The sequence below is a fragment of the Salmo salar genome, chromosome 25 (genome assembly GCF_965601325.2).
Source record: "Salmo salar chromosome 25, fSalSal1, whole genome shotgun sequence".
NCBI lineage: Eukaryota > Metazoa > Chordata > Actinopteri > Salmoniformes > Salmonidae > Salmo > Salmo salar.
The window spans coordinates 12,015,001-13,055,000 of NC_138315.1; the positions used below are offsets into that span (position 1 = coordinate 12,015,001).

Here is a 1,040,000-nt window from a genome sequence, read left to right on the forward strand (position 1 = left end):
GTGTGTGTGCTGCGCCTTGTGTGTGGCCTTCAAATGACAGCCTTGGATCACCTGCTGCCCTGGAAAAGGATGCTCGATGTCATTGATTTGTGAACTCATGTTGCAACCCAACACAGGTTCACACCGGATGTTTGTATGATCTCTGTTTCATCCCCGGGCAACAAACAAGGCCTCTATTACAGTACCATTAAGTCCAAAACGGCACTCTATTCCCTATGTAGTGCACTACTTTTAACCAGGGCCCAGGTTTGTTTAGTTCAGTCTTTGAGCTGTTCTTGTCTATTGATGTTCTGTGTGTGTCATGTTTTGAGTGGACCCCAGGAAGAGCAGCTGCTGCTTCAGAAACAGATCCAGGGAATCTAAATAAAATACGAAAAATACTAAATACTAAAAGTAGTACACTATACAGGGAATAGGATGCCATTTGATATTGATACGTAGCCCTGCTGTAGAAGTCTGCCCCTTGACCTTGACAGCTTTGTAGACTGGTTGGCGTTTTTCTCAATGAGATCCTGAAACGCTCCCAACACCGCCGCTGTCTTTCAGTTCTTGGTGTGGCTTGAAACTCCTCTATGATGGCCCTAACAATCCCTCCTTTTCAAGGATGGGAAATATAGAAAAAATGTGAATGCCTCTGATGTCTGATGTGGTGGGAGGGTGTGTGTGTTTGTGCGTGTGTGTGTGCGTGTTTATACGTGTGTGTGCTGTATTTCTCTGTTGTGTTGCTGTGTGTCTTATCAGGCTATGGCCAGCTGCGGCAGTAGACAGCTCCCCCGAGGAAGGACCTGTGATCTGGCCTGCCTGCCTGCCTGCCTGTCTGCCTGTCTGCCTGCTGCCTCCCTCCCACCTGCCTCTGGCCACAGTGCTGTGCTAAGCCCCTGCTGAAGGGCCTGATGGACAAGGCCTAGATAAGGCAGGATACCTGATCCCTCTGTTTGCGTTTGATGTGCTCCACAACAACAGCCATACAGATTCTTCTTGTAGAGAGAATGGGCTGGGGGTATAGGCTAGTGGGAAAGTGAGAGGCTTCATCTTTCTGGGAATGAGTGACAAATTATTTCAATGTTGTATGCCAATTAAAGTTGATTTATTATTGCTTACTACTTCTCCTATACAATAGCATTGTAACTGTCTTGGATTCAGTGATTTCATTGATCTAATAATGGATTCACAGACGTATTTAATAATCTGTGAATAGTTTCACTCTCGTGCTTTATGAGCACTGCTCTTGCCATATAAATGATTGCATCTAAACTTTAACTAAAGAACAATTAAGTTCATGTATTTAGCATAGAAAGAGCTTTTCCAGTAGTAGTAGTAGTAGTAGTAGTAGTAGTAGTAGTAGTAGTAGTAGTAGTAGTAGTAGTAGTAGTAGGTATAGGCAGGTGCTTTCATTGGTTGTGTGACTAGACTCCTGGCAATGGCAGATGGGTTGAAAGGAGGATTTCTGTCATGATGAGCAATATTGCCCTGATAGAGGCCTTGGGGTCTACCATTTTACCTTGTGGACTAATTAAATGCTAGCTTGAAGTGGTGAAGACTGTTGCTGACAGAACAGATCAACAAGCTGCCGTACCTGTGACTGAAGGACATGGCTGCCCTCTGGTGTTCGTTTTCATTTTTCAGAAACAACCAGGATGGTAAATTGAGACATCAGTTCCTCTACTTTCCATGTCTTTAAATGACTACCACAAGAACGCAAAAAAAGAGATTACATTGGATCTGTATCACCCGACAAGCAAAGGTTTGCCCATAATTTGTTTTCTCAGAATGACATGACCCTCTCTTTCTAAATTATTCAATGCATACAAGACTTAAGCTAATATTTTGTTATATCCTCATAAAAACTGCAAATATGAACAGACACTTTTATTATTACATGGATACAGGTGGTACACTGCACTAGCATTTAATAACCACAAGGTGGAAGAATTCAACCAGTGTGAGAGTGGAACACAAGTCTGTCATTGCTTCAGCACAGCAAGCACTCAGCCATTAAGCTTATCTAGACGCTTACATAATATAAACAGCTATTCCAGTACACTTGAGTTAGAACTAATCAAACTTCGAAAAATTTATTACTTTGTAGTTACAATAGAACTACAAAATCAATGTTAATTCTATTTTGTCTATGCAACTTCAGTGTTTTTGGAATACATGCTATTGGTGATCATGAATTGCATTGTGGTTCAAGTTGCTTTTTATTAGAGAGGAACTGAGTTCTTCCAACCGATAAAATCATTCCCTCCACCCAACTCCAATTGTCCTTAGTGAACAGATGTGATATGAAGCTCTCTCTCACCCACTCCCTCTCTACCTCTCTCTCCCTCTCTATATCCCTCATTCTCCCCTCTCTTTTGCTCCTTCACTCTCTCTATCTCACACAGCAGTCATCTCTCTCCAGATGACTGACAGATGACCACAAAGCATTACACGTACAGCCCAGTACATCACCGGGGCTGAGCTCCCTGCCATCCAGTGGTCACCAGATGACTGACAGTGTGAGGCAGCACCTGCCTGAACCCCACTGAGCCTGGATCATACTTTCACAGCAGTCACTTTGCATATTCATCACAAGTGTCAAATCTGCCCCATCTGCAACAACACTGTGACTTTCCTCCCTCTGCTCACATCAAATGAAGTGAATGTTTTATTTGTCACTAACAGTGAAATGCTTACTTATGGGCCCTTCATAATAATGCAGAGAGGAATATATATTTTATTTAACTAGGCAAGTCAGTTAAGAACAAATTCTTATTTTCAATGACAGCCTAGGAACAGTGGGTTAACTGCCTTGTTCATGGGCAGAACGACAGATTTGTACCTTGTCAGCTCGGGGATTTGATCTTGCAACCTTTCGGTTATTAGTCCAATGCTCTAACCACTAGGCTACACTGCTGCCCCAGAATAATAACGTGAGGAATAAATACACAATTAGTATCGATAACTTGGCTATATACACAGGGTACCAGTACCGTGTCGATGTGCAGGGCTACGAGGTTATTGAAGTAGATATGTACGTATAGGTGTGGGTAAAGTGAGTAGGCAACAGGATAGATAATAAACAGTAGCAGCAGCGTATTTGATTAGTCAAAAGAGTTAGTGCAAAAAGGGTCAATGCAGATAGTCTGGGTAGCTATTTGGTTAACTATTTACTTTACTGCTTGCCATGCGGTAGCAGAGAGAACAGTCTATGACTTTGGTGGCTGGAGTCTTTGATAATTTTAGGGCCTTCCTCTGACACCGCCTAGTATACAGGTCCTGGGTGGCAGGGAGCTCAGCCCCAGTGATGTACTGGGCTGTACGCGTTATCCTCTGTAATGCTTTGTGGTCATCGTACCCCTGCACATCGATACTAAGTGGTGATGCAGCCAGTAAAGATGTTCTCAATGGTGCAGCTGTAGAACCTTTTGAGGATCTGAGGACCCATGCCAAATCTTTTCAGCCTCCTGAGGGGGATGAGGCATTGTCATGGCTTCTTCGCGACTTTGATAGAGTGTGTGTGGACCATGTTAATTCCTTAGTGATGTGGACAACGAGGAACTCTCGACCCGCTCCACTACAGCCCTGTCAATGTGAAAGGGGGCGTTCCCTATAGTCCATGATCAGCTCCTTTGTCTTGCTGGCATTGACGGAGCGATTGATTGTCCTGGCACCACACCGCCAGGTCACAGACCTCCCTATAGGCCAGGGGTGGGCAATTCCAGTCCTCGAGGGCCTGTTCGGTGTCACAGTTTTGCCCCAGCCCCAGCTAACACACCTGACTCCAATAATCACCTAATCATGATCTTCAGTTTAGAATGGAATTTGATTAATCAGCTGTGTTTGCTAGGCCATGTAGTTGTGGGTGAACAGGGAATACAGGAGGGGACTAAGCATGCACCCCCAGGTTGAGGGTTAGTGTGGCAGTGTGGTGGATGTGTTGTTGCCTACCCTCACCATCTGAGGAAGTCAGGAAGTCCAGGATCCAGCTGCAGAGGGAGGTGTTCAGTCCCAGGGTCCTGAGCTTAGAGATGAGCTTCGAGGGCACTATGTTGTTGAACGCTGAGATGTAGTCAGTGAACAGCAGTGGACCTGGATTAGCATTTTCTTGGTTGCTTATGGTCCTATACAGTTCGTTGAGTGCAGTCTTAGTGCCAGCATCAGTTTGTGGTGGTAAATAGACATCTACAAAAAACATAGATGAAAACTCTTCGTAAATAGTGTTTTCTGCAGCTTGTCATGATGTACAGTATTCTAACTCAGGCGAGCAAAAACTCAAGACTTCCTTAACATTAGAGATTGCGCACCAGCTGTTGTTAACAAAGAGACACACCCCTCCCCCTTCATCTTACCCGAGCCTGCCGACCGGTCTTGACGACGCATGGAAAAGCCAGCAAGAAGTATATTATCCATGTCCTTGTTCAGCCACGACTCTGTGAAACATCTAATATTACAGTTGTTCAGGTCCTGTTGATAGGATAGTCTCAAACGGAGCTCATCCAGTTTGTTCTCTAGTGACCTTACGTTTGCAAACAGAACGGAAGGCAGAGGAGGTTTATTTGCGTGCCAAAGTAGTGCAGTCAGGAAGCCGGCTCGTCTGCCTTTTTTGCGCCATCACTTCCTCTTTCAAGTCCCGGGGATTAGGGCCTGGTCCAGAGTAAACAGAATGTCCAGAGCTGCTGACTCGTTGAAAATCAAAGTTTGTGATAGCTCTTCTCCAGAAGATGTTTTCGGTCATAGGAAATTATGTACAAAAAAGTTACAATCAGGACATAGCCGTGCTGTAGCACCCCTTGAAATTTCATAAAAAAAGATATATATACAGTTGAAGTCAGAAAATTACATACACTTAGGTTGGAGTCATTAAAACTTGTTTTTCAACGACTCCACAAATTTCTTGTTAAAAAACTATCGTTTTGGCAAGTCGGTTAGGACATCTACTTTGTGCCTGACACAAGTCATATTTCCAACAATTCTTTACAGACAAATGATTTCACTTAAAATTCACTGTATCACCATTCCAGTGGGTCAGAAGTTTACATACACTAAGTTGACTGTGCCTTTAAACAGCTTGGAAAATTCCAGAAAATGATGTCAGGGCTTTTCTGATAGGCTAATTGACATCATTTGAGTCAATTGGAGGTGTACCTGTGGATGTATTTCAAGGCCTACCTTCAAACTCAGTGCCTCTTTGCTTGACATCATGGGAAAATCAACCAAAACCTCAGAAAGAAATTGTAGACCTCCACAATTCTGGTTCATCCTTGGGAGCAATTTCCAATTGCCTGAAGGTACCACGTTCATCTGCACAAACAATAGTACGCAATCACAAACACCATGGGACCACGCAGCCGTCATACCGCTCAGGAAGGAGACGCGTTCTGTCTCCTAGAGATGAACGTACTTTGGTGCGAAAAGTGCAAATCAATCCCAGAACAACAGCAAAGGACCTTGTGAAGATGCTGGAGGAAACAGGTACAAAAGTATCTATATCCACTGTAAAACGAGTCCTATACCGACATAACCTCAGCAAGGAAGAAGCCACTGCTCCAAAACCGCCATAAAAAAACTGACTACAGTTTGCAACTGCACATGGGGACAAAGATCCTACTTTTTGGAGAAATGTCCTCTGGTCTGATGAAAGAAAAATAGAACTGTTTGGCCATAATGACCATCATTATGTTTGGAGGAAAAAGGGGGAGGCTTGCAAGCCGAAGAACACCATCCCAACCGTGAAGCACGGGGGTGGCAGCATCATGTTGTGGGGGTGCTTTGCTGCAGGAGGGACAGGTGCACTTCACAAAATAGATGGCTTCATGAGGGAGGAAAATTCTGTGGATATATTGAAGCAACATATCAAGATATCAGTCGGGAAGTTAAAGCTTGGTCGCAAATGGACAATGACCCCAAGCATACTTCCAAAGTTGTGGTAAAATGGCTTCAGGACAACAAAGTCAAGGTATTGGAGTGGCCATCACAAATCCCTGACCTCAATCCTATAGAAAACTTGTAGGCAGAACTGAAAAAGTGTGTACGAGCAAGGAGGCCTACAAATCTGACTCAGTTACACCAGCTCTGTCAGGAGGAATGGACCAAAATTCACCCAACTTATTGTGGGAAGCTTGTGGAAGGCTACCCAAAACATTTGACCCAAGTTAAACAATTTAGTGGCAATGCTACCAAATACTAATTGAGTGTATGTAAGCTTCTGAACCACTGGGAATGTGATGAAAGAAATAAAAGCTGAAATAAATCATTCTCTCTACTATTATTCTGACATTTCACATTCTTAAAATAAAGTGGGGATCCTAACTAACCTAAGACAAGGAATTTTTACGAGGATTAAATCTCAGGGATTTTGAAAAACAGAATTTAAATGTATTTGGCTAAGGTGTATGTACTTCCGACTTCAACTGTATATATATATATATATAATTTTTTTTGAATGAACAAATAGACATTTCTCACAAAAGTAGTGCACTAGGCTTTTACAAGTTCTGAATTAGCGGACCCATAAAAACATTCTCAATTCCCCCCCCCCAAACACATAGCAGGAGCCCGTAAAACAGATGCTATCCACTGCAGTGCAATCTCTGAGAAAAGTATTCAAAAAACAAATCATCAGCTGGTAGTATGGTCAACTGTTTCAAATCAAATCAAATTCTATTAGTCACATGTGCCAAATACAACAGGTGTAGGTAGACCTTACAGTGAAATGCTTACTTACAAGCCCCTAACTAACAATGCAGTTTAAAAAATACAAATAAGAATAAGAAATAAAAAGGAAAAAGTAATTAAAGAGCAGCAGTAAAATAACAATAGCGAGACCAGATGCATGGGGTACTGGTACAGGGTCAATGTGCAGGGGCACTGGTTAGTCGAGGTAATTGAGGTAATATGTACATGTAGGTAGATTTATTAAAGTGACTATGCATAGATAATAACAGAGAGTAGCAGCGGCGTAAAAGAGGGGGTGGGGGGGCAATGCAAATAGTCTGGGTAGCCATTTGATTAAATGTTCAGCAGTCTTATGGCTTGGGAGTAGAAGCTGTTTAGAAGCCTCATGGAACTAGACTTGGCGCTCCGGTACCGCTTGCCGTGCGGTAGCAGAGAGAACAGTCTATGACTAGGGTGGCTGGAGTCTTTGACAATTTTTAGGGCCTTCCTCTGACACCGCCTAGTATAGAGGTCCTGGATGGCAGGAAGCTTGGCCCCAGTGATGTACTGGGCCGTACGCACTACCCTCTGTAGTGCCTTGCAGTCGGAGGCCAAGCAGTTGTCATACCAGAAAGTGATGCAACCAGTCAGGATGCCCTCAATGGTGCAGCTGTAGAACCTTTTGAGGATCTGAGGACCCATGCCAAATCTTTTCAGTCTCCTGAGGTGGAATTGGTCTTCACGACTGTCTTGGTGTGCTTGGACCATGTTAGTTTGTTGGTGATGTGGACACCAAGGAACTTGAAGCTCTCAACCTGCTCCACTGCAGCCCCGTCGATGAGAATGGGGACGTGCTCAGTCCTCTTTTTCCTGTAGTCCACAATCATCTCCTTTGTCTTGATCACGTTGAGGGAGAGGTTGTTGTCCTGGCACCACACGACCAGGTCTCTGACCTCCTCCCTATAGGCTGTCTCATCATTGTCGGTGATCAAGCCTACAACTTACTGATAGTGTTGGAGTCGTCCCTGACTGAGCACGCACCCCTGAGGGGCCCCTGTGTTGAGGATCAGCATGGCAGATGTGGAATAAATGTATTTAACCATTTCTAATTAGCATAACAAAAGAGCTGATCAATGATTGATTCGATTTGATCATTCGTCATCATCAAGGTTCATTGAAGTCTTGTTAGGTAAGAACACTTCCCACTTCCATTCTGTGTGTCTTCATCACTTCACTATTGACACAGTTTGGCTACTGGCTAGCATGTATGATCACATTGATCAGAGCTTCTCTCAGTTCCCCTCAAAGAGGGCCATGAGCCAAGTCACTGAACAAAGAAGAAGACTGGCCAGACTGTTGGAACGAACAGGGTGTGTCCCAAATGGCAGCCGATTCCCTTTATACTGCACTACTTTTGACAAAGGCCCATGGGGCTCTGGTCAACAGTAGTGCACTAAATAGGGAATAGGGCACCGTTTGGAACGAAGCCATTGTCTCAAATTTCCCCATGCCATGAACAACCATATTTGTCAGACAGATCCTTCTTGTAGGAGGTTATGTAAACATGCCTAGAACCAGTTCACAGTTTACAAACCAGTGTCAGTTCCTGCGAGCTAATAAAATTGTCCTCGCAACTACCTTGCCTATGAAGTAGACTTACAAGTTGTGAGACCAGGATGAAGGTAGATGATGCTATGAACGTCATCAGACATTGGGGTGTATGTTCGCAGCCAGTTTCCATTGTAAAGCTCTCGGAAAAGAACATTAAGCTCTGGTTAAGTAACCCAGTGTATTTTTGCCAAGTCTGGTCAGCCTTGTACAGTGTACAGTGTTCTAGCTAATAGGATCTACTATATGGGTTCCTAGAGGATGCCCAGTATGCTTGGACAAAGAGATTAGTAAATTAGACTATAGGGCAAGGAAACACAACAGACAATGTCAATGCAATTTGGTGCTATAATGTATAAATACAGTATTGTGTATAACATTTTGAATAAAAAATGAAGCAGTTCAGTTTACACCTTCAACATTCAAGTCACAGTTCTGTCATCTGTAAATTAAATGAAAATACTGTAAGTCAATTCACCAGCTTCTAAAGCACACAGCACTACTCATTCACAAAGGTTTGCTGCTTGTCTTCTTCCTTGAAAAACTAGTTCCAACTTGTGGTACTACAGTATTTAAAAAGTAGTTAGTTCCATGGTTTGTAATCCTATAACAGCTTTTGCAGGACACAAAGAACATATCTAATTAACAAATAACATAAAATCTAATTTCATGGCGACCCATCTTTATATATTTCTGTTGCCAAGACATTTGAGCTCCTGGTTGTAGATGTGTCCATAAACCAGAATACACACGTATTTGTTGCTGGGATTTACCCCCCCCCCCCCCCCCCCATGCTGCCATGTCAAATGGTATTGATGCTATATCTGAGTGTCTAACACCTTTTCTGTCCTCTGAGTTTTTCTGTCCTCTGAGGGGATTTGAATCTAGACTGGCTATCCCCAAGCCTCCCCCATTTCTCCTTCACCCAAATCCAGATAGCTGATGTTCTGAAAGAGCTGCAAAATCTGGACCCCTACAAATCAGCTGGGCTAGACAATCTGGACCCTCTCTTTCTAAAATTAACCGCCGCAATTGTTGCAACCCCTATTACTAGCCTGTTCAACCTCTCTTTCGTATCGTCTGAGATCCCTAAAGATTGGAAAGCTGCCGCGGTCATCCCCCTCTTCAAAGGGGGAGACACTCTAGACCCAAACTGTTACAGACCTATATCTATCCTACCCTGTCTTTCTAAAGTCTTCAAAAGCCAAGTTAACAAACAGATCACTGACCATTTCGAATCCCACTGTACCTTCTCCGCTATGCAATCTGGTTTCCGAGCTGGTCATGGGTGCGTCTCAGCCACGCTCAAGGTCCTAAACGATATCATAACCGCCATCGATAAAAGACAGTACTGTGCAGCCGTCTTCATCGACCTGGCCAAGGCTTTCGACTCTGTCAGTCACCACATTCTTATCGGCAGACTGAACAGCCTTGGTTTCTCAAATGACTGCCTCGCCTGGTTCACCAACTACTTCTCAGATAAACAACAATTTAGTACTTGTGATGTGCTAGATGCCTTGCTTAAGATTGATGTTACAAAAATCCACTGGGGTTGATATGCTTGATCCATTTCTGCTGCAGCTCTCTGCTCCCCTGATTGCTGAATCATTAACCCATATTTTCAACCTGACGATTATATCTGGTACTATCCCCAAGGTTTGGAAGGTGGCCCATGTACTCCTCCTTCACAAAGGTGGTGAGCCTTGTGACCTAAATAACTATCGCCCTATTTCTGAACTTTCTTGCCAACTAAAATATTAGAATTCTTGATTAATTCTCAGCTAAGATCTTTCTTATTTATCTAATGTATTGTAAATGTACATTGGTCTGGTGTTAGACCAGGTCATAGTGCTATCTCTGTTGCATCCCTAGTAATAAATGATGTGGTTATGTCACGTCCTGACCAGTAAAAGGGGTTATTTGTTATTGTAGTTTGGTCAGGGCGTGGCAGGGGGTGTTTGCTTTGTGTGTTTCGGGGTTTTTGGTGTATGTTCTATGTTTTCTATTTCTATGTGGGTTTTCTAGTTTTTCTATTTCTATGTTAGTTTTGGGAACGACCTCCAATTAGAAGCAGCTGGTTGTCGTTGCTTCTAATTGGAGGCCATATTTAAGTGGGTTTATTTTCTCTTGTGTTTGTGGGTAGTTGTTTTTATTTATTTATTATTATGTTGTTTTTTTTTTTTTTTTTTTTTTTTTTTTTTTTGTATAGTCCTTATGGAACTGCTAGGTGACGGTGATTTAGTTGAAGTGTTCACGTATATAAATAAAAGAAGATGAGCACACTGCGCTGGGTCCACTTTCTACGACGCACCTGACAGGTTAATTGTATGAATAAATGTAACATTGTGCTGCCCTCTTCATTGACCTGTCAAAGGCCTTCAATACTGTTGATCACTCACTGCTAATTCAGGCTTTCCTCAATTGGCCTATACCAACCTGCATGTTTATTTTTTTATGTTTATTTGACCTTTATTTAACTAGGCAAGTCAGTTAAGAACAAATTCTTATTTTCAATGCTGGCCTAGGAACAGTGGGTTAACTGCCTTGTTCATTTACCAAGTTAAAAAATTACTTGACAGAGAACTCAATGTGTATCTACTGATGGTATTAAATCAGGTTTTTTTGGACATAACAAAATGTGTTCAACAGGGTTCGATTCTGGGTTCTGTACTTTTTACAGTTTATATTAACAAAAATAATCTGCCGATGATACTGTTGAATATGTTATTTCCCCCACGGTTGACAAGGCTCTATCTGGACTACAGTCTGTCTTCATTGTTTTACCGAAAAACTTTATTGACCTGAAAGTAGTATAGAATGCAGGTATAACTAAGTATATGTTATCTAGAGCGCATACAAATACATCTTAATGATTTATGCATATGTACTTTGGATGGTTCCCATATTGATTTTGTCCCCACTTACAAATATCTGGGCATCTAGATAGACAAGTTGTCTTTTAAAAAAACATATTGATTAGTTAGATAAGAAGCTGAGAAACAAATGGGCTTCTTCTATAGAAGCAGGTCATGCCTCTTGCTAAATAGTAGAAATCAGATTGTTAGGTCCACGGTTCTATCAGTCCTAGACTATGGCGACAACATGAACGCAGCTGCCACTTCAGTAAAGCCGTTAGATGCAGTTTATCATAGCGGACTGATCTTTATCACGGGCGACAGGTTTAGTACTCATCAGTGCATTATCTACCAGAAAGTTGGTTGGCCTTCTTTGATTTCACGTAGGTTGATACACTACTATGTTTTCATTTATAAATCCCTTTTACAAAAACTCCCACTGTGCCAAACATCATTACTAACCTTTAGACATATGAGTTACCAATCCCGGTCTCATAGATGGCTAACTTTTGAAATTCCTTCCGTCTCTACTCAGTATGTAAAACAGCTATATATATGTTTTTACGTATTTATGTAACAATTTTCTAAATATTCTTACATTTGATGTTTTGGTGCCTCTAGGGGAATTCAGAAAGCTGATTGAGGATCTTATTACGAATTAATGTGTTGGTTTTGAATTACATTTATTTTATTTTTTTATGCTTAGTACCATGTTTTTCTTTCTGCTTACATTCTGCATTTGTATTTTGACGTGTGTATTTCTGTAATTTCTGTCATTCAGTGTTCATCTGTAAAAGAGACCTTGGTCTCAGTATGACTTCTTGGTCAAATAATGGTTAATAAAAACATATCATAAGGTCATGGATTTGGCTTAGTTGTATAGTTTTGATCAGTTATATTGCAACATGACTGCTTGTCAAGGTTTGTATGAATAAGGCAATAATAATTTCCAGCAATTATGATGCATTATTGTTCAACCCTTTTAGATTACAACTTTATTGTTAGAGGTTTTTTTTATTAAGTTATCATTAAGTATTTTCTTTCAAAAGCCCTAATTTCCTCTAAAGATATACCTTTCAATTGCCTTTCTTATTCTCAAATGATTCATATTGCCTTGTGCAATGTTGGCCTAGAGGTTTCAAGTCTTATTATTTGATTCAAATCCTTATCACTCAAAGACAGATGATTGATTTTATGGTGTTTAATACGATTAACTCATCTACTGATTAGCTTAAATAGATAAGGTAATCTATCATTGGAAGCTTGTTGTAAAAAATGATATCCAATGAAATGCAATGTAACGTGGTCACTGATTATCTCATTGGTCTAACCAGCTGACCTTCTTCCTATGTATTCGGGGCAAGGCTCTAAAGTGCGACCTATTTGCTTCTACTCCAACCAGGTCAAAAGATCTGACACACATTACCACCACAACAATTGTATATACCTGTAGTGGATCGCCTGGACAGCATTTTTCATTCATTAACCATGTCAGGGGAAGTTCTAAAACTACTCCCGCCGTAGTTGACCATTTGTTTACACTTTGTTCAATCATGTTACCTCATTTTCTAGCTTGCTAACAACCTGGTTACTTTACCGACACATCTAAACATTTGGGGTCACAAAAGAAAGGGGGAAAGAGGGATAGCTTCTTCAGGAGATCAATGATCATAGCGATAAATGAATGACAGATCTCTTGCATGTCGTCATCACAGGCCTGATGTTTAGAGAAACATTTTTGATTTTACACAATGTAGAAACCTAATATTACACAAATGACTTTGTAAAATAACAGGTATTCGTATTAGCATTTTAGCTTTTATAATAAATGTTTGTATTTACAGTGTTAGGCTACATGTCAGTTTCTACATGTGCTTCAAAAGTAGCTAGAATTCATATAGACCCAATATAGTATCTCAATCAATAACGAAATAAGACATGTATTTTCTGTCGCTTCTAAATTTCATGTGACGTTCCTAACTTTTTTTTTTTCTTTAATTGGGAGCACCAGTGCAGCCAATTAAAAACGTTAATTTAGAGCCCTGATTGGGGGTTGGCTAATCTTCAGACTTGAACAACTAATCCTCGTTTAAGGAATTATCCCTGCTGAGTTTGACTCTCTCAGAACATTCCCTGAGTGTGAAGGTCTGTCTGTATACAGCTGACTGCTCGTGGGGTAGTGCGCTGCAGAGGGAGTGTCGTGTGAGAGGCGACCATTGCCTCCTGGAATTTCACTCATCAATATCCACTCAATTCCGATGAGAATCTATTTCCATCTGTCAACGCAATGGACCCGCATAGTCAATGGATTTCAATTTGTTGCTCTGACTTGACCGCCGTCGTCTAGAACGACTTCTCCGTAAGCAAGGAACGCCGTCCGCAAACGAGGAACGCCGTCTCTCCAGGCCGTAGCCTACGCCGCAAGAATGGGGACGGTGCTTTCCATATCTCCAGCATCTAAGAAGGAGGCTATTCTGGATGACAGAAAAGAGGGTGACCACGTAATCAAAACGGGGAGCGTAAAGAACAATTCCATGTTTGTCCCAGTTCTCACATTGAAGAAACTGTTTACCACATCGACCAAGAAAAATAGTTGTAAGAAAGTCAACCCGAACGCCGCACTGGTGAACAACAGCCACGTAGACCAGCAAAATAATGAAAATAACAAGAAATCCCAGCAATCGAGTACGGATGGTAAGAAAGCACCACTAGCTGTACCAGTGCCGGCGGTTCCTACCCAAAGTCTTGAACCTAACCAGCCCCAGGTCCCCTCTGAGAATGAGACGCTTTTGCCTGTCCAAACGCAACCTAGTAAAGTAGACCTCTCGCCGAGGCGTGTGATTATCCAGGCATCGACCGGGGAGCTGTTGCGCTGTCTTGGCGAATTTATGTGCAGGAGATGCTGTAAAGTCAAACTCACCTACAATGAGGTCATCCTATGGTTCCGAAATGTCGACCGAACCCTTCTCCTCCAAGGCTGGCAGGACCAGGGATTCATTACACCTGCTAACTTAGTCTTCGTCTACCTGCTCTGTAAGGAATCGATACCCGATGATATCGACAGCGCATCTGAACTCCACGGTATCTTCCTGCTCTGTCTCTATCTATCCTACTCGTACATGGGTTGCGAGATATCATACCCTCTGAAACCATTCATGATTATGGAAAATGAGGATAATTTCTGGGATTGTTCTATGAGCATTATCAATAACACGAGTGCCAAAATGTTGCAGTTAAATGCAGACCCGCACTTTTTCACGGAGGTGTTTCAAGAGCTAAAAGATGAAGGCGAGTCGAGGGACAAAGACTTGGACCGTTAAATCAAAGGAGAGCTCCGATGTATGTTTCACAAAACCGCTGAAATAGTGGTTTGAATGTAATATTCAACAGTTTAAGGCCTATGCCTACGAGATTGGATTCTCCTAATCTAAAGTGAATATACATTTCTAAGACATTCGTGTTGACTTGTACCAGTGAGTGTTAAAACTAATTGTATTGCGTAACCACGGATCAGTACATGCATGTTGTATTCTAAATGTAGGCCAGTCTTCTTTTGTACACTTCTGCGAATACTGTAGGATAGTCACAGGGACTCCGTGGATCAATGGAATGTCTGCAAATGCATAAACGTGTGGGTAATCTGGACTACTTTTATAATTGCCTTGATGTTCACTTATGGAGTTCTGTTGGGGGCAAAAAAAATAGCAGTATTTTATGCGTCGAGAGGTGGAGCTATCCAAGGTACTGGCGTAGCCTTTACGCATCGTAAACCTATGCTAGCACTTAGGACATAGAAGGGAATGCACAAAGAAAGAGATTCTTTAGCATAATTTGTGCCAATTATCACAATATTAAACACTGTGGTTTACATCATATTTATTTTTTTAACTATTATAGATTGTTTCCATTTGAGAAAAATATATATTTTAATTTAAAAAATAATTGTTGCCATTTTGTTGATGTACTTGTTGAAGTGACAAAAAAAATCTGTTCTAATGGTTTATTAATGTAATTTACCCTATTTGTGAACTTGTAATGGTGCAATAGTTACTGGTCAAAGCTGGTGGTTGTTTTCAGCATTGTAGGTGCATCTCTCCAATCTACTGTTTCTCTGTGGCTCAGTGCTCTGCATTGAAACATTGGAGCCTGAAAGAAGCCCCTGGCAATGTCATGTAACTGTGTTTATTTAAACTAGTGCAGCATTCGCTAACAGTAAAGCATTTTACCTTATTTAGTGTCATGGTAATATGCTAGTGCTTGAAGGAACTGGACCGTTACCCCTACTAATTGCTTCGGAAGATGGGACTTTTCTCCGACATCTGATGAGCCGCCATGTTCACAGTTAGCTGATCTGTTACTGTGGCTCATTTGCATATGTTTTATCATACATGGGTTTCACTTGCACAATTGGGATTATGTGCTCAGTCAGGAACCACTCTGGTATAGCACTCATTTCTGGAGAGCTGTTCTCAAACATAATATAACGTAAACAATGCAATGATACACTAGTGAGCTGTCAATACTTGTCTGTGTTATTGCTGTGGAATTAAAGAACTTGAAGTAGATTTTGCTGTCTGTCAGTTTGTGTGTATATCTGAGAGAGAGCTGGCCCTAGTGCTGAAAGGAAAACTCTTGCTGAGGCAGTGATGACCTGAAAGGCCTCTCATCCACATTCATGTCCTAAGCCTTTAGCTGTGGGCTATTTGCATCCTTGTTATCCACTTTGTACTGTATTAAGCAACCTGTAACACATGCCTACATATGCTTAACATAAATGTAACATATAGGCTACTACAGTATCATAACATTAGGGTTTTGGTGAAATAGTCTTAAACTATTCAAAGGATTTTACACATTTCAAGAGGGTGAAACACTGATACGGACATTTTGGGCTATTCGACACCCAGTTAACATACTTGGTCTTTAAAGATTCCTATTTAATTTTGGAAATCAATTTGGGTCAGGAAAAGATGAGTTTTCACTTAATATTTTATTTCAATTTAGCTTTTGGAAAATATTTCCTGACCCACTTTTCTCTGAAATTTCGGAGTGAATCTTCATGAGACTGTGTGGCTCACATGAAACAGGAAGCAGTAGAGTTCTACTTGGAGTTTATAATCCAGGGCTGCATCCCAAATGCCAACCATTTCCCTATATAGTTGACCTACAGATATAGGGCCTTAATTTGACCTATACTGTCACAGAAAAATGATCCTTCAGCAACAGGATTTGAACATTTAGTCCGTAATGTTGCTTGATCGTGGTTAGGCAACTGTCTGGCCAAAAGTAGGCTACATGAAAAGTGCAACACTGTTAATATAACTGTGTGTTAGTGTGGGTTTTCATTTAATTTATGTGAGCCTATACCTTTGACCAAGGCCTTGATCAAAAGTAGTGCACTATATAGGGAATATGGTGCCATTTGAGATGCAGGCCAGGTCTGATGGCTGGCTGGTTCATTCCTCTCCTCCTTGTCTCTATGGTAACCAGTGGATTACTGAATGACTATTGGCCACATCATCACATCAAGCAAGCGTGGGCTGAACAGCAACAATGCAGACAGAGCCATACTGTAGAATCAATAAGGACACTCATTCACAGTGTCTGAATATGACATACATTTACATTTTAGTCATTTAGCAGACGCTCTTATCCAGAGCGACTTACAGTAGTGAGTGCATACATTTCATTTCATGCATTTTTTTTTTTTGTACTGGCCCCCCGTGGGAATCAAACCCACAACCCTGGCGTTGAACACACCATGCTGGCGTTGCAAACACCATGCTCTACCAACTGAGCCACAGGGAAGGCCTACATGACCCATATACTGTACCCACTGGGCACAGACATCAATTCATCATCTATTCTACATTGGTTCGACGTAATTTTATTGAAATGATGTGGAAACAACGTTGGTTCAACAAGTGTGTGCCCAGCCGGTAGCCTTACATGTGGGCGGATATAGGCCACATGAAGCACATTAAGTTTCTCAAAGCTTCTTTATCTATCATACTGACATACAGTGCATTTGGAAAGTATTCAGACCCCTTTACTTTTTACACATTTTGATAAGTTACAGACTTATTCTAAAATGGATTAAATCTTTTTTTTTAACTAATCAATCTACTCACAATACCCCATAATGACAAAGCAAAAACAGTTTTTTTTAAAATGTTTGCAAATGTACTACAAATAAAAAACAGAAATACCTCATCGACATCAGACCCGTTGCTATGAGACTCGAAATTGAGCTCAGGTGCATCCTGTTTCCATTGATCATCCTTGAGATGTTTGTACAACTTGATTGGAGTCCACCTGTGGTAAATTCAATTGATTGGACATGATTTGGAAAGGCACACCCCTGTCTATATAAGGTCCCACAACTGACAGTGCATGTCAGAACAAAAACCAAGCCATGAGGTCGAATGAATTGTCCGCAGAGCTCCGAGACAGGATTGTGTCGAGGCACAGATCTGGGGAAGGGTACCAAAAACTTTCTGCAGCATTGAAGGTTCCCAAGAACCCAGTGGCCTCCATCATTCTTAAATGGAAGAAGTTTGGAACCATAAAGACTCTTCCTAGAGCTGACCGGCCGGCCAAACTGAGCAATCGGGGGAGAAGTGCCTTGGTTGGGGAGGAGAGCAAGAACCTGATGGTCACTCTGACTGACACAGTTCCAGAGTTCCTCTGAGAAGATGGGAGAATCTTCCAGAAGGACAACCATCTCTGTAGCACTCCACCAATCAGGCCTTTATGGTAGAGTGGCCAGACGGAAGCCATTCTTCAGTAAAAGGCAAATGACAGCCCGTTTGGAGTGTGCCAAAAGGCACCTAAAGGACTCTCAGACCATGAGAAACAAGATTCTCTGGTCTGATGAAACCAAGATTGAACTCTTTGGCCTGAATGCCAAGCATCCCTTCTGGAGGAAACCTGGCGCCATCCCTACGGGGAAACATGGTGGTGGCAGCATCATGCTGTGGGGATGTTTTTCAGCGACAGGGACTGGAAGACTAGTCAGGGTCGAGGGAAAGATGAATGGAGCAAAGTACAGAGCAATCCTTGATGAAAACCTGCTTCAAAGCGCTCAGGACCTCAGACTGGGGCGAAGGTTCAACTTCCAACAGAACAACAACCCTTAGCACACATCCAAGACAACACAGGATTGGCTTCGGGACAAGTCTCTGAATGTCCTTGAGTGGCCCAGTCAGAACCCGGACTTGAACCCGATCAAACATCTCTGGAGAGACCTGAAAATAGCTGTGCAGACACACTCCCCATCGAACCTGACAGAGCTTGAGAGGATCTGCAGAGAAGAATGGGATGAACTCCCCAAATACAGCTGTGCCAAAACTTGTAGTGTCATACCCAAGAAGACTCGAGGCTGTAATCGCTGCCAAAGGTGCTTCAGGAAAGAACTGAGTAAAGGGTCTGATTACTTATGTAAATGTGATATTGCAATTTTTATTTTTAATACATTTGCAAAAATGTCTAAAAACCTGTTATGTTGTATTGTGCGTAGATTGTTGAGGGGGAAAAATACTATTTCATCAATTTTAGAAGAAGGCTGTAACGTAACAAAATGTGGAAGAAGTCAAAGGGTCTGAATATTTTCCAAATGCATTGTATGTTATCTGTAAAGGATACCTAACACATGATGCAGAATGTCATTGTAGTGGTGCTGAAGGATTTCTTGGTGGTTCCGCCATCAACCAACTCCTCTCGGTGTTCATATCAACATTGATTTCTGAGAGAAATGGCCTGAGAGAGAATTTCAAGTCCACATGATCTACACTTCCATAAATTCCCTTTGACCTGACAATTAAAGTGTTTGATCCTGTGCTATGTGTTACGTGTGGATCATCTGGACCAACTACTGAGAAGGTCAACGGAACCTTTCCTTTGTTTCTGCAACTACATCCCCTTAACAAGCAACGTTTGAAATATGTTCTACTCTCTTGTGGCTTTGAGCCAGTGACTGTCATCAAGGAGTGACATTTCTATATACTAATAGTGTTCTTCAGTCCCTCTAGTTATGTCTATATTACCAACATTATTTCCATCGGCAACTAGCTGTTAATACTGTAGCGATCCTCGTTATATGATCCATGTTGCAATTCCCACCAAGTGGGTTAACTCTATTGGTGTGATGCGTATGGTGTTTGCCTTTCATGCCAGCAACCTCACCTTCCTGTCCGCCGTTTGCTACAATACTGTCGTTTGATCAACACTGTAATTAGACAAAGTAAGCTGCTCTCTAGATCTCTATTACGTACACTGACACGGCATCAGACAGTGGTGAATAACAATGTTGTGCTGACCATAATTAGTACAATTACACGCCTTTTAATATTCCTTCGAGCGTGGGATTATTTCCGACCAGCCATTTACACCTTGAAACATTTCCATTTTGTGTTCAAGGGTAAAAATAATCTGTACTTGAGCATGATGTCTATAAGTAGTCGAATCATTTATGTCATGTTTAGAAGGGTTTATGACCGTTGATACGATGGGAATATATGTTGTGTTTATTGACATCTTAAAACGGAAGTTGATTTGCTAGAGGTGATTGTGGTTAGAGGTATGACCTAAATGCAAAGTTCAACCTTGTGGAAACTAAAGTGGAACAGCGAACATGAAGGATTATGTGCTATTTATTTTCTTCTCAACTTACTTTAACTACACTCCTAATCTGTCAAACAAGATTCTACCTGCATGTAGCTGCAGTCGACAAGCTACGGTGTAGGACACCACTCAGCTGCAGCTATATGCAGGGATCTTAATCCATTTTAGCCCAGCTTACAGGGAACGGGTTGAGGTAGGAGATCACACTGTGGGTGGCAGAACATGTAATTGTGTATGGTGGTTTATACGACACAGGTTCATGTTGTTTCCTTATGAGAAAGATGGCAGACATTATTTTTTTTTTGGGGGGGGGGGGGGGTTTCTCAAACTCCCTCTGCTGAAAATGCATGATTACAAACACTTTCAGAAATGAAACAATGCATAAACAAGAATAGTGATCATTAAATAAAATAGCACACGTTTAACTTTGCTCGGGTAATTGCGTCCCACCTAGAGTATCTAGTCGTTTACGTTAATAGACGACTGGCAGAGCAGAGGACACACGGGGAAGAGGCATCTTTCTTGATGAGAAAAAAATCACACGTAGGCCTTTGGCAGCCCTATCTTTTCAAAATGCTTATGTCATCCAAAAGAGATTTAGCAACCGTTTACCGTATATTACATTTAAGCATCAAAGTACAGTATATCAGTAGTTTGATTTCATCTACACTTTGACTTGCAAAATCTCAAAGGAATGAAGAACTGGGTTAACAGTCAAATAATCATCTTGTCTCTCCCTCTTCTCCTCTGAGGCAGTTATATATAGATAGCCGGTAGGTGTGCTGTGTGACTGAACTCAATAATACCTCACCCTGGCTGGGAGTTAGTTAGTCACTGACTGGATCACTTCAACACAACAGGCACAGCACAATGACTCAAGCCTCGGGATAACACCTCCTCGCAGACAGAGTACTGAGGTACTTAGAGTAATAAAATGTTGAAGAGCATCTGAAAAATTTGAACGGGTTTACCATGAAATCAATGGCACGAATGAGCAGGCAGTGGATAGACATTCTGCCCATTTCTAAACTTTTCAGTTTCTAAAGTTTTTGGGAGACTTTTAAGTTGAGCCTGGTGGATCCATTAGTGAAATCGCAAGGGACAAAAATGAAGAATTCATGTTAAAATGTCATTTCTGGCCAACAGCAAATAGACAGAGACAATGTCCCATAAATAGATTGTGCAGGGAGGGATAAAGGAAATGCAGGCATATGAAGATTATTCCTAATATTCTCAGTTAGTGTGTTGATCCTGTTGTGTACCTGTTCTTGTTTGCTGTACTTTCTCATTCGCACCATGTAAACCCTGATCAGGGAAAACAATTCCGCACCCACCTGTGTGTTATGTAAGCAGAGGGATGCTGGATTCTAGCACAGATAATGTGGAGATCAACTCCAACGTAGACTGTCTATCTTAAGAACACAATACTGTTGCAACTCACCTAGGTGAATTTCCAATACAAATGTCTAAGCCCCAAAGGTCTAGCCAGGTCAATGTACTAAATGTACAGTACCAGTCACAGGAGGTTGGTGGCACCTTAATTGGGGAGGACGGGCTCGTGGTAATGGCTGAAGCGGAAAAAGTGGAATGGTATCAAATACATCAAACACGTTTGATGCCATTCCATTTACTCCGTTCCAGCCATTATGAGCCATCAGCAGCCTCCACTGGTACCAATACAAATTATTCAAATGGCGCCGGAAAAGAAAGCAGACGATTGTGTTTTTTTGTTTGTTTATTTGTGTTGTTTGTAATGTATTTTTTGACTTATTTTGTACATAATGTTGCCACTACCGTCTCTTATGACCGAAAATAACTTCTGGACATCAGGACTGCGATTACTCACCACGGACTGGCAGAATCCTTTTTTTCCTTTAACGAGTCTGGCGAGCCCGACGCGAACGATATACTGCTTTCTCGGGAACAGGCCCGGATCCCTGTGATTTGCATGAAGAGGAGGCGGAGAAAAAGGGGCCAGAGGGCGGCGGGCTGCCCTCTGAGAATTCGTAGGCGATTGAATAAACCCCCACTTCCTTCCATTCTGCTAGCAAATGTGCAGTCTTTGGAGAATAAAATAGATGACCTACGCACAAGATTAAACTACCAACGGGACATTAAAAACTGTAATATCTTATGCTTCACGGAGTTGTGGCTGAACGACGACACTATCAACACACAGCTGCCTGGTTATAAGCTGTACCGGCCGGATAGAACAGCAACGTCTGGTAAGACAAGGGGCGGCGGACTATGTATTTTTGTAAATAACAGCTGGTGCACAATATCTAAGGAAGGATATCTAAGAGTATCTCATGATAAGCTGTAGACGACACTATTTTTTGTAGCTGTTTACACACCACCACAGTCAGAGGCTGGCACTAAGACAGCATTGAATAAGCTGTATAAGGTCATAAGCAAACAAGAAAACGCACACCCAGAGGCGGCGCTCCTAGTAGCCAGGGACTTTAATGCAGGGAAACTTAAAGTCGTTTTACCAAATTTCTACCAGCATGTTAAATGTGCAACCAGAGGGAAAACAACTCTAGACCACCTTTACTCCACACACAGAGACACATACAAAGCTCTCCCTCTCCCTCCATCTGGCAAATCTGACCATAATTCTATCCCCCTGATTCCTGCTTACAAACAAAAATTCAAGCAGGAAGCACCAGTGACTAGATCAATAAAAAAGTGGTCAGATGAAGCACATGCTAAGTTACAGGACTTTTTTCCTAGCACAGACTGGAATATGTTCTGGGATTCCTCCGATGGCATTGAGGAGTACACCACATCAGTCATTGGCTACATCAATAAGTGCATCGATGACGTCGTCGCCACAGTGACCGTACGTACATACCCCAACCAGAAGCTATGGATTACAAGCAACATCCGCACTGAGCTAAAGGCTAGAGCTGCCGCTTTCAAGGTGCAGGACTCTAACCAGGAAGCTTATAAGAAATCCCGCTATGCCCTCCGACGAACCATCAAACAGGCAAAGCGTCAATACAGGACGAAGATTGAATCGTACTACACCGGCTCTGACGCTCGCCGGATGTGACAGGGCTTGCAAACCATTACAGACTATAAAGGGAAGCACAGCCGAGAGCTGCCCAGTGACACGAGCCAACCAGACGAGCTAAACTACTTCTATGCTCACTTCGAGGCAAATAACACTGAAACAGGCATGAGAGCACCAGCAGTTCCAGAAGACTGTGTGATCACACTCTCCGCAGCCGACGTGAGTAAGACCTTTAAACAGGTCAACATTCACAAGGCCACAGGGCCAGATGAATTACCAGGACATGTCCTGCGAGTATGCGCTGACCAACTGGCAAGTGTCTTCATTGACATTTTCAACCTCTCCCTGTCCGAGTCTGTAATACCAACAGGTTTTAAGCAGACCATCATAGTGCCTGTGCCCATGAACACTAAGGTAACCTGCCTAAATGACTACCGACCTGTAGCACTCACGTCTGTAGCCATGAAGTGCTTTGAAAGGCTGGTCATGGCTCACATCAACACCATTATCCCAGAGACCCTAGACCCACTCCAATTTGCATATCATCCCAATAGATCCACAGATGATGCAATCTCTATTGCACTCCTCATTGCCCTTTCCCACCTGAACACCTATGTGAGAATGCTATTCATTGACTACAGCTCAGCGTTCAACACCATAGTGCCCTCAAAGCTCATCAATAAGCTAAGGACCCTGGGACTAAACACCTGCCTCTGCAACTGGATCTTAGACTTACTGACGGCCGCCCCCAGGTGGTAAGTGTAGGTAACAACACATCCACCACGCTGATCCTCAACACAGGGGCCCCTCAGGGGTGCGTGCTCAGTCCCCTTCTGTACTCCCTGTTCACTCATGACTGCACAGCCAGGCATGACTCCAACACCATCATTACGTTTGCCAATAACACAACAGTGGTAGGCCTGATCACCAACAATGACGAGACAGCCTATAGGGAGGAGGTCAGAGACCTGGCCGTGTGGTGCCAGGACAAAAACCTCTCCCTCAACGTGATCAAGACAAAGGAGATGATTGTGGACTACAGGAAAAAGAGGACCGAGCACACCCCCATTCTCATCGACGGGGCTGCAGTGGAGCAGGTTGAGAGCTTCAAGTTCCTTGGTGTCCACATCACCAACAAACTAACATGGTCTAAGCACATCAAGACAGTCATGAAGAGGGCACGACAAAACCTATTCCCCCTCAGGAGACTTTTGGCATGGGTCCTCAGATCCTCAAAAGGTTCTATAGCTGCACCATCGATAGCATCCTGACGGGTTGCATCACTGCCTAGTACGGCAACTGCTTGGCCTCCGACCGCAAGGCACTACAGAGGGTAGTGCGAACACCCCAGTACATCACTGGGGCCAAGCTTCCTGCCATCCAGGACCTCTATACCAGGCAGTGTCTGAGGAAGGCCCTAAAAATTGTCAAAGACACCAGCCACCCTAGTCATAAACTGTTCTCTCTTCTACCGCATGGTAAGCGGTACCGGAGCACCAAGTCTAGGTCCAAGAGGCTTCTAAACAGCTTCTACTCCAAAGCCATAAGACTCCTGAACACCTAATCAAATGTCTACCCAGACTATTTGCATTGCCCCCCTCTTTTACGCTGCTGCTACTATCTGTTATTATCTATGCATAGTCACTTTAATAACTCAACCTACATGTACATATTACCTCAACTAATCGGTGCCCCCGCACATTGACTCTGTACCGGTAACCCCTGTATATTGTCTCGCTATTGTTATTTTACTGCTGCTCTTTAATTACTTGTTGCTTTTATTTCTTATTCTTATCTGTATTTTCTTTAAACTGCATTGTTGGTTAGGGGCTCGTAAGTAAGCATTTCACTGTAAGGTCTACCTACACCTGTTGTATTCGGCGCATGTGACTAATACAATTTGATTTGGCTTGAAACGTATGATACAATACGATGGTACGCAGAATCAATGGGCTGCTGCACATAACAGTGGTCTCTTTATGTATGCGGTAGTGGAAACAGGGCTCTAAAGTGCAACCAATTTAGTCGCATTTGCAATTAAATATTTTTTATAATTTGGGAGCACTGAGCAACTATGATTGTTTTGTTGTTGCAGATAATAATAATTGGAATGAAAAGGCTACTCCATACCGTTGTTTCTGAGTGCCCTAGAGTGCAAATTTGTTAACGTCATGGTGGCACCATTACTACATCAAAAACGGCTTTCTTGTTTACCAACTAGGTCAAAAGATTTTCATTTTACCTTCATAAACCATGTCGTGGGCCGTTCTAAAACTACTCGTGCGTTGTTAACCATTTGTTGAAATTTTGTTCAGTCATGTTACCTAATTGGCTAGCTAGCTAACAACCTGGTACCTTTACCAGTAGGCTATATCCAAACATTTGAGATCACAGAAAGAAAGGAAAAGGGATACCTTCTTCAGGAGATCAATGATCATAGCGATAATGAATGAAGACACATCTCTTGCATGTTATAGTGACAAACCTGAAGTTTTTAAAGAGACAGTGTACAATTTCCAATGTAACGCATCTCAATAGGAAAATGGTGCTTTTACACAACGAAGAAACCTAATATTCTGCAAATGACTTTCAATGGCAGGTGTTCCTATCAACATTTTAGCTTTTATAATAAACTAATGTATTCAGTGTTACCTATTAGTTTCTTGTGCACAACATGTGCTTCAAAAGTAGCTCAAATTCATGTAGGCCCATAGGCAGTATCTCAATCAATTTAAAAAAAACATGTTTTCTGGTGCTCCTAAATTTCATGTGGTAATCCTAACTTTTTTAAGTTGGGGGCACCAGTTTTACCAATGAAACATTTTCATTTAGAGCCCTTAGTGTACATATTTTGGTAGTTTTAAAGAGTTTATATCAGCAACCGTCTTGCTTGCGATCCATTCTTCTTTTCATCCTTTGAAAGTGCATTTCATAATACGTCTTGATAGGGAAACTTGTTTTAAGTAGGCTGCCTATAGTGTGAGAACAGGAAGAGAGAGAAACTGAGATCATGTCTTTGCCTCTTGTTGGCCTGGCAATGTGCGGACAGAGGGAGGCGAGGCAGGGGATTTGAAATGCGTCTGGTGTCTCGAGCGCTGCCTGCCTGCCTGCCTGCCTGTCTGCCATCAATAGATGACGGGGTCCCTGGTGGCTTTATTGATATGCAGGTCACACACACACTGCTGTGTTCTTATCAGCCTCCTCACAATATGCAACCATGGAGGAGGCATTCTCTACCTATGACATCAAATTAGCTCCACAGACAGAGAGTGGTGAACGGTTGTTCCTCTGGCTCTCAAACCACTTGCCTGACAACACTGCATGTCTGAATGTAGGTTAAGGTTTAGGTTACATAAGAGCTTACCACAAGTAATCCTTTACCAGATAGATACAGGCAATCTGACATGGATGGGTGCATGTATACCATCAATTTAGATTTTTTTAAATTCACTGCTGTGTTTGTAGAATATTCATCTAGGCTAACTGGGATTAGGAATACAGCATTTTCTGTTGTTTGAATATTGTTTTTTCTTTTGTAGGATTTTTTTTTTTTTACATAAATAATTGTATTTCATTTCTGCCTACTGAGTAGACTTTCTGTGTGTTCTAAATTGCATTCTATTCCCTACATAGTGCACCACGTTCGACTTTTGTGTGTCCCAAATGGCATCCAATTCCTCATATAGTGCACTACGTGGGCCAGGTCAAAAGTAGTGGACTATGTTGGAAATAGGGTACCATTTGGAAAGGAGGCAATCCCCCTGGTTAATGAGGCTGTTGTTTTTTAGACTGGAGTGGGCTGGGGGTCTGTATAGTAAGCCTATGTCCCAATGTAGTGCACTACTTTTGACCAGGACCCATAGAGCTCTGGTCAATAATAGTGCCATACATAGGTATTAGGGTGCCTTTTGGGACACAACCTAAGTATGAGATGTCATCCACAGCAATGAAGCTGAAAACAAATTTAAACTTGGACAAAACGTTTCTCCATCAAAACAGAATAGCACATGGAACAGCGGCTCATCTTTTTTAAATGTAGATGAACCAATTGCCCATCATATCCTTATAGGACACATCACTGCACTCTATACTCCTCTGTAAACTTCTCATCTTTGTATACCGGTTGCAAGACCCACTGGTTGATGCTTATTTATAAAACCCTCTTGGGCCTCACTCCCCCCCTATCTGAGATATCTACTGCAGCTCTCATCCTCCACATACAGCACATATTCTACCAGTCACATTCTGTTAAAGGTCCCCAAAGCACACACATCCCTGGGTCGCTCGTCTTTTCATTTCGCTGCAGCTAGCGACTGGAACGAGCTGCAACAAACACTCAAACTGGACAGTTTAATCTCAATCTCTTCATTCAAAGACTCAATCACGGACACTCTTACTGACAGTTGTGGCTGCTTTGCATGATGTATTGTTGTTTCTACCTTCTTGCCCTTTGTGCTGTTGTCTGTGCCCAATAATGTTTGTACCATGTTTTGTGCTGCTACCATGTTGTGCTGCTGCCATGTTGTGTTGCTCCCATGCTGTGTTGTCATGTTGTGTTGGTACCATGTTGTGTTGTCATGTGTTGCTGCCATGCTGTGTTGTTGTCTTAGGTAGCCTAGTGGTTAGAGCGAAAGGTTGCTGGATCGAATCTGTCGTTCTGCCCCTGAACAAGGCAGTTAACCCACTGTTCCCCAGTTGGCCGTCATTGTAAATAAGAATTTGTTCTTAACTGACTTGCCTAGTTAAATAAAGGTTAAATAAAATAAAAAATGAATCATGCAAACAGTACACCTGTTATATGCAGAGACGTAGCGCCCCCGTGTGGCTGGAAACAATGTAGGCCTTATCTACAATATGTTATCAGATCATCAACCCACACTGAAAGAGAAAAATGTATTGCGCAAAATGATCTGCAAATTCTGAGGATGGTGATGGTTTTATACAACATGGTTGTATGTTTTCATACTTTATGTGATAATTCGGCAAAATTAAATGTAGGCCTATATAAAATAACATCACGCAATTTCATGCATGATATCAACTGGCATTTTTAGCCTACAATTTCAAAGAAATAACTTCGAAAAGGTTTAAAATTATAATTAAATAATCTATTGCTTTTTTTAATGCATAAAATGTCAAAATAAAACGTATAAAAGGAAAAAACAAACGTGGTTGTTGTCAAAACTAAAGGAGATACCTGCACTGTATCGTAGACTGCCTGTGTATGTCTAAAGTAGACTTAAAGGCCCAGTGCAGTCAAAAACGTGATTTTCATGTGTTTTATACATACACACATTAACTGGCTTTCCTAGTTAAATAAAGGTTAAAATAAAAATACATTCCTATTGGTCTATTAACTAATTTAGCGAATATATAGGTTTATATATATATATATATATATATATATATATATATATATATATATATATATATATATATATATATATATATATATTCTACACTATGAGGTTGGAATGTTACTGTTAAATTGTGAAAATTAGGATAATGCCCTTTTAGTGTAAGAGCTGTTTGAAAAGACCACCTGAAATTTCAGCCTGTTTGGTGGGATAGAGTTTTGGCCTACGTTGTGACATCACCAGACGCTATTTGAGTTAATCGACCAATAGGAATGTACTTATTTTTATTTTAACCTTTATTTAACTAGGCAAGCCAGTTAAGAACAAATTCTTATTTACAATAACGGCCAAACCCGGGCGACGCTGGGCCAATTGTGCGCCGCCCTATGGGACTCCCAATCCCAGCCGGTTGTGATACAGCCTGGAATCAAACCAGGGTCTGCAATGAAAGAGAGTTCAAAACCTCTCTGCCAATAAAATAAAATTTTCTGTTTTCCCCTCCCCACTCAGACCACTTCCAGACAGTGCTAACAAAATTCTTGCTTGAGAAATTGCTCATTGCTATTTTTTTCTTTTTGACCATTTTAATTGATAACAAAGACAGTAAGGTACTTAATAGTTACCCAGAAATTATTTGATATTGAGATAAACACGTCTGCATTGGAACTTTAAAATAACGAAGGCTATTTAAAGTGGGAGTCATCAGGGAATATATTGGCGACGACATGTCTTTATCTCCATAATGTTTTTAGATCGGCACTAATAATCCTACTTTAAAATTAGTGCACTGCAAGCCGATCTGAGATCAATTCAGTATTTATATGTTTCATTTATAGCCACATGATGGCGCTAAAAGCCCAGGCAATTTCAGAGGTGTAGGCACCAGTGTCCTGTCGAATCAAAGACAACAAAAAATTGTCAAGAAAAGGGTTCTTAATCTGGATTTAGTCTAAAATACATAGCCTATCTGAAAACGCATGTTATTACATTTGAAACATTCCACAAAATGTTTAATGAATTGCGCCTTGGCATATTCAGTTAGGATAAGACAATGTCTTTGGTTCACAAGATAACATTTCGAAAGGAAAAATCATAATTAGGCCTAATCCAAAAAGGCACGCCTTAAACTACATCAGTCATCGAGAATTATGATTAGGCCTCATTGGTGGATTAATAGTAGTTAATTGTAGTGGTTATTGATGTTATTCAGGTTGTTGATGTTGTTGACACAGTTGATGTGCGAAGCGGACACAGCACCAAATGGTCCCGGGGGTTGGAGGTTGTGACTGTGGTAGAGAGTGGCTGGCGAACCCGGCCAATAGGAGAATCCGGACGGACCAACGCCTGGACCAACAAGGCTTAGCTTGGAAATCCCTGAAAAGGGAATAGGGGCAAAATTACTCTGGAATTTATAAAGAGCTTGCTCTGTTGTTGAGGGTTGACACACCTGGGCCAAGCCGTGAAAGTCGAACTTGTAAGCATATCGCTTCCCATGGACCTTTGTCATGATGTTTTTGTCATAGTAGTAGCGCAATGCGCGGCTGAGTTTGTCATAATTCATGTTGGGCTTGCTTTTGCGCTCGCCCCATCGCCGGGCCACCTCATCTGGGTCAATTAGCTTGAATTCTCCGTTCGTCCCTTCCCAGGTAATGCAGGACATGTTGGCGCTGTCTGACAGGAGTTCGAGGAGAAACTGCCATAGTTGAATCTGTCCACTACCTATTCAAAATAACACATTATACAGATTTGGGAAGGGGGGAAAAAGGGGGAAAGAAACATTTATTTGATAGGCAATCTGGAAAACAAATGTCACTTGGTTTCCAAAAGAAATGGCCAATTACGCATAGAATAAACATGTTGATACACTATCCGTTGGACAACAATGTCGTCAATGTCTATGTCTTGCAAAAACCAAATCACGAAAGAAAAGTATTTGTCTAAAACCCATGCCTCTCGGACAAACAACACAATCATGAAGAAAAAAAAGGGCTCATTGGGGTTCTTTCAGCTGAGTAATGATCTCTAATCAAATCAATAATAGTGCTCCTATGGACTCTAAAATATTCAAAGTAATATATAATAATATATAAATGTAATACAAATGTTCTAAACGCGTACAGGGGGTTGGAATGCATATAATAAATCAACATTTCAAAATGTTCTTACCTTTTTGCGCTCCTGTATTTATGGGACTCCAGGGTCCACTTTTGCTTTCTTTCAACAGATTTTCTGTTGGATCTGCAAAATAAATAGAACGGTCATTAACACAAATAAATGTGTTAGTAAAAAAAAAGATTAGTATAAAATCTAATCTAAAATAAATATTAATTGCAAAGGTATATGTTTAAAACACAATTCACATTTGGATTATTCTATACGCTATAACTTTATTCCTTGTGGAAATACTTCCGTTCAGATTGAACATATTATAAAATCATTTAAAAGCTATGATTCTATCTTATAATCGAGTCTCTCTAACTAATGCTCTGTTTTCTCATATTTGTGGTTTCTTCGTCCAAGCTTCACAACCGAAGCCAGGAAACGCGTTCAGGAAAGAGGATATCCGATTTCCGACAAAAGAGGAGACGGGTTTCAGATTGAAAAGGCAGAGCAAACGCTAGCTGGAAGCAGCATCACTACCCGAGGACAAAATACTATTTTCCCTCATCTGAATATAAAGCTATGATATTGATAATTTCACGTACAAAAGCACTAACCTGAGAGATACATGTTAAACATAAGGTTTCCTCCGCAGTTCTGTTTCATTGTAGCTGTTGTTCAAGAAAGGGTTGGATTTCATTCGGGCAAAGATTTGTATTAAACTTTATCTTATAACTGTGATCTGGAATAAATGTGAGACAGATTGAAGTTTCCAGGCAACTGTCACAAACCCCATCTCTGAGACAATATTCAGACAGCAATTTCCTCTGGTGCATTGCTTTAATTAAAATAGCAATTTACCTCTGTCATCCCTCCCCGGTCTACACAATAAAAAGAAGCAGAGAAATTCGCTCTTATCAATCCACCATCAGGGTTTAATAAAGTTTCCGCGTTAAGATCAGAGTTTCTATGGAGAATTTAAGTGTATGACATGGAAGCCAGTTCAGATCCTCTCTCTTTTCCGCCTCTTTACCTCTTCGCAAACACAAAGGCCTATTTCATGTTGGAAAAAAATAATATTTACCTTAAAAACATGCCTCAATGCACCTGGGAAAACAAGAACATTTTATCCACGACCTTCTGTTTATAGGTATAAGGCTGTATACAATCGTCTTGTAATGAGGTTGTGGATTTAAAACCATGTCTTATAGGCTATGATGTTTATTGATGTAAAGCCATGACAGAACAATTCACTATTAATTAAAAGCAATCCTTCCAAGTCATTGTCCTCACAAATCCCCATCCACAAAAAAAATCATGAATAATAGCATAATAATAACAACAATAGGCCTAATAATAATAACAATAATAATAATGATAAACAATAATAATACAAAGACTGCCTGCCTCTATTGTAAGCCTAAGGAATATGAAGAAGATACATTGTGGGTAGATCAAATCAAATCAAATTGTATTTGTCACATGCACCGAATACAACAGGTGTAGACCTTTGTAGCCCTTAACTACCAATGCAGTTCAAGAAATAGAGTTAAGAAAATATTTACAGAATAAACTCAAGTAAAAAAAGAAAATAACAAAAATGAACATAAGTAGCACAAGGAAATGACATAACATTAACGAGGCTATATACAGGGGCTACGGGTACAGAGTCAATGTGCGGGTATACATGTGCAGGGGTACATAACATTATTGAGATTAGCTGTGAAAATATTCAGTGAGTAAGTGCATTAAAAAGGCAATGACAGTCAAACAGTATTTAAGGCAAAAAAAACGTTATTAGTTGGCATATACCATGGACATGCGAAATGTACAGCAAATTGTATATTTTGCATATGCCTGCATTCTAAAAGGTTTTCCACTGCTTACACTAACTCAATAGTAGGCCTTTTGGGATTTCTAATCACAACACATGGCAATAATTAAACAGACATAATAAACATTACATTTTCGATCACAATACACATTATGGGTCGAGTCCAAACTTGATAATGCCTATCTTACGCGTGCATAATTGCATTTTGCGTAAATCCTTATGCATTAATTCAAATGAAATATTTTGACGAAAATTCCTTTACAGTTACCCGCGCGGAGGTCAAGTTATGATTCGTTTCCCGGTAGGGCGATAACAGGAGCAAACGATATGAGACCTGAGCGCATGTGACTGCTAAGCAAGGCTAGGCCTATATGACTCTTGGAGTCGGCTATCACTCCACATCCCCACCACGCCACTCCCTCTCCACCAGTTATGCCGCTGCCGCTGTGTTCTGAAGAGTGGTCTCTGGCGTCCCAGACTTGCTTTAGCTGCCTGAGTCTTTAAACAGGTCGCAGGCAACTTAAAACAAGCCTCGAATGCTAGGTCATTTCTGAAAGATTTGAATGAAATATTATTGGTCCATTCAGGCGTCTATAGGCTACTAGAAGTTCTGGTTTAAGTTTTGGTGTCCTCTATCGTTTTTGCAGTTTCACCTTAACATTTGCCCATTATTAAAACAAAGGATATAAAACAGTTCAGGTCGAATCATAATTTGACACCTGCGTGGGTAAATCGGAATAACGTCAACGGTTGTAACGGGAGTTACGCGCGCAAATCTCAAATTAGGATTTCAACCTTCAATAACACTCAATATTAGGCGTGCTGACTTTAACATAATCCCATAGAAATACATTTAGAAGTCTATATAGCTGATCACAAAATGAGCACATCCTATTTTTGCAAATATTAGACCAATGGGGAGTATCCAAGTGTCTTACCTCCTGCATTTCAAATACTTCCCACCTGGTTCACAGGCACAGAGAGTGTTAGGCTTCCTAAAATATGTTTTTACCTTCTCTTATTGTTGGACTGACCTTTTATTCAGGATTTGAAACACAAACCAACAGTGGCCTACCCTATTCTCCTCACCACCCGAAACGCCTGGCCAGCTCCTTTTCGCTGTGCAGCCGTTTTAATCAGTCTGAACAGAAATGTGTATTTGAGAAAGGTGTGTGTATAGTTGAACATTTATTAAAAGATCCTGGACTGGGTGTGGGACTCTGTGAGACGACTTGGCAAACAGAGGATTCAAAGCAACGGATTCAAAGCAGGATGTAACAAGTGTTGCTTGAAAAGTGATCATGTTCAAGAAAACATGTATATATTATCCAACCACAACGTGGCAGACTTATTAGCAGCATCATGCAATGGCAGTCTCAACGATACATAATAGGCCTATACCTATTTCTATAGTTTATTTGTTGGTAAATGAGTTTGTCATGGCCATAGTAACTAGTAACACTGGCAGGTCAGCACCTTGGACAGCTCACATGGTCTGGCAGCACGTTGTCTCGCCTTGGGCCAGGTTCAGAGAGTAGCAAGTCATTTCAGAGTAGGCTTTAGACTACAGACATAAGCTCTGCCTTCCAGGGCCGTACATTTACAGTTGAGAGTTAGAATAGTAGAATACACAAAGTGCAATTTCGAAACTTGGTTTTTGCATTAGCAGTTTCTCTCTTGATATGCCTCACTGACAGTCACTCAATTAGCATATGCCAGTTAAAACATTTTTGGATTGGTAAATTAGTCTAGTTAGTCTAGCCACCTATCTAAACTTGCATGCCAAATTACTGACCAGGCATGCAGGGCCCTTACCTCCAGGGAGCCCCCTACTTATTTTGTTAGTCACTCTCACTCAGATTTCATATTAACATGGCATGGCGAAATGTGTAGAATGTCAGGAAATTGGCTTTAAAACTGCAAAAAATGTCTCCATCCCATGTCAAAATGTGTAGAATTGCAGGAAATAAGCTGCAAAACTGCAACAAGAAAAAAGTTCTGTAAAGCAAATGTATTTTTTAACCTTTCGTTAATAAAATACCTTTTCTGCTAACAGATCCCTCTGTACATATTAAATTCCAGTTTTTAATCCCGGTGCTGAGCTAATGTGGGTTAATGTGTAGTGGCTAATTGTATAGCCAATAGGCTATGTGTTTGTAGATCAACTGAGGTGAATGAACCTATAGCAACCAATATGATAATGGCTGTAGTAACATTTTCTTGTTTTTGCTCTTTTCCGGACCTCACTAAAACATGGCAATGGCCCTGCTGCCTTCGTTCATTGATATGTTTGTGGTTGAGTGCTACATACGTTGTTATTTCAAGGCATAAATACATATTGACAGCTTTAGGATAGATACGCATTGTCTTACGTCAGATAGCGCAACGATTCCACCAGCACTGATTGAGGGTTCACACTAGATGGGCCACCAGCGAAGACAAAATTGGCTATATCATAAAAATGTATGAAAAAAACATGTCACTTTTTGGTCTTAATTGAAGATTAGGGTTAGGCATAAGGTTAGTGTGGTTAAGTTTAGGGTTAAGTTAGGTTTCAAATCAGATTTTAAGAAGAGAAATAGCTGGCCCAGATATTTGAGTGGTGAGACTAAGCAACTGAATGTAGATGAAAGTCGAGAAGAGAAGTTGGGGAGATGTAAGTCAGACACTAATGTGGTTTTCCAACAGCAAGGCTCAGCTCAACATGACAGTGTTGCCAGTGTTGCAAAAGTTGCATGTTCGAGCGGATCACTTTTGTCAAGTCATCGTTGGTCACCGCCTTCCAAAGGGTTGCATTATGGGGATAAAAATTGTCAGACTTGCACCTACATGACAACGGCATGGGATTCAAACTGTAGAACCCAGTTCCTACATTGGAATATAAAAATTGATTTTATCAAACAATGCTGCATTTTAAATCTGGGACCCTCAGGATGACAAATCAGAGCAAAATTTATGAATGTAAGTATATTATTTACCTTCAGAGGTGAATGTATCATACCAGTTGCCGTGATAAAAGTATTTTCCTGTTGTGCACTCTCCTCAAACAATAGAATTATATTTTTTCACTGTAATAGGTACTGTAAATTGGAAACTGCAGTTAGATTAACAAGAATTTAAGCTTTCTGCCCATATAAGACATGTCTATGTCCTGGAAAGTTGGCCATTACTTACAATGTCATTCTAGTCACATTAGCGCACGTTAGCAACAACCGTGCCGATTTAGGGACACCGATCCCGTAGAGGTTTAAAACGTATTTTCTTCTCACCCATCTACACACAATGCCCCAAAATACGAAGTGAAAACATGTTTTTAGAAATGTTTGCAAATGTATTGAAAATTAAATACAGTAATATCGCATTTACATAAGTATTCACACACCTGCGTCAATACTTTATAAAAACACATTTGGCAGCGATTACAGCTGTAAGTCTTTCTGGGTAAGTCTCTAAGAGCTTTCCACAACTGGATTGTGCAACATTTGCCCATTATTCAAAAATTGTTGTTGATCATTGCTAGACAACCGTTTTCAGATCTTGCCATAGATTTTGAAGTAGATTTAAGTCAAAACTGTAACTCGGCCGCCACTCAGGAACATACACTGTCTTCTTGGTAAGCAACTCCAGTGTAGATTTGGCCTTGTGTTTTAGGTTATTGTCCTGCTGAAAGCTGAATTCATCTCCCAGTCTCTGCTGGAAAGCAGACTGAGCCAGGTTTTCCTCTAGGATTTTGCTTGTGCTTAGCTCCATTCCAGTTTTTTTTATTCTGAAAGAATCCGTAGTCTTTAACGATTACAAGCATACCCATAACATGATGCAGCCATGCTTGTGCTTAGCTCCATTCCAGTTTTTTTTATTCTGAAAGAATCCGTAGTCTTTAACGATTACAAGCATACCCATAACATGATGCAGCCACCACTATGCTTGAAAATATAGAGAGTGGTACTCAGTAATGTGTTGTATTGGATTTGCCCCAAACATAAGACTTTGTATTCTGGACAAAAAGTTCACTGCTTTGCCACATTATTTTGCAGTATTACTTCAGTGCCTTGTTGCAAACAGGATGCATGTTTAGGAATAGTTTTATTCTGTACAGGCTTCCTTCTTTTCACTCTGTCAATTAGATTAGCATTGTGGAGTAACTACAATGTTGTTGATCCATCCTCAATTTTCTCCTATCACAGCCATTAAACTCTGTAACTGTTTTAAAGTTACTATTAGCCTCATGGTGAAATCCCTGAGGGGTTTCCTTCATCTCCGGCAACTGAGTTAGGAAGGATGCCTGTGTCTTTGTAGTGACTGGGTGTATTGATACACAATCCAAAGTGTAATTAATAATGTCTGCTTTTTCTTTGCGAGGCATTGGAAAATCTCCCTGGTATTTTTGGTTGAATCTGTGTTTGAAATTCAGGGAATCTGAGGGACCTTACAAATAATTGTATGTGTGAGGTACAGAGATGAGGTAGTCATTAAACAATAATGTTACACACTATTACTGCACACAGAGTGAGTCCATGCAACTTATTATGTGACTTGTTATGCAAATTTCCACTCCTGAACTTATTTAAGATTTCCATAACAACGGGGTTGAATACTTATTGACTGAAGACACTTCAACTTTTCATTTGAAAATTATTTGTAAACATTTCTAAAAACATAATTCCCACTTTGACATTATGGGGTATTGTGTGTAGGTTAGTGAGTGATTTGGGCTTGGAGACATGCTTATCAACATTATAAACATTTAAAAAAACGTTTATAAACAACGGCAACACTACCATGTTGCACGACCCTCGCGCTTCGTCTCTTCTTCTCTGACCGGACTGAAACAGGAACCAACTGTGCTACAGCGGATACAAATGAAAGGGAGCCTATTAGAGACCTCTCTAATCAATTCATTGTACACTATAGGAGGTTGGTGGCACCTTAATTCGGGAGGACGGGCACGTGTTAATGAGCTGGAGCTGAATAAGTGGTAAATTATTAACAACATTAAACACATGTTTTCCATGTGTTTGATGCCATTCCATTCGCTCAGTTCCAGCCATTATTATGAGCCGTCCTCCCCTCAGCAGCCTCCACTGTCACATGTTATGTTTTCAGTTTGTATGTGTGTGATACAGGGGCATTGAAATATATATTTTTTAAAGAAACAATAGTAGCCATGTTAGCACTGCCATGTTAATCTGAGTCTTGCTCTTGAAAAATCACCACTGTCTGACTTTTGGCTGTCGCAGATGCCCCTCCCCCGAGTTCACTCAAGGACTCTCTCTTACAGTCAGCTTCTTTCGTCCGTCTGCGTTTGGTAGTGCAGCATTTACGTTGATATGAGCTTCGCCGAGCAGCGCAGAGCTGTCGTGAAGGAAGTTGACAAGGACGTGAGTTTGTGTTTATACAGGACCTCCCGCCCGTACCTACCGTCAACCAATCATGTCAATGAGGAGCTACAGGAGCCCACGGCATTGTTACACAATTTAAGAGCATTAAACATTTTTTAAAAAGTCAAACATTAATTGGCTGTTAGCCTTACTGCTCGAACACATCCAGTGGTCGTCGCACCCAATGGTCGTGTTACTCTGGTCAGACGTTGCTGCCGTATGCCAGATCTTACAAGGCCTGGATAGGTATTTTACCTATCAGCTGAGCACACCGTATGTTATAGCAATCTGGTTCCTGACTTCACGGTCGATGACGTGGCGCGCAACCATTGGTTGATGGATGCAACATCTGAGCAGGGGAACACGACCAACGTTAGATACATAGATGGGGAGATAGAGTACAGGGATATAGTAGAGAAAGTGAAGGGAATTCGGAGAATGAAACCGCTGTCTCCAGGGGCATACTCGTGGCCTTTGTTGTTGATTTCATTTCGTAAAATTGGATCGCTCTTTTGATTGATGCCACAGTAAAAGGTAGTGGATCTATCGAATCCCCCAGTGAAGTCAATTTAGCTCCCAAACCCTCTTATGTTAGGCTTCATGGTAGGCAACTACACAACACAACATGGTGGAAACAATAGTGATCTTGTGCTCATGTTTATTGGAAATATGATAACACCCTGACAGGAACAATATACATCATATCCTAACAGACAGGTGGTATTTACCCTGGGTTATGTATTGATGAAATGGTCATATCATAAAATGCCTTTGTGGTTTACTTCTGTTGGAGTATAGAAATAGCCACTTTGGCGATGGGTTGTTAAGAATCTACCACAGGCTGTTGAACAGATAGCTCTGTGTCCTGATCGAGAAAAGGCAGTACAACAAAAAGGAATTGGAATTGCCACAAGCACTGTTTCCGTAGTTTGAATAAAGCCTTTATTGCCTATTTTAATACATGGCATGGTCGGTACATGGTAGCCGCTGGAGGATAGGGTCAAGTGGACTTAGTGCTGGATTCTGCGGATAGACTGGACCTGGTTGGTGTGAGCCTGAGTGCTGTACTCGTTGTAGTGTCTGTACTCTCCCTGGTGTCTGTCTCTCTCCAGGATGTACTGGTAACCACGGTAACCGGGGAACTGATAGGCCACCCACCTGTAAAGAGAAGGGCATGTGTTAGTCAGTTGATCATTGTTCTCTCTATGACCAAAATACTGATGCGGCTGCTTTGTAGATAATATGTGCCACGATGCAGTCCTGTGCTGTTATAAAATCTACAAAACCAATCGTCTTGGAAAGTAATGGGTGACTGAGGAACTTCATGTTATTATGTGGAGAAATGATGTCCTTGTCAATGTGTTACGAATCAATAGCCTGGGGCCCCACATTTTGGTTTTTGCCCTACCACTACACAGCTGATTCAAATAATCAAAGCTTGGAACGAGATTGGGAAACCCTGCCCTAAAGTGTTTATGAAGGCATATCGGATGCTGAGATAATGGGATACTGGTAATCCCTGTAAATAGCCATGTTATTTTTCCTCCTTATTGTTATTCATTATTCACTGTGTATTTATTCCTCATGTCACTATTTCTATTTTTAATTGACATTTTATCTTCAACTCTGCATTGTTGGAAAAGGACCTGTAAGTAAGTGTTTCACTGTTAGTCTACACCTGTTGTTTTACGACACATGTGACAAACACAACTTGATTTGATTTGAGACTCACGCTCCGGAGTTGACTTTAATTGAGGGAACCTCCTTGCTACACCAGCCCATAGCCTGTAGAGAGGGGTAGTCATCACACATCTCGAACTTGCGTCCCTGGAAGTCTTCACACTCGTACAGAGTCACTTTACTGTCACTGTGGTTCTGTTGACAGAGATGAGAGCCTTGAATCGTTTCATATATGGTTTCATTAATTGGGGGGGGGGGGGGTCAAAAACAGACAGATTTGAGAGTTGTGGTATGATGGTGTGATGATACGATATAAATACTAGAATCATGTGTGGATCTAGTAGCCTTCAATACAACATTAGTATTCCTGTGCTTCATTCCTAAATGTGCTTCAGATTGTAGGCTTTTTTTCCCTCTTGAAATGACATATTTCTGTGGGAGGAACTTACAGCGCACTTGATAGGTCTAAAGGAAAGCATGTGCTCGGTTCTGTAACTACTGTTTCCGCTCCAAGCCTCGTAACGGGGGTAGTCTCCCTTCTCAAGGATAAACTGCTGGCCCTGGAACTCAGGGTACTCATAACCCAACCAGCTAAAACACAGGCAGGGAGAGAGAAAAAGAGAGAGGGAACGAGAACGAGAGAAAACAGAGCATCAGGTTAGTTAACAAAAGTGCAACGCCCCATGGCAGCGAGATCTTTGTTGATTAGAGGACAAAGGGCCAAAGCAAACACCACATGCTGCGCATATGGACCATTATCAGATCATCAGTCAGCTGCTGCAACAGAACACTAGGCAGGCAGCTGGGACTCAATGGAGATTACATCTGTAGCTTGACTTTGACTGACTGTCAGAAACAAAACAACAAGCTACATTTCAGGCTAATAACTCACACCAATCGGTGATCTCTCCTAGTGTTCAGCTATAACATTTGGTCCATAACAATGTAAAAAAAGCATGCGGAAATTAAATTGCAAAGAAATTTGCCAAAATCATCGAATCGAAAATAACAGTCATTATAAGATTCCATATTTTACAGTCAGACCGTCAAGTGTTAAGGGACATGATAATGATAATGAAATGTTGCATTGTCATACATTGTAGTATCACAACAAATGGAATTACACAGCTTTGATTTGAGGGCCGGTTCACAACAGTGCGGTACAAATGCGATGTATAATATAATATTCAAGTATACATTAGCTTCTGAGAGGAACTAGGTCTAGAAATGAATGTTATATGGAATACATGTCTCACTTCTCACTCACACACAACTAGAATCAATTACCTGAAAAACCTAAAAAACATTTGTTGACCGAACAAGCTCCATGGGTCTAATGTAGTACTACTACTACTCTGTCGTAGTAATGTAGTACTACTACTACTCTGTCGTAGTAATGAAGTACTACTCTGCTAATAATGTGGTACAGATCCTCGGCTGTAGCCTAGTAGGGTAGAAATCCACTTACGGTCCGTTCTCGACCTTGATGGAGCGGATCTTGTGGAATCCCCTATCCATGATGTTCTGACACTCCAGCAGGAACTCACAACGCTTGCCCTGGAAGTTCTCCTCCTCCCAGACAGTGATCTTGAACTGGCCCATCTGCTCCATCTGCTGAGTGTTCATGGTTGCTATTTCCACCGTGGGGTTGCTCTCTACCAAACGGGGACAAGGAAGACCAGAGGTGAGGAAACTAGGCTAAAATGGAGTGCTTCACTGGGTGCTCTGGTTTCTCTACATGAAAGTGAACATTGATTCTGGAGCAAAGACCAAGAGCGTACTACCATTTTGTTTTTCTCAAAGGAGTTGAGCTCTCAGTTTGCACTGGGGAAATATCCGATACAAATATGAGATATATATCTCCCATATTGGATGTCATCAATCCCCTTTCTTGGTACACCAATGCACAGAAATCAGATGTTCACGTTCTACCTAGGTAGTGTGAATACTTACAGAGAGTACTGAGGTGGGACAGATCCAGAGTAACAATATCGAGTCCTAGGCCCCCACTTCTGTTTTTATACTACCAAGCCCCTCATTTAATGCCGCTTTCGTACAAGCCTTGCATACTCAGCAGCGGCAAACTGAATGCGCGCATTAGTCCACACCATTGTGGAGGCTCCCGAGGCCCATTGTGAGAGGCTTAGATCCACTGACTCATCAAAATGGCACCCAGGGACTGTGCCTGCCTGACGGCCGGCCACAATAGCAACACACTGACACGACAGTTTAATTGGAAATTGGGGACTATGGCAGCATTCTGGGAGATTACCCCAGAGGTAGGTACAAGGGCACCAATGCTTCCCTCAGTCCACAAGTATGGCTGACTCTACCTCTACCCCTGCCTCTGCACAGCACCCACCCAACAAGGCATCACTGTCGTCTTTCATAGGATTCAACATGGGAAGACAGACAGATTTGCTTATCATTTATTCATATTCTTTAATGTTGGATCGTGTTTGTACTTCATGAGGTTGAAAAGAAAGCTTTTGAAGTGTATAACCTTTGTAATACCTGTTGTTTTTCCCATGCTAAATCTATTCTGATATGAACTGAAAGAGATCACGAGAAAACATTCTGACATGTTTCTAGCAGCACTCGTTTCTCAGCCATTTACAGTGTTGTTTTTAATGTTCAGTGCTTGTCAGTTACTGAATTGTGAATGGGTCCGAATTGTTCCTGTGCCTCTGTGAGGCTAATGAATGCAAAGTGGAATGTGGATGAATGTGTATCATTTTTTTTTAAAAAGGCACTTTGATGTTGCAACTTTACTTTATGTTCTGGATTGTCAGTATAATAACACAAATGGAACCTAGTGATGGAAGTCAATTGGAATAGTACTTGTCTGTAGTGACATCTTGTGGCATAACAGTTCATTACAGTGACTGGTGATAATACCCGTTTTTGTTTGAATGAAGATACATTCGACGTGAAGCAACATATCACAGAAACATATGGTTCCGGTCAGGTTAGGTTATACTAGATATGCTTTTACATTAGCGATGTGGTGCCTGCTTTAGTCTTTGTTTGTGTCCCAAAAGACACCAATTCCTTATGTTTGACCAGAGCCCATATGGTGCACTACTTTTGACCAGCGCCCTGGACAAAGGTCGTGCACTATGTAGGGAACAGGGTGACATTTGGGATGCATCCCGATATTGTATTTGCTGCTGGAAATCTACAAATGATCAGACTTCAGACTTGGATGGTTCCTCTGCAATGTGTTATTATTGTATTTACACCCTTTTTTGCTGTCTCTGTGTGTGGCCATACGTGTGCCTATATGCTTCATTGCTTGTGTGTACAGCGGTCCCTTTGAGTGGGCTGGTTCCATTGTTCTGTCTTACCTGTGTGGCCTTGTTTGGCTTGGGGCAGGTGGACAATGAGACACGGTGACAGAGCTCTAGTCGCCCAGCTGCTGGTCTTTGATCCCCCATTGGATAGATTAGATTTGTCACCTCGTCAGCTGACGCCTCATTTCACTGGGAAATGTAGCTCTCCCTATTTGCATCTGACAACATAGGCCCATAGTAGCCTACAGCTTCATAGCTCAACACTCTACTTTGAATCTTTATCTTCTCTGCAGTGGTAGTACAGTAGGCTCGTTGATTCTTCTGAACTGGTTACATGGGTCTCTGAAAGAGGGATATTGCTCATTAAGTATGGAAATATCGTTTGTAGCATTTGTACATTTATACATGGTCAGTATGTTGTGAAATATGAACTGATCAGATGCATTTGACATTTTAGTCATTTAGCAGATGCTCTTATCCAGAGTGAATTACAGTTAGTGGATTCATTTTTTCTAAGAAATAACTTATTTGTGTCTGATAAAAACAGACACAACACAAAGAAATGTCGGTAACACTTTCCATGATACATACCCAGATAATGCCTACAAGTGCATTAGTAATGCCTTCTAATACACTTTCATACACTTATAGTGACTCACTATAAGATATCATCATTGCTCATAAGTAGTTCTAACATCCTTATAGTACATTGCTGTAATGCATTATAAGCCCAGAGACCACACCTCAACAGGTTGAGTATTTTATTTAGCAATGTTAGCAATGTTTGCACTTCTGAGTAGCCTAACCTGCAAACAGCTGGCTGGGGTGCAGGCTGGAAGAACCAGTCAGCCAGGCAGCAACTAGAGCAAACAACATTGTTTGAATATCCGTTTTTTTTTTTTCTCCCTCCCCGCATTTTCTCGTATCCGTTCATTGTATCTTACACTGTTTGGGAATAAACCATAGAGTGATAAGAGATGAACCAGGATAGAGACAACTTCATTTACATCAATACCCCTCCATGGGACAACATGCGTATGTGTGATAACTGTGTGGATTAAGTGAGGCAGACTGTTTCTCAGGATCCAGTTTCTCCATGGTAACAGAGCCAGCCAGCCCAGTCAGGGAGGTTGCATAAGCATTGATGTATCGTCAGGAAGTGATGCTGTTATTGCTCTGGAAGACAGACATGTTGTTTTATCATCACGCTCTGTTTTTATTCCCAAATTCATAGCTTCAAGTAGCCCTTCAAATGCTTTTTGTATTTATTTGATTTGTATTTATACAGGGAGGCAACATTGACACAGATCTCTTCAAGCAAACAACATACAAAAATGCAATGCATGTAGTGTTTAAGAGAAGTCTGCTAGTTACATATTTGAACCAAGTACACATCCATACATATCCTGAGATCACATGGTAAGTCAGGCTTATTTAACTTGGAGATGTCTGCTTTACATACACTACATGATACTCGTCGAACATCTCATTCCAAAATCATGGGCATTGACATGCAGTTGGTCCCCCCTTTGCTGCTATAACAGCCTTCACTTTTCTGGAAAGGCTTTCCACTAGATTTTGGAACATTGCTGCGGGGACTTGCTTCAATTCAGCCACAAGCGCATTAGTGAGGTCGGGCACTGATGTTGGGCAATTAGGCCTGGCTCGCAGTCGGCGTTCCAATTCATCCCAAAGGTGTTCGATGGGGTGGAGGTCAGGGCTCTGTGCAGGCCAGTCATGTTCTGCCACACCGATCTCGACAAACCATTTCTGTATGGACCTCGCTTTGTGCACGTGGTTATTGTCATGCTGTAACAGGAAAGGGCCTTCCCCAAACTGTTGCCACAAATTTGGAAGCACGGAATCGTCTAGAATGTCATTGTATGCTGTACAGTTACGATTTCTCTTCACTGTAACTAATGTGCCTAGCCCCAACCATGAAAAACAGCCCCAGACCTTTATTCCTCCTCCACCAAACTTTATAGTTGGCACTTTGCATTGGGGCAGGTAGCTTTCTCCTGGCATCCGCCAAACCCAGATTCGTCCATCGGACTGCCAGATGGTGAAGCGTGATTCATCACTCCAGAGAACGCGTTTCCACTGCTCCAGAATACAATGGCGGCTAACTTTACACCAGTTCAGCCGACGCTTGTCATTGCGCATGGTGATCTTAGGCTTGTGTGCGGCTGCTCGGCCATGGAAACCCATTTCATGAACCACCCGACGAACAGTTCTTGTGCTGACGTTGTTTCCAGAGGCAGTTTGGAACTCAGTAGTGAGTGTTGCAACCGAAGACAGACGGTTTTTACGAGCTTCAGCATTCGGCGGTCCCATTCTGTGAGCTTGTGTGGCCTACCACTTCGTGCCTGAGCCGTTGTTGCTCCTAGACGTTTCCACTTCGCAATAAGCTCTAGCAGGGCAGAAATTTGAAGAACTGACTTGTTGGAAAGGTGCAGTGGTGATTTTAGCATGTAAATCTTGGTGGGACAAAAAAAAAGCAATGTGGGATGTTTTCCAGCAAAGCCACTACACAACACAACACTAAACAATACATTAACTGCACTATAACAGTGACAAATGGTGCCCACAAACTGTTAGGGCCTACATAAAGCTGTCCCAACAGTAGAGTCCCATCAGCAGTCCCAACACCTTACCACTGCTACACCTGGCTATCAGCGGAGCCTTGTCTGGCAGCAAAACAGTTCATTCAGCCTCTTTTACTGCCTTTTAAAAAAACATAGCTGATATGGCTGACTTGCTTAAACAAACGTAGTTTCTACTGACAATTGAGATGTACAAATTATGGCATAGAGTACGACAAGCGTATAAGAAGCAACCCGTTGTTTCGATTAAGACATTAGTAGGATGGACGTAGTCAATATAACTATTTGTTCAGCACTTTTGAAATGTACATCGACAGAATTCAGAACATGGGCCATTCTTACAGTGTTCTCCCTGTACACCAAGTCAGAACCGTAGGATAAATAAAGGGGGCATATAAGCAGACAATGAAAGCTCTTACAATATTCGATGACTACATTCCTGAAAAACAGGTTATAGGCTACATGTGCACCATCAAGTCAGAACAGTAGGTGAACTTAAGAGGTGAAAATAGACCAGATTATTAAGGTGAGGCACATGGGCTACTAACAGTTTACTACACAACATACACTTAGTATCACTTTCTTAGCTACAGTATACATATCTCCCTGGCATATTAAGGAATTTATGCAGCAGCATACAAGACATTTTTGGATTCTGTGCTCACTTGAACAGGAAGGTGGCGTCCTTCGTGGGCAAATTTTGTCATCAAACTTTGTCATCAAAGTCTGTCATTCTTTGTATTTATGGTGCTTTCAAGACAACTGGGAACTAAAAAAAAATATGTTGAATCATGATGACATCAGTGTTCTTCAGGTCGTAGCTCTAGAAAGAGGCCAGAGTTCCCGATTTGCAATTCCGAGTTGGATGAAAATTCAAAATGTATTTTCCCACTTGTAGCTCGTTTTTCCCGAGTTCCCAGTTGTCTTGAACTCACTAAAGTCAGATTTTTCAGTTCAGAGTTAACAGTTGTTTTGAACGCGGTAAAAATCATGCTTCATTGACAGTATTGCCAATGTTGTATGTTTTTAGTTTTACACTAGGAAAAGAGACCCTTAATCTCAGACTTTGGATCACACAGCCACAGCCACACCACTGAATAGCAGGCTAATGATTGCTTTGTAACGCTTGCAGTTAGCCACTGATTCCTTCCAAACCACTCATTGTTGAATTTGCGATTTCCAACTTGTGTAATGTTTATGTCCGATGGCCAATGAGCACCGATACGTTTTATCTATAATTTCTCTTCATTATTTCTCTTCATATACCAAGGATTAAAAATGATTTTGCCAGTAGATTGTCGACTTGATTCATGATGATGACTGCTATCTAAGATTTTGAAAGTATGATGTTGACATGATCAGTCCAATCAAAGCTACTGTAGATATAACGTGATTTGACGTCATTTTATCTGTGGCCAATGACCTTAAGCCTCCTTGGATGAGCACTTCTAATGTAACTCTTTGGCAGCACCCAAGAGGCTAGAATTTTCGAGGTCTACCCTTAGACTTGGCGGTAGTGTCCCCATGAATGACAGAACACTGAGCCAATCACGGCACAACGCTCTATATTTTCTGCTGGCTTGCCCCATCACCACAGAAAGCACTGAGCTAGTCTGAAACACCTGCATTTTGAAGCTGCCTTACTCAAGAAAACAAAAAAGAGATCATGCTTGTATGAGGCTTTATTAACTAAATGATATATGTTTTTTTTTACATTGTTTACAAACTGATATGTGACACGTATTAATGCCAAAATAACATGCAAAACAGGCAAGCCCAAAATATATATTTTTTATTTAAAAACAATTGTTGCAAAAAATGTGGGCCACCTGCCCTGAATGACTGGTCGCCACTGCAATATTGGCATCCTATGACGGTGCCACATTGAAAGTTACTGAGCTCTTCAGGAAGGCAATTCTACTGCAAACATTTGTCTATGGAGATTGCATGGCGGTGTGCTCGATTTTGAACACCTGTCAGCAACAGGTGTGGCTGAAATAGCCGAATCAACTAATTTGAAGGGGTGTCCACATACTTTTGTATCTATAGTGTGCCTGATCAGACACTGATTTCACCATGTGCAAATATTCAGTAGTAGCACCTTTCTTCAGAATCTTGCCTTGAGAAGACACAACTCATTAGTTGATAAGCGACACATACAACACACTTTTGTCTAACGTGAATCGGCAATTTCTCTTTTTGCTTTTTTTTGTTGTTAAACTAAACTCAGTTCCAGTAATGGCTATAAGGTTGTAAATGGACAGGTCTTGTTTTCTGCATCAATGTGAGTTGGTACCATTTGAATAGTCAGTGAGTAAGCAGACAAAGACCACCACCAAATGTTCTGCTCCCTGTGTGTGTTTTTTCCCCTCTCTGCTGCTATAGGAACTAATCCTCCTAAGGACCTGACAGCGCATGCAGGTGGCATCTGCTCTGTGAATGGCTCTACGTCGGAGTGGACCACAACAGGCAGGCAGGTTTTACCCGAGGACAGCGGAAGGGTGCGTCCGTAATGGCAACCTATTCCCTATACAGGGTACCCATAGGGCTCTGGTCAAAAGTAGTACACTATATAGGGAATAGGATGCCATTTCAGATGCGTCCAGAGAGGTGCTGCAGTCCTGGGTTCTCTCCCTCCCTCCCTCCCTCTCACCATACCCCACCCCCATCTCTGTGCTCACTGCTCAGGTAAAGCCAGGCAGTTACAGGAGAAACAACTCCCAGGCATATACATATTCCATTAGCAACCCCTTTAACTGTCAGTTGAAACAGCACACAGCCCACGGGGCAACTCTTGTCTTCCACAGAGGCAGTAGGTAGCAGTTGAGCAGGCATCACAAATGCAATCATGCTTTTCTACAGACACACACAAATGTCCAAGTGTTATGATAGCCACAGGTTGAAAGAATAATACTGGGGGGGGGGGAAACTGATCTTATTTGATCATATACATAATTCTCTCAAAAGTATATAATAGGTTAAGAGAAGGTTGGTTTTATAGCTGAAAAGTCAGGCTTAATTGAAACTCACTTTTTAGAACAATAGCCTATGTTGCATCTGTGAGAGAACCAGCCCAAACGTTTGTACGTTGCTGAGACAGGGCAAATAATAATTAGTCACGTTTATCCATAAAACAGAACAGATATTAAATGATAAACTACTGCATTACAAAAGTCTGAAAGACTTGCTTGAGACTAAGAAAAACTAAATGTTTGACATATTTTACATAGCCAATAACTGCTCTGTAGAGTAAATTGAGCAGGTGTTATTTTGAAGGTTTAGGGTGTAACTGCAGCATGAACTGTCTCTGGCAGGTGACCAGAATACAGGCGGTGAGATCCCCTTAATCCGACTTTAAACAAATATTTACCGGCACTTAGTCAAATAGAGATACATGAGAGCAGAAATAATGACATGGGAAAGCTTTTACCATGCTGTTTATTGTTTCACGCAACGAAAACTGGATATGCAAATGCATACCTGCAGTTACGCTCAAAATAGAATGGGACTATACAGATACCTGAGGTACTGGTGTCAATAATCTGGGTGGTGGGGGATTGGGTAATACAGTTGATACTGTCTGAGGAGGAAACTGGAAGTGTCTGATTTCAATGATAGGCCTGTAGTGTATGATGCCTCTGTGCTAAACTGAAATGCAACATGTTTTACAGTGCATGAGCAATGGAGAACACTGCTTAAATGTTTTTTACAGCCATGTGGTGTTTTGATGATGAGCTGTAGTTTATTGGCTACATTCTCCATTTACTGGAATAAAGTCCACACCTCCATGAATGTCATAGTTAATGTAACAGAGTAGCCTAGCCTATACAGAGGTGCAGATCCCAGGCAGATGAGGATCCAAACAGCAGATGGTCCATATCAGATGCTCTTTGGCTGGTTAATGATTAACATAACTGGTACTTTATCATCATTAAACCATGTCGATAAAGAAAAACCAAATGGCATTTAATAAAAGGCAGTACTAGGTAGCCTAATAAAAGTATAACAACTAGTCATAAAAGCCACGGAAATGCGCGCATACTAAGTTATATTAAGTGAGCAAAAAATAATATATCTACTTTTTCAAAAATAGTAACGAAAACTTTATCCATACATACAGCAATAAAAATTATCCCACTTGGCTAAAAAATTGGGGTCGATAATTTGTATCCGTTGTCTTCGGGGGGAAATGAACCCAAATGTTCAAACCACATACGATATTCAATATAGCCTAACGAATGCAAAACACGAAAGGTTGTATGACTATAATTTTAGTGTACAAAAAAGTCAGTATTTGTCACAGGACAAGAGAGCACCATCAACGACAACGACATCTGTCACAATATGAACTTGCTCTTGCTGCTTTGTAGAAAATCTGTACCTGCTTAACGCGAGCCGAACGAACAAAACTTCATCTTCAGGTATTGTGCGTATGGCTCAACGTGAGGCAAATACAGAAAATCAATCCAAATATGATGATCCAGTCTTGGAAAAAAGTACTTGGACTACACTACATCAGGTTTGTAGTCTCCATATGTTGCTCCATCCCCACACCTGGAAAGAAAGTTGCAAAAGTTTATATTGTCTGTAAAATGGTCATTTACATGTATTCCTACATACAAATTTGTCCTAGATAAAACTTACCATTGCCTATCTATTGTCGAAAAAAGTTCGAGTGAATTTTAAAAACCTACTATATCGGTAACACCTGCAAATTGTGCTCATCTTGTAGGCAACACTGAATGGAGTGTGGCCCGCTGCAGGTAGCCTATATATACTCGGGACATCGTAGGCCATCCTTCCATTTATCTTCACTCTCTCCCTCTTTTTTTTCAGATTGGTTTTAAAGAGGATTCTCCAGCGGACACCTGTCGCACGGCGCGTTGCTCAGTTCCAATATTGACACAATAGACTGGGGAGTGCAGATTAGTTAAACTCCTCTCTATTATGCCAACCCTTCCCTCTCTATGCAAACCAACAGTGCGTTGCGCTCCCTCCAATTGACGAAATGGAAGGATTCGCTGACCTTTGTGCTCGCGCAGAACCTACAGAGCATGGGCCATTGAAAGGTGGCTTCATTCACCTGTGTTGAAGGTAGGAGAAAACCCACCTGCCACCTTTGTTCCCATGCCTAGCTACTCCCATGTCATTTACACACATTTTCATATCATGTGACTTGCAAATGAGTTCCTTTAATGCACAACGTCAGACCTTACCTTCCAAAAAGACGGGTGTGTTATGTAGGCCATGCCCGATGTCACAAATAGTAGAAAGAAAGTAATCCCATAGCTGAAACAAGCCATGCACATTCACTGTTTATTAATGATTAGGGTACAGCGTACACCCGGCACATCACCCAGAACCACTAGAGGTTTATGGACTAACGTGGTTCATCACATATTGGCATCAAATAACTACTGTTGTGAACACGTGAATGTTGTAATGTCGATGAACAAATACACAATGCCAAGGATTGTTTTGTAAACTGAATCTTTCCACAGTTATCCATCACAAAGACAGTAGCCCCAGCATCCACTGTGTTCTATAGAAACCACCCTTGATGCAAAGGAACAGAATCCTAGGCTAGGGATGTTTAAAGTGACTTCAAAAGAACACTGATAATTACAGCAAATGTATCTACTGAATTCATTTCACAATTCCATATTATTGGTTAACACAAATAATCAAATTTGAATGTTTCAAAATTATCATATACAAATAACACTATGGAGGGAAAAAAAAAATCCTGAAATCTTTCCCTGTTGCCAAAAATGAGCATTGTCGCAGTTCAGTTGATTTAGCAAGCAAGGGTTATAACAAGCAGCTATAAGAACAGGCCCCAGCAGCTGTTTGGAGGGAATAATCATGGTTTCACATTAGCGATGTGGTGCCTGCTCTAGTCTGTCTGTAGCCCAAATACCACCTATACCCTATAGTGTACTACTTTTGACCAAAGCCCATAGGGTTCTAGTCAAAAGTAGTGCACTATACAGGGAATAGGGTGCCATTTGGGACGTATCCCTATTGTTCGACTTTTCATTGTCTTGATGCGGTGAGTCTCTTGACGTAGGCGTTCCAGCCTGCCTCTCTGTACTCGGCAGCAGCCTTCACCCTATCAGAGGCCCCCAGGATACCACGGCCAACAATGATGATGTCAGAGTCTTTTTTACAGATCACATCATCAGGACTGGAGTACTGCTGGCCCAGACCGTCTCCTGAATAAGAAAGGAGGGAGATGATCAATTAACAGTGTGGTGCTGAAGAAAACGCCACCCTACAGTTTGTTGCTGCAGAGGTTAAAAAAACAAACATCTGGAATCAAGGGTTGCATTCAAAATCGCACCCTATTACCTACGTAGGGCCCTAGTCAAAAGAAGTGCCCTATGTAGGTAATAGGGTGCCAATACAGTCACAAATGAACAAGGCAGTTAACCCACTGTTCCTAGGCCGTCATTGTAAATAATAATTTGTTCTTAACTGACTTGCCTAGTTAAATAAAGGTCAAATAAAAGAAACTACAACAACCAAGATGACAAGTGATCCAGCCTACATTTCTTGGGCAATAGCACCATCTAGTGGCAAGGGGAAGATTACTTAAGGGAAGAACAAAAATTGCCTGCGAATGTTGTTGGTAAAACGTGATAAAGAACACTGGACAGGATGAATGATGTGGTTAACAGGTAGAGAATGTAGTACCTTCTGACTGCATCTGCACCCCTGGAGTCATATGTAGGAATTCAGGCTTGCTGCTGATCTTGGAGCCAGAGATGAACCCAAACACAAAGTCAGAGTGCTCCTCAGCCATTTTCACCTATAGGAATGACAGACACAATCATATTAAATCCTCAAGGATGAAAGCTTAAGGATTACATTAAGGTAATCAACTAGTACCTCAGTTAAGCTGCCTGATGATGGAAAAAGTCATCCATTGTGGAATGGTAAAATGACGCTACGCATGCAAACATCAGTAAAACATACTGAAATGTACCAGGCCTTCACTGTCGCCCTGCGAGGTGACAGTATGTCCTGAATTGTAATCATTGCAGAGGGCGTGGGAGGTAAGAGAGAGGGACAGAACATTCTGTTCTCATGGCATTCTCACTGAAGGACAGCTGGCTGGATCGCTTTGCTTACCACAGCCTGCGTGTAGTCCCCTGTTGCTAGGGAACCCTGGGAGCTCATCTGAGCTATGAGGAGACAGCCGCGGTTCAGTGGGAGGCCCACCACACTGAGCCCCTCTACCACCCCAGGGCCTGGCACCGCATGGGCATTCACCATATGAGACCACGAGGCGATCTGGTAGAGCCCACCTGAGAAATACAGAGGAAAACACACAACAGTCAGGAGACTTAGAAATCATAGCAACAAGGCATTCATTAGGATGGAATAGGATTCAAAAGCATGCTTCAAAAGGTTTAGGGGACAAATATTGCCCTTATTTGCAGGGGTTGGACAATGCATCCATTTTAACAATGGGTGCATTAGTTTTGCATCGCTCGGTGGCCCGGTTGGGCGGAGTTTGCACATTCTAGACCATTCTATTGGTCCTAAAGTGAAATCTCCACCCAACTGGGGCACACGGCGATGCAAAATCAGTGCGCCCACTAATCACCTTCATACTGGTGCTTGACCGTGTTCCCGATGTCAGCAAACTTGCGGTCCTCAAAGATGAGGAAGTTGTGTTTGTGGGCCAGGTCCTTGAGGGACTGGATGAAGGCTGGGCTGAAGTCCTGCAGGATGTCCACATGAGTCTTCAGCACGCACATCTGAGGCCCCAGAGAGTCAGCCAGCTGCAGCAGATCCTCACAGCCTGTCACGTCCGCCGACACACACAGGTTGGTCTTCTTCTCCTCCATCAACCTGAAGAGCTGGGCAGCCAGAGGGTGTGTTGTTTGGAGCTGGGCCCTGTCGCCATAGGTCAACTCCGCCAGCTTGCTGGGCTTCTTAGCCACAGGAGAGCCGTTCTTCTCCTCCTCCCCTGAGGGCTTGTAGGTGTTGTTCTCCTGGATGAACCTGCGCACGCTTTGGGCGGTGGAATAATCGATGCGCTCAGCCTGGAGCAGGACGTTGAGGAGTTTGGAGATGGAGATGACAGAGTGGAGCGCGATGCCCTTCTTGGCCAGCATGGCCCTACCTCCCTGCTCCCTGTCCATCAGCACGATGGCATCGGTGACCTTTAAACCCTCTGCCTGAAGCACCAGGGCCGTTTCCATGACGCTGCTGCCGCTGGTCACTACATCCTCAATGATCAGACAAGTGTCTCCAGGGTGAATGGTCCCCTCTATAATCTTCTTAGTTCCTAGAATCAAGAGATGATTGATGTCTGAGATGAGTGATCTGAAATCTAATATAGCTAGCTAGAACGTGTTAGACTAGAGCATTTTAACTGTTGACTGAACTGATGGGATGCAGCAAAAACACTGTCATAATGAGAATAGACAGGTCTGAAATCTCACCATAGTCTTTGGCTTCTTTTCTTCGAATCAGCATAGGCAGCTCGTGTTTGGAGCAGATGATTGTAGCCAGGGGCAGAGCAGTGTATGGTACACCACACAGTGAGTTGTATTTCAAGTCCTCATCTTTGGCGCGTTGGTAAAGATAAACTGACACCTAAAAGGCAAAACAAACGCCAACAAATTCCAATATACATTAATTAAAATACATATTTTACAACTAGTTGGTCTTGGTTCGATTACCTCCGAACAGATTACATACTGTCGATGTTGTTTCCAATACAGTGCCACTCATAGGAAACACGTGTTTACCAACCTGGTTCATAAGAGTTGGGTAGGAAACAATAACTCTGAGATCAAAATAAATCGGCGATGTTATTCCACTCTTCAGCGTGAACGTTCCGAATTTCACGGCCTGAACATCATGTAACTTTAAGATTAAACTTTCAAGGCAATCCTTTTCCATTTTCAATACGTTTTTACTAATATGAATAGACAGCAGTTTCGTCCAACGCTCTCGTCTCGTCGCAAACATAAATTAGTTCCGCTTACGAAATACCGCGCGGAACTATGGGACATGTCGTTTTTACATGATTGCGTTGCTCCGGCCATATTATAAATTGTTGATCATCACAAGCAAACCACACCGGCCACGTTGCGTATCCTGTTAGCTATTGCGAAAGCAATACACCATACTGAACGTGAATAAAAAAGAACAGCTCAAGGATAGAACTACATACATTTAAAAACGGTACACATTGCCTACATATCAATTTCACCCACACCGCTGGCGTGCTAAAAATTGGACTTCGTTCTATTTGAGATGCTCCACATGCTGAAAGTCCCTTCCTTATTGAATATCAGGAAGATACAAACCCACGTGGATGCTTGAAAGACAAACAAGGAGAGATTCATTAAAAATAACTAACTAAAAACAAACTAGGTTTCTCATTTTATCTGTGGATTAATAGTTAGAGAAGAGAAACACGATTTTGTATGACTCGGGGTAAAAATTCTACAAAGAACCAGCTAAAAAGAGGACCATATGCATATAAGGTAAAATAACAACCCAATGTTCATCTCCCAGAACAAACTAGCTTGCAACAGCTAGCTATCTAAATGTCCATGAACGTTTACTGTGTGTTTCGACCTGCCCTAAAATGTATATAATTGATTCACAGTTGATTTGGTATTTTAACTTGTGTGTTATGATCACGTCTGTTGGGGATAGACAAAATCACCACGATGTCGTATGCGGACACAAGTAGATGTTAGGGGTTCACAGCGAAGCTGTGAAACATTATTATTCTTATATTATAGTTTTTTTTTTCGTATAATTGTTTTGACATGGTCAAAAATCTCAAGCATCGATTGGTAACTTTTTTTCTACTTTGCCACGCCGAAACTAGATCCCATGAATAACTTGGTCAAAAAGAATGTCACCGATGGGCTTATCGGTGGCACTGTTATAAGAAGTCTCACTTAAACCATAATATCCACCCCCCTATTTGACCTAGAGACTTTGAGTAGGTGTCTCTCCTCATGCTGAAAAAATATGCCCCAGAGACCCATAACGTCTGTCAGGATAACTTTTCCTCCGTCTTGGACATTTTGGAAAACCTTTGAAAAACATATTCTCATGAACCATAAGTTCAAATAACACCCCCATATTCATTATTTATGCCCGTGGTACATCTCTTAACATAGTTTCAGAAAATCTAAGGGATTGGTTAAGAGATGGCTGAGCTATTGATAAATCAGGAAATCAGACTTTACATGTATATTTAAATCCTTTGTAAATCCACTTCACAATGGCCTATGAACTTTAAACTTTTTAGGGTAATCAAAGACATTACCACGATGAGCCATGTTACGTTTGGCATTGATATCTTAAAAAATCTTCTTCTAATGGACTATAAGTCAGAGTCACTCCACATTTGGTCTTTGGGCTCATCACAATAGTCCCTAAAGAGTTTCAGAAATGATGCTGATGCATTCAAAGATGGCCATGCAAAAAATACTTCAAAAATCTTAACCATAGGACTAAATGACACCAACTTTGGAATGTAGGCCCATGGTACATGTCTTAACTTAGTTTGAGAAAATCAGATTTTACATGCCCATTTAAACCACTGTAAATCCACTCCACCGTGGCTTACCAACTTTGAAACTTGTCATCGCTATCATGGATGAACCACACTGAATTTGGTATATATCACAAAAACAAGGAAACTATTAACAACTAATTATTTGCACATTACACTAACATGCTGACCAAACCGGCTCCTAATAACCAATGAGTAGACTTCAGGATCGTGGACTTCAGGAAACAGCAGAGGGAGCACCCCCCTATCCACATCGAGGGAACAGCAACGGAGAAGGTGGAAAGTTTTAAGCTCCTCGGCATACACATCACTGACAAGCTGAAATGGTCCACCCACACAGACAGTGTGGTGAAGAAGTCTCAACAGCGCCAAAAAGCAAATATATCCTGAGCTTTCTTATATTTCCTAGATATAAACTCAAAAAAAGAGAAATGTCCCTTTTTCAGGACCCTGTCTTTCAAAGATAATTTGTAAAAATCCAAATAACTTCACAGATCTTCATTGTAAAGGGTTTAAACACTGTTTCCCATGCTTGTACAGTGAATCAAAAACAATTAATGAACATGCACTTGTGGAACGGTCGTTAAGACACTAACAACTTACAGACGGTAGGCAATTGAGGACACAGTTATGAAAATGTAGGACACTAAAGAGGACTTTCGACTGACTCTGAAAATCACCAAAAGAAAGATGCCCAGGGTCCCTGCTCATCTGCGTGAACATGACTTAGGCATGCTGCAAGGAGGCATGAGGACTGCAGATGTGGCCAGGGCAATACATTTCAATGTCCGTACTGTGAGACAACTAAGACAGCGCTACAGGGAGACAGAACAGACAGCTGATCGTCCTCGCAATGGCAGACCACGTGTAACAACACCTGCACAGGATTGGTACATCCGAACATCACACCTGCAGGACAGGTACAGGATGATAACTACAACTGCCCGAGTTACACCAGGAACGCACAATCCTTCCATCAGTGCTCAGACTATCTACAATAGGCTGAGAGAGGCTGGACTGTTTGCTTGTAGGCCTGTTGTAAGGCAGGTCCTCACCAGACATCACCGGAAACAACGTCGCCTATGGGCACAAACCCACCGTCGCTGGACCAGACAGGACTGGCAAAAAGTGCTCTTCACTGATGAGTCACGGTTTTGTCTCACCAGGGGTGATGGTCAGATTTGCGTTCATCGTCGAAAGAATGAGCGTTACACCGAGGCCTGTACTCTGGAGCGGGATCGATTTGGAGGTGGAGGGTCCGTCATGGTCTGGGGCGGTGTGTCACAGCATCATCGGACTGAGCTTTTTGTCATTGCAGGCAATCTCAATGCTGTGCGTTACAGAGAAGACATCCTCCTCCCTCATGTGGTACCCTTCCTGCAGGCTCATCCTGACATGACCCTTCAGCATGACAATGCCACCAGCCATACTGCTCATTCTGTGTGTGATTTCCTGCAAGACATGAATGTCAGTGTTCTGCCATTGCCAGCGTAGAGCCCGGATTTCAATCCCATTGAGCACGTCTGGGTCCTGTTGGATCGAAGGGTGAGGGCTAGGGCCATTCCCCCCAGAAATGTCCGGGAACTTGCAGGTGCCTTGGTGGAAGAGTGGGGTAACATCTCACAGCAAGAACTGGCAAATCTGGTGCAGTCCATGAGGAGGAGATGCACTGCAGTACTTAATGCAGCTGGTGGCCACACCAGATACTGACTGTTACTTTTGATTTTATGTCTCAGTTGTTGAATCTTGTTAAGTTCATACAAATATTTACACATGTTAAGTTTGCTGAAAATAAACGCAGTTGACAGTGAGAGGACGTTTCTTTTTTTGCTGAGTTTAGGACAGACACTTCAAAACCTAACGTTTGTGTTTTTCTTATAGCTAATTTCTGTGTTCTATTTATGTGCTGTTCTATTAACCAATTTCTGTGTTCATGCAAGTGACTGACTGAACAAATCCTCACTTATCAATAGCTGCAATTTGGCAGTACGCCCAGACCCACGAAAGATATCTCGGTTTCAAGGTCTCAGCTTAGAGAGAAGAAGCCCCGTGAGGTATTGGTCTGTCACGATTAATTCATTATGCTAAATCATGCAAATATAACTTGTCTGTGTATAGCTGTATATAAGACAACTGCTGGGTCTGCCCAGGGAGAGCTCCTGATTGACATGTGTACTGTGGTGCATTGAGTTGGTTGGAACCTCTCCAGCATGCTGACAAATAAACAATGATTCATTTTAAATTGACTTTGAGTGTCCCTGTGTAAGAATGCTTACACAGGGACCTGAGCTGCACCAGAGGTACAATTGCCTAGGAGACTCAGTAGTGAGACCACTCTCTTATGGTCTAAATGATCCACCTTGTAGACTGGAGACACTGAGATGGGTAGTATTAGTTTGTTCACACTTTGAAATGATTTGTACTGTACCTCAGTACCAGTCTGCAATCATGATAAACTCTCTGCAGGCCGTCAGATAACAGAGGAAGGCTGTGCTTCTCTGGCCTCAGTTCTGAGGTCAAGTCCCTCACAACTGAGAGAGCTGGAGTAACAGTGACCTGAAGGATTCTGGAGTGAGACTGCATACTGACAAGCTGGGGAATCTGGAGACACTGAGGTCAGTTGAATGAATTTGTGGGCGCACATTTTGTCAAAACAATCACCAATCAGTGTGGAATCCCCACTGTAAACCGTAGGCAGTGAGGCCAGTGAAGTTACTTTGTGTACACACTTATTGACATTGTGTTGGTTGTTGGCAAACATTATTTGTGATTATACTGTAGTTATAAAAACAGATAAGTTATATTCAAATGTTTGTTTGTCATCTTTATTATTTACATAGACTGAATCGATGCAGATTAACAAAGACATGCTGTGCAATGCATGTCTCAGTTCAAACTCTTCACACCTGAGAGAGCTGGACCTGAGTGACAATGATGTTTAGGATTCAGGTGTGAAGCTGCTCTCTGTTGGACTGGGGAACACACCATGTAAACTGGAGACACTGAGGTCAGTGTTATTGTATTTGTTTAACAACATCACTCTCTGAAAAACAGATAAATATGTAGCTGCCAATCTCTCGTTCCACCACAGGGTAGTAGCATGTTGTTAAAATCTTGATACTCTCTTTACAGGTTGTTAGGCTGTTTGATTAAAGTGGAAAGCTTCAGCTCTGAGGTCAAACCCCTCACACCTGAGAGAGCTGGATATTAGCAACAATTATCCTGGAGTCTCAGGAGTAAGACTGCTCTCTACTGGACTATAGGATCAAACGCTTGAAACTGGAGAAACTCAAATATGTAATAATGTGGCAATAATGTCATTTAATGGCTTTTTTTTTTTACAAGGAAGTTTTGTTAATGTCTTTTTAGCAACTAGAAAAATACATTTTGCTTTGGATTTTGTGCCTCACATTTTGCACAACGATTATGTCACGCAGTTTGTCGCTCTGATGTTCTGCTTTCCTACATTGTGGACCACGGTGGAGAGGTCTGGTTGAAATCAGGGCTGAAGAATTGTGAGTATTGACTGATGTCACACATGCTGTTAGGAATTGAAAACTGGTCGCACGCACGCATGCACGCACGCACACACAGACACACAACCTATGATTAATGTAAATATTTTGAGTGTAGTTCATTAAAGTTCACATACATTGCACTGGAGTAATTTAATCAATAAAGTGAATCAGAACACTAAAACAGTTGGAAAGCAGGGATCTTGTAATTGCTTTTCATTGTTGTATTATATCGCTGAAAATGTATTTGTCAAATAGTAATGTTTCTGTAAAGGTATTGTTTTTTATGATGAAACAGTAATTTTATTGTAAACCCATGGTTTGGACTAGATATTATTGTATCCAAAGTTACAGGTATAAGATCTTAATTTGATCACCTTCCTTTCACTGAGAACTTTCCTGCTCTGCAGGAAATAAAGATAAGCTTTGTGATTTACATGCATTCACTGAAAATCCGCACTCGATTATGTTAACAGTATTCCACTTTTCATGTAGCCTCATTTTGACCAGCTAATAGCCTAACCAACGATCAAGCAACATTATGGACTAAACGTAAAAATCCTGTTGCTGCAGGTTATTTTGCTACAGCAATACAGGTCAAATTTAAGATTCTACATCTATAATAAGTAACTAGAATGATACAGAGAAACGTATTATCTAGAAGGTGCACACACTACGTCTGTTCTCTCAAGGTCTCACTCAGCAGCATAGCCAAGGGAATCTCATTTACTGTACAATTTAAAAACTCTAAAATGCTGTTTGGAGAACAGAAAAAACTAAAGGAAATGCCCAAAGACATTAATTATCACTGCAATATCAAATCAAATTTTATTTGTCACATGCGCTGAATACAACAGGTAGTACAGTGAAATGCTTACTTACAAGCCCTTAACCAACAATGCAGTTTTAAGAAAAATAAGAGTTAAGTAAAAAATAGTTAAGTAAAAAATAAATAAAAAAATTGCAAAAAATTAAAGAGCAGCAGTAAAATAACAGTAGCGAGGCTATATACAGAGGGTACCGGTACAGAGTCAATGTGCGGGGGCACAGCTTAGTCGAGGTAATTGAGGTAATATGTAGATGTAGGTAGAGTTAAAGTGACTATGCATAGATAATAAACAGAGAGTAGCAGCAGCGTCACAGAGAGGGAGTGGGGGAATGGAAATAAGTCGCTGCGGGGGGTGCAGAGCTGTTGGCCGGGGTAGGGGTAGCCAGGTGGAAAGCATGGCCAGCCGTAGAAAAACGCTTATTGAAATTCTCGATTATCGTGGATTTATCGACAGTCACAGTGTTTCCTAGCCTCATTGCAGTGGGCAGCTGGGAGGAGGTGCTCTTATTCTCCATGGATTTACAGTGTCCCAGAACTTTTTTGAATTTGTGCAATAGGATGTACATTTCTGTTTGAAAAAGCTAGCCTTTGCTTTCCTAACTGACTGTGTAGATTGGAACCTAACTTCCCTGAAAAGTTGCATATCGCGGGGGCTATTCGATGCTAATGCAGTATGCCACATTATGTTTTTGTGCTGGTCAAGGGCAGTCAGGTCTGGAGTGAACCAAGGGCTATATCTTTTCTTAGTTCTACATTTTTTGAATGGGGCATGCTTATTTAAGATGCTGAGGAAAGCACTTTTAAAGAATAACCAGGCATCCTCTACTGACAGGATGAGGTCAATATCCTTCCAGGATACTCAGGCCAGGTCGATTAGAAAGGCCTGCTCGCTGAAGTGTTTTAGGGAGCGTTTGACAGTGATGAGGGGTGGTCGTTTGACCGCGGACCCATTACGGACGCAGGCAATGAGTCAGTGATCGCTGAGATCCTGGTTGAAGACAGCAGAGGTGTATTTAGAGGGCAGGTTGGTCAGGATGATATCTATGAGGGCGCCCGTTTTTACAGATTTGGGGTTGTACCTGGTAGGTTCCTTGATAATTTGTGTGAGATTGAGGGTATCTAGCTTAGATTGTAGGACGGCTGGGGTGTTAAGCATATCCCAGTTTAGGTCACCTAACAGTACGGACTCTGAAGATAAATCGGGGACAAACAATTCGCATATGGAGTCCAGGGCACAACTGGGGGCTGAGGGGGGTCTATAGCAAGCGGCAACAGTGAGAGATTTATTTCTGGAAAGGTGGATTTTTAAAAGTAGAAGCTCAAACTGTTTGGGCACAGACCTGGATAGCATGACAGAACTCTGCAGGCTATCTCTGCAGTCGATTGCGACCCGCCCACTTTGGCAGTTCCATCTTGACTGAAAATGTTGTAGTTGGGGATGGAAATTTCAGAATTTTTGGTGGCCTTCCTAAGCCAAGATTCAGACACGGCTAGAACATTAGGGTTGGCGGAGTGCGCTAAAGCAGTGAATAAAACAAACTTAGGGAGGAGGCATCTGATGTTAACATACATGAAACCAAGGCTTTTATGGTTACAGAAGTCAACAAATGAGAGCGCCTGGGGAATAGGTGTGGTACTGGGGTCTACAGGGCCTGGGTTAACCTCTACATCACCATAGGAACAGAGGAGGAGTAGAATAAGGGTACGGCTAAAGGCTATAAGAACTGGTCGTCTAATGCGTTGGGAATAGAGAATAAAAGGAGCAGATTTCTGGGCATGGTAGAATAGATTCAGGGCATAATGTACAGACAAGGGTATGGTAGGATGTGAGTACAGTGGAGGTAAACCTAGGCGTTGGATGACGATGAGAGAGGTTTTGTCTCTGGTGGGACCAGATAAGCCAGGTGAGGTCTTCGCATGTGTGGGGGGTACGACAAAAGAGCCATCTAAGGCAAGGTGAGCGGGACTGAGGGCTCTACAGTGACATAAAACAAAAAGGACTAGCCGAGACAGCAGTAGGCAAGGCGGGTATGCACAAAAACAAGAAAGAGCGAGAGCTCAACATTACATTTAAACTACTCAATCAGTGTGAGGAGTGAAGTCTGATGGGCATTGACTAGAGCAGTGAAGTCAGGTATAGTTTCTGACGTCGCTATGCGCAGGATTGTTGAGAGGTGAGAGTCAGTAAGAGATGATTTGTGTCTTGACTTGTTATATTACATCACTGAAAATGTCTGTTCACATACATAGGTTGACCCAAACAGTACAAACATCTTCTGAGCATGACTCCTAATCTTCGGAAAGTTTTGTTCATCGGGAGATGCATATAACCTCGTCAGTGACATTGTTTTGAATAGTTCTCCAATCACTGCATCAGACTGAAGAAATACATCCACAGGTACACCTTCAATTGACTCAGTTGAAGACTCCCACTGACCTGCAACTTGGATATATCAGACTGAAGATGTATTTCAAGGCCTACCTTCAAACTCAGTGCCTCTTTGCTTGACATCATGGGAAAATCAAAAGAAATCAGCCAAGACCTCAGAAAAAATTGTAGACCTCCACAAGTCTGGTTCATCCTTGGGAGCAATTTCCAAACACCTGAAGGTACCGCGTTCATCTGTACAAACAATAGTACGCAAGTATAAACACCATGGGACCACGCAGCCGTCATACCGCTCAGGAAGGAGACACGTTCTGTCTCCTAGAGATGAACGTACTTTGGTGCGAAAAGTGCAAATCAATCCCAGAACAACAGCAAAGGACCTTGTCAAGATGCTGGAGGAAACAGGTACAAAGTATCTATATCCACAGTAAAACGAGTCCTATATTGACATTTTGGGGTGGGAGGTAGCCTAGTGGTTAGAGCATTGGACTAGTAACCGAAAGGTTGCAAGATCAAATCCCTGAGCTGACAAGGTAAAAATCTGTCGTTCTGCCCCTGAACAAGGCAGTTAACCCACTGTTCCTAGGCTGTCATTGAAAATAAGAATTTGTTCTTAACTGAGTTGCCTAGTTAAATAAAGGTAAAATGAAAAAATATATATAATTTATTTTTTCTAAATTACCTGAAAGGCCGCTCAGCAAGGAAGAAGCCAGACTACAGTTTGCAACTGCACATGGGGACAAAGATCATACTTTTTGGAGAAATGTCCTCTGGTCTGATGAAACAAAAATAGAACTGTTTGGCAATAATGACCAACGTTATGTTTAGAGGAAAAAAGAGGAGGCTTGCAAGCCGATGAACACCATCCCAACCGTGAAGCACGGGGTGGCAGCATCATGTTGTGGGGTTGCTTTGCTGCAGGAGGGACTGGTGCACTTCACAAAATAGATGGCATCATGAGGATGGAAAATTATATGGATATATTGAAGCAACATATCAAGACATCAGTCAGGAAGTTGAAGCTTGGTCGCAAATGGGTCTTCCAAATGGACAATGACCCCAAGCATACTTCCAAAGTTGTGAGAAAATGGCTTCAGGACAACAAAGTCAAGGTATTGGAGTGGCCATCACAAAGCCCTGACCTCAATCCTATAGTAAATGTGTGGGCAGACCTGAAAAAGCATGTGCGAGCTGATGTAACTGAGGCCTACAAACCTGACTGAGTTACACCAGCTCTGTCAGGAGGAATGGGCCAAAATTCACCCAACTTATTGTGGGAAGCTTGTGGAAGGCTACCCTGAAACGTTTGACCCAAGTTAAACAATTTAAAGGCAATGCTACCAAATACTAATTGAGTGTATGTAAACTTCTGACCCACTGGGAATGTGATGAAAGAAATTAAAGCTGAAATAAATCACTCTCTCTACTATCATTCTGACATTTCACATTCTTAAAATAAAGTGTTGATCGTAACTGACCCAAGACAGGGAATCTTTACTTGGGTTAAATGTCAGGATTTGTGAAAAACTGAGTTTAAATATATTTGGCTAAGGTGTATGTAAACTTCCGATTTCAACTGTACTTGATCTTGTATCCTTTTCAAAAGGCCAATGTTTTTTCCTGTTAAGTTTGGCCACCCATCAGTGGTCACACTGGATAACTTTTCAAAACTCAGTCCCAGCTTTGCCACACACTTATTTACCTCCTCCAATAAATCTTTCCCTGTGGTTGTTCGCTTCATTGACTGCACTGAAGCAAGCTCCTCTGTAATTTCAAAGTCTGGGGTTATGCCTCGTAAGAATTTGAACATCTGCGCCGTGTCAAGTGCATCACTGCTCTCATCCAGGGCCGAGGAGAAATAGGTGAAATCCTTTAGCTTGTCTTTCAAATGTTGTTCCATATTCTCTGCGATGTCCTCAACATGCCGTGCCACTGTTTTCTTGACAGGGAAACATTTTCAAACAGCTCTTTCTTGTCGGGGCAAAGATTTGCTGCAGTCAATTAAACGTTCTTTAATGAATTCACCCTCAGTGAATGGCTGGCTATGTTAAGCAATTTTGTGGGACAGTACATACGTAGCTAGCTCTCACAATTCCATCGTTTGCTGAATGCAGTTTGTGAAAAGTCCTTGCTGCTTTTGCAACTGAGAAAGCAACTCTTTCGATGCACTTGCCCTCTGCTCAGAAGACATATTTCTATATTTCTCTGCATGCTTCATCTGGAAGTGTCGGTACAAGTTGTAGTCTTTCAAGACAGCGATGCTCTCTTTGCCCACAAAGCACATAGCTTTCCCTGATACCTCCATAAATAAATATTTTGTTACGGTGTAGTACGATTCGATCTTAGTCCTGTATTGACGCTTTGCCTGTTTGATGGTTCATCGGAGGGCATAGCAGAATTTCTTATAAGCGTCCGGGTTAGAGTCCCGCTCCTTGAAAGCGGCAGCTCTACCCTTTAGCTAAATGCGGATGTTGCCTGTAATCCATGGCGTACAGTCACTGTGAGGACGACGTCATTGATTCACTTATTGATGAAGCCAGTGACGGATGTGGTGTACTCAATGCTATTGGAAGAATCCCGGAACATATTCCAGTCTGTGCTAGCAAAACAGTCCTGTAGCTTAGCATCTGCGTCATCTGACCACTTCTTTATTGACCGAGTCACTAGTGCTTCCTGCTTTAGTATTGCTTGTAAGCAGGAATCAGGAGGATATAATTATGGTCAGATTTGCCAGATGGAGGGAGAGGGAGAGCTTTGTATGTGTCTCTGTGTGTGGAGTAAAGGTGGTCTAGAGTTTTTCCCCTCTGGTTGCACATTTAACATGCTGGTAGAAATGAGGTAAAATGGATTAAAGTTTCCCTGCATTAAAGTCCCCTGCCACAAGGAGCGCCGCCTCTGGATGAGCGTTTTCCTGTTTTCTTATGGCCTTATACAGGTCATTGAATGCAGTCTTAGTGCCAGCATTGGTTTGTGGTGGTAGATAGACAGCTATGAAAAATATAGTAAATAGTGTGGTCTACAGCTTATTATGAGATACTTTACCTCAGGTGAGCAAAACCTCGAGACTTCCTTAATATTATATTTTGTGCGTCAGTTGTTGTTTACAAATATACACAGACCGCCACCCCTTGTCTTACCGGAGGTGGCTGTTCTATCTTGCCGATGCAGCGAAAACCCCGCTAGCTGTATGTTATTCATGTCGTCGTTCAGCCACGACTCTGTGAAACATAAGATATTACAGTTTTTAATGTCCCGTTGGCAGGATATTTGTGATCGTAGCTCGTCTATTTTGTTATCCAATGATTGTATGTTGGCTAATAGGACTGATGGTAGAGGCAGATTACCCACTCGCCGTCAGATCCTTCCAAGGCGCCCCGACCTACCTCCTCGTTATCTTCGTCTCTTCTTCATGCGAATGGCGGGGATTTGGGCCTTGTCGGATGTCTGAAGTAAATCAGACATCGACTCTTTAAAGAAAAAATCTACATCCTGTACAAGGCGAGTAATCGCTGTCCTGATATCCAGAAGCTCTTTTCGGTCATACGAGACGGTGGAAGAAACTTTATGTACAAAATAAGTTACAAATAAGGCAAAAAAACACAGAATAGCACAATTGGTTTGGAGACCGTAAAACGGCAGCCATCTCCTCCTGCGCCATTCTGATAATATTAGGTATATATTTGTTTTAAAGGTCTGTGGAATGGCGTGTTCAATGTACTACTCAACCTCATCATACATAGGCTACATTGACTAATTTAGCCTACTAATGGAACAGCGCATAAATTGCAATGAAATAGAAGCATAATACACCCGTCAAAGGCCGACTTCAAATACCGACATCAGTGCGAATGTAACCGGAGTACAAAACAGCTGACTGTGAATGTAAATGATGCCAGATAAATCCTACACGTGAACTGAAATAAAAGGCATATGTCAAAGGATTTACTTAGGCCTTCAATCGACAAGGATGCATAAAGACCAACAACCTCGACCAAATAATTAAGAAAATCATGACACACAAAAGGAAAATCTACACATTAAGGTCACGCCGTGATTCATCACTGCTGAATGGACAGCGTCCCGGTAAATCTTGGTGACCGGGTTCCTGCCATTCAACCCTACTCTGCTTTCTAACACATAAGAGTCTAATCCCTTCAAGGTAGGGGTTTTCTACTAAGCTATATGGAATTGTTTCACCAATGATCATTTTGCTATTTGATTTGGAATTATAAGACCCCTTGAAGTATCTTGCTGCTATTAGCCTTTACAAACGCATTGAATAACCTATTCACTACATGGAACAACTGATTGTCCTCCCAAGAAATCTAAAGGAAGTATGTTCTGAAATGTCTGTCCTATATCTGAGAGTTATAAGAAAGATCAGGAAATATTAGTATATATATATATGTCTTAAATAAACGATGGACTGTCATTTCTCTTTACTTATTTGAGCTGTTCTTGCCATAATATGGACTTGGTTTACCAAATAGGGCTATCTTCTGAATACCACCCCTACCTTGTCACAACACAACTGATTGGCTCAAACGCATTAAGAAGGAAAGAAATTCCACAAATTAACTTTTAACAAGGTACACCTGTTAATTGAAATGCATTCCAGGTGACTACCTCATGAAGCTGGTTGAGATAATGCCAAAAGTGTGCAAAGCTGTCATCAAGGCAAACGCTGGCTACTTTGAAGAATCTCAAATATAAAATATATGTTGATTTGTTTAACACTTTTTTGGTTACTACATAATTCCATGTGTTATATCATAGTTTTGATGTCTTCACTATTATTCTGCAATGTCGAAAATATAAAACCCTTGAATGAGTAGGTGTGTCCAAACTTTTGACTGGTACTGTATATATTTTTCTACATGTATTTAACCCCTTCTTTTTGGCACTAAACAGTCTCCATCTCTACATACGTCCATTCATTTTTGTTCAATTGGTACCGGGGACCTTCAGAAGAGTCTTGTGAGGCATGTTGGCGTCCTAGAGAAAAACAACCGTCATGTACGTGTTCGTGAGAGTCTCAACTTTCCACAGCGGTCATACTGTATAGTGTATTAGTGTGCAGCCCAAATTGTTCAGACAGAAGTTGGCTGATCGTCTGTGCCGACTTCAGACCTGTCTCAAAAGGAGAACCCCATCGTGTTCGTGAGAGTCTCATCTTTCCATAGAGGGGTCATACTAGTTTGTAGGCCAAACCTACAGATGATTTTGTGAAAAGTCCGATTTTTGGCATGTCTCATGGTCTGACAAACACCGCTTTAGCTCTGTCACCTTTCACCGAAGATGCGGAAGGAAGTGTGACATCGGCGGATGCCGTGGATTGAGACGTATCCAATGCAAAAACCAGATATCTAATTTAAATTATATCTAGCTTAATTACATTTCCGCAGGGGCACAGAAATCGACTCTAAGGGGCTAAAAGTTACAAAAGGCACACAGACTGGCAGCTTCTCTCCGCGCAACGTTCCACATGGTCCTAAAGCCAGCCAATACGGTAAACAGCCTCTTTATTTGAATTGTGATTGGAATGACTTTAGTCAACATTTTTGTTGTTGTTGCCTTCCTGCTGGGGGGATGTGTGGGGATAATTGGCCAGCTACAGATGGCATCTATCGGTCCGTTAATATAGGACTAGTAAAGGCCCAGTGTGTTACTTCGGTGACATTTTTATTTTTTCTTATTTTATTTTTCTTCTGCAGCACCCTCAGAACCCCTACTTCCCGCGGTTATGCTCAGCAGAAATAAACATCTAATTGGCATGACATGTGGTGGCGAATTCAGGCTACACGGCAAGAATCATGCCAGGGGTTATTGTCAAGTGTGTAGGGAAATTAAATGTATGGAGTTAGGGTCCTCAATTTCCATTTCAGTAAGGTCAGATTTTCTCCATCTACCTTTTATGATATTTTTTAATGTTCGTCAAAAAAGTGCCGTGCTGATATTGAAGCAATCGCATCTTGCATAAAATGACTCCTACAGATTTAAAATACCCTGTGCAAATTCCATTGGCAGGAGAAAGAAAAGGCACAAGTTTTCTAGAAACAAGCACTTTTTATTATTAAACATTCAGTAACAAACAAACAGCCCATATGGTGTAAGAAAGGACATGCCTGGTATAATTTGTACACACAGACTTATAGCACAGGAAATGATGTCAACATTTTTTTGAAGAAAGCATAGGCTACTGTATTGAACTATAAGCATTTTACCACCCAGTGTTAGGTAGAAATAGTATTACTGTATCTTGCCAACATGAAGCGGAACTGATACACCAATTTGCCCAGTAGTAGGTTTGAAGCGTTGTACAATGGAGCATATTATCAGCCTTGTGTTTGGTTCGATATGTACATATGGTTGTTTATGAGTTGCCGTTTCAATGCCATTAAGATCAGAATAATACTTTAAGTGCTTGATGAAAAAGACCGTTCTTCAAAATTCATAAACATGCTTCCCAAATAGCACCCGATTGCCTATAGTGTACTACGTTTGACCAGTGCTATGGTCCCTGGTCAAAAGTAGTGCACTACGTAGGAAATAGAGTGCCATTTAGGATGCCCCCTTAGAGCCTGTTGATGTACACAGCATGTGTGACTGCACGTCACAGAAAAGCCACTTATCAATGATAAGTATGATGCTCTGCGGCCGCTGTAACAAAAAGTTAGAAACAAATATCGTTTCATAATAAGAATAAATAAATAAATAAAGACTTCAAATCAAATCAAGTTACCAGTTCTAATACTTAAATAACAAACAATACTTAAAAAAACAATAACTAAAAGCTGGGGTTTCGAATCCTACACTGTTGGGACTAGGCTATCCTACATTAAGTGCTCAATCAGTGTTCTAGACCCGTCAGTGCTCATCGCACAAGCAAACAATCATATTGAGTAAATGGCGGACAATAAGCACTAGAAATGAATTACTCCCTCATCAAAATGTGAAGACTTCAGATTTATTGTAAACGATTTGGGTCTGAGAACAGAAATATACAACACTTATGTGCACTGCCGATTTGGATCGAAATTTGCAGCAGGTCCTTCCATAAGTAGTTTTAACATTCAATTACAACTGAACTTGAGTCTTATGAATGGTCTCTTAAAGAAACATAAGTGAACCAACAAAACACATTTGAAATGATCATGGAGGTGACAGATGTGTACTGACACAAAAATTCAGTATAATGTGATGTGACAAGTCAATCGTGTTAGATTATTTCATTCATACCTCAAATCTCACAATTGGAAAAATAGGCATTATACTCTATCTACACATTATGCACACTTGATGCATACTCTAAGGCAGGGGTTCCCAAACTTTTTTCACTCTGGGCCCCCCTTCCAGCAATGGGGAACATCCCGCGACATCTATTTCTATGTGCACAAGCACTGTTCATGACAGACTGTTCACACCCCTCTTATTGGTGGAGAGCATTTTGCAGGTTTAAAGCGTATTTCCTGCAATTCTACACATTTTGTCATGGGGTGCAAAGAACATTTTGCCATTTTAAAGTTCATTTTTTTGCAATTCTATACATGTTGCCATGACTAATGTGTATTCATTTGATATTTGAGTGACAAAACAATTGGGCTAAAAAACCTAAATATAAAAACATTAGCTGACATGGGCTAGTTGATCTGGACATTTCTGACAGCTTTGCACACTCTTGGTATTCTCTCAACCAGCTTCATGAGTTAGTCACCTGGAATGCATTTCAAATAACAGGTGTGCCTTGTTAAAAGTTAATTTGTGGAATTTCTTCCTTCTTAATGCGTTTGAGCCAATCAGTTGTGTTGTGACAAGGTAGGGGTGGTATACAGAAGATGGCCCTATTTGGTAAAAGACAATGTCCATATTATGGCAAGAACATCTCAAATGAGCAAAGAGAAATAACAGCCCATCATTACTTTAAGACATGAAGGTCAGTCAATCTGGAAAGTTTCAAGAACTTGGAAAGTGTTCTCAAGTGCAGTTGCAAAAACCATCAACGGCTTTGATGAAACTGGCTCTCATGAGGACCGCCACAGGAAAGGAAGACCCAGAGTTACCTCTGCTGCAGAGGATAAGTTCATTAGAGTTAACTACACCTCAGATTGCAGCCCAAATAAATGCTTCACAGAGTTCAAGTAACAGACACATTTCAACATCAATTGTTCAGAAGAGACTGCGTGAATTAGGCCTTCATTGTCAAATTGCTGCAAAGAAACCACTACTAAAGGACACCAATATGAAGAAGAGACTTGCTTGGGCCAAGAAACACAAGCAATGGACATTAGACCGGTAGAAATCTGTCCTTTGGTCTGATGAGTCCAAATTTGAGATTTTTGGTTCCAACTGCTGTGTCTTTGGAAGATGCGGAGTAGGTGAACGAATGATCTCCGCACGTGTGGTTCCCACCATGAAGCATAGAGGAGGAGGTGTGATGGTGTGGGGGTGCTTTGCTGGTGACACTGTATGTTTTATTTAGAATTCAAGGCACACTTAACCAGCATGGCTACTACAGCATTCTGCAGCGATACACCATCCCATCTGGTTTGAGCTTAGTCCCACTATCATTTGTTTTTCAACAGGACAATGACCCAAAACACACCTCCAGGCTGTGTAGGGGCTATTTGACCAAGAAGGAGAGTGATGGAGTGCTGCATCAGATGACCTGGCCTCCACAATCCCCCGACCTCAACCCAATTGAGACGGTTTGGGATGAGTTGGACAGCAGAGTGAAGGTAAAGCAGCCAACAACTCCTCAGCATATGTGGGAACTCCTTCAAGACTGTTGGAAAAGCATTCCTCATGAAGCTGGTTGAGAGAATGCCAAGAGTGTGCAAAGCTGTCATCAAGGCAAAGGGTGGCTACTTTGAAGAATCTAAAATATATTTTGATTTGTTAAACACTTTTTTGGTTACTACATGATTTCATAGTTTTGATGTCTTCACTAATATTCTACAATGTAGAAAATAGTAAAAATAAAGAACTTTTTTAACTGGTACTGCTCTGCGCCCCCCTGCCGACCCCACAGTTTGGGAACCACTGCTCCAAGGGACCAATGCTGAATGTTTCTTCACATACAATAGCACTTACTCAAGTGTTAACCACGTTCTACAATAAATTACATTCAACAGTTATACTACCTCTCATAGATCTTTCTCTGATAGTTATAATTTCCAAGGATGATATTTAGAAATGTTGACACTTACAATAGATGGACACAACAAGAGTAATATGGCTTCTATGGCTTCATACTACAGCTCTGAAACATCTCAATGAATCAAATGTCAATGTCTTGTCCACTGGCATTTTGAACACAGACATGATATCCACATAACATGTTTGTTGACAAGTTATTATCCCCTATCCAGAGTTCCATTTTCATGGGGAACCATGTATCAATGGCAGAGTCCTGTAGTACTGCTAACAGTGTGTTTTCATTCCACCTGTGTGTTGTATTCATAGGGTGTTTATAGGGTGTGTCCCATGCTACTGGTCACCAGTCCCTTGATGTTGGTGACGGGGCGCACATCGTGCAACTGCCGTCGTCTGTCGATGAAGGAGGCCAGGCGACCAGTGTCCAGTGGGTTCTTGGAATAGTCTCCACTGTGGGCGCCCACCCAGGGATGCTGGAGACAGGTGGTGGCACTGGGCCTCCTCCTGGGGTCCTGCTGCAGGGTAGAGCTTATGAAGTCCCGGGCCGCCTGACTCACTCCCTGGAAGTAGTCCTCGGGGAAGCAGAAGTCCAGCTTGCAGATGTTGACGCACGTTTCCTCTAGGCTCTCGTCCAGGAAGGGCGAGACGCCGCTCAGCATGACGTAGGCCAGGACACCAGCGCTCCACACGTCCGTGCTCAGCGACACCGGAGTGCCCTGGATCAGCTCCGGAGCAGCAAACTCTGGGTTCCCCAGGAGCAGGTGGACATAACGGTGGCCAGACACCTGGACCGCATCTCCAAAGTCTATGAGCTTAATGCAGGGAACAGGCACGTGGAGATCCACCAGGAGGTTCTCAGGCTAAGGACACAGAAGAGAAGAACACATTTGAAAATGGATTTGACCAAGATCAGGGACATTTCGCTGAAGGTTTGTCAGATGTTTTCGGACCTTAAAAGTGAACTAATTTCCATTCATTTGGGGTGGAGGCATACAAATCAAATTGTATTTGTCACATACACATATTTAGCAGATGTTATTGCGGGTGTAGGGAAACGCTTTTGAGATATCTTCATAATATTGAGTTGCACCCCCTTTTGCTTTCAGAACAGACTCAATTTGTTGGGGCATGGACTACAAGGTGTCGAAAGCCTTCCACAGGGATACTGGCCCATGTTGGGCTCCCGAGTGGCGCAGCGGTCTAAGGCACTGCATCTCAGTGCTAGAGGTGTCACTACAGACCCTGGGTCGATTCCAGGCTGTATCACAACCGTCCGTGATTTGGAGTCCCATAGGGCGGCTTACAATTGGCCCAGTGTCATCCGGGTTAGGGCTTGGCCGGGGTAGGCTGTCATTGTAGATAAAAAAAAAATTCTTAACTGACTTGCCTAGTTAAATAAAGGTTAAATAAAATTACTCCAAGGCTTCCCACAGTTGTGCCAAGTTGACTGGATTTCCTTTGGGTGGTGGACCATTCTTGATACACATGGGAAACTGTTGAGCGTGAAAAACCCAGCAGCGTAGCAGTTATTGACACACTCAAACCGGTGCACCTGTCACTTACTACCATACCCCCTTCAATATTTTGTCTTGCCCATTCACCCTCTGAATGGCACACATACACAATCCATGTCTCAAGGCTTAGAAATCCTTATTTAACCTGTCATACTCCCCTTGATCTACACTGATTGAAGTGGATTTAACAGGTGACATCAATAAAGAATCAAAGCTTTCACCTAGAATCACCTGATCAGTCTGTGTCATGGGAAGAGCAGGTGTTCTTAATGTTTTGTACACTCAGTGTATAGTTAGATCTACTCAACCGGTTTCGTGGGACATGGTTTCATCTTGACGTGATACCACTTTTGAGGTCTGAAAACATCCCTCAAACTTTGAAAGTGTAATGTCACTTTAATAACATTGTATTTGCACCATATGTCCTTAGCAGTGGTGCGGATATGTACTTTGTGCTTACCTTTAGGTCTAGATGTACCACTCTGCAGGTGTGGAGGTGCTGCAATGCCTCTAAGGTGTCCTTCACAAAGAAGGCCACCTTCTCCTCCATCAGCTCATCATGGGCCACCAGGTAGTCCAGCAGCCTCCCGCCCTCCAGCCTGGAAACAACACGAGACAACCATTCATTCAGAACACACTCTAAGACGCTATGTGTCCGTCCCAAATGGCACCCTATTCCCTATATAATGCACTACTTTGAACATGGCCCATAGGTCTCTGGTCAAAAGTAGTGCACTATGGGAATAAGGTGCCATTTGGGAAGCAGACAAAGACTGTTCACTAACAAAGCCAAGTGAAGGCTATAATCCCTAGCCTGGGTCCAACTCTATGATTGTCATGCCATAAGCAACACAGAGAGGAGTTGTCAAAAAGCAAAAACAATCAAATAATACATCACAGTTTCTCAGTTAATCTTTTCTCGATTCCTCACATCCTCTGTCCTCGCCTCTTTCTCAATCGTATTGTAGGATAAGGTCAATAGTCCCTCCACCCAGACCTTGTTCTCCAGTGCATTTTGAGAAGGAGGCGAGGAGAGAGGATACGAGGAATCGAGGAAAGATGAATTGAGAATCAGCCCAAGTCCACAGCAGAAAGGTCCTTACAGCTCAAAGACCAGCATGAGGGAGGTGGGGGACTCATAGGTGTCAGTCAGAGTCACCAGCTGAGGATGCTGGACGTGGCATAAGATGTCTGCCTCGTGGGCTACCTGCTCCTTCTTCTGCATCTTCTTTGTGACGTACTTCACAGCCACCTCTTTCTTACTGGCCTTGTTCAGACACTTTCTCACTACAGAGAATCGGCCCCTGGAGAAAGGAGAGGAGTAGTTGTAACACATAAAACATGTAATTGTTGTACCTATAAAACGTCTGCAGTTAGCCTTGTTGAGAATTTGTATGACATGTGTGAAAAATCCCAATACAATACTTTGATTTTAAACAGTTATGGTTAGCTACTTTAAAAGTGTAGGGGTGTGCAATTTACCGTCCGATCTCACAAATTTCTGTGAAAGACGATTCAAAGTTGGCTTTCCACTGAATGCCCGTTCCATCATATGTGGAAGCTTAGAATAGAAAGAAAACAAATTGAATATTTTATTATTCAATATTTACATCGTAGCTACATGCATACAGTAACATTTCCTCGAGGACCTCCCAAAATAAAAGTAAATAGTAAAAAAAAGTGAAATGCCAATCGTAAGAATCCGCTTCCAAAATGGCACCCTATTTCCTTCATGGTGCCCTGCTTTTGACCATTGGCCTCTGATCAAAAGCTGTGCACTATATAGGGAATAGGGTGCCATTTGGTATGCATTCTAGGAGCAGGCACCTAGGCCCTGATCAAAAGTAGTGCACTATATAAGGAATAGGGTGCCATTTGGGATGCAATCCAGTCTAGGTATAGCGTTACTCCCTGCTTGTAGTGTGAAGATGGAGGGTTTGACTCACTCCCGCTGGGCAGGGTCACCATGTTTGAGGGCTCGCTTGGCGGACTGATACCCCAGGGGTTACTGGCACTGACCCGGAACTGGTAGTGCCCCCCAGGAATGAGATCTTCAATTTTCACACACACATCTACTGTGGAGACCACCGACTGCTGCCACACCAGGGAGTCTGCAGAGAAGAGGATGAGAGGTTAGGTCATAGTTGAAAGATCACAGGTGACTGTCTGTAGCTTATGATTTGGAAAGCGGAAGAGTTGTGTAAGGTGAAGTTGCTCCTAGATGTTGATCTTGGTTCAGTTTAGCATTTTCCTCACTAATGGTTAAAGATACACTATGCAGAAATGGTGGTTAAAAAAATTCTAGTTCACCTAATTTCAAGGAAATATAGTGTAGAGAATCATTGTACTATCTAAACTGCTGTGAAATATCTGTTCCATATTGTATGTTCAGCTGTTTGAAGCTGGTGTACACATCCCAAAGTAAAAGACGCAACAACTAAACATGAGAACAGGAAGCATAGAAAGTGCACATAGAGCAGATCTACCACTTCTTAGACTTGCTTTCGATGAGAATGGCAGATGTATAACACACATTTCTATGCGAATTTGGTCAGATCGCCCCAAAAGTAACATATTGCAGCTTTAAGGTTAAGATTTGGGGAGGCTGATCCTAGATCTGTACCTAGGGGAAACTTCACCCCAGAGCCAGAAGAGAGATGGGTCTACTGCACCTTCCTGCCTGTACTCCACTGTGTAGCTAGACACAGCACAGTTAGCCGAGCTGGCTGGGGGGAGCCAGTGGACGATCACTGCATTGCTACTGGCCTCCTGGGCCACTGGCCTCGCAGGTGCTGCTGGAATACCTGAAAACAGACATGAGCCCAACATCAGTCTCAATGGCCATGGAGGGCTAGCCTTGTGAAAGGAGCCTGATCTCATGATAGCGCACATTCTGAAGTGAAACGCGAGCGCAGTGGTCATTCTGCTTGACCAAGCCGATGAAGAGCCCCTCGAAAGTCCACCCTCCATCCATGATTCATATCCCCTGTTCGCACCTTGTACTTTGATGGAGGCGGAGGAGGAGGCGGTGCCATGGTCGTTGATGGCCACACAGGTGTAGATGCCAGTGTCCTGGGGCATCAGGTTACAGATCTTCAGCAGAATGTCGCCCGTATCCCTGGAGACAAGGACAGAGAACAAGCGAGTAGGTGTAATTGGTTTGCCCGAGAATAGAACATGACCTTTCTCTCCAGAAACTGAATATGCCACGTTGGTATCTGCTTTTGCTGATCGCACCTTTAACTGAGCTCCAGCTAAAGTTCATGTTGTTCCTCCAGCAACATGTGTTTAGTCTACCTAGGGATGCGTCACAAATGGCAGCCCATTTCTTACACACTGTATGGTGCACTACTTTTGACCAGAGCCCTAGAGTGCACTACTGGTCAAAAGTAGTGGACTCTATAGGGAATGGAACCATTTGGGATGCAGACAATGGATTTACCATGGGATTAGGCCACAGACATTACCTTTAAGCAATTATGTCAGAATGTTTTAGTCATCCAATAGGAAGATAACTGTCCTGCCAGAGACATTTCTTTAATCTCACTTCCTGCTCTTACTAGGTTTGAGGAATTTGGGTATGCACTTCCACTTCTTAGTCAGGATCAGAGGTTGGATGCCGCCGGGGGGGGGAAGACGTCAGAGGATGGAATAAATGAAACCGTTCCATTTCTCCTATTCCAGCCTATCAGTCTGTCCTCTGACGTCTTCCTCCGTGGACCCCCACCGGCGGCATCCAACATCTGATTTTCTCGTGATCATCAAGACCACATTTTAACTAGAAACCATAGTTCCTTTACCTAATGTTTATAGTGAACCTGCTGTTGTTGACAAGCGGGCTCTGATCGGGTCCTTTCAGAGTGATGTTGGGTTTGGGACGTCCACACACTTTGCAGCATAGGACCACCGTCTCCCCGAATGCACATGTCACATCCGCTAGTGAGATCAGGAACTCTGGAGCAACTAAATACATTACCACACAGCAGTGTCAGCTAACCACACCACATGATTCTAAACTGCAAGTGTATACGCTACGTCCTAAACGGCACCCGATACAGTGCACTACATTTGACACGGGCCCATAGGTCTCTGGTCAAAGGTAGTGCACTATTAGGGAGTAGGGTGCCATATGAGACGCAACCACGACATATCAGTAATTAAATGATTATTGATTTCACTCTTAAGCATTTAAATGTAATCGTTTATGTTCTGATGGTCCATCTTACCTTCTTGTATAAAATTGGGATTCATTATCTGCAAAGATAAGGCATGGCTGTTAGGCAATATGAATGAACTATAATGTTGAAATATGAATTATGAACTGTTTTGCTAATTCAAAATTGAAACGTAACAGCTAATACATACATACATACCTCAGAGTTCTGTGTCACTATTTGTGTACTACCATTTACAAACGAGTTGCAATACAGGAGTACTAGGGCATCGTACCCCACATATTTGTGACATTTAGGCATACCGTGCCTTTAAAGATCTTCTGAACCCATTTGAACAAAATGCATAACAAGGCACAATCACCAGGGGATCCAAAAAAAAGAGGTCAGGAGTAGTAACATGCTTAAGGGGGTTTGTGTGAGAGGCTTTGTCACATTCACAAACCTAACCATCCCTGGGAGAGATGTATTTCAGCGTAGGAACACTAGGTTGCAGTAATGGCCCATGGAAACCACACGGCTTCCATGGACTCTTCCCCAGAAGAGAAAAAGTGGCACATAGAGCAGCTAGCTAAACTAGCGAAGGAATATAGGAATGAATGTATTGTTTTGCAATCAAAAAGTGTGGACCTCTTTACAACAAGCCTGTTGAGGTCAAGTCTGTCAAAGCAAACAGGAGGGTGCTTTTCAATGACAACGATCAGGAATTGGAACTGAGGAACTACAGCAATTTAATTAATAATAATACATGGCATTTAGGAGACACTTTCATCCAAAGTGACTTACAGTAGTGCGTGCATACATTTTCATATGGGTGGCCCCTGCAGGAATCGAACCCACTATCCTAGCGTTGCAAGCGCCATGCTCTACCAAACGGGCCACACAGGACCGAGCAAGCTTTGAAAGGGGGCAAGCTTGTTAAGTTTATTATGATCCCCATTAGCTGTTGCACATGCAGCAGCTACTCTTCCTGGGGTCAACAGGCTATACATGAGTTACAATGACGCATGTGAGCCCAATACATATTTTCAAACAAAAATACGTATTTTTAACATATTTTTTTAATGTCTTTTCAACATCTTTTGCTCGTGTGTTCCAGGTGCTTACCTGATGTATTAATACTGTGCACCAATCAGTGGCAAATGCATTTACAAACTCCACCCATGGCCTCTCTGAGGCCGGAACGAGAAAATCCTATCAAACAAGAAGCAGGAACAAAAATATTCCTGTTGGTTCTTGCTGAGGATGAAACCATACTCAAAATGGCAACTGGTCCACCCATTGCAGACCCATTGAGTTGAATGGGGGAAGCCTGTTCTAGTGATTCTATTTCTATGGAGAGAAAGAAAAAGCTAGCTAATGGAACATGTGGAACCTGGCGTTTCGTAGAAAGCTCCTGACCACAGTGAAAACCCCTATGATGCTGTGTGTAGTTTCCTCTTGCTAGACGTAGCTACAGAAACTCAACTGGGCAGCATGCATGCATGACAGATCGGTGTGTATTTCTACCTCCATGCTAGTTTTGGGGAGTTCATCATCACAATCTGACTCCTCTGAGCTGTTTGACTCCTGAAGTGTGGGATAAGAGAAAGCAAAATTAGAGCTGTTACAAAAGGCCTGGTGGTCCCCAAGCTAGAGGCACGGTCAGGATTCTGTTGAGGCTAATGTGTATGGGTTGTTGATATAGGATTTGTGCTTACTAGTAAGTGTGGTGCTAAAGACAGAGAATCTGTCTTGTGCTGAATTTCAAATACTCCAAGCACAGTAGATCTGAAAGGATTGGATAGATACACCTACAGTGTAAAGAAATCATTGTTTTATCTAGGAGTGCCTTTGGGGATAAAGGCTGAAGGGCCAATCCAGCATATTGTATGTGGGAGGGCTTCGATGTAAGAAGAAAAAAAAAAAGAGGGAATCTGTAAAGAGTTGCTTGGGAACCACTGAGCCTGAGGTAAAAATGCATAAACATGGACATATTGCATGAGCTGGGAAATGAACCAATTAAGCAAAAATAAATCATAGAAATTATAGCGCTGACACCTGAAACAATGCAATCGAACACAAAATGATTGATGACACACATTTCGTTCTAAGTTTCTATTTCATGTAGTAGGGAGTGTGTAACGGCAGTGGCATAAATAGTCAAACAGTGGCGAGGACAAAACTTGCAGGCAAACTTAAAGTGAAATGTATCCAATGGACATAGTTGACAAATTAAAAACAATCTACTCTAACATGCTTCAAATGAAAGATGGCTCAGCAGACTCAGCATCATATGGACTCGATGAGGGTTATTTTAAAATGCACTGCTAGTATATATTGATACAGAAATATAATGTAGTGTAAGATCCAGTTTCAGTATGTTTTCACTGAAACACAACACCTTATGGTTTGTGTAGTTAATACCTGCATGCTAAACCCATGAATGAGGGCTTGTTTTCGTTTAGGCCATAGCTCAATGGGCTCCAGGTCATATGTTATCAAAATGGTGGTTTCACAGTGTTATGTCAATAAAGTCATACATTTTTACGAAAACTAAAGTTATCTTAAAGGTGGACTCAGCGATATGATGTAGATGCAGAAAGTAAACAGCATAGTGGGTTAATTTCTGCAATAACTAAGGGCGTTGAAGTGAGAGGCTAAGCTTCTCCGCCATTTTGGTCTGGTGGCTCGCACCCTGTAAGAGTGTGAAGCGAACCCGTGCACGAGCAGATACTGTGTGTGACTGTGTGAGAGCGAAGTCGTGCATCTCGCTCATCTCAATATCTGCGATACTGCTCGTGGCAACGGAACTTTGCTGAGTCTACCTTTATCCAAAAGCAAACTTGACACAGACAAAGAAGTCACTTGACTCATTAGTGTCATGCATAAGGGGGCGTCAAACCAAATTGAGAGCAGACAGTGTAGTTAGAGATGGATTATCATAGTGTTTCAGTGTTGGAGATTATTAACGTCACGAGTCACAACACACAGGTGAGAGAGTGGCAGCCGAGGACACAGAACACCATCTCCGTAGACAGCCCGCTTACTCACTTTGACAGTGACCTTGGTGCTGAGAATCTCCTTGGGCTTACGGAGTCCATTCTCAACCTTTGCATCACCCTTGCCACTGCTATCCTTCTCCGCTCGCTTTCTCGAGCGCAGGGTATTCCATGAAAGAGATTTCCTGTTGTGCCAAGAAATGTACCAGTCAAATCCAGGCTTACACACACTGAGGGCAGAGGTGCAGGGAGGATTGAGTGGGGCTAGCCAACATTATTGAAATCAAATCAAAGACTGAGAGAAAAAAGAAGGCGAGAGAAAGAAAGACAAATTTGGAACAGAATTTTCAAATAGAAAAACTAAAGTTAATCTTTATGTCATGGTATATTAGAAATTCAGACCCACAAAGCGGCGAAGAAAGCTCCTCCATTACGCTACCATACCTTGATTCTCTTACACCATAGTGGACAGACAATTTGTGTCAAAGCAGCCTAGTTTGTTGGGCATAAGATGTCTTGCCAACCACTTGTCATGAGATTTTCAATGACGCTGCTTTGTACACAACAAACTTTTGTCGAGGACCGGCGTGGTTAGTAGAAAATTAAAACAAGCAGTCTACTACATCAGACAACGTCAACGAAACGGGTACAAAGAAACAAACAAATCATATAAAAAGTGCATACACCAGTGTGCTTTTGAAATACTCTGAAACCTCATCACTCGTGTGTGAGAAAATAGATCCCAGAAGTGGTGTTTGTGAATGTATTTATAAAACACCAGGACATTTCCATGAGAAGAATGATCACTTTAATAAAGCCCACGATTTAGAAATGGTCCGTCATTGGGAGGAAATGGATGGTAAAGCCACAATGAAACTTTTTATTTTATTTTTACAAATTGAAATCAACATGATAAAAGAACAGGTTGAACTGATTTCACTATCCTTTTATGCTCAATGTGAGATAAGAATGGAATCTAGGTCTAACGCTGTAAGAGCAATGGTCAGTGGAGAAACATGCAGTTTGATTGCAGAGTAGTGATGCGCAGTTGACTCATAACCCACAGTCCCCGTGGTTAGGGCTTTTTGGGGACGGGCAGAACAAAAATTCACATCGATCCACAGATGCAAAAAGGACAATGTCGGAGTTTAATTCAATAAGAGAAAAGCTGCTAAATGGAGAGTTGAAAATAAAGAGAAGGGAGGGCCAGAAAGGTAATGTTTGGGAGAGATTTGGCGACGTGGTAAAAGTGGATGATAGCAGTTCCGACTTATGTGTGACGATTGTGAGGCGCTATACAAATTCGACAGTCACAAGACGGGGAGTTCAAATAGGCCTCTGGCACGTCAAGGACACTGGACACTGACTGTAGGTCTATAACCTCTCGCATAATATTAACTCCTGCAGAATTAAGAATTTCTTGCAGTAAAATGATATACCAAATGTAGGCAAAATTTTGATTCAGGAACAGGAGTAGAGAAATATGACTTATTTCTTTCAGAATTTTGAGAGAATGTGAATGTGCAGTGAGATACAGTCTGTAGAGATGCTATCTTTAGTATTTCAAACACATGAAATATGCATCCAAACCAAACTGAAATCTTATCAGAAACATGTTGGGTCGTTTTCATAGCTTTCTATTTCCTTACAACCGTTCATACTGATGTCATTTGGAAATTTTGCACAGAAAATCTTTCAATTTTGTTTTTGCTATTGCGTTTTCTCCCCGGTCCCTAATGTCTTTGCTCCGTGAAATAAGCAGACGACAGAAAAGTTTACCGACGTCAACAAGATTGAAGCATTCATTTTAGCGATTTATTACATTCTGGTGAGAAAGGGTTTACTTAGTCTTCTAGGGCAACATAAAATGACAGAAGAGAAGCTGCATGTATTTAATTATAGACAAGTTGACTAACAAATAGCCTACAAAAATTTCAGAAATTATAAGCAGAAACATATCTTAATCAGCATAGCCGCAGGAAGTAGGGGTGCTGAAAAATCTCAATAAAAAAAACAATATTAATAATAAAAAATAAATTGCAAATTTCTATTTTTCACAAAAGTAGTACACTGGGCCTGTACTAGTTCTATATTAGCGGGCTATGGTCAGTTGCGGGCCTCAGATTTTCACTTAATCACATATAGTTGGGCAGTTGCGGATGGGTTATTAGCAATTGCGGGCGGGTGCGGGTAAACAAACAGCTGACCCGCGCAGCACTAGTGCAGTGTCATAGTATTTTACCAATATTAACAATGTAACTGATCTTCTAACGCAAAACAAGTTCAACTTATGTTGCCTTGCAAACTCATGTCAAAATTGTATTTTACATATTTAAAATACATTTAAAATTATTAGTTAGACTACAAGTACAATGATGAACATTGTGACTATAATTATATTGCACAACCTGACTTCATTAATATGGATTCTCTTAAATAGTGCAAAATACTTTATACAGGAATGTACTGGAGAGAGCGCATCAGTAAACAAACCAAATGAACTTTTTACAGTAAACTGCCAACATATCTGATAATATTAAACAAATAAAATATGAAGAAAAAAAATTAACACAAAAATAACAAAACAAAAACCACAATCTGTACAAATTGCCATAGACAATAACAAACTTTCTCCACTTGGAGAAATAGGCCCCAGTCCATCAAAAGGCCTTTCTTTTTTTCAAAACATGTAAAGAAAAAAAAAACGGTGTTAGAAACAGAAATAAAAGTCCAGACCAGTCAGTTCCACATGGATGTAAGATTTTCTCGGTGCGTCTCCTCTACATGAAGCCATGATTCTCTAAAGTCCTTTTACTCTTTTCAGAGAATTACTCATTAAGCCTTTACATATATTAACAAAAAATAAGGAGAAAAAAAATGACCCCAGTTGTCGTCCAACATTTCCGAGTTAGTTCCCATAATGGGGGATTGGAGCAGATTCAACTTTCACCTCATCCAATAAGAGCAGCTCTGTGGGGGTGGGGGCGAGGCTGAGGGACACTTACTTGATGCTTGCGTCAGCAGTACTGTCTTTGAGCGTTTTAGTGAGGGGGCCCAGGATGTGGCCTGGGACCCAGCCCTCGGCCGCAGGGGACTGGCTGTTGGCGGGCCGGTACACTAGGTACATGTTCTGCTGGTTGGTGGCCATGATCTGCACCATCTCGCCTTGGATCACACAGATCTCATTCTCCTTCAGTGCACTGTAGTCCTGGGTCACCATCATGGTGGAGGACATGCCGTTACATCCAATGCCGTCATGCTGCTATGGAGGGGTGGGGATGGGGTGGGAGATGAAGGAAGATTGTATTATGACAGGGGAAATCAACATGGATATGCACATTCAAATAACATGAGTCATTACATACATTAACTCAATTCCTTAACTTCAGTACTTCTTGTCTGCAAGTTCAAAGTCAACAAAGTTTCAACATCTCCTGTTGAAATGTGAAACTAGGGCAGACAACAGACCGGACTCACCTTAGTGGAGTCATAGCGTTCGCTGTGTTTCATGGGGTCAAAGCAGGAGCTGCCGTTGGAGGTAGATAGTTTGAGAGGAGTTGGGGTCCTTCCCGGTCCTGCCAGGGGGGGCTTCTCTGCCCCCACAGAGGAGGAGGAGAGGGGCCTGCTGTTGGAACTGGGAGGCCGACTGCCCGACGGGTTTCTGGTGAGGGATTGGGAACAACCCTTCTCCTTGTGGTACTCAATGGGAGACTGCAGGGCTGTGGTGATAGTCCCAATGTTACACACAATCAATAAATGAAAAGCCACATGTGCGTATTCTGTGTTTGACGAATGAGGACCATGATAGAGGTGAAAATAGTGAAAATAGTGTGAAAATAGTGAAAAGTGTGAAAATAGGTGAAAATAGTGTGAAAATAGGTGAAAATAGTATTACTCTAGTGTTGAGGCTGTAGTTATGACTAAATGGGTTTTGATCCAACTACTGACAATAACGCTGGGGTTGCAAAATTCAGGGAACTTTCTCACATTTCCCAGGTTTTCCAGGAATCTTAATTGGAAGACTTTCTGAATCATGAGCGAGTAAGCATGGAATCCGGAATCCTCCTACTAGGATTTCTGGAAAAACTTCTGGGGATCTTGGGAAATTTACCGGAATCTTGCAACCCTAGATTAAGCTAATGAAGTTAGAGGCGTATGTCAGACAGGAAGTTCTCTCACCAGACAGGAAGTTGCTCTGGGCATCCAGGACCTGGCTGACATGTTGGACCCACACCTGCTTGATGTCCAGGTTGGCCGCCTGCAGGGTGAAGCGCTCGGCCGAGCCTCGACACGACAGCACAAACTTACACGGGTCGTTGTCCACATGCTCCTCCAAGCCCAGGTAGCTCACCTGTCACAATGAAACACAAGAACGCTAACTCAACACTGCTCAATTAATCAACAACGCTGTGTGTGTGGTCTTTTCTATGGACTCTGTATTTTATAATGTTCTCCAACCCTGCTTTCAAACCAAAATGTCTCTGGGGACAATTTAGTTTGGTTGATTGATTGAATGCAACAGCAGGAAATTGCCTAAAAGTTTCTGGTCTATGATGTCCCAATAGCATTCACTGTTGTTTTGACATGACTTGCCTTGATGCTCTTCTTGAACTGGTAGCCCGGGGTGGACGAGCCCTTGCGGAGGAGCTCGCTGAAGATGACGATCTGCTCAAAGAGGAAGACCCTGCGCTCCTTGCTGCGCGACAAAACGCCCGTGTCCTGTTCCGTTACAAAGAACGTCTCCTGCTGCAGCAGTTTACCCTGGCTGGTCAGCTTACCCTGGGGGGGGGGGGGGGGGAGCGCGCGCGCACACACACACAGGATCAGTTACGACTCAACATCTATCAACGCTGGAGAATAAAGCAGAGTCAGCCATGCCCCAGTCTGTCTGTCAACACAACAGCATTACCCAGTCTAACAGCCCCTTCTCTTCTCACCAGGTCATAAAGCTAACAGCAGACCCTTGTACTGGATCTAAGACCAGGGTTGCGTCTCAAATGGAACCCTAATGCATATTTAGTGCAATACTTTTGACTAGGGCCTAATAGGTCTCTGGTCAAAAGTAGTGCACTATATAGGGAATACGATGCCATCCAGGCCATTGGCAAACACAGTGCTTTGATCTCGCCACTGTTACAGCAGGCTAGGCAAATCCTTGCTTAATTTAGAGGTCAGAGATTTCATGTAGTCTGAGTGTCATCAAAGTGATTTTTACTACGCCTGTGGAAGAACAAACAGACTAAGTCATGACCTGCTGGAGTTAAATAGTCCAGTAACACGGCTTCATGAGTCATTCAACATTTTTCACAAACTGAGCATGGGTTGAAACAATCCTAAAAATCATAGCTGATCCTGGTACTAAAATCCTGTACATGTATGCCATAACAAATGTAATTATACCACACTCTTGATCTGCGGCGCTATTTGTTTCCTATTTCCTGCGCATGCTTTTGTTCGACTCCCTGGAAAACAGTGGTGGTTGTTACTGAGTGGAATATCCTGGCTAAATGAAATGACATGAAATGTACAGCACCTCATAGCCTTGGAGTCTGCCAAGATTCATCATGTCATTGCACAGCTTGGGGACCTGGGACATTAAACCAACTGCTTTCTGTAAAACACATTGAGAATGGTGTGAGCATTGACATTGATACAGAAGTGATGATGGATACATAAAACATCAAATAGGGTTACAAAATTCCAGGGACTTCCTGGTTGAAAGATTCCCGGAATCAGGAGGATTGCCTGGTTTTTCCCTCTGGTAAACGAGGTATTTTGGGAAAGTTACTGGAATTTTGGCAACCTATAGACAACAACACATACAGTATAGTTGTAATCGCAAATTGCTTCTGTTACCTCCATCTCTTGGCAATCTAGTCCTGCTTTGGAACTATACTTTAAGAAGTCCTGAAGAAAGAAAAAGAAGGTTGTGTGTAATCAATAGGGCATTGAGAAAAACCTCCATTAGTTTCAGGTAATTATATCGAAGGGCATGTCTTTCAGGGATTACTTGTATGCCAGGAATTTAGCGTCGTAGTCTTACCTTTAGAAGCAGCTGATACTTGGTAATTCTCTGAATTGGCTTTATGAGAAAGTCACTTATGCCAAGTCTTGAGCTGACCTCTTGCTGTACGCCCTAAAGTAGAATTATATGCAATTAGCATTAGGCATATTTATAAACGCAAAGAAAATATTACACAAAGCTGTTCTCAGACTACTCAAGAATTCTCAAAAGTGTTGTACGGCTCACCTCGAAGAATGTGTCGTACTCGGCGACAATGAATTCAGACTTGGGCTTGTTCTGGCAGTAAACCACATACATGTGTAGTCGCCTCTCCTGTATAAAAGAAAAATAATACTAGCATCTTTCCTCATTTATTTTTCAGGTCAAACGGTTGAAAATGCAAAAATTATCTTTCCTCTCATTTATTTTTCAGGTCAAACGGTTGAAAATGTGAAAATGATCTTTCCTCTGATTTCTCTTCCACTTCTTCTTAATAATCATTTTTGACCTACATAAGTCACCTATGGTTGTTAAATGTGTCTAACTTGAAGTTCTACCAGGGCCATTATCATGTACAATCAAACATATTGAACAACATCCGAACGGCAAAGGGGACCCCACTCACGTACATGTTTAATGAAAAGCTCGGGAAGGTGCTCGTTGTCTTCAAGACATTTCTCCAGCTCACCGACAAAAAAACTGTGGGAGGAAACATTCTCTCAGTCACTCTGTAGGGCAACGAGGAAAGCCAAAATAGTGCTAAACCACATGAGGAGTGACCTGGTTTGGTCTTCTAGACTAAATGATAAAACAATCCAGTTATGGGAGGCTGGTCAACGTGTGAAATTCTCCCCAATATTACAAATATACATAGTGTATGTCCCAAATGGCACCCTATTCCCTATATAGTGCACTACTGTTGACCAGGGCCCATCGGGATATGGTTAAAAGTAGTGCACTACATGGGGAACCATTTGGGACTCAAACAAGTCAGGAGACAAGACTTACTCTTTGTGCCAGTCGTAGATCTGGTGAATATTCCCAAAAACTATTTTGTCTTTCCCTTTCATATCGTCAGGGACTCCCTTATCCTCGATCGTCTTCATGAACCCCTTAAAGAGAAAAAAAAACAGACCGAATTAAGGTCATGGACTCGATAAGACAGGAAACATGAGTCAGATATTGATCAGCATTGTAAGACTAGCACGCAGTGGAAAAAGAGAATAGGATGACTAAATATGGTTGAACTCATGGACTGCATCCCAAATGGCACCATATTTTCTATTTAGTACACAATATAGGGAATAGGGTGTCATTTGGTACTCAACCCTGGATGTGAGAAAACCCCTATGCACTTATCTCAATATGTAATCTAAAACCCAACCCAATAATCAAATTATGTTTTCTGAGGAATTGTGAATGTAAATCCAGTCACAAATCGGGGAGCCTCTCTGTGACATTGACAGAAATACCAAATGACACAAGGCAAATAGAACGACAACAAGGACATTGCCCCGCTGCTAGTCCAACACTTGGGATGCGTCCATAAAAGCACACTATCCCCTACATACAGCAGTGCACTGGTCAAACGTAGTGCACTAAATAGGGAATGGGGTGCCATTTGGGACAAAGACTGAGAGATTTCTGAATTGTCAAACTAGAGCAGTGACTGGTCACATTTTCCACTGCTACTAGGACATGCCTCTCTCTCATGCTCCTTCCCCACTATTGAGGCTGAATAGCCCCCCCCCCCAGGACGAGATTCTTGTCAACTCACCTCCACTACAATCCCCAAGTCCTTGACATAGTCCTTCTCGGTCTGCACCAGCTCATTGAGGACAAACCTGAGGAAAAGGACATGTGTGCTTAGTGATCCGAATACACACAGGAGGCAGCATTTCTCAGCAGGATGAACCAACGTCAAGGGAAGAATATAATAGCTTTATTGTTCCTATGAGGGAACTTGTTTTCTGAGTGGTTAAAAAATAAACCAATATAAACAGAGTAGGTTAAACACTAGACCTGCTAGGTGTCCTTCTGAGTGTTACACATGTAACCAAACAGAGGACAGGAAGGCGACATCAGATCCATTAGTGTGTGGCTAAGCTACATGTCTCTTACATGCGTCCGCGCAGAGCTTTGGCCTTCTGATCCATTTCAGGGTTCCTGGGCAGGGCTGGGCTGGTCTGTTCCGGAGGGGTCAAAGTGGTGAAGCTGGGGTAGGCACCTGGCTCCAGATTCTAACAAAGGAGAGAGACAGGATATGAAGCCAAGGGGTCAGAAGTCATAGTCATACAACCCACTGCTGTGACACAGGGAAAGGGAGCTGATGGAGAAGAGATCACCCTCTGCTTAACCAATGAGCTGCCATAGCCAAATAAACACTCCGTTCGACTGTATTGTACTCTTTCGGAAATGACTCCACATGTACAAAGCTGAAAGAGAGTTGTAAACAGAAGGGGAGTTAATCAAAACATTGCCAAATGAAGAGCATTCATAAAGGAAGCTACTGTGCAGCAGACGCTTGGAACCTTATCACATCATCTGCCACCTGACGTCACACTACTTATCTGATCTGTATGTGGCAAGACTGCCCGTGTCCCAAATGGCACCCTATTCCCTGTCCAGTGCGCTACGAGCCTTATCAAAAGTAGGGCGCTAAATAGGGAATAGGGTGCCGTTTGGGACTCAAACGGTGTTCTATCATCCACATTCAGAAAGGAAGATATTTGCAAACTGTCCTGCATGATAACATGAACATGCAGCACCCAGTCAACGTGACATGGTTAGTGAGGTTTGAAAAGCGGAAGTTAGAACGTGTGGATGACGTCAAGCGGACGAGAGCGTTAGTGCGTAGATTGTCACCGACTTAGTGTGCAAAGTGAGTGTGCAGAAATGGCAATTGCTCAATGCCGTTTTGTATTTCTTCACCTTCCGAACTTACCAGCTTAGTTTGGACCAACTTTTCTATTGCACTGACCAGCTCTGCAGCGCTGGGGACATCGGCAGAGCCCTGACGCGCAGCAAGCAATGCGGAGGACTGCAAGGCACAGTTTAGGAAGAAGGGAAGGAGAGAGGGAGGTAGGGCGTGTTAGCAGCAGGGAGGATGAGGAAGAGGAGGAGAGCGGCAATAGAGACAGAGAGACAAAGGTAGTTATTAGATAAGCGCTTAGTCTGGACCCAGCTACAAAAGACAAGCTTTAGAGGAGCTACGTGAGGTGCTATTGGAATTATACACAAGCTACATCAGTTAATAGTAGGCCTGGCACATTTTAGTGTCAAAGTGTACATCCCAAATGACACCCTACATTGTAGGGCAATACTTTTGACCAGGACCCATAGGGTGCCATTTGGGACAAAGAAGTGGGGTGGGCTCTTGTATATAGAGCCAAGTGAGAGAGTGAAAGTGCAACAGTGTGTTAGTTAGTCAGTCACACACAGGGAAGCAGCTCTTCCAGCTGTAAACCAAGCCAGCACACATAATGCTTCCCATTCAGCAGACACGGATTCAGCTGCAGACACATCTGGTAGTTAGTGGCATGGTGTTGCATAGTACACATAGGCAGCAGAGGAAGGGAAGTGGAGGGGGCTGCAGGTGGACACATCTTATGAGCCTGTGCTGAGTGACATAGCAGATGTTTGAGATCAATAAGGTCGTTAACCTGAAGGGAAGACGTCCACTAACCGAAGGGAAGACGTCCATTAACCGAAGGGAAGGCTAAGTGAAGGCTGTGTCCCAAATAGCACACTATCACCCTACAGTGCCCTTTGGACCCAGGTCAAAAGTATTCCACTATGTAGTGAATAGGGTGCCATTTTGGACGCATCCAAGAAGTAGCTCCAACAGAGTGAGCTAGTAGACTTAAAGGGGCTGAAGAGGTAATACAGTGTCATAGTGTGGGGGTGCCATGCCATACCTTCTCCTCCTGGGATGAGGGGTCCTTGATGATCTCCATGGGGGGCGGCAGGGGAGTGTGAGAGTCGTCCTCGGGCTCCTCCTCTCCTCCGCTCTGCATTCCAGAGGAGGACTTGGACAGGGTGCGCTCCTTCCTGCCCCTCTGTAGGGAGAGAAGGGTAGAGATGGTAAAGTCCGGGTGGAGCAGGAGGGGTTAATGTGGGTCATTGTCCCGGAGTTCACGGGGGTGTCCTGCTCCATCACAGTGCCTCTCTTTGTCTCAACATCACACTGGGTGCCACACAGGCACCAGCCAGAAAGTCACCGCAGGCCTGGGCTTGCGTCCCAAATGGCACCCTATTCCCTGTGTAGGGCACAACTTTTGACCAGACTTAGTGCACTATATAGGGAATAGGGTGCCGTTCTAATCACAGTCCCACTGATGTGGGACCAAATCATGTGGAATACTTCTGTGACTATTCCTTTAGCATTTTTATCATGGGGCTGTGCTAGGAATGAGAACAAGGAATCTACTTTTCTGTTACTGTGAAATTATACTGTAGCGGCATAACCATTTTTTCTTTACCCCTTTTTCTCTCCAATTTTGTGGTATCCAATTGGTAGTTACAGTCTTGTTCCATCGCTGCAACTCCCGTATGGACTCGGGAGAGGTGAAGGTCGAGAGCCATGCATCCTCCGAAACAAGACCCTGCCAAGCCGCACTGCTTCTTGACAAACTGCTCGCTTAACCCGGAAGCCAGCCACACCAAGGGGTGGGCGGAAACACCGTACAGCTGGCGACCATGTCAGCGTGCATGCGCCCTGCCCGCCACAGGAGTCGTTAGAGCACGATGGGACAAGGACATTCCGGCCGTCCAAACCCTCTCCTAACCCGGACGACGCTGGGCCAATTGTCCGCTGCCTCATGGGTCTACCAGTCGCGGCCGGTTGGCAACACAGCCCAGGATCGAACCCGGGTCGGTAGTGACGTCTCAAACACTGCGATGCAGTGCCTTAGAACGCTGCGCCACTCGGGAGGCACGGCATATCCTTTTGGTTGGCATCTAAAACATTTACATGCAGCAGTTGCTAAAGTACAGCACAATATTGCTCTGCTATCCATCAACCAAATGAGAAGTAAGAAATAGACTACCTGCACTAAAAGAAATTCTCTCTACTTTTCCTCATGCACAGAGATGCTTGTAATTACTCAAATTTGCTTGAAATTAGTTGATACTGAAAATGATTCAGAAGGATGCCAATAGTTCATGACTTGTGATGAAACCAGAATTGCACCCTGCAGAATGATCCCTTTGTTATTGGGGCTTTGTCCCAATAATAGTAAACTCAGCAAAAAATGAAACGTCTCTTTTTCAGGAACCTATCTTTCAAAGACTATTCGTAAAAATCCAAATAGATCTTCATTGTAAAGGGTTTAAACACTGTTTCCCATGCTTGTTCAATGAACCATAAACAATTAATGAACATGCACCTGTGGAACGTTCGTTAAGACACTAACAGCTTACAGACGGTAGGCTGTAAGGTCACAGTTATGAAAACTTAGGACACTAAAGAGGCCTTTCTACTGACTCTGAAAAACACCAAAAGAAAGAGTCCCAGGGTCCCTGCTCATCTGCGTGAACGTGCCTTAGGCATGCTGCAAGGAGGCATCAGGACTGCAGATGTGGCCAGGGCAATAAATTGCAATGTCTGTACTGTGAGACGCCTAAGACAGTGCTACAGGGAGACAGGATGGACAGCTGATCGTCCTCGCAGTGGCAGACCATGTGTAGCAACACCTGCACAGGATCGGTACATCCGAACATCACACCTGCGTGACAGGTACAGGATGTCAACAACAACTGCCCAAGTTACACCAGGAACGTACAATCCCTCCATCAGTGCTCAGACTGTCCACAATAGGCTGAGAGAGGCTGGACTGAGGGCTTGTAGGCCTGTTGTAATGCAGGTCCTCACCAGACATCACCGGCAACAACGGTGATGGGCACAAATCCACCATCGCTGGACCAGACAGGACCGGCAAAAAGTGCTGTTCACTGACGAGTCACGGTTTTATCATCGAAGGAATGAGCGTTACATTGAGGCCTGTACTCTGGAGCGGGATCGATTTGGAGGTGGAGGGTCCGTCATGGTCTGGGGCGGTGTGTCACAGCATCATCGGACTGAGTTTGTTGTCATTGCAGGCAATCCCATCGCTGTGCGTTACAGGGAAGACATCCTCCTCCCTCATGTGGTACCCTTCCTGCAGGCTCATCCTGACATGACAATGCCACCAGCCATACTGCTCGTTCTGTGCGTGATTTCCTGCCAGACAGGAATGTCAGTGTTCTGCCATGGCCAGCGAAGAGCTCGGATCTCAATCCCATTGAGCCAGTCTGGGACCTGTTGGATCGGAGGGTGAGGGCTAGGGCCGTTCCCCCCAGAAATGTCTGCGAACTTGCAGGTGCCTTGGTGGAAGAGTGGGGTAATATCTCACAGCAAGAACCGGCAAATCTGGTGCAGTCCATGAGGAGGAGATGCACTGCAGTACTTAATTCAGCTGGTGGCCACACCAGATACTGACTGTTACTTTTGATTTTGACCCCCCCTTTGTTCAGGGACACATTATTCCATTTCTGTTAGTCACATGTTCAGTTTATGTCTCAGTTGTTGAATCTTGTTATGTTCATATAAATATTTACACATGTTAAGTTAGCTGAAAATAAACGTAGTTGACAGTATGAGGACGTTTCTTTTTTTGCTGAGGGCCCATAGGGGTCTGGTCAAAAGTAGTGCAGTATATAGGGAATAGGATGTAGATATGTCATAAGATAACAGCTTATACTTTAGCCTTGGGAAATTGCTCCTCTATCGATGGGAGGATTTTCTTTTTTGGGGGGAATGCTGCAGATACGCAATCACTGTAGTTATCAACCTTGCTTGCACGTGAAGTAAGGTTCAAGAGAGGTTCAAAAAAACTGATCTGAAGGGGAATCATCACAATGGTTTGGAAAGATCTCTTCCAAACCATTGCCTGAACTGTACTTCTAAATATGATCCATTCACTTAAAACCCTTTGTTAAACGAAAAGAGCCTGAAAGAACCACAACTCCCCCAGATGCAGTGTATTCCCACAACATGTGACCTTTAAAGGGGCAATTTGTGATTCAAAGAACTGTGATGGACATTTAGAAACCAATTACTGTATGTTACAGAGACATGGTGGAGAGGAGAGCGAAAGGGAGAGAGAGAGAGAGATGCGGCAGAGACAAGGAGACGCTAATGACCTCGTCTACACTCTCCCCCTGCGAGAGAAGGCGAGCGATAGAGAGACAGCGAGAGATGCGATAGAGAGGAGAGAGACGCGGTGGAGAGGAGTCAGGACGCTCATTACCTCGTCTACGCTCCCGTCGTGCAGGGAGCTCTCAGGCGGCCCCAGGTCGATGCTCTTGCGGCCGTCCCTCTTCTTGTGCTTGCTGGGGAACTTCTTGACGCTGCTGCCGTGGCTGAGGCGACGCACGGGGCTGGTCAGCCACTTCTTGAGGGTGTTGCCCGGGCGCTTCGGTCCCGGAGAGCTGGACTGGATGGAGCTCAGGGAGGCCTGAGACTGCAGGTTGGCCACCGACTCGGTCTTTGCTCCTTCGGGCCCGCTGACCGAGTAGTTCTCTGGAAAGAGAGGAGAAAAACAGCATTTTAGACTTCAGAATTCACCCTGGCCGACATTCTGCCAGACACACACCTTTAGAGTACCTAAGTACGCAGCATGAGCTTCAGTTCAGACATTTCCCCTTGGCCCTGGGTGCGTCCCAAATGGCACCCTATTCCCTATCTAGCGCATTACTTTTAGCCAGGGCCTATAGGAAATTGGGTGCCATTTTGGAGGCAGACCCTTCGGTCTCGTGTCAGCATACTGTACCAACTAGAATGATGTCCCTTGTCAACTGAGGTATACTAACAAAACGCTATTCTTTTTTTTTAACCCATTACTTCCCAAAAACATTGGGTGAACAAACACAGTCGTGCGTTTGTCAACATTGCTGAATGGCATACTGCATGAACGCGGTCAACCCAGTTATCAACATTGGCCAGTGTAATACTACAACTACTACTGACTTTATTGTCCCCGTGGGGAAATCTTGTTGCAGTGTCACGTACACATTTAAAAAGTGGCGTTTAAATACTATGTAGGAACGCAAGTCATTTGTATACCGACATTGCTCAATGTAGGATAGTACTGTACAGGAATACAAGTCACAGAGTGTGTTTTCTCAGCTCCAAAAGGATCATTTATGAGGTGCCTAAGATTCACAACAGTCTCCCTTTTATTTCTACAAATAGGACCTGTTGGTAAAGTGTATATTGCAGTGCGTTAGCTAATAGTTACACCATTTGCACTGTTAATCATTGATGTTTATTTTAAGCCAATAAAAAGACTGAACGGTTGTTTTTCATAATGGCTAATAATGAGGACTAGTTTCCACTATTATTACTACTAACCGGTTAACCACCTTGTGTCTTGTTGAGGATGTATGTATGTGTTGCTGGATTCAGACTAGATGTGGTCCAGAGTGTGAGGACGTTTGGGTTCTGCACTCTGTTACGGTCCATGTATCCTTACATAGAAACAAAATTCCTCTGTGGAAGGATACATGGACTGAAACAGAGCAATGTCCTCACGCTCTGGACCAGAGCTAGCTAGATCCAGACTAGGGCCAGAGTGATTAGAGCAAAAGCTCCTGAATCATTTCCTTGGCTCATCCTGGTCCACCACTATACGCAGGCCTAACGAAGCCAAAAGCACCTCCCAAGGTTGTTCGGTCTTAACCTTGGCGCGTCTCCTCTTCGTTCTCACAATGCGCCAGCCGCAGTTTCAAACGCAATAGAGTTCAATGAATTTCGCTGGCTCTGTATTTGAGCGCACGTCAACAAACAGTGACTAACTCCGGGTGTTCAGTAGCGTCTAACGTCCCAAAACATGTTGCAACGAAAAACAAAAAAAGGTATGTGTCTAATTCGGCTAGCACCACACCATTTCAAAACATTTCCTTACCACTGGAAACAACTGAAGTATCGTTAGTATTAGTAAATATTAAAAGCAGCTGCCCCGTCCATTGGGATCAAAAATAGCTCGATACTAAAGGAAACATTTGGCCAAGCCATTGAGATGAAAGGGGGGGGGGGGATATGTTTGTGCTGTGGGGGAGGGCCTCTGTTGACCAGGCCAGCCAGGTCAAACAACTCACAAGTCTGCAGTAAAAAGCTGACAGTGTCCATGTTGTTATCAGCAGGCTAGGGAGATATTTGCTGCTACGGTCAGCCCTATTGTGGCAAACAAAAGAGGGAGGATAACGCAAATATCCCGCTTCTCTCCTAAACATGGTCTCTCTCTCACTTTGCTATTTCTCTCTCACTCTTTCCCTCTCACTGGACTGACCTAGACTTCATTTCCCATCTATTTGAGGCAATGTGGGAAAGTATGACAGTGCTATCCATAATAACAGTGGACTACATGTTCGGGCCCTGTACTAGAAGAATCTCAGTCCTGCTTATCGTGCAACTTAGTTTGCATAGAATGTATCCGAAAATTGTATTATAGGTGTTGAGTGAAGCTGTGAAATGAAGCATGAAATCCTAAATCCTGAAATATGTTAATAGAAAATGTGGAATGTATGGATTATGGAGCAACTGGAAAGCAGTTATTGGGGCAGACAGTGGCATCTGTCTAATACTAATAGGTTTAATCCAAAGGGTTAACAGTTCATGAGTTCCAACAGCCTCTATTGATGTCATGCTCCATTCATTCCAAAGCGGTCTTCATTGTTTGGAACCCAAATGGCACCCTATTCCCTATATAGTGCACTATTTTTGACCAGAGCCCTAGTGTAGTGCACTATAAAGAGAACAGGTTGCCATTTGGGATGCACACATTGAGAGTAAAGTGTAGCGTGTGGGGCTGCTGACTAGCTGCCTTTTGTGCTAGATGACTCATTACAGGGAAGTGGCCTTGAGGAGAATCATGTGGACCAAGCCTGTAGTTAGATATTGTGAAGTAGAACAACTCGGCAACCCAGAGCCATATCAGAGCCCCAGCCACAATCTCTCCCTGAGGAAACAGTCAATAACAGGGCAGCGAGAAAGCGAGAGGGGGGGGGGGTAGTCCTCTGTAGCTCAGTTGGTAGAAATACCCTGATGAAGACAGCTTTGTCTGTGGAAACGTTGGTTATTGGGTTATTAAATGATTGAATCTGAGCTCCTAGAGTGTGCGGCTTTTCTTTTTCAAGTGTTTTACTCCGTTAGTCAGCACCTCGCCTAAACAGGTGTGCGTTTCTTTCGCCTCCAGAAACTGAAGAGGAATAGTGAAGAAAAAAAAAAAAAAAGGAATGGTGACAAAAACCCCCCCAAAAACGCGAGAAATAAATGGCACAGATGACTGCCTGCTGAAAAGGACTTTGGGGAGCAGCGCGTCACACTTAGACTTGATGACAACAGCAGGCATGCGCTGGAAAAAGTCTCTCTCTCATTAGGCCCTGCACTGTGTACACATGGCATATGTCCCAAATGGCACCCTATATATTGCACTACTTTTGATCAGGGCCCACAGGGATGCCCAAAATTAGTGCACTACATAGGAACCATTTGGGCCGCAGCCATGGTCCTCTTAAGCGCCTTCATTTCCCATCTCGCCAGATTAATGGCTGCACTGACAGAGGGATCATATTCTCATTCCTCACCCTGCTGTCTCACTGTTACCTAGTTCTGATGCAGAATCTGCATGTTCTATCACACGCCTTCTATTTACATTGGAAACAACCACTAGGAATACTCCCTCCATACCACAAAGAGGGATTAAAACCGAGGGAAATATTTCGCAAGAAGATATTGGAGTTGGACAGTCATCAGGCTTGTATCATGACTCCTTAACATGAAATGAAATACATTTCTAAATGTTGGTGACCCATATAAATGTGGTTTCATGACTTTTTGGACATTGTTATGCTCGGATACCACTGCACCAGTTAAACTGTCTGTCTAAAATGTTTGCGTCGGTTATTATCGCAAGGCGTGAACAGAGTATAATATTTCCCTGTCACCAACAGTGATTAAGTTGTGTGATACAGAGCCACAGTCTCACACAATGGAAACCTGTGGAATGACCTCGAGTCAATTTCCCAGTCTCAGCTACAGAACGCCCAAAAGACGAAAAGCGGAGATTTCCCCAACAATTCATTGAAAGATTTTCTTCACCTCCGTGCGGTATCCCAATGACTTGAACCGATTTCTAACTGAGCCAGGGTTCACAACAGCGTGTGGAATATAGGTATTAGAGTAGGCCGACGGCTGGAGCATGTGAGCGGTAAAATCCTCAGAGATGTTTTCTGTTGAGGATCAATGGTGGCCTAGCTTGGCAGGCAGCTAGACAAGCAGACCGGTCTGCACCTCGGTCAGTATAGGGAGAGGCGTGGAGGAAGAGGGAGAAAGAAGAGGTGGTGTTCATATACTTTCTTGTATAGACCTTATCTAATAATAGTTTTCTAATGACTACCTGTCCTGATGTGTGGTGTCTAAAACGCAGCAAAACAGGTTCTTAGTACAGACCTGTAAGCCTACATTTAAAGACACGTACAGTGTGGAAAGTCCCATAGGTGGAAGTATTAATTAAAAGTCATTAATTAAACCGAAGACTAGGAGGAGTGTCTGTTCAGAAACGAGTTGAATTAGCCTGAATCGTCGACACCTTTACACAGGGCACCATACCGTACAGCTATCGAAGCAAAACGGGTTCACAGAACGTTCCCGCAATCTGCATGTGTTACTCCATATAAACCACATCCTATCTTCTGTAAACTTCCTGAAACCAAGACATGGTTGCATCCAATCTGTGACAGAGATGTCCTGTCAGCAACGGCCCTGTGTAGGGTGCCGTCTTTCGGATGGGACGTTAAACGGGGGTGTCCTGACTCTAAGGTCATTAAAGATCCCATTGCACTTATCGTAAGAGTAGGGGTGTTAACCCCGATGTCCTGGCTAAATTACAAATCTGGCCCTCATACCATCACGGCCATCTAATCATCCCCAGCTTACAATTGGCTCATTCATCCCCCCTCCTCTCCCGTGAAACTATTCCCCAGGTCGTTGCTGTAAATGAGAATGTGTTCTCAGTCAACTTACCTGGTAAAATAAGGGTAAAATAAAATAAACGGAACAAGTCAGTAGAAACTGTTTTATCAGGTGTCTCTCAGTGAGGTGTTGGCCCTGTCTATTCATGACAGTTCTTCACTGTGGTGAATCTTATGATGTCATCAGACTTCCGGTAAATAAAAAGGTAGTCCTTGTCTGCGTGCAACCGAACAAAGGTATCGTGCTTTTCTTGTCTGGGTACAGACAGTGTTATGTGTACTATCTTATACCTGTCTGTCAATAGAAATACCAAAAACACTGGCATAGTACCTGTAACACGAGCCCCATTATGGAAAAGCAGGACAGGTCTGTTTGGTTGCACACAAGCATGGAATTTACCTTCCTCTTTACTGGAAGCTCACTGTGTCATTTTTATAATCTGGAATGATCATATTCCACGCATAGTGCATTCGGAAAGTATTTAGACCCCTTGACATTTTCCACATTTTGTTACGTTTCAGCCTTATTCTAAAATGGATTTAAAATTTAAAAAATCCTTCATCACACAATAACAAAGTGTAAAAAAGTGACATTTATTTTTGCAAATTTATAGAAAATAGAAAACAGAAATACCATATTTACATAAGTATTCAGACCCTTTGCTAGTAGACTCGAAATTGAGCTCAGGTGCATGCTGTTTCCATTGATTATCCTTGAGATGTTTCTACAACTTCATTGAAGTCCACCTATGGTAAAATAAATTGATTGGACACGATTTGGAAAGGTACACACCTGTCTATATAAGGTCCCACAAGCCATGAGGTCGAAGGAATTGTCCGTTGAGCTCCGAGACAGGATGGTGTCGAGGCACAGATCTGGGGAAGGGTACCAAAACATTTATGCAGCATTGAAGGTCCCCATGAACACAGTGGCCTCCATCATTCTTAAATGGAAGAAGTTTGGAACCACCAAGAGTCTTCTTAGAGCTGACCGCCTGGCCAAACTGAGCAATCGGGGGAGAAAGGCCTTGGTCAAGGACGTGACCGAGAACCTGATGGTAAATATGACAGAGCTCCAGAGTTCCTCTGTGGAGATGGGAGAACCTTCCAGAAGGACAACCATATTTGCAGCACTCCAATCAGGCCTTTATGGTAGAGTGGCCAGGCGGAAGCCACTCCTCAGTAAAAGGCACGACAGCCTACTTGGAGTTTGCCAAAAGGTAACCAAATGATTCTCAGACCACGAGAAACAAGATTCTCTGGTCTGATGAAACCAAGATTGAACTCTTTGGCCTGAATGCTAAGTGTCACTTCTGGAGAAAACCTGACACCATCCCAACAGTGAAGCATGGTGGCAGCATCATGCTGTGGGGATGTTTTTCAGCATCAGGGACTGGTAGAGTAGTCAGGATGGAGGGAAAGATGAACGTAGCAAAGTACAGAGAGATCCTTGATGAAAACCTGCTCCAGAGCACTCGGGACCTCAGACTGGGGCGAAGGTTCACCTTCCAACAGGACAACGACCCTAAGCACACAGCCAAGACAATGCAGGAGTGGCTTTGGGACAAGTCTCTGAATGTCCTTGAGTGGCCCAACCAAAGCCTGGACTTGAACCCGATCAAACATCTCTAGAGACACCTGAAAATAGCTGTGCAGCGACGCTCCCCATCTAACCTGAAAGAGCTTGAGTGGATCTGCAGAGAAGAATGAGAGAAACCCCCAAATACAGGTGTGCCAAGTTTGTAGCGTCATACCCAAGAAGAATCGAGGCTGTAATCGCTGCCAAAGGTGCTTCAACAAAGTACTGAGTAAAGGGTCTGAATACTTGTGCAAACATTTCTAAAAACCTGTTTTTGCTTTGTCATTATGGGGTATTGTGTGTAGATTGATAAGGGAAAACAACTATTTCATCCATTTTAGAATAAGGCTGTAATGTAACAAAATGTGGAAAAAGTCAAGAGGTCTGAATACTTTGCACTGTATCTGAAGAGTTTTCAATTCTCTCAGTGTGGTTTACATAATCTGCAAGCCGCCTTCCATTTGCTGAACGAGCAAAATGTGAACCCCTAAAGGATTTAAAAACAACAACAAGAGCACCAATAACCCAGACATTGGATACAGAGATGAAAACATCATCTTAGTTAACTCGCAGGGCCACAATTAAAAGGAGAGAGGCATCCCATCCACACTGACAACCCTCCCCAACGTTCCCCCCTAAGAGTCATCTTCAAAGAAACTTGCAGTAATGCTTCAGATGAAAGGGGATTTGTGGCTAATTTGGTCTTCAAAAGACTCCAGCGGCGTTACAATCTACCCTCAACAAGAATCTAGGTTAGAAGGGAGAAAAATCGGACTCCTATATTATGACGCATTGTTGACAGACATACCGTAACAGAAATGTTGAAAATGAAATGAAATCCATGACATTTGTAACACTTAATAACAAACATGTTATATAATTCACAGTTATGAATTCAATGTTTATGAATGGGAGCCGACTGTGCAGAGGCAGTGACTGCCATAATGCAGTCTAGCTCACATCCCCTGACAGCATCTCCAAATCACTATTTTTCATCCTCTGATCCAGAAAGATCCTACTTTTGACACAGCTTCATCCCCATCCCTCTGACTCTCCTCATCCTCTTCTACGAAGACAGCACAATGACACAATAGCATACAATGGCAGTTAATGCCAGTGCAGCATCTCTTTCTCTTACTGTTCACAGCCCGAGATACACTACATGACCAGAAGTATGTGGACACCTTCTCGTCGAACATCTCATTCCAAAATTATGGGCATTAATATGCAGTTGGTTCTCCCTTTGCTACTATAACAGCCTCCACTCTTCTGGGAAGGCTTTCCACTAGATGTTGGAACATTGCTGCGGGGAGTTGCTTTCATTTAGCCACAAGAGAATTAGTGAGGTCGGGCACTGATGTTGGGCGATTAGGCCTGGCTCACAGTCGGCGTTCCAATTCATCCCAAAGGTGATCGAAAGGGTTGAGGTCAGGGCTCTGTGCAGGCCAGTCAAGTTCATCCACACCGATCTTGACAAACCATTTCTGCATGGACGTCGCTTTGTGCACGTGGGCATTGGCATACTGAAGCAGGAAAGGGCATTCCCCAAACTGTTGCCACAAATATGGAAGTACAGAATCATCTAGAACGTCATTGTGTGTTGTAGCGTTAAGATTTCCCTTCAAATGGAACTAAGGGGCCTTGCCTGAACCATGAAAAACAGCCCCAGACCATTTTTCCTTTTCCACCAAACATTACAGTTGGCACTATGCATTGGGGCAGGTAGCGTTCTCCTGGCATCTACCAAAGCCAGATGGTGAAGTGTGATTCATCACTCCAGAGAACGAGTTCCCACTGCTCCAGAGTCCAATGGCGGTGAGCTTTACACGTCTCCAGACGACACTTGGCATTGCGCATGGTGATCTTATGCTTGTGTGTGGCTGCTCGGCCATGGAAACCCATTTCATGAAGCTCCTGAGGAACAGTTAATGTGCTGACGTTGCTTCCAGAGGCCATTTGGAACTCTATAGTGAGTGTTGCAACCGAGGACAGACAATTCTTACACGCTACATTACCTCAGCACTAGGCGGTCCTGTTCTGTTAGCTTGTGTGGCATTCGCGGCTCAGCCGTTGTTGCTCCTAGACATTTCCACACAATAAATGGCAGCTCTAGCAGGGCAGAAATCTGACGAACTGACTTGCAAAATGCATCATACGGGGATGATTTCCGTATTTTGAAAGTTACATATCTTGAAAACTTGATTGAACTTGATTGAAACATTTTGAGACTATGTCAACAATAGACTTATGAAACAAATACCAAAAGTTAGTTTTTGGTTGGAGTTTTCCTTTAAATCTCGAAAACATCAGCAAACAAGTAAACACTGACAAGGCAATGCCATGCAATATTCATCAAAAATGGGTTCTTTAATAGTGTCGGCCAGCTACAGTTTGTGAAGTCCGATACAAGCATTGTCTCACAAATGTTTGTAGCAAATATACCTCAAAAAGCTATGTAACATCCCTGACTGGTGTACAGATAAAAGCATTGCTTAACAATAACTTTTAGTGAGAAGCTCGGGTGTGAGAAAGCTTACACGCATCCGAACGTGTTCTCCACTCCTAACTCTGGACTTCTGGCGGGAGCCCAAAAACACACAATCCGCCGTCTCAGTCAGCAGTAAGGTACGCACCTGTCACTTTGTAACAGCAGCAGCAACACTTAGCTAGAATCCAACCACAACAGGAACGACAATGTCTCCCACTTTTCATCCTGGGCGGCTAGAAGAAGCTCATGGCTCCGGAAGACAATTAAGAGGGAGAAGAAGAAGAAAAAAAAGATAGATACAAAATGCACCCTGACTGCAGCTCAGACAACCAGCCACTAGCTGCTCCAAGTTCAGCCTGCTCCACTCCACTGAGGGGAGGGACGGACAGGGGAGGAAGAGGAGGAGGAGGGGATGGGGAGGGGCACCCTACACTCACTACCTCTGATTCAGAGAGCAGCGTGGGTTACAGAGAATCGACTCATGTTACAAGTCGATTTGACAAAGGCAGCACTAAGTAGTACTAGCCCTATTTACGGTAGTGGCAAACCAAAATACAAAACTCTGATTGTTTATGTACTCAAGCTTTAGCCGTCGGCACAGACTGTATCAGCCTACCAGTAGTTCCACAAGGCTGCATGGGTGGGAATGGCTGTGAAATGTCATGTGCGGGCACATTCCTTACAAGCTGATATGAGCAGTAAAGTTACTGATTAGTCTACTGAGGAAAGCCAGCCAGGTTTCAGTAGGTTCATTGCCATGTTACATCCTTTCCCACTATATCTGTCTCCAAGTTACACTTCTCAACCAGCAAAGTTCTGTGAGAAGGACCATGTGTGCATCATACTTTATAGTGTGCATCATACTTTATAGTGTGTATAAGGACAGGTTGTGTTGAATTCAGCCAAAGTGCACCTTGGAGCTGTACTGAGAACTAGGACACTGCAGGTAAGGAGCTGTGTGATCGTTATGGAGCGTATCTGGGCTATGTGGCTGTCTGGCTGGTGTCTCTGTTGGGGATACAGAGAGACGTGGCAGTGCTTCAGGGCAGGAACGGACTAATCCCCACACAACCAGAGGGAGGACAGGCAGGCCAAGGGTGTTTCAAGAGGACTAGACAGAACAGGGACTAGAGAGCTTCACAATGCACACCTCTGTCTAGATTGACGAGGGTAAGAACAAGAGACAGGACAAAGGCTTTTGAGACAAAGGAGAATCTGTTCTGACAGACTAGAGTATCTTTAGAGTTGTCCTCAATAGATCTTCTCCGTCTATGACAGGAAACGCTGAACATTCCATCAGGTTTATCTACGCTTCGGGTATTTAGAGGTTGAGGATGTGATCGGCCAGGTGATCGTAAAATTGTAGCTCCCCTTTTCAATTGATTTGATATGGTTTAAACCATCACATTTTGTAAGTAAGTCTTTCTTAATTGAACCTCTATTTATGACGTGTAATATTCAGATGTAATCATACCTTGACATTACTGGCATATGATACATTGGATGTTTTAATGCCATGTCCTCATTCATTTCCTCCTATGATGCCTTACTGTCAATAATATGGTGAAACTGGAGTATAAACACAATTTCCATATTGTATAACTGGCACCATAATACAGCTCTTAGTTTTGCATGCTGCCATAGAAAAACAAGCCCAGCTCTTATCTGAGGAAAGTCAGCAGTATGCAGTGGATAGGCAAATGAGGTGGTCCCTGGATAAAGGAGAGTTACTGTGTGTCTAATTGAACAGATCACGGAGACCAACCAACCATACAGTACATACACAGAGACATGACACCTCGCGTTTGGGTGGCCTTCATTTAGCTAGCCTTACCATTAACTCCAACCAACTCCAAATCTACAAAATTCAGGATTAAATATGTTATTTTGCCATTAATAATATGAAGAGTATGCAGGGTATATCGAGTTACAGGTAAACTGCCAAAATAAAGGAAACACGAGTAAACGAGGGATACAAAGTATACTGAAAGCAGGTGCTTCTACACAGGTATGGTTCCTGAGTTAATAAAGCAATTAACATTTCATCATACTTAGGATCATGTATAAAAATGCACAGTTAACCGTTACCCTCTGCAACTCCTCCAAGTCAAGGTAAGCCTTCGGTTTTATAAATGTATTGCCACAGGGGCCCGCCGGTGTAACGACTAAACTGCTTTCTGTACACCGTACTGCATGATTGTACACATGGATTGGATTGTCCGATTACTAACACGTTAGTTCTAGTTTGTTGACTAACGTTTACATGGTGACCACGATGTAGGCTGTGTAGCGGTTAGCGGTTATGGTATGAAGGTTTGGCTTGGGGAGGTTTTTGCCCCTGGTCACAGGCAGCTGTTGTGCTGTGCACAGAAGTCAACAAGAGAAGGGAAAAGGTGAGAGGAGGAGGGCGTGTAGTTGCGAGAAGGAATTATACAACGAGCAAAGTGGTGATGCTGTATGTGGCTGTTATCAAAGTGAACTGTGCGGGTATATTCATTCCGCCGATTCTGTCGCAAAACGTTTATTAAACAGAAGAAAACAGAACAAAACTGAGGGACCTACCTGAATTTTTCCAATAGAAAAACTTGTTTTAGCTGAAAAATGGAAAGTTTTGCAGCTGTTTGGACTAATGATTACATCCCAGATCAGCTAGAGTTTGCATTATACACCCACCCATCCACCCTCCTTGCGTTTTTGCCTTAAGTAACCTTCAGTCTTCTGTAACCATACCAAATGTAACATATCATACTAATTTGAGTGTCCTGGATTTAAGTTTGCTATGTTACGTCTGGTCTATGAGACCAGGCTGAGCTAAATGCAGGCAAGAGTGTGCAAGGCGGTATTGAATGTGTCACCGTCTGTCACCTTGATTACTCCAATTTGTCTCTTGACCTGTGCACCTACGTTTAAAACTTTTTTTTTGTAGGCTAGGTTGTAGCAACCTCATGACAAATTTGAGAATCATATTAGTAGCCTAAATCGATGTTACATTGAGCTGGGTGAATGGAGTATGAATGACAGTCATTCAATATGCTGGATAGAAATAAGGCCATACACATAAAAAAGAAAAATGTCAGTATGTCACAGTCACATGGGCAACTGGTGCTTATCCAACAAGACAACAGGCCAAAGCATATTGTATTGTACATCTGAGAATGTTTCAGACGAAATTAAAGAGAACATGTATGACTGTGGGGAACAAAAATGTACTGTATCTACACCTGTGACCAAAAACAAGCTACATATGGAGCTACATACAACAATTCCATGTGAATCTGATAACTAGAATGTGTAGACTTTCCCAGATACAGTTTATGTCGTCCTGTCGTCAGTAATAATGTCTCAGACAACAACTGATCTGACATGATGTTCTTTAAGTACCAACGGATACTTTCAACTGGTTGGATTACCAAAATATTGTTCCGTTCCCAACCTTTTGATGTTACCATAATCTTTCTATGTTATCAAAGGGCTTTCCAAGAGTCCATACTGTAGAGTAGAGAGAGAAAAGGGGGAAAGGTAATTATGGGGGTCGTAAACCTCACCCAACAGGGCAACGTCATGACAGGGCCTACTGGCTTATTATGTCCGAGTTTATGGACTGCTTATCCTTTAACATCATGCTGTGTGTGACTGCTGTCTTTCCATCAGCCCTATCCAGTGGTGTAGTGGAGCCTGGAGAAGTGGGTAGACTCTAATTTTGAAAAAACTTATGACGGAAAGACACCCTGTGTGAAAAATGTTTTTTGATGTGTTTTCCTTTAGATTTGTCTGATTTTCACTCTCAAAATCACACCTTTTTTTTTGTCCACGACAATGCTTAAGTCACGTCAATCTGATTGGGTGGGCCTGTCAGGGCCTGGCTTGCCAGTTAATGGGCCTCTGTCCACCCAGGCCCATCCATGTCTACGCCCCTGATGGAAAAAGAGCATGATGACAATTGTGCGTCACAAATAGCCTACTAACCATCACTTCGGACTAAACATTTTCAATACCTGGTTTCCATACTCATTGTTGTCTTAGTTAGCGTTTACTGGTAGATATAAGTTCAAACGTCTTTCCTACCCTACCGGCTACCGATGTCATTCTTCTGTGAGCTGATCCATGTCAAAACCAGTTGAAGGCTGCACACTCTGCTGAAACCAGCCATTCAGTATGTTTGCGGCGAGGACGTAAATAGGCAACTTTGTACTGTACATGATTTCAATATTGTATTACATATTTGATAAGTCGTATACCTCCACTACACTACTTTGATACGCATCAGTAGGGATTAAGAAGGGAGTATATACAAAAAGGACCTGCTTGATGCAATTGGGGCCTTTAAGGATGGGACAACTCCAGGGCTGGATGGCATACCAGTGGAAGTATACCAAACTTTTTTTTATATACTCAAAGGACCATTATTAGCATGTTTTAACCACTCCTATATAAATGGTAGATTATCAGACACGCAACAAGAAGGTCTGATATCATTATTACTGAAACAGGGCCCAAATGGTATATATAAAGATCCAGTCCATTTAAAAAATTGGAGACCTCTTATACTTCAGTGTTGTGATGCAAAAACTTTAGCTAAATGCTTGGCGCGTAGAATTAAAAAAGTATTGTCAGATATTATTCATCCTAATCACAGGTTTTTTACATGGACGATACATTGGATATAATATAAGCCAAGTACTGGAAACAATAGAGTACTATGAAATAAAGAGAACATGTATGACTGTGGGGAAAAACAAAGTACTGTATCTACGAGGCCACAAGAATGAGAAGTTCCTTAAAAAGTTAATTCCGAATGGAGCAAGCGCCAGAATGTTACATAGATTATATTAAATAACTATTGAGGTCTATTGTTTCAGATTTCACAAAGGCAAGGCTTTTGCAGACATACCCATCAGACCTCTGGCAAAAAGTAGTGCACTATGTCGGGAATAAGGTGCCATTTGGGACGCAACCCTGAAATACTGTGGCTGGACACCATGTAGAAAAAGCTCAGCCGCCTCCCATTCATTTTGAAACAAAGAGTCTGTTTAAAAACTGTGGCGGTGGGAGGAAGTGGGATTTACATGTCACTGTAACTAGGGAAAATGTTTTATCAATGAGTTATATTACTTAATTTCTAGCGTGTCAAAGTTTCAGTATGTAATAAACTGGGGACGGTGGGGGCTGATCCAGAGATAGTGAAATGGTTCAATGCAAGGGAGCAGTGGAAATACTAGCACGTTGCCATTACATTGACAGTACATGCTGTTAATGTTAAGTGTGGTCTAACGCAAGAAAAGGGCTGTAATTGAACATAGAAATGTGTACTGTTTGAAAAATCAGATACACACAGGTTAGTCATTTTGAAAAACCTAACAGTTCTCTGCTAACTTTATCATCTCAAGCATTGGGGTATTGCTGTGCTCCTCAACCAACAAAAACGAATATAAACCCTATTCCAAATAAAGGGTGCCTTTTCATAATCGTCCTGCTTTCTTCCTGTATTTCTAAGGAGGCACAGGAAGCGAGGGTGTCCAACAGTGTCTCAGAATAGGAACATTCTAGAAGGGATGTTTTCGTTCCTAATAGACAAAACAAAGGAAATCAGGGCAAGGAGACAAAGGAAGCTCCTATGGACAATAACAAGAGGTCAATCACAATAGCCAGTCATTTCACAACATGGATTCCTAGAAAACACACATGCTCTGTTTACAAATGTCAACAAAAGCAGACTATCGGCATTTGTGCAACTAACTAAATTATAAGAGATCATGGCGGTCATGATAGTGGGCTGTAGTGGGCTGTAGAGGGTAGTGGGCTGAAGAGGGTGGGTTGTTCTGGAGGAGGTGTGGCAAGTAGCGTGGGGGAAAATGAACATTAAGCTCCCACGTCCCTATTGTGGGATGGGTTATTTGTAACGTCTGTCAATGGTATTACATGCCAACCATCAAAAAAGGAGACAATAACCCCCCAAATAAATAAATAAAGTTCCCTTGGTGTATACACTACCAGTCAAAATATTTTGAATACATTCTCATTCAAGGATATTTCTTTATTTTTACTATTTTCTACATTGTAGAATAATAGTGAAGACATCAAAACTATGAAATAACACATATGTAATCATGTAGTAACCAAAAAAGTGTGAAACAAATCAAAATATAGTTTATATTTGAGATTCTTCAAATAGCCACCCTTTGCATTGATTACAGCTTTGCACACACTTGGCATTCTCTGAACCAGCTTCATGAGGTAGTCATCTGGAATGCATTTCAATTAACAGGTGTGCCTTTTTTAAAAGTTAATTTGTGCAATTTCTTTCCTTCATAATGCGTTTGAGCCAATCGGTTGTGTTGTAACAAGGTAGGGGGGTATACAGAAGATAGCCCTATTTGGCAAAAGACCAAGTCCATATTATGGCAAGAACAGCTCAAATAAGCAAAAAGAAACTACAGTCCATCGTTACTTTAAGACATCAAGGTCAGTCAATACGGAAAATGGTAAGAACTTTGAAAGTTTCTTCAAGTGCAGTCGCAAAAACCATCAAGCGCTATGATGAAACTGACTCTCATGAGGACCGCCACAGGAAAGGAAGACCCAGAGTTACCTCTGCTGCAGAGGATGAGTTCATTAGAGTTACCAGCCTCAGAAATTGCAGCCCAAATAAATGCTTCACAGAGTTCAAGTAACAGACACATCTCAACTTCAACTGTTCAGTGGAGACTGCATGAATCAGGCCTTCATGGTCAAATTGCTGCAAAGAATCCACTTCTAAAGGACACCAGTAAGAAGAGGAAACTTGCTTGGGCCAAGAAACATGAGCAATGGACATTAGACCGGTGGAAATGTATCCTATGGTCTGGAGTCCAAATTGGAGATTTTTGGTTCCAACCACTGTGTCAGTCACAACGTCAACAGTGAAGAGGCGACTCGGGATGCTGGCCTTCTCGGCAGAGTTCCTCTGTCTAGTGTCTGTGTTATTTTGCCCATCTTAATCTTTTATTTTTATTGGCCAGTCTGAGATATGGATTTTTCTTTGCAACTCTGCCTAGAAGGCCAGCATCCTGAAGTTACCTCTTCACTGTTGACGTTGAGACTGGTGTTTTGCGGGTACTATTTAATGAAGCTGCCAGTTGTGGACTTGTGAGGCATCTGTTTCTCAAAATAGACACTAATGTACTTGTCCTCTTGCTCAGTTGTGCACCGGGGCCTCCCACTCCTCTTTTTATTCTGGTTAGAGACAGTTTGCGCTGTTCTGTGAAGGGAGTAGTACACATCATTGTACAAGATCTTCAGTTTCTTGGCAATTTCTCACATGGAATAGCCTTCATTTCTCAGAACAAGAATAGACTGACGGGTTTCAGAAGAAAGTACTTTGTTTCTGCCCATTTTGAGCCTGTAATCGAACCCACAAATGCTGATGCTCCAGATACTCAACTAGTCTAAAGGCGGCAGGTAGCTGGTAGCCTAGCAAGTAGCCTAGTGGTTATAGCGTTGGACTAGTAACCGAAATGTTGCAAGATCGAATCCCCGAGCTGACAAGGTAAAAATCTGTCGTTCTGCCCCTGAACAAGGCAGTTAACCCACTGTTCCTACGCCGTCATTGAAAATAAGAATTTGTTCTTAACTGACTTGCCTAGTTAAATAAAGTTAAAATAAAAATGCCAGTTTTATTGCTTCTTTAATCAGCACAACAGTTTTCAGCTGTGCTAACATAATTGTAAAAGGTTTTTCTAATCATCAATTAGCCTTTTAAAATGATAAACTTGGATTAGCTAACACAATGTGCCACTGGAACACAGGAGTGATGGTTGCTGATACTGGGCCTCTGTACGCCTATGTAGACATGTAAAAATCTGCCATTTCCAGCTACAATAGTATTTTACAACATTAACAATGTCTACACTGTATTTTCTATCAATTTTATGTTATTTTAATGGACAAAAAAAATGGCTTTTCTTTCAAAAACAAGGACATTTTTAAGTGACCAAGATTTGGAACGGTAATGTCTATATATAATTCTAAAAATAATTTGAATACATCAAAAAATATAGAATAAAAAGAGTTCTGTCCCGCAAACGTGTTTGTGGGTGGTGTAAAATAAAATAGTTGCTATGGATGATGCTCATTGTTGGGTTAATGGGTTAATGTGACATAGTGACCCCCAATGTAAACTCTGTAGACTTCTGTATGCTTTTCTATTCAACTCTAAAGTTGAATTAGAACAATGGAAACCTTTATATTTGAGTCATTTCAGCAATTCATTCTACAGTTAATTCAATTCAGTAAAAAGTTTAATGAGAGGAGTATCTGTCAACACCACCACCTTTCAACAATAAATTCAAATGCACAAAGGGAAACATCTTAAAAGTAAATGATTTACTCTCCTGTACCTTTTAAATGGTTCAGGATGTGTTCCATCTAGATTACAATTCCCTATACAAAACATTTTACAAATGGCAGAGAGAGCCTCATTAAAGTCCTAACTGAAGAGCTTTTACATTTGTCAAAGAGAACAGGGAGGCAGTACATCACGGAGTGTCAGCGGCATGAGCTGAAAACCCTCTCTGAAGTGGTCTAAGTGGAGACGGATGTTGTACTGAGGTAAAATGTCAAGTGCTCGTCAGAGGCAAAATGTTCCCCAAGCTGTCAAATATCCAACCAACCTGGCTCTAATCCTAGCGACAACCAACACCTCCCTCTGCAGGTAGCACCAGGAGATGTTGAATTGTCTAAACAAATGCTACCAAGTACTTAAAATCATGCAGTGCCCGTAGCAGGTGAAATAATGATGAAATTTTTGCTGCAAGTACAGTACCATTCAAAGGTTTGGACACACATACTCTTTCAAGGGTTTTTATTTATTTCTACTATTTTCTACATTGTAGAATAATAGTTAAGACAAACAACTATTGAACAACATATGGAATCATGTAGTAACCAAAGAAGTGTTAAATCAAAATCTATTTTATAATTTTAGATTCTTCAAAGTAGCCCCCCTTCGCCTTGATGACAGCTTTGCACACTCTTGGCATTCTCTCAACCAGCTTCATGAGGAATGCTTTTCCAACAGTCTTGAAGGAGTTCCCACATATGCTGAGCACTTGTTAACTGCTTTTCCTTCTCTCTGCGGTCCATCTCATCCCAAAACAACTTGATTGGGTTGAGGTCGGGTGATTGTGGAGGCCAGGTCATCTGATGCAGCACTCCATCACTCTCCTTCTTGGACAAATAGCCCTTACACAGCCTGGAGGTGTGTTGGGTCATTGTTCTGTTGAAAAACAAATCATAGTGGGACTAAGCGCAAACCAGATGGGATGGCATATCGCTGCAGAATGCTGTGGTAGCCATGCTGGTTAAGTGTGCCTTGAATTCTAAATAAATAAATAAATAACTCCCAGACAGTGTCACCAGCAAAGCACCCCCACACCATCACACCACTTCCTCCATGCTTCACGGTGGGAAACACACGTGGAGATCATCCATTCACCTACTCTGCGTCTCACAAAGACAAACGGTTGGAACCAAAAATCTCAAATTTGGACTCCTCAGACCAAAGGACAGATTTCCACCGGTCTAATGTCCATTGCTCGTGTTTCTTGGCCCAAGCAAGTCTCTTCTTCTTATTGGTGTCCTTTAGTAGTGGTTTCTTAGCAGCAATTCACTATGAAGGCCTGATTCACGCAGTCTCCTCTGAACAGTTGAAGTTAAGATGTGTCTGTTACTAAGGTGCAGTTAACTCTAATGAACTTATCCTCTCTAGATGAGGTAACTCTGGGTCTTCCTTTCCTGTGGCGGTCCTCATGAGTGACAGTTTCAGCTTAGTGCTTGATGGTTTTGCGACTATTCTTGACATTTTCCAGATTAAGACATGAAGGTCAGTCAAAGTAATGATGGACTGTCATTTCTCTTTGCATATTTGAGCTGTTCTTGCCATAATATGGACTTCGTATTTTACCAAATAGGGCTATCTTGTGTATACCATGCCTACCTTGTTACAACACAACTGATTGGCTCAAACGCATTAAGAAGGAAGAAATTCCACAAATTAACTTTTAACAAGGCACACCTGTTAATTGAAATCCATTCCAGGTGACTACCTCATGAAGCTGGTTGAGAGAACACCAAAAGTGTGCAAAGCTGTCATCACGGCCAAGGGTGGCTACTTTGAAGATTCTCAAATATAAAATATATTTTGATTTGTTTAACACTTTTTTTTGGTTACTACATGATTCCATATGTATTATTTCCTAGTTTTGATGTCTTCACTATTACTCTACAATGTAAAAAATAGTAAAAATAAAAGACAAATCCTGGCCATGTCCAAAATCTGTCTTGCCTACTACTTACTTAAACTGCATAGTGTGTACTATCGTACTACATACTATTGAGAACGTACTCTTAGGTATAAATGAGCGCAATAAGCAAGAAATATCAGCATACTAAGCTCCTCTATACTGAGAACGCATCATCTAATGCACAGTAGATGATGCGTTGATTCCCGCCATTGGTTCATTCTGGTACAGCGCGTCACCTTATCAAATTATCAGCTGTTGTCAAACACACGTGAGTCTGGAAAGATGATTCTCTTCCTCAATAGTGTGCAGCGGATTCAACTAGATAAAAAGCCAATATGAGTATGACATCCTGGCATTTAAAGCATACTACATTTTCAGAAGTTCACACACTATAAAACATTCTATTTTCGCAAAACCAAAAAGCCTAACATTTCGAACAGAAGTACGGGTATTCAGACACGGCCATTGTAATTACGGGAACAGTGCAGGGTCCTTATTGTTTTTGTTGACAAATTAACCCATTATCCAAAGAGCACCTTCAATCTATAAAGATCTACTGATATATCCTTGCAGCACTTTCCTTCCTTTTTTCTCCCCCAACAGTAAATGGTTGATGTCCTTACCTTTCCCTGTGGGGAAGAAGCACTCCATCTCCACGCTGCTGCGGGAGTGAGAGATACAGAGGGCCGAGCTGGGCACCAGGCCCTCCTGAGGGGGGCTACGGTCGGTGGTCCGCACCAGACACCAGCCGGGGCGGTCACTGGGCCTCTCCAGTAGCTCTACCGTCTGACCCGTCTGGAGGCTGAGCTCGCTGGAACAACCTGCCGTGAAGTCCTGCAGCACCACTGTCAACTCACAGCCTCCAGAGAGCTGTGAGACAGGAAGAGACCGAGAGAGAGAGAACAGTGAGTTAGTCTTAAAACAAGGCAGGTGTTGGCACAAAAAAAAAACATTTAAATCGAGTCTCATTATCACAGCAGAGAAAAGGAAGGTAAGTGCACAGCTCAGGTTCTAGGTTAAGCCATGTGGGGTTGTGAGATGTATTCAGATATTCGTTTAGTGGAGTGACATGCACATATCCATAAAAACACTTATCCCAGTTGCAGGATTACGGAGGATTATGTAGAACAATGAAAAAAAAAAAAATGTTCAGACATCAGACCAGGGGACAAACTATCAGGGGATAAATGGATTAAAGACCACGACAGTGTCCCAAAATGACACCCTATTCCCTTTTAAGTGCACAGGGCTCTGGTCAAAATTAGTGCACTAAATAGGGAATAGGGTGCCATTTGGGCTGCCCACCCATGCCTTCCATGGAACAGAACATGGTCAGTGTAAGAGTGTGCCCTGTCATGAAATGCCATTGGATACAAGTGAAACAAGTGTGTACTTCATATAGTTTATGACTGACTGACAGGGTCAGACTCCACTGCTTTTATCATTCATAGGCACCGGGGTCAGAGTTTGAATCACACCACAGTATATTACACAAGCACCAACTGCAATTAATACACCTCTATATAAATCAGTAGCACATTTAAAACATCGCTTCAGATCAAAGACTGGTGTGTAGCCAGTTGTTAAATTGGTTAAAACTCAACAGTTACTCTATACAACATGCATCAAATATCTGTTCAACACAGTTGACCTAATCTCAGCAACGCAGAACCAAAATGTAATTTAAACGGCCTGTTCGCGCGAGATTACAGGTGACCTTATAATTAACTCATTATCAGTATCAGAGATCAGTTTAGTTTCTGGAGAAAGAAGAGTCATGTCATAATATTTACACCCACTAAATGATTACACTGAAAGATTTTATTATTTGACCATGGTGGTGAAGTGAGGTAATAAACGAACCATAGTCCTATAGATCATGGTCGTCTGGTGATTATATGCCTGCGTCCCAAATGGCACCCTATTCCCTACATAGGCCTAGTTCACTACTTTTGATCAGGCCCCATAGGGCTTTGGTCAAAAGTAGTGCACTATATAGGGAATAGGGTGCCATTTGGGACGTAATCCTACGCCTTATAACTCTACCCGAGGAAACGGTCGTAGCCTACACCAGTTTGATAAACGAGAGTCATAAATGACTGCAGTCTCCCAGTTATGAGGATATCACTAGTCTCCTACGATTCTGAATGTTCTCTGGCTGAGGAAAATACTCTCTGGTTTCACAATTATCATCTAGCTAGCAATCCAGTTGAAGTCAGTAAATCTCCCACCTTGGGAAATGAAAAATAGTATCATTCCTCAGGCTGTCACTCCGAGTCCACTCAAAACTTCCTCATATGCTCCGAGGTTCTACTCTGGTCAACCTGACATGGACTGGGTCCCAAATGGCACCCCATTCCCTATTTAGGGTGCCATTTGGGACGCACCTGATTGTAGGCGAGTCCTTACATTCCGCACGCTGCACAGCCAGATGGGAGTGTGACAGGGTTCGAAAGAGAGCAGGTACGAGCACACACTCTGTTACAACTTGAGTAGCAGTCTAAGAGGAAGTGTAGTCAAACCTATGTGTATTTGCGGCTATAAGAACTCCTGAATTAGGGTTGCAAAATTCCCAGTCCATTTCCCAACATTCCCAAGTTTTCCAGAAATCCTGGTTGGAAGATTCCCGGAATCATTAAGGAATTAGCTGGAAATCTGCTTATCAGCAGGAAATCAACCAAGAGTTCTGTTTACGTTACCGGACGTTTGCAACCCTAGCCTGAAATAACCCAGCAAGTAGTCAATACTGCCACAGAGAGAACAAACAAAGTCCAATGTAGTACAGATCAAGGACACAAACCTGAGTTACCTCTCGGTTGTCTACTATGGGGGTTCGAAACAGAGGGGATTCTAAATCACACCACTTCTTTGACTCCTTCAATAACAAAACATATTTGACCAGCAACCAAACCCAGTTGGAGGGAAGTGTTTCAGGTCATCTTGAATGGAGATCAACTCCAATCTCTTACTAGGAACAGGAACACTCCACAAATCATCCACTCCCCCAGAGAGCTGTTTATAATAAGAGCACTCCCTCTCCATAGCCACGTCCCAAATGGTGCCCTATTTCCTATACAGCGCACTGTATAGAGCCCTATGGGCCCAGGTCAAAAGCAGGGAACAGGGTGCCATTTGGGACGCAGCCTTCTCTATGATCCCGTTCAAGGTTTTAAAACAGGCTGACTGAAGCAGCTACAATCTAGCTTCAACAGAACAAAGTGAGGCTCATGTTCTGAGCAAGAACACACCCCGGTGTGAGGGAGGATCCTCACACAGGTCAGACCCATCCTAATGGAAACCATGATCCAGCCTCTCCCAGTCGTCTAGACCACCCATAGCTTTCTGTCAGCATCATCTGGCGGTTCCTCACTCCCTACATTGTTTTCCCCCTATTCTAAAGTTTGACCACTGATCCTCAGCGGTGCTTCATTAAAGAGCGCACTATGATAGGAGGCACTGTAAGACGAGTTTGACTACATGGGCATGGTAAACACAGATTGTTTCAGGGGCAGAACTCTTTGGAATAAATCTTGTGGGCAATTCTCTTAAAATACCCACACAGGGTCAGTTTCCCTAACCGATTTTTTTATTTTTTTATAAGAAAACGGGCTGACAGAGTTCAATGATAAATACACTACCGTTCAAAAGTTTGGGGTCACTTGGAAATGTCCTTGTTTTTGAAAGAAAAGCAATTTTTTTTGTCCATTAAAATAACATCAAATTGATCAGAAATACGGTGTAGACATTGTTAATGTTGTAAATGACTATTGTAGCTGAAAAAGGCAGATTTTTTAATGGAATATCTACATAGGTGTACAGAGGCCAATTATCATCATCCATCACTCCTGTGTTCCAATGGCACGTTGTGTTAGCTAATCCAAGTTTATCATTTTAAAAGGCTAATTGATCATTAGAAAACCCTTTTGCAATTATGTTAGCACAGCTGAAAACTGTTGTGCTGATTAAAGAAACAATATAATTGGCATTCTTTAGACTAGTTTATTATCTGGAGCATCGGCATTTGTGGGTTCGATTACAGGCTCAAAATGGCCAGAAACAAAGACCTTTCTTCTGAAACTAATCAGTCTATTCTTGTTCTGAGAAATGAAGGCTATTCCATGCAAGAAATTGCCAAGAAATTGAAGATCTCGTTCAATGCTGTGTACTACACCCTTCACAGAACAGTGCAAACTGTCTCTAACCAGAATAGAAAGAGTGGGAGGCCCCGGTGCACAACTGAGCAAGAGGACAAGTACATCAGTGTCTAATTTGAGAAACAGATGCCTCACAAGTCCTCAACTGGCAGCTTCATTAAATAGTACCCGCAAAACACCAGTCTCAACGTCAACAGTGAAGAGGCGACTCCGGGATGCTGGCCTTCCTATCACATCGGGTGCTGTAGGTGTCATGGAGGGCAGGTTGTTTGCCCCCAGTGATGCGTTGTGCAGACCGTACCACCCTCTAGAGAGCCTTGTGGTTGAGGGTGGTGCAGTTGCCGTACCAGGCTGTGATACAGCCCGACAGGATGCTCTCAATTGTGCATCTGTAAATGTTTGTCAGGGTTTTGGGTGACGAGACAAATTTCTTCAGCCTCCTGAGGTTGAAGAGGCGTGTGGGTGGACCATTTCAGTTTGTCTTTGATGTGTACGCCGAGGAACTTAAAACTTTCCACCTTCTCCACTGCTGTCCCGTAGATGTGGATGGGGGGGGTTCTCCCTCTGCTGTTTCATGAAGTCCACAATCATCTCCTTTGTTTTGTTGATGTTGAGTGAGAGGTTGTTTTCCTGACACCACACTCCTAGTGACCTCACCTCCTCCCTGTAGGTTGTCTCGTCATTGTTGGTAATCAAGCCTACTACTGTGTGTCGTCTGCAAACTTGATGATTGAGTTGGAGGCGTGCGTGGTTACGCAGTCATGGGTGAACAGGGAGTACAGGGAGTACAGGAGGGGGCTGAGCACACACCCTTGTGGGTCCCCAGTGTTGAGGATCAGCGAGGTGGACAGGTTGTTTCCTTCCTTCACCACCTGGGGGGGCGGCCCGTCAGAAAGTCCAGGACTCAATTGCACAGGGCGGGGTTGAGACCCAGGGCCTCCAGCTTGATGATGAGCTTGGAGGGTACTATGGTGTTGAATGCTGAGCTGTAGTCAATGAACAGCATTCTTACATAGGTATTCCTTTTGTCCAGGTGGGATAGGGCAGTGTGCAGTGTGATAGCGATTGCGTCGTCTGTGGACCTGTTGGGGCAGTATGCAAACTGAAGTGGGTCTAGGGTGGCCGGTAAGGTGGAGGTGATATGGCAGTAATACAGATTTTTTTTACTTATGCAGGAAAATAAAGGTAATGCATGCGATATCAGAAATTGTGAAATGTGATTATTTTCAACCTACAATATTGTCATATTGTATCAGATTCCCTGCCCCCAATCCTAACTTTAACCATTAGTGGGGAAAATACAAAACTGACCCAAGATTAGTGTCAACAGGCAGGGAACACAACATGTGAATAGTGCCCAGAAGATTCCCCCATCATGTATTACAGAGACAGAGCAGAGCAGAGCAGGGCTGACCCAGTCCTCAACATGGGAACTTTAACTTTCCCTCTGCACATAGTTGGGACCTGTGGTTGGTGCCATAGAACAATGCCATTGTTGATAAAAGAGCTTTCTAGAAGGATCTGTATTCCAACCTCCTTCCAAAATCAAAACAACCCCCATGTGTTCCAAAGCCAACAGAACATCTGTGAACTCACAAAGTGCTGTGTCTTACAGTGAAACTGTACTCCAAGGAGTTCATTGTACAAAAACAAACAGCCCACAGAAGAATCCCTCGTTAGTATAGTGATAAATACTTGTTACTACATCCAATTACTGTTTTGTGGTGGGCTCCTGGAAACAACCTTGTACGATCAGTTCGTTTTATACTGACTAGCAGAACAGATGATCGCCACATGATTAACTCTGTCCAATTAGTGGAATAACAGCTGGCAGTAACTTAATTATCATGAAATATGATTGGTACTGGAAGGTTAAGGGAGAGCAAAAGTAGTGCACTATTATAGGGAATTAGGGTGCCATTTGGGATGGGCCTAAGGAGTATGGTTGAAGCATTATATTCAAACACCACTTCAGGGTGACAAACAAATGAAAAGGCCCATGCAGTAAAATGTATCCCAAACAGGACACACTGTACCATGGCAAAGAAAACCAACTTTCGTTTGAGACATTATCCGATTTGGAAAACCCCAAAACATTAGGACCGGAGTCAAATCATAAATACAGGACTCTTCCCATGTTTACGCCACATCAAGTAATGACCGTAGTTGCAACCTGCTTAAATAACACAGTGAGGAGAACATTTAGCTCCTGCGTGTTGTAATGCAGAACGAGAGAGAGAGAGAGAGAGAGAGAGAGAGAGAGAACACAGTCAGGGCTTAAATAGCAGTTAGTTTCCAGTGTGGCTGTCGGAGCTGTGCCGTCTAAGGGGAACAGGAAATGGTAGCGTCTGAGTTTCCAGAGCTGTGGGGGAACCTGTCCAAGCAGACTGTTTCATCATCACAGGGCTTTTATATAGAAAATAGCTGCTATTTCAGTCACTTCGAGGGGTTTGGGTAAAGACAGAGGAGAAACAGAGGCAAATAACCCACCAAATGATTACCAACAACGCTTGTGACATGCCTTTTTCCAGCTGTTGATTAGTTGAATGAATCATCAACACTTTCCAAGTCAAGCTGTGGTAATCAACTACTGTGCCTGTGAAATCCGGCAATCTTGTTCATCAAAAGGTCATTGCACGCCAAGCAACAGCTCTACAATCTGGTAAGATTCAGTGCAAGCATTCCCAATGAATAATCAGAACAATAGTCAACATCTCCAACAGCTGGATAATGAAAGTACTAAAAGTAAACTAAATCAGGGTCCTCTGAATGCAATGCCTGTTCCAAATACCAGCCTATTTGCTATGGGCCCTGGTCAAAAGTAGTGCACTAACTAAACTCAGCAAAAAAAAAGAAATGTGTAGATATTTGTATGAACATAACAAGGTTCAACAACTGAGACATAAACTGAACAAGTTCCACAGACATGTGACTAACAGAAATTGAATAACGTGTCCCTGAACAAAGGGGGGGGGGGGGGGTCAAAATCAAAAGTAACAGTCAGTATCTGGTGTGGCCACCAGCTGCATTGAGTACTGCAGTGCATCTCCTCCTCATGGACTGCACCAGATTTGCCAGTTCTTGCTGTGAGATATTACCCCACTCTTCCACCAAGGCACCTGCAAGTTCCCAGACATTTTTGGGGGGAATGGCCCTAGCCCTCACCCGCCGATCCAACAGGTCCCATACGTGGTCAATGGGATTGAAATCCGTGCTCTTCGCTGGCCATGGCAGAACACTGACATTCCTGTCTTAAAGGAAATCACGCCTAGAACGAGCAGTATGGCTGTTGGCATTGTCATGCTGGAGGGTCATGTAAGGATGAGCCTGCAGGAAGGGTACCACATGAGGGAGGAGAATGTCCCCTGTAACGCACAGCGTTGGGATTGCCTGCAATGACAACAAGCTCAGTCCGATGATGCTGTGACACACCGCCGCAGACCATGACGGACTCTCCACCTCCAAATCGATCCCGCTCCAGAGTACAGGCCTCGGTGTAACGCTCATTCCTTCGACGATAAATGCAAATCTGACCATCACCCCTGGTGAGACAAAACCGGGACTCGTCAGTGAAGAGCACTTTTTGCCAGTCCTGTCTAGTCCAGCGATGGTGGGTTTGTGCCCATAGGCAACGTTGTTGCCGGTGATGTCTGGTGAGGATCTGCCTTACAACAGGCCTACAAGCCCTCAGTCCAGCCTCTCTCAGCCTATTGCGGACAGTCTAAGCACTGATGGAGGGATTGTGCGTTCCTGGTGTAACTCGGGCAGTTGTTGCCATCCTGTACCTGTCACGCAGGTGTGATGTTCGGATGTACCGATCATGCGTAGGTGTTGTTACACGTGGTCTGCCACTGCGAGGACGATCAGCTGTTTGTCCTGTCTCCCTGTAGCGCTGTCTTAGGCGTCTCACAGTACAGACATTGCAATTTATTTCCCTGGCCACACCTACAGTCCTCTTGTTTTTCAGAGTCAGTAGAAAGGCCTCTTTAGTGTCCTAAGTGTTCATAACTGTGACCTTAATTGCTTACCGTCTGTAAGCTGTTAGTGTCTTAACGACCGTTCCACAGGTGCATGTTCATTAATTGTTTATGGTTCATTGAACAAGAATGGGAAATAGTGTTTAAACTTTTTACAATTAAGATCTGTGAAGTTATTTGGATTTTTACGAATTATATCTGAACGACAGGGTCCTGAAAAAAGGGACGTTTGTTTTTTGCTGAGTTTAGATAATAGGGTGGGTTTTGGGGCACAGTATATGTATAACCCTGCTTTTTAGAGCCCGAGTAGACAGCTTTGACCCCCACACAAAAAATAAAGAGCATGTTTTAAAGGTCTCTTTACACCAGATAGCTGCAAAAGATTAAACATGGGGCCCTGGATTAAAGTAGTGCACTATATTTGGAATAGCATGCCATTTGGGACATAGATTTAGCGGCTATACGGTAGAATGGAGCTGGCATGACATGTTGGGTCTAAGCTGCAGCAGATGTGACCGGAGCCGTCCATCTCATCTCGGCTGCGTCCCAAATGGCCCATAGTGCGGTACTTTTGACCAGAGTATGTAGAGAATAGAGTACCACTTGGGACACAAGCCTTCATTTCATCTCCCCTCGACACCATCTGCAGGGTATTAGGTCACCTCTCCGTTGCTAAGAGATCTCCAGGTCAACCAGAGATGCAGCCATCCGAAAGGGTACAGGGTACACACGTTAAACAATGCTCAGGGTCATATTCATTAGTGCACACCGTCACAAAGCGTTTTGCAATGGAACCCAAAAAACACGTTTTTAGTACTGGGCAAGTCCCTCCCTGTTTCTGTCCGTTTTCTTCCATTTTACATTTTTAGTATGATTCATAAGAAAGTCTGGGAGTCCATTGAAGAACAAACGTAACACATAGGCCTGTAAGTTATATATAATTGACAGACTGACTATATTCAAACTTAACTGAATTGGAACTAGGCCTATACGACAATTACAGTAGACAGGGTATCCATGAGGGTGGAAAATATCAATGCCATACTATTTTGTACTCCTGTAGTACTCAGGATGTTTCGGAGACTAGTGTTGACCTCATTTTGAATGTCAGCCGAGCGCTGCCTAAAAAAACAATTTCAGCCATAAAGACACGTGCCTGTTGCATAGTCATGTCAACACAGCCTCACTCACTGTCCTACAGTCAGGCAATATTAAATGACTTACAGACCTGGGTTCAAATTTAAATCTTGATCGTTTGCTTTAGCCTGCCTAGAGTGCCAGGTGTGCAGGCTTTAACACCAGGGGCAGTCAACTCAATTCAGTCGCGGGACGATTTTTATTTCGAGCTGATGGTCGGGAGGCCGAAACATAATTAAAAGAAGGTGTACGAAGCAAATTGACCACAAATAAGCCCAAAAATAGATTGTATTAGAAAATAACACATTTCAAACCTTGATTACATTATAGACAGATTTCCTTTATTAAAAGAAGTCTTGGTGATTTACAGTATTTTCTTTTGTTTTTAGCAAAAACTACAATCCTCTCTGGTTTACATTGCTGGGACTTTTCTAAAATCGGTTCCACTGCAAAAGGCCAGCTTAACCAAGCACAGATGCAGTATTTGAATTGATTTCAAATAGTATTTCAACCAAAGCCTGCGTATACACTCAGTTAAACTAGATGCATAGCGTAGACAAGACATAAGCCACTATAGGGTTGATCTTTTGCAACCATGTCTTGAGCCAGAGCCATAAAGATCCTATAATTCAACACTATTTGATCAGTTTCTAGAACGAAAATCTTCCTGACCAAGATGGATGGGTTTTTTTTTTGTCACGTTGCTAGGATGCCAAGATCCACTCTAGAGAGATGCAACTGGATCTTCAGAACGTCACTAAGTCAGTCAGTACCATCTCATCGAGGCAGTTAACTCAATAGCCTGCTTCCTGTATCGACTGGCCCAGCCAGCCCTCACAGTTTAACCAGCAATCTGCTCCACTACTGGGACGTGGGGGAAGGAACTCCCTTTCAACACAGCAATGTGCTTCTGCTCCTTTAGCCATCTGACGCTAGCCACATGAACACATCTCGTGTGACTACAATACGACTCCCATGAATGATACGGCCTATGTGGTGACATACGGTATATATATATATATATATATATTTCTCTACTTTGGTGAATATGTGGAGGCTATATATACTGCCATGTACAGTTTGGACTCCCACATGTGTGACTCAGACATTAGAATTACAATCTTAAAGTTGAAGATCAAGCAAAACATAAAATCAATAGATTTGGCAAAAACAGCACAGTAGACATCTGGCAGGACACATCTTAAAATGACAAATGACCCGTAGCCTATCCAAAACGCTCTCCAAATGTCAAAGGAGGTCTTTAAAATGTTCCGAGCTACTTTGGGAGAAAAGCTAGGGTCTGGTTACTTACGTGACTGCTCTCCTTGAAAAAGTTTAAAGCTCATCCACTTTGGCATGGTGTCTCTTTGCTCTGCTCTCTCGGTCTGTGCTGCAGAGTTAAGCTCAGTTCAAGCTCTTGACTTTGATTGGCTGAGCCAGACAGGGAGACAGACAGTGTGTCGTCTCTACTACTCATAGAAAGCCTGTGGTAGAGGTCTTCACGGGTCCCAACCCGGGTAGGAAATTCTGTTGTTGACCATCGACAGAAAGGCTTCTGTTTGATTGTCATTGGGTCTCGGGTCTATCAACTGTATATAACAGAGGCCCGATGACAATCAAACAGGACCCAACCCGGACCAGAGGGTCAACGTTTGGGTCGGGTCCTACTTGGACCCATGAAGACCTCGAACACAGGCTTACTATGAGTAGTAGAGACGACGGGGTCATAATAACACACTACTGCATGTGTGCACCCAACCAAGGATCAGCATAGCCTATAACATATTTATTTCATGCTAATAAAGGTGAATTTATTGTCTTATAGAAGGCCTAGCCAACATATAAAGACCCATTTGTTAAGCAGAAGAGCAACTTGGGGGGGGGGGGGGGGGGGGTTAGCATGTGTGTGTTGTGGATAGAGAAAGTGTGTGTGTGTCTGAGAGACAGAGGGAGGGTGTGGCATATATTCCTGCAGCACAGCTAAGCCTTAATTGTACCCCAGTTGTCCTTCCTTGAGCGGAAACACACACACACAGAAAGAGAGAGAGAGCCAGAGAGAGAGAGAGAGAGAGACAGAGATAACCCTCATCTCGCATCCGAGGAGCACGAGGCCAGTCTCATGACTCGCAGAGACAGCGGTGGCGATTGGAGAACAGCTTCATTATATGGTGAGCCGGGGATAAAGGAGGAGATAATAGATTTGATTTAGTCAACGTACAGTAATGAAGAGAGGCACAACCTTGGTTTAGGGAATGAGTCGACGACACGTCCATGTGATGTGCAGCGTGAGGGACAGAGGGCAAACACACCCGTGTGAACTCTGTCGTAAAAACACAGCAAAGTAGACGCACACCACTGGAAATGGTTTCCTAGCTGCTTTCTTTGTAATTGTTAGCCATATATACACTGCACATGAGTTGGAGACAGACGGCAGCAAGACAAGCCCAGGAAACAGCCTAGGGGAGTGCATCCCAAATGGCACCCTCTTCACTACACAGTGCACTACTTTTGACCAGGGCCCACAGGAAATAGGGTGTCATTTGAGATGCAAGCCAAGCCATTCCATCTCCATGCAGGGAGAAAAGAAATCCTGCCACAGTGACAGTCACAGCAGGGTGGTTGGGTGGGAGCAGAGATGTCTTGTGTCTGTCTGCGTCTGCGCGGAGTGGCAAACTGTCAGCTTGGACCAGACGACGACACTGGAAGGGCTTAGAAAGACCACAAAAACACCAGGAAAAGAGTCATTTCCAAGACAAAAACAGTCTGTGGAAAAATTGACATGGCTCGCCCCGAGAAAAAATATCAAGAGAGAAAAAAAAACTCCAGACAGTCAGTTGGTGCCACTTAGCGGCTCAAATTAGACCGGGTTTGGTGTTATGAACTTATTTTTCGGAAATTCTCTATCCAGCCTTCCCTTGGCTATTCATAACAGCATGCAACATTGGAATATAGCTTAAGGAAATTGCAATGAACTATAAGGGAGCTCCAGCACTGAGGAATTTATTTATGTTTAAAGCCTTCCAAAGAGCAACAAGACAACCCTCCCACCTTGAGAAGGAATGAAATAATATTGTTATGTAGTTGCGACATCCTCCACCGAGAGAGAAAGAAACACACACACACACACACACACACACTCGGCTGTTCCATCAACTTCCCTCAAATCACACCTATTCATCACAAGCTCAACGAGGATTTGTGTGTCACTCTGTTAGGGCAGCCCTTTCTAGAGCCCAGTCTATCTTTCTGCTGTGTGTGGCAGAGTGACATTTAGCGCAGGGGCAAAGCGTGGGCGTACTGTGTGAAAAGGTCACAGGGCGTCACAACGGACTGGCCAGGCCACGCTCTCTCCGCATGCGTCCCAAATGGCACCCTATTCCCTATTTAGTCCATAGGGCTCTGGTTAAAAGTAGTGCACTATATAGGGAATAGGGTACCATTTGGGAGTTTGGGGATGCAGCTTCTCTCTCTCTCTCTCTCTCTCTCTTTCGGACACTACTCTCCACCCTCCAGAGCAGAGGGGAAAACGGGACCCCAGGCCAAGACACCCAAGCCCGGCTGCTCTCCAAGAAAACAGACGGCTGGAGGACCCAGCTGCAGTGGCGGTGAGCCCAGAGAGAGAGGGAGCGGGTCATAGGGAGGGAAATCTTCCAAAAGTTAAGACAACAACCAGCTTCACAACAATGGTTGAGTTCCTACCCAACTACAATGCAGACACATGCCAGATCTTACAACCCCTGGATAGGTATTTAACATATCAGCTAAAAACATAATAGATAAAGCAATCTGACGGCCGGCTGCACAGTCGATGACGTGGCACGCAACCACTGACTGATTGACGCAATGCAATGTAGATGTGCAGGAACTCAGCCATAATGTCCATCAGTCATGCTAACTACTGCCGGTAGCTAAATTTAACAACTAATTATCGTGGATGCTGTCACTACTGGCCTACATAGACAACTCAAGGTAAGAGGAATTTTACCCAAACATGTAAATTAGATGAACCCTCCCTTTAACTCTCACACACCATTTTTTTTCTCAAGAGCAAATTAGGAATCAAATGTATCCTTACATTGATTTCATATAGTCCTTCGTATGTTGCATGAGGGCACATGCCTGCACAAAGCCTGAACAGACGTTTCATAGATTCACATGATTGTTGTTCCATCTAACCTACTGGGGAGCCTCAGCTCTAATGGCAGGTCACAGCCCCTGCTTGGAACATAAGAGAGGCCAGGGAAACCCCGATTGTCAATCAGTTGTCCATGGTGACCCACAGGGGGGGCGGAGCTAGGAAGGAGCCAATCAATGTCAGATATTAAAGTCGTTAATATTTCACACTTATTTGCTTGATATTGTGTATGGTAAATATTTAATATGTAGGACTTATTGCTGTAGGCCTACAGGGAATAAAGAAGATGTTTAGGGCTCATGTTCATAAAGAATCTCAGGATAGGATTGCTGGTCAGTTTGGCCTTTTAGATCATAATGAATAATATGGATATGGGGGACCTGATCCCAAATCAGTACTTATACTTTGAGATATTCCAGCAGATGTCCTCCTACCTTATCACTGTCCACAGTGTTCTGAGAAGTCCTAGAAGCGATGGAGATGGTGTCTGGCTGGCTGCTGCCGTCACCCTGGCTGTCTGCATCCTCACCAGCATCCCTGGATCCACACACACACACACACACACACACACACACACACACACACACACACACACACACACACACACACACACACACACCAGTTAGAGGTGAAGTGTCTTATCTCTGTCTGTCTTGATGTTTCCTAATGAGGATGTACAGTATCTTATCTTCAGCCATCCAGACCAAATGAAATAGAATGAGTCACACTGATCTACGAAATATATGAACAGAGATTAGATTAAAACAAATGTGGGAACTTTATAAATAAGCCTACTGACAGTGTTGCTTACGCGGGTGCCTGCCATGGCCGAGTGATAGGGAGTAGGGCGAAGTTGCCCTTGGAGACTGATCAGTACACCATTTTCCTCACTAATGGTTAAGGTTAGGATGGGGAGAGAGGAAGCTGATCCCAGATCTGTACCTAGGGGAAACGTCAACCTGGAGCGAGTGCTGGGCCTACTCACCTCTTGCTGTTGTTGCGTGGCTTGGCCGGGGTTTTGGGCATGTGGATGGGCTCCTTCAGCGCCCCCTTGAGGTGGATGATCCTCTCCTGGATCACCTCCCGGATGTTCTTGATCCACTCCTGCTTTGCTTCAATACTGGACGCCTGGGGAGGAGAGTGAGACACATCACATTGATTGATCTTGTTTTATCCTCTGGCCTCTGGCAAGAGAAGGTGTTGGCGTACAAAGGAGAAAAACTGCAACGTAACCATGAAGGCGTTGCTCTGTAAATGATGCTTTCTGCAAGGCATGGCCCTTCCAGCCCCAGTCTTTAGGAAGGCTATATGTCACTTTTTTATGGCCCCTCAACTAGTGTGGGTATGGTATTGTGATAAATGACCTAAAACTATCTTTCACCCTGTACTGAACCATCTTGAAGATCAGTAGAAGGCAGCTTTAAGGGACCTGCGCCCGTATTCACAGTGTCTCAGAGTAGGAGTGCTGATTAAGGATCAGGTCCCACCTGTCCGTATATGATCATATTAATTATGATCAAAAAGGGATAACTGATCCTGGATCAGCACTCCTACTCTGTAATGCTTTCGAGATCAGCAAGAAGCATAGACCTACCTTGAGGACAGTCTTGTTGTCAGATGACGGGGTCCTTCCAGCCCACAGAGCAAACTTACAGGGGTCCCCTTCAATGTGCTCCGTCACGCCCAGCTCTGATGTCTGGATAATGGAGAAGAACAAAATGTCAAGTCTTGAACCTGCTTTTTATGACTTGGAACCTTCCAAATCATCATGTGTTCAGTATACCATTGAATATCATAAAAACGATATACTATAACTTTATGTCATAAAAACTAATAGCAATGTTCCCTTTCTGAAAAGGAATTTAAGAGGTACATTAAGATACAGTCATAGTAAATCCCATCCAACTTTCTTCTATGTCCCTGTCACAGTAGGTTGGTGGCACCTTAATTGGGGAGGACGGGCTCGTGGTAATGGCTGGAGCGGATTTCCATGTGTTTGATGCCATTCCATTCGCTCTGTTCCTGCCATTATTATGAGCCGTCCTCCCCTCAGCAGCCTCCACTGGTCCCTTGGTCCTGGCTGGGGGTGTGTCCCAAATGGCCACCCTGTTCCCTATATAGTGCACTAATACAGACCAGGGCCCACAGGGCTCTCACCATAAAGGCAATAGGGTGCCATTTGGTGCACAGCCTGGACACATCTCTTCAGCAGGTCCAATGACTGTAGGTCCTGTCTCTGCCTGGCCGGCTCATCCTCTATCCACTGGCATTCTCTGCCTCTGACCGTATTACGGGGGCTTACTAGTGCTCTTCCATGCCGTCCCTAGGAGGGGTGCGTCACATCGTGCCAGGCTTTTTCCCCCGCCATACTCGACATGAGTGGGTTGAGTCACTGAGATGATCTTCCTGTCCGGTTTTGCGCCCCCTCGGCCTCGTGCGGTGGAGGAGATCTCCGTGGGCTATACTCAGCTTTGTCTCAGGGTAGTAAGTTGGTGGTCTGTTGATATCCCTCCAGCGAGGTGGCGGATGTGCTTTGGAAAAGTGGGTGGGGTTATATCCTGCCTGGTAAGCCCTGTCTGGGGTTATCGTTGGACAGGACCCTCTCTCTCTCTCCCTCCCTCTATCTATAGCACCTGCTGTCTCAACCTCTGAATGGTTGGCTATGAAAAGCCAACTGACATTTACTCCCGAGGTGCTGACCCGTCGCACCCTCTACAACCAATGTGATTATTATCGTCTCTCTAGGTTTCTAGGTTTTTAGGCTGGGTTTCTGTAACGAGCACTTTGTGACATCTGCTGATGCAAAAAGGGCTTTATAAACACATTGGATTTGATTTGGAACAGTTGTTATTGGACATGCACATTTGCATATTCATAATTCATGCCCAGTGACAGGAAGCTTTCATTTCCGGACCACTCCACCTGCTCTGTTCATGTATTCAACACCTGGCTCTTTGTATTCTCGCTCCCCAGCTTCCTCTAAAGCACTCTGAATATACTGTAGCCTATTATACAAGTGGGCAATTAACACCCACCCACACGCACACACACACACACACACACACCACAGTTCAGTCCTGCTTACACATAATGTACATTTTAGTCATTTAGCAGACACTCAACTGAGAGAGACTTTTTTTTTCAAATAAGAAGGCTAGAATATCGACATAAAATGAGCATTGCACGAATCGCAGCACTACAATAGCACAAGTACTCCTGCACCCATCCAACGCACGCACGCACGCACGTGCACACACACACAATGGGGGCTTTACACATCTCAGCCAGCAAGCCAAGGCTGGATGCAGATCAAAGGGAATTGGATGGCTAAGCTCTCGGCCCACAGTGTGGGGAAAACATCTCCACTGGCTAAAAGCACCTGCCCTTCCGATCCAACTCCCCAGGAGTCTCCGGGACACATGCAAGGCATCACAACGTTCCAGTATTATTAGGATCACAGCTTGGCCAGCTGGATGATACATTATCTATATGAAAACATCAGTGCTATCTTGAGTGGAATTCCCTTGAAAAGCTGGAAGTCCAAACGACTAGGTGACCAGTCTCATTCCACAGATGTGTCAAGTCAAGTGCAGATGCATTCCTTTGAAATTGACCTCAGACTTAAACTTTAACTGTAGAGAAGGTAGGGAGGAGGGGAGGGGAGAGGCGAAGAGAGAACAGAAGAGAAGATGAAAAAAAGAGGCTAGAAAACGAGCCCAGTCCTAAGTCCTACCAGCAGTTTGTTCTTGAAGGCGTATTTGGTGCGTCCAGCCGAGTCCTTGATCTCCTTGCTGAACACCAGGGAGATCTCGAACAGGAAGAGATGACGGTCCCGGCCCTTCCGGATCAGAGACTTGGGATCCCACACCTGGAACGTGTCCTGGATGAAAAGCTCTCCCTGCACGTCCAGATTCTCATCGAAACCTGCCGGAGATCACATGGCTCTTTAAACACAGCAATGCAGTACAGACAGTAGAGTTGGGGTCAGTTTGAATTGAATTCATTTGAATTATTATGATTTAATTTTCATTCAATTAATTGCTTCTCCTTTTCAATTGATTGAGAAATCATTGAAAATAGATGCCATTTCATTTTGCGATTATTGAATTAATAATGTCAGTTTACTTCCTGAATTGTCGGACTTCAATTCCAATTACCCCCAACTTTGACAGAGACAACAACCTTACAGCTTTATACTTGTCTACTAGATAGTGTTATTCCATGCTGTGCAGGTCTTACTGCATATTTCCCCACTGTCCCTTAAAGGGATAAGGTTAGTTAGTTTACTTCCACATGAAGTGATGGAACACCCTAGCTAAGGAATTTAGAGAGACGTTTTAAATAGAACGCAGCACACAGGCCTCCTTCCTGCTGTACCTTCCAGCATGGCGACGTGCATGGCGTCGTTGGCCCTCTTGGGGACACTAAGCATCACCTCCAGGCCATCCTTAATCTCCCCCTTCCCCTCCTCACAGCAGGTCAGCAGCTCCTGAAACATGGCATTTGGACAATTTTCATCCGTTCCAGTGCGTTGATTGGGCCGCTAAGTTTACAGTTCCTGGCATGCATGTTAAACACAGAACAACAATTTTCCCAGCTGGTCATTTTTTTTATTATAACATAAGAGGGCTAATGACATAAGAGTCATTTTGAGAAGACATGTCTGGAAATTGTTTCAATGCTATTTCTTATACCAGACACTGTAAAGGGGCTCTCTATATGCAAGACACTGTCTGCGTCCTAAATGGCACCCTATTCCGTAAGTGCACTATATAGGATAGGGCATAGGGTGCCATTTGGGATGCAAGCCTAAGATACTGCGTGATGAGATTCAGACACATCACTAAGTGCACTATGAACATATAACACAGAGCTAAGGGCCAACACACAGGCAGGGGAATCGGACGTCCCTTGGCAAGTCCTTAATGAGATTGATAAGGAAACCCACGTGTACATACTGATGAGATAGAGAGGAAGCGACAGGGGCAGGAAGGAGGGAGGGACAGGTGGAGGGAGGGGAGAGAGGGAGTGAGATAGTGAGAGAGAAGGAAGAGAGAGAGCGAGAGCGAGAGAGAGAGAGAGAGAGAGAGAGAGAGAGAGAGAGGGGTAGAAGGGGAAGAATGCTTTGATGTTCCATATTTCCTGGGGGAAGTGGCCTGGATGATAAGAGGCCCAGTTTCTACCTTGTCCGAATCACAAATGGCACCCTATAACCTATATACAGTCATGACCGAAATTATTGGCACCCCTGAAGATGAACAAAAAAAGACTGTATAAAATAAATAATACAAAATTCTGAACTATATTGTATCCTAAAAAAAAGAATACTTATATTAACACAAATGCTCAGAGAAAAATATTTTGTTAAACAACTCATATTTTTTCTCTGAAAAAGATACGGGTCAAAATGATTGACACCCCTGTTTTCAATACTCTAGCACCCTCCCCTGCTAGGGTAATGGCACTGAGCCTTTTTGTAAAATGTTTTATGAGATTGGAGAACACGTTGGGAGGGATCTTAGACCATTCCTCCATACAGAACCTTTCCAGATCCTTGATATCCTTCGTCTGCGCTTATGAACTACCCTCTTCAATTCAAACCACAGGTTTTAAATGGTGTTCATGTCCAGAGACTTGCAAAATGTTGATTTTGTGGTCAATTAACCATTTCTTTGTGGATTTTGATGCCTGCTTCAAGTTACTGTCTTGCTGGAAAATCCACTTGCGGCCAAGTTTCAGCCTCCCGGCAGAGGCAGCCAGGTTTTTGGCTAAAATGTCCCTGGTACTGGGTAAAGTTCATGATGCCGTTGACCTTAACAAGCGCCCCAGGACAAGTGGAAGCAAAATAGACCCATAATATTGTAACGCCCTGGCCATAGAGAGGGGTTTTTAGTTCTCTATTTTGGTTAGGCCAGGGTGTTACATGGGTGGGCGTTCTATGTTTATTTTTCTATGTTGGTTTCTTTCTTTGGTTGGCCGTGTGTGGCTCTCAATCAGGAACAGCTGTAGTTCGTTGTTGCTGATTGGGAGTCATACATAGGCAGCCTGTTTTTCCTTTGGGGTTTGTGGGTGCTTGCTTTCTGTTTCGTTGTGAGTACCTGACAGAACTGTCAGCTGTCGTTTTTTGGTTTATTTGTATAGTGTTCTATTTTCGGGTTATTAAAATCTTGAATATGAATACACATCCTCCGCTGCACCTTGGTCTCATTGCGATGACAGTCGTTACAAATATCAATGATCTACCACCATATTTTACAGTAGGTATGGGGTTATTTGCGTCCTTCTTTCAACGCAAAATCCACCACTGGTGTGCGTGGCCAAAAAGCTTTATTTTCATTTGGGGCGCAGACCTTCTCTCCCATCATGTTCCCTACCTTGAGGAGAAGCTGGTACTTAGTGATCCTCTGCACTGGCTTGATAAGGTACGAGGAGATGGAGTTGGCCAATCCGTGTCGCTGCTGGATTTCCTGCGCACAGAATTTTACGACATCATGATGACTGAAACATATTGACGTTGACATTGATTTACTTTAATGTGTTCATAGCGTGTGTTCGTCCCAAGTGGCACACTATTCCCTATGACTATATAGTGCACTACTTTCGACTGGAACCCTATGGCCACCGTTCATAAGTAGTGCACTGTAAAGTAAAGAGGGTGCCATTTGGAATGGAAGCCATAAGACTGCGCACTGCAATGCAAAGAGACAAATGGCAGTAAGTAAGCTGAAAAAATATGACTCCTGTTTACCGTTGGAATAAATGGCTCATTGGCACCACCTACAGGTAGAAGAGGACAGACAACTCATTCACTTACGTCGAAGAAGCTTCCAGCGTGCTCCAAGATGAGTTGGCTGGAATCCGGTTTGTTTTTACAGTAATTGACGTACATGTGGAATTTATCAGCCTGAAAAACAGTATGGGAAAATCCTGTCAAATTCAAATGACTAAGCATGTATGTTCTTACATGCATATGGGTCTTTCTATAAACTCGAGTACCTGTGAGCATTTCTTGTAGTGGACAAATGTTTGAAGCTATTACAAGGTCATTAATAATAATTTGCCTTTTTTTATGTGAATACATTAAGACATAAAGGGGGAACATAGACACATTCAATATAATTCATTAGTTGAATCAAAACCTGTTTAAATCCTTTCTCATGCTTGGAGTCTTCACGGATTAGCCAGAAATCGTGTGATATAAAACACTACCTTTCTTTCCTTACATTTATGATACTGTTGTTTGTCTGTAACGTTGTAACATCTCCCTATGTTATGGTGTGATAACACATATCCAAAATATTGTATGTGACTGCAAAATCGAATGCTTCCAACAGAAAGTGTAACTTTACCATCATTAATAAAACTGTATGGGGTTCTTCAATAATTAATGCATATAGTTTTTTGAGGCGCAATTCATGTCCAGCTGGACTGTAAGACGTTTCTGTAATTTCAACAGCAAAACACTGTAGAATGCACAGTAAAATACCGTAAATGTGTTTTACTGCATTAATGCTGTAGATTGCACTGCATTATGGGTAAAATGCAAAAAAACACTGTTTAAAAAAAAGTATTATTATTTAACCTTTATTTAACTAGGCAAGTCAGTTAAGAACAAATTCTTATTTACAATGGCAGCCTACCCCGGCCAAACCCTAACCCGGACGACGCTGGGCCAATTGTGCGCCGCCTTATGGGACTCCCAATCACGGCTGGTTGTGATACAGCCTAGAATCGAACCAGGGCCTGTGGTGACGCCTCTAACACTGAGATACAGTGTCCTCCTCAACCCTGTGTGATCGGTTCTCTCAGCTCTCAGCTGTGCGACATATGTCATTGTTTTTTCAGGCCAGGAGTGTCCATATACCTGCTCCCCGCTAACCATTTGTTTAATTTAAACAACATTGTTCCATATATTGTTACAGTATTAGTAAACCTGTTCACTTTACCAGTAGTATGCAAACATTTGGTGGCACAGAAAGTGTGGTCAAATAATCTGCGGAATTGTGTAGGCTATAGCAATGTTTTATTAGTTACCTCAGGTTTGAAGTAGGTGTATCTAGTTGTCTCATTTGTATTTGTGCAGTGACTCAATTGATTTCATAAACTATATTGGATATATGCAATAAGTTTGAATCAACCCAAGATTATGAAACCTGAAGATTGGACAAGGTGCATGACAAGGTGGCCCAGAGGAAGCTAGCTGTTCTCAATCCCTACATTGCCCCATTCTTCCAAGAGCTCACTTCTAGTGAGCTAAGTACACACACCCACATACACACAACACCAGTGTAATATGCCCCTTGCCACCCGTCTTTTTATCCCCAGAGTAATAGCCCTGGTGCTGTCTCTCTCATTCTATTCTTTATTTTTCTATGCTTGACCTAATTAGGGGTGAGAAGAGCTAACAAATCAGAACTGAAAAGGATTGTCATGGAGCCCCTTGAGGACACCTGATGCTGAGCTGACTTCTACTTCCTAGATGCTCTCCTGCCCAACCTTCGGTAGTGTGTTTCACTGCCTCGGAACCCCCTTTCACCAAATAGAGTTGCCCCTGATCATAGATCTAGGATTGTACCCAATCCATATTTTAACTCCATCTCCCTCTCTCGCTTTGTCTCTCTCTCCACCACAACCCAAACACACAGGCACTCAAAATACTTTTTAGATTAGTATTGTAATAATGCTCTTATTTGGTTGGATGTGTTAACTGTTGTTACTTCTGTTGACAATTCTGTTGTTAACTTGTTGTTACCAATTTGAATAAATGTATTTTATGTAAAAATGTATTGTTATTGTTACATTTAGATTTCAGGGAAAATGTCACTGTAAATTCACAGCATTATCCTGGCACCAGATTTTCCAGTTTAACACAAATTTTGCTTATGTTTTTCACAGTACAATTTTCCTTACTGCAAAACATTACAGCATCCCTGTAAATTTGGTCTAAGACACTGCATCTCAGTGCAAGAGGCGTCACTGCAGTTCCTGGTTCGAATCCAGGCGGTATCACAACCGGCCGTGATTGGGAGTCCCATAGGGTGGTGCACAATTGGCCCACCGTCGTTCGGGTTTGGCCGGGGTAGGCCGTCATTGTAAATAAGAATTTGATCTTAACTGACTTGCATAGTTAAATAAAGGTTAAATAAAAAAATGTAAAAAATTACAGCAGGGATGCTGTAATATGTTTTATTACAGTAAGGAAAATAGTACTGTGAAAAAGCAAAATCTCTGCTGTAAAGCAAAATTACACTATTAAACTGGCAACTCTGGTGCTAGTATAATGCTGTAAATTTACAGGGGAAAGTTTTACAGTGTGTTTAGTTACAAGGGGACATTATCGCGCAATATCAGCTGATTCAGGAAAGGATTTTCTGAATGACAGTCAAGTGATAAAGTGCTAGCGTGATACCGCACATGATTGAACAAAAGCCAAAGTGCGTGAAATAATGTTGATCTCGAGGCTTGACAGAACATATTTGTGTCCATGTTGCTACGGCATTCAAGATAATTAGCCTATGTCGTGGACAACATTAAGTCAAGATTCCCTTAAAATTACGGTCTGTGTACGTTAAAACGGTGCAATTGGGAACGTGAAAACGGTTCGTTTTTTTCCATTTTTGAATAGAAATGTGGAATGCCAGTCATTTGTCAAGTGCACAGCCAACACTTCCTGTTCTTTCAAAGTAGGAGTTCATCCTTTTAACTCCATTCTATGAATCTATTAATTCATTGATTAATAGCTGTCCATATGCGCCACAGTGCCAACATAAGGTGAGATTTCTTTCTGCATAAGATGTAGTGTTTATTGACTTATTAATGAACTGCTGTTGCTGTAAATTGTTAGCTGACTGAAACATTCTGGCTACTAAGCTAACCATTGGTAATCTTATTCAATGACGCCATAAAGCCAAAACAACAGTATCTATGGTGTCCAGCTTACACCTGTGCAAATCTGTGTGTCCAACAAGCAGGTTAGCATTTTTCATGAATCTTGTTCTGGAGGCAGCTCTGCAGAGTGGAAACTAGCTGACACAGCCACAAAGTCATAACATCTGATTTTAAACCGAACTTTAACCCTAACCTTAACCACTACCAACCTTAATGCCTAACCCTAAACTTAAATTAAGAGCAAAAAGCACGATTATTTTCATGAATTTTTACAATATAGCCAATTTTGACTTTGCAGCTTATCTAAGGGTAAATTGCTCAGTTCTGCCTCCAGGACAAGACTCATGACAATAAACGTCAACCTCTGTCCAGCAATGGAATGAAACATCCAATCAACGCCTCAAGTGTCGTGCTGAAGGTCCACCACAAACGCAAAGGGTTGTGGGTCCTGTCCAGAAACAACCCCTAGCTAGCCCCTACCCCTAGACACTAGTGGAGATCTGAGAGGATTGGACAGGTGTAAGCAATAGCCCCAACATTACATCAAGCCTATCAGAGGGTAAGATGGAGCTCTCACCTTGTCACCACCTGGCTCAAATAGCCGACCAATCAGCCTGCTACCAACACTTAGTAAACATTTGAAAAAAATGGTATTTGACCAGATACAATGCTCTTTTACTGTAAACAAATTGACAACAGATTTTCAGCATGCTTATAAGGAAAGACATTCAACAAGCACGGCACGTATACAAATGACTGATGATTGGCTGAGAGAAATTGCTAATAAAAATATTGTGGGAGCTGTTTTGTTAGACTTCAGTGCGGCTTTTGACATTATCGATCATAGTCTGCTGATGGAAAAACGTATGTGTTATGGATTTACACCACCTGCTATATTGTGGATAAAGAGTTACCTGTGTAAGAGAACACAGAGGGTCTTCTTTAATGGAAGCCTCTCAAACATAATCCAGGTAGAACCAGGAATTCTCCAGGGCAGCTGTCTAGGCCCCTAACTTTTTTCAATCTTTATGAATGACATACCACTGGCCTTGAGTAAAGCCAGTGTGTCTATGTATGCGGATGACTCAACACTATGCACGTCAGCTACTACATCGGAGTGAAATCACTGCAACACTTAACAAAGAGCTGCAGTTCGTTTCAGAATGGGTGGCAAGGAATACGTTAGTCCTAAATATTTCAAAAACCAAAAACATTGCATTTGGGACAAATTATTCACTAAAACCTAAACCTCAACTAAATCTCAAGTTGAGGTGACTAAACTGCTTGGAGTAACGCTGGATTGTAAACTGTCATGGTCAAAACATATTGATATAACAGTAGGTAAAGTGGGGAGAAGTCTGTCCATAATAAAGCGCAGCTCTTGCCTTTTTAACAACACTATCAACAAGGCAGGTCCTACAGGCTCTAGTTTTGTCGCACCTGGACTACTGTTCAGTCGTGTGGTCAGGTGCCACACAGAGGGACCTCTGAAAATTACAATTGGCTCAGAACAGGGCAGCACGGCTGACCCTTAAATGTACACGGAGAGCTAACATTAATAATATGCATGTACATACACTCATGGCTCAAAGTGACCTCATCGCTACTTGTTTTTGTCAGAAGTGTTGACATGCTGAATGCACCGAGGTGTCTGTTTAAACTACTAGCACACAGCTCATAGAGCCATGGCTACAGTACATGGAACTCTTTTCCACATTAGGTAACTGGAGCAAGCAGTAGAATCAGATTTATAAAACAAATAAAAATACACCTTATGGAACAGCACGGACTGTGAAGAGAGACACACAGACACAGACACACATACACATGATAAGACACTCACTCTACACACACGTACACATGGATGTTGTATTGTAAATATGTGCTAGTGGAGAAGTGGCCTGAGGGAACACACTAAACGTGTTGGGTAAAGTGTTATGAAATGTAATGTCATGTAATATTTGAAATTGTATATAACCGCCTTAATGTTGCTGGACCCTAGGAAGAGTAGCCTAGGATCCTTAAATACAAATTCCACCCATCAATCCCTCTCATATCCCCACAAATTTCTAGACTCTGGAGGACAGCGGTTGTTTCTGAACAGGCCATGGGTATTATGGTAGGCAGTCGCACTCACACATTATATTATATATTTTAGTCATTTACTAGAGTGACTTACAGAAGCAATTAGGGCTAAGTGCCTTGCTCAAGGGCACAGACAGATTTTCACGTAGTCGGCTCAGGGAAATCGAACCGACAACCTTTCATTACGTTACAGCCGTTTTCTAAAATGGATGACATATTTTTTCCCCCTCATCAATCTACACACAATACCCCATAATGACAAAGCGAATACAGAAATACCTGATTTACATACATTTTAAGACCCTTTGCCACAGTATGAGACTCGAAATTGAACTCAGGTGCATCCTGTTTCCATTGATCATCCTTGAGATGTTTCTAAATCTTGATTGGAGTCCACCTGTGATAAATTCAATTGATTGGACATGATTTGGAAAGGCCCACACATATAATGTCCCACAGTTGACAGTGCATGTCAGAGCAAAAACCAAGCCATGAGGTCGAAGGAATTGTCCGTAGAGCTGCATGACAAGATTGTGTCAAGGCACAGATCTGGGGAAGGGTACCAAAACATTTCCGCAGCATTGAAGGTCCCCAAGAACACAGTGGCTCCATGATTCTTAAAAGGAAGTAGTTTGGAACTACCAAGACTCTTCCTAGAGCTGGCTGCCCAGCAAACTGATCAATCAGGGAATATGGACCTTGGCCAGGGAGGTGACCAAGAACCCTATGGTCACTCTGACAGAGCTCCAGAGTTCCTCTGAGGAGATTTACATTTACATTTACGTCATTTAGCAGACGCTCTTATCCAGAGCGACTTACAAATTGGTGCATTCACCTTAAGATATCCAGTGGAACAACCACTTTACAATAGTACATCTATATCTTTTAGATGGGAGAACCGTCCAGAAGGCCAACCATCTCTGCCACACTCCACCAATCAGGCCTTTATGCTAAAGTGGCCAGACAGAAGCCACTCCTCAGTAAAAGGTACATGACAGCCCGCTTGGAGTTTGCCAAAAGGCACCTAAAGGACTCTCAGACCATGAGAAACAAGATTCTCTGGCCTGATGAAACAAAGATTGAACTCTTTGGCCTGAATGCCAAGTGTCACGTCTGGAGGAAACCTGACACCATCCCTACAGTAAAGCATGGTGGTGGCAGCATCATGCTGTGGGGAAGTTTTTCAGCGGTAGGGACTTGGAGACTAATCAGGATCAAGGGAAAGATGAACGGAGCTAAGAGATCCTTGGAGAAAACCTGCTCCAGAGTGCTCAGGACCTCAGAGTGGGGCGAAGGTTCACCTTCCAACAGGACAATGACCCTAAGCACACAGCCAAGACAACGCAGGAGTGGCTTTTGGACAAGTCTCTGAATGTCCTTGAGTGGCTCAGCCAGAGCCCGGACTTGAACCCGATCGAAAATCTCTGGAGAGACCTGAAAATAGCTGTGCAGTGACTCTCCTCATCCAACTTGACAGAGCTTGAGAGAATCTGCGGAGAAGAATGGGAGAAACGCCCAAAATAGAGGTGTGCCAAGCTTGTAGCGTCATACCCAAGAAGACTCAAGGCTTTAATTTATTCCAAAGGTGCTTCAACAAAGTACTGAGTAAAGGGTCTGAATACTTATGTAAATGTTAACATTACTTATTTCATGATATCCACTTGGTAGCTACAGTCTTGTCCCATCGCTGCAACTCCCGTACGGACTCGGGAGAAGCAATGGTCAAGAGCCATGCGTCCTCCGAAACACCACCCAGCCAAGCCGCACTGCTTTTTGACCCAGAAGCCAGCCGCACCAATGTGTTGGAGGAAACACCATACAACTGGCGACCGAAGTCAGCATGCATGCGTCCGGCCCGCCACAAGGAGTTGCTAGAGCGCGATGGGACAAGGACATCCCGGCAGCCCAAACCCTCTCCTAACCTGGACGACGCTGGGCCAATTGTGCACTGCCTCATGGGTCTCCCAGTCACAGCCGGCTGAGACACAGCCTGCGATCAAACCCGGGTCTGTAGTGACACCTCAAGTACTGCGATGCAGTGCCTTAGACCACTGCGCCACTCGGGAGGAATGTAAATGTTTTCTGTTTTTGCTTTGTCATTATGGGATATTGTGTGTAGATAAGGGAACAAAAACAATTGAATCCATTTTAGAATAAGGCTGTAACGTGGAAAAAGTCAAGGTGTCTGAATACTTTCCGAATGCACTGTATATAACATTCTATTGGTTGCACTAATTTTGTATAATCATTTAGTTTTGAATCCGGCGTCATTTTGTGTATCAGTTCATAAACCATCTTCCATGGAATGGGTACATTGAAAATGACTTCTTTACTTATTTTAGGTTTAAGGAAGTGTGTAGGTCGCATTCTTTATTGTAGCGCTATGCAAGTTATTTATTTAGATCCGCCTGCTTGAGACAAATTCAGCAATTGCTCTGCTGTGACCGTGCCGTGAAGCAGTCGATCTGGATAAATGTTTTTCTAAGGACCACCCTTTTGATGTAACGTTGCAGTGAAGTGGACGCAGCCGACCACCAGAGGGAGGCAAATACACGTTTATTCGACAGAGCACGTTTACATGGCCCTAGGAAGGTCTGGATGGCTTTCTTCTGACTTATTTAACGGTGGGAAATCAATAAAAGAATACATGTAAACATATATACGATTTCACGGACTGTCAGCTTAAGAGGTTATTAAGGATACTATAGTTATCACGTTTCACATTGGATTTATTAACTACAAAAAAAAGTGAGATGTGTTTTTATTTGAATTCTGGTGGCGCTCTGCACGCACAAGCTTGTTAGCTAGCTGGTCCAACGTTAAGCCAAATCTCTGAGGTTCAAAGACATTCAAAGTTCCTTTATAGAACCTGCTCCTCAGTAGGTATAATTCTGTAGACCCAATTCAGATAATGCATGTCATAACAATAAGATACACAGCGCTTCAAGCCAAGCCTCTTCCTTCACCCTCTTTCACTGTCTCCCCACCTTAAAAATGTCAGTAGCATTTCGCGCCCTACACTGGTCTATCCAATGCATGTAAATAGCTTGGCCGCTCCATAGCAAGCTACTTTATCCGAAGTTATTTCATGTCGAGCTAAAATATTTATTTTAGAGGTTTAAAAAAGAACGATATAAACTGTTACTTTTTTTTGGTTCGAACCGGTTCAGAACTTTATTTTGCTGGTCGGAACAGTGGAACTGAAACAAAAAAAATTATGGTTCTGTTCAGAACCAAACTATTGTAAAATAATTTCTGTTCCAATCCCTGGTGTCTATGTTTCATGTGACATTTTGAATGAAATGTAGATGTTTTGTTCTTTCTAAGGGGTGTTATGGTCTCATTGTGCCTATTTAGACTTTTATTCCTGTAACTACACATGTGAAGCCATGTCAAACCATTTTGACATTTTCACCCTGATGTCACACATTTGCTCCTTTATTAATAGAAAGACTCATTTACTTATTCCATATATATATCTACAATATGCAATGCTCACTGCCAATGCATCTTTGCAAGAGATTGTCATGCTACTGCATGCCTGCCTATGGTTTATGGGACAAAAGGCCATTATAAAATACTGTACATTTGTTTGATTGATTACCAATGTTGTATAAACTAATTGCAAGAAGGTAAACAGCATTCACATGTAATTATCAATCAGGAAGACACAAGTCAGAAGTACCCTGTGGGCATTGTAAGTAAAAGACTAACACCATGGTCGTATTCACTAGGCACCAAATGGAACAAAACGGACTGAAACAGGGAGGGACTACCTGGGCGTGACCAATAAAAAAAATACTAATTTTCGGCTTTCCGTTGCAAAACATTTCAATTGTGTGCTCTAATGAACATGCCCCACTGACTGTAAACAGGATGAGTCTTACCCATGTGACAAAACAATGGCCCACATCTTCAGGTAGCTGCTCATAGTTCACTAGCTCTTTGAGGAAAATGCTGCAATTAAACAGCAAAGAGACGGTTAACAATAAGAATACTCACTGGTTATCGTAGAACAAGTATTTCCTCAACCAAAAATCACATGAAATAGAACTGATTTGAATTGGTCTCATGCAATAACGTGCACCTGAAACACAACAAGAAAATCTAATGATATAACAAGTTGGAATCTCTTTCAAATTAAGGCTGTGTCACAGATTACACCCTGTGCCCTATATAGTGCACTAACAGAGCCCTGCCTTGGTCAAAGGTAGTGCACTTTATAGGGCATAAGGTGCCATTTGGGACGCATCTCAATTTGAAAGAGATCCCTACCTGTTATGGAAATCATAAATCTCCTGGATGTTGCCAAAGATGATGTGCTCCTTGTTGACGATGCCAGGAGGAATCTCCTCTACCCCACTTGTCATCTCCCACAGGTACGTCTAGACAGGAGGGCGACACAGGAAACATCACATGCTAAAATGTCCTACAACCAATCCTTACAAAAAAAAATGTACTTCTCTTTCTTGGACTCACACCCGCACTTGCTTTTTCTTCCTGGCACTGATTCTTCTGATAGCAGATTCTACATGCAATAACTGTTATATGTGTTTGTTTTCTCCTATTATTAAACTTAGTTGAATGCACTGACTGTAAATTGCTCTGGATTTTTTACTTCATTTGTTACCTTTATTTAACTAGGCAAGTCAGTTAAGAACAAATTCTTATTTACAATGACGGCCTACACCGGCCAAACACGGACGACGCTGGGCCAATTGTGCGCCGCCCTATGGGACTCCCAATCATGGCCGGTTGAGATACAGCCTGGATTCAAACCAGGGTGTCTGTAGTGACGCCTCTAGCACTGAGATGCAGTGCCTTAGACCGCTGCGCCACTCGGGAGCCCTAAATGTTAATGGATAACTAAAATGTTAATTGTAATTGAAGTACAATGACTGTAGAGTGGTGAAAAACAAAAAAACTAAGAAGCTGACTTATTATATCATGAAAACACCCAAGAACCCCCTCTATGAGTACATACCAAGGCCAAAAGATCCCTGAAATGAAGAAAGTTTCATTGCCAAGTGAAAATGGAAGGGGAAAGCTTACCTCCAAACATTCATGCAAGTCCCTGACATAGGCCTTCTCAGTCTGAAGGAGTTCAGCCATTATGAACCTGGATAAATACACACATACAATATATCAGCAACCAGCAATGGCATCGTCTGCATTCCAAACAGCTCCCTGTTCCCGACATAGTGCACTACTTTTGATCAGCGCCCATAGGGTGCCATTTGGGACGAACCCGTAGTCTCTTCCCACAGCCCCATTCTAAGACCACCAATGACAATATCTAGCCATATCACATGAACTGCACCATGGATTGTGTTTTGTTGTTTTGTAAATATTTTGAAGTTTTATATAATGCATATAAGAGAGGGATACAGAAGAGAAAGTGAGCGGAGGACCGAACAACTGCCTCCAAGGCCATATCTGGTCTGGCGGCAGCAGAAGACAGCACTACCACTAGACCCCAGCACGTCATGGAATGTTAAACATCGGCCTATACACCTTATCAAAAGCCATAGTACTACTATAGACTTCACGACTGCGCAACACTCGCTTCCTCCAGCGATTTCTCCCTATTCCTCTGTACTGTCTGTCGTGTGTACTCACTCTTTCTTCCTGGCTGACTTCCTTTTCTCCTCGTTGACCTCGTGGTTGGGGTCGCGAAGCTTCACCTCTCCAGGATCAGTCAGGCTGGCTGGGATGATGTCCAGCTCCAAGTCCTTATTATCCTATCAGATACAGAGGGAGAGCTCAGCACACGCCCCAAATGGCACCCTATTCCCTATGTAGTGCACTACTTTGTACCAGAGCCCTATGGGGCCTGGTCAAAAGTTGTGCAGTGCATAGGGAATAGGGTGCCATTTGGGACGCAGCCCTTTCAACACGGTCCACGATGACACAGCACTTACACATGAAATAGACTTTCCCGAACAGACTGTGTTTCAATTAGAGGAGGAATTGATGCCTGTGTGTCGAGATGAGGACTTCAAACTGTGTCAGGTCTTGCCCCTGGTTTTCTTTGCTCCAAGGTGGTAGAGATACTAGCTACTGTAATAAGCTCTGTGGACGTCTTCCCTTTGTAAGACAGTCCCACTCACGTGTATTTGCAGGACCATGCTACAGAGGAGGTGACCACTAAGGGAGCTATGACAACAGCAGCAGGTGAAGGACTATACATTCAAGGGAGCGCAAATGAGGAATATCATATGTTTGGCAAAATTGGTTTCATTCCATACGTCCTTCGAAAACACAGTCATTAGCAGTAGAAAGACTAAGCCTAATTAGTGACCAGGGATTGGGGTTGTGTTGATGAATGAGCGTTCACAGCAGGTGGGGTTAGCCCTTAGTCCCATAGGATCCCTCCAGGGGACCTTACCTCAGAGCTGATGCCCAGTGATTTCTCCAGGCTAGAACGGTACTTCCCCATCCGGAGGGAGAAGTCTCGGTAGCGCTTGTCCACCGTGGTGACCCACTTCTTCAGCTCAGTGACGTGCACATGGCCCTTTTCCACAAAGCTGTCGGCCAGCTGAATGAGGAGCTTCACCTTCTCCTTGGTTTGCTGTAGGAAGCACATGGAGAGATGACGCGTATAAGTGCGAGTGTGTGTGTATGTGAGTTTGCATAATATCGCGTGCGCGTATTATTATACGTGCGTGTATGTTTGTGTAAGCATGATCGTGTGTGAGTGTTTCAATCATCTGTAGCCATCACACTCCCCGTCAGTGTCTAGGCTGACGCTTGAGAGAGTGCATGCATGCCTCGGGAGAGATCTCTAACACTTGCTTGCAGCCTGAACCACTGGGCTGAAGACAGGCAGACACAAGGCAGGCTGCAGTGGAAATGTTTGGCTAATATCATATGCAGGTATAGGGTCAGCAGTAAGTGAGGGAGTCTCAGCAGACTCCGAACAGTAGCTCTAGGGCAGCGTACCAGATGGCACCCTACTCCAAAAGTAGTGCACTACATAGGGAGTAAGGTGCCATTTGGGACGTAGCCTAGGTCTGCTTCCCAGCTCCAGGTCCACACCTTGGCGGAGACTCTGAATTCCTCGTACTCCTTCAGCAGTTCCTGACTCCTCTCGCCGCTCTCTCCAGGGGAGGTGTGAGTGGAGAGGTAATACTCTCCTGTTTCCTGGATCCAGTCTAAGGCCTGCGGAGACAGACGGGACAGGGGGGAGTGAAGAGAAGTGAAGAGCTCCCTCTTTCCATATTCCTCTCTCCCTCTCTGAATGCCCTCTATCTTTCATCGGTGGCTGTGCTGGCCATCGAAAACAAACAAAACCCCCACGTATCCCTGGCTGGGTCTAGTCCAGGGCCAGATGCTATGTACATGCAGTATAAACACAGAACTCGGAGTGCTTGGGCTGCGTTCAGGAGAGCTCACCTGTTTTTTGTTGTCGTTTTTTATTTATATTTTTAGGGGGTAGATGAGCTTTAATATTGCAGATAGATTGTAGCTTCCATCAATGTAATTGTCTGCATTACTTCCAATCCCCCATATATATTTTAGCAAATATACATATACATAAACTCAGCAAAAAAAGAAATGTCCCTTTTTCAGGACCCTGTCTTTCAAAGATAATTCGTAGAAATCCAAATAACTTCACAGATCTTCATTGTAAAGGGTTTAAACAGTGTTTCCCATTCTTGTTCAATGAACCATAAACAATTAATGAACATGCACATGTGGAACAGTCGTTAAGACACTAACAGCTTACAGACGGTAGGCAATTAAGGTCACAGTTATGAAAACTTAGGACACTAAAGAGGCATTTCTACTGACTCTGAAAAACACCAAAAGAAAGATGCCCGGGGTCCCGTGCCTTAGGCATGCTGCAAGGAGGCATGAGGACTGCAGATGTGGCCAGGGCAATACATTTCAATGTCCGTACTGTGAGACGCCTTGGATCGGAGAGTGAGGGCTAGGGCCATTCCCCCCAGAAATGTCCGGGAACTTGCAGGTGTCTTGGTGGAAGAGTGAGGTAACATCTCACAGCAAGAACTGGCAAATCTGGTGCAGTCCATGAGGAGGGGATGCACTGCAGTACTTAAGGCAGCTGGTGGCCACACCAGATACTGACTGTTACTTTTGATTTTGACCCCCCCTTTGTTCAGGGATACATTATTCCATTGTCTCAGTTGTTGAATCTTGTTATGTTCATACAAATATTTACACATGTTAAGTTTGCTAAAAATAAAAACAGTTGACAGTGAGAGGACATTTCTTTTTTTGCTGAGTTTACATACACATACATATGCATACATACACATACATATATAAACATATATACATATATATACATATCTTTTTAAAATATATTTTCCTTTATTACTTTCTAACCCTACCACCCCTCCCCTAATTGAAGCTTTGGCTTCTACTTCCAGCTTACTGTATACATTTTATGCACAGTCTATTTTAGTTCTATTTTGTTTGTTTTTACTCCTGTGCTTCCTCTACCCTCAACCTCTCCCATCTATTTCTGATGTCCATCCGGTTGGCCATATCTTTCAAACTGTGCTCTTTCACAAAAGATCTGAACCTATATACATTTTACGGACACAGTATGTTTTATATTCATTTCTTGTTGTTATTAGTCCCAACCTTCAGCTCCATTCAACCCCTCCCATCTATCTCTTAGAACCATCCATATTGGATTTCTATTTGCCATATATTTTTCAACTGTGCTGTGATGTTTCACAAAAGTACTGAACCTTTCTATTCTCATTGTTGTAAATTTGTAAATTGAAAATAAACATTTTTGCTAAAAGTATATTGATCGATAGACTATGACTTTTCAGATCACCCAGTAGTGCTTTCTGCGGAGTTAGCTCCAGGTAAATATTGCAATTCTCACGCCATTCCTGGACCTGTGACCAAAAACGAGCTACATATGGACAGTACCAAAACAAATGATCTAATTACTCTAAAATCTAATGATCTAAAATCTGCAGAGCTGGGAAGGATGTATCCCCCATATAAATAACATTCTATTGGTTGCGAGAATTTTGTATAATAATTTAAATTGAAAAAATCTCATTTTTGAATCCGTCGTTGTTTTGCGTATCAGTTCATAAACCATGTGCCATGGAATCGGTACGTCACAAATCTCTTCCCAACTATTTTGCAATCTATATGGCATGGCTGTCAATGTTTTGGACCTTAAAAGAAACTGGTATACTTTTATATTTATCACAATTTTGTTTAACCAATTACGGTCTTTAACACAGGGCCGACAGACAAGTTCCTTACTTTTCCCCCTTCCACTTTCCTCTTCCATTTTTTGCGGTAATGCTGCAATTAGTTGGTTGTAATTTTGGGTAGAGCCGACATTTCCATATGTTTTTGTTAGCTGCATGTGTGACAACTCCATCCGTCCTATTTATGATATAATTAGTATATTTGAGTTTAACCACAATATTTGTTGTATTATTTGTTCTGTCTTTTCTGGTGGATTAAATTGAAATTGCAACCAAATTTCTGGCTTGTTTTAAAAATAGCGATATTTGGGAGATTATTTCCTTTTCAACTAACTGAAAGTGAGAGGTTGTAATCTGAATTAAGTGAAAAAGGCCCTTCTTGAACATAGGGTGAGACATTCTTACTAATTTGCTAGAGAACAAGTTCAGATTTAAGTATAACTTTTGTATGACTGAAGCCTTGTGAGAGGTCTAATGCTTTAATATTTGATCATTTCTGCCCTTTTGAATTCATATTCATTATATAAATAGGCTTGTTTCATTTTGTACTTCTTTTTTTCTCATAATTTCAAAAACTGTTCGCTAGGTGTAGACAAGACCTTAAGCAAAAAGGTCAACTGGGATATGACTAAAGAGTTAATCAGGGTGATTTTTCTACAAATAGACAGGTATTTACCTTTCCATGGTAGCAAGAGTGAGAAATTATTTCTTTCAGGATATGTATACCGAGTATATCCACATCACTATCAGACCATTTTATTGGTTAACTACATGGTAATATAAAAGGTGTATTTTTTTTGTGATCCAATACGTACTTATCATAATTTGGTTGTAATCCAGAGAGGTTATAAAACATATCTAGATCCTCTATGAGGCTGTGGAGTGATCCAAATTGTGGATTTAAAAGAAAACATGAATCATCAGCGTACTATGACACCTTTGTTTTTAAGCCCTGGATTTGTAATCCCTTGATATTATTGTTGGATCTGATTTTCATAGTTAACATTTCCATGGCCATAATAAGTAGATATGCCGATAGTGGACAACCTTGTTTTACTCCTCTTGACAGTTTAAAACTTTCTGAGAAGTAGCCATTATTTACTATTTTACACAGAGGGTTACCATACATAACTTTAACCCATTTTATAAGAGATTGTCCAAAATGTAAATGTTCCAGGCATTTATATATAAACTCCAGTCGTACTTTATCAAAAGTCTTTTCAAAGTCAGCTAAGAATAACAGGCCCATTTTCCCACCCGCAGCACGCGCTCTAGCAGGTATATTTCACTGGTCACCCCCAAAGCCAATTCCTCCATTTGGCCGCCTCTCCTTCCAGTTCTCTGCTGCCAATGGCTGGAATGAACTGCAAAAATCACTGAAGCTGGAGACTCTTATCTCCCTCACTATCTTCAAGCACCAGCTGTCAGAGCAGCTCACAGATCATTGCACCTGTACATAGCTCATCTGTAAATAGCCCATCCAATCTACCTCATCCCCATACATATTTATTTATTTATTTTGCTCCTTTGCACCCCAGTATCTCTACTTGCACATTCATCTTCTGCACATCTATCACTCCAGTGTTTAATTGCTATATCGTAATTACCTCGCCACTATGGCCTATTTTATTGCCTTACCTCCCTTATCTTACCTCATTTGCACACACTGTATATATACTTTTTTCTACTGTATTATTGACTGTATGTTTGTTTATTCCATGTGTAACTCTGTGTTGTTGTATGTGTTGGACTGCTTTGCTTTATCTTGGACAGGTTGCAGTTGTAAATGAGAACTTGTTCTCAACTAGCCTACCTGGTTGAATAAAGGTGAAAAAATAAATACATAAATAAATAGTGTTCTATTGTTTCCAGTACTTGACTTATATTATCTCCAATGTATCGTCTGATTAGAATTAATAATGTCCGACAAAACCTTTTTAATTCTATGCGTTATAAATCAGACCTTCTTGTTGAGTGTCTGATAATCTACAATTTACATAGGAGTGGTCAAAACATGCTAATAACGGTCTTCTGAGTATATCAAAAAAAGTTTGGTATACCTCCACTGGTATGCCATCCAGCCCTAGAGATTTCCCGGACTTAAAGGCTTTAATTGCATGAAGAAGTTCCTCCTCTGTAATTTCGCCTTCACATGAGTCTTTCTGTACGGCTGTTAATTTTACATTATTAATAGAAAAAATCCATACAATTAGCTTCGGTTAGAGGAGATGGAGGAGACTGAAACGAAAACATATGCTTAAAGTACCTCTTTCAAAATATCATTTGGTGAATCATGGGTGACTGTCATTTCTAACAAGTTTCAGTAAATTCTTTTTGGTAGCATTTCTATGTTGAAGATGAAAAAATAATTTGGTGCATTTTCCCCCATATTCCATCCAGTTTGCTTTATTTTTATAATATATTACACTTGATCTTTATTGAATAAGTTCCTCCATTTTGTTTTGTTGTTTCTCTAACTTATTCTGAGCCCTTATGGTACAGTTTTTATTGCTATCTATCTGTTCTGTTAGACCTTCTATTTCCTTTGTTTGTATGGACTCTTTTGACCTAAATTGCTTTTGTTTTAGAGATGAGTACTGAATTGCATGGCCTCTAAAGTCACATTTAAAAGTGTCCCCATGCAATAAGGGGATTTGCTGTACCTACAGTATGTTATGTCGGAAAAATTCGGTTATAAATGCTGTCCTACTTAAAAACAAGTTATCATCCAATAGGCTTTGATTACATTTCCAATATCCTCGCCCACATGGTAAGAGTAATGTATATGCCAATTATCTGATGGTCCGACTGCATTCTATCCCCTATCAACACTTTTTTAACTTTTGGTGACGTAAGAAATGACATAAGAAAGAAGTCAAGGCGACTAGCTTGATTGAGCCTCCGCCATGTATATCTCACTAGGTCAGGATATTTAAGCCTTCATATATCCATTAGTTCCAATATATCAATGACATTCATGATTTCCTTAGGGTGATAGTTTGTAGTGTGATTTCCTTTACGGTCCATTGAGGTATTTAAAACAGTATTAAAATCTCCCACCATAATAATAGAGTCTTGAATGGTTGATCATTTATTATATATACTTTCAAAGAAGAGTGGATCATCATTATTTGGTCCGTAAAGGTTAATGGCCCATATCTATTTATAGTCCAATAACATATTTAAAATCATCCATCTACCTTACGGATCTGTTTGGACAATTTGCACATTCTGATCAAAATTACTGTTGATTAATATCACTTGAGTTTCTTTCCCCATGGGACAAGTATATTTCACCACCCCAGTCCTTTTCTCACACAACTTCATCTAAAATTGTTGAATGAATTTCCTGTTAACAATAGATATTATATTCCTTCTCTTTGAGCCAGGTAAATATTGTTCTTCTTTTCTTATTATCTTCTAAGCCATTACAATGATAACTGGCTATACTTATATTTCACCATTTACCATAACGAGATACACGTTTCAAATCTATTTATCATAATACAGGTTTGTAAATTTACCATTAAAAAGTACCATAGTGATTGAGTGTCCATCTAGCTCACCTGTTTGGCACTGCGTTCGAACACCACGTACTGCTGGCACTGGTCCAGGCGCCGTTTCTTCATGGTCCAAAAGTGCAGAACCCGGTTCTCCCTCTGGAGCAGCTCATTGAGGATGGCTAGAGAGGAGAGGGAGACCAGGGAGCACAGAAAGAAGTTAGCATATCGTCAACACAGTGGTTTCAAACAAAACCCTCACTAGTCCATATAGAACATAAGAAACTTTAGAAGTAAGTTCAACTGAACGTAAAAAGAAATATGTACATTTCCTAAAGAAAAAGAGCATTAAAAGAGTTAGTAACAGTAAGGTATAAGGTCTGGTGCTCAGTAGTCAATATAAGTGCGTCCCAAATGGCACCCTATTATTCCCTATATAGTTCACTACTTTTGACCAGTGCTGGTCAAAAGTAGGCGTGCAGTGAGTCTGGGGAAACGCACTCCACAAATGAAATATAATTATTATTAGCTACTATATAGGGAATAGGGTGCCATTTAGGGTGCCATTTGGGACACAACCCATGATCGTGCAATAGGGCTGTTGTGACTGACCTTTAACCTGCTGCTCGGGTCCTCTGGCGTGGCCTGAAGCACCAGGTATACCCACATTGTTCCTGTGGATATACTTCAGGAATACCTCAGCATTTCTCCTGGCCAAAGTGCATGCCTGGGGCACAAGAAGGGACATTGTCGAAACAGGATCATTGCAATGGACGACATATCCACAACTACCATCCACAATACATTGAAACTGAGGTTAAGATATTGCATGTGTGACACCATAGATACATTACTGTCAACATGGTTATTCGTTTTTAGTTGACAACAAGTAAACTGGCATTCACAACATGTCTTGCAAGAGGTGGACATGTATTTCAGTTCTGTAATGGGAAAATCAATACGAAACCTAACAGCTACGTGTTGCAGAATACAGATGTGTTCTACTGAAGAGAATCAGACAGACAGAACAGCCCGAGTTCATGGTCTGTGAATATGCAGCAAATTAATGATCAACAGAACATGGGTTGCGTCCCACCCTAATGTATTAGCTTGCTAATATTGCTCTAGCTATTTATTCTGTAATGTTAGCCAGTTTCAAGTATACTTTTTATTACTGTCGTCCTTACATAGTTAGTGATACCACTGAATTTTCCCTGGAGTTTTTCCATTTTGATTCTAGCTAGCTAGCTGGGTCATTATGCCGTTATGCATTTACCGCGTTTGTGGAAAAGGAACAAAGAGGGGTGGCGACGGTTCTTGATCTTGAGTCATGACCCAGCAAGTGTGGCTACTAGCTAGTTAGCTAGCTAGCTAGCTACATTCATCTGTTTGCTAAGTTTGTAGCTAAATGGGATTGCTAGCTAGCTACGTATTTATCTGTACTGTATACTAGCTAACTGTCTGTGTTGGTTTATTATTTTAATTGCAGACGAACATGATGTACCGCCGCAGACAAAGGAGGCACAGTGAATAGGGGACCATTTGAGACACAACCATGTTGCTCTGCTGTACCTTGAGGAAGGCTTCCTTCTGCTCCAGGTGTTTACTGATGAGGGGGATGACATGGTCAGTCTCGGCCATGGCTCCCAGCTTGTCATGGCCACCACACCAGTCCTCATCCCTCCTGTACTCCTGCTCCAGACTCTCCAGCACACTGCACACCTGAGGAGGGCACAGGGGTCTCAGTTAGTCTTCATGCTAGGTTGGACACAATTTCGTGGTGCCATCACAGAACCGGACATTCTACCAATATGCTGCATTTTCTATAGGGACAGGATGACAAGACGGAGGCCCTCCAGGCCACCACCACCATTTGTCTCAATGTATGGGAAATGCTTGAGGTGGTTCTTGAGTGATTCCGCCACAACTAAAAACAATTCAGGGAGCGCTATGTGGGGTTGGTGTGGACACACACCTGCTCTGAGGTCTTGTAGAAGGCCACAGAAGCGTTGACCAGCTTGAGACGATCCTCCATCTTGAGCATGAGCTGTTGCCAGTGCATGGCCACCTTCTCGGCGCAGGCCCGTATGCCGTCCGGGTCAAAATGGCCCGCCTGGAGCATGACCTCAGCCTTCTGCTGCACCTGCAGGGCACTCTGGTGGGTCTTCTGGAGGGAATTGGCATGGAACAGTGACTGAGGGGGGACACAGAGAGAGAAAGAGAGAGAGAGGGGTTGTTTAGGTTCAGGGTAAGTGACATGACAATGTTACATGATCATGTGTTCATTTTAACAGTGTAAATATGTTTTTTACAAACTGAACATGTGCCAAGACTTTATATATACTTTTGCTGAAATGGGTTTTCTACAATGTTGTTTTTGGGGCTGAACCATAGGTTGAGAAAATCATGGTAATGTTAACCCTTTTTTTTCCTAAAGACTTGATATATGCCATTGACTGTAGTCCAGTCTAGTCTGGCGCTTGCAAGGCATTTTGGGAGCCCGGGTATCCTTTGGACGTCATTGCCTATGTGATTAAAACCTTCCAATAAATGATGATTTAAAGTTGATTTTTGGTTTTATTAAAAAAAAGATGCAAAAATATGAGAGGCTTAAAGATAAGTGACATTTCATTAGCTACTTGTCTGGAGCTGTCGAAAGATACTGTCACACTAAAAATAAACGCAATTATCTTTCCACATGGCCACTCCAATACTACGTCCCAAATTGCACCCTATTCCCTATGAAGTGCACTACTTTTGACCACGATCCTGGTCAATAGTAGTGCACGATATAGGGAATAGGGTGCCATTTGTGATGTAACTTCGACTGCACTTCTCTCCTCATTTTCCCTCATCGCATATATACTGTGTACAAAATATTAGGAACACCTTCCTAATATTGAGTTGCACCTCCTTTTGCCCCCAGAACAGCCTCAATTCGTTGACGTATGGACTCTACAAGGTGTCGAAAGCGTTCCACAGGGATGCTGGCCCATGTTGACTCCAATGCTTTCCACAGTTGTGTCAAGTTGGCTGGATGTCCTTTGGGTGGTGGACCATTCTTGATACACATGGAAAACTGTTGAGCGTGAAAAAACCAGCAGTGTTGCAGTTCTTGATACACTCATACCGGTGCGCCTGGCACCTACTACCATACTCCATTCAAAGGCCCTTAAATCTTTTGTCTTGCCCATTCACCCTCTGAATGGCACACATACACAATCCATGACTCAATTGTCTCAAGGCTTAAAAATCATTCTTTAACCTGTTTCCTCCCCTTCATCTACACTGATTGAAGTGGATTTAGCAGGTGACATCAATAAGGAATCATAGCCTTCACCTGGTCAGTCAATGTCATGGAAAGAGCAGGTGTTCCTAATGTTTTGTACACTCAGTGTATGTTGTCCTCTAGAAAGAGAACATTCAGTTGTAACAGTGTCAAATGGCAGTTTTTTTGTTTTTCTTGGCTAGGCTGCACTACATCACAAAGGAAAAAATAAATCAGAATTTAACAGAAATGCATTTTAACAAGTTCATTCTTAGAGGCAAACTACCACATTGTTTTTCCTGCCAGAACAAGGCCTGATTTACAACTATAAATCCACCAGAGAAAGCTAATACAGGAGAAAAGGAAATAAAGCCGTCAAGAGTAATTCAACATTTCTGCACTTACACAAGAATGAGTGCAGTATTTAACTTTAAGTTACTACTTAATCAAAAACATTACAATTTATGTATTATCATACACAAAAAACAGGAATTGTTTCCAAAGGGAATACGAGCAATTGAGTTTGTCCTTTGAATGAAAAATCCATTGAAAATATCGGCAGAATAGGAATGAGAATAAAATGTACCGTTACATAACAAATGTGGAATTTAATTTCTACACGAGTCCCATTACCTAACTCTAGAAGCCTTCCTAAACTATAACGTAAAGCAGTGCCGCATCCCAAATGGCTCTCTATTCCCTTTATAGTGCACTACTTTTGACCTAGGGCTCATAGGGCTCTGGTCAAAAGTAGCGGACTTTATAGGGAATAGGGTGCCATTTGGCGTGCATCCCAGGTTTCTGCTCCACAGCTAATGGAGGGCCAGGGAAATGCTGACTCCCCATGAAAGCATAGGACCAAGAGCCATAAACCTTTCATAAAGCATCAATCTCATAGGAGTATATATCACATAACAGTCACTGGTTCATCTAGAACGCTCTGTCAATGTAGTTACTTTTACAACATCCGTTTTGCATCTAATATGATATAATCAGGTAAACGGAGTCTTAACTCCCTAAAAGGGTCATCTATGATTGCTACATGAATTTGTTTTACTTTTAGAATTATTGATACAATCAGGTCCAAAATCATTTCCTTGATAAAGATGAGCAAAAAAGACGGTATAATAATATATTATGTATATTAATACAAATACTGGCTATATTTTATGCTCACAAATGTAGAAAATTCTATTATTTTACAGTAATACAATTTCTCAGAGAAAGAGATTTTGTTTAATAAGTCATATATTTTTCCTCTCAAAGAGATATGTGTGAAAATGATTGGCTTCCCTGTTTTCAATACCTTTCAATACCTCACCTCGCGAGGATATCGCCACTGAGCCTTTTTGTAAAATGTTTTATGAGATTGGAGAACACGTTGGGAGGGATCTTAGACCATTCCTCCATACAGAACCTTTCCAGGTCCTTGATATCCTTCGTCTGCGCATATGAACTACCCTCTTCAATTCAAACCACAGGTTTAAAATGGTGTTCATGTCCAGAGACTGAGATGGCCATTGCAAAATGTACATTTTGTGGTCAATTATCCATTTCTTTGTGAATGTTGGGGTTATTGTCTTGCTGGAAAATCCACTTGCGGCCAAGATTCAGCCTCCCGGCAGAGGCAACCAAGTTGTTGGCTAAAATGTCCCTGGAACTGGGTAAAGTTCATGATGCCGTTGACCTTAACAAGGGCCCCAGGACCAGTGGAAGCCAAATAGCCCCATAACATCAAAAATCCATCACCATATTTTACAGTAGGTATGAGGTTATCGTCTGCTTATGCATTCTCATTTAGGCTCCAAATCCACCACTGGTTTGCTTGGCCAAAAAGCAACATTTTCATGTCATCTGACCAAAGCACCAGGCGTTTACATTTTGTTGGATGACGTGGAAATGGAGATCTTTGGCCACGCACACCAGTGGTGGGTTTGGCGTCAAAATAAGGACGCATAAGCAGAAAAGAACCCCATATCTACTGTAAAATCTGGTGGTGGATGATCAAGGATGTATGGCAGGAATGGTCTAAGATCCCTTCTCAACGTGTTCTTCAATCTCATAAAACATTTGAGGAAAAGGCTCGAAAGGTAAGGTATTGAAAGGGATGGAAAAAAGGAATGCCAATCATTTTGAGAGAAAAAAAAGTAGCAAGTATGACTTGTTAAACAGAAGTTCTTTCTCTGAGCAATTGTATTCGTATAAAATAATATCATTGAATATAATTTACCTTTTTTTTTGCATACAATACAGCTCAGTCTTTGTATTATTTATTTGATGATTTATTTCATGCTAAAGGTGCAGGTCATTGATTCTTGAAGAATATGTAACTTATAAAGACCTCATCGTGAGTTTGGTTCAACTATCGTGCCCCATCAGTACCCAAAATATAAGCTTGTTTTACCTCATCCCTTAGCTGTTTACCAAAAAAAGTGGCGGGGTGTCGCTGTGTTGTCGTTTGAATCCCAGATTGCCCCTTTCTCTCTATAGGTCCCAATAGAAACCTGATGTATGGGGAGAGATAGGCCACTGTGTTGGCTTTCTAGGGTAAATACATTTGTTTCCCCCAAAGAGAGGAAGGGATGGCGATTACATTAAGAAAACTCCCTCTACACCCTGCACAGTGATTTAATTAAAGTTAGCTAATAGGTTCTTAAAGGGCTTATTTTCATTCCCCCAAATCAATTCCAGAGCTGTGCTGGACAGGATTCAGCACACATGCACATGTTCACATGCATGCACGCACCCACACAAACACATACACACAAGTATACACACGCACACACACACACACAGTCTTGGGTGGTGGTTCTTGGGCTGGAACAGGCCTCCGGAACCAGGCTTCACTACTCGGAGTCAGAGCCACAGCAGAGCCAGACTGTGTGCCAGGTCACCAACGTGCTGTGTGTGTGTGTGTCTGTGCTGAAACAGGACTTTACCAAGCAGCCCCATCCTGTGTGTGAGCGCTGCCGTCATGCTCAGAGCAGCAGCTATTTAAAGAGCTGAAGGAAAACAACCAGTGTACTGCTTTCCCCAGATAGTGTGTGTGTGTGTGTACGCCTGAGCGTGTGTAACGTTGACAGACAATGTTTGCGCGGGTGCGTGCATCTGCGTGTGTCTTAACGGTATATGGAGTTCACACCAAATATGTCTTTGCGTTTAGCTGTGTCGTGTGCAGAGTTTACACTTCGTGCATGCTTGTGTGTGTGTGTGTGTGTGTGTATAGTTTAATGACAGCGCACGTTGCAGTGATTAGCCTGGTCAGTCAGCCTGGTTTTGAGGAGGGGGGGGCGGTTACCTCGATGGCCAGCTGGAACTGTTCATGCTCCCTCTGGAGTTGCTCTGCCTCTGACAGCGAGCTGGCATTCACCATGCTGGCATTCAGCATGGACTCCCCGTTCCGGATCCAGCCCAGGACCTGCAGGGGGGGACACACAGAGAGGAGAGGAGTTTAGAGTTTACATTGGTACAGTACAGTTCGATCTAGGCCAGAGGAGGCTGTTAAGGAGGATGTCTCATAATAATGGCTAAAATAGAACAGTACCAAACCTATGGAAACCATGTGTTTGATACCATTCCATTCATTCCGTTCCAGCCATAACTACGGGCCTGTTCTTCCGATTTAAAGTGCCACCAGCCACCACTGGTCTGGGCAACCATGAGCTCACGGGAAGCTATGGTCAATGTGGCTAGAAGAACTGGTTGGTGTAACGTAACATAATACAGTACTCAATAATGTCACTTTTGTTATGACAAGGAACATGCTCAGTCATGGTTCGCCTCAAACAGCAGTTGAAAACGTCAGAGGGACAGACTGAGTCAGACCTAGAAATACATAAAGTCAGACTTATGTAATGCATATCTAATGCGATCCCAAAATAAAGCATGAGCTCAAACTAGAGCCACACAGAGCTTTGGTATAGTTAGTTGAGCTTCATGAAAGCACAGCTTGGTGGCATAGTTCAACATAAACAAGGGGATAAACTAGGATTAGCAGTAGCATAATCTTCACGGGCATATTAACGATTAGATATTACATATGTTCGCTTCTGTTCATTTAGGAATCCCACGAGGGATTAGAAACATATGGATCATTTTTTTTCTCTCTAGCTCCCTAAAACTCAGAGACCGGCTGTGCAGAGGATATGGCTCATCGCTACCACTCTCTTTCTTTCTACCTCTCGCTCCCTCTTCGTTCTCTCTCGCTCACCTCTTTCTTTCTCTCTTCTTTCTTTCTTTCTTTCTTTCTTCCTTTCTTCCTTTCTCCCTCTCGCCCCCTTCCTTCCTTTCCTTTCCTTTCCCTCCACTCCCTCCCCCCCCTCCCGCTACACCCTCTCTCTCTCACTCTCTCTGTCTCTCCCTCTCTCAGCCCTTCCCTTTGCTACACCTTTTCCCCCTCCCCTCCCTTCTTCCCTCCCTCCATTACCTGGACTGGGCAGCGTCCCAGAAGCCTCCTTTATAGCTACTCTCCAACAATCAGCCCTATTACCATTAGAGTGCATCATGCAAAGTGGAGCCTCTTCACTCCCAGGTCCCCGGTGAGAGCAGTTTGGCCCTCAATTACAACAGTCCAAATGAGATTAGTGCAGAAGGAAGCTGGCGCGAGATGAGGAAAGAAACTGCGGACGGTGTGAGGGAAGCCAGCAACCATCTGTGGTAGGGTTATACGTCTGCGTGGCTATAGATTTTTCACCACTAGCGCTACTTTAAATGGTGATGGGATTTGCAGTACGTCATAACATGAGTAATTCATCTAGTAAGCCGGAATGACTCATAGGAGCAGGAGCCTGTCTCCTGTTGCGTAAGGCAGCTTGACGTACAAGTACACCCCATGAACAGGACACTAGTCTATGACAGAGCCTTACTCCCAATCTATCTCCTTAACACCGAGTGTCAAGTGGAGATTGGGTCCCATTCCTACAGTCTTCGCTATGATTCGGCCAGGTGATCGAACTCCCAACCTTCCAATCTCATGGCGGACACTCTAACCACAAGGCCACCGAGTCGGTTCACTGATTTAACAGTGCACACTGTTTCATTTATTTCTCCTTTATAAAGTATATGAGGTACATTTTCACCAGGGAAGTACGATTGAGATCGACATCTCTTTTCCTAGGAGCCCTGAGACTTGAAAAACGGTCAATAACAGCAAGAGCGGTAACTACTGACCATCGACATGTGGCGTACATTATGTGTGTCACTAGCACTGCGACAAATATCATCCATTATTTACAGAAACTGCAGCATTTATCCAATACATATCCACTTGCATTGATATTGAGGCTTAATCATTCATTGTTATATTTCATTTGACATTAAGAGGCGATTTGCTACGTGGACGGTCCGTCAGACTTCAGTCAGAGAGCGATCCAGCAGATTTTATTCCTCTGTATTTCCACAGTTTGTATATTTCTTGTACAGTGAGGAAGGCACACAGCTTAATGTGCTCTCTGTCAAACTGTCATTCACATTGAAATTTCCCCAGAGAGCTTGCTCTCTCAGGGTGCGTCCCAAACGGCACTCTACTCCCTACATAGTCCATAGGGCTCTAGTCAAAAGTAGTGCACTATATAGGGAATAGGGTACCGTTTGAGAGGCACGCTCAGATTGACACAGACAATACATTACTAGCCTGTCTGAGAAATGATTCAATAATCGAGTTGAGTGTTTTTCAATGGCACTGGCATACATTGACTTCACATTTGACTCTAGGCCATACAGGCAGATCAGTAGGCAAAAACGTTTGAGAGGAGTGAACAGCTGTCTTCACCAAGAAGCTAATACAAGCCGGTCATTGATCAAATATTGAACCTCTGCTGGCAGCCATGCACTCACACTGACTGTTTGACGTAGGGTGTATTCTGCTGGGTGGACGTGTGTGTATATTTGCACATGCGGGTTTGCATGTGTGTGTGTGTGTGTTTGCGCGAGTGTGTGCGTGTTAGAGACAGCCCTGGACTCTCACCAGCCCAGTTCTCCCTCGTTACCCCTTCTAAAATATAAGCATGGGTGTACACCCACCTGTTTGACCTCAGACTGCAGGTGGCGGAGCTGCAGACACTCCTGCAGTCTCTTCTGGGTCTGGTCAGCGCTGACGTCCAGCTCATGCTGCTTCTCATGGAGGAACTCCAGCAGCTCCTGGACCTGAGTGGCCAGATCCACCTCTTTCTCCCCAGTCAACTCAATGCCTAGAACACCACACAGGACCACGGTCATTACGGCATGACATCATACAGCCACAAGTAGTTACCAACCATAAATGAAGCTATGCCTTTGTCTTGTGTTCAGACAAACTGGTTGAAACAGTGTCATTCCCGTGTTATTGATAATGAAATGTGAGGGTGTTGAATTAACGTGGAAAACTGATTGGATTTGCAATCTTTTCGTCTTTTTTTCACTGATCTTTAAATCCAATGAGATGGTTAGCATTATTGTTGAGAGCCCTACTGGCCCAGGTCAAAAGTTGTACACTATATAGGGAACGGGGTGCCATTTGGAAAGCTCCCATACAGTTGAGGGTTTCGCCGTGCAATAGGAGACCTCATAAGGTGATATAAACTGTACCACTAGGTGGAGCTAGTGCACTAGTCCTTCTCCAATGAACGCCAGCTAATTTCTATCCGCCTTGTTCTTTCTCAATGAATTAAATCACCCGACCTGAAAAGACAACACCTCACTTCAATGTCTAATTAAATAATTCCTGTGACTACCCAAAACCACAGGGTTATCAAGTGTATCTGATGAGAAAAGAAAACAGTGTTGTGCGTTCCAAATGGCACACTAGGCGCCCTGGTCAAAAGTAGTGCACTTCAAAAGGAATAGGGCGCCATTTAGGACACAAACATAGTGAGGAGGAGTACCACTCCAAAAAACATCAATACAAATGTCTATACTGTACAGGTTAAGATGTGACCCTACACTTGGTCACATTTTAACTCCATCTTCCAGGGAGAAATATTGTCGAGAGTCCAGCCCACACCTTTGAAGGGCTTAAGTCTCCATTGGTCAGGACAGAGGGGGATGTCACAGACCACACAGTCCATGAAGGGCACACGAGGGTGGCCCAGATTGAGTGCTTTTCCCAGAGTGCCATTTGGGATGCAGCCCAGGCCTAGTATTAAACCCCATGCAGTGCAGTGAAGCAGGTAAGAGGATTGTGCTGAGGGGGAAGGTAAGCCTTGCTTTTCAAACCTAATTCCTGACTCCTCTCCCTCTCTCCAGATGGTGAACTCCACAGATGTTCAGATAAGACTTCTACTACCCCTCTGAACTTCTACCACCCTCCCTCCATCCCTCACTACTATCAGATCCTTCCACATGAGCCCAAGTCAGGTGGTACGGTGGGTGGACCGCTGCTCTCTCTGAGTTGGCAGGGCAGCAAACCTACCCATTTACTCTCCTGTCCCTCTCTTTTAACCCATTCTACACCTAGCCCTGTTACATACTGTACCTGTAGACTCTCATGGCAGAACTACACACCATGTGAGTTACACAATCTTTATATCACGGAGCATAGAAACATCCAGTGACAAGAGTGTCATTAGGGAGCAAAAGAGATACAGTTCAGTGTTTCCCCCTATCACTGCGCAATATGAGTGGCTGTCAGTGTTTACCTGAGGCCTGGACCTCCATGATGTACTGGTGCAGGTCCTGTCCCTGCTGCATCACCTCGAAGGTCATGTTGTTCATGGCCAGCTTGCGCTCCGTGTGGCGCTGCAGCCGCTGCTCGGCCAGGGTCAGGTCCTCCGAGTTGAAGTCGTTCACCTGGCGCAGCAGGTCCTCGTTCCACGCATCCAGCTCCGCCGTCACCTGCAGGGAGAGCAGAGGGCAAAGGTCAGAGGTTAACAATGTTGTTAGTGTTACACCTGGATGGCACACCTGGGGCCGCATGTATCAAGCATCTCAGAGTACGAGTGCTGATCCGGGATCAGGGCCCCTCTGTCCATGTAGTCTTATTCATTGTGATCTAAAAGGCAAAACTGATCCTAGATCAGCATCCCTACTCTGAGATGCTTGATACACTGAGAGTCTTGTCATTAAGTCATTATGTGCAGCTCAGATGATATTGTGAAACAATAACATAACCAAATCTCTTCCCTTAGGCATACTGTACATCTATAAGAACAGTATATAGCTCTCCCCATATTATAGTTCATAATGACACCGTTGCATATAATACAAACCCAATGGTAATTCACAGCACGTCTCAGGTCTAGGAGATAGTAGGAGAGCAGCACTGCATGCAGTTATCTATCAAAGTCAACTGACATTAGGTCTCTCCAAGCCATACACTACGATCATTAGATTACTGTGTGGCCAGCAGATGGGCACAGTACACAGTAGCTTCCCCCCCCCCCCCCCCCCCCCCCCCCCCCCCACTCCCATCGACCGGCCACCTGAGCCCCCTCTCCCCCCTCCCCCAGCCGCCGTCGTCCCGCTCACACCTCGATGGTGTACTGCTCAAAGATGCGTAGCTGCAGGAAGATGTCCAGCTTGATCTTCCTCTCGTGGAACAGCTCCTCCATCTGGCCCTGGGCCTCGTCCAGGTGCTGCAGGACACTCTCGATGTGGGCGATGGAGCTGTTGTGGGGCATCTTGTTGGTGGACATTGCAGCGTCCCTGGAGCCCAGAGAGAGAGAGAGAGAGAGAGAGAGAGAGAGAGAGAGAGAGAGAGAGAGAGAGAGAGAGAGAGAGAGAGAGAGAGAGAGAGAGAGAGAGAAACCTGAGCTGTGAGACAGGGAGTAATAAGACCAAGGCTCAAATGGCAACCTATTAACGTTATCCCTTTATTGCGCACTCTTTGACCAGGGCCGCTAGGACTCTAGTAGTGCCCCGTAGAGAATAGCAAAATAGACACAACGGGGGTGTTCTTGTCATGGTGTTAGTGTTCAATAAGAGAGGATGTAAAATATGTAATAAACGAGGCAGCTCTATGGAATAGCCTAATTAAATTAATGATAAGGCCTAAAAAGAGAACAAATAATTTGAATAAAATTTAAAACAACTTGTTTTAAATAGGCTATGTCACACTTACGGGCACCATCATTTCTCCCAGTGGGCGTATAATATTAAAACAACGCTGGCATGGAGGGTTTTACGCACATCCAAACTTTTCACAGTAGCTGGACAAAGATCCAATATGGATAGAAAGGGAGAATGTCCACACAGCGTTTTACTGCTCCCAAATAGACCTGTTTTATGAACATAATTGCAACCATTTTACAGATCAGATCACATTCACACATCTCCAGAAGTTTTACTGCAAGCGTGCGTACAGACATTGTCACCATAAAACCAGGAAAGGGGAATCATTCTAATACGTTTGGTTGTAATAAAATTAACAACGACAACAACAACAACAAAAATAAATACATGTTTAAATGTAACGATATAATAAAATTGCCAGGATTAAAAAAAAGACACATTTCTGTTGAACCAGCCTTCGTTATAGTTGGGGAGGGCTCGGGGTTTGAACATATGAAAACAATCAATTTTTACAGGATGACAGATACAGTAACTTCTAAATATGAGGTTCACCGGTATACACCGAGTTATCCATCTCTGGTTTCATGATGGGCATGGACACGTAGCCTACATCATGGAGGGGGTTTTACGCCTGTCCAGAACAGTACCTGCACGGCTAAAATAATGTAGGCCTGCCTACTATACATAGATATATAATGGAATGTCAGCTCACTGTCTTACTCCTCTTAAACTTGATCTTTTAATAAAGCTTTGGTGATTAAGATGTATTTCCACACGGTCTCAAGAGCCAAACCCTTTATCCACAGTCTTGACTACTTTGCGATTGCATCGGGCAGACAAAAAAACTGCCTTAATTGAGAGGGGAGGATATGCTTGGTTTTTAATTAAATAAAACTAAATGGGAAAAAACAATTGTTTTTTAATGTTTGTAAATACAAAGTATACAGGCACCAAAAGCACATTGGGCTACTCTTGTACCATGCGCATATGGACAGTGATCGGCACGGCTGGATAGGCTGCATTTCCGTTGTCAAAATGCATGCCATAACCAACTGCGTTACAGCTAAAACCATCTTTTGGTAGGTCTTAAATATCCCGACCAGCGCTGTCTGAAATTAGCACTTTGGATCAGGTTTTTAAGGATACACCTCAAATATTTCCACCCCGACCATCTGAGCGCAAACGAGCTGATATAAGACAGGTAATGTCACACTTGTCGTCGTAGAGAGAATGGGACCAAGGCGCAGCGGGTTTCGTGCTCAACATATTTATTTATAAAATAATGCGAACACCACGGAAGAAAACAATAAACAAACTAGCGACATGAAACAGTGAAAGCAGGCTCAACAAAAAGCAGTGCTCTCAAACAACTACCCACAAAAAACAAAGACAAACACACCCTACTATATAGGACTCCCAATCAAAGGCAACTCAACACACCTGCCTTCAATTGAGAGTCCAACCCCAATCAACTTAGACATAGAAACACAGACATAGACCAGTGACAAACCCCATAATACATACATCAACTACCCTCTGCCACGTCCTGACCAAACTACAATAACCAAAAATACTCTATACTGGTCAGGACGTGACAGGTAACCTGGTTGTTAGGGCTGGTAAATGCCTGTGCGCCAGTTTTTACATGAAGAAATTGCAAACTTAACACCAGCCGAAAAAATGTGCCCTATATCTGACATGGTACAGGTGTCTTATTGTTTTATACTTTTGTTTTAAATTACATTTGTTTAAGACTACCAAGAAACAGTCTGTGTGACCCTGATTTAGCCCACTGCAGTAAAAGGTTAACACACCTGCCCCTGGAGTGGATTAGCAATACAACACCTATCACAATGTAGTATTAGACTTGTCGTGCGTCCCAAATGGCACCCTATAGGATGGGACACAGCCTTATAGTGCAGCAGTCTATATATGGTCTCGGACACTTGACACTCTCTCCCACAAAAGGGTCCGTGGCCCATAAAACAAGTGAGTGCGTTTTGTTGACTGCAGTGAGTACACCTAAAAGGGTTCTACTGTCCCTATAGGAGAACCATTTGAAGAACCTATTTTGGCTCCAGGTAGAACCCCTTTGAGTTCCATTTAGAACCTTTTCCCCAGAGGGTTCTACATGGCCCGAAAATAGTTCTACCTGGAACCAAAAAGGGTTCCCTATGGGGACAGCCAAATTACCCGTTTGGAACCCTTTTTTCTAAGAGTGTACAGTACAAATCGTCTTAGAGTAGGAGTGCTGATCTAGGATCAAGTCCCCCCGTCCGTGTAATTTAATTCATAATGATCTAATAGACAAAACTGATCCTAGATCAGCCCGTAGTTCTCCCCACTGTCCCCTGGTGGAGGCCTCTGTAGCACACTCCGGGGTGAAGTTTCCCCTAGGTTCAGATCTAGGATCAGCTTCCCCCATTCCTAACCTTATCCATTAGTGGGGGAAATGTAAAACTGACCCCAGAACACCATATAGGGGCAACTTCACCCTAAATGTAGCACATAAAACACTGACCTGAGCTGCTGGATGAGGTCCTCTCCCTCCTTGATGACGTTGAGCGTAGCCTCCAGGGTGGCCGTCTGCTGCTGCTGGAACTGCTTGATGAGCTCCTGGACTGACTCCACCGAGTCTGAACACACCTCCTCCAACAGCTCCTTCTGGAGATCCTCCATCCACGTCCACAGCTGGAGGGGAGAGAGAGAGAGAGAGAGAGAGAGAGAGAGAGACGTTACAACAGAAAACAACATAACTCACACCTTGAGGGTCAGACTGTAATGGACACAATGGGTGAAACTTTAAGCAGCAATAGCAGCAACAGCAATGCATTGACTTAGTAAAATAGACAATAACCTTTCGGTTTTGCTTCATATGTATAATACATACGCAGGACAAGTACTCAGCATATACTGTATCTCACTTTAGACTCATTTGTTTGACAGCGGGGGAAGAAAGAAATCCACTTTCATTTCCATCTCCACAATTAGAGAACTGCTCACAAAACGCACCGAAAACAGACGCCCATTTCTCAAACTACACCGCTTTCTTTTATTTTTCACAAAAAAAAAAAAAAAGATTTAACGGCACTTTAATATTTCAATGAGGGAACAGGAGCTTGAATATACAATTACACACAACACCTGAAGCATAATCCGAGTAAATTGGCAGGAGACGTTTGGTTGTGTTGAGGGGGAAACGAATCGCAAAGTTCAGCACCCGCTTCATCATCATTTCAGTGTCAGCACACGCTAGCTTGGCAAGACTGTGTCCCAAACGGCACCCTATTGCCTATTCCTTATATAAAGTCAACTACTTTTTACCAGGGCCCATATAGGGAATAGGTCGTCATTTGAGACGCAGACTTCCTCACCGTTCGTAGTTGGTTCAAGCTTTACTGAGATGCACCGTTGAGGTTTTTCCTATTTACATAAAAATGAACTTGCTGGACATAGATTTGGCCTGCTAGGCCTGCTGGCCCTCAAAGCATATTCATAGGACATTACGGTAAAAGTAACGCTGCTATGCCCTTCTCACTCTCTCAGGGTGCAGTGTGTGTGTGTGTGCGCGGGCGGGCGGGCTGGCGAGCCTGTGAAATGAGTTACTCTCATAACAGTTTATCTGGTATGAAGACTTTCATTATTTTATCCGTGACAATAACGGCACTTTACCCCGAATGCACCAAGCCATAAAACGATGCATGGATTTACTGCTCGCTAAGTGTTCCTCCACAGACAATAATTGGAAGATGGAAATGAGTCAAGATGGTGAGCACCACAACGAGAGCACTACAAGTGGACGCTCAGGTGTTGTTTGCAACACTCCAATGAGGTCGACAGAACAAGCGTAGCCTAATCATTGAACAAGATAAGTACAACGGCAAGATCTCGCATGACACAACTCATAACAGACACGTTGAATTCCAGGAACCACATTATTAAAGAATGGCGCACAAAAAAAAACAAAAAAAACACACCTCAGGATACTAACGTCATCATCTCCCTCCCAAATGGCACCCTATTCCCTTTATAGTGCACTAATTCTGACCGGGGCCCAATCCACATTCCTATAGGGCTCTGGTCAAAGGTAGCACGCTATGTAGGGAATAGAGTGCCATTTGGGACACACCCGCTGTCATCATTTCCACTCGAACCTGTACACTGGCTCACTTCACTCATGATTGTGACTACACACACATACGGAGGGAATTCTCTGTGTTTTTTGAAGAGTAAAAAAAATAAAAAATGAATAAAGCAGAGAGTGGCGTTGCCATCTTAGTGGTTCCCATGGTAACAGCTCCCCATGACTGATCTGAGCTCAGAATTAAACATGCTTCTCTGTGTGACTCCTGCTTTAGCTGAAGGATCCTGGCTGTTGTTGCGCTGCACTGGGCATGACCGGCACGACACAGCTACCACACATTTACAGATTTCACCATGAACCTGAAATAGGATTAGACATGGGATTAGGGTGAAATAGGTTGTGCAATACTATTTGTAATCCCAGGTTTGTAATACTGTAATAGAATATACTGTACAAACACACACGTCACACTTACACACAGATTTCACCATGAACCTGAATTAAGACATGGGATTAGGGTGAAATAGATTGTGCATAATAGCTGTAATCCTGGGTTTGTAATCCTATATTAAATTACTATGGCGCCTACATTTACACTATATTTGACCAAAATTATTAAATTATGAATTATTCAATTACTATAGTTCATACATTTACACTCTATTTGATCAAAACTAAAACGCCTGCATTGGAATGAATTTGGGGGGCGCTTAATGTAAACGCGCCAGTCAGAAGACACTTAGAGCATTCTCTGAGAGCATATCAATATTCTATGTTTCATGTGGAGTCCATAGTTAAGTATCCTCCTAATTCATTTAGCTTCCATCCTAAATAGCACATATTCCCTATATAGTGCACTGAAATCATTTTGACCGGGGCCCATGGGGAATAGGTTGCCATTTGGGACACGGACAGAGAGTGCCAACATCAAGCAGCCTAAACGAACACATGAATGAGCCGTTTGGACCCCTATGGGCTCTGGTCAAAAGTAGGGTGCCATTTGGGAAAAGCCTTGTCCCAACCATATCTCGTAATATTGCCCTGAGTGAACATGTGGCACACAGACAGAGGCTTTCCAACAGTCCCTCTGTGTGACTGCTAAATCATGGCTCCGATTGCTTCCCTCGTCTGTTTGAGGGCGCAGTCTGACCGAGCACTCGTGGGAGAGTCCCAAATGGCACCCTATCCCTACGAAGTGCACTTCTTTTGACCAGAGCCCATGGTACGGAAACTGGTCAAAAGTAGTGCGCTATAAAGGGAAATAGGGTACCATTTGGGACGCGGGCCATGTCTCCGTGTAGACCACTGTCCAGAATGCAAATGGGTCTCTTTCAGCTCACACAGCACAGCAGCCCAAAACCTTATTTCTTTTAGCTAATTGCTGCTTTCTGTTAGAAAGTATATTAAATGTCAATCGATATAAAGATAAAACCATAAGCGCGAGCAGAAGGCGGAGGCAGCCGAGGAGAAAGCAGATGAGGGAAATGAAAAAGATTCATACATTACGGTGGAGTGATTGCCCCTTCGTAAATCAAAAATGCTCAGCGGAGCGCATCGTTTTCTTTTACTTGAGCTGAGAAAATACAAACAACAAAACTTCCCCTTGGCAGTGAACACCACATCAAGCGAGTAACAGTAAGTTGAAAGTTGTCAGTAATTGTCCGTTGAGCCGGTGTTGATAGGGATTTGGTGGCATTAGTGATGCATCTGATGCAGTGAGTGTGCCCTCAGTAAACTGGCTATTTTGTGTCATTAGGCTTTTAAAAAGCAATGCCATCTCCGTAGACTACTACTACTGACCAGCCCTATGAACTGAGCGTCCCAAATGACACCCTATTCGCTATGTAGTGTACTACTTTTGACCAGGGCACATAGTCACCCATTGGGCTCAGGTCAAAGGTAGTGCACTTCGTAGGAAAAAGGGGGATGGAATGCTATTGGGATGCTATTGGTCTCTAAATGAATAATGGATGTGGCATTGGCTTTCAGGATAACAATCGGACCCTAGGAGTCTTATCTCAGGCCAGTCTTAGCACAGGTTTGTTCGCGTCTTCGGGCCAAGCTCTCAGAGCCCCTTAAAAGCACAAACTGTAAAGTACTAAAGAAAGACTGAGTTTCGGTTCTAACAGAGTCCAACAACATTTCCTGGTCTGGTCTACGTCTCAAATGGCACCCTATTCCCTACATAGTGCACTACTTTTGACCAGGGCCTATACCCTTATAGGGTCACCCCTAAGCCTGGTCAAAAGTACACTCTTAGAAAATATATGGTGCTATCCTAGGACCTAAAGGGGTTCTTCGGCTGTTCACATAGGAGAAGCCTTTGAAGAACCCTTTTTGGTTCAAGGTAGAATCTATTTGTGTTCCACGTTGAACCCTTTCCACAGAGGGTTCTACACGGAACTCAAAAGGGCTCTACCTGGAACCAAAAATGGTTCTACCTGGAACCAAAAAGGGTTCTCCTAACGGGGACAGTCGAAGAACCTTTTTGGAACCCTTTTTGTAAGAGTGTAGTGCATTATATAGGGGATAGGGTGCCATCTAAGATACAGCCCGTCATCCATAAGCAATCTACCACACTGCATCATGTAGACAGCAGCAAGCCAGTCAGAAGGTAAGCTGCTCCTACACTCAGAACACAGTGAATAACATTAATCGGCTTTGGAAAAGACTGCAGAGTGGGCTGTTGGAAATAGTACAAGGTGGAGACTTAAAAATGGTAGCAAACAGTTTAATATCAGCCGTAAATACTGTATACGCCCCATAAAATGTGCGATTTTCAAATCATTGCCATTTTCCTTTTCTCAGTCTGAGATTCCGCTAAGATACTTCACACAATCACTCTCCCTAGTCACTCTCTGCTCTGCGCTGTGAGGAACAGCTGTGACTCCTAAAACCCACACTCCCACTGCTTCTCATAGATCACTGGGACAAGCTCACGATTGATGTGTGTGTATGTGTGTGTAGGTGTGCGTGTAGGTGTGTGTGTGTGTGTGTGTAGCTCATGAATGATGGCTCCATTAGGAGAGCTGAGCCAAACAAATTTCCTCCACCCTGCTCCAGAGTTCCACAGGTGAATCGTGGTACTCCGCAGTGCAGGATAATGACTCAGAAGACCTCAACAAGCAGTGGTCACCCAGCCCAGCTTACACAGGCCTTTTACGTCTTCCCACTGTCCCGGTGCTCAAGGATGTGCCGCATTAAGGGGATAGACAATGGTACCGTATTACTTTATAGAGCACTACTTTTGACCAGGGCCCATAGGGTTTATAGTGCACTAATTCTGACCAGGGCCAGTAGGGTTCGGGTCGAAAGTAGTACACTACACGCTGAAGAGCTGCTAGGGGAAGAGGGGAGAACAGCAAGCTGTCTAGGGTCATCTACCACATCCACCCCTTGTTCAGTAATAGAGAGAGAGAAAGAGAGAGAGAGAGAGAGAGAGAGAGAGAGAGAGAGAGAGAGAGAGAGAGAGAGAGAGAGAATTAGACCCAACCAAATCATGAGAAAACAAAAAGATAATTACTTGACATATTGGAAAGAATTAACAAAAAAGCTGAGCAAACTAGAATGCTATTTGGCCCTAAACAGAGAGTACACAGTGGAAGAATACCTGAGCACTGTGACTGACCCAAACTTAAGGAAAGCTTTGACTATGTACAGACTCAGTGAGCATAGCCTTGCTATTGAGAAAGGCCACCGTAGGCAGACCTGGCTCTCAAGAGAAGACAGGCTACGTGCACACTGCCCACAAAATGAGGTGGAAACTGAGCTGCACTTCCTAACCTCCTGCCAAATGTATGACCATATTAGAGACAAATATTTCCCTCAGATTACACAGATCCACAAAGAATTCGAAAACAAACCAGATTTTGATAAACTCCCATATCTACTGGGTGAAATACCACAGTGTGCCATCACAGCAGCAAGATTTGTGACCAGTTGCCACAAGAAAAGGGCAACCAGTGAAGAACAAACACCATTGTAAATACAACCCATACTTGTGTTTATTTATGTTCCCTTTTGTACTTTAACCATTTGCACATCGTTACAGCACTGTATATATACATAATATGACATTTGTAATGTCTTTATACTTTTGGAACTTCTGTGAGTGTAATGTTTACTGTTCATTTCCATTCTTTATTTCACTTTTGTATATTATCTACTTCACTTGCTTTGGCAATGTTAACATATATTTCCCATGCCAATAAAGCCCCTTGAATTGAATTGAGAGAGAGAGAGAGAACTGTTAACTTGTGAACATCACAAAATCAGGTTAAAAGTAAAAAAAATAACAGTTGGACACTATGATTTTAAAGAGTTTAAGATTAGACGGTGGTAGGTCTGTGAAGTAGCCCTCACACAGACAGAATGTCCATCCCTATTAGCAACCTTTTGACCAAGGATGTGGGCTATTGTAGTGCACTATATAGGGAATAGGGTGCCCAGGCTGGTCTCTTACATCTGGCATGGATCAGGCTGCGCTAACTAGAGAGAAGACTCCCTGCATACTTTAGTAATCTGGGTGCGATCCTCTGTGAATGGCTGGTATGAATGCCCTGTCTGTCTGCAGTGATCAGCGACACTCGCAGACGGGCATCTTGAGGCCGCATAAACCAAGCCGCCCCAAGTCTCAACCCTGCGCCAAGTTACTGCTGTCAAGGACAGGGAGCGTGAACCATCATGCAGGTCAGGGCTGTTACATCTTCAGTGTGGGTGCGGAAGGAAACCGACACAGCCACTGCATCCTACCACATCCACTCCCAAACATAAAAAAAATGGGTCACTGAACCCCAGAACGTTCCAGACATAGAACGTGATCATGCAGGTCAGGGTTCAAAGGTCTTACCTCCTTGGTGTGGGTGTGGAAGGAGACAGACATGTCCAGCAGCAGTTTCCTCTGCTCCACCCGCCGGACAAAGTCTTGGATCCTGACCTCCAGGTGTCGCGCTGCTTTGTAGATCTCCTCCGGGTCACATTCCCCAGTCTGGGCCAGCTGCTCGGCCGCCTCCAGGAGCTTGTCTGCGTTGGTGTAGGTGTTCTGGTACCCAGAGGAGACAAAGGGCAGCTCAGTTAGATGACCGCAACACAAGTAGGTAGAGAACTGGGTCTGCAAGGTGTACTCTACCGAATCTTACCGCTGCAACTCTGGTGTCTCTAAGTTCATTGAAATTGTGTCTGTCTGCACTCTCTCTCTGCATGCTTTGACTGACTACTGCATTCCTGTCTCTCTCTCCTTCATCACCATAGACAGGCAAGACCTCTCTCTCCGATGGATGCCTGCACTACTAAATTGCCCCAAAACTGTGCAGAGTGGCAGGGTAAATCCCTGGCTATCCCTACGTAGTAATCCCACAGCTTGGCAAGTGTTGTCTCTGGATCAACACGACAGTGGGGACTAAGTCAGTAGAGCACCGGCCATCAGGGCAGGATGGATTAATGCCTGGCTAGCATGTAGCGTGTAACAAGTAGCAGCGTGGTGATCTGACTAGGATGGATATCCCAAAGGCTCGGGAACTGGTCACCTCCCGTAAGGTTGTGGCACATTCACTGGGTGCATATGGCTCTGGTCAAAGGTAGTGCACTAGACAGGCAGTAGGTTGCCATGTGGGATCCATTCTGGGCCATTTAGGAATAAAGATGCCATATGGGGATACTTTTAGCGATTCAACACGCTAAGGTCGGACCCTTACCTAGTGACACGCATCCTGGAGAAGATTTAACACTGTGGGCCTCATCATAATCACAGTCATGTAATTCAAATCCTATCTGTCTCCTTACCTTCTGTGTCTGTCTGGCACTGAAGTCCAAACAAGGCTCATTTACATTACGTATGGTGGGGGTTCCAATCTTCCATTATCCAAAGTGTGGTGCCCTGGTGATGTGGGCGGGGAAAGCCACTGTTTGGAGTGTCAGCCACGCCCCACAACCAGCATTGTAGGCTGCAGAAAGCTAGACTGCAGGGCTCGGCCCACACCTGAGGCCACTCGGCCTCATTAGGCTGCAACGCAGTCTGGAGAAATTCAAAGGCCTGCTTTAGTTCAGCACAGGGGAGCTCCTGGCTGGACGCTGGAGGCTGAGCTCTATAGACATTTGTTTGAAGCCCTGGTCATTGTGGTCTCTACAGGAAGAAGTGAACGGACTACAAGTGAAGCTGGTAGCAGCCCCGCTAGTTTTCTTTAAAGTTAAGGCTAACTCTAGGTTCAGTTAAAACCGCTACAAGATCGGTGTCCCCACCTCGGGACTGTTGAGCTAACGTAGGTTAATGCGATTAGCATGAGGTTGTAAGTAACATGAAAATTTCCCAGGACATAGACATATCTGATATTGGCAGAAATCTTAAATTCTTGTTAATCTAACTGCACTGTCCAATTTACAGTAGCTATTACAGTGAAATAATACTATGCTATTGTTTGAGGAGAGTGCACAGTTATGAACTTGAAAAGTCATTAATAAACCAATTTGGCACATTTGGGCAGTCTTGGTACAACATTTTGAACAGAAATGCAATGGTTCATTGGATCAGCCTAAACTTTGCACGTACACTGCTACCATCTAGTGGCCAAAATCAAAATTGCGCCTGGGCTGGAATAATACATTATGGCCTTTCTCTTGCATTTCAAAGATGATGGTACAAAAAAAACGTTTGGTTTTTTCTTTGTATTATCTTTTACCAGATCGAATGTGTTATATTCTCCTACATTCATTTCACATTTCCACAAACTTCAAAGTGTTTCTTTTCAAACGGTATCAAGAATATGCATATCCTTGCTTCAGGTCCTGAGCTACAGGCAGTTAGATTTGGGTATGTCATTTTAGGGGTGGAAATTGAAAAAAAGGGCCTGATCCTTAAGAGGTTTTAAGGAGAGTGGGAGAGTGTTTTGTTTTCCGTTAATGTTTGAGAACCAGCTTTGTGAACATTTTATTTTGACTAAATATGCCAGCCTAGCCTGGTTTAGGCTGTGCCCCAGAAGCGTTGGACTTCTGTCATTGTTCCTCCTCGATGCCTTCCTACCAACCACCTGCCAGCCACGCCTACCGAGTCGTTACGACACTTAATACTTTCTTCGTTAATCAAATAATTCTGAAGTGGTAATAATTTGTTTTACCCCTTCAAAATATCTTAATCCATCTTTTTTTCTCAAATAAATTGGACAAGGTTTAAAACAGACTGCTGACATTTAACATTTGAAATCCATGCTTTGATTGACTGTAAAACGAAGATTAAAAATAGGTTTCTCTGTCTTACTTAGGGCATGCTGTGGAGGTGGATTTATTTGCCTGTACTGTCAGGTTGATGTGAGTATTGTAGATCAGAATACCACTTCCTCGCTCCTAGGATACCTATAACAGTTGTACACACACTGATCCCTTCCCTGTGTCACATTGGCAGTAGCTCTGGCCCAAATCACATTTATTCATAGTGAAGAGAGAGGACCGGCTTATTATAGGGGGGTACAATGGAGGGTCAACTCAAAGCACATGGATACAGTAAGCAGGATTACAGAGGGCTCTTATGTACTTATCTAGTGATGTATAGTAAAGGCTGTATTAAAACCCACACATCTACATTTTCAAAATTACACGCAAAATCCAGAACAGCTATGAATTATATCACAATTAAAAACCTTCTCCATTTCAATTCCCTATCACTCAACCACTCCTCCCACACTGTTAGACATAGCCTGCGTCCCAAATGGCGCCGTATTCCTAGGGCACTATGTAGGGGGATAGGGTGGCATGTGGGACAAGAACCCAGAGTGGGGTGTTGGGTGTATTCCACGCAGCAGCAGTAGGCCCAGCCCAGGCAGCACATAGCTTTCATCGGTTCAGGAAAACTCCTCCCTTGTCCTCCGTATTATCTTATCCCTCCAGAGAGGTGCAATCAATAACGCCATTCAGGCTTTCCCTTCGCAGATATGGCTGGGCTGAGGTGGAGTCGTCTCTCTTCTTCCCTAGTCTTTTTTAACACTCTGCCAGATTCCCCCTGTATCGCTTTTATTCAATCTGTTCCACGCGCAGGACTTTTCTGGGCTTGATAACCAGATGCCAGAAACAAAAGCTTTGTGCCTCTTTCTCGCTCTTCCCATTAAGAAGTGCTCAGCCTAAACAAATCCCCCATTGCATGTTTTGTAGGCAGAATAGATCTGAGGCCAGTCATTAGAGCTACACTGTTTGTGCCATTCGGGCTATTTGCGGGGGAGGAGGTCCATCTACAATGGCAGATTGAATCCGAGCACAACCTCTCTGAATAATTAACTGATGTCATTTCAACGTGGTGTCATTAGGAGTTTTTTTAACATCCTTTTCTTTTGATGATTTATTCACTCTAAACTGCTGGATGAGTTATTATGATGAGGATCAATGAAAGGCTTTGAGTTCGTGCATTTGTTTGCGTGTGAACTTACGTGGGCGTATGCGTCTAGCCATGTCTGATCCCCCACCAATAAAAAATGTTGGTTTGACTTTGGTTTCAATCTCCTTTGATGAGGTGTCTTGGGGAGATGATGGTGCCATATGTACATATCTTAAGGAGCTCAAATTTCAAATATTCCAATATGAAGTGCTTTATTTGATTCATTAAGCCATTTGATCCATCCTTCAGGAGTAGGGGTGAATTAAACATCCTCATCTCGTACACTTTTCCCCCAGAGAGAAGTGCACGGTTTGAAAATAGGGTAAATAATGTTCAGGCCTTTCAGACTGTCCTAAACGCCACCCTATTCTCTAGCGCACCACTTTTGACCAAAGCCCTATGGGCCCTGGTGAAAACGTAGTGCGCTATATAGGGAATAGCATGCCATTTTGGGACATGCCGGCAGACTTCTGCTTGCCCTGAAGACAGACACATTGTCCGTCTCGAAAGAGCGGTCGCCCAAATCAAGCCAGTCCATCATCAGGAGGGGCTAAAACATTGTTGTAAATCCAGGATTACACATCCATTTAGCATTAAAACCACATCCCCTTAACGCTGGTGTTATCACTAGTCACGGCTCATGCCGCTACCATTACACTCAGGAGGTTAGCAAAGTGGAAGAAATGTGACTGGAAATGATTGTATTTACTGGACATCCCTACCTTTACATGTCCCATGTTGCTGGGTAGCTGGATGATATGAGATACTCCTCTGCGTCCCAAATGGCACCCTATTCCCAACATAGTGCGCTACTTTTGACCAGAGCCCTATGGTCCCTAGTCAAAAGTACTGCACTAGGGAATAGGTTGCCAGGTGGGACGCAGACACTATCTACTTGTGTACTACTTGTGACCTATAGTCATATAGCCTATTAAAGCAGAACATCTTACTTTGTGCAGTTTGTCTGTGTGATGAAATTAGAAAGTGTATTTCCACAGTGGACTGGTTCCAGCTTGTTCTTGCTTGGTCTAAGTCTTCTGGCCTCTTTTCTCATATGGACTGCAGCTACAATGGGCTGCAAAAACCAAACCTGCATGCCAAGCCCATAAAAAACATACTAAAGCTAAAATGACTAGGTTTGGATTCCATTTCTGTGAGTCTCTTAAACGCCTGAATGTATTTCTCATTGCATACTCATTTTCTGTCACTTGTCAATCAAAACTAACCACGAAAAATCGTAACATTCCGATATTTTGAGTTTAAAGCTAGAATCCTTCATTGAAACAATAAAAAAGTGTTTCTCTAAAAGCTAAGGGATGGGGCTGGAGAAATGAAAACACTCTCAAATTCATAGACAGAGCTATGGATGCAAAGAATGACCATCCATGATATCAAATGTACAGTTTTAACCATGTTTTTAGGCTATACCGTGATTGTTTACATTTAGGTTGTTTACAAACATTGGTGTAAAACAAAAGTATATTTTGGGTTCTGACGGGACAAGGCAGTTAAACTAAGAGCACGAGACATGTATAAGTTATATTCTTCAATAATCAATGGGTATACAGTATATGATTCCTTTAGAAGTCCAAAAATGGATTTAGCAACAAAGGATTCTAGCTTTAATTGACATCCTCACTGAATAATAGCCGAACTTGCTTCAAAACAATACAAATCTGCCATCTGTGAATTGCATTTGAACACTAGAACAACATTAATAGGAAGCTGTAAAAGGACAATAGAACCATAAGTAATTTGGTTGTAACAATGTGTCAGTGTTCAGTTCATTGACCATGTCTTCTCTTGGAACAGTGTTCAGTGGTCTGCCCTTTCACTGACACCTCAACACTTTGACATTAGACAGAATAGCATAACAGCCTACAGAGTTCCAATCTAGTACAATGCTGCAGTTCAAATGTAGTATAATGCTGCAGAAAATGCAGCCTTTGTCGATATTGTAGCATGGATGAGGCAATTCAACTTCAAAATGCCATCCACAATGCCTGAGGAAGTTTCCCCTGAACTCTGATCTGGGGTCAGTTAAACATTTTCCCCACTAATGGTTAAGGTTAGGTTTGGAGGTGGGGAAGCTGATCCTTGATCAGATACTCCACCTCAGCAATGTGGGGAGGAGATTCACATGATTCAGGGCATGACCAATGACACACTATTAGCAAGGCCGCAAACATATTCTCATTGGCACAAGTAGTTGAACTCTCACCTGTGCCACCTCCTCAAAATCGTCGTGGCGTTTCTGCAGTGCCCTGGCGCGGTGGAGGGACTTGCCCACGCCCGTGTGTTTGCTAAGGAAGGCCTCTCCATGGTTCTCTATCCAGTCCATCACCTGCACAAGTGACACAGAGAAAGACACTCATGTTAACCAGTGTTCTGTTCAGCCTCTGTTACTGCCCTCCCCCCTGCAGCCTAAGGAGCCAGACAAATGCACGTTCACCAGTTTTCAGCCTATGTTACTGCCCCCCCCCTGCATCCTAAGGAGCCAGACAAATGCACGTTCACCAGTTTTCAGCCCCTGTTACTGCCCTCCCCCCTGCATCCTAAGGAGCCAGACAAATGCACGTTCACCAGTGTTCACCCCATATTACTGCCCCCCCCCCCCTGCATCCTAAGGAGCCAGACAAATGCACGTTCACCAGTGTTCACCCCATATTAATGCCCTCCCCCTGCATCCTAAGGAGCCAGACAAATGCACGTTCACCAGTTTTCAGCCCTGGCCCAGGAATCTGTCACCACTGTCACTTTGTCACCCTATATCAGGACAGCAGTCCATCTTCAAGGAGAAAGAAGAGGAGGTTTTGTGAATTCCTTGCAGGAAAGACGAGGTAGTGAGCCTCGGAAATATTGTCTAGCTTCCTTCTCTCTTTTTGCTAGGCTTTCACTTAGACTGTGAATACATGATTTAATCTCGACAGCATTCAAAGAGAAAGTAGCCAAATGTGCAGTGTGAAAGGTAGCCAAAAAGTGCAGTGAACTTTGCATAACTCCACTCTAGAGTCCCATTGCGTGACTATACATTGTTGGCGGAATAGCCAGTACGGCAGAATTGACAGTACTAAATGTTAATGAATAGACGAGAGGTCATAAGATGAGATCATCTGTGTGGATTTGTGAACAGCGTCTGGCTGAAACAGAGCAGGACAGCACCCTGTGGCAGTGATTTTCACCATTCCCTGGCAAACATCAGTTCAAACACTATTTGAAATATTTTCAAATACTTTCTCTGTGCTTGCCTGGCGAGATGGAACCAATAGAATACTCCCAAAACTGTAAACCCCACCAATCTGGCACTCTAGGCAGGCTCGTATTCAAATAGTATTTGAACCCTGGTCCATCTTTTGTTCTCTTCCTAATAACTCTCTCTACGGTCACTTCAAGGAATGGAAAACCAAAGCTTGCCTGTCCTGCCTCACTTCAATTATCTTGTTGTCCTCAAGTGTAGCCTCCCTGTCCTGATCGTGTTTGCTTGCCTTGCATGTTAGTGTGTGTAGTGAGTGTGAGTGTGTGTCGTCTGCTGTGCGTGTGTGTGTGTGTGTGTGTGTGTGTGTGTGTGTGTGTGTGTGTGTGTGTGTGTGTGTGTGTGTGTGTGTGTGTGTATATAGTAGGAGATGGGAGGGGTCCTTGGCTTGCGTGTGTGTACAGGAATGTTTAATAAACATGTCAGTGGGTGAGCAGACAACTCTTGTTTCGCCCTGACTGATTAGAGTTGCTGCATCCACAGGAACAAGCAGGAGTCTAAAACTACCTGGCTGGCTGGCTCGCACAAACACGGGAAGGGCTGAGAATAGAAGAGATATTTGCTGGGGATGATATTAGCTGACTGAGGATGCCATGCCTCGGACAGGAGTGCCACTTCTGGATTCTATGTCTGCATCCCAAATGACACCCTTTTCCCTAGACATAGTGCACTACTTAAGACGAGGGCCCACAGGGCTCTAGTCAAAAGTAGTGCACTATGTAGGAAATAGGGTGCCATTTTAGATGCAAGCTATCAGTCTAGTGATGTCTCAGCAGTTAATCGACACCAAAATGTTATTCTAGCCATGATGTTCAGGAAGTGGGCTGGAAATATTGGATTCCATTTAATGTGGGTTCAGCTCCAAAATGAGGGCTCTGATAAAAGTAGTGCGCTACAGTATATATGGAATAGGGTGTCATTTAGCACACAGCCTGTGTTTGTGATGCTGCAGTAACCTCCAGATTACTGACAACTCAGAGATGTTTCCTGGAAAAGTAGAGTACATGATACGTCAGAATAGGGGCGCATTAAAACAAGGACGGCCTGGACAAAACCATCAAAGAAAACAGAGGAAGCATGAAAAACGGCAAGCAAAACTGGAGGCCCATGGGAAAGAGGAGCACTTGTGTGAACATTGTGGTGCTTAATGTAATCTTGGTCTAAATCTGTTAAATATTACGGGCATTTACATATGATCCAAGCCCCTAAGGAGGCATTTGAAAAATGTACGGAGGAGGATGCCAAAAGTGCTTTTATTTTCACAGTTTTATTATTTTGACAGTGTATAAGTGAAAGCAGTCCTGGTCACACTATTTGGATAGCCCGGATAGTCCATCTGCTAATAAGTAACTGCTTGCTAAGGTTAAGGTCAGGTTTAGAATAAGGGTTAGGGTTAAGGCACACCGGGCACCAGGGTAAAGTGAATAAAGGGCAGTTGAAATAGGCAAGGGGGGCAAATATTTTGGGGTGGGGTTTTGCATTGGAATTATATTGAATTCTGCTTATATCACACTATACCACAATGAACCTAACGTTCGAATGCAGAGAATCTGAGACCATTGAGTGCTTTTGAAGTGACAGGTTGTGTCATGTCCTGACTAGTATAAGGGGTTATTTGTTATTGTAGTTTGGTCAGGGCGTGGCAGGGGGTGTTTGTTTAGTGTATTTCGGGGTTTTGGTTTATGTTTTCTATTTCTATGTGGTTTTTCTAGTTTTCTATTTCTATGTTGTGTTTTTTTTCAATGACCTCCAATTAGAGGAAGCTGGTTGTCGTTTTCTCTAATTGGAGGCCATATTTAAGTGTGTTTGTTTTCACTTGTGTTTGTGGGTGGTTGTTTCCGGTTTAGTCTGTGCACCTTACTGGGCTGTTATCGTCGTTATTTTGTTTAAGTATGTTTACCTTCAATAAATCGAAGATGAGCAATATACCCGCTGCATATTGGTCCGATGATTTCTCCTCTTCAGACGACGAAGATTATGACAGGTTGGCGCAAAATCTGTAGCCCAACTCCTCTGTGCTTCTATCAGCATAAAATAGGGTCCTTCTAGCAATCGTTAGGACAAAGACTCAGCATGAGGCAGGCAGGTAGCGGTGCAAATTAGTGCTGGATTTATCTACACAGCGCTGGCGTTTCAAAGATGACGGTGATATTTACAAATCTATATATTTACAAAAGGTCTGACTTCAAAATGTCAGCATTCAAAAGAAAAAGCCTCTCATCAGGAAAAACCTGTCTTAACCAATAAAGCACAGGTGGGGTCATTCAGGCTCAGATACAGCCTCCCCTTGAGTTACCCAAAAGTAAACTAACTAGAACATACCCAAACAGGCATTTAAATTCATTTGACCACACTTCTTCTTGGCGCGTAGGCCAGGTATATCTATGCGCGCTAAAGAGCGCAACATTAAACATAGTGGAGAAACCGGACAAATACTCTCCGAACAACTACAACGAAGAAATGTACAGCAAACTGGTAAATGCAATTCAACAAACCAAAAGTTATTTACTGCAAGTGTTGTGCAGTTCGTGAGCTGTCCAAAACAACGTTTCCACTTGGAGAATGGTAAATATAAACGCAACATGTAAAGTGTTGGTTTCATGAGCTGAAATAAAAGATCCCAGAAATGTTCCACATACACAAAAAGCTTATTGCGCTCAAATTTTGTGCACAAATTTGTTTACATCCATGTTAATAAGCATTTCTCCTTTGCCAAGATAATCCATCCACCTGACAGGTGTGGCATATCAAGAAGCTGATTAAACAGCATGATCTTTACACAGGTGCACCTTGTGCTGGGGACAAAAAAGGCAGTTTTGTCATACAACACAATGCCACAGTCTCAAGTCTTGAGGGAGCATGCAATTGGCGTGCTGACTGTAGGAATGACCACCGCTGATGAAACTGGTGGTTTGCACAACCGTAGAATCTCTGCAAAAACTGTCAGAAACTGTCTCAGGGAAGCTCATCTGCTTGCTTGTCGTCCTCACCAGGGCCTTGACCTGACTGCAGTTCAGCGTCGTAACCGACTTCAGTGGGCAAATGATCACCTTTGGACCACAAACACAATTGCATTTTATTGATGGCAATTTGATTGAGCAGAGTTACCGTGGCGAGATCCTGAGGCCCATTGTCGTGCTATTCATCTGCCGCCATCACCCCATGTTTCAGCATGATAAAGCACAGCCCCATGTTGCAAGGATCTGTACACAATTCCTGTAGTCTGAAAATCTCCCAGTTCTTTCTTGGCCTGCATACTCACCAGACATGTCACCAATTGAGCATGTTTGGGATGCTCTGGATCGCCGTGTACGGCAACGTGTTTCAGTTCCCGCCAATATCCAGCAAATTCACACAGCCATTGAAGAGGAGTGGGACAACATTCCACAGGCCAAAATCAACAACCTGATCAACTCTATGCAAAGGAGAGGCAAATGGTGTTCACACCAGATACTGACTAGTTTTCTGATCCACGCCCCTACCTGCCCATACAGTAGAGCAGACACTCCTGCAGAGCACACCCCATAGGAACAGCAGATGAGCAGGATGGAGACAGCTCAGTCTCCAACACGGAGTCCTCACCTGTCCCAAACTGGTTCACTTGACTCCACGCTTAGAAATCAAAATATTACAGGTGGAGGCGTATCACATTCACTTAGCCTACCAGAGAGATGAGCCAAAGGAGTCATACTGCACCTGTCCGCTGAGTGGCTTTCCATAGCCTCCCTACACACACCGCAATACGCTTTGTCCATTGTGCTGACGCAGCGCAGAAGGGATACAGATTTTTTTTTGCCACCAACCTGTCGCTCAATCATTTGAACTTTTTTGATATTTTTAGTCAGAAGCTTACATACACTTAGGTTGGAGTAATTAAAACTCTTTTTTCAACCACTCAACAAATTTCTTGTTAACAAACTATAGTTTTGGCAAGTCAGCCAGGACATCTACTTCGTGCATGACACAAGTCATTTTTCCAACAATTGTTTACAGACAGATTATTTCACTTATAATTCACTGTATCACAATTCCAGTGGGTCAGAAGTTTACATACACTAAGTTGGACTGTGCCTTTAAACAGCTTGGAAAATTGTCATGGCTTTAGAAGCTTCTGATAGGCTAATTGACATCATTTGAGTCAATTGGAGGTGTACCTGTGGATGTATTTCAAAGCCTACCTTCAAACTCAGTGCCTCTTTGCTTGACATCATGGGAAAATCAAAAGAAATCTGTCAAGACATCAGAAAAAACATTGTAGACCTCCACAAGTCTGGTTCATCCTTGGGAGCAATTTCCAAACGCCTGAAGGTACCACGTTCATCTGTACAAACAATAGTACGCAAGTATAAACACCATGGGACCACACAGCAGTCATACCGCTCAGGAACGAGCTGCGTTCTGTCTCCTAGAGATTAACGTATTTTGGTGCGAAAAGTGCAAATCAATCCCAGAACAACAGCAAAGGACCTTGTGAAGATGCTGGAGGAAACAGGTATAAAATTATCTACAGCCACAGTAAGACGAGTCCTGTATCGACATAACCTGAAAGGCCGCTCAGCAAGGAAGAAGCCACTGCTCCAAAACCGCCATAAAAATCCAGACTACGGTTTACAACTGCACATGGGAACAAAGATTGTACTTTTTGGAGAAATGCCCTCTGGTCTGATGGCCATAATGACCAACGTTATGTTTGGAGGAAAAAGGGGGAGGCTTGCAAGCCGAAGAACACCATCCCAACCGTGAAGCACGGGGTTGGCAGCATCATGTTGTGGGGGTGCTTTCCTGCAGGAGGGACTGGTGCACTTCACAAAATAGATGGGATCATGAGGATGGGAAATGATGTTGATATTTTGAAGCAACATCTCAAGACATCAGTCAGGAAGTTAAAGCTTGGCCACAAATGAATCTTCCAAATGGACAATGACCCCAAGCATACTTCCAAAGTTGTGGAAAAAGGACAACAAAGTCAAGGTTTTGGAGTGGCCATCACAAAGCCCTGACCTCAATCCTATAGACAATTTGTGGGCGGAACTGAAAAAGCGTGTGTGAGCAAGGGGCCTACAAACCTGACTCAGTTACACCAGCTCTGTCAGGAGGAATGGGCCAAAATTCACCCAACTTATTGTGGGAAGCTTGTGGAAGGCTACCCGAAAAGTTTGACCCAAGTTAAACAATTTAAAGGCAATGCTACCAAATACTTATTGAGTGTATGTAAACTGCTGACCCACTGGGAATGGGAAATAAAAGCTGAAATAAATCATTCTCTCTACTATTATTCTGACATTTCACATTCTTAAAATAAAGTGGTGATCCTAACTGACCTAAGACAGGGAATTTTTACTCTGATTAAATGTCAGGAATTGTGAAAAACTGAGTTTAAATGTATTTGGCTAAGGTGTAAGTAAACTTCCAACTTCAACTGTAGGAACATAAAACTTAAACTGAGGGGGCTAAAGTTTGAACTAAGCCCCCTTTAGCCCCCTCGTGGAGCCGGGTACAGGTTAAGGTTAGGGCTAGGGTTAATTTTAGGGTTAGTAGATAGTTAGTTGAAATGTTACTAATAGTCAATAGATAGTCTGTAGATGGACTATCCAAATAAAATGTTACCACAGTCCTCGGTTTCTGGCTTTATGATGGCCAATGAAAAGAAAAAATGTAGTGTGTCCAAAAGGCACACTACTATATATATTGCCTATATAGTGCACTACTTTTGACCAGATAATGTATGGGCCCTTGGAAGCAGTAAAATACCATGTGAATAGCACAGTGGGTTGGAGCATTGCTGACATTCACAAATCCACAAAGAAATATGCTTCATACATGAAGCACAGTTCTGCTGATGCCTAAGGTAACAGTTTATTTTATTTTAGTGCTATCCCTTGCAGTCGTTATCCATTGCATTGTATGCTTTACCTTAAGATAAATGAGAGGAATGTCATTAGATTAACCCAAATGTGGAGGGAGGAGAGTATAGAGACAGCCCCAGGTTTCTCCAACTCCTCTTAAGTCTGGCTACGGATATATAGTAGATGACCTTGGATAGCGCTGAACTTCCTCCACATATCCTCCAACACTGCTTCCTCCTGACAAGCCCCTTGCAGTTTGGAAGCCCTTGCATCCTGAATGGCAGCCTATTCCCTTTAAAGTACACTACTTTTGACCTGTGCTCTATACCCAGCTAGCACATTTGGTTCCTTGGAATTTGTGGAAAAGTAAATGTTTGGTTTCCCATTGGTTCTGGGAACGAAGCCATACGTTTCCTGACCGTTAAAACAGAACGGAAGTTAACATTTTGCCTGTTCTGGGAACTGTAAGACTTCAGTGAGGTTCTGAGAACGTTTTACTATGGTTCCCTGAAAGTTTTCCTGAAAGGTTTTATGAACGTTCTGAGAACGGAAATTATAGGTTATTTGAAGGTAATTAAATAACGTTCTGAGAGCATGTACCAGCAGGACTTATAATAATAACACTGATAGCTTAGGTTAACTGTGAACTCCAAGCACAGATAGAACACATGGAAATGTATTTGCTTAGGCATTAACACATTCCCTTTTCAATGTGACGCATCAGTGAGATTCAAACCTAGAATCTTCTGTTCTCCATCCATGGAATTAGTCCACTGTGCCACCAGGATGGAGCTAGCATGTTGTGTTTTTTCATGCATACAAAGCTTTTCATTTTAGTCTATTCAAACAGACCCAATTTCAAAAGAAAACAAGCACTCATTAAGATCAGGTGTGGCCAATTAGTGGGTGAGGGCAACACTCCTGAACACACTTCACAAGATAGAGGATAGAGAGCGTTTTGTTGATGCTGAGAACGGAATGGAAATGTGTTTAAATAACTTAGAAAATTCTCTGAATGTTCCTTAAGTATTTTATTTTGATGTAAAATGTACTTAACGTTTTGAGGACGGAATGTACGTTGTTAAATAACATTCTTAAAATATGACTAAAGTTATCTTGTGGAATTTGATGAAAAGTTTTATTAACGTTGTCGGAAAACAATTTGAGAACATGATATTAAATTATACCAAGAGAAAATCTGTAGGAAACGTTATGCTGATGTACTGAAATTCCCATAGAAAAACATTGTTTCTTCAAGTTATTGGAATAATTTTTAAATATCCAAGGATATGGCGCTGCAGTGGATAGCAGCCGTTTTACGGGCTCCTTATCAACTCTGCTATTTAGTGTTCTTTTTTTACAGTGATCTTAATTTTTTTTTAAGTCTTCGCCATAATTTTATTTGACCGAAAACAGCTTCTGGAAAGCTTCTATGTTTCACGTCTAAGGACATGGATGATATATACAGTTGAAGTCGGAACACCTCAGCCAAATACATTTAAACTCAGTTTTTTACAATTCCTGACATTTAGTAAAAATAAAAGACAGTAAAAATTCCCTGTCTTAGGTCAGTTAGGATCACCACTTTCTTTTAAGAATGTGAAATGTCAGAATAACTGAGAGAGAATGATTTATTTCAGCTTGTATTTCTTTCATCACACTCCCAGTAGGTCAGAAGTTTACATACACTCAATTATTATTTGGTAGCATTGCCTTTAAATTGTTTAACTTGGGTCAAATATTTCGGGTAGCCTTCCACAAGCTTCCCACAATAAGTTGGGGGAATTTTGGCTCATTCCTCCTGACAGAGCTGGTGTAACTGAGTCAGGTTTGTAGGCCTTTTTGCTCGCACATAATTTTTCAGTTCTGCCCACACATTTTCTATAGGATTGAGGTCAGGGCTTTGTGATGGCCACTCCAATACCTTGACTTTGTTGTCCTTAAGCCATTTTTCCACTAATTTGGAAGTATGCTTGGGGTCATTGTCCATTTGGAAGATCCAATTGTGACAAAGCTTTAACTTCCTGACTGATGTCTTGAGATGTTGCTTCAAAATATCAGCATAATTTAACATCCTCATGATGGCATCTATTTTGTGAAGTGCACCAGTCCCTCCTGCAGCAAAGCACCCCCACAACATGATGCTGCCACCCCCGTGCTTCACAGTTGGGATGGTGTTCTTCGGCTTGCAAGCCTCCCCCTTTTTCCTCCAAACGTAACGTTGGTCATTATGGCCAAATAGTTATATTTTTCTTTCATCAGACCAGAGGGCATTTCTCAAAAAAGTACTCTTTGTCCCCATGTGCAGTTGCAAACCGTAGTCTGGCTTTTTTATGGCGGTTTTGGAGCAGTGGCTTCTTCCTTGCTGAGCGGCCTTTCAGGTTATGTCGATACAGGACTCGTTTTACTGTGGATATAGATACTTTTGTACCCGTTTCCTCCAGCATCTTCACAAGGTCCTTTGCTGTTGTATTGGGATTGATTTGCACTTTTCGCACCAAAATACGTTAATCTCTAGGAGACAGAACGCGTCTCCTTCCTGAGCGGTATGACGGCAGTGTGGTCCCATGGTGTTTATACTTGCGTTCTATTGTTTGTACAGATGAACATGGTACCTTCAGGCATTTGGAAATTCCTCCCAAGGATGAACCAGACTTGTGGAGGTCTACAAATGTATTTCTGAGGTCTTGGCAGATTTCTTTAGATTTTCCCATGATGTCAAGCAAAGAGGCACTGAGTTTGAAGGTAGGCCTTGAAATACATTCACAGGTACACCTCCAATTGACTAAAATTATGTCAATTAGCCTATCAGAAGCTTCTAAAGCCATGACATAATTTTCTGGAATTTTCCAAGCTTTTTAAAGGCACAGTCAACTTAGTGTATGTAAACTTCTGACCCACTGGAATTGTGATACAGTGAATTATAAGTGAAATAATCTGTCTGTATGTCATAAATGTTGAAGCCGTGTTGAATGGACCAAACTGCAGGCGGAATGTGGATACCCATCTTTTAATATAATTAAGTAAAGTATACACAGAAAACAATGAACACGAAACTCACGACAGGCTAACATGCTTACTACAAACAAAAAAAGACTAGCAGTGCTAGCACAACCACCCACAAACCCAAGTGACAAACATACTCCTAAATATATGACTCCCAATCAGGAACAACGATCCCCAGCTGTTCCTGATCAGGAGTCACAAGACCAACACAGAAACAGACATACTAGACAACACATACAGACTTCTTCTGCCACGTCCTGACCAAAATACTACACCACTACTCCCTCTGCTGGTCAGGACGTGACACTGTAAACAATTGTTGGAAAAATTACTTGTGTCATGCATAAAGTAGACATCCTAACCGAGTTGCCAAAACTATAGTTTGTTAACAAGAAATTTGTGGATTGGTTGAAAAACGAGTTTTAATGACTCCAACCTAACTGTATGTAAACTTCCGTCTTCAACTGTATCTCGCTGACTTTTCCATGTATCATCAAGACCGGTTGGCAGCTGTCATGACGTTGGCCTCTTTTGGTACAGGGAGGACAGTTGACTCCCCCCCAATCCACCCTGTGTGTAAAGGGTTGTAAAAACTCTAAAATTCCAGGAGAGTCTCTGGCCACATGGCCCATAGAGAGACACAGGAAATTCTTCCAACTCATAGAATTGGAGAGCCAAGCGACATTTTGTGTGTGCTGGAGAAGGTATGGAAGATTGGTGAAGAATCCAGCTACGAACTGATCCGCTTGGTACAATTTTGTGATACTCAGAAGAGACAATATAGCCATATTACCATAAAACTGTTTATATAATAGCATCAGCTTGAGACTTGCAACATAATGGTTGTATAGAATGTATTAATAAGGATAAAGCTTTTGTAAGACATTGAGATGCTATGTACTGATGTAATGTGATAGAATTGTATTTCTGTAACCAAATCTAACTCAGTCATAGGCACGCCCCAGGGACACATACAGGACCAGGCGTCATTTGACAAGCCTGTTCGATGGGCACTATAAAACACCCCCTGATTTACATTTCTTCAAACCAGGCCTACACTCTATGGCCAGAGGTTTGACCATCCAAGTACTCTACTGAAAGTGAACTATACCACGTGGTTAACTTTTAGACTATCGAGACCGACAGAATAAGAACAAGTCTTTGATATTAATTATTAGTCTGCAGCTAAGTAAATTATATCATTGAACGCGAAGACCAACGAAACAACCATTCGATGACGACATTAATGAATGTCGCTCTGAAAGATCCATTCTAACCGAGAGAGAGAGAGAGAACGCGGACAAAACTCCCCAACAGAACAGAACTCTCGAACAAGGATCACGACGACACATGAGCGTAAATATGTATTGATTGCAATTGTTCCCGAATGAGTGAGCCTTCAATTGTCAATTGTTAATATTAATGAACTCTGTGTAACTTCTCAGCTGACCGTTTATGACCCATTGTCTAACAGACCAGCCATGCTTGTTAGCCATTAGGGCACATTACTATACCAATCTTTTGTGACGATAATTACTGTTTGTATGTTTTTCTGTTAATTACTTAGTGTAGTAAATAAATGATTTTAAGACAATTGATGTATGGATGATTTTAGTAAAGACTGGGTTCGTGCAGATACAACAATTTACGACGTTTGGAATGAGACTGGACTAGAGGTAAAAATACACCATTTAAACCAGAAGATAATCGGCCTATATAATAATATAGGAAAGTTATGTTAGGAAAATTATAACTTTGTAATCTGAATATTCTCCTTGGTGCCCCGATCTCCTAGTTAATTACAATTAAACGATTAATCAGTTTAATCGCGTGATAATAATTACAGGGAGTTAATTGATAAACATGTCTTCCGTTTAATGGTACCCAAAGACACGACACAGCCTTGGGTAAGATGAGGGGGGAGTGGTGTGTCTCTTTGTTAACAACAGCTGGTGCACGATCTCTAATGTTAAGGAAGTCTCACATTTTTGCTCACCTGAGTTAGAATACCTCATGATAAGCTGCAGACCATAATATTTATCAAGAGAGTTTTCATCTATATTTTTAGGAGCTGAAAAATATTAACACATCAATCACCGGCTTCATTAATAAATGCATCAATGACGTCGTCCCCACAGTGACCAGATTTACATATCCCAATCAGAATTACAGGCAACGTCCACCGCTTTCAAGGAGCAGGACATTAACAAAGACACTTAAAAGAAATCCTGCTACAACCTCTGACGAGCTAAGATCGAATTCTACAATACCGGATGGACCCTCAGATCTTCAAAAAGTTCTACAGCTGCACCATTGAGAGCATCATGACTGGCTGCATCACCACTCGGTATGGCAACTGCTTGGAATCTGACTGCAAGGCGCTACAGAGGGTAGTACGTACCGCCCAGTACATCAATGGGGCCGAGCTCCCTGCCATCCAGGACCTCTATACCAGGCGGTGTCAGAGGAAGGCCCTAAAGATTGTCAAAGCCACCCAAGACATAGACTGTTCTCTCTGCTACCACATGGCAAGTGGTACCGATGCACCAAGTCTGGAACCAACAGTATCCTGAACAGATTCTACCCCCAAGCCATAAGACCGCTAAATAGTTAACCAAAAAGCTACCCAGACTATCTGCATTGACCCTTTTTGAACTAACTCTTTTGACTAATCACACACGCTGCTGCTACTGTCTTGTTGCCTAATAACTTTACCCCTACCTATACATCATGTACATATCGACCTCAATTACCTTGTACTGGTACCCCGTGTATATAGCCAAGTTATCGTTGCTCATTGTATTTATTTCTTGTGTAATTATATGTTTCTACTTTTTTTCTATTTTTCTCTCTGCATAGCTGGGAAGGGCCCATAGGTAAGCATTTCACTGTTAGTCTACACCTGTTGTTTAGGAAGCATATAACAAATACAATAGTGAAGTAGTGAAATTCCCACAGAAGAACGTTGTTTCTTAACGTCCTCTGAACTGTTTGAGAACATTCCCAATGTCAAACCAGTTGGAAAACGTTCCTAGAACATTACCAAAATTGAAATGAAATGTAACCATGTTCCAACTTTAGAAAAGTGTTTTTGTTAAAGTTCCTTAAATGTGCTGAACATTTTCCAAAGTCAAGCAACTTTCCTGCACCATTCCCAGAAAGTTGTGGGAAGGCTGTATGCAAAATCACCATAGGACAACCACGCTCTCACCAAGCTCTAAGAAACATATGGTTCTCAGAACATTATGTGCTAGCTGGGTAGACTCTGGCCAAAGCAGTGCACTACATAGGGAATAGGTGTCATTTGGGAAGCATCCAATGAGTCAGGGGCTTGAAATGCAGCCCATCAACACCGTCTGCTGCTTGGCTGTGTGGCGCGGTGCGGTGCGGTGCGGTGCAGTGGTCACTCATGTGCATTGCTGATAACCCCAGTCCTGATCTGCCATGGTGGAGGCTTCAATCGAGCCCGGCCCAGTCAGTAAGCCCCGAACAAAGGATTTGCTTATCTACAAAATAGACCAGCCACTCAACATCACAGGAAAAAAGAAGAGAGAGAAAGAGAGAGAGAGAGAGAGAGAGAGAGAGAGAGAGAGAGAGAGAGAGAGAGAGAGAGAGAGAGAGAGAGAGAGAGAGAGAAGAAAGAAAGAAAGACTGGGGGGAGGGGGCAGAGAGACAAAGCGTCATCTTGCTAAACCGTAGACAGGCTAATCCAAATAGGAGAAAAATAACCCTTGCCAACTTGTATGGGAAAGATATCTCTGGAGCACAGTAACAGAGATTATGGGAGTCTGCAGGCCCTGATACAGTCGGTCATTTGAATCAGAGGCAGAACCATCGCAGACAGGTGGGGAATCAAGGGATCACAGCTAATTTTCATTGAGTCTCATTGAGTCATTCACAATCATTGATGCTGTAGTTATTCTTTCCCATAAATAAAACAGCTGTGGATACTTCTACTAGGTGCTACAGAGACTAAGGACTTCATCTACACATCAGGCTACGCATCAGGCTGAGATGAGAAAGAAAGAAAGAAAGAAAGAAAGAGCGAGCGAGCGAGAGAGCGAGAGAGCGAGAGAAAGAGACATGCATACTATAGCTGTTGATAGCATTCTGTGCTGTCAGACAAATAATGATGTTCATTAAACCAGCCAAAATGAATATCAATGAACAACACCTTAAGTAAACGTATATAAACTTGCGGCTCTGTGTGTCTACAGTATGTAAATTAACTAACTAAATGCATGCTACAGTCTCCATGCATGCATCCCAAATGGCACCCTATTCTCTGGTGCACTACTTTTGACCATAGCCCTATGGGCGCTGGTCAAAAGTAGTGCACTAAATAGAGAATAGGGTTCCGTTTGGGAAGCAAACACAGTGGAGGACGGTTGTCCCTGAGGTATAGTATAAGCAGGCCTCGTCTGTTCCTAACAATATGTCATTAGTGAGCTGTAAACAAAGTCACCCCCTATCACTGAGCTCCACTCTGACTGTGGGCAGAGGGCCAGGGGCCAGACAAACACAGTGGACTCACTGGACTATACACTACAGTGTTTCTCTTTCAGCCAGTCCAGCGTGGCTTTCACTGTGATGTATTCTATCTAGTACAATGCTGTATTACACAGGCTGTGTCCCAAATGGCACCCCTATTCCCTATGTAGTGCCTGGCCCATAGGGCTCTGGTCAAAAGTAGTGCACTACAGTACATATCTGTTGATAAACCTCTAGTGGTGTGGGGGCTGTGTTTTGGCAAAGTGGGGGTTATATCCTGCCTGGTTGGCCCTGTCCGGGGGTATTGTCAGATGGGGCCACAGTGTCCCCCGACCCACCCCTGTCTCAGTCTCCAGTATCTATGCTGCAATAGTCGATTAGGGTCAGTCTGTCTTATCTGGTGTCCTGTGTGAATTTATGTATGCTTCCTCTAATTCTCCCTCTCCCTCTCTCCCTCCCCTCCCGGAGGACCTGAGCCCTAGGATCATGCCTCAGGACTACCTGGCCTGATGACTCCTGGCTGTCCCCAGTCCACCTGGTCGTGCTGCTGCTCCAGTTTCAACTGTTCTGCCTACGGCTATGGAACCCTGACCTGTTCACTGGACGTGCTACCTGCTGTTTTCGACTCTCTCTCTCTATCGCACCTGCTGTCTCAGCCTCTGAATGCTTGGCTATGAAAAGCCAACTGACACTTACTCCTGAGGTACTGACCTGTTGCACCCTCTACAACTACTGTGATTATGATTTGACCCTGCTGGTCATCTGTGAACATTTGAACATCTTGAAGAACAATCTGGCCTTAATGGCCATGTACTCTTATAATCTCCAGCCGGCACAGCCAGAAGAGGACTGGCCACCCCTCAGAGCTTGGTTCCTCTCTAGGTTTCTTCCTAAATTCTTGCCTTTCTAGGGAGTTTTTCCTAGCCACTATGCTTCTACATCTGCATTGCTTGCTGTTTGGGATTTTAGGCTGGGTTTCTGTTTAGCACTTTGTGAAATCTGCTGATGTAAAAAGGGCTTTGTAAATACATTTGATTTACATTTGATTGATAGGGAATAGGGTGCATGGTGTCTGGAAATCCACAACCTCCCCGTCCCAAGATAGCAATTGTTGGGAGTTCCATTATAAGGGATGTCGTGGTTGATGGCGCAGACTGCTTCCCCGGTGGCAGAGTGCGTGACATCACTTGGGAGCTTTCGGTCATTCTAGACCAAAACCCAGCGCTGCACACTGCGGCAATGGGCTTAGTTAAGAAGAGACTTCGAATACCTGAGAGACAGAATATTGGCTAGGGGCAAGCTGATTTTAATTTCTGGCTCTATCCCAACACATGGTTGTGGAATTGATCGCTTCTCCCGGCTACTTGCACTGGACTCTTGACTGAAATCAGGAATATGCTCTGAAAAAGCATTTGATTTTATTGACAATTTCGAAATGCTTTGGGAGCGACCGCAGTTTCTAAAAACGGACGGCCTGCACACGAACAGGAGAGCAACTTAGATGCTGAGTGCTAACATTGATAAGAGATGGGTTATCAGTCCGTGCCCGAAATAGGTAACCCTCATTTGAGTCCTGTATTAATCCACATCCTCTTCGAGGCATAGACCAAATGGCACAGTTCTAAGCAATCTTATCTATACCATTTCAAGCCAACCCCATGGCTATTTCATATAGAGGGTTAGCTACTGATCACAGCATGTTTGTGTTAAAGACTCCGTCTGATCTGAAATCCTGTAGCTGTGGCCTTGGACTGATTCATGTAAATGCCAGAAGTTTGATTTTGAAAATGGATCATATTGTAATTCTTTCTTCTCAAACTAACTCGGACATTTTGATTATTACTGAGACTTGGTTAAAAAAAAAGTCTGTGCCAGACTTTGATGTGTCTTTGAATGAATGGGATATAATGTTTATAGATCTGACAGAGCTGGCAGAGGTGGGGGTGTCGCAATATTCATAAACAATAATTTGAATGTTGCTGTGTGTATTACCACATCTGTCCTAAACCAACTCGCCTCAACATTTAAAACACCCTTAGAAACCTACTCTCTTAGATATTATTCTAACAAATGCCCCTCCAAAGTTTACAGTCGCCTCATAACAGATGTTAAATGATCTTAATCTCGCTCATGTATTATTACAGAGAAATTATATGAATTTTAATGAGCATTTCTTTTTCAACTGGGGCTGAGTAACTGGTGGGTTGCATCAACTATCACTGACTCAGATCAGGCCCTTCATTGTTTTATTTCCCTGTATAGCTGTCACAACATCGACGGAAGGTGGCGCCCCTCCTCGCGCGGGCGGCGCTTGGCGGTCGTCATCGCCGGCCTACTAGCTGCCACCGATCCTCTTTTATTTTCTGTTGGTTAGGTCTAGTTTAGTTGGCACCTGTTTCGTATTAGTTCATTAGTGAGGGAGGGTATTTAGTCGTTCTGTGTAGGTTGTGCTGTGTGCGTGATTATTTGTTGTCAGGTGTCTTGTTCAGAGGTTCAGGTGTTTTTCCCTATGCCTGTGGGTTTTGGTGCAGCGTGTTTTGGGCTGCGTCCCTAAGCTGCGTGCGGGCTGTTTGTTTTGGGCATTTGTTTTGCCTTGCCCTGCCTTCCCTGTTTTCTGGGCTACGTGTGGATATTATTAAAATTACGTGTGTACACGGACTTGTGTCTCCTGCGCCTGACTTCGACCCTCCTGCTTCCTTGTGCACACTGACAATAGCTCTGTTGCAGATGAACATGCGCTGTACAAAAGGCTAAGGATAAATGGCAAATCTAATCCATGGTTCACGCATGAATTGATTGAGAAATTACAGGAAAGAAATGTAGCTTGGGCTAAGGCTAGACTGACTGATTCTACGACTGATTGGTAGTCCTTCAGACATTTGAGAAATATATGTCTATCTCTGGTTAGAAAAGCAAAATCAACATATTTAGTGAATTGTATATCGGAGAACGGTGGTAATCCAGCTAATTTCTGGAAATTAGTCCAATATTTTAAACAAAACCCCAACACCCTCATTGCCCCAGCAGGCTTTGACAACCTCTGGTCCCATACTAGACAAAATGAAAATTTGTAGTGCTTTTAATAATCATTTTGCTTCAGCTGGCCACCTGTTCGAAAGGAAAGTCTCTTAAATCTCATCTCATTCCACTAGAGGGAGTCCTTTCGTCACCTCAGAATGATGCTCTAACAGACTCACATACTTTACTCTCATTTCAACCATTTGAGGTCTACGATGTATTTAAGTGCCTTGCAAAATGGCATGGGCTGATTCACTTGACCCCTTCTTACTACATCTCTCTGTCCCACTCAAAACCCCATATTTTTTTACTTGACAATTCCTATGGGTGTTATCCCTGAGATTTGGAAAGCGGCACATGTCCTCTCCCTACATAAAGGCGGAGATCCTTCTGACTTAGATAATTACCGGCCAATCTCCAAGTTATCTTGCCTAGCCAAGGCATTAGAATCCCTGACCAACTCCCAGCTAAGAACTATTTTAACTGTTCACTCTATTCTAAATATTCACCAGTCTGGTTTTAGATCTGGACATAGCATTATTTCAGCTACTATGCTTGTTTAAGATGATGTGTTCAAATGCCTAGATCATAAAACACATTGTGCTGCCCGATTTAAAGACGGTTCCAAGGCATTCAACACCGTTGACCATTCCCTACTTATTTAAAAACGGTCTGGACAAGGAGTCTTGCAAATGGCTTGAAGAGGTATCTGATAGACAGGTCACAATGGGTGCCTTCTGATGGTGTCAAGTTTCCTAGAAATTACAAAAGGTGTACCGCTGGGGTTTGTATTGGGACCTGTTCTCTTTAATATCTATATAAATAATATTGGTCTTTGTATTAAATCCTGTTATATTCACAAGTATGCAGATGATGCGGTAACGTATGACATTGCACCGATGGTTGACCAAGCTATGTTAGAGCTGCAATCTGAACTTGTACTTAATGTGGGCAAAACAAAATATATGTGGTCCTCTAATTCATGGAAAAAATGTCTCAGATGGGCTACATATTCACTCATTGGATGGCTTCCTCATCGAGCGAGTTCCTGCCTATAAATATCTGGGCGTTTTGATTAATAAGGATCTAATGTTTAAAAAACATACTGATGAGCTAGTTAAAAAGCAAAAATGTAAAGTGGGCTTATCTTTTAGAAATAGATCTGGTCTCTCCATGAACAGCAGGAAGCAGATTGTGCAGTTCACTTTCCTGCCAGTTCTCGACTATGGTGACACCATTTACCAGAATACAGCAGCCACTACTCTTAAACCACTGGATGCCATTTACCATAGAGCCCTTCGCTTTATCACAGCTAACAGTTTTAATACTCATCACTGCATCCTGTATCAGAAAGTCAGCTGGACCTCACTAAAGTCCCATAGATCACTTCATTACTCCCTTCTGGTTTACAAAGCTCTGTGGAATATAAAAATATGAGATACCAAACCCATTCGCAGGGTTGGTTAACTCTTGAGGTCCCGCTTGTCTCCACAAAGTTTTTACGCATCATAGTTATTTTTGTATATATATTTTTTATTTAACCTTTATTTAACTAGGCAAGTCAGTTAAGAACAAATTCTTATTTACAATGACGGCCTACCCCGTCCAAACCCTAACCCGGACAATGCTGGGCCAATTGTGCGCTGCCCTATGGGACTCCCAATCACTGCCAGTTGTGATACAGCCTGGAATTGAACCAGAGTCTGTAGTGACGCCTCTAGCACTGAGATGCAGTGCATTAGACCGCTGCACCACTTGGAAGCAATTATGTTATGGAAACCTTACAAAACAAATTCCACCTGGATTAAGGGTTTAATACCCTCAGAGGAGAGAGAGAGAGGTTGGTTTACGGAACAAATCAGAACATGAAAATATATCAGAAACACAACACCATTGAAGCAGATCAGATTGAAATTAAACTTGTCCAACAGGCTAGTTTGTTTCTTCCCAATTTCAATCTTCTCTCATCGCTGCAGCTCCCCAAAACATAACCTGCCAAACACGGAAGCAAGCAGCACCAATGTGTCTGAGGAAACAACGTTCAACTGACGACTGAGATCAGCCTGCAGACACCCGGCCCACCACAAGGAGTCGCTACAGCGTGATGAGCCAAGTTGCGATGCAGTGCCTTAGACCACTGCCCCACTCGGGGGGCCCCTTGTTCTTTGTTTTATACAGAATAATGACAACGCATCCGATTACACCGATTTCACTGTACTTCACTTGTGAAGTAAATTCACATCATACTTCAATTTTTACTTTCCATTATAGGATACAGACATTTTTCAACGGTATGGATTTGTAGAGCTGATCAGAAAAAATGGTTGACTTGACAAGGCTCCTTTTTCTATCATAAGTGTTAAACTGCTAATCCACACTCACAGTGCCCATATCAGGTGAGGAGATTCAGAAAGCATCCCAATAGGCACCCTATTCCCTACATAGTGCACTACTTTTAAACAGAGCCATATGGGGCCTAATCAAAAGTTGTGCACTATATGTATCGATAGTCTCAACGTCAACAGTGAAGAGGCAACTCCGAGATGCTGGCCTTCTAGGCAAAAGTTTTCAGCTGTGCTAACATAATTGCAAAAGGGTTTTCTAATGATCAATTAGCCTTTTAAAATGATCAACTTGGATGAGCTAACACAACGTGCCATTGGAACACAGGAGTGATGGTTGCTGATAATGGGCCTCTGTACGGCTATGTAGATATTCCATAAAAATCTGGCGTTTCCAGTTACAATATTAATTTACAACATTAACAATGTCTGCACTGTATTTCTGATCAATTTGATGTTATTTTAATGGACAAAAAATTTGCTTTTCTTTCAAAAACAAGGACATTTCTAAGTGACCCCAAACTTTTGAACGGTAATGTATATCTGTAAAATGATGCCGATTCATGATTTCAACTGGCTGAGAAAAAATGTCTGTCTCGTCCTGAGACGTTTATTCTCAACAGAACAGCGGAGATCGAATTTCAATGTTGCAAATGTCGAGCGACAGCAACATTTGTACAAACACCCATTGTTGCAAACCAAATGTTAGGCTAGAAGCAAGGGGAAATACTGTCTAGATGCTTTTTACAGTGGAGCTCAAATTAATGAATTGGCTGGCTGGGCTGATGGGACACTGGATGCGCAAGGATTTCTCAGATAGAACAGAAAACAAGATGCCTATTTTTGCATCATAGGCTTACCCGTGCTAAACAGGTTTTTTACACTGAACAAAATGCACGTAACATGTAAAGTGTTCATGAGCTGAAATAAAAGAGCACAAAAAGCATATTTTTCTGAAATGTGGTGCACAAATTTGTTTCCATCCCTGTTAGTGAGCACTTCTCCTTTGCCAAGATAATCCATCCACCTGACAGGTGTGGCATATCAAGAACTTGATTAAACAGCATGATCACTACCAGTGGGGTGTATTCATGGATGCAAAGGGAAGAAAGGCATTCCCCAAAAATGTACATTTAATTTTTTCCCAAAAACAATTTATCTTTCGTCTCTCTGTGTTTGATCATTTTCCTTCAGTTCGCAAGAGGCTGAATCTATCTCACAGGAGAAAGCATCCGAGGCAGTGAAACAGTGCCCCTCTTGTCTCTCTATGTGTAGGCCATCTATCTGATGCTGTCTGGTCCAAACGAGTATGACATTGTTGCCACCCGTAGTATTGAAGGCAAGAGAAGCCAGCGAGCATCATGCCTCCCTTGACAAAAAAGGTATAAAAATTTGACAATCAATGTTGAGCTAAACTAAGTGAGCTCAACTGTGAATGGTCCTGGCGCACCAACAAAAAAAAAAGTGGCAAGGGAAGCCAGGATTTTCGCGTCACTCCTATCAAATCCCATTGAGAGGATACGTCATTGACAGAAAAACTTGAATTGTTACATCTCGTTGTGTTGTTGTCCTCCGGTGGCTAGCTAAAATTGGCCCATTCCTAAATTAGCCATGGATGGAGATAGGGATTTGGGATTGTGATTTTACTTAATTCTCTACACTGGCCAATGTTTATAACGGATATTCTAATCCAACCATTTATTCAAACATTGTTGTGTCCCTGGCCTGAGACGATGGAAGTTCAATATGTAGCTCGATGTAGAAGGCTAATGTTAACTAGCTAACGTTGTCCATGAATGGAAGTTAGGCTAGTGAGCAAGCATTTTAGCCAGGTAGCCTAGGACAACAAAAATAAAAGTGTGCACTGTACGACAGAGTGATAGACCGTTTTGTCAACATGAAAGAGAGGATGATGGCCTTGGCGTTTCTCTACAAGTAGGGTGAGTCAACATGTTTTTCTACATGCATGAACGTGCACACACGCACACACACAAACGCACATAGAAATCAGAACCATGGACAGCCACATCATATTTAGCTTATTTTGATTGGACTAAATTGTTTTTGGTATCTTTTAGTTGTCACTGTATTAGACGAAGCATAGGTGATTAGATGATGTTGAAACGTTGGAGTTTAAATGGTGCTCGAGGTATTCCCTCCGCAAATCAACGGCTCAGACACGAGACGTATGTGGCAGGGTCTACAGACAATCACGGACTGCAAAAAGAAAACCAGCCACGTCACGGACACCGACGTCTCGCTTCCAGACAAACTAAACACCTTCTTTGCCAGCTTTGTGGATAACACAGTGCCACCGACAAGGCCCGCTACCAAGTACTGTGGGCTCTCCTTCTCCGTGGCCGACGTGAGTGAGGCATTTAAATGTGTTAACCCTCACAAGGCTGCCGGCCCAGACGTCCTCAGAGCATGCGCAGACCAGCTGGCTGGTGGGTTTACGGACATATTCAAACTCTCCCTATCCCAGTCTGCTGTCCCCACATGCTTCAAGATGGCCACCATTGTTCCTGTACCCAAGAAGGCAAACGTAACTGAACTGAATGATTATGGCCCCGTAGCACTTACTTCTGTCATCATGAAGTGCTTTGAGAGACTAGTCAAGGATCATATAACCTCCACCTTACCTGTCACCTTAGACCCACTGAATTCAGTACTGTAGTAGCCTCCAAGCTCATCACTAAGCTTGAGGTCCTGGGTCTCAACCCCGCCATGTGCGATTGGGTCCTGGACTTCCTGATGGGCCGCCCCCAGGTGGTGAAGGTAGGAAACAACATCTCCACTTTGCTGATCCTCAACACTGGGGCCCCACCATTATGCATGTACTCCCTGTTCACCCATGACTGCGTGGTCATACACGCCTCCAACTCGATCATCAAGTTTGCAGATGACACAACAGTAGTAGGCTTGATCACCAACAACGACGAGACAACAACAACGCCTATAGGAAGGAGGTGAGGGCACTCGGAGTGTGGTGTCAGGAAAACAACCTCTCACTGAACGTCAACAAAACAAAGGAGAGGATAATGGACTTCAGGAAACAGCAGAGGGAGAATCCCCCTATCCACATCGACGGGACAGCAGTGGAGAAGGTAGAAAGTTTTAAGTTCCTCAGTGTACACATCACGGACAAACTGAAATGGTCCCCCCACACAGACAGTGTGGTGAAGAAGGTGCAACAGCGCCTTTGGCTTCCCCAGTAATTTTACCCATGCAACACTACTGATTATTAAACAGGTGCACCTTGCTGGGGACAATAGAAGGCCACCCTAAAAAAAAAAGCTTTGAGGGAGTGTGCAATTGGCATGCTTACTGCAGGAATGTCCACCAGAACTGTTGCCAGAGAATTGAATGTTCATTTCTCTACCATAAGCCGCTTCCAATGTCGTTTTAGATAATTTGGCAGTACGTCCAACCGGCCTCACAACAGCAGACCACACGAGTATGGTGTTGTCTGGGTGATCGATTTGCTGACGTCAACATTTTCAACAGAGTGCCCCATGGTGACGGTGTTGTTATGGTTTGGGCAGGCATAAGCTACAGACAATCAACACAATTACATTTTATCCATGGCAATTTGAATGTAGAGAGATACTGTGAGATCCTGAGTCCCATTGTTGTGCTATACATCCGCTGCCATCACCCCATGTTTCAGCATGATAATGCACGGTCCCATGTCGCAAGGATCTTTACACAATTGCTGGAAGCTTAAAATTTCCCAGTTCTTCCTTGGCCTACATACTCACCAGGCATGTCACCCATTGAGCATGTTTGGGATGCTCTGGATCGACGAATATGACAGCATGTTCCAGTTCCCGCCAATTTCCAGCAACTTCATTACAGCCATTGAAGAAGAGTGGGACAACATTCCACAGGCCACAATCAACGGCCTCAACTCTATACAAAGGCGATGTGACACGCTGTATGACGCAAATGGTGGTCACACCAGACGTTGACTGGTTTTCTGATCCACATCCCTACCAACAGATGCATATCTGTATTCCCAGTCATGTGAAATCCATAGATTAGGACCTAAATAATTTATTTTAATTGACTGATTTCCTTACATGAACTGTAACTCAGTAAAATCTTTGAAATTGTTGCATGTTGCGTTTATATTTTCGTTTAGTATAGTATGGCTTTGAATGCGTCTCAACCAATCACAAGGCTTGTTTTGACTAACCCGTTGTAGAATGTCACTTAAAAGGTATCAGGAAAGACTACCCAGCCCATGCCCATGAAGGGGCTCTTCCTACCTGATCAGCTGCTTCAATGAATGGGGAGATCCATCGCATTTACGTCTTCTGTGTTTAAGCTGCATCTCAAATGCCACCCTATTCCCTAAGTAGTGCACTATATAGGGGATAGGGTGCCATTTGGGATGCAGCCCTACAGTAATGTTTGCCTCGGTGAGGGAGCAGTGGGCTCGTTATCAGAGTGAGAAAGAGGTAGGGAGAGGAGGAGATATGAGAGGAGGGGTGAGAGGGAGAGAAGAGGTATTCACCCAAAGGGAGCCATATTGAGAAAGGAGGAAGGTGTGAGAGACGTTGAGTGACTTGACCGAGCAAGCTGATTCGCTCGCTCGCTCACTCACTCACTCACTCACTCACTCACTCACACATACCCTATTGAACACACACACACACACACACTAGCGTGTTATATTACACAGCATTGCTTTTTTAGGCCATTGAATCCATGGTAAAATGTTCCAAGATTATGCCTAGTAATTATTCATGAAGTTTGTGAGGTAAGTAAGGCTTGAGTCAACAGTGCTCCAGTGTCCCTGGTGGATTGGTTCTGCATGGTTTGGCTTTTGGCTGATCAGAGGTCAGATCTTGATTTGTCTCAGAGACTTGGCTCAGTGCTGCTGTTGGAATTATTAGTGTAATGTATAGGGAATAGGGTGGAATTTGGGACACACCCCCAGTCTGTGCAGCTTTCTCTCTCTCTCCGTTCAACAAAATGGCTAATGCAAGGTAAACTCACTGTACTTCTGGGCACTTTTCCAAGCAAAAAATATTAGAGGAAAAGTACAGACAACTGTTGACAAATGTCCTCTTTCTTCATGCTGCTCGTTTGAGATATGGATTCCTTTTACAAACCAGGAGTTGGCACAGAGCCAAATGAACAGTGGAGATGTAAAGATTTTGCTGCAGTAAAATGCAGTATCAGGGCAATGAACTGTGTTTTCTAAAACGGGATAAACAAAAAGAAAAACTAAAAGACATTGAGATTGACACCATGGCCTACTAACCCTCGTACTGTTACCAAACTAGTGTGTCAGAAGGAATTGACACAGGCTGAATCCTTTATCTCCATAACTCCCACGACACCTGGCAAGAGACTGAAGAGGTGGTGCCCAAACAGATGCCTGAAGATACAGCCTTTCCATTTACACTGTGTCCTAATCCCTACGGTGCACTACGTTCATGCGTGTGTGTGCCTGCGCATGCCGGCAATTACCTGTTGGACGTCCTGTTGGAACACACAGAGCTGTAGCCTCTGATGCAGGCGGACTTTGCGGTGCTGCCAGATGCTCTCCAGGCGTCTCTGGTGGTGCAGGACCTCGTGGACCACGTCCAGGATACAGTGGACCGCCTTGGAGTAGTTGGCTGTGGCCGTCAGAGACTCCGAGTTCCCTGGGCTCAGTGGTCTCTGGAGGACATCCAGTAGGGCCTTGCCATCCTGACTGACCTGGTGACAGAGAGGGACATGACATTAGGAGAGTTACATAACTGAAACAGAAATCTTAGTTGGAGGCTTCACGGATTTCTTGTATATTCCATATTCCTTGAATCCAGGAATCCTCCAACTGGGATTTATGGAAAACCTGGGAATTTAGGGAAAGTTACCGCCCTTTAGCAACTTTATATCTGCATTAAATAACAAAGATTTGAGTGAAAAGATTCATATTGAAGCCGGTCATGTCAGTCAAATCTTTGGTTGATTATATGGAAAGAAAAAGCGAAGGAAAATAAGGATTTTTGAATGTCAGTTCTTTGCTAATCATCTCTCTTCTGATCAAATCCCTTCCTGGCCTGTTCTAGCTGTCCATGTATGATACTAAATCAAGCTGGTCAGAGCTGTAATTTAATTTCCAATGCAAATGACTAAATTATATGCAATTTGGGTGCATGGGGATGGGTATTGTTGTCTTCATCTGTGGCACAATATGGAACAGAAAAGCCAACCCTTTCTTTTTTTGGTTCAAACCAGAGACGCTTTTAGCAACCTTTTCAGATATGACACTAAAATAAAACAAGCAAGCACAAAAGTCAGTGTGGTGCAGAGGCATCTAGTGAAATGCTACACAAACCTATCATCACATGGGATCTTCTGTGGGAAGTCAATTTGACTTGGATGGACAGTGGTCCACGTATTACAGGCCATGTGTCACACAAGGTGCAAATCAGCTGGATTTAATGTGGTGGGAAAAGGTCCTATTTGATGCAAAACTGTAGGTACAATACATAAACATAGTCGAAGGTAAAAATGGTCCTGATAGAGTTACAGTATGTGTCTGGTCAGGTTTAATTTAAGGGCAATATTTCAAAGCAATGTACAGCGTACATCCACGTTTAGATTGTTTACGATCATGTTTAGATAACTTATGATGGTCTTTGAAAAACCAAAACCTCATGCCATCCTTGAAAAGATATAAAAGGGTCATTACCACTGTGGGAATTCTCCTTGAAAGCTATGTGGTGGGGTTTTAAACTAACAAAGAATGCCACTATAAACCAGATCTTCAGTTAGTGTACGACTGCTATTCCACTCGTAACGTAACATACAGTTGAAGTCGGAAGTTTACATACACTTAGGTTGGAGTCATTAAAAGTTGTTTTTCAACCACTCCACAAATCTCTTGTTAACAAACTATAGCTTTGACAAGTCGGTTAGGACATCTACTTTGTGCATGACACAAGTAATTGCTCCAACAATTGTTTACAGACAGATTATTTCACTTATAATTCACTGTATCACAATTCCAGTGGGTCAGAAGTTTACATACACTAAGTTGACTGTGCCTTTAAATAGCTTGGAAAATTCCAGAAAAGTATGTCATGGCTTTCGAAGCTTCTGATAGGCTAATTGACATAATTTGAGTCAATTGGAGGTGTACCTGTGGATGTATTTCAAGGCCTACCTTCAAACGCAGTGCCTCTTTGCTTGACATCATGGGAAAATCAAAAGAAATCAGCCAAGACCTCAGAAAAAAAATTGTAGACCTCCACAAGTCTGATTCATTCTTGGGAGCAATTTCCAAATGCCTGAAGCTACCACAATACAACAATAGTACGCAAGTATAAACACCATGGGACTACGCAGAACGTACTTTGGTGCGAAAAGTGCAAATCAGTCCCAGAACAACAGCAAAGGACCTTGTGAAGATGCTGGAGGAAACAGGTACAAAAGTATCTATAGCCACAGTAAAACGAGTCCTATATCGACATAACCTGAAAGGCTGCTCAACAAAGAAGAAGACACTGCTCCAAAACCAGCATAAAAAAGCCAGACTACGGTTTGCAACTCCACATGGGGACAAAGATCGTACTTTTTGATGAAACAAAAATAGAACTCTTTGGCCATAATGACCATCGTTATGTTTGGAGGAAAAAGAGGGAGACTTGCAAGCCGAAGAACAACATCCCAACCGTGCTTTGCTGCAGGAGAGACTGGTGCACTTCACAAAATAGATGGCATCATGTGGAGGGAAATTAGGTGGATATATTGAAGCAACATCTCAAGACATCAGTCAGGAAGTTAAAGCTTGGTCGCAAATGGGTCTTCCAAATGGACAATGACCCCAAGCATACTTCCAAAGTTCTGGCAAAATGGCTTAAGGACAACAAAGTCAAGGTATTGGAGTGGCCATCACAAAGCCCTGACCTCAATCCCATTTGTGGGCAGAACTGAAAAAGCTGGTGCGAGCAAGGAGGCTTACAAACCTGACTCAGTTACACCAGCTCTGTCAAGAGGAATGAGCCAAAATTCACCCAATTTATTGTGGGAAGCTTGTGGAAGGCTACCCGAAACGTTTGACCCAAGGTAAACAATTTAAAGGCAATGCTACCAAATACTAATTGAGTGTCCCCCCCCACACACACACACACACACACACACACACACTTCTGACCCACTGGGAATGTGATGAAAGAAATAAAAGCTGAAATAAATCATTCTCTCTACTATTATTCTGACATTTCACATTCTTATAATAAAGTGGTGATCCTAACTGACCTAAGACAGGGAATCTTTACTCGGATTAAATGTCAGGAATTGTGGAAAAACTGAGTTTAAATGTATTTGGCTAAGGTGTATGTAAACTTCCGACTTCAACTGTGTCATATTAAATGGGGGGACACCAAAAACATCCCTAATCATACAAATGGCCTTGAGACCAGGTTGCACTATACACCAGTGTTTAGTTAGTGCTGTAGCTGAGTCAGTGTTGTGAGGGTGTCTCACCTCGGTGTAGGCCTGCGTCACCTGTTCATAGAGGGTCTGGTGGTGGTGGATGGCCAGCTCCAGGTCCTGCATCTCCGAGGGCAGCCCCCCTTCACTGCATATCTTGCACCAGGCCTCCACCCCAGCCAGGAACTGCATGGATACAGGCCAAGAGACATATTCACACAACAGAACAGAGACAAATAGACCAATCAACAGAGCAATGTGAGTCATTTCGTAGACAGAGACGGGAAGAGAGAAGGCAGGGAGGAAGGCAGGCCGGGAGGGAGGCAGGCAGGCAGGGAGGGAGGGAGGCAGGGAGGAAGGAAGGTATGGAGGCAGACACGGCATCTTTACAAGAGGCTAAGGTAACCCTGGATGATTGGCTAAGTGCTTTCTGACAGGCAGCAGTATCCCCCCCCCCCCCCCTGTGCACACCTGAAGCCCCAAACACTCAGCATCATAGTAGCTGCTGCCAAGGCAACGCAGGTCTATCTTAACTACCTCTACACAGCAACAGGCAGCAGCCGACATTCCTATCTCTCTCAGATAGCCTGTGGTCTGACTTCAGGGGCGGTGATATCTTGAAATTTCATGCAAATCTCCCTTTCACATCAATACGTGCTTTACACAAAGGTCTGCGTTACGTGCTCAGACTTCAAGTTAGGATTCAGAAATTAATCAGACCCCGTGACTTTTACCACATTTTGTGGTGTTATAGCCTGAATTTAAAATGTATTAAATGTAGATTTGTCTGACAATAGCCTACACAGAATACCACATCATGTCAAAGTGGAATTATATGTTTCCAAAACGTTTTGAAATTAATAAAAATAACAAGCTGTAATGTCTTGAGTCAATAAGTATTTTCCCCTTTGTTATGGCAATCCTAAATAAATTCAGGAGTAAACATTTGCTTAACAAGTCAAATAATACGTTTCATGGACTCACTCTGTGTGCAATAATAGTGTTTAACATGATTTTTTAATGACTACCTCATCTCTCTACCACACACATACAATTATCTGTAAGGTCCCTCAGTTGAGCAGTGAATTTCAAACACAGATTCAACCACAAAGACAAGGGAGGTTTTTCCAATGCCACGCAAAGAAGGGCATCTATTGGTAGATGGGTTAAAAAAAAGCAGACAATGAATATCCCTTTGAGCATGGTGAAGTTATTAATTACACTTTGGGTGGTGTATCAATACACCCAGTCACTACAAAGATACAGGCGTCCTTCCTAACTTAGTTGCCGGAGAGGAAGGAAACCTCAGGGATTTCACCGTGAGGCTAATGGTCACTTTAAAACAGTTAAAGAGTTTAATGGCTGTCATAGGAGAAAACTTAGGATGGATCAACAACTGTGTTACTCCACAATACTAACCTAAGTGACAGAGTGAAAAGAAGGAAGCCTGTACAGAATAAAAATATTTCAAAAGATGCATCCTGTTTGCAACAAGGCACTGAAGTAATACTGTAAAAAAAAAAAATGTTGGTCCTGAATACAAAGTGTTATGTTTGGAGAAAATACACTACAACACATTACTGACTACCACTCTCCATGTTTTCAAGCATAGTGGTGGATGCATCATGTTATGGGTATGCTTGTATTCGTTAAGGACTGGGTAGTTTTTCTGGATAACAAAATTATGGAATGGAGCTAAGCACAGGCAAAATGCTAGAGGAAAACGTGTTTCAGTCTGCATTCCACCACACTGGGAGATTAATTCAGCGTTCAGCAGGACAATAACCTGAAACACAAGGCCAAATCTACACTGGAGTTGCTTACCAGGTAGACAGTGAATTTACCTGAGTGGCCCGAGTTACAGTTTGGACTTAAATCTGCTTGAAAATCTATGGCAAGACTCGAAAATGGTTGTCTACCAATGATCAACAACCAATTTGACAGAGCTTGAAGAATTTTGAAAATAATAATGGGCAAATATTGTACATTCCAGGTGGGCGAAGCTCTCAGAGACTTACCCAGAAAGAGTCACAGCTGTAATCGCTGCCAAAGGTGATTCTAACATATATTTCTGTATTTCATTTTCCATACATTTGCAAAAATGTTTAAAAACATGTTTTCACTTTTTCATTATGGTGTATTGTGTGTAGATGGGTGAGAGAAAAACATCTATTTCATAAAAATGTTTTATTCAGGCTGTAACACAACATAATGTGCAATACTTTCTGAAGGCACTGTAACTGAGTGACAACAGTAAGGGGTTTCAGCCTACTGTCACCGTACCTGTTCCGACTTCTGGTGGAAGACGGCCGACATGGCCAGGATGGTGCTGCGTTCGTCCAGGGCGGCGGCGAAGCTCTTCCACTCCTGGTCCAGCTGGGCCGAGATCTGTTTGATCTGCTGCGAGGCGTAGTGGCCCGCCTCCGACAGCCGCGTCGCCACCGACATGATCCGGTTGATGTTCACATAGGCGTTCTGCACAGAGGGAGGGACACACGTGAAGAAGATATTATATATTATGGGAAAAGATTCAATTTGGGATAAACAGTATTTGATTTAATTCCGGATATATTGACATTTATTAACGTAGAAATGACTGAATGAAAGTAGACAAACTGTGTAGGGCTTGGTCTCTGTGGCGTGTCTAGCTATACCTAGTGGTGTCGTATCACTTGATAGCCAAACACGCAATGATACACCTTAACATGACAGACATGACACGCGAGCCAGCCCGCCGCGAAGTGATGGTGTAGAGCTTAGCGACAACAAGCGTGACAGAATTCTGCAGCTTTCAGGGAATCTCTCTCTCTCTGGCAGGCCACCCCTGATGCCTTTGACACACACACACACACACACACACACACACACACACACACACACACACACACACACACCACACGCTCTTTACTGCCATCTGGCTCTGTAGTTCCCAAAACCCATCCCCCTTCCTTCCCCACTATGGGAGTCTCATCATCTCTGGCCGCTTTAGGCCCATCCATTTATCAGCTTCACACGATGCACCCACCGTGGGCTTTATTTACCGCTAACCTGATTAGAACTGCTAATGAAGCCATCAAAACGAACAGCTCGTAGGTTTCAAGCAGGGCTTAATGAACTACGCTCAGACATGGTGGCTGCACGCTGAGCACGCTGAGCCAAGACTCACGCTAAAACATAATAACAGTATGAGTTGGGAGTCTGTATGAGCAGAGAGCAGAGAGAGGGATAACAAGAAGGAGCGATAGAGAAAGAGAGAGAGTGGGGGGGAGTGGAGAGAGAGCGGGGAGAGAGAGAGAGAGAGCGGAGAGAAGAGAGAGAGAGAGAGAGAGAGAGAGAGAGAGAGAGCGAGGTTCTTCAGTGAGAGCAGAAATGCCTCTGTGTGTGAGTGGTTTTTGGCCAGTGTGGTTCTGTTCTGTGCCTGTGTCTGTTTACCCCCTCTGATGACTGCTGTGTGCAGCCCTGCCCAGCCCAGCCCAGCAGCAGGTCGATGGAGACACAGCAGGCTGTGAGGACTGGAGAGGAGGGAGCACACACAGCCACACACAAAGACACACATGCTGCTGTGAAGGGCCTCCTGTGTGCCTGTATGTGTGTCTGCACATCGGTGCCAAACACGAATAACTCAACAGGCCTGCTCCCGAATACACACAGAGCTGGGGATTTGGGGACAGATGATTCTCTCCAATGATTACTGGAGGAGATGGCAGAGGATCTCACCATACGGCCCAGCGTTATTATGCCATTGAAATGTGCATGTGTGCGCATGCCGTGTGAGACTCTTGGTTTGTGTCTCGGTATATAAATAGCTTGATTTCTCATCCAAATAGTATCAGGCATGTCTCCAGAGCAAAACTACAGTAGAGGTCATTGCCTACTGTAAGGTGTATCCCAATAGGCACCCTATTCCCTATTTAGGCCCATAGGGCTCAAATCAAATCAACCAAATCAAATCAAACCGTTATTCGTCACACGCTTCGTAAACAACAGGTGTGGACTAACAGTGAGATGCTTACTTACGGGACCTTCCCACAATGCAGAGAGGAAGAAGATGGGGAAATAATCGAAAAGTAAAACACACAACGATAACTACAGACACGGGTTACCGGTAGAGTCGATGTGCAGGTTTACGAGGTAACTGAGGTAGATTTGTACATATGTAACTAGCAGTAAAGGGACCGATCAAAAGTAGCGCACTATATAGGGAATAGGGTGTCATTTGGGACTTAACCCTAACAGTTATTTTAATGGCAGTGTTACTGGTGAGGCTAACCAGAGGAAATAAAATCAACACTGAGGAAGTACCCTGCTGTTACAGCAGAGCGATAATAATCAGAGTATGTGTGTTTATATTTAAAACTCAATTCTGCTCTCCACCGCCAGTGGCCTGTACTATATCAATGATAGCTGTCAAATGGGGGAGTACGTTTTTCTTTTAACAACCCTCATATAAATACTAATCCAGTAATTGAAAGGCCTTTTGACCCCATCCTAGAACATGCCTTTCAATAATTCAACTCTTACTCATACAAAGTGAAATCACTGAGGCATGACTCAAGGACCATTGACATCATCCATATTATTAGATCCCCTGTCCCCATGCACCACAGAAAGCAACCATATAGTCCTCACAAACCACAGACAGTCCTCACACACCATATAGTCATATATTATGTAGGTCACACACACCACAATCACACACCATAGACAGTCCTCATATACCACATAGTACCCACAAACCACTTCATCCCCAAGCACCATATAGTCCTCACACACCACAGACAGTCCTCACACACCACAGACAGTCCTCACACACCACACACAACAAACAGTCCTCACACACCACAGACAGTCCTCACACACCACAAACAGTCCTCACACACCACTGACAGTTCTCACACCACTGACAGTCCTCACACACCACTGACAGTCCTCACATACCACTGACCGTCCTCACATATCACTGACAGTCCTCACATACCATTGACCGTCCTCACATACCACTGACAGTCCTCACATATCACTGACAGTCCTCACATATCACTGACAGTCCTCACATATCACTGACAATCCTCACATACCACTGACCGTCCTCACATATCATTGACAGTCCTCACATACCATAGAATTCATGGCAAAGTGATTGTGCTGCGTCTGGAGGTCCACGGCGTGCTGGTAGCTGACGCCGATCTCTGTGTGGCTCTGCAGGAACACTTCCTTATTGTGACTGATCCAGTCAAACATCTATGGTGGGAACACAGATCAAATGCATGAGATTGGTTACGTTACTGGTTGGGTTACTAGTCCTGTGTGGCCCAGTTGGTCCTGTGTGGCCCAGCATGGAGCTTGCAACACCAGCATTGCGGTTTCAATTCCTGCTGGGGGCCACCCATACAAAAATGAAAGCACACATATAAATGGCACATACTTATATATATATATATATATATATTAGACATTCCCATTGATAGTTTAGGACAGCAGATACATTATTTTTTATTTTTTTGTGGACTGGATTAAGAGGAAAGATATAGAAAATAGCAGAGGGCTGTACTTGAACCCATGCTTCAGCAGTATATATGTGTTCCAGAGGCAGCGGTCTAGACCACTAGACCACCCTAAGCCACAGCCGAGAAACATTCTATTCATTACATGATACTATAGTCCTCTCCTTCGCATTAATAATACACTATTGATCAGATTGAATCAAATGCAGTCATCTCTCTTTAAAATCCTGGACAGCATGCTTGACTATATAATACAATATAAAATGACGGTGGCGTGACAAGCGTGATTATTGGGTGACACAGGAACAACTCTCTAGGCCAGCAGCTTTACATCTCCGCTCTGAAGAGCCTGCGACATTAGAACAAACCTATTTAATCCGGTTTGATCGAGCTGTTAATTAAACATTGACGCTGGTGTGACCTCTCGCCGCTGCCTTCCGATGGAAGTCCTTATAAAGGGAATTAGTTGTCCGATGTGTTCGTACTGATGTAACAGATTACAGCGGTGGCGTTTCCATTTTCTCTGTTTCAGAAGCTGTTTGATAAATAATGCTATATTCATTATTATCGTATGAAACAACAATGAAATTGCAGTTAAATGTATTCTATTTATTCAATGAGAAATATTTTTTACAAATAGAATGGGAAAAGCTGAAAAATGCCTTGGAAATAGTGCTCCTCCATATCTTTTGGTTTGATGCATATTTCTTTCCCTCAAACTAGGGTTTGATGAAATCGATTTTATCGTCAAAAGACTTGAAAGACCATATGATTGACAACTAACTTGTAAATTCTCCTACTTGTCATGCTTATTAAATCACATCTTGACAGCTTAATCTAATATCTTACAAATCAAATGAAGAGAAGCTGGCTAAAGAATTAATTAGCTCAATGACCGTTTTCTTTGGGGGGGAGGGGGGGTACAAATTCTGACTCAGAGCAGTAAGTTGATAATGCTGATGAATGACTCCCTATCATATTCACTTGAAGATGATGAATAGAGGAGAGCTAGTTGGGAAAAAAGAGCGATGACGGGCATTTATCATTTACAAATCATTATCCTTAAATGACCAACATCATAAAGCAAAAAATGTACTCTGGAAAAATGCCACATTCCTTGAAAGAAACCAATTGATGGTACGACAGATATTATTTTCTCTACAGAGCATAACCTACAACTCTCCTCACTAAAATCCATTTGAGCCTTTTTGTGAGAAAAAAAAAATCAATGTTTTGGATGGTCACCGGTGCACGGTAGCAGGGGAAGACGACGACGTGGAGCCGACGGCGGCCAGTAATTGTTCCTTTTGTCTGCGTTTAAAATGGCTATTGCCTATATAGAGTGCATACAAAGGTAGTGTACAAAAGAATTATAGGGCGCCATTCGGGACGCAGCCACAGAGATCACGAGGTCATTACGGAGGAGGAGGAACAATAAACACCTGCGTCCATCCTCCCCTCCTTCCCTCCCTCCCTTCCCTCCCTCCCTCCCCTCAGTGAAATGAGGCCTTCTGTCTGTTACTGTTCCCTTTGGTCCTAATCCACACAGATATGAACTGTCTTTACAGGGGTTACACACGGACACGTTCATTTCACCAGCAGTGTACAAAAAAAAAAGAATAGCCTTATTATGTTCGAGCTTCAAAGGTGTCGCGTAAAACAATGTGTTTCGCCTTTTGAATCTCTGCTCCGAATACTAACGTTACCGGCATGCAACCACGAATTCTACTACGACTGTCCAAGTGCTTGGTCGGACCAGAATCAAAATAGCCCAATGGGAATCTGAGTTTACAAAATGACCAGTACGTGAATTGCTGAATCTATCATGGTTCTGATTAGACTGCGTTGTATAACACGTTGTTAGTAAATCACCAATTGGAGAGGACACATGGAGGGACATACACTGTTCGTGTGCCATGCCTTGATTGGCATTGTCCCCAGGGAAATTAATCATTATCTGGGCCTGTACTAATCAGAGGCCCCATGGGTCTCCACGATCATTAGGGAAGGGACTGACTGCACTTATCCAAATTAAGGCATCTTCGTCATTGTAGGGTTTATTGGAGGGAGTGTTGGCTTGAGGGATTGGAGAGAATATTGCAGTTATATGGGAATAATAATAATTTTTCTTCCTCTCTGTAAACACTAGCTGTGTGGCAGTTCTACTTTAGTTTATTTGTCCGGTTGCCTTGACGAAGCAGGAAATGACTTGGGAATGTAAAATATTGTTTAGAATCATATGATATCATCATCGTCATCAAAATACTATCACTTTTTCTTAGAGGCCCACCTGTGTCTCCCACCTTGCCAGAGTTGTATAGGTCTTAACATGAGGTCATGTGCTGACCGTACATTAAAGTTGATGTTGTGACATTCCTAATGAGTTTTGGGGTATTTGGGGTATATGAGGTTTTCCTTTAAAAGCCTGGAAGCTTTTCAGAGACCAAAAAATAATGACATGTAATTATTACATGTACCTTTGGGTTATTGACATTGTCAAGGGAGATGAGTGCGTAGATGAGAATAACGTATTTTGTCATCTCTAATACCCACTTAGAAAAATCTCATGACTTGGAAAAGTGGGCAAAATACATGTTTATTCCCCCAAATACCATCCCAGGGAATGATGTACTGAGCCATTCTGCTTTCATAATATATTATAAAAGCACATATACTTATAAAAGCATATTATATCCCATTTAATATGTGTTTCAAATAAATACAAACAAATGGAAGAGTTTTCTATGTATTTAGGCCCTCCATATAAACAGAGAAATGCTACGTCTAAAATGGCACCCTATTCCCGACATAGTGCACTACTTTTGATGTCAAAAATAGTACACTATATAGGGGACCGGGTGCCATTTGGGGCGCAGCCTAGGCCTCACATCACATCGAGCCCAAAGTTTGTTATTGGTTCCCGTACTGAGGACATTCACGATGCGCCTCAAGGATAAATATTTGAAGACAAGACTCCGGGATATTTATATGCCAAAACCTCTCAATCAGTTTGCAACCCTTTTAATATAAATTCTTTGTCAGCGTTTGCCTGCCTTACTATACACAAGGCACATGTGTGGCAATAAGTTTGGTCTTACTAAAACGCCCTGCAAGGTCAAATCAACAAAGTGTCTTTAACGTGATGCGGGTTTATTATTTTTATTCTGTTTTGCAGACGTGACTACTATCATGTTGTCTGATCTGTTTCTTTTATTGTTTTTAACAATGCCAAATTTCCATTTATGAACAATGAAGATATTCTATTCAATTCTCACACACACACACACACACACACACACACACACACACACACACACACACACACACACACACACACACACACACACACACGATAACATGTACACACGTTGGGTATCGTAGATACGTGATAGTGGTGGAGTAGGGGCCTGAGGACACACAGTGTGTTGTGAAATCTGTGAATGTATTGTAATGTTTTTAAAATGGTATAACTGCCTTAATTTCGCTGGACCCCAGGAAGAGTATTGGCTGCCTTGGCATAATAAATACACATATATACAGATCAACTCAGCTTAACAGTTGTTATTGTGATTGTTGTTTCTGGCCCCTCTGGGCTTTGGTTACTCACCTTCTCTGCATCCTGCTCAAAGAGGCGAAGCTGGAAACACTGGTCCAGTTTGAGCTTGCGGACGTGCCATATCTGGTGCAGGTGCTGTCTGGTCGAGTGCAGCTTGTCCAGCAGGCTGGCGATCTTAGGCACCACGCTCTGGAAGTCAGCGCTGCCCGAGATGCAGTTCCTCCCAGAGAACCCGTCACTGGACCGGATACACTGAAGCAGCCTCTGGCCCTCCCTGTCCAGCTCCTCCACGGGAGCCTTCATCACCTTCTTCTTGAGCTGCGTGTGCTCGTCGATGAGGCACCGGGAGCCCTCCACGTCCACCGGGAACTCCTTCTTGGCCAGCAGCTCCTGGAGGTCCTCCAGGCGGGAGAGGAGGTGAACGGCAGAGCCCATGAACTCCTCCAGGGCCACGCGCAGATCCATCCACTCCTCGTGGTTGTACTCCAGAGAGCCCTCAAAGTCGTCTGTCAGCTGGGACGGGTCCACCAACTTAGTCAGCCCCTCCACTGACACCATGCTAGTCTGTCAACAGCACACAATCAAGAGGCTCTCGTTATGTTACCCCAAACCGGATACAAGCTTCATTGGACGCGTCCAAAATAGTACTCTATTCCTTATATAGCGAACAAGGCCCAGGCTCTATGTAGGGAATAGGGTGACAATTGGAACAAAGCCGTTCTGTTTCTTATTAGCACTACATGTTCACTGTGGAGGTAAGGAATGAGAGAGGGGAGGGCCGAGGGGTGTAAACATAACCTCACACTACCTAGCATACTACTAATGGCTGACCTCTGTCACAGCACTACAGGCAGAGAAAATGGGGAAATCGTGGGGAGGAAATAATCATTTCTCACCAGTCCCTCTGAAAACACAGCTCTGTGCTTCCTGTCCGGCTTTAGAGAGGTTAAAATTAGCAACTGTTGTTGAGTATCGCTGATAGTCCTGGGATTGATTAGACTTTAAAATAATGTGCTATTCAACTCTGGCTGAAATGCAACCTCAAAACGGCTCGTCTATGGGAAATAATCAAAACAGGCATGCTGACTAGAGAAAACGTCTGTACTGATGAAACATAAAATAGTCCAGGGCAGTAGGTAGACATTCCAACCAAAACAAGGTTATGTTTGCGCCCATGCCGAGCGATGCTGAGCGAGAGGCTTACCTCAAATGTGAACTTGGCACTGCCAAAGTTGGTCTTCTGCTTCTGCCAGAAGTTGTCGGGTTTGATGATCAGCGCCACGCAGATCTCGGCGGGGAAGGCTTCCTGCAGGGTCTTCAGTAGAGGCTTGATCAGGTCCCACTTGGAGCCGCGCATATCAATGATGACCGTGAAGCCTCGCTTGCACACATCCTCACTGGGAGATAGAGGAGACGAAAGGACCATTCCAGAGAGAGGAGAGAGGGATAGTGAGAGAGAAACGGAGAGAGGAGGGGCGAGAAAGAGAGAATGGGGGGGGGGTGAGTGAAAAAGAGACAGGAAAAGAGCGAGAGAAAGAGAGAGAAAAAAAGAGAGAGAGATAACCAACCCCTAGTACCCAGCATTCCCTGTATATCACATCCACTCCCACGGAGCTTGGGTCGAGCTGGGGCGGGCGACGTCACGCCATCCAACACCACCATCCAACACTCCCTACTTAATATCCCTCTGTCAATTTATACTCCCCTGGACTTTCAGCCAGGCACGGTGCTACAGCCATTACACCACTTGAACTGTTTAACTGCTGTAACTAAATGACAAGCGCTGTTCAATTGGACTTGTTTTCAGCTAACGCACTGCTTCTACCTTCAGTGTGGTACGATCCCTCCCGCGATTCTACTTTCTGACAAGCCTGTCATCGACATTAAGCTCTGTCGTTTTAGATTATCATACAAACAATAGCATATCACACACAAACCTATTCTCTCTTCCTGGGCATGTCCTCTTTAGATGTAATGCTTATTTGTTGAGTCTTGTTTCAATTTCAACCCCGCAAAATGGAGGGCCCCACTTTTCTAACAGGTTATGAGGCTGTAATGCTATTAACGCTCTATTCTTAGGCCTGATGCTCCGAAAGCACTCCAACGCGATTGGAAGAAGATAAAAATAACCTCTAATTGCTTTGGCCCGCCACATGCCCTCCTCCTCCAGCCTCCCCTACTTCTGCAATTAATATGATCCTCCGCATCGCTTTGTGCTGGAAGACTGGGGACACACAGGAGACAATGTCTGCATCCCAATTGGCTCCCTATTCCCTATGTAGTGCACTACTTTTGACCAGGGCCCATAGGACTCTGGTGAAAAGTAGTGCACTACATAGGGAATAGGGTGCCAATTGAGACGCAAACAATGCATTTGTACCAACAGCAGTCTATTAGGCCCCCTTGTTTCCTGCCATTTTCTCTTCTCAATGGGCCAAGGACAACAGGAAAACAGCCTTGACACAGTCATACACATCCTACTAGTAGAAAAGAGAAGTGATACTGGTTAGATTCATTTCTCCTTTGTATTGAGTAGATGAGGTGCTATGTGAAAACACTACTTTAATTTCCAGGTACTGTAGGCTGAAATGTCAATGGATATGTAGCCCATGACCTTTGGCTTTGCCACACTGATTGTCAATGAACAGCAGCATTTATCGACTTGTATGGGTCCTAAATGGAACCCTATTCCCTTTATAGAGCACAATGGGCCCTGGTCAAACGTAGTGGACTATATAGGAAATAGGGTCCCATTTGGGACATAGAGACGTGGACTTGCTCGTTCACTTTCAATTGAGGGAACATGTTGAAGTGCTTATGACATCGTTGTCTCAGTCTGTGGTTTCCCTCACCCATGCAAGCTCAGCTAATTCCAATGAGCTCAAAACAAACGGAGACTGTTGCTGAAATACCACAGTAGCTATCACTGCAAACACATATCCAATAATTATAAATAGAGAGAATTAACATTTCCTGGACGCAGAGAGGGAATTCCAATAAATGGCTGGGGTAGAGGTTGGGGAGTGGGGGATAGGTTGGGTGGATGGGGGTACTGGTGGGATGGATCAATAGCATTGACAGAAAAGGGAAAGGAAGCAACAGCCACTGGGATACTGTGAGCTGGAGCTACAGTATCAAATCACATTTTATTTGTCAGATGCGTCAAATACAACGGGTGTAGACCTTACTGTGAAATGCTTACTTACAAGCCCTTCATTTTATTTTATTTAACTAGGCAAGTCAGTTAAGAACAAATTATTATTTACAATGACGGACTACTTGTAACAGGCTGACTACACCGCCCGCGCGTTGCAAAATACATTTAGAAATCTATATTATTCAAATATTGCACCCACAGTGCTCGCGCGCGCGAACGAGCATCTGCATTGCCAAGCGCTAAAATAGAAGTCAGTTCTATTTGTGACGCAGATCGCGCTGCAAATCCTGCCTCTCCCATCTCCTCATTGGTTTATAGAAGCAGGTACCCACGTGCCATCTCCTCATTGGTTATACCCACGTGGGTGACTGAAAGATGAATGAGGTCAGTGGCGGTAATGGACCTAATTTATGAAAGTTGCCAATCGCAATATAAAGTCCAGAGAAAAAATAGCCTAGAAGGAGGAGAGATGACTAGAAACGATTCGGTTGACCGTTTTATGTGTGGATTAATTGTTGGAGTAGAGGACCTTGTGCATTTCAGCTAAAATAACAACTCAATGTTTATATCCCAGGACAAATTAGTTAGCAACAGCAAGCTAGCTAAAGGACAAATTAGCTAGCAAGTGCAAGTTAGCTAGCTACATTGCCATAAATGTTTAATGCTTTTCGACCTGTCCCCATATTAATGTAATTGGTTCAGAGTTTGTTTTGATATTTTAACCTGCGTGTCGTGATCGCGTTTGGTGTGGGGGGACAAAATACATTTATGCACGATGGCGCACGCGCGCAGCCGGTTTGGGTCCCGTGTGAGTGCTACGGGAGGTAGTCATTTAGGCAGGTTACCTTCGCTTTCTTGGTCACAGGGACTATGGTGGTCTGCTTGAAATATGGAGGTATTAACACAGTTCTTAATATAATTCCTGACGGTCACAGTCACAACTCATTATGAAACCATTTTCAGCGTCTTTAAAGAAAGCACACACCGACAAAGGTTGCCACCGAAACATCTGCGTGAATTTATTCAGCCACTCCAGTGAAAAGAGAGACCGAGAAAGACGTAAAGCTACTCGAGAGAGAGAAACAGAAAACCACAAAAGAGTTTTCTCGCTTTGAGTCTGGAGAGAGGCTCTCATTGCTCAACGGTTGACAGCACGGCTCTAGAAGTACGTCATGTGGCCACGCCCCGCTTCCTTCTCTCTGCTCTGTAATTACCTTATCCTTTTCCATTCTCGACATGTGTTGGTAATGGTGGTGGGTCAGTTGGAGGGGAGTTAGGGGGACTCTCCCTGGCTGGGCTGGGCTGGCTGTTTAAACTCTCATTAAGCAGGTCACACAGAGAGGCTTTGAAGCTGACTTCATAGGGCCACTGCCAGGCCTGATCAATGGCTGAACGCACTCAGTGCAGCCCCGTCACTCCGCCTGGCTGACAGCACCCGAAACACACACACACACACACACACACACACACACACACACACACACACACACACACACACACACACACACACACACACACACACACACACACACGTGCGCGCACACACCATACACACTTGCGCACACACGTATGCATACACACGCACAGGCACACACACCAGGCACACACACGCACAAACATTTTCAGCTGCAGTTAACAGCATGGCCACAAGGATCGGCCGGAGGATATATATGTGTTTAGATTACACAGGGAAAAACACACACACACACACGATGCCACGAACTGAGTGTGAACATTTTCAGCATATTTGTAACCATGGCCCGGGCTCTGATAGATATAAGACCAAGCTAGTGAAACAAATTGGTGCATTCGTAAAGTATTCCGACGCCTTGACTTTTCCACATTTTGTTACGTTACAGCCTTATTCTAAAGTGTATTAAATAGATGTTTTTCCTCATCAGTCTACACACAATAATTAATGACAAAGCGAAAACAGGTTTTTAGACATTTTTGCAATATGTTATGAGACTTGAAATTGAGCTCAGGTGCATCCTGTTTCCATTGATCAGCCTTGAGATGTATCTACAACTTGATTGGAGTCCACCTGTGGTAAATTCAATTGATTGGACATGATTTGGAAAGGCACACACCTGTCTATATAAGGTCCCATATTTGATAGTGCATGTCAGAGCAAAAACCAAGCCATGAGGTTGAAGGATTTGTCCGTAGAGCGCCGAGACAGGATTGTGTTGAGGCACAGATCTGGGGAAGGGTACCAAAACATCTCTGCAGCACTCCACCAAGCAGGCCTTTATTGTAGAGTGGCCAGACGGAAGCTGCTCCTCAGTAAAAGGCATATGACAGCCTGCTTGGAGTTTGCCAAAAGGCACCTAAACAAGATTCTCTGGTCTGATGAAACCAAGACTGAACTCTTTGGCCTGAATGCCAAGCATCACGTCTGGAGGAAACCTGGCACCATCCCTACGGTGAAGCATGGTGGTGGCAGCATCGTGCTGTGGGGATGTTTTCCAGTGGCAGGGACTGAAAGACTAGTCAGGATCAAGGGAAAGATGAACGGCGCAAAGTGCAAAGAGATCCTTGATAAAAACCTGCTCCAGAGCGCTCAGGACCTCAGACTGGGGCGAAGGTTCACCTTCCAACAGGACAACGACCATAAGCACATAACAGGAAAGGGTCTTCCCCAAACTGTTGCCACAAAGTTGGACGCACAGAATCGTATAGGATGTCATTGTATGCTGTAGCATTAAAATGTCCCTTCACTGGAACTAAGGGGCCTAGCCCAAACCATGAAAAACAGCCCCAGACCATTATTCCTCCTCCACCAAACTTTACAGTTGGCCCTATGCATTGGGGGTAGGTAGCGTTCTCCTGGCATCCGCCAAACCCAGATTTGTCCGTCGGACTGCCAGATGGTAAAGCGTGATTCATCACTCCAGAGAACACGTTCCCACTGCTCCAGAGTCCAATGCGGCGAACTTTACACCACTCCAGCCGACGCATGGTGATCTAAGACGGGGCCCCGCCGGACCCTTTCATGAAGTTCCCAATGAATAGTTCTTGTGCTGACGTTGCTTCCAGAATCAATTTGGAACTCGGTAGTGAGTGTTGCAACCGAGGACAGATGATTTCTACGCACTACGTGCTTCAGCACTCGGCGGTCCCGTTCTATGAGCTTGTGTGGCCTAGAACTTAGCGGCTGAGCCGTTGTTGCTCCTAGACGTTTCCACTTCACAACATCACAACAGCACTTACATTTGACCGGGGCAGCTCTAGCAGGGCAGAAATCTGACAAACTGACTTATTGGAAAGGTGGCATGACGGTGCCACTTTGAAAGTCACTGAGCTCTTCAGTAAGGCCATTCTACTACCAGTGTTTGTCTATGGAGATTGCATGGCTGTGTGCTCGATTTTCTACACCTGTCAGCAACGGGTGTGGCTGAAATAGTCAAATACACTATACTACATACTTTGTATATATAGTGTATGAAAATTGTATCTATAATTCCCATTCATCTTTCTGTGGGAGCATTTTCAAATTTTTCCTATGAGAATTAGAAATGTCTACAATATTCTTAGATTTTGTGTGTCGTGCCAAGTGTTCCTTTTGTGATTGTAAATTCTGTGTCGAGAAAATTTTTAAAATGCTCCCACAGAAAGATGTATGGAAATTATAGATACAAATTACATACATCCTTCTGTGGGAGCATTTTCACATTTGTCCTATTAGAATTACAATCACAAAAGGAACACTTGGCTCGACACACATCTAAGAATATTCATTCAAATAATGTCTACATTTCATGATATATAGTGCATTTGGAAGGTATTTAGAACCCTTGACTTTTTCCACATTTTGTTACATTACAGCCGTATTCTAAAATAGATTTTTTTTAGTTCCCCTCATCAATCTACACACAATACCCCATAATGACAAAGCAAAAACAGTTTTTTAGACATTTTTGCAAACACCTTATTTGCATAAATATTCAGACTCTTTGCTATGAGATTCAAAATTGAGCTCAGGTGCATCCTGTTTCCATTGATCATCCTTGAGATGTTCTACAACTTGATTGGAGTCCACCTGTGGTAAATTAAATTGATTGGTCATGATTCGGAAAGGCACACACTTGTCTATATAAGGTCCCACAGTTGACAGTGCATGTCAGAGCAAAAACCAAGCCATGAGGTCGAAGGAATTGTCCGTAGAGCTTTGAGACAGGATTGTGTCGAGGCACAGATCTGGGGAAGGGTATAAAAAAAGTCTGCATCACTGAAGGTCCCCAAGAACACAGTGGCCTCCATCATTCTTAAATGGAAGAAGTTTGGAACCACCAAGACTCTTCCTAGAGCTGGCTCGCCTGGCAAACTGAGCAATTGGGGGAGAAGGGCCTTGGTCAGAGAGGTGACCAAGAACCTGATGGTCACTCTGACAGAGCTCCAGAGTCTCTCTGTGGAGATGGGTGAACCGTCCAGAAGGACAACCATCTCTGCAGCCCTCCACCAATCAGGCCTTTATGGTAAAGTGGCCAGACGGAAGCCACTCCTCAGTAGAAAAGGCACACGAGTTTGCCAAAAGGCACCTAAAGGACTCTCAGACCATGAGAAACAAGATTCTCTGGTCTGATGAAACCAAGATTGAACTCTTTGGCCTGAATGCCAAGCGCCACATCTGGAGGAAACATGGCACCATCCCTACGGTGATGCACGCTGGTGGCAGCATCATGATGTGGGGATGTTTTTCAGCAGCAGGGACTGAAAGACTAGTCAGGATCAAGGGAAAGATGAACGGCGCAAAGTGCAAAGAGATCCTTGATAAAAACCTGCTCCAGAGCGCTCAGGACCTCAGACTGGGGCGAAGGTTCACCTTCCAACAGGACAACGACCATAAGCACATAGCCAAAGAAATGCAGGAGTGGCTTCGGGACAAGTCTCTGAATGTCCTTGAGTGGCCCAGCCAGAGCCTGGACTTGAACCCGATCGAACATCTCTGGAGACCTGAAAATAGCTGTGCAGCGACAATCCCCATCCAACCTGACAGAGCTTGAGAGGACATGAAGAGAAGAATGGGAGAAACTACCGAAATACAGATGTGCCGAGTTTGTAGGGTCGTACCCAAGAAAAATCGAGGCTGTAATCGCTGCCAAAGGTGCCTCAACAAAGTACTGAGTAAAGGGTCTGAATACTTATGTAAATGAGAAATTTCAATTTTTATTTTATTTTTATTTATACATTTGCAAAAATGTCTAAACCTGTTTTTGCTTTGTCATTATGGGGTATTTTCTGTAGATTGATGAGAAGAATGACAATTGTTTATCCATTTTAGAATAAGGCTGTAACATAACAAAATGTGGAAAAGGTCAAAGGGGTCTGAATACTTTCCGGAACGCACCGTACACCACGACATGGATGATCTCCTTATGACAACAAAACAGAATGGACCGTGTTGAAGTACGCTCTAATGTGTATGCCGTGTGTCAACATACATGGCGACGGCATGTTTCTCCTGCTAGCCCCATACATTATGTCATGTTTACATTAGTATGATTAAGAAATGAGTCCAGGGACCGTATGTGTCAAGCATCTCAGAGTAGGAGTGCTGACCTAGGATCAGGTCCCATCTGTCCATGTAATCTTGCAGGTTGACGTGTATTGTCATAAGTCTTGTCCTGGAGGCAAAACTATGTGATTCCCCTTTAGATATGCCAGCCGCAAAGTCAAAATGGGCTATATTGTAAGAATGTGCTTTTTTTGGTCTTAATTTAAAGTTAGGGTTAGCAGTGTGGTTAGGTTAGGGTTAAGGTTAGGGATAGGGATAGGTTTAAAATCAGATTTTATGACTTTGTGGCTGTGCCAGCTAGTGACCAGTCTGCAGAGTTGACACCAGGACAAGATTGAAAAATGCTACGCTGCTTTAATCTTATTCAATGTGATCTAAAAAGCAAAAAAAAAAACGGATCATAAATCAGATACCTCTCCACTGTTCTTACCTGGGCACAGTGGAGAGGTACGTCACCAGCTGCCGCAGCTCCTCGTGTTTTATTCTGTCGTGGTTGCTTCTGGCAGGGAAGGTCAGTATGGGGCCACCTCTCTTATCGCGTCCTCCTGTAGGAACACAGACAGTAGAAATCTCCTGATTTTTGAGAGCCCTACGTCAGAAATAGATAGAGCTTTAAGTGCACGTCAGTGTTCTGCTCCAAATGGCACCCTATTCCCTATATAGTGCACTACTTTGACCAGGGCCCATAGGGTACTGAAGCTTCATGCTGTGATTCTCAGTATTCTCTCAAAGTGCCCGTGTACATCAATTACAGTAAGACATGGTATACAACATAATGAGAGTAGAAAGGGTCTATCTTCATGTCTCTTATTTTACTAGGTCTTTATCCCAAATGGCACCCTAATTCTTGTACTACTTTTGACCAGAGCCCATGGTCAAAAGAGGTGCACTATAATAGGGAATATGGTGTCATTTGGGACGCATCCCATGTGTAGAGAGCTGCATGACCAGATTGAGGGTGAAGTACATTTGTTCATCCCTGGTGCTCATGGGACTTTGTGAATAGCAACAGCAAGGGAGACAGGGAGGCAAGGCAGCAACAATGCCCCAGAGGATGGGCCTTTAGGGCCTTATCCAGGTGGGATTTTGTTGGTGACAGATCTTTGTTGACATTTTTTGGGAGAACCAACCCCCTCGGATGGCGGAGCTCCCCCGTGCCTCCCCCTCCCCCCTCTGACAAACGTCCACCAGTCTTTCATCCTCAAGGTCCACCCCCTTGGCGTGTGCGTGTGCGTGTGTGTGTGTGTGTGTGTATCTGTATCTGTATCTGTATCACACACTGAGCCTCGTCACAGAGATAAGGCCAACATTACTCTACTGCTGCTGGGGGAACCTCTATGTATTTTCGGGAGAAAAAAATGTAGTGTTACTTGCATAACCCCGGTTATATGAGAATATGAGTGAGATGTCTCACTTATGGGATATGGCCAACTCCCGTATCGCAGACATGCTCTCCGAAGCCAGGGTAGTCCCAACAGCATCACCCCTCAGAGGCTCTGAGGAAGGTGCAGTGACATCCAGTCGGTAAGACCTCATTAATGTATGAGGGGTGGCCCAACATGCCTCATTGAAAATCTCTTGCAAAGAGATGGCTTTGAACAGTGCCCAAGAGTTAGCCATACCTCTGGTGGAATGAGCCCTCAGACCCTACGGGGGCTGGAAATCCTTGCTATTATAAGCCAATATACTGTAATAGCCTATCCAATGGGAGAGCCGTTGACGAAAGAGGAGCCCACACTTGCAGGGGGGCACCCAAGGCAAGAAGAGTTATTTCGCCATGCTTTCGTTCTATCCAAGTAGATGTGCAAAGCATGCACTGGACATAAACGGTGGAGACGCTCTTCTGTTGTATAAGTGAAGGGCGACGGGTGGAAAGCCATGAACTCTTGTAATTGCTGCTGACCTTAGGCATAAAGGCGGGGTTGGGTAACAATGTTACCTTCGGTAACCCCAGGGCAAACTGTAGACACGAATGGTGGACTGGCGGTGCGTGCAGCTCACTCACTCGCTTTGCGGATGTAAGAGCAATCAGTAAAGGAGAGATATTTAATCTCCTCGCTTTCCCGCAGAAGTGAAACTGCCTCCAGAACAATAGACAGGTCCCAAGATGGGACTAAAGGCTTGTCATAAGACAAGATAACAGAGGGTGTTTCCTTACTGTGTTATTGTCGAAGCCCATATGACAGGCCGACATAGCTTCTAAATAGACCTTAACAGTGGAGAACGACCTTCCCTCTGTCCAAAATGTCCTGTAATATGCATAAAATCTGGCTTACAGAGCATTGGTGAGAAAATATCTGTTTTTGGTCACACCACTTCTCAAAAACGCACCACTTGTTTCCATACAGTGAGCGTGTGGAAGGGGCTCTTGCACTCTGGGTAGTCTCAATGACTCTGAGTGACAAGCCTGTGGCATTCAGATTCATCCTCTCACGGGCCAGGCCCAGAGGCCCATGGTTTCTGGGTGAGGGTGGAAAATCTCTGTTTGCTTGGGTCAAAAGATCCCTGCGTAACGGTAGTTGGCAGAGCTCGTCGTAAAGCAGGAGAATGATCTCCGCTAACCAGAGCCTCCGTGGCCATCGAGGGGCTACCAAAAATGAGGGATAAGCCTTGGGAGAAGTTGCTTTCCCGGGACGGGAAGTGTTTTTCTTTCTTTTTTCTACATTGTAGAATAATAGTGAAGACCTCAAAACTATGAAATAACACATATGGAATCATGTAGTAACCAAAAAAGTGTTAAACAAATCTAAATATATTTTAGATTTTAGATTCTTCAAAGTAGCCACCCTTTGTTTTGATGGCAGTTTTGCACACTCTTGGCATTCTCTCAACCAGCTTCACCTGGAATGCTTTTGCAACAGTCTTGAAGGAGTTCCCACATATGCTGAGCACTTGTTGGCTGCTTTTCCTTCACTCTGCGGTCCAACTCATCCCAAACCATCTCAATTGGGTTGAGGTTGGGTGATTGTGGAGGCCAGGTCATCTGATGCTGCACTCCGTCACTCTCCTTCTTGGTCAAATAGGTCATCATCAAGGGAAAGGGTGGCTACTTTGAAGAATCTCAAATATAAAACATATTTTGATTTGTTTATCACTTTTTTGGTTACTACATGATTATTTATTTCATGTTATTTCATAGTTTTGATGACTTCACTATTATTCTACAATGTAGAAAATTGTAAAAATAAAGATAAACCCTTGAATGAGTAGGTGTGTCCAAACTTTTGACTGGTACTGTATTTTATTTTACCAGGCAAGTCAGTTAAGAACAAATTCTTATTTTCAATGACGGCCTACCAGGGAACAGTGGGTTAACTGCCTTGTTCAGGGACAGAACGACATATTTTTACCTTGTCAGCTCAGGGATTCGATCTTGCAACCTTTCGGTTACTAGTCCAACACTCTAAGCACTAGGCTACCTGCCGCCCCAATATCTGTATCTATTGTCTACAGCTCAAAGAATGCCTTGAGTTAACAATGGCCTTAAGTTTATTAGACTAAATGAGATTCTTTCTATATACATGGCGTTGAACTTGTTTTTAGAACAGAGTCCTAGTCAGCTCCCGTTCCCCATCAGCTTTCTTTACCAGCATTTGACCAGTTTACCCTGTTCATTCAGAGATGAGTCAAAAATGATGAAACAAAAGGCAAAAAAAACATGTTTTAGTCACACTGGCTGGCTGCAATGAACTAAGAGGGATTCTGGCCAGCAGCATTGTATTAATGAGCATTAAGGTCATGGAAATGTTTATCTCCACTGTCCAAACCTGGGTTTAAACACTATTTTAAATCATTTCAAATGTTGCTGTGCTTGATTGAGGTTGCATGCCACAATAGAGCCAATAGAACACTTATAGAATTGCAAACCCCGCCCATCTGGCCCTGCAGCCACGCTAAAGCAAACACTAAAAGTATTTGAAAGATGTTGAATAGTATTTGAACCCAGGTCTGCCTCGGTACTATTGAACTCTAACGAGAATGTTCTGTACAGTAGAAATGACCAGGGTGACATCATCATCTAAGCTACAGTAAGGTCTAGGGGAGGGGAATGTGATAATGTGTCCTTGTGCTGACATCCAGTATGTCCCAAATGGTACCCTATTCCCGATACAGTGCACTACTTTGGACCAGAGCCCATAGGGGTCCCCAGCCTTACATCAACAGTACTGGAAACCAAACCTAACATTCCATGTAGAGGTTGTGATTCAATGTAAGGTATTCTGCTACAACAGCATATCATGGGGTGGCAGGTAGCCTAGTGGTTAGTGTTGGGCCAGTGACAGAAAGGTTGCTAGATCGAATCCCAGAGCTGGCAAGGTGTTCCGCCCTTGAGCAAGGCAGTTAACCCCCAACAACCCCCTGCACCACTTTGATTCAGAGGGGTTGGGTTAAAGGTGGAAAGAAACATTTTGTTTGATTGCATTCAGTTGTGTGCAACTGACTAGGTATCCCCTTTCCCTTCCATAGAATGAGTGATCTCCCCTTTCAGTCTCTGAACAGCCACTATGATACGTAAGGAATTGGCGAAGTTATGACCTGTCCGAACTAATGGCCAATCACATGTCCTGATGTACCCTGTGCTGTTGCTTCATATTAATTCATTGGATCAAATAGACAAAAGGATTCCCTAGTAACTAAACAGAAGCAAAACGACCAAAACGGAGAGGGACCTACCTGAACTTGTTCAATAAGAAAGAAACTCTCTTCCTCGCAAGTGAAAGTTGTTGTTGTGCTGATGGTTAAAGGTCTACATGCTTGTCACGTGCTACTAAATCATACTTGTCATGGGAATTTCCTCAGCATTGGTCTGCCATGAACAGTGCCGGCCAGAAAATAAAACATCTTCGTGATTTCCCATTGTGGATTCGTCAAACTGAAGCATCACTGTTGCAACCCAAACAGTACCCAGTAGTGCACTATTTTGGAACAGGGCCGACAGGGCTAGGGAATAGGGGACACGGGCACACACTCACCTGACACAAAGGCCACTTTCTCTTTCAGCACAGGCAGGACATCAGATGCCTTAATCCCATCGTTTCTGAAGGACCCTGGAGAGGAGGAAGAGAGTCAGATCAGGACAAGACTCAGCTAATCAGGACAAGATTCAGCTAATCAGCTTTCATCTCTGTAATCTCACTAAGTGATGTACATTCCTGAAATAAAAGGAACACATAACTATAGTCTGATGATGATAGATAACACAAAGACAAGCTCGCACTTCTTCTCAATGTTTTTCCCAGACCCTGAGAACTTTTTCTTCACAAAGTTCTCACAACGTTTTCTAAGCCAATGACATGTCGTTGGAACAGGGATAAATGCCGATTTAAAAAAAAGTGAAGGAACAGAATTGTATGTTACAGTACTCTATGCTATATTTATAGGCCTAGCTGCTTCTTTTCCATCATCTGTAGTCACATACCTGTAATATCGTCGTTAAAGTCCTGCATGGTATATGAGCATCGAAAATAGGATCATTTGCATTCAGGAGAATGTTTCCCGAATCACAGAGCACCATTTAAGACTATTACAAAGCTATTACCGTTGGTGTCTACTGCTCTTTCCCTCTCATTGACTTCACACTGCATACAGACTTCGTATTCACAGCAGTGCCTGGCCACTTTCCTCTCTCGATCACACAAAAACACAGGGGGAGAGGCGAGGCAAGGACATTGATCACAACGCAACAGCAGCACAACGAGCTGGATGAGCGTTCTCCACACTACACCACAGCGTGATATGGAAAACAACTGAACCCCCCAGTGTGTTCGAGTTGATGTCTACCAACATCTTATTCAAGTGCGTAAGGCTAGTCTTTTGGACGTCAACATTCTAATAAATACTTTTCATATACGCTATGGCAAAATATATATATATAATTTGGTTATGTTTATGAATGTCTTAGGTAACAGAATACGAAATACAATTTATTTCAAAGAACACAATAGTATTTTCAATAGTTTATGTAACCGTAGGCTACAGCATGTGTACAAATGAAAAACCACCAAAACACCACAATTCAAGTGTTAAAATCCATTAACCCTTAACCCATATGTTTGAAATCACTAAAATACTACTTCACATAATTTTTCCTCCATGATCCTTCATCTCGAAAGGCAACTAAAGTGTACATTTGTCCTCGTGTTTCTTGTTACATCGTTTTGTTCACATGCTACATTAGGTTGTTTTTCAAGGTTAATTTGAGTTTGATGAAACTGTCTGCTGCTAGGAAGACATCGCAGTCTGAGATTTTTTTCATCACAGACAAGCCAGTGCCAAAGTTACCACGGTAACGGTCTGTCCCTTAAAGGGCCGACAGGAAGTTTGTCTGAACTAATGATTGTGCTTGATTGAGCATGGATCACTCCCAGACACTTTTATTCACTAACTTTTAGTCATTGTTCTCCTAGATGTATTTGTGTGCTTCTACATTTCTACTTAGTAGCACATCATGTACTCATTGTAAAAAATGTTAGCGTAGAGCCCTGAACTATAATAATAAATAAGTCGTATCACTCAGCGTTTTGTGGTAGGGAAGGAACTTTGTTGATTCTTGAAGTTCAGTTGTAAAACTATTTATTTGTTTTTACTATTGGATCTAAATACTTTAGTTTAACATACATTGGTTAAAAGATGCAGGTCACAAAAATGAAATGAAATTAAGCAATATAACCAATATACTGTACCCCATTACTACTTACTAGGAACACATTTCTTGTTTTTTAAACATTAGAATGCATGCTTATCTGTTTTTTTTTGTGTGATTTTTGTTAGAATTATAAAAAATACAAATAATTGGCTGGTAAAAAAGATTTTTTTTATCTACCTGCCACAGTGGCTAGTGGACCAAAAAGTACATTTCCCACCCTGGTCATGACTACTCATCTCATATGTATATACTCATCGCATATGTATACACTCATCTCATATGTAAATACGGTATTCTATTCTACTGTATTTTAGTCAATGCCTCTTCGACATTGCTCAATCTAATATTTATATATTTCTTAATTCTGTTATTTTACTTTGCGATTTGTGTGTGTTCTTGTTAGATACTACTGCACTGTTGGAGCTAGGAACACAAGTACACTGCTCAAAAAAATAAAGGGAACACTTAAACAACACAATGTAACTCCAGGTCAATCACACTTCTGTGAAATCAAACTGTCCACTTAGGAAGCAACACTGATTGACAATAAATTTCACATGCTGTTGTGCAAATGGAATAGACAACAGGTGGAAATTATAGGCAATTAGCAAGACACCCCCAATAAAGGAGTGGTTCTGCAGGTGGGGACCACAGACCACTTCTCAGTTCCTATGCTTCCTGGCTGATGTTTTGGTCACTTTTGAATGCTGGCGGTGCTTTCACTCTAGTGGTGGCATGAGATGGAGTCTACAACCCACACAAGTGGCTCAGGTAGTGCAGCTCATCCAGGATGGCACATCAATGCGAGCTGTGGCAAGAAGGTTTGCTGTGTCTGTCAGCGTAGTGTCCAGAGCATGGAGGCGCTACCAGGAGACAGGCCAGTACATCAGGAGACGTGGAGGAGGCCGTAGGAGGGCAACAACCCAGCAGCAGGACCGCTACCTCCGCCTTTGTGCAAGGAGGAGCAGGAGAAGCACTGCCAGAGCCCTGCAAAATGACCTCCAGCAGGCCACAAATATGCATGTGTCTGCTCAAACGGTCAGAAACAGACTCCATGAGGGTAGTATGAGGGCCCGACGTCCACAGGTGGGGGTTGTGCTTACAGCCCAACACCGTGCCGGACGTTTGGCATTTGCCAGAGAACACCAAGATTGGCAAATTCGCCACTGGCGCCCTGTGCTCTTCACAGATGAAAGCAGGTTCACACTGAGCACGTGACAGACGTGACAGAGTCTGGAGACGCCGTGGAGAACGTTCTGCTGCCTGCAACATCCTCCAGCATGACCGGTTTGGCGGTGGGTCAGTCATGGTGTGGGGTGGCATTTCTTTGGGGGGCCGCACAGCCCTCCATGTGCTCGCCAGAGGTAGCCTGACTGCCATTAGGTACCGAGATGAGATCCTCAGACCCCTTGTGAGACCATATGCTGGTGCGGTTGACCCTGGGTTCCTCCTAATGCAAGACAATGCTAGACCTCATGTGGCTGGAGTGTGTCAGCAGTTCCTGTAAGAGGAAGGCATTGATGCTATGGACTGGCCCGCCCGTTCCCCAGACCTGAATCCAATTGAGCACATGTGGGACATCATGTCTCGCTCCATCCACCAATGCCACGTTGCGCCACAGACTGTCCAGGAGTTGGCGGATGCTTTAGTCCAGGTCTGGGAGGAGATCCCTCAGGAGACCATCCCCCTCCTCATCAGGAGCATGCCCAGGCGTTATAGGGAGGTCATACAGGCACGTGGAGGCCACACACACTACTGAGCCTCATTTTTACTTGTTTTAAGGACATTACATCAAAGTTGGATCAGCCTGTAGTGTGGTTTTCCACTTTAATTTTGAGTGTGACTCCAAATCCAGACCTCCATGGGTTGATAAATTGGATTTCCATTGATTATTTTTGTATGATTTTGTTGTCAGCACATTCAACTATGTAAAGAAAAAAGTATTTCATAAGATTATTTCTTTCATTCAGATCTAGGATGTGTTGTTTAAGTGTTCCCTTTATTTTTTTGAGCACTATATTTCACTACACCCACAATAACATCTGCTAAATATGTGTATGTGACCAATAACATTTGATTTGATTTGATGTCAAGACGTTATTGTGAATCTTCTGTGTTGCATGTGCCTTGATTTAGTGACATGACAACTGTGTTGGAGTTTTGGGCAACCCTTTCCCCACTTTTGTTCCATGCTGGATGAAGACCTAGCTAGCCAGTTAGTAGCGAACACTAGACACAGATGAAAGCGTGTCTATTTAGATGAATAGGGGAAACCTCAAAGTATATTTTCTGACATGCTGCAGTCAAATTCTGGTACCAGTAGACTAGCTACCTAGCTATGTAAACCACACCCAATGTGTGAACACGCATTCTGCCATGTTGGTTACAAAGTGATACTTATTTAAATGAAGGTAAGAGAATCAGGCGTTACTATTGGCGTATAAAAATGATAGATTTTGTCAGAAAATCCCTCCTGAATCCAAGTGTTTGACATGGGGGAGGGGACCAGTAACTTAATCAACAAACTTTATCAATGTAGAAGCAACAGCAATTTTTCATACTTTGATCTGAAGAACAGAAATGGCATATTTTAAGTTGAAATAGATTACTACTGGGCTTTGAGTGTTGTGCATGGAATCACAGTAATTCTGTCCAGAAGTTAGATTTTAAAATAGAGCTCAAGGGGTCATTTTTAAGAGTTGAATAAATGATTTACAAACCTGCAGAAGCGGCTCTTTCTGATACAATATTGACATCAAAACGTCTTACATGCTTGTGACTCTGAAGGACGCTTTCCCTGCCTCTGTGTCAATTCCAAGCTGTGCTGTTCATCAGATTCTTCGCATACAAGTTATCAACTGATAATATTGTCACCCATCAGACTATTATCAATTTCATCTAGTCTTTAGTCTATTTATTATACATGTGAAATTAGTTTAGATATAGTTTAGGTGTAGTTTCAATGGGCCATCCTCAGCTGCCCAGGCTGACTGCCAGTGAACGACTGGCGGTGAATGAGTGGAGGGGGGATGACCTCTTAAAACTGCTTATAACCCAAATTCTGTTTGTGATATTAAGATTCTAACAATGACAGTGTGTTACATAGACTTTTCAGTCTATGTAACACTTTTTCATTTTTCAGTCGACGTGACACTCTCGGCTCTCCTAAAAACAACAACAAAGCGGTCAGCCCATCACTTTTTGGGGGTAAACAGCTGAGGGATATGGTGGCTGGAGAAATGTAACCAATCTCAAATTCATAGACAGAGCTATGGGTTCAAGGACCGACTATCTGTGAGATCACAATCGACCAAAAATGGATGAAGGCCAGCAAATGATCACTAGGCAAAACAGCCAGGAAAAAGCTCACTACATTCCAACTCAATATCTGCACAATCTAACCAAAATATGTGGCGGTTTGCCTAGTATAGAGCAGCCAATCAGAGCATGGCATGTGCAACATCAATGACCAAGAAACCCACCCAGCAGTGAGTCATACCAAATCGTTTCCTATTGATTCATATTGGATAAGGTGACGTGTCCCCCACATTGTTTGAGCATTGATCTCTCTCTCTCTCTCTCTCTCTCTCTCTCTCTCTCTCTCTCTCTCTCTCTCTCTCTCTCTCTCTCTCTCTCTCTCTCTCTCCCTCTCCCTGCAGGACTCTCAGTTTGTTCAGCTGGTCGACCGTCTGGTGTGTTATGAAACCCTCTCCGCTAGAGTCCCGCATGTCCAAAAGTGGCAGGATTCAGAAAACAAAGCGCACATGTCCACCATCGCCTGCTGTGGCTATGAGACACAGCCTCTTCACAGAACATGATTTACTGACCACACATTCCAAAGAACATTCCAGAGTATCCAGAGTAGACCACGCGGAGTGCTATCTCAGCAGTACAGAGATGGAAGCTGAGAAGGAGACAGGATGAATCTGTTTGCCTCCGCTCCCACGGAGTTGACCTGACGTCTTACTGCCTGTTCCTGACATGGGCTGTCAGATGGCTGAGGGCTGGAGCACCAGGCAGGATGGACAGTTTCCCGTTTGTTTCAACTTGACAAAGGCTGATTCCTCTCAGCTTAGTGGAGGACCCTGTCTTGTCCTCCCCCTGTCTATAGCCCAACCCGGTTGAGTGAAGCAGTCTGGCAGGCAGAGGAGGCAGGCAGCCCTCCAATCCCACAGAGCCTTGTAAATACTTCTCTGTCCTGGGATCCAGAGAGAGAAGGAGAGGAGGGACGGAGGACCCAGCTCTGGCTATCAGATTCTCCCTGTTGTCCTCACCTTCTAACCCGGATAACCATAAAAACACCAGAGGCATTCTTCATCCTAACCTGTGGTGCACCGTGAAGACAGAGGAAGTGCACTCCACAGGTACAACCTGTCCATGACACACTACATCTTCACCAGAGTGAGTATGGAATGGGTCCCAAATGGTACCCTATTGCCAACACCTTTGCAGTGCACTATGTAGGGAATAGGGTGCCATTGGAACAAATCATGAAAAACATTTCTGCAAATACTTCAAAGTGATGTAAAACACATTGTCAAATAAAGCAGTTTAATTATTATTGCTTTCGGCTCTAAAGTCTTAGAAAGAAGTGTGCAGTGACATTACTCGATAACGACGCCTCTAATGGCAAGACGCCACCATCACTACTTCTGGAAAGCGGGACCAAAACATGTGGTAGCGGTCATCGGAGTGTCACAAACATCAGCCGTCTGCGTTTGAAGTTTGGAGTAAATCATTAGGAGAGCTATCTGTTACCTCACTAATCCTGGGCCTGAAAGCTGGGGAGCAGAGGGACCAACAGGACATCAGGACAAGTTCATGACAGAGAGAGGGGGATGGGAGAGAGAGAGAGAGTGGTGGGGGGTGGGGGGGTGTAAAGTTTGAGGGAGGAGGGAATGTGCCCATCCTCTCCGTATGAGACATAGTTACTGTCTGTTACCATGTGTCCACTCGAGAGGCCCCCTTTCTCTCCAATCTGTTTCTGATTCATTTTGAAGGCATTCTTTATGCTTACGACCTTCACCATGAATGATTGCATTAAAACCTAAAACCTTTCCTCCACAACTACGCATGTTCAGTTTACTGTGGGGAGTAAGTGCCTTCCTCAGAGACGGACAGCAATGATGACTCGCTCACTTGAATATATGATGTCAAAGCACCTCCGCAGAGTGGATGAGTTTAGCCACTTTCTCAATTCCCTTTGTGAGTAATTAGGCTACATTTACCTTAAGCACACACCAATATAACTGCAGGAGGAGAGGCAATGAGAGCTTTAAAACAGCAGCATACCTCCTTTAATGGCTCATCGGTCACGCAGGCCAAGGGCGCGTCCCAAATGGCACCCTGTTCCATGTTAAAGTGCAACACTTGTCACCAGGGTCCATTAGTGCTCTGATCAAAAGTAGTGGACTATGTAGGGCTGTGGGGCCCTGTTCAAAAGAAGTGCACTATGTAGGGAATAGGGTGCCATTTGGGTTGTACACTACAACTCTACCAAGCTGAGACAGTGGAGGAGCTCAGGGGCTGAGATAAGAGCTCCATTTTGTTTGTGCATAGATGGCCTGTAACACTCATTACGAAACACAATAACATATTATTGTTTTCATACAGACAACATTGATCTATAGCTGATGCCATAGAAACACATAATGGGTGTATTCATTAGTGCACACTGTAGCAAAATGTTTTGCAACAAAAACGAGAGTTTCTTATTTGACAAATTCAGGTAGGTCCCTCCCTGTTTCGGCCTGTTTCATTCCGTTTGGTTACTTGTGAATACACCCAGGTCCAGACTATCAAGGTTACAAATGTCCTCTTCTTTGAGGCTAATATAATTTGGCACATTAATCAGTTTGAGCCAATCGTCACTAACATTTGTCTTTTTAATCATTGTCAAATTGGCTTCATTTGAATTTCCTCAAAGTTTTAATTTTCACTTTCTGTCATTGATTATAAAGGCAAAGCACATGCTTTTAATCGGAACATTTTTACTGAGGCCAGTACAAAGGAGGCAGATAGCAAAAATGTTGCAAAAGCAAGAAGAATTCCATTTGGATCCATCTAGGCAAAACCTGTACATGTACACTGACTACTAAACTAACCTAGAGAATCAGGCATTCCATATGTCTAGCTATTGAGGGGGCCAGGTGTTAAGAGGTACAGTGTTGAAAAACGAAGCTGATTAAAATCCACCCATGAATTACAATAACAAATCAACAGATTGACATGCACTGGCAACTCCAATAATGGTTGTTCCACACCGTTCACTTTACTGCGAAAACTCCACAATCTACAAATTATGTTTTAATTGACTACGGCAGTGAACTACTACACCAAACACAGTGTTAGCCTGACAACTGAAACAACGGACGGGGGGGGGGGGGGGGCACACAGACCGTGTATCTGTCCCAAATGGCACCCTATCCCCTATGGGCCCTGGTTAAAGGTAGTGCACTATATAGGGAACAGGGTGCCGTTTGGAACACAGCCCCTCAGTCCGTATGTCTCTGAGCAGAGCCAGACAGGCTCATTGTTTCCTTGTCGTCTAGCTGCACTGCTGCTTTGTTTCATCTGCCCTCCTCCAGAAACACCCTCTCATTGGCTGAGACGATGGTTTCCCATGGCAACGCATCGACAAAGAAAACCAGGTCAAGCCCCGCCTCCTCCCTCTGAGATAAAGCATTGAGTTAGAGACTCAGCCTCCTCACAATCACATACCACTGTGAGGATTTCATATTGTCGCTGATAAATGTTATATGGACTTGCCCAAAAAAAAGGGGGGATTAAGGTGGTCTCGGATCAGACACAGGCCCACGGCACGACCCAGTCGCTGACGTGAACCCCTGATTGGGTAATGAACAGAGCGCTGCCAGACCAAATTGGTTTGCATTCGGTCCTGGAGGCAGCAGTGTCTAATCCTTTACCCAGAACACACTGGGTTGAAGACAGTAAAAATCTCCTAAATACATCCTCATTGATTCCCACTAAATCACAATTTTTCAATTGCGGTGTTTTCAAATGCTACATTAGGAGACAGGGCAGGCACCCTGATTTCTCAAATGTGCCTGATGCTCGGAAAAAAAACCTTATCGTGTGTACAGTATATGTTGAGTGAATGATAGCTAATGTTTCTGAATATTCCATTCTGCCGTTTGCAGTATATCATTCAGAGGTAAATCTTTCAGACATTGCATGTCATACGGGCTGAGAGACAAGGTTCGCTCAAGAATGAATACCATAAAAACCGGACCGAGTGACCATATGACCAAACCAGATATTATTGTCCCAAGGGCGGCTTTAGAACAAGATCCCTATTAAAGTCAAGAATAGTATAGTACAATATGGTAAGTAAGAAATCATTGTCATTTGGACATGCTCTGGCAGCAGCATGTGTGCTTTCTCAAAGCAAAATATTCAGGTCTTGAACTTACAACCAAATGAGAGCCCCACAGTAGGATCAAGGGCAAATCTATTCTTGCGTCTCAAATATTTTACATTCCTAAAACAATGATGAACGTTCTTTGTTTTTACCAGAGGGATAATCAAATATATGACAAGACGGTCAAATGAAACGTTGAGACATCCTTAGGCCTCTACAGCGTGTTAACGATCACCATCATAACATGGTGGAATACTGCGTATGGGGTCAAATCAAATCAAATTTTATTTGTCACATGCGCCGAATACAACAGGTGTAGACCTTACCGTGAAATGCTAACTTACAAGCCCTTGAGCAACAATGCAGTTCAAGAAATATTTATTAAATAAACTAAAGTAAAAAAATCAAAAAGTAACACAAGAAAATGACATAACAATAACGAGGCTATATACAGGGGGTACCCTGTAGTCAATGTGCGGGGGTACAGGTTAGTCTAGGTAATTTGTAAAGTGACTATGTATAGATAATAAACAACTAGTAGCAGCAGTGTAAAAACAAAAGGGGGGGGGGGGGGTCTTTGACAATTTTTTGGGCCTTCCTCTGACACTGCCTAGTATATAGGTCCGGGATGGCAGGAAGCTTGGCCACAGTGATGTACTGGGCCAAAAGCAGTACCCTCTGTAGCGCCTTACGGTCAGATGCTGAACAGTTTCCATTAGAGGTCGACCGATTATGATTTTTCAACGCCGATACCGATACTGATTATTGGAGGGCCAAAAAAGCCGATACCGATTAATCGGCCGATTTTTACATATATTTTTTTTATTTTTATATATATATATATATATATATATATATGACAATTACAACAACACTGAATTAACACTTTTATTTTAACTTAATATAATACATAAATAAAATCAATTTAGTCTCATAAATAATGAAACATGTTCAGTTTGGTTTAAATAATGCAAAAACACAGTGTTGGAGAAGAAAGTAAAAGTGCAATATGTGCCATGTAAAAAAAGCTAATGTTTAAGTTCCTTGCTCAGAACATGAGAACATATGAAAGCTGGTGGTTCCTTTTAACATGAGTCTTCAATATTCCCAGTTAAGAAGTTTTAGGTTGTAGTTATTATAGGAATTATAGGACTATTTCTCTCTATACCATTTGTATTTCATATACCTTTGACTATTGGATGTTCTTATAGGCACTATAGTATTGCCTGCCTAATCTCGGGAGTTGATAGGCTTGAAGTCATAAACAGCGCTGTGCTTCAAGCGAAGAGCTGCTGGCAAACGCAGGAAAGTGCTATTTGAATGAATGCTTACGAGCCTGCTGCTGCCTGCCACCGCTCAGTCAGACTGCTCTATCAAATATCAAATCATAGACTTAATTATAATATAATAAACACACAGAAATACGAGCCTTAGGTCATTAATAGGGTCAAATCCGGAAACTATCATTTCAAAAACAAAACATTTATTCTTTCAGTGAAATATGGAACTGTTCTGTATTTTATCGAACGGCTGGCAACCCTAAGTCTAAATATTGCTGTAACATTGCACAACCTTCAATGCTATGTCATAATTATGTAAAATTCTGGCAAATTAATTACGGTCTTTGTTAGGAATAAATGGTCTTCACACAGTTCGCAACGAGCCAGGCGGCCCAAACTGCTGCATATACCCTGACTGCTTGCATGGAACGCAAGAGAAGTGACACAATTTCCCTAGTTAAAAGAAAGTCATGTTAGCAGGCAATATTAACTAAATATGCAGGTTTAAAAACATATACTTGTGTATTGATTTTAAGAAAGGCATTGATGTTTATGGTTAGGTACATCAGTGCAACGATGGTGCTTTTTTCGCGAATGCGCTTTTGTTAAATCATCACCCGTTTGGCGAAGTTGAAGTAGGCTATGATTCGATGATAAATGAACAGGCATCACATTGATTATATGCAACGCAGGACAAGCTAGTTAAACTAGTAATATTATCAACCATGTGTAGTTAACTAGTGATTATGTTAAGACTGATTGTTTTTTATAAGATAAGTTTAATGCTAGCTAGCAATTTACTTTGGCTCCTTGCTGCACTCGCGTAACAGCTGGTCAGCCTGCCACGCAGTCTCCTCGTGGACTGCAATGTAATCGGTCGTAATCGGCGTCAAAAAATGCCGATTACCGATTGTCATTAAATCGGTCGACCTCTAGTTTCCATACCAGGCGGTGATGCAACTGGTCAGGATGCTCTCCATGGTGCAGCTGTAGAACTTTTTGAGGATCTGGGGACCCATGGTACATGCCAGCTCGACAGTTCAGCTCTGTTGCTATTACTGTAAAACAGTATACCTGTGTCTCAAATGGCACCCTATTCCCTATATAGTGCACTACTTTTTCAAAATGTTCCACTAACAAGGACACAAGTGTGCTGGAGCACATGCATCCAGCAGAAAGTCTCTAAGGATTTGATCAGGGATGCTATTTATGCTGTATCTGTAGCAAGCCAGCCAGCCTGGAACGGAAGCCAATGTCACAGCTGCCAATCCTTCATTGGCTGTCTTGCCCCAGGACGCCTAGACCAGGGCCCAGCCTGCCAGACCTTCTCACCCCGCCACCCAGAAGAATACCAAGCTATGCCGCTGCTAACCCCTAACCACCAGCCTCAGAGCCCCAGGAGGCAAAACACTGACACGCTGCCAAGCCAATCCAGACTGAGGAAAAACTGAGAAAAAAACACTGGACAACGCCACTAACTATCACTTAATTACAACATCCTAATGTGCTTTTAACACCCAGAATAACGCACATGCTGACAAGATCAATGCCTTTGAGGTTTTGCTGATTTCTGCAATACTGCAAGTACTAAATACCAGCCAACATTTACCATTAAGTCCTAATCAAGATACAACCTGGCATTAGAGAGAGAAAAATATTGTATGCACCACTTGGTTGGGTGTTTTGCAGACTATTGATTGCTTGCTCCTCAGTGGTACAAATGTTGTCTATTAGAAAATGTTCTCTGGGAGAATGAATATGCAGTGTATTATCCTCACGCTGCCATTAATGAATTGTGACAAACCCCATTTGCCTTACAAAACAATGTAACAATGACAGTGAAATGCTACAATCCCTTTTATCAAGCAGCGTTTCTTTTCCTGGAAAGAGCAAGGACTCAAGAAAGAAGCAGAGAGGAGGGGGAGGGAGACTGGGAAAGAGGGAGGGGAAGGGGAGGGAGACTGGGAAAGAAGGAGGGGGAGGCGAAGGAGGCGAGGGCTCGCTCTCTGGCATAGGCTGAGCGACGGCGAGGGATAAGCATCTGGTATGAAAACACATTCTGGCTCAGACGAGAAATACATGCAAATGACGGGTCATAACAAATTAAAGGCATGATTACATCTCATAGAACTCAGGCGAAAAAAAGTCCCTGGGGCAGAGAGAGAGAGAGAGCGGGAGCGATAGAGCTGTGTTGGCCCTGGCTGCCCTTTCCCCAGCTCTCTCCCTCCTTCCCTCCAAATCACATAAACTGCTCTCCCCCTTCTCTCTGTCTTTCTCTCTGCCTCTCTCCACTGTGACAGATGGTCGCCATGCCAGAGACCTTGACACACATCTCTGAGGAAGTCAACGATCCATCAACAGGTCTTCGCCCCTCATTTATGCAGAGAAGAGGAGGGGAAATTGACAGGAGAGAAATAAACAGAGAGGAGAGGAGGAGTGCAGCAGGGGATGGAGCTGGATGGGAGAGAGGACAGGAAAAAGAGGAAAGAGGGATGAGGAAATGATCAATGTCCCACCAGGAGGCCCAGTATTACCCTAGGCTACTGAATCTCAGCAACAGTGTTGGAGGGGAATCGGATAAATCGGATCAACACAATAGAGAACAGGAGAGGAGAGGGCCAGCCTCACTAGTGTTGCAAACATCCCCAAAGAGCTCCAACACAACAAAAACATGGCGGGGGGCCATAGACGGAGGGCCTTCCTGCCTCTCCTGTGGTTCCTGAAGATATGGGGACATGCTAAAACCCTATGGGTCTCCTCTTCTGGGTCGTCTTCATTATGGCACACTGTAGTAAAAATGTTTTGCAACGAAAGATGAAAAATAGTGTTTCTTAGTTCAGGTATTACCCTCCCCTGTTTCAATCATTTTTTTTTTTCTTTGTTTGGTGCCTAATAAAGTCAACATTGCTCTGAACCAGCACAATCAATGGTGGATGCTAGGCACGTGTGCACTGGCCCGGGTTCTGAAGCTGGAGTAAGCCCCCCCTCCTCGATATGGATTACTACTTGAATGGCACCCTATTTCCTATGTAGTGCACTACTTTTGACCAGGGCCTGTAGGGAATAGGGTGCACTACGTAGGTAATAGGGTGCCATTTGGGACGTAGAGGAGCACATTGTCTCCCACAGTAAGGAACAAGCGAAAATCTCAGAGTGGGTGCTTATCAACGATCGATTATGCAAGAATGAGACTCGAAATGCAACCTGGTCTTTGGGAAAATCGGGCTGGTAATTCCTGAAGACAAACTAGCAGTCAATGACAGAGGTGCTGAGGAGTATCAGGAGATCACGTTCATCTCGGGAGCACACGATCAGAGGGAATAGTCCCCCTTCACCTGCAGCTTGAAAAGTTCCCCTTAGTTCCCCTTAATGAAGACATTCTTTCCTAAAAGTCTTAATGATGAAATGCCTATATATGTTATGTTGTAAATGTGAACATGAATTATGCCCCTATTTCAGATTACTCTGACGTTTTTCTTGCGCTGTACCCAATGATTTGTCCTCATTGTGGTTTTACAGACGTGTTTAATACGTTTTATGTACACACTTTATTTTAATATTTCTGAAATGCATATCGTTATATTTGGTAGCACTTATTTGTTTTCCCTCGACTCCAACCCCATTCGATGCGTGGAACGAATGCGAGTGGAGCTAGGTCTACTTAAGGGTGCTAATTAAAAAGACTCACAAAAGCTCTGACGAAGGCCATGAGGCCGATACATAAAGCTTATTAAAGAGCAGTGATACTATCAAGAGCAGTGTGTGGGTTTCTTCTTTTTTCAACTTTTTCACCCCTTAGTGAGACGTAAAATAGGCAACGTCTGATAAACAGAGTACCATATGGGGCTCTGTTCAACAGCAGTGCATTATAAAGGGAAATAGGGGGTGACATTTTGGACACAGAGAGTGTTACGCTTCCCTGCCTGAGCTCTATTGTCCTGAGAACGCTGATGCTCCGCGGAGAACCAAGCACCTGCGTTTTAACAATCGCTGTTCGGCATGGCTAGTAGCTATTTATATCATACAGTGTATCTATTTGTAAGAACCGACGCTGGAGTAGAGAAGCAGGTACAGAGAGTCAACATTTAATTTTGCACAGACATGGAACAGGACAAGAACAGCGTCAGAACCGGGTAACAAAACGACATACGACAATTAATGCTGAAGCCGGGAACAAACTCGGGAACAGACAGATATAGGGGAGGTAATGAAAGCAGGTGATTGAGTCCAGGTGAGTCAAATGAATCGCTGATGAGCGTGACGAGGGAAACAGGTGTGCGTAATGATATGTGTCAGGAGTGCGTAATGCAGGGCAGCCTGGCGCCCTCGAGCTCCAGGGAGGGAGAGCGGGAGCAGGCGTGACAGTATTAACCGTTTGTAGAAAGAAAGATGTGTACAGGCATCATAAAAGTAAATTAGGCAAAGCACACAAAGGAACTGTAATGAACGTCAATGACACTGAGCAAAAATATTAACACAACATGTAAAGTGTTGGTCCCATGTTTCACGAGCTGAAATAAAAGATCCCATACCCACCAAATTTCTCTCAAATTTTGTGCACAAATTTGTTTTCATCCCTGTTAGTGAGCATTTCTCTTTTGCCAAGATAATCTATCCACCTGACAAGTGGGGCATATCAAGAAGCTAATTAAACAGCATGATCATTACACAGGTTGTGCTGGAGACAATAAAAGCCCACTCTAAAATGTGCAGTTTTGTCACACAACTCAATGCCACTGATGTCTCAAATTTTGAGGGAGCATGAAATTGGCATGCTGACTGCAGCTGTTGCCGTTGAATGTTCATTTCTCTACCATAAGCCAATGTAGTTTCAGAGAATTTGGCAGTACGTCCAACTGGCCTCACATCCGCAGACCACGTGTAATTCCTGAGGCCCATTGTGAGGCCCATTTTTTTTTACTTATCTGTGACCAACAGATTTTTAATATATTTTTTAGCTTTATTTAACTAGGTAAGACAGTTAAGAACAAATTCGTATTTCCAATGACGGCCTACCAAAAGGCAAAAGGCCTCCTGTGGGGACTGTGGCTAGGATTAAACATAAAAATGTTGGACAAAACACACATCACGACAAGAGAGACACCACAACACCGTATGAAGAGATCTAAAACAACAACACAACATGGCAGCAACACATGACTACACAGCATGGTAGCAACACAACATGACTACAACACGGTAGCGACCCAACATGGCAGCAGCACAACATGGTAGCATCACAAACATGGTACAAATAATGTTGGGGACAGACAACAGTACAAAGGGCAAGAAGGTAGAGACAACAATACATCACGTGAAGCAGCCACACGTGTCAGTAAGTGTCCATGATTGAGTCTTTGAATGAAGAGATTGAGATAAAACTGTCCAGTTTGAGTGTTTGTTGCAGCTCGTTCCAGTCGCTAGCTGCAGCGAACTGAAAAGAGGAGTGGCCCAGGGATGTGTGTGCTTTGGGAACTTTTAACAGAATGTGACTGGCAGAACGGGTGTTGTATGTGGAGGATGAGGGCTGCAGTAGGTATCCCAGATAGGGGGGAGTGACGCCTAAGAGGGCTTTATAAATAAGCATCAACCAGTGGGTCTTGTGTTGGGTATACATAGATTAGCATTATACAGTGGAGCATAGAATGCAGTGATGTGTCCTATAAGGAGCAATGGTGGCAAATCTGATGGCTGAATGGTAAAGAACATCTAGCCGCTCGAGAGCACCCTTACCTGCCGATCTATAAATTACGTCTCTGTAATCTAGCATGGGTAAGATGGTCATCTGAATCAGGGTTAGTTTGGCAGCTGGGAGCGATTACAATAGAGGAAACCAAGTCTAGATTTAACCTTGGATATTTGCTGAGAGAAGGACAGTGTACTGTCTAGCCATACTCCTAAGTACTTGTATGAGGTGACTACCTCAAGCTCTAAACCCTCAGAGGTAGTAATCACACCGGTGGGGAGAGGAGCATTCTTCTTACCGATCCACAAGACCTTTGTTTTGGGGGTGTTCAGAACAAGGTTAAGGGCAGAGAAAGCTTGTTGGACACTAAGAAAGCTTTGTTGTAGAGCGTTTAACACAAAATCTGGGGAGGGGCCAGCTGAGTACAAGACTGCTGTATCATCTGCATATAGATGGATGAGAGAGCTTCCTACTGCCTGAGCTATGTTGTTGATGTAAATTGAGAAGAGCGCGGGGCCTAGGATCGAGACTTGGGGTACCCCCTTGGTGAGACAGCAGATGTTTTGTCTTTATACACTGCACTCTTTGAGAGAGGTAGATAGCAAACCAGGCCAAAGACCCCTCAGAGACACCAATACTCCTTAGCCGGCCTACAAGAATGGAATGGTCTACCGTATCAAAAGCTTTGGCCTAGTCAATAAAAATAGCAGCACAACATCGTTACTGTTATTTTATTGTGCTTTTATTTTTTTCATTTTTATTTATTGTTAACTTCAGTTTATTTAATAAATACTTTCTTAACACTTATTTTTTCTTAAAACTGTATTGCTGGTTAAGGGCTTGTAAGTATGCATTTCACTGTAAGGTCTACACTTGCATGTGACAAATACAATTTGATTTGAATTGATTTGACATAATTTAGGACCTTTAAGTTTGCAGTGACACATCCATAACCTGAGCGGAAGCCAGATTGCATACCAGAGAGAATAATTTCGACATCAAGAAAGCCAGTCAGTTGATTATTAACAAGTTTTTACAACACTTCTGATAAACAGGACAAACCAGAAATTGGCCTATAACAGTTAGGATCAGCTTGATCTCCCCCTTTAAATAAAGGATGGACAGTGGCTGCCTTCCAAGCAATGGGAACTTTCCCAGAGAGGAGAGACAGGTTAAAAAGGTCAGAGATAGGCTCGGCCATGATAGGGGCTGCAACCTTAAAGAAGAAAGAATCTAAACCATCTGACCCAGATGTTTTTTTGGGGGGGTCAAGTTTAAGGAGCTCCTTAAGCACCTCGGACTCAGTGACTGCCTGCAGGGAGAAACTTTGTAGCGGGGCAGGGGAAAAAGAGGGAGGAGCATCGGGGCTAGTCGCATTAGAAGGGCTGAGAGAATAGGAAATGTTGGACGGACAAGGAGGCATGGCTGAGTCAAATAGGAATCCTGACTTAATGAAGTGGTAATTAAAGAGCTCAGCCATGCAACAACCACATCATCAACATTAAGGGACATGGGCAGTTGTGAGGAGGAGGGTTTATTCTCCAGGTCTTTCACCATTTCCCAACACATCTTGGGGTGAGATCCACAGAAAGAGAACTGCTCCTTAAAGTAACTAACTTTGGCCTTCCGGATAGCCTGCGTGCACATTTTTCTCATTTGCTTGAATGAGAGCCAGTCAGCCTGAGCATGTGTGTGCCGAGCCTTTCGCTAAATGTTATTCTTGAGGTGGAGTAACCAGATCACGGTCGCACCAGGAGCTGAACCTGTTTTTTAATTCCAATTTTCTTTATAGGGGCATGTTTGTTAACAATACCACTGAAAATATAAAGAAAGAAGGTCCAAGCGTCTTCGACAGAGGGGATCAAGCTGATTCTATACCAATTTACAGAGGCCAGACCATGAAGGAAGTCTTGCTAATATATTTTTTTTAGCAAGCATGTATGACAAATCAGGACAGGTCGTTTAACTGAGCAGCCATGACAAACACAGGCTGTAAAACCGTGATGCATATCTGTATACCCATTCATGTGAAATCCATAGAATTTATTTCAATTGACTGATTACCTTATAAGAACTGTAACTCAGTAAAATCTCTGAAATTGTTGCATGTTGTTGCATGCAAACTAAGAATCAGTGCTCTGAGAAATAGTTGGATTTGCTATAATGTCCTATACTGTTAACCATCTACCAAAACGCTTTGTTCACACATTTCCAGTGTTCCAAATGGCAACCTTGTCCCCAAATAGCAAGGCGGTCTCGTGTGGCTCAGTTGGTAGAGCATGGTGTTTGCAACGCCAGGGTTGTGGGTTCGATTCCCACGGGGGACCAGTACGGAGAAAAAAATGTATGAAATGCATGCATTCACTACTGTAAGTTGCTCTGGATAAGAGCATCTGGTAAATGTAGTGCACTACTTTTTACCAGAGACCTATGGGCTCAGGTCAGAAGTTCTGCACTAAATAGGGACTAGGTTGCCATTGAGGACGAATACTTTGTTGTGGTGAGTCAGGAGGATACCTTGTCGGTAGCCATCATTTCAAAAGCCTTTCCTTCAACCATCCTTCAAAACAAATGCATTATGAGAAGAGGACTACAGAATATATTTCACCTGAGTAAGCAGCTCCCGCAAATCACAGTCAGCCCCAGATAAAAGCGATGCCTAAAAAAAGTCCCTTGCCCTCTTTAATCTAGGAAGCTAGACAACGGAGGCTGTCACCCATCTCTAATGAAACAACAGAAAGACTATAAAAGCCAATGTCAGACAAACAGACAGAGGGAACTGAAATGACGCTCTTGCTTCTGACAGACTATAAACAAGTCACCGGTGGACCAAACACAGCAGACAACCGACACACACACACAGTACAAAGACACACACAAACACACACACACACATAGATAGGCACACACACATACACACATAGATAGGTACACATACGCACACAGGAGACAAAGGCAGGAAATTAAAGTCCTTAATCTGCTAAACTCATCTCCATAATTACCAGTCTTGGTTGCTTCTCCAGTGCTGAAACAGCTTGCCAGCATGCCACTTTGATGTGTCCAAAAAACAGATGTTCAGTTGTGAGTCGTCTCATTACGATCCTACCCTACCACAACCACCACCACAGTCAAACTCACCAACAGGCAATTACCAATAGCCAATCATTGACTGACTCTATCTCTTTCCATCAGACTCGCTCACACACACATACACACACACACACGCACACTAACGTCAATACACACACACACACAAAGGGGCTGGTGGATGTGTGTGTGTGAGTGAGTGTGACAGGAGGGCTACACATGATCCAATTAAATCAGGATTTGGCTGATTCCCATAAAAGCCTCCCTCTCCCTCTCTGTCCCTGGGAGACTAGCATCACATACCGTGTTGTACTGTAGCGAATGGGCAGGAGGTGATCAAATCTGCCTCCCAAATGGCACCCTGTTCCCTATACAGTGCCCTATTTCTGACCAGGGCCCATACAAAAGCAGTGCGCCATAAAGGGAATGAGATCAACAGGTTTAGGACATGACTGACTGGAACCTACTGAGTCGGGACGCGGGGAATGGAGTCCATGTGTCACCAAAGCCATTGGTGTTTTATACGAGCGGAGGAGAAAGCGATTGAGAGGAGATAAAATGATCATCTGAGAACCAGAGCGAGTCTCCGTTAATGACAATATGAGGTCATGCAGCTGGGCCGCGAATCAAAATGGAGAAGCACTTTAGGCCATTAGCCCTGTGTTAATGGCGTGTCTGCATGTCTGTGTGTGTCTGTGTGTGTGTGTGTGTGTGGGGGGGGGGGGGGCACGGTTTGGTAATGACTCCTGTGGACGCAGTAATGCACCTCTGAGCACCACAGGGAAAGCCCTGAAATTGGAAAATGACCGATGACATTCTCAGAAATGGAACATTGCCCACCCAGCGTTAGCACACACGAAGACAAGCTAGCAGCATGGGTGGATACACACATTACCATGTGCTCCCTCTCATCCACACACACGCATGCATGAACGAATAAACAGACACACACACACACACACACACACACGAACGCGCACACATGCTGGCACGCACAAACGCTCACACACACACTCTCACACAGAGCCATTGTCCGCCGTATTCATGCCAAGCACGCACATCTCCTTCAGTGCAGAAACCAAGGGTAATTGTAAAATAATGTGAAAGCACTCAAAAATAACACATGGTTTCAGGCGATGGTTTGTTGTTTTGTTGATGTTTTGTTTTGTGTTACTCTGACTTGTCAAAAATTAGCAAAAGTTGTGCACCGGTCTTTAGATGTTTACAGAAGCCACCGCCAGCCTGTGATTATAAATTAAAGGAGAAAGGAACGAATGAAAATCAATGTGCCACATTAAAAACGGAAAAATCCAAGTGTTCCTTTTATGGGGGTTCAATGTTTCTAAGCTTTCGAGTCCAACTTGCAGAGAGAGGGATGGATGGCTACTGCCACATGGTTTCCATATCTCATCATCAGTATGCTGTCTGTCTTCATCACAGCACCTCCAGAGCCCTTGTAAGCCTTATTGTTCACTTCCCTTTCTTAATTTGAACCTCTATTTAACTAGGCAAGTCAGTTAAGAACCAATTCTTATTTACAATGACGGCCTAGGAAGAGTGGGTTAACTGCCTTGTTCAGGGGCAGAGCGACAGATTTTTACCTTGTCAGCTCGGGGATACGATCTAGCAACCTTTTGGTTAACCGGCGCAACGCTCTAACCACTAGTCTACCTGCCACCCCTGTGTTTCCTCAACAGATGGAGCACGCAGATTTTCTGCAGACCTGTAACTGAGTCAACAAAGCTTCTTCATGTCTTTGAAGCTGATGTTTTTGGGAATATGATAATGTACTAAGCCATTGTAGGTGTTTTTAAGTAGTGTGTCCTTAAAAAAAAACATGATTTAGCCATCATTTATGGCAAAAATATACGTTTTGCTCCTTTAACCTGACTCTGGTACCAAACCTCCCTCTGGTACTATTTCCCAATGTGTTCAGACTAGTATAGTATAGCAAAGAGAGCTCATTGCCTGTCCACGATATTCTATTGATCTATTATACAGTACTGGATGTCCTGTGGGGAGCATGGCATGGTAGCACCACCACCCTATTAATATACAAGGGTTGTTCAATGTTTTCCTGTTTCCCTGGGGGGGGGGGGCTACCACAGCGTCCCAAATGGCACCCTGTCCCTGGTCAAAAGTAGTGCACTACATAGTGAATAAGGGGACTTTTAGGAGGCAGGCCTACATTCCTGGAATCCTAGAAAAGAGAAAGGCAAGCCCTTCCACAATGTATCATATATTCTCCAACCCTCCAACTTTCCTAATTAATTTCCTTTAAATCTGATCGATGAGAGGAAACACGAGTCAAATTGTACCAGGGCATTTCCATGTAAAAAGCCCCATGAGCACTAACATTTGAAGTTCATAAGAGAACATCCATTTTTTTTGTTAAATGCAACCTAAGAGTCTATATATATATATATTTTAATTTAAATTAAGGTATTTTTTTTCAATAATTTTCCATCCTAAAAATGAAGAAGGCTTGGATTTCTGGTCAAACAGGGGGCTTAGAAAACTTATTGCAGAAAAAGTATTACAAAGCTATTAGAAAAACATCAAAACACAATCATGTTGAAGTAAAGACCCCTGCCAACTAACATCAACACTTATTTAGTTTGCAGAAATGATTTGCCTTCTGTAAGTTTAAGAAATATTGCCTAGTGTCTTGTCATTCTGTTACCAAAAACTCACATATCTTCAACATATTTTCACATCTCTCCCTCATGAGGGAGGATAATGAAAGATAACGAAGTAACAAGTAAAGTTAGACCTACCAATTAGTTAGTGTTTTTACTGATAGAAATGTGGTTTATGACTTATTAAGTGATTAAAACTCGTCATTATGTTACCAAATCGGTAACAGAATGACCAAAACATCGCTAACAGATCGACTGGAAAGAAATTGGCTACAATGACAATTCCTATGTCACAAACCACAGTTGGGTTACCTGCTACTATCCTTCCAATTGTTTACTGTTATGTTCAGCTCAATGTTTTCTTCCCCTTCTTCCTCTTCTTCCTCTTTTTCTTTCTCTTGCTGGTGGCCAAAGCAACTTGAAATCTGAACCAATCATATAGATGTCTGTTCCACAAGTTTGTACAGTAGGGTACACTAGAGTTAGAGTGGAGTACAGTATAATGTACTGTATTGTACTGAACTCTACTCTACAGTACTCTAATCTTCTCTACGGTGCTGTGCTGAACTGTACTGTGCTGTGCGCTGTTATGCTGTACAGACGCCTATGATTGGTACAGATCCAAATTTGGGGCGGAGCTCATTAGAATATTAGCCAGTGTGTCGAATAATACCCAAACATGCAAAGGAGTATATTACATTTTGGTATAGCCATTTAGGATTCATCACCATGAAGAGAATGAATGTTTTATGCATTTCTGTATAGTACAGATCAGGGACTCATGACGTCGTTCTGTTACCATCATTCTGTTACCGGGTGTTAATCCACTTCACTTACTGTAGTTCAATAACCGAAAGAGATCTTTTTCAAACTCAAGGTGTCATATCATAGCTGACACACCCTTATTTCTACATCCATCTTTGGATCTTAATTCAGAGCACAGATTTAACAGAGTTTTTGGGAAACTGAGGTTACCGTTATTCTGTTACCAAACTTTATACCTGCGCTGTTCTTCAGTGTGCTTTTGTGAAACGTTATTGCGTGGTTTGTTTAATTTTCAAATCAGCGGGTTTTGTTTGGCGTACTTTTAAAGTGAAAAGAAAAAAGAATCAGTCTCAGCGAGACTCAGCATCATTCTCTTACTTTGGAATTGCCCACCAACATCGCCAGGGCTTCACTACTACTACACCCACCCTGTGACCCTGTGACCCTGTGTCACGCTGTTCAGTAAAGACAGAATATGGATTCCAGAGAGGTGGGTGAGTGGCTTGGGTATCAACTGAAATCTGTACTACTGTACGTAATGAGACAATGACAGCCAACTATCAGAGCCACTTTGTGTTACACTATCCAGCCTTGTCAAAAACAGGAAATAGGGACTTGGGCTCTCATTTAGGCGTGTTAATGGGAGCTGGAAGTGAGAGGCATATAGCATGTAATTACATCTATGTAAATGAGCTGGAGAGTGAGTGGGGAGCGTAACGGGGCCATGATCCGTGTGTCTGTGTGTCTGTTGGGTAATATAATGTTCACTGAGTATATCAAACATCAGGAACACCTTCCTAATATTGAGTTGCACCCCCCCTTTGCCTGCAGAACAGCCTCAATTCATTGGGGCATGGACTCTACAAGGTGTAGAAAGCGTTCCACAGGGATGCAGGCCTATGTTGACTCCGTTCAAAGGACCTTACATTTTTTGTCTTGCCCATTCACCCTCTGAATGGCACACATACACAATCCATGTCTCAATTGTCTCAAGGCTTAAAAATCCTTCTTTAACCTGTCTCCTCCTCTTCATCTACACTGATTGAAGTGGATTTAACAAGTGACATCAATAAGGGATCATAGCTTTCACCTGGATTCACCTGGTCAGTCTGTGTCATGGAAAGAACAGGTGTTCTCAATGTTTTGTACAGTCAGTGTATGACGCTCATGGACTACTGTAATACTGAACATCTGATCCTGGAGAGCCGGCTGCATCCTGACCCTAGGGGCCCTGGTCAAAAGTAGTGCACCACATAGGGTGCTATTTTGGTACCCTATGTAGAAAGAAGGAAGAGCTGGAGCAGGCGACGGCGTGCCTGGGCCACTATAAAAAGGCTGGTCCTGGGTGCTGCAGGCACACACACACACACACACACACACACACACACACACACACACACACACACACACACACACACACACACACACACACACACACACACACACACACACCTCTCTAACTCATCCTCTGTCAGCTCCTATCAGTAGGTAGAGCAGCTAGGTAGGACAGACAGACAGACAGACACAGTACAGCGCACACACCCATCGTCACACTCCACTCACTGGCCTTTCAACCAGCCCAGACCATGTCACTGTCTGTGGCCATCAGCCCAACACAGAGAGGGACTGACAGCCAGAGTAAGTGAGTCAGAGCTAGACAGCCCCGGGCTACAACACACACACACACACACACACACACACACACACACACACACACACACACACACACACACACACACACACACACACACACACACACACACACACACACACACACAAACACACACACACACACACACACGCACACACCACACACAGACTTTCTTACAATAAAACACAAACACATATCCAGTTACTTTACACGCATATAAATACACACATTTCCCCAAAAGAAAGCCTAGTCACTTTCACACACACGTCAGGCCAGAGCAGATGTGAACACAATCTGTTCGACCCTATTAGAGTCAACAATTATACACAGAACAGGTTAAAAGTGATGACATCTATCCCACATTTAAATAGCTAGTCGCGCAACAAGCCAGAGCAAAACACAATGCTACACACACACACACACACACACACACACACACACACACACACACACACACACACACACACACACACACACACACACACACACACACACACACACACACACACACACACACACACACACACACGATCCCCCCCTGAGGATCTATTCAACCTTCCCAAATGTTCAAATAAGTCAGCTCAATTACAATTCAGCAGAATAACGAAGAAGCCAAAGAAATGGGACCACCTGGCAGTGAGCTCGGCACACAAGATCCCCGTCAACACAGGAGCCTCTTTGGAGGAGGCACTGTGGCGTTCGCAGCGGTGCGCTTCTGTTGCCGTGGCAACGAGCGTACAGCAGAAAAAAGATTTGAATGTGTACACACAGGAACACTCATGCACGCACACACGCACATGCATGCCATGCCTGCACGCACACGCACACACACACACACACACACACAAACATAGTCACACTTATGCATGTCCACACAAACGACAGCATCCACACACACACCAAAACACAAGACACCTTGTGGTAACAGAGTTGTGAGTGAGACATGTTCCAATCATCTCTATGTGTGATACTTCTGCCACAGTGACTGAAAATCAATACATATATTTGGCTTAGGGTGAAATGTTATGACAGAGTTAAGGTTGGCTGGGTGTAATGTCACTGTGCTGTGTGTAAGATGTGAAGCAAGCCATCCATGTGACTGGAATCCCGATAACTGGCTGAGCTGGGATGGTGGCTGGTGGCTGGTGGGCTGGTCAATACAGGGCTGTCACACAGGGCTTATAGAGTCACACCACAGTGATCCACAGCACCCCAGGGGACCAGCTTTGCTCTTCACTCAATGATTCTGTTTAGCTTCCCAAACGGCACCCTATTCCCTACACTGTATAGAAAAAAAGGGTTCCAAAAGCGTTCTTCGGCTGTCCCCATTGGAGAATCCTTTTTGGTTCCAGGTCGAACCCTTTATGGTTCCAGGTAGAACCCTTTCGGATTCCATGTAGAACCCTCTGTAGAAAGGGTTCTACACGGAAGCCAAAATAGTTCTACCTGGAAGCAAAAAAGGGTTCTCCTATGGAGACAGCCGAAAGAACCCTTTTAGGTTCTAGATAGCCCCTTTTTTTCCCCACCCTAAGAGAGTAGTGCACTATATAGGGAATAGAGTGCCATTTGGGACGCCATGCTCTGAAAAGACAATCTTTCCTGGCTGTCAATGTGCCAGCGCATGAGGTGTGGTACATCGGAGTGACTGTCGCGGTCGCGCTGCCGCCTCACGTTGGTTCAAAACGCAGCCATCGCAACCGGTTGTCAGGTCCGTATATCACCTGCTGAAAAGAGCAAAAACGATTTCACAGGCAATGTAAATGGGAAAATGGCCCATTTAAACTGCTGTTGTTGCACATGAGCAAACGGGCCTTGTGAAAATGGCATCGAGAGCAATGAGTGCGTTTACGACTGCACCCCCCCATTCCAATCACAGAGGCGAGGCGGTGGAGTGTAGTGTACGGAAGGCATGGAGGGGATAATGGATTGCAGTTGAGGGATGCGGACGTCGAGTGCTTGTGATGTGCTGATGGAGGGATGCACGGGAGTGCTGACAACAGCCTCTTATCCTCCATCAGGCTTTCACACCTCCCCTTCTTCCACTCAGCCAGTCTGCCTCTTTGCCCTCCACGCAACATTCTAAGGCTTGCATCCCAAATGGCACCCTTATTCCCTATATAGTGCACTCACAACTTTTGACCAGAGCCCAACCAACGATCGCTGGGCTCGAGTCAAAAGTAGCGCATTTTATAGGAGTTAGGGTGTCATTTGGGAAGCAATCTTCTTAAATCAATTCACCCCAGCTTGGCTCTGCCGCATTACCTTGCCTATCAATCAGACAGCCTCTGTGCAAGTAATGGACCATACACACCTGCCAATCACCTTGCCCATCTCACATCCCCAACTCCGCGAGGGGTCGCCATGACAACAGAGAAAGCCTCCTCTCAACATGGCTGAAGCTTTTTCGAGGAAGAGAGCTTTCAGCCTCCTAATGATGTCAAAGGTTTGATCCACACACTGACGATAGCCTAACAGGCAAAACGTGTTTCGTGCTCTTGTTGCCTCTAAATGAATATATAATATATATAATATATCACAAAATAACTTTGAATTTTTTTTTTTTTTTTGTGGACCCTCTATAAATGAAAGAACCTCTCATGTTTCAGATTCCCTACAGGCCCCATGTGGTCTTGCGTCAGCATTTCGCTCTCTCTCTCTCTCTCTCTCTCTCTCTCTCTCTCTCTCTCTCTCTCTCTCAATGAGTGATGCCAATTACTTAACTGTATCACACTAATAAAGATCAAAGCCCATCATCTGCACACTACTCTGAGATCAAGCCTGGGACAGGGCCCAGGCTCTGGCAAGTGTCAACCTGCTTTTACGTAATGCTCAAACTGACGCCATCTGGTGCAGGAAGGCTGCTGCCAGCTAGTAGGGCTCTGCACTGAGAGAGATCGCTCTGGGTCTGATTGGGCAATGGTCCTGCTAAGAAGAACTACCGAGGAGAGCTATGCTGAGCTCAGACAAGAGGACCCATGCCAGCACTGTACTGCTGACACCAGTAACACTGAGAGACTCTGGTTGTGTGCCCAAACAGTACCCCCATTCACTGGTCAAAAGCAGTGCACTAGATAGGGAATAGGGTGCTGTTTGGCAGGCATTCTCGGTTTACTACACTCTGATGCAACACGTCGACAAAGTGAGAGGGCAAACGGCGATAAGAGTAAAAAACAAATGAGACCATATCTTGTTTTCGTGCCAGAGCTTGTTTCCTCCTACTTTATCCCAATATCATAAGCACTTCATCAGCACAGTGACAGTGGTGCAGCTAGGCTACTTCATGGCAGTATCAGTACTTCATGGTGATGGAGAGGAAAAGGGTGTTTGATGCCAGGTAAGATACACAGACAGAACATGACATCACAATCAGCATAAGAGAAGGGAAAGAGGGGAGAGAAGGGAACGAGGGGAGAGAAGGGAAAGAGGGGAGAGAAGGGAATGAGGGGAGAGAAGGGAACGAGGGGAGAGAAGGGAACGAGGGGAGAGAAGGGAACGAGGGGAGAGAAGGGAACGAGGGGAGAGAAGGGAACGAGGGGAGAGAAGGGAACGAGGGGAGAGAAGCCCGTCCATGTTGTTGACGGGCTGCTTTGTCTCTTGCACACACACACACACGCACACACACACACACACACACACACACACACACACACACACACACACACACACACACACACACACACACACACACACACACACACACACACACACACACTCTCTCTCTCTCTCCTTTGAACCTGAAACCACATGCTATCCCAATTACAGATGTTCGCTGGAGAAAAGCACCAAAGCACCTTTTCTACTGTTGCCCTGTGATTGTAGAGATAGCTCGCTAGCTAGAGGTGATCACTCCACCATGTGAGCAGCAGCAAGGCCCCCTAGGAGGACAGACATGGGAGGTAAATTAGTTAGCAAGACGAGGTACACAGGTGCTGCTCCTGTTTACACGGAAGGAAATGTCCAGAGGTTATTAGCTGACAACAGTCCGAGAAAACCGGGAGCTTCTCTATGTTAGTGACTCCACTTAGGGCTCTGGCCCTATGGGCTCTGGTCAAAGGTAGTGCACTATTTAGGTAATAGGGTGCCATTTGGTGGCAGAGCCGCGCATTACGTTGTCCTCGGGAATAACTAAAGCACTAGATGTTTCTCCTAGCTGAATCACTGAAGATGTCTTTTCCACATATTTAGGTGGCGGCAGCGGTGTTGCAGATCTGAAGGTGAGGGAAATCGAGGTTGACGTTTCTCTCGGGTTTATTTGTCGTTTGTTGCTTTGTGTCCATGTAAGAGTCGACCACTCTGTCACTCTGTCCTTCCTCGCTGTACTCTCTCTTTTGTCTCCTAGCATGTGTTCTAAATGGCACTCTATTCCCTATTTAGTGCCCATAGGGCTCCTGTCCAAAGTAGTGCACGACATAGGGAATAGGGTGCCATTTGGTCGCGGACCTTTTCCCCTAATTACAGACCAGTGTACCAGAGACCCTGGACATCCCCCGGCAGGCAGAAACACAGAGTCTGTGGGCACTAAGCAGCAATACAAGAAATCTACTTCAGGAGTTTGGCAACAATTGAGGAAACAGTCATGAATCACAGTCGCATGTGGTGACATGAAGCAGGATATTCTAATTACAGCGCTGAGAGAAATTAGAGGGAAAAGCCTCTTCTATTCTAATTGAATTTGGAGTAAAGCTTTTTAGGCGACATGCCAATTACCAGTCGGAGGTAGAATCATCAGTACCCGTTTCTCGAACAAAACTGTTTACTAGAGAAGTGGGAAAGAAAGACAGTTGTGTTTGCCCCCCATACAGGCCTAGTTTATAGTTAATACTGACTAGGGCTGCAAATAGGATTAGGTGGTATCCAGATTTTCATACCGTCATACCGTTTCTGTACCATACCAGGGTTTATGGTATTACCGGAAGTGCACACAAGAAGCGCTACATCAAAACGCACAAAACTATTTACACAACATGGATCTTGATCCAGGAGGGGATTGATTGTCTGTGCTGTAACCAAGCAGCATGACCTTGCAATCTAGCCACTTAGCTAGCAAGTTGGTGTAGCCCTGAGCTGGAGATCATCTATTTGGCACATCTTAGATCGCTAACTTATAGTTATCATACCGTAGTATGTCTAAATAACCCAGTATTCGGTATATATATACGGTATACCGCCCAAGCCTAGTAGCAAAATTAGGGAAATAAGCAAGATAACCGGGAATACTTGCAACCCTATTGTATAACTGCCATTGTGTTGTCGTGAACTTATCTGAAGCACCAGGAAGATGCAAAGCAGGAGGAGTGGCCAGAGAAGGAGAGCGAGCGCTGGGCTCCTCTCTAACGCTCACGTCTCAAAACAGCAATCACTAGCAGATGCTTGCTCCAGTGGCTGATGAGGTCCTAGTCGACCATTGCGTCACTCACAAAGCAATTACAGTGTAACCTTAAAAAAGGCTCTGTAATCTATAGCGGGCAGCACTACTTTTTAACAGAGACCTATGGGCCCTTGTCAAAAGTAGCACCCTAAATAGGGAATATTTAGGGTGAATCTGCCTGCATTTGGGATGCAGGCAGAGTCCACATTCTCAAAAAGTATCATAAGTAAAAAAGTACCACCCAGATCTAGAATGTATCTGCAGGGTGTGATGTCGTCAAGTGCTGATGTTCCCTGTGTGTGACAGGTTTAGATTGATTTAGAAGCCACTACTGAAGAAAACACGACATAGACATAGCACACACACACACACACAGCTAGCCAGCTACGCCTAAACAATTGTTTGGTTATGACGTTAAATGAATAGCTTCTCTACCTACAGCATAGGTCAGCTACTGAATATGCAAAACAGGACAACTGGTTTTGTTGTTGTGAAAATATGGTGTGTGCATACCGATGAGATGAACCCGTCAGTCATCCATCTCCTCACGGTAAAAGAAAAAGTCACATTAGCAACACTATTTGTCACAACGAACGGTGGCTCTGACAATTTCCTGATCTGTAAAAGAGAGACAGAGACTACATCCCAAATGGCACCCTATTCCCTTCATAGGGCACTACTTTTGACCAGGGCCCATAGGGAATAGGGTGCCAACTGGTATGCAGACCAAGTCGGTGTGAAGGACGGAGATTAAAGCATGAGCACCAACATGTGAAGTTCATGGGAGCACGTCAAATTGGGCGTCAAATGAAAGCTTAGAGTCTATATTTCTGGGAAATGAAGGCATAGACCCATTTGAAAAATGTTACATCTTTCAAGTTAGGCATAAGTAAAGGCTTTGATTTCTGCATAAACAGATGGAAAAGGGGTCTTACAAAACATCTACCAGAAAAAGTCTTAAAAGGTATCAGAAATACATCAAAACAAAATTATGTTTAAATAAAGACCCGTCAACTAATATCAATACCTATATTTAGTTCTGTAGAAATGGTTGACCTTCTGTAAGGTTAAGAAACATTGCCTTGTGCCTTGCAATTCCGTTACCAAAAACCCACAAAGGCTTCTAGTTTCTGAACACCTGTAAATGCCATTTCCTGCAATCTAAAGCAAAAATGTTCCTCATAAACTCAGCAAAAAAAGAAATGTCCTCTCACTGTCAACTGCGTTTATTTTCAGCAAACATAACATGTGTAAATATTTGTATGAACATAACAAGATTCAACAACTGAGACATAAACTGAACAAGTTCCACAGACGTGTGACTAACAGAAATGTAATAATGTGTCCCTGAACAAAGGGGGGGGGGGGGTAAAAATCAAAAGTAACAGTCTGTATCTGGTGTGGCCACCAGCTGCATTAAGTACTGCAGGGCATCTCCTCCTCATGGACTGCACCAGATTTGCCAGGTCTTGCTGTGAGATTTTACCCCACTCTTCCACCGAGGCACCTGCAAGTTCCCAGACATTTCTGGGGGGAATGGCCCTAGCCCTCACTCTCTGATCCAACAGGTCCCAGACGTGCTCAATGGGATTGAGATCCGGGCTCTTCGCTGGCCATGGCAGAACACTGACATTCCTGTCTTAAAGGAAATCACGCAGAGAACGAGCAGTATGGCTGGTGGCATTGTCATGCTGGAGGGTCATGTCAGGATGAGCCTGCAGGAATGGTACCACATGAGGGAGGAGGACGTCTTCCCTGTAATGCACAGCGTTGAGATTGCCTGCAATGACAACAAGCTCAGTCTGATGATGTTGTGACACACCGCCCCAGACCATAATGGACCCTCCACCTCCAAATTGATCCGGCTCCAGAGTACAGGCCTCGGTGTAACGCTCATTCCTTCGACGATAAACGCAAATCCGACCATCACCCCTGGTGAGACAAAACCGCGACTCGTCAGTGAAGAGCACTTTTTGACAGTCCTGTCTGGTCCAGCGACGGTGAGTTTGTGCCCATAGGCGATGTTGTTGCCGGTGATGTCTGGTGAGGACCTGCCTTAACAACAGGCCTACAAGCCCTCAGTCCAGCCTCTCTCAGCCTATTGCGGACAGTCTGAGCACTGATGGAGGGATTGTGCATTCCTGATGTAACTCGGGCAGTTGTTGTTGCCATCCTATACCTGTCGCGCAGGTGTGATGTTCGGATGTACCGATCCTGTGCAGGTGTTGTTACACGTGGTCTGCCACAGCGAGGACAATCAGCTGTCCGTCCTGTCTCCCTGTAGCGCTGTCTTAGGCGTCTCACAGTATGGACATTGACATTTATTGTCCTGGCCACATCTGCAGTCCTTATGCCTCCTTGCAGCATGACTAAGGCAAGTTCACGCAGATGAGCAAGGACCCTGGGCATCTTTCTTTTGGTGTTTTTCAGAGTCAGTAGAAAGACCTCTTTAGTGTCCCAAGTTTTCATAACTGTGACCTTAATTGCCTACCGTTTGTAAGCTGTTAGTGTCTTAACGACCGTTCCACAGGTGCATGTTCATTAATTGTTTATGGTTCATTGAATAAGCATGGGAAACAGTATTTAAACCCTTTACAATGAAGATCTGTGAAGTTATTTGGATTATTACAAATTATCTTTGAAAGACAGGGTCCTGAAAAAGGGACGTTTCTTTTTTTGCTGAGTTTAAAGTTTACAGAAGTAACAAGTAATGATAGACCTTCCAATTAGTTTTAGTGATTTTACTGATATAAATTTTGTTTCGGAATTATTAAGTGATTAAAATGTGTGATTCCATTGCCAAATTGGTCATGGATTTACCAAAAAAATCTGTGACAGAATTACTGCAATTGATTTGGCTGCAATGGGAAATCATAATAGTCACAAACCACAGGTGGGTCACCTGCTACTGTCCTGCCTTCTCCTGACATATTGTTATGTTCAGCTCATAACTGTTTTCTTTCTCTTTCTGTTGTCTGGTGGTCAAACCAGAGTGTAAAAACAGTCTGAGAATTGATAACTCTTCCCTCTTTATATCCCTCTCTCTCTCACTCTCTGTCACCTCTCGCAGCTCTTAACGACACCAACCCAAGAGCCCCCTCTCTTTCCATTTACTCTAACCATGCCTACTCACCCACTGAGCACCGACTGACACCAGACGTTGAAAAGTAGTTGAAATTTGGTCAGTTCACCAGTCAGTCCACCATGGCTTTGATGTTAACATCCACAGATGGACCGGACAGGACCAAACCTGAACCTATCATACAGGTATGTTTCACAAGTTTGGATAGCACAATACAGTACAGTACTGAGTAGAGCACAGTAGAGTACAATACAATACAGTACAGCACTGAGTAGAGCACAGTAGAGTACAATACAATACAGTACAGTACTGAGTAGGACACAGTAGAGTACAATACAATACAGTACAGCACAATACTGTAGAGTGAGTAGAGCACAGTAGAGTACAGTCTAATATAATACAGTAGTACAATACAACACATGACAGTAGAGAAACTGTACTGAACTATAGTCTATACTACTGTACTGTACTCTACTGCACTGAACTCTACTCTACCCTACTCTGCTGTATTGCACTGCACTCCACTGCAGGGTTTCGCAAACTTGGTTCTAGGACCCCCCCCCCCGGTAGGACACCAGTTGCTCACCCTTTGCTTATATAGTGCAATACTTTTCAAAAGATAATGTTCTCTGTGGGTCATTTGACAAGAAACTGAACACAACACACACAAACATAGATTACTAATAAATATTCTGTATCTGTTAATTTCTCCTAGAACTTAACATTTTGCTGAGGTTACAGTAGGATTGGCAGGACATGTTCTGTAACGGTCAAAAGTAGTGAACTAAATAGGGAACAGGGTGCCATTTGGGATGCTGCCTCTTGTTTTTGTTTCTGGCAGGAACACAAACCTGTTTCCTATCGTGAGGAGCGCTGTCGTTTGGGGAGTAAAGAGGTCAGCTATAGCTCTGTGCCATTACTAAGGTGTGTGTGAGTTGTCAGTGTGTGTGTGTGTGTGTGTGTGTGTGTGTGTGTGTGTGTGTGTGTGTGTGTGTGTGTGTGTGTGTGTGTGTGAGAGAGAGAGATGGCTGTGTGCCAGGCTAGGTTCTCAGATAGCTTATCCCACTGGCACACAGGATCCCAGCTGCTTGGCAAACAGAACCCCAGCTGCTTGCTATGTATAGTCACAATATAACTAGGATCCAGAATATTTTTGCACCTTTAACTGACTAAGAGAGTGTCCAGGGGGTCATTTGTGACTTGTTCCAGGAAACTAGGCGAATGCCGCACGTCACTACTTCACAGGAGAGGCATTAGAACATAAAAATGAATTATCGAAATGTGTTTGTATGCCATCTTGTTAATCCAAATAAAATGAAACAATTACGAGCCTAGTTGGTTTAGCCACGGAAAAAGGCAGAAACCTTCCCGCTAGCCATGATTGGCTGAGATAATGGATGGGCTGGACATGGTGAGAGATGAGTTCGGATCGGTCTGTTATGGAGCACGCTTCTGTCTATAACATCAGCTGCTCAGTATGTGTAGATAATCTTTTCTAACAGTGCTTTTTTGAAAGAATAAGAACTGCAAAAGTGCTGCTCCTGCTCTTCACTTTCTGGATGACGATCGTGCCATGCTGACTCTCTCTGACTCAGAAAATGAATCAAATGATGAGGAAATTCCTGAGTTAGGTAAAAACATGTTAACTGAACCGGACATTGTAGAGTCTTCTGATGACAGTGATGGGGAAGAAACGGCGATCAACAGTGTTGTTATCATGGAAGAAGTTGAACGCCTTTTGAAATCATGGAATGCCCGGTGGAAGCAGAGTGTGATAGCTAAGGAGATTCTGGCGTTTTGATTGCAAATATGCAGAGGGAGTTGAAAAGAGAACACAGAAGGCTGTTGTATAAAACACCTGTCTCTGGATTACATCTTCAAACTAAGGGCAACCATGGCATCCGTGACAAAGAGGGAGAAGCATTAATCCACATATACGGGAAGAGTCTAGTTAGCTACATTTTCAGATATTATACATTTCTAATTTTGTCAGAAAGTAATTTTCATTGCAAGTTAAAGCGTACTGTTAGCTAGCTAGCTAATATTAGCTGGCTGGCTCTCTAGCTAACATTACGTGGATGATCTGTGTAGTAATATTATTAGTATCTCAGAAAGCCATTCGCATTGCTGGTTATAGCCTAATGTTAGCTAGCTAGCTAACACTGAACCTAGTTGGTTAGCTTTAGCTACGTGCAGATTCATGCATGGTGGTTAGCTATGACAATCAGTATGGGTTGGGATTATAGCCTCGTTCAAAACACCTGGGAACTCGGAAATCTCTGACTTCCGACTTCAGTGCTTTCAAGACAACTGGGAACTCGGAAAAACAAGCTCGGACTGAATTTTCTTTTTTTAAATGGTCATCCAACTCGGAATTCTAACTCGGGAACTCGGGCCTCCTTCACTGACGTCATAATTTGACCTCGTATTTTTCCAAGTTCCCAGTTGCCTTGAAAGCACCATTAGGTTAATTGTTTAGCTAGCTAGCTACATGTGTAAACAAAAGACTCCAATTTGCCAGATGATTACGTGAACCATCAAGTTAGCCAGGTGTGTCTGTGGGTGATTACAATCATCTATTGTATTTCATGAACACGTGTACATGTCTAGACAATAGTGACCCATCCACTTAGCTAGATGTGGCTGGTGGGTGGTTATAGCATTTCTTTCACATGATCGATCAATTTAGAGTGTGTCTGGGTAAGAATCATCTACTAATTATGAATTATTTACACAATATTTATCTGGACACTTTCTATTTTTGATATTGCTACTGTGCAAATATGTAAGTAACCATTTCACTGTACCGTTTACACATTCTGTATCCTGTGCATGGGACAAATAAACGTTGATATAGTGTGTGTTTACCAGAGACCGTAATGTGAAGGACAACATGACCTGCACCAAAGGAAGATTAGGATTTAGACCAAGGACCAGATAAAGTGTTTTTTCTGCTACTACTTTCACCACTTTTACTCTTGAAATCTTTGATTGTTTAATATTAATACACTACCTTACTCACTCTGTTTAGCACATGGCCTCACATGTGAATTCTTAAAGAGGAGATGGGTGCGGCTAAGGCTTAGGAGGATGTGAACAATGCTGAATGGGTGTAGACAAAGAAGATCTCTCCAGTAGGTTTACCAAAACATTCAAGGGCCATTTTATCAAAAGTCGGGTCACAAGTTTGTCAACTTTCCAAGCAGAATTACTATCCCGTTGTTCCTTAACCGAATCAAGCCAGTCGGTGACATTTGAGGATCTCCCACTCAATTTGACACTGGACAAGTAGTCATACTCGTATTTTCTTTCACTTTCAATGACATGAATAAATGTAAGGGAAATAAATAAAAACAGTCAGGAGCGACAAATGCAGTTGTTAATATGTCTATGATTACTTTTTCTTATTAACATTTGTATGGCTTTTATTTCACTCAATGGTAATGTTGCTGCTCCCCTATGGTCATTCCATCCCACCCCCCTCAATAGTCTTTACTCTGCCTCCACCCCATTGGACATTTCATTATTCATCACTGCCACAGTTGTTATTATGTACAGTGCATTTGGAAAGTATTCAGACCCCTTGACTTTTTCCACATTTTATTACGTTACAGCCTTATTCAAAAATGTATTGCATTGTTTTTTCCCACCTCAGCAATCTACACACAATACCCCATAATGACAAAGAAAAAACTGTTTTTTAGAAATTCTTGCAAAATAAAAAATGAAATATGACCTTTACATAAGTATTCAGACCCTTTACTCAGTACTTTGTTGAAGCACCTCTGGCAGCGATTACAGCATTGAGTCTTCTTGGGTATGACGCTACAAGTTTGGCACACCTGTATTTGGGGAGTTTCTCCCATTCTTCTTTGCAGATCCATTCCCGCTGAGTCAGGTTGGATGGAGAGCGTTGCTGCACAGCTATTTTCTGGTCTCTCCAGAGATGTTCGATCGGATTCAAGTCCGGGCTCTGGCTGGGCGACTCAAGGACATTCAGAGACTTGTACCGAAGCCACTCCTGCGTTGTCTTCGCTGTGTGCTAAGGGTCGTTGTCTTGTTGGAAAATGAACTTTCACCCCAGTCTGAGGTCCTGAGTGCTCTGGAGCAGGTTTTCATCAAGGATCTCTCTGTACTTTGCTCCGTTCATCTTTCCCTCGATGCTGACTAGTCTCCCAATTCCTGCTGCTGAGAAACATCCTCACAGCATGATGCTGCCACCAACATGCTTCACCGTAGGGATGGTGCCAGGTTTCCTCCAGACACAACGCTTGGCATTCAGGCCAAAGAGTTCAATATTGGTTTCATCAGACCAGAGAATCTTGTTTCTCATGGTCTGAGAGTCTTTAGGTGCCTTTTGGCAAACTCCAAGTGGGCTGTCATGTGCCTTTTACTGACGAATGGCTTCAATCTGGCCAGTCTACCATAAAGGCCTGATTGGTGGAGTGCTACAGAGATGGTTGTCCTTCTGGAAGGTTCCCCCATCTCTACAGAGGAACTCTAGAGCTCTGTCAGAGTGACCATCAGGTTCTTGGTCACCTCCCTGACCAAGGCCCTTCTCCCCCGATTTCTCAGTTTGGCCGGGCAGCCAGCTCTAGGATGAATCTTGGTGGCTCCAAACTTCTTAGAATTTGTGTGGTACCCTTCCCGAGATCTGTGCATCGAGATCTCTGTGCTTTGACCTCATAGCTTGGTTTTTGCTCTGACGTGCACTGTCAACTGTGGGACCTTATATAGACAGGTCTGTGCCTTTCCAAATCATGTCCAATAAATTTAATTTACCACAGGTGGACTCGAATCAAGCTGAAGAAACATCTCAAGGATGATCAATGGAAACAGGATGCACATGAACTCAATTTCGATTCTCATAGCAAAGGCTGAATACTTATGTAAATAAGGTCTGTTTTTTACTTTAAATAAATTTGCTAAAATTTCAACAAACCTGTTTTCACTTTGTCATTATGGGGTAATTGTGTGTAGATTGCTGAGGAACATTTTTTCTTTAATCAATTTTAGAATAAGGCTGTAACATAACAAAATGTGGAAAAAGTCAAAGGGTCTGAATACTTTCCGAAGGTACTGTACATAGTGCTATTTCTATTTCTATTGTTTTTTTATGACTATTTTCATTATTTATTTGACTTAGTCCTGCAATCACACCTACAACCCTGCACACGTGACTATTAAACAATCTGATTCTGAAATGTTATTTTATTTCACCTTTATTTAACCAGGTAGGCAAGTTGAGAACAAGTTCTCATTTACAATTGCGACCTGGCCAAGATAAAGCAAAGCAGTTCGACAACATACAACAACAGAGTTACACATGGAGTAAAACAAATATACAGTCAATAATACAGTAGAAAAATAAGTCTATGTACGATGTGAGCAAATGAGGTGAGATAAGGGAGGTAAAGGCAAAAAAGTCCATGGTGGCAAAGTAAATACATTTTACATTTACATTTAAGTCATTTAGCAGACGCTCTTATCCAGAGCGACTTACAAATTGGTGCATTCACCTTATAATATCCAGTGGAACAACCACTTTACAATAGTGCATCTAAATCTTTTAAGGGGGGGGTTAGAAGGATTACTTTATCCTATCCCAGGTATTTCTTGAAGAGGTGGGGTTTCAGGTGTCTCCGGAAGGTGGTGATTGACTCCGCTGTCCTGGCGTCGTGAGGGAGCTTGTTCCACCATTGGGGTGCCAGAGCAGCGAACAGTTTTGACTGGGCTGAGCGGGAACTGTGCTTCCTCAGAGGTAGGGAGGCGAGCAGGCCAGAGGTGGATGAACGGAGTGCCCTTGTTTGGGTGTAGGGCCTGATCAGAGCCTGAAGGTACGGAGGTGCCGTTCCCCTCACAGCTCCGTAGGCAAGCACCATGGTCTTGTAGCGGATGCGAGCTTCGACTGGAAGCCAATTACAATATAGCAAGTAAAACACTGGAATGGTAGATTTGTAGTAGAAGAAAGTGCAAAGTAGAAATAGAGATAATGGGGTGCAAAGGAGCAAAATAAAATAAATAAAATAAATAAATACAGTAGGGGAAGAGGTAGTTGTTTGGGTTAAATTATAGATGGGCTATGTACAGGTGCAGTGATCTGTGAGCTGCTCTGACAGCTGGTGCTTAAAGCTAGTGAGGGAGATATGAGTCTCCAGTTTCAGAGATTTTTGTAGTTTGTTCCAGTCATTGGCAGCAGAGAACTGGAAAGAGAGACGGCCAAAGGAGGAATTGGCTTTGGGGGTGACCAGAGAGATATACCTGCTGGAGCGCGTGCTACAGGTGGGTGCTGCTATGGTGACCAGTGAGCGGAGATAAGGGGGGACTTTACCTAGCAGGGTCTTGTAGATGACCTGGAGCCAGTGGGTTTGGCGACGATTATGAAGCGAAGGCCAGCCAACGAGAGCGTACAGGTCGCAGTGGTGGGTAGTATATGGGGCTTTGGTGACAAAACGGATGGCACTGTGATAGACTGCATCCAATTTGTTGAGTAGGGTATTGGAGGCTATTTTGTAAATGACATCGCTGAAGTCGAGGATGGGTAGGATGGTCAGTTTTACTAGGGTATATTTGGCAGCATGATTGAAGGATGCTTTGTTGCGAAATAGGAAGCCAATTCTTGATTTAACTTTGGATTGGAGATGTTTGATGTGAGTCTAGAAGGAGAGTTTACAGTCTAACCAGACACCTAGGTATTTGTAGTTGTCCACATATTCTAAGTCAGAACCGTCCAGAGTAGTGATGCAGGGCAGGCGGGCAGGTGCGGGCAGCGATCGGTTGAAGAGCATGCCTTTAGTTTTACTTGTATTTAGGAGCAGTTGGAGGCCACGGAAGGAGAGTTGTATGGCATTGAAGCTCGTCTGGAGGGTTGTTAACACAGTGTCCAAAGAAGGGCCAGAAGTATACAGAAATAACACCTCTTAACAAGCAAGTCAACAGCGAGATTCACCATGAAACACAGCTTTAGAAATTAATTTTAGGATTCTTTTCCTTTCTTTTCTAACAGTATTTTCAGTATGAAGTGGAGTATTAGCTACATAGGCAATATCATCAATGGATGGCAAATACAGATCAAGTTCTTTATCGGTGGTGTGACTCACGTTGACCCATTCAGTCAGAGGCTACTTATAGTTAGTTAGGAAGCAATGCTTTCGACCAGGAGAGGGAGAGGTTCGTTCCACCATTTAGATACCTTTTGAGTACTGTAACTTGGTGACTTTTTTTTATTTATTATTTCACCTTATTTTAACATTCTGTCATAAAGAACACATGTTCAAAAAAATGTTTTCCCCCCAAAAAAATACTAATCGGAAGTGACAAATAAAGTAACAGGTTTGACTGTGATGACTTACACGTAAATACAGTGCACTTCGGAAAGTATTTGGGCACCAGTGCGAAACGGATGCGGCATACTTTACATTTTTCCAAACTTTGCGACGTCTTTAGTGAAGACAGATTTCTTCCATAGACCAGGAAGTTTTAATTTATTTTGTAATTATATATTTTTTAGGGGGTAGATCAACTTTAATATTCCATCAATGTAATTGTCTGCATCATTTCCAATCCCCATATATTTTTTCGTAATGCCAAGAGTGTGCAAAGCTGTCATCAAGGCAAAGGGTGGCTACTTTGAAGAACCTCAAATATAAAATATATTTTGATTTGTTTAATTCTTTTTTGCTTACTACATGATTCCATATGTGTTATTTCATAGTTTTGATGTCTTCAATATTATTCTACAATGTAGAAAATAGTAAAAATAAAGAAAAACCCATGAATGAGTAGGTGTGTCCAAACTTTTGACTGGTACTGTATGTTTGTAAATGTACCATTAAAAAGAAACATAATGATTGAGTGTCCATATAGCTATAAAAAGAGCACACAGGGCCTCCTGTGTGGCGCAGCGGTCTAAGGCACTGCATCGCAGTGCTTGAGGTGTTACTACAGACCTGGGTTCAATCCCAGCCTGTGTCACAACCGGCCATGACTGGAGTCCCATAGGGCGGCGCCAAATTGGCCCAGCGTCGTCAGGGCTAGAGGAGGGTTTGGCCGGGGGGGGCTTTACTTGGCTCATTGCGCTCTAGCGACTCCCAGTGCCAGGCACCTGCAGGCTGACTTCAGTCGTCAGTTGGGCGGTGTGTCCTCTGACACATTGGTGCACCTGACTTCCGGGTTAAGCGGGTGGGTGTTAAGAAGCACCGTTTGGCGGGTCATGTTTCAGAGGATGCATGATTCAACCTTCGCCTCTGCCGAGCCCGTTGGGGAGTTGCAATGATGAGATTGGATCGCAATTGGATATCACAAAATTGGGGAGAAAAAGAGGGTGAAATAAATACAAATAAAGAATCCACAGTGCCACCCACAGAACAGAAGCAGATTAACTGCCAAAAACCTCAATTGTATACAGCTTTTTTATATAAAAAATCTTAATCTTTATTTATTTCCACAATTAACGAATAATATGTGCAATAATGTTGGCAGTTCATACGAAGGATTGTTATCTATAACCAGGATTGGCATTACGAAAAAATTAAATTTTTGGCAAGCAATCATTATTTTGGCAAACAATTATTGTCCCTAACACCTAATAGACCAGGAAGTTACCAAACCACAGAACAAGATTAAAATGTGGTTTTCGGTGATGGCTTTATGGGATAGCTAGCAACTTGTAAACAATTACTCATTCCTATAAGTGAGTACTATTTTAATAATAATGTTAAATAATATAAATTGGCTGTTAAGCCAATTCTATTTTATGACTGTTGCCTCCCATTTTAGTTTATTGTAATGGTAATTATGTTTTTTTAATGATAATTATTAGGTGGAGATTGCTAGCTACAGTATCTTCAACCTAGCCTAGCTTTTAACTAGCTAGCTAGCTGCTCTGTAAACTTGCTTGACTTGCTAGAAAGTTAGAGGAACAAGTTGAGGAAAAAATAACTAAACGATACATGTATTATTATCAACTGAAACAATATGTTTCTCCTGTCTTGAATGAAAAGGTCATATTAAACTCCCAAAATAAATGCAATCTCTGACGAGAGCCTCTCCTCCATCTTGTCTTGCGTTGGGAAACCCTATGCTCTCTGTCCAATAGCGGAACGGGATTGCGTGAAGATGACGTATGGTGTGTGAATCCCAGGAAGAGTAGCTGCTGCTTTTGCAACAGCTAATGGGGATCCTAATAAAATACCTAATAAAATACCAAATGGTGTAATGAAATACATCACGATGTGAATGGGACATAAGTTTTGCTTCTATTGTTCCTGAGCGTGCCAATGTCCTCCACAGCATGCATTAGGAAAAGATCATGTCAGCCTCCCTGATATTACAGCCATATTTCTTCATTGGTGGGGCAGGGTGGGAGCAGAAGACAAGAGAGGTGCTAGAGCTGCATGGGAATGGAGACTAACAGTCAGAGGTTTGCGTCCCAAATGGCACCCTATTCCACATGTTGTGCACTACTTTTGTTCAAAAGTAGTCAAAGGCAGTGCACAACATAGGGAATAGCATGTCATTTGGTACGCAGCCTAACAACAGAACAGAGCCGCCTCAGCGCCTGCCAAGACAGGAAATTGATCACAGGCAGAAAAACGAGAGTTTCAGATAACAACAAGGTTACTTCCTGGTCTTACAGCTTTTTTTTTTTTTTTCAATTATAAAACGGGTCTCTATGCACATTACTGAGCGACATTCCATAAGCCCATGCAGCTGAGTCATCACACAGCCATGTTTCAAAGTTCACTAGGGCCATATGGTCACTCTGTGAGTGATTCACCAAAATGACGTTGCCACGAGCAGCAGGGCAGATATTGAGATGAGAGAGATGCATGACTTTGCTCTCACACAGTCACACACAGGAAATTGACCCACCATGCTGTTCACTTTCTGCATCTACGTCATATCGCTGAGTCCACCTTTAAAGCTGCTCAATTGTCATTACTCTCTCACCTTGGACAACAATGAATGAAGAAATACAGCATCAACAGAAAAGTACTGAGTTGGTTATTTTCTTGATTTGTAACTGGGGAGGAAATACAGTCATACAACCCTGTAATGCCACAAATCAAAATATCAAGTTTTTTTTCTGATTCGTTTATTCTGATCCGATGGACAATAAGATATGAGGTATTCTTACACATAACTAAGTATAATATGTTTTGAACAGTACACTGGCAAGAGCACAATAGTACTTTTCATAAGAACAAAACTGGAAAGAATAGAAGTCCCAAATATTATATGAATGAGGAAACAAACTGGAAAAGCACAAGGTTTCTGTCTTACTGCGATAACAGTGATAGTATAGTCTCTCAGAGACAGAAAACACTGTCAGGAAGGACAGGATGTGTACTGCACAGGTTTCCTAACATAAAAACAGACTTCACAAAATGAATAGGTAACAGTTCTGCATGCTAATCTGGAGCTCCAACTGAGCAAACCAGACGCATGGAGACAGGTTGAACTTAATCCCAGGGCAGATAGAGCTCTGTTTAAAATAGTCCACTATATAGTGAATAGGGTGCCATTTGGACGCATTTCCTGCTAGCCCAGTGCACTAGAGATTTGAGCCTCCTCTGCAGGACCGACTCAGATAAAACCTCCCAATGAGCAGAGAGAGCAGAGCAGAGAGCAGTGTAATGTGATTTTGTGATGAGCTGGTCACTTCCTGGTGCAGCAGGGGTAAGCAGATCCTGATTCACCCCAGTTCAGGCAGTTCAGCAGGGCTGTGTACCAAACGGCATCCTATTCTCTATATAGAGCACAACTTTTGATCAGGGCCCATAGGGAGACCCATACGGCTCTGGTCAAAGTAGGGAATAGAGTGCCATTTGGGACACATGCCCAGTTCATCTGTGGTGCCTCTGCACTCTACCTTATCCTGACATCTCAAGGCAACCAAGGGCACAATCTAGTAATGCCAGCAGCAGCCCAAATGGCACCCTATTCTGTAGTGTGCACTACTTTTGAACAGAGCTCTATGAGCCCTGCTCAAAAGTAGTGCACTATAATGGGAATAGGGTGCCATTTGGAATGCAGACAGTGTCAGGAAGAGAGGTGGTACTGGACACGCCGGAGGTATTATCAGAACAAGGCGCCAGCCACGCCGGCCATGCCAGCCTCACAAGCATGTACCAAGGGCAAGCCAGAGGAGGCATAATAACGAGATTGATAACCAGAGAGCATTGGGGGGACTCTGGCTGACACACTTTAGTTACGGTCCCCCTACCTGAGACACCTACAAACGCGCACGCACACACACACACAGGTTGAGCTGAAGCTCCATGGGTAATGAATAAATTGACCCTATCTCTGAGTTGACACTTTTGACATTCCACTCAGGGACTATAAATTTGCTGCCAGACAGACCGTTTCTCATTTCGTTCAGAGCGGCATTGTTTGTTTTTCCTTTACACTTCATTTTCAACGAATGGCACACCAAAGAGCGCTCAGTATGAAGACAGGTTGCGTCCCAAATGGCACCCTATTCTTTATATACTACACTACTTTTGACAAGGGCCTATTAGGAATAAGTAGTGCACTATATTGGGATATGTCCCAAATGGCACCCCGATCGCTATAGCGCACTACGTTTGACCAGTGGTGTAATGTCTTAAGTAAAAATACTTGAAAGTACTACTTTAGTCATTTTTGAGGGTATCTGTACTTTACTTAATTATTTATATTTTATACTTGTACTTTTACTTCACTACATTCCTAAAGAAAATGATGTACTTCTTACTCCATCCATTTTCCCTGACACCCAAAAGTACTTTGCTTAATCAGGATAGGAAAGTGGTCTAATTCACACACTTATCAAGAGAACATTCCTGGTCATCCCATACTGACTCTTATCTGGCGGACTCACTAAAAACATGCTTCATTTGTAAATGATGTCTGAGTGTTGGAGTGTGCCCCTGGCTATCCGTAAATGTAAAAAAAGAAAAAGAAAATGGTGCTGTCTGATTTGCTTAATATAAGGATTATTATATATATATTTTTTACTTTTGACACTTAAATATACTTTAGCAATTACATTTACTTTTGATACTTAAGTATATTTACTCAAGTAGGATTTTACTGGGTGACTTTCACTTTTACTTCAGTCATTTTCTATTAAGGTGTCTTTACTTTAACTCAAGTTTGACAATTGGGTACTTTTTCCACCACTGCGTTTGACCAGGGCCCGTAGAGTTAAGAGTATCACGGTGCTAGTTTGTTTGTGTATGTTCCTGTCGTCCAGAAGTCTCCGGCGTGAGTGAGTGTGCGTCGACTCTCAAGCTCTCTCAGGTTAGTGAGTCATGCAGCCCAACTTAGTGTGAAGGGAAATCTGAGAGCGCTTAACACCCCTGCTTGACCAAATCTCCCTTGATAGTCGGCTGGCTTAGACGGAGAGGAGGACACGCACACACACACACACACACGCTTCTTTTGTGTGTGAGTTTACAGCCTCTGTTCCACAAGGGAAAAGCAGCTCTACATAGAACTATAGACATTCCTCCCAGAATCTACACAGTGTCACACCCAAAATTCACCCATAGGCACTTAGTTTCTCACGAAGGATGTTCTCTGACTGAAACATAGTTCAAAGTCATACCGAAGAGTACTTGGTGAAATGTCATTTCTTAAAAGGTAAAATGAACCATTCTCTGAGCACATGAGCGCTCCCTCGTGATTTAGCATTCCGGACAGGAAAATCAATACTTCCTTTAAGCTGTTCCTTTTGAAAGACTCAAATGTGTGTGTGTGTGTGTATTCAGTGTGGTGTGTGTGTATGTGTGGTTCCAGAGAGAAAGGCATTCCTCTTGGCCAAGCCAACAGCAGTGTTAGAGGTCATGTCTAACCCTGCTTAAACCATTAACACTGCTGTCCCTGATCTGTCAGCCAGTCCCCCCCCCCCCCCCCCCCCCCCCCCCACACACACACACACACACACACACACACACACACACACACACACACACACACACACACACACACACACACACACACACACGCGCGCGCGCACGCACACACAGCAGTGGACCTCCAACAGGATGTTTATACCTCAGGAACAAAATTCACACACGCAAGACGCTCACACATGCTCACAGACACACCCAATCAGTCACACAATCAGTCACGCAATCAGTCACACGCCCACACTGACTGGGGAGTGATGTGGCTCTCTCTCTCCATAACTTGCACTCTAATCAAAGGCTGATTGGAGATTGAAGGGGCAGGCCACTGAGGCTCAGCAACGCATAGTGAATTCTGTCCTCGTCGTGATGAGGACAAGTCTTTCATCCTGCGCCGGAGACAGAGAGACGGCCTGCGTCCCAAATTGCACCTGTTCCCTATTTGGTGCACTACTTTTGACCAGAGCCCTATGTTGCTTGGTCAAAAACAGTACACTACATATGGAATAGGCTGCCATGTGAGATGCATCCCAACGGTCGGAGGAGAGGACTGCATTAATTACATGACACTTAGCACCAGTCAGTCAGTCAGGCTAGGCTGGCCCGCTCCTAACTGGACACAAGGACTAACGGATGAACGAGAGGCTCATATATGCTCCTTGCATGCTCACGGCACTGTGAGAAACATTCATTTACATGGCGCGTAGGCCCTAATGAATACTCTGAGGATGGGAGACACTTAACCAGCACTAATTGTCTAGCCGTATGGAAGTATTAATGGAAAGCTGAGCAGTGCCGAGGCAAAAACAGGTTTAAAAAAATATATATATATTAAAAAAATATATAATAATTAAATATCACATTTACCTACACTAACGTTCAAAAGTTTGGGGTCACTTAGAAATGTCCCTGTTTTCGAAAGAACAGCTATTTTTTGTCCATTAAAATAACATCAAATTGATCAGAAATACAGTGTAGACATTGTTAATGTTGTAAATGACTATTGTAGCTGAAAACTGATGATTCTTTATGGAATATCTACATAGGTGTACAGAGGCCCATTATCAGCAACCATCACTCCTGTGTTCCAATGGCACGTTGTGTTAGCTAATCCAAGTTGATCATTTTAAAAGGCTAGTTGATCATTAGAAAACCCTTTTGCAATTATGTTAGCACAGCTGAAAACTGTTGTTCTGATTAAAGAAGCAATAAAACTGGCCTTCTTTAGACTAGTTGAATATCTGGAGCATCAGCATTTGTGGCTTCGATTACAGGCTCAAAATGGCCAGAAACAAAGACCTTTCTTCTGAAACTAATCAGTCTATTCTTGTTCTGAGAAATTAAGGCTATTCCATGCGAGAAATTGCCAAGAAACTGAAGGTCTTGTACAATGCTGTGTACTACTCCCTTCACAGAACAGCACAAACTGTCTCTAATCAGAATAAAAAGAGGCTTGGGAGGCCCCGGTGCACAACTGAGCAATAGGACAAGTACATTGAAGTGTCTAGTTTGAGAAACAGATGCCTCACAAGTCCTCAACTGCCAGCTTCATTAAATAGTACCCGCAAAACACCAGTCTCAACGTCAACATTGAAGAGGCGACTCTGGGATGCTGGCCTTCTAGCGTCTATCTCAAACTAGACACTAATGTACTTGTCCTCTTGCTCAGTTGTGCACCGGGGCCTCCCACTCCTCTTTCTATTCTGGTTAGAGACAGTTTGCGCTGTTCTGCCACCACCATGCTGACTTTTACTGAGGAGTGGCTTCCGTCTGGCAAATCTACCATAAAGGCCTGATTGGTGGAGTGCTGCAGAGATAGTTGTCGTTCTGGAAGGTTTTCCCATCATTTCAATTTGTCGTTATGGGGTATTGTGTGTAGATTGCAGATTATTTATTTTTTATTTAATCCATTTTAGAATAAGGCTGTAACGTAACGAAATGTGGAAAAAGTGAAGGGGTCTGAATACTTTCCGAAGGCACTGTATAGGGATAGGATGCCATTTGGGATTCAGCCTTAGCTGATGAGTCACTCCATGAAATCAATAGGAAGCATGGGAAATGAACGAGACAGAGCTCCCCAACCACACACTTCCAGAGAGCAGATTCAGGAAATATCCTTTGATTAGTGGTAACCCACCCTGCTGAAGGCAAGCTCAAGGTTTCTGGCCCGAGCCCTTGGCCCTCTAGGCCCATCGCTCTCCATTCCCACTGACTGACCATCACTCTAAAGTATTCCTACTGGCACAGTATACACGGTCTATATCCCAAAATGGCACCCTATTCCCTACATAGTGCACTACTTTTGACCAGAGCCCTATGGACCCTGGACAAAAGTAGACCACTACATAGGGAATAGGATGCCATTTGGGTAGACAGAGTAGACAATGGTGGAATTGTTCCACAGATAGGCTGCTGTTCCTTGCGTCTTTATCATACGGAACAATGGCAAGTACAGGTAACTGCCAAAATAAAGAAAACACCTTAATAGGGCAGCTTCAAAGCACCTTGGCATGGATTCTACTAGTGTCTGGAAATCTACTGGAGGGATGTGACACCATTTGGTGCGTTGTAGATGGTGGGGGAAAACGCTGTCTCGGACGCCACTCCAGAACTCCCATCAGTGTTCAATTGGGTTGAGATCTGGTGACTGAGACGGCCGTTGCATATACTTTACATCGTTTTCACTGCTCATCAAACCATTTAGTGACAACTCGTGCCCTGTGGATGGGGGCATTGTTATCCTATGGGGGCATAGCCATGGTAACCAAAATAATGACCTGCCTAGCATTTTTATACATGACCCTAAGCATGATGGGATGTTACTTGCTTAATTAACTCAGGAAACACACCTGTGTGGATGCACCTGCTTTCAATATACTATGCATCCCTTATTTACTCAAGTGTTTCCATTATTTTGGCAGCTACCTGTAGGTCAGAGGAGAGTGTTTGCTATGCCAAGGAACAATGGCATGTTTGGGGTTAGGGCACCGTACCACCACACAGTGACGGTTCAACGCCATACTCACTCACCTAGATGTGGGAAAAGGAAGTCAGCGGGTGTCAGTTCAGAGTACAACCGCTGTACAAGACGAACACAGGCAGACAGAGAGACAGACAGACAGACAGACAGACAGACAGACAGACAGACAGACAGACAGACAGACAGACAGACAGACAGACAGACAGACAGACAGACAGACAGACAGACAGACAGACAGACAGACAGACAGACAGACATAACCACTCATCCTTTCCATCCCTTGTCCTTGACATTTCAGACACTACATAAAACTGTGCAACAGCGTGATGGTTCTGGATGCAAATACACTACAATTAGTAGCGGGACAATCTCCTGAGTCAATGGCTGCATCCCAAATGGCACCCTATTCCCTATACAGTGCATTACCTTTGACCAAAACCATAGGCCTTGGTCAAAAGTAGAGCACTATATAGGGAATAGGGTGCCATTTGGGACACAGGCAAGGCGCTAATGTTCCTAATGTAATGTGATGCCTTCATTACAGGAGCAGTAATTACCCATTGTTCAAATCCATTCATAATCCTCCACTCTCGGCATTTAATTTCTTCAGCTCTTTATTCAAATGTGATTTATTGAGTTTAATTTCAGAAAATTGAAGGTGATTACAGATGTGATCTCCGCAGCGTCTATAACGCTCTACTTTCGCACATTTACAAAGTCACTCAGGAGAGAATGACACTTCACGATTGGTGTTAAGTTGTTGCTGCTGTATTCTGCAGGGTAGCAGATTAGAACAATCCTAGGCTTTGACAGACGGCAGAATCAACATTGTTTGGCGTCTGCATCGTAATAGCTGTTTGAAAAAGAAAAGAGGCCTGTTTTGAATTGAAGAGTATACAGCCAATCACTGACAGGGGATTGCCAAGGAAATCTTTCATTTGCATACGACAGCATCTTTCTGGCCTTAATGACCAACATGGATAAGGATAAATCGATACGGTGGAGAACGCGGCATCATATTTTACACACACAAAGGACTAATAGAAAGCAGAACCCTATTAAACCCTCTGCCTTACATCAATAAAAGTTCCAGGCCAGAGCAATCCATCATGAGATTATAGGTGATCTCCAACAGCCGCCGCAGTTCTGCTGAGGGCAATATCTGCCATCAATGTCTTCCTCCTGACCTCATGAACTCACTGAGATTTATCACACTAAGAACGTGTAAGAGCAGCAAACCTCCAAAGCGTTCTCTGATACTCACCATAACCTGTTCTGTGATGTGCTTATGAATTGGTGCATATGCATGCTACCATATACCGATGTCTGGCACTTTATAGGGAATAGGGTGCCATTTTGGATGCAGACAATGTAATGAGATAATAACCAATACACTGTCTCACTAGCTAAATGAAAAAGTGTAAACAACAATAATAATAATAATCATTTGTACTGGAGCAGTCGATTGTGCAGCATTGTTAATCACACTATACTTAATCATAGTATGCAACTACGGCCTATTTATTGCCTTACCTCCCTAATCTTACTTCATTTGCACACGCTGTATATAGACTTTTCTATTGTGTTATTGACTGTACTTGTTTATTCCATGTGTAACTCTATGTTGTTGTTTGTGTCACACTGCTTTACTTTATCTTGGCCAGGTCGCAATTGTAAGTGAGAACTTGTTCTCAACTGGCCTACCTGGTTAATGTGAATTTATCGTAGGCCTAATGTGTGTGTGTGTATTGTAGTAGGTGTATCTCTGCTGGTGAGTAAGTGAGCTGGATTGAGAGTGTGTGTTTGAGAGTGTGTGAGATGGTGCCAGTGTGCGCTGATGTGCTGGATATGCACTTGACCTGTCTGCAATGACGTGTGACCCATGAAATGGTTTAGCTCAGACAGCTCCCGCTGTGTGTCTGTGTGTTTGTGTGTGTCACACCACTTCATTGGATGTGTACCAGCGCACTAACAATAGCCTAGGTCCTAGACTCAATGTCTAGTAGTTCTCTCTCTGAAACACAGTTTGATCATGACTGATTGTCATACAAATAAATATCATTATAAATTGTAAGGAAGTGCTGTAAAATAACAGCCTGTCTACAGCAGGAGAAAAAGCCTATTTTGAGGAAATTTGGTAGTAATAAACCAAGCAATGTAAAAGATTAATAAATATGAACGCGGGCACAAGACACAAGTTCACCAAAGACACACATGCACGCACACAGCCTATGGTATCCAGCAGCGTAAAGCTGGGTGAAAGCACCTGAGGTCAATGTTGTGTCAGTCTGGGCTGCAACAAATTTCTTACCCCTCTACTCTGATCTGTCACAACGGAGAACGTAGGGCAGCGTCCTAAACAGAGTAGTGAGCCGAGTTGAGCGGTTGGAAATACCGCTCATCTCTCACCGATCCGGCGCTCCACGTACTTCCTAACCTCTCCGCTAAAAAAACGCACCACACTCACAGGGAAAAAAACTTCCGCTCCAAATTCGCTCCTTTCATTAAAATCACCATTTAACCAAAACACATCTATTTTTGTGACTACTTGGACCGACCAATTTGTTTTTGAAGTATTGAAACCAAACCCTATGGATTTGAATGAAAAGTATTTGAATAAACATGAAAAGGTGAATGTAAGAAGCATACATCATTTCAAATAGGCTACATGTCATATTACAGTGCATTCGGAAAGTATTCAGACCACTTTACTTTTTGCACATTTTGTTATGTTACAGCCTTATTCTAAAATGGATGAAGTTGTTTTATTCCTCATCAATCTACACACAATATCCCATAATGACAAAGAAAAAACAGTTTTATTTTTATTTTTAAAACTGAAATTTAATTTACATAAGTATTCAGACCCTTTACTCAGTACTTTGTTGAAGAACCTTTGGCATCGATTACAGCCTCAAGTATTCTTGGGTATGACGCTACAAGCTTAGCACACCTGTATTTGGGGAGTTTCTCCCATTCTTCTCTGCAGATCCTCTCAAGCTCTGTCAGGTTAGATGGGGAGCGTTGCTGCACAGCTATTTTCAGGTCTCTCCAGAGATGTTCGATCGGGTTCAGGTCCGGCCTCTAGCTGGGCCACTCAAGGACATTCAGAGACTTGACCCGAAGCCACTCCTGCATTGTCTTAGCTGTGTGCTAAGGGTCGTTGTCCTGTTGGAAGGTGAACCTTCGCCCCAGTCTGAGGTCCTGAGTGGTCTGGAGCAGGTTTTCATCAAGGATCTCTCTGTACTTTGCTCTGTTCATCTTTCTCTCGATCCTGACAAGTCTCCCAGTCCCTGCCACTGAAAAACATCCCCACATCATGATGCTGCCACCACCATGCTTCACCATAGAGATGGTGCCATGTTTCCTCCTGACGTGATGCTTGGCATTCAGGCCAAAGAGTTCAATCTTGGTTTGATCAGACCAGAGCTTTGCCTCGTAAAAGTGACAACGGATCTGTATCCAGTACATACTACTCACACAATTTAGTGTAGCACAACAAATTCTGATATTTCTTTGTTTCACAACACTGTCAGTGGTATAGCTCCACTCAACAAAACAAAATGTAATCATAGAATCAGATACGTAGACTGTGCATTGTACCAATCCATACAGGTTGTTCTGTATCAGTCACATTAGGCAAGGCACCATCATACATCCCACAGAAAGCCAGCAAAGAGCAGAAACCTGGGCTGAGCTCTTGCTAAGACACATAGCAAGCCTTAGAGCTAAGTGCTCACTGACTTGATTATTGGAAGGACCCCACAGTAAGAAAGATAAAGAGAGGGGAGGGAGGGAGGGAGATCGGTAGAAAACCCAGACACTGACAGATGACTGGTAAACAATAAATCGGAGGGCCTACTGTCTGGACCTCTGGCAGTCTCTATGGGGGTACCACAGGGTTCAATTCTTGGGCCAACTCTTTTCTCTGTATACATAAATGATGTCGCTCTTGCTGCTGGTGAATCTCTGATCCACCTCTACGCAGACGACACCATTCTGTACACTTCTGGCCCTTCTTTGGACACTGTGTTAACAACCCTCCAGACGAGCTTCAATGCCATTCAACTCTCCTTCCGTGGTCTCCAACTGCTCCTAAACACAAGTAAAACTAAATGCATGCTCTTCAACCGATCGCTGCCTGCACCTGCCCGCCTGTCCAGCATCACTTCTCTGGACGGTTCTAACTTAGAATTTGTGGACAACTACAAATACCTAGGTGTCTGGTTAGACTGTAAACTCTCCTTCCAGACTCACATCAATCATCTCCAATCCAAAGTGAAATCTCGAATTGGCTTCCTATTTCGCAACAAAGCATCCTTCACTCATGCTGCCAAACATACCCTCGTAAAACTGACCATCCTACCAATCCTCGACTTCGGCGATGTCATTTACAAAATAGCTTCCAATACCCTACTCAACAAGCTGGATGCAGTCTATCACAGTGCCAGCCGTTTTGTCACCAAAGCCCCATATACTACCCACCACTGCGACCTGTACGCTCTCGTTGGCTGGCCTTCGCTTCATAATCGTCGCCAAACACATTGGCTCCAGGTCATCTACAAGACCCTGCTAGGTAAAGTCCCCCCTTATCTCCGCTCACTGGTCACCATAGCAGCACCCACCTGTAGCACGCGCTCCAGCAGGTATATCTCTCTGGTCACCCCTAAAGCCAACTCCTCCTTTGGTCGTCTCTCCTTCCAGTTCTCTGCTGCCAATGACTGGAACGAACTACAAAAATCTCTGAAACTGGAAACACTTATCTCCCTCACTAGCTTTAAGCACCAGCTGTCAGAGCAGCTCACAGATCACTGCACCTGTACATAGCCCATCTATAATTTAGCCCAAACTACTACCTCTTCCCTACTGTATTTATTTATTTTATTTATTTTGCTCCTTTGCACTATATTATTTATATTTTATCTCTGAACTTTCTTCAAACTACAAATCTACCATTCCAGTGTTTTTCTTGCTATACTTTATTTATTTTATTTTTTTGCCTTTACCTCCCTTATCTCACATCATTTGCTCACATTGTATATAGTCTTATTTTTGTCTACTGTATCATTGATTGTATGTTGTTTTACTCCATGTGTAACTCTGTGTTTTTGTATGTTGTCGAACTGCTTTGCTTTATCTTGGCCAGGTCGCAATTGTAAATGAGAACTTGTTCTCAACTTGCCTACCTGGTTAAATAAAGGTGAAATAATTAATTAAAAAAATAGACAGAGGGAGTGCTGTGGGGAGGAGAGGAGGAGACATGGCCAGGATCATTATGCCAGCCATTCAACAGGAGGACATGGGATGCGTCCCAAATGGCACCCTATTCCCTATGTAGTGCATTACTTTTGACCAGACCCCCATGGGCATCCCTACGGGTCCTGGTCAAAAGTAGTGCACTATAAAGGGAATAGGGCGCCATTTGGGATGCATCCGTGATCAATGGGACAACAATAGGAAGGTGCGGAGCAGAGAGAGAGAGGACCCCAGAGTCCCTCCCTTCCTCTGGGACACAGCCAGCCCAGACCACCAGCACCAGCTCTCTGTCTGTGTCTCCCTGATAAGACAACAGCTATTGACACTGCACACCCTGCTGATGGATTGAATTATTTCTCGCCGCGGCTGCCTAAATTAGTCTAATGTGTCTCTGGCTGGTTGGTGAGCCGAACACACAGCGGACGGACACAACAAGGCCGATGGGGACATTGTTTAGCGCAGAGAGTGGAGACAGACAGGGCTATATATTGCAGTAATAAGACATGAGAGTACACTCATGGGCCCTGTTCAAAAGTTGTTGTCACGGTTGTCGTAAGAACGGGACCAAGGCACAGCGTGTGTAGAGTTCCACATCTTTATTCCAAAGTGAAACTTAGCAAAACAAAATATATCAATAAACGAACAATGAAACGTGACTACGTGGTGCACATGCACAAACACAAAACAATATCCCACAAAGCAGGTGGGAAAAGGGAACCCTTAAGTATGATCCCCAATTAGAGGCAACAAACATCAGCTGCCTCTAATTGGGAACCATACCAAGAGCACCAACATAGAAATATATAACCTAGAACACTCCCTAGTCACACCCTGACCTACTACACCATAGAGAACCAAGGGCTCTCTATGGTCAGGGCATGACAGTAGTGTATTAAATAGGGCATAGGGTGCCATTTGGGACGCAGACCAGGCCATGCTTTCTCTTTACAGTACTTCCAACTAAAAAAATATTTTAAATCCTCATTACAGTTCTTTCATTACTGAGAGAACTAATTTTACCCACAGCAGTATGCACAATAATCCCAATATCACATTTTTCATACCACAGAAAGGGTGTTTTGTCTTTGAGGAGTGCAGAGGTCATCTGTGTTCCTCAAAAACAATGTGCCCCGGGCCGTAGACTTTATCAACTAACTGTGGAGAAAGCTTTTACAAAGGGCTTCTTTTCCACTGACCTTAACTAACAAAATGGCTGTACAGCATAAGCAGACATACGTATATCCAGACATTGAGACTGTCCAGGACTGTCTAGCGCAAGCCCTTAGCTTGAGCCTGGCCAGTACAGACCTAGGCCCTGTGTATCATGCGTCTCAGAGTAGGAGTGCTGATTTAGGATCTGTGTTGCCTTTTAGATTACAATGAATAAGTTTGACATAGACAGGGGGACCTGATCCTAGATCAGCACTCCTACTATAGAGGGGACCAGAGAGTTATGGAAGTGAGCTATAGGCTAGAGCGGCAGCCCTATGACGCACTAGCGAGCTGTCCTTTACTGGGATAGGCGTGCTACTAGCAAGCTACCGGTTGGAAGTCTGGGTTAGTGATGGCACCGCGGACAGGCAGTAATCGGCAGTAATAGCGGCAGAGGGACTGGGTGTGCTGAAGGATGGTTCCGAGACATGTATTTCCTTAACCCCCAGCAGTCAGTGACTCTAAAGCTTTCAGCACCACCACCTCCCCAGTGAGTCTCCGCATGAGGAGCAGGCTGCCTGCCACACACAGACAGCTGCAGACTACAGCTGTCTGTGTGTGGCTGCTCCGCTTTCAGCACCTGTGTTGGAACCTGGCCCTCTCCTTCTCCCAGTCACCGCACGCACGCATGCATGCAGGCAGGCAGGCAGGCAGGCAGGCAAGCAGGCAGGCAGGCAGGCAGGCACACACACACACACACACACACACACACACACACACACACACAGAGTATACTAAACATTAGGAACAGCTTCCTAATATTGAGTTGCAACCCCCCCCCCCCCCCCTCAATTTGTCGGGGCATGGACTCTTCAAGGTGTCACAAGCGTTCCACAGGGATGCTGGACCATGTTGACTCCGATGCTTCCCACAGTTGTGTCAAGTTGGCTGGATGTCCTTAGGGGGGTGGACCATTCTTGATACACACAGGAAACTGTCTGAGCATGAAAAACCCAGCAGTGTTGCGGTTCTTGACACAAACCGGTGCTCCTGGCACCTACTACCATACCCTGTTCAAAAGGCACTTCAATATTTTGTCTTGCCCGTTCACCCTCTGAATGGCACACATACACAATCCATGTCTCAATTGTCTCAAGGCTTAAAAATCCTTCTTTAACCTGTAACCCTTCATCTACCCTTCATCTACACTGATTGAAGTGGATTTAACAAGTGACATCAATAAGGGATCATAGCTTTCACCTGGTCAGTCTATGTCATGGAAAGAGAAAGTGTTCTTAATGTTTTGTCTACTCCGTGTACACACACACACACACAAACACACACACACACACACACACACGCACACGCTAACACACACACACGTTTGACTTGAGAGGTATTTATTAGCGTTTAAGTAAGATGTAGGCTGATGACAGGCTGTATTTCTTTCCACACAGCTATACCATATTTTTCCAAGGTTAGCCATCCCAGCAAACATTTGGGATTATTGAAATGTTTTTTCACTGCTAATATTGGTGCATACTGAATCCATCATGCCTGCGCATTCCTCTAACAGTGTGTAATGGTTCACCTCATTCCCAGAAGCAGAATGACTGAGACAACCAAAAGACACACAAAACTCAGCAGGCACATCACCGTTTCCCTTTGTGAGGAAATTAACGTGGCACCCACCGTGGTCCCGCTATCATTCCAGGCCACGTGGCTGTCAAGCTGCACAAATGAACAGCCTGCCGTTTTGACAGAGGACACACCCACGTCATTACGGAGCGCTAATCAATCACGGATGAAAAGTAGCGGATTACTGGAACGTCCCAAAAGAGATATAGGGTAGCTTCTCTTTAGGAAGTCTTCTTGCAGGCGGCGTATAGGCCTGACTCTACAGAATACATCAGGAGTTTATCCACCTACGTACATAAACCCCATGCTGAAGAAGCAAGACGTGCGGAATTTTTTAACGGACCCCTGTTTAACAAACTGCCGTCGTTCAGTTTCTCCTGTCTGTCAAGACCACTCATGGAGAGCAACCCGTTCACTTCGCCTGCAATGTCAAGAGATGCCAGCAGTTCTACTGGGAATGCCAGGGGGAGATATGTGTAGGAGGTAAGAGAGTGAGAGTAAAGCTGCCCTGTTTCTAACTCATTTCACAGTCAAGAGCCTGCTGCCTGAAGAAAACCTGCATTCAATTCATTACTCTACACACCACAGTGCTTTACAGGGGAAACATTTCTGTTATCTTTGATTCGCTATCAATCTCGGTCGATTGTATTCTATGGGGCAGAAATGCATTATTTCTTCCCTAAAGGAAAGCAATATGATTAGGCCTAAGTGTAATTTAGTGCTCTCAATATCTCATCTGTGTTTGTAGTGTAATGAACGATGTTGTTTGTACTGCATCTGCTGCAACCCCAGAGGCAGAAAGTCTTCTCCACACACAGGAAACACGAAATGATTTTCAATGTGATTCAGCCAGCCAGGATTCTGAAGTATTCCATGTCGAGGAACGAGAGGCCTCAATTGCGGTTGGAACAAGAGCCAAGTTGAACAAGCCCCGATAGAAACGCCATAACTGTCTGTCTATCGTCTCAGCTATTCAGATTTGTCAACATTCGGTAGAGAGGAAGACCATGAAAACGACGCATTGGTTAGTGAAATATGAACCAAATTGAAGGAGATGACTTCTTTGTTTTGTTTGACGCACATTAATCTCTCTGCTGAATAGCAGAAAGAAAAGACTGGGGGGGAAAACCCGTTTATTAGAACTGATACAAATACTGCCTGCAAACCTCTGAAAGTTCACCTGTGTTCAAAACGACATCTCTGAGCGGATGTAATCTCTGAGGTGAAATGCTTTACGGTGTTCCCTGGCTCAGAACTTGAGTGAAAGCAAACATCAGCGACAGGATTTGATTTCAGCCTCGGTCGGCTCGCTCCCCCTACACCAAGACTTGCTTTATGAGTCATAAAGTCCAACAGCAGACAGGAATCAGAGCATACTTCCTGTGGAGTGAGCTACTCAGCCCGGGTGTAAATCAGGAGGACATTTCACACTCCTAGGTGCCCTGAGCCTTCCTAAAAGGAGGGAGTCTAGGAAGAAGGCTGTTGTGATCCAGGCAGGCGATTGGGTTTCTGTCTCTCTGGAGACAGACTGACCTAACCCTCTAACCTCTGTTCTGTGTGTGGGAAGACTGGCAGGTGAAGATCACGCCCCCTCACCCTGGTAATACTGGGAACAGCACAATGGTACTGGCTCACTGCTCAAACTGAGACAACTCCTATAGATTATTGGACTGAAGAGAGCTCCTCAAAAGAGATTGATGTTGTGCTTCCACATAATAATGAAGTGTGATAGACAATCCTATCCCCACTTAAGTGATCCGACACAACTGCAAAAGGCGTTTTTTCAGAGCCCAGTCATCAGCTCTGTTCAAAGTGTTGGAGTTCCTCTGCAATCGAGAGGAGCAGTAGGCCACAGTGGGGAAATAAAGAACATAAGAGATAAATAGAGAGAGTGCAAGAGAGTAGATTGAATGATGTAAGATCTGAGCACAGAAAAATAATACTGCAGAGTAAGGTTCATTCCTCAGAGAGGCTCCTCAGAGAGAACAAGCCAGAGAGATCTGAAAACAACACTGCAATCATTTAAGCTCCAGCCCCAGCTATTAAAACAATGTCTGTTTAATTTCCTTTATCCAATTATGCATGGTTGTGCAGTGAGGGAAGAGTGAAGAGTCCATCAGATAAGATGTCCAGTGAGGAATGCTGTGAGCGGCTGAATTTGGAAGAGAAATGATGCCAAATCCTTCTCCTCAATATAGTATTATTGTGAATCCATAATGGGCCTAACACTGAACCCTGATGTGCCCTCCGGATCAAGCTGTGGAACACTAGAGAGCATCATAAAAGTGTAATAAACCATTGCTCTGCTACGTGAGCAATCAGAAGACTTGACAGTGTGTTTGCCGACCAGTCTTTGTTTCCTAATTTTGAATAACGCTTCCTGTTTTGCATGAAGTTCTTGGAAATTATAATAGGAGGATACCGTGTAGAAAGCATCATCTGAGCAACACGGTTATCTTCAACGGCACATTAGACAACCTCAGGGGGAGGGAGGGAGGGAGGGTATGAAATATGATTGAATACATCAACTCTGAGTTCAGCATTGATCTCAGGAGTGTAATACATTCCTTCTTTACGGTTGTCCCCCTCAGAGTCACACAGTCCTATTTCTGTAGCATTCTCATCAAGTGATCGTCTTGAATTGCTCTCAGTCGTCACGTTTGGCTGTATATATGGCAAGGGGAAATGACAGGTGAGACCTAAGGTTCAAATACCGGATCTCAGCAACAGCTGCCACGGTAACACCCTGACCCTGATCATATCTGGTTGAGGGACATTTGTCGGCATTCTGGGAAATTCATGCGGGTGAATGTTTTTCTTCATAAATGTAGATGAATATTTCTCTTCATAAAACAACATATTTCACAGTGTGACAGATTGAGGGTCAGGGGGGCCTTTGTCTCCCTTGCAGAGCTCTTTTCCACACAAATGTTTACTACTCAAGGCTGGAAAAAGGCAGCCTACAGGAATAAGTGTTTCTGAAGGACAGAATGCAAGGACACGGGTATTTGATTCAATGTAAAACCATTTGTGACTCGTTTCAGGAAATTAGGCGTATGTCGCGTGTCACTACTTCACAGGAGAGCCATTTGCACGTAAACTTTTTATTTTATCAAAATGTGTTTTTGTGCAGAAATGCATTCTGGAACATGTGAACTTTTATGTGCCTTAATTACAAACTTGTATGCCATCTGTAAATATGAATAAAATTGTTAAATTACGAGCCTAGTTGGTTTAGTTGGTTTTGTTTAGTGTTCTGAGTATAAATAAAATGTAATCATGAGCACTTACCACGCTGCACCTTGGTCCATTCCTTACGAGGAACGTTACAGTTAAGAACAAATTCTTGTTCACAAGGACAGCCTACTCCTTCCACCCCATCGGGGAATTGAACCCCGGTCTCCCACGTGCCCGCACGACACAGGGAATCTTTAGCTAAATAGCCCAGTACTGTAGCCTACTCCCGACCGTCACGTTGTACAGCTCCATATTTTCCATTCCATCCTAACGGAAAACCAGAGGGTTTTTCATTTTTTCTTGGAATAGAAACACCATAATATTAAGCAACATTTCTTAAAATCAGTCCCATATACTATGTTCTTACAAAAAAAGTTTTAAATTCTCTAGTACAGCCACTATTGAAGGCTATCAAATGCTTCTCAAAGATTTCCTCTGGTGGTCAAACTAGCACTAACTAGCATTAATGGTACATGTGGTTGGCACTAAAATAACGTGCCATATAATTCTGCGGTACCAAGCAAGCTGTGCTGCAGTACGCTGCAATTTTTAAAGGAAGAACCACAGTATGTATCAAGTTTACATCTAAATGTGGTATAAAATATATGATTAAATATGAGAATAATTTTGTGAAGATAGCAATGTGATTTTAGCCTTCTAAATGAGATAATTGTTTTTCATAGAAACTTGTGCCCAGTCAGTAGCAAATTGAGCTCAGAGTTCATGTCATCATGACGGAACACCCCTTTGGCCCGAGTGCTTAAAAGGACTCACCAAGAATTAACATAGAGAGCACGCAGACGGACCATGCCAACCGGACGTCATGAATGGTTAAAACTACAAGATTCAAAAGACGTCAGGCCGTGGTCCACACGTTGAAATGGTTATAGACTTTGTACTGAGACCAGATAGAGTGGAGCGGTGGCTACACGGCTGAAAATGGTTTAAACTCTACAGACCAGCCGATGTACAGCACAAGGTGAACATTACGAAATGGTTGGAAACTTTGAAACTCTCAAAATGAGTGAAGAAGATCACCTAGGAGACCAGAAACATTCATAGTCTGCAGCTGTGCATGTAAAAAGTGGTCCTAGAACTTTGACTAAAAGACACAAGGGTGGGAAGGAAGAATCCCTCCCAGACAACCATTGGTACGTCTGAAGTATCTATCCTAACGAACACTCCAAGACCAGAGAAGCTCTACAACTAAGAAGGACATTGTAACCTCTGGTGGACAACCAAAGCCTTACATCGAGCCACTACCCATAGACGGATCGATTGGTTTCAACATGGAGACGACAGAGAAAGACATCTACGCATAAATATATATTGCATCTCTAATTCGAATGAGTGGTGGTTAGGGTGCTAAGTATTCTGGTTACTGTGAGCGTAGTTTCCAGATTTTTACACGATAAGTTGATTTTTTTTGTCTCTTCCTCTCCCTCTCTTTAGACGGATGAGGTAATAATTAATAATTGACTGTTATTGATGTAAGAGATATCTGTATATCTTTAGAGTTTAAGTTGGAAGATAGTAAATCGTTAAACAACTTTTCCCGTGGTGCCCCAAATTCCTAATGAGTTACTTGTTACATGATTAATTTAACCGAGTAACAATTAAACATAGTTGATCAAATAAATCAAATCAAATTTTATTGGTCACATACACATGGTTAGCAGATGTTAATGCGAGTGTAGCGAAATGCGTGTGCTTCTAGTTCCGACAATGCAGAAATATCTAACAAGTAATCTAACAATTTCACAACAACTACCTTATACACACACACACGTAAAGGAATGAATAAGAATATGTACATATAAATATATGGATGAGCGATGGCCGAACGGCATAGGCAAGATGCAGTAGATGGTATAGAGTACAGTGTATACATATGAGATGAGTAATGTAGGGTATGTAAAAATTATATAAAGTGGCATTGTTTAAAGTGACTAGTGAAACATTTATTGCATCCAATTTTTAATTATTAAAGTGGCTAGAGATTTGAGTCAGTATGTTGGCAGCAGCCACGCAATGTTAGTGATGGCTGTTTAACAGTCTGATGGCCTTGAGATAGAAGCTGTTTTTCAGTCTCTTGGTCCCAGCTTTGATGCACCTGTATTGCCCTCGCCTTCTGGATGATAGCGGGGTGAACAGGCAGTGGCTCGGGTGGTTGTTGTCCTTGATGATCTTTTTGGCCTTCCTGTGACATCGGGTGGTGTAGGTGTCTTGGAGGGCAGGTAGTTTGCCCCCGGTGATGCGTTGTGCAATAACAGTCATCAGATTAATGATAGTCACGTTACGACATCTGAGTGTGCCAGAGCTACAGAATAACTGACGAATTTACGAACACTCAACACCCACTGAATATGGCCAGTGTCAGTAAACATTGGCCAAAATATATATTTTTTTACAAGCAGCAAAGTTACAGTCAACAACGCTCTGGATAACATAAAAACAGCCTAACCAGCTCTGCTAGGGAGAGTAAAATGGTCTCATTTGTGTCTGGAAGTAGTTAGCAAGCTAGCCAACATTAGCCAGTTAGTTTGGGTGCTTGACTGCTGTTGTTAGGTCAGAACGCTTGAATCAACCCTACTCCTCAGTCGGAGCGCTCTGAATTTACAAACGGACAATCTGACAACGTTCAGAGTTTACGAACGCCCAGAGCGCACTCTGGCACTCCAGATTGAATTTACGACACACCCGAAGTATAAACCAGCCTTTAGTCTTGAAATCTTTGGTTGTTTAGTACATGGCCTCACATGTGAATCCTTAAAGAGATGGGTGGGGCTAAGGCTGTTAAGAGGGTGTGAACGATGCTGAACGGGTTTAGACAAATAAGAGGTCTCCAGTCAGTTTACCAAAACATTCAATGGCCACTTTCTCAAAAATGAGGTTACAAGTTTATCAACTTTCAAAGCAGAATTACTTTCCCATTAATCCTCATCTGTAGTCTATGATACACCATTTTCTAGCTCAAAGTCTCTACTTTTATCCAATGTAAAAAAAACACAATTTCAAATTTTGCTACATAAGACCGAATCTAGCCGGTCGGTCACATTTGTGTTTTAGGTATCGTGTGAAAATGACGGATAACATTTCTAATACAACATTTAATTCAATAAAGTAAAGTGTATGTAGTGTTCTAGGTCTCAGCAAAAAGTTCACTCAGCTGCAAATATATTAAATAGTTTCCTTACTTTGCACTGTTTACTCAAACCGTAACTACATACTCCCATTGAGTATAGACCCTACTCATAGACCCTAAGCCAAATACCTCCAAAATACCTCTGTACATCTCGACTGGTTCCTCACATCACCCGAGCTACACTAGATGCAGATTCAAACCTATTGTTTGTTGCTAGAAACTCCAACCCCCTCGTCTGTGTTTGTTCATCTGTAGTGGATCCATTTTAAAACTCAATTTCAGCTAGTCTCAACACAGGTATCAGTGAGCATCGGATTAAGGAACCGATTTAAATCAAAGAGTGGAGAGCCCTTGCATGGCCGCTCCACTGCACAGGCCTGCTGGTCTGGCATGTGTGTCTGCTGCTGCACCAGTCAGTCTGGTCTGGTCTGGTCTACAGGGATTAATGGAGGCTGGGCTGGCTGACTCTCTGATGACTTCTCCAATATCAGCCTGCCCGCAATGTAGACAATGCTGAGCTATAAACGGAAGCTGTAAACATAGGGTGCTTTCAATGCATGCATCTGTAAAACATACTGCAAGTGGCTTGTATCATATGAGTTGATTGATGTTATGCGCAAAGTCTGTGTGTGGCACAGTTACATATCTTAACTGCAGCAATCAATCTGATTCGCTGTGCGGGAGTGATACAGCATGGTGTAGTCTCAACAACAAGGCAGTCATATCATGCGCATAGTTGACGTTCTACATCTTAAAAGTAACATTGGGCATGTGTTTTTAACTGTCCAGTTGGACAGGCAAACAGACAGACAGCTGGTGTGAAGGCTACACCACCACCATATAAAACTGGACAGAAGCGTGGGTCCCCTGCAGCCCACGCTATGACGTCATCACTCCTCTCAGCTGCTCAGTGAAGACAATGCATTGTGCTCCAGAGACAGGGAGAATTCCAGTCCAGTCAAGGTTTTCAGGCTGCGGCAGATCCTGCTAGCAGCTAGCGCCATGAAACATCTGGACTACAAGAGAAGCGTGGGGAGAAGGCAGATGTCACGGCGGAGTATTAATGTGCTCCAGGAACAGTACGGCAGACAAGGAAACATTAAGCTGAACTTTTATTAGACATTGGTTTGTCTACCTTGACACATCAGATATGGAAGCCAGGTTTGATATTTATGGCCTTCTGATGGGGAGGGTGGCAGCATCATCTGTTAGCTCTAGGGATTGGAATCGACTAGGGATCAGAGTAAGCCGTTTATACTTAGGGAGAGGTTTTTCATAAAAAGTCAAATATAGGGCAATGGGACACTGGCAAAGTATCGGTCTAGAGAGGTTAAAAAGGAGGGCAAGTGGTCCAACTGTCCATGTCACATGTTTTAGCAGGAAGAATGGATCTCAGCTTCATTTAGTTGTAGTAGTAGTCAAATTTGTGCTCACCCGAACAATGTTTTTCTTTATAAATTACAGGGAGAACACTGTTCAATGTTATGGCCAATTAGAAATGACTGCAGTGGAAAGCAAAGACGGATACACAACCAACGGAGCACAAAACCGATCTTCATTAAACCGTACTCTAATTTCCATACCCTACCTCGATTTTCAGAGGGTGAGGTTAGAATATCTAATATACTGTAGCTCAATTTACAACAAATATAATGTAGCTCCATTTTCAATAAATACAAAAAACATCCACCCAGCCCACGGTGCAAGCTAGGCTCCTTAAATGCAATCCGCGCATGTCAATTTTCCCTGGGATGAGATAGGGGTGTGGGGAGCATGTCAATTTGGTTTGGAGGAAGAAGGCTGATGAACCTTCACACAAACTTTCACATTCTTCCTTTCAATGACACTGACACATTAAGATGGCCGTGCAGGAGGGTGATTCTAACTGTTCAGTGTTTCCAGATTTCTACGAATTATGACCTATAATTACTTACAATATGAGTGAAATAGTTTCCCTTCCAATATATATAAAAAAAAAATGTATTATGTTAAAAAGCAGCTTTTCTGTGCTGGAATGGTATGGGCGTACCCAACAACAGAATGGTGTGGGCGTATATACCAGTCATTAAAAATATTAATGCGAGTAGACCGCTGATTGGCCAGCTCATCCTCCTCAGGAGTATGACATCATACTCTATGAGGAAATAGCAAAATAGTCTGTTTGAAATACAAGTTTGTGGTGGGGTTTTTGAAGTGTTTTTTTCTCAGGCGTATGCTTTGGCCACAAATATGAGTATAGGATGAGTCAACGACCTTATTTGGGTATCATTTAACACAATATGAACTTTTAAAAGTTAGATTTTCAATGGACATTTACTTTAAGTGGAGGTAACTGGCACATCCCTCTAAAAATACTTGTCTTGTAATGCATATATGCCAGAGCCAGACAACAAAAGAGAGCAGGTGTGAGGAGCCAGGCAGGTCTGAGGTACTGTAATGAGCCATCACGCAAGTGAGAGCACTATAAACCCTGAGGGTAATGTAAGGCAGCCTTAGGCTCTTCTCTGCCTCTCTAGGCAGAAAATGCTGCATTGCTGCATTTTAATCAGCAGCCTGTACAGTAGCAGGAAGTTTGTTACCATTTCAAATCATCTTTCCTCCATTGGACTACTTTACTTTAGTTTATTTAGTAAATATTTTCTTAACTCTTTCTTGAACTGCGTTGTTGGTCAAGGGCTTGTAAGTAAGCATTTCATGGTAAGGTCTACACCTGTTGTGATCGGAGTATGTGACAAATACAATTTGATTTGATCTCTCACTGTCTGCCCGAGGTTGTTCCTGCCAGGCATCACGCTGCGAAGGCTGATGCTAAACTGTCTCGGGCTTCTCCTGCAGAGGGAACGAAATTCATCACCAGAGCTATTTTCAAGAATTACAGTGAATTACATATCCAGTCCGTAGGCTTGCATTAATTAGCACACAAAGAGCCAGCCCTGTGCTTTTGGAGAAACACGTACGGTAGGTCACACCCAATCTCCACACACATCACATCCACAGAGTTTACGTTGCTAGGCAGCACATGCATTACACAATCGAGGGGAATTTCTTAGTAGCCATCATTATGCTCCAAGCATCAATCATCTGTCTTTCAGCAGTCATTCTCCTCTTTACAATTGAAAGGCGAAGGCGAGCGTTTTGTATGCCATTTCTACTTCACACCATGTTCCCTCTCTTTATCAGCCTTGGGTTTCAGAGGTAATAACACAGGACAGTTGGGAGGAAGCCATGCACATATCCTCCCCCTGCACTTTGCACCACCAAGACCCAACATTTCCCAGAAACAATGGAAGAAAGAAAAACTAAAATCATACAATTTCCATTTCATAATTATGGGTAGGCCTATATTTAGAGATGTAATCAAAATGCAACACAAACAATTAAGAGCAGGAGAAGGAGAGGTATTGTGTGGGGTAGTGATTAAACTCTCTCTCACTCTCTCTGGTGCTGCAGTTAAGAGTTGTAAAAATACTATTTCTGGTTGCATTCGCTCAGAGTTCACTTACCGTACATTTCTGGATAATTTACTTAAAGTGATAAAATTAATCCATTGTTTCCACTGCAATAACAATGAGCTTTTCCTTCTATTAAATACAAACAGAACACAGCTGAAGTTCATAAATCAAATCAACTCACAGCTATTTACAAAGAAAGGCCGCGTTGGGTCTGATTAGGCCGAGTTTTCCTCAACTGCAGAATGCAAAATAGGGCAAGGTTGAAAAGAAGTGGAAAATGTGTTGATTGTGAGGAGAATCTGAAAAAGAAGAAAACCAAAGATAAGACATTCCCTCTCCTTTTATACTAACTATTTTTCATATGCTACTATTGCTCAGTAAACACCACACCAGCCTTTCAATAGCTGTGACAATACTTTGCTCTTGCTCAATGGCTCTCGCTTATTTCAAATGCAGTCACGTAACAACAACAAAAAACAATACTTGACTAATTTCACCAACAGAGGAAACCAATTCCAATAGCCCCAGCCCTGTTCCGTTCCCTGTACCTCTGTGCTCCTGCACAGCTCCTGATGGCTTCAGTGGCATGCTGTGGTGTTACACCACACACAGAGAGAGAGAGAGAGTGCCTTCTGGAGGCTGAGTCAGAAGCAGAACAGAGCAGTGACTCGACAGCACCAGCTGGGGCCTGGCCAGAGCTAAGGAACACAACACGGGACAATGGAATCACAGCCTGGAGGGAACTTCCATAGAGCAGCCACAAACACTTTGCCTTGGGTCGTGCTTATGCTGCCTTAACATCTAGTGTGTAGTGTAGGGCATTTCCATGTAAAAGGACCCATGAGCACCAACATGTGAAGGTTATAGGAGCACATCAAATTTGTTGTCAAATGAAAGTCTATATTTTTGGGAAATGAAGGCATAGGTACGTTTAACCACTATTTTCCATCTCAAAAAAATGAAATAAGCGAAGGCTCTGATTTCAGGTCACAGATGGAAAGAGGTTCTTAAAAAACATCTACTAGAAAAAGTATTTAAAGGTATTAGTAATACATCAAAACACAATAATATTGAAGGCCACTGCCAACTAATATCAAGATTGATATTTAGTTTTGCAGAAATTCTTTGCCTTCTATATGTTTAAGAAATATTGCCTAGTGCCTTGTCATTCTGTTACCAAAAACCAACATATTTTTAAGATATTTTGAAATTTCGCTCCCTCATGAGGGAGAATTATGAAAGTTCACAGAAGTAACAAGAAAAGGTAGACCTATCAATTAGAACGTGTTTTTACGGATATCAAATTTATTTATGAATTATTAAGTCATTAAAATGCGTCACTATGTTACCAAATCAATAACAGAATGACTGCAATTGAATTGACCACAATGGGAGATCACAGTAGAGTAAAATACAGTGAAGAACAGTTAGAGTAGAGTTCAGTACAGTAGAGCACTTTTCTTTTCTTTACTGTACTGTACTCATCTATAATGTACTGTAATGTATTGTGCTCTGCTGCGCTGTACTGTTGTAATGGCTGTCTTCGTCGTCAGATGAAACAGAGAAGTCATCGTCAGAAAAGGTGGACCAATACGCAGCGGAGGATGTGTTCATCATTAGTGTTTTAATAGAACAACGTGAACACTATACAAAAAACAAGAAAACTGACAGCCAACAGTCCTGTCAGGTGCAAACACTAACAGAAACAATTACCCACAAAACACAAAGGAAAAACATGCTCCTTATGTGTGACTCCCAATCAACAACAACGAACTACAGCTGTGCCTGATTGGGAGCCACACACGGCCCAAAACAAAGAAATACAAAAAACCTAGAAAAAGAACATAGAACGCCCACCCAATGTAACACCCTGGCCTAACCAAAATAAAGAACAAAAAACCCCTCTCTATGGCCAGGGCGTTACAACTGTGATGTCCAAACTTGTGAAACATAGATGTCTATGATTGGTTCAGATGTGTTATTGTTTGAGGGTGGAGCTCATTAGAATCATAGCCAGTGTATAGAATAATAACCAAACATGTAAAGGAAGATAACATTTTTCTACGTTTGAATACAGTGGCTTGCGAAAGTATTCACCCCCTTGGCATTTTTCCTATTTTGTTGCCTTACAACGTGGAATAAAAAAAAAATCATTTGATTTACACAACATGCCTACCACTTTGAAGATGCAAAATATTTGATATTGTGAAACAAACAAGAAATAAGACAAAAAAACGGAAAACTTGAGCGTGCATAACTATTCCCCCCCCCCCCCCCCAAAGTCAATACTTTGTAGAGCCACCTTTTGCAGCAATTACAGCTGCAAGTCTCTTGGGGTATGTCTCTATAAGCTTGGCACATCTAGCCACTGGGATTGTTGCCCATTCTTCAAGGCAAAACTGCTCCAGCTCCTTCAAGTTGGATGGGTTCCGCTGGTGTACAGCAATCTTTAAGTCACACCACAGTTTCTCAATTGGATTGAGGTCTGGGCTTTGACTAGGCCATTCAAAGACATGTAAATGTTTCCCCTTAAACCGCTTGAGTGTTGCTTTAGCAGTATGCTTAGGTTCATTGTCCTGCTGGAAGGTGAATCTCCGTTCCAGTCTCAGATCTCTGGAAGACTGAAACAATTTTCCCTCAAGAATTTCCCTGTATTTAGTGGCATCCATCATTCCTTCAATTCTGACCAGTTTCCCAGTCCCTGCCGATGAAAAACATCCCCACAGCATGATGCTGCCACCACCATGCTTCACTGTGGGGATAGTGTTCTCGGGGTGATGAGAGATGTTGAGTTAGCGCAAGACATAGTGTTTTCAGAGTACCTTCTTCAATATGTTTGGGGAGTCTCCCATATGCCTTTTGCTTATTTTTTTCTTTAAGCAATGGTTTTTTTCTGGCCACTCTCCCGTAAAGCCCAGCTCTGTGGAGTGTACGGCTTAAAGTGGTCCTATGGACAGATACTAAATCTCCACTGTGGAGCTTTGCTGCTCCTTCAGGGTTATATTTGGTCTCTTTGTTGCCTCTCTGATTAATGCCCTCCTTGCCTGGTCCATGAGTTTTAGTGGGCGGCCTTCTCTTGGCAGGTTTGTTGTGGTGCCATATTCTTTCAATTTTTTTATAATGGATTTAATGGCGCTTCGTGGGATGTTCAAAGTTTCTGATATTTTTTTAACCCAACCCTGATCTGTACTTCTCCACAACTTTGTCCCTGACCTGTTTGGAGAGCTCCTTGGTCTTCAATGTGCCGCTTGCTTGGTGGTGCCCCTTGCTTAATGGTGTTGTAGACTCTGGGGCCTTTCAGAGCAGATATATATATATATATATATATATATATCCATCATATACACATACATATACACATATATATATATATATATACACACACACATACATATATACACATATACACATATATATACACATATATATACATATATATATATACACATACATATATATATATATATATATATATATATATATATATATATATATATACACACATCACATATATATATATATACACACATACATATATATATATACACACATATATATATATACCTTAAATGAAGTCCACCAGTGTGCAATCTAACTAATTATGTGAGTTCTGAAGGTAATTGGTTGCACCAGATCCTATTTAGGGGCTTCATAGCAAACGGTGTGAATGCATACGCATGTACCACTTTTCAGGTTTTTATTTTTTAGAATCTTTTGAAAAACTCATTTTTTTCATTTCACTTCACCAATTTGGACTATTTTGTGTATGCCCATTACATGAAATCCAAATAAAAATCCATTTAAATTACAGGTTGTAATGCAAAATAGGAAAAACGCCAAGGGGGATGAATACTTTTGCAAGGCACTGTACCTATTCAGTATACATTACCATGAAGAGAATGGTATTCATAATGATTCATTTCTGTGTAGTACAGACATGATGTCATTCTGTTACTGTCATTCTGTTACCGGGTGATGATTCACTTCACTTACTCTACTTCATTAACCAAAATAGATTTTTTCAAACTCAAAAGTAGTCATATCATAGCTGACACGCCATTCTTCCTGCAGACATCTTTGAATCTTAATTCAGAGTATATACTTTACAGATATTAACAGAATTTTGGGAAAAGATGGTAACATAAAAAACTGAGGGATATTTTACTGTCATTCTGTTACCAAACTTTACATCTGCATGGTTCATCAAGTAAATGTGTTTTAGTAAAATGATTGTTGGTAAAAGTAGACGCATGCATATACACTGTGTGTACAAAACATTAGGAACACCTCGCTAATATTTAGTTGCACCCTGTTTTGTCCTCAGAACAGCCTCCATTCATCGAGGCATCTACAAGGTGTCAAAAGCATTCCACAAAGATACAATCCCATGTTGACTCCAATGCTTCCCACAGTTGTGTCAAGTTGACTGGATGTCCTTTTGGTGGTGGACCAACAACGCTGCAGTTCTTGACACACTCAAACTGGTGTGCCTGACACCTACTACCATACCCCATTCAAAGGCACTTACATCTTTGGTCTTGCCCATTCACCCTCTGAATGGCACACACACACAATCCATGTCTCAATTATCTCAAGGCTTAAAAATCCTTCTTTAACCTGTTTCCTCCCCTTCATCTACACCAGTGGTTCCCAAACTTTTTATAGTCCTGTACCCCTTCAAACATTCATCCTCCAGCTGCGTACCCCCTCTAGCACCAGGGTCAGCGCACTCTCAAATGTTGTTTTTTGCCATCATTGTAAGCCTGCCACACACACACTATACGATACATTTATTAAACATAAGAATGAGTGTGAGTTTTTGTCACAACACGGCTCGTGGGAAGTGACAAAGGGCACAAATAACAATACAATAATAATCAATAATTTTGCTCTTTATTTAACCATCTTACATATAAAACCTTATTTGTTCATCGAAACTTGTGAATAACTCACCACAGGTTAATGAGAAGGGTGTGCTTGAAAGGATGCACATAACTCTGCAATGTTGAGTTGTATTGGAGAGTCTCGGTCTTAAATCATTTTCCACACACAGTCTGTGCCTGAATTGAGTTTTCATGCTAGTGATGGCTGAGAATCCACTCTCACATAGGTATGTGGTTGCAAAGTGCTTTAGTGTCTTAACAATGCAATTTGCCAAGGCAGGATACTCTGAGCGCAGCCCAATCCAGAAATCTGGCAGTAGCTTCTGATTAAATTCAATTTTCACAGAACCGCTTGATGCAATTTCAATGAGGCTCTCTTGTTCAGATATCAGTAAGTGGACTGGAGGCAGGTCATGAAAGAGATAACAAATCCAGTTGTTTGTGTCATCCGTTTTGGGAAAGTACCTGCATTATTGCGCACCCAACTCACTCAGGTGCTTCGCTATATCATATTTGACATTGTCCATATCCTTGTGTTCATTTGCTCACAAAAAAATCATACAATGATGGAAAGAAAGGTGTTGTTGTCCTTGTTAATGCAGACAGAGAAGAGCTCCAACTTCTTAATCATAGCCTCAATTTTGTCCCGCACATCACCCAGATAGGCCAGTCATGTGAGAAACTCGTCATCATGCAAGCGGTCAGAAAAGTGAAAATTATGGTCAGTAAAGAAAACTTTAAGCTTGTCTCTCAATTCAAAAAAACATGTCAATACTTTGTCCCTTGATAACCAGCGCACTTCTGTATGTTGTAAAAGCGTTAAAAGGTCGCTGCCCATATCGATTGCATAGTGCAGAAAATACACGAGAGTTCAGGGGCCTTGCTTTAACAAAGTTAACCATTTTCACTGTAGTGTCCAAAACGTCTTTCAAACTGTCAGGCATTCCCTTGGCAGGAAGAGCCTCTCAAGTGGCATCGGGAGCTACTCCTTTACCACTACACTATGTCTCCCTGCCATAGTATCTGTACTGATGGCGCAAAAGCCAACACATCTTGACCACCAAAGTCTATTTGATGTTACAAAGCTGTCCATGACTTTAAAAATATCCTCTCCTGTTGTCCTGGTTTCCAGTGGTTTGCAGAAGTGGATGTCTTCCTTAGTTGACCCCCCATAAACATAACGGACATATACCAGGAGTTGTGCCAGGCCCGCCACGTCTGTTGACTCATCCAGATGTAACGCATAGAATTCACTGGCTTGTACGCGAAGCAGTAATTGTTTCAAAACATCTCCTGCCATGTCACTGATGTGTTGTGAAACAGTGTTGTTTTATGAAGACATTGTCTGTATCGTTTTTTGGGCCTTTTCCCCCAGCATTGTCTCAGCCATGTCCGCGGCAGCAGGAAGAATTAAGTCCTCCACAATAATACTGTATGGGGCTTGCCTGTCCTAGCCACTCGGTAGCTCACCATATTAGACGACTTTGAAGCCATGTGGCTTTTATACATGTCTTACTACTCAAAAGTTGTCTTAATTCTCACTCAAAAAACTCCCATGGCTTCAAATTGGCATGTTTTGTTTCTAAATGTCTGCGCAAGAGTGAAGGTTTCATCGAGTTGTGAGATAGTGCTTTTGCACTTATAAACACACTGTGGCCGAGGAAAGGCACTACTCCCAATATAAGTGAACCCCAAAACAATGTAGTTCTCATCATATTTTCGTTTTTTTGATGGTCCAACGTCCCTGTCTGTTGTTCGGTGCTTTCCCGGGACATACGGACCGTTAGTGGAATTCCCGCGAGAGACTAACGGTTAATGTGATGGGATGTTCATTATTTCACTAGGCTACCTGTATTTGACATTGTGTTGTTATTTCGCTGAACACTGAACACTGTTTGAAAATGTGAAGAAATATTATACATTTAAAAAAATGTGAATCCGATGTTTATTTGGCGTACCCCCTACGGCATTGAGCGTACCCCAGTTTGGGAATACCTGATATACACTGATTGAAGTGGAATTAACAAGTGACATCCATAAGAGATCATATTTACCTGGTCAGTCTATGTCATAGAAAGTGTAGGTGTATGGTTAGTTAAACAATGCGATCAATGATTTTTGTTTGGCATACATTTTCAGGTGAAAAGGTGAGTCTCAGCGTTACTCTGTTACCGTGGAATTGCCCTGTAGTATTCGTGTTGCTACTTTCACACCTTGTCAAGCAACATTCATATTTATACCCTCCATGGTATCGCGGTCCAGGCAAAGTAGTGATCCACTGAGCAGACATCTGCTGAGGATGAAGAGGAAACTGATCTCCTCACAATAAGAAGGTAGAGACTAAGTGAAATAGTCTGATAGGCCCTCTTCCCTCCCCTTGTGCTTAACCCACTCTGGTAATGACAGATAAACATGTGAGTGTTCTGCTTGTCACAAAGACCAAGCAGAGTCTGAGGTGTTTATCTGTTTGAGAAAACACAGAGTTGTCTTGTTTTTCTTTGCCTTTCAAAACTGCTTTCTCCACAGTGTAGACTTTGGTTGGTCTGCGCAGAGAAAGGAAACATTTATCCTTCTTTTATTTGACCAAAATTACTGGGCACCAGGGGCCTCATTCATCAACAGTGTGTACATTTCTTTGAAAAATTCTGGTGTACATGGAGATTTTAGGATTTGGGAATTATGAAACTGTCGCACGCAACATATACACCTGTTTTCATTGATAAATCAGAGCCCTATTACATTTGTGCGTTCGTGAACGAGCACTACAACCCCGCCTGGAAAACCTTCACCTTTTATGGTAACTAAGACACTCTCTGACATGGACCTGGGCCATGTCAGTTAGCAGAATAGCACATTTGTATCACATTTCTGTAGAGGATTGGGTAGAATGTTTTAATCTTTTGCAGTGACTTTTTCAAACTAAACATGCATGCCGCTTAGAACAAGTGCCAACCACTGGCTGCGCATTCTGCTAGATTAAATTGTTCAATAGACGATCAAAAGTAAATGCTGCCTACAGCCCATACATCTATGCAAAAGACTGAATTGTTGTTCAATATTTTGTTAATCAATACATGATTGTGTTTATATCTCCTGCTTTGGTATAGACTCTGAGATGAAATAGGCTGTCGCGCTCCTATCGCACAAGAATACTTTAGCCTACCTATACTGTCATAGACTACTGGTCTATTTACTTTTGAGAATGGTTGGCTATTGAATGAGCGATTTAATAAATAGTAGCCGAATATTCGTTGTGGGGGTGGGAATAAACCCGTCATGTCAGAAAAGGTGAGACATGTCCTGCAATATGATTATGATTTAGGCCTATATAATAAAAGTTAAATAAATATATTAGGGAACATGCTGCTATGTCATCTCCTTACTAACGGCAAATGCATCTGTTTTAACATTAGGCCTACGTTGTAACGTTTTCATTAGCCTACCATTATTATAAATTCTGTGCATCAAACACCTACATTTCGCCCAAAACAACAATATTTGCTTGCAATAAAGTGGATCGGACAGTATGAGTTGGTCTGAGATTTGCATGGAGATACACACACTTTTCCCGTCAAGTTGAAAATGGATAAATACCAACCTTTGCGGGAAAACTGGCGTATGCATGCTTTGGCTCATATTTTGTGCGTAGACAACATTTCTAAATGCGGCCCCAGGGGAATGGGGATATTGAACTCAATCTGACTTGATTGGAGCTGCTGACATCTTCCTGAGTCCCGTCGTGTGCTCAGTGGGGCTCAGTTGTGCTGCCAGCAGTAATTCCCACTATGAGCTGGCTAATCCCACACATGAGCCGGGAATTAAATGGCATTTGATTCTAATATGTTCAGCTCAGAACCAAGTCATAGAATAAAAAAGGGAAAATACATACTACATCGCCAGATAGAATAGACAGAAATACCACTGTAGAAATGTAAGAGGGCAATCGGGAGAAACGGTGCATCAAAAGACGTCGGCCAGCCGCTAAGACAATCAATTGCTGTTTTACTATCAGGAGGAGTAAAACCACGACGGGCAAGCTAGCTAGACGAGAGGCACATGTTTCCCATAGGCAATGCTGTGCCCAATATTTGTCTTACCTTTATTTTAATTCCAGTCAAATGTAGCCTATCAGTTTTCTCAGACAGAACAGCTGGTTGGCCTTGTGAGTGGAGGGCTGAAGTGTATAGGGAGGAATGGAGTGGGCCTTCGGACCAGATGACTAGAGAGGACATGTGCTTACATGAACTAGACACCAGCTGCTGCTGGACCCCTAAGAGAGACATGACAACCAGGTACACACTGACGCCAAATAGCCTACCAACTGCCAACAGTTTGTCCGATGAACAGCTCACGTGATGAATGTTCCTGATAAACTAGGTTTTCTGTCTACTTTATGAGTGAAAAAAAGGCAACTGAGTCATTCAAAAGAGAAGTCCTGTAAATAGTTAATCCAGCTTCCATAATAATACTTCCCTGTCCTCCCATCTGTCCTATAGCTTTGTAGAATAGCATGATTAGCATCCCATGTGCTGCTATCACTATCAATATTTCAAACCAAGGTCCTTGATCATAGCAGCAGTCCTGCTATGAGAGTTCAAAGCTGAGTTAATTTGGTTGATTTCTGCCCTCGACTGAAAAGCCATTGGTCAAGCTTTCCTCTTTGTTCTATTAATAAAAATCTACACAGGCCCCCATTTGCAGGATCTGTTTAGTCAATCATGGTTTGACACAGTCAGTCCTTCTCTTTACAGCGAGCCTGTATCCACAATGACAGCGCAAGAATGTCAAAATAAAACCCCAGGAGTAAATTAGCTTTAATTGCTAGTGACATCTGTTTTTAAATACAATTTGGGACGGAAGTAGACTACACTCTGACGCAGCAATGCACGTGTTTGTAAGCGAGGCCACTTGCAGAGCTTCTTAAAAGAACTCCAGTTGAGAAATTCATTATTCCCCCGCCCAATTGAAAAAGAATAGGACAATTTAAATTGAGCACACTTAGTTGGCAACATGGTGAGAAATCCGCCGATTCCCTGCCAGAAGACATAGCTACTGCACTGCATAGCTGGCAAAACTCCATTTGTGGGAGAAGCAAATAGAATTGCTCTGTCTATCATCTCCATAAGGAGGCATGGGGGAAATTTAAAGGAGAGTTTTATGTCAGAGGCAATGCAGCCTTTTTTCCAAGCATCTAGGTCTAGGATACACACAAACCGCTGCATGCGATGCCCACCGGACTTCATCTTCTATGAATAAAAGCAGCCAGGCAGAGAAAGCCATCCAAGTCAAATGAATACATTTCACATTTCTGACACTTTGAATCTGAATCTTTCCCTCACAAAAAAAGCCTACATGTGGAGTTTAACTCCCTGCCATATTTTGAAAGCTGCCTTTTCCAGCACCATCATCACAATTTCACAAGGAGCAGATCCCTGTTTGCTTCCTGACCAAATGGCATAAACTATATAACTACCACTTTAACACACTACAGTAGCACAAAGTTCTGTGCACTGGTGTATAAAATGGAATGATTCATATTGTGATCGATTGTGCTTTAGTTCTGATAGGATTGCAGGCGTATTCAGTTCAACTAGAGTCTGTGTAGCCAGGTGGGACACTTCATCTGCAGAACAGTGATGGTGAATGAGGCTTCAAAGTGAGATAAGTAGTTAGCCAACACTTGTTAAACATCCATTTCTTTTTCCATCACGTTAATAGATTATCTGGTGGCTGTGAGCTGTACATTGGCGCGCCGTCAACCCAGGTGGCATGAAATAGTGCCGACAAGTGCCAATGACTAACAGAAGCCCAAGTGTGCGTTTAATTCAAACAGCCTGAGGCCAGAACTCAAACAGAAAGTGTTGCTTGAATGACAATGTGACTGTGGCACGCTATTGATTACATTCGGTGTAATAGCTTTGCAGCCAAACATGTCCTTTAGATGCTCCATTTTGTTGGTATTTGTGATTAGTCATGTTGTATCCGTCGTCTAAGTGCAAAACACTTCTTTATTTCACAAATAACTTAGTTTGATTCCTGTGTGTGCATCCACACTGAAATGAGTATATGGGGCGTCTTCGCTTTGATCCTTTGAAAAGGGTCCAATGATCAGGCTTGGAGTGGAATGGGGTTGGCTCTTACTCCTCTCTCTCTCTCCTTCACTGAGACTTTTATCACACGGTTAGTTTATCCTGGCATTGCAGCTGCACAGCTCTGCTGCCAATGCTCCCAGTGCGTTCATTAACATATGCTGGGCGAACTCGACCATTAAGGCACTCCAAGTCTGGTATTAAACACAGCAATCAGGCCCGGCCACTTCGCGTTCGGCAGCATGTGCTCACCACCTTTTTAACTTCTTTACAGATCCTGGATGACACGCCATTCACACATCTGACTCGGGATGATTGAGTCAATTCCCAGTTCCCTCTCACAAAGGGAGATGGGTGGAATGAGGGTCCCATCGTGGCCTCACTGGAGTTCTCACAGACGGTGTCCCAAATGGCACCCTATTCCCTTTGTAGTGCACTGCTTTTGACCAGGGCCCTGTCGTGCACTAAGCAGTGCACTAAATAGGAAATAGGGTGTCATTTGGGACGTAGGCACGGTCTAAGAGCAGGCATCCATGATTGGGCGAGCACCAGCTCTGTACCGTTGATCTGTAAGACGTATTTTCCTACTTGGGTAAAGTCTAAAGGCTTTTTCACTAGATGTGGTGATCTGGCCTCTCCCTGGGCGAATGGCGTTTCCAGATGTTTCAAGTAAGCTCTAATATATGGGTATTATGGGTCCAGTGCAATGAACTCAGCAGTGTACCTTGTGGGGGACCCATAATAATACTTGAGTGTGTGTAACCCTACCTTCCAGCAGACGTAAAACCTGTGATATTGCTAAAACTCACCTCCAATACAACCCTGGGTTTTTATTGTGCACTGTGAGAGGGGCATGTACAGTACATAACTCTACTTGCTAATAGAACTTGAAGTCTTATGGTTGTTATCCCCTGCAAGCCAGTCCATATACATTTTGTGTGTCTTTTTAAATGCATGTGAGTTACTTAGAGATCCTTTCATCGACAATCACAGACCAATCTGGGCCCATCGTGGCGCAGCGGTCTAAGGCACTGCAGCTCAGTGCAAGAGGCGTCACTACAGTGCCTGGTTCGAATCCAGGCTGCATCACGGCCGTGATTGGGAGTCCCATAGGGCAGCACACAATTGGCCCAGCGTCGTCCGAGTTTGGCCGGGGTAGGCCGTCAATTGTAAATAAGAATGTGTTCTTAATTGGCTTGCCTAGTTAAATAAAGGTTAAACAAATATATATATATATATATACTGCTCAAAAAAATAAAGGGAACACTTAAACAACACATCCTAGATCTGAATGAAAAAAATAATCTTATTAAATTCTTTTTTCTTTACATAGTTGAATGTGCTGACAACTAAATCACACAAAAAGAATCAATGGAAATCCAATTTATCAACCCATGGAGGTCTGGATTTGGAGTCACACTCAAAATTAAAGTGGAAAACCACACTACAGGCTGATCCAACTTTGATGTAATGTCCTTAAAACAAGTCAAAATGAGGCTCAGTAGTGTGTGTGGCCTCCACGTGCCTGTATGACCTCTCTACAACACCTGGGCATGCTCCTGATGAGGTGGCGGACGGTCTCCTGAGGGATCTCCTCCCAGACCTGGACTAAAGCATCCGCCAACTCCTGGACAGTCTGTGGTGCAACGTGGCGTTGGTGGATGGAGCGAGACATGATGTCCCAGATGTGCTCAATTGGATTCAGGTCTGGGGAACGGGTGGGCCAGTCTATAGCATCAATGCCTTCCTCTTGCAGGAACTGCTGACACACTCCAGCCACATGAGGTTTAGCATTGTCTTGCATTAGGAGGAACCCAGGGCCAACCGCACCAGCAAATGGTCTCACAAGGGGTCTGAGGATCTCATCTCGGTACCTAATGGCAGTCAGGCTACCTCTGGCGAGCACATGGAGGGCTGTGCGGCCCCCCAAAGAAATGCCACCCCACACCATGACTGACCCACCGCCAAACCGGTCATGCTGGAGGATGTTGCAGGCAGCAGAACGTTCTCCACGGCGTCTCCAGACTCTGTCACGTCTGTCACGTGCTCAGTGTGAACCTGCTTTCATCTGTGAAGAGCACAGGGCGCCAGTGGCGAATTTGCCATTCTTGGTGTTCTCTGGCAAATGCCAAATGTCCTGCACGGTGTTGGGCTGTAAGCACAACCCCCATCTGTGGACGTCGGGCCCTCATACCACCCTCATGGAGTCTGTTTCTGACCGTTTGAGCAGACACATGCACATTTGTGGCCTGCTGGAGGTCATTTTGCAGGGCTCTGGCAGAGCTCCTCCTGCTCCTCCTTGCACAAAGGCGGAGGTAGCAGTCCTGCTGCTGGGTTGTTGCCCTCCTACGGCCTCCTCCACGTCTCCTGATGTACTGGCCTGTCTCCTGGTAGCGCCTCCATGCTCTGGACACTACGCTGACAGACACAGGAAACCTTCTTGCCACAGCTCGCATTGATGTGCCATCCTGGATGAGCTGCACTACCTGAGCCACTTGTGTGGGTTGTAGACTCCGTCTCATGCTACCACTAGAGTGAAAGCACCGCCAGCATTCAAAAGTGACCAAAACATCAGCCAGGAAGCATAGGAACTGAGAAGTGGTCTGTGGTCCCCACCTGCAGAACATCTCCTTTATTGGGGGTGTCTTGCTAATTGCCTATAATTTCCACCTGTTGTCTATTCCATTTGCACAACAGCATGTGAAATGTATTGTCAATCAGTGTTGCTTCCTAAGTGGACAGTTTGATTTCACAGAAGTGTGATTGACTTGGAGTTACATTGTGTTGTTTAAGTGTTCCCTTTATTTTTTTGAGCAGTGTATATATATATATATATATATATATATTTAAAAATCAACACTGAATCAGAACAAAACCAAAGGAGGTATTCAGCCATGCAACCCCAAAGAAAACAACGATAGCAGACATGGATTATTGCTGAGTCTTTGTCTGTTTCCACTCAAAGATAGGTTGATATGTTTAATGTGGTGTTGAGTAGAGCCAGGAGAATTCAGTCCACACTACAGAACCTCAGAGGAACACGCATATCAAAAGTATGTGGACACCCCTTCAAATTCGTGGATTTGGCTATTTCAGCCACACTTGTTGATGACAGGTGAGCACACAGCCATGCAATCTCCATAGACAAACATTGACAGTAGAATGGCCTTACTAAAGAGCTCAGTGACTTTCAACGTGGCACCGTCATAAGATACCACCTTTCCAAAAAGTCAGTTCGCCAAATTTCTGCCCTGCTAGAGCTGCCCCGGTCAACTCACTACCGAGTTCCAAAATGCCTCTGGAAGCAATGTCAGCACAAGAACTGTTCCTCAGGAGCTCCATGGCCGAGCAGCCGCACACAAGCGTAAGATCACCATGCGTAATGCCAAGCGTCGGATGGAGTTGTGTAAAGCTGGACTCTGGAGCAGTGGGAACGTGTTCTCTGGAGTGATGAATCACGCTTTACCATCTGGCAGTCTGACGGACGAATCTGGGTTTGGTGGATGCCAAGAGAACGCTACCTGCCCCAAAGTATAGTGGCAACTGTAAAGCTTGGTGGAGGAGGAATAATGGTCTGGGGCTGGCTGTTTTTCATGGTTCAGGCTAGGCCCCTTAGTTCCAGTGAAGAGAAATCTTAAGGCTGCAGCATTCTAGATGATTCTGTGCTTCCAACTTTGTGGCAACAGTTTGGGGAAGGCTCTTTCCTGTTTCAGCATGACAATGCGCCCGTGTATAAAGCGAGGTCCATACAGAAATGGTTTGTTGAGATCGGTGTGAAAGAACTTGACTGTTCAGCAGAAACCTAACCTCAACCCCATCGAACACCTTTGGCATGAATTGGAACACTGACTGTGAGCCAGGCCTAATCGCCCAACATCAGTACCCGCCATCACTAATGCTCTTGTGGCTGAATGGGAAGCAAGTCCCCGCAGAAATGTTCCAACATTAGTGGTAAGCCTTCCCAGAAGAGTGGAGGCTGTTATAGCAGCAAAGGGGGGACCAACTCCATATTAATGCCCATGATTTTGTAATGAAATGTTCGACGAGCAAGTGTCCACAAACTTTTGATAATTTAGTGTACATACTGGAGAGGTGCATGTCGCAAACTGCACATCTACAACTGGCTTATTTTACATTAAACACACAGCGAAGGTCACTGTGAAAGGTCAGCCCATTAATAATGATGGCAGTCAGCTGGGCTTTCATTGTAATCATGTTTCAGACCAGGCCGTGCCAGCTAGCCCCGAGGAGTCATCAACATGGCCCTGCTCAGGCCAAAATACACGGCAGCGGACCAGCTCAATGGGCCGAGATCAAAAGTAGTGCACTATGAAGGAAATAAGGTGCCATTTGGGAAGCAACTTGGGTCTGGATCGGTCTGGGTCTTGGCCTGTACACTGCAGTCAGGAGCCCAGTGAGAACGGTGTTCCGTTCCAAATGGAACCCTACTCCCTACATAGTGCACTAGTTTTGACCAGAGCCCGTGGGCAAAAGTAGTGCACTATGTAATAAATAGGGTGCAATTTGGGATGCAACCCTGGAAACGATGGAAAAGGTACACAGAACAAATGTGGCTTGCAGTGCGACGAGACCGATGGACATTAATATTTGAAATGCCATAATCTTTAGGGGAAACCAGTCTAAAAGTAGTTCTGCATCAGAAAACCCAAAGTGTCGAGGGAGTTTGTGTGGCTGACGTGAGGAGAGAATAAAGTATTTTGTTTGCTTTAGCCTTGCTGGTTTGTTATGTTTTGAGGAAGACTGTATTAAATTCATCAGTGGGCTTCCACTCCTAGTCACACACCTAATCGCAAGCATATGGTTACTCATTTTAGGCCTATACTCTGAATAAAAAGAAACTCTCCACACTCAACTGGGTTCCCACATGTCAGAGACACCTTCACTCTTTTGGTGATCAGAAGTTTACATTGACTCACTCTTATACCTGTGCGGTAACGCTGTCATTACAACAGTAACAGCAGAGTACTTCAGTATAGATACTGTTACTGCTGTTAACATGCTGTTACTACAGCTTTGTTCTACTTGGGTGTGTATAGTAGTGGTGTGCAACACCGCGCACAGCTGTGCCTGTTACAGTTATCAGAGAGCGTACAAAGACGTAGAAGTGAGTGCTTTACTGGCATTTTACAGACATCACTTCCTGTAATATTTGTGTGGGGCGTCTCCAACACCCTGTTCACATCCATTTCTTGTCAATCGTCCCTGCTCCAGTTACAGTGATATAATGAATTGGAAAAGTGTTAAGCAAAGCGGCTTTCCTTCGACAGTGTGATTCTGGCTCTCTGGCTGTCTCCTCCCCTTATTTGGCTTACCCAGGGCTTTTTCTGTGCGTGTTGACACCAGACCAATCTTGTGGGAAGTGTGCTGAAAACACTCTGCACTTTCTAACAGGCTATTTATGAACAGGTCTTCACTGCTGGCATCCTACAGCCTTTTAGTTTGTTCCACAGACCTACACTGTGGGACACGTTCATGTGCAGCAGCCCTAAGAGCCATTTCTGTGATGGAGATGAATCATCGGAGAGGAACCTCAGTCATTGTCCGAAACAGACGCCTTCAAGAACCCCCTACCTTCTCCCAAAGGCATCTTTTCAAGATAAAGCAACGCAGCTGATGCTGCAGGGCCATCTTTAGTATACAGCGTAATAGGGTGCCATTTGGGACACAGTGGAGGAATACAGTGAGTTGACTGGAGTGAGCAGAGCAGGATATGATGAAAAATGTATGAGTGCTCTCCAGCTCCATCCCATGTGACCTTGTGGCTGACAGGGTGAGTCAGGGCTGAGTGCTCAGAGAGGAGGGAGGTCAGGGGGCTAAGGCAAACACACACATACTGTACGCATGTGCACAAATACACTCGCACGCAAGCGCACACACCGACACTGCATCCATGACCAGGACAGGGAAGGAGGATCAGGGGTCCGTTTCTGATGGAGGAGAGCAATAACAACAGCAGAATGTTTGAGCTTTCCCTTGAAATGACTAACTCGCTCATTTCTATTTTCATTTTCTCATTATATCATGGCTATTAGCCACCCGAGAATCCTGCAGCCAGATACAGACACTGGCATGAGAGGGGGTCTCGAAAGCAATGTTTTCATTACGAGGCAAAACAACAGACATTGAGACTCAGACCACCGCTGAGTCTCCTCACCACTCCTCTGGATCCCCTGTTCTTGGTGGCTAGACAGACAGAGGGATGGTGAACGGGGTTTCCCTATGGGCCTGTGTAAGAGCCACTCCTACCCGAGAGGAAGTCAAGAGCACATCATCCAATTGTATCCTCTGGTTGGCATGCTTTCCTTCCCGATGGACTCCTGGTGTGGAGTGGTGTTTGAGAGTATAATCTCTCCACCCACGCATGCACGCATGCGCAACCGGAGATGCCTCAGCCGGCTCGTCAGGCTCCCGCCGGCTCGTCAGGCTCCCATAAGTGTAAAATTGGGTTGAGATCTGGTGACTGAGATGGCCATGGCATATGGTTTAGATTGTTTTCTAACTAATCAAACCATTCAGATGGGGGCATTGTTATCCTATGGGGCATAGCCGTGGTAGCCAAAATAATGCCCTGCCACGCATTTTTATACATGACCCTAAGCATGATGGGATGTTAATTGCTTAATTAACTCAAGAACCACACCTGTGTGTAAACACCTGCTTTTAATATACTAGTGTCCCTCATTTACTCAAGTGTTTCCATTACTTTGGCAGTTACCTGTATGCTTTCCACCTTCAATCTCAGAGGCCTTGCTACATTTCCTCTCTAGAGTTTACAAAAAGCTTGAGACTTCATGGACAAGAGAGAGAAATAATGATATAGGCCTAACCACTTGAGTGGATATAAAATACATTAAACTGGGCAGCATAGGGGCTGAGCAAGGGCTGAGCAGTTGGTCTAACTGGTTGCTAAGCCTATGTCCCAAATGGCACCCAATTTCCTATTTAGTGTACTACTTTTGACTAGAGCCATGGTCAAAAGTAGTGCATTATATAGGGAATAGGGTGCCATGTGAGATGCAGCCTGTAAATCATAAGTCAGAGTGGAGTCCCAAGCACCCATGCCATTATCAGTGCAGACACTGAGACCTTAATGAATAAAGTACCCAAAATGTTGTAAAATTCCATTACCATACATATCTAGATTAGAAAGTAGGCCTACATTCATTCAACAGTCATTTAATACAAATGTAGAGTTATCGCAGCACCAATTACATTGACATTTGTTCAGAATAAGTCAGTCATGTAAATTCCCAGCAGAAATGGATAATAGTCTCTGTGAGATGTAACCCTTTACTGTCATCATCACACTGTATTGCTTTAGGCATACTGAAATGACATGACTGAAATGACTGCTGAAATGACTGCTTTAAATTGTGCAGCAGCACACGTATTAAATATAACGAGGAAATATTATGGTTGAAAATGGCAATGAAACCCTCTAAAAACCCAACAAAAGCCACTACTGATTGTCACGTCCTGACCAGTATAAGGGTTATTTGTTATTGTAGTTTGGTCAGGACGTGGCAGAGGGTATTTGTTTTATGTGGTTCGGGGTGGTGGTTTATTTAGTAGGGCGTTTGATGTATTATTTCCAGCACGGCCAGCTGTCCCCAGTCCACCTGGCCGTGCTGCTGCTCCAGTTTCAACTGTTCTGCCTGCGGCTATGGAACCCTGACCTGTTCACCGGACGTGCTTGTTGCACCCTCGACAACTACTATGATTATTATTATTTGACCATGCTGGTCATTTATGAACATTTTAACATTTTAACATCTTGACCATGTTCTGTTATAATATCCACCCTGCACAGCCAGAAGAGGACTGGCCACCCCTCATAGCCTGGTTCCTCTCTAGGTTTCTTCCTAGGTTTTTGGCCTTTCTAGGGAGTTTTTCCAAGGGAGTTTTTCCTAGCCACCGTGCTTCTTTCACATGCTTTGCTTGCTGTTTGGGGTTTTAGGCTGGGTTTCTGTACAGCACTTTGAGATATCAGCTGATGTACGAAGGGCTATATAAAAATAAATTTGTTTGATTGATTGATTTGATTTGATTTCCGGGTTTTCGGGTAATGTTCTATGTTTGTATTTTTATGTGGTCTCTGGTCTTTTGTATTTCTGTGTCTGGTTTATTGGGGTTGGACTCTCAATTGGAGGCAGGGGTTTTCTCGTTGCCTCTGATTGGGAGTCCTATATATGGGTATGTGTTTGGTTTAGTGTTTGTGGGAGATTGTTACTTGTTTTGCACGTGTGAGCATGACAAGACTGTATTTTTGGCGTTCATCATTTTTGTATACGTGTTTGTTTGGTTTTCCTTCTTTCGCCTATTAAAAGAAGATGAGTATACAACCCGCTGCGCCTTGGTCCTCCTTTCCAAACGACAACCGTTACACTGATAAACAATCAGGTAGAAGAAAACCTAAACTCCTGTTAGGTATTTAGACTCTTTATCAGAATAAACACAGATGGTAATATCCACGTGAAAACACCTAAGTGCACCAACATGTGTAGTTCATGGGAGCGTGTCAAATTGGGTATCAAATGAAAGCTAAGAGTCTATATTGTTTAGCGTATATACACTGAATGTACAAAACATTAAGAACACCTTGACACAAACCGGTGCACCTGTTACCTACCATACCCTGTTCAAAGGCACTTCAATATTTTATCTTGCCCATTCACCCTCTGAATGGCACACATACACAATCCATGTCTTAATAGTCTCAAGGCTTAAAAATCCTTATTCAACCTGTCTCCTCCCCTTCATCTACTAGGTGACCTAAACTGGGACATGCTTAACACCCCGGCATCCTGCAATCTAAGCTTGATGCCCTCAATCTCACACAAATTATCAATGAACCTAGCAGGTACAACCCCAAATCCGTAAACACGTGCACCCTCATAGATATCATCCTAACTAACTCGCCCTCCAAATACACTTCTGCTGTTTTCAATCAAGATCTCAGCGATCACTGCCTCATTTGCCTGCATCCGTAATGGGTCTGCGACCAAATGACCACCCCTCATCACTGTCAAAAACTCCCTAAAACACTTCTGCGAGCAGGCCTTTCTAATCGACCTGGCCGGGGTATCCTGGAATGACATTGACCTCATCCCGTCAGTAGCTGATGCCTGGCTATTCTTTAAAAGTGCCTTCCTCACCATCTTAAATAAGCATGCCCCACTCAAATGTAGAACTAGGAATAGATATAGTCCTTGGTTCACTCCAGACCTGTCTGCCCTTGACCAACACAAACACATCCTGTGGCGTTCTGCATTAGCATCGAATAGCCCCCGTGATATGCAACTTTTCAGGGAAGTTAGGAACAAATATACACAGGCAGTTAGAAAAGCTAAGGCTTGCTTTTCAAACAGAAATTTGCATCCTAACTCAAAAAAGTTCTGGGACACTGTAAAGTCCATGGAGAATAAGAGCACCTCCTCCCAGCTGCCCACTGCTCTGAGGCTAGGAAATACTGTTACCACCGATAAATTCACTATAATTGAGAATTTCAATAAGCATTTCTCTACGGCTGGCCATGCTTTCCACCTGGCTACCCCTACCCCCGTCAACTGCCCGGCACCCTCCACAGCAACCCGCCAAAGCCCCCACCATTTCTCCTTGACCCAAATCCAGATAGCTGATGTTCTGAAAGAGCTGCAAAATCTGGACCCATACAAATCAGCCGGGCTAGACAATCTGGATTTTCTCTTTCTAAAATTTCCTGCCAAAATTGTTGCAACCCCTATTACTAGCCTGTTCAACCTCTCTTTCGTATCGTCTGAGATTCCCAACGATTGGAAAGCTGCCACGGTCATCCCCCTCTTCAAAGGGGGTGACACTCTAGACCCAAACTGCTACAGACCTATATCTATCCTACCCTGTCTTTCTAAGGTCTTCAAAATCCAAGTTAACAAACAGATTACCGACCATTTCGAATCCCACCGTACCTTCTCCACTATGCAATCTTTCAGAGCTCGTCATGGGTGCACCTCAGCCACGCTCAATGTCCTAAACGACATCATAACCGCCATCGATAAGAGACATTACTGTGCAGCCGTATTCATCGACCTGGCCAAGGCTTTTGACTCTGTCAATCACCACATTCTTATCGGCAGACTCGACAGCCTTGGTTTCTCAAATGATTGCCTCGCCTGGTTCACCAACTACTTCTCTGATAGAGTTCAGTGTGTCAAATCGGAGGGCCTGTTGTCCAGACCTCTGGCAGTCTCTATGGGTGTGCCACAGGGTTCAATTCTCGGGACGACTCTCTTCTCTGTGTACATCAATGATATTGCTCTTGCTGCAGGTGATTCTCTGATCCACCTCTACGCAGACGACACCGTTCTGTATACTTCTGGCCCCTCTTTGGACACTGTGTTAACTAACCTCCAGACGAGCTTCAATGCCATACAACTCTCCTTCCGTGGCCTCCAACTGCTCTCAAATGCAGGTAAAACTAAATGCATGCTATTCAATCGATCACTGCCCGCGCCTGCCCGCCCGTCCAGCATCACTAATCTGGACGGCTCTGACTTAGAATACGTGGACAACTACAAATACCTGGGTGTCTGGTTAGAATGTAAACTCTCCTTCCAGACTCAAATTAAGCATCTCCAATCCAAAATTAAATCTAGAATCGGCTTCCTATATCGCAACAAAGCATCCTTCACTCATGCTGCCAAACACACCCTCGTAAAACTGACCATCCTACCGATCTTCGACTTCGGTGATGTCATCTATAAAATAGCCTCCAACACTCTACTCAACAAACTGGATGCAGTCTATCACAGTGCCATCCGTTTTGTCACAAAAGCCCCATACACTACCCACCATTGCGACCTGTACGCTCTCGTTGGTTGGCCCTCGCTTCATACTCGTCGCCAAACCCACTGGCTACAGGTTATCTACAAGTCTCTGCTAGGTAAAGCCCCGCCTTATCTCAGCTCACTGGTCACCATAGCAGCACCCACTCGTAGCATGCGCTCCAGCAGGTATATCTCACTGGTCACCCCCAAAGCCAATTCCTTCTTTGGCCGCCTTTCCTTCCAGTTCTCTGCTGCCAATGACTGGAACGAACTGCAAACATCTCTGAAGCTGGAGACTCATATCTCCCTCACTAGCTTTAAGCACCAGCTGTCAGAGCAGCTCACAGATCACTGCACATAGCCCATCTGTAAACAGCCCATCTATCTTCCTACCTCATCCCCATACTGTATTTATTTATTTATCTTGCTCCTTTGCACCCCAGTATCCCTACTTGTACATTCATCTTCTGCACATCTACCATTCCAGTGTTTAATTGCTATATTGTAATTACTTCACCACCATGGCCTATTTATTGCCTTAACTTACCTCATTTGCACTCACTGTATATAGACTTTTTGTTTTATTTTGTTCTTCTGTATTATTGACTGTATGTTTTGTTTATTCCATGTGTAACTCTGTGTTGTTGTATGTGTCGAATTGCTACGCTTTATCTTGGCCAGGTCGCAGTTGCAAATGAGAACTTGTTCTCTGTCACGTCCTGACCAGTGAAAGGGGTCATTTGTCATTGTAGTATGGTCAGGGCGTGGCAGGGGGTGTTGTTTTGTGTGTTTTGGGGTTGGTTTGTTTCATGGGGATTTGTTCTAGTTTTCATTTTCTATGTTCATTTTCTATGTGTGGCTGAGTATGGTTTCCAATCAGAGGCAGGTGTCTTTTGTTGTCTCTGATTGGAAGCCATACTTAGGCAGCCTGTTTTGTCCTGTGGGTGGTTGTTTTCCGTATAGTCTATGTTACCTTACGGAACTGTCGTGTGTCGTTTTGTTATTTTTTTGTTTAAGTGTTCATGTTACTCTAATAAAAGAAGATGAGCACTCAACACGATGCGCTTTGGTCTAATCCTTCCGACAGTTGTGACATTCTCAACTAGCCTACCTGGTTAAATAAAGGTGAAATAAAAAATAAAAAAATAAATAAAAATAAAATCTACACTGATTGAATTGAATTTAATAAGTAATATCAATACGGGATCATAGTTTTCACCTATATTCACCTGGTCAGCGCATTTCATGGAAAGAGCAGGTGTTCTTAATGTTTTGTGCACTCAGTGCAGGGTTTCTGTTAGCCGGTAATAGCCGGCCTTTGGCTGATAAAAAACATTGGGAAATAATGCTTTTTAGCCTATTCATTGATGGAAATACCAGTCGATGTAAATACATTCGACTGGTCATGCTTATCGGTCTATAGGTTAATTTGCATAATTTAGAGGAATTAAATTGCCGTGTGTGTACAGTATATTGGTTATGTATCTTATCACACGCGTACAGTATATTGGTTATGTATCTTATTTATCACACGCGTACAGTATATTGGTTATGTATCTTATTTATCACACGCGTACAGTATATTGGTTATGTATCTTATTTATCACACGCGTACAGTATATTGGTTATGTATCTTATTTATCACACGCGTACAGTATATTGGTTATGTATCTTATTTATCACACGCGTACAGTATATTGGTTATGTATCTTATTTATCACACACGTACAGATACAGAGCCTTTCGAGCGTAAAATCTGTCAGACAGCGCGAGAGCTGCTGCCACAGCATCTCAAACAGCAAACATAGGCAGCGGAAGGCAGGTTTCATCAGCGCGTCACACACCACTTTACAATGAGCTGGAGGCAGTATGCATTTTGAAAACATATATTTCAACCTAAAAGTTTTAATACATATGAGACATGTCGTCTTACCTTACTTCAAAGTAGCCTAGCCAAAATCAGACCATATCCGTGGAGGCAATTATTTTATATCAACTTTCTTTCATTCTCCGGTAGCCACCATCCTAGTCATATTAGCAACTCGTGATAGTTGTTGCATATTAGATCTTCCCTCTTTCAAAATTTCTAACGGATATTTTCATCTCTGTCACATGGAACCGCTCGCATGATGCCCTTTTGACGTCAGTGTTTTCCTGCTAATTGCATTATGGAATGAACATTCGCGCCAGGGGAGGAGCTATAGGAAGTCGGGCTTATTGTAATGGCTGGAATGGGATAAATGGAACGTATCAAACACATCAAATGTATGTAAACGTCCTTTGATTCCATTCGTTATAATTAGCCCATCCTCCTATAGCTCCGTCCCACCAGCCTCCACTGATTCCCACGTAGCCTACTGCCTTGTGCGCATTACTGCGCTTATAATGTGAAGAAATAATAGTAAATCAACATTTTAAGCTAAACATTCTGATCTGTTGCATCAGACTTTTTTTAAATTAAAAATAATCTGTGTTTCCTAGGCCTACTGGTTGTATGAATTTGGGATCTATCATCCCAAACTGTCCCAGAGTCAGTTTGGAATAGGCTATTTCTTTCTCGACAAGCTGACCAATAGAATAGGTAGACTTTTCTACTACGGGGGATAGTAGATTGACAGACTAGTGATTTGACTGTTCGTTACTCGTCTTGTTGGCTGAGGAAAAGTAAATGTGGACAGTTACTCTAACATCTTCAAAGTGCTCATCGGAATTCGGTAAGGACCGTACATGGCTGCATCCTCAACTTACATGTTCAGTTAATATGAATTACCATACTCGAAATGTGATTTCTGTCATTCTGAGCACCGTGGGTGGACGCTGTAATCAGGTTATGCACCCAATGCATATGGGTAAATTTCTCAAATGTCCAGTAAATTAAAATGCTGCAGGTGAAATGTCCAGCAGCACATTTTCCTAATGGAAACCCTGACCAAGTGTACAAATTTTTCAACCATTTTCCATCTGAATAATGTGGAATATGCAAAGGATTTGATTTCTGGTCAAACAGCTGAAAAAGAGGTCTTCGAAAACATCTACCAGAAAAAGTATTACAAAGAAATACATCAAAACACAATCATGTTGAAGTAAAGACCCCTGCCAACTAACATCAACGTTTATATTTCCTTTTGGATCCATTTTTTTTGCGTTTTGTAAGTTTAAGAAACATTGCCTTGTGCCTTGAAATTCCGTTACCAACATTTTTTGTCGCTCACTGGCTGGAGTCACCGAGCCATGAGGAGAGAGGATAATGAAAAGTTCACCAAAGTAACAAGTAAAGGTAGACCTATCAATTAGTTCTACTGTTTTTACTGATATAAATGTTGTTTATGAATTATTAAGTGATTAAAACTTTAAATTCCGTTACCAAATCGGTAATGGAATTTCTGCAATGGCTAGAATGGGAAATCATAGTAGTCACAAACCACAGTTGGGTTCACAAGTTTGGACAGTACAGTACAGAAAAGTAAAGTAGTTCAGTACAGTAGAGTTTAGTACAGTACAGAAAAGCAAAGTAGTTCAGTACAGTACAGTAGAGTTCAGTACAGTAAAGAAAAGTAAAGTAGTTCAGTACAGTAGAGTTCAGTACAGTAAAGAAAAGTAAAGTAGTTCAGTACAGTAGAGTAGAGTTCAGTACAGTAAAGAAAAGTAAAGTAGTTCAGTACAGTACAGTACACAGTAGAGCACACTAGAGTTGAGTACACTATAATGTACTATACTGAACTGCACGGTACTATTCTCTACTGTAGTCTACTGAGCTATACTGCGCTGTACTTTGATGTCCAATATTGTGAAACATAGACATCTATGATTGTTTCAGATTCCGGTCCAACCAAATTTGGTCTTGTTTGGGGACAGATCTCATTAAAAAATATAGCCATTGTGTTGAATAATACCCAAATATGGAGGAGGATATTGCATATTTATAACTTTGTGGACCTATTTAGGATACATCACCATGAAGACAATGACATTCATATCCAAAATTATGCATCTGTGTACTACAGATCAGGGACCCATGATGAAATTCTGTTACCGCAATTACGTTATCGTGTGTAAATCCACTTCACTTACTGTAGTTCAATAACCAAAATAGATTTTTTCAAAGTCAATGTGTCATGTCATAGCTAACACCCCATTCAGAAATTGTTCAATCTTAATTCAGACCACGTATTAAACAGTTTCTAGAAACGTGGACACAAAAAAACTGAAGATTTTACTGAAATTCTGTTACCAAACTTTACATTCGCACAGTTCTTCCAGTACATGTTTTTTTTGCCAAATTGCCTGTGTAAATTGTTAAAAGTAGTCCTTGTGTATATAGTTGTACAGTTTGTTAAACTTTGAAATCAATGGTTTTTGTTTGCCATAAATTTTAAGTGAAAAATCTGAGTCGCAGCACAATTCTGTTACCGTGGAATTGCCCAGATGCTGTCCTTAGGGAGCTGCTTCGACTACTTTGTCAATTTCTCTAAAAGCCTTGATATCCAGCAGCAGCAGTGATGGATCAGCTAATAAGATCTCCCTCCATTACCCTCTCAGACTAACCAACCAGCCCGCCCCCAACAAAACACTGACAGCATATGGTTCGTCATGAGCGGTGAGGAGCCTGCTGCTTTTAGAAGTGGGGGACATCCCTCTTTCTCCCTCTTCTTTACTCCCTCTCTCCCTCCTCCACGTCAGATCATGACTCAATAATCCTCACAAAATTATCTCACTCTCTCTATTACCCCAGTGGTTTACGTTGATAAATTAGCCATTTTCCTCCCTGGCGGCGCGGTGCATTGCAGTGTAGACTGAGCCTGGTGTGCCTGGCAGGCTGAGGGGAGAAGGGAAAGGGAGAGAGGGGACGGGGAGAGAGGGGAAGGCCCTCAGCTCAGCACACACCCATTGTTCCGGCTTGACAGCGGGGGCATGGGAGCCCATTGTTCTTCCCCCCTGGCTGCTACCCACGCAGCATGGAGCACAGCACAGCTAAGCAGTCATTAACTACCAGGTCCAGGCTGGGCCAGGCCTGGTACGACTACCAGGAGGAAGGGGCGGCCAGGTGATGCTGTACCCAGGCCAAAGCTTGTCCCGATGGGGTGGAACCTGCCTGCCTGTCTGCCTGCCTGGCTCACAGACTGCAGGGACACCATGACTCCATTCAGTCAGCATTGTTTCATTCTCTTTCACAGATTCTCTTTCATGTGCCAAGATCAAAACACCCAGACCTGCATTGTGTTTGGTCAGAGCAGATGTGCAGGGGGTAGGTAAAGTGGCATAGGGACATGGCTATACTGTCTAAATGTTCAATGCATGGCCTGGCAAAATAGACACTGCACTGAGGTAGCCTACACACATTGGCTGATGGCAATGATAATCAGTTATTTAATCTATGACTTTTAATTATGCTTATTATAGCCTTGGTCTATTACTAAAGGGGATATGAAGTGAAAAAAAATAACAAAACAAAGCGAGGAATATTCACAGGTGTGTGAATTAATGTCAATATTTTTCCTGTCGCTGGGGAGCCAATTACATTGTAATGTTTTATGTACTCGTGTGCACCGCCACACATTAATCACATGCATGAATGCATGGGGAGCCTCATCTGCAGTGGCCTGATATTAACTAGGTGGCGCTATCGACAGTTAACCTTAGCTTTTAAATTAAATTAAATGACTAGCCCCTCATCAAACTATGACTGTGAGCTAAGATATTAAGTATCATGACCATCCAGCCCAGGCAGACTTTGTCATTTTGTGCATCTCAAATTGCACCCTATTTCCTATATAGGTACTCTTAAAGTAAAGCACAATATAGGGAATAGAGTGCCATTTGGGATGCAGACATAGTCTCCCGAGAGGGAGCAGGTCCTATATCACACAATGAAGTGGAAAATTAAGGTCCTGGGGGCACGAAGGTCAACCAGCTGCCCTAGCAGATTTGAGCAAGCTGTGTGACCACACACTCCACCCCACTCTCATCTCTAGCACCAACACACTGGCCAGGGATTTGAATAATGAATGGAGCTAGCCCTCTACAACGCCCCATAGCCACTTACGAACTGTGTAACTCCAAAAATATTTTTGGGATCAAATCAAATGTTATTTGTCACATGCGCCGAATACAACAGGTGTAGTCCTTACAGTGAAATGCTTACTTTACTTAACCAACAATGCAGTTTTAAGAAAATGCAAAAAAAATAGTAAGAGATAAAATGGGTTTTATGATCCTGTTTTTATCCAAAATGTAGGCCTAGTCGTGTTATCAATTAATTTGGTTAGTAAGCCTACTTTTTGCCTACGTCTTGCTACGTCTTGCTCAAAGACAAATTAAACAACTTCTTTGCTTGCTTTGAGGTCAATACAGTGCCACTGACACGGCCTGCTACCAAAGCCTGTGGGCTCTCCTTCTCCGTGGCCAACGTGAGTAAAATATTTAAACGTGTTAACCCTCGCAAGGCTGCCAGCCCAGACGGCATCCCCGGCCGCGTCCTCAGAGCATGTGCAGACCAGCTGGCTGGTGTGTTTACGGACATATTCAATCAATCCCTATCCCAGTCTGCTGTCCCCACATGCTTCAAGATGGCCACCATTGTTCCTGTTCCCAAGATAGCTAGGGTAACTGAACTAAATGACTATCGCCTCGTTGCACTCACTTCTGTCATCATAAAGTGCTTTGAGACACTAGTCAAAGATCAAATCCCCTCCACCCTACCTGATACCCTAGACCCACTCCAATTTGCTTACCGCCCCAATAGGTCCACTGACGATGCAATCGCCATCACGCTGCCCTATCCCATCCGGACAAGAGGAATACCTATGTAAGAATGCTGTTCATTGACTACAGCGCAGCATTTAACACCATAATACCCTCCAAACTCGTCATTAAGGTCAAGACCCTGGGTCTCAACCCCGCCCTGTGCAACTGGGTCCTGGACTTTCTGACGGGCCGCCGCCAGGTGGTGAAGGCTGATCCTCAACACTGGGGCTCCACAAGGGTGCGTTCTCAGCCCTCTCCTGTACTCCCTGTTCACCCATGACTGCGTGGCCATACACGCCTCCAACTCAATCATCAAGTTTGCAGACGACACCAGAGTGGTAGGCTTTATTACCAACAACGACGAGACGGCCTACAGGGAGGAGGTGAGGGCCCTCGGAGTGTGGTGTCAGGAAAAGAACCTCTCACTCAATGTCAACAAAACAAAGGAGATGATCGTGGACTTCAGGAAACAGCAGAGGGGACAGATACACATCGACGGGACAGCAGTGGAGAAGGTGGAAAGTTTTAAGTTCCTCTGCGTACACATCACGGACAAACTGAAATGGTCCACCCACACAGACAGCGTGGTGAAGAAGGCGCAACAGCACCTCTTCAACCTCAGAAGGCTGAAGAAATGTTGCTTGTCACCTAAAACACTCACAAACTTTTACAGATGCACAATCGAGAGCATCCTGTCGGGCTGTATCACCGCCTGGTACGGCAACTGCACCGCCCTCAGCCGCAAGGCTCTCCAGAGGGTAGTGCGATCTGCACAACGCATCACCGGGGACAAACTACCTGCCCTCCAGGACAACAACCACCCGAGCCACTGCTTGTTCACCCCGCTATCATCCAGAAGGCGAGGTCAGTACAGGTGCATCAAAGCTGGGACCGAGAGACTGAAAAACAGTTTCTATCTCAAGGCCATCAGACTGTTAAACAGCGATCACTAACATAGAGAGGCTGCTGCCAACATACTGACTCAAATCTCTGGCCACTTCAATAAATGGACTTAATAAAGGTATCACTAGTCACTTTAAATAACGCCACTTTAATAATGGTTACATATCCTACATTACTCATCTCATATGTATATACTGTACTCTATGCCATCTACTGCATCTTGCCTATGCTGCACGGCCATCACTCATCCATATATTTATATGTACATATTCTTATTAATCCCTTTTACATTTGTGTGTATAAGGTAGTTGTTGTGAAATTGTTAGATTACTTGTTAGATATTACTGCATGGTGGGAACTAGAAGCACAAGCATTTCCCTACACTCGCATTAACATCTGCTAACCATGTGTATGTGACCAATACGATTTGATTTGATTTGATACTTCATATTCACAATGATGGTCCAATCAACTAAATGAGTTCCTTCCGACACAGCTGCTCTGTTGTTTTTTCTCAGTTTGACTTACTTCCTGCAGACTGAAATGCTTAGAGCAATTCAGATATTGATCCACGAGCTTGCCTCTGTCAATCTCCAGCAATTATTACCTGGACTAATGATGGCCCTTGCTCTGCTCGGTCGCAACTTGTTAAAAAGCCAGGGGCAGCAGGCGAAATTACCCAGCGAAGTGATTGCCATGGCTACCAATTACATATCGAAAAGGCAGACGGAGGGAGAAATACATTTCCACCAGGCTCTCTGATGACTTTGTGAACCTTGCAGGCGAAAGACATATGTCCCGTATGCGAGAAAAGGCTTCTACTCAGAAGCCACTTTACAAAGAGGGGAGAATTAAAGTTTGCATTCGAGGTTAATCTACCTCTAAGTTCTGAATGAGCAGGCATGGAGACTCCTGTGTGGCTCAGGACATAAACCCACCGTAGCCCTCTTTCAGCCGGGCCGTTGTGAATGGATTACAACGCATTCAGCCACATAGTGTCTTTCTCTGGTGGTAAACACCCACTCATGGTTGGTGCTGTGGTTGAGTGGGACCTTTATGGTCTCTACCCCCTGCCTGCCTGCCCCCAGGGTAGGTCCTGTCATGGTGGATCAATAGAACTATCAATGACAGACCTAGGGAGAAACAGGAGCAGGTGTCCTCGCATGGTCTCCACCGTACCGCCACAGAAAAGTTATATTCCTCGCCAGTGGCTTTTACTGATCTCGCCATCTGTGAGTCATTTCAATTCCAGTTCGGCGTAGAGGAAGAGAAAGCCAGTACTGTTGTGGTTCCGTTCACCTTGACACCAAAAGGCACAACGTCTTAGGGGCCGGGGCTCCACTTTTCCACCAGCTTGTGTTTTGTCCCACTTCCTGGTTCTCATCTGCTCCCCACCCCACTAAGGCGGCTTCCTGATTAGACTACAAAGAAGATGCTTTGCATTGAAAACAGTAAGAGCCTCTCCCGTATTACCTTCCATTAAAGCAAGAGGAAGGAAGGAGTTCCTACTCTCATTCCAAAACGGACATACAAAAAAGGAGGGAACACAGTCAGACAGACAGCCACAACTAAAAGAATAGGGTACCCTGAGGGCTCCGGTCAAAATTAGTATGGTGCACTATATAGGGAATAGAGTGCCATTTGGGACACAGACCTAGTATTTGCCAGGCTCTAATAACCACTTATCCCACTGATTAAGCTGTAAATAAATAAATAAATATATATATATATATATATATATATATATATATATATATATATATATATATATATATATATATATATATATATATATATATATATATATATTCATGTGAGATGAAAACTAGTGGGTGTGTGGCGGCCGAGCTGGGTGTGATTCCCATGCACTAGACTATAGTGAGATGGAGAGGTAGGGTGTGTCCCCCTTCTCCAGTAGAGCATACAGAATGTGTTTGACACACACACACACACAGGCACAGCAGACTACGCAGGAATACAGTGTCAGATCCTAAACTCACATGGTGCTGGGAAGAGACTAAACATGACAAGTGTCAGAGTGTCAGGTTTTGTTCCTTGAGAAACTGCCTTTCCCCTCTGATGGAGTCCCCCAGTAACAGACAGCCACTCATTTCAGCAGTCCTGTGTTGGTTGATAGATGGCATAAGATCATCCCAAGCTGTCAACTACTTCTGGTGACAAGTGTTAACAACACCCACACAGTATATTTTTGAGTGTGTGTGTGCCCGTGTGTGAGGTGAGTCGTTAGTTCAAGGTGGTGCAATAACGAATGTAGAAGGTAAATACATGTCCAACAAAAGCAACAGTGTGTCCCTTATACACACATATGATATACGTTATAACAACAACATATCACACAATTCTACAGACATCCTCAATTCAATGCTTACACAGTGTCAATGAATAGCACATTTCTTATATTTTAGTGCTCATTGGATTTGAGAACTGGTACCTAAGCCGAGGGACTCACGTCCTCCAACATAGACCATTTGGGGCTACGGCAAGAGATGGTTTGCCATAGGTTCAAGACAATAGCTTACCCCATCCCAGCATTGCATGTATCAAAACGTTTCACTTCACTGAAATAAAGGGTTTCAAATATTGTACTTTCATCCTACCGGTTTTGAAAAACGCATCCGTATCCGAATCATTCGGTCCCTCCTCTGCTGCTTCAGCTGAATTCATGTTTTCTCCTTGAGGATGTCAAGAGACAATGTAGCCCGAAATATATCCAGTGATTACTTTAACCAAATCAGTGCAGCGCGAGCTGGCTTCTTCATGTTCTCGAGTTCTTTGTCACAGGCGCTCGCTGTTCGGCCGTGGGTTTCCGTCCTTGTGCTTGGGCTGTATTTTGCGCTCTATTGTTTCAAATTCAACCTCCTCCTTTCGCAGCCCCGGCGCCACAAAGGGAACCCAAGGCGCGTGTGACAAAATGAAGATACCGTACGATTTCAAATGGGTTGTTCTGCTGGCAAAATCGCGGATTTACACTAAACGCCGCACGTCTTGAGTATAATATAGCCCAGAGCATCCCCGAAAATTAGCTGTAGCCTATAAAGTCAAGGCATCGGCATATGGTTGCATTAAGAACGGTTTCTTGGCAGTTCGTTCTAGTGATGTCACCAAAGCTGCATAATGAAATTGGTCTGGCTATGAAAAAAGCATCAACATGATTTTACATCTATAACCTAAGTCGTTTACAGAAAGAAAAAAAAGTCAGAATAGTACGAAGTCCGTATCTAACCCCCAAATCCCTTGCCTTCTTATTTATTGTAAAAAATCCGCTAATCGCGCAGATAGGAGCTGTATCAGCACAGGCTGGGACAGCAGGGTGTATTCCCAACAATAGCTCAGAAAGCAGACCCCTCCGCCCCTATACCCTCGCCCCCCTAAAACACACTCCTTTCCCTTTTCACTAGATTGCTGAGGTGAATAAACTGCTGTGGAGAAAGTTGACAAGAAGCCGCAATCTATTACTTATTTTGGGATTAGACGTAACCCCTTTATTCAAACCAATAGCCTATGTGTTTTCTCCCAACATAGATAGCAAAATATAAAAAACACCCTGCCAAATAGAAAGACAGGCCTTTCGCTACACCCGCAAAAGCATCTGCTAAATATGTGTGTGTGACAAATACAATTTGATTTGATTAGATCATCACAATGCAGATAGGCTACTGCTCTGCAATGTGTGCTTGAAGCCTACACGATTCAATGTGTTAACTCCATGTCTATATGTAGGGCGATAAACAACTAATGTTAGTCCATTGGCCTACCAGCAACCTCTCTCGCCCCACGATTTGACAAAGCACGTCCCGTTATTCAAAGGCACTCTCCCGTTGTCCCCTTGATGCCCCCTATCGTAACATCTCATCATAGGCCTAATTAAGAGTCAATTATATATGGAAACACTTAGGAACTTTTCCAAATCTCATTCTATTCAACTAGCCCGTTTCTTGAGAGCAGTTACGGATCCATTTTAATTAAACATTTGTGTAGCCTTCCCTAAACATGAAAGATAATGTTCGCGGTTATTTCATTAGGCTTATTAAAATCACAAAGACATCGAATTCAATGCGGCACTGTGGTCACGCTGTTGTCTGGCTGGTAGATAGACAGCTAAATACTCCCCTCTAGTGATAGCCTAGTTTTTCAGTAGACCACCAACAAATGTAAGACGATAGTAGCGCAACGCTCCACTTCACAACGACTTAACGCTAATGAAGGTATTCATTAGCAAAAACGCAGAGGAGTAAAATGTGTTTTCTTTCTTGAGATAGAGTTAAAGGAGATCAGTAAATTGATCATTCTTCTTATGTTGGAATACCTGTGCTTGCTGTCAGAAAAAATATATATATTGGATGGCCATCATAAGTAGGTCTAAACGAAAAAGGTTGAAATATTAGTCGTGGAGCTTTCTTTTTCCATCAAGGCAGTCTTGAAGAGCGAAAGGAGCAATTTCTTTGATTTAAACAAGACTTTATTTACTTGGCACTTCGATAGAAATATTTCAAACAGCGTGACAAATAAACGCCACAGCGTTTCTGCTAGTAGACCTTTGAGTGGCACGTTAACCAATCTAATAATATGTAACATAATAATTCAATTAAATAACAGAATACAGAGATGATATAGAGGTGCGAACATAAAGTAAATAATAATAATAATAATAATAATAACAACAATAATAAGCAGTAACCAGTAACTGAAAGGTCCTCAAACCCATTAGGTGAAAAATCTGTTGATGGGCCCTTGAATAAGGCACTTAAACCTAATTGCTCCTGTAAGTTGCTCTGGATAAGAGTGTCTGCTAAATTAATAAAAAGTTTAAACTGAAAAAGTTATATAGCTAATAGACTATTATTAATAGGAGATTTAAAAAAAAACGTTGACACAATTATTTCGCTCTCACAGCCATGCAATCTCCATAGACAAACATTCACAGTAGAATGTCCTTACTGAAGAGCTCAGTGACTTTCAAGGTGGTACTGTCATAGGATGCCACCTTTCCAACAAGTCAGTTCGTCAAAATTCTGCCCTGCTAGAGCTGCCCCGGTCAACTATAAGTGCTGTCATTGTGAAGTGGAAATGTCTAGGAGCAACAACGGCTCAGCCGTGAAGTGGTAGGCCACACAAGCTCACAGAACGGGACTGCTGAGTGCTGAAGCGCATTTGTGCGTTAAAATTGTCTGTCCTCAGTTGCAACACTCACTCGCTACCGAGTTCCAAACTGCCTCTGGAAGCAACGTCAACAGAATTACTGTTCGTCAGAAGCTTAATGAAATGGGTTTCCAGCAGCCACACACAAGCCTAAGAACACCATGCGCAATGCCAAGCGTCGGCTGGAGTGGAGTAAAGCTCGCCGCCATTGGACTCTGGAGCAGTGGAAACGCATTCTCTGGAGTGATGAATCATGCTTCACCAACTGGCAGTCCGTGGGACAAATCTGGGTTTGGCGAATGCCAGGAAAACGCTACCTGTCCCAATGCATAGTGCCAACTGTAGTTTGGTGGAGGAGGAATAATGGTCTGGAGCTGTTTTTCAAGGTTTGGGCTAGGCCCCTTAGTTCCAGTGAAGAGAAATCTTAACACTACAGCATACAATTACATTCTAGACGATTCTGTGCTTCCAACTTTGTGGCAACAGTTTGGGGAAGGCCCTTTCCTGTTTCAGCATGACAATGCCCCCGTGCACAAAGTGAGGTCCATTCAGAAATTGTTTGTCGAGATCGGGGTGGAAGAAATTGATTGGCCTGCACAGAGCCCTGACCTCAACCCCATCAAACACTTTTGGGATGAATTGGAACGCTGACTGCGAGCCAGACCTAAATCGCCCAAAATCAGTGCCCAACCTCACTAATGCTCTTGTTGCTGAATGGAAGCAAGTCCCCGCAGCAATGTTCCAACATCTATTGGAAAGCCTTTCCAGAAGAGTGGAGGCTGTTATAGCAGCAAAGGGGGGACCAACTCCATATTAATGCCCATGATTTTGTAACGAGCAGGTGTCCACATACTTTTGGTCAGGTAGTGTACCTCCCAGTTATCTGCCAAGGGGAGCATTAGGAAGCTGGAGATTGGGTATGAATGGAAAAGCTTGAATATGCCAGAGGACATCTTGAGCCACATCCTTTCAATAGGAAAGTTTGGTGAATAAATTGAATGGAATAAATTCCGTTATCTTGGAAAGGTAAATATTAATGCATTGAAAATGCTAATTTTATGTCATTTCATTGTAGATAATTTCTGTACATAGACTATATACTGTATCTCTCATATGACCAATAAAGTATGTGTACCTTGAGGAAGAGGTCTTCTGACTCCAATGGGACTTCCTGGTTTATTTACCCTCTTATTCCATGTCTTGACAGACCCTTAAAGATGCCCTGAGTTACGCCTGCTACGTACTGAACTGCGATCCCAACTGTAAGGCTCCAGATACATGTGTCCTTTGAAACCTTCCGTTTCTCTACACCTGCCTGCAGTTGGGAATGGGAACATCTCACAACTGCAGATTGGCCGAGTTCTCGGATATATATAAAAATAATAAAAAGAGAACGCGTGAGTGAAAGGCATTTATGACACCTCCATAGATAGGGTTTGAAGATGTATTCAAAGCAGTGTGTCAATGTCAAGTCACATCACAGCTCAGAGTGAAATCGTTTTCTTGAATCGTTTTGCATTCATTACAAATTCCTTATTTTCTCTGTATCCTGTTTTGTTCCTCACAGGAACAATGGTGGGGTGAAAGTGTCAGACTTCATCAACAATCGCAAATTGCATCTGGATCCAACTACATGATTCATCCCTACTAATCAGATCCGTTGTAGTGGAAATAAAGGTTTTTCTATTTTAACTTAGACTCTAGACTAGTAATCCTCTTTTCTGCTTTACATTGACTGTTCAAAAATGTGATCTTAGATATCACAAAGAACATACGTATTACATTCCAAAGAAGCCTTCAATGTGATGAGATAACAGCAATATTTTCAAATGGTGCAGTCTTGTAGGCCTAGAGCCAGTGTGTGTGTGTGCGTGTGCATATGTGTGTATGTACGTGTGTGTGTAGGTGTGTAGTTCTCCCCATAAGACCACCCCTAACACTGGGAATGTGTCATCCCACAGATGGACCCGCTGGGGCACCAGGTGCCAGGAAGTGACAGCCTTCCTCAACCAACCAGGTCGGGCCCTGCCTCCAAAATACACACTTCTCTCTGGCTATTTTAAGCTTGCTCAGTTCTGAATGTGTGTGTGTGTGTGTGTGTGTGTGCTGTCTAATGCATGCACACATTGTTTTCACTACATTGGCTTTTTATGATGATCTGAGTTCAGAAAAATCCTGTCTGATTTGCTTTGATATTATGTTTGCCCTGTAGCTATATCTCCAATCACAATTAACTTGTGGTAATTGAAATCTTGTCAGCAACAAAATGCTTAGTGGAGTTCAAAATGGTCATTTCTGAGACAGATTCCTTTGTTGGTTGTGTTCGTGATTGGAATATTCTATCTACTGAGCCTAGGATACATACAGGTAGATTAGATGATATTGCAAATCATCCTCTGATTACTTGGTTTGTTCCAGCTCCTGCCGTTTCCATGGTCACCTGAGCACGGAATGTTCTGCAGTCTAAGTTGATCTGTGAGCCAGGCGGCCTGGGGCCATCAGACTATGGCCTGTTAACAGGTCACAGAGCACTGGTCCTCTGCCAGGATCCTCATGGTTTACCCACAAACACAGACCCACAGACAGAGACAAATGCACAGCATATGGTTAAAGCATCCAACAGCCACAACCAGGAGGAAGTCCTAATATGGACACCATAAGCCTAAATCAGGTATAAAGCAGGAAGTAGCCTAAAGCGGGAAGTAGTCATTCACTTGGGAGAATGACCATGATTATGTGGACATTACCCTCATGATTTAAATTGTTTGACCAAACTTTTCAAGAGAAGAGCAGCTGTGCTGCACATCAAAAACATCAGAGAGCCATGAAAATCAAGAGACAGTAAAATACCTTAATAAATACCTTGAGTGCTTAATATGCACTGAGCTTCTTCATTGCAAGCTCTATACAGTATATTACTGAACCCTGGTCATGGGGAAATGTGGCTAAGGCAGGCACCGCATGCACCCTAAAAGTTATTATCCTTTATAAAATAGATGTTGCATATCTGTAATACACAGGGAAAATAATCTGTAGGAAAAATGAATATTTCGAAAGAGATTGGCAAACTGACCACAGGATATTATGGGAGAGCTGTTGCATGTATTGGGTGGAGAACTTTTCATATGAGACAGCTGGGGATAATTCAGTAGTACACTTTCTAACTTTAGCCAGTAGATGGTGCTATGCACCAGAAGGCCTGGGGTATATTGTAATACTGTATGGATTAACAATTGTTATGGATTTTGTAACATTGTGGACAGTGAGGCTGTTTCAAAACTTAAACAAATTGGACTTTGGCAATGGCAATAACTCCCCAAAAATATCCAAACACATATAAGTCTCAATAACTTACGCATTTCGGTTTACAAACCAAAAACCTCACCTCAAACGACGGAATGTCTTGCCACATGGCAGTACCACTCTCCAATTGGAAAAGTGCGTTGCCAAAACCAGGCCATAAAACATTCCTAGAAACCACACAGCGGGTTGACTGCTTTAATCAGTGGAGTGGGTTGGCCAATTACAGAGATACAGCCACAAACTGACAGGAAGAAAATAATTACTGCATTAACTACGGGAGATATGCAGATCAGAGGCGCCTGAGGTCATCTCCCTCTCATACTGAATTCTCTAAATGTCAAGGTCAACAGGTTATACAGTAGCTATCTCTGGTCCAGGGTGTTAGAGCGGCTGCTAACTTTGAGCCCCTAACAGCCGTACTAACGCCCTGGACCAGAGCTATACAGGTGCCTACATGTCATGGTAAAGTCAAGTGCATTCCATAAAATGTTCATTTATAGTATTTTATCCTAATGACATTTTCCATCCTTCCATCCAAATGGTGTAGTCGGTCTTAATAAGCCAGTGGAATACACTCGGAAGTTGGAGAAGTGTGGAGTGTGAAAAACACCAGAGCACTCCAATAAAGCATACCAATGTTTTTCACTACATGACTGAAGATACACAACTAATGTGTATGGGGGGGAATTATTTTTTGCTAACGCTCAGTGTTGAAAACCATTTTAAACGGCCTTCCCTAGAGCAGGGTTGATACTGTATGTGGAGGGAAGACCGGAGGGGGGGGGGGGGGGGGGGGGCTTCCAATACCTCTGTGTTTCAGACAGTCTAGGACTGTTTTGTCTGGAGTTTCGTTTGAGGCAGCACTCCCAGAGAATGTTTACTTTTACCTTTCCGGTGGGCTAGCTACTCTTGATCTGATTCCCATGATTCCCAAGTAGCCTACTGTAAGACCTGCCTCTTTCTGGAATGGGTAGGGGTGGGTGTCAACATTTTTTACATGTAATATGAGACTGCCTAATAGAAGCTGAACACCTTTAATATAACAGTGTATAATCATTGTTTTGTTAAGTGTGTTACAGCTAACCTATTAAGACGTTTATCATTTTGTAATACCTGAAACACAATAAGTACTCAGGAGAACTGCTTAGCCTGCCCAGAGAGGTACAAATCCTATTGCTCCTTTGCTTAACCAACACTGTTAATTAAAGGATAGGAAAGGACACTGAGTTATAGATAATACACTGATCTGCTGATGGACTGATAAACTGATGTGCAGGAGTACGACATAGTACAATATCCACTAGAGAGCAATGATGTAACACTGATGCAGACCTCTCAGTGCACAATTGGAAAATGAGTTATGATCTGTTCAAAACGTTAGATGAGGTTAGGTAAGTATGCCGTTTGACTTAGAGAGCTTCCAGTGTGTGTTATTTGATCAAGTTGGTGACAGAATACCATACTAAATATCTCAAGTCTTTCTTTGCATAAACCTAAGAAACATATCTCATCATTATCATAATCGAATCACACGTTCCATTGACACTTTCTCTCAAGCGCTCGGTAGTTTGTTTCTAGCATATGGACTGTTTTTTTCCAACATCCAGTCCGCTAACTTCTTTTTGCTTTCTGTGTTTCCTATATAGCACTGCCATCACTGACAGTTGTCATGTTGTGGAATCAGCTGCAAGTCAAGAAATGCATTTTAGCGGGTGCTGTAACAGCCGGGAGACGTGGCAGGAATCCATTCAGCCTCTAATTTAAAACCCATACTGACTAAATTACCATTCCACATGTTACAACATTCCTAAAGAAAATAATGTACTTTTTACTCCATACATTTTCCTTGACACCCAAAAGTACTAGTTACATTTTGAATGCTTAGCAGGACAGGAAAATTGTCTAATTCACACACTTATCAAGAGAACATCCCGGGTCATTCCATATTGCCTAGGATCTGGCGGACTCACTAAACCCATTTTTATTTGATTTAACCTTTATTTAACTAGGCAAGTCAGTTAAGGACAAATTCTTATTTACAATGACGGCCTACAGAAAGGCAAAAGGCCTCCTGGGGGATGGGGAATGGGATTTTAAAGAAAATATATATATAAGACAAAACACACATCATGACAAGGGAGACAACACTACACTACATAAAGAGAGACCTAAGACATACTTCGTTTGTAATTGATGTCTTGAATGTTGGAGTGTGCCCCTGGCTATCAGTAAATACAAAAATTATATAATCCAAAGTATATTTAAAAGCAAATACTTTTAGACTTTTACTCAAGTAGTATTTTACTGGGTGACTTTCACTTTTACTTGAATCATTTTCTATTAATGTATCTTTACTTTTACTCAAGTGTGACAATTGGGTACTTTTTCCCCAATCGCACAAAAATACTTTACACTTTAAATTGGTCTTTCAAAATCGGGAGATAAAGCTAGTGGCTCTTGGTGATAGTAGTCAACTATGGTGTGTGAACTTCTTGTGGATTGAGTACAGTGAGACATGCAGAGAAACAACAGTAGCCTGTCCTTTTTATTTTGAGTAATCACATCCTGTCCGGGAAATGATCCAAGTAAGCCTGATAAAATGGGCAATCAAGGTTATCAATACCTATCTATAAAGGATTAAAAGATGGATACATTTCAGAATAAAAGCTTTCTGATTGCAGGCTATGTGAACTAAGCACTGAATAGCGTATTCAAGTTATCTACTTGAATTTACCAGCTGAAAATATTGTACTAATCCTCAAATACATGTAAGAAGTTGATTGCCATTGGTTCAAAACACCCTTGAACTGAGAGCAATATACATCATGTAGTTCATACATAATTTACAGTTTACAAATGCTGTGACCCAGACCAGACAGTACATTTTGGGGAGAGATTTGCACATTTCCAGACCTTCCCCTTTCCCATCTCACACGACCAATGAAACGTCTCGCAACGTATGTTAGAACTGACGCCAAAAAGTTTGGTACTGTCAAACGAAAACCGCAAGATCTGAATAAAGTAGTCTCGACGGTAAGTCCGACGGGGTGAGTGACTTACCTGTCTTTGAAAGCGCGATTCATTTTCTCGCTGAATTCTTTTAGGAAAAGGTTCTCTCTTCAGAGTGAAACGTTTGAGCAAAGGAGCAGCGCTTCATATTGGGGGGGGACACTACTTTGTAGCACTCTGCAACGTGCTGCTAAAGGTAAATCCAACTGAAATATTGAAAATGTTTGTCACAGCCTAGGCTACCTGTATTGCATAGGCTCACGTTTATAATAAAGGAACTAATTATCACAACTTTTATTATAGCCTAGTTAAGTTTATTTCTTTAGGTTTCTCTTATTATTGCATGCGTTTCCATTTTTCAGCGCTTTTTAAACTTTTTTTATTTATTTTTATTTAAATGAATGAAATTACTATTTACATTATTCTACTGAATTATTAGTAGCCTAATACTTTACAACAATATTTTCAAACGAATGTTTTTTTGAGAGATTTTCATTTATTGCCTTTGAGTTCTAAATTGCACGTAAACACTGCAGTAGATAAATAGATAATCATGTAGCGTATTTTAATTCAACGTGGTCGCAGGGCAATTCGTATTGTTCTGTATATACATATGTGATGCTTCATTCAGGATGATATATTACGTTACATTACATTATGAATGGAATCGCTGTTGTACAATATCATGCAAGTTATAGGATGTACAATAGCATACATCTTGGAAGATGTATTGTAATGACCGCGATAGATTATAAACACATTTACATTTTATTCATTTAGCAGATGCTCTTATCCAGAGCGGCTTACAGGCGGAATTAGTGTTAAGTCCTTTACTCAAGGACACATTGACAGTCGGTTCGGGGATTCGAACCAGAGACCTTTCGGTTACTGGGCCAACGCTCTTTACTGCTATTCTCACACGGATCACATGGCCTGTCCGTGTGAACCCCTTATCCTTCTGGGCACTAGGACCCATGGGGGTACTTGGCCTATCCACAGGGGGTACTTGAGAAGACTCATGAGACCATAGGACTACTGGTAAAATGCTTATGAAGGGGTACTTCCTGGGTACTCCGGGCAGTCAAAATTCAGTTGGTGGTACAGTAAATGAAATAGATTAGGAACCACTGGTTTAGGAAAGCGTCGACGCTGGACAAGCCCCGTACAAACCTCCTGTAGTATGAAGCCAGGCCCAGGAAGCTCTGTCTGAGGGCTCAGTCAAGTCAGCCCACTGCATCTCCAACACCGCCTTGTCTGCAGCCTCCTGGCGTGCCAGTGGGATACGGCGGGGGTGCACCTTGATGGCCAGAGCATTGCCTGTGTCGATCTCATGCTGCACCAGATGAGTCTGACACCTCCTCACTCAGAGAAAAGCTTAGTTTGAACTCGAACAGCAACTGGAGCTGGAGGAATGTGACACACAGCCGTAGGGGCGGGGGTATAGCTGATGTGCAGGTGACCGGAGGGGCTGGGGGAAAGTCACACACTGATGTGGGGGGGCAGCCATGGGTCTCCTTGACTGCCTGAGTAAGGGGGCCGTTGGGCTGCATGAATGTGACATTTATATTTTATTTGACCTTTATTTAACCAGGCAAGTCAGTTAAGAGCAAAATCTTATTTTCAATGACGGCCTAGGAACAGTGGGTTAACTGCGTTGTTCAGGGGCAGAACGACAGATTTTTACCTTGTCAGCTCGGGGATTCGATCTTGCAACCTTTCAGTTACTACAAAGCTCTAACCACTAGGCTACCTGCCGCCTGTGTTGGTGACTGCAGGCACTCCCTGGAAGCTCAGTGTGCACCTGTCTAGATCTAGCTTCCTTCCCTTCCATCCCACACAGGATGATGCACCGTCCTGACCCCTAATGTCAAGGTAATTATCCCCTTCCTTTTCATGGGTGCCAGCTCACCTGTGACTGTGCAGAGCTGCACAGTTGTGGCCTCAAACTGAGCCCAACATGTTACAATTTCCAGCCTCCCCATGGTTACTGTGGATCCAGTGTCCACCAGGGCAGAGCAGAGCACCCCCTCCACAGTGACTGGGATGTGACAAAAGTCCCCAACACAGGTCCGGCCCACCATCCGCTTGCAGTTGTCTGCTTCTGGGAGAAGTGGAGCCTCGCTCCCCCGTCTGTGCTGTTGGGCTCCCCCTGGCGATGGTGGGGGTTGGGAAAGAGAGACAGGGGTCCGCCCCGTCTATGTGGACCCCGAGCCGTTTCTCTGGGCTCTGGGGAACATTGGGCAATTCCTGCGCAAATGGCCTGGCTGGCCACTCCCCTAGCAGACCATGGGGCCAGGGCGTGTGTTGTGTGCTGTCTGTTGCGATACAGCACAAATGAGTTCAGTCACTCATGCAGGCTTTTCCAGCTCTGGGCTACTCTGCACCACAGCCCACAAAGTGGGTGTATCTCCAAACACCCCCACTGAAGACCCAGCCCACACAATCTCCCTCTCCAAAGCCATCTCCAAGGCTTTCTGTAATGACTCTGGATGAGCCAGCTGGGTCTGTGTGTGCAGCTCCGTAGGAGAGAGCGCCTGTATGAACTGGCCGTGTGCCAGCTTGCTCGCAAGTGAGGCTCTCAAAGTCATTAGCTACCTCCCGTAGAGGCTCCCCTGGCTGCCTGCATCTATTACTCAGTGTGGTGCGCAGCAGCCCTCAGTGTTCTGACTAAAGCCCTGTAATCACGTCTCTCCTCCGGGCGTAGCAACAACGAACAGGACAGAGCATGGTTTGTGCAAGCAGGCTTTGTGGCCCCCGATGCCCTCACGACCACCTCAGCCAGATCCTTCGATGTCCATGTGGGTTCGTAGTGTCAACCCTGCAGCACACACACACTTACATACATCAACTGGTTGATGGAATGCTGAATGTTTTTTTTTTTTGTTCTCTTGCTTTGTTTGTTCTTTTCCATATTATGTCTATCTCTGATAAGCTACCCAGAAAAGGGCTGAAAATAGCCCATATTAATATTTGTAGCCTTAGAAATAAGGTTAATGAAATCATGAACTTGCTAACATCAGATAGCATTTAATATATTAGCCATTTCTGAGATTCACTTATATAATTCCTTTGATGTTACAGCAGTAGCAATACAAGGATATAACATCTACAGATGAGACAGGAATGCCCATGGGGGAGGTGTTGCTGTATATATTCAGTGCTATATCCCTGTAATGTTAAGAGATGATCTCATGGCAAGTGTTATTGAGGGGTGTTGTGGTTACAGGTTCACCTGGCTCATCTAAAGGAAATCAGTCAATTGAAATCAATACATTAGGCCATAATATATGGATTTCACATGACTAGGCAGGGGCCCAGCCAATCAGAATGAGTTTTACCCTACAAAAGGGCTTTATTACAGACAGAAATATTCCTCACCACTCCCCCGCCCCCTCTTCAGACAATCCCGCAGGTGAAGAAGCCGGATGTGGAGGTCCTAGGTTGGTGTGGTTATATTTGGCCTGCGGTTGTCAGGCTGGTTGGATGAACTGCCAAATTCTCTAAAACAACGTTGGAGGCAGCTTATCGTAGAGAAGTTAACACTTAATTATGTGGCAAACAATTCTGTTGGACATTCCTGCAGTCAGCATGCCAATTGCACACTGCCTCAGAACTTGAGACATCTGTGGCAGTGTGTTGTGTGACAAAACTGCACATTTTAATGGCCTTTTATTGTCCCCAGCACAAGGTGTACCTGTGTAATGATCATGCTGTTTAATCAGCTTCTTGATATTCTATGCCTGTCAGGTGGATGGATTATCTTGACAAAGGAGAAATGCTCACTAACAGGGTTGTAAACAAATTTGTACACAAAATTTGAGAGAAATAAGTTGTGTATGAAACATTTCTGGCATCTTTTATTTCGGCTCATGAAACATGGGACTAACAATTTCCATGTTTATTTTTGTTTAGTATAGATAATGTTTGTGAAATGCTTGATAGTGTGTGTTTGATGAAAACAGAGAGGTCTATTTTCTAGCAACTAGCTGTCCTCTCAAGAGGAAGCTTGTAACTGTGACTAATGCTTGTAATATGACCCAGGTTATCACTCAATCAACTAGAGGGCATACCAATAGTGTTGGATCTGTGACAACCACTTGTATTGATCATATCGTCACTAATGCTGCAGAGCTTTGCTCCAAAGCAATATCAGTTCCCATTGGCTGTAGTGACCATAACATTATGGCAATAACAAGGAAAGCCAAAGTGCCAAACCTGAAGTAATTTATAAGAAATATTTTTTTTTACCTTTTATTTAACTAGGCAAATCAGTTAAGAAGAAATTCTTATTTACAATGACGGCCAAACCTGGACGAATCTGGGCCAATTGTGCGCCGACCTATGCGACTCCCAATCATGGCCGGATGCGATACAGCCTGGATTCGAACCAGGGACTGTAATGACACCTCTTGGTGTCATGACATGGTGTAATGACACCTCTAAGGCACTGAGATGCAGTGCCTTAGACCGCTGTGCCACTTGGGAGCCCGAAAACAAAATGTTTTCTCAGGACTCTTTTGTGGAAGATGTGAAAAATGTATGTTGGTCTGATGTGTATGAGGCAGTGAATCCAGATGCAGCACTGGTAGTACTTGTAAAATGATTCATGCCATTTTTGACAAGCATGTTAAGACATGGTACATATTGCACTTTTACTTTCTTCTCCAACACTGTTTTTGCATTATTTAAACCAAATTGAGCATGTTTCATTATTTATTTGAGACTAACTAGATTTTATTTGTATTATATTAAGTTAAAATGTGTTCATTGTTCATTCACTATTGTTGTAATTGTCATTATTACATACATGCATGCATACATACATGCATACATACTAGAGGTTGACCGATCAATGGGAATGGCCGATTTAATTAGGGCCGATTTTTGAAGTTTTCATAACAATCGGTAATCAGTATTTTTGGCCACCGATTTGCCTATTTGTATTTTTTATTTTTATATATATATATATATATATATATATATATATTTTTTTTTTTAACTAGGCAAGTCAGTTAAGAACAGATTTTTACCTTGTCAGCTTGGGGATTCAATTTTGCAACCTTAGGGTTAACTAGTCCAACGCTCTAACCACCTGATTTACATTGCACTCCACGAGGAGCCTGCCTGTTACGCGAATGCAGTAAGAAGCCAAGGTAAGTTGCTAGCTAGCATTAAACTTATCTTATAAAAAACAATCATAATCACTAGTTAACTACACATGGTTGATATTACTAGTTTATCTAGCCTGTCTTGCGTTGCATATAATCGATGCGGTGCGCATTCGCGAAAAAGGACTGTCGTTGCTCCAACTTGTACCTAAACATAAACGTCTTTCTTAAAATCAATATACAAGTATAGATTTTTAAACCTGCACATTTAGTTAATATTGCCTGCTAACATGAATTTCTTTTAACTAGGGAAAATGTGTCACCTCTGCAACAGAGTCAGGGTATATGCAGCAGTTTGGGCCGCCTGGCTCGTTGTGAACTGTGTGAATACTATTTCTTCCTTACAAAGACAGCCAACTTCGCCAAACGGGGGATGATTTAACAAAAGCGCATTTGCGAAAAAAGCACAATCGTTGCACGACTGTACCTAACCATAAACATCAATGCCTTTCTTAAAATCAATACACAGAAGTATATATTTTTAAACCTGCATATTTAGCTAAAAGAAATCCAGGTTAGCAGGCAATATTAACCAGGTGAAATTGTCACTTCTCTTCCGTTCATTGTACGCGGAGTCAGGGTATATGCAACAGTTTGGGCCGCCTGGCTCGTTGCAAACTAATTTGCCAGAATTTTACGTAATTATGACATAACATTGAAGGTTGTGCAATGTAACAGGAATATTTAGACTTATGGATGCCACCCGTTAGATAAAATACGGAAAGGTTCCGTATTTCACTGAAAGAATAAATGTGATAGTTTCCGGATTCTACCATATTAATGACCTAAGGCTCGTGCTTCTGTGTGTTATGTTATAATTAAGTCTATGATTTGATAGAGTAGTCTGTCATGACGTTGGCCTCTTTGAGTACAGGGAGGACAGTTGACACCCTCCCCCTTGCACCATCCCCCAGCCTACCTCCCCCCACCCAGGCCCTGTGTGAAAGGGTTGTAAAACTCTAAGAGGAGAATCTCTTGCCACATGTCCCATAGAGAGACACATGAAATTCTTCCAACTCACAGAATTGGGGAACCGAATGACATTTAGGTTCTGGAGAAGGTATGAAAGATTGGTGAAGAATCCAGCTACGAACTGGTCCGCTTGGTACAATTTTGTGATACTCAGAAGAGACAATATAGCCATATTACCATAAAACTGTTTATATAATAGCCTCAGCGATGAGACTTGCATCCACATGGTTGTATAAAATGTATTAATAAGGATAAAGCTATTTGTAATACATTGAGATGCTATGTACTGATGTTAATGTGATAGAATTGTATTTCTGTACCAAGCTTAACTCAGTCATCGGCACGCCCCCAGGGACACAGACAGGACCAGGCGTCATGTGACATGTTCACTATAAAAATATACCCTGATCTACTTTCTTCAGACCCGGCCTCCACTCCATTGCGAGTTGCCCAATAGATTTGACCATCCAAGTACTCTACTGAAAGTGAACTATACCACGTGGTTAACTTTTAGACTATTGATACCGACAGACTAAGAACAAGTCTTTGATAATTAATTAATAGTCTGCAGCTAGAAATGATATCATTGAACGCGAAGACCAACGAAACATCTATTCTATGACGACATTAATGAATGTCGCTTTGAAAGATCCATTCTAACCGAGAGAGAGCGAGAACTCTCCAACAGAACGACGCTCCAACAAGGATCCCGACGACACACTGAGCGTAAATATATATTGATTGCAATTGTTCTCGAGTGAGTGAGCGTTCATGTGCAAAAGGATTAGCATATCAATTGTTAATATTAATGAACTCTGTAGGTGTGCATCCTCAGCTGACTTTTTATGACCCATTGTTCTACAAGACACCAGCCAGGCCTGTTTAGACCACTAGGGCACATTACTCTACCAATTCTTTGTGACGATAATTACTGTTGGTATACTTTCTGTGAATTACTTAGTTTAGTAAATAAATGATTTTAAGACAATTGATGTATGGATGACTCTTAGTAAAGACTGGGTTCGTGCAGATACAACAATTTACGATGTTTGGAATGAGACTGGACGCGAGGTAAAATACACCATTTAAACCAGAAGATAATCGGCCTATACTATAATAGAATATAATATATAATGTTATAATATAGGAAAGTTATATTAGGAAAATTATAACTTTGTAATCTGAATATTTTTCTTGGTGCCCCGATCTCCTAGTTAATTACAATTAAACGATGAATCAGTTTGATCGCGTGATAATAATTACAGGGAGTTAATTGATAAACATGTCTTCAGTTTAATGGTACACCAAAGACACGACAAGTCTGACTGAGCGATGGTAGGCACCAGCATGCTCATAAGCATTCATTCAAACAGCACTTTCGTGCGTTAAGCCAGCAGCCCTTCGCAATGCATTGCGCTGTTTATGACTTCAAGCCTGTCAACTCCCAAGATTAGGCTGGTGTAACCGATGTGAAATCGCTAGCTAGTTAGCGGGTGCGCGCTAATAGCATTTCAAACGTCACTCGCTCTGAGACTCGGGAGTGGTTGTTCCCCTTGCTCTGCATGGGTAACGCTGCTTCGAGGGTGGCTGTTTTCGATGTGTTCCTGGTTTGAGCCCAGGTAGGAGCGAGGAGAGGGACGGAAGCTATACTGTTACACTGGCAATACTAAAGTGCCTATAAGAACATCCAATAGTCAAAGGTATATGAAATACAAATAGTATAGAGAAATAGTCCTATAATAACTACAACCTAAAACTTCTTACCTGGGAATATTGAAGACTCATGTTAAAAGGAACCACCAGCTTTCATATGTTCTCATGTTCTGAGCAAGGAACTTAAACGTTAGCTTTTTTCACATGGCACTTTTACTTTCTTCTCCAACACTTTGTTTTTGCATTATTTAAACCAAATTGAACATGTTTCATTATTTGAGGCTAAATTGATTTTATTGATGTATTAAGTTAAAATAAGTGTTAATTCAGTATTGTTGTAATTGTCATTATTACAAATAAATAAAATTTTAAAAAATCGGCAGATTAATCAGTATTGGCTTTTTTGGTCCTCCAATAATTGGTATCGGCGTTGGAAAATCATAATCGGTCGACCTCTCATTCATACATACATACATACATACATACATACATACATACATACATACATACAGTTGAAGTTTACATACACCTTAGCCAAATACATTTAAACTCAGTTTTTCACAATTCCTGACATTTAATCCAAGTAAAGATTCCCTGTCATGGTCAGTAAGGATCACCACTTTATTTTAAGAATGTGAAATGTCAGAATGATAGTAGAGAGAATGATTTATTTCAGCTTTTATTTCTTTCATCGCATTCTCAGTGGGTCAGAAGTTTACGTATGCTCAATTAGTATTTGGTAGCATTGCCGTTAAATTGTTTAACTTGGGCCAGACGTTTCGGGTTGACTTCCACAAGGTCCTATAAATAGGAATGTGTTTGTCATGGGATTTTGTGGGAGATTGTTTCTTGTTTTGCTGTATGCCTGACGAGACTGTCTAGTTTGTTTTGTTGTTTGTTTTTCCTTCACAAATAAAAAGATGAGTATACATTTTCCTGCTGCGTTTTGGTCTACACCCTACGACACCCGTGACACTCCAATACCTTGACTTTGTTGTCCGTAAGCCATTTTGCCACAATTTTGGATGTATGCATGGGGTCATTGTCCATTTGGAAGACTTATTTGTGACCAAGCTTTAACTTCCTGACTGATGTCTTGAGATGTTGCTTCAATATATCCACATAATTTTCCATCCTCATGATGCCATCTATTTTGTGAAGTGCACCAGTCCCTCCTGCAGCAAAGCACCCCCACAACATGATGCTGCCACCTCCATACTTCACGGTTGGGATGGTGTTCTTCGGTTTGCAAGCCTCCCCCTTTTTCCTCCAAACATAACGATGGTCATTTTGTCCAAACAGTTCTATTTTGTTTCATCAGACCAGAGGACATTTCTCCAAAAAGTACGATCTTTGTCCCCATGTGCAGTTGCAAACCGTAGTCTGGCTTTTTTATGGCGGTTTTGGAGCAGTGGCTTCTTCCTTGCGGAGCTGCCTTTCAGGTAATGTCGATATAGGACTCGTTTTACTGTGGCTATAGATGCGTTTGTACCTGTTTCCTCCAGCATCTTCACAAGGTCCTTTGCTGTTATTCTGGGATTGATTTGCACTTTTCAAACCGAAGTACGTTCATCTCTAGGAGACAGAACGCGTCTCCTTCCTGAGCAGTATGACGGCTAAAGGAGTGTGTGCATTCACAGGTGTGAAAGGAGATGTGAAAGGAAGCTATAGCAATAGTAAAGCAGCCTTTGCTGGCTCTAACAGCAGCCCAATCAGTTTGCTGCCTGTTAAACTGATAGAGATAATTGTGTTTGACCAAATACAACTTTTTCTCTGAAAAATAGCATTAACTACTGACTTTCAGCATGCATATACAGAAGGGCACTCAACTTATACTGCGCTGACTCAGGTGACAGATGATTGGTTAAAATGAATGGATAGTAAGATGATAGTTGGATCTGTATTGTGAGGATTTCAGTGCAGCCTTTTATGTTATTGATCATACATTGTTATTGAAGACACTCAGTTGATTATGGCTGTACATCACCTGCCATCAAATGGTTGGAGAGTTATTTATCCTATAGAACCCATAGTGTTCTTTAATGGAAGCTTCTCTAACATCATATGTACAGTGCGTTGTCCCTCAGGGCAGTTGCCTTGGGCTGTTACTCTTCTCTATTTTTACAAATAATTTGCCACTGGTCTTACACAAAGCTAGAATGACTATGTAGGCAGATCCTTAGACACTCTACATGTCAACACCCAAAGCCAGTGAGCTCACTGAAATTCTAAATAAGGAGTTAGTCAGTATCGGGATGGGTGATTTAATTAATAATAAACAGGTCTTAAATAAAACTAAAAGCATTGCATTTGGTTCAAAACATTCTCTTGACCTAAACCTCAACTGGAGTTGTGTATAAAGGGTGTGACCATTTTGAAGTTGAAGTCCTAGGTATAACATTGGATGGTCAATTATCATGGTCAAGTCATATTGACAAAGATGTTGTGAAAATGGGGAGGGGTATGTCTGTTTATAAAAACATGTTATGTGTTTTTGACACACAAATCAACTGTACTAGTTGTTCAGTCTCTGGTCCTGTCTGGTAATATGGTCAAGTGCAGCAAAGAAAGACCTAGCAAAGCTGCAGCTGGCTCAAAGCAAAGCAGCACGCCTTTCCCTTTACTGCACATACAGAACTAACATCAACTACATGAATGCCCGTCTTTCCTGATTGAGGGTTGACAAGAGATGAACTGCTTCTCTTCTAGTTTTTATGAGAAGTGTTACTGTACTGATAATGTCAGATTGTTTGCATAGTCAAATAACATTCAGCTCAGACACCCATACATAACCCATAAGACATGCCACCAGGGGTCTCTTCGCAGTCCCCAAGTCCAAAACAAATTCACGTTAACACAGTATTATACAGAGCCATGATCTCATGTAATTCCCTTTCATCTCCAATTACTCAAGCAAACAGCAAAATTACCTTTTAAAAAAAATGTTTTTTATGGAATGGAGCACACTAACACACACCATTTTTTAAATTGTTTTTATATATATATATATATATTAGTTGTATTGTTTGTATATTGTTGTATTTAAAATGTGTCGTGGTCTATCAGTGTTTTGTTACTTTTGTCGTGTTTTCTGCGGACCCCAGGAAGAATAGTTGCTACGTTGACAAAAGTTAATGGCGATCCGAATAAACCAAACCAAATCATGCACATGCACCTCCATCACCGTATTCCTCCGCTGACTCTTCCTTCACTCTTGGACTACCATAAAGCATTTTCAGTCTCTCTACTAGGCTAATCCTCGTATCTAGCCACCGTGCTAATCTGCTTTTTGCTTACTTCCTCCAGACTGCCTTGTAGAAGAAATGTCATGCGGAGCATAGACGCAAGACATTGAACTTCACTGTGTTCGCCTCATTAGTTGGCACTATATACAGTGAGGGGGGAAAAAGTATTTGATCCCCTGCTGATTTTGTACGTTTTCCAACTGACAAAGAAATGATCAGTCTATAATTTTAATGGTAGGTTTATTTGAACAGTGAGAGACAGAATAACAACAACAAAAATCCAGAAAAACGCATGTCAAAAATGTTATAAATTGATTTGCATTTTAATGAGGAAAATAAGTATTTGACCCCTCTCAATCAGAAAGATTTTTGGCTCCCAGGTGTCTTTTTATACAAGTAACGAGCTGAGATTAGGAGCACACTCTTAAAGGGAGTGCTCCTAATCTCAGCTTGTTACCTGTATAAAAGACACCTGTCCACAGAAGCAATCAATCAATCAGATTCCAAACTCTCCACCATGGCCAAGACCAAAGAGCTCTCCAAGGATGTCAGGGACAAGATTGTAGACCTACACAAGATGGAATGGGCTACAAGACCATCGCCAAGCAGCTTGGTGAGAAGGTCACAACAGTTGGTGTGATTATTTGCAAATGGAAGAAACACAAAAGAACTGTCAATCTCCCTCGGCCTGGGGCTCCATGCAAGATCTCACCTCGTGGAGTTGCAATGATCATGAGAACGGTGAGGAATCAGTCCAGAACTACATGGGAGGATCTTGTCAATGATCTCAAGGCAGCTGGGACCATGGTCACCAAGAAAACAATTGGTAACACACTACGCCGTGAAGGACTGAAATCCTGCAGTGCCCGCAAGGTCCCCCTGCTCAAGAAAGCACATATACATGCCCGTCTGAAGTTTGCCAATGAACAGCTGAATGATTCAGAGGACAACTGGGTAAAAGTGTTGTGGTCAGATGAGACCAAAATGGAGCTCTTTGGCATCAACTCAACTCGCCGTGTTTGGAGGAGGAGGAATGCTGCCTATGACCCCAAGAACACCATCCCCACCGTCAAACATGGAGGTGGAAACATTATGCTTTGGGGGTGTTTTTCTGCTAAGGGGACAGGACAACTTCACCGCATCAAAGGGACGATGGACTGGGCCATGTACTGTCAAATCTTGGGTGAGAACCTCCTTCCCTCAGCCAGGGCATTGAAAATGGGTCGTGGATGGGTATTCCAGCATGACAATGACCCAAAACACACGGCCAAGGCAACAAAGGAGTGGCTCAAGAAGAAGCACATTAAGGTCCTGGAGTGGCCTAGCCAGTCTCCAGACCTTAATCCCATAGAAAATCTGTGGAGGGAGCTGAAGGTTCGAGTTGCCAAACGTCAGCCTCGAAACCTTAATGACTTGGAGAAGATCTGCAAAGAGGAGTGGGACAAAATCCCTCCTGAGATGTGTGCAAACCTGGTGGCCAACTACAAGAAACGTCTGACCTCTGATTGCCAACAAGGGTTTTGCCACCAAGTACTAAGTCATGTTTTGCAGAGGGGTCAAATACTTATTTCTCTCCATTAAAATGCAAATCAATTTATAACATTTTTGACATGTTTTTCTGGATTTTTTTGTTGTTATTCTGTCTCTCACTGTTCAAATAAACCTAGCATTAAAATTATAGACTGATCATTTCTTTGTAAGTGGGCAAACGTACAAAATCAGCAGGGGATCAAATACTTTTTTTCCCTCACTGTAGGGCAACGTTTTTTTCTGTGATCGAATGAACATGATCTCAACCCCTTTTGTCAATTGAACAAACCAAAATAAATATAACTTTGCAAGACTGAGTCTGTGATTTTGTTGTAGGCAGAGCCAGAGTGCAACGGAGTAGAATTATATTGGCAGGGTAGCCCATGAGCAGTCTTTCAATCACCCGCAAGTGAAATGCGCTTTTTAGATCTGTTCAGATCAGAGCGCAGAGCCGAACATGTCCACATGTGTTGATATTCTTTGCTATTTAGCGAGTTATTAGCCCAGTTATAGATAAGTATAGGTCAGCAATGGGGAGTTACTGCTTCCTACAAAAGCACAAAACGTGTAGGCTACATTTCAAGGTATATTTGAAAAGCCAATCAGGTAAAAAGCTTACAGTATGTCATAATTAAAGGGGCGTTCTGTTTTGAGAGGCGTGAATATACAGATAAGCCTATAGGCAGAGGGGTAGCATAGATTGTCTAATTCTCTGTATGACATTAATAATAAATTGTATTTTGTAAAGTGTTTCTTGTCTCATACAATACAATGACATTTACAGTCAACTATTTGGCCCATGGTGTTGCAGACCAAGTAAAAAAAATATATAAATGTATGTCAAGCCCTTCATAATGTGAAAACGTTTTTAAAAGTTTCATGCGGTGTAGGCCTGCATTGAACACCACATATAGGCTACTGTAGGCTATATCATAGAAATCAAAAGCTATTTCCTTCTGAAAATGTTATGGGATTTGCTCCAATGGTTTTGTTGGTAGGCCTACATTATGCTCAAATAGCCGCTTGGCTACTGTCTAAAACTATAAGGGTACAGCCTCAGTGTTCACTGTAAACGCGTGCCGGAAGTTGCACAAAAAATGTGTTCACGAGCTTGATCCATAATCAGTTGGACATGAGCAGTGCCGTAGGTAATGGAATGCAGGTGATTGAACTGGAAGTCCAGTTAATAACACTAATAGTAATCCTCTCTCATCAGCTGTGCTCTGGCAGTCGGCTACTTTGATGGCACCCAGAATCTAAAGACAACCTTGAATAGGAGGAGAAGTCTTAAGTCAGCACTTTTCCCTGTCCAGATGTTGACTACAAGGGGACAAAGGAGCTGGCTAGTGTTGCAGCAGCAGCTCATGTAATGTAGCTAGAGAAGGACGCGTTTGGACTGTTCAACTGATGTTCTATGGTGGAATATGTCATAACTAGGGTTGCAAATTCCGGTATGTTCGCAGCTTTTTCAGAAATACCAGTTGGAACATTCCGGAAATCAGGATGGAATGAGCAAGAAATCCGGTATCGTACAATTTTTGAAAGTTACTGGAATTTTGCAAACCTAGTAATGACTTAATTATTATAGTTTGATATGACAAATGTCTCAACTACAGTCACATTTGACAAATGGAACTGTTATGGGGCATTGGTTAGGCCTATAGCTATACAAAACTGACAACAGCACCCCAGCATCATTGTGTGGTTAAGTGATTTACATTTAAGTCATTTCGCAGACACTCTTATCTAGAATCGAACCCACAACCCTGGTGTTGCAAGCGCCATGCTCTATCAACTGAGCCCCGCAATGCTTAGCCAACTGAGCTGGTATCTGTGTGTCCCCCAAATGGCACCCTATACCCTATATAGTGCCCTTTTGACCAGTGCCCTATGGGTCCTGGTCAAAGGTAGTGCACTACATAGGGAATAGGGTGCCATTTGGGATGTACAGTGTGTTGAGGGTTACAGGGTTGTTACTAGCCTTGTCACAGTCCTGTCAGTGACTGAGCTTCCTGCTGCTATTGCCAAAGAGTAGCATTGTCTCTGTACACCATGGACCCGTTATCTATCACGTATGTCTTCCCAGCTGTCATGTGTGTCACGTTCACCAAAAGCCCCAACAAGTGTGATTCTACTGTTGATAAGATTAGACAGTGTACACACATCATTCAGTTTCGCCCAATCATTCTCCTTTCATTGTGTCCTTTGTACACTTAACAAAAATATAAACGCAACATGTGAAGTCTTGGTTCTATGTTTCATGAGCTGAAATAAGTTTCCAGAAATGTTCCATATGCACAAAAGGTTATTTCTCTCAAATGTTGTGCGTCCCTGTTACTGAGCATTTCTCATTTGCCAAAATAATCCATCCACCTGACAGGTGTGGCATATCAAGAAGCTGATTAAACAGCATGATCATTACACAGGTGCACCTTGTGCTGGTGACAAAAGGCCACTCCAATGTGCAGTTTTGTCACACAACGCAATGCCACAGATGTCTCAAGTTGAGAGGGAGCGTGCAATTGGCATGCTGACTGCAGGAATGTTTTTGTTCAGTATATTTGACTGCAGGCCCCTGTTTATCATCCTGGTGAGTCATGGGCTGTGTCAATTGTTCACTTATGGTAGTTGCTGAGTACAGTGTGTGTATAGCAGAAATGTCCCAATCCCGACACACACTTACGTGTTGCTTCTGATATTGTTACATTTCCTCTATGGGTCTGACCTTGAGTTCCCCCATGTTCAGTTGAGCAGTTGAATGTTCAATGTGATAAGCACTTCACCGCGTAGGCTGACATAAACTCTGTGCAGCACATAAAGTGATCCCCAGCCAATCTTGTCTATTCAAATAATAGCTCTTTAACTGCTAGTTGGTTTCGTTAACATCTCGCAATAATTTGATTTACTGGTTATTTGACTGAGGTACAGTAACTGTTAGACGGCTACTTGTTGATAGTGGCCAAATACAGTAACTTGAACTGTGGGATTCCAGATGTTTTATCAGTCGACAGGTTTTGTTTGAAATGGAACCCTATTTACTTATAAACTGAGTGTACAAAACATTAGGAACACCTGTTCTTTCCATGACACAGACTGACCAGGTGAATCCAGGTGAAAGCTATGATCCCTTCTTGATGTCACTTGTTAAATCCACTTAAATCCGTGTGAGAGGATGAGACAGGTTAAATAATGATTTTTAAGCCTTGAGACAATTGAGACATGGATTGTGTATGTGTGCCATTCAGAGGGTGGATAGGCAAGACAAAATATTTAAGTGCCTTTGAACAGGGTATGGTAGTAGGTGCCAGGCGCACCGGTTTGTGTCTAAGGGCTTTTTGAGGTTGGTTCGGTTTAGATTATTGAAAAATTATCATGGTTTTCGATTTTGGTTTCAATATTTTTAACATTAATGCTGTAACGACACAGAATAAAACAATTAATAAATGTACTATGATGGTCCATTACTGCTTATCACTTATTAACCATTTATTTACATCACTTTACTTTAATAAAATAACTCTGTTGTGTATATTACATTTGTCTTATTTGATGACTTTATTATTTCATTCCAAGTTATCTCATCTCTATAAAGCTGCTGCCTATGCTGTCTTACAAAATCACTATTTCGGTAGTTCTTGAAAGTAAAAAGGCATATGTTTATGACTGCTAAATACCAACTATCGATCACTGAGATCATGTATTTTCAGGTAGAGATACCTCATGAAGGAACTGCTCTTTATCCCTCTTGATCGCGCGTCTTCTCCCTATCCGTGTCTGCCTCACACAGACCGGACAAGTAGGCGTGCAATGGATTATGGTCATTGTAGTTAATTATCATGTTTTCTGCGCTAAACTATTAGGATATTGGCCTGTTGGAAGCTACAACTCCCTTACTACAGTGGGGGGAAAAAGTATTGATCCCCTGCTGATTTTGTACGTTTGCCCACTTCCAAAGGAATGATCAGTCTATAATTTTAATAGTAGGTTCATTTGAACAGTGAGAGACAGAATAACAACAAAAAAATCCAGAAAAACCCATGTCAAAAATGTTATAAAATGATTTGCATTTTAATGAGGGAAATAAGTATTTGACCCCTCTGCAAAACATGACTTAGTACTTGGTGGCAAAACCCTTGTTGGCAATCAGAGGTCAGACGTTTCTTGTAGTTGGCCACCAGGTTTGCACACATCTCAGGAGGGATTTTGTCCCACTCCTCTTTGCAGATCTTCTCCAAGTCATTAAGGTTTCGAGGCTGACGTTTGGCAACTCGAACCTTCAGCTCCCTCCACAGATTTTCTATGGGATTAAGGTCTGGAGACTGGCTAGGCCACTCCAGGACCTTAATGTGCTTCTTCTTGAGCCACTCCTTTGTTGCCTTGGCCGTGTGTTTTGGGTCATTGTCATACTGGAATACCCATCCACGACCCATTTTCAGTGCCCTGGCTGAGGGCCATGTACTGTCACCCAAGATTTGACAGTACATGGCCCCGTCAAATGATGTGAAGTTGTCCTGTCCCCTTAGCAGAAAAACACCCCCAAAGCATAATGTTTCCACCTCCATGTTTGACGGTGGAGATGGTGTTCTTGGGGTCATAGGCAGCATTCCTCCTCCTCCAAACACGGCGAGTTGAGTTGATGTCAAAGAGCTCCATTTTGGTCTCATCTGACCACAACACTTTCACCAGTTGTCCTTTGAGTCATTCAGATGTTCATTGGCAAACTTCAGACGGGTATGTATATGTATTCTTGAGCAGGGGGACCTTGCGGGCGCTGCAGGATTTCAGTCCTTCACGGCGTAGTGTGTTACCAATTGTTTTCTTGGTGACAATGGTCCCAGCTGCCTTGAGATCAGTGACAAGATCCTCCCGTGTAGTTCTGGGCTGATTCCTCACCGTTCTCATGATCATTGCAACTCCATGAGGTGAGATCTTGCATGGAGCCCCAGGCCGAGGGAGATTGACAGTTCTTTTGTGTTTCTTCCATTTGCAAATAATCACACCAACTGTTGTCACCTTCTCACCAAGCTGCTTGGCGATGGTCTTGTAGCCCATTCCAGCCTTGTGTAGGTCTACAATCGTGTCCCTGACATCCTTGGAGAGCTCTTTGGTCTTGGCCATGGTGGAGAGTTTGGAATCTGATTGATTGCTTCTGTGGACAGGTGTCTTTTATACAGGTAACAAGCTGAGATTAGGAGCACTCCCTTTAAGAGTGTGCTCCTAATCTCAGCTCGTTACCTGTATAAAAGACACCTGGGAGACAGAAATCTTTCTGATTGAGAGGGGCTCAAATACTTATTTCCCTCATTAAAATGCAAATCAATTCATAACATTTTTGACATGCGTTTTTCTGGATTTTTTGGTTGTTTTTCTGTCTCTCACTGTTCAAATAAACCTTCCATTAAAATTATAGACTGATCATTTCTTTGTCAGTGGGCAAACGTACAAAATCAGCAGGGGATCAAATACTTTTTTCCCCCCACTGTATATCACACAGTTCAGGCTTGATCTTATTTATCTCTAGAGAAACTGTTTATTCACCTTACAGAAGAAGAAAAAAATGCACAAAATGAAATTCAAATAACTGAACCGATGTCGATCTATTAGTTGTTTAAAAACTGAAAAATAACCCACATTTCAATTCATCACTGAGCACTACACCCTAATGGCCTCCGGTGAAGGTGAATGATCCCATGGCCATGTTAAACGTCTGAGGTGTTTGCTTATTGCTAACACCAGTGAAAAAGAGAGTCCCAAACTGTCAGAGAAAGAATACATCTCTCTCAGCCAGGTGTTCCAGATATGCATCTCAGTGACTTAACCCTTAGATGTTAGGATCATTTGGTATTGGAATACTGTGGATAGAACCAATATTCCTGTGGGTTAGCACTAGCAGCGACACCTTTTTTTAGTGGTGTTTCTTCTGTCAGTTGTTATCGCAAGTATCTTCATTTGCCTTGCTAAACTATATTCCATGTTTATTTGTATTGATATTGGCTTTGAAAGGGTATGAACCTCACATCGACCATGTCGAATGTGAGTTATGATTCATGTTTGTTTCAGGGCCATGCAAAACATTATTGGTCAAATAGACTGTGAAGCTCTGAATATACATTCTGCAATGTGTCAACTGATAAAGCCCCAACATCACTATCTTGTTGTTCTAAGAAAGGATTAATGAAACACAGGCCTGGCTGTGGCTTTGCTGATAGTAACCCATTGTTGTTATTTTTTAATATTTGGGAAGCAACATGGCATCCTGGTGATGGATTACATAGTGTATGTCCCAAATGCCCCCATATTCCATATATAGTGCACTACTTTTGACCAGAGCCAATAGGGTGCTGGTCAAAAGTAGTGCACTATGTAGGGAATAGGGTGCCATTTGGGATGTAGCCAGAATAATAATGCATTCAGGAAAACAACAGTTCGATAGTTACACACTTGGCACACACTGGTTGAATCAATGTTGTTTCCATGTCATTTCAATGATATTACGTTGAACCAACAATGGAATAGACATTGAATAGTCTGTGCCCAACCTTTTTGTCAAAATGTGTGTGTATAGAATGTTTTGTTGGTTTATACAGCAAATGGACTTTCACGCTTGTGGTTATTTACAGGCCTTGCACATCCTGTCAATTAAGTGTTTTCTCAGACCGAGACCATTTTATGTTAACCACTGTGGCTGCTGGGAAGTCAACACAAGCAACACCACTGTTTTCATTTTTAAGTCCTCACCAAGCACATGTTTAGATTCCACCTGAGGTTATGCTCTCCAATTTTATAATCAGTTTTTCCCCATTTTCCTTTTGATTTGGAACTGAACAGAAGATAATGAATAAAACACACTAACTTTTAATCAAGACCATGTGTTCTTCCCTGATATACTTGTTTAATATGATGTTGTGTTAGTTGAACAAAGACAGGCTATAAAGTAACATAGTATGGACCCTAAATAACCACAATGGAAATAGAGGACCACACTGGAAATCAGCCTTCTTTTGGCTTCATTGTGTTTTAAATTCAATCAATAAACCAATCAATCTCTTAGTCCATGTAAAGATGTGTTTGTCCTAACAGCTCTACTGTACCTTAATATGTTCCTACCTTTTATACACTCATTTTCTCCATGAAAAAAGGAGTTGGGACGCACACAAACCCAGCCCAGGGCAGCCAACTAGCAAGCATCAGGCTTCCTGAACTCTAAACAGAAGCAGGCCTTGATCCACCACTGCCCCTCCTACTGCGACGGCAGCCCAACACGGGAATACAGTGAGTCGGCGGCTTCTCTCGGATGAATGTTTCCCTTCTCTCTTTCTGTTGCGCATGCTTTCTTAATTGTTGAGTGTTTTAACTTTTTTTTTTATAGTGTTGACATGAAAGTGAGAATGCAACACGGTGTATGGTGACGTCATGGTGACGTCATGGTGACGTCATCGCGACGTCAGCTAATGTGCAGGGCAAATATCATGCAGGATCATCATATGGGTCACTGCTGAGCAAAGGATCGATTCGAATTCTTACGTTGCCGACATGGTATCGCAACATGATCTGATCAACTGTGAGACTTGACTTTAAAGACTTGAATTACTTCCAGATACAGGTGAATAGGTTATAATGCCTTAGGAAATGTTGTCGGTAGACTGCATTCACTTTGGGGCCCGCCATGCTTCTTTTGTTAGTCACATTACATATTAAATGATCTAACAGTTGTGCTCTGAGCTCAAGTTAAATCCTTCGTCTTCGTCCTGAATGGGTGTGAGGCTTTTGTTTCGGGGAAGAGGATGACAATCTCATAGCCGAACTGTTCTGAATGTGTCATACTATTACTGGTCTCTTTGAGGTAATAACCCAATGGCTCCCTATTGTCTACAGTGCACTATTTTTGACCGGGACCCCAACCAATATCACACTGCAGAGCCTCTCAATGACCCTGAACTGACACCTGTCTCACAACACCGAAAGAGCAAGAGGGCTTGACGACACGCCACATCAGTTAAACAGCTGTTTTGACATTATTAATCCCATGTGATGTTGGGTGGCATTGTGTAGAGGTGGGATATGAATTGTATTAAAATAAAGGCTAAACTCAAATTTGTTGTTTTTTACAGATTACAGCCACTGCCGTTAAACCCCAGTGGCTTTTTTTTCCCCATTTTCACAATGGAACATTTAGTCATGAATTCTCATCCTTTTCCTACCCTGTGCCGCTCACGTTCATTCTCAGGGGGCTCCAGCTGCGGCTGCAGCTTCATATGGCTTGCAGTCTGAGGGCCCTGTGTTTATACCAGAATCAGACATCAAACCTCTCAAAACAGCCACGATTAAATCACTTCTACTCGTCCCTCCTTGGTGGTCCCAAATCCTCTATTGAGACAGTGCTGATTATAACACATCCCACAGATGGGATACACAATGACCAGGGCATATTTCCGACTGACCGTATGTTTGTATGTACAGTATGTGGGGTTTATGCTTATTTAGCTATTCTAATGTATTAGATGAGATGAGATTCACAGGGATAAGTGTTGGCCAGCTAGAGCGAGAGAGCGCACATACTGTGATCCAGTGAACTTTGAGTAGTCAAATATTGTGGTTGGAGCATTTTTGTTACTTATTTTGCTTTGTCACTTATTTGACTGTTGATATATGGTGGAGGCTGAAAAGGTGTCTGAGAATACCACTTCTGTGAACGCTTCAAGTCTGTGCTGCAAAATAAACATGGGAGGTATTTCCCCCCCAAAACGTCAGGAAAGGGAAGTTGCAGTTTATTTTCGAATATTTCCTTAACTACTTCTACAGCTAAGTTACGGCTTGCCAAAGCTAAGCAAGGGCGTCTAAGAATAACAAGCTCAAAACTGCTAAAGTAATGACTGTGAATCAATGGATGACCATTTTTTTTATCTATCGTTATTCTGGTTGATACGGATTTGGCAAGAAACGAGATGGTTGATGGATTGGATTCAACAGATGGCATATAGAGACAGGAATCACTTCAAATAGAATTAGTATGTGAATTCAAACAGCCTGTAGCTGTGCCCCAAATGGAACATTATTCCCTATACAGTCTTCTATGGGCCCTGGTCAACTGCACTACATAGGGAATAGGTTGCCATATGGGACGCGTCCTATAAAAATGAAGTGCATTATCAAAACAATTTACAAAAAGTCATTATATCCTGTACAGAAATATGGGGGATGTGCAGCTTGTGACAACGCGGATCTCCAAGACCAGCCTGACACAAGGCCAAGGTTCCCCAAGTCAGGATCCTCCAGCCTTCACTCTCCCACCCCGCAATGCCCGGGTCAGTCCGGGAGGGACAGCGCGGCTGGATGGAAAGGTATGGATCTCTCTCTCTCTCCACTTCCCCCTCTCAAAATCCCTTTCTTTCCTCCTGACGCTGTACTGGTTATATCTGTTTCTTTTCAACCCGCCCCAGCATGTGTGAGTTCTGCATGTTGCATCATTTTCATTGTGTTAGGAGTGGAGGTGCTGAAGCGGACTTGTTGCTCTTGGGTCAAGGCCTGATGTTGAGCCCCACCTCCTGTTAGCAGACAGAGGCTGTGCCAAGACTCCTTATTGTGCTGTTCACTGAGCACTCCTTGGCATCCCTCTCTGGGCATCACCTGGGTTTAGGGGTTGATTTGGGTTTGGGCATCAGTCTCCGGTTATCAGCTGACTCATTGTGGCCATGGAAGAGCAAGCAGGCTTTGTACAAATAAAAAGAGTGTCTGAGAATGCTTTTCCCAACATGTAATTGAGGTTGACAGACGGTACTGTCAGGTCATTACATTTACCTGACATTTAAGTAATTTAGTAGACACTCTTGATTTATCCCAATGGTCCTTTTGGAGAAGACTGCTTGAATTTCCCATTTTCCAAATTGGGAAAGTGTTTTTAAAGTTTCCAAAACGATAAGTCGTAGGCTATACTTTTAAAAAGGCACTTAGAAGAATTGGGAGGAAGTTCCCTAGGTAGATTAAAGGTCTATCATGGGTGAAATGCTAGTCAAGAAGAGTAATATAATGTATGCCATTTAGCAGACCCAAAGTTACTTACAGTCGTGAGTGCCTACATTTCTGTATGGTTGGCCCCAGTGAGAATCGAACCCATACTCTACCTGCTCAGCCACACACGACCACATAATGCATTTATAAAGAGTACTTTATTAATTTCATGTCTATACCTCGAGAGTGTGGGTTTGTTGTCTGTATTTGTCGCCTCTGCTCTTCAGATGCCCCAGTCTCAGTTCTTGTAATGTCTCCCCACTGCTTTCCATGTTAAAGGGATAGTTCACCCAAATTACAAAAATACATGTTGGTTTCCTTACTGTGTAATCAGGCTTTGGTTTTGTTTATCTGGCCACTGTCTTCAGATGCTAACGTTTTATAACATTTTGCATTTTGGGTGGACTATTGCTTTAACGACATGAAGGCAGTGTTATGGCAATGCATTGAGTGGGATCTCTCTTTTAGATTGAAAAGGATATTTGATTAACAAGACTGTATTGTTACAGAAAGCAGGCTCCTGTCACATTGTGTTCACCTCCACTCTACCCATCCACCTGGTTTTCATTTGGCTTCTCTGGCTCTGATTTTGGGTCTGATGTGAAGCATTGAAGTAGTTTCTAGGACCCATGTTATGAATTTGATTTGCATCCGGTGAATGAAATGAAACAGTGAAGTCTTAAAGAAGGAGCGATGTGATAATTCAGATGGAACTGTTATCAGGCACTTGCAAAGGAATATTGTCAATAACTATGTCTATCGACCAATCGTCATCCAAGATCCAAACTAGGGCTGTCCCTAATAAAGAAATATGTAATCGTAGTCGATCGAGAGTCGTCTGTTCTTTCGACCAATCGTTGGGTCAACATTTTTAAACATGCAGTTTTACATATGTTTGAATAAAATCAACTATATGTTGGCTACTGATCTTGTCTGATGCTTTAAGCACTGAAATAAAAAATGAAGCACACAAATTACTAAAGAGTGAGCCAGAGATCAATATAGTCTAACAAGAAGAAAAAAACCTGTTCTGACCCCCCTCGCACTGCCTGCTGCTGCTGGCCTATGTAGATTCTGCTATTAAGCTCCTGAAGTTGCCTGTAATAGGCTACACCAGCGGTCTGCAACCTTTTCCATTTGGAGTGCCAATTTGTCGTACCATTGCTACTGATCTGCGTGCCAGTTATGATTTTCATATGCACATTTTCATGGAACAGTTTAATATAATTTCTAATAAAGTCTTCATATCTCAGAATCAATGTCAAATGATTAATCAAAATGATATCTAAATGTAAAAGTAACTTCTAATAAAAACATAGCAGCCGGCAGGTAAGAAAATATCCTGATTAAAAATAAATATCCCTTAAATCACATTGGCTAGACATGGCCTGTCTGTCAAGAACTTGAAACATTGTATTAATTATTAACTTGATAGCAACATTGTGTAAAATATTCTGGGCCCTCAGTTTCCTGCGCCAGTGACCTCCTGACAGATCGACACAGCTGTAGGCTATTTGCGCAAGGGATAAGAAGTAATCAGGTAGGCCTGTTTAATGACGTTTCCACCAGATCAGAGCATTACATTGATTTTCCCCTTTCATGCTCTGGTTGTTGAAAGGCAGAGCGCTGGAAAGATTTTTCAAATGGGCTACATTGAGGAACTATTCTCATTCTCAAGTGATGTAAAAACATTTCTTTACTTGCTGTATGAGGTGAAGAAAAAATAACTTTGAGAAGCTCCACAGTGATGGTGACTTAAAACAATCAGAAATAGTATCAGATCCCCAAATGGGTACATTTATCAAATCAAATTGTATTTGTCACATGCACCGAATACAACAGGTGTAGACCTTACAGTGAAATACTTACTTACAAGCCCTTAACCAACAATGCAGTTCTAAGAAAATACCTAAAAAAAGTAAGATGAAAGTAACAAATAATTAAAGAGCAGCAGTAAAATAACAATAGCGAGGCTTTATACAGGGGGTACCGGTGTCAAGGTAATTGAGGTACTATGTACATGTAGGTTGAGTTATTAAAGTGACTATGCATAGTTAATAACAGAGTAGCAGCAGTGTAGAAGAGGGGGGGGGACAATGCAAATAGTCTGGGTAGCCATTTTGAAGAAATTGTTCAGGAGTCTTATGGCTTGGGGTTAGAAGCTGTTTAGAAGACTCTTAGACCGAGAGTTGGTGCTCCGGTACTGCTTGCCGTGCGGGAGGCAGAGAGAACAGTCTATGACTAGGGTGGCTGGAGTTGACAATTTTTAGGAACTTCCTCTGACACCGCCTGGTATAGAGGTCCTGGATGGCAGAAAGCTTGGCCCCAGTGATGTACTGGGCCATGTTAGTTTGTTGGTGATGTGGATGCCAAGGAACTTGAAGCTCTCAACCTGCTCCACTGCAGCCCCGTCAATGAGAATGGGGGCATGCTCGGTCCTCCTTTTCCTGTAGTCCACAATCCGCTCCTTATGTCTTGATCACGTTGAGGTCTCTAACCACCTCCCTATAGGCTGTCTCATCATTGTCGGTGATCAGGCTGTTGCGTCATCGGCAAACTTAATGATGGTGTTGGAGTTGTGCCTGGCCGTGCAGTCATGAGTAAACAGGGAGAACAGGAGGGGACTGAGCACGCACCCCTGAGGGGCCCCCATGTTGAGGATCAGCGTGGCAGATGTGTTGTTACCTACTCTTACCACCTGGGGGCGGGCTGTCAGGAAGTCCAGGATCCAGTTGCAGAGGGAGGTGTTTTGTCCCAGGGTCCTTAGCTTAGTGATTATAGCTTTGAGGGCACTATGGTTTTGAATGCTGAGCTGTAGTCAATGAATAGCATTCTCACAGGTGTTCCTTTTGTCCAGGTGTGAAAGGGCAGTGTGGAGTGCAATAGAGATTGCATCAACTGTGGATCTGTTGGGGCGGTATGCAAATTGGAGTGGGTCTAGGGTTTCTAGGATAATGGTGTTGATGACCAGCCTTTCAAAGCACTTAATGGCTACAGACGTGAGTGCTACGGGTCGGTAGTCATTTAGGCCGATTACCTTAGTGTAATGCGCAGGCCTGGTAGCCTAGGCCTATTTCTATGGGTAAACAAGTGCGTGTCCTTACTCATGAGCGCTCCAAACAAGACGATGGAATAAATTGACAACTCGTAAATGAAATTAAATAAACCAAAACGTTTTTCTCACAAGTGTAGCCTAGGTTGTGCGCTCTGCATGAAGCTGGTTGAGAGAATTCCAAGAGTGTGCAAAGCTGTCTTCAAGGCAAAGGGTGGCTACTTTAAAGAATCTCAAATATAAAATATATTTAGATTTGTTTAACACTTTTTGTTTTTTGTCACTACATTACTTCCATGTTTGTTATTTCATAGTTTTGATGTCTTCACTATTATTCTACAATGTAGAAAATAGTTAAAATAAAGAAAATGAATAGGTGTGTCCAAACTTTTGACTGGTACTGTACATAATATGTATCTCATACTCTCAGGCTACTGTATATTTGCCACTACTCGACAAAAAAAAATCTTGGTCGACCAACATCCTGTCCACTGAATGGGGTCAGCCCTAATCCAAACTATTCGTTTTTTTTTTTTAAAGGTTGTACCTAAACCAACCAGTGCTCTTGGCTAAGATGAAATGGGAATGTAAAAATCTCCCCTATCTTTGTCCGGGTTCTCTAATTGACCATCTTGGCATATGTGTAGCCGTCAATGAGCTTCCACATTCCGTAGATTTTGCCTCTCAAATGTCTCATGGTGCTCTGATTACTCTCGCTGCCCGCAAAACCTTGTGGTCTGCTCCTAAAACACAGCGGGTAAGGCGGAGGAAATTGAAATGATAAATGCTGCTGCAGAACCTGCCACTGCTGTCTGGAGCCAGGGCTGGAGCCAGAGAAGCTGCAGGAGTATGAAGCTGAACGCCTGGGACTGCTGAGTGAGTTGGAGAGGAGAACTGGACTGGCTTTGTGTCCAGCCACTGTACCTCAGACGCTCTTGTCAGAATCCATTTAGCTGTGGTCACAGATGCTTAACACCACAGAGCACCACAGGTCTACTGAGTCCAGGTTAACAGTGGCCAAAATAGCTGCTTGCCCTGAGTTAGCCTGGCTTCGACAACAACACTAGGAACAGGCTGATGGCCATAGCAGTGATGTCATGGTTAGATTATTTGATGAAAAAAAACATTGCTAAACCCACTGCAGGTTCCTTATTGCTAGATAAATATACTACCTTGTTTAGCTTTACATACAGACTGGTTACATGCATAGTTGATAACATGTGTGGCCCACCACTGCTACCTGTAGTGCTCCACATGTCTAAATCACTCACACAGGGAACTTACCCGCTCCTCTCTGCGTCACCCTAATCTACGGGTTTATTTTCATTTGTCTAGAAATGTATTTAAGATCTTAACAGATTCCAGTTGTATTGGATGAAATGTGAATAGGGGAAAAATCATAAGGATCCTATTTATGGTTGTAAAATTCTGGTAACTTCCCCCAAATTCCCAGGTTTTCCAGAAATCCTGGTTGGAGGGTTCCAGATTTCCTGCTTATTTCTTTAGGATTCCTGGAATCTTCCAACTGGGATTTCTGGAAAACCTGGGAATTTGGGGAAAGTTACCCTAGATCCAAGTAAGTCTCACCCTCATAATTCCCATGCTAAAGGATACATTGTTCTGACTGCCATCATGACAGACTCTTCCTTAATGTAAGGAAGCAAGTCATTGAATTCCTCTGAAAACTTTGAGATGGCCTGAAAATAGCTGCACTGAGCAAGTCTGGTCATTGACAGCAATGCCTTTTCTTTCCCCTGAGTTTTTTTATATCGCTCATATCGGACGCCAATGATTTTTATTTTTGGACTGTCTGTTTTGCCATTTATTAATGTTTTATTCAATGTGTTTCTATGGGCTATAGCAGTAAAGCAAATGGATAAATTATATATTTTATGACCACAATTCCATATGTTTGCTGAGTATATATTGCGATGTAAGGGCTTAGGCCGACGGGGTTCAGTCTGGAGCTGTTTCCTGAGACCATAGAACCAGATCCTAATATGTAATTCTATGGGTTCATTTTGGGTATAGTCACCCATTGTGATATTGAAACTACTTTAAGTACAGCTAACTTGAATATCGTTAATAAAGCTTTACTGTAAAACATAATGGAAATACTTTCCCCAGGCAGACTGGTCATCTGGGTCACTTCTGTTAGGGCACGTTAACAGTATGGATAAAACGGTGTTATTTAAAGTTCCTAAACACAGACACCCGTGTCTGTTCCTCACTTGCATTCCTGTGCTGCACATTGGACCAACAATACCTATCTAATTCTCTAGCTCTTTCTGTAACGTTTTACGGGTTTTGCCGTTTTTAACCTTCATACAGTAATATGTGTCTGATTCCAACACAATTTTGCATTTCCATTACCGCTAAATGTGAGACATTACTGTTGATATCAAACTAACAATAAATCCAACATCTAGCTAATGTATTTTTGAAGGATGTGTATTTATGTTTTGAAGACAGTCTAGCCTCTCCTCCTTACACATCACTTCGTAATCCTTTGTGAGTGATTGGTTGGTTGTGATGAGGGTGACATGCTTGTTAGGAGAGGAGGAGAGCCAGCAGTACAGTGTCTGATTAAGTGCAGCCTGACTGTCCAGTGCTGAGCTGACCTGGGTTCAAATACTATTTGAAATCATTTCATACATTTGATCTGTGCTTGATTGAGATTGCATGGCTTAATGGACAAATAAAATAGTCCCAAAACTGTAAACTCTGCCCATCTGCAACTCCAGGCAGGCTAGAGCAAATGTTCAAAGTATCTGAAAGAATTCAAATAGTATTTGAATCCAGGTCAGGTGCTGAGACAGTAGATCTATGGAATGCGTCTTCATAGGGATTAAAATATCTTAGTCTTGTGACTTGCTTCCTGAGGAATAGTTTTTTTCAGAGCTGCTGGAACAGAACCCAGTCGGCTCCAGTTCTGCTTGGATGAGCTGAAACAATGCAGAATGTATCTCCTCCAACTATTACATTTGGGGAGTTTTACAGTAGTACCTGAAAATGTGACGGTGCTAAAACATTTTTGTGTGCTGTGAGAGAATCCTGGTGAAGGAATTTTAGAATATTTTTTTAAAGTTTGGTGTGGGTACTGTATGTTCAACACCAACACTAAGACGATAGGTTCTTTAGTATCGATGTGATGAAACGCCTCCGACATCTGCCAGCCAAATGCTACAGGCGCGCACACACACAGACACACACACTTGAGGTGGCCTCCCACCACCTATGATTTACAGACCTTCAAAACAAGGGTATCAAGTACACAGATGTTTCCCGGCTCCCAGGAGGAGGTAATGTGTCAGGGAGTTTGTTACTTGGTTCTGTTGCTGTCCCAGGCAGCATCCATCACTACTGAAGGCAAGATTCATCACCTCTCCTTACGTCTTCATCCCAAATGGCACCCCATTCCCTATATAGTGCACTACTGTTGATCAGGGCCCATAGGCAGTATAGTGTCGGGTGCCATTCTTATGCTCGTCCAGATTGGAGCCTTTTCAAATGTTCTGTAGGGGAAACCTTGATTTCTCTTTAGTCAGATCTGTGCATGTTCTACTCCAAGTCGGTGTTTCAGCCCGATGCGGATGACCATATAGTATCTGTCCTGCTTATGGAGCTTCTGGAAGGAGTTAGGGTTGCACCGATTATTTGTCTCCGGTCTTGGCCCAGGGGAGCGACTGGCTCTGCTAGGTTTCATTGCAGAGGGATGTTTGTGCTCTCTCCTCTCTGTTGATGTTCAATGGACAAGGAAAAACCAGAAGCTCTACCAGATCAAGAGTTGGAGAACATTGATGTGTAAATCAGTGTCCTGTCTGGCTCAGTTGGTAGAGCATGGAGCTTGCAACGCCAGGGTTATGGGTTCCATTCCTGCGGGGGGACCATTGCGAAAATATACGCATTCAGTACTGTAAGTTACTCTGGAAAAGAGCATCTTCTAAATGACTCAAATGTAAATCTATGTCAATGGCTGGTGCTTCAGGATTATTGATGTGGCATAATTGCATCCTCTCCTAAAAAGTATACAGGAAATACATTCATAATATGTTTTTCCTTTGACAGAATAGCAAGTGAACCAGCCTAGTGTCACCATTTGAGGTCATCTGGTCCTGCTGCCTGTCATTTACAGTACATGGCCTTTCCCTTCCCTGGCAGGCGTGGTTTTTGTCATGCTCCAGAGCCATGTTTTCAATAAGAGGGGATGCTCCTGTGAAGACAAGGAATGTCCACCAGCATGGAGGCAGGCGTCTGACATGCCGCTCTCTCTCCCCAGCCTCCTAGTCATTTATAGGCCTGCCAAGGGAAGAAGAATGCAATATTACATAATTACGAGCCAGTAGGAAAATATAGGGGGAACAGCATGCGAGGGAGGCTCCATGTTAACTCTGTGAAAGGTATGCTGCCAGAAACCTGATGGTGGTTGAAAGTGCTCGCCTATTGAAAGCAGATGTGGACGACTGCTAGGCTATTCCTACACGGCTCCACCCTTTTTTCACCGCTCAGCTCAGTGTTGGAGAAGCGGCCATCTTTATTCTTCTGCTGGTTACATTCAAATGTTACATTGGTTAATGGTGTTCATTGTCCACATTGGCTACATTTTGAAGGCCTTCTTCCTCGTCTCATCCGTCCACTGGCCGTTGTTAGGAACGGTAGTTAAACACTGGTGATTGTCTCTTGCATGTGTAATTCATAGCAGCTTTTTGGCAGCGTGGCTTGACAGTGTCAGGGAAGCCAGGAAAAATAAAAGGTTGATGTGATGGAGACATCAGGTTGTTTTCAATGTTGAAACACTCAGTTAAATACTTCATTATTTTCCTTCCCATGGAACGTTAGCTCAGGACTAAACATTAACTCCGTGTCCTTAAGTGATGTGGGATTCATCACCATCATGTAGACAGTGGCTATTCACAGCACTGGGAGAGTCAACTTATTGATCACTCAACGTCATCAAATGACCGGACAATGCTCGGTTGTGGCGTTATCAGTTTTTCTGTCTGGGAATAGTGTGGCAATTTTGGGACGCAAACATACTGTATTCTGACCCCATCCAGTGGTAGAAATCACAGCTTTGTGTGATGTATGCTACAATGCAGGTGGGAATACATGAATAGGTTCTGATGAATGTCTGTTGAGCAATAGCCAGCGGACAATTCTTCTCCTAGAGTCTCCGTCAGAGGCCAACGCCAGCAGTAATCCGCTACAGGTGTCTTCCAGAATACGAAGTTGAAAAGTCATTCCGAGTACAAGACATTTAGAGAATTACTGGGACAAATAAACCATAGGCCTATTTCTTGGGTAATGAAAAAGACAAGGGCTGCGTCCCAAATAGCACCCTATTCTCCATATACGGCACACTACATTTTGACCAAAGCTCTGGTCTGAAGTAGTGCACTAAATGGGGAATAGGGTGCTATTTGGGACGTTGTGGATTTGGAGCCGCGGCTGGTTTGAAGACACGAGGGATCAAAATGTCCTTTCTGGTTTCTTCACATGGAAACGGTGGTAGTGGAAATCGCTGCTTACATGATTACACGAACAAACTTTGTAGCCTCCCTTTAATCAGTTTCTCTCTTCATTACGAGGGGATTTCACTGTCAAGGCTGCTTTTATCCCGTAAGTATTAGCCTTGTTATAGCAAGTAGTACCCTTGTTGTGGTGATACATTGGGTTCCAGTAGCATGACTCAACAAGAACTAGAGAGAATATTCCTTGCTTTGTTCCCTTTTTACTTGTCTTCTTGTACTCTTGGGTATTTTGGTAGTCTTTAGAAGCTAGGTTCGTATGTTCTGGGTGGATCAACAGTCAGGGCCCCTCTGCTACCAGTGCATTGGACCATAGTCTTGTCGCAACCTTTTGTTTTCAACTCGTTTTCTCTTGGTACTTGTCTGTTTTCTGGCATGTAGAAACTTGACTTGGTGTGTAAACAACCCAGTATTTTTCTTATACTCAGCATGTGAACTTGTTCGTTCAGGATGTTTGAGGCCCAGAGCTTGACCACAAGAGGCTTTAGGAACGAGAAGTCTGCTCGAAATGTCTGTGGCACTGAGCCTCAAGCAGCTGAGTTTTCAAGGAAATGCCAGTGTCTGTTTGATTTAATAACGACTTTAATACTACTATTTTTGGGCAAGCCTTTGGAGAACTGGGTACAACAGAGGTGATGTTTGATTGAAACTGAGAGAGGCTAGTTTGACAAGCTGGAATGTGAGTGGTCGATTAAAGAGCGAGGCTGGACCTGTGTGCTTTTTAGCTTGCCTCAGAATTTTGGGTGGCATACGGAGTCATTCTATTCTCTACTAGCAGTCGAGCCATATTCATTTGTATGTTCAATCTGAAATGTGTTGCAGTGGTTAACAATTTCCATTTTCCTTAGTTTTTCTCTTAATTCAAAACAAGTTGTCTTTGCGAGGGGTTTGCATTGCAGAGTTTGGGTTTACCATGGTTCTCCTCCGAAATACAATGTTTAAAGTCCCGGGGTTCAAGGCGAGGATTGTTGGCATGAAACAGAGTGTGCCCATCCCCTGTCCTTATTAGCTGTGGCCTCTGCCTGCAGATTTGTGACGCTTCAAAGATTTCGGAGAAAACAAGCTGTAGTGAGATTAGGGAAGTCAACTAGAACTGTGATGAGTCAGAGAAAGGTGGGAAGCTCCTTTCAGATATACGGGGAAAGTTAGAGGTGTTTAACAGGTCTTCTGTACCTGTTCGTTTTTGCTAGTTAACTTCCTGTGCTGTTTCAGCACCAGTGTTGTACTCCACTCTTGACAAGTGGCATGATGAGTGATGGCTACTGACCTGGGCCATGTCGGAAAAAGAGCATTGAGAGAATTGAAATGTCAGAAAGGACTAAAAGTGCATAACGCAAGAAGGAAAAGGAATGAAGTTGAGGAAATTAGGTTTAGTTGGAAACCAGAACACAGGGATAATAAAACAATGCATTTTTTGTATTCTAGGAAGTAGGAAACGTTAAGGGTAATCAGTAGCTTTCCATTTCACTTGCTAGTTACTGATATCAATGTTTATCATTTGTGTTTTTGTAAATATCATAGTTTGCCGTGTCCATTTGTTTTTACATCTAATTATTGATTTGCATCCGCTTTAATTAGGCTATGGGCCACATTGTCAGTTTCACACACCCAGAGATCCTGTGCTCTGACTCCAATTGTATTGAGAAGATTATGTTAATGAAAAGGGTGGAAGTGAACACATTATGCTTTTGTGCCCACATAGAGATTGTCATGGAGCTGCTGTCAGTCCGTGCCCTAAGATTTTGACCTGCTCATTAAAAACCAGTCATTGCTTATGGAAACCGTTGATTGATTATGATAAATGTTATGTTCATGGGAATGTGATACATACACTGTGTACCAAACATTAGGAACACCTTCCTAATATTGATTTGCACCCCTCCATTTTGCCCTCAGAACAGCCTCAGTTTGTCGTGGCATGGACTCTACAAGGTGTCAAGTGTTCCACAGGGATGCTGGCCCATGTTGACTCCAGTGCTTCCCACAGTTGTCAAGTTGGCTGGATGTCCATTGGGTGGTGGGCCATTCCTGATACACACAGGAGACTGTTGAGCGTGGAAAAACCCAGCAGCTTTGCAGTTCTTGACACACTCAAACTGGTGCGCCTGGCACCTACTACCATACCCTGTTCAAAGGCACTTAAATCTTTTGTCTTGCTCATTCACACTCTGAATGGCACACATACACAATCCTTGTCTCAATTGTCTCAAACCTTCTAAATCCTTCTTTAACCTGTCTCCTCCCCTTCATCTACACTGATTTGAAGTGGATTTAACAAGTGACATCAATAAGGGTTCACAGCTTTCACCTGGTCAGTCTGTCGTGGAAAGTGCGTATTGTATATACTGTACATTTCTATGGTTTATTTCCCATCCTCGCTGTAAATAAACGCCTCTTGCTGGACATTGCAGCGCTACCAACTTTTTTTGCTTCCTCACTGAGAAATCCACCGTGTCACTTCACAGGGATATTATCGCTGATTTAACCATATCAACTGTTTTGTTTCAACCAGGACCATTAACCACTGATGCTCTATTATGTTAAAAACCCACTGAGGTACATCCATCTATCCCCAGGTGAGAGGATACCCTGAGCCCCAGGTCACGTGGTCCAGGAATGGGAAAGCAGTCATAGCTGGAGAGCGGTTCGTCATGGAACAGAGTAGCCGTGGAACCTTCAACCTGGTGGTACATTGTGTCCAGGAGGAGGATGCAGGGCGCTACACATGTGAGGCTGTCAACGATGCTGGGAGCCGCCAGGTCACAGTGGAGATCACTATAGAAGGTAAAGCCGCAGCTGTCCAATAAAACTGTGTACCAAATGGCACTCATTCCCTATATAGTGCATTACTTTTGACCAGAGCCTGCAATAGGCCTCTGTCCAAACGTTTTGTGCTATATAGGGAACAGGGTGCTATTTGGAAGGCAACCTAACACTCTCAATCAGCCAATCAGAAATAATCTAATGGTCTGTTGACAATTGGGCTCCCGAGTGGCACAGCGGTCTAAGGCACTGCATCTCAGTGCTAGAGGCATCACTACAGACCCTGGATCGATTCCAGGCTGTATCATAACCGACCGTGATTGGGAGTCCCATAGGGCGGCGCACAATTGGCCCAGCGTCATTAGGGTTTGGCCAGGGTAGGCCGTCATTGTAAATAAGAATTTGTTCTTGATTGACTTGCCTATTTAAATAAAGGTTAAATAAAAATAAATAATAATTGGGCAGGGTCCACCGCCTTTGTATCTGCTTTGAAATGTAGCATAGACAGTAGACTGTCAAATGTGGACGGCCTCAATACCTCATGTGACATTAAACCAAGACTGCGCCAAGTATTTTTAATGGCACCGCATTTATTTTACTATATAAAATATAAGACGTCCTGTCATACGTAGGCTTTTGTGCCGTTCCCAAGTGATGTTTTCAGCTCTATGTAATAGTAAGAATAAGGTTGAATCTTTTCTAATTCCCTGTTCCGAAGGAACTCATTAGAGTAACCGATGGCAAAGCCAGCAGAGGTTTTGTCCCAAATGTCCCCCTATTCCCTATACTGTATAGTGCACTACTTTTGACCAGAGCCCTATAAGCCCTGGTCAAAAGTAGTGCACTAAATAAGGAATCTGGTGCCATTTGGGATGCTGCCATTATAATATCCACATGGAAGGCTTCGGGAACTTTTTCTTCCTGTTAGCATAAGTGTTATTGGCACACTTTGATTTTCAAATTCCTTTGTGTATACCATGCCAGCTGTGCCTTTTTGCATTTCCAATGTTTACACTGTGGATACTTAGGTTACATTGTGCATGAAAGAGGCGGGCTGGCACCTACTACTTTCCATGGAAAAGTATGTAAACATTCAGACGTCCTCCACGTTCGTTAAGCTTTACAAGTTCATAAACAGCTATTTAGGCACCTCTGGCTCACTGAACACTAACAGAGACATATGGAGCATGACCTCTGTAACAAGGGGCATTGCACTGAGATCTGAAGCATTCTTCAACGGTGCACATTCATTTACACTCGTGCTGCTGGACTTGCACCAGCAATCTATTTTTCTGTCTCCCCAATGGCACCCTATTCCTTTATATAGTGCACTACTTAGGGAATGGGATGCCATTTGGGATGCCCCTGATGTTTCTTATTCATTATCTGAGGCGTGTTTTCCATCTCTCATAGGGAAGAAATCCAGCCTCCCCTCCTCCATTAGAACAGGGTAAGGTATATGTGTCTGTGTCCCAAATGGCACCAAATTCCCTATGTAGTGCACTATTTTTGACCAGAGCCCTATGCACACTTGTCAAACGTAATGCACTATATAGTGAATAGGGGATTGGGGAGTATCCTTTCTTTGCAAATGGTGGTATCATAGTGGTGTTTAAATCAACCTTACTGTCCTGTGTCATCGTTCTGGATGTTTTTTATTTTCAGAATATTGTTCATCAAAATGCTATCTTGGTATTATAAATATGGCTGCGAATCCAACTTTTTCGGGATCTTTAGTCCGCTGCACTAAAAAGATCCGTAGCTTCCTGAAGCTTTTGCACGCGCGGATCGCTTTCTGCGCATGTGTATATTCTTTGCGCAGAGAACCGGCTGCTCAGACGAATGGTAATGGTGCTTGTTTAATAAAGTTTTTTTTTATTATGAGCATGGCATTATTTCTATACAGCATATTGGATGACTCATTCATATTCCATTCACCCAGCTCAATGTTACATCGATAGGTTTAGGCTACTACATGATACTCAAATTTTCCCTATAGCTATCGAGGTTGCTACAACCTAGCCTACAAATTAAAGTTAAACACACACACATTAAACATACACTACAGGTCAAAAGTTATAGAACACCTACTCAAGGGTTTTTCTTTATTTTTACTATTTTCTACATTGTAGAATAATAGTGAAGACATCAAAAATATGAAATAACACATATGGATTCATGTAGTAACCAAAAAAGTGTTAAACAAATGAAAAAATATGTTATTCTTCAAATAGCCACCCTGCTGCCTTCTGAGAATTCGTAGGCAATCGAATAAACTGCCACTTCCTTCCATTCTGCTAGCAAATGTGCAGTCTTTGGAGAATAAAATAGATGACCTACGCACAAGATTAAACTATCAACGGGACATTAAAAACTGTAATATCTTATGCTTCACGGAGTTGTGGCTGAACGACGACACTATCAACATACAGCTGACTGGTTATACGCTGTACCGGCAGGATAGAACAGCGGTGTCTGGTAAGACAAGGGGCGGCCGGCTGTATTTTTGTAAATAACAGCTGGTGCACGATATCTAAGGAAGTCTCGAGCTATTGCTCACCTGAGGTAGAGTATCTCATGATAAGCTGTAGACCACACTATCTACCTAGGGAGGTTTATCTGTATTTTTTGTAGCTGTTTACATACCAACACAGTCAGAGGCTGGCACTAAGACCGCATTGAATGAGCTGTATTCCGCCATAAAAAAACGCTCACCTATAGGGAAGAGGTCAGAGACATGGCCGTGTGGTGCAAGGACAACAACCTCTCCCTCAACGTGATCAAGACAAAGGAGATGATTGTGGACTACAGGAAAAAGATGACCAAGCACGCGCCCATTCTCATTGATGGGGCTGCAGTGGAGTAGATTGAGCGCTTCAAGTTCCTTGGCGTCCACATCACCAACAAACTAACATGGTCCAAGCACACCAAGACAGTCGTGAAGAGGGCACGACAAAACCTATTCCTCAGGAGACTGAAAAGATTTGGCATGGGTCCTCAGATCCTCAAAAGGTTCTACAGCTGCACCATCGAGAGCATCCTGACTGGTTGCATCACTGCCTGGTATGGCAACTGCTCGGCCTCCGACCGCAAGGCACTACAGAGGGTAGTGCAAACAGCCCAGTACATTACTGGGGCCAAGCTCCCTGCCATCCAGGACCTCTATACCAGGCAGTGTCAGAAGAAGGCCCTAAAAATTGTCAGACTCCAGCCACCCTAGTCATAGACTGTTCTCTCTGCTACCGCACGGCAAGCGGTACCGGAGCACCAAGTCTAGGTCCAAGAGGCTTCTAAACAGCTTCTAACCCCAAGCCGTAAGACTCCTGAACACATAATCAAATGGCTACCCGGCAAATGGCTACCCCCCCCCCTTCCCCTCTCTTACACCACTGCTACTCTCTGTTATCAATGCATAGTCACTTTAATAACTCTACCTACATGTACATATTACCTCAACTAACCGTTTCCCCCGCACATGATCCTGTACCGGTACCCCCCTGTATATAGTCTCGCTATTGTTATTTTACTGCTGTTCTTCAATTACTTTTATTTCTTATTCTTATCCATATTTTTTTTAACTACATTGTTGGTTAGTGGCTCTTAAGTAAGCATTTCACTGTAAGGTCTACACCTGTTGTATTCGGCGCATGTGACTAATAACATTTGTAAAAGTGTGAGTCTGCGTGTGTGAATGCATGTATGTTTGTGTTGGTGCGTATGTAGTGTTTGAATGTGAGGGATTTGTGTGGGAGTGATGTGTAGTGAGTGTGTATATATCAAGTCTAGTGTGTGTGCGTAGCGTCAAGTGCAAGATAGTCAGTCCAGATAGTTTGGGTACTATTAATTGATTATTTTGCAGTCTGGCTATTTAGCTTCTACCCCCAAGGCATAACACTGCTGTCTCGGAGCCTGTTGGTCCAAGAGCCGATGCTCCGGTAGTGTTTTCTGGACGGTAGTGTAACCGATGTGAAATGGCTAGTTAGTTAGCGGTGGTGCGCGATAATAGCATTTCAATCAGTGACGTCACTCACTCTGAGACTTGAAGTAGGGTTTCCCCTTGCGTTGCAAGGGCCGCGGCTTTTGTGGCGCGATGGGTAACGATGCTTCGTGGGTGTCAGTTGTTGATGTGTGCAAGGGTCCCTGGTTCGAGCCCAGGTTGGGGCGAAGAGAGGGATGGAACCTACACTGTTACAGTAGCAGAGTGAACAACATATGGCTTGGGTGGTTGGAGTCTTTGTCAATTTTTCAGTCATTCCTCTGTCACTGCCTGATATAGAGGTACTGGATGACAGGGAGCTCAGCCCCAGTGATGTACTGGGCTGTCGGCACCACCCTTTGTAGTTATTTGTGGTGAAGGGCGGTGCAATTGCTATACGAAGTGGTGATGCAGCCTGTCAAGATGGTGCAGCTTTTTGAGGATCTGAGGGCCCATGACAAATATTTTCTGCCATGCCCTCTTCACAACTGTGCGGGTGTGTGTGGACCATGTTAAGTCGTTAGTGATGTAGACGCCAAGGATGATGGTGTCGGGGTCATGCGAGGCCACACAGTCGTGGGTGAACAGGGAGTACAGAAGGGAACTAAGCACACTTCCCAGAGGGGCCCCCGTGTTGAGGGTCAGCGTCCCGGAGTTGTTGTTTCCTACCCTTACTACCTGGGGCCGACCCGTCAAAGTCCAGGATCCAGTTGCAGAGAGAGTTGTTCGGTCCCAGGGTCCCTAGCTTGGAGGGGACTATGGTGTTGAATGCTGAGCTGTAGTCTATGAACAGCATTCTCACATAGTTATTTACCCTCTTGTCCAGGTGGGAGTGGGCAGTATGAAGTGCAATTGTGATTGTGTCATTTGTGGACCTGTTGAGGCTGTATGCAAATTTGAGTGGGTCTAGGGTGTCTGGGATGATGGTGTTGATGTGTGTCATGACCAGCCTTTCAAAGCACTTCATAATTACAAATGTGAGTAATACAGGGTGGTAGTCATTTAGGCAGGTTACTTTGGAGCTCTTAAGAAACATTAAGCAACCGACTCGGCGGAATGAATACACTCCTGATCACACACACCGTTCACTTTTATAGCAGCCACATACAGCAACATCACTTTGCTCATTGTATAATTCCTTCTCGCATCTACTCGCTTTCCTTCTCTCACTTTTCCCATTGCTTTTGGACAACACAACAGCTGTGTCAGTCTTTGACCAGGCAGCCAAACCTTCATAGCATAACCGCTAATGGCTGCACATCCTACATTGTCACCATAACGTTATGATCAACAAACTAGAACTAATGTGTTAGTAAAACCACGGATCCGATCCGTGGTATTACAATCACGCAGTACAGTGTACAGCAAGCAGTTTAGCAGTTACACCAGCGGGTCCCAGTGGCAATACATTTGTGAAACCAAAAGCTTATATTTTCGTTAGTTTACCTTGACTTGGAAGAGTTGCAGTGTTGGATAACCTTAGCCAGCTCGCAAACATAAATAGCATTCATCTCTGCTTGAGTCAGGTTGTTGGGTAAGCTAAATTAGCTGCATTAGCTAAGTAAGTGAAAAGTAAACTAAGAAGAAGGGAAAAAAATATAATGAAATATAGCTAGCTCACTCTCGCTCTCTGCTGCTCTTCCTTAGTAGTTGGACAGTTTTGAACAAAACAATTGTCGTTCTCTCTTTGAGTCAACTACTCACCACACTTTATGCACTGCAGTGCTAGCTAGCTGTAGCTTATGCTTTGATTGGATGTCAATTCAAACTGCAAGAGGCTGGATGACATCCTCCGGGAAGTCGTCATAATTACTGTGCAAGTCTATGGAAGGGGGTGAGAACCATGAGCCTCCTAGGTTTTGTATTGAAGGCAATGTACCCAGAGGAGGACAAATAGCTGTCCTCTGGCTACACCATGGTGCTACCCTAGAAGATGCTGTTGAGGCTACTGTAGACCTTTATTGCAAAACGGTGTGTTTAAATCAATTATTTGGAGACGTAAATATATTTAGTATAGTTTTATCTAAAAGGATAACTTTTTTTAATGTTTCACAATTTTTTGGTTGTTGAAATTCACTGAATTGGATGGTCCTCTTCCTTCTTTGAAGAGCCTCCACTGGTATGCAAGATCACATAATGATCACAGTATTCTACATAACATAACCGAATAGCATAGTATAATGTTACTGTAAGACAGAAACACCAACACATTTTTCTCTCATGTGGCCAGAACAGCGTGTGCCACTATGCAAAATACGCAGGTATGCTAGTTTAACACCATCTGCTCTAAAATTCATTCAATCCATCATTCAAAACAACACTGTAGGCTACTTCGAAACTCAAGTAGATCTAAATGCATATCCCCATGAAACTGATTGAGATCAAAGGGTGCTATGCTGCCTAGCCTTTTTGAGACCCTAAGCGAGGTTTGGTTGGGGGGCCCCACATCTCGCGGAAGTTTTAAAGTTAATTTCCTGCAATTCACCACATCTTGCCATGGAGCATAAATAAAATGTTGCAGTTTTCAAGGCCCAGTACCGTCAAAAACGCGATTTACCTGTGTTTTATATATACATTGAACAAAAATAAAACGCAACATGCAATAATTTCAAAGATTTGAGTGAGTTACAGTTCAAATAAGGAAATCAGTCAATTGAAATAAATTCATTAGGCCCTAATCTATGGATTTCACATGACTGGGAATACAGATAGACATCTGTTGGTCACAGATACCTTTAAAAAAAAAAAAGTAGGGGCATGGATCAGAAAACCAGTCAGTATCTGGTGTGACCACCATTTGCCTCATGCAGCCTGACACATCTCCTTCGCATAGAATTGATCAGGCTGTTGATTGTGGCTAAGATTATTATTATTATATTATTATTATTATATTATTGATTTATCAAATAAAATTTTGTCACATGCGCCGAATACAACAGGTGTAGACCTTACAGTGAAATGCTTTCTTACAAGCCCTTAACCAACGATGCAGTTTTAAGAAAAATAAGTGTTAAGTAAAAAATAGACAAGTAAAAGATGGACAAGTAAAAAATAACAAATATTTAAAGAACAGCTCTAAAATAACAGTAGCGAGGCTAATTACAGGGGGTACCAGTGCAGGGGCACAGGTTCAGGTTAGTCATTACTGCACGGTAATGACTGCGCAGAACTAGAAGCACAAGCATTTTGCTACACTTCGCATTAACATCTGCTAACCATTTGTATGTGACCAATAAAATTTGATTTGGTAATTGAGGTAATATCTACATGTATGTAGAGTTAGTGATTTTGCATAGATAAGACAGAGTAGCAGCAGTGTAAAAGAGGGTGGTGTGTTTGGACCATTCTAGTTTGTTGGCGATGTGGACACCAAGGAACTTGAAGCTCTCAACCTGCTCCAATGCAGCCCCGTCGATGAGAATGGGGGCTTGCTCGGTCCTCATTTTCCTGTAGTCCACAATCATCTCCTTTGTCTTGATCACGTTGCGGGAGAGGTTATCATGGCACCAAACGGCCAGGTCTCTGACCACCTCCCTATAGTCTGTCTCATCGTTGTTGTTGATCAGGCCTACCACTGTTGTGTCATCGGCAAACGTAATGGTGGTGTTAGAGTCGTGCCTGGCCATGAGTGAACAGGGAGCACGCACCCCTGAGGGGCCCCTGTGTTGCGGATTAGCATGGCGGATGTGTTATTGGCAGCCCGTCAGTAAGTCTAAGATCCAGTTGCAGAGGAAGGTGTTTAGTCCCAGGGTCCTTAGCTTAGTGATGAGCTTTGAGGGCACTATGGTGTTGAACGCTGAGCTGTAGTCAACGAATAGCATTCTCACATAGGTGTTCCTTTTGTCCAGGTGGGAAAGGGTAGTGTGGAGGGCAATAGAGATGGCATCATCTGTGGATCTGTTGGTGCGGTATGCAAATTGGAGTGGAGTGGGTCTAGGGTTTCTGGGATAATGGTGTTGACGTGAGCTATGACCAGCCTTACAGACGTGAGTGCTACGGGTCGGTAGTCATTTAGGCAGGTTACCTTAGTGTTCTTGGGCACAGGGACTATGGTGGTCTGCTTGAAACATGTTGGTATTACAGACTCAGACAGGGAGAGGTTGAAAATGTCAGTGAAGCCAGTTGGTCAGCGCATACTTACATGTCTTGGTAATTCATCTAGCCATGTGTCCTTGTGAATGATGACCTCTTTAAAGGTCTTATTCACATCGGATGTGAAGTGCGTGATCACACAGTCGTCCGGAACCGTTCATGCTCTCATGCATGTTTCAGTTTTATTTGCCTCGAAGCGAGCATATAAGTAATTGAGCTCGTCTGGTAGGCTCGTGTCACCGAGCAGTTCTCGGCTGTGCTTCCCTTTGTAGTCTGTAGTAGTTTGCAGGCACTGCCAGAGGAGCCGGTGTAGTACGATTCGATTTTAGTCCTGTTTTGACGCTTTACCTGTTTGATGGTTCATCGAAGGGCATAGCGGGATTTCTTGTAAGCTTCTGGGTTAGTGTCCTGCTCCTTGAACGCGGCAGCTCTACCCTTTAGCTCAGTGCGAATGTTGCCTGTAATCCATGGCTTCTGGTCAAGGTATTTACGTACAGTCACTGTGGGCACGACATCCTTGATGCACTTATTCATAAAGCCAGTGACTGATGTGGTGTACTCCTCAATGCCATCGGAAAGAATCCCAGAACATGTTCCAGTCTGTGCTAGCAAAACAGTCCTGTAGCTTAGCATCTTCTTCATCTGACAGTGTTTTATAGATTGAGTCACTGGTGCTTCCTGCTTTAATTTTTGCTTGTAAGCAGGAATCAGGAAGATAGAATTATGGTCAGATTTGCCAAATGGAGGGCGAGGGAGAGCTTTGTATGCGTCTCTGTGTGTGGAGTAAAGGTGGTCCAGAGTTTTTTATTATTTATTTTTTATTTTAATTTTTTTTCCCCTCTGGTTGCACATTTAACAAGCTGATAGAAATTTGGTAAAACGGATTTAAGTTTCCCTGCATTGAAGTCCCCGGCCACTAGACCATCAGACTGTTAAACAGCCATCACTAACACAGAGAGGCTGCTGCCTACATACAGACTTGAAATCATTGGCCACATTGATTAATGGATCACTAGTCACTTTAAATAATGCCACTTTAATAATGTTTGCATATCTTGCATTACTCATCTCCTATCTATATACTGTATTTTATACCATCTATTGCATCTTGCCTATGCTGCCTGTCATTGCTCATCCATATATTCTTAGTCTTTACTTATATTTGTGGGCATTAGGTAGTTGTTGTGGAATTGTTAGATTACATATTGCAGCACTGTCGGAACTAGAAGCACAAGCATTTCGCTACACTCGCAATAACATCTGCTAACCATGGGTACTGTATGACCAATAAAATTTGATTTGATAATTATTCTGTCTCTTCCCAGCAAAATCTGCATAGCTGGGATGGCTGTATCCCCCGACAGCAGTCCATTTCTTGGTCCTTACATTATTTAATTTATCACAGTTTTCTTTAGACAATTTTGGTCTTTAATGCAGGACCAACAGACACGTTCCTTACTTTTCCCCCTTCCACTTGCCTCTTCCATTTTTGCGGTAATGCTGAAATTACATAGTTATCATTTTGAGTAGAGCTGAAATGTCCATATATTTTCATTTGCTGCATGTGTGACAACTCCACCAGTCCTATTTAGGATATCATTTACAAAGATTATAACCAAAGATAGATATGTGTGTATGTGTATGTGTGTATATATTTTTTTTATCAATTAGTATATTTGAGTTTAACAATAATATTTGTTGTTATATTTGTTCTATCTTTTCTGGTGGATTAAACTGAAATTGCAACCAACTTTCTATGGCTTGTTTTTAAAATAGCGATATTTTAGAGATGATTTCATTTTCAAATAACCTAAAGTGAGAGATTGTAAAGCCCATTCCTGAACATGGGGTGACACATTCTTGCTAGAGAACCAGTTCGGGTTTTAAGTATAGCTTTTGTATGACTGAAGCCTTTAGTGAGAAGTGCAATGCTTTAATATTTAATCATTTCTGCTCTCCGAATTCATGTTCATTATTGAAATGGACCTGTTTTAATGTTGTCTGGCTTGCTGTTCCAAAGAAAATGTTTTGCTCATATAATTAAAAAAATAAGTTAAACAGGCATATGACTAAAGAGTTAATCAGGGTGATCTTTCCATAAATAGATAGGTATTTTCCTTTCCACTGTAGCAAAATCTATTTTTGCTAACTTTCTATTAAAATGTATTGTAGTGAGATCATTTCTTTGAATACCGAGTATGTCCACTTCACCGTCGGACCATTTTATTGGTAAACTACACGCTAATGTAAAAGTAAAATTTTTGGGTGATCCAATACATATTATAAACTGGGTGGTTTGAGCCCTGAATGCTGATTGGCTGACAGCTGTGGTATATCTAACCTTATACCACGGGTATGACAAAACATTTATTTGTACTGCTCTAATTACGTTGGTAACCAGTTTATAATAGCAATAAGCAACCTCGGGGGTTTTGTGGTATATGGCCAATATACCACACCCCCTCGTACCTTATTGCTTAAATGTAGTACACATCATAATTTGGTTGTAATGCGGTTAGAAAAAGTATCTAGATCATCTATGAGGCTGTGGAGGGATCCAAGTTGTGGATTTAAAGTAAGGGGGGGGGGGGTGTGTGTAACTCAATATTAGGAAGGTGTTCCTTAAGGTTTGATAGACTCTGTACATGCGCAGAAGCTCCGGATCTTTTGAGTGCTGCAGACAAAACATCCCATAAAAGTCTGATCCGCAGCCGCTGCCTGTAAATATAGTCTGTCAGTCACTCATATTACTATATTAAGTCATTATTCAAATGGAATTTGTTTGTTCAAGTGGTGTGATTTAGCAGACACATATTTGGATGTTGAGGTAGTGAGTGGTTGTGTTTTCTCTGACTCCAGCGGGCGGTTTGGAGTGTCAACCATGGAGAGCATGCCCAGTATCTGGGGGGAGAGCCCCCCTAAGTTTGTGACGAGGCCTTCACGCATTTTCGTCCGAATGGGACAGAGTGGCAAGTTCTCTGCCAAAATCACAGGACGCCCACAGCCCCTGGTAACCTGGCTTAAGGTGAGATGGAACAGAGGGAAGGTTTAGTAATCTCAGTAACATTCCCAAAATTCCGAGGTTTTCCAGAATTTTCCAAATTCCAGTTTGAATATTTTTTTGAATTAGGAGGGAATAAGCATGACATTTGGGAAAGTTAACATCTAGATTTTGTAACTGTGGTTAGAACAGAGATGGTGTATTGTCTTTCAAATATGTAGGATGGTGAGTCTTAATCTCTGACATCTCTCTCCCACTTTGTCACTTTTTTTCTCTTTGATGGGTGTCAGGGAGATGAAGAGCTTCATACTTCTTCCCACTTCAACATGTTTGAGAAGTCGGGAATCCACTTCCTGGAGATCCGAGACGTGTGTGTGGACGATGCAGGAATGTACACCTGCTCTGTGGCCAACAGTGCTGGGAAGGCCACAGCTACAGCAGAGCTGAATGTTCAGGGTAAGATACTGCAGCCATCAACACACAGGCGGTGTCCCAAATAGCACTTTTCCCCTTTGTAGTGCACTTCTTTTGACTAGGGTCCACTATATAGGGAATAGGGTGCCATTTGGGACACACCCATGAGTGCTATAACATCACCGTAAATCATCAGTATTGCCAGTTCTGAATATCAAGTTATATTTGGGACTTTTTTTGTTGTATTTGAGAGGAAAATCGGTGTGCATCCTTTCCTTTTTAGGTTCAGGCAGTGAGGCTGGCATGTGAGTATGTATCTCATACAATTCCCTGCATTGTAATATTAGTAACTGTGATTACATGAGCAGTTATTTTCATGAGATGTATACATTTCTACAAAATAATTCCACAAGAATTTCTCTACAGTTAAATATTCAATCCTTTGACAATGTGTTACCTCTACAGCCTTGGTCCCTCTGCTCCGGTGGCCCCTGTCCCAAAGACAACTGACTCACCCGAAGTCAAGCACACAAGTAACGGCCTGCTCGCTGACCGACGTTCACCTACCAAGACAGGAGACAGGACTGAGACCAGAGAGAGACTCACCACACTCACCAGGGAGACCAAAGGCAGCACAGAGCCGACCAAAGCAACATGGAAGGCCACCATGGCGTCTCCCAAGACCACCATCGTGACGTCTCCCAAGCCCCCTGCAGACCTGCCGGATGAGGCCCCTAGAAAGCCTGGGGTGGCAACCCCAAAGGCTGCCAGCTCCACCACTTTGCAACACCATCTAAGAGGCCAGGGGGCTGCTAGGACCAGCCCAGACCCACACAACAGAGCCCCTGAGAGGGATACAAGGGATAGGGTGAAGACCCCCCCAGTGGGAGTCCAGAGCCCCCCACAGCCATCTCCAGAGCCCACTAGAGAGACTAGAAGGCAGGCCAGAGAGAGCAGGTCAGCGAGGGCAGCAGTGACTGCTGGAGCTCCACCAAAATTTGACTCTGTACCTCAGAGCCAGGACACTAAAGAGGGGACCAAAGTCGCATTCAAATGCCAAGGTGATTCAAAACATCTTATGGTGTATTATATTGAACAAAAATATAAACGCAACATGTAAAGTGTTGCTCCCATGTTTCATGACCTGAAATAAAAGGTCCCAGAAATGTTCCTTATGCACAAACATCTTATTCCTCTAAAATGTTGTGCAGAAATATGTTTACATCCCTGTTAGTGAGTATTTAACCTTTGCCAAGATAATCCATCCACCTGACAGGTGTGGCATATCAAAAAGGTGATTATACAGCATGATCATTACACAGGTGCACCTTGTGCTTGGGACAATAAAAGGCCACGCTAAAATGTGGAGTTTTGTCACTACACAATGCCACAGATGTCTCAAGTTTAGAGGGAGTGTGCAATTGGCATGCTGACTGTAGGAATGTCCACCAGAGCTGTTGCCAGAGAATTGAATGTTAATTTCTCTACCATGAGCCACCTCCAACTTTGTTTTAGAGAATTTGTCAGTACTGTACGTCCAACCGGCCTCACAACCATAGACCAAGTGTTACCACGCCAGCCCAGGACCTCCACATCCAGCTTCTTCACTTGCGGGATGGTCTGAGACCAGCCACCCGGACAGCTGATGAAACTGAGGGTTTGCACAACCGAAGAACTGTCAGAAACCGTCCCAGTGAAGCTCATCTGCATGCTCGTCGTCCTCATCAGGGTCTTGACCTTCAATGGTCACTGTCACGCTGGAAAACTGTGCTCTTCACGGTTTCAACTGTACTGGGCAGATGGTTTTCTGATGTCAACGTTGTGAACAGAATACCCTATGGTGGTGGTGGGGTTATGGTATGGGCAGGCATAAGCCACGGACAACGAAAACAATTGCATTTTATTGATGGCAATTTGAATGCACAGAGATACCGTGATGAGATCCTGAGGCCCGTTGTCATGCCATTCATCCGCCACCTCATGTTTCAGCATGATAATGCACGGCCCATTGTTGCAAGGACCTATACATAATTCCTGTAGGCTGAAAATGTCCCAGTTCTTCCATTGCCTGCATACTCACCAGACATGTCACCCGTTGAGCATGTTTGGGATGCTCTGGATCGACGTGTACGACAGCGTGTTCCAGTTCCGCCAATATCCAGCAACTTCACACAGCCATTGAACAGGAGTGGGACAACATTCCAAAGCCACAATCAACAGCCTGATCAACGCTATGTGAAGGAGATGTGTCGCGCTGCATGAGGCAAATGGTGGTCACACCAGATACTGACTGGTTTTCTGATCCACGCCACTACCTTTTTTGAAGGTATCTGTGACCAACAGATGCATATCTGTATTCCCAGTCATGTGAAATCCATAGATTAGGAATTAATTGATTTCAATTGACTGATTTCCTTATATGAGCCGTAACTCTGTAAAATACTGTATTTGTCATGTTTAGACAATTCACTAATACCAGTTCACTAACAGTTCTTAGCTACTTTATTATTGCATATTTAACCCATTAGATTGACTGTTAATGTGCTCTTCCAGTCTCAGGTTCTCCCGTGCCTGGCCTGAGCTGGGTTAAAGATGGCTTCCCTTTGAGACCCAGAGCAGGGCTGACCTTCCAGCAGGATGGCAACACTCACATCCTCACTGTGGACAACGTCCAGAAAAGGGACAGTGGGACGTACGGATGCACCATGACTACTAGTGCTGGGAAGGTGTCCTCGACTTGGAACCTCACGGTCAAGAGTAAGTACTTAGCGTGGGTCCTAAATGGCACCTGATTTTTATTTTGTATTTGTTTTTAAATGTGCACCCCTTTGAGTCCCCAGGACCCGTAGGGCTCTGGTCAAAAGTGTTGGGACTTTTTACTGTACACATTGTGGCAGGAAATAAAAGGCAACGGGAGAGCAGCGTTGTTGGTTTTAATAGTGTGAACTAAGGCCCTTGTCGTGCAGAATATTTATCGCGTCATCCTTTTCATCTGACAGGTCTATGGTTGAAGGTACAATAGTTTAGACTTAATAGTCTCCGCAGTCTCCAGCTCTGCCTTTGTGTAAATAAGCGTCTAATTCATTTCCCCCTGGCTGTCTTAATCAAAACACGATAATGATGAAGGCAGGCTAACTGAGGTAAGCACATCGACCATTTTAGTTCATTCCTCAGCGGCAATGCCGATTTTGGGCTGAGTTCAACTAAAACGAGACACTGTTGCTATTGGACCTGTCCTTATAAGCTGTCTGCTGTCTTTAACCAAATAAAAGTTGGTTGTTTATTGAATGATAGTCAAAGTGAAACTGTTTTGATATCTAGTTGGTGTTTTTGTTTGGACTAAACGTACTGGCACCAGTCTACAGTGATTCAATTTAGGGAGAGTCCAGAATTTATCACTTTTATTTTCCATAATACATAGCAGTGTCATAAGCTATGCATATTCAGTTTATTTTGCTTGAGATGAGCAGTCTTTTTGTTGGGAGTGTGTGTCCTCTAGACATGACTGCAACAATTCTTGTCTACCTATGCCCTCTACTGGAGAGAAGGAAAGATTGCATCTGGTCATACACCCAGTTTGCTATTACCGCGGTCGGTTGTCCCAAGTCAGGGTAGGTATTGTTTGCGGCAGGTACTTTAGGCCAAACACTGGGGTAAAGTCTTATGGTGGAAATGGGCCGTTAGACTGACCAGTACCACGCATTTTCAAATGTAAGGCTCCAATGTAATACATTTATGATGTATTCTTAATACTCTGTCTGTGTACTCCCTCCCCTGCAGACCCACGGCTGGAGGGAAAGCCCCCTGCGTTCAGCACTGTCCTGAAGGGATGTTCAGTGAGTGAGGGCCAGGACTTCCTTCTGCAGTGTTCAGTGCAGGGGGAGCCTCTACCTAACATCTTCTGGCTCCTAAACGGTGAGAGAGCCCATCATTAAAACAATTTTACGTTTGACTTAGGAAATAGGTGCCTTGCTCAAGGGCACAACAGACAGATTTTTTTCACCTAAACGGCTCAGGGATTCAAACCAGCAATCTTTCGGTTACTGGCCCAACGCTCTTAACCACTAGGCTACCTGCCAACCTGCATCTCCCCCTGCAGTAACTAAGGATGCAAAATTCCAGTAACTTTCCCATAATTTCCAACTGGAATTTCTGGGAAACCTGGGAATTTGGCGAAAATGACTGCAAATGTGCAACCCTAGCAGTAGCAGTCACCATTGTCTGGTAGTTACCGTATTACCATTACACCCACTAGAGGGGGGTGATAATCCTGTTTTTCAATGCTTTGCACCTCATTGGACGGACAGACGAAAGTCCCTTCCACTCCTATGAAAAGGGGAGGATGAAGGGAGAAGTGTTAGGAATAACAAAAAGCCCCTGTACTCAGAACCCTCTTGAAAAGATCAGCTAGGTGGGGGAATGTAATTTATTACATGCGTTCCCGAATGGCACCCTATTCCCTATATAGTGCACTACGGGCCCTGGTCAAAAGTAGTGCACTATAAAGGTAATAGGGTGCCCTTTGGGACACCGCCGTAGTAAGTCTGCTACTGCTTTCCCTCTCAGCATGAGGCCGGCCCATCACAGGACCACCATTTCACAGATCTGGCTGCTCTGCTGCTGAAGGCTCATGTCTCTGTAATATGTCAGATCCCACACAGAGAATGTTTATTTTTTCAACTGCTCCACATATAGAATGTCGGGGGAACCCCCTTGAATGGGCAATTTTGAAGGTCATAACTCCAAAATGGATTAATACTATACGGGAGCCTTGGGACGTCCATGTCTCACTGAAGTTAACGTTTGAATTGGTTAAGGTGAAGGTTAGGGTAAGAGTAGGGTTTAGCCTAGGGAGTATGGACATCCTAAGGGAACCCAATATCACATACAACCAAAATGAAAGCTTGGCATGACAATTGATCTAGCAGAATTCCAACTGAACACAGTATTTTTGTTATTATTGTAGCTAGGTTATTTTATCCTTCCATACTTAATGAAGATGGATCATAGTTTGTATTTGTCTATCTATCACCTGAGCCTAACTTGGCTCACAACATAGGGGCACAGTTCTTAACTCTAACTTTCATATCTAATCAAATGTTCGGCTCCTGAACTTGTTTGTAAACTGAGGGTGGTGTGTCTTGGCCAATGTAATTGTTTGTGTTTTGTTTTACTTCGGTTGCCAAATGTGTTTGAGTTGAATTATCCTCGTTAGAAAACATAGCTAAAAAGTTTTAAAGGTCCAATGCAGCCGTTTTTATCTCAATATCAAATCATTTCTGGGTAACAATTAAGTACCTTACTGTGATTGTTTTTAATAAAAATTGTTAAAAAAAATAGCTTCTTAGCAAAGAGCAATTTCTCAAGCAAGAAATTAGCTAGGACTGTCTGGGAGTGGTCTGAGTGGGGAGGGGAAAATTAAAAACTAGCTGTTATTGGCAGAGAGGTTTGGAACTCTCTTTCTTATTGGTTTATTAACTAATTTACCATGTAGTGACGTCACCAGGCAGGCCAAAGCTCCATCTCAGCAAAACAAGATTATATTTCAGGCGGTCTTTTCAAACAGCTCTTACAGTACACTAGAAAGGCATTATCATTATTTTCACAATTCCACAGTATTATTTCAACCTCATAGTGCTGAAATATAAAACATAGGAAAATCACATTTTGTCTGCACTGGGCCTTTAAGAAGCATCTTTAAAATAGAGATTTAATCTTTAAACTCAAATAGAATTGACCTGTTGCTGATTTTAGAGAAGGATCTAACATAGTTTCTGTCCCAAATGACACCCTATTCCCTTCATAGTATACTACTTTTTGACCAGACCCCTATGGGCCCTGGTCAAAAGTAGTGCACTATATAGAGAGTAGGGTGTCACTTGGGACATAACCATAGTTTCCACAAGGCCACTTCTCTTAGTGCTCCAGGTCTGAGCTGTACGGGAACTGTTGATGTTATACTCTGGTCTCTTGAAGACGGATGGACAGTTAATGGCATCACACTTATCTCAGGGAAGAGAAATAGTCCCCGCTCCCAGCAGGGATCCCAGCACCGACTGATTCACAGCCCTCTGTTCTTTCCGCTGGAAAATACACCCACAGCCATTAAACAAATATGAGGCCTAGGAACCATATAAAGGAAAAACATGCATCGCTGCCTCCTGAAACCTCTTCTGAAATATTACACACAGCCAGACTTGGCAAGTGTTTGTGCTCCAAAAGCAGACATCTGAGACTCTCTCTTTCCAAGACTCTGACCTGTGCAGGCCGATTATGAAATGCCTACCACAAGGACAAAAAAAGGCTCCCCTGGATTTCAAAGTGAATGCCTTTCTTGGGATTGGGTGGTCCAGCACCGGGAGCGAGAGCCATTTATAATAGCGGAGGTGAATAAATATGGCGTATTGTACATTCCTCTCCGTTACTCTCTTTTTGTGTCGTCATTAGCACAGTATACATGATCTCAGTTTGTGCCGATTTATTTACTGGTGCATTGAACCATGTTGTGCGCTGTAGTTACAAAACTCTGTGTATCGTGCTAAAACAATGACGTCATAGCTGTATTCCGACATCTTTATACACCTTCGCCATTATTGGTGCCAGAGCATCACAACTCATATATTATTTTACCCCTTTTTCTCCACAATTTTGTGGTATCCAATTGGTAGTTACAGTCCTGTCCCATCGCTGCAACTCCCGTACGGACTCGGGAGAGGCGACGGTCGAGAGCCGTGCGTCCTCCGAAACACAACCCAGCCAAGCCGCACTGCTTCTTGACACAACGCCCGTTTAACCCGGAAGCTAGCCGCACCAATGTGTCAAAGGAAACGCCATACACCTTGCGACCGTGTCAGCGTGCACTGCGCCCAGTCCGCCACAGGAGTCACTAGTGCGCGATGGGACAGGAACATCCCTGCCGGCCAAACCCTCCCCTAACCCGGACGACGCTGGGCCAATTGTGCGCCTCCCAATGGGTCTCCCAGTCGCGGCCGGCTGCGACAGAGGCTGGATCCGAAGCAGGTTCTCTAGTGGCACAGCTAGAACTGCGATGCAGTGCCTTAGACCACTGTGCCACTCACTAGCGGTTCTGGGGGGGAGGGCCAGGGGGGGCCAGTGCCCCTGTGACAACAATTTTGGACCCCCTTGTGGCCCCCCTAAATGTGGAGTATGAAATAATTTTTACATAGCAAAAATTTGTTATCGTTCTTTTTTTTACATCCGTTATTAGACAGTGGCAACGATGATGATTATGAACATGGTCTTTTGCCTGCTAATGCCTGCAATGCAGTGAAGAAAACGATATGACAACAATAACGTCTAATGTAACTGGCCCCTCTAACAGTACAACTGGCCCCAGATTGGCCCTCCCAGTTGAAATGGTCTAGAACCGCCACTGGCACCATTTACATTTACATTTAAGTCATTTAGCAGACGCTCTTATCCAGAGCGACTTACAAATTGGTGCATTCACCTTATGATATCCAGTGGAACAACCACTTTACAATAGTGCATCTAAATCTTTTAAGGGGGGGGGGGGGTTAGAAGGATTACTTTATCCTATCCTAGGTATTCCTTAAAAAGGTGGGGTTTCAGGTGTCTCCGGAAGGTGGTGATTGACTCCGCTGTCCTGGCGTCGTGAGGGAGCTTGTTCCACCATTGGGGTGCCAGAGCAGCGAACAGTTTTGACTGGGCTGAGCGGGAACTGTGCTTCCTCAGAGGTAGGGGGGCCAGCAGGCCAGAGGTGGATGAACGCAGTGCCCTTGTTTGGGTGTAGGGCCTGATCAGAGCCTGAAGGTATGGAGGTGCCGTTCCCTTCACAGCTCCGTAGGCAATCACCATGGTCTTGTAGCGGATGCGAGCTTCAACTGGAAGCCAGTGGAGAGAGCGGAGGAGCGGGGTGACGTGAGAGAACTTGGGAAGGTTGAACACCAGACGGGCTGCGGCGTTCTGGATGAGTTGTAGGGGTTTAATGGCACAGGCAGGGAGCCCAGCCAACAGCGAGTTGCAGTAATCCAGACGGGAGATGACAAGTGCCTGGATTAGGACCTGCGCCGCTTCCTGTGTGAGGCAGGGTCGTACTCTGCGAATGTTGTAGAGCATGAACCTACAGGATCGGGTCACCGCCTTGATGTTAGTGGAGAACGACAGGGTGTTGTCCAGGATCACGCCAAGGTTCTTAGCACTCTGGGAGGAGGATACAAGGGAGTTGTCAACCGTGATGGCGAGATCATGGAACGGGCAGTCCTTCCCCGGGAGGAAGAGCAGCTCCGTCTTGCCGAGGTTCAGCTTGAGGTGGTGATCCGTCATCCACACTGATATGTCTGACAGACATGCAGAGATGCGATTCGCCGCCTGGTTATCAGAAGGGGGAAAGGAGAAGATTAATTGTGTGTCGTCTGCATAGCAATGATAGGAGAGACCATGTGAGGATATGACAGAGCCAAGTGACATGGTGTATAGCCAGAATAGGTTGAGGTGCCTAGAACAGAGCCCTGTTGGACACCACTTGTGAGAGCGCATGGTGCGGAGACAGATTCTCGCCACGCCACCTGGTAGAAGCGACCTGTCAGGTAGGACGCAATCCAAGCGTGGGCCGCGCCGGAGATGCCCAACTCGGAGAGGGTGGAGAGGAGGATCTGATGGTTCACAGTATCAAAGGCAGCAGATAGGTCTAGAAGGATGAGAGCAGAGGAGAGAGAGTTAGCTTTAGCAGTGCGGAGAGCCTCCGTGACACAGAGAAGAGCAGTCTCAGTTGAATGCCCAGTCTTGAAACCTGACTGATTAGGATCAAGAAGGTCATTCTGAGAGAGATAGCAGGAGAGCTGGCCAAGGACGGCACGTTCAAGAGTTTTGGAGAGAAAGAAAGAAGGGATACTGGTCTGTAGTTGTTGACATCGGAGGGATCGAGTGTAGGTTTTTTCAGAAGGGGTGCAACTCTCGCTCTCTTGAAGACGGAAGGGACGTAGCCAGCGGTCAAGGATGAGTTGATGAGCGAGGTGAGGTAGGGGAGAAGGTCTCCGGAAATGGTCTTTTTTCATGGTACCACTTGGGAGGCCCATCCAGGCTCAATTTAACACAGCGCTAGCTAGCTGCCTGTCTGTGTAAACTCAGGCCTGCAGGGAAAGATCAACACACATCCGATAAAGAAATATGTTGTGCCATTGATACAATCAATTACAAGGTTTTTTACATTTAGTGTAGTCTGTTTCTGCCTCTACACATTTATTTGTTTTATGAGCGATTCCACAGCAAACATTTTATTTGTTTAATATGAATGAATATTAGACTCTTGCTTAATTTCTAACAATCTTTCTTCAATCATCTCTCTCCATGTAATACTGCGCTCCTTTACTTTTACACTCTTAGTGTGAGAAACTCTCTTTTTTGCTGTGAGTTGATTGTGTTTAGGTGTTCCTCCTCGAGTGTGACGCATGTTCCTTCTCCCCCTCCAGACAAGCCAGTGCCGCATGCCCACTCTGCCTTTGAGAATGGCCTGACCCAACTCGCAGTCCAGGGTGCACTGCCAGAGGACGAAGGCCAGTACGCGTGTGTCGCTGAGAACAGCCATGGGAGAGCAGTGTGCACTTCCAGAGTCATCGTCAAAGGTGGGCTTGGGAGCCTCTACAGTGGCCGTATGTATCAAGCTTCTCAGTGGGTTCAGCTCCCCCCCTGTCCATATACTGTTCATTATGATCCAAAAGTTATAACTGATCATAGATCATGACCCTTACTCTGAGACACTAGGTACATACAATACACTGAGAGTACAAAACATAGGAACACCCTCCTAATATTGAGTTGCACCCCTGTTACCCTCAGAGCAGCCTCAATTCATCGGGGCATGGACTCTACAAGTTGTCGAAAGCGTTCAACAGGGATGCTGGCCTATGTTGACTCCCACAGTTGTCAAGTTGACTGGATGTCCTTTGGTTAGTGGACCATTCTTGATACACACGGGAAACAGTTGAGTGCGAAAAGCAGCGTTGCAGTTCTTGACACACTCAAAAACGACCATACCCCATTCAAAGACACTTAAATTGTTTGCCTTGCACATTCACCCTCTGAATGGCACACATACACAATCATGTCTCAAGGCTTCAAAATCCTTCTTTAACCTGTCTCCTCCCCTTCATCTACACTGATTTTGAAGTGGATTTAACAAGTGACATCAAGAAGGGATCATAGCTTTCACCTGGATTCACCTGGTCACTCTTTATGTCATGGAAAGGGCAGGTGTTCCTAATGTTTTGTACACTCAGTGTACACCACAATGGCTTTGGAAATATTTTTTTTTAGGGCATGGAAAAAGGCTTCTTTACTAAAATGATAGTCATGTAGGGGAATGCCAAATAAATATTTCAAGTTATTAAAATACATTTTAAATTTTTGAACATCTGAACAGCATGTCAAGCTGACAAATTATTTAAACATGCTATATATAGAAACATATACTGTATATGTTTAAATATGAATCTATACAGTACCAGTCACACCTACTCATTCAAGGGTTTCTCTTTATTTTTACTGTTTTCTACATTGTAGAATAATAGTGAAGACATCAAAACTATGACATAACACATATGGAATCATGTAGTAACCAACAAAGTGTTGGTTACTAAAATATATTTGAGATTCTTCAAAGTAGCCGCTCTTTGCCTTGATGACAGCCTTGATGACAGCTTTGCACACTCTTGGCATTCTCTCAACCAGCTTCATGAGGTAGTCACCTGGAATGCATTTCAATTAACCGGTGTGCCTTGTTAAAAGTTCAATTGTGGCATTTCTTTCCTTTTTAGTGCATTTGAGCCAATCAGTAGGGGTGGTATACAGAAGATAGCAATATTTGGTAAAATTCCAAGTCCATATTATGGCAAGAACAGCTAAAATAAGCAAAGAGAAACAAGTCCATCATTACTTTAATGCATGAAGGTCAGTCAATACGGAAAATGTCAGGAACTTTGAAAGCTTATTCAAGTGCAGTCGCAGATACCATCAAGCGCTATGATGAAACTGGCTCTCATGAGGACCGCCACAGGAAAGAAAGACCCAGAGTTACCTCTGCTGCAGAGGATATGTTCATTAGAGTTACTAGCCTCAGAAATCAGCAATTAACTGCACCTCAGATTGCGGCCCAAATAAATGCTTCAGTTCAAGTAACAAACGCATCTCAACATCAACTGTTTAGAGGAGACTGCGTGAATCAGGCCTTCATGGTTGAATTGCTGAAAAGAAACCACTACTAAAGGACACCAATAAGAAGAATAGACTTGCTTGGGCCAAGAAACACGAGTAATGGACATTAGACCGGGAGAAATCTGTCCTTTGGACTGACGAGTCCAAATTTGAGATTTTTTTCGTTCCAACCGCCCTGTCTTTGTCAGATGCAGAGTAGGTGAACGGATGATCTCCGCATGTGTAGTTCCCACCGTGTAGCATGGGGAGGAGGGGATGGTGTGCTTTGCTGGTGACAATGTCGGTGTTTTATTTAGAATTCAAGGCACACTTAACCAGCGTGGCTACCACAGCATTCTACAGCTATTCACCATCCCATCTGGTTTGAGCTTAGTGGGACTATAATTTGTTTTTCAGCAGGACAATGACCCAAAACACACCTCCAGGATGTGTAAGGGCTATTTGACCGAGAAGGAGAGTGATGGAGTGTTGCATCAGATGACCTGGCCTCCACAATCCCCCGACCTCAACCCAATTGAGATGGTTTGGGATGAGTTGGACCGCAGAGTGAAGGAAAAGCAGCCAACAACTCCTCAGCATATGTGGGAACTCCTTCAAGACTGTTTGAAAAGCATTCCAGGTGACGCTGGATGAGAGAATGCCAAGAGTGTGCAAAGCTGTCAAGGCAAAGAATCTCAAATATAATATATATTTTGATTTATTTAACACCTTTTTTGGTTACTACATAATTACATATGTGTTATTTCATATTTTGGATGTTTTCACTATTATTCTACAATGTAGAAAATGGTAATAATAAATAAAAACCCTTGAATGAGTAGGCGTGTCCAAAGTTTTGACTGGTACTGTACATAAAATATATCTCATACTATCAGGCTATTTTAGGTCTTAGCAATCTTTTGGCTTTATTGAGAATGTGCTCAGTCCATGAGATAGGAAATATGCTTCTCTTCTCAGAAGAATGAGCATTTGACTGTTTACTAAAGCCCTGAAATGTCTATATTGAGAGTTCTTTGAGCCCTTTGATAAGCAGCACTGCTGCTCTAAGAGAATAGCTATTTTTGGGCTCTGATGTTGCATTTAAGGAAACATCTGCTCTCTCTGTTCCAGCATGCATCTTGTCTACATCCTAAACGGCACCACATTCCCTGTATAGTGCACTACTTTTTACCATGGCCCTGGTCAAAAGTAGTGCACTGTATAGGGAATAGGGTGCCATTTGGGACATAAAACCTTGTCTTTCAGCGCACACAGGGCTTCATGGCAGAGGTTCAGCTTTTTAAAATGTGAAATACCATCATTTTCCCACACATGCACTGTGAGTGCAGCATGAGAGACAGAGAGGGACATGCAGCTTGTTTGACTTGCTAGCACACCAACCATCTTGGTCATACATGAAGAACTAATGGCACTCATTCGTTTTTAGTAGCAAAGCGTGCTAGAGCAGAGAGGGAGTATAACTTTAAGGACATCCACAATCAATCTTTTTGGAATCTGTTTGGAAGCACTTTCTATTATGTCCTTTCATGCATTATAATCCCTTATGTTTAACAGTATGACACTGACTGTAAGATTCCATAGTGATCTCGATCTACAGGTTAACCTTCACTCCAATCTGATTAAGAGTCTCTTTCTAAGCCCTGATTTAAAGATCCAACGCTTCATGCAGATGTGCAAGCCAAGTGGCCATTGATTTGCTTGGCAAGTTGGCATCACACTGAACCTGTGAGAACAAGTAGATGAGTGGATTGGTGCCAGTTTATATGATGCCAGCCTGAGGTAGGGTGAGTCTGCTATGTTCAACACAGCTAATATCTTGTAGAAGAACAGCCATGGCAGTGTTAGCTGTAAGTTAAGATCATCATACTGTACATGTACCTACAGTATATGACAGCGGAGGCTGCTGAGGGGAGGACGGCTCATAATAATGGCCGGAATGGAGTGAATGGAATGGTATGAAACAGATGGTTTTCTTGTGTTAGTTACCATTCCATACACTCCATCCCAGACATTATTATGAGCCGTCCTCCCCTCAGCAGCCGCCACTGATATATGAATACTGTAAGGTGTGATGGTTTCTTTTTACTATTGAAATGCAAAATGTTTATTGACTATTGTTGAGTATTGCATGCCTTAGGATTGGTAGAGGGGCTAGAGGATGTCCCACGCAGTTAGGCTCCCTGCATTATTATTAACTTTTGTTTAAATTCGGGCCCTTGCGCCATGTGTAAACTGTTATGAGGGCTCCTCAGATTACTGTCGGTCCCAAATGGCACCATATTCCCACTACATTTGACCAGGGCTGACGAAAGCTCCCATAGGCCCAGGTCAAAAGTAGTATAGGGTGCCATTTGGGACGCAGCCTGTGGCAGCAGTGAAGCAGAGCTTTTTAAGCAGCAGTGCTGATGGAAACATGCTGGAGATGCCTTGGATCTCCCTCTGGCATGCTGGGTATGTATACAGACAGTGGGCTATGTTTATGACAAACCCTGTCTTGTAGGGTCCTGACGTCCACAAGGTTAGGGCCACTAGATTTATGAACCTGTGGATGGGGGGAGGGGGTTGACTCTACGTAGAACCAAACGCCATACATGGTGCGTATGAATCAAGGAGCAAGGGCCAAAAAGGTCCCCTTGCTCGCTCTCTCTCTCTCTCTCTCTCTCTCTCTCTCTCTCTCTCTCTCTCTCTCAGGAAGCCCTCCGCAATAGAGAAGTCCCTCGTGAAAATGTGCCTGTTTGCTCAGAACAGCTTGTCCTCTTGCTCCCTCTGTCCCTTTTTTATTTTGATATGATTTCTTTCTATATAACTGTATTGTGATAATACATGTTTTTAGCATTAGATTCAACTTAGCTTTTTACCCCATTATGACTAAAGTATAATGATGAGTCAAGTAATTTGATTTTGAACTCTCATGACTCTTAAAGACCTTGGCAAGAACATCGCCCTTATCCCTCATGTCCTATGGTCATCTTTAATGAGATTATTCAAGTGTTTGCTTTTTCAGGACATGTACCTCACATGTTTGCCAATAACATCACATCATAAGTCATATGGAATGTCCAGATCGTCGCTGTGATGTGGTGTTTAGAGCACGGGTCTAAAGGGTGATTGAGCTGTAATTGGAGTACTGTAACGCGTCCGATCAAAAGTAGTGCACTGTATAGGGATTAGGGTGCCTTTTGGGACGCACGCCTGGTAACGTTCAGGACATATCTCGTATTCATAGTCCGTATCCCAAATGGCACCCTATTCCTTATTTAGTGTATTACTTTTGACCAGGGCTCTGTTCACAAAGAGTGCACTAAATAGGGAAGATGGTGCCATTTGGGACGCAGCAATAGCATTGCGTTGCGTTGTGCTCTGGAAATTTCTCCAGATGACAAGTCTGTAGTTATGGATGAAATTCTCCACCGACTTCTAAGGATGACAAAATGTATTCGGAGTAGGAGGAATTCTATCGTAATAATTATTCAATCTGACTCCATAATCATGTGTATAAATTGCATAAGGCCCTGTGCGTCTCTGACGGGTCTAGCAAGATAGCTAATCATTGCATCACCAGACTATAATGTGTCTATCTTGTAATGGAATTAGCAATGTGCGGATACTTATGAGCTGTTTCTAGCGATCAAAGTTCTCGCATTAATTGAGTCAAGTTTAGAGCAGGGATGTCGAGGTGGAACCCAAGTGTACGATGTGTAGTATAATTACAGTACTAGTCAAAAATTTGGACACCTACTCATTCCAGGGTTTTTTATTTTGTTTTACTAGTTTCTACGTTGTAGAATAATAGTGACGGCATCAAAACTATGAAATAATAAATGGAATCATGTAGTAACCAAAAAATTGTTAAACAAATCAAAATATATTTTAGATTCTTCAAAGTAGCCACCCTTTGCCTTGATGACAGCTTTACACACTTGTGGCATTCTCTCAACCAGCATCATGAGGTAGTCACCTGGAATGCATTTCAATTAACAGGTGTGCCTTGTTAAAAGATCATTTGTGGCATTTCTTTCCTTCTTAATACGTTTGAGCCAATCAGTTGTGTTGTGTCAAGGTAGGGGTGGTATATAGAAGATAGCCCTATTTGGTTAAAGACCAAGTCCATATTATGGCAAGAACAGCTCAAATAAGCAAAGAGAAATGACAGTCCATCATTACTTTAAGACATGAAGGTCAGTAAATCCGGAAAATGTCAAGAACTTTGAAAGTTTCTTCAAGTGCAGTCACAGAAACCATCAAGCGCTATGATGAAACTGGCTCTCATGAGGACCGCCACAGGAAAGGAAGACCCAGAGATACCTCTGCTGCAGAGGATAAGTTCATTCGAGTTACCAGCCTCAGATTGCAGCCCAAATAAATGCTTCACAGAGTTTAAGTAACAGACACATCTCAACATCAACTGTTCAGAGGAGACTGCGAGAATCAGGCCAATGGACATTAAACCCGTGGAAATCTGTCCTTTGGTCTGATGAGTCCAAATTTGAGATTTTGGGTTCCAACCACCGTGTCTTTGTGAGACGCAGAGTAGGTGAACGGATGATCTCTGCATGTGTGGTTCCCACCGTGAAGAATGGAGGAGGTGGTGTGATGGTGTAAGGGCTATTTGACCAAGGAGCGTGATGGAGTGCTGCATCAGATGACCTGGCATCCACAATCATCCGACCTCAACCCAAGTGAGATGGTTTGGGATGAGTTGGACCGCAGAGTGAAGAAAAAGCAGCCAACAAGTGCTTAGAATATGTGGGAAGTCAATCAAGACTGTTGGAAAAGCAGTCTTCATGAAGCAGGTTGAGAGAATGCCAAGAGTGTGTAAAGCTGTCAAGGCAAATGGTGGCTACTTTGAAGAATCTCATATTTACTATATATTTAGACTTTTTTTTGGTTACTACATAATTCCATATGTGTTATTTCATAGTTTTGATGTCTTCACTTGTATTCTACAATGTAGAAAAGAGTAAAAATGAAGAGAACCCCATGAATGAGTAGGTGCTGCCAAACTTTTGACTGGTACTGTATATTTATCATTAGTCCAGAACAACAAAACAAAGAATATTACTCTGAATTACAAGGACTACAGTATGAAGCCAATTTAAGTGATAAAGATGCATTACAAGTATACAATAAGAATATAATTATCAAATGTGTACATACGTCTAAGTCTTCAAAGTAACAATGTAGAAAATTGTCAGTCTAATAATATAGCATACACACCACACTATGGCATAGGCCTACAAAGTATAGCCAGGAGATTTGCAATACAAGTTCTCAATGAATGAAGCAACCCATCAAACTTTTATCCTTCCTAGGGCGAAATCGATTTCAATTGCCTCCATCGATTTAATTAGCTTCACTCTGCTGGCCAGGAAACAATATGACAAAAGGCATAAAACTTCACATTCTCTAAACCTAATCGACACACTCAATCTAAATGATAGGGGCACACATCTGTGCCGCTCCATCTTTGAACTGACCGGCGACCAGTTCAGTTCAGCAATTCTGTAAAGATAAATCCTTAACACGTATAGTACATTGAGTCTTAGTCAAATTTGCAGCTCTTTAGAGCTACTGAAAGGATCCAAACATGACAATTTAATTCATACAGTTAGATTCATTAGTCAACTCAAGTTTAATCAGTCGTCATGCCTCTGAGTGTGCCAGTATTCTTGGACCTCCGTGGCAATGTCCGGCCCCAGAGAAAGCCACTGGCGAAGGTGTGCTTCACTCCTGTGATGCATAAAAATATGGCCATCCATCCGGACAGTGCCTTAAATCGTGATCAAATCATCACGCTGTGCCTTGGCGCTGGCGTGTCTTCATCATCGCCTTCATCATCGGTCAACCTCTAATTTTTCAAGTCCATATGAGGATCAGCTGTACACTTGTAACGTTCTGCTCCAGAGCCTCTGAAAGTTTTCAGACTATACGCTTGGCTTTCAATGTCATTGAGAACACAGTTTTCCACATTCTTTGGCATGGTTTCTTCAGTACTGTAGGTTTCAGATATCCTGGCTGCAGTAGATTGCCAGACAGCTGAGTTATTGATGTAGGAGAGCTCTTGCTCTTGGCCCGGAGGTTCATCTTTATCTGAACGAGCGGAGACTCCCAAGCGATGCACAGGGCTCCCAAATCAAATGTTATTGCTCACATACACATGGTTAGCAGATGTTATTGTGAGTGTAGGAAAATGCTTATGCTTCAAGATCCGACAGTGCAGCAGTATCTAACAGGTAATATCAGCAATTCCACAACAAAACCTAATACACACAATCTAGTAAAGGAATGGGATGAAAATATATAAGTATAAAATATATGGATGCGCAGTGACAGAGCGGCTAAGATGCGATAGATACTACAGAATAGATAGTGAAGGATACAATATATTGATATGAGACGAGTAATGCGAGATAAGTAAACATTCTTAGTGGCATTACCCCATAGTGTTCAGGTCAGAAGTATTGCACTATATACAGGAAATAGGGTGCCATTAGGAAGTACTATAAGAAATCTACTTCAGCCTTAATATACAGTGCATTCGGAAAGTATTCAGACCCCTTGACTTTTTCCACATTTTATATTACAGCCTCATCAAATCTACACACAATGCCTCAGAATGACAAAGAAAAAACAGGTTTCTATAAAGATTTCCTAAAATAAAAAAACTACACAGCTATTCAGACCCTTTACTCAGTACTTTGTTGAAGCACCTTTTTGGCAGTGATTACAGCCTTGAGTCTTCTTGGATATGACGCTACAAGCTTGGCACACCTGTCAGGTTGGATGGGGAGCATCGCTGCACAGCTATTTTCAGGTCTCTCCAGAGATGTTTTATCAGGTTCAAGTCCGGGCTCTGGCTGGGCCACTCAAGGACATTCAGAGACGTGTCCCAAAGCCACTCCTGCGTTTTCTTGGCTGTGTGCTTATGGTCGTTGTCCTGTTGGAAGGTGAACCTTCGCATCAGTCTGCGCTCCTGAGTTCTCTGGAGCAGGTTTTTATCAAGGATCTCTCTGTACTTGCTCAGTTCATCTTTCCCTTGATCCTGACTAGTCTCCTAGTCCCTGCTGCTGAAAAACATCCCCACAGCATGATGTTGCCACCACCATGCTTCACCGTAGAGATGGTGCCATGTTTCCTCCAGACTTGACACTTGATATTCAGGCCATGGAGTTCAATCTTGGTTTCATCAGACCAGAGAATCTTGTTTCTCATGGTCTGAGTCCTTTAGGTGCCTTTAGTCAAACTCCAGTGGGCTGTCATGTGTCTTTTACTGAGGAGTGGCTTCCGTCTGGCCACTCTACCATAAAGACCTGATTGGTGGAGTGCTGGAGAGATGGTTGTCCTTCTGGAAGGTTCTCCCAGACCAAGGCTCTTCTCCCCTGATTGCTCAGTTTGGCCAGGCGGCCAGCTCTAGGAAGAGTATTGGTGGTTCCAAACTACTTCCATTTAAGAATGATGGAGGCCACGGTGTTCTTGGAGACCTTCAATGCTGCAGAAATGTTTTGGTACCCTTCCCCAGATCTGTGCCACAACACAATCCTGTCTCGGAGCTCGACGAACAATTCCTTCGACCTCATGGCTTGGTTTTGCTCTAACATGCACTGTCAACTGTGGTACCTTATATAGACAGGTGTGTGCCTTTCCAAATCATGTCCAATCAATTGAATTTACCATAGGTGGACTCCAATCAGGGTTGTAGAAACATCTCAAGGATGATCAATGGAAACAGAATGCACCTGAGCTCAATTTCACAAAGCGTCTGAATACTTATGTAAATAAGGTCTGTTTTTATTTTTAATACATTTGTAAAAAAATTCTAAAAACCTGTTTTTGCTTGTCATTATGAGGTGTTGTGTGTAAATTGAGCAAAAATGTTTTTTTTTAAATCCATTTTAGAATAAGGCTGTAATGTAACAATATGGAAAAAGTGAAGGGGTCTGAATACTTTCAGAATGCACTGTATAGTATTCCAAGACTCCATCTAGAATAACTATTGATTTACATGACAGTCAATTGGGGGAATGCTGAATCTCAAGTTGGTTGTCTTGGCTTAGTGTGCTGCTTAGTAAATTACTCCAGTTCTTAAAGTAACCCTGCTAATGTTGTTAAATTTCAGCTAAGAAAAATTTCAAGAGGATGGACCCTCCAAATGCAGTTGACACCAAGAAGCCATCGAAGCCATCTGCCCCTGTATTCCTACGAGGTCTGAAGGATCTGAAAGTCATGGACGGCAGCAAAGTCATCATGACCGTGGAGGTGACGGGTAAGAGAAGGCCTCGTCTCTCCTCCTACTAGGTCATATTCTTTAGGCAGCAAATGAAAGAAAACAGACTACCTAGACTAGTCCAATAAAAACAGCTTGTTTTTATATTCCGTTGAAAAGCATTTCGTGACAGTGTGCCACAATGAATACATACAACCCTAGTCGGTGTCTTGTGTTGGCCCTTATTCCTATTAATCAGACTGGAAAACTCATATCTTTGGTATTGTTTTTAGCAACTCTGTTTGCTTTAGACACTGGTATTTCCTGCTCAGCCCCCAGAGATAAGTTGTTTGGTTTTTGGTTGTTTTATGCATTTGCATTTCCTTCCAACGTGTGACCTGAGGGGATGGGTAGCCTCTTGGAGTATTATCATTTATTATTATATCATCTTCATCATCCCGCTTCCTGTTTGTCTGAGAGGTTGTTCGCCTGAGGCAGGAGTCGCTAGTAATATGGCGTAAGATTGACATTATTATTCTAGGCCTTTCATCATTTAATGTAAATGGTGATGGAGCGGGATGGTCTCTCACTGGATTTTCTTAAGTAGATTTATGATAACAGTAATCCACATGCAATTTATTCAATTATATCATGCATCATACCTATGTGGAAAATGCATAATATTATGCAAGATAATTCTAAGTCACAGCGTGTGTTATGTAACACAACCTGTTACTATAGGGCGCAATTCAAATTATTTAAATTACAAAATTACATATTGGTTTCCTTACTCAGTAAGCAGTCTGACAGAAATCCATGTTTTGGTTTTGTTTACCTGGCCACTTTCTTCAAATGCTAACTTTTTAGCATGTTTGTCCAAAAATCAACTTTTTATCCCAGAAATTAGTATGTTTTGTGTTTCATGTCCAAATTATCTTAAAATAGCTTTGAGCTAAACAATACATTTTAGACACTTTAAGATGATTGGGGCATGAAACAAGAAAAAATTAAATTTCTGGAATAATGACTTGTATTGGTCTTTGGACAATAATGCAAAAAAGTATTTTGGAGACAGTGACCAGATAGACAAAGCCAAACACAAGGTTGTCCAAACACAAGGTTTAATGTAAAATGTTGTGGTCGTAGGGAATCCTCATCCAGAGATTGTGTGGCTCCACAATGGAAAGGAGATCCAGGAGTCGGAGGACTTCCACTTTGAGCGGAAGGGGAGCCAATACAGTCTGTTCATCCAGGAAGTCTTCCCTGAGGACACTGGGAAGTACACCTGTGAGGTGTGGAACGAAGTGGGAGAGGTTCGCACCGAGGCCTCACTCACTGTACAAGGTAGGCTAGTAGCCTAGATAACTCCACCTAAGCTAGCTCAGTATGTCTGTTGAAATATCTCTAGTAGGATGTAGTTTATGCCTAGGGTAATTTTCCCCAAATTCCAAGGTTTTCCAGATATCCCGATTTTAGAATATTCCTGGAATCAGAGAATCCAGAGGGAATAAGTTGGAAATCAGGGAATCTTCAAACCAGGATTTTATGGAAAAAAGTTACAGGAAATTCACAACCCTATTCATGCCATAATGTTGTCTCTGTCTATGTGTTCCAGAGCCCCAGGATGGGGTGCAGCCCTGGTTCATCACTAAGCCCAAGTCCACCACTGCCTCCTTGGGGCAGAATGTCCTGCTGTCCTGTGCCATCGCTGGCGACCCCTTCCCCCAGTGGAGCTGGATGAAGCAGGGCCAGGTGGTGACCACTGGGCTGGACTATGAGATTCTGCAGAAAGAGGATGTGGTGTCCCTGCTCATCAGGCGAGTCCGGTCCCACCACGCCGGGGACTACGAGATCAGCCTGAGGTAGGCTTCTGTAGTGCCATTTGAGACGTGCTGGACTCCTTATACAGTAGATGAGTCACTTCTGTAGTATCGGGAGAAGGGGCTGTTTATGTTGGAACACAATAACACTGTTATTTACAGTATACCATACTATAAGGTAGTGTTTTTTAAGCTGGGAGGTCGAGAGAAGGTTTTGGGAAACTGAATGGGGAAAAATGTTTTGTACTACATATACTATTTGTATTTTATATTTAGACCTTTGTCTATTCAATCTGATTAGCAACGTAGGCCTACAATATTGGACCAAATTCTTCTTAAAAAACATCTGTGATTCAGAACCAAAAAGTTGCGCGTCTTAACTGTTGATCATGACCAAAGACCAGTCATCTGCATTGGCACGCAAAGGCGGACACACATATCCAGATTAGTGACCAGAAAGCACTTGTGTAAGTTACTGGCTGTATGTATAAATATAGCTGTAACATCACACTGCCTTCAATACCTATGGCTGAAGATGTAACATTCTGGCTAATTTATTACGATATTTGTGAGGAAGGCAAAAGCTACAGACAGACCGTGCCACTCATCCGATCAAATCAAATTGTATTAGTCACATGCGCCGAATACAACAGGTGTAGACCTTACAGTGAAAAGCTTACTTACGAGCCCCAACCAACAATGCAGTTTAAAAAAAAATATGGATAAGATTAACAAGTAATTAAAGAGCAGCAGTAAAATAACAATAGCAAGACTATATACAGTGGGGTACTGGTACAGAGGCAATGTGCGGGGGGAAATGGTTAGTTGAGGTAATATGTACATGTAGGTAGAGTTATTAAAGTGGCTATGCATAGATGATAACCACAGAGTAGCAGCAGTGTAAAAGGGGGAGGGGGGGTGGCAAATGCCAATAGTCCGGCTAGCCATTTGATGAGGTGTTCAGGAGTCTTAGGGCTTGGGGGTAGAAGCTGTTTAGAAGCCTCTTGGACCTAGACTTGGTGCTCCGGTACCGCTTGCCGTTCGGTAGCAGAGAGAACAGTCTATGACTAGGGTGGCTGGTGACTTTGACAATTTTTAGGGCCTTCCTCTGACACCGCCTGGTATAGAGGTCCTGGATGGCAGGAAGTTTGGCCCCAGTGATGTACTGGGCCGTTCGCACTACCCTCTGTAGTGCCTTGCGGTCGGAGGCCGAGCAGTTGCCATACCAGGCGGTGATGCAACCAGTCAGGATGCTCTCGATGGTGCAACTGTAGAACCTTTTGAGGATCTGAGGACCCATGCCAAATCTTTTCAGTCTTCTGAGGGGGAATAGGCTTTGTCATGCCCTCTTCATGACTGTCTTGGTGTGCTTGGACCATGTTAGTTTGTTGGTGATGTGAGGAGGCCCCTGTGTTGAGGATCAGCGTGGGGGATGTGTTGTTACCTACCCGGCCCGTCAGGAAGTTCAGGAACCAGTTGCAGAGGGAGGTGTTTAGTCCCAGGGTCCTTAGCTTATTGTTGAGATTTGAGGGCACTATGGTGTTGACCGCTAAGCTGTAGTCAATGAATACCATTCTCACATAGGTGTTCCTTTTGTCCAGGTGTAAAAGGGCAGTGGGGAGTGCAATAGAGATTGCATCATCTGTGGATCTGTTGGGGCGGCATGCAAATTGGAGTGGGTCTAGGGTTTCTGGGATAATGGCGTTGATGTGAGCCATGACCAGCCTTTCAAAGCACTCATGGCTACAGACGTGAGTGCTACGGGTCGGTAGTCATTTAGGCAGGTTACCTTAGTGTTCTTGGGAACAGGCACTATGGTGGTCTGCTTAAAACATGTTGGTATTACAGACTCAGACAGGGAGAGGTTGAAAATGTCAGTGAAGACACTTGCCAGTTGGTCAGTGCATGCTCGCAATGCACGTCCTGGTAATCTGTTTGGCCTTGTGAATGTTGACCTGTTTAAAGGTCTTACTCACATTGGCTGCGAAGAGCGTGATCACACAGTCTTCCAGAACAGCTGGTGCTCTCATGCATGTTTCAGTGTTATTTGTTATTAGGCTCCCGTCACTGGGCAGCTCTCGGCTGTGCTTCCCTTTGTAGTCTGTAATTGTTTGCAAGCCCTGTCACATCCGGCGAGCGTCAGAGCCGGTGTAGTACGATTCGATCTTAATCCTGTATTGACGGTTCATCGGAGGGCATAGCGGAATTTCTTATAAGCTTTTGGGTTAAAGTCCCGCTCCTTGAAAGCAGCAGCTCTAGCCTTTAGCTCAGTGAGGATGTTGCCTGTAATCCATGGCTTCTGTTTGGGGTATATACGTACGGTCACTGTGGGGATGACATCATCGATGCACTTATTGATGAAGCCAATGACTGATGTGGTGTACTCCTCAATGCCATCGGAGGAATCCCGGAACATATTCCAGTCTGTGCTAGCAAAACAGTCCTGTAGCTTAGCATCTGCTTCATCTGACCACTTTTTTATTGATCTAGTCACTTGTGCTTCCTGCTTTAATTTCTGCTTGTAAGCAGGAATATAATTATGGTCAGATTTGCCAAATGGAGGGCGGGGGAGAGATGTGTATGCATCTCTGTGTGTGGAGTAAAGGTGGTCTAGAATTTTATTTTCTCTGGTTGCACATGTGACATGCTGGTAAAGATTTGGTAAAACTGATTTGTTTGCCTTCATTAAAGTCCCCGTCCACTAGGAGCGCCGCTTCTGGGTGTGCATTTTCTTCTTTGCTTATGGCCTTATAGAGTTGGTTGAGAGCGGTCTTGGTGCCAGCTTCGTTCTGTGGTGCTAAATGGACAGCTACGAATAATATAGATGAGAACTCTCTTGGTAGATAGTGTGGTCTACAGCTTATCATAAGGTACATAAGGTACAATACCTAGAGACTTCTTTAATATTAGACATTGTGCACCAGCTGTTATTGACAAATAGACACACACCCCATTTTCTTATGGCGGAATACAGCTCATTCAATGCTGTCTTAGTGCCAGCCTCTGCCTGTGGTGGTATGTAAACAGCTACAAAAAATACAGATAAACTCTCTAGGTAGGTGATGTACAGTTTAACATGAGATGCAATAGCTCGACTTCCTTTGATATCGTGCACCAGCTGATGTTCACAAAAATACATAGCCTGCCGCCCCTTGTCTTACCAGACACCGCTGTTCTATCCTGCGGTACAGCGTATAACCAGCCAGCTGTATGTTGATAGTGTCGTCGTTCAGCCACGTATCCATGAAGCGTAAGATATTACAGTTTTGAATGTCCTGTTGATAGGTCATCTATTTTATTGTCCTAAGATTGCACTTTTGCTAGCAGAATGGAAGGAAGTGTTTTTTTTTTTTTCAATCGCCTACGAATTCTCAGAAGGCAGCCCGCCCTCCAGCCAATTATTCTACGCCTCTTCACACAAATCACGGGAATCTGGCACTGTTCCCGAGAAAGCAGTATATCGCTTGCTTCGGCCTCGTCAGATTAAGGATAAAAAGGATTCTGCCAGTCCGTGGTGAGTAATCGCAGTCCTGATATCCAGAAGTTAAATTTCGGTCATAAGAGACGGTAGCGGCGACATTTATGTACAAAATAATTGAAAAAAATAAGTTATAAGCGAACAAAAAAAAACACAATCGGTTGGGGGCACGTAATACGTCTGCTGCCTTCTCCTGCACCCTCCGCTGCATACAGCTAGTATGATCACATCTGCTAGCTCTGGACTCCAGAGAACTGACATGATATCCCTAGTTGATATTACCTACTAACATGAATGGCTTTCAGCTCAAAGTGCAAAATGTAGTTTATTTCTGTATCTTGTGTCTTGAAAATGTGTGCTGGTCAAACAGTTTGAGAACCACTGATATAAGGTGCTGCTACCACATGTCTGCCTCTGCCAAAGTTTAACTTTAAATCGGTGTTTTGATTGGTTATTATAATACATGGATTAGTATGAGGGTTACGAATGTTGAAAAATCATGTTTTTAAGGCAATCCAAGACCGGCATCACTGAGACACATCACTGAGCCTCTTCTTGATTTGGTCTTAAAAGCAAGGGCCAGTAGTTAAAACCTTTCCCCTCCCTAGTTTTCCATTCACCTTCTCATCCTCTCTCTTTTCTTCTAGGAACAAAGTGGGGGACTGCAGTTGTGTTGCCACTCTGTTGGTCAGTGAGGGTGCTGTGGTGTCCAGTGGAGAGCACCAAACGTATGTAGTTAGCTATCCTACTGCTTCACTGTCGAGTCCCCTCAGCCTGGACTATTTTTGCCTTCCCTTCTCCCCACTAACTCCCCCCTCCCCAGACCCCGGTGTTGAATCAGCTTAATCCCTGAATATAACCAAATAAATTGTTTACAGTACCTTTTCCAGCTGTGCCATTGTTCAAAGCCAGGGGTTTGGCGGATGGTTGGGGGATGGGGCCCCGTTCAGGGTGCATGCCCTTATAAGGCTACTGAAGTCATCTCTGATGTAACATCAAGTTGAGTTGTGGTCCCCCCCCCCCCAATTAACCAGTGGATGTCGGGGCTTTTAAACAACCACTGTTTTTTTTCTCCCTCCTCTCTCTGTGCTACTGCAGGCTTGAGCCTTGTCAGCGTGTGGGAGGAGTGGACGGGACAGTGCGAGACAGAGGAGCACCGAGCAGCAGCTCCATTCAGCAGCAGCAGGAGCCAGTGGAGTCAGAGGAGCCCAGCGCAGCCCAGGGACTCCTGAAGAGGCGCGTGGAGACCAAGGAGCACCGCGAGGACCAGATCCGCCTGCAGGAGGCCGAGCAGCGTGACTTCCGCACAGTGCTGGGCAGGAAAGTCACCACCAAGAGCGTCTCCGAGGAGGACCTGAAGGAGATCACGGCGGAACAGATGGACTTCAGGAGCCAGCTCCAGCCCAGAGGGGTCAAGCCCAAGACCCTGTCTGAAGATGAGAGGAAGGTCAACGCTCCCGCGCAGGTGGACTTCAGAGCCGTCCTGGGGAAGAAGGGGGGAGCTGCGAAACCAGGCGCCGTTCCTGCCGAGAAAGGAGAGCCTGCAGATTTCAGATCGGTTCTGGCCAACAAGAAGAAGCAGACGAGCTTGGAGAACAACGGGAAGAGCCCTGCTCCAGCAGCAGCTCTGGCACGGGCAGCAGCAACACCCAAAGCTCCTGCTTCTTCCCCTGACAAGAAAGAGAAGGAGAAGAACGCTGTCAACTGTGTGGATGGTGGGATTATTGATAAGAAGAGTAACAACATTGGAAAGGAGCCAGCGTTCAGTCAGAAGCTGAGTGATGTGAGCGTGGTGGACGGGGCTCGACTGCGACTACAGTGCCAGGTGACCTGTGACCCCCCTGCTACTATTACCTGGACACTAGATGGGAAGGTCATCAAGCCCTCCAAGTTTATCAAGCTGTCCAACGAAGGTAAATGTGTGGCCTACTACTAAACCGACCATGTCTGCCTCCCAAATGGTACCCTGTTCCCTTTTTGTAGTCCAGAGTCCAAAAGTAGTGCACTACATAGGGCAGGGGTATTCAACTCTTACCCTACGAGGTCCAGAGCATGATGGTTTTCTGTTCTACCTGATAATGAATTGCACCTCTCTGTAAATCAGTCCCTGATTAGAGGGGAACAATGTAAAATCGCTGTGGAACTTGCTTCAAGGTCCAGAGTTGAGTTTTAGGGACATGGGGACTAGGTCACCATTTGGGACGCATTTCATTAATGCATTATTCATGTCTGTGGAGGCTTGGCTTCTAATATTAGAAAGTAGTGTGTCTATGACAGACAGAAAGACAGTGATATGACTGAGTCTCCCCTCCTTCACCGAAGTATTACAGGCATTTGATTTGGGATATGATGGGAACTTATCCCTTTACATAGGGAAGTCGATCAAATCAAACTGTCTTTGTCGCACGCACTGAATACAAGTGTAGACCTTACCGTGAAATGCTTACTTACAAGCCCTTAACTACCAATGCAGTTTTTAGAAAAATACAATTTAAGAAAAAAATTTACTAAATAAACTAGAGTAAAAAATAAGAGTAATAATAAAATAATAACGAGGCTATATATAGGGGGTACCGGTACTGAGTCAATGTGCGGGGTACAGGTTAGTCAAGGTAATTGAGGTAATATGTACATGTAGGTAGGGGTAAAGTGACTATGCATAGATAATAAACAGCGAGTAGCAGCAGCGTTAAAAAAAAAAAAAGGGGCGGTGGGGTGTCAATGCTAATAGTCCCAGTTGCCATTTGATTAGCTGTTCAGGAGTCTTATGGCTTGGGGGTAGAAGCTGTTAAGAAGCCTTTTGGACCTAGACTTGGAGCTCCGGTACCGCTTGCCGTGCGGTAGCCACCGCTGGATTCTTTGGTCATTTTTTGGGCCTTCCTCTGACACTGCCTGGTATAGAGGTCCTGGATGGCAGGAAGCTTGGCTCCAGTGATGTACTGGGCCGTACGCACTACCCTCGATTGCGGTCGGAGGCCGAGCAGTTGCCATGCCAGGCGGTGATGCAACCAGTCCGAATGCTCTCGATGGTGCAGCTGTAGAACTTTTTGTCATCGATGTTACCATAGCACCGATATATTTTGTACTGGTTCCATGTAAAAAGCCCCTCTCATATACAACGTGGTATAATGTGAGTAATAGAGTAATAATAGCTAATTCCCTTTTTCTGGGCTCTTTGGGGTCCCTCACACACACACACACACACACACACACACATACATGTTTGTCCCAAATTGAACCTTATTTCCTAAATTGTGCACTACTTTTGACCAATGCCCATAGGAAATAGGGTGTCATTTGGGATGCAGATATCCATAATTTCAGCTCTGTTATTTCAGGCAGCTTGATGTGCTGATGAGCTGTGGAGATTTCTCACATTGCCTGAGACTCTGGCCTTCCTGCTCCACTGTGTATGTCCAGTTACAGCGCAACTGTATGGGGATAAGTCCATAGTTTGTCCTTGTGGCAGCAGAGGGTAAGGGTTGCTCTGGTCCCATAACAACAACGAGTTGCCTCTTTGTTAGTGAGAGCGCAGCTAAATGACGCCCTGGACCAGAGCTAGGGGTAGGGGCTATTTAACAAGATGATCAACAAGTAGCACAGTAACATAAAAACGTCCTCAACCCCCAGCTGTTATTTAATGTCAGAGAAACAGTCCCAAATCCCAACTGTCACACAGCCATGTCTAGTAATGATACAATGGAATTATTACTTTGTGACCCTCCAGGTCATGTTTATTCTCATTTTAGGGTCACCGAAGGTCATGCTGAAGAATGCATAGCTTCAGGCTCTAAGAGGGAAGTTTAAATTTCTAATTTACTTCATTTACGTCCCACCATAACACATGAAGTATGTTAGTATGTTCTCATGGAGCCATAGGCTAGTAATGGAGGCCTCTCTGGCTATGGTTGTCTGTGTGTGTATTGGGGGCCACTGTGTTTGTGTGTATTGGGGCCACTGTAGCTAAGGTCCCTTGTATGTGTATCTTTGTTTTCCCGCAGGAGGCCAGTGCTCCCTGACCATCGACAAGGCCCTGCCCGAGGACGAGGGCCAGTACAAGTGCCGGGCAGAGAACTCTGCCGGTAAAGCTGAGTGTTCCTGCATGGTGCTGGTGGATGGTGAGTTGTTTCAGGCTGACGTGCCCTCTGTCTGCTCCCCACTCCCATGAGTCCCCCTCAGCCTCACGACCGCCCCGGCCTCAGCCCAGACACTTCCTGCAATTACAGCGGACCGATTAGCTTAGCTGGAGTCCCTGTTCCAGATTCCCTCTGCACGTCCTCCTCCGCCAGCCCCCCCAGCACTCATTAACAGGCCTGGATCAAAACAATATCCAGGCACGCACAGTTCAATCCTAGTTTTAGATTCCTACGCAAGTACAAATTTAGTTTAACTTTCGCATACTTCTACTGTTGACGTCAATGCAAAAGTATGAGATACTGAAATGTTATTTAGCAAATATGATTCAGTCCACCTTAAATAGTCCAGAGCAGGGTTGCAAAATTCGGGGAACTTTCAATACCTTCCCTGGTTTCCCTGATTCCAGGAAGCCCCCAACCAGGATTTCGGGAAAGCCAGCGAATTTATTGAAAGTTCCCAGGGAATCATTCCATTTCTAACATGAACGGTCCATTTGTATTAAGTACTTTAAGAGACAATGGTTAGCTGTTGTTACTGATACATTAAGTAGGAATTCATATAGTTTATCAGATAGGAAAGAAAGGGAAATAAGTAGCCAATTTTTGGGGCCATGTTTTTTTTTCCCCCCTCTCTTCCGTAGATCCTACAGACACAAACTCGACTGCAGCTGACAAGAAGATCAAGAAGCCATCCACCCCTACCTCAGAGAGTGAGTTTCCAAAATATGTGCTTCCTTATTTCCCAAAAAGGAGCGGTGTGGGATCTCTCTGTCTTTCTCACTGCTGCAGCCTGCCTGCCTCTCTCAGCGGGTTGGGGCTCTTTATAGCATGTGAACAAAAATCAAATATTGTTCTGACCCCAAACTCACTCATTAAATCTGGCCAATCTCTTCTCTCTGTGTAGAGAACGAACATGGAAATTGTGATCAGTAAATCTGTATATGTCTTTTATCCAAAGTGGTGTCCGTACCGTAAGTTAGATTTATGCTAACGGTAAAGGTGTTGGGGAAGATTATGGAGATTTTCTTATTGGCGGTCTTAATCTTTTCAAGCTGGAGGAGTAGGTAGGAGTTCTATAGAGTTATGTGCTATACTGCACATTCTTTTCCATATGATTTAATGACGTAAGCGTTAGCCTGTAAAGAATCCAGCAGTCGACTCCCCCTTGCCCTGAGTCAAGCACGCAGATCTACCTTTACATTAAAGGCTTTGGCTCAGGCACACTCAGGGCTGGGCATGAAGAATGTCCATTTATCCCTCCTGCCTCTAGCCTGGATGGTTCCTTCCAGGGGTCAGAGGCCACTATGATACCTCTCTCCTCTGTGATGTTTGACAGAGCTAATTGAGTGCTGTTTGTCTTTAAGCCCGGGACACTCACTCGAACTTAAAACATGCCCAAGGAGAAAGGGAGAGGGGAGGGAGAGAGGGACCTTTTGCATGGCTGCCCCGCTCACTCAACCTCCTCTCCCAAACTTCCATGTAAGGCTTTCGTCTGCCTGCTCCCTAGCCCTCTCTTGACTCACATGCTCTGGACTCTTTTTTTTCCCCCTATACTCGGAGGTTCTGCAGAAAATCGGCCAGCTTCGGGGATACGCTTTTGTCCTGCTGGAATGTGGACTGATCCAAACAAGCTCTAAAACTAAGAGCTGTGTGGTGAGCGTTTTAATAAAACGCATGAGGCAGAGACCGGACATGAGAGCCCCTGATGATTCATCCACGCTATTCTCTTTTTATAATGATGGATTCCCAAGTAGGAGAGATTTGAAACAAGTAAATATGTGTTTAAAGTTCACAGCATTGGCTAGGGTTGGAGGTAATTCTGTTTTAGAATGATTCACTCACAATGTTCCCATGGGGTATTGGAATCATGTCATGTGACGCTTCAGAGTACATGAACTCTGTGATATTTGGGGTCAGTGCTTATGGTTCTCAAAGAGATTTTGTTATTTTACAATGGTACTAGAAAGCAAGCCTTGCTGCAGATATTATAAAATAATGGAGCTGGAGGGAATAGCATCCGTTTTATGGGCTCTTGACCATTTGTGCTATTTTGTGTGTTTTTTTTGCTCTGATCTTAACTGTTTGGCCTATGATTTTAATGCAGGAAAACTGAAATCCGTCCCACCTAATATCTACCAACGTGTAACCTGTGCAACTAGAGGCGAAAAAACTCTAGATCACCTTTACTCCACACACAGAGATGCATACAAAGCTCTTCCTCGCCCTCCATTTGGTAAATTTGACCATAACTATATACTCCTGATTTCTGCTTACATGCAAAAACTTAAACAGGAAGTACCAGTGACGCGCTCAATACGGAAGTGGTCCGGATAAGCGGATGCTAAGCTACAGGACTGTTTCGCTAGCACAGACTGGAATATGTTCAAGGATTCATCCGATGGCATTGAGGAATTTACCACATCAGTCACCAGCTTCATTAATAGGTGCATCGATGACCATCGTCCCCACAGTGGCCATGCATATCCGAACCGAAAGCCATGGATTACAGGCAACATCTGTACTGCGCTAAAGGGTAGAGCTGCCGTGTTCAAGGAGCGAGACACTAATCCGGATGCTTATAAGAAATCCCGCTAAGCCCTCCGACGAACCATCAAACGGGCAAAGCATCAATACAGGACTAAGAACGAATCCTACTACACCGGCTCTGACACTCGTGGGATGTGGCAGGACATGCAAACTATCACGGATTACAAAGGAAAACCCAGCTGTGAGCTCCCCAGTGACAGGAGCCTACAAGATGAGCTAAATGCCCTCTGTGCTGGCTTTGAGGCTAGCAACACTGAACCATGCATGAGCGAACCAGCTGCTCCAGTCGTCTGTGTGATCATGCTCTCCGTAGGCAATGTGAGTAAGACCTTTTTAAATAGGTTAACATTCACAAGACCGCAGGGCCAGACAGATTACCAGGATGCGTACAAAGAGCATGCACTGACTAGCTGGCAAGTGTCTTCACTGACATTTTCAACCTCTGCCTGACCCAGTCTGTAATACCTACATGTTTCAAGCAGACCCCCATAGTCCCTGTGCCCAAGAAAGCCAAAGTAACCTGTGTAAGTGACTATTGCCCCGTAGCACTCACATCTGTACCCCTGAAATGCTTTGAAAGGCTGGTCATGGCTCACATAAACACCATCATCCTGGACTCACTCCAATGCTGTACATTCACTACAGCTCAACATTCAACACCATAGGGCCCTCCAACCTCATCACTAAGTTAAGGACCCTGGGACAGAACACTTCCCTCTGCAACTAGATCCTGGACTTCCTGACGGGCCGCCCCCAGGTGGTGAGGATAGGCAAAAACACATCCGCTAATCTGACCCTCAACACGGGGGCCCCTCAAGGGTGCATGCTTTGTCCCCTCCTGTACTCCCTGTTCACCCACAACTGCGTGGCCGTGTACGACACCAATACCGTCATTAAGTTTGCCGACGACATGGCGGTGGTAGGCCTGATGAACACCAATGACGATGAGACAGACTATAGGGAGGAGGTCAGAGATCTGGCAGTGTGGTGACAGGACAACAACCTCTCCCTCAACGTCAGCAGGTCAAAGTAGCTGATCGTGGACTACAGGAAACGGAAGGCCGAGCACGCCCCCATTCACATCAACGGGACTGTAGTGGAGCGGGTCGAGAGCTTCAAGTTCCTCTGTGTCCACATCACTAAGGACCTATCATGGTCCAAACACACCAACACAGTTCCCCCTCAGGAGGATAAAAATACTTGTCATGGGCCCTCAGATCCTCAGAAAAATAGCTGCACCATTGAGAACATCTTGACTGGCTGCATCACCGCTTGGTATGGCAACTCCTTGGCATCTGACCGCAAAGCGCTACAGAGGGTAATGCGTATGGCCCAGTACATCACAAGGGCCGAGGTCCCTGCCATCTAAGACCTCTATACCAGGCGGTGTCAGAAGAAGGCCCTAAATATTGCCAAAGACTCCAGCCACCCAAGTCATAGACTGTTCTCTCTGCTACCATACGACAATCGGTACCGGAGCACCAAGTCTGGGACCAAAAAGCTCCTGAACAGCTTCTACCCCGAAGCCATACGTTGGCTTCCCTGACTATTCGCGTTGACCCCCTTTTATTTGCACTGCCTCTCTTGCACCAGCTCAATGCACACTCACTAGACTCTACCCACACACTCACACATCCTACACTCCAACACATATATATATATATATATACACACACACACACATATTGGCAGCACTCACACAGACACTTTCACACTCTTCACATACGCTGCTGCTACTCTGTTTATTATCTATCCTGATTGCCTAGTCACTTTAACCCCTACCTATATGTTCATATTAACCCAATTACCTCGTACCCCAGCACTTTTTCCTTTTTAAATGTTTAGCAAATTGTTCTTACTTTTTTCATTCTGCATTGTTGTGTAAAGGGCTCGCAAGTAAGCGTTTCATGGTAAAGTCTACACCTGTCGTTTTCAGAGCATGTGACAAATACCATTTTTCATTTGAGTGTATATGTATATGATTCATCACTGTGCCCAGCAAATATAATGACCGTCATTTCTTGAATTCTAAGTGCTTTTGAGTAAGCTATTGATGGTATCAGCCTTGTTATGGTTTTTCTAAAGCCGTTGCTCTTGCTCGTGTGGTGTATCTAACTCTAGTCACATAGCGTGGTGAGCCATGGGAATTGCGTCAGTGGTGCAGTGCTATGAAAACAAGCAGCTTCTTCATGCCCACTGGAAAACTCAAACCTCTGCACGATTATTTACCTTACGCTTGGGGGCCACAGTCCAGCACTGCAGGGTCCTGCGGGCCTCAGAATGCACTGTACTATTTGGTGGCTCAGCATCTCCTCTCCTCTTTTCTCCTCTCCCCTATACTCTTCCTCTCTCCACACAAACGGAGCATGCTGGCCACAGAGAGAACACAGAGTGGAATGCCAATGTGGTTGCCTGCTCCAACACCTCGTACATCAAACTGCTTTCATCTGCGCCTCTACTCCTCTCGTCAGCCTGTAACAATGCTTGACAAGTGAGATGTAACGTTCTCCCTCTATTATGAAATAGATGGTGCTCATCGGGGAATTGAATGGTTTTTGAGCTGCTGTTTCTTTAGATGCTGAGCATTTACAACCTGATTGTGACACAGGCCGTGCAATACAATGGCTCCACGTTGTCTGAACGCCTGTGTGAAGGAACCAGATCATGGGTGCACGGCCCCCTGGGGAAGGGTTAAGGCCCGACTTGTTTTGACAGCTTCAACACTTGCTCTGCTGCTCACTGTTCTTGACTCTATATGGACCAGGAACCATCAGCCTTCAAGGCTTGATATCCTGGGTGCTGGCATATTAATTAGTAGTAAGGTTACAGATATTGTCTTTGACCCATGCAGGATGCTGGAATATAGTGCCTTTACATTGACACTGAGATTGTTTATGCAGAACAGTGTTTTTCAAAGGATGGGTCGGGACTCGGGACCCACTGATGGGTAGAGGGCTCCAGGTTAAAGTGTCCCCTAGGTACAGATCTAGGGTCAGCTTCCCATCACCCAATCCTAACCATTAGTGGGGGAAATGCTAAACTGATCCCAGATCAGCATCTAGGGTCAAGACTGCGTTGTGAGTGACTAAAAACATAGGTATTAGTGGCATTGGTTAATGATTTGTCACAAAGGACAGGTATAATGTAGAACATTTGGAGAGCTTCTGGTGCAGATGATCGTGTGTGACATTGAGCAATGTATCATGGTGTCGGTGTGATCCTTTTCCTACCAGAGTCTATTCTTTCCTCTTAAATGTAATGGCAACATTTAGATTTCCACCTAAATAGACATTCCCAAAAGTAACTGCTTTTCATGTGTAATTACATGACTCTGACATGCCAAACCTTGGTCTATTTGGAAAGACATCTGGGAGATTATGAGGAAATGATCAGAAGATAGATGGTAGTTACATAGTTCAGAATACACAAGATCAAGCTCACACACAATAACCTTTTTTTATTTTGAAAGTAATCTTTTCATTGACGAGCTATAAGTGAATTATTGATTCCCAGAGCTGGAAACGCATCAGATGGCTTCCACAACATGTGAACAATATCAGGGAAGAAAATGGGATTGATAGACCTAACAACTATAAATGCTGTCAGGTGTAGTCACGGGACATTTTCAAGTGTCCCTAAACCTCTCCAAAGTGGCATATGTCTGTAAATTAGATCATTCCAGTGCTATTACATATTTGCAATCCCTTATTGCTATTTCTTTTAGTATACAAACACGATTTCTACCATGACAACTTCACTCAAACATTGTGGTGGAGTTATGGGATATCCAGGGTACATTCAAGTGTCCTTTCAACCTCTCCAAAGTGTCCGACTGCGGTAATTGCACTGTTTTTGCACACTGGATGTGCCTAAAAGTTATTGTTCACTATAAAAACAACATTTCTACAACACCAACCTCTCTCAAACATTGTGGTGGTGTCGGGAGACATACAGGGGATATCCTATTGTTTTGTTTTTTCAACCTCTCCAAAGTGCCTGAACATTTAGCCTAGGCATATCCAATGTATTGGTCCCACATACAAATGAACTGTTTACAAAAACAATATAAAAGTAATAGATATACATAAAAAAAATATGTATATAAAATATCTTATCAAATACAACTTGGTTACACACGTGTCCTTCACTAAAAAAGGTGCACAAATAGAAATAAGCGGAACTATTTCAAAATGGCATTCTTGTTCGTTTTACATTCCAGGTGTAGATGATTAGATTTCACTTTCACCATAGCTTGTGCATGTCGTGACAGTCTTTGAAGCGGTCCCTCTCTGCCAGGAAACAAAAAGCGAACTGGCTTTTCGGACAGAACAACAGTCATTTCACCCTTTTTTTCCCCTCCCCTGTGTTTTGTGCAATGCTTGCAGTTCTTCCTTTTGTCTTTTGGCATGTGTGTTGGACCGTGATGCTCGCCTTCAGTAGGGGGTCTTGTGACGGTTGCTTTGTGCCCCTAATTCATTCATTTCCAACACCAGCTGCTCTCTGAAGGCCAACTAGGAGAGAGGGGTTTGACTTTTGCTTTGGCCATCTGCTTGTGGAGAATGAAAGCATTTACTGTAGCAATGTCCACAAAGTATTATACCACTTCCTGGTCTTGTGGAGGACCTGGTAGTAGCCTATCAGAGCATCAGATATGTCGACACCCCCCCTGCTGGCATTGTAGTCCTTCGCAGAAACAGGAATGGGGGCTTTCATCCTTTCCCCCCCCCATCCTTGAGACATGGTCGTTATTGAATGACTTATGCTGTGTGGTGAGCATGGTTACTTCCCTAGTGTCCTTCCATCTCACAAAAAGCAGCTTGTTAGTCCTGATCCAACCTATGGTCCCCCTCCGCTGTCTTTGTCATGTCGTTTACCTTGGTCTTGGGGAAACCGATTCTGTTAGGACGAATGGAGCCACAAGCCTCTATTTAATTTTTCAAGAGGTCTATGAAAAGTGGATGTAGAACCATCAGACAGGTGATTGACACAGCAGTGGGGGGGTGAAGACCTTGACCGGTCGGGGGTGCTTGCTGGGGCGGGAAGCTCCCAAACGTCATCATCCAAATCCTCTGCATCATCCACTCTGTGGTGAATAAAATAAAGAGAGATTACTGTTGTGAGACACACAGAATTACAGTTGACTAAATTTGCAAAATGGCATTACTGTAAAGTAGACAAAAGTACTGTAAATTAAGCCTAAACTTAATCTGTGCAGTGACTCACATAGGTGTGAAGCACACACACAATGCAAACAGTAACACATTGGAGACAAAGGCAGAGATGAGAACCACAAATAAAATTGGCTATATAAGTCCTGAAAATAATTTACTTACGGATCTAAAAGTGGAAAGCAATCTCCGTCGGGCGAGTCGAAATCCTCGTTGTCCAAATCGCTCCCCTGATCCGAGTCCAACCAGTATTTTATTCAAAGCTTCTATGTCTGTATACTTTTTCATAGCTGCCTTCTTTTTAGTTTCCTGATCAATCTTCTTAGTTTGTACCTTGTTTACCCCCTTGAGAAGCCATCGTTTATGCTTAAGCGATGAAATTCAACCGATGAAATATGTTTACAATGTAATGTAATTGAGGGGTACGTTTGTTTATCCAATGTGTAACACTGTGTTTGTGTCACACTGCTTTGCTCTATCTTGGCCAGGTCGCAGTTGTAAATGAGAACTTTTTCTCTACTGACCTACCTGGTGAAATAAAACATTTTTTAAAAATGTAGCGTGCTCGGGGCGCGTCTCGTCTCTGAACCAGGTGGCAATAGTTCGAATTACGCATAAAACATTCTAGGCCTTGCTTTGTCCCACCCAGGCCAACTGCATATCCCTGGAAAGCTTATCACATTGGCTACAAGACTGTCAAGCTGCCATAGTAGCCAATCCCCTGTGTAATGGATGCCTACTGCGCGTAAGCAGGCAACATCATATTTTTGATGCGCAAAGATCTAGTCACTCAGTGGACATTCGATGTTGGCATTAAATCACACATCATAACATTGGCATTAGGCTGGATTTGGTCCTACCAACCTAAGGATTTCATATCCCCCATTTAGCTATAGCTCAAACACAGACCAAATCGAAGCTTATCTTGTAAGATGTTTGGTGAAAACGTTGTGTAAAATAAAAATGTTGACTCTCGGGGCTTGTGATCAATAACGGTAGGTCACAGGAAGACAAATAAGACATTCTCATTATCTGTGGAATCCTGGATTTCGGTGTGTATCAATGTATTCCGTGTTTATTTTGTTTATGCTTCATAACGCTAACCGGAATGTATATAGCAGCCATCTTGAAATGAGGTCATCAGCTCGGCCTAGGGGCTACAGTTCATACCAGACTGAATTGAATAATAACGTCTAATAGGATCCCCAAATATGGGGACTTTACATTTAAGAGGTTAAACAGCCGTTCCCTTTCTCTAGTGCTCCGTGATTTGTTGCACGTTCCAATGTTCAGTCCTCCACTAGGTCTCTCGTCACACGGCTGTCTGTTTTTCAAGGATACACCAAAGAGCTGTTTTGGACTTGAACCGTAGGTGGATGGCTAAACTAACTAGCTGATACACTGCCTCGAAGCTCAACTGCAAAGTTACAACATATAAACAATGATTCGTTTTCTTGATCCGAGTGCTCGAAGGCCGGGCGCAGTTGTTTAGTTAAGTCCAATCTGAACTGAGGCATGTGAACTTTACAACACGACCAATGACCGACTAAGGATAAATCATTTTCTGCACTAAAACTTTGCAAAACCAATCGGTTTGCTCATAACCATTTAAGTCTGTTGTTAAAGCCTGGTCTGTTTGTTGGTCTTCTTCTCTATTTGACATGAGGTAAAAAATATATTGTTTTGTATTGCGATGGTAGATGCTTTGTTTGTGCAATTACAACTTTTATCAACTTCAAATCGTTTTGGTACGATGAGCAAAAACAGTTTTGTATTGGAAAAAGGATGTTTTTCTGTCCAGAGAGGACCTGTCATGCAGAAAAAGCTTGGAGCTTGGAGTTAAACTGTTATTGGTTAATATTGATATTGTTGCTCCTTGCTCCTCACTCTATGCATTAGTTAGTTTTACTGGCGCATTGTTTCTTGACAGCAATCAAATGTAAAATAAATAGTGCCAAAAGCTATTTCCTGGATACTTTTGACTATTTTTAGTATTACCAAAAAAGGCAAATACCAAAGGACATGAGCACAAAGGCAGCCCTTCGTTCTCCCAAGACATCCACAAGAGAAGAGCTCCCTCCCCCAATTTCACTTATCAGACACAGTTTATTCTCCTTTCCCGTACACTGTCCTGGGAATAACTAGTGGTAACATTTTAAATTAAGCATATAATGCATTATAATACACTTGTAATATGTTATGATGACACTGACTCTTATAATAAGCGTCCATAATATCTCATAAGCGGTTATAAAACTCAAATGTTTTATAGATCATTTATTATAATGACATGTAAGACTAAAGGCAAATGAATGAACCAATTGAACAATGATTCTCAATCTACAAATGGGGATTTATTTCCCACAGTATGACCCACGCTCAATTTAGAGGCTTGCTCACAAGCTGGACTGTTTCTAGCTTGTGATAAATGAGCTGTACAAATCTTCATCTCTGCTTTGATCGATCAGTCTGACTGTCAAAAGTAACAACTCTTAACAGGGATCCAGAGAAATCACTGCAGGCACAATTTGAGAAAGGATGTCAGGAAAAAAGAACGGCAATGTACAGTATGCTCTTTCTAATGCTTACTGCTGCCGTAGCTCACAATAATGGAATAATTTAAATGCAATGACCGTTTAATTGATGTGAATCCTACACACTCACTACATTTAGATTCCGTCTGGTTTCAGATCAATGTTTTATCATGTACATTTCACACATGAAGAGTCACACATGGGATTCATTTGTACCAAATCTTCAAATTTGTTCCATTATCAAATGCATTGACACAACTGCCTTCCTAATTGTAATCATTGATCTTCTCTTTTCCAGGTGAGGCAAGGATAAAGAAACCGAATACAAAGATGTCTCCCAAACAGGGTAAGAAAGACTTCTTTGCCATGCAAAAATGGAACCCAGGGGCGTCTCAGAGAATGAGTGCTGGTCCAGGATCAGCTCCCCCTGTCCATGTCCATGTTATTCACTGTGATCCAAAATTCTTAGCTGATCCTTAATCGTCACTCCTACTCGGGGAGTCGCTTGATCAATAGGGCCCTGTACTAACACTCTCTGGGCTACTGAAGAGCCCACAACCAAGATGTCAACAAGCAGTATAGATGATTCCCCAGACTCTATGTACTCTAGCGCTCTCGTCCAACAACAGTGATACATGAAGTAGATAGCATAGAGGACCTGGCTCGTGTGCCAAACACTGGCCGTACCTTGCTTCTCTAACTAAGACTGAGAGTACTGCTCCCTGCTCTGGCAGAAGTCTGGGAGTGCCTGTAATAGCAATCAGAGACCCCCCCCCTTCACCATGCTGTAGTGTAAACCAACCTGCCTTCTAATAACGAGAGCCAGGGGAGCAAGTCACCCAATCCAAGCAGCTGTTGCAGTTCTGCTTTGTTCGCTGCCGGGGAGCATTAAGGCGTTAGCAATGGAATGATGTGGGGCAAGGGCGGAAAGTCACAAGCCTGCCAAACGCAGAGGTTTGTTCTGATGATGGAGATGTTCCTGGCTGAAGTGACTGTTGGTTTGTGTGTGTTTTGTGTGTGTCGTCCAGCTATGCCCCCTCAGATTGTCCAGTTCCCAGACGACATGAAGATTCTGGCAGGGGAGAAGGTGGAAATTCTCTGTAAGTTTGGAGGAGCTCCACCAGTCAACTGCACCTGGCTCAAGTTCCGCAAACCAGTAAGGACCAGTCTGTACCAAATAATTGACAACCTTGATAAAGATGAGCAAAAATGACTGGTGTCGAAATGAGAATGCATGAGCAGAAAAGAACCCAATACCTACTGTGGTGGATCTTTGATGTTATGGGGCTATTTTGCTTCCAGTGGTCCTGGGGCCCTTGTTAAGGTCAATGGCATGAACTTTACCAAGTACCAGGGACATTTTAGCTAAAAGCCTGGTTGCCTCTGCCAGGAAGCTGAAACTTGGCTGTAAGTGGATCTTCCAGTAAGACAATAACCCCAAGCACACATCAAAATCTCCAAAGTAATGGTTAATTGGCCACAAATCAACATTTTGTGATGGTCATCTCAGTCTCCGGACCCAAGAGTGCGTTCCATAAGCGCAGACAAAGGCACTGGAAGGATTTTTTTGGGGAGGAATGGTCTAAAGATCTGTCCCAATGTGTTTACTAACTCATAAAACATTTCAGAAAAGGGATCTGTGCCGTTACCCTCGCGAGGTGAGGAGGTATTGAATTGTTTTGACCCCTACCTTTTGGGGGGGGGAGTATTACTTGTTAAACAAAATCTCGTTCTCTGAGCAATTGTATAGGTATAAAATAATATAATTTCCCCTTTTTTCTTGAATAGAATATAGCTCAGTATTTGAATTATTTATTTTATACAGTCATTTTTTGCTCATCTTTATCAAGGGTTTCAATAATTCTGGACCCCCACTGACTATAATACTATGCCCATGTCTATGATCAACTCTAACCATGATCTGAAATGATCCACCATCTCCATCAAATATATCATATTTAATTACACTATACTAATTCAAGGATGTAGCTCTCATCATTGTAGCCTTGAACACTGTTTCAGCTAACACATGCCCCCTCTGTGAAACCCCTGCCTTTGTCTTGTGTGCAGATTCAAGAGGTCAAAGGTGTTTTAACCATTGAAACCACTGAGGTTACCAGTAAACTGACCATCGCAGACAGCCAGCAGGACCACTGTGGCTGCTACACCATCGAGCTGCGAAACAGCTACGGCTTGAGACAGGCAGCTCTCAACCTTACCATTGTCGGTACGTTCCATTTTTCACAAATCAGGCAGCGACGCCGTTTTTTTGGGGGGGGGCTCCGTTGATGAGATTCAGGAGACGATTACGAGTGGCGGAAGTCTTTCCCTGTATCAAATGAGATGTATGGTATAATCCACTGTTTAAAACCACTGCTCCTACTGATACCGATCATTGTATTGTCTCTCGTAAAAATAGCAGTCCTGTAGCTTTGGGGAATGTTGTTGGGGAAGGGAAGGTATGCAGGCCGGGCCAGCACCAACTCTCTGTATCCTAATATTAACAGGCCGTTGCAGGGATCTCCAGTGGCCTTTTAAGGCTGTGCTTTCTCTCCAGCTGTTGCTTCAATATGAGGCCCTTTGCCACTGCTGTCATAGTGGAGTGTATCGAGTCCAACTCAGGGAGTACGCCACAGCCAGGGAAAGAGGAGTTCTAGAGCTGCTCCATATAAACGCAACCGCTTATGTGCCCAGAGAACCGTTAATAGCATACGAAGAGGCACAAAGCGCTTGTTAGACGCTGGTAAAAGTAGCCTACTACTTGTTAATGTATATGATCCTCGCGTTAGGTTTATGGTTCTTGGACTGTATGTATGGAGTATAGAGGTTTAGTTTTGAATTGTTTCATGTAATTTGTGGCCCCTTTTGCGGTGACATTGAATCATCCCGCATGGCAGAGCTGTTGATGTCACGCTGTGCTCTTTGGGGCGGTTTCGTTTGGTATTTTACAAGGGACCACTGGGGATTAAGTGGGGGTATGCTTTTAACAGCTTGGATAACATAACATCCCTCTAAACAAAGCAGCGAGAATAAGTGTACTGTGCCTAGCAGACAGTCTGGGGCATGTCGTCTGACACCAGCAGTACATAAAACTGATCCAGACTCCATGTGGAGCCTCGCTGTCACGGCTCTCACTGATCGTCTGCGCTCACGAACAGTTTCCCGTACGGTGCCTTTAATGGAGAAGCTGCCATTACTCTATATGGTGAAACTACTGTTGACGAATGGAGTTGGTTCAAAAGGTAGCCACTATAGCCAGACAGGAAGCTGCTTCATTCCCAACACAGCTGTGCTTTTGTGTGCACGGTCATTACTGATGTTGGTGAATGGAAGGACTGGGAGACCTGTGTTCACAAATCGAGTGACTCGTCACACCTTTTCAAAGGCATCAAACTGTCGGTTTATGTCCCAAATGGCACCCTATTCCCTATATAGTGCACTACGTTTGACCAGGACCCAAAGGGTCAAAAGTTAGTGCACTATATAGGGAACAGGGTGCCATTTGGGACTGAGCCTGGAGCATGTATCACCACAATGTGATCATGGTTTTGTGTGGCTTGTTGAAAGGTCTAGTATTGTGTCTGAGCATGTCCGCCATTTGGTGTGCTGATCTACTGTGTGACCTCTGTGTGTTCCAGACAAACCTGATCCCCCTGCACGAGTTCCAGCCGCCTCAGACATCCGCCGGTCCACACTCACACTGTCATGGTATGGCCCCACCTACGACGGGGGCAGCGCCGTCCAGTCCTACAACCTAGAGATATGGAACTCAGTGGATAAGGAGTGGAAGAACCTGGTCTCCTGCAACAGCACCTCCTATAATGTCCAGAACCTGCTGGGTCAGCGCCAGTACAAGTTCAGGGTGCGGGCGGTCAATATCTACGGCATCGGGGAGCCCAGTGCCGAGTCTGAGGCTGTCACAATGTTAGAGGAGGATGTTGAGGGTGAGCTCCCCCTAGTGGCGTCTATGGTGTTCTGACACTCATTGGTAACACTATTATAATCACACTCATTGGTAACACTATTATAATCACACTCATTGGTAACACTATTATAATCACACTCATTGGTAACACTATTATAATCACACTCATTGGTAACACTATTATAATCACACTCATAGGTAACACTATTATAATCACACTCATTGGTAACACTATTATAATCACACTCATAGGTAACACTATTATAATCACACTCATTGGTAACACTATTATAATCACACTCATAGGTAACTAACAAGCCATTTTCATTGTGTCAGACATTGATTTGTATTAATGATTATTAATTCATAATAATAATGATTGATTCATACTAATGACTAACGACCTTTCTGATTATTTATTCTAACAGAAAAGGAGGAGGTTGAGGATGATGAAGGTATGTTTAATCCAATCCAATATTCCAAGTTTATAAGTCATTGATTCCTTTAAAAAATAATTTTGGTAACACCTTCTATGATGTGTAAAATGTTTTATAATATCCTTTATAATGCCTTATAATGTGTTATGACAGTGACTATAAGCATCCATAATGACTCATAAGTGTCATGTTCCTATGTTCAGAGAAAGAGCCAGACTACAGAGATGTGATCGTTAGAACAGATGTGAAAGTCAAGGATCTGTATGATGTGGAGGAGAGGCTCGGAACGTGAGTACCCACCTATCAACAACGACTATGTCCCAAAAGGCACCATATTCCCTATATAGTACACTACATCTGACCAGGGCCTATAGGTCTCTGGTCGAAAATTTGGGCACTATATAGGGTGCCATTTGGCATGTAGACAACATGTTGGTCAGCAAAGCATTGGTCCACATTGACACATGTATCTATATGTGCAGTAGGCCTACTGTGCACGCCTCTCATCCATGATATCCTCTGTATCAGACTCCAAAAAATGATCCTTTTCCTTTTCTGTGCTTTAGGGGGAAATTCGGACAGGTATTCAAACTTTTGGAGAAGGCAACGAAAAAGCATTGGGCTGGAAAGTTCATCAAGGCCTACTCTGCAAAAGAGAAAGATAATGTGAGACAAGAGATTGCTATAATGAACTCCCTCCATCACCCCAAACTTGTCCAGTGCATTGATGCCTTCGAAGGCAAGTCGGACATCGTCATGGTTTTGGAAATGTGAGTATATTTAACTCATACTTTACAAAAAGTGATATTCATTTAGGTTACCCGGGATGTATCCTAAATGCACCCTATTCCCTATATAGTTTACTAGAAACGGAAACAGAAGGTTATTTAGTAGGTATACAACTGGAATGAATACAGGTCCATGTGCAGTTTTGATCTTGAGGATTTTTACTTAGCACTTGTGTGTGACAAATTACACTACATGGCCAAAAGTATGTGGCCACCTGCTCGTCAGACATCTCATTCCAAGATCATTGGCATTATTATGGAGTTGTTACCCCTTCTGCTGCTATAACAGCCTCTACTTTTCTGGGAAGGCTTTCTACTAGATGTTGGAACATTGCTGTGGGGACTTGCTTCCATTTAGCCATGAGCATTAGTGTGGTCGGGCACTGATGTTGGCTGATTAGTCCTGGCTTGCAGTCGGCGTTCCAATTCATCCCAAAGGTGATCGATGGGGTTGAGGTCAGGGATCTGTGCAGGCCAGTCAAGTTCTTCCACACCGATCTCGACAAACCATTTCTTTTTGGACCTCGTTTTGTGCACGGGGTCATTGTTATTCAGAAATAGGAAAGGGCCTTCCCCAAACTGTTGCCACACAGTTGGAAGCACAGAATCGTCTAGAATGTCATTCATTTTATGATGTAGCGTTAAGATTTCCCTTCCCACTGGAACAAAGGTGCCTAACCTGAACCAAGACCATTATTCCTCCTCCAACAAACTTTACAGTTGGCACTATGCATTGGAGAAGGTAGCTTTCTCCTGGCATCCGCTAAACCCAGATTCGTCCATTGGACTGTCAGATGGTGAAGCATGATTCATCACTCCAGAGAACGCGTTTCTACTGCTCCAGATTCCAATGGCGGTGAGCTTTACACCTCTCCAGCTGACGCTTGGCATTGCGCATGGGGATCTTAGGCTTGTGTGTGGCTGCTCGGCCATGGAAACCATTTCATGAAGCTCCCGACGAACAGTTCTATTGCTGATGTTGCTTCCAGAAGCAGTTTGGAACTCTGTAGTGAGTGTTGCAACCAAGGACAGACGATTTATACGGGCTACGTGCTTCAGCACTCGGCTGTCCCATTCTCTGAGCTTGTGTGGCCTACCACGTTGCGGTTGAGCCGTTGTTGCTCCTAGACGTTTCCACTTCACAATAACAGCACTTACAGTTGACCATTTGATAAAACTGACTTGTTGGAAAGGTGACATCCCACTGAGCTCTTCAGTAAGGCCATTCTACTACCAATGTTTGTCTATGGAGCTTGCATGGCTGTGTGCTGGATTTTATACACCTATCAGCAACGGGTGTGGCTGTAATAGCTAAATCCACTAGTTTGAAGGGGTGTCCACATACTTCTGGTGATGTAGTGTATCTGAGTATGAAAATTGATATGATAACATTTATTTTGGAGAATGTCAAAGGAAATTGATTTGCATTTAAACATCTCCATTATTCATGGCTAATAATTATTTTTGACCAGACAGACACTTCACACAGACAGAAATGTTGGCTTTTTTATGTGGTGATGCTTGGAAAAAGTTCACTTGCCAAGTATTCGAGATGTAAACACATTAGACTGGACGATTTCCCCTCTTGTATTTATAGCATTATCAAATGGTACACTGACAGAAGAACACTGGACTCACTTGACTCTCATTTAAAACCGCAATTGTCCTTAGTACTAATTTTAGATGATATGTCTTGTAAGCTGTCAAAGCTAAAAAAAAAAAACGATATTTGAGGTACTCTAAAATGACAAGTATTTGATATCCAGTGAAGGATTTCCATATTTGGCTGTAGTGTGTTTCGCAGGACCTCAACCATCATTCTCTCTCTCTCTCTCTGCAGGATCTCTGGTGGGGAGCTGTTTGAGCGTATCATCGATGAAGACTTTGAGCTGACAGAAAGAGAGGTCATTAAGTACATGCTGCAGATTGTGGACGGGGTTCATTACATCCACAAGCAGGGCATCGTCCATCTGGACCTCAAGCCTGAGAATATCATGTGTGTCAACAAGACCGGGAGCACCATCAAACTCATTGACTTCGGCCTTGCTCGCAGACTAGGTAACCAGGACATTTTCAGAAATAGGGTTGTGAAATTCCGGTAACTTTCCACAAATTCACAGGTTTCCCAGAAATCCTGGTGGGAGGATTCCTGGATATCCTGCTTATTCCAGAAATCTTCTATCTGGGAAAGTTACTGGAATTTTGCATCCCTAATCAGAATCATAGCAACATCTATCTTTTCATTAACTTCCTATTCTAATGAATGCTAAATAAACACCATTTCATTTTTGAAACCGTCTTTCCCTGTGTGCTCCTAGAAAGCTCTGGAACATTGAAAGTTCTGTTTGGAACCCCTGAGTTTGTGGCCCCTGAAGTGATCAACTATGAAGCAATCAGTTACCCAACAGACATGTGGAGTATAGGAGTCATCTGCTACATCCTGTGAGTGTCAAACCAGTTATAATGACCCTAATAACCACTTATAACCAATCTTACTTGTAATGAGTAAGCTTCTGTTAACACTTTATTTGGATAATCCCAAATAGATTGTTTGTAAATGTTCAACTAACTGTCAACAACATTTATACAACCTAACGTTAACCCTAAACCTAACCCTTATCCTAACCTAACGTTAACCCTAAACCTAACCCTTATCCTAATCTAGCGTTAACCCTAAACCTAACCCTTATCCTAACCTAGCGTTAACCCTAAACCTAACCCTTATCCTAACCTAACGTTAACCCTAAACCTAACCCTTATCCTAACCTAGCGTTAACCCTAAACCTAACCCTTATCCTAACCTAGCGTTAACCCTAAACCTAACCCTTATCCTAACCTAGCGTTAACCCTAAGCCTAACCCTTATCCTAACCTAATGTTAACCCTGACCCTTATCCTAACATTAACCCTAAACCTAACCCGTATCCTAACCTAATGTTAACCTTTAACCTAACCCTAACTGTAACCTAGCAAGCTGTTGCATTAATATAGTTTGTTGATCATTTGAGCATCTGTAGGTAATCTATAGGGCACTATTCAAATAAAGTATATTTGCTACCATGTGTCCCTAATCTCAATGCTGCCTTATTGGATTTCTCTGGGCTTCCATGCTCACAGCAGCAGATACTTTCCACAGGCAGGCGGGCAGGCAGTGTATGGGCCTCTCCAACCTCTATGCCTGTAAATGGATATAGAGACAGAGCAGAGCAATACTCTCCAGTGCCCCAAACCTCTGTGAGGTCTCCTCGGTCCACAAAGATTTATTACACACGGCTTACATTGCAGTGTTAGAAGTAAGGCTGTCTGATCTCTATTGCCTCAGAGATTTCAGTGTTGCATCCTAAACAGCTGCCTATTCCCTATGTAGGGCACTACTCTTGACCAAAGCCTTAAGGGAATAAGGTGCCAATAGGGTGCCATTTGGGACGCATGCTAGGTTTCTTCAGTCCTGTTACAGAGTCCTGACTCAAAGTGTACATGGTGGATAAAAAGCTTTAGTGGTGTACCGATATAAGACCTATGTCTAGCACGGAAAACATCTGGGTGTGCCCAATAAGACTGGCTTTGTTGAAAGTGATGAACACTTACCAAGTGTCACCAGTGGGCGCTGTTTAGGGGCCCGGCAGGGTGTGGCGCATTTTCCATGCAGAGCAGAAGTGGTTTTTGGTAGACCTTTTGTAGGTCAAGCGTTCATTATACTTCTCTCTCTTTTCTTTTACTTGCTCCCTCTCTCACGCTCCACCTCTCTCCAACCCCCCCCCCCTCTCCATCCATCAGGGTGAGTGGCCTGTCCCCATTCATGGGGGATAACGACAACGAGACCCTTTCCAATGTGACCTCGGCCACCTGGGACTTTGAAGACGACGCCTTCGATGAGATCTCAGACCACGCCAAAGACTTCATTACCAACTTGCTGAAGAAAGATATGAGGTAAGCAACATGAGGCTCTCTGAAATACGGCTTGATTAAAGAGCCAGGTCTGTCCCAAATGGCACAATATTCCCTACATAGTGCACTACTTTACCATACTTTATCATAAAGTAGTGTACGGAATAGGGTGGCATTTCTGACATGATTTGAGTGTAAATGGCTTTGATCAGCCTGCCAGATATCTCGGTTTAGATTGTTTAGGTGTCATATATCTGTTATTTAGTCTTCTTTTGCCAACGGTTGCTTTGGACTCTGGATGCATCCCAAATGGCACCCTATTCCCCAAGTAGTGCACTACTTTTGACTAGGGCTCTGGTCAAAAGTAGTGCACTATATATGGAATATGATGCCATTTGGGACGCGGCCCCATATCTCGGTCCAAATCTCTATGTGATGTTTTGTAATACACTGTGAATAAAGTCTTTGCGCCTCTCAATGTGCATGTGTCTCTGTGATCATAGGGCTAGACTGACATGTGATCAGTGCTATGAGCACCCGTGGCTAAAACAAGACACTGGCAAAATGGAGGCCAAGAAGCTGTCCAAGGAGAGGATGAAGAAGTACATCTTGAGAAGGAAATGGCAGGTAGGTAAACAGCAGAACAGATCATGCGTTGTGTCCCAAATGGCACCCTATGAGCCTTGGTCAAAAGTAGTGCGCTATAGAATAGGGTGACGTTTGGGGATGCAGACCATGTCTCCTGTTACAGATCAACATATGGCCATCCGTCTTAATCACAAGACGAGCACTGTAGAGCGGTGTCGTAACGTATTAATCCACCCAAACATGATTGAGATTGAGAAAATGTGCTAGATATAGTGCACTATGAGTTTTGCTAAAGTTCCACTGTAAGAGACGCTACGAAAATCACTGTACTGTTGACTGTTAGCGTACTCTGAGCTTCCAAGTCCCTGCAGTTAAACTCCTTCTTTGAGTGCTCTCCCATGAGCAAACCTCTCATTGTGTTAAACAGTCACCATGGAGGGCCATTAGCATTTCATGAGGTTGAAAAGTACAAACTGCGAGTATTACTTTGGAAAACTAGAACACAAAACAGTAGAGACGGTGAAAGTGGAGAGATGTCCGTTTGACCTGTGTTTTGATCAAAATGTACAAGTTCTGACGGCAACAATCTCAGGGATCAAGTTATCCACCATGCTTTGTTTATAGTAGCAAAGTTTTAGGAACATAGACTGTGTCCCAAATGGCAGCCAATGCCATATATAGCTCTGGTCAAAAGTAGTGCACTATAAATGGAATAGGGTGCCATTTGGGACACATTTATTCAGACCTGCTTTCCCCACGGTCAGCATGACATACACCAGTGGACAGTAGATCTGATCTGACAGTAGATCTGATTCTACACATGGACTGAGATGGTGAATCACATCAGATTGTGGAGAAGCCAACTTAACGAGTTTCTCCTGACCCAGCCCAGCACTCCTATCAGTGCCCTCTGACCTCTTCCTTCTCACACCAGTCTCTCCTCCAACACTTTCAAGTTCTGTTTCAGTCTCTCCATCCTTCATCCCTCTTATCATTCTCCATCTGTCTGCTGGACTCCCTCTGCATCTTTAGTCTTTGAGATGATGATGTCCCTCTGTAAATCAGTCAGGACTATCTTCATCAGGCTTCCCTCTGCGTCAACTCTGGCCTCTCCCTTATCTCCTTAATAGCCTGCCTGTGGGACACAGCCCTACTCTGTACTTCATGGTCAACTAACAGGCCATTTCTTATTGTTACAAACAAGGCCATTAATTCATAAGCGTCCTCTTAACATTTCTTGATGATGTCTATTCCTATACCGAGGACTGTTTGTACTGCGACAGCATGTAACGAGTGTATCATTGATTTCATGGCAGAAAACCGGACATGCAGTGCGGGCCATCGGAAGACTGTCGTCAATGGCGATGTTGGCGGGCGTCAGTGCCAAGAAAGGCTCCCCTACTGAAGGTGACACGGCTTCTTTTTACCTCCTGAATGTTCCAAACCTTTCTGTTGTACCCCCAAGCAGGGGATGGCATTCAGCTAGGGGTGTTTGTTTTATTAATGCCTCCCTGTGAACATTTGCCCTCCTTTTTTTGAAGCACTTTAGTTGGTACAGTTACTGGTGCTGCTGCTCTTATTCAAACTCAAAGCAGTTTTTGGTTAAGTGGTTTAAGTGGCTATATGTAACTTTTTTTGGGCAACCTGACCAAATTCACATCGAAATGTGTAGTTATAGATCTATCATTCTACTTGAAAGCAAGTCTAAGAAGCAGTAGATCTGTTCTGTGTGTGCTATTTCTATGCTTCCCGTTCTTAAGTTTTGTTTTTGCGTCTTTTACTTTCGATTTTGTACACCAGATTCAAACGGCTGAAACAACAATATTTTTGGTTATGGAAAATATATTTCACAGCTGTTTAGATGGTACAATGATTCTCTACACTATACCAGCTTATTTTGTCACCATAAACTGAAATTAGGTGAACTATTAAGAGTTTTAGCAACCAGGAAATGGCAGAGCGATTTTTGCATAGTGCAACTTTAAGTTCAACTTGAGGCAAAATCAATGTGTTATTTTGTTTTCCCCCATTGTCCCATGTTTCATAGAGGACAACCAGTTCCTTGAATGCCTAGAGTACGAGGAGAAAACCCAGGTCAAGCCCACCTTCAGCTCAGTCATCAAGGATGTGGAGGTGGTGGAGGGGAGCGCAGCCAGATTTGACTGCAAGATCGAGGGTAATGTCTCACAACCTCCTCATTTACATACATCACAACCTCCTCATTTACATACATCACAATCTCCTAATTCACATATACGTATGTCACAAGTGTTGAATCCATTCATCTGCCATGAAGTCCATCAACCAAACAATAGGAAGGACAATATATTTTCAGGACGCAGCACACAGTGTAAGCTTTGCTCTCGAGGGTTGTCCATAGACATAGGTCAGTAAACCAGGATTAAGGACAACAATGTCATCTGTTTCATCCCATTTGCATTTCTAATGCCACCTACATCCTATGAATAGCCAATGAGACACACCTTGCATCCCAAATGACACACTATTCCCTATATTTGCACTACTGTTGACCCGAGGCCTATGGGCCCGGGTCAAAAGTAGTGCACTATACAGGGAATAGGAGGTGGTATTTGAGACCCATATACAGTATAAAGATTGTTTGTGTTTTCCCAGGCTACCCTGATCCAGAGGTGGTGTGGTATAAAGACGAACAGCCGATCAAGGAGACCCGCCACTTCCAGATTGATTACGACGAGGAGGGCAACTGCAGCCTAGTGATCTCGGAAGTGAACGGCGACGACGATGCCAAATACACTGTCAAGGCTGTCAACAGCCTAGGCGAGGCCACTTGCACAGCCGAACTCCTGGTGGAGGTGATGGAGGAAGAGGAGGAGGAGGAGGAATGAGCGGTACGACCGGTACAAGACTAACAGATGATATCCCCTGTGTTTAGCCTTTAATCTCTTCAATGGGTCGTTCCACCAATTAGGTGCTTTTTGAATGGAAGCATGTTGTGTGCAATAGGAAGGGGCAATTGAATGCAAGCTTCAAATAAATGTTTTTCTTGTTAAAACATTTCTAGCTTGTATCTATGGGTAACAAGGTTGATGTGTTATTCTTGACCTGCTCAGTTTTCCACCACGAAACACCAGAAAATGTCCGAAAAGATTAGAACCAGCTCACCTGCTTTTACACGATGATTTGACTATCAGATGTTCAATGTTCCTTTTGAAAAACATATTTGAAAAGGAATAGGATGCACAGAGGGACAAAATGCAGAATTTTGGCACTTTAGCAAGTCTTTATTCATATTAGCCCTTTACACTGGCCTATATGGATAGGGATAAGTTGAAATGTCAGTAACATGATAAGAATATCCCTGGCAAATGTGGGGGTAGGTGCAACACAAGACACCGAAATGACAAGGGTTTGAGTGAGAGGACTAACTAGTGTCTTCAAGTGGCCACACACCTCTCCAAAGTGTACACTGTTCCTAAGAAATTGTAATGCACTTTTATGACCAAAAGAGTCTTCCAACTATAAGGTGTTTATTTTTTTAGATCTCCTAGCTGTGCCTTTGAGGAACTGGAGCAACATACTTGTCGTTGTTTTGTTTGGAGCACAACCCTGCATCCAACATGACTAGCTAAGTTACAACATACGATATTACAGGGTTAGGCTTTCACAATGCTATTCAGGGAAGCCGATCATTTTGCTGAGCATTGAAAGGAGTCATGAGTGCATTCAGGTGTGTGCGCCGCGGCGAGTTTCTCACAATAAACAAACGTGCTCGTTCTGCTCAGGACAACCAAGGGTGTGACTCCATGGCGTCTTGTAGCTGTACGTCAAACATAGTGATCGTAAACGTTGACACTGTATATGACACGAGTTTTATGATATGGAAACGTGAACTGCACATTTGGACTCGTGGCTTGCTTGTGTGACGTCAAGGCGGTTGCCCACTTAGCGAGAGGGATGGGGGCAACTTTTTGTCGGGCGAGGTGCTCAGGTTCAGAAAGGCTGTCAAGTCAAAACCCACAACGCTGCGAGTGTAAAGGGCTACGAATCAGATTGATTTCGTTTTCCATGTGGCACTTCGTTTAATATGACAGGCTTTTAAAATGCAATATTTGTGTACAATTTCTACTTTAAATATCGAAAGGGGTGCAAAAGGCACTTATTTCGTGGAACGACCCTAAAAGCTGCGTTGCTAAGACACTCGCCTTCTCCGGCACACTCAGAAATGGGGTTGAAAATGGGCTTGATGACCTTTCGCTATGTTTGTGCACTTTCTTTTCTACTTACTTTTCAGTTATAGCAGATTTCAGATGTTAATATTTATAACATTACCTTGACATTAACCACATTCCAGCTGTTTGTGCTTTATCCATTTATTTAAAGGTATTTGATTTCCTTCAAGTTATCTACATTTTTCTTCCTCAACCAAACAAGCCCAAAGTGACTGGTGTGTTTGTTATCAGCATTATTTGCAATTACCCTGGGCTCTTTCAAGAATGTTTTTAAATTGTATTTTTATTTAAGCACAGAGTCATGTGATCATATTTGAGCATCAGTTGAGATCTTCCTTGCAAGCACGTGTCCACGATATTACAAATTTGCAATACTAAACAGACCAGTGAATTATCACATCTATATTTGTTTTGTATTAGATGTATGTAGATTTATATTTCTAAATTTTTTATAAATGTATCATTTTGACAAATTGCAAATTACATGTAATGAGAACACTACAAGTGTAGTTACTCACAGTTACTAAATAAATGTTTATCACAAAATCATGTTGGTTGTATTGTGATTGGGAGGAGGTTCCTAAGGTGTGAAATAATGTATTGATCGATTAAAATAAAAATACATAATTTAAAAAAAAAATTACGGGACTGGATTGCACAAGGACTTATTTCCGTTGTGGTCGCTAGATGCTTTCTTCCCAGAGGAGATCAAGTTTATGAATTTGCTGGCTGGGCTGTGGGACAGTGGATGTGCATTGATAAATAACATTTAACTGTTAATAGGCATTACCTGTGGATTATCGCGAATAACTAACGGCAATCAATCAATCAGCATACAAGATCCAAATTTAGCGTTTTATAATGAAAGTTTAAACATGAAACATACTGTGTGCTTTGATTGATTCAAGAAATATAAATTGTGTGGGGTGAAAACAATGTGGTTCTCTCATTCTAAAAGTCCATTCCAGTGCAAGGTCGCTAATGTACGTTGCTTTGGAATTCCGTCTCATCAAAAATCTTTACAGAACCTTCCCCCCTTCCTTCTCTAGACAGTGGATAGGACCAGACATTTATTCAGACCGTAGATCTGATCTGACAGTAGATCTGATCTGGTTCTACACATGGACTGAGATGGTGAATCACATCAGATTGTGGAGAAGCCAACATAATGAGTTTCTCCTGACCCAGCCCAGTGCCCTCTGACCTCTTCCTCACACCAGTCTCCTCTAACACTGAATGAGCTTCACTGAGCTCTTTCAAGTTCTGTTTCAGTCACTCCATCCTTCATCCCTCTTATCATTCTCCATCTGTCTACTGAACTCCCTCTGCATCTTTAGTCTTTGAGATGATGATGTCCCTCTGTAAATCTGTCAGGACTATCTTCATCAGGCTTCCCTCTGCGTCAACTCTGGCCTCTCCCTTATCTCCTTAATAGCCTGCCTCCATCTTCTCTGTACATCTCTTTAGTTCTGTCTCCCTCCCCAGCTCTTTTTTATTTTATTTCTTATTTCAACTGTCTCTAATTCCGTTATTATTTTATGAAGTATCGTGATATCTCCCTTGAGCTTCTGAACTACTGCATCTTTCTTCAGATAGTTCTGCAGCTCCTTCTCAAGCTTCTGTGTCATCTCTCTTTCCTCACCCCTCTCTTTTTTTGTTGTTGTATTATTCCCTCCATCTCTCTGACCTTGGCCTTTGCCTCCTGGTAGGTCTGACTGCTGTAGAAACACTCTGTTTTATGCCACCATCTCCTCTACCTGCTCCAGCAGATCTGAGACCTGAGTGACATGGGCCCTGTCCTTAATGTTGAGGACATGGTACCTGCTCCCACGTTTCTCTACAAGCTGCTGGAGGTCCTCACTCCCTGCTTGGAGAAACTGCTCAGTGCTCTGCTCTTTCATGCCGTCAGCATGGGTGTGTCCCCAACAACCCTCTGCAAACATCTCCTCCATTCTCTCCAGCAGCCCTTGGGGGGCTCCACTGCTACTGTATGACCGGGAGGAAGGTGGGGGTCCCAGAGCACACAGACGGCAAAGTCCAACATTCTGTCTCATCTTGACGATGGCGCCGGAGGAGATGGCTGCTGTTTTACGGTCTCCTAACCAATTGTGCTATTGTGTGTTTTTTCACGTTATTTGTAACTTATTTTGTACATAATGTTTCTGCCACTGTCTCTTATGACCGAAAAGAGCTTCTGGATATCAGGACAACGATTACTCGCCTTGTACAGGATGTAGATTTTTTTTCTTTAAGGAGTCGGACGCAAAGGATTTACTTCAGACACCTGACAAGGCCCAAATCCCTGTCATTCGCATGAAGAAGAGACAGCGATATTGGGGACGTAGGTCAGGGTGCCTTGTAAGGATCTGACGGCGAGTGAGTAATCTGGCTCTACCATCAGTCCTATTAGCCAACGTGCAATCATTGGATAATAAAATGGATGAGCACCGACCAAAACTATGCTACCAACGGGACACTAAAAACTAATATCTTATGTTTCACCGAGTCGTGGCTGAACGTCGACATGAATAACATACAGCTGGCTGGGTTTTCGGTGCATCTATAGGGGTGGTGGTCTGTGTCTATTTGTAAATAACAGCTGGTGCACGAAATCTAATATTAAGGAAGTTTCGAGGTTTTGCTCGCCTGAGGTAGAGTATCTCATGATAAGCTGTAAACCACAATATTTACCAAGAGTTTTAATTTATATTTTTCGTAGCTGTCTATTTACCACTCCAAACTGATGCTGGCACTAAGACGGCCTTATACGAGCTGTATAAGGCCATAAGCAAACAAGAAAATGCTCATCGAGGCAGCACTCCTAGTGGCCGGAGACATTATTGTAGGAAAACTTGTGTGTTTGAGGCTGACTTACAACTAGGAAAAACGCACAGCACTGACCAACACACAGCACTGACCAACACAGAGCACTGCTCAACACACTCACTCTCTGTAGGTTGGACCACTTTAAAAACATTGTAAAACCCAGGGTAAGGAACATTAACTCACTGTTAATAACTCCACCCCTATAAAATACATTAACTCACTGAGTGGAGGATTCCACTCCATGCCATTTCTCCTTCTCAGTGGGAGTGTGGGGTCTCTTCTCCCACTGTTACACAACACAAACCACTTAACACCCAGAACTGTTTGGGGTGTTGTAAGTCAGTCAAAATCACAGATCAAAATCAGGAAACAAAACATCGGGCAGCATGACTGGAAAAGTGTGCAAAAGAATACACAGTCCCAAACAAATAATGCAGTTAAGTTAATGCATAGCTTCTGTGACGTAAGAATTGTTAGAATTGTGATGCATAGCTGAATAGTTCCATCTCACCAAGTAGTTTTTTCTTTACTGGCCTCCCATCCAGTAGTTATTTGATTTCTTTCTCCTTGTCTTGTAGTTGCTTGTTACTCTCCTGTAACTCCTTTTTAGATTCACTCAATGTCTTCCTCATCTCCTCTTGTTGCTTCTCTTTTTCCTCCAGTTGTTTTTCCATTTCTCCCACCTATGGAAAATACAATATTATGGATGATTAATAATATTCATTTGATGACCAAAATGTATGTTCTCTCCACTAGTTTTGTTCTCCACCTTGATATCTAATTTAATTACCGATTTTTGCGTTATTGATTTCTGATTGATTTGCCAAACAGATTTATTCAATCATCCATTCATTCATCAATACAAAAAGCCTACCTGGTTAAATAAAGGTGAAAAAATGTTTTTTAAATAAAAAATATACAAAAACCTTACAGAATTTGTTTTACTCATCCAGCCTCTCTGATGTCAACCGTCATTAGATTATCAACCATTATAAAATCAATAAGACATTATCAATATTATTCGGTTTGACAGGTTAATTAATGACAAACTATGCATCAGTTAATGGTTCATTATTAACTGATTTATAGATTATCTTTCATGAATTAGTCTGTCAAACTGATTGGTTCTGGGAACATGATGTATATCAATCTTCTCTCCTCCAGACTCTCACACTTACCAAGCTCACCAGCTGATTCCTCCCTCTTCAGCTTGACCCCCTGGGTCTCACGTAGTAAATACTCTTGAGGCTGAACTAATGGTGTAAACCAGAGGTGCGTAATGTGTGGTAGACTACATCACTTGAATACAGGACGAGCAAGATACAGTGCATCAGACTACTCCAATAACTCAATCCTCTCTCATTTAGGGACTGTGGGCAGCAATGGGATCCGGTTAGCTTCATTAGGTTAATTAACAGCAAGTTTTTATTGACCCATTTCTGGTAATGAATTTAATTAGGGGAAATGATGGGGTACTACGGTAGATATACTGTACAGTATTGTGGGAGGAGGCAGGGCTATGTAAACCCTTGTGGATGTCAATAAACAAAACAGCCAAATAAGTAATTACTCGCCCAAATACTATTTTCCTAATTGTCCATTATTCAGGATGGAAATCCATGAATAATGATAATGTAAAACAAAATGTATTCATTATTACCTTCAAATCAACATCTGTCATATTATCCAATTGAATGCCATAGTGTTTAGGTGTTTATAAACAGTATACTGTAATAGTGTCGTTATAGAGCACCGTCATGGACCGATAAATCCACCGAAGCCGCCTCCTGCTGTTCTCCATGGATGAACTGACATACAGTGTGTAGAATCCATGATCTGACTGTCTTTCAGCCTCAAACACACATTGCCTCTCTCCAGCTCCTGGGTGATCAGACTCCCTCTGCCCTCATAGACACTCCTCTCTGTCACCTGGCCTCAGGTGAGAGGTGACAGGACAAGGGGGACATCTTCACCAACATCAGCGTCCGTATCATCTTCAGTGGTGATGAATTTAAACGAATCTGTTCAAGAGAAAACATTTCTGGTTTAATGACATTTCCGTATTCACAAATACCACAACACAGCTCAATTAAAAGCTACAATAGACATATAATGACAAGGATAATGTCAACTCTAAAATACAACACCTTCAATCCAAGGCAGACATATTTATTTGCAGAATAAGAAGTACAACATGAATGCTACTATCTACAGCGGGAATCTATGATGCAGAAGGAATTTAAAGGAGCTTGGAGGAAGGAGTCACTGTGGAGCAGTAGAGCTGACACTGTTACACATAAAGAGACATTAAACCTCAAACTCCTTTACATTTACATTACATTTAAGTCATTTAGCAGACGCTCTTATCCAGAGCGACTTACAAATTGGGCTTTAGATAATTGGTTTGGTATTGTTGTCAAAAAGGTGTAAGAAAAGCTAATAATGAATTCTAAATAATGACGGACTATGGACTCTGGACCAGGGACGTCACTCGACATTCAGACCATCCGGGGCTCAGCACGACTGAAATGAAGCGCCCCGCTCGCTAGCACTGAACATTTTGCAGAAACATAACGCTTTGTTGCATATCTCACTGCTTTCTTCCATGGGCTGTGCTCTCCAGACACCAAATAATCAACATTATTATTATCAACATATTAATTAAATTGATTGTGGTCAGTAAACCCATGGAATATGGGTTTATTTGCTAAACATGGTATCTACAGTATTAGCAAATGCAAATTACAAGTGCATAACTATATCGTAATTTTCCAAGAAGAAAAATGGTTGGAAAAAGTAATAATTTTGTTGCAATGTTTTCATAAACCATGTCCAATATTTGATCGGCAATAAAAAAAAGCCTCATGTTGACTGATGTTGGTCATATTACTGCTAACTAATGTGAGCTAGTCATGATGCACGGACCGTGCAGTTCCAAAATAATCCAAATGGTGGGAGCCTAAACCACAAATTAATGGGGGCATATAATATGGACGAAAGCATGCACCAAACACTCGTGAAAATCATGATTTTATAATATTTATGGTAATAAATCTCAGATTCCAAGGTCAATTAGCTACAGGAGAATATTTCTACCTAATTAATTACACACAAAAATATACACCCCCTCCAACACCCCTGCAGTAACAAACACTTCACAATTTTACACACGTCAAATCTGTCACGGTTGTCGTAAGAAGTGCAGCGTGTGTGTCGTTCCACATTTTATTTACACTGTGAAACTATGCGATACATAAACTAAAGAACAACAAACCGTGACGCAGAGTTGAAACATACACTAGTCAAAAAACAATCTCCCACAAACCCAGGTGGAAAAAAACCCTACTTAAGTATGATCTCCAATTAGAGACAACGAGGACCAGCTGCCTCTAATTGGAGATCATCCCAAACAAAACCCTAACATAGAAATACAAACCTAGAACCTGACAACATAGAAATAGAAAACATAGAAAAACACCCCCTGTCACGCCCTGACCTACTCTACCATAGAAAATAACATCTTTCTATGGTCAGGACGTGACAAAATCAAATCAAATGTAGTTTTAAGAATAATTAGTGTTAAGTAAAAAATAGATAAGTACATTTTTTTAATACAAAATACTAATAATTAAAGAGCAGCAGTAAAATAACAATAGTGAGGGTATATACAGGGGGTAACGGTACAGAGCCAATGTGCGGCGGCACTGGTTAGTCGAGGTAATTCAGGTAATATGTAGATGTAGGTAGAGTTAAAGTGACTATGCATAGATAATAAACAGAGAGTAGCAGCACCTTAAAAGGGGTGGGGGGGCAATGCAAATAGTCTGGGTAGCCATTAGCTGTTCAGGAGTCTTATGGCTTGGGGGTAGAAGCTGTTAAGAAGTCTTTTGGACCTAGACTTGGCGCTTTGGTACCGCTTGCCGTGCGGTAGCAGAGAGAACAGTCTATGACTAGGGTGGCTGGAATCTGGATAATTTTTAGGGCCTTCCTCTGACACCACCTGGTATAGAGGTCCTGGATGGCAGGAAGCTTGGCCCCAGTGATGCACTGGGCCGTTCGCATTACCCTCTGTAGTGCCTTGCGGTCGAAGGCCGAGCAGTTGCCATACCAGGCAGTGATGAAACCAGTCAGGATGCTCTTGATGGTGCAGCTGTAAAACCTTTTGAGGATCTGAGGACCCATGCCAAATCTTTTCAGTCTTCTGCGGGGGAATAGGCTTTGTCGTGCCCGCTTCATGACTGTCTTGGTGTGTTTGGACCATGTTAGTTTGTTGTTGATGTGGACACCAAGGAACTTGAAGCTTGCAACCGGCTCCACTACAGCCCCATCGATGAGAATGGTCCATAATCATCTCCTTTGTCTTGATCACGTTGAGGTCACCTCTTACCTTCACATGTCTTCACGTCTTCTACTTTACATAAACAATTGTTGATTTAAATCCATAACAATGTTTCAATATTCAAGAAAAACATACTGTACATGAGTACATTCAGATGTACTACTGTGTGGCCACGCACGACTCCAACACCATCATTAAGTTTGCTGACGACACAACGGTGGTAGACCTGATCACAGACAGTGATGAGACAGCCTACAGGGAGGAGGTCAGGGACCTGGCAGTGTTGTGCCAGGACAACAGTCTCTCCCTCAACGTCAGCAAGACCAAGGAGCTGATCGTGGACTACAGGAAACGGGGGCGAGCATGGCCCCATTCACATCGACGAGGCTGTAGGGGAGTGGGTTGAGAGCTTCAAGTTCCTTGGTGTCCACATCACTAAGGACTTAACATGGTCCACATACACATCTGCACAGCTCCTCTTCCCCTCAGGAGGCTGAAGAGATTCCTCATGGGCCCTCAGATCCTCAACAGCTGCACCATTGAGAGCATCTTGACTGGCTGCATCACCGCATGGTACGGCAAATCCACCGCCCTTGACCACAAGGCACTACAGAGGGTGGTGCGGATGACCCAGTACATCACTGGGGCTGAGCTCCACGCCATCCAGGACCTCTATATTAGGCGGCGGCAGAGGAATCCTCAAAAAATTGCCAAAGACTTCAGCCACACAAGTCATGGATTGTTCTCTCTGCTACCGTCAGCAAGTGGTACCAGAGCATCGGGTCTCAGGCCAACAGGCTCCGAGACAACTTTATCCACACAAGAAGAACAGCAAGAAGATTGTTCCAATCAGCGTTGGTCCCATGTCACAAGTCGTTGAAACCGAAGGCAGCGGCATGCTTCTAAGCGGACAGGAGTGACTGCGAGAGGTTCGGAGCAGATTGACATATGGAATAGATTTGCTGCACTGGTGCCTGATCTACCTGCGCCTTCATTGCTGGGATTGCCTGTGTCTATGACGGTGGTGCTGACTCATACTACGCTGACTCCAGCAGCGGCTTCGTCGAGTTTGTCTACTTTCCCTCTCTCTGGATCTAACAGGGCACTGCCTGCTGTGGGAGGTCTGGACCTATCGCTGCGAGCAGCGGGCCTACGCTATCTTGCTTCTCGCGGGCCTGTGAAAGGTTCAACGAATTGTGTGAGGGGTAGGAATGGGCAGATTTCTCCATTCCCTTCTCCGGCCAATGGTGAGAAATGTCTCAGTCCCTGGAGCAAAAACGTTGTGCTATCCAGGAGCATGAGTACAGGATATCAATAAGCTGCTTCCAAACATTTTAAATCAGCATCAGAACATTTTGTCTACCATAGTTCATGTGGAATTCAACTACATTATGAATGGCAGCTGAGAACAGCTGAAGATGGATTTTAAAGAACTGATTGAGTCACTGCTTGAAACCAACAAACACCCCATTATATCTGTCCCCCTACCCTCCCTAAATTGTGGCATTGAATGTTTCAGCAGACTTCATGCCCTCCATACCTGGCTATGAGACTATTGCAGCTCTGTGGGTGTAACTTTTTCTGACAATTATGATACCTTCTGGAAACAAAGCTTGTTTTATAAGGAGGATGTGATCCACCCAAATCATTTGGGTTCCTGGATCCTTTCACAGCATTATAAGGCTGTGTTGAGACAATGACTTATCAATGACCAAAGTCCAGCTTGATCACATCTTTACTAATGCTGCAGAAATGTGTTTTAAAGCAGTATCCAAATCCATTGGATATAGTGATCACAATACAGTAGCCATATCTAGGAAAACCAAAGCCTAATATAGTGTATAAGAGGTCATACGAGAAGTTTTTTAGTGATTCTGTAACGGTCGTCATACGTAATGGACCAAGGCGCAGTGGGTTGAGTGCTCATCTTAACTTTATTTTAACACGTAACAAACAAAACAAGAAATCGATCGAACGAACAGTGTTGCAGGCTCACACAGCAGTACAACAACAACTTCCCACAAAGGGACAGGTGAAACAGGGCTACCTAAGTTGGAGTCTCAATCAGCAACAACGATGTACAGCTGTTCCTGATTGAGAGCCATACCAGGCCAACACAAAGAAATACACAACATAGAACACCATAGAAATACAAAACAAGAACATTACCCAAAAACCCCGGAACACATAAATCAAACACCCCTCTTACATAAATACATATCCCATTAAACCCCGAACCACATAAAACAAATACCCCCTGCCACGTCCTGACCAAACTACAATAACCAATAACCCCTTATACTGGTCAGGACGTGACAGATTCTTATGTGGATGTAAACAATATTTGTTGGTCTGTGGTGTGTAATGAGGAGCAACCAGACGCTGCACTTGACACATTTATGAAATTGCGTATCCCAGTTACTAATAAGCATGCAGCCATTAAGAAAATGACTGTAAAAACAGTTAAATCCCTGTGAATTGATGAGGAATTGAAAGATGTTATGATTGAGATGGATGCCGCAAAAAGGAATGGCCAGTAAGTCTGGCTGCACAACTGATTGGCAAATGTACTGCAAACTGGTTGACTAAACTGAATAAAAAGAAGAAGAAACTACACTACAAAACAAAGATAAATGACATAAAGAAAGATAGTAAAAAGCTTTGGAGCACCTTCAATGAAATTCTGGGCAAAAAGTCAAACTCAGCTCCATCATTCTTCGAATCTGATGGCTCATTCATCACAAAACCCACTGATATTGCCAACTACTTCAATGATTTTTTTCATTGGCAAGATTAGCAAACTTAAAAAAACATGAGCTGGCGCACACCCAGAATAATAACAAATGACAAATGGCGAATAAACTATAAACTATCAAAATAAAGAAAGTCGCACACTCCATGTATAATCTCCCAGCAATTTAATGGGTATTTACCAACGTTTCGGCATTACTGTGCCTTCCTGAGGCACAGTGATGCCGAAATGTTGGTAAATACGCATTAAATTGCTGGGAGATTATACATGGAGTGTGCGACTTTCTATATTTGAATAGTTTAAAGATTAGCAAACTTGGCATGACATGCCAGCAACAAACGCTGACACTACACATCCAAGTATAACGGACCAAATTATGAAAGAATTTTGAATTCCGTAAAGTGAGTGTGGAAGAAGTGAAAAAATTATTGTTGCCAATCAACAATGACAAGCCACGGGGTCTGACAACTCGGATGGAAAATTACTGAGGATATTAGAGGACGATATTGCCACATCTTCAATCTAAGTCTGCTAGAAAGTGTGTGCCCTCAGGTCTGGATGGAAGCTAAAGTAATTCCGCTACCCAAGAATAGTAAAGCCCCCTTTACTGGCTCAAAAAGCCGACCAATCAGCCTGTTACCCATTGGTAAAGTCAGATTTTTTTTTACTGTAAAAAAATTGACAACAGCCTTTCAGCACGCTTATAGGGAAGGACATTCAACAAGCACTTACACAAATGACTGATGATTGGCTGAGGGAAATGGATGATTAAAGGATTGTGGTAGCTGTTTTGTTAGACTTCAGTGTGGCTTTTGACATTATCGATCATAGTCAGCAGATGAAAAAAAAAGTATGTGTTATGGCTTTACACCCCATGCTATATTGTGGATAAAGAGTTACCTGTCTAACAGAACACAGAGGGTGTTCTTTAATGGAAGCCTCTCCAACATAATCCAGGGAGAATCAGGAATTCCTCAGGGCAGCTGTCTAGGCCCCTTAGTTTATTCAATCTTTACGAATGACATGCCACTGGCCTTGAGTAAAGCCAGTGTGGCTATGTATGCGGATTACTCAACACTATACACGTCAGCTACTACGCCGACTGAAATGACTGCAACACTCAACCAAGAGCTGCAGTTAGTTTCAGAGTGGGTGGCAAGGAATAAGTTAGTCCTAAATATTTATAAAACTTAAAGCATTGTATTTGGAACAAAGCACTCACTAAAACCTAAACCTCAACTAAATCTTGTAATAAATAATGTGGAAATTGAGCAAGTTGAGATGACTAAACTGCTTGGAGTAACACTAGATTGTAAACTGTCATGGTCAAAACATATTGATGCAGTAGTAGCTAAGATGGGGAGAAGTCTGTCTATGATAAAATGATGCACTGCCTTCTTAACAACACTATCAACAAGGAAGGTCCTACAGGGCCTAGTTTTGTCGCACCTTGACTACTGTTCAGTTGTGTGGTCAAGTGCCACAAAAAAGGACTCAGGAAAATTGCAATTGGCTCAGAACAGGGCAGCACGGCTGGCCCTTGGATGTGCACAGAGAGCTAATATTAATAATATGCATGTCAATCTCTCTTGGCTGAAAGTGGAGGAGAGATTGACTTCATCACTACTTTTATTAATGAGAGGTATTGACATTTCGAATGCACTGAGCTGTCTGTCTAAACTACTGGCACACAGCTCGGACACCCATGCATACCCTACAAGACATGCCACAAGATGTCTCATCACAGTCCCCAAATCCAGAACAGACTATGGGAGGCACACAGTACTACATAGAGCCATGACTACATGGAACTCTATTCCACATCAAGTAACTGACACAAGCAGTACAATTGTATTTAAAAAACAGATAAAAAAAATACCTTATGGAACAGATGGGACTGTGAAGCAACACAAACATTGGCACAGACATATGTATACACACACACACACACACACACACACACACACTCACACACACACACACTCACACACACACACACACACACACACACACACACACACACACACACACACACACACACACACACACACACACACACACACACACGATAACATATGCACTATACATACACATGGATTTAGTACTGTAGATATGTGGTAGTGGTGGAGTAGGCGCCTGAGGGCAAACAGTGTGTTGTGAAATCTGTGAATGTATTGCAATGTTTTAAAATTGTATTAACTGCCTTAATTTTGCTGGACCCCAGGAAGAGTAGCTGCTGCTTCGGCAGCAGCTAATGGGGATCCATAATACTGTAAATACAAATACAAATACGCTGCTGCTACTTTGTTTTATACTCTTAATATTATTATTATTATTATTAATCCCAACGCCTAGTCACTTGTAGAAAATAGTAAAAATAAAGAAAAACCCTTGAATGAGTAGGTATGTCCAAACTTTTGACTGGTACTGTATATATTCAACGTTTTTACCAAAGACTCTGCAGCTCAGGCTTGTACAAGAAATCTACAGACTTTCCCCTTTTACTCATATATACCCTTACAGGTAAACTTCTTCTCTCTCTAGTACCTCTCTCCCCTACTTCTACATGAAGTAGCGTGAAGACTGTAGTAAATCCTTTACCTAATATTCATAATCATATTATGAGCCTATTAAGATACTAATGTACAACTGTGAGACATTCAGTCCAGTTTATTGCCAGCAGATAATAACGTCTGATTGATTCTTGAGGCTTGGCTCTGTGTATTCTTGTTCCAAAGATCAGTGACCATGTGACAAACGCATCAACTCAACTGAGGATCAACTTTGATCACAGATCACATTATACAATTTAATGTCACCTGCTGTATGTGTGTTATTTTGATGCCAGCAACCACTCCAGCCTAGCCCTGTCAGATGAGCCCTGTCAGATGAACCCTGTCAGCCCTGGGATTCAGACAGGAACACCTCTCAACCTTGAGGCTACCAGCCCACCCTTGTACTTTACTTGCATACATTTCCTCTGAGGATGAGAACTGGGTGCACATGCAAAAAAGTAATAGCCTTTTTGAATTTTTTTTACTTTTCAAAACATTGATTTATTTATATAAAATTTACCAGAGTAATCATGTTCAAGTAATAGGCGCTGTATGTATGTCATGAAATGCATGACTCATAACTTCTTCACTGCAGAGATGCATTTAAAGTTTCAACATGAAACCTTGATTTATTGATATTGTGGGGTAAACACAGTGTGGTTCTCTCTCTGCTAATAGAAGACTTCCTCTAAATCCCAACAACAGTATCCTCTTTAGAGTTCTCAGTCTCTGACTCCTCCAGGTCCCCTCCCCCTCCCCCAGCCCCACTGTTGTTCATTTGATGAAGGTTGAATGCCAAGACTATCCTTACCTATACAGAAAACCGATCACGTAACAAAAAACAGATTACCCTTGTGTTGTCAAGTATCTGAATTGTCATTAGGTAAATAGTAACAAATTATCTTGGAATGGATGCACTTCTTATTAAATTCCAATTTCTCTATACTGGGAGTGGTTACGTCCCGAATGGCACCCTGTTCCCAATAAAGTGCACAGGGCCCATGGGAAAAGTAGTGAACTATAGAGAGAGTAGGGTGCTATTTGGGACGCGCACGTTGTATGTCGCCTGTAGCAGTTCCATTGCAGAGAGTAGCTGAACCATTACAAACATAACTCAGCAGAAATACTATTAGGGAGCCCTAGCTCTGAAAATGGGTTCCTCAGGCTTATCTGGATGACTCACGACAGATGAGTTTCAGTACCACCACGTTAGACTGGAATACACACTGGCAGGTCTATGAAACAACGTTTAGTGCTAGTTATGTTTTAAATGTTCCTTCTTGCTGTGTGAATCACATTTAAATATATCATATTTCCTCCAAAGTGGTGTGAATGCTGTGTTTTGCATCTTTATTTTATTTCCCCTGTAGTACACTTTATATGCACTAGAGGGCCTCTTCATTCTATGATGCATCTGACATTACGTTCTCAGTTTAGGACTTAACACACTCATAGACAAGATATGTGTAAGGCCTTCATTCAGCTGGAAACCTTAACAAGCCCAATATTCTGTCCACAATGCTTAATTGGCCTGAAAATGAGGACTTCCAACCTCCTATACCACTGTTTACTCTGAACTAAAATGGACCTTTCGAAATGTCAAATTTTATTTATGTTTATAGCACAGGAGGTTGGTGGCACCTTAACTGGTGAGAACGGGCTTGTGGTATTGACTGGAGCGGAATAGGTGGAACGGTATCAAATACATCAAACACATGGTTTCCATGGTTTCCAGGTGTTTGATGCCATTCCATTTGCTCCGTTCCAGCCATTAGTATAAGCCGTTCTCCCCTCAGCAGCCTCCTGTGGTTTATAGAATGACCTGAGCGGTGTCCCAATGTGGGTGATGTGTAAAATCTTGCCCACTGATCAACAGACAACTTTGGGGTTAGGGAGGGTTGCAAACTCTGGCTCTGTCGTGGCTCTACCACAATGTTCTCTTTGTGCCACGTCTTCTCCCTCTCTCATGAGCACTCTGACGTTTAAGAACACTACTTCCTTTAGCTTTGTAGACAAATTTAGCAACATCTGTGAAATGGTGTCCCTGGGAGATTCCTGACACAGAGATTTGATTGTGCTCTCTTTATTTTGGGCATCTGTTTGGCATTTTACATTTCATTGCGGTGCACTTTGGGCCCTCTTAGGATTGCCTTAGTGGGGATTTCTCTAGGCCTCGCAGCACTGAGCAGCTGAAGCACCATATTCTCCCATTCTTCTATGTGGATTAGGCCAAAAGAGCCTTCTCTGGAGGTGTCTATTAGGTCATTCTTCATTGTGACACAAAACATATACCATAGTGTTTAGCCTAGCAGTTGTCATAGAAAAACATGTTTTTTCCTATTTAGCTTCTCTTCTCTTCAATTCCAGAGGACTACTAATGAAATGGCTACCCAGACTATTTACATTGCCCCCCCCCCCCCACGCTGCTGCTACTCTCTGTTATTATCTATGCATAGTCACTTTAAAATCTCTACCTACATGTACATATTATCTCAATTACCTCGACAGCGGTGCCCCCGCACATTGACTCTATTCCGGTACCCCCTGTATATAGCCCGGCTGTTGTTATTTACTGCTGCTCTTTAATTATTAGTTATTCTTATCTCTTACTTTTTTTTAATGTATTTTCTTAAAACTGCATTGTTGGTTAAGTGCTTAGGGGTATGCATTGCACTGTAAGGTCTCCACCAGTTCTATTCGACGCATGTGACAAATAGAATTTGATTTGATTTGACTACTAACACCCTGTCTCCCTGCCTTTCTCAGCCAGCTGAGGCCCTGGCATGTCTGCAACCACCCCCACCCTCCACCCCCACCCTCCACCAGGAAATCAATGTCTCTCATTCCCATCTCCATCCACCCACACACACACACACACACACACACACACACACACACACACACACACACACACACACACACACACACCCACACACACGCCACACACACACACACACACACACACACACACACACACACACACACACACACACACACACACACACACACACCATCTACGGTGCGCTGCCTCATCAGCTGCAGCATCATGTCTGTGTCTATCCCACTCACTCCACAGCCTTGGCTGCTCTCCACTGCAGACGTCTGAGAGAGACCCTGCTATTGTTGACTGTTGTTGGTATGTTCATTGTTGTGTATTTTATAGGCATAGCTCTGCTGAGCACTACTGTTCTGTATGTTCATTAGCTAATTTGTGGCGTTTTGTGTACAGAATAATAGGCTAGTTGTTGAGCCCCTAAGGCCTAAAAAGAAAGGCCAATTATTAGAGCTATGTGATGAAGGTTAGAATATTATGTAATAAAAAAAAGGGCATGATTGTAATGAAAATGTTATTAAGATAGGCTTACTGGTTTTAAAACAGGTATTATAATTGTTGTTGTATGCCTGCAATGAGTTGCAACGGGGAAAAAATCTGTAACTTCAAATATTGCACATTTAACACTGCATGACCAAAAGTATGTGGACGCCTGCTCGTCGAACATCTCATTCTAAAATCATGGGCATGGAGTTGGTCCTTGTCACGGTCTTGGAAATGAGCGGACCAAGGCGCAGCGTGTGTAGAGTTCCACATCTTTATTCCAAAGTGAAACTTAGCAAAACAAAATATATCAATAAACAAACAACGAAATGTGACTACGTGGTGCACATGCACAAACACAAAACAATATCCCACAAACACAGGTGGGAAAAATAGCTACTTAAATATGATCCCCAATTAGAGACAACAATTACCAGCTGCCTCTAATTGGGAACCATACAAAACACCAACATAGAAAATAAAACTAGAACACAACATAGAAATTCTAAACTAGAATACCCCCTAGTCAAGCCCTGACCTACTACACCATAGAGAAACAAGGGCTCTCTATAGTCAGGGCGTGACAGTCCCCCTTTTGCTGCTATAACAGCCTCCACTCTTCTGGGAAGGCTTTCCACTAGATGTTGGAACATTTCTGCGGGGACTTTCTTCCATTCAGCCACACAGAGCATTAGTGAGGTCGGGCACTGATGTTGAGCGATTAGGCCTGGCTCTCAGTCGGCGTTCCAATTCATCCCAAAGGTGTTTGATGGGGTTGAGGTCAGGGATCTGTGCAGGCCAGTCTTGTTCTTCCACACCGATCTCGACAAACAATTTCTGTATGGACCTTGATTTGTGTACGGGGGCCATTGTCATGCTGAAAAAGGGAAAGGACCTTCCCCAAACTGTTGCACAAAATTGGAAGAACAGAATCGTCTAGAATGTCATTGTATGTTGTAGCGTTAAGATTTCACTTCACTGGAACTAAGGGGCCTAGCCTGAACGATGAAAAACAGCTCCAGACCATTATTCCTCCTCCATCAAACTGTACAGTTGGCACTATGCATTGGGGCAGGTAGTGTTCTCCTGGCATTCGCCAAAAGCAGATTTGTCCGTCCTACTGCCAGATGGTGAAGCGTGATTAATCACTCCAGAGAACGCGTTTCCACTGCTCCAGATTTCAATGGCAGTGAGCTTTACTCCACTCCAGTTGACGCTTGGCATGGTGATCTTAGGCTTGTGTGCAGTACTTGTGCTGCCATTGCTAACAGAGGCAGCTTCGAACTCGGTAGTGAGTGTTGCAACCGAGGACAGATGATTTTATGTGCTATGTGCTTTAGCACTCGCCGGTCCCGTTCTGTGAGCTTGTGTGGCCTACCACTTCGCGGCTGGGCTGTTGTTGCTCCTAGACGTTTCCACTTCACAGTAACAGCACTTACAGTTGACCAGGGCAGAAATTTGACGAACTGGCTTGTTGGAATGGTGGCATCCGACGACAGTGGCACGTTGAAAGTCACTGAACTCTTCAGTAAGGCCATTCTCCTGCCAATGTTTGTCTATGGAGATTGCATGGCGGTGTGCTCGATTTTATGCACCTGTCAGCAACGGGTGTGGCTGTGAAATAGCCGAATCCACAAATTTTAAGGGTTGTCTACATACTTTGTATATATAGTGTACTTTTTCACAAATGTATTTTCATGCTTTGCCCATGTTGTAGCCTCAAAATGTCACTTTCATCAACTGACTCAGTGACAGTGAATTTGGTTGACTTAATCAAGCCAGTAAAAATGCTGCTTAATCCCTTATCTCGGTAATAAAAGTTGAATGGCGAGAAACCAAACAGAGAAGGAGAACGTCAGAACGTGTAAGTCGCCAACAACACGATTTGGAGCATTTAATGGTATGAGGTCAGCCTCTCTCTGCATTTGTGTCCCTGATGCGATGTGTGTAGCCAGCTGACCCCTAATATGACATGACTGACTCTCTCTCTGTTGTATCAGGCTGTGTTGTTCAGTAATGCCACTGTGCATCTGGAGAACCTCTGCTCTCCATGGAAACTCTCCCCAAGCTGATGTCATCCTCTCAAAAGCAATGGGACTCCACCCTGTTAGCAACACATTGTCTTATATCTTCTACTAAGTAGTAGATGTAGGCCTAATAGATTGTTTTGCCTTTTTTCTCTCAACCTCCAGTATAGGGAATATTCTATCCTATGCCTATCTATTATGGCTGTACATGAAGATTTTCCCAATTATCCTAATTCTTCGGGGCTATGAGGCTTAAATACTGGACTTGGATTGCGGTTGTAATTAGTGTTTTAGATTAGGTAAATTGGTTGTAGTAAGGTTGTTATAAACAGCTTATACACAGGTTATACACCATGAACCGGTCTGCATCTACCTGCATGCAACTCTACAGAACATCGTCTCCTTAACTACGCTTTTGGCAAAGCCAAGTAGAAGGCTTGTCTCTGAAAGGGCTCATTGTGTAGAGATGTGATTGTGTGTGTGTGTGTGTGTGTGTGTGTGTGTGCGTGCGGTGTATCGGTGACGTATGAGTAGACTAGACTCTTTACTGTATTCGTTGGTCAGCACTGCAGAGATTAGCTTGCTACACAGACAGGGATTCCTAAACCTGAATCATGCCCATCGTCATTACAACTAAATGGGAGTGGAGCAGAAATTGTGCAAGATATGGATAGATTTCTTTGGTCCTATAAATATTGCGCGGTTGTTGCTTCGATTGAAGTTTCCACCAAGTCCCCCATTTCATTATAATGCTTCACGAGGACTGGGCTCTTTGGAACCATCGTGATGTTCTGATTTCCACACGTGTGTTTTCTGTTAAAGTGGTGAGGCTGGGATAAAACAGGAATATTTGAAAACAAGAGGCTTTTGCGTGGGTACATTTGTTTCGTTTTCTTTCTTTTTTTTGACTTGCTGTGATTTCTGAAGTCGAGGAGGAAGGTGGAACGTTGTAGTTGTGATCCAGCAAAACCAAGCTTGAAACATGGGGAACGCAGGGAGTATGGACCAACAAACTGATTTCAGGGGACATAACATGCCTCTGAAGCTGCCTATGCCGGAGCCAGGTGAATTGGAGGAGAGATTCGCAATCGTTTTGGTATGTTCACAAATAATTCAAAGTACTTTCTTATCGAACCCTGATAAGTTTCCCCATTTGTCTTTCGCCATTCCTACTTTGCGCTGGCACGACAGCTGTGTTGGTCTGACCGTTACCTAGCTACTCAGCTCAGTCGTCCTCTCAACTCAAATCAAGCCTGTTCCATCTTTTGTGTTTAGCTACAGTAGCTAAGTTGGAATATCACGATGAGATAGACGTTGCAACATTTGATCTCATCTATTTTTCTTTTTGACATTTGTCTTTGGTTACTTGACATGCGTCTTCATTGATCGCGTCAAATAATCAATGGATTGTTGGGAGAGGGTAGAAAACCACATGAACAAAATCTGTCACGCAAATGAATCAGAAAAATCACACCATCGAAGAATCTATCTGGTAGTCTGTTAAGTCAATTACCTTTGTTTTAGTGGGTGGGGTGAAGTTACACGTGAAGGAAGCTGAACTCTACTCAGCAAGTTTACTCCCTTGTTGATTTGATATGTAAACCTCAGCAATTTAAGTAGGACAGCTGTTTGTTTGCCCCATCGGCCCTATCTTGCAAATTCGAAAATGCCTTTCTGAGTGGGACATTCAGTGTTCAGTGAGAATGTGTGTTTATCAGCCTGTATATGCCAAGGCTAGGTTTACTTGTACCTATGCTGCTTCTGTAAATGTGATCTGTTAGCCAACTGTGTATACTAAAGAACCATTTGAACAGTTAGCTGTCTTGACAAAATGAGTAACCTAGCTAGTTGATTTAGGCTAATTCTGCTCAATTAATCTAATCTTCCATTTTCTGTACTTTAAGCTAATACATACATTGCTTACTATACTACACATTTGCAATGTTTCAGCATCCTAAAACTAAGCATAACCCAACATGGCCTGTTCAGAGATTCTGGGGGGTAGATCAGTGAATAGCTCAGGGGTGTAAAGCCTGGTTTTGTGAGGTCGTGTAGATGTGGGTCAGACATTGTTGTAGTCAGACCTAATACTCCACTAAAAGGTGGCTCTGTTGTGGGACCTGGCCGCATGCAACACAATTAGCCCAACACAGACCTACTAAGAAGGTTATGCAGTGCCATGTGACTTCAGAGCTCCTGCAAACCTGTCAGAAGGAACGGTTTGATTGAAGAGGGAAAAGCTGTAACTAAACCTGTTTTACTCTGTCTGTGTTTCTGTGTTTTCCAATGTATTATGCCTTGGGCTATGGTCTGTTACTCTGTTTGCTGACGGTGCTGGCCCAAGCCATTTAGACTGTTATTAGGCTACCAAATGGAGCAATTGTTTTTTTTTTTAACGTGGGAGTCACTAATACATGTCACAGTGTTCTCGTTGGGGTGTAATTACTGCATGTTTCGGCGGAGAGGGAGGCAGGGAGCAGACCTCTGGCCAGAGGGGTGCCCTTACAAAAAAAGATAACAGTTCTGAAACTGCAGTAAAAGTGCAGTAACTGCAGTCGACTGTGTTATTTTGGACTCAGTAATTGCAGCCTGCTGCAGTTCTACTGCATTCTAACTACAGTTATACTACAGTGTACTGCAGTTATACTGCACTCTGACGGCAATCTTTTTTCGTAAGGTCGTGCGTCCCAAATGGCACCCTATTCCCTATATAATGCACTACTTCTGACCAGAACTCTATGGGTCGTGATCAAAAGTAGTGCACTATGGAATAGAGTGCCATTTGAGACACAGCCAGGGTTGACGTCACACTGCCTAGGCCTACCAGGGGATTGAAGGCTTCTTCCTAATCCCGTCTGCTTTTAGGATAACCTGGCGCTGCTTTTCATGATCTGTGAACAACACCAAGGAATGCCAGGCTTGAACGCCTGCCTGCCTGGCCTCCTTTTCAACTAACAAGCCTAAAAAAGTAGACTGGAGGAACCAAATGTAACCACTTTACGACACTATAGGAAGGATACTGTATCATTGAGTTCAATGAAACACTTAGTTGTCAGTTAGCTTTTCCCGACACGCTCATTACCTGTATTTATTTTCCACTGTAAAGGTCATTGATGGACTCATGAGTCATACTCTAAACGTATCCTATTAGTTAATGCTACTTGCTGAATCCCTTAAGCACAGGCTAAAATAACACAGTGGACACAGTGGGTCTGGTTGCACCAGGAGTGATCAGTCGCTCACTGAAGAGGGATGGATGTGAGAATGAAGGAGTACCAGCTAGAATGGAGCCTTTGGCGAGTTTAGCGTTTTAATCACCGGCACAGCGTTATTTACTGCTGTTTAAACCCCGCTGATTGTCAGTAATGCCCGCTGGTCGGCGGCGCCATGAATTGCCCGAGTGAGCGTGTGACTCAGATGACTGTGTCACTTCAGCCTGCAAGGCTAATGGTTGAAAAACCGTATTGGGCCCCTCAATGATTGATCCAATACCACCATGCATCCTTCAGTGATTGATAAGCGTGGGTTAAACTGCAACAAGCAGAGGAGCAGTCAGCAGGAGGATTACGGTTTCACGGATTGGATGCTATCACTGCCCATTTCTTTCTTCACCAACGCGCAAAATCATTTTAATCAGTGTAAGTAGGGTTTATGTAAAACGGGCTACTTCTTTGATAAAACAGATGTTTTCTACAGCTGCAACATCGAGAGCATCCTGACTGGTTGCATCACTGCCTGGTACGGCAATTGCTCGGTCTCCGACCGCAAGGGACTACAGAGGGTAGTGCGTACGGCCCAGTACGTCACTGGGGCTAAGCTGCCTGCCATCCAGGACCTCTACACCAGGCGGTGTCAGAGGAAGGCCCTAAAAACTGTCAAAGACCCCAGCCACCCCAGTCATAGACTGTTCTCTCTGCTACCGCATGGCAAGCGGTACCGGAGTGCCAAGTCTAGGACAAAAAGGCTTCTCAACAGTTTTTACCCCCAAGCCATAAGACTCCTGAACAGGTAATGAAATGGCTACCCGGACTATTTGCATTGTGTGCCCCCCCCCCCCAGCCCTTCTTTTATGCTGCTGCTACTCTCTGTTTATCATATATGCACAGTCACTTTAACTATACATTCGTGTACATACAGTGGATATAAAAAGTCTACACACCCCTGTTACAATGCCATGTTTTTGTGATGTAAAAGAATGAGACAAAGATAAATCATGTCAGAACTTTTTCTACTGTTAATGTGACCTATAATGTGAACAATTCAATTGAAAAACAAATTGAAATCTTCGAGGGGGAAAAATGAAAAATAAAAACCTTACAATAACCTGGTTGCATAAGTGTGCACACCCTCTTATAACTGGGGATGTGGCTGTGTTGAGAATTAACCAATCACATTCAAACTCATGTTAAATAGAAGTCATTACACACCTGCCATCATTTAAAGTGACTCTGATTAATCACAAATAAAGTTCAGCTGTTCTAGTAGGATTTTCCTGACATTTTCTTAGTTGCATCTCAGAGCAAAAGCCATGGTCCGCAGAGAGCTTCCAAAGCATCAGAGGGATCTCATTGTTGAAAGATATCAGTCAGGAGAAGGGTACAAAAGAATTTCCAAAGCATTACATATACCATGGAACACAGTGAAGACAGTCATCATCAAGTGGAGAAAATATGGCACCACAGAGACATTACCAAGAACTGGACGTCCCTCCAAAATGTATGAAAAGACGAAGAAAACTGGTCAGGGAGGCTTCCAAGAGGCCTACAGCAACATTAAAGGAACTGCAGGAATTTCTGGCAAGTACTGGCTGTGTGCTACATGTGACAACAATCTCCCGTATTCTTCAAATGAATGGGCTATGGGGTAGGGTGGCAAGATGGAAGCCTTTTCTTACAATGAAAAACATCCAAGCCTGGCTGAAGTTTGCAAAAACAAACATCAAGTCCCCCAAAAGCATGTGGGAAAATGTGTTATGGTCTGATGAAACCAAGGTTGAACTTTTTGGCCATAATTCCAAAAGGTATGTTTGGTGCAAAAACAACACTGCACATCACCCAAAGAACACCATACCCACAGTGAAGCATGGTGGTGGCAGTATCATGCTTTGGGGCTGTTTTTCTTCAGCTGGAACCGGGGCCTTAGTCAGGGTGGAGGGAATTATGAACAGTTCCAAATACCAGGCAATTTTGGCACAAAACCTTCAGGCGTCCGTTAGAAAGCTGAAGATGAAGAGGAAGTTCACCTTTCAGCATGACAACGACCCAAAGCACACATCCAAATCCACGAAAGCATGGCTTCACCAGAAGAAGATTAACGTTTTGGAATGGCCCAGCCAGAGCCCAGACCTGAATCCAATTGAACATCTCTGGGGTGATCTGAAGAGGGCTGTGTACAGGAGATGTCCTCGCAATCTGACAGATTTGGAGCGCTTTTGCAAAGAAGAGTGGGCAAATATTGCCACATCAAGATGTGCCATGCTAATAGACTCCTACCCAAAAAGACTGAGTGCTGTAATAAAATCAAAAGGTGCTTCAACAAAGTAATAGTTTAAGGGTGTGCACACTTATGCAACCAGGTTATTGTGAGTTTATTTTTCCCCCTCAAAGATTTCAGTTTGTTTTTCAATTGAATTGTTCATGTTATAGGTCACATTAAAGGTGGAAGAAGTTCTGACATGATTTATCTTTGTCTCATTATTTTACATCACAAAAACCTGGCATTTTTAACAGGGGTGTGTAGACTTTTTAAATCCAGTGTATGTACATACTACCTCAATTGGGCTGACCAACCAGTGCTCCCGCACATTGGCTAACCGGGCTATCTGCATTGTGTCCCACCCGCCAACCCCTCTTTACGCTACTGCTACTCTCTGTTCATCATATATGCATAGTCACTTTAACCATATGTACATACTACCTCAATCAGCCTGACTAACCGGTGTCTGTATGTAGCCTCGCTACTGTTTTTCAGTCTTTTTACTGTTTTTATTTCTTTATTTACCTATTGTTCACCTAATACCTCTTTTGCACTATTGGTTAGAGCCTGTAAGTAAGCGTTTCACTGTAAGGTCTACACCTGTTGTATTTGGCGCACGTGACAAATAAACTTTGATTTGATTTAATTACTTTTTCAGAAAATATCCCTTTAAAAACAGCAATGCTATATTGCGGTGGCTTATATATGTACATTTACTTTTGAGTAATTTAGCAGACATTCTTGTCCAGAGCAACTCGGGTTAAGTGGCTTGCTCAAGGACACATCAACAGATTTTTCACCAAGTTGGCTCAGGGATTCAAACCAGCGACCTTTTGGTTACTGGTCCAATGCTCTTAACCGTTAGGCTACCTGCCGTCCTATACAAGGTATTTTAAATAGCCACGGTAACAGAATGATGCTAGACTCAGATTTGACACTTTAAAATATATTTAAAACAAAAACCAATGATTGCAAAGTTAAATAAACCATACAGCTCTATGCACAAGTTCGACTTTTAACAATTTCCACTTCCAAGATTCAACGTCATATCTTTAGTCTCAAGCGAGACAGATTTATTTAGCCAATCAGAGAACAGTGCACTAATGCTCTGCGTTCAGCTAAGGAGGTAGCTAGCCAAACAGAGAGGTAGCTAGCTATATTGCTGCACATAGCTAACCTAGCTTCCTGACATTCATCTGACAAGTCACAAAGTGTACCCTGTTTCTGGTGCGTGTGTATTTCATGACGCTCAAGTTCGCTAAAGCACCTTGCTACAACAAGTGGCAACTTTGTTTCAAAGTTTCGTGTCGTTTATAAAGACACCGTTACCATGGAAACGGTCTCAACAGCAAGTCTCACCATCTTGATCAGAATGCCCCGTGTGACCCGTCTTTAGTCAACCAGTTGTACAACACAACATTCCAAAACTAGCTAATTGTATCTTGTCTCATTTCATGTCGGCTGTTGTATCTGAGCTGGGCTTTACAGTTAATTTTTCAAATGCATTTTTATTTTAATTAGAACATGTTTACATAACAGCTCCCACTTAATCTGAACATTAGCCATCTAGAGGGTAGCTGGTGTGGACTGGCTAACTCCTACATTAAGAAACAAGGTTGGGAGGGATTTGACTACATGAAAGCATTGACCTCTCCATGCTCAGCTGACAACTGTTTTTTTAGGCTATGTGTTGCACTCATTACAGCTTTATTCTGTTTAGGGTCACAATTTACTGTGTAGTAACACTGTAATTACCCATTGGCTAATAAATAGCCCAATTTGAGTGGATTTGTGGAATAATGGAATATACACTCAGTCTACAGTTTATTAGGTACACCCATCTAGTACCCGGTCAGACCCCCCTTTGCCTCAAGAACAGCTTGAATTCTTCAGGGCAAATTGTGGCATTCAAACGTTGCTCAATTGGTATCAAGGAACCAGACGTGTGCCAGGATAACATTCCCCACACCATTACACCACCGCCACCAGCCTGTACTGGCAGGATGTGGTCAATGGAGTCTTGCTGCTTACGCCAAATCCTGACTCTGCCATCAGCCCACAGGACTGCCACTGACTGGATGTTATTTGTTTGTCACACCATTCTCGGTAAACCATAGACATTGTTGTGCGTGAAAAGCCCAGGTGGCTGGCCATTTCTGGCACCGACGATCATACCATGCTCAGGTAGGGCGGCAGGTAGCCTTGTGGGTAGAGCGTTGGGCCAGTAACCGAAAGGTTGCAAAATCAAATCCCCGAGCTGACAAGGTAAAAATCTGTCGTTCTGCCCCTGAACAAGGCAGTTAACCCACTTTTCCTAGGCCGTCATTGAAAATAAGAATTTGTTCTTAACTGACTTGCCTGGTTAAATAAAGGTAAACAGTTGGTCAAAATCAAACAGTAACTGAATGCGTCTGCTTTATATGGCAGGCCACGGCCACGTGACTCACTGTCTGTAGGAGCAAACCATTCTCATGAACGGGTGGTGTACTTAATAAACTGTCTGCTGAGTGTATTTGTACTTTAGTCATAAGAATAGAGTCAACATTGAGAACAGATTTAGTGCACTACAGGTAGGCTTTTCCTGGAAAATCCAAGGCTTGCTGCTGGCTGATTCTAAGCCTAACTGTTTCCCCTTGCAAAGCAAATTGCCTTCCATTGATACAGCTGCTGTAGGGGACTTGAAGCGACGGCTGAGATTTAAACTAGACATAATTGTAATGCAAGGCCTCCGTCAAGATAAGGCTAAGTATTTCACATGCGACCTTGACCAGGGAGAGAAACAAGTATAATGTAAACGTCCATTATAAGCTTAGGCTACAGACTTGTAATCTTCCATGTAGATTTGATTAAATAGTAGGAATTTAATTTCCAATAACATGTTTTTGCTCGAAGGGCTGTTTTTACTTGTAAACTTAATCTTTTCGCTCTAATAGTTTCTCGCTGTGAAAATGTATATTTAGTGTGAATAGGCCATATGGCCGATTAGTGATGGGGAGAATAAATAAATACAGTAGCGGGATATTCTTTTTTATGATAGCCTATATCGCAATATTATTATCAGATCTTCAACCAAAACCTAATATTAGATAAAGGAAACCTGAGTGAACAAATAACACAACAATTATATATTTATTTCAGAAACAAAGTAATGCAACACGCATTGCCTCTGTGTGAAAAAGTAATTGCCCCTTTACACTCAATAATTCGTTGTGTCACCTTTAGCTGCAATGACTCCTGTAGTAGTTGATCAGTCTCTCATGTTGCTGTGAAGGAATTTTGGTCCACTCTTCCATGCGTAACAGCTTTAACTCAGCAACATTTGTGGGGTTTCAAGCAGGAACTGCTCATTTCAGGTCCTGCCACAGCATCTTAATTGGGATTAGGGCTGGACTTTGACTAGGCCATTCCAAAACTCCCAAAACTTTTTTGTTTGTTGCCATTTTCATGTAGACTTGATTGTGTGTTTTGGATCATTCTCTTGCTGCGTGACCCAGCTGCGCTTCAGCTTCAGCTCACAGACGGATGACCTGACATTCTCCTGTAGAATTATCTGATACAGAGCAGAATTCATGGTTCCTTCTATTAAGGCAAGTCATCCAGGTCCTGAGGCAGCAAAGCATCCCCAAATATCACACTACCACCACAATATGTACAATAGTAACCGTTGGGTAATGACTGGATTAAGAAGTTTACAGTGGTTGAATACTATACATTAAATGTACAATAATAGTGAGTAGACAGTTGCCTAGCGATTCATTAGCCGATTGCGGTTTTCAGAGTAAAAAAGAAACTTGGAATCCAGTTTCCATGACAAGCTCCTCAAGTAGCCTGAAGTACCTTCCTTGCGGCTGCTACACTTGACTGGAAGTGTATCTGCTGATAAGGCTTTGTTTTAGCACCTTTACTATTCGCTCAATTGTGGCTCTAGCTCTGGTCTGGGGTGTCGTTTGGGTGTGCTCTCGTAGTCGTTCGACCGAACGACTCCCTGGACCAGAGCTATTGTGGCTCAAGAGCCCCACCATCCACTTAACAGCATTGCAGTTGAATGGCACTTGAGGTCTACATGAGCAGACAATGTACACTACCAGTCAAAATGTTTGGATACCTCATTTCAGGGTTTTTCATAATTTGGACTATTTCCTACAATATGGAATAATAGTGAAGACATCAAAACTATGAAATAACACATACCGTATGGAATCATGTAGTAACCAAAAAAGTGTTAAACAAATCAAAATATATTTTATATTTGAGATTCTTCAAAGTAGCCACCTTTTGCCTTGATGACAGCTTTGCACACGCTTGGCATTCTCTCAACCAGCTTCATTAAGTTTGCAGATGACACAACAGTAGTAGGCCTGATCACCGACAACGATGAGACAGCCTACAGGGAGGAGATCAGAGCCCTGGCCGTGTGATGCCAGGACAACAACCTCTCCCTCAACGTGATCAAGACAAAGGAGATGATTGTGGACTTCAAGAAAAAGAGGACCGAGCACACCCCCATTCTCATCGTCGAGGCTGTAGGGGAGCAGGTTGAGAGCTTCAAGTTCCTTGGTGTCCACATCACCAACAAACTAACATGGTCCGAGCACACCAAGACAGTCGTGAAGACCAATTCCACCTCAGGAGACTGAAAAGATTTGGCATGGGTCCTCAGATCCTCAAAAGGTTCTACAGCTGCACTATTGAGAGCATCCTCACTCACCGCCTGGTATGGCAACTGCTCGGCCTCTGACCGCAAGGCACTACAGAGGGTAGTGCGAATGGCCCAGTACATCACTGGGGCAAAGCTTCCTGCCATCCAGGACCTCTATACCAGGCGGTGTCAGAGGAAGGTCCTAAAAATTGTGAAAGACTCCAGCCACCCTAGTTAGACTGTTCTCTCTGCTACCGCATGGTAAGCGGTACCGGAGCCTCAAGTCTAGGTCCAAGAGGCTTCTAAACAGCTTCGACCCCCAAGCCATAAGACTGCTGAACATCTAATCAAATGGCTACCCAGACTATTTGCATTGCCCCTCTTTTACACCGCTACTACTCTCTGTTGTTATGATCTATGCATAGTCACTTTAATAACTCTACCTACATGTACATATTACCTCAATTACCTTGACTAATCGGTGGCCCCGCACATTGACTCTGTACTGGTACCCCCCTGTATATAGCCTTGCTATTGTTATTTTACTGCTGCTCATTAATTAGTTGTTACTTGTATTTCTTATCCTTATTAGTTTAAGAAATATATATATTTAACTGCATTGTTGGTTAGGGGCTCGTAAATAAGCATTTCACTGTAAGGTCTACGGCTGTTGTATTTGGCATATGTTACTAATACAATTTGATTTGATTTGATGAGGTAGTCATCTAGAATTCAATTTACAGGTTGTGTTGTGACAAGGTAGGGTTGGTATACAGAAGATAGCCCTACTTGATAAAAGACCAAGTCCATATTATGGCAAGAACAGCTCAAATAAGCAAAGAGAAACGACAGTCCGTCATTACTTTAACCTGTTGGGGATAGGGGGCAGTATTTACACAGCCGGATAAAAAATGTACCCGATTTAATCTGGTTACTACTCCTGCCCAGTAACTAGAATATGCATATCATTATTGGCTTTGGATAGAAAACACCCTAAAGTTTCTAAAACTGTTTGAATGGTGTCTGTGAGTATAACAGAACTCATATGGCAGGCCAAAACCTGAGAAGATTCCATGCAGGAAGTGGCCTGTCTGACAAATTGTGTTTCATCTTGGCTCTTTTTATTGAAGACTGAGGATCTTTGCAATAACGTGACACTTCCTACGGCTCCCATAGGCTCTCAGAGCCCGGGAAAAAGCTGAACGATATCGAGGCAGGCTCTGGCTGAAACACATTATCGCTTTTGGCAAGTGGCCGATCAGAGTACTATGGGCTTAGGCGCGTGCCCGAGTCGACCGAATGCTTTATTTTCTTTCGTCTGTTTACCTAAACGCAGATTCCCGGTCGGAATATTATCGCTTTTTTAATGAGAAAATGGCATAAAAATTGATTTTAAACAGCGGTTGACATGCTTCGAAGTACGGTAATGGAATATTTAGAATTCTTTTGTCACGAATTGCGCCATGCTCGTCACCCTTATTTACCCTTTCGGATAGTGTCTTGAATGCACAAACAAAACGCCGCTGTTTGGATATAACTATGGATTATTTTGAACCAAACCAACATTTGTTATTGAAGTAGAAGTCCTGGGAGTGCATTCTGATGAAGACAGCAAAGGTAATAACATTTTTCTTATAGTAAATCTGACTTTGATGAGTGCTAAACTTGCTGGGTGTCTAAATAGCTAGCCCTGTGATGCCGGGCTATCTACTGAGAATATTGCAAAATGTGCTTTCACCGAAAAGCTATTTTAAAATCGGACATATCGAGTGCATAGAGGAGTTCTGTATCTATAATTCTTAAAATAATTGTTATGCTTTTTGTGAACGTTTATCGTGAGTAATTTAGTAAATTCACCGGCAGTGTTCGGTGGGAATGCTAGTCACATGCTAGTCACATGCTAATGTAAAAAGCTGGTTTTTGATATAAATATGAACTTGATTGAACAAAACATGCATGTATTGTATAACATAATGTCCTAGGGTTGTCATCTGATGAAGATCATCAAAGGTTAGTGCTACATTTAGCTGTGGTTTGGGTTTATGTGACATTATATGCTAGCTTGAAAAATGGGTGTCTGATTATTTCTGGCTGGGTACTCTGCTGACATAATCTAATGTTTTGCTTTCGTTGTAAAGCCTTTTTGAAATCGGAAAGTGTGGTTAGATTAACGAGAGTCTTATCTTTAAAATGGTGTAAAATAGTCATATGTTTGAAAAATTGAAGTTTTTGCATTTTTGAGGAATTTGAATAACGCGCCACGGGATTACACTGGCTGTTGAGTAGACGCAAGCGTCCCACCTAGCCCATAGAGGTTAATGCATGAAGGTCAGTCAATCCGGCCAATTTCAAGAACTTTGAAAGTTTCTTCAAGTGCAGTCACAAGAACCATCAAGCACTATGATAAAACTGACTCTCAAGAGGACCGCCACAAGAAAGGACCCAGAGTTACCTTTGCTGCAGAGGATAAGTTCATTAGAGTTAACTACACCGCAGATTGCAACCCAAATAAATGCTTCACAGTTCAAGTAACAGAGACATCTCAACATCAACTGTTCAGAGGAGACTGCGTGAATCAGGTCTTCATGGTCGAATTGCTGCAAAGAAACCACTACTAAAGGATACCAATAATAATAAGAGACTTGATTGGGCCAAGAAACACGAGCAATGGACTTTAGACCGGTGGAAATCTGTCCTTTGGTCTGATGAGTCCAAATTTTAGATTTTGAGATGCAGAGTAGGTGAATGAATGATCTCTGCATGTGCGGTTCCCACCGTGAAGCATGGAGGAGGTGTGATGGTGTGGGGGTGCTTTGCTGGTGACACTGTCAGTGATTTATTTAGAATTCAAGGCACACTAAACCAGCACGGCTACCATAGCATTCTACAGTAATATGCCGTCCCATCTGGTTTGGGGTTAGAAGGACTATCCTTTTTTTTCAACAGGACAATGACCCAAAACACACCTCCAGGCTGTGTAAGGGCTATTTGACCAAGAAAGAGAGTGATGGAGTGCTGCATCAGATGACCTGGCCTCCACAATCACCCAACCTCAACCCAATTGAGATGATTTGGGATGAATTGGACCGCAGAGTGAAGGAAAAGCAGCCAACAAGTGCTCAGCATATGTGGGAACTCCTTCAAGACTGTTGGAAAAGCATTCCAGGTGACGCTGGTTGAGAGAATGCCTAGAGTGTGCAAAGCTGTCATCAAGGGCATCAAGGGTGGCTACTTTTAAGAATCTCAAAAACATATATATTTTGATTTGTTTAACACTTATGGTTATTACATGATTCCATATGTGTTATTTCATAGTTTTGATGTCTTCACTATTAGAAAATATAAAAAGTAAAGAAAAACCCTTGATTGAGTAGGTGTGTCCAAACTTTTGACTGGTACTGTATGTATGCCTATTTGTCACTTCATGAACAGTGTAGCCAATTATACTTTGTCTATCTAATGTAACTTTCGGCACAGTCTGCTTTGTCCCTTGCTGTAGTTGCTTGCATTGCCATAGTTTCTTGTATTTTCTAGTGAACTCTGTCATACTGAATGTCCCTCCGTTGATCACTGGCTAGCCCCTCTGTTTTTGTAAGTATGACGAAGACGGCTCATTACACTGTAAGGCACTGTTTTCATACAAAATGTGGACTTTTTATGGGAACATGCTTGGCATTTAGTATTCGCTTTCACTCAGGAGCATGTCTGTGAGTTCTTACCTGGTTGCCATAGCACCCATGACATGAGTGTTGGCTGTTTCGACATATGAAAGAATTAAAGAGATGGGTCGCACCAGACTAGAGGTTTGGAAATCATGTGTTTTCCTGTTTCCTAAACATAACAAGGTTGACATTTTCTCCTGAAGGGCAAGTGATGTACATTTGAATTTGTTTCTCAACTCTGATTTAACTGTGTTTAATTTCTCATCAAGCACGACTCAAACAATTAGCAAATCAGTAAAGGGAATCAAAACAAAATGGCTTTTGTGTCTTTAGAATGTCCCCTACTTGTGATGGTTATTATCTAAACCAGGGATGGGCAACTTTGATGGGCGTGGGGGCCACCAAAAAAATCTAAACTCATCAAGAGGGGCCACAGTGGCTTGCGCGTCTGCGTACCCACATCCATACCCACAGATGCAGTCAGAGCCAGCCCTAGCCTTTTGGAAGCCCTAAGCTAAATGTTGTTGCCCCCTCACCCCCACTTCCACCCCACCTTGCAAGCAAAGCATTTTAATGGCCCCCCTCTTGACAACGAAGAGAAAAAACTTAGATAATTTCCTGCAATTCATTTACGTCATTTCAATTCTACACATTATGCCCCGATTATTAAAAAAAACATCTGTTTAAGGTAAGTTCGCTGCTATTTTACACATTTTGCCATGGGGAGGACAGAAACATGTGCAGTTTTACAGCTAATTTCCTGCAATTCTACACATTTTTTGACAAATGTTTGCAGTTTTTAATATGATATCTGATGATCAATGGGGGCCTTCCGGTTAGTAATTAGACCATGATAACTACAAGTGTAGATAGCTGGCCGACATAATAAGAGAAATACTGCTGATATACAACCACATTTCAAAATTATACCTTGCGTATTCTACTATTCTAACTCACAACAGTAAGTTGAGACCCCGATTGATTTCCCTAAAAGCAGTTGCCAATCCCTGATCTAAACCATTGGGAAATCATCAATCTACCCTAGAGTATGTGAGTCACATGTAATGTGTATGCTTCACATGAGAACACAGGAAGGTGACACGATACAGCAAAAATGTAGTCTAGTAGGTCTATGTTGCTTTTCCTCTGCTTCAAGTAACCACTGGAAATATTGTGTTCACCATGTTAAACCAGTGATGGATCTTAATTTAGGCTTTGCTGTATACACTGGCTTGCCAGGGAGGCAGAGAAGTTTGAGGCAGTTTTTGGGACTTGCTTAAATGCCATATGGGGCTAAGGGCTTAGCTTTTGTTATAGACTTCTCAATAGTCTGACCAGATTACATATAAGCCGCTTTGCTTAAAGGCAGCCAAAGGACCATGATCTGCGAATTACTCCATTTTGGTAAACGTGGGCAACAGTTTGAAAAAGTTACTTTTTTCAATTCAAGCACCTTGGTCAGCCAGCTAGGCGTATTCTCAATTAGCCTTTTTAAAGTATCCTGCCTTTCTCTTTGGCCGCTCAGTATATCTTTTGAGAAAACAAATGCAAACAGAGGTAAAGAAGAAATAAATGAGTAGCCAGCATTCTTTGCATTTTTCATGCTGACTCTGCATTAAAAGAGCAGAACAATGTGTATTCTCTATGCAGCAGAGGGCTAACAGTAGCTGGGGAACAAAGCTGCTCTTTATTCTGTAGGAGGATGGAGCCTGGCACTAACCCCAGAGCGGCAGGCAGCTAGGCTTGTGGCTGTTCCTTCCGGGTCCAGGCGCCAGCTCCGTCCACAGTGTGGAGGCTGGGGCTGCTTCCGTCCCCATCACTCCCATCACTGGGGGTGCTGGGTCGTTCAGGGGATTGATTAAGAGGCAACAGGCAACGTTGTGTCGGAAGTTCAGGATGCTGCCGAACTAAAGTCCCTAATTAGCCGTGGCAGCGAGGAGCACTAAACTGTTACTGGTGAGAAGTAGTAGGGCTAGTGATCCAGCCAGAGGCACATTGGCCATTCAAACCCGTCACAAGTCTTAGGCTGCTGTGGTGTGTGATGTGCTTTTTAAAGCCTACACTGCAGGCAGGCAGCAGAGCTTGAAAGCCTCGCTCCCTCCGCTGGCACAGAATCATCTGGTTGTGTGGGAACCAGCCTTTTGGCTGTGTGCAAGAAGCGTTGGGTCGAAACCGTTGGGGACTGCAATCGTTGTTGTGCTCAATTCAATTTGGGCATTTGCGCCTTGGCGATGGTTTTCGATAATGTTTCATTTTATACCATGCTTTTGCGTGGGCTGTAGAGATGTTAGAGGGTTAGGCTACTGTATAGGTAGGCATAAATCACCAAGTTAGCAAATCTTGTAGCCTAAGCTATAGCCTAGTAATTGAAATTAGTTTAAATAGATGTAAATTCAATCACTCACACATTCTTTCAAACCAAACTTCTAGACCTAACCAGTGCTGCTGAGTTGTTTTTGTAAAGTGCCCACAAGCCTTAGGACTGCTGAACAATTAATCAAATGGCCACCCGGACTATTTACATTGACCCCCCCCCCCCCCCCCCATTTGTTTTTACACTGCTGCTACTTGCTGTTTATTATCGATGCATAGTCACTTTACAAATTACCTCGACTAACGTGTACCCCCGCACATTTTTTTATGTAATTTTTGATATAAACTCAGCAAAAAAAGAAACGTCCTCTCACTGTCAACTACGTTTATTTTCAGACAACTTAACATGTATAAATATTTGTATGAACATAACAAGATTCAACAACTGAGACATAAACTGAACAAGTTCCACAGACATGTGACTAACAGAAATGGAATAATGTGTCCCTGAACAAAGGGGGGATCAAAATCAAAAGTAACAGTCAGTATCTGGTGTGGCCACCAGCTGCATTAAGTACTGCAGTGCATCTCCTCCTCATGGACTGCACCAGATTTGCCAGTTCTTGCTGTGAGATTTTGCCCCACTCTTCCAACAAGGACATTTCTGGGGGGAATTGCCCTAGCCCTCACCCTCCGATCCAACAGGTCCCAGAGGTGCTCAATGGGATTGAGATCCAGGCTCTTCGCTGGCCATGGCAGAACACTGACATTCCTGTCTTGCAGGAAATCACGCACAGAACGAGCAGTATGGCTGGTGGCATTGTCATGTTGGAGGGTCATGTCAGGATGAGCCTGCAGGAAGGGTACCACATGAGGGAGGAGAATGTCCCCTGTAACATACAGCGTTGAGATTGCCTGAAATGACAACAAGCTCAGTCCGAAGATGCTGTGACACACCGCCCCAGACCATGACGGACCCTCCACCTCCAAATCGATCGCGCTCCAGAGTACAGGCCTCGGTGTAACGCTCATTCCTTTGACGATAAACGCGAATCTGACCATCACCCCTGGTGAGACAAAACCGCGACTCTGTCAGCGAAGATCACTTTTTGCCAGTCCTGTCTGGTCCAGCGACGGTGGGTTTTAGCCCATAGGCGACGTTGTTGCCGGTGATGTTTGGTGAGGACCTGCCTTACAACAGGCCTACAAGCCCTCAGTCCAGCCTCTCTCAGCCTATTGCGGACAGTCTGAGCACTGATGGAGGGATTGTACGTTCCTGGTGTAACTCGGACAGTTGTTGTTGCCGTCCTGTACCTGTCCCGCAGGTGGGATGTTCGGATGTACCGATCCTGTGCAGGTGTTGTTACACGTGGTCTGCCACTAGCGCTGTCTTAGGCGTCTCACAGTACCGACATTGCAATTTATTGCCCTGGCCACATCTGCAGTCCTCATGCCTCCTTGCAGCATGCCTAAGGCACGTTCACGCAGATGAGCGGGACCCTGGGCATCTTTCTTTTGGTGTTTTTCAGAGTCAGTAGAAAAGCCTTTTTAGTGTCCTAAGTTTTCATAACTGTGACCTTAATTGCCTACCGTCTGTAAGCTGTTAGTGTCTTAACAACTAGAGGTCGACTGATTAATCGGAATGGCCGATTAATTAGGGCTGATTCCAAGTTTTCATAACAATCGGTAATTGGCATTTTTGGACACCGATTATGGCCAATTATATTGCAATCCACGAGGAGACTGCGTAGCAGGCTGACCACCTGTTACGCGAGTGCAGGCCGCAAGGAGCCATAAGTTGCTAGCTAGCATTAAACTTATCTTATAAAAAACAATCAATCTTAACATAATCACTAGTTAACTATACATGGTTGATGATATTACTAGTTTAACTAGCTTGTCCTGCGTTGCATATAATCAATGCGGTGCCTGAAACTGTGTCACTTCTCTTGCATTCAGTGTAAGCAGAGTCAGACCATTTCTTCCTAACAAAGACCGTAATTAATTTGCCAGAATTTTACATAATTATGACATAGCATTGAAGGTTGTGCAATGTGACAGCAATATTTAGACTTAGGGTTGCCACCCGTTCGATAAAATACGGAACGGTTCCGTATTTCACTGAAAGAATAAACACTTTGTTTTCGAAATGATAGTTTCCGGATTTGACCATATTAATGACCTAAGGCTCGTATTTCCGTGTGTTTATTATATTATAATTAAGTTTATGATTTGATATTTGATAGAGCAGTCCGACTGAATGGTGGTAGGCAGCAGCAGGCTCGTAAACATTCATTCAAACAGCATTTTACTGCGTTTGCCAGCAGATTTTTGCAATGCTTGAAGCACAGCGCTGTTTATGACTTCAAGCCTATCAACTCCCGAGATTAGGCAGGCAATACCATAGTGCCTATAAGAACATCCAATAGTCAAAGGTCTATGAAATACAAATGGTATAGAGAGAAATAGTCCTATAATAACTACAACCTAAAACTTCTTAACTGGAAATACTGAAGACTCATGTTAAAAGGAATCACCAGCTTTCATATGTTCTCATGTTCTGAGCAAGGAACTTAAACGTTAGCTTTTTTACATGGCACATTTTGCGCTTTTACTTTCTTCTCCAACACTGTGTTTTTGCATTTTTTAAACCAAATTGAACATGTTTCATTATTTATTTGAGACTAAATAGATTTTATTTATGTATTATATTAAGTTAAAATAAAAGTGTTCATTGTTTAGTCAGTATTGTTGTAATTGTCATTATTACAAATATATATAAACAAAAATCGGCATGGTTTTTTGGGGGGGGTCCTCCAATAATCGGTATCGGCGATGAAAAATCATAATCGGTCGACCTCTATTAACGACCGTTCCACAGGTGCATGTTCATTAATTGTTTATGGTTCATTGAACATGCATGGGAAACAGTGTTTAAACCCTTTACAATGAAGATCTGTGAAGTTATTTGGATTTTTACGAATTATCTTTGAAATACAGGGTCCTGAAAAGGGGACGTTTCTTTTTTTGCTGAGTTTATATACACTGCTCCAAAAAATAAAGGGAACACTTAAACAACACAATGTAACTCCAAGTCAATCACACTTCTGTGAAATCAAACTGTCCACTTAGGAAGCAACACTGATTGACAATAAATTTCACATGCTGTTGTGCAAATGGAATAGACAACAGGTGGAAATTATAGGCAATTAGCAAGACATCCCCCAATAAAGGAGTGGTTCTGCAGGTGGGGACCACAGACCACTTCTCAGTTCCTATGCTTCCTGGCTGATGTTTTGGTCACCTTTGAATGCTGGTGATGCTTTCACTCTAGTGGTAGCATGAGACGGAGTCTACAACCCACACAAGTGGCTCAGGTAGTGCAGCTCACCCAGGATGGCACATCAATGCGAGCTGTGGCAAGAAGGTTTGCTGTGTCTGTCAGCGTAGTGTCCAGAGCATGGAGGCGCTACCAGGAGACAGGCCAGTACATCAGGAGACGTGGAGGAGGCCATAGGAGGGCAACAACCCAGCAGCAGGACCGCTACCTCCGCCTTTGTGCAAGGAGGAGCAGGAGGAGCTCTGCCAGAGCCCTGCAAAATGACCTCCAGCAGGCCACAAATGTGCATGTGTCTGCTCAAACGGTCAGAAACGGACTCCATGAGGGAGGTATGAGGGCCCGACGTCCACAGGTGGGGGTTATGCTTACAGCCCAACACCGTGCAGGACGTTTGGCATTTGCCAGAGAACACCAAGTTTGGCAAATTCGCCACTGGCGCCCTGTGCTCTTCACAGATGAAAGCAGGTTCACACTGAGCACATGTGACAGACGTGACAGAGTCTGGAGACGCCGTGGAGAACGTTCTGCTGCCTGCAACATCCTCCAGCATGACCGGTTTGGCGGTGGGTCAGTCATGGTGTGGGGTGGCATTTCTTTGGGGGGCCGCACAGCCCTCCATGTGCTCGCCAGAGGTAGCCTGACTGCCATTAGGTACCGAGATGAGATCCTCAGACCCCTTGTGAGACCATATGCTGGTGCGGTTGGCCCAGGGTTCCTCCTAATGCAAGACAATGCTAGACCTCATGTGGCTGGAGTGTGTCAGCAGTTCCTGCAAGAGGAAGGCATTGATGCTATGGACTGGCCCGCCCGTACCCCAGACCTGAATCCAATTGAGCACATCTGGGACATCATGTCTCGCTCCATCCACCAACGCCACGTTGCGCCACAGACTGTCCAGGAGTTGGCGGATGCTTTAGTCCAGGTCTGGGAGGAGATCCCTCAGGAGACCATCTGCCACCTCATCAGGAGCATGCCCAGGCGTTGTCGGGAGGTCATACAGGCACGTGGAGGCCACCCACACTACTGAGCCTCATTTTGACTTGTTTTAAGGACATTACATCAAATTTGGATCAGCCTGTAGTGTGGTTTTCCACTTTAATTTTGAGTGTGGCTCCAAATCCAGACCTCCATGGGTTGATAAATTGGATTTCCATTGATTATTTTTGTGTGATTTTGTTGTCAGAACATTCAACTATGTAAAGAAAAAAGTTTTTAATAAGATTATTTCTTTCATTCAGATCTAGGATGTGTTGTTTAAGTGTTCCCTTTATTTTTTTGAGCAGTATATATTTCACATTAGTTTATTTAGTAAATTTGTTCTTAACTCTATTTCTTGAACTGCATTGTTGGTTAAGGGCTTGTAAGTAACCATTTCACGGTAAGGTCTACTACACCTGTTGTATTCGGCGCATGTGACAAATATAATGTGATTACATTTTTTGTTTGATTTAATGATTGAGTCTAGAAAGGCAGTCTTTTGCAGTCTTTTGTATTGGTTCTTTCTTAGCTGTTGATCTACCCTAGCGTAATGAGCAGGTGTAGGGTGAGGCAAGTTAGACATGGTCCAGCTTGCCTCCTTTATGTTGAGCACAGCCAGTTACAGCCAGTCTTCAGTGTGGCCCAGTCCAGCCCTACTGGCACAACAACAGGCCCACAACAATAGGAGAGGAGGCTCACGGTTGTTACTCTGCCTCTGAAGTAAACTGCTTCATGGAGTAGTTCTGTACACAGTCCAAGGTGACAGCTGTTTGAAACGGCACCGTGTGAGACACTGTTTAGACTGTCTTATGTAAAAGTGTTGGTGTTTTCGGTTTTGTAATTTTGAGTTGTTTTATGTTCAAGCTGAACTTTATCTGAAGTTCAACTGTGTGATTAAAGCCAACCATTCTTTTAAAACAGGGGAAAACATTTTACACTGAGGTCATTCAGATAAATTAGAATCTGTGTCCTGGCACCAGAGGCTATGTTGTCTAGTGTTGCCATTTTGATTCCAAGGATTTATACGCTATCAAAGGTTTTTACTTCTGACGGTATACAAAATGGTGACTGGCTCTATCAAATAATCCCAGACCATTTAAGCAAATATTTCCTTCATTTTCCATACCTCTACTTCGAAGCAAAATTACAGTACAACATTTTTTGAAAAAGTCAGGTTACAGTAGGCTAAATGACAGTAAATTAAGTCTATGGCTTTTTTACCCTACATCTAGCTTACTTCTTTGCTAATGTAGGCCTAGTCTACTCCATTGTGAGCGCAAGGCCATTCCCACTGAGCACGCCACGTCATTTCAGTGTGGAAATTTGGGTAATATTTGGTTGAGACGTTAATCAATGAGATTTCAAACGTTATTCACCCTCTCAAAAAGACAGGCAGAAGTTTGTTGAATTCCCAATGCGTTATCAGTATGCTTTCAAGCATCTAAAAGCACAATCAAATTCCAATGGAAAAAACGATGTCAAATGTTGGGGTTTAGTTGTCATCTAAATGTCTTATGTGTGAATACAATGTGAGATATTTTATATTTATACAACTTGATGTGTTATCACTGTGCTTCATCTAATAGCACAACCAAATTACCTGCATTGCACTTGAGATGACATTAAAAGTACACTCTTAGAAAAAAGGTTATCTCGAACCTAAAAGGGTTCTTTGGCTGTCCCCATAGGATAACCCTTTGAAGAACCTCTTGGTTCCAGGTAGAACCCGTTTGGGTTTCATGTAGAACTCTTTACACATAGAACCCAAAAGAGTTCTACCTGGAACAAAAAATTGTTATTCTATGGGGACAGCCGCAGAACCATTTTGGAACCCTTTTTTTCTAAGCGAGTACATAGTGCAAGTGATCAATGCTGTTCGAGATTCTGTGCAGATTGGTACAGCAATTGTGATGATCTCCAGAGACCTGTGACCTTTGCATGCTATCTTGAACGTGCACACTTCTATGGTTACATAAGAAGACATTTACAGTGCCTTTGGAAAGTATTCAGACCCCTTGACTTTTACACACAATACCCCATAATGACAAAGCGAAAAAGTTTTTTTGAAATGTTACCAAATGTATGAAACATTTTAAACAGAAATACCTTATTTACATACGTATTCAGACCCTTTGCTATGATACTCGAAATTGAGCTCAGGTGCATCCTTTTTCCATTGATCATCCTTGAGATGTTTCTACAACTTGATTGGAGGCCACCTGTGGTAAATTCTATTGATTGAACATGATTTGGAAAAGCACACACCTATATAAGGTCCCACAGATGAGAGTGCATGTCAAAAACCAAGCCATGAGTTTGAAGGAATTGTCTGTAGAGCTCCGAAACAGGATTGTGTCGAAGCACACACCTGGGGAAGTGTACCAAAACATTTCTGCAGCATAGAAGGTCCCCAAGTCCACAGTGGCCACATCGTTCTTAAATAGAAGAAGTTTGGGACAACCAAGGCTCTTCCGAGAGCTGGCTGCCCGGCCAAACTGAGCAATCGGGGGAGAACCGATGGTCACTCTGACAGAGCTCTAGAGTTCCTCTGTGGAGAAACTTTCAGAAGGACAACCATCTCTGCAGCCCTCCACCAATCAGGCCTTTATGTTAGAGTGGCCAGACGGAAGACACTCAGTAAACGTCACATGACAGCGCGCTTGGAGTTTGCCAAAAGGCACTTAAAGACTCTCAGACCACGAGAAACAAGATTCTCTGGTCTGATGAAATCAAGATTGAACTCTTTGGCCTGAATGCCAAGCGTCATGTCTCGAGGATACCTGGCACCATCCCTACGGTGAAGCATGCTGGTGGCAGCATCATGCTGTGGGGATGTTTTTCAGCAACAGGGACTGGGAGACTGGTCAGGATCAAAACCAAGATGAACGGAGCAAAGTACAGAGAGATTCTTGATGAAAACCTGCTTCAGAGCCCTCAGGCTGGGGCGAAGGTTCATCTTCCAGCAGGACAACGACCCTAAGCACACAGCCAAGACAACGCAGGAGTGGCTTCGGGGGAAGTCTCTGAATGTCCTTGAGTGGCCCAGCCAGAACCCGGACTTGAACCCAATCGAACATCTCTGGAGAGACCTGAAAATAGCTGTGCAGCAATGCTCCCCATCCAACCTGACAGAGCTTGAGAGGATCTGCAGAGAAGAATGGGATAAACTCCCCAAATACAGGTGTGCCAAGCTTGTAGCGTCATACTCAAGAAGACTCGATGCTGTAATCGCTGCCAATGGTGCTTCAACAAAGTACAGAGTAACTGACTTATGTAAATGTGATATTTAATTTTTTTATTTCATTGTTTTTATTTTTAATACATTTGCAAGCATTTCTAAAAACCTGTTTTTGCTTTGTCATTATGGGATATTGTATGTAGATTGCTGAAGGAATAAAAACAATTTCATCAATTTTAGAATAAGGCTGTAACGTAACAAAATGTGGAAAAAGTCAAGGGTTCTGAGTACTTTCCAAAGGCACTGTATCAAGTTACAGTATGCTAACCTTTAAATGTGGCAATGGATGTGTTACTCGTTATTATAAGTTTGAATTATAAGTTTGAATAAATACTGTTACATTAGTTTGTAAGATAGCCTTAACTTTAGGATATTTACTGTATTACAAAATATTTTTGAATTGTGTTTGGTTGACAGTGCAGGATAAGTTTCATCTGAGCCACTGTGTAAGGTTCTGCTTTTCTTTTCTTAGTCAACCTTGTGTTCTTTTTCTTTGTGTTCTTGAACGTAGCCCTGTTTCTTTGTGTTCTTGAACGTAGCCCTGTTTCTTTGTGTTCTGGAACGTAGCCCTGTTTCTTTGTGTTCTTGAACGTAGCCCTGTTTCTTTGTGTTCTTGAACGTAGCCCTGTTTCTTTGTGTTCTTGAACGTAGCCCTGTTTCTTTGTGTTCTTGAACGTAGCCCTGTTTCTTTGTGTTCTGGAACGTAGCCCCGTTTCTTTGTGTTCTGGAACGTAGCCCTGTCTTTCATTTTTGTTCATTGATTTCACCTGCGTTCGTTTCTCGCATGGTCTCATCGGCTCCCTGTTCAGTTCTTTCTGTTTGTATGGTTGTGAGGTATTGTTTGTTTTTGACTGCCTACCTGTGGTTGACCATTGGCTGCGACCACGATTCCTGCCGTCTGTGAAGGCTTAATAAAAATCTGCCGCAGCATCACAGTCAAAACTGTTCGCTGCTCTGGCACCCCAATGGTGGAACAAGCTCCCTCACGACGCCAGGACAGCGGAGTCAATCACCACCTTCCGGAGACACCTGAAACCCCACCTGGGATAGGATAAAGTAATCCTTCTAACCCCCCCCCCCAAAAAAAACAAAAAAACAAAAAAAGATATAGATGTACTATTGTAAAGTGGTTGTTCCACTGGATATAATAAAGGGAATGCACCAATTTGTAAGTTGCTCTGGATAACAGCGTCTGCTAAATGACGTAAATGTAAATGTAAATGAATCTACAACTTTTTCTCCCTGAGTGTTCATTACACACTAACTTAAACCCATTCTTTAACTTTTATTTTTGGTTCAGTTGGAGACGTGAATCCAACATATCATTTGGTAACATGTCGACAAGTTAATAGGCTATTTACTGTATTGTAAAAGTGATATTGAATTGTGTTTGGTGAACAAATTTCAGCTTGTCTACAAATTAATAATTTCTATGTTGGATTCACGTCTCCATCTCAATCAAGAATCAACGTTAAAGAAAAGGACTAAATCAAATTAAACTTTATTAAAAGTTTATTTTGATTTAGTCCTATTCTTTAACTTTGTCTACAAATGAGTAACTGGAATTAAAGAATATGACAAAATGTAATAACTTTAAATGCATGGATTGTCAATGTCAAAAATTGGTTATAATGAGGACATAATCCTGTGGTTGAAATTTCACTCTCAAAACAACCGCAATCCAGGTCATAACTACAAAAATCCAATGTATTTTCCACAGATTCTACGTCACAATACGGTGACAAATTACAACGTTGATTCAACTATTTTGTGGCCAGTGGGTTCTGCCTATCATAGTTATTAGATCCCGGATCTACTGATGCTAAAATATTCAGGCTTTTGGAGAAGGCTCTGCAGACAAATTTTCCCCTCAGTTCTGACTGATGCACAACCGACCGGCGAAGTTCTCTTGAGACATTTGTTGCCTTTTGAAGCTGCCCGAGTAAAAGGAGGGTTTTGTAGGGTAAGCTCTTGCCAGAAGCAACATCTGCAGTGAAAATGGGAGGTCCTGCCTTGTCAGAGTTTGATATAGTCCTTAGTGACTGCCTTAGACTCCAAATAATACAGCAATCTGTTTTTACAGGTTTATTGGACTGAAGACTGGCCTCCCACATCACCTGTCAACATCCTATTTTAGTTGATATACTTCAAACATTTTGTTACTCCGTATAGGCCAATTTTTCTCTAATACTGAGTTTTCTTGTATCAAGTTTCCAGATAACTATGCCCATGCTTTGATATGCGAGCTGTCATTTGATTGACGTTCATCAAACTACAACCTCTAGACGTGTGTGTGATACAGGTGCATATTTCTACAGTGGGAACCTGTCGCTCAGCGTCAATTTGACATTTACATTTTAGTCATCTTATCCAGAGCACCTTACAGGAGAAATTAGGGTTAAGTGCCTCGCTCAAGGGCACATTATTCATCTGATACCTACAAACAGACTCCGCTCACTTAAGTGTTTTCCACATCAGCGAGCCAAAAAAATAGACGCCATGTTTTAGGTTTCCATCCTCACAGTTGTGCCTGAAAGAGAAACCATTTAGCAGTTCTTATGTCTGAACCCGAAGCCCACACTCAAACCAGACGCCCTTAGAGGGGTATCAGAACTGGTTAGATGAACAGGACGAAGATGCGTAGTGTTGATTTGCCACTTACTCAGATTAAATAAGAAGCTAATACATGGCTCTAAATCTCAACTGATATTTTAGCAATAGATTATAACCATGTGCTTGTTCTATAGGCTTGTTCTATACCCATCTCATTATTTTAAATCAAAGTTTCAGGCGAAAACTGTGTCCAGGTGACTGACGGCTATAATAAAAGTTACGCTCTTAAAACCTCTTACATCTAGATGTTCCGCTAGAGGAACGCCTCGCCAATATCCAATGATAGAGCGTGGCGCGAATTACAAACACCTCAAAAATCCCCAAACTTCAATTTTTCAAACATATGACTATTTTACACCATTTTAAAGACAAGACTCTCCTTTATCTAACCACATTGTCCGATTTCAAAAAGGCTTTACAACGAAAGCAAAACATTAGATTATGTCAGGACAGTACCCAGCCAGAAATAATCACACACCCATTTTTCAAGCTAGCATATAATGTCACAAAAACCAAAACCACAGCTAAATGCAGCACTAACCTTTGATGATCTTCATCAGATGACACTCCTAGGACATTATGTTATACAATACATGCATGTTTTGTTCAATCAAGTTCATATTTATATCAAAAACCAGCTTTTTACATTAGCATGTGACGTTCAGAACTAGCATACCCACCGAAAACTTCCGGTGAATTTACTAAATTACTCACGATAAATGTTCACAAAAAAACATAACAATTATTTTAATAATTATAGATACAGAACTCCTTTATGCAATCGCGGTGTCCGATTTTAAAATAGCTTTTCGGTGAAAGCACATTTTGCAATATTCTGAGTAGATAGCCCGGCCATCATGGCTAGCTATTTTGACACCCACCAAGTTTGGCACTCACCAAACTCAGATTTACTATAAGAAAAATTGGATTACCTTTGCTGTTCTTTGTCAGAATGCACTCCCAGGACTTCTACTTCAACAACAAATGTTGTTTTGGTTCCAAATAATCCATAGTTATATCCAAATAGCTGCGTTTTGTTCTTGCGTTCAAGACACTATCCGAAGGGTGACGCGCCGGCGCATATCGTGACAAAAAAATAGAAAATATTCCATTACCGTACTTGGAAGCATGTCAAACGCTGTTTAAAATAAATTTTTATGCGATTTTTCTCGTAAAATAGCGATAATATTCCGACCGGGAGACCTTGTTTTCGTTCAGACACTGAAAATAGAAAATGGAGTCTTCACATGCATGCGCACGCCCGTGTCATTGTTCTCAGAACGACCACTTTCCAAAACCCCTACTGTTTTTCGCCCCAGGGACTGCAGAGATCTCATTCCACGTTCTGGCGCCTTCTGAGAGCCTATGGGAGCCTTAGAAAATGTCACGTTACAGCAGAGATCCTCTATTTTCGATAAAGAGGCTATAGAAGGCCAAGAAATGGTCAGAGAGGGCACTTCCTGTATGGAATCTTCTCAGGTTTTGGCCTGCCATATGAGTTCTGTTATACTCACAGACACCATTCAAACAGTTTTAGAAACTTTAGGGTGTTTTCTATCCAAATCAAACAATTATATGCATATTCTAGTTTCTGGGCAGGAGTAATAACCAGATTAAATCGGGTACGTTTTTTATCCGGCCGTGAAAATACTGCCCCCAATCCTAAACAGGTTAACAACCCAGTGAAAAATCACAAAGTGTCTTCACTTTCTCCAAATGAAACCCAAATGGCCGTGGTCGGTCACGAGTGAGCAGTGTCTTGGTTGAAAGCCTTGCCACCCACGGTTTGGACCACGTCAGGAATGTTCCCTCCCTGGGATGTGACTCGTACTGCCTTGACGGTAGAGTTTTAATGGCTCCCAGGCTGGCCCCGTGTCAGAGTCCAAGGCTCTGTGGAGCCTGGGCCTGTTTAACCAGCAGTAAACTGCTATGTTACATTTACATTTACATTTACATTTAAGTCATTTAGCAGACGCTCTTCTCCAGAGCGACTTACAAATTGGTGCATTCACCTTATGATATCCAGTGGAACAACCACTTTACAATAGTGCATCTAAATCTTTTAAGGGGGGGGGGGGGGGGGGGGGGGGGGGGGGTTAGAAGGATTACTTTATCCTATCCTAGGTATTCCTTAAAGAGGTGGGGTTTCAGGTGTCTCCGGAAGGTGGTGACTGACTCCGCTGTCCTGGCGTCGTGAGGGAGCTTGTTCCACCATTGGGGTGCCAGAGCAGTGAACAGTTTTGACTGGGCTGAGCGGGAACTGTGCTTCCTCAGAGGTAGGGGGGGCAGCAGGCCAGAGGTGGATGAACGCAGTGCCCTTGTTTGGGTGTAGGGCCTGATCAGAGCCTGAAGGTATGGAGGTGCCGTTCCCTTCACAGCTCCGTAGGCAATCACCATGGTCTTGTAGCGGATGCGAGCTTCAACTGGAAGCCAGTGGAGAAAGCGGAGGAGCGGGGTGACGTGAGAGAACTTGGGAAGGTTGAACACCAGACGGGCTGCGGCGTTCTGGATGAGTTGTAGGGGTTTAATGGCACAGGCAGGGAGCCCAGCCAACAGCGAGTTGCAGTAATCCAGACGGGAGATGACAAGTGCCTGGATTAGGACCTGCGCCGCCTCCTGTGTGAGGCAGGGTCGTACTCTGCGAATGTTGTAGAGCATGAACCTACAGGATCGGGTCACCGCCTTGATGTTAGTGGAGAATGACAGGGTGTTGTCCAGGATCACGCCAAGGTTCTTAGCACTCTGGGAGGAGGACACAAGGGAGTTGTCAACCGTGATGGCGAGATCATGGAACGGGCAGTCCTTCCCCGGGAGGAAGAGCAGCTCCGTCTTGCCGAGGTTTAGCTTGAGCTGGTGATCTGTCATCCACACTGATATGTCTGACAGACATGCAGAGATGCGATTCGCCGCCTGGTTATCAGAAGGGGGAAAGGAGAAGATTAATTGTGTGTCGTCTGCATAGCAATGATAGGAGAGACCATGTGAAGATATGACAGAGCCAAGTGACTTGGTGTATAGCGAGAATAGGAGAGGGCCTAGAACAGAGCCCTGGGGGACACCAGTGGTGAGAGCGCATGGTGCGGAGACAGATTCTCGCCACGCCACCTGGTAGGAGCGACCTGTCAGGTAGGACGCAATCCAAGCGTGGGCCGCGCCGGAGATGCCCAACTCGGAGAGGGTGGAGAGGAGGATCTGATGGTTCACAGTATCAAAGGCAGCAGATAGGTATAGAAGGATGAGAGCAGAGGAGAGAGAGTTAGCTTTAGCAGTGCGGAGAGCCTGCGTGACACAGAGAAGAGCAGTCTCAGTTGAATGCCCAGTCTTGAAACCTGACTGATTAGGATCAAGAAGGTCATTCTGAGAGAGATAGCAGGAGAGCTGGCCAAGGACGGCACGTTCAAGAGTTTTGGAGAGAAAAGAAAGAAGGGATACTGGTCTGTAGTTGTTGACATCGGAGGGATCGAGAGTAGGTTTTTTCAGAAGGGGTGCAACTCTCGCTCTCTTGAAGACGGAAGGGACGTAGCCAGCGGTCAAGGATGAGTTGATGAGCGAGGTGAGAAGGTCTCCGGAAATGGTCTGGAGAAGAGAGGAGGGGATAGGGTCAAGTGGGCAGGTTGTTGGGCGGCCGGCCGTCACAAGACGCGAGATTTCATCTGGAGAGAGAGGGGAGAAAGAGGTCAAAGCACAGGGTAGGGCAGTGTGAGCAGGACCAGCGGTGTCGTTTGACTTAGCAAACGAGGATCGGATATCGTCAACCTTCTTTTCAAAATGGTTGACGAAGTCATCCGCAGAGAGGGAGGGGGGGGGGGAGGGGGAGGAGGATTCAGGAGGGAGGAGAAGGTAGCAAAGAACTTCCTAGGGTTAGAGGCAGATGCTTGGAATTTAGAGTGGTAGAAAGTGGCTTTAGCAGCAGAGACAGAAGAGGAGAATGTAGAGAGGAGGGAGTGAAAGGATGCCAGGTCCGCAGGGAGGCGAGTTTTCCTCCATTTCCGCTCGGCTGCCCGGAGCCCTGTTCTGTGAGCTCGTAGTGAGTCGTCGAGCCACGGAGCAGGAGGGGAGGACCGAGCCGGCCTGGAGGATAGGGGACAGAGAAAATCAAAGGATGCAGAAAGGGAGGAGAGGAGGGTTGAGGAGGCAGAATCAGGAGATAGGTTGGAGAAGGTTTGAGCAGAGGGAAGAGATGATAAGATGGAAGAGGAGAGAGTAGCGGGAGAGAGAGAGCGAAGGTTGGGACGGCGCAATACCATCCGAGTAGGGGCAGAGTGAGAAGTGTTGGATGAGAGCAAGAGGGAAAAGGATACAAGGTAGTGGTCGGAGATTTGGAGGGGAGTTGCAATGAGATTAGTGGAAGAACAGCATCTAGTAAAGATGAGGTCAAGCGTATTGCCTGCCTTGTGAGTAGGGGGGGAAGGTGAGAGGGTGAGGTCAAAAGAGGAGAGGAGTGGAAAGAAGGAGGCAGAGAGGAATGAGTCAAAGGTAGACGTGGGGAGATTAAAGTCACCCAGAACTGTGAGAGGTGAGCCATCCTCAGGAAAGGAACTTATCAAGGCGTCAAGCTCATTGATGAACTCTCCAAGGGAACCTGGAGGGCGATAAATGATAAGGATGTTAAGCTTGAAAGGGCTGGTAACTGTGACAGCATGGAATTCAAATGAGGAGATAGACAGATGGGTCAGGGGTGAAAGAGAGAATGTCCACTTGGGAGAGATGAGGATTCCAGTGCCACCACCCCGCTGGCTCGATGCTCTAGGGGTATGCGAGAACACGTGGGCAGACGAAGAGAGAGCAGTAGGAGTAGCAGTGTTATCTGTGGTAATCCATGTTTCCGTCAGCGCCAGGAAGTCTAGGGACTGGAGGGTAGCATAGGCTGAGATGAACTCAGCCTTGTTGGCTGCAGACCGGCAGTTCCAGAGGCTGCCGGAGACCTGGAACTCCACGTGAGTCGTGCGCGCTGGGACCTCCAGGTTAGAGTGGCAGCGGCCACGCGGTGTGAAGCGTTTGTATGGCCTGTGCAGAGAGGAGAGAACAGGGATAGACAGACACATAGTTGACAAGCTACAGAAGTGTTGTTTCTTGTATTATTGTCTCTTGTGTCTTTAGAGAACTGTTTCACTTTGTCTTGGGCTATCTGATATGATAAAGTAGAGGCAGACCCCTGGGCCTGAGCAGTCTGCTTCGAAGCTCCAGGGTGCCGATCAGGTCACTGCGATCAGGTCCTGAGGTGGATGCTTCTCGGCTTCATGAAGTTGACTGCATGCAAGAGTAACGTCAAACTTAGCCTAGACATTTTAGACACTCGTTTGATAGGAAGTCTACAAATAGCAGGTATTAGCCTATTCATTGCCTAGAGAATAAATATTTTCCAGAAAGCTCCTTTGTAAAGACCAGGCATCACTGCTTGGTCAGCCTTCCATTGTTGTGCCAACATATTATGAGCCCGTAACCCAATTGGCTGAAGTCCATGTCGGTTTAGCACTTTAGAACATTGCTTAAGAAGTAACCAGGCCTATAAGTCGTACAATGAATCACTTACTGAACTAGTATGCAATCAAAGGGCTAATGAAACGCCCCGGCAATTTTCCATCATGATTCCTGCAGGCTTCATCAATGTGAGTCTGTGTTGACCAAGAGTTCACAGAGTTAAATCTGCCTCTCCCCTGCCCACATGACTCCTACCAGAGTGAGCGGGAGGCTTTGAAGAACCTGTAGTCAATGAGGTAGTGGTGCCATTAAAGTTGATTACCAGGTTTCGAAAAAGGACTTGCTTTGCAAAGACCATTGCACAGAGGTCAATCAGCCAAGCTGAGAAGGCTAATTGAATCACATCTTATCTTCTGATGTAAAAATAACGTTGTAACCGCGCTGCTTGGCCAGCCAGACTTTATATCAGGGGGCGGCTGATGTAATTGCTACACAGAAGCGCACGGAGTAGTAGCCGTGAAGTGTCAAACCGTCGGCCTAACGTTGCTGATGTATGACCACGGTTAGACGGTCGTTTATGCGGTGCTGTGTTGGGCTGCATCTTTGGGGATGACGTAGAAATAGAACAGAGCAGATTTGGATGCCATAAAAAAGATGAAGGGATGGAATGACCAGTCCTGAACTTCATCGAGGTGTCAAAACTGTCTTCTATTCATTGGGATTGAAATGGATTCTTTCTAGTGTGGAGACAGACACACTTCCACAATTTGAGCTCTTGTTTTTTGTTGTTGTTGACAACTTTACATCTGAGTTCGTTTTTTTTGTTGGTTTTTGGACCAAGTTTAATCCATTTAACAATGTGTCTCGTATTCTGATTCTGATATTTTCAAAAACGTAACTCTTTTACAAACAGGGACACTCAGGCACTCTATTGATGATTGAAGCAGTTTATGTTACGTAGTAGGCTCATTGGCATTCAGCTTGGAATAGCACCCTGGCACCTAATTCACCTGGGAGCATGTTCTGGGCATGGAAGTTGAGACAAAGGAGGATATAGCCTACATTATAAATTGAAATTCTTGAAATGTGTGGAAAAATATTAAGCCGCCACGTAGGCTAGGGTATCATATTAACAATACAATGTTATGATGAAGCAGACTTGCAGCAAATGTCTCTACATTTGTTTGGTTCACATTCCTGTGAACACCTCTCCAAACATATGCAATATCTTGTCACAGAGGTGGGTGGTTGTGGTGGGCTAGGTCAGGGGCAGAGCCAGGGGCCGGGCAGGGGGTCCTCTGGATTACATGGCTAATCTGAGGACAGACGAGGGACACCTGTGCCCCCACATAATTCAGACTGGAGGATTATGGAGCCACACTGCGCTAATGAGGGGAGGACGCTTGGCTGGGCTTGGCAAGGACACACAGACAGACTGGGTTACTGGAGGGAGGGCCAGAGTGGAGGGAACTCCTGAGGGAGGGACAGCGAAGTGCTGCCTGATGGCTCTGGCTGTCATCCACACTATTATCATCCGACTGTTGCAGCCACGTGTGTCTGACCGTCTGAGAGAACACGGCAACGCACCGTCAACCCCTGAATATTGAGCAACTCTTAGATTATTGTTATCACGTCAACTCATCGATACCAGAATTGACTTTCAACAGAATCAAAGTCCATGTTGTGGTCTACAGACTGTTTAGTCAAAAAGCCAACAGAGATGCGAGCCGATAGCTTTGATTGTTCTATGATGCCACAGAATGGAATTTGATCAGCGGGCGTCGTGTCATCAGCATTCTCCTCTCCTGTGGGTTTAGCCCCTCACACTGTCTGGTCTGGTGTGCACAGCACAGCGCTGATCCAACCCACTCTGCCTTCGCCTCGGCTTGGAAAGCCATGTCATGTCGGCCCTGGCCCGGAGAAAACCAGACTGGATACGCGGCTCAGGAAACGCTGAGGAAATAGAGTCATGTGAGAAAGCCAAGCGGAGAGGCCTGGCTGACTGGCTGAAGAGGAGCCCACTCCAGTCCCAGATTCAGTGCTGTGTGTGCGTCTGTGCAAACAGCTGAACAAAGAGCACAGCCATCTCGCCAAACCATGCAGATCAGAAAAGCCTCCAGTACGCTCTCCTAGTCTGTACTATTCCACAGCTATACTACAGCTGTATTACAAAATACTACTGGTATACTACAACTATACTACAGCTATACTACAAAATATCAGTACAGCTATTCTACAACTATACTACAGGTCCCTGTATCCTGACACGCAGTGGATGTGGGCCTGGATCTCATGGCTGATCTGTAGGCGGGTAGGAGGGCCCAGCAGTCCAGAAGATCATCTGACAGGTCCTGGATCAGTGACAGGAGGGCAGGAGGAGAGAGGGGCATGCGCTATCCCTCATTGTAGTTAGACAGTCCCCTGGGTCTTATCAATCAAGGCAAAGAAATGATCTGAGGGAACATGGGCGGGGAGAGTTGCCGCATTGCAGACACTTTTTGTATCTTCTCAATCATTTGTTGTCCGTGTAAAACGTCAATCTGAGCGTCTAAATGACTCGTACTACTACTGGCTAACTATGCTATGAAGCATTTTTGGAAGTTATATTAAGGGTTAGATTGTCTTGATATAACAAATAAATATATGTGTTTAATGTTGCATGGCCAGTTAATTAGTTCCATTACCCAATAGGTGTCTTTTTTATATTCCTTTTGACATATTTGCATGACTTGCAGGTGTTTTTCTAGAGGGGAACTCAGAGCTGGCAATCGGGTGTAGACTGAGGACGTCACTGTCCTCTTGAAGACGAGGTTATTGGTTCTTGTCAGAAATAGCCAGACGTTCTTGAACTTCCTTCTGGGCCTCAGTCATTTCCCTATGATTTCCCAGTGCGTTCAGTAAGGTTGCGATCAGAGTTCCCAAGTTGGCTCTTTTATAGGCTAATCACATGGCTATGTAAGAAGTTGGCCCAAATGAGTTGGCTGTTGGCACGCTGCTTTTATCCAACGCCCTGTTTCAGATTTTTTTTCACCTTTGAAAAGCTTGACTCACTCTTCAAAGCCGAGAAATGTATTAGCCTAATTGACGTAGCCTATCTCAAAGTGAAGGCATAGCGGCCATAGCCCATGTCCGGTGAAGGTTCTCTGCTGGTCTGTGACGACAGCAAATGAAGCCCAAAAAAAATAATAAATCGTGTTTTTTGTTGTTGTTGTAGCTGTCGGAGGCAATTCTCCTTGGACCTCGAGGGAGGTGGTGGAGGGAGGTGGAAGGGTTGAGCCAAGTGCCGTCTGTCTGTCTGCCTGTCTGTCTGCCTGGCCTGTATGACTCATGTAATGGGAGGCTGGCGCAGAGCTCCTGCTCGGTCCCCTGTGTCTGTGGTCTGTATGGCACGCTGAGTTTAAATCAATATCTAGGCTGTTTATTTAAAGGTGATGGGGTTGTTAGTCAATGGAGGTCCTCATTCGCGGGTGCACGGAGGGGACTGTATTTCCCGTCCACCGCTTAAACACAGAGAATGTGTATGTCACCAAGGTTGTCCACATCGTGTGTTTTATGTGCCACGCGGGACAGGGTTGCTGGATATCCATCACTTCTAGTTGTTAGCCAGGAGTTCAACAGGAGAATGTCCTTCACCAATAGGCTTCTATTCTCAGCTGTGGATTTCCCAATTCAGTAGTATGAAGTAGCTCTTCACAGACCCTTATGTTTTCACGAGGCTGAATGTGACCTTGGATTGATCTGTCTTCCTCGGAGAAGACGCATTTACACCAAATGCGGCTTGCTACTACTGAACGGACCATGTATGCCTAGATGTTAGCGAAAACGTTAGACCCTTTTAGAAGCTGAAGAGGAGGACCAGCCTTGTTTACAGTGTACAGAAAATACCTCAGGTAATCAACCGGGAAGGCCAAGAGATGACACGCATGTTTCGAATTAGCTATCTCTGCCTTTCAGTTTGTTCAAGACTATTTTTAACTTGTGTAATGCAGCTTTTTGTACACTGGGATTGTGTTGACAACGGTAGGCTACTTCAAAACACCGGGAGCCAATTAAAAGAGTAGTGCAATGACATCCCTGTTGGGCATATTTTATTTTGACTATAAAGTTCACGTCAAAGTTTATTGGCCACTGCTCATAAAACAACCATTAGTGTTGTTTCTGTCTCAATAGCTAGGCTATTTAGGCATGCAATGCCTAAATAGGGGCCTAACATATTAGCAGGGCTATTGCAGTCTGTTCTCCACAAGCCACTTCAGTTGGCCCACAAATTGAGCATGTTACTGAACTGAGGATGGTCATCCATTTTGTAGGTGAGAGAGGGGGTCAAGTGGAGTTGTGAGGCTGTTCCTTTCCTCTCGCCAGTCAACGACACCCCATCCATACACGCACACTTTCTCCCGTAGCCTCCGATGAGGGAAACCCGAACCGGGCGCTCGCTATAAGAGCATGTCACAGCTCATTAGGGGAAGGGGGGGGGGTATAAAGGTGCTAGAAGTGGCCTCTGCTTGAGTTGGAGCATCACCAAGGACAGGAAGCTAGCCCACAGGGCCGAGCGTGCAGCACTGAGTCAGCCCGCCAGCAGTTTGCACTACTACTCATTTAACTGCACCAACGTCAGTGACACTGCCACAAATCCATCTGTCCCGGGGCCAAGGGCTACTGCCGGTCTCCAAACATAACAAGGCAGCAGGAAGGAGGAATTAACTTCCATTAATTGTTTCGCCTCCCTAATTCGACCGTGTCATCTGATTGATGTGTAGGGGTTGCGTTTCAGTGGCTGTGTGTATTTAATGCGCTGGCCACTGCTTGCGGGTTTATGTCACTTTATTGTGATGGGCTGCTCAGGTCTAGTGTTCCCTTTTAATGTGCTAAGGGAAAGAAAGGGGGGTAGCTACTAGCTAGCAATGTTAGCAGTCTGGTTCCTGGCCAGACAGTCGATAGAGCTCAGTTGCCTCCAATTCCCTCCAGTCAGCAGGCTGCTTGTCTCAGTGCTCCTACTGAATACTAATGTAATGTTCTGTTCGTACAGTGGTGGGAGACAGTGAGTGCATGGCAAGCTAGTAGGCAGACGAGTACTATTAAGATCATGGGTTCTTCTGTTGTATCCTCACATGGCCTTTTTCCCCAGCAGCCATCACCATGAGAAAAAAATACTACAGTTTACAGTAGAACTCTGTAGTATCCCTCGATCATGTGTAGTACTGACTATGTCATTTTGTAATATACTGTAGAATACTGTACTACACACTGTATTGATATGCTATTCCCCTCCCGCATATTCCAATTACTGCCACCCATGAGTGAGAAACCTACATGCCAAGTATAGACTGTATATTGTGTTCCCTACAGGTTATAGAAAAGAGCAGAAGCCCTGAACCTAGCTGTTCAGATCCCAGTCCTACCTACTTACAGGTTATGGACAATTTGCTCTTTTAGTATTTGCCCAGTAGATTTCCTCAAGGAGAAAGCCCGAACAAGGTAACACAAGCTAATAAAAAAAAGATAATGAAACAAAAGATAATAAAACAAAAACACTATGGTAAATACTACAGTATACTACAGTAATGTCTGCAAAAACACTACAGTAAATACTACGGTATTATTCAGTGTAGTGTTTTTGCACATGAAGCCCACACGATTGACAGTCATTGGAATTATGCGCCTGTCCCAAATAGCACAATATTCCCTATAAAGTACATGATTTTTGACCAGACGATATCTTCCCAGTTAATGGTTCCCTACAGTAAAGTTAAGCCTGTATGTCAGATTGATCTCGTGTTATGCATGGTCATTTCGATCCGGTTTTATGCATTTTGGGAAGGATGTTGAACACTGGCCTATCCCTTTATATCTTCTGTTGTTGAATAAGAGAATTTGCAGGTGTTTTTTGTTTTTGTTTTACCAGGCAACACTTGGCATGTCATCACCTTCCTTCCCAACGCTGATGCCTGCTGTGTCGCTCAGGTTCCTTCCACACACATATTGCTTAGACTGCGACACGGGGTTACTCTCCGTCTCCCGACTATATCCTGGTTTCCTGGTTTCACTCGGTCATGGAAAACGACACAGTCCCAGGATATTCTCCATCCGTCTTCCAGTCGCTCTCCTCGCCGTGCGACTCTGGAAAGTTCTGTGGCGGAAAAACATAGGGCCCGGTCCCAGTGCTGAACACACATTGATAAATGATCCTGCCAATTAAAACGGAGAAAAAAAGAACCCAAAACTGTACACTGTAAAATTGCCAATTTTTTTCTTCCTTAAGCAGTGGAAAACATTCTCCCTGCACCACTGGTAGCCTGTGTTTATAACCGAGACATGTCCAACAGTCATAGTGAGCTATTCCACAGTAACAGAATGATGCAGACGCTCAAAACTTTGAAATGTATGTCAAACAAAACATTAACCAATGATTGCAAAGTAAACAAACCGTACAACTCTATGCATAGTGTTGTACGGTTTGTTTAACATTGCAATCATTGGTTATTGTTTGACATGTATTTGAAAGTGAAAAGCCTTAGCGTCATTCTGTTACTGTGTAATTGCCCATGAATTATTGGGTTGTGTTTCACGACACAGACTGACAATCACTGAAACGAAACATGTCCTACCAAATCTAGGTTATTTGTTTAAAGTGTCGTTTTCACATCGAAAGAAGAGGTTGTAGCCTAACCCATTTATATAAAATGTGTTGTTTCTGAGGATTCAGAAATGTTATGGTCACGTGCGTTTTGTGTACGTCAGTGAGTGTACGTGTGCTGCCCTGTGAATTTGGGTGGGTGGGTGCGATTTTAAGCACCAGCTAATTGTTTCAGTCTTTTCGAATGCACTTGCGGGTAGGGTATAGTCGGGGCCAGGGGCCAAAACGAGACAACTGCAGTCTTTGGGGGGGGGGGGACGTTACATGAAGCAGATGTTATTTGAAAGTAGGGCGAGCGAACGGAAAAAGAAAGGGGTTGTGCAATGGATGATGGAGGTCTTGTTTTTACACATGTAGCAGTTTAACCAACACACACACACACACACACACACACACACACACACACACACACACACACACACACACACACACACACACTCTACACATATAACCAACATATGGGTGTTGAATAGTAAGCCTCTAATACAACACATTACTGTCTGCTGCAAGTCACTTTCAAATCCTCCTAACCATGTAGCTTTTTGTTTGAGATCCAAATTACCAAACAAAACCAAGTAGAAGGTTGTCTTAGTTTCTAAACAATTCGGTTGGATGTTTACAATTTGTTTTATTGAGTGGTTTAGCTACAATAACATTAGCTAAATCTAAGATTACGTACTGCATGTGAGACAACCATAGCTGATTGCAGAGGACCCATTTCAACGCCAAAAAGGAGTTCGAATTTTGTCAATGAGGACGTAGCACTGGGTAGACTAATCCAACCTGTCACGATCGCTGTCTTCAAACTCCCTATCGTAAATAAGCCAAGGCGCAGCGTGCATGGAATTCCACATCCTTTAATCGAAGTGAAACCATAAACAATACAGAAAGGGAATGGAACGTGACGTTCTGGGCTGCTCGCAGGCAGCTACACAAAAACAAGATCCCACAAGCACAGGTGGGAAAAGGGCTGCCTAAGTATGATCCCCAATCAGAGACAACGATAGACAGCTGCCTCTGATTGGGGACCATACCCGGCCAAACAAAGAAATAAGAAGATTGCCCACCCAAATCACACCCTGACCTGACCAAATAGAGAAATAGAAAGGCTCTCTATGGTCAGGGTGTGACACAACCACTCCCGTACTGCCTCCCACCCCTATCTTACTCTGTCAGTAGGTGATCCCACCGGTTGCATGTTTGTGTGCATAAAATGCAATCCCACCGAATGATGACACACGCACGCACACATGCGCACAGCACCAAAACACTCATGGTGCTGCGCCTTGGGGATGTCTGGGGGATTAAGTGGTGCTTCGTGCTGCTTATTATGACAGAGGGGTGAAGAGAGGCTTGTCACACACAGAGAGAGAGAGAGAGAGAGAGAGAGAGAGAGAGGAGAGACATGGCTGCTAGCTCTACAGTCTACAGACAGGGGTTATATTTGATTATCCTCCCTTAGCCCCAGAGTCAGACTCCTTAGTAGGGGGAGACACTCTGTCCTCGCCCCGTCGCCCCTTAACCATAGGGCTCTGGTCAAAAGTAGTGCACTATACAGGGAACAGGGTGCCACTTGGGACGCAGGTCTGACAGTGGCATCGGCCATTTTGGGGGGACGTTTCGTACATTTTTATAATTGCGATGTTTCTCTGTTTCTCTTTCAGAACTCTATGAACCTTCCTCCAGACAAAGCGCGACTATTGCGGCAGTACGACAACGAGAAGAAGTGGGAACTTATCTGTGATCAGGTGGGATGTTGTTTACTCACCTTCATTAACCTGCTCACAATGTCCTAGTTTAGAATCTGTTGTCTATTTTTTTACCCGAGGGAGGGAGGCCCCCACACTGGCCCATTTTTTCCCCTAGATCCCCATTATTAGCTAAATAATTATAATTTTGTGCAACAACCCTCAATTTGACCGGCACACTTGGCTAAAGATGGAGCAGCCCATCTGGCATTTGCTCGAACTGCCGTATGGCTGGTCCATTTCTGACTCAAGTCACTAGTCTAAACAATTGAGAGGGCACTCTGTGTGTGTGTGTGTGTGTGTGTGTGTGTGTGTGTGTGTGTGTGTGTGTGTGTGTGTGTGTGTGTGTGTGTGTGTGTGTGTGTGTGTGTGTGTGTGTGTGTGTGTGTGTGTGTGTGTGTGTGTGTGTGTGTGTGTGTGGATCCCTTTGCCCATGTACCATTGGTCTCCCACTGCTCCCATTGTCCAGTATGGCCCTCGGTCCCCCTTAGCCCTCCCCTAGCTGGTCAAGTTGGTGCGGTGGCCCTGCTGGGGTGCAGATGATTCAGTAGAAAGCAGTACATTCACTCTCTCCAGTGAGTGGAGGGAAGAATGACAGGGGTTTCACGGTGTGTTCAGCAGACCGAGTAGGGCTCCGGTCAGAACTAGTGCGCCACATCGGGAATAGGGTGCCATTTGGGATGGAGCCCGTGTGTTTTCTGCTTCCCTGAGCAGAGTGAAAAGACGAGAGTGAGAGAGGGACCACCAAGCACTCGCTCAGGCTAAGGATACCATTGATACGCAGCCTCCCTGAACACAATAGACAGAGTGGGGAAGTGGGCAGAATATGCAATATTGCTGCCTGGTCGTTCCGACGTGTTTACACGTTTTTGAATTGTGACCGGAGTTAAAATTCTCCTGTCAGTGTCACACGTCAAGTGATGTGAAGTTGTCTGGCATTTCTCAATGGCTCCATATTCCCTGTTTAGTGTACTATGTTTGGGTTCTGGTCAAAACTAGTGTATTACAGGGGAGAGTGGGGTAAGTAGAGCAATTTCTTTACACGCGGTATCACTCCGTCATGTAAAATATAGTATTCTTTCTAACAAATATTTCTTCATATATTTCAGGATGCTGTGTATCCCTAGAAATAATCAGAATTCATGTTAACATTAGTTTCGAAAACATAACTTGTAGGAAAACAGTGGTCTCCCGGGTATGGCGTAAGTTGAGCCGCGGGACGGTAAGTTAAGCCGCCTACAAATTTCTGTATTACCACTAACTTTTTAAACCATGTTTATCTTTATTTCCCAAACACAATTCAACACAATTGCAATCTCTTTTTTTTTTGTCTTTTAATGATTTTAAGCATCTTTTTCTTTTGCGCTTTTAACATAGGCCAGGCCCTGTTGTTACCTCATATCCCAGCGATAATGCCTTGCGTTACACCTGTGAAGAAAACACTTCAATTTACTCAACTTGCCATTGGCTCAACCATTGGCTTAATTTACCCCATGGTTATTGGTTCAACATACCCCAAGGCAAACATTTTGACTAAGTTAGCCCACACAGCTACAAGGATGCAGTTTCATGTTAGGTTTAGGACCTCATATTGAAGCTTATACTTATGTATAGAACAATCTTAAAATGATCTACTTTGGTTTAGATACAAGCATCATGAAACCTCTAACACAATAAATGAACGTGACGTGGTGAAAATCATACTTTTTTTTGACCTAACTTCCTTACCACTTTTATCCATGTGGTTTCTTCCTTCACAGACTCCATGAAATGTTATATTTTTTGGGTCAAATGGTTTATTTTTGTGTATGGTTTCATAGAAACAAGGGTGGCTCAATTTACCCCTTTGGCTCAACTTAACCCACTCTCCCCTATAGGGAACATGTTTTTATTTGGGACACAGATTCAGAATGACTCTCCTCCTTGTGAAGAGTGACCAGTTAGCTGTTTAAAGATTGCCTGGTGGTCCCGCTGTCATTGACCATGCGGGAACTCTTTTATATGTCCCCCTATAAATCTCATATACTTTCCGTACGCTATGGCCTGCCACATATATTCCCCTGTCATTTTACCAGCAACATATGCAGCTTGTCTGTCACCAACAACAGGGGGGCCATCCCAAATCGTACACTATTCCCTTTACAGTGCACTACTTTTGACCAGAGCCCTATGGGTTCCATTTGCGATGCACGCCATGCTGTTTTCATTGGAGCAGCAAGTCAAGCTCCCTTTCCTGCATGGAGCTGTCCTCTTTCCTGTTATTGTGACTGAGAGGCAACAGCACTCACTCACGCGGTGATGAATGTAATGGTGAGGCCATCGGCACCATCACACAGCCAGCAACGCGATGATCAAACGCCCAGAAAATAAACACAGCGCTCAGGCTGCCTCCCAAATGGCATCCTATAACCTTTGTAGTGCACTTGATAGGGAATACGATGCCATTTTGGGACAAGGCTACTGATTTACACAATCTGCATGTCTGACCCCGGGTTGACATGGCCTAGCGACATGTAGTGAGCTCTGAGCGATGTTATTGGCCGCTGTACCGGTTCTGGTGTGATTTGTGATTCTCATTCCCGTTCGGAGTGATCCAAAGCCTCCGCTAATCCCTCTGACGTGAATTTGGAGGACTGTGGGGGAAATTATGGCCTAAAACCTGCCTACTGCCAGCCCCAGACAGTCGGTCAGGGCAACCAAGGCAGCCAGCCTGCATCCTGAGCTCTTAGCAGTCACAGATGCACTCTGAACAGCCTTCTAAGGCACCACCGCATAGACACAAAGCTATGAGAGTCTGACGATTCTGATCTGGGATCTGGGGCTGCGCAGGCTAGTTAATCACCTTTCTGTACTGGCCACTTTGACCATAGTCAGTCCTACAAGCCCTGGTCAAAAGTTGTGCACTATGAAGGGAATAGGTTGCCATTTGGGATGGAACCCTGTCTGTCACCTACAGACGAGCCCACAACTAATCATTCGATATCAGGACAGTCTGGTGTGGTCTGCCTGGGTTTGTTTAATGACAGTTCATTAAACCTGAGGAGACTCTCTCTGACACAACAGTCTACCTCTGGCAAGATGGTAGCCAACCTAATCTCAAACATATTACTAAAATCCGTGCCGCTCCATTTAGTATGGCATGTTACTTTACATTAGGTTACATTACATTGGCCTACCAATGTAATAGCGGTCATACAATATAATACGTATAGTATCCTACGTTTTGATCACGCCAGTTTGATGTATTACATTCAACTACTTTAGTATGATATATTACATTAGATTACTTTAGTATGATATATTACTTTCAACTACTTTGGTATGAAATATTACATTCAACTGCTTTAGTATGATATATTACGTTCAACTGCTTTAGTATAATATACTATGTTAGGTTAGGGGTTAAGGTTAGGGTTAAAAGTTAGTTTACAGGGTTAATTGGGAGTTAGTTACATGCAAAGTAGTTGCAAAGTAGCGAAAAAGTATTAAGTAGTTGCAATGAAGTAAAATGCTAAAGTTGTCCGTGATGAGATTCAAACATGCAACCTTTGGGTTGCTAGACGTTTGCGTTATACGCGAATACATCCACCTCGACCAACGACCCTAATTTGACGAGTCTGTGATAGTGGAGCCGCTGTGAGTGATGACCTTGTGGCCTTTTATGCCGATATACGCACGGGAAACTGTTGAGTGTGAAAAATCCAGCAGCGTTGTAGGTGTTGACACAAACCGGTGCGTCTGGCACCTACTACCATACCCCGTTCAAAGGCACTTCAATCTTTTGTCTTGCCCATTCATCCTCTGAATGGCACACATACACAATCCATGTCTTAATTGTCTCAAGGCTTAAAAGTCCTTCTTTAACCTGTCTCCTCCCCTTCATCTACACTGATTTGAAGTGGATTTAACAAGTGACATCAACATGGGATCATAGCTTTCGTCTGGATTCACCTGGTCAATGTCGTGGAAAGAGCAGGTGTTCTTAATATTTTGTGATGTGGTTTAGACCTCAGGCTTGAGCGGAGTAGTTTGGCACAATCGCCAGTAAACCAAATGACAGTTAATGTTGTCCCCTTTAACCCTCCACAGTTAGCTGAGTAACTACAGAATGAGGGTGAAAGTAATCTGTGTTTTTGTGTTCTCTCTGTCTCCTCTCTCTCTTCTCTCTCTCATCCTGTCACAGGAACGATTCCAAGTGAAGAACCCCCCTCACACATACATCCAGAAGCTGAGGGGCTTTCTGGACCCGGCCGCCACCAGGAAGGTAAGGGAGAGTGTGGATTCTTCCCGACCAACTGTTCCACTGCCTCAGCTTCTTCCTTCCCCTTTCAGCTCAACACCACCCGTGTTACATTCATTTGTAGCAAAACATAGCAAAACATGTTGCAATGTAAAAACTAAAAAGGTTTCTTATTGGACAAGTTCACGTAATCCCTTCCCATTTAGCCCCTTTTGCTTCCGTTTTGTTCCTAGTGAAGGTGACCCAGGGTATCCCCAGCATACAGCTGTGTTGCCCTGAGAAGTAGTGGGCCCTTGGAGTGAACATGGCCTTGCAGAACCATAGCTAACAGGAGCGTTATGATATCATCGGCACAGCGTGCCGGTGGTAGTGTTAGGGGAGGGAAGCAGCCAGTACCGGCTGAGGCTGACTCTCTGGCCACAGGAGTTGGAGAGGCGAGAAGGTTTTCCAGAGTAAAGTCAGCCAACGTTCAGGCCTCGCCAATAGGAAGTGTTTCGGCTTGCGGAGGGAGATAGTGCCGCTGTCCCGATGGGATGCGTTCCAAATGTCACCCGATTCCCTATATAGTGCACTACTTTTGACCAGGGCCCATAGGGTATGTAGGGAAGTCTATAGGGAGTGTGTTGCCATTTGGGACGAGGCCACAAAGTTGTCTCTGTAATAAAAACAAATGAGCGCCGAGCGACTGCCAGAGTGACATCAAAATGCTCCAGATAGTTAAATTACGCTGACCGACTGGTTTCAGAGCAACATCGTACGCTACGGGAGCGTGACGAGAGCAAGAAAGCAGTTCTAGATCCGCCAATGGATGTGACTTCTGCTACAGAGATAGAATATCTGCCTATGCCAAAAGTAGTGCACTATATAGGGAATAGGGTGCTATTTGGGATGTTGGCATGGTGAACGGGAGGATGGCTCCCAGATGATGGAAGTGACTGGTCCAGGTTTAACTCTCTCTCAGGGTGTGAACACTTAGCACTGCCATGGCTGAAGGAAGGATTTATTGCACACTATCTGTATCCCAAATGGCACCCTATTCCCTATATAGTGGTCGACTTTTGTCCAGGGTCCATAGGGAGTCCCATAGGGCTCTGGTCAACAGTAGTGCACTATATAGGGGATAGGGTGCCATTTGGGACGCATCCACTGACTCCAGGGCCTGCATACGTTTAGGCAGCGAGCCCTCCCTGTCTTTGTTTGTCTAACACCGCTGACCAAAGTATGATCTTCCTCCATCTTTATTGAAACCGTTTGTCACGGGCTGGAATCGGGCCTTCAGCGAGAGGCAACAGCGCTTATTAAAACACGTCTCCGTTTTTGCGACGACGAGCAGTTGGAGGACATACTTCCCCGGGCTCCTGTGTTTATTTTCACATCCAAACGTCTGGGCTGTTTATCACATGCCCTGGGAACTATGAGTCGTCAGAGTCTACTTCCTCCAGAGTTGGGCTTATAACATGCTCCAACAACAGTCCGCGTGTCCCTCGCGTAGGTCAGCAGCCCGGCACCAGAGGGAGAGGGGGAAAGAGACAGAGAAAGAGAGATGGAAAATGGAGAGGGACGGGGAAAGATAGAGAGAGAGAGAGAGCGCAGGGGAGAAAGAGAGAGAAGGGGAGAGAGAGATGCAGAAAAAGAGAGTTATGGTTTTACATTCCTGTTCAACCCCCTTTTCTTCAGACTCAAACAATTGCCACTTTGTGCCTCTGTGGAGAGCCGGAGCTGAAGGTCATTGCCGCCTCTTTACATATGCAGGCCCCCGTGCATTCCTCTCAGCCAGTAGGCAGCCAAAGAGGAAGAGGTTCATTCCAAAAAACTCCCTAAGAATGTATCAGCCATTGATTTGTTTCCAGGATGATCTCTCCGGAGCGTGCACCATTCTCCACTCATCAGAGCTCCCCACTCTACCTCTTTTCCCCTCTCTCACTCTCTCTCTGCTATCTCTCTCTTCCGCCTGTTTTCTCTCCTCTCTCTCTCTTTTCTCTTCCTCCTCTCTTTCCCTGATTTTTTTCTCTCTCCCTGCTCTCTCGTCTCATTCCCCCTGCTCTCTCTCTCTTGTCTCGTTCCCCCTGCTCTCTCGTCTCGTTCCCCCTGCTTTCCCTGTCTCGTCTCGTTCCCCCTGCTCTCTCTCTCTCGTCTCGTTCCCCCTGCTCTCCCTTTCTCGTCTCGTTCCCCCTGCTCTCCCTGTCTCGTCTCGTTCCCCCTGCTCTCCCTTTCTCGTCTCGTTCCCCCTGCTCTCCCTGTCTCGTCTCGTTCCCCCTGCTCTCCCTGTCTCGTCTCGTTCCCCCTGCTCTCTCTGTCTCGTCTCGTTCCCCCTGCTCTCCCTGTCTCGTCTCGTTCCCCCTGCTCTCCCTGTCTCGTCTCGTTCCCCCTGCTCTCTCTGTCTCGTCTCGTTCCCCCTGCTCTCTCTCTCGTCTCGTTCCCCCTGCTCTCCCTGTCTCGTCTCGTTCCCCCTGCTCTCTCTGTCTCGTCTCGTTCCCCCTGCTCTCCCTGTCTCGTCTCGTTCCCCCTGCTCTCTCTGTCTCGTCTCGTTCCCCCTGCTCTCTCTGTCTCGTCTCGTTCCCCCTGCTCTCTCTGTCTCGTCTCGTTCCCCCTGCTCTCTCCGTCTCGTTCCCCCTGCTCTCTCTGTCTCGTCTCGTTCCCCCTGCTCTCCCTGTCTCGTCTCGTTCCCCCTGCTCTCCCTGTCTCGTCTCGTTCCCCCTGCTCTCTCTGTCTCGTCTCGTTCCCCCTGCTCTCTCTGGATCTGAGCCGCAGCTGGTAGTACTTAGTGAGGAGTGATGTGTCTGTGTACGTGACCGCTGTGTGTGTGTGGGTCAGGGAGTCTGCGCAGTACACCTCACACTCGCTCCGCTTTCCATATAAACACACAAGGGGGCTCCTCCCTAATAAAAACACTGTTTCTCATCTCACATGTGCCAAACACACACCCCGGCTCAGTACTACAGGCCAAGGACCAGAGAAACCCTGCCAATGGGAACATCCCTGTACTGATCTCTCTCTCTCTCTCTCTCTCTCTCTCTAACACTGGGCCCGGCTCTGTTTGTTTGGCACCCTATTCCTTACCTAGTGCACCACTTTTTGACCAGAGCCCTGTGCACTATATAGGGAATAGGGTGCTATTTGGGATGACGCCAGCCATCGACACATCATGGAAAGGGAAGGCTCCAGCCCAGCCAAAAATGGGTTGATATGGAGAGACTGGGAGCCTCCTCCTCTGTGTCATTGGTGATGCAATGGTCTCACTGTCTGCCATCAGGGAGGCTCTTCCACCGAACGAGTAGTGATCAACACCCGTTCTTCTGGGCGGTGATTATGAATGCTGATGGCAAGCCCTGTCACTCACACTACTGCTTTTTGGATTCCTCCGCGAAACCTTTGCGCAACAGGCTGTGAGGCTTTTGTTTGGAGTCGCGGGTCTTTTTGTCTGAAAATGAAAGCAGAGAGAGAGAGAGAGAGGGGTGAGAGGGAGAGAGAGAGAGAGAGAGAGGGGTGAGAGGGAGAAAGAGAGAGAGAGAGAGAGAGAGAGAGAGAGAGAGAGAGAGAGAGAGAGAGAGAGAGAGAGAGAGAGAGAGAGAGGGAACAACCTCCCCACAGACACTTGTGTCACGTTGCATATTCACATGCAGGGCAGGTCATACACTTCAGTCCACCCAGCGTTTGTTCCTGGACATGTAACCACGGGAACAGCACAACGGGACTAGAATGGATATATGCTGTGTGTGTGTTTGTGTAAAGGCCCTGACAGCTCAAACACAAGCCAGATCCAATTTAATGAGTCGATTATGGCTTCATCCCAAATAGCACATTATTCTCTATATACTGTAGTGCACCACATTTGACCAAAAGTACACCGTATAGGGAATAGAGTGCCATTTGGGATGCTGAGGGTTATATCGCTCCGGAAGAAGGAGCTGGTTCTACGCAAAGCAAACATCAGAATGACGACGGTAAAGTCAAGCATTCTATAAGCAGGACTGTTCACTGTGTTGACTTTCATGTTCCCTGGCCCTCTGTTGAATGACAAACGAACGATGATATGGTTGGTGAAAGGCCCCACAAATCACTCAAAGTTCAAGACAACATTTTCTATCGGTCTACTGAATACAGAGTGATGAAATGTTGAAAATGTCTCTTTCTTTAACCCCAGAAATTCAGACGGAGGGTGCAGGAGTCCACCCAGGTCCTGAGAGAACTGGAAATTTCATTAAGGACCAATCACATAGGGTGAGTAATAATTAAGATTAAGTATGTGAACGTGAAGGTCAAGTGCTCTGCGTCCCAAATTGGTGCCCTGTGGGTCCTGGTCAAGAATAGTGCACTAGAAAGGGAGTAGGGTGCCATTTGGGTTGCATCCCAGGTCAGCTGTGGTCGCAGGTGGTAATGAGGCCAGGGTGCATGCTGGGAGCTGGAGGCAGGATGAGGCAGGATAAGGGATGATAAGGGTCAGCAGGAAGCAGCGGGGGTTGATGGGACTGGAGCAAGGTCACTGGTGACATGGCACCACTGACAGACAGACGGCACACTCTGTGACCCTGTGAGGACAGGAAGGAACCGGCTGCGTCCCAAATGGCACCCTATTCCCTACACAGTGCACTACTTTTGACCCGAGCCCCCAGCCACAGACAGGAGACCAGCCAGCCAAAGTCCTACCTAGACAATACAACCCCAGGCAGACTCTGTTACATTACAACAGTCACACAATCTCAGCATCCCAACAACAGGAGATGCCCCCACCTCTCTCTCTCTCTCTCTCTCTCTCTCTACATCTCTCTCACTCTCTCTCTCTCTCTACGTCTCTCTCACTCTCTCTCATCTCTCTCACTCTCTTTCTCTCTCTCTCTCTCTCTCTCTCTCTCTCTCCATCTCTCTCACTCTCTCTAATCTCTCCCCATCTCTCTCACACACTCTCTCTCTCTCTCTCTCTCTCTCTCTCTCTACATCTCTCTCACTCTCTCTCTCTCTCTCTACGTCTCTCTCACTCTCTCTCATCTCTCTCACTCTCTTTCTCTCTCTCTCTCTCTCTCTCTCTCTCTACATCTCTCTCACTCTCTCTAATCTCTCCCCATCTCTCTCACACACTCTCTCTCTCTCTCTCTCTCTCTCTACATATCTCTCTCTCTCACTCTCTCTCTCTCTCGCTCTCTCTCTACATATCTCTCTCTCTCTCTCTCACTCTCTCTCTCTCTCTCTCTCTCTACATCTCTCTCACTCTCTCTCTCTCTCTCTCTCTACGTCTCTCTCACTCTCTCATCTCTCTCTCTCTCTCTCTCTCTACATCTCTCTCTCTCTCTACATCTCTCTCAATCTCTCTCTTTATCTCTCCCTCTTTCTCTCTCATTGTTGTGTAGGCCTATCACAAGGACAAATGAATCCCAGACCATTCACAACTCTGTGTGTTGCACGTGTACCACATGCTGTGCACTGTCTGCGCATTGTCTTTGAACTAAGACTGTGTCATTTCTCCTTCTAGGTGGGTGAGAGAGTTCTTAAACGAAGAAAACAAAGGCCTGGACGTACTGGTGGAGTATCTGTCTTTTGCGCAGTACGCTGTCACGTAAGTCCCCCGGCTCTTTCCCCTTTCTCGATGCCCTCGTAGAGCGCGGGCCAGACAATGAGCACAACGGCCCTGTTTTTTGTTTTTTTGCCTAATCAACGACGCATCTCGACACCGCAGCCTGCTTCGTTCTCAGAAACACTGAGTCGCTGGTCATATGTGGCGACCGGCCCGGCTCCCGAGACGCTGGCCGCGTCCCAACTGGCACCCTATTCCCGATATAGTGGGCCCTGGTCAAAAGCAGTGCACGACATAGGGTATAGGGTGCCATTTGCCATGCATACGTTCGCCCTGTGTGGCATGTAGATTCTATTCATAGATGGCGTGATTACTCGGTCACGAGGTTTCCATTCAGAGCCAATGGCGTTTTTAGCGTGGCAGTTACATTTTTATTTCCTTTCTGACCCTACGTTATTGGTCTGTCCAACGCATTTCTAATGGTTACCCCATTAGTGAGTGTTTACCTTGATTACCCAGGTACTAGTTAGTCCCCTGCCTTTTTGTTAGAAAACAGCCACAGCTATAACAAAACAAAAAAAACAGGGGGGAGGGGTGGGGGGATTTCTGCCCTCCTGAAATTTGAAATTAGAGATGCCTCTATGTGACTTTTATACAGTTCTCCTTTTCCTTCCAGACTCTGATGATGTATTAAACAGATTATGGCTCTGTCTTAAATGGCACCCTATCCACTATGCAGTGCACTACCTTTGACCAGAAACCTATGGGCCCTGGTCAAAAGTAGTGCACTATAAAGAGAATGCAGCACTCTTTGGGACATTGCTGGACTGTGGACAGAGAGTACAGAAATGTACTAGGTTCTCTAAGCCCCTCTGTCCTGTCCTGTGTGTTTCCCCTCTCCAGGTTTGATGGCGACAGCGTGGAGAACAACCCGGAGAAGTTGGTGGACAAGCCCTGGAGCAGATCCATAGAGGACCTCCCGTCCCCCGTCAGCGGGAACAGCATTTCCCGCACCGGGCGACACTCCACGCTACGGTAAGCAACACACACACACACACACATCACCTCAACACCATACATTATAGCCTAGAGGCTACTATAGGACCGCACTGCAATGATAACCAGGTCCTAATTCTGGATTTAAAACCTAATATGTTTGTTGTATAAGAAAGGATTTGTAATGTCATAATTGTTTTTCACTTAGTCTGGATTGTCATAGTTCCCAGGTTTGCTAATACGCTCACGTGTTTGCATGTGATGTCTGAGAAGGCCTTTTGTTGTGGTCATGAGGCCTTTAAGTCTTTAAATGGCTTAAGGCACGTTTCGGTGTGGCACAGAACGGCAGGACAAAGGATAGGGGGGGGGGGGGGTTGTTTTCCAGAGCTGTGTTTCAAGCGGCAACTTATTCCCAATATAGTGCACTACTTTTGATGGGTCACGGGTCAAAAATAGGGCACTACATATAGGGAGTAGGGTGCCATTTGGGAGAAGACCTTTTATTGGGTCGTCTGACTCATGGTGTTATGGAAATTGATATCTCTGACACGGGGGTTTTCGTGGCTACTGAACAAGCTGGAAGTACTCTCTTCTAGCACCATCTTTTCCACAGGGATTTTACAAATATTACGTGCTATGTCATGAATGTGACACGAATTCTACGTCTTTTTGAATGATTTGGCAAACATTTAACATTGAACATTGAAATTCTCCCCGTTTCCTTTAAACCATGGTCATTTCATTTGGATTATAGGCGGCAAACATAGTTAATGCGTACTCAAATCCAAATCCAATTATGCATATTTCTGACTGTTAATCGCCGCAGTCGTTTCAATGATGTCCCGGCGTGTTAGTCCCGTTGACTTCACATGTAGACGGCTAATCCCTATTTTTCTGACTGTCAGTAACTCACAGGTCTTTTACGAGAGACGTTACACCGGGGGAACCACTGAGAACGCACGTGTCTTCTGAACCCCGACGTTATCCTAACGCGAATCTGGACTCGCTAGGCTTCTTCTCTTAGTAAACACACAGGACAGTTTGTGTCCCCCAAAATTCCCTATAGACTGTCGCCTAGTGCACACCTTTGACCAGAGCTCTATGGGCCCTGTTCCAAAGTAGTACACTTCTGTCAAGAAATTGTGCTATCAGATGAAAGATACTATAAGAGACTAAGGCTATGTGTGTGTCCCAAATGGCACCCTGTTCCCTATATAGTGCACTGGTTTTGAAAAGTAGTACAATATAGGGAATAGGGCGCCATTCGGGACACGTACAGTGCCTTCAGAAAGTATTCATACCCCTTGACGTATTCCACATTTCGTGTTACAGCCTGAATTCAAAATTGAATTTACATATTTACAAAAATCTCACTCATCTACACACAATAACCCATAATGACAAAGTGAAAACATGGTTTTAGACATTTTTGCAAATGTATTGAAAATGAAATACAGAAATATCTAATTTACATAAGTAGTCACACCCCTGAGTCAATACATGTTAGAATTACTTTCTGGCTATGTCTCTAAGAGCTTTGCACTCCTGGATTGTACAATATTTGCACATTGTTCTTTAAAATATTTTTCAAGCTCTGTCAAGTTGGTTGTTGATCATTGCTAGACAGCCATTTTCAAGTCTTGCCTTAGATTTTCAAACTTATTCTGTTTCTTTGTATTATAAAAAACTCCCTAGTCCTTGCCGATGACGAGCATACCCATAACATGATGCAGCCACCACCATGCTTGAACATATGAAGAGTGGTACTAGGTGGATGTGTTGTGTTGGATTTTTTATTCTGTACAGGCTTCCTTGTTTTAACTCTGTCGTTTAGGTGAGTATTGTGGAGTAACTACAATGTTGTTGATCCATCCTCGGTTTTCTCCTATTCAATTCTGTAATTGTTTTAAAGTCATCATTGGCCTCAAGGTGAAATCCCTGAGGTTTCCTTCCTCTCTGGCAACTGAGTCAGGAAGGACGCCTATATCTTTGAAGTGACTGGGTGTATTGATACCCCATCCAAAGTGTAATTAATAATGCTCAAAGGGATATTCAATGTCTGCTTTTTTTTCTACCAATCGGTGCCCTTCTTTGCGAGGCATTGGAAAACCTCCCTGGTCTTTGTGGTTGAATCTGTGTTTGAAATTCGCCGCTCGACTGAGGGACCGACCTTACAGATAATTGTATGTGTGGGTTACAGAAATTAGGCAGTCGTTCAAAGATCATGTTAAAAACTATTTTTGCACATAGTGAGTCCATGCAAATGATTATGTGACTTGTTAAGCACATGTTTACTCTTGAACTTATTTAGGCTTGCCATAACAAAGGGGTTAAGTATATTTTACACTCAAAACATTTCAGCTTTTCATTTGTTATTCATTTGTACAAATTTCGAAAAACATAATTCCACGTTTACATCATGTAGATCAGTGACACAAAATCTAAATGTGATCCATTTTAAATTCCGGCTGTAACACAACAAAATGTGGAACAAATGGAGGTGCATGAATACTTTCTGAAGGAACTGTATGTGAATGGCAGCTGTATGAACTTAATAAGGTGACAGTGAGAGCTGATGTTGACTGGTGTTCTGTCCCCGGCCTTCCTCCTCTAGTCTCCTGCTCTGTGCTCCAGTCTTCAGCAGCAGCAGGCAGGTCTACACAGTACACAGTGTGGCTCACAGTGCTATCTGAAACCTCTAGCTCGCCCCACCCCTCTAGCCTTACCTCGCCCCCCCCCCCCCCCGTCTTCACTACCTGCCACACACTCGCACTCGCGGGAAGGCAGGCGCCAACGCACACACACACACACACACACACTCCTACCTGCTTCCATTGCTAAGCTGTGGTCCAGTCTGTAGAGATGTTGAAGGGGAGTTGCAACTACCTCTGTTGTGGTCTTACTGTAGACATTTCTGTTCCCATTTAGAGCAAATGGCTTTTTATACCGGCATTGTTCCTGGCCCCCTCTGATTATTGCTTTTGTATGTCTCCTTGAGCAGGCTATATGCGGCGGGTAGTTGTGCAAGTAGTAGCTGGCTACAACCAAACCCTTCTGATGTATAAACTAATACGATGTTATCTGTACTATTATTCCTTAGTTACGTCCTGACACAGGCTGACAAGTCAAGGTAATTAACATTAGTGTTACCAGTATTTATTCCTATTTCCAACGTAACCTTTGAACCTTTGCCTTGTCACAGTTTTATCCCTCCCAAGTCAATCATTGTGTGTCACTTTTCTGATGTCATGTTGAGTTACATGTCTTTTTCTTAAAAACTCACGGCACACTCGAAGGACGCCGAGCTCTTTGAAGTGCCCAAAGTATTCGCAAGGACGATGGTACGTCTTCTGGTTCGCCCAGGGTTACCTAGAAATATTTAGGCTGGTCTAGTTTGTAGTTGTGTTTGTCAAAGTGTTTATGTGATTTCAACTGTAGGCACGTCCCAAATGGCACCCTATTCCCGATGCGGCGCACTACCTTTGACCAGAGCCCTATAGTCTGCTATTTGGGACGTGTCCATACCGAAGTCTCTTTCCTTCGAATGTGTGTCATTCTACCAATCGTTTCCGCTGCCTGGTTGCAGGCAGGTTGCTGGAGGTGTTTTTCTGTAATGATTATTTTTTCTGTAAAATCGCAGTTCTTCTGGAACCCCGCCGCCCGTCGCTGGCTGGGTGCGAGGCGGTGTTCCAATTCTGTCACCAGTCTCGTGAAGCAGCGAGCGCATTTATGTGAGGAAACTTGTTTTGCACTACGTAGGCGCCACATGCACCCAAATAGAACAAAGAGCACACATAAACAAACACACACACACCCCACACAATGTTTTGCTATTTTACCTTTACTACATGCAAACATAACTGCTTGCTTGCTGCTGAATAGCTCTCATTCATGGAACCAGTGAGGAGCATCAGACCATGAAGACTTCAGCCAGTATGTTGGATCCTTATTTACCCTCATCATAGATCCTTATCAAAGCTTAGTCACACTGTCTCAGCCTCTCACTCTCTCACACACACACACACACACACACACACACACACACACACACACACACACACACACACACACACACACACACACACACACACACACACACACACACACACACACACACCGAAGACAGATTCAGAGCTTCAAGGCGTCAGTGATGACATGAATCAGTGTGTGTGTGTGTGTGTGTGTGTGTGTGTGTGTGTGTGTGTGTGTGTGTGTGTGTGTGTGTGTGTGCGTGCGTGCGTGCATGGGTAGGCTGAAGGCACCTTTTCCCAGAACCATGGTTCATAAAGTCTTATGACATGCAGGGCTGGAAATAACCAGTCTTATGTCCCTGGCTGGACTAAGCTGTACTGGACTGTGTTCAGTAGCGCGCGTGCGCACACACACACACACACACACACACACACACACACACACACACACACACACACACACACCACACACACACACACACACACACACACACACACACACACACACACACACACACCAGCGATGTGCTACTCAAGCGCTCTCGTTTCATTGTGAGAAAGGGGTCAGGAGAAAGGCCCTCTTTTGCTAACGTTTTGTCTCCACAAAGCCGGCCTGATCACCTCCATGCATGCAAATGACTTGCCTCCATTGTACTAGTTGTAAGTGATATTTTTGCTGCAGGATAGTTAAATTAAAACAATCACACGGTCTCCCCTCTGGCCTCTGGGTAAGGGAGTGGATTACACAGCTCTTTGTGTGTCCATGTAATGTGCCATGGAGTTTAATGTCTACTTTGAAAACGACGGGGTGCAAGAGTGGTATGTGGGCTGCTACAGTTCACCAGTGGCATCTGTTTTCTTGTTTACCAAGCCATGTGTCTCTTTGTTGGCATGGGTTCGGAGACGCCTTCTGCTGTGAAAACGCTCCTGTGTCCCATATGTTTCAGTTGTAACGCGTTGCCGAGCCGGAGAACTCTGAAGAACTCCCGGCTGGTCTGTAAGAAGGACGACGTTCACGTCTGCATCATGTGCCTGCGAGCCATCATGAACTACCAGGTGAGAGTCTCTCCTGTCCCCAGGCTAACCCAACGCATAGTATGCGTCCCAAATAGCACCCTATTCCCTAGCGCCGGTCAAAAGTAGTGCCCTATGTAGGGAACAGGGTGCCATGTGGGACGTAAATGGAGGGTTGAAGCACACACACGCACGCACGCCGTCATCCATCATCGGCCAAATTCAATTTGTCGTCTACCCTGTTTTCCGCAACACATTATTTCTCAAGTTTCTCTTTGTTATGTAAAAGGTGTCACTCCCTGTTTATTAAAAGAGATCTCTCTCTTTTTCTCTCCCTCCGTCCCTCTCTTGCTCCATCTATTTTTGACGACCCAGTACGGCTTCAACATGGTGATGTCCCACCCGCACGCTGTGAATGAAATTGCACTAAGTCTGAACAATAAGAATCCCAGGTGAGATGGAAGCGTTGTGTCTGGTGTTAAACAGCTCCTCTACTTCTTAGTGATACGGGTCCAATGTTCATACAGTGTGTCAAAGTATTAGTGCTGATCTAGGATCAGGTCCCACTCGGTCTATATTATCACATTCATGATGATCTAAAATGCAAAACGGATTGTAGATCAGCACTCCTGACTGCTACTCTGAGACGCTTCATGAATACAGGCCCTTCCCTCCCCTTATTGCTGCACCTGCTCTTTCAGCGTCCAAATTGTGTGCGAAGCCAGCATCCAGCACTAACTCATTCCTCCAGCCAGCCAGACAGCCAGCTCAGGGCACCGCTGGCACACTGCTAAACACTGGCAGCTGCACAGAGCACCAGGCGACAGGAGGCGCCTTTTTACTCAGGCCCCTGGGTGTTGTTTATTGAAGTGTGTGTAGCGCGCGCGTCTTTGTGTGAACACCAACCCTGTGTGAGTGTATGCTTGTGTGTTCGTGCTGGGTCGAAAGGGGGTTTGCGAGCTGTCTCGATTCATCTGTCAAATAACACCTCTACCGTAGTCTGTGACCCAGGCAGAGAATTCCTCTAGGATTACAGTGGAATTAAAAAAAGAATAGAATAGAAAATGATATCATATTTGGACTTTTAATGAATGAGCTGACGGTACTTTTCTTCATCACCCGTAGGGATTATGGCTGAGGGATTCACTCTGCAATATACGTTTCATTTAATCCTCTGGATTAGATCAACGGACCTGCTTATCGTTTATTACATGTTCAGATATTAGATAGACTTTTTAGATCCAGTTATGTGATCTGATAAAAACACATGCTGTGGTGCGGACGGTCCAGAACATCACTGGGGCCAAGCTTCCTGCCATCCCGGACCTATATACTAGGCGTGTCAGAGGCAGGCCTAAGGTCATAGACTGCTCTTTCTGCTACCGCACGGTAAGCGGTAGCGCAGCGCCAAGTCTAGGTCCAAAATGCTCCTTAACAGCTTCTACCTCAAGCCATAAAACAGCTGAACAATTAATCAAATGTCCACCCGGACTATTACATCCTCCTCCATTTGTTTTTACACTGCTGCTACTCACTGTTTATTATCTATGCATAGTCACTTTACCCCACCTACATGTACAAATTACCTTGACTAACCTGTACCACCACACATTGACTCGGTACTGGTACCACCTGTATGTAGCCTCATAATTTTCTTTATTATTATTTACATTTTTTTTAACTTTAGTTTATTTTGTAAATATTTTCTTAACTCTATTTATTCAAACTGCATTGTTGGTTAAGAGCTTGTAAGTTAGAATTTCCCAGTAAGATATACACCTGTTGTATCTCGCGCATGTGACAAATACAATTTGATTTGATTTGACAGCACCCTATTCCCTTCATAGTGCACTACTATTGACCAGGGTCCATGGTGCTCTGGTCCAAAGTAGTGCACTAGAAAGGGTATAGGGTGCCACTTGGGACGCCGCCGTTATGTAACCTTGTGTTAGAAATGACGGGTGGGTGTTGGCGGTGGCGCCGCGCCACGTTAACCGTTCCTTCTCTTCTTCTTCTCCGTTCCCAGAACCAAAGCTCTGGTGTTGGAGCTGCTGGCCGCTGTGTGTCTCGTGAGGGGAGGACACGAAATCATTCTCTCTGCGTTCGACAACTTCAAGGAGGTGCGGTATGGGGGACGCGCCGAGCAAGAAGACAGCGCTGTGCTATTGTGTCTAAGCAGTGGAATTTCACATAGTTGACGGCGTGAGTCGTGTGGTAGGAGGATGTTGTCGAGGGACGCAGCGCAGCGCCGGCTGTATCAAAGCCTTTAGACATGTCGCTCCGCATCTCTCAGGCAGAAAAAGGCAGTTCACTGACCTCTCAGGCCCACAGAGAAAACAGTTTGGTGTTTCGTTAGTGATTTTACAGGCCCTTCGAAGATGTATTCTAACAAATGCGAGTACAAACGTGAGTAATATTTAGTACAGCCTGATCAGGGGGGCTGTATGTATCTCAGAGTAAGAGTGCTGATCCAGGATCATGTCGCCCTGTCCATGTAATCTTCAGTTCATTATGATCTAAAAGGGAGAGCTGATGCTAGATCAGCGCTCATACCCTGTGTTGTATGCAGTTGAATGTGTAGAGTATTTGATCTCCTCTAGAAAGGAGGGGAGTAAGATGGAGTCTGGGGTTGCCTAGCAGCTCTACAGCAGTCCTAGTTGTAGGCCGGCTCGGGGAACTTGGGCCGACTGCAGTTAATGCAATATTTACACCCAGAATGAAATATTGAGCATTACTCTCTATTGCATTTCACTGTTATTAGAGGTGGAATAGCAACTTCTATTGCTCAGCGCTGCTCCCCCATAAGCAGAAGGTAGAGACATAGCCATGGGTGCCACGGCATCTATTAAAGTCAATGGATAGCGATTGACCCTTCGCAATAGATGTCATTAGAGGGGTCAATGTCGACAAAACAAAGGAGCTGATCGTGGACTTCAGGAAACAGCAGAGGGAGCACGCCCCTATCCAGATGACGGGACCGCAGTGGAAAGCTTCAAGTTCCTCGGCGTACACATCACTGACGATCTGAAATGGTCCACCCACACAGACAGTGTGGTGAAGAAGGCACAACAGCGCCTCTTCAACCTCAGGAGGCTGAAGAAATTTGGCTTGGCACCTAAAACCCTCACAATTGAGAGCATCCTGTCGGGCTGTATCACCGCCTGGTACGGCAACTGCACCGCCCGCAACCGAAGTGCTCTCCAGAGGGTGGTGCGGTCTGCCCGAAGAAACACCAGGGGCAAACTACCTGCCCTCCAGGACACCTACAGCATCCAATGTCACAGGAAGGCCAAAAAGATCATCAAGGACAACAACCACCTGAGCCACTGCCTGTTCACACCGCTATCATCCAGAAGGCGAGGTCAGTGCAGGTGCATGAAAGCTGGGACCGAGAGACTGAAAAACAGCTTCTACCTCAAGGCCATCAGACTGTTAAACAGCCATCACTAGGCTGCTTCCGGTTACGTAACCCTGCACCTTAGAGGCTGCTGCCCCATATACATAGACTTGAAGTCACTGGCCACTTTAATAATGGAACACTAGTCACTTCAATAATGTTTACATACTGCTTTACTCGTCTCATATGTATATACTGTATTCTATTCTACTGTATTTAGTCTATGCCATTGCTCATCCTAATATTTATATATTCCTTAATTCTATTCTTTTAATTTTAGGTTGTGTGTATTGTTGTGAATTGTTAGATATTACTGCACTGACGGAGCTAGGAACACAAGCATTCCACTACACCCGCAATAACATCTGCTAAACATGTGGATGTGACAAATAATTTTTTTATTTGATTTAGATGATCTTATTGGTCACATTGGACAATCGTTATTGTTTGGCTGTGTCATATAAATTGTAATTTAAAACAGTGCTTTCTTTTTCAGCTTTTTGTGTTTTATGCAACGAACTGATACAATCCGAGTGTTATGTTGGCTTGCTTAAGTTGAAATCGAGCTCTCCCTCTTTGAGGAGGCTTGTTGGGAGGGGGTTCGCGACTCCCCGCTCCGTGGGCTAGAAGGGGTTGTTTGAGTGGGGGGCAGGGTGCAGTCTGGGGCACAGAGCATTGTGTATGAAGGCTGTGTTTATGCACTCCAATCCCCTCTCGTCCCTCTCTCCTCATCTCCTTGACTCTTTATCTCTCCTCCGTCTGTCTCCCCTTCCCTGCCTCTGAGCACTGTCTGAATTATAGAGCTGCATCCCTCTCTCTCTCTCTCTCTCTCTCTCTCTCTCTCTCTCTCTCTCTCTCTCTCTCTCTCTCTCTCTCCTCCTCTCTCTCTTCTCCCATCCTTTCTCTTTCTCCCTCTCACCCGTCTCGCTCGCTCTCTCTTCTCTCCTCCCCCTCCCTCTCTCTCAGAGACGTAGATATGGTAGTCACAGTGGAAGAAAATAGGTCATGTGTGTTTAAAAAGCCCTATGTCAGGGGCTGCTCCACTTCATATTTTAGCAGGGAGGGAGCCAGAGGGATGGGAGGGAGTGAGGAGACGCTACATGGGTAGGTTTTGCATAAGGCAGAGAATATGACAGAGACATTTCATTTCTCAACCTGAGGTAATACAGTATGCCGCGTTGCAAAGAATAAAGGCTTGCTTCCCAAATGGCATCCTATTTCCTATGTAGTGTACTACTTTTGACCAGGACCCATAAAAAAATGATTGATTGATTGTTTTTCTTGCAGGTGTGTGCTGAGACACAGCGGTTCGAGAGGCTGATGGAACACTTCAAGGACATGGACAACAACATTGACTTTATGGTACACAACATTTCCACTGGACTAGCTATCGATTGCTAGGCTACATCATATCCTGAAATCACAGACCCTGTCGCTTGCCATTTAATTCATTCTATCATTAGCCAACCGCGCGCAAGGAATCCTCGCCAACTCAGTTTGTTTTGTCGCAGAATTCCTACTAATATGTTTGAATAGAAATAGATGAGGCGGCGTGCTGTGTGTCAACAAAATACATGCTTTTTCTCAATGTGCCACACTGCCTCCGCTCCGAGGCTCCCCATTGGTCCGTGTGTGCTGTGTGTGCATGAGAGTCCAACCAGTCACAAGTCAACTCTGAGCCATTTGGTAGCGGGCCAGTCATTTGATACAAGCACGAAAGCAAACAGATTTGTCAGACGAGGCCTGGCTTCTCTCACACAGTCGACTCTGAGCTTCTTAAGGAAGTCCATTAAGACAGTGTTAGCAAGGAGAATGCACTGACACGGTGACACTCCACTGCGCACATTAGACTGAGGAGGCCGTGTCCCAAGTGGGACCCTATTTCCTTGGTCAAAAGTAGGGCACTACGAAGGGATTCAGCTGCCATTTGGGACACGACCTGATGTGACTCCCTTTATCTGCCCATTTAACAAGATGGATGCAGCCAGATCATTTCCATGCACACGCTTATTTACAGGCCCTGGAGTCTGTGGATGAGTCCCAAACAGCACCCTATTCTCTTTAAAGAGCACTACTTTTCACCGGGGCCAATAGGGCTCCGGTCAACAGTAGTGAACTATATAGGGAGTAGTGTACCATTTGAGACGTACGCCACGTGTCCCCTGTAAATGCATTGGATGTTTTTGGTTTCGCTTGGTGTGAAATTCACTCTGTATGCTTTTGTTAATGCTTGCCGGTGCCTATAGGTGGCGTGTATGCAGTTCATCAACATCGTGGTCCACTCGGTAGAGGACATGAACTTCCGGGTACACCTGCAGTACGACTTCACCAAGCTCTGTCTGGACACCTACCTGGATGTAAGTACTCTGCGTATATAACCAAGTTATCGGCACTCATTGTGTATTTGTTCCTCGTTATTATGTTTCTACTTTTCTTTTTTTCCTCTCTGCACTGCTGAGAAGGGCCCGTGAGTAAGCATTTCGTTGTCAGTCCACACCTGTCGTTTTTCGACGCACGTGACAAACACAGCTTGATTTGATTTGAGGTAGACGTACAGTAGATTTAAAGACCACAAATATATAAAGAAGCTGTTCAACTTTTTTTTGTTGGTGTAACAACATGGACCAATGTGTCATAGGCGTTTCACTGACTCTTCCTCTCGACCTCTCCGTCTGTCTGTGTAGAAGCTGAAGCACACGGAGAGTGACAAGCTGTCAGTGCAGATCCAGGCCTACCTGGACAACGTGTTTGACGTGGGCGCCCTGCTGGAGGACGCCGAGACCAAGAACGCTGCGCTGGAGCGCGTGGAGGAGCTGGAGGAGAACATGTCACATGTGAGAGGACACGTCAACCTCGCGCAGACTTCCTGTCTCCATCCCTTGACTGCTCGTGACGCTCTGTACTGACTCTTGCCACCCCACACTTTACACTTTTTACTAACTGACTCCACCCGTCCCTACTTTCTGATACCTCAATTACTCTTTCACCACTTCAGTCCCATCTCTTAGCCCTATAAGAACCCAGCCTGCCCTCTTCTAGTGGCTGTGACTGTATCTAGTCTGTTTTGACGTACTGACTGTTTGATGCCGTACAGACGTCAGCGTGCTGCGCTGTGCAGCAGTGTTGGGGAGGGATCTGACAGCATGTACAGTGTGCCTTTAAATCTCTGTCACACCGGCTTCCAATCACATGCCTCTCTCTCAAAGGCCCTTTAGATTAGTCTCATGCTTTCAGTTAGCAGTTCTCACACACACACACACACACACACAGAGAGAGAGGGAGACAAACACACTGCCCAATGCTCTCTGGACCTCCTAGCCTAACTCTAGATAAGTCTACATTTTTGTTCAGATGTTTTGATGCACAGATGTTTCCTTAGAGTGTCACAACACATGGCTGATGTCAAATGATGCACGATTTGCACACACATACACCTTCTATGTAATACACCCCTGTGTAATATGACCTGCATAAATGTGTGTTAAGGACTACAGACATTTTGTCGGGTTGTGACTAATGATGGGCACCAATATCGATCATTCGATATGATATTGTCGAGCAAGCCATATCGTGATACCGGTGGATCCGTCCCGTTAGCCTACACTGTTATGTGCAAACGTGTACATGACTGTTCCTGCATGCACAAAACCCTCTCACAGTTCTCTGTGTATCCATGCCATGTTGAACCTTGACCTTTGCTCTCCCAGATGACGGAGAAGCTGCAGGACACGGAGAACGAGGCCATGTCCAAGATCGTGGAGCTGGAGAAACAGCTGATGACGCGCAACAAGGAGCTGGACTCGATCCGGGTGAGACTCACTCCCCTACAACTCACCGTGTCCTAAATCAACAGGGGAGAGAAGTGAATAACACTATTAGACAGACACAGGTCGATAATTCTCAAGGCCTGTTTGTATCAAGCTTCTAAGGAGTGCTGACCTAGGATCAGGTCCGTCCGTCCGATCTTATTTATTGTGATCTAAAAGGCCAAACTGATCCTATACTGTAAGTCAGCGCTCCTACTCTGAGATGCTTTCATAGTAAACGGCCCCCTGATCTGCGTGCGTACGTACATTGACATCTCCGTTCCCCGTCACCCAGGAGGTGTACAAGGACGCCAACTCGCAGGTGCACACGCTGCGGCGGATGGTGAAGGAGAAGGACGAGGCCATCCAGAGGCAGTGCAACCTGGAGAAGAAGATCCACGAGCTGGAGAAGCAGGGCACCATGACGATCCAGAAGAAGTGCGACGGGGACATCTCCAGCCTGCCCTCGCCGCCCGCCCCCGGGGGCCCGCTGGTGGCTGGCGTGCCAAGGGTCTATAACGGGGGCACAGTCAGCCCGATGGGGTCGAATGGGGTCCCGGGGATGCCCGCGCCGCCCCCTCCTCCTCCCCCACCGCTTGTGCCTGGGATCGGTAGGTGGAGTTTTAAACCAATCATGTCTTAGTTTACTGTTTAGTCCCAGACGGTAGCTAAACAGTCTGGATTGCTAGTTGCTAGTTTCACAACACGCCCTTATTGGTTTTGTTGTTCCAGCTCTGGCATTTGAGTTGTGACAAACAGACGCAGAGGCAGAGCTGGGGAAAGATAGCCGAGGGAGGGAGGGAGAACAGAGCAGTCACACGAGGGGAGTTTGTACTCTGCTGATTGAGTCTCAATTGGAGACAGCACTTGGCATGTTGTCCTTTCAATTCCATGCTTAATTTCTCTCTTTCTCTCTCTCTTTTTCTCTTTCTCTCGCTCGCATTCCCTCTTCTCTATTTCTTTCCCTCTCTTCCAGTGCCAAATGGGCCTTTGGCTGGTCTCGCCGCTCCTCCCCCTCCCCCGCCGCCCCCTCCTCCCCCGCCTCCCCCCGGCCCCATGGAGGTGTCTGCGCCCCTGCCCCCGCCTCCACCCCCCATGGCCCCCCCGCTTCCGGGCTGTGGATCCCCCACCGTCATCTTCAATTCAGGGTTAGCAGGTAAGGTCCTCACACTCAGACGCTGCCCACATGTGAGACTGCGCATGCGTCTCAAATGGCACCCTATTCCCTTTGTGGTGCACTGCTTTTGGCGCAGGGCTCTGGTCAAAAGGAGTGCACCGCATAGGGAATAGGGTGTTACTTGAGACGCTCGCTATGTGTGTGGATGTGGATGAATCACACTGTAGCAGGCAATGGAAGATGTGTTTTCATGATAGGTTTTCATTCTGTAGCAGGCAATGGAAGATGTTTTCATAATTAGCTTTCATTCTGTAGCAGACAATGGAAGATGTGTTTTCATAATTAGCTTTTGTTCTGTAGCAGGCAATGGAAGATGTGTTTTCATGAAAAGCTTTCGTTCTGTTGCGTGTTGGAGGTGGCGGCTATCAGCAATCTCAATGACAAACCTCTTTGGATGCATTTATGAACGGTCATTACCAAGTGTTCTCAGCCCTTATCACAACAGGTCACTGAAAGGACACCCATGTGCTCTCCCATTGCTTCTAAATTCACTATCTACGTCAACACCGTCTTGCCTCATGGACCGAGCAGTCTGTCTGTCTGTCTGTCTGTCTGTGTGGGTATGACTGACAGCCGTAGAACAGGAGCCAAGCCTCCCAAGATCCTCTAGGCCTTTTCTACCCTGCTTCCCTCCCGTCACAGCAGTCCTCCTTTATCAGTGTGTCCGACGCTGTTTACTCGAAGCTACTTCAAGCTGCTTGACTTCCTGGATATCAGGGCCATCTGGACACTGGGCAGCCGTGGGTGACTCAGAGCTGATGGGACATCGAGTCAGGCCTCTTCTGACTCCCTGACTGGCCTCCTCCTTAACCGGTCACTCACCTCCTTAACCGGTCACTCACCTCCTTAACCGGTCACTCACCTCCTTAACCTATCACTGCAGCCTTTGACCAGTTGATACAGAGTTGCAATGTGGCACAAGATCATTACAGAATTTGACCTGTCACTATGAATATGTGACTATTGTCTAAAGAATCTACCATTTAGTATGACAGTAATAGCATTAGTACACTTTGAAGTATAAAGCTTGTTTTGAACACACAAAGGAAATGGTTGGTTTGGTCTAGTGGGGATATATTATTTTACTAATCTCTCTTTCTCTCTTTAAAATGGAAGCACAATATTATTTTGTTCTCAATGATCTCTCTGGTTGTTTTCTCTCTACTTTTGTTTTCTGCCAACCAGAGGGACCCATCAAACTGTTCTGTAGGTTTTCTCTGTCATGTGGTTGTGTTTTTACCCCCCCCCCCCCCCCCGAGTATTTGGAAATTGTATTTTTAGTCTCAACCTCAAATGTGAAGATGGACACACACGCACACACACACGCACACACACACGCACATACACACACAGAGGAAGAAGGTCCACGTAAAGAGATGGCCACTTATGCCCTAGGCACTACATTGATATTCTTTTAGTCTAGCCGAGAATGAAATTTGACTCGTTTCATGCATTCTCTTTGAATTCACTTACGACTGTTGGCAAACTCCCCCCCAAATATTATTTATTCTTCACTGCTGGACTGTAAAAATCTTGAGCACACCAAAATATGACACAACAGTCTCCCCACAAAACGTGGACCACAGTACATGGACACCTGGTAACAGTCATTTGTCAACATTATGGGATCCTGAAATGCTGGTCCTTAGCCTGCAAAATGTCATGGGATGAGACAAGGTACAGTCTGACTTAGTCTTGACAGATGTGATGGGAAAGCACTGAAAATGCCACATTTCCAACTCCTGCACGGTCTCCCTGTTGTACTGTAACGTGTGTGTTTGTGTTTTTGTGATGTCTGGTAGTGTCTGTTGTTGCATGCTGAAACACATTGACGTGCCGCTGCAGGCAGGCTGATGGTGATAGTAAGATAGGAGAGTGTTGCACAAGCCTGGAATGGCCTGGTTATCACACTCTCCGGTCCTAATCCTTATCTCTCTGTCTGTCTGCGCCTCGTGGCATCACGGGTATGGCCATAATCCTAGTCTATAAAAACATAATCTGCTGCTGTGCCAGGGATGACAAGCCTAGCCATATGCACATTCAATATCATAGCTAACTCAATCTGGTGTACCCCAAGGCTCTATTCTGGGCCCACTACTGAATGCAACGTCTTGGTTAAATAAAGGTTCAATCAATAAACTGTAGTGGCTACGGCTAGCAGTACAGAGCTAGCCAGGGCACATCAGGCCTTGCTATGGAAATAACTGTGGAGCACTTCTCCAGCTTTTCTCTGTGGGATTTTAATGAATGGGCTCTTAAAGCCTCCTGTTACAGCAGAGGGAGGACTCTCCATGTGTGCCACCACCTCCAGTCACATACAATCCTGGGTACGTCCCAAATGGCAGCCCATGCCCTATGTAGTGCACACCTTTTGACCAGAGCCATACATGCCCTGGTCACAGTTAGTGCTCTATAAAAGGGAATAGGGTGCCATTTGGGATGCCGACCCTGTCTACCCCTCCGTCACACGACCGTGCACTGTGTGTTTGTGAGCGTGATGATGGACATGGCGGATGGAGTGCTTTACTGAATAATTGATCTGTGTTTCGCTGTGCAGCCGTGAAGATTAAGAAGCCCATCAAGACCAAGTTCCGTTTGCCCGTGTTCAACTGGGTGGCGCTGAAGCCCAACCAAATCAACGGCACTGTGTTCAACGAGATCGACGACGAGAGGATACTGGAGGTAGGGAACCATCCACTCACCCCCACATGTATGCACTTCACACTTGGACCTACTATTAAAGCTATGTTGGTCTACCGTACTTCAAACGACGTGTAGGCCGCTCACCACAGGGCAGGTTGCTTAGGATTCAAACCTTCTCACTTGATGTGTGTCTTCAACCTCAGGACCTGAACGTGGATGAGTTTGAGGAGATGTTCAAGACGAAAGCCCAGGGTACGGCCATCGACTTGATCATGAGCAAGACCAAGGTCATCCAGAAGGGGCCCAACAAGGTGGCACTGCTGGACGCCAACCGGGCCAAGAACATGGCCATCACCCTGAGGAAAGTGGGCAAGGCCCCTGAGGAGATCTGCAAGGCCATCCAGCTGTAAGACACAATGAGACTCTTCGGGTTACGTCCCAATGGCGCCCTATTACTTATATAGTGCACAACGCTGGTCAAAAGTAGTGCACTATGTAGGGAATAGGGTGCCAATTGGGACGCAATTTCTCGTTGTCTTCTTTACCCATGTAGTATTATAAATGAGGGTCCATTTGGTTACGGCGGTGTGCATGTGTGTGCTTGTTAGGCTTTATTTGCAGGTTGTGTCTGCATAGCATGTGTGTGCGTCTATGTCTCCAGTCTGCATATTAACTGTTAAACCCCCCCCCCCCCCCCCCCGCCAGGTTTGACCTGCGCACCCTGTCGGTGGACTACGTGGAGTGTCTGATGCGCTTCCTGCCCACGGAGAGCGAGGTGAAGATCATGCGTCAGTACGAGAAGGAGAGGAAGCCCGTGGAGGCGCTGACGGACGAGGACCGCTTCATGATGCACTTCAGCAAGATCGAACGGCTCATGCAGAAGATGACCATCATGGCCTTCATTGGCAACTTCTGCGAGAGCGTGCAGATGCTGACGCCGGTGAGGCCCGGGACCCCATGGATATGCCCCAAATGGCACCCTGTTCCCTACATAGTGCACTCCTTTTGAACAGAGCCATATGGGCCCTGGTCAAAAGTAGTGCACGAAATAAGGATTTGATTCAGGTTATAGGTGACTGGAGAGGAGGATTGGCTTTTCTTGAGTTTGACTTATTCTCCACTTCTCTGACTTTAGTTCTACTTCCTTCTTCCTTGTTCTTCACAGCAACTCCATGCGGTCATCGCAGCATCTGTGTCAATAAAATCCTCACAGAAACTCAAGAAAATCCTCGAGGTAAGCGACTCGTTGCAGAAATTCTATGCGTCGGAAATATCCTGCGCTGAAAAATGTGTTGAAAATATTGTTCCTGGCTGCCTTCTGTGTTGTTCTAATATGCTCTTCTTCTTCAGATCATCTTGGCTCTTGGAAACTACATGAACAGCAGCAAACGGGGAGCAGTATACGGTTTCAAACTACAGAGTTTAGATTTGGTAGGATATTCTTTCTCCCAAATGTATTGCTAGTGCATGACGTGCTTTAGGATTGCTACTAGTCCACTACATAGGCAATAGGGTGCCATTTGGGACGCAAGCACTGTTTTCACACTTTATTTTTTGAATCCTCTCATCCCCACCAGCTACTAGACACCAAGTCGACAGACCGGAAAATGACTCTGCTGCACTACATAGCCAACGTGGTGAAGGAGAAATACCAGCAAGTCAATCTGTTCTACAACGAACTGCATTATGTGGAGAAGGCTGCAGCAGGTACGATTCACCATGCAGCTTCGTGTGATTGCAGCGATGAAGGGCTGACGATGCTACGGCAGATCCTAGCGTACGTCCCAAATGGCACCCCCGTTCCCTATTTAGCGCTACTACTTTTGACCAGAAGTAGTGCGCTAAAACAGGGAGCAGGGCGCTATTTAGGACATGCCCCCCCCCCCCCGAATGATCAGTCGCGGCGGTGGATTTGGACAGGATTGTAGCCTATCTTTGGTCTGCAGGCATTTCCATTGCGCTGTATCCGCAGCCATCATCTCAGCGAATGGATGATGATGATGATGTTCACTTGTTGGGGCTCCTCCATGCTGTGTGTTGCTCTACAGAGATGTGCTGTATGGCCCTCCTTAACGGGGAGCGCCCCGCTTCGAACAGTATCCAATTCTGCGTGCGTGTATCTGTGTGTGCGTGCGTACGTACGTGTACTCGTGCGTGTGTGTGTGTGTGTGTGTGTGTGTGATCTCAGTGTCGTTAGAGAACGTTCTGCTGGATGTGAAGGAGCTCCAGCGGGGAATGGATCTGACCAAGAGAGAGTACAGTATGCACGGTCACAACACCATGCTCAAAGACTTCATCACACACAACGAGGGCAAGCTGAAAAAGCTGCAGGACGACGCCAAGATCGCGCTGGTAAACCTCACCTCGCTGAATTTCTCATGTGCAATTAAGGCGGCGCTCACAAGGCATTTATACATGATATTCTTCAAGAATCAATGGTTATATGTCATTTATCCAAAAGTCAAAAAATGCATGTACCGATCCCAGATTGCCCCTTTTTATATACGTTTGATCAAACTATTACCTTTATGATTGACAGATGTTTAGATGATGAACAACAAATGCAAAATGTGCTACTTGTCTCTGTCTGTCTGTCTGCCTGTCTGTCTGCCTGCCTGTCTGTCTGTCTGCCTGCCTGTCTGCCTGTCTGTCTGCCTGTCTGCCTGTCTGTCTGTCTGTCTGCCTGTCTGTCTGCCTGTCTGCCTGTCTGTCTGCCTGTCTGTCTGCCTGTCTGCCTGTCTGTCTGACAGGACGCCTTCGACGAGGCCGTCAAATTCTTCGGCGAGAATTCCAAAACGACGCCCCCGTCCGTGTTCTTCCCGGTGTTTGTGCGCTTCGTCAAGGCCTACAGGGTGAGACTGACATTGCTCTCTTACACACCACTCAAACTGTCCCAAACCCACACACTACGCAGGGAGCGCTGGTACGGCTGTGTGTTTGAGCCCTCTGCCTAAATGTTTGTTTGTGTGTGTGTGTGTGTGTGTGTTCTGTCAGCAAGCGGAGGAGGACAACGAGCAAAGGAAGAGAGCAGAGCTGATGATGATGGAGAAGCTTCTGGAGCAGGAGGCCATGCTGGACCAGGAGGACCAGAAGGTAGGCTCTCCCTCCTTCCTTCCCCTCTCTTCTCCCCTCCTCTCCTTCTCCCACCTCCCCCACTTCCCAGAAGGTAAGCCCTCTTATCTCCTGCGTCTCTCTCTCTCCTTCCCCTTTCCACCCGGTCTCCCTCATCTCCTTCGCCCCCCTCCCCCTCTTCCCAGAAGGTAAGCTCTCCTTCCCCCCCTCTCCCTCCCCCTCATCCCCCAGGACTAACGATGGGAGGATCATCCCCTGCTGGTGGGGCAGCTATATTAGGTACTGCAGACACCTAGTGTGTCACATCAAGTCAGTATCAGCCAGTATAGAAAAACCAGTTAGTAAACCAACCAGTAAATAGAACCAGTTAGTAAACCAACCAGTAAATAGAACCAGTTAGTAAACCAACCAGTAAATACAACCAGTTAGTAAACCAACCAGTAAATACAACCAGTTAGTAAACCAATCAGTAAATAGAACCAGTTAGTAAACCAACCAGTAAACATAAGCAGTATATATAATATAGACAGTATAACCTTTCCAGTGGACACATTAGGGACCAGCTTTTACAGCAGAGTAAAATACAACGTTGGAGATTCACACAGGGACATCGTTACGCCGATAAAGGCGCCTGTGATTTGACTCTGTGTGTGTGTGGTCTCCCCACCAGTCTCCGTCCCATAAGAACACCAGGGGCAGGAGTCAGCAGCAGGAGGTGATAGCTGAGCTGAGGAAGAAGCAGGTGAAGGATACGGGCAGCCGCCACGTCTACGAGGGAAAGGACGGAGCCATCGAGGACATCATCACGGGTAAACAGGACCGGGTGGGGCGGGCAATCACCATCAGTTCTACAATCACACACACCTTACTTATATACGTACACAGAAATACACGTGTACACGCACGCATTGATGCGCACACAGGTATACACATCTACATCCACACACACAAACACACACGCAGGCAGGCCTGTGCAGAAGAAGCTCTCTCCCTGCTCTAGTACGGCTAGCGTGGTTAAGACACAGACTTACACACCGGGCCCTCTGCATGCAGGTCCTCTCCTGTGCTCAAATCTGATCTCATTCGATCATTAACACTGGGTATCTAAACCGCTAACAAGTACCTCTTGCCTCTGGAACTGATTGAACTGTCAATCCAAAAGGCCTCACCTTGATCCTACGGTAGAAACATGCTTTGACCGTCCAGCTAACCTAACGTAGACACTCGGAGCCGGCTCAGATGTCCGTAGGATCATTATCTGCTATCCCGTCGTAGCTTTGTAGCAGTTAGTAATGTCTGCTATCCCGTCGTAGCTTTGTACCAGTTAGTAATATCTGCTATCCCGTCGTAGCTTTGTAGCAGTTAGTAATGTCTGCTATCCCGTCGTAGCTTTGTAGCAGTTAGTAATGTCTGCTATCCCGTCGTAGCTTTGTACCAGTTAGTAATATCTGCTATCCCGTCGTAGCTTTGTACCAGTTAGTAATGTCTGCTATCCCGTCGTAGCTTTGTACCAGTTAGTAATGTCAGCTATCATGTTGTAGCTTTGTGATAGTAATGTCTGCTATCCTGTCGTAGCTTTGTAGCAGTTAGTAATGTCTGCTATCCTGTCGTAGCTTTGTGATAGTAATGTCAGCTATCCTGTCGTAGCTTTGTGATAGCAGACATTACTATCTGTCATAGCTTTGTAGCAGTTAGTAATGTCTGCTATCCTGTCATAGCTTTGTGATAGTAATGTCTGCTATCTGTCGTAGCTTTGTACCAGTTAGTAATGTCTGCTATCCCGTCGTAGCTTTGTGATAGTAATGTCTGCTATCTGTCGTAGGTTTGTGATAGTAATGTCTGCTATCCTGTCGTAGCTTTGTGACAGTAATGTCTGCTATCTGTCGTAGCTTTGTGATAGCAGACATTACTATCTGTCGTAGCTTTGTACCAGTTAGTAATGTCTGCTATCCTGTCGTAGCTTTGTGATAGTAATGTCTGCTATCTGTCGTAGCTTTGTGACAGTTAGTAATGTCTGCTATCCCGTCGTAGCTTTGTGATAGTAATGTCTGCTATCCTGTCGTAGCTTTGTGACAGTTAGGCGTGTAGACGGGCCGAGCTGAGGGTATAGTCTCCCGGACCAGATACCATGGTTCAGTCCCAAATGGCAACTTATTCCCTATGTAGTGCACTACTTTTGACCAGAGACCGATGGGGGCACTATATAGGCCATAGGGGGCAATTTGGGGATGCAGCCCATGTATTGATCTGCTTTATTAAAATACACGACCCCTCCGCGCCACAGAGATGACATACGACCTTAGGCAATTTCCATTCTGTGTGGTTTGGCATATATAATACTATTAACACTAATTCTCTATAACAGTCACAACTGTATTCTAGCTGACAAGCTAAAAGCCTGTCTTGTAACATTGTAACATTGGCGCTCCATAAGATACAGTATAATTGCCCTAGGGTCGCAAAATTCAAGGACATTTCCCCAAAATGCCCAGGTTCTTCCATAAATCCCAGTTGGAAGATTCCCGGAATCAGGAGGGGATAGGCAGGAAGTCCAGGAATCCTCCAAGCGGGATTGGGAAAGTTCAGCCCTGAAGGCCTATTGTAGACTGTAACCCTCTATAGAATGTGTTAGTGTCTCTCTGCTCCAGTCTTCTGATGCTTTGTAGGGTGTGCTAACCTGTGCTAAAACCCTGTAGATGTGTGCTACTCCTTACTGTCTTGTCTTGGCTGTTGTTGTTGTTGTTTCAATGCAGTGCTGAAGACGGTGCCCTTTACCGCCCGCACAGCCAAACGGGGCTCTCGGTTCTTCTGCGAGCCCGCTCGCAATGAGGAGAACCATTACTAAAGCTTAGAACTCTCTCTCTGAAAGGTCGCTGTAAATACTGTGCCGTCTTTCTTCTTCGTCTCCCTCTGTCTCCGTACTCTCACAGTGTGTTGTGTTCCCTCTCACTCTGTGTCACTGTCAGTCGTGTGTGCGTGCGCGTGCGTGTGGTGTGTCGGCGTCACTACCTCCGCCCCTTCTAGCATGGGGAGGAAGCGGTTTGTGGGAGGAGTCTCCGATGTTCCCTCCGTTACCCTGCATGAAGCGAGTCATCCACCTTATATACCTACCACCTCATCCATTTGTGTCACCAACCATAGCAAACCATAATGTCACAGAAATGCTCCTAGCGGTCAGTCAGTCAGTCAGGCTATTGACATTTGTCCTGAGAAGAGTGAGATGGGTAGATGGGGTAAGAAATCTACCACGTCTCACTCTGTACAGTACAAGTAATACAGCAGTGTTACAGAGTACATGTCAATGGGACAGTAAGGCAAGCGCCCTCTGCTGTTAAAAAGGAGGAAGTGCATCCTAGACCGTAGCCCAACGGATCTCACTGGCTCTCATCCAAGAAGTTTACACTCCTATACGTTATGCTGACTAGTATTACTGCTAGAAGTTCTACTATATAGTAATACTTCTGCTTCAGTATATATCGTATACTAGTCAGTATTGTAATCAGCATAGCAGAGTATTGTTTTGCCTATAATTATATAATAATTAATCATTTATTGTCAGTTTCGATGTATTGATAGTCTTGACTTATTTTCAAATGGCTGTGGCATTATAACTTGCTTGTGTGTTCATCTGTCCATCATGAAAACGGAGTGTTGTGTTCATGTATTACTGTGCTGTTGGTTGGGTTCCTGCATGCCTCTGGCTTTCTCCCGCTTCAAACCCACAATACCCCGTTCCCCCTAGCTCTGGTCTAGGGCGTTGTGTGTGGCTGATTCTGAGCCTTGAAGTTACATGTAACGCCCCTGGACCAGATCAACAGTTTCCCTTGCCTTGTGCTTGGCTCAAACTCTTTGGTGCTGGATCATATTCGTATCACATGACTTTCTGTGGTTTGTCTGGGTCACCTTTCTAACGTATTGCATGAAGCATGAATTATTCATTTCTGACACGTGTTCTTGGATGTCACATTGTGTGCAATTAACATACAGCCAGATACATGTCCTGAATTGATGCTGAGCAATTTAAAAAGGGACAGGCCTCAGTATTTCGAAATGTCTCATAAATTACAGTTGAATTCACGTCCTACGCCCATGTATCTGGCTGAATGCATGCCGTTTTGGTTTTTGGTCTGCCGTTCTATTCAACATAACTTTTTCTTGTATGTTGAAAAACATTTGTTGGGTTTGGTTTGTGATAACTAAGTCTTCATGCAAAATTTGATGGTTGGCACTATTTGCTCATGCTGGTAGTCACTCTGGAAAGCAGCCAGGGTTTTGAGACAGAGGGGGGAAAAAAATGCTTTGATTTTCTCTTCCTTTGTGCCTGCAGTATCAATTAACAGCATATCTTAGTAAGCTCTGCCCCTCTAACACCTTAGTCCTGCCCTGTCCTATCCAATGACCTCTTGCCCCCCCCCCCCCCATTGGCCGCTTTGCTCGCGCAGCGCTCCTCCACTGTGAAAACACCCCTCTGGTCACCCTGCTTCTTTAACCTCCATTTTGTCTTCTCTTCATCCATCCAGCCCTAAAGAAGAATAATATTACTAAATTTCCCAATGTCCACTCGAGGGTAAGGAATTCCTCCAATAGCACCCCTGTGGTGGTGGATGTGTCCCAGACCTGGCAAGCATCTCTTTTTTACCTCCCTTCCCTTAAGTTACCTACCACTGAGGGCTTTATCTACTTCATACTAGACTGACTGTGTTGGTCCCCCTCCCTCCTTTCTGTTCACCCTCCATTTCCTAATAAGGTTATAGACAAATGTTGCATGTCTAAAATCAAAGAATGCAAATTCAGTGTAAAATGCCCTTTATGGGAAATGATTACGTTCCCCTTTTTTTCCCCTGATTGTTTAACATTTCCCCTATTTATTTATTTTTTTTGGGGGGGGGGGGGGGTTGGGGGGGGAGTCTTGTATTGGGAGACACCTGTCCATAGCTTGTGTATTTTTTTAAATCGACAGTGACAGAAGGATTAGTAAATATGAAAAATGTCAAATCAATAAGGTCTTTTCTGTGGGACTGTTTTTGTCTTCCTTTTAGAGGAGTGAACTGAAGGGAAATGTTTCTTTACAACTCAAGCTGCTTTGCCTGATTGGCTGCCAACAAACAGCCTCTGGGCTCATCTGAAGGCCCTGGCATGACTGACACCTCTTTTATCCACCCCCCTCTCTCCCCCTCCCTCCCTCCATCCCAGATCTTCGAAATCAGCCTTACAGGCGAGCCGACGCGGTGAGGAGGAGCGTCAGAAGGCGCTTTGACGACCAAAACTTGCGGCCGGTCAACAACACGGAAGTGGTCATGTGACGAGGGAACATTGCATGTACTAGGAGAGGGGTGAAGGGGGGGTGGGGGGGTGATGTGGATGAAGCAGCCTCTCACTCTGGACTGAAAGAGAAATGGATGGACTGAAAGAGATGGGTAGACAAAGAGAAATAGATGGACTGAAGGAAAGAAAGATGGATGGGTCTGAAAGGTCAGTTATAGGGAACCTTAGACAAGCCAAGTGCCTGAAACGTACTTTTTATGTGATCAGTTTTATTTTTTTATTACTTCAAGCAATACAACTTGACCTGGCTTTAATTGTAATTTCATTTAATGTGTAAAACTGGACACGGACGTCCATAGGGGGAATTCCTGGAAGAGATTTATCCTGAAAAGAAGTGTAGAATGTATAGGTGACACAGTTCCGTTATGCCTCGATCACAGCTCCAGCGTCATTGCGTTTTGGTACACCAGAAGTACATGAATTTCCAATGGAGCGCTGCGTTCGCCTTGCCGCTTTGCAGAGGCAGTGCGTTCGAGGGTGGCGCGTACGTCGGATAAATCAAACGTACGCATCAAATTCTATGCGTAGACGGCTTGACAGAAATGGTAGCAGAAAGGTGAATGTTGAACTTTTGTTGCGCACATATCCAGATGACGCTGCGTGCCAAGTTGCGCAATGACGCTACAAGGTGTGTTCGAGGCGTTAGGTGTCGAAGTATTCCGCCACAGGTGATGAATATGATATTCAATAGCAAGTATCTTATTACATTCCTGGTGCTACTGCCATTGCTCTTGGAATTCCAACAATGTGCTCGAGCGGCACTTAAAAAAAAAGATTTGCTTAAGGGCTAATGACCTTATTAAAAGGGGACAAGTCTTAGATTAATACTATGAAGCAGTGATCCAAAACTAATATGCTCAATGAAAGTACTTAAGCAAGTATCAGGTAGAATTTTGTACAACAACGTGGGACCACAGAGAAAACGTATCAGAAATAATATAGTTCAGAGAGGTGTGGCGCTCTCGAAATGAGACCAGGCTAATGTGAATTATATATAGCTAGGCCTCCATTTTACGGTATTAACATCTCATTCATCAGTGCTAACATGGTTAGTGGACCAAGTCGTGAATTATTAGCTCTATGTAAATAGAACTACAGCACCAGTCAAAGGTTTGGACACACCTACTCAATCAAGATTTTTTCTGTATTTATTTGACAATTTTCTACATTGTAGACTAATAGTGAAGGTATCAAAACTATGAAATAACACATGTAATCATGTAGTGTCCCAAAAAAAAAAAGAAGTGTTAAAACAGATGAAAATATATTCTTCAAAAGTAGACACCCTTTGCCTTGATGACAGCTTGGCAAACTCTTGGCATTCTCTCGACCAGCTTCACCTGGAATGCTTTTACAACAGTCTTGAAGGAGTTCCCACGTATGCTGAGCACTTGTTGGCTGCTTTTCCTTCACTCTGCGGTCCAACTCATCCCAAACCATCTCAATTAGATTGAGTGGGTGATTGTAGAGGCCAGGTCATCTGATGTAGCACTCCATCACTCTCCTTCTTGGTCAAATAGCCCTTACACAGACTGGAGGTGTGTTTTGTGTCATTGTCCTGTTGAAAAACAATTGATAGTCCCACTAAGCTCCAACCAGATGGGATGGCGAATCGCTACAGAATGCTGTGGTAGCCATGCTGGTTAAGTGTACCTTGAATTCGAAATAAGTCACAGTGTCACCAGCAAAGCACCCCCACACCTCCTCCATGCTTCATGGTGGGAACCACACATGCGGAGATCATCCGTTCATCTACTCTGCATCTTACAAAGACACGGTTGGAACCCAAAATCTAAGATTTTGACTTATCAGTCCAAAGGACAGATTTCCACCGGTCTAATGTCCGTTGCTCGTGTCTTTTGGCCCAAGCAAGTCTCCTTCTGCAGCAATTCGACCATGAAGGACTGATTCACGAAGTCTCCTCTGAACAGTTGATGTTGAGATGTCTGTTACTTGAACTGTGAAGCATTTATTTGGGCTGCAATTTCTGAGGCTGGTAACTAATGAACTTATCCTCTGCAGCAGAGGTAACTCTGGGTCTTCCATTCCTGTGGCGGTCCTCATGAGATCCAGTTTCATCATAGCACTTGATGGTTTTTGCGACTGCACTTGAACTTGAAATGTTCCGTATTGACTGACCTTCCCGTCTTAAAGTAATGATGGACTGTTGTTTTTCTTTGCTTATTTGAGCTGTTCTTGACATAACCCTATTTGGTAAAAGACCAAGTCCATATTATCTTCTGTATACCACCCCTACCTTGTCACAGCACAGCTGATTGGCTCAAACGTATTAAGAAGGAAAGAAATTCAACAAATTAACTTTTAACAAGGTACACCTGTTAATTGAAATGCATTCCAGGTGACTACCTCATGAAGCTGGTTGAGAGAATGCCAAGAGTGTGCAAAGCTGTCGTCAAGGCAAAGGGTGGTTACTTTGAAGAATCTCAAATATAAAATATATTTTGATTTGTTTAACACTTTTTTGGTTACAACGTAATTCCATGTGTTATTTCATAGTTTTAATGTCTTCACTATTATTCCACAATGTAGAAACTAGTAAAAAATAAATAAAAAAATCCTTGAATGAGTAGTTGGGTCCAAACTTTTGACTGGTAGTGTACATTGTATGCTCATGTAGACCTCAAGTGCCATTCAAATGCAATGCTGTTAAGTGGATGGTGGGGCTCTTGAGCCACAATAGCTCTGGTCCAGGGAGTCGTTCGGTCGAACGACTACGAGAGCACACCCAAACGACACCCCAGGCCAGAGCCACAATTGAGCGAATAGGAAAGGTGCTAAAACAAAGCCTTATCAGCAGATACACTTCCAGTCAAGTGTAGCAGCCGCAAGGAAGGTACTTCAGGCTACTTGAGGAGCTTGTCATGGAAACTGGATTCCAAGTTTCTTTTTTTACTCTGAAAACCGCAATCGGCTAATGAATCGCTAGGCTTCTGTCTACTCACTATTATTGTACATTTAATGTATAGTATTTAACCACTGTAAACGGTATCCATTCAGTTTTTCTCATGTGACCCACTTTGACGTGAGCGACAGTCATTTTTCTTTTAAAGTGTTTAGCTAGTTATATAAAAAAAATGTCAGAACAAACAAAAAGTACACAAAGCAAAAAAAAGTTTTGTAAATGTACAGATATTTTGCTACAAAAATTGTTGCATTGTTTTTTACTTCTTAATCCACTGATTACTATAAGGTTACTATTGTACATATTGTTTAAAACAAAATGTGCATCACCCTGTGATATACAATAAGAATGTTGTTTTAACTTATAGGTTTGTCCATTTTGTATATTTAATTCAGCCGAAAAAAACACATCTGGGTTCTGGGTTTAACCGAACAGATCTATTGTGTGAAGCAGAATGCCCTGGTGCCACACTTGCCTGAGAGTAAAGAGGCATTATATTAATGTATGTCCTAAATGGCACTCTATTCCCTATCTAGTGCACTACTTTTGACCCTATTGGCCCTGGTGCAAAAAAGGTCAAAAGTAGTGCCCTATATAGGGAGTCATTTGGGCCATAACCCATTGATGTTCGGAGAAGCTTTCTGTGGTCTTGGGACCATAAATGTCCACGTTATAGCATGTGCAACAAACCACTCATCTCTATACTTCCTATGTGAACTGTTGACCACTCATTAGACTGGATAATAGTGGCATGTTATTGTTTTTTCTTCAGAAATGTATTTTAGGCATTGTGTGCTTATTACAAAATACTTTTAAATAACATTTAAAGGTAGACTGAGTTCTGGATGTGATCAAATAAACTATTTACACTATTATAATGTCTGCATCTTTATTTCAATGTTGTTCTTTATCATTCATTTGGCAGACAGCTGTTCAGATTCACTCTGGTTTTCTATGCAGGTTCATTGATATAAAAACAACAGAAGTCGGTCTTGTCATCTCTGTGTATGTAAACCGTAGAAATCATTACTCACCCGTCTGGCGGGCCGGGGCCACGGGCAGCAACAAAGGTTTGGGTTTGCCACTTCTGGCGGTCTTCGGCTACCGTGCCACAACCCTGGTGATGTTATTGGAGCTTAATTTAGATTGTCCTGAGCCACGTTGTCTCGGCACTCCCTCTTACAGTAGCAATTATTACTTACAGCCAGCCTAGCATTTCAATGATCCACAGGAAACGGATACAAGGCTACTAAGCCTAGTGAACAAGAGGCACTCATAACAGAGAGGTCATATGTAAAGAAAATAATGAGCTCCGATCTATGGTGGCTGCTGGTGATGGTACATGAAGACAAACAAATTCATGTAAACTGTATTTTATTACATTTTTAGATCATGCAATGAGGACTTTCACAATTCCTCATGAAAATCTAGCGAACCAATCCTAAAAATACCATAAAAATATATTTAAAAGGGTCTTGTTTCAGAAAGACATTTAATTCAGTCTAGACGTGCACCTTTGCCAAAGAGTTCTACATCAGTCCAAAGCAGCGGTATGCAACTAGATTCAGCTGCGTTGCGATTTTTGTCAGAGCGGATGGTCTGGGGTCCGGAATATAATTAAAATTTGTGCACTGCAAATTGACCACAACTAAGCAGGAAAATGTATTGTATTTGAAAATAATTTCAAACCTTGATTACACTGAGACACAATCACATTTGTATTTGCGGGAATATTTTGTCAACAGATTTCCTAAATTAAACTTCAAAAAAAAAAAAGTTCTTTTTTTTTTTTTTTTTTACTTTGGGGGCCCTGGTCAAAAGTAGTGCACTATAAAGGGAATAAATACAGTGCCATTTGTGACTCGGATAAGAATTGTACTGAGAACTGCAAGGCAGGTCACAGTAAAGAGCATGGCATTAAGATGCACTTTGAATCCATTTCGATATCAAACTAGTAGCAAAGAAAAACAACTACAAAACGAATAAAATTGCTAGTGAGAAAACATTAGAAAAAGGCAACACATTTCTGAAGTGTGTCACTAAATGTTCACACAGTTGACCTTCTTCTGATATCAAAGTAGACACTCAACTCAGCCTGCGACCACTTCCAATAACGTAAGAAAACCGAAAATATTTACCAAGCATTCTAGTGCCAGTGTGGCGGGTTCATTCCCATTATACAAAACACAAGGGAAATAGTTCACACACAGTCCAAATAGGGTTGAAACAGTCTGGTAACTTACCCAAAAATTGACAGGAATTACACAAAATCTTCTAACTTAGATTTCTGGAAAACCTGTGAAGTTTGGGAAAGTTACCGGAATTGTGTAACCTTAAGTCCAAGCATGTGTGGCGTTACGCTGAAAACGGAGCACTGGGGGGAATGCACGGTGGATGAAAGGAAGACAGCATGAGGAAAAAAACAGGATCAAGGAGCATCCAGCTGTTCCAGGAGAGTTCTCCTCCTCTTCTCCAGCTCTCCTTCACTCAGCTCGCTGCCTGAAGTGTCCCAGCCACCCTACACAACCAAGACAAAACATCAAAACCCACATTTTCCCGACAACACTGGTGATTTCTAGGTAGTGCTGAGCGATTAACCGAAATGACGGTTATTCTTGGATTTTTAAACTACTAACGGACCGACATCGGTTCAATTATTTCAATTCCGCTTCGTTCGGAACGCGCACTCGAGAGGGATAGAAAGCAGTTGCTTCGCAAGCCTGAAAACACATGGTCTACGTGATTGATGGTTGGTATTCAGCAGTCATAAAAGTATGCCTTATTTATTCTGTGTTACAGCATTCAACACACATAATATAGTGCATTTAATGTCTAAATCCGTGGTTCTTTTTTTATTTTTTATTAATCGAACCGACCTCTAAAAGCACTAATAGCTCAGCACTACTTCTAGGAATTTGACTTGGTATGCTTCCCAAATGGTACCCTTTTCCCTATGTAATGCACTACTTTTGACCAGGATGTAACCCTACTTTTGATTACCAGGATGTAATCAAAAGTAGTAGAGTGACATTTGGGATGCACTAGGACATGGTTCCCGAAAAAGTGGCCCAAAGGTGATTTTATCTGCCCCCAAAAAGTTCTAAGACCAAAACAAAAAGGCTGTGGCTGCCAATAGAGTTTTCGCCCCTGCCCCGCCAGAAACCTCTGCATGATCTACCCACTTTGCCTCATATTATAATTTATACCCCCAATTTCAATCTTCTCATCGCTGCAACTCCCCAACAGGCTCGGGAGGCGAAGGTCAAGTCATGAGTTCTAGGAAACATGACCCGCCAAACCACGCTTCTTAACACCCAACCGCTTCACCCGGAAGCCAGCCGCACCAATGTGTCGGAAGAAAACACCGTTCACCTGACGACAGAGGGCAGCCTGCAGGCGCCCGGCCCACCACAAGGAGTCGCTAGAGTGCGATGAGCCAAGTAAAGCCCCGCCGGCCAAACCCTCCCATAACGTGGACGACGCTGAGCCAATTGTGCGCCGCCCTATGGGACTCCCGATCACGGCCGGTTGTGATACAGCCCGGGATCGAACCCGGGTCTGTAGTGACGCCTCTAGCACTGCAGTGCCTTAGACAGCTGTGCCACTTGGGAGGCCCCTGCCCATATTTCTAAACAGCCTAAATATATAAAAAAAATTAAACGTGGCGATTTGAACAAACATTCTCCAAAATATTTATTGAAGTCTATAAAGTATACAACCTTCTGTGTCTGTTGTAACGGATATTGCAGTTGCACAAGCAGGACGAAGTCCCTACACATTGCATTGGAGCAACAAAAAAACAATCAGCATTTCGTGTAATGTAGGCTAATCTTTGCTGCCATATCACAGCCACTAGCCAGAGTTCCTGTAAAGAGAACTTTCTAGGCAGCCCGAGCATGTCTGACCATGCCCTATTATTCCTTACTTCATTTGTCCATTACTGCTTTAGACTTCCTACTATTTGTGGTGATAACCTTCATAGATATGCTGCCAAATTGTAGCGAGAGCAGCTGAAAAAAAGAGCTAGCCAATGTTTGCAATGATAATGAGTAAAGAATCACTATTTTGACTGCCTGTATGCATCTTGCTTGTCTTTGATACGCTTGCCTAAATATACTGTTAGACGACAAAGTTTGTACCAAAATGTTGATCATGTCTTTTGTGTACAACATGAAAAGCTGAAGGGTGCCTAACGCCCTTCCAGAAAAAAATAACATTAAAATCGCTCGAGGTATGGAATGCACTGTTCAAACATGTCGATCCATATCTTTACTCTTTAGAGTAGAACGTGAAGTTTCCCCCTCCGTGTTAAAGGGGAAGCAGCAGTGGAAGCACTGAGCAGAAGCTACGTAGACAACATAGTGGGCAGCAGCTCCGTAAAAAAGAAAAGAATCCTGGACATGCACAGAAAACTCCGTATCAATAGACACAGCAAGTTGGGTTGCAGCAAATCCAGAACCGCAGTCACTTCAAATCATTTTTGTTGTTGGACAGAAGACTGTAAAATCACCAGGAAGTGATTTTACATTTAGGAAAAATCTGTTCCCATTTATTCCCACGCATAAAGGCACATGTGATCGTATCCCAATGTAATCAAAGTTTGAAATGAGTCAAAAAAAAATTCAAATACTATATCTGTTTGGGATTCTTGCGGTCAATTTGCTGTGAACAACTATCTTCCGGCACCGCGACCATCCGCGCAAGGCTGAATGTAATTGGGGAACATTGCACTAGGAAATAGAATAGTAAACACCTCACTTGGACTAGGATGAGACAAAATGCTTGGATACAACTGCTGTGTACTGGCATGGAGTATTTCTTTCTTTTAAAGCATTCAAATCCCAGATGCATGGCTGGGTTTAGTTACGTTTTACCTCCTCCTTGGTAGATTTCCTTTTAGGCGACTTCTGCTTGGATTCGGAGCGACTCTTCCCCCGGGACTTGTCGTTCTCTTTCTCCTGGTCCTTCTCCCGCTTGCCGTCCCTCTCTCTTCCTCCCTTCTCTTTCCGCTCGCCTTCGGATTCAGGAGATTGCTGAAAGACAGGGTCACAAGAATAAGCGCGCCGTCCGCCAATTATTCCCCCGAAAATAATTCCGTCCTGAGAACCTACCGACTTGTGACGCCTCTTCTTCCCCTTCTTCTTGTGCTTCTTGGACTTCTTATAACTTCTATCTGTTGACCGAATTGAGAGGGATGTCAGAAACTGGCCGCCACACAATATTCCTTCATTTGTGTTTTTTTTTAATAGCGATTTATTTAAAGAATATTCTAGTCAAGGTTTTAGGTACAATACATTCCTATCAGCATATACTTTTTCATCACACCTGATCCTTATATCACAATTATGATTCAAGTTTTTATGGGATGATAAAAGAATAAACAAAAGGGATTATACATAGGAAAACCACTGACCAGATTCCCCACTGGAGGAGCGCTCGGACGGGGACTTGGACTGTGAGCGCTTCTTCTTCTTGGTGTGATAATCGTCTTCACCTTCAGACTCTGAGCCCTGCAGAGAGAAGAGGAGTGGGAGTAGTAGGAGGGTTTGTCTAGTGAGGTGCCATGCTGATACAAATGAAGGCGAAATCCCAAAATGGCACCCTATTGCCTATAAACTATAGGGTTTCTGGTCAAAAGTAGCGCACCATCTAGGGAATCGGGTGCCATTTGAGACGCGAGCTACAAAGGGTGCAGAGGGGTCTTGGTTTGTGCTGTGTCGGGGCCTACTACTAACCGATCGAGAGCGGGAGCGCTTCCTGTGGTGCTTCTTGGACTTCTTTGAGTGTTTCTTGGTCTTGGAGTGATGATGCTGGCACTCGTGCTGTGAGAAGAAACAGCAGACAGATTTGTGTACTGTATGTCGTGACACTGGTTCTGTCCCACATCGCACCCTCATCCGTATATAGTGCACTACTACGGGCCCTGGTCAAAAGTAGTGCACAATATAGGGAATAGGGTGCCATTTGAGGTGCAAACCACTGACATTGTCGGGGCACTCCCCCCCCCCCCCCCACAGGAGGTTAGCCGAGTTAAATGAGTCTTACCTCTAAGACATGCATGAAGTCTTTGAATATCCTTTTCCTCTCAGACTCCAGAGTCACGTCTTCGAATGCAGATTCTTTGAGGAATCTTTCTCGGACCTAAGACGACCAGAGAGAGAAAATTAATAGTCAGAAAACAAAAGGTTTGCTTTTGAATAGTTGCATGACTATCAAATCATGTGCCAGACAGTAACCCATTGATAACAACGTGTGTGTGTGTGAGAAAGGTAACACAGTAATAATGTGTGTGTGTGTGAGAGAGGTAACAGTAATAATGTGTGTGTGTGTGAGAGAGGTAACAGTAATAATGTGTGTGTGTGTGAGAGAGGTAACAGTAATAATGTGTGTGTGTGTGAGAGAGGTAACAGTAATAATGTGTGTGTGTGTGAGAGAGGTAACAGTAATAATGTGTGTGTGAGAAAGGTAACAGTAATAATGTGTGTGTGAGAAAGGTAACACAGTAATAATGTGTGTGTGAGAAAGGTAACACAGTAATAATGTGTGTGTGAGAGAGGTAACACAGTAATAATGTGTGTGTGAGAGAGGTAACACAGTAATAATGTGTGTGTGAGAGAGGTAACACAGTAATAATGTGTGTGTGTGTGTGAGAGAGGTAACACAGTAATAATGTGTGTGTGAGAAAGGTAACACAGTAATAATGTGTGTGTGAGAGAGGTAACACAGTAATAATGTGTGTGTGAGAGAGGTAACACAGTAATAATGTGTGTGTGAGAGAGGTAACACAGTAATAATGTGTGTGTGAGAGAGGTAACACAGTAATAATGTGTGTGTGTGTGTGAGAGAGGTAACACAGTAATAATGTGTGTGTGTGTGAGAGAGGTAACACAGTAATAATGTGTGTGTGTGTGAGAGAGGTAACAGTAATAATGTGTGTGTGTGTGAGAGAGGTAACAGTAATAATGTGTGTGTGTGAGAGAGGTAACAGTAATAATGTGTGTGTGTGTGAGAGAGGTAACAGTAATAATGTGTGTGTGTGTGTGAGAGAGGTAACACAGTAATAATGTGTGTGTGAGAGAGGTAACAGTAATAATGTGTGTGTGAGAGAGGTAACAGTAATAATGTGTGTGTGTGAGAGGTAACAGTAATAATGTGTGTGTGTGTGAGAGAGGTAACAGTAATAATGTGTGTGTGTGTGTGAGAGAGGTAACAGTAATAATGTGTGTGTGAGAGAGGTAACACAGTAATAATGTGTGTGTGAGAGAGGTAACACAGTAATAATGTGTGTGTGAGAGAGGTAACACAGTAATAATGTGTGTGTGTGTGTGAGAGAGGTAACACAGTAATAATGTGTGTGTGAGAAAGGTAACACAGTAATAATGTGTGTGTGAGAGAGGTAACACAGTAATAATGTGTGTGTGAGAGAGGTAACACAGTAATAATGGTGTGTGTGTGGGCGAGAGAAGGTAACACAGTAATAATGTGTGTGTGGAGAGGTAACACAGTAATAATGTGTGTGTGAGAGAGGTAACACAGTAATAATGTGTGTGTGAGAGAGGTAACACAGTAATAATGTGTGTGTGAGAGAGGTAACACAGTAATAATGTGTGTGTGTGTGTGAGAGAGGTAACACAGTAATAATGTGTGTGTGTGTGAGAGAGGTAACACAGTAATAATGTGTGTGTGTGTGAGAGAGGTAACAGTAATAATGTGTGTGTGTGTGAGAGAGGTAACAGTAATAATGTGTGTGTGTGAGAGAGGTAACAGTAATAATGTGTGTGTGTGTGAGAGAGGTAACAGTAATAATGTGTGTGTGTGTGTGAGAGAGGTAACACAGTAATAATGTGTGTGTGAGAGAGGTAACAGTAATAATGTGTGTGTGAGAGAGGTAACAGTAATAATGTGTGTGTGTGAGAGGTAACAGTAATAATGTGTGTGTGTGTGAGAGAGGTAACAGTAATAATGTGTGTGTGTGTGTGAGAGAGGTAACAGTAATAATGTGTGTGTGTGTGAGAGAGGTAACAGTAATAATGTGTGTGTGTGTGAGAGAGGTAACAGTAATAATGTGTGTGTGTGTGAGAGAGGTAACAGTAATAATGTGTGTGTGTGTGTGAGAAGGTAACACAGTAATAATGTGTGTGTGTGTGTGAGAAAGGTAACACAGTAATAATGTGTGTGTGTGTGTGAGAGAGGTAACACAGTAATAATGTGTGTGTGTGTGTGAGAGAGGTAACACAGTAATAATGTGTGTGTGTGTGAGAGAGGTAACAGTAATAATGTGTGTGTGTGTGTGAGAAAGGTAACAGTAATAATGTGTGTGTGTGTGAGAGAGGTAACAGTAATAATGTGTGTGTGTGTGAGAGAGGTAACAGTAATAATGTGTGTGTGTGTGAGAGAGGTAACAGTAATAATGTGTGTGTGTGTGAGGTAACACAGTAATAATGTGTGTGTGAGAAAGGTAACACAGTAATAATGTGTGTGTGAGAAAGGTAACACAGTAATAATGTGTGTGTGAGAGAGGTAACACAGTAATAATGTGTGTGTGAGAAAGGTAACACAGTAATAATGTGTGTGTGAGAGAGGTAACACAGTAATAATGTGTGTGTGAGAAAGGTAACACAGTAATAATGTGTGTGTGAGAGAGGTAACACAGTAATAATGTGTGTGTGAGAAAGGTAACACAGTAATAATGTGTGTGTGTGTGAGAGAGGTAACACAGTAATAATGTGTGTGCGTGTGAGAGAGGTAACACAGTAATAATGTGTGTGTGTGTGAGAGAGGTAACAGTAATAATGTGTGTGTGTGTGTGAGAGAGGTAACAGTAATAATGTGTGTGTGTGTGAGAGAGGTAACAGTAATAATGTGTGTGTGTGTGTGAGGTAACAGTAATAATGTGTGTGTGTGTGTGAGAGAGGTAACAGTAATAATGTGTGTGTGTGTGAGAGAGGTAACAGTAATAATGTGTGTGTGAGAAAGGTAACACAGTAATAATGTGTGTGTGAGAAAGGTAACAGTAATAATGTGTGTGTGAGAGAGGTAACACAGTAATAATGTGTGTGTGAGAGAGGTAACACAGTAATAATGTGTGTGTGAGAAAGGTAACAGTAATAATGTGTGTGTGAGAAAGGTAACAGTAATAATGTGTGTGTGTGAGAGAGGTAACAGTAATAATGTGTGTGTGTGTGAGAGAGGTAACAGTAATAATGTGTGTGTGTGTGTGAGAGAAGGTAACAGTAATAATGTGTGTGTGTGAGAGAGGTAACAGTAATAATGTGTGTGTGTGTGAGAGAGGTAACAGTAATAATGTGTGTGTGTGTGAGAGAGGTAACAGTAATAATGTGTGTGTGTGTGAGAGAGGTAACAGTAATAATGTGTGTGTGTGTGAGAGAGGTAACAGTAATAATGTGTGTGTGTGTGAGAGAGGTAACAGTAATAATGTGTGTGTGTGTGAGAGAGGTAACAGTAATAATGTGTGTGTGAGAAAGGTAACAGTAATAATGTGTGTGTGAGAAAGGTAACAGTAATAATGTGTGTGTGAGAAAGGTAACACAGTAATAATGTGTGTGTGAGAAAGGTAACACAGTAATAATGTGTGTGTGAGAGAGGTAACACAGTAATAATGTGTGTGTGAGAGAGGTAACACAGTAATAATGTGTGTGTGAGAAAGGTAACAGTAATAATGTGTGTGTGAGAGAGGTAACAGTAATAATGTGTGTGTGAGAAAGGTAACACAGTAATAATGTGTGTGTGTGTGAGAGAGGTAACACAGTAATAATGTGTGTGTGTGTGAGAGAGGTAACACAGTAATAATGTGTGTGTGAGAAAGGTAACACAGTAATAATGTGTGTGTGAGAGAGGTAACAGTAATAATGTGTGTGTGAGAAAGGTAACACAGTAATAATGTGTGTGTGAGAAAGGTAACACAGTAATAATGTGTGTGTGTGTGAGAGAGGTAACACAGTAATAATGTGTGTGTGTGTGAGAGAGGTAACACAGTAATAATGTGTGTGTGTGTGAGAGAGGTAACGGGGGGGGGGCAGTAATAAGGGTGTGGGGGTCGTGTGTGTGTGAGAGAGGTAACAGTAAGGGGTGGAGAGGTCGTGTGTGTGTGGGGGTCGAGGGGGAGAGGTACACAGTAATAATGTGTGTGTGTGTGAGAGAGGTAACAGTAATAAGTGTGTGTGTGAGGAGAGAGGTAACAGTAATAAGGTGTGTGTGTGGGGGCAGAAAGGGGTGGGAGGAACAGTAATAATGTGTGTGTGAGAAAGGTAACACGGGGGGGAGGTACAGTAATTGTGTGTGTGAGAAAGGTAACAGTAATAATGTGTGTGTGGGGGTCGAGGGGGAGAGGTAACAGTAATAATGTGTGTGTGAGAAAGGTAACACAGTAATAATGTGTGTGTGAGAAAGGTAACAGTAATAATGTGTGTGTGAGAAAGGTAACAGTAATAATGTGTGTGTGAGAGAGGTAACAGTAATAATGTGTGTGTGAGAAAGGTAACAGTAATAATGTGTGTGTGTGAGGCAGAGGTGGGATCAAGTCACTATTATTCGAGTCACAAGCAAGTCACAAGATCTGAGTCTCAAGTTGAGTCAAGTCCAAGTCCTGCATTCCAAGAGCAAGTCAAGCCTCAAGTAAAAAAAATACATGCAATGACTTGTTCTTTGTCTTTGTCTTTATTGAGGCTACCAGACAGCCCGTTTCATTATTTTGTCTACAATATATTTTGGTTATGTAATAATTCATTTTAACATCAAATTCCAAATGCAAGCTTCAAAACTGAATGATCAATTTCAAGAAATATTGACTTACCAAAAGACCAGTAAGCCTATGCTAGTAATTGTTGCTTGATGCCCTAAGGCTGGTGAGTTTGCAAAGTAAACAGTTAATATTCTTGATCACCGAACAAATTTTTGGAGCTGCATATTTAATTTATGGCAATCCTCTCTCCATACAATTTGACGTTTGCGCTGTACAGCAAATCAGAAATCTGCTTCGTTAGCGACCCCCAAAAAGGAGTGGCTCAAAGCTTGCAAACACGAGCGCACAATGGCTCTGCAAATGCAGCCAGTCATTTACAGCCTTAAAACGGCAATGCATTTTCAGAACATAAGATACAGAAGTAAACAGTGTTTTTATACCTACATGTTAGCAGCCAATATCAAGTCACTTCTCTGGAGTCCAGAGCAAGCAGAACCAGACTGCCTACCTGCAAGCAGCAGAGGTTGCAGGATCGGATTGAGAGCGATATCACTTTGGATGGCCGCTTAATGTTCTTCGCCAACTGTGTAGCCCTCTTCTTCCTCACAGATACAGTCATTAAATTCGCCAGAATGTTACATTTTCATCCCATAATATTAAAAGGCAGTGCGATGATACAACCACCTTTAGTCATATAGCAAGTAGCCAACCAAACTCAGCCTATCTGAAATATTTAAAAAATGATCAATGAAATGGCAAGGATGCGTCTGTAGCAGATTGCTAAACGGTATTTTTTTAAATGATGCAAGTGCTTTCTGGTCACTAATCTGGATGTGTGAGCCCGCCTTTGAGTGCCAATGCTGATGATTAATTACTGGTCAACAGTCAAGATGTGCAACTTTTTTGTACTGATGCACAGATTTAAATGTTTTTGAGACAATAATTTGGTGCAATAACATAGGTCTATACTAGAAAACAGATGAAATAGGCAAAGGTACACAGTACCAGTCAAAAGTTTGGACACACCTACTCATTCAAAGGTTTTCTTTATTTTTACTATTTTCTACATTGTAGAAAAATAGTGAAGACAATCATGAGGTAACCAAAAGTGTTAAATCAAAATATATTTTGTATTTGAGATTCTTCAAAATGATGACAGCTTTGCACACTCTTGGCATTCTCTCAACCAGCTTCCTGGAATGCTTTTCCAACAGTGTTGAAGGAGTTCCAACATATGCTGAGCACTTGTTGGATGCTTTTCCTTCACTCTGCGGTCCAACTCATCCCAAACCATCTCAATTAGATTTGAGTGGGTGATTGTGGAGGCCAGGTCATCTGATGTAGCACTCCATCACTCTCCTTCTTGGTCAAATAGCCCTTACACAGCCTGGAGGTGTGTTGGGTCATTGTCCTGTTGAAAAACAATTGATAGTCCCACTAAGCGCAAACCAGATGGGATGGCGTATCGCTGGAGAATGCTGTAATAGCCATGCTGGTTAAGTATGCCTTGAATTCTAAATAAAATCAGTGACAGTGTCACCAGCAAAGCACCCCCACACCTCCTCCTCCATGCTTCACAGTGGGAACCACACATGCAGGGATCATCAGTTCACCTACTCTGCATCACAAAGACACAAATCTCAAATTTCGACTCAGACCAAAAGGACAGATTTCCACCGGTCTAATGTCTATTGCTTGTGTTTCTTGGCCCAAGCAAGTCTACTTCTTATTGGTGACCTTTAATAGTAGTTTCATTGCAGCAATTCGACCATGAAGGCCTGGTTCACGCAGCCTCCTCTGAACATTTGATGTTGAGATGTGTCTGTTACTTGAACTCTGTGAAGCATTTATTTGGGCTGCAATTTCTGAAGCTTGTCACTCTAATGAACTTATCATCTGCAGCAGAGGTAACTCTGGGTCTTCCTTTCCTGTGGTGGTCCTCATGAGAGCCAGTTTCATCATAGCGCTTGATGGTGTTTGCGACTGCACTTAAAGAAACGTTCAAAGTTCTTGAAATGTTCCAGATTGAATGACCTTCATGTCTTAAAGTAATGATGGACTGTTATTTCTCTTTGCTTATTTGAGCTGTTCTTGGCATAATATGGACTTGATCTTTTACCAAATAGGGCTTTCTGTATACCTATCCTACCTTACACAACTGATTGGCTCAAACGCATTAAGAAGGAAAGCAATTCCACAAATTAACTTTTAATAAGGCACACCTGTAAATTGAAATGCATTCCAGGTGACCATCTCATGAAGCTGGTTGAGAGAATGCCAAGAGTGTGCAAAGCTGTCATCAAGGCAAAGGGCGGCTACTTTGAAGAATCTCAAATATAAAATATATTTTGATTTGTTGAACACTTTTTTGGTTACTACATGATTCCATGTGTGTTATTTCATAGTTGTGATGTTTTCACTATTATTCTACAATGTAGAAAATATAAAAAATAAAGAAAAACCCTGGAATGAGTACATGTGTCCAAACTTTTGACTGGAATGGTATATATTTATCAAATTCAAATGGTAGGCTATATGTAGCCTATTGAAATATTTTTCCATTCAGTTTAACACTTGCGACGCCCCCCCCCAAAACCTCTCCCTACTTAGAGAACCACTGCGCTAGCTCACCCGAACCGGTGTTGATTGACAGTTTGCTGGTCCAATCAAAGGGCAGAGTGTGCGTTTCACGAACCAATTGTTGCACTTTTATTAGTATTTTTTTTGCAAGTGCAAGCTCTCTGGCTACTCTCACTGGCTGCTTGGAGAGTAATCCCTGGAGACTCTGTGCCATAAATGAGTGACAAAACGTTACAAACCTGTCCAGATAATTTCAAGTCAAAGTCAAGTCCCGAGTCTTGAGGCTCCAAGTCCGTCTCAAGTTGTCAAATTTGTGACTTGGGTCAAACTCGAGTCCACACCTCTGGTGCAAGGTAACAGTAAGACTGTGTGTGTGAAAGGTAACAGATTAACACATACTTCTTCCCAGGTGGCCTCTGGTTCCAGGGCTGGGGTAGCCTGCTTCAACATGCTCTTGAAGGTGGCCTCTTTCCTCTTCATCTTCCTGGCCTCCTCCTTCTCCCGCTCCCTCTCCCGAGCCTCTGCCTTCTCCAGCAACTACATCAGTACAGGAGGAGAGAGGGAGGTCACTCAGTAGTTATTAGAAGCACAACGAGGTCACTGATCGTCAGTGAAGCGTTGTGCATCCCAAATGGCACCCATTCCCTATTTAGTCCACTACTTCTGACCAGGGCTCATAGAGTGTACAAAACATTAAGAACACCTGCTCTTTCCATGACAGACTGACCAGGTGAATCCAAGTGAAAGCTATGAACCCTTATTGATGTCACTTGTTAAAGCCACTTCAAATCAGTGTAGATGAAGGGGAGGAGACAAGGCTTAAAAATCCTTCTTTAACCTGAGACAATTGAGACATGGATTGTGAATGTGTGCCATTCAGAGGGTGAATGGGCAAGACATACGTTTGAACAGGGTATGGTAGTAGGTGCCAGGCGCACTGGATTGTGTCAAGAACTGCAACGCTGCTGTGTTTCTCAACCTCAAAAGTTTCCCGTGTGTATCAAGAATGGTCCACCAACCAAAGGACATCCAGCCAACTTGACACAACTGTGGGAGTCAACATGGGCCAGCGTCCCCGTGGAACGCTTTCGACACCTTGTACAGTCCATGCCCTGACGAATTGGGGCTGTTCTGAGGGTAACAGGGGGTGCAACTCAATATTAGGAAGGTGTTCCTAATGTTTTGAACACTCAGTGTACAGAAATGGTGGTGTAGGTATAAATCAAAGAGCTCTTACGCTGTTGAAGGCTAGCTTGATGTTGCCTGCGTCCAGCGTTGTGGCTCTCTTGTCTGAGCTGATCACAGTGCCAAAGTCTTCAAAGCTAGTGTTTACCTCGACCAAGAAGTTTTTGTCCTGTGTGGAGGAAAGAGGAGAAAGTGTTAATAAAATGAAAACTACCATTGAGGCGATCGTGCAGATTGTACAATATCTACGCTGTAAAGTAGATTTAACTGCATCCCAAAAGGAACCCTACACTCTATTTCATACACTACTTTGGATCAGGCACCACAGGGCTCTGGTAAAAGGTAATGCACTATATAGGCAAAAAGTAGTGCGCTAAATAGGCAATAGGACGCCATTTGAGACCACAACGTGGGAGAAAACACAGAAGGTAACATCCTCCCACCTTCAGGATATCCTTAATGATCCGCTTCTCGTCGTGGTAGCGAGCCTTCAGGTCTTCCACGTAGAACTTGAACAGATCGAGGGGAGTGGAGCCTGCAGAATAGACACCATAAACTAACATGCACGCGTTATTCAAGATGTGCTCGGACAACACATGGTTACCGCATCACCAAAAGCTAGAGAACAAAGTCAACGACCACAAACCAGAGCAGCAGAAGTATAATACGACATTATCACCGCAGTACAAGTGGATAAGAGAACAACAATATTGATAACGTGCATGTGTGTGTGTGTGTCTATCAGTGTGTGTGTGTGTGCACGCGTCTGTGCATGTAAGTATGCGTATACCTGTGTGAGCCAGGGTTTCCGTTAGGAAAATGTGGCGCCGGACATTTTCATTTACTGGCCATTTGAGAAATTTACCGGAGCCATATGCATTGGGTGCGTAACCTGATTAGAGCGTCCACCCACGGTGCTCAGAATGACAGAAATCACATTTCGAGTATGGTAATTCATATTAACTGAACATGTAATTCATATTAACTGAACATGTAAGTCGAGGATGAACGATGCGCGGTCCTTTTTACCCAATTCCGATGCGCACTTTGAAGAGTTACTTTTCCGTAGCCAAGAAGACGAGTAACAAACAGCAAAATCACTAGCCTATGTCAATGTACTATCCCCCATCGTAGAAAGGTTGACCTATTCCACTGGTCAGCTTGTTGAGAAAGAAATAGACTATTCCAAAATACTCTAGGACAGTTGTGGGATGATAGACCCCAAATTCATTCAACCAGTACGCCACAATTTTGTAATTTTTTTAATCTGTCTGACGCAACCGATCAGAACATTTATCTCAACTATTATTTCTTCACATCACAAGCGCACAGGGCATAATACAGCGAGCCATTTCATGTGACAGAGATGAAAATATCCATTAGAAACATAGAAATAGGGGAGATCTAAAGATGCAAACAACTATCACGAGTTGCTAATATGACTAGGATTGTGGCTACCGGACAATGAAAGAAAGTTGATATAAAATAATTGCCTCCACGGATATGGTCTGATTTTGGCTAGGCTACTTTGAAGCAAGATAAGACGACATGCCTTATATGTATTAAAACGTTCAGGTTTCAAACAATGCCTCCAGCATTGTTTGACGCGCTGATGAAACCTGCCTTCCGCTGCCTATGTTTGCTGTTTGAGATGCTGTGGCAGCAGCTCTCGCGCTGTCTGACAGATTTTACACTCGAAAGGCTCTGTATCTGTACGCGTGTGATAAAGATACATAACCAATATACTGTACGCGTGTGATAAATAAGATACATAACCAATATACTGTACGCGTGTGATAAATAAGATACATAACCAATATACTGTACGCGTGTGATAAATAAGATGCATAACCAATATACTGTACGCGTGTGATAAATAAGATACATAACCAATATACTGTACACACACACACACACCAATTTAATTCTGCAAAATGATGCAAATGAACCTATAGACCGATAAGCATGAGAGTATGCGCATGCAGCAGGTGTCCTCATACCTGGCTGGCCCAGCATGTTGGCGAAGCGGATGTCTGAGCTGACGGTGGGGTACATCTCCATCCAGGCAGACATGGAGTGGAGCTGACCGTTGTCATGGAGCTCGTCCAGGAATTTCTAAGGGGGGGGCGGGGGGAGAAACATAAGGCTCAGCAAAGCAACTGAAATGACCGGGCTACGTCCCAATGGCACCATATTCCCTATATAGTGCACTATATAAAAGGAAATAGGGCGCCATTTGGAACGCAGTTCGGATAAATGACATCCCTGGGAGATCAGCCCATGCAAAATTCACTTATATTTTCCTGTACTTTTTCAGTACAGTATTACAGTCAAAACGCCTGACAAACTATTTGACTTTTTCTTCAGTCTGTGTTAGTCATAGAAATCCTATAATTCCCGTTGATCCGTTTTAAGAATGATCCAAGACGGTCCAAATGATCCGTACAGTTAACTCGAAATGACACAACGACAAGGTTCCAGTTTAACAAAGTTTACTATACCGTATGAACACACTACAAGGTAGCCATTCCACTCTAGGCTAGGTCCATCAACCCCAAGACTCCCTGCGCAGGCGCACTCTTGACTGAGTGATAGCCCCGTAATAACAGAAATATAGGGATACTTAAAACATGAACTTAACAATCTCCCCCTTTTCTTTAAAGACAAATAAAACATCAACATAATTAAATGTCCAAGTATTATTCAAGTTCCCCATTACAAATGGGTTGTGTGACAGTTTTTATTTGTATTACTCAAGCTGCCACTTTCCATTACTGAGAGCCTGTAGGAGGAGAGCCTGTAGGAGGAGAGCCTGTAGGAGGAGAGCCTGTAGGAGGAGAGCCTGTAGGAGGAGAGCCTGTAGGAGGAGAGCCTGTAGGAGGAGAGCCTGTAGGAGGAGAGCCTGTAGGAGGAAAGCCTGTAGGAGGAGAGCCTGTAGGAGCACAAGACCGGATGCTCCTTTTTCAGTCAGACAGTCAGCAAGCTGTTGCTTTGTGGTCGACCTGGTAAACAGCTTTGAGGTGTGGAATCACAGTTGTAGCAAAGGTCTGTGAGCCACCCCAGATGAAGTCATCAACATGACAGGCAAGTACTCCAGTCACATTGTAGTCTTGATCAAGCCAATAGAAAACTGCAGGATCCACTTGTGACAGTTTTCCACCTGTATTCAGCATTGTTGCCTTGACTTTGTTGTACCAGTAGAGTGATGCATCTGCCAGTCCATACACACACTTTTTTAGTTTCCACAGTGTTCCTTCGCTCTTAGCTTCAGGCGGAGGTCGGATGTGAATGTCCCTTGACAGCTCTCTTCCCTGCAAAAATGCAGATTTGATGTCTATGGAATTAAGTTTCCATTTTTTCTGGCAGATCACTGACATCAGCAATCTGAGTGACTCTGAGGCACATGTCGGTGAGTCTTTTGGGAGTTGTTTAGCAGCCAGCTCCTCAAAACCTCTAGCCACTAGACGTGCTTTAGGCACTATTCCAGTTAAGGATTCTTTAAGGGTACACACCCACCTTGAGACACATTTTTGGCCAATGTCTTTGACTTCCTCAAACACTCCATTTTTCCTCCAATTACTGAGCTCATCTAGCTTAGCTGAGTCAAATGACACGTCCTTTGTTTCAAGTACATCATCATTTTGGATGTCATTCTGTTTTTCTCGATTTTCCATTGGTTCAATTCTGAGATTATCTACAAGTGACAGGTCAGCTGACCCTGTTGTACCAGGAAGTGTAACTGGTTCAGAGTACTGCAAGTTGTACCAGTACTGGTGTTTTCCTTTGGCTTTTCCTGCTCGTCCAATGACGGTTGCTGTATGTGGAATACCACTTTCTCTGTCCATGTATTTAACAGTTTATCCAGTTTTCAGATTGGAACAACCATGTTTTCTTAACACGTGGCTGTTGTTGAAAGTTTTCCTTATTTGAACGGTCAACAGTATTACCTGTGTCATGGTTGAAGGTCTCTGCTCCATTTCCTGTGTCAGTTTCAGTGTCCATATCATTGGATGCAACATCTGGTAGGTTATTGTCTGTTATTGTGTCCTTTTCATTAGGAGACTGATTCTCAGCAACAGCCCCTCCATCTTGTTGATCATTTACTTTCCCGCTATCTTGAGTGATGCACCCTGACAATGGTGCCTCCGTGCCTCACAAATATCACCACACCATCTTGGCCAATGACTACTCGAGGTCCTTTCCACTCTTGACAGTCGACTCGTTTGTAGTACACTTTGTTTCCAGTTTCGTACTTCTCATCGGTGGGTCGAAGCTGTTTCCGCAGAGCCCTGCGAATTCTTTCTGAGCACTCTGCTTCAGTGAACGCTTTTCTCGCTGCATGTAGTGCTGAAAGGTGCTGTCCCACCCATGTACTCACACTGGCCCCTTCTAGTGCTGGTGGCTTGTCAAACAGTACAGAGGGAAGATTAGGGTTCTGCCCGAACACTAGTCGGTATGGGCTGTAGCCATGAACATTGTGCATTTCATTTTTTGCCATCAAAGCCCAATCTAGGGCTGTTTCCAGTCACATCCATTGTCTTGCTTCACTTTCAGCACAATCTCTGTGAGTGTTTGATTATGTTTCTCCAGAAGTCCATTGCTCCATGGACTGTATGCAGCAGTTGTCTTTACTTCCATGTTGAAGTTCTCAGCCATTTCTCTTATTTCATTATTATTGAATTCTCCTCCATTGTCACTGTACAATTTCTGGGGCGGGCCATGCACACATATCCAGGAATGAATGAAGTGCTTGACGAGGTCACTGGGTTTCTTTGTATTCACAAGGCTTCCAGCACTGAAGAGTGTGAAGTGGTCAATAACGTGAAGGTACCACACACTTGGTCCTAACTCATGTTGATCTACAGCCACTGTTTCATTGTACTTGGAAGCCAGTGGCAAACCAACAGCTGGTCTGGGCTTAGGTTTGCTGTATTTCTGGCATGTCTCACAACTGTTAACTATCTGCCGTAAAATGTAAATACTCTCATTATCATTATCCCAGAACTGCTGAATAATTTCTGAAGTCTGTCAACTGTAGCATGTCCAAACTGTTTGTGAAGCTTTAACAATACTTTGTGTTTTTCCTCTGTGTTCATGTTCTCTGTGCCTGTCGGAATCTCCATGTGCTCTGTGTCCGTCAGAATCTCATTTTTGCATGGACTCTGTGTGATGTCTTTGTCTAAAATGTTTACACAATAGTGGCCTGAGGTAGTAAGTTCAAGGGTCACTGGTTGTTTAAACATCACTGCCTTGTCATTTTTTATGTCTAGTACAGCCCCTGCCTTCTTGAGGGAAGCTTTGCTTAATAGTAAGGGGATTTCTGTAGGGACCATCTCTGTTTCAATGTGACACTTAGTCTGACCAATGTTTGCTGGTATCTTAACTCGCTTGGTAGATTGGACGATTCTCCCATCTCCAAATGTGAAAGCTCTGTTGCTTGGTGTGTCAATCATATTTTGTACTTCATTCATATTTAGTTCACTGACATAGCTATCAAGTCATTTTGCACCACACACTGTCCGTGTACATGCAGTAACAATCACAGCAGATCCTAAGGATTCAACTATAAAGATCTCAGTATCAGATTCATTTGAAAACAGTGTAATGTTACACTGCTCTATCTCTGTGTTTACATTTTCCCCTGTTAGTTTAACTAGGTTCATTTTTATGAGGACAGTCTTTAACCCAATGGTAAGTGCTTTGACAAATAGCACATTTTGATCTCCTTCCATATTTGCCCAGTGGATTTGTGCCGGCAAATGGCGCCCTCCTCTGGTTGTCTTGATGACGTGACTTGTTGGCGCCTTTTCTCTGCTGCTCAGTGTAATATGCTGCGTCACTCACTTGCATCCCATCTGCTATTGGCGCGACAGACTTTCTTTTCACCAAAAAGTATTTTTAGTACCGACTTCATTGATGCAAAAGTCAGCACAGTACAAGCAGTCAAAGCCAACTGTTTCTCCCGACCATCCAGACAGGCAGTATCTAGCAACTTGAAAGCTAACACTGCATCCGGGAGAACCATGTGGTACTTTCACATCCTATTGTACCTCTGTTCCAAATCAATGATGTAGTCCGTCATTGCAACCGAAATGTCTCTAGTAAAACTGTCAAAGTTTGAATATGCCTCGTAGGCACGGTCTTTCTCTTCTTTAAGACAGAATCCAGTGCTCTGATCAAAGTTCCCATACCGTAATCCTTGTTCAATCCTCAATGGATATTTCCAGTGCTGTATCTCTCGCTCTTCCCTCGAGTGATAATACCACCGCAAGTGCTTGCTTTTTCTCGTCCAGATTAGTAACCCGTGTCCAGATTCCAAGTAAATTTTTCCAACTTTCATACGACCTCTTCTCGTCGAACCGAGGTGGCACATTGTAGTTATTAGCCATCCTCTGCTACCAATGCTAACTTAAAATGACACAATGACTAGGTTCCAGTTTAACAAAGTTTACTATACCGTATGAACACAATACAAGGTAGCCATTCCACTCTAGGCTAGGTCCATCAACCCCAAGACTTCCTGCGCAGGCGAACTCTTGACTGAGTGATAGCCCCGTAATAACAGAAATATAGGGATACTTAAAACATGAACTTAACACGTACCATGTTGCTAGGCTACCAATATCCATTCTAATGTTCTATATATAATTCTATGGTGTTAGCATTGTTTGTATCATAATCCTCTACCGTGTACACGGTTCCCAAAATGCTCCATGGTGAGGTAGAGGAGGAGACCCGTCTTTCTCACCTGGAAGGACTCTCGGTTCTTGCGCTGTCTCCTCCTTTCCCTCAGCAGTGTCTTCTGCTTCTCGTCCTCCTCCTCCTTCTCCAGCGCTCGGATGTGCTCCTCGAAACAGATCAGAGCGTCCTCTTTGTCCATGTCTGAAGCAAGCAAGGAGAGGAAAGGAGAGAAAGAGAGAGAGGGGAGAACGTCAACAGGGCACCCACGCAGCAAACAGAGTCAGTCTTTTACACACACACTGCTGCGCCACACAGGCACACGCTGCAAACCACAGCACCTGACTGGACAGGGCAGTCATTCACCAACTTCAGTTACTCGGCCTGTTCAGTCGTTCACCTATTCAAACTCACAGACGGACCCTTTTGTTTTTATGACGCACAAGTAACAGCTCTGCTGCTTTAGTTAAATGAATGCAGAGCTCTGAGAAAGGTTGTGTCCCAAATCTGTCCCATATAGGGCTCTGGTCAAAAGTAGTGCACTGTCGGGAATAGGGTGCCATTTGAGATGCAGATAGTATGAATGAGTGTGCAGCGTACTCTGGAGCTCCTCGTCCTCTGCGAAGGTGGGGTTGTCCAGCAGGTACTGCTGGGCCTCGGACCAGGTGGTGCGGTACGTCACGTTGGCCATGTTGTCCAGGATGTTCTTCAGAGCCTCCCAGTTCCTCTTCCTCAGCTGCTTGGCTTGCTCCTGTACCCCACACACGACAAAGATGGAACAGACTAGAGTGAAGAGGAGGTCCTCAACACATTCTGACAGATAATGTCCTTAGTAATCAGCGTGGGGCTCAATTCCATTTCGATTCAGGAAGTACACAGACATTTTTTCTTCCTGAATTGAAATGGAATTGATCCCAACCCTGATAGTAATACTAGGGATCAAATACATTATTTTCCCTCACACTATATTTCTTTTGTAAATAGAAATGTTTAATTTTAAATAGGATAAAATGTTGGGAAGTGAAAGTGAATGTAGATGGAAGAGAATAAAGTGGTAGTTGTGACTCCACACTCCAAAAAACAAGCCCAGCAGGCTCTAGTTATTCATGTAGTTCTGTCCTTGAGCTGTTGTCTATTCATGTTCTGTATTATGTCATGTTTCATGTGGACCCCAGGAAGAGTAGCTGATGCTTTTGCAACAGCTAAATGGGGATGCTACTAAAATGCCAAATACCCCAAAAAAGGCAGCCTAACGGCAATAAAACTGACCTTCTCCTTCTTGGCTAGGTAGAACAGGACGTCTTCATAGATCTCCAGTCTGTCCCTCTCTGGGACGGTGCTCCACACATCGAGCTCCGCAAACATCTGCTCTGCTTTCCTGGTTCACACACAGAGACAACCAGTTTTTTTATTATTATTATTATTTTTCATTTACCTTTATTTAACTCGGCAAGTCAGTTAAGAACAAATTCTTATTTACAATGACGGCCTACCAAAAGGCCTCCTGCAGGGACGGGGACGGGATAAAAAAATAAACACAGGACAAAACACGAGAGACAACACTACATAAAGAGAGACCTAAGACAACATAGCAAGGCAGCAACACAACATGGTAGCAACACCACATGGCAGCTGCACAACATGGAACAAACATTATTGGGCACAGACAACAGCACAAAGGGCAAGAAGGTAGAGACAACAATACATCACACAAAGCAGGCACAACTGTCAGTGAGTGTGTCCATGATTGAGTCTTTGAATGAAGAGATTGAGATAAAACTGTCCAGTTTGAGTGTTTGTTGCAGCTCGTTCCAGTCGCTAGCTGCAGCGAAATGAAAAGACGAGCGACGCAGAGATGTGTGTGTGCTTTCGGGACCTTTAACAGAATGTGACAGGCAGAATGGGTGTTGTATGTGGAGGATGAGGGCTGCAGTAGATATCTCAGTTAGGGGGGAGTGAGGCCTAAGAGGGTTTTATAAATAAGCATCAACCAGTGAGTCTTGTGATGGGTATACAGAGATGACCAGTTTACAGAGGAGTATAGAGTGCAGTCATGTGTCCTATAAGGAGCATTGGTGGCAAATCTGATGGACGAGTGGTAAAGAACATTAGCCCGCTTGAGAGCACCCTTTCCTGCCGATCTATAAATGATGTCTCTGTAATCTAGCATGGGTAGGATGGTCATCTGAATCAGGGTTAGTTTGGCAGCTGGGGTGAAAAAGGAGCGATTACGATAGAGGAAACCAAGTTTAAATTTAACTTTAGCCTGCAGCTTTGATATGTGCTGAGAGAAGGACAGTGCACCATCTAGCCAAACTCCCAAATACTTGTATGAGGTGACTACCTCAAGCTCTAAACCCTCAGAGGTAGTAATAACACCTGTGGGAAGAGGGGCATTCTTCTTACCAAACCACATGACCTTTGTTTTGGAGGTGTTCAGAACAAGGTTAGGGGTAGAGAAAGCTTGTTGGACACTAAGAAAGCTTTGTTGTAGAGCATTTAACACACAATCCGGGGAGGGGCCAGCTGAGCATACGACTATCATCTGCATATAAATGGATGATGCTGCCTGAGCTATGTTGTTGATGTAAATTGAGACGAGAAGAGCGTGGGGCCTAGGTTCAAGCCTTGGGGTACTCCCTTGGTGACAGGCAGTGACTGAGACAGCAGATTTTCTGACTTTATACACTGCACTCTTTGAGGTAGTTAGCAAACCAGGTCAAAGACCCCTCAGAGACACCACTACTCCTTAGCCGGCCCACAAGAATGGAATGGTCTACCATATCAAAAGCTTTGACCAAGTCAATAAAAATAGCAGCACAACATTGATTAGAATCAAGGGCAATGGTGACATCATTGAGGACCTTTAAGGTTGCAGTGACACATCCATAACCTGAGCGGAAACCAGATTGCATACCAGAGATAATACTATAGACATCAAGAAATCCAGTCAGTTGATTATTGACAAGTTTTTCCAACACTTTTGATAAACAAGGCAAAATAGAAATAGGCCTATAACAATTAGGATCAGCTTGATCTCCCCCTTTAAATAAAGGACGAACCGTGGCTGCCTTCCAAGCAATGGGAACCTCCCCAAAAAGCAAAGACAGGTTAAAAAGGTCAGAGATAGGCTTGGCGATGATAGGGGCAGCAACCTTAAGGAAGAAAGGGTCTAAACCATCTGGCCCGGGATGTTTTTTGGGGGTCAAGTTTCAGGAGCTCCTTTAACACCTCGGACTCAGTGACTGCCTGCAGGGAGAAACTTTGTAGCGGGGCAGGGGAAAAAGAGGGAGAAGCATCGGGGATAGTCACATTAGAAGGGGTGGGAGATGACAAAATGTTGGACGGGCAAGGAGGCATGCCTGAGTCAAATAGGAATCCTGACTTAATGAAGTGTTGATTAAAGAGCTCAGCCATGTGCTTCTTGTCAGTAACAACCACATCATCAACATTAAGGGACATGGGCAGCTGTGAGGAGGAGGGTTTATTCTCCAGGTCTTTAACCGTTTTCCAGAACTTCTTGGGGTTAGACCCACAGAGAGACAACTGATCCTTAAAGTAACTAAACTAAAGTTTTTTAGCAAGCGTCTATGACAAATCAGGACAGGTCGTTTCACTGAGCAGCCATTACAAACACAGGCTGTAAAACAGTGATCACTAAGGTCAATACAGAAAACACCAGACTGATACCTATCAGGATTATTTGTGAGGATAACATCAAGAAGAGTAGCCTTTTCTGGGTGTTTTGAGTCATACGTCGTGGGATTGGTAATCTGAGAAAGATTTAGGGAGTCTCATTACTTTAGGACTTGGTCAGGTGGTTTAAGCATGTCCCAGTTTAGGTCACCTAGGAAGACAAATTTAGACTTAGTGTAAGGGGCCAGGTGAGAGCTTAGGGCAGGTAGGGTACAGCCCGGTGCTGATGGAGGACGATAGCACCCAGCAACAGTCAACAAAGAGCTATTTGAAAGTTGAATACTTAAAACCAGCAAATCACATTGTTTGGGGATAGACTTGGTGGAGACAACCGAGCACTGAAGGTGGTCCTTGGTAAAGATTGCCACGCCCCCACCTTTGGAAGATCGGACTTGCCAAAAAAGGTAATGACCAGAAAGGTTAACATCTGTATTCAAAACGCTCTTCCTTAACCACGTCTCAGTAATGACCAACACATCTGGATTGGAGCTTTGAACCCACACTTTCAATTGATCCATTTTCGGTAATAAGCTTCTAGTGTTAACGGGCAGAAAACCCAGGCTTTTTACAAGAGCAGAAATCAGTGAAGCAGATATCAGAACACAAGTCAGAATTGGGGCCAGCAACTATAGATGGGCCAGCGTGTACATGCACATTTCCAGATATCATCAACAGTAATACAATCACGGCACGGCATAGTACAAGGAGAGCTCTGCAGTGCTGATTTATGACATCTGAATGTGCATCAGATGGCAACAAGATCATATTGTACAGCAATTTCATCAGGTAACATGAATATAAAGCCAGCGAGAGATGTGTGGGAACAAACATAGTCTGTCCCACGGTTGGGTAAAGAAAGTTCGTAGTCAACAAAGCATGCAGGAGTCATGAGGCAAATAGCGAAATGCACAAGATTCTTTTTTTTTTTATATATATATAATGACTTGGGGCTAACCATAGTAAGTTCAGAGTCACTCGCCCCAACAGTGCTGGAGGCGAGCGAAAGCTTTGGAGAGAGGAAGGGGCAACCAGGGCAGACGGTGAACAGATTGCCAGGTGGAATCCAAGCAGCAGTGCAGCAGGAAAAGGGAGTAGGTGTCACATCCACTTGGGAGAAGCTTTTATTTCTGGAGGCAGATTTCTTGTAGAAAATGCCAGTCTCTGAACAGCAGGAGGGGGCTTCTAGGCCTCTGGGTTTGGGTGGGGTAGACTGCCGTTTGTTGGGCTCAAAGGCTTCGACACCTCTTGCTTCACACGTCAGTATCTTCACAAGTTGTATCTCTTTGTCCTAGAAAAGTTTGATAGCTTTCAGTCCATATAAAGTCAAATATATCCTTGTAATGTATTTTTCTTGGCTTTTGAAAGTATAAAATAGCTTCAGACTAAACATTGCTCACTCGGCTCCAGGTTGGATGGTGTTTTCAGGTTTCTGTTTGTTTCCCAGAGCATTTGCTGTGTAGTTGGGAATAATAATCCTTGGGTGTAGGAATCATTCCAGATAATTCCAGGTAATTCCGTTGTTATGTTGTTTAGGGTAGCATTCTGTATATGTCCCTGCTAACTCCAAATCTATTTTTTTTTTTTTAAAACATGCTGAAAAATGTGGGAGCTCATCTGCTCATGACCTCCCTCTCTCTCGATAAAAAGAAAAATGTCATGCATGACAAATAGGGTTGCGAAATTCCGCTAACTTTCCTAAAATTCCCAGGTTTTCAGATATCCCGTTTGCAAGATTCCCAAAATCAGTAAGGAATAAGTTGGAAATCCAGACTCCAAATGCAATGACACTTTGCTCCCCACGGGGGCAGCATTACACAAGCTAAAACCATCACTATTGCTGCTCGCCCAGCTCAAAGCACTGCTGCTATTGTTTGAGATGATTACAATTGTCCAAAAAAAGGTCCATTTGAATTTCAACTTTTACAAGACATAACATTTGCCTACAATTCTTCATGAGAAGAAACGTGTATTCAAAATACGTCACGACGCGGTGAAACCATATCAAGTTCATTATCTCCATGCTACCAGTGAGGCCAGTAGAGTAGTAGTACTTCTAGAATGAGTGGGTCCTAAAAACATGAAAAGGAATGACGACACAGTCAGACGACCCTGATGTCACCCCCCCAGCTGTTCGTCTTAGGCCAGCCCAGCGCGTACACACAACATCGAGTCGCCGCGACAACACCAGCCCGTGGCCTCCAAACTGGCCGGTTGTCAAGGTCGATCACTTCGCCTGGAGCCATGTCAGTGACTTTCACACCCAGAAAGACAGACAGGAGAGGGGTAGGGGGGAGAGCGAGCGAGTAGGGGGAGAGAGAGAGAGCCTGCGTGGTAATGTGGTGGATTCACATGCAGGGGAAGTCAAAATGCTACAACCCATCTGATAAAGCAATGTTTTGTTTTAGGGATGGATGGGGAAGTTCAGAAGCCAACCCGCCTGTGATTTATTCTGTCTGTGTACTACTAGTGTTTACTCAGCTATTAAAATTTGTCAGGCAGCAGGTAGCCTAGCAGTTAAAGCGTTGGGCCAGTAACCGAAAGGTCGCTGGTTCAAATACCCGAGCCGAAGAGGTAAAAACACCTGTGGATGTGCCCTTGAGCAAGGCACTTAAACACTCATTTGCTCCAGGGGCGCCGTACTACTATGGCTGAGCCTGTAAAACAACACACTTCACTGCACCTATCCGGTGTACGTGACAATAAAACATTTTTTCCCCCCTGCTAATAATAAGTCTGGTATGGCTAGATATGGGCCATGGACTGACCACAACTGCACAACGGAATGGTCAGCGTCGATGATTAAGTGGGGGTATATTATTGGTGCTCTGGCCATATAATTAAGCAATAGGGCACCTCGGGGGTTTGTGGTATATGTCAATATACCGCTGCTAAGGGCTGTTGAGCACGACGCAACGCAGAGTGCCTGGATACAGTCCTTAGCTTTGGTATATTGGCCATATACCACAAACCCCGAGGTGCCTTATTGCTATTATTATTATTTTACCTTTATTTAAATAGGCAAGTCAGTTAAGAACAAATTCTTATTTACAATGACGGCCTACCCCGGCGACGCTGGGCCAATTGTGCGCCGCCCTATGGGACTCCCAATCGCGGCCGGGTTGTGATACAGCCTGGAATCGAACCAGGGTCTGCAGTGACGCCTCTAGCACTGAGATGCAGTGCTACGCCACTCAGGAGCCCAAACATCGAACCTAGTTATAAACTGGTTACCAATGAAATTAGAAGAGTAAAAAAATATATGTTTTGTCATACCCGTGGCATACGTCCTGATATACCACGGCTGTCAGCCAATCAGCATTCAGGGTTTGAACCACCCAGTTTATAATGCATCGTGCCTGAGAACAGCCCTTAGCCGTTGTATATTGGCCATATACCACACTCCCTCTGGCCATATTGCTTAAATAACTTCATCTTTTTTATATAATTTTATTGATTATCTCAATATCTCCACATATTAGCAACTCCAGGAAGCACATATCAATGACAGAAACGTAGAAGTATAGACTGAGGCCTGCATCCCAAGCTTATGGGCCCTGGTCAAAAGCAGTGCCTTATATAGGGAATAGGGTAGCATTTGGGACGCAACTTGACTTTACCAAGAAAGGTACTTACTTGTATCTGGTTGTAGATGTCATTTTCTCGTGGTTTTCCAAAAATCGCTGATACGTTTCCTTGGACTCCTTGTACTTGATCCTAGTCTCCTCCTTCTCCTCTTTCTCTGTCTGCACCTTGTAAGCATTGAAGGCCTGCTTTTTCTCACTTAATTTCGGCAGAGCACTTCAAATGAGAAATAGGGACAAACAGCTGGTTAGAGACATTGTTTAATATTCATGGACGAACATTCGCATAATCAGTAAACCGAGGAAGTGGGTGGGTACCTGTAGCGTGGGTCATTGATGATCATTTTCATGGCTTGTTCCCAAGACGCACTGGATGAAACGCCCTGAAATTTAAAGAGTACATCGAGCTTTAAGATTTGATTCATATATAAAGTACTCTAGTCAACACAAATCAACCCAGCTGTATAATCTGCATCACAGCTCATATATAGTAAAGCTGTGTATGAGGGCAGCTCACATTTCCATCAACAGTAAACAATAGATTATGCTGGGAGTAGCCTATGTATTGAATCTATGCACCCGTGTAGAGGCATGTGTAGCCTATCTGAAAGATGCAACAAGGAGTGGTGATGCGATTCTCTGACTTGTTCCAGGCATGGCGATTCATTATCCTTAATTACTAATAGTTGCGGGGGTTAAGACGGGTGGAGTGCCAATAATATAAAGAAATGCCACAGAGAGAAAGCTTACGTTAAGTGGACTTTTTGTCCGTCTGTCTCCAAGAGAGTGACTCCATCCATTATGAACAGATTATTTCTGGGCATGCATTTGCCTCGTCACAGGCCCCCTCCCCCCAAATGGCACCCTATCCCCTATATAATGCACTAGTTAGGCTATGGGCCCTGGTCAAAAGTAGTGCACTAAACTGGGAATAGACTGTTATTTCAAAACCCAACCAGAGTTATTCTAATCCAGCGGATCACGTCAATCTCCGCTGTCCTAATCCGGACATGTGTTTTCATCCAATAACGGCAATCACAAAGACAGAGGCATTAAGAGCTCGCAGGGAAACGGCAAGGAGCAATCTCAGAGGAGAGCGTTGTGTGCCAAATTAAAAATACCTAAATATAGCTACGCCGAGCCACCTTGGTCAAAAACAACACATCCGTCGCCACAATGGCAACAGGAGGAGCGGCGAGGCTTAGCAATCATGCGAAAGACCGGAGAGTGCTCACGCTGAGCGAGATGGATTAATTAGAGTCCAAGAGGGCCATTTTGGTAAACAATCTTTAGGTCGGGAGGACACTCCAGCTTTATTACAGTCAAGTCATAACAGCGCGTCGAGCACCTTATTTACAAACCCAATGAGAGTGCTTCTCAGACAGAAGTGTGTGGGTGTGATTCATGATGGCGTCTAGCTAGCAGAGCTTCGGGGCTTCATGGACACAGTCGATGACCGTGCTTTGCCTTTATGTGCGCGTTATATTGATGTAATGTTCAGATTGTAATTTCGAAACGATCATTGGGATGATGCATGCTGATGATTCATGCAGGAGCCCCGACTGAGCAGCCGGAGAGTAATGAAAACCCATCTGGAATGATCACCTTCTCCTTCAGGAGCTCTTTGAAGGCCTGCTTGGCCTCTTCTTTCGTGTTCCACTTGTACGTTTTCTTCACTAGCTCTGGCCTCTCCTCTTTTGAGGTGTCATTACTAAAGAAAAGAAAGACAGAAAGGAAGAGAAAGACCTTAACATTGTCCTAAGATAAAAACAACATCAGGTTTTTGGTAGTCTAAAATATTTTGGGGGTATTTTGAAGTTTTATTGGCAGACAAAGATTAAAATATGAGATGGGGAAATAGGTTAAAAGGTCAGTGCTTTCTTGATATTCCTGGTGAGTTCATTGTAAGCCCGTGCGGGGAGCCTGTTTCTAAACTCTCTGGGGTTAAAGGGTCTGTCTGTAGTACCAACCTGGCTGAGGCCTCCATACCGGCCAAGTCCTCTGTGGAGTTGACAGGCGAGTCAGCGTTGACCTCAGCTACAAGCATGGGCACCAGGGACATCTGTTCCACTGAGACGGTTGTAGCTGGCCTCATGGCCGGTATTTCCATCATCATGGTCGCCATCGAAGCAGCGCTGTCGAGCTGAAGGTTGGGGGTGATGACAGTGCCAGGAGCACCTACCTCTGCCATCCTGTAATCAGTTTGGTTATTATTGACGGTGGACCTTCATTCAGCATCATCCACCATGTTGTTGTTAGACATAACAGGAGAGTGCCTCTCAAATACGTCAAAACTAATTAGGTCATTCCACTGACACATATCTGTAAATAATAGATCGAAATATTAAAAGGATTCATTTGATGAAGCTAAACGTGTTCCGTCATCTACAAAGATCTTTTATGCGCTAAAAAGTAACTGGCTGTGATACAAAGTAAAATGCTTTGGCAACAAAGTTTGTTGAGCACGGGTAATAATAAGCAGCTCTTACCCATTCTCCTCAGCTTTTATCATGGCTAGAAAAAAAGAAGAGAAACGCATGTTAACAATGCCTACGCAGGATACTTCTAGGAACTCATTTCATTTTTAAGAATGAATGCCATTAAGAGGAGTTTGTGCAAAGTGCTGGCTGATCTATCATTACCAATAGCTGATCAATGTCCATTGACGGCACCGCTGCCATTTACACTGGTCTAAAGGATGAGTAAATGCTTCCCCTGGCCAGGGCCCGTATCCACAAAGCGTCTTAGGAGTAGAAAATTGGCCCTAAGAGCTGAGAAGAGACATTTTACTCCTACTCTTATGGGTCACACCTAGTTGACAGATATTTAGGACACCTCATGAGCGGTCCTAACCAGTTGCAGCAGGCGTCTTGATAATAGAAAAGTGCAGCGAGTCAGTGGTTCCTGCCCCACATGCAATTGCTTTGGAGTTGCTAAAAATAAGTTTTTATATTTCTAAGTTTTTTTTTTTTTTAATTTAACCTTTATTTCATGGCTCTTTGCTATGAGACTCGAAATTGAGCTCAGGTGCATCCTGTTTCCATTGATCATCCTTGAGATGTATCTACAACTTGATTGGAGTCTACCTTTGCCAAATTCAATTGATTGGACATGATTTAGAAAGGCACACACCTGTCTATATAAAAGGTCCCACAGTTGACAGTGCATGTCAGAGCAAAAACCAAACCATGAGGTCTAAGGAATTGTCCGTAGAGCTCCGAGACAGGATTGTGTCGAGGCACTGATCTGGGGAAGGGTACCAAAACATTTCTGCAGCATTGAAAGTCTACAAGAACCACTAAGACTCTTCCTAGAGCTGGCTGCCTGGGGGAGAAGGGCCTTGGTCAGGGAGGTGACCAAGCACCCGATGGTCCCTTCTAACAGAGCTCCAGAGTTCCTCTATGAAGATAGGAGAACCTTTAAGAAGGACAACCATCTCTGCAGCACTCCACCAATCAGGCCTTTATGGCAGAGTGGCCAGACGGAAGCCACTCCTCAGTGAAAGGCACATGACAGTCCGCTTGGAGTTTGCTAAAAGGCACCTAAAGGACTCTCAGACCATGAGAAACAAGATTCTCTGGTCTGATGAAACCAAGACTGAACTCTTTGGCCTGAATGCCAAGCATTACGTCTGGAAGAAACTTGGCACCATCCCTACGGTGAAGCATAGTTGTGCCAACATCATGCTGTGGGGATAATTTTCAGCAGTAGGGAATGGGAGACTAGTCAGAATTGAGGCAAAGATGAAAGGAGCAAAGTACAGAGAGATCCTTGATGAAAACCTGCTCGAAAACCTGCTCAGGACCTCAGACTGGGGTGAAGGTTCACCTTCCAACAGGACAACGACCCTAAGCACACAGCCAAGACAACACAGGAGAGGTTTCTGTACAACTATCTGAATGTCCTTGAATGGTCAAGCCAGAACCCGGAGTTGAACCGGATCGAACATCTCTGGAGAGACCTGAAAATAGCTGTGCAGCAACGCTCCCCATCCAACCTGACAGAGAATGAGAGGATCTGTATAGAATGGGAAAAACTCCCCAAATACAGGTGTGCCAAGCTTGTAGCGTCATACCCAAGGAGACTTGAGGCTGTAATCACTGCCAAAGGTGCTTCAACAAAGTACTGAGTAAAGGGTCTGAATACTTATGTAAATGTCATATTGCCGTTTAATTAAAATCAAAAAAGCTTAGCAAAAATATGTCTAAAAACCTGTTTTTGCTTTGTCATTATGGGGTATTGTGTGTAGATTGATGAGGGGGGAAATGATTTAGAACAAGGCTGTAACGTAACAAAATGTGGGAAAAGTCTAGGGGTCTGAATACTTTCCGAATGTACCGTACATGCGACAGTATCTCTAGCGCTTTTGACAATGATTTCACAAGGCCAATTTCACATGATATGCCTAATACTTATAACCAGTAGGCTAATAAACAAATCCGTTTCTTTCAATTACTTACATCATGTTATTCACTTAACATTGCAACGTTTGATGTACAGTCACATTCACCGTGGTTGTCTGAAGTGTGCTATAGAGTTTACAGCTGACGATGCCTCATCGCGATTGGTTCACCATCATTTGCAACAATGTCACTGTCACTATCTTTCCTTTGCGGTACCTCAAAATGTTGTGATATGAGCTGAGAAACTTTTAGGAGTTGATTTTACTCTTGGCTCAGAGTTTGTCTGGGCAGTGTCTTAACATCATCCTAAAACCTACACTGAGCTGGGAGCTTTTTTGATTTAAAACAGGTTTGAACTTTTCTGAGATGCTTTGAGGATACGGGCCCGGTTCGTTCCAGTAGATTAGAAAAGGATCATTTAATGACCGCTCACCTTCCAGATCTTCAAGCTCTTTGGGTTTGGTCCACCGGGACTCCTTAGTGTGGGAGTTGTAGTAGTACGCCTTCCCATTGTCTGATTTATACTCCTTCCATTGGCATCTAGACAGCATTTGCTGCAAAACACAAAGCGAAAATAGTACATCTAGACACGGTCCACAATACAGTGGGGACAAATTGTGGCAGCAGCTAGAGTCTGGGAATGGATAGTGGTGTTAATGCAAAAACAGTGTGGGAAGGATAGTGGTGTCCCCCAAATGGCACCCTTTCCCTATATAGTGCACTACTTTTGACCAGAGCTCTATGGGAATAGGGTGTCATTTGGGACCTTGCCATTATGTGTGTGGCCTTACTTCTGCAGGAGATTTCAGGTCGTCGGGCTTTTCCCAGGAAGACTGCTTGGTCTCTGTGTTGTAGTAGTAGGTCTTCTCATCCAGAGACTTATGTTCTGTCCACACAGACTTCTGAGGATGACAACACTTTGCCTTAAGCACTCGACAACAGGTGGCACTGTGATAAAAATTCTAAATTTCCAAGGAAATTCTTATATTTCAAAGCCTTAAGCAAGCAGTAAGTCAAAGTTTTTAAAGGATAGAATCACCCATTGAGTGTTATATGAGTTTAGTTTATTTATTTGAGTTGAGTTTATTTTATTTTTACAGGGACATCATTTTTTTGTGGATCTCTGAGTGATGTTTTATCGATTCCCGGGATAATTTCATGTTTATCTGAGCTATTCGTATTAAGCAAAACTTGTCATAAACGTCTGAATTTCTGCCTGCTTGAACGGCAATAGCTCAGATATACACGAAAACATGAAATTACCGCGGGAATTGACAGAACATCGCTCAGAGCCGCACAAAAACAATATAACATTCAAAATGGGTGAATCTTTCCTTTAAGGCTATATCTTTCAGACAGAAAACAATGGTTCATTTGAGGTTAGGAAGAGTAAAGGCTTCCACTTAAAGACATGTTCACTAACATTCTTTGGTTGGTCATCCTGTGGCGAGCCATTTGTGGTACCCTGTTGAACAACAGATGTATTATAGTAGGGTCGGTAATTTAGATAGTGCTAGAATCATTACACTAAATTAACTTATCCACAGAAAATAGGTTGTACTTACAACTGTTCCAGGCACAGCGGTGACTATAAAAAAACAACGCAATAATTACAATTCATTAAAATCACTCAGATTATCAATTTATTTGTATTTTTTTCAAGAATATGTTGTTTTAAGCCTTACCAGTTGTGTCCACTCCAGGCTGTGGAAGTGATATCTTCATTAATTAACAAAATTATTATGACACAAATTTGCTTCATTACAGGAAAACTTCCTGGTGTGGTTTCATGTGGGTGTCTCGTGTGTGTGTTCGCAGGTGGAAAGAGTGAACTAAATTGTTTAGCTAATTAGCTTCAGCCGGATGGTCTGAAGCAAAGTTGTTTTGACTTTGAATAGCCTCTCTCTGGGGCTAGTTTAGGGGCCGTCAATAAATTACACAATGTAAATGAGACAATATTTTCATGTTGCACACCTTTTAGTTGTCATTGAATGCTTTCAATAGATGCATATGCATTTCTACAATTTATAGTTGGGTTGAGGTTTTTAAGTAAGTGAAATTTGGAGCTATTTAAATTAACATATTGTACCATGTACATTGTGTAATTTAGAGATGGTCTCTAACTGCCCCATAAGGATATCCAAAGTCAACCCAAATTTACAACAGGCATTAAGTTCAAGTAGCATGCAGCTATATTCCAAATGGATGATTACTTGTGTGCTGCCAGCTGTGGGCAGAATTGAAACAAACCCAACCTTAATTTACGTTGTTATAACTACAAGTCTCACAAAACTCCGTTTTGGACGAGGCTGAATTTATGAACAAAATTATTCTATTTTCACTTTGTAGTCCATTTTTACTGTATAATAAAATGGTTGACTCATTGATGCCACATTGGTTTTTAGGGGCAGTTGCTCTTTAACACAACACTTGACCTTTGAGCTTCTAACGTGAAGTACCACGGAGCTTCCAACGTAAAGACAAACATCTCTGGAGTCTTGATGCGTCCCAATTGACAAGTGAAACGTTTATTTGGCAGCGCTAAGTGCATCGAGTTAAACAGCTGGCTGCTGTCGAAAGCAAAACAGAGTAAAATATAGAGGACCATTTCATAACTTACTCAACCGTCTACTTATAGGAGGAAATGTTCCATTGTCTTTTACTTTTCTCCAATTTAAGATTGAAATGATCTTGTCCCTTTGAAAGTCTACTGAGATACAAATGGTATTTGTTTGAGATAGCATTGATCCAAAGCAAACAAACAGAAATACTCTTCCTAACACAACACCAAATAATCATTTGATAATAGATTGTTGAGGCAGGAATACAAGAGGAAGAAACAACCAATATGGTATTGTCTTAAATGAAGAAATAAAGTGTACATGCAGATTCAAAGTGGAAAATAAGTTGCCTAATTACATTTTTATAATGAGGAGTGTATACTTAATATGGAGATGGGGTGTACACATTCAGGTTGTGTGATGCATATATTAATCCCTCTATATTGGTGGCCTATGTCTATATTGGTAAGTGTTCCTACACTTTGCCGTGTTAGTTATGCTAATGTCAGTCGTGACAGCTTGCGGGCTCTATTTTTAAAGTGTGAAGCAGAACAGTAAGGCGAGTAGGTTTACCGGTCCTGTTGGCTGCATCGTCGCAGCTGGCATGCGAGGTGGCATCATCATCCCGGGCATCATAGGTGGCATCATGCCTGGCATCTAATAAAAGAGTTATCATGAAATATTCATCTGACTCGTTCATTTCCCTCCCGCCTGGCGCACGCTGGGTATTAATACACAGTGAGAGACGCCGTGGCGGGGGTGCGACTGAATGACGGTCTTTTACGGAGCAAATCGAGCTACGGCTTGTAATCTGAAGCAGTGACGCTACAATCTGCAGCGCCTCGCCACCTCCTGAGCCCCATTCCCCAGTAAGGCAGCTGGATCAGACACATCCTAGATCACACCCTTTTCATTCGGATAATGGAATCGCACATGATGACTGCAAGTAGTATAACCAAAGTGATTGAAATATGTGTGTGCCCACGCCAGTGTTAAGTTTGGCACTATTTCTAAGACTTAGTCTAGTCTTAATCATTTTTACTAAAAACAATAAAGCAAATGTTTGTCATTTGAAAAATGATTGTCTAGTTATTGTCAAAATGACAAACACTGAGGGCCATTTTAGTTAACTAAATGCCCCATAATTTAAGTCAAATCATATTTGTATTGCCTCATTAAACTATAGTAAATATAGATCACTGAATTCCATGTGCACAAACATACATAGACTTGTCCTAACAACATATGTTTCTGCATAAGATCCTATTCTCTTCCAAACAGCAGAAATATGTAAAATACAGTTGAAGTCGGAAGTTTACATACACTTCGGAGTCACTAAAACTAATTGTTCAACCACTCCACAAATTTCTTTTTAAACTATAGTTTTGGCAAGTCGGTTAGGACATCTACTTTATGCATTCCAAGTAATTTTTCCAACAATTGTTTACAGACAGATAATTTCACTTATAATTCACCGCATCACAATTCCACTGGGCCAGAAGTTTACATACACTAAGTTGACTGTGCCTTTAAACAGCTTGGAAAATTCCCCAAAATGATGTTATGGCTTTAGAAGCTTCTGATAGGCTAATTGACATAATTTGAGTCAATTGGAGGCATACCTGTGGATGTATTTCAAAGCCTACCTTCAAACTCTGTGCCTCTTTGCTTGACATCATGGGAAAATCAAAACAAATCAGCCAAGACCTCAGAAAAAGAATTGTAGACCTCCACAAGTCTGATTCATTCTTGGGAGCAATTTCCAAACGCATGAAGGTACCACGTTCATCTGTACAAACAATAGTACGCAAGTATAAACACCTTGGGACCACGCAGCCGTCATACCACTCAGGAAGGAGATGCGTTCTGTCTCCTAGAGATGAACGTACTTTGGTTTGAAAAGTGCAAATCAATCCCAGAACAACAGCAAAGGACCATGTGAAGATGCTGGAGGAAACAGGTACAAAAGTATCTATATCCACAGTAAAATGAGTCCTATATCGACATAACCTGAAAGGCTTCTCCAAAATCACCATACAAAAGCCAGACTACGGTTTTTGGAGAAATATCCTCTGGTCTGATGAAACAAAAATAGAACTGTTTGGCCATAATGACCAACGTTATGTTTGGAGGAAAAAGGGGGAGGCTTACAAGCCGAAGAACACCATCCCAACTGTGAAGCACAGGAGTGGCAGCATCATGTTGTGGGGTGCTTTGCTGCAGGAGGGACTGGTGCACTTCACAAAATTGATGGCATCATGTGTAAGGAAAATTATGTGGATATATTGAAGCAACATCTCAAGACATCAGTCAGGAAGTTAAAGCTTGGTCACAAATGGGTCTTCCAAATGGACAATGACCCCAAGCATACTTCCAAAGTTGTGGCAAAATGGCTTAAGGACAACAAAGTCAAGGTATTGGAGTGGCCATCACAAAGCCCTGACCTCAATCTCATTGAACATTTGTCGGCAGAATTGAAATAGCGTGTGCGAGCAAGGAGGCCTACAAACCTGACTCAGTTACACCAGCTCTGTCAGGAGGAATGTGCCAAAATTCACCCAACTTATTGTGGGAAGCTTGTGGAAGGCTACCTGAAACGTTTGACCCAAGTTAAACAATTTAAAGGCAATGCTACCAAATACTAATTGAGTGTATGTAATCTTCTGACCCACTGGGAACGTGATGAAATAAATAAAAGCTGAAATAAATCATTCTCTCTACTATTATTCTGACATTTCACATTCTTAAAATAAAGTGGTGATCCTAACTGACCTAAGACAGGGGATTTTTACCAGGATTAAATGTCAGGAATTGTGAAAAACTGAGTTTAAATGTATTTGGCTAAGGTGTATGTAAACCTCTGACTTCAACTGTAATATATATAAGAATGATCTAGCCATGTACATTTCTAATTTACCCTGCATACAGTGCCTTCAGAAAGTATTCACACCCCTTGACATTTTCCACATTTTGTTGTGTTACAGAGTGAATTTAAAATGGGATAAATTTAAATTGTGCCACTGATCTATACAAACAATAGCGCAGTGGAATAATGTTTTTTGAAATCTTTACTAATTCATAAAAAAATTGAAAGCTGAAATGTCGAGTCAATTATAATAAGTATTCTACTGTCATGAAGCTAGCCCTCCCGTTAGGAGGGGGCAGTTTTATGACTTTACAACAGCGTCATCAATTCCTGGCAGAGGCTCTCTTCTCCCTTGCAACATGCAGTATGGAGAGTGTCACAGTAAGACAAAGGGACTCTCCTGCCAAATACTCCTACCTTCCCGAATTGGAGAATTAAACATTATTCCTAATTTAGAGAATGTGGAAACGGTCGGTGGAGAAGCCAGTTGTGACCCGGTCCGTTTTGTTTCATGTTTGTGACCTCATGAAAAGACAATTCAGCCACATTACCCTAACTCTGTTTATACATGTTCCTCAGTTATGAGGCTTGCATCTGAATGTAGGATAAAATGTCTAACGAAGTATAAGAATACTTTTGAAAAGATTACAATGTGATTTAAGTCTTCTAAAATTAAAATGGTTTGTTTAAATGGTAACTCGTGTCCAGCCAGTGGCCAGGCCCAAGTGAACAGGCATTGTTTGGAAATGATGAACCAACCCCTTTTCTACATTTCTATAAAAGCCCTGTGACCCAAAGTCACGTCAGTTATAAATACCATGAGGAATTGTCCTCACGTTTAAAAGGGATAATTCTCATTTCAACTCTACATGCCAGGAAACGTGAGAGCTTGCTCCACACGTGAAATGGTATGAACTCTGAACTATTGATCGCCTAAAAGAATAAGTGCCTACTAAACTAGCATATATGACAATGCAGTTGAACATATGCGCTAATGTAGTATGAGAACACTGACCGACGCGGAAGCATCTCCAGAGTGAGATGAACCTCTCAGACCACATGAACCTCTCAGACGACGACCCGGAAGATTCCACAAAGGACGATGGCGACATCGACTGGGCAAACCAGAGCCTCACTTCACCAGCTCAACTATCGAAGCCAGCTTCACGTAAATACAATGCATTGCTTTTCCGAATGAGCTATCGTTAGTGGCATATGTATTTATGTAAGAATAGCTTCCCAGGTCCGATAGAGACCCACGTTCCTTAGTCTTCCTTCCAAAACCCCCTTCTCTTCTCTCTGAATCTATCGTGTTATAACCAAACAGTTTTTGTTTAGTCCACTAGGGGACGGTATTCACTGTATAATGTTATTATGTATTGTATATTCTGTAATGGTTTAATTAGTTAGTAAATAAATAATTAATTGAGCCAATTCGTGTATGGATGATTCACAGTAAAGGCTGGGTTCGTACAGATAACCAAGAATTTTACGACATTCAGATGAGACTGATATTAGGTATAGCCGCTCTATATAAACTAACCCTTCCGTGGTGCCCCAGGTTATTAACGAGTTCATTGTTTCATGGTTTAATTTAATCACGTAATCAATCAAACGTTAGGTAATCGATTTGATAAAATAGCTTGTCATCACATAAAAGAAGTCAGACACGACACAACCCATTGGTTATGGCAAGCCTAAATACATTCAGCAGTAATAATAAGTTGTATGGACTCACTGTGCGCAATAATAGTTGTTAACATGATTTTTGAATGACTACCACCCGCCAACCCCTCTTTTACGCTACTGCTACTCTCTGTTCATCATATATGCAGTCACTTTAACCATATCTACATACTATCTCAATCAGCCTGACTAACCGGTGTATGTATGTAGCCTTACTACTTTTATAGCCTGTCTTTTTACTGTCGTTTTATTTCTTTACTTACCTATTGTTCACCTAATACCTTTTTTGCACTATTGGTTAGAGCCTGTAAGTAAGCATTTCACTGTAAGGTGTGTTGTATTCGGCGCACGTGAGAAAATAAACTTTGATTTGACTACCTCATCTCTGTACCCTACACAAAAAGCAGACACTAAACATCACTTTGAGCCTGGTGAAGTTATTAATTACGCTTCGGATGGTTTATCAGTACACCCAGTCAGTCACTACAAAGATACAGGCGTCCTTCCTAACGCAGTTGCTGGACAGGAAGAAAACAACTGAGGGATTTCACCATAAGGCTAATGGTGATTTTAAAAGTCACAGAGTTTAATGGCTACGATAGGAGAAAACTGAGGATGGATCAACAACATTGTAGTTACTCCACATTACTAACATAAATGACAGAGAGAAAAGAAGGAAGTATGTAAAGAATAAAAAATATTCTAAAACATGCATCCTGTTTGCAATAAGCCACTAACCTAACACAGGAATATTTTTGGGGTTCCTGAATACAAAGCATCATGCTTGGGGCAAATCCCACAACACTGAGTACCACTCTTCATATTTTCACTCATGGTGGTGGCTGAATCATGTTATGGATGTGCTTGTCATTGGCAAGGACCAAGGAGTTTTTGGGGGGTATACAAAGAAATGGAATAGAGCTGAGCACAGGCAAAATCCTAGAGGAAAACCTGGTTCAGTCTATTTTCCAACAGACACTGGGAGACAAATTCACCTTTCAGCAGGACAATAACCTTAAACACAAGGACAAATATAGACTAGAGTTGCTTTCCCAGACGACATTGAATATTCCTGAGTAGCAGAGTTACAGTTTTGACAAATATTGTACAATCCTCATGTGCACAACTCTTAGACTTACAGCTGTAATCACTGCCAAAGGTGATTCTAACATGTATTGACTCAGGAGGTTGAATACCAATCTAATCAAGATTATTAGTTATTAGTTATTATTAGTGTTTGTCTCATTAATCCCCCCCAAAAAAATTCAAACGCATTTTAAAAATCTTCCACTTTGACATGAGTATTTTGAGTAGATCATAAACAAAGTTGAATTAAATCCATTTTAATCCCAATTTGTAACAATCAAATGTGGAAAAGGTAAAAGAGGTGTGAATACTTTCAGAAGGTACTGTAACTGGAAAGTCAACCAAAGCTAAAATCTGGTCCCACCCCAACATTCTATTTTCTAGGTCTCAGGCCAAAATCAATAGGCTACCATTTAATGAAAATTTAACCATTACCCGAGGCTACATATTGGTGAGTTAGGTTGTTGAGAGCTAAACTGGAAAATTCCAACAAAGAAAAAAATGATTGATCTGTAGGTCTAGCCTATGTTCTGGGACTACAAGTGGACATCTAAGCTTGATAGTAGGCTCACCTGTCCCATCGGTGGCCCTCCCATTGGTGGCATCATGCCAGGTGGCATCATACCAGGTGGCATGGGAGCCATGTTGGGAGGCCTCTGTCCCATGGGTGGCATTCCCATTGGTGGATAATGAGGCGGCATTCCTGGTGGTCCCATCTAGACAGGAGACATGTTTTTTTTAAAAGCTGTGAGATTCAACACACTCAATGTAACTCCATTTTATGATGCCATTGGGAACACAGTGAAGATTTTCCAACACCAACTTACAAAAGGTGGTGGCATCCCTGAGGGTGGGACCCCAGCAAAAGAAGGTGCTTGGCTCTGGCCATTATTATCATCTGAAGACTGGACATGAACAAGAGGCCCAATACAGTTACTACTATAACTTTTACTATAAGGCGCATATCTGTCCTTTACTGCTAAGCACAGTAACATTTAACTGAGGCGTACTGATGTAGGGTACATAAAGACATTCTGATACAAGTACTGATATTGTACATTATATAAATAACTAGCTACATAACACATGCTACTAGTATGTGCCATAACATCTTGCTACATATGCCTACATTTTTAAAATGTTGAATATGTCAGTGATCTCTGTTCTTGCTATTCTTTCTATTGAATAATTTATCGTGGTCTGGGTAAGGAGCTTGCCTATTTATTACATATTGGGCTAGGTAAGGAGCTATCCCTGGACAGAACAAGGTTAGCCTACTACGAAATAAGTTAGCCAACTAGACAACTCCACTCTGCAGTAGCTAAGTTACAGTTACAGCAAAGATTGATAACTAACTTTCATCTGTGGTTACAGTAGACGCAGTTCTGTCCACGACTAGGTATAGCTAACTAGAAGCTGAAGCGTCTGCTTGCCATTATTTCACCGTCGATAGTAGGTACATTCAGTCATTCCTAACTAGATAGATAGTTAGCTAAATGGCTATTTATCCAACAGCATACACAATGCTTACTTGCATCTTGTAGCTAGCTAGTTTCGATGGCTATAAGCTAGTTAGCTGGCAAAGTATATGGCTGCTACTACTACACGTGATTTGTTCACACCACACACGTCTAAATCCTCCACATATAACATTAGGTCGCTAGCCACTTGCCTCGTTTAACTTTTGCTAGTTTATGAAAAAGGTGTCCTTACAACAGCATGCTAACTTTAGCGGAATAGATGCTAGTTAGCTTGCTAGCTAACTGATAATTAAATACAGATAGCTATGTGGGTTATACCCATTCATACAACAATTGTCTATGATGAACACATCATACAGTAGGCGATTTGAATTAGTAGTAATACAACATTTGGCAATATTATCAATAAACTATCCTCACCATGTTGACTTCACCATGCGCATCCAGTAGCCACGCTACATTAACGTACAATCTGATTGGTTAGTTTGCTTCTGAATGAAAGGGCAAAGGTGAACCAACGTTTCTGAAGACCGTCTGCCCACAGATTGCGCAAAAAGCTGTAACGCAATTCCATGGGTGGAAAACACATTTTCCGTAAATACAAAAAATACTAACAAATCACCCATGTTTGAGCTCATAGCCACATGTCTAAATGTCATGCCTATTAAACATGTTCGACCATGATGACCTCTTTTTAAAAATAAAATAAATACATACAAGCCCATCATAAAATCATTAGAATGTTGTTTCCTCAATTATGTGGACAAAACAAACTGAATCCTAAATGGAATTTATATTTATTTGATTTTATTTAACAGTTTAACTATGCAAGTCAGTGTAGAACAAATTGTTATTTACAGTGATGGCCTACCAAAAGGCAAAAGGCCCCCTGCAGGGAGGTGGATTAAAAAATAAAATTAAAAAATATATAGGACAAAACACACATCACGACAAGAGAGACAACACAACACTACATAAAGAGAGACCTAAGACAACAACATAGCAAGGCAGCAACACGTGACAACACAGATTGGTAGCAACACAACACATGACAACAACATGGTAACAACACATGGCAGCAACACAACACGGTAGGAGGACAACATGGTAGCAGCACAAAACATGGGACAAACATTATTGAGCACAGACAACAGCACAAAGGGCAAGAAGGTAGAGACAACAATACATAACGCAAAGCAGCCACAACTGTCAGTAAGAGTGTCCGTGATTGAGTCTTTGAATGAAGAAATTGAGATAAAACTGTAAAGTTTGAGTGTTTGTTGCAGCTCGTTCCAGTCGCTAGCTGCAGCGAACTGAAAAGATGAACTACCCAGGGATGTGTGTGCTTTGGCGACCTTTAACAGAATGTGACTGGTAGAACATGTGCTGTATGTGGAGGATGAGAGCTGCAGTAGATATCTCAGATAGGGGGGAGTGAAGCCAAAGAGGGTTTTATAAATAAGCATCAACCAGTGGGTCTTGTGATGGGTATACAGAGATGACCAGTTTACAGAGGAGTATAGAGTGCAGTCATGTGTCCTATAAGGAGCATTGGTGGAAATCTGATGGCCGAATGGTAAGGAACATCTAGCCACTCGAGAGCACCCTTACTCACCGATCGATAAAATACGTCTCTGTAATCTAGCATGGGTAGGATGGTCATCTGAATCAGGGTTAGTTTGGCAGCTGCGGTGAAAGAGGAGCGATTACGATAGAGGAAACCACGTCTAGATTTAACTTTAGCCTGCAGCTTTGATATGTGCTGAGAGAAGGACAGTGTACCTGTCTAGCCATACTCCCAAGTACATGTATGAGGTGACTACCTCAAGCTCTAAAACCTCAGAGGTAGTAATAACACCTGTGGGGAGAAGGGCATTCTTCTTACCAAACCACATGACCTTTGTTTTGGATGTGTTCAGAACTAGATTAAGGGCAGAGAAAGCTTGTTTGACACTAAGAAAGCTTTATTGTAGAACGTTTAACACAGAATCCGGGGAGGGGCCAGCTAAGTATAAGACTGTATCATCTGTATATAAATGGATGAGAGCTTCTTACTGCCTGAGCTATGCTGTTGATGTAAATTGAGAAGAGCGTGGGGCCTAGGATCAAGCCTTGGAGTTCTTCCTTGTTGACAGGCAGTGGCTGAGACAGCAGATGTTCTGACTTTATACACTGCACTCTTTGAGGTAGTTAGCAAACCAGGCCAAAGACCCCTCAGAGACACCACTACTCCTTAGCCGGCCCACAAGAATGAAATGGTCTACCATGTCAAAAGCTTTGGCCAAGTCAATAAAAATAGCAGCACAACATTGATTAGAATCAAGGGCAATGGTGACATCATTGAGGACATTTTAAGGTTGCAGTGACACAACCGTAACCTGAGCGGAGAATAGTATAGACATCAAGAAAGCCAGTTTTTCCAACACTTCTGATAAACAAAGCAAAATAGTAATAGGCCTATTACAGTTAGGATCAGCTTGATCTCCCCCTTTAAATAAAGGGTTGAACCGTGGCTGCCTTCCAAGCAATGGGAACCTCCCCAGAGAGAAGAGACAGGTTAAAAAGGTCAGAGATAGGTTTTGCGATGATTGGGGCAGCAACCTTAAAGAAGAAAGGGTCTAAACCATCTGACAGATGTTTTTTTGAGGTCAAGTTTAAGGAGCTCCTTTAGTACCTTGGACTCATTGACCGCCTGCAGGGTTAAACTTTGTAGCGGGGCAGGGAAAAAAGAGGGAGGAGCATCGGGGATAGTCACATTAGAAGGGGTGGGAGATGAGGAAATGTTGGACGGGCAAGGAGGCATGGCTGAGTCAAATAGGAATCCTGACTTAATGAAGTGCTGATTAAAGAGCTCAGCCATGTGCTCCTTGTCAGTATCAACCACATCATCAATTCAGGGACATGGGCAGCTGTGAGGAGGAAGTTTTCCAGAACTTCTTGGGGTTAGACCCACAGAGAGAGAACAGCTCCTTAAAGTAACTAACTTTGGCCTTCTGGATAGCCTGAATGCACTTACTTCGCATTTGTCTGAACGAGAGCCAGTCAGTAATTCTTGAGGTGGAGTAACACTGCAAGATCACGGTCGAACCAGGGGCTGAACCTGTTTTTAATTCTCATTTTCTTTATGGGGTCGTGTTTGTTAACAATACCACTGAAAATATAAAAAAAATAAGGTCCAAGTGTCTTCGACAGAGGGGATCAATCTGATTCTATATCATTTTACAGAGGCCAGTTCATGAAGGAAGGCTTGCTCAATAAAGTTTTTTAGCAAGCATTTATGACAAATCAGGATAGTTCGTTTCACTGAGCAGCCATTACAAACACAGGCTGTAAACAGTGATGACTAAGGTCATTACAGAAAACACCAGACTGATATCTATCAGGATTATTTGTGAGGATAACATTGAGGAGAGTTGGCTTTTCTGGGTTTTTGGGATTGGTAATAATCTGAAAGATTTAGGGTGTCCCATTGCTTTAGGATTTGATAAGGTGGTTTAAGTATGTCCCAGTTTAGGTCACCTAGCAGGACAAATTCAGACTTAGTGTAAGGGGCCAGGAGAGAGCTTAGGGCAGGTAGGGTACAAGCCGGTGCTGATGGAGGACGATAGCACTCAGGAAGGATGGGAACAGCCTATTCTGCAATATCTTACTATTCCTCCCTTTATGACACCAGCTAGGTTTCAATCCAATTGGCTACAGATTTGAATGTGAATATTTAAAATCCGCAAAAAGAAAATATATACATTTGTACAACGGGTGGGTCTAATCCTGAATGCTGATTGGTTAAAAGCACATTTCAGCCGGTGTCTATTCCACAAGTTAACACCGGCTAAATGTATGACGTTAAAATGCCTATTTACTCTGTTCCATCTGACTATGCAATCCACTGTCTCATCAGCCCAGTAAGGGAAGTTACAAACTTGATCTCCAACAGTGGAGATTTGTATTAATTAACCTTGCTGCCTGTCTGAACGTGTAGGGGTTGGGATGAGAGAGAGAGAGAGAGAGAGAGAGAGGCAGAGGCAAACTGCGTTTCTCAGCCAGTCGAAATCATGAATCAGCTGGCTTCATTTTAATGGATATATACAAAGAAAAGTTGTTTGAAAAAAGGTAAAACCAAACGAAGTGCAGCTAGTTTGCAGTCGTTCCAGCTTCAGTTTGAAGTTGTTGTGTTAGCTGATTTGTTGGCTAGCTCTTCGACAACAGTGTCCTAACGAGAGAGCACATTTTCTATGCCAGGCAAAATCGTGCCTCATTAGCTTATTGTTTTGAATGTATCCAAATAAATGTCACTAGAAAACAGCTTAAACCAATGCAGCTACTGTTGTTATTCTGTCTCCACTGTTTGACGTGACTGTAAAATAGCCGTAGTTGGCTAGCTAGCAAGCACAGGATAAGAACGTTGCCAGCCGGGATGGCAATGGAACATTTAGAACGAACGACTGGGTCGCATCCATAGATACAGAACAAAAAGACTGAACAACTGGTCCCCGTCTCTGGCAGCTGAACCAATAGAATGAACGACCAGCCGGTTTGGGTAGCAACCCTAGATTTGTTTCGGGACTATATCTTGTGGAAGGATGAAATAAATTAAGTTTAATGAAAATATGTCAATCATTATTTGAATATGTTGGTAACCTGTTGTATAAAAGTGATAATGCCCTCGAAGCCGGTGTTTGGAGGATATATTGGCACGTTTGCCAGCCCTCGACAAACTCTGTGCCATTATATCCTCCAAATCAAATTTTATTAGTCACATGCTCCGAATCCAACAGGTTGTAGACCTTACAGTAAAATGCTTACTTACGAGCCCCTAACCAACAGTGCAGTTTAAAAAAATATGGATGAGAATAAGAGATAAAAGTAAATAGTAATTAAAGAGCAGCAGTAAAAAATAACAATATAAACAAGGGGGTGCCGGTACAGAGTCAATATGCGGGGGCACCATTAGTTGAGGTAGTATGTACATGTAGGTAGAGTTATTAAAGTGACTATGCATAGATGACAACAGAGAGTGGCAGTGGTGTGGAGAGGGGAGGGGGGGCAATGCAAATAGTCTGGGTAGCCATTTGACTAGATGTTCAGGGGTCTTATGGCTTGGGGGTAGAAGCTGTTTAGAAGCCTCTTGGACCTAGACTTGGTGCTCCGGTACAGCTTGCCGTGCGGTAGCAGAGAGAACAGTCTGTAACATGGGTGGCTGGAGTCTTTGACAATTTTTAGGGCCTTCCTCTGACACTGCCTGGTATAGAGGTCCTGGATGCCAGGAAGCTTGGCCCCAGTGATGTACTGGGCCGTTCCCGCTACCCTCTGTAGTGCCTTGCAGTCGAAGGCCGAGCAGTTGCCATACCAGGCAGTGATGAAACCAGTCAGGATGCTCTCAATGGTGCAGCTGTAGAACCTTTTGAGGATCTGAGGACCCATGCCAAATCTTTTCAGTCTCCTGAGGGGGAATAGGTTTTGTCGTGCCCGCTTTACGATTGTCTTGGTGTGCTTGGACCATGTTAGTTTGTTGGTGATGTGGACACCAAGGAACTTGAAGCTCTCAACCTGCTCCACTGCAGCCCCGTCGATGAGAATGGGGGCGTGCTCGGTCCTCTTTTTCCTGTATTCCACAATCATCTCCTTTGTCTTGATCACATTGAGGGAGAGGTTGTTGTCCTGGCACCACACGGCCAGGTCTCTGACCTCCTCCCTATAGGCTGTCTCGTTCTTGTCGGTGATCAGGCCTACCACTGTTGTGTCATCAGCAAATTGAATGATGGTGTTGGAGTCGTGCCTGGCCGTGCAGTCATGAGTGAACAGGGAGTACAGGAGGGGGCTGAGCACACACCCCTGAGGGGCCCCTGTGTTGAGGATCTGCATTGCGGATGTATTGTTACCTACCCTTACCACCTGGGGGCGGCCCCAAACACCGGATTCTTGGGCATTATCACTTAATTATACAACGGGTATGTCTAACCATGAATGCTGATTGGTAATAAGTGCACAAGTTACCACCGGCTAAATCTATGACGTTAAAATGCCTATATACTCTGTTCCATCTGACGGCGCAATCCACTGCCTCATCAGCCCAGTAAGGGAAGTTATAAACTTGATCTCCATTATAAAATCATCTCGACATTATCTCATTTCTTTTAGACTAACATTTCATTTTCAACACCGGAGATTTGTATAAACCTTGCTGTCTGTCTCTCCGACATTTGAAACATTGTTTCAATATTCAAATTCAATCTCCAACTGTTCCATATCGTAATGAACGTGTAGAGGTCGGGAGTCTGGATGAGAGAGAGGCAGGTAGGCAGCGTTTCTCAGCCAGTCGAAATTATGTATCAGCTGACATCATTTTTATCTATATACACAAGAAATGTCAAATGAAAAAAGGTCAAACGAAACGAAGTGCAGTTAGTTTGCAGTCTTTCCAACTTCAGTTTGAAGTTATTGTGTTAGCTGTGTTGTTGGTTAGCTCCACTGAACAACAGTGTCCTAACAAAAAAGCAAATGTTCTATGCCAGGCTAAATCGTGCCTCATTAGCTCATTGTTATGGATGTATCCAAATAAATGTCACTAGAAAACAGCTGAAACAAATGCAGCTACTGCTGTTATTCTGTCTGCACTGTTTGACATGACTGTAAGTTAGCCATAGTTGGCTAGCTAGCAAGCAAGGGATAAGAACGTTGCCAGCCAGTGTGGCAATGGAACATTTAGAACGAACGACTGGGTCGCGTCCAGGTCGCGTCCATAGATACAGAACAAAAAGACTGAACGACTGGGTCGCGTCCCTGGCAAACGACCAACCGGCTTGGGTAGCAACCCTAGATTTGTTTCGGGACTATATCTTGTGGAAGGATGAAATAGTATGAATAAATTCATCAAAATAAAGTTAATGAAAATATGTCAATCATTATTTGAATATGTTGGTAACCTGTTGTGTTTCCAAATTCAAAAAGCACTCGCACATCTGAGCTATCTTTTTTTGCAGTTGCATGGCAACAGTTGAATAAAATGAGAAAAAAGAAGAAACCCGCACATTGCTCTTGATAGTAACACTGCTCTTTAACCCGTTGTATAAACAACACCGTGCCAATATATCCTCCAAACACTTGCTTCTCGGGCATTATCACTTAATTGCCCACCAGTAACTAGGTTTCCATCCAACCTTTTTATATGAGTAAAGTACCTCAGATAAAAAATTGTAATGACAGGCATGATGGAAACAGCAAATTTGTCGGTAAACTTTCCAAATGTCGACAAAACTAAATATGCCAGACAAAGTGGGATCTTTTTGTATTGGTAAATGATGCGAGAAATGTCAGTGGAAATGCATGTATGAGCAAATATTGATATAATAACCAACCGTCATATCAAAGTAAACTTGGAGTCACACTATGATATGGTGTATGGTCCTCCCACTAAGACTTGGGAAAGCGTACAGTTTATTAGGCTACAGATTAAACCAATTACGATGACTTTCACAGGGTGGTGAAAATGCTCCTTTCCAATAAATATTAAGGGTCTTATTCTGGTGACGTTGATCGATGCTTGACTGCTGTTTGACAAGTAAAAGTAATCTCGCTCTTTTGTCCATAATAATCTCATCATGTATTACAGAGGTTCCCAAACCATTTTACTCAGTCCCCCCCCCTTCCAGCATTGGGGAACATCCCGCAGACTGAGGGGTGGGTGGGCGGATCCGTGCGCCCCCGCCCCACCCGCCGACAGCAAGGGGGATGCGCCCCACATTTTGGGAACCACTGATGTAGTAGACTATACCCTCATTGTATCTGCGATATGTATTGGCTAGAGCACTCGTGCCAAGACCAGAGGGGGCACATTCGCTATATAACACAACATTTGTTTGTGGCAAAATCATACCATCAGTAGAGTTGAAAATGCAATGGAAACCCATTTACATTAAATGTTTTATTCGATACATGGGAATTTAACCGCAAAAGTTATTCCTATGTGCACTACATCATCACGTACAGCCTTTTATCCGAAACAAGCCAATTTGATGGAAATCCATCTTTGGTGGGAAAATACGTGTTTTATGCGGATTTTTAGAATATTCGAATGAAAATCTTTCGCCAAATTGGACGGAAACCTAGCTATAGCTGTTTCTCCACCAGGTTTCCACCAAAATGACTTGTTGCAAATAAAAATCAGTGCTAGATGACATAGTGCACACAAAATGTAGTTCTTAGGAAAATGTTTCATGTAACGAATTTTTTTTTGAAAGTTCAATGTGTTTCCATTGCATTCTCAACTCTACCGGTAGTTTTGTCACAAAGTGTTTTGCGTTAAATAGCAAATGTGCCTACTCTGGTCTTGGCATGTGTGCTCTAGCCAACAGATCGCAGTTACAGTGTGGTTAGGCTGTGCGGGTAGGCTAATCTACATGAGATTATAATAGATAAGAGTGAGAATATTTGCATATGTGAAACGGCAGTCAATCATCGATCATTATGTCACCAGAATCAGACCCTCAATATTTATTGGAAAGAAGCATCAAGCTCATCACCCTGCACTTTCACCACCCTGTGAAGTTCATCATAACTTATTTGATCTGTAGCCTAATAAACTGCATGGTTTCACGAGTTGTAGTGGGAGGACCACATTACATATCATCACATGACTCCAAGTTTACTTCGATATGATGTTTACTATATCAATATTTGCGCATAAAGCGTTTCCACCATTAATCAAATAAGAACTGTCTTATAAATTAACGTTATTTTAGATGACACCTAGCTATATAGTTAGCTAACTATAGCTACTGAAACAGATTGTCGTTTTGCTATGTTTTTGGGGGAAGAACATTGTTTGCATCCATGAGCTAGCTAGCTTTTTTTATGACCAGCACTGTAAGTGCACGAGACAACTTTACCAGCATCATAGCATACGTATCGATGAATCATTGTGACATATGAAATACGAGTGATGGTGTAATCAATGTGTAACAACTACGTAAAAAATGTATGAACATGTTAAAATATTATGTGACGTGCAGTCATATTCAGGTCCTGATTGGTCAACAAGCTTATTTGACACGTCATATAGTGTTATTTGACGTGTATCTTTTTTGACATGCAAAGACCCAAACAGCGTTCTATAGAAATCCTGGTTGAGAACGAAATGACTGAACAACGAAACAGCACAGCAAGTAAGTGAAAGAAATAGGTTTTGATTATGTTTTACTGGTAATGGGGACATACGTAAATGCCAACAAAATATATTTTTGGTCAGTGTGTGTGTGTGTGACCTTTATTTAAGGCAAGTCAGTTAAGAACAAATTCTTATTTACAATGATGGCCTACCCCAGTCAAACCCGGACGACGCTGGGCCAATTGTGCGCCGTCCTATGGGACTCCCAATCATGGCCGGATGTGATACAGCCTGGAATCGAACCAGGGACTGTAGTGACGCCTCTTGCACAGAGATGCAGTGCCTTAGTCCGCTGCGTCCATGTATGTGTGTTAACTATTTAACTGTAATAGAATGCTTAAAAGGCCGCTCAAATTTTAAATATCAGTATCGTTTTATTTTGGCAAGGAAAATATTGGATATCGGTATAGGCCAAAAATGTAATATCGGTGCATCACCACGCTCAGGTTTTAAATGTCTTTTTTTTACGCCTGCTACTTGAAGTTACTCCACCTGTTTCCTTCAAAATGGAAATGGCGGCGCATTTCCCACTAAACACGTTGGTTTGTCAATATTATTATTTTAAAAATCAACTTCCAATGCCCTCCAAGAGTTGATGAATTTCTTCTTCACTTCAGTTTGTTCCTCAATTCATGCACCTTGGTTGGAGAGCGAGGTAGTGGCTGTGTTCCCATGCCAAAAATGCTCCAGGTCGAAACACTGCCCGATCTCCCAAATCAAAAGATTTTGGCTCTTCTAGCTTGTGAAACCAACATCAGTCATTGTTACATTTACATAATTTACATTTTAGTCATTTAGCAGACGCTCTTATCCAGAGCGACTTACAGTAGTGAATGCATACATTTCATACATTATTTCCATACTGGCCCCCCGTGGGAATCAAACCCACAACCCTGGCGTTGCAAACACCATGCTCTACCAACTGAGCCACACGGGACATTGTTGACTAATCTAGTCTGTTAATTGTAAGTAAACTGAATAACGTGTCTGGTAGCTGTGTAGACAGTCTTTCAGAATATGAATCCCTATTGAATATTGTGGTTGTTGTGATGCACTGAATGTATTTGCGTGAATTGAAGATTCACGCAAGAATTCAAGAATTGAAGATGGATGCCCAAGGTCCCAGACGGGCACTAAGAGAAAACATTGGAAGACCCCTCAATAGGATTTAAACAAACTGTCATCAACTGAAACAACAGTGAGTAAAACAAACTGCCTGAAGTGCATCCGAGGACAGGAACAGAAAAGTGGGTGAGTGTCATGAACGTGTGCTTTCCACCAGCACCCAGTTCAAGTCTTCATTGACTCTGCCCTATAAAACCTGCTTACATACACATTATGTTATTAGACACATAGCCACCAATATACAGCTTCCTAATATTGAGTTGTTTTTGGGGTGTGCCAGGACCATTCACAGTTGAGCTCGCTCAGTTTAGCTCAACGCTAATTGACAAATTTCTATACCTTTTTTGGCAAGGGAGGCCAGATGTTTGCTGGCTTCCCTTTCCTTCAATGGTACGGGCGGCAACAATGTCATACTCATTTGGACCAGACAGCATCAGATAGATGGCCTAGACGTAGAGAGACAGAGGGGCGCTGTTTCTCTGGCTCAGATGCTTTCTCCTGTGAGATACATTCAGCCTCTTGCGAATTGAAGGAAAATTATGAAATACAGAGACGAAACATACATTTGTTTATTTTTTTTTATTGATTATTTTTGGGGGGAAGCCTAGCTTCCCTGGCATCCATGAATACACATCACTCTTCCCACAGTTGTGTCAAGTTGGCTGGATGGCCTTTGGGTGTTGGACCATTACACATGGGAAACTGTTAAGTGTGAAAAACCCAGCATCGTTGCAGTTCTTGACACAATCAAACCGGTGCACCTGGCACCTGCTACCATACCCCATTCAAAGGCACGTAAATCTTTTGTCTTGCCCATTCCCTCTCTGAATCCATGTCTAAATTGTCTCAAGGCTTAAAAATCATTTAACCTGTCTCCTCCCCTTCAACTACACTGATTGAAGTAGATTTTATAGGTGACATCAATAAGGGATCGTAGCTTTCACCTGGATTCACCTGGTCAGTCTATGCCATGGAAAGAGCAGTGTTTTGTACACTAAGTGTATAATTTAATCAGTGTGAGAGTTATTTGGCAAAGCATTTTATCATTATGTTTTAGATATAACTGGTACCCATGTCAGGAAATAAATTATGACATTGCAGTTGATGTTCAGATAAAGCAGAATTTCTTATAGCCAGTGGTGATGATCTGAAGAACAGGGGGCAAATTTCCTGTAATTGACTTTCATCATACATATATTATCCGAGTGTTAGCACAGAGTTGCTTTCAAAGGAAGTGGGACATTTGCAAGATGGTCTAATAGAAGGCTATCTACTCCTTTACATGTCATTCACATTGGTTCCAATTCCCTTGCACTTTTTCTGTGTAGATGTCAGGGTGTGACTCGGGTGGGGAAGTCTATGTTTTCTGTTTCTTTGTTTTTGGGCCAGTGTGGTTCCCAATCAGAGGCAGCTGTCTATCGTTGTCTCTGATTGGGAATCATACTTAGGCAGCCTGTTTTCCACCCGTGTTTGTGGGAGGTTATTTTCTGTTTAGCATCTATGCCTGACGGAACTGTTCGCTTTCGTTTTGTTGTTTTTGGTTATTCTTGTTTGAGTGTTTCTTGAAATAAAGTATCATGAACACTTACGACGCTGCGCCTTGGTCCACTTCTCCTTCTAACGAGAGCCGTTACAGTAGAGTAGTGTTGAAAGCACAGAGTCATATTGACATAGAAATGAAATTATAGGATTTCTCTGAGTAGTTGCATTATGTGCATGCAGATAGCTTTAAATCAACATTCCTTTGTAATGGATTGTTGCCACTTCATTTTTGAAATAACTTAATATGGTCTTTTGAGCAGCACACTTTCAACTGGCCATAATTTCTCAGTTGCAACGTCTGTGTTTAGCCCATATCCTGAATATGTTGACAATACACAGGATCATTTTTCACACATTTTTTCATTTGGTGGGTTCCAATTGTCTTGAAAGGCTTTTCAAGTAAAGGAATATCCTCAACATACCCTGCACAAACAGTCCAAAAGGATGTCAATGATAAAGTAACAGATGTCTGGGACTAGGACTAAAATGTGTTTATGTTTGTCTTTTGGTTGCTATTGGAGTGTAACTAAAGCATGCAAAAGAGTGATCCATTTACTGGGTGTCTCTGCAGCACTTGCTATCCATTAGCTTACCAAGCTCAGAGGACGGAGGTTGTATTTGGGACGACTCCTGAACAATGTATGTGTACAAATAAAATAAATGATAAGTCAGTGTACAAGATATGGGATCATTTCTCTCTTTACTCTGAAGAAAAGGACTCATTTGGGAAGAAGGTCGGGGGGCCCCAGGCACGTGCCCTGCGTGCCCGTTCAGTTATCCGGCCCTGGTTGTCACACCCCTATAGGGACTTTTTGAGTGCCTTTAAAGTGCAAGTGCATTGTTGCAACAGGATGCCTCTTTGGAGCACACCAATCTGATGTAGGCTTTTCAGGATGGTTTTGCATCAAAAAATGATCAGGGTACAGTTTATCACCGTTTTGCATCCCTTTTTGGAACATATTTCTGCTTCAATAATAAACTGGTAATACACTTCTATATTAAACAAAGTTACATTTTCCAGGTTTCAAATGTGCCACGAACATACAACCCTTTGGACAATGTATTCATAAAAGAATTCCAGCACAATTCTTGAGCACCTCACTGATGTATACGTCACCTGGCCTTTTTGACGCTTTGAGTCTTCCGAGCTCCATCTTTACTGTAGATTTTTACCCCACAGAAGTCAGTATGACCTCATAACATGGGAAATACTTAAACCGTTCCAAGAATCGCTCCCTGTTTCAAAAAGTATGACGGCTTTTATGGCAGGGCTTCTAAATAGCTTGTTCACTCTACAGTGGGAGGAATTACCTCGTAGCCTCGTTACTGCCATGGATGATGTTGTTTTAAAATGGGTGTGTCCGTCTAAAAGCCTATTTGTCCTGTGGGGAGGTATTGACCTGTGCCAGATGCGAATCCATCGACCCACCAAAAGCATGGCCTCTGTGTTGATAACGCAAATGTCCGTCTACACGCTTGCATGCATGCTTTACATGTGGGGAAACTGCTAAACTGTTCAACTGGGAGAAAAGGCTTGATATTTACTCTGAGAAATGATGCGTCAGGTTTTACCTATACTGTTTACATTTCTTCAACGAGCTTTGTATATGCATGGGAAACCTTTGACACATATCCAGATAAGCTATTTTGAGTTTCCAAAAACTCAAGCTTGCAATTCAGAGCTCACATAAAGAATCTGATTACTGAAGAATAACAACCACTTTTCGCATCTCTTCTGAAAGTGTGCCTGATTTCATGAATATCAATCATGAAAAATGCATTACTCTTCCCCCCACTCATTCACAACTTATTTTATTCATCTAGACTTAACTATTGCATTGGTAAAATGACACAATCAAGCCTTTCCATGTAAATGTGGCTGTTAAATATGTATAGAGGATCTAAAAAAAAGATTGTACCAAAGACATCTCCCAAAAAGCAGGTTACTTGTGAAATAAGTCCTTGTTACCCACCACATCTTTCTTTTGATTTAGAAGACTCGCTCATACTGGATTCTCTGCTGCTGTTGACAGATTAGTACATATTGCTAACAGTCTCTGTCAAAAGGAATTACTGCTAGTAATAATAATGAATACAATTTGTAAAGAGCTCTTCATTATACAGAACAATCTCAAATTGCATAAAATAAAAATAAAAACCAAATAGACAACTAGACATAGCAACCAACTCAAAGAACACAGCTGACACTACAAGGGACAAAGACACCAAGGAGCACAGCTATCAACAGAAATACCGTTTTAAAGGAGGCCAGAGTCTTCAAGTGCCTTCAGGTGTTCCGGAAGGGCCTTACAGAGCCTGGGGCCGGTCGAGCTTAAAGGCCCAAGGAGCAGAGCTTGGTGCTGGAGGTGTGGAGGAGCAGGCTATCGCTTGACCTGAGGGTGCAGGTGGGGTTATAGAGGGTGAGCAGTTATTTGAGATAAGGAGGGGCATTGCCATGAATACACTGGAAAGTCAGGAGGGTTTTGAATTAAAACCAGAAAAAGGAATTACTATCACATTGTCCCTATCATCTGAATATTAAAGTGATGTTCTTACAATTTTGCGTAAATACCCCTCCCTCTTATCCAACTGCATTCATTTAAACCTGGTTGTATTGTCATCATGTACCTATTGCCATCTCATTTCATGTATGTGAACGACAGGATTATCCCTGTATGTGCATACTCCTTGTGCTCTTCCAAAAGAGGAGCAGTATGTGAGGAGAATGGATGTGTCGTAGCCACTGTCACAGTCAACGTGACTGACAACTTCTTTGGACACGTTATCAGCCAGCAGATTGAGATGTGTCACATGCTGTCAGGGCTGAGGGACACTATAAAACCAGGGCAACATCTAACTCAGATCCATGCCTCCAGGGACAACTACAAAATGGCTGCTATCTACGGGTCTGTCTGTCAGACGCCATACATAATTGATTTAAGATTTTGTGTGCTCTTGTCACAGTTGTCGTAGTGATGAGACCAAAATGTAGCAGGTATGTTTATGCTCATCTTGACGTTTAATAAATTCAAAATGAACACCAAAATAACAAAAGAACGACCGATCAACAAAACAGTCTGGCAAGGCACAAGGCTAAACACAGAACAATCTCCCACAAATGACAAACACAAACACACCCTAATATATGGGACTCTCAATCAAAGGCAAAGAGAAAACACCTGCCTTCAATTGAGAGTCCCAACCCCAATTAATCAACCATAGAAACACACTCACTAGACTCCACATAGAAATACATAAACATAGACCATAAACCAAAAACCCGGAAATACTAAATCAAACGCCCTTTTACCAAAACACCACCCCGAACCACATAAAACAAATACCCTCTGCCACGTCCTGACCAAACTACAATAACAATTAACCCTTATACTGGCCAGGACGTGACAGTACCCCCCCCCCCCCCCCCCCTCCCCTAAAGGTGCTAACCCCGGAAGCACCTCAAGAAAAACAAAAACCCCAAACAACAACAAAAATCCCCCTAAACTAAAGGGAGGGAAGGGAGGGTGGCTGCCGTCACCGATGGCACTTGTGCTACACCCCCCCTCCCCAACCCACCTATACAGGTGGTGGTTCAGGCTCCGGCCTACTGTCCTCCAGAGTGCCGACCCCGATCAGCCTCGGACCGTAGGCAGACTCCCCTTGCTCTGGATCCTGGGCAGACCTCCTCCTCTCCAACCTGTATACAGACTCATTAATTGAACCGTTAATCATTTTAAGTTCTGGATTGTCAGGCTTACTCAGTTCAGGGTTGCTGCTCGACTCCCTTGGTTCTTCGTAATCGGCAGACTCTGGGCCGATGGGGCAGTCTGGCAGCTCCGGGCAGTCTGGCCACTCTGGCGGCTCCGGGCAGTCTGGCCGGCTCTGGCGGCTCCGGTCAGTCTGGCCGGCTCTGGCGGCTCCGGGCAGTCTGGCCGGCTCTGGCGGCTCCTGACTAGTGGGCGGCTCTGGCGGCTCTTGACTAGTGGGCGGCTCTGGCGACTCCTGACTGACGGGCGGCTCTGGCGACTCCTGACTGAGTCCCAACCCCAATTAATCAACCATAGAAACACACTCACTAGACTCCACATAGAAATACATAAACATAGACCATAAACCAAAAACCCGGAAATACTAAATCAAACGCCCTTTTACCAAAACACCACCCCGAACCACATAAAACAAATACCCTCTGCCACGTCCTGACCAAACTACAATGACAATTAACCCTTATACTGGCCAGGACGTGACAGCTCTTCAGTGATGTGAGATATTAAAGTTGGTAAAGACTCAATGAAGAACTTGTCATATTTATTCAATTATGCAGCTTTAAATCGGGTTGTTCCATTTGATTTCAATCACTTTTTGACCCCTTTTTATTTGAATAAAACTTTCCATACATACAGTACTTGCCCATGGTAGAAGTGGTCAGAAAGTAGAATTTTGGACCCGAATGCAAAAACATTCAGGAAATAGAGGTGCTCAAAGTTGCCCCATTTTGCACATGACCCGTACTTGACTCCCCCCCCCCCCCCCCCCCCCCTAATAGCACTGACTTTACTGATAGATACTTTATTTAGGAAAAATGTACTTATGACTGAGATAATGTATGTGGCTGTCCCATTTAGCTATCTTATGATGAGTGCAATAACTGCTAAATGACTAAAATATCAAATGTAAATAAGCGGTTGAGTTTGATTTAATTTAAAAGCTTCAAACAGGGTTGTCAAACTATTTGAGGATTTCTTGAAACATTTTTTTGGAAGGGGTAGTGCAGTCAAAAACGCGATTTCCCGTTTTTTAAAGATATTTACATACCAGGTCCCAAATTTAAAAAAATGTCAGAGTGTAAGAGCTTTTTTGTAGTGTAAGAGCTTTTTGGAAAAAACGCCTGGAATTTCAGCTGTTCAGGTGGGCTTTAGCCCACAGCATGACATTACCATCTGATTTGAATATTCTGACCAATGACCAGTCATGTTTTATTTGCATATATATCCTCCTACTTTGAAGGACTAAGCGGGGTAGGCTCTAACGTCTACTCTCGACCAGGGCTGCATTCAAAACACCTAAAAGACACACCCTATCCCCTCAGCCATCAAATTAAGCGGACACTTCTGAGGACGTCTGACGAGTACACACTTGCAGGGCAAGGGACGAGGGAGGAAGGAATGATTTTAAATGGACTGCCCTTGCCCGGAAATTCATCAGTTGTTCATCCCGTCATGATTGTGCGCTACAGTCAATTATGATTGCATGTATACTTACATTAAATATATTATTATTAATATACATGCAAATTAATTAGTTAAATAACATTAGCCTGCCTAGCTGGAACTTCTGAAGGAAACATTTATTTCTACAATTTCCAAAAGCTAACCAAACAAAAACATCATTACATTTACGAGATGTGCTTTTGCCATCACGTGCATTAGTAGCACAATTTCTAACTTATTTCATTTGTTTTTACTTACACTTGTATGTTGACTCCATATATTGATGTTGAGTTTTTAATTTTTGGCAGACTTTTCTTAACAGATGTACAATCGTTACGAATTTAATTATGTGGAGTTTCAGGCCCCGAAGTGAACATAATTGTACACTCGCAAACTCGACAAAAAACGAGGGCTGAAGGGCTTACGTTGCAAACTTCCCTTGCTTGGCTAATCATTTGGACCACCCTCCAAGCTGATGGCGGGGATTCCCCCAAGGGAATAAGGCGAGGGTAAGTGGACGAGGGTGTGTCTTTTATGAGGCCTGGGCAATTCCAGTCCTCGCGGGCCTGATTGGTTACACTTTTCCCCGAGCCCTAGCAAACACACCTGATTTAAAGTAATTGCATTTTTAACTGAAGATCATGATTAGTTGACTATTGGAGTCAGGTGTGTTAGCTGGGGCTGGGACAAAAGAGTGACACCAATCAGGCCACCGAGGACTGGAGTTGCCCAGGCCTGCTCTAGACCCTTTAAACTCAACTCTGGACTGCGAAGCCATCTCCACTGCGTTTTTTTTTCATTGTTGCTCTCAAATCAGGGACTGATTTAGAACTGCGACACCAGGTAGAACAGAAAACCAGCAGTCTTCGGACCTTGTAGGGTAAGAGTTGAGTACCCGTACTCTAGACGATCCTATCCGCCAATCAGGGCTGTGTATGTAAATATAACTAAATTTGTATCAACACGCCCACACGATCAGACTGAGCATTTCAATGGCAAAAGGAAGCTCAGGGGAAATAAATGATAGAAAATACATTTGGAATTACACTGAGCAAACATTTTTCATGACCTGAATTTAAAGATCCTAGAAATGTTTCAGACCCACAAAAAGCTTATTTCTCTCAAATGTTATGCACACATTTGTTTACATCCCTGTTAGTGAGCATTTCTCGTTTGCCAAGATCATCCATCCACCTGACAGGTGTGGCATATCAAGAAGCTGACTAAACAAGTGTAACTTGTGCTGGGGACAATAAAAGGCTATTCTAAAATGTGCTGTTTTGTCACACAACGCAATGCCACAGATGTCTGAAGTTCAATTGGCATGCTGACTGCAGGAATGTCCATCAGAGTTGTTGCCAGATAATTTTACTTTAATTTCTCTACCATAAGCTACCTCCAACGTCCTTTTAGAGGAGTACGTCCAACCTGCCTTACAATGGCAGACCGTGTATGGCGTCGTGTCGGCAAGTGGTTTGCTGATGTCAACGTTATGAACAGAGTGCCCCATGGTGGCGGTGGGGTTATGGTTTGGGCAGGCATAAGCTACAGGCAACAAACACAATTACATTTGTTATGACGTTGCCCTGTTGGGTGAGGTTTATGACCCCCCATAAATACCTTTCCCCCTTTTCTCTCTCTACCCTACAGAATGGACTCTTGGAAAGCCCTTTGTTAACATAGAGAGAGTATGGTAACATCAAAAGGTTGGGAACGGAACAATATTTCGGTAATCCACCAGATGAAAGTATCCGTTGGTACTTAAAGAATATGATGTTAGATCAGTTGTCGTCTGAGACATTATTACTGATGATAGGACGACATAAATTGTATCTTGGAAAGTCTACACATTCTAGTTATCGGATTCACATGGAATTGTTGTGCAATTTAAATGTTTAAATATGAAACTATTTGTGAAAATATTAAATGTAATTTTAATTTTTAAAATGAGAGAATTGTTTTCATAAGTAAAATATGCTCTCTCAGTGGCCAACCCAAGTGAATAGGCTGGAAATGATGAACCAACCCCTTTTCTACATTTCTATAAGAGCCCCCGTGACCCAATTCACGGCAGACTAAGCCAACCCCAGCGTGAGCTATATTTGCGAATGGTTGAACAACTACAACCTAACGAAATTAACACTGTGTTCCCAATGACATGAGGACTGATGTCCATATGTTTAAAAGGGCTAATATCAACTACAACCTAACAAAATTAACTTATGTTCCTGACGACGTGAGGACTGGTGTCCATACGTTTAAAAGGGCTAATTTCAACGTGGAGGGGACGATCGCCACGCTGGAAGGATGAATTTCAATTACACCAGCCAGAATATAGCACGAGCTGAGTATGGCAACTTGGTATGAACTTTTAACTCTTATTCACTAAAGAAGTGATACATCCTAGACGTTGAGTTATCAGCAGCAGCTGTAAACGTGCATGGCCTAGGAAAGGAAGGACAATCTCTTCAGAACGACAGGGTACTACAACCTATCCATTCTACCATAGGACGACAGACTACAACGTGTCCGCCCTGAAATATTCTTCAAAGGACAAGGGAGATCTCTGCTGGGCAACCCAGCCTTCCATCTTTGATCAATCTATCGAAGCGCAGCTCAGAGTAAATATATTTATTGCATTTTCCTTTTCCGAATGGGCGGTTATTTAGAATGCATAAGATTCTGAATTTACGATAGCATAGCTTCATAAGGTCCGATAGAGACCCAATCCTTATGTTCCTCAGTCTTCCCGCTCTTTCATTCAAACCCAACCCCCTTTCTTTGTGTAACCAGCCGTCATATCGATTTCGTCTGCTAGGGACGTTTTCTTTTATGACATAATTAGTCATCAATGTATGATCCATCCTGTGTAGATGTAATACTGTGTGATTATTTAGGTATTTAGTAAATAAATAATTAAACTAAATTTTGTATTGCTCATTCAACTTGTTAGCCAGGGTTCGTGAAGATAACCAATAATTTTACAACGTTCAGATGAGACTGAACAAGGTGACGATTAATAATTGACTGCTATTGATATAAAAGATGACTGTCACGGGCTGGCTCGAGGAACAACAGGAGAGGTAGAGTCAGGCGCAGGAGACAGAGAGAGTTCGTGACCACACTTCTTTATTTGAAGCACTGTACGTGGTCGACAAGGTATAGGGGCGCAGCCCTGAAAGATTCTGCGGTGGTGTACACAAATAAAAGAAACCACTGGCAGAAGGAAAAAACTCAATACACGTTCTTTACGAACACACAAAACCCGGACAAGCAACACAATCACGTACAACCACATACATCCTACGCTAACCTAAATAACCCCCCCTTACTAATGACTAACCCAAAACAGGTGCGTGCCTACCTAGACCTAACCAAACGAAAGTGAAACAAAAAGGGATCGATGGTAGCTAGTAGGCCGGCGACGACGACCGCCGAGCTCCGCCCGGCCGAGGAGGGGCGCCACCATCCGTCACTGTCGTGACAGTACTCCCCCCCTGACGCGCGGCTCCCGCAGCGCGCCGACGCCGGCCTCGAGGACGCCCCGGAGGGCGAGGCGCAGGGCGATCCGGATGGAGGCTGTGGAACTCCCGGATGAGCGCTGGGTCCAGTATGTCCTCCACCGGTACCCAGCACCTCTCCTCCGGGCCGTACCCCTCCCAGTCCACGAGGTACTGCAGGCCCCTCGCCCGGCGTCTGGAGTCCAAGATGGACCGGACTGTGTACGCCGGGGGCCCCCCGATGTCCAGGGGGGGTGGAGGGACCTCCCGTACCTCATTTTCCTGCAGCGGACCAGCTACCACCGGCCTGAGGAGAGACACATGAAACGAGGGGTTAATGCGATAATAAGAAGGAAGTTGTAATCTGTAACACACCTCGTTTATTCTCCTCAGGACTTTAAATGGCCCCACAAACCGCGAACCCAGCTTCCGGCAGGGCAGGCGGAGGGGCAGGTTCCGGGTCGAGAGCCAGACTCTCTCCCCTGGGGTGAACACGGGGGCCTCGCTGCGGTGCCGGGCAGCGCTCGCTTTTTGTCGTACCCTGGTTCGTTCCAGGGATTCCTGCACAGCATTCCAGGTCCCATTCCTCCACCGCAGGGGCCTCCGTCTGGCTCTGATGCCATGGCCCCAGGACCGGCTGATAACCCAACACACATTGGAATGGTGATATGTTGGTGGAGGAGTGGCGCAAAGAGTTCTGAGCCATTTCGGCCCATGGCACGAACCTTGCCCACTCCCCTGGCCGGTCCTGGCAGTAGGACCGCAGGAACCTGCCCACCTCCTGGTTTACCCTTTCCACCTGCCCATTACTTTCGGGGTGAAACCCCGAGGTCAGACTGACCGAAACCCCCAGTCGCTCCATAAACGCCCGCCACACTCGGGACGTGAACTGGGGGCCTCGATCTGAGACGATATCCTCGGGCACCCCATAGTGCCGGAAGACGTGGGTGAATAAGGCTTCCGCGGTCTGCAGGGCCGTAGGAAGACCGGGTAACGGAAGCAGACGGCAGGACTTAGAAAAACGGTCCACAACGACCAGGATCGTAGTGTTGCCCTGAGACGGCGGGAGATCGGTCAAGAAATCCACCGCCAGGTGGGACCATGGTCGTTGTGGAACCGGGAGGGGTTGTAATTTCCCTCTAGGCAGGTGCCTGGGAGCCTTACTCTGAGCGCACACCGAACAGGAGGAGACATAGTGCCTCACGTCCCTCACCAAGGTGGGCCACCAGTATCTCCCACTAAGACCACGCACTGTCCGCTCAACCCCTGGGTGACCCGAGGAGGGAAGCGTGTGAGCCCACCGAATCAGCCGATCGCGAACATCGAGCGGAACGTACTTACGACCCACTGGACACTGCGGAGGAGTAGGCTCCGTCCGTAACGCCCGCTCGATGTCCGCGTCCACCTCCCAGACCACCGGTGCCACCAGGCAGGAGGCTGGAAGTATGGGCGTGGGATCGGTGGACCGTTCCTCGGCGTCATGGAGACGAGACAGTGCGTCGGCCTTAGTGTTCCGGGAACCTGGGATATACGAGATGTTAAACCGAAATCTCGTAAAGAACATCGCCCACATGGCTTGACGCGGGTTCAGTCTCCTCGACGCCCGGATGTACTCCAGATTGCGGTGGTCAGTCCAGATGAGAAAAGGGTGACGTGCCCCCTCAAGCCAATGTCTCCACACCTTCAGGGCTCTGACCACAGCCAACAGCTCCCTGTCCCCCACATCATAGTTACGCTCCGCCGGACTCAACTTCCTAGAGAAGAAGGCGCAGGGGCGGAGCTTTGGGGGGGCGCCCGAGCGCTGGGACAGCACGGCTCCTACCCCAGCCTCGGACGCGTCCACCTCCACTATGAAGGGCAAAGAGGGGTCCGGGTGCGCCAGCACCGGAGCGTCGGTGAACAAAACCTTCAGACGACTAAAGGCCCTGTCCGCCTCCGCGGACCACTGCAACCGCACCGGGCCCCCCTTCAACAGTAAGGTAATGGGAGCCGCCACCTGCCCAAAGCCCCGGATAAACCTCCGGTAGTAATTGGCAAATCCCAAAAACCGCTGCACCTCCTTCACCGTGGTGGGAGTCGGCCAATTACGCACGGCTGAAACGCGGTCACATTCCATCACTACCCCTGATGAGGAAATGCGATACCCCAAGAAAGAGATGGCTGGTTTGGAAAACTCACATTTCTCAGCCTTGACGTATAGGTCATGCTCCACCAGTCGCCCAAGCACTTTACGCACCAGAGACACATGCTCGGCGCGTGTAGTGGAGTAGACCAGAATGTCATCGATGTACACCACTACACCCTGACCGAGCAGGTCCCGGAGAATCTCGTCCACAAAGGATTGAAAGACTGCGGGAGCATTCTTTAACCCATACCGCATGACGAGGTACTCATAATGGCCAGATGTGGTACTAAATGCCGTTTTCCACTCGTCCCCTCCTTTGATACGCACCAGATTATATGCGCTCCTGAGATCCAATTTCGTGAAGAAGCGCGCCCCGTGAAATGACTCCATCGCCGAGGCGATGAGAGGTAGTGGGTAACTGAAACCCACTGTGATGGCATTTAGACCTCTATAGTCAATGCACGGGCGCAGACCTCCCTCCTTCTTCTTCACGAAAAAGAAGCTCGAGGAGACGGGTGAGTGAGATGGCCGAATGTATCCCTGCCTCAAGGACTCAGTGACGTATGTCTCCATAGCCGCTGTTTCCTCCTGAGACAGGGGATAAACGTGACTACGAGGAAGGGCAGCGCCCACCTGGAGGTTTATCGCACAGTCTCCTCGTCGATGAGGTGGTAATTGGGTCGCCTTCGTTTTACTGAAGGCGATAGCCAAATCGGCATACTCTGAGGGAATGTGCACGGTGGATACTTGGTCTGGACTCTCCACCGTAGTCGCACCGATGGAAACTCCTATGCACCTGCCCGAGCACTCATTTGACCACCCCTTAAGAGCCCTCTGTCCCCATGAAATCTTAGGGTTGTGAGTGGCTAGCCAGGGAATCCCTAGAACCACTGGAAATGCTGGGGAATCGATGAGGAAAAGACTAATCCGCTCCTCATGACCCCCCCGCATTACCATGACCAGAGGCACAGTGACCTCCCTGACCAGCCCTGACCCTAGTGGTCGACTGTCTAGGGCGTGCACGGGGAAGGGTTGGTCCAACTGGACCAGGGGAATCCCTAACTTAGCCGCGACCCCACGGTCCATAAAACTCCCTGCTGCGCCTGAATCGACTAGCGCCTTAAACCGGGAGTGAGGGGAGAAACAAGGAAAGGACACTGACACATACATGTGACGGACAGGGGGCTCTGGGTGAGGCTGGTGCTGACTCACCTGAGGTGTCAAAGGAGCGCTCTGCCTGCCCTCTGGACTCCTAGGGGAGTCTCCCCAGCACCGGTCCACAGTGTGCCCTCTGCGACCACATGAGGTGCAGGAGCGACCTCCCCCTCCAGTCTTCCTGGCTGCTGCCCCCCCTATCTCCATAGGCGTGGGAGCAGGAGGGCTGGAGGGTGGAATGAGCAGGGCCCGGGTCGGACGTCCGCGGGCGGCTAGCAGATTGTCCAGTCGGATGGACAGATCCACCAGTTGGTCCAGTGTGTGGGTCGTGTCCCGACAGGCTAATTCCCGGCGGACGTCCTCCCTCAAACTACAACGGTAGTGATCTATAAGGGCCCTCTCATTCCACCCTGCTCCCGCGGCCAGGGTCCGGAACTCGAGAGCGAAGTCCTGCGCGCTCCTCGTCTCCTGCCTCAGGTGAAACAGCCGCTCACCCGCCGCTCTCCCCTCCGGGGGATGATCGAATACTGCCCGAAAGCGGCGGGTGAACTCTGGGTAGTTGTCCCTGGCTGAGTCCGGACTGTCCCACACGGCGTTTGCCCATTCCAGGGCCTTACCCGTGAGGCAGGAGACGAGGACGCTGACGCTCTCCTCCCCCGAGGGAGAGGGACGAACAGTCGCCAGGTATAACTCCAACTGGAGCAAGAAGCCCTTACACCCAGCGGCCGTTCCATCGTACTCCCTGGGGGGAGCGAGTTTCACCCCACTGGTACTGGGTGCTGTGGGTGCTGGTGGGGGCGCAGGCTGTTGGCCTGCCGCGTTCAGGGGGCCGAGAGCGCGTCGGTCCCAGCTCTCCAGGCGCGCCAACACCTGATCCATGGCGTTCCCCAGCCGGTGGAGCAGGGTGGAGTGTTGGTCGACGGTTTCCTCCATGGACATGGCTGGCGCTGAAGCTCCTGCTGACTCCATTTAGTTTGGGTACGTGATTTCTGTCACGGGCTGGCTCGAGGAACAACAGGAGAGGTAGAGTCAGGCGCAGGAGACAGAGAGAGTTCGTGACCACACTTCTTTATTTGAAGCACTGTACGTGGTCGACAAGGTATAGGGGCGCAGCCCTGAAAGATTCTGCGGTGGTGTACACAAATAAAAGAAACCACTGGCAGAAGGAAAAAACTCAATACACGTTCTTTACGAACACACAAAACCCGGACAAGCAACACAATCACGTACAACCACATACATCCTACGCTAACCTAAATAACCCCCCCTTACTAATGACTAACCCAAAACAGGTGCGTGCCTACCTAGACCTAACCAAACGAAAGTGAAACAAAAAGGGATCGATGGTAGCTAGTAGGCCGGCGACGACGACCGCCGAGCTCCGCCCGGCCGAGGAGGGGCGCCACCATCCGTCACTGTCGTGACAATGACCAGATCTTTTAGAATTTATTTGGAAGACAACAGCTCTATAAACATTCCTCCGTGGTGCCCCGACTTCCTAGTTAATTACATTTACATGATTTATTTAATCAGGTAATATTAATTACAGAGAATTGATTTAATAAAATAGCATGTCATATATCATTTAATCCATAGTAAAGACACACATTTTATCAATGTCAATTTGAATACGCAGAAATACTGTGACAAGAGCCTGAGGCCCATTGTGAGGCCCATTTTTTTTAAAGGTATCTGTGACCAACATATGCATATCTATATTCCCAGTCATGTGAAATCCATAGATTAGGGCCTAATGAATTCATTTCAATTTACTGTTTTCTTCATATGAACTGTAACTCAGTAAAATCTTTGAAATTGTTGCATGTTGAGTTTATATTTTTGTTCAGTATATTTTCATGAAACAAACACACACAGTCATTTATTAGACATACAACGATGACTTAAAAATGTAATTAAAAAGACTGAGGTGTTTGTGTTTTGCCCACCATCGGCTGAGACACAGCATGCTCTTGAATACAGGGTGGGAGTCATGTTTTGGCTGATAAATGTAATAAAATGGAAATAAAATGTAATAAAATGGGAAAAAAATATAAATGTAAACTTTCAAATGGTACCACAAAGATAGTTGAAGGTCCACACATCAGAGAATGTTGCCTTGAATGGAATTGTCAGTTGTTTTAAATTATACGGTCAATCTTCCATAGGAAACCTTTTGAATTAAAAAAAATATAGATAATATAATAGACATTTCCATTTAAAGGGATAGTTTACCTAAATTACAAAATTTCATATTGGTTTCCTTACCCTGTATGCAGTCTATGGACAAGGTATGACAGCAATCCAGGCTTTGGTTTAGTTTTCCTGGCACTGTTTCCAAATGCTAACGTTTTAGCATTTGTGTCACAAATCCCATTCAATTCTTGGGACCAATGTCCAAATTGTCCAAAAGTATCTAAAATTGTGAAGTTCACTAAAGTCACTTATAAACTCAGCAAAAAAAGAAACGTCCTCTCACTGTCAACTGTGTTTATTCCAGCAAACTTAACATGTGTAAATATTTGTATGAACATAACAAGATTCAACAACTGAGACATAAACTGAACAAGTTCCACAGACATGTGACTAATAGAAATTGACTAATGTGTCCCTGAACAAAGGGGGGAAGTCAAAATCAAAAGTAGCAGTCAGTATCTGGTGTGGCCACCAGCTGCATTAAGTACTGCAGTGCATCTCCTCCTCATGGACTGCACCAGATTTGCCAGTTCTTGCTGTGAGATGTTACCCCACTCTTCCACCAAGGCACCTGCAAGTTCCCGGACATTTCTGGGGGGAATGGCCCTAGCCCTCACCCTCCGATCCAACAGGTCCCAGAGGTGCTCAATGGGATTGAGATCCAGGCTCTTCGCTGGCCATGGCAGAACACTGACATTCCTGTCTTGCAGGAAATCACACACAGAACGAGCAGTATGGATTGTGGCATTGTCATGTTGGAGGTACATGTCAGGATGAGCCTGCAGGATGGGTACCACATGAGGGAGGAGGATGTCTTCCCTGTAACGCACAGCGTTGAGATTGCCTGCAATGACAACAAGCTCAGTCCGATGATGCTGTGACACACAGCCCCAGATGACGGACCCTCCACCTCCAAATCGATCCCGCACCAGAGTACAGGCCTCAGTGTAACGCTCATTCCTTCGACGATAAACGCAAATCCGACCATAACCCCTGGTGAGACAAAACCACGACTCGTCAGTGAAGAGCACTTTTTGCCAGTGCTGTCTGGTCCAGCGACGGCGGGTTTGGGCCCATAGGCGACGTTGATGCCGGTGATGTCTGGTGAGGACCTGCCTTACAACAGGCCTACAAGCCCTCAGTCCAGCCTCTCTCAGCCTATTGTGGATAGTCTGAGCACTGATGGGGCCACAGTGTCTCCTGATCCCTCCTGTCTCAGCCTCCAGTATTTATGCTGCAGTAGTTTATGTGTCGGGGGGCTAGGGTCAGTCTGTTACATCTGGAGTATTTCTCTTGTCTTATCCGGTGTCCTGTGTGAATTTAAATATGCTCTCTCTAATTCTCTCTTTCTCTCTTTCTTTCTTTCTTTCTCTCGGAGGACCTGAGCCCTAGGACCATGCCTCAGGACTACCTGGCATGATGACTCCTTGCTGTCCCCAGTCCACCTGGCCGTGCTGCTGCTCCAGTTTCAACTGTTCTGCCTGCGGCTATGGAACCCTGACCTGTTCACCGGACGTGCTTGTTGCACCCTCGACAACTACTATGATTATTATTATTTGACCATGCTGGTCATTTATGAACATTTTAACATCTTGACCATGTTCTGTTATAATATCCACCCGGCACAGCCAGAAGAGGACTGGCCACCCCTCATAGCCTGGTTCCTCTCTAGGTTTCTTCCTAGGTTTTTGGCCTTTCTAGGGAGTTTTTCCTAGGGAGTTTTTCCTAGCCACCGTGCTTCTTTCACATGCATTGCTTGCTGTTTGGGGTTTTAGGCTGGGTTTCTGTACAGCACTTTGAGATATCAGCTGATGTACGAAGGGCTATATAAATAAATTTGATTTGAATTTTGATTTGATTGATGGAGAGATTGTGCGTTCCTGGTGTAACTCGGGAAGTTGTTGTTGCCATCCTGTACTTGTCCTGCAGGTGTGATGATTGGATGTACCGATCCTGTGCAGGTGTTGTTACACGTGGTCTGCTACTGCGAGGACGATCATCTGTCCGTCCTGTCTCCCTGTAGTGCTGTCTTAGGCGTCTCACAGTACGGACATTGCAATTTATTGCCCTGGCCACATCTGCAGTCCTCATGCCTCCTTGCAGCATGCCTAAGGCACGTTCACACTGATGACCAGGGACCCTGGGCATCTTTCTTTTGGTGTTTTTCAGAGTCAGTAGAAAGGCCTCTTTAGTGTCCTAAGTTTTCATAACTGTGACCTTAATTGCCTACCGTCTGTAAGCTGTTTGTATCTTAACGATTGTTCCACAGGTGCATGTTCATTAATTGTTTAAGGATCATTGAGCAAGCAAGGGAAACAGTTTTAAACCTTTTACAATGAAGATCTGTGAAGTTATTTGGATTTTACAAATTATCTTTGAAAGACAGGGTCCTGAAAAAGGGACATTTCTTTTTTTGCTGAGTTTAGAAGATTTGAAAATGATGCGTGAAAAAATTATAATTCTAATGATTATTATTTTTTTTTTTATTGAATATCTGAAGCATACAATATATTTGCAGTGAAGCCGCTCAACAACTACACCATACCAGTCATCCAACAGACTCCCATTCAGAGCGAAACACAGAAGCATCCAGGGTCAAAGCCCTGCTCAAGGGCACGTTGACAGATCTCCCACCAGGCCAAAAAAACGTGAACCTCCAAGATCCCCCCAATAGCTGTCCCTCAACCATGCAAGACCCCTCCCACAGCCCCCCAAGAATAAAAATAAAAATTACAATTCATTCCATTCCATTCCCCACCGCCAAGAACCCCCCCAATGCACCAACAACCAAGAGAATGAACTAAAGAGAAAAAAGAAAATGACAGAAGAAAACTGCAAACAACAATGTAAAAACAAACAAAAAACAAAAAAAAACTAAGGACATCAAGGACAAATGAAATCATAACAGCAATGCCAACTGTATATGTTTGTGTGCATGTCTGGCACTATTACATGTACAATTGAAATCGGAAGTTTAAATACACTTAGGTTGGAGTCATTAAAACTAGTTTTTTCAACCACTCCACAAATTTCTTGATAACAAACTATAGTTTTGGCAAGTCGGTTAGGACATCTACTTTGTGCATGACACAAGTAATTTTTTCAACAAATATTCACAGACAGACTATTTCACTTATCACAATTCCTGTGCGTAAGAAGTTCATCCTTGGAAGCAATTTCCAAACGCCTGAAGGTACCATGTTCATCTGTACAAACAATGGTACGCAAGTATAAACACCATGGGACCACGCCGCCGTCATACCGCTCAGGAAGGAGACGCGTTCTGTCTCCTAGAGATGGACGTACTTTGGTGCGAAAAGTGCAAATCAATCCCAGAACAACAGCAAAGGACCTTATGAAGATGCTGGAGGAAACTGGTACAAAAGTATCTATTTCCACAGTAAAACGAGTCCTATATCGACATAACCTGAAAGGCCGCTCAGCAAGGAAGAAGCCACTGCTCCAAAATCGCCATAAAAAAGCCAGACTATGGTTTGCAATTGCACATGGGGACAAAGACCGTACTTTTTGGAGAAATGTCCTCTGGTCTGATGAAACAAAAATAGAACTGTTTGGCCATAATGCATGTGTACAAACACCTGCCCGGCATCAGCCTCAACCAAACTGACATTAGCTGTAAAAACACTGCCCCTCAGTGTCATTCAAATATACTTTTTATTATGTTTCATTTTGACTTTATTTTTGACTTTTATCTTTGACCATCATTCTATCTCACGCACAGCAACTCCACTCCCACTTGTCTCCAATTCCATATCCCAACCCTCAGCTTTCCTCAGCCCATCCCACCTATCTCTGCTGGCCACCCACTTTGGATTTCTACGAAATATATATCTTTCAACTATGCTGTGATGTTTAACGTACAATTTCAATCTATCTAATCGAATAGAATCCACAGATTGCGAGTTGAAGATAAATACTTTTACTAAGACTATTAGTAATTGACTGACCCAGTCTCTTCAGATCTCCTAACAGTGCTATTTCTAGGGTCAATTTTAGATCAATGCTATGCATTTTTAGCCATTCCTGAACCTGAGACCAAAAACAGGCTAACTGAGGGCAATACCAAAATAAATGGTCTATTGATTCTGTATCCTAACAACAAAATCTGCAGAGCTTCGATGATTTTATGTCCCAAATATTCAATATTTTGTTGGTGGCAAGAATTCTATATAATAATTTTAGCTGGAAAGCACGAGGTCTTGAATCTTGCGTTGTTTTATACATCAACTCATACACCTTGTACCATGGAATCAGTACATCAAAAATCTCTTCCCAACCATTTTGCAATCTATATGGCACAGTTGTCAACATCCTGGTCCTCAAATGAAACTGGTATACTTTCCTATTTATGCTATTTTTATTCCTTTTATTCCTTTGATCCTTTATATTGGGCAGACAGACCAGTTCCCTACCTCCTACTGCTGCCACTTGCCTCCTCCAACCAATCAATTGGTTGTACTCTTGGATTGAGCATACCTTCCCGTACAATTCTGATAATTCCATGAAGGACATAACTCTATCATTCCAATTTACAATATCATTTAAGAACGAAATACAATTTTCAAACATCTTTCCCATAAATACAGGTATTTTATCAATGAGCACATTTGAGTTCAGCCATAATATTTGTTCTATCTTTTCAGGGGGATGAAATTTAAATTGTACCCAGCTTCGCAATACTTCTTTGAAAAAGAGAGACATGGCAATCAGCACAAAGGCAAAAAGGCCATTTTTAAACAATGACTGAGCTTTTCTTAGTAATCTACTTGAGAACCATTTAGGGTTCAAGTAAAACTTTTGAATAAGTGAAGCTTTTAGAGAGAGGTTTAGTGCTTTTATATTTAATAATCTCAGCCCACCCAATTCATATTCATTATATAGATAGGCACACTTTATTTTGCCTGGTTTAGCGTCCCAGATAAAGCTATTTTTTAAAACAATTTTTTGCTCATATGATTTGAAAAAACAAATCATCAGCAGTAGGCAACGCCATAAGTAAGTGAGTAAACTGATGTAACGGCCGTCGTATATAGTGGACCAAGGTGCAGCGGGTTGAGTGCTCATATTAACTTTTATTCGAATACTTAATGAAACAAAACAAGAAAACGAACGAACGAACAGTAATGCAGGCTAACCCTAGCAGTGCAAAAACAACTTCCCACAAAGGACAGGTGAAAACAGGGCTACCTAAGTATGACTCCCAATCAGCAACAATGATGTACAGCTGTTCCTGATTGAGAGCCATACCAGGCCAATACAAAGAAATACACAACATAGACAGAGCATAGAAATACAAAACATAGAACATAACCAAAAAACCCTGGAATACTCTAAACAAACACCCCTCTACATAAACACATATCCCAACAAACCCCGAACCACATAAAACAAACACCTCCCTGCCACATCCTGACCAAACTACAATAACAAATAACCCCTTTACTGGTCAGGACGTGACAGTACCCCCCCCCAAAGGTGCAGACCCCGGATGCACCTCACACAAAAAATAAACACAAAAATAAACCCCACAAACTAAAGGGAGGGAAGGGAGAGTGGCTACCGTCACCGACGGTTCCCGTGCTACACCCCCCCCTCCCCAATCCTCCTACTGTGGAGGTGGCTCAGGCTCTGGCCTTAGTCCCCCACCTAACCTGTCCACCCCCGCTGAATACCTCGGGCTGAAGCGTGTCGCTGTAGACCTCGGGCTGAAGCGCTTCGCTGTAGACCTCAGGCTGAAGGGCGACTCTGGGAGCTCCGGACTGTAGGCCGTCTCTCTCGGTTCCGGACTGTGGGCCGTCTCTCTCGGTTCCGGACTGTGGGCCGTCTCACTCGGTTCCGGACTGTGGGCCATCTCTAGACGGGGCACTGTCGCCGGACACTCTGGACGAGGAACTGTTGCCAGACACTCTGGACGGGGCACTGTTGCCGGAAGCTCTGGACGAGGCACTGTTGCCGGAAGCTCTGGACGGGGTACTGTCATCGGAAGCTCTGGACGGGGACTGCGCACTGGAAGGCTGATACGTGGGGCTGGTAGTGGAGGTACCAGACTGGAGACACGCACCCCAAGGCTAGTGCGAGGAGCAGGAACAGGACGAGTTGGACTGGGCTGACACACTAGCTGGCTAGCTGTCTGAATCTCACTGGACCCTTTGATCACTCGGCTAAGCATGCCTCTCCTTAATGTCAATATGCCTTCTCCATTGCTGTTCTGGTTAGTGTTTATTGGCTTATTTCACTGTAGAGCCTCTAGCCCTGCTCATTATACCTTATCCAACCTCTCAGTTCCTCCACCCACACATGCTATGACATCTTCTGGTTTCAATGATGTTTCTAGAGACAATATCTCTCTCATAATCACTAAATGCCTAGGTTTACCTCCTCTGTACTCACATCCCACCATACCTTTGTCTGTACATTATACCTTGAAGCTATTTTATCGCCCCCAGAAACCTGCTCCTTTTTCTCTCTATTCTGGACGTCATAGACGACCAATTCTTATAGCTTTTAGCCGTACCCTCATACTTATTCTTCTCTGCTCCTCTGGGGATGTAGAGGTGAATCCAGGCCCTGCAGTGCCTGGCTCCACTCCTACTCCCCAGGCGCTCTCTTTTGATGACTTCTGTAACCGTAATAACCCTGGTTTCATGCATGTTAACATTAGAAGCCTCCTCCCTAAGTTTGTTTTATTCACTGCTTTAGCACACTCTGCCAACCCGGATGTCCTAGCTGTGTCTGAATCTTGGCTTAGGAAGTCCACCAAAAACTCTGAAATCTTCATCCCTAACTACAACGTTTTCAGACAAGATAGAACGACCAAAGGGGGCGGTGTTGCAATCTACTGCAGAGATAGCCTGCAGAGTTCTGTCCTGCTATCCAGGTCTGTACCCAAACAATTTGAACTTCTACTTTTAAAAATCCACCTCTCCAAAAACAAGTCTCTCACCGTTGCCGCCTGCTATAGACCCCCCTCGGCCCCTAGTTGTGCTCTGGACACCATATGTGAACTGATTGCCCCCCATCTATCTTCAGAGCTCGTGCTACTAGGTGACCTAAACTGGGACATGCTTAACACCCCAGCCATCCTACAATCCAAGCTTGATGCCCTCAATCTCACACAAATTATTAATGAACCCACCAGGTACAACCCCAAAGCCGCAAACACTGGCACCCTCATAGATATCATCCTAACCAACGTGCCCTCTAAATACACCTCTGCTGTTTTCAACCAAGATCTCAGCGATCACTGCCTCATTGCCTGCACCCGTAATGGGTCAGCGGTCAAACGACCTCCACTCATCACTGTCAAACGCTCCCTGAAACATTTCAACGAGCAAGCCTTTCTAATCGACCTGGCCCTGGTATCCTGGAAGGATATTGACCTCATCCCGTCAGTAGAGGATGCCTGGTTATTTTTTAAAAATGCCTTCCTCTCCATCTTAGATAAGCATGCCCCTTTCAAGAAATTTAGAACCAGGAACAGATATAGCCCTTGGTTCTCCCCAGACCTGACTGCCCTTAACCAACACAAAAATATCCTGTGGCGTTCTGCATTAGCATCGAACTGCCCCCGCGATATGCAACTTTTTAGGGAAGTTAGAAACCAATACACACAGGCAGTTAGAAACGCCAAGGCTAGCTTTTTCAAACAGAAATTCGCTTCGTGCAACTCCAACTCTAAAAAGTTCTGGGACATTGTAAAGTCCATGGAGAATAAGAACACCTCCTCCCAACTGCCCACTGCACTGAGGATAGGAAACTCTGTCACCACCGATAAGCCCACTATAATTGAGAATTTCAATAAGCATTTTTCTACGGCTGGCCATGCTTTCCACCTAACTACCCCTACTGCATTCAACAGCACTGCACCCCCCACAGCTACTCGCCCAAGCCTCCCCCATTTCTCCTTCTCCCAAATCCATTCAGCTGATGTTCTGAAAGAGCTGCAAAATCTGGACCCCTACAAATCAGCTGGGCTTGACAATCTGGACCCTTTCTTTCTAAAATTATCTTGACCTGCAGTTACTCCCCCTGTTCTCTCTCTCTCTCTCTCTCTCTCTCTCTCTCTCTCTCTCTCTCTCTCTCTCTCTCTCTCTCTCTCTCTCTCTCTCTCTCTCTCTCTCTACAATATAAAAATGAGAATCAAAATTGTCAACGGGACAACAGTAACAACAATAACCAAGGGTCAAAATAACCATACATTCAACAATAACAATAAGCAGACAGTAGAGTACATGTGCAGGTTGATTGGTCTGTCAGACACTGTCCCTCAACTTATGGCAGGCAGCAATGTAGTGCGCTGCCAACCCACAGCTCTCTGTGTCCTCCCCAAACAGGACGGGTAGCCTATCCTCATCAGAGAGGTCTTTGAAACCTTGAATAAGGGTTTCAAATTTGGGAAAATGACACTCTAATTCTTTTATATTTTTTACATTTTGTCAGGAAATGCCGCTCCATCTCAGTTTCTGCTGTTGTGCAGTGGTTGCACAGCCTTTCCTCTACAGGGAGCCAGGTTTTCCTGTGTCTACCCTTCTCAATGGCAAGGCTGTGCTCACTGAGCCTGTACTTTGTCAAGGTTTTTCTAAGGTTTTGATCAGTAACCATGGTCAAATAGTTAGCCACGGTGTACTGTCGATTTAGGGCCAGATAGCACTGCATTTTGCTTTGTGTTTGTGCTTGTGTTTCCCAATAAGCAATGTAGTTTTGTTTTGACTGTGTTGTAATTTGGTTAATTCTGATTGATTGGATGTTCTGGTCCTGAGGCTTCACTGTGTTAGTAGAACAGGTTTGTGAACTCAGCCCCAGGACCAGCTGGATGAGGGGATTCTTTTCTTTGCTCAGCTCTTGGCATTGCAGGGCTTGGTAATGATATGAGAGGGGGTCACTGTATTTTAGATGTTTCCAAAACTGAATTGCTCTTTTTTGAGTTTTTATTATTAGTGGATATTGGCATAATTCTGCCCTGCATGCATTGTTTGTAGTTTTTCTCTGGACATGTAGGAGAATCTTACAGAACTCTGCATGCAGGGTTTCAATTGGGGTGTTTATCCCATTTCATGAAATCTTGTTTTGCAAGTGGACCCCACACCTCGCTGCCATAGAGTGCAATTGGTTCAATGACATATTCAATTAGTTTTAGACAAATTTTAATAGGTATTTCAATTTGAATTTGCTTTTTAATGGCGTAGAATGCCCTGCGTGCTTTCTCTCTCAGTTCATTCACTGCATCATTAAGGTGTCCAGTTGAGCTTATTTTTAAACCTTAGTAATTGTAGTGTGTACAGTACTCTATATACACTGCTCAAAAAAATAAAGGGAACACTAAAATAACACATCCTAGATCTGAATGAATGAAATAATCTTATTAAATACTTTTTTCTTTACATAGTTGAATGTGCTGACAACAAAATCACACAAAAATAATCAATGTAAATCCAATTTATCAACCCATGGAGGTCTGGATTTGGAGTCACACTCAAAGTTAAAGTGGAAAACCACACTACAGGCTGATCCAACTTTGATGTAATGTCCTTAAAACAAGTCAAAATGAGGCTCAGTAGTGCGTGTGGCCTCCACATGCCTGTATGACCTCCCTACAATGCCTGGGCATGCTCCTGATGAGGTGGCGGAAGGTCTCCTGAGGGATCTCCTCCCAGACCTGGACTAAAGCATCCGCCAACTCCTGGACAGTCTGTGGTGCAACGTGGCGTTGGTGGATGGAGCGAGACATGATGTCTCAGATGTGCTCAATTGGATTCAGGTCTGGAGAACGGGCGGGCCAGTCCATAGCATCAATGCCTTCCTCTTGCAGGAACTGTTGACACACTCCAGCCACATGAGGTCTAGCATTGTCTTGCATTAGGAGGAACCCAGGGCCAACCGCACCAGCATATGGTCTCACACGGGGTCTGAGGATCTCATCTCAGTACCTAATGGCAGTCAGGCTACCTCTGGCGAGCACATGGAGGGCTGTGCGGCCCCCCAAAGAAATGCCACCCCACACCATGACTGACCCACCGCCAAACCGGTCATGCTGGAGGATGTTGCAGGCAGCAGAACATTCTCCACGGCGTCTCCAGACTCTGTCACGTCTGTCACATGTGCTCAGTGTGAACCTCCTTTCATCTGTGAAGAGCACAGGGTGCCAGTGGCGAATTTGACAATCTTGGTGTTCTCTGGCAAATGCCAAACGTCCTGCACGGTGTTGGGCTGTAAGCACAACCCCCACCTGTGGACGTCAGGCCCTCATACCACCCTCATGGAGTCTGTTTCTGACCGTTTGAGCAGACACATGCACATTTGTGGCCTGCTGGAGGTCATTTTGCAGGGCTCTGGCAGTGCTCCTCCTGCTCCTCCTTGCACAAAGGCGGAGGTAGCGGTCCTGCTGCTGGGTTGTTGCCCTCCTACGGCCTCCTCCACGTCTCCTGATGTACTGGCCTGTCTCCTGGTAGCGCCTCCATGCTCTGGACACTACGCTGACAGACACAGCAAACCTTCTTGCCACAGCTCGCATTGATGTGCCATCCTGGATGAGCTGCACTACCTGAGCCACTTGTGTGGGTTGTAGACTCCGTCTCATGCTACCACTAGAGTGAAAGCACCGCCAGCATTCAAAAGTGACCAAAACATCAGCCAGGAAGCATAGGAACTGAGAACTGGTCTGTGGTCTCCACCTGCAGAACCACTCCTTTATTGGTGGTGTCTTCCTAATTGCCTATAATTTCCACCTGTTGTCTATTCCATTTGCACAACAGCATGTGAAATGTATTGTCAATCAGTGTTGCTTCCTAAGTGGACAGTTTGATTTCACAGAAGTGTGATTGACTTGGAGTTACATTGTGTTGTTTAAGTGTTCCCTTTATTTTTTTGAGCAGTGTATTTTGTACCAATTGAGAACTTTGGTTTAATTCCCTGAGATCTGGATCTCTCTGGAAAATCATTATTTTAGTATTTTTGGGGTTACCTGCCAGGGCCCAGGTCTGGCAGTACTGCTCTAGTAGGTCCAGGCTCTGCTGTAGGCCATGTGCTGTGGGTGACAGCAGGCATAGGTCATATGCGAAGAGTAGGTATTTAACTTCTGAATTGTGGACACTAACACCAGGGGCTGAGGATTTTTCTAGAATAGTGGCCAATTCGTTAATGTAAATATTGAAGAGTGCAGGGCTCAGATTGCAACCTTGGCGAGGGCCCCGCCCCTGGTTACCAATTTTAATGCTGCACATATTGCCAGTATACATTGATTTAATTATGTCATATGTTTTACCCCCTACACCACTTTCAATAATTTGTAGAACAGTCCTGTATGCCAGATATAATCAAATGCTTTTTGGAAGTCGATAAAGCAAGCGTATATTTTGGTATTATTTTGGTGGACATGTTTATCTATCAGGGTGTGTAAGGTGTAAATATGATCAGTTGTGCGATGTTTTGGTATAAATCCAATTTGGCTTTTACTCAAGACCTTATTAAGGAAGTTTAGAACTCTTACATTGATAATACTACAGAAAACCTTCCCCAGGTTACTGTTCACACAAATGCCTCTGTAATTGTTAAGGTCAAATTTGTCTCCGTTCTTAAAGATTGGGGTTATGAGTCCTTGATTCCAGATGTCAGGGAAATAACCTACACTCAGGATCAAATTAAACAGTTTTAATATAGCCAATTTAAATTTTGCACTAGTGAATTTGAGCATCTCATTTAGGATGCCATCAGGTCCGCATGCTTTTTTAAATTTGAGAGCCTGAAGTTTCTTATAGAGCTCCTGGTCAGTAATTGGGGAGTCCAATGGATTTTGATTGTCCTTTATAGCTTTTTCTAATCCATTCAACTTCTCATGAATTTGGCGTTGTTCTGCGTTTGTGTCAATTTGAACGGTGTTGTAGAGTGTTTTAAAATGGGTTGTCCATATGTCACCATTTTGTATCGCTAATTCCTCTTGTTTAGATTTTTGTATTTTTTTCAAATTTTGCCAGAAGTTGTTTGTGTTTATGGACTCCTCAATTAGTGTCAGCTGCTTGCTGTTGTACTGTGCTTTTTTGGTTCTGAGTATACGTTTATAGAGTTTTAAAGTCTCACAGTATAGAAGGCGTAATTCACCATTATTTGGGTCTCTGTGTTGGATAGTGTTCTAAGTTTTTTCCTTATAATTTTACAATCTGCATCAAACCAGTTGTCATCTGTGACTTTTTTGTTTTGTTTTTATCAATTTCAATTGTGCTTCTTTTGCCGTTTGCCTGAATATATAGTTGATGTTTTGTACTGCTAGATTGATGCCTTCTTTACTGTGAGTGAATGTGGTATTCAGAAAGTTATCTAAGAGTGTTTGGATATTTTGGTTCCAGGTTGCTTTCTGGTATTCTTCTGTGCTGTTTTGGGCCAATCTGTATGAATTTCTGATGTTGTACAGCTTACTGGGCTGTGAATGTGTGGTTGTTTCCATGTCTGTTCTTTTGAGGAACAACGTAATTTGGCTGTGATCAGACAGAGGTGTTAGTGACTTGAAAGTGAATGAGCTGAGAGAGAAAGGGTCAATGTCTGTGATCATATAGTCTACTGTACTGTGGCAAAGAGGTGAGCAGTAGGTGAATCTCCCCAAAGAGTCCCCCCGTAACCTACCTTTGACAAAGTACAGACCCAGGCTTCTACAGAGCTGCAAAAGATCCCTTCCGTTTTTGTTGACGGTGCTGTCACTGTTGTTTCTATGGGGGAGATTAAGACAGTTAGAAACATTATGGCCTGTAATAAAGCTGTCCCCTCGTGTGCTCGTTAGATCAGGTAGTGTTCCTGTGCGCGCATTTGTGTCCCCACAGATGAGCACATTTCCCTGGGCCTGGAAATGGCACGTCTCTTCCTCAAGGGTGGGGAAGATCTCCTCTGAGTAATATGGGGATTCTGAGGGGGGGATATATATTGCGCAAAGGAACACATATTTTTCTGTCAGTACAAGTTATTTTTTCAGTTTTAACCAAATGTCATATTTGCCCATTTTGAGGCGATCAATTAGATGTTGTAGTTGGGATTTGTACCAAATGATCAATCCTCCACAGTCTCTGCCTCTATTGACAGAGCTGTGTTTCTGTGATGGCACAACTACCTCTCTGTAGCCTGTGGGACAGTGAGTGACAATGTCAGCCTTACACCATGTCTCCTGCATAATGATGACGTCAACATCTTTAAGATTTTTGTTGAACTCCAGTGCAAAACTCTTCAGTCCAAAGGTTGATGAGTTTAGACCCTGAATGTTCCACATGCTAACTGATAGGGATTTCATGTTGCAAAAAGAAAGAATAGCAGTCAGAAATACAGTAACTAAACAGGATAACAGCTAACATTTTTTCTGTTATATATATATAAATATTCCAATTCATTGAACAAGTAAATTCTAGTACAATAGGTGTGTATGTGTGTGTGTGTGTGTGTGTGTGTGTGTGTGTGTGTGTGTGTGTGTGTGTCTGTGTGTGTGTGTGTGTGTGTGTGTGTGTGTGTGTGTGTGTGTGTGTGTGTGTTTAGTGCAGATGTATTGGAGGAGCTGTTTAATCTCACTTAATCCTACAGGGTTCTCCTGTCCTCTGACGACCTCTGCGTAGCTGCGCTGGTCCTGCTATTTGGCCCTGTGGAGTGGAGGAGGGCCAGTTCTGGGCTGTGGGGCTTCCTCTCTGGTCTGGTGGGGGTGGTGCTCTGGTGCGGGGGAGTAAGCTGGGCCCGGTCCGGTCTGGCTAAGCCGATGGAAGTGGTGATGCTCTGGTGGTGGGTGGGGCCTGTGGGGTGCACTGGGTCTGGTGTGGCGTTGAAGGGGCCTGGGGCTCCTTGCTGGTGCAGTGGTCTGGTAGGGATCTCTGGGTGGTCCTCTGTCCAGTGCGGCATGGGGTGTTTGTCTACTAAGTGCCACGTCCTTTAGAGACTTGGCAAACATCCCTACTGTCTGCTTCCTCAGGTGGGAGTGGTCGTGCAGATGCTCTGGGGTGATTGTTGGGTGGTGAGCAACGTGTACGTTCGGGAGTAGGCCACACCCTCTGGTGATGTCAGCGTTGACTTTCTGAATGGTACGGGGATGAAAGTCTTTGCGGGGCAGCAGAGTGGAGATGGTGATGTGGGAGTTGGGGAACCACTCAGAGGCCCGCTCTGCTACTCTGTTGACCAGGCTGCCTACTCTCTCCTGCTCCTCTCGCAGGTTGTTGGTGCCGGTGTGAATAATAATGTGGCCTGGTGTGCCAAAGTCAGGCTGGGACAGGATGTGGAGTGCATCCTGTGTTTTTGGGCACCATATTTTGCACACCTTGTGTTGGGGGAAGAGTTTATCTTCTTGGATCAATTTCCCATTTGAGTCAATGAGGATGGCCAGCTCAGTGGGTTTTACCAGATTAGTGCGTTTACGGTGTGGGGCTGGAGTACACAGGGCCTGTGTACATGGAGGGGTGTGTGGGGGTGTGTCAGGGGGGGGGCAGAGAGCTTCTCTCTGTAGTAGGTGTCTCCATGTGAGCCTCCTTGTTGACTGGGGGTGTGGGTAAAGTGTGTCGGTATGGGGGGGGGGGGGGGGGGGGATTGTGGGTAAAGGTGGGTCAGTGGGGTTGTTAGGGGTGGGGAGGGGCTGCAGCTTCATCTGTTCTCTGTGCTGTAGCACCCTCTTGATGACAGACAACTCCTTTGCTATCTCCTCCTTTACCTGCACTAGCTCTCTCCTCATGGTGGCCTTTACCTCCTCAAGAGCTGTGGTAAGGCTCTCTCTCAGCTCCTGGACAGAGTTCTTCAGCTGGGTCCTGTAGAAGCTCTGTGTCTGGGCTGGTGTTGGTGTAGCTGGGGGCTGCTCCTTCAGCTCAGTAACCCATACTTCTAACAGAGCCAGCCTGTCTCTCAACAGGCTGATGGTAGTGTGGTCTTGGCTCTGGTGGTTGTAGGCAGGCAGGGGGGAGGATAGCCCTGCTGTTGGGGTGCCTGAGGTGAGGGGAGAGGTCCTTTTCTTTTTTGCTTTCCGCTATCTTCTTTAGGGTGGGGAAGTCCTGCACAAAAGAGCTGAGTGCAGCCTCACTGCCCTGGATCATGATAGTGTCGTTCTGGTACATGTTTACGGTCAGAAACCTGTTTTCCTGGTCCTTATCGCTGTCCTCAAAAATGTGGATTTGCCTTCCCTTGCAGATGCCTTTCTTTGTGGTATAGCTGAAATGCCTGGTTACAGCTGTATGCCAGGCAGTAGTGTGGTCTGTGTAAAATAACAGGTTTGTAACACTCCTGTTTTGTGAGCAGTCGGCAAACAAAGTTTCTGGGTTCTCCCTCAGAATTCTGTGTTTAAAATTGATTCTTCCCTTCTCTGATTTGATTTCTGCTGGGTATTCAAAAAAAGGGGGGAAAGTCTCAGTCTCTGCTGCTGTTGCTTCTAGCGCTGCCTCAGTGGCCATGTTGCTATGGTTACCACCAGTAAACAGTTAGAGCTAGACGGTAAGCTAGTTGACAGATTTGAATTTGGCTAGCTACCACGATGAAGATTGGCCTATTAACTAACTCTCTATCAATCTTTTCCTCCTGTGTTGATCTTCAGTTGTACAATTTGATTACCTATAACTTTTTTGCTAATTTAATCGTGTCAATCTCGCTCTTAACAACCAAAAAGTTATAACAAGTCAGGAGCTGTTCTTCTGCATGTCTTCTCTCTCTTTTTTTTCTCTCTCTCTCTCTGTGTGTGTGTGGTTGGAGACAGGTGTGCTGGAGTCAGAGCAGATCCCTACCAGCTGCAACTTGTCCCATAATCAAGACCTCTACAAATACTCAGTCCTGCCACTTCCACTCTGCCAGATTGTAATATCTGCTCAGTCAGTTTATGATTCTAGCCTTTTGTGATTATTCAAGATCCTGTTACTCTGCTGTGCCTGTTTCCCTGACTGACACTGTTTATCCTCTCATTGCAGTTTACCGCTCTTGTCTCTAGCTCCTGTCTCCCGTTCCACATCACCCAACTACCTAGCTCTGGATTACTCACCACCACTACCTTGGATTCACATCAGGACCTGTTTACCCTGTTCTACTCAGCTAACTCCAACCTCAGTCTCACATCTGGTTTTCTGCAACTCATCCAAGCTTCCCCGGTTCTGCACTCTATATCTCCGTGTGTAACAATAAATATTTTGGTTCATTCATCCCTGTTTCCTCATCTGAGTCTGCTCTTGGGTTCCCCATGTGTTGCTCCGCCTAACAACAATACCTGGTAAAACCCTTTTAATTCTATGCATTTCGCTAGTATTTTTTGCATCACAACATTGAAGTGTAAGGGGTCTCCATTTTTCTTTTTTAGATAGACTGGGTCTTTATATTTGCCATCTGGGTCTTGTTGTAATAATAGATAAATCAGACCTTCCTGCAGAGTACCTGACAGACTACCACTTCTATAGGAGTAGTTAAAATAATCTAACAATGGAGCTTTTAGTACACTGCTCAAAAAAATAAAGGGAACACTTAAACAACACAATGTAACTCCAAGTCAATCACACTTCTGTGAAATCAAACTGTCCACTTAGGAAGCAACACTGATTGACAATACATTTCACATGCTGTTGTGCAAATGGAATAGACAACAGGTGGAAATTATAGGCAATAAGCAAGACACCCCCAATAAAGGACCACAGACCACTTCTCAGTTCCTATGCTTCCTGGCTGATGTTTTGGTCACTTTTGAATGCTGGCGGTGCTTTCACTCTAGTGGTAGCATGAGACGGAGTCTACAACCCACACAAGTGGCTCAGGTAGTGCAGCTCATCCAGGATGGCACATCAATGCGAGCTGTGGCAAGAAGGTTTGCTGTGTCTGTCAGCGTAGTGTCCAGAGCATGGAGGCGCTACCAGGAGACAGGCCAGTACATCAGGAGACGTGGAGGAGGCCGTAGGAGGGCAACAACCCAGCAGCAGGACCGCTACCTCCGCCTTTGTGCAAGGAGGAGCAAGAGGAGCACTGCCAGAGCCCTGCAAAATGACCTCCAGCAGGCCACAAATGTGCATGTGTCTGCTCAAACGGTCAGACTCCATGAGGGTGGTATGAGGGCCCGACGTCCACAGGTGGGGGTTGTGCTTACAGCCCAACACCGTGCAGGACGTTTGGCATTTGCCAGAGAACACCAAGAGTGGCAAATTCGCCACTGGCGCCCTGTGCTCTTCACAGATGAAAGCAGGTTCACACTGAGCACATGTGACAGACGTGACAGAGTCTGGAGACGCAGTGGAGAACGTTCTGCTGCCTGCAACATCCTCCAGCATGACCGGTTTGGCGGTGGGTCAGTCATGGTGTGGGGTGGCATTTCTTTGGGGGGCCGCACAGCCCTCCATGTGCTCGCCAGAGGTAGCCTGACTGCCATTAGGTACCGAGATGAGATCCTCAGACCCCTTGTGAGACCATATGCTGGTGCGGTTGGCCCTGGGTTCCTCCTAATGCAAGACAATGCTAGACCTCATGTGGCTGGAGTGTGTCAGCAGTTCCTGCAAGAGGAAGGCATTGATGCTATGGACTGGCCCGCCTGTTCTCCAGACCTGAATCCAATTGAGCACATCTGGGACATCATGTCTCGCTCCATCCACCAACGCCACGTTGCACCACAGACTGTCCAGGAGTTGGCGGATGCTTTAGTCCAGGTCTGGGAGGAGATCCCTCAGGAGACCAACCGCCACCTCATCAGGAGCATGCCCAGGCATTGTAGGGAGGTCATACAGGCACGTGGAGGCCACACACACTACTGAGCCTCATTTTGATTTGTTTTAAGGACATTACATCAAAGTTGGATCAGCCTGTAGTGTGGTTTTCCACTTTAATTTTGACTATGACTCCAAATGCAGACCTCCATGGGTTGATAAATTGGATTTCCATTGATTATTTTTGTGTGATTTTGTTGTCAGCACATTCAACTATGTAAAGAAAAAAGTATTTAATAAGATTATTTCTTTCATTCAGATCTAGGATGTGTTGTTTAAGTGTTCGCTTTATTTTTTTGAGCAGTGTATATCAAAAAAGGCTTGATATCCTCTACCGGTATGCCATCAAGCCCTGGGGTTTTTCCAGGCTGAAAGGATTTAATAGCCTCAATGTTCTTCCTCTGTAATTTAGCCTTTGCACTGATCTTTCTGCACATTTGTTAATTTTCCATTTCTTTATACTATTTGGAAAGAATTCCTTACAGTAATCTTCATTCAGTGGGAGACGATGAGACGGAAAAGAGAACATCTGCCTAAAATATTTAGCTTCCTCTTTTAAAATATAATTCGGAGAATCATAGATTAAGAAATTATTATTGGAAACAGTGCCAGCCACTGCCAGGGAAACTAAGCCAAAGCATGGATTGCTGTCATTACTTGTAGCCTACATCAACTGCATACAGGTTAAGGAAACCAATGTATTTTTTTGTAATTTGGGTGAATCTTTGTGGTAGTAATTAGAAGTTAATATGTCAATTAAATGAAAATGTAAATGGTGTACCAGCTAAAGTACAGTGGTCTGAAGGGATAGGTCCATTCTAAGAATTATATTTATACTGTATGATTGTAATGACATACCCTGTATTCAAGAGTATGCTGTGTCTCAACTGATGGCAGGCACAACACAAACACCTCCTGTCACATCCTGACCAGTAAAGGGGTTATTTGTTATTATAGTTTGGTCAGGATGTGGCAGGCGGTATTTGTTTTATATGGTTCGGGGTGTGTGTGTATGTAGAGGGGTGTTTGATTTATGTATTCCGGGGTTTTGGTCATTGTTTTATGTTTGTATATTTCTATGTCTGTTCTAGGGTGTTTAGATCTGTGTTTAGGTAATTGGGATTGGGGCCTTCAATTGGAGGCAGCTGTCTATCGTTGCCTCTGATTGAAGGTCCTATAATTAGGAATGTGTTTGTCATGGGTATTGTGGGAGGTTGTTCTATGTACGGCTGTGTGAGCATACAAGACTGTTTGTCGGCCGTTCATTGTGTTCGTGGTTTATTTTTGTAAATAAACATGCGCATTCACGTACCCGTTGCGCCTTGGTCCATTCACTACGACGACCGTTACACCTCCGATATAAATTAAAGACTAAAGGCCAGTTGATACTTGGTATGACATCTCTATAGACAATTAGAATGCGACGCGTTGCTGGTCAATTCCGGAGTAATGTCTGTAGACCGTCGCTGCGACTGTCAGTTTCCTTGTCACACCGACATGAAAAAGGTTTAAATCTCTGACTGTCACGTTGGCATGAAGGATCGGGAGACAGACGCAGGAATGCGTAATCGTTTTTGAAATTAATATTTAGGCCAAATTACGGAGTGTTGTGTAAGGGCATGGGGACGAAGACCAAACAAACATGTACCAAAACACAGGGTTGAAACCCAAACAAAAGAGAGAATAGTACCTCAAATAACACAGGCGCACTATGATTATCACACCGGACGAGACCCGTAATCATCTGCGCAATCCACAAGGGCACGAAAGCCCAAAACACACAGCACAGGCACTCACACGCACCAACAGACATTGAAACAATAAACGACAGCCCAATGGAAACCAAAGGGCACATATATACAATTACTAATCAGTGGGAATAGGGGACAGGTGTGCGTGATGAAAGTTCCAAAGAAATCCGTGACTGTCGCAATGTCTGTCATGGTTACTGGACTGCCACAGCAACAAGGCCAAATCTTCCTCTGACAAGATGACGCAGGAGTTGAAAAAACTCTGATGGAATTACATACCTTTATGTTTATTTAATTTTTTTAACTAGGCAAGTCAGTGAAGAACAAATTCTTATTTATAATGACGGCCGACCAAAAGGCAAAAGGCCAACTGTGGGGACGGGGCCTGGGATTAAAAATTAAAAATAAATACAATACAAATATAGGACAAAACACACATCACAACAATAGAGACAACACAACACTACATAAAGAGAGACCTAAGACAACAACAGAGCAAGGCAAGAACACATGACAACACAGCATGGTAGTAACACAACATAACAACAACATGGAAGAAATACAACATGGTAGCAACACAAAACATGGGACAAACATTATTGGGCACAGACAACAGTACAAAGGACAAGAAGGTAGAGGCAACAATACATCACACAAAGCAGCCACAACTGTCAGTAAGAGTGTCCATGATTGAGTCTTTTAATGAAGATATTGAGATAAAACTGTCCAGTTTGAGTGTTTGTTGTAGCTCGTTCAAGTCTCTAGCTGCTGCGAAGTGAAAAGAGGTCCGACCCAGGGATGTGTGTGCTTTGGGGACCTTTAACAGAATGTGACTGGCAGAATGGGTGTTGTATGTGGAGGATGAGGGCTGCAGTAGATATCACAGATAGGGGGAGTGAGGCCTAAGAGGGTTTTTATAAATAAGCATCAACCAGTGAGTCTTGTGATGGGTATACAGAGATGACCAGTTTACAGAGGAGTATAGAGTGCAGTGATGTGTCCTATAAGGAGCATTGGTGGCAAATCTGATGGCTGAATGGTAAAGAACATCTAGCTGCTCGAGAGCACCCTTACCTGCCGATCTATAAATGATGTCTCTGTAATTTAACATGGGTAGGATGGTCATTTAAATCAGGGTTAGTTTGGTAGCTGGGGTGAAAGAGGAGCGATTACGATAGAGGAAACCAAGTCTAGATTTAACTTTAGCCTGCAGCTTTGATATGTGCTGAGAGAAGGACAGTGCACCATCTAGCCAAACTCCCAAATACTTGTATGAGGTGAGTACCTCAAGCTCAAAACCCTCAGAGGTAGTAATAACACCTGTGGGAAGAGGGGCATTCTTCCTACCAAACCACATGACCTTTGTTTTGGAGGTGTTCAGAACAAGGTTAGGGGTAGAGAAAGCTTGTTGGACACTAAGAAAGCTTTGTTGTAGAGCATTTAACACAAAATCCCGGGAGGGGCCAGCTGAGTATAAGACTGTATCATCTGCATATAAATGGATGAGAGAGCTTCCTGCTGCCTCTGCTATGTTGTTGATGTAAATTGGGAAGAGCGTGTGGCCTAGGATCAAGCCTTGGGGTACTCCCTTGGTGACAGGCAGTGGCTGAGACAGCAAATTTTCTGACTTTATACACTGCACTCTTTGAGAGAGGTAGTTAGCAAACCAGGCCAAAGACCCCTCAGAGATACCACTATTCCTTAGCTGGCCCACAAGAATGAAATGGTCTACCATATCAAAAGCTTTGGCCAAGTCAATTTAAAATAGCAGCACAATATTGCTAATACTCAAGGGCAATGGTGACATCATTGAGGACCTTTAAGTTTGCAGTGACACATCCATAACCTGAGTGGAAACCAGATTGCATACCAGAGAGAATTATGATAAACAGTGCAAAATATAAATAGGCCTATAACAGTTAGGATCAGCTTGATCTCCCCCTTTAAATAAAGGACGAACCGTGGCTGCCTTCCAAGCAATGGGAACCTCCCCAAAAAGCAAAGACAGGTTAAAAAGGTTGGATATAGGCTTGGCAATGATAGGGGCAGCAACCTTAAGGAAGAAAGGGTCTAAACCATCTGACCCAGATGTTTTTTTGGGGTCAAGTTTAAAGAGCTCCTTAAGCACCTCGGACTCAGTGACTGCCTGCAGGGAGAAACTTTGTAGCGGGGCAGGTGGAAAAGAGGGAGAAGCATCGGGGATAGTCGCATTAGAAGGGGTGGGAGATGAGGAAATGTTGGACGGACAAGGAGGCATGGCTGAGTCAAATAGGAATCCTGACTTAATGAAGTGGTGATTAAAGAGCTCAGCCATGTGCTTCTTGTCAGTAACAACCACATCACCAACATTACTGGACATGGGCAGCTGTGAGGAGGAGGGTTTATTCTCCAGGTCTGTAACCGTTTTCCAGAACTTCTTGGGGTTAGGACCCACAGAGAGAGAACTGCTCCTTAAAGTAACTAACTTTGGCCTTCCGGATTTGTGTGTTTTGTTTTGTACTGTTAGGTATTACTGCATGGTTGGAGCTAGGAAGAAAAGCATTTTGTTACACCCACGATAACATCTGATAACGCTACGCCCACGATAATATGTTCACGCGACCAATATCATTTCATTTCATTTTGATTATAGCCACCTCTCCCCACCCCGTCTCACACGGCAGTGGGGAGGCATGTCTGCGTTCTTGAAAAATAAACCTATTCCCTGTGCAGCAGCTCATCTTCATGACCTTGCTCACATAGGAAAAAATGGAGGAGATGCACTTTACCCCCAAGTGCTATACTCCTATAGGCTCTACCCTCAGCACCTTGTCAGGTTCTAGCCAGAGGTAGAAGTCGACATGTCCACTCTCCCTCCGGTATTTTTGACAAACAGAGCATGATTACAGATTTCTATTTGCCATCTATCCTGGCTCTTTCCTAAAATGTTCTGTTGCGTGCAAGCAAACATAATAGAAAAGACTCATGGGTGCACCCTATAGGTTCTACCACCAGAGTGTGTCATCACCCTAGGTCAGGCCTGGGCAATTATTTTCCATGGGGGGCCACATTAGACTATATTTTTGCCATCGCGGGCCAGAATCGTATTACACGATTATACATCATGTGTATGACTGTGTTGACAGATATATCTACTGTAAATCACGTCCAGATATGCTACTTATTTAACTTTTTTAACATGCACAGAAATAAACCACATCCATGTTCTCCTTTTGGTAGGTATTTTCATTATTAAACATGAACTACACCGAGGGAAATGTACACTGTGTATTCAGCACCACGGACAGAACTCTTGTTAACGGGTATGCACAAAAACACAAGAAAGAGAGAGAGAGCTCAACATTACATTTAAACTACTCAATCAGTGTGAGGAGTGAAGTCTGATGCGAATTGACTAGTGAAAGGGAAAGGGGGGATACCTAGTCAGTTGTACAACTGAATGCCTTCAAATGAAATGTGTCTTCCGCATTGACTAGAGCAGTGAAGTCAGGTATAGTTTCTGACGTCGCTATGCGCAGGATTGCTGAGAGGTGAGAGTCAGTAAGAGATGATCTGTGCCTTGACTTGTTATATTACATCACTGAAAATGTCTGTTCCCATACATAGGTTGACCCAAACAGTACAAACATCTTCTGAGCATGACTCCTAATCTTTGGAAAGTTTTGTTCATTGAGAGATGCATAGAACCTCGTCAGTGACATTGTTTTGAGTAGTTCACCAATCACTGCATCGATAAGCCCAAGTTGCAGGTCAGTGGGTGAAAGAAGAGGAAACCAACAGCATGTCATTTTCCAACACTTTGAAATCCTCAAAACGATGAGAAAACTCACCGTTCAAAGCATGCAGCAGCGATGTATACTTCTCCCGCTGGTCATCTGATAGGGAACAGACTAGTAGTGTCGGAAGTTGGGTGAGATTGTTGGCTTCTACTTGGGGGTTCAAGAGGAGTAATTTTCCATTGAAGGCTTTGACAAGGCTGTACATCTGATGTGCAAAAAGGCCCTTCCCTTGTAGCAAAATCAGCCAACCATTCTTTATCTTGTATAAATCCACATACAGTGGGGCAAAAAAGTATTTAGTCAGCCACCAATTGTGCAAGTTCTCCCACTTAAAAAGATGAGAGAGGCCTGTAATTTTCATCATAGGTACACTTCAACTATGACAGACAAAATGAGAAAAACAATCCAGAAAATCACATTGTAGGATTTTTAATGAATGTATTTGCAAATGATGGTGGAAAATAAGTATTTGGTCAATAACAAAAGTTTATCTCAATACTTTGTTATATACCCTTTGTTGGCAATGACACAGGTCAAACGTTTTCTGTAAGTCTTCACAAGGTTTTCACACACTGTTGCTGGTATTTTGGCCCATTCCTCCATGCAGATCTCCTCTAGAGCAGTGATGTTTTGGGGCTGTCGCTGGGCAACATGGACTTTCAACTCCCTCCAAAGATTTTCTATGGGGTTGAGATCTGGAGACTGGCTAGGCCACTCCAGGACCTTGAAATGCTTCTTACGAAGCCACTCCTTCGTTGCCCGGGCGGTGTGTTTGGGATCATTGTCATGCTGAAAGACCCAGCCACGTTTCATCTTCAATGCCCTTGCTGATGGAAGGAGGTTTTCACTCAAAATCTCACGATACATGGCCCCATTCATTCTTTCCTTTACACGGATCAGTCGTCCTGGTCCCTTTGCAGAAAAACAGCTCCAAAGCATGATGTTTCCACCCCCATGCTTCACAGTAGGTATGGTGTTCTTTGGATGCAACTCAGCATTCTTTGTCCTCCAAACACGACGAGGTGAGTTTTTACCAAAAAGTTCTATTTTGGTTTCATCTGACCATATGACATTCTCCCAATCCTCTTCTGGATCATCCAAATGCTCTCTAGCAAACTTCAGACGGGCCTGGACATGTACTGGCTTAAGCAGGGGGACACGTCTGGCACTGCAGGATTTGAGTCCCTGGCGGCGTAGTGTGTTACTGATGGTAGGCTTTGTTACTTTGGTCCCAGCTCCCTGCAGGTCATTCACTAGGTCCCCCGTGTGCTTCTGGGATTTTTGCTCACCGTTCTTGTGATCATTTTGACCCCACGGGGTGAGATCTTGCGTGGAGCCCCAGATCGAGGGAGATTATCAGTGGTCTTGTATGTCTTCCATTTCCTAATAATTGCTCCCACAGATGATTTCTTCAAACCAAGCTGGTTACCTATTGCAGATTCAGTCTTCCCAGCCCGGTGCAGGTCTACAATTTTGTTTCTGGTGTCCTTTGACAGCTCTTTGGTCTTGGCCATAGTGGAGTTTGGAGTGTGACTGTTTGAGGTTGTGACAGGTGTCTTTTATACTGATAACAAGTTCAAACAGGTGCCATTAATACAGGTAACGAGTGGAGGACAGAGGAGCCTCTTAAAGAAGAAGTTACAGGTCTGTGAGAGCCAGAAATCTTGCTTGTTTGAAGGTGACCAAATACTTATTTTCCACCATAATTTGCAAATAAATTCATAAAAAAATCCTACAATGTGATTTTCGGGATTTTTTTCTTCTCATTTTGTCTGTCATAGTTGACGTGTACCTATGATGAAAATTACAGGCCTCTCTCATCTTTTTAATTGGGAGCACTTGCACAATTGGTGGCTGACTAAATACTTTTTTGCTCCAGTGTATTTTCCTTTTATTTGCAAAAACTCAGCAATCTCCGACTTCTGGTATCACACTCTTTTAACCACCTTCCCCAAACTCAGCCATCTCACGTTTGTGTCGTAGGGGAGATCTGCATGACCCAACTGTCTCTTCCAACAGTGAGACAAACTGCCTGTGGTTTAAAGATTTAGCTCTTATCAAGTTTACCACTTTAGTGACTATATCCACAACATGGCTCATTTTCTGAACACATTTACAGAGCACCTCCTGATGAATAATGCAATGCAGGAAAAAAAAATCTGATCTGGGTTCAGCTCAGCTGCTTGATCTTGTATCCTTTTCAAAAGGCCAACGTTTTTTCCTGTCAAGTTTGGGCACCATCAGTGGTCACACTGGATAACTTTTCAAAACTCAGTCCCAGCTTTGTCACACTTATTAACCTCCTCCAATACATCTTTCCCTGTGGTTGTGCTCTTCATTGACTGCACTGAAACAAGCTCCTCTATAGTTTCAAAGTCTGGGGTTATGCCTCGTAAGAATATCAACAACTTCGCCTTGTCACGTGCATCACTGCTCTCATCCAGGGCCAAGGAGAAATAGGTGAAATCGTTTACCTTGTCTTTCAACTGTTGTTCCATATTCTCTGCGATGTCCTCAACATGCCGTGTCACTGTTTTCTTGACAGGGAAACATTTTCAAACAGCTCTTTCTTATCGGGGCAAAGTATTGCTGCAGAGCCAATTAAACATTCTTCAATGAATTTGCCCTCAGTTTAGCAAATTTGTGGGACAGTACACAGCTAGCTCTCACAATTCCGTCATTTGCTGAATGCAGTTTTGTGAAAAGTTCTTGCTGCTTTTGCAACTGAAGAAAGCAACACTTTCGATGCACTTGCCCTCTGCTCAGAAGACATATTCCTATATTTCTCTGCATGCTTTGTCTGGAAGTGTCGGTACAAGTTGTAGTCTTTCAAGACAGCAATGCTCTCTTTGCACACTAAGTACACAGCTTTCCCTGATACCTCAACAAATAAATATTTCAATGTCCACTCTTGCTGTAACACCCTACATTCATTGTCTACTTTCCTTTTCTTTGAAATCTATGAAAAACTCATTTTTGCACAATTTCTTGCTAGCTACTATTAGCAACTGTGACACATGTGTCAGCCGTTCAGTCACTGTCTGTCCTCGTGCAGTTGTTATTTATAGGTGCCTTCAAAATAAATGTCCCGTAAGTGGTGGGAGTTAAATCATTACACAAAGGCGAGTATTCATTGGGCTTTTAATTTGAATAACAAATACGTTTTTCAAAACTTTACTATCGCAAATTCTTTATGTGATCTGAGCATGATTCCTCGGGCCGTATTGAATCAGGTCGCGGGCCACATATGGCCCCCCGGGCCGACCTTTGCCCTGCCCTGCCCTAGGTGAACAAGGCTTGGAATGAATCCTGGGAACAGGTTTCTTCTGCCTCACTATGAGACTCCCTTAGCCTCTTCGGGGAGCCTATGGCAACTCAGCTCTATTGATGGAGAAGCCTCTTTATCGAGCTAAGGAACAGTCAGTAAAGTATCTTATTACTCTTACTTTCTGGTTCAAGAAAATGAGGTGAACCGTGCCCTTTTTAGGTGCCAGAGCCCAGACAGCTATCTGGTACTCCCGAGTCCACAACGCTTAGTCATCTCTCATTCATCCCGTGTTCTACTCCCCTATACGGGAGCGAGCGGTTAGGGAAATCTTCGCCCTTGATAACCCTTCCTTCCTTCCTACGGAGTTAGTTCCAAGACATACCAGACACATAACTGCTCCACTGCTTGGAAATACATCATCTGGGTAACCAGTTTCCTCCTTCCTCTTAGCTACACCGTCTGATGACCTACCTCATTCTGTAGGCTGCTCTATGGCAGACAGACCCATTCGGCAAGACAGCATGGACATACTTGTCACCCCTCACTAAGGGCGCATTCCAAAAGGCTTGAGCATATCTTTTCAAGAACTCTGCTCATTTTCCCCGGGCACCTTATGAGGTACCCCAGTTGCAGGGACGCACTCTCTGCCTCGCTATTGCACCCTGGGGTGCACTTTACGCGCATGCACTGGCTAATCCCCTTTTTTCAAGGGAAAATGCTGGTTGGCAGGGATCACTCCCCCATGGCCTAAGAGAGAATGGATCTGAATGGTACAGGCTTGCTTTCATCCCCTCTACACACTCACTGTATTATTACAAGTGAGGCATTTTGAGAAGTGATGTTACTAATATACAGATCATTCATTGACTGTGCTCTGTATCTAAGGTTTATGCTTGTTGCAGGACCTTTTTGAACAGAGGGAAGGTTGTTTCTCCTCCGTTAAACGAAGTGTTTGGAAACAGGTGGTGCATTGTTGTCACGTCCTGACCAGTATAAGGGTTATTTGTTATTGTAGTTTGGTCAGGACGTGGCAGAGGGTATTTTGTTTATGTGGTCCGGGGTGGCGTTTTATGTAGTAGGGTGTTTGATTTATTATTTCCAGGTTTTTGGGGTTATGTTCTAGATTTGTATTTCTATGTGGTCTCAGGTCTTTTGTATTTCTTTGTCTAGTTTCTTGGGGTTGGACTCTCAATTGGAGGCAGGTGTTTTCTAGTTGCCTCTGATTGAGAGTCCTATATATGGGAATGTGTTTGGTTAAGTGTTTGTGGGAGATTGTTTCTTGTTTTGCCTGTGTGAGCCTGACAAGACTGTTTTGTTGTTCGTGCGTTCTTCGTTTTTGTTGTTTTGGTGTTCTCTTTAATTAAAATAAATATCAAGATGAGCATCCACATTCCTGCTGCGTTTTGGTCCTCTATTCCCGACGACAACCATTACAATTCTAGAGAAGTGGTGTGACCGAACACAGATCATCCTTACCTATGCTCTGTATCTAAGGTTTCATGCTCTTGCAGAACCATTTGAGAAGATGGAAGGTTTGTATCCACTGTCTCCGCCTGTCATATAGGCTTCGACATTAACACAGTAGGGACTTCCTCTGTTATGAGGAAGTCCCTACTGAAGGGGGGCACATTGCATATGCCCGGGGTGGCGGCAGGTAGCATAGTGGGGGGCAGCAGGTAGACTAGTGGTTAGAGCGTTGGGCCACTAACCGAGATGTTGCTGGATCGAATCCCCGAGCTGGCAAGGTAAAAATCTGTCTTTCTGCCCCTGAGCAAAGCACTGTTCTCCGGGTGCCAAAGACATGGATGTCAATTAAGGCAGCCCCCCGCACCTCTCTGATTCAGAAGGGTTGGGTTAAATGCAAAAGACACATTTCAGTTGAATACATTCCTCGGACCTGTGTATTGTGCTTGAGGCTATTTCACAGCAGCTGTTTTTTTGCCACTGGAAAGTGTGGAGATGCAATATTTCTCCTTAATATTGCTTTACTATTGCCCGATGCAGCAAAGCAAGTGAGTGAGCTGCATGCAGTGTAAGTCCACCATTTGTGCCTACTGTTACACCGGGGTTATCCTAGGTACCTTGTTACCTGACCACACCATTTGCCTAAGGTCAACAATTGTTGGTTGTCTCACCTTCTACCCGCTGCTCTTCATCGACTCAGAAGAAGAGCTTCTCCACCGTTTATGTCTATTACACACTTTGTGCATTTACTTGGATGAAACGAGAGCTTTACGCAAGAGAGACCAACTTTTCGTTTCTTGGGCACCTCTCTGCATGGGGAGGCCTTTTACTCATCAACAGCTATCCCATTGGATAGTGGAAGCTATAATATTGGCTTATAATAGCAAGAGTTTACAGCCCCCAGAGGGCTTGAGGGCTCATTCCACCAGATTTTCGACTATGTCTTGGGCACTGTTCTAAGGTATCTCTAGAAGAGATTTTCAATGTGGCACGTGACCACCCATCATACATTTCTGAGTTTTTTTACAGACTAAATGTCATCGCATCTTCGTTGGCGCATACTGTCCTCCGTGTCGGAGTCTCTGAGGGGTGATGCTGTTGGGACTAACCTGGCTTCGGAGAGCATGTCTGCGATATGGTAGTTGGCCATATCCCATAGTAATACATCAAAACGAGTATTTGAAACAGAACGCAAGGTTACTTGTGTAACCCCAGTTCTCTGATAATATGAGTTAGATGTAGCACCACATTTCCCCGCTTGCAAGAGCACAAGGAATAGTCACGCTGGAGAATGACCAGAGGACGGGCAAGTAGTGCCTTATAAAGAGGAAGGGCTCACCTCATTCGCCACTCAACCTGTCTGTCTCTGACAGATGTTGTTTAATTCGTGTCTTTGTCATAGTGATCCGCCCGAATCGAATCCCATAGGCATAAATCTCACTCCTCTGCCCGGTCTCCCTATGGCCCTACAGACTTCGGACGCCTTGTTTACACACGTCTTCCGGCACTACGGGGTGCCTGAGGATATAGTGTCTGTTCGGGGTCCCCAGTTCACTTCGAGGGTCTGGAGGGCGTTCATGGAACGTCTGGGGGTCTCGATCAGCCTTACCTCGAGTTTTCACCCCGAGAGTAATGGGCAGGTGGAGAGAGTGAACCAGGATGTGGGTAGGTTTCTGCGGTCTTATTGTCAGGACCGGCCGGGGAGTGGGCGGCGTTCGTGCACTGGGCCGAGATGGCTCAGGACTCGCTCCGCCACTCCTCCACTAAACTCTCGCCCTTCCAGTGCATACTGGGGTACCAGCCGGTTCTGGCGCCTTGGCATCAGAGTCAGACCGAGGCTCCTGCGGTGGACGACTGGTTCAGGCACGCGGAGGAGACCTGGGACGCCACCCATGTTCACCTCCAGCGGGCCGTGCTGCGCCAGAAGGCCAGTGCAGATCGTCACCGCAGTGAGGCCCCGGTGTTTGCACTGGGGGACCGGGTCTGGCTCTCGACCCTGCCCCTCTGCCTGCCCTGCCGGAAGCTGGGGCCGCGTTTTGTGGGGCCATTTAAAGTCCTGAGGAGACTGAACGAGGTATGTTACCGGTTACAGCTTCCTCCCGATTACCGTATTAACCCCTCGTTCCATGTGTCTCTCCTCAGGCCGGTGGTGGCTGGCCCGCTCCAGGAGTCTGAGGTGTGGGAGGTTCATCGAGGGGGGCCCCGGCGTACTCTGTTCGCTCCATACTGGATTCAAGGCGTCAGGCGAGGGGCCTTCAGTACTTCGTGGATTGGGAGGGGTACGGTCCAGAGGAGAGATGCTGGGTCACGGTGGAGGACGTTTTGGACCCTTCTGTGCAGCGGGAGTTCCACCGTCTTCGTCCGGATTGCCCTGCACCTCGGCCTCCGGGTCGTCCCCGAGGCCGGTGTTGGCAAGGCGACTTCCGCCGAAGTCGGTCCCTCTCCTTGTTCGGGCAGCGTTCGGCAGTCGACGTCACCGGTCTTCTAGCCATCGTCACTCCACCTTTCATGTTCCATTTGTTTTGTCTTGTTTTCCCGCACACCTGGTTCCCATTCCCTCATCAGACTAAATGTATATTACCCTCTGTTTCCCCCATGTCTGTGTGTGGAATTGTTCTTTGTTTAGGGTGTTACGCTGGCTTGCACTAGGTTTGTTTCAAACCTAGGTTTGTTTGTTTTGTTTAATCCGGTTCATGTTACCGTGGTTGTGCTTTGCGCTGCCTCGCCTGTGCCTTTGGGCCAGGATGTATATTAAGGTTCCCCTGTTATCACCCATCCCTCCTGCGCCTGACTTCCCGGCAACCAGTCACTCACCCCGTTACAGTTCGAGCTGGGCTGGAGCTTGTTCAAGTACGTTTTCATTCTATTGTGACAGACATCTTCCTGTAGACTGTTCAGAAGGGGTTTCTGAAGTTATGACCATAATTCTAGTTCTAAAATAGTCTTGCGTGTCATGTGCCTGGGCTGTTTCAGATAAGAGGAGAGCACAATCTCTGTAGAATCCCCTGTGCACAGTCCTTGAACCTCCCCAAAAATGTTTGTCAATTTTCAGACCACAGTCACAATACATGAAATAGCTTTACTAAACAAAAATATGGGTATGTTTCAGCTATGGCTGAAACAAATGACTTTGGAGAATTGATGGTCACCTTTTTGGCCTTAATCAACATTCATAATAGCTTTTGGGCAATCAAAAAATGTAACATGCTGATGCCAATGTCTTGCTTTAGCAAACCCAGACCATTTAAAGTATCATTATGGATTCCACCATAATGGGTTATAATGGGGTAAATCTGTCTTGCTCCCTTGTATTATACAAAAAAACGCCATGATAATGTTTACCCTAAATAATTTAAATTATGTCACATCTCAAAATGAATTCAGTCTCTTCATAATGTTCTCTGGGGAAGCGATGTGCCTTGCTCTTACTCATGCTGTCGGCACAACCATGTTAGTCTACGACCTTATGAACTTTATACATTTAGCTCACATTATGATGGTCTACCAGGATAGAGTGCTCCATTACTGCACAAGTTTGTCTACCAATATTAATATGCAGTAAGTGGGTTATTTCTCTGCAGTGCGTCACTGGGTATAATCAGTGCATCTTTACAGAATGTTGAGGGAATGGATTCTTTTGTGATATCTACTCATCCGTTTTGGTTAAAACGTGTCTGTTGTCAATTCACAAAGTGTTCTAAGTCGTTAAGAAATATGAACTGTTTTGATGAAACAGTCGGCACTAACTTTTTATAAGAAAATGTGATCAGTTAGCAGACACTTTTATTCATATATTATCACATTTCAAGAGAAGACCCAGATGCAGACAGTGTCAAAGTAACAAAAGTTTATTACTAGAACAGGGGGCAGGCAAAACGTCAGGTCAAGAGCAGGCAGATCAGAGTCCATAAGGTACAGAACTGCAGGCAGTCTCGGGGTCAGGGCAGGCAGAGGTCAATTATCCAGGGTGCTGTGACAAGGTACAGAAAGGCAGGCAGGCTCAGGGCAGGCAGAATGGTCAAAACTGGGAAAACTAGAAAACAGGAACTAGAAAAATACAGGAGCAAGGGGAAAATGACCTGTCAACAGAGAACATTTACATTTTTACATTTTAGTCATTTAGCAGACGCTCTTATCCAGAGCGACTTATAATAGTGAATGCATACATTTCATACATTTTGTTCTCCGTACTGGTCCCCCGTGGGAGTCGAAAATAGCATTATTTTGGGAGAAGTTGAGATCACGTGTTGAATGGGACCCTTCTCCCAGAGTGAGTGTGCTTGGAAGAAACCCAGCATGCGTCCCGAATGGCACCCTTTTCTCTTTTATAGTGCACTAATTTTTATCAGGTGCCATTTGGTGCCATTTGGAACACAGCCCCACAAAAGGGGGCTGAATCAGCAGGTTGAGTCCCAAATGCAGCGAAGGGAAAACACTCATCACAGTGCACAATGACCATGGCCTTTGATCATCTGCTACATAAGCAAAACCATTAGCTAAATTTGTCATAGATAAATATGAAAATATCCATCTCACAGCTCGGAGCCATAACCACAGCTTTCAAAACAGAAAACAATATTTTTTGCTCGGTTCAAAAGTGAAGTGCTCATGAATGATTTGCACCATGAAATTGCAATTATGAATCAAGAATGACAATTATTTACATTTGTCCTACTGTAGACAAGTTAATTTGTGGCTAGATGCACAGTGTTTGGAAGGGTTGCCAACCGCATTATCTACCAAGAGAATTCTCTTCGATTATAATCACAGTCGTGTACATCCCCAACAAGCAGATACCTCGACGGCCCTGAAAGAACTACACTGGGGCAAAAAAGTATTTAGTCAGCCACCAATTGTGCAAGTTCTCCCACTTAAAAAGATGAGAGAGGCCTGTAATTTTCATCATAGATACACTTCAACTATGACAGACAAAATGAGAAAAAAAATCCAGAAAAACACATTGTAGGATTTTTAATGAATTTATTTGCAAATTATGGTGGAAAATAAGTATTTGGTCAATAACAAAAGTTTATCTCAATACTTTGTTATATACCCTTTGTTGGCAATGACACAGGTCAAACGTTTTCTGTAAGTCTTCACAAGGTTTTCACACACTGTTGCTGGTATTTTGGCCCATTCCTCCATGCAGATCTCCTCTAGAGCAGTGATGTTTTGGGGCTGTCGCTGGGCAACACAGACTTTCAAATCCCTCCAAAGATTTTCTATGGGGTTGAGATCTGGAGACTGGCTAGGCCACTCCAGGACCTTGAAATGCTTCTTACGAAGCCACTCCTTCATTGCCCGGGTGGTGTGTTTGGGATCGTTGTCATGCTGAAAGACCCAGCCACGTTTCATCTTCAATGCCCTTGCTGATGGTAGGCTTTGTTACTTTGGTCCCAGCTCTCTGCAGGTCATTCACTAGGTCCCCCCATGTGCTTCTGGGATTTTTTCTCACCATTCTTGTGATCATTTTGACCCCACGGGGTGAGATCTTGCGTGGAGCCCCAGATCGAGGGAGATTATCAGTGGTCTTGTATGTCTTCCATTTCCTAATAATTGCTCCCACAGTTGATTTCTTCAAACCAAGCTGCTTACCTATTGCAGATTCAGTCTTCCCAGCCTGGTGCAGGTCTACAATTTTGTTTCTGGTGTCCTTTGACAGCTCTTTGGTCTTGGCCATAGTGGAGTTTGGAGTGTGACTGTTTGAGGTTGTGGACAGGTGTCTTTTATACTGATAACAAGTTAAAACAGGTGCCATTAATACAGGTAACGAGTGGAGGACAGAGGAGCCTCTTAAAGAAGAAGTTACAGGTCTGTGAGAGCCAGAAATCTTGCTTGTTTGTATGTGACCAAATACTTATTTTCCACCATAATTTGCAAATAAATTCATAAAAAATCCTACAATGTGATTTTCTGGATGTTTTTTCCTCATTTTGTCTGTCATAGTTGACGTGTACCTATGATGAAAATTACAGGCCTCTCTCATCTTTTTAAGTGGGAGAACTTGCACAATTGGTGGCTGACTAAATACTTTTTTGCCCCACTGTATATTGGACTCTATGTAAACTGGAAACCACATATCCTGAGGCTGCATTTATTGTAGCTGGGGATTTTAACAAGGCTAATCCGAAAATAAGGCTCCATAAATTTTATCAGCATATCGAATGCGTGGCCCGGGCAGGGAACATTCTGGATCATTGTTACTCTAACTTCCACGATGCATACAAAGCCCTCCCTCGCCCTCCTTTCGGCAAATCTGACCACGACTCCATTTTGTTGCTCCCAGCCTATAGACAGAAACTAAAACAGGAAACGCCCGTGCTCAGGTCTGTTCGACGCTGGTCCGACCAATCTGATTCCACGCTTCAAGATTGCTTCGATCACGTGGACTGGGATATGTTCCGGATAGCGTCGAACAACAACATTGATGTATACGCTGATTCGGTGAGCGAGTTTATTAGCAAGTGCATCGGTGATGTTGTACCAACAGCGACTATTAAAACCTTCCCCAACCAGAAACCGTGGATTGATGGCAGCATTCACGCAAAACTGAAAGCGCGAACCACTGCTTTAAATCAGGGCAAGGCGACCGGAAACATGCCCGAATACAAACAGTGTAGCTATTCCCTCAGTAAGGCAATCGAACAAGCTAAGCGTCAGTATAGAGACAAAGTAGAGTCGCAATTCAATGGCTCAGACACGAGAGGAATGTGGCAGGGTCTAGAGTCAATCACGGACTACAAAAAGAAAACCAGCCCTGTCGCAGACCCTGATGTCTTGCTCCCAAACTAAACAACTTCTTTGCTCGCTTTGAGGACAATACAGTGCCACCGACACAGCCCGCTACAAAAACCTGCAGATTCTCCTTCACCGCAGCCAACATGAGTAAAACATTTAAACGTGTTAACCCTCGTAAGGCTGCCAGCCCTGACGGCATCCCTAGCCGCGTCCTCAGAGCATGCGCAAACCAGCTGGCTGGTGTGTTTACAGACATATTCAATCAATCCATATCCCAGTCTGCTGTTCCCACATGCTTCAAGAGGGCCACCATTGTTCCTGTTCCCAAGAAAGCTAAGGTTACTGAGCTAAATGACTATCTCCCCATAGCACTCACTTCCGTCATCATGAAGTGCTTTGAGAGACTAGTGAAGGATCATATCACCTCCACCCTACCTGACACCCTAGACCCACTCCAATTTGCTTACCGCCCCAATAGGTCCACAGATGACACAATCACACTGCACACTGCCCTAACCCATCTGGACAAGAGGAATACCTATGTAAGAATGCTGTTCATCGACTACAGCTCAGCATTTAACACCATAGTACCCTCCAAACTCGTCATTAAGCTCGAGACCCTGGGTCTCGACCCCATCCTGTGCAACTGGGTCCTGGACTTTGACGGGCCGCCCCCAGGTGGTGAGGGTAGGAAACAACATCCCCCCCCCGCTGATCCTCAACACTGGGGCCCCACAAGGGTGCCTTCTCAGCCCTCTCCTGTACTCCCTGTTCACCCATGACAGCGTGGCCATGCACGCCTCCAACTCAATCATCAAGTTTGCAGATGATACTACAGTGGTAGGCTTGATTACCAACAATGACGAGACGGCTTACAGGGAGGAGGTGAGGGCCCTCGGAGTGTGCTGTCAGGAAAACAACCTCACACTCAACATCAACAAAACAAAGGAGATGATCATGGACTTCAGGAAATAGCAGAGGGCGCACCCCCCCTATCCAAATCGCCGGGACAGTAGTGGAGAAGGTTAAAAGTTTTAAGTTCCTCGGCGTACACATCACGGACAAACTGAAATTGTCCACCCACACAGACAGCGTGGTGAAGAAGGCGCAACAGCACCTCTTCAACCTCAGGAGGCTGAAGAAATTTGGCTTGTCACCAAAAACACTCACAAACCTTTACAGATGCACAATCAAGAGCATCCTGTTGGGCTATATCACCGCCTGGTACGGCAATTGCTCCACCCTCAACCGCAGGGCTCTCCACAGGGTAGTGCGGTCTGCACAACGCATCACCGGGGGAAAACTACCTGCCCTCCAAAACACCTACACCACCCGATGTCACAGGAAGGCCAAAAAGATCATCAAGGACAACAACCACCCGAGCCACTGCCCGTTCACCCCGCTATCATCCAGAAGGCGAGGTCAATACAGGTGCATCAAAGCTGGAACCGAGACTGAAAAACAGCTTCTATCTCAAGGCCATCAGACTGTTAAACAGCCATCACTAACAATGTGTGGCTGCTGCCAACATACTGACTCAAATCTCTAGCCACTTTAATAATTAAAAATCGGATGTAATAAATGTATCACTAGTCACTTTAATGCCACTTTATATCATGTTTACATACCCTACATTACTCATCTCATATGTATATACTGTACTCTATACCATCTACTGCATCTTGCCTATGCCGTTCGGCCATCGCTCATCCATATATTTATATGTACATATTCTTATTGATTCCTTTACACTTGTGTGTACAAGGTAGTTGTTGTGAAATTGTTAGATTACTTGTTAGATATTAGTGCATGGTCGGAACTAGAAGCACAAGCATTTCGCTGCACTCGCATTAACATCTGCTAACCATGTGTATGTGACCAATAAAATTGGATTTGATTTGATTTGGTTGACTTGTGAATGGGATTAGGAAGTTCATCTTGTGTTTTTTGTTCTTATATTTTTACCCTGAACTTAGAGGTTATTTGAGTGGAATGTATCCTCTGATTTCTATCTACACGAAAGCCCAATATTATAAAGTAGACCTGTTGTGGTCCAGGGTAGGCAGATTAGACGGCTGACTGACATTGAATTACGATATTCACTCATATTGAAAGCACCTGCTCCCAAACTTGAATGAGCGTGTGGAGTTTGCCTCTCATGGCCTAAAACGATGAAAACCTGATGGGATCTCTTCCTCTTCAAGTAAAACATAATAACCTCTCGGTGAAGCCCAGGTGAGAAGCCTCCATTTAAATTCCCCATCCACTTTAAAGGTCCAATGCAGCCGTTTTATCTCAATATCAAATAATTTCTTGGTAGCATGAAACATGTACCTTACTGTGGTTGCTTTCAATTAAAATGGTCCAAAATAAACAAAAATAGCTTCTCAGCAAAAAGCAATTTCTCAAGCAATAATTTTGCTAGGACTGTCTGGGAGTGATCTGGGTGGGGAGGGGGAAAACTGAAAACTAGCTGTTATTTGCAGAGGTTTGGAACTCTCTTTCTTATTGGTTTATTAACTCATTTATCGTATGGTGATATCACCAATTTCACAGTATTATTCTAACCTCATACTGTGGAAAATATATATAAAACACAGGAAAAATCACAGTTTTGACTGCACTGGGCATTTAACAAGCATACGCCTTTGATAATTCATTAAAGCCCAGCTTCAGCTGCCCATCTGCAGAATCATTTAATCTATGATGAATCCATCTCCCACAAGGCACTGAGGAGACTCTGTTAGGCTCCTTTTTAGAATTATTCCTAACCTGCCGGGTAATTCCTCAAGATGAAATAAAACGTTGTTTTTTGTTGTTGTTGTTGTGGTAACACCACGTCACTGGATGGCACTCAAGTAAAGAGGTATTTTTCATCGTTAGAAATCTGATTGTGCAGGCTTCAATACCTGAATGAAATACCGCAAATAAATTGCTCAGGGCATTATGTTATATTGAAGATGTATTAAAAAGGCTTGCTGTGAGTGACTGCAGGGATTGACGGCTCTTGATAGAGACCATATCTATAGTACTGTGTGGACTGTTTTGTATTTATTGTAATGAGGTACAGCTATCCATTACTTTCCCTGAGGTTAAATTGGCAGTCTGGGATTGGTACATCCATTTTAGGACTTTTAAATGAACGATATATAGCCATTGATGTACTGTAGGCGATCACAATGCATAGAGTAAGCTATACAGTAATTACTCTCTTATATAAACAGTAGAGGGATATACAGTATGCCGCAAAAAATGCCTCTGTTTGTACAACAAATTCTAGCTTCCTCAGAAAAGCTTCAACTTAAACAATAATGGGAAATCTTTGTACGCCTGCGAAAATGACTATTGACGATGTGGGATTTCTAAATGCACTCTTTCATCCATTCGTAAACTTTTGAAAATTCCAGAGTCTTGTGATCCCCGATTGGTACTTAGATAGTGACAGATTAATATGGTATCTCCTGGAGTTATTAAATGAGTCCCCATCTCAACTGCTCCGTTCTCTCTTATCTCCAGGAAACAGTTGGCCGGTGTCCAGGTCGCTGCTGGATGTCATTTAGGCTGGAACAGTCCCACTTACTTCACATACGAGGCATCCTTTTCTGCTATTTCTCCAAAGCTCCAATACTGCAGACTATAATTAGCAGGCTGTCGCTGAGTTCTTTTCCACTGTCTGGGTTTTAAACTGCCTGACCCCTTTGATTGGATGTAAGGGTATTTGAGGCAACATCCTTTTTGTTGTTGTTGCGATCAAATGTTTTGTCAGAAATGTCAGGTAGACATGAATACAGATTATTAACGTCATTGGAGGTCAAATATAGTGGTCATTTATGCAGCACATATACAGATTTGTCAGAAATGTATTTGTATCTCCTATTTCATATTATGCTACATGTTGACAGTAATCGACTTGCACATGGATTTGGTATACAGTGCCTTGAGAAAGAATTTACACCCTTTGACTTTTCCACATTTTGTTGTGTTACAGCCTGAATTTAAAATGGATTCAATGAGATTTTGTGGCACTGGTCTACACATAATTGTCACACCCTGATCTGGTTCACCTGTCATTGTGATTGTCTCCACCCCCTCCAGGTGTTGCTTATTATCCCCGGTGTATATATCCCTGTGTTTCCTGTCTCTCTGTGCCAGTTCGTCTTGTTTGCCAAGTCAACCAGCGGTTTTCCTTGCTCCTATTTTTCCCCCCAGTCGCTGTTTGTTTCTAGTCCTCCTGGTTTCAACCCTTGCCTGTCCTGACTCCGAACCCGCCTGCCTGACCTCTCTGCCTGTTCTGACTACTAGCCTGCCTATCCCCTTGTACTGTTTTTGAACTCAGATCTGGTTTCTGACCCCTGCCTGGCCTAACCTCGAGACTGTCTATCATCTGGTACTGTTTGGACTCTGACCTGGTTTATGAACTCTTGCCTGTCCCCAACCTGCCTTTGCCTACTCCCTTTGTTATAGTAAATATCAGAGCTCTACCATCTGCCTCCTGTGTCTGCATTTGGGTCGCGTCTTACACTTTGACATTATGGGGTATTATGTATAAGTATGTTTTTAGATATTTTTACAAATTAGTATAACATGAAAAGCTGAGATGCCTTGAGTCAATAAGTATTCAACCCCTTTGTCATGGCAAGTCAAAATACATTCAGGAGTAAAACAGTGCTTAACATGTCACATAATAAGTTGCATGGACTCACTCTGTGTGCAATAAGTGTTTAACATGATTTTTGAATTACTCCCTCGTCTCTGTACCCCACACATACAATTATCTGTAAGGTCCTTCATTAGAGCAATGCATTTCAAACACAGATTCAACCACAAAGACCAGGGAGGTTTTCCAATGCCTCACAAAGGGCACCTATTGGTAAATGGATTTTTTTTAAAAGCAGATAATGAATAACCCTTTGAGCATTGTGAAGTTATTAATTAATTAATTGCACTGTGGATGGTGTGTCAATATACCTAGTCAAAACAAAGATACAGGCGTCCTTCCTAACTAAGTTGCTGGAGAGGAAGGAAACCGCTCTGGGATTTCACCATGAGGCCAATTGTGACTTTAAAACAGTTACAGAGTTTAATAATGCCTGTAAAAGGAAAAAACTGAGGATGGATCAACAACATTGTAGTTACTTCACCATACTAACCTAAATGACAGAGTAAAAAGAAGGAAGCCTGTACAGAATAATGATATTCTAATACATGCATCCTTTTTGCAATATGGCACTAAAGTAAAATGTGGCAAAGAAATTCACTTTATGTCCTGAATACATTATGTTTGGGGCAAATCCAACACTACACATCACTGAGTACCACTTCATATTTTCAAACATGGTAGTGGCTGCATCATGTTATGGTATGCTTGTCATCGGCAAGGACTAGGGAGTTTTCTAGGATATAAAGAAATGGAATAAAGCTAAGCACAGGCAAAATCCTAGAGGAAAACCTGATTCAGTCTGCTTTCCAACAGACACTGGGAGACAAATTCACCTTTTGGCAGGACAATAACCGAAAACACATGGCAAAAATATACACTGGAGTTGCTTACCAAGATGACACGGAATGTTCTTGAGTGGCCTAGTTACAGTTTTGAATTGAATCTGCTTGAAAATCTATGGCAAGACTTGAAAATGTCTGTCTAGTAATGATCAACAACCAACTTGACAAAGCTTGAAGAATTTTAAAAATAATAATGTGCAAATATTGTACAATCCAGGTGTCTTAGAGACTTACTCAGAAAGACTCACAGCTGTAATTGCTGCCAAATGTGATTTTAATATGGATCAAATCAAATCACAGTTTATTTGTCACGCTCGCCGAATACAGCGGTGAAATGCTTACTTACAAGGCCTAACCAACAGTGCAATTTTTAAGTAAAAAATAGGTATTAGGTAAACAATAGATAAGTAAAGAAATAAAAAACTGTAAAATGACAGCGAAAATAACAGTAGCGAGGCTATATACATGTGGTACCGGTACAGAGTCAATGTGCGGGGGTACCGTATTGTTAAAGTCACTATGCATAGATGATAAACAGAGAGTAGCAGCAGCGTAAAAGAGGGGGTTGGTGGGAGGGGGGGGAGTGGCGGGACACAATGCAAATAGTCCGGTTAGCCATTTGATTGGATTGACTCAGGGGTGTAAATACTTAAGTAAATTATACATTTCTGTATTTAATTTTCAATACATTTTAAACAATTTCTACAAACATGTTTTCACTTTGTCATTATGGGCTATTGTGTGTTGAAGGTTGAGGGATTACATATTTTTTTTAATCCATTTTGAATTGGATGCAGCACAACAAAATGTGGAATTAGTCAAGTGCAATTGAATACTTTCTGAAGGCACTGTATGTCACGGTTATTGTCGGTGAAGGAGGACCAAAATGCAGCAGGACTGTGTTTGTTCATTTTGAACATTTATTAACTTCCCGAAATGAACATACAAAAATAACAAAACAAGCAAGCGAACGAACGAACGAACGAACGAACGAACGAACGAACGATATACCGACAGTCTGGCAAGGCACAAGGCTAAACACAGAACAATCTCCCACAATTAAACAAACAAACACACCCAACTAATATAGGACTTCCAATCAAAGGCAACACCACACAGCTGCCTTCAATTGGAAGTCCACCCCAATTAACCAAATATAGACATACAACTAACCCAAAAACCCGGAAATACTAAATCAAACACCCTTTTTCCAAAACACCACCCCGAACCAGATAAAACAAATACCCTCTGCCACGTCCTGACCAAACTACAATACCAATTAACCCTTATACTGGCCAGGACGTGACACTGTACTTTACTAATTTGGAGGATTGATGTAGGCCTATAGCGTTCTTGTGTGACAAGTCAAAGGAAAAGTTCTGCAGTGCGTGGGAGGCAGACAGACAGTGATGCAATTTAATAGCGGGAGATTACATTCATTATTTGCAGCCTACATCAAACCAGCCTGACATACATTATTTTCCACACAACACAAGAAAAATATGCATCTTATCTTGAAAGGCGGTTAGTAATGAAATGATTGTCTCTGCTTCACTAAAATCCCATTTAGATAAAATAACTCACTCAACAGGTGATGCACAATCTCTTTGCCAATAATTCATGTGTGTAGTGAGCAAACAAAACAACAACAAAAAACACAAACCTCAGCTCAGAAGTCAGTAACACATTTTAAGATCTATCAATTTTTATATAGGGACAATTTTCTTCTTGTCAACATGGCTTTATCACTGGTTTGAGATCTCACTCTCTTTTTCTTGGGCATGTGGCCCTCCTGCAGTTTCTATAAGACATGTGGTTTAATTGCTTGTGACTGTCTGTCTGTGTTTATTTGTGTTAAAATGACAGCAACATATAAACACAATTGCAAATGTTTACAGTCGACGGACAATACAATTTCTATTTATGCGCCTTTCAATGCTTTGGCCTCTGAATCATGGAGAATGGACACTGTGCTAAATGTAAACTACGGCACACTAAGCATGAGTCCCAAATGGCACCCTATTCCCTACATGGTGCATTATTTTTGACCAGGGCCCATAGGGAATAGGGTGCCACTTGGGATGTAGATGAAGTTTGCATAAATTCTTCTCACTTCAGCAAATTTACAATTTACAATGAACAGCCATCAAAATGTCTATCTTGATACAGTATGATGTATCAACTCTTGTTTGCAACGCAAGATAGATTTTTCAGTTTCTCCATTGACCCTATGATGTATCATATCTATAATACAATTGCAGTGTTCCCCTTTAAAAATCGGTGTCTTTTTTTTCTCTCAAAAAGGCATAAATCAATCTCATGAATCGATGACATACTATTATCTACACCTCCATTTTTTTTTATCAAGAAAATTTCGACATATGAGCCTGTCTGACCACTATGCTTATGGTACTACTGCCAACTTAAAATGTCAGAATCTCCTAAGAGCCACAAGATGGTGCTTCAACGTTTCATTAATACAAAATCCTACATTTTGTGATAAATCTGAAATGTAACTAAATTAATTCATAATCAATACATTTTCAGTCGATGACCCATGCCACCAAAGGTTTTATTTAAAATAATGCATTTGGGTTGAATGAATCGTAATTAAGAAGATTTCAGAATTGGAAATGTTTACTTTTTTAGAGCGTTCTCAACAAACACTCTTTTCAGACCAGGTAGCTATTACTCTTTACAACGTCAAGACAGAATTTAAATTATTGATAAGACAGAATTTGCCTGGCTCGCAGTCAGCGTTCCAATTCATCCCAAAGGTGTTCGATGGGGTTGAGTTCAAGGCTCTGTATGCTCCTGGCATCCGCCAAACCCAAATTCATCCATCGGACGGCCAGATGGTGAAGCGTGATTCATCACTATAGATAACGCATTTTCACAGTCCAATAGCGGAGAGTTTTACACCACTCTAGCTGACACTTAACATTGTGCATGGTGATCTTAGGCTTGTGTGTGGCTACTCAGCCATGGAAACCCATTTCCTGAACCTCCTGACGAACAGTTCTTGTGCTGACGTTGCTTCCAGAGGCAGTTTGGAACTCGGTAGTGACTGTTGCAACCGAGGACAGACGATTTATACACACTTCAGCACTTGGCTGTCCTGTTCTGTGAGCTTGTGTGGCCTAATACTTCGCGGCTGAGCCTTGCTCCTAGATATTTCTACTTCACAATAACAGCACTTACAGTTGAACTGGTCAGCTCTAGCAGGGCAGAAATGTTTCCAACTGACTTGTAGGAAAGGTGGCATCCTATGACGGTGCAATGTTGAAAGTCACTGAGCTCTTCAGTAAGGCCATCCTACTGCCAATGTTTGTCTATGGAGATTGCATGGCTGTGTGCTTGATTTTATGCACCTGTCAGCAATGGGTGTTGCTGAAATAGCCAAATCCACTAATTTGAAGGCATGTCCACATACTTTTGTGTATATAGTGTAATTGAGGCAATACAGTATGAACATATGGGTAAGGGTAAAAGTGACTAGGCAATCAGGATATATACTGAACAAAAATATAAACGCAACATGCGACAATTTAAAAGATTTTACAGAGTTACAGTTCATATAAGGACATCAGTCAATTGATAAATTAATTAGGCCCTAATCTATGGATTTGACATGACTGGGTAGGGGAGCAGCCATGAGTGGGCCTGGAAGGTCATAGGCCCACTCACTTGGGAGACAGTCCCACCCACTGGGGAGTCAGTCCCAGCCAATCAGAATGGCTTTATTACAGACAGAAATACCTCTCAGCACCACCCTCCCCTATCAAATGAAACCGCAGGGGTAGAAGCCGGATGTGGAGGTCCTGGGCTGGTGTGGCTACACGTGGTCTGCAATTTTAAGGCCTGTTGGATGTACTGCCAAATTCTCAAAAATGGTAGAGAAATTAACATTACATTTTCTGGCAACTGCTCTGGTGGACATTCCTGCAGTCAGCATGCCAATTGCACACTCTGTGGCATTGTGTTGTGTGACAAAACGACACATTTTAGAGTGGCCTTTTATTGCACCCAGCACAAGGTGCACCTGTGTAATGTTCATGCTGTTTAATCAGTTTCTTGATATGCCAAACCTGTTAGGTGGATGGATTAGCTTGGCAAAGGAGAAATTCTCACTAACGGATGTAAACAAATTTGTGCACAATTCTTTTGAGAAATAAGCTTTTTGTGCGTATGGAACATTTCTGGGATCTTTTATTTCAGCTCATGAAACATGGGACCAACACTTTACATGTTGCGTTTATATTTTTGTTCGGTATATAATAAACAGATTACCAGCAGCGTATGTAAAGAGTGTTAAAGTGTGTTTATGTGGGAGTGTGTGTGTGTGGTGTCAATATGCATGTGTGTATGTTTTGTGTGTTTGAGCGTATGTAGTTTGTGTGTGTGTGTGCATGTGTGTTGGATTGTCAGTGTAGTATGTGTGAGTGTGTGGGTAGAGTCTAGTGTGTGCGCATAGAGCCAGTGCAAGGGAGTCAATGCAAAACAATTAATATAAATAAATAAGTAATAAAGGGGGTCAATGTAAATAGTCCGGGCAGTCATTTGATTAACTGTTCAGCAGTCGTATGCCTTGGGTGTAGAAGCTGCTTAGGAGCCTTTTGGTCCCAGACTTTGGTTCCGCTTGCCATGCGGTAGCAGAGAGAACAGTCTATGACAATTTTTAGAGCCTTCTTCTGACACCTCCTGGCATAGAGGTCCTGGATGGCAGGAAGCTTGGCCCCAGTGATGTACTGGGCCGTATGCACTACTCTCTGTAGCGCCTTGCGGTCGAATGCCGAGCAGTTGCCACACCAAGCAGTGATGCAGCCAGTCAAGAGGCTCTCAAGGATGAAGCTCTAGAACTTTTTGAGAATCTGAGGGCCCATGATAAATCTTTTCTGCCTCCTTAGAGAAAAGAGGTGACTGTGTTGGTGTGTTTGGACCATGATAGGTCCTTAGTGATGTGGATACCGAGGAACTTGAAGCTCTCGACCCACTCCACTACATCCCCATTGATGTGAATGGGGGCGTGTTTCGGCACTTCATTTCCTGTAGGTGACATGCTGGTAGAAATGAGGTAAAATGGATTTCAGTTTTCCTGCATTAAAATCACCAGCCAGTAGGAGCGCCGCCTCTGGATGAGTATTTTCTTGTTTGCTTATGGCCCTCTAAAAGCTCATTGAGTGCGGCCTTAGTGCCAGCATTGATTTGTGGTGGTAAATAGACAGATACGAAAAATACAGCTGAAAACTCTCTTGGTAAATAGAATGGTCTACAGCTTATCATGAGGTATTCTAACTCAGTGTTTGCCCAGTGGGTACTTCTCTTCTCTCAACGGAGAAAGCCACCTCGCTGGGAGCCCAAATCACTCTCAATGAACTCAAAATGGCATTGGATAGCATGAATAAAGACAAATCACCTGGATGGGACGATATTCCTTCTGAGGTCTATTTAACATTTCACTGTATATTCAATTGATCCACTATTGCTCAAAATGATTAACACAGCCGTTCAAAAAAGTTCATTGGGGAGAGATGTGAATCCAGCAACTCCCCAACTGGCATGGAAGAGGCGAAAGTCAAGACATGCGTCTTTGGAAACATGATCCGGCAAGCTGCACTGCTTCTTCACATTGCTCGCTTAACCCGGAAGCCAACCGCACCAATGTGTCAATGGAAACCCCGCTCGACGGTAGACCGAAGTCAGCTTGCAGGCGCCCGGCCCGCCACAAGGAGTCGCTGGAGCATGATGAGCGAAGGAAAGCCCTCCAGCCAAACCCTCCTCTAACCTGGACGGCACTGGACCAATTGTGTGCCGCCCTTTCAGGTTCCCGGTCACGGCCAGCTGTGGAATCGAACCCACAGAAAAAGCTTTTGAGAATGGTCATATCTCTGGTCTGTTTTGGAACATATGGAAATTGGCTCCAATTTAATTAAACTGAATAAAATGCTTTATGCCAATCCCTCAGCCATATCAGCCATAGCATGCAATATCTGCTCTGCTCTGTTTAGAATCACTAGAAGCAGCAGACAAGCCAATCTAATATCCCCCCTGCTATTTTTATTATCCATGGAAACCCTGGTCCATGCAATTCGTAAATCAAAAGAAATAACCCAAATTTCCCTAAACTCTACTGATCACTTCATCTCATTATACGCAGATGATATTTTACTATATGTAGACAATATATCTCAATCGTTCCCAAACGCATTGAAGATCATAGATAAATTCAGCTTAATGTCATGTTATAAAATTAATCGAACCAGATCAGCCGTACTGCCTCTGAAGACCACAATGGAAGACTCCATCTCTAGTTATGGAATCCCAATCATTTCCCATTTGAAATATTTGGGAGTGGATATATTTAATTCCTTAGATAAAACCATTATCAGAAACTTTAACAGAACGATCAAATTAATTTAATCCAACCAAAGTAGATGGAATAACATCCCAGTTGCTTTAACCGGCAGAATGTCTATTGTCAAAATGAATATATTGCCACGTCTGAATTTATGTAGTTCAATGATTCCCCTGACTCTCCATCCTAAATTGGTTTAGACATGATTATTTCTCCCCCCTGGCTGAGTATAGAGAGAAATATGGTGTATCTTATTGCTCCGGAAGAGGTGGTCTTCAGTGATATACTGTATCCCTTAAACATTGTAAACTACACTTTGGTCCTATAATTGCTCACACAATTTCTATTTTGCGCAAAATGTTAAAACAATGTAACTGGGAATCAAAATGGCATGCCCATACTCCAATATTTCACAATAATGCCTTGCGATCTGGAGGGAGGCCTTTTGAATCCCCTCAATGGTCGAAATGTGTAATCCGTACCCTGTCCAATATGATGGATAAATAAAATAAAATCTAACTTTATTTGTCACATGCGCCGAATAGAACAACTGTAGACCTTACCATGAAATGCTTACTTAACCAACAGTGCAGTTCAAGAAAGAGTTAAGAAAATATTTACCAAATAAAGTAAAAAATTATAAAAAGTAACATAATAAAATAACAGTAAGGAGGCTATATACAGGGGGTACCGGTACCGAGTCTATGTGGGGGGTACAGGTTAGTCGAGGTAATTTGTACATGTAGGTAGGGGTGAAGTGACTATGCATAGATAATAAACAGCGAGTAGCAGCAGTGTAAAAAACAAATGGAGGAGGAGGATGACAGTAGTCTGGTGGACATTTGATTAATTGTTTAGCAGTCTTATGGCTTGGGGGTAGAAGCTGTTAAGGAGCCTTTTGGTCCTAGACTTGGTGCTCCGGTACCAGGAAACTCATTTTTCTATACTTGCAACTTAGGTCAGCTATGCTGGCCTATGGAGTCCCTTGGGAGATCCAACTACTGAAGCATCGAATGATGGGATTTATAAATAAATTATCTGGGCTCCCAAACAGACTGATCTCTATAATATATAAACAACTTTTAGAGAGCTCATATTCTGAGCTAACCATTAATCTCTAAAAAGGGGGAGATTTGGGCTTTACTACTATAGCCAGTAGAAATGCATTGAATAACACATTCATAAACGCCAAACAGACAGTATAAAAAATATTTTAAGGAATAAGGTTTTGAAGACTCTTTCCTATATCGAGGAGATATAAGAAAGCTAAGGAAATAATTTAACTCCTTTTTTTTGGCACAAAACTTCCTCCATACTTCAAAAAAATTTGAAAACTGGTACCGTTTACTTTCAGACAAGTCTCGTGACACTTGTGGGGGTTGTAGGGCAAAACGGAGAACATCATCGTGTTCTTGAGGAATTCCACTTTCCATAGTGGGGTCATTTTAGTTTGTAGCTCAAATGGATCGGAAGCTACAGACAGAGGTTGGCACATCAGCAGTACCGACTTCAGACGAGTCTTGTGGGAGTTGTAAAGCAAAACGGAGAACACTATAGTGTTCGTGAAAGTCTTATCTTTCCATAGTGGTTTGTAGGCCAAATTGTTCGGACGCTACAGATGTTTTGGTGAGAAGAACGATTTTTGGGATGTCTCATAATTTGAGACATCCCACTGTAGCTTGGCCACCTTCCACTGCAGATGCGGAAGGCTGACTTTTTATTTTCCCAAATATATTTTTTGTGTAAATACATACAGTATCGTTCAAAAGTTTGGGGTGAATTAGAAATGTCCTTGTTTTTTAAAGAAAAGCCATTTTTTGTCCATTAAAATAACATCAAATTGATCAGAAATATAGTGTAGACATAGCACAGCTGAAAACTTGTTATTCTGATTAAAGAAGCAATAAAACTGGCTTTCTTTAGACTAGTTGAGTATCTGGAGCATCAGCATTTGTGGTTTCGATTACAGGCTCAAAATGGCCAGAAACAAATAACTTTCTTCTGAAACTCGTCAGTCTATTCTTGTTCTGAGAAATGAAGGCTATTCCATGCGAGAAATTGCCAAGAAACTGAAGATCTCGTACAACGCTGTGTACAACTCCCTACACAGAACAGCGCAAACTGGCTCTAACCAGAATAGAAAGAGGAGTGGGAGGCCACGGTGCACAACTGAGCAAGAGGACAAGTACATTAGAGTGTCTAGTTTGAGAAACAGACGCCTCACAAGTCCTCAACTGGCAGCTTTATTAAATAGTACCCGCAAAACACCAGTCTCAATGTCAATAGTGAAGAGGCGACTTTGGGATGCTGGCCATCTAGGCAGAGTTGCGAAGAAAAGGCCATATCTCAGACTGGCCAATAAAAATAAAAGATTAAGATGGGCAAAAGAACACAGACACTGGAAAGAGGAACTCTGCCTAGAAGGCTAGCATCCCGGAGTCGCCTCTTCACCTCCAGATAAATGTTGTAATGTTGTAAATGTTGCAATTCTTCAGCCATTCCTGAACCTGCGACCAAAAACAAGCTACATTTGGACAGTACCAAAAAAAAGATCTAACGATTCTGTTTCTTCGCAGCAAAATCTGCAGAGCTGGGATGGTTGTATCCCCTATATATATATATATTATATATATATATATATATATATATATATTGCAATCTATATGGCACAGCTGTCAATGTTTTTGTCTTTAAATTGATACTTTTATTTTCCACAATTCTCTTTAAATAATTTTGGTCTTTAATGCAGGGTTGAGAGTTCCTTACTTTCTCCCCTTCCTTCTCCCCCTTCCACTTGCCTCTTCCATTTTTGTGGTAATGCTTCAAATAGTTGGTTGTAATTTTTGGTAGAGAAGACATTTCCATATGTTTGTTAGCTGCAAGTGTGACATAACTCCAACAGTCCTATTTATGATATCATTTACAAAGATTATACCGTTTTTTAATATTTTTTTAATCAATTAGTATATTTCAGTTAACCATAATATAATATTTCAGTTAACCATAATATTTGATCTGTCATAATATTTATTCTGCCTACAACTCATCCAGAACGCCGCAGCCCGTCTGGTGTTCAACCTTCCCAAGTTCTCTCACGTCACCCCGCTCCTCCGCACACTCCACTGGCTTCCAGTTGAAGCTCGCATCTGCTACAAGACCATGGTGCTTGCCTACGGAGCTGTGAGGGGAACGGCACCTCCATACCTTCAGGCTCTGATCAGGCCCTACACCCAAACAAGGGCACTGCGTTCATCCACCTCTGGCCTGCTGGCCCCCCTACCTCTGCGGAAGCACAGTTCCCGCTCAGCCCAGTCAAAACTGTCGCTGCTCTGGCACCCCAATGGTGGAACAAGCTCCCTCACGACGCCAGGACAGAGGAGTCAATCACCACCTTCCGTAGACACCTGAAACCCCACCTCTTTAATGAATACCTGGGATAGGATAAAGCAATCCTTCTAACCCCCCCCCCCCCCCCCCAAAAGATATAGATGCACTATTGTAAGTGGTTGTTCCACTGGATGTCATAAGGTGAATCCACCAATTTGTAAGTCGCTCTGGATAAGAGCGTCTGCTAAATTACATAAATGTAAATGTTTTGTGGTGGATTAAACTGAAATTGCAACCAACTTTCTATGGCTTGTTTTAAAAATAGAGATATTTTGGAAATTATTTAATTTTCATATAACCCGAAAGTGAGAGGTTGTAATCTGAATAAAGGGAAAAAGGCCATTCTTGAACATGGGTGAAACATTCTTACAAATCCGCTAGAGAACCAGTTCGGATTTAGGTATAACTTTTGTATGACTAAAGCCTTTAGTGAGAGGTGTAATGCTTTAATGTTTAATGATTTCTGCCTTCCAAAATCATTTTCATTATATAAATAGGCCCGTTTAATTTTGTCTGGCTTGCCTTTCCAAATAAAATTGAATATTTTTTTGCCCATATAATTTAAAAAAACAAGTAGCGAGGTTAAGGCAAGGTAATTAGCAAAAAGGTAAACTGGGATATGACTAAAGAGTTAATCAGGGTGATTTTTCCACAAATAGACAGGAATTTTCCTTTTCATGGTAGCAAGATCTTATCTATTTTTGCTAACTTTCGATAAAAATGTATTGTCGTGAGATAATTCTTTTATTTTGGGATATGAATACCGAGTATGTCCACTTCACCGTCAGACCATTTTATTAGTAAACTACATGGTAATGTAATTTTTTGGGGGGGTGATCCAATACGTAATATAGTACACACATAATAATTTGTTTGTAATCCAGAGAGGTTAGAAAAATTATCTAGACCCTCTATGAGGCTGTGGAGGGATCCAAATTGTGGATTTAAAAGAAAACATGAATCATCAGCATACAATGACACCTTTGTTTTTAAGCCCTGGATTTCTAGCACATTGATATTATTTTAGGATCTGATTTTAATAGTTAACGTTTCGATGGCCATAATAAATAGATATGCCGATAGTGGACAACCTTGTTTTACTCCTCTTGACAGTATAATACTTTCTGAGATGTAGCCACTATCTACTATTTTACACCTAGGGTTACTATACATAACTTTAACCAATTGTATAACAAAATGTAAATGTTCCAGGCATTTATATATAAACTCCTGTATTACTTTATCAAAAGCCTTTTCAATGTCAGCTATGAATCCCAGGCCTGGTTTGCCAGATTTTTCATAGTGTTCTATGTTTTCCACTACTTGTCTTATATTATCTCCAATGTATTGTCCATGTAAAAAACCTTTCTGATTAGGATGAATAATATCTGACAAAACCTTTTTAATTCAAAGCTATGCATTTTGCTAGAATCTTTGCATCACAACACTAAAGTGTAAAGGGCCTCCAATTTTTTAAAGGGAATGGATCGTTATATTTACCACTTGGGTCCTGTTTCAGTAATAAATCAATCAGACCTTATTGTTGAGTATCTGCTAATCTACCATTTTTATAGGAGTGGTTAAAACATGCTAATAACGGTCCTCTGAGTACATAAAAAAAGGTTTGGTATACCTCAACTGGTATTCCATCCAGCCCTGGAGTTCTCCCGGACTTAAAGGCCTTAATTGCATCAAGAAGTTCCTCCTCTGTAATTTGGCCTTCACATGAGTCTTTCTGTACAGCTGTTAATTTGACATTATTTATAGAAAAAAAAATCCTTACAATTAACTTCGGTTAGTGGAGATGGAGGAGACTGAAATGAAAACATATGCTTCAAGTACTTTGCTTCCTCTTTCAAAATATTGTTAGTTTAATCATGAGTGACTTTGTCATTTGAAACAAATGTCAATACATTTTTGGTAGCATTTCTATGTTTACATTTTAGTCATTTAGCGACTTACAGTAGTGATTGCATACATTTTTATTCGTACTGGTCCCCCTTGGGAATCAACCCCACAACCCTGGCACTCCCAGTGCCATGCTCTACCAAGTGCCCCAGAGTCTGCAACACCATTAAGTAAGGGGCACCACCAAGCAAGTGGCACCATGAAGACCAAGAAGGTCTCGAAACAGGTCAGGGACAAAGTTGTGGAGAAGTACAGTACAGATCAGAGTTGGGTTATATAAAAACTTTGAACATCCCACGAAGAACCATTAAATTCATTATTAAAAAATGACAAGAATATGGCACCACAACAAACCTGCCAAGAGAGGGCAGCCCACCAAAACTCACGGACCAGGCAAGGAGGGCATTAATCAGAGAGGCAACAAAGAGACCAAATATAACCCTGAAGGAGCTGCAAAGCTCCACAGCGGAGATTGGAGTATCTGTCCATAGGACCACTTTAAGCCGTACACTCCACAGAGCTGGGCTTTAGGGAAGAGTGGCTAGACAAAAGCCATTGCTTTAAGAAAAAAATAAGCAAACACGTTTGGTGTTCGCCAAAAGGCATGTGGGAGACTCCCCAAACAGATGGAAGAAGGTACTCTGGTCAGATGAGACTAAAATGTAACTTTTTGGGTATCAAGGAAAACGCTATGTCTGGCGCAAACCCAACACCTCTCATCAGCCCGAGAACGCCATCCCCACAGTGAAGCATGGTGGTGGCAGCATCATGCTGTGGGCATGTTTTTCATCGGCAGGGACTGGGAAACTGGTCAGAATTGAAGGAATGATGGATGGCGCTAAATACAGGGAAATTCTTGAGGGAAAACTGTTTCAGTCTTCCAGAGATTTGAGACTTGGACGGAGGTTCACCTTCCAGCAGGACAATGACCCTAAACATACTGCTAAAGTAACACTCGAGTGGTTTAAGGGGAAACATTTAAATGTCTTGGAATGGCCTCGTCAAAGCCCAGACCTCAATCCAATTGAGAATCTGTGGTATGACTTAAAGATTGCTGTACACCTGCGGAACCCGTCCAACTTGAAGGAGCTGGAGCAGTTTTGCCTTGAGGAATGGGCAAAAATCCCAGTGACTAGATGTGCCAAGCTTATAGAGACATACCCCAAGAGACTTGCAGCTGTAATTGTTACAAAAGGTGGCTCTACAAAGTATTGACCTTGGGGGAGTGAATAGTCAGTCACGCTGAAGTTTTCAGTTTTTTTGTCTTATTTCTTGTTTGCTTAACAAGAAAAAATATTTTGCATCTTCAAAGTGGTAGACATGTTGTGTAAATCAAATGATGCAAACCCCACCCCCACTTTCAGGTTGTAAGGCAACAAAATAGGAAAAATGCCAAGGGGGTGAATACTTTCGCAAGCAACTCTATTGGATAAAAAAATATCATTACAAGTCTGATGGAAAGAGCAAATTTGTGAGTAAGGATTCCAAATGTCGATAAAACAAAATATGCTAGACAAGGTGGGATTTTTTTGTGTCTGTATGAAATGGAGGTGGAAATGCTTTTTTAATGCACAAGTATTAAGATAACCATCAAATGACTAAAAATGTAAACGTAAATATCAAAGTAAACTTGGAGTCACACTATGACATGTTGTGTGGTCCTCCTGCTACTACTCGGGAATGCATGCAGTTTATTAGGCTACAGATTAAATAAGTTATGATGAACTTCACAGGGTGGTGAAAGTACAAGGTGATGAGCTTGATGCTCCTTTCCAATAAATATTGAGGGTCTTATTATTGTGACATGATGATCGATGCCATTTGACAAATTAAAATAATCTCGCTATTGTGTCCATAATAATCTCATTATGTAGGCTATATCGGCACTGTGTTAGCTAAAGCACACGTGTCAAAACCAGAGTGGGCACATCCGCTATATAGAGCAACATTTTCTGTGACAAAACCATCAGTAGAGTGGAAAATACAATGGAAACCCATTTAACTTTTATTTTTTATTAACTACATGGCAATTCCACTGCAAAAGTTATTTTGATGTGCATTACATCATCATTTACGCCGATTTGATAGAAACATCTCTGATTGAAAAATGTGCTAAATTTGGATGGAATCCTAGCCAGTGACATTGTCGTTGAATTCGTTCAATTTCAGTCCTGTGGCCCTCACCAACTGAGATCCTAGGCAAATCAGGCCTGCAAGTCACATTATGCTGCCTTGCAAAGTGATGTGTAATTCCTATTGGAATACAGCCAGAATTAGGATATCCAACAGTTGGAATTTTCATTCACCTTTCAATCTCCTTGCAGAATGACTATCAGGGTTATGAACATTGATAAAGGAGACTACCTAAACCATTTCAACTGGAACCATTTCAGTAACGAGTGTATTACATCTAACTCATTGACTGAATTAGTTTAGAAAAATACATGTTATTTATCTTTGTGTGATATAATAGGAATTAATCAATTAATGTACTTGCAAAAACAGATATCAAAAACAATCACAAAAAATCAACCTGCATTAGAGCATGTTGGGAACTAAAATAATGATGGGAGGGGTTTTGATGGGTATGTTTTACTCTCCACAGAGTCAAACTGAGACAATAACACTCTCACACTCAACTCTGGTTATTAACACCAACACTGGGTTATTTTACACCATTCAGTATATATTTTACCTTTACAGAGTTAATTTAGCTCTTGAATTAACACTAGAAATGGTCAACTGAAAAATGAACACTACAGTAGGTAACACATGACATATGGAGCAGTATTACATTTTAAGCTAAAGTGTCTTGGATATTGAGGCAGGTCTAGCTCTTGTTATCTGATTAAATCTACACACAAATTGGCCAATCTTATATAAAAAATAGTAATTGTGTTTGAAAACAAATATTTTCTTTATAATTTAAGAGATGAATAATACATCTGTTGTCACTGCATGCGGTGGTTAAACCACATCACAAACAAGACGAGATTGAGGGCAAATGAATATTTCATCAGATTCCATTCCAGTGTCCTACTCCGAAAGGGAGTGTCAGTCACCTTCTGTCAAATCTACCCAACCTGCCAGTAATCCGAAGCAGCTATGGGAGGCTAACGTCATGTGACAGTCATCTGACCCATGCTGTGGCTCGTCCTGTCCATATTCATCTTGCCAAATACAGCCCTAGTCAAAACTATTTCCAGCATTCTGTAAAAAGAAAAAAGGACTATGCAGCATACTTTGTGGATTGTATCTAATAGACGCCTAACTCCATGCTAAAACAATCTGGGGATGGCATATTGCTGTGGGTTTAGTCATTAGTTTCAATCACATTACATTTCCACAACACAGCTGCTCTCCATCTTAGAGTGGGAAGCTAATATATGCCCGTTTCCTGCAGTCGCCCCGCAATGCTTTTTTATAAAGTTGTGAGTCGTTATTCACGGTTTTACTCTCTGATGGTCTCATTAACATATTTGAAGGTGGGCGTTGCAGACACAACATGTCCCTTGGCTGGTTCTCTCAGGAGTATGGTGTCCAAATTAGGACGGGCGCCTGTGCAAATCCCAACCAGAACCATCTCAGCATCTCAGGCCCCACCACGGACTCATTATGGGATGGTCTTCAGGAAGGACCATGGACGACGCCTGTGAGAATTGTGAAGCTGCTAGCTTCGTGACACCCCTGTGGTGGGACTGACTTGACTCACTTCCCAACTCCTCCCTAGGTGTAAGAGTTTGGCTTTAATGCTAATCAATTTAACGGAGACACACTTCCAAGTCTCGCTAAAAAAATTGGGTCAGAGAATTCCGAACACCATCATGGCTGGAAGCATAATTTGTTTCTCTACTGTCTAAGGAGATGCTGACAACCCAGAGAATTGATCACTTTTGATAATGTGCTTTTGAATGCTTATCAGAAAAAAACACCCCATTTTGCTGTTCAGTTTTGCAAGTCTTGTTGCTGTGTACGTTGCGACGTGAATGGTGTTAGTGTGTTGAGGATACAGAATGTCTCCAGTCCTATCATTCTTCGGTAAACACATCACATTTATGGGTATTATTAGAGTTTAATTTATGTTCCTATCAGGATGGAGTCGTAAGGCCATTTGTAAAAACAGTGAGTGAAACCGAATCTGGCTGCTGGTGTCTAGTAATAGTATGAGGATTCTGCATCCCAAATGGCACCCTATTCCATATTTTGTGCACTACAGTCGAAAGTAGTGTATTATATAGGGAATAGGGTTCCATTTGATATGTAGCTGATGACTGTAACCCTGGTCTTGGATATCTGTATTTAAAGACCTAAAGAGGGCAGAGGAACCCTGCTGATGCACTGTAGAGCTGCCGCTTTCAAGGAGCAGCACACTAACTTATAAGAAAGCAAACTATTACAGACTACAAAAAGAGATGCCGAGATGAGCTAAATTACTTCTTTGCTCGCTTCGAGGCAAGCAACACTGAAGCATGCATGAGAGCATCAGCTGTTCCGGACGACTGTGTGATCACTCTCCATAGCCGATGTGAGTAAGACCTTTAAACAGGTCAACATTCACAAGGCCGCAGGGCCAGACGGATTACCAGGACATGTAGTCCGAGCATGTGCTGACCAACTGGCAAGTGTCTTCAGTGACATTTTCACCTGTCCCTGAATGAGCCTGTAATACCAACATGTTTGTCACAGATTTCGTCGTGTTGAGAAAAAGACCAAAATGCAGCGGGATTGTGGACACTCATGTTTATTAAAGAAAACATGTAAAGCATCCACTTGAACAAAAAAAACAATAACCAGTACTTACAACGGTAACAGTTTTGCAGGCTATACAAAAACGCAATGCAAAATCAATCTCCCACAAAAGACAAACACAAACACACCCTCATATATGGGACTCTCAATCAAAGGCAAATAGACAACACCTGCCTTCAATTGAGAGTCCCAACCCCAATGAACCCAAACATAGAAACAGACACACTAGACTAAACATAGAATACATGAAAATCAAACAGTGCCCAAAAACCCCGGAATACCTAAATCAACTGCCCTACAACAAACACACCACCCCTAACCACATAAAACAAATACCCTCTGCCACGTCCTGACCAAACTACAATACCAATTAACCCTTATACTGGCCAGGACGTGACAATGTTGGTATTGGTCATGGTCATGGCTCACATTAACACCCTTATCCCAGAAACCCTAGACCCACTCCAATTTGCATACCGCCCCAACAGATCCACAGATGATGCCATCTCTATTGCACTCTACACTGCTCTTTCCCACCCGGACAAAAGGAACACCTATGTTAGAATGCAATTCCTTGACTACAGCTCTGTGCTCAACACCATAGTGCCCTCAAAGCTCATCACTAAGTGAAGGACACTGGGACTAAATATCTCACTCTGCAACTGGATCCTGGACTTCCTGATGGGCTTCCCCCAGGTGGTAAGGGTACAGTTGAAGTCAGAGGTTTACATACAGTTAGGTTGGAGTCATTAAAACTCATTTTTCAACCACTCCATACATTTCTTGTTAACAAACTATAGTTTTGGCAAGTCGGTTAGGACATCTACTTTGTGCATGACACAAGTTATTTTCCCAATAATTGTTTATAGACAGATTACGAGCACAACACTGTCTATGGGAACAGTTTGGCCATATAATAATGCAGATTTATTTTTCTTCTCAAAGCCATTCAAGACTGTTGTAAATACAAACATCTGGAGTGAATCTGACACATGGTTCATGAGGAGAAGTTTATTGCAGATGATTTTGAGCATACTGTGACAAGCCGTTGGTGTTGCACAATGCCTTTCTGCCCCTGCATATCTCATAAAATGAGGCAGGTCTGCTGGCAGGTTGCTGCTGGACACTGATTGGCCCATTGCACGTGCCGAGTGATGTCAGAGTGTTTCTTGGGTTTTTAGGAGCAAGAGTGAGCACACAATTACAGGTGACATTTCGAAAAGTGCTCGAAGGGGAACATTTTAAAATGAAATGTGCTGAAAATACCTTACTCATTGTCCAAACGGAAGCCTGATGTTTCGTGGCAGGGAGGTTTGAAAAGGTCTCTCCCTCACCTGAAAGGAACAGAAAGCAGAAAACATGTTGCTGTACACAGGAAGCTCACTGATAATGCCAGCAAGAAAGTTACATCTAAGCAAGCCTAAATATCTTATATTGAGTGACAATTCACTTGTGTTTTTCCTTGGTTTGTCTTACCAAGCTAAATTATTATTGGCAGATAATTTTGTTTGTTTTAACATAAATACTTGAATTAAGACTTTTATCTTATTAGGGGTTCAAATAACTCAACCATAGATGTTTTACTTTTTTCTAATTTGGCACACAGAAACTGGAGGCCATGAGTAATTTGGTCAAAATGAATGGCACCGATTGATCTGTTGGGGGTGCTGTTATAAGAGAAGCCAAGAGTGTGCAAAACTGTCATCAAGGCAAAGGGTTGCTACTTTGAAGAATCTCAAATATAAAATATATTTTGATTTGTTGAACAGTTTTTTGGTTATTACATGATTCCATATGTGTTATTTTATAGTTTTGATGTCTTCACTATTATTCTACAATGTAGAAAATTGTCAAAATAAAGAAAAACCCTGGAATGAGTAGGTGTCCAAACTTTTGACTGGTACTGTATGGTACATCTCTTAACTTGGTTTGAGAAAAGCTAAGTGATTGGTTAAGAGATGGCGTTATTGATAAATCCAAATTTGGTTTTTGGACTTGTCACAATTGTCCCTAAAGAGAAAATAACGTTAATGCATTCAAAGATTGCCACACTATACCAGTAGATGCATTAGAACATACACTAATATGCTAAAATATGTAACAAAAATAGTTCAAAAATATTATTTTCCATATGACCACATGCCAACAAATTTGGAAATTTGCAAATAGAAAAGGCTAAGGGATTGGTCAAAAGATGGCAGACTTATGGACAAATCAAAAATCTGATTTTATGTGTTCATTTAAACCACAGTAAATCCACTACACAGTGGCTTATCAACTAGAAACTTGTCATCGCTGTCATGGACGTCCCTAAGATGAACCACACTCAATTTGGCATTGATATAAAAAAAAACAAGGAAACTATTAATGCATTCTTTCCATATGCAACGCTAATTATCAAAATCATCTGCAATCAACTTCTCCTCATGAACCATATGTCAGATTCACTCCGATTTTTGCATTTAGACTGTAATGTCTGTCATTAATGGTTTTGAGAAAATTGTTGCTGCACTCTAATATGGCCACACTGTATCTATAGATGCACATTAGCATATATGCTGATGCACATTAGCATATATGCTAATGCAACAACAACAAAATGCTCATGAGACATAAATTTGATTGACTCCAGATTTGTAATCAATGAATTAGCCTGAAATGAATTTGAGAATGATTAGATGCTGCATTCAAAGTTGGCCACGCTACACCACTAGAGGGCTATAAGAACTGAACCAACGTACATGAGGCCATGACATGTGGTATGTAAACTTTAGGTTTACAGAAGCTGTGTGAATATAAGGTCACTGCAACCTAAAATGGCTGCACCAGACCAGTTGGTGGCACTATAGATGTAATTGGCACCATAGGATTCTAGAGCAATAACTATTGAGACAAACAATGTTAAATATCGTGATTAGTATACTGAACAAAAAAATATAAATAAACCAAAGATTTCACTGAGTTACAGTTCATATGTGGAAAACAGGCAATTTAAATAAATTCATTAGGCCCTAAACTATGGATTTCACATGACTGGGAATACATGTGCATATGTTGGTCACAGAGCCTAAAAATAAATGGAACTCACAATGGGCCTCAGGATCTCATCACGGCATTTCTGTGCATTGAAATTGCTATCGATAAAATGCAATTGTGTTCGTTGTCCGTAGCTTATGCCTGCCCACACCATAACCCCAACCCTACAATGGGGCACTCTGTTCACGACATTGACTGTCACGCCCTGATCTGTTTCACCTGTCCTTGTGCTTGTCTCCACCCCCTTCAGGTGTTGTCCATCTTCCCCATTATCCCCTGTGTATTTATACCTGTGTTTTCTGTCTGTCTGTTGCCAGTTTGTCTTGTTTGTTCAAGCCTACCAGCAGTTTTTCCCAGCTCCTGGTTTTCCATAGGCTCTCTTTTTCTCTTCCTCCTGGTTTTTTCCCTTTGCCTGTCCTGACCCTCGGCCTGCCTGACCACTGCCTGTCCCTGAGTCTGCCTGCCGTCCTGTACCTTTGCTTCACCTCTGGGTTATCGACCTCTGCTTGACCTGACCCTGAACCTGCCTGCCGTCCTGTACCTTGGCCTCTGCTCTGGATTATCGACCCCTGCCTGCCTTGACCTGTCATTTGCCTGCTCCTGTGGTTACAATAAACATTGTTACTTCGCACAGTCTGCACTTGGGTCTTACCTTGATTCCTGATAGTACGAACTGGCCATGATTGACCCAGCAGACTTGGACCAGCTCCGCAACGCCATCTCCTCCCAAAAAGCCCTCATTGGTAGACACGAGGAGATGCTTCGTGGTCTGATGGAAGGGGTCCAGGACGTGGCCGAACGTCACGACCTAGCATTGAACGCTTTGCGAGAGCAATTCCGTGGGTTGCCCATTAGGCAGCCTACCTCCCAGCTCCTCAGTAACCCGGGTGGTAGCAGCACTTACCTCCCCCTGAGCGCTACGATGGAGATTCCAGAACCTGCCGGGCCTTTCTCTCCCAGTGCTCCCTCGTTTTCGAGCTGCAGCCTTCTTTGTTACCCTCCGACCGCTCAAAGATAGCAAACATTATTACGCTGATGCCCGGGAGGGCACTCGCTTGGGCTACGGCTGTGTGGGAGCAACAAGTCACCGTCTGCCTCAGTCTGGAGGTATTCGTGGTGGAGGTTTTTGAGGCTCCGGTGTCCGGGAGAGAGGCTGCCCGGAAGTTACTCCAGCTTCGGCAGGGCTCCCTCAGTGTGGCAGACTATGCGGTGGAGTTCCGCATGCTGGCAGCGGAGGGTACCTGGAACCCAGAAGTGCTGATCAAAACCGTCCTGCACAGATTATCAGCGGGGGTAAAGGACGAGCTTCCAGCCCGGGAACTACCGACGGATCTCGACTCACTCATCACCTTAACCATCCGGATCAATGGGCGGTTACGGGAACGTAGGAGTGCGGATCAAGCCTACCAACGTTTTGTCTCAGCTCCTGTTTTTCCCTAGTCTCTCTTTTTCTCGTCCTCCTGGTTTTTGTCCTTTGCCTGTCCTGACCCTGTGCCTGACCACTGCCTGTCTCTGACCTAAGTCTGTCTGCCATCCTGTACCTTTGCTCCACCTTTGGGTTACCGACCTCTGCTTGACCTGAGCCTGCCTGCCGTCCTGTACCTTGGCCCCTGCTTCGCTGATCAAAACCTTCCTGCACAGATTATCAGGATGAGCTTCCAGCCTGGGAACTACCGACGGATCTCCACTCACTCATCACCTTAACCATCTGGATCGATGGGTAGTTACGGGAATGTAGGAGGGAGAAGAGGTCTGATTGCGGTCCCAATAGCTCACTCAAGGATCCCACCTTCCATCTGATGAACTCCGGAAGTCCCAGAGAGGATCCGCACTTACCGAGTTCCTCCAAGAGCCTCCAAAGACTGCCGAGTTGCCTCTTCCCGAGTCAATGCAGCTTGGCAGGGCTAGGCTGCCTCCAGTCGAATGCGTACGCAGACTGAACACCCAGAGTTGTCTGTATTTCGGTACTGTCAGTCATTATGTGTCGACCTGTCCTTTCAAGAGACCCAGCTCATTCGTTGGTGTGAGTACTTTGGTGGGTCTTAATTAAAGATAATTGTTCTTCTCCCCTTACTCGCCACCCTGCTGCGGGGCGACCAGTCCAAGTATCTCCAGATACTCATCGACTCCGGGGCCAATGTGAGTCTCATGGACATTTCTCTGGCATCTGAGCTGGGCATCCCCACTCAACTCCTCTCCATTCCCATGGGTATTAGAGCGCTGGACGGGCACGCTATAGGCCGGGTCACCCACCAGGCCACTCCTTCGACCTACGAGTGTCAGGGAACCACAGCGAGATGATCCAATTCCTGCTGTTTGAGTCTCCACAGGTTTCCGTGGTATTGGGATTCTCTTTGCTCCAGTGACACAATCCCTCCATTGACTGGGCTACTGGTGCAATTGTGGGCTGGAGCCCTGTCAGGTGAATGGATTATGTTGGCAAAGGAGAAATGCTCACTAACAGGGATGTAAACAAATTTGTGCACAACCTCTTTGTGTATATGGAAGATTTCTGGGATCTTTTATTTCAGCTCATGAAACATGGGATTTATATTTTGGTTCAGTGTATATCTGTATAATCACATATTGTTGCCCTACTATGTGGTCTGAACACAGTGAAAAGTGGATATTTTATTCAGGAAAATCTGAAGTCCTGTCTCTTGCACAGTCAGTGTATTACAGTTGTGAGAATGTATTGAAGCATTTTGGAATGCCAATGTAGAGTGTACCAACTGAGATTTAAATAATTTAAACAAACGGACAAAATAAAGTCTCAGAATTCAAAGATAACCGCAATCTACCTGTAGGGGCTAGGTTCAACGAGTTCAAAAGCCACTTCTTTAGCTGCTTTACAGGTAGGTTCCAACGCATTTTCCCCATCGACGATAGGAGATTGTTGCAGTTCAATTATATTTGTCACACAGATTCCAGTTGGTGAATTGTAAAACAAAGCAATATTCCGGGTGTTCTAAACAGATTCCAAATGTTATTAATCAACAAATGCTCCACTGTTTCGTCCATTAAACACTGATCACACAGACCTGTTTCATGTCTCCCTATCATCCACAATGTGGTATTCAAACCTGTGTGCCCAAACTATAGCCTACTATTGTTCACCTAATACCTTTTTTGCACTATTGGTTAGGGCCTGTAAGTAAGCATTTCACCTTAAGGTCTACACCTGTTGTATTCGGCGCACGTGACAAATAAACGTTGATTTGATTTGAAGTAAAAAAAGGTAAATAATCCAGTAAGGTCAAAAAGGATGAAATGTGAATGATAAATGAAATGGTTCAAACAGTTGAAAACAAACTCTTGTTAAACAGGCTTGTACACCTGTTCTAATCAGTCTTCTGCCATCTTCATCTTCTTTTTCTGCCACCCACTGTATTGGAGTACGAAGCCAGTCACGGCCTACCAACATTATACAGTTCACAAAATATCAACACATGCTCCACGGTTTCCTCCACTAAACACTCGTCACACAGACCTGTTTCATGTCTGCCTATCATCCACAATGTGGTATTTAAACCTGTGTGCCAAAACCATAGTCTACTCCACACGACTTCCTCTCTCTGACATCCCATACTCCCCACCTCTTCCTTAACTGATTGGTGCACGCGATAAAATTGCCTCTTACTACTAGCATCCCACTCCCAATGCCAAAGATCGAGCCCTTTTGGTCTTCTGCTATCTTTACCCACAACCCCCTTATATGTTACTCTGCAGTTAAACCCAAAAGGTAGCAACCAGGTGTCACAATAGCAATTAAAGTGGAATTCCACACAAATAAAGAGCATAACGGTTTCCAATATCTCTATACATAATCATTTCTATACATTTTAATTCCAATGCAAAATGGCTCTTACAATACCAATACACTTATTTCCACAAATCTTAACATAAACCACTAGTCAAATTTACCCCAGAATTGGTATATAAATGTCATAAGTGACACTGACTTTCAAGGCCTTTACAGACTGTATGTAGGGCCAGTTTCAGGCATAAGCGACTGATTAGAGCCGTGTGGCTGCTAGGCCCCCCTCCCCCCAAAAATATTATTATTATTGTTATTTTCATACATTTTTGAACTTAGTCGAGGTCTCATCTGTTGAGAGTTAGAATAGAGTTAGAGTTAGAATATAAAAGTAACCATTTCTAAATTTGGTTGTGCATCAGCAGTTTTTCTCTTCTTATGTTGGTCACTGACAGTCACTCAAATGCCTCATATCACAGTGTTAATTTTGATTCTATTTTAGATTTAATTTTAGTCTTAGTTTTAGTCTTAAAATACCTTTTAGTCTTAGTCACATTTGAATCATTTCATCCTTTGTTAGTAACTAAAACTATCAGTGGACTAAAACTCTGAAAAATGCTAGTCTAGTTTTAGTCACAGCCATTTTAGTCACATAATAAACTGCATTTTTTTCTATGAAATAATTAATATTTAGGCTACCTCTAACTTCCATCATGTGCACATTCAGATTGCCTTGTTCAATTATGATTACTATCCCCTCGTATACCTTAGCTGGCAACATTGATATTGTGGTAGATTGTAACCAATGCCAGCCATAATTAACCATGTAGGCTGTCAAAGCCTTGGCTACAGGTTAAACAATTTACAGCTCTGATTTACTCGCCATTATAACCGTCAAGGGGGTAAATATCAGTCGAGAATTTGAGCTATTCAAAAATCCCAGAAGTATTGCTTTACCCCTAATATTCAACAAATATCAACAACAACAAAAAAGCAAACGCAACTCACATTTACAGACCGCCAGATGAATGAATCAATCAATCAAATCAATCAAATTTATTTTTATATAGCCCTTCGTACATCAGCTGATATCTCAAAGTGCTGTACAGAAACCCAGCCTAAAACCCCAAACAGCAAGCAAAGCATGTGAAAGAAGCACGGTGGCTAGGAAAAACTCCCTAGGAAAAACTCCCTAGAAAGGCCAAAAACCTAGGAAGAAACCTAGAGAGGAACCAGGCTATGAGGGGTGGCCAGTCCTCTTCTGGCTGTGCAGGGTGGATATTATAACAGAACATGGTCAAGATGTTAAAATGTTAAAATGTTCATAAATGACCAGCATGGTCAAATAATAATAATCATAGTAGTTGTCGAGGGTGCAACAAGCACGTCCGGTGAACAGGTCAGGGTTCCATAGCCGCAGGCAGAACAGTTGAAACTGGAGCAGCAGCACGGCCAGGTGGACTGGGGACAGTCATCATACCAGGTAGTCCTGAGGCATGGTCCTAGGGCTCAGGTCCTCCGAGAGAAAGACAGAAAGAGAGAAAGAGAGAATTAGAGAGAGCATATTTAAATTCACACAGGACACCGGATAAGACAAGAGAAATACTCCAGATGTAACAGACTGACCCTAGCCCCCCGACACATAAACTACTGCAGCATAAATACTGGAGGCTGAGACAGGAGGGATCAGAAGACACTGTGGCCCCATCCGATGATACCCCCGGACAGGGCCAAACAGGCAGGATATAACCCCACCCACTTTGCCAAAGCACAGCACACATGGGAAAATAGAGCTTCTGATGTGATCAAAGCATCACTCCTACATACAGTAAGAGAGAGTAAACATTGTTTCTAGTTGAGGTTAGTTACAAGTCAAGTGTTCTGGCTTCAGTTCAAAAGGTTGTGACTGAAATGACCGCCTGGGAGCTGTGTGGGAGAGCCGAGCAAATCAGCTCAATCAGATCACGCAACTGAAAGATGTCAATTCTGCCAGTGAGAGGATTGCATGACATATTCTGCATGCTTGCATGCTTAGGATTGGACAAAACAGATGGGAAAGAGCTTTGTATTAAATTAAATGTCAATTAGTCTCACGTGGATTTCTTGTCTCCAATTTTCGTCAAATAAAATGAAAAGTAATATGAAATAGTTAGCGTTTTTTTCTAGGGTATCTGCTCTTGTTATCGTCATATTTTTATTCAGGAATAATAGGTGGTTGAGGAGTATTTTTCATCATAGTTATTGTTGACGAAATGAACACTGCCATGTTAGCTAACATTTTTGAGATTAGTACGTTAGTCTAGTCAGCTATCTAAACTGTAATCATGGTCGAATAACTGACAGGGCATGTGCCCAAGGACCCTGACATCATATTAATATGACATAAGAAAATGTGTAGAATTGCAGGAAATTTACTCAAAAACGTTTTTCTCTCTGCCATCAAGAGTGGGGCCACTAAAAGTGCGACGTTACCAAATTAAAATCTTGATTTCAGCCTGGCCAGATTGTACTATTTGCTTCAGTTCTGTCGTCACATTCTGCGAATGGCTTGAGAGGCTATGTCAGTCAACATAGGCTACATCGACTGCAGCGATATATTTGATCTCCACCCTGTGCCAGTACCAACAGCGCAAGCATGTCTCTGCTTATGTGTAATTGAAGTGAGTTCGGAAAAACTCAAAGTAGGAATCTTAGAAATATGTTTCACCTACAAACTTTATATGTCTGAACTCAGACTCAAAATGGTTTTCCAAAAATAACATGGTCGCTGTGGTAGAACGCTTATTTTGATTGCCGATTTTGTGCGTTAATCAAAATCCCATCAAGTAGCCTGATTTCAGATGTGTCATGTAAACAAGATTATTAGGGAAATCGTTCATATTGCACAGCATGTAAACGTTTAAATTGAACTATTATATTCATATAACTATTCACAATAGTCATATTATTGTGTACATACTCAGTGCAGACCGGCCGTGTTACTATTCGCCAGTCATCGGGATCGGCTCGTAACATCAGGCACACTACATAATAACATAATAAAGGAAAAAAAATCTGACCATGACAGAACATTGTGGGAGGCTTAATCGGCAGACCTAGACCCTGTCAAACTTAACGACCCAAGACGTCCGACATTCGTTTACGACCCACAAATTTGCCCGCGACTTGGAAATTTTGTCTGGGATGGCAAAATCGTGGCATAAGACAGGTAAAATCGTACAGTCTGTGGAGGGCTTTACTAAACAAGAGACTGTCAATCTGCCTTGTATTTATTATCAGCATGTTATTATTTTGATATCATGCCTATTTACAAGTGCCTTGTAATCACGGGTGCTGTGTGTATTTACAAAGATTGCCTTCACTTAACTCCGACATTGTGTGAAATTGAATTGAATGAACTATTTGCTTGCTTGCATGGTGTGCAGTGATTCCCCAGATTGGAATGGACTACACTGACTAAGAGACAGCTGTTGCCAATACCCTATCATCTCTTCCTTCCCCAAACAAATTGCTAAACACACCCCAGGACTAGAGTTAAAAGTAACTGGAACTTACCTTTAGCACGCCATTTGGACCGGCGGAAGTCTACATAGTTGCTGCTTCTCGACCGCTGCTCCTCTCTTCTTTTCCTCTCCGTAAAACACACAAATCACAATGCTCTTAGTAGCACTACTAAAGGAAAGTGCTTGTTTTGAACTTGTGAGTGTGGCTCCAATTGTTGGCCATTACATGCTCTAATTGTGTTTGTTGTCCCCTATGACTGCAGACAAGGGGGACACGCCCGACACAACTACGAGAGGCTACACCCAAAACTACAACCCAGCAGGCCAGTACAGAGTGAGAAACCAGCCATCACCTACTGGACCAGCCATCGACTAACGTCCCACGCTTGGGAGGAAGAGCCGAACGAACAAACCCTGCTCGGGTAGAGCCGAACAAACCTTGGCCACCGCTCTGTGAGTGAAATAACTGCTTCATTAGTTTTGCCCCTGTGTTCATATTGCTAGTGTTACTTATAGTTCCCAACTCTTAGCCTCCTTAAACATTTCTAAGTGGGCACTTAGTAGTTTTAAAATGAACTATTTAAACAAATGATTTTTACACTATTGTCACCTTTTGTAAACTTTGAATTTAATAAAGAACCTTTGATAAGCCAATGTACAATCTCTGTGGTTGCTTGCCATGGGATCTTAGAACACTGCTTTTGACATAAACTCAATACATTAAGTAATGACTTTGAGAATAATTACCTGCTGCATTCAAAGATAACCAACCTACAGCACCTGACTAAACTTTACTTGCGTCATCCTTGAGAGATAAATATGGTAATGCTTTCACTGATTGCACATAAAGGAAGAAAGGTCCTACATGATAGAGTGCTTGCTTTGCTTTCCAACTTTCTGTCATCCTGTGAACCCCATTCATTGCTGCTCGCAGTTATATTTGTCTTTCTGTTTCATAACAAACTAATCTAATAGGTTGACTAATGACAATCTGAAAGTGCATTAAATCTCACAGTGAAAACCCAGCCTAAATGGATAGAATGCTATTGAGTGAGCTATTTTCGGAAACCTTTGGAAAGCAATTTTGTTCTCTGATAATCTTTCAAATGCCCAGACAACAATGTCCCTGGCTGCCATGTGAGAAGAGCCCCCTGCCGTGGCTGCCAGTGTTGTGATGTTCAGATGTGCGTTGTGGAGTTGCATGACGACAGAGGCAGGAAGGGAGGGAGGTAGCGAGCGCTACAGCACTGCTGTTTGCCTCCGCCCCGGGGGCTCTCTCACAGGGCCCATCTCACTGCTGTGCTGCTCCCTAATAGCCATCAGCTGACAACGTTGATGCTGAACTGGTCACGACAATCTGTTTTATCCTCCCCTGACTAATTCACTCTCTTTGTCACAAGGTTTCCCTCAAAGACAAGTTAGACATCTGTTTCATCGGTACACATTGTCATTTTACCTTCCGAGGTGAAAGAAATTGTTCCCCAAACAACTAGCACTGCATGATTTATACTCTGACTAACTACTGTATGCAGGGCTTTAAATTATAAAAAATAATAATTGCTAGCACTAGTGCTCCCAACTTAAATGTTAGAAGTACCACATGAAATTTAGGCGCACAAGAAAATATTTGTTTTATTGATTGCGATACAGCCTATATTGGGGCTATATGAATTCTAGCTACTTTTGAAGCACATGTTATGTTCTATGCGCTCATTTGATTATTAAAAGCTAAAATGTTGATACGAATACCTGTCATTGAAATTGCAAAAAGTAGTGGAATATTTGGTTCATACATTGTGTATTTCCTTTCTGTGCCTCTAAATGTTTGGATATACTGGTATTTACAGTGCCTTCAGAAAGTATTCACACCCCTTGAATGTTTTCACATTTTGTTGTGTTACAGCCTGAATTTAAAGTGGATTACATATGAATTTTGTGTCACTGGCCACAGACAATAATTGAATATTTAATTTAAAAACAAATTACAAATTAATACATAATGAAAAGCTGAAATGTCTTGAGTCAATATTCAACCCCTTTGTTATGGATGGCAAGCCTAAAAGTGTGCTTATTATTTTATTTTTTTAACCTTTATTTAAATAGGCAAGTCAGTTAAGAACAAAGTCTTATTTTCAATGACGATCTAGGAACAGTGCTTTGTTCAGGGGCAGAACAACAGATGTTTTACCTTGTCAGCTTGGGGATTTGATCTTGCAACCTTTCAGTTACTAGTCCAACACTATAAACACTAGGCTAGCTGCCACCCCAATAAGTCATGTAATAACTTGCATGGATCACTCTGTGTGCAATAATAGTGTTGAAACATGATTTTTGAATGACTACCACATCTCTGTACCCAACTATATTATAATCTGTAAGGTCCCTCAGTTGAGCAGGGAATTTCAAACATGGATTCAACCACAAAGACCAGAGGTATTCCAAGCAAGGCACCTTTTGGTAGATGGGTTAAAAAAATTATAACATCCCTAGGAGCATTGTGAAGTTATTAATTGCACTTTGGATAGTGTATTGATACACCCAGTCACTACAAAGATACAAAGAAACCTCTCAGGGATTTCACCATGAGGCCAATGGTGACTTTAAAACTCCTACAGAGTTGAATGGCTGTGATAGGAGAAAACGGAGGATGGATCAACATCATTGTAGTTACTCCATAATATTAACCTAATTGTGAGAGTGAAAAGAAGGAAGCCTGTACAGAAAGAAAAAAAATATTCCTGAACTTGCATCCTGCTTGCACCAAGGCACTAAAGTAATACTGCAAGAAATGTAGCACAGCAATTCACTTTTTGTCCTGAATACAAAGTGTTATGTTTGGGGTAAATCCAATACAACACATTACTGAGTAACACTGAGTCTCCATATTTTCAAGCATAGTGGTGGCTGCATTATGTTATGGGTATGCTTGTAATCGTTAAGGACTGGGGAGCTTTTCAGGATAAAGAAGAAACAGAATGGAGCTAGAGGAAAACCTGGTTCAGTCTGCTTTCCACCAGACATTGGGAGAAGATTTAACCTTTCAGCAGGACAATAGCCTTAAACACAAGGCCAAATCTACACTGAAGTTGCTTACCAAGAAGACAGTGAATGTTCCTGAGCGGCTGAGTTACAGTTTTGACTTAAATCTACTTGAAAATCTATGGCAAGACCTGAAAATGGTTATCTAGCAATGATCAACAACCAATTTGACAGCACGTCATCGAACCCACAAATGCTGATGCTCCAGATACTTAACTAGCCTAAAGAAGGCCAGTTTTATTGCTGCTATAATCATAACAACAGTTTTCAGCTGTGCTAACATAATTGCAAAAAGGGTTTTCTAATGATCAATTAGCCTTTTACAATGATAAACTTGGATTAGCTAACACAACGTGCCGTTGGAACACAGGAGTGATGTTTGCTGATAATGGGCCTCTGTACATCTATGTCGATATTCCATTAAAAAAAATCTGCCGTTTCCAGCTACAATAGTCATTTACAACATTAACAATATTTACACAGTATTTCTGATCAATTGTACTTTTCTTTCACAATCAATGTCATTTCTGAATGACCCCAAACTTTTGAACGGTAGTGTATATATATGTATGTATATATTTGTTAGGGGGTAGATCAGTTTTAATATTGCAGATAGATTGATAGAAGCTACAATGTAATTGTCTGTCTCATTTCCAACCACCCATATATATATATATATACCCCTCCCCCAATTGGAGTAAACTAATGGACAACAACACTTAGGCTTCTACTTCCAGCTTATACATCATATATACATTTTACGGACACAATGTATTTTACAATAGTTATCTTCTTTTTTTTCATATCCTTCAGCTACCCTCAACCCCTCCCATCTATCTTTAAAGACCATCCAATTATGATTTCTATTTGCCATATATGTCTAACTGTGCTGTTTCACAAAAGTTCTGAACCTATATATATTTACGGACCCAGTATATTGTACATTAGTTATCTTGTTGTTTTCAGTCCCACCCTTCAGCTCCACTCAACCCCTCCCATCTACAGTGCCTTGCACAAGTATTCATCCCCTTGGCATTTTTCCTATTTTGTTGCATTACAACCTGTAATTTAAATAGATTTTTATTTGAATTTCATGTAATGGACATAGACAAAATAGTCCAAAATGGTGAAGTGAAATGAAGAAAATAACTTGTTTAACAAAATTCTATAAAATTGAAAAGTGGTGTGTGCATATGTATTCACCCCTTTTGCTATGAAGCCCCTAAATAAGATCTGCTGCAACCAATTACCTTCAGAAGTCACATAATTAGTTAGATTGCACACAGGTGGACTTTATTTAAGTGTCACATGATCTCAGTATATACAGTTGAAGCCAGAAATTTACATACACCTTAGCCAAACACATTTAAACTCAGTTTTTCACAATTCCTGACATTTAATCCTAGTAAACAATCCCTGTCTTAGGTCAGTTAGGATCACCCCTTTATTTTAAGAATGTGAAATGTCAGAATAATAGTAGAGAGAATGATTTATTTCAGCTTTTATTTCTTTCAAAACATTCCCAGTAGGTCCGAAGTGTACATACACTCAATTAGTATTTGGTAGCATTGCCTTTAAATTGTTTAACTTGGGTCTGTCACGAGCGGAATGAACAGTTTAAGGAGTGAGTCAAACGCAGGAGACTGAGGTCCGTTGGAACAATCTTAATTTAATAAATCCACGGGTAAGCTTCATATACGGCTGGGAGCATAACAGTCAGAAAAATGGACAAAAAGAAGCTCCGTTCAAAAGGCAGCCGGGGCGCAGCCCGGCAACCCTAATGCCTAGATAATATAAGTAACACCACACGTAACAACGAACAATCCCGCACAAAATCCTAGCTAAACACAGACAGACTAAATAACCCCCCCACTAATGACAAAACACAAAACAGGTGCAAACAAAAACCAGACATAACTAATAGACACTGAAACACAGATCGGTGGCAGCTAGTAGGCCGGCGACGACGACCGCCGAGCGCCGCTCAACCGAGGAGAGGCGCCCCCTTCTGTGGATGTTGTGACAATACCCCTCCCCTGACGCGCGGGTCCCGCAGCGCGCCGACGCCGGCCTCGAGGACGACCCGGAGGGCAAGGCGCTGGGCGATCCGGGCGGAGGTTGTGGAAATTCCGCAACATGGCTGGATCCAGAATGTCCCTTGCCGGGACCCAGCACCTCTCCTCCGGACCGTACCCCTCCCAGTCCACGAGGTACTGCAGGCCCCCCACCTGAAGTCGGGAGTCCAAGATGGCCCGGACTGTGTACGCCGGGGCCCCTCCGATGTCCAGGGGGGGCGGGGGGGCCTCCCGCACCTCAGCGTCCTGCAGCGGACCAGCTACCACCGGCCTGAGGAGAGACACATGAAACGAGGGGTTAATACGGTAATATGTAGGAAGTTGTAACCTATAACACACCTCGTTTATTCTCCTCAGGACTTTGAATGGCCCCACAAATCGCGGACCCAGCTTCCGGCAGGGCAGGCGGAGGGGCAGGTTCCGGGTCGAGAGCCAGACTCTATCCCCCGGGTTAAACACAGGGGCTTCACTGCGGTGGTGGTCAGCGCTCTCTTTGTGTCGTTCTCCAGCCTTCTTGATACACTCCTGGACCGCCTGCCAGGTCTCCCTAGAGCGCTGGACCCATTCCTCCACCGCAGGAGCCTCTGTCTGGCTCTGTTGCCATGGCACCAGGACCGGCTGATACCCCAACACGACCTGGAAGGGTGACAGGTTAGTAGAGGAGTGGCGCTGAGAATTCTCGGCCATCTCGGCCCAGGGTACGAACTGCGCCCACTCCCCTGGCCGGTCCTGGCAATATGACCGCAGGAACCTGCCTACATCATGGTTAATGCGCTCTACCTGCCCATTACTCTCGGGGTGGAAACCCGAGGTCAGGCTGACCGAGACCCCCAGCCTCTCCATAAACGACCTCCACACCCTGGACGTGAACTGGGGACCCCGATCAGATACGATATCCTCGGGCACCCCGTAGTACCGGAAGACGTGGGTGAATAGGGCCTCCGCGGTCTGTAGGGCCGTAGGAAGACCGGGCAACGGAATCAGACGGCAAGACTTCGAGAACCGATCCACAACAACCAGGATCGTAGTATTTCCCTGAGATGGCGGGAGATCCGTAAGGAAATCCACCGAGAGGTGAGACCAAGGTCGTTGTGGAACGGGGAGGGGCTGTAATTTCCCTCGAGGCAGGTGCCTAGGAGCCTTACACTGGGCGCACACCGAACAGGAAGAGACATAGTGTGTTACATCCTCTACCAAGGTGGGCCACCAGTACTTCCCCCTCAGGCCTCGCACTGTCCGTTCCACCCCAGGGTGACCCGAGGAGGGTAGAGTGTGGGCCCATCGGATCAAACGATCGCGAACACCCAGCGGAACGAACTTCCGACCCGCGGGACATTGAGGTGGAGTGGGATCGAGCCGACCCGCCCGCTCGATGTCCGCATCCACCTCCCACACCACCGGCGCCACCAGACAGGACGCAGGGAGTATGGGAGTGGGATCGATGGTCCGCTCCTCGGTGTCGTAGAGACGTGACAGTGCGTCGGCCTTCCGGTTCCAAGAACCCGGGATGTACGAAATGGTGAACTGAAACCTCATAAAGAACATGGCCCACCTGGCTTGACGAGGATTAAGTCTCCTCGCTGCCCGGATGTACTCCAGGTTACGGTTGTCGGTCCAGATGAGAAAAGGATGACGTGCCCCCTCAAGCCAATGTCTCCACACTGTCAAAGCCTTGACCACGGCTAACAACTCCCTGTCTCCCACATCATAGTTGCGCTCCGCCGGGCTCAGCTTCTTAGAAAAGAAAGCGCAGGGGCGGAGCTTCGGAGGAGCGCCCGAACGCTGCGAAAGCACAGCTCCCACCCCAGCCTCGGACGCGTCCACCTCCACTATGAATGGCAAAGAGGGATCCGGATGCGCCAGCACCGGAGCGTTGGTAAACAGAACCTTCAGACGACGGAAGGCTCTGTCCGCCTCTGCCGACCACCGCAATTACACCGGACCCCCCTTCATCAGTGAGGTAATGGGAGCTGCCACCTGGCCAAAACCCCGGATAAACCTCCGGTAATAATTGGCGAACCCCAAGAACCGCTGCACCTCCTTCACAGTGGTAGGGGTCGGCCAATTACGCAGAGCTGCAACGCGGTCATCTTCCATCACCACCCCTGTGGTGGAAATGCGATATCCCAGAAAAGAAACGGCTTGTTGGAAGAACTCACATTTCTCAGCCTTGATGTATAGGTCATGCTCCAGCAGCCGCCCAAGCACTTTACGCACCAGAGCCACATGCGCGGCGCGAGTGGCGGAGTAGATCAAGATGTCATCGATGTACACCACCACCCCCTGCCCGAGCATGTCCCTGGGAACCTCGTCCACAAAGGATTGGAAGACAGCGGGAGCATTCTTTAACCCATATGGCATGACGAGGTACTCATAATGGCCCGATGTGGTACTAAATGCGGTCTTCCACTCGTCTCCATCTCGGATACGCACCAAGTTATAAGCGCTCCTGAGATCTAATTTGGTGAAAAAGCGCGCCCCGTGAAATGACTCCACGGCCGTAGCAATGAGAGGTAGTGGGTAACTGAACCCCACTGTGATAGAATTTAGACCTCTATAGTCAATGCACGGGCGCAGGCCTCCCCCCTTCTTCTTCACAAAAAAGAAACTCGAGGAGACGGGTGATTTAGATGGCCGAATGTATCCCTGTCTCAAGGATTCAGTGACGTATGTCTCCATTGCCACTGTCTCCTCCTGCGACAGAGGATACACGTGACTTTTAGGAAGGGCCGCGCCAGCCTGGAGGTTTATCACACAATCCCCTTGTCCATGGGGTGGTAATTGAGTCGCCTTCATTTTACTGAAGGCGATAGCCAAATCGGCATATTCAGAGGGAATGTGTACAGTGGAGACTTGGTCTGGACTCTCCACCGTGGTTGCACCGATTGAAACTCCTATACACCTACCTGAGCACTCCCTCGACCACCCCTTAAGAGCCCTCTGCCCCCACGAAATCAGAGGATTGTGCGAGGCTAGCCAGGGATGTCCCAGCACCACCGGAAACACCGGGGAATCAATAAGGAACAGGCTGATACATTCCTCATGACCCCCCTGCGTTACCATGACCAGTGGCACTGTTTCCTCCCTCACTTGGCCAGACCCTAGTGGTCGACTATCTAACGCGTGCACGGGGAAGGGTTTGTCCAGTTTAACCAGGGGGATCCCTAACTTATCAGCAACACTTCGGTCCATGAAACTCCATGCTGCGCCTGAATCGACTAGTGCCTTATACTGGGAGTGAGGGGAAAAACCAGGGAAGAAAACAGAGACATATATGTGGTCAACAGGGGGGTCTGTGTGAGGCTGGTGCGGACTCACCTGGGGGGTCGATGGAGTGCTCTGCCTGCCATCTGAGTTCCCGGGAGAACCTCTCCAGCACCGGTCCGCAGTGTGTCCTCTACGGCCACTTTGGGTGCAGGAGAGGCCCCCCCCCTCCGGTCCTCCTAGCAGCGGTCCCTCCAAGCCCCATGGGCGTTGGAGCAGGAGGGGTGGGAGGTGGAATGAATAGGCCCCGATCGGAACATCCCCGGGCAGTTAGCAGGTTGTCCAGCCTGATGGACAAATCAATCAACTGGTCCAGAGTGATGGTATGGTCCCGGCAAGCCAGTTCCCGGCGGACGTCCTCACGTAGACTACACCTGTAGTGGTCAATCAGGGCCCACTCACTCTACCCCGATCCGGCGGCTAGAGTCCGAAACTCCAGCGCAAAGTCCTGAGCGCTCCTCGTCTCCTGCCTCAGATGAAATAATCGCTCGCCCGCCGCCTTGCCCTCCGGGGGATGATCGAATACCGCCCGGAAGCGGCGAGCGAACTCTGGGTAGTTGTCCTTTGCTGAGTCTGGGCCCTCCCAGACGGCGTTGGCCCATTCCAGGGCTCTACCCGTGAGGCACGAGACGAGGACGCTCACCCTCTCTTCATCGGAGGGAGAGGGCCGGACGGTCGCCAGGTACAGGTCCAACTGGAGCAAAAACCCCTTGCACCCAGCGGCCGTCCCATAGAACTCCCTGGGAGCCATTATCCGTATCCCGCTTGTACTGGGTTCGGTTGGATTCGGTAGGGGCGCAGGGCGATGAATTGGTCCTGGTGGGGGTGATGGAGCGACTCGCTCCCAGCTCTCCAATCGGGTCAGCACCTGGTCCATGGCCGTGCCCAGTCGCTGGAGGAGACTGGCATGTTGGCCGACTTGTTCCTCCATTGACAATGTTCCTGTCCCTGCTGACTCCATTTAGGTGCGGGATTCTGTCACGAGCGGAATGAACAGTTTAAGGAGTGAGTCAAACGCAGGAGACTGAGGTCCGTTGGAACAATCTTAATTTAATAAATCCACGGGTAAGTTTCATATACGGCTGGGAGCATAACAGTCAGAAAAATTGACAAAAAGAAGCTCCGTTCAAAAGGCAGCCGGGGTGCAACCCAGCAACCCTAATGCCTAGATAATATAAGTAACACCACACGTAACAACGAACAATCCCGCACAAAATCCTAGCTAAACACAGACAGACTAAATAACCCCCCCACTAATGACAAAACATAAAACAGGTGCAAACAAAAACCAGACATAACTAATAGACACTGAAACACAGATCGGTGGCAGCTAGTAGGCCGGCGACGACGACCGCCGAGCGCCGCTCGACCGAGGAGAGGCGCCCCCTTCTGTGGATGTTGTGACAGGGTCAAACATTTCTGGTAGCCTTCCACAAGCTTCCCACAATAAGTTGGGTGAATTTTGGCCCATTCCTCCTTGCTCGCGCACGCTTTTTCAGTTCGATCTTTGTCCCCATGTGCAGTTGCAAACCGTAGTCTGAATTTTTTATGGCGGTTATGGAGCAGTGGCTTCTTCCTTGCTGAGTGGCCTTTCAGGTTATGTCGATATAGGACTCGTTTTACTGTGGCTATAGATACTTTTGTACCTGTTTCCTCCATTATCTTCATAAAGTCCTTTGCTGTTGTTCTGGGATTGATTTGCACTTTTGCACCAAAGTACGTTCATCTCTAGGAGACAGAACTCATTTCCTTCCTGAGGGGTATGATGGCTGTGTGGTCCCATGGTGTTTATACTTGTGTACTATTGTTTGTACAGATGAACATGGTACCTTCAGGTGTTTGGAAATAGCTCCCAAGGATGAACCAGACTTGTTGAGGTCTACAATTATTTTATTGAGGTCTTGGCTGATTTCTTTTGAATTTCTCATGATGTCAAGCAAAGAGGCACTGCGTTTGAGACTCAAATGATGTCAATTAGCCTATCAGAAGCTTCTAAAGCCATTACATAATTTTCGGGAATTTTCCAAGCTGTTTAAAGGCACAGTCAACTTAGTGTATGTAAACTTCTGACCCACTGGAATTGTGAGACAGTGAGTTATAAGTGAAATAATCTGTCTGTAAAGAATTATTGGAAAAATGACTTGTGTTATGCACAAAGTAGATGTCCTAACCGACTTGCCAAAACTATAGTTCGTTAACAAGAAAATTGTGGAGTGGTTGAAAAATGAGTTTTAATGACTCCAACCTAAGTTTATGTAAACTTCTAACTTCATATACCTGTTCTGAAAGGCCCCAGAGTCTGCAACACCACTAAGCAAGGGGCACCACCAAGCAAGCAGCAACATGAAGACCAAGGAGCTCTCCAAACCTAAGTTAGGGACAAAGTTGTGGAGAAGTACAGATCAGGGTTGGGTTATATAAAAATATCCGAAACTTTGAGCATCCCAAGGAGCACCATTAAATCCATTATTATAAAATGGAAAGAATATGGCACCACAACAAACCTGCCAAGAGAAGGCCGCCCACCAAAACTCATGGACCAGGCAAGGAGGCCATTAATCAGAGAGGCCACAAAGAGACCAAAGACAACCCTGAAGGAGCTGCAAAGCTCCACAGCGGAGATTGGAGTATCTGTCCATAGGACCACTTTATGCTGTACACTCCACAGAGCTGGGCTTTACAGAAGAGAGGCCAGAAAAAAATCATTGCTTAAATTGTTCGCCAAAAGGCATGTGGGAGACTCCCCAAACATACGGAAGAAGGTACTCTGGTCAGATGAGACTAAAATTGAGCTTTTTGGCCATCAAGATAAACGCTATGGGGATGTTGGGGCTGTGGGGATGTTTTTCATCCGCAGGGACTGGGAAACTGGTCACAATTGAAGGAATGATGGATGGCGCTAAATACAGGGAAATTATTGAGGGAAACCTGTTTGCCTTCCAGAGATTTGAGACTGGGACGGAGGTTCACCTTCCAGCAGGACAATGATCCTAAGCATACTACTAAAGCAACACTCAAGTGGTTTATGGGGAAACATTTAAATGTCTTGGAATGTCCTCGTCAAAGGTCAGACCTCAATCCAATTGAGAATCTGTGGTATGACTTAAAGATTGCTGTATACCAGCGGAACCCTTCGAACTTGAAGAAACTGGAGCTGGAGCAGTTTTGCCTTGAAGAATGGGCAAAATTCCCAGTGGCTAGATGTGCCAAGCATATAGAGACATACCCCAAGAGACTTGCAGCTGTAATTGCTGCAAAAGGTGGCTCAACAATGTATTGACTTTGATGACTTTGGGGGTGGGGTGAATAGTTATGCACGATCAAGTTTTCTTTTTTTGTCTTATTACTTGCTTGTTTTACAATTAAAAAATATTTTGCATCTTCAAAGTAGTATGCATGTTGTGTAAATCAAATGATACACATCCCCAAAAAATCTATTTTAATTCCAGGTTGAAAGGCAACAAAATAGGAAAAATGCCAAGGGGGTTAATACATTCGCAAGCCACTATATCTCTTAACACCATCCAGTTTTGATTTCTATTTGCCATATATTTTTTAACTGTGCTGTGATGTTTCACAAAAGTTCTCAACCTTTCTATTCTCATAGTTTCTACAGATTGTAAATTAAAGAAAAACATTTTTGCTAGAAGTATTATTGATCAATTGACTATGACTTTTCAAGTCACCCAGCAGTGGGGTGGCAGTGTAGCCTAGTGGTTAGAGCGTTGGACTAGTAACCGAAAGGTTTGCAAGATCAAATCCCCGAGCTGGCAAGGTACAAAATCTGTCGTTCTATCCCTGAACAAGGCAGTTAACCCACTGTTCCTAGGCTGTCATTGAAAATAAGAATTTGTTCTTAACTGACTTGCCTAGTTAAATAAAGGTAAAATAAATAACATTTGCAGAGTTACCTGCAACCAAAAACAAGCTACAGTACCTGAGTTGGGATGGTTGTATCTCCCATATATGTAACATTCTATTGGTTGCAAGATTAAATTGGAAAATTCAATGTTTTGAATCTGGTGTCGTTTTGTATATCAGCTCATTTAAAAAAAATGTTTTTTAACCTTTATAGGTTAACTGACTAGGCAAGTCAGTTAAGAACAAATTCTTATTTACAATTTATTTTTATTTTATTTCACCTTTATTTAACCACATTTACAATTGTGAACTGGCCAAGATAAAACAAAGCAGTGCTACACAAACAACAACACAGAGTTACACATGGAATAAAAAATGTACAGTCAATAACACAATAGATAAAAATGTATATACAGTGTGTGCAAATGAGGTAAGATTAGGGAGGTAAGGCAATAAATAGGCCGTAGTGGCGAAGTAATTACAATTTAGCAATAAACACTGGAGTGATAGATGTGCAGAAGATGAATGTGCAAGTAGAGATACTGGTGTGCAAAGGAGCAAAAAAATAAATAACAATATGTGGATGAGGTAGTTGGATGGGCTATTTACAGATGGGCTATTTACAGATGGGGTATGTACAGGTGCAATGATCTGTGAGCTGCTCTGACAGCTGATGCTTAAAGTTAGTGAAGGAGATATGAGTCTCCAGCTTCAGTGATTTTGAAATTTGTTCCAGTCATTGCAGCAGAGTACTGGAAGGAAAGGCGACCAAATGAGGAATAGGTTTTGGGGGTGACCAGTGAAATATACCTGCTGGAGCGCGTGTCACGGGTGGGTGCTGCTATTATGTACCATGGGCCTACATAAGACATTTGGTGTTATTTGGACTCATTTTTCAAGACAATAAGTTTTGCAAAGGTTTTCCAAAATTTGATAGACGGAGGAAAATCTATCCTGATCGACGGTATGGGTCCTTCAGGCCAATTTGTTCATTACGAGAAAAGACTCCAATATACAAAGTTTCTATTTTAAGCGAGACTGCTTATAACAGTGCAAGTTATAGACCAATCGGTGCCATTCTTTTTGACCAAGTTACTCATGGCCTCTAGTTCCTGTGTGCCAAATTTAAAAAGAGTTACCTGAGTTATTTGATCATGTAATACAGGAAATAACAATAGCTTCGCTGTAAACCCCTAATTATTACAAACACCATAAATATGTACAGTTGAAGTCGGAAGTTTACATACACTTAGGTTGGAGTCATTCATTTGAGTAATTTGAGTCAATTGGAGGTGTACCTGTGGATGTATTTCAAGGCCTCCCTTCAAACTCAGTGCCTTTTGGCTTGACATCATGGGGAAATCGAAAGAAATCAGCCAAGACCTAAAAATAAAATTGTTGACCTCCACATGTCTGATTCATCCCTGGGAGCAATTTCCAAACGCCTGAAGGTACCACCTTTATCTGTCAAATAATAGTACGTAAGTATAAACACCATGGGACCACGCAGTAGTCATACCCCTCAGGAAGGAGACGCGTTCTGGTTCCTAGAGATGAACGTACGTTGGTGCGAAAAGTGAAAATCTATCCCAAAACAACAGCAAAGGACCTTGTGAAGATGCTGGAGGAAACAGGTACAAAAGTATCTACATCCACAGTAAAACGAGTCCTATATCGACACAACCTGAAAGGCCACTCAGCAAGGAAGAAGCCACTGCTCCATAACCGCCATAAAAAAAAGCCAGACTACGGTTTGCAGCTGCACATGGGGGCAAAGATCGTACTTTTTGGAGAAATGTCCTCTGGTCTGTTTGGCCTTAATGACCATCGTTATGTTTAGAGGAAAAAGGGGGAGGCTTGCAAGCCGAAGAACAACATCCCAACCGTGAAGCACGGGGGTGGCAGAATCATGTTTTGGGGGTGCTTTGCTGCAGGAGGGACTGGTGCACTTCGCAAAATAGATGGCATCATGAGGCAGAAAAATTATGCGGATATATTGAAGCAACATGTCATGACATCAGTCAGGAAGTTAAGCTTGGTCGCAAATGGGGTCTTCCAAATGAACAATGACCCCAAGCATACTTCCAAAGTTGTGGCAAAATGGCTTAAGGACAACAAGGTCAAGGTATTGGAGTGGCCATCACAAAGCCCTGACCTCAATCCTATAGAAAATGCATGCGCAGAACTGAAAAAGCGTGCGTGAGCAAGGAGGCCTACGAACCAGCTCTGTCAGGAGGAATGGGCCAAAATTCATCCAACTTATTGTGGGAAGCTTGTGGAAGGCTACCCCGAAACGTTTGACCCAAGTTAAACAATTTAAAGGCAATGCTACCAAATACTAATTGAGTGTATGTAAACTTCTGACCAACTGGGAATGTGATGAAAGAAATAAAAGCTGAAATAAATCATTCTCTGTACTATTATTATGACATTTCACATTCTTAAAATAAAGTGGTGATCCTAACTGACCTAAGACAGGGAATTTTTACTAGGATTAAATGTCAGGAATTGTGAAACACTGAGTTTAAAATGTATTTGGCGAAGGTGTATGTAAACTTCCTTCTTCAACTGTAAATAACATTGCAACTTTCTAGGGCATTTGAAGTCAAAAGAAATGAGCTGTTTAGCAGGCAAACCAAGGCTGGGATGACACTGGAGTGGTATAGCGCTCGGTCCTGCAGTGTATAACGTTCAGTTTATTTAAGGAGTGGGTCTGATATTGGCTAATAAATCATCTTAAAGGTGGACGCATATGGCTTTAATGATGTGTCCAGAGTTCTGTGTCTGGCATGCATTTAGCACTACATTTGCACAATTTTAAGTTTTGCTGCATCTCTCATCCATCTCTATCCAAAAAGTATACATAACTGATTTTATATTCTGTACAGTGTCCATATTAGGTAAGCCTCAGTCTAAGCAGGACTTTTTTCAGTCTTAGTATTCTGACATATCAAATGGCTTTCCCCAGTGGCCAGGTATTATGTAAAAGACCAGGGTAACATTGACAGGAGAGTGTGCAGCAGTAAGAGGTAGTCTGGTCAGGTGTTCCCCTATGGCAATGAGATAGGTCAGGATTGTCTCCCTGAGCAGGGGCAGGGAGGTCAGAGGAGAGGTCACGCTCCAACTGCAAGCTGAGATTAATGGCACTGTACTCTTACACCTCTCCCACAGCAGTAGTGTTCTGCCAGCTTACCTGTCAGCACTTTAAACATCTCTCTAACTGCTGTCACAACCACTTTCCCCCCTCACCACTTCATGCTCAAGCAACACTGAAGAACTCTATTTCAGACTCCCATCTGTGACATTCCTCCTTTCCCCCTTTTAAAGGGACAGTGCAGTCAAAAACTGGATTTTCCTATTTTGTTGATAATTTTTCCACACTATGTGGTCGAAAGAACACTCTGAAATTGTAAAAAATATAATAATACCATTTTAGTGTAAGAACTGTACCTGTAATTTCAGCATATTTAAATGGGATGGAGTTTTTGGCCCAGATCATGACGTCACAATATGATCGGATTATTCTGACCAATGACCAGGGATCTTTTATTTGCATATGTACCCACCTACTTTGAAGGGGTAAGAGGTGAAAGCTCTAGATGGTCCTATCCACCAATCAGGGCTGTGTATGTAAATACATTTAAATTTGTATTAACACGCCCACATTATCAGGCGGCGCAGGGAGGCTCAGGGAAATAAATAATAAAGCATACATTTTGAGTTATTTTCATGAAATATACACACACAAAGTGATTTATTAGACACACAGTGATGATATAAAACATTTAATGAAAAAGGCTGCATTGGGGCTTTAAATACTGATAATTTTAATCTTTGGCCCTTTTCACTAGGGGAGGAGTATAATGGTTACAAAGGAAGGATCAAGTGGAATGCACATCAAAGCCTCAATAACTTCATCCAGGTGCAACTCTCCCAGACTACTGCTTTGATCTGTATACTCGCCCAGATGGCTTCTCTATTTACAACAGATAATACAATGTTAGAGGTTTTTTAAAAGGGTTATACAAACTTTTCATGAATATTTCTGCATTACATGTGAATAATATGCATTTTCCACAACAATACCTGTGCAGATGCTATTTTAAACTCGGTCAGCGAGAGGGAGAGTCTAGATTAAAAGCAGTCTATTATCTTGTGACCTTTAGTTTGTAACAATAAACTTACAGTACAGGGCAACCGAACAACTGTGCTCTTTTGGAGAGCGGCTCCCTCTGTGCAGAGGACACTGATCTTTTGTGACAGCTGATGCACGTTTTTAAAGGTGTGGGACAAGCCATTAGACTGCATATGAGAGCAGGGGAGAGTTGTCTCAATAAAGGTAAAACACTGGAAAATGAACCAAATCAAACTGTAACACGTGACAGGTTTTGGCATAATGGTCACATCAGAGAAATTATTCAACATAAACAAATGGTAATGAGGGTGAAAAAACGACCACAATTTTCACCCAACTTGTACAATTTAATGTAAGATATATCTGTTTTGACAGATATATAGACAAGATTTGCACATACCGTAGTTTTTCTTGTTTTTCCCAGTGTTTTTTAAGCATGCTGTTTGTCATGTTAACTAGCACACATGCAGCTTGTGAAGAGGCTGATTGTGACTGTGAGTGATTGACCCTCGCTTTTTCTCCTCAGATGACATCATTAGCAAAGGCTGAAGGCAGCAGAGCCATCCATCTCCTTTCCTTCCTCTCTGAAATGGGACACTCCATTTAGTATGATATGTTTCATTTCGTATGGTATGTATTCATTTGTGGATGTCAATCACTCATTTCGTATGATATGTTACAAATTACAATTCGGATTATATGTTACGAATTTGCAAAACGTAGAATATGTTACGAATTTGCAAAACATATGATATGCTAGGTGGCTAACATTAGCTAGCTCATTAAGGTTAGCTAGGCTAAGGGATAGGGTTAAGGTTAAGGTTAAGTTTAGGAGTTAGGTTGAAGGGTTAAGGTTAGGGTTAGGGTTACGGTTAGCTAAAAGGGTTATGGTTAGGGTTAGGTGAAGGGTTATAAAAGGGTTAAGGTTAGGGGAAGGGTTAGCTAACAGGTAAGTAGTTGAAAAGTGGCTAATTATCTAAAATGCTAAGGTTGTCCATAATGAGATTTGAACTCACAACCTTTGGGTTTCTAGACCTTTATGTTATACATCCACCCTGACCAGCTGTCATACTTCTGTTTTTTTGCCTTAAGTAACCATCTCTCTTATGTAACCTTACCAAACGTAACGTATCATACTAAATGGAGTGTCTCAGATTTACGTACAGAATAATATGAAATGCTCTGAGACGAGGTTGTTGTATGAGAACAGAGCTAACAGAGTAGGCCCACTGTAGGTATAGGCTACAAAGCTGGCACCTCCTGCTACACAGTGGTGCCTTAGAAGGTTACTTTTTTTAAAACCTGTACAGTAAAGATACAGTATCTCTCGCTTGTCATCATATACACCTTTCAAAACATGTTTGACACACACTATCATATTCAAGATACACAATGTGCAATCAATCAATGTCAGGCCAACATGTCTGTATCATGCTTCTCATAAATGGGTGATGCTATTCTACTGGGCCAGTAATCGAAAGGTTGCTGGATCGACTCCTCGAGCTGACAAGGTAAAAATCTGTTGATCTGCTGCTGAGCAAGGCAGTTAACCCACTGTTCCCCGGGCGTCGATGACGTCAAAGTCGACTAAGGCAGCCCCTGTACCTCTATGATTCAGAGGGGTTGGGTTAAATGCGGAAGACACATTTCAGTTGAAGGCATTCAGTTGTACAACTGACTAGGTATCCCCCTTTCCCTTTCTATTGACTTGTAATGGTCACTACATTGCACCTTGGTGAATTGTCTCCATATCCCAAACTTGATGATTTCTCTCCAAAGGACAGGAGCATACAGTATATTTCTCATTATATCCTAAGGAGCCAAATATATTCTCTCTCTGTTCTGTTTCCTCTCTTTCTTACCACAGCCAGCATCTTTGTGTCTGCTTTAGGGTTGCGGAAATCCTGGTTGAAGGATTCCGGATTTCCTGCTTATTCCCATCTGAATTTGAATTTTGCAATCCCTATCTTTGTGTCTGGTATGTACCTGCTTCTCTCACAGTATAAGGATGGTTTATAATGGACCAGCAGACTCGCTGACTCAACTTCTTCTCTGGATGTAAGAAGCTGATTTAATGGAAGCAGACATCGATGTTGTGATGGTGGTGCTTCTCCAGACCGAGGCAATAATGGAGCCGGCCCACAACTGGGACTGCTTCTGGCACAGAGAGATGCAATTTGAGGAAGCTCAATAAGTCATGAACTGTAGATGTTTTATCTTGAAGCACTGAGGCCAGCTTTGATGTGCTGTGTGACAGAACTAGGCAGCGGCCCATTAAGCATGAATTCCCAAGGTAGGACTGCAACCCTGGAGCTCTTAAACACAAGACACTTTGCTCAACTGGCAAATCAGATTAGAGTGTCTATGCTATAGCCTTTGTAAGTTGGCATGGTGTACATTGACAATGTCTTATTTTATTTTAAGTACGTGTAATGCTTCATAATGTCCTTATAAGGCCTTATAAAACACTTACAATGTGTTACGACACCAACTATGTTACTGTGTCTTCTTTTGCAATTAATTTGTCCCTTATACTAACATGGTAATATTTATCCTTTGCATGCAGCATGCTACTCAACAACCATAGTAATTGAGCCTAAAATCTCTTGACTGAACCTGAACTGTATACAGCACTGGAGGTTGGTGGCACCTTAATTGTGGAGGACAGGCTAGTGGTAATGGCTGGAACGGAATTGGTGGAACGGTATCAAATACATCAAACACATGGGTGTGTCTATTTGTCACTAACAGCTGGTCCGCAATGTCTAATATTAAAGAAGTCTCGAGGTATTGCTCACCTGAGGTAGTGTACCTTATGATAAGCTGTAGACCACAAGAGAGTTCTACCAAGAGAGTTCTCATCTATATTATTCGTAGCCGTCTATTTACCACCATGGAACGAAGTTGGCACTAAGACCGCTCTCAAGCAACTCTATAAGGCCATAAGCAAAGAAGAAAATGCTCACCCAGAAGCGGCGCTCCTAGTGGCCGGGGGCTTTAATGCAGGCAAACTTAAATCAGTTTTACCAAAGTTTTACCAGCATGTCGCATGTGCAACCAGAGAATATTTTTTTTGTGGGAGGAGGATATCCTCCCTGACCTCCTCCCAACACTGAAGCATGCACGAGAGCACCAGCTGTTCTGGATGACTGTGTGATAACGGTCCGGTAGCCGATGTGAACAAAACCTTTAAACAGGTCAACATTCACAAAGCTGCTGGGCCAGACGGATTACCAGGACGTGTACTCAAAGCATGCGCTGACCAACTGTCAAGTGTCTTCACTGACATTTTCAAACTCTTCCTGACCGAGTCTGTAATACCTATATGTTTCAAGCAGACCACAATAGTCCCTGTGCCCAAGGAAGCAAAGGTAACCTGCCTAAAGGATTACCTCCCCATGGCACTCACGTCAGTAGCCATGAAGTGCTTTGAAAAGATGGTCATGGCTCACATCAACAGCATCCTCCTCGACACCCTAGACCCACTCCAATTCGCATTCCGCACCAACAGATCCACAGATGACGCAATCTCAATCGTACTGCCCTTTCTCACTTGGACAAAAGGAACACCTATGTGAGAAGGCTATTCATTCAACACCATAGTGCCCACGAAGCTCATCACTAAGCTAAGGACTCTGGGATTAAACACCTCCCTCTGCATCTGGATCCTGGACTTCCTAACGGGCTGCCCCCAGGTGGTAAGAGTAGGCAACAACACGTCTGCCACGCTGATCCTCAACACTGGGGCCCCTCAGGGGTGTGTACTTACTCCCCTCCTGTATTCCCTGTTCACCCATGACTGCGTGGCCAAACACGACTCCAACACCATCATTAACTTTGTTGACGACACATGAGTGGTAGGCCTGATCACCGACAACGATGAGACAGCCTATAGGTAGGAGGTCAGAGAACTGGCAGTGTGGTGCAAGGACAACAACCTCTTCCTCAATGTGAGCAAGACAAAGGAGCTGATCGTGGACTACAGGAAAAGGCAGGCCAAACAGGCCCCCATTAACATCGACGGGGCTGTAGTGGAGGGGGTCAAGAGCTTCAAGTTCCTTGGTGTCCACATCACCAATAAACTATCATGGTCCAAACATACCAAGACAGTCGTGAAGAGGGCACGACAAAACCTTTCCCCCCTCAGGAAACTGAAAAGATTTGGCATGGGTCCCCAGATCCTCAAAAGGTTCTGCAGCTGCACGATCGAGAGCATCCTGACCGGTTGCATCACCGCCTGGTATGACAACTGCTCGGCATCTGACTGTAAGGCACTACAGAGGGTAGTGCGAACGGCCCAGTACATCACTGGGGCCAAGCTTCCTGCCATCCAGGACCTATACAATAGGCGGTGTCAGAGGAAAGCCCATAAAACTGTCAGAGACTACAGTCACCCAAGTTATAGACTGTTTTCTCTGTTACCGCACGGCAAGCAGAACCGGAGTGCCAAGTCTAGGACCAAAAGGCTCCTCAACAGCTTCTACCACCAAGCCCTAATACTGCTGAACAATTAATAAAATCACCACCAGACAATTTATATTGACCCCCCCCCCCCCACCTACATGTACAAGTCACTTGACACCCACCTACATGTACAGATTAACTCAACTAACCTGTAACCCCGCACACTGACTCGGTACCGGTGCCCCCTGTATATAGCCTCGTTATTGTTATTCTTATTGTGTTACTTTTTATTATTACTTTTTTTTAAATTCTAATTGGTAAATATTTTCTTAACTCTTCTTGAACTGCACTGTTGGTTAAGGGCTTGTAAGTAAGCGGTAAAGTAAAGGTAAAGTCTACATTTGTTGTATTCGGCGCATGCGACAAATAAAGTTTGATTTGATTTGAAGAGCCAGCCAGGACACCACTGGTTGTCAGCCAAGTCCGATCTGTCACTGGAGATTTCCACGGTGAGGTCTGAGCAAACACAATTCATTTGTAACATTGTTCATCCATGAGTTCTTTGGCGGGCACGAGGTGGAAATATGACGTATTGTATTTTTGGATCAAGCTCTTACTAATGTTTTTTTTAAACGTTTCTGTTTCTTGATTTGTCGGTTTTGTCCTGGTTCAGCCACACTGGTGAATCACCTGTTTGTATGAATGCATCATGGACAATGCCTTTATACTATACAGGTTGTTGTATGCCATGGACTGTTACACAGTGTTGCGCGTTTTATACAGTAATGAACTATACATTATATCAGTAGTTCCCAAGCTGAGGTACTAGGACCCATGGGGGTACTTGGCCTATCTACAGGGGGTACTTGAGATGACTCATGAGACCATAGGACTACTGGTAAAATGCATATGAAGGAGTACTTCAGGGGTAGTCCGGGCAGAGCAACATTCAGTTGGTGGTACAGTAACCGAAAAAGGTTGGGAACCACTACATTATATTATGAACTATGCAGATGACCGCTGGATCAGAGCAATATCCTTTGTACCTTGGCTTGTTCTGTGAGTTACACATATGAAATATTCACAAGCAAAAAGCAAAACTACATTTAGAATATTAGATTCATCGACTAACAATGGCAATCTATAATGCCTTACAGGTGAAATATTTTCTAGGCACAGTATGTCTTTTACCTGAAAGAGAGCTGCTTCTGTGAAATGACTACTGCATTATAGGACCTGCAGCATCTGTGATAATGTTTCACCTTGCACTGAGCTGATCTGAGCATCTTTTGAAAGACATCTTCCTTCTGTCTAGACAGGGGCTGGATGGATGACATGTGGTGTGAGAGTGAGTTCTGCATTTCTGATGTCACGGTGTATCTGTAGAGGAGGGGCCTCATCACTGCTACCCAAATTGAGAGTAGCTGTCAGAGCCCGCTGTGCTCAGCACAGAGAGATTCAGGCATTATCAATATCACCTCAAAAGAATTTGAACCGTTTGCAAAAAAAAAAATACATGTTCCAGAGAGAGAGAGAGAGAGAGAGAGAGAGAGAGAGAGAGAGAGAGAGAGAGAGAGAGAGAGAGAGAGAGAGAGAGAGAGAGAGAGAGAGAGAGAGAGAGAGAGAGAGAGAGAGAGAGAGAGAGAGAGAGAGAGAGAGAGAGAGAGAGAGAGAGAGAGAGAGAGAGAGAGAGAGAGAGAGAGAGAGAGAGAGAGAGAGAGAGAGAGAGAGAGAGAGAGAGAGAGAGAGAGAGAGAGAGAGAGAGAGAGAGAGAGAGAGAGAGAGAGAGAGAGAGAGAGAGAGAGAGAGAGAGAGATGCATCTGTCTCTATGACCGTCTTCTTTGTTTGTGTGAGATGCACCTGCAGGTGAAGGTTTTCTTGACTTCAGGCTCTGCCCAAGTAACAGCCATCTTGGCCTGACCATCGTTTGAAAAAAGTACTGTACTGGAACAAAATGTATTTTAACAGCTTTCAGGGTAGTAATCATTCGTCCAAACAGTTGCAAAATGTTCGGTTTTGCAACTAAAACTAGAGTTTCTAGTAGACGAATTCAGGTAAGTCCCTCTCCGTTATGTTCCGTTTGCTTCCGTCTAAGAAACGTTTTGCAACAGAATCGGTGGAATGAATACACCTCAGGTTGTAAAGGTTCTGCACTGAAATGTGCTGGAGTGCGTGCTAGCACAGGATGGGGTCAGAGAAGGCATTGCTTTTCATGGAAAATCCCTCTCTCTTGAGAGAGCATATAATACCTGAAGCCCTACTACTGGGTCTGCAGTATACCACTACCACCACAACAACAGGCTTATTATATTTGAATGCTTCTTAGGTGCTGGACAACACAAGTGATCAAATATAAATGATTGAAGGTATAAGCAGTAAAAAGACAGGGGCATGTGCACTGAGACAAGCCATGGATAAATATTGCATATTTCTATTAAACACCTCGCTGTTTGATGAGGATGTCCTCAGGTGCACCAATGTATTATTCATGTCCATCACTACTGTTGGCAAAACCTCAAAGGGATTGCAAACTGAAGCTTTTCTGTTGAATCATTTTTCTCTCGAGTGTAACTCGACATCTGTAAAATGATTTGTCTTATCTAAAAAATTCAAATATGGCCACAGTGGTATGCTTGAATGCAAGTTGCTGTACTTGGAACCACGAGAGAGACTGTTTTGTGTAGGTGAAGGTATGTCACTCTTTAAAATGGGGAGGACTGAATGGGCTCCCGAGTGGCGCAGCGGTCTATGGCCCTGCATCTCGTTGCTCGAGACGTCACTACAGCCCCTGGTTTGATTCCAGGCAGTATCACTGTCATTGGGAGTCCCATAGGGTGGCGCACAATTGACCCAGTGTTGTCCGGGTTAGGGTTTGGCCAGGGTAGGCCGTCATTCTAAATAAGAACTTGTTCTAAACTGACTTGCCTAGATAAATAAAGATTTGTTAAAAAATATTTTCAAAAAAAAGTGTCATGAGAATGTTATAGAGGTATGATGAACATCATGGAAAACAGTGCTCCAGTATTCCATAAAAACTATAAACTTCACTCCATATCAGTAGTTAGACAGAATAAACACCACTATGCATTCAATCAACTGAGTGGCATCGCCGTGGAATTCAAAAAGAGGTTTTGAAAGTTTATCTGAAGATCAACAAGCAAACAGGCTGTAGGCCCTTTCAAACAGCCAGCTGTGCTCAAAGTTGTGTCCGGAAAATAATTACTATAGACATTTTTATCTCAACGCAATAGTAGTATAGTAATAGTAATGGTAATAGTAATAGTATAGTATAGTAATAGTTAACCCTCTGTGATGAGATTCTGATGAAAGTATAAACTAACTGGCACAGAGTTGGATGATCATCGTGAGGTTGATACACCCACAATCACTCTTACTATAGAATTGAAATGGATTTCAATATCACATTGACGTAATATAACATCCTTTTTTTTAAAGCAACACGCACTAATTGTTTTGTGTGATATAATGAGGAATGGGTAGTATTTGTATTGTATTGCATAGTGCTCATTGTCCACAGTGTGGAGTGTTGAAACCGAGTAAACTTTTCGTCAAAAGAGATGTACAAGAGACTTGGGGGCGGTTTCCCGGACACAGATGAAGTCTGATCCTGGACTAAATAGAACTCAATGGAGATTCTACATCAAAACATTTAGTCTAGGTCTAGGTTTGACCTGTGTCTGGGAAACCAACTTGAAAGGGATATCTGTATAGCTCACTTTGTATCTATAAACTTCAGTAGGCTACTGTCACGTCCTGACCAGTAAAGGGGGTTATTTGTTATTGTAGTTTGGTCAGGGCGTGGCAGGGGGTGTTTGTTTTATGTGTTTCGGGTTTTTGGTTTAGGTTCTATGTTAGTATATTTCTATGTTTGTTCTAGTGTGTCTATTTCTATGTTTAAGATTCTTGGGTTGACCTTCAATTGGAGGCAGCTTTTCCACATTGCCTCTAATTGAAGGTTCTATTTAGTAGGGGTGTTTTTCCATGGGTTTTGGTGGGTAGTTGTTTCCATGTATTGTCAGTGTACCTTACAGGACTGTTTTTCATCGTTTGTTTAGTATAAGTGTTTTTGTTTTTGTTTTCTTCAATAAAAGAAGATGAGCATACATATACCCGCTGCGTTTTGGTCCACTCACTACGACGCTTATGACAGCTACAGTATTTTTCAAAGTGCAGAATAAAAATACTCTTCTTGTGAAATGCGTTATTTTTGATAACGTCCAAAATTAAGAACTAAAAAAAAAGAAGTAGATGAGCCAAAAACTATTTTGTGATTGAGTACACAAAGTATGGTCCTTTTCGATGTCCTCCCTTCCAAAACACTTCTTGCCACAGTAGTGTTTGGCAAGGTTTATTGTTTCCTATGAGAACAGAAAAGTGTTCCCATCGCATACTAACCCCAAGGCTATAAGTTGTGAAAGCACACACACACACAAGGATGACTGTGAAGTTAACAAGTGAATAGGGATCTATTGTTGAAATGATAAATCCCTTTGATATTTCGGTGGGATACAATCAACAACACAGGAGGGCTCTGACTCATCCCAAGGCTGGCACCCAGCTGAGACGAGATATACCGGTAATGGAATTATCCTACAAACCAGTCCAAAGAGATTTGTCACCATCGCTTAAATCCCACAATTACTGATGTTGTCTGAGAATCATTACGCTAGGAGGCAAGAAGACATTACCCAGTGCTTATTTTAGTCCCACTACCTTATCGCTCTATGACAGGCGTCTCTGTGTTTTTCTCGCCGAGTCTGTGAGCACGATATGGCCTTTTGGAGAAGGGGGAGAATGGGACCCAGTGCCAGTGAGGTGCAAGGAGTGAATAGGGGAGATGATTGTGTCTGTCATGCCGCAATTTGAAGCTGTCAGTGGCAATCGAGATCATTGACTACCTCCACCAACCAGCAGAGTTCTGCACCAATCAGCTGGACAGTAGTTTTTTTGTTGCCATAATCAACACCCTGGAGATTCCCTGTCCCTAGACAACTAGTGAGTATATGCATCCCAAATGGCACCCTATGCCCTATATAGTGCCCTACATTTGACCAGGGCCAATAGGGCACTATACAGTGCATTTGGAAAAGTATTCAGACCCCTTCCTTTTTTCCACATTTTGTTACATTACGGTCTTATTCTAAAAAGTTTAAATCCTCATCAATCTACACACAATACCCCATAATGACGAAGTGAAAACAGGTTGTTTGACATTTTAGCAAATGTATTACTAATAAAAAACAGAAATACCTTATTTACATAAGTATTCAGACCCTTTGCTATAAGACTCGATATTGAGCTCAGTTGCATCCTGTTTCCATTGATCATCCTTGAAATGTTTCTACAACTTGATTGGAGTCCACCTGTAGTGAATTCAATTGATTGGACATGATTTGGAAAGGCTCCACAGTTGACAGTGCATGTCAGAGCAAAAACCAAGCCATGAGGTCGAAGGAATTGTCCGTAGAGTTCTAAGACAGGATTTGTGTCGAGGCACAGATCTGGGGAAGGGTACCCAAACATTTATGCACCATTGAAGGTCCCCTTGAACATAGTAGACTCCATCATTCTTAAATGGAAGAAGTTTGGAACCACAAAGACTCTTCCTAGAGCTGGCCGCTCGGCGAAACTGAGCAATCGGGGGAGAAGGGCCTTGGTCAGGGAGGAGACCAAGAACCTGATGGTCACTCTAACAGAGCTCCAGAGTTCCTCTGTGAAGATGGGAGAAACTTCCAGAAGGACAACCATCTCTTTCAGACCATGAGAAACAAGATTTTTTCTGGTCTGATGAAACCAAGATTGAACTCTTGGGCCTGAAATCCAAGCATCACGTCTGGAGGAAACCTGGCACCATCCCTACGGTGAAGCATGGTGGTGGCAGCAGCATGCTGTGTGGATGTTTTTCAGCGGCAGGGACTGGGAGACTAGTCAGGATCGAGGGAAAGATGAACGGAGCAAATTACAGTGAGATCCTTGATGAAAACCTGCTCCAAAGCACTCTGGACCACAGACTGGGGCGAAGGTTCACCTTCCAACAGGACAACAATCCTAAGCTCACAGTCAAGACAACGCATGAGTGGCTTCGGGACAAGTCTCTGAATGTCCTTGAGTGGCGCAGCCAGAGCCCGGACCTGACCATGATCGAACATCTCTGGAGAGACCTAAAAATAACTGTGCTGCGATGCTCCCCATCCTGACAGAGCTTGAGAGGATCTGCAATGAAGAATGCCAAGCTTGTAGCGTCATACCCAAGAAGACTTGAGGCTGTAATTTGCTGCCAAAGGTGCTTCAACAAAGTACTGAGTAAGGGTCTGAATTCTTATGTAATTGTGATTTTTCAGTTTTTTTTATTTTTAATAGATTTGCAAAAATGTTTTAAAAAATGTTTTTGCTTTGTCATTATGGGGTATTTTCTGTAGATGGATGAGGGGGGAAAAAACAATTTAATCAATTTTAGAATAAGGCTGTAACGTAACAAAATGTGGAAAAAGTGAAGGGGTCTGAGTACTTTCCGAATGCACTGTATAGGGAATAGGGTACCATTTGGGACACAGAAACAAAAAGCAGCAGCATGTGCATATAAGGGCCTGGGGCGGCAGGTAGCCTAGTGGTTAAGAGTGTTGGGCCAGTAACCAAACGGTTGCTGGTTTGAATCCTCATGCTGACTAGGTGTAAAATGTGCCCTTGAACAAGCTACTTAACCCTAATTGCTCCTGTAAGTCGCACTGGATAAGAGTGTCTGCTAAATCACCAAAATGTAAATATACAGTGCCTTCTGAAAGTATTCATAACCCTTGACTTACTCCACATTTGTTTGTATTACAAGCTGTCATGACGTTGCCCTCTTTGAGTACAGGGAGGACAGTTGACCCCCTCCCCCTTGCACCATCCCCCAACCTACCTCCCCCCACCCAGGCCCTGTGTGAAGGGGTGGTAAAATTCTAGAGGAGAATCTCCTGCCACATGGCCCAGTTGAGACACAGAGGGGTTTCATAGAGAGACACAGGAAATTATTCCAACTCACAGAATTGGGGAACCGAATTACATTTATGTTCTGGAGAAGGTATAAAAGATTGGTGAAGAATCCAGCTACGAACTGGTCCGCTTGGTACAATTTTGTGATACTCAGAAGAGACAATATAGCCATATTACCATAATACTGTTTATATAATAGCCTCAGCTATGGGACTTGCATCTAAACGGTTGTATAAAATGTATTAATAAGGATAAAGCTATTTGTAATACGTTGAGATGCTATGTACTGATGTTAATGTGATAGAATGTATTTCTGTTCAAAGCTTAAATCAGTCATCGGCACGCCCCCAGGGACACAGACAGGACCAGGCGTCATGTGACAAGCCTGTTCTATGTTCACGTATAAAACCCCACCCTGATTTACTTTCTTCAGACCAGCTTACCTCAGAAGAGAGACCCAAGGTTTGAACATCCAATTCCTCTACTGGAAGTTAACTATACCACATGGTTAAACTTTTAGACTATCGAGACCGACAGAATAATAACAAGTCTTTGATATTAATTAATAGTCTGCAGCTAGAAATTATATCATTGAACGCGAAGACCGTCGAAACATCCATTCTATAACGACATTAAGGAATGTCGCTTTGAAAGATCCATTCTAACCGAGAGAGAGAGAACGGGACAAAAACTCTCCAACAGGACAAAAACTCTCCAACAAGGATCCCGACGACACACTGAGCGTAAATATATATTGATTGCAATTGTTCCCGAATGAGTGAGCGTTCATGTACAAAGCTCATTATTCTTAAAATAATGATTCAAGTTCTGCCAAGTTGATTGTTGATCATTGCTAGATACCAGTTTTTAAGTATTGCCATAGATTTTCAAGCCGATATAAGTCAAAACTGTAACTAGGCCACTAAGGAACATTCAGTATTGTCTTGGTAGCAACTGCAGTGTATGTTTGGCCTTGTGTTTTAGGTTATGGTGCTACTGAAAGGTGAATTTGTCTCCTAATGTCTGTTGGAAAGCAGACTGAACAAGGTTTTCTATAGGATTTTGCCTGTGCTTAGCGCTATTCCATTGTTGAGCTATCCTCAGTTTTGTCCTATCACAGCCATTAAACTCTGTAACTGTTTTAAAGTCCCAATTGGCCTCATGGCAACTGATTTAGGAAGGACTACGGTATCTTTGTAGTGACTGGGTGTATTGATACACCATCCAAAATGTTATTTACAAATTCACCATGCTCAAAGGGATATTCAATGTCTGCTTTTTATTTAATTTTTACCCATCTACCAATAGGACCCCTTCTTTTTTTGGGGGGGGGGGGGGGTAGATTTAATATCGCAGATAGATTGTGGCTTCTACCAATGTAATTGTCTGCATTATTTACAATCCCTGTAACGCCCTGGCCATAGAGAGGGTTTTTTGTTCTCTATTTTTGGTTAGGCCAGGGTGTGACATGGGTGGGCCTTCTATGTTCCGTTTTCTATGTTGGTGTATATCTTTGTTTCGGCCGTGTATGGCTCTCAATCAGGAACAGCTGTAGTTCGTTGTTGCTGATTGAGAGTCATACATAGGCAGCCTGTTTTTCCTTTGGGGTTTGTGGGTGAATGTTTTCTGTTTAGTTTTACAACCTGACAGAACTGTTGCTGGTTGTTTTTGGTTTATTTTGTAAGTGTTCATTTAGTCCATTAAAGTCTTTCAAGATGAACATATCCTCCGCTGCACCTTGGTCTCATTTTGACGACGGCCGTTACAATCCCCCATATAAATGACGTGGCTTCCTACTCCACTGCTCCCTCTATTTCGCTCATCAGATGGGAGCCCCCACCACCGAGAGGTCCAAGGTTGCCACGGTTATTTCTCTGCTGACTGGACGGGCGTTGGACTCGGCCACGGCCGTCAGGGAGAGAGTAGAGGAAGAGCTGGGTTCCTATGAGGGGTTCATGGCTCTGTTCAGTGGGATCTTCGACCATCCACCAGAGGGTAGAGAGGGGGGTGAGCGCCTACTCCAACTACAGCAGGAGGGCCAGACCACGGCGGAGTACGTGCTCACCTTTCGGACAGTAGCAGCATCCAGTGGACGGAATTAGCCAGCGCTCTGCACCCTATTCAGAAGAGGATTGCGTGAAGAGGTCCAGACGGAGTTGGCGTACCGAGATGACAACCTGATCGTACGTATCCCCATCGCCTCTTTCCCTCCTCCATTGATCATTCTGAGTCAGAGCCTGAACCCATGGAGGTGGGGGCCACACGTCTCTCCGCGGCTGAGCGACACGTCGTAGACAGCTGAGGTAATGTTTTATTGTGGACAGGAGGGGCACCAGCTTCAACGGTGTCCGGTACGTTCTAACTAGGGGTTCACGGGAGCAGAGGTACAGCCACGTGATCATCCGTCTCCTGGGTTAGGCGTGAGTATTCCATCATAATCACTTTCCGTCCAACTTTTTCTAGTAACAATTTGACTGGCTGGCTGTCTTTCATGTTTTGTTTCTACAGCTGTAGTGGACTCCGGTGCCGTGGGGAATTTTACCTCATACCCGCTCTCCTCTCCTTGTCCGTTCAAGCACTGGATAGTCAACCACTGGGATCCGGGACAATCACACACATCACAGCACCACTCACCCTCACCATGGAATCCATACATCAAGAAAGCCTTCCCTTCCTCATCATCAGTACACCCGTACACAAGATCATGCTCGGCCTCGCATGGCTTCAACGTTATAACCACACCATCTCATGGCTGAGGATGAAAATCGCAGACTAGGCAGCCAAATGCCGGAAGACCTGTTTACCCTTTCCCTGTGGTTCTACGTCGGTTGAAAGTCCTGTGGTTGCCCTTCAGCCCAACAGAGGTATACCAAGATCTTCAGGAGTTTTTTTCCAAGACCCAGGCCACCTGTCTCCCTCCTCGTCGCCTCTGGGACTGTTCCATCAACCTGCTTGCAGGCTCTGCACTTCTGCGCAGCCCCATCTAACCTCCGTCGGTGGAAAAAAACAAGGCTATGGAGGAATACATCCAGGAGGCTCCCCAGCATGGTTCCATTCGGCACGTCCACCTCCCCTGCATCAGCAGGCATCTTCTCCGTGGCCAAGAAGAACGAAGGATTGCGTCTGTGCATCGATTACAGAAATCTGAATTCCATCACCACAAAGTACCGCTACCCTCTCCCGTTGGTGCCAGCCGCAATTGAACAACAGATGGTTTTTCACCAAGTTGGGCCTGTGGAGTGCCTACAATTTGATCCCCATCTGGGAGGAGGATGAATGGAAGACAGCCCTCAGCACGATTTCTGGTCACTACAAGTACTTTGTGATGCCTTTTGGATTAGCCAATGCTCCGTGAGTGTTCCAGGCATTCGTCAACGAAGAGTTCCGGGACATGCTTGGACACCAGGTGGTCGTGTATATCGACCCGGCTACCTTGGAGGAGCAGATCGCCCATGTAGTCCTGGTACACATCCTGGCCAACCACCTGTACGTTAAGGCAGAGAAGTGACAGTTCCATCAGGAGTAGGTCTCCTTTTTGGGTTACCAGATCAGTTCGCAAGGAGTCATGATGGATGAGAGGAAGGTGGATGCTGTCAGGTCATGGCTAGTCCCAATCACCACAAAGGAGTAACAACGTTTTTGGGGATTTGCCAACTTCTACCGCCAATTCCCTATGAACTTAACTCGATCGCCTCCCCTCTCACTTCTTTCCTCAAAGTTGGTCACCAGAAGTTGGGATGGAATTCTACAGCTGATGAAGCCTTCCGCTTACTGAAGGGTCATTTCACCTCTGCCCCGTTGCTTAAACATCCATATCCTACGTTGCTCTTCATGGTGGAGGTGGACGCTTCAGAAGTAGGTGTGGGGGCTGTCCTGTCCCAACATCAAGGTAATCAATAACTGGACCTGCTTCCTGACTCCCTGCATCTACATTACACCTCCCCTAATTGGAGTTAACTACTGGACAACAATACTTGGGCTTCTACTTCCAGCTTATACATACTATATACATTTTACGGACACAGTATATTAGTTATCTTCAGCTCCCCTCGATCCCTCCCATCCAGTTTTGATTACTGTTAGCCATATATGGTAAAAAGTATGTGGACACGCCTTCAAATTAGTGGATTAGGCTATTTCAGCCACACCTGTTGCTGACAGGTGTATAAAATCGAGCACACAGCCATGCAATCTCCATAGTCAAACATCGGCAGTAGAATGGCCCATACTAAAGAGCTCAGTGACTTTCAACGTGGCACTGTCATAGGATGACACCTTTCCAAAAAGTCAGTTCATCAAATGTTTGCCCTGCTAGAGCTGCCCCAGTCCACTGTAAGTGCTGTTATTGTGAATTTGAAATGTCTAGGAGCAACAACAGCTCACAGAACTGGACTGCAGAGTGCTGAAGCGCGTAGCACGTAAAAATCGTCTTTCCTCGGTTGCAACACTCGCTACCGAATTCCAAACTGCCTCTGGAAGCAATTAAGAACTGTTCAATGGGAGCTTCATGAAATGGGTTTCCATGGCCGAGCAGCTACACACAAGCCTAAGATCACCATGCGCAATGCCAAGAGGTTGCTGGATTGGTGTAAAGCTCACCGCCATGGGACTCTGGAGCAGTGGAAACGTGTTCTCTGGAGTGATTATTCACGCTTCACCATCTGGCAGTCTGACAGACAACTCTGGATTTGGCAGATGCCAGGAGGACACTACTTGTCCCAATGCATAGTGCCAACTGTAAAGTTTGGTGGAGGAGGTATAATGGTCTGGGGCTGTTTTTCATAGTTTGGGCTAGGCCCCTTAGTTCCAGTGAAGGAAAATCTTAACGCTACAGAATTGCATTCTAGATGATTCTGTGCTTCTAACTTTGTGGCAAAAGTTTGGGAAAGGCCCTTTTCTCTTTCAGCATGAAAATTTCCCCATGCACAAAGCAAGGTCCATACAGAAATGGTTTGTCGAGATCGATGTGGAGAACTTGATTGGCCTGCACAGAGCCCTGACCTCAACCCCATCAAACACCTTTGGAATGAATTGGAACACCGACTGTGAGCCAGGCCTAATCGCCCAACATCAGTGACCGACCCCACTAATGCTTTTGTGGCGAATGGAAGCAAGTCCCCGCAGCAATGTTCCAACATCGAGTGGAAAGCCTTCCCAGTAGAGTGGAAGCTGTTATAGCAGCAAAGGGGGGAACAACTCCATATTAATGCCCATGATTTTGGAATGAGATGCTCAATGAGCAGGTGCCCACATACTTTTGGTCATGTAGTGTATTTTTCACTACTGTGATGTTTCACAAAGGTCCTGAACCTTTCTACAGATTGTAAATTAAAAACGTTTTGCTAAGAGTATTATTATATTATTAATTGACTATGACTTTTCAAATCACCCAGCAGTGCTATTTGCAGAGGTAGCTCCAGATAAATGTTGAAATTCTTCAGCCATTCCTGAAACTGCGACCAAAAACAAGCAACATATGGGAGGTACCAAAACAAGTCAAATCAATTCCAATTTTATTTGTCACATACACATATTTTGCAGATATTGTTGCAGGTGTAGCGAAATGCTTGTGTTCCCAGCTCCAACAGTGCAGTAGTATCTAACAATACACAACAATACAAACAAAAACTAAAAGTAAAATAATGTAATTAAGAAATATATAAATATTAGATTGAGCAATGTCAGAGTGGCATTGACTAAAATACCATAGAATACAATATATACAGTACATATGAGATGAGTAAACCAGTATGTAAACATTATTTAAACATTATTAAAGTGACTGGTGTTCCATTATTAAAGTGGCCAGTGATTCCAAGTCTATGTATATAGGGCAGCAGCCTCTAAGGTGCAGAGTTTTGTAACCGGGTGGAAGCCGGCTAGTCATGGCTATTTAACAGTCTGATGGCCTTGAGATAGAAGCTGTTTTTCAGTCTCTCGGTCCCAGCTTTGATGCAACTGTACTGACCTCGTCTTCTGGATGATAACGAGGTGAACAGGCTGTTGCTTGGGTGGTTGATGTCTTTGATGATCTTTTTGGCCTTCCTGTGACATCGGGTGCTTTAGGTGTCCTGGTGGCAGTGGCGGTTCTAGACCATTTCAACTGGGGGGGCCAAGCTGGGGCCAGTAGTACTGTTAGAGGGGGCAGTTACATTAGACGTTACTGTTGTCATATAGTTTTCTTCACTGCATTGCAGGCATTAGCAGGCAAAATACCATGTTCATAATCATCATCGTTGCCACTGTCTAATAACGGATGTAAAAATTTGTTATGTAAAAATTATTTCATACTCCACATTTAGGAGGGCCACAAGGGGGTCCAAAATTGTTGTCACGGGGCACTGGAGGAATGCTGCCTATGACCCCAAGAACACCATCTCCACCGTCAAACATGGAGGTGGAAACATTATGCTTTGGGGTGTTTTTATGCTAAGGGGACAGGACAACTTCACCGCATCAAAGGGACGATGGACGGGACCATGTACCGTCAAATCTTGGGTGAGAACATCCTTCCCTCAGCCAGGGCATTGAAAATGGGTCGTGGATGGGTATTCCAGCATGACAATGACCCAAAACACACGGCCAAGGCAACAAAGGAGTGGCTCAAGAAGAAGCACATTAAGGTCCTGGAGTGGCCTAGCCAGTCTCCAGACCTTAATCCCATAGAAAATCTGTGGAGGGAGCTGAAGGTTCGAGTTGCCAAACGTCAGCCTCGAAACCTTAATGACTTGGAGAAGATCTGCAAAGAGGAGTGGGACAAAATCCATCCTGAGATGTATGCAAACCTGATGGCCAACTATAAGAAACGTCTGACCTCTGTGATTGCCAACAAGGGTTTTGCCACCAAGTACTAAGTCATGTTTTGCAGAGGGGTCAAATACTTATTTCCCTCATTAAAATACAAATCATTTTATAACATTTTTGACATGCGTTTTTCTGGATTTTTGTTGTTGTTATTCTGTCTCTCACTGTTCAAATAAACCTACCATTAAAATTATAGACTGATCATTTCTTTTTCAGTGGGCAAACGTACAAAATCAGCAGGGGATCAAATACTTTTTCCCCCACTGTAACATACTATTGGTTGCAAGAATTTTGTATAATCATTTAAATTGATAAACTCTACGTTTTGAATCCGACGTCATTTTGTGTATCAATTCATAAACCATGTGCCATGGAATTGGTACATTGAAAATCTCTTCCCAACTATTTTGCAATCTACACGGCACAGCTGCCAATATTTTGGTCTTTAAATGAAACTGGTATGCTTTTTTATTTATCACAATTTTCTTTAACCAATTTTGGTCTTTAATGCAGGGCCATCAGACAAGTTCCTTACTTTTTCCCCCTTTACTTTCCTCTTCCATTTTTGCGGTAATGCTGCAATTAGTTGCTTAGAATTTAGAAATTTTTATTTCTATATATTTTTGTTAGCTGCATGTGTGACATAACTCCACCAGTCCTATTTATGATATCATTTATAAAGATCATACCGTTGAAATGTTTTTTTTTAATATAAATTAGTATATTTGAGTTGAACCATAATATTTTTATTTTAATATTTGTTCTGTCTTTTCTGGTGGATTAAACTGAAATACCAACTAACTTTCTATGGCTTGATTTAAAAATAGCAATATGTTAGCGATGATTTCCTTTTCAAATAACCAAAAGTGAGAGGCTGTAATCTGAACAAAGGGAAAACGGCCATTCTTGAGTCAGTCTTACTAATCTGCTAGAGAACCATTTCAGATTTAAGTACAGTATGACTGAAGCCTTTAGTGAAAGGTCTATTGCTTTAATATGTAATCATTTCTGCCCTCCGAATTCATATTATATAAATAGGACCGCTTAATTTTGTCTGGCTTGCCATTCCAAATAAAATTGAATATTTTTTGCTCATACGGTGCCTTCGGGAAGTATTCAGACCCCTTGACTTGTTCCACATTTTGCTAAGTTACAGCCTTATTCTAGAATTGATTAAATTGTTTTTATTTTCTCATCAATCTATACACAACACCCCATAATGACAAATCAAAAACAGATTTTTAGAAATGTTTGCATTTACATAAGTATTCAGACCCTTTACTCAGTACTTTGTTGAAGCACTATTGGCAGCATCGAGTCTTCTTGGGCATGATGGTACAAGCTTGGCACACCTGTATTTGGGGAGTTTCTCCCATTCTTCTTTTCTGCAGATCCTCTCAAGCTCTGTCAAGTTGGATGGGGAGCATGGCTGCACAGCTATTTTCAGGTCTCTCCAGAGATGTTAGATCGGGTTCAAGTCCGGGCTCTGGCTGGGCCACTCAAGGATATTCAGAAACTTGTCTCAAAGCCACTCCTGCATTGTCTTGGCTGGGTGCTTAGGGTCGTTGTCCTGTTGGAGGGTGAACCGCCCCAGTCTGAGGTCCTGAGTGCTCTGGAGCAGGTTTTCATCAAGAATCTCTCTGTACTTTGCTCCATTCATCTTTCCCTCGATCCTGACTAGTCTCCTAGTCCCTGTCGCTGAAAAACATCCCCACAGCATGATACTGCCACCACCATGCTTTACTGTAGGGATGGTGCCAGGTTTCCTCCAGACGTGACGATTGACATTCAGGCCAAAGAGTTCAATCTTGTTTTCATCAGACCAGAAAATCTTGTTTCTCATGGTCGGAGAGTCTTTAAGTGCCTTTTGGCAAACTCCAAGTGGGCTGTCATGTGCCTTTCACTGAGGAGTGGCTTCTGTCTGGCCACTACCACAAAGGCCTGATTGGTAGAGTGCTGCAGAGATGGTTGTCCTTCTGGAATGTTCTCCCATCTCCACAGAGGAACTCTGGAGCTTTGTCAGAGTGACCATTGGTTCTTGGTCACCTCCCTGACCAAGGTCCTTCTTCCCTGATTGCTTAGTTTGGCCGGGCGGACAGCTCTAGGAGGAGTCTTTGTGGTTTCAAACTTCTTCCATTTAACAATGATGGAGGCCACTGTGTTCTTGGGGACCTTCAATGCTGCAGACATTTTTTGGTCCCTTTCCCCAGATCTGTGCCTCGACACAATCCTGTCTTGGAGCTCTACGGACAATTCCTTCGACCTAGTGGCTTGGTTTTTGCTCTGACATGCACTGTCAACTGTGGGACCTTATATAGACAGGTGTGTGCCTTTCCAAATCATGTCCAATCAATTGAATTGACCACAGGTGGACTCCAATCAAGTTGTAAAAACATCTCAAAGATGATCAATGGAAACAGGATGCACCTGAGCTCAAATTTCGAGTCTCATAGCAAAGGGTCTGAATACTTATGTAAATAAGGTATTTTTATTTTTTATATTTGATAAATTTGATAAACATTCTAAAACCCTGTTTTCGCTTTGTCATTATGGGGTATTGTGTGTAGATTGCTGAGGATTTACATTTTTTTAATCCATTTTAGAATAAGGCTGAAACGTAACAAAATGTGTAAAAAGTCAAGGGCTCTGAATACTTTCTGAATGCACTGTATTTATAATAGGTGCCCTTCTTTGCCAGGCATTGGAAAACATCTCTGGTCTTTGTGGTTGAATCTGTGTTTAAAATTCACTGCTCAACTTATAATTGTATGTGTGGGGTACAGAGAGGAGGTAGTCATTCAAAAATACATGTCAAACACTATTATTGTAGTCCATGCAACGTATTATGTGAACTGTGGAGAAAAATGTTTTACACCTGAACTTATTTAGGGTTGCCATAACAAAGGGGTATTATTGACTCAAGACATTTCAGCTTTTCATTTTTAATAAATTAGCAAAAATTGCAACATTTTTTTCTTCTCACTTTGACATTATGGGGTATTGTGTGTAAGCCAAGTGATACAAAAGCTCAATTTAATAAATGTTAAATTCATGTTGTAACACAACAAAATGTGGATAAAGTCAAGGGGTGTGTATACTTTCTGAAGGCACGGTAAATGTAAGTTTACTCTGGTGATGTGATTTCCCCTCTCTGCCCAACACCATGGGGGATAAATAGCACCCTGAAACCAGAGTGGGGATTCACTGTTTCTGGACGTAAAGGCTTCAGTCATTTATTCATATTTCTGTAATTCCTCATTGAAATGCATTTTTGACAGATAGCCAGGCCATGAAACAAGAATCCCTAATTCAGTAAACTCTCAAGTTGATAGATTCTACATGTTGTGGTGTGTAAACCACCATAGAATTAGGTCCCCCACACACCAGTATCTTCAAACAGAAAACTGGCATAGATTCTGGATGAGATCGCACGCCATGCTCGAGAGTATTGGTGTATAACATTTCAATTGATCAAATCATATCATGATCTACAATAGAAGACAGCCTATACTGTCAACATTTTACATTTATCCAGAGCGACTTACATACATTTAAATGTAAGTGCATACATTTTCATTGGTACTGCTGCCCCGTGGGAATTGAAGCCACTACACTGGTGTTGCCAGTGCCATGCTCTACCAGCTGAGCCACACAGGACTGTGTCAATACTAGTGTTTGTAACTGCTTATTATCACCTAATAATATACAATTATATCAGTTGAATTTCTAGCCCGAATCTGTTGATATGAATGAAATCAATCAAACGTGTCTGGAAAAGTACCTTACTAGAGACTGCATCACAGTGTGACATGCCACCCAATTAGATCAGTGACATCATTACAGCCGTGCTACAGCAGACTGGAAATTGTTTTGTTGGATATTAAACTGCTCCACGACGTTCTCCTGCGAGCTATTCACAGCAATTCATTAATGAAACAATCACTCTGCGCTTATCCAGAAAATTATACAGCTTGCTGTTCTGACCTACATTAGACATCTCACCAAAGTTGTTGCCTGATTATGTTTTTTTTGGAGGAATGAAGTTTCCTCTTGAATTGTTTTGTGTGTTTGTGTTTCAGATGATGCGGTTCATTCAAGAATTGGACAGTACAGCCACACTAAGACTTCTCAATAGGCAGAAGTGGAAGTCATCATCTGATACGATGTGTACACACACACACACACACACACACACACACACACACACACACACACACACACACACACACACACACACACACACACACACACACACACACACACACTTTAAGAGGCAGTGTGGCGTACAGCTGCCTTGTTTTTAACCAACCCTGTTTAGCCCATACCTTATTCATCTCAGCCCTACATGTTACAGATGCCTACTCCCCCATTTATAAAGGAAATTACCACATATTGCACTCATTCAAATGAATTAAATAAATGTTTAATAATGCAATGACTATTATACAATACAATTAAATACAGGAAGAGAGCAGATGTTTGGATGAAAATATACAATCTTAAATCAGCTGGTTTAATACATGGATGATACTAAACATAGTTTAGGCTGTACAAATACAATCATCTAGATTCTATTTCCAATAGTTTAGGTAGGATCAGTTTCCACAACTCATAGGCTACCACTAACTTGATCAGGGTAATGTAATTATCCATATCTCTATGATGGCTGACCATTTCAACTAATGGGTAACACTTCATTGAGTTAACTGAACTTCACTGAGGTCAGGTTGGCGTTAAACGCATACTCTCATTCAAGCAAATTGACACTTACGCATGAGATACTATCAAAGTTGTTATGCTTAGGATTTTATCAAGGGCAAATGGGAATATCATGAATGCACCTATAATGGCTGCCCACAAAATACTTAATGATATAGTATTAGTTTGAAAGAACATTTATCAAACAAAATGTTCTATTTGTTATGACACTCATGTCTCACTAGCAGTCAAGTGTAATTATTAGGTGAGATAGAGAGTGGTTTGGGACTTTGGCCCGGTGACACACCCCGTAGGCTATGCTGCCGTCCATCAATCACAACACATCATAATGGGCCTTGTCAAACGCGATTCAGTAAACTGTAAAGGGTGGGTCACCAGATTGATTTGTCCTCGACGGCAAGGCAGGCAGGAAGCATGATTTTGGAGGAAGTGAAACGACTTCAGACGCGTATCAGCTTTAACTCCGTTCCATTGGAGCAGGGGCACAGGTGGCTTATCAGAGTGCAGCAGTTTGTGCAGTGCAGTCCTCCTTGGTTTGATTTGACAAGACAAGTCATTTTTGGAAGGGGGGGGGGGGGGTTGGGTTCCCCCTGGGGAACGGCATGGGGGGAGCTGTGTGGGGGGGGGGGGGGGCTGGTGCCCAGGTGAGATGAGCCAGGAGCAGAACAACAGATGCTCTCACTGAGGGGAGAGAAGCCACACAATGGTCTATACAGGAACAGCTTCATAATACAGACAGAAAAGGAGAAAATGTCACAATCTCTGACTGCAGTGCAATACATAATATAGTGTGTAAAATCAAACCATCTAAACCACCAAGAAAACATGTTCATATAATCAATTGAAATCATGTGCATATGTCTAAGAGTGCTATAGAAAACGGGAGCCCACCACATTAGAGAGAATGAATGGATCAAACCGAGATAAGTCCTATATAGTGGATTGTTATAACACCATGCATCTGTGAGCTAATCATGTTCAAGGTCCCCAGACAAAGAGGGGTCTAAATATGGTCATACTACATATCCAACACCTTAAGAATAGTTGGGTTGTTTTTTTTTAACCCAGCATTTAGAGTGTATATGTTTTCTGAGCATCTGATATGGTACGAACTCTGTCAGGCAGGTTTCCATTAAACCCCAGACTGATCAATGGGACTAGGACGTCACACATCAATCCTGGAAAAAGCAACTTTGCTCATCACATTGGTTTCAGTGGTTCACCATTTGGCTCCAAGAGACAATCTCCAACAAGGTGCTAATGTCACACATTTTCTCTCTATGTGCCCTGTCAATTATGACATTTCCACACTTTCAATAGAATACACTGCAAAAATGAATGTGTTGATATTAAAATAATAAACAGTACATGTTTAATATATTGACGCAGTATAAATGTTATAATTTGAAGGGCTTTGTAATCAGAATGATCTCAATACAACTGAAAGAGTCCTACTGTGGCCATGACTGTCTCAAATGAACCCAGAACAGATTGATGGAAAATCAGAATCAACATAATTACATTATGAATTTATTTCAATTAACAAAGATAAACTACTGTTGTTTTATTATATATCCACCTTTCATGCATTTAAACCACTCACTATTTACAAATGTTCAATAGGACACCCATTAGACACATTGACTAAATCATTATACTGACTTGCCTATTGTATGCAAAAACACATACAATAGGTGTTTTTCAAAAACATTTATTCATCCCCATTGCTTTAGCAATACGTGACAGTTTGAAGTAAAAAAAAAAAAACGATTGTCACTTTGACAAATAGGCTATAACAATCTAGTGCATCCAATTCAAATTATAGTACAATTCAATTGACATTGTTTGTTTGTCTTTAACAAAAAGAAAGTGAAAGATGATTTTGGCTATATACTTCTTGGAGATGTGTGTCCTTAAAATGTTTAGCCCTACCCCTAATTTGTCCTCTGACTGTTCAGTCACCTGCTGGATGCTACATTTTCGTCAACTGACAAGAAAATAACAATGGAGACTGGAATTTATGTGAATATTGAGCTGTTGGTGAAAACTGGATTAATCATCTGGGCAAATCATTTTGACAAAGTCTCCAAAAGCGCTCTTTGGGCTACTAATATGCCCCAACAATGACTGTTTCTACCTCTTTGGATGGTCTTCTGTCCGTCACCAAAAAGTTGATCATTCCCTCTGACTTAATGAGAAGGTTGCAGCCCAAAAAGAATATACCGAAAACCACCGTGAGCGATAACACGCACATAACGGCAATCTGGACAACTCTCATGAGAAAGAGACTTCTTTCATCCGGAGTCGGCGCCACGAAGCCATTATCAGTCACCACTGATGAAAAGTTACAACAAAAAATATCTTCAGTCTTATTGAAAAGTCCTGAACTCTCCGTTTGATTGAAAGCGGTAGAATTCATCTCCACTTTTCAACTTTCAGTTGGCACCACAAATAACAGCCAAAGGCGCACTTGAATAAAATGTCAGAGAAATTTCCCACAAACGCAGAAAAAAATGAAGAGTGAGAACCAGGAGATTGAAATGCCACCTTTAAATCTGGTATAGGTCTTCTGGTGTGTATCAAACTGCTTTGGCATCGCATTACTATACCTTTCCAAATGCCCTCTTCCCAGCCACAGTGCATTTATGATGTTACAGCAACCCGTGGTTATTATAATCTACCTGGTTGGGTGAAACCATTTCAGGACGCACAGGAGAGTGCTGTTTTCCAAGAGTGTATAGTAATAGCGCCACCATGAGCATGATCAATGAAACACGCGATGCGTAATTGGACGGCTGAAAACCAGGCACCTGCCCATTCCATCCAGTCCAATAACGGGGAAAAGACATGCAATTGGGTGAAAAAGTGCAATTTTAGATTCAATATCCAAAAATGGTTTCATTGTTTATAATGTAGCAGATTTTTTAATTTAATTTTATATTATTATTGTCAGTTATTACAGTCTCTACCTCTGTCGAATTCGCGTCCTGACTCTTTCATTTCATAGGTGCGCAGAGTGTGCTTGATCTAGCTCGCACGCCGGTACCGGGTACTCAGGGTCAGAGCTTTTATTTTGGAATCATTCCATTGGTCCATATGGACGTCAAGCCTAAACTCTTTCGTCCCTGCACTCCGGGCTAGCTAAATCAAGTGTACATTATGATCAATACTTTCACTGACATCTAGTGGATGTGAAATACTGTATCTAAAACGAATTAATTAACTTAACTGTAATTAATGTATTCATTTATCCTTTAGAAATTACATGCACATATTGTTGTTTTCCAAAGTATATCCAAACGCAATCAATTCGAGTCTGAACTATGCCTTTTTAATTATTATTATGCCCAATATTTGGCCCGAACTATAGTCTTAGACCTGCTGTAAATGTACCCTATTGGTGTAAATGCCTGACTTTTTACTGTTATGTGTTGCTGAAGCTGAAAGCTGAATGAATGTTCTATTATTGAGATAATAAAGACTTGAAAAATATGCCTACTGTAGCTCATCCCTGGTTCCCAACTAAATCATCAGCAGATGGCAGTATTGTACTTGATGTAGGAAAGTGAAACCATTGTATGTAACCTCCTCTCAGAGCATTTCGTATTATTCTGTACACAAATCCGGGACGCTCCAATTAGTATGATACAGTACATTAAGTTTGGTATGGTTACGTTAGACAGATGGTTACTTTAGTCAAAAAGAAAAGGATAGTTGATGGGTGGACAATTAACGTGAACGTCTACCCATCCAAAGGTTGCGAGTTCAAATCTCATCATGGACAACTTTAGCGTTTTAGCAACTTTAAAATTACTTACCACTTTTTAGCTACTTTGCCACATCTTTAGCATGTTAGCTAACTATCCCCCTTAACCCTTTTAGCTAACCCTTCACCTATCCCTAACCTTAACCCTTTTAGCTAACCCTTCCCCTAACCTTAACCCTAACCTTAACCCTAACCCCTAGCCTAGCTAACGTTAGCCACCAAGCTAGAATTTGTATCATATCATATCTTCGCAAATTGGTAACATATTGTACATTTGACTAATTCGTAACATATTGTATATTTTGCAAATGTGTAACAAATAATACAAATTGTAATTCCTAACATATCATAAGAAATGGGTGATGGACATCCAAAAATTAATACATACAATGCGAAACGTAACATACTAAATGGAGAGTATCGGATTTACTTACAGAATAATACTATATGCTCTGAGACCAGGTTGTGGCATTAGAACAGAGCTGTGCTAACATAGTAAGCCTAGGTATAGGTTACAATGCTGGCACACTCAACACATTTTCTGTTCAGTTTTGCTGTGATGATAATTAGAGCCAGATTGAGAAATGATTCATTCTTCTGGGTAATATTGGTTTGTAAAGTGCAAACTTTGCTCCTAATTTAGGTTTAATTGATTTTGAATTGTTCATATATCAACTCAATATTTGGAAACACCAAACGACAATCACACAATTTGAACAAAGACTTTATAACCATTTACTGACTATTTAACGTTATACATCCTACATATTAACTAATTATTAACTGTGTATAAACTGCTTATATTTTCAGATATAGCCTACAAATAATTCATACAACGAATATATTATATTATGTATTGTAGGATACTTCAATATGCCGTGTGTAACCTAGGTATTTGAGTTTTGTGCTTTAGGCTATTTCCCATACGATACACACTGAAAGAAATACATTTACCAGACGCCCTTGATGCTCAGGATCAGCAGGGCTTCCTGATCGACGTGACTTGCAACCAATTACGGATGAGAAAACGGACTATTGCCTCTATAGTTTTCATGGTAGATAGCACCAGAACGTATCGCCTGTCCGTTACCCCGTTATACATTATTCTTTCCGAGAACAGGTGCATACAAAGACATCATTTTGCGCTGCATAGAATGTTAGAGATTACAGGGGAACTTGTTTAGGCTGCAATATATCGGTAGTCTACGTGTGGCGTCGGGACGACTGCAGTACATTCTGAAGACGGACTAACGAAGAGTATAGGTATCAAGCAATAAAGATTGCCAACCAGCAACATCATCGGGACGTAAAATGATGCTCTTCATTCAGATACAGGTTTTCCGTCTGCGGAACATTTGGATTGATAGTTTGATTTACCATTTCAACCATTCAAAAATGATTAGTGAATTACATTAGTGCTGTTAACCCTATGCAACACGTTGCTGGCAAGCGAGACATCATTGTGCCATTAATTGATTACAATAAGACATATTTTCTGTAAGTATTGAATAATATATATATATATATATATATATATATATATATATATATATATATATATATATATATATATATATATATAGTACAAAATTACATGTTTCTTGAATGACGTGCTTTCATCTTTCAGCAGTCAGACAATGTCATAAGAGATGGCTACAGAGAAATGTTCATTTGGAATATCGCATGTTCCGTCTATTAATTACTAGATTCTAGACTGTCAATTAGATATTGCAGGAATGTAAGGTCTTAAATCTGCCTGCTGCTGATATAGGCTATATTTACAATATTTGTTGTGACTTTGTTGCTAAGCATTCCAATTAGAAAATCTTAGTCTTGAATGTAGGAATGATATCAATGAGCTGTAGCCTGGACATACACCTGTCCTTCTGCAGCAGTTTGAAGTCAATACCCTACTCATCCATCATAATGACGAGATTGTTGTGGAGGATGACATTTTGCCATTCAATTGTTCTAGCAATTTACCTTTAGATATATTGCTGTGAGGCCAGGTTGGGGTCATTCAAAATGGGCAAATCTTTGACACAAATAGCTATTATTTTTGCTTCTCTTCACTTATTGAACAGTCATTGAAAACAGATGGCCTATTTTAATTATTGAATTGGAATTTCAGTTTACTTCCTGAATTGACTGCCTTGTATTCAAATTGAACCCACCCCTGCAGTGAGACACTGGTAACAGTGAAGTAGTAGTAGCCAGTGGGTTCTCAAATAGGTCAACAAGTTAAGTCTCACTTAGCCTATTTGTTAGATCAGTTCAGCTGTATAAGACAACAGATGAATCAATATGTTCCCTTTAGCCTCTATTTATCTGTCTGCTGCTGAGTGAAGGGGAGTGTGTGCTTGGCTTTCCACCATATCACACCCTGTGGGTTGTCTCTCACTTCATAATGGTCTCGATGAATAGAGTGGTACTATACTTACATTACATCCTCTTCCTGGAGATCTACCGTCCTTTAGGTTTTCAGTCCAACCCTAATAAAGCATAGCCTCGTACTACCATCCTGATCTCATGAGCTTGGGATGGATATAAATGCACAGAATGGGTACCTGGAGGAAAATGGGGTAGGGTCATGCTTTTTCAATTTCAGTCCAAGGGGAGGGTTTAGTATTTTTTCAATATAGTCCAGGGGAGGGTCATGTACTTTGTAAATTATGAAATGTTCATATTTGTCAGTGTTTTAGAATTTGTTGCTTATTAGGCTATATATCGATGTGTGGCCGATGCCTCCCCTCATCTCTGATTCTCCGCTGGGCATGCGCCTAGAGGCTATTTAGTGTGGTCTCAATCAAATGATCCATAGCCTATAGGCTAAGAAATGCATGCTCGGGGGAAGCATAGAGCAAAGTTATATTTCTAAGATAGCTGCTGGGATGATGTAAATACAACTAGGCTGCATTATAAACTGCGAGGGATATTCCAACCCTGAGCCCCGGCCTACTCTGATCTTGCTGATTCAAAACGTTTTGTGTGCTGCCTTAACCAATGGCTGTGCTGTGTAGGTCTATGGTGGTAGTTCAGGAGAAGTCAAAGGCTTCTTCCGAAAATAATCTATGATTAGGCCTAGTCCAAATAATGTACTCTTGCGCGCGGACTGGCCTATAGCTTATGTTCTGTTCAGTTTGAGAATGAGAGCGCGAAGCTACATCCTTCTATAGCCGAGGAGACCAAAACTTTGACTTTGCTTGAGAAGTAATCTAATTCTCTCAGTATCAATTGATTAAGCTGTTCACTTTCTGTACAGTAGGAGATGTTTAAACCCAGACAGTTTTTAGGGAAACCCTTGTGACCCTCTCTTGTTGGGTTAAGCCATGGAAGAAGAGTAGCCAGCAGTGTCACTAGGTCTACTCTGTCTGGGTAGGTTCACTTTTGGAAGTACCATGCTCAGATTCCTAATGAAGTCTCAGATTTAATTATTTGCCAAAAAGGGACAGTTTTATTGCAGACAAGACACACTGATTTAGCATTGGAGAAATATGATAAGATGAACACATTGGCCTATATCTCTGTCCATTCTTAGCCAGTCATTTCGGTAAATTTGTGTGGTATTAAAAAATATTCTGCCTTTATGTAAAATTATGTAGAATTGCATGAAATGTTTATAAAAGGCCATTTTTCTTGGACCTGCAAATATGATGATCTTTCCACCCCTACTCTTGTCTACGTGGTATGCGAACCCACAACCTTCTGGCCCACAGCCCTGTGCTCTATCAAAGTTCATGCGTTGCCATGTAGCCTGATGCTTACAGGACAAAGAACCGTTTCTAAAACTGCATATCTAAGGCTCTGGTCTGTCCAAGAAGTGAAGCTAAATGGTAGACATGTTCTCTGCTATCCACTTTAGGTTTTAATTATTATTTTGGGTATAGAGGAAGGTCACTTGTTTTTTTTTTCAAGCGTTCAGGGAGGGTGTAGGTCAAATATTTCTTACTTAATGGTTGGTCATCCATTTTCATTTCAGAGAGGTCCGATTTTCTCCATGTAACCCTTATTATAAATAACGTTCACTCCCTAAGTTCACGAGATCGGGATGATAGTGTGAGGCTAACCGAAGCACACCTGGTTTGACTAATTAGCTGCTCACCAAGACCTTAAATAGCTGAATCAGGTATGTTGGGTTAGGGCTGGACTGAACAGGACGGTATCTCCAGGATGAGGGTTGTGGGGCCCTGCCCAATAGATATGCCACTGAAGTATTCCCTCATGTACTTTAGTAGCACAGCCCACCTCTTCCCTTTGTTATTGACGTCGTCCCAGCACCCCATTGGATCGGCGCGGCGGACGGACTTAAGAGGATCAGCCGTCTAGTCCATCCTGATAATCATTTCCTGTACCCTGAATGCCTTAACGCTGGACGATTTGTGCTGATTTATCCTTTTCTGAACATTGTAAAAGATTGTGCTCAAAGTGCTCCCTGTCATAATGCTTATATCAGTGGCCCTGGAGTGTACCTAAGTGAGCTTGTATTCAATTCCCTGTACACAAGAGAAGTTCAGTCTGCTTCTTGAGTGAAGAATCATGTACTTCAGATAATTCTGCATCTGGGATTCCAGAATAAACCCGTCAGAAATGATAGAGAACATTAGAGCTGAATTGCCATTGTTTGAACTTTAGAGCAGCCTTGTTTGATGAGTAGGAGTTTGGATACATTCAAACAGTAACTGTCAGTGTCAGAGGTGCCAAAAAATGTAACACTTCTGGCCCGTGGGTTAAAGCGTCAAAGAGTCGCCACGGTCAATAAGGTTTGTGTTGTTTCGACAAGTGTTTTCAGCTGAAATGTATGCTGTAATGAGGGGAGAGACCTTGTTGTAGTGCACTGCTCAACAGACAGGAAATATTCATCCGTGCAGATGGTTGGACTAATGACCCAGCCGCTTCAGAGGGGGAATGCGAGCGTCGCCTCCAGCCTGGTTGGTGGCACCAGACCCAAACATTGCACTCGACAGTTCTAAGCAGATGGCCGCGGGAAAACATAGCAGACATGTTCCGATTTTTTTGTTGCAGAAATTAGCATAGAATTCAATATGATGAAAGTAGCACGGAGTAAGGTTTCAGGGTCTAGTGTTACTAGGCGTTGGTCTCTTTCATTTCAATCAGATTCATGATGTTTTAGAAACAGAGGATTCGATTTAGATTGGAATACCTTATCACCGGAATCTATACATTTGTAAGGTTTGGGAAAGTCCACTGCAACGGATGACAACATTGCACACGAAGGAGTCTTTCGTTTATTACACTGCCATTCTCAAGGCCATTTTGGGGCGAACGTCCCACCTTAGATGTCCTGTAATTTTGGTTAAGCTTTGTAGGCCTACTTATGACAGAAAGCGGTCAATGATGAACTATTGTCAGTGTGACTGTTGTTAACAGGGCTGTGATACTACTAATAAACATGACTGGACGACCAGGCTTGTTTTTGGAAGAGATAACAGTTAATTCAGAACAGGCTTGTCATCTACTGGGATGGACATATACAGGAAGCAGAGAGGGATGTTGTGAGCGCAAAGACTGCACTACGGTGCACTACGCTGTACTACGCTGCAGGAGAATGATAAGGAAATGGGATAGTCAGATTTCCTTCTGGGGATGAGCCTAAGAACCACCCATTGGCATAGGGCCTTGAGCATATTGGAGGACGGTGTGGGTAAACAAAAATGCACACCCACACACACCACTTCAACGTACACCAAGGGGGTTTCTGTTTTCAGTTGTATTTTTGCGTGTGGTTATGTGACCGCGTTTATGGAAACTCAATGCCCCACAGAACACTCCAATACTAGAATTTGTGTGTAAGACAGAAATATTTGATAGCCTTTTATGCCATTAATATGATCTAATTTCTCCCTGAAATGAAAACGCAAGACTTTGGGATCATAGATAGCTCTTATTGCTTTACAGGACATTTAAAGGTAAAGTACCATAGTGCAGACCTTTCAGTCAAAACAACCTTCTTGTACATCATTACATTGGATTGGAGATTAACATTTGTAGGAGGAAAATATAAAACGTACAAAGCATGCTCTATTTCAGTTGTGATCTAATCCATCACTATCGTACCAAAGTTGTCAGGTAGATATGAATTCATATTATGAAAAGAGTGTCCATTTTGTTTACATTGTCTATTTATTCTCTTCTGACTGCTTCTTTTAGAACGGTCTTGTCCAGCACATCTATTGTGATTTTACACACACACACACAGTTTCATACAGGGAGAATTGAATGCAGCTTGTTGCCTCTGTAAACCAATAATTCTCCTTAGAGAAAGTCACATTACATAGCAAATTGTGTTTTTTTCATGTGGAATACTAGTGAGGTATTAATTTCATTCCATTGAGATTTATGCTCCGCACAAACATTCTCATTGGACTGAAATCTATCTGCCTGGTCTAGGCAAATCCGCCAATAAACCACAGATGATATGCAGACTCTCTGAGGAATGAATTAGCTTTCTGCTTTTCTCTCAAATGGAATAAATACCAAGTCATTGTCAACAACTGTGTTCCATACAAAAAGACATGTTCAAAGGAAGTTAGCTGTTGTGGTGGAAGCTGTATGGTGAAATCAATGAATTCTCCTCAGTTTCATTGTCACAATGTTCATTCTTAACATTTCATCAATTAAATGTTTTCTTTTCATTTCTTAAAGTTCTCTTTCTAACCAGGTCTGTGTGTTTTTCTCTCCTCTCTATGTAGTGGGATGACATCCTGGTGTGTCTCCCCTCCGTTACCTTGTTTAGTCTCCAGAGTTCCTGCTTTCTGTCAGGGGCCAGCCTGCTGATTCCTCTCTGCCGTCACGTCACGGGGGGCCGATGCGGCGTTTCGTATACTGTAAGGTGGTGCTCACCACCTCGCTTGTCTGGGTGCTTGTGGATGTCTTCCTGCTGCTCTACTTCAGTGAATGTAACAAATGTGACGACAGGAAGGACCACTCACTGCTGCCTGCTCTCAGAGGTGAGCCCGAAATTGAATAAACTTTATGAATCCCATGAGGTGAAATTAGGTTTCTCACCAGCAAGACACAAACAACAACACCAAAAGCATACTTCAGACATAAATAAATATAGACATAGACAAAGCACTGATGGTTGGTGAAACAAGCACAACTGATGACTTCCATAGAAGCCAATGGATTTAATACTATAGTCTTGAAACCTAATCAAACATACATTATAGCATTTGCTCTGTAGATGTGGGTTTGTGGCCCTGCGAAACAGTCACCATGACTCAGGCTAGACAGACATTTTATTTGACACAGATTTGCCAGCTCGACACGGTAGTCCAATTCAAACAAGTAATTGTCCGATGTAAACACAGTAGTCCTATACAAATGACACTATTCTCATGCTATTACTTTTGGGAAGTTTGGAGAACAAACACCAAAGTAAACTTCAAAGAAAAGCAATGGAGTTACTAATAAACGTGTTGAAACTCAGCCTGAGTGCACAATTAAGAGAAAAACACTTGAGAATGAGAAAATGGTTGAGTTTCAAATGGCACCCTATTCCCTATATAGTACACTACTTTTGACTGGCGTTCATAGGGCTCTGGTTGAAACTAGTGCACTTTATTGGGAATAGGGTACCATTTGGGATAAACTATGCCTTGATCCAACTGTTGGCTATCCAACAGTTGGATCTTTTGTATCCCTGGTTAATCAAGCTTATCCACAGGAGTGTCCTTTCCTTCTTTGGCCCAGTATTTCCCGACATGCCCTTTCCAGTAAGCAGGTTTACAAGTGGCCCGCTAAGCTGCTTTCAAGGTTGGAATTGGGGCGGAACCTCCGCCAGAAAGAAGCTAAAAAGTGATGTGGCCTTCTCGATTCCAGACTCATTTCCATCACAAGTGCCTGAAGTTACAGTACATACGAGTTACTTATGCTCTTAGTTGAATTGAAATGGTTTTATCCGGTTTGGCACATGCGCTCAGCATTGAGGTCATTTTCCGACTAAATATGTCAGTGTAAGCTTTTGGGGGAATTAATGGCTTAGGATTTTGGCAGTCTGTCACCCATTCTCTCTGTTGCTTTAAGAGGCTCCAATGAACATCGTAAAATGTATTTGGTTGGCCTAATGGTCTTTGATCCTTGTATTACACATGTTAATATTATTTAGTTTAGGCCTTTTTTTTGCCATTCTTAAAGGGATAGTTCACCAATATGTCATTATGTCATTTGGGTGAATCCCTTTAATAAAGTGCACGTATGCAGAGTATACCAAATATTAGGAACCCACAGAACAGCCTCAATTCTTCGGGGCATGGACTCTACAAGGGGTCGAAAGTGTTCCACAGGGATGCTGGCCAGTGTTGACTCCAATGCTTCCCACAGTTGTGTCAAGTTGGCTGGATGTCCTTTGGATGATAGACCATTCTTGATAAACACAGGAAACTGTTGAGTGTTGCAGTTCTTGACACAAACCGGTGCGCCTGGCACCTACTACCATACCCTGTTCAAAGGCACTTCAATCTTTTGTCTTTCCCATTCAACCTCTGAATGGCACACATACACAAATCAAATCAAATCGTATTGGTCACATACATATGGTTAGCAGATGTTAATGCGAGTGTAGTGAAATGCTTGTGCTTCTAGTTCCGACAGTGCAGTAATATCTAACAAGTAATCTAACAATTCCCCAACAACTACCTAAAACACACAAATCTAACAAGTAATCTAACAATTCCCCAACAACTACCTAATACACACAAATCTAAAGGGGTGAATGAGAATATGTACATATAAATATATTGATGAGCGATGGCCGAGCGGCATAGGCAAGGTGCAATAGATGGTATAAAATACAGTATATACACTTATGAGTAATGTAAGATATGTAAACATTATTAAAGTGGCATTATTTAAAGTGGCATTGTTTAAAGTGACTAGTGATCCATTTATTAAAGTCTCCAGTGATTGGGTCTCAATGTAGGCAGCAGCCTCTCTGAGTTAGAGATTGTTGTTTAACATTCTGATGGCCTTGAGATAGAAGCTGTTTTTCCGTCTCTCAGGTCACAGCTTTGATGTACCTGTACTGACCTCGCCTTCTGGATGATAGCGGTGTGAACAGGCAGTGGCTCGGGTGGTTGTTGTCCTTGATGATCTTTTTGGCCTTCCTGTGACATCGGGTGCTGTAGGTGTCATGGAGGGCAGGTAGTTTGCCATAGGTGATGCGTTGTGCAGACCGTACCACCCTCTGGAGAGCCTTGCGGTTGAGGGCGGTGCAGTTGCCGTACCAGGCTGTGATACAGCCTGACAGGATGCTGTCGATTGTGCTTCTGTAAAAGTATGTCAGGGTTTTGGATGACTGTTGCGCCTTCTTCATCCCACTGTCTGTGTGGGTGGACCATTTCAGTTTGTCTGATATGTACACCTAGGAACTTAAAACGTTCCACCCTCTCCACTGCTGTCCCTTCGATGTGGATAGGGGCGTGCTCCCTCTGCTGTTTCCTGAAGTCCACGATCATCTCCTTTGTTTTGTTGACGTTAAGTGAGAGGTTCTTTTTCTGACACCACACTCTGAGTGTGCAGCGTGATGGCAATTGCATCGTCTGTGGACCTGTTGGGACGGTATGCAAACTGAAGTGGGTCTAGGGTGACCGGTAAGGTGAAGGTAATATGATCCTTGACTAGTCTCTCAAAGCACTTCATGATGACAGAAGTGAGTGCTACAGGGCGGTAGTCATTTACTTCAGTTATCTTTGCCTTCTTGGGTACAGGAACAAGATTGATGTTATTTGAGGCTGACCGGAACATATCCCAGTCCGCGTGATCAAAATAATCTTGAAGCGTGGCTTCTGATTGTTCAGACCATAGTTGAATGGTTCTAGTCACTGGTACATCCTGTTTGAGTTTCTGCCTATAAGACGGTAGGAGCAAGATGGCGTCGTGATCGGATTTACCAAAGGGAGTGCGGGGGAGGGCTTTGTATGCATCGCGGAAGTCAGAGTAGCAGTGATTGAGTGTATTACACCCGCACATAGTGCAATCAATATGCTGATAGAATTTAGGTAACCTTGTTCTCAAATTTGCTTTGTTAAAATCCGCAGCTACAATAAATGCAGCCTCAGGATATATGGTTTACATAGAGTCCAGTGAAGTTCCTTGAGGGCCGTCTTGGTGTCTGCTTGAGGGGGAATGTACACTGCTATGACGATATCTGATGAGAATTCTCTTGGGAGATAATATGGCTAGCATTTGATTATAAGGAATTCTAGGTTGGGTGAGCAGAAGGACTTGAGTTCCTGTATGTTGTTATGATTACACCATGAGTCGTTAATCATGAAGCATACATCCCCGCTCTTCCTCTTCCCAGAGAGGAGTTTATCCCTGTTGGCGCGATGCATGGAGAAGCCCGGTGGCTGAACCGATTCCGACAACATATCCCGAGAGAGCTATGGCTCCGTGAAACAGAGAATGTTACAATCTCTAATGTCTTTCTGGAAGGCAACACTCGCTCGAATTTCATCTACCTTGTTGTCAAGAGACTGGACATTGGCGAGTAGTATACTCAATCCATGTCTCAATTGTATCAAGGCTTAAAAATCCTTCTGTAACCTGTCTCCTCCCCTTAATTTACACTAATTGAAGTGGATTTAACAAGTGACATCAATAAGAGATCACAGCGTTCACCTGGATTCACCTGTTCAGTCTGTCATGGAAAGAACGTGCTTAATGTTTTGTATACTCAGTGTATGACTACAATACATTTATATACTGCAGTTTCTGTGTAGTATTGTAGAATTTATATTCTATTGTGTAGCAAAACAGGTATTTTACACGTGTTGGTTTTAGATTGGATGATTACCTTTGATATCCATTTGTTTGAATTATGCAACCAAATGTATTACATCAATATACAAGCCTTACAATATTATACAACCATATAAGCACCATGCTATGACTAAGGAATTGCAACTTATGAAGTCCTACAGTAAGCCATATGGATTGGATCACTCTCAATTGCATTATATCTCATTTGGACGCCGATTCTAGCGTGTACACAATCTAGTCAATAGTGGACTTTTAAAGAATGTTTGATTCCAGATGAGGGTAGGTACACCTCAGCGGTGGCTCGGTCTATGTTGGGTACTGCATTAAGCATATGGTCTGACCATAAAGTTATGTTTCAAGTTTTATTAGTTGTATTAGTCGTACATACGACACATGGTATACACCATCCAATGAAATGCTTACTTGCAGGTTCCTTCGACATTGCAACAAGAAATAAAAGATCAGAGTACGAACATAAAGTAAATTGGTGCCATTTGACGTTAAACCCAACAAAAAGTTTGATGAAAGCTGTGCAAGAGGGTAAGCGTTTGGTAATGGGTAAGGCATTGTAGCAGACGTCAGAGGTATTCACTAACCACCGACTCACTAAATAGCTTATTGATTTTATTAATCAATTACGTATATGTAGTCAGCATTGTTGGTTCCCAGAACATTCTGTGCCATCTCTGGGTGTACAGTAGAACTGTACAGTAGTTCCTATAAAATAATATCCTCTAGTTTAGACAGAATTATGTATTTCTATTTTTGAAGCTATCAAAAATACTTAAAACAATTCTGACCACATTGTGTTTCAAACCTTCTATAATCTTGGAACTTAGGATATACTTACAGAAAAATGCCAGTTTTCCTAGCAGTATGTTTGTGTAAGCACTAAGCCAGCAGTGTCAAACTCACTTCCTGGAGGGCCGTGGGTCTACCGGTTTGTTATTTCCTTTCAATTCGTGCCAAATTAAGACCTAGACAACCAAGTGAGGGGAGTTCCTAACTAATTAATGACCTTAATTCATCAATCAAGTACAAGGGAAGAGCGCAAACCCACAGTCACTTGGCCCTCCAGGAATTGAGTTTGATACCCTTGCACTAAGCCAATTGAGAGTGACTTCACCAAGTGCTTGCCCTTTATAGTGCACTACTTTTGACCAGAGCCCTAAAGGGTCCTTGGTCAAAGGTAGTGAACTAAATAGGGAGCCAAATGAGATGCATCCAGTCTCTTAACTCAGCAACCTTGTACAGGCCACAAAGTCCCCTTCCACTCTACAAAGTAAAATAAGCATAGAAATGGCTTGAGGATGTTGGAAATCAAGCTAAGATCATATAATATAATCAGAGCCGCCTGCAGATCAATGTGATGTCCCACATGGCTTGAGCCTTTGCTCCCTCTTGATAAGCAGGCTTCACAGCCTTTCTGGAGAGAATCAATGATTCCAATTTGAGTTTGAAAATCACATTGGGAACTGCTGATGGAAACCAAAAGAGCACAGTTATTTTGAAATGGAAAACAAAATCTAAAATGGACTTCGATTTCGATTTGAGTAATTTAGCAGATGCTCCTATCCAGAGTGACTTAGTTAATGCATTAATCTTAAGTTAGGTGGGACAACATACAGGTGGGACAACATACAGGCATAGTAAACAGCTACTTTATTGAGGAAAAGTATATCAGCAAAGTCAGAGCTAGAACAGTGGGGGGGTATTCCACTGTCCTAGCTTCAGGGGGAAGCTGGTTCCGCCATTGGCGTGCCATGCCAGGACAGAAGAGCTTAGACTGAGCGGGAGTTGCCCTCCCGTAGGGGTGGGAGGACCAAGAGACCAGAGGTGGCAGAACGGAGTGCTTGGATTGGGGTATAGAGTTTGAGCATAGCCTGAAGGTAGGGAGGGGCAGTCCCTCTTGCTGCACTTTAGGCAAGTACCATGGTCTTGTAGTGGATATGAGCTTCGACTGGAAGCCAGTGGAGTGTGCGGAAGAGCAGGGTGACATGGGAGAACTTGGGAAGGTTGAAAACCAGGTGGGATGCAGTGTTCTGAATAAGTTGCAGGGGTTTGATGGCACAAGTGGGGAGCCCAGCCAACAGAGAGTTGCAGTAGTCCAGACAGGAGATGACCAGTGCCTGGATTAGGACCTGCGCTGCTTCCTGTGTGAGGTAGGGTCGTACTCTACGGATGTTGTAGAGCATAAACCTGCAGGAGCGAGCCACTGCTTTGATGTTTGCATAGAACGACCGGGTGTTGTCCAGGGTCACGCCAAGGTTCTTTGCACTCTGGGAGGGCGAGATTGTGGAGTTGTCAGCGTGATATCAAATCAAATTTATTTTTATATAGCCCTTCGTACATCAGCTGATATTCTCAAAGTGCTGTACAGAAACCCAGCCTAAAACCCCAAACAGCAAGCAAAGCATGTGAAAGAAGCACGGTGGCTAGGAAAAACTCCCTAGGAAAAACTCCCTAGAAAGGCCAAAAACCTAGGAAGAAACCTAGAGAGGAACCAGGCTATGAGGGGTGGCCAGTCCTCTTCTGGCTGTGCAGGGTGGATATTAAAACAGAACATGGTCAAAATGTTAAAATGTTCATAAATGACCAGCATGGTCAAATAATAATAATCATAGTAGTTGTCGAGGGTGCAACAAGCACGTCCGGTGAACAGGTCAGGGTTCCATAGCCGCAGGCAGAACAGTTGAAACTGGAGCAGCAGCACGGCCAGGTGGACTGGGGACAGCAAGGAGTCATCATACCAGGTAGTCCTGAGGCATGGTCCTAGGGCTCAGGTCCTCCGAGAGAAAGACAGAAAGAGAGAAAGAGAGAATTAGAGAGAGCATATTTAAATACACACAGGACACCGGATAAGACAAGAGAAATACTCCAGATGTAACAGACTGACCCTAGCCCCCCGACACATAAACTACTGCAGCATAAATACTGGAGGCTGAGACAGGAGGGATCAGAAGACACTGTGGCCCCATCCGATGATACCCCCGGACAGGGCCAAACAGGCAGGATATAACCCCACCCACTTTGCCAAAGCACAGCCCCCACACCACTAGAGGGATGTCTCCAACCACCAACTTACCGTCCTAAGACAAGGCCGAGTATAGCCCACAACGATCTCCACCATGGCACAACCCAAGGGGGGGGGGGGGCGCCAACCCAGACAGGAAGACCACGTCAGTGACTCAACCCACTCAAGTGACGCACCCCTCCCATGGACGGCATGGAAGAACACCAGTAGGCCAGTGACTCAGCCTCTGTAAAAGGGTTAGAGGCAGAGAATCCCAGTGGAAAGAGGGGAACCGGCAAGGCAGAGACAGCAAGGGCGGTTCGTTGCTCCAGCCTTTCCGTTCACCTTCACACTCCTGGGCCAGACTATACTTAATCATAGGACCTACTGAAGAGATAAGTCTTCAGTAAAGACTTAAAGGTTGAGACTGAGTCTGCGTCTCTCACATTGGTAGGCAGACCATTCCATAAAAATGGAGCTCTATAGGAAAAAGCCCTACCTCCTGCCGTTTGCTTAGAAATTCTAGGGACAATTAGGAGGCCTGCGTCTTGTGACCGTAGCGTACGTGTAGGTATGTACGGCAGGACCAAATCGGAAAGATAGGTAGGAGCAAGCCCATGTAATGCTTTGTAGGTTAGCAGTAAAACCTTGAAATCAGCCCTTGCCTTAACAGGAAGCCAGTGTAGGGAGGCTAACACTGGAGTAATATGATCAAATTTTTTGGTTCTAGTCAGGATTCTAGCAGCCGTATTTAGCACTAACTGAAGTTTATTTAGTGCTTTATCCGGGTAGCCGGAAAGTAGAGCATTGCAGTAGTCCAGCCTAGAAGTAACAAAAGCATGGATTAATTTTTCTGCGTCATTTTTGGACAGAAAATTTCTGATTTTTGCAATGTTACGTAGATGGAAAAAAGCTGTCCTTGAAACAGTCTTGATATGTTCTTCAAAAGAGAGATCAGGGTCCAGAGTAACGCCGAGGTCCTTCACAGTTTTATTTGAGACGACTGTACAACCATCCAGATTAATTGTCAGATTCAACAGAAGATCTCTTTGTTTCTTGGGACCTAGAACAAGCATCTCTGTTTTGTCCGAGTTTAAAAGTAGAAAGTTTGCAGCCATCCACTTCTTTATGTCTGAAACACAGGCTTCTAGCGAGGGCAATTTTGGGGCTTCACCATGTTTCATTGAAATGTACAGCTGTGTGTCGTCTGCATAGCAGTGAAATTTAACATTATGTTTTCGAATGACATCCCCAAGAGGTAAAATATATAGTGAAAACAATAGTGGTCCTAAAACGGAACCTTGAGGAACACCGAAATTTACAATTGATTTGTCAGAGGACAAACCATTCACAGAGACAAACTGATATCTTTCCGACAGATAAGATCTAAACCAGGCCAGAACTTGTCCATGTAGACCAATTTGGGTTTCCAATCTCTCCAAAAGAATGTGGTGATCGATGGTATCAAAAGCGGCACTAAGATCTAGGAGCACGAGGACAGATGCAGAGCCTCGGTCTGACGTCATTAAAAGGTCATTTACCACCTTCACAAGTGCAGTCTCAGTGCTATGATGGGGTCTAAAACCAGACTGAAGCGTTTCGTATACATTGTTTGTCTTCAGGAAGGCAGTCAGTTGCTGTGCAACAGCTTTTTCTAAAATTTTGGAGAGGAATGGAAGATTCGATATAGGCCGATAGTTTTTTATAATTTCTGGATCAAGATTCGGCTTTTTCAAGAGAGGCTTTATTACTGCCACTTTTAGTGAGCTTGGTACACATCCGGTGGATAGAGAGCCGTTTATTATGTTCAACATAGGAGGGCCAAGCACAGGAAGCAGCTCTTTCAGTAGTTTAGTTGGAATAGGGTCCAGTATGCAGCTTGAGGGTTTGGAGGCCATGATTATTTTCATCATTGCGTCAAGAGATATAGTACTAAAACACTTTAGTATCTCCCTTGATCCTAGGTCCTGGCAGAGTTGTGCAGACTCAGGACAATGGAGCTTTGGAGGAATACCCAGATTTAAAGAGGAGTCTGTAATTTGCTTTCTAATGATCATGATCTTTTCCTCAAAGAAGTTCATAAATTTATTACTGCTGAAGTGAAAGCCATCCTCCATTTGCGAAGGCTGCTTTTTAGTTAGCTTTGCGACAGTATCAAAAAGAAATTTCGGATTGTTCTTATTTTCCTCAATTAAGTTGGAAAAATAGGATGATCGAGCAGCAGTAAGGGCTCTTCGATACTGCACGGTACTGTCTTTCCAAGCTAGTCGGAAGACTTCCAGTTTGGTGTGGCGCCATTTCCGTTCCAATTTTCTGGAAGCTTGCTTCAGAGCTCGTGTATTTTCTGTATACCAGGGAGCTAGTTTCTTATGACAGATGTTTTTAGTTTTTAGGGGTGCAACTGCATCTAGGGTATTGCGCAAGGTTAAATTGAGTTCCTCGGTTAGGTGGTTAACTGATTTTTGTCCTCTGACGTCCTTGGGTAGGCAGAGGCAGTCTGGAAGGGCATCAAGGAATCTTTGGGTTGTCTGAGAATTTATAGCACGACTTTTAATGCTCCTTGGTTGGGGTCTGAGCAGATTATTTGTTGCAATTGCAAACGTAATAAAATGGTGGTCCGATAGTCCAGGATTATGAGGAAAAACATTTAGATCCACAACATTTATTCCATGGGACAAAACTAGGTCCAGAGTATGACTGTGGCAGTGAGTAGGTCCAGAGACATGTTGGACAAAACCCACTGAGTCGATGATGGCTCCGAAAGCCTTTTGGAGTGGGTCTGTGGACTTTTCCATGTGAATGTTAAAGTCACCAAAAATTAGAATATTATCTGCTATGACTACAAGATCCGATAGGAATTCAGGGAACTCAGTGAGGAACACTGCATATGGCCCAGGAGGCCTATAAACAGTAGCTAGATAGAGGTCTTTGAGCGGGCAGGCCTTACCCGGGAGGAAGAGAAGCTCAGTCTTGTAGAGGTTGAGCTTGAGGTGGTGGGCCGACATCCAAGATGAGATATCTGTCAGGCACGAAGAGATGCGCGTCACCACCTGGGTGACAGAAGGAGGGAAGGAGAAAAGTAATTGAGTGTCATCCGCATAGCAATGATAGAGACCATCTGAGGACACGATGTAGCCGAGTGACTTGGTGTATAGAGAGGACCTAGAATTATCAAGGTGTCAAGCTCATTGAGGAACTCTCCCAGGGCACCTGATGGGCGATAGATGACAGCAATGTTAAGCCTGAGTGGACAAGTGACAGCATATAATTAAAATGAGGAGATGGATTTGAGAGAGGGGAATGAAAGGGAAAATCTCCAGTTTTGAGAAATTAGTAGCCCTGTGCCACAACCGCGACGACCAGATGCTCTCGGACAATGAGAGAAAATGTAGTCAGATGGAGAAGCAGCGTTCTCTGGGGTTATCCATGTCTCCGTCAGGGCGCCCCCCCCCCCAAAAAAAAAAACGAATCAAAGGATTGAATGGCAGCATAGGCTGAGATGAACTCTGCGTTCTTGACCGCAGATCGGCAGTTCCAAACGCTGCCAGAGACCCAAAATTGCACAGAGGTTGTGCGCACAGGGTACACTAAATTAGAAGGGATGTAGCGAAGGTGTGGGGAGCGTCTATAAAGCCTAAAGGGAGAGGAGTGTACAGGTATAGAAAACACATACTGTAGTTACCAAAAATACAACAACAAAAAAGCTAAATGAGTTCAGAACATAAATAGGTAAGATACTCTTTCCTTCCTCGAACAACTCGGCAGAACGGTCTCTGTTTGAGCGACGAGACCACCGCTAATACGGCCGCCGCTTAGAAACCAGTGGAGACTGAAGAACTAGCACTCATTTCTAATTGCCTAGCAGGGGTGAAGAGCACAACCGCCTGTACTAATTGTTGATTGCCTCAGAGAGGAGAAACCACTCCCCCTCCAATACAGCCACTGATTACCAAACAAGTCACAAATTGCCCTGCCCCTCGATCCTGGTTGATGTGTCAACAATCATCTGCAGGATATGAGCAGTCAGCAGTTCACACACCAAGTAGGCTACTGGGAAGACGGGCGGTACTTCAAGTAGATGGCCCTAGCTAGCAAAAAATAAAGTACTGGACCGCAACAGATAAAGACAAAAATATCAGGAGTCCTCTAGCTATAGAATGGTGCACTACATAGCCGCTGTTGCAGTAAGCTCTTAGCACTGTCACTTGTGGATTGCAATACTGTATACTGTATTCATACTTATTTGTCCATTTAAAATACATATGTAATAACTCAACAAAAGTTTAAGTAGGCTAATCGATTAATCTCCATTAATGTCCCCCCCCAAAAACTGTAAACATATGTTTTACAGGAAACAGGAATGAAAGAATAGAGCACTCTTGTTTTTGCTCAACACTATTGACCATGTCTCTACAGACCCATTGTATGTGAGTGTGAAGACCGTATAGCAGTAATTGCTGACAAAATCACTGGACAAGGACTAGGGCAGAAGACCTATGGGCTTTAGGATGGAGTTACTGTTGTCGTGGTCCATGTCAGGGGGTCAGTAATGGGTTTGTTGGGCTGAAGAGCCAGAGAAAAGGGCAGATGCCACAGTTTTCTTCTTCTAAGCCCAAGGATAATATTGAGCAGTTCACTTGCACTTGTGAGGATACTGTGCATGTTTTCATATAGAAATCACTACATTGGTGGGTGTCTGGTCACCTGGATCATTTGGAGGCATTCTCTCTCTCTCTCTCTCTCTCCCTCTCTCTGAAAAACACTGTCGTGAAAAGAGCACGACAACGCCTCTTCCCCCTCGGGAGGCTAAAAATATTTGGCATGGGTCCTCAGATCCTCAAAAAGTTCTACAGCTGCACCATTGAGAACATCATGACCGGCTGCATCACCGCTTGGTATGACAACTGCTTGGCATCCGACCGCAAGGCACTACGGAGGGTAGTGCATACTGCGCAGTACATCACTTGGGCCGAGCTCCCTGACATCAAGGCCCAAAAAAGGCTCAAAGACTCCAGCCACCCAAGCTACAGACTGGTCTCTCTGCTACCGCACGGCAAGCGGTACCGATGCACCAAGTCTGGAACCAACAGGACCCTGAACAGACTTCTGAACAAGACTTCTAAATAGCTTATCAAATTGTTACCTGCAAATGGTTACCTCTGTTGCACTGACTCTATACACACACACACACTGTACTTTACCCACAGTCTCACACATACTTACACTGACACCCCAACACACACACCACACACACACACACACACACACACCATATGTTTCAAGTTATTAGTTGTGTTGTATGTACAGGATATACATGGTAAACACCGTTCAACTAAATGCTTACTTGCAGGTTCCTTCTCGACAATACTACAACAATAAGAAATAATATAAGAGAGGAATACGAACATCAATGAAATGGGTGCCATTTGACGTTAAACCCAACAAAACGTTTCCATTACGAATGGGATTTGATGAAAGCTGTGCAAGAGGGTAAGCGTTTGGTAATGGGTAAGCCATTGTAGCAGGCGTCAGAAGTATACAATAGTTACCGAAATCACCTACTCACTAAGCAAATAGCTTATTGATTTTATTAATCAATTATGCATACATAGTCAGCATGGCAACATTATTGGTTCCCAGAACATTCTGTGCCATCTCTGGGTGTACAGTAGATCTGAATAGGTCCTCCTGTAAAGAATATCCTCTAGTTGAGAAAGCTTCAAAAACAGAAATAGATCATTCTTTCAAAAACACATTAAATAATCCTGACCACATTGTGTTTCAAACCTATAATCTTGGAATTGAAGATATAGTCACTTATCAAATGGATACCCGGACTACCTCGAATGCATACCCGGACTACCTGGCATTGACTATGCACACACAGTCTCACACACAACAGGTTAAAAACGGAAGTGGGGTAGCGTACCTGGTGATATGATGTAGAAGAAGTCTTTGAAGCCGTCCATCCACACCTCGGCCAATCGCCTGTTGTTCTTGTTGATGACTTGACCCGTGCCCCCAGGGAAGCGGTATGGGGTGGCCTTCCGGAACACATGACCCACGTGGGAACATGTTATAATCTCCAGCGAGCCGCCACACTGCCAGATCTGCACATGCAAGTGGTCACACGCACATGTGGTCACACACACACACACACACACACACACACACACACACACACACACACACACACACTTTCACATGTGCTGCTGCTGCTGTTGCTACTGTCTATTATCTATTCTGTTGTCATTTTACCCCTACCTACAGTACCAGTCAAGAGTTTGGACACACCTACTCATTCAAGGGTTTTTCTTTATTTTTACTATTTTCTACATTGTAGAATAATAGTGAAGACATCAAAACTATGAAATAACATTTATGGAATCATGTAGTAACCAAAAAGGTGTTAAACAAATCAAAATATATTTTATATTTGAGATTCTTCAAAGTAGCGACCCTTAGCCTTGATGACAGCTTTGCACACTCTTGGCATTCTCTCAACCAGCTTCATGAGGTAGTCACCTGGAATGCATTTCAATTAACAAGTGGAATTTCTTTCCTTCTTAATGCGTTTGAGCCAATCAGTGGTGCTGTGACAATTTAGGGGGTGGTATACAGAAGATAGCCCTATTTGGTAAAAGACCAAGTCCATATTATGGCAAGAACAGCTCAAATAAGCAAAGAGAAACAACAGTCCATCATTACTTTAAGACATGAAGGTCAGTCATTGTGGAACATTTCTAGAACTTTGAAAGTTTCTTCAAGTGCAATCGCAAAAACCATCAAGCGCTATGATGAAACTGGCTCTCATGAGGACCGCCACAGGAAAGGAAGACCCAGAGTTACCTCTGCTGCAGAGGATACGTCCATTAGAGTTAACTGCACCTCAAATTCCAGCCCAAATAAATGCTTCACAGAGTTCAAGTAACAGACACATCTAAACTGTTCAGAGGAGACTGTGTGAATAAGACCATGGTCGAATTGCTGCAAAGAAACCACTACTAAAAGACACCAATAATAAGAAGAGACTTCATTGGGCCAAGAAACACGAACAATGGACATTAGACCAGTGGAAATCTGTGCTTTGGTCTGATGAGTCCAAATTTGAGATTTTTAGTTCCAACCGCCATGTCTTTGTGAAACGCAGAGTAGGTTCAATGGATTATCTCCTCATGTGTGGTTCCCACCGTGAGGCATGGGGGAGGAGGTGTGATGGTGTGGGGGTGCTTGGCTGGTGACACTGTCTGTGATTTATTTAGAATTCAAGGCACACTTAACCAGCATGGCCACCACAGCATTCTGAAGCGATCCGCCATCGAATCTGGTTTGCGCTTAGTGGGACAAAAACATTTTTTCAACAGGACAATGATCCAAAACACACCTCCAGGCTGTGTAAGGGCTATTTGACCAAGGAGAGTGATGGAGTGCTGCATCAGATGACCTGGCCTCCACAATCACCCGACCTTAACCCAATTGAGACGGTTTGGCATGAGTTGGACCGCAGAGTGAAGGAAAAGCAGCCAAAGAGTGCTCAGCATATGTGAGAACTCCTTCAAGACTTATGGAAAAGCATTCCTCATGGAGCTGGTTGAGAGAATGCCAAGAGTGTGCAAAGCTGTCATCAAGGCAAAGGGTGGCTGTTTTGAAGAATCTCAAATTTAAATATATTTGGATTTGTTTAACACTTTTTTGGTTACTACATGATTCCATATGTTTTATTTCATAGTTTTGACATCTTCACTATTATTCTACAATGTAGAAAATAATACAAATAAAGGAAAAACCCTTGAATGACTAGGTGTGTCCAAACTTTTGACTTACTCCCTATGAATAACCATGTTATTTTCTACTACCTATATATAACCATGTTATTTTCTACTCCCTATATATAGCCATGTTATTTTCTACTCCCCTATATGTAGCCATGTTGTTTTTACTCTTTATTTTTATTTGTTATTCACTGTGTAGTTTTTTCCTCGTGTCACTATTTATATTTTTTATTAACATTTTATCTTCAACTCTGCATTGTTGGAAAAGGACCTGTAAGTAACCATTTCACTGTTAGTCTACACCTGTTGTCTATGAAACATGTGATAAATAACATTTGATTGATTTGATGTACTGTCTCATGAGAAAGAGAGAGAGACTATGAACAATGTTCGGTCTCATAAGTCCCTCAGTTGAAGCTGAAATGTTTGTTACCTCCCTATACATTTAAAGCCATTTTCAATCAGTGAGGTTACAATTATAGTATGTTTCAGACAGTATCGCTGGCCTTCAGCTCTTTGTGCAACATATATCTAATGTAGTGTCTGTGCCAATAGATTGATGGATGATCTGAGTGGCTGTGGTGGGCATGTGTTAGATGGATAGTTCATTGAATAATCCAGCTCAGCTCTCTCTGCAAGCCCATCAGGTTCAAGCCATTGTCCTAATGGAGGGTGTCACCGCCGAGAAGAACCTCGATCAGATCAGAGTCTAAACCTCCACTAACCCAACATTGGAGCTCTAGGAAGGTTGACTGGGGATGCGTCCCAAATGCACCCTATTCCCTTCATCATGCACTACTTTTGATCAGGGCCCATTGGGCTCTGGTCAAAAGTAGCACACTGTAAAGGGAATAGGGTGCCATTTGGAATGCGAAATGGGAATCCTCTTAACCTGGGGCCTGGAGCAAATGTGAATTGTCCCCCATGGAAATCACTGCCTCTGGTTTAAGAGATTATTGGAGAGCGGAGCATAATTCCACTGGAGATTATTTACCTTTGGATAATTGTGAAGCATTGTGGAGCAATGTGCAGCAGAGGCAGCTTGTTCTCAAGGCTTTAATGGATCTTCAGTAATGCTGATTGATCAGATATATGAGCTGATCTTTTTTAAACAGCAATGAGGACTGCTGTTGTAATGCTCTCACTTCTTCCTCATTCATCAGTGTGAGAGAGAGAGAAGGGCTCGCCCTAAATCTCTGGACAAATCGTGGATTTTCCAACAGGCCCAGATGATGCTTGACTAGGAGGACATGACTGTACGGCAGATGATAAGAATAGTAGTTAATGGATCCAGAATGCTTGGCGAATCTGCATCAGTGTCAGACTGATCAGCATGTCATTGGCTGGTAGGGACATTTTAATGACCTCAGCGTTCAAAGCCTGATGATGTGGCATATTTCATTTTACACTGATCTGAGGGCAGTCTTTCTCTGTTAGACAAATCCTGATGATGTGGCATATTTCATTTTACACTGATCTGAGGCAAGTCTTTCTCTGTTAGACAAATCGAATCAAACGTTGTTTGTCACATGAGCCGAATACAACAAGTGTAGACCTTACCGTGAAATGCTTACTTACAAGCCCTTAACCAACAGTACAGTTTACCAAATAAACTAAAGCAAAAAATAATAAAAAGTGACACAATAAAATAGTAATAACGAGGCTATATACAAGGGGTACTGGGACCGAGTGATCTGAGGTCAATATTCTTCTGTTAGAAACACTCTAGTCTAGTCTACAGCATGCTTCATTTGCTCACGGTTCATTTTAAGTTCATTTGCTTGCCACAGTACTGTACCTTTAGTAATATATACACTATAATAGTTGTAGCTACATTTAGCAGATTTCAGTAGCTGAAGTTTAATGTTTGGACCTCCCGCTTCCATTGAAATAACAGTGAAATATAAAATAGAACACGGAAGTATAAAATATGCAACATCGTCTCCCTATTGTTTTGCAGCGGTCATGTCGCGAGCCCACGAGGGCCCAGGGGAGATGGGGAAGGCGGTGGTAATCGCAAAGGACGAGCAGGAGAAAATGAAGGAGCTCTTTAAGATTAACCAGTTCAATCTGATGGCCAGCGACATGATTGCTCTCAACAGGAGTCTGCCGGATGTGAGACTGGACGGGTGAGTGAACTTGGCCTTTTCTGTGAATTACACCGCTGACCTCTTTACTCGGCACTACACACACACACCACCCACTTTTAACAACCCTGTAACCTTCTACCGCTACTCCTCAGAAGCCCTAATACCTCCACTTCACTTGGCAACATGCTCCGGTTCTCAAAAGGGCTGACATTTTGGATCTACTTTCTGACTTTTTCACTAGTTGTTGTTTTAGTCCAGAAACTTCCGCTGAATTCACTGGAAACCACACTACGCTGACACACAACTTTGAGGATTACAACATGGCGTGTCATTTTAGGAGCAGCTGCTGGCGGATTATTAACAGCAATGCGAAGCAAAAGAGACTGTCTACCAAATAACTAAGGTTCAACAGAACATTTTGATATCGTCTGGAATGAACCAATTTGTTAACTTTGATGAAAACGACCCATTAGGACAGAATGAAAAGGAGATATTAAACGTTTTAAGTCCTCGGACTCCTCAGGATTCATTCCATGATGTAACATACTCTAATTCAGTGGTGGCTGGTGAGGGGACGAGGACTCATAGTAATGACTGGAATGGAATGAATGGAGCGGCATCTAAACTCATGGAAACCATGTGTTTGATGTTTTTCATACCATTCCGTTTGTTCCGTTACGGCGATTACAATGAGGGCGTCATCCGATTTGAAAGTGCCACCAGACACCACTGCTCTAATTGAAGAACATTAGACTTACAGAGATTATTTGCCAGTGTTGGATCCATCACAGTCTTCGGGTGTTTACTTCAGCCATGACAGTCTGAATGGGAGAAGGGCATTGTTTACTGTCGCCCAAGACCTACTAGAGCTGGATAATGAAAACCCAAAGAGCAATTTGTGTGAAATATGATCCACATTTACCTTGAGCAGCTGATCTAGAGACAGTCTTCTCTCCGGGAGACAGCCCAGTGATTTCGTGTTTATGTATTCCTACAGAACATTCTTTGTCAACTGTTCTTTAGAATGCGCTCTTCTTTGTATTGAAAATAGGAACATTGTCAATACAACAATATAAAAAAATTATGCAGAGAATATAAGCATATGCCAATACTGTGAACATTGTCTATATTGTTTATATATTACCTACCGCCTCGAAAATCAACTGTCCCCCATGGGGTTTACATTGCTATAACATTTTATATGAAAAGTTATCACAAAAAAGGAACATTTTCAATATATGTGAACACTGCACGCACTCCATTTCACACATGTACAAGGATTGTGCTAAGTTTAATGCTTGTAGATTTAGCTAATTATGAATTCCACTTTAATGAACTAGTCCTATAGTATATTTAAGCAATAAGGCACTTCAGGGGTTTGTGGTATATGGCCAATATATAAGGGCTGTATCCAGGCACTCCGCTTTGCGTCGTACGTAAGAACAGCCTTTAGCCGTGGTATATTGGCCCCAAACCCCTGAGGTGCCTTATTGCTATTGTAAACTGGTTACCAACGTAATTAGAGCAGTAAAAATACATGTTTTGTCATACCCGTGGTATACGGTTTGATATACCACAGATATCAGCCAATCAGCATTCAGGGTTGGAACCACCCAGTTTATAATGAAGAATTTGTACAAAATGGAGAGCGAAAGAACTGTAGATATAGATCTGTGGTCTATTGATTTTATTTCACCCCAAGAGTGCCAAGCTGCAGAATCGTACTAATTGCATCTCAAAATCTTCCTCAAACTCGCCAGTACACCTTGGAACGTTATTAAAGAAATCAGCTTGGCTTTGCAAGACTGTGTGAGAGAGAGGTATTGTCGTGGGGTGTAATAGGCAGTGGTTGAAAGAAATAAGATGATCGCTCAGTGGCTAGTAGCTAGCTACCCTGGTGTTCCCATTCTGTCAATCTGTCCTGTCACCCGTAGTGGGGTGAACGGGATAAACCTACTATCCGCTCCAATCGCCTGTCACCTCCTGTCACCTCCCACTTCCAACCCCCGCTGCCTCCTCTCTATCTTTAATGCACCCTCCTCATACTTTATTCAACATTACAATCTACACTACATGACAGGCTTGCCCTGCCCTTGGTCTGTATCTCTGGGAGTATGTGACTGCATCCCAAATGGCACCCTATTCCCTACAGTGCCTCCATAAAGTATTCATATCCCTTGACTTAGTCCACGTTTTGTTGTGTTACAGCCTGAAACACAGCCTACAAAACAAAACCCCAATAATGACAAAGTGAAACATGTTATTACATTTTTATTTTGACTGAAAATGAAATACAGAAATATCTCATTTTAAGCATCTTTGTCAGTGATTACAGCTGTGAGTCTTTCTGGGTAAGTCTCTAAGAGCTTTCCACACCTGGATTGTACAAGATTTCCCCATTATTCTTCAAGCTCTGTCAAATTGGTTGTTGATCTTTGCTGGACAACCATTTTGAGGTCTCTCCATAGATTTTCAAGTAGATTTAAGTCAAAACTGTAACTAGGCCACTCCAGTGTAGATTTGGCCTTGTGTTTTGGGTTATTGTCCTGCTGAAAGGTGAATTCATCTCCCAGTGTCTGGTGGAAAGCAGACTGAACCAGGTTTCATCTAGGATTTTGCCTGTGTTTTTTTATCCCAAAAAACTCCCCCAGTCCTTAATGATTACAAGCATGATGCAGCCACCACTATGCTCAAAAATATGGAGTGGTTGTCAGTAATGTATTGGATTTGCCCCAAATATAACACTTTGTATTCAAGACAAAAAAGTGAATTGCTTTGCTACATGTTTTGCAATATTACTTTAATGGCTTGTTGCAGACAGGATGCATGTTTTGGAATATTTTTATTCTGTACAGGCTTCCTTCTTTTTATGTCTACCAATCTACCAATTGGTGCCCTTCTTTGTGAAGCATTGGAAAACCTCCCTGGTCTTTGTGGTTAAATCTGTGTTTGAAATTCACTGCTCAACTGAGGGACCTTACAGATCATAATTGTATGTGTGGGTTACAGAGATGAGGTAGTCATTTTATTTAATTTAACTTTATTATTGCACACAAAGTCAGTCCATGCAACTTATTATATGACTTGTTAAGCACATTTTTGAACTTATTTAGGCTTGCCATAACAAAGGGGTTGAATACCTACTGACTGAAGATATTTCAGCTTTTTCATTTTTAATTAATTAGTAAAGAATTCAATAAACATAATTCCAATTTGACATTATGGGATATTATGTGTATGTCAGTGAACAAAAAATGGCAATGTAATCTGTTTTTAAATTCAGGCTGTAACACAACAAAATGTGGGAAAAGTGAAGGGGTGTGAATACTTTCTGAAGGCACTGTATGTGGGCCCTGGTCAGAAGTAGTGGTCTATATAAGGAATAAGGTGCCATTTGGGACACAGCCTGTGTGTGTGAAGCAGATTGCCATTTAGCACAACACAGTGTTCAAATCACATTTTATTGGTCACATACACATGTTTAGCAGATGTTATTGCAGGTGTAGCGAAATGCTTGTGTTTCTAGCTCCATCAGTACAGTAATATCTAACAAGTAATATCTAACAATTTCACAACCATACACACACATTTTAAGTAAAGGAATGGAATTAAGAATTTATAAATATTTGGACGAACAATGTCGGAGCGGCATAGACTAAAATACATAGAGATATAGAATACAGTATATACATATGAGCTGAGTAGTGGAAAATATGTAAACATTATTAAAGTGACTAGTGTTCCAATTATTAAAGTGGCCAGTGATTTCAAGTCTATGTATTTAGGGCAGCAGTCTCTAAGGTGCTATATTCATGTAATTTCTGCTGAGATGAGCTTTTAAATGGATAGTCATTGAATCAATAATTGGAAATCTATGGGAAAAGCTAGCATGTCATTGTGCTAACGTCTAGAAGCGATGCACCCTTGCCACCACTGCTGAAAAAAATCCTAGGGGAAACACTGGTGCAGCATTTACTAAGTCTTGTCAACTTTGGCTTTGTTTGAAAGCAGTTCATTTTGTTACAATGCTCTGAGGTAAATTTCAGCCACATATATTTTACATCCACAAGCATGTCACACAACTATGCTCACTGTTGATAGAACTCTACTGTAGACAAGCATCGGTAGCAGCATATTTGACCTCTCAACCAGAGCTCGTGTGTTCTGTCCATCAGTTGCAAGACGAAGGTGTACGCGGACGATCTCCCCAACACCAGTATAGTGATCGTGTTCCACAACGAGGCGTGGAGCACCCTGCTCCGCACCGTCCACAGTGTCATCAACCGCTCGCCACGGCACCTGCTGCAGGAGATCCTGCTGGTGGACGACGCCAGTGAGAGAGGTACTGAAGCTGGATCCAACCTAAACCATCAACTAACTAGCTTCACTGAGTTTAAAGGGTCACTCTGGGATTAATACATGCAGTTCTTAGTATTGTGTGATAATATCTACCACATTACATGTGGTAGATACAAAGTTTGAAAGACAATCGTCCCTTGATAATTGTGGAAAACAACACTGCACAATGAAGTTCTATGGGAGTTTGAAACATGTCTGTTTAACCATGCAATTCTTTGTATTGAAGGATAATAATATACCACATTTGAAAGAAGATCGGCCCTTGCCTTGATAACTGTGAATGAACGAGGAAAGACACCAAACGATGAAGTTATTTCGGCGTTTGAAACATGTCCTCTCTGATGTGTCCTCTTCTGTCAGACTTCTTGGGAAAGAAGCTAGAGAACTATGCTCGGACCCTGGAGGTTCGAGTGCGAGTCCTGCGGATGGAGCAGCGGACGGGGCTGATCCGGGCCAGGCTGAGGGGGGCAGCTGCCACACGGGGACAGGTCATCACCTTCCTGGACGCCCACTGTGAATGCACAGTGGGCTGGCTGGAGCCTCTGCTGGCCAGGATCAAAGAGGACCGGTAAGGAGCTTCACCATCACCCCTCTCGATGTAAATGGAACACATGGCACTGGATAGACATGGGGGTGCTGATGCTCGAAGCAAATCATCTCTGCTCTGTTCTCTTCCTGCTGCCTCAGTGAGATGCTAACTCATTAGCATTCCGCTTGTCTTCTGTGTCATCTGAAAACTGATCTGACGTTAATGGTAGACACTAGCTCGACTTTATAGCAGACAACGACACCAATGCCCGTGACAGCTGTGTGCCCCTTTTCAAAGGCAGCCATAGCTGAGTGGCAGCTTGTTTTGTCGAAATGCTGTCTGTCGCTTCTTTATACCGTAGTAGACACAGTAGAATGTGATTGCACTGAGTCAGTTGATGATGGCTATTTTAAGTGACAGCAGGGTTTAAATCCTATTACTTGTTATCGTGGTTATTGTAATGAAGTAATGGTGTGGTTATTCTAATCCTGTTTCAGGATTGCACTTGCTTGTTCGGTGGGTGAAGGGTTCCTTCTACATAAAAGGGAGAAATTGTAGATGGACTGAAAATGCATTTGCCCCTCCCCCCTTATCTCTCTTATCTGGTGTCGGACATCTACCCATTTTGCCTCAGGTGCCAGGCAGAAATTAGTTTTGTATTACCGAGGAGATTATATTATCGAGCCATTACACTTTTATGACCCTGCACGTTTATTGATGTGTAAAAATATGTGCAGGAGCATAAAAGTGCACAAACACTGATTAGATTTAGACCAGGAAGTGAAGTGGATGCTGAGTGAAGGGGATGCGTTGAATGAATTCCCCTGCAGCACCTAGAGGTTGAGTCCCAAATGGCACCCTATTTCCCTACGTAGTACACTACTTTTGACCAAAGCCCTATGGGCCCTGGTCAAAAGTAGTGCACTAGGGAATAGAGTGCCATTTGAGACGCAAGCCTTAAGGTTACCTTCAGCTTTACTGTAAAACTCCTACTGAAGCAAACAGTCTGAGGCCATATATCCATACTGTATTGTCATTGTCAACATAATCAACATGCATATATTCCATTTTCTTTGACTGTAAGTAGCTTCCCACTGAAGCAATATGTTACCTCCGGTCAGTGTTGTTATCCTAATGGATATGTTTATAATGAGTATGCACCAGCCGATGATTTACTAATATTGAAATAAACTCATAATGAAGCTGGGGATAATGCCACCGCTGTAGAAATGCAGGGTCAGCAGTTAGCTATTTGTCTCGACGCTCACCTGAAGAATGAACAGTTAGGGCACCATTAGCTTTGTAAATGATTTATTCTTTTATTATTTATTTTGTGGATGAATTAATGCTGTTGGCTCTGCCAGCCAAGCAGTTTAATATAACCAGACGTGGAATATTGTTCATGGAAATAACACAACGTTTTGGGGTTTAAGGGAAGAAAGTGAATTAATTGTAGAGACTGCACAGTTCTTCAAAGTCATTTTCTGAAGTTGATTCCACATGTCATTTATCTAGGGCTTTCTTTCACTATTTCCTGTATAATGAATGCTTTAGATTTCTCTGTGGTTGTTTTGGCTGTCAATGAATTTCTTGTCAAATGAATGCCTTATCTTTCTCTTCATGGTTGTTTAGGAGATCTGTGGTATGTCCTATAATCGATGTGATCAGCGACGAGACGTTTGAATACATGGCAGGCTCAGACATGACCTACGGAGGATTCAACTGGAAGCTGAATTTCCGTTGGTACCCCGTGCCTCAGAGAGAAATGGACAGGCGCAAAGGGGACAGGACATTACCACTCAGGTACACACAAGACACATACTGAATATGCCTTTATCTCTGCCCGAGTTGAAATGAGTTTATTTGGCACCCTATTCTCTTTATAGTGCCCTACTTTTTTTAAAGTAGTGCACTATAAAGCACGGGTGCTCAACTCTTACCCTACGAGGTACGGGCCCTGCTAGTCTACCTGATAATTAATTGCACATACCTGGTGTCCCAGGTCTAAATCAGTCCCTGATTAGAGGGGAACAATGATAAAATGCAGCGGAGGACATTAAATAACAGTTTATTGAAAAGACTCGTAAGACAACAAATATTCGCTCTAGCGTTATCATTTCAGCTGAGAGTAGGTTGTTTGTAGTGCTGGGAAGTCGCAGAGCTGACATCATTGGTGTGGATTTCTTTAGAAGCCCTCTTCTCCGATAGCTGTCAAAGCTGCATCATTTGGAGATAGAGATAGATTGCATTTCTGTGAAGTACTGACTTAGCTGTGAGGCCAATGTTTTTATATGTTTTTCTTATGTTATTTGATATAGATATAGTTGTAGTTTCATGGTGTAGCTAGTTTCATTTTGGAATACAAAAAAAATATGTCAATGGAGCTGGTGCTGCAAAAATATTGACAAACCTCTCCATCAAATGTATTTTATTGGACAGAGCAACAACGTGGTATGATGATGGTGTCCCTCAATGCTTCATAAATCAGATTTTCATTGTCTTAAAAGAAGATAGTCATCTCCAAGCCCCTAGCTGTGTCTGTTTGCTTCTCTTTAGCAGAATGAAAACGGCAGAGAGTGGATCAAATAATGACATAGTAATTTTGCATTGAGATTGTCAGTCTAGGTCAGGTTTTTTGTGTGATAAATGGTAGTGTCCAAAGTGCCCATTTGTTTGATGAAGAGCTAGGCAATGAATAATGTCTTGCTCTCTTATTTCCAAAGCAAATAAAAGCAGAGTTTCTGCCCCCAGACATTTTTTTATTGTATTTTTTATAATTTATTTTATTTCACCTTTATTTAACCAGGTAGGCCAGTTGAGAACAAGTTCTCATTTACAACTGCGACCTGCCAAGATAAAGCAAAGCAGTGCGACACAAACAGCAACACAGAGTTACACATGGAATAAACACACATACAGTCAATAACACAATAGAAAAAGTCTATATACAGCGTGTGCAAATGGCGTGAGGAGGTAAGGCAATAAATAGGCCATAGTAGTGAAGTAATTACAATTTAGCAAATTAACACTGGAGTGATAGATGTGCAGATGATGATGTGCAAGTAGAGATACTGGTGTGTAAAAGACCAGAAAAAGTAAATAAAAACAATATGGGGATGAGATAGGTAGTTGTATGGGCTATTTACAGGTGGGCTGTGTACAGCTGCAGCGATCGGTAAGCTGCTCAGATAGCTGATGCTTAAAGTTAGTGAGGGAGATAAGTCTCCAACTTCAGCGATTTTTGCAATTCGTTCCAGTCACTGGCAGCAGAGAACTGGAAGGAAAGGCGGCCACACGAGGTGTTGGTTTTGGGGATGACCAGTGAGATATACCTCCTGGAGCGCGTGCTACGGGTGGGTGTTGTTATGGTGACCAGTGAGCTGAGATAAGGCGGAGCTTTACCTAGCAAAGACTTATAGATGTCCTGGAGCCAGTGGATCTGGCAACGAGAGCATACAGGTTGCAGTGGTGGGTGGTATATGGGGCTTTGGTGACAAAACAGATGGCACTGTGATAGACTGCATCCAGTTTGCTGAGTAGAGTGTTGGAGGCTATTTTGTAAATTACATCGCTAAAGTTGAGGATCAGTAGGATAGGCAGTTTTACCAGGGTATGTTTGGCAGCGTGAGTGATGGAGGCTTTGTTGCGAAATAGAAAGCCGATTCTCGATTTAATTTTGGATTGGAGATGTTTAAAATGAGTCTGGAAGGAGAGTTTACAGTCTAGCAGACACTTAGGTATTTGTAGTCAGAAACGTCCAAAGTAGTTATGCTAGTTGAGTGGGCGGGTGCAGGCCGCGATCGGTTGAAAAGCATGCATTTCATTTTACTAGCGTTTAAGAGCAGTTGGAGACCACGGAAGGAGTGTTGTATGGCATTGAAGCTCGTTTGGAGGTTTCTTAACACAGTGTCCAAAGAAGGGCCAGATGTATACAGAATGGTGTCGTCTGCGTAGAGGTGGATCAAGGAATCACCCACAGCAAGAGCGACATCGTTGATATATACAGAGAAAAGAGTCGGCCCGAGAATTTAACCCTGTGGTACCCCCATAGAGACTGCCAGAGGTCCGGCCACAGGTCCTCAGATTTGACACACTGAACTATATCTGAGAAGTAGTTGGTGAACCAGGCGAGGCAGTCATTTGAGAAACCAAGGCTGTTGAGTCTGCCGATAAGAATACGGTGATTGAGCAAGAGAGCCTGTACTTTGTGACAACTGACAGAGTTGAAAGCCTTGGCCAGGTCGATGAAGACGGCTGCACAGTACTGTCTTTTATCGATGGCGGTTATGATATCGTTTAGTACCTTGAGCGTGGCTGAGGTGCACCCGTGACCAGCTGGGCATCCTGTCCATCGAGCAATATTGTTCAGCAATATTACTGTATGATATTGATTATTTGTAAGCGGATCCGTTTCTCACTTTGTAAGATAGGTGTCTCTTGTAAATGTGTTTCTTTATCCACTCTCATTGTTTTTCTCTTGCAGAACCCCTACTATGGCTGGAGGGTTATTCTCTATTGACCGGACATATTTTGAAGAAATAGGCACATACGATCCAGGGATGGACATTTGGGGCGGAGAGAACTTGGAGATGTCTTTCAGGGTGAGTGGTTAAGAATAGAGGGCTCTGCTGGGTTATTATGACAATGATTTTGTGACCACATGTGCGTGTGACCACTTGTATGTGCAGATCTGGCAGTGTGGTGGCTCGCTGGAGATTATAACATGTTCCCACGTGGGTCATGTGTTCCGGAAGGCCACCCCATACAGCTTCCCTGGGGGCACGGGCCAAGTCATCAACAAGAACAACAGGCGATTGGCTGAGGTGTGGATGGACGGCTTCAAAGACTTCTTCTACATCATATCACCAGGTACGCTACCACGCTTCCGTTTTAACCTGTTGTCTCTCAGCGGGTGGGAATGCATATGAAGTGGGAATGCAAACTTGGGTTCAAATACTATTTGAAATCATTTAAAATACTTAAGCTGGGATTGATGTACTCACTGGGCACAGACGTCAATTCAACGTCTATTCCATGTTGGAAACAACGTTGATTCAACCAGTGTGCGCCCAGGGTGGAGTTTCCTGGCGCAATGGAACCAATAGAGATATTGGAAAACGTAAAACCCCGCCCACCTGGCACTCCAGGCAGACTAAAGCAAACTAAAGTGATGTAAAATATTTCAAATAGTAGTTAAACCCAGGTCTGATGGAGTGGCAATGCATATGGTCTCAGTGTAAATCGCTGAGCTCCAAGCAAGTGCTTTAAGTGTGAATTCAGCCTCTAGCTATCATGTTGGGTATAGACTGGTTGGTTTTTTAGCAACAAAACCGATGCGTCAGCAACAAAGGGGAAAAACAGACTGGGTTGGCTAAGATTGTTGACATGTAAACTCCCAGCTAGCACATAACGTTCTGAGAACCATGTGTATCTTAGAGCTTGGTGAGAGCGTGGTTGTCCTATGGTTGTTTTGCATACAACCTTCCCACAAAGTTCTGGGAATTGTGCAGGATGCCCAGCTCAATGATGTCATGTCACAATAAAAAATAAATGTGTTTGGACGATTAACGCCTAAGCAAATGAATTTCCATGTGTCCTATCTGTGCTTGGAGTTCACAGTTAATCTAAGCTAGCAGTGTTATTAAAAGTCTTATTGAAACATGTTCTCAGAACGTTATTTAAATACCTTCAAATAACCTTTAATATCCCGTCTTATAATGTTAATTAAACCTCACAGGAAAACTTTCAGAGAACCGTAGTAAAACTTTTTTAGAACCTCCCTGCAACCTAAAAATTCCTCGTTCCCAGAACAGGTGAAATGTTCACTTCTGTTCTCAGAACAATTAAAAAACGTTCCGTTTTACTGGTCAGGAAATGCATGTCTTCGTTCCCGGAACCAATGGGAAAGTAAAACGTACAGTACGTTCCCACAACTTCCAAGGAACCAGATGTTATAGCTGGGCTATATTTTGTCTCTAAATGTTTATTGAAAACATAAATACAGGTGCACAATGAGCGCTTGTTGTCTCAAGCATTGTTACAGTTGTTGGTTAGCTAGCTAGAGAATTTGAGCCATATTAGCATAAACATGACATCAGTCAAAACAAGACAAGGTATCAATGACTGTGCACGCAACCCGTCTATAAGTGGCATGTATGTGGGTTCTGAAAATAGGCATCTCCTGTCGTTTTGCATTCACCGCAAAACTGTTATTCTTCTGCTTACATGCATAGAATACATAGTATTTGCCTATATTGGTTAGTGTAGCCTCCTATACCAATACTATGCATGTAAGGCACCATAAGACCTATCACCTGCCTTATAGGAATATCCTTCATATTTTTTTATTCCACAGCCAATTCCTCATTACTGTATGTTTTTTCAGGCCAGGGTCATTTCTCCTCTGTACTGTAATGTATGCCATGAGCTCTGTAACTAGAGGATATGCAGCAAACTGGTTAGAAAGGGAAGCAACCTGTACCGTATCTTATAAAAAAAATTATATGTATATTAATTTTATATATTTGTTTGTTTTTTGTATTTTGTATTTTTTTTGGGGGGGGGGGTAGATCAGCTTTAATATTGCAGATAGGTTGTAGCTTCCAGTACTGTATCTTGCTATATTTGACCCTCCTACTCTGGCTCACGTTGCTTCTCCTCCTAGTCTCACTGAGTCTCAAGTACAATATGTCTTCGCTCTACTGCTCTTTGCATTCATCTTCCGTTGAATTTCTACGCTGCTCTTGATGTGCCAAAGAAGGCAGGGCATTGTCTTATGTTCAACTGCATTTCTCCACACTTTGATCTTTTATTCATTGGAAAGTGCTGTACTAAGTATCTTTCAAGATGTTCGACTGAAGATTTCCGGAAATTGCGTTCACATATTCAAGGGAGACGTTGCTGTTTATGATCTCATGGGAAGCTCAGACAATGTTGTCCCCACAGCCTGGCGATGCAATACGATTGGCAAGAGATTGGCTGCTGAGTATCCAAGTAATGTTGGAGCCAAATTATGAGATTAGATTTATGCAGTGCCTTGCCAATATCTAGTTACATTTTGCATGAAAGGCACCCTTTCCACGTTTCCAGAATGCTCTTTAGTCTGTCTTCTGAGGAGTCGAGGGGGGCCCAGCACCCTAAGTGATTCCTGAGAAAGCATACTCGCAGTATCCGGTCGGCATTGAGTGTCTGCTCATCCAGGATATAACAGGGGATGATCAGGTCAGGGCAGCTCCACTGTTAGTGTGTATCCCAAATGGCACTCTATTCCCTTTATCAGGAGTGGGCAAACGTTTTTGCTTGCGGGACAGAAAAACGGCAGTTATTTGAAAATATATAGGTCCATTATCATTTCTACATAATTTCTATCTATTCTGAACAAAATATAAATACAAAATGCAATTTTACTGAGTTACAGTTCATATAAGGAAATCAGTCAATTGAAATAAATGAATTAGGTTCCAATCTATGGATTTCACATAACTGGGCAGGGTCGCAGCCATGGATGGGCCTGGGAGGGCATAGGCCCACCCGAGCCAGGCCCGGCCAATCAGACTGAGTTTTTCCACACGAAAGGGCTTTATTACTTCTCAGTTTCATCAGCTGTCCGGGTGGCTGGTCTCAGATGATCCCGCAGGTGAAGAAGCCGGATGTGGGGGTCCTGGGCTGGCGTGGTTACACGTGGTCTGTAGTTGTGAGGCCGGTTGGACGTACTGCCAAATTCTGTAAAACGACGTTGGAGGCGGCTTATGGTAGAGAAATGAACATTAAATTCTCTGGCAACAGCTCTGGTGGACACTCCTGCAGTCGGCATGCCAATTGCAAAACTTGAGACATCTGTGGCATTGTGTTGTGTGACAAAAAACTGCACAGGGGCCTCTTATTGACCCCAGCACAAGGTGCACCTGTGTAATGATCATGCTGTTTAATCAGCTTCTTGATATGCCACACCTGTCAAGTGGATGGATTATTTTGGCAAATGAGAAATGCTCACTAACCGGGATGTCAACAAATTTGTGCACAAAATTTGAGAGAAATAAGCTTTTTGTGCGTATGGAACATTTCTGGTATCTTTTATTTCACCTCATGAAACATGGGACTTTACACTTTACATGTTGGGTTTATATTTTTGTTCAGTGTATTTTTAGATGTTCAAGTGTGGCCTGGAGTGTTTTTTTAACCCAAAATAACATTTTGGCTTTTTTTTTTATTCAAACCTCCCGCCTGTCGAATTGAATGGGCTTGCGGGCTCTTCTCTCAACAATGGTTATGCTGAAAACAAAACCGACGTTACCACAGTCTCTTTAACCCTTTGCTGCAGCGGGCTAATAAAGGGTCAAGCAGGATGTTTTTTTGGAAGTCTTAAATTGGGTGTGATACAATAATCTGGCACAGATTATTTGACTTTGTTGATACAATTATGAGTCATTCTCCAATAATTCACATTCCTCTATGGATGGCACTTTGTGCTATAACAGCAAACATAACCTTGACAATTGAAGTGCCAAATGGCTCAAAAGGGTGTTTGTTGCATGTAAGCAGTAAGGGTTCTTGTTGTCTTTTGCTGATATTTCAATGCATGTGTCTCTGTACTTGAACCAGGTGCTGTACATATCAAGCATCTCAAAGTAGAAGTGCTAATCTAGCATCAGGTCCCCTCTGTCCATTCGTTATAATCTAAAAAGTCAAAACTGATCCTAGATCAGCACTACCAGTCTGACATGCTCGATACATATTGCCCCTGGTCTTGGTTTGTGTTGCAGGTGTGGCCCGGGTGGACTATGGAGATGTGTCCTCTCGTAAGACCCTACGTGAAGCTCTGCAGTGTAAACCCTTCTCCTGGTACCTGGAGAACATCTACCCCGACTCTCAGATCCCCAGGAGATACTACTCACTTGGTGAAGTATGAAGTCTTTCAGATACTGCAGCCCAATGCACCTCTCGTGACCCTGGATAAATCCCTAATGGCACCCTATTCCCTACACAGTGTACTACTTTTAACATGGGCCCATAGGGAATAGGGTGTCATTTGCAGTGCAGGTCATCCGTTTGATATCATAAGACTGTAGTCCTACTTCTCTTTAAAGTGAGTCAGAAGACCTGGATATTCCAACCATTGAAACTGGACGATAAATAACCTAATGCATTTGTTTAGTTGTGGTTTCAAACCCAAGCACAGGATAGAGTTGGCGAACAACATTCTAGCTAACAGGTTAGCACCAGGCCAAGAGGGGAATGGTCTTGATAACATACAGTATGCCAAAAAAAAGGCCACGATTGATAGAGAGCATGTCAAATAATGTCACCGGTTGGGAGTTTGGAGAGATGAGGTTGTAATCCCCAAGTTGAATTCTGCTGAGGCTTGAGGATTTTACAGCCTGCATCCAATGTACCGCAGTAAAAGCTGTCTATGGCACGGAGCTGCAGCAGCAGCAGCACCCTGAGTCTTCCCTTCCCCTCTCCTACCCTCCCGCCGTCTGCTCCTTGATTGACTTACTCCATAGCACACATCTCACTTTTAACATCCCCAGTCATTAGCTTTTATATCATTTAATTAGGAACAATACCATTCCTGCATAGTAAGCAGGTTATACAGCACCTAGCGTATAGCCCAGCCTCTAGGAGTATGTTAGTTAGATATTAGATGGCTCATTAAATAATAATTTGGGGTGGGAATTTGTGGGAATACTTAGATCACCACAGATCTGATTTATGTAGCCATTTGCGATGCTAAGCAAGGTCCCTAATTATGACTTACATCACTGGTGAAATATAGGCAATGAGTTTAGATTGCTTGTTTTATTGAACAGTAAGTATTTCATTAGATTTGACATCTGGGCCACAGAGAAAAGACGCAGGTGCTTTTCATTTTGACACCTGGAAATGAAGTGCCAGTGTTTGATGAGAGGATACGCCATTTCTTCTTCCTTTATAAACGGTGGCTTTTGTCAGCTGTAAATATGCCAGGGTGGATGGAAGGATGGTAATTATGAATCCAATGTTGTTATACTCCTTTCTACCCCTAGATCAGAAATGTTGAAACAAACCAGTGTGTGGACAACATGGGCAGAAAGGAGAACGAGAAGGTTGGCTTCTTCAACTGCCATGGCATGGGTGGGAATCAGGTAAGGAGATTGTAGAAAGACAAGAGATAGCTATGGACCTATGGACCTTTCCCAGAGGAGAGAGCTATGGACCTATGGACCTTTCCCAGAGGAGAGAGCTATGGACCTAAATTCCTAGGTTTTCCAGAAATCCCAATTGGAAGATTCACTCAATCAGGAGGGAATTAGCAGGACAAATCTCAGAATTGTGGGAAGTTACCGGAATTTGTCCCGTCCAAAACGGCCATGTCAGTCATTTTTTTCTTGGCAGGAAGGTTATTATCCCAGCCCTAAAAGCCTACTGTTTTCGGGCAAACTCCCAGGTTCTCTGATAATACTTATCCCGTGCAAATCGTCATCCCTGTGTTTTTTGAGGGATATTACAGAGTTTAACAGGTGCTGCACCCAGTTTGGTTAAGAACATGGGGAACAAATTGATGTTTAAAACAAAGTGCTATGCACGTAGCCTACAGACAGACGAATGATCTGTTTTGCCACATATCAACTTTCCTAGTGCGATACTTCTCTTTTAAAAGATGAAGTGGACCATTTTGTGCCAATGAATTAATAAATTGCCAAATCCGTCAGGTAAACCAAATGTCTGCATAGGTTACAGTTCATGGTTGTTATTGATATGCGTTATTATTTTTGACTTACTCCAAACTGAAGGTGATTAGGCCAATATTAGGCTATCCCTAGACATTTGAAAAATCTCCACACCTGGAAGACCCTCCAGGCTTCCGTCATAACGGTCCATTTTGAATGAGGGGGGGGGGGAAATAACTACAGGGGCAGTTTGGTAAAAACTAATCCCGGTCCGAATCATGCTGGGGTAATAATTACATAACCGACATTCTATAGTAATACTAATCCTGTGCGAATAGCACTTCGGACAGATACTAGGTATATGACCGTCTCGTTTTCTCTGCCAGGTGTTCTCGTACACGGCTGATAAGGAGATCCGGACAGATGACCTGTGTCTGGACGTGTCTCGTCCCCATGGCCCTGTGGTCATGCTGAAGTGTCATCAAATGAAGGGGAATCAGATGTTTGAGTATGACGCAGAGGTAAGACCAAGACTCCCCCTGTATAAATACTGTGTGAGTCATGACAGGAGGGTTGTAACTGGGATGATGATGCTTTTGCTACACACTGATTGTCCAGAGTAATTTATTCACTGTTATTACATTGGAAGAGATGTCATATGTATAATGACACACCTGTACTAATACATCAAAAAAAGGATTTTGTAAAAAGTGTTATGATTGTTTTGAGCCACTAGATGGTGCTACATGTCAGGAGTTGGGCTTCTGTTCAATAGCCTTCATTCTGTTGCCCTGTGCACATTGCAGTACATAATATTCCCCATTTATTTCAAATGTTCTCCTCTCATGTAGTATGTTGGCAAGTGGGAATATGATATCGAGGTAAGCTTGCTGACCTGGTTCTCGTGAATGTTGTCATCTAGCTGATGTAGACAGTGTGTTTAAGTCCTGTGTTTGGTAGGCAGTAGTACCTTGTGCTTAGTGGTTGTAAGGCCAGTGTTTATCTCTCGTTAGTCCGTGAAGTCCTGTGTGACGATCTGTCAGTAGTCAATAGGAGTGTTCATGTTAATGCTCTGGGGAATGTGACCTGTTAGCCAGACCAGGGGACTGATCAGACTCCTCTCCAGTTACGCACCTAATGAAATGTGTTCCACACTGCACTTCATTGACTCAGACATAGTTGCAAAATTCCATTAACTTTCCCAAAATTCCGTGGCTTTCCAGAAATCCCGTGTGGAAGATTCCTTTATTCTTGGGAATTTTGGGGGAAAAGTTACTGGAATTTTGCAACAATATGACAGTAATGTTAGACACTACTGAATGGCTCATGATATTCCAACAGATTGCTTTTCATTTCAATGGTCCAGGACTGAATAATACAGTCCTAGATATCTCCATAATATATCTAGCATGCAAATCATTTATGCTAATTCAAGTGTTATGTTTGATGCGCAGCAGACTTTGAAACAGGCACGGCGTACTATCAGTGCACCAACAACAGGGCATTTGAATTCCTAAAGGGAAACCGTAGGACACAGCGCTTGTGCATTCTCGAAGTAACCTTAATATTAGCAGTAATTATCAATATATTTCTTCCACTGGGACACGTTCCCAAGGGCGAAAATCTGATATCCACTTTGGAGGGGACAATTACATGAAATTTTCTCAAGAGCAATTCCTGAGGGGGACACCAAAAGTAGTGCTGTAACACATAGCCTACATTGTAATATGGTAAATGTATATGGAGGAACCAAAGAAATAAGGTGTTTGCCGTACTCCTAACTACCGGTACCCAAAACTACACAACTAATCACAACAGCAATACCATTGGCTTTAACAAATCTTAGTTCAGTCACCAGTTTAAGTTGAGAGTGGGGGTATCCATGGCATTTTCCAATTATGTTCCTATTTTACAAGTAAAAAAAATTGAGAACCTTTCATAATGTTGCCAAACAAAGACTCAACAAACTTACCTGAGACTCCCTGTCTCTGCCAGTCTGTCCCTGCATATCTGTCCCCAACTCTGCTGTCTGTGTGTCATCTGTTGCCTGCTCTGCCTAATGACATCATTGTGAAACATTTCCATTAGAATTTCATTTCTTTCTTATGAACATTTTATTAACTAGTCTTTGAGATATTAGGCTACTAGGGTTCTTACTATGCGTTTTGGTGTATTGAAAAATACTCTGATGTCCGTCTTTAATTTTTCTGCCATTTTTCTACCTGGTTGGCTACACACACACAGTGTGTAGGTTATTTACAGTAGGAGATGGGCTTCTATCATCTTCAATCATTCTATATGGGCTTCGATCTAAAAGGTAGCTAGCAAATGTGAAACGGATTAAAATGACAAGAGTTGACAGCTATATGAGTTCACCATTTACACAACATATGCTGCAACCTTTTGTAATTTTAATAGTTTGTTTCATATTGGCTGGCTTCCAACAATAGCTGAATTTGCAAAGCTAGCGAGCACCAATTCAGTTTCAGTGGTGTTTGCTATAATCTTTGCTACCCGGGTTAAATAAAGGTGAAATAAAATAAATAAATAAAAGTTCCCTTGCGACAATTTAGCTTTTGCAACGAGACCATTAAATATATTTAAGACAATGGTAGATGAGAGAGTAGTTCTGTTCAGTTTGGACTTCAGTTTATCGCTAACCTTATCACAGGGACTTTGAAGCACTAACTTACATCATCTGCATGCTGATTCCATCTTTGACGATGCCACATAAATGGAATAGGTACTAGCTAGCTTAATAATTAATATTTGCGTGCTAGCTCTGCATATTCAGCTAGTGTGTGTGTGCGCGATTGACTGGATGAACCTCACGGCAGTTACGTAACAAGCTAAGGAACTGGCAGTGGATCAAACCATTGTGAGGCAAAGGGCGGGGGGGGTCGCAATCTTTTGAAACTTAAAAACGCGCTATTAAGTGTCTATAATCAGCACAATTCCTTTCATTGCGTATTATTAATATTATTTAAATTACATAGTTATGTTTCAGTGATATATTGGGGGGGACAAATCATATTTTTCCCAGGATGGGGGGGTCGTGTCCCCCCCGTCCCCCCCGGGATTTCCGCCCCTGCACGTTCCTATGTTCCACCTGCTTGAGTATGGTGTCACCTGTCAGTGATTAAGATCTCTCATGTCACTGTCGACTTTGAAAAGCCCCCCATCTATTCCTGTACAACCCTAGGTCCAGCTATTTTCGCTTTTTACTTTAGTTATATATATAATATGAAACATGAATAATTCATGCATTTAAGAAATGTCCCTGACGTATACGGCGGTGGGGTTTCAATGCCACTCAATGGCCTGATTATTTTTAGCAACGGTGTGATAGGCGATACTGCTGATCCCAGCCCTGCCGTTAACATTTCATCTGGTCATCATTTTCAAGCAGAGAGAAATATCTGCCTTTTTTTACATTCTCCATTTTCCAGGTGGTCAGAGCCTGTGCTTGAAGTGGACTGAAATAGGTGTCGGTACTCACTTTGGGTACTCGTTTATATTAAGGTGCAGAAACGCTGCGATATTTTAAAGCCGGTACTCAAGCAGTAGAACATTTGACGTGCCGGTACTTAGTAACAGTGTGTTCCGGACCAATTCAAGCACTGGTCAGAGCCATCTCTCTACTCACCTCTATTCTCAATCCCTCCCTGTTCATCTTTTAGGACTGTGGAATATCAGTCCCACCACACCACAAGTCCCAAAAACTTCTATGCAAAGTTGGTTCCGTTCTGAGCGACACGCCAACATGGTCCAACTGTAACCTTTGTCCTCCATTAGATAGGTTGTGTAGAATAGTTATTTTGGAAATTGAAGTACACAGTACTGTTCATGATCTTGTTGGTCCTGTCTGGCCTGAGTACTGGCTCTGTCCTAGCGATTCTCACTCACTCCCATCTCCTCTTGTCTGTCCATGACATGTCCATCCTCCATCCGGATGTCCATCCGCAGAAGCACACGTTCCTCCACATCATCACCCAGTCGTGTCTGACCATCAGCAGGCTGGAGGACGGTACTTGGGGCCCCACGGTGGAGTACTGTAATAGTAGCCCCTTGCAAGCATGGGTCATGAGGAACTTCACCCGGCTGGAGGTGTTTAGGAAGCTGTACTACAGCCCCACTGATTACTTTCTGTAGAGGCTGTCTTCCTGCATGGGTCACCACAGGTCAGTATTGTGCTACCAGACCTAGAGGAGGTCTTAGTATGTAGTTGTCTAGTGCGTAGTGGTCTAGTGTGCCTATAAAATTAGCCCGTCCTGCTATATCTCTGCTCACCAGCCATTACTGGTGTAGTTGGCTAGTGTGTAGTTGTCTAGTCTAGTGTGTAGTGTCTAGTCTGTAGAGCTGGAGTCGTGCGACTATGTGGTGGAATAGGCTGTCACGTTGCTTTAGTAAGCAGCTTTTTACCTCACAGAGTGTTTATTTTCATTTCTTTTGCCTCAGCCTCGACATGTTCTTCTCGGAGCTTGAGCCAGGTTGGGATTCGGAACGTTTCTGTCGTTAGTCAAAGTGTGCCATTCAAAGCAGTTTCAAGGGCATTTAGTAGCATTTACCGCTGACCTTTTGATATGAGCGCTTAATGACAGACACATAAGGTGCTGTATACATGGCGCTATCTGCAAGACCTTTATCCAGCCTTCTTCTGCACCAAATTAGATCTCGTTTGACATTTATTTTCCTACAGTACATTCATATTTTATTTTGATCCAAAATAAATCACTGGCTTTGGCCCCTCATACGGTGGTGCTCATTAAATGAGAGCCGAGGAGACAAGGTCGTTTTTAATTTTAGCTGATTATCGAGCTATTTGATGGGCAGATTGAAATGGGCTCGCCTTTGTTTACAAGTTCTTTTGAAGTGATCCCTCTTTCATGGCGCTGGCCTCGAGAAAGTGGGGGCTGCATTTTGAACACACGCCATAACAGCTGTGTTCAGCTTGCAGCATGTTCTCATTGTCTGAGGACTGAATTTCAATCACCACTCCTCATTTCCATTTGACCTATCAATATTCTAAATCTAGTCTGGATGCTCGCTGCAAGTAACTACAGTCTTCTGTTTAATATATGTACTGTATTTCTATTTGTCATGCCAATAACTTTAGCCGGTTACCTCTTTACAGTACCTCTGTAATTCATTGGAGTTTATTTGTCTGTTAAACAGTCTGTGTCTGCCTGGTAAAAACCATATTCTTTCCTTTTCAGACTACTGTTGATTAAATTGGGTGAGTTGCGTTCAGGGTTATTGCTCTTTGTAAAAGGGACGGTGCTAGAGCAGCCTGCTGTCAGATGGCCTTATTCCCTGTTCTGTTCCTACGGTGTTCACTGTCCTCGAGAGTAACACTGCAAGACACTCTCTGAACAAACAATATTGCGACCAACACCTCAAATGCCACCCTATTCCCTTTATAGTGCACTACTTTTGACCGAAGCTCTATCAGGCCCTGGTCAAAAGTAGAGCACTGTAAAGGGAATAAGATGCCATTTGGGATTCGCACACCGTTTCCTATCTGATCGTCGCCTGCTCCCTCAAATGGCAAAATGCCAAGAAAGAAATGTCCATTAAATCTGTTGGTACAGTGTTGATTTTTTGTTACATGCCAGGCTCTGTTTTTCAGCGTGGTTAGTGTCAGCACAAACACACATTTTAAAAGAGATCCTGCATCTGTCAGCGAGTCCGGTCGTCGACACTTCCTTGTGAAGGACAAAGCGGATAAATGTTCTTCGCCCTGGGCCGACTCCTAGAAACCATCTTCATTTAATTAGCAGGTCTCAGCTGTGCACACACACGACACAGAGCTCATGAGCCACTCGCTGGGACTGCCTCGGCTGTAATGGGACTTTTTATTGCCACTGAGGAGCAATTAAATAATTATGAGCAGAGGACGCATCTCCCACATTTCTAATATTTTCATTAAATATGGATTGGTTTTCCTCTGTTCTATTTTCTTCATGCTCTCTTTTCTGCACTGTGGAATGGTGGGATCTTGCAGTGATGGCAAAAATAGCACCATTATCATTGCCCTGGCCATGTCCTTATGATTAATAAATAAGCTTTAGTTTAGTGACGGTTCATACTTGACCTTACCACCAGGTACAGGACTATAATGGCAGATATTACAATTCTGGTTTGATAATGTAATATTATTTGAACAGGTATGGTTTTGAGAACGTCAATACATGAGTATGTTTTATTCATTTATAAAAGCAGAACATTGTATTATTAATATATTTTGTTCAACCTTTGACTGTTAAGTGCACCAAAAGCCTGCCTGAGTGGTTTTCCTGTAATGCCTGGTCCATCTCCTCTCCAGTGAAGTCATTTTACAAAACACAGAGAGAACAAAGAGAAAGATAGTGGAGAGTGTGTGTGTAATGGTCTGTGTGTGTGTGAGGTGCTCTGTATGCAGGTAGAGTTTATTGAGGTTTACCTCACGACCCAAAAACAAACCATCTTGGTTTGTCCTACCCATTCAAAGCATAAAGGCTGAATACAGAACTGGAGACGTCCTCTATAACTTCAGGATAATCATTGCCTGAAAGTCAAAGGCAATAATTGCTGCCATGTCAATATATTCAGCTACAGTATGTGGAGCGTTTGACATTTTTGATTCAGTGGGTTCTTAGTCATGACTAAAACCTTGCCTGATTGCAACAAAGACATGGCACCTGCGGGTTACCAGCAGGTTACCGCTGGATTTCTTAACACGCTACTAAAGGGAGATTACATATTGCTCTGAGCTAAAATAACCCTGGTTGCAATGAAAAAGCAGCGGAATAAAACTAGTAAACCAGCTGATCTGACGCTGTTACGGTGTCAAGCCGTCTTAATACTAGACAGCGGTAAAGGCATGGGAAATTGTCATTTTTTTCTGCATTCACTACTCCCACCCCAATGAAGAAACATCCTATCAGGAACAACAAATCAAAATATGAAAAAGATAAATAGCAGAATGTGACATATTACAATGATTTGACTGATAAAGTAATTGAAGATCAACGTTTAGCACATTGTAAATTAAAGTAATATGGATTGCAGAAACATGTGATAGACAGTTGAAATATCATTATAAAACCAGTTCAAACCCCTTGTAAGACATCACAGTAAAATAGAAGGATGTATTGCAAAAGGGATTAGTAAAATGGTAGTGTACTCTACTGGGAAAGATTGGTTAGTCTGTGGACATCTGAGGGTTGGAATTAAGATTGGAGTGATTGATTTTGCAGATACACTTGGAGTCCAGTGTGATTAGGAAATAAGCTATGTATGTATGCACATTTTTATGTTTTCCACCAGGGGAGAGGGGTGTAGGGGCATAAAAAAATGATATATACAGTACCAGTCAAAAGTTTGGACATACCTACTCATTCAAGGGTTTTTATTTTTTTACTACTAATAATAAAGACATATTTCAGATTCTTCAAAGAAGCCACCCTTTGCCTTGATGACAGTTTTGCACATTCTTGGCATTCTCTCAACCAGCTTCATGAGGTAGTCACCTGGAATGCATTTCAATTAACAGGTGTATAAAGAATAAATAAAGAAAAACCCTTGAATAAGTAAGTGTGTTCAAACATTTGACTGGTACTGTATCTGTATAAATGTTCAGTTGCAGTCAGAAGTTTGCATACACCTTAGCCAAATACATTTGGCTAATAACTCAGTTTTTCACAATTCCTGACATTTAATCCAAGTAAAAATCCCCTGTCTTAGGTCATTTAGGATCACAACTTTATTTTCAGAATGTGAAATGTCAGAATAATAGTAGAGAGAATGATTTATTTCAGCTTTTATTTCTTTCATCACATTCCCAGTGGGTCAGAAGTTTGCATACACTCAATTAGTATTTGGTAGGATTGCCTTTAAATTGTTTAACTTGGATCAAACATTTCGGGTAGCCTTCCACAAGCTTCCCACAATAAGTTGGGTGAATTTTGGCCCATTCCTCCTGACAGAGCTGGAGTAACTGAGTCAGGTTTGTAGGCCTCCTTGCTCGCACACACTTTTTCAGTTCTGCCCACAAATTTTCTATAGGATTGAGGTCAGGGCTTTGTGATGGCCACTCCAATACCTTGACTTTGTTGTCTTTAAGCCATTTTGCCACAACTTTGGAAGTATGCTTGGGGTCATTGTCCATTTGGAAGACCCATTTGCGACCAAGCTTTAACTTCCTGACTGATGTCTTGAGATGTTGCTTCAATATATCCACATACATTTCCTGCCTCATGATGACATCAATTTTGTGAAGTGCACCAGTCTCTCCTGCAGCAAAGCACCCCCACAACATGATGCTGCCACCCCCGTGCTTCGCGGTTGGGATGGTGTTCTTCGGCTTACAAGCTTCCCCCTTTTTCCTCCAAACATAACGATGGTCATTATGGCCAAACAGTTCTATTTTTGTTTCATCAGACCAGAGGACATATCTCCAAAATGTACGATATTTGTCCACATGTGCAGTTGCAAACCGTAGTCTGGCTTTTTTATGGCGGTTTTGGAGCAGTGGCTTCTTCCTTTGCTGAGCGGCCTTTCAGGTTATGTCGATATAGGACTTGTTTTACTGTGGATGTAGATACTTTTGCACCTGTTTCCTCCAGCATCTTCACAAGGTCCTTTGCTGTTGTTCTGGGATTGATTTGCACTTTTTCGCACCAAAGTACATTCATCTCTAGGAGACAGAACGCGTCTCCTTCCTGAGCGGTATGACGGCTGCATGGTCCCATGGTGTTTATACTTGCGTACTATTGTTTGTACAGATGAACGTGGTACCTTCAGGTGTTTGGAAATTGCTCCCAAGGATGAACCAGACTTGTGGAGGTCTACAATTTTATTTCTTAGGTCTTGGCTGATTTCTTTTGATTTTCCCATGATGTCAAGCAAAGAGGAACTGAGTTTGAGACTCAAATGATGTCAATTAGCCTATCAGAAGCTTCTAAAGCCATGACATCATTTTATGGAATTTTCGGATGCACTGGAATTGTGATTCAGTGAATTATCAGTGAAATAATCTCTAAACTATTGTTGGAAAACTGACTTGTGTCATGCACAAAGTAGATGTCCTAACCGACTTGCCAAAACTATAGTTTGTTAACAAGAAATTTGTGAAGTGGTTGAAAAATTAGTTTTAATGACTCCAACCTAAATGTATGTAAACTTCCAACTTCAACTGTATGTGCCTTCAGAAAGTATTCACACCCCTTGACTTTTCCAAATTATGTTGTTACAGCCTGAATTTAAAATGGGTTAAATGTAGATTTTTTTGGTTCACTGGCCTACAATCAATACCCCATAATGTCAAAGTGGAATTATGTTTTTAGATTAATTAATTGTTTACATTAATTAAAATTTAAAGCTGTAATGTCTTGAGTCAGTATGTATTCAACCCCTTTGTTATGGCAATCCTAAATAAATTCAAGAGTAAAAATGTGCTTAACAAGTCACATAATAAGTTGCATGGACTTTCTCTGTGTGCAATAATACTGTTTAACATGATTTTTGAATGACTACCTCATCTCTGTACCCCACATATGCAGTACAATAATCTGTAAGGTTCCTCAGTCAAACAGTGAATTTCAAACAAAGATTCAACCACAAAGACCAGGGAGATGTTCCATGCCTCACAAAGAAGGTGTTAGGTTCTAATTCTCAAAGTAAAACACTCAACTGACCTTATGAAAGCTTAACCAAGTTTATTCAACCCAGAGGGTCAATACAGCTGCATTCGCACAAAAACATTTTTACACAAGCACTGATATTTAACCGTTCCTCATAGGCTGAGTCTCCTCCTACCCATCTGTACAAACATCGTTCTTTGCTGTTAGGCAGGACACTAAGTGATACGGGCATAAACTTTTATTTCCCCCTTCAGGTGACCTGACCTGACCTCAACCCCCCTCCATCACTAATCCATGGCTCTCTCCCCTTATCAATGCCTGCCACATGTAATCGCTTCCCTGCACTCAACACATTCCAAGCTTAGTTGCACACACTATATACCTTCCTCCTATAACCATTCAATTCTGATGTAGACCCTCTAAACCTTAGCACTCCCTCAGTGACATGAATAAGTATATTTCATATTCTCCGAACCCAACAAAGGGCACCTATTGGTAGATTGGTGAAAAAAAAAGCATACATTGAATATCCCTTCCTAACTCAGTTGCCAGCACAGGAAGGAAACGGCTCAGGGACTTCACCATGAGGCCAACGGTGACTTTAAAACAGTTAGAGTTTAATGGATGTGATTGTGAGAGGAGAAAACTGAGAATGGATCAACAACATTGTAGTTACTCCACAGTACTAACCTAATTGACAGAGTGAAAATAATTAATCATGTACTGAATAAAACAAGGCACTAAAGTAATACTGCAAAACATGTAGAAAACCATTTCACTTTTTTGTCCTGAATACAGTGTTATGTTTGGGGGAAATCCAATACAACACATTACTGAGTACCACTCGCAATATTTTCAAGCATAGTGGTGTCTGCATCATGTTATGGCTATGTTTGTTTATCGTTAAGGACCGGTGAGTTTTTCAGGATAAAAATTAAACTGAATGGAGCTAAGCACAGGCAAAATCCTAGAGGAAAACCTGGTTCAGTCTGCTTTCTACCAGACACTGGGAGATGAATTCAGCTTTCAGCAGGACAATAACCTACAACACAAAGCCAGATCTACACTGGAGTTACATAGCAAGAAGAGAGTGAATGTTCCTGAGTGGCCAAGTTACAGTTTTCACTTAAATCTGCTTGAAAATCTATGGCAAGCCCCGAAATAATTTAGAAAATAATATTGGGCAAATGTTGTACAATCCAGGTTTTGTAAGCCCTTAGAGAATTACCCAGAAAAACTCACAGTTGTAAACATTGCCAAAGGTGATTCTAACATGTATTGGGCATTGAATACTTATCTAATCAAGATATATGTGTTTTATATTTAATTCATTCTTTACAAATGTTAACACTTTTTTTCCACTTTGAAATTACAGAGTATTATGTGTTGATCATTCACATTTAAAAAAAATAAAATACCATTTTAAACCCACTTTGTAACACAATAAAATGAGGAAAAAGTCGAGGGGTGTGAATACTTTCACTATTGCGTGTTATCAAGTTGTTCAGGAATATTTTTTTTTTTTTTTTTCCCTCTTGGAAAGAAATGGTCATAATTCAATTCAGAGAAGTAAAATCAATATTGGATTACATAAATTGGAAAGGAACAAATACTCCACCACCATGACTTTTCCATTCATAAAATGTATAGATAGGCTACACATGACCTGATAAAGATCCAACTCAGATTGAAACCTTGTCTTTTTTGTGCATCTGATTAAAATCACCATGGGAGCATACCAGAGTTTTAGAAATGTATTTTTTCTTTGATAAGTTGTTCTGTCCTGTACCTGATAAATTGGAAATGCATATTTTGATATTTTAGGGTAGGCCACATTGCCATAGAAGATATTGTGTGGTAAACAAGGAAATTAAATACTTTATTTCAGTTTTACAGAATGATTATTAAATAGATAAATCGCCCTTAGGGCTCTATTCAATCCATATCATGGAAGTTTAGCGTTACAGCGTGAATTAAATTTAAAGGCAATGTTCCTGCGTTAGCGGAGACTGCATTCGCGGTAAACGCTGCATATGTCAGCTCAATCTATGCACAATCTGTAACGCTTCAGCGAGCGATTGAATAGCGCCTGGCAAGATCAAATTGTTCCGATGATAATACCCAACAGAGGGTGAAATAGTCTTAAATGTTGGTTGCAACAAATATTTTCGATTATATTGACAAGATAGTCGAGTGACCCCTCAAACAATGGAAATGTATTTCCTCAAAGATGGAAGGCAGGCGGGAAGAGGTGAGATCAGGTGGGACTATTCCAGCCAATGAGAGGGCAGATACGTGTATAAAGTCGTTTTTTTTTCAAAGTTGCCGAAATGACACATGCGTCCACTTATCATTGCATTCGTAACTACATAACTAACCATTACGAAACTTCTATTTGATCAAATAAGCCTCACGTAGCAAATGAGCAATTCCATTTTTTGTTGACCAAATTCGACACTCATTGACCTCCGTACAAAAATTCCTCACTTTGTGGTCTTATTTTCGTGGACAGATTTTGGGCGGTGTAAACCACTTTGCCAATTTCTCTCTGGTTGCTATCAGGACTAAAAGATAACCCTGACATCGACATTATGGAGCGGTAAATCAGTGGCGGATGATGGTTGCAATTCAAATCAGCTGTGCGGGTGATTTGATTAACTATTGATGGCTTAATGAAAGATCACCTGGCGATAATCAAGTGGCCAATGTTAGTTGCAATTATCCCCAAATAGGCTACTAATGATTTCCCTTTTAACTTGAGGGTAACAATGCATATGCCTCTCAGTTATGCTACAGGAAAATCAATCGATCAACCAATCAGTCAAAGATTTCATAAAGCCCTTTTAATATCAGAAGTCGACCCCAAAGAGCAAGCAAAGCAGAGGTGTGAGCACAGTGGACAGGAAAAGCTCCCTAGAAGGAAACTCATTGCATTTGATCCAACCCATAAGCAATAGGACTGGAGGATATGGATTCTAGCATCCTGTCAAACTATGATGCAAAATCAGTGCTTAAGTTTAAATGCTAAACCAACTCCCTGCATCATTTGTTTTAGCAGACTGTTAGTTCATCCAAATACAGTTGATGAATATCACAATGAATTGATCAAGAAGTAGAAGTCATCACTTTATTGGTTTCTGGGGGGGAAAAGATGATATAAAATGCTATGGAGTTTGATAAATGGCATTGGCACTTGGATTGAACCCGGTGCAATGGTCAGGTTACGTGAAATTAGAGCTCTTTGGCCACACACACCAGTGGTGGGTTTGGCATTGAAAAACAAAAGCTTATGCAGAAAGGTACCTCATACCTACGGTAAAAAATGGTGGTGGATTTTTGATGTTATGGGGCTGTTTTGCGTCCACTTGTCCTGGGGCGCTTGTTAAGGTCAACGGCATCATGAACTTTAACCAGTACCAGGACATTTTAGCCAAAAACCTGGCTGCCTCTGCCAGGAGGCTGACATTTGGCCGCAAGTGGATCTTCCAGCAAGACAATAACCCCAAGCACTAATCAAAATCCACAAAGAAATTGTTCATTGATGCAAAATGTTAATTTTGCAATCTCTAGACATGAACATCATTGAAAACCTGTGGTTTGAATTGAAGATGTCAGTCCATAAGAGCAGACAAAGAATGTCAAGGATCTGGAAAGATTGTGTATGGAGGAATCCAATCTCATTAAACATTTTAGATAAAGGCTCAGTGCTGGAGTATTGAAAAAAAGGGGTGCCAATAATTTGGACATCTGTCTTTTTAAGATTTTTTGGTATTATTGTCACTTGTTAAAAGATATCTCTTTCTCTCAGCAGTTGTATTAGTATAAAATAATGTTCCCCCTTTTTTTTTGCATACAATATAGCTCAGTATTTGTATTATTTATTTTATACAGTATTTTTTGATCCTCTTTATCAAGGCTGGCAATAATTATGGACCTGACTATATAAAAAGTTGTACTCTGAACCCCACATACTCTATTACTTTCAACGTTCAAGCTCATCTGATTTCTCTTCTACTGTACGTCAGTAAGTCAGGTGGGACATATTGCCGGTCGAGCATTGTGTCTTATCACCAGTTGTATGTAAAATGATGTACTGTACTGTACTTCTACAATGGCTCTGGGTGATGACTGGTGTCCTAACACACACAGAGCTGTATCATATTACCTCTTACAGACCAGGGATGTGTCCCAAATGGCACCCTTGTCCATGTATAGTGCACTACTTTTGACCAGGGCTCAAACCCCAAGTGGGTTGAGCTGGAGATTCATTGCATGGATACCTGTTCTGACACAATACAGCTTGCACTATCGGTTGGGCCACTACCCCCACCAAGCTAGATCATTTTTTGAGTGTTGTAATTTTACAATATGTACTGTATGTCATGGTTCTTTGATAGAAATTTGTGATTTTATTTCCTCAGAAGTGAAACATGGCCAAATGGCAGGAATTGGATTCTACCCTATCTCTGCTCTGTATGGACATTTTAACTAGAGTAGTGACTGGTGACAGAGGTATAAAATGGCAAAGTACAGTACCCCTGAGAAAAGAGAGAGCAAGTGGCCATAACTGGTTAATTAAGACCTTTTATGTCTCCTCTCCTTGCCATTAGTCTTGGGGCTTAAGTATCAACACGAGGAAACACTCAAAAGATTATCGACACTCAAAAAATTGATTTCTACAAAACGAATCCTCTTGAGGTAAAAAAAAAAAAGTCCAGAGATTCATTCAAGAGCCTTGATTTTTATCACAAAATGAATGTAGAAAGACTTGACACTTATTTAGTGCGACATAAATCAGCATAATTTCAATACCCAATGATGAGGTTTCTGTACATGAAATGCAATCCACATACAACCTGCTGGAAAATATACTGCAAAATCTGTATTTGCGGGTGGAAGACATACATTTTGAAATATCTCTAATCTTCCCAGTAACCATCTTTCTGGCTGCAAGGTGGAGCAGAGACAAAGAACCTGGCCTATGTGTTCAGTGTATAATGCTCATTCACGTGTGTGTGTGTGTGTGTGTGTGTGTGCGTGCGTGCGTGCGCCTGTTTCTGCCTCTGTCTGCCTGCACCTCTCTCCCCAGCGGCTGACCCTGCTGCACGTCAACAGTAACCAGTGTCTGGACATGCCTACTGAGGAGGACAAGATGGTGCCCACCCTGAGAGACTGCACAGGCAGCCGCTCCCAGCAGTGGTTCCTCCGCAACATGACACTGATGCTCTGATCTGACCAGGAGCAGGACCTCCACCTTCACTCACCACCACCCTGGCCAGTTTCGCCCCCACCTGAACCACCGCCCACTGGCCACTGCCTTGCCTCGCTCCGCCAGGTATCTTTTATCATGCACACGCTCCTGCCTCCTTCAACACTCGTAGGTGGGGAAGAAGCTGGCAGGTAGCAGCCTGTTTTTTTTTTGTTTTTTTTCTCCCATGGGGCTTCGGAGGCTCGGCAAGGGCTTTATCTGCAATTCTGATCCTCTCATTCAATCAATATTACACACAGTGGCTGGCAAGAGGCTGGCGTGCACACTCTCAGCCAGGAATATTTGTACGGTTGAATCATATCAACGGGTCTGAAGTGACGGTGACTCACACTTTTACATATGGAGGAAGCTGGAATCGGAGTGACTATCGCACTGACGATACTGTATATGTCTGATGGCTCCCAAACCTGGTCGTGTGTGTGTTCAGAGTTCCGACTTTTGTACAGCAGCAGCAGCAATAGCAGGACACCATTTGTGCATCTGTGGGGTCTCACAGACTATGTACTCTGGCTCTGTACATAAGTGTGTGTTTAAAGTGTAACCCTTTAAAAGAGATGATTCTGTTCGGACATTGTACACCCCCCAATTCATATCTATGTTGGAGCCACGTGTACATCTGGGGGTGAAGGGTAAGGGTTGCTGTTGTTGATGGGTACATATCAAGAGGCTGACAAAACTCAAAACATTAGAGGTGGTACAGAACTAATGCATGGAGGCATATAGCCGTCAAATCTAATTTACCATGATCCAATTTGCATTACAAATGTTATTTCGGCAGATTTTTGCTTCAATGCTCATGGCATAAAGGTTTGCACTGTCCCTTTGTATTACAGGAAATAGATATGTCATGTCATAACACTGTTCGAAGCATAATTGTATATCTGAGGCCAAAGTTACTTGGATTGATACGGTATGCCTTAAGAGAATAGTCAATTATTGAATTGGTCAAGGAATGTAGAGAAAGGAAAAATCTGGACAAGCTTTGCCTCAAAGTCAACCGGAGTAGTAGTCACAGAATGCAGTTATTTGTTGAAATTGTTTCTACTGCACTGTAGCACGGTCCGCTCCCCAAACATTGGATTATGAATGTATCGTTTATTTAGCATATGTTTTGTCTACTTGAAGGTTTCCTTATTCAACTTATACATGATGTCCATCACTTTTATTATAATAGTTTACTCATCATTTGCCCGATCTAAACATAAAGCGAAAATGATCAGTAGACATAAAAAGGTTGTGAGTGCATTTACAATGTCGGTTTGAATATCAAGTTTCTTGTTTATTTAATTAAGCTATTGTGAAGTCTGAAGCGCTCCGAAACATCTCAGCGTTAGTGAATCAATCAACATGAACAATGGCAGCAGTATGATGAGACTAAACAAAACTCCTCATATTTGACCACTTTACTGTGCCATTTTGATCACCAGTCCAACATGCGTCCTAAGCCGTACCCTATTGTACTATTTCCGAGCAGGTCTCATAGGGCTCCGGGCCTAAAGTGGCGCTCTATATAGGTAATAGGGCACCATTTGGGACGTGTGCAAAACGTCTTGATATGGTCCACATTTTAGAAGACGGATCAACTATGTTTTTCAGTGGATGGTCAAACCGGACCAGCTGACATGCGGTAGTGTAAATAAATAACGCCACCAACCTGTTTTCATCGTCGCAGTAACTGTACATACAGAAGCAATTATTTTTCTAAGACGCTGTGAAACTTGAAAGCCCCGTTGAAGTGTAGAACGTGGCGTGGTTATGTAATTGAATCCATTGCTGTGCGCCGTTCAGAAATATCAATGGAACTCTGTTAATGCTTTCTAGGGGTTTATGAAATGTGTAATGTGTTTTAGAGGTCCATCGGCAAACCCCACAAACTACCTAATGGACATTACTGTACTAAAACAGATTCAAACTATCTCAATGCTTGAACACTGTCATATCTATGCCTACTGTTTGTTTGGCATTCAGTCTCAAATGAAATGAACTCTGTTTACGTTCATCTATATTTATTGTTTAGTTTCACCTAGATTATCTTTAGGTGTAGGGTGAAGTTGCCCCTAGACTCATATCCCCCACTAATAGTTAAGGTTAGGATTGGGGAAGAGGAAGAGGAAGCTGATCCTAGATCTGTACCTACAGTAGGGGAAACTTCACCCTGGAGTTTAACTTTACATGCATGGTACTACAATAGGAATGTACTATAGATTGTGTTTGAATTTTGAACTGTTACGCTGTACATGTATTGGTCTAAGCTGATGTATGTTACCTGTTTGTACATTTTTTGTAAAAACGAAAAGAAGAAGAAATGAAAAAAAGTATCTTGATGGAATCTGCCACGTGTTTGATTACTGGGGGATGATACCGAGCCAATGAAACTGTGAACGACAAATCGAATAAATCTGTTGTTGATTAAACGTTTCTCTGTTGAAGCTTTTAGGGCCCCCGTGTCTCCCATCTCCTCCTTAGCTCCAGGGATGCGTCCCAAATGGCATCCTATTTTCTATATACTGCACTACTTTTGACCAGGGCCCATAGGGCTCTAGGTCCCTGGTCAAAAGTAGTGCGCTATAGAGGGAATAGGGTGCCATTTGGGACTCAGCCTTAATATCTACTAGGAGCCTGGTGGCGCTTTAACCATGGCTCAATAATATGCTCATTATAGTTGCTAGGTCAGGTCTAGGGTTAGCCTATGGAGAAGGTCCAGTATAAACTGGGGCAGGGATTCAATCTGATTGCCCTTTGCCGACAATGCGTCTTTTAAAGGCAATGTTCCCGCTTTCGCGGAGACCACATTCACGGTAAACACTGCATATAAAAAATATATGTGTATTTTCCTTCTAGCACTGACTTTGATAGGAACTACTTTATTGAGGGAAAATGTACTTACTATGACTGATATGTGGTTGTCTCACCTAGCTATCTTAAGATGAATGCACTAATTGTAAGTCGCTATGAATAAGAGTGTCTGATAAATGACTAAAATGTAAATGTAAATATGTCGGCTCATTCTGAAACTACCTTTTAAATGGCGCGTTGTTGACAAAGCGTGATCAGATTGAATCTCAGTTGAAAATGGCTTCCAATAAGACTCGGTCTAAGGTTGAGGTCTTGACAACAAACGATTTCACACTAATTTGGTTTATAGAGGCCTTACATTGCTGGATAACTGTCTCAAAGCGTATTTGCATAATATTACATGTAATGGCATAACTTAATTGCTTTACTGTATATTTCCATTTTCCCCACCCACATCAGAGAATGGGAGGGTTTTTTAAATAAATATTTGTAAACCTCTCCAAGGCAACCACTCCAGTGTAATTAATGACTCCTCATGGGGCCCAATCTGAGTTTGGCTGCACAACACTTCAGCACCTCTGCACAGCGGCAGGCAGCAAGGCACTCCGAGGCAGGCAGGGAGGCAGGCACCCTAAGCCAGCATCAATCAGCCAGGCTCACACCTGTGGGCTGCTGCGGGGCCTGGACAGACAAATCAGGACACATGGGGATAAATAAGACAGCCAGTCTATTACAGGGATGAGATGGTCTAAAATAAGAGCATAATGGAAGCCTTATCTGACTGGGCTCGCTGTGGCGCTAAGAGGTACTGCATGATTAGTGCCCCTCACCATGGAGACAGCCGGGGATTTAACGCTTTCGCGTCTGTGTTCGTCTCCTGTAGCAGCAGGGACTTACTGTAACACAAAAAAAGGGATTGCAATTCCGACACGCCTGCTTTGAAAAGCCTCAACACTCACACGATTTATGTGCCATTATACACCAGCGTCCTTGGTCGTGATTAGAGAGACGTTTCACATCCAGTATCCTGAAGAAACGGCAGTGCGTTGGCTACTACAGTACTTGACTACTACGTTCACCGTCCCCTAAGCATGTTCCGCTATTCACACGATTCATTTCATTTCCTTCCCAACATCAACACCCTCACGATTGAATGCAAGGGAGGAAGGCCACGGTCCTATACTGTGTTTGTCCTCTCTTTCTCCTCGTGTCTGATATGTACATGATCGTGTTTGTCTGCCAGCCTCTCTCTCCCTGCTAGTGCGCTCGATATATGGGATTTTATTCAGTCGGAGAAGTGAATCCAATAATGGGCAGAGTGGAGGGATAATCAGCACCCTGGATGGCCCCTTTCTTGTCACACACGATCAGAGGTCCAGAGGAGTAAGCCTGCCCTTAATTGTTGTGGGGACCTGCACTTCCACTGTGCCCAGAATGAAACATAGCTTTAATTAGAGATGGTTTGAGGCAAGACTGTGTGGGAGACTGGGGAGACTGATCCATTGCCACGGGAGAGCTGTCTGTCTTGTAGTAGTACATCTCAAATGTACAGATCTTGACAGCGACCCAAATGGCATCCTATTCCCTAGATGGTGCACTATTATTTCCATGCACCTCTCTGGTCAACAGTAGTGCACTATATAGGGAATAGGGTTCCATTTTGGACGCGGACCCCAGACAATCTGCAGTGACTGCTGCAGAAGCCACTGACGTGGACGGCGGTTGTGCGATCCCTGGTGCAATCTGGATATTGACAGGTTTAAGGGAAGTGATTGTAAAAAAACGACTTCTATGTGGTAATAGCCATTTAGACAGTAAGGCAGTGATTAGAAGGAGGAACCCTTCTGCTAACCACAGTAATTGTGTGGTAAACAATGTTCAATCACCAGGAGCTGGTGCGTTAGCAACAAGCCCTGTTGTGCTGCTATTCTAGACAATGTGTTTATGTGTTTATGAAAAGGATGCCTACAAAAATTACTGTACAATAAAATATGAATTCCATTTGTGTAGTTACTGTTTATGCCTTGCAATACAGTATCTTATATGAGGGAAATGGTTTGCCAGTATGTATTAACTCTGACCCACATCCCTTTATAACAATTATACACTATATATATATATATATATATATATATATATATATATATATATATATATATATATATATATATATATATGGTTAAAGAAAAGCTGATCTACTGTATGGAAGACAATCATCTCAGATCTTGGACAGATGTAGTATCGTTTGATCACCACAAGATGTTGACAGTTTATTGTGTGCCTCAGTGGCTCTGTCCATTTGACCCAGCTGTGATGGAATCACTCAGGTATTTTAGATTAGCCACTACACGCTCTCATGTTACATGACAGAAGAATGTATGATGGCCTATTATTGTTTCAGTACGGAGTGGCCACGTGTGCATCGTAAATGGCAGAGCTCTGGTCAAAAGTAGGGCACCATATGAGGAAGAGTGGGCCATTTGGGATGGAGGCCATGTTCACCGGATCAAGTTAAAACGCTATCTTTGCTGAGAGGCAATCACAGCCCATTTCTTTCATGGACAGAGGATTGCTGATAAACCTTGAGCTGCATTTGGAAATCTACATAGTCACAATAAAACAAGGTTGTATAGTATTTCAAATAGAGGAAAACAGCATTGGTGAGAAATAGGGTGCCTAATTAACCAACCTAATATCAAACCAGCAGCATGTTCCATACAGTATCCCTGATCAGAAGGATTATGGAGTGAGATGGGAAGGGAAATGAGAGAAGATCTTGTCAAGTGATTGGCTGTTCTTCCCAGCAAATGACCTCAAGTGCCTTCTCTGCTGATACAAAGTGCAGGATAAATGCGTGTCCCCTACGTCTCTCTGATTAGATTCATAAATCAATCCCGGCCGTCCTATCAGGTCTTGCCCAGGCTATTTTTATGAAATGGGTTACACAAGAATGCCAAACTTTCTTCCATTAAGCTCTGATGGGAGACAGTATATCGGCTAAAGAGTATTGTGAGTAGGAGAGTAGGCCTATAACATTTCCTTACACAAGATTTGTCGATGATGGGAATCTGAAATACCATTCACTTGAAATGGAATAGAAAACCTGATATCATCCTTTTATATGTGCGATCACAACTAGGGAGTGTTTTTTTTCTGTACTCTTTGCAATGTGCATTACAGATCCCCGAACCCCCTTCTAGGATAATCTTGAGACAAGAATGAATCTGCACCCCCCCCCCCCCCCCCTCCCCCAACAGCCTTCCAGTTTGTGAACTGTGAAGAGACTCAAGATCAACTTCTAAGTACTTTTGAGTGACACATGCAGTACGAAACTTAAAATGTAAAACGAATTGCGTGTGAGTGTGTGCGTTAAAGGCATTGCTCACAATTAAAGGGATTGTTTAGACAGCATTTTCGAAGGGTCCCTTGTGACTGACTGACCTAGCCGGGAGCAGCCATAAATAGCCGCGCAATAGCAGACTCCCTTGCACCATATGTCAACGGTAGCGGTGTAATTGACTTGCTTTGATTCTGACGTCTGTGCGGTAAGAGTGAATCCACATGGAAACAAGTAGCTGTTTTAATGCTAATGATTTTCAAAATAGCCCGACACGGTCTGAACTGGACAGAAACAATAGAACAGAGGAGGGTAACACTTCACCGTCTTCTCACGACTGTGTAATGAGCATCTTGCTGTTGACCTCTTCTTGTCCGGTGTAAACGTCGCTGCTCGTTATACTGAACTAAGAATGATTGCACAGTAATAAGAACACAACAGGGTAACATAGTGACTCAATACACATGGACACTAAGTTATCCAGTTAGGCCTAAGTAGCATATCAACTAAAAGTGCAGACAGACACATTGTCAAGTGTTGTGACAGGGTATGGATGCCTAGGCAAAAGTTTAGCTGTATGTGTCTGGAAACATAGCAATTATAAATCTGTAGCTCACAGCACAAGAGCAGACTTTGTCCAGACAAAGCTAATGGCTTCATCTTTGCACAGGAATCAGTAGCTGAGTAGCCTCTTCCTCTTAATGAGGGAAGAACACATATAAGGTGACCTGTGTCACCCCATACTCATTATAAAATGACTGAACGCTGCAGTTCGTTTGTGTTCTTCTTCGTCTACCTGGTATAATGAAGGCATGGGTGACTGCTGCCTGGTAAAAATTGTTCCCTTCCCTCTTTCCCTCGAGAGACTTGAATTATTGCTTCAGACACACGCTGCTATTGGATGCACATTAAACGTGTTAGCTGTTACACAATCCTCCATTTGGCAAGTGTTACGTTGGTTTAAGCCAGCCACAGACTATGTGCTGTTTTTAGAATGTGATCATTTGTACTGTACAGACGTGTACAGACTTGAGGTGAGATAACAGCAAATGGATGAAGACGAGCGCTAATGAGATGCTGGCTGCAAACAGCCTCAACACTCATATTGATCTTGAAGAACTAGGTGGGATACCAACGCATGTCAAATTGGTTGGAATATTATTAAGTGAGTGTTTGAAGTTGTTCACAGTAGCTGAATACACTTGACGAAAGTGGGAAAAAGTGCAGTGTATTTTTATATCTATGTATCTGTTAATATACAGTACCAGTCTGTTTGAACACACCTACTCATTCAAAGGTTATTCTTTATTTTTACTATTTGCTACATTGTAGAATAATAGTGAAGACAGAACAACTATGAAATAACACATATGGAATCATGTAGTAACCAAAAAAGTGTTAAACTAATCAAAATATATTTTAAATCTGTGAAGTAGCCACCCTTTGAAAGTAGCCACCCTTTGCCTTGATGACAGCTTTGCACGAGAAACACGAACAATGGACATTAGACCGGTGGAAATCTGTCCTTTGGTCTGATGAGTCCAAATGTGAGATCGTGGCTCCCACTTTACAGCCTTATTCTAATATATATATTTTTTTTTTTACTGAAATATTACATTTACATAAGTGATCAGACCCTTTACTCAGTACTTTGTTGAAGCACCTTTGGCAGTGATTACAGCCTAAATTTGTATTGGGTATGATGCTACAAGCTTGGCACACCTGTATTTGGGGAGTTTCTCTCATTCTTCTCTTCAGATCCTCTCAAACTCTGTCAGGTTGGATGAAGAGCATCGCTGCACAGCTATTTTCAGGTCTCTCCAGAGATGTTCAATCGGGTTCAAGTCCGGGCTCTGGCTGGGCCACTCAAGAACATTCAGAGTCTTGTCCCGAAGCCACTCCTGCGTTGTCTTGGCTGTGTGCTTAGGGTTGCTGTCCTGTTGGAAGGTGATCCTTCGCCCCAGTCTGAGGTCCTGAGTGCTCTGGAGCAGGTTTTCATCAAGGATCTCTCTGTACTTTGCTCTGTTCATCTTTCCCTCAATCCTAACTAGTCTCCCAGTCCCTGCCGCTGAAAACATCCCCACAGCATGATGCTGCCACCACCGTGCTTCACCGTAGGGATGGTGCCAGGCCTACAGGGAGGAGGTGAGGGCCCTCGGAGTGTGGTGTCAGGAAAATAACCTCACACTCAATGTCAACAAAACAAAGGAGATGATTGTGGACTTCAGGAAACAGCAGAGGGAGCAGCCCCCTATCCATATCGACGGGACAGTATTGGAGAGGGTGGAAAGTTTTAAGTTCCTCGGCATACACATCACGGACAAACTGAAATGGTCCACCCACACAGACAGCGTGGTGAAGAAGGTGCAGCAGCGGTCTGGGACCTGCACACAATTTTCCATTTTGTGTGTAGTGGTGTAGTGGTGCCTGAGAAGTTGGTATACTATACTATTTCCCAAACGGCCCGCATGGCGAAGGAAAGGCACCCTGTGTGAAAAATTGTATGAGAAGCAGTGACATACACTCTGAATGTTCTAACATTATAAACCCCATATTGGTCTTTCACAGCCAGGCCAACCCAAGTTGTACTGTAGGCTAATTGTAGGTCTACTATTGAAACAGATAAATGAGTCTGTCAACTGAGTCAGAAATTCACAGGTTTCTGATTTTCCCCATTTTTTTCATGTTTTTGCTCTCAAAGTCAAATCAAATCAAATGTATTTATATAGCCCTTCTTACATCAGCTGATATCTCAAAGTGCTGTACAGAAACCCAGCCTAAAACCCCAAACAGCAAGTAATGCAGGTGTAGAAGCACGGTGGCTAGGAAAAACTCCCTAGAAAGGCCAAAACCTAGGAAGAAACCTAGAGAGGAACCAGGCTATGAGGGGTGGCCAGTCCTCTTCTGGCTGTGCCGGGTGGAGATTATAACAGAACATGGCCAAGATGTTCAAATGTTCATACATGACCAGCATGGTCAAATAATAATAATCACAGTAGTTGTCGAGGGTGCAACAAGTCAGCACCTCAAGAGTAAATGTCAGTTGGCTTTTCATAGCCGATCATTGAGAGTATCTCTACCGCTCCTGCTGTCTCTAGAGAGTTGAAAACAGAAAGTCACACTTTTTTAATAGAAAAATAACAGCATTTGATATTGTAAGTTCATAACAATGCTTACACCACATCACAAGACCACTTTTGAGGTCTGGGGGAAAAAAATCTAAGAAATCTTTTAGTGTAGTTACCCTTTAGTTCAAGTGCACAGGCACTTGTTTGGATAGTGGTATTTCTGTAGCACATGCAAAACAAATGGCCACTGGATTTATGCAAGTAAGCATGATATCATTCTGCCAGGTAGGCATAGGCTGTAACTAACTAGCTAACATTTCATTGATAAGGTTATTGGGAAAGCCTTTCCATCTACCAGAGTACGGTTAGGCCTATCATTAGCATCGCTATATTTCTCCAGTTACTTAATTGCTTGAAACCTGGACGTTTTACTTCATATCATGAGGCATGTCTTACCTTGCTTCAAAGTACCCTATAGCCAAAATCCATCCATAGAAACGTGGAGGCAATTATTTTATATTGACTTCTTCATATGCTTTCTCCTGTTCTATTAGTTTTTGTTCTTTCATTGTCTAGCAGCCAAAGGCATTATCCTAGTTATATTAGCAAACCATGATAGTTGTTGCATCTTTAGATCTCCTCTCTTTCTAAATTTCAAAACAGATATTTCCATCTCTGTCCATGAAACCACTCACATGTGCGGTGCACATTTTAGAAAGGTGTTTTCCGCTAATTGCATTTCGGAACATTCGCTCATAGATCTACCACCGTGTGCCTAAAATGTGAAGAAATAATAGTTTGTCAACATTTTAAGCTAAACATTCTGATCTGTTCCATCAGCCTTATTCATTGATATGGCATATACCTCCACTACTTTGATACATATCGTGGGGATTAAGACGTGAGTACACGCAATGCTCACTGAAAAATAAGTGTGTATATGGCGTATACCTACTTATACCATGGCATTGTTGAATACTTGTTTTTGTTTAGCTTGAAGGGTATTCTAGAGCATGCATTATTCCCCTATAAAGCACAGTATTTTTGCATGGTAGAATTCAATGACCATTGTTCATTCTTACATGTTCTATGTTTGAAATGCCTTTGAAAGCAAAAGTCGATTTGAAGCATTGTTGAATTCCATTTTCATGATAGAAAACTAGGACAGATGGTTTGGTTAGCTAAACTAGCAAGTCTGTTTGTTTGGTTACCATGAGAACTGCTTTAGCTTTTTTTTACATTGGATAAAAGTAGAGACTCAGAGCTACAAAATGGTGTATCATACACAGCATTTTTTAGGAACAATGGGAAAGACATTCTGCTTTGAAAGTTGATACACTGAGAAAATGGTCTTTGAATATTTTGTTACCTACTGGAGAGCTCTCCTTTGTCTACACCCATTCAGCATTGTTTACACCGTCTTAAGCCAGCCCCACCCATCTCTTTAAGGATTCACATGAGGTCATGTGCTAAACAGTAAAGATTAAGACTAAAAGTGGTAGTAGCCTACAACAAGGAAAAATTCCAGGTAAACAAAAAATATTTTATAAATATTAGATGACGCTTACCCAGACACACTTGTCTAAATTGATGGGTCATGTGAAAGAAACGCTATAACCACCAGCCACATCCAGTGGTGGAAAAAGTACTAAATTGTCATACTTGAGTAAATCATATTAAACCAGACTGCACCATTTTTTTCTCTTTTTTTTTTTTTAATTGATGGATAGCCAGAGGCACAATCCAACACTCAGAAATAATTTACAAACGAAGCATTTGTGTTTGGTGAGTCTGCCAGATCAGATGCAGTAGGGATGTTCTCTTGATAAGTGTGTGAATTGGACAATTTTCCTGTCAAAATGTAACGAGTACTTTTGGGTGTCTGGGAAAATGGATGGAGTAAAAAGTACATTATTTTCTTTTGGAATGTAGTGAAGTAAAAGTAAAAATTGCCAAAAATATAAATAGTAAAGTAATGTACAGATACCCCCAAAAATACTTAAGTAGTACTTTAAAGTGCTTTGACCACTACCCAAATGCCTTCACACCATACATTAGCATACTTTATATACTGTTACACACGCACTTATCACATAGTATTCCATACATAAGTTAAGGCCATGCAACCTGAGTTGAAACCTCACTGAGGTGCACATGTACAGTACATAAACAGATGCATGCGCCATATATTTATGTGGATGCGCCATATATTTTTGTGGTGGACACTTGGTACGGTCACATGATATTGTTGTGGTATGTCACAAAATCATGTTACGACCACACATATCAATATGCATGTTATATATCAATAGTATGTTAAGTCTTGCTAAGTGGATGGGTCTCTACAGAAGGTGTGAACGGTACAGCCAAATGGTTACTTGCATAGTAGCAATATCAGAAATAGATGGTGTGAATATAAATAAAATATACAGTATGTACAAGAACAATATCAATAATGATATAAAGTGATAGACAAGGTAGTTATATGCATACAATCAGGGGTAAAGTGGCTGAGCAGCAGGATAAAAAATTAAAAATAGTAGCAGCAACATATGGTGTGTGTGTTAGGAGAGAGTCATTTGAATAGAGGTACTGCAGATAGTGCTGATGACTGGTCCATCCAAACAATGCATGAACAAGGGAATCTATATTCAGAGAGCCTGTTTCTGTCCTGCCCTTGACTTTGGTGCAGGGCATTTGATGTCCATAGCCTCTTCGTCACAAAACTCCCTGATCTTCTCAAAAAGATAAGTTTGTCTAGCTGTGTCCAGTCCAGGTGGTGCTTGTACAGGCAGACCATCTATGGGAGGAAGGATGTCAGCATTGCGCAGCAGCTGAAACCTGGTCCCGACAGTCCGAAATGTCCTTGGCGACAACAACACCAGGCTCCAGTGCATCGAAGCTGTAAACCAGGCAATAACAACAACAAAACATTATAAGACATTACAACCCTGCACAACATCAATTCACCTCCCAAGTTTAGATAACAAGAATAACCTCATGCAATGCAATGAAAATGATTTTCACCTGAAGTGCTGGTGCTGCTTGATCTCTGGCAACGGCCTGAAGTACGGAGTCAGGTGTTGTTGCCAGCCATAGTTTTCCACCAGCACCGTACCATCCTCCAGTCCAACCAGCTGTGGGATGTTGACCCCTGTCACAGTGCTGTCCTTCACAACCCCAGCAATCTCACACAAAGTGTTCATTCTGGTCTTTCTGAAGCGCTGCTTGATGAGGCCGAAGCACCAGTCAGGGGCAAACTTGGTGTGGCCTGTGATCAGGAAGTGAAGGTCCAGACTGTGGTGGAGCTTGTGCGTGGTCCGCCAGGCACAATACCAGAGCACAAACGTGTTCTTGTTTTGGCCACTGCAGTTATCACGAGTCAGGTCCACATGTGTTTCCCAAACTCTGTAGTTGGTTAAGAAATGGTGCATGTAGTTGATGACTGCGCTGCTGCCTTTGCTGGGCCAGCTCTCTTTTTGATGTTAGGCATTAGACCATTCTCCCTGTATGACTGGTAGAGGAGAGTCAGGCGGGGTCTACTGATGCTGAAAGACAAATTCCAGATACAAATATTTTTGTATTATTATAGATGTGAAATGGCATTCTGAGATAACATCACTACACATACTTCATACACGTAATGTTAGCTAGCTAACTCGCAATACAAAACGATTGTCATAGCTACATAAAGTTAACCAAACAGGTTCAATGTTAGCTAGCTAACATTAGGCTATAACTAGCAATGCGAAATGGCATTCTGAGAAAACATCACTAAAGTTACACACAATTCATAAACGTAAATTAATTAACAGCAAGCTTTAACGTGGGGTATTTTGTTTAGACATGTCACGTTAACGTTAGCTAGCTACATTTTTTTACTATAATCCCAATCCAAAGAGTAACGTTACTAGCAATACAAACCGATTGTCATAGCTAAAGTTAACCAAATAAATTAGGTTCAATGTTAACGTTAGCAAGCCAGCCATCTAACCTCAGCTAACGTTAGTTAGCTAACAGCAAGCTTTATCTTGGGGTCTTTTGTTTAGACATGTCACGTTAACGTTAGCTAGCTGAAAAATGAACTACAGTGGGGGGAAAAAGTATTTGATCCCCTGCTGATTTTGTACGTTTGCCCACTGACAAAGAAATGATCAGTCTATAATTTTAATGGTATGTTTATTTGAACAGTGAGAGACAGAATAACAACAAAAATATCCAGAAAAACACATGTCAAAAATGTTATAAATTGATTTGCATTTTAATGAGGGAAATAAGTATTTGACCCCCTCTCAATCAGAAAGATTTCTGGCCCCAGGTGTCTTTTATACAGGTAACGAGCTGAGATTAGGAGCACACTCTTAAAGGGAGTGCTCCTAATCTCAGCTTGTTACCTGTATAAAAGACACCTGTCCACAGAAGCAATTAATCAATCAGATTCCAAACTCTCCACCATGGCCAAGACCAAAGAGCTCTCCAAGGATGTCAGGGACAAGATTGTAGACCTACAGTAGGCTGTAATGGGCTACAAGACCATCGCCAAGCAGCTTGGTGAGAAGGTGACAACATTTGGTGTGATTATTCGCAAATGGAAGAAACACAAAAGAACTGTCAATATCCCTCAGCCTGGGGCTCCATGCAACATCTCACCTCGTGGAGTTGCAATGATCATGAGAATGGTGAGGAATCAGCCCAGAACTACACGGGAGGATCTTGTAAATGATCTCAAGGCAGCTGGGACCATAGTCACCAAGAAAACAATTGGTAACACACTACTCCGTGAAGGACTGAAATCCTGCAGCGCCCACAAGGTCCCCCTGCTCAAGAAAGCACATATACATGCCCGTCTGACGTTTGCCAATGAACATCTGAATGATTCAGAGGACAACTGGGTGAAAGTGCTGTGGTCAGATGAGACCAAAATGGAGCTCTTTGGCATCAACTCAACTCGCCGTGTTTAGAGGAGGAGGAATGCAGCCTATGACCCCAAGAACACCATCTCCACCGTCAAACATGGAGGTGGAAACATTATGCTTTGGGGGTGTTTTTCTGCTAAGGGGACAGGACATCTTCACCGCATCAAAGGGACGATGGACGGGGCCATGTACCGTCAAATCTTGGGTGAGAACATCCTTCCCTCAGCCAGGGCATTGAAAATGGGTCGTGGATGGGTATTCCAGCATGACAATGACCCAAAACACACGGCCAAGGGAACAAAGGAGTGGCTCAAGAAGAAGAACATTAAGGTCCTTGAGTGGCCTAGCCAGTCTCCAGACCTTAATCCCATAGAAAATCTGTGGAGGGAGCTGAAGGTTTGAGTTGCCAAACGTCAGCCTCGAAACCTTAATGACTTGGAGAAGATCTGCAAAGAGGAGTGGGACAAAATCCCTCCTGAGATGTGTGCAAACCTGGGGGCCAACTACAAGAAACGTCTGACCTCTGTGATTGCCAACAAGGGTTTTTCCACCAAGTACTAAGTCATGTTTTGCAGAGGGGTCAAATACTTATTTCCCTCATTAAAATGCAAATAATTTAATAACATTTTTGACATGCGTTTTTCTGGATTTTTTTGTTGTTATTCTGTCTCTCACTGTTCAAATAAACCTACCATTAAAATTATAGACTGATCATTTCTTTGTAAGTGGGCAAATGTACAAAATCTGTAGGGGATCAAATACTTTTCCCCCCCACTGTATAATCCCAATCCATAGAGTAACGTTACGAGCAATAAAAACTGATTGTCATAGCTAAAATTAAACAAATTAATTAGGTTCAATGTTAACGTTAGCTAGCAAGCCAGCCATCGAAATCCTCAAGCTGGAAAGCTAAGAGCAAGCCTTAACTTGCAATGAAAATAACTTTCTGACAAAATTAGAAATGTATAATATCTGAAACTGTAGCTAGATTCTTACCCAGATACATGGATGAAAGCTTCACGGCAGACTGCAACCCCTTTCATTAAATAAGACATCCTGTGTCTTTTCAGTTTAGTTTGCACAGCTTGTTTTCTCGTTGTGTTCCACTGATTTCAAACCTCGGTCAACTTCTTCCATGACAACAACACTGTTGATCGCTGTTTCTTCCTCATCACCATCATCAGAAGACTCTACAATGTCTTCTTCAATGAAAATGTTTTTACCTAAAATCAGGGATTTCCTCATCGTCTGATTCATTTTCAGAGTCAGAGAGAGGCAGCATGGCACGATCGTCCTCCAGAAAGTAGTCCATCACAACTTTTTCCCACTGACCTTTGTCGATATGGCCTGATAAATTCAGGGAAGCAATGTTATTGAGAGCAGTAGCAACATATTTGCAGTTCTCCGTGGCTACTGCAGTAGAAAGGATTATCTACGCAGAACGAGCAGCTCATTTTATAGACACAAGATGCTACACCGCAGAACAATCGTAAACTCATCTCTTGGCATGTCCAGCCCACTCATTATCTCAGCCAATTATGGCTAGCGTGAGGGTTCCTGACTTTTTCTTTGGCTAAACCAACTAGGCTCTTCATTTAACAACTTTATTCATATTTACAGATGGCATAAAAGTTTGTTATTAAGGCACATGCAAGTTCACATGTTCGAGAAGGTATTTCTGCCAAAAAACACATAAAATATTTTTTACGTTCAAACGGCTCTCCTGTGAAGTCGTGACTTGCGACATACGCCTAGTTTCCTGAATCGGGTCACATTTTGTCTTGTTTCTCCTGAAGTAATTCATATGAAAACAACCCAAGCTGTTACTTTCAGTACCCATCATTAGCCATACAGAAAACCAGCTAACTAGCCATGAAATAGAGATTAGAGTAACTTGTGTTTATTTGTGGAACTTAGGTTGTTTGTCATGTTTGCTAGCTAAAATGATATTGAGTTAGAGTGGTATTTTTTTACATAGCCAACTAACAAGTTGCTTGTTTCTGCCGGTGCTATTCGTTTGGAAACTCTCCCAGCTTCGTAACTAATAAGATAACATTATCTAACTTAGTAGTTAGATAAGAAAATTAGAGTAGAGTGGAGGCAGCAACATTGTGCTTTGCTCGGGACGCTGCCACTCCCCTGATTGTCTCACTTCCCTTCTACAAAAACAACCAGCTAACTAATTCATCTGACCATGGGTCTTGAAGTGTGTGTACCATATACAGCCTTTACGGTTATAATCGAACCCTGCTGGTCATCTATGAACGTCTTTTTGTGGGCTCTATCCTGTCTGATTACCCATCAGTCTGACAGAACTATATGCACATAATGATCTGAGAAACAATCTGGCCATTAAGGGCTTTATAAAATCATTGTGAATGATGATTGACTGATTGAATGCAAGTGCTGTATAGCTTTGAATGCAAGTGCTGTATAGCTTTGAATGCAAGTGCTGTATAGCTTTGAATGCAAGTGCCTTATAGCTTTGAATGCAAGTGCTGTATATGTGTGGGGGTGTTTGTGTGTAATGGGATTTGACTGATTTATTGAATGAAAGTGCTGTATAGCATCATGATTTAGTTTAGTTTATAAGGGTCCCCATTAGCAATTGCAGATGTAGCAGCAACGCTTCCAGGGGTACCACATGATTATACTGTGTGTGTGTGTGTGTGTGGGGGGGGGGGGGGGGGGGGGGTCCCCACAAGGATAGTAAAACAAGGGAAATTCTCCCTCGTGGGGACATTTCCCACGTCCCCATGAGGACACAGGCTATTTTAAGATTAGGGGTTAGGGTTACAATTAGGGTTAGAATTATGGTTAGGGTAAGGGTAAGGGGTTAGTGGTTAGGTTTAGCGTTAGGAGTTGGTTTAGGGTTTGGGTTACGGTTAAGGTTATGGGTAAGGGTTAGGGTTAGGATTAGGGTTAGGGAAAATACGATTTTGAATGGAAATACATTTTAGGTCCCCACAAGGATAGAAGAACATAACGTGTGTGTGTGTGTGTGTGTGTGTGCGTGCAATGGGAGGCGTGTTGTAACTGTAATACACATTTTATTATGGAAACCCCTAAGAGACGATTATTAGAGAGTATCTGTATGGCTGAGGAAAAGAGAGGAAGGGAGAGAGTGTGTGCATGTGTCTGAAAGAGAGAGAGCGAGAGATTATGATCCTGACCACAATTGTATCTTATAGGTTAAATGTAAACACTAAAGTGACAGTGTGAAATATGCATTTGTCCTACATGTCTTCTAAGGAAATTGGATACTTTTTAAAAATCGGGTTTTGTATCTTCTCTCAGTATCTGTCTGCAGTCACTGAATTCAAAGTAGGCTACTGTCATTTTGTGTCAGGCCTAAATCTTATTGACAGAGGTTATCTACATTGTAAATAGTCTCTGAATAGTTGTTTTGCATTTTTACATTGCTACAGAAGTAAGACTCTTTGTCAGTCCATTAGCCTACTTTGTGTGGGTGCATTTGGATTTTTGCTCTAAATCTTTCTCTACAATTGAAGTCAGAAGTTTACATACACCTAGCCAAATACATTTTTAACTCAATTTTTCACAATTCCTGACATTTAATGCTAGTAAAAATTCCCTGTCTTAGGTCAGTTAGGATCACCACTTTATTTTAAGAATGTGAAATGTCAGAATAATAGTAGAGAGAATTATTTATTTCAGCTTTTATTTCTTTCATCACATTCCCAGTGGGTCAGAAGTTTACATACACTCAATTAGTATTTGGTAGCATTGCCTTTTAAATTGTTTAATTTGGGTCAAACGTTTCGGGTAGCCTTCCACAATCTTCCCACAATAAGTTGGGTGAATTTTGGCCCATTCCTTCTGACAGAGCTGGTGTAACTGAGTCAGGTTTGTAGGCCTCCTTGCTCACACACGCTTTTTCAGTTCTGCCCACAAGTTTTCTATAGGATTGAGGTCAGGGCTTTGTGATGGCCACTCCAATACCTTGACTTTGTTGTCCTTAAGCCATTTTGCCAGAACTTTGGAAGTATGCTTGGGGTCATTGTCTATTTGGAAGACCCATTTGCGACCAAGCTTTAACTTCCTGACTGATGTCTTGAGATGTTGCTTCAATATATCCACATCATTTTCCTGCCTCATGATGCCATCTATTTTGTGAAGTGCACCAGTCCCTCCTGCAGCAAAGCACCCCCACAACATGATGCTGCCACCCCCATGCTTCACGGTTGGGATGGTGTTCTTCGGCTTGCAAGCCTCCCCCTTTTTCCTCCAAACATAACGATGGTCATTATGGCCAAACCGTTCTATTTTTGTTTCATCAGACCAGAGGACATTTCTCCAAAAAGTACGGTCTTTGTCCCCATGTGCAGTTGCAAACCGTAGTCTGGCTTTTTTATGGCTTTTTTGGAGCAGTGGCTTCTTCCTTGCCTTTTAGGTTTTGTCAATATGGGACTCGTTTTACTGTGGATATAGATACTTTTGTACCTGTTTCCTCCAGCATCTTCACAAGGTCCTTTGCTGTTGTTTTGGGATTGATTTGCACTTTTCGCACCAAAGTGCGTTCCTCTCTAGGAGACAGAACGCTTCTCCTTCCTGAGCGGTATGACGGCAGCATGGATTTTCTGGAATTTTCCAAGCCGTTTAAAGGCACGTCAGCTTAGTGTATGTAAACTTCTGACCCACTGGAATTGTGATACAGTGAATTATAAGTGAAATAATCTGTCTGTAAACAATTGTTGGAAAACTGACTTGTGTCATGCACAAAGTAGATGTCCTAACCGACTTGCCAAAACTATAGTTTGTTAACAAGAAATTTGTGGAGCGGTTAAAAAACGAGTTTTATTGACTCCAACCTAAGTGTATTTAAACTTCCGACTTCAACTGTATCTACTACTTGTTGCATTTACTGATTTGTTGTCAATTTTTACATGTTCCACTTTGTAGGATGGGGCCCTGCTTCAAGAAGTTTTATGACATGTTGTAGGCTAAATGCAAACACACAAGTGACAGTGTGACGTGAATTTGTCCTACAAATCTTTTAAGGAAATTGTCTCTGAACAATAGTTGTGTTTTTTATCTTCTCCCTTTATCTGTCTGTATAATACTTGTTGAATTCACTGAATTGTTGTCAAAGTAGGCTACTGTATCTACATTTTGTTTCAGGCCAGGTCTGTACTAAATCTTATTGAGGTTATGTACATTTTTAAAGTCTCTGAATAGTTGTTTGCATTTTTACATACATAAGAATCGTTGTTAATGAAACTTTGTGTGGAAATACTTTCTGAATATTGTTCTCCGGTCACATTTTTTATTATTTTAAAAATATTTATAAGTACAGTCGTGGCCAAAAGTTTTGAGAATGACACAAATATTAATTTCCACAAAGTTTGCTGCTTCAGTGTCTTTAGATATTTTTGTCAGATGTTACTATGGAATACTGAAGTATAATTACAAGCATTTCATAAGTGTCAAAGGCTTTTATTGACAATTACATGAAGTTGATGCAAAGAGTCATTATTTGCAGTGTTGACCCTTCTTTTTCAAGACCTCTGCAATCCACCCTGGCATGTTGTCAATTAACTTCTGGGCCACATCCTGACTGATGGCAGCCCATTCTTGCATAATCAATGTTTGGAGTTTGTCAGAATTTGTGGGGTTTTGTTTGTCCACCCGCCTCTTGAGGATTGACCACAAGTTCTCAATGGGATTAAGGTCTGGGGAGTTTCCTGGCCATGGACCCAAAATATCGATGTTTTGTTCCCTGAACCACTTAGTTATCACTTTGGCCTTATGGCAAGGTGCTCCATCATGCTAGAAAAGGCATTGTTCATCACCAAACTGTTCCTGGATGGTTGAGAGAAATTGCTCTCGGAGGATGTGTTGGTACCATTCTTTATTCATGGCGTTCTTAGGCAAAATTGTGAGTGAGCCCACTCCCTTGGCTGAGAAGCAACTCCACACATGAATGGTCTCAGGATGCTTTATTGTTGGCATGACACAGGACTGATGGTAGCGCTCACCTTGTATTCTCCGCTTTTTTCCGGATGCCCCAAACAATCGGAAAGTGGATTCATCAGAGAAAATGACTTTACCCCAGTCCTCAGCAGTCCAATCCCTGTACCTTTTGCAGAATATCAGTCTGTCCCTGAAGTTTTTACTGGAGAGAAGTGGCTTCTTTGCTGCCCTTCTTGACACCAGGCCATCCTCCAAAAGTCTTCGCCTAACTGTGCGTGCAGATGCACTCACACCTGTCTGTTGTCATTCCTGAGCAAGCTCTGTACTGGTGGTGCCCCGATCCCGCAGCTGAATCAACTTTAGGAGACGGTCCTGGCACTTGCTGGACTTTCTTGGGCGCCCTGAAGCCTTCTTCACAACAATTGAACCGCTCTCCTTGATGATCCGATAAATGGTTGATTTAGGTGCAATCTTACTGGCAGCAATATCCTTGCCTGTGAAGCCCTTTTTGTGCAAAACAATGATGACGGCACGAGTTTCCTTGCAGGTAACCATGTTTCAATAAGCATTTCTCAACGGCTGGCCATTCCTTCCTCCTGGCTACTCCAATCCCGGCCAACAGCTCCATCTATAAGTCTATGCTAGGTAAAGCTCCGCCTTATCTCAGTTCACTGGTCACGATAACAACACCCACCCGTAGCACACGTTCCAGCAGGTATATCTCACTGATCATCCCCAAAGCCAACACCTCATTTGGCCGCCTTTCCTTCCAGTTCTCTGCTGCCAGTGACTGGAACGAATTGCAAAAATCGCTGAAGCTGAAGACTTTTATTTCCCTCACCAACTTTAAACATCAGCTATCTGAGCAGCTAACCGATCGCTGCAGCTGTACATAGTCCATCTGTAAATAGCCCACCCAATCTACCTACCTCATCCCCATACTGTTTTTATTTACTTTTCTGCTCTTTTGCACACCAGTATCTCTACTTGCACATCATCATCTGCTCATTTATCACTCCAGTGTTAATCTGCTAAATTGTAATTATTCGCTCCTATGCAGGGGCGAAAATCTGATATCAACTTTGGAGGGGACAATTACATGACATTTTCTCAAGAGCAATTCCTGAGGGGGACACCAAAAGTAGTGCTGTAACACATAGCCTACATTGTAATATGGTAAATGTATATTGAGGAACCAAAGAAATAAGGTGTTTGCCGTACTCCTAACTACCGGTACCCAAAACTACACAACTAATCACAACAGCAATACCATTGCCTTTAACAAATCTTAGTTCAGTCACCAGTTTAAGTTGAGAGTGGGGGTATCCATGGCATTTTCCAATTATGTTCCTATTGTACAAGTAAAAAAAATTGAGAACCTTTCATAATGTTGCCAAACAAAGACTCAACAAACTTACCTGAGACTCCCTGTCTCTGCCAGTCTGTCCCTACATATCTGTCCCCAACTCTGCTGTCTGTGTGCCATCTGTTGCCTGCTCTGCCTAATGACATCATTGTGAAACATTTCCATTAGAATTTCATTTCTTTCTTATGAACATTTTATCAACTAGTCTTTGAGATATTAGGCTACTAGGGTTCTTACTTTGCGTTTTGGTGTACTGAAAAATACTCTGATGTCCGTCTTTTATTTTTCTACCTGGCTGGCTGGCTACACACACACACAGTGTGTAGGTTATTTACAGTAGGAGATGGGCTTCTATCATCTTATCTTTTATCATTCTATTTGGGCTTCGATCTAAAAGGTAGCTAGCAAATGTGAAACGGATTAAAATGACAAGAGTTGACAGCTGTATGAGTTCACCATTTACACAACATATGCTGCAACCTTTTGTAATTTTAATAGTTTGTTTCATATTGGCTGACTTCCAACAATAGCTGAATTTGCAAAGCTAGCAAGCACCAATTCCGTTTCAGTGGTGTTTGCTATAATCTTTGCTACCCGGGTTAAATAAAGGTGAAATAAAATAAATAAATAAAAGTTCCCTTGCGACAATTTAGCTTTTGCAACGAGACCATTAAATATATTTAAGACAATGGTAGAAGAGAGTGTAGTTCTGTTCAGTTTGGACTCCAGTTTATCGCTAACCTTATCACAGGGATTTTGAAGCACTAACTTACATCATCTGCATGCTGATCTTGGAATAAATTGACGATAGCAAAGATTCCATCTTTGACGAGGCCACATAAATGGAATAGGTACTAGCTAGCTTAATAGTTAATATTTGCGCGCTAGCTCTGCATATTCAGCTAGTGTGTGTGCGCGATTGACTGGATTAACCTCACGTCAGTTACGTTCATTGAGTGCCTTTCAGACAGTGGATACGACCCCTCTGTTACCTTGCCAACTAAGGAACTGGCAGTGGATCGAACCATTGTGAGGCAAAGGGTGGGGGGGGGGGGGGGGGGTCGCAATCTTTTGCAACTTAAAAACGCGTGTCTATAATCAGCACAGTTGCTTTCATTGCGTATTATTAATATTATTTAAATTACATAGTTATGTTTCAGTGATATATTGGGGGGGACAAATCATATTTTTCCCAGGATGGGGGGGGTCGTGTCCCCCCCGTCCCCCCCGGGATTTCCGCCCCTGCTCCTATGGCCTATTTATTGCCTACCTCCTCATGCCTTTTGCACACACTGTATATAGACTTTGTTTTTTTTCTACTGTGTCATTGACTTGTTTATTGTGTTATTGGCTGGTTTATTGTTTATTCCATGTGTAACTCTGTGTTGTTGTCTGTGTCACACTGCTTTGCTTTATCTTGGCCAGGTCGCAGTTGTAAATGAGAACTTGTTCTTAACTAGCCTACCTGGTTAAATAAAGGTGAAATAAAAATATATAAAAAAAGAGGAAGAACAATGATTCCAAGCACCACCCTCCTTTTGAAGCTTCCAGTCTGTTATTCGAACTCAATCAGCATGACAGAGTGATCACCAGCCTTGTCCTCATCAACACTCACACCTGTGTTAACAAGAGAATCACTGGCATGATGTCAGCTGGTCCTTTTGTGGTAGGGCTGAAATGCAGTGGACATTTTTTTGGTGATTCAGGTCATTTGCATGGCAAAGAGGGACTTTGCAATTAATTGCAATTCATCTGATCACTCTTAATAACCTTCTGGAGTATATCCAAATTGCCACCATACAAACTGAGGCAGCAGACGTTGTGAAAATTAATATTTGTGTCATTCTCAAAACTTTTGGCCACAACTGTATAATATATTATAGTTTGTACATTTTTAGTGAGTAATTTAGTCAAATCTACTACAATTGAAATACTCTAATTCTGTGTTGTTGTGTTGAGTGTTAATAGTTTTTCGATAGTGAGTGTCTTTACACAATGGTAGACAAAATTAGTGTTATTCCTATTGACATGAATGTGGTGTCATACCTGGGGCCTCTGCCTGGGGCCTGCAAATCACTAAGGCCGCCCCTGTTTGTAGTACCAGTAGGAAATAGTGAGTGCATCGTTGTATAAGGAACGTGCAGTGCGCAGGAGCCGTGAAGGGGAAAATCGAGAGAAAGAACGAAACAGCTACTGTTGGATTCTTAATACCTGCGTCCATAAGAACATCACAAGACAAATTCCACCAGAAGAGGAAAAGGGGACGCAGGAAATACAGCTTGCTGGCATCATCGGTAAGGGGAACCACATAAGTATGAGCGGACAGTAAATTGTTCCCCGAATCCTTAATTTTACATCATATTCCACTGTCATTGAACTGAATGCAGATCCTATGTGCGCCCGCAGTAGCACAAAGCGGAGGTTTGGGAACCAAATTGTGTCCAACACCAACGCTGAAATCGGATGTACAGTACGTATTGTGCCGTTTCATATTGACCACGGTTTCTAATCACATTTACCAACGATTAATTCATTACTTACCGAATCCTGATTGCTTGATGGGGCGTCGAAACATTTTCAACTTTTAACCCAAGGTGTGGACTTCACGGAGGAGGAAAGTGTTGAGCCAACCTGCATCAGTCTAACCTGGGAGGGCGATAGGTAATCAGCAGCGACTCACCAAAGAATAATCTGTTCAAAACCTGAAATGCAACGGACGCGTTTGGATAGCAGATGATCCTGTGCGTAATTGTTTTATAGCGGACTCCTTTTCGGATGAAGAGCTCTTTGTTGTGATTGAAGTGACATTAGCCCTCTCTTATTTTCATGGCTTTGGAGTGCAGTAGTAGGAACAGTATGTGGAGCGAGGGGACAGTGCATGATTAGTTCGTTACAGAACGCACTTTCCTCGCCTTATTTCCAATTCCAAGATATTGGACACAACATAAGGCCAATTGCTGCAACTACAACGAAGTCCTGTACAGAAATAGACTTTACATTAAACCCTTCAGATTATTTCTCTCGCTGCTGTCATCGTAGTATGTCTGCACTCCGAAAGAAATTTGGGGACGATTATCAGGTAGTGACCACCTCATCCAGCGGGTCTGGATTCAACCAGCCAGCACCAGAGAAGAAGAAGAAGAGGCAACGCTTCGTGGACAAGAACGGACGATGTAACGTTCAGCATGGAAACCTGGGTGGTGAAACCAGTAGATATCTTTCCGATTTATTCACAACACTGGTCGATTTGAAATGGCGCTGGAATTTATTCATCTTCATCCTTACATACACGGTGGCATGGCTCTTCATGGCCTTCATGTGGTGGATCATAGCCTACATAAGAGGAGACCTCCATCGAGCCCACGATGACAAGTATACGCCATGCGTTGCCAATGTCTACAACTTTCCCTCAGCGTTTTTATTCTTCATAGAAACGGAAGCCACGATAGGATATGGCTATAGGTATATCACGGACAAATGTCCCGAGGGGATCATTCTCTTTCTTTTCCAGTCAATCCTGGGATCAATCGTTGATGCTTTTTTGATTGGCTGCATGTTCATTAAGATGTCCCAGCCCAAAAAAAGGGCAGAGACTTTGATGTTCAGTGAACATGCAGCTATTTCGATGCGAGATGGAAAACTAACTCTCATGTTCAGAGTCGGCAACCTGCGTAATAGCCATATGGTCTCCGCACAGATCCGCTGCAAATTGCTGAAAGTAAGTGGCACTTCTATGCCTCCATATAGCTCAACAATATTTATGTATTAAAACGTTACTAAACACTTATTTCAGACGGTGTAATGCATTTGTTTTCTTATTGTTTATTTACGCACAATTAAATATTAAACACGGTTGGAAAAGATAATGAAATACATCGTTATTGGAATTAAGGTATTATTATAAAGTTTATTATTTTTACTTTCTTTGCAAATGGGCTCACCAATGTGAATTAAAAGCATAAAGCTATTCATTCCAGACACATTTAGTGGCAATGCTATGTTTACATTTTAATGAATCTAAACTATTTGATTAATAAACCCATAGACCCCCTTGAAGTTGGAGCGCTGTAGTGGTGGTGGTCACTGGGTTAACAACCTTTGATGTGGCTTGATGTGCCTGATTAGCTATAGCCCTCCTCATTCAATGTACTAACTCTGTCTATTTACTGATGATTGATCGCTTTGATTGCTCACAAATTGTGGATGGCTGTCAGTATGGCTCACTGGGTTGCAGTAGTTAAACTGTGTCTCTCTTTCAAACTCCATCTATGTACGCTTCCATAGTCTCGTCAGACGCCCGAAGGCGAGTTTCTTCCGCTGGATCAGTTGGAATTGGATGTGGGCTTTAGTACCGGAGCGGACCAGCTCTTCCTCGTCTCACCACTCACAATCTGCCATGTGATTGACACCAAAAGCCCATTCTACGAACTCTCCCAGAGATCCATGCAAACAGAACAGTTTGAAATTGTGGTCATATTGGAAGGAATAGTGGAAACCACTGGTAAGTTATCACAAATACATATTTTTTCTTTCTTGCAGTATTAGTAAAGACCATAGGCCTAGGCCTATTTCATGTCTATGCCCAGAGATAAAGTGGTGGGCTATGTTTGGCTCAGGCTAGAGTATATGATAGCAAAAATAAATGTGTGTTAGTATGAGTGTAATAATATGAGGATGAGTATAAAGTGAATCAGTACAATGTGAAGTTGCAGGGTTTTACTCTGAGTGGCCAATGTTGACCCAGATGGGCTTCTCCAATGACCCCTGGGATGTTAGTGAATGTCACTGATTGCATGTTATTGGTTTTATGTGACACAACTGGATAGGTTTATAAATAATATCTTCTGATATGATTTTATGTATGCAGTGGAAATGGCAAAAAAGAAATAGTAATTTGATATACAGTAAGTGAACATTGACAGTGGTCCTTGGTAAGAAATACAACTAAACAAGAATGCTGGTAAATTGAATTATTTTAGAAGTAATTTACTCTGTTTTTATGAGATCTCCTAAAACATATTCCAAGGAGTTGATGTCTAGGGAACATTATTGCTGTTTTACAATACAAACCTCAGTCTTCTGGGGGGTACACTGTAAATAAAACATATGGTGATTACAATTGTAAGGCAACCAGCTGCAATAGGATTGTGAGTTTGCTCAACATTTGGGCATATAGCTGAACCAACATGCATTCAATATGAGAATTTCTTGGACCTTGTTTGCTTACCTACCAGACTGCCTTGAGTTCCGAGTGAATGGTAGTTACCACCCATTACTGTATTTGTTAGCGACAGAGACATGGTTGTTGTATTCAATGGTTTTCAGTACTGCAGCCTTCACCAAGTGAGTGTCTAAGTGAATATGTTATCTTTAATATTCAACTCTTTATGACAATACTTTAGATTTATCATAAGGCCTTTTTTTGAGGCCCTATTTACACCCTAACACAATGGTCTCAAACTCCTGGTTTACAGGCCACAGCAAGTCTGCAAATCAGATTATGCTGGCTTGCAAAGTGCTGTGTAATTCCTATTGGAATCCAGCCAGAGTGAAGATATCCAACAACTGGAACTTTTAATATCCCGAAACCTGCATTCAGAATAACTGAAGATTGATTATTGAGACTACCTAAATCATATAAACTGGAACAGACATCTCAGTAATGGGTGCAATAAATCCAACTACTATATTGGATTAGTTTAGGAAAAAATGTATGCTATCTATGTTTGTGTAGGATAATATTAATCAACCAGTCAAAGTACATGCACAAACAGGTATTGAAACAAACAATTCAGAAAATCTACCTGCAAAAGAGCATGCTGAGCATGATGGGGAAGGTTGAGTTCTTTTGAGAAAACATGAATTTCTAATTTTACTCAACCGTTTTCAAATTCAGCTGACTTCGAGCAGAGTTTGTTGAGTAAACAGAATTCAGCACATTCACTCAAATTCTTGTCCTTTTGAAGCCCACTCAACTCGCATAATAACGCTGAATAAGCAATTGGTTGAATTTACTTTTTTTTTTTACAGTGTTGCCTTCCAAAGGCAAACATGAGCATGCTGAGCATGATGGGGAAGGTTTTGAGTTGTTTTGAGAAAACATGAATTAGGAATTTTACTCAACAACCGTTTTCAAATTTAGCTCACTTTGAGAAGACTTTGTTGAGTAAACAAACTTTAACACATGAGCTCTAATTCGTGTCCTTTTGAACTCCACTCAACTCACAGATTAACTCTGACTAAGCAATTGGTTAAATTGGCTTTTTTTTACAGTGTATACTTCGCATTCCCCTGTGCTTTTTGAAATTGGAAGCATAAATTCAGCAAGAACAGTATTGCCACATTTGATCATGGTGTGTAGGCATTTTCAAACTGTTCCCTTTGAGACAGTTAATAAAAGGTTTTCAGGGAGGGCCTTTAAGACTGTGGAGTGACATAACTTTGTAACAATCCAGTCTGACGCAGAACTGAACACTGCAGATTTACTTTGATCATGAAAAAGTTGGTCCTGTACTGTACGTATGTGGCAGTAGCATACTTTACAAGTCATGCCATTAGATATCCACAAAAAAAAAGTCAAATTGTATATCAAATATGAAATATTTTCAGTCCTCAGATTTGATTCAGAATCCAAGCGGTTTTAAATATAGTTTTTATGTGTTGATGAAAAATCTGTAGCAAGTGACACAGAACTCGTATAGTATATGAACATTTCATGGGGCTATTTTATTTATGAGGGCTTACATAGGGATGTTATATAGAAAAAAAGGTGCAGAGAAATGACTGTATGATAAGTCTAACCTACAGGAGCTGCCTTTTAAGATTCATCCTAAGAATTAGACATGTCTACATCTTCTCCCAATGTTTGGATTCATCGGCCAGTCATTATTACAGAAGATTCTAGAATGGAGATAAGATTTCTTAAACTTTCACTTAGGAGGTAAAGGTTCACATGCATTCATATGCACTGGGTACAACAGCAAAATTCGACAGCACGTTTTACTATAATTGGATTTTAACATATTTATTAGATTTTCTCAATGTCAATGTTAAATCTAGATAGCACTGTAATCTTGACTGGGTCAATACGAACGTACCGTATGTGTGGTATAAGGTTAAAGAACAAGAAAGATGACGATGTGAAAATAATATGTGGTTAAAAATGTATGTACCGTGAAAGTCTAAGCCTCAGACGCTTTCATTTTGGTCCAATGTAACTCTGTTTCCATGGCAACCTCTCCTTGAGCATTCCGGATTGCAGCACTGCACCTAAACTTAGATTTTATTCCTATGGTATGGGGGAAACGGTTTTCTATCGCGTTCATAGACAAATCAGCTCTCTCACCCCGGAGTATTTCTTCATTATTAAGCTCATATTCACACAATGAGCTTCTCAAATCGTCGTCCCACCCGTTCATGATATCATCAACTCAAAGTCAGCAGCACATGACTTCCCATCTGTTAGATTATCAGAGTTTTGAACATAATCACTGCGCGCATGACTAATATACAGTGCATTCGGAAAGTATTCAGACCCCTTCACTTTTTCCACATTTTGTTACGTTACAGCCTTATAATAAAATAGATTGAATCGTTTTTTTCCCCTTAATAATTCACGCAATACACCATAATTACAAAGCAAAAACAGGTTTTTAGAAATGTTAGCAATTTTTTTACAAATAAAAAAACTGAAATTACATTTACATACAGTAGTACCAGTCAAAAGTTTGGACACACCTACTCATTCAAGGGTTTTTATTTATTTGTACTATTTTCTACATTGTAGAATATTAGTAAAGTCATCAAAATTATGAAATAACACATATGGAATCATGTAGTAACCATAAAAGTATTAAACAAATCAAAATATATTTTAGATTCTTCAAAGTAGCCACCCTTTGCCTTTGACAGCTTTGCACACTCTTGGCATTCTTTCAACCAGTTTCATGAGGTAATCACCTGGAATGCATTTCCAACAGTCTTGAAGGAGTTCCCACATATGCTGAGCACTTGTTGGCTGCTTTTCCTTCACTCTGCGGTCCAACTCATCCCAAACCATCTCAATTGGGTTGAAGTCGGGTGATTGTGGAGGCCAGGTCATCTGATGCAGCACTCCATCACTCTCCTTCTTGGTCAAATAGCCCTTACACAGACTGGAGGTGTGTTTTGGGTCATTGTCTTGTTGAAAAACAAATGATAGTCCCACTAAGCGCTAACCAGATGGGATGGCGTATCGCTGCAGAATGCTGTGGTAGCCATGCTGGTTAAGTGTGCCTTCAATTCAAAATAAATCACAGACAGTGTCACCAGCAAAGCACCCCCACACCATCACGCCTCCTCCTCCATGCTTCATGGTGGTAACCACACATGCGGAGATCATCCATTCACCTACTCTGCGTCTCACAAAGACACAGAGGTTGGAACCTAAAATCACAAATTGGGACATCAGACGAAAGGACAGATTTCCACCAGTCTAATGTCCATTGCTTGTGTTTCTTGGCCCAAGAAAATATCTTCTTCTTATTGGTGTCCTTTAGTAGTGGTTTCTTTGCAGCAATTCGAGCATGAAGGCCTGATTAACGCAGTCACATCTGAACAGTTGATGTTGAGATGTGTCTGTTATTGGAACTCTGAATTATTTATTTGGGCTGCAATTTCTGAGGCTGGTAACTGAAATGAACCTATCCTCTGCAGCAGAGGTTATTCTGGGTCCTTTCGTGTGGTGGTCCTCATGAGAGCCAGTTTCATAATAGCGCTTGATGGTTTTTGCGACTGCGCTTGAAGAAACGTGGTCGAAGTTCATGAAATTCATCAAAGTTCTTGAAATGTTCCACATTGACTGACCTTCATGTCTTAAAGTAATGATGGACTGTCATTTCTCTTTGCTTATTTGAGCTGTTCTTGCCATAATATGGACTTGATCTTTTACCAAATAGGGCTATCTTAGGTATCCCACCCCTACGTTGTCACAGCACAGATCTAGGAAGAGTCTTGTTGGTTCCAAACTTATTCCATTTAAGAATGATGGAGGCCCCTGTGTTCTTGGGGACCTTCAATGCTGCAGACATTTTTTGGTACTCTTCAGCAGATCTGTGCCTCCACACAATACTATCTCTGCGCTCTATGGACAATTCCTTCGACCTCATGGCTTGCTCTGACATGCACTGTGAACTGTGGGACCTTATATAGCCAGGTCTGTGGCTTTCCAAATCATGTCTAAATCAATTGAATTTACCACAGGTGGACTCCAATCAAGTTGTTGAAACATGTCAAGAATGATGAATAGAAACAGGCTGCTGCTGAGCTAAATTTCGAGTCTCATAGCAAAGGCTCTGAATACTTACATTTTTAGAAATTTGAAGAAAAAACCCCCACTGTTTTCACTTTGTCATTATGTGATACTGTGTGTAGATTGATGAGGGAAAAAAATACTTTAATTAATTTTAGAACAAGGCTGTAACTTAACAAAATGTGGAAAAAGTAAAGGGGTCTGAATACTTTCCAAATCCAGTATGAGAGTATTATGACAACAAAAACAACAACACCAACGAGCAAAGCACTTTTAGTTGAATTAAAATAAGTTTATTAGAATGGCCTGTTCAATAGAACAAAAATCAAACTCAGACACTTTTCGGCATATCCTCCGTGACGATGAGTAGAATGATACAAGAATTGTAAAATGTTTGTGTAAATATTTGAAATTAATATAACAGATATAATTGTTGACTCCAAATGGTTTAGGTTTAGTTAACTGTTCGTTCTATGAATGTCAAGAAAAGTAGACTTGAAAGGATTGAGAAACAGTCTGTACTTGGGTTGCAAAATTCCTCTTACTTTCCCACAAAATGTCCTGGTTTTCCAGAAATCCTGGTTGCAGGGTTCCCGGATTTCCTGCTTATTCCATCATAATACCAGAAATCTTCCAAACAGGATTTCTGGAGAATCAGGGAATTTTAGGAAAGTTACCAGAATTTTGCAACTCTAGTCTATACACAGCTATTGAGTCATCATTATCAATGTCATGCCAGGGAACACTATACTGAATCACTGAGGTGCAATCAAATTCACTTCACTGTATGTGCAGAAGTGAAATTGCTCAGACTGCAATTGCTTCACCACTCTTCTGTTCGAAATGGTACATGAATTATACATTGTAAATCTAACATGCAATTTTGTACTTTAGGCCAATTCTCTGTCTTAATTTGAGATCAGAAACAATGCAATATTTCTTTGATCAGCTCAGTTAAATGATAAAACAGGCTGTGATGTTAATTTCATGGCAAGCTGGCTTTGAATGTGCGATAGACTGGAGGAAGAATTCTGTCAGCAACAGAATTTCTCCCTGAGAAGTTGTATGGCACTTGATTATCACAACACTTTGCAGTTCTGCATTTAAAAAAATATGTGAAGCACTTCATTTGAGGTTTGTGTTCACTCATCAATTATGTTTAGAAAAACATTGGCACATCAGCAGGAAATTAGCTTTATGAGAGGACTGCTATGTGACTATCATGTACAGTTGAAGTGGGATGTTTACATACACTTAGGTTGGAGTCATTAAAACTCGTTTTTCAACCACTCCACAAATTTCTTGTTAACAAACTATAGTTTTGGCAAGTCGGTTAGGACTTCTGATAGGCTAATTGACATCATTTGAGTCAATTGGAGGTGTACCTGTGGATGTATTTCAAGGCCTACCTTCAAACTCACTGCCTCCTTGCTTGACATCATTGGAAAATCAAAAGAAATCAGCCAAGACCTCAGAAAAAAAATGGTAGACTTCCAAAAGTCTGGGCTTCCAAACGCCTGAAGGTACCATGTTCATCTATACAAACAATAGTACGCAAGTATAAACACCATGGGACCAAGCAGCCGTCATACCGCTCAGGAAGGAGACACGTTCTGTCTCCTAGAGATGGACGTACTTTGGTGCGAAAAGTGCAAATCAATCCCAGAACAACAGCAAAGGACCTTGTGAAGATGCTGGAGGAAACAGGTATACAAGTATCTATATCCACAGTAAAACGAGTCATATATCGACATAACCTGAAAGGCTGCTCAGCAAGAAAGAAGCCACTGCTCCAAAACCGCCATAAAAAAGCCAGACTACGGTTTGCAACTGCACATGGGGACAAAGATCGTACTTTTTGGAGAAATGTCCTCTGGTCTGATGAAACAAAAATAGAACTGTTTGGCCATAATGACCATCGTTATGTTTGGATGAAAAGGGGGGATGCTTGCAACCAGAAGAACACCATCCCAACTGTGAAGCACGGGGGTGGCATCATCATGTTGTGGGGGTTGCTTTGCTGCAGGAGGGACTAGTGCACTTCACAAAATAGATGGCATTATGAGGCAGGAAAATGATGTGGATATATTGAAGCAACATCTCAAGACATCAGTCAGGAAGTTAAAGCTTGGTCGTAAATGGGTCTTCCAAGTGGACAATTACCCCAAGCATACTTCCAAAGTTGTGGCAAAATGGCTGAAGAACAACAAAGTCAAGATATTGGAGTGGCCATCACAAAGCCCTGACCTCAATCCCATAGAAAATGTGTGGGTAGAACTGAAAAAGCGTGTGAGCAAGGGGCCTACAAACCTGACTCAGTTACACCAGCTCTGTCAGGAGGAATGGGCCAAAATTCACCCAACTTATTGTGGGAAGCTTTTGGAAGGCTACCTGAAACGTTTGACTCAAATTAAACAATTTAAAGGCAATGCTACCAAATACTAATTGAGTGTATGTAAACTTCTGACCCACTGAGAATGTGATGAAAGAAATAAAAGCTGAAATAAATAATTCTCTCTACTATTATTCTGACATTTCACATTCTTAAAATAAAGTGGTGATTCTAACTGACCTAAAACAGGGAATTTTTACTAGGATTAAATGTCAGGAATTGTGAAAAACTGAGTTTAAATGTATTTGGCTAAGGTGTATGTAAACTTCTGACTAACTGTACATGCTAATGATTAATGGGCTAAAGAGGTATTTACTAATATTTTCTGAACAAGTCCAGCCGAAAGCTGCAGTGGAACATTTTGTTAGACTATTTTAAATGAGAAATTCCACGGGTTGTTGCATGGCAAGCTGACTTTGCACTATCCCCATCTAGGCCGCTCTGGAAAAGGTTATTCCGGTTTTGAATATTTTAATACACATTTTGTGATGTCTTGGCCTGCCCAGCATTTACCAACAAAAACCATTACTCTTGATTTTGTTATAAAAATAGTCATTTCTGGTACAGCTGATTGTAGGGTACTCCACAATGATGGAAAATCACTGAAAAAGAGAAAGTTTTGCTGTGGCAAGTGAAGCTTTTGAGTTGTACAGCAGTAGTGCCTCTGGAGGTGAGCTGGAGGAAGTCTTCTGGTCTTTCATTAATGCCTCTAAAATGGCACCCTATTCCCTATGCAGGGCCCATATGGCCCTGGTCAAATGTCGTGCACTACATAGGGAATAGGGTGCCATTTGGGACAAACACAGGCCATAAATAGTTAGTTGTGCATTGACGTGGCTAGTTGTCTTGGCTTCCTCTCTGCCCCCTCCATGGCAACCCCAAGCCTTTTTACAATTCACTGGTATTGGAGAACAAATTTCATCTTCCTTGTTATTGTGTTTCTGCTATGTGTTCATGCTAAGACGTGTGTGGGTGGCATGAGACTGTTATGAATTGATTTAAAGTGCACTTGATGTTTATTCATATGTATCTGTGAGAATATAAATACAGTTTGTCTGTCTTGTGGACATTCTAGCATTGGATAAAGAAAGTGTTTGAGTTATACGTAGTATCACAGTTTGGCTTATCCTTTCCCAAATAATTTGCCCATTGATTCACTCCTCTTATATATTATAATGCATTTGATATGGAAACCTTAGTAACTGTGTGTTTACCATGTTTCAATGTAAATCCTTATTTATGAGCTTCTTGAATTCTATTGCTGTACTTTCAATGGATTCTCCCATCGTTGGCTTAGTGTTGAATATTGAACAAAAATGCTACATTGGACAAGAAGTACGAAAAATGTAAACTTGTAATGCATAACCAAGACCTAGGGTGTATAAATATAGCTTTCTCATCTGAGATTTGGGGTTAGAGGAAGGGATTTGAGGTAGGTGCAGCAGCTTACAGATGAGCTTCAGGGGAGAATAATTAACATTTTATTAACAAGAGGAGAAATTACTTTTTTGGCCTAAAAGCAAACAATTTTGAGTCATTGTGTGTCTCTTTTCAATTCTATTTTAATTGTTGTAATTAGTTATACATTTTATACACAACCTTCACATACTGTATTATGAATACTATGCCCTTTTGAATATTGAAACTAAAATAAGCAGAGGAGTTTCTTACACAAAGAATAGCAGCAGCATAATAAATTCAGAGGAATTGATATATTTCATGTAGCAGATCAGCCAAGTAGTTGGGAGTGTGCATTGGTCTGTTTTTTTATCATTCACTACAGCAATAGAAAAGGAAACGCACAACTCTCTGCTTAAACAGGTATAACAGCCTAAGATAAATTAGTCACTCCAGCCTAGGGACTACAGTTTGTGTGCGGTGCCAGGGGTGGCGTAGCATAGGTAAACAGTGGCAGAATGGAGCTTGCGATAAGGCACACAGCTGTGAAAGGACAGACAGGCCCCTGGAGAAAGTGACCATAATTCATTCTGAATAATTACACTCAGAGCGTGTCCCGTGCTGTTCCCCCGCTCTCCATTCAGCCCGCACTCCAGCACTCTGCAGTTTCAAAGGGTTAATGTGGGTTCAGCCGAGGAAGTCAGCCTTCTGAGCAAGTGAGAGCAGGAGTCTCCAATTAAATCTAATGTGCCCAGGGATCAGAGCACGGAAGAGTCACGGCCCTCCCCACGGAGAGGAACCTGTGTCGCCAGGGCGCTCTGATAAGACATCTTTAATAGCTTCCTGTTCTCCGGTGAGTTAGTGTTTTTCATTCATTTGTTTCATTTAACTTCATTAACGGTGGCTCTTTCACTACATGCCTCACGCATTTCATTGCATTTAGAAACTGCTTTGCATCTTTGTGTTTTTAATTACATGTTAATTGTGATTTAGTCACCAAATGCAGTGCTAGAATAGATTTTCTCAGTTTATACACACCAAACAAATGCTATAGTGTCAAATAAGGGTTCTTTGGCTTGTAACGATAGTGGAACCTTTTTTGGTGCTATATGGGACCTTTTTTTTGAAGGTTCTATAAAGAACTATGCTCATCAGGTTATTAATGGAACCTGTATTGTGCTATAAAAGAATCCTTTCCTAAGGTTCCATGAAGAACCATTAAAAGGTTCTACTGTATATAGTCCCAGTCGGTAATCACTAAATACATTTTCTTTTTAAATTCACATAATAATAATAATTAATTCCCCTCGACCACGCCCACAAATTGGGGAAAAAAAAACATTATTTCCTATTGAGCCCCATTGTAAGAGACAAGTTCATTGTAGATTTTTTGTTATACAGAAATAACAAAATATGCCGAAAAGCTGCTGTGTTGTTAAATGTATTATGTAGCCAGATCAAAAATACCAACCTACGGTTCGCAATGCTTCCATGTAGGGAAATAGAGCCTGCGAGAAGAGCCATCAGGCTATTCCCTGTGGGAGAGTGGGAAATGTGGGGATGCATTGTCCAAGTAGACTGCACGTAGCTATGTGTGTGGAAAACATTTAAATCACAGGTAATACATTTCACTTGTTTAGTACAGGCCGTTTGTAACTTCACTCACTACTTGGGGTCGCTGAGGAGAGAATTGAGAAGTACTGAATTAGTCAAGCATTCTCAACTGACAGGCCATGTGTGAGTCTTTCACAAGACACGGTCACTGGCCATAATAATATATACAATGTAATAGCCTGACATAACAGATTAGATAAACTGGAATGAAACTCTCACTCAGGGTTGCACAAAAGAGCTGTGAGCAAACCACACCCCAAAATATTAGAATGGCCCACCACCCCTAGATTTTAACCTCTCTTGGGTATGCGGGACGCGACCGTCCCACCTGCGGGACACACTATTCAACAGCCAGTGAAATAGCAGGGCGCCAAATTCAAAACAAATCTCATAATTCAGATTTCTCACGCATACAAGTATTATACACCATTTTATAGATAAGACTCTTGTTAATCCAACCACGTTGTCCAATTTCAAAAAGGCTTTACAGCGAAAGCAAAACATTACATTATGTTAGGACAGCGCCTAAAAAATAAAAGCCACACAGCCATTTTCCAACCAAGGAGAGGCGTCACAAAAAACAGAAATACAGCTAAAATGAAGCACTAACCTTTGATGATCTTCATCAGATGGCACTCATAGGACCTCATGTTACACAATACATGTACGTTTTGCTCGATAAAGTTCATATTTATATCCAAAAACCCCATTTTACAGTAAGCTACTCCAAATGTAGGAAGCACAACAAAAAGTTCTATTTACGTTCGTAGAAACATGTCAAACGATGTATAGCATCAATCTTTAGGGCCTTTTTAACATAAAACTTAACTTCTCTAGGGCCAGTGGGACGATTTCGTCCCACCTACGTAACAGCGAGTGGAATCCCGTGGAGCGTTATTCAAATACCTTAGAAATGCTATTACTTCAATTTCTCAAACATATGACTATTTTACACCATTTTAAAGACAAGACTCTCGTTAATCTAACCACACTGTCCGATTTCAAAAAGGCTTTACAACGAAAGCAAAACATTAGATTATGTCAGCAGAGTACCCAGCCAGAAATAATCAGACACCCATTTTTCAAGCTAGCATATAATGGCACATAAACCCAAACCACAGCTAAATGCAGCACTAACCTTTGATGATCTTCATCAGATGACACACCTAGGACATTATGTTATACAATACATGCATGTTTTGTTCAATCAAGTTCATATTTATATCAAAAAACAGCTTTTTACATTAGCATGTGACATTCAGAACTAGCATACTTCCGGTGAATTTACTAAATTACTCTCGATAAACGTTCACAAAAACTTAAATTATTTTAAGAATTATAGATACAGAACTCCTCTATGCACTCGCTATGTCCGATTTTAAAATAGCTTTTCGGTGAAAGCACATTTTGCAATATTCTGAGTAGATAGCCCGGCATCACAGGGCTAGCTATTTAGACACCCAGCAAGTTTAGCACTCACCAAAGTCAGATTTACTATAAGAAAAATGTTATTACCTTTGCTGTTCTTCGTCAGAATGCACTCCCAGGACTTCTACTTCAATAACAAATGTTGGTTTGGTTCAAAATAATCCATAGTTATATTCAAATAGCGGCGTTTTGTTCGTGCGTTCAAGACACTATCCGAAGTGTAAATAAGGGTCACGCGCACGACGCATTTCGTGACAAAAAAAATTCTAAATATTCCATTACCGTACTTCGAAGCATGTCAACCGCTGTTTAAAATCCATTTTTATGCCATTTTTCTCTTTAAAAAGCGATAATATTCCGACCGGGAAAGCGTGTTTACGTTCAAAGAGAGAGAAAATAAAAGCATGGGATCCCCTCGTGCACGAGCCTGAGTCTCATAGTACTCTGACCGGCCACTATCCAAACGCGCTAATGTTTTTCAGCCAGGGGCTGCCTCGATATCATTCAGCTTTCTCCCGGGTTCTGAGAGCCTATGGGAGCCGTAGGAAGTGTCACGTTACAGCAAAGATCCTCAGTTTTCAATAAACAGAGCCAAGAAGAACAAGAACTTGTCAGAGAGGGCACTTCCTGTAAGGAATCTTCTCAGGTTTTTGCCTGCCATATGAGTTCTGTTATACTCACAGACACCATTCAAACAGTTTTAGAAACTTTAGGGTGTTTTCTATCCAAAGCCAATAATTATATGCATATTCTAGTTACTGGGCAGGAGTAGTAACCAGATTAAATCGGGTATGTTTTTTATCCGGCCGTGTCAATACTGCCCCCTAGCCCTAACAGGTTAAATAATATTCCAAACGGACGATTCCAATGTCTTGAAAAATGTAATGGAACACAGCTACCGCTCACGTGAACGCCTGCCCAAACTCATGTTCTTTCCTGAGTCAACAACTTCCAACTTCCTTTGTTCACTCTCTGTTCAGCAGAAGCCACAAACAACTTTCTAAGACTGTTGACATCTAGTGGAAGCCTTAGGAAGTGCAAAATGAACCCTAAGTCACTGTGTGTTAGATAGGCAATCACTTGAAAAAAACTACAAGCCTCAGATTTCCCACTTCCTGGTTGGATTTTTTCTCAGGTTTTTGCCTGCCATATGAGTTGTTATACTCACAGACATCATTCAAACGGTTTTAGAAACTTCAGAGTGTTTTCTATCCAAATCTACTAATAATATGCATATCCTACATTCTGGGTCTGGGTAGCAGGCAGTTTACTACGGGCACACTTTTCATCCGGACGTCAAAATTCTGCCCCCTACCCTAGAGAAGTTAATTATCACTTAAGAGTTTTTGGAACTGCAAAGAACTATTGAAGGGCTCAAAGGGTTCTTTGGGTCAGTATGGTTTCACATAGAACCATCACCCTTCCCAAACAACCATTGAGGAACCCTTTTTTGTTAGTGTGTAGTGTAGCACATGCACTCTGTAGTGTACATGTCTCATGTTGGATTTTTTTGTTCAGCTCAGTTCAGATACTTACTGTAATAGACTAAATCTAGATCTTGTTGAATTCCTCATGCACATGACCAGTTTGCATTAAGAGACTCCCACTGGGTGACAGCTTGCTTTGTCTAAAGTCCCACTGTGACAGAAAGTTTTGATTCAGACAATCAATCAAGTTTATTTATAAAGCTCTTTTTACATCAGCCAATGTCACAAAGTGTTATACAGAAACCCAGCCTAAAATCCCAAACTGCAAGCAATGCAGATGTAGAAGCACGGTGACTAGGAAAAACTCCCTAGAAAGACAGGAACCTAGGAAGAAACCTAGTGAGGAAACAGGCTCTGAGTAGTGGCCAGTCCTCTTCTGGCTGTGCCGGGTTGAGATTATAACAGTACATGGCCAAGATGTTCAAACGTTCATAGATGACCAGCAGGGTCAAATAATAATAATCACAGTGGTTGTAGACGGTGCAACAGGTCAGCACCTCGGGAATAAATGTCAGTCGACTTCATAGCCGAGCATTCAGAGTTAGAGAGAGCAGGTGAGTGAGTGAGTGAGTGAGTGAGTGAGTGAGTGAGTGAGTGAGTGAGTGAGTGAGTGAGTGAGTGAGTGAGTGAGTGAGAGTCTAAAACAGCAGGTCCGGACCAAGGTAGCACGTTCGGTGAACAGGTCAGGGTTCCATAGCCGCAGGCAGAACAGTTGAAACTGGAGCAGCTGCACGACCAGCTGGACTGGGACAGCCAGGAGTCATCAGGCCAGGTAGTCCTGAGGCATGGTCCCAGAGCTCAGGTCCTCCGGAAGGGGAGGGAGAGAATTAGAGGGAGCATACTTAATTCACACAGGACACCAGATAAGTAAGACAGGAGAAATACTACAGACATAAGACTGACAATAGCCCCCCAACACAAACTATTGCAGCATAAATACTGGAGGCTGAGACAGGAGGGGTCGGGAGACACTGTGGCCCCCGAACAGGGCCATCCAGGCAGGATATAACCCCACCCACTTTGCCAAAGCACAGCCCCCTCACCACTAGAGGGATATCGTCAAACCGCAAACTTACTACACTGAGACAAGGCTGAGTATAGCCCACAAAGATCTCCCCCACGGCACGAACCCGAGAGTGGCGCCAAACCCGGACAGGAAGATCACGTCAGTGACTCAACCCACTCAAATGACGCACCCCTCCTAGGGACGGGATGGAAGAGCATCAGTAAGCCAGTGACTCAGCCCCCGTAATAGGGTTAGAGGCAGAGAATCCCAGTGGCGAGAGGGGAACCTGCCAGTCAGAGACAGCAAGAGCGGTTCGTTGCTCCAGTGCCTTTCCGTTCACCTTCACACCCCTGGGCCATACTACACTCAATCATAGGACCTACTGAAGAGATGAGTCTTCATTAAAAACTTAAAGGTTGAGACCGAGTCTGCGTCTCTCACATGGATAGGCAGACCATTCCATAAAAATAGAGCTCTATAGGAGAAAGCCCTGCCTCCAGCTGTTTACTTGGAAATTCTAGGGACAATAAGGAGGCCTGCGTCTTGTGATCATAGCGTACGTGTAGGTATGTACGGCAGGACCAAATCGGAGAGATTGGTAGGAGCAAGCCCATGTAATGCTTTGAAGGTTAGTAGTAAAACCTTCAAAATCAGCCCTAGCCTTTACAGGAAACCAGTGTAGAGAGGCTAGCACTGAAGCACTGGAGACAACACACTAGAGAGCTTTACATTTCCTGACTATATAGTAATTTCACCAGGGATGAACTCCACATAATGGACATTTTGTTGAACAAGCTATGACATGGAGTATTCATTATCCCCTTCAGATGAACTGTGTTTGCTTCCCAAGGGAAAACAAGGTAATTGTGTCTTTGGGGATTTGTCAGGTCTCAGTTGAACTGTAATAAATCATGGGATGGAGGAAGGGGTGTGGCGGTTGCAGACCTGAGCTGAACTCATTTGGTGATGCCGCTACATCCAAAGTAACTTGTAATGGTCAGGCCATGATGTGTGGAACAGAGTCGTCATCACGCTACTTAGAGTTGGAAATAATTGTATCTTGCATGTGTTTTGGACTTAATATGCAAGTCTAAAACAAATGTATTGTGTATAGTAGTATTGCAAATGTTACTGGATATAGTGCCTACATAAAGTGTCACTTAGAGGTATCATGTTGCGACTTTCACCATCCAGAACTAAATGGAACCAGACAAGGATCTTGGTTATATTAAATAATCACTAAGGAAGGATGGGTAGCCTAGAGCTTGGTCAAAACTGACTGAAGATTGTGGCTCCTCATTAACTGTCTGTTATCGCAAAGTAATAAAGGTTGTGCTCTGCTTTTATTTTTGTTGGTCACTGTGCAGTATTGATCGCTAGCGTCTGAGTGTCCCTGAAGTCCACGTTAATCGATCTCGGTCTAAACACACATAGCCACATTTACATTTTGTTCTTTGGAGTTTGGAGGCGCTTCTAGCAAGACAATCTTTGGGGGATGTCTGTTTTCTATTTCTGTCTTATTGACATGCTGTGGGGTACTGGATCTCACTCAACCCATAGTAAGAAAACACAAGCATAACTGAATATGCAATATCCCGTTTTGAACGACTCCCGGCTAGGGTTAAATAGAGGGAAGTGGGTTACTGAGATTTACTTCCCAAACCCACTCCCTTGTCCATTGTGTTATCCTGCTTCTCTTTATAGCAGCTTTTTGCCCATCCTCCCCATCTCCTATTCCTCACCAACACACGTTTTTCCTTGATAATGTCAGTTTTTTTCCCCCTGCTTGTTAGTGGTCTTGCTGTTGTGTACAGCCTTATGTTCCTGCGCCTGGTCTGTCACCTCACCCTGTGTAGAGGCTTGGCAGGCGATGGCAATCTCCTCTCTCTCTCACAGCCCCTGCTCTGCTCCTCTCTGCTCTGCTGTTTACCTCCACACTGATGTTATTGCCTGAGCATTTTGGCTCCCTCAACACCCATCCCCCATAGCAGTACATTTCAACACCATTTTATTCTCAGCCAGTGAATTTCCTTCTCTGTGTTTTTCTTGCACACATTTTGCCTGGCGCATGTTGTACAGCACATGTGGAATAAACATCTGAGCTGAAAGCTCGAGACGCAACCTTAATTGATTAAATACTAAAACAGTATTACAACAGATTTAGATTCATCTACGAAGAATGAAAGGAAAAAGCACGTCCCTAAAAGCTACATTTTTTTTCCCTTCTCAGCATACAGTATATTTTGATGGTGGTCACCATAGAAACAGATTTGTCTAACAGATCGGAATTGTTCCCATAATAGATGTATCCGTTTCATAATTTGATTTATTTTTCATCCTCAAATAGTCACCATGTGTTGTGTCCTTTCAGGCGTTTTGTTAAAAAAAGGGTGACCATTCAGTTGTTAGGAACCCAAAGTACTGTACTGGGCAGAGTATTGTTACTGTATGTCCTGTGAATTCAACTGTTCCTTCTCCATTAAAAGCCAGGTAGCAGATAATGGACCCTATCAGATATGTATGTAGTTGGTGCTGTACATTATTGAAAATACATGGGTTCTAATTATTTGTTAGTATACAATTTATGCTCCCCGCAAATAAAAACCACAAAGACTGATGGAAAGGCCCGAGCACAAGATCGGAATTTCTGTAGCCTACTGTACATGGTAAGCTGGCGCCTAACGAAAATGACCAACACTGACAATATTGATTCTAAATGTTATTTGTGTAACGACAATGAAATGTGAAATAGAAAATAAACTGCTAAAACTATTGATTTTGCATTAAATATAGCTAACCTTCAAATGGTACAGCTAACATAAGCTGGCTTTTATCTATCGTGATTGCTGGCAAACGAAATAGAAACTGACAATTATAGCTAAAGTACACTGAACAAAAATATAAAATGCACCATGTAATGTGTTTGTTTCATGAGCTGAAATAAAAAAATTCCTGAAATTTTCCATACGCACAAAAAGCTTGTTTCTCTCAAATTTTGGCCATAAATTTGTTTACATCCCTGTTAATGAGCATTTATCCTTTGCCAAGATAATTCCTCCACCTGACAGATGTGGTATATCAATAAGTTGATTAAACAGCATGATCATTACACAGGTGCATCTTGTTCTGGGGACAATAAAAAGGCCACTTTAGAATGTGCAGTTTTGTCACACAACACAATGCCACAGATGTCTCAAGTTTTTAGGGAGTGTTCAATAGGCATGCTGACTGCAGGAATGTCCTCAGCTGTTGTCAGAGGGGTGCTGAGGAGTATTTCTGTCTGTAATAAAGCCTTTTATGGGGAAAAAATCCTGATTGGCTAGGCCTGGCTCCCAAGTGGGTGGGACTATGCCCTCCATGGCTGCACCCCTGCCCAGTCATGTGAAATCCATAGATTGGGGCCTAATTCATTAATTTCAATTGACTGATGTCCTTATATGAACTAACTCAGTAAAACCTTTGAGATTGTTGTGTATATATTTTTGTTTAGTATAATATGTCGAAAATAGCAGTGATTCGTCGAAAGAAACCAGGTAGATCTTTTGTAATGATCAGCTTTATATAGCTTGCTAACAAAGCCAGTAAACTGCACAGGTTCAGGGCTTTATATAGCTGGTCGTGCTATCAGACAGTCCTGTGTTATCCTGTTTGGGGCGTTAGTACTTAACCCATTCATATACGCTAACCATCTTTAGCGTCTTGACTATAGTATCTTCTGGCCGGGGGAGTTAAGAGGCCCGACGCTCATTCTGAACATTAAAACGCGTCGCTTGCGGCATGGTTTTGGAAACATAAGGAACGTATCTTTCATATGAGATAAATAAATATATATTTTAAATAGCTACAATTACTACACACCTTTATAGTGTTAGGGTTCCCACAAAGCCATATTTCCATGTTACAGTGCTTGTTTACGAAAAAAACTAACGGCAGATAGCTAAATAGCACAGGTACACCTAGGAGTAACGTTAGGTTCCTTTAGTCCATTATTGGGCTCGTTAAGACGGTACTCATAGGCTTGTATATTACTATCAGCAGAGGCTATATGGCCCACATTGTGGACATCAAGCTATAATGACCAGCATTTAGCTACCAACAACTGGCAGACATGTTTTGCATTTCTTTAGTTTCATCAGTTATTTAGATGGAAGACGTTAACTTAATGCGCCATATAACGTTAGCATAGAGGTAGCAAGCTAGCTCTTTCGCTTACCCGGTTCACCTCCATGCTCACATAAGCCCATGATAATGCTCAGTGCTGCTGATTGAGATGCTTTAGAAGTCACATTGGTGGTAGGGACAGCATCCACCGAAGCAACCTCTTGCTGAAGCACTCCTTCGATTGTTGACAGCAGTTGAAATTCTCAGGGATGAAATGTCCGCCTCATTCTCACAAATGTATCCCACTTCATAAAAAGTTTTAAATTGAATGGTCTAAAACTTTGACAAAAAAAAAAGATGATGGATAAAAATGCAATTGCTAGCTTGATTCTGTTACTGTTTTTTACGCTTACGGAGAAACCCACACGTATTCAAACTAGTTATGCGTTCGGAACCAAGTGGGAGCTGGGAATTTAGCAGTTGTGATGTCGTAAATACCAGTTGTGATGTCGTAAATACCAGTTGGATGCGTTTGTGCTTTGAACTAGTTGAGAAACGCTGATAGGCCAATGGCAGACAAGCTGCGTAAATCAGACTAAAAATACAGCTATCATGCTTGTAAACAAATCATAGTGTTCAGAAACCATCGGAAATTGATACTTTCTCAATTCCTGACTAGCAAGACAATTTATAAAGTCAAACGAACCGCCTGTAACTAGACATGGAAGTTTCGAAGACGTGTTGTCTTCCAAGTGGGGGAATTGAATAGGTATCGCCAAGTATAGCTCGGTCTAAAATTCTCTGTGCTATGCTTTAAACTACCTACTGTGTAATGGCTGTATGGAAGCGTTCACATATCACCACCATTTCTAAGTGTAGTTTAGGGTGAGCATGTGTAGCGTGGTTCGTTCTGCGTTGTGTACTTTTAATCAGGACACTGCCACAACTGGAATTATGATGGTTGAATCATGTTTATTGGTCCTGCACACGAAGAGACAACACACAATATGTTAGCCCTCGGTGCAGTCACAGCTCTCGGGCACCTTGCTAGCTGAAGGTCCGGCCAAAAGAGAACGATAAAAGGGTCCGTAAGTACGGATAACCCGCGATGGACCAAACCAAAATATACAAACTTTTACAATTAGGTGTATTTACAATATAGATATCAAAAAATGTTTGTACACCGAAAAATAACATTAACTATGCTGCTGTAATTAAATAAAGAAAACACATTGAATTATTATTATTGTTATTAACTTATTAACATCCCCTCTTGACCTGGCCTACTTGAACTGTCCTTGCGTGCAACTTGGTGCATAATCTAGGGGAACAACATCACTCTACTACACATGGATTTGTATTTCCCAAATGTGTGACACAGACCATAGGACGTTATGGGGTTGTTTCCAAAGTTGAGAGCTGATTTGGAGAAAACCTCAAACCCAACTTTAAGAACCACATTACAATATTATAAACGTTGATTTAAGAGTTTGTTAACATTTGGGAATGTTTTCTTGGGGTGATCAAAGTTACTATTATATGTGTTTTTGGCATTGAGAAATAGGTGCTACACTCTTTAAAGAGGGCATCTATTGGATGCCGATTCCCTCTGTCAGTTTGCTTCTCCATACTGCTCTAGCTTAGTGCATCTCTTTAATAAAAAAGTAGTCAAGCAGGGATGTATTCTTCTGCTTTCCAGCAACAACCTTCAACATGATGAATTGGTATTTAATTGTTGCCGCTCACTGTTTTGTAAATATTAAAGCATTCGTATGTTAATGTCATTTATTCCCAAAATGATCTGAACAGTGCTCCGATACAAGGACAAGAGGGTTGAGTCGTGATTCTCTATTCACGGTCCAGATTCCCATTCTTGCTTCTGCTAGCGTTTTTTTCTCATACAAAACACTTCAGTTGCCTCTAAAGCCCTGCTACTATGTCAGGGGACTGTGCTGACAGCCATATACTGGTGAGTGAGGGTGGGTGGATGAGTGCGGGGGGGGGGTGTGTGTGTGTGTGTGTGGCTGTGTGCATGTGTGTGTTTGTGAGAGGTTGTCTTACATCTGCAGATCCTTGTCTGTGATATAATTTAGAGGTCGGGGAGGACTCCTTACGCCCACCTTTCTCTCACTGACTTGGGCTGTGGGTGTCGAAGTGCAGAAACATGCTAATCTGAATAACAAACAATCCTCTATTTGCATAAATATGACAATTCGTAGCACCATTTGCATTTCATCGTTTTCCCCAAAAATGCAGGTTGTTGTGGGTGTTTTGTAAAACAAGCTCAGAAAAGCACTTTTTGTCTTTCTGAAGTCAAATTATGTGTATGGATTTTTTGATATGTAAGAACTGGGAGAATGAAACAGGTATCTATCTACAGCCAGGATGCAGGACTCTGGTCCCCGAGGTCTGAGGACAATGGAGTTGTGCACCCCTGATATCCAGCATATGACTGAGCCATGCAGCAAACAGAAAACAGCTCCTGTGGCTTCTATATTCTGGATAAGCTTATGTTAGAGACTCTGCTCCATGAATGCCAGTAAGCTTAGTGAGCCACCATCAAGCAGAAACTACTGGCAAGCTTTCTGCTAGTCCACTTTCCATTCTCAGCACCCAAAGAATCCGTTTTATCTCCCAGTCACTTTAGTGACTTGGCTGCTGTTCAACTTTGTTATATGACAAAAGCTAACTCAGTATTATCCAGCAGGACTGCATCTATTCCTCTGACACTTTGATAGACTCCCAAACACACAACCTCAGAGAGATCAACGTCCTCTGCCCTTCATACTCTCTCAATAGCAACACATTATTGCATCAGAAAGATACCGTATATTCAATTTGAAGAGCAACATTCCCCTGGCTTCTTGTAGATTCACCAATTGGAAAAAGAAGGGAGTTTTAGTGGGTTTTTTTCACAGCTCCGTTTTCTTGCCTAATAATCTTAGATATGAAAACAGTACTGTGTTTTGCAGGACTTTTCACGTTTCAAATCCAGTCTGGAATTATAACAGTCCCTGGAATTATCGCCCTCTAATTTCACCATCTAATTAAAGGTCAATATTCTTTACATTAATTAATAATCTTGCAGTAACATTGATGGGGCCATATCCAATTTATACACAGAAGGCATTACTGGGGTAGGTGTAGCTGGGTTTCTCAACTCCACAATATGTACAGTACATCTTGGTGGAGTTGGGTTGAGACGACTGGGGGCGGAGTGTACCTCGGAGGTACACAGCACGGGTTTAAGAAATTACTTCTTTACAAGTATTGACTGACAGCGACTCGATGTAGTAGGAGGTTCAGTCCGCCCAAAGTCGTCCGCTCTCAACTCCATTGATGTGATGTACATTGTGGAGTTGAGAAAAACTTGGCTAGGGTAGGTGTAAAGTGATATTACCCAATATGCTGAGATGGCTCTAAAACAAGCTGACCCTACCATTGGTATATTTCTTTGGGACTTTGAAGAAGTGTTTGGACTTGGGACAGACGGTCTATCCAGCAGTGCACATTACAGGGTATAAATTGGAAAATCAAAGAGAGGTCTGTACACAGAGCACAGTCGGTGTCCGTGAGGATGAAAGAGCAAGACAGATGGTAATAGAGATGTATGAGAATAAAGGAACCTTTCAATGTGCTTATTAAAGATGCTATTTGTAATATGAGATCACATCACTGATAAGTCAATATAAGGTTTGACCAAAACAAACACACTTTGAGGAGAAGTGATGTGCTGGAACAGATCAGGGGCATACAGGCAATCAAACCAGGTCAGAGTGGTCAGGAACTAGAGACGTGATGCATCATCCAGTACTGAGTGATATAACCAGTGGTTTTAAGGATGTTTGTTTCGCTTGGGATGGTCAAAGACAATAAATATACTTTTGTGTTGGATATTGTATGTACGCCACATTTGCCTCGAGTTGGACTCAAAGGTGACGATCCAAATAGCCTTTATATAGTGTGTTTATGCTCACGTATCGTTGGTAGATTTGGTTTCCATAGAAACACGCAGTTCCAGGTAGGTATGACGATTACGTAAGGTTTTATTAAAACAAAAACAACCACACTTGTTTTCTATACAGATGTAGCACAATTTCTGATGTTTTTCTTGTCATTGTTACAATTGCTTTCTCTACTCTTCTAAAGCTCACAATAAAAATGTTTTGCAGTGTTTAATTGTACTCATATCACCTCCCTGTTTCCAAATGGTTATGATAGCAATTTGTCTGTAATTGTTTCTTTTTCCCAACGGAAGGGAAATCACAGAGCAGCCTCTTCACTGAGATTGTTGATGACTTTTAGTATATGGATGCAGGAAGGTACCTACTTACACAACACCAAATTACCTTCTTGTGATACTGTCGATGGTGCTTTTACACAATAGCTAGGCTCTCCTCCAATATGAAGCCACTCAATAGGATGCAGGTTAGAAAACAGAGAGTTACCCAACAGTGAATCATCCCAAGTTCGATTATCTGATCTGAGATAAGCAGTGTGATTATCCTTATTGTGTGCCAATCACTATAGATTACTGAGTATTATTATGTTACAGAATAAATGGAGGAAACATAATTATTTATTTGTGGCTTCAATAACTCCTGTCACACCCTCCGGGCCAGTTCCGTTGAACTTTATCACAATATTTTAATATCCTCTACTGATTATGTTCCATTAAGTGGTGTGTTATATTGATTTTTAATATGTTCTGTTTCTCTGGCAGTCTTTGGGATGTGACTTTTAGCTTACAGTGTTGTTGACTAATATAGCAGAGAGGCTCAGTTGGTTGAGCATGGTGCTTCCTATGCCAGGGTTGTGGGTTCAATTCCCGCTGGGTCCACACACATGTAAATGTATGCACTCATTGATGTAAGTCGCCTTGACAAAAAATGTCTGCTAAATGGCATATGTTATTATATTAGAAGAAAAGTGTCATATCTGGATAATGTAGGCAAGCTGTTATTGGTGGTAAAATTATGCAGGAATAACTGAGGGTTCAAGCAAAATACCAGTGTTGAAGAAGCATGTTTTGGCATGTCTACACAAATGCTAGAGGGTTGAGCTTATATGTGACTGACTGGCTCGATTCGGTCTTGTGTAGCAAAATTTGAAATTGTGTTTTTTACGTTGGATAAAAGTAGAGACTCGGAGCTAGAAAATCATACATTTAATCTAGTGTGCCAGAGTGTGCTCTGGGTGTTCGTAAATTCAGAGCTTTGTCAGATTGGCCGTTCGTAAATTCAGAGCGTTTCAGTCTCGGAGTGTCCAGAAGGCACACTGGACGCTCTGGCCAAAAAGTAGGGTTGATTCAAGCGTTCTGACCTAACAACAGCAGTCAAGCACCCAAACTAACTGGCTAACGTTGGCTAGCTTGCTAACTACTTCCAGACACAAATGAGAGAACAGCTCACTCTGACCATTTTGCTCGCCCTAGCAGAGCTGCTTAGGCTGTTTTTATGTTATCTTGAGCTTTGGTGACTGCAACTGTGCTGCTTGCAACAATTTAATTATGTTTTTTTGCCAACGTTTACTGACGCCGGCCCTATTCAACGGGTATTGAGTGTTTGTAAATTCGTCAGTTATTCTGTGCTCTGGCACACTCAGACGAGAGTGCTCTGAAATCGGAGTAGATAGCCAGAGCGAATTTACCAGCTACGTCTATCGACAGTTGTCGCAGTGACATCATAAACATTCTATTGAAATAGTTATTTGCATAGCGGAGTCTTTTGTTTAGACATATAACTAGCTAGCTAAACAATTAATTATAATCCCAACTCCTAATGTTACTACCCTGCATGAATCTGCAGGTAGCTAACCAACCAGGTTCAATGTTAGTTAGCTAAGATTAGGCTATAACTAGCAATGCAAATGGCTGAGATACGAATAATATTATTACACATATCATACACGTAACCTTAGCTAGCCAGCCAGCCAGCTAACATTAGCTAGCTAGCTAACAGTACACTTTAACTTGAAATGAAAACGACTTTCTGACAAAATTAGAAACGTGTAATATCTGAAAATGTAGCAAGCTAGACTCCCTTACTTGTATACATGGATGTATGCTTCTCTCTCTCTGTCACGGATGCCATGGTTGCCATTCATTTCAAGATGTAATCCGGAGACAGGTGTTTTACAACAGCCTTCTGTGTGTTCTCTTTTCGACTCCATATGCATATTTGTAATCAAACGCCAGAATTTTCTCCATCTACCTAAGCTATCATAACTCAGTCCTCCAGAAAGTGGAGCGCAACTCTTATGCAGTTCTACTACGTGATATCTTAAAAAAAAAACGTGTTCAAAAGGATTACCTACACATACTGACCAGCTCATATTATAGACAGAAGCGTGCTACATTATCTCAGCCAATCATGGCTAACGGGAAGGTTGCTGACTTTTTCTGTGGCTAAACCAACTAGGCTCGTAATTTAACAATTTTAGTCATATTTACAAATGGCATACAAGTTTGTTATTAATGCACATGAAAGTTCACATGTTCCAGAAGGCATTTCTGCCAAAAAAACGCATTTTGATTAAAAAAAATAAAGTTTACATTCAAATGGCTCTCCTGTGAAGTGGTTTCCTGAAATGAGTCAGGCTGCACACACAGTTCTGATCATCTTGTAATCTTTACAAATATGTAGAATTAGTTTAGATTTAGAATGGCCCATTATCAAATGGGCAAGAACAAGGGCAGGGGAAAAAAAGACATCGGTATAACTCAAAAAGCGAATGGAGGCCTCTTTCCCGCCCGTAGGCTACTCCGGTTATTTCACTCCATGCATCAACCACTGTTTGAGGAACATGCAGCCTCTCGCTGTGCGAAAAGTGATATTCCTCCCAAACTCTGTATGCCATGGGCTCTCCAACCAGCTACCCAGTGCTTAACTTGGGAAACCAAGTGAAATCTATCCGGATATACATCTATAGTAACATGTTTTCACAACGAAACATATTTAATTCAACTGTTGACAGCCCCTATCTTTGTGCGCTCGAGAAGGAATGAAGGAGAGAGAGGAGGAGATGAAAACGCATGGTGGTGAGATATTCTGTAGCTAAAAAGGTCAAGTGTCAGCCTATTAATTATGAAAATATTTAAAAAATGCCCTACTTTTCAAAATCAAATTCACTAAAATTGTAGGCTAAACTCTGTAAGCTGCCCTGCACAATCAATGAAAAAGCATCGCCTAGGCCTATATGTTCTCTCCCAGACGAATGGATAGAAAGTTTAGAGCGCAGCATAAGGTAACCAGTCCATCCAGCATGCATAAAAATACAGTCCACACTCAAAGGCGGTTAATTTTGGAGTATAGGCTAGACCAATTATGTAGTACCAAAGACAGTTTAATTCCGATTTTGGGGGGCTTGTGCTCATACAGTTCAAGTCGGAAGTTTACATACACTTTAGCCAAATACATTTAAACTAAATTCCTGACATTTAATCATAGTAAAAATTCCCTGTCTTAGGTGAGTTAGGATCACCACTTCATTTTAAGAATGTGAAATGTCAGAATAATAGTAGAGAGAATGATCTATTTCAGCTTTTATTTCTTTCATCACATTCCCAGTGGGTCAGAAGTTTACATACACTCAATTAGTATTTGGTAGCATTGCCTTTTAAATTGTTTAATTTGGGTCAAACGTTTCGGGTAGCCTTCCACAAGCTTCCACAATAAGTTGGGTGAATTTTGGCCCATTCCTCGTGACAGAGCTGGTGTAACAGAGTCACGTTTGTAGGCCTCCTTGCTCGCACACGCTTTTTCAGTTCTGCCCACACATTTTCTATGGGTATGAGGTCAGGGCTTTGTGATGGCCACTCCAATACCTTGACTTTGTTGTCCTTAAGCCATTTTGCCACAACTTTGGAAGTATGCTTGGGGTCACTGTCCATTTGGAAGATCCATTAGCGACCAAGCTTTAACTTCCTGACTGATGTCTTGAGATGTTGCTTCAATATATCCACATCATTTTCCTGCCTCATGATGCAATCTATTTTGTGAAGTGCACCAGTCCCTCCTGCAGCAAAGCACCCCACAACATGATTCTGCCACCCCTGTGCTTCACGGTTAGGATGGGGTTCTTCAGCTTGCAAGCCCCTTTTTCATCCAAACATAATGATGGTCATTATGGCCAAATAGTTCTATTTTTGTTTCATCAGACCAGAGGACATTTCTCCAAAAAGTATGATCTTTGTGCAGTTGCAACCCGAAGTCTGGCTTTTTTATGGCGGTTTTGGAGCAGTGGCTTCTTTCTTGCTGAGCGGCCTTTCAGGTTATGTCGATATAGGACTCGTTTTACTGTGGATATAAATACTTTTGTACCTGTTTACTCCAGCATCTTCACAAGGTCCTTTGATGTTGTTCTGGGATTGATTTGCACTTTTCGCACCAAAGTATGTTCATCTCTAGGAGACAGAACGCATCTCCTTCCTGAGCGGTATGACGGCTGCGTGGTCCCATGGTGTTTATACTTGCGTACTATTGTTTGTACAGATGAACATGGTAACTTCAGGCATTTGTAAATTGCTCCCAAGGATGAACCAGACTTGTGGATGCCTACAATTTGTTTTCTGAGGTCTTGGCTGATTTCTTTTGATTTTCCCATGATGTCAAGCAAAGAGGCACTGAGTTTGAAGGTAGGCCTTGAAATACATCCACAGGCACCATTCCAATTGACTCAAATGATGTCAATTAGCCTATCAGAAGCTTCTAAAGCCATGACATCATGTTCTGGAATTTTCCAAGCTGTTTAAAGGCACAGTCAACTTAATGTATGTAAACTTCTGACCCACTGGAATTGTGATACAGTGAATTATAAGTGAAATAATCTCTCTGTAAACAATTGTTGGAAAAAAACATTTGTGTCATGCACAAAGTAGATGTCCTCACCAACTTGCCAAAACTATAGTTTGTTATCAAGAAATTTGTGGAGTGGTTGAAAACGAGTTTTAATGACTCCAACCTAAGTTTATGTAAACTTCCAACTTCAACTGTAGGCCTATGGGTATGCATAAGCTCTAACATGCATATGGGTGTTTTGAATTAATCATCACCTTAGAAAGCACTGTCCATTTCGTTCTTTTAGGCTTTGAAACAACATCCACTAGGATCATGTATTCCACTCAGTTTCAACCTGTTGTTGAACTTCTTACTTCAAATTGATCAATCACAGTCCGGTGAGTTTTAAAAGGAAGATACTATTTAAATGATAAGTGTTTGATTTGATTTTCGAATCCATTTGCATCGATGGCAGAGTGGTTAGAGGGACGATAGAGCACTCGACACGAAAGCACTCAGAACTGCAGAGCGATGGGGCAGAAATAATACTCAGAATACCCTGACCGTACTCAATGTACCCTTGGGCACATCTGTGACTTGACTGTGACTGTTAAAAGCTGTTATCAGCGGTTATTGCATGGACCGTGGAAACAGTGGCAGAAACACAGATGATCATAGCTTCAATTAAAGATAAACAATACCTACTGTAACATGATCTTTCGTTTCTTTGAACGCTTATTAATTAATTCCTTAAGAGTTCTGATTCATTTATTGCGGCATGAACATTTTTAAACTATTAGGCTAGTAGTTAATATACAATGTGTGATATTTATATCAGGGCAACCACTCAGCTTCTAATGGACTTGAACAAGGCTCCAAGAACACAAGTGGTTCCAGTATTTTTATAGCTTGCGTACTTAGTTAAAAGGAAATGTAAGAAGTGGCTCAGTTCAATGTTCTGGACTGAAAAATGTTAAGATGTTGATCTCATCTCTGTTATAATTCGTTTTTGTTAATGAATTCATGAAATTAATTATGGGGCGGCTGTGTAAAATACTGCCTTCCGTAGCCATGTTTTCCTAGACATCCAAATGTACAAAAGGTTGTTGCATGGAGCTCTGCTCAGGGTGAATTGATACAATGCAAAGTAATCAGATCATGTAACAGTAATTACGATAGCATCTGCCGAATAACAGGGACGAGAGGGTTATCCTGAAGATGAACCCGTAGCTTTATGTAAAACAAATTCATGTTGCGGCTCATTAATTCAAACCTCATCATTCAACCCTCATTATATTCATTTGTTTACGGGGATATGAGTGGATTGTTTATTAAGCATTCATGATGCCTGGTGCTCATGATCGAGTATATCTTAAATCTATGGAACTGAACCTTGTAAACTTTAAACTTTCCTTCACTGAGCCTTGATGGCAGCATGGCTGACCACACTGAGCTTGCTAAAAGATTATAGCAGAAACCTGTCTCATATGACCTATCTTATCTACACCACATGGCCAAAAGTATCTAATTCCAAAATCATGGGCATTAATATGGATTTGGTCCTCCCTTTGCTACAAAAACAGCCTCCACTCTTCTGGGAAGGCTTTCCACTAGATGTTGGAACATTGCTGCGGAGACTTGCTTCCATTCAGCCACGAGCATTAGTGAGGTCGGCCACTGATGTAGGGCGATTAGGCCTGGCTCGCAGTCGGCTTTCCAATTCATCCCAAGGGTGTTCGGTGGGGTTGAGGTCAGACCTCTGTGCAGGCCAGTCAAGTTCTTCCACACCGATCTCGACAAACCATTTCTATATGGACCTCACTTTGTGCACGAGGGCATTGTCATGCTGAAGCAAGAAAGGGCCTTCCCCAAAGTGTTGCCACAAAGTTGGAAGTACAGAACGGTCTAGAATGTCAGTGTATGCAGTAGCATTAAGATTTCTCTTCACTGTAACTAAGGGGCCTAGCCCGAACCATGAAAAACAGCCCCAAACCATTATACCTCCTCCACCAAACTTTACAGTTGGCACCATGCATTCGGGCAGGTAGCATTCTCCTGGCATCTGCCAAACCCAGATTCGTCTGTCAGACTGCCAGATGGTGAAGCGTGATTCAACACTCAAATCAAATCAAAACACATTTATTTATATAGCCCTTCTTACATCAGCTGATATCTCAAAGTGCTGTACAGAAACCCAGCCTAAAACCCCAAACAGCAAGCAATGCAGGTGTAGAAGCACGGTGGCTAGGAAAAACTCCCTAGAAAGGCCAAAACCTAGGAAGAAACCTAGAGAGGAACCAGACTATGAGGGGTGGCCAGTCCTCTTCTGGCTGTGCTGGGTGTAGATTATAACAGAACATGGCCAAGATGTTCAAATGTTCATAAATGACCAGTATGGTCAAATAATAATAATCACAGTAGTTGTCGAGGGTGCAACAAGTCAGCACCTCAAGAGTAAATGTTAGTTGGCTTTTCATAGCCGATCATTGAGAGTATCTCTACCGATCCTGCTGTCTCTAGAGAGTTAAAAACAGCAGGTCTGGGACAGGTAGCACGTCCAGTGAACAGGTCAGGGTTCCATAGCCGCAGGCAGAACAGTTGAAACTGGAGCAGCAGACCGGCCAGGTGGACTGGGGACAGCAAGGAGTCATCATGCCAGGTAGTCCTGAAGAATGGTCCTAGGGCTCAGGTCCTCCGAGAGAGAGAAAGAAAGAAAGAGAGAGAATTAGAGAGAGCATACTTAAATTCACACAGGACACCGGATAAGACAGGAGAAATACTCCAGATATAACAGACTGACCCTAGCCCCCCGACACATAAACTACTGCAGCATAAATACTGGAGGCTGAGACAGGAGGGGTCAGGAGACACTGTGGCCCAATCCGATGATACCCCCGGACAGGGCCAAACAGGCAGGATATAACCCCATCCACTCTGCCAAAGCACAGCCCCCACACCACTAGAGGGATATCTTCAACCACCAACTTACCATCCTGAGACAAGGCCGAGTATAGCCCACAAAGATCTCCGCCACGGCACAACCCAAGGAGGGGCGCCAACCCAGACAGGAAGACCACGTCAGTGACTCAACCCACTCAAGTGACGCACCCATCCTAGGGACGGCATGGAAGAGCACCAGTAAGCCAGTGACTCAGCCCCTGTAATAGGGTTAGAGGCAGAGAATCCCAGTGGAGAGAGGGGAACCAGCCAGGCAGAGACAGCAAGAGCGGCTCACTCCACTGTTCCAGAGTCCAATGGAGGCGAGCTTTACACCACGCGAGCTTTACACCACAATGGCGGCTGTGTGCGGCTGCTCAGCCATGGAAACCCATTTCATGAAGCTCCCGATGAACAGTTATTGTGCTACGTTGCTAACAGAGGCAGATTGGAACTCGGTACTGAGTGTTGCAACCGAGGACTGACGATTTTTACACGCTACGCGCTATAGCACTCGTGGTCCCGTTCTATGTTCTATGAGCTTGTGTGGCCTACCACTTCGCGGGTGAGCCGTTGTTGCTCCTAGATGTTTCCACTTCACAATAACAGCACTTACAGTTGACCTGGGCAGCTCTAGCAGGGCAGAAATTGGCTGAAATAGCCGAATCCACACATTTGAAGGGGTGTCCACATAGTTGAATTTTGGAATTTGAAGTCTCATGAATGGTAATACATCTTTTAACTTCCCAAAGAGATATGAGTTGTCAGGAAAGTCCATTGGACCCATTGCACCCTTGTCTTTGCTAAGCTTCCTGTGGTCCAGCACTTAGATAGAAGACATCTACTCATTTCGGGAAACTGTTTTAAAGTGTCAACACGATTCACTGCCTCTGAAATAGCAATTGTTTCCCTGTCAATGAAAGGCAAAATGAAAACAGTCTTTTAGGAATAAAGATGTAGAGTCATTTTAATGTTGTACTCCGCCAAAGACAATGAATCCCGCTCGGGTGCACTGTACTGTATGCATTATGTATTAGATGAATGCTTGTAGTTGCTTATTTTCAGGCTCCCGGTATTGCTGCTCAAACATGAATGAGAGCAAGAAGATACGCGTTACAAATGTGCATAAAAGTGACACCTTTAGTAGTGCATCATTTTAGCACTAATATAGCGAATGACCAATAACAGATGATGACCAATTAAGAAATTGGGTTGTGTGTTTTTTAAATTACGTTAGAGTTATTGGGGAGAAAGAATGGTTTAGTTATTTCCTTGTCAGACAGGAGAAAATATCTGAAAGCAAACATTGTTATATGGGAGTGCTTTTCATCTAATAAGTCATTACTGGATGTCCTCTAGGCCAATACTGAGTCAGCTATTCTCTGCTTCTTTCTCAAATTACTGAGGAATTAGTGTTGTATGGATCCTGAGCATCAAATAAGTGTTATTTTGTAGGAAAAGTCCTCTGTTATACGTACTAATTAATCAAGTTCATTTTGTGAGTGATATTGTTTGTTGAATGAAAACAATCTTTTATGAACACTTAATTGGCACTGCGCCAGGCATGTAATTGAGTAAGGGTTGCTCTTTGATTCTGAAGTGTTTGTTTAATGCTGTGCTAGTCAGATATTTCATCTCCACAGTGTTAGCCTTGTGTGCCTTGTGCACAGACAATCTGACATAATTCTCTGCATAGAGTCGAAGTCATCAAGTTCATTTCCTGCAATAATGATAATCAGTCCAATTAACCATGATCTTTTTGTTTCCCTGTTTTGTCTGTGTTTGACAGGGATGACTTGCCAAGCGAGGACTTCTTACACTGAGGACGAGGTTCTATGGGGACATCGTTTCTTCCCAGTCATCTCCCTGGAGGAGGGGTTCTTCAAGGTGGACTACTCCCAGTTCCACGCCACGTTTGAGGTCAACACTCCCCCATACAGCGTGAAGGAGCAGGAGGAAAACCTGCTCATGTCCTCTCCACTCATGGCCCCGTCCCTGTGCAACAGCGGCGAGGGAGGGAAGAACAGCTCCATGGACTGCCTGGAGAACCTGGAGGACAAGGAGAGCACCACCACCAAGCTGCCGTCCAAGCTGCAGAAGATGCAAGGGGGCGGCTGCGGACGGGACGGGCTGCCCATGCCTAGGAAGCTGCTGAGGATGAGCTCCACCACTTCGGAGATGATCTACCCCGGGAGCATGGGGGAGCTGCCCATGAAGCTGCAGCGCATCAGCTCCGTCCCCGGCGTCTCCGATGAGAAACAGATGAACAAGATGGTCTCCAAGATCAGCTCCGATCCCATCAGCCAATCCGTGGCAGACTTGCCCCCCAAGCTGCTAAGGATGCAGGGGGGAGGGGGGGTAGGGGGCCGAATGGACGGACACCTGCCCCCGAAACTCAGAAAGATGAATTCCGACCGTTTCACGTAGAATGGGCAACCCGTTTTAACTTATTACACCCCTACCCTTATTCCAACCCTTGTATTATTTCAGATTTATTAAAAGACATGATTCTTATACTCAAGAAAATGTAGTGTATAAATTCGTACAGATATACCTTATATAAAGGGGGGTGATGGAATACAGAACATTTGTTCCAGGATGGAAGCATACGTGCTATGATGAAAGACCTCTGATTTTTTCAGGACAATGTATGATTAGCACAATCTGGCATGTACAATACACTAACCGCATGCAAAACAGATTCGCTCTAATTTCTGGCATGACATTTACTGCTGTGTTATTTTACAGAGATGATTTGAACAGTGACATTACTTACAATGGGTCCGAACATTTGCACAAAGCCATATGGTTTACAAAATGGAAAACCTATATTACATGGGTCTAATTTACGGCAGAGAAGGCTACATACATTTGATTTGAGTTGGCTGCTTTTGTTGTTTAATGTAAAATTGTGTGGCAACATTCTGTTAAATGCATGCTACTATTATTGTCTTAGCTAGACAAAGGTAATAGACACAGATGTTTAGCCTTTACTATATTACCTTGTTTCCATTTCCACGTTTGTTCACGGCGGTATTTTTGGTATTTCATGTATAGGAGGATATCTTACCATGTGAGATTTTACAAATGTCTTAGTTCAGCAAGCATACTGTATGTTGCTGGACGATGCAATCTATATTTGCAAATGCATGGTCCACATCATATGACAGATTGGAACTGGGCACAATCTTATTAAGCAACGTGAACTTACTTTTCAAGGTAACGCTTATGTTGAAAGGGCCAATACTACCGCCTTATAAGCACAACATAACCATTACACAACACACAGTACACTATTAAAGGCACTATTCATGGCAGTAAGCATTTATGGCATTTCAGGCAAATGTCCTGAGCAGTACTGTCCAATGCCTCTTTTACATGGAAGTAAAACAACTGAACACATGGTCATGTATGCCTTCTCAAACAGTCGTTTTGAAGTTCAAATGATTATTTATTCGACATTTCATTTCAAACATGTGCACCAAAATTTCGAGTTAACTGTCACCGCATAGATATAGATTTAGAGGTGGACCTATATTTAGGAAAAAGTAACCACCTTTGTCTTAAGAGTCTATTATGCTCCCTCTTTAAAGCAATAATGTTATTATTAATGACTATAATCTTTATATACCCACAGGGTCTGCAGCAGCCCCATTACCAGTATATTTACTGAATCAATGCCATGGAACCTGGTCCTACTAAAACCATCAATGACATTGTATGATACTCAAACTCTTCAGGAATAAAGATCTAAGAGCAATTCTTGACACGTTGATTTAATGGGACACGGGTAGCTTGCTTTTTGCAGACACTGTCAAACAAATAAAAAAAGGCTTGTGTAGAAGACCAAAATGTATTAAAAAGGCCCAGTTGTTATGGGATATTACATAATATGTTACAATATCTATTGAATGTACTATATGAATAAGTTTGATTGGGCTTTATAGAGTTACCTAAAGTAGTTTATTATATAATTCAATGCAGTATCATATCAAGCTTGCTGTTAGTTAATTCTATTCTCTATCCAGAGATAAGCCTTTGTTCAGAATCTTAATAAGCTATTTATAATATATGAGATAGATATGAATATGAGAGCTCCTGATGCCATTATCCTCAGTGGATCTGGAGTAGAGTCTAAATCCTCATTATGCCCCTTAAATCAGCACTTACCGCTACTGAGCCAATTTCACTTTATCACCAAGGAGATCTTTGCAGCCGGTTGCCATTTGCCTTTATCATCTGCCCTGAGAACGGCGGTGTCGCTGAGATCTCTATCCATTAAAGGTTTCATAACCGCACCCCCACAGAAAAACTGCACCCACACTGCATTCATTGACTTATGTGAACTTTGAAGACGTCGAATCTTTGTCATATGTTCTATATCCCCCATAATTCCTGGAACAAGACAGGGAATAACAGAAACTCTGACTTGCGATGCTGCTCAGACGTGTTGGTTGAATTAGAATTAGCAGAGCAGTTTCATTGAATTCAATTCCAGGGCTCTGCTGATGTGGCTCTCTTTGTTTCATTGGCTGTCGAGGGTTTTATAAAGTGTAAGGGAACTTCACCACAATAAAAGGCAAAAATGCATGTTGATATCTGAAGAGTTAAACATGTGAAGGAGTTATGAAAATGTTCATGCTTTTTCATACTAATATCCAGGAAAGTGAGGCTGCCTATTGCAAGGGAACTGCAGTCATTGGCAGGTGATTAGGCAAATAAATTCCATTTAGAGCTGGCTAGTCACTTAAAATGACTCAATTCTCCGTTTGCGTCCATCAGCGGTTCCATAGAATCCAAACGGTTCTAAAATAAACACCCTCTCTCCATCGATTTGTTTTCTAAATAACAGAAATGTTCTTCCATTCAGCAATTTGCAATTATAATGCCACTTTGTTTTCATATCACGACAACAGTGGCACTGAGTTAAATATTAAATGCTAAATATAGCCTGTTGACTTACGACACTGACTGTTTGCGCCTCTCTCTCTCTCTCTCTCTCTCTGACTCTCTCACTCTCTCTCGGTGAGTGACAGCCGAGAAGACACTTTAGGAATTCTACATTTAAATCATCTGCAACAGAGTTATGTTGTCCCTAAATAGCTTTATGGAGTAGTTGGTTTATGTCTGACACATCTTAGATTCAATTATAGGAAAGTGATTCCATCATCATCAAATTCAATTAGGGACGTACCGTACAGAGAAAATTAAGTGCCAGTTGTTGCATGTAAGGGGATTGTTTGAGATCAGAGTGGATATGTCCTTCATGTTATTGGAACGATACTCTCAGATTCACATCAAAACTGTAATGGGGTTCCACTATAATAAGGAAACATAGTATTGCAGTGCTGTAGTTGCATTTATGCCCCATCTGTAATATTGCATGTGTCAGTGGTTTCATAGAACTTAAAACCAACATGGTACGGCTACTAGAGTGAAGTTGGAACTTAGGTCCCGGACACACAATACTGGAGGATAATCTCACATGGTATAAAGTGATGACCTGCTTCTATCCAGGGACACTGAAAGCCATTTGCCTTGAGGATGAGTTTACAGAACTGTATGGGGATTTCCCATTTATTTTGACGTTTATGTGGTACCTCTGCATTTGGACTCATGACTCATGTGAGCACAAAGGTGCTAGTTGGGTCAACAAAACTAGCGTTTGGGTGTTTGTTGATGCTCAAGGCATCATTGAATAGCATACAGGTTCATGGTACCCCGACACACTGACGAAAGCAGGAGGAGTTGCCTTTGTTTGTCATTTTATACTGTAGCTATTGCTATTATACGTCTAGACATTAACAAATGTTGAGCTCATTGTTAGTATGTGATGGGAGAAAGATGTTGCTATTCAAATTTCACCCCATTTCTCCTGCTGGAACATGACAGTCATAACAATTGAGTCTTACGTCATTGAAACCGACGTTGCCTTGGGATTCATCCAATGTTTTGTTGACGATGCCTCTGATGCTGTAACTCAGATTTACCCTTTCAAATCCATATGTTACATGTGCCATAATGACTTCATTCAACAAAGGCCAAGACTGACAGGAGAGATGAGAGAAGTGCATTGCCGACTGAAGCTGAGGGGGCATAAATGGGTTGTGTAGGATGAACAATGTTTTTGTCACAATCCCTACAATCCAGTAAATTTGCAGAATTTCAGTGCTCAAAGTTGAGTCAGAAAGGCAGGATATTACTGTGAGGGTAAGATTAAGATGGTAGGAGAGAGTGAGAAGAGAGAGAGAGGGACAAGGAGAGAGTGAAAGAGAGAGAGAGGGACAGGGAGAGAGTGAAAGAGAGGAAGAGGGAGAGAGTGAGAAGAGAGAGAGAGGGACAGGGAGAGAGTGAAAGAGAGAGAGAGAGAGAGGGGGGGACAGGGAGAGAGTGAGAAGAGGGAGAGAGGGGGGGACAGGGAGAGAGTGAGAAGAGGGAGAGAGAGACAAGGAGAGAGTGAGAAGAGGGAGAGAGAGGGACAGGGAGAGAGTGAGAACAGGGAGAGAGGGGACAGGGAGAGAGTGAGAACAGGGAGAGAGAGAGACAGGGAGAGAGATACTTTCCTGTATTCTTGTCTGATTCTGTCAAGGCTTGTTTCACGGATTCACACTTCTCCGAATTCCTGTAACACAAACAAAGCCAGCGAGGCTGAATTGCTATTTTTAGTTTATTGACGAACAAAACCTTAAGAACGATGATACATTTGGTGTGGTGCCAGAGACTGTTCTACAGTCTGTATAAAAAAAGATCAAATCAAGTCAAAACAGTCCATATCCAAACCTTTACTATTCAACCAGTTTGGGAAGTATGGTAAATTGTAAGAAAAATCTCATGAACCCACGTGAAAGACACAGACAATTAGACACACAGTTCACAAGATCAATGGGAGAGAGAGAACCCCCCCCCCCCCCCCCCCGCACACACACACACACACACACACACACACACACACACACACACACACACACACACACACACACACACACACACCCAAGCACTCTTTTATTCTCTCTCTATTTTTTCTCTTTCTATCTTTTTGCTCGCTCTCCAATATGTGCCCCCCCCCCCCGACTCCCTCCACACATACACACAGGCACGCATACGCACAAACATATGCAGCCTAACAGATGCCTCGTCTCTGGTGTATTGTATTTGTAAGAGAACTCTGGTGTAGGCGTCGGCAAAACAGCTCTGCACCTGAGTCAGAATCCATCTCAGCTCGAGTCGCCAGCAGCGAACGCACTGGAAAAGAGCTGAGGGGGAATCGCACCAGGCCCACTCTCTCTGGAATACTGTGTCTCTGTCCCAAATGGTACCCTCCTTTTGACCAGGGCCCATATGACTCTGATCAAAATAGTGCACTATATGGAATAGGGTGCCATTTCAGACACAGCCTGTTGACACTCTCCTTATTTACTTTCCCCATCTCATGTTTGATGTAAGATCCCCGTACAACTGTTGCCCTCCTTCTCTGCCAATATGATTTTGTTTACAGTGTGAGCACAGCCAGCAATAAACAAAATTGGTTCTGTGAAAGTTCCCAGAACATTAGTTGCTGCAAATGTTCTCATAACACAGAAACTGTCCAGTCGTGCTGATGATTATATAATGTTTGTATAAAACATTTACCGGATGTTGCATGAACGTTCTCAGAACACAAGTTGTCCGTTGTTTAAAGGTTCCCAGAATGTTTCATTACATCATGGGAACAGTCTAATGAGAACATTGTGGGGACTTCACAAAATATATGTTCCCAAAACACAAACTGTCCAGTTGTGTGGATGAATCTACAATGTTTATTTTAAGGTGCAAAAAACATTGACCTGATGTTACAAGTAAGTTCCCAGAACACATTTGGTCTGTTCTTTAATACCAGCATATTTCTTTAGCTTGTGGGATCATTGTGGGGATATGACAAGAGCTAGGTTCCCAAAACACAAAATATGACATTCATACAATGTTTAAATTAGGTTGCACAGGACATTCCTATAATGTTGTAAGAATGTTGACAGAACACCTGGTCTAAGTTGTTTAAAGGTTGCCAGAACATTTTATTAAGTTATGGGAGTTTTCTGGGATGTCGCAAGAATATTCTTGTCATATTCACATAGGTTCCACAGAACATTCCCAGAATGTTGCACAATGTTCCACAATTTCCAAATAAGTGGCTTTTTATGACATTCATAGCATATTCGTTTTAGGTTTAACACAATATTCCATTGATGTTCACGCAATATGCATTTTACCTTGTCTTGGAGGTTGTCAGAACATTTCAAGAACATTTAGAAAATGTTATATTTACATTTTACCTAATACTACCACAACATTCACAGCATGCAAATGTGAAGCTTCTTAAAGCATAAGAATCAGGTTGGAATACAATTATGTTTCTATCCAGAGTTAATTCATGTCAATTCACATTTGAAGGTGGTACAGAGACACATGGAATTTTCATTTCATCGGACATTTGAACAGCATTTAATTATACAAACACAACCATATTTTTTTTACACTTCATACGTTGACAAGCCTGCAATGTTTTCTTCCCAAGACAGGTATTTTATCCTCTAGACCACAAGGGAAGCTCTGTTACACTTCATTTTTGTCAGTATATAGCCATGACAGTATGGCCAATCAGGAATTCTATGCTTCCTTTTTAGCCTTCTTAGAAATATCTAACCCAGGGAAATACTGTTAACTGGGTTATCCACCATCACTTCAACCATCGTATTTATATGCTGCGTACTTCTGGGCCCATATTTACAAGGTAACCAAGACTATGAGTGCTGATCTAGGATCACTTTTGTTTTTTCAGATCATGGAAAATAAGATGTGGGGTATCATATCAAGCATCTCAAAGTAGGAATGATATCGGATTCGTTTTTTAAACAGTAAAACGGTTGATTTATTCACAATGTTTTATTTCTTACAGCCTAAATTCTGCATTTCTGACTGGATTTCTTCATCTGGATGAAATATAGATAAATGCTGTTTAAATGTCCTATGAATGGGGGGGGGGGGGGTGAAATGTGAAATGCCTACGAGATAATAAAAAAAGTCAAGGGAAGCACTGAAAACAGATCAAGAAACGATGGAGAAAGAACCTTTGACCATGGCCTCCTCGGAAACCAAAAAATGTCACCATGACACCCCAGGAAGTAGCTAGGCTAGGTCACATCCTCAAAGTGATCAAAGAAGGCAATGACTCCCTCACAACACAATTTATCTTTAAAACGGCTGAGATCAGCTGCTCCATCTCATCACAGATGGCTGAAATCAAAAACTCCGTCTCAGTCTCCGCGGACTGCAGGCGACAGGCTCAGGACATGGTTGATTGGCTAGCGGACCGGGTTAATGTCACTGCTAGCTGTGCTATGTCCCACTAGCCTGGCTTATTATTTGCATAACCAGCAGGACTGCTTTGCTGGATTATACTATAGCTTACTGACAGATCGATGAGGTTAGATCCCAATATCCATGTAAACAAACTTTGTTTTAACCAGACTGACATGGTTTTTACGTTGTTATTTGGGACAGGCATGGTCCTCACAGACGTCAATATGATTTGTCAGACCTTTTTATATGGCTAAGCCATGAAGTTTTATATTTGTATTTTGCTTCCTGTCATGGTAGGTGTGTTGGGATCAGGACACCCGTTATTGGTTTTGTTTTTAACTTGCATCATATGAGGATGGGTGAAGAATTCTCTATTTTGGTTCATTTACTGGGCTCGAGGTCCAGGTTCACATTGGCCTTCATCTCAGAAATTGAATTTAGGAATACCGACGCTGGGAGCGTAGCTCCACTACAGGTTGGATTTGTGCTGGGCGCGTTCAAGAACAGCACAGAGGGGAATTGTTTGTTTTGTTTACTTTATATTACAGTACAGTTTTGTGAGAGACCTTTGATTTATAATATGTGTTTGACTACAGGATCACCGAAAATGGACAATAGAATATCCGACACCCTTATTGGACATGCTTCTGACATTTTCATTTATGTATTGAGTGAACAATTTGGCTAAGATAGTAAAGCATACATCATTGAACGTTAATGGACTGAATAGACCTGTTAAATGAAAACGAGTGCTCATATATTTGAAAAAGCTAAAGACTGATGTTGCATTTATACAAGAAACACATCTAACAGGGGCAGAACATAAAAAGTTAAAGAGGGAACGGGTAGGATAGGTCTTTGCCTCTTCATATAACACAAAGACACAGGGAGTAGCTGTGTTGATAAATAATAATCTGTGTATCAAAAACAATTATTGATCCACTGGGATGTTATGTAGTGGTCCATGGCAGAATGTTTTCTGAATCTTGGACCTTGGTAAATGTATATGCACCTAATTATGATGATCATATTTTTAATCAATATATATTCCTCAAGGTAGCGGATTTTCAGGGAACACTCTTAGATGGGGTTGGCTTTCATTTTTGAATAATTCCGATTCTCAGTGTGAGGAAAGCAACCTCAATTGACTAAGTCAGCCAAATGCGCCCGATCGTTTTTGAAAGACACATGGAGACAGCTCCTTCTAATACCCGGATTGATTATTTTGTCCTATCAGCACAGTTAACTCCTTGAGTTGTGGAAACTGAGTGTTTATCCAGAACTATCTCAGGTCATTCTTCCCTCACACTTCCTGGATGGAGATCAAGGAACTATAGATGGCGCCGAAACCCAACTCTTTTGAAACAGGCATAATTTTGTCAATTTTTCAGAGACCAAATTATTTTTTTCTGTCAAAGAAACTGTCTGTCCTCTCCCAATAGTTTTGTACTCCGGGATACATTAAAGGCCTTTCTAAGGGGTCAAATAATTTTCTATACCAAAGGTCTCAAAAAGAAATGTACTGCTGAATTTAATAAATGAGAGAATTAAATCCTATTGCTACAAAAAGAACACCAAAAATCTGTCTCTGAAGAAACATACCGCTCATTGGTGAGTAAAAAACAAAAATATAATACCCTAAGTACTCACAAAACTGAAAAAATTATTCTTAAAACTAGGCAAAGATATTATGTATTGGGGGAGAAAACACACAAAGTCTTGGCCTGGCAGATAAAAGCTGAGGAGAATTCGAGAACCGTTGAAACACAGAACAGTCAAGTGTTTCACAACCGGAAGAGATGAATTATTTATTTAAACAATACTATTCTAAGTTATACACTTCTGATGGAACGGAACCAGCAATGATAGACCCATTTTTGTCTACTATTGAACTACAGCACCTCACACAGGAAGACCAAAACGAACTAGAACGCAATTTCCTCTCTACAATCCGGCAAATCACCAGGAGCCGATGGCTTTACCCCAGAGTTTTATAAGGAGTTTAAGGATTTGCTTATTCCTCTCTTGATGGATGTTCTAAATTTAGCTGCTGAGATGCAGAGTCTACCGGATTCCTTTTCCACGGCTATTATAGCAGTTATGCATAAAAAAATAAAGATCCTCTACAATGCTCTACCTATAGGCTGATCTCGCTCCTCAATGCTGACAATAAATCAATTTCTAAGGTGATGGCTAATAGATTAGGACAATATTTGCCAAACCTGATTAACACCTATCAAACAGGCTTTATACGGAAAAGATCCTCCACCAATAAGTTGTACAGGTTATTCAACGTAATTCCCATGGCCAGTGTGTGGAGTGATCCAAGTATAGCAGTATCTCTAGACGCTGAAAAGGCCTTTGAAAGGCTGGAGTGGCCATACCTATTCAAGATCCTTGCTAAATTTAACTTTGGTCCTTGGTTTGTCGAATGGGTTAAGACTTTATACCATGAAGCACAAGCCAAGATCACCACTAATGGCATGATGTCAGACACATTCCCACTCTTTAGAGCTAGTAGACAGGGCTGTTCACTTTCTCCACTCCTTTTTGTGCTAGCCATAGAACCCGTGGTGGAGGCCAGATAACGCACAAGATCTAATTGTTCACAGACAACATTATTTTGTTCCTCTCTGACCTGACCCGATCCCTCTCAAAACTACAGACGCTTTTGGGTACATACAGCTCTGTATCAGGTTGCAAAGTCAACATAGAAAAAAGTTAAATACTTCCACTGACTCGCTTTGACTATAGCATCTGTGAACGAACAGGTCCCTTCAGATGGCCTCCACAGGCGTTCAAATATCTAGGACTCACAGTTGATAATGACTTAAGTAATGTGTACAAGCTTAACTACTCTGTTTTGGTTCAGAAGGTAGTGAATGGACTTGAATACATGGATAGATCTGCCTCTTACATTATTTGGGAGAATTAGCTGTATTAAGATGCATGTTCTGCCTAAGATGATGCACATATTTCAATCTTTACCCATAATCCTTACCCAAGTTTCTTTTAAGGCCCCTTAACAAGACCATAAGATCATTTGTATGGAACCGTAAAACTCCAAGGGTGAGTTTGGACAAATTAACGTGGGATTATAGTCTAGGAGGTCTCCGCCTACCAAATTTCAAGATGTATTACTGGACAGCGCAAATGAGATTCATTTCATTCTCATTTTAAACTGAACTGGCCCCTTCTTGGACCCAGATGGAAATGCTTGCTCTTAATGAAGGGATTGGGAGTAATATTATCTATCTGTGGAACCACAAGGCTATATAAACAAAAAAACGAGCAATCCCTGTACCATCAATTTAGTAAAATCTTGGCATGAAATGTGTAAGTTATTTGGTCTGAAACAACACTTGTCACCCAAAACACCCCTGTGGCAAAACAGCAACATGATTCAACATTGGCATGAGAAGGGAAAAAGCATTGAGAACATTGTTATATAGATGGGGTACTTATGTCATTTGAGCACCTAAAAGAGAAATAATCATTTATTTTGTTATTTACAGTTAAGAAACTTGCTCAGAATCGCTCTTGGAGAAATTACTTTACCAAATCTATGAAGTATTGAACAACTACTCCATGATAACCATGACTTGTTTACATTTATATCCGGAGTTGCATATTACAATTGATAGTCGGGCTATGGTCGGACATATGCCAAGATACAAGATGGCTCTCTGAAATGAATAAGTGTATTCCTATGGAGAAGATTACCTATACTTTAAGAAATAAATTCAACTACTTTGTGAAAACATGGCAGCCATTCCTGGACTATATGGAAAAACTTCCATTGGGGTTGGTGGGTGTGGGCTTGTAGATAGATGTAGCTATTGTCTTTCTGTAATGTACTGTTTGTATTGGTTTGAGTATGTGTTGGTCTCTCTTGTCTTTTGTCTTGTTTAGTCACTATTAGAATTATTACTATTCTAATTTAATCAATTCATTATTTTCATTTTGTCATTGGTAATTGTTTTCATGTTTTTTATTTTGGGGGGTTGGGAGGTGTTAGTGTACCTTTTGTTGTAGTACTTACTCTTGCTGTATTGTATTGTTCTGTTGAAAAATAAAATATATATTTTTTAAATCCAACAAATGAAATTAAAAATACTGTCTGTATATATCACCTTGTAGTGGACCTCAAATGTAAATTGCCGTTACATCTGGAGAGAAACATAATAGGATGTATTGCAACCTGCTTTAAGGAGCTACACATGTGCATGCTGAGAATGTTGTGGTAACATTTGGTAAAATGTAATATTACATTTTCTAATTGACCTCCAAGACAAGATACAATGTATATTGCGTGAACATCAACGGAACATTGTTAAACCTAAAACAAGTAGGCTATGAATGTCATAAAAACTACATTATTTGGAAATGGTGGAACATTGTGGGAATGTTCTGTGCAACCTAACTTTAAAAAAAATTGTATGAATGTCATCACAACTGAGCATATTTTGTTTGTTGGGAACTTATCTCTTGAAATGTATCCACACTGTTCCCACAACCGAATTAAATGTTCTGGGAACCTTTAAATAACAAAAAAAAATGCTGTTCTCTCAACAGGATACAAAAATGATCCGTATGTCAGCACATCTGGACAGTTTTAGTGTTTTGGGAACCTATCTCTTGTCATATCCTCACAATGTTCCCACAACCTAAAGAAATATTCTGGGACACTGTTCTGTAAAGTAACACATCACAATATAGAACATGAACAAAAAAGGGAAGATGATGATGTAAACAGTTGTTTATTATCATTGTTCCATTCAGGCATTTTTCCACACAGCAGACAGGATGATGATGACTGCTGATGATGGGAAATAAGGACATTAAGTGATATCGGAAATGCATGCCATATTTACCAATAAAGTATGTGCTGCAGCCATGTACAAATGATTGTTTTGCTGTTTAATTGGGATGATACACTATTACTTCATGCTCCTGCATCTTCATACCGGCACAAAGTAGCATACAAGGACGAGTAGATTGAGTGATTTGATTTCAATTGAATTAAATATAATCATTCTAAGAATGGGGGCTGCGTTTCCAGGAATCTCATATTACCTTCCATTACGGAAGCCACTCAAGTGATTTGTCAGAATAAGCAAAACCAGGACATCATGCTTATCAAACACATTGTCATGAGAAATCCTCTTCTGCAGGCTGCTTGAGAACCAATAAATCAGTGTTGTTCACCCATCTGTTGGATAGATACCAAATGGAGGGAAATGGACTTGTGCAGAGGGGTGGACTGGGACAAGAATTCAGCCCTGGCATTTTATCCACACCAGTCCACATCACAGCGCACGCCGCCAACTAGCCAACCCACTCACCCAGTCTGTCTGTGTTAAGCCTTATATGTTATAAAAGTCCAAGCTAACGACTTCTTAGACTATATTGCAAATCAGTGCCCGTCATGTCTTCCCCTGAATCAACACCTATCCTAAGTATTCATTACGGTTACAGGGCTCCAGACTAACATGTCCCCTTGGTGTCACTTGTGCCACTAACTTCTACAATTGGTGGCACCTGCCCTTGATTTAGACAGCGAGTAGTCATCTTAAAGTCATTCATAGTGCTTTATTAAGAAGTATAATAAATAGACTACTGAGCTTTTTAAGAAATAAATAGATAACACCTCCAAGCAGGAATGCATGATTCAAGATATTTTGATGTGCAACCTAATCCAGTGATTGTAATGAATTTTGGGTTGACAATTAGACTATAGTTGATATTTTACTGTCAAAATAGGACTCCAGAATGTCATCTTTTTTTCAATAAAGATGATTAACATGTATCTGTATGTGCACTAACTAATATCATAGGCTAATTCATTTGGGGAAGAGGAAGTAGAAGTTTCATTAGTCGTATGTGCAGAATACACATGGTATACACTGTCCAACGAAATTCTTACTTGCAGTTTCCTTCTCGATAATGCTACAACAATAAGAAGTAATACAATAAAAGAATACCAACATAAAGTAAATGGCTCAGTAGAATAGAATAAGATGTTTAGCATAAGTATAATACAAGGAGGCACAATTTATAGAACAATATTTACACATGTATCAGGGAAGGGGGGATTGGGGGCAAGTGTTTAAATTGTGCAATGTTAGCAATAGTTAATAAGAGTCTGGTATCAGCAGTTGTGATGTGTGTGTAGCATGAATGTATGTGTGTGTGTGTGTGTGTGTGTCAGTGCAGGTGGTCAGTCCAGTTCAATTGTTCAGCAGTCTGATGGCTTGCAGATAGAAACTGTCTCTGAGCCTGTTGGTATCAGACCTTATGCACCGATACCGTCTGTCCAACTGTAAGGGAGTAAACAGCTCATGGTTGGGGTGTGTGGAGTCTTTGATGATGCTGCGGGACTTCCTCGGGCACCGTTTCTGGTAGATGTCCTGGATGGGTGGGAACACGGCCCCAGTGATGTATTGGGCCGTCTTCATCACACGATACTGGGCCTTGCGGTCGTGGACAGGAGCAATTCCTGTACCAGGCCGTGATGCAACCGGTCAAGAAGCTCTCGATGGTGCAACGGTAGAATTAGGAGAGGACCTGGGGTGGCATGGCTTAGGAAGTAGAGGTGCTGTTGCGTCTCTCTTGACATGAGTTGTGGTGTTGGTGGTCCATGTCAAAACACATGAACTAGATCGCTAACTATAAATATAATACCCACTGCTAGTAGCCATGTATTCATCCAACATTAAATGTAATGTCCTAAAAAAACTTGGCAGTTGTAGGCTACTACCAAAGAGAACTATACTCCTATGCCCTTGCAGTAACCATTGCGCATTTCACGCGAGCGCTGCTCCATATCTCAAAGCCATATCAAATATTGTTTGTACAATAATTGCTATTGAGTTGAGAAAAAATATACATACCTTCAGAAAGCTGAGTCCCTCTCTTCGACAGAGGATGAAGCATCCAAAATTGTATTTTGTGTAATGTTATTACGGTCAGAACACATTTTTATCTCAAGCTCAAGGGGAGAGAGGACAGTGGCTCGCTCATTACAGCAGCAGGCCCCAGCGAGGGCATAGGCACAGGAGCAGGGCAGACTTTCATTACATTAGCCCTGTGCGGGGGTATCGTCGAACGGGACCACAGTGTCCCCCGACCCACTCCTGTCTCTCTCTCCAGTATCTACGGTGGTCTATGTGCTGGGGGGCTAGGGTTAGTCTGTTATATCTGGTGTAATTCTCCTGTCTTATCTGGGGTCCTGTGTGAATTTATGTATGCTTCCTCTAATTCTCTCTCTCTCTCTCTCTCTCTCTCTCTCTCTCTCTCTCTCTCTCTGCATGCTGGGAGTTTTTTTGGAGTTTGAGTGTTTGGTGCGGAGGACTCTGTCCTAACTAACTTTCTAGACTCTTTTCTTGATCTTTTTCTTACATTTTATTTTCTATGGTGGAGGGTTAATGCAATATTTGTTTTAGCGGTATCCACCGTTTTTTTTCAGAGTTAGGGTGGAAGAAGACAGAGTAAGGCTTCTGGGGTTTGCAAGGTGTGGTATGCGCGATGGCTTCTCAGCCTAGCGCGGAGGAGACGCTGTCGATACGGCATGGATTCAGGTGTGTTCCTGAGAATGGAGTTAAGGTGGAGGAGGTTCTGCTCGCGGTCAGCGAACAGGTAGGAGCTGAATTTATACATTCTGCTTCTAGAATGAACAAAGCGGTGGTGGTGTTCATGAAAAGAGAACATTTGGTTGGTAGGCTAATTGCTAGCGGAATATTTGTAAGGGATGTGTTGGTGCCAGTTTTACCTCTTTCTACCCCTTCGACAAGAGTAGTTGTTGCAAATTTACCTCCCTTTATTACGGACGATCAAATCAGGAAAGAGCTGAGTCGTTTTGGTAAGTTTGCTAGCGGGTTTCGTGTACTGTCGGCAGGTTTTCAGGCAGCTGCTGTTAAGCACGTTGTTTCATTCCGGAGGCAAGTGTTTATGTTTCTGAACAACAATGAGCAACAGCTAAATGTGCATTTTAAAGTGAGGCATGGGGAGGGGCTCTATGCAGGGTTTGCCAGCACAGACAGTCTACGGTGTTTTGAGTGTGGGGATTTGGGGCATAAGAGCTTTGCGTGCCCACATAAAGGCCGTAGACAAAGTGAGGGTACAAGCGCCGGTGGGGGAAATCGAGGTCAAAGTGCAGGGGGAAATGAGATGCAGACAGCAGAGGCTGGGCCTAGTCATACCAGGGATGGTGGGGTAGCTGAGGCTGGGTCTAGTAAGGCAAGAGATGGTGGGGTAGAGGAGGCTGGGTCTAGTCAGACTAGAGATGGTGGTGTAGTGGAGGCTGGGTCTAGTCAGGCTAGAGATGGTGGTGTAGCGGAGGCTGGGTCTAGTCAGGCTAGAGATGGTGGGGTAGTGGAGGCTAAGCCTAGTCAGGCTAGAGATGGTGGGGTAGCTGAGGCTGGGCTTAGCTATGATATGGAGGATGGTGTAAATGATGCTGGGGCTAGTCATGCTATGGAGGGTGGTGTAGAGGATGCTAGGTCTAGTCAGGTTATGCTAGTGGATGAGGAGAGTATAGTGGGGAAGTGTAAGAGACTAGGGGGGGAGGAGGAGGGTGCCAAGCGGAAAAGGAAAAAGGGTGTGGCTAAAGGCACAATGGAAATTTTGCCTGTTGCTGTGGGGGATGCCATGACCAGAGAGGAAGAGCAGGTGGTCAGGGTGGGAGATAGAGATGAGGAGGAAAGTGAGTCTGAGGAAGAGGATGAGGAGATATTTTTTTCAGACTCCTCTTCAATAGGCCCGGAGCTGACAGCCAGTCAAGCAGAGGGGTCTAAGTACACGTTGAGAGAACTGACAAGGTTCCTGAATGAGACCAAGGGGAAAAAAGTTAATCTTGAGGCTTTTTTCCCTGATTCAAGAAAGTTTGTACGATCAGTACAACATGCTGTGAAAAATGAGGGGCATGGTGTCCTCTCACCCAGGAAACGGTTTAGGTTGAGGAAGTGGGTCACAACAGTGCGTTGTTTAGATGTATACTTTCTTTCTGACACTGGGGTTTTTGAGCTTTGCTATTGGTCTTTTTTCTCTGCTGGCTTTTCTCCCACTTCTTATGGAGACTCTACGGGTAGGCTCGCTCAATATAAATGGCGCCAGAGATGCGGGAAAGATGAGTGTGTTGGGTGAATATGTAAAACAAAAAAAAGTACAGGTGTTGTTTCTGCAGGAGACACATAGTGATGTGTTGAATGAAGTCGATTGGGGGCTCTGGTGGAAAGGGGCAAGTGTGTTGAGCCATGGGACAAATCTTAGTGCAGGAGTGGCAGTCCTTTTTGCACCGGGTCTGTCTGTAAAAATGTGCTCCTCAAAGGAGGTGTGTAGGGGTAGGCTCCTTGTTGTTAAAGCAGAAATTAACAACATGGGTTTTGTCTTTATAAATGTGTATGCGCCTAACACAGGGAGAGAAAGAGGGGTTCTATTTGGGAGTCTTAGACAGGAACTCTCACAGGTAGTGCCTGAGGAGACACTGGTGGTCGGAGGGGACTGGAACTGCACAATGGATTTTACAAAAGACAGAAATGGGGAAGAGCCTCATTCAGTGTCAGTGGGAGTGTTAAGGGACATTATTAATCAGTTCGACTTAGTGGATGTTTGGAGAACTAAACATCCGAACACAAGACAGTACACATGGGTGAAGGTTTTTGGGGCTAGGGTGAGTGCAGCCCGACTTGATCGGTTTTATATGTCTAGGAATCGGAGCAATAGGCTGTTGGGCGCTACCATTCTCCCGGTGGGGTTTTCCGATCATCACATAACCATGGCTCGGCTGTCTATTTCACCAGGGCCCCGGCAGGCATCCTATTGGAAATTCAATGTAAAGCTCTTACAAGATGCCACTTTTTGCGCAGGTTTCCAGACCTTCTGGGAAAGGTGGAGGCAGCAAATAGAGGAGTATGAGTCTCTGAGCCAATGGTGGGATGTGGGGAAAGTCCAAATTCGGCTTTTCTGTCAACAATACACAGCTCTCTCATCCTCAGAGGCTAGGAGAGTATTGGGGGAACTAGAGCGGTGTATTAGTGAGATGGAGGTAGAGATGGTGGGGCAAGGCAATGTAGGCCTCCAGGCTAATTTAGCTGAATTACGCAGGGACCTGGGCAGTTTTTTCCAGGTTAAAGCAAAGGGAGCACTTGTAAGAGCTAGATTCTCCATGCTCAAGGAGATGGATGCTCCCAGCTCCTTCTTCTTTGGTTTGGAAAGACAGAGCAGTGAAGCCAATGGTATGCATTGTCTACGGCTGTCTGATGGGCGGGTGACCTCTGTGGTGGGTGAGATGCGGGAGCGGACTGTGGAGTTTTATACTGAATTGTATAGGGCAGAAGAGTGTGATCCTTTGTGTGCTCAGGTCTTGTTCACAGAACTCCCTAAACTCTCTCTGGCACAGAGGGACGATTTGGACGTTCCTCTGTTGTCCCATGAACTGGCAGAGGCCGTAACCCAGATGTCCCCCGGTCGTGCACCGGGGGTCGATGGACTCCCAGTGGAGTTTTATAAAAAATTCTGGGGAATAATTGGACAGGATTTCTTTTGCGTGTTGCGTGAATGCGTCGGGGTAGGAGAGTTGCCGATGAGCTGCCGTCGGGCGGCTCTGACTCTCCTGCCCAAAAAAGGGGACTTGTGTGAACTTAAGAACTGGAGGCCTGTGGCATTGCTCTGTGCGGACTACAAGATATTTGCCAAGGTCCTCTCTAACAGACTGAAGTCCCACTTGGACTCGATAGTACATAAGGACCAAACATATTGTGTACCGGGACGCTCAATCACGGACAACCTGTTCTTAATTAGGGACATGTTGGACTTGTCGAGAGGTTCTAATGTGAACTTTGGACTGGTCTCTTTAGATCAAGAGAAGGCTTTTGACAGAGTGGACCATGAATATCTGTTTAATGTGATGTCTGTGTTTGGGTTTGGGAGGAGTTTTTTGACCTGTGTGAAGCTGTTGTATGCTGGGGCATCATGTATGGTTAAGGTGGGAGGGGGGCTCAGTAGGCCAGTCTGGGTGAGACGGGGCATTAGACAAGGATGCCCTCTATCTGGGCAGTTATACACATTAGCCATTGAGCCTTTTTTAGGCCTGCTACGCAGGAGACTGCAGGGAGTGTGCTGGACAGGTATGGGTGTGGTGACAGGCATAGCAGTGTCAGCATATGCAGATGATGTCTCTGTGATGGTCAGGGATGGTCAAGATATGCAGGCACTGGAGACCAGTCTGAAGGTGTACGAGGGAGCTTCATCAGCTAAGGTAAACTGGGGCAAGAGCAAAGCTCTGTTATGTGGGGCATGGGGGGATAGGGCTCCTCCTCTGCTTCCAGGGGGTTTGCAGTGGGGTTGTGAAGGGCTTAAAGTGTTGGGGGTGTACCTGGGCTCGGAGAGGTGGGTCAGGAAGAACTGGGAGGGGCTGTCACAGGCAGTGGTGTCAAGACTGGCCAGGTGGAGGTGGCTCCTGTCCCAAGTGTCATATAGAGGGAGGGTGCTGATAATTAACAACCTGGTGGCATCTTCCCTGTGGCATAAACTGGCTGTCCTCAACCCCCCCGCCGGTCTGCTCGCAGACCTGCAACGCAAGCTGGTGCACTTCTTCTGGTCGGGCCATCACTGGCTGAGGGCGGCAGTGTTGTATATGACCGTCCACGAAGGAGGACAGGGCCTGGTGGAACTGGAGAGCAGGATGGCTGATTTCCGGCTAAAGGCGGCACAGAGACTGCTGTACCATACTGATGTTGGCTGGAGGGAACCAGCATGCGCGCTGCTGAGGAGAGCTGGAGATTTAGGGTTGGACCGGCAGCTGTTCCTCATGAAGCTGGAGAGGCTGAGTACAGCAGGTCTCTCAGATTTTTACTCTGCGGTGCTGAGGGCCTGGCAGCTGCTAAGGCACACACGAGAAGGGGGTGTGGAGCCTGGGCTGTGGGTGTGGGAGGAGCCTATCTTCCACAACCCAGCCATCCCTTTGAGATCGGTCCAGTCGGCCACCCTGCAGAGGCAACTGATGGCAGGGGGTGTAAAAAGGCTGGGTGACTTGAGACTCCTGAGAGAGGAGGGGTGGAAAAGCCCGGAAGTCTTGACACAGCAAACAGGAATAACGTCTCTTAGGCTGCTGGAGAGATTCCTGGAGGAGGTCCAGGAGGCACTGTCTGAGCCGGTAAGGGGGATGTTTGAGCAGCCAAAGGGAGAGGGGCCACCAATGTTTCCGCCACTGCAGGTGACGGCAGAGACTGGAGACTGGCAAGGGGGTCTGGAGGACTTGTTAGATTTTAACACTCCGAGCCTGGGGGAGTTTGAAGGGGTGGTGAGGTAAAGCCCTCTACAACCTCTGTGTTAAGGTGAGGAACATTAGGAGCCTAACAGGAGTGAAGGCACATCAGTGGCAGGGGGTATGTGGGGTGGAGAGTATGGTGGGTTTTAGATGGAGGGGGCTCTACAAACCCCCAGTACCAAAGAGGTCAGGGGACCTCCAGTGGAGGGTTCTACATGGAGCCCTGGCCACTAACAGCTGGTTGGCACGGGTTGAACCGGGAGTCGGGCAGGAGTGTCATTTCTGTAAAATGAAAGAAACTGTGATTCATGTGTTTTCTGTGTGCACCAGATTAATGCCATTAATGTCTCTGTTGGAATGTCTGTGTGAGAGGTTGGGGGTGGTTTTTACTGTTGGGGTGTTCATAATGGGATACAGGTATTCAAGTAAGGAGAAGGAAAAATGTGTTTTGTTGAATTTTCTGTTTGTTCAGGCAAAGTTAGCTATTTGGCTAACAAGGAGGAACAGGGTCAAAGGTGGGGGGATAACAGACCCTTTATTATTGTTTAATGGGATGGTCTCTGCGCGCCTTAGGGTTGAGTTTGAGTTCTATAAAATGATAAAAAGTGTGGAGATGTTTCAGGAGATATGGTGTGTTGGGGGGGCTGTCTGTATAGCTGGGGAAGATGTTTTGGATATACGGTTGTAGGAGTGGGTATTGTCTTGAGTATTGTGATGTTGGCTTGTATCATGTGGTTGCTGGAAAGGCGAGTATGGTACATGTATGCATTACAGGATGTATTTTTGGTTTTATTTTTAAGGGGGAGGTTGGGTGGTGAGTTTTAAATGAAATGAGAATGTTTCAGTAAAGAAAGACAAAAAGTCAAAAGTCTCTCTCTCTCTCGCACCTGCTGTCTCGCCCTCTGAATGCTCGGCTATGTAAAGCCAACTGACATTTACTCCTGAGGTACTGACCTGTTGTACCCTCTAGAACCACTGATTATTATTTGACCCTGCTGGTCATCTATGAACATCTTGAAGAACAATCTGGCCTTAAAAGGCCATGTACTCTTATAATCTCCATCCAGCAGAGCCATAAGAGGACTGGCCACCCCTCAGAGCCTGGTTCCTCTCTAGGTTTCTTCCTAGGTTCCTACCTTTCTAGTGAGTTTTTCCTATCCCCCGTTCTTCTACATCTGCATTGCTTGCCGTTTGGGGTTTTAGGCTGGGTTTCTGTATAGCACTTTGTGACATCTGCTGATGTAAAAAGGGCTTTATAAATAAATAAATAAATAAATAAATGTGATTGATTGATACATGAATCATAAGGATACTGCACTTCACTGTTCGACCATGTTTTTTGTTTTATTAGTCGTGGATAATCATGGTTTTAGCTGCCCAAAAAATAGGATGTTTTAAGTGAGGTGACAATGTAGAATGTGCTCTTTCTATGTTTAAAGGCATACTTTCTGTTTTTTACAATACATTATCTTCGCTGTCTAACTGATGGCAGAGTCATAGCAGGTCTCTTTGCTGATGCCGCGTTTGCCTCTGAATGTGGGTTTGCGTAAACTCAGCTTCGCCAGAAAACTAGTGGTTGGCCGTTGCCCACTGACCAGCCAATGACTCATTATGGGTTTGTATAAAAAAATTAAAAAATACATTATTTTATTTTTTATAAATATTTACAGGCTCACGGGTCACCATTTTCGTGGTTATATTTTTATACAATATACATATATATTTTATGTGTCTCAATTTTGACCAGCCTGCCCAACTACAAAATGGTCCAGCCCATCTCGCATTTGCCAGAGTTGCCAGAGGGCTAATCAGCCCCTGCTTGAACATAATTGAAGTGTCCTAATGATTGTGGCGCTTTAAACAGAACAACTATGACTGAAATAAAACAAGTGGTCTCAGATAATCCATGCTTGCTGAAAATAAGCATTTTCATATGCGGGTGGGACTCCACTGCATATTCTGCTGCTCTATGCACTGCTGCTATGGAAGCACCATGGTTTCATAAGCCAGTCCCTAGTTGCATGTGTCACGTTCTTTAAAGTTCCATGCACATATGTACAGTCATTCACACATACAGTACATACACAGAAATAACAAATGATCCGAGGAAGAATCCCATACTGTGAGTGTACTACGGTAACTTTACATTAACAAGAATAATCCTATTTTTCATGACACATGGAAACAAGTCTGTGATGAAATTAAGGCAAACAAGTTCAAATACATTCTTATAGAATATAATATTGACGAGGAATGCTCAATGTCTTTGTGTGAGAATTAGTTTTTAATGATGCAATCTAAATACCTCATGATGAGGGTTTTTCCCATATACTTGTTTCCTAGCAACAGCAAATGGCCTCCAAATTAAATTGTGTTCTCAAAGTAATGCAAGGACTCTGAATTATAGACCTCTATTGGAATTCAACTATTACTATTACAGAAATATTAATTTAGAAGGGTTCCATTTCTAGCCGCTTGAAAATGTTCCTTGCTATAGCGATTCACTGCATCCAAGTAACACTGCAATTCAATCTCCCCAGTCTCTGCATACATGGTACGTCATTTCATATGAGAAAACATTGAATTTGTCATGAAATATGATTATGTTGACTTATGTGTTTACCTTTACCATGATTGTGCTCTTGATCTCAGGCGGTCAATGTTGAAGCTGGATTGTACACCTAAAACATATTAATAAGTATATCATTTTTTTATACATATAGTTCATATTTATACATATCTCCCCTCCTTTATCTGTCTCTGGTTGAAATGGCCTGGTAAAATGTTGTTGAGGCATTTTTTGGTCTGTTTCTGTCAACAAGTCCCCCAGTCCTTGTACTGTTACTCTATAATGAATTGAGTTATCTGCTCTGTATTGTGTTTAATTAGATCCACTAGTTGTAAGGTGTAGTGCATTCTTCACCAGAATATCCTCCTGGGATATTCTACTGCTCAACACAGCTTAGTACATTTTCCCTGGGCACTTGACTTCACTTATACACATTCTCTCTCTCTCTCTCTCTCTCTCTCTCTCTCTCTCTCTCTCTCTCTCTCTCTCTCTCTCTCTCTCCTCTCTCTCTCTCTCTCTCTCTCTCTCTCTCTCTCTCTCTCTCTCTCTCTCTCTCTCTCTCTCTCTCTCTCTCTCTCTCTCTCTCTCTCTCTCTCTCTCCTCTCTCTCTCTCTCTCTCTCTCTCTCTCTCTCTCTCTCTCTCTCTCACTCACTCCACTCACTCACTCAACCTGTCCCTCATTTTAAGGTGAACCCTGATTCGCAAACTGAATTCTCATTTGAATATGGTGAAACTATTCCTTTTTGATTAAAAAAAAACAAGACATTGAACATCTAATAGTCAAATCACAGTGTAAAAGCAGGTGAGCTGGTTCTAATCTTTTTGGCCATTTTCTGGTGTTTTGTGGTGGAAAACTGAGCAGGTCGAGCATAACCCTGTCACCCCATAGACAGGCTGGACATGTTTTGCATTCAATTGACCCTCCCTCTTGAGATGGTAAAAAGTTTTTTTTTTTTATTAAGTTGAACATGTTCTTTTTATGACAGAATGTTAAAATGAAAATGTAAAAACATTCTGACCAAGTTATACTACCCAAAAGGCACCTAATTGGTGGAATGACCCCTTTAGCTCAGTGGGCTAACACAGTCTTGTGGCCCAGGAGAAGACCGTGGGTTCAAACCGGTTGGTTACAGACAGTCCATGCATTGTTGTCACATAAAGTTCAACTTGACATGACTAGTCAGACTCCTGAGGCCCTCTGTCTTTCCCAAAAATGTTCATGCAACACAAGTACCTCATAAATAATATAGTAGATGAATGACGGTTTAGTTTGAGTCCAGTTCTATACTGAGATGGAAGATGGGGTAGCTTCTTCCACTTCAGGGCTAAAGCACTTATAAGACAGACCTAGCACTCTGTGTGTAGAAACCTTAATGCACCTCACTTCTATGTATTTTTTAACGCTATTAAAAGAGAAAGAAGAAGCAGCATTCACTTTGGTTAACTGCTTTAGCCTTAACCTCCCTAAGCTTTTATCCACAGGGAGCTAATTTATCAAAGTCTGTGTCCCTACTGGCACCCTATTCCCTAGGGCCTACATAGTAAGGTCCCTCAGTCGAGAAGTACATTTCAAGCACAGATTAAACCACAAAGACCAGGGAGGTTTTCCAATGCCACTCAAAGAATGGCACCTATTGGTAGATGGGTAGAAATAAAAGAAGAAGACAATGATTATCCCTTCGAGCATGATGAAGTTATCAATTATGCTTTGGAGGATGCATAAATATACCCAGTCACTAGAAAGATACAGCCCACTGGGCAAAGAAAATGGTTGAATCAACGTTTTCTACATCATTTCAACCCCCAAAAATGAATGTGATGATGTTGAATCAATGTGGAAAACTGAAGAACGTGGGTTCAAACCGGTTGGTTACAGACAGTCCATGCATTGTCCATGTCAACTCAACCTAATGTAAATCAAAACGAGACGTTGAACTGAAGTCTGTGCCCAGTGGGAGGTGTCCTTCCTAACTCAGTTGCCAGAGAGGAAGGAGACCGCTCATGTATTCACCATGAGGGCAATGGTGATTTAAATTATTATTTAACATTTTTTCCTTTATTTTAGCAGGGAGTCACCATTGAGACCAGTGTCTCTTTTTCAAGGGAGCCCTGCATATAACATTTCATAGAACCAAAAAATGGAATACAATATTAAACAAGTAAAATACAGCATGACACAAATTGCACAGACAAACATAAATGTACGCAATATGCTCAAACACAATCAACTAAAACAAACACATTCTTTATTTTAACATTCCTCTGTCCACACTCTAAACTGCCCCAGGCACTAAGGCATCTCTCTAAACTGCCCCAGGCACTAAGGCATCTCTCTAAACTGCCCCAGGGCACTAAGGCATCTCTCTAAACTGCCCCAGGGGCACTAAGGCATCACTCTAAACTGCCCCAGGGGCACTAAGGCATCTCTCTAAACTGCCCCAGGGGCACTAAGGCATCTCTCTAAACTGCCCCAGGGGCACTAAGGCATCTCTCTAAACTGCCCCAGGGGCACTAAGGGATCTCTCTAAACTGCCCCAGGGGCACTAAGGCATCTCTCTGAACTGCCCCAGGGACACTAAGACATCTCTCTAAACTGCCCCAGGGACACTAAGGCATCTCTCTAAACTGCCCCAGGGACACTAAGGCATCTCTCTAAACAGCCCCAGGGACACTAAGGCATCTCTCTAAACTGCCCCAGGGGCACTAAGGCATCTCTCTGAACTGCCCCAGGGACACTTAGGCATCTCTCTAAACTGCCCCAGGGACACTAAGGCATCTCTCTAAACAGCCCCAGGGGCACTAAGGCATCTCTCTAAACTGCCCCAGGGGCACTAAGGCATCTCTCTAAACTGCCCCAGGGACACTAAGGCATCTCTCTAAACTGCCCCAGGGACACTAAGGCATCTCTCTAAACAGCCCCAGGGGCACTAAGGCATCTCTCTAAACTGCCCCAGGGACACTTAGGCATCTCTCTAAACTGCCCCAGGGACACTAAGGCATCTCTCTGAACTGCCCCAGGGACACTAAGGCATCTATCTAAACTGCCCCAGGGGCACTAAGGCATCTCTCTAAACTGCCCCAGGGGCACTAAGGCATTTCTCTAAACTGCCCCAGGGACACTAAGGGATCTCTCTAAACTGCCCCAGGGGCACTAAGGCATCTCTCTGAACTGCCCCAGGGACACTAAGGCATCTATCTAAACTGCCCCAGGGGCACTAAGGCATCTCTCTAAACTGCCCCAGGGGCACTAAGGCATCTCTCTAAACTGCCCCAGGGACACTAAGGCATCTCTCTGAACTGCCGCAGGGACACTAAGGCATCTCTCTAAACTGCCCCAGGGACACTAAGGCATCTCTCTAAACTGCCCCAGGGACACTAAGGCATCTATCTAAACTGCCCCAGGGACACTAAGGCATCTCTCTAAACTGCCCCAGGGGCACTAAGGCATCTCTCTAAACTGCCCCAGGGACACTAAGGCATCTCTCTAAACTGCCCCAGGGACACTAAGGCTACTTAGTGTACTGCTTTTTGGAGATTATTCCAAACAAATGGAGCTACACAAAGTGTACAAAACATGAAGGGGACACCTTCCTGATATTGAGTTGCACCACCCGCTTTTGCCCTCAGAATAGTTTTAATTCATCGGGGCATGGACTCTACAAGGTGTCGAAAGGTTGGATACAGACAGTCCATGCATTGTTGTCACATAAAGTTCAACTTGACATGAATAGTCAGACTCCTGAGGCCCTCTGTCTCGCCCAACAATGTTCATGCAACACAAGTACCTCATAAATAATACAGGAGATGAATGATGGTTTAGTTTGAGTCCACAGGGATGCTGGCCCATGCTGACTCCAATGCTTCCCGTAGTTGTGTCAAGTTGGCTGGATGTCCTTTGGGTGGTGGACCATTCTTGATACACACAGAAAACCCAGCAGTGTTGCAATTCTTGACACAAACTGGTGAGCCTGGCACCTACTACCATACCCCGTCCAAAGGCACTTAAATCTTTTGTCTTGCTCATTCACCCTCTGAATGGCACACATACACAATCTATGTCTCAATTGTCTCAAGGCTTAAAAATCCTTCTTTAACCTGTCTCCTGCCCTTCATCTACACTGATTGAAGTGGATTTAACAAGTGACATCAATAAGGGATCATAGCTTTCATCTAGATTCACCTGGTCAGTCTATGTCATGGAAAGAGCAGGTGTCCTTAATGTTTTTGTACACTCAGTGTACGTGACTTCAAAGAGGTCCAGCCAACCTTTTGGTAAAGAATACAGTGATGAGTCATAAAACTGTCTTGTGAGATAAAACAAAGGGTGCTTTGATAAACGGCATCCAGTGGTTTAAGAGTTTAGAGTAGAGGCAGCTGCACTTTGATAAATAGTATCACCATAATAAAGAACAGGTGGAAAGGTTGTCTGGACAATCTGCTGACCAATAGCATTTATAGCATTTATATTATATAGCATTTATATAAATAGTGAAAAGAACAGGTCCTAGAATCGACCACTGCGGAACACCATTATGTACTTCAAGAAATTTGGACTTAACCCCATCAATCACGATGGCCTGATTTCTGTCACTTACTATAGATCAGGTATTCCCTAACTGGGGTACTCGCAATGCCGTCGGGGGTACTTCAAATAAAAATGTGATTCACATTAAAAAAAATATATATATATATATATATATATATATATATATATATATATATATTTAATAATAATTCTTCACATTTTCAAACAGTCCATTTTATATTTTCCAACAGGGCTATACATTTGGGTGAGGTTTTTTTCTCGCCTGAGTAGCCTCGTTTCACTGCAAATAAATAAATATATTAAACCAGCGAAATAACAACACAATGTCAAATACAGGTAGCCTAGACAAATAATTAACATCCAATCACATTAACTGCTACTACCAGCAGTACTACACCTGCACCTGTCGACGACACAAGTTGTTCTACTTCCACGAGCACATCCAATGCTAGCATCAGTAATTCTACAATCGTTGTTAGCCCAGCTAGCATTGACACTGACCATTGTGAATCTGTTGCAGCTGAAGAGCTACTGCCCCCTTACTCAGGAAAGCACAGACCAACAGACAGGGACGTTGAACCATCGAAGAGGCGCAAATATGATGAGAACTACATTGATTTGGTATTCACTTATATTGGGAGTAGTGTGTTATATGTGCAAAAGTACTATCTCACAACTCGATGAAACCTTCACTCTTGCACAGACATTTAGAAACAAAACATACCAATTTTTTTTTAAATAAGCCAAGGGAGTTTTTTGAGCGAGAATTAAGACGACTTTTGAGTAGTAAGACATGTATAAAAGCAACAGATACCATTCATAAGAAGGGGCTAGAAGTGTCTTATATGGTGAGCTACCGAGAGGCTAGGACAGGCAAGCCCCATATTATTGTGGAGGACTTAATTCTTCCTGCTGCCGCGGACATGGCTGGGACAATGCTGGGGGAAAAGGCCCAAAAAACGATACAGACAATGTCTTCATCAAACAACACCGTTTCACAACACATCAGTGACATGGCAGGAGATGTTTTGAAACAATTACTGCTTCGCATACAAGCCAGTGAATTCTATGCGTTACAGCTGGATGAGTCAACAGACGTGGCGGGCCTGGCACAGCTCCTGTTATATGTCGGTTACGTTTATGGGGGGTAAATTAAGGAAGACATCCTCTTCTGCAAACCACTGGAAACCAGGACATCGGGAGAGGATATTTTTAAAGTACTGGACAGCTTTGTGACATCAAATGGACTTTGGTGGTCAAGATGTGTTGGTATCTGTACTGATGGCGCAAAAGCCATGACAGGGAGACATAGTGGAGCGGTAATGCGCGTGCAAGCAGTTGCTCCCGACACCACTTGGGTACACTGCAGCATCCACTGAGAGGCTCTTGCTGCTAAAGGAATGCCTGGCAGCTTGAAAGACGTTTTGGACACTACAGTGAAAATGGTTAACTTTGTTAAAGCGAGGCCCCTGAACTCTCGTGTATTTTCTGCACAATGCAATGATATGGGCAGCGACCATGTAACGCTTTTACAATATACAGAAGTGCGCTGGTTAAGTATTGGCACGTTTTTTTTTTAAATTGAGAAACGAGCTCAAAGTTTTCTTTACTGACCATAATTTTCACTTGTCTGACCGTTTGCATGATGACGAGTTTCTCATACGACTGGCCTATCTGGGTAATGTTTTTTCTCACCTGAATGATCTGAATCTAGGATTGGAGGGACTCTCCGCAACTACATTCAATGTGCGGGACAAAATTGAGGCTATGATTAAGAAGTTGGAGTTCTTCTCTGTCTGCATTAACAAGGACCTTTCTCCATGCCCTGCCTCCAGTCCACTTACCGATATTTGAACAAGAGAGCCTCATCGAAATTGCAACAAGTGGTTCTGTGAAAATTGAATTCAATCAGAAGCTTTGTAGTTGTCCAGTATCCAGTGACTTGTTGTGTAATCCTGAACAAAACTACAGAGTTGATTCTACTTCCATTCACTCAGGAAGATAATTATTTGAAGATAGGCTAGCCAGCCGTGTCGATGGTTCCCAGTGGGGTGATGAGAACAGCGTAATACGGTGAATTGAACAGAGTAATAGAATGGTCCCACTTAAATTCGCTTTTCTAGATAATTTACTTAGCACAGCTAATCAGCCGTACCAGCGATTGTCCAGGAGGTGACTTTATCTTCTCTATCTCGTGTTGAGATTCAGAGTTCAAACCACTTTAAACGTGAGCTGCAGCTCTACGTTTCTCTGGTCTAATATGTTCATTCTTAACCCATTATTTCATACAGTTCGTTCAAAAGGGGCGGTTCCGTCAGGCTGACATGCTCTCTGACCTCACTCAAGGGAGCGATGACTACTTACTTGTACAAAGTTATACAGTTGAAATTGGAAGTTTACATACACATAGGCTTCAAAGCCTAAAACAACGAAATGGATCCATATGCATATTAGAGCTAATGCATATGCATAGGCCTATACACAGTTGAAGTCGGACGTTTACATACACTTAGGTTGGAGTCATTAAAACTCGTTTTTCAACCACTCCACAAATGTCTTGTTAACAAACTATAGTTTTGGTAAGTTGGTGAGGACAAGTACTTTGTGCATGGCATAAGTAATCTTTCCAACAATTGTTTACAGACAGATTATTTCACTTATAATTCACAGTATCACAATTCCAGTGGGTCAGAAGTTTACATACACTAAGTTGACTGTGCCTTTAAACAGCTTGGAAAATTCCAGAACATGATGTCATGGCTTTAGAAGCTTCTGATAGGCTAATTGACATCATTTGAGTCAATTGTAGATGTACCTGTGGATGTATTTCAAGGCCTACCTTCAAACTGAGTGCCTCTTTGCTTGACATCATGGGAAAATCAAAAGAAATCAGCCAAGACCTCAGAAAAAGAATTGTAGACCTCCACAGGTCTGGTTCATCCTTGGGAGCAAATGCCTGAAGGTACCACATTCATCTGTACAAACAATAGTATGCAAGTATAAACATCATGGGACCACGCAGCCATCATACCGCTCAGGAAGGAGACGCGTTCTGTCTCCTAGATATGAACGTACTGTCACGACTTCCGCCAAAGTCTGTTCCTCTCCTTGTTCGGGCGGCGCTCGGCGGTCGACGTTGCCGGTCTTATAGCCATCGCCGATCCACATTTCATTTTCCATTGGTTTTGTCTTTGTTTCCCACACACCTGGTTTTCATTTCCCAATTACTCGTCATGTATTTAACCCTCTGTTTCCCCCATTTCTTTGGGTGTGATTGTTTTTTTGTTCAGGTCGGTACGTTTCTGGCTGGTTTATTCCGGGTGCTGTTTTTACCCGTGCTTTGTGGCAACTGGTATTGTTCGCACATTGATATTGTTACTTGGTGCTATTTCATAAGTAAAGTGCGTTGTTCACTCATCTCTGCTCTCCTGCGCCTGACTTCATGCACCAGCTACACCCACCGCCTGACACGTACTTTGGTGCGAAAAGTGCAAATCAATCCCAGAACAACAGCAAAGGACCTTGTAAAGATGCTGGAGGAAACAGGTACAAAATTATCTATTTCCACAGTAAAACGAGTCCTATATCGGCCTGAAATGCCGCTCAGCAAGGAAGAACTCACTGCTCCAAACAGCCATAAAAAAGCCAGACTACGGTTTGCAACTGCACATGGGGACAAAGATCGTACTTTTTGGAGAAATGTCCTCTGGTCTGATGAAACAAAAATAGAACTGTTTGGCCATAATGACCATCGTTATGTTTGGAGGAAAAAGGGGGAAGCTTGCAAGCCGAAGAACACCATCCCAACCGTGAAGCACGGGGTGGCAGCATCATGTTGAGGGGACGCTTTTCTGCAGGAGGGACTGGTGCACTTCACAAAATAGATGGCATCATGAGACAGGAAAATTATGTGGATATATTGAAGCAACATCTCAAGACATCAGTCAGGAAGTTAAAGCTTGGTCGCAAATGGATCTTCCAAATGGACAATGACCCCAAGCATGCTTCCAAAGTTGTGACAAAATGGCTTAAGGACAGCAAAGTCAATGTATTGGAGTGGCCATCACAAAGCCCTGACCTCAATCCCATAGAACATTTGTAGGGAGAACTGAAAAAGTGTGTGCGAGCAAGGAGGCCTAGAAACCTGACTCAGTTACACCAGCTCTGTCAGGAGGAATGGGCCAAAATTCACCCAACTTATTGTGGGAAGCTTGTGGAAGGCTACCCGAAACGTTGTACAAAATAAGGCACTAAGTAAGATAAAAAAAAATGTGGTAAAGAAATGAAATATTTTTCCTGAATACAAAGCATTATGTTTGGGGCAAATCCAACATGACATATCACATCATAGTTTCAAGCATGGTTGTGGCTGCATCATGTTATGGGTATTCTTGTCATCAGACTAGGGAGTTTTTTGGGATAAGAATAAAGGTAAAAACACAGCAAAATCCTAGAGGAAAACCTGTTTAAGTCTGCTTAAACAGACACTGGAAGACAAATTCAACTTTCAGCAGGGCAATAACCTAAAACACAAGGCCAAATATACACTGGAGTTGAATACCAAGACAACATTAAATGTCTCTGAGTGGCCTAGTTACAGTTTTGACTTAAATCGGCTTGAAAATCGATGGCAAGACTTCAAAATGGCTATCTAGAAAGGATCATCAACCAACTTGACAGAACATGAAGATTAAAAAAAAAAAACACTGGCAATTATTGTTCAATCCAGGTGTGATAATCTCTTAGGACATTTACACAGGCAGCCCAATTCTGATCTTTTTCCACTAATTAGTCTTTTTACCGATTACATCAGATATTTTCACATCAGGTATTTTTCACAGCTGATCTGATTGATCAAAAGACCAATTAGTGAAAAAATATACTGCTCAAAAAAAGAAAGGGAACACTTAAACAACACATCCTAGATCTGAATGAAAGAAATAATCTTATTAAATACTTTATTCTTTACATAGTTGAATGTGCTGACAACAAAATCACACAAAAATAATCAATGGAAATCTAATTTATCAACCCATGGAGGTCTGGATATGGAGTCACACTCAAAATTAAAGTGGAAAACCACACTACAGGCTGATCCAACTTTGATGTAATGTCCTTAAAACAAGTCAAAATGAGGCTCAGTAGTGTGTGTGGCCTCCACGTGCCTGTATGACCGCCCTACAGCGCCTGGGCATGCTCCTGATGAGGTGGTGGATGGTCTCCTGAGGGATCTCCTCCCAGACCTGGACTAAAGCATCCGCCAACTCCTGGACAGTCTGTGGTGCAACGTGGCATTGGTGGATGGAGCGAGACTTGATGTCCCTGATGTGCTCAATTGGATTCAGGTCTGGGGAACGGGCTGGAACTGCTGACACACTCCAGCCACATGATGTCTAGCCTTGTCTTGCATTAGGAGGAACCCAGGGCCAACCGCACCAGCATATGGTCTCACAAGGGGTCTGAGGATCTCATCTCGGTACCTAATGGCAGTCAGGCTACCTCTGGCGAGCACATGGAGGGCTGTGCGGCCCCCCAAAGAAATGCCACCCTACACCATGACTGACCCACCGCCAAACCAGTCATGCTGGAGGATGTTGCAGGCAGCAGAACGTTCTCCACGGCGTCTCCAGACTCTGTCACGTCTGTCACGTGCTCAGTGTGAACCTGCTTTCATCTGTGAAGAGCACAGGGCGCCAGTGGTGAATTTGCCAATTGGTTTTCTCTGGCAAATGCCAAACGTCCTGCACGGTGTTGGGCTGTAAGCACAACCCCCACCTGTGGACGTCGGGCCCTCATACCACCCTCATGGAGTCTGTTTCTGACTGTTTGAGCAGACACATGCACATTTGTGGCCTGCTGGAGGTCATTTTGCAGGGCTCTGGCAGTGCTTCTCCTGCTCCTCCTTGCACAAAGGCGGAGGTAGCGGTCCTGCTGCTGGGTTGTTGCCCTCCTACGGCCTCCTCCACGTCTCCTGATGTACTGGCCTGTCTCCTGTTAGCGCCTCCATGCTTTGGACACTACGCTGACAGACACAGCAAACCTTCTTGCCATAGCTCGCATTGATGTGCCATCCTGGATGAGCTGCACTACCTGAGCCACTTGTGTGGGTTGTAGACTCCATCTCATGCCACCACTAGAGTGAAAGCACCGCCAGCATTCAAAAGTGACCAAAACATCAGCCAGGAAGCATAGGAACTGAGAAGTGGTCTGTGGTCCCCACCTGCAGAACCACTCCTTTATTGGGGGTGTCTTGCTAATTGCCTATAATTTCCACCTGTTGTCTATTCCATTTGCACAACAGCATGTGAAATTTATTGTCAATCAGTGTTGCTTCCTAAGTGGACAGTTTGATTTCACAGAAGTGTGATTGACTTGGAGTTACATTGTGTTGTTTAAGTGTTCCCTTTATTTTTTTGAGCAGTGTATATATATTGTGTTTTACATAAAAAATAAAAAAAAGGACAATTAAGTCCGTTTTAATCCCACATTGTAACAACAAAATGTGGAAAAAGTCAAGGGGTGTAAATATTTTCTGAATGCACTACTTGGTCCTATGGGCTAGGAATAGGGTGCCATTTCGGATTCAGTCATAGTCTGTCTATAATTGCCACACTTCATTTCAGTGGTCCCCCTCTGAGTGTTGATTTTCAAACACATCCAGCAAACTGAGCCAAACCAATCTTTTTAATTTATCGTCTGATTGCCACTCTCATCAGAACATATTTGAATACATATTTCACTTGGGTCTGATGCACTGTAAAAAAAATTCAACTTACAATTGTAAGGCAACCAGCTGCAATAGGATTGTGATTTTGCTCAACAAAATAGTGTTGGTGTTGATTCAGCGTACAACTGTACAACTGTAAGGCAACCAGTAGCAGACCATGGTACTTGCCTACGGTACTTTCCTATGGAGCAGCATGATCCAGCATTAATCACCTGCAACCTGCACTCACAATGTTAGTTTAGAAAAATGAGTTATTTATGTTCGTGTAGCATAAGATGCTGGGAAATATGATAATGATGGGCGTGGATTTTAGTTTTTTTTTGCAAACATGAATTTGTACTTTACTCAACAAGCTTTTTCAAATTCAGCTCACTTCTAGAAGAGTCTGTTGAGTAAATACTTTAAAACATTCGCTCTAATTCTTGTCCTTTTGAAGACCACTCAACTCACATAATAACACTGATTAAGCAATTGGTTAAGTTGGCTTTTTTACAGTGTGGCTTGAAATGGGAAGTTGACTTGGTTGTAGATGAGCCAGGAGACCAAATCAAAAATGGGTTTTGACTTTGAGAGAGACGAGAGAGTGACATCTTCTTAATTTCCTCCTGCCAGACAGCCAGGGCCTTCACGGCTACCTTTAATCACATGCCTGTGATTTCAAACTGCCATGCTACCAGAAATAGAACAGTCTGCTCTGTCCTGGAAATAGGCTAATAACCACATCAGACCAGATCATGACTCGCTAAATATACTGCCTTATATCCACGTTTTCAAGAACACTGCTGGTTTAAGTTAGATATTCATTACGATACATTTAACTATTCCAAAATGTATTATTTTCAACTCAAAATGGAAACTAAATCAGGAAATGTATTATGGAATAGTAAAACATGCGTTCAGGGCCGGGAGAGAGATCAAGTATGTGTCCTCTGACAAGGAATTATGTGTTGTATGTAGGAAATGGGGTGCAATTTGGGACACAGCCATAGATTTCGGTGGCTTCATGAAACTGAGAAGATGGCCTGTGCTGTGGAAGAAGGTCAACAAATTTAAATATAGTTCCCAGATCTTAAGAGAATCTTATCTCAGTGGGATGGTTTCGGTGTCAGATTTCCCCCCTGCGGCAGTTTGACGTTAAGGAGCGATTATGCATTTGGGATGGCTCTCTCCAAAACTGCAAAACGGAATAATTTCCATACTGCATAGTCAATCATGTCCTTGTACTACCCCAGAGGCAAAACAAAACAGATAATGACCTTTGTTGATGTTCTTTCTGTAACATACATTGTGAATTCTATGTTGAATGCTTAACAGTCATTGGTGATCATTACAGTAATATTCTAGACGAGAGTAGATTTAGCATATTATAACAAATCCAGAGTAGTTTACTGTTGTACATGAATTCACACGAAGAGGGAAAGAATTGCAGCTGTTGGATTTAACTAAGCACCACCAATTCCTGTAAAATGGTGAAATTAATTCAGAGCGAGCTTCTGGTAGTTGGAATAACAGCGGAGTAGGCTGTACAGAGCAGCAGGTCACAGGAGAGTTGCAAACAGACTGGAGTCAGCCAGATGGGAGACATCTCTCTCACCTCGAGGGAAAAGAACAGGGCAGCAGTGAAAAGAGGCAGAATTGCAAACGCATACACTGGGCTAGACGTTTAGGAGTTTGACGCTGCACTCAAGCGGCTATCATCTGCGAGCTCCTGAAATAGGAGCGGAAAAGAGAGGAAGTTCGATATGATGCATGGATAAAACAATATGTGACAAAAAGATGGTGGCGTCTAAGTGCTAAAAGCAGGATGTTGTTGGAAAATATGTTTGGCATCCCAAGCAGCCTGCGTGCTGTGGGTTTGGAAGCAGCTCATCTCAATGTTTGTATTTGTTTGAGTCAGATACTGTATGGGATTTTGATGCCTAGGGAAACACTTGGGAATTCTTATCAGTCAATCTCAGTGCAGGCCCGGATAGGCTGACGATTTTGATTAACACTGGAATTTCAAATGTCCTATATAAATATAATCAGAAAACAAGTCAATGAAAACCCTTCCTTCATCATGAAGAATGCATACAAACCCACATAAAAACAATAGTCGACAACGGCTGATGATTCAAATCTCAGAGGCAATGTACCAGGACAACAGGAGTCATGATGCCCTGTCAGGGAGAATATATACTGTCTGTCAAGCACATGATGAGGTGGCTTTATATCCGCCATAAATTTCCCACCTTGACTCTGGCAACAACAATGCATGTCACACCAGCAGAATTCATCACCTACAGTACACACAGATATCCTTTCTCAATTCTTATCGCTACCAACACACTGCTGTCGAGTATGGACTCCAATGCAAACTAAATGCCGCCTGTTTCCTAAGCAGAATAACCAGTGAGAGCCAAACTATAATTTGTGGTTGTTTCATGAATCATTTGATGTGTTTCTTTTTTTTCTATCAGTAGCTCTGACACAGTTGAGGTGAAGACAATGCTACCAGCCTGGGATGTGTGATGTCATGGCACCTTTGGCTGTGGATCAAAGAATCATGGTGACAGCCAGGTTCCAGAAGGACATCAGTGCAATTATCTCCATTTATTAAACCTGTCCTCCTGGAGCATGGCACAACTAATGAAACACCAAGATCAAAGTCATTCATCAACCTTACATTATCACACAGGGTCAGACAATTGTCTTCACACTATTCAAACTGAAATTGAGAGATCGTTGTTTTCCCAAATGCTCATCCAGGCTTGGGGTGCGTCTCAATAATATATCCTTTTTGTACACGAGTTCACTACTACCCACACATCTAAAAGCATTGGATTAGTGGAGGCATGGGCTAGTTTCCACCATACCCTTTGTATCTGTGCGATGTATGGGTACAGCGAAAGAACAGCATTCGGAAATGCACAGTTGTAGATGCATCATAAATCTTTTAACAAAGCTTACATGTAAATAGCTGCTCAGATTATTAAAGGCGCCCACGAGATGTAGACATACAGTACATTCAAGAGGCGTTGCTAGGAGACGCAACTGCTGGGTGAGTCAATGAGCAATCCACCGGCTCTCAGCGGCTACAATGGAAGACAAGCAACCGCACAATAATCTCAGGCCGCATGGTCATTGCAATTATGCTAATTCGTATCATCCTCACTGCCACTCAAGTGAAAAATGGTGTTTTGCTCAGAGACACACCTCACATTTTATTTTAATCAGAGAGATGACAGATGGAGAGGCATGGGTCACTCCATGAAAGAATTATACAGGTTCAAGCTGAGGCAGATCTATACCTAGGAAACTGCTGTGGGCTGGAGATGGATTTTTGTATGAGGTTTGCAGAGGATTTGTTGATGTATTAAATGCATATCACATGCGTAATAGTCACAGTATTACTGCAGTTATTGAACGATGTATCATATCATGTGACAGGCATGATTTGCCCCTGTATATTTTAGCCTCTACCCCATATACTGTATCTGTAATAGTTAGGTGTTTGTACAAATGTGCACTCTGTTCAGAAGGAAAATCACTTCAAAAATATGCTATTTCAACACTTTGAGACACGCGTACATGTACATATGCACATATGCACACACACAAGCACACACACACACAAATGCATACACTCACACACATACAGCCTAAGCAAATAATGAGGTGCATTTAATAAGACAATGTTCCTCCCCTGTGTGACAGGTACAAAATATGTCCCCCGCAGAGCCATATATATGTATAGAGAGAGTAAGGCCAGGTTTTAGAACGCCTTCCATGTTAGCGCCCATATCCAGTGCGTTCGGAAAGTATTCAGAGGCCTTGACTTATTACACATTTTGTTAGGTTACAGCCTTACTCTAAAATTGATTAAATTGTTTTTATCCCCTTATCAATCTACACACAAGACCCCATAATGACAAAGCAAAAACAGGATTTAATTTTTTTTGGCTAATTTATTAAAATTAAAAAACGGAAATATCACATTAACATACAGTGGCAAGAAAAAGTATGTGAACCCTTTGGAATTACCTGGATTTCATCATAAATTGGTCATCAAATTTCATCTGATCTTCATCTAAGTCACAACAATAGACAAACGTAGTGTGCTTAAACTAATAAAACACAAATTATTGTATTTTTCTTGTCTATATTGATTACATCATTTAAACATTCACAGTGTAGTTTGGGAAAAAGTATGTGAACCCCTAGGCTAATGACTTTTCCAAAAGCTAATTGGAGTCATGAGTCAGCTAACCTGGAGTCCAATCAATGAGATGAGATTGGAGATGTTGGTTAGAGCTGCCTTGCCCTATAAAAAACACTCACAAAATTTGAGTTTGCTATTTACAAGAAGCATTGCCTGATGTGTACCATGCCTCGAAACAAAAGAGATCTCAGAAGAACTAAGATTAAGAATTGTTGACTTGCTGGAAAGGGTTACAAAAGTATCTCTAAAAGCCTTGATGTTCATCAGTCCATGGTAAGACAAATGGTCTATAAATTGAGAAAGTTCGGTACTGTTGCTACTCTCCCTAAGAGTGGCCGTCCTCCAAAGATGACTGCAAGAGCACAGCGCAGAATGCTCAGTGAGGTTAAGAAGAATCCTACAGTGTCAGCTAAAGACTTACAGAAATCTCTGGAACATACTAACATCTCTGTTGACGAGTCTACGATACGTAAATCACTAAACAAGAATGGTGTTCATGGGAGGACACCACGGAAGAAGCGACTGCTGTCCAAAAAAAACATTTCTGTACGTCTGAAGTTTGCAAAAGTGCACCTGGATGTTCCACAGCGCGACTGGCAAAATATTCTGTGAAACTACAGTTGAGTGGTTTGGAAGGAACACACAACACTATGTTTGGAGAAAAAAAGGCTCAGCATCAAAACCTCATCCCAAATGTTAAGTATGGTGGAGGGAGCATCATGGTTTGGGGTTGCTTTGCTGCCTCAGGGCCTGGACAGCTTGCTGTCATCGACAGAAAAATGAATTCCCAAGTTTATCAAGACATTTTGCATGAGAATGTTAGGCTATCTGTCCGCCAATTGAAGCTGAACAGAAGTTGATTGATGGAACAGGACAATGACCGAAAACACAGAAGTAAATCAACAACAGAATGACTTCAACAGAAGAAAATACGTCTTCTGGAGTGGCCCAGTCAGAGTCCTGACCTCAACCTGATTGAGATGCTGTGGCATGACCTCAATAGAGCAGTTCACACCAGACATCCCAAGAATATTGCTGAACTGAAACAGTTGTGTAAAGAGGAATGGTCCAAAATCCCTCCTGACCGTTGTGCAGGTCTGATCCGCAACTACAGAAAACATTTGGTTGAGGTTATTGCTGCCAAAGGAGGGTCAACCAGTTATTAAATCCAAGGGTTCACATACTTTCCCCACCCTGCACTGTGAATGTTTACACGGTGTGTTCAAAAATGTATAATTGTGTGTTATTAGTTTAAGCAGACTGTGTTTGTCTATTGTTGTGACCTAGATGAAGGTCAGATCAAATTTTATGACCAATTTATGCAGAAATCCAGGTATTTCCAAAGGGTTCACATACTTTTTATTGCCACTATAAGTATTCAGACCCTTTAATCAGTACTTTGTTGAAGCACCTTTGGTAGCGATTACAGCCTCGAGTCTTCTTGGGTATGACGCTACAAGCTTAGCACGCCTGTATTTGGGGAGTTTCTCCCATTCTTCTCTGCAGAACCTCTCAAGCTCTGTCAGGTTGGATGGGGAGCGTTGTTGCACAGCTATTTCCAGGTCTCTCCAGAGATGTTCGATTGGGTTCAAGTCCAGGCTCTGGCTGGGCCACACAAGGACGTTCAGAAACGTGTCCTGAAGCCACTCCTGCGTTGTCTTGTCTGTGTTCTTAGGGTCGGAAGGCTGATGGAAGGTGAAACTTCGCCCCAGTCTGGGGTCCTGAGCACTCTGGAACAGGTTTTCATCAAGAATCTCTCTGTACTTTGCTCCGTTCATCTTTGTCTCGATCCTGACTAGTCTCCCAATCCCTGTTGCTGAAGAATATTCCCACAGCATGATGCTGCCACCACCATGCTTCACCGCAGGGACAGTGCCAGGTTTCCACCAGATGTGACGCTTGGCATTCAGGCCAAAGAGTTCAATCTTGGTTTCATCAGACCAGAGAATCTTGTTTCTCATGGTCTCAAACTCCAAGTGGGCTATCATGTGCCTTTTACTGAGCAGTGGCTTCCGTCTGGCCACTCTACCATAAAGGTCTAATTGGTGGAGTGCTGCAAAGATGGTTGTTCTTTTGGAAGGTTCTCCCATCTCCACAGAGGAACTCTAGAGCTCTGTCATAGTGACCATCAGGTTCTTGGTCACCTCCCTAACTGAGGCCCTTCTCCCTCGATTGCTCAGTTTGGCCGGGCAGCCAGCTCTAGTAAGAGTCTTGGTGGATCCAAACTTCTTCCATTTAAGAATGATGGAGGCCACTGTTCTTGGGGACCTTCAGTGCTGCAGACATTTTTTGGTACCCTTCCCCAGATCTGTGCCTCAACACAATCATGTCTCGGAGCTCTACGGACATTTCCTTCCACCTCATGGCTTGGTTTTTGCTGTGACATGCAATGTCAACTGTGGGACCGTATATAGACAGGTGTGAGCCTTTCCAAATCATGTCCAATCAATTGAATTTAGCACAGGTGGACTCCAATCAAGTTGTAGAAAGGAAGATCAATGGAAACAAGATGCACCTGAGCTCAATTTCGAGTCTCAAAGCAAAGGGTCTGATTACTTATGTAAATCAGTTATTATTATTATTTTCTTTTATACATTTGCAAAAATGTCAAAAAATCTGTTTTCACTTTGTCATTATGGTGTATTGTGTGTAGATTGCTGAGGATATTTTTTTTTAATTTAATCCATTTTAGAATAAGGCTGTAGCGTAACAAAATATGGAAAAAGTCAAGGAGTCTGAATACTTTCCGAAGTCACTGTACAACTTTATTCTTGAATTGTTGGTGGTGATGTAATAATACCAGAGCGCCTCAGACAGCTCTCTATGAAATGACCCCATGTAAACAAGCCAAGCAGAGCACCGATTATCATTCGGGATAACGTGTATCCGAGTCTTTACTGAGCTGTAGTGTCAACATATTGCATATCTGCTTTCATTCGACATCCTCATAGGTTTGGAAACCGATCAGAAATAAACAGCAGATCGTGGAAGCGTTAATTATCACTATGTATATCGCACTCCCCTATATGTCCCACCTCTCTCTAGAGCGTCACCACCCTCCCACTCCCCCTCCCCCTCCCTGTCAACCACAAGAGGGGCCCCCACCCAATGCTGACATTCAGAGATCTGACACTGAACATCTGAACTTCCACATATTTCTGTGTTGCTGCATGCATCATCATGACGGCTCACCTTTAAGACAGTTTTGTGAATCCATATCACAGTTTTTTTCAATCGCTTTGATGCAGTTTTCACACGTATGTGGTACACTTTAACAAGCCGTAACACAAAACTCAAAACAGATCATGAAAATGGCAGTTATTTCAATACTCTAAGCACATTTTCAATTAACTAAGTATAACACACAAAATCTTAGTCACTTTTTCACCAAACGTAATCAGTGTTTCATCTAGAAAACACGTTTCACATTTTCAATACACGTTCATATAAAGTAATTGCCTTTCACAATGCAGTCTCTTCTCATTTGTTAAAATACATATTTACTATTACTTAATCCTATTGCTCTTAACTGCTGATCACTTAAATGTTTGGTAAACCTAAAGATTTTAAACTGGGTTGTCTACAACAGATTTTGTGAAGTAGAAACATATAAAGTATAATATACTGTAATGAACTATTAAGATGATGACAATTACGATCTTACTTTACAGTAAGTAAAAAAAAAACAATCTGACATTGAAAAGATCATTGGCCTATAAAGTATTGTATTACCATAATATATGCAGCAGCAGACGCTTTAACTGTATCTAAAGTGACAAAAGTGAGTCCATACATTTTTGTATGTGACCCCAGCAGGAATCAAACCGACAACTCTTGTGTTGCTAGTGCCATGCTCTTGCGAACTGAGCCATGTATAGGACAACTACAATACATAAGTACAATAGAATACTGTAAAATACAATACATGATTATAACACAGGTGGAAGGTGTATGATCGCCATCACCTTGAGCGTACCACCCTCCTTTAGGCCATAGATGAGGTATGCAATGACATCACTCCAGATCTTTGTCAGGCTTGGATTTGCCATGCCAAAAGGTTTTACCCCAGATGCATGAACAATGAGGACATTTACTGTGATGTCAATGAGAACGTATAGCCAAATGCTCAAGACAGGCTTGATGCAAACTAGTGCCTGCTAAACATGATGTTAATTTCATTTGTTTCATTTGATTACAGTACACCTCTGTTGTAATTATATCTGAACAATACATTATCTTCAATGATCACACCTTTTATCACACATGGGATAAAAAATTATGGAAATGTGATGTGCTTTCGAGGCTACCTGTCACCCTAATCAATTGCTTTGGGAATGTGGGTGTTGGGAAGTGGGCGTTGAGAATCTTACCAATAGAACACCTATGGAGTCGGAGAGGAGAACAAGCTAAGTAGCATGATTAATTATCCTTCATCCACTCCCACTATAAACACAGAACTATCTCTCTGCTACCCCATACGTAAATACCTCACCTGCACCTTCAAGGCTTTCCAGGTGATACAGTATTAGAATATTTTGAGGTGTCCATTGCTGGTGGGATTGAAGTGGGATGTTTTATTGAAAAAAAAAAGTATTTCACCTGTATTTAACCAGGTAGGCCAGTTGAGAACACGTTCTCATTTACAACTGCGACCTGGCCAAGTAAAAGCAAAGCAGTGCGACAAAAAAACAACAGAGTTACACATGGGATAAACAAACGTACAGTCAATAACACATTCGAAAAATCTGTATACAGTGTGTGCAAATGAAGTAAGGAGGTAAGGCAATAAATAGGCCAATAGTGGCGAAGTAATTACAATCTAGCAATTTACACTGGAGTGATATATGTGCAGATGAGGATGTGCAAGTAGAAATACTGGTGTGCAAAAGAGCAGAAAAACAAATATGGGTATGAGGTACGTAGTTGGTTGGATGGGCTATTTACAGATGGGCTGTGTACAGCTTCAGCGATCGGTAAGCTGCTCTGACAGCTGATGCTTAAAGTTATTGAGGGAGATATAAGTCTCCAACTTCAGTGATTTTTGCAATTCGTTCCAGTCATTGGCAGCACAGAACTGGAAGGAAAGGCGGCCAAAGGAGGTGTTGGCTTTGGGGATGACCAGTGAAATATACCTGCTGGAGCGCGTGCTACGGGTGGGTGTTGCTATTGTGACCAGTGAGCTGAGATAAGGCGGAGCTTTACCTAGCAAAGACTTATAGATGACCTGGAGCCAGTGGGTTTGGCGACAAATATGTTGCGAGGACCAGCCAACGAGAGCATACAGGTCGCAGTGGTGGGTAGTATATGGGGCTTTGGTGACAAAATGGATGGCACTGTGATAGACTGCATCCAATTTGCTGAGTAGAGTGTTGGAGGCTAATTTGTAAATGACATCGCCGAAGTCAAGGATTGGTAGGATAGTCAGTTTTACGAGGGTAAGTTTGGCAGCATGAGTAAAGGAGGCTTTATTGCGAAATAGGAAGCCGATTCTAGATTTAACTTTGGATTGGAGATGCTTAATGTGAGTCTGGAAGGGTTTTACAGTCTAGCCAGACACCTAGAATATGTGGACAACTATAAATACCTAAGTCAGAATTGTCCAGAGTAGTGATGCTAGTCGGGTGTGGGCAGCGATCGGTTGAAGAGCATGCATTTTGTTTTACTAGCATTTAAGAGCAGTTCGAGGCCACGGAAGGAGTGTTATATGGCGTTGAAACTCATTTGGAGGTTTGTTAACACAGTGTCCAAAGAAGGGCCAGATGTATACAGAATAGTGTCGTCTGCGTATAATCACCCGCAGCAAGAGCGACATCATTGATATATACAGAGAAAAGAGTCGGCCCGAGAATTGAACCCTGTGGCTAACCCCATGTGTGGGTTAGCCACAAGCAGTGATATAATTATGGATATGCGTTGTCGTGACTTGACTATCATTAATGTAATGACTGTTATTCATCGAATAATTACCTACTATGTTTAATTGTTATTAGATTAAATTAATCATGCAACAATTAATGCATTAGGAATTTGGGGCACCACGGGAAAAGTTGTTTAATGAGTTACTATCTCCCAACTTAAACTCTAAAGATATATAGATGTATATATCTTGATAACAGTCACTTATTAATTATTATTACCTCATATCAGTCTCATTCTGAACGTCGCATAATTATTGGATATCTGCAAGAACCCTAACCTAATTGATGAATCAGCAATACACAAATTGGCTTAATTATTTACAAACTAACTAAATTATTTACAAACTAACTAAATAATCACAGAGAAATACATAAACACGCAAACAGTATAGGTTATTGATTACTAACATAATGCAATGAAAACAGGTCCCTAGTGGACTAACAAAAGTATGACCGTTTGGTTACACAATGGAAAGGGAGGTGTAGCTAAGGAGAAGGGGAGACAAAGCGAGTCAACTTAACGTACATACATTTGGAAGCTACGCTCACGGGAATATGAATACTTTGCACATGAATGAACGCTCATTCGGATAAGAAATGCAATGTATATATTTATGTGTAGATGTCTTTGTCGTCTCTCTGTTGAACTCGATGGGTCCTCTGGTGAAGTTATTGAGGGATGTAAGAGGTCACAATGTCCTTTGTAGTAGAGCTTCTCTGGTCTTGGAGTATTCGTTAGACTAGAACCTTCAGGTGTACCACACGGTGGTCAGAGGGATCTGTTCTTCCCCCTTTGGTCAAATGTCCTAGACTACTTCACATGCACAGCTGCAGACTGTGAATGTTCTGGTCTAGTCTTTACCTTCTTCACTTGTGTTGAGAGTTTCAGAACTTTAAACCATTTCAACGTGTGGACCACATCCTCACATCCTTTTGGTCTTGTAGTTTTAACCATTCGTGACATCCAGCTTACACCGTCCATCTACTTGGTCTCACTATTTTCAGCCGTGTAGCTACCACTCCACGCTGTCTGGTACGATATGTTCATTCTTAGCGAGTCCTTTTAAGCACTCTGGTCGGAAAGGCAGTTCCATCACACTGACACGCTCTTCTGACCTCATTAGGGGCGTGGCTTAGTTAGTGTGCAACAGACATAAAAATCCATTATCTCATTAGAAGACTAAAGTCACAATCTTATTGTCACAAAAACATTTTCTTTATCCTTGATATTTTCTACACAACGTAAAGTATGTAAACCAGATGTGCACAGTGTAAAAGCTCTTCAAGTTACAATGTTTTCGTTATAACGTCTTCATAACAATTTTAATGACATCACAAAATAGACATACATTTTTCACAATCCATCTCTCGTCATTCCCAACATTCAGATGTTGAAAGATATTGTCCAAGTGTTCATTGTTTGATTTTGAAGTTTTCGGTGGCCACTCTTCTGTAACACAAAGACATTCCATTCTCCCAAACTAGAGACCAGAAAGGAGTCGGTCTGCTGCATTACAATTTACGATCGACGTGAGGTGTCATAAAACCCCCACATCAACCCCCGTCTGCGAGTGAGAGGGCTCTGTCGAGCTGATCCACTGTAACCGGATTTTTGAATCCTCAGAGGAGAGTGATGACAGTGTTTAGGGGGAACACAGGAGTTTAAGCACAATACAGTTTGATTTATCGCTTTGGTACTATTTTCACAAGTATGTGGTGAATTTTCAAAACTCTTAGTACAAAACTCTAAACTGGTAAGATTTGTAACGCAGCCAGTCTTGAATTCAAAACCGTTCATTGTGAATTCATTGTGTTTGTAGACATCTTTCACCACACAACCATTAATCCAGAATATACGTTTACTGTGAAATATCAGTACATTGATTTAATCACCAAAACACTACATGATATATTTTCAATTGAGTTATTTGAACTAGTTAATTCAAAAGCAAAAAAATCTAAGATACATGTTTCAAAATTCCCCTTTGGATGTAGTATGTTACAGTACTGTACATTACAGTACATTGCACTGTTTTCACATTAGGCAATACACTTGCATTACCCAATAAAATTGACTGAACATCAAATTTCCATAATTGCTATCCCATGTGTGGTCAAAGGTGTGATCATTGAAGACATCTTTCACAATGTAATCAAATGAAAGAAATGAAAGAAACATAATGTTTAGCAGGCACTAGCTTGCATCAAGCCTTGAGCATTTAGCCATAGGTTCTCATCAAAATTGCAGTAAATATCTTAATTGTTCATGCATCTGGGGAAACCATTTGGCATGGCAAATCCATTGCTGACATACAGTACCAGTCACAAGTTTGCCTTGATGACAGCTTTGCACACTCTTGGCATTCTCTCAACCAGCTTCATGAGGTAGTCACCTGGAATGAATTTCAATTAACAGGTGTGCCTTGTTAAAAGTTAATTTGTGGAATTGCTTTCCTTCTTAATGCGTTTGAGCCAATCAGTTGTGTTGAGACAAGGTAGGGGTGGTATATAGAAGATAGACCTATAAGTCCATATTATGGCAAGAACAGCTCAGAAAAGCAAAGAGAAACGACAGTCCATCATTACTTTAAGACATGAAGGTCAGTCAATCTGGAACATTTCAAGAACTTTGAAAGTTTCTTCAAGTGCAGTCACAAAAAAACCATCAAGCGCTATGATGAAACTGTCTCTCATGATGACCGCTACAGTAAAGGAAGACCCAGTGTCACACCCTGATCTGTTTCACCTGTCTTTGTGCTTGTCTCCACCCCCCACCAGGTGTCTCCTATCTTCCCCCATTATCTCCTGTGTATTTATACTTGCGTTTTCTTGTTTGTCTGTTACCAGTTCGTCTTGTCCCGTCAAGTCCTACCAGCGTGTGCCCGTGTTTCCTGTGCTCTAGTTTTTGTTTTTCCTTGTCTTCCCAGTTCTGACCTTTCTGCCTGTCCTGACCCTGATTCTGCCTGCCGTCCTGTACCTGCCTGACTCTGATTTGGATTACGACTCTTTGCCTGCCGTGACTTACCTTTTTGCCAGCCCCTAGTACTATAATAAACACTGAGACTCCTACTATCCGCCTCCTGTGTCTGCATCTAGGTCTTAGCCTGAGCTGTGATACCCAGAGTTACCTCTGCTGCAGAGGATACGTTCATTAGAGTTACCAGCATCAGACATTTCAGCCCAAATAAATGCTTCAGAATTCAAGTAATAGACACATCTCAACATCAACTGTTCAGAGTTTGCTGGTGACACTGTCAGTGATTTATTTAGAATTCAAGGCACACTAAACCAGCATGGCTACCACAGCATTCTGCAGCGATACGCCATCCCATCTAGTTTGCGCTTAGTGGGACTATCATTTGTTTTTCCAACAGGACAATGACCCAACACACCTCCAAGCTGTGCAAGGGCTATTTGACCAAGAAGGAGAGTGACTGAGTGCTGCATCAAATGACCTGGCCTCCACAATCACACGACTTCAACCCAATTGAGATGGTTTGGGATGAGATGGACCGCAGAGTGAAGGAAAAGCAGCCCAAAACTCCTTTGAAACTGTTGGAAAAGCATTCCAGGTTGTCACGGCCGTCGTAAGGATTGGACCAAAATGCAGCTGGAATGTGTATGCTCATTTTCTCTTTTATTGAAGAAACAAAACACACGAACAAAAAAGAACGACGAAAAACAGTCCTGTCAGGCACACAGCTAAACAAGGAACAACTACCCACAAAAACCCATAGAAAAACACCCCTACTAAATAGGACCTTCAATTAGAGGCAACGAGGAACAGCTGCCTCCAATTGAAGGTCAAAACAATAAACTAGACATAGAAATAGAAAAAATAGAAAATAGAACATAGAAATACAAAACATAGAACACTACCCAAAAACCCCGACAACACAAAACAAACACACCCCTGCCACGTCCTGACCAAACTACAATAACAAATAACCCCTTATACTGGTCAGGACGTGACACAGGTGAAGCTGATTTACTTTTTATTTTTTTTATTTTTTTACATTTTTAGCAGACGCTCTTATCCAGAGCGACTTACAGTAGTGAATGCATACATTTCATACATTTTTTTTTTTTCTGTGCTGGCCCCCCGTGGGAATCGAACCCACAACCCTGGTGTTGCAAAGAGTGTGCAAAGCTGTCATAAAGGCAAAGGGTGGCTACTTTGAAGAATCTTAAATCTAAAATATATTTTGATTTGTTTCACACTTTTTTGGTTACTACGTAATTCCATATGTGTTATTTCATAGTTTTGATGTCTTCACTATTATTGTACAATGTGGAAAATAGTAAAAATAAAGAAAAATTAGTAGGTGTGTCCAAACTTTTGACTGGTACTGTAGGTCTGGATTAAACTCATTGCCTGCCTCATCCATGGCCTGAAGGAGGGTGGTACTCTCATGGGGATGACAATCATACACCTTCCATCTGTATTGTAATCGTGTATTGTATTTTACAGTATTATATTGTAATTATGTATTGTAGTAGTCCTGTACACAGTTCAGTTTCTAATATCATTGGACTAGCACCATCAAAGTTGCGGGTTCGATTCCCACTGGGTACACATATCAAAGTGTGTGGACTCCTGTCACTGGATAAAAGTGTCTGCTATGTAAATGGCATATATTACAGTATTACAGTACTGTATTGGCCAATGCAACATGTTTACTGCATAGGGAATGCATTTCTTTCTGGATTATTTCCGTACTGGCATTGTATTGATATTGTGTTATTGCACTGTAGGAGCTAGAAACCCAAGACTTTCGCTGTACCTCCTGTAACATTTGTTAATCCGTGTACGCGACCAGTACACTTTGATTTGTTTCGATTGGTTACATACAGTATATCTCTGATCTTGTTAGTAACAGATTTTTTAAAAACTTACTGTGAAGTAAAATCAAAGTAGTAATCATCATAGTGGTACATTCAAGTGTATATTATACTGTTTATGTTTCTAGTTCTCCAAATGTGTAGTAGACAAACCAGTTACCTGTAAAATATATACATTTATGTTTACCAAACATTTAAGTGATCATCAATTAAGAGCAGTCGGATTAACTAATGTATTTTAACAAAAGAAAAGACAATCATATCAAAAGTAATGAGAGCATTGCATTGTGAACGGCCATTACTTTATACAGTATGAACATGTACTGCAATGTAAAACATGTATTTCTGCCTTTTTGATGATCTGTTTTGAGTTTTGTATTAAGAGTTGTGAAAATGTACCACATACTTGTGAAAATTGCACCAAAGCGATAAAAAAAACAGTAATTGCTTTGGTTTCTATGGCTGCCAAATGTGTGTGAGTGTGTGTGTGTGCATCTCCAAGTCTGTATGGAAGGGAGGTTGAAGTCCCCTAAAAAGGGTAGCGTGGGGACAATTTGTCCTCCCATCGCTCGCAATTTCAACGCTTATGGTGACTTCCTGTATAATTATCTTTCTTCTGCTCATCCCAGTACAACAGTCCTTGGTGCTCTGGTGTGGGCGAGTCTGACCTTTTCATTTACTTACACTATTGAGCAATTAAGATCGCTCTGATCTGTCTTGTGGATTTACTTTTCCACTCAGCGTGTTTAGTTAGTTACATTTTTTAAAATCCTGTTGTTTTTACGGTAACTTACTGGCAGCCAGTTATCTGTAAGTTACTGTATAAAAAAAGGTACAGTATGTTACCGAAAATCCCAAAGAAACTTTGGTTAAATGTATTGTTATAACAAAGTTTATTTGGAATTTACGGTAACATACTGTATCTTTTTTATAGTAACTTACATGTAACTGGCTGCCAGTAAGTTACCGTAAAAACAACAGGATTCTTTTTACGGTGTACTTTCTGTGTCACAAGGGAGGCTGGTGAGAGGCTGGTGGAGCCTGTAAACTGTAAAAATGAACATCGTGATCGATGATAAAGTGCATGCAGGATGTAAGCCTGTTAATACCATAAGTCTTTCCCCAGATGAAAATGCAGGGCCGTTACATGCTGGAGGATTAACTGGAAGTGACTGATGCAAAGCCACCTGTTTTGGGAGGGAGGATGCTTCAAAAACAAGAGAGATCAAAGGACTTTCTAGAAGACAACTCCATCAAATGGTCATGGGGTCCATTATGAATCCCTGCAAGTGACTGTTATCCGCATCTCACAATCCTTTCAAGCTGCACACTCCACAACCCGGAACCTGAGAATCTAGGGGTACCTTATAAAACAGCCTTTCAAACTCTCTGACCTGTGTGACCTGAGCCCTGATTGGTTACTAAGGGGCACTGTTGTTAGGAGCCAGGACACCTGACAGCTCCTCTGACAGTTACTGATAATTGTTTGTGTATCTAGCCTTGATCTACACAGTCCTTTATATTTATACTGCCCTTACCAGCGCTCTTGCTGTGCTATCGTATTGGATTCATGCTCATGCTATGCTAATTGTGTACAACCTATTCATTACCGTGTATCTCCTATATTACAGAACCACATCCTCCCCTCATCTATTCTCTGTCTGTTTCACATGTGTATGGCAGTACAGTTTCGTTGTGTGTCACGCTGAGGTTGTCTTATTCCCCTCTTAATGGGAGAGGTGCTAGTGGGTCACAGATCAACCCAAACGGAGAGTCACTCTCTTCCAGGGTCTGAAATGACAGTATATTGTAATGGATAGGCAGGCCTACGTTCAGTATATACACAAGGAAGCATTCTGTATATTTTTAATAATCAATAAATCACTGATTACCTATACATCTCATGGTTAATGTCAAGTGAACTTGCTGTTCTGTATTTTAACACATCCCACTGTAAGTAGACTGACCAATTTGTTTATTCACAGACAATCACTTCTACAAGAAAACCAGTATCTACATACACATGTATGTTGTGGGGCATTTTAGGTGGAAATGGGGAGGAAAAACCATTTTGCTCTAATTCCACATCTGGAACCATATTTTATTAATGGGTTAATGTTGATGTCATCCATTCTCCCTCATTACTGGAGATCATCCTGGTTGAGCTGGAGCTACAACTAAGTCACATTAACAAGGCCTATCATGCCCTCTGCTGCTCAAAGCAGGAAATGCCTAAGATACGGTATTTGTGTCTATTTCAAAATGGAGCCATTTAGATGAAGAGGGTATCAATGAAAAGACTTGACATGCAATGTGTGCCAGACAACAACTTGCATTAGTTCCCACTAAGTAGACTGACCGCTTAAAGCACATATAAGTGACGACTTTAATCTGGCAAGCCTCAAAAGTTATATGTCTGTTATTTACGTGGATTTAGAACGGCTTATGTATGTTTGGAGCTCTTCTCCTTGTGAGAAGGACAGTTTAGCGTATATTTTCTGCCTGAAAGGGTCTTAATTGTGGAAAATGCTACCACGTGTCCTGTTTCAGGTGTCTCTCAGAAGAAAAATGTGATGCCATAGTAAACTATTACAATAAGATGATACCACCTGTAGGGGAGAGTAGGGTAAGTTAAGCTATTTTTTACATTCAGCATCACTCCGTCAAGGAAAATATACTGTAGTATTCATTCTAACAAAGATCTCTCTCTCTCCTCTCTCTCTCTCTCTATATATATATATATACTACCGTTAAAACGTTTGGGGTCACTTAGAAATGTCCTTGTTTTTTAAAGAAAGGCACATTTTTTGTCCATTAAAATAACATCAAATTGATCAGAAATACATTGTTAATGTTGTAAATGGCTATTGTAGCTGGAAACAGCAGATTTTTATTGGAATATTTACATAAGCGTACAGAGGCCCATTATCAGCAACCATCACTCCTGTGTTCCAATGGCACATTGTGTTAGCTAATCCAAGTTTATCATTTTAAAAGGCTAATTGATCATTAGAAAACCCTTTTGCAATTATGTTACCACAGCTGGAAATTGTTGTTCTGATTAAAGAAGCAATAAAACTGGCCTTCTTTAGACTAGTTGAGTATCTGGAGCATCAGCATTTGTGGTTTTGATTACAGGCTCAAAATGGCCAGAAACAAATACATTTCTTCTGAAACTCGTCAGTGTATTCTTGTTCTGAGAAATAATGGCTATTCTATGCGAGAAATTGCCAAGAAATGTAAGATCTCGTACAACGCTGTGTACAACTCCCTTCACAGAACAGTGCAAACAGGCTCTAACCAGAATAGAAAGAAGAGTGGGAGGCCCCGGTGCACAACTGAGCAAGAGGACAAGTACATTAGAGTGTCTAGTTTAAGAGACAGACGCCTCACAGGTCCTCAACTGGCAGCTTCATTAAATAGTACCTGCAAACACCAGTCTCATTGTCAACAGTGAAGAGGCGACTCGGGGATGCTGGCCTTCCAGGCAGTTGCAATGAAAAAGCCATATCTCAGACTGGCCAATAAAAAGAAAAGATTAAGATGGGCAAAATAACACATACACTGGACAGAGGAACTCTGTAAATTAATTAATTAATTAATTAGACTTACTATTTGAGTTGACTTACCACTTTTTCCATGCGGCTTCTTACTTCACAGACTCCATGAAATGACGACCTCCCCCTAACTATTTGGTCAAAGGATTTATTTTGTGTTTGGTTCCCTAGAAACAAGGGGGTCTCAACCTACCCCCTTTTCACTTACCCCCTTCAGCTCAACTTACCCCACTCTCCCCTATATAAAAGATCAGACCACCTCACTGTCCCGTTGAATGTGTCTTGAAGCAAAATGTGATCACTTTTATGCACACACAACCTGCGCCTATAAGCAAACTACCGGTGCACACTAATGTGAGAACCAGACCAGGCACATTCCCAGTGGAGGTAAGTAGCCTACTGAGGTTCAAAATGTCTACATTTATGATAATCTTAACCAACTCTGGCGTTTGTTCATTTGTAGGCCTATGTTACAACCACAATGTTTGATGGGACTCACAATAGTTAGGTTAGCAAACAAAGCAACAAACAATGATTTCCAACGGGGAAAACTTTATGGAAATCCTATTACATCATACATTTTAAAGGATACAATTTCCCCTACTATTCCATGTAGGGGCATCATTTCAGCTATACCTGGGGTATGGCAAGGTGTTTGTTCCCCCACACGCAGCTATATTTAGGTACTTAAAAAAATAAATAAACGTGGTTAGTGGGAAAAAAAACTATAAATATAAATGTAGGCAGACCTATTTTTCTTAGTAATGTAGTCGCTAGGCTAGGACACTTTGTATCCTATGATTTGAATAGGTTAATATCCTTACTCTGCTTTTTTCTGTCTTTTGAAATACCACCTATCGTAGCCTATCATGATAAAAATGTTTACTTGCACTGAACGGACATTCAATATCACTTTTGTAGTAAATAGCCTAAAGTTATGGCTATCTTACCAACTAATGTAGCAGTATTTATTCCAGTTTAAAATGAGTAACACATAACATGCTGAGGTTACTGGAACTATAAATGTCTTCTTATGTAATCATATAAAGCGTGCATGGTCAAGATCGCAGGTCTTAGAACAACATAGAACGAAATAAGGAACCCAAACAGAGTCAATAACGCCTGGGGAAAGAACCAAAGGGAGTGACATATAAGGTAATCAGGAAGGTGATGGAGTCCAGGTGAGTCTGATGAGGCGCTGGTGCGCATAACGATGGTGACAGGTGTGTGTAATAATAAGCAGACTGGCGACGTCGAGCGCCGGAGAGGGAGTATACGTGACAGGTAGAGCCACTTTCAACTGGTTAAAAGGGAAAGAGGATACCTAGACAGTTGCACAACTGAATGCATTCAACCGAAATGTGTCTTCCACATTCAACCTAACCTCTGATTATAATTTTGCATTGAGAATGCATCTCCATACAGTGTTGTTAGTTGCTTCTGTGACATCATTTTACTATTCTTGTTTACAATGTCCTTCATGACAATGATACCCTTGTGTTTTTTTTCTCTGTCAGTATAGAGAAACCATATGAACCATATTATTTGCTGTAATATTAGATCTGCCTTTTCTGGAAGATGAAATTGAAATTGTGGCCAACTCGGTATGACTTAATTTAAAAAGGAGGATACTTTAAACAGGGATCCATTGTCAATCCACTGAAAATGTAAGGTTTTACTCTGCAAAAAGGCAAAGAGCCCACTCTTAAACGCAGGATGGGCCTCTCTGAATAGCTGGCTTGAAACCAATTTTAATTCAGCAACAATTTTGGAACAATGGAGGCTTTAAGAGGGAGGTTGAATGCCTTCATATGTTATTGTTTTAATCCTCCAAACTCATGTTCATTATATAAATATGCTTGTTTAACTTTATCTGGTTTGTCATTCCAAATAAAGCGGTATATTATTTTCTTGCATGATTTGAATAAGGATTCTCCTGGAGTCGGTAGAACCGTAAATGAATATGTAAACTGAGATATCACTAGAGAATTAACCAAGGTAATCTTCCTGTAAATGGATAAGGTGTTTCAAGACTCTATTTTGCTAAGTTTTCAATCAAAGTTAATTGTTGCAAGATCGATCAACTTTTAAGGGATATGTACACCAAGCACATCGACTTCACCATCTGCCCATTTAATCGGGAGAACACATGGCAATTTAAAGTTTGTAGCTTTTAGAGATCCAATCTGTAATATAGTACACTTATCATAGTTGGTTTTTAGTCCAGAGAAACTGGAGAAATTATCCAGGTCCTCAATAAGGCCCTTCAAGGTTGAAGATTGTGGACTCGAGAACTTGAATCATCGGCGTACATTGACATTATTATCTCTAATCCCTTAATTGTTTGCCCCTTAATGTTAGTATTAGATCTGATTTTCAAAGCTAACAATTCAATGGCCATAATAAATAGTTATGCCTCTTGACAACTCAAAGTTCTCAGAGAAGTAACCATTATTTCTAATTTTACATAAACGATTGTTATACATTACTTTTACCCATTTTATGAGAGATTCTCCAAAGTTGAGATTCTAGAAATAATGTATCAAATGCTTTCTCAAAACCTGCTTAACGATAATTCCTGGTTTCCCTGCTTTCTCATTATTTCTAGTAGTTTCGAATGTCGTCTCCAATGTATCTTCCTTTTAAGAATCATGTCGAATCGTGATGAATAATGTCCGGTATGACCTTTTTTATTCTATGAGCAATATATATTGCCAATATTTTAAGTCACAACATTGAAGAGGGAGGGGCCTACACATTTTTTTTGAAAGATTCAAATACTGGGTCTTTGTATTGGTGTTGCAGATAGTTTAACATCATGTTTTTGGGGAGAAGGATATCATCAAGTGAGGTTGGAGGAACTTGACAAGATAACATCTGTTTCAAATATTTTACTTCCTCATTCAAATCTCTGTTGGTGAGATAAGGTCAATACACTTAATAAAAGTCCTAAAAAGGAAAAATTGTCTTGGACACACAATTCTGCTGAAGATATACAACATCTGTCCACTGCCTCTTATGACCCAAAAGAGCTTATGGATATCAGAACAGTGATTACTCACCTCTAAATGGACGAAGAGTTTTTCTTTAACGAGTTGGACTAGAAGGATTTACTGCTGGTACCGGACCAGGCCCAAATCCCCGTCATTCGCATGAAGAAGAGACGACGATACAGGGGACGCAGATCCGGGTGCCTTGTGAGAATTTTGGCGAATGGGTAACCCACCTCTACCATCCATCCTATTGGCCAATGTGCAATCATTGGAGAATAAACCGGATGAGCTCTGTTCGAGACTATCCTACCAACGGAACATTAACTGTAATATCTTATGTTTCGCCGAGTCATGGCTGAACAACGACATGGATAATATACAGTTGGCTGGGTTTTCCGTGCATCGGCAAGACAGAACAGCTACCTCTGGAAGGACAAGGGGTGGCGGTCTGGTGCGCAAAATCAAATATTAAAGAAGTCTCAAGGTTTTGCTCGCCTGAGGTAGAGTATCTCAAGATAAGCTGTACACCACACTATTTACCAAGAGAGTTTTCATCTATATTTTTCGTAGCTGTCTATTTACCACCACAGCTGTTTAAGGCCATAAGCAAACAAGAAAATGCTCATCCAGAGGCGGTGCTCCTAGACTTTAATACTTTAATGCAGGAATCCATTTTACCTCATTACTACCAGCATGTCACTTGCAACCAGAGGGTAAAAAAACTCTAGACCACCTTTACTCCACACACAGAGACGCATTCAAAGCTCTCCCTCGCCCTCCATTTGGCAAATCTGACCATAATTATATCCTCCTGCTTACAAGCAAAAACTAAAGCAGGAAGTACCAGTGACTCGCTCAATACGGAAGTGGTCAGATGTACAAGTACATATTACCTCAATTACTTCGACTAACCTGTACCCCCACACATTGACTCTGTACCGGTACCCCCTGTATATATAGCCTCGTTATTGTTATTGTTATTTTATTGTTACTTTTTTTCTTTCGTTTATTTAGTAAATCTTTTCTTAACTCGCATTTCTCTTAACTGCATTGTTGGTTAAGGGCTTGTAAGTAAGCACTTCACGGTACGGTCTACACCTGTTGTTCCTCAGGTCACTGCCAGACAAGTACCAGCCCTCCCATCACCTCTATCCCCTCACATCTCTCCCCAGTCCATCACACCTGTCAACGACACCAAACATTTCATGGTGGAGGCGTACCAGAATCATTGTGTGAAGGGACGCTCCGTTCGCATCATCAGTATCTTCAGATGAGACTCTGTTTCTATTTATAGATTATTACAAATCTATTTGTAGATTATAAAAACGTGCTTAAGGTCACCCAGACTCTTGAGATGTACAGGTTGTGGGGTATAACACTACAGAGTTACACACAGGAGGGCTATGTAGAGGTAGGCATTGATTGATTGAAGGACTGATTGGGAGATGGATTGACTGAATGATTGATTGATTGACTGTAGGTGATGCCTTGGCCTATCGACCGACACATGAACCCGTCCTGTGGGTGGCTGTTCAGTGGACATGGAGGGGACATCTCTGAATGACTGTGTCTACGGACACACAGTATGTTAGGCTGCGTTCACGCAGGCAGCCAAATACAGCATTTTTTTGTCAATTATTTGGCATACCTGATCTTTTTCCCAATGTGTATACCAATGTGCCAATACCAAGAGCAACTACTCCAACATTTAAAGGAACAGTGACAGGAAATGAATGACCATTGCGTCTGCATGCTATTTCATAGGCTACATCAATGTGAATGTGCAAATCTGATTTGGGTACATATAAAAAAATGATATAAACATAAAAGGGTGGACAGCCAGAAAAAAAGATTGGCTATGAATAAAAAGTAGAATTTTGTTCTTAGGGGGGCTGCGTAAACATAGCCCTAGAAAGGTAATATTCTCTCTCTCTTTCTCTCCCTGCCTCTGTCTCTTTCTCTCTGTCTCCCCAGGCCAAAATGTTCATCATAGAGAACCAAATTTTCCCTAAACCCCAGGTTGAGTCCAGTGGAAGGTTTAAATGGCCCCGCTGGAGGTATGTTCCAGGGATTAACATCATGGAGCACATCTACACAGAGGAGCCAGACTATCGCATCTTCCACCTGTCCAAGATGATAGTACGGCCCAGATTAGAATCTACCACCCCTTCATGCTGATAGTACGACCCAGGTTAGAATCTACTGCTGAATCCCAAACTAGTCCCTCCCCCTCCCAACACGCACTGCGATATGTTTGGAGTTTTTCATACAAAAGAAATGAGATGCGTGCCAAATTATATGCAACCTGCATTTGTTTGTGTCTGATTTCGAGGGTTGACACAAATGTAACAAATGAATTGCCTCCCAAATGAAATGTTTAACGTCACCGAGGCCTTGTAAAACTATAAGAAGAGGTTGTTCATTTGAATTTCATGCTTGTTTTATTATTTAAATGGGAAACATGAATTGCATCATTCAAGTCAACGAGTGTCTCCCGATGTGGATGGGTTTATTTGATCCCCTCGCCACTCTGGAAGTCACCCTCAGAATTTTGTGAGCAACACGTGGCGACCGAGGGCGCTCCGAGCAAGTTGGTTGGGGTGAGGGGCTGGTTTTTGGATTCACCACACCACCCCTCCATGATGATATTATGACCCAGGTTAGAATTTACCACCCATACCATCACCTCAAGAGTATAGTACAACCCAGGTTAGAATAGAATAGAACCTCTATTTAACCCAGCATTTCTTAAACTTGGTCCTCGGGACCCTAAGGGGTAGATTCTTTGTTTATTGCCCTAGCCCTACACAGCTTATTCAAATAATCAACTCATCATCATGCTTGGATTATTTGAGTCGTCTTGAACCAAAAAAAACTAAAAGTGCTCCCCTTGAGTTTAGGAAAGTGCTGGTCTAACCCCTCTGTGTCTCTGACCTCAGGGCGGCGGGGCAGACGTTGGTTCATTCTGTACGGCGTAACCTCCGGCTCACGGTGAAGGTTCCTCCTAAGGTGTGTCGTATCAGCCGTGTCAGAGTTCCCCCTACGAGGAGGACTGACCAAGGAAGAGCTGACAACGACGAGAGACAACTAGTGCCTAATGTAGATCAAACTTCATGTAGATAAAAACCCAATGTAGATAAAGCACTGGAGAGAACAGGGCTGTTATCTCAGCTTCCCTTCTCCCTCCGCAACCCACGCATGTCATCCTCTTCTTACTCGTCATCATCATCGTCGCCGTCCGTGCTGTATAGAACAACAAGGTCTGGAGCTAAAGTCTTGACACCCTGTTGCTCTAATGACTGTATGTAGAGTGTGTTATCTATCCTGTCATGTCGTCTTTCAATACGGGGCGGTGTTGGGAAGAGTGGGGTGTGCCCGACTACACAGGCGGCAAAGAGTAATCATACAGACAACAAAAGACTTCAAGTTTTCGATGCTTTTACTTTTGCTTTTAGTTTTACAGCTTTTACTTGCTTAGCTTTAAGTGTCTCTGGAGTTTTAGTCCTAAAAGCCGTTCAGGCAAGAGGGTGGTTAAAGATGGCGGCCACCTGTAGTCTCTTGCGGCTGCGTGGCTTCACCGGCAGAGTCTAACTTTCCTACTGAAGAGTCTGTAGAAGGAGAAAGAAACACAGTGTAAGGGGTGCCACGGGCAGGATGGAGAGTTAAAGACTGGCAGGATGGTGCCACTCTCCCAGTGCCACAGACAGGATGTCGCTGGGTAAACAGTATGCAAATTATTTTCATTAATTCAGATAAATTAATCTGGTAGGAGGCAGATCTGAAGTTTGTTGCAACTTCCATACCTGTCATAAAGCGTGTTTTCTGCCAACATAAGCCAATGTTAGTTCCCAGTAAACCAACATGGTAAGATAAAGAAAGTGATGTTGTAAACCAAGGATGGGCAACTTTGAGTGGGGTGGGGGCCACAAAAAAACTGAACTCGTCGTGAAGGACCACAGTGGCTCACAGGTCTGCGGACCCACATCCATACCCACACATGCAGTCAGAGCCGGCCTTACGCTTTTGGAAGCCCTAAGTTACATTTTGTTGGGGGCTCCCTCACCTTGCGAGCAAAGCATTTTACCGCCCACCCCTCTTGACAGCGGAGAGAAAACATTTTTGACAAAATTTCCTGCAATTCTATACATTTTGCCATGGATCGTAGAGAAAATGGTGCAGTTTTAAAGCAAGTTCTACATATTCTGCTTTTGGGAAGAGAGAAGATTTTGAAATGTTATAACTCATGCAATTCTACTCATTTTGCCATGGGGAGGAGAGAAATGTTTTCAGTTTTGAATGTGATATCTGAGTGAGAGTGGCTAACAAAATTAATAGGAGCCCCCCCGGTCGGTAATTTGACCATGATTACTACAAGTACCCAGGACCGAGTTTGGGAAACCCTGGTCTAACCAACTTCAAGTTGATGCGCCTAACAAAAACAAACTATTACTGCCTCTTGCCTTCTAGAATCAATGTATTATTTGTCCACTAGATGTCAGCCTGTCCTCAGCTTAGTTTGTAAGAGATTTTTTTTTAAACGATCCTGCCCCATAAAACCAAATAATTGTTGTGACATGCAGACTACAAAACTACAAAATCAAAACGTCATAAAAATAAAATATATTTTTTGTCAATCAATAGCATTATTTAAAAATCCGTGCTGTGCAGCCTACCATTTAAATACCAGTTTACATGGTAGGCTACATGTGATTTACACTGTGCATATTCTTCAATTGTTGGATACAATGAAAGAGTTGTGTAGATTTGTTGTATGACTATTTGGAAATATATACGTGTATCTATCAAATGTCTTATTATATCCAAAAGAGGGAGACATTACATCAAAAATATAGCCTAAAGAAGAAACTCTCCTGAGAATCTGCCTTGTATGTTCTTACCATATTTCACTAACTCTCTATGGCTCTATTACAGTCATTTGTACACTTGAGAGAGATCCAATATAGTATTTAACTTCAAATATATTATTGTGTTGAGTACAATCATATTGAAATAAAGAGGATATTTATCACCCACATGCCCCTCAATGCTTTGTTTGAACATTTTCAGGTTAGGCCTAATCCATCTACTATTTGTGGGTGATACTTAGCTCCAAAAGCTAAGAAAAAAGGAGTGTGGCGTGTTTTGACCTAGTCAGGAGATGGCAATGGTGTCAGGAGGTTGTTGTGGGTGACTATGGGCAGTAGTGGCCTGGGCGGAGCTCAATGGTGAGCAGAGCTCCTTTCTCCCGGCTGGAGTTCTTCTATAGGGTGTCTGAGTCAGCCCTAAGCCGCTCTCACCATGCAGGCTCCCTTCATCAGCTTTCACCTAAATCTGTCACACAGATTTGACACTGTGTCACTCTGACCGCACTCCGAAATGACATGTATATAATGTGGAATATTGTGCACATTTACAGGCCGGGATTCCCTTGGAGCGTTTACTGTTTGTTTTATTCCATGTGTGTGTGAGCTTTGTTTTTTTATTTTAAGAATCACAAAATAACGAGAATATACAACATAGAATTAGTAATTATGATAATTTCTTTAAGGTGAATGAGGTTTAATTCAACATTTTGTTCTGCTTTTGGTACAAAAGTGCAGTTTTCATTCAACAATACCTTTTCAACATTTAAATCACCTTCATGTGGTCAAATGTCACATATTAGATAATACTGTACTCATTGGTTATGTATATTTGGGAATACTTCATGCATTTCAAAAAATATATCTGTTTTATCAGACTAATTCTGTTTGAGGTCTGGAGTTTGAAATAACAACGCCCAGTGTTGCCAAGAGGAGGCCCTACCAATCTGCATGTTTTCTTAGCAACACAGTGTGTTAAAAGCCTGGCACAGACCGTAAGGCTGGAAATATGTGCTTCTTTCACATGCTTTGCTTGCTGTTTGGGGTTTTAGTCTGGGTTTCTGTACAGCACTTTGAGAATATCAGCTGATGTACGAAGGGCTATATAAAAATACATTTGATTTGATTTTGATTTGAAATAGAGCGCAGGGTTTTGTTTCTTTATGTCGGGCTACAGCACAATTAGCCTGATTCAGGCTCATAGTTAGCTGTGCATGAGAAAACAACTGATATCTCAATCCCCTTTTGCCTTTCTGCACTTGTTGTTTTTATCTGTAACAACGTTACATTCAAATTTAAGGGCGTTATCCAACATTATTTTCCATGAAGGTGCACGCTCGAGACTAATTCCGACTTACAGTACACATTGTAAAAAATGTGCTAGCAAAACTGCAACACTCAAATACTTTTTTACAGTAACAAAATACACATATCATGTACATGTCTTACATGTACGATTTCATATGAACAAAATGCATGTTGCAAATAGGTTTTATGTAAGAATTGCGATTTCAACTAGTTCTTCGCATGTGTTATACCAGTAGGTGTATGTCACTAAGTCTCACGTATTTCATCTCGAAATCGTCAGAGACGATGTTGATGTAGCATTAATATACATTGGTTTTGCTATTATTTGACGACATCCGTCTCCATTCAAAAACATTTAACTAGCCCCCTGTTGTTTTTCATCGACAGCTAAATTATTTCTAAAGACATTTGCGGTAACGATTGGCTAATATCTTTCCAATAAGTAAAAGGTCTGTGTCCATTTAGGCTTGTCTGTCTGCTTCTGCTCTGTCTGTGAGCTGCCTGCTGTAGAATTCCAACCCTCTGTGATAAGTGCTTGAAGCTCTCTGAAACTTCTGGAATCAAGAGAGCGCTGAGAGAGGAAAGTGGACCAGAGTGCCCATCACACTGGGTTCATGGGCATATAAACCATCACTCCCACAACCCCTCTCCCTCTCTCCCCCTCTCTCCCCCTTTCTTCTGTAGTATTTATTGGATCAAGTGGTAGCTACTGGCCACCATCGCCAGTAAGTAGGATCTTCTCTCCCCAGCTAGCATGGCTTTGACTGTTTCTAGTGCATGAATTGACTGAGAATTGGCTTTACTGAACACAGCAACCATGCAATTAATAAACAGGCAGTATTATTGGTTTGGTTACATTTATTACAGTATCGTGACCAAACGTCTGCTACGTACTGTCTGTTTATTATTTATGTTTGTATTTCACCAGCTTGTTTCCTATAGGCCCAGAAGGACACTTATAATTCACTTATCCCATTCTAAATGAGGTTTTGTGGACACCTGCCCCTATGGGAATCTGTGGCGCTTTGAAAAGAAAACAGGTTAAAACCGGGCAAAAGCAGTTAGCAGGAACCCAGCAATAATCCCTCTCTTCCACAGGTAATGAGTTTGATTAATTCGTGACCTTTGGAAACTTTTCACTTTTTTTTCTACCTGGAGATAATAAGGCATGCCAGCTTTGTATTGCCCACTGCAGGATTTTCTATTTTACATTTACTCATGGAATGCACAGACCATTTTGTGCAGGCCATTGTAACAGGCCACAAGCTAAATGTCTAGTTATGTTTTTTTTTTCACACTGACTTTGTTTGTGATGAAATTGAACATTTATTTTTCACATGACATGTTTCGGTAATTAACCTAACACCAGAATAATAGTGTATCTCCCAATATGCAATTTTCATAGCAGCAAAGCAGTGGACAACTTCTGTCTGAGCCTAAAACAAAAATGGTAAGAAGGGTTGTGTTTATTTTTTTGGGACATGCGTTTATAGTTTTTTTCTCTCTCTGGTAAATCATAACCTGGAAACTTTTCCATTGAAGACAGAGACAGGTTTCCTCGGATAATGTAGAAAAATGGGAAAAGGAAGGCATGGGTCTAAAGTAGAGTCGTGATTTAGAGCTGAGAGAGACAGCATCCCCTCTTCCCAGCGGAGGCCCTCCTGGGTTTGATTTAATTCTCTCCTTGCACTATTAAAAAGGCCTTCTGCTCTCTTCACTGGGTGCACCTTGCTGTCATAACTGGCACAAAATCATTTATCAATGCCTCTCACCGGCAGTGCGGCTGAGGCCTTTCGCAGTGTATATTTTGCCATTATTGATTGTGTGTGTAATGCATCGCAAGAAGAAGCTTGGAGATATGGGGTCTCTCTCCTCCCGTTGGATGACCATACAAGCCCAGAGCGTCAGGTAACTTTGTATTTGTTTAATCTATTCATCAATGCTTTAAACTATCATAGTTGTTTTGATAGGTCGTCTCAAACCGACAATATAACTTCTGTGTATAAAGCTTTGAAAATTGGACAAAGACTATGACGTGATGGTCATGCTACAGTACTAGCTGTTAGTTGAAGCAACAAAACTGAAAGGCAGCAGTGAATGTCAGTGTCCCCTTTGTTGTTTAATTTATTTTCTTTTCAAAGTGAGGGGAGGTGGCCTTGCTGTGAGTGTTCGTCATTGATGTGGCTATAGTTAGTCCCTCCCCTGCTGTGGCTGTCTGCTGGAGTACTTACTGTACTTCCCTCTCCTCCTCGCTCAAGGCTCCCATTGCTCAAGAGGCGTGGCTCACTGTGTATTTTGTCTAACCATCCTCTTTTTTTTTCCTGTGTGAGGGTGTATTTGATTCGAGATAAAATAAACACTTTTAAAGTAGAAAAGAGCTGTGGCCTACTGACCACTCTGCTCTGGGGTCAAAGAGATGCTTTAGCTTCCTCAAGGCTCTGTCACAGACAGACTTGTGATACTTCTTACTGTTAGACGCTGTCTACTGCTAAGGCTAGATTTTCCTCTCTTCACCATTGTCTGTGCTGGATTGATTGGTTTATTGGCCATTGCATCCGTTAGCCTCTGACTTTCCACTGGACAACAGTGGGCTAAGGAGTTATTATTCTTAATTTAACATTCTCAAAATATTCAGCTAAAAGCAAGTGGTGTTCTTTTTGTGAAGGAATTCTCAGACAGTGCGAGGCTTTGGTAGTAAATGGTTGATGCCCATCGTGTGCTGCGTAGAAGGTTGCAGATAAGGCAGGTTTAGTCCCTTTTGCATTCCAACAAGTGGTTCTAAACCTATGTAGATTATTGATTGCAGGGTTTACATAGTGGCTTAAGCAAATGTAGACATGGGACACATTTTTACCTTCCTTCAATGAAATAGGAAAGACTTTGAAATAAGCTTTGGGAGAATAATATTATTTCATACAATCACCTGCTGCATGGTCAACAGCCAGTTGGGGTTTAACTAGACTAAATAGTTTTATCTACAGCTAATTAATGGTCCTATCTGCCACTGACAAATATCCCCCTCTTTAAGTTTAAGGTAAATGGAGTGTATTCCCTAAAGAATCTATTAGAAGCCCAGAGCCCTTTATCAAAGCTGTCTGAAATATTGGCACATACAGTAATCTGTCCCCGTTCCGTATTGATTCCTTGTTTTGTTTTCAATTTATGCTGTAAACAGGTTAAATAATGACAGATTTGAGTCGGTGTCCCCACGGAGATATATGTTTAGATTTAAGCTTCAAACCCGACACTTTTCCAATTCTCTATGCACAGCTGCTGCGTCAGAAGCTAATGAAAGCTTTTAAAAATGAATATACCACCTTTTTCCTGGAGAAAGTAGTAGGATGTATCGTCTCATGAATGGAAGCTAGGTAACACACTTCGAGTGGAGGTGCTTTATGAACACAGAGAAAAAATGCATTGAAGTGAATGCTGATAAGAGCTGACAGAAGAGGTGTGTAGGTGTAGTAATTGTAATTTATGAAGGAGAGTAGTGTAGGTGTAGTTTATACAGCAGTTAGGGACAGATACTGTAGAAATTTACTTGGGGGGAGGGGTGGTCCAAAATAGGGGTGGTCCCCCCAAAAAAAATCCTTTGGGGAGGGTTGTGTGTTTTTTTTATTTTATTTTATTGGGCACAGGGGAGGGTAGTGCATTTTTTTTCCCTGGTTTACATTCACTCTTCTACTCGTATTTTACCTATGAACAATGGCTTGACTTAGTTTTGATATTACCCTAATACAGTTTAGAAATGTTTGTGAAGTTTTGGTATGGTGTGGCAAATATTAAGCTTTAGCTACTACAGGCCTACGATATGAAGGCAGTGCACCACCTGATCGACAGCTGAACTTGAAGTGAGGAAGTCTGTTTCAGGCCTACCAGAGTTACTCCTATAATCTAACAATATAAGGCTAATCTTTATAAACAATATTCTGATAAATGAACGAATTAGCCTCCTTCTGTACGTCTATACCTGTATGGCAGACGCAGTATTCATCTGACATAAAGAAATGCGTGTCGTAACATGCCACTGACATATCTCGCTGTCTCTCTGGGGTTAGGCCTACGCTTCTTTTCCTTTATATAGGCTATGTACACTATACATAGAAAAGTATGTGAACACCCCTTCAAATGAGTGGATTCGGCTACTTCAGCACTCTGTGGCCTCGTTCTGTAAGCTTGTGTGGCCTACCACTTCGTGTCTGAGCCGTTGTTCCTCCTAGACATTTCCATTTCACAATAGCAGCACTTACAGTTGACCAGGGCAGCTCTAGCATGGTAGAAATTTGACAAACTTACTTTTTGGAAAAGTGGAATCCTATGACGGTGCCACAATGAAAGTCACTGAGCTCTTCAGTAAGGCCATTCTACTGCCAATGTTTGTCTATGGAGATTATATGACTGTGTGCTCAATTTTATACACATGTCAGCAACGGGTATGGCTGAAATAGCCAAATCCACATACTTGTCCACATACTTTGTATACAGTGCATTCAGAAAGCATTCAGACCCCTTGACTTTTTCCACATTTTGTTACATTACAGCCTTATCTAAAATTGATTCAATAGCTTTTTTTCCCTCATCAATCTACACACAATAACCCATAATGACAAAGTAATTACAGATATTACATTTACATAAGTATTCAGACCCTTTACTCAGTACTTTGTTGAAGGACCTTTGGCAGCGATTACAGCCTCAAGACTTCTTGAGTATAACGCTACAAGCTTGGCAAACCTGTATTTGGGGAGTTTCTCCCATTCTTCTCTGCAGATCCTCTCAAGCTCTGTCAGGTTGGATGGGGAGCTATTTTCAGGTTTCTCCAGAGATGACTGATTGGGTTCAAGTCCGACTCTGGCTGGGCCACTCAAGGACATTCAGAGATGTCCCCGAAGCCACTCCTGCGTTGTCTTGGCTGTGTGCTTAAGGTCGTTATCCTGTTAGAAGGTGAACCTTCGCCCCAGTCTGAGGTCCTGAGCACTCTGGAGCAGTTTTCATCAAGGATCTCTCTGTATTTTGCTCCGTTCATCTTTCCCTCGATCCTGACAAGTCTCCCAGTCCCTTCCGCTGAAAAACATCCCCACAGCATGATGTTGCCACCACCATGCTTCACCGTAGGGATGGTGCCAGGTTTCCTCCAGACGTGACACTTGGCATTCAGGCCAAAGAGTTCAATCTCGGTTTCATCAGACCAGAGAATCTTCTTTCTCATGGTCTGAGAGTCCTTTAGGTGCCTTTTGGCAAACTTCAAGCGGGTTGTCTTACTGAGGAGTGGCTACCGTCTGGCCACTCTACCATAAAGGTTGATTGGTGGAGTGCTGCAGATATGGTTGTCCTTCTGGAAGTTTCTCCCATCCCCACAGAGGAACTCTGGAGCTCTGTCAGAGTGACCATCGGGTTCTTGGTCACCTCCCTGACCAAGGCCCTTCTCCCCCATTGCTCAGTTTGGCAGGGCCGCCAGCTCTTCGAAGAGTCTTGCTGGTTCCAAACTTCTTCCATATAAGAATGATGGAGGCCACGGTATTCTTGGGGACCTTCAATACTGCAGACATTCTTTGGTAACAAAACATCCCTTCGACCTCATGGTTTGGTTTTTGCTCTGACATGCATTGTCAACTGTGGGACCTTATACAGACAGGTGTGTGCCTTTCCAAATCATGTCCAATCCATGGAATTTACCACAGGTGGACTCCAATCAAGTTGTAGCTACATCTCAAGGATGATCAATGAAAACAGGATGCACCTGAGCTCAATTTCGAGTCTCATCGCAAAGGGTCTGAATTAAAACCTGTTTTAGCTTTGTCATTATGGGGTATTGTGTGTAGACTGATGAGGAAAAAAATAATTTATCAATTTTAGAAGAAGGTTGTAACGTAACAAAATGTGGAAAAAGTCAAGGGGATTGAATACTTTCCGAATGCACTGTATATAGTGTGTGTGTATATATGTTGTGTGTGTGTGTGTACAGTGAGGGAAAAAAGTATTTGATCCCCTGCTGATTTTGTACGTTTGCCCACTGACAAAGAAATGATCAGTCTATAATTTTAATTAAAATAGCATCAAATTGATCAGAAATACTGTGTAGACATTGTTAATGTTGTAAATGACTATTGTTGTAAATAACTATTGTGATTGGTGAAGTGCTGCAGAGATGGTTGTTCTTCTGGAAGGTTCTCCCATCTCCACAGAGGAACTCTAGAGTTCTTGGTCACCTCCCAGACCAAGGCCCTTCTCCCCCGATTGGTCAGATGCGCCGGGCGGCCAGCTCTAGGAAGAGTCTTGGTGGTTCCAAACTTCTTCCATTTAAGAATGATGGAGGCCACTGTGTTCTTGGGGACCTACAATGCTGCAATGTCCATGAGATTTCTCAAATATCCGGTAAATGAAACATTTCCCTATGATGTTGTCCGGTGCCAAATTTTCCTAAAGGAATCTCAAATGGTATATTGTTTTAATTAAGATTTTAGAATATTCACACACAAATCTGTCACCAATTGGATGGAAGCCTAGCTATAGACACACTGAAGACTCTGGCAAGTGTGCTAGTCCAGTGGCACATTGATTATGCCTGCATATCATGGTACACCTGCAGCCCCAAACATTTAAAGAATAAGCTACATGCCAAACAAGCTTGTAAGAATTGCAAATGGAAATCTTTATTGTGCACTTTTAAAAATCTTTGTGCATATATTTGTTTACTGACAAAAATAATCAATCAATCAATCAAAAAACTTTGCAGCGGCCAATTGATGAATGGAAAGATACATCTGTTATAAAACACCAAAAAGTTTCATGACATTCAGAGATTGTCGAGCCAAGTCTTCGATACTGGGTAAGCCTACAAGGTAGGGAGGGATGTATTCTGTTTGTTGAGATTGACAGTCTATTTGTTGTGGTGTTGACAATGCTAACCACAATATTGAAGTGCACGAGGTTGGTATGCTTTGTTTATGGGTTGTTTGATGCATTGGCACAGAAACCTGTTGGTGGAAAATTAATCGTATATATTTTATATAAGTATAAATAGGGCATCAACATTTAAAAAATCTTATTTCCCCCTTGCTGATCATTGTCTGCAGCCGCCTCTGATCGTAGTGTAGGCCTAATGAAACAGACAGGGAGAGTGACTTCCTCTGTGGTGGTCGGCAAACTCTCAACCTTCGGGCACGTAACCCTGCATGACATCGACTGTGCCACAAAAGCATGCTGAAGTTGATATCCACGTTTAGAAACACAGGGTCGCAGTTATTGTTATTTTTGGTCGTAAAAATTATTTTGAGTTAATTCTATGAGGGGGGAGGATGTTCAATTTGTTTTACTGTACAAAGGGAGTTTCATGTGGGGGGGGTGCATTTATTTTATGACTCCTTGAGTTGGACCAGCCCCCCCAGTATATGTTGATCTGTCCCTTAGCCAGTGCATATGAGTGCTGGCAGCGATCGGAGGCTGAAAGTGCAGAGCGGAAACAAGGACTTACAGACCGGCAGTTATTTTATGTTAGCTGAAGAGGGTGTGCAGGAATCAGGGACGATTAGCAAAGCCTCATGCAAAGGGCTGTGTTTCTGATAGTCACACATGCACACAAATAGGAAATAACGTGTGGAGAACATAGAAGGGAAAATTATGAATCTAGTGTTAGAAGAAAAAAAAAACATTGAGAGGAAAGAGTTGTTGCAGGTGACCTCCGTGACGTTGATTTCACATGTGGGGCTTAGCCTACGACGAACTTTCTTCAAACTTTTCTGATGTTTTGAGGACGCGTCTCCAAAAGTGCAGCCACTTGACAGAGTTTTGATCAGTGCTCTGTATCACCAACTGGAATGCTGACGCTAAGCCAGGGCCTCCAAGGGCTAGCATTATAGAACTTTCTCTGCAGAATTTGTACTGGATGAAGAAGTCATAATCCTCAAACAGACTTAAATTCCTCCAGAAAGGCTCTTGATCCTGAATCCACTAATTTTCTTCAAACAGCCTTCCAGCTCAGCCCAAAAGAGAAGCTGATACACGGGGAATGGCTGCAGTCCTTGATTGAAATTTGCTACAAGTGGACCCCCCATCCACTCACTTCAGACACGCACACCTCCGCAGCCATCCCCTCCTGTCTGTCGGATGGAAACCTGGACCAGGTCGTCGTCATCGAGATGTTCTCTCTGAGCTCTCATTAAAAGGTAAATTTCTCCAAGGCCAGGGAATCGTGTCAATCATGGCCTGTGTTTTCACAGAGAGCCCAAAGCCTCTCCTCGCCGTCAGAGGCTGTTATCATGTTCAAAGCCATACCAGAATGCTGTTTGTTCTGCACTTTAGTTTCACCCACACAGCGGATTCAAAGACGTACAGGTCTATTTGAGAGTGTATATTTCATTGCCGGAGAGAGACCGTGTTTGTCTTGCCATGTTTGTCAGCTCGTATTTGAGCTGAGGGCTCCTATTAAAACTAAACACCACAGTATATCAGTTGAATATTGCCTGGCTTCATTGAATCGCATATTGAGCTGTGTAGAAAATAATTTTATTGTAACATACTTTATAAGTGCGAATGAAATTGTGACATCTCTATTTACCCTTCACTTAATTTATTCACTCACAGTACAGTACTATTTCTAGATAAAAAAAAATTAAAAAATACAAATAAATAACTCCTTCGCAGAGTAAATCTGAAACAGCATATTTTAAGGTATACTCTTCCAAATGGAAATTACCCTCATGCTTATGTTACTGACCAAGTAACAAACCTAACTATGTCGTCCATGCTAGTCATGACCACATTAGCCCACTGAGCTAAAGGTCTCAGACAAGCTTACTCAAGGAGTTTTGTTTTTAGTAGACCCTAATGGCAGCTTTCAGCTCCATGTGGGGCTTTGGCAGTTCTGCATATATGGAAATCCTGGTTGGAGGCTTCTCAGATTTCCTGCTTATTCCGTATTTCTGGAAAACCTTGGAATTTTGGGAAAGTTAATGGAATTTTGCAACCCTAATGAGGTTGCATTACGTCCCCTGGTGGGAGGGGAAGTATGGGATTACAGAGATGATCCAGGTATCTGGTAACTGGAATCTGGTGGTTCTCTCTGGTTGAGCTCGTCTGGAGTGTAGGTTTCCAGATAGAGGTTTCATGGAATATACTGCATTACTATACACTAGATATACTGTACCTTCTATGCTCTTGGTTCAGAAAATGTGACTTAGCGTACTTAGCTTTGTATCATTTATAAGCTTTGAGCATCATTTATAAGCTTTGAGCAGCTCAACATTTATTTGTTCCTATGTATACTTTAGTACATACAGCCCTTTATTGCTGTTTATAGAATGATTTGCATGGTTCCGTCCATTCAAAATATGGCATGTTAATCACAGTCTATTAGCTGGCAAATATGTACACACCAAACCAAAACTGATTAGATGCATTTTGATAGCAATCTTCATTATTAGCTATGATAATGAACCACTTTGGTCATACAATCATTAAACAATCTATTTGATTAAAGACCTTTGAATACAGTAGGTTCTCTGTGGTCTTTTCTATCAGCGAGCGTCATTAAATTAAACACATGGCACATCCTCAACACAGTCCCACACATCCAAAAGGAAAACAGTGAAGCCCCAAAAGGGCTATTGAAGTCATTAGTAAGTTTGCTGGACAAACTGCTGGATCTAACCATGTGGGCGGCTAGGGAAATAAAAAGGTACTTTGGCTCTTATTGACCCTGCTGCTGGGCCTGCTGCTGCTTGCTTTGCAGCCAGGAAGCACACACAGCATTGTGGGGGATATGTATCTAAGTGATGCACAAATAGCATAGGCTTGGTATAGCAGATGTTTAGTCTTATTGTTTGTTATTTGGATCCCATTTCATTCGTTGAACACGTCTTGGGCAGTCGTTGGCTCAATTCATGTCTGTCGTGGCAGCAACGCAGCAAATGTGCAGCTGTTTGTAAGCAATATGATTAAAGCCAAGCAGTTCAGAACGCTTGAACAAGCACCATTCAATCTTTCAGTGCAGCAGGCATGTCGTTTTTTTATTAACACATCTTTAAATGTTTCCATGTAGACATACAGACAAAGACAGACAGACACTAATCACATTGGTTTTCTCAGATTCACCCCTGCAGGTTAAAAGTTAGGCATCAGACTGCTGAACACCTGAATTGGACTGACCTCCTGCTCGGATTCTCCACAACTTAGCACACATACTCTCACTCATGGACACACCCACACAGACACACACACGCACACTGACACGCACACACACATATACATTCTGTCACGTCCTGACCAGTATAAGGGTTATTTGTTATTGTAGTTTGGTCAGGATGTGGCAGAGGGTATTTTGTTTATGTGGTTCGGGGTGGTGATGTATGTAGTAGGGTGTTTGATTTATTATTTCCGGGTTTTGGTCTATGTTCTATGTTTTGTATTTCTATGTTCTTTCTGGTTTGTTGTATTTCTATGTTTAGGTTAATGGGGGGGTTGGACTCTCAATTGGAGGCAGGTGCTTTCTCGTTGCCTCTGATTGAGAGTCCTATATATGGGTAATTGTTTGGTTTAGTGTTGTGGGAGATTGTTTCTTGTTTTGCGTGTGTGAGCATGACAAGACTGTTTTGTTGTTCGTGAGTTCTTCATTTTGTTATTTTGGTGTTCTCTTGATTTAAAATAAATTAACAAGATGAGCATCCACATTCCTGCTGCGTTTTGGTCCTCTATCCCCGACGACAACCGTTACACATTCATGCTACACACATCACAACTGTTGCTACCAGACTCTTATTATAGTGCTCAGATTGCACACTGCCCCCCATCCCAACCTTCCTCAATAGACATGTAAATATCGGACTATAAATTGTGCCTTTTTGTATTATACATACGTTAAAATATTTATTCTATTCTACTGAGCCATTTACTTTATGTTCCTACTCGTATCTTTTCTTATTTTTTTATTGTTGTTGCATTGTCGAGAAGGAACCTGCAAGTAGGCATTTCATTGGTGTCACGCCCTGACCAGTAAAGGGGTAATTTTGTTATTGTAGTATGGTCAGGACGTGGCAGGGGTATGTTTGTTTTGTGTTGTTGGGATTTTTGGGTACTGTTCTATGTCATGTATTTCTATGTTTGTATTTCTAGTTGTTCTATTTCTATGTTCGGGGTTTTGGTTTGGCCTTCAATTGGAGGCAGCTGTTCTTCGTTGCCTCTAATTGGAGGCCATATTTAAGTAGGGGTTTTTTGTCTTGTGTTTTGTGGGTGGTTGTCTATTGGTATAGTCATTGTACCTTACAGGACTGTCATTTGTTTTCTTATTTTGTTTCAGTGTTCACCAGTAAATAAATATAAGTATGGACACTTACCATGCTGCGTATTGGTCCGATGATTTCTCCTCTTCAGATGACAAAGTGCATGACAATTGGACGATATATGCCATGCCTATTCCATACATACGACTAATAAAACTTGAAACTCATAGAAGGAAAAAAACGTACATCCGTGAGAAATTAAGGCTTCATTTGGGAACCTCATTGTAAATAAACCATTAATACAACTCTCGCTTATTAACATATTATTGTAATTCATCCATGTACAGCTGGTGACATCTTGCCGCAGCATTTATTCCTTGTTGATACATGCCTTTGGTTATTTTCGGACAATTTAAAACAAATATATTCCAAGCTGTCACTACATTTGCTGAAGAATAAATGGGAACAACAGTTTCGCATCAAATCGGGTGTAGCAGCAGCTTTATAATTACCGGTATATTTAGGAGATTCTTCTGAGATTTTAGTCACAGTGTTTTAAATGGACAAACACAATGTACAGCCCTCATATTCTTTTGGGGGGGGGGGGGGGGGGGGTCTGTTCTACCACCGATAAGGTGACAGTGATGGTGGAAGCAATGGCTGGTGTAGGGGGTAGGAACTGTTCTGACTGTTCTACTGTTTCCTGTAGGCCCCCCCCCCACGCTGGTGGGCTTGTTGTAGGGGATTATGGGGTGTAGGTCTGCTGTGCAGTCATAGGACGGTAATGGGACAGAGGCCATGAGGGACCTCTGAGTGTGCACTGAAGGAAAATTTACTCAAGTGGAACTAGGAGAACAGAGGGAGAGAGAAGGGGGGGAGCATTCATAAGGCCTAGTCCACCAATGAAGTTGTAAAATGGAAACGTACCTCTTCCCTGACAGCTTGATCAAACCCCCCTATGTTGTGCTGCTTATGGTGCTGAAATGTGGACCGGGATGATGTCCCAAAGGCTTGTTGTTTCATGTCAGAGATTAGATTGAATTGAGGGCTTCTGGTTCATACAAAGATGCCTGTATGGGAGAGTTCTGTACTGCACTCTCTGTCATTGACCAGAGCTTCTGAGCCAGTTACTTTTACTTTGCACTGATAGATTCCACACAATATTTATCATGGTTGACCATTACCTAAATGATGACCTACCAGATTCTATTTCGTAAAAACACATCATCCTAAAATGTCCTTAATTGAAATGAGCACAAACGTTTAGTCTTCACAATCATCTAAACTATATTACTCTTTTCTTTTTTTCTTTTTTCTACTGTCAACCGTCCACCAGGGTTTCCACTGCTGCAGTTAATTGGTCCACCAATTGCACAGATTTCTGCCTAGTGGGCATCTGTGATTATCTTCCCCTGGCAGCAGGCAATAAAAACATATACTGCACACGGGAAAGGAAAGGGAAAGAGAAAGGGGGATACCTAGTCAGTTGTCCAGCTGAATGTATTCAACTGAAATGTGTTGGTAAGGAGATTACTGTTCATTTGACTTGAGCCAATGTATGGAGCAAAAACAGCTCCCACCTTTTAACCTTTTAAGACGTGTGGAGACCTTGAAAAAACCCTTTTGATTTGTTCATGAAATTATCAATTATAAGCTGATGTGAAAGACACAGGCTATAGTTGAAGCTGCCATTGGTTCCAGATGGAATCCACAGTATTGTTCACCAGAGGTGTTTATTAAAGGGTGATGACAGCTTGGCAAACCAGGGGGTTGTAAATTAGACGTCCCTCATTTATGTGAGAAAGTGTTGGAGAACGTGAGGCAGTGTGAAAAGTGTTTTCTCTCCAGTTGATCTTTTATCTGAAGACGCTAACTTCTGTCAGTCTGTATAGAGGAAGACACTGTTGAAAAGAAACACTTGTCATTCATTGTGGCAAGGCCAGCCAAAGCAATGTGACACTAACATGGTGATTTGAGAAACAGATAGATTCCCCTTTGTCAGTTGCAATGAGTGCTTTAACAACTACTAAGGGTGTGAGAAAAATGCCCTGGTCTTAATATAAAACTTAGTTAAAAAAGCATGAATATAAAAGCTGTAGAAAAAGAGAACAAATGCAACATTTTAATTTGTTGCTGATCTATACTGAGCAAAAATATAACCGTAACAAGTAGCAATTTCAACAAGTTTACGATGTTACCGTTCATTTGAGGAAATCAGTCAATTGAAATAAATTCATTAGGCCCTAATCTATGCATTTCACATGACTGGGAATACAGATATGCATCTGTTGGTCGAAGATACCTTAAAAAAATTGGGCCTCACAATGGGCCTCGGGATCTCAGAATGGTATTTTTGTACATTCAAATTGCCTTCGATAAAATGCAATTGTGTTCGTTGTCCGTAGCTTATTCCTGCCCATACCATAACCTCACCGCCACCAAGGGGCACTCTGTTCACAACATTGACATCAGAAAACCGCTCTCCCACAATGCCATACGTTGGACGTACTGCCAAATTCTCTAAAACGATGTTGGAGGCGGCTAACGGTTGAGAAATGAACATTACATTCTCTGGAAACAGCTCAGGTGGACATTCCTGCAGTCAGCATACTAATTGCACGCTCCCTCAAAACCCGAGACATCTGTGTCATTGTGTGTGACAAAACTGCACATTTTAGAGTGGCCTTTTGTTGTCCCCTGCACAAGGTGCACCTGTGTAATGATCATGCTGTTTAATCAGCTTCTTGATATGCCACACCTGGCAGGTGAATGGATCTTTTATTTCAGCTCATGGGACCAACACTTTACTTGTCCCGTGTATATTCTTTGCATGTATACGCAGACAGAAAATTCTACGTGAAATATGTCATCTCAAAACAAACCCTTCAATATGTCAGCAAAGTGTCTGGATAGAGTAGGGCTATACCGCCACAATATCTTTGGAATGTCCTCTAATTCCATCTTTACATGCCTGTCTGGTCTGTGAGGGAAGGGGTTAACGGTCCCTCTTAAAATCAGACACTTTCCACTGAAATCCACTGAAAGCATCTGTCTGTGGGGTAAAGAGCACTGACAGCCATACGGCATTTTTTTGCATGGTGCAGGCCCCTGTATTTAAAAGAATACGGCAGTCAAAAGCCCATAAAAGTGAGTGACTCCACGGCAGCACCTACCACTGCGCGTAGGGAGGAGATTCAATGTGAAAAAGGGGAGATAATGGGCTCACTCACTAATGGGCACCCGACTAGACACAGGCTCATTTTTCACATCATGTCATCTGTAAGGTTTGAATAAAAGCAATGGCCTCAACGAGCCTGGATCTCTCCCAGCCATTCTGGCTTTTGCCTCCTCACTTTTATTTGTGTTGACTTGTACAGTCGGAGGAGACGACAGTCTGGGGGCCTGTGGATCAGTCAAAGTGATGATCCTCAGTGTTCTCCACTGGCGCTGACAGGTCCCCCTTTCCTCTGGCTGGCATGTGTGGCCAGGGCAGCACAGCTGCGTCATATCAAATGTTGTAATCTGACAGAATAAAGGATCTGGTGCTGGGGACGTCACAAAGTCTGTCTTGTGTAATTCTCTGACAGAGACACAACGGGGAAATGAAGGGGTTTCTACAGTTTCATGTAGTAAAAATGAGTGTCAGTCAAAGCTAAGTGGCTGTTTAAGATAAATAGGAGTGGATTCCGTTGCCATGTTTTCACCAATGGACTTTGGAATGCTAATGTGGGCAGATGCTGATTGCTGTTGGATGTGTTCATTTCCTCAGCATTAAGAGTCTTATGACGCAACATGTCTAAATATCCATTTTGAAAAGGTTAGCGTATAATTAACGCTTAGCTACAATGCCACTATCTAGGCCATGTCGCACGCTACAGTGTTACGACTGAATGACGATAGATGCTTAACAGTTCAGCTATACTATATAATGTGTACCATAGTGTCATACTATTCTGCAGTAGTGGTCCCAGACCAGTGTTATGGTATTCCATACAGTAATCTTTTTTAACACTATGATGCCGAAGTCATTTGAGCCCAATTTTAGATACAAATGCCTTGACTTCAGTGCATTTCTTTGTCATCCCCCCCCCCCCCCCCCCATTTTTTTTTTTTTAACATTTGTATTTTATCCATTTACACAAAAGGCTCAAACCAACGGTGTTAGATGTTATGTCACTAATGACCAGAAAACAGTAGCAGGCCTCAGTTCACATGTCCACGAGGTGTTGATGGATTGCTTTAATCAGTCCACCACTCTTATTAATATAATACAACTAATTGAATATTTTGAGTAGCAAAATCTCTCAAATCAGATTACCTTTTTGATGTCGCGTTAAGAACAGGAATTATGATTTTTTGTTATTTATGTTTTTTTCCCAACAGCACAATGCGATATCATAATCATACTGTAAGTGGAAAAATGGGGGGGTGGGGGAAACCTTGACATAGATAGAAAACCTAAAATGATATAACACACATTTTTATGCTTTGTCAATTATTTTCTAAATAAATACTTTTTTTTGTGTCAGCCCTTATAAAAAGAGGGATGAGAAAACAAGCGATTTCCTTATTAGGTTCAGGAGTCAACGGCCTTCTCCTTGAGCCGGCAGCTTCAAGAGCCCAGAAGATTAAGACATATATTGGATTCATGATGGAGGGCACAAAGTTCATTTTCAAAAGAAAACAGAATATTATTCATATTCCTTTTAAAATTCAGATTGCCAGCTGACCTGTGACTTGGCAGCAGTGTATTACATTTTCAATGAGCTGCCGCTCTGCCACTGGTAGCCAACACACTTCCTGCTTTTCTTATCCTTCCCCTCTTTGTCTTGCTAATGGTATCATGTGATTAATCACGCATTAGTTCACATCAAAACATCTAATAATGTAAAGGAATTGTGTATCGTCTTCATTTTTTTTCTCCATTATTTTATCTTCACTTTTGACTTAACATGTGGGTTTTACCAATTTTAAATAATTTGAGATGAGACAGCCCACAAGCAAATATTTTATCAAGATTGATATAATACTGTGGTTGGAAAAACACATTTTTATGTCTCAGAGCTAGAGTACAATATCTCCCGGTGTTGTCATAAGGAGACACATAGGTATACACAGTATGCACAGGATGGCTGATTTTCATATATATTAAAATCGCCACACACGGCATATGAAATTGTGCAAACTGCTAAGGCATGGGCTTACATCTACAACTTCTGCTCCTCTTTGATTCCCGTTCCCTTCTAGGTTCTGTGACCCTCAAATAAGACGGCCAATAATTTTATTCACACACTGATTCCACCAAAGACCCTCAGGTACCCTGCATAAAACCAGAGGAATGATATTGACATTGTTCAACTGCAGCAAAAGTTGCATGTTACACACCAAAAATATGAAGAAAAGTTGACAGTTCCCTCTAAGCCACGCACGCTTACAGCTGCCACAAGAGAATACCATAGTTAAACCCCTTCCAATACATTGACAATCTTGATACCGTACACGCGTCACAATCTTATATTATTTACAAAAAAACGGCAGTCACATATAACAATCTATCCTCTTATATTATAGGCCATAATATTGGAAAGAAAAACATGACAAAACCTTGGTGTGCATAATCAGTCACTTCTATCCCCATCCTCAGCAGGGTTGGAGGCTGCCTGCACCACACAGTGTAATAAAGCCACAACGTGAGCAAGGTGAGCTCATTCCCCTGGCCTCCCCCCCTGTACCAGGCAGAGCCTCATCACTCCACACAAAATACCTCCAGCCTTAATTGGTCTGTGCTCCTCCAACATGTTTGTAATGAAAAAAAGCAGCACATAATTCTTAGTTTGTTGGCTGGCAGAGCCCAATTTACAAAAGTGGAGGTTCGTGATAAGCAGAGACAGTAGGTCTGTGGAGTGCTCGGCGCAATGAATCACCCTCTGCCAGGGTTGAGCAGAATATAATTGAGTCCAACATCTCTGAGCACTTTCACCATAATTAATGATAATCTGTAACAGAGGAATCTCAGATTCCAGTTCACAGAACTGTTTAATTAGGCCCAGTAATGAAAGCACAGGCACTACAAGAATATGGCCGGGCTCATGATTAATGATTTGTGCTAGTGAACACAAAAGTGCTGCACCGTTAACTCAGACGGATGCTGCTGCATCAAACTGGCATTTACAAAACACCAAAATACACGCGGGCTGTTTTTCTCCTTCTATATCAAAACACAACAAATAATATATTTGTGTCTTATCAATCTGTGACAAGTATTATTATTTCCCCTCTTAGTTTTTGATCACTCGTTTTGCGACTGACTAATGTTGGCAGAAGCAGATCTTTTAATATAGAGACATGTTTGAATTAATTTACTTACATATGACATTTTTCACATGGCAATGAAACAGATATTGCGGTCTCTCTGTGTATGTTAAGACAATAGCATTGATCAAATCCCACTATTCTGCTTTAGTGCAGTGCACAGGCTGTGGCACCTTAATTAAATGATGATTAGCATAATTATATGACTGGAGGTGCTTTCAGATTTGTTATTCCAGTAATAATGGTGTTATAGTTGTGATCTCTTCCCTGTGTCAACTGGAAATGTTCAACATGGGAGGTATGATAACATGGGAGGTATGATAGCAACCTTCATTAGATTAGATCAAATTTCGATATTGGAATTGCTCCAGTAGAAATGGTGAAATACCAGATAAGCTTTTTTTGCTGGTCGAGTGTTGGGGTTGTATTCATATATTTTCAAACCTAAGGACATATCAAGTAAAAACACTACCCTTTTTCTACTGTTTTGATAGAGTTTCCAGTGGAAAAATTGACAGGTCAGATAGGAATAATGTCTTTACCAGGTGTCATTCACTCAAGAAATAAAAAGTATGTTGAGGCCTGTTACTTAAAAGTGTGGATTACATTATTGAATGAAATGCTCCCAGGCATCTTTGTGTTTATTCCCTAGTAGTATTGCTGGAGCACTGTGACTTCATTTCTCTGTAGCAGCAGGCAGGGCTTCTGAGCGGGTATGTGCTGTGCTAGGCTGACTCCACCTTTTAAAGTGGATCTCATACTACTACTGAAACAAAATAAGATTTTGTTCAGTATGAAATGGATTTCCAGTCGGAGCAGGCCATTAGTCACACTCTGTTTGTTTGTTGACTGCTTAGAGTTGGAGGTATTTCTTGTGCGTGCTACTGAAGTTCACTCCCACGGTACTGTACTTGCATACCTTGCAGTCAATGTGCACATTTGTGTAAAATGTGGATAGGTGTATCAAGAATCATGATAAGGGATTGACACGTTAATCTACGCTCCATCTTATTGTGTGCATTGTGCGTGGACGCATCCACACACACACACACACACACACACACACACACACACACACACACACACACACACACACACACACACACACACACACTTTGTCAAGCAGCAGACACATTCTTTTCTGGGAACATTCTAACGGGAAACAAAAGTGTGAAATACAATGAGACAAAGACACCAGAGAAACAGGCATATTCCATCAACACCCATAAATCTATGACAAAATAACTCCGTAAATAAGTGAGAATACAAATAAAAAGGAGAAAGGTATTCATGTGAAGGAACTGACTGTAACTAAACCCTCTCTGTGCCTAAATCTTGTTTAATTCTTCAATTCTCCACTTTCTGACCTGGATCTCGCCGTCGCTGCACATGAAAGAAATTACAAAAGCCTCGCAGTCTCAGCAACCCAGCATCCTCCTGCACCGCAGCATTTGTCATTGCCAAAACAGCAGAGTTTAATTAAGTGTTGTGAGCAGCCTAGTGAGAAACACACTTTAAATGAAACCTCTGAACATGCTGCTATTGGTTCTTTACCTTCTCAACAATCAGCGGGGTGTTCGGCATAAATTCTATCTCTCGAGGGGGAAGGCGGCTCGCCTGTACCTCTAGAGATTCATAAACCGGACAGGCTCCCCGAGAGAAATCTCTTAATAAAGCACATTTCATTATACCCATTTTAGAAACACACCAGCCAGATGAATGTGATAATTAATGTCCCCTTTCAACAAAAAAATTGATTTGCTCCTCATCAATGAACGGTTGAAATCAGAGTTGAATAAAAAAAAGTACTGTGTAGTACTGTGTTCTGCCATCTCAGGGACTGAAAAGAATTACATGGCAAATTATCTTCTAAAGTCAAGAGATTGTTGGTGAAAGGATATAATTCAATCCCTCCATAATAATGGATTGTTTCAAGTTGGTAAGCGTTTGGATCATGTAATGCATTTGTAAGTATGTCCATTAGAATGTGATAAAGTTAATCAGTGTAGTCAAGGAGAAGTGCAGTGGAAGAAGATACAAAAGGCCAACGTGAGGGTAATGTGTTTTCAACTGTTTTTTGTTACATCTAGACTGGTTTAAACACAGGTCTTTGGGTAAGTGGTTGTGGCATTTGAATTTGCAGGGTGCAACACAACACAATAGGGCTGTTGTCAAGGGACACCTAAACTGAAGACTATTTCACTTTTTTTTTCTCCCTTGTAAAAGAGGTCTTCTGACCTTAATGGGACTTCCTGGTTAAATAACTATACAAATATACCAGGCTGCATATAGAACCCAATATCACAATTCAGTGAAATCCTGAAACAATGTATCACTGTCAGAGACTATTTTGTAAATAATATATAATGTAAACTACCAGTCAAAAGTGTTAGAAAACTACTCATTCAAGGGTTTTTCTTTATTTGACTATTTTCTACATTGTAGAATAATAGTGAAGACATCAAAACTATGAAATAACACATGGAATCATGTAGTAACCATGAAAGTGTTAAACATATCAAAATATATTTAAAATGTGGGTTTCTTCAAAGTAGTTACCCTTTGCCTCGATGACAGCTTTGCACACTCTCGGGATTCTCTCAACCAGCTTCATGAGGTAGTCACCAGGAATGAATTTCAATTAACAGGAGTGCCTTGTTAAAAGTTCATTCTGTGGAATTTCTTTCCTTCTTAATGTGTTTGAGCCAATCAGTTGTATGGTGAGAAGTTAGCGATGGTATACAGAAGATAGCCCTATTTGGTCCATATTATGGCAAGAAAAGCTCATATAAGCAAAGAGAAATGACAGTCCATCATTACTATAAGACTTGATGGTCAGTCAATCTGGAAAATGTCAAAAACCTTGCAAGTTTCTTCAAGTGCAGTCGCAAAAACCATCAAGCACTATGATGAAACTGACTCTCAAGAGGACCGCCACAGGAAAGGAAGACCCAGAGTTACCTCTGCTGCAGAGGATAAATTCATTAGAGTCAACTGCACCTCAGATTGCAGCCCAAATAAATGCTTCACAAGAGTTCAAGTAACAGACACATCTCAACATCAACTGAACAGAGGAGACTGCGTGAATCAGGCCTTCATGGTTGATTTGCTGCAAAGAAACCACTACTAAAGGACACCAATAATAAGAAGAGTCTTTCTTGGGCTAAGAAACAAGAGCAAGGGACATTAGACTGGTGGAAATCTGTCCTTTGGTCTGATGAGTCCAAATTTGAGATTTTTGGTTCCAACCGCCGTGTCTTTGTGAGATGCAGAGTAGGTGAACAGATGATCTCTGCATGTGTGGTTCCCACCGTGAAGCATGGAGGAGGAGGTGTGATGGTGTGGGGTTGCTTTCCTGGTGACACTGTATGTGATTTCTTTAGAAATCAAGGCACACTTAACCAGCATGTCTACCACAGCATTCTGCAGCGATACGCCATCCCATTTGGTTTGCACTTAGTGGGACTATCATTCGTTTTTCAACAGGAAAATGACCCAACACACCTCCAGGCTGTGTAAGGGCTATTTTACCAAGAAGGAGAGTGATGGATTGCTAAATCAGATGACCTGGCCTCCACAATCACCCGACCTCAACCCAATTGAGATGGTTTGGGATGAGTTGGACCTCAGGCTGAAGGAAAAGCATCCAACATGTGCTCAGCATACAGTTGAAGTCGGAAGCTTACATACACTTAGGTTGGAGTCATTAAAACTTGTTTTTCAACCACTCCACAAATTTCTTGTTAACAAACTATAGTTTTGGCAAGTCAGTTAGGACATCTACTTTGTGCATGACACAAGTAATTTTTCCAACAATTGTATACAGACAGGTTATTTAACTTATAATTCACTGTATCACATTTCCAGTGGGTCAGAAGTTTACATACACTAAGTTGACTGTGCCTTTAAACAGCTTGGAAAAGTCTAGAAAATGATGTCATGGCTTTAGAAGCTTCTGGCTAATTGACATCATTTGAGTCAAAAGAGGTGTACCTGTGGATGTATTTCAAGGCATACCTACAAACTCAGTGCCTCTTCGCTTGACATCGTGGGAAAATCCAAAGAAATCAGCCAAGACCTCAAAAATAAAATTGTAGACCTCCACAAGTCTGGTTCATCCTTGAGAGCAATTTCCAAACACCTGATGGCACAACGTGCATCTGTACAAACAATAGTACACAAGTATTAACACCATGGGACCACGCAGCCGTCATACCGCTCAGGAAGGAGACGCGTTCTGTCTCCTAGAGATGAACGTACTTTGGTGCGAAAAGTGCAAATCAATCCCAGAACAACAGCAAAGGACCTTGTGAAGATGCTGGAGGAAATAGGTACAAAAGTATCTATATCCACAGTAAAACGAGTCCTATATCGACATAACCTGAAAGGCCGCTCAGCAAGGAAGATGTCACTGCTCCAAAACCGCCATAAAAAAGCCAGACTATGGTTTGCAACTGCTCATGGGGACAAAGATCGTACTTTTTGAAGAAATGTCCTCTGGTCTGATGAAACAAAAATAGAACTATTTGGCCATAATGATCATCGTTATGTTTGGAGGATAAAGGGGGAGGCTTGCAATCTGAAGAACACCATCCCAACCGTGAAAAATGATGTGATTATATTGAAGCAACATCTCAAGACATCAGTCAGGAAGTTAAAGCTTGGTCGCAAATGGGTCTTCCAAATGGACAATGACCCCAAGCATACTTCCAAAGTTGTGGCAAATGGCTTAAGGACAACAAATTCAAGGTATTGGAGTGGCCATTACAAAGCCCTGACCTCAATCCTATAGAAAATTTGTGGGCAGAACTGAAAAAGCGTGTGCGAGCAAGGAGGCCTACAAACCTGATTCAGTTACACCAGCTCTGTCAGTAGTAAGGGGGCAAAATTCACCCAACCTATTGTGGGAAGCTTGTGGAAGGCTACCCAAAATGTTTGATCCAAGTTAAACAATTTGAAGGCAATGATACCAAATACTAATTGAGTGTATGTACACTTCTGACCCACTGGGAATGTGATGAAAGAAATTAAAGCTGAAATAAATAATTCTCTCTACTATTATTCTGACATTTCACATTCTTAAAATAAAGTGGTGATCCTAACTGACCTAAGACAGAGAATTTATACTTGGATTAAATGTCAGGAATTGTGAAAAACTGAGTTTAAATGTATTTGGCTAAGGTGTATGTAAACTTCCGACCTCAACTGTATGTTGGAACTCCTTCAAGACTGTTGGAAAAGCATTCCAGGTGAAACTGGTTGAGAGAATGCCAAGAGTGTGCAAAGTTGTCATCAAGCCAAACAGTGTCTACTTTGAAGAATCTAAAATATATTTTGATTTGTTAAACACTTTTTTGGTTATAACATGATTCCATATGTGTTATTTCATAGTGTTGATGTCTTCACTATTATAATACAATGTAGAAAACGGTAAAAATAAAGAAAAACCCTTGAATGAGTAGGTGTGTCCAAACTTTTGACTGTACTGTGTATATATTATGTAAACAATATGGAATATATTGAGTCCAAGTTAGACTATCTGGACAGAATGGCAGAAGACCATAATGTCTTTACCCCTATGGTATACAGGCCACCAAATAAGGTTATGGTGTCACGAAGTCAGTGGTCTCTAACCTCAACCTGTGAAGATTGACCACAAGGTCTAATCTATTGGCCTGTCCAGATTTTTAGTTGCGGTATAGGATGACAATGGATTTGATTTGATTTCACATCAGCATATTGTGAGCATATGCCGTTATAGCAACACATTACATGTAATACTACACCTACTTCAGGTATGCAAGTTGAGTATGTAGAGTGAATATATAGAGCCACTTCAAGGAATCGGGCTTGTGCGCATGATCATGAATTCAGCACACAAGCAGGGTAATAAGTCAGTCCTTAGCCCTATACATTGTAAACAGTCAGTCCTTAGCCCTATACAGGGTAAACAGTCAGTCCTTAGCCCTACACAGGGTAAACAGTCAGTCCTTAGCCCTATACAGGGTAAAAATTGCAGTCCTTAGACCTATACAGGGTAAACAGTCAGTCCTAACCTATACAGGGTAAACAGTCATTCCTTAGACCCATACAGGGTAAACAGTCAGTCCTAACCTATACAGGGTAAACAGTCAGTCCTAACCTATACAGGGTAAACAGGCATTCCTTAGACCTATACAAGGTAAATAGTCATTCCTTATACCTATACAGGGTAAACAGTCAGTACCTAGACCTATACAGGGTAAACAGTCAGTCCCTAGACATATACAGAGTAAACAGTTAGTCCCTAGATCTATACAGGGTAAACAGTCGGTCCCTAGACATATACAGAGTAAACAGTTAGTCCCTAGACCTATACAGGGTAAACAATCAGTCCCTAGACCTATACAGGGTAAACAGTCAGTACCTAGACCTATACAGGGTAAACAGTCAGTCCCTAGACATATACAGAGTAAACAGTTAGTCCCTAGACCTATACAGGGTAAACAATCAGTCCCTAGACCGATACAGAGTAAACAGTCAGTCCTTAGTCCTATACAGGGTAAACAGTCAGTCCCTAGACCTATTCAGGGTAAACAGTCAGTCCCTAGACATATACAGAGTAAACAATCAGTCCCTAGACCTATACAGGGTAAACAATCAGTCCCTAGACCTGTACAGTGTAAACCAGTCCGTCCTTAGACCTATACATTGTAAACAGTCAGTCCCTAGACCCATACAGGGCAAACAGTCAGTCCCTAGACCTATACAGGGTAAACAATCAGTCCCTAGACCTATACAGGGTAAACAGTCAGTACCTAGACCTATACAGGGTAAACAGTCAGTCCCTAGACATATACAGAGTAAACAGTTAGTCCCTAGACCTATACAGGGTAAACAATCAGTCCCTAGACCGATACAGAGTAAACAGTCAGTCCTTAGTCCTATACAGGGTAAACAGTCAGTCCCTAGACCTATTCAGGGTAAACAGTCAGTCCCTAGACATATACAGAGTAAACAATCAGTCCCTAGACCTATACAGGGTAAACAATCAGTCCCTAGACCTGTACAGTGTAAACCAGTCCGTCCTTAGACCTATACATTGTAAACAGTCAGTCCCTAGACCCATACAGGGCAAACAGTCAGTCCTTAGAAGTATACATTGTAAACAGTCAGTCCTTAGACCTATACAGGGTAAATAGTCAGTCCTTAGACCTATACAGGGTAAACAGTCAGTCCTTAGACCTATACAGGGTAAACAGTCAGTCCTTAGAAGTATACATTGTAAACAGTCAGTCCTTAGACCTATACAGGGTAAACATTCAGTCCTTAGACCTATACAGGGTAAACAGTCAGTCCTTAGACCTATACAGGGTAAACAATCAGTCCGTAGACCTATACAGGGTAAACAGTCAGTCCGTAGACCTATACAGGATAAACATTCAGTCCTTAGACCTATACAGGGTAAACAGTCAGTCCCTAGACCTATACAGGGTAAACATTCAGTCCCTTGACCTATACAGGGTAAACAGTCCGTCCTTAGACGTATACAGGGTAAACAGTCCGTCCTTAGACGTATACAGGGTAAACAGTCAGTCCCTAGACCTATACAGGGTAAACAGTCAGTCCCTAGACCTATACAGGGTAAACAGTCAGTCCTTAGACATATACAGGGTAAACAGTCAGTCCCTAGACCTATACAGGGTAAACAGTCAGTCCCTAGACCTATACAGGGTAAACATTCAGTCCCTTGACCTATACAGTGTAACGAGAATTGGAACAAACACCAAGACCTATCAGGCTCAATCAGACTCAGCTGAACCTTAAACAAAGTTGGAGGGACATTTCTTTCCTCGTCAGGTGACATTCCCTCTTCCTTCCTTCCCTGTTTTTGCCGCTGTACTTCCCGATCAGACAGCTGTTACAAGGAGCGAGATTATTAACGAGACCATAGGCCCAAAGCTCATTGTAGTGGCTGTGTAATTCTCTACACACTGTGTCACGTTAACAGTGTTGGCTTATCTACTCAACAGCTGGTTCGGTGGACCTCTCCCACTTCCCCTCGGCAGCAGCACTGTAAAGGACTGATAACTCCTGTAGTGCTTCAGAACAACCAGGAGGAAAGCCTTGCCACACATTTCACACTGGAGTAGGAGCCAGTCATCTACACAAGCCCATTTCCATGTACAAAATTGGATGAAGCACCCTCACTGCTGCTAAATAAAGGCAGGATGAACCAACATACCTTCTGCTAAACTTTTGGCCTATCCATTGTCTCTTCACCTATTATAGAAGTTAGCACTAGGCTAATACAGGAACACTGCTAGCAAATTAATTTGCTGTTTTTATTATGGGCATTGAGCTCTGATTTAAGAGACAGCCAGAGCGCCTTGGATTCAGGTCAAAATTGCATTGCCACAGTTTAGGTTGTACGGTCCCATATGTTCAGTATAATAGGAATGTATGAGTAGGGAATCTCCTTGATAACCAGGCCCATTATTCTGGGATCAGAGGAAATATGACTTCTAGTTAACTCTGGTGGTTGAAAGCATTCTCTCATTCCGCAGCAGCAACAAAGTCATGCAAATGTGTCGGGACCCATTACGGGCAGTGTCAGAACTCTTTGATTATTGATCATTTCAGCTTGCTCTCGTGCTTTTCCTCCTCCTAATGTGAAGTGATAGATGATCACTTCTGGCCCTGTAGTTAATGTATACTATTAGCTCTGTATTTAAACATTATAATGTAATTGATTTACAAATTGATTTATTGATGTTAATTCAAGTGTTTCGCAAAATTAATCACACTTAATAAATGAACGTACAATATTTCATGAGCTGTTGTGTGATTGACTAATGATAGGAATTAATCAACTTCAATAAGAAACTCAAACACTTTTGTTTGGCTAATTTGTCACTTTGTTAGAGTGTTGAATGAATGGAGGAGGCTTTAAATGAACAACTGCTTCTCTAAAGTGGTCTACCGCTTTAGAGAATTACAGCGGCTTTTTTTTTTTTTGAGACCTTACGTAGTTTATTAGGTACAGTACGAGCAATGATAAAGACGAGCAGTCGAACCCATGGCACGTTGGCAAAGAGAGTAGACCTTTTTACACTTGCCGTTCGTTGACTAACACTATTAACTTATACTTCTGTTGTTGGACTACATTCTCCTAACGATTGAACTCCCTTGGCTTCCCACTCCGACTTTACCTTCTTCCAATTCTTGGCAATATCCCTAAAAGAAGCACTTTATATTACTACCTTTTTCTTGGCTTTGAGTAAATAGTGCAATTGTTTTGCACCCCAGAGATCCAGTTAAGTAGTTCATTAGTGGGTATCTCATGTCTTTAAAGTATTGATCCCCCCCTAGTCAATGGAAAAATAACAACCCGGTTATAAGCTAGTTGTCCATAGCGATGGCAATATAAATTATTTAAAAAGGGCAGATTCTCTGTGGCCATGTAGCCATCAATCATAAGATATGGCAATGACAAAAAGCTGCTGCTCCTATCTGGAGAAGAGAGCAATTCTATCAGGCAGATGACTGTGAGGAGGCAGGATGACCTGATGTCACTCAGATTGTTGCTCCTGCCTTTGAGTGCTGGGGTCCTCCTCTCAACCACACCATGGAATGGGTAAATGGATTCTCTGTTTACCGTTGGCCTCCCTATCGAGTGCACACTTCAATTTGTCTAACAATAAAGGGGGCCAGAGTACTGGGATTTTCACCCAAAGAATGTATGAATTTTTTATTGAATTGCATGAATTGAGTTGCAAGTGCATGGCACTATTTTTATTTATAAATTGAATTGAGTGATTCTGTTGAACAGTGACTGGACCTGGGCCACCTCATATGTCCCTGTGGAGATAAATGACAATATCTTGCATTCAAGTGACTGCTATTTCTACTCCAACTGCTCATACCAATAGTTACAATTGTTTGGGGGTCAATTTTATGCTTTTGCATATGTATTCCATGATATCAAGCCCATTACATTGAATACCTATAATGTACATATTTATATTTTTGATAAATGTATCTATATTTTTAATCCGGGTTTCCTATTGCACACAACAAGTATGACTTTGTTGGTGAGCAGAAGTGTCTGTCCAGTGGTTGGCTTACTAGGCAGTAGACTCCCCAAAGACGTTGGATTTCCCTGGAGTCCTGCTCTGCTCACTGTGGATATAGGCGGTTGTAATTGACTAATTTACGTGGTAGTAATCCATGGTAATAATGCATGTCCTTCGTCAAGTATGGATTAAAGTAACAAATGCAAGCATAGCCTGTGAGTTCATGTACCTGAACGCTCCCCATTAGAACAACATGAGAGCATCTCAAACGAAGTCCCACGAAATGCGACGACGTGTCCTCTAAAAAGAAGACTTAAGAGTACTAGACGTGTCTTTGAGTTTCAAAACGCAACTTTGATTAATAATTGATTCAATAAATCCTTGGAACACATCAAAGCCAGGAAGAGGAGGGCCACCGGTGCTCCTGTGGACTCTCGGCCGGGCAGTCAAACGGGACTTTGTTGTTTCAAATGCTTCCCCAGATCTAGAGCTTTCCCCTGCCTGCCTAACTCACAGAGCTGTGATGCCCGGGCCTGACAAAGTGCTGGCAATCTCTTAATGAAACGAGACATGCAGGGATATGAATGGCCACATCTGAGGGGTAATTGCTTCAGTGCAGAAGCCTCCTACCTCGTTCCATTTAGTCTATTAGCAATTTATGGCTGGTCTCCCTCTGCTCCGCACAGGAGGGGTTTGATCTAAACTCCCAGGAGCTTTTAGGTGGGCTCAGGAGCCATTATAAAAGCCTTGAGATATGGGCGAGAATCCGTTTCACTTAGCACTGTTTTTATTCTCTTTGGGTAGTCATTAATTTATTGTCGCAGTAGAAAGGTGAGCATCGCATTTTATCTCATCAAAGGTAATTGGCTTATGATACGACTGTACCTGTGTAGCGTTTCTTTATGTTGAGTTGTGCCGTTAAGAGACTGTTTATCTTAGAGACGGCTAGCAGTGCTTCGTCTATTACCCAAATCATGGTGGGATGAACAACCAGCAAGCCTTTTGAGTACTGTGCCAGTGCACAGGGCATTTATCATTGTAGTGATCAAAACATTTTCACCCTCATGCTTTTATTATTATTCTGTATCAGACAACATACTGGAAAACCCCACTTTCAATATGATCCTAGTCCCTGAACACTGACTTTAAGGATGAATGTGTCTGTTAGTCATTATATCTAGGTACTGGCACTGACAGTGGTGCGAGGCGTGTCGCTGGTGACTGCGTGGTGGAAGAGCTCTGCTCTGTGGGGTAGAGGTGTTGGTTGTTGGTGCTATCAGAGGCCCTGGCTCTCTAATGACTCCTGTCGGCCCCCCACCGTTTGGGACGGGGATCTGTGTGTGTTGTGGGTGGGGGCTCTGAAGGGCTCCGACTGGTCCTTGGCTGTACGTGGGATGGAGCTGATAACTCAATGTGATGGCTTCCTGCCGCTCCGGCCTCGTGGCTTCCGGCGCTCAGACTGCACTCCACGACCGCGTGGACATGTTAGCTGAGAACTGGAAATGTTTTGGAACTACTGCATTGTCTGATGTGTTGGGGAATTATGAGCGCTCCAGCCTCATGAAGTAGCCTATACACTTCCAATGTTTTTGTACTGCAGTATTCTTTGCATTAGGTGCGAAGGCGCTCTACAACAGTACGGGATAAAAGGATGTTGTGATACTTTAAATTGTCATCAGAGCATCAATAGTTCTTCTGGAGAGGATCATTACTGTAACATAAGGCTAAATACACTACGGTACAGTCTCTTTGTTGCAACCTGACATTTGCAGTAATGATGCGTTCTCGTTTTTTAAAAGCTGTAGCCCACAAAAAAAAGTGTTGAAGGAGTGTCAAGGAGAGATGTTTTGAGATGGGGGCTGAACAGTAGAGAACGAGGAGTGAAAATGACAATGTTCTAACTGTAGTCTCTGGGCTGATCTTTCCTCCTACTGTGCAGGGCTTGGAGAGCCCAGTGAGTGACAGGGCTGGTCTGTGCTGTGGACCTCTCTGTGCTACCTCGACTCCACGGGGGAGCCTTAACCACCAGGCCCGCAGAAGCGGCCCCCACCGGGAGGGCCCAGTCAGAGCCTTTCCTCCCCTGGCTGACCTCTGACACACCGAGTTTGTGCTAGGTCGCCAAAAGAGATAATGGTGGGGATTCCTCCCCAATGAAGCAGCGGGCTGTAATTGATGTGGCAGAGACGTCAGCATCAATCTGTAGCTCTGCGAGCTCTGTGAGCTCTCCACTGGTCCCTTCGTAGTCTGCCTTAAGCCCCTCATCCAGATTACTTCAGAGAGCGTCATCCAAACCCCCAGAAACTGTCCCATGTCAATTAAATATGCCCTATCTGCTCCCTGTTTTGTGTAAATAATCTCCAGTAGACACCCAATAAGTGTAGTTATCTTCCCCGGCACATTCAGGGTGATTTCTTAGTGCCGCCCCACATCTGCAGAATGGAGAACGGCAGCCATATCTTCCCCTACAGAGGACTGATTATACAGGAAGTAGGTGACATTGTTGATATTTGTATGAAGGATTCCGATCTTCCACTATGAATATCTCAGGTCCCACACTGCATATGGATAAAGTAATCACATAGCTGTATATTGTCTGGCCCGTCCCAGGACACCGTTACTAATTTGGGAGAAGTGGTGTGAATGTGGTCAAATTGCAAGCCCTGCACTGCCAATGTCAACAAGTTTGGTTAGAGGACAATCATCCCACAGAGGGATGTATTGTAATAGTCAATGCTGCTTTTTTAAAAATCATTATTGCTGTTATATGATGTTTCTAGAATGCAGTTCCTGGAACAAAACGCCAAGGCACTGTATTACACTCAAAAGTGTTCCACGCTCATTGAGCAGAGGAGCAGAGCAATTACATGTAAAGAAATAGACCATGAGGACTAAGTACTAGGTCTAATAGTGAGAATCTACATTACCTCCAGACTATTCTAATGGGGCCAGCGGTTCATTTAGGCTGGAGAATTGATTAATATGCAGCGTTTTATTCAAAGACGGGAATGACGCACAGAGGTACCTCTCAGAGGTAAACGTAATAACGTTTGCTCTCGTTGTCCAGACATTCTGTTCAACATTTGGTCCTAGGTGCTAAAAAGTGGCGTGAATATATAAGTAAGTACGAAGCAGAATGTCTAATGTACACCTCTACTTTTAAGATGAATTTGATTACATCATTAGATAGACGGCAATTGGTCCGGCAGACGCAACACGCAAAAAATGAATACCATTAACATTTGACCATTCAAAACCATACCATACAATCACAATAAGTGCCTTTAAAAGAACAGGCTGTATGCCGCACAATGTGGTACAGCATTAATAGAATGGAATAGAATAACTTTGTTTTTCCTGTGAGGGAACATCTTTTTGGTAGGGACTCACAAAACAAGCAAAGGTAAACGTATTAGGCTAAACAGTAGACCTGCTAGCGATACTTCTATGGAGCCAGACGTGTTCCTCTATGAAAAGAAAGAAGGCCAGTATCCACGTAGGCGTATTTTTCGAAACGGAGAAGGCTCCAACCCACCAAGTAATTCATTATTTATGCCTAAATATTCGAACATAACAGTTGTGATTATTTCACAAGAGGAAGGTCAGGCGGGTGCGAAGTGGATGGAATGAAATAAACCGTCTGTCTCTTCCCAAACAGAGTTTTGATCCTGATGCATGTAAATCTATCAAAGGGGGAAGCCACAGAAAGCACACACGGGGTTAATCTGCTATGACTGTTGAAATTTCCATGATATGCCGGTTGAATAAAGAATTACGTTGGAATGAACCATGCTGTTTATCCAAATTATTATTTTTTCCCCCCACAATTCCACCATGAATTACAGACCTTTTGTTAGCATGCAAAATGTCCATAAACAAAAGCAAACAAGATTTTAGGGTTTATTCTTGAAATAATGCATTGGTGAGGGAAGATGCGGAATGAATATGTGGGATTAATGTTTGCTTTCTCTTTTAAAGAAAGGTTTGACGCTCTGCCAGATGACAATGAAGGTTAATAAAGTAAAAAAAGCACAATTGGGACTCTCATAAGATTAATAAATCTCACCTTTCTGCAAGAAATGTTTAAGAATTTCAAAGCCATCAGAGGAGTTTGAGTTGTGTTTTACAGTGAATTAAAGTCAAGTCCCCCTGCAAATATATGGAGCTGGGATATTCATCACATTCTCATCCTTGAGCAAACCCACTGGCAAACATTGACAAGCTTTCCCCTTGGCCCGCCTCATATTAGACAAACTCCGTCAGACAGTACGTTTGTTGCACGTAAAGCCTGCTGATTAAACTGAATCATATATTGTGAAAAGGTATTATGCATAAACACAGATGTGAATGATAAAGAGAGGATAGGAATCCATTCAATGTTAAAGGGTGGCTGTCATCCCACCTATATAAATGCACAGTCTCTCCTACTGCAGAGCTGAGCCTCATTGAATTGCAGTCCAAAGATTAAAGTACAATTGTTCCTTGACTGCAGGTTATGAAAGAGGGAAAACATACCCTGTCGTTTCTGTCAATTCCAATGCTACGATTTCACTTTTTTTAATTTGTTGAATTATGAATTAACAGCCTCATTTCCCCACTCATTATGGCATTAAGGTAAAAGTAGACTAAACGTACTCTTCTGACTGGAGTTTAAGGACACAGTCCCTCACCCAATTAACTTAAAGCCCTTTTGTCAAATCACTAGGAATCTTCTCCCTTCGGAAGACATTTTAAAAAGGCAATTGTGTCACAGTCTAATTAAGTCACCTCGTGATTGGCTGGTTCACGGTCTCTGTGACAGCTCTGACAAATACGCGGATTGGCTTCTTCTTAACCTTCTTTCACAGTTCGGACGCAGAAGTTGAAATTTGGGTTGAAACGCAGAGCGGCGAGATACACCGCCTCACCTCGTCTCGCACTTACCATTTCAGTGTTTATAAAATGTCCACGAATGTGTCTGAAATGCGTCAAATGTCCGAAAATATAACAGCTGCAAAATGTCAGGAGAAGCAGGCAGTGTCTTACCAAGATAGATGCCATTTTCATCAACGTTTAATTGATTGTAATCCTTAATCTAGGAGACATTTACACAATGCATAGATTTAGACAGAATATGACACTGAAATAAGAAAAAGATACCAATCCGCCCATAGGGTGTTCGGTAGGAACAGCTGATAAAATGTTTTATGTAAATAGTGTTCTGATGACACATCATAGACGATGAATCAAATGAACTTATAGTAGAGTGAGTTGTTTGTGACTGGTGGTGACATGGAAAAGGAAACACTGAAATGCAATTAAATCTAACCAAAACCCAAGAAATTGCGTAAATAGACGATAACTAAGAACCTACCGTGGATTGCATGGTAGCCGTATGAGCAACTGGGTGAACTGGTCCTGATATGTCAGGCCAGAACAGGAGGAATGAGTGAGAGGGGAAGCAGCGGTGGAAGGAACCACTGTCTTTACCCCAGCCACAGCCACCACACAGCCACACATAAACCACCTCCCAGGCAGGTTGGCGGGCAACCATCTTTAAATGCTTGAGCTGCTCCGCCGTGCAGCCATGACAAGATTCACAATTCTCTGCCATTATTTACACACCATCACCCCTGCTCCACATCACATCAGAGTGGCGTGGTAGCCGCTGACCCCAGGGTAGGGCTGTCTCCACTGATCCAAGTTCATCCTGCTGGGGGACCAACACACAGTACAGCCTCAGCCAGAGTCATTTCATGCCACCAAACAAACGGACAAGTCGAAATTCAAAATCGAATGCAAATGTCGTTTTTTGTTGTTGTTGTGAATGAATTGAAAATTTATTCTGAAGATATTAAAACTCTCAAATACAGAATACTGTGTTTATTATATTCAAAACGAGTAGGCCTGTTCCTCACAAACAACAATATCAATTGACAAATCGCTGATGATATGAGCTTTACTGAAATCCCTTTTCTTTTTGTTATATCATGGATTTGAGAGCCTGTATGGCTAGGTAATGCGTATTCCCCTTGTCTGTCTTTGTGTGGTAATTCTCTCTTAGTGTCTGTCTTCGTGTTGAGCACTTTGTCACAAGAGCACCACATCCAATATTCTGCCTGCAAGCAACTGTATTACCAAACCAAAAAGCTCCCTGAAAGTGTCATGTAAATACCAAACCATGGTTTAAGTAATAGCCTATAAAGTGATCTTTAAGTGGAGTTCTAAGCACCACCCTAATGGCTGCGTCTGCCTTTTACTGAACCACGTGGCTCTCCCTGAGTGGTGATTATGAGTCATGGGTGAAGAGGTCTTGTGTGTAGGTCAGCCTGTAAGCCTCACTTCCAGCTGCCAATCTTTACTTTGCAGGAGACTCCCGAAGCCTTGTTCCTTATCTTGTACGTTGTCATACTCCAGGTGGTATCTGGGAAATGACGTCTGCAAAACACTTCTTTTCTCCACTATTTAATGCCTCCAGATATCCGAACCCATACTACTGGGATTCTCACAATGGAGAACAGTGTTTCAAGGCGAGGAACAGAAATCACTACAATTTTGATGCAAGATGGCATCACGGTGTGTTCAACCTCAACGATGTTCGGACAAGTATGAAAATAGAAAATAAACATTCCCAACGTTGGGATGATTTTTAAAAGCGAGTGGCTGCTAACTTGATCATGAAACATGGCCTCTGCAGGCAGTGTTTTGAGACAACAACAAAAAAGTCTATGGTCAATTTTTTTTTTATATATATTACATGGGAACACTCATGCATGGTGCTTTTTGAATGTGGTATTACTGTATGTGAGAGGTTAGGGGGCGGGACATCAGGAAGTGCTGTTCATTTCACAGGGTTAGGGAACAGCAGATTCACGGGGAATACAGATCACTTAGCACAAGCCGGCGACCGCCTTGAAGTTGCGGAGCTTTCTTCCCATCTGTTAACCACATCCTTGGGCCCGCTGAACCGTTGAGACCGTGAACACGCCATCCCTGAATGACCAGCTTTGCCTGCTGCCAAAGAGCACTGAAACAATGATTCAGCCTCACTAGTATGTTAGTGTGTGAGAGAGAGAGACATACAGAGAGAGATAGAGAGAGGAAGACAGAGAGAGAGAGACGTAGAGGAAGACAGAGAGACAGAGAGATAGGCAGAGAGAGAAAAAGAGAGAGAAAAAAAGAGAGAGAGAGAGAATGTCTGTCTGCTCTCTGGTTGTCTGATCAGCCCTGAGGTCCAGGAGCCTTGAGGCCTCATGATCAAAGTGCTGCCATCTGAACTCTGCCATTCCCACTCTGAACAACCAATCTCTCCCTTCACCAGGCCCAGACAGGGGACTGATGGATTTTACATTGACTCGACATTTACCACTGTACGCTATGTACAGTAACGCTCATCAAGAGGAAAATGAATAGATATTTCCAAAATAATCATATTAGAATAAATTGGGTCTGACACTTAGAAAAAAAATATTGTATTGAATTTTTTTCCTCAAAAGGAGCAACAATAGACAGTCAAGATGATAGACATTGACTTAAGCCTCTAGAGAAAATGTAGTGAAACCATTTATTAATTGCCCAATAAACTAAAAGGAATTGAACGTGTGTATCGTCGACAATCCTGATAATCACCCTGTTCTACTAAGCCTTTAATATGATTAAGAGTGTGAAAATGGAGGGCAGAGAATCTGGATTACATCACAAACACTGTCTATTAATTGGAGCTGTAAATTTACATAGGGATTCCCGTTTAATGTCTAACCAGCCTTTAATCCAGCCAGGCTAATGTCTGGTGCGGTTAGAAACTCCAGCGTCTGTCACGTGATACACGATAATTCCAAATGCGCTGATAAAATGGTGGCAATTATTGCTGCGTTCAAACTGTTAGATTTCAAAAGCATTTTAGTCACGGTGGACAAAATATCATCTCCTTTTCCGCAAGGACTATCAAACTCTTTGAGTATTTTAGGGCTTTGGGCTACGTGGACTCACACTGGTTAGATTAACTAAAGACTGTCATCATATTATCACAAGTTTCATCCTGTTTCCGCCTAGAGAATCATGAAATCCATCATTCCCCCACTTGGACTAGAAGGAGTAGGATAAAAATCATTAATTAATACATTGGACATGACTTTAGATAAAAGTACATCTGTTTTAGCCGGCTGTGCTTTGTAGCTGTGCTTGATGGATTGAATATTGCCTACAGCCAAACCTACTTGACAACCAACCGTGTGAAGCCTTTTTTAAGCGGCTACAGCACAATGAGGAAGATGAATATGTGTTTGAAAAACGATTTACAATCTCACAATGTAAAGTTTCACCTCGGAAAACCTCTGAGGTTACACCCCAGTCAATCAATGAACTTGGATTAGGTGTTACAGGTGTGTTATACGGGATGTTGTAGACGGCGGGGATTTTTCATTACTTATCTCGTATCAAGTTTAATTCTTTGCTCTTTTCTTTTGATTTCTTCTCATTCCCAACTCCTTCCTTGTTTGTTTTTCAAAGCCTTATTTTTGCTCCGTTTTTTAATAAGCTGAACCGAATCATTTTCGCTTTTTCCAGGCCGTTTCACTCTTCCAGCGTTGAATAAATGGCGACTTTATTTCCATGAAATTCTCAGATGACACAGATCTTTCTTTTGCATAAAACCATGAAGAATGTGGCTAATATCAGCGGCATTCATCTGCTAAGTGGACATTTGCATGGGGCGAGGTGCGGGGCGAAAAGAGCCACTAGCCTCCTGCAGTGACAGCGGTGCTGGGGGATGACATCTGACAGCTGTGACAGTGCTGAAGGGGGAAGCCAGGCGACTCGCCGCGCCCCTGATCCAATTATGCCACACGGCCCCCTGTCAGACCCAGCAGCTTGGCTCCAGCCACTCCAAGGACAGTATTGATCTCTTGTCAGGAGGACCAGTTGCCTGCCTTACTATCTAGTACCACTGAACTTTCCAACCTCCCCCCCCTCTCCTCACGCCCCCTGCCCAATCTCCTCCCAAGCACCCTCTTAAATGCCTGGTAAAACCAGGTTATGGCATGCAGGTACAGAAAGAGAGAAGAGGTCAATGGACTTGTGCGCTAAATACTCCCAAAGCTTGAGAGGGGGAGTGTGTGTGTGTGTGGTGTGTGTGTGTGTGTGTGTGTGTGTGAGATGAGGAGTGCGGTGTGGTGTGTCTGTCCAGGCCAGGGGCTCATGTCTATAGGTACAGTACAGTACTTACCCCCTCTCCTCCTCTAATGGTCTGAGAGGATGCTGTTTCCCCGTTTCCCTCCGCTTGTATGAAAGTAGTTGATTTGCGATGATGAAAAGGCCATTGCAATTAGTGTGCTCCAGCTAGTTTTGCCGGGTGACGACGGAGGCGCTTGAAACAATGGCAGCTGCCAATAACTTCAGCTCACAAAGAACAGACAATTAGGCCCTGCCGGCCTGTTACCACTGTAGGTCCCAGATCTCCAGACCTTTTCACTAGCGGGCAACACAAAGCATCCCGAGGTCAACAAGGCAATGATACTTTGTGAGGCAACAGTCCGGAGCAGAGGTTAATCAAGCCACATCCACACCAGAACATCTTGAATTCTCATCGCACATGCCAAGAAAAAAAGCAGAGAGACAAAGGGAAAAGAGAATAGTCGCTTCTTCATGGCTTCATGTCAATTAGGAATTGCATGGAATCCTCCCTTGTGTTTGTATTGAAATGGAATAGATGATTAGCCTTTTTTGAAAGCAGGGAGAATATCATTCATGAAACAAATGGATGTATTTATAATCCAGAAGGACATGTGTAACTTTCAATATGAAATGAACACCTTTATACTGTTTAATTATAAGAAGAGATATACTGTACCTTAAACCGCCGAATGCAGTTGCTTTACATTCTAAATCGAGTGTGATGACCTATCTATACCGCCATGAAATTGGGCACAATCTGCAGAGAAGCTCACCGTCACGTTCATGGTACATGCAGTGTGTGTCCAATGTAGAGTGTGAACATTATTGTGGTCACTCATGCATTCATTTGTGACAACACAAAAAGGACTGGTCTGAGGTTATGTAGAGGTGTATTACTGATCCATGCTATTCCTTCAAGATTCCACAAAACATATGTATTAAAAAGTACTTATAATACAGTAGAAAACGTATAAGACTATGCCATTGCACAGTGACACACTACTAAAGCATGCATTATATCCTGTAATGCTCTCATTTGACCTGACCATTGACTGTCTTTTTGAAAGTGCCTGCCGTGTTTAAATTACAACAGTTAGGTACTATAAAGCAGGGTGTGTTGATCTCTCCTCTGCTGAAAGCTGGTGCAGAATTAAACTGGCACATCAGAATTGAATTGTTTACATTTTGAGAAATGTATGATGTATTCTGTGGAGGGCCAATGTGAACTTCTTGACAAATGTTTAATAACCACCCCATTAAATAATCAATGTATCAGTTTGGCTTCAGACTGTAGGAAGGCACCGGTGGAAGTGGATCATTCCACAGATGCGCCAGGCTTTCCAAAGGGGGGGTTCCAATGTTAGCGTCCAATTTAGCCATGTTTTCCCTCTGCTGCGATACTGAAATTCAGGAAGTTGTCGAGTAAAAATAGGCTTTGTCTGCACCAGTGGGTCGCGATAGGCTGTTGTGTTCCACAGCCAGTCTTCAGTGCAGAAAGTGTGTTTCCTCTCTGAGCAAAGTAATCACTCATGTAATTAATTTTGAGGAAAATAACCTCGAAACTAGGAGCACCAAGTTGCCCCACTGTGATATTTGATTTAATTTATTCCAGGACCAAGGAGAAGGGATTTGGGTGCACTGCCCATGCAGAGCATAAATCAAGAGCACTGTTTCAAGGAGTTGTTAGGAGGAGGACTTGCATACATTTTTTAACATCCCAAATGTTGTCTTCTAGACCACAAACCGGTAATTATATCCCATGAATAAAGCTCCCTCGTGACCAGTATCATATCAGTTTAGGGGGGAAGTGAATTACAGACAAGCAACTTAACAGGATTTCTCAAAGTTCGGACACTTTGTATCAGTGATATCAGACATATTCCAAATTCCCGCAGTTTGGAAACGTGTTGACAAGTGCAAGATTTTACATATGAGACATCTAACAAAGGCCTGATGCACAATGCATTTGGCACATCGGTTGTGATACAACAAAAATGTCAGCTGTCTCACAACTATTGTGTCCAATGGGTTGTACTTCCATTGTATATAACCTGAGTGTGTACGGGGCCAAATAGAGTCATATTGTAACCTTATGCCCCTTAACAACCCAAAAACAGAGATTACTTTGATTTTGTCTCACAAAGCCAAGGAAAACATTCTCATCAAATGCATATTTTCTGGTCGTTAAACCCAAGCTTTCTGTGCTATTATGATGCTTCTCATCCAACAGCATAATCTGCATGGACATAGATTCCTCCAATTCACTAATCGTTGTGGCATGTCCCAAACTGGGCAGTGGTTCACTTTTGTAATGTGTAATAATTACAAGTGTTTTTAGAAATCCTAGTCACATCTTATATGTGAACATGCAATTTCTGCACTTCAGCCATTTGTCACACCCACTGCAGTAGTTGAGCAGCGAGTGATCCAAAATGACAACCTATTCCCTATACGGTGCACTACTTTTGACCAGAGCCCTATGCTCTGGTCAAAAGTAGTGCACCGTATAGGGAATAGGGTGCCATTTGGGACGCAGGCGGCGACTCCCGCCAGAAGGCCCAGGAGGGAAATCAAGGATTCTGTCTTATTAATGTACACAGTGAGTGTCTAGTCCTGTCCACTAAGCTTTTATCTTATCAGGGGCTTTTAAGAACAGTTTAAAGGCAATAAACTGAACAGGACAGAGCTTGACAAAGAAGGTTGTCAGAGCATCTGTCTCCTTTAACACCTAAATAACATGTGATAAATGGTATGTATTTAATTCACTTTAATGAGTGAATTTATTTATTTTTAAACATGTCATGTGAATGAATCCCACTCAGAACCATCCCAAGCAGACGACAGACCTTGCCCTGTAAGTTGAAATAAATGTTTCTTACTTAATAGAAAGCAATGTCTTAAGTTTGGATGGCATTCGGGAAATGGCCAGTGCTAAGAAAGACTGGACATTACATGATTGGTCTGAATACAGTTCATTTCAATACACCACGGAGAGATGGCTCTCAAATAATAACCCCAAAGAAGATACATGTAGCTTAAAGCAGGCTATAAAACCACTGTATTATGATCAATGAGCTGCCTCTTCTCTGAAGTTGGCTAACACAATGTCTGCATGTGGTGCATATAGAATTGCATGTATTCAACAGTGTCTTAACCAATGTAAAATATTGTCTCTTCGTGTGACATTTTAGAATCTGTATAAACACGAAACAAAAGAATGGAATCACATCAGGGTTGACCTGGATTGGCAACTCCATGAAAAGAAATGGAGACCAGTCTGTTTCTCCTCTTTATCCGCCTCAGAGTTAATTTCCTTACCTCCCGCCGACCAGCAATTTAATTGTGCAGATTCCTGTCCCTAAATGAATTTACAATTTAGTCAGAACTACACCATGCATTACACCCAATCAGACAAGCACCCTCCCCCCGCCTTCCCCCCAAAAATAGAATTAATAATTCATAGCCAGATAAGGAAAAAGATCTACATTTATTCCTTCTTCTCTGGCCTGCCATAAACTACCTGACAATTGTGCGTTAATGATTCCCAGTAAATTCCTTAAAATGGTCATTTGTCATCCTGTCAGTTCATTTGTGACCTAAAATTCCTCACTAGAGGCATCATCAAATAAATTAATCACTACCCAGGATCCATTTCTCCCTTATGCGTGCTATTATGGCCCAGCTCTCTTGTGTTTCTCTTCATTTACATATATTTAATGGTCCAGTCGTGGTTGGTTGTGCCATGGAATGCACACATCTCATGTCAGGTGAATATTCCCACTACCATAGTCATTGGCAACCATTCTCTCTCTCTCCAAAAAAAATCATCCCAATAGTGCTAAAAAATAAGCTGTCTGGAATTGCAATGCTCAAGTCTTACACAGCTTTCAGACAATAGTAGCATTGATGGGACAAATTGTTTTGTAGGAAGGCACCGGTTCATCTTTGCAGCGCTGCCTGCTACCGTCACTAGACGGTATAAATACCTTCACGCTCCCACAGAGGTCCATAACAGAACATAATATATCAAGTCTCGTGTCAGTACCAAATCTAACGTTAGACGTGTCAGTAACCCTGGATGAATAATGTAAAGAATATGTAATGTTCGTGTAATGAAGCCCTTGTCTGTGCGCAAGTAGGCTACTGAGGCTGTATTTGAGACCAGGGGCTGTATGTATATCAAACATCTCAGAGCAGCAGTACCAATCTAGGATAATTCTTTCCCTTTTAGATCATAATGAATTTGATCATAAGGACGCAGGTTGACATTTCTTGTCATGAGTCTTGCCCTGGAGGCAGAGCTAAGTGGTTTCCGCTAGACGGGCCAGCTTCAACTTCAAAATTAGCTATATCGTAAAAATGTTGGTGTACATTTAAGGTTAGGGTTAGGCATTAGGGTTAGCACTGTGGTTAGAATTAGGGTAAAGGTTAGGTTTAAAAAGTTCTATGACTTTGTATCTGTACCAGCTAGTGACCACTTTGCAGAGCTGCCTCCAGTACATAAGTCATCACAATAAATGCCAACCTGCTATAAGGACAGGAGGGACCTGATCCTAGATCAGCAATTCTACCACAGGAGGTTGGTGGCACCTTAATTGGGGAGAACGGGCATGTGGTAATGGCTGGAGTGGAATCGGGGGAATGGTATGAAATACATCAAACACAAGGTTTCCATGTGTTTGATACCATTCCATTTACTCCATTCCAGCCATTATTATGAGCCGTCCTCCCTTCAGCAGCCTCCACTGGATACATACGGCTCCTGTACTCAATAATACACTTCCACCCCCCTGTATTTAAGGGTGCCATCCTTCTCTATGGCATAATCATAATGAAAGTAATTTCAATGACCCTCTGGCTACTAAGGAAATCGTTTCTCACGCCTTAAACTACCCACCTCTTCCCTCAACAGTTCCTCAGACTCTGTTAATGCTTTATATTTGGGAGTCCGTGCCCCTGGGTGTTAGTGTTAAACTCCACATCAAGGTTACAAGTATGAGCAGATTCTCAGTTTGAATTCTTAGCAGAAATATCCCAATTACCTTTATGAGACGAAAACATGTCACGTTTTTGACTTCCTCATTAGAGGCCGCTAACACTTAGATAACATGTGAATATGCTGCGAGCATTAGCACACAAGCCATCAGCATAGTCATCAGCAGATCCTGGGATTCTCACCAAGACATCCTGTTCAAACCTCAAATGAAATTAAAATAATACAAAAAGCACATGCATTAATTGTCGGAGCTGATGCAAACGGCAAATGTGTCACTTAGCACAGTTGCTAAATGCTTTGTCACTTAGACCCGTACTGCTGAGGGGGAAGTCCGTAGCCTAACTCTCTAACGGAAAGGAGAGGTTCGTATGGATATAAACTGAGATGAGTTAGTACCCAAATGAACACGTCATCTTTTATTGTTAAGCTTTAGTGCTGTAGAGTACACCACCCTGTGTGCCAAATAAGGACTCATCGAGCACAGTGATCAAGGAAGCTTCTGAAGTCATAGAGCACATTTTATAGGGGTGACCAATAAAAACATGCCAGAAGAAAAAAGAGCCTCCAGGAAATGTTAGAAGTGTAGATTGGCCTAACCTGGCTACTGCCTTGCAATAAAGTCTGGCATTTGTGAGGAGCAGGGAGGCTGTGGAGGGTGATACCACTTTGGGCAGTGCAGGAGCTGTCCTTTGGACTTTTGCTTTGTGGTGTAAGTCCGAAAAGACCGTTAAGACTTCAGAACAGGTCCGACATAGGCATAAAACAGAGAGTAGACCACCGCTGGGCGGCTGGGGCACGTCAATTTTCGTCTGGGTTTCCGCATTTTGGGAATGACCAATAGCTTACTGTATTGTCATGTTGCACCTTCAGAATAAAACGTCTATTATTGCTATACCAATTATTTACCATCACCTCCAGTGTATATGTTTAATCTTAACTCTGTACATCTTTCCTTCACTTTATTTGTGATGCTTTGTTCTCTCTGGTAAGACGATTACACGCTGTTCTTCACAGCCCTTATTTGCAGAATAACAAACTTGATCTTCCATTGTTCCATAAAACAATTTCATGCCTTTTTGAATTTAAATACTTTTCTCTTAAAAGACTCTTCTCTGTTTTTTTTTTACCTTTCTTGTAATGCAATTGAGCCTAAAATTAAAAAGAGACTGCTCGGCCTTGTGGGTTTTCCACATGAATCTAGATTTAATATTAATCTCAAATTACGCTTTCCTATGAATTAAAAGTAAACCATGTATTGTATGGTACATTATCTCGCTAACAGCCCCATGTGGAGATTATGAAGTGGAAAACTAATGGCGTAGACTTTTAGCATTTCATTTTTCGACCGAGTCATTTACATATCTGGGAGAGGACGTTGATGTATGTGCAAATAAGCAGAACTCTGTATCCATGTTTTTTTGTATTTTTTACTATGGACTTGAAAAGAAAAAGTTTTGTCCCCTCAGCTAGGTAAGGTAATGAGATTCCGGGTGCCCTCTATTATGGCGAGGATGAGAAATCTGATTATTAAGGAGAGGCATGTGACAGTAAGAAAAATCGGTTTATTTTTTCTTCCATCACCCCAAGAAACAAAGGTGACCCCACGTGTTCGGTTCATTAAATCTCCCCTCCTCTAATTTATCAAGGTAAACTATCATACAGTTTCTGCTGAGCTATCCATAAACAAGCAAACTTGTTAGGTATGCCTGAAAAGGACACATGAGAGGGATTCGGATGTAATTTCTACATACTGAATGTGGCTTAATTCACTTTCCCTCCTGAACAATGGCTCCTTGTGTACAGTAACAGAGTGGAAGGTGATATTTTTATGCAAGGTTCAGGGAAATGAAGACAAAATATGTTCTGCGCAAACAGCTGACATTTAATTGTGTCAAGGACGCACAGTCATAACAGATATAGCTCTCTGGATTCAAATACCACTGGAATTATTTTTCACACTTTGAAGTAATTCTCCTCATGGATGGTTGAAGTATTATGCCCCAAAGAAACTATGGAAATACCTGAGCAGATTGTGATTTGATTTGAAAAGATGAAGTGAGTCATCTTGGATGAGCACGTGGTCATCATGGCAGTAATTCTGTCAGGGTTCAACTGCTGTCCATTTGTCAGAGTGGGCTGGTTTGTAATAATGTGGGAGGTACTGCAGGTTGGATCATAAGATATTGCCATGTTATTCTGTTAAAAAAAATATATACAAATGATTTGTCACATGCTTCGTAAAACAACAGGTGTAGAATAACAGTGAAACGGTTACTTATGGGCCCTTTCCAACAACGCAGACAAAAAAAAAGATCAATATTAGAAAAATAACAAAAATTATTTATTCAACTTATATAGCACTGTTCATTACATAAATACATCTCAAAGCACTGTAACTCAACAACAAAAAACAACCAATTTATGAGTTGATAGATAGTCAAGAGACTGAAGGTGGAGAAAGTTCATGGTTTGAGTGAGGTCATGCTTCACCATAGGGATGGTGCCAGGTTTCCTCCAGATGTGACGCTTGGCATTCAGGCCAAAGAGTTCAATCTTGGTTTCATCAGACCAGAGAATTTTGTTTCCCTTTAGGTGCCTTTTGACAAACTCCAAGCGGGCTGTCATGTGCCTTTTACTGAGGAGTGGCTTCCGTCTGGCCACTCTACCATAAAGGAGTGACCATCGGGTTCTTGGTCACCTCCCTGACCAATTGCTCAGTTGGTCAGGTGGCCAGCTCTAGGAAGAGTCTTGGTGGTCCCAAACTTCTTTCATTAAGAATGATGGAGGCCAGTGTGTTCTTGGGGACCTTCAATGCTACAGAAATGTTTTGGTACCCTTCCCAAGATCAGTGCCTCGACACAATCCTGTCTCGGAGCTCTACAGACAATTCCTTCAACCTCATGGCTTGGTTTTTGCTCTGACATGCACTGTCAACTATGGGACCTTATATAGACAGGTGTGTGCCTTTCCAAATCATGTCTAATCAATTGAATTTACCACAGGTGGACTCCAATCAAGTTGTAGAAACATCTCAAGGATGATCAATGGAAACAGGATGCACCTGAGCTCAATTTTGAGTCTTATAGCAAAGAGTCTGAATACTTATGTAAATAAGGTATTTCTGTTTTTTATTTTGAATATGTTTGCAAAAATGTATAAAAACCTGTTTTTGCTTTGTCATTATGAGGTAGTGTGTAGATTGATGAGGATTGTTTTTTAAATCCCTTTTAGAATAAGGCTGTAACGTAACAAAATGTGGAAAAAGTCAAGGGGTCTGAATATTTTCCGAATGCACTGTATAGGTAGGGAGAAAGTGACTAGCTAATGGGATAGATAAAAAACAGTAACAGCTGTGTGTGTGACGAGGCAAAAGAGTTAGTGCAAAAAGGGTCTTATAGCTGTTTAGGGCCATGGTTCCAGACTTGGTGTTTGGTTCCGCTTGCCGTGCGTTAGCAGAGAGGACAGTCTATAACTTGGGTGGCTGGAGTCTTTGACCATTTTTAGGTCCTTCCTCTGACACCGCCTGGTATAGAGGTCCTGGATGGCAGGGAGCTCGGTCCCAGTGATGTACTGGGCCGTACACACTATCCTCTGTAGCGCCTTGCGGTCGGATGCCAAGCAGATGCCATACCAAGCGGTGATGCAGCCAGTCAAGATGCTCTCAATGGTGCAGCCGTATAACTTTTTTAGGAGCTGAGGGCCCGTGCCGAATCTTTTCAGCCTCCTGAGGGGGAAGAGGAGTTGTTGTGTGGACCATGATAGTTCCTTAGTGATGTGGACACCAAGGAACTTGAAGCTCTCGACCTGCTCCATTGGTGTGGATGAGGGCGTGTTCGGTACTCCGTTTCCTGTAGTGCACGATCAGCTCCTTTTGTTTTGCTGACGTTGAGGGAGAGGTTGTTGTCCTGGCACTACACTGCCAGGTCTCTGACCTCCTCTTTATAGGCTGTCTCATAGTCATCAGTGATCAGGCTTACCACCATTGAGTCGTCTGTAAACTTAATGATGGTGTTGGAGTCATGGGTAAACAGGGAGTACAGGAGGGGACTAAGCACATACCCCTGAGGGGTCCTCGTTTTGAGAGTCATCGTAGCAGATATGTTGTGGCCTAGCCACACCACTTGGTGGTCTGCTTGAAATATGTAGGTATTACAGACTGGGTCAGGGAGAGGTTGAAAATGTCAGTGAAAACATTTGCCAACTAGTCTGCACATGCTCTAGTACTCATCCTCGTAATCCGTCTGGCCCTGCGTCATTGTGAATGTTAACCTTTTTAAAGGTCTTACCCACATCGGCTTACGGAGAGTGTGGTCAGACAGTCGTCCAGAACAGCTGCTTCTCTCATGCATAGTTCAGTGTTGCTAGACTCAATGCGCGCATAGAAGGTTTTTAGCTCATCTGGTGGGCTCGCGTCACTGGACAGCTCGCGGCTGGGTCTCCCTTTGTAATCTATGATAGTTTGCAAGCCCTGCCACATCTGACGAGTGTCAAAGTCTGTGTAGTAGCATTCGATCTTGGTCTTGTTTTGATGCATTGCCTGTTTGATGGTTCATCGGAGGGCATAGGCGTATTTCTTATAAGCGCCTGGATTAATGTCCTGCTCCTTGAAGGCTTTAGCCTTTAGCCTTTAGCTCAGTGCGGATGTTGCCTGTAATCCATGGCTTCTGGTTCAGATATGTACGTACAGTCACTATGGGGACAACTTTATCGATGCACTTATTAATGAAGCCGATGACTGATGTGGTAAACTCCTCTATGCCATCGGATGAATCCCGGAACATATTCCAGTCTGTGCTAGCAAAACAGTCATAAATCTTAGCATCTGCTTCATCGGAACACTTCCTTATTGAGCGCAGCAATGGTACTTCCTGCTTGAGTTTATGCGTGTATGCAGGAATCAGGAAGATAAAGTTATGGTCAGATTTTCCAAATGGAGGGCAAGGGAGAGCTTTGTATGCATCTCTGTAGGTTGAATAAAGGTGATCTAAAGTTTTTTCGCCTCTAGTTGCACAGGTGACATGCTTATAGAAAGGCGATAAACCTGATTTCAGTTTTCCTGCATGAAAGTCACCGGCCACTAGGGGCACCGCCTCTCGGTGAGAATTTTCTTGTTTGCTTATGGTCCAATGCAGCTTGTTGAGTGCAGTCTTAGTGCCAGCATTGGTTTGTGATGGTAAAAGACAGCTACGAAAAATATAACTCTCTTGGTAAATAGTATGGTCTACAGCTTATCATGAGGTATTCTAACTCCAACGAGCAGAACCTCCTTAATATTAGAGATTGAGCAAAAGATGTTGTTAACAAAGAGAACCCCCCCCCCCCCGAGCTTTCCTGACTCAGCCATACCGTTCTGCCGATGTATAGTAAAACCAGATAGATTTATGTCTTCGTTCAGCCACGAATTGAAGAAACATAGGTTTTTGCAGTTCTTCAGATCACGTTGATAGGATAATCTCGAATGGAGCTCATCCAGTTTATTCTCCAGTGATTGCACATTTGCCAATAGAAAGGAAGGTAGAGGCGATTTATCCATTCTCCGACGTAGTCCCATCAGGTAGACCGCACGTCGGCCTATATAGCACCGTCTCCTCCGGGGATTTGGGTCTGGTCCTCGATGATCAATATGTCTTTAGTCTCTGATGCATTGAAGTATTAGTCCTCGTCCAAATCAAGATTAGTGATGTAGTTGAAGTCGGAAGTTTACATAAACTTAAGTTGGAGTCATTAAAACTCATTTTTCAACCACTCCACAAATTTCTTCTTAACAAACTATAGTTTTGGCAAGTCGGTTAGGACATCTACTTTGTGCATGACACAAGTCATTTTTCCAACAATTGTTTACAGAGAGATTATTTCACTTATAATTCACTGTATCACAATTCCAGTGGGTCAGAAGTTTACATACACTAAGTTGACTGTGCCTTTAAACAGCATGGAAAATTCCAGAATATCATGTCATGGCTTTAGAAGCTTCTGATAGGCTAATTGACATCATTTGAGTCAATTGGAGGTGTACCTGTGGATGTATTCCAAGGCCTACCTTCAAACTCAGTGCCTCTTTGCTTGACATCATGGGAAAATCAAAAGAAATCAGCCAAGACCTCAGAAAAAAAATTGTAGACCTCAGGTCTGGTTCATCCATGGGAGCAATTTCCAAATGCCTGAAGGTACCACGTTCGTCTGTACAAACAATAGTACGCAAGTATAAACACCATGGGACCACACATCCGTCATACTGCTCAGGAAGAAGACGTGTTCTGTCTCCTAGAGATGAACATACTTTGGTGCGAAAAGTGCAAATCAATCCCAGAACAACAGCAAAGGACCTTGTGAAGATGGTGGAGGAAACAGGTACAAAAGTATCTATATCCACAGTAAAACGAGTCTTATATCGACATAACCTGAAAGTCCGCTCAGCAAGGAAGAAGCCACTGCTCCAACACCGCCATAAAAAATCCAGACTACGGTTTGCAACTGCACATGGGGACAAAGATCGTACTTTTTGGAGAAATGTGCTCTCGTCTGATGAAACAAAAATAGAACTGTTTGGCCATAATGACCATCGTTATGTTTGGAGGAAAAAGGGGGAGGCTTACAAGCCTAAGAACATCATCCCAACCGCGAAGCACGGGAGTGGCAGCATCATGTTGTTGGGGTTGCTTTGCTGCAGGAGGGACTGGTGCACTTCACAAAATAGATGGCATCATGAGGCAGGAAAATGATGCGGATATATTGTAGCAACATCAAGACATCAGTCAAGAAGTTAAAGCTTGGTCGCAAATGGGTCTTCCAAATGGACAATGACCCCACACATACTTCCAAAATTCTGGCAAAATGGCTTAAGGACAACAAAGTCAAGGTATTGGAGTGGCCATCACAAAGCCCTGACCTCAATCCTATAGAACATTTGTGGGCAGAATTGAAAAAGCATGTGTGAGCAAGGAGGCCTACAAACCTGACTCAGTTATACCAGCTCGTCAGGAGGAATGGGCCAAAATTCACCCAACTTATTGTGGGAAGCTTGTGGAAGGCTACCTGAACAGTTTCACCCAAGTTAAACAATTTGAAGGCAATGCTACCAAATACTAATTGAGTGTATGTTAACTTCTGACCCACTGGGAATGTGATGAAAGAAATAAAAACTGAAATAAATAATTTCCTCTACTATTATTCTGACATTTCACATTCTTTAAATAAAGTGGTGATCCTAACTGACCTAAGACAGGGAATTTTTACAAGGATTACATTTTCAGGAATTGTGAAAAACTGAGTTCAAATGTATTTGGCTAAGGTGTATATAATCTTCCGACTTCAACTGTAGCTATTCTGATGTCTAGAAGCTCTTTTCCGTCATAGGAAGCAATGGCAGAAACATTATGTACAAAGAAAGCGCAACAAAATACACAAAATAGCAGAATTGGTCAGAAGCCCGTAAAACGGACACCATTCTCTCCGTCGCCATTAGCAAGGGCCATGTTATTTCTGGAGAGTACCATTTCAAATGTCAAATCAAGGATTATTCAATTAATCCAATGTTTTTATTTTTGCCCATGGGGCTCTGGTCAAAAGCAGCACATTATATAATGTTACTTACAGTACTGTGTCTAGCTTCAGTACATTGTTGTCTCTTTCACAAGGAGGTGGGGCCAAACAAGACCCCCAACATATTTTGGGGGGCATATTCACATGTGACCAGGGCCATAGTGCTCTGGTCAAATGTACCGCACTATATAGGGAATAAGGTACAATTTGGGACGCAGATAATGTTATGTGCAGTACTGTATGTCCAGCATCAGTACAGTGTGGTCTCTTTCACATGGAGGTGGGGCCATATTGACATGTGATGTTTAGACGTCATTGCATGTCATTTTCAAAGCTTTCACCCTTGGAATAATTGTGAGGAAATTCCCCCCTCCTGCCTACCTGTCACCAATGTCTGGGGAGGGGATTGTTAATCAGGGCTATTTGGGTCTGTTTGGCGTGGGGGGAGGCCTAGAGAGATGTGTGAAATGTCCCACACATCAGCTAGCTGAGTCAGTGGCTTCTATGCCCTGCGCCTCCCTCCCTCCCTTCACCCAAATGTCACATGGACTCACATCGCCCGAGACATGAGTGGCCCTAGTACTGCTCAGCAAACAAAAAGGTAGAATAGTTACACAAAGCACTGGTCTCTTCTTGTGTAATGGAATTCATACATCTGTATATAACCATAAAGGGTAGAACCTTTTTGAAGGGTCCTTTGATCAGAAACCCACTGAAACAAAATTTGGTTCTATATAGAGCCTTCAGGGGTGAATATGAAGCAAGCATAGAACCCTTATTTGTTATATCCAAAACCTTTTTTTCTAAGAGCATACTGTACTCATAAAGTCCTGCCCCAAAGCCCTTGCCGCTATATCCCTAAATGCTTAATAAAAATGTTGACAATTAGGAGGGAACAAATTAGAAATGGTATGCATACAGGCCCAGAAAGGATTAGATGGGTGTGATTTGGTAATATGATAATTTAATAATGTAGCCTATGATTTAATAAAACACACAATTAGACAATGAATGACTTGATGGCAGAGTTAGTGCCCCAGAAGTAGCAGTCTAACTTTCCGATCGGTTCCAGAGTTTATCCAAACACTAATACAGCAGTCTAATTGTTATGCTTTAATCCCATTGCGAGATGCTTAGGCGCCCAAGTCTGCAGGTGCGGGTGAGAAATTGGCATTTATTTTTAACCAGTAATCACAACAGCAACCTATCTCTGCTGCCTTTGGCTCCTGACGGAGGGTGTGATGCGCACAGCAGGCTCAAAAAGCTATGCTCTCAGTTCAAATGAGCCGGCTTAGCAAGCATGGCCGCTGAGACCCTCCAACGACAAAGCCTGTGTGTAATTAATATGCACGGTGAAATGCTCCCCGCGCGGCCGCTAAAGCGATTGGAATCATGCACATGAAAAATGTAATTGCGGATTCTGCATGGTGGACGTCGCAGTCAAATTGCGTCTGATTGCGCGGAAGGTTCCAAGTGTTTTTTAAATGTCCTTTCAGATTGAGGTGAAGGCTTGTTCCTCTAAGATGCATATTAATCTTAAAACTGGACATTTCTCCAACGTAGGCGCTCAGTTGGGGGGACCCTACGACCAACAGAGTTCATTTTAATACCAGTGGGCAATTACACTATCAAATGATATCCTGAAAATAAATCATATATACAGTTAATTCATTTAAACACCACATTTAAAGAAGTAATGCTTCATTCATTCCAAACTTTAGTTTTTTCTAATGTCGCTAGGGATAAGGAAGGTGTGTGTGTGTGTGTGTGTGTGTGTGTGTGTGTGTGTGTGTGTGTGTGTGTGTGTGTGTGTGCGTGTGTGTGTGTGTGTGTGTGTGCGCGTGCGTGCGTGTGTGTGTGCGCATACGTTTTAGATCATACAAATGATCAGACAACTCCAGTGTACTGACATTTCTCTGTCTTCTTTTGTTTGTTCTACACCCCTAAAGTAGATTGGAGTTGTTAGAATCAGTTAGAATCAGTACTGCTAGTTCATTGTGACCTGACAAACAATTAAACATATCTCCAAATCATAAGTTATGATTAGCTAATATAAGACATAGAAAACAAATGTCAACCTCTGAAAATGAAATACTTTCCAAAATAGACTATGTATTGTTCTTCCTTGGGGTAAAATATCTAAGTCTTAAGATCAGGTTTCCTCAAAAATAAATTAATGCTGAATGTCTTAAGGGTATTGGAATATATTAGATTCTCTTGCAATTTGCAGGTAGGCTCCATAAAGAATTTGCACAAATACTGATTATTCCTACAAAATTCACCCTTTCCAAATATTGACTTAATTAATGATATATGGCCACTATTGTTTCACATTTTATAATGAATGTACATTACTGTACTGTCACTGAGTCCATTTTGACAAATAGGTAGGCAGATGGATGAAAAAACTATACAGCCATGGCTGCCAAGGGGTCAGATTCTGAATTAATTGAGGAAAATGAATTCAGCCGTAATAGGCACTGACAACAGACTATGGCAATTTTGATGGCGATGACTGATGGCTGAAGCCATTGTAAAATGTATGAAAATAATGCTGTTTTTTGTTCCCTGCCAATTTGGAGTATGTGAGAACATAAACCAAAAAAGTGAAAATCTCCTTAAATGTTTATAATCATGACACAGTTATATATGGGTTATATTGCCCTTAATGTTTACCCTAATAGGCTATTGTTTAATAAGGCTTTTATTAAAAGCTAAGGCTGTTCTTTTCAATGTAGACCCATGTTGTTGACGACGATGCTGGAGCTGTTTAGCGCTTAGCCGATTTCGGGGAGGTACGGCGAGCACCCCTGGAGTGGCGTCATCACTGACTTGTGTGGGAGGGAAGGGGCACTATCACAGCTCCCATCATGCCCCTGCAGTCAGTGCTTTTGACAGAGCGGTAAATGCTGATCAGATAGCTGTGTGGAGTCATTGCTTACATGTGTCACAACCACCATCCATGATCACGTCGGTTCCACGCTGGGTGGCGGAGCGAGTGGAGGGAGCTGGGTGGAGGGAGCACAGGGCTCTGTGGACCTGGCTGGGTCTCTGCTGACATTCACCCAGCATGGGGGCCAGGGTGGCTCAGCCCCAGCTCCAGTACCAGTCCCTGACTCCCTGCTTCCCTGCCCTGACTCAGTCTCTTCTCCCTGGAGAATAATGCCAGCAGCTTGAGCACGGGGATGCAGGTGCTGCCATTCCCTGTTACCTTTATTGTACCCCCTGGTGTGACAGTCCCAGATCGCCTCTCTTTTGGATACCTTCTCATATTCAAACTCCAAGCACAACTATTTTATACACGTAATATGACGTTTAAGGTGTTGACTGTTTCTCAAAATAATAAAATGGACATGCGTTCATAGAGATTGTAGATCCTACTCTTCTTGAGCAATTTGCTATATTTTGTCATTATTACATTCATGTGGACAATAAACCATTGGTAACTCATTGAGTTGAATATCCTTTATATTCAGAGACAGTAATAGCCGGTGAGGAACACTGTATACACTCCACATTGGATTAAATCAATGGAATAAGTGTCATTTGTTGGTGTCACACAACGAAAAATGGACGAGGCTGGTTTGTAAAACAGGAAGTCACGTTGGAACGGATTGATTTATTGGTTCTTTAGGCTGGCCACTATTATCTTCCCACTCAGGGCATCAGAAACTTACCAAACAAGGCTGGATTCTGTCACACAGTCATGACTACTAAATAGTTTCACTCATGGGGGTGTCCCTCTGGCTAAACCATTCTCTACCAGAGAGATACGCTAGAAGTTCACCCAGAGGATCTTGCAGCCCATATTGTTTGCTTGTGTCTCTCCTTGAGCATAGTCCTCTGTGCCATCTCAAGTAGGAGAGGGTAGCAATATGTCATCGCTGGATGTCAACAACAACATCGGTCACAGCCTCTGTTTTTCTAGTAGGTTTTGCAGCGTTTTCAGTGTGTTACAAATCAGTTAATGGTCTCCTTTCAAACAGTGTCCCCATTGATTGGATAAATCGGATCCTTAGAGTGCAAGACAAACATTGTTTTGATTTACCCTGGAAACGTCTTTGTCCCAATGTCTAAAACAATAACGGTGAGCCCATGCGGGTTTACAGTTACAATACCTGTGCAGCACACATACCCGTACGTTAGTATTCCTAAGGGCAAGCTGATGTGTTTTTGAGAGCAGTGAGACAGAGGAGGGGCGATCTCTCACAGCGTTGGCCACTGTGTCGCTTGGCTCTTAAGATTTCTCAGTGACCTTTCATGCGCTCTAGTGCAGTGTGCTACATGGCTTGACAAGTCTTCTCCAAAGGTGTGATGCAACAATTGGATTTCCTCCTCCATGGATAATCAACTGCTTTGACCCGACAAGTGCATGTGGTGCAGTGCTAGTGTCACTTAAACGAGTGCACACAACTATTGCCTGCGTCCCAAATGGTAGCCTGTTCCCATCATAGTGCACTACTCTGGTCAAAAGTAGTGCACTATGAAGGGAATATGGTGCCATTTGGGATGCCGGCATTGTGTTGCCGTGTGTTGTGTTGCTCAGTAGAAGAGGGCCTTCACATCCAAACTCTCATGTTGGCCATTAGTGGTTGTAAGTACTTCATTTCATTTCTATTCTTATTTTATACATAAAAAAAGTATGAAAAATGTGTATGAATATACAGTATTTACAATAAGAAAAAAGTATTTGATTGTCTGCCTGTACTAAATCTCTACGTTACCTGGGTCATTGCAGTTTTGATATCATGCCAAGTCAGATTAAATGGATGTGTAAGCAGTGGAGGCTGGTGACTTGAAAAATTGAGGAGGATGGGTGACGGTATAGGCGCGTAACGCACAGAGATGACAAAGTGTGTTTCAAAAATCTTCAAAGACTAATTATTTTAACCTGAAGCATTTAATAAATACATTTATAGTAGAGGTCGACCGATTATGATTTTTCAGCGCCTATCCCGATGCCGATTATTGGTGGGCCAAAAAAACCGGTGCCGATTAGTCGGCCGATTTCTTCTTTCTTTTTTTTCTTTTTTTTTTGTGTAATAATGACAGTTACAACAATACTGAATGAACACTTATTTTAACTTAATACATCAATAAAATCAATTTAGCCTCAAATAAATAATGAAACATGTTCAATTTGGTTTAAATAATGCAAAACAAAGTGTTGGAGAAGAAAGTAAAAGTGCAATATGTGCCATGTAAGAAAGCTAACGTTTAAGTGCCTTGCTCAGAACATGGGAACATATGAAAGCTGGTGGTTCCTTTTAACATGAGTCTTCAATATTCCCAGGTAAGAAGTTTTAGGTTGTAGTTATTATAGGAATTATAGGACTATTTCTCTCTATATGATTTGTATTTCATATACCTTTGACTATTGGATGTTCTTATAGGCCGTTTAGTATTGCCAGTGTAACAGTATAGCTTCTGTCCCTATCCTCGCTCCTACCTGGGCTCGAACCAGGAACACATCGACAACAGCCACCCTCGAAGCAGCGTTACCCATGTAGAGGAAGGGGAACAACTACTCCAAGTCTCAGACCGAGTGATGTTTGAAACGCTATTAGCGCGCACCCCGCTAACACGCTAGCCATTTCACATCGGTTACACCAGCCTCATCTTGGGAGTTGATACGCTTGAAGGGGTGGGTATAATTTGTGGAACGTTCCATCAGCAATCTGTTCCAAAAAACGTAAAGTGAAAGGTTGCCAACCAACAACGCATACAAAGTAGCAACGCATACAAACCTAGCTAACTAGCTCCCGAATAGGCATCAACTCACCACGTAGCTTAATTCTTAATGTTTGTCCATAGGCAACCAGAGTGAGGACAGACATTTTTCGGAATAAACGTGATGAGTGAAAAACGCTATGAACTAGACCACTCCCTACCCGGTATCTTATTCTGCCGCTATACAACGTTGTATGCGTTGTTTTTTGGCAACCTTGTTATTTACGAAGTTTTGGAATAGATTCCTGTTGGAAAGTTCCACAAATTATACCCACCCTTGAATGAATGCTCACGAGCGTGCTGGTGCCTACCACCGCTCAGTCAGACTGCTCTATCAAATCATAGACTTAATTATAATATAATAAACACACAGAAATACGAGCCTTAGGTCAATAATATGGTCGAATCCGGAAACTATCATCTCGAAAACATATTTTTTTCTTTCAGTGAAATACGGAACCTTTACGTATTTTATCTAACGGGTGGCATCCCTAAGTCTAAATATTCCTGTTACATTGCACAACCTTCAATGTTATGTCATAATTACGTAAAATTCTGGCAAATTAGTTCGCAACGAGCCAGGCGGCCAAAACTGTTGCATATACCCTGACTCTGCGTGCAATGAACGCTAGAGATGTGACACAATTTCATGTTAGCAGGCAATATTAACTAAATATGCAGGTTTAAAAATATATACTTGTATATTGATTTTAATAGAAAGGCATTGATGTTTATGGTTAGGTACATTGGTGCAACGACAGTGCTTTTTTCGCAAATGCGCTTGTTAAATCAACACCCATTTGTTGAAGTAGGCTGTGATTCAATGAGAAATTAACAGGCACCGCATCGATTATATGCAACGCAGGACACATTAGATAAACTAGTAATATCATCAACCATGTTTAGTTAGCTAGTGATTATGTTAAGATTGATCGTTTTTTATAAGATAAGTTTAATGCTAGCTAGCAACTTACCTTGGCTTCTTGCTGCCCTCGCGTAACAGGTAGTCAGCCTGCCATGCAGGCTCCTCGTGGAGTGCAATGTAAGGCAGGTGGTTAGAGCGTTGGACTAGTAACCGAAGGTTGCAAAAACGAAACCCCCCAGAACAAGGCAGTTAACCTCCGTTCCTAGGCCGTCATTGAAAATAAGAATGTGTTCTTAATCTGACTTGCCTAGTTAAATAAAGGTGTAAAAAAATAAATTATAATAAATTTAAAAAAAAGAAAAATAATACAAATCGGCAAATCGGTGGCCAAAAATACCGATTACTATGAAAACTTGAAATCGGCCCTAATTAATCGGCCATTCCGATTAATCGGTCGACCTCTAATTTATAGTACAATATTATGGAGAACGGGAATGAGAGGGCTACTTACACCGTGTGGGAAAGGGATCACAGCAGTGATTGAATGAGGGTATGAGGCATGAGCTGAGGTGTTCAGAGGCTTGACCAGTGCAGGACTGGATTTGACTGTGAAGACAAAAAACAATAACAACACACTACACAGTTAGACAAAATAGCTAAGAATGAGTTAGTCCAAGCAAGGAGTAAAATCATTGATGTGTAATAATGTGATTGTGTATGTGCTTTACTCTACATACAGGAATGAGAGAAAATGTATAGGGATACTCATAGTGCTTGGAGGGGAAACATTCAATGTGCCAGTGGATGAGTGGGCACATGAGATGTGGCTTCAGTTTATGTCAGGAGAAAGTTGACAAAGGTAGTGAAGTGGAGTAGTCATCACCTCTTAAATCAGGGAACAGGAGGGGACTTAGCAGTAAATAAAAATAGCCGATACATTCCATTACAGCTGCACCATCGTAGGTTTGGCAACGAGTTTCTCTATGAACTTAAACTCAGACATCTCAAAATTCATCAAGTCAAACAGACTGCGCCTCTCGATCACTTGACACATCAAAGTATCCCAAGAAACGTTCCTGAATAAAGCCCTGATCATCCACATACCTGACAATAACTGAAAACCGCAAGCAGACTGTTGCCACCATAGGTCCCAGAGTGGTGGAGCAATTTTTCCCCCCTGGGACCTGGAGTTTTTCCTTATATGATAACCTAACTAGGAAAACTCTGGACGCTATAAGGTATGACAGTGATTAATCAGTTGTAAAAAGGTTTTATATGGGCTATTATGGGACCAGTTTTCCCTAAGCAGGTCACATGATTATTAAAAACTCCTGAAAAAAACTCCTGGCCCTGGGGGGATGAAAACTCTGTCAGACTGCAGCTACCTTATATTTGTTCATATAAATTATATTTAGACTAGATTAAGAGGGGGATTTCCATTACCCAGACAACAACTGATGGAGAATAAAACTCACAGGGCTGATGTCACATTGTATAATGATAGGAGACAGGCGCAGGAATACAAAATATATATTTTTTTATTTCTCTACCCAAAATACAGTACGTCGTGAACATGACGGGGACGAAACCCAAAACAAACAAGTATATACACTTCCGTTCAAAAGTTTGGGGTCACTTAGACGTTTCCTTGTTTTTCAAAGAAAAGCACATTTTTGGCCCATTAAAATAACATCGAATTTTTCGGAAATACAGTGTAGCCATTATTAATGTTGTAAATGACTATTGTAGCTGGAAATGGCAGATTTTTTATGGAATATCTACATAGGCGTACAGAGGCCCATTATCAGCTACCATCACTCCTGTGTTCCAATGCCACGTTGTGTTAGCTAATCCAAGTTTATCATTGTAAAAGGCTAAATTATCATTAGAAAACCCTTTTGCAATTGTTAGCACAGCTGAAAATGGTTGTTCTGATTAAAGAAGCAGTAAAACTGGCCTTCTTTAGACTAGCTGAGTATCTGGAGCATCAGCATTTGTGGGTTCGATTACTGGCTCAAAATGGCCAGAAACAAAGACCTTTCTTCTGAAACTCTTTAGTCTATTCTTGTTCTGAGAAATTAAGGCTATTCCATGCGAGATATTGCCAAGAAACTGAAGATATCATACAACGCTGTGTACAACTCCCTTCACAGAACAGCGCAAACTGGCTCTAACCAGAATAGTAAGAGGAGTGGGAGGCCACGGTGCACAACTGAGCAAGAGGACAAGTACATTAGAGTGTCTAGTTTGAGAAACAGACGCCTCACAAGTCCTCAACTGGCAGCTTCATTAAATAGTACCCGCAAAACACCAGTCTCAACGTCAACAGTGAAGAGGCGACTCCGGGATGCTGGTCTTCTAGGCAGAGTTGCAAAGAAAAAGCCATATCTCAGACTGGCCAATAAAAAGAAAAGATTAAGATGGGCAAAAGAACAGACACTGGACAGAGGAATTCTGCCTAGAAGGCCAGCATCCCGGAGCATCCCCCACATATATACACATACTATTCAGGGGGAATGGGAACCAGGTATGTGTAACGAGACAAGACAGTCCGGGGTTGGTGGTAATGATCCAGTTCAGTTGTAATGAACACCATGGGAGACAGAGAGCTGGTTTCAAGCACAGGGCGCAGCAGGTGTTTATTTGTAAAGGACCACAGGAGGAGGCAGGTTGCTGGGTCCAGGGGCAGGCAGAAGGTCATACACTGGGGGTCCAAAAGGGCAACAGTACAGGCAGGGAAAAGGCTAGTAACACAGTCCGGGAGAGCAGGCAATAGGCTGACAAAAGGAAATCCAATAGGTTAAGTACAGGCAGGGAATAGGCAAAAGGCATCGTTAGTGAGGCAGGCAAAACTATCATACACAGGAGGATTCAATTACAGGAAACCCAGCTCCCCGAATAGAAGTGTGTCACAAAACAAACAAAACCTCACAATGATGGAGTGCAAAGAATGAACTAAATAGTGTGTGATAATGACATACAGGTGTGTGAACAGGTGATCAGAATTCAGGTGATTGGGATCTGGAGAGTGAGCTGCGTTCAGGGGATCTAGTTGTTTGAGAGTGTGAGCTGGAAAGTGGTCTGGAAAGTAAGCTGCGTTCAGTGGATTTACGTGTTTGAGAGTGTGAGTTGGAAGCAGACAGTGATGCCTAGAAGGCCGAGCTGGTGAACGGAATGAGCAGCAGTACTGGGGGAATCCGTGACAGCTGAGCTTGCTTTACGCATGTTTGCATCACGCAGGCCTATGCAACTGTACTGTAGGCCGTACAAAACATTTACTCACATCTGTCATCTTTATTATGTTGATTCATTAATTCCAGTTAATCATTATGGATCAAAAACGTATAGGCAGCCTAGCCAGCCAAATTTGGAATATAAACTCAATTTGATCACATTCACATTTTCTTCTGACACACAAATGGATTATAAATATATAATGTTAGCAATTAGTTTACCCTGACCAGATGGACAGGGCGCATAGGCTGTATGCAGCTGCTCTTATTAGTAGCCTACAGTTGATCAGACTGAAATATAGTCTCGTTTTCATCCCATACAGCATGTCAGATTTCTAATGTTTAGGTGTAGCCTAAGCTGCTGCAACATTTATATCATGAGATTTTGCTTGTGTCTGTCCGGAGTGATTATGTGTTATGATCTTTGCTAAATAAACACCGGAGGAAAGTGGAAAGCCTACTTGAGCGCACGCGCTGCGTCAAACTCTCTCTAATCTTTTAATGGATGTTGCGATGGAAGCTATCAAATCATTCAGAATAGTTTTTGACATCCCAGAAAAGACAGTCGAAAGTTCGTTATGTTCAGCAAGTAAAGCACCGTAAGTGCAATTACCTCCGCAAGCTCCTTGGAGTTGTCCTTGTTGGCGGAACTTTCCATCTCGTCGTGTCCTCCAAAAGCAAATTCTTGCATGCCCAAAAAAGCAGGCAAGGCAAGCAATACAGGCGGCTTGATGAAAGGCTCCGCGTTAACCAGCTATACTTTTGATACCAGGTGGTATTGAACACCCTTACTTTTTCATCCGTCTTCATGAAACTGATCTCAGGCAGAGGTCGACCTTCGCTTTTAATTCGCACCTTTTCCGTGTTACCCCAGAGTATGAAAGGGGTTCTTCAACAAAAAGTCCACAACATTTTCAGCAGCGTTGGCCATTCTACCACTCTGATGGAGAAAACTGCACACTCGTACTGGTACCTATGGTTGAAGTGGGAAGTTTACATACACTTAGGTTGGAGCCATAAAACTTGTTTCTCAACCACTCCACACATTTCTTGTTAACAAACTATAGTTTTGGCAAGTTGGTTAGGACATCTACTTTGTGCATGACATAAGTCATTTTTCCAACAATTGTTTACAGACAGATTATTTCACTTATAATTCACTGTATCACAATTCCAGAAGTTTATAAACACTAAGTTGAACACGCAGCCATCATACCGCTCAGGAAGAAGACACGTTCTGTTTCCTAGAGATGAACATACTTTGGTGCGAAAAGTGCAAATCAGTCCCAGATCAACAGCAAATGACCTTGTGAAGATGCTGGAGTAAACAGGTACAAAGTATCAATATCCACACTAAAACAAGTCCTATATCGACATAACCTGAAATGCTGCTCAGCAAGGAAGAAGCCACCGCTCCAAAACCGCCATAAAAAAGCCAGACTACGGTTTGCAACTGCACATGGGGACAAAGATCGTACTTTTTGGAGAAATGTCCTCTGGTCTGATGAAACAAAAATAGAACTGTTTGGAGGAAAAAGGGGGAAGCTTGCAAGCCGAAGAACACCATCCCAACCGTGAAGCATGGGAGTGGTAGAATCATGTTGTGGGGATGCTTTGCTGCAGGAGGGACTGGTGCACTTCACAAAATAGATGGAATCATGAGGAAGAAAAATGATGTGATATATTGAAGCAACATCTCAAGACATCAGTCAGGAAGTTAAAGCTTGGTCGCAAATGTCATTCCAAATGGACAATGACCCCAAGCATACTTCCAAAGTTCTGGCAAAATGGCTTAAGGACAACAAAGTCAAGGTATTGGAGTGGCCATCACAAAGCCCTGACCTCAATCCTATATAAAATTTGTGGGCAGAACTGAAAAAGGGTGTGCGAGCAAGGAGGCTACAAACCTGACTCAGTTACACCAGCTCTGTCAGGAGGAATGGGCCAAAATTCATCCTACTTATTGTGGGAAGCTTGTGGAAGTCTACCTGAAACGTTCAACTGTAGCTAGCTACTGAAGTTAGCAAGGCAAATTTAAATAATTTGCACTACCTGGACACAAAAATAAAGTGCTAAACCCAAGACAACTATTTATATTGTACCTCCTCAGTCTCCTGTAATTTTAAAAAACTAATTTGAATTGAATAATGTCCCAAAAATGCTCAACTATCAGTTTTCACTCTTCATCTCTATCCAACAATGTCACCAAGCTTCTCAACACATAGAACCCCCACAATACTCTGTGGCACAATCCCAATACAACTCAATAGGTTAATTCTCTGATCCTAATTATATGATTGAATGGGCAACATAGCAGTTCATATTGCAAAAGCTTTGATTGGTTGGAGTACATCCTCCGGAAGTGGTCATAATTACCATGTAAGTCTATGGAAGGGGGTGAGGCCTACGAGCCTCCTAGGTTTTGTATTGAAGTCGATATAGCCAGAAGAGGACAGAAGCTAGCTGTCCTCCGGCTGCACAATGGTGCTACCCCACACGGTGCTGTTGAAGTTACTGTAGACCTTCATTGCAACAAAGTGTTAATGAATCAATTATTTGGTGACATATGAATATATTTACTATAGTTCCCATCTAAAAAGGATAATGTTTTAATGTTTCACTATTTACATTTTTTATGAAATTTCACTGAGGAGGATGGTCCTCTCCTTCCTCCTTTGAGGATCCTCCACTGGTGTACAGTGTACTGCATGGCTGCTGTGCTGTACCTCCCATCACACCATTGGAGGCTGCTGAGGGGAGGACGGCTCATAGTAATGGCTAGAATGGAGTCAATGGAATGCTATCAATCACATGGATACCCCATGTCTGATACCATTCCATTGACTCCATTCTAGCCATTATTATGGGCCGTCCTCCCCTCAGCAGCCTCCACTGCATCACACTGATGCTAACCTAGCTATGATTAAGGAGGAGTGAAAACCAGTTGAGTTTTCCACACCTCCTTTTCATACTGGTCTTTATAGACGATAATTTCCTTTAATGTGGAGAGGTGTAGAACAAACAAATGAGATTTCCTCCCTGCTTGTGTGTAACGTTAAAAGGCGTTGAGTAGGGAGGGAGGCAGGGGAGTATTTTAACCCCTACTGTCCCTGCCTGCCTTCCTCCAGCCTGCCTCTCTCTCCTCAGAAGGACCAGTACAAACAGCATTATTTATGCTCAGCAAAACACCCCTTAATTACTCATGAACCGCTGCACGCTCCAGACTCCGGCGCTCCACTACCACCCACCGACAGGCATTAAACACTCTCTTAAAGCTTGCTATTTGATATTAGCGCGCTTGAGCCTCCGAGAAGAAAAAAATGATAGAAATAAATAAATGAGGATGGTGATTTACATATGCACAGCGGCTGATATTTATACTCTCCGCGGCATGGTGGTGTGGCGTCCCTCAAGGGCCTGTCATATTACCCCTTTCCTCAGGTCTCGGCGCACAGACTGGGAAGAGGGCAGGTGATTAATTCTATACCCATGAGGAGGCACCAATTGGCTCGCACAACAAGGAAGGGATGGTGATGGTGGATGCAAGCTTGCTAGTAACGGCCTTTTATAAAGAACTGTCCTAGTCTCTTTCTTTGCATGTGTTCATGGGCTTCAGGTGGCCATGTGTAAATACAAATGGATACACATTAATCATACATATTCGTCTATATTATTTGTTCTGTAATATTATTATTATATATTTTTTTTTATGACATCCACAGTTGCAGTAGATGCATTATGATGTGTTGTGCTTGGTGAAAGAGCGGCTGTCCGTGGCATTATATTGGATTTATTTTATGTCCAAGGATTTACCTCCTCTGTGCATCCTCTAATCTCGAGCAGAGGAAATGACTCCATCTTCAAATGTTTTGGAGTATTATTGAGGTCTTGTGCAGCAGACTCTGGAACAGCCATGATAAGGGCTTTACTTCTTTGTAGCTGTCACAACACTGAGATCAAAGTGGTTCAAGTGCAAGGCCTGTTGTAGCATTCCCCGTACCCTGAAATATCACAACTTATAATATAATATAATAATATATTCTGGGTCACACCTTCCTCTCCAAAATTAGGCATCGCATTCAGGCGAGGATTACATTTCAAAGCTGTTAAAATTACAGATTGGGACTTTAATAGCATGTGAGGCCCAGGTTTCTGGAAAGGAAGGTAACAAAATAGTAACAATAAAGTCATGAGATTTTTTGCTGTTCTTATTTCCCCCAAAAAATCGGTGTCGAAATTTGAGGAATGAAATGACTGATATACCTTTCAGATGACGCACTAATAAAAACATGTGTATTCCTCCTCTCCTCCTCTCCTCATACAGACTTCATTAGGAGGCCCTCGAAAGGCACTGCTCTCACACTTCCCACTAATTACATCATCAGATCCAAACAGTGGAGCCATCATCAGCTGAACTGCAGTTGTATACCACTAAAAACTATGCTTCTAATTACTACTTTAGTCCCTTTTCCCTGTGACATGTCAGTGATAGATCATTATTTTTCCAGCGATTTGTTCACATTTCTATGCAATATAATTGGACCTGATGAATTATTATGATTAACGGGCGAGGAGTTTCTATCTGTAGCTATTAATACTGCTGATATCAGACAGACAACATACACAAATGAAAGGTGCCGGAGTGACGTTACTTGAGCATAGAATGTCGGAAGGCTCTTTCACCGTTCACTGTAATAGCTTTACTATGGGAATTGAGTTGTGGGCCCTGCAGGGCCATACAGATGTGATGTTTACATGAAGTTGCCTCGTGGGCTAATTCATATGAAGCTTGATCTGCAGCAGGCCTCTGGATCAGTGTTACTGTATTGGATGAATATACTGTATACTGAACATACCGACCATGTACTGATCATACTGAACATATACTTAACATATTGAAAATGTACTGATCATACTGAACATATACTTAACATATTGAAAATGTACTGATCATACTGAACATATACTTAACATATTGAAAATGTACTGATCATACTGAACATATACTTAACATATTGAAAATGTACTGAACATGCTGAACATATACTTAACATATTGAAAATGTACTGATCATACTGAACATATACTTAACATATTGAAAATGTACTGATCATACTGAACATATACTTAACATATTGAAAATGTACTGATCATACTGAACATATACTTAACATATTGAAAATGTACTGATCATACTGAACATATACTTAACATATTGAAAATGTACTGATCATACTGAACATATACTTAACATATTGAAAATGTACTGATCATACTGAACATATACTTAACATATTGAAAATGTACTGATCATACTGAACATATACTTAACATGCTGACAATGTACTGAACACAATGAACAAATACTGAACATATTGACCATGTACTGAATATACTGACCATGTACTGAGCACGCTGAAAATATACTGAACACACTGAACATATACTGAACATACACTGAGGGTACAAAACATTACAAACACCTTCCCCAGAACAGCCTCAATTCGTCAGGGCATCCCTGAGGAACGAATGCACTCCTCAGGGATGCTGGCCCATGTTGACTCCAGTGATTCCCACAGTTGTGTCAAGTTGGCTGGATGTCCTTTGGGTGGTGGATCATTCTTGATTCATGGGAAACTGTTGAGCGTGAAAAACCCAGCAGCGTTGCAGTTCTGGACACAAACTGGTGAGCCTGGCACCTACTGCCATACCCCGTTCAAAGGCACTTAAATATTTTGTCTTGCCCATTCACCCTCTGAATGGCACACATACACAATCCATGTCTTAATTGTCTCAAGGCTTAAAAATCCTTCTTTAACCTGTCTCTTCCCCTTCATCTACACTGATTGAAGTGGATTTAACAAGTGTAATCAATAAGGGATCATAGATTTCACCTGGATTGACCTGGTCAATCTATGTCATGGAAAGACCATATACTGAACATACTGGGCATATACAGAACATTCTGACCATGTACTGAATATACTGATTGTACTGACCATGTACTAAAGATATACTGAACATACTGGGCATATACTGAACATACTGGGCATATACTGAACATTCTGACCATGTACTGAATATACTGATCGTACTTACCATGTACTAAAGATTTACTGAACATACTGGGCATATACTGAACATACTGGGCATATACTGAACATTCTGACCATGTACAGACCATACTGGGCATACTGACCATGTACTGAACATGTACTGACCATACTGGGCATACTGACCGTGTACTGAACATGTACTGAACATACTGGGCATACTGAATATACTGAACAAAGTGTTCATGCAACATGTGATCATTGGGGCCATGTGTAATGACATTATACTGTACATGGTCACCGGGAATAGATATTTTGGTAAATAAACTCCAACTTCTGCTATGTCCAGGCACCCGAGGTAAATGACGTAAATGTAATAGTATCATTCTCCTTCTGGCACCCTTCAGGCACCCAAGACACATTCTCAACTAGTAGACTAGAAATGAATAGTTTTAGAATATACTTCTGTTTCAGGTTTCTATAGTGATAGTTCTTTAATGAGACATTTAACTGTCATCTGATGTCCTAAATCTACACCCCTCTGTATTTAGTCCCCCCCCCCAACAAAAAAAATACTGTCGGTTTATTGTGCATGGACAGTAGTCAATTCCCTCTGCATAGGAATGGCTCATTAACGGACAGAGGCGAGCTGCGTACGTTTGTATATGGCTGGCATTGGTCGGCGTGTAGAATGGATTTATGGTGTCACTCAGCCCTGGAGAACGACTAATGAGGGAGCGCAGGCGAACAGCGTCCGAGTGGGGTAATTCCACACTATCCATCCAGACAGAGAGAGGAAAGAGAGAGGGGTGGAGGGCTGGGGGTGGTGGGGGCACGGTGGAGGAAGGAGGACACATCCCTCATTATGTGACTGTCTCTGGAGCTTTCTTAAATATTTTAATAAATAACATCAGCCCAACAAGAAATGAATGAATAGTATCATTAATAATGAGCTCAGGCCTTGTACTGATAGGGCAGATATTAAATTGAACCGCTGTGGGGGGGATCTCCAGAGACTTGGGATTTTTCCAGCAGCAAACAAGGCCAGTGAATGAGGCAGCCGTCCCTCCGTGCCAACAGCTTTTACAACAGGTTGAAAGTAATAAAGGAGGATTTTCCCAGCGATAGAGTTAAGCCCTAGGAAATCTGCTCATGTAGATCTCTGTGAAAGGCACTGCCAAATGTGATCCTTAATTAAACTTTAATCAAGATAATGCTGTTTGCAGTAGAAGTAGTTTAAAGAAGGTGTCTCCAGCCCCCAACTCGAACCAGTGAATCTCTCTGGTTCATATTGTAACGGTCTTAACCCCACTCACGCTCTTTCTCTCATTTTTGGATGTTCATTTGTTTACCACTTTTAATTCACCAGACTTGGTTTTCTTTGTATCTTTGTGGTCCCTGGCATACAGTATGTTTCTCAGTATGTGTCACTGTTTCCACTGTAATGTTGGGAAGTTTGAGAGTGGCCCGCAAATTCTGCAATATAAAGTACACATATATATACTGCTCTAGAATACCAAGCCCAGTGATCCTAGCTCTTGCTGTGACCACTCCTAATGCTGCACGGTGGCTTTTGGACTCAAACAAACATGATGGTTTTCACCTCATAGAAAACAAACAACTACAATATAGTACATCTCTACCATCTCTAGCTAAACATATAGTTTCCTTAGAGATGAGAGACAAGGATTCTGTCCAGAAATGAAGTATAATAGCCTAATGATTGTACCCACTTTGCTTAAAATGACTTAAAGTAATAATCCACTTAAACAATCTTCTGGTAACTGTTCATTAGTCCACTGTTGATACAGTCTCAAAATGTTTTTCATGTCAGCAATCAAGTTTTCAAGATATAGAACTTTTTAAAAAAGCCAATTGTAACTTGACACATCATCAAGTTACAATTTGAACTTTGAAAGTCTTATATCTTGACAACGTGATTGCTGACATGCAAAACATTTTGGGACTGTATCAACAGTGGACTAATAAAAATAAAAACTCAAAAGACAGTATTTTGAGTTTATTATTAATTTAAGCAAATTTAAGATTGATTCATATTTGTTTCTGTTAGACGGTTGTTTTCGCCAAATGTGCCCACACCTCACATGCAAGTGATATATTGTGATAATTACACTGTGATTGCAATGATACAGTAATACTAATAAGTGTTACTATGTAATGCTACTGTAGTAGTACAGATGAATAACGGTTCAGGAGTTGTATCACATGGAACCCACCACTACTGACGTAACAGTATGAACGTTATTAGTGAAAATCATTTAGCACCCGAATTGCTCTGCAGCTTCATCTTAATGTAATAGATTAATGTCTCTTTAGTCACTGAATCTGGACTACACCACCCCGTTAGCACGTTACACAAACGGCACTGAGAAAACACGGTGTCTTATCTTAAAGATAAAATACGTTCATTTATATTGAGCACATTTGGGTCAAGAACATTTACATAATAGTACGGGTTATAAAAGCAAGTAAACTAAAAGACAACCCTTTATCATGTGTTTATTACCCTCGTTACATTGAATGTGGATTTGTGTATCTTTCTGGGGTTCTGTGTCGTTCACCGTACTGTATGGTTGCATGTCTCCATTGCCTGTTTAAAAGCCTTTTATAAAATCCTTCTCTACTGCTGTAGTTTTATGGGTTAGCCTATATCCTGAGGTATAGACTACTACGCAACCTAATTAGCCTTTATATTAGTTGTAAACTATTTTCAGAGGTAGAAATCTAAATGTGATCTTAATTTATAAAAAAATGTAAAAAGTGTTTATAAAATTATGTCCTGGAATTTTGGGGGTTTAGACCACTACAAGTGAAACCCAAATGTCCCCTCCATGTATATTTAAGCAATAAAGCCCGAGGGGGTGTGGTATATGGCCAATATACCATGAATAAGGGCTGTTCTTAGCGTGACACAACACGGAGTGGCTAGATTCAGCCCTTAGCCGTGGTATGTTGGCCATATACCACAAAGCCATATTGCTATTATAAACTTGTTATCAACGTAATTAGAGCAGTAAAAATACATGTTTAGTCATACCAGTAGTAAGTATACCCATCTGATATACCACAGCTGTCAGCCAATCAGCTTTCAGGGCTCGAACCACCCAGTTTATATTATGTATTCGTTCTCGGCTGCATCGAGAAATACCAGTATTTTCTTCATAATAAAAAGTGGATTATCATGAATCACAAGAAAGCGTCGCCAGCTGTCACAGAAAAATGAGACCATACTGCCCATGATTAAAAACACATTTATAAATTAATGACTAATTACATAAGCACGCCACTCTTTTTGTTCTAGTCAGTACTAATATTACCATGAACCAAATGAGTCCTAAGCAAACTCTGTGTAGAGAAAAGTGCTAAAAATAGGAGTTTAATGAAAAATGACCCCTACTGTTGTGTATTTATTGGATTTCATACAATCACTTCCACCTGTTGATCAATGACAGTCACTACTATAAAGTAATATGAACAATCTTGTTCTTTAGATAACAGTTTAACAATGTCGACTAATATCGTACAGTGATAAGTACCCATCGAAATACCTTACTTATAGTGTAGACCTGCTCTGCTTAATGTTATCAAATAATAGACTGCAGGGAGACAGTCTCTCATCATTGTCAATGTATGTTCCCAAGTTACTATGTGATCAATATGGGTCAATTATTCAATGAAATCTATTAGCTTTATACCCTTTGGAGTTTAGTCTATTATCCATTAAAGAAATCGATTGCTCATTTGGGGATATTTTAAACAAGGAATATTATTTTGAGTTTACTAAACCTACTTGACTTTTTACAGTTACTCTAACAAGAGGCATGCCAAAACATTTCAGAAAATGCTCTGTTTTTTTGTTCTCCAGATAACATGTTTATATTTCTTTTTTGGGTCCAATTACAATGATCACTGTGGTCCCAACAAAGGGTTTGTATTAATACAACCGGATATGGATACAGAGCATTATGGGTACTGTAGTACAGGGTTTATGTTAAAACCATAACAATTATTTCTCCCAACGGCATTTGAGAATAATTTCCCTATTGTTAATGTCTTTTGCAAAACGGTCAAGTACAACGTTTTAGCAAACTACCACAAATGACATACGATGCAAGAACCTCAAAGGGTTAAATTGTGAATGTTTTTCCAAAATGTGGCATTTGATAGTTTTTTTTTAACCTTGCGCGTCTATTTGCATGTGTTCTTTTTGTAGGTTGTGTTGCGGAAAGTTGCTCAAACTCATTGATGCTGCTAGTTTTACTTGTCTCGCATTATAATTTCAGTGTAACACTGTCTTTTTCAGTTGGTCTTACATAACCTTATCTGTTATCCTCAGAGAGTTATGTGATATATTACAGTTGTGGCATGAGAGAGTACCTATGAATCAAGTTTCCCACCATATTGCTAAGTTTCATACTTTTTATACCATGTTGCTTCATCAATTTAGCAAGTTTAGCACCACCTGAAACATTAGCGGAATGTGGCTAATTATAGCACCACCGTTGCTTGCTCTGTTGCTTGCTCCGTTGCTTGCTCTAAAACGGGTAACTCAGTAGAACGCGGGTTTTTTTTCTTTCATTTTGTGCTGTCTGCATGAGTAATTACCTTGCTGATTTCTCAGATGCAATTGCGTAGCTTCCACATTAGAACATTCCTAAGATTGATAGAGGCCTCTCTCCTAAAGGATTAGTTTTCTGTTGTAATTCCACTGTGTAGGTCATTCAAATAGCAAAATGCTAAAAAGTTGGATTTGCTTCTGTGTTATTGGACGGCCAGCACAGTGGCACCTTATCCGATAACGGTGACGGAGAGAAGCATCTTCATTTCTGTTTTTCCTCTGCTCTCCTCCTGTCCTGAGCTCTTCTTTGCATGCAAACGTGAAATGACAGATGTGTCTGTCTGCGTGTGTGTGTGTGTGTGTGTGTGTGTGTGTGTGTGTGTGTGTGTGTGTGTGTGTGTGTGTGTGTGTGTACGCTCCTGTGTGTACGCTCCTGTAGTGTGTGTGTGTGTGTGTGTGTGTGTGTGTGTGTGTGTGTGTGTGTGTGTGTGTGTGCGTGTGCGTGTGCGTGTGTGTGTCTGCACGCTCCGCGATTAAAAAAAAAACGAGTGTGAGGTGGAGAATCGCACTGAATAGTGTTGAAGCCAGGACAGACAAAGACAAATGATGAGTTCTCCTATCTCCATAGTGTTGTACATATTTTAATCCTAATGGCCAAACAATGAACAACCGTAGGCCAATGGGGGATAAACAGGAACAGGTGAGCCAAGAGAGGCACGGTGCCAAAAAAAATGTGGTGTAAAAAATGTTGCCCCAAAGTCAGCACAGTGACACTTATTGTTTGTCCTGTCATGTGTCACTTCCCTGAAATGTCATATCTGACCCTTGGTACCCTTGTTTTGTTTTTCAATTTAATCCCTGGTGTGACAGAAAGATCGGGACTGTGCTATGATCACGATGTGTCAGATTACATTGGTTCAGGCTTCAATGCAAAACTACAACACCACTCATTTCACACTGTCCATTTTGTTTTCTGATTTTTGCGGTTCACTTGATGCACTCCTTACTAATATTTCACTGTCATCCATAACATTGACACACTAATTCATATTTTGTATTACAGTCTATATGCAGCAGTGGGAAAAATATAATTTTCTGAAAATGTGGTCTCTGTACATTGCAACTCTATCTTGATGAATATAACAATAAATACAATTTTGGGGGGAAATTACCTAAGCCTTACCTGCTCAGGGATTTACTTCAGGGTATAAATCTAGCATAATGAAATAGAGAGGGAGGAAACTGTTAGATATACAGCAGAAGATGGGAAAGCCGTTACAAATTAGATTTAGATGGGAAACTGCATCAGTCACAACTTGTCATATTGTTTTCCCTCTCGACCAACCTCTGCTGTACAGAGGAGCATGTATCTCTATCTCTATAAATGTTGGTATTTCTATCCACACAGAAAAAAACACATCTTCTCAACATCCAAAGATAAATAGCTGTGTGTGTTTGTGTGTGTGCGCGCGTGCGTGCGTGCGTGTGTGTGCGTGTGCGTGCATGTGTGTGCGTGCGTGTGCGTGTGTGTGTGTGTTTGTCCATTTTCAACATGTTTACCTTCCCTTCCCTGTTTGGCCAAATATTCAAACACCATTTTTCAAACATAGTCCCTCTAAAATTGTTCATGCAAATATTACAGTATCAAACACCTTTGAAACATCCTTGAAATCCTTGCACGGTTGTTACACAGCAAAACAAGCAGTGATGGAGTAGCCTGGATCAGCATTACACATCAATATTTATAGGTGATTAGCTGTATTCAGGCTCTTTGAAATAAATTCACCATCTGTAAATGACATCCATTTGCATAGTGGGCTCAGTGTCTCTAAACCAGCTGTATGGATCATTGCAATAACACTAGCCTGTAGCTAAACATCTGGAGCAGAGGAGCTGGGCATTCCCTAAGCAGGAGGAGACAGATGGCATGTATTGTGCCTGGTTTTGTGAAAGCTGTGGAAAAGGTATTGCACTAATTGGTTGCTGCAAGAACTTCACTGTACTTTATCTACACAGTTATACACACGGACTGTTTTGAAATTTGAAATTTAGATTATGTTTGCATGCTGTCTGAATTGTGATCAAAGTATGGATTTAGTGTTGCTTTTTTTTACTGTGTTAATTCCACACCTGACTGACAGGGAGGAATATGAAGGAGCTTTTTCAGGGTCATCCCTTTGTAGATTTTTCCCGGTTCTGACGCTTTTCTGCACAGATAGCAACATGAGCGCTCCTTATAACGAGTGGTGGTGGTGGGGGGGGGGCTGTCTTAGTTTCTTGTATCATGGCTTAGTTGTGAGAATCAGTTCAATATACAAATTAACACTAGGGGACATGTTCCACTGAGGAACTGCAAATTCACATAAATGTCATTAGTCCTCTTCATTGTGTTTTTCACTAGTATCATTTGCCCAAGGCATAACAAATGATGGGCTTGTGTTTGTATGAAGGTATTGATCAGTGCAATATTTGGGCAGAGATTCCTCTTTATTTGGGGTGGCAGGCAAGCTAGCTGGCTAGCAGGGACTAAAGCTGTCTCTCACCCTCACGCGGTGCCTTCTCCTTTTTGCCTCACTGGCTTCCCTAACTGCCCTGCTTTATTGAATAAATTCAAGCTGTCACTTCCGAAGCTGGAAGAATAACTCAAATACAACACATAATAATGCAGGAAAAGTGGATACAATAATCTTGTCAAGGCTGTAAAAGTGATTGTTTGAAGCCATAGTGTGCAATCAATACACTAATTCCACAATTCATACTTCTAGCGATTGAAAAGGAAGGAAGCTCTGATATGGTATTTCTTGGCTCACTGACCAACTTTGACCTTCTATATATGTGAGAGTAGGATTAGCGTGTTGTTCTGCTTTAAGAAATCACCTATAAGAATTGGGAGGCAATGTCTGACATTTCCAGTTCAGGTCCGAAACCTAAACTGATTAATTCCAGTGAGCAGCAGCTCTTGAGCTTTCACTATCTTTACGACTGCAAATCCCTGACACTCAGCTGACTGAGTGAAACATAAAAGCTGTGCAGTGATTTCCTCAAACTTCTTGCTTTTATCCTTTCTTTTTTATTGGAGAAGTGGTTTTCTTTCTCACCCCAGGGCAATAGGTATTTTTCATAGAGGCAAGACCTCATCGTGGCCTTACACATTTCTGTATGCTTCATTTCTGACAGGTTGCCAATCACAGATGATTATGTTCATTGTATCTCTTGATGGGTCATGTTTGCCAACACTTTATAGGTATGCAAAGGTGGCCTGTTCACAAAAGTAAAACCAAATAGCGCCTTCACGGAGCACCTATGCTGATGGTAAGACATCACAGGTCCCATCTAAACGTTAGAAAGACGTTTTGTTTGTTATGTTTGTGTCAGGTTGGCAATGTTGTAGCTGTAGCTAGCTGTGGTTACCGTAAGATGAGAACATAGAGGAAGATCCATGAAATCCTTAGTCAAGACCTATAAGTCTCCGGAAGCCTGATTGCAATTAGCGCGGAAATCTTTTCAAATGTTTTTCTGTCCCCTCTAGTGTTGGTAATAACTTAATGATCACAGAATAATACAAGCAATTTACCTCAATTTAATTCAACCATATGGCATGCACATTAGCTAGTGATTTCCGATCACAGAAAGACACAGGGACAAATGTTGAACTATAGTTTTTTTTTAAATAAATGCATCACCATTATTCAGCAGCGACAAAGGAAACCAAACATACTGTTTGTTTGTTCTTTATTTTTCAGTTCAATCTGAGTCATTACAAATATTAGGTGTCCCCAAACCAGGCCCACATCACAGTGACTTAAACTTCTTACATGAAAAAAAAGCCATGGTCAAGGAATACTTTAATTCATGTCAATGAAACCAGATTATCATCAATCTTGGTTAAAACGGCAATTTCAATCCAACAGTACGCCTAATCTGGGTCAATGGAATGGGTCCAAATGCACATTTTTGAGATCAATCTGTCTACACAGCAACTGAAATGATTTTAATTGTATATGTCATGAATCTTGCCTGTTTTGAAGTACTTGGATATAAGCTCATACATGATCTGCTCTGTCCACAACGTGGGGGGGGGGGGTGTAAGAGCATTGGGCCAGTAACCGAAAGGTCTCTGGTTCGAATCCCAGAGCCTACTAGATTCAAATTATGTTGATGTGCCCTTGAGCAAGGCACTTGACCCTAATTGCTCCTGTAAGTCGCTCTGGATAAGAGCATCTGCTAAATGTTTAAAATGTACAAATGTAAAATTTGAGAGGCTGTGATTTTCAACTCATCTAAACAAACTTCAACCCTTCTAAGAAATCAGGACACATAATTACAACTACCGTACTGCGATTACAGCAAATTGCTGATTCTATCCGTTCTAGTCAATTACCAACCAGATGTATGTTATATCATCTCCTGTTTGTACACAAGTAATGGGAACTGTTGGTAATGGGAAAACAGCGATTTGTAGTTCCCATGTCTCGAAGGGACCACAGTTCATATGGGAGGTCAGTGAATGGCAGTTGAGGTGTGGCACCTTCTGGCAGCAGGGTAATCGCCAGTGATCTGAACTCTGAACCACGTCAATGGCCCTCATCCCCTCATCCATCCATCTATTCCTCCATCCTGTCAGCCAGTCCATGACAAGACAGCCCACAATCCCATCGTCCAATGAATCCAACTGGCACCAATGGAGCTGGCCAATTATGAGCTCCCATAGAAAAGTGGCAGGGCTCTGTGTGGTCTGTCACTTAGAGGACGGTCTCAGTGAGAGAGGATAACAAGGGGACCCCTGCCGTGTCACGGAGGAGAGGAGGGACAGGGGTGTCATAATGATCACTAAATGTCTGTGGTGGTCATTTACAGCAGGAGATTGGCAATGAGACTCCTGACTTTTGCTATATTGACCTTCTGGCTCGAACTCCTAGTGGAGTGCAATAACAACAGTGGACATAGTAATCAGGAAGAAGGAAAAAGTAGAATACGGGTGTATTCTTTTCTTTCATTGCAGACAAATTTAGAAATCTTATACTTAAAGGGCAATTCCACCACTTTTCATCCTGATTTTCAATATCTCCAGCACAATACCAGTGTCTACATAAGTAAAGCTGTCCATTTCTATGTTGAAAAATATATAGAGTTAAAAAGTTCTACCCAATGGCATCATCAAAAGTTTAAGCATTTTAAAAACAGTGATGTTCAAACACTGTGAGATGACGCTGTAGATAATGAACGTGAGGTTTAAAAGGGGTGCAATTGCCCTTTAATGTAAATTGTAGGCTAATGTATTTTTTTATCAGACTGATTGTACTCTGGACAAATACAAGAGAGAATAGTCCAAATCTGAGCCATTTCACTTCTATGGAGCAAGAGATTATTATTTTTTTATTAATAAGCAGGCATACATCCAAATGTGCACTCATGCAAAGGGTTGCTGGGTTCACAGTCATGTCAATACCAGAGTGGCTTAGGCATCACACATATTATTTGTGTTTGTGAGCACGAAAGACAACTTCTTCAACATTGTACCTGTGAAATGTGTGTGTGTGTGTGTGCATGTGCGTGTGAGTGGGTGTATGTATGTGTTGGTGGGGGGGAGGGAGGGTGCGTGCATGTGCACGTGTGTGTGTGTGTGTGTGTCTAAGTGTGTAAGTGTGCGTGTACGTGTGTGTGAGAGAGAGAGGGGCTGTTGTTGTGACAGACAAGGGACAGGGTAGCTCACACTTAAGGTCCCAAATAGATTAGAGGAATTTTTCCTAGATACTGCTGTCCTTTCAGTGCCCCGAGCTTAATGAACACTTCTGAGGATAATTAAAATTGATGATATAGAATGACACAGACATGATTTCTGCCCGCAGCAATAAGTCTCCAAAGAAAATCTAAGGAAACTGTCATGTCACCACAGTTATGTTTAACATGATCATTTCACCTTAAAAGAAAAGATTGCAAGTAAAGACACTACCGTAGATTAAATTAAAACACTTGTCTTCTTGTAACCCACCATCTTGGTCAGGCTAAACATGTATGGTTTCCATTTCAGTATTCAGTTTTCATGTTAGCCTAGTGGTAATAAATGTAATCTATTATTTCAGCTCACAAGGGGAAAGTGTTTACTTGGATACTAGAACCTAAATAACTCTCTTTTTTGACTCATTAGCATCAAAATGTACTTACTACATGAACTCGAAAAATGCTTTGCAAGATACTAATCTATGTAAGACTTATTACATTTACTCTTGCTAAATTACACAATTATAACATTTACACAATGACAGACACCCTGTTTTGCAGTGTGGTGAACCTGCCAATTCTACACAGGTGAAACGTCTATAATGTCAAACTAATTACAGCAGAGTACCATGTCAAAGTAGGAACATGTTCAAAAGCTTACATTTTAATTAAGAAATTACAGCCGTTTTATCTAAACGAACAGATTCATGTGAAAAGGGGTAGATTCACAAAAACAGATCTGACATTCTTGTGAATTGTGAATTGTAAAAGGACAAAAGTGATCCTTTCTCAAATAGACTCACAAACAGAAGATCAGTGACAGACGATCAAATGATCCTCGTGTTACACTACAGTTAAATACTACATCATTTGTTCAAATTAAACTGTTTGATGACTATCATCTTGGAATTCTGTCATTCCAGTGCTTCAGTGTGCACAGCTTGGCCCAGTGTTCAGCCACAGCAGTAGTAGAGGTTCCAGACCCAGACAGCTGTCTGACAGGATAGTGTATGGACAGAGGGCCAGACAGAGGGCCAGACATGGGGATAAGAAGGCCCTAAACCCCCTCCGGGGCCTTCTGAAAATAAATATTGATTGGGGACGGTTTTAATTACTTCCTTAAATTGAGCAATTTTGGTATTCCCACTTGGCTCCTGGTGGAAAATCTATGAAGGATTCCACCCGGATGAAGAGGAGAAGAGTTGAACATGGACCACCATAAATCAAGAGGGATACATAATTCATTGAAAGCGTGTGAAAAGGACAAGACAAGATGCTTTGGATCATTGCAAATAACATCTCTCAATGTATTGAGATCTCCCTCCATGTTAAAACAGGCCTTCTGTTTTAAATCAACCTTAGATGCTCCTGTTTTAAACCAGCCACACAGGCTCTGTTTTAAACCGGCCTTATAGCTCACACCGGTAGGATTGTCAAACATGTATTTGCCTGCCGACAATACTTAGCACCTCTGAACAGTGTCGGCAGTCAATCTCTTTTGTGTTCAAATAGCAAAGACCTTGAAGTCATCAGCCAGGTTAAATACTCCAAACCAGAAGGTGGCAGTAGTGTTGTTTGGCAATGCATGTCCGTCTGTTGCTTAGTTTATGGTCTATATTGAACTAATGTTGCTATTTTGTAGAAAGCCCTTGTTGATACTATCCAGATGGCCCAGCTAGATAACTACCTAGCAAGATGAAGAAAAAACAATTTAATTCACTCTCCATAATCCCATGTGCCCATAGCCAAATGTTTCGCTAGCTCGCTAATGTTAGCATATTCGCAAGCTAGCACAACATAGCTAGCCATCTAGCTAAAGACACTGCACTAACTCGGTAGGTAACACAGGCAGCTGTTTCATTTAAACTAATCCATTGTGATTTAATTATAATGTCAATACTAGCTACAGGGGTTAGCTAGCTTGGAAGAAGTATTTATCCTAAAGCCTGCATTGCATATGAAGTGTGACTGGCTCATGACATTTAACCGTGGATGTACGGAGAAAATGCACCATTTTTCCTTTTTGTTGTCACTCCTGTTGGCTGCTCCATGTGTGGGTTTGTGCTCTCTGATTGGCTCAAAGTCAAGTTGTTGGCCACTGACGAGCATTGCGGTTCTAAAAGCAGAAACAGCAGGTTCGTCGCTACTGGGTCGGCAAACAACAGGGACCGCTTTTGTTCTAGCAAGAGAAGGAATGGCCTCCCACTGTGATAAGTACCTATCGGCAGTCTATCGGCAGTGAGATTCTCGGTGTGTTTCATGCTTTACGTGATCTGTTTTAAATCAGCCTTATACGCTCCTGTTCGGCAATTCATCTCATCTGGAAAATGTCTATGTAGCTACCAGAGGCTTTTGCTGCATTTCATCAGGTTTCATATCCTCACAAAAAAATGAAAAGCAAGCATTTCAGTGTGATCATTCCAATGTAGTTTTCATTATTTTTTCCCTTCTGTGGACTAGTGTGGATGCATTGTGAGATGATCAAGGCATATCAACCACATTGTATCATTGAATATAATCAGTTCTATGTGGTGTTTTTGGTCATGTCAGTGCCTGACTCAAGCCTCTATAAGCAGTGCCCACTAGTGCTTCCAGGCTGACCCGCAGGCTGACAAGCAACCAGGCAGGTCCTGAGAGACAGAGTGAAGCCTCCCTTCACTGATCTGCCCTAAATCCACCCAGAGATGCCCCGGTCCCTCCCAGGAGACTAAGCTCTCCATATGGACAAATAGATTGGTCACTGGAATGGCACAATTGAAGTTCTTGAACAAGGAATTATTCTGTTGTATTGTATAGACCTCTGGACTGACCTGTGCATGGAAGCATAGGGAGAGAATTTTTACACCCATTCATCAGAGATCCAGCCCCAAACAATTGCCTTGCTGTTCCCTATATCCTGTATTAAAGAGAGCAGACTGAGAAGTAGTTGGCCAGAGCGCTGACCTTAATCTTGAGGGTTGTGGTAACATAGGCTAGGGGTGGGTCTGGTCAGCTGCACTACACTGGCCCATGATGAACTAATAATACCAATGTGTCTTGGGAATGCATACAGAGTGTAACAGTAGGTAGAGATACTTGCAGGGGCGCAACTGTGACTGGGGACGGGGGGGGACATGTCCCCCACACATTCTGAAATTGCAGTTTTATCATTGGAATTTGATACAAAATGAGGCAACGGTCTGCTTTAGGACCATGCGGATGCCTCAGAGCAGTCGAGTAGGCTGTTTGGAGTGTTTATCCACCTAGATATATATATATATATATATATATACATGTATATAATAATATTATGCCCCCCCACTTCTAAAACCAAAGTTGCGCCCCCTTTAATTTTCCTCAAAATGTTGGCATTTCATTGAGAATGATGCAGATGTAGTGTGGGCACATGTACAATACTGTATGCTGTAGAGTGGTAGCTGTCAGAACTAGTTGTGTTTTCTTAAATTCTGCCATTGTTTTTGATGGATCAGATTAATTGACCATTTCATCTCCATTAAGGAAGTCTAGGAAATACATGATTTGATTAGCAGCAAACACCTTTGTGCTTTTGATGAATCTGTGCCGATTGCTTTTTTGTTGGTGTCTGTCACTGGGCTATCTGGAGGGCTGCTTCACATTTTTATTCATGCGACTGAAGATTGGCATCCTTACATCAACAGTGTCAACAGACGGAACACTTTGCGTCATCCTGCAGCTAGATGAGGATTGTTCCTAAACAAGCTAAAATGAATAAATAACATATCAAGGAGTTGGGAGAGTCAGATCCATAAATTACCTGCGGTCAGTCCCTGTCCTGTCCTGGCATCAGTCTGAGAGAGAGTGCTGCCTCTGATTATGGTTCTGCTTTTCATATGTACCAGACTGACATGCCACGTAGAGAGATGGGAGGGGAGGTGGGGGAGAGGGGGTGGGACAAGCCCCTCTGTCTGACTGGTAATGGATGATTGGAGGCAGGATAGGAGGCTTCATCTCTCCCCCTTTCATCCTGGCCTGCTTTTGACCCGACGAGCTGGCAGTAATCGGCCCAGAGGAGGCTAATCATTCCCCGCATGTGGACTCCGATAAGTTGGAGCACCTTCCTCAGTTAGCGGAGAGGGGCTCCCGCGGCCTCCTCGGTTATCACCACCTCGGCCCCATTCTTCAAGAGGCAGCGTTGCCTCCTCCTCTTCCAGCTCAAAGCCTCCCTCCATTCTCCATCAGCACCACTCTCTCCTCCGCTTTCATCTGACAGAGCACATAAGCCCGTGAAAGGAAGGAGAAATAAACTGGGTTCTATCTCTCAAGTTGTGATCTTCTGAATTTGATTTAGCCACTTTAAATGTAACCGCACAATTTGCTATTTTCCTCCGTCCCTTTCACTTTTAATATCTGTGGCAGTAGATTGCTTCGATTGACAGGCACATTTCTGCGGCGTGTGCCTCTACATTTGCGACAAGCCGGTATACCGTGGTCACCTGAGCAGGCCTGAAAAGTTCTCTGAGGTTTGGGTCCTGTTCGTTTACGACAGCTTTCATGTAGGCGACTCTGAAAATTGTCCGCCTCCTTCTGTTGAGGAAGAAAGACATGTTTTCTTTGATGACATTTTGTCATGGTTTCCTCCCGTTTTCAGAGAACTCCTTAAGCCAACAGAGATGAATGTTTAATAGGGATGATATTGTGGTGGCTTTATTGGATATTAGCAGCTGCACTGTTTCCTCATTTAATAGCCCTGACATTGTAAAAAGGGATTATGCAGCTGCTACACACTTGTGTACAGAGGGCCTTTGCTGCGAAAGAAAATTGGCTAAAATGAGAAGGTAAAAAATTATATCTGGGTTGGTTTGTCTAAAATCATTGATCTAGCTAACATGCTAAAGTTGTTGTAGCCCAATAATCTCTGTCCACGTCTGTGGTTCCCCTCAGATGATTTTCTTTCCCATGTCTGTGACCTTTTTGGTGGCTGAGAGGCAGTACCCAACATTGATTACATAAATTGATCCAACCCATGAAGGGATATCAATTGGTAATGGGAAACATTTGAATGAACACAAGTACCACTCACTTGAAAAGCAGTAGCCAATACAAGCTATGGAAAGGGAAACATGAGCCACAGAGTTAACTGATGTAATGTTGAGGTAGAAATGATAGACCAGAAGTCTCCCGTGAAGGTTGTAGTTCAATATTCATTGTCTCATTCATACAATACTTCAATATTTTGGCCCATTTCAAATTGCACTAACTTTTTAACTGCATTGCATTGCATTGTATGATTTGTCCACATCCCTGCTAACTGTCACTCTTCCACATTTTATATATGTCAAAATATTTGTTTCAGAATATTATATGCATTACTTTTTTTTTCTAAAGCAATAAATGCACTGGTACCGTAATAGCATCCAAATCAATACAAGTGCTTTATCTATGTGAACATGTCTTGTCCTTTGATCCAGGATGCATGCTGGGGGATATTATACTTTAGTGGTCTGTGACTTCTCCACTCCTCCTTGTCACTGGCAGCTGCCACATAGACAGGTTTCAATCCAGGGGGCAATAGGCAGAAGTGCCAAAGCTAACAGCTGTTAACTACACAACCTGCAGGCTACGAACTGCCATGGTCTCTGCAGCCCATTGTCAGTCTCAACAGTTAAATATTCCAGGAGGAATTTGTTACAACATGGCCATACATAACGGGCTGAAAACCCTTTACACCAATATTGCTCTCAAATTGGCAGCGAGAGAACAGGGGACATGAGGGATGCTTGAGTGTGGTAACCTATCCCTCTCAACCTCCTGGGAGCCACTTGGCCAGCTTTCATCCACATAATTATAATAAATTTGACATTTCATAGATAATATTGATTTCTTTATTTTAGCATTTCACCATAGGTGACAGTCTAGCGTCAAGAATGAAATTTATATTGATCTTCCGCGCATTAATCCCTCATGTGTATGTGATCATTTTTATAAGACCTTTTACTGCACATAAATCAATATTTCATATTACCAGCCATGCCAGAGGAGATGTCATATTTGTAAACTGCGTCTTGACACTAGCAATTCCTTTCTTGTTCAGCTGCAACTGTGCAAGACTAGTCAATTTGGGGTGTTGGGAGTGGGGCTTCTGGGTGAGAGAAGGGAGGAGGGGTATCTACAGTATCCTGCCCCATTTTAGCGGGGAGGGAACAGGCCCTTTCCTGGGACAATTATTTCAATATTGATGATGAAATATCCTTTTTGGAATGAATTAGCTTCTACTGTGATGGTCGCTATTAATAATGAAAATGAATTGGTGAATCCTTCAAATTGATTAGCTCAGTCCTACAGTCACGATATTGACTACGTCACTAAATTGCCTGTTCATTTCTCTAATTTGTGGCTGTGTTTCTTTTCAGAAGAAGGAGCATATGTAAATCTCAAAACTCAATTGCACTGTATTTATGTTTTTTAAGAACTGTCATTATTTCACATTTGACATTTTTCACCATATTTGACACATAATATTACTGTGTTGTTGTGCTATGATATAACTAAAAACGATTTTCTCATGAGTTTTACTGTTACAAATGTATTTAATCATGAACGTTCACCAGATTTGACTTCTACGTGTTGAGCCTAATCATTGGAGCGTATTCAGAATATTGAATGAACTAACTGTAAATGTCCGTCTCAACTACAATTTCATTTTTTTTTGATGCGCTGTCTTGGAAAATAAAATTGTCAGAAAATGTATTTTCAAAGTGAGTGCATTTTCATCTTTTTTTACCAAGAAATGTTCTTATCGGCTTCAATATGACATGACAATAGCCATTGAGAATGCACAACTGTTTTGTGAAAAATATGATCACCTGAATGGTGCAGACACATGACCTTTTCTCTGTCTCCCTTAACATGTCCCTTCCACAATCACTGTGGAGCGAGCGGCAGAAGAAAGGCCAGTCCATTAAGAGAATATGCTAATTTTGCCTTCCACTCCTAATTGATGCCATTTTACCAAGTAAACAAGACTTCTGTCTACAATGGATCTGTTTCTGCCAGTTAAAAGGATATTTCAGATCTACTTTTTTTGTTGTAATTTCCCTCCGTTGGCGTGCCATTATTGCAAATTATAAGTCTCTCCTTATACAGAGAGGTGCTACTCTGGCTGGTTTTCTTAAAGGCCAATCCTCAACAACAACCAAAAAAATCGGTTACTGAAGGATCTTCATTCACGTGAGAAGGTGTCAGTGCCTGATTGTTTGAGCGTGATGACAGACACGCCGTGGAAGTGTGAGGGATGGCGTCACGCGGCGGACGTTTGTCAAGGGTGTCAGCCCAACTTTGGCAGCAAGCATGATCATCTGAGACACTCGAACAGGACTGGACCACAATATGGTGGCCCAGACAGACAGTCTCCGTGTGATGGGTATCTCCTCCCCGCTACTCGCTCATACTTCAGTCTGTTTCACGGGCCACGAGGGGCTATGAGGATTCGTGATGTGCCGCCGTGGCTAGATTCATCTTCCCTGTCAGCCATGTAATGCTGTATGAGCTTGTTCCTCCATTCAAGTAATACTGATGAATTTGCTGTCGCAGATGCTTTTGTTCACGTATTGGCTTTCCTCTTTATCGAAAAGGGGGATAGACCCATCACAATGTACCTTTTGGTCTCACTATGTTTCTCAGAATCATTTCTCCTCTGTGCAGACACTTTGAGAGAAGGAGGAGGAGGAGGAGGAGGAGGAGGAGGAGGAGGAGGAGGGGGCAACAATAAAGACTTGACTGGCACTAAACACATAGCTGTCTCGCTGAGAAAGGGATGTTTAAAAGGCAGGAGTTGGCAGCAGTGCAGACCTCTCAACTGCCTGTCCAAATACTGCTTCTGTGTGACTGACAGTGTGGCAATAGCAGAATGGCACTATCCTTTGAAACATACAACAGCTTTTTAACACTGACCAGACTATCTTGAATCCCACTTTAAAGGGCTGAGCATACATAATTATGTTTATGGAGCGATGATTCACAATCTTTCAAACAATATGGCAAGCTATGAGTTAATCACCATTATGGACGTTCTTGAAGTGAGGTGTCACAGACGTTGACTTAATAATAGGAATTATAATATACGTATCTACTGTTTAAATTAGTTCTTGAAAACTTAACGATATCTACTTTGAATTTCTTCTCAAAGCATCGATGCAAGCAAGCTGCAGCTTTGATTTATCGTAATTTGTTAAGAGTTTGACCTTAATTCAATTTCTAGAAGTATAAAATGTTATTTTTCCTTACAGGGAGACAAACAATAGCAACCTATCGGCAAAAGCGACATTGTAAATGTTGAAATCTTTAATAGTGCAGAATTAACAACCTATGTGGTTTGGTCAAATGGAATTAGAGGGCTATTTTGCTAGCTCATGATGCATTTAGAAATGACAAGGTACAGATATAAGTATTGATTTTTTTCTCTCGATAACCAAATAAACAATATGTATATGTATTTTGGGGCAAAATTCAATCAAAATGCACATATTACATTGTGGGCCCTAGAAGACTGACAGCAATTGAATTTGGCAGACAGGAATTCAGTTAAAGAGTTAAAGACCTTTGAGCTGCGGTTCGGCTAAATAATAGGACTATCTAGAGTAAAAGATATTTATATATTTATGTCTTTTCTCTGTGGTTCTTTGCTTTGTTTTTTGCTGCATCCTCTTTTTCAATGTACATTTTGATTCCTTTTACTGGTGTGTGTGTGTGTGTGTGTGTGTGTGTGTGTGTGTGTGTGTGTGTGTGTGTGTGTGTGTGTGTGTGTGTGTGTGTGTGTGTGTGTGTGTGTGTGTGTGTGTGTGTGTGTGTGTGTGTGTGTGTGTGTGTGTTCCTCCAAATGGGAAAGCAGTGGTGAAGACAGGCAAGTTTGTGTGGATTAACAACTATTAATTCTCCCTTTGAATGTAATTGATGCTTAAATTCCAGATTTCCTCCTCCCCTCTGTGGACCTCTTGTCCCCCCCCTTCAATTCTGTCCTTCTAATAAGGGCATTATTCCAAGGGGTTTCATGCATTCTGATAAATCAAATTAGAAGGCCACTGACTTAGATAGATTGCGGCTAGTAATTAGAGAATCCTCAATGCCTTGGTCCCTGCCACTCATTTACAGTGACTCTTTGTTATCTACCTATCTGGGCCCAGCATGCGGCGGTGTGTGTTTGCCTCACTATCCCCCCTTAAAATTCCTTCGTTATGTCACCGGAGAGACAGATCCCAGACCATTTCTTGTCACCCGCCCAAGCACTCTAAGCAATGGACAGCACAGTGGGACGGCCCTTAATTGGAGCAACTTGGGGTGGTAAGTACCCACGTGCATGTCAGCTACATGCAGGAACAGGGAGATGGGCTGACACGAGGTGACAGGGGACACCCTGGTCGCCCCCCTCGCCCTCTCCTCTCGCCCTCCCTCGCGCAACAACACCGTGTTCATGGTACACGCTCTGCATGTGTGGTCAGTGCTGGTGTCAGCTCTGGAGTGCTGTTCACATGTTGGAAATGTTGCACTTACTTCATGTGTGTGAATATATGTGTCTTTGGATTGGCTTCTACCCATGTGTCCTAAATCTCCCAAAAGTCCCCACAAGGATAGTAAAACAATAAAATCCTCCCTTTTCAGGACATTTCCCACGTCCCCATGAGGACAAAGGCTATTTTAAACTTAGGGGTTGGGTTTAGGTTGTGTGTGTGTGTGTGTGTGTGTGTGTGTGTGTGTGTGTGTGTGTGTGTGTGTGTGTGTGGTGAGCGAGCATTGTGCATGCGTTGGAAATGAATACTATAAAAAAAAACATTACCAAGGAGAAAACATTTTCTATTTTATTTATTTACAGAACCTCTAGTTCACTGAATTGACCCAATTGGGTTTCCTGAAACTTAAATAAAATGACCAACTAGCTCTCACAGTCTCACATCAGAATTAGACGTTTATCCATGTTTCTCAAACGTAAAATGTTGAAGTGTGTAAGGTTAAGTTTAGGCATAAACTCCGACATCTTAAGGTTAGGCATTACATCTAAATGGTTAAGGTAAGGGTTAAGGTCTGGGATAGGCTCAATACAAAATTCCTAAATGTTGTTGTATCACTGGATTCAAACTTCCAACCTTCGGAATCAGAGGAAGATGCTTACGCCCACACACCATCCCTGTCCACAACGCCCCAGCAAAACCCAAACCTACTTGAAGCTAACAGAGCTCACTGTTGCCCCTAGTGGCTGGTTTCCACATCTCCCAACGTCCTCAGACATGGATGGACGTTGAATACTGACTTGTATCACGGGTGACCTGGCTGAGAAAAATAACTGTTTAGTGGTGGTAAAGCTGTGATGTCATGGAATAACCTACCCTAGCTCAGGCCTTTTGCAATGTGTTATTTGTGTTCTTTGAGCTCCTATGTATCCGCTCTCTTTTTAAAAGATGACTGAAGATAAAAACAAGACAAAATGGAGCATCACTTCCTTTGATTCATGATGGCTGGGAGAGGAGTCCGCCGGTCGGTTAGCCGAGGCCTGCCTCCACTCTCCCAGTGAGTAATGGAGAGTTCCAGAGCACCACAGTGACACTGTCAAGCCATCAGGAATTGCTGATTACGATGCTAAATATTGATCGCTGCTTCACGTGTCAAAATTCCCTCCACCCTTAATTAGAATTTCCCCTCAGCGCCATACAGGAACTAACCGAATATATTACCTCACTTCATGAGACGGAGAGGAAGAGGAGCGGGCGGGATATAATTGTGACCTCTTGTCTTCTGTCTTCCCTCCTGAGTTTTGAGATGACTCCCAACTGTCTGTCTGTTGCTTCCAGCCTTCTGTGATAATCAGACTTATTTTACACATCTTATCACACTGGATGATCGGCCTGTCTCTCCTACTCTCCCGATCCCTCTCTCGTATGGTCCCCCCTTTCCTTCCCCCTACTCCTACTCTCCCTCTCTTTCCCTCTGCTCCCCCCCCCCCTCTCTGTCTTACCCCTCCTTCTCCCTTCTCTCCCTCTCTCCTCGGTTGTTTCTGAGGCACAGGTTTTCGTCACAGGGACCTGGCAGGCTTGCAGTCGCTGGTGAAAGTAGAGTGCCACAAGGTGCCTTTTTCTATTTGTTTGTTTCATGGTACACTGCACCAGCCACTGACCTGTGGTAGCCATGCCACGCGAGACGGAGCCAGGTTCACCCAATCAAAGAGGGCCTGGAAATTAACACTGATCTTTTCATTCCTGGAAGGGGACATTGGGAAGGGCAATTTCATGGCTACTATACTGGACGCAGATGCATTATATATATTTCATTGATTCTGTTCAATTTTTTTTTTTTACCTTTGTTGGTTTCACAAAGAAAAACATTTTTTAACCATGAGTATTCAAAAGTGATTAATATCAACACATTTACTTTAAAAAAAATATGTAATAGCTTAAACTGACAGATTTTTATGGGGATTTTTTTCTTATGCTAATTAGACGTCCGTGGGGTCGCGGACATTGAATCTAGGGGGTTAAGAAGCAAGGTCCTCTTTCAAACAATCCAAAAACAATGAGAAGCGTGCAAGTATGTAACTCACACAGCGTATGAAACAGATAATTTAAAAAAATACAACGATAGATAAATATGTATAAATCATTCTCCCAAGGTAACAATATTGAAGACATTTTTTTTTTTAAGAAGATATTTCTACAGAGCCATAAACCACAGGCCATATTTTTTTAAGATATTATTTATTTATTTTTACATTTGCACATTATTCAGTTGCCATTCAACTTTCTGTGAATACAATATGAGTGCTGGCTGCATAGGTCTATGCAATATTCACAGCTGAGCCACTGACTGTTATTCAAGCAGGAAGTATTTGAAGAGTAAAGTTCATGTGCATTTTTGATGGATTGTGCATGTCTCCCATACTCTATATGGAGGGAGAGCTTGTTTGAAGGTCAGTGATTCTAGTGTTCTCTCTGCGCACTTCTTTTTGCTTCTTGTTGGGAAAATATCTCCAGCCTCTAGTCCATATTTCTGAAGACCTTCTAGATTAGCTAGGCTCATTGAGCTTGATCCTGCTCGTAGTTGGTACTCTTTGAGACCTCCTCCTTCTCATTCTCCTTACTTAAAAGGAACTCACTCAAGAAGAACAAAGCTCGGGAACGTGCGCTCATAGGCTGACCATTTTTGTCAGCCCTCTTCACCGGCTTTCATGTAAAATATCCAGTTTTTCTCAAACCTCACTTTCCTTTTCCACATGTTTAATATTTCCTGTGAGGGATTTTTAAGTTAAATTAATATGTAAGTAGATATGTTAAACCTCACATAGTAGTTGAAGTGATCTGTTTTTGTCTTGGGATCCTTTTAACCATATTCAAAAGATAAATGACATCTTAGCATATTTGACACATACTCTGTTCCCCCGAGCGACCTACTTGAAGATGACTCTAGTCTCAGTGGTGTCCTTGTTACCTTATCTATATCAGAACAACCATTGTAAAGCTGTAGCGTTAGGCCTTGTGGTTTAGGAACCGCGTGTGGTTCTGGGCTGGGGTTGAGCGGATCCAGAAGGTTGGCAGGTGGCAGGTGTTTTATTGCAGCAGGGTTTGACATGTGTCTGTCCTTAATCTCCTAGTGATATGACAAAGCTCTGGTAAAGCCTGCGCTGGATCTCCCCTGTCTGCCGTGACACGCGCTCCCCTGCCCCCCTCGACCCTCAACCCTGAGAGGGCTCAATGGGGCCCTCCACAAAGGATCAGGCAGAAGAGCAGCCACAACAGAATCTGAACTCTCAATAGTATCATCCTCAGCTGAGACATGAACATAGCTATATATACAATGTGGAAGCCTGTGTCCAACACAGCATGCGTCATATAATACACTTGTGTTTGCATAACAAACGTTCTCTTCATGCTCACACGCTCAAGTGCGCGCACACAGTCAGACACCGCAATACACATAGGCAAAACAATCAAGCTAGTGGGAGGGGAGAACCCTCCACTCATGCAAAATCTATGGATGTATTTTATAAATAATTTCAAGCATGTGTGCCTCTAGCCATGCAGTGGCGAAAAACGCCTGGGGGTGTAGTTGTAAGCTTTGTTTGATGAATTGGACCAGGGCTCCTGTGGGATAGATTACCTTAAACCATGCTCTTTTACTTTCTAATCCTGACTTGATTTGATCTGTACTAGAATGCAGCTGCTTGGAAACTCAACAGCAAACAGACACTATTAATATGATATCCAGTGTTGGGTGGATAGCTCCACCAGCTATAAGCACTGGCTTACTGCAAGTCTTATTTTCCATTTTCTCTTGTTTTATTATCTATGAGTGGCATCGATAGGCTTCGGGCTTTGCACTGCTCATTATAATTGGTTTTCTGCTTGAACTTTCAAAAACGGTCATGTCAAAACAGGCAAAAATATTTCCTCTGTTTTCTTTTGATTTGGCCATAGGCCTTGCATTTGAATGTGCCACTTGACAAAGTTGAGGCAATATCTGTGGGACATGGTTCTGCTTTTGTCCTAAAAAAAAGCACAGAACTTCAGCTGTATTCTGACAACTGACCGGTGTCATATGCCCTCTGAGCTAAAGCTTGAATACCGAATCTGTAACTGTTTTTCGGGATTTGCTTCACCGTGTATCCACAAGATGACATTGATGATAGCAATATGAGTTAGAACAAGACAAACACTAATAGCTAGGTCAGTCACACTCAAATTGTATTACTTTCTAATATTGTCCACATTTCAGAAGTTATCTCAAAGCAGAGATTATCTGTGCCAGTGGTGTTTGTCCCTCTGCCTTGGACTGAGATGTCTATGAAAAAAAAACATGCACAATTTACATGACAAACATGAGCAGATTACATGTGCATGGATGTGTTAAAGACATTCACTACACATGGTGAAGCAGAAGGGGGAAAAATCAGTTCACAGGTTCAGGGTAAATTCTTGTTGGTAGCAAGCCAATGCATCTGAGCACATTGACATTTTGCATGATGACATCAGACAGTGATAGTTTGCAGCCATGCATTCAATCTAATCATCAAAATGTGCTGGGGTGTAAATGAGTGGTGTCTCTTTTTTTTCTTTTCACAATAATTTACATCTCACAAACATAAGTACATAAAGATTTGTTTTATACAGTTGAAGTCGGAAGTTTACATACACCTTAGCCAAATACATTTAAACTCAGTTTTTCACAATTCCTGACATTTAATCCTAGTAAAAATTCCCTGTCTTAGGTCAGTTAGGATCACCACTTTATTTTAAGAATGTGAAATGTCAGAATAATAGCAGAGAGAATAATTTATTTCAGCTTTTATTTCTTTCATCACATTCCTAGTGGGTCAGAAGTTTACATACATTCAATTAGTATTTGGTAGCATTGCCTTAACATTTTTTTTACTTGGGTGAAACGTTTTAGGTAGCCTTCCACAAGCTTCCCACAATAAGTTGGGTGAATTTTGGCCCATTCCTCCTGACAGAGCTGGTGTAACTGTGTCAGGTTTGTAGGCCTCCTTGCTCACACACGCTTTTTCAGTTCGGCCCACAAATTTTCTATAGGATTCAGGTCCGGGCTTTGTGATGGCCACTCCAATACCTTGACTTTGTTGTCCTTAAGCCATTTTGCCACAACTTTGGAAGTATACTTGGGGTCATTGTCCTTTTGGAAGACCCATTTGTGACCAAGCTTTAACTTCCTGACTGATGTCTTGAGATGTTGCTTCAATATATCCACATCATTTTCCATCCTCATGATGCCATCTATTGTGTGAAGTGCACCAGTCCCTCCTGCAGCAAAGCACCCCCACAACATGATGCTGCCACCCCAGTGCTTCATGGTTGGGATGGTGTTCTTTGGCTTGCAAGCCTCCCCCTTTTTCCTCCAAACATAACAATGGTCATTATGGCCAAACAGTTCTATTTTTGTTTCATCAGACCAGAGGACATTTCTCCAAAAAGTACAATCTTTGTCGCCATGTGCAGTTGCAAACTGTAGTCTGTTTTTTATGGTGGATTTGGAGCATTGGCTTCTTCCTTGCTCTGCGGACATTCAGATTGTGTTGATATAGGACTTGTTTTACTGTGGATATAGATACTTTTGTACCTGTTTCCTCCAGCATCTGCACAAGGTCCTTTGCTGTTGTTCTGGGATTGATTTGCACTTTTCGCACCAAAGTACGTTCATCTCTAGGAGACAGAACGCGTCTCCTTCCTGAGCGGTATGATGGCTGCGTGGTCCCATGGTGTTTATACTTACGTACTATTGTTTGTACAGATGAATGTGGTACCTTTCAGGCATTTGGAAATTGCTCCCAAGGATGAACCAGACTTGTGGAGGTCTTCAATTTTTTTATTGAGGTCTTGGCAGATTTCTTTTGATTTTGCCATGATGTCAAGCAAAGAGGCACTGAGTTTGAAGGTAGTCCTTGAAATACATCCACAGGTACACCTCCAATTGACTCAAATTATGTCAATTAGCCTATCAGAAGCTTCTAAAGCCATGACATCATTTTCTAGAATTGTCCATGCTGTTTAAAGGCACAGTCAACTTAGTGTATGTAAACTTCTGACCCACTGGAATTGTGATACAGTGAATTATAAGTGAAATAATCTGTCTGTAAACAATTGTTTGAAAGATTACTTGTGTCATGCACAAAGTAGATGTCCTAACCGACTTGCCAAAACTATAGTTTGTTAATAAGAAGAAATTTGTGGAGTGGTTGAAAAGCGAGTTTTAATGACTCCAACCTAAGTGTATGTAAACTTCCGACTTCAACTGTATATAGTAAGCCTATTTGTGATGAAAATATGGATTACACATCGATTTCCTGATTTCAAGCCTAATATCACAGATCTGTTTTGCTCATTCATTAGAATTGGCCCCTTCACAAATCGCACGTTTACTGTCTTGTCCTCTATCCTTTTTTCCCCTCAAGCTTTGCCCTAGAGATCTAGTGCATCTTTGATGGTTATACAAACCACTGCCTCTTCAGCCACTGACTTCTACCAGCTGGATTGACGCATTTTCTCGCCACTTAGAAATACACATTCTGCACCCTTCCCTCCTCAATATCTCCTCTTTTACCATCAAGCATTTATGGCTGTGCTTTCTACTTCAGTAACCAGTGAGCAGTGGGTTCATTAAAACCAATTGAATCGGAAACATGTCTGCCTTGGGAAACGTTAACTCTTTCCATAAAGGAAATGTCCTCTTTTATTTAGTCAATAAGGTCAAAGGACGAGGTTCAAATGTTCAGTGCGGCTGCATGTTGCTTCTCAAAACTTGAAAATAAGGCTTTTTTTATGTTTTTTTCTTGGTTATGTTTGTGATAGCTGTTATATTTAGTAACTATGACGTTTATCCAAAAGAACTGTGATATCCATGTTATTCATATAAATAGCCATCTTAAAAACATTTGGGAACCACCTCCAGACAGATAATTCTATCAATCTCATTGCATGAATAACTCCAGTTCAAGTATTTCATTAATGGATTTCTTCTGTGTGCTGACCACACTTGAAATAATAATTTAAAGGGATAAATCACCCAAATTACAAAATGACACCTTGGTTTCCATACCCTGTAAGCAGTCTACGGACAAGGTATGACAGCAATCCATGCTTTGGTTTAGTTCCTCTGTCTGGCACTGTTTCCACATGCTAACGTGTTAGCATTTGTGGCAGAAATTCCATTCAAGTCATGGCACCGATGTTAGCATTTTTCGCGCAGCTGCTATCTGCTATACGTGACTTTGTTGAGATTCACAATCAATTTTAGATATTTTTGGATGATTTGGACATGCTGCGCGAAAAATGCTAACATCGGTCCCATGACTTGAATGGGATTTGTGCCACAAATGCTAAAACGTTAGCATGTGGAAACAGTGCCAGGGAAACTATACCAAAACATGGATTGCTGTCATACCTTGTCCATAGACCGCTTACAGGGTAAGGAAACCAATATCTAATTTTGTAATTTGGGTGAACCATCCCTTTAACAACATCCATCACAAATCCATCACAAATCAATGTGCAATAACAGACTACCCACAGCTGTTAATAGGAAGTAAATATTTATGAGTGATCTGACTGGGCATCAAGTCCAGTCAATCTTCTTTAAAAGGATCTTTGCAAATGATTAACCTCATTTTACTGGTCCTGTCTCGCTCGCTGACGGCCATTAGAGTTGAGGAGGACGGGAGGACTTTGATTTTTGGCTCCTCATCATTCACAGCTTGTCGCTTCCCTTCATTCGCCATACATGGCTGCTGAATTGATTGTCTGTTTAGTCCTATGAATGATAAAGCCGCTGTGCGTCAGGGTGATCCAAGGCCTCCAGAGGCTCCGTTCCCTTCTGTGCGAGGTGTATTTTGTCTTCACTCTCTTTCTTGGAAAGCAGGGTTGTACCCGTTTTTGGGCCAGATGTTTATCATAAACTTTACTCAATACCATTGAGAAACGTATGAACTCTTCCTCAGTATACGGCAACACATTTTAGCAATAGATGTGCTTATCCACGGTGCCTCGATAGTCATTAAAACACGCACAATTCCAAATACTACCAAAGTAAATGTTCAAGTAAGCTCCCAGTATAGGGCGTGCATTGAAGGGTTAACTATTTGCAAGGAGTCAGGGCAACCAAACACAGTTGAACAACATGGTGGGCCTGTGGGCTGAAGCAAAGGAGTCTCGTTCAACTCCAATGTTGTTACATTTTTACATTTTAGTAATTTAGCAGACGCTCTTATCCAGAGCGACTTACAGTAGTGAATGCATACATTTTATTTTTGTACTGACAGCACTCACAAGTTCATTCCATCAAGCAGCTGTAGCAGACACCGGGCCGAGCATCCATTAGCTAGATCCTTGAAATATGTGAGAAATATTTTTGTTATTGTGTTTCAGAGTTTGCTTCAGTATGATTATCTTAGGGGCCTTATGAATCAAGCTTCTCAGAGTAGTAATGCTGGTCTAGGATCAGCTCCCCCCAGTCCATGTAATTGTATTAATTGTGATCAAAAAGGCCAAACTGACGCTAAATCTCCTACTCCTGCTCCTACTCTGAGATACATAATCATCACATGCAGGATGTGGGAGAGGGCAGCTTCCCTCACGGCACTGTAAGTAGACTGTAGTCTGTAGGCTAGAGTAGAGAGCTGAAGGGAAGTGTGACATGGGAAAACGAAAGAAGAACATTAAATGCTATGAAGTGCTATGAAGTGCTATGAAGTCCTATGACGTGCTATGAAGTGTTATAACGTGTTATGCAGTGTTGTGAAGTGTTATGAAGTGCTACAGAGTGCTATGAAGTATTATGAAGTACTATGAAGTGAAGAGACTGCCTGGCCTTGTTCTCCTAACTCAGCTCACTCACAGTCAAGAGCAGGGCCTTGACCAACATCTTTTCTCAAAGGCACCAAAGGTCAAAGATTGAAAATGAGTCTTGACAAGAGACGTTTAGAATACTTATTTGGTCAAGCGGAGCTCCTATTTTGTCAAATAAAAAATTAGAAATCTATATAATGGTCTTGTCACATAAATAAGAGATCAAAGTACACTCATTGTGGTACTTCATAAAACGGCCTTATCCAAATCCACGTTTATTCCATATGAATATTTTGCTTTGCAGGAAGGATTCGTGTGACTGAACCCAACCAAAATACCAGAGGTTCATAAGCCAAGCAGAACATCATAACAACAAATGATTTTCTATTGGAATATTTTCCAACATCATCTAATGTTAGTTCTTGGCAGCATAAGCCTTATACTACCAGGGGGAAATAGATTACACTGTATGACGTCATGAAAGTTAAGATAGCATCTGTTCTAGATTTATAACACAGGTTAGTCTAATTTCTGTAAAACTGTATAGATTTTCTAAATATATCATTCATGATCAGGGGAGGTTTTTGACTATTACATGATGGTATTTCACCTGTGTTGCAACACATTCTGGAGGACACTGAATGAATTGGGGGAGGAGGAGGGAATACATGGAAGAAGGAGTAAAATACAGCATTTAACTGGCATAGGTTTGCAGGAATAATAGAAGCCCAGTGAACTAGCGGCACTCTCAGAGGATGAGATGTAGCCTTTCCTCAGAACAGGTGCATGCACTTAGCAGAGGACATCTCTGATGGAGACCATGCTATTTCTGTCACTCTCTCTGTGCTGCTTTCTCCTTCTTCTTACTACAGACCATGCACTTGCATAACCCTGTAAAGGTGCTATAATGCTATAATCCTATAAGGTTGTAGTGCTATAATGAAAAATAATAATATTGAGACCACGTGATGGTGAGTCATATTGGATTACAAAATCAATGTATAACGTGTTTTTTTTCCCCAGTAAGAATGTACAGTCAAAACCTTGTATTGATGTTAAGTATGCTGGTAATTAATTAAGGTAAATGGGACTTACATATGCATTCATGCTGTCAAAAGCGTTTTTGCCGCATACAAATATCATATATCATTGTGCAGAGAAAGACATCTCCCAACCAAATGGAGTCAACAGAAATGAACTTGAAACATTGCAAGCATCCTTTTCAGCGGATCTGCTAAATGTCACCAAACCGGTTCTGAATGTAATCACAATTAGTCTTGGAATTAGCAGTTTGCGGTAAAGATCTAATTATTTAGACAATTTATAGCCTTCTGCTAAGAACTTTAAAGACGAGCTATACTGCTGCCACGTTGATCATGTAATACATCTTGTATCATTTGTGGATAAGATCCAGACATCGCCTTAGAGCCACACACCACTTTCCTTTTAGGAGAGAGTGATGTGACCAGCAATGACAGTATAGTTCAATTGCATGTTTGGGTTGCCTGTGGTTGCTTAAATGTATCTGTAATGTAGCAGTACAATGGTGAACAATGTCTCAGCTACTTTTATGTGACAATGTATAGGCTATGTGTAGGCCTACATCTGAAGCTATATATAATCCAGTGCGTTCATATGCAAACAATAAATAATTGCAGATATGAAAAATACGGGTTTAGTGCAACGTGTGGTCCTGTGCTGTGTTTGTGGCTATGAGGCAGAATAAAGAAAAACCTGGCAAGTCTTCGAAATAGGCTTCCGCGGCGGTCAATAATCAACAGTTGAATTCCCTGCGGGGAACATTATTACATACGCTGAGACATATTTACTTGATGAGAAACGCATTTGTCTGATATCAAAATATCCATCTGACATCACAAGACATGGCCAATTGAAAACCCCCTAATTACATCGATTCAAAGTGATATTAAACGATTACAATAGGCTATATGGCACCTTTTGTAGGTCCTTTCTGAGATTTAGAGATGACAGACTAATACATTGGTTGATCAGGGTCCAATATCTATTTACATAGTCAGAAGGACATAAACGTTCTGAAGTTTCCCTTGACCAATGGGGGCTGATTGTGCAACAAATCATAGACAACAGGCAAAACTATAGTATAAACCTCGTTGTCGTAATTTATTTGGCTAGGTCTATATCAGATCCATATCCCCAATCAGCAGAGGGATACGAGCCTTTCCGCACTCCGTACAGTACGTGGCTAAAGGCGCTCTATATAATGGTCATGGTACTTGAGCACAAGCAGCTTTCATATTGTTCAGAGTTGTGCCCCTAATGTATTCACTTGATGCTATCTCTTTTTCAATTGTGGCAGTTTTCTTGTTTGGTATATAGGCTATAGTCTACCGGCATGGGCTACTGCTCTGAAGTGTGTTTGCACACCTCTGGAACTGACAAAACAACTTTTAAAAAACGTTAACTTCTAAGTAGAAAAAGGAAGTAATAACTCATTTACGCGCCTCTGACATCGAGTAAGCAATAGTCTACTATAGTTTAAACTGAAATGTTTCAATAATTATATAGGCCAGTCATAGTTTATAATCCAATTAATGAGACTGATTAAATTGAAATAAGGATACTTTATTTAGTTATTTTCCTAAATCATATACGCCCTAACTCCAAAGTAGATAGCCTAATATACCTTTCATAACTTGAATTACTCCTGTTTGTCTGTTAATTTCGTTCCAAAAAGCTTTTTCAATTATATTGTCCATTATTTTATCCAGGATAAATCACACTTCGGACAACTATGTTTTTTGACAGATATTCTACTGTTGGTTATCAAATATCAAAAGCTGTCAGAAATGATGCAAAATGTACGGTGTCCACCCAACTGTTTTGAGACGGTTTTACTTCTTTGGTTTGATAGCGGCCTCGTCCTTCTGGCGTGATTGCATAAATAAAGACAGGGACATTTTTATTTTATTATGTTCTCGGCTGTCACTTATTCTATTAATTTAAACGTAGGCTATGGACCTTATGGATGCAACGTCAGCATACCACTTCTCTTGAAATGTCAATATTCTCAATACTTGTTGAACTTGTCTTTTGGTTATGTAGGCTTATAGGCTACAAATTACGCCGTTCCGATAAGAGAAATTAATGAACAATGTAATTAAACGTTTTGTCCAATTATTTTGAATCCAAGACCGTTCCGACTTTTTTTTTTTTTTTTAGCAAACTGCTAATGTTCTCCTCTTTCTTGCAGATAAATATCAAATAGATTGAATCATACATATCCTACCTCAATGAAACACTTCCATACACCATACACCTTTCAAGCATTCATGCCAATTACTGAGGGTCATCTATTTTTGATAAACGAATTTTTTTGCATGAATGTAAATTGTACGTTATTTCACTGTAATCCCAGCCTAACTGGTAACACCGTATTACTGCTTAGCCTGAACAAACAAACAAAATATTCCATAAGACATACCGAGAAAGAATTTGGTCAAAATGTACACTATATTTACAGGAGAGCAACAATTCACTCAATTAATTTGGGATGAAATCATTTCATTTAGATGCACCTGTAGACTATTTGTAAAGGAAACTCAATTATGAGAAATTGTTTCGCAAGAAAAAATGATTTAAAAGTTTTATTTGTAAACATTAAATATCTCTTTCTCTCTAAACGTTTGGAATTCGGCACCGAATGCATTGCAGTAGCCTACTCAAACACACCATGAAGGCAAAGGATGTACCGCACACTTATTTATCTTTTATATAGGACGAATTGTTCATTTTCTAACGTGTGAAATTATAACTATCTAGACGTCTATAAGACATAAAACATAGACAACGTGCTCAGCATGAAATATGATGGTTTGAAATCATTTAAACTGCTCCATGCTTAATGTAGCTTTTTGGCAATAAAATCATAAATATAGAAACGTTTATATTCAACAGCAACGATACTTACAACACATACAAACAAGGAATGTCTGACAGTTTTACAAACACCATGGGTCCCTCTTTATCTATACAGATGGAGATACTTGTTCACATATGCGTCATACATAAAAGGTGTGCCAGTACTACGAATCTTTATAAAAATCTAGCAGACTACATAGTGTCCGGTATATAATATAGACATCTCTTCGACAGCAAGTGCCTATAAAACCTACAACATGCGTCGTCTTTTCGAAATACTTCCATACCTCTTGGGATCCTGACAGAAACACATATAGGCACAAGTCATAAAAGAAAAATGGCATTTTGTCATTAACGAACTTTTTTACACGTGTTATAAATTGACGCATTGGACGCATCACATAATCTATCATATATGTGCATATATATAAATGAAATATATTACATATCAGTATGCGTTATCAATGGAACAGATGTTTGGTCAACAACAAGGAATAGGCTAAGAGTTGCAAGAAAGTTTTTTTTAACATGGTCGGTGAATTGGCCTTGGAGACTTTCCCCGAATGGCTATACTGGGGATTAGGCCTATACAAAAAATCAAACATCAGTGGGTTTTCTGAGGCCAATTTTTTTCTCACTCTTCTTTGTATCTATTTCATGGATCCTTGATCAAAATGTAGGGGATTGTACTAGGGAGCTTGGAAATATTCAGAGTTAAAATCTAAAAAAAGGTGTTAGGCTGACTCAAACAGAGTCTGTGGAAGTTCTTTGAGGTCTCATTAAAAGTCCGTTTTAAAGTCCATTTAAAAAGGTAGAGTGTCGAGGAAAAGTTTGTCAATTATTGCTGGCGGAGGAACCAAGTCTTCGAGTTTTAAGTAGAAGATACGCTGCAGACCTTGTGTACAGAGCGTGCGAAGTTCAGGGAGCTTTCCCAAAAGTTTTGACAAGTAGTTCGGACGATTCAAGCCTCCGCCATTGAATGTCACTTGGTCTTTGAGGCAGTTCACTATCTTGTTTTGAAGTTCTTCAACCCTCTTGGGTTCCTTAAGCCCATGCCTCTCTGTAACATGAAAATAATAAAACATAATTACCAAAAGGTGAATATAAGAAATTAATTTAAACAGTCTAACACTTGGGAGAGGGATTAAATTGAAATATTTCCTATATTTGCTCACCTGTTACCATAGCAAGAGCGGCGATGCAGGAGAACGCTGATATGTCGATGTTCATGCTCTGCAGGTTAGAGGAAAACTCCACAATCGAGTCTATCCATTCCCCAAACCCTCGGACGCACTGCAGCCTGTGCAAGACCACCCCGTTGCAAAAAATGAGTTTGCCTTCCACTGGGTTGGACCTGCAATTAATAACAAAGTGTCATTAATTACTTTGAGCAATAAATGGGGATTTAAGAGGCTCCTAATTATTGGGTAGCTAATAAAAACCAAAGCAACGGAGCTTGAAGGGGGGTGGATCTTTATTATAGTCGAGGTTATTTCATAATTACGAAGAGGCTTACCTGTATGCCAGCCGCAGAACAAAAAGTTCCAGAAAGGCTGATTCGAAGAGGAGATCTTGATCCTGCTTCGGAAGTTCAGAAAACCCAGGGATCTTCTCCGCCCAACCTCGGATAATCTCCATGGAACCCGTCAGGAGATCATAGAACTGCTGAATGTGCTGGGTGTCGTCTCCACTCATTTGGTAGTCAGGGTTAGCCTGAAACTGGAATTTAATTTCAACAGGGCTTAATGAGGTCCTTTTAAAATATATAACCCGTGAAATTGCAAAGCCTATTTCTAGGAGGGGAGTGCTTTCTTACTATTAAATTCATGTCTTCTATTTATTGAGTTCTCCGTTTCAAAGCGATTTACTTAAGTAAAATATGCCACCTTTAAAGACGGACAAAGTTTTGAATCCAGACCTGTCTTGCACACAACTTTTGAAGTCCATAAATTGTGTGACAAATGCACATCGAAACATGATCAAATAAATCCAGACATGGTTTGTTCAAACGTTGTATTTTCACTGTAATTATATTATAAATCAGCAACACAGTGTTTATGTTCATACACAATTTATTGAAGGGAAATAAATGGTAAACTCACTCTTGAATAGTCCAAGCCAGACATGGACGGGTTGGAATCGACATGGGACCTAACAAGGGCACTTATGAGACTGACAGGCGGCGAGGGTGGTGAGGCGTCTTGGGGACTTTTAGGTTTGGAGGGAAGACGGCCTCTTCGACCCTTTAGATTAGCAGTCCGGACAACTGTGTTAAAAGGAAGACAAGAGAAAATATAGAATTGTATTTAACTTTGATTGTTGTGCGTAAAGTTGAAACTTGCTTAACGCGCAAACTTTACGCGCAGGACCACAGGTGCTTTATGGCCATGCACGGACACAAACAATCAAAGTGAACACAGTATGTCCTTACCCTCTTTGACCATTCCGACAACCATGCACTTCTGGAAACGGCAGTATTGGCAACGGTTTCTTCGGCGTTTATCGACAGGACAATTTTTGTTCGCTAAACACACGTATTTAGCATTTTTCTGAACAGTGCGCTGCAAAGGTGAAGACAACAGGCGTTTAGCATGGACATCAGCGCCTGTACAATGAATACAAAGCTAGCACTCATTGAGCTGCGCTATATAGGATGATTGATATTGTAACAGCACTTCCATCCTTCCAGTTGTGGGCTGTTATATATGCGAGGAACCGAAGAGGTAGACATTCAGTAAATACAAATCCGTGGGCATTCATATTTTTACGGCCCTCTGAGACCACCTCTATTTAAAGAGGTAAGATTAGGCCATTGAACAGGGGTTCGAAATAAAGTGACCATTTAATTTTACCATGGGGAATATTGTGACACTTCCTAGTCCAGAGATGACTGTCATATCACAAAAAGAGCTCACAACACTGAGAGTTTTTAATGACTTGATGAAAATGATATCCACATTTTATTACAATTGTCATAATGGTTTACTAGGCATAATGGTTTACTAGGCATACTCCCAACACCAATAAGACGGGAAATATTAAAATAACAACACGACAATTGTCTGACAGAAAAACAACAGGCCTACCAATACGACAACTGTCTTACAAAAAATAACAGGCCGAATAATACAATTAATAATTGTAATAATTGAGTTGCATAATTCACAATCAACAAAAGCTTACCTTAAAAAATCCTTTGCAACCCTCGCAGGTTCTCACTCCATAATGCTGGCAAGCAGCGTTGTCCCCACACACTGCGCACAGACCCTCGTTTGACGGTGATCCGCGGGACGGGGGCGAATGAACTTGGCTGTCCATCAACTGGTGTCCATGGCCGAGCTGAAGGGAGTGAGGGAAGGCTAAGCCAGCCTGTTTCCTTAGAGCACTGGGTACCGCGAAACTCTGGCTGTCTAAGCCTCGGTGTGCCCCTGGGTTGTCGTGGTTCATGGAGACGTGCAGAGGACCATCGAATCGCATCTGGCAACTCGACACAGGGGTACCAGGAGGGGACTGTTTAAAGGAGAATAGTGATAGCCTTGACACCGGGTTTTTGCGCTGGTCTATCATATGAGAGGTCGCAGCAACATAGTTCTGGTGGAAACTGTGGAGGGACCCAGGGTCCTCCCACATGTGATTGGGCTGAACCTGGAAGTTTGGTGTGGTTGGGGCGTGAGGTGAGGAGGGTTTGAAGTAAATTGACCCGGAGTGGGCCATCATCTCTTCCGACTGAGGTGGCAAATGGCTCTGCTGATGATAGCTGTGCATCTGGACGTCCTCGACTTTGATGGAGGACTGCTCTCCAGAATGCGGCATTTGATAAAGACAGGGCGGTTTAACGTCGTAACTGGTGCTATAGTTGTCAATGAACGTGCTGAAACTAGGGAGAGAAGTAGTAGCTGTGATCTCAGTGTTGGTCAGGTCCATACTAAACTTAACAAACTCAGGTGTTAAGAAGTCGCAGCTGTATTCTCCAGCGGTGTGGTAGCTGTAGCTCTGAGAAGCGGGGCTGGCTCCTTGCGGTGATGACCCATACTGAGCTTGAACGCAGGGCATGGCTGAAAACGAAAGTGACATCATGTTGATGTTAAAATCCATTTACAAGCTACAAAGTATAGACATGCCATATAATGTACAACATAACAATAATTCTAAATCATTTTTGATCCGGATCTGATGTTATGTTCAGAGAACTTATTTAAATCGCATTGTTTTAAACGGGACAATTTCGGAATACTTCGGATCTATTCATAATCCTTCTTTATTATATACTGTACAATAAGCTCTCCTACCTTTCGTCTTGGGACTGTTTTTCGGTGACACTTGAAATGGACAATGTTGTCTGGAGGTGTATGGGGTCAGGATTCAAGAAAGCGTCTCTTTTCTGGAATCGTCCCCTAAAGAAATAATACATTTTACTTATATTCCCTTAGAAAACGCAATGCCATCAGAGAAGTCAATGTATACTCCGAGAATCCGTGAGAAACACGTTAAGCAATTAAGCACAATATCCCGACACGTTCACTATGCTTTTACTTATGCGAACCTCATTGCCTAGGCTATAGCCTAATTGACAAAGGTTAAATAATAAACCGCATGGATGAGCTTTAAAATCACACAGTGCTTCGCAGTTGCCCGTTATATGTCATACACACGCATGACATTTTGAATGAAGAATTTTGAAGTTTTGTCGCTGAACATCCACCCTCCACCGTATTGACGTCAATGACTTTCGCAACTTCTTTCCAAAGTAACGATGAACAATCAATGTAAAATGTAACAATTGTAAATCCATAAGTACCATTCCCAACGTGTAAAGTAACAACGCTCAACAGGACACAATTCCTGAGAAATAAACTGTTACAGAAAAACTCTTTCGATGCCTCCCAATCATTTCTACAAAGCAAGATGTCACAACTAAAAAGTCAGACACAACCCGCGTATTAAAATAAACATAACGCTTATTAAAATAAACCAACCTACCTTCTTTCACACCAGAAACGTGGTTGTCAATCCATGCATAAAGCATGTAGATAGTCTTCTTCAATTCTGTAAAAAGCTCCAACGTGTGAGCGAGAGTATAGCCTACAATACCAAGCAATCTATACGACTTCCTCAGAGCACTGCGCGCAATACAACCATCGACTACCCCGTCTGCCAATGTGCCTTTGTTTATGTGAGCTCTGGGCACCACAGCCCACGTGTTTCACATCCTAACGTCATCTGCGTCGCCGGTGACCTGCACCAATCTCTTTTGGAACATGGTCCAGTCAACACGCCGAGTCCGTTGCATAGCCTGTGTATATGTACACCTGAGACGGCTCTCCTTAGTGAATGTATACCATAAAATATATAGGAAAACATTATTGACATATGGAAAACGGGTTAATGAACAGAAATGTAAATATCTATATATAGTCAAGCAAAGCTTTACTGGGTCATTCTGTTTAGACTGAGTTCATCACCTGTTTGTGCTGCACATTATTCTCATCATTAGCTTCAACCAGCCAGGTGTAAAATCTTAGGTATTTCGTAGCCGCAGCCAGGTATTCAAAAGAGCCTAGGAACGACGCACAGCAGGTCACAGAGGTTTACACGAATTGTACAGGTAAAGCTCTGTTGAAATATGTAAGTACGCGTATAAGCCGTTTTTGAACACGAATAGCGTATATGCCTTATTTTTTTGCCAAGTGAAATATTTGCTCAACATTCGATAATGTTATAGTGGCAGTGATTTGTTCATCCATGCATGTCATAATCAGCCTAGTGGTGGCCTCCAGAGCGGTTCACCACTTTGTTTGGTTAGTGGGCGGTGGGTCAATATTATTCCTGGCTATCTTTAAACTCAAGTAGTTGATTTCAATTGGACTCCAGCAAATCCATAATCGCGTGAGTGTGTGGTCTACCTTTTTCACAAGCCGTCAGTCATGTTCTCTGCTGCTCACGAGCAGACTATAGAACCGTGGGCAGGGCTCATTATTAAGTGTGGAGAGCCAGTTGTCACGGGTGAGCCGATTTCACCGAGAAAGGGAAACGCAATAGGGAGATCACACGACGGCTTTGACAAACGACGGCTTTGACACAGTCAACAGACCTCCAGTAATAGTCTTGTCCCTACTGTTATTGTGCTGTAACAGTATTGCTGGTTTTTAGTTCAGACCTACTTGCATGTGTATCCACTACACAGTCTTTGAAAAAAGCTTCAGGGTATAACCAAGGGTTCTATTTCTTGTTTCAAATATGGCCCCCCTAAGGGTTCTATATAGAACCCCTTTGTGGAGTTCAGGGGGTCAGGGGTTCTTTGATCAGGGGTTCTTCTTCACTGAACCAACATTGGTTCCAAATCGAACCCATGGGTTCCATATAGGGTTCTATAGAAGAACCTTAAGGGGTGTCATATATGAAGCACACACGGAACCCTTTTTGGTTCTATCCAGAACCCTTTTTTCTAAGAGTGTAGGCCTATTCCACAACTGCTGATTTTGGTAGCATGGATCTGCCACTGAGGCTAAGGACAATAGGGCGTGAATATTCTGGCACAAACCTATGCAGCTTTGAGAGGGAAATTAGTAGGCTGTAGGCCAACAATTACATTGTCTTGTACTCACTAACACATAGCCTGTGTCTTCATCTAAGTCCATATTTCCATGGGATTATGAACGCACAGTCCATGATCAGTGAGCTCTGTTATAGTCATAACGTAGTTATAACTAATGGACAGTGGGGGGAGAACCCAAACAACACTTCCTGGTTGCACTCACCTCTAGAGGACACTATTGTTCATCACCCATAGATCATCCAATCCCTATTTACCACTGACTTGAGTGAACTAAGGCTACAACAGTACGCTTTAGGAGCATATAAAATCACCTATACCGACATGGAAAATCTAATGTTTTGTAAATGCAGACTTCACTGTATTCCTGCTCAGTGGAATTTCAAAAGTTATTAGCCACAGACCTCGATCCTGTATGAGTCTAGGTTAGTCAAGTAAATTGTTTTTTAAACCGTATTGTATTCGCAGGGAGTGCCTGGAAAAACTAGATGGTATCTATGTCTCATCCAATCTACCCTCTGAAAAAAGTAGATAGCCATAGTATGTGTTCAAAACAGAATAACAAAATACCTTCTATCTTTGTTGTAGGCCTAAAGGGCGTCAGGTACAGTGAATTACAGGTGTTCTTGTACGGTGAGTCAATTGCAAAGTTTCTCAAATGATCATATGCTCGGCATCCTATGACAGTTGGACCTTACAAAATGGGAACATTTCAGGTATTGCATATACCTACAGATACTCCCATATTATTAAGCAGTGTTGTTTTTTTAAATCAAGGAAACATTTTCCTTTTTTACCCAATGCCACGTAGTTTATTAGCCAGCACCATTATGTTACAACAACAAGCACGTTGTATTTTTCTAACAAGGATGAGTCCAACAACTTTATCCTGAAAGTCTCAGTTGTTACGGTACATTATTAGCCTACTGCTATTCTTTAATCTACTGTTATCCATTTACCAATTAAAGTTTCAAATGAAAATACAATTAGCAATTTAATTGCCCATTTTACTGTAGAATAACCAAGTACCTCATTTATATGCACAATTAATTGACAATCATTTGGACGTGGGGAGCTAATCATATATAATCAAATCAGAGCAAATATATTTTCTAAAAATGATAGCTATTAAGTCTGGGGTGGATGGAGTTTAGACTGACATTGCTAATCCTTGTCAAATGTGTGTGTGCGAGCGTGCACGCGTGGGTGTGTTCTGCCCCTAGACAGACTGTAAAAACAAAAAGTTGCTGTCCATGGTGCTGAAAAAAAGTGTGCGTTGTCATCCACAGTAAAACAAAAAAACAAAAAGAAGAGAGATCTGTCCAAGGTGCTGAAACAAGTGCTGTCCATGAGCCATCATCACTGCTTATCTGAACGCTAGCCCTGACAAGGTCAACATCTGTTAAACGGGCCTCTGTCACAAATAGACCACCACGCATGGACATGGTCTTACTGTACAGTAGTCTACTTGCACACATAGAGGGTCGGTCTGAGGCAAGTGGTGTGCAGTTACTCTCCAATATAAAATAGGATCAATCATGATTGGACAACACTCTCTTATCTCTGTTTTGATTGGTTTACTGGGATGCTCATTATATGAATCTACTTCCTGGTTCGACTGCCAAGAGGTTGTTGCTAGCAACCAGTCACGTACTGGGCTCTGAAGTTGTTGTTTTCACGATTTGCAATCGTTGATCCTGGGGTCTGTGCAGGTTGATAGCTGCCAGAGACATCAGAAGAACTGTAAGTTCATTCATTTTTAGCACAAGACCCCCCCCCCCCCCCCCCCCCCATGGCATACACATACCAGCATACATAATCACTTGTCAGAATGCACCCAGAGATTCTGAACCATTTTCTTTGACATGCATTAGGAACCTATGGTTTTCTCTCCGTAACTCTAGCTAACCAGCTCAGCTAACTAACATTAGGCTACGAGGTGACAACTTTTGACTAAGTTGGTCAAGATGTCATTGCACTTACCGCTAACTTTAGCTAGGGACACTGTATTATTCGCTAGAGTAGAAATACTGCAAGCTACAGAAGCTGCCCTGCCCTGTCATAACAACCATGTCAGTGTCAGTGCTAAATATTAGCTAGATTAACCAGTTGTTTATTGTGGCTAGCTAGCTAGTAGACCACCATAGTAGACCACCAAAGCTAGCTAAATGGATAATGATAATACATAATTGCTTTACCATAGTAAATGTCCTAGCTAGTATGGAAATGCCTGCATTTCCCAGTGTCCACCCAGAATTATGCACAGGTCAGGGTGAAGGGAGATGTAGGCTAGCCGTAATTATATTGAAATCGTCTTTAGGGTACACAAGTTGCAACTTGCTCATGCAACTCACGAGTAGGTGCGTTCCACCAATTCTGTGTTTTTTTTAGAAGTGGTCAAAAAAACGTTTGATTTCACCACATTTTATCGTTCTGTCATAAAGAGCTCATATTCAACTTCATAAAAATAATTTTTCCCATCTCAAGAGGTTAAATTAAAAATATATACTACTCAACTAATCACATGAACTAAATAATTATCTTTAAAAATGACTTTGTAAAAGCAAGAAAATAACTAGGGCTTTATAATGATGGTATACAAAACTTGGAGAAATGTTGGCATTTAGGGGTTCAAATCTTCCTGAAAGTCACAGAGGATGCACTGAGGGACAAGTCAAAATGCAGAATTTTTACACTTTAGCAAGTCATTATTCATAATGAAAATCAGATTGATTGCATTCTCCATGTGATCTTTATTAAAGGGCACTTCATTGAATATAACAGGCGTTTAGAAAATTCAATACTGGCGCACAAATTCGACTTAAAATATCAAGGGATGCAAAAAAAAGAGGCACTCTTCTCATGGAACGACCCAGGTAACCTATTGATGTCTTAACCGTCACTGGACGTATTATCCTCTATCTGCCTTTCTTACTACAGTGCAACGTTCCAGGTCACGCTGTTTTAAATAAGATACAGGATTTGGTTGCATACTGATACATACATTTAGGCTAGTTTAGTAGCTCAGGGTTAAACATTTTCCACAGTAGCCTTTTTGATATATTTGTTGATAGAACTGACAAACTTCATCACACGAACTGTAAGGAATCTTAACATTCCCGAGCAGGCTCGCCCTAAAGGCGTTCCATTGCCCTACGTCTTCTTTCCATTTCTACATTCCCACTTTACAAGCTTAAATGTCTACTTAATATGCTTTAATGCGTGCTCTTTAGAGCCAAAGAGCACTTCATCACTTTAATACACTTTTAAATAACATACTGTTAACTAGCGATGCCTTATGGAACAGCTTGTCTTGCAGCTGGAAGGCGCCGCCATGGTATGATGGAGGTACCCGTTCACCATTCACAATGAGACAGTAAAAGGGGGACAGAGGCCTTTGCATAGCACTGCCTCTATATCAGTTACTGATGAATATTCATGAATCACAGTGTCATGACATGCCCTGTAATTGGCAGCAACATTAGTAATGACACTGCTGGTATCGAGGCCCTGCATATTCATGTCGTGCGGCAATATTTCCTAGTTGGGATGTTTTTCCCCCAAAATGTATTCTGAAGCTGCAGGTGGCCTTGATGCCACAATCAATTGCCTGTTGGATTGAAAATCAGGGAAACCAATAGTTCCTTTGTGAATCTTTTTGTTGATGATTAATCTAGCTAGCCTAATCATAGTGGAAGACAACAGGATCTAAATAGGCAAATTTAGGCCTACATCTCACTGTTTGCGCTTTGTATGAATTTAGGTCTAGCCTGTTTTAGGACAGTTTATTTACTTGTATTTCAAATTGACAGGGTTTGATTAGATGCGATTTCGTCTTACTCTCAAATCACGTCTCTGTTATTTAACTAGGCTAATTGTAATTGATCTATATTTGAACCAGAAATAGATGAAATCAGGAGGCAACACTGTATCTGACTCTGAGCCACTGCCTCTATTTACTGTTATTCCATCTTTGCTTCATAATTTGCTGTGTTTCCATTTCGGTCCTTCTAAAGTCTCCTAGAATGGATGAGGGAATTGGCTCAAGCTTTGCATAAGCTGCATGGCTTTCTCCTTGAGCAGCTGGATGGCAGGATTTTCTCGCCTCGTGCCTGCTGCACACTCCAACTTATGGTGCTGATGAGGAGGCTGTCTTGGCAACAGTTGAATAGGCCAGGCTCTGGTTGAAATCGATGGTATCAGGAAAAAGTTCCACACCAAACCACCACTGTTGGTCGGGGTAGAATAGCGACCACAACACTAGCGCCAATTTCCTAAACCTTCAGTAAACTGAACAAGCAATGAAAAAGGGGTAGGCTAATTCAAACTGCTTTCAGAGACAGATCACGATGATGATAATAGGCTAGGCCGATAATGACGTGTGTTTTTTATTTTTTCTTCTCGGTGAAAGTTGTATTTTGTCTTGCAGGAAGCATAGCGTTCCGAAAGGCAGTCAAAGGAACTGCTGTCATAGCAAGTGGAGGATTGGTAGCCTTTTATGGCCTTACACAGCTGACTGGACACAGAGAAAAACAGGTGAGGCTCTAGCGTCCACATCGTTGAAATGCTACAGTGAAACTTGAAAACTGCATGTCAGCCAAGTCAAATATGTGCAGAAACCAACTAGGCTTAGAGACCTTGGTTACTTTTTTGGTGATCTTGGTAATATTTGGCTTTGTAGACCTCAATTTAAATGGCTTGATGTATTAAGCCTATACAGTTTATGTTTAGAAATGATGAGATATCAGAAGATGGTTTGACAATGTTAATCCCATCCCTACAAAGACTTTGCTTGTTCTTTATTTGTTATAAATGCCATTTTGCTCATTGTCATCATCCCAAAGCATTAATGGGTAAGCAACTTCTAAGCAGTTTATATACAATGTCACTCATTATGCAGGCTGCTAAGAAATTAGGCTAGTTCTTCACATCTCCTTACTGATGACCTTTGAGTGACCTTTGAGTGACCTCTTCTGCAGTGTTTTGTCTGTTTGTTCTGCTGTAGATAATCTGGCAATACTTAATGTTACTGTACCATACTATCAATAGTTTTAGTGTTTTTAGGCTAGCTTTTCATTATTAGTTTCTCTGCAATATATTTTTTGTACGGTACAAAGTTATCTTAACACATATGCATGTGGCATGCAGGTTTTATCATTAATCTCAAAAGACAATATTTGGAAATGGGGTGGGGTATAGGGTTTATTATGAATTAGCATGTGATTTATTATTCTTTATTCCTTGGCGGTGGCCGCCATTTTTTCCCACAGATAATACATGGTTAATTTTTTACAAAATCCATCATAAAGAATGTGAAGACATATGCATACTAATGAAGCACATTTATTCGCGTGCACTGTCCCCTGGAGTCATATGACAATGAAATGGATGACTGCTTTGTTTGTGCTGATGGTCTAGGCCCGACTCTCGTTGAACTGGTGAACGTGGCCTTCCTAGACGAGCTCCCATCCAGGCAAGCCCAGCTAACGGCCTTGCACAACACCCAGGAGTTTGATGTGCTCATTGTGGGGGGAGGAGCCACATGCTCAGATTGTGCCTTAGACGCTGTGACACGGAATAAGCTGCCTTTTGCAGTCTTTGTCACTTGCAGTCTACCAGTTGTTCCTAATGCTTTATCTGTCCATTCCCTGCATTTCTTTTGCATGTGGATCATTTATTTGCAGCACACAGGATAGGCCAACTGCTGGCTTGAAGCAAGGCCGGAATTTACTCTGAGTGTACAAACATTAGGAACATCTGCTCTTTCCATGACATACACTACATGACCAAAAGTATGTGGACACCTGCTCGTCGAGCATCTCTTTCCAAATCATGGGCATTAATATGGAGTTGGTCCCCCCTATGCTGCTATAACAGCCTCCACTCTACTGGCAAAAGGCTTTTCACTAGATGTTGGAACATTGCTGCGGGGACTTGAGAGCATTAATAAGGTTGAGCACTGATGTTGGCGATTGGGCCTGGCTCGTAGTCGGGGAGTCCAATTCATCCCAAAGGTGTTTGATGGGGTTGAGGTAAGGGCTCGGTGCAAGCCAGTCAAGTTCTTCCACACCGATCTCAACAAACCATTTCTGTATGGACCTCGCTTTGTGCACAGGGCCATTGTCATGCTGAAACAGGAAAGGGCCTTCCCCAAACTGTTGCCACAAAGTTGGAAGCACATAATCGTCTAGAATGTCATTGTATGCTGTAGCGTTAAGATTTCCCTTCACTGGAACTAAGGAGCCTAGCCCGAACAATGAAAAACAGCCCCAGAGCATTATTCCTCCTCAGTTGGCACTAAGCATTGAGGCAGGTATCGTTAGCCTGGCATCCACCAAACCCAGATTCATCCGTTGGACTGCCAGATGGTGAAGCGTGATTCATCATTCCAGAGAACACTCCAGAGTCCAATGGCGGTGAGCTTTATACCACTCCAGCCGACGCTTGGCATTGTGCATGGTGATCTTAGGCTTGTATGCGGCTTTTCGGCCATGGAAACCCATTGCATGAAGCTCCAACGAACAGTTCATGTGCTGACGTTGCTTCCAGAGGCAGTTTGGAGTGTTACAACCGAGGACACAGGATTTTTACGCGCTTCAGCACTCGGCGGTCCCGTTTTGTAAGCCATTGTTGCTCCTAAACGTTTCCACTTCACAATAGCAGCACTTACAGTTGACCGAGGCAGCACTAGCAGGGCAGAAATTTGACGAACTGACTTGTTGGAAAGTTAGCATCCTATGACGGTGCCACGTTGAAAGTCACTGAGCTCTTCAGTCAGGCCATTCTATTGCCAATATTTGTCTATGGAGATTGCATGGCTGTGTGCTCGATTTTATACACCTGTCAGCAACGGGTTTGGCTGAAAGAGCCAAATCCACTCATTTGAAGGGGTGTCCACATACTTTTGTATATATAGTGTAGATTGACCAGGTGAATCCAGGTGAAAGCTATGATCCCTTATTGATGTCATCTGTTAAGTCCTGTTCAGTCAGTGAAGATGAAGGGGAGGAGACAGGTTAAAGAAGGATTTTTAAGCTTTGAGACAATTGAGACATGGATTTTGTATGTGTGCCATTCAGACGGTGAATGGGCAAGACAAAATATTTAATTGCCTTTGAATGGGGTATGGTAGTAGGTGCCAGGCGCACCGGTTTGAGTGTCAATAACTGCAATGCTGCTGGATTTTTCACGCTCAACAGTTTCCTGTGTGTATCAAGAATGGTCCACCACCCAAAAGGACATCCAGCCAACGGCAGGCCAGTGGTCGAAAACGGGTCATTGATGAAAGGACAAAGGAGGCTGACATGAATTGTGCAGAGCAACAGACGTGCTACAGTTAGTCAACTGACAGTCCAGTACAACATTGGTGCCCAAAGACCCATAAAAGAATGCACAACTCGTCATACCTTGACACGAAAGGGATACGGCAGACGACGACCTTACAGAGTCCCACTTCTTTCAGAAAAAAACAAGAAACTGTGGTTGCAGTGGGCTAACGAAGGAAAACACTGGACAGTGGAGAATTGGGAAAACATTGCCTGGTCTGATGAATCCTGGTTCCTGTTGTTTTACGCTGATGGGAGGACTAGGGTATGGAGGAAACCACATGAGAACACGCATCCATCATGCCATGTGTCAACATTGCAGGCTGGTGGTGGTGTGATTGTGTGGTGTGAGTTTTAATGGCACATATTAGGCCGCTTGTTAAAAGTGAGGCAACATTTGAACATCTGAACATCATTGACGATCAGGAGCATCCCTTCATCGCAGCAGTGTATCCATCTACAAATAGATTTTTTCAGCCGGATAATGCCTCATGCCACAAGGCTAGGATTGTCCAGGAATGGTTTCACGAACATGACAGTGAATTTAGCTTACTACAGTGGCCTGCCCCGTCACTAGATCTCAATCCAATTGAGCATCTGTGGGGATGAGATGGAACGAGCTATTTGGAGTAGAGATCCACTACCAGCCAACTCCGCACAACTGTGGGAAGCATTGGAGTCAACATGGGCCAGCAACCCTGTGGAACGCTTTTGACACCTTGTAGAGTCCATGCCCGACAAATTGAGGCTGATCTGAGGGCAAAAGGAGGTGGTGCAACCTCAGTATTAGGAAGGCTAATATTCTATAGGCTATATTATACTATGTACAGTGCATTCGGAAAGTATTCATACCCCTTGACTTTTTCCACATTTTGTTACGTTACAGCCTTATTCTAAAATGGATTAAATAAACACATTTCCTCTTCAATCTAAACACAATACCACATAATGACAAAGTGAAAACAGGTTTTTAGAAATGTTTGCAAATATATTAAATAAGAAACAGAAATACCTTATTTACATAAGTATTCAGACTCTTTGCTATGAGACTCGAAATTGAGGTCAGGTGCATCCTGTTTCCATTGATCATCCTTGAGATGTTTCTACAACTTGATTGGAGTCCACCTGTGGTAAATTCAATTGATTGGACATGATTTGGAAAGGCACACACCTGTCTATATAAGGTCCCACAGTTGACAGTGCATGTCAGAGCAAAAACCAAGCCATGAGTTCAAAGGAATTGTCCATAGAGCTCGGAGACAGGATTGTGTCGAGGCACAGATCTGGAAATAGAGCTCCAGAGTTCCTCTGTGGAGATGGGAGAACCTTCCAGAAGGACAACCATCTCTGCAGCACTCCACCAATCAGGCCTTTTTGGTAGAGTGGCCAGACAGAAACCACTCCTCAGTAAAAGGTACATGACAGCCCGCTTGGAGTTTGCCAAAAGGCACCTAAAGGACTCTCAGACCACGAGAAACTAGATTCCCTGGTCTGATGAAACCAAGATTGAACTCTTTGGCCTGAATGCCAAGTGTCACATCTGGAGGAAATCGGGCACTATCCCTACGGTGAAGCATGGTGGTGGCAGCATCATGCTGTGGGGATATCTTTTGGCGGCAGGGACTGGGAAACTAGTCAGGATCGAGGTAAAGAGGAACAGAGCAAAGTACAGAGAGATCCTTGATGAAAACTTGCTCCAGAGCTCTCAGGACCTCAGACTGAGGCGAAGGATCCCCTTCCAACAGGACAACGACCCTATGCACACAGCCAAGACAACGCAAGAGTGGCTTCGGGACAACTCTCTGACTGTCCTTGAGTGGTCAAGCCAGAGCCCGGACTTGAACCCAATCGAACATCTCTGGAGAGACCTGAAAATAGCTGTGCAGCGATGCTCCCTATCCAACCTGAAAAAAGTAAAGAGGTCTGAATACTTTCCAAATGCACTGTATACATAATCTTTTAGGGTATCATCAACAGCCAATACTCTGGGCTCATGATTTGACTGATCATTGTAAGGTAACCTCTAAGAAACATGGGGAAATAGTCTGATTTCTCTAGTAGTACATAAACTATGAACGCTTCATTGTGGATATCACACACTATTAAGGAAAAACTATTTTGATTAGTCTCAAATTTTCTCTCTCTTAATTCTGATGAATCCGATTTATTCAGCTAGCACAACAGCTGCAGTTTGTAACCGCATTTTGCAGGGATTTTGAGTGGCGGCATACTTTTGTTCCAGTCCCCCCTCACAGCATCGGGTGGGGGGGATATTCTCTATCCTGATGTTGCATAACCTCCTAGTCATTGTGCTGAAGCTGCCTCCAAGCCGTCTCCCTGGGGCTCAGCCTGTAAGGCGCTTCAGAGGCCAGCTCCAGAGGATGGAACTGCAGAATAGCTAATAGGACTTGGAGGAGTTTTCCCTGGAAAAGACCAGGGGGCAAAGTCCAATCACCAAAAATGTAAAGATGTCTCTTTTGTTCCCCCTGATGAGGGTTCCTTTTGCAGTTACCATTACATCCTAAATCAATTATCTATGCTGCTGGTTAGAGGTTTCTTTAAGCTGTTTTTCTCCTTTATCCATTTTGACTGTCTAATGGTGAAATAGGAGGGGGGGGGTTTGGAAACCCCCGCCTCATCCCCCTTTCCTAATCCACTTTTACTTTCCCTTTCTTCTTTTCAAAATTGGGATTTACAGCGTTTATCCGTCAGGGACAGAACACAAGCCTCTAATGGTGGGAGTGACAAGCAGTTTCAATGTTAAATCATTTTATGGAAGCCAGACAATTTCTCCTGCAATATAGACCTACTTTCCTTTTAGATAACAATATATTGACAAAAACATGACAAAGTAAAGTGCATATATTCTTTAAAAAAATATATTTTTCTTCTTTACTTGTTGGGTCCTTGAATTATTATCAAAACATTTTTACTCGTTTTTGTGCTTCACACGGTGAAGAATAATGAAAATGCTTGCCATTTTACCCAATGGAATACGTATGCCTGCACCAAATTTCTCCAATCATGCATTATTACAGCAGAAGGACATTCATATGAAAATAATATGTGATGTATTCGAAACATTTGTGACAATAAGTAGCCACATATCAGCTTGCTGTTGATCTGTTGCCTTGGTTCCCTTCCCGCCGTCAGATCTTAAAACTGCCCTGGTGGAGCGAGACGATTTCTCATCTGGGACCAGCAGCCGGAGCACCAAGCTCATTCACGGAGGAGTCCGATATCTACAGAAAGCCATCGTGAAATTAGATTGCGAACAGGTAAATGCTTCATTTTTTCTCTGCAGCTGACACTTATCCGGTGAATTCCTGGTCCGTCTGGTCATATTGCTTTATTTACCCTCCGTGATCATTTTTCATTCAGAAGAAGTCTTGACATGCTCGCTTTGAGTTACTGCCTGTGATTTTTTAAAGTTATTTCAAAGAATTCCTACAATTTGGAAAGAGAGGAAGGAGTAACTAGTGCCCCCTGTCATTATCAAGATGGGAATTAGGCTAATACAGGAAAATTATATCAGAGTAATGGGAGGAATAAAGCATTTAGGTGTTCTTTTGTCGATGTATTGTTCAGAAGAGACATCCAGGTTCAAACTCAAATGTCACAGTTTTCTGTTACATTTCAGAGCACTTGAAGAATCTCATTATTTTAGGCCTGTGTTTTCTTTGGAAGTCTTATTTTCCTATCTGTATGAACATGCTGAGGTCTTGGAGGTGAGCTGGAGAAGGGGCCAATTAGTGTGATTGCAGGAAATGTAACTGCAAAGTCAGCAGCAGTGCAGCAAAGTACAGGCTTCTCACCTACTCTACATGCCAGGGAGGAAACGGAGAGCAAAAAATGAAGGCTATGCCATTCCGTATTTGTTTTGGGCTGGCAACTTTGGTCATCCATGACAACAATAACTTTTACATGTTTCTACTCATAAACAATGAATCACCATTATACTATTTAAATCCCTGACCTAACAAGGCATTACCCATATATATATATATATATATATATATCTGTTGTTCTCAAGAAATACATTGACCTTACGTTATTTCACAGGACTCCACTAGAATAAATGTATTAAATGGTTATTGATTCACACTTCATGGTTTTATAAGCTACTCTGATAGGAGTCAGTGTATTTCAGTATTTTTTTCTAAGGTTACCTCAGTACTATTGTATTAGGATTGAGAGAAACATTGTTTTAACCAGTCTTCAGAAAGGGCTATGGGGATATGACTGAGCTTGTGTTATGATTTTATACCCTGGAAATATGTGTATCTTCTTTTCTCCTCATATATCTCTATATGATGGTGAAGGAAGCACTGCATTAGCGTTCCAACCTTCTGGATATCGTAAGAACGCCCTCCCATCTCAGCATCTTAGACCGTTTCGCACTACGTACACCACCGAAAACACCGCATAAAGCAGCGTCCCTCGGTAAAGACGTGGAGTTTTGAAGATGGAGGTAAGTTCAGCTGAATGACAATAAACTTTAAGAGAGGTCCATCGTGGGTGAGGGTAAGATGGCTGATGGTCCACCGTTCCTGATCACCATCTTACCGTCTCACCCCGGCTCGCTGAGCCTTGTGTGAACTTAGGGGCTTGATTTGATTGGTGCTGCCTGGTATCATGAGCGTTAATTGCACATGACATTTAAGATCCGTCTCTGGTATTTAAAGGAGTGTACAGGTGTGCCTCATTACTGAAGGGTGTGGGAAATCTGGATTGGCTTCCAGTGCTCTGCCATGCATTGCGTAAGTCATCATGCCAACACAGACCCTATATCCATCACACACAGGAGTGCACATTTTACACCAACCTACCTTCCAAATTCCATTGTAATCCATAAAGCTCATAATGTATTATTCGTTGTTTATTTTACATGTACAGAATGATACCTAATTGATTCATAGTAAATCATCTGAATTTGATGACATCATCAAGAGGCACTTTCTTATGACCTTTTCTAATGATCTTTTTGATTACAGAAAGTAGAAATGCGCCTTTTTCACATATGTAGTACCAGCCGGGTAGGCACCCAATCAGATTGAGCAAAAACATGCAAAACACCATTAGATAGAATTCATAGCAAGCAGTGCACTGGAATGACATTCAGATGAACTGTAATGACATTCACTCTCATGGGATGGGTGGCCAAAAATAACTAACTGAAAGCCACACCCCCAAAAAGCCATGAATATGACCGCATTGAGGCATGTCACTGTGTTTCTATGGCTGTATGCACCATGCCACTGCCTACTTCATCTGTTCATTTAGCAATAATCCAGTGCCTTTATCAGTCAGCACACGCATATTTAAGCTTTAATTGGCTTTAAAAATGCTTAATGTTCTCTCAGCCTCATGGAAAAATGTGTATAATTACAGGACATTTGCTGTAAAACAGCAACATTTTCTCTCAGTCTCATGGCAAAATGTGTATGATAACATTAGATAACCTATAAAACTGCAGTTCTCTTTGCCCCATGTGAAATGTGTAGAATTTTAAGAACCCTTTTGGTTCCAGGTATAACCGTTTTGGGTTCAGTGTAGAACCTTTCCACACCCTTTCTACATGGAACCCAAAAGGGTTCTACCTGGAACAAAAAGGGTTCTCCTATGGGGACAGCCGAAGAACCCTTTTGGAATTCTTTTTTCTAAGAGTGTATGGTGCTGTAGTTAGTGAATAAGAGGTTAAAATGGTTTATTTCCCCTTTAATTGTACCTTTTCCACTGTATGTGAAAGGTGGTGGCAGCTTCCCTACCACTGGGCAGGGATCAAGATGTACGACCTGGTGGCTGGAGCCCAGTGCTTGAAGAGCAGCTACATCCTCATCAAGACCAAGGACTCTGGAGCTCTTTCCTGTGTTGAAGAGAGACAAACTGCTGGGAGCCATTGTCTACTCTGACGGCAAGTTGCAAACCATTTCATCTCAGTGGTCCAATCAGTCCTATGTGCAAAAAAAGCCCCCCGCACCTTTTAAGGTCCCTTTTTTCACTAAGAATCCGGTTTTGTAAATTATATCTCTGTCACGCTAACGTATATTATATAGTCCCATATAGAACATATTATATATTATTTTATCTTTATTATTATCTTCCCTCCTTAATCTTTGGCCTTTTAGGTTCCCTCGTAGAAATAACCCTTTTCATGCACAGCAATGTAATTGCTGGCCTGGCTATGTGAGCGTAAACAAATGAGAAATAACATGGTTTAAAGCAGAAAATAGCCAGTAGGCATTCCCTTGTTAGTTCCAACCAGTCCCAGGACCAATCTTTCTCCAGGCTAAACGTGCCTCGTGTTGGCATCAGAAAAACAAAGCATATGTTGATTGTTAGCCTGGGTGTACATAGCATGTCCTGTTTACTCAAGGTCTCCTCTGTAGCCTCAAACTCTCAACTTGGTTTCTCCAGGCTATCTGTCAGACTTCATTTAACATTTGAGGATATGTGGATTCCCATGTACTGCAAAAAGGCAACATATTTCTAAGGGAATGTGTCTGCGATCTGAGCAGTGATCTGTCAACCTTACTCATTTAGCAGAAGTAAGTGGGAGAGGGGGCATTATGCTCAAGCTATTTATATTAGTTTTTTCAATGGAAAAATAGCTAATATGATTTTATATATTAAAAAAACGATATGTTTTCTAAATATCAGATTGTTTTGGAAGAAGACTGAAAATTAAAAGCCACAAAGACTTGGATTGAAGTATTATGTTGTATTGTATGTGTTAGACTATACACTTTTTCCCTCAAACTGTCTTTTTTTTATTCCATTATTCAATTTGGGACTAATATGGGAATGACATTTTCAAAGCTGACCTTCCTTTTTGGGGTTTGGTCTTTGATTTCTTCAGTTCATCTCCTCAGGATTCCTCAAGCCATCATATTCACATAGTTTCAACATGTAGACATGCCTTAGCCTTAGATTATGGAGTCGTGACAAATGTGTACGATTTAGTCAGAAATGACTAAATATATTGTGGAACAACACATACACACACGATGAGCTACAGATCCAAATATTCAAACTGAAATGGATCTATTTCAAATTTGATGGCAGTGAATAAATAGTATTATATCATACGCAAAATTACAGTATAGCTGTGATAAAGTGATATATAACAATTATTACACTTCATCATTTTCATATGCATTTTTTGAGGAAATACAGTCTCTTTGTTTGTATTTATCTCTCCTCCCTTCGTTGCCCTCCTCTCCTTTAGCCAGAGGAGTAATTCGCAGAAGCGCCTGGGATAATAACTGTGTCCCCCGCTGTACCTGCAACAATTTAATTGGACAAGTCAGCCCAGCCAAGCATCTCTCTCTCATGACTGGGAGACATGAAATTCATTGTCATTATTGTCCCTGTCATTTTGCAGCATTTTGTCCAGTCGTGGAGTTCCTCTCACTCCAATGAGTGTTCTACCTCCAGGAGGCGCGGATTATAGCGGAGGAGGAGGGAGGTAGGGGCTTTAAGGGAGGGGGCTGGGCCTCCACTCAACTGGGAGACATGACGCTCGGCGCCCTATGCTCACTATTGATGGCTTGTGCTTTAATTCTCAGATTTGTATTACATATTATCATTGTTAGCATCGTTATGATTATCAGATTATAATCCCATTGTTATTAGTATTCCATGGTAATAATCCCTTGTTACACCAGCTGATTTAAACGGGAATGAAATCACATGGAACATTGTGATGAATGTGGTCCATAATCAGATTATTTGAACATTGTGATGGATGTAGCTCTAATCTGGGCACCGCTAACGTGTGACAGGCAGCAGAGACAGGCACATAGTGGAGAACTGTGAATCATGAGGTTAGAGGTCAGCAGGGGGCTCAACAATCATCCAGGATTAGACACATTGACACTAGCACCTAAGTATCGGATTTGCTGTGTACACCCAGAGCACAGTGCACGTTAGCCAACCATACACTCTGATGGCCATATTCAGCCCACAGAGATTTGGAAGGGAATACTATGGTCTTTCTAATACATCATGGCTGGGTGCATACTCTTGTATGTAATTCATTCTAAAATGTGGCCTTTAAATCTGATGTTTTCTTGTTTTACTTTTTTGCTTCCTGTTTATTTATTTTTCTTTGTTTTGGAATGGCTCGGAGCATGCGGTAGCATTAACCAGCAGAGCCTACCAGTTACCTAGCCTCTGGTCGTTCAAACCGCAAATAAATCAGGGCACAAAAGAACCTGCTCATTCCTGCAAAGTAACAACCTTCTCTTCTCCTCAAGGCCAACAATGAGGACTTGAACCCCGACCTGGTAATAACAAACAGAAAGAAAGTCGTCCAAGACACCAACATTAAAAGTGATTAATCATCTCTATTCTCTTCTCTACTTTAAACCAAAAGATTTCCCAGCGATAAATCTTCAAAGATGTACATAAGAAACCATTCCTAATGAAACCGGGCTTTGTTCATTTGTCACCTTTTTAGACCCTTTCATTTAAATGACAGAATGTATGACCTGCTGACTCTTGAATCTAGATCTGGGTATATTCTCAAGCCAGAGAGGGATTAATCCATAAATCTTCATACCAGATTGAATATAGATCTGGGTATATTCTCAAGCCAGAGAGGGATTAATCCATAAATCTTCATACCAGATTCCTCTCTTCATTAAAAGGATTCTGAGGAGAGATCTTCTGCTTTACAAATAGATCCGTCCCTGTCAGAATCCCGCTCCTGATGCTGATGTCTTGGTCAGCATGGCTACCAGGGATATTGCAAATTATTATTTTTCAATTATCACTACCATTATCATCAACCCCCCCCCCCCCCCCCCCCCTCGTTTTTCACCAATTTTGAAAGGGAGCAGTATTGGTGATTGATTTTAAGTTGAGTCTATCCTCACTTGACCTCGTCTCCTGCGTTTCCTAACTGAGCTGCCTATTAAATCGGAAACAACGTGTATGAAGCACACACATTACAGTGATTATGTTTCCTGTAACAAAATGAGTGTCATGCTTGCAGGCAGTGACGGCACACTTGCGTTCTCATGCAGTGTGTGTGTATAAAAATAGGCATGGGCTATCAAAGAACAGGTTAGTAAACTCCTAGCCCTCCACTTGGTGGGTTTAACACTTTGCGCCCAGCTCGCTGAGCCCAGTCCGCTGCTCTTCTTGTGGAGCCCCCTAGCCCAGTGCAGGGGAACGGGGGTTGGGGAGGTCAGGGCCCACGTACCCCACTGCACACACAGGCCAATGGCCCACTGTGGCTTTAAGTGTCCTCCTTGTGTGGCCAGAGCAGCCATCCCATTGATACAAAGTGACATGGACAGATGTGACATATCGGTTCCGACACACTTCCATACCACCAGTCACAGGCTGGGGGTGACTCACATCCTCTCCCCTGTTCCTGTCCCCCCGCTGCAGGACAACACGACGATGCTCCAATGAATCTCCCAATCGCCCTTACTGCTGCCAGGTATAGGGCTGCCATAGCCAATTACACTGAAGTGGTGCACCTACTGAAGAGGGCAGATCCTCAGATGGGCACGGAGAGGGTCTGTGGAGTGCGTTGCAGGGACGTGATCACAGGTAAAACTACGGCTACAAAGCCGCTGCTTCTTCCTCCCTGCTCCCTAGCACTCACCACGAGGCGCTAACGCTCAGAGCCTGCCTGTTAGGGAGCCCTGTTAATCAGGGCTATTTTGCACATAGTCATAGCATATCTAATGTGGGGCTTTAATATTTTATAAGGGTTTTATGGTGTAAAGGGCTCTTTCAGATCTTGCTAGCAATGTAATACGGAATGAGCGTTCTCCAAATGGCCTTACTTACCTTTTAAATGTCATGCATAGGAATGGCTTTGGAGGAATAAAGCTGCAAGGGGAACAGATGGGTTTCATGAGTAACCAAGAATTGAGGATCTCAAGACATGACTGCCCCCTCATGTTTTGAATGATGGAAGTGGTGCTTTTCTTTCTTTCTTTCTGAAGAAGAAGAAGAAGAAGAATCATCTCACTTTCGTTTATGAGAGCGAGACCTCACAAGGAAAGTGCTACTGGGAACACACTGAATCAGTATTTTTCTTTCAATTCTAACAAAATGTCATTTTTATGTCAGAGGAAAATGTCTCTGCTTTCATTTTGACACAAGTCAAATTAGGAGGACGGTCCATCATTCAAGTCGTTGTCAAAACAGATCATTTAGTTTCATCATGCTACCTTTGATATGTGCCCCATTATAAAGGCTCGTCAACATCAGGCAGCATATTAACAAACATTGGCTACATCCCAAATGGTACCCGTAGCCATATATAGTGCACTGCTTCTGACCAAAAGTACTTAGCTAAATAGTGGAGAGGATGCCATTTGGGACACATGCATTTCCCTGTGCACATTAAAAGCACTCCCTCACACACTGCCTCTTGGGCTGCACTTTGACACAAAGAGGCGAGAGGGAAATTAGGTGTGTCTGTTTCCTATTAATTACAATCCTCTGAAGTCTCCCATGGACACACGAGAGCCACTCTATTACGGAAGGGGTGTTGGCTGATAAATTAATAATCCTGGTTGTCACCGGGTACAGATGAATGGCTCCTGGTGATTGATGCTGTTTTCTTTCATAGGGCAGGAATTTGATGTCAGAGCCAAATGTGTTATCAATGCCACGGGACCTTTTACCGACGCACTGCGGAAAATGGATGATCAGAAGAACCCCAACATCTATCAGCCCAGTGCTGGGGTGCACATCGTCATCCCGGGCTATTACAGGTAACAAACGACGCCCCCTTTCCGTCTCTGTCACATCCTCCCCCCTGCGTCACTGCATCGTTAGTGCCTGCCTGATCAATTCATTAGCACCTTCGGCTGAGCCACGGAGACAGGGACAGCCAGGACAAAACATAGGCACTCTTAAGATACAAGAAGCTCCTGCATGGATGGTTCAGAACAGGTACTTACTGCTGAGGGGCTCTGTTCAGGAGCATCAGGTCCTTTTGTGTATCCTCACACTTCCTGTTAGGTCGACGAGCCCATTTTCGAAGAGTGAAATTAAGCAAACATTGTATGCCGTTTATCTCCAGATTAATTCCGATTTTTGAAGAGAGCTTTTGGCCTACTCAACCAGACTTTCCTGTGATGCTGTTGCAAATTGACTTCCTGATTGGATTCCTCCCTACTCAGTGCTGGTTTTCTTGATGATGCATGTTATTTGTGTTCACTGGGGAACAAAGCTAAACCCCCCTTCCTGCCACCTCTACCCCTCCACTGTTTCCTGTATTAAATTGAGTCAGTAGCATGTGCATGTGTTTTAAACAGGATAATATGTGGGCTATGGTGTGGCTGGAACTATACGAGAGCAGCGGTGTAGCTGGAATTGAAACCAGCAGAATTAATCTCCTGGAAAGAGAGTTGACAGGAGCCTGATTATGGGGTGTCCCCCAGTTGGCCCTCTCACGCCCCCCAGCAGACCAAAGGTTAATGCAGTCTTCTTGTTTGCTTCCTCCCCTCTACCTCCACCATTCCCCCCTCCACCACACCCTTGCCCCCTACCTTCAGTCCAGACAACATGGGTCTCCTGGACCCAGCCACCAGCGCCGGACGCGTCATCTTCTTCCTGCAATGGGAGAAGATAACCGTCGGCAGAACCACAGACTCTACCTCAGCCCCGATGTCGAAGGCGACTATGACATAGGCCTAGGTTTGAAAAATTACAGTAACTTTCCCCCCAAAAGATATCCTGGTTGGAGGATTCTAGATGTCCTGCTTATTTCTTCCTGATTCCAGGAATCTTCCAGACTTCTGGAAAACCTAGGATTTGCAACCCTACACGCATCGGCTTATGGTTTTTCACAGTGTAAAAATATAACATCTCTACCAATACAATTATTAAGATCATATTTATAACTTAATTTTTTACAAATGTTTAATAATGCCACATGTGTTGTTTATCTATATATTATACAACGGGTGGGTCTAATCCTGAATGCTGATTGTTTATAATTGCATGCCAGCCGGTTTCTATTCCACATCTGACTGTGCAATCCACTGTCTCATCAGCCCAGCCAGGCAATTTATAAACTTGATCTTCACTATAAAAAGCATCTAGATATTATCTCACATTTCTTTTAGACTAAGATTTGAATAAACCTTGCTGTATGTCTCTCCGACATTTGCAACATTGTTTCAATATTCAAATTCGATCTCCAGCTGTCCCAATGTAATGAACGTGTTGGGATGAGACAGACAGACAGACAGACAGACAGACAGACAGACAGACAGACAGACAGACAGACAGACAGACAGACAGACAGACAGACAGACAGACAGACAGACAGACAGACAGCATTTCTCAACTAGTCGAAATCATGAATCAGCTGGCATAATTTGTATAGATATATACAAATCAAATGTTATGTCAAAGAAAGAAACGTAAATAGAAAAAGTTCAAACGAGATGAAGTGCAGCTAGTTTGCAGTCTTTCCAGCTTCAGTTTGAATTGATTGTGTTTGCTGTGTTTCTATGCCAAGTGAAATTGTGCCTCATTAGCTCATTGTCATGGATGCATCCAAATAAATATCACTAGAAAACAGCTTAAACAAAAGCAAATGCAGCTACTTCGTTGTTATTCTGTCTGCATTGTTTGACGTGACTGTAAGTTAGCCGTAGTTGGCTAGCTAGCAAGCAAGGGATGAGAGCGTTGTCAGCCATATGGCAAAGGAACATTTAGAACGAACGACTGGGTCATGTCCATAAATACAGAACAAAAAGACTGAATGACTGGGTCGCGTCTCTGGCAACCGAACCAATAGAAAGAACGACCAGCCGGCTTGGGTAGCAACCCTAGATTTGTGTCATGACTATATCTTGTGAAAGGATGAAATAAATTAATCAAAATAACATTTTTTTATGAAAATATGTCAATCATTATTTGAATATGTTGGTAACCCTTTGTATAAAAGTGATAATGCCCGAGAAGACGGTGTTTGGAGGATATATTGGCACGGTTTGCCGGACCTCGACTTCGTCTCGGGCCTAACGACACCCGTGCCAATATATCCTCCAAACACCGGCTTCTCGGGCATTATCACTTAAATAACTTGATTAGCCTATATCTCCAGTGATATCAAACGTCTGGATCATTTTTTTTTTAAATCGATATGAGTGAAACGATCATATTCTATACATCATCAAGTGAATCTTGTATGGCATTATGGAAGGGGAGGCCATGATGCTAAAGCTATAGCTTGGCAATGTCAAAACATGTTTCCTTCACAAGCCATGAATCACCAGTGTGCTTTGCATTTACACTTACGGCATTATAGCCCTAACATTAGAATCATACCTAATTCATAAGACATTTATGATAATAAATACACGTCCGACAATCTCACAGTATTTTTTTCCCCTCTCTAGTTTTACAAATAGCTGATGGAGCAAGCAGCTGACTGATACAAATGGGCTAATGTGATGGCAGTGTAGCACAGTGTAGGACTTCCACCAGATATTAATTCATCAGGAGGGCACAGAGTACAGACAGATACAAATTCCTGCTTTAATTATGCATGGTACCTGCAGTCGAGAAACAGGAGACATCAACCAACACCACTTGGAGGATATCTTATAGGAACTTTATGAAGCCCTATTTGATTTCTTCCATGGTTATTTTGTTTCCGTCAGCTACAGTATAATGCCTTGCTGCCCTGTTGTTTCCCTAAACACTTAGGAACAAAATAGATTATCTGTTTTATACTCCCCTATACTCTACCTCCACATGGGAGGTTTGTTAATGAATAAGTGAAAAATAACCAATATCGCATTAAATTATATTGTTTTCGATTTGCGATTTTTATTTGGGGCCTTTGATGGCTTTGCCGACTAACTGGTTTATCAAATCCCAGGGAGACTTTATTAAATGAAGGACTGGTGGGTATCTAAACAGAATGCGGTGCTATTGATTTTTGAGAAGTGGTCTAATTGTTTTCAGTGGACAAGGGGTTGTTGAGATTATTTGATTGATTATCTTGATTCTAGTCTGCCTCCACATCCTCTCTTGGCCAGCCAATCTAATGGCACGGTAATCCCAAAGCATTGCATTGTCCGTTATTTTTAATCTGTCATCATTTGCAATATCCAGCATAAGATTAGCCCAAAAAGCTTTTTCACATTTCCTACTCATTAGCTGCCCAGCTTTCCTTTACGTCTACCGAAACCTCGAGACAGTAGTGAGAGGTGGCACCTGTACGGTACAGTAGCTCTGTCTGTATGGAGTGTATAGAGGAGGACTATGTGTCATGGTGGCTCTGCGGCTCAGGTCTCAGACCAGCGTCCCAGGAGGCTCCAGGCTGCAGCCAGCGTGCTCTGAGCTCTGGACGGCCGGGCTGACATGTGGCGTATGTCTGGGCAAGACCCTGTCTCCCCAAGTCCTGTGGTCACAGTCGGAGCAGAAGGCCCTGCAGCCCGAGAAAGACAAAACGCAAGTGTGAAGTGATGGAGCGGGAGGCCATGAGGCAGCCGACTCCTCTCCTCCGTCTCATCTCTCCGTCCTTGCCTGTGGACATGCTGCGGCTCCAGACGTGGAGTCTCCAGTCATCCGAGCAGCAGAGAAAAGGAGGAGAGGAGAGGTGGATCGTTCCAGGGGGGATTTGCCACATTGAGCAGTAGTGTCACCTCGGTGAGGACACAGTGGCCTGGAGTGGACAGGCAGTGTCTCCTCAGTCCTTCCTCCAGTCCTTCCCGTTAGGAAGTGGTCTCCATGGCTTCTCACAGTCACACCAACCTCTGAGTGACACCCAGCAGACAGCTCCAGATCCCTACTGGAACCAGACCTGGGTTCAAATACTATTTGAAAACATTTAAAATACTTTAGCTGGGCTTGATTGAGCTTGCATGCCACAATAGAACCAATAGAATAGTCACAAAGCTGCAAACGCCACCCATCTGGCTCTCCAAGCAGGCTAAAGCAATCACTTATAGTATTATAAAGATTTCAAATAGTATTTGAAACCAGGTCTAACTAACAGTGCTGCAACACTAGCACACGACTGGCCTGCTGCTGCAGCTGAAGCACTGGGCCTGCTTTGTTCTCCTACTGCAGTACGGACTGACTGGACTCTCTGGCCTGGTGGAATGTTTCCACACCATTCCCTGATAATGACTCATCCCAACAAAGGACCCATCAGTTCAACTCATATTGTCTCTCATATTTAAAAAAAAATTGCACTCTTTTTCATATTGTATCCTTCACATCCCAGACAACCCACATTTCGGCGTGGAAGAATATTTCCTTTGTTCACGGCCATATTTTCTGAGGAAGGGTAAATGTATATGTTTTCAGTGTGAGTTGATAGATTTTGGGGCGTGGACTGAAACGCCTTACTGTATACCAACAAAGTTTAAGTGAGTCAGACTGAGCCGGTGAACTCTTGAATGCAACCGGCAGGTCCCCCATGGTTAATACAGCCAGAGATGGAGACAGAGGTTTGCGTCCCAAATAACACCATATTCCCTATATAGTGCACTACTTTGGACCAGAGTTCTGTGGGCCCCGGTCGAACGTAGTGCACTAAACAGGGAATACGACGCCATTTGGGATGCAGACAGAGATGTTGTTTATCATGCATAGATCTCACTTTGCACCGGCGCTGCAAATGTGCATTGTATTCATCTGCTCCCCTTTTTAGGCAATGTGAGGCCTTCAGCCCCAGAGCTGCTCAGCTGTCATAAATGTTTTAAAAAATGCCCTTTGATAACGAGTTTGCCATTGTTTTATTCAGAAATATCAACCAGCCCATTATAGTGGCAGCATTTTTTTTTCAATCAATACACAGCAGCATATTAATATTTCATTCTTTATATGTCACCGCGATATAAAGAGAGGGTGGATTTTGTGGGGTAGGAGCTGGAACTCATTTCTTTACTAGCAGTCGAGGAGTGAGGTGTTATTTAGGAGTGAGGAGTCGAGGAGTGAGGAAAAGAGGAGTGAGGTATTATTTAGGCTTTAGTTGGGGCTGGGATGTGGTGGAATAGAGAGAGAGAGAGAGAGAGGCCTCTGGATTGCAGTAGCAGCATGCAATGATTTCACTAGATGTCCATCCCTCTCATAGCTGTGTCTCTCCTGCCATGTGTAGCCTAATGTGTGTGTGCGTGGGCTTGTATTACTATCCTCATGGGTACCGGAAATCCCCAAAAGTCCCCCCGAGGATAGTAAAACAAGAAATTCTCCCTCTTGGGGACATTTTCCACATCCCTACGAGGACAAAGGCTATTTTAAACTTAGGGGTTAGGTTTAGGGTTAGAATAAGGGTTAGGTTTAGAATTAGGGTTAGGGTTAGGGGTTAGGGAAAATAGGATTTAGAATGGAAATTCATTTTAGGTGCCCACAAGGATAGTAAAACATATGGTGTGTGTGTTAGTGTTTGTCACGTATGTCCATCTGCGCGTGTGTGTGTGTTTGTCCGTGCATGTGTGTGGGTGCGTGCATACGCCTGTGTGTGTGTCTGTGTGTGTGGTCTCACTCTATCTGGTCTCTTTGTCCTGTGCAGTGAGGAGAGGCGATGGCTTGGCAGCCTGGAGTGGTATTTTTCCACTGGTCACAGACCCCAACTCCAAGGACACTCAGTCCATCTGCAGGAATCATAAGTTACATAATCATATTGTCCACATCAGTGACAGTGGACTGGTCAACATGGCTGGTTAGTCTGGACATTCAACTGTTTCAATGCTAATCATGCTATACATATCACTTACTCTGTGTGAGATGATATAGGCCTATACTTGAATTGCAGTACTAACTAGTTCATTGCAGACAGTGTGGTAGTAACACCATGGCAGCGATTACAGCCTTCAGTATTCTTGGATATGCTGCTACAAGCTTAGCACACCTGTATTTGGGGAGTTTCTCCCATTCTTCTCTGCAGATCCTCTCAAGCTCTCTCAGGTTGGATGGGCCTACCATAAAGGCCTAATTGGCAGAGTGCTGCAGAGATGGTTGTCCTTCTGGAAAGTTCTCCCATCTCCACAGAGGAACTCTGGAGCTCTGTCAGTGGCCATCGGGTTCTTTGTTATCTCCCTGACCAAGGCTCTTCTGCCCCGTTTGCTCAGTTTTACAAGGGGCGGACAGCTCTAGGAAGAGCCTTGGTAGTTCCAAACGTCTTCCATTTATGAATGATGGAGGCCACTGTGTTCTTGGGGACCTTCAATGCTGCAGACATTATTTGGTACCCTTCCCCACATCAAAGGGTCTGAATACTTATGTAAATTGGTATTTCATGTTTTTTTTTATACATTTGCAAAAATTCTAAACCTGTTTTCGCTTTGTCATTATGGGGTATTGTGTGTAGATTGATGAGGAAATATGTTTATTTAATCAATTTTAGAATAAGGCTGTAACGTAACAAAATGTGGAAAAAGTCAAGGGGTCTGAATACTTGTATATAGTATAGTATAGCCTATAGAATAGTAGCCTATACTAACCAATAGTATTCTCATTTCACCTACATTTTATATTAAACTACTTGTTATATGCATTTCAAATCAAATCAAATTTGTTACATGCGCCGAATACAAGAGGTGTAGACCTTACCGTGAAATGCTTAGCCCTTAACCAATAATGCAGATTTAAGAAAATAGAGTTAAGAAAATATTTACTATATAAACTAAATTAAATAAATAAATTAACAAAAAACAATAACACAATAAAATAACAATGAAGAGGCTATATACGGGGGGTACCGGTACCGAGTCAGTGTGCGGGAGGATAAGCTTAGTCGAGGTAATTTGTACTTGTAGGTAAGGGTAAAGTGACTATGCATAGATAATAAAATGTGAGTAGCACCAGTGTAAAAACAAAGGGGTGGGGGGTGTCAATGCAAATAGTCCGGATGGCCATTTGATTAACTGTTCAACTGTTCTTATGGCTTGGGGGTAGAAGGAGCCTTTTGGACCTAGATTTGGCGCTCAGGTACCGCTTGCCGTGCGGTAGCAGAGAGAACAGTCTATGACTTGGGTGACTGGAGTCTTTGACAATTTTTGGGGCCTTCCTCTGACACACCTAGTATATAGGTCCCAGTGATGAACTGAGCTGTATGCACTATCCTCTGTAGCTCAGTACGGTCGGATGCTGAGCAGTTGCCATACCAGGCAGTGATGCCTATGTGAGAATGCTGTTCATTGATTAGAGCTCGGCATGCAACACCATAGTGCCCACAAAGCTCATCACTAAGCTAAGGAACTTGGGACTAAACACCTCCCTCTGCAACTGGATCCTGGACTTCTTGATGGGGCGCCCCCAGGTGGTAAGGGTAGGCAACAACACATCTGGCATGCTGATCCTCAACATGGGGGCCCCTCAGAGGTGCGTGCTTAGTCCCCTCCGATACCCACGACTGCGTGGCCAAGCACGACTCCAACGCCATCATTAAGTTTGCTGATGACACAACAGTGGTAGGCCTGATCACCGACAATGATGAGACAGCCTATAGGGAGGAGGTCAGAGACCTGGCAGTGTGGTGCCAGGACAACAACCTCTCCCTCAACATGAGCAAGACAAAGGAGCTGATCGTGGACTACAGGAAAAGGAGTGCTGAACACGCCCCCATTCAGGTCGACAGGGCTGTAGTGGAGCGGGTCGAGAGTTTCAAGTTCCTTGGTGTTCACATCACCAACATATGATCATGGTCCAAACACACCAAGACAGTCGTGAAGAGGACACGACAACGCCTTTTCCCCCACAGGAGACTGAAAAGATTTGGCTTGGGTCCCTAGATCCTCAAAAAGTTCTGCAGTTGCATCATCGAGAGCATCCTGACCGGTTGCATAATTTGCAGAGACATTCTGAAAAACAGTTGGTTTCTGTCAAGTGATATCACTGGGGGAACTACTTGCTAAACTGGTGGCGTAGGAATCAATGCAACTGAGTGCACTGGCACTGCAAACACTGCGTACGTGTTCAGCATTTTAGATCATGTAGCTACCCAATGAAATTATTTTCCAACACAATGGTCTGACACAATAGCTCAGTAGTCAAATCACATGTCACAACGTTTTGGACAATTTCCAGATGTCCGTGTCCTATGATAGTGATAAATAGATGATGAGTTGATTTGCAAGGTATAGGCCTATTCATCACTGAAATGTGCCGATCGTGACAGCTAATATCATAATAAGGACACAGTAATTGTGTAATGTAAAATATGAGACGCAGGGATGGATTAATCAGGGGATGTTCATTTAACAAACAGCCCGTTAGCTGTCCAACATCTACCCGAGCGAAAAAATTATAATATTTAAATATTCTAAATTCCAACAATTTTAAATCCAATTACTGTCAATTTTATTTGTATTTTATTAGCATTTAAGTATATTAAATACATTTAAAATAATCTAAATTGGAACACTTTTTTTGTACTTAAGTACATTCTTAGCATAAAGTGCAAAACAAATATACTTTGAATACACCTTAAGTATATTTTATGTATAGTATATTCTCATAAATTAGAAGTATACCAAAATGGTATTTGAATTCCTGTATTTTCTTTACAGATAAAGTGTATTAATAATCTGTTTCAACTATACTTTTATAATTGAAATAGACCACATTAGCGACTGTAATTAGCATGTCTAGGATACCTCAGCCAATGTTAAGGCTATTTACAAAGCAGTTGTGGCTAGAGAAGCAATTTACGAGTAACATTTATGAACATTTTTTAAACATTATGGTGATAAATTAACAGTTAAAAAAATTGTCATGTGTAGTATGTAATGTGCAATTAAAAGTACAACATTATTCAGTTGGAAAATGAACATCAAGATATTTGAACAAGCTAAAAATGAGGGACAACGTCATTTTACAAATCAAAACTTCAGCTGCAGAAAATGATGCTGGGTAATATGCCCAAAAAATGTATACGTGCATTTTTTTTAAGTATACTTTAAATATACTGCTCAAAAAAATAAAGGGAACACTTAAACAACACATCCTAGATCTGAATGAAAGAAATAATCTTATTAAATACTTTTTTTCTTTACATAGTTGAATGTGCTGACAACAAAATCACACAAAAATAATCAATGGAAATCCAATTTATTCTCCCTTGGAGGTCTGGATTTGGAGTCACACTCAAAATTAAAGTGGAAAACCTCACTACAGGCTGATCCAACTTTGATGTAATGTCCTTAAAACAAGTCAAAATGAGGCTTAGTAGTGTGTGTGGCCTCCACGTGCCTGTATGACCTCCCTACAACGCCTGGGCATGCTCCTGATGAGGTGGCGGATGGTCTCCTGAGGGATCTCCTCCCAGACCTGGACTAAAGCATCCGCCAACTCCTGGACAGTCTGTGGTGCAACGTGGTGTTGGTGGATGGAGCGAGACATGATGTCCCAGATGTGCTCAATTGGATTCAGGTCTGGGGAACGGGCGGGCCAGTCCATAGCATCAATGCCTTCCTCTTGCAGGAACTGCTGACACACTCCAGCCACATGAGGTCTAGCATTGTCTTGCATTAGGAGGAACCCAGGGCCAACCGCACCAGCATATGGTCTCACAAGGGGTCTGAGGATCTCATCTCGGTACCTAATGGCAGTCAGGCTACCTCTGGCGAGCACATGGAGGGCTGTGCGGCCCCCCAAAGAAATGCCACCCCACACCATGAATGACCCACCGCCAAACCGGTCATGCTGGAGGATGTTGCAGGCAGCAGAACGTTCTCCACGGCGTCTCCAGACTCTGTCACGTCTGTCACGTGCTCAGTGTGAACCTGCTTTCATCTGTGAAGAGCACAGGGCGCCAGTGGCAAATTTGCCAATCTTGGTGTTCTCTGGCAAATGCCAAACGTCCTGCACGGTGTTGGGCTGTAAGCACAACCCCCACCTATGGACGTCGGGCCCTCATACCACCCTCATGGAGTCTGTTTCTGACCGTTTGAGCAGACACATGCACATTTGTGGCCTGCTGGAGGTCATTTTGCAGGGCTCTGGCAGTGCTTCTCCTGCTCCTCCTTGCGCAAAGTCGGAGGTAGCGGTCCTGCTGCTGGGTTGTTGCCCTCCTACGGCCTCCTCCACGTCTCCTGATGTACTGGCCTGTCACCTGGTAGCGCCTCCATGCTCTGAACACTACGCTAACAGACACAGCAAACCTTCTTGCCACAGCTCGCATTGATGTGCCATCCTGGATGAGCTGCACTACCTGAGCCACTTGTGTGGGTTGTATACTCCGTCTCATGCTACCACTAGAGTGAAAGCACCGCCAGCATTCAAAAGTGACCAAAACATCAGCCAGGAAGCATAGGAACTGAGAAGTGGTCTGTGGTCCCCACCCGCAGAACCACTCCTTTATTGGGGGTGTCTTGCTAATTGCCTATAATTTCCACCTGTTGTCTATTCCATTTGCATAACAGCATGTGAAATTTATTGTCAATCAGTGTTGCTTCCTAAGTGGACCGTTTGATTTCACAGAAGTGTGATTGACTTGGAGTTACATTGTGTTGTTTAAGTGTTCCCTTTATTTTTTTGAGCAGTGCTTTATGAGAAAATGTTGATATAATAACCATCACATCAAAGTAAACTTGGGAGTCACATGATGATATGAGAATTACATTTTTTTTAAGGAACTCAGTCCAGCCTTACTCTTGACAGTTGTAATAGTAGAATGCATAACAGTAGTCCATTATCAGTTTTCCTCTTGTCATGTCAGTCATTGCAAACCTTAGAGAGCTATTTATAACTTGTCAGAAATGTCCAGATCAACTAACATTTTTAGATAGGTTTTTTAGCCCATAGATTTTGTAGTAATGTTCAAGTCACTCAAATGTCACATGAATACACATTAGACATGCAAAATGTGTAGAATTGCAGGAAAAAAGCTTTAAACCTAGGAAATGTTCTCCAATTCTGAAAGGGGGGCCTGAGTGAAAACAAGTAATCTAACGTTTGGGAACCCCTGTATTAGGCTACAGATTAAATAAATTATGATGAACTTCACAGGGTGGTGAATGTGCAAGGTGATGAGCTTGATGCTCCTTTCCAATAAATATCAAGGGTCTGATTCTGGTGACATGATGACCGATGCATGGCTGAAGTTTGACAAATACAAATAATATCTCTTTTATCCTTAATAATCTCACAATGTAGGTAGCCTACCTGCACTGTATCTGCGAGCTGTAGGCTGGAGTACATGCCAAGACCAGAGTGGGCACATTTGCTATATAACGCAACAGTTTTTGTGACAAAACCATCAGTAGAGTTGAAAATGCGATGGAAACCCACTTAACTTGTATTTTTCATTCGGTACCAGTGGTGTCTATTCATGGTGCCAAGGGAAGCCAGGCTTCCCCCAAAAATTAACCAAGAAAAAAAACATACATTATTTTGTATCTTTCGTCTCTCTGTGTTTCATAAATGTCCTTCAATTCGCAAGATGCTGAATGTATCTCACCGGAGAAAGCATCTGAGAGAAACGAAAGTGCGCCCCTCTGTCTTAGTATGGATTGTAAGATGGCGCCGACAGAGATGGTCACCTCACTTCGCATTCTTAGGAAACTGCAGTTTTTGTTTTTTTATGTATTTCTTACATTGTTACCCCAGGAAATCTTAAGTCTTATTACACACAACCTGGGAAGAACTATTGGATATAAGAGCAACTTACCAACATTACGACCAGGAACAAGACTTTCCCGAAGCAGATCCTCTCTTCGGACCACCACCCAGGACAATGGATCTAATCCCAGCAGCTGACTAAAAACAACGGTGACGCAGAAGGGGCAGACAGAGCAGTCTTCTGGTCAGGCTTTGTAAACGGGCATATCGCTCACCGCTCCCGAGTATACTACTCGCCATTGTCCAGTCTCTTGACAACAAGGTAGACAAAATTCGAGCGAGGGTTGCCTTCCAGAGAGACATCAGAGATTGTAGCATTCTCTGTTTCACAGAAACATGGCTCTCTCAGGATATGTTGTCGGAATCGGTTCAGCCACCGGGCTTTCTCCATGCATCGCGCCGACAGAGATAAACACCTCTCTGGGAAGAGGAAGAGCGAGGGTGTATGCTTTATGATTAACAACTCTTGGTGTAATCATAACAACATACAGTAACTCAAGTCCTTCTGCTCACCCAACCTAGAATTCCTTACAATCAAATGTCGGCCATTCAACCTACCAAGAGAATTCTCGTCAGTTATAGTCACAGCTGTGTACATCCCCCACTCAAGCGAACACCAAGACGGCCCTCAAGGAACTTCACTGGCCTCTATGTAAACTGGAAACTATATATCCGGAGGCTGCATTTATTGTAGCTGGGGATTTTAACAAAGCAAATTTGAGAACAATGCTACCTAAATTTTATCAGCATATTGATTGCATGACACGTCGGGCTAATTCTCTCGACCACTGCTATTCTAACTTCCATGATGCATACAAAGCCCTCCCCCGTCCTGCCTTCAGAAAATCTGACCATGACGCCATCTTGCTCGTCCTGGCTTATAGGCAGAAACTCAAACAGGATGTACCAGTGACGAGAACCATTCAACGCTGGTCTGACCAATCGGAAGCCACGCTCCGAGATTGTTTTGATCACGCGGACTGGAATATGTTCCGATCAGCCTCAGAGGACAACATTGACCTACATGCTGACTCGGTGAGTGCGTTTATAAATAAGTGCATTGGAGACATTGTACCTGCTGTGACCATTTAAATCGTACCCTAACCAGAAACCGTGAATGGATGGCGGTATTCGTGTAAAACTGAAAGCGTGATCCACCGCATTTAATGGAAAGAGGTCTGGAGATATGGCTGAATATAAACATTGTAGTTATTCCCTCCGCAAGGCAATCAAACAAGTCAAATGCCGGTACAGGGACAAGGTGGAGTCGCAATTCAACAGCTCAGACACGAGACATACGTGGCAGGGTCTACAGGAAATCACGGACTACAAAAACAGCCACGTCACGGATACTGACGTCACGCTTCCAGACAAACTAAACACCTTTTTGCCCGCTTTGAGGATAATACAGTGCCACCGTAAAAGACCGCTAACAAAGACTGCGCCCCCCCCCCCCCTCATTCTCAGTAGCCGACGTAAGTAAAACATTTAAACTTCTTAACCCTCGCAGGGCTGCTGGCCCAGACAGCATCCTAGCCGCATCCTCAGAGCATGCGCAGACCAGCTGGCTGGTGTGTTTACAGACATATTTAATCGCTCCCTATCCCAGTCTGTTGTTCCCATATGCTTCAAGATGGCTACCATTGTTCCTGTACCCAAAAAGGCAAAAATAACTGAACTAAATGGCTAACGCCCTGTAGCACTCACTTCTGCCATCATGAAGTACTTTGAGAGGCTAGTCAAGGATAATATCACCGCCACCTTACCGGCCACCCTAGACCCACTTCAGTTTGTATACCGCCCCAACAGGTCCACAGATGACGCAATTGGCATCACACTGCACACTACCCTATCCCATCTGGACAAAAATAATACCTATGTAAGAATGCTGTTCATTGACTACAGCTCAGCATTCAACTCCATAGTACCCTCCAAGCTCATCATCAAACTAGAGGCCCTGGGTCTCAACCCCTCCCTGTGCAACTGGGTCCTGGACTTTCTGACGGGCCGCCCCCAGGTGGTGAAGGTAGGAAACAACATCTCCACTTCGCTGACCCTCCTGCTCAGCCCTGTCCTGTACTCCCTGTTCACCCACGACTGCGTGGCCATGCACGCCTCCAACTCAATCATCAACTTTGACGACACAACATTAGTGGGCTTGATCACCAATAATGACGAGACGGCCTACAGGGAGGAGGTGAGGGCACTCGGTGTGTGGTGTCAGGAAAACAACCTCTCACTCAACGTCAACAAAACAAAGGAGATGATCGTGGACTTCAGGAAACGGCAGAGGGAGCGCCCCCCTATCCACATTGAAGGAACAGTAGGTGGAAAGTTTTAAGTTCCTGGGTGTACACATCACAGACAAACTGAAATGGTCCACCCACACAGACAGTGTGAAGAAATTTGGCCTGTCACCCAAAACCCTGACAAACATTTACAGATGCACAATCGAGAGCATCCTGTTGGGCTGTATCACAGCCTGGTACGGCAACTGCACCACTCCAAAACCGCAAGGCTCTCTAGAGGGTGGTGCGGTCTGCACAACGCATCACCGGGGGCAAACTACCTGCCCTCCATGACACCTACAGCACCCGATGTCACAGGAAGGCCAAAAAGATCATCAAGGACAACAACCACCCGAGCCACTGCCTGTTCAGACCGCTATCATCCAGAAGGCGAGGTCAGTACAGGTGCATCAAAGCTGGGACCGAGAAATTGAAAAACAGCTTCTATCTCAAGGCCATCAGAATGTTAAACAACAATCTCTAACTCAGAGAGGCTGCTGCCTACATTGAGACCCAATCACTGGAGACTTTAATAAATGGATCACTAGTCACTTTAAACAATGCCACTTTAAATAATGCCACTTTAATAATGTTTACATATCTTACATTACTCATATCACATGTATATGCTGTATTTTATACCATATACTCGGCCATCACTCATCCATATACTTATATGTACATATTCTCATTCACTCCTTTAGATTTGTGTGTATTAGGTAGTTGTTAGGGAATTGTTAGATTACTTGTTAGATTTGTGTGTTTTAGGTAGTTGTTGGGGAATTGTTAGATTACTTGTTAGATTTGTGTGTTTTAGGTAGTTGTTGGGGAATTGTTAGATTACTTGTTAGATTTGTGTGTTTTAGGTAGTTGTTGGGGAATTGTTAGATTACTTGTTAGATATTACTGCACTGTTGGAACTAGAAGCCCAAGCATTTCGCTACACTTGCATTAACATCTGCTAACCATGTGTATGTGACCAATAACATTTGATTTGATTTGATGTGTAGCATATCTATCTGATGCTGTCTGGTCAGAAAGAGTATGACATTGTTACCGCCCGTAGCATTGAATGCAAGGGAAGCCAGCAAGCATTTGGCCTCCCTTGATAAAAATAAATACAAATAATATCCAATCAGGGTTCAGCTAAACTCAGTGAGCTCAGCTGGGAATGGTCCTGGCGCACCAAAAAAAAGTGTCAAGGGAAGCCAGTTTGGCTTCAGACCTGTCAAATCACAAGCCAAACATAATTATTGACAGAAAAAAAACTTTAGCTAGCTAAAATCATCCCTAAATAAGCCATAGATGGAGATAGGGATTTGGCCTTATGGTTTTACTTAATTCTCTGTACTGGCCAATAATTATAATGGTGATTATGTTCCAACCATAAATTCATACATTGTGTCCCTGGCCTGAGAGAATGGAATTTCAACATGTAGCTAGATGTAGAAGGCTAATGTTAACTAGCTGGCCTGGCACATCATTGCCCATGAAAGGAAGTTAGGCTGGCAAGCAAGTATTTTAGCCAGGTAGTCGAGGACCACAAAAACTAAAAGTGTGTACTGTATGACAGAGTCATAGACCGTTTAGGCAACATGAAGAGGAGGATGGCATTGGCGTTTCTCTACAAGTAGGGTGAGTCAACATGTTTCTTCTGCTTGCACGCATGCACACACACCACAGACACACGCACACAAATCAGAACCATGGACAGCCACATAATATTTAGCTTAAGCTGATTGGACTAAATCGTTTTTGGTATCTTTTACAGTAGTTGTCACTGTATTAGACAAAGCAGAGGTGATTAGATGATGTGTCAGGTGTGTGTGTACTCGTAGCGAAGTCAGGTGCAGGAGAGCAGAGATTTGTGAACAGGCACACACTTTATTGAGGCAAAAGTGCAAAACTCGCAAAACAGTCACAAGAATTATGTTTAACAATAAACATCTTCGTGAAATACCACGGAAAAAACAAACCAGTCTGGCGCCTCAACAACAAACACTTAACACAAACAATCTTACACAAAGACATGATGGGAAACAGGGGAATAAATACATGTAGATTGATTGGGGAATGAAAACCAGGTGTGCAGGGAACAAGACAAAACAAATGGATACATGAAAAATGGAGCGGCGGTGGCTAGAAAGCCAGAGACGTCGCCCGCCGAATGTCGCCCGAACAAGGAGAGGAGCCGACTTCGTCTGAAGTCGTGACAGTACCCCCCCGACGCGCGGCTCCAGCGGTGTGTCGACACCAGCCTAGGGAACGACCCGGAGGGCGAGGCGCAGGGCAATCCGGCCGGCGACGGTGGAACTCACGCAGCAGTTCAGGGTCCAATACATCAGCCACCGGAACCCAGCACCTCTCCTCTGGACCATATCCCTCCCACTCCACGAGGTACTGAAGGCCCCTCGCCCGACGCCTCGAGTCCAGGATGGAACGGACGGAGTATGCCGGGGCCCCCTCGATGTCCAGAGGGGACGGAGGAACCTCCCGTACCTCAGACTGCTGGAGCGGACCAGCCACCACCAGCCTGAGGAGAGACACAAGGAACGAGGGGTCAATATGGTAATTGGGGGGAAGCTGTAACCTGTAACATACCTCGTTCACTCTCCTCAGGACTTTGAATGGCCCCACAAACCGCGGGCCCAGCTTCCGGCAGAGCAGGCGGAGGGGCAGGTTTCGGGTCGAGAGCCAGACCCTGTCCCCCGGTGCGAACACTGGGGCCTCACGGGGCCTTGCGGTGACGGTCCGCGCTGGTCTTTTGGTGCAGCGTGGCTTGCTGGAGGTGACCATGGGCGGCTTCCCAGGTCTCCTCCACGCGTCTGAACCAATCGTCCACCGCAGGAGCCTCGGTCTGACTCTGATGCCAGGGTGTCAGAACCAGCTGGTACCCCAATACACACTGAAAGGGGGAGAGGTTAGTGGAGGAGTGGCGGAGCGAGTTCTGCGCCATCTCTGCCCAGGGTACGAACGCCGCCCACTCCCCCGGCCGGTCCTGGAAATAGGACCGCAGAATCCTGCCCACATCCTGGTTCACTCTCTCCACCTGCCCATTACTCTCGGGGTGGAAACATAAACCCTCACGTCCCGAGCCAAGGTGGGCCACCAGTACTTCCCAGTCAGACAGCGCACTGTCCGACCGATCCCCGGATGACCAGAGGAGGGTGATGTGTGGGCCCAATAGATCAACTGGTCACGGACAGCAGACGGAACGTACTGACGCCAGACGGGACACTGGAGGGGAGCGGGCTCTGTACGCAACGCCTGCTCAATGTCCACGTCCAGCTCCCACACGACCGGCGCTACCAGGCAGGAGGCCGGGAGAATGGGAGTCTGATCCATGGGCCGCTCCTCTGTGTCATACAGCCGGGACAGTGTGTCTGCCTTCACATTCTGGGAACCTGGTCTGTAGGACAGGGTAAACAAAAAACGGGTAAAGAACATGGCCCACCTTGCCTGAAGAGGATTCAGTCTCCTCGCTGCCCGGATGTACTCCAGGTTGCGGTGGTCAGTCCAGATGAGGAAAGGGTGTTTAGCCCCCTCAAGCCAATATCTCCACGCCTTCAAAGCCTTAACCACAGCCAACAGCTCCCGGTCCCCCATATCATAGTACCGCTCCGCCAGGCTGAGCTTCTTCGAGAAGAAAGCACAGGGGCGGAGCTTCGGTGGCGTGCCCGAGCGCTGAGAGAGCACGGCTCCAATCCCAGCTTCGGACACGTCCACCTCAACTATGAATGCCAAAGAGGGATCCGGATGGGCCAGCACGGGAACCGAGGTAAACAGAGCTCTTAGGTGCCCAAAAGCCCTGTCCGCCACCGACCACTGCAGACGTACAGGACCCCCCTTCAGCAGTGAGGTAATGGGAGCAACCACCCGGACTAAAACCCCAGATAAATCTCTGTAGGTAATTGGCAAACCCTAAAAATCGCTGCACCTCCTTTACCGTGGTGGGAGTCGGCCAATTATGCACAGCTACTATGCGGTCACTCTCCATCTCCACACCTGATGTGGAAATGCGATACCCTTAGAAGGAGACGGCCTGCTGAAAGAACAGGCATTTCTCAGCCTTGACGTACAGGTCATGCTCCAACACATAGGTTGAAGTGTGGCTTTTTGCTGGATTAGCTTCCCCAGTGATTTTACCCACGCACTGCTACTGTTGGGTACATGGGAATTTAATGGTAAAACATTTTTTTTTATGTGCAGTACATCATCACGCGCAACCTTTTATCCTAAAAAAGTCTGTTTGATGGAAACACACAAACCCTCTGGTGGGAAAATGCACATATTGTTTTATGCAGATGTTAGAATATTCACATGAAAATATGTCTCAAATTGGATGTAACCCTAGCTATTGTCAACTTTCTCTGCACTCTTCTGAACAGGAATTTAAAAAGACCTTCAAAGCTCATTATTGGTACTGAAACTATACTTATAATGTACTATATCACTCACAAGCAGAGTTTCATTAAAACAAATCTAAGCTTCAACTTAAAAACAACTCCAAGTGTATTTGGAATGAATATACAAAATTACAATGAAAGTGTATGAAACTGAAGTACACTTTTAATGAGTGTATTTCAGTGTAATGATAGTAAACATATAGTATACTTAGACTGAAAAACAATTAATTTAAAGTACACTTTTAATAAATGTTTTGTAGTTTGATAATAGTAGATTTATAGTATACTAAAAGACTGAAAAACAATTAATTTAAAGTACACTTAATAATTATGTTGAAGTGCAATGATAGTATATTTACAGTTGAAGTGGGAAGTTTACATACACTTAGGTTGGAGTCATTAAAACTCGTTTTTCAATCACTCCACAAATTTCTTGTTAACAAACTATAGTTTTGGCAAGTCGGTTAGGACATCTACTTTGTGCATGACACAAGTCATTTTTCCAACAATTGTTTACAGACAGATTATTTCGCTTATAATTCACTATATCACAATTCCAGTGGGTCCGAAGTTTACATACATTAAGTTGACTGTGCCTTTAAACAGCTTGGAAAATTCCAGAAAAATATGTCATGGCTTTAGAAGCTTCTGATAGGCTAATTGACATACTTTGAGTCAATTGGAGGTGTACCTGTGGATGTATTTCAAGGCCTACTTCCAAACTCAGTGCCTCTTCACTTGACATCATGGGAAAATCAAAAGAAATCAGCCAAGACCTCAGAAAAAGAATTGTAGACCTCCACAAGTCTCGTTCATCCTTGGGAGCAATTTCCAAATGCCTGAAGGTACCACGTTCATCTGTACAAACAATAGTACGCAAGTGAAAACACCATGGGCCCACTCAGCCATCATACCGCTCAGGAAGGAGACGCGTTCTGTCTCCTAGAGATGAACGTACTTTGGTGCAAAAAGTGCAAATCAATCCCAGAACAACAGCAAAGGACCTTGTGAAGATGCTGGAGGAAACAGGTACAAAAGTATCTATATCCACAGTAAAATGAGTCCTATATCAACATAACCTGAAAGGCCGCTCAGCAAGGAAGAAGCCACTGCTCCAAAACCGCCATAAAAAAAGCCAGACTACAATTTGCAACTGCACATGGGAACAAAGATCATACTTTTTGAAGAAATGTCCTCTGGTCTGATGAAACAAAAATAGAACTGTTTGGCTATAATGACCATTGTTATGTTTGGAGGAAGCTTGCAAGCCAAAGAACACCATCCCAACCGTGAAGCACGGGGGTGGCAGCATCATGTTGTGGGGGTGCTTTGCTGCAGGAGGGACTGGTGCACTTCACACAATAGATGGCATCATGAGGAGGGAAATATATGTGGATATATTGAAGCAACATCTCAAGACATCAGTCAGGAAGTTAAAGCTTGGTCACAAATGGGTCTTCCAAATGGACATACTTCCAAAGTTGTGGCAAAATGTCTTAAGGACAACAAAGTCAAGGTATTGGAGTGGCCATCACAAGCTCTGACCTCAATCCTATAGAAAATTTGTGGGCAGAACTGAAAAAGCATGTGTGAGCAAGGCGGCCTACAAACCTGATTCAGTTACACCAGCTTTGTCAGGAGGAATGGGCCAAAATTCACCCAACATATTGTGGGAAGCTTGTGGAAGGCTACCCGAAACATTTGATCCAAGTTAAACAATTTAAAGGTAATGCTACCAAATACTAATTGAGTGTATGTAAACTTCTGACCCACTGGGAATGTGATGAAAGAAATAAAAGCTGAAATAAATCATTCTCTCTACTATTATTCTGACATTTCATTCTTACAATAAAGTGGTGATCCTAACTGACCTAAAACAGGGAATTCTTACTAGGATTAAATGTCAGGAATTTTGAAAAACAGAGTTTAAATGTATTTGGCTAAGGTGTATGTAAACTTCCTTCTTCAACTGCATAGTATACTTCAGATATACTAGAAAAGTGCATCTCATATTTGAAGTATATTATTTTGTTTTATATTTAACTATACTTGAGTGTGTATTAAAAAAAAAATGTTGTCGCTAGCTAACAAGATCTCATCTTAGAAAACATGTCATGGTCTCTGCCTAGAAACCTCCTCTGACTATTATTTAAGCCGTTACTGGAGGGACAGCACAGCGCATGAACAAGGCTTGGAGATACAGGAGTTGGCAGCCCACAGGACCACTGGGAACCAGGGCTATATGTGCGTTCATTTCCACCTCTCAAAACGTAGGCTACTTCTAATAAAATTAACAAAGCAGTCGCTAGTTTAGCTAGCTAGCAACTGTAATGAATAGCTAGATGCAGATATTTCAGAAACTGCAAATCTAATGTGCCATTCTAATAATTGAAGGGCCGGATGCCGCTTGTAATAGACTTGAGGTCCCTCGTCTCTGGGCTACTGTATTGTGGGGGCAGTATTGACAACAGAAATGCTATGGCCATTTCAATCTATCAATAACTAGCAATATGTAGTTCAAAAAGAGGTAGTCCAACTTTGGCTGCCTGTCATGTTCCAGAACGCCTAAATGAGTTTATGATGAATTTTTCAACTGTGATTATTATCCAATAAAGTAGGTAAGCTTATCCACCAATTAAGCTCCCGACTGTGCATGCACGCATTGCATGATCAACGTTGCAAATGTGATGCACAAGTCATTGATCATATAGGCCTGTCGCATATGTGGATGCTCATAATAGAGCTGTATTTTTATTTCTAGAATCAGATACCTATATGAATGAATAGGAAATTCCATCTAAATTCTGGTTTCAGGCAATGTCCTATCGATTTCATTACAAATATTTACCCTTTTCACGGTTACTTCTATGGTCTCTGGTACAGTAATATGCTGCAGTTGATTGACTGGTTCCCGAGTGACATCAAAGTCCATTGTTTCAGAACGCCAAACGTCCAGAACGTTCAAAAGTACTTTGCAAACCCTTGGTTTAAAATTCAAATTGTGTTTTTTATTTTTTTGCAATCAAATGTTAATAAATAAACTGAATAACAATAATATGGTGTCTGGTGAAGGGTTTCCTTATCCCAGACCCCTTGTTTCATATACACCCTTTAACTCAAGTATATTACAGGTAGTGTGGTAATAACGCCATATTAACACAAGTATATTACAGGTAGTGTGGTAATAACACCATATTAACAAGTCTATTATAGGTAGTGTGGTAATAACACAATATTATCACAAGTCTATTACAGGTAGTGTGGTAATAACACAATATTAACACAAGTATATTACAGGTAGTGTGGTAACACAATATTAACACAAGTATATTACAGGTAGTGTGGTAATAACACCATATTAACACAAGTCTATTACAGGTAGTGTGGTAATAACACAATATTAACACAAGTTTATTACAGCTAGTGTGGTAATAAGGCAATATTAACACAAGTATATTACAGGTAGTGTGGTAATAAGGCAATATTAACACAAGTATATTACAGGTAGTGTGGTAATAACGCCATATTAACAAGTCTATTATAGGTAGTGTGGTAATAACACAATATTATCACAAGTCTATTACAGGTAGTGTGGTAATAACACAATATTAACACAAGTTTATTACAGGTAGTGTGGTAATAAGGCAATATTAACACAAGTATATTACAGGTAGTGTGGTAATAAGGCAATATTAACACAAGTATATTACAGGTAGTGTGGTAATAACGCCATATTAACAAGTCTATTATAGGTAGTGTGGTAATAACACAATATTATCACAAGTCTATTACAGGTAGTGTGGTAATAACACAATATTAACACAAGTTTATTACAGGTAGTGTGGTAATAAGGCAATATTAACACAAGTATATTACAGGTAGTGTGGTAATAACGCAATATTAACACCAGTATATTACAGGTAGTGTGGTAATAACGCCATATTAACACAAGTATATTACAGGTAGTGTGGTAATAACACCATTTGAATCCTTGTCTAGGTGGGAATTGGACAACATATCGCTCCATGGTGGAGGAGACCCTGGATGCTGCAGTCAAGGCCCATAACCTTTCTGCTGGCCCCAGTAAGACAGCGGGGCTGATGCTAGAGGGAGCTAAAGACTGGAGTCCTACCATGTACAGTCGCCTGGTACAGGACTACGGGATGAAGGTGGAGGTGGGCACAACAACTAGTAGCTGCACGGTTGCAAAATTCCGGTAACTTCCTAAAATTCCCAGGTGTTCCATAAATTCCATATGGAAGATGCTCCATATCAGGAAGGAATAAGCAGAAAATCCATAATCCTCTAACCAGGATTTCTGGGAAACCTGGGAATTTGGCTTACCGGAAATGACAACCTTAAGTAAACGCCCCTTTTTCAGGACCCTGTCTTTCAAAGATAATTCGTAAAAATCCAAATAACTTCACAGATCTTCATTGTAAAGGGTTTAAACACTGTTTCCCATGCTTGTTCAATGAACCATAAACAATTCATGAAAATGCACCCGTGGAACGGTCGTTAAGACACTAACAGCTTACGGTAGGCAATTAAGGTCACAGTTCTGAAAACTTAGGACACTAAAGAGGCCTTTCTACTGAATCTGAAAAACACCAAAAGAAAGATGCCCAAGGTCCCTGCTCATCTGCGTGAACGTGCCTTGGGCATGCTGCAAGGAGGCATGAGGACTGCAGATGTGGCCAGGGAAAGAAAATGGCAATGTCCGTACTGTGAGACGCCTAAGACAGTGCTACAGGGAGACAGGATGGACAGCAGATCGTCCTCGCAGTGGCAGACCACGTGTAACAACACCTGCACAGGATCGGTACATCCGAACATCACACCTGCGGGACAGGTACCGGATGGCAACAACAACTGCCCGAGTTACACCAGGAACGCACGATCCCTCCATCAGTGCTCAGACTGTCCGCAATAGACTGAGAGAGGCTGGACTTAGGGCTTGTAGGCCTGTTGTAAGGCAGGTCCTCACCAGACATCACCGGCAACAATGTCGCCAATGGGCACAAACTCACCGTCACTGGACCAGACCGGACTGGCAAAAAGTGCTCTTCACTGACGAGCCACGGTTTTGTCTCACCAGGGGTGATGGTCGGATTTGCGTTTATCATCGAAGGAATGAGTGTTACACCAAGGCCTGTACTCTGGAAAGGGATCAATTTGGAGGTAGAGGGTCCGTCATGGTCTGGGGCGGTGTGTCACAGCATCATCGGACTGAGCTTGGGGTCATTGCAGGCAATCTCAACGCTGTGCGTGACAGGGAAGACATCCTCCTCCCTCATGTGGTACCCTTCCTGCAGGCTCATCCTGACATTTACATTTACATTTTAGTCATTTAGCAGACGCTCTTATCCAGAGCGACTTACAGTAGTGAATGCATACATTTCATTTCATACATTTTTTTTCTGTGCTGTCCCCCCGTGGGAATCGAACCCACAACCCTGGCGTTGCAAACACCATGCTCTACCAACTGAGCTACAGGGAAGACACGGGGGGACATGACCCTCCAGCATGACAATGCCACCAGCCATACTGCTCGTTCTGTGCGTGATTTCCTGCAAGACAGGAATGTCAGTGTTCTGCCATGGCCAGCGAAGAGCCCGGATCTCAATCCCATTGAGCACGTCTGGGACCTGTTGGATCGGAGGGTGAGGGCTAGGGCCGTTCCCCCCAGAAATGTCCGGAAACTTGCAGGTGCCTTGGTGGAAGAGTGGGGTAACATCTCACAGCAAGAACAGGCAAATCTGGTGCAGTCCATGAGGAGGAGATGCACTGCAGTACTTAATGCAGCTGGTGGCCACACTAGATACTGACTGTTACTTTTGATTTTGAACCCCCCCTTTGTTCAGGGACACATTATTCCATTTCTGTTGGCCACATGTCTGTTGAACTTGTTCAGTTTATGTCTCAGTTGTTGAATCTTGTTATGTTCATACAGATATTTACACATGTTAAGTTTGCTGAAAATAAACGCAGTTGACAGTGAGAGGACGTTTCTTTTTTGCTGAGTTTAGTTGAAATGATTAATTGAGGTGCCAACTTTAAAGTACGGCCTGCCATAATTGTATGACATCAATTTGTAGCACTATACTAATGAATAGTCAGGACCATTTGTAAAGCTAAATTGCATGGCTCCCTAAATACATAAATCCAGACAATCCCGGAAGCTGGTGTCAAATGAAAATGATGCCATCAGTTCACTGACATCTCAATGTGTTCATCATCCCCAATGAGTGAATTAAACATCGGTGCTTTCAGCACAGTAGATTAGAGGTGCTAACAGTGCAGCTTGCTCTCTCTCTGTCACTGCATCACTCAGGCTCTGTACTCCTGACAATACACTCACATCTGCAGGACAGTCCAGGCCATGTTAGACTTCAAATGAACTGTACAATGACCTGCAAATGACAAGCCGAGAGAGTTGCAGCCCCTTGTGACTTAGTGTGAATGAGTTTTAACCCTTCGTTAGCGAGGAAGAGGGGAGAAAGCATAGTCTATGATCCTGATGTTGCCGGAATGTTTAAAAAGGTCAATATGCTGATATTTTTTGACAGCATGTGACCTTTAGTTAAAAAAGTAGCAAAACCGGTTGAATTGAAATAACTTCTTCTTTGTTTAGTTCTGGCACATAATGTATCATAGTCAAAGCATGCTGTCTCCTCTGCAGCCATCTCCCAATGAGTGACTCGACTGTTAATACATCGTATTGATCTCATATCAAAAGGTGCTATTTAAATGCAACAGATTTCCCAGGGACCATTGGCCCATTCTGTTTGGATTTGAACTGAATTGCAAATGTGTCTGTGATGTCCAGGTGGCCCAACATCTGGCCTCTACTAGGCTTCGTGGAGTTGCCAGCAACCGGATGCTTCCAGTTTTCAGGAATTCAGCTAATTCAACCTAGCTTCCTTTTCCCGCTGAAAAACGGATGTAGGAACTCCGCTCAAGCGTTTTCTTTTATGCCTGCTATGTTAGGTTAGGCCTCTACCTACGGAGGGAGGGCCTACGAGGTCGCCGAAATGGCCCATGTCACCGGCAAGGGATGGCCCTTCGTGCGCAAGCACCTTGTATCTAAATTCCCATACATTGAGATTGAGGTTTGTATATACATCATATCTAGGGTTGCATAATCCCGGTAGTTTTCTCAAAATTCCCAACCGGGATTTCTGGAAAACCTGGGAATTTAGGAAACGTTACCAGAGTTAACTTCAAATCAACAGAGCAGAACAGTGAATAAGTGAATGACAAGAGGTGCATTAAGAACATGTATAGACTAAGCCTTATATTTTCTAGTTCCAGAATTCCATTAAAGAGTATGTATCCACGGCCATATTGTTTCCAGATCCAGTATGCCATCAAAGAGTATGCATGCACAGTCATCGATGTGATCGTCATGCACACATGGCTGGGCTTCCTGAACGTGTAAGCGGCCGAGGAGGCCCTCCCAAGCATTGTAGGCATCATGGGAAAACAGCTGGTGTGGAGCGAGCAATGAAAGAGGGTGAGCTGCACCACTATTTTGTCTATTGCACAGTATATTGTAGGGATGGGTTAAGAAGGAAAGACGTGGTTTGAGTGGAGTGTTGTCTGTGAGATAGGGTTGCAAAATTCCAGTAACTTTTCCAAAATTCCCAACATTCCGGAAATCCTGGTTAGAGGATTCCCAGTTATTAAAAAAAAAAATTCTACATTGTAGAATAATAGTGAAGACATCAAAACTATGAAATAACACATAGTAACCAAATAGTAACCAAAAAAGTGTTAAACAAATATATATATTTTATATTTGAGATTCTCCACTCATGAAGCTGGTTGAGAGAATGCCACGAATGTTCAAATCTGTCATCAAGGCAAAGGGTAGCTACTTTGAAAAATCTCAAATATAAAATATACTTTGATTTGTTTACCACTTTTTTGGTTACTACATGAATCCATATGTGTTATTTCATAGTTTTGATGTCTTCACTATTATTCTACAATGTAGAAAATAGTAAAAATAAAGAAAAAGCATTGAATGAGTAGGTTTGTCAAAATTTTGGACTGTTACTGTAGTTGTCTGTAATTATGGGTAGAGCAGACATTTCCATGTTTATTTTGAGCTGCACATGTGACATAAATCCACCATTCCTATTTAGAATATAATTTACAAAGATAACTTTTTTTTTTTACATTGAATGTTTTTTATCAATTCCCAAATCAGGATTCCTGTAATCTTGGGAATTATGGGATAGTTAGTGGAATTTTGCAACCCTATCTCACACTCAAACCACCAAGTCTTTCCTTCTTAAACCATTCCTACAATTCACTGTACAATAGATATGTGAAAAACAATCCTATTGACTGCCATTCCCAGTATCTCTCTCCCATTCACCCACTGATATTCCTGCTCAGATATTCCCGCACATGCATTTGATCAACCTCACATTAACCCGGATACGTTTGATCTTTAAAAGGCCATTAATTGGCTTTGGTCATTACCATAGGTTAATTACTGAGATTTGCTCTGTGCTGTTACTACATTCACACTGTAATCATATGCATCTAACAAAAGCCATTCACTACTTGGGTATCCACTAAATAGGTATTGTGTTGATATTTCTATTCCAGTCTAGGTTTTGTTTGTATTAGGCTATTAATAGAGAAACACCTAACTAGACCTTGGCTACTGTTTGATTCTCATGGATTCAGATGGGGCCTCACCCTTCCTCTAATTCTACTCCTGCCGTAGGACCACTGAACCTTTAGCCCAGTTGTGGAGTGATTGTTGTCTGCATTCCTCAGAGCACCTTTACCAATCCACGACCAAGTCAAACTAAAAGCTAACCGGTATTGAACGTGAAAGTATTCATTCACACCTATGGGTAACTGACCCGTTTTGACTGTAATTATGGATTCAGGTGTAGCTACTAGCTACAGTATTTGTGGTAGATTTCAGCCTACCTGTTTGTACAGTATGTGAGTGTCTGAGTGTCTGCTATGTGATGAATGTGTGCTCGTGTGTGTCAGTAGTGCTGGTGCTGCTGTGATTAATGTCTTGTCTTCTAATGGCCCTTCACCTTCATGTTATGTGTACTTCCTGTAGGAGGAGTTAGCTGCAGCCAAACAGTTTGTGTACTATGAGATTGGCCTTGCTCTGAGCAGCTGACCGGCACCCTCACTCCTGCTTTGGTGGACAAGTAAGAAAGACAGGCTGGCGGACAAGTAAGACAGACAGGCTGGCGGACAAGTAAGACAGACAGGCTGGTGGACAAGTAAGACAGACACTCTGCTCTCAACACAAATGTGACTTCCTTCCGGAGACCGGGGTTCAAGCCCTCAACACAAATGTAACTAAAGTCTAAATAAAGCCTGAAATTATATTTTGGGGGAAAAAGACACAGGCTGAAAAGAGGACTCCTCCACACTACTGTCCCCTTCTCCTTCCCTGTCTCTCTTAGAGGTCTAGCCTTGCGCAGCGCCAACTGCCACCTACCACTTCATTTCTTCTCTCAGCAGGTATATGAAAAGGTTCCAGAAGTTTGACAAAGAAAATAAGGGCTCCGTCACAACACCGTGGATGTTCAGCGGGTATTAGAGGTAACGAACAATCATCAGTCTCATTTTGCATTTCCCTTTGTTCTCTCTTCTGAAGTGTGTGTGTGTGTGTGTGTGTGTGTGTGTGTGTGTGTGTGTGTGTGTGTGTGTGTGTGTGTGTGTATATTTAGTAGTGGGCCGCCATGCAGCGCTGCTCTGACGATCCTCTTTTAGCTCAGTAACCATGACACTCCGTCTCTGTCACGCGACAACAGCGCTCCCTCCAACTGATCTCAGACATGAGGAGCAGGTGGGCTAATTATGAGCATTATTTGACATAGCATTGTCAAGTGATGTTTGAAGTATTATTCAGGCCCTTCAACATAAGGTAACGGTCATATGCATTGGAATGTGCCATTGTAATCTTTGGACCCAAAACAACTTTAAAATGGTCAAAAAAAAATGATATAATGGTGATAACAACAACAGAATTTGCCATGCACAAGTGAATTATCAGGTGTTGATTATCATCGATTGCCATTGCGATGTTAGTAGAAGCTCCTGCAGTTTGAACGGCATGTTGTGGAAAACGCTCAAGTAGAGTTTGGTTTGAAACCCACTGGGGTATAACTGTCGGGAGTGTTTAATGTAGGTGCCTGTCGTTAATCCCAACCTATTCACATCCGTTCCATTGAAAGTGTATGGATTAGCTGTATATAAAGATTCATCTGGCAACAGGCCTCTGTAAGAGACCCCTCTTTCTCTCTACTAATTGAGCTGTGGGTTGGCTGTGGGGGTTGTGTGGGAGTTTCTGTCAACACAATATCTAAATTAAATGTGTTTCGTTGCTAGGGAGCAAATACCGGGGTGACATATTCATAAGAAGCCTCGTCTCAGATATGATATGAATATACTGGATGTGTGTCACTCGGGATATTACCGTAGCTGAAGTGACTTGATGAGACCATGGCCGCGTCCCAAATGGCAACCTTTTCAGCCCCATTGGCCCTGGTCAAAAGGAGTGCACTATAAAGGGAATAGGGTGCCGTTTGGGATGCGGCCATGTGGGTCGTAGCTCTGGTGTTTGAGATGGAGACACAGCAACTGCACCAGGCTACTGATGTCGGTTCTAAACTATGTTTCCTTTGTTTCAGAGTATCAATGTCTACATAGATGCAGACACACTCCAGGAAATTCTGAATGAAGTTGACCTCAATGAAAATGGTGGAATTTAACAAATTCTTGCAGGTACAGTATGTGTATTTTGTCCGATTATAATCATTTCTGTGTTGGGTGTTTTGTGTTAAAAATCTCTTAAATCCCAAATCCCTGCAACTAATATATTTTTTGTCTCTCTATATATGTTTTCTCTATCCTAAAAGATGTCCACTCTAAAAAACAATATACATTTTTATGTTTTCTGTAGTGCATAATAGTTCATGGTTTGAATAGATGTGTGTGCCTGCATATACACGCATCCATGTGTGTGTGTGTGTGTGTGTGTGTGCATGTATACGTGTATACGTGTGTGTCTGTTAGAGAGAGTGAAGTGCACACACACACACACACACAAATGTGCTCCCTCCCTCTTCTCTCCTCTCCTCTTGACACTGCCAGGCTTCTCCTGCTCGGTGACAATGATGAATGCAGAACATGAGACACATTAATGCAGGGGATTCTGGTCAATGTCAGCCCTTTCTTCACTGTGTCAAGTTAAACAAACAAGATCAAGGCAAAGGGAATGGTAATTGTCCCTCAAGAGATAAGAGACGTGCTATGAAGGCCCGTTATGGGGATCCTCCTCCATGTTAGTCCTAAACATGGTCAGACTTCCTCTGCCACTAGGCTCTGGGATGGAAAGTTCACTTTACCACCGCTGAGGACCCTGCTCTTAGAAACAATGTTCCGTATTCACAAAGTGTCTCAGAGTACGAGTGCTGGTCTAGGATCAACTTCCCCCTGTCCATGTCATCTTATTCATTATGATTTTAAAGGCACAACTGATCCTAGATCAGCACTCCTACTCTTAGACGCTTAGGGCCTGATTCAGATTTAGGAAATCTATTCCTTTTTATGTGTTTTGATTTAAGCACTTCTCAGTAGTTGACATTCAGATTTCCCGTATGCAGGTGCATAATGGGCTTTGCAGATGTGCGCGCACTGAATACATTGAATTAAACTGCTGAAAACCAATTTTCTTGTGGAATATTCATTCAATAGGGGTTTCAGTACATTTATCTAAAGCCATCCCTGTAAATACGGTGTACCTTTTAATGATCATTTTATCGACAGACAGAAAGAAAGCCATCTAAATACATGGGTATTCGTCTCCATTTCACCACCAGTTGGTACATAAAAAAAAACTCAGATCTTGTAGATTATTTAGTGTTAGGAAAGTATTTATGAATCATACATAAACGGGGTTGGCGAGCCTGTACGCATGAAATATATTGATGAATTAAAAATACAATGGTTTGCCAAAAGTTTCCATATTCAATTGTTCAATCCATGAAATATTGGAAGGTGAGAAAAGTGTACAATAGGGGTTGAACAATAAACCTAGAAATCTACCCTAATCCTGACTAATCACTGAACTGTGATGAAACCAGTCCAGTCGTCGTGAACCGTGCGCCAGGCTCAAGGTTTAAACTGCTATCTAATGTCTGTGTTCCATAATGTTTCAAGTGGGCTACATGCCCCAAATGATTGCCCAACTTGTAATACGTTAGCCTAATATGATCCACTATTGCTAGCGACTCTAACGAATGAAATTATGCAAAATGTAGACTACACTTTAGTCAACGCACTAAAGTGAGAGTTATTACGGGGCGGCAGGCTAGAGCGTTGGGCCAGTAACCGAAAGGTTGCTGGATCGAATACCCGAGCTGACCAGGTAAAAATATGTAGTTCTGCCCCTGAACAAGGCAGTTAACCCACTGTTCCCCCGGTAGGCCGTCGTTGTAAATAAGGATTTGTTCTTAACTGACTTGCCTAGTTAAATAAATGTATGAATGTGGGTATTTCTGACAGTGGCTACCGAAAGTCGCTAATATTTAATATGATAGAAATTGTATTATTTATTTTTTAAGTCAGCACATATAATTTAAAACATTCTAGAGTGCATAAATCAATTTGGTAGGTTCGGGCGCTACTTCCAGTGCCCACAGGTTTCCATAGGCTACAGCCTTGGCTTGAGGCTCCAAATTTCAGCCCAACAAATTCTGATGCCATAGGCTTACAATTACAATTCTGAATAAATACAGCTATTTACTGTATACGTACGTCACTGTGGAAAAGAGGCTAAAATACCTGTCCATGTTGACATGCTTTTCAGTTTGCTGAAATATGACTGGTTTCACGTTTGTCTCCAGCGATCACAAAATAGATCTCAAACAATTGTCATTTCTATTTACGATCCCCTTCGCCAAACAGATTACTCATTTACCTAGCTCTTATCAATAGTTCTTATCAATTCATAAATTACAATGCATCGAGATTGGTGTTATTTTGATCAGGAAAAAAATGTAGTCTAGGTTTTTCCACTTGGAACCTACAGGTTGCTTGACCTTATTCATCGTTTCCTTACACTTGAAGGTGGTGGAATCATGAAGGCATTAAGTCAAGGTCAGAATATGGCGTATCTGTAGACACACCTCCGCCCCACCTCCATTTCTTTGATCTTGCTGGCGTTGGCTTTTTCCCATGCATAAGTTCAAGGTCAGAAAACAGATAGAGAGAAAAGTGCATAAGAAGGGAATGAAGTCCCATTTGCACGTGCGTAACTCAGGTCTGAATTTCCCCCTTAATGAATATAGGCCAATGTCCATATTGCTCTTAGAAGAGGGGGTTGTCTCATACCAGAGACAGGGAAGCATTTGCATGTTCTATAAACATCACATTGACTTCGCTCGGCGTATTAAGGAGGATTTAATTTGAGGTTGAGGTGACATGACTTGTCTGAGCCCTTTGTTCCATGTGTCAGACGCGTGAACTTTTCGTGACGTCTTAAGAGCACATGCACTCTCTGTTGAAATCCAATGAATTAGGAGAAAGAATGGAACTCTTTACATTAGGCTGTTATACTAAATATGAAACTCATCAATACCATCAACTGGATGTTCATTTAGTAAGGATCATGCTGTGTGCTTGGAATCAAAGAAAATACAACTCAAACTGAATACCCATATTCATAAAGCAGTGCTGATTTAGGATCAGTTTGGCCTTTTTGATCACAATGAATATGATTATATGGATAGGGAGATCAGCCTTCCTCCTCGGACGCTTGACACATACAGCCCACGGACAAAATCATTTGTAAGATTGATTGACTCGTACTTTTTTTTGTGGAAGAACCATTTATTTCCTGGTTTTCTAGTGTCGGATTAGTGTCCAGTGGCTGAAGGTTCTGTATATGGTGGTATGGTCTTCCTCACTTAAAGCCTGAGCTGACTTACAACCAGGATGTCTGGCGAGCTGAACATGTTCTAGCATGATAATGACTCAGAGAGAGTCTCTCACTCTCTCTCTCCCACTCGCTCTCCATCCCACTCGCTCTCCATCCCACTCGCTCTCCATCCCACTCCCACTCTGAGATGCATCGTACACAGGGCCACGCTCCAGCCTCGTCAGCCACATCTGTATGTGCTTTAAACAAATCCCTCGGACTTGTATGTTGCCATGCCATACATGTCGGATGGTATTATATCATGAGTGTAATGTATGACGTGACAAATGAAGTCTGAAGGGTTGGTTAAAGCACGTCCTGTATAGCAGTATACAGACCTGGGGACCTGGGGACCAACTCTTACTGAACTCTTACTGAACTTACCGTATGTCTTCCATTGGAGTTTCTCTGCTGATACACATACGTAGCTGATGCCTCGCCTCGAATGTTACAAACTTGCTTCGGGTTATGCTTGATAGTTGTTTTAATTATTCATTGAGATATGAAATGACTTATTTATTTCAATGTGTCTATTTATATGCGTATTTAGACATTGTTTGTGAATGTTTCCTAATGTATGCCTTTACCGTTATTTTTAACATTCTCTCAGGGCACACAACTGAATGTTGAATACAAAGTAATGTGCAGCGTATGTTGACGACTTGAATTGTGTAGCGTACTACTGTGCCCTTTTCTACATTTTAGATACTGAAAATCAAAAGGTAGGCGTTTTCATACAAAATAGTGTATGCTGGGTATTGTAATTTTGGACCGCGCTTTTGTAAAATTCTATGGTTTACATTATGTAATACAATGTAACTGTTCTATTCGATGCAAGGCTTAATTGGAAATGATAGATGTAAATGGCAGTGAGTGAAACATGCTGTGTTTTATCCCTTTCAAATAGACTCTAAATGCTAGATTTGTATTATATTAATTTAGTCGACATCAAATCTGAAACAAATCAACAGTAAGCAAGTTTAAATATTCCACAGTAGGTATGTAGATGTGATTGGTTCCTGGAAACGTTATTGTCTTGCATGATTTTATTATGCTGAATGGGATTAAGTGTTGTATTTGATGCTGGCTTTTAATTTCTGTATCTGTCTGTGCACTTGGTGTTTTTATGACTTAATTTATTACTTGTGGTTTGTCTGGTAAGCCACTTGCATTTATAGAGTAATAAGGGAATGTATTTAATGTGCCTTGCTTTCAGATCCAGTGCGAATTGAGAGCATGAATCAACAGAGTTGATTAAACCATACTCTCCCTGGCTTTTAAGCGTGCTTAATTTCACAGTAACTATAAATAAAGCAATTATTTTCTCATGTACACTGTTAAAGTAAAGATTTCATGTGTTTGCCACTAGTACGCCAATTGTTTATGAGGGCAGTTTCAAAGAGTTACATCTCTGACTGTCAATTCTTAATTAATCCACTTTGAAAGTTGACTAGAGAGCATGAGACCAATTCACTGAGACCATGGTTGTTGTTTTCATTTGTATGAATAAAGCTCACGTTATTAGGGAATTGTTCTTAGACTACATCGATGGGAAATGTAAGGGTTAAACGCAGGGAGTTACAATACATACTTCTGTTGGGCCTAATCTACAGATTGTTTCTCGCCAGCCATGCGGGTATTATGCAACGCTAACTCGTCAAAAGCACGACAACAGTGCTATTCTCAAGACATAGTATGTGGGAGGGCTTATCCGTTCCTCTACTGCCAACTCCAGCACATGAGGATACTTGATGTATGACTTGGATTTACTCTTTTATTCGGATGGTTGGATGGTCAATTGTTGTTCTTATGCTGTTGGGTGACGTTTTGTCTTAGCAATGGAATATAAATGGAGTTGCTGAAGGAAGCAACTGCTTTCAGCAATACGGACTCATTTGAATAAATAATGCTGGTAAATGAACCACTATCAAACCGCAACAGTTGTCAGTATTTCTTTTTTGTGAACAATTGTTTTTGTGTCACTTTATCAGTACAATCAATGAGAATAATAAAAAAATCTAAAAATCTTGTGTCTATTTCTTCCACTATGTTTTGTATTCCCTGATTCTAATAGAAACGTGTATCTGTTTCAATAGGAACAGGAGTGTCTCCTCTACTATATTTTTGTATACATTGTGGTCCAGTGACTGATTTTAATGTGGACCGCTAACAAGACTATTGATCCAGCTATCTGGCGAGACAAACATAGCTTGTGTAGTGCCAGTTAGATAGCTCAGTGAGAGAGAGATACTGGCCAGCGAGGAGATCTTTCTCTCATAAAAAAAGAAACATAAAAAGGTCAAATTAATGTCCATACATACAGTAGTTTTGCAAAATCCGTTAACTTTCCCCAAATTCCCAGTTTAAAAAAAAATCCTGGCTGGAAGATCCCAGTATCCAGAGGGAATAAGCAAGAAATTGGGAATTCTCCGACCAGGATTTCTGGAAAACTTGCCTTTGTTATAGGATTCACTTTTCTTTTTTTTTTTTTAATACAATCGAAAAATCTTAGCAGATTTCGGAACTTATTCTATAGGATTTTAGAAGTCCAATAGGACTGGTTCCAAAATCTGATAGGAATTTTCTATTTGATTCTTGAATTGGAATCCTATTGGATCCTATTATATAGAATCCTATAGGATAGATTCCGATAGGAATCCAATAGGACTGGTTCCAACATCTGATAGGATTTTTCAATTGAATTCATGTATTGGAATCCCTATGATTCACTACTATAGGATAGAATCTCATAGGAATCCAATTGTGCATAACAGTATTTTCTTACTCTGTAAATGGTGAAACTAGTGAGAAATATACAGTATCAGTCCAAAGTTTGGACACACATACTCATTCAAGGGTTTTTCTTTATTTGTACTATATTCTAAATTTTTTCTATATTCTACGTAGAATAATAGTGAAGACATCAAAACTATGAAATAACACATATGGAATCATGTAGTAACCAAAAAAGTGTTAAACAAATCAAAAAGTATTTTATATTTGAGATATTTCAAAGTAGCCACCCTTTGCCTTGATGACAGCTTTGCACACTCTTGGCATTCTATCAACCAGCTTCATGAGGTTGATAATGTTAGAAAACCTGAGATTCTCTGCACAGCCACAGCCTTGTGGTGAGTGTGGCTAATTAACACCGCGAGCTCATGCTAGCTGTGACATCATCAGTCACTCTTAAAGTGACAGGCTTTCTTACAGGTGAATAAAACAGAAATTAATGTGTTGTTGTTTCCGATAAACAAAAATGTTATAATTCATGTTGCTGTATTGTACTGGAACTAATGACAACAAACTACAAGTTAATGGGTTCAATTAAGAAAAAAGTTCCAATAGGATTCTGATAGAGGTGATACAAAATCATATAGGATTGTGAGAATCATATAGGGTCCAATAGGATTACTTTTGATTCCCAATAGGAAAGAAAGTAGTCCAACAGGATTCCAATAGGATTACTTTTGATTCCCAATAGGAAAAAAAGTATTCCAACAGGTTTCCAATACGATTCTGATACAGGTGACACAAAACCCTATATGACTGTGAGAATTGTATAGGATCCAATAGAATTACTTTTTGTTTCCAATTGGAAAAAAGTAGTCCAACAGGATTCCAATAGGATTTTGATGGCGGTGACAAAATCCTACAGGATTGTGAGAATCCTATAAGATTCTAATGGAAAAATCACTAATCCTATAGGATTTTTTTGACTAGGGTGGGGATTTGGGGGAAAGTTACCAGAATTTTGCAAGCAATCTTCCACCATTATAGTCTTAAAATACCAACACCTAAATGCCCATAGACATATAGCATACCACAGTTACTGAATGCCAT

At 42.8% G+C, this 1,040,000-nt stretch overlaps 11 protein-coding genes and 1 pseudogene across 28 annotated transcripts; 6 read left to right on the top strand and 6 right to left on the bottom strand.

The window, feature by feature from the left end:
* Positions 1 to 13,165: 13,165 nt before the first annotated feature.
* cdk5r2b (cyclin-dependent kinase 5, regulatory subunit 2b (p39)) lies at positions 13,166 to 15,667 on the top strand. Its single transcript, XM_014173058.3, has one exon. It carries the CDS (start codon positions 13,529 to 13,531, stop codon positions 14,420 to 14,422), a length of 894 nt encoding a protein of 297 aa, XP_014028533.3. The 5' UTR covers positions 13,166 to 13,528; the 3' UTR covers positions 14,423 to 15,667.
* A 13,345-nt stretch (positions 15,668 to 29,012) lies between these two features.
* Positions 29,013 to 33,142, bottom strand: LOC106586155 (protein FEV). 2 transcript variants are annotated; one of them, XM_045707549.1, is made up of 5 exons: positions 32,970 to 33,142; positions 31,282 to 31,304; positions 30,815 to 30,939; positions 30,264 to 30,335; positions 29,013 to 29,816 (listed from the first exon to the last, which is right to left on the bottom strand). In XM_045707549.1, the coding sequence occupies exons 3-5, from the start codon at positions 30,861 to 30,863 to the stop codon at positions 29,278 to 29,280; spliced, it is 660 nt and encodes a 219-aa protein (XP_045563505.1). In that variant the 5' UTR covers positions 30,864 to 30,939; positions 31,282 to 31,304; positions 32,970 to 33,142; the 3' UTR covers positions 29,013 to 29,277. The 2 variants fall into 2 exon arrangements, with proteins under 2 accessions (XP_045563505.1, XP_014028534.1); XM_014173059.2 differs by having other exon boundaries at positions 30,815 to 30,868; positions 32,970 to 33,141.
* A 5,186-nt stretch (positions 33,143 to 38,328) lies between these two features.
* On the bottom strand, positions 38,329 to 41,124 carry LOC106586156 (beta-crystallin A2). Its single transcript, XM_014173060.3, has 5 exons — positions 41,043 to 41,124; positions 40,558 to 40,744; positions 39,539 to 39,680; positions 39,142 to 39,284; positions 38,329 to 38,567 (listed from the first exon to the last, which is right to left on the bottom strand). Exons 2-5 carry the CDS (start codon positions 40,713 to 40,715, stop codon positions 38,420 to 38,422), a joined length of 591 nt encoding a protein of 196 aa, XP_014028535.1. The 5' UTR covers positions 40,716 to 40,744; positions 41,043 to 41,124; the 3' UTR covers positions 38,329 to 38,419.
* A 9,163-nt stretch (positions 41,125 to 50,287) lies between these two features.
* Positions 50,288 to 53,958, bottom strand: pyr5 (Uridine 5-monophosphate synthase). Its single transcript, NM_001173890.1, is given in 6 exon segments — positions 50,288 to 51,200; positions 51,682 to 51,796; positions 52,120 to 52,295; positions 52,598 to 53,284; positions 53,442 to 53,595; positions 53,755 to 53,958. Coding segments are annotated over 6 exon segments (1,461 nt in total). The 5' UTR covers positions 53,905 to 53,958; the 3' UTR covers positions 50,288 to 51,021.
* A 14,364-nt stretch (positions 53,959 to 68,322) lies between these two features.
* Positions 68,323 to 327,510, bottom strand: LOC106586158 (kalirin). 4 transcript variants are annotated; one of them, XM_014173062.3, is made up of 60 exons: positions 326,763 to 327,510; positions 228,335 to 228,409; positions 223,792 to 223,906; positions 215,891 to 216,083; positions 214,738 to 215,250; positions 210,745 to 210,867; positions 207,910 to 208,101; positions 205,681 to 205,812; positions 202,675 to 202,905; positions 177,459 to 177,581; positions 171,731 to 171,922; positions 165,319 to 165,488; positions 162,257 to 162,431; positions 161,426 to 161,621; positions 159,834 to 160,000; positions 157,111 to 157,230; positions 152,520 to 152,738; positions 152,117 to 152,266; positions 151,157 to 151,271; positions 150,611 to 150,726; positions 144,874 to 144,996; positions 144,224 to 144,406; positions 143,455 to 143,576; positions 142,888 to 142,954; positions 142,111 to 142,220; positions 141,723 to 141,792; positions 132,677 to 132,766; positions 132,237 to 132,329; positions 130,240 to 130,351; positions 129,596 to 129,786; positions 127,457 to 127,558; positions 126,848 to 126,990; positions 126,297 to 126,399; positions 113,083 to 113,329; positions 93,390 to 93,661; positions 90,018 to 90,158; positions 89,045 to 89,140; positions 88,222 to 88,340; positions 87,878 to 87,944; positions 87,109 to 87,212; positions 86,730 to 86,799; positions 86,347 to 86,433; positions 86,140 to 86,232; positions 85,953 to 86,003; positions 85,630 to 85,707; positions 84,690 to 84,875; positions 84,276 to 84,447; positions 83,574 to 83,815; positions 83,102 to 83,355; positions 80,149 to 80,281; positions 78,625 to 78,684; positions 77,170 to 77,197; positions 76,744 to 76,906; positions 75,940 to 76,061; positions 75,616 to 75,747; positions 74,890 to 75,054; positions 74,426 to 74,504; positions 74,047 to 74,247; positions 73,404 to 73,542; positions 68,323 to 72,289 (listed from the first exon to the last, which is right to left on the bottom strand). In XM_014173062.3, exons 1-60 carry the CDS (start codon positions 326,827 to 326,829, stop codon positions 71,744 to 71,746), a joined length of 8,940 nt encoding a protein of 2,979 aa, XP_014028537.1. In that variant the 5' UTR covers positions 326,830 to 327,510; the 3' UTR covers positions 68,323 to 71,743. The 4 variants fall into 4 exon arrangements, with proteins under 4 accessions (XP_014028537.1, XP_014028536.1, XP_014028541.1 ...); XM_014173061.3 differs by having other exon boundaries at positions 83,102 to 83,358; XM_014173066.3 differs by lacking the exon at positions 89,045 to 89,140 and having other exon boundaries at positions 83,102 to 83,358; positions 326,763 to 327,509.
* An 8,038-nt stretch (positions 327,511 to 335,548) lies between these two features.
* Positions 335,549 to 434,482, top strand: LOC106586160 (myosin light chain kinase, smooth muscle). 3 transcript variants are annotated; one of them, XM_082968876.1, is made up of 33 exons: positions 335,549 to 335,640; positions 355,324 to 355,456; positions 357,372 to 357,525; positions 369,349 to 369,556; positions 370,949 to 370,985; positions 380,463 to 380,628; positions 380,895 to 381,060; positions 381,302 to 381,323; positions 381,484 to 382,079; positions 383,572 to 383,775; positions 384,799 to 384,933; positions 390,471 to 390,623; positions 400,328 to 400,474; positions 401,561 to 401,758; positions 402,030 to 402,276; positions 406,360 to 406,440; positions 406,811 to 407,625; positions 409,714 to 409,830; positions 410,490 to 410,558; positions 420,396 to 420,443; positions 421,126 to 421,253; positions 422,168 to 422,324; positions 423,736 to 424,041; positions 424,451 to 424,477; positions 424,663 to 424,747; positions 425,026 to 425,229; positions 427,088 to 427,305; positions 427,566 to 427,689; positions 429,024 to 429,176; positions 429,638 to 429,761; positions 431,039 to 431,129; positions 431,770 to 431,898; positions 432,357 to 434,482. In XM_082968876.1, the coding sequence occupies exons 3-33, from the start codon at positions 357,376 to 357,378 to the stop codon at positions 432,587 to 432,589; spliced, it is 5,538 nt and encodes a 1,845-aa protein (XP_082825002.1). In that variant the 5' UTR covers positions 335,549 to 335,640; positions 355,324 to 355,456; positions 357,372 to 357,375; the 3' UTR covers positions 432,590 to 434,482. The 3 variants fall into 3 exon arrangements, with proteins under 3 accessions (XP_082825002.1, XP_014028550.3, XP_082825003.1); XM_014173075.3 differs by having other exon boundaries at positions 335,624 to 335,812; XM_082968877.1 differs by lacking the exons at positions 335,549 to 335,640; positions 355,324 to 355,456; positions 357,372 to 357,525 and adding an exon at positions 366,709 to 366,863.
* Positions 434,483 to 452,239: 17,757 nt separating this feature from the next.
* On the top strand, positions 452,240 to 530,757 carry LOC106586162 (formin-like protein 2). Of its 9 annotated transcripts, XM_082968883.1 has the most exons (29): positions 452,240 to 452,844; positions 491,729 to 491,812; positions 495,996 to 496,076; positions 500,197 to 500,273; positions 501,520 to 501,603; positions 502,465 to 502,596; positions 505,658 to 505,687; positions 505,854 to 505,898; positions 507,476 to 507,584; positions 507,918 to 507,994; positions 509,569 to 509,662; positions 512,227 to 512,301; positions 513,186 to 513,296; positions 513,624 to 513,773; positions 514,647 to 514,748; positions 515,041 to 515,356; positions 515,722 to 515,901; positions 518,480 to 518,604; positions 518,769 to 518,971; positions 519,271 to 519,505; positions 519,731 to 519,799; positions 519,916 to 519,996; positions 520,143 to 520,272; positions 520,754 to 520,917; positions 521,316 to 521,417; positions 521,560 to 521,658; positions 522,308 to 522,446; positions 524,391 to 524,506; positions 526,831 to 530,757. In XM_082968883.1, exons 1-28 carry the CDS (start codon positions 452,731 to 452,733, stop codon positions 524,480 to 524,482), a joined length of 3,300 nt encoding a protein of 1,099 aa, XP_082825009.1. In that variant the 5' UTR covers positions 452,240 to 452,730; the 3' UTR covers positions 524,483 to 524,506; positions 526,831 to 530,757. The 9 variants fall into 9 exon arrangements, with proteins under 9 accessions (XP_082825009.1, XP_082825005.1, XP_082825004.1 ...); XM_082968879.1 differs by lacking the exons at positions 524,391 to 524,506; positions 526,831 to 530,757 and adding an exon at positions 526,158 to 526,532; XM_082968882.1 differs by lacking the exon at positions 524,391 to 524,506 and having other exon boundaries at positions 452,241 to 452,844.
* Positions 530,758 to 531,242: 485 nt separating this feature from the next.
* LOC106586165 (pre-mRNA-processing factor 40 homolog A) lies at positions 531,243 to 572,940 on the bottom strand. Of its 3 annotated transcripts, none has more exons than XM_014173091.3 (27): positions 572,811 to 572,935; positions 571,737 to 571,814; positions 571,482 to 571,625; positions 565,845 to 565,928; positions 564,396 to 564,414; positions 564,276 to 564,298; positions 564,134 to 564,175; positions 563,502 to 563,612; positions 563,144 to 563,264; positions 560,797 to 560,821; positions 560,278 to 560,499; positions 559,913 to 560,018; positions 558,626 to 558,690; positions 558,360 to 558,524; positions 552,300 to 552,408; positions 551,631 to 551,781; positions 551,101 to 551,234; positions 546,353 to 546,467; positions 544,796 to 544,887; positions 544,405 to 544,521; positions 543,567 to 543,704; positions 535,931 to 536,026; positions 535,621 to 535,707; positions 535,299 to 535,395; positions 534,997 to 535,058; positions 534,760 to 534,918; positions 531,243 to 532,403 (listed from the first exon to the last, which is right to left on the bottom strand). In XM_014173091.3, the coding sequence occupies exons 1-27, from the start codon at positions 572,811 to 572,813 to the stop codon at positions 532,314 to 532,316; spliced, it is 2,655 nt and encodes an 884-aa protein (XP_014028566.1). In that variant the 5' UTR covers positions 572,814 to 572,935; the 3' UTR covers positions 531,243 to 532,313. The 3 variants fall into 3 exon arrangements, with proteins under 3 accessions (XP_014028566.1, XP_014028565.1, XP_014028567.1); XM_014173090.3 differs by having other exon boundaries at positions 544,796 to 544,908; positions 572,811 to 572,934; XM_014173092.3 differs by lacking the exon at positions 571,737 to 571,814 and having other exon boundaries at positions 544,796 to 544,908; positions 572,811 to 572,940.
* Positions 572,941 to 709,383: 136,443 nt separating this feature from the next.
* Positions 709,384 to 764,848, top strand: LOC106586166 (polypeptide N-acetylgalactosaminyltransferase 13). Of its 2 annotated transcripts, XM_082968887.1 has the most exons (13): positions 709,384 to 709,845; positions 715,059 to 715,316; positions 731,876 to 732,044; positions 736,181 to 736,347; positions 736,725 to 736,932; positions 738,526 to 738,696; positions 741,377 to 741,494; positions 741,582 to 741,762; positions 745,656 to 745,795; positions 746,919 to 747,017; positions 747,929 to 748,063; positions 751,509 to 751,723; positions 762,255 to 762,373. In XM_082968887.1, the coding sequence occupies exons 2-12, from the start codon at positions 715,175 to 715,177 to the stop codon at positions 751,692 to 751,694; spliced, it is 1,716 nt and encodes a 571-aa protein (XP_082825013.1). In that variant the 5' UTR covers positions 709,384 to 709,845; positions 715,059 to 715,174; the 3' UTR covers positions 751,695 to 751,723; positions 762,255 to 762,373. The 2 variants fall into 2 exon arrangements, with proteins under 2 accessions (XP_082825013.1, XP_082825014.1); XM_082968888.1 differs by lacking the exon at positions 751,509 to 751,723 and having other exon boundaries at positions 762,255 to 764,848.
* A 21,062-nt stretch (positions 764,849 to 785,910) lies between these two features.
* LOC106586167 (G protein-activated inward rectifier potassium channel 1) lies at positions 785,911 to 821,597 on the top strand. Its single transcript, XM_014173099.3, has 3 exons — positions 785,911 to 787,569; positions 788,136 to 788,352; positions 820,070 to 821,597. The coding sequence occupies exons 1-3, from the start codon at positions 786,730 to 786,732 to the stop codon at positions 820,705 to 820,707; spliced, it is 1,695 nt and encodes a 564-aa protein (XP_014028574.1). The 5' UTR covers positions 785,911 to 786,729; the 3' UTR covers positions 820,708 to 821,597.
* A 157,148-nt stretch (positions 821,598 to 978,745) lies between these two features.
* Positions 978,746 to 984,204, bottom strand: LOC106586168 (nuclear receptor subfamily 4 group A member 2). Its single transcript, XM_014173101.3, has 8 exons — positions 984,031 to 984,204; positions 983,340 to 983,444; positions 982,234 to 983,105; positions 981,482 to 981,611; positions 981,153 to 981,316; positions 980,567 to 980,769; positions 980,226 to 980,404; positions 978,746 to 980,110 (listed from the first exon to the last, which is right to left on the bottom strand). Exons 3-8 carry the CDS (start codon positions 983,101 to 983,103, stop codon positions 979,854 to 979,856), a joined length of 1,803 nt encoding a protein of 600 aa, XP_014028576.1. The 5' UTR covers positions 983,104 to 983,105; positions 983,340 to 983,444; positions 984,031 to 984,204; the 3' UTR covers positions 978,746 to 979,853.
* Positions 984,205 to 990,987: 6,783 nt separating this feature from the next.
* The window catches only part of LOC106586077 (glycerol-3-phosphate dehydrogenase, mitochondrial-like), a 72,430-nt pseudogene continuing 23,417 nt past the window's right edge, over positions 990,988 to 1,040,000 (top strand).

Excerpts from the sequence above, each read along its gene's own strand:
- LOC106586162 (XM_082968878.1), top strand. The coding sequence starts at position 452,731 with ATGGGGAACGCAGGGAGTATGGACCAACAAACTGATTTCAGGGGACAT. Across the intron at positions 507,585-507,917 it reads GAGCCATCATGAACTACCAG|TACGGCTTCAACATGGTGAT; the intron begins GTGAGAGTCTCT and ends TTGACGACCCAG. Across the intron at positions 519,506-519,730 it reads GCGTGCAGATGCTGACGCCG|CAACTCCATGCGGTCATCGC; the intron begins GTGAGGCCCGGG and ends TGTTCTTCACAG.
- LOC106586155 (XM_045707549.1), bottom strand. The coding sequence starts at position 30,863 with ATGAAACAGAACTGCGGAGGAAACCTTATGTTTAACATGTATCTCTCA. Across the intron at positions 30,336-30,814 it reads GTTTAACATGTATCTCTCAG|ATCCAACAGAAAATCTGTTG; the intron begins GTTAGTGCTTTT and ends TTTATTTTGCAG. Across the intron at positions 29,817-30,263 it reads AAATACAGGAGCGCAAAAAG|GTAGTGGACAGATTCAACTA; the intron begins GTAAGAACATTT and ends TATTTTGAATAG.
- LOC106586167 (XM_014173099.3), top strand. The coding sequence starts at position 786,730 with ATGATTAGTTCGTTACAGAACGCACTTTCCTCGCCTTATTTCCAATTC. Across the intron at positions 787,570-788,135 it reads TCCGCTGCAAATTGCTGAAA|TCTCGTCAGACGCCCGAAGG; the intron begins GTAAGTGGCACT and ends ACGCTTCCATAG. Across the intron at positions 788,353-820,069 it reads AGGAATAGTGGAAACCACTG|GGATGACTTGCCAAGCGAGG; the intron begins GTAAGTTATCAC and ends TGTGTTTGACAG.
- LOC106586166 (XM_082968887.1), top strand. The coding sequence starts at position 715,175 with ATGCGGCGTTTCGTATACTGTAAGGTGGTGCTCACCACCTCGCTTGTC. Across the intron at positions 741,763-745,655 it reads CTTCTACATCATATCACCAG|GTGTGGCCCGGGTGGACTAT; the intron begins GTACGCTACCAC and ends TTTGTGTTGCAG. Across the intron at positions 747,018-747,928 it reads ATGGCATGGGTGGGAATCAG|GTGTTCTCGTACACGGCTGA; the intron begins GTAAGGAGATTG and ends TTTCTCTGCCAG.
- LOC106586165 (XM_014173090.3), bottom strand. Across the intron at positions 563,613-564,133 it reads AGGATGACCAACCAAAGAAT|AAGTCTGTGTGGACAGAACA; the intron begins GTTAGTGAACAT and ends TGTCATCCTCAG. Across the intron at positions 560,822-563,143 it reads AGAGCTTGAAGATCTGGAAG|CCATGATAAAAGCTGAGGAG; the intron begins GTGAGCGGTCAT and ends CTTTTTTTCTAG.
- LOC106586156 (XM_014173060.3), bottom strand. The coding sequence starts at position 40,715 with ATGAACACTCAGCAGATGGAGCAGATGGGCCAGTTCAAGATCACTGTC. Across the intron at positions 39,681-40,557 it reads ATCAAGGTCGAGAACGGACC|CTGGTTGGGTTATGAGTACC; the intron begins GTAAGTGGATTT and ends CCTGTGTTTTAG. Across the intron at positions 38,568-39,141 it reads ATTAAAGTCAACTCCGGAGC|GTGGGTGGCCTATCAGTTCC; the intron begins GTGAGTCTCAAA and ends TTCTCTTTACAG.
- LOC106586158 (XM_014173061.3), bottom strand. The coding sequence starts at position 326,829 with ATGAATTCAGCTGAAGCAGCAGAGGAGGGACCGAATGATTCGGATACG. Across the intron at positions 89,141-90,017 it reads CCTCATCCCAGGAGGAGAAG|TCCTCCGCATTGCTTGCTGC; the intron begins GTATGGCATGGC and ends TGTGCCTTGCAG. Across the intron at positions 77,198-78,624 it reads TCCCCAAAACTAGCATGGAG|ATAATGAATCCCAATTTTAT; the intron begins GTAGAAATACAC and ends TTATCTTTGCAG.
- LOC106586168 (XM_014173101.3), bottom strand. The coding sequence starts at position 983,103 with ATGCCCTGCGTTCAAGCTCAGTATGGGTCATCACCGCAAGGAGCCAGC. Across the intron at positions 981,612-982,233 it reads GTTGCAAAGGATTTTTTAAG|CGCACTGTTCAGAAAAATGC; the intron begins GTAAGCTTTTGT and ends TCACCTTTGCAG. Across the intron at positions 980,405-980,566 it reads GTTCTGCGGCTGGCATACAG|GTCCAACCCAGTGGAAGGCA; the intron begins GTAAGCCTCTTC and ends TATTAATTGCAG.
- LOC106586160 (XM_082968876.1), top strand. The coding sequence starts at position 357,376 with ATGGGGGATGTGCAGCTTGTGACAACGCGGATCTCCAAGACCAGCCTG. Across the intron at positions 384,934-390,470 it reads CATCTTCTGGCTCCTAAACG|ACAAGCCAGTGCCGCATGCC; the intron begins GTGAGAGAGCCC and ends CTCCCCCTCCAG. Across the intron at positions 422,325-423,735 it reads TCTCAACCTTACCATTGTCG|ACAAACCTGATCCCCCTGCA; the intron begins GTACGTTCCATT and ends TGTGTGTTCCAG.
- cdk5r2b (XM_014173058.3), top strand. The coding sequence starts at position 13,529 with ATGGGGACGGTGCTTTCCATATCTCCAGCATCTAAGAAGGAGGCTATT.